We start from the raw sequence: 1,108,455 nt of genomic DNA, 5'->3' as shown, positions 1-1,108,455 counted from the left end.
TTAATTTCTTTAGGTTTCCAACCTCTGGGTCAGGGATAATGGAACCCAGACAGGCATTTCCATTCCTGTTTGCTGCGCATTGTGCTTGTTAAGCGTTTTTTTCTTTTCTCTTTTTCTTTTAAATCAAAAATTCTTGCTCCGCTCCGGAGCACTGGCTGGAAGATAATACACATTCAAAGCAGTGAGGAAGGTGCATGCAGGGGATTAAATTAGGAACGTTTCCCTGGGACAAAATTTTTAAAAATAAAAGAAACAATTATTTAGAGGGGGTGAGGAAATCGGAACCACATTGTCTTATCTATTGACTAGAGGTTTTCTTGGAGAGACTTTTTTTTCCCCTGAGCTATGCACTGGAAGTAAAACTCTGCAGCGTTCCCAAGTCAGCGCGCTGTAAATCCATTTGAAAGATAACTCTGCCTGAGCTCTGGTCCTGCCAAGCTCCTCTTCCTCAGATGTCTTTGAAGAGGGGACGGGGACACCCACCAAGCACCCAGCACAGAGGATTAGGGTCCCGACATAAACTCCACTGGGTCCCAGGCATGGGGTTTGGGTCCGTCAGTCAAAGCAATGATCAGCTGAACCTTCCCATGACAACTCTTTTATCTTGGCTGTGTTTTCCCAGCTCATGCCCTGAGCCGGAGCCTGATCTAATCCTGCTCCCTCCTACTGCTGCTCCTTGAGGTCCAACTCGGTCCCAGAGCCACTGGTGCCAAGAAGGGACGGATGTGGCTGGGCTGCTCACCCCAGGTCAGCCCTGGGCAGCTCAGGCTCCCGCGGCAGCTGGGGGCATCTCAGGGGACAGTGTCAGATCAAAAGTAAGCAGCTTTATTTTTTATTTTCTTTTACTAGATGAAAGTTATTGACCCTTGGGGTATTATGAATGCATTTTCCAAAAGCCACGCTCCCCTGTCCGTGGCCGTTGGTGGCTCTGCTGTGGCACTGGGTGCTCCACAGTGCTGGGGAGCAGCCACCCTTCTTCTCCTCGAGTGCATCACCCACAAAATCATGGGGCGGGGAGGAGATAGCCAGGAGAGGCCCCCCCGTGCGCACAGAAATTAATTGGCACCTTTCCTCCCCAACTCCTGGGCAGGGTCCCCGCAGGGAACAGGCGATGCTGGGGGGGAGCGGGGCCGCGGGGAGCCCCGGCGCAGGATGCTTCGGTGTTTGCATAGAGGATGCTGGCGTTGTGCGGCCCCTCCAAATGCGTTCTGCACATGTTCACCGGGGACGGCCGGGGCTCGGGGCACGCTGCCTTCCTCCCCGCTGAAACCCGAGCACGCCGCTGCATTCAATACTCGCTCGGTGATGGCCCGCTGCAGTGAGCTGCGAGCCCTCCCGCTTGGAAAGGTGCCCCCCGTTCCCTGCCCGCCGGCTCAGCCCAGACCTGGGGCTGTTTGCCTCTGAAGATGGATGTGATCGGGTGACTCGTGTACCCAGAGCTTCCTCGGTGGGTTTAGGAGGGTCCCTGCTGCCACACTGGGTGGGGGAAGCATTTTCATCCTGGAGAGGAAAGGCTGGAGGAGACCTTACGTTTTCCCCCAGGGAGAGGAATCTCAGGGTCAAGGATGCTCATGTTTAACCTGTGGCTGAGGGAACTGGGGGGGTTTAGTCTGGAGAAGAGGAGGCTGAGGGGAGACCTCATGGCCCTCTACAACTCCCTGAAAGGAGGGTGCAGAGAGGGGGGATGAGTCTCTTGAATCAAGGAATCAGCGCCAGGACAAGAGGGAATGGCCTCAAGCTGCGCCAGGGCAGGGTCAGACTGGCTCTTAGGAAGGATTTCTTTGCAGAAGGGGCTGTTGGGCGTTGGAATGGGCTGCCCAGGGCAGGGGGGGAGTCCTCATCCCTGGAGGGGTTGAAGAGTCGGGTTGACCCAGCGCTGAGGGATCTGGTGGAGTTGAGAACAGTCAGTGTGAGGTTCAGGGTTGGACTGGAGGATCTTCAAGGTCTTTTCCAACCCAGATGATTCTGTGATTCTGTGAAGACCAAGCTCCTGCCCCTGGCACCCCACGTCCTGCCCTGCCAACAGCTGAGTTTCCCTTCATGGGTGACCACACACAAGGGGTTCAATTTTCTGCACATCCAATCCCCACGTCTCAGCACACCCCAGAGTTACTGTGAGTTCCCAAGGACGGTTCCTCGGGACAGGTTGTCCCCTTCAGCTTTGTTTTGTGTTGCTGTAGAAGTTTCCTTGCTTGGATTTTTTTTTTTTTTCACCCTGATGTCATTGCAGGTTTGTTTTACTTCTGCAACCCTCCAACCCGCTGCCTGGTCCCCAGGGGCTCCCGCTCTGCCGCACACCCAAAGCCAGGGCTCCCCAAGGCGAGTCTGGGGGTGACCAGCACCGCGGCGGGTACCGGCCCAGTGATTCCAGCTGGCAGGAGGTCTGGGTTGCAGGATTGGACCGACTTTTTTTCCTTTTTGCCAAGATTACAGCGTTTTGAAAGCATGAGACCCCCTAGCAAGCACAGCTGGGTTTGTATTTCCCCATGTTGGCCGCCAGCTGCGGCGGGGTCGGATCCCGCAGCCTTGGCCAAGCTCATCTGGGCTGCTCTTCCCCCTAAAAAAGGAAGCCTCCCTGGGCTTTTTTTTTTTTTAATACTGCATATAAATGTCTATTCCTGTTGTTGCTGCTGGGGAACACAAAGGGAATATGTACAGGCAGATGGATTTTAGCTCATCTCTCCTACACAGGGAATGGCTAAATCGATCCGTGCGTAATTTGGGAAGACCCAACAGTGTGGCTTTCGGAGCGAGCTGGAAGGGACGATGCCCATGTCAAGGGGAGGTGGTTGGGTGGCTGGATCAGGCCGTCCAGGGGTCCCCAGAGGCGCTGGGTTTTTTGGTTTTATTTTTATTATCCTGCCCGCCATGTGAGGCTTTGGCTCAAACTTCATTGAGTATAAAGTTGCAAGGGGTTTCGAGGTTTTATAGATGATCTACCTGTCTCCAAGCCCTCCAGGAGAGCTGTCTGGTGGTCAGATGGAAACCTGTGCTGTCTGTTAATGCGCCCCGTCCTTACTCTCCCACAGGAATTTAAGGTTCAGCTGGAAAATCTTTAATGATGGATTTATATTTGGAAGTTCTGTTTTCCCATCAGCATTTATTGCTGCTGCAGGAACACAGAGAGGTTCCCAACTCCATCATCATCACTGGGAGGACATCTGTCCCTCGCCAAACCCCCTCGAACGGACAGCCTTCCTTCAAAAAAACCCTCTGGGGTTGGTGTAAAAACTCTTAAGATTTGGGGAAAAAGTCATTCCTTCCATTTAGATTTTTTTTGAGATACACCCAGGTCGTATTTTCAAACCTTTCTGTGGGTAAAAGCGTGGATTTGATTCGTGTTTTGGGAACGTGGCCCCCGCAGTGGGGTCAGTGGTGAGGAGCCGCCGGAGGACATGAGCCTGTGCCTATGCGAGGTCCTTGTGCAGGGCTCACGAGATGGGCCCGGTATTATCTGTCCTAGCAGCCACAGTGCACCAACCCAGAGATTTCCTTATTCCTAGGTCATTTATAAATTGTAATTATTTGTTTTAAAGTAGCGAACCTTCAGTCTGGGAGTTCCTGTAGAAAATACATGTATTTGTATACCTTCCCTGCTCCCAGTTGCTTTTAGAAGCTGGCTTTACTTTAACACATATTAAAGAAAAGAGCTTTTTTCCTTCCCAGTAGATTAAGTTTGGCTAAACAATTCAGTGTGAACTGCTGGGCATGAGGCAGAAACCTGTAGGCTAAATTACCCAGCTGCTATAAGTTTAGACCAGCATGGGATGAATTTCAGGATCGTATATTAGTTTTCATTTAATCTGATTATTCTGGGCTGGAGTTCCTGGAGGGTCTTCAGGTTATTGTCAGTCAAAAGAATCTTTAAAAGCTTCCATTTGCACTAAACTTTTCCCATTAGAAGTCTATTTTCATTATGGATCGATTTTTATTTTAATGAAAAAATGATTCTCCCAACCCCCCTGCTTGCTTTTTTTCTTCCCAGCCAGGGTTAAAACTGAAGCCGCAGCAGGGTCTTGCCACTCAAAATACCACTTTTCTCTTTTGCTGAGGCCGTTGGCTTGGTTGAAGGAGCTTGGGCAGACGACGAGGGGACAGATAATGCAGAAAGGCACCTCCTCTGCTCCCAGCGATGCTTCTGGCACCCGGCTCCTCATCCTCAAACCCTTCCCTCACTGGGAAAATGCTTTAAGTGGCTCAATTCCTGGGGGGATTTCTAGCTCAAAAGTCTCAGAGACTAATGCAGGACTAATTGATCTTAAAAGCCTGTTGCTGGATGGCTCGGAGCCGCGCTGTCAATTCACGGGCTGGTTTCTATCTGCTGCCGCCTCTCGGCTTCCAGTTTGGGGAGCAGTGCAGGCTGGGGGGGGTGGTGGGAGCAGCCCCCCGCCAGGGCTGGGAAGGCAGCAAACCCTGTGTTTTGTGCTGGCGAGGACATCCTTGTTGGGTCTGTCTCTGGTGCAGGAGCGGCAGCTTTGTGGCACGGGGGGGCTTCAGGCACTGAGCCAAAGGCACCTCCCTGGGGCACCCGTCCCGCCTCGGCCCCTGTGCAGGTAGGATGGCAAAGGGCTGAGAACCCACCCCAGGTGGGAAAAAAACAACACAGACACGTCCAGAAATAAACCCCAATCCTGTATTCTTTATTCATGCAGGATTTTACATCGGATGTGCCAGCCTGAACCTTCCAGAGTCCACGTGCCATCCATGCTGCTCCCATAGGCGATCCCAGCACTGACCCTGGAGAGGACCAGGACCACGCAAGGCTCTGTGGGGACATCCATGGCCTGGTACCTTGTCACTGCCTAAAATCCTCAGTTTTCTCAGGCTTTGCACATGGGCAGGTGGGGAGGAAGGAGTTGAGCTGCGGCACCGAATCATCCCTGTGCGAGTTGGGTCCCAGCCGTGATGTTGGGCACCGTGTGGGTCCCCCCCGATGGCATCCTGTTCTGCCTCCTTCTTCCTCCAGTGAGCCAGCGGTCAGGACTAACCCCTGCCTTTGTTTTTCTGCAGTTAGTGAGATTTTTCCTTGCCCTTCACGTCACCAAAACGCCAGGTTTTCCTCCATTTCCCCTGGCACAGGCTGGGAGGCTGCTTCCTCTGCGGTAGCAGCTCTGGATAAGATTGCACTTTGCTGAGCTTTTCCCCGTGTGTGCCTGTTGCTGGGACAATTATACTAAAATCACACCACCTGCAAGCAGTTAGTTAGAATAATAAATAAGTGATAGATTATCAAATAAAGCGTTGGCTTCAGATGAGGTCATCCCAGCACCGTGTCGTGGGTCTCGGAGGGTTTGCAGGCTGCTTTCCGGCCGCTGATGGGCTAAATAGCTCTTGTATCAGTCAATAAAAAAGTTGTAGAGATTAAAGAATCAATTAGGTACTAGCCAAAGGGGCAAAAGCATAACCCAAACATGCTGATAAAATCCGGTAGGTGATTATGGGAATGGTTCTTATTTCATTTTACTTTTGAAAGGAATAATTGCTCGTTATGGAGCATGGAGCGACATGGACTGGATACTTTTCCAGCTTTACAGAGGAGGAAATTCTAGTGTTTGGCTGACAAAGGCACGCTGTGTTTTAGGGCTGAACGGGCATTTTTTGATTCTTACTATGAGGAACGTCGTTTTGTGCCTGCAGAATTGGCCAGGGGAGCTTGGTTGGTTATTTGGTGCCCAGAGCAGCCTTACCTGAGCCGGTGCAGGTGCTGGGGGTAAGGAGAGATGCTCTCAGGGGAGGCGAGAGGGATGGGACCAAACATCGGCACCTGGGTGTTTTGGAGCCCCGGGGCTCTGCTGCTTATCACACAAACTTTGATTAACCGAGTAAAATCTGATCAGCTGAAAAAGCGTTTAGGGCTGTATATATTGGAGGTTTTTTCCAATATTTACCATATGGCCTTCCATTTTCCAGGAACACACGTCTGCAGCGCCAGCCCCGGCCTGGGCTGGCAGCCCGCGGTGGGGAATTGGGCTGCGCAATGTCACGTTCTGCTAATTCATGCGAACGTTTATTAAGTGTTAGTCTAGTGCAAAGCCTTACCTCATTTTGGGCCAAAAATAGGGCGTACCCGCCGGGGGATGGCTCCTTGGGACGGAGCGACCTGAGCGTCCCACCCAGCATCGCGGCGCTGCCCGTTCCCTGCCTGCACGGGCGCCCCCGGGACGTGGCAGCTCCGGGAACCCCGCGGGCGAGCGGGGGGATGAGCAGTGGGATGAGTCACTCTGGGTCTGCCTGTGTGTTTCTGCAGAATGGGGCTTTCGCCACATCATTTTCCAGGGAGGAAAGTTCAAATGAATTATCGATTTTTTTTCCCCCCTTGTATTAAGATGAAATGTTTGGTTTTACAAGGGGAAAAAAGCATGGATTGCGTCGTTTCAAGCCATTTCTGTTTGGAGCTATTTCTGAAGGGGAAGCATTGTGCTTTCAAGTGGATTTTTAAGTCATTTCCACCTCACAAGAAGCACTGGCTGTTCACTCTCCCGTCCAGAGCAAACATCCATTTTGAGATGGAGCAGCTCCCCGGGAAAGGGCTGCTCTGCCCATGCGCTCGCTGCCTTTCCTGCTTAAAAGGGGGAGATTTACAAACAAAAAAAGCAAAAAGTGAGCCATCCTGCAGGCGCTCTGGGCCTTACGTCGGAGGTGGCACAATGCTGTCATGCCACGGGGACAGCAGCCACCAGTGTCCCCTTCGCTGGAGCACACCGTGCCAGTTCTCCCGGCCAGGTCCTGCTGCCTGCGTGTCTTCCAGCCAAGTTCCCAGCTGCCTGGCCCTGCCTGGCCCTGCCTGGCCTGGGTGCTTATATATCCTTCACAAAGCATTATTTTTATGGCGTGCATATAAAACACACGCACAATGTACATCACGGCCGGGCTGGCAGCGAATCGCATCCCATGCCGGAGTCGGGAACGAGCTGTTTATTGCTCTGTGCCCTCACTCCCCGTGTTCGTGCGTGGGTGGGCAACATGGGGAATTTGTTTTTCCCTTTGGTTTTTTTTTTTTCCCTTTTCGCAGGTCGTATACCACCAGGCCATGCCGTGGCTGCGGGCAGATTGCCTTGTGTGGGTTTGTTTGAGGAACCTTGGAGAGTTTATCCCAGCGTGGCCGGGGAGGCGTTTGCTCCCCGCTCGAGGCGGGGGTGATGCAGGCAGGCTGGAGCAGAGATGCACCGCAGCTAAAGCATCGCCTGGCCTCTGTTTTACCCTAGGCACAAAAAAAAACAGAACAAAAAATAAAATCCCAGGAGCTAGCTGCCCAGCTGGTGTAAAACCTCTTGCAAAAACTAATTTTGCCCAGCTAGAGATGGACGGCTGCAGCGTCCAGAGGGGAAGAAACACTCCTGGCTGGTGCCGGACCCGCCGCTGCCGCGGCGAGGAGTTGGGTTTCAAGTGCAGGGGAAAAAAGAGCCCAATCCTCGCTCGGGGGCTATGTGCTGCTAATCCCTGTTTATTCTCCGTCTAGCCCAGCCGCCCACACTCTCTTAAGCTTTTGTTCATTAACAAGGTCCAGGGTAAAAAGATACCTCTGCGGCAGCTGTCTGCTGCAACGGCGCACGGTCCTGGCGCAGCCGGAGGAGCGGTTGGTGCCGGCACAGCCGCATCCTCCTCCGGCCCTGGCACAACGCAAACTCCATCCTCCCAGAGCAGCTCCGGGGTCCCGGGATTTGGCCCTTTCGGGGTGATTTCAGCTGAGGACCACAGCATAGCCCGGCCACTTGTCAACTCAGATAAAGGCTTTATTTTTTTTAGAAAGCGGCAACAAGTAGGAGGGATCGGAGTTGTATCTGCGGGGTGGGCTCTGGCAGCCGACAGACAGCTCTTGCGCTGGGTGTGTTAACCCCACCACTATGGCATGAGCAACCCCAGGTGCTGCCCCGAGGCTGGTACATTTAATTGGCAAATTAATCTTTGTCTCCTGGGCCAAATTCAAGAGCCAACTGCTGCCCTGAAGTGTTGGAAAGTCGGGGTCTAAGTGGGAAAGTGAGATCTCCACGTGCCAGGTTACAGATGCAGTTTTGCTCCCAGTAAAGTGTTGAAACAGCATATAAAGTAATAATTATTAGTAGTAATTTCTTATTAATCAATAATAATGCAAGTGTTGAGATGCTAAGGCAGATAAATATACTTTGGAAGCAGAAGGCCAGTCTATAAGCCTGAGTAGAATTGTTCCTATCTCCTGGAATAGAGTAACTGTTATACAGGTTAAGAAGGTTTTGCAGAACCTTAAGCAAATTCAAAGGTGACTGAATTTATATGACTTCAGGCTCTGAGATGATCTTGTCTGTCCCCAAATGGAGGGGAGACGCCACCTGTACCTACAGTGGTTGTAGCACTCACGTACATACAAAGGTTGTAGCGGCCACATCCAGTCCTGCCTGCAAGGGAGTGCAGCAGGAGCTGAGCTTTGCCCCTTGAGCGGGACCCAACGGCCAAGAACCGACACTGGGAAGGTCAGAAGTTGAGTCAAAAGACAAGGATGAGAAGTTGTGCTTCTCCCTGTCTCCGGGAAGGCCTGCAGCTCCTTTGGGAATGACTACACCACACAGGCAACCATTGCTCAAGACCCCTCTGCCGATCCGAGCGCTCGCCCGGCTGGAGACTTGCTGAAATCGGAGCCAGCCGCGGTGAGACCAGACGTGCTAGTTGCAGGGTGAGCTGTGGGTGACTCGGTCAGCTCCTTGAGACATCCCAGCATCCCTTCCCGCTCGCTCCTTTTCTCTAATTAATTGCGTTTTCTGTCCCTTTGTGGTGCGGGCACGCGCCGGCTGCAGAGCGGCGAGCAGGGAGGGTGCAGCTGTGGGCTCGGTGGCGGAGCAGCCATCTGCAGCGCCCGCCCGGGAGAAAAGCCTCGCAGCTGCGTGCGCCTGGTACCGGCGGTACCCGGACGAGGTCATTCATCACCAGGAGCCCGGGCAAGGAAGCTTGGCAGGGAAAAGGAGGACAGCAACCACAGGAGGCAAATCTTAAAAATAGTCAGCGGCAGCGGGTGTTGTATCCACAGCCTCGGAGCTTGTTTCCTCTTGCTGTTACAGAAGGGCAGGATGCATCTGTTGTGTCCCGTGTGGGATGGAGCAGCCCCAACACAACTCTATCGTGCTGGAATGAGCCGTGCTCCGGGGCCAGCTCTGCCCCAAGTGGTGGGAGTGGGAGGTGGCAAGGGCATCCCTTCCCAAGCAGCATGGCAGGGGGGTATGAGTGTTTAAATCAGCAATGCGGCACGTTGGGTTATGTTGGGTGGTGATGGAGGGTGTCTTGCTCAGTGCCCTCACAGAGGCCCTTCTTACCCTCTCTCCCTGGCCTGTAGACCATCTGTGCTAACAGCAATGACAGGAAACAGCAAAATGTGTGAGTTGAGCCCTACGGGTACTTGTGGGCGTCCAACTCCACTGGCTCTGGCTACGCAAAATGCTGCGGAAGGCTCTGACCCACTTTCCCAGTTGTCTGTCCTGCAGAAGGTCCCCACCATGGGCACAGCAGCAGCACGGATGGCCTTGGAGCAAGGACACGACGATGGGCCAAGGTCTCTGGGCTGGGGAGCTCATGTTTGCCACCCAGACCTGGTCCACCTCCCCAGTCCTCGCTCAGCCTAGCAGAGGGAGCCAACAGACACCCAACAGTGATGTCCGCATCAGGCTCTGACATTGCCTCTGGTCTCTCTTCTTGTCCCCCAGTTCACCAAAGAGGAGACTGGGTATCAGGAGCTGCATGAGGAACAGGGGATGACCACCCCAAAACCCCACCTGCAGGTCCCTGGACACGGATGGCACCACTGGACCTGTCGGCAGAGACGGCTTTGCTCCTGCAAGATGGGATGTGGTCACCTTCCCGGCAGAAAGAGGTGAGATCCGGGGATCGCGGCCCCGCAGGGGACGGTGGACAGGGGTGCCCACGCGACTCGGTCCAACGATCCGTATCCAAACTGGTTTTCTCTCCGTGGGATGCCCCGTCTTTCCTGTTTACTTGTTATTTTGGAAATAGAACAATAAATAATTTATCGCCGATCGGTTGGCGCGGGTCCGACCTGTCAGTTAAGTTGATTTTAACTGGCCAAGTGTCAGGGCAAAAGGCCAGGAACGCTGTGCTAGGGAACAGTCAACACCACAATTATAAGATTAACACCTTGTTTAGTGGTCAGATACTGTCAAGTGGTAAAAGATTGCTCCGGTTCGTCTCTATAGAGCATCGCTCACAAATTACCTTATTAAGCAGGATCTTGCTCGCGGTCGGTTCCCTGCACCTGTGTCCTCAGATATTTCCATTCATGGTGGAGAGGAGGCCAACACTCGGCCGGGGCTGCTGGGGGCTGCGCAGCTGCGGGAGCATTATTCCCTCTTACCATATTTGCATATCAATGAGCCCCTGATTAATATTTAAAGAGCCAGCTGTCCGAGCCACCTATGAAAGAAAAAAAGCTCTGTGAGGTTTTTATTTATTTTTTTTTTTTAGGGATAACACTTACTGCCCTTTATCAAGTATGCTTCATTTTTACCCCCCCTATTCTTTTATTTAAAAAAAAAAAAAAAAAAACAAAACGCCAGGGAAAAAATATGAAACGCTGTTAACGAGTTATCAGTGAATGAGTTGTGCTGCTCTCAATGCTTCTCAGTCCTTTTGTGCCATAGTTGCAGCTGCATCGAGCAGGTTTTGAGGGGCAGGAGCCCGGCGCCGACGGGCGCCCATGGGAAATGTATCTACGGGCAGCTCAGCGCGAGAGCACGAGGAAACGGGCAGCGTCCCTGCGGGCAGGCAGGGCAGGGGCTGCCTCTCCTTTACGGGATGTATTTCCATGCCCCCGGCTTCCCCAGGCTCGTGTGGCGGAGCCAGGGCTGGTGCCGATGGCCCTGCGGCCCCCGGGGCGCGAGGGATGCTGGTGGTGACCCATCAGTTTAACGAAGAGAAGCAAGGCACAAAGTAAAAGCTCGAGCGGGCTAATCAATTGAAATGCCATCAAAAAACTCCGAATTGGTATTTTCCGTGCCTCCCCAGCACTGTTAATTGCCCGGCGGTTTTGTTTCCAGGCTTAAAAAGCTGTCATTTTAATAGACTATTCTCTTGCCATTTTTTTTTCCTTGAGCATTTGTCAATAATCCTCCAACAGCGGCAGCTTTGTTATCCCAACTAATTGGAGTCAAGTAGGGCTGCGAGAAAAGATCGTTCACGACCGAGCCCTGGGAAAAATGCAAAAGGATTTTAATTTTCAATAAAATATGCAGATAAGTAGAAATTAACAGTGGGGAACGGGGTCTGGAGCCTGCGTGAATAATGGTGCTGCTCAGACGATGGCGGCTCGAGTGATTTAATGAGGACTCGAGCGGGTAGTTGATGATGCTGGTGGCTCTGCGGGGCCGGAGGGGGGGTCCATGGACCTGCCCCCCACACCTGCACGGCCGCCCACGGCAGATCGATGGCTCGGGGTGCTTTTGAGTAGTTTAATCGATGTTTCTTGGGTGCAAGGGGTGAGTGAGCCGTTTATCTGAGCAGCCGTGCCTAGCTGCAGCTAGCGGGGAACTATTTCAGGTCACACTTTGTTATTTTCATATACAAATGAGGGAAATTTGGGCATCCCTGCGCGGTGGGGATGGGATGACTGCGGGGTGCTGCACTTCTCGTGAGGACAAACACAGACACGGACCTTCTCTGCCAGTCCCAGCGTGAGCCCAGCAGTGGCCACCGGCCAGGAGTTTGGCCAGGATGCCCTGGGCAAGTGTTTCTGTCACACTCCCCTGCCCATCGCTGCGTTTTGACCCAGCTGGTGGCAGGTGGCCTCTTCTGCTGGTGCAGCCTCCGGAGAGGAACCAAACAGTTGGGAGCAGAAATAAAAATCCCTCCAGTTTCACTGGACGCACAGAGGCTTGGCTGGATTTGCCCAAACAAATGGGGCAAACAACCCCAGTGCTGCCTGCAGGGTCTCGCTGCCAGCTCCATGGCCGCCAGGTCGATCCTGCCTTTCCCAAGCACATTTTTAGGACGATTTTTGCACAACTGATGCCTCCCAGCCGTGCTCCATCCCACAGTGATGTGCTGTCCCGGGCACAGCGGGGAGGGAGCCGAACGCAGCCGCCGAGGAGGCGCGGGCAGTTTCCCGAGGGCAGGATGGAGCCGGCTGAAGCGTGGGGGACCCGCTGGCCCCCACGCCAGCCCCCCTCCAGAATTAACAGCCCCGTGGGGAGGGGGACAGCTGAGCTGTCACCTGTTGGAGCTCAGACACCGCAGCTGCACCCGGCACCACCCGGCTGCTTTGAACCCGCCGGATTAGACAGAGGAGAGTGCCACGCACGCACTTGTGCTCCGCATGCCAATGCCTTCCTCCTCCTCCTCCTCCTCCTCCTCCTCCCAGTGCTCTCACCAGCCACACAGCCACAGCGTCCCCAACCCAACATCTTGTCCATTTGGCATCTTCTGCGCCAGCTCCTCGCTGCTGGTTGGGGACAGTGAGGACGAGCCCTGGGTAGGAGCAGCAGGGATCTGCTCTCAGCTGGAGCAGGCGCAGTGGTGATGGAGGTGGGAGGGCCTCTGGGTGAGTGTCAAAGCACCTTCAGCATTTGGGACACTAAGTTCAGATCTGGTGAGCTTTATCCTTCGTATCCAAAACAGACAAAACCATAAGAAATTCCAGGGAGGGGGAAAAAAAAACATCATTTTTTTTAACTTTGGGAGAGCCACAATCTGCATGTGGACACGGCCCAGTGCTCAACTGCACATTTTTTTTCCACTCCATCTTTTCCCATCACATTCCCAACTTCTCACCGTAGCTCTTCCAGGAGCCAGGGTGGTGAGTGACAGCCCCAGCTCCACAGATGACCCCTCTGTGGTGTGGCCAGGGTGGGCTCCTCTTGTCTCTCGCCTTGTGCAGACGCTGCATCTCCAGTTGGGGTGCGCGGGGTCCCCCAGTTTGGGTCAGGTTCCCCCAGTTTGGGTAGGTGCTGCTCTGCTCTGCTCTCCCTTTTGCGGGGACGGCGGAGGATGGCTTGTGGGGGGCGGCTGTGACACACGTGGGTGGCTCTGTCAGCCACCACATCACGTGTTGTGGTGATGTTCCCAGCTCAGCGGAGGACAGAGGGGGACATCAGGTGTCTGAATTCTCCACTCGCCCCAAGAACCACCCCCATCCCTTCCCATCCCTCCCTTACACACCCACGTGACACCTCTCTCCTCGCACCTCTATTTTCTCTTATTTTCCTCAATCTGAAATTCAAACCCATGGGGACATCAAACCCATTCCGCAGTTTGCCAGCAGCAGCCAAGCTGTCCCCATGCCCTCTCCGAGCTCAGCGTGAGGGACCAGGACCGGGACCGAGGCTTGGCCTCGGTCCCCAGGAGTCTGTTTCTTAAAGTGCAGGATTTGGCCTCTGCTTTTAAAAGCAGAGAGAGAATGGTTTGGGTCTGTAGGGGTTTTTTTAAAAAAAAAAGCTTTTTTCCCAGTACTGTACTTTTTAAATTACCCAGTTTCACTATCTGTTCCCCACGCTCATGCTTTTGGTCTATTTAAGAGCAAGAGTGTAACATTAAGGTGATTTATAGCAATCTCTGGAGTGGAAGGGCAGAGACTTGGGTATTTTTTTCCTTTTCCTCAGGTGAAAGAAAACCTCGAATGTTAACTCACGAGACATTACAACGACTGCTCCGTCAATCCCTGATTTACGAGCTCAAATTTATGAGTTAAAAATTATTATTCCACTCGCATATATTTTTTCCCTTGGCTGTTTTAGTGCTTGTGAAAGGTGAGGGGTTTGACAGCTCCTGGAAACAAAAGCCTTTAATATCTCCCCGAGCAAGGCTCTCCCAGGCAAGAAGAGAGATGCCAGGAGGGCTTTTCCTCCCTGCTGCAGATATTAGTCACTCCAGGCCGGTCTTAACCAAACAGAGCAGAAAGTTTGCTTGAGATAAACCAGGACTAATTAGCAAAGTCCGTTCTTGGTGCCTGGGGAATCCTCTGGGATTATCCTCAGTGGCCGGATCAGCACTGGGCTGGAGGGTGAGGCTGGGTGTGGAGGATGCCCATCACCCCCCACTTCCCCCGCCGACATTTTCAGACCCCTCCCAAATTTTTTTGGACACCTCCCGACTTGTTGGCGAGGACACGAGGGGACTCGGGCTCTGTGCCACGTGGCGGTGGCAGGTCGCCCTCCTCTGAGGTTGCTCTGGGATTATTTTTAATCACTTCGGTGAAGTACCTCCCCTCTCCTCCATCCCCCAAGTGACACCAACGTTTTGGGCCTAAACTAAACTGGCAGCAGTCTTTAAAATATAACACGCGTGAAATACCAGGGAGCAAAAAATATCCTCTTTAAAGCATATGTTGCGCAGTGGCTTAGAGAGCCGGGGGATTAAAACCTTAGTGGAGCTTGGGTAATAATGCCAGAGCCCCTGCTGCACTTCATTAAAGTACATTTTTGACGCAGCTTGCCTTATTCAATAACAATTTAGTTGACCAAAAACTGAATCGAAAGGGACAGGCAACTGTGTAGCATTTTGTTGCATTTTCATTTTCAGCATTTTTTTATGTCAATTTGCCATCTGCTGCCCCAGAGGCTGGAAGGCGGCTACAGGCCAGGGGCAAGGCTGAGCCCATCTCAAAAGTGGTGGAAGGTTTGTGTGTGTGTGTGTGTGTGTGTGTGTGTGTGTCCCAAAATAAAAAAGCAGCTGGAGTTGGGGTTGGGCTGGTGCTCCTGCGGGGTTGGCTGGGCTGGGTGCTGAGGCTCAGCACCATGCTCACCTCCCCGCCAGCTTCTCTGCTCAACCCACAGCCACAAGCCCCGCTCACGAATCCTAAAAGCTTTGGCCACACTGGGATGGGGTGAACGTCTTGGGTTTCCCCTCCAGCTTCACCTGTTGGGACTTAACCCCGATGTTGACAGTCATGGCAAAGCCCAAATGGCTTCAAAGCCATCGGTGGCAGGCGTGGGGGTCCACAGGGTGAATGAGGCTTTGCCACCATAGCCACTGTTGCAGTGGGGATGCAGGTTGGCTTCTGGTTTTACCGGGCACAAAAATGGAATGTGCGTTTTTAGGTGGTTTGAATGGCAAAGCAGAAAGGAAGAGTTTCACTGACTTTTGGTGCTTCCTGGGGAAATTCCCTTTTTGAGGAAAAAGGTGTTTTTCTGTTGGAAAACATGCTTGGAAGGAGAAGGAGCAAGGATGCCTTGGTCTGCGCCGTACTCACAGGAGGGACTGCAGATGGTCCCGGCATAAATCTGTCACTAAGGACATTTTGTGGTGCGGGGGGACAGGAATCCCACAGCCCGGGGACAGCGTTACTGACCCAGGGAAACTCCAGCAGCTCTGAATATATTTGTGTTCGGTATTTCCAAAACCCCTGAAGGCAGTACTCCACGTTATGGAAAGTTCATTGAGAGAAAGGAACCAATTTCAGCCTGGAAGGGCACGAAACGGCCCCTCAGATGATATCTAATTGTTTTCATCTCCTTCCTCTGCCCGCTCCTAAAGTTGGGCGGATTTTTCTTCCCATAAATTGGCTCAAAAGAAAAAAAATTGATCCCAGGTTGAGATTTTTGTATTTCAAGTATTCGGGGTGTGTTTCTCTTTAGCACAGAGGGAACGTTGCAGTCGGGCAGCTGAGGGCCTGGCTCTATTTAATATTACCCCTCCAACTCAAGTGGCTTAAAGACGGCCCGACCGGAGCAGGAGGCACCGTGTGGTGGGGGGACGGGGTGTGGGGGCAGATTCCCCGCACTTCTCCTTTGCCTGAGTCCGTATGGGGCTGACCTGCCTTTGGGTGCATGTTCTGGGGTGCAGAGCACCTGCTGTGCCCTAGTCTGGCTGCCCATGGGTAGAGCAGGTGCCCCACTCTATGCCACCCACTTTCGTCAAGGTGGGCACAAGGAGTTCGAGGGAGAGCAAGCCCCAAGGGCTGTGAAACACACAGAGGTGTTCTCCAGCTTCAGGTGTCCCTCACCACGTCTGTATGCGTCCATCGAAAACCAGACACTGGGCCAGAGGGATGCCTGGGATTCATCCAAGTCATAGAATCATCTGGGCTGCAAAAGTCCTTGAAGCTCCTCCAGTCCAACCATGAACCTCACCCCGACCCTTCCCAACTCCACCAGATCCCTCAGCGCTGGATCAACCCGACTCTTCAACCCCTCCAGGGATGAGGACTCCCCCCCTGCCCTGGGCAGCCCATTCCAACGCCCAACAACCCCTTCTGCAAAGAAATCCTTCCTAAGAGCCAGTCTGACCCTGCCCTGGCGCAGCTTGAGGCCATTCCCTCTTGTCCTGGCGCTTGTTCCTTGGTTCAAGAGACTCATCCCCCCTCTCTGCACCCTCCTTTCAGGGAGTTGTAGAGGGCGATGAGGTCTCCCCTCAGCCTCCTCTTCTCCAGACTAGACCCCCCCAGTTCCCTCAGCCGCTCCTCGTAAGACCTGTGTCCTTACAGTCTCCATCTCCACACCCCACACATCATGGACCTCTCTTGGCCACAGCCCTCCTCATGCCAGGCGAGCTGGGGAGCAGAACAGAGTTACGGGTCACACGAAGACGTGAGCTCGGCTCCTGAGGTCAGGCGAGAGCAGGAGGGGTCCCAGGGGAGCCCAGCAGCCAGGTCCAAATATGGATCCACCATGTGCATCTTCTCCAGGAGCAGCCGGCCAATGTTCCCACAGCGTGTGTCACGGTTCCCTGAATAACCAAGGCGTTCATACAAACAAAACAAAGAAACCCTCCGTCTCTCCGGAGACAAGTCACAAACAGAGAGCCAGGCCAGGCCCATTGATGGAGCTGGACGGAGTGAATCACTCAACCAGCTGTAGTTTAAGCAATTTGGGTCAAATATGCACCCTGGCGTCACGCCACCGACTTATCTTGCGTTTCACTTGTTGTACCTCAGCTCAGGGTTTGCCTCGCAGTTGCTTTTGGTTAACGGTAAAGTCTTTGGGGTTGAAGGTGGGTACCTGTTATACAGAGTTACCTAAGGAATCTGCTGTGTTGCTTTTATTCCTCTTTATTATGATGTCAGTTTTATTTCTGGCTAATTTTTACTGCAGCTAAACACAAAGGACAGCAAGAACAGTATTAGCAAAGAGCTTTACTGAGCTATTAATGTTCCCCGTGGGTGCAGAGTGGACTTAGACGCTCAACAAGTGTATAAACAGGTCCATAAAACGTGCCTGGGGTATCCCAGTGGTGCAGCACCGAGGGGCTGTGGGCCACCTCCACACACAGGCGAGGGCCTGAAGCCGAGGGCTCGGTACAGCTTCAGCTTAGCAAGGCTGGGCCCAGGGGACCTTTCTGCAGGATTACATCAGTAGCATGAGGATGCTGAGTGTATTGTCTGGGAATCTAGAAGACGAGGGGTTTTTTTTTTTTACTTCGAGATTATGTATATGATAAAATATGTTCTTCTGACTCTCAGGCCGCCTGCAAAAAAGGGATGTGCTACAAAAGTGACGTCGCCTGGTTTTCCAGTACCTGGGAATTGGCAGCTATGTGTGCTGAGGCAGCCACGGGGCCGGGCTGGGGCTCGCTCCCCTTCTCTGCATCCCTGCCTGGTTCGGTACCTGGGCAGGGAGGTGTGTGCGGTGCTGTCTCTGCGAAACGGGGTCAAAACCGCCCCTTTTGGGTTCACCAGGCTGCTGTGCTCTGCTGCTCCAGGGATGTGCTGGGGTCCCACACCCTCAGGGACCGTCCCACAGCTGTGGCAGGGGCCAGGGTGTGATGGGGGATGCTTGGCCAGCCCCACACACACAGGTACCACTGTGAGGATGCTCGGAACAGTAAGAAGCTCGGCCAGGGTGGCTCTATCCATGTTGTCTGTTTGTCCTTAGCACTGCTCATGATGTTTGGGTGATGCTTTAAGCAGCTGTGGGATGCATGGCAATTAAACCTGGTGTTTCCAAGCATTTCTGACAGGATTATACCCCAAAAGAGAGAGCGAGGTGGGAGAAGGAGCAGAGGGGGTGCAGCTGGCAGCCCTCCTGAGGCTGCAGGGCATGTGAAGCTCAACCTCCTAGGATGGAGGGAGCAAGCTGGAGCCCTGGGAGGATGGATGAGCGCTGGGGAGGAGGAAGGCAGAGCAGGACTTTGCTGTTCAGCTCTACACTGGCTCCTGTGTGCAATGCAGGAGCAAAAATGGGGGGAAGAGAGCAGGCCAGGGGCTTTCCCTGTGGGGACAAGCCGCTTTGCACAAGTGTTTGTCAGGGAGCTGGGGGGAGGCAAAGAGGATCCAGTTCCTAAATTGGAGGCTAGCTGGAAAATGGAGGTCTGCCCCCGGGCAGCTGGGGATTAGCCGTGGGGATGTGTGGAAGGAGGTAAAACGTCAGGCTTCCTTCGGTCAAGATCACAGGGACATAGTTGAGCGTCGGCCAACGCATCTCGCAGGCCAGCGCTCTGCAGACAGACTCCACCTCCCGAAACAACCACATTGCATCGGGCTTGGCAGCGCTGCTCCATCTGGCAGCCCCCTCCTGAACAGGCTCAAAACTGAGCTCATACAGAGCCAGAATAACCTCCTGTCCCAGGAGGGGACAAGAGGAGGGGAGCAGGACCCACATCATGGTTGGTGTTGGTGTTGGGTCTGTCCCGCAGGTGCAACACCCTCAGGAGCACCTCAATGGGTGGGAGAAGGACTAAGCTGAGTATCACCCTCACCCTTGGGTGCAGAGTTTAAGGAGACCCTAGTCATGACTCTTAATCTCTTTCACAAGCCTGTCTGCATGAAGGAGGGAAAGGGGGATGACTCCTTGTTCCTGACCTGGCCTTGGCGCCCGCCGAGCCCGCCCAGGGCTTTTGGCTGGTGGGAGGGATGCTCAGAGGGACTGGTTTCTCCAACCAGCACTGCCGGCCTGCTGAGCCCGGGGGGTGCTGAGCTGTAAAGCTTCTTTATAAAGCCCCCCAAATTTGCTCCAATTCAACATTTCAGCAAGAAACTAAAATTTATATGGGGAAAAAAACAGAATTGAAATGTCAGTGGGGATCTTTAGTAAATCATTCAGATCCTCTATCCTCTCCAAGGAGGCTGGAGTTGCTCCAAAACTGCAGTTTTAACCAAAAGAAGCTAAAACAAACAAACAAAACCCCAAAAAACCACTTGGCTGTGTTTTCCATCATCCCCTTCCCCCTCCTTTTTGATCGTCTCTGTCTTGTACAACCCTGGTATAGGCAGATAACTGAGGATTTCACCCATCTTTTCAAAGTAGCGTAGAGGAAGAAAGCAGCCTTTGTAAAGGGGTTTCTGAAGTTCTCTGTTCTGGGAAGGTTGGAAATAGCACAAAAACATCCTTTCTCACTATATTGTGTCGCTTCCAGCTCTAAGCTTCACCACGACCCAGATGTTTAGATGCTGATGCTGGAAAGGAAAATAAGAGCCATGGCGAGAAAGCCAGGAGAGTGGGGATGCTGTGTGAAATTTGCTTCTAGAAACCTGCAGTGCTTTGGGTATAGTGTTCTTTTCGAAGCAGGGAAGAGAATTAGAGGACACTCAGACATTGTGAATTAATATCTTAATTCAGTGGGTATAGTGATGACTGTTAGGCCGACTGCACATCTCCTTATGGGCAACCATATAGTTTATCTTTAAGGCAATATGCATGTTCAGCCTTGAATGTGTTCAGGGTTTGGTACTTGTCAGGCATTTTTTTCTGCCTTTTGATCTGATTCGCCTTTTCACCGCATTGCTCCCAAGTTTTCCCAACCTTGGGACGATTACTGGTGTGAGTTCATGGGTCTGCTTTTAAAATTATCTTTATTCAGAAGGAGGAGGGACCTCCTTAGGCAGATGTATGGAGTAACTCTGTTATTACCTAATTCATTAGACAAGGAAAGTTAAGTGTGAAACTCCTTTATTGTCCATATCCTTTCTGTAATTATCCCGTCTCAGCAAGAACATCTCCGAATGTCCGGTCCATAGTTCTTCTCTAATTGTTCTGCCTCAGCAAGAATTTCTCCCAGTGTCCAAGCTGCTAATCCATCCCTTCCAGAGGGGTCTCGGCGTGGGGTTGCGCAGTCAGCTTGAGCCGAGCTGATGTGGGAAGGGGATGACCCCCCACCTCTCCCACTGTGTCCGTCCAGCTGCCGGGACGTGTGTCCAGCTGGATTTTGTGCTGGAGAGAGGGGCTGGGACCGGACTGAGTGCACCCAGATGTTGATGGCAGCAGGGAGGCTGTTCGGGGGGGGGGGTCAAGGCACCATCTCCCACCCATCCTAAACCTGCTGCTGCCAGAGCACAGGTTGTCCTGGCCAAACCCCGGAGCAGGAGGTGGGAGCTGAACTCGTCTCTGCTCTGGCAGGCAGAGGAGTGAGATGAACTGCTCCGGCGCTGACTTTTCAGAGCCCAAGCCCTGGCTCTCGCCGCATGCCTGGCCACGGGCTCATCCCAGCGGCCGGGGCCCTGCGGCCGCCACTGCAGAGGGGAGAGGGGACCTTTCCGTCCTGCACTCTCCTGCCTTCTCCGAGGGGTTAAGGCAGAGACCAGGATGCTTTAAAAACAAAGCCTCGAGCCTGCAAAGGTTGTGCAGCTGGAGTGACATGGCTGATTCACCCTCTGCGGTGGCAGGCGGCCACGGAGCAGCAAACCATATGGTGGAGTGGGGTGAGAGGAGGAGCTGGGCTCTGTGCTCACCCACAGACCCCAGGAATATGTCCTGCGAGGGTCCTCGGGCGGGATGACCTGCCCAGGGAGCCTGCACGTCCCTGCCCCATGGTCAGCCTTCGGCTCAGAATCTGTCCCTGTAGCACAGACGGTGGTTATTGCTGTGGAGGGATGGGTTGTGGGTCAGTGATCGCAGGGAAAATCCCGCTGCCCGGCTCCTCCACAAGCTGCTGTGCGGGAGGGTGGATGGGGGCAGCGTCGGAGGCTCGGCCCTCCTGGAGAGGACACCCCCCACCACCCTGGGCTTGCACAGCACCAAAATAATGCTCATGTTTGCTGCAGGTCACTGTCCCCAAGCATGTCCTCTCCATCCCCAACCTCCACACTTCGCCGAACTGGGGGGCAGTCAGAGACCTGCACGTTTTCTCCCCATCCCCACTCCCACCCTCCCTTTTCCCTGCTCGTGCTGAATTCGATTTGTTTCTCCCCAAGCAGTTCCCCATAGCTTGACCGTTAACAAACGGACTTGGCCGGAGGCCTCGGTGACCATTCGCATGCTAAACCCTCTGCGGCCGCTGCCTGCCAGCCAGGCCCCGGGCACCCGCGGCCCCCGCGCCGGCGCTGCCAGCACCCCACTTTCGGCACGCCGCGGAGAGCTGCCAAATCGCAGCCACGCTGGTGCCAACTCAGAGAGAAAGGGGCGAGGGAGCTGCACACAAAGAGCGGTTTATAGCCCGGCCGGGCACCTGACACGGGGAGGAGGGAGGGCTGAGACGTGCTTAGCCCTGATAATCCCCAGTTTGAGTTTAATATTTTATTATTTTTTTTTTAATCAAAAGCACAGCAACAGCTGGGGCTGAGGCTTTCCAGGAGATGAACTCATGAACAACTGTTCAAAATAACTTTATTCGTACTGCTATTAGATCAGTCCACTGGGGAGCAACCAATTATTTTTGATTACTCGAGGCAGATAAGGCTGGGGTAGAGCTGAAAACCGCACGCCGCAAGGGATCGAGGGCACCTCGTGGCTTGGGCACATTGGCTGTGCGGCTCCCTGGCAGGTGACAGCCCCCAGCACCCATGGGAGCCCCCAGCACCCATCCAAGCTCCCTCCACGGTGCGAGGGATCGTGCTGGGGGTTTTTGCGGGGGGGTTTTGCAGGTATGCACCGTGTGGGTGTGCAGGAAGCAGCAGGCACTGGCGCGCCGTGGGGATATTTGCAAGTAGATGCCATTTCTGCCTAAAAACCAATTAACAGTGATGCTGCAGAGTTAATTAGCCTGTCCGAGGTTGGTCTGTCCATCTTGTACGTAAGCCCCAGAGCCAGCATAGCATCAGCACAGGGAAACGGGAGGGGTTTGGAGCAGGACAGGTCCCTTCCCAGTCGCCGAGACGAGATGAGGCAGCACAGTGTGCCCCTGCCCCAGGGAGCATCGCAGGGTCCGAGCAGGGCAGAGCCCACTCACTCACCCTCTTCCCATCCCACAGACCAGACTTAAAGTCCTTTCAGTCAGCTGAGGCCAGCGCTGGACATTTTTGCTTTCCAGCATGACATCAAGCAAACCTGAGTGTGAGATCTGTTAGCCAGCAGGATAATCTCCCTGGGGAAAGGAAGGTGGAAGCTAAAACACTAAAAACTGGGCTGCAGGGAACAGCCTGCACTGGCCAGGAGACAGACTGCATGATCTAATAGGTCTTTTCCATTCCTCGCTCCTGTGATTCAAGAAGTCTTGTCACTAGGGATTTTTTAAAAATAGACTGGATGAAACAGAAGATGGTGGATGTAGGGATCAGTCCTGCCTTGGCTGGGAGGCAGGTTGGTCTAACAGGACTTTTCCATCACTCTGTTCCATGATTAATCGAGACAAGAAAAGAAAAAGGAAATTGATAAACACAATAGTAATTCCATCCAGGGTTTGCCTTAGTCAGGTTATTATAATCCTGACATCATGTCTTGAAAAGAAGACTGGAAATAAATCTCTAGTAGATAATATCTGCTCGCTGAGATGGAGAGGTGCACCAGGCTGCCAGGAGCATGAGGAGTTAATGCCTTTGGTGGTCCCCTCCCCAAAAAAGCTGTTTCTCCCAATTTCGCTGGGTCTCAAACCAGCACGTGGCTTCCAAGGAGACATCTCACCTTTTTCTGCCTGTGCTCCTCAGCCCTTCCTGCTAAAATCACCCCCCCTTGAAAAAAGCATTTTCTGAAGGCATCTCAAGGTGGTTGGGAAGTTTATTTCCTGCCAGGTCATTTAATCAGGACAAACGCTGGAATTTCGGGTGGAGGTGAGCAAAATCAGGACTTTTTCTGTCCCTTTGGCCTTTATGGTGCTACTGGGGTGTGAAAGATGTGAGCGAGGTTGCTCAGAAATGTGTCTTAGCCCACAGACCCCTCTCCAGCTCTCACCAACGGCGCCGGGAACTCGGAAATCGCCGTTTCAGGGAGGCAAATGAAATATTCTCCCTTTTTTTCCCTAAATAGTCTCCACTAATGGAAGGTCTCAGTCTGGAATTGATTTGACTCCAGTCACCAGAGTTGCTGCTAGCAAGGATTTCATAATAGTCCACAAGGCCTTTAATCTTTTCCTCTACAAATAGGTATGATGTAAAACCCAAATCCTGACCACCTCGTGGTTTGGAGTCTTGTGGCACTTGCAGCCGGAGCCGGGAGTGCGAGTCCTGGGCTTCTGGCCCAGTTCCAGCCAGGGAATTCCTGTTCGGTCTCCACATCCCCCGCAGCTTCACCTGTGGAAATGGAAGCTGCTCCCGTTGGGTCCCAGCTGCTCCCGCTGCACCACGGCGCTCGCTGAAGCAGCCTCAGCACCCTGTCCCAGGGAAAGATGCATTTGCAGGGGCAGCACTTGCTTTTTTGCTCATTTAGTTTTTTTCACAAGCGGTTTTTTGCCTGTGAGCACACGCTCCTCTGCTTTTCCACAAGCAGCCCCTGCGCTGCCTTCCTCCCCTCCAAGGGCTGCTGCTGCTTGTCGCTCAGATGCAAAATCCCAAACAAAATCCCACCTGTAAAGGAGAAATCCAGAGGAAGACAGACAGCTCTGCTGCACCTCCCAAAGGTCAGGCCATCAGGAAAATCCCTGGCTGTGTTCAGACCCAGCACAAGGCCTCTGAGTCAAAACATGTAAAAAAAAGTATTGCAATATTCAGAGAGCAAAAATTTGAATGTTGCACCCAGCAGTTCTCACACAGCATCTCTCTGCAGCCTTAGTGGATGGAATATATATTATTTTTTTTTTAAAGCAGCGGCCCACTCGCTCACTCCGGCCAAGGTCGCGATGCAGAGGTGGGCTATCACGGCATCTTTAAAAATCCTCCGCGTCCCCCCCGTCGCGATCTGCAGCCGACAGTGCCCTCTAGCGCGGCCCAGCCCCCCGGCAGCCCCCTGCCCCAGCTGGCAACACTCTCACCTGCTGTCTGGGGTCTCGTTTGTTTTGGGAAAAATAAGGATCCGCAGCATCACACTTAATTTTTTCATTTTGCACTCCTGCTGCTGGGTGCAATCCTGCTCGGCTAAAGGCACCCGCTGGGGACCCCCAGCCCCGGTGATGGGCTCTCACATTCTGGGGGTGCTCAGGGCTGTTTCTCATTCAGGAACACTTTTGCGTGGGGCTGCCCTGGGGCCCCTCCGGTTGATGCTGACACTTTGGTGCTACGTCCCCTCCCCTCCTGTCCCTCCTTTGCCTTTCATGGAGAAGGAAGATGGTCTTCATGGACAGGGACGTCACCGCTGAAGCACTGAAATGCCACACGGTGATACTGGGGGAGACCAGGTTCAGCCCACATGTTGATCAAGCAGCTCTGGATGGCTGGGAGTTGTCTTTGGATGCCAGCATCCAGCCCCGCCAGCAATGAGGACACAGCTCCTGTCTCCCCACCTCTCTCCTTGGGGTATTGGGTCCCACCAGCCCTCGTGCAGGTAAGGACCTTCAGAGATCCCTGAGACCACGACGGGCACGTGGGGGCTGCTCCTGCCAGGCTGGTTTCAGGGCAGCAGGACAAGGTGGCCAGGGATGGGTTCGCAGGTGGTGAAGCATCCAGGAAGCCACCAGAACACATTTGGCTGGTCTGAACCTGATGTGGTAAGAGCTGAGAAGAGCCTGTCCTGCCCATGGGGCACCGCTGGTGGGTGCAGAGAGGAGGAGGAGGGCTGCTGGCTGGCACGCGAGAGGTACGGGGTAGCACAGGGGTGGGATTCCCCGGCTCCTCACATCAGACCTTTGCCATGATCCTCTTCACAAACCAATCAAGGCACAATTTAAATTCCATTAAGGTTTCTGCTCTTTCCAGCTCTCTCAGGAGACCTCTCTGTAGATTATTAGAAACCCTCTTCTATTTTCCAGACTAAGTATATTCATGGGGGGCGTTTTCCTCTCTCTCCTCATGCCAACGCTGGAGTTTAACCAGCTCTTTCCAGCTCATCAGTGTTTGTAGGTAGCAATCCTACCCCATCTCAGACTTCATTTCCCTGGGCACAACACCCCGGGGTCTCTGGTCATCCCCAGCAGGTCCCACCACGGCTCAGGAAGGATGGGGATCATGCGTCGTTCTGGGGGATGTTGGGGAGTGTCAGTCTCGGGTGTTATCCCTCTTGGCCACCCCTGCAGGGTTTTTTCTGCACACTTGGGCCTGCAGCTTCATCGGAGGATGAGGCAGATGAAGTCTGTGGTGTACCTCAGCCTGCACAGAATCCCAGAATCATCTGGGTTGGAAAAGACCTTGAAGATCCTCCAGTCTAACCATTAACCTCACACTGACCGTTCCCAACTCCACCAGATCCCTCAGCGCTGGGTCAACCCGACTCTTCAACCCCTCCAGGGATGGGGACTCCCCCCCTGCCCTGGGCAGCCCATTCCAACGTCCAACAACCCCTTCTGCAAAGAAATACTTCCCAAGAGCCAGTCTGACCCTGCCCTGGCGCAGCTTGAGGCCATTCCCTCTTGTCCTGGCGCTTGTTACTTGGTTCAAGAGACTCCACGGTCGTGGAGCAAGTCATGACCCCCCTTCTTTGGGCTTGGGCACTACAGGGTGCCCCATTACCTGCCCTCCCCCTCAGCCTCTCCAAACCCACAGCTCCTAGGACTCTGACCTGGCGAACTGTGAGCATCCCTGGATGATGCTACAACTTTACGAGCATTTAATTAATTACACCTCTCACTAGCACTACCTGCTTTGCTTCACTTCTCTAGCTCAAAATGTTGCCTGGGGATGAGAAGGGACGTGGCCGTCAGTCCAGGACCACCAGGCACCCACAGCCACCCCAGTCTGCGCCCTCCTGCTCACTGCGGGGCTTTCACAATAACCTCAGCCAAACATTATATTCTGCTGAGGAAAAGTCTGCATTATCTGCCGAGCTCTCTGTGAAAGCGGTCTGGAAGGGGGGACTGAACGCTCCCGGCGTGATGCAAAAAATCCCTTTGCCTGAGCATCCCTCTGCTCTCCTACCTGGGGATGCCAGAGGCGGGGAGGTCTCCAGGAGGGATGTAGCTGCAGATGTTTGGTAACACCAGGACACGGGCAGGGCCGTTAGCGATCATGGCTATCAGCGCTGTTTAACCATGCACACGCTTATTTTCCTTGGCTCTGACAGAGAAATGTGCTCCTCAAGGACTTTTCATTAAGCAAAAAATTTATGAGAGAGGATGAAAATTGTGTTTTACTGTCTGAGGTCTTGGTCAGTGCTGTTTCTTCAGACGTTTTAGTAATTCATCTTGGCAAGGAGTGAGAAAATTTCTCCAGTGAAACAAAAAATTTAACTTCCACATTTGGAGTCGGTTGCATCGGCCGGTTCCATCCCCGCCATGGACCGATGCCCAGAGCAACGACCGGCCCCCCCGGGGATTCAAAACAAAAGCGAAACACCTCACAATTTATGTCCAGTGAAAAAATAACGTGTACATGATGTAAAGCGTTACTGGGATTTGATGCTAATTTTAGTGGTCACCTTGGCTGCGTTTGAGGAAGTTGCCGGTGCTGCCAAAAGCAAATTTACCTGATGATGAATGAGGAATCGGAGCATAAAATAAATAAATATCAGCAACACCTTTTTTTTCCTTCTTTTTAGGCAGATCGGTGTCATCCAAGGTCACACATTTGTGCAGTAGGAGAACTACTGCCAGAGCTTAGCGCTTTAAAATCATGTTTAAGTCAAGAGCAGCTTCTTTAAGTGCTGGATTTAAAAAGACTAAAGTAGAGTCTCCCAAAAATTCTTGCCCATTGGTTACATTTTCATGTTGGTATTAATCTTGTTCTCTCTTTGTGCTCAGGCTTGGAAGAAGCTTGCCATGAACTTCTGCAAAGATTCCTTGTTTTCCTCCTCGAAATCAGGCCTGAAAACTCCTGTGCCAGGTACCGACTGCTCTATATTTGACCTTTTTCTCCTGTTCATGGAAAAACTTTCGAAAAGTTATACTCCGAGATGGAGAAAAAGAAGGATTTTTTTGACAAAATGCAACAAATCTCAACAAGCAGGAAAATCTTTTGTTTCCGTCAGCATTTTTCGGAGAGCGGGAACGCTTCCTGGCCAACTCTCAGCTTAAACTCGAGCCAGGCTCTGCTCGAAGGGAGGCAGAAGCTTCCCGTGGAGAAGCTCATCCCAGAACGGCCCCAGGCAGGGGGTCGTCTCTGCTTCCCTCTGAAGCGCGCTGGCCACAGTCAGAGGATGGATACCGGACCACAAGCCTGGGGGAAATACAGCCATTCCCACATTTTTATGATTTCTTTTAATTACTCCAGGCGGGAGTTTAGAAGGAATAAGTGCTTTCAGGCTCATGGCACTGCAGCGATGGGAAGCAGAGCATCGGATGCTCGTTTCTCCGTGTGCTTCCCAAAAATCCAATGCAAACCCTCTGCAAGTTAAATTTGCAAAACGGCTTGGGAGCGAAACAGGCAGGAGCCCTCCTGAAGTGACCCCTGGTCCCGCGGGCTCAGAGGGCAGCAAGTGTCACTGCCTGCCTGTCCAAGCTGTTGCTAATTACTGAAAGCATTTTATTTAAAACAAAACAAAAAAAAAGGCAGGAAGTTCCCCCGTTAAAAAAGTCAAGTTTTATTCGCATGTAATACCAGCCATTCTGCAGTTTTTGGAGATGGCCTTTAAATATTTGGCAGTTATTTGAATTTTTATTTCTCCCCCCCCTCAAAAGAGGATGCGGAAGGGAGATGTGTAAGGTTACAGAAATAATGCAACCTACAAAGGGAGGCGGACAGAAAGTTTGCATTACGTTAAGCAAGAGAGATGGGGCACAGCTGAATTTATAGCAATCCTCAGAAAAATGATAAATGGAAGCTGTAATTTTTATTGGGGGGGGGGGGGGCAGATCACGGGTGAGGGAACAAAATAATAAAAAAAGCATAAATTAGAAACCTGGCTTGACGGCTGGGAGTAGAAAGCATTTGGCTCGTATATAATGCGAGTTTCTTCTGGAACATGATCCAGGGCAGTGCATGGAAATTACCTGCAAAAAGATTTTCTAGTAAGTCATGTTAGGGTGAACTTTCTCCATCACAGCTCCGTTGACTGATGCCCCGAGAGGGGTGGCTGAGCTTTGCTTCCCACCGCTCCCGAACCCATCCTGCAGCAACCACCCGGGCTCGACTGTCCACGTTAACCAGATATTTAATATATACAGGCAGAAATTCATCGTGCAGGGCCAGTGCACAATTTAAGCCCAATACAAGCCCGGCAGCTCGCTCTGTATTTCTCCTCATGGCTTTAGGAGAGGTTTTGCAGGCTGTTGGGCAGCTGCCTGTTTCTGCACCCATCCGGCAGCGCCAGGTGCTGGTCCCTGGGATGGGGGGGCAATGCGTTGCCCCTTGAGGCCACCGGCTTTCACCCAGCAAAGAGAGTACCCAAACAGGAGCCTCCATCACCGGTAGAGTGCAGAAGTGTCTGCACTGAATGTCCTCCAGTAACCTCAGCACCATCTCTGCAGGAACGGCTGCGTTGAACGTCCTCCAACAACCTCAGCGCGTTGTCTGGAGGAGCTGATGGGACCCCCACTTGCCCCCGGCGGGGGTGCCCCGTGGAAGAGCTGGCGGACAGTTTCCCATGGGGTAAGAGCTGCTTTTGCAGGGCAGCAGGCAGCGGGGCTCCTGCCTGCACCACCACCACAGACCTCGGCTTCGGCGGGGATTTTCTCATGTGTCTGCCAGCAAACGCAGTTGCAGGAGAGGCAGGAGTGGGGCACGAGGGCAAAGATTTTACCAGCAGAGAAACACTGTGTTTGTAAGCCTCACCCTTCCCAAAAAAAAAAAAAGAGAAAGCAGGATGAATACCAGCTCTAACAGACTCTTTGAGTTTATTCTGGGCAGGGCCCAGTCCCCCACCTCTGCCCAGGTGCCGGCGCTTGTGCCCAGCCCAAGGTCCCAGCCAAGTCCCAGATCTCCGTGGATGTCGCTGCGTCACGCACACAACCAGAGCCCCTCAGCCGCAACAGCTCGTGCAGAACATCCCTCTTTTCATTGGTGTGCATTTCGAAAGGGTGAGCGTCCCCGGAGGATTTTATGGCTTGCCATATGAACGGAGTGACTCCAGGAGCGGGAAGGAACCGAGCATCTTTCCATGACACATTTCCACCCACCACATGTTTCTCAAAGAGCAGCAGACTCGCAGCGCCCCAGACTTTCCAAGTCTTGTCCCGACGGCCAAGTTTGTCTCTAAACCTGCCTGGTTTCTTTGGGTTTGAGTCCATCTACCGATCCCTTTTTTGATGCCAGAAATGCCTCCGTGAGCCAGATTTCCCTGGTAATTGTCCTTTGGATTAGTTTGGAAAATTGCATAAGCCCTGGGTTAGAGCTGGCTGCGTCTCTCATCTGAGTGCCTGGGGCTTCATGGGGCAAAGACTAAAGAGCTGCGAAATGCAGAGATATAACAGATGTTGACATGTAGTGAAAATACTAGACGCAGGAGCCTAAGATAATAAATCTGAAAAATTAACACGTAGGAGAACGAAAAAAGGAGCAATATGTTTTGGTAATCATTCTGAACTGCTGAACCCTTCTCCTGCAGTTCAAAAATCTTTGGTATTAAGCAGATGTCATTCAACCAATGATTAACACATTACCGAATTTCTCCAGTCGTTTAATAAAAGTTTTACATAACATGCAGGTAATTGCTTCCAAATGTCAAGGTAACAATGTAGGCTTCTATGGATGGCATTGTTTCCAGCATCAGGTGAAAACTCCTCTTGTTGCCTTGATATCAGGCGAAGTCTCACTGCGAAGACCCCGCGCCGGGCCAGCTGCTTTTCCCGTCACTCCTCTGAACGCCAGAGACAAAGAAACAGGCTGGGACGAGTCAAACGCTTCGACCTGGGAATGATTTAATGATTTCTTCCCTTCAGATGTCTGTACGGGCAGCAAACAGGCCTTGTGCTCCAAAACTGTGGCACAGGTATATGTCATTTCTGTTTGTTTTTTTTTTTTTTAACTTTTCTTGCTAGAAAATCTCGTCGCTGCTGTGTGCAAGGAGGCGATGGCAAGAGCAGAGTGAATGGGAATGTCTGGGCAGCAGTGATGGGGTGTTGTTCTTCATAGCAGCCCTTGCACTGAACCCAACCCATGCTCAAAATCTGAAACTATCCATCGTGAGATCAGGCAAAAAGTCATCCCAGCCAGTTTATTTGCTGGGGAACTGTCCTGCAGTACAGCCAGGGGTACTTGCTTTGCACCGGGGCAGGATCTCGCTTGTTATTTCAGCGTCGGTGCAGGAGGGAAGTGTGAGAGTGATGGATGCTCGGGGACGGGGGAGCCTGACAGGCTGCAAACTCTGTGCAGACCCGAAGAATTGCTGGCTAACGGCTTTCAAGGCTGCAAATGAGCTTCCCAAATTATTAGAGCTGGAGAACAGGATACCTTTAAAACAACCAGTCTGTCATGAGACGTATCCTGTATCTGTCAGAGGCCAGCATGACTCCACTGGGGGGAATCCGTGACAAAAATCTAGGGAGGGCTATAAAAAATGCATGTTGATGTGGTTGTTTTGACATGACGTTTCTTTTTAGGCAGCCTTAAGTGCTTTCTGCTGCCACCGCAGGTAGCATGTGCCGTCTCTGCTAACCAGCATCTCTGCTATGGCTCTCACTGCTGCTGAGAAAGCAGGATTGTCCCGTGGTCCTGCGAACGGAGAGAAGATGCGTCCAAGGTGCAGACGCTGTCGGTGCAGCGCTCCGCAGGCAGCCCGCAGACAGCCCAGACCCCCAGGAACATGGCTGGGTTCCTTCATCTCTGTGTACTGCAGTTCCTCGGCTGCAGATGAGGGATTATAACAGCGCTGACCCTTCTCGGATGCCTGTGAGCACGGGGCTGGTGATGGCTGAGGATGCACAGGTAGATTCACTGCAGGGTGATCCTTGTGTAGTATTTATGCCACGGCCAAGACCCAGGTCCATGTGAAGACCTTGGGCACATTTTAGGTGCCTGGTACCATTTAGGCAGGACCAGACCTGGCCTCCAGCTGCTCCTCCAGCAGACTCAGGTGTCCTGTGGATCCTGGCAGCCCCATGGTTTGCTCTGAGACCCCAGAGCATCTCACATAGCACCAAGCAGCTCTGTTTAGGGCCCTGAATCCCATCCCTGCTTTCCTGGAGGGTGGGTTGCACCCAGCGGTGGCCACTGCCTTTGCGTCTCGTTGGTGGCCACCTTCATGCCCTGGGCTGACAGGGGCCACCATTTGCAGCACCAGCACTGGGGTTGACTATGTAGGCTTTCCTGCACTGGGAAGTTTGGGCCTGTTCCCAGCACTGCTGCTACGGACAGAATGATTTATGGACACATTATTAAAACCATATTTTCATCCTCAGAGCATGAGGGAACCAGTGGGTGGTACTGGAGGCAACGTGCCCAGGGAGGATGGGGGTGCTCCTCAGACCACCTGGTTTCTCAACAGAGATGAACAGCAATAAGGTCGGGTAATGGGCTGGCCCAAAGCACTGGAGAGGAGATGCTGGAGCAGGTCTAGCCTTGCTCAGGAGGAACACATTAGCTAGGAAACATCTCCCACCTCCCCGTGTACTTAACATCATTCATCAACTGCTTCTGCTCTCCATCACTGTCAGGCACCGAATTTCTGCACATGGATGGGCTGCTCAGAGACAGGGGAGAAGGTAACGTGGTCCGGGGTGAGGGAAGCAGATGCAAACGATGGCGAACTCATCCAACCATGCACCTTCTGCGAGGGCACAGCATAGCAGAATTACTGCCATGCCCAACCTGCCAGCGAGCGGCTCTTCTCAGATCAGCTCATCACAGTTTTTCAGCAAATACGAGGAAAACATTTGCAGGGCACCTGCTCCCCCACCCTCACACCTGGAGACCTTCTGCCTTCACCTCTTTGAACTCATCGCCTCCGGGACCTGGCCCTGCTCCTCCATACCCACTCATCACGCTGTGACAGATGGGTCCCTCCTGCCTTTGAAGCAGACAAGGCACTGTGCGATTTCATGGCCTGCAAACTGCTCGAGCGCTTCCTGGGGCCGGGGGTGCTGGCACATGCTTGTGGGGCAAGACAGGAGCCATGAAGAGAAACGTGCTCAAGCACAGCCCTGGGATGGCAGTGAGTGAGGTCATTCGCAGGATGAAAACAGGATGGCAGGAAGAAAACAGGATGGCAGGAAGAAAACAGGATGGCAGTAGCATCACTGGATTTCCAAGCCTGGAAATAATTTTTTTTAATTTGATTTTTTTAAAAAAAATAGGAGCACTTCATCTTTTTTATCATGTCCACATCAACTTCTGTCATGAGTGAAAACCCAGCTCTTTTTTGTGTTTGTTTTGTGGCTTTATGAAGACATAAATCTGCAGATCTTGGCTCCCACATGTCCTTATGGGACTCCTGGAGATCCAGTGGTAACAGCTATTTGCTCTCCAGCTCCAGCATTTTACAGCCTACCAGAACAAATCCCACTTGCCTACCCTCCCGTCCAAAGTCCCGGAGTTCAGAGAAGTGAGGACACACCAGATGGTCTGGCACAGCCCGGTGATGGCAGCCAGGCTGGGGAGAGCGGGGCAAAGGCTGGGTAAAGCTCATGGAGATGGCTGATTTGCTACCTTGAACTTGTTCGGCGTTTCTTACTGCTGACATCTGTGGTAGGGCAAGAGGTGTGCGAGCATCTACCTGTCCGTGGGCTGCAGAGTGGAGGTGACCTTTCCACGGGCCAGCGCCGAGCTGCTCGGAGAGAGCGGGGCTGTGCGACTGCTGAAACGGCCTGGCAGGAGGTCTTTAAATTGCTCGATGTCTCTGTACTGAAAAGCAATACCTGCTGAGATTAAACCGTTTGGCCTCCTTCCCCCTGTCTCCAAGGCAAACATAGACAGTTCTATTCATACCCACAAGAAATACATATTTCAGCATTTGATTCTTTTTGTGTGTGCTTTGTTTTATCTAGCGCCATGGAGCTTGGATGTCTTTTTCATCTCATATTGTGCTTTGGATGCAGCCTCTTTTATTCAGCCCTCTCGCTGCCTTCATAAAGAATAACAGCGGCAGTTGTTGTTTTTTCCCCTGGAGCATGGGCTGCTGTAAACCAAAGGGAAACTTCTTGCTGAAAGAGGGAGAGAGCAGGCGGGACGCTGCCATATCCATTTCCACACCAGAGCTGCAGCCCTGCAGGCCCTGCAGTTTGGCTTTCTCAAGCCTTCATGGAGAGCAACAAATTGTCCTATAAAAATTCTTTGGTGGAATTTTCTTTTTCTAAGGAGACAGGCCCAACTTGTAAACTTGGGACTGAAATCTTCTACTTCTTAAATGGACAGCAAAATCCAAGATAGACACTGTGGCACTGGAATCTAATGGGATCCTCAGGTTCTGCCCCTCTTCCTGGCTGTGGAAAGCCCATTTTGTGGGCTTAGCTAAGCCCCCATCTCATGCAACCTCTTGGCAACTGTGATAAAGGAGAAAACCTTGCAAGGACATTTCTGCTTATCTTCCAGTTGAGGAGGCACAACGAGCTGCCAGCCCAAGTGCCAGACTTGAAGGATGTGGTCCAGCCTCACCTCCATCTTCCCATGAAGGTGATTTGGGGTGAGGATGGGAACTGCTGCCTCCAGCCTCTTCCCTTCCACATCCAGCTTGGCAGTCACGCTGTACGTGCACCCAAGGAGCCAAAGGTGCATAAGCCCTGTCCTGAGGTATCGTCCGTCTTGCTGTTGGTGGCCGCACTGCTGACATCTGTGCTTCCCCCTGTTTATGCCCTCAGCTCTGCAGCATGGCTCAGGAACAAGTGCAGCCGGGGTTTCAGCTCCACAGGTCACCAGCTGCTGATAAATTGCTTTCCTGGAGATCAGTTGCTTCCCCTTTGCCATGCAAAACGCCTGGGCTGCCTGCACAGAATGGCTCTGCCGGACACCGGGGAGAGGACCCCATCACAGTCATGCTTGTTACACTCTGAAAAACAGTAAGAAAATAAGGGCCTCCAAGAGAGAGGAAGGGCTGAGTGGGGGGGCCTGGGCACCCTCCTTTTCACTCCTCCTTCCCCTTCTTTCCCTCTCCAGCCTTCCTCTGTGCCTGGAGGTGGACAACATCCAGGGCAGTGTGTGTTTGGGGCGAAGATGCAACAAAGAAACTCCCATAGGTCTGCATTACATAGATCCTCCCATTTTAGTTATTTCCACCTTAATTATAAATAATGCACTAAGCAGAAATTTGTTCATCCAGAAACCGTCATCCAGCCTGGATTATCTCCCAAGCAGAGTGCTGCAAACCACACCATCCTTTCCGTGGTGGTTTCCAATGACCATGAGTGATGTCGGAAGCAAGAACATCTTGTGGCAATATGTTGCCCTTGAACCTTTGAGTTGGGAATCACAGGTTTTAAGGCATTTGAAATCTGTGTCTGAAATCTGTGACTCGTGTCATGCTCTGACCTGTGAGAAGGGATGTTTTGAACCGGGGTGGCTGTGTGAGTTAACCAGAGCAGCTCTCCTGGGACCCACGGTGTCTGGGAGGTGGTGCCCAACAATACCCCTCCCAGCTCTACAATCTGGTCCTTCATGCCCAGGTAAATACCAAAACCTCTTATTTTTTTAAACAGATCAGCCTCTCTTTGTCCTGGGCTGCTTGTCTGCCCAAAAGTGGGGCCAAGGCTGCTCTGACTCTTGTTTTTCTTGTTGCAAAGGGCCAGGTGAGGGATGGCCGGTACCGTTCCTGCTAACGGAGCTGCAAATCCAACCCTCCGGCACCCAGGGCAGAGGAGGCAGGATGGGCAGGGTTGGGAACAGCATCTCTTCAGCCACATGCGTCTCTTCAGCTGCGCAGACCACCGAAGACAAATGAACTGGAGGAAGCATTTCCTCTGCTGAAGGCTCACACCCGGGAGGTTTCTGTTCACAGTGTAGGTCAAGAGTTGAAAAATGAAGAAGAAAGGAAAACAGATAGAAAGATCCATCTTCCCTTATAAAATCCCCAGAGCAGGGGGCATTTGGAAGTCATTTTTCACTGAGCTGAGAGCTGTTTCTGGCCCTTTAGCAGACATTATTCTCAGACCTCATAGTCTGGGACATGGGGAAGCGCTTTCCCTCCATCCTCACAGGTGTTGGAAGAGGAGCGTTATCCTGGGTGCAAGACACTTGGCACCTTCCTCTGAGGCTGAGGTCCATGGTGGTTCGGGCTTTGGGGCAAGGTAGAGTCCAATGCATGCTAAAAATTGCTCTGTTCATCTTTTGCAAAAAGAAACAAGTGGCTTGGATTTGCTGGCATTAATGCACAGATTAAGGGGGACAGCTTTTAAGGGGGAAAACCCGTGCAGCAAGAGGAAGGAGAATTTCAGCATGGTTAAAGGAAATCTAAATAAAATTCCTTTCTGGAAGGAATTAAAGAAAATTATTTTCCTTGTGTTTCTGTCTCTCTTCTTCTGGCTTATAAAAACACCTTGGCTCGGATATTACATCAACTCTGCCTTTTATTAAAAACCCCCGCTCCAGTTGTGCAGATTTCATGCTGTTACATGAAAGTAAAATTTTATGACCAGAAGCTGAAATTAGGAAGGAAACTTTTTGTTGTTGTTGTGGGTTGGACTTTGTTGGTAGTCATGAGGGTTTATTTATTTTTGCTTTTTCTAAAGCACAGCCAACTCCCCCAGGTCTCAGCACTCCAGGCAGGTTTTTTGGGGATGCTTGTTCCAAACAGGTGCTGGTGTGGGGGAAGCTGAGCCCTGGACAGAGCAAGGGGATGGGTGATGTTCTCCCAGTGCTACTGTGGTTGCCTTCGAGCAAGTAGGGGTTTCATGGCTGTCTCAGAATAGGACGTATGTGTGGGAGAGCAAATGCATTTCATTGCACGGGACACAGGTCCTGGGTGTCCGGCCTGGAACATTCTCGTGTTGTGAGCAAGGTAACCATGCAAAAGCACGAGCTATTCCCTCCTCTCAGCCTCCCGTGTAAATCCAGATCTGATGGATGATACTTTGGGTTGAGCCTGTATTCAACACCAGCTGCTTGTTGGCTGGGTAGTGCCAGCAGACATTTTTTTTTGCCATCTCTCACTTTAAATGTGGTACTTCTGTTTTTTCATTAATTCCTCCTTCCCCTGCTAAAAAAAAAAAAAATGTGGAAGAGTGAAAAAATGTTTTAAAAGGTCATTCGGTCCTTCCTTGTTGGGTGAGCTATTGTGAGATTAAGGAGTTACTACATCTGAAGGTGTTAAGAGTTGCATGGAGTTAGATGGAAGTTACAGCGAAGAATTACAGTGCTGGTTTCTTGTGGGACCTTGGCAAGGCGGCTTTGCATCTCCAGGATCTGTCCCTGCAGCCCCTGTTGCTCCCCAGCCCTTGGGACAGATTCAGAGACCCCCGAGCTGGTGGGATGAGCGGCGTGGGACCATCCCACCAGCCCAGCTGTGACTCGGGGCTGGGGACAGGACATCTCGGGGGACTTCAGGGCATGGACCTCCTCTCCTGCCGCGTCCCTGCTCCAGAGACACTCGCCACGGCTGGGATGGGGGATGTAGGTCAAGCCCCACGGTCCCTCCGTTTCCTTCCAGCCCAAACGTCTGTGCAACCTAGTCCTGCCCTTGGAAGATTTACGGAGCAGCAGTAAGTATTTCACCAGCTCTTTATTAATAACGCGGCAATAAAAAAGGTGCAGCCTTTCTTTCCAAGGACTCGCAGAGCCCTTAATAATCCGAGGAGGGATTTGGCTCCCCCCAATAGATAGTTTACTGGTGGGCATGCTTTACAGCCCCTTTGTTAGAGCGGGGCTGTTCCCCCATCATCAAAGTGCGAACTGAAGCTCCGTGATGGGCTAGTCCATAAATCTCTCCCCTCTAATCCTTTCCTTTCTACTATTTTCAAACTGGGGGAGGAGGGGGTGGACTGGACTAGGCAGGCCAAAGCTTTAACCCTTTGTGCTTGGGGGGATCTTCTCCTTCTGAGCAGAAGACGGTGCATGGAAGGAGGGCTGTTTCACGGCAGCCTTTTAGAAGCAGGTAGTTATATTCAGCAATTAAACCCCAAATGACAGCTTAAAGAGCTCCTTTGGAAGTTTAATAAGTCCACCACTGTATATAAGAAATAAATCTGGCTGCATTACAATCACTTCAAACTACTTAAGCAATAAATGCAGAACTCTGCTCTTATTCATCCATTACGTGGGTAACGTTGCTTCACTCCTCACTTGGTTTCCAGGGCTGGGACGCCAGCGGAGGACCCAGCCCAGCATTTGGAGCCAAATCAACACTGCGGAGATCACAGGTCTGTGGTAGGGAGGTGGGGTGATCCAGTGCTTCACTTTGGGGCTGCCTTGAGTCTGAGGCCAAAACTAAACACTTGTGGGCTCTGTGGAGGTGACAAAACCATCTGAGTCAAATGCCAAAATCTCTTGCTCTGTGGCTGGTGATGTGTCAGGCTCTTGACGGAGGTGTTGCATCCTGCCTACCTGGAGGCTGATCTCGGTGATGAGGGAACTAGGTCAAGAACAAGAGGCAAGACGGTAATTTTGGTCTTCGGGTGTTTGTGCAAACACCTTCATCAAGGCCCGGTTTTGATGGCCTGGATGTCATGTTGTGACACCAAACCATTTCTTGGTCGTCAGTGGAGTGTTACCATCCCAGTGGCCGCTGGAGGTCGGGAACAGGTACGAGGTCCATCGGTGGTCACCTGAGGTTCATGTAGAGAATCTGGGAGCAGACTTTGTATGGCATCTGATCTGCTAAACCAGGGTTTCCAGCCCCTCCTGGCCCCGTTACCTTAAACCTGCCCACTATGGGATGGATACCCAAGAGAGGAGCAAGCCCAGGGCAGGATCCAGCCAGCAAGGGGCTGCCTCCCTCCCCCCTCCAGCTGCACACATCTCCATTTTTTAGGCATTGCAACGGTTGAAAAATGAACTTTGTGTCCATTTTATCATAAAAGATCCCAGGCTTTTTAAGCCCAGCTTTATAAACAGTGATGAAAGGTCTTGCAACGGGCAGAGGTCTGCTTTTGAAATTGAACAAATTGTCGTTTTATGGTTCCCGTGTGTGGGGGGTGCTGTAAATCTCTGAGCATTTAACGCATCTGTTCTTTTCCAACTACGCTACCAGCGTCTCAAGGAGGAGAGGGAGAAATATCTGACATTTCCTGACATAGGCTGCTCTCACGGCCCCCTGGGAGTTCCTCAGGAAAGTTTTTAAAGTAATATTTATGGATGATCATGGTGAATCAGGCCCTAAAAGGTACAGAGAAAGGACTGTTGTTCATTAACATGTGGAAACTGTGCACGGAGGATTTCCCTGTGGAGGGGCAAAAGAAATGGAGTGAAAGTGAAATAGCTTTCGAGTTAATCCAGATCTTTTTTAACATTATTGTCGTTGGTAAAAATCGGAACCTTATTTTGGATGAAAAGAAAAAAAAAGTTAGAAGTACATTTTTGGGATGGTTTTCCTCAAAAGGGTTTTCTTTCCAAAATTCCGTAATGAGTTCCCTAGCAAAGATATTTGTTCTTAGTGATATATGGATATGTGGTTGAGTTTTGGTCTTTGTTCATACACATCTCGGTACTAAAACAACAATATATCTGCTCTGGCTAATAATCTAGGAATAACTTCAATTTGGTGGTTTTTCCTGAAGATAACTTCCTTATTGCCGCAAACCATTTAGTTTCAATTTGATAAAAATGTTCTTAAAGCTTTGCACTCACAACCACTTTCACGTGATGTTCTCCAAGTTAAACCTCCCCATCTCAGTAAATAACAGAGACTTGTAAAATCCCTCCGCGGTTACTCAGTATTAATTACTTGAATTTTATGAATAGGAAAGCTGAGCACAGGAGGAGGGGTGGTCTGGGAGAGTGCGAGTGGAACAGCATCCTGGCGTTTCGACTTTCAGTGCCTTTTCCTAAGGGCAAGACCGGTGCCCTTGTGAGCCAGTTAAAAGCCTCCTGTAGACTTCACTGATAACACAAACTCCCTAGAGGTGAGCCGGGGTTTGTCCTTCAACGGGTTTATGTAAAGTACCTTTGGAACAGATTTATTCAAATGAATGCATGGAGAAGATAAGGCCACACGTGTCCTTTGAGCTACCTGTTTCTTTCACTGTAACGTCTTGAGGCTTATCTGAGCGTGCCCGAGATTAGAATTAGCCAGAGAAAGAAAAAGTTAGGGTATATTGGCAAAACAACATACAGATTCCTCCATAATCCCCAGGGTTTGAATTTCTTGGGACTTTTGCTGCAACCCTGCATGTCCTGCTCCCAGAAGAGACCACCAGACTCCTGCGGCTCCCAGTACCTCCCTGCGTAGGGATGGAATTTCCTTGGGGTCTTCTGGCCGTGGCGTTGTGCAGGCGGGCAGAGGACCCAAGCTGATGATGGAGGGGGTGCGTGGGGTACACGGGGCCTTTGGACCGAGCGCTGCAATGACAGGGTCCACACCAGCCCCAGCTCATTGATGCTGGTGAACTGACACCATGCTAGGCTGCCATCCTGAGGGTCCAGGTGATAGGATCGTTGGACGAAGCCTCTGAAATTGTCAGCTTTGGGTCCCTTTCCATAAGCATGGGATGGTTTCAGAGTGACCAAGGCCCTGCATGAGGCTGTTTTGATGTGCGGAGCCACGTGGATGCAGAGGTGGGCATACCCACACAGACTCCAGATTTCCAGGGAGCAGCAGCTGGTCCACTCCTCTTTTTAAGAGGTGCAGTGCCCAACAGATGCAAAAACTGGGAACAACCAGGTAGTAAAAAGAAAGTGCTTCTTTCCTATTGTAAGACATCCCACCTTCGCAGTGTGCGCCGGAGCTGCGGTACCTCTGGTGTTCCTACCCGGGGGCGATCAGCAGCCAGAAGGACCTACTTGCGCATGTTCATCCATGAGAAAACTCTTCCAACTGCTCTCGACTCAGCACCTCTGCTCAACTCTGTGTGTACTTGGCACAGGGCAGGAGGTGAAGAGCCCGGGCAGAGCAAACCTGTCCTCCAAGTGCCTGCGATATCGGAGCCCCAGAGAGGCGGCAGGCAAGACGACGATGATTTTTTTGCCTGACGTGCTGAGCTACAGCTGCTCTACCCCGTCCCCTCGGGAGTGGGACGAGGAGAGGGGCACAAAGCCACGATGACTTCACCAGCAGCGCGAGGGTAGGATGGTGTCCAGCTGATCCTTGCGAAACACCCTGCCGAGCGTGCTGGCCCGCAGGCACGCTTCCCAGCTCCGCGTGTGCCCTGCCATCGCACAGTCCTCGCTTGGGTCACTTATAACCCAATACTGGGTTATTACCCCAGGCATCAAAAAAGGGATTTTTTTTTTTTGCTTTTCAGTGACTTCATGAATCCAAGACGCTGCCAATTATCTATCATTCATGGCATTTAAAACGTCAACACCTCCCTCCCAAATGAAAATGGAGTTAAAGGTCCTGTGCTTCCCTGTGCCCTTTGCTCTCCCCCATCCCGCAGCGGGGCCGTGGAGATTGGCCTTTTAGGAAGTGGCCAGAGCAATCCTGCCTCCTCGGCTCAGCTAAATTGGTTTTGCACTTTAGGACCGTGGCCTTGTGATCCTGCGCCCAGCACGTGCAGTGGGACCTGGGGCAAGGGGGAGGACCTGGGGATGGGTCTGGTGGGGAGCCCGGTTTATCTGTGCCTCAGCTGTGTCACTGCGGCTCAGGAGCTACTGGGGGACAGCCGTGTTTGGTCTGCAGTGGTCTGTTCCCAGTCTTCCCAGTCCAGAGGTATTCAACCCCAGAGTAGGTGCTCTAACTCTTTGCTCATGACTCCCATGTGTTTCCAACATCTCTGTTAAAAAGAAACCTCCATCTCTCCCCCTCGTTTCCTTTTCACTGAAACTCTGCTTCAAACTTGCATAAATCTTGCCCAAAAATAACACTGGCCGCTCTCCCAGCTGTGGGCGTCGTGACTTCTGCGCAGGGAAGGGAAGGCTGCGATCTGATTCGTTTCATGGCAGATTTCGGTCAGCTTTGGCACCCCTCCATCCTTGCTGGTACCAAATTTACAAGGTTCCTCTTTCCAGCTTTTCACTCTTCTCCTGGGCTTACCTCTGCCTCTCTGAGGCCTCATCTTTGGAAAGCCACGGTGTTTTCTTGGCACAGCTGCCTGCGAAACGTGGCACAGACAAACCAATAAAAGTAGCCAATAAACTCGGCGAGTTTTCTTTTCTTTGCTGCAAGTGGCCAAAGCAGCGCCGCTTCCTTTGGGATGACATTAAAATGCAGCACAGAGGATGAGACTCGGATCCTTTTCTGTTTGTTTCCCGGCCGAGATATGATTTTTCCACCAGTGCGAGAAGAGTTCTGAGAAGTTTTTTTACAAAGGAAAATAGTTATAGAGACAATTGCCATGGGTGCTGGCGGGCTCAGCCTGAGGTCCTTGCTCTGCTAACCAGCCTCTCGGTCAGCGGTAGCTAATCGAAACGAGCTAAACCCAAGGGCCTGATGCCCAGCTGGTACAAATTGGTCACACTCTGATGATTTTAATGATCACCTGTGCTGATAGCTCCCTCGCATGCTCCTGGTGGAAGGCATTATAAGGAGAAGAAGGGCAATTTGTTCCTTTTGGAATTCCTTCCACCTTCTCTGTGCAGAGAGGAAGGACATCGAAGGAGCTGAGCCCTGGCTGATCCATGTGGGTTGGAGGGCCTTTGAGACAAGGAACTGGCTTGGCTCTCTGGCAGTGTGGCTTATCTTCCTATCCAAGTAAATCAAGAGGAAAATGTACTGAAATGGTGGGAATGACCTACCAGCCCATCCTAACAGCTTGTGCCATGGGGAAACAGCAGCAGGAGAAGCCCTGGGAGGCTGGCAAGGGAGCCTTGACCCTGCTCCGAGGCTCCAGCCAGCCTGGACACGCAATCTACTGCTGGTTTGCAAGAGCCCCGGGAGTGACCCGCTTGGGCAGTGCTGCTGGGGCCAGCCGTAGTCTTCTGGGCTGGGGAAGCCCTGCTGCTGGCTGCAGCCCTGCTGAGGGCAAGGCACATCATTTGAGCTCAGCTACAGTCAGTCATGGAACCCCCCCCAGGGCTGAGTCCCACCGTGGGACCCTGAGTCCAGCTCAAGACACAGTGACCCCCACTGACAATGCTGACTTGTGTTGCTTCAGTGGAAAAACTGCTTTTCTCTCTCCCCTGGGTATGGTTGTTGATGCCCTGTACTCGTGATGGGAAGCAGGGACCCTTCCCTCCATTTGGGAGCCCAGAGAGCTCCTCTCTCGGCCAACCCTTTGTCTTGGTACAGTCCTGGCCTTTCTGCACTGTATTAATTTAAGATGCTGTGAAGTGAGAGGTGTGGGGGTGGGGGATGCTGTCTAAAACTTGTTCAGAGCCTTTGCTGGATAAATCCCCGTGGAATTTAATTTAAACGAGCTGACACCAGTATGAATCATGCCAGCATTACCAGCTCTTGAACACTTCCTACCAACTGCCTGCAGGGCTCTTGCTTTCTTTAGTTAAAGTGAAGACTAAAAGCATCTAAAACTCTTTAAGACCTCTGGCCTAAAAGAATACTGTTTTTTCTACTTTTCACTGGAGGAGGAAACAACATCTGCTGTAAAAATCTGCTGGCCAGGGGCAGAGGGAGCGGATACCACTTATCACATTTTCGCTATTGGAGGCAGCGGCTGGTTCCCAGCAGAAAGTGCCTCAGCCCGGGCCCCGTGATCGCGGCGTATTCCGAATGGTGTCTCATCTGTCTGCAAGCTGGACAGATTAGATATACGCAGAGAGGATGGAGGGAAGAAGGAAAGGACAGAGGGACGTGGATGGGAAGGAGGAAGGAAATGAAAGCAAGACTTCCAGGAAAGGGAAGGAGACAACACTGTATTTACAAACGTGTACCTGGGCTTAAGTGAAGTCTCCTAAATGCTGCTGGGACACAAAGTCAGGCTGCTTTACAATAAAGCAAAGTCCATGAGGTAGCATGTCTGTTCCCGGGCTTTAACTGAAGAGTGACATCTCTGAAGAGGCAGGAAAGTGGTCAGGAGTAAGCATGAAACATGTAAGATTGCAGAATTCAAAAGGATAAACATTATTTGATACCTTATTTATAGGGCACCACAGGGGAAAGGTAAAGGTTTCAGAAAAGAAAGAAGCACTTTAATTTTATCTGGAGATTTTCCAACAATAAAATCTAATCCATCATTCTCTCTGTGTGACTGCTCTTAATGAAAATTTAGAGGCTGTGACTGAAATTTAGAATTCACAGGGGATACTATTAGGAAGATGTCTAGCAGCTATGCAAAACCTGTTATATCATAGCTCCTGCCAAAGGCCGGGGAAGAGTGGAGTGTGAAACGGACAGCTTTTAATTTGGCGTGCCGAGGCTCCGCAGCGCCGAGCCTTCCTCTCCCGGGTGGCGGCGGCTCCTCGGGACTCACGGCGGCCGTTCATCCAGTGGGATCAGCTCACCGGGTGACAGCCGGGCTCCAGCAACGGCAGCTGTGGCGTTGATTTCAAAAGAGACGGGATTTGGCCCATTTACAGTTACTTTTTACCCAAAGCACCTTGTTCACCCTACCTTAGTCCCTCAGTGGTGATGAGAGCTGTAGATCTCTAATGCAGTCTCTACGTTTCTTGGCCAGATTTATTGATTGCAGTTAAGGGCTTTCTGAAAAGAACAAAACTATTTTCTGCAGTGTTTGCTTCCAGGACTGAGCGGAGACCCTGCAGTGAGGCAAGGGCTGTCGGACACCATCATGGGAAGAACATCCCAGCTACCTGACGGGCTTGGCGAGGGGTGCAGCACCCACACAGCTCTGCTGCACCCACACAGCTCTGCTGCACGCCGTCCTCGGCCGTCCAGGCCGACAGCAGGACTGCACTGCTCAGTGAGCAAAAAGGTATTGCCGGTGCTTGGGGGGTGATGGGTGTATTTTCCTGTTCATCACTTGGACGTAGACCGTTCAGACCCCTTGCACGCCAGCCATGCAGCCTCTGCTACTGCTGGTCAGGGAACATGTTCTCAGTCTGTTCTCAGTCCGGGAACCACCAGGACCATCGGCCCATGCTGGTGCTGCGCCGAGCCAAGCAGTGCCTTTCAGCTGAGGGTGAGCATCTCTAATCACTACCAATCCTCTGCACTTTATTTTTAATCAAAGCAGATCACTAGACTGTTTCCAATACTTTTTAATGGGCAAAAAGGGGCTTCGATTATAAAGACAATAATGTTAAATAATTTAAGGGCCTGGATATACATCATGAATCAGTTTAATACCAAAGTCACTGCCAATTATTCAACTGATCCAAAATGAGACTCCATCACAAAATGTTAAATCACAGGATAAATCTGTCCTGGGAAGGGCTTTAGTAATCAAAAGTCTCTCAAAGCAGAAAAAGCTTTTCTAAAAGCAAGGGGAAAAAAAGGTTACAGCTTAAGCCAGACATCATATAGTAATGCCAGATGTTAAACAGTTGACTTAAATTATTGGCAACTATCAAATGCAAGATACTAATACTACTGGTTGCAGAGCTATGCCACCAAGTTTGTAATCTGTGGAATGGGCTTAAATATTCCTTTAATTTTCTGCCTATGGATAACAGGCAATTTGGATTAGCTTCCGCAGAATAATAACCTCCTAATTCTCAGCAGATGAGTATAAGCCTTCTGCAACATCAAAAAAAACAAGACCACACTTAATATGTAACCTTTAATGGCATATGTTTTTAAATTATATGACTCCACTGGACCTGTGTAATTAAGCACAAGAAATGCCTGAAACCACTCTGCCTGCCCTGCAGACAGCAGAAGGCACCTAGATTGTCCCCTGCTCCCAAATGCAGAACAAAACATCCAAAAAAGTGGTCACAGATTTGCACATCAATCTTCTCTACCCCAAAATTTGCCTTTGAAAAATGCTGCCACGAATCCCTGTGGCTGGAGAACGCCAGTACCCCGAGATCACCCGGAGCTGGGGCTCGCTCCATACCCATCTGCCCATTTGGGTTCTCGATTTCTCACAGTGGCCTTTTTCCCCCTCCTTCACGCGCTCCTGCCATCCCACGTCACCCATCGTGTCACTGTCCAGCAGGATCTGGGGGCCAGGGCTGACACCTACTTATTTATTTACTTGTGCAGCACCCAGCCTGGCATGTGTAATCCTTCATAACTCCAGCCAAGTGTCCTGAACAATCCTCCTGCGTGGCTTCAGTGACCGCTTGCCGCTCGTGGCTAAAGAAAACGGGATCTGGGCACCTCCTGACTCAGTCCAGGACCAGTGGGGACTGCTGCGTCCCCCGAGCAGCTCGAGCACACATCTTTTCCTGCTGCCCTTGCAGCATGACCACAAGACCGGGCATCTCACACCTCGCAGGGTGAAATTTGTTCTCTCTCTGCTGTGCTTGGGAGATGTTAGAAATAAATGGGGCAGAGTCCCAGCTTGGCCTGTTCTCCAGCCGATCGCTCGTCGGCACGTGTGTTGTGCAAATTAAGACTCCCCAACGCAGCCACAAACCTCCACAGCCCGTGAGCTCCCCGGAGGCATGAGGACAGCCCCCAGCCTGACCCGCTTGCTGCAAACTGTAATAAAATGTCCTGCAAGTCTGGGCTCAGGCTGAAGTAACAAAACTCAGCTGTTCAGATGAGCCAAAGCCCACATTTGCTTTTGTTTCAATTTTTTTTTTCCCTCTTTCCTTGATACAGAGCTGCAAGCATTTCAGAGCATGGACAGCGGGGCTGGGTTTGTGCCTGCCTCTGCACGGGGGGGAATGTCCTTGCTCAAAGGCTGGAAGATGGGTGAAACGGCGGTGAGGAAAGGGTCAAAACACATCCCCCCGACTGCGAGCAAAAGAAAAATGTTGGCAGAGCAAACCTTGCCACAGGAATAAAAGGTTGTCCTGACTGTTCATATTACTCCACATGGGGTGAGTAAAACTGTCGGTCGGACTGAAGCGTCTGATATACAAAGGGGAATAAAAACTCATTAAAGGTCTAAAAGGAAACCCTATTAAAATACCAAATATAAAATGGAGGAGACTTGATCACCCTAGCGCTAGAGAAGTGTCAGGGTTTTTTTTTTTTTCCTGAAGCAGAGGAAATGTGTTTGTGGAAAGCCAGGTGGGATGAGGGGCAGGTAGAGTGTCAAAGAGCACTGATAATATTTCAGGGTCTCACTAGGAGCCTGAAATACGAAGGGGATTTATTCGGCTTTCGGCGGGGAGGAGAGTGCTAGCAGATTTTTGAAGGCATTCCAACGAGGTTCATATTCATCTGTTTCTTAAATCGAGAGCTCTTGGCTGCCGCTGTACTGAGGTAGGGAGCATCTCCACCTCTCCTCTCTCCCGCTTGGGACACAGCCTGGCTCGTAGCCGAAGGCGAATTAGCACTGGTGGGTCCTTGTGATTCTCCTGCCCTGGCCCGGCTGCTGTCCCTCTGAAAAGCCAGCAAACCAGACCATTTTTACAAGGACTGAAATACCCTAAGAACGGTCTTTCTCACGGCATCTCATTTCTACTTTATTTGGTCTTGGGGAAGGAAAGAAATTACGAGGGGAAAGAGCTAAATGAACCATTTTCTTTCAAGCATTAAAAAACCACGTCGTCCTGCTAGCACTGGAAGTAATGAAGCCTGGTTTCCAACAGATTCGTGCCTCATGGTTGATGAACTTTAAACCGAATTGCACTGGGGCTGCGGCGGGCTTTCCCCCCTTCTTAGACACCAGAAAAGCCACGTGGGGAAAAAAGACATGATGAATACCTCACCCAGAGCAACTCCCACATGATCAGCCACCCCGGAGTCACCTTCTTAGGCGTTTTCTCCTGTGTGGACTCTCCGCTGGCTTGCAGGCATGAATGCTACCAAGGCTTTTCCACAGCTTGGGAATTTTTGTCCCATCTCGTCCCAGATCTGAAGTTTTCTGGTCTTGGTTGAACTCAGAGAAGGCATAAATGGAGGCTTTCTCTCTCTCACATGCACACATCTCTTATCACAACACTTTTAGGAACTTGTTACCTTTGGGATTTCTACCTGCTGTCCATTTGGTTGAAGTTGGCACCAGAATTCAGTAATTACCAGGGTTGGGGCTGTGAGGGAAACATGCATACACGGGTAATCACCACAGAAATCTCATTTCCTCACAAAATCAGGGTCCACGTAAAAGCTTGTTTCTTCTTTAGGTGGAGGTAGAGAGCTGCTAAGGCAGGCCCCGAGCTAACCAGTTTTCCTTGCTCTGTTACCATTTTGCTCCTCCTGCACTTTTTTTTTTAACCCCTCCTCTTGGATCCTGGTCTTTGGAGAACAAGGATGGTTTCCTCCCATCTCAGCAACATCAGGATACAAACAGGGCCCGGCATTCACTCATACACACGTTATAATCACGTAAATCTTGTTTCCTTATGAAACCTGAGCAGAGCTGATTCCATACAGCAGACAATGCTTCGTCAGCCCAGTGCAATGCCCTAGGAGGCACTTCAGAGACTAAAACCGGGGGGAACCTGCCTTCATGTCACCATGGAAAGTTTGCCCATTAATAGAGGCAACGAATCTGTGGAGATGCCAAAAGTAGCTAAAAAAGACTGCAACCCTTTTCCCAGAAGCTCAGTTATAAGAATCTCTGTTACAGTTCCAGCACCGAACATCATTTTCTGGGCCAAACAAGCACAAGAGCCATGACGTGAGTCAGCTCTGAGTGCCTGGAAAGACCTGCAGCACCTTGGTTGGGCTCAGTAGACTGATGGATTAGCACTTGTCCATGTGGAATTGTAGGTTTCGATCCTCAGAGCCTTTTCCAGTCAATTGATCTAACCCAAGCCTTTCATCGGGTACAAATGGGCCTTTGACTCTTAACAGAATGAAGCAGCAGTAAATATAAATGGGACGTGAAAAATTTTTTGAAAGGACATTTTAATGGTCTGTTCGCTCTGCAGCTCTGCTGTTGCAGTCAGAGAGAAATTCCCTTTCTACTCCAGGAGCTGGTGGATAGAAACCCATTCCTCTGGCCCTCGGTTGCTCACTCCCAGGGAGCAGAAGTCTTCTGCATCTTCAGTTAATGCCCCGACCTGATCCAGACTGCTCCTCGTCAGGCCTCCTGGAAGCACTGATGTGTGTCCAGTCTGGGAACCTTCCACGCCTCTTCCCTGTAAAATAAATCAAGAGCATGGCAGGGCTCTGTGGGGAAATGAGGGGCAGAGTCCCAACAGCCAGTAGCAGCTTTACTGATCCGTAGTGTCACGTATTTCTTCCTTAATGTTTCACCTTCCAGCCTGCAGCTAATTATTATCTATATTCCACTCCTTTATTTTGAGATATGCCCAAATATACCCTCATCTTCTTCATTCCCAAATCTCGGCTCCCATTGCAGGCAGCTGACAAACACGAGCCCATGCTGCGCCAAGCCCCAGCCCGCAGAAGTGCAGAGCTCCCGCTTCCTTCGCATGGAAAGGGGCAGAGACAAGTGCACGGCAAAGCTGTCTGTGCCACAGAGGGATGGGAAAGCTGTTGCTCTCATGCCAAAACATGAGCAGAAGGATCTGTTTGCGTTTCCAGGTGTGTTTTGAGACATTTCTAGCACCTTATGGCTCTTGCTGGCCCTTGAAATGGATTGAACGCCAGCCTGATCGCTGGTCCTCACACTGTGACTGCGGGAGTTCTCTGGAAGCTCTTTCACTTTTTTATTTACTTCACACAACTTGTGGCTCAGGACAGGGCGTTACGTTTGACTTATGGGCTCAAGGAGCAGGAGAGCTGTCTCTTCAGCTCAAATACAAAAGGCACTGACCTGCAAAACAAAGACCATGAAGCAGGAGCCTATGATGTCAACCCCAGACCTTGAGCTTCGCTAGGTCTGGGCACGAAACCCGACATGGCAGAGCAGACTGAGCTCAGGCGATGTGAAATCTAACCAACATATTTTACACCCACACCACTAAAAATAGGACGCCGACGCCAACTCTTCATCTGGAAAGAGAGGAAACACCAGCGTTGCTGTGTTTTGGATGAGGCGCAGGACTGAAGTCCTGACCATATTTAGCCATAAGATCATCTCGTAGGACTTCTGCATGACAGTGGAGTTTTTGAAAAATTATTCTGGCCAAATGCCAGTTCTGCCTTTATTATTTCTCCCTGCTATCTCAGTACTTCATTTCATCACCTAAATTGCTGTGTTGAGTTACTCGAGGCTGCTAAAACGCTGTCATGCTACAGAGGCAACTATATGAAGGAAATTATGTCTCTATTGAAAGTGCTCCATACAGCTGAAATCAGGCCACCTATTTAGGTGTCGGGTTTAGATTTTTCATTGTAAGCACAGAAACTTGAAACATTTTGCCCACATGTGTTGAAAGCTACGAAGACATTAAAGATTATTCATGGAATAAATATTCATTTGCAGGAAGAGTTGGGGGTTTTTTTAACACATGAATATTTCAGGCAGCACGTAGCGATGTGTGCAGCTGCTTACAGGAAAAGGTGATCCTCTTCTGAGTGCTGTTTCAATAGCTCCTAATATTAACGATACAAGGAACGTAGCTCATTTTTATGATTTAATGGCAATTTCTCCTTAAGTTAAAATACTTCCTAGATTTTCCTTAACTATTACTAATTACTATTAATGAAAAATTTTCTGAGCATTGGTCTTCAAATGGTTCCCCGTCAGGCACTGTAATACCTTCACTTTGCTGATAATTTTTAACCACAAATACTACATTACACTTGTTGCCCTGCACACCAGAAAAATGTCCTTATTTTATTAGCAAGTCCCGTCTGCTTTTTTCCCATAGAAAAGGTGATTACTTTGCCAACAGCATATTAATATATTGCAGCTTTATGTCTTCAGCTTTCCATGTTTCAGAATTTCCATTTTTGAGGGACTTTCTGTCCGGCTGGGTCCTGTCTGAGCCTGTATGGAGCTCTGGTACCATCTAGTGTTACTGGGGAAATCCTCAGCTGCTCCACGTGGCCTTTTCCTCGCTCATCTCCTGCTGGGTTTGCAGTAGGAAAAGCCTGTCGTGACAGAACGTGGCGATTAGGGATGACCACATGCAGTGAAAACATTCCCTCCGCCGGCAGCTGCTGTCCCAGCCACGCTGGCTCGGGATGACTGTAAGGAAAGCAACTCCCCCGGCTGTGGGGAGACGTCTGGGGCCACATCGCCAGGCGTGTGTGCAGGTAGTCACCCGTGGGGCCTGGGCCACCATGACGCCCCTCAAAAGGCCACAGGAGATGCAATGGGGCTTCGTTGCCTCCCTCTTCCCCAACCGCAGAGCCTCACGCATCGAGAGGATCCGCAGGACCCTGCACTGATGCCGATTTCCCTCTCCCTCCACCGCCTGCGGAGGATGAAGGGTTTATTTAAACACTGTGGGAGCCCCTTCGCTGAGGGAGCCGGGCCCGCTCCGGGCCCTGCGCGTGAGGGGACGGCTCCTGCCCTCACTCAAGATGGCGGCCCCACCGCAATTCTGCCCCGCCGCTGTCAGGGCGGAAGTAGCGCGGGGCAGCGTCACCGCGCGGACCCCTTCCGGGGTCACCGCCTCGGAAGTCCTTGTTCGTTCAAAGAGTGGCGGGGTTGAGCGGAGCGGCGGCGGGAGCGGCTGAGGGGGGTCGTTCGGTGAGAGGGGAGCGCTCAGGGAGATGGGCAGGACGGGGGCGGGGGAGGTCGTGGTGGGCGGGGTGCGGTGGTTGGTTGGGGGGTGAGTTAGGGCCGACTGGAGGCCGGGGAGAGGGGAGGAGAAGGCAGCTGGGGGGCGCGAGGGGGCTGGGGGGGAAGGGGAGGGGGCGGGGGGCTGTTGCGTGAGGGCCGGGGGTGGGTTGTGGGGCGAAGGGGGCTGGGGGAGGCGGGGGGAGATGGGGGTGCGCTTGTTTGAGGTGGGGGAGGGGGAAGGAAGGGAGCTGGCCCTGGGCATCTGGTGCCTCGAGCACGCAACCTGCGAGGGGCAAAGTTACTGTGAACAGCATGCATGGTTCTTTCAAGGGCGGTCCCACCAAAGGAAGGCCAGCTCTCATCCTCTTTTTTTCCTTCTTTTTTTTTTTTTTTCCTTATTTTGTATCCCCACCTCCTTGTTTTTAGGGTTCTCTCAGCTCTGGATGGAAACTGCAATGTTTTTTGAGCTGGCTGCACTAAGGATCGAACGTTTCTGTCCCTAGTGTAACTGACTCAACATAGATGAAGAGTTTGTGTCTTGAAGGAGCCTTTTTCTTCCCTTCCTGAGGAAAGGTTCTTCAAAGTGGGAACTCGCCTTGTGTCCTGTTAGCTGCCAAGTAGTTCCTTTCCTGTGGAGCTCAGTAACCATGGTGCCCTCAAAAAAAGAGCAAGAGCAGAGCATAATCCTGATCAGTGATGATGAAGCTGAGAGCACGCTTGGGAATTCAGTTCTGTTGGTAGACTCCCTGGGTAAGTACGGTGCTCCTGTTGGCGATGAAGTTCTGTAAAGCTCTTCTGAAATAAACTGAAGTAAAATGTTATGTAATGTGCTTGAAATGTGTCTTTCTGCTGCTAGGAAAACAGAGTACTTCAAAAATAAATCAAACCAGGAGGAACTGTCCTTATTTTCCAACTATTGGGATTTCTTTGATGGCATTAGTTAACTTAAAGGATACTGCTCTGTAGTTTCAAAATATTACAAATCTAGTTGAGACTAGGCCTTTTCAATGTCGAGTGGATCCTTTTTGATTAAATTACCTCTGTTTTGATAGTGTGTGGAAGCTTTTTTCCCTGGGACAGTGTAACCATTCTTATTAGCACTGTATGAAATCATAAGAAAATTTGTGCCTTGAAGTGTTTTTAAAAAGTGAACGTCAATAGCTCGGTAAAATTGTAATGAAGTTGTAGTTACCTTTATACTGATTTACACCGCATATTCTCTTTTCTGCAGAGAAGTCTGCCCTGGGAGAGGAGAAATCTGCAGAAGTTGTGGATGAGGAATGTGAACTCATGGTTACTTTCTGTAAACAAGCAAAAGTGATGCCTCATGCAAGATACGACTGTACAATGCACCCATTTGAGTATGTTCAGTGATGTGGAGGTTCATACGAGGGTTTCATCTTCCACATTTAGTCCAACTTGTCAAGTAACCTTGTTAGCTTTTTAACAGCTGAAAGCAGAAGTAGAGTTGGATAAGCATGTAACTTGTTTCATAAATAACCTTCTGTTTTTCAACTTGGTAGGCGAATGGAGTGTGATACCTGCTCACCCCTTGGAAAAAATGCTGATATTTGTAATCAGTGCTACTGCTACATTTGTGATAAACTAGCTTCTGAGGTAAGAAGAGCTGTAATCGAGAAACGCACAACTTTGAACTAAATTGCTCAACAGTCTTTTTAAAGGAAGTCACTCTTAAGCACACTAAAAGAATAAATGATACGTGAAATTTGATTGTTTTAACGGTTCCTGTCCTAAATGTTGATATCTGTCTGCTTCACAATGCAGTCACTGGGTTTAGGTCTAGTGGTCTGGCCAGTTGTTGGAGTAGACATTCACTTGCTATAAGCAAACGTACCTCCTGTTTGCTTTAGGCACGCAGTGTATTTCATGGAATCAAATTAATAAATCGGACTGCTTTTCACTGTACAAGAGAAATGTCAGACTTTTAGATTGCCCTAACCTAGGGTGAGGGAATGGGTGAGTTGTGGGAATCGAGTGGCGGTGGTTTGTTTGGGGTTTTTCTTAGAATTCAGAAAAGTTTGAGCTGTGAGCAAAGTTGGGGTGAACATGCATAGACCAACTGGTGCCAGCCCTAGGTGTCTCTGTAAGGTATTCAGGAATCTAAATTACTATGGGCTTTTTTGTTGTTGTTGTTGTTAGCCATGATACTGAGTTATTGCTGTATTGGCTTCTTGCTCTGACCGTCAAAATACTTCACTGTGGCTTTGCCTAGGTGTGTAAAGGATGAAGTAAATTGTGGTCCTTCACTCAGAGGAATTAACCTTTGATTTGCTTAACTGGAAAGGGGAGGAAAAAAGGAAAAAAAAAAAAAGAAAACCCAAAACCTTCTCCTGTTTTTCATGTTTTATGAAATAGTGCCAGAATTGGACAACCCCTTCCCTCTGTCACTGCAATGCACACAACAAAAGCAAATTCTGGAAGGAACAGCGTGACTTTGCCTTGGCTGGTGTTCTTGTGATGTTCAATTTGGAGCTCACAGATATAGACACAGACCTTCGGCACGGTGGTAAGTGTTAGGCTCTCACGCTGTCCTGGGAGACCTGTGGCTTGATGGATGGCTTGTCTGGTCCACAGCTCTCCTTGCGAAGGCTTGATGAATTTTTAAGGTAGCAGCTTACTGTTCCTCTCTTTCTGGGCCATACTCAGACCAGACACAGGTCTGCAGGTCCAGTTTGTACTTTCCTGCTTTTCTCCCTGTGAAAAAAACAACAAAGCTTTCCCAGCCAATAAGATTTGGTGCAAGTAACTTGCTAAATATTTTACATGGAGTACTTATGATTGTCTGTCTTTTCGTTTTGAAAAAATAAAAAATTGCACTAACAATTTCACATCTGTCTGTTCTCTTAGGAAGTCTTCTAATAAAATTTATCCAGGAACTTTCTGTGGAATATAATAAGTACCTGATTGGAAAAAGAATGTCTCCCACAAAACATGAATGCTTCTGCCTCCCAAAATTTCCACCTGGGCAATGCAATACCTGCAGATCACGCAACATGGAGACTGTGTACAAGTAAGTAGCTGAGTTGTGTTGTCACTAGCAGTACGTACTGGTCAGTGCAGGTTTGATTTCCTTTAGTCAAGTGATAATCAGAGTCATGGCACCTGACACAGCAGAAACATCATTGAGAGAATTTGCTTGGCCAGTGAGCTATTAAATTGCACTCGGATGTAGTTTAAACACCGGCTTAAATACGTTCTTTAACTACATCTTAAATATAGGTTTAAATAGATCTCTTGTGCTATACTAAGACACTTGATAATATCCCTCATTATTATAACCTGGGAAAGCATGAAAGTAAAGTCCATGTTTTACTAATCTTTTTTAGAATGGGGTTCAGCTTTTACTCGATGGTGTGTGCCTTTGAAATGCTTAAAGTAATGGTTGTGCAAATACCTTTTCACTATGTTATAGATGCTTTTCAAGGAAAGACAAGTCAATTTGCTCTCAAACCATAGGATGGTCATAATTGCCATTTGTTTATGAAGTATATCACTGCAAACACTTTATCTTATAGACTACTTAACTTTCTTAGGTATTCTGGAGTTTTTGCGCTGGTGACAAGATTTTTAAATGAGGCAGAGAGAGAGAGTCCTAAAGCTGCTGCTGTCATGTTCCTGGGAGCAGCTAAAGAGATAGCGCTTCATAAAGACCCTGCTTTGTAAGTATCCAGTTCCACATCCAGTGTGTAATCTTCACTTGCTCCTCAAAGGGAGGAGACACAGTGAGAGAATTCTGGTTTTCCATTTATTAAGAGTAAGGACAGTGTAAAGATCACAGCCCTGACTGCAGCACAGTGAGAGGAAAATGAGTACGCCCGAGGGAGAAATGAGATTGGTTATGGGGAGGGATTTGGGGAAAAAGGGAAGGTTAAAGGCTGGATGTGAGAGGAAGAAGTTAAATGGGATTGAGCCATGAGGAGAGGAGATGCTCTCCAGTGAGGGGAAGGAATTTGAGATGGGAACTGGGAGGAGGGAGGGTGACAGCAGATGGTGTCAGGTGGGGTTAGTTCCCCAGGAGAAGGTACAGGGACAGGGGAGCTTTCCTGAGCAGGCAGTGCACAAGCTACATTGTGTGAAGGAACATCTGCTTCTGACCTGGAAGGAAGGGAGGATGTGATGTTCCTTGGGTCATAAGTTTTAGATGCCTCCCATAAGTCTGGAGACTGACCTGTCAGCTGTGAGGACTGTGTAATGAATAAATAAAAACAGAGTTTAAATACTTCCATCTTGCTTATATCATGGCTGTTTCACGCTTGATTACTGTCTAGCTTGAGCAAGGCCGCAGAGCTTTACTTTGCAAAACCTAAATATTTTGGGGCTTAAATTCAAGGGTTTTTATAAAGGAGAAGTAAACGTGGTCTGGGTTGGTTCGACAGGCCAGAAACAGCAGCTTCTCTGTAATTCTTTCTGAGGAACTGTCAAGGTTTGCAAGGAGCGGGCTGGATACATTATTTGGGTATGTCTCTCTTTGTACGCTTGTTACGAGTCCCACAGCCTTCGCTGTAGCTACAACGGGAGGTGGTTTGGCCCTCTCGGGGGATGATGTTACACAGCCCTGCAGAGGCCCTGTAAAAGCAAAGATGTGCCCACAGTGGTCTAACACAGCAGGTTAGAGGGGTTGCTACTGCTTTACGCTGCATGGGTCGGAGGGGAGGTGTGCTTCAGTTGGCAGGTACTACTGTAAAACTTAATTCTAGAATGTGTTTTACACTTCGAGCACTTGTTTCATCTGTTTGAAATAATTCTTATTAGCGTGATCACTCCCAATGCTTTTTAAGAAAAAAGTGTTTTCTTAAACAGTTGAATATAGAGAAGAGGAAAAAAGGCAGGAAAACAAGCCAAACGTTAATTAGTGCTTCTTTTCTCCTCTCTTAGAAGCTGGCAGAACCTCGGTCATACTGATTCATTAAAGATTGCTGTCCCTTGTCTGCTGCAAAGGTAAGACTTGTCTTATGAGATGGCAATGGGGTGGTTGCTGCCTGCAAACTTCCCACTTGCATTTAAAATGCATTTCAAATGACTTCTGTTCAAAGGCACAAAGAAAAAAAAGTGAATGCCTTAGCTCTTAAAAGCCAGAAGCAAACTTGCACCACTGTATCATCTCATGGTTCTGTAGCATCTGGAACCTCTTGTCAGGGAACACGACCCCACTGTACTGCTTTGGGTGGTGTTTGAGCAGAGCAAGGGCAGCCTGCTGCTGCCTGCCTGTGACTGCGGGTGGGTAGGGACAGGCAGAAGAGCACAAATGATAACACGCACCAGTCAGCCTAACGAGCAGGGACCTCAGCGTGCCGTCGGGTTCTACAGCTGTACACTACAAATCCAGATTTTTAGAAGCTCTGTTGAATATTAGTTCTTTTCTGTGAAGGACAAAGACGGTACCTGCCTTATTTAGAGCCACGTAAACTTTCAAACCCTTCTTTGTTGCCTCAAAGGAAAACAACTCAATGGGGAACTCAAAGCCAAGAAGATGGATTACTTCTGGCTGTGCTCTAGGAGTGTTCTCTAAGGCCAGACCAGAAGGTGGTGTCAGGTAGCTACTTGTGGTTATTAAGCCAAAGAGTAAATAGTGTCTGTTAAAGATCAAAACAGCAGCCTTGTAGTATTCCACTGGGATGGAGTAGTCAGGGCTGTAACATAGTAAAGTTCCCCCAGAGGCTGATGAATGAGGACATCGAGCTCACTTGGCTTAATTCATTTCTCATTTTAGCTTTATATTTCACCTTTAACCCGAAATTCACTTGCAACAGAAGGTTAATGAATTAAGAATTAACTTTTTTCAGGAGCACTCAAAAACAATTATATATTCTCACCTCTTATTTGAAACTAATGACAGGTATAACCCAAATCCTGTATCAGTTTTCATTTTAAATTACTATTCTTGAATTTTTTAATTTCTTACTTTAAAAGAACAGGGAAAGGAGTTTTTTGTCTCCCTCCCCCAATTCTAAAGGAGTAAACTCTTCTTTGTATCAGCATGTTATCTCCAGTTTGCAGTAGAGATGGTTTCACTAGCTGTGAAGCTGCCAGGAGCTCAGGTTGATCAGGTTGCTTATCGAGCTGATCATATGTTGCTTCAGTGTTTTTTCAAACGTACTCACTGGGGATTTTTGTTTTAAAGACAAAGCTGGCTGGGATTAAACCGCAATACTGGTGTTTAAAAATAGTAACAAAAGAGCAATACCATTATCTACTACAAATCTTAAAAGCATAAATTTAAATATAGATCCACACTGTCTGACATTTAACTAAAAAAATCCCCAAACTTCTGTAGATAAGTTTCCCATAGGATTAAGAAAACCACAACTTCCTAATAATTCATCCAATTTTAAGAGATTTTAATTTTTCTTTTTGTTTTCTTTTCAAAACATAGGATCACAACACAACTTCAGAGGATGCTGGTGTTGTGTGATTTCCCAAAGAGCTTGTATGAAAAGTTTGTTAATTTTTTTCAGTCCATCTCACTTCCATGTCACTGTTTTGGCTTCTCAAATAGGTATGTTTTTAGGTTTATGTTTACAGAATAACATTTTATACAGTTGCCTGATTTGTAAACAGCTCTATAGAATGGTTCTTTCACTGATAGTGCTAGGTGTGAGTGTTTTAGGGGCAGATTTCAGTGTTTGTCCTGTCCTTACAGGAGAAGTTGTTGTTTGATGCTATGGCTAAGCTGTTGTCCATATAGCTTTTTTTCCTTCCCCCCCCAGAAGTGAGCTGTAAACTCAAAATGTTTTATTGGTAAATCTTCATGGTACTTAAATTATGGTGTACAAACAAAACATGGTTAACAATGACTTTAATTTTGTACTTGCAGCTTGAATGTTGTGCCATGGGACCACGTATTACTGACCACTGTTTTAAAAGGCCAGAACATCACTGGCCGAAGAACACAGAAAGGAAGAAAAGTATTTCTGTGGGAAACACTCCCTGTTATTGAGGCTCGAGTGGAGAGAATGGTAGACAAAATGAAGTAAGATGGGTTTGCTCTTGTTTTGGATTTTTCATTTCACGAACTCAGCTTTTGTATCTCCTGTGGTATTGACCACAGTGTGGTGTTTTCCTGACATCTGCAGTTTTGTATAATGGGGAGACATACAAAACAAAGACACATTTGAAGCTGTTCATGCCCATTGCTTCTTATCAACAAGGCCAGGTTTTGAAGTTTTTCAGAGTAGAATCGAGCCCTTTGAACACTTCAGGACCAGAAAAGAATGTTGAAGCGGATAATTTCTTTGGTTCCATAAACCCAGTAGGTTTTAGATGTGGATGTGTAAAATAAATTCTGTTCATCAAAGGCTGACAAGGTGGAAGACAGCAAAAAAGGGCATTCTGGTCTCTGGACCTGAGAAGTCTTTATTCAAAAGAATACAGTCCACTTAAAGAATTAAATTGAAAGGCAACCTCCTGTATTATTTTGCCAGAGTGCAGAGATAATCTGTGGATAACTTCTTGGAACTTAGTTCCAACTGTCTCTTTCTGCCCGCTGTATTTCTCTCCTGTTGTGCAACATCTCTTGTGTGGGAAGATCTACTCTTTTACTTCATTAATTGTAGTAAATATTTGATTGGCCTGTATAGAGCTTTACACTTCCTTCCTCTTCCTGCTCACCCTCTTCTTTTTCTCTCCAGCTATAAAGAAGTTGTTCGCTACCTGAGAGCTGTGAAATGCAATGATACCAAAGGGTAAATAGTGCTTTTTTTTCCTTTTTTAACTGTTTCTTTGCCTTAAGATTCCCAGTCTGTGTTTCCACAACGTGCAACAAACTGGCAGAATGAAAAGCAGTAGGATTTGGGCAGCTGTTTGCTAGCTGAAAGCAGTACTGCATTGCAGCTAACTTCTGCCTTATCAGATGTAACTTACTAGTGGTCACCCATAAGCAGATCTATTGTTGAAAAACTTGCACGCTAATGAAAATCAAACATTCATTTCTTCTTTCCAGGTTAAGAGACCTCCGAGATAAAATCCCCTTCTATTTGTGTAAAACTGGGGAATTCCTCGACGCTGCACATTCACTGCTGTTTCCCGTCAACAGCCTGGCCTGCTGCACGGCCTGCCGGGTCACGCCGGGGGAGTTTGAGGTCTACCTGAAGATGTTCAGGACAGGCAGTGTCCCTATTGGCAAGGATATGCTAGACTCTGGGCCCTGGATTACAGTTGGCAAGTGTGATTTCTTGCTTACATGTGTTTAGAACCTTACTTAATTACAGCTTGTACTTTTTTTATTAAATCTAGTAACATTCTGAGGGACTCCCAACCCAACTAGGAATTGCCTGGACTAAAGCATGGTACATAACACTAGGTAGGAAGAATGTCTTCACATCTGAGCATTGATTTGTTTAGTACACTTCACACGAAACGCTAGTTTTGTCAGCTGTGAAGTTGCTTTGCTGAAAGCAACCTGTTAAAAGAAAACACAAAGCTCTCTGTTACATCATGGCGTTACCAATGGCAGCGTGTAACGTGGTATTATGGTATGTCTCAGCCTTGACCTTGAGAATAAATGCTTCCTGATGGAAAGGGCTTCATGATCTGTGTGTTACATTTTGTCATTAGTTTAGCCATGGATGACTGATCAGCTGCCTTGGGGTGTGCTACATCTCAAGGTGTATTCTGAAATGAAAGGTTTATTTTGGAGACATTCAGCTACTAGTAGAATTCTTAGACATATGCGATGCGGACAGTGTTTATTGCACTGTAGTGTGATGTACATAAAGAAGACTTTGTTCTGTGATGGCTTAGTCTAAACTGCATTCAGTTCTTTGCAGCTTTCCAGAATAATGTTTTACAATTGATGTTGGTTTTCTACTCAGAACCTACAAAATACTGTAAAATAGCTGTAGACACTCGTTTGTTTCTTTGTTAGGTTTCCGTAGAAACAGCTCTGCAACCAAGTTAATGTCTTGTTTGTATTCATGCTCTATAGTTATGATGAGAATATAAAATATGGTTTTAATCTTTTCTTCTTGCAGGGTCTCCCTTGAAAGATGGTGTTCTGATTAAGCATGCGCTCAAACTCCTTTACAGTAACGTGTTGCTATACAGAAATGTGAGTCTGTATTAAAACTGTGTTTGTGTGGCCCATCACCTGTTTCTGTACATTACCTGTTTTGTCCAATTACTTCTCTATGCAAGGATTTACTATCAGAACCCTTTTTTTTCTCTGAATAGTTTACACCTCTGAACGGATTTGACTTTGTAAAACAAACGTTCTGCTGTGTTTCAGCCTAAATGCTGGAGTTCCCTCATCATGATCCTGGGTAGTAGCAGTTTGCTGGAAAAAAGTGGGCACCTCCATCCCCTATCCCTGAAGGAGCCACCACTTGACTTCCAAAAGGTAACTACACCAGTACTGTGAAATGGGAGGCTGTTGTCTTGGTTTTACACAAGACTTCATTTGCTGTGGGCGTTGGCTTATTCTAAATACTAAGGTTAACTTTACAGTGCCTCATCAAATGCTCGTGTGGTATGTGCCAAATGTAACACTTTGCAAAATGTTGTGTTAAAAGCAACAGTAAACAGATTAACTCTGCTTGCAACTCAATGCCTGATACTGATTCTACATCCTTTAATGTTGAGATGCATCAGATAACAAAATGGATATGAAAGCAGTTTAAGAAAAATGTGCTCAGGTAGCCCTAAAGAGTCAGTATCTGGGTATTTTCTTCACAAGAACAAAAATACCTACTACGCTTAGCAGACAGCTTAAAACAAAGAGGTTATGTGATATGGTTTGGTTAGTGCTTTAGAGCCTCAACTTTCCTTGAGTATGATGTTGAGCAGTCAGCCTCCAATGTAAAAATGCTGAAAAAATAAGTAAAAGCACATCAAAGAACCATCTTGGACACTGTTTGATGTTTGTAGAGTATCTGGACATCCTTCCCCTTCACTGGTGACTCATTTCTTCTGTTGCAGGGGGTGCTTGCTGCCAGTGGTGGCCTTTTGGAGGAACTGAAGGCAAAAATTAATGTTTCTTTACCACCTGCTATTTTCTCTCCTCATGTAAGTGTGCTCGTGGCAATAAGGAAATTTACCATTTGTGTTATTGTGCTTGAAGGTACAGCAGTATTGAAAACAGTCGGGTTATTATGAAAAGCTTTTAAGAGAGACTTGAAGATTTTGGGGGGAAATCTGGCTGTTCTTGACACAGTCTAAAGGCTGGAGCAGGTATCTGAAGGGAAGAAAACTATTAGGGTCTGTTCTGGTCTGACACCACCTTCAACCTAGGACACGTCTTACTTTATCACTGTCCAAACTTATGCATTTATAAAGTGGGAGGGCTGTTAATACTTGATTCTGTCTTAACTTCTCACAGGATGATCTTGTGCTGTTTGACTCAAACAGAAGACTGTCCTCTGAGACTTGACAGTGTGCTTGTCTCAAAACTCGGAATAGCCCAGAATTTCTAAACTTATTTTGATTGATGGTTTCAAGAATAGTGGAACATATTTAAGGATAGCTTGGAATATATTCTGTATTAAATGCAGTCAATACATCTAAGGAACTATCTTATTCCTTTTTACTTCTTTTGAGGAAATTTAGCTTACTCTCCAAATATGTGACTCCTGGGCCAGATTTTTTTTTTTCCCCTTTAATTCTGTTTCTGTGACAGTGTGAGACTTCGTGTTTCTGTGAGGACTTTGAGAGCACCAGGTGAAACATGCTGTATAAATCGAAGTACCTGTTCTATTCCCCTGTCTTTTAGTCTTCATAAGATTCTTCTGAACATGGTGTCGGACATCCAACCTATCTGATTGGAATGGTAGTGCTGATTTGACTGGCTACAATATACAAGTAGTGGGAAACTGGGTTTTTAAATAGCTGTTTTCTTTCTGATATCTCTTCCTGTAGTTGCAGCATGAGGCTTGTCTTATTCTTGCTGTGCAAGCAGTACAACAGATGCTTTTCTGTGATCTTCCGTACTTGACTTCCTTCTTGGAGATAGCCCTGGCTTTTGGGGTGAGTCCTAGATACTGATTTCTGTTCTAAGAGATTAAAGCAAGTTCTGTTGAAAATCTGTGTAACACCAGCTTGGAGATTTTAGACATGTTTAACTTTGGTTTTGTTCCCCTTTAGCTTTGCTGAACTCTAATTTAGTCTGTTTTTTTAAGAAATGATTGGCAATTAGGTTAAATCACTGGTCTTATTTTGTCGCTTCCTAGAATAACTTTTGGGCTCTGAGGCTGTTATTGGAACATCTTTCGTATGAAGAACACATTCTCCATGGCACTGTCAACCTGATTTTGAGAGATCTAAATCGTCAGAAAGCAACGATGCTAAAACTGTGAGTAAACACTTGTCCCCTGAAGTCTGTCTGTTTATGGGGACAGTAAGAGCAGTCACGTTCAGCCAAGATATACTCCTTAGCTCTTTGAAACCAGCCAGCCCAGTGCTGTGGGGAAGACAAGAATGCAAATAAGATGCTAGGGATCAATAGGAAAGTTGTCTCTGTTGAACAGCTGTGCTCTGTTTCCTGGTTTTGTATTGCTTAGGTGGGAAAACCTTGGTCCCCAGTACGTGGGGGAATTCCTTTGCCTGTTCCTGACATGCAGACATAAGAAGATGCAATCCATTGGCCTGTTCGCTCTGAATATTATTATGGAGAATCTGCATATGTAAGTGTGAATATTCATCACAGCCAAATAGAAGATCATTGTGTGTTGCAACACAGATGGTAGTTTTCTCTTAATTAACAGTCTTAACTCACAGTTCATTCTTGCTTTTTATTCTTCCCTGTTATTAGCAGTGGTAAAGATACTGAACACGATGGTTTGGGTATTATTTGTGTGTTACCTGTTGCAGCCAAATGGCCTTCTCACTTCCCAGTGTTATGAAAACATGTTTTCTGCTCTTGGCAACCCTGACCAGTCATCGAGATTACAGATGGTGCAGTCTAGTTCTGTTACTTATAAATATCGTTGTCATCAACTACAACCAACAAACCTTAATTAGGATTTGCAGCAAAGTAGTTACTGGACTCTAAGGAGGCATAATACTGCATAAAACTTTATTTAGAGAAAATAGTTGAAAGTATCTCAAAATGTATCTACAAGAATACAATGGGTGTACAGATGTCAACGTTCCTTTTAAACTTGTACAGAGTACTTCACACGGTGGTGAGGGAGTAGATCCCCACCAAAGCCTAAAGATTCAGGAACGTATGTGCACCGTAATGCAACCTGAGGACAGCATTAGGCTTGTACCTGTCATTCCTGTCCTCTTCTAAAAAGAAGAGAAACCACTTGCTCTGCAGCAGCATAAAGCTTCAGTGGGTTGGGAAAACAGTTCTGAAAAAATTCTGAGTTCTTTATTTAGATTACAAATGCTAGTAAAACACTGGTGTGTCACTTTTGAAACCACTGGCTGTTTATAAGTATAATCCTTTAGAGTGATAGACATTAATGTATTGACATAATAGTTTTAAAATGAATTGACTGTGGTTGCATACTGGAAGGCAGAGTAATTGCCTGCTCTGGCACTTTTAATTCACACATAGCTGATGGCAGCAGAGTAACGTTGAGAATTCACCTCTTAGTAACTGTCTTAAGTGGAAATCATGGACATGTAAGTTGACTTTCTGTGTGAAATGCTGTTTTGTCTCTCCAGCCTTTGCTGTGTATAGCTGAGAAAATAAAACACCTGATTTCACTCAGTTGTGCATGAGCTAAGCTGTATTTTACAAATTTGCAATTCCCTTGATTGTCTTTTTTTGTTTTGTGAGGCTTTACGGTATGCTCTGGCAGGGATCCAAGAGAATCCAATGAAATCCTATTTCTTAGGGTCTATCTTTGTCTTAATTATTTTACTGTGCATCTGATGCTGAAGTGATCTCCATTTGGAAGCTGAAGTGAATTGTTGGATCGTCTTTCTTGTAAAGCTTTGATCAATGCAGAGCTCGGAGGGGCTGAGACTGGGGGCAGGTGTGTTCTGGGAGAAAATGGAGTAAGAATCTGTATCTGTTTTTCAGGTGTCCATGGGCAAAGCATCTTTGCAACTTCTTTCACAATGCAGTGAGTATCTGTAGTTTAAAATTTAACAACAAAGCATATCAATGACAACTATATTACTTGTCAGTTAGACATTTACATACATCATTTGATAGGTATCAAATATATCATGTGTCAATGTCACTTATTATAACACTATTATAAAAATTACTGAAGTATACTAACTAATTTTTTTTTTCTCTGCCCAGGGATTAAGGCACCTGCCCCTTGGCGCTGCAGCTCATCATGAAGTCTCAAAGTTCATAAACATTTTTGAAAAACTGTAATTTGGCAAAATCTTCAGGAATGTTCTTCTGACTTGTCTTAATCTGACAAATCTCTCCCTGGAGTCCCTTTGGTTCTCATCTCCAAAAACATTCAGCTAAAAACTGACTTCAGACAAATCCAAAAATGGGATCCTAGGTTAAGTTGGTTAACAGTGGTGTTTCAGCAGACGTGTTTTGGGAATTTCGTTTCTTGCAGGTTCATGTATTAAAGCAGTTGTTTCAAGAGGTAGTGGGTTTCAGTTTCTTTGGGTTTTGGGTTTTTTTTTTTAAAAAGCTGGTCTACAGGGAGATGCTGACTGAGGGGGAATGAGGGGAGAAACACGGATGAAGTAGGAAGCACCACAAGTCTCTACTTCTGTTGTGTTGCAGGAATGCGCTGTGGGCGAGATGTCTGCAGCAGGAAAACTGCCTCTCCACGGGTGTGCAACAGTATAGTAGTGCTGTTTGCACACCCTCTTTTCTTTAGTTATACAAAATAAACCACTCTGGAGGCCAAAGGACGTTAACTGAGGCTTTTTTACTTGCTTCAAGAAACCAGATTCAGGAAGGCCTAATGCAGTAAATAGCTGGTTATGTTTGTAAGCAAAAAAAAAAAAAATATATCTAATTTTCAGGGTTTTCCAATTGTGGGGCTTTTTTTTTAGTTTCTACAATAGGTGACTGTTAGACTGGTGCTGAGGGCTCTCTGGGTTTCTCAAATCCGTGTTACAGTGGTAAGTTTAAGAGTTAGCTTTTGAACTGTGGAGGTAAAAATAGAGAAGTATTTCTAGCCTGGTTTACACTCTCTGCCCCACTATGATACCTGTCTGCGTTGGTTTGGCAGTCAAGGGGAAAGCAATCTTAATATGTGACGAGCTGTATTTTGCACATTTAAGGCTTTCAGTGGCTTTTGCAGCTTTTGTTATCCTAAATAAGCTACGCTAGTCAAGCTTTCTACAAAAGTGTACGTGTATCTAAATGGGCACAATGTTAAGTAAAACTCCATAGAAATTCTGTTGTGTTGTCAGTTGTGGTTTGGAGTTTCTGGTTTTCGTTGGGTTTTTTGTTGGTTTTTTTTTTTGGTTTTTATTTTGTGGGTTTTTTTAAACGGTGCTGCCCTGATAGTCAGGAATCTGGCTCTGCAACTGCCACCTGGGCTGGCCACGCCGTGTCTTGTTCTGGTCTGTGCTCCTGGAGATGCGCTGATGTGTTTCATCCCAGCTTCCAAGAGGTGTTTCTGCGTGTTCCTAATAATGGGATCTTTCCTGTTATGGCTGAGGGGGAGGAAAAAGAGGCTGCAAATGTTGATAATCTTGGTAGGGGCTGTACCTGTGTTCCCTGCTTTGCTCTTTGCAAGAGCTTTCCCTTCCCGACCCACAGTCGGGCCCGTAATGCTCCGGTGCTCTCCCAGCAAGGCAGAGCTTGGGCAGCAACTCTTCTGAACTCTCCAAACTGTGTTCATCCCTGGGCACACTCCCAGGAGGGTGTTACACTGTGTTTTGTCGCTTTGCTGGGAGTGTGGAAAGACAACAGCAGCACCAAGTACAGCCCTAATACCAGACTGAACTTGGGCTGGGTGTAGACTTCAGTGAGGGTGAGGGTTGTGTTACCCCTTGGAGCCTGGATTTACCATCACAGAGAAGGGCTAGGAACTGCTTATTTACTGTAAGTAAACAGCATTTCTATTCATTATTTATCTGCTTCTGAATTTTAATGAATTATAGCGGCCCTTATAGTGAGGATTATACTATAGATAATGGTATAATCTTTTATGTATGAGAAAAAGACTTTTTCTGAAGACTGGTACTTGACTTTGGGCGTGGGTTGGATGGACAGGTACAGTCATTACAACCAACCACAGCAGAAAACGTCTGCCCGGTACCCTGAGACTATGACTAAGTATAACCCCAAAGGTAAACTGAAGGCTGGTCTCATCTGCTTTGCTCCAGGTTTAATTGAGATGAACAGAGTTCATTAAAAATTGAAATGCGTAGTTTGGAGAGGAAAATGGGCGCCTGGAGTTGTCTCATCCAAATATTGTATTTTAGCAAACACAACTCTGCTGTTTTAGCAAGTGTATGTACAGCTGATACTGCCAAACGTTTGCGAGTAAGTGCCTGTATCGAATATAAAACTTCATCTGGAAATAGTGAAATTGTTTGATGTTCTTCAAGTCTGGCCCAGGAGCATCTGGGACCGGCCGTGGGGGTGGTCAGCAGTTTGCAGAGCAGTTCTGAGGGTGGGAATCCTGAGCCTGTTTCCTGGCCACGCGCAGTGATGGTGGAGACCACGGGGGCGTCACGTCCCGGTGGCACCTGCGAGTCACATCCCAGCATCTCTGTGGCAAACAAAGCTGTTCTTGACAGCAAAACCTGTGTTTTCTCTTGTAAACTTTTAAAATCATGGATTTGACAGCGAGTTTCTAGATGACTGCAAAGTCATCTGACACAGGACTTTGCTCCTTTTGTTTTAAGGGGAATAATATTGAATGTGAATGAAGTGCAAAATATTTAGGGACAGGGTTTCTGAAACACGGTGCTAAATAGAGTAATTGTTTAGGGACTTTTCAGTATAATATTTAAGAACAAACCCACCCCCCTGCCAGGTGCTGCCGGTAAATCCGTGGGGCGCATCAGCGTAAGGGGTTGGTGATGTGTGTCCCAACGGGACGCTAAACCTGAGATCTTTCTAGATCAGAGCAGAAAAGGGGAAGGAGGCAGCTTTGCCCTCTCAGCCCTGGGGATGAGGGTGGATTTGTACAACAAAATTGTCAGGGGGTGAGTTCATAGCACCAGCAGAGCTGGGGGTGATGCCCAGGACCCTCCCCAAACCTGCTGCTGTGGCCTGCGTTACGCTTCCCAACCTCGGGGGCTGCGAGAGTGCTGAGACCGTTTCTACCAAGGACACTAATTAACCTGCTAAATGAGTTTATCCCTTCGGCGTGTGCACCAGAGAACGGAGTTATCTAAAATACCATCCCTAAGAGAGCCATAATTAGCAGTGGGGGCTGTCGGCTGCTCGCCCCAGACACCCTCCCTGGGTGGTCCCAGGCTCTTTGTCACACACAGTATCCCCTTCCCTGCCTGGGGAGTTCTCTCCCCACTCCCAAACCTGCTAAATAACGGGGGGACAGCAGGAAGGAGCAGGATGCAAATCATAGGACAAAAAGGAGTTGTGCTCTACCAGGTGCTGGCCCAGCCAGAAATATTCTGTTTTAATAACTGGACTAAGCTAAGTTTTTGGTTTGTTTTTTTTTTTTTTTTAAAAAAAAAAAAAAGGCAGCTCGCTGCTAGCTGCCAGATTAACAGATGGCTACAATCATTAATATTGCAAAACTTCAGGAGTTCATAATTCTTTAATCTACAAAGCTGGTGGGGGTAGCTAATGCGGGTGCTGCAATCTGCCAGGCTGGGAGCTGCCCCCCCACCGCGGCCAGGGCTGTCCCGGACCCCCCCGCCTGGCCAGGACAAGGCTCCCTGCCCACGCCGGAGGAGCCTGCGGCCAGGCAGCTGCTGCTGGTGGTGGGGATGAGCTTAATGACCCCCCTGGATTTAGGGCTGGTGGTGATGGTGGCTCTTAAATTTACTGGGCACTGCACCCCCACGGCTCCGCCGGCCCCCGCTCAGCCCTCGCTGCTGTCAGATTGCGGAAAATCCACGGAAATCCAGTAACCCGTCTCCAGTGTCATTTTATCTTTAAAGCCAAGCCTTTCCCATAATTGTTTGGAGGCAGCGCGGGGAGATTACGATTGATGTCAACAGCCAGATAATCTGCGGTTCAGTTCGGTATCGCTGACCTCGTTAATAGGTGCCGGTGGCGTTCGGAGCGGGGGGAGCATGTCCTGAGCCACAGCTGCCCCCAAGGAGCCCCGTGACAAAGACAAGCCCAGCATTGGTGTTGCAGTAAAAAAAATATATTTATGCTTTCCTTTGGGTGAAAAGCCTCATGCTGCGACTGCAGCGGGCTCAGGGTTTGGCCCCAAAGCAGCTCCATCGATTCCTGGCCAAGCCCCAGGCTCCAGCATCTCCTGGAGAAGGCGGAGGGAGGCTCTCACGGCTATCGATCGCCTGGGGAGGCCGAGGGCTGGCGGGGGACCCCAAGGGCTGCCAGGAGACCCTGACTCACCCCAGCCCTGTGCGCTCAGCGCCATCCTGCTCCGGGCATGTTGACCGTGCAGAGGCTGGTGGGGCTTCTCCTTTGGCTACATCATCAGTTCAGGGCATCGGGCTCCTGCTCAGTAGAAATGGCTTTGGTGGTTTAATGCAATAACGGCTTCTGCCTGCTGGAAGAGACATCCTACATATATATATATGTGTATAGAATGTATTTTAGATATGTGTCTTTTTATAGGTGTATATATTCATTATATTTATTTTATATAATATATGTTATATAATACATAAAAGATAATATAAAAATTATAACAACACACACATATAATATGAATATATCTATTCCATCTCCATACATACGTTATATATAGATGCATGTATGTGTGTGCATGTGTAAATAGATACATATGTAGACATAGCCACCCTTTTTTTATAATGTATGTGTACATTAGACATTCATATGTGTTTGTATAATTGGATGAATCCAGCCCAGGTGTGTTTTATAGAGGACAAACAGCCGCCCGCACGGACACGGGCCCTGGCTGCCCACAGACGGGTGTGAGGGAGGGGCTCTTGGGGCACAACTGGGGCAGTTTTTCTTTGTGGAAACCTTGCTTTGCTTTTATTTATTTTTTTTTTTTTTTTAAAGCGCAAAGCTGCTGTCACCATAATTACCTGAATTTTTTTTTTAATTCGTTGTTTAATGAAAGGGAGTAATGGGTTGGGTTGGGTTTTTTTTTTCCCCCTCACTTGTTTATGGTTTTGCTTTTGCAAGAGTTACATCTCCTGCAGTCAGCTGGCGACTTTGTGGGCTTTTTCCCCTCTCTGTAAGTCACACATTATTATTTTTTAATGTTTTTGCACTTTTCCCTTTGTGCTGACCCTGCCCCTTCACCCACCATATGTTCAGTCTCCAACTGCTCACTTTTTGCATTTATCTGTTCTTTTTCTCCGTTTTAGCTAACCCCTCCCCGGGTGCCCCCCCTCCCCGATCCTCCCTGCCCCCCCGCCCCCCAGCTCTGCCAGCACCAGGGAAATGGGAAGAAACAAGAAATCTGGGGAAGCCATGGAGGGGGTGGCTGGCTTGGGCAGGGATGCAGACAGGGATGCAGGCAGGAGCAAGGACCTCCCTGGGGTGCCACCGTGTCCCACCACACGTTACCCCCCCCCCCCTCCTTGGGGCCCTTCTGTCCCTTAGTGCTCTGGGGGAGGCTGGGGTAACCCCATTTCGGCAGCTCGGCCGCCGGGTACCAGGACGTTCACGTTCAGCGGAGCCAAATCCCCCGGGAGCAGCGGGGGGAGGACGCTCCCATTATCCGGCTCCTGCCGTGTCGGAGGCAGCTGGACCAGCCGTGCATTAATAGATTACACAGAGGATTTGGGCTCGCCAACAGCGAGGGGAACGCTCGCGGGAGGCAAGGCCAGGGCGGCGAGCCGAGCGGCGGGGACGGACGCAGCCCCCGCTCCCCGCTAACACCTTTTCCAGCCAAGGTAGGTGGAGGGCTCAACCGCAGCGCTGCGATGCTGGTGGGGTGGCTGGAGTGGGGATGGGGATGCTGGTCCCCATCTGCCTCCACAAGAGCCACCAGAAGGGACCCGAGCCCCGGGGAGGCCGGACAGCGGGTGCAGGGGGGTGCTGGGCTCTGGGTGCTCACCCTCCTTCCACGCCTGGCTGTTTTTCTGGGGGATGCTCTGTGGAGAAGCCGAGCTGGGGCAGCCCGTGCAGCAGCCAAGCTGTGGCAGCGTGTGGCTGGATTTCATGTCCCCACCACCACCAGCCCCCCCCCCAGCCCTTGCCTGTCCCTGTGCTGGGGGCTGCAGCCTGGCCTGGGGTGCAGGATGGGGGCGTGTGGGCACCCCGGGTTCATCCAGCCCGGGTGCAAAGCAGCATTGCTGGGTGCTGCCCTGGGGGCGTGCTGGAGGGTCTGGGGTCACGCCCAGTCACAGGCAGGGGAAGGGCCCCCTGTGCCACCAATTCCTGGGGAGGGAGGAGGAGGGGACACAGGATCCAGGTGCTTGCAGAGGGGCTCATGCCAGCTTGTGCCCCATCGGCTGCTGTGCCTCAGTTTCCCCATCACGCACGTCCCCACCATCACCCAGGGCCGCAGCTGCGCGAGGGCTGGAGGGAGGGGTGTGTGTTTGGGGGGGGGGCGGTACATGGCACTTTGTCCTGCTCCCCAAATCAGAGCTGACCAGCCACACGAGCCATTTCCGGGGATGCCCAAAAATCCTTCCTGGTCCTGCTCGGGGTCACGGCCAAGCAGGAGAACGACAAACACCCCCTTCCCCCCCCTGCTCCGACAAATAGCTGCCGGTTGATCTTTGCCACTCTCCACCCCAAGCAATTCCACCATCCAAATTGCAGTCAAATTTGGCTGGGTCCTTTGGTTTTGCATGTGCCCGCGGGCACAGCACAGCTACAAGAGGCCAGGGCTGAGCACCCACCCTGGGCTGAGCTGGTCTCACACCCACAGGTAGCCTTTGCCTCACGAGAACAACCCTGAAAGCTCCTGGAGCCACGAGCTGCTCCAACATGGGGCTGGAAACCTGCCCCGGAGCACAGTGGCACGCTGTGCCCATCCTGGGGACCTGCTCTTTGGGGGGGTGCAGAGCTGGGAGGGGGGGGCCGGGGCAGGATGCGGCCATGGGATATGGCACTAACATCCTCATTTGCAGCCCCACAGAGCCCCCGGCTGCCGCCATGGACGAGTGGGACCTCCCGCAGTGGAAGAAGGAGGTGGAAAGCCTGAAGTACCAGCTGGCCTACAAGCGGGAGATGTCCTCCAAGACAATACCCGAGTGAGTGGGTGCCTACCCTCCCCTTCCCGTTCCCCCCACCCCCCGAGCTCTTCTCCACCCCGTAGCCAAAACCCGCATCCCCCTTCCAATCACCCAGAGCTCCCAAAACAAGGTGGGTTTTCCAATCTTCCCTTTATGGGTCTTCAAGCCCTCCAAGTTCCAGAGGCAGAAACAGCCCCAGCCCCAGCACTGGTGCCCAAAAAGCCCCTGTGCTCCTTTCGCCAAAGCCCCCCCGTTCCAACTCCTGCCCAAGCTCCAGTGGTGGCAGCGGCTGTGGGACCCACCTCCCCTCCCTCCCCAAACACCCAGGTGCCCCCCAGCACTCCAGGCTCAGCTGGGCGAGTGTGCAGACACCCCCCCCACCCCAGAGCTCAAAAGACTTAAACTTTTAAAACCTCAGGGACAAGTCTTCCCCCACGCTGGTTTGCAGCTCGCTGCTCCTCAAGGCAAAGGGGCTTGGGACATCCCACCAGTTAACCCAGCCCGTGGCCCCATCGCTCACTGGCCTCTTAGAAGGTGGGGGGGGGGTGACAGAAAAAGAACAACTTTAGCAAATAAGTTTAAAAATGCAACGCAAGGGCTGTCTCCATGCCAGCAGCGCCTGGGCAGCCACAGATGTGGGGGCAAAACGCTTTTATTAAATTTGTGCTTATCTCCCCTGGCCGAAAACCAGCCAGGTACACCCTGACATCCCTGCCAGAGCAGGCTGCACCCCAGCATCACTCCCCACCAGAGCAGGATTTACCCCAGGCACTGCAGCCCCCCCCACCTCCAGCCCCCCCCATTATGCTGCCGCCCAGCCCCTGCCCCACATCCCTCGCAGAAGGTGACACATTTGCAAAATGCTTCGGTGCGACGCAAACCCGCTCGGGTGGGGTCTACGCTCCCCCCTTCGCCCCCTTCTCCGCAGGTTTGTGAAGTGGATCGAGGACGGCATTTCTGAAGACCCCTTCTTGAACCCGGAGCTGATGAAAAACAACCCCTGGGTGGAAAAAGGCAAATGCACCATCCTCTGAGGGGCCACCCCCCCCACACCTGCAGCCCCTCGCGCCCCCCACGGAATGTACACTTTTTTATTAGCTAGCTTCCTAATATGACTACCTGAACAAAAACCCTACCCTCATCTTGTCTTTTTATTTTCAGTAGTAGAAGTGTTTCTTTTTTATACTGGGGGGGACACGGGGAAAGCACAGGGGGGTGGGAGGCGTGGGGGGGACAGGAGCAGCAAAGGTTTCTCCGGGGTTAGGCCGCAGTTCCCAGTCGCAGACCTCCACTCCCCTCTGCCCATCAAGCAGGCAGCTTTTTCAACTTGTAAAGGGAGAAAAGTTTTTATAAAACATTTTCAGTGATTCAAAATCTTCTTTTGTATATTGTAGGATATAATTTTGCAGGAAAACAGGCAAAATATGACAACTAAGGGTTTATAACTGAAATAAACAGAACAATACTTTATGATTAATTTTTTATATATATTTTATTTTTTTTTAAACAAGTGGGTACTAAAAAATAAACCAACCAAGGCTCATGCACACACACCCCATCCATAGGTTAGAAAGCCAAATCAGCTCATCCCTTCAGTTCCACCCCCGTAATTTCCTGGGCTTCACCTCTGCCCTGCTAGAGCAGGTCCTTGATGTAGATGTTCCTCCTGACGGCGTTGGAAACCCCTTCGTTAAACCTAAACCAGACATCGCTCTTCCCCACGGCCTTTCCCATCTGGCTCTCGAGCGACTCTTCCTTGGAGGCCTGAGGGACTGCAGGGGGAGGAAGATCAATGTTAAAAACTTGCAGAAACTCTTAAGGTTATAACCTGTGCCCAGGCTGCACGGGCAGGTGAGGGCATGGGGTGGGGGGGTTTGTACTGGCAAAGCTGTTGCTCCCACATCCTGGATCCTGCGAGCACCTGAGGTACCACAACCCTTCCCCCCAAGCTCAGTGGAGTTGTTGGTCCTTTAGATGCTGTCAGAAGCCACCGACCTGTCCACACACACCCCCCTGCCCGCTGTGCCAGGGCCAGTTCACTCAATACCCCCCTCCCCACCCTGCCCATGGCCCCCAGGGTGCAGCGTGGAGGGACCCAGCCCCTGTTTAGGGGTGTGGGGTCTGAGCACCGTGAATGCAGTGACTCCCTCAGCGGCACCTGTGGCCACCTCGTCTCTCTGCCACCCACCCATGGCCACCTCGTCCCTCTGCCACCCACCCACAGCCACCCGGACCCTCTGCCACCCACCCTGTGGCCACCCTGTCCCTCTGCTACCCACCCGTGGCTGTGGCCACCTGCTGCCGCTGAAGCGGCCGCCCGAAGAAGTCAGTCTCAGGCTGTGAAAAGTGAAAAAAAAAAAAAAGCAGGTTAGTGTGGTTCTGTTGGCGTCTGCATTTACAGCTCACATTTAGAGAGGGCCAAGAACAAGCTGAGTTTCTCTCTGTGCAAGGCTAGACGCTAGACACCACTCAGCTCTGCCCAATTTTAAGCTAAGTCAGGCCTAGGCTGGGGCTCTTGCATGCGGTCGTCACCCCACGCTTAGGCCTGCACCAGCCACTTCCCCCTTCAAGCCCCGGGCGCAGGAGGAAGCTGGTGAGCAGGAGCCAGATGCAAATCCTGCAGAAAGGGCCAGCGGCCTCAGTAAAATGCAAATAGCATTCAAAATCGGGTGGGAAAGACAAACTTTAAGGCTCATCGTGCTAAAGCAGGGTTTTATGGGCAGCCGAGGTCATGGAGAGGGGTGGGGGGGGACACACCACCTCTTGCTCCTCTTGGTTCAGCGGAGCTGCTGGTGCCCTCCCCGCCCCACGAGCAGCTCCCTGCAGCATCCACTGGGCCAAAATTCAGCTATTTTAACCCACTCTTTCCTTCCCCAGCCCTGAAAGCTTCGCGGGGCACGTCCGTAATTGTCACCGCGCTCCAACCCATCCCCACGCTGTAAACCCAGCGATGCGCTGATGGGACGCGCAGTGCCCAACTATTCTATTAAAAGAAACTGTACTAAAAATAAATAAATACCAACGGAGACAGGCAGCCTCCGGCAGGCGAGGGAGGCGCTGGGAGGAAACGAGGTAAAAATTGCAGCCCCCTCACCTTGTCCTCCACCGCCGCTCTCCGGACGATGTGCTCCAGGCGCTGCTGGTGGTTTGGGGGCACCACGGGCCCCGTGTCCCCGCGCTCCCCGAGGCCATTCCCGGGCTCCTGCGGGACAGAGAGACCTGAGTGAGGGTCCCTTTGGGGCCAGGCAAGCTCATGGTTTGGGGATCCCCCCCAGGGTGATGCACAGCCTGAGGTGCCTTGTCACGCCCCTCTCTTTGCTGCCACGTTTGATGACATTATCCAAACGACCCGGGAAGGAATTTCTCATCATTTTCAGCAGCGCTTTGGGCACGTGCGTGTTTGCAGCCGCTTTTCCTTGGGACTTCACGGTCGGCACCGTGTAAACAAGGAGCCTTCAGAGATGTTTTTGCAGCATCTCTTTGCCCCACGCATCCCCTGAGCTCCAAGAAGGGGCTCTCAGGGATTAATTATCCCCACAACACCAGGGCAGAGCAGGCACCAGCTACACCCAAGCTGTTTCTCAGCCTTTTCCACCTCCTCCTGCCCGCTGCTCCACGGAGGGTTTTGGTGGTGGGCAGAGTAACTCTGCTCTTCCCGGGGGCTTTGGGACTTTGGGGAGGATCGGAGTGAAGCAGCGAGGGAACATGAAGGCAGGAAAGAGTGGGGTCAGCTCCCCCACAGACACATACAAATCACAGCCAGACAAACTAAAATTCTAAAATTCCCATCTCATCGCATCCCTTGTTAGAGGATTGAAGGGCTGAAAGCTTTAACTCACTGCGAATGTTTCTTTCCACAATTCCTGCAAAAAGATGAGCCCTTCAGGCACAGATGTGCTGCCCGAAGGCAGATGTGCAGGCAGACGGCTGTGGGGGTTAATCCTGGATTTCCATTTGCAGAGCAAAAGCTTTGGAAACACCAGGTCCCCAAACCGGCCCTAAGGACTTTATCCCCACCGATGCACCCACCACCCCAAGGACACCACGAGCTCTCCCTACCTCACTCAGGTTTCGTGCCTGCAGCAAAGCCTCCGTCCTCCTCATCTTCTCCAGCTCAATCTCCCTGGCGATGAGCTGCTTGGCCTGGTAGGTGAGCTGCCTGCGAGCCGGCAGGTCCGGGAACCGGCAGACGTCCTCCACGTTCCTGCGTTGTGCAGAGCAGGAAGCAAGAGAAAAATCAATCAATACCAAAAATAAAAAAAGCATTATGCAAACTGCAGCCTGAGAAACTCCCCAGACTCTCAGCCCCGTCCCCTCCAGCCTCTCGGTATGATCCTGGCCACGGTGCCTCAGTTTCCCCATCGCTGCCCTCCCTGAGTCTGCACGTGTGATGGCAGCGCTGGAAGCTGCCGGGCACGTGGAGCCAGGTTGCTGCAGGGTATCTCAGCTGAACGGGACCTCAGGAGGGATTATGTGCTTTTTAATCTCGGTTTTAATGCAAGAAGAGGAAACGGCAGGCGGGTCTGTGCTGAACAGATTGCCCTGAAAAAGCCACAGTCACAGCCCAGCTTGGGCACAAGCAGCACCACGGCCCGTTGCATGAACCCCGAGGTGCCTGCGGGGAGCTGTTTAATTGAGATACGGCCATGAACAGTAATTTTGGCTAATCAGAGCAGTTTTATTCTTAACGAGGTTGGTGCACCAGATCTGGAGTCAGGCCTGTTTCAGTACAGCAAAAGCCCAGGCGCAGTCCCAGCACCCAGGAGCCAGCTGGGCCAGTTCCTCTGCCAGCTGTAAATATTTCACACTTTATTCACATTCAATATTATTCCCCTTAAAATAAAAGGAGCAAAGTCCTGTGTCAGATGACTTTGCAGTCATATAGAAACTCGCTGTCAAATCCATGATTTTAAAAGTTTACAAGAGAAAACACAGGTTTTGCTGTCGAGAACAGCTTTGTTTGCCACAGAGATGCTGGGATGCGACTCGCAGGTGCCACTGGGACGCGACACCCCCGTGGTCTCCACCATCACTGTGCGTGGCCAGGAAACAGGCTCAGGATTCACCAAAAAAAAGTGAAGCAAAGCAAAGCAACGCGCCTGCTCATGCCACGTGGCTCCCAACGTGCCCCGGTTTCCCCACGGCTGCGTTTCGGTGCCCAGCGTGGGGAGGGGAGGGCAGGACAGGTCCCTACAGCCGCTGCAGCTCCCGCAGGCCTTTCCACAGGAAAGAAAAAAAAAAAATAAAGTGCTTCACTGTAATTAGATACAGCTGCTTGATTTAACAGAGGCTAATTTTTGTAATTAACTTTGCACCAGGAAGACATTAGCATTGCTCCTAGCTGTGGTCGGGTCTGTACGACTTCACTGAAGTGTCAGGAGAGTTTAGGGCTCTGTATATACTTAAAGCACAGTGAGACTCGGGTCTAGCAGCGGCCGGCTGTCAAAATACAAACTAACCGTGGCTACGGTGACCTGTGTGCAACGTGCCCAGGTGGACTTGCTCTCCCCTGTTCCCACAAGCCCCCAGCAGCTTCGGTCCCTCCTCTGCCAGCTCTGGCAAGAGCCAAAGGCAGCTCCTTCCTCTCCCTTAATCCCATTAAAGCAAAACCAGCCTTGCTTCGGCCTCAGTCTGAGGGAGCGAGGGGGCAGCCGGACCACGCTGTGGCTGGAGCAAATCCAGCGGCAGCCCCGAGCACCCGCCAGGCTCCGGGGTTCCTCCTTTAAAAAACAAAAAGGCAAAAAAGCCGATAATCGGAGCAAGTCGGGTCCCTGCAGCCATCCCAGCACTGGGCAGCTCGCACCAACCCGTCTGCCATCGCCAGAGAAACCTCTGAGCTCTTGCTGCAAGAAACCAGCTCAATGCTACGATGTTTTCAGGCTCAGACTCCTTCCCAAACTGTTATTTTCGACCCCTACGCCTTCTCCCCACCCTTGGGACTTACGGGTCGAGCTTGTAGACGTACTGGCCCTCGGGCAAGCGTTCCTGGTGGTAGGTGAGGTTGTAGGCCAGCATGGTGCTGATGAGGTCTGCCAGCTGCTGCTTCTCCTTCAGGCTGTAGAGCTGGGTGTTCACCTGGGGAGGAGGAGAGCAGAGCCCAGCAAGGGGAGAGCATCACTAACCCAGAATGATTTCTAAACACAAAAATAACCTGAAGCATGGGGTTTGTCTCTCTAGGAGAAAGGACAGTTAATACCCGCGAGGTTCAGACCAAGTTTAGTTTCCTATTAGGGACACATGTACTTCACGCCGCAGGGACGGTCCCTTCCAACAGCCCCAAGGGTAAATGCACCCAACGCAACCACACGTGCAGGTGAACCTGCTGCTGGAAGATCCCCCCCAAGCCCCCCCTCAAGGGGTGCAGGGGTCCAGGATTCGCATGACCAGCACTCTGGTATCTCAGCGCCGTGTCCCCAGCTTTTTTTTGACTTTCTACAATAGGTGACTGTTAGACTGATGCTGAGGGCTCTCTGGGTTTCTCAAATCCGTGTTACAGTGGTAAGTTTAAGAGTTAGCTTTTGAACTGTGGAGGTAAAAATAGAGAAGTATTTCTAGCCTGGTTTACACTCTCTGCCCCACTATGATACCTGTCTGCGTTGGTTTGGCAGTCAAGGGGAAAGCAATCTTAATAAGTGACGAGCTGTATTTTGCACATTTAAGGCTTTCAGTGGCTTTTGCAGCTGTTGTTATCCTAAATAAGCTACGCTAGTCAAGCTTTCTACAAAAGTGTACGTGTATCTAAATGGGCACAATGTTAAGTAAAACTCCACAGAAATTCTGTTGTTGTGTTGTCGTCTGCATCGGCTGCAATCGGGTCAAACCGACCCCAAATTCAGGATGGAGCTCTGGGATAGCTCAGCCTGGGTGATGCAGAGCAGGGGACGAGTCCCAGCCCTCGCTGAGGCGGGGGGTTGCAGAGGGGACACGACATCTGGCCGCTGCAGTGAGAGGGGGCTGGCAGGAACTCACCGGTCGGAGCTTGGGGGCGATGATGTCCAGCAGCAGACAGAGCACCTCCAAAACGAGGGGCTGCTGCCCTGCGCGGCTGCGAGCGCTGGGCGTTATCCCTGACACCATGGACACGACGAGGTTCTGCATGTGGTTCAGCTTGGCCAGGGCCTGGGGGGGGAGCAGGGATGACTCAGCCACAGACGCGCCCGTGGGTGACAGAGCTGGAGCCACGCTGTCACCGTGCCCTCCCTGGGACTTGCCTCGTGCTGGCTGCTGGGGTAAGCGAGCCGGGGGATGGTGGTGGCCGCAAAGAGCAGGTGGAAAGCCACAGGCAGGAAGGGCAGGTATCGCATCAGCTGGAAGCTCTGCCCGTGCAGGACAGCCCGGCTCAGCAGGTCGGAGAAGCTCAGCCACTCCAGAGCCAAACACACTGAGTTGAGACTGGAGTCCCGCAGCTTCATGTTCAGGAAATTATCGTACAGACCCTGGAAGTGGGTGCAGGATTAGAGAAGGCCCGTGGCTGGGCAGATGGTCCCGTCAGAGTGCGCTGCTGGGATTCTGAGCATCCCACTGAGCTCAGCTCCAGCACAAGGAAGGGCCCCCCAGCTCTCCCCTTCGGCTGCTCTACCTGCGCCAGCTTCTCCTGCTCCCCCGAGGAGACGGCGAGGTGCAGGATGTGGTGGAAGCGGTGGGAGGAGGCATTGAAGGCAGCCGTCCCCCCGAGGTGTGACAGGTCCTCATCGCCCACCAGCAGCTGGGTTGGCAAAGCAGGGTCCATCCCTATTCTGTGCCTGGGGGGAGCCCAAAGAGAAGAGCTCAGGGTGAGCAGCAAGGAATATTTAAACCCCTGCGGACTGGACTGAAGGCAATCCCAATGCAAATTACTGGGCACTAAAGAGAGCGGCCAGAGAGCATCCAGACACACAAATTTGCTGAAACAAAGCCGGGCTCTCCAGGACCTTTCAGGTTTCCCCACCACAGGCCTTGTAATCAGGGCAGGGGGTAGCAGGAAGCGGTGTGCTCTAAGCTGACAGCAGACCTAATAAATCCGCCCCCTCTCCCCGCCCCCCCACTTTACCTTTGGACCTTTGGGAGCTGGAAGATGTCCTGCCAGATGGAGAAGAGCCCCTTGTTTTGGTCCTTCAAGCCGATCTTCATCGTCTGCACCATCTGTACGCTCAGCTCCTTCTGGCCTCGGCCGTGGAGGAACTGCAACACAAGCGAGGGGCTGGGGGCGGGGGGCAGACGGGCACAGCGGGGAGGGAGGGGGATGCTCACAGCAGCTAGAAGTGCTGGGGAAAGCCAGAGATGGCGACACGTCGCTCCTCCTCCATTTGTAGGGGAATCAAGGTTAAAAATAACAGAGGGGACAGGGTGGACATTTTAGGGATCTGCCTGGGACACAGATTTTTCCCTCCATCCCCATCTGAGCCCAGAGCAAGTCGAGAGCCACAGCAAATCCGTGTCCCCCAGAGACCTCCTGGCGACACGGGTACCTGCAGGGTGTTTATGCAGACACGGGTACCTGCAGGGTGTTTATGCAGGAGCGGATGTCGTTCTCTGTCTTCTCGCAGAGCGCCAGCAGCGCGCCCGTGTCCGCCCTCATGCCCTGCCGCAGGGTGATCTGTGGGAGAGGGGGGGGTCAGCAGGGAGGGCCCCCCCAAACCCTGGAGGGGAAAAGAGGAGCCCTGGGCCACGCCGCACCTCGCAGAGCCGCTGGGCGAGCCGGGACGGTGCCGTCCGAGGGAAGTTGAGCAGGAACGATTGCTGCCGCAGCGGCCGGAGGGCAGGGACGTACCTGGCAAAGGGAAGCACAGGGGTGTCTGAGCGAGCCTGGCAGAGGAAGAAATCCAGTGATTAACGCTCCACTCAAAAGAGATACAGGTTATTTAGCAGCTGCCCGCACACCACTGCACACTCGGGCACGCACAAACGCAACTGTGTGCTCACACCTGGCTACAAGTCACCTCAGCAGATACAAAACCCAGGGGAGCAGGTTTCAGGAAAACTGAGCGTGTTGCAGTTTTATGTTTTGTAAGGTATTTCTAAACTGACAGCAGATAATCTGGCACAAGAGGGCTTTGGCTGGAGGCAACAGCAGCCGCCTCGTCGCTTGGGGCAGAGGTCTTGGCTCCCCACCCCTCCCCAGACACGCAGGAGATACTGACTGGTCGTTGCAGATGCAGATGATGGGTCTGAGCAGCAATCCGCCCTCACGCCGCCTCCTCCGGCCCGTGCCGGCCACTGCCTCGCCCTCCGCATCCTTACGGTGGATGATGTTCAGCAGCACGTTGATAGATGCCTTGGGAAAAAAAAAAAAAAATTGAGGACAGAAGGGATGAATTCTTGCTGTTCAGAGGCAAGAAAACGCTCTTAAAATGAATGCTAAGAGGGCAATAGTCAAGTGGTTAATGCAAAAGGTGACCAGATCCAGGCTGGGCTCACCGTGGGCGCCCCGTCTATCTCATCGATGATCAGGCAGTTGGGCTTCTCGTTGGTGCCCAGCACAGACTTCATTTGGGTGGCAGCTTCAATGCGGGTTTTAAAAACCTCGGGGCTGCGGTCGTCGCTGCAAGAGAAGGTGGTGTCAGGCTGCTGCGGCACGGCAGCACCCCCGGCAGCTCCTGGGGCAGGGCAGGGCTGTGCAGCCGGCACAGGCTCACCTGGCGTTCATCTCGACAGCGTTGTACCCTGCGTGCTTCGCGATGACATGGGCCAGTGTTGTCTTTCCCAAGCCGGGTGGGCCACAGAGCAGGGCTACCTGTGGCAGAGAGGCTATCGTCAGCCCGGCAGGCAGTGAGGCAGGGCTTCCTGCAGCACCCACCAGGCTGCCACGCACGGGGACAGGGCTCTGCAGCCTGCAAAATGGTCTGCTGTAACCCTCGGGAGCTGCTGCGCTGGTTTGTAGACTACCAAGAAAAGGGAAAAGTCACTGGAGGAGGGAGAATGTAACAGCAACTCTCAGAGGTGACAGTGCCATCCTGGCAGCATCTCACATGCATATGTTTAAGTTTGCAGGGCAATAAATAGAAAAGGCTGAACAAAATCCCTTCCAGAATTACGTGCCTGAGAAGCAATGCTTAGTATCTATTTTTGTTTCCCATTTTTTATACCCTCTCACTGGACAGGTTGAAGCTGGTAAGCTGGCCTGGGCATGCTCTCTCTGCTCCCTCTAGCATTTGAGCGTCACTGCTCTTTTCTGGATGCAGAAACTCTAGCTCAAAGGCATGTCACGTCTGCCCCTACCAAATATAGTCAAGACCAACCTCTGCTAAAAAGGGTAGATCTTCCCTCAACCGGCCCATTTAATTTGGCTGGAGGAAGTCTGTTCCCCTCCCCTTGTTATCACATTTCTCAAGCCCAAACAGACAAAGAAATGACAAAACCCCATATTCACCAAGAAGAAACAAGGAATCCAATTTCTCCTAGATCTGTACTGGAGAAGAAGGGGAAGATCCTGCTCCTCACCTCGGTGGCAGGGTGAGGGGGACGGGAGAGGAGACCCCCTGCAGCAGTGTCCTGTCCTGCTCACCTTGTATTTGGGTCTCTTGTGCTGGTCCAGCTCCGCCTCCAGAATCTCCTCTGTCAGCTGGACCTTTGTTTTCCACTTATTCTGCTGCTCCTTAGGCTGGTTGAATGGAGGATGAGCTTCAGTGCTGGGCTTGGCCTTCACAGCCCTCTCCTTCCCGAACACCACCGTGTCCCAGAGCTTGAGCCACTTCAGAAGGCAGCGGTTTGTGTACTGCATGTGGGCAAGGAAGCAAACAAACTCATCAAACCTCGGAAGGATCCGGCCACGGACAGAGGAAGGGCCTCTCTTTCACAGCTTAAAAACCAGCGTAGCCTGCAGAAGAAGGAGCCAAGCCCGGGGAGGCAATGCACAGCATGTCTGCCCAGACAGACCTCAAGCGGGTGGCACGTCACCCCCCGCCATGGCAGTGGCGGCCCAGGTTTCCTCCTGGCATCTCTCTGGGACAGCACGGGAAGGCGGTTTCCCTTCCCACCTCGACCACCATCCCAGAGAGCAACCAAGGACAAGTCACACCAGCCCTGCTGTCCCTTGTCTGTCTCGGCTCAACCCAACGCTTCTCAGCCTCTTCCATAATTCCCAATTCCCTACAAAACTTCTAATATTCAAAAAAAACCCGAAATAGCCAACAATTCCTGGCTAAAGTCCTGTCTTTTTCGTCTTATTTTTGTCATCTTTCGTAATCTCTTTTCTCAGAAAGTCCACAGCTGAAAACCCCCTGCCCCGAGCTCTCAGCAGCAGGCCTGTCCCCGAGCAGGGCTAGCACAGACGGAGCCCCCTCCAGCCAGTGCTTCCAAAAAGGCAGCACCATAAAACCTTGACCCCACAGCATTACAGAACAGTTATAGAAGTGGTAAACCCACCCAAACCCCAAGCCCCACTTCTCCCAGTGCCTCACATCATCACTGAGCAGCTCCATGTAGCGCCGGGGCATGAATTTGTCCACCCAGAGGCAATGCAGCGCAGACTCCTCCTCATCTGCTGGCTCCGATTCCCCGCGGGGCTCCGGGCTCTCAGCACTGGTCTCGCTCTCAAGGCAACTGCAGGAAAGAATTAATTTGTCCTAAACCACCCAGGGAGTCAGGGGAGGGCTGGGAATTACACCCGGACTTCCCAAGCTGGGGATGCTGTGGGCAAAGAGGCTCCTCTGCTCACAAGTCCCCAAAAGCTGGACCCCACCAGGGCATTTTGGGAGCCAAATCCAACAGTGGAGGAAGTGGGATTTCGTCCCAACATGTCACCTGTTTATTATCTCCGTCAGCTGCTGCGACGCCTCCAGAACACGCCTTCGACGCTTAAGCACAAAGAGGGTGAGAGGGGGGTCAGCGACGTCCCCTTAACCCGCAGCTGGGGGGAACAGGGATTCAGGAGCCAACGCTGTGGCTATCCAGGGGTGGCAGGGGAAGGCAGGAAGGTTGGTATAAGATGGGATACCTCTTCATCCACTTGTTCCTTCAGGTAGGAGAAAGGCACCCCCAGTAAGTGCAGCGGCCTGCGCGCATTCCAGCCCAGGGAATCGGGGACCTGCGAGGACCAGAGGACACACACCGACGCTCAGCACAAGTATTTTATGCTTCATCAAAGGATCCCCTCCTGAAGTGGGTGGAGATCAGAGAGAAGCACGCCCAGCCTTCATATCCCCTCTTACCTCCACCCCTGTCCTGAAGGGATCATCTTTCACCACCATGAAGACTCTGGTGCCCTCGGTGGACGTCACGTTGATGTAGTCCTCCAGGATGGGCGGCCGCTTGAGGACCCGCTGCTTCTTGGAGGGCGGCGTGGTCTGCAGCGGGGCCATGCCGCTCGTCTCCAGGTGGTCCAAGCTGGAGAAAACCAGGTTCCTTTAGAAGGGGCGAGGAAAAAAGCCCTTGAACCCCACCGAAGGGTCAAGGTGGCCAACCTGGCAGTCTGGGGAGCCTCTGGGCCTGCATCCCAGCGGACATCAGGAGCCAACTCATCATCTGCACCGAAGTTGAGCTTCTTAACAGCTTCCAGGCGTTGTCGCTTGGGCTTCGGGGCTGCGAGAGACACCAGGGCAGGAGGAAGAGGAGAAGCATCGCTGACGGAAGGGGGGTGCTGGGCTGCTCCTCCAGCAGCACCCTGCACCGCTCGGGGTGGGGGGGAAAGGGGTCACCAGCACCCGGGGACCCTCCGGGGCTGCAGACCTGTCTTAGGACCAAACCTACTGCGGGCTGCGGGCGGCGGCGGGGAGCCGGGCGGGTCGCAGCCCCGGTCCCTCTTCCTGCGGTTGGTGCCCCCCGGGCCGCTGCCCTCGACGGGGTCCCCGGGGGGGTCGGGCTCCTCCGGCGGCTGCCTCCTGCCCCGGAACCGGGAGATTTTGGGGGTAGCGGGTGGGGATGGGTCATCTGCAAGAGGCGGGACACCACACGGTGCCGGTCACCGGAGGGGACCCGCGGCGGGGCGGGCACACGCGGCTCCGCGCAAAGCCCGGCCCCTGCCCGCTGCCTCTCTGCTTCCGGTAGCGGACACGGCGCGGCGGCCAGGCCCACCTCCCAGCTCGGCCAGCACCTCCAGCTCGGCCGCGAACCGCTGGGCGAAATCCTCATCGCAGCCCTCCCCGGGGCCCTCCATGGGCCGCGCCGGCCCCGCGCCCCGCGCGCCCCGCGCTTCCGGCCGCCGCGCGAGCCGCGGAGCCGCCGCTGATTGGACGAATCGCGCCGGCCCGGAAGCGGCGGCGGCGGCGCTGATTGGATGCGACGCGCGGCGGGACGCGGCGGCGGCGGCGCTGATTGGATGCGACGCGCGGCCCGGGCCCGCCGCCGCCGCCGCCTAGTGGAGGCGATGTAGCCGCTCGCCGCCCCGCCCGGCCCGGCCCGGGGACGGCGCTGCAGGGCGGTGCGGGGCGGGGAGGGGGCTTCGTCCCCTCCGCCGCGTCCCCTCCGCCGTGTCCCGTGACCCCTCCGCCGTGCGTGGCGGCAGGAGAGGGGGAAAGGCCGAGCCCCGCCGTCGGGCTGGATCGGCCAAGCCCCGTGCGTCTGCGGGGCCTCCACGCGTGACACAGGGACGGGGACGGAGCCTCCACGCGTGACACCGGGACAGCGGCAGAGCTGTGCGGTGTGACACCGGCACGGCCGCGGGGCTGCGTGGGCACTGGCGCGGCACGGTCGCAGCACCGGTAGCGCTGTGGGACCTGCACAGGGTGACACCGGTAAGGCTGGGGGACCTGTGCGGAGGGACGTCGGTGTCACCCCGGGACCTGTGCGGTGGGACACCGGTACCGCTGCAGCACCGGTACATCCCCAGTCCTACCGGGGGTACCCCACCACCGGGCCCGGCTCCCTGCCCTCTCTCCCTTGGGTCCTCTCGCCCCCCCCGTGGTGCTGTGCCCGTCCCCAGGGTGCTGTGCCCATCCTCGGGGTGCTGTGCCCGTCCCCAGGGTGCTGTGCCCGTCCCCGGGGTGCTGTGCCCATCCTCGGGGTGCTGTGCCCGTCCCCAGGGTGCACAGCCTGCAGCTGGGGGCTCTTCCCGCCCCGCTGACCCCCTGATTCCCCCTGACGCTCCCCGCAGGGCGCTGGCCATGGAGCCGGGCACCATCGACAACCTGTCCATCCTGTACCAGAGCTCCGACTTCATCGTGGTCAACAAGCACTGGGACATCCGCATCGACAGCAAGATGTGGTACGAGACGCTGACCCTGCAGAGCCAGCTCAAGTACCGCTTCCCCGAGCTGGCTGACCCCGACACCTACTACGGCTTCAGGTGAGCGGCCGGGGACCGAAGCGGGCCGTGTCCTGCCCAGGAGGGCCAGGGGGACATGGCCCGAGGGCCCGGGGGTGCTCCTCTGCCTCCCGTCTCCTCCCCAGGTTCTGCCACCAGCTCGACTTCTCCACCAGCGGGGCCCTGTGCGTCGCACTCAACAAAGCGGCAGCGGGAAGCGCCTACAAGTGTTTTAAAGACCGGCTGGTGACCAAAGCTTATCTTGCCCTGGTAAGCCCATGCTGCTTCTGGACTTATCATCTGGTTTTGCTAAATGGCTGTAGGTGAAGTCTTCACTTAGGTGAAGTGACTTGGCCTTTGCTTCTTGTCATCCTGGCGCTGGTGAGGAGTGATAGCCAGCTGAACATGAGCCAGCAGTGTGCCCAGGTGGCCAAGAAGGCCAATGGTATCCTGGCTTGTATCAGCAATAGCGTGGCCAGCAGGGACAGGGAAGGGATCTTACCCCTGGACTCAGCACTGGTGAGGCCGCCCCTCGATGAGTGGGTTCAGTTTTGGGCCCCTCACTCCAAAAAGGCCATTGAATGACTCGAGCGTGTCCAGAGAAGGGCAACGGAGCTGGTGCAGGGTCTGGAGCACAGGTCTGATGGGGAGCGGCTGAGGGAACTGGGGGGGTTTAGTCTGGAGAAGAGGAGGCTGAGGGGAGACCTCATGGCCCTCTACAACTCCCTGAAAGGAGGGTGCAGAGAGGGGGGATGAGTCTCTTGAACCAAGGAACCAGCGCCAGGACAAGAGGGAATGGCCTCAAGCTGCGCCAGGGCAGGGTCAGACTGGCTCTTAGGAAGGATTTCTTTGCAGAAGGGGCTGTTGGGCGTTGGAATGGGCTGCCCAGGGCAGGGGGGGAGTCCCCATCCCTGGAGGGGTTGAAGAGTCGGGTTGAGCCAGAGCTGAGGGATCTGGTGGAGTTGGGAACGGTCAGTGTGAGGTTCATGGTTGGCCTGGAGGAGCTTCAAGGGCTTTTCCAACCGAGATGGTTCTGTGGTTCTGTGAGTGCCAGGGCTGGGTTTGCAAACAGAGTTTCTGCCCTGCAGGTCAGGGGCCACGTCGGGCAGAGCCGGATGACGATCCGCTACGCCATAGGGAAGAACACGACCGAGGGCATGACCCACATGATGTGCATCGACGGGACGGAGGGTGAGTGGCTTCCGTGCCCTGCCTGCGCTGCCCAGACCCCCGGGCCGTGCTGGGGGTGGAGCTGACCCCCCTTCGGATCTTGTTGCAGGCTGTGAAAATCCCAAACCTTGCCAGTCGGAGCTGATCGTGCTCGAGCATGGGTCCTACAGCGGAGACCCCGTAACCAAAGTGCTGCTGCAGCCGCTGACAGGTGGGAGCCGGGGGCCGGGGTGGCGCGGGGGCCGCTGAGGCTGGGCAGGCAGAGGCAGCAGAGGTGCTGCCACGGGAGCTGAGCCTGCAGCCCTGTGTCTCAATTGCAGCATGGTGGTACAGGATTGCCCCGACCCAAATGCAAGGTCCTGCCCATGGATCGGGGCAATACCAAGCACAAATCCAGGCTGAGCAAGGAGTGGATTGAGAACAGTCCCAAGGAGAAGGACTTGGGGGTGTTAGTGGGTGGAAAACTGACTGTGAGCTGTCAATGTGCACTCACAGCCCAGAAAGCCAACCGTGTCCTGGGCTGCATCTGGAGCAGTGTGGGCAGCAGGTCAAGGGAGGGGATTCTCCCCCTCTGCTCCGCTCTCGTGAGACCCCCCTGCAGTGCTGGGTCCAGCTCTGGGGGCACCAACATCAGAAGGACACGGACCTGCTCGAGCAGGGCCAGAGGAGGCCATGAAGATGCTCAAGGGGCTGGAGCACCTCCCCTGTGAGGACAGGCTGAGAGAGTTGGGGGGGTTCAGCTGGAGAAGAGAAGGCTCTGGGGAGACCTTAGAGCAGCCTCCCAGGACTTAAAGGGGCTACAGGAAAGGGGGGAGGGACTCTTGATCAGGGGTGTAGGGATAGGACAGGGGGTACAGTTTTAAACTGGCAGAGGGGAGATTTAGATCAGATCTAAGGAAGAAATTCTTCCCTGTGAGGGTGGTGAGGCCCTGGCACAGGTTGCCCAGAGAAGCTGTGGCTGCCCCCTCCCTGGAAGGGTCCAAGGCCAGGCTGGACGGGGCTTTGGGCAACCTGGGCTAGTGGAAGGTGTCCCTGCCTGTGGCTGGGGGGTGGGACTGGATGAGCTTTAAGGTCCCTTCCAACCCAAACCAGTCTGTGATTCTATGGCAGCACAGTAAAAAACAGCCTCGAAAGGGCTGAGTGGAGCCAAGAGCCAAGGTGCGTTGTTACCTCGCAGCACTGTGCCCTCGGGGAGGGATTCAGGGGTAACCTGTGTCCCCGATCCCTCCCGCTGTCCCCCTAGGGCGGACTCATCAGCTCCGGGTTCACTGCAGCGCCATCGGCCACCCCATCGTGGGGGACTTCACCTATAGCCACAAGAAGGACAACAGTCCCTACAGGATGATGCTCCACGCCTACTACCTGCGCATCCCCACCGGCAAGGAGCTCATCGAGGTCTGCGCGCCCGACCCCTTCGTCACCGCCATGGACTGCAACTGGGTGCCCCACCACGTCACTCACCGGCTGGATGAGACCATCCAAGAGCTGAAGGACCAGATGCTGCAGAAACGGGAGGAGGAGGAGAGCCAGGAAGCCATGGTTGGTGGTGAAGGAGAGGAGGCACTGAGTGAAGCCAAGAGCCCGGAGACGGAGGAGCAGCGAGCCCGGTGCGAGCAGTGGTTGGCCGAGTGGGCTCTGGAGTGAGCACAAACCACGTCTCTGCATTTCCAGCCCGACGCTCCCATTTTTGTCCCAGTGGGTCCCCGCGGAGCCCAGCGCTGACTCCACATCTGCACTTTCCGTATGCCATGGCTTCCCTCACTTCTGGGGCTGGGATTAGGCAGATTTTAGCAGCAATTAGGATGGGTTTATTTTTTAATGTTACACATCATCCATCTGGCCACTGGATGCCCCTTTCCTAATTGTGGGCCTCCGCAGCAGAGTCAGTGTGTCACATACCAGCTTAGAGTGACCCCAAAGCTTTACGTGCCTGTCTCGGGGCTGGGGCGCAGCGCGGACACCGCGTTTGCCGTGAGCATGATGGACGTAGCCACAAACCCTCAGCGCTGGGATGCTAAAATACAGCCCAGCAAAGGGCGGGGAGAGCATCCTGGCTGCAGCTTGGGTGTCCGTGTCCCCCGTTCCCACTCCCTTCGCTCCAGCCTGCTGCGCTCACAGGCACACGTGTTGTGGGGGAGACGGGGGATTGGGGAGGGGGCTGAAGTGCAGCCCGGGGACACTGACAGTCCCCTGCTAGTCCCAGGGCAGCCCCAGGTGTTTTACTCAGTGCAGGAGAGGTCCCTGCCTGCCACCGAGGACGTGCTGCCTGCCCGTCCCTGCCCACGCGCTTTCCTTCCTGCCTCAGCCCACGTGTGGTTTTTTTTAAAGGTTTGGTGAAGGCGAGTGAGTTGATACGAATGGGTTTTAAACTTTTTTCAAATTTCTATGAGAAGAATCTAGTCTTTTAGCAGTTCTGAAATACGGGTGGTCTCGGAAATGAGTGTATTTTTAGTATTTCTGTGGTCAGATAGCAGCCTAAAGCTTTTTTAATAGATCTTATTATTCCTTCTACTAGCATTGCCTTTTCCTAGCACCCACTTTTATCCTGGGTGTGGATGTAACCCCTGCTGAGACAGCTCAGAAGACACAAGCCCCTTTCTGCTTTACCCAGACGAGGGGGAATAAGTATCATGTTTTGGTCCTGTCGCATGGCTCCTTGCTAGCAGGTTGCTGCAGGGGTGTCCGCAGCGGGGGCAGATCCTTCGGGTGGGCAGTTTGGGAGGGCTCTGGAGCACGAGAGTGGCCAAGGAAATGGTTGAAGCTGAGAGGAAGGACTGAGAAGAGTGGGAAGGAGCTCGGCTCTCCTGCTGGTGCTCAGCTTTGCAAGATGCCAAGAGGTTTCTCTGGAAGTGCCCTTGCTTTGCCGGTTGGCGATGTGCTGCTTCACTCTCTCCTTCCCATCCTGCTCATCCTCTGCAGCCCGTGGAGGTTGTTTAGAAAATGAAGAGAGACGGGTGGCTGGCGTGGGCTGGGGAGGGACAGAGGTGGCTGGAGCCCATTGCATACAGATCCCAGGGGTATCCAGCACCGAGCCGCCACATCAGCAGAGTTATTGTCCTCCCACAAGCCCTGTCCCATTTAAAATGCACCTGACAGTGGTTTCACGCAACTAATATTCCTACCCTAAGGGGGAATAAAATGGCACAGCCCTCTCCTTGTGGGTGAACGCACCGGACGGGTCACCGAAACCCCGTGGGGTGTTGCATTGCCCATCCCATGCATCCCCGGGTGCTGGTGGGTGCAAGCTCAGTGTGCTGTGGCACATGGCTGGGGATGAGGTGGCCGTCACCTCACTTTCGTGGCTTGGTGGGAGGTGCTGCCAGCCACTGCAGGGTGGGGACAGGCACCGAGCGGGGACGGTGGGCTCATGAGCTGGTGGCAGAGGGCTCAGGGGGGTTTGGAGGAGCAGGGATCTGTCTCCTTCCTCCCAGGCCCTGTCCCACCTCCCAGGAGTGGCCGGGGAGGGGAGAGGCAGCCACAGGTGGGTCCCGAAGCTGTAAATTAACACCATGAACCTGTTTGCCAAAGAATGAATGTGAGTGACGTGCACAAGAGGTCTGGGAAGGTGACGGGTGAGATTTGCAGCATCAGAGGCAGGACTCAGCCTTCCCCTCCTGCAGGCCCCGCTGTGGGAACGGTCCCTGCTGCGCGACAGGGGACACGTCTGGGATGAGGCTGCCCTTGGCCGTGGGGATGTGGGGACACACCAGTGCCCACGCACAAGGGGACACTGATCAATGCTGGGGGGCTGCCACCCAGCGCTCGCCCCGCATCAACCCCCACCACCCCTCAGCCTTCATTGTGTCGCACTTTTACCCAACACTGTGGGAACCAGAGATCTTCTCCTCACCCTGCAGAGAGGTGTTTTCCAGGTGCCCTTCCCGGCTCCCCTCCACGTCCCCTCCACATCCAGCCCCGCTCCCTCCTCTCTGCCATCGCTACCACGGGGCCATTTGCTGCATTGTCTGTGAACCCACTCGTGCATTCGGACCGGGGTGGGTTTGCGATGGGTTATGTGTCTCGTGACGTTCTGTACAGCTTGTGATAACCCTTATTTCTTGTTGGACATTACCGTAGTAAACCATTACCTGTGTAGCCTGCAGTTCACCCTCTGGTCTCTCAATCCACACCGGTGCTGCAGCGGGGCCGGTGCTGGAGGCTTCCAGGAATGAGCCCAGACCGGCGCAGCAGGACCAGCCCCAGAGCTCCAACCTGGCCAACCTGTTGTGTGAGCACCAGCTCTCACCCTCGCCCTGCCGAAAGTCCCCTGGCCAAAACCACCCGGGTTATCTACCCGAAAGCCCTCCCAGATTTAGTAACTCTGACACAGATGACCAGGGATGCCCGAGGTGGCTGGGGCAGATGCCATGGCCCCGGCCCTTCCCCTGCCTGTCCCTGCCTGCTGCCCACCCCAGCAGCTGGGATTGTCCTGAACCAAAGAGCAGAGGCAGAAAAAAACCCTAATTTTGAAAGATGACAGCTTTCCCTGGCAAGGAGGTGGGGGAGCAGCCCCAGGGCTGCCGGTGTTTAGGGGGTGCATAGGGAAAGCTGCCGCCACACACGATTTCTATATAACTCCTGTACATCAACGGTCATTCTTCGGGTTGGAGCAGCTGGAAAAGTGAGCGAAGACCCAAGGGAATTATTTGCAGCCTTCGGGTTGTGAGATTTTTAAAGATTATAAACCTGGAAAGGGCAGAGATCAGTTGGTTAAGAGGAGGGAGCGTTTCCAGCCCGCCCAGCGCAGGGAGTTGGAGCCCACCGACCCGCCGAGGCCCCCGTGGGAAGGGGCGTGGGGAGAGGCTGCCTGGCCCATTCGGGTTTGGGGTGGATGCTCCTGTGCCAGCTCCTCCTGGGGTTGTTTCGGGGCCAGTTTGAAGCTCTGCGGGGACACGGTGGACGCAGTGACCCGCAAAGGGGCCCCGACATGGCCCTGCCCACCCGCTCCAGCCACCTCTGGCCAGCGAGCCCGCGGCAGGGGCCGTGTCCCACCAGCAACCTCATAACAAACAAGTTTCTGTAATTTTACCGCTCCAACAAGAGCTATTTTTACAGTAAATCCTTCCAAAATAGAAACCAGAAACACCCGCGGGCATTGCCCAAGCCTTGGTGCTGCAGGACCGGTTGCTCGGTGGCGGACAGGGACACGTTCCCGGAGCACCGGGGGATGGCAAACCCCGCTCAGCACTGCGCCGGCGGCTCCGGGGACCCTTTGTAAAGGTTCGATGCCCCCAAATCCGGCCGAGCGGGTGGTGCAGCCGGCCCAGGCGACTGCTCTCGCCCTTCCCTTTTCCCAGGATAAATGCTCACGTAACATTTGCTGCTGCACAGCATCAGGTTCCTCCGGGCTTTCATCCCACAGCCTTGCAAAGGCTTTGCTTCCTTTCTTTTTGGGTCTCCTTCTTCACAGCATGTTCTGGATGGTGTTTCAGAGCAGGATCAGAAATTCCAGGGAGAAAGCTGTAAAAAAAGGAATGGGATTGTCTGTGGTCAAGACAAAAGGATGGGCATGAGGGAAGCACCTCCCGGAGGGGTGCTGAGCCCATCTCTGAGGACTCGTCTCTTCCGCACCACAGTTGCCTGATAAAATATACCCCTGAAGTGCTCAAAGGTTTTTCACTAACTGGGAGGACCTTTGTCTCCACCAAGAGCACAGAAATTACCAAACCAGAGGATTTAACTCACTTGCCCCAAAGTTCAAAGTGACCCTTTACAAAGGAGAAAAAAAAAAAAAAAACAAACCCAAAACCGAGAGAGAAAGCAGCTTTACAAAACACTGTTGGGAAACTGCCCCGTCACACCCCGTTTTCAGAGCAACATCCCCACCCCGCAGCAGATAAGTGCCAAGTCGTCCCCGGCGCTGCCCATCCCTGGCCAGAGCGGGTGGGTGAGCACCTTCCCCGGCCGAGCGGCGCCAAATCTTCATCGTTGAGCCAAATCCCCCGGACGGAGAGCGACTCGGCAAGGCCACCGGTGGGATTTAGGGAACATCAGGAGACTTAGCGGAAAAATGATTCGCATCTAGTTCCAAGATTGCTCTGGGCGGCGCTGAGCAGCCCATCGATGGCATTTCTAGAGTGGGGATTTATTTTCTACGGGGGGTTTCTAGCTGAGGGGTGTGGAGTTGGGTACAGGGGGAGGGTAACACCTGCGCATTCTCCTCCACTGGGTTGCTCCCAGTCTGTGCTGGTGTGGTCCTGTATGGAGCTGGGGGATGGAGAGGGACCCTGTTTCTTCAGGGCACAGGTGGGAGCAGGGCTCTGGGTGTCAGAGAGGACAATTTATTGTAGAGTTTCTTTTAATAATGGATGGAGAATGATATTCTGCTTTCTGTTAGATGGGATTTTAAATCTCTCCCTCGGTTGCGGGGGGTTTGTGCGGACTCTCACAGAGCACGGGCTGGGCGCTCTGAGCACCGAACTCCCACAGCTCCAGCTTCAGCATCGGACAAGGGACTCTGCCACAGGACCCCCCGGCCCCTTCCCCAGCCCAGCCAGCAGCCAGCCCCATCCCAGAGAGTGGGACACGGCTCCCATCCGCGCCCAGGACGAAGCCCCGGCACAGGCAGCATGGTGCAGGCAGCCCCAGCAGCCATCGCTCTCTGTCTCCGTGAGTTCCATCTTGTCTCCCTAAAGCTGACCCTGCCCCAGGAACCCCTTCCCCGCCCTCCCGGCACTAGGGATGCTCCAGCCTGTGCTGCTTTTTATTCCCTGCTCGGCTTTAGCACTCCCTGCGCTCTGCCTCGTGCTCCCGTCAGCATCCGCAGGCAGTGGGAGTTTTTCCCCACTGCAGCCAGCACCGCGTTAGAAATCTGCGCAGACAGATTTCCAGGGGCAGATTTATCATTTTTTGTCTCCTAAACCCACCCTGAGGCACCCCCCAGGTTGCCCGTGCTGGCTGCAGGGTGTTACGGGGGCTGCTCTCTGCGTAGCGTTCGGCAGCATTTCCTAAACATTATTAAATTGGCAAAGAAAAGGCCCTTCCCAGACTTTAAACCTGGAGCTGCTTTACAACAGCCCCCGACCGCCGGTACATACGGATGATTTATAACCCACTCCCGCTTCGTTGCAGGTTTCTCCGTGGACCTCGCGAAAGCCGCAGCGGTGAGTCACCACCAGCTGCTCCCGTGGCCCCGAATACTCCGGGGCTTTGCCGAAACCTCGCAGCCGGTGCCGGGAGCAGCAGAGCTGCCGCGGTTCCCCCAGTCCTCAGCTCCAGGGAGGCAAAGCCATCACCTCCCTACTGGCCCCCTGTGCAGCCCTGGCCCATCCTGCTGCCTGGCAGCCTCCCTGCCCTGCTCCCAAATCAAGGGCTGAGACCCTAAACCTGACAAACATCCCCCCCCCCAGCTCAGGGGAAGCAGGGACAGACCCGCTGTTGAAGGGTCCCAACTCCTGACAGTGGCTGTGGTGGCTTTTGTCCCCACGCGTAACCCAGGGCAGCCTCGGGGCTGCTGCAGTTCTCAGCTGCCTGCAGTCAGATCCTGGTCCCTGGGTTTCAAAACCTTCTTCCCATCCCTTGCTGGGGCTGAGCATCCCTCATCCTCCTCTCCAGGCTGCTCTGCTCATTGGAGCCGTCCTGTCTGCCACTGAGCAACACACTGAGTAAGTACCGGCTCCTGATGGGCTCTGTGACGAGCTGGGGGGGGTCTCAGAGGGGTGCAAACAGTGGGGATGGTGCTGGTGTGGGTGGATTTCTCCCCACATCCCTGTCACAGCTGCTGTGACAGGTCACGGGGGCTGGAGAGGATTTACAGCCTTGTGCAGCTGGTTCTGGTGCTGGCACCCAGGCTGGGAGTCCAGTTGCATCGGCTTTTGTTGTAGCACAAACACACCAGGAATTTCCTTTCTAAAGGGGCTGACGCAGATGCAACGGGAGCCTCCCCTGAGCCAAAATCCAGGCTCTGCTGGTTTCTCCCTCCCCCAAAGCCCGGGGTATGGTGGGCACCTCCGCCACCAGCCCGGCTGTGGGAATTTCCCAAGGGAATAAGGGGGGGGTTCATCCTCCCCGGGGTGCTGGGGAGCTGAAGCGGGTGGTGAAACACAGCCGTGCCTCCCCCACCGCAGCCTCTCAGCCTCCATCCTGCAAGGTTTCCAGTGCATCCCAGCCAGTGACCTGCCCGCTGCTGCTGTCCTCGAGTTTGCCCAGGGATTGCAAAACAAAACAGAGGAGCTGAGCAGTGCCCAGGTGAGCAGGGACAGGAGCAGGGGGATGCAAACCTCGCGGGGCACAGGGAGCCGGGGGGTGCTGGGGCGAAGGGGATCTGACTGCTTGGCCTCTCTCTGCCCAGCTCTCCTGCCTGGCCAGGCTGCTCGCTGCCAAGAACCTGACTGCTGATTTTGGCAGGTACCCGCCAGACCTGCTGCTCTTCTTTGAGTGAGTATCGAGGGCGGCACAGGGCTGTGGTTTTGGTGCTGAATGACACCATCCAGTGCTCAGCAGCATGGCCCTGGTGCTCCCCGGGGCACGCAGGAGCTCTGTGTGGGAGAAGAGTATTACCAAAATGACACTTGCATACCCGCACGGGGCATTTCCAGCCCTGCAGACTCCTCAGTCCTCTCCTCACCGAGGCTGAGGCCAGGGCATGGGGTGCATGGGGGACATGGGGTGCTGCGCCCTAGACATCCTCCCCAGAGTAAGAGGAGCCCCCCCAGCCCTGTGCAACTCAGCAGCTCATTGCTCAGAAGAGAGAAACAATTTAAAACTACTTTCCCCATGACCACAAAAACCAACATTAAAGATCTCCTACGTGGATACGAGGAGCCCTTCACCCTGTTCCTCCCCGCAGCTCGACTGAGGTGCACAGTGAGACCTGTGGAGCTTTTTACGCCCGGGCTTCCCGCGGGAACCTCGACCTGCTGCCCAGGGGCTCAGCCCGCAGGACAGGGCTGCTGCGTGGGGCACTGGCCTGCCTGGTGAGTGGGGGCCAAGCTGGGGGTGGCTCTGGTCCCCCACACCCCTGTACGAGGGCTGGTTTGTCTCTGCCAGGGGGTGAGGAGCAGCCGCCTGAGCCCGGAGCAGCTCGGCAGCCTCGGGGCGCTGGTATGTGACATGGAGCCAGAGACCATCACGGCCTCAGACCCTGGTGTCCTGGAGAACCTGAAGCTCTGCCCAGAGCTGACGGGGACCCAGCGGGACGCTCTCAACGCCGTGCTCCTTGGCGGGGGCACAGTGTATGGGTAAGGAGCCTTCATCTGCTCTTAGGGGGGTGGGCGATGAGCAGGAGGGATGGTGTAGCCCATGAGGATGCTGAGCTGGTCCCTCTCCTGATGGCCACAGGGATCCTTCAAGCTGGGATTTACAGACTCTGCAAAATCTGGGGCCACTGGTGCTGGCTTTGAACAAGACCACGCTGAGCTTGGTGGCTGAGGTAAGCCCCCTACTCCAGACCTTGGGGCGAGCTGCCCCTCAGCCAGCCCAGCCCTGAGGCTGTGGGACCCAGCACCCTCTTGACCCCCCCATCCCTGGGCAGGCAGCGCGGGAGGCTTTCGGCAGGAGCATCGTGGCCACGTACGGCAGCCAGGGACGTTCCCAGCGGGAGAAGGCCCTGACCCTCCTCCGGGCCTTTGCAGCTGCATCAGCTTCATCTCAGCCCAGGCAGAAGCGGAACGCAGACGCAGACGGTGAGAGTTCCCCTTCACCACCAGTTCAGGGGAGAAAAACACCCCCAGGCTGATCAGCATCTGGGTGCCCCTGGGGAGAGGGACAGGAGCAGGCAGAAAGCTGTGGGATTCCCATAAACCAGGGACACGGAGGAAATGTCCTTACAGCATACTGGGGTGTCTGCTTTTAACTGGGAGCAGGAATATGGCAGCTGGGAAGGAGCCGGGTGGGGAGAAATCTCCTGGGCAGGGGAAGAGGCTGCAAGAGCAGAGGATACTCATGGGGATGACAAGGGGAAGAGTTGACCTTACTGGAGCATTTTTAATTGCCTGACAAAGCGTGCATGGCCTGAAGAAACAGCACCAGGTTCTTCAGGAATAACTTGAAGGGATGAACATGAATAAGGCAGCTGCAGGGGCTGGGGAGCCAGGGGGTGGGAGGGTGGTTCGCAGTCCTGCTTGAGCTGCGTTATTGTGATTCCCTGTTTGTTCACTGGGGCTCTTCTGAGGGGCTCCGGCAGGACCAGGGCCAGGCAGGAAGGGAGGAAAGGCCTGACATGCCCTCCCTGCCCACAGGCTGCCTGTCCACACCCTTGACAGCCAGCACCGACTTCGACTCCTTCTTATTCATCGACTACACCACCAGCGAGCAGTTCGACCTGTGCCTGAGCAATGAGTTTTTAAAAGCAAACCTGGGGCCTCTGCTGCAAGAGCCGCTCCCCGTGGAATACCAACTGGTCGTGAAAAAAAAACTGGAGCAGGTGATGGGTGACACAGGGCAGGAGCCCCCACGCAGCCCCCCGCCCCTTTTATTGTGGGCACGCTCCAGGATGGGCAGCGCCGGCTGCGGGGATGATGGCACCAGAATGGGCCCTTTGTGCCTGTTTCTGCCTTCTTTTCCCTTCCTTGACCCTCTTTTTCTGCCCCACTGGCCTGGCGCTACAGATTTACACATCGGTGATCCCAGAGAAGCAGCTGAAGGTGTTGGGGCCGCTGTCCCGGCAGTACACGGCGGCAGAGATCAGCCGGTGGATGGTGACGTCCAGCGACACGCTCTCAGCCCTGCTCGACCCCTCGGATGGCGCGTGGGAGCCTCCCCAGGTAAACCCACGGGGGACAGGCATTGCTCAACCCAAAGCTGGGCTGCTCGGTGCCCAAGGCCAGCTCCGGGGCAAAGACTGTGCCCGAGGGCAGCATGGTGGCTTTGCAACTCACACACTTTTCCACCCGGAGCATCTTCCTCCCCTGCCTGCGTGCAACCATGGGAATTGTGTTTCCCAGGTCCAGCAGCTGGTCAGCAGGTACCTGGCCCTGGGGGGCACCTTGACCGGGTCCTTGCTTCAGAAAATCGGTGGCAGGGACCTGTGTGATCTGCAAGAGGAGCAGATTGATGAAATCTCTCCAGAAGAAATCAGGTAAGGTGCTTTTTAGGGATGTTTTTCAGCCCTGTGAGGCCCCTGGGAACACAGGGGAAGACTCCCACCTCCATTTGGGCTCTGCCCGCTCCATGGTGGGGTGGCCGCATCCTGCTCCCAGCTCCTGCCCGAGCCACCCACACCACAGGCAGGGACAGACCACTCACCTCCCCCTGCCCACAAAAAGGCTTTGGTTGGTGTTTGGGGTGGTGCCCCCTGGCTCTAACCTGAGACCCTCCCTCTCCCCAGGGTTGCTGGACAATTAAATATTTCTTCTTGCTCTCAAACCAAGAAGGACCAACTCTACAGAAAAGCCTGGGAGGCCTTTGCTGGCCAGGCTGGCACCACCAGAGTGTATTATTGTCAGATTCAGCCGTACCTGGGTAGGTGTTTCCACCTTTGCCCTCCTTCCCACACCAACAGAGGTTGGATACCTCTTCCTTGGCTGGGGAACACACCAGAGACACCTCTATCAGCCTCCAGATCCCCCAAAAAGGGGTGGGAGTGTTTGCACGTTGCCCCATATGTTTTCTTTAAGGTGGAGCTCCAGCAAAGGACCTGAAGGATTTGGCTAAAGCTGGCATTAACATGGACATGGACACCTTTCTTGCCCTAAATCCTGAGGAACTGCAGGTATGTCCCTGGTACCACTGCTCTTTTCCCCGCTGAAGGGCAGGGCTAGTCGAGGGCTGAGCAGTGGGGTTTGAGGCCAGAGCCCCATCAGATCACCAAGTCTCTATTTTTTTACCATTTTAAGTTTTCTTTTGGAAGTTATTACTTGCTGTGCCGTGCCGTTACAAAAGCGCTTTGTGGTGGTGCCGGCTGTGAGGACGAACGAGATGATGTTGTACGTGTATTGCAGAAACTCAGTGTCACGGATGTGAAAAACCTGCTTGGGGAAAACCTCCCTTACCTGAAGGCAGCTGAAAACGAGACGGTGGTGATGCGCTGGGTGAAGCGACAGTCCCAGCGGGAACTGGACTGTGAACTGGGAATTGGCTTGCAAGGGGGGATGGAGGAGCCTGGGACAACCCCCCAGCCTCCCCCCTCAACCTCGGCCAGTGTCACCCCCACACCCACCACCCTCCCCACCCCTATTGCCAGTAGCAGCCACCCTACAGCTAAATCAAGCACTGGCCCCCCCCAGACCTCCACCCCAAGCGCTACCAGCTCGACCCCCCCTGACACCACTCCCCCACGCTCTTACACCCCCAGTGCTGCGGTGAGTCCCGCTGCCACCTCCACTGCCCAGCCTGCTCCGACCACCGGCCCCTGCTCCATTCAGTGTGTCACCCCCAATAAGGCCCCCCCGCCCGGTGCCACCCTCCTCACCACCCTCCTCTCTGCTGTCAATGCCAGCGTGGCCTCCCCCAGCTCCGTCCCTGCCCCAGCTCTCACACGGGGAGCCACCACCACCAGCGTTGTCACTAACCCAGCTGTTAACACCAGCACCTCGCTGGTGTCCACGAACCCCCCAGCACCCGGGGGTACCACCAACTCCGCTTCTGCCACCCAGAACACCCCCCCACTGAGCACCCCCAACACTCCCAGCGCCCTTGGCCCTAACTCCACCTCTGCACCTGCCACCACAGAAATGAACCTCCCTCCCCACAAGCCCACCCCGACTCCCAACTCCACCATCTCCATCCAAGCGGGTGTTGCCTCCCCGACGGTCAAGACTACAACATTGGCTTGCAAGACTGACACCCCCCCAGCATCTCCTGGCCCCTCTTCCACCACCACCACCAGCATTGTCACTAACCCAGCTGTTAACACCAGCGCTCCGCTGGTGTCTACGAACCCCCCAGCACCCGGGGGTACCACCAACCCCGCTCCTGCCACCCAGAACACCCCCGCATCAAGCACCCCCAATGCTCCCAGCGCCCTTGGCCCTAACTCCACCTCTGCACCCGCCACCACAGAAATGAACCTCCATCCCCACAAGCCCACCCCGAGTCCCAACTCCACCATCTCCACCCAAGCGGGTGTTGTCTCCCCAACGGTCAAGACTACAACATTGGCTTGCAAGACCGACACCCCCCCAGCATCTCCCGGCCCCTCTTCCACCACCACCACCAGCAGTGAGACCACTAAAGAAACACCCACCGGCGTGCCAGCGTCACCGAGACCAACAGGTGGTGGATATATCAACCTGCAACCCGAACCTGGTAAGGTGTGAATGTTCGGAGTCAGGAAAGGCTCAGGGAGCAATGGCAAGGCTGAAGGCTTCACTGATAGCTGATCCACTTCTTTCCTGGCCACGTTCAGTACTGGAAGAGCCCAAGTAGTTGCTGGTTGGACAGGCAGGGATGTGTCCCTACAGGGCGTTAGAGCCCCTGGGCCTCGTGCGCTCTCAAGTTTGGCAACGTGCAGCTCAAGGTGTCTCGTTACCTCCTGAGCACATGGCACCCCCCAGCCACTCTGCAGAAAGCCCAGTAATTCTGTTAATGCCAACACACGGTGTTATTTTTCACAAGACAAGGACACAGCCTTCTATTTTAGGTGCATGCAGCATTTCTGACTAGGCATCGCTGTAAAAGCACTAAAACCCGAAGCCTTTTAACCTGACAGAGCTACATCCGTTCCTTTAACACCTCAGATTTACTCCTGCTTTACGCTGGTGAAAGTAAGACTCAGTCCTGCTGACTCCTCCCGGCCAGTTTGTAACTGAGGTGCAGGTACGGGCGATGTCCGGAGAAGCAGAGAGCACCGTCCCGACACGTGCGATCCTCTGGCGTGCCCGAGCCCCGGCGCGGCCCCGCTGCCCTCACAGCTCACGCGTGCTGTTGGGCTGGATAACCCAATTCTGTCTCCTCCACCCAGGATCGGGATCCAGGCTCTGCTCCCACCTCGTGCCCATCCTGACCGCGGCCGTGGGAAGCTTGCTGCTGCGGGCGCTCCTCTGACACCACCACCTCCAGCGCCGTACTCACCGGATCCCTCCTTTAATTTTCACCATCCTGCAAAATAACGGTGCTGGCAGATTCCCTGCTGAAAAGCAGAAACCCAGGAAAGGAGTAGAGTTTGTCCATTTGCTACCAGCACAGAATTTCCTTCGTATTTTTGAGTATTTTTGAGGCTGGGCAGTGAGAGGACAAGTATTTTTCCTGCCCAAAGCAGCCCAGCAGGCACTTACTAGCTAGTTGCTCCATGTACTACAACCACCAGAATACCGACTGGTCTGACACCGCGTCGATGCCCACAGCAGGCCCGGTTCTGCCAGCTTTACTCACACCGAGTATTTTCCTTCCAAGCAGTCCCACTGGGATCTGTTGGCACAGCGGGACAACTCAGGGATTTGAGTTACTGGCCGTTGCAAAAGAAGCAGAATATGGCCCAGCAATGCGGCTCAGAGATCCACTAAACTGCTTCTAACTTGTTCCATGAACTTTGGAGATTTTTGATCAATATTTGTTCAGATTACACGAAGCCTAGTTAGAGGGATGATTAGCGGAAGACGGTTTATCTTGATTACTGTTGCAATGCTATACAATAAAACATCAATCAACATTATTTTTCCCTAATCAAATGTTTTTTGATGTGTATTGTCATTTTTCTTGCTAGCTGAAATCTAAAGTTTCCTCTTCTTTTGCTTTTTCAGTACTTAGTGTCTCCTCCTCCAATAGCTCTACTACAAGAGAGTTTCTCCCTCCAGCTTTCAGATCTTCCACTGTTTCAATTCTCCACAAGCTGAGGAGATTCTTGCATGTCATTTGTTCAGAGTGAGTCAAGGCACGAAAAAAACAAATGCAGGTTTCTCTCGGGGGATGGATGCTGTTCAAATGGCGACCGTCTGCCTTACCTTGGGCTTTCTCCCACCCCAGCCAGCGCCCAGCACCACGGGCTGCGAGCAGTGGGCAAGTGTCTTTTCCCAGCCAGAAGCCTGCAGCGAAGGGCAGACCAGGCTCTGCTCTTTCTGTAAAACATGGATTATGCACTTTAATGATGTCTTTGCAGGCAGGCTCTCCTCCTGGGGGAAAAGGGGAATTTCAGGGGCTGGATTCAGGCTGCACTGAGGCTTTTTTGGACAGAAATTCCCAATGAGTGGAGAAAGAAAAAAAAAAAAGTGTTGAAAATCATACACAAAGCTCTTACGACCTCCCCATGAAGAAGCTGAGAACAACCTCAGCTCTCTAGGGCTGAATTGTCAACACCAAAAGAAAAGTAACAGGCACGTCAGGGGTTTCTGACCATTTAATCTGCACCAATACCTGCAGACACAAAGGTGGGGGCAGTCTGAACGAAGAGAAGACAACAGCAACTCACAATTTGCTTCTGATATTTTTTACTTACTTCTATTATTTATTTACAATCAGCCAGAAAACTTCACTCCCACTCAGAGGCCTTGGCAGTGTGAAGAGATGAGGCAATTTAAGAAATGTAATCGTTAACATGCAGAACAGCTGATTTGTTCACCCTTAAACCCACCAGGGTTATGCAGGAAAACACTGACATGGTTTGTGTTGCAGTAATATGGCTGGGCCTTACCTGGGCTGGTCTGTATAAAAGGCAAAGAACGTGCTCTGAAGAGTCTGAAATCTTCCCTTCAGAGAGAACACTGATATTTTTTTTTTTCTTTTTTTGAGTGATTTGAAAGACAAAAGTACCTAAAAGTGAACCCTGGGCTACATAACAGTTGCCTGCTAGCACTGAGCACCCCCTCACCCCCCAGGCATCATTGTCCCGACAGGCCTCAAGGCAGGTCAGAGGCTGGTCCTCCTCATCTTGCTTTGTCTTGAGGGAAGATTTTCAAGACAAGACCGACATCATCAGGAAAGTGATAAGCAGAGCAGGCAGGAGGTGGAGTGTCATGGCCACAGCACCCAGAGAGGCTGAGGACGGTGCTAGAGGAAAAAGAGGGGGCATGAGTGCAAAGAAATGAATGATTGAGCCGTTCCCCCATGGGCAGAACACAGAATCACAGAATCATCTGGGTTGGAAAAGCCTTTGAAGCTCCTCCAGTCCAACCATGAACCTCACACTGACCGTTCCCAACTCCACCAGATCCCTCAGCGCTGGCTCAACCCGACTCTTCAACCCCTCCAGGGATGGGGACTCCCCCCCTGCCCTGGGCAGCCCATTCCAACGCCCAACAACCCCTTCTGCAAAGAAATCCTTCCTAAGAGCCAGTCTGACCCTGCCCTGGCGCAGCTTGAGGCCATTCCCTCTTGTCCTGGCGCTGGTTCCTTGATTCAAGAGACTCATCCCCCCTCTCTGCACCCTCCTTTCAGGGAGTTGTAGAGGTTGATGAGGGCTCCCCTCAGCCTCCTCTTCTCCAGACTAAACCCCCCCAGTTCCCTCAGCCGCTCCCCATCAGACCTGTGCTCCAGACCCTGCACCAGCTCCGTTGCCCTTCTCTGGACACGCTCGAGTCATTCAATGGCCTTTTTGGAGTGAGGGGCCCAAAACTGAACCCAGTCATTGAGGGGCGGCCTCACCAGTGCTGAGTCCGGGGTAAGATCCCTTCCCTGTCCCTGCTGGCCACGCTAGTGCTGATACAAGCCAGGATACCATTGGCCTTCTTGGCCACCTGGGCACACTGCTGGCTCATGTTCAGCCAGCTGTCAATCAACCCCCCCAGGTCCCTCTCTGACTGGCAGCTCTCCAGCCACTCCTCCCCAAGCCTGTAGCGCTGCTGGGGGTTGTTGTGGCCCAAGTGCAGCACCCGGCATTTGGCCTTATTGAAACTATTGAGTTAATATACAGAATATCTCTTTATGCCACATCCCAGGAAGATCTTTGCCTTTCTACCTACGGTAAATACCACAAACTCACATCCCAGATCTGACACGCAGCAGAGGAAAAAGCTCTGCAAGCACTCGCTCAGTTGAGACATCCCGCCAGTGAGGATGCTCTCAGTGGGATTACGGGATGGCTTCTTCCACTGGACCCAGAATGTGCTCAGCAAGGCTTAAGACTCCTCGGCAGAATTGCTTGAATAGGTAGTCACAAGTGCCACTGGAAGGGGTCTGCACTAGCCCAGATCAACAGGCCCAAGAGCAGCCAGCAGGGCCTTGGCACAAGCATTGCTGAGAGCAGGACCAGAGCAGCTTGGCCACCGCTCGCTTGAGCTCGGTGCACTCACTTCTCTTCTACAGACAACTGAAAGCACTTCCATAAGGCAGTTTTGACCCTTGCTGTAACCCAAAAATAAATATTTAAAAGCACAACAATCAGAGATTGTAACATAATACGTACACTGAAATTTGGGTGGGACGATGTTGATGTAGCCTTCTTGTGTTCCCCCAGTGAGTCCAACATCCAGTTTATCCAGTTCTGACTGTTTCTGCGTTTGGACCCACTCCCGGATGGGAGACTGGTTCTGCCATTTCTTCAGATCACGAAGATTTATTATCCCCATCAAGCCCTGAACCTCAGAAGGTGTCAGGCTCTAGGAGAAATCAAAGAGCAAGAATTACAGATGTAAATGCAGGAATGGAAATAATACCTCTGACCAAAGAACTGATGAGGTTTCTATTAGCAGATGTGTGAAGAACACAGAAGACAAATTTCTGGTGAGTGGCTTCAGCTGGGACACTCTTGCCTTAGATTAGGGGAATGAACATGATGGTTCCTCAAAGACTATCTCTGTTGTCCTCCGATGACAAGTCTCCTCCATGCATGTGGAGGCCCCAGTCCCTGCCCAAATCACTGGGCTTTCTTCCAAAATTGATGATATTGCTGCTAACGTTCTCATTAGATCTGTCACAGAGCTGTGGACTGTAGTCTAGTGGACGCCTGTACCCTGCTCCCACCTCTACTGCTGCGAGAGCCTGCTCTAAAGATATTCCCCAGTAAGACTGGCTTAGCACCCACATACAACTCCAAATTACATTTTTAAAAAAGTTTCAGGCCAGTTCCCCACTTTCTAATGGTCTATCATCATTATGAATTTGATGGAGTGACTCCCAATTCACACCAATGGACAACTCAACCCAAACCAACTATTTAGCATAATACGGATGCAAGGAGTCAAACAATTTCAAGATTCAGCTCACCAGCAAAGAGTCTCTTCTTAAATTCTTCAAAGTATGAACTGTCATGTTCACGTTGTCCTTGCTTAGAGCTTTGAGATCCTCACCAGGAGCCCCCCCTGGGACCAGAAGGAGAAAGCATATCAGAGCATGGAGAACAGCCCTCAGGTGAGCAGAGCTGGGTACCTCTACATGCTAGAGCTATAATGACATCTCCAACATGTATTAGGCTGGGGCTATAACAGAGTGAGTTCCAACTGCAAAATATACGGATGTGACTTCATTTGGCTGGGAGGTGTTATTGTGTTGGCCATTAAACCAGTCCCTGACAATGCCAGACATTAGACAGAGGGGTAAGAAGAGTTTGCACAGGCTGTGAATAAATTATTGGCTTAACAGGGGAAGAAAAAAAAAAAAAAATCTATGTTTTGTGACATGGAGAAGGGCTGTGAGATAAGCATTAAGCATTAGCAGCTTGATTTCTTGTGGATCTAGCAATTCTTATCTATCCCAGAAATCACGAGTTTGATTTTCCCTGTGATAGTCTGACAATTGATTTGGGCAACTTTAAGTCAGGTACAGAATCCTTCCAGAATATTTTATGGCATCTACAGGTTGGAAAAGACCAAAACTTTTAACAACTTGGCTTTGAAAATTCCCAAATCTTAGATGGTATTTGATGCCCATTCAGCTTCTGGCTAAGACCTCTCTCTTTCCCCGTAACATACTGTTCTTTTACATACCCAGATATGGTTCAATAAGCTCATAGTAAGCAGGTAAATAGTGCTGGTCTGAGAAAGCACGTTTTGCTTTAGTGTATAAGATGTCCTTCGTAAGCTGTGAACAGGCTGAAGGATTCAGAGATGCCAATCTGCAGAAAAAGGAAGATTTGGGGAGAGGAAAATTTTTATTATCTTCAACCTGAATAAATTTTGAACTATGGAGAGAAGCTAAGAGAAAAAATAATGGTTCAGTCTGCTGCTCAAAATGACAGGTCTTCTAAGTTATGATGGCTCTGATGGCACGTGATAAGTTTATGTGTTTGCAAAGATGTAGTTAATTAATTTCATTTAGCAGTCTTTTGAAGGAATTTAAATTAAATTAATGAACTCTCTTTTGCCTCTAGATAAAAGCAAACATGCAGACTGTATCTGTCGTCAGCTGAGCTGCAATAAAGAGAGTTTGATTGCAAATCTGAGCCCTTCCCTGGCAGGCTGGAGAACAACAGGCTTTTAAACCTGGACACAGAGCAGGTATTAAGCTGCTTCCTAGACTTCCTTTCAGTGAGTGGAAAGAAAAGGAAAATGCACTTGCTGATGGGAAAGTGCTTTTGCAAGAAGCCAAGAGCATCACAATATTTGACTCACTTCAGGCTGCTGGGGTCTATCATATTCAACTCGGTCTCGTTTAGAAGGCACACGTATTTCGTACCAATCGCGTTCAGTGCAGAGGCATTCAAGGCATTTCCCAAATCAGTGTATCGTTTAATCATTGCAGAAGCCTAGAAACACATTTAATTTTTTCAAAAGTTAACTTGAATCAGAATTTATGTTTTCATCCTCAAAAGAAAAGCAAATGCAATAATTACAAAAATAAAATCGAATCATTTCAAATCTATTTGTTTGGACCTCAAGAATGGGCCAATCTATCTTTGGACCCACTAAGCTAGTCCTAAACCAGCAGCTCCCAAACCAGGAAGCAAAAGTGGGCAGGAAGACAAACCCAAACCCCTACCTGATCATCAGGAGGCTGATTTTTTAGCAAGTCAGCTAGCGTGTCAGCTGAAGTTATCCTCCATTTGGAAATATCCTCAGGGGTGATGAAAGAAACAAGGGGGCCCAGTTTGGGGAGCAGACTTTCAGGATACCCATCAGGATACGTCTGTGGAAAAAATGTTGTTATTGCTATGAACACTTGTTATCATGCCCGTGCTTAAGAATTTATGCTCTTTGCACAATTAGTGTGGAAAAGCCCAAAAGGTCTACAAGGAATAAGAAAGCAAAGCCAGTGAGATTGCTTGAGCACATCTGTCCTTTTTCTGCTTGACAGCTCAGGCAAGCAGGCCTGAGGGGAAGGAACAAAACCCAACACAGTGTGAGGTGACTCAGTACGGGCCTGGGTGGGCAGCGTGCCTTGCAGTGGTGAAGCCTGACCAAATTCTGCGCTTCCCTAGCAGCGGCACAGCCAGCAGGTCAAGGGAAAGGATTATTCCTCTCAATTTGGCTGGCATTTGTGAGACCCCATCTGGGTATCACATCCAGTTTTGGGGTCTCCCTGGTACAGGAAAGACTTTGAGAAAGACTAGCAAGTCTAGCAGAGGGCCACACTGGTTGTGGGGGCAGAAGCACACAACATACAAATTGGGGCAGTGGGGCTGAGGGAGCTAGGTTTTTTAGTCTGAAGAAGAGAAGATTAGGTGAGGATTTTATTACTGTGTTCAACTATCTAATGGGAGATTATAGGGAGCATGGAGCCACACTCTTCTCAGAGGTGCACAGTGAAAGGATAAAGGCCAACAGGCAATGAAAATTCTGATTAGATATTAAGAAACATATTTTCACAGTAAAGGTGGTCAAACAGGGGAAGAGGAGCCCAGAGAGATGTTGGGAGTCTCAGTCCTTGGAGATACTTAAATTCAACTGGACAAGTCCCTGAGCAATCTTATCAGTAGGTAATTTGACATTCTTCAGCCTGGCATTACCTCATCCAGATTCTCCTTCAGCACGGCTAATTGCTGAACACTGAAGGCATAGGTCAGTATCTGAGAGAGATGATTCTCTAGAGAGACATTCTTCAGGCAAGCACGTAACTGCTCAGGAGTGTAGGAAATAGGCATCAATTCATCATTAAGAACCATCTCTGTTATCTGCTTGTCAGGTGGGCAACCTGTTGAAGCAATTATCAAATGTGCTCAGTGTTAAATCCTTTTGTTTTTGGAGAGGGACAGGTATGCGACATGGTACCACCCTCCTCCTGGGTGACCTGCCACCAAGTGTTTCACAGTTCAACTCAGACACATTTAGGGAGACCCACAAGCACTGGGGGCAACCCTGAGAGCAGGGGGAACGCTGCCATTACGGATCAGAGAAAGCTTCCATACCATCAGCACGCTTATGCCTAGTAGGCAGGAGTTCTTCAACAATGGTGGCCAGCTGTTCCCTCGACAGAGGTGAATCGTGCGCAAAGTTTTTCAGCCAACGAGTTAAAGCATCCTGCAAGAAAAGTGTTTCATCAGGGGGATATTGCAATCTTGGGTGTACCACCAGCATCACAAGTAGCCACACAGAGACAAGAAACTTCATCAATAAAGTACTACGGGCAGCAGACCTGCTGCTGTAAGCCTAGAGATCTTTCCTTGGTGACCCAGAGGCAAATTTCTGAATGCTTAAGCTCTATCATATCCCATGTCCCATAAATGATTTTACCACCTCACAAAGCATTGTATAGAGGTACCACTGCTTCCCACCTCTGGTACTCTTCCAGCAGTTGCAGGAAGAGGATGACAGTGATCTACATTGGCAATTCCAGGCTGTTAGCTTGATCAACCCTCACTTCTCACAGACCATCCATCCACACCCTTTGGCACCACACTTTTAAATGAAGACGCTACTGAAAATGTATCGGCTGAACAATCCCCATCACACTTCTTCCAGACTCCCCAAACTCCCCACACCTCTGTGAATAACCCACCTTGGGGATCTTCTGCAAGATGCTGTGATCAAACACAGGAATCAATCCACTGAGCTCATTCAAGGTAAAAGCTGACCATGTTACAGGGGGCCTGCGTACAAAAATTAGCAGGGATCAGCTTTCAAGAAAGAACAACAGAAAAAAAAGCTTTAAACATGCCAGGGTTATGTCCTTGTAACATCTGAACTTAAGAAAACACAAGCATTAAACCCTAAAACTTCTCAATCACTTCCTGTTACACAAAACCTCATTTCACCACAGCAGGAGCAATTGTCAGTGACATGAATAAGGGCAGCTGGATGGGAAAACAGCATTTAACAAATACATTATTTTCTTAAGCATGAAACCCAAAGAGTATCTATTGCTTACTATCACCCAATTCAGTGCCAAGATCTCAGGGCATTTGACACAGGAAGGGAAAAATATTTTGCCTCCCTGGACAATGTCTCTGTTAGGTATAGGCAGAAATTTATCAAGCATCTGTCACTTTGACAGGTAAAACCAGAATGTTTTCTGAAAGTCAGTGGCTGACAAACAGCTAGAGCCCACCTGTGTTCATCAGGACAGTCTTAGAGAAGTTTGGTTCATGAAAAATAAACCAGGAAAGGCTTTTAATAAAGAGGAAAGGCTTTTATAACTAGAGCAGGTGAGAGACAGAAGTGACAATGTATTTTTCAGTGGAATTCCAGTCAAACCTTTCAGCTGAAAGAAGTTCAAATAAAACAATCTAAAAGGCCCAATGTGAAATTCAAAAGCAACAAATTACTCAAGTTTTTGGTCAAGCTGGTTGGCTAGAGTTCACTCAGGTCTTAATAGAACAATGGTTTTGTTTAAGAGAACTATTTTGCTGATGCTCAGAAGAAAAGTTCATACCCAAATGCAGTGTTACCACTGCTGATGACACTCCTAATCGCCTCTTCTTGATCAGGTAGGAAAGAGTCACACTGACTTAATCGCTTCAGCAAATTCCCACCAGAATTTCTGATGTATTCTCCACCCAGGTCACAGACCAGACGTCCCAGAATCTCTGCATCTTCCTCATTCACTTCTGTGCCAGGAATTTTCTGAAATAATACAAGACAGAGGCATTAGAGAGAACTGGATGCCACTGCAGAAGCGCATTCTTGTTCCTGCTGACAGCTGACAACCCCAAGTCCTCCCCAGCCTTGTGCAGGGCTGTCCCTGACCACGTACCAAACATGCTAAAGCTTCCAGGAGCAGCTGTTTCCGCTGAGACGACTCTCTTTGCAGAACATCAAGATTTGCTTTCCCAAGATTAGCAAAGTACTGCCTACAGCTTCCTGTCGCTGCATAGTCTGAAGGACTAGAAAGACAAAAACTCCATGAATTCTAGTGAAAGGTATCAGTTGGTCAGGTTCAAGGCTGTTCACCATATACCATGTCCAATATAACATCTTCCACATCCACAGACTAAACTCTGTGCAGCTGTTGGTCCCAAAGATCCTAGTCCACATTTTTTAAAAATTCGTTTTCACCTTAAGGAATCTATGGTGAGACTCAGCTTAAAATTGTTCAAGATTTGGATACAGAATCACAGTGGGTAGCTACCGGAACAAAGAAATCCACTCTACTGTCTGTTTTCTTCGATGTTGGTAGGGAAAAGCACATTCACAGAGGCCAGAAAGTACTAAAACCGCATACTGGTTTCGTATCCAAACAGACATACTTAGAAAGAGCTTCATACTGTTTATATTAATATGATGGAAGGTTGAATCTGAAAGGACCTTAAAACCCTTTTGCAAGCTTTCTGCAATCTGATTTTTTTTTCCCCCTGTAAGGAGGCCTGAACAGGTTTGAAATATGTATCAAACATGAATCTGTCATTACCAGCTAGTTTATAAAGTAATTTTTCCCACTAAGTACTATGGCAACAAGACAAAAACCATAGCACAGTTACCTTAAAAACAGCAACAGGTCTTTAGGATAGCTATCTAAATCCTCGGGAATCCCATGCAGCGTCACCATCTTCACTAAGCAACTCAGCTGAAAGGACACCGCAGTTTACATCGAAGATAGAAGCCAGCATGAAAACGTAAGAAAAAATAAAACAAATATAAAGATTTTACTCTGCTCCGAAGTGAAGGGGAAAAAAAAAAAGACAGAAATCAGAGGGTTTGGTTCCTGACTTCTCTCTTTGGGGAAATTCAGAACTGTGGGATGGGGACCCAGGACCAGTTACATTTGTTCTAGTCCCTTAAGCTGAAAGTGTTTTTGTTCTTGCTGAACAATCCTTGTTGCTATCTTAACGACATCTTCAAACATGGCATTTCGAAATACAGGAACTGACCTGGTCTTCTCCTAGCTTGACATTCTTCCTCTTCATGACTTTGGCCAGCTCCTGAAATCTTTCTGCTTCCATCTTAGCCGCACATGTGAAGCCTTGGAGGACTGACTGGGAAAGCCTGAACGTTTACAGAAGGCAAATCAGAAAGGCAAGGACTTCAGGAGAAAATTCAGTGCTGATCTTCTACATATATAGTGACAAATACAACAAGCATAAACCTCCCCCGTTCTCAAAGCTTAATGCTCTCCAAACTCCATCCCCTCAGAGTTGCTAGTCGACCTACGTGGGAGACGAAGAAGCCACCACCAGTCAAATCAACATAATCTAGAGACTCGTAGTGGAAGTAGAAACACAGGGACAAACTCTCCACCCCGAGTAGTATCGCTGTATCCTGAATTACAAGATCAGCCTCCTTCCTGTGTTTTTCAGCACATGCCACATGTTGAAAGCAAAAGGGAGTTGTGCAAATCCTCATCACTGAATATAGTTCACACAGCCTGGGAGAGGTCAGGGAGAAGTCCTTAAAACTTTAATTGCTTTCTATATGGAAAAGCTTCTGCTGTGAAATCAGCAGGACAATGATGTTGACTCCATTGTTTTTTCCAGATATATATATATAACGGTTTTCATAATTTTTCATCTCAGATACAAGAGCTGACAGAAGATATCTATCAGCCCTTCAAAATTTAATCCCTGGAGTAGCACTGTGGAAGACTGACATATTCTCCGATTAGAAATGCCTTCTGCAGGGGCAGGCAGAAGCAAGATTCCAGGTGCAGTCTGAGCCAGCAGCATCGTTTTAGAAAGCAAGTGTGGCTTACGGGTATATTTTGCAGCTGACACCCTGGTAAATCTTGGTGCTACACTCCTGTGCTTGGGTTTGCAAGGTACTTCCCATCTGCTGCTATGGATTGAATATGGTGGGTCTGCTGTACATACCAAAGGGAACATGGAAACTGCAATTAAAGGAAACATGGAAAATGGAAGAAGAAAAATGCTACCTGCTGAAGTCAGGCTCTGCCTTTATCACATCACTGAAAAACATGGCAGCCTGTGAAGCAAAGCCAGAGTGTCAATGCCTTACCAGGCTCCTCTGCAACATTCACCTGTATTTTCATACAGATTTGCAGAGCGGACTCATAGCTCTGTAGAGCCCAAGGCTGACACTGAGGGGTAAGAAGGACACAAACCACTACCATGTTACCTGTTCTCTGGTCCACGTTTTACTGTTGAGATCCTGAATATTGGGCTTCTCTTCCCCAAAAACAAGCAATGATTTTGGAATGTAACTGGCCAGAGCATCAGGGATATATTTAACCAGGTCACCAGGGTGGCCTACACTGGAGGAAATCTTTCAAAAAAAACCAAACAAAAATCTATCATTCAAACACTGTGGCTAAAATAAACAATTGCTAGAGAAGAAATGATGAGCTGAAAAGAAGCCAGGCAAATTCCCCTGCTGATCATCTGGGCATTTCTCAGAGACCTAACATTATGAAATATTTCCTGTTTCACATATTCATCAGAGTAGGAGAGCTGCGTAGAGCTAATACCTGGGGTCTGGGTGAACGGGAACAATTCTCTCTTATCAGTTTCCCACCTCCTGGCTTTATGCCCTAAAAATGTTTAACCAGCCAGAAAGGAGGGACAGGTCTTTCCTCTCTGCCAACCCAAACAATGTCTCAGCTTGCAGAACAATCCTGTGGCGAAAGAGATGTTATTTCCTCAGTGCTTCACACAGAGCCCTGGCTGCCCCACGGCCCCAGGACATGCTGTAGGCAGGGCATCTGGTGCCAAACACAGGTCAGAGTCTTTCCTACCAAAGGGAGGATGAATAACAAACGCTACACATGTGCCTTGAAGGTTAAAGTCAGGGTGAGAAAAAAGGTAAAGAGGTGTCCAAATCCTACACAATCACATGGGTGGACAAAATAGTGTATTGCTGAAGGATCAGTCTACTCTAAAAGGGACTTTCTAAGCCACCTTTATTTCTCACACATTCTTACTCCAAACCATGACAATATCCTTTCTCTGGGAGCATCTTTTCAAGTCAGTGGGAAGTAGTTTCCAGGAGTACCCTGTAAAACAACTGTCTCTTCTGCCCTCATCCCCAGAAGGCTCGGCAGGACACACTGGCTGGCAGCCAGGGACACCTACACAGGCACAGTGACAGGGACATGAGATGCCTGTCCTGCTGCACACTGTGTTTAGCAATGACAAACACCCCCACGGGAATGCTGTCTGGGTGTGTGTGGGGGGTGTGCCTGGCCCCAGGTAACCAGTGTTCTTAGCTGTGAGTCACTGGAGCTTTGCTAATTTATGACGCCTGAAGAGAAAAACAACTTCACCTTTTCCACAAATGTCATCTTCAGAGCAGAGGGCAGGGTCACTATTCGCTGGACAAACTCAGGCAACTTAATGGCTTCCAAGATCACTTCTGGAGACAGACTTCGAAGCGTGCTGCTGTTGAGACCAGCCACCAAGCTCCCTAGCTTTGCCAGGCTCTGTCCATCCAGCATCTGAAAGGAAACGCACGCAGGTTTGCGTATGCGAAGGGTCAAACATCACTTGCTGGCAGACATCTATACCATTCGTGGACCTTATCCTCCATACCTGATAGCCAGAGCTGAGCAGTTTGTTGATAATAGCACTGGACTGCTCAGGGCTCCAGCCACGAACTTCCCCCAAGGCAGGAATTGATGCTTCAAGGTCTTTATCACCGATGTTGTTAATGTCAGATACGGACAGCCCAACTGCAGCCTGGCCCAATGCACGCAGGATTGCAGGAGGGAAATGCTCAAACTTTCTCACCAAAGAGGTTGCAACCTGAAAAGGTCCCACACGGACAGAAAAGAAAGTCAAAGGAGCAATGAGGTGAGCCTATCGGATCCTACCAGCCTTTGGATGTCTTAAATCAGTGGACTTTCTGCCTCAAACTTGTGTGATGAAGCCTGTTGATGGGCTGCCTCCACCCACTGAGAATTTACAGATGATGAAACACCAGCCAGACGCCACAATAAAAAAAAGCATGAGGACCTACAGGAGTTTACACAAGAGGAGACATGAATCCTCAACCCTCACAAATTTTGTTTAGGTGAATGAAGAACTGACTCACAGGGCTGGACAGGAGATTACCTGCAGTTCCTCTGTTGTCAGGGAGGAGGGAGCTCTCTCTCTAGTTATTCCTCTGTGTGTCGAGTTCAACGGGCAGTTCTTGCTGATCCTCTGGGCCAAGCTCAAAGCGTCATCTCTGCTCAGGTTGCTCACTGCTGAGGGGCTCAGGTAGCAAACAAATCTGTCTGGGAGACTGCAGGTGGGAGACAAGGAGGAGAGGTTGCTGCTATGACAGACAGTGGCTCTGTCAGATCTTTCCTCTTTTTCCAAAGGATGCTCTTTTCCAGTGCATGTTTCCCCCGATTCATTTTAGCTCTGATGCTCCTGTTTACAGAGAGCACTGCTGCGCCATGCAAAACCACAAAAGCACGTAAGATGCGCTGTTGGTCATTAGCTGGTGGCTGGCACTGCACGACAGTCATTTCCCCAGACTTGGAACTCGGGGTCTGGCCCTCTCCATGACCAAGCACGGCGCAATTATTTGAGGAACAGAAAAATGCTTTAAAGGTTTCATAGAAGCAACCATCAGAATCACCACTCGGCAAACTGTTGCTAAGTTTTGCTAACGGTACCACGCTAAACCGTAAATCGGGTAGGAAGTCAGGTCAGGTCCCGTACCTCGATAAGGGGAAACCAGGCCCAGAGGTCAGTAGCCAGGTATAGTACACAGCTGTCTCCCGGAGCAAGGTGAGGTTGCTGATCATTTCCATATTGACTGGATCTCTGGCAAATTTTTGAAGCTGAGGGTGTTGACATGAGAAAAAAAAAAGAATAAATAATTTAGATGGATACTTTAATCCTGACAGTCACTTGGGAGAGTTTGAACAAACCTCACTTCATGAAATAAGGGGTTTTTTCACCTGGCTTTAAAGTTGTGAGGAAATTTATTTTTTAATTAATACACTGGGACCTTGTTTTATTTATCTTTGCACTCTGAAGGCACGGAAGCCTCTCTGTGACTGCTGTAAGGCACAAAGGTGGGAGAGCTGCTAAAGAACATGGCCCTGCCCCTACAACACCACTCACACATGCAGGCCTAGAACAGTCATTCACTAAACCAGGCCCAGACATTGGTCCAGTCTTGAGATAAAGTTTGGGTTTGCTCTCTTACTGACTCCACTTTGCCTTCTGCAGAACTACCTATGTGAAACGAACTTCTGTGCAAGTGCCTCTTATCTCAAGAAATCATGATGTGAGAAGAAATAAGAACTGAAGTGATTGTTCACCATAAATAAACAAGAGAAATGTTCCTGCTAGCAGCATCTCCATGAACTTTGGTCAGGGCAGGAAGACAACCTCCCAGGCACAGATTATTTTGCACACTGAAGGTTCTTCGTCACCATGATGAGCCTGGACTTACCGTTGGTTCATCACCAAAAAGCTGCAGGTCTCCAACAGTAGCATGCTCCAAAAACGATCCAAGATAATTTTCAAACCAAGCAGTGGAATTCAGACCTGGAACAGCTGCACTGTAGCATTTCTGCTTTGATCCTGCAAAACAGGTAGACACCACAAAACTACAGACTTGCACTCTATCAGGAAATCAGCTGGAGATTGGAGATTTCCGAATGAGGAACAGGTTTCAGTCTACGAGAGAACTCAGTCAGCAGAGAGCTCCTTAAGTGCCTCTGATCACACATGATGCTCAAATCCACGTGGTCGTGCATTCAGATTACAAATGCACATGGACAGGACAGAGGCCTCCTTCTTTCACAGCCCTCCAAATATTTCAGCACCAGTCTCTTTCTTCCTCCCTTCAAATCTGCCAAAAACTTTTTGCAGGACATTACATTTTTGCACGTGGGCTACTGCCTGGAGACAGGGGAGTGTCTTACCTGGGTCCCCTTTCTGAGCTGAATTCTTTAGAGCTCTCAGAACCAAACTCTGCACTGTTCCTTCTCAACAAAAAATGCCATTGGCACAGGATGTAAATCAGCATAGGACTGACTGTGATGATTTATAAAAATCCTGGATTGATAAAGCCCTCAGGCAGGGAAATTATTTCTGATACCACTTATCACTGTCATATTCCCAGCCTATTTCCACTGAAGAGATAATATAAATTCAGAAAAAAAAAAAAAAAAATCTGTGAAGCCTCAGCCTTGTAATGGATCACAGCTAATGTTGTAGCATACATCAGTGGCTTAAAGCATTCTGTTGTTTCTTAAAGAAAATCAAGTCATTTACCATCCTGGATGAGATAGTATTTGATCCCGGCGTAAAGATTCCTCTGTTCTCCCACTGGAAGGTCAGAATATATGCCATTCAGAGCAGCGACTCTAAAGGTGGATAAGAAAGGCAGACATCTCAAACACAGATGAAGTCAAACCTGGTAGGGTTGGATTCTCACAGAAACAGCTCTTTTTTTTGATATTATCAATCACAACCCTTTTCAAAGCTACCAATGTGATTTCCCTTCACAGCAGCCCCCATGATCATCCCGGGGCTGCACTGCCCACCCTGCGATACTGCTTTGTTAACACAGCGCTACCAGGGTCATCCCCCACGCGCTGACTGACGCAGAGATCAGTTCCAGGGGCTGCAGGGGTGTTACAAAGCCTTGGGGAGAGCTGCTTAGAAACCGCGCCGGGGCCTCCAGCGCTTGCGGGGTTTAGCCCCTTGCTGTGGGAGGCTGTAGTCCCTTTCCTATCGCAGCAACGCGGGGCTGAAACAATGGTTGTGTTCAGCACTTACATCATCTGAAATGTCTCACACAACACGTTTTTGGCACGGAGGCAAGCAAAGACCTTGGGCTCGACCAGGAATGGCTGAAGCCCCTCATGGACCCACTGAGACAGAACGGGTGGGCTGCCAATGTCAGGTACTTGCAGCATCTTCTCCCACAGGCCATTAATGAAGATCATGGTCCACTCGAGAGAAAGAGGCACATGAGAAAACTGAAGGCAAGAAACAAGAAGAAATACATTAATTCAAGTGAATGTGGCCTTCTAAACAAACATTAACATAAATCCATGTGAATCTGAACATTATGAACAGAATCACCCCTAGCAATAATCCCCTCTCTGGACAGCAACTCTTCCACCATAGCAATATTTATGCAATTCAAGCACAGTCAGCCTGTAAGTCACATTGGAACCCCATGTCTGTGTTGCCACTGCAATTAGCAACACACATGAGCTCATGGTTGCTATTCCTGTCTTCCCAGCTATTTCTAACAGCACAGAACTCTGCTATGTTGGTGGAGATCTGCTGATTGAAATGGTGCCCTTTTTAAAATAAGGTAATGTTAAGGTAAAAAACAAGGTAATGTTTATTAAAGCCTTCCACTGACATGAACGTTACAGGTGAACAAACAGCTGGATATGTGATACCCACCCGCTGGCTGAACATAGTCAGAGCAGCTACAAGCTTCTTGGCATCATATTTGGAAAAGAACAGAATGGAGTATTCTGGATCCACAGCACTGGCAGGTTTAGGGGTAAGACAAGAATATAAGGATATGAGGAAATCATCCTGAAGGTCCTGGAGCCAAGCACTCTGAAAAAAGGGAAATCCATATAGAGACAATAAAAGGTGTGTCATAGAGATGCTGCAGTATGCAATCTCCCTCAGGTCAGCCTCACTAGCTCACCTACATGTGAGTATTCAGCATGGGAAGGTGATGAAACATGTTGACAGAAGAGTCAGAAGAAAGTCCAACTTACACTGACTTAAAGCAAGTCTAAACTTACCCAGTTCCAAATGCTGAATCTTTCTGTTACCTGATCTGTGCTCCCCACAAGCAAACGGTGGCTTTAAAAAACTTTATTCAAAATGGTTTTCCACCAAAGAAAAAAAAAAAAAGGCCATTTGATCAAAGTAGAAACTTCCATAGGGAACTTTCTCATTCCAGAACATTTTTCAGCAAAAAAAAGCCAAACAAAAAACCCACAAACAAATACTTGAAGAAATGACATATTTTTGTTACAAACATTTATGGGAAAATATAAATCGTTGTCAATTCAATTGCAATTGAAATTGAAAATTGCACAGCAACTTAGAGATAATGATAAAAGCAGGAAAGGAAGTAAACCTGAAATATTCCAGATGACATTTTCCACAGTGCAACCACTTTTTATTGTGCTTTTACCACTTTTTATTTGGTTTACCCCAATGAACCAGGGTTACTTCATGCAAAGATTTGTTTCAGTGCTATAATGCCAGTTTCTAAGAGCCGATTTGTTTTGGAAATCTCCTTTATCCCACCTTCTTACTTGAGAGGTTTGGAAAAGGCAGCATCCTCCACGTGCACAGACAGCCCCAGAACGGCCTCCACGGTGGCGCAGCCACTCCTGAGCTTCGTGAGACAGAGCACGTGTTCCCTGGGAAGGTGACACTGCCACAGCTCGGTGCTCTGGATGGTCCCCGTGTCCCTGTGTGTTTGACCCCATCCCTTCTCTCAGTCTTGTGAGGGAAATCTCGCCAAGCCAGCCCCTATGCCTGCACCAGGCTCTGGCCCCTCGGTTCACAGCTGATGGTGGAGCTGCTTTTAAGATGGGAATAGCACTATTGTCAAGGAAAACAAAACACTAGCTCATGGAAAGAAGGGGACTGCCGTTACCTGTGCGCAGGCGTATTGACCAAAAGTGAGGCTGCAGGGGGAAGCCTGGCCACGGGCTATCTTGAGAAGCATCTCCTGGCTGACACTGGTGGGAAAAAAAGCAAAGACATCACCTCCAGTGCCACCAGCTGCCCCAGCCCTGCCACAGCTGGGGGAAGAACCGGCTGGGAGCTCACACTCTGTCAGCAGCAAGTCTCCAAACGCAGGAATGGAGCCCAGCTGCCCAAGCGCAAGTCCAGGCAGTCAGAGAGAGGTTTGAATGCCCCTGACCACGCACTTTTTGTTCATGGAAGTTCTGTTCACCTGCAGCAGGGAGAGCTGCTAGCTACTCTAGTGTAAAGGGTCTAGCCCACCCACTAAGGAGCAGGAGCAACGCCAGGCAGCCATAACAATGAGGCACAGCCCACATAGCAAATACAGAAGAATAAACAAACAACACAGATAATGAGAATTATTTGCTAGCACCATTTGGGAGCAAGGAGACTTGTAAATTGTTGACCCTTTCATAGAAATCAAGTTCAATGAAGGCTTGAACTGGACCTGTTTGAGTCTCAGGCCCTCACCACTAGCCAAGCTAAGCTCAGCACCAATGCCAAGGTTCTTGGAGCAGTAAATCCCCCCGGCGTCAGGCTGGCTGACACACCAGGGACTTGCCCTGCCTTTCTTTGTCCTGCACACAGAGCCCCAGGAAGGCATTTTCCCTTCACTGTTTCAATAAGCACAACTAGAGCCCTCCCTGCCCACAGGCAACCCTGGGACTCTGTGGGGAGAAAGATGCTACACCTCCTCTCAGAGGCTTCTTGCTACCTGAAGTGACATCCCCAACAATCCAGTATCACTCCCAAGGAAAATGCTGCCAAGATAATTTGCTGATGGTTCACATACCTTTTCACTGAAGCACACACGGCAGATTCTGCTTCCCCAAAAAAGAAAGAGGGACAAAGATATAGGAACTGCAATAGGAATATGTATACAGAACCATGTCTGAATCTTCTTTATGGAAATTACTTGGTAAGACACTCACCATTGACAGGGGAGCTGGAGCACTGCGCCAGGAGAAAGAGAGAAAAAAGATGATCTTATCACACAGGTACATGGTAGCACAACATTACTGGTGATCATTCCATACAGATAAGCACATTAGCTGCAACCATTTGTATTTGGATCTGGCCTGAAAACACACAAGTGCCCACATCCAGAGTTCCCATCTTGCCATGCTAGGGAGCTGTCACCCACAAAATTCACATTAGTACTGGCTCTGTACTTCAAACAGCTGGAAAGTCCAGGGTTGTGCGAGTCCTCCCGTCACTCAGGCATGAGGCTCAGTGGGATGGACTGTCCTGATGATCTGAGCGGGGCCGGTGGGTGTCACCACCACTGAACTGTCTGGTGATGTTCTTGCACTGAAGCCCTGTAAAGATGTGGAAAAGCCACCCCCGCTCCCCTTGTTGCTTGGAAGACAAAGGGGAAGGGCATTTCCCACCCACCTCCGTGCTCAGCGCACTGGATCTGGCTTGTAGCAACTGATTCCCACCAGTGCACTGCTATCAGGAAGGGGCCCACGCTAACCACCAACCCACGCACGCTTTGCAAGTAAAGACATGGATGACACATATTTTAAACACGGGAGTTTGCCTTACCAGGTATGTCCCAGCAGAAGTTGCAGCAGCTCCCTGCCAACCTGGAAGACAACGTACCGTGATTTTAGCAGCAAATCCAGGACAAAGCTCATTCCCACAGTCTAGCCCCTGTCTGGCTTAACAGATCCTGAACACCACCCATCTCACTACGTTATTTTTTCCTCATTCTTGACACAGTATTTCACAGAATCACATCTGTCACATCTTTCTGCTGGTTTCTCTTTGACTCTGTGACAGCTGCCTGGGTGAGCAGACACGAGGTACTCCTCTATCTACTCAGGTCAGTCTGGCAGGGGACAGAAATGCGGTGTCTTAGATGACATAAGGAATGGCATGCACCTCTGACCTCAAAGAGCAAAAGGCAGGGAGAGGGGCAGAAACAACTCTGGGGATGGCTCTTCTCTCCAGGACTTCCTTGCCCAGTATCCCTCGTGCACCATGGCCAGCCCATGGTTAACAATCAGCCTGGGAGACTGAGCTCCCCATGCTTATACCTCCATGTTGGTTTTAGGTTTGCAGCTTCTACTTGTTTCTTACAGTGTCCCCATCAACATGTCCATTGTAGCCAAGCCTGTGTTGTATTTCATTCATTTTTCCTGCAACGTCCTCAACTGGATTAAAATCCTGCCTGAGAGTTTGGCAGGGATTTACTGGAAGAAGTCAACCTGTCACTGCTGGCTCCTGGCAGGTCTGTATAAGTCCTCCACTTGTCTGTTCCTTGTTTCCCAACTTTTACATTGTTGCCGATGGCAACTTAAATCTTCCCTGCCAATGCCATGAAGCTAGAAAGGTGGTGAAATGCAAGCTTAGGAAACCAGTAACAACACACAGAGACTCAAATCTTCCTGGTATTAGTATTATTTACTTCAGATTAGGAGCCTGCCAAGCTCAGCATCTCTTGTGTATGGAAAAAAGGGGAAGGTAGAGACTTCCCACTAGTTTCTGACAGGACAGAACAAGTCAATGCAAGAAACGCTACATGAAGTGAGAGTCAGGGAGAGGGAGAAGGCAATGGTTAGAGGGTTCTGAGGTTAGGCTGGCAGGCTGACTGTCACAACTTACCAGCACTGAATCACTGCACAGTTGGTTTTGTTTCTCTAACGGCACACTTGGGACTCGTGGTCAGCACTGTCACTGTCCCCATCTCCTGGGGCAGCTGTGCCAGATCTCAGCCCAGGTGAGGCAGCAGGGCCCTGCAGAGCTGTCTGCCACAGCCTCCCCTGCCCGTGTGTGCCCACCATCACACCACACGACATGCCCAGTTTGCACCATTCTCCTCCCACCCCTTTAGCTACATCCTCTGACCCATCTCAGTGGGTGGCAGACCACAACAAGCCCAGCTGCCCTGCAGCCCCGAGCACCCCCGCTTCTCTGCAAGCGTTGGTCATCTGTTCAAGGAGTAACTCAGCACTGAGGGTTCGGCAGTTATCTCTCAGCAGGGAGAATGCCACCAATTTCAGTGACTTTGGATCAGGCACTGCAGCTGACAGGAGGCTGAAGTGGCTACAGAGATCACCCCCACCCATGTCTCATCTCCTGGACCCATGGACCAGCTAGCCCAGGGCTGGCTGAGTAGTGCTCAGCATGCACATGGAGGTGTGGCAGAGCTCAGGTTCAGCACGATTGCTCCATGGCTCTAAAGCATCAGTGACTCCCAGCCCTCATACCCCTCCTGGGGGAAGCATGGTCAGGATTGGTGTTAGCTACAAATATTTGGTCAGAAGTGACTCACGAGGGGAAATATGGAGGAGCTGAGCCCCAAAACCAAAACCCAGAAGCAACCTCCTATGGTTCCTCCACACCATATAGCTATGGGACTGTGCTAAACCGGCCCAGGGCAGTGTCAGTCAAACTTATAGTGATATTTGGGCACAGAAATCAACAGGATGGGAGACCCTTATCACTGAACTGTGATGGGGAAGAAGAGAAGGAGAAAGGCAGAAGCTTTCCTGGGTACGGACATGTTCACCAGCCCAACGACCTGCATTAGGAAGGGGATTGTAGAATAGCTTGCAGAGATGGACAAGAGGAGTCCCTAATTAGTATAACAGCTTTTTTGATTACTAACTGCTATATGTTTTAAAACATTTAATTAATAGAGAATTGTCACTAAGTAACAGGCAAAGAAAACACACCCATAGCTGGGCAAATGCAGCCTTAACACACATTAACTTTACTCCTAGAGAATGTCCCGAATGAGTTACCAAAATAGTAACCAGGAGTTCAGTGCCAGAGGCTGGCCCTGAGGCCATGCTCCCCTGCTTGCAGACAAAGCCCGGCTGTTTCCACCGTGAGAATCGCTTCCTGCTCACCTCAGGACTGGACCTTGGAAACAGAGCCAAGCCCTTTGGCCCCACTCTTGGAAAGCTCTCACGCATATCGACTCATTGACTCAAAGAGCAGTGTTCAGAAACACCCCCGTGCAAGAAGGAAGAAGAGGAAGGGTGGTTTCTCGGTCTGCAAGATCAAAGAGGACCCCAGCGTACTACCACACAAATCCTTATTGTATGGCCACAAATCCTTCACCTCACAACATCACAACAAAGGCTACAGACTTGGCTCATGTCATGAACCACCTCAGATGTGTGTGCATCACTCTGGGAGCAATATCTTTCTAAACATTGGTTTCACTCCCACGCCTTGGTAGTGCACAGGCACGCCAGGCTGCAGTGAAACCTTCCATGAGGGAAGAGACTGTCTCCTTCACCCATGTATGCTGTGCTGTTCCCAGTTCAACTGCTCTCCACAGTCCCTCCTCCTCCATGAGGGCACTTCTGTGCCACGAGGTTGCTGAGCACTGCCCGGACTCCCACTGCTTTTTTACAATAAGGCCATTCACACTGACAGCGTGGCAACGCTACGCTTAGATCTCCTGTCCTTCCCTTTCAGAAACCTGTGTAGAGACTTTCAGAAACTTGTGTTTTCTTTCTTCTCTCTAATCCATCCCCAAAAGGGCAGCACACTCAAGTTCTTGGATGCAAATTCTCTACAAGCTCAGCACATTTCTCATACTCTGCCTTTCCTCTGTCTCCAGTTTTCTAGGGCATTTAGGGTAGATGGATGGGGACAAGCATGGCCCAAAGAAATGGAACGATTTCCTACGGCTGCACGCTGAGCCAGCGGCGAGCATGAGAACACACCACCAAAATGACTGACCTGCCAGACTTAAAAGCAATTGCATTAAGAGTCATTAACTTTTACAAGCAGCCTGTGTATTTGTGCTGGACAGAGACATCCCTCCTTGTACAGGATGTTAACAGAGAATTGGAAAAATCACATTTTCATCAGGGTGTCCCTAATACATTGGTCAGTTTTGAACAGGATCAACAGCTTAATTAGAGAAATAAAGACAAGAAAGAAGTTATCTGTGTATTTGTTTTCCTTCCTAGTACTGATAACTAAGCCAACTGCAGAGAAAATGATGGTCCCTGTATGTAGCTGTCCCCAGTTGGTGGCTCATTAGCTTGTTCATAATGTTACAAGTTCACGTTTTATTGTCATCAGCGTGTCCATATCTGGACTTGTGCAAAGCCTCTGACACTGTCCCACATGACATCCTTGTCTCTAAATTGAAGAGATGTGAATTTGATGGATGAACCACTTGGCAGATAAGGAATTGGCTGGATGGTCACACTCAAAGAGCTGCGGTCAGCGGCTCGATGTCCCAGTGGAGAGCAGTGACAAGTGGCGTCCCCGGGGCGCAGGGTTGGGACTGGTGCTGTTTAACATCATTGCTGGTGACATGGACAGTGGGAACGAGGCACCCTCAGCAAGTTCACCAACGACACCGAGCTGAGTGGTGTGCGGACACGCTGGAGGGAAGGGATGTGCCATCCAGAGGGACCTGGACAGGCTGGAGAGGTGGGACCATGCGAACCTCATGGAGTTCAACAAGGCCAAGGACAAGGTCCTGCACACGGGTCAGGGCAATCCCAAGCACAAATCCAGGCTGAGCGAGGAGTGGATGGAGAGCAGCCCCAAGGAGAAGGACTTGGGGGTGTTGGTCACTCAACATGACCCAACAAAGTGCATTTGCAACCCAGAAAGCCAAACATGTCCTGGGCTGCATCCAGAGCAGTGTGGGCAGCAGGGTGAGGGGGGGGACTCTCCCCCTCTGCTCCGCTCTCGTGAGACCCCCCTGCAGTGCTGGGTCCAGCTCTGGGGGCACCAACATCAGAAGGTCACGGACCTGCTTGAGCGGGGCCAGAGGAGGCCACAAAGATGCTCAAGGGGCTGGAGCAGCTCCCCTGTGAGGACAGGCTGAGAGAGTTGGGGGGGTTCAGCTGGAGAAGAGAAGGCTCCAGGGAGACCTTAGAGCAGCCTCCCAGGACTTAAAGGGGCTACAGGAAAGGGGGGAGGGACTAGTCATCAGGGAATGTAGGGATAGGATGAGGGGTAACGGTTTTAAACTGACAGAGGGGAGATTTAGATCAGATCTAAGGAAGAAATTCTTCCCTGTGAGGGTGGTGAGACACTGGCAGAGGTTGCCCAGAGAAGCTGTGGCTGCCCCCTCCCTGGAAGGGTTCAAGGCCAGGTTGGACGGGGCTTTGGGCAACCTGGGCTAGTGGAAGGTGTCCCTGCCCGTGGGGGGGAGGGGTGGGACTGGATGAGCTTTAAGGTCCCTTCTAACCCGAACTGTTCTATGATTCACTGAAAACATGATCTCAAGTCTGATGAGGAAGGAAGAATAAAGCGCTGACACAAGAAACAAAGATCCTGCTCTGGAATCCCTTACTACCAAAAAAACAGAGGGAGGCAAAATATACTATTACAGAGGTAATCAGATTCAGCTACAATTATTTAGTGCTTTTCCAGAGACATCTGGATAGTCCAACAGAATGAGCAGTGAGCAGACAGCTCTACAATGACAGGAGAATGAATTCCAGTTTTGTTTTTCTACCCTGTTTATTACAAAAACTATTATATTTTGGTTCACAGATACAATAATAAACAAGCATAAGTAAAGGCTGAGGATTTAGAGCAACTACCAAAGTAATATTGAACGGTCTTTCAGCACAATTTTCCCTTTTGAGGATTATCTCAACTACAGCTGCTGGTATGGAAAATCCTCCCGGGACACGCATCATTCTCATGGTAATACTCACCAAGCAAAAGGAGGAAGCCCAGCCCTGGGAGTAAAGGTGGCATTTCTGCAAAGGTCTTCAGAGCACCCACACATGCAAGGAATCACCTTATTTCAGCCAAGAAAAATTAAACACGAATAATACTTAATTGCAAAGCCAAACTCAGAGTGGGCAAGTTAAAAGGGACTGTCTGGCAAGTGAATGTACACATGCTACACACTTAACAAAACCTATCTGAAACCAGACCCAACGCACACAGAAAACTACTGAGGGTCTGCTGTGTCTGGGAAAGCGCAGAGTTGTTGCCTGCAGAGAGTTCAGGGTTAGTTAAGCTAGATTTAGTGCTGTCAATGCCTCAAAGTCAGGCTCCCCTGTGGCAGAAGAGGGTAGGAGGTTGCACAATCCCACTCGAGGAGGGGGCTAGCTGTGGCACTTACCTCCGAGCCGCTAGTCACCGGGCACTCTGCATGCAGGATCGTAGAGGGCTGCTTTTCACTGAGCAAACCAGGGTGTGTCTCTGGCTTCTCAAAACTGCATCTGAAATTACAGGATGGATTTGGAGCACTGGACACACCTATAAGTTCTTGAGAATACAAAGTTTAGCAGTACAAATAAACGTGTGTTATTTGTTAATGCTTGTCATTCCTAGGATACAGTAGGAAACACTGAGCCTGAAGCAAGGCTGCCTGGAGTGAGCAGGATGAGAGCAGTGAAGAGGTGCCTTCCCTCCCTGTCCTGCACGCGATGTGTTTGGCATTTACAGGAGGCAATAAAGCTGTGCTCCCAGGACAGAGCTGCTCTAGGACCACCTTCCTCCAGTTACTAAAGAAATGTTTGTCATCAGGAAATGTTGCTTCAGTGGAGCTTGAAGTGTTTGGCCCTTTTCTTGAAATTTTTGCTTACCCCAGTCATCTCCAGCTGGAAAACCCCAAAGAGGAATATATGGCAGCTCCTCCGCTGGCCTGCCAGACCACTTTCAGATCACAGGTTATGTGGAACTGGGAACTCTGCTCCAGGCTCAGTGAGGTCAATCAACTGAAACACAGAGATCTCCACTAAGGGTAGAGGAATCAGGGTAGCTGAAATCAAAAAATGCAGCCCTGCAGCAGGCTAAGCCTAGGACTGGTGCAGGCAAATCCCATAGCAAGGGCATGTATCTTATTTCCTTGATGAATCTGTCCTTGCTGAGGTGCTCAGGGCACACTTGCCTCATACCAAGGTGTCCAGCATCTGCACCCAAGTGCCATGTGGGCTCTTGTATCAGCACTCACTGTAGCAGCTCGTTAGCACTCACAGCACCACAGCAATGAGACCACTGAGCAGGAAAGTCATTATCCAATGGCTCCAGAATTGTAATCCCAGAGATCTCTGTCTCCCTATCACCAGAAGTGGCCTTTCTCTCAACAAACCTTCATTTATCTCCTCGCTGCAAAAATCCTAGGATGTAACTTTATGGGCTTTCCAATTCCTGCACACAGCTCTATTTTAAAAACCAAACAACACCCTTATTAGAGAGACCATATGTAGTTTTAAGGGGTGTTTACAGAATCACAGAATCATCTCTGTTGGAAAAGACCTTGAAGATCATCTAGTCCAACCATTAACCTAACACTGACCATTTTCAACACTTATGCAGTAACTGCACACTGCAGGAGCTGAGGAATGGCTTTGTCCTGCTCCTTCAGCTGAATCACACGTGGTGGTGTTCCCCATGATCTCCCCAGACCTGTGCATCAGCCGTCAGGATGATCTCCTGATTTTGACTGAATTTGGGTTCTCCTCAAGATAACTGTCAGCCTGCGAGCACTCCAGCAAGAAAAACTTGGCAAGCATAATCTGCAAGAATAAAAATGAGCCCTGCTGCAGATTCTAGCAAAGGATGGATACTAAATTATATTCCACGCATTTCAGACTTTTCTTCACTGACCCTTGGATCTGATCCCCCAAGTCACTAAATTGCCCACAGTAACTCTCTCAATTTGTCTGGACACAGCAGAGTAATTTTGCATCCTCAGATTTGAAAAATCTTTGTTTGGTCACTTTATTAATGCTTTTCAAGACAAGTTGTGTCCCAGGCTTAGGCTTGTCCCATCATGCCCACCTATAACTCACGTGTTTGTGGCAACACCAAGAAAAGCCGGTGTTGACTCACAACATCACCATGTACCCAAACCCCAGCTCCCTCCACATTCCCAGTCTTCTTACCAAGCTTAACATATTTATCAGCTATTTTGGAACTAGTGCAACACTGATTCATAAATGTAGTCTGTCTGACTCAGAAGTGCATCACATGCCCAACGTGAAAGTGAATCTCATCAACACGCATCCTAAGCTACCCAAATCACAGAAACTTGAAATGCATCATTTTGGAAATAGTCAGATTCACAGACCCCTAGTTCAAAGCAAGGAGCTTCTTCTCCAGGAGATCCAAATGAAGTGTTCTTGAGATGGAGGGGGATCCTTCAATCAGGTTTCAAATACCAAAGCTTTCAGTGTCTTGCACGTTTTGGAAATTCGACATTGCAAGGAGGCTGACTGTGACAGAGGGTCACATGGGTGTGTGCTTCTGGGGAGCCCTGGACATGCTGCTGGACAAACTGTGGGTCCATGTCAGAGTCAACAAAGCAGCAAAGACCGTGGGGCACACCAGGGCTCTGCCGTCTGCAACCAGAGCTATGGCTCTTCCCCAGGGCATCGGGAGGTCAAACGGAAGAACAGGAGAGATCTGAAAAGCAGAAAAAAGAACACTGAGCCTCGGCCACGGATGAGGAAACCAGGGGAGGGGGCAAGCAGAGTGTCAGGATTTTCTGCTCGTGTCAGCCAGGAAGTCATGCATACCTAAAGAGTGTGCAGAGCACCCTGATACGGGGAGAGAAACCAGAGTTCACAAAGGCAAGGAGGGCCTTTCATCTCTAAACAAACCAATATTTTTCTTAGGTCTGTCCACAGGGTGGCCGAGCAGAAGCATCCAGCACCTGCCATGTGTGTTCATCCTTTAGCAGCTGTGAGCCACGAGCACAGATCCAGGAGTGCCAGGTGTGGTACGAACAGGAAGGTCTTTGATTCAAAGACATACAGTTGAGGAGATGAAGATAGACAGAGGGGCTCAAAGGTGGGAAGACAGGCAGTGATTCCAACACAGCAATAGGTGAGCTGCTATCACATTTTTTGCACACTTCATAGCAAAGCAAAATTCTTATAATTACATAGAATAAGTCTGGAGCTGATCCGTGTATTGCACCTGCTTGAGTAAGCCTAAGTGAGAGTTACAGCTCCCTGAAACAGGCCTCTGGCTAGAGGATTATTACCTTTTGGATGCGATGCCACATCCAGCTTCACCACTTCGTAGCACTGAAAGCTGGGAACAGCAGCTCGGCCTGTTGCAGGTTTTCCTGCACTCTCCAGATGCCAGCCTGGCCCAGCCCAGCAACGCAGCCACGTTACCACAGGAGGCTCAGCACTGCACATCAGTGCAGTTCTCAGCGCAGGGCAAGGTCACCCTGATGGATGGTGAGAGAGGAGAATGTCAGTCTTGTACAAAGTGACACGATTCTGGAAAAACAGGTTTTATGCCCGTAATTCAGCAATAACCTTCATGTTAAACAGAAGGACTGTGGTCTAGGAGCTTTTTTCCTATTATCTGAATATCCTTAGCAGCACGCAGGGATCCAGGTGACAACTGTGACTAAGCAAGAATGAGATATTTGCAGCCCATGCCTGGGCAGACAAGTCTTTCAGGGGACAGAGCCTAGCACGCCCTCAGCTACCACCTCCCCAGAAGCAGAACCCTCCCTGTCATTACTCTCATCTGCACCATGTTCCCTTCCTAAGCACTGCTCTCCCCACCCTTGATGAACTTTTCTAATTTTGCAGCACCAGGCTTCTTGGCTGCAGGCAAACGAGAACACAGGGCAGGTAACAGGAACGCTGGTAAAACTCGCTCAGTGGGAGACAACTAGAGATCTTCTCTTATCCAAGAGATGCAGAGCTGGGGGGAGTCTCTGGGACTGCCCAGTCCTCCCCTTGCACCATGGTGCAATTGTATGTACCCAGGCTGCCCTTGCACAGGCCTGTGAGGGGGATTTTAGAGCTCACCTGTAATGAAAACCACTTCTAGCTCAACACAGTTAAGCAGGAGACCTCTCTCTGCATCCCTTCCCTCTCGCAGTCCTCCTAAACTGAAAGAAATCCGATGCCTTCATGTCACCTCCCCCTCATCTCAAACACATGAATTTCCTGGTGAGAGCAAGCGGGGAGCGAAGCCCAGTTCCGCATCCCGATCTGTAACGCACACACGGGAGGCTGGGGCAGGGGGAGAGGCACTGACATCTGGAGTGGGACAGGTCTGTGATGCGGTTTGTACCACGGGAAGATGAGTCAGTGCCTTCTCACCCGACCTGACTGTGCGTGTGTAGCATCGAGCATGGCTCAAGTGTTCTTCAGTAACACTGAATAGTACAATTGATGGCTGAGGTGTTCCTGCCATGTTAAGCCAGGTGTGGCAACAGACAATAAATCCTTCCCAATCCCTTCTCCACCACACACACCACACGCCCTGCTCAGCCCAAAGTCACTGCACTTCCCCGTGGCTTTTTCATCCAGAACAAAAGGGGCTTTGTGCTTTCTCAGAAAAGCCAGGTCTCCCTTTAGCTCCAGAGAGCACCCTTACAGGAGGGGGCTCAGGCTTTTACTAATGCCAGACCACTGCCAAGCTCCTCTGTAACCTTGCAAGGGCCATCACGATTCACCGGGTCCAGGCAGCCCCACCAGTGCACTCCTTTTCCTTAACCCTAAACACAGCACGTGACCCAGAATCAGACAGAGAGGTTTAAGAACAGGAACAACAGAGCAAAAATAAGAAAGCTTGCTGAAGAGAAACCAAAAGAGACGGTTAAAAGACTTAAAACACTACAGGTAGTGTGAAATTATATAAAGGTGTGCTGAAAGCTGAAAACAAACACATACCACCTAGTAAAGAAAACCAAACTGTCAGAACAGAAAGGCAAAGGAGGCTACTGGGAGTAAGAAAGTATCTTTTAAAAACTTGAAGTAATTTTTCTGTTTCTTCATTAGTTGCCTCTTGAAGAAGGAATCTGTCAGGGCCCTGCTGGGACAACACAACCCAGGTATAAAAAGGGGATCTGGAAATGTACAGCTCTAAAAGGGAAACAAAAGTCATTCTTTGTATCCATGACCATCACGCCAGATCCCTTCACTATGTGAGTGCATCTAAGAATGAATCTCACATGTAGAGACTGATGGAAGAGGTTACAGAACAAAATGGCACCAAAATGCCCAGACCAGGCAGAGTACATCTATGAGTCCAGGAGGAGCACAACACAACACAGCTGTGGTGTGAAACCCTTGGTGTGAATGACCTGTTGGACCACAGGTCAGAAGGTGACAGACACAACAGCAGCTTTTAGGAGGATCATCAAAGCAGATTGCAGAGAAAACCAGAAGGAAAGGGTGAGACATGAAGGTCAAGGCTCAGCCTAGGTCAAGGCTCAGCCTAGAGCCATCCTCTTCCCTTTGGTGGGGCAAGAAACAGACAGGCTTGCTGCTAGAGCCACGTGAGCTGCGTCAGCCCCCTGCAAAGGGCTGTGTCTAGAGCTGATGGGAGATCAAGACACAAGTGATGCAAAGCCTGTGGTCTAAAGTATAAACAGCTCCAAGCCCACAAAAATGGTGTTACGGTACAGTCATCACTTGCACTTAGCTCTTCCTTTAATCCTCCCTGTACAGACAGGATGAGGGGTAATGGCCTTAAACTGAAAAAGGGTAGATTTAGATTAGGTGTAAGGAAGAAATTCTTCCCTGTGAGGGTGGGGAGGCCCTGGCACACGTGCCCAGAGAGGCTGTGGATGCCCCATCCCTGGAAGGGTTCAAAGCCAGGTTGGATGGGGCTTTGATCTAGTGGAAGGTGTCCCTGTCCATGGCAGAGGGCTTGGAACTGGATGATCTTTCAGGTCCCTTCCAATCCAAACCATTCTATGGTTCTATGATGATCTCAGGCTTACTGGGACTTGGCACACAAAGGAAGACTCCCCAATAACTGAAACGAGTCTGTGTGAAACCTCTCCCCTCCTTATCTCTCCAAAAACACAAACAAGGAAACACTGCTAAAAAAATGCCCACATGGGAGAAGTGTAATTTCAGTGGCAGTGAACCAACTAGCATCGCTCCACGGCTCACCGCTTCCTCCGCATAGCAGTCCTGCCCTCCTTCCTGCTGCTCTGGACCAAAACTGCTGTAGCCTACCTGCAGAACCACAGAAGAGGAAGTCAGGAGGGTTCTCCAGGCGTTCCTCAGAACATCCCTTGGCTTAAGGGGATCAGTCTTGCAACCACTTGCACTGGAGTTCTGGATTGGCAGCCTGAAAGGTTCTGGGTTAAGGCAAAAGATGCATTTTTGGAAAGCCTCATCCTGCAGTTAACCTACAGATAAGGTTTTCTTCTTGAACATACTGCTGTGGTCAGTGTTGGGAGGAAGAGAGCTTTAGCATGAATAGGTGACTGTGATGTTTGCAGCATGGAGCAGTTTGGCCCGTTTCAGCTGCACAGTCACCTTTCTCTGCAAACCCATGGATCCACAGGACCAGAGGCATAGTTCAGACTAGAAAAGGAGCTGACTCTCCACACAGGCAGTTAAATTGCACAGCTCTGTCTCAAGGAGTGGCAGATACCAAAGTGGCCATTGGTTCAGAAAGCACTGAGCAAAAATTATACCCTCAGATTTATTAGCAATGCAAGTACAGTTTCAGATTGACAGGACTGATTCTTATCGCAGCGTAGATCTTTAAAAGTATGCGTAAGCACACAGGTCAAATCCAGCTATGTGACCGTGTGGTATTACATTCCTGCTTGTTAAATGTCAGCTAGAGAGATTTTTATAAACAATATTTGGTTCATCAAGCAGCCTGTCTCACCTCTGTTTGCTTAAGCATTCAGTTGCAAACAGGGAATATGTGAAAAGAACATTATTGGCTTCGAGATGTTACTGCGCCCACACCTACAAATGCCAGCGGGGTCACCAGAACCTGACACAGAAGGTTTGTGTTTTACAGCTCAGGCAAGATCGTCTGTCCTCACCTGCCTGCGCTAAGAGGCCTTCGCTTGAGGCTGCTTCTAAGCTGCAAAGGAGGAAAGAGGAAAGCCAAGCGTCTCTGAGACCTGCCTACCATCAAACACGCCGAATCCTCTGTCACCTCAGGACTAAAACCTGATCCTGATTTATCTCCTGTTGTAGGAACTCCAGAGCAAATCCTGCTCTGGCCACGTGACACTCCCAGAGCTATTCTCTGCACAGTGCTACAGGAAGTGTCATGGAGATAATACAAAGGCAGTGGAGATGATTAAGACAGGACAAAAAGGCCAAACAACATCAAATATCAGTTTATAGCTGGAAGCAAAACCCAACTGCCACATTACACCTTTCCAGAGGTTTACACAAGAGATTTTGTTTGCTTTCCACTTCCCTCTCTTCTCTGTAATCTCCGTGTTGCACAAAGTCAAAAACCAGCTACATCTAACGCTCAAACCTTGACCTGAATTCTAAGCCCAGTCAAGCTAAAAATACAAGGTAATTAATTTGATGTCTGATTTTCCTCTCTCGACAAGGTTTCTATTCATGCTGATGACCAACTGGCTGCACTAGAGAGCAGAAGTGTTTAGTAATGCCCTAACCCTACCCATTTAGCTACCTACCAGGGCAGGGTCTTGAGGCTGTTGGAGACACTCCTGACACACCAGCAGCCAGGAGGAAGCAGCATGACCAGTTTTAAGGTCATTTACATTATTGGAAGACCAGTTTTCAGCAGCAAGAGGCTCAGAGCTGACACATGCTCCCAGAAACCCAGCCCAGCCTTGAAAGGCTGCTCAGGAAGAACCAGGATGTCACGACACTGGCCCCTCAGCCATCAGTTCTGGCTGTGCCATAGTGCTCACCGATTAAAAGTATTTGGCACACCAGAAACAGCACTCCTGGTGTCAGCTGCTGTGTCACGTTCTCACAATTCCCATGTCCTTTGGCTGAGCGGGTCCTCCCAAAGCACAACCTCACCTTCCAGAGGGCCAGGCAAGAAAGGGTGAGGTGCTGTGGACACCCAGCAATGCTCCTGCCCCTTCTGGCTCTGTTAAGTATTGTCAGTGCTTGGCCATCTCTACCACACACTGAAGTGCAGCAAAATATAACTATGACTGACAGGCACTCGTTATTCTTAAGTACAAAGAAGCTCCGCCTCTGTATTTTACAGCTTCAAGAAAAAGGTCTCCTGTATGAGTCACCTGCTAAGAAACTTTGTGTGTTCTCAGTTGCTTCTCCATACAGCAAGGCTGACACCTTGTGATGCAACAGAGCAGCCTAACTTGCCCTCTCCTTTACATATAAATATATATATATGCATGTCTGTGTGCACAGTCACCTATAGTGGGTGATAGGTCACACACAGCCCTAGGAAAGAAGGGGGAAAGACAGAGCCCGCGTTATGAAAGTCAGAGATCCAGCTCATGAACTGGAAAGCCTAACTCAATTTCTAGCATGACTAAAACCCATCTCCCACTTTCCCTAAATCCATGTCAGCCAAAGGCCACCAGCTCTAAACACTCTTAAGTACCTTCTCCCCACACCCACTCAGCACCTTGCTAGGTCAAGCATCCGCGAGGGGTTTACTCAGCTCTCAGTATCCATCCCTTGCAGTGACCTGCTCTGTGGGGTAAGATGAGGAAGGTTTAACCCCTTCCTGCTGCATGTATGTGTCTGATGAGAAGTAAATATGTACAAAGCAGGACAATCAATGAACCTGGCTGAACATCACATTCAAAACGGCGCATGGAGCCACAGGCAGGCAATTTGCCTGTCTGTGGCCTTATTTCCCAGGCCAGGAAAGGCAGGAGAAATATAGGACATTAAGCAATGTGTTAAAAATTACATGGCAAGGTCAGAGCCGTAGAGAGAACTGAGGAGGGGCATAGTAAGAAAAGCACCGCAGGGTCAGTTCTTGTTGTTCCTGCCTCCTGCAGCCTCTCAGCCCTCCAGGTACCCACCCCCAAGGGTCACTGTGCTCAGCCAGCAGAGCTGTGCTGCCTCCAGCAGCACCTTTTCCCTGCTTTGTGGGCTCAGGACATCCAGCTGCCGGGAGCAGGCTGCATGCAGGCACCAGAGGGCACCGGGACCTCAGTCCTGCCAGCCCACCAGCTCTCTCCTGCGAGACTCTCCCGCTGCTGCTGGAGGTCTCTGTCAAGTCACTCACCTGGGCAAAAAGCCGTAGGGAAAAAGCAGTTTTCACCAAACTACATTTCACAAAACAGCATCCGTTCTTGTGGAAACTCTATTGAAAAACATTCAAGACAAACGTTAGTTATTTCTGTTATTTTTTTTCAGTCATATATTCTTATACTTCTGATTTCTTTCCAGCTCCGAACCAAACCACATTTTGAATTGTGACTCTCTCTCACAGACAGAAAGGTGCTCCCATCACTACTAGACAGATGACCACATGGCTGCCATTCCTGTGGCTCAGTCCCGACCCTCCTGTATGATCCAGCAGGTCCCCTCCTGCTCCACAAGTATCTGCCGGTGACTTCTCAAATGAACAAAAGTAAAAATCTGCCTCCGTAGCTGTCTTCATGCTGGAGCGACAGCTTGTAAGTGGGTTGGATTGATGTTACTGTCAAAGCTGACTTAAGCCTAGACATGGAAACAGTAATGTCTGCAACAGCTATTTCCAAAAAGATTTAACTGCTATTGAAAGAAAAAAGTCTCTAATTATTGCTGACTTAGCCTCCTTAATACTATGATTCTTCAGTCTGTACTGTAAATCCTTTCATGGTGCTTGTTTATCCTCTAGTTTTATGTACTTAACATTATACATTTAACATTACATTGCCCTTTGACTTGCCAAAAAATGTCCTTATCCATCCCTAGGATAAAACATTGCTTGGCAAGAGTCTCTGAATGCCTTGAGAGCGTGGTCACAGTTAGAAAATCAGACATTGACTAATAACTCAGGAAACTTAGGAAAGAGCCCAGATTGGACAAGTTCAGAAAAAAATGAGCAACTAAGGGCTTTTAGATATTGGCCACTTGGGGCCACCTTCAGTCAATCCTTGTTGAAAACTGGAAACTGCTTCTCACTGGATTTAATCCAGATTTGAGCCATCAATTGATTTTTAGTTCTGGGCAGGGTGCTGTGGGTCACACCTTTCTAACACTGATGCCTTTGCAGGGCAGGAATTCACTCGGGTCTCCCACACCCAAAGGTGGCTTCGCAAGCATGCAGCACCTTTGCAGCAGAGTAACTTTGCTACAGCACGATAATGTGCTGTGATGCAGGGGACAAACCACCCGAGTCCCAAACTCCAATCCCATGGGCCACGTGTCGGCATTAAGGACTAGGGCTGATGCCACTTTAACAAATGCTTTTGTCATGATCTCCAGCAATGCAAAGGAAATACCTCTCTGGGTGCAATGGGTTATCACCATGTAACAGAGCTATCTGAAATATTTCCCAAGTGTCATCTTATTAATTCACCTTTATCAATTACATAAATTCAATGGGCTCTGGTGTTATGATGTGGGATTTAGCCATTTTATCTGCAAACTTTAAGCAATCATTTGGGAACATCATGTTTTGAAAAACAAAACTACTGGAGCTCAATTTTTTTAACCAGTGACACATTATGTGACACCTGAGGATACCTCAGGAAGGGCTGGGCCTTTGCTCCTTGGAAAGAGTCAAAGTAGTCACCTGGCATCTCTCACCATGTCCCCTACGCTCAGCCGGGTATCACCGTATAAAAAGGTGACACTGGAGAAAGAGCTACTCCTGCAGTCAGCTGCTGGACTACATGCTGCTTTCGAGGATTCACAACATTCTGGAAGGAGAAAAAGTAAGTTTTGGGAGGTATGGCTGCTTTCTCTTCTGGCTAAATAATTAAGTTAATGATTACTAATAAGCAAGTTTTACTCTCTGTAAGAATGCATATGTTGGTGCTCTTCCACCTAATTTGGCAGAGCAACTCATCTCCAGTTGAACTGGATGTTGTTCTTGGCCAATTTCAGCCATTCCGTTATCATTTCGAAGGTTTCTTTAAATAATGAAGCAAGGTCCTCAGAGAAAAGATAGAGGCAGAAAGGCACAGTGAAAAAGATGGGTACAATACGACAATTTCAAAACAGTGATTTGTCAGTGGCTGTTCTAGGACACAGGATACTTCAAACTTTGCTTTATCAAGGTAAAGTATTACGGCACAGATTGAAACGCTGGAAGGATCTGTGGCACAGGCTCTGTGCTGTGCTGCAGTGAGATACATTAGAGAAAAACATTACATTTGAGAATTTCTAATGAGCAAGATCTGAGCGTCTCTGGTCATCAAGCAGAAGGTGGTAGCTGACAGAAAGTACATCAGGCAAAAAAAAGTAACAACTTACAAAGAAAGAGACTCATGAAAAAATACAATCAAATTTTAGGAGTCTCTTTTAGTATTGGAGGAATGTTTTTGTTCACTGGTGATTAATGACAGCTCTGATTATTTGTACAAGGCACCCATCCCTCGGCCTGTTTCCTTTCACAAGTGTCAAGGAACCAAAACACTTGGGCGTCTGTTCTCTTCCACGATGCCTCAGCCCCACAGCTCCCCCAGTAACACCCAACCAGGAACCCACTGGGAGCCACCAGAACCACCCAGCAGAGCAGCTCACTGTGCCCAAACCAGCCCCACAACTGCTGGGGAGCCCCAGCCCTGCCCGTCACCCACAGCTCCCCACAGCCCTCTGCATGCCGAATCCCCCGCGGGCTGCAGCTGCTCAGGACTGAGGGAGAGCCTTAGGTTGCAGACCTAGTTTTCAGCCACATTGTGGAGCACTGACAAGAAAAGATGAATTACCACAGCAGGCTTCTTGTACTTTCTCAGAAAAGGTATTTCCTGGCACATATGACAGCAGCTGAAGTTTCCTGGAACTTATATTCTATAGATTTTTACATTTTGCTCCTTACAGTGACCTCACTGACTTCTGCAAGGACTTTAACGGGGTAAGGACACGTGTAGCTCTGACAGCACAAAACTTATAAACAGTTTGTGGAAAATTTGGGGCTGTCTTTCAGTCCTGGTATGACTTCAGTGAGTCAAAAACATTGTCTGAAATTTTTTATTATAACCTCCAGACATAAACCTACAGCTTACAATCCTCTTATCCTTGTCTCTGCCAATGCTGACACTCCAAGACTAGAAACCAAGACAAACACACAACTACCTAAGAATCTCACAAAGAGCCTTTTCTTACAAGGTTTCCACACTCAGACAGCTCTGTAAAAGGTATCAAAGTTTTGAATGTTTTTCACAAGCTGAACCTTCCAGGAGGTATTATCCTCTTCCATAACTATCCCCAAAGGAAGATCCTCGCCAAAGAAATCAGGAGGACTTCCTCCAGACTTTTGGTATTAAATACAGTTCATGATTCTTCCATGAGTTTTATCTAAGCGTAAAAATCAACTAGGGGCACTTCTTAGCCCAACACTTTCCACTCCTCTGAAGAACTCATTGCCATACAGGTTTTTAATACTGCCGTAAGTTATGTGATTAGCAATGAGAATAGAACAGCTATTGCATTAATTAGCTAGAACAGCTGATCATGAGCATTACCCCCAGTCTGCTGTGCTAGGATATAATACAGTTTTTATACACCCAGGCTAGGGAAGGCTCTCACTTAGTGCTGTGTAGCACGGTGAGGACATTCAGGTGGCTTTAGGGCTCTGATGTGTCATTATCAGTCAGAAACATAAACCATAAACTGTGTACGCGGCTGAGAACTGTAATTAGTGGACAAGCAGATGGCTTTCTAAGCCTGTATTCTTTCTGCTGTGTTTTCCTCATTAGTATGAAGTTCTTGACCTTCTGTCTGCCAGAGAAATTGGAGAGATGACAGTTCTCACAAATGCTTTTAAGAGGGAGTGCCTTACTGTCCAGATTTTGCTGGAGATGGAGAAACACCCCTTTGAGGAGCTGACTGAATTCATAAAGGAGCTGAACACTGCAGCAGAAGAGGTATGGTGAAAGCTCCCACCCCAGAGAACAGCATCCTCTTACAAGTCTCAGAAATACTAAAAACACCACAATGAAGACAAACTCCTTCTTAGAGCAATGTAAATGCTGGGCTCTAGACCACTAGGTTAGAGCTCACATGCCTGGGCTTCACAGAAGAGTACCCAAAGTGATTATTCTTATGCATGTTACAGGCTATACTGCAGGCACTTACTCTTTTAAAAAGGTTATTTATTTTCTCTGACAATGCTTATTTAGTACCTTGGTTTCCTTTCAACTCAGAACTCATCCCTTACAGAACAGGAATAACAATCTTCATTAGTTAAGGCTGTGGTCAAACGGCTTTTCTACTGGAAAATGTAGAGCACAGTTGTTTCATAAATTCACTATAATAATAATCTCATTCAGTTCCAAAATTCATTACTCCAGTGTTACACTGTATTGCACTGCTGCACATTCACACTAAAACACTGGTGGCTTTCTGGAAAACTGCATACCACGTGATGGGGAGAGGGGGAAACCTCTCTTGCCACCAAGCAGTTTAATCTACCTGTGGAAAGCAGTAATGGCTAAAATCAATTTTGTGTGCTGGTTGTGTTTCCAGAGGGATCTCACTATCCTTCCCGACCCCCGGATTCGTGAGCTGCTCTTTGATTTGCTTTTTAAATCTTCACCGCTCAGCACCTTTACAGCCAACGACTACGTGTTCCAGTTTGGTTCAGAGCTGCAGCTATTCCTGCCAGCTAGGAATGCCAACTATCTGCAGCTCCTGCCTCTGGATATTGCCTGCCAGTCTCATCAAAATCTGAGTCATGAGCGTAATGGCATAAAAAGTCTCAATTTGGGAATGTCCTTTGAAAGCTTTCCAGCACACTCTCAGCTTGAGAAGCAGCAGAAATACCTGTGGTAATGTCTGATATGCTCCTAATGACAAGAAAGGGAAAGGAAGCACATACTTGCATTGTTGCTCCAACGCTATGGCCTCTTCCTCTTACTCATGGGATTCAAAGATCCAGCCCCACCTTTAATACTTAACTCCACTGAGCACTTTTAATGATGTCTTTTTCTTCTGGTTGAAGCATAACCTATCTCAGCTTCCTCATGGTGACGTGAGATGATTCATCCTGGGGCAGATCTTCTGTCACTTAAGCACAGTATTTGAGCTCTTCTCTACCAAGGACTGAGTTACCTGGTTTGGAGGAAGGCTTGGCCTCTTCCAGAGCAGCCTCAGTGCACAGAATCTCGACTTCTTACCCAGTGACATGACTTGTGACTCTTGCAGCCATGTAGGTATCAAGCCCATTATCATTTCAGTGACACTCTTATTACTTCTCTCTTTGTCTGTAAAAACGGGAGCCCAACCCCTGGGTGAGGAGAGCAGCTTCCGCTCTGCCAAACCACCAGTGCCAAACCGGAGATTCTCACTTGGTAAATACCATTATGATCCTACTTGGCTGCCACTGCAGTTTTCATATTTCAGGCCACAAACAGAAGACCCTAAGCAGAGGCTCTGCTTCACTCCCATAACACCTGCAAATCCACATAAAACCAACCAAAGGGCCTCTTCTCCTGAAGCAGTTTTGGTCACGCTCCAATTGATGTGTTGGTTCCCTGGCATCAAGGGAGGGGAAACATCCCCTGAATGCAGCTCTAACACCACTCCACTCACCAGCAGAGAGCTCTGCGGGTTCTGTCCCAGTGGCTGTGGACTACCTGGTTGTGGCTGGCTCACCCTGACTATCCATGTCCCGCAGAGTGAAGATCCTAAACAAACACAAAGCACAAGGGCCCTATGAGAATCCAGAGCACATCTACTCCTTCATAAAGGGAGCTCTTCACTTCCAACTGCAGAATCCGGGTAACGAATGTCTGAGCCTGCTCGTCTCCAGATACTCAGCAACACCGAAAGGTGTAAAGATTCAGTCACCTCATAAAACATCCTTGATTTCAGGTGACATGCAGACCTTTCTGTGGGAAAGTCATTTTATCATTTCAGCAATCTGACAGTTAAGTGCCTAACCAATGCTAGGTCTTCAGGGTCCGCCAAAGTCAGCAGACAGAGAAGTGTCTCTGCCTTTGGATAAGCTGCTTCCCTGGAGGATAAATATCCTGAATCTCTTGCTAATTCCTAATGGAGTCCCCCCTCACTCCTCAGCCCTTCAGCTCACAGTGGTCAGGGAAAGGTACTATCCTGCTCTTTGGAGGACTGAAACCTCTCTCAGATGGCACAGAGAGCTGAGGTCAAAAAGCAGAAGCTGTATCAAGAATGAGACTAGAACATGCTGACACTGCAGGAATCTGGCAACCCCAGCACACTCAAAGGCCAAACGATTCTCCCATCCCCTCTCTGGTAGTGTCTGAATCCCACGGGGAGCTTGCAACACAAACTATAACATATATTTCACTGCCAGTGAGGACTCACAGTATTACACGCCTCAGCGATCCCCTGAAAGAAATCATGTATCTTCTGAACTTTGCTTTCCCTTTTGCAGGCTCCGGGTGCACACAGAGCAACACCGCAGAGAATGGCTGCTACAGTATTTTGGTTTGTTCACTGCTTTTGGGTCATACTCAGATTTTGCAACACTGAAAAGCAACTTCCATGGGGTAAGGGCTAGATAAAAAATATCTGGCATTTTATTCTTAGCCATGAAACATGCTGACAAGAACAGAGTTCAACTGGATTAGCTCATTATTGGTGTTGCTCGTTTTCTCCTATGTGCTTCCATTTTTTTCTCATTAAGTTTCTTCTCGTGAAGTTTTAATGATAAAATAGTGTCAAAAGCACTGCCCCTAGGAGATAACCATCTTATCAGGAGAATATAAATCCCGCAGGAAGACACGGATTTCAATGACAAGCTCCAAACAGCGGTGGCTGATAAGACACAGGAAGAGCAGATACTAAATTACACATGGTCTGCTGAGAACATTCTCACAAATCACCTGTCTAGCAGCAGAGAACAGCTATTATTAAATTAAATCCCAGTAAACACTGCATACTGCTGGTTGTCTGAAACCCTGTCCAGAGAGGTTAATATTTCTTAGATGGCAAAGCTCCTGTGGGCTGAGAGAGGCGAGCAGAGGGATGTGGATCAGTCTCCAGGCCTCACTCTATGCTTCATCTTCTTCAGCACGACTCCCTAGACCTTTTCTCAGCTGATTGATCAGAGCACAACCATCTACAGCCCCTCAGCCATCCAGATGGTCCTGGAGGTAACTGGGAACAAGGAGGAGCCTCTCCAGTACCTCAGTGCCTTCCTAGAGGACTTCAACACTTTTGTCCTGAAGGAAAGTAACCCAAGCGCCTCTGATAACTGAGTCCTGGGGAGCAGAACAGGCCACAGGTGAACTCTCAGACTTCCAACTCTGGTACTCTCATGGCCAGATATAAAGTCAATCTGGAAGATGAGCCAGAAAGGAGTTCCTGCTGCTCCAGTATGATCTTGATCTCAGTCCAGCCCTTACTCTGGTTTAGCTTCTGTGCACAGACCCGTGTAAAAGGTTATTCCTCAGAGGAACTCTGAGAAGCACCCCCACTACTCCAGCCTAGAACCAGGATGTAAACAGCAAGGGCTTCTCTACTGCTGATCTGTGTGAGTATAATGACTTATGAAAGGTGCTGGACCAGGCCCCTAAAACTGTTAACATCCATTAAAACATTTGTGCATGAGTGAGCAAGAGGGAGACTGCTGCTTGCCCTGGTCCTGCTGGGCTGAAGCTGTTTGTAAAAGTTAACGATAAGCCAAGCTGAGAAGCCTGAGCACGCCCCAGCCTCGCTTCATACACAGTGTGACCACTGCTGACTGCTGTAACAAAAGCAGTGGCTGTGGGAGTGTAAGGGAAAGGAAATTCAAGCACCTGGCTTGCTTTGCTGTCCAACTCTGCTGACAAAAGAAAACCTGAATTGCCAAGGTCAGCTCCCCAACAAGGACACAGTCAGGTCATATTTCCAACTTTTATTGTTAAGCAGGAGAGGAAGGAAGGGGAGGAGAGCAGCAAAGAAGAGAAACTGGTTATTTTGTCAATTTTTCCTTCACCACTTTTTCTGTTTAGCTTCAATATTCAAGGCTTTCTAACAGCTCTGCTCATCACCTGCTTCAATTTCTCCCTCCTTCCTTAGAGCTCTGATTTCCTAGGAAGCACTAAAGTTCGAGAAACAATGCTAATGATGTCAGCTGAGATAGTCTTCCCACAAATTACCGACATGTCCCTGGCAGACACAGCTACGTGGCTGCACAGACTGTGCACTCTGCTCCCCCACGTGAAGGTGACAGTGCTGGAGCTGCTGCCCCACAGCACACCGTGCCCACACTACCAAGCTTTGTAAGTGCCTGCGGGGCTGCAGCTTTTGTTGCTACAAGGGCAGTCGCTCTTGCATCACTAGTTATCGATCAGGCAAGAACTGCTTTTTATCTTCATATTTACCATTGGGTAGAATCAAAATCAGTCAATGACTCTGCTCCAAAGGAAGCGTTTTCTTGTAGGCAGATACCAAATATTAATCCTTGCTCTCAAACATACCATAAATTTCATGGCCCAGCAGAAAACAAAACCAATTACCCACATGCTACAGCCAACTACTAGCACCTGCCACCTTCAGTCTGTCAGCTTTAAGAAGTTCTCCTCACCCCACTACACTCACCTCTGCTGCTTCACCCACATGGAAATCATCTGTTCTGTGGTTTGCTCCCCAGCAATTGATGGAGTCTACCCAGTGTTGTCAGCAAGGAAGAAACACGATGTGTATGAGTTTCAGAAGGCTGATTTGACAGCCCAGTTCACAGACTCAGGTAAGGTGCCTACACAGGCTCCCTGTAAAACACTAGTATTTGTATGGACCACCATTCATATTCCAAACATTGAAAATTTTTATGCCTAACAATCACACATCTTCCCAACACGGAGATTCAGGCACTTCTGCTGTTCATTATAACCCTGGGAAGTTCACAACCACCCTGTGAAAGAGGAAGGGAAATCCCTTCTCCTTTTGAAGCTGCAGGGGATACTGGTGTAAGGAGGTGTGATATTATCGAATGAATAAGATATAGGCAGAGAAATAGGATTTCCATTTGGTGTAGCCATCTCCCCAGTCTGGAAATGAATCAGCAAGCAGAAGATCAGACCCTGTGCTTGCAACAGATTAGCCATTCTTCTGTCAGCAGACATTTAATCATTCACTTGAAGGATCGATGGTTTTGCTTTTCTTCATACCACAGGTAAATCTGACCTCCTTACCCAGCACGCCGGTTAGAGACACGATACCGAAGACAGTACTGCTAAAGCTGAGACCTGAACTCCAAAACTTCTCTAGTGAAAGCTGGGCAACCTGGTTCCAGCAGCAGCTGCTCCTGTTGCTGTCTGATATGAACAAAACCTGTCTGGGATGGCTGGGGCCCAACGTCTCTTGAGATTCCTATCAAGCAATGCAAGTTTACCGTGACTCTTAGGGTTATGACAGCGCTGCAGTTAAAAGCTAGTGTTTCAGCTGAGAGCTCCACGTTTTGGATTTCTAAGACAGAAGGACTGAGCTCCAACTCCCTTACTGTTCTGTTTATTAGCTGAAACCAAACACAGAACCACTAGGCAGGAATCTCCTAGAGATCTTCCAGGTCGCTTAATTTGCTTGTGACTGTTGGAAAGCTGTGAGCAAGTCCCACATATTCTAAAACATTTTTCTGTTCATATAACTGGAAATATTCATGAGGCTCTTCTGTGAAGTCCAATTAAGAGTTGTAACAGCCTCAGGCACCACCCAGGTGGTTAGAAACAATGGGGCAACTTGCTTAAAACTCCAAACGCAGTTCCTTTCTGAAAATGTCCTCTTCTATTTCCGAGTCAAAGGATTCAACATTGCTTATGAGTCCCTTTCACCTTCCAACAAAATCAACAAATATAACAGCTACATTAAACCCTACCTGAGCCAACAATCACGTTCAACAGGTACCAGCCCCAAAGACACAGAGTAATTCTAATGCCCAAATAATAGTGAATGAAGACAGAGTTAGTTTCCGGGCTACAAAGTCAGTCAGGGGTTCCTACCTTCACTCAGCTGTCCATGGGGCCACTGAGCAGGAGCAGAGCAGGTCCAGACTTGATCTGAAGTCTCCACGGAGCTGGTCGGGTTTATGGGTCCTACTTACACTGCATGGGGACATTTCCCAGAGTGAGAACCGGCTCCCATTTAGTCTCTTAATTCAACAAATAATCTAGAACAGTCAGCACCCAGAGGAGTGGTGTCCTACTTCTGTGCCTCCCATTAGCATCATCATGCCTGCCCTGAAAGGACATCAGTTGTCTTACTTTGTAACGGTGTCTTGTCAATAGACTTGTAGGTTTTTTTCCTCGTTCTAGGGATTGCCTGTGACATCCAAAGAGGAATTAGAAACTGGATTGACATAAATCTTGGGAAATTCATAGAACAATCCTCCATGCCAGATCCCATTCGCCTCAATGCCAAATTTAAGGTATTGAGCTGAAAGTCTGTACGGAGGGATCAGCAATGCCAGAGTTCATTCTTGGTAAGAATGTGTTGGACTGGGCTGCAGAGGAATTAAAGTTTCCTACACAAAGGCCAAATCACAGCCCAAGAGGTCATCAGATTTGCCTCCAGCTACCTCATCACGGTCACTAATACATTCATAGGCCTTAATCCAGAAGAAAGAACATAACACACAGTAAAATTGAGCACTGCTGCTAGCTCTGCCTTGGAGACACCACCATTTCTGTACAGACCAGGGCCAGGTTCTTGCACAATCCCACCTGCACTTTGCCTGGGAACAGCCAACACGACCCAAGCGTTGCTGTGCAGCTTAAAAGTCTATTATGTAACTACAGAATGAGCAACTTCACATAATGTTGCATGAATGTACCTAATTCTTGTATCACCATTTTTCCTGCATAGGAACTAAGTGCTTAGAGCCTGAAAGATTTACTGGGACCTAATTTTGGGTTTCACCTTGAAGCAGGATATTCACAACAGCCATCAGCAGGTGACTGAAAGAGGACTTGGGAGTTACCATCAAGTTTTCCCTAGTAGTGACACACTTGTATTTGTTCAGAATGCAACAAGTTCCAAAAGGCTTATGTCTGCATAGCAAAAGTATATAAAAAGGTTATTCCTCATCTGCCTGATGGCAGAGTCTCTCCTGCTGTATAAAAAATAATAGCTTATCACATGAAAGAAAGGACATGCCAGATTTTGCACTGGGATCTGGCATACACTCTGCTGTAAGCTCAGCATCACTGCACCAAATACCGCAGAGAAGGTCAACTAGAAAGTCACCCTGGGTCACGCTTAGTCCGCTGTGAAGGAGCAGCAGGACTTGTTGCACACCGCATGTTCCCCAGTGCTTTGCACAACCTAATTGTAACTGACTTCACAGATGACTTTCACTCCTTCCCTTGGGAGTCTATTCCACTAGTAAAACATTTCCAAATGGGCTTATGGGAAAACTATCAGGAGATGGAATGGTTATTCCATACCCTTGAACAGATCGCTGTCTCAGAGGAAAATCTCTGCAGATTCAGAACTGATTAGGTGCCTTAATATTAATTTCAGCTCCTCCTGTAACTGTGAGAGCAACAACATATACAAAAAACCCACACATTTCAGATTTTTTACCATCTTCTCCCCCTCTGGCAGCTAAACACTGTTTTGTAAGATTATATCCTACCCCTAAACGATAAGGTATTCTAGCACAGAGAAAGCTACACAACACGTCAATCAACAACAGCATTTATTTTCTTCAGAGCTTGTCCCTTCTTAACAATAATCTAGAGGTGCAACTGCAGGATGTTAAAGTCGTATCAAAATCTGCAGTGCCTGGTGCATTTGTTGGTAAATTATGTATCCTGGAACCCCAGCTGCAAGGACAAAACCCAGTAGTACTTTCAGGATCAGATCAGGCCCTAGACACTACTAGTTTCTCCTTGCATTCTGCCTACAGCCAGCTAATAAGCAGCTCTGCTTATTAAAAGCACACCACACTTAGCACTTTCCATCAGGGTAGTACCTCAGTGTACTTCTACAAACAGCACAAAGATAATTTTTTGTTCCATTTTGTAAGAGCCCAACTTTGCAAGGCCTTCCTTGAAACGGTGACCTAGGGAAATCTCCAAGCAGGGTCTGCAATTACAAAGGTGCCAAGTTCTCAAGCAGACAGCTCTACAGCCTTACCAGCAACCTTGAAAACTTGTTACACCACTTTTGCTACTGCTTCTCATGGAAATAAAATTGTCCCCTTAAAGAACTAATCATTTCTCACACTGAGCTTCGAACCTCTAACACACAAAACACTGTGCCTTTCCATGAACGCAGCAAGCTGTTCAGGGAGGATTTACAGCATCAAATCCCCATGCTACATGGGCAGGAACCTCACCAGCTGCCACCTCGGTGGGAGTGCGGTCCCAAGAAGGGTGGTGGGTATCCAAAGCACCCCCACAAACTTGAGGGCTTTGAGGACTTACTCCCTGCAAGAACATAAAACCAGCACAGACCTCCCACTATTTAGAAGGTCAAGGGCCTCGATACCTCCCTCTCTACAGAGCTTACATCTTGCCTCAGACTAAAACACCTTCTTCCGTAGCCTATAAAGCAACAAATGCCGCACAGACAGCCCGCCGGCAGAATCCCCTCCCTCCAGCCCCTCTCCCGCCATCATGGCCACTCCCCCCTCAGAACCCTCCCAGCCCGCCCAGCCGCTCCGCGCATGCGCACTCCACCCCCCCCGCAGCGGCGGGCGGTAGCCTCGCACATGCGCATCGCCGCCCCGCTTTCTTTTCCGGCAGTGTGGCGTTTTCCCCTTTTACGACAGTGTCGTCGTCGTCCCCCCCCCCTCCTCCGCTGGCTGCCGCGCTTGGCGGCGGCGCGGCCGGGATGGCGTCTCCCTTCAGCGGGGTGCTGCAGCTGACGGACCTGGACGATTACATCGGGCCCTCGCAGGTGGGTGCGGGCCGGGGGCTGCCAGGGCTGGGGGTGGCGAGGGCCGGCCGCGGGGGGCAGCCCTGCCCCCCGGCCCGGGTCGGCCCTACCAGCGCCGCCTGGGAAGGGTGAGAAGATGGCGCTGAGGGGAGGTGGGTGACAGCCCTGGCCGTGCCGCCGGCCGGGGCAGCAGCTGGGGATGAGTCTCTTTAACCAAGTAACAAGAGATAGGACGAGAGGTAATGGCCTCAAATTGCGCCAGGGAAGGTTTAGTCTGGATATTAGGAAACATTTCTTTACAGAACGGGTTGTTAGGCGTTGGAATGGGCTGCCCAGGGAGGTGGTGAGTCCCCATCCCTGGAGGGGTTGAAGAGTAAGGTTGACTTAGCGCTTAGGGATATGCTGTAGTTGGGAACTGTCAGTGTTAGGTCAATGGTTGGACTGGATGATCTTCAAGGTCCTTTCCAACCTAGACGATTCTGTGATTCTGTGAGCTCTCGGCCTGGGCTGGGCCCCTCGGCTTGGCAGTGTGAGGGAGGCGGCACAGCGGGCACGGGGGCAAAGGTGCCGAGGCCGGCCCTTTCAGACGGTTTTCGGGTGCTGGGAAATAAAATGGTAAAAGGAGAAAAGCACAGAGATACCTCACTGTCTCTTCCAGCCAGCATGCAGGGAACAGAGAGGGCAGCAACGCTGTTCAGTGCAAGCCTCTGTAAGCAGATAGAGAGAGAAATCTTGGCCCAGCAGCCAAATCATTCCCACCCCGATCTGGAAACTGCCCTATTAAATGTTCATCTAGACCCCCCGGAAAAAAAGCTTAAGCCTGACCAAGTTTACTTGTGCACCACTCATCTGCACAGATGTTCGTGCCAGCATAGGGGAGCAGGTGGCAGAGAGGTGGGGATGAGCAGCAAGGATGGGTCAAGACTATTCCTTTCATAGTCTTCAAGCACTAGCAAAAGTACAAAATACTAATCCTGGATGTATTTGCTGGCAAGTACAGCGGAAAAACTATCCTGAAATGGGATCAGCGGAACGGAGCGTAGCAAACCACATAACTCTCCTTGCAGTACTTGGGTTTCCTAGAGAAGTCTTTCATGTAAATAATGCCACTTGCTTTGCTGTTTCAAGTAGAGATCATTGTTTGTTTTATTCAGTGAGCATAACTGAAGAATTGTAGCATGTTCCTGCTGGTCTCTGCATTTTGCAAAATGTAGTACAGCTGGATTAATTCAGGGGGGGAAACCTGAAGATGTTGGCAGAGCCAGGATGGTAAAAGGCAAAGAGAATCCTAGCTGTGGAAATAGGACAAGGAGTCATAAGGTGCCTAAAGAATAAAAATTGCACAAAATGCAAAAACACCCTTGAGACTTCATCACAGAACAATACAGAAAACTGGAAGCAGGCCATCTGAGGTCGTCAGAGTCCTTTCGACATGAAGTGAAACTTCATTGGCACTAGCCACATGTTGACTGTAGTGACCACGCCTCCGTCGGTTAAAATTTGCAATGAAGAATGCACGATCATCTGTAAGATTTTAGAGAGGAGGACTGTGCAGGCAAGCGTCTGTTCCTTTCAGGGCTCCGTAAAACACAGCTGTGTTCTTCAGAAAGAACAACAAAATTGTCCTCTGGTTTTGGTATGATGCTGGAAAAATGCTCCTTCTGTAAAAAAGGGGTAAGAAGTTTTTGCTTTTACGTTTTCCCTTGGTGGTTATAGATGCTGTAAGTAAATCCAGCATAGCTTAAGGGAGAGTAAGCGGCATTCACTCTAGAACTAGTGTTTGGATTTAATCATTCTAGGTTGTATTAAATCTACCTCTTCATTGCTCATCTCCTTTTGGGGCTTTATTTCTCTTTCAGGAATGTATCAAACCTGTAAAAGTGGAAAAAAAGCCTGGAAAAGCAGCAGCTAAGATCAGAATTGAAGCTGATGGAAGCTATTTTCAGATCAATCAGGTATGTGTGATTTTTCTTCATTATGGTGTAAAATATCCAGAAAATGTATTATTAAGTATTTGTATAGCCTACAGCTGACTAATGCCTCAAAGAGGACTAAGATGTTAAAAAAGTGTCACTATTGCTGTCAGCATTCTCATATCTTTTTTCCAAAGTCCAACTTCTTTATTACTCGGTTTTATAAGCAGTAATTCTGATTTTGTGTCGGTCTTTTATGCTCTGAAACACTGACAATTAGCAATGATTTTCAGTATAAGAGCAGATAAGCTGAAAAGTCTATTTTGCCATCAGTACTTAAGTTTGAGCAATTCCTAGATTATTTGCAACAATGTCTTTTCTTATTGCATTACGTCATACAGCAGAGCGCTCACAAAGAGATTCAATTACATACTCCTAAATTTTGCTCTGATTTTTTTAAATAATATTTCAAATTATTTGTTAAATAGCCTGCAGAATTCATAAGCCTCCTTCTTCCAAAATTAATGCTGAGTTTTGCAGAACAATTTTCCTGTTTACAAAGAAAAGGTTAGCATTTCTTAGTTAACCAAGCTGGGAATTCATCTAGAACTTTTAACTTTAGGTAGATGATGACCTTTTGGCTTAAAAAAGGGGGATACAGCGCTTCCAAAGTAGTCTGGTTTCTTATTTTAAAATTTTAATTTAATAGTACCTAATTGCTTGGTCTGTTTCTGACTTTGTTGAGAAGTGACATTTAAGAGGAGAGTCTCATGGGAAAACTGACTTATTCAGGTCAAATATTATGAAAAATATTTCCAGTGGCAAGCCACACGCTGGTTTTGATACGCTGCCACGCAGTTTTCCCACCAGTGTCCATGCAAGTTTTGCACGAAAGATTTCAGAACTCTCCGTATCAATTAAAAATGTTAGCGAGCTTATAGTCTGGTCACACAACCTGTTTAGGAGGAGTGAAATTCAAGTTCCTGTGAAGAAACATCTCCAGTGCTGTTCAGTAACGTGAGCAGCATCTGATAGAGGTGCCTTCTCCAGGGTGATACTCAATGCACACTGCAGGTGGGTGCTGAAGGGCTTAGGATCTCTGTGATCGACAGTTTTGTGGTTAAAACAGCAGTCTTCAGCCACCCACAAGTTGAAAAACCAAGCAAGATAGACCCTATTTGCTTCTGGGACAGTATAATTTCAGTGTTTTGGAGCAATGTTAGCCCACCAGAGAGCACAAATAATTACGGCCTAAGCAACTGTTCTGTGTTTGGTGAAAGTTATGTTCTTGGTCTTGCTAAAATTTTCCTGAAGGTCCTCAGCATATTTGCATCGATGTGCCAAATAATCCTATTAAAAGCAGCAAACTTCAAAGATATTTCTCTTCTTTCTCATCTTACTAAAAATAAAAGATAATTTTTTTAAAATGATAAACCGAGCATGAAAAGGGCAACGTCTTTGTTACTAAATATAGTAAAGGTGGGAAAAACACTACGTCACTCTACACTGTGATCAGAACTGAGTCTAATCTGTTTCTTTATAGGATGGAGGAGCACAAAAACTGGAAAAGGCTAAAATTACTCTGAACGACTGTTTAGCTTGTAGTGGCTGCATTACATCAGCAGAGAGTGTTTTAATCACTCAACAGAGCCACGAAGAGCTCTGCAAAATGCTGACTTTTAACAAGGTAGGTGACAAGTCATGGCTAGGTAGGCTGCAGAGTCTGAAAGTCTTAATAGAGTGGTATGATGCATCTGCAGAAGCACACGTGGAAACAGCACACGTAAAAATTGCTTTCAGAGAGCTGAAGAATCTGAGGATGTTCTCAGTGCACTGTTGTGTTTTTTCCGATTTTTACAAAGAAATCCTGGGTTTGGAAAGGGCCTTTAGTGTAGTAAGTTACTGACGTCAGAGTTAAGCCAGGAGATGCTTTCTGATGTTCTGGTGTGCTGAAAGTTCTGCATGTGCCATATTAATATTGTCTGAATAGCGCTGGGTTTTGTTTGTTTTTTTCAAAGACTGCCGCTCCCGATGAACGGAAATTGGTGGTGGTTTCTGTTTCACCACAGTCCAGAGCTTCACTAGCTGCAAGATGTAAAATGGGTGTTCTGGAAACAGCAAAGAAGTTGACTGCATTCTTCAAGAGTTTAGGCAAGTGTGGCACTGCGTTCCGTGAATCACAGAGGGGGCTGCTGCGGCGTACGTGGAGGTTGATGTGATTTAACCTCCCCGTGGACTCATCTTGTTTCATAATTGGCATTAGCTAAAATACGAACTGTCTGCAACTTCAGTCACATCATAAACTTGGAGTGAGGGGAGGAAGGAACTTTAAATTTTACATTTGCAGTCCTCCTGTCGCTTCTGCTCGCCTCACTATGCGGGCTAGGGAGAAAGCTTCACTCTCAACAGCAGGTTGCTACCTGTAAATAAAACGTGCAGTTTGAATTTGCTTTGACTGGAGGCTTTCTGTTGTAGTTTGCCGTATCTTTCTTGTGAATTTTAACACAGCTGCTGTATTGCCTAGGTGTGCACTATGTTTTTGATACAACCTTCTCAAGAAACTTCAGCCTGCTGGAGAGCCAACGAGAGTTTGTAAAACGCTTTCGAAAGCAATCTGAAGACAAAAAGGCTTTGCCGATGCTCGCTTCTGCCTGTCCAGGTGTGGTATGAAATTAGTTATGGAAATAATAAAATGGCATGCGAATAGTCCACTGGAACAAAAAAAAAATCAAAAAGCTAGTCAGAAAACTTTAAATGGATAAATTAACTTAGAGGATTACTCTCTTCACAGTACACAGAGACCTTGGTGTTAATAGCAGTAGTGATCTATACAGTTACCTGGTGATCTCTCAAATTAATCTCCTGTTACACTTCCTTTGCTTTTTATGCAGAAGTGAGACTGAAAATGGTTATTAATGGGTGCTAAGCCTGGGGCTGGGGGGAAGGTGGACAGAATGAAGGGCTGCTTGTTATTTTTAAATGTAATTTGCGAATTACACTCTTGCCAGGTTGGATCTGCTATGCAGAGAAAACCCACGGCAGTTTCATCATTCCATACATCAGTACCACCAAGTCTCCACAGCAGGTCATGGGCTCCTTGATCAAGGGCCATTTTGCAGAACAGCAGGTGAGGGGCTGACCTATACTGTGCTTAATGGCAAACTGCTACAAATGAACACTTGAAGCTGCTGGTTTTTTATTTTGCTACGTGTTAGATTAGATTAGAGTTTAAATTAGTTTAAATTAGAGTTTAAAGGCAAAAATTGTCTCGCAGAAGCCAGCAAAGGCAGCATCTTTCTCACTTCTGTTTCATCAGGCTACTTCAAACCTCTGCGTGTTATTTGGGAAGGCTGGAGAAACTTATTTTTCAGTGTCTGTGCTCCCGTCTTGTCTGTGTGTGGTATTTTCATGTTGTTTAAAGTTGGTGAATAACTTAAAATAAATTATCCTAAGACAGAACTTCAGTCAGTGCATACGTGCAGATCATGTCTGGTCTAAAAATTACTTGCTCGTTCCCAACTTAATGTTCTGTTTCAGTTTGACTTAGTTCTGTTCTCAGTCTTTAACCTTTGGAATCCTTCCAAATGTAAATTTGATACTTAAAGACTAGTTGTACTAATAGCCTAGATTTGTCCAGTAAGAAACTTAAGCAGCACTTCTGATTGTATGATTTATTGTCCGTTAATGAGCAGTGGTTTAACACTTACATTAAGTAAATGCTGACATCTGCATACTCCTTACAAAAATTGGCAGCTACTTAGAATATTTGGCACAAGATACTGAAACAGTGGCCTTGAGTCAATGACTTGTTTCCTCGGTCTGTGCTTATTTCTTGGATGGTCGTGAGGTTTTTGTCTGACTCCAGATCATTTCTTAGTTGCTGATGCAGGGGCTGGGTTTTAGTAGCACGGAGAAAGCACGTTCTCTAACTGCATAATTAGGAGTTCACTCACTGTCTGGATCATCTGCACTAGCAAAAGGAGGTGGGGGGAAACCCGTAAAAGGCCACACTGCTGACACTTGCTACAAACTAAAATGGTGTTCTAGGAGAGAAGTAATTTAATGTGTATATAAATGTGTGTATATATATATATAAAAAAATAAGTGTTCAGTAGCAGTGAGGAGTATTCCCAGAGGCATGGTGGCATTAGTTTCATCATTCTCATTTGTACCTGGAAAATACCTCCCTTGAGATAGGTTTGATATTGGTCAGTCCAACCCCACAGCTTTGTCTTTCTTCCAGCACCTGACACCCAACCAGATCTACCACGTAACAGTGATGCCCTGTTACGACAAAAAGCTGGAGGCCTCAAGGCCAGACTTTTTCAACCAGGAGTACCAAACTCGTGACGTGGACTGTGTAATCACCACAGGTAAGCAGAGCCAGAGGTAATCCAGCTAATTTCTGGAAGCTTCAGAGCAAGGCATTTGCTAGTTTGAATAACCCTTTGTCTCTGGTGAAGGATGTAACTTACGGATGTTGCTGTATAATTACACTTGAATCATGCAAATCATATCCTGGTAAAAATTGCAGATGCAGTCTTATGTATTGGTCTGTGGATTTTCCTTTCCTTTATCTCCAAAATAAGAACTTTTTATGTCTGTGGTTCTGTTTTAGGAGAAGTGCTAAAGTTGTTGGAACAAGAAGGAGTGTCTCTGTCAGATGTAGATCCTGCTCCATTGGATACCACGTAAGAACAAAACCTCATTGGTATCTTCAGTCATGTTCTTTTTCATCCAGTAGTTAGAGTTCTTCAACAAAATTTGCCTTTCCACTACTGTTCTACACAAGGCTGCACATGTTTGCATTTGATTTGCTTTCTTGGGCCACTTGAATCAGCACAATTGTGCATTAAAATACTTATATCTACAGAAAACGATGAATTTCCACTTTTATACAGTCTGCAACTATTTGTTCTAGATTTTAGTAGCCCAAGGATTAGCAGCTCTCACTGTAAATCTGCAGGATTGCTAGAATTAGCTCAGTAAGAGTATAATGGCAAACTAATTGTGCAGAGAAGCACAAATTGCATGACAGTCATTTACTTCAACTGCTGTTACACTACAGCTGGTGGAATCCTGCAGAAATCTACCTGCAAACTTTGAAAAGTGGAAGAATGCAGATCAGTGATAAAAGAGTTTGCTAAAACAAAGCCTGTTACGGCACTGTGCTCCGTTCCTAGGTATCGGAGCTACTATAGGGATTCCAGAATTAAAGCCTAAATAGGAAATATTTAGGTCAGCTAATCTCTAGGAGTCTTTATTTGTAAAAAGATGAGATCTAAAACATGTGCAAACCAGATGAGACTTCAGTTGCATCGACGGAAAAGTAACAACTTCAGCTGCTTAAGCGACAACTGCACAGGGATCTAAGTGACTACGGAAACATTAAAATCACATTTTACTCATCTAAATTGACATGCAGGGGCGGTTCCATGCTGAATGCTAAACCAAAGCATTCTCCAGCTTAAAAGAAATGTCTTTGTAGCACTTTGCACGTTGTGAACAGAAAGGCTACATGTGCAGCACCCTTTAAGAATTATAAAAGATGATTATACGATTCAAAAATTTACTGCTCAGACTCCTTAAGTTTTTAGGAGAGATTTTGATACCCCAAATACGCAGCGTCTGGCACATGATTAGTCTGTGACACTAGCCTGTTTTCAGCTGTACCCCTTGTGGATGTGACACTCTGGGTGTGAAATTTGGTTTATTTCTAAATAGGCTTCAAGTCTTTGTAGTGCAACCAAGTGCCCTTGCTCAGGAATTGTCTGATCAGCGCCTGTACGTTGACAGAGCTGAGCTGTGAAGGGAAATGTCCTTATGTGCAGCCTATTTCCTAGATTAGTTTTAATTGTTATAAACGTTGGTCATTCCTGTGCTTCTGAAAAGGAGAATGTGAGCTAGGGATGGTCTGTTGCTGTCTGATCCCTTTCATGTAAGGGATTATTAATTTAAAAAAAGAGATTTAAAATAACATGCATGCCCAGAGCCTGGGTTTCCTTCTGCTACATCTCAGTGGATCAGTAGGTGCAGGTTTCACAGAACACATTTACTAGCACAGATCTATTCACGCACATTTTTTCCAGGATTAAGTGTCTTTTTCTGACATAGCGTACGCACAGATTGTTTTCACATCAAAAAAGAAAAGTATCCTCAGCTATAATAAATATCTGCATGGTTGAGTCCCAAAACTTCAGAAGTTGTCCCTGTAAACTAGAACTTCTGTTCTACCTGCTTTATTGTTACACCACTGATAGCAAATTGAGGAGAACAAAAAGGTTCTGAAGTGTTTGGGATTGCTTAGGAAATGACATTATGGAAGTGTCAGTTATAACAGAGAACTGAATGTCTAATAACTTGATAAAAATCTCTGGCCTGGTTCTTAGGAGTGCATTCTGAGTGCTGGGCCTCATGCTTGGGGTGATAAAGTGCCTCTATAACCTTTTGCAAGCTTTAACATACTCAGTAAATTGACTGGTTACAAACAGCACGTATTCCTCAGAACTTGGAGCGTTCACATAAGCAGGCCAATGGCTGTTGTTCTGCTTTGTCCTCCAGCACGTGGAAAAGCCCATTAAGGGGTTATTACATTTGGCAGCAAGAAGGAGGTGAAGTGCCAGAAATCCCAGGACTTTTGCTGGTGTAACTGCGTGCTCCGGGCCAGCGCTAAAGCTTACTGGCAGCCTCAGTTTAAGAGAGTAGCAGTACGTGAGGCCAGACACACTGAAACATTTTGTTAATGAAGCTCAGTTCCTGTAAACAAGATCAAATTAAAAATAGTTTCTGAGGGTGATTGCAGGCCCAAGTGTTGCCTTCTGCAGCTCTTCCAAAGCTGAGATTTTATCTGCAAGAGGCAACATCTTCGCTTTGACTTGAAACTCTTTGGCCTGGGTTCAAGTGTTTTCCCTTCTGCAGCTGTTGGGAGCAGAATGCAAGTGTCGCTGCCTGATGAGTGCTTCGAAGCAGATCCCTCATCTTGTTATTCTCTCGTAACAAAAGCTATTGTTGTGGCTTCCATCTGGTGGGCTGTTCGCAAGAAACATTCTCTTGACCTCTGAATAGTTGGTTGTGTTCTGGCACGACAGTGAGGTGGAATTACTTGCACAGAACTAGAATTACAAAACTTCTGTTAACGTTCAACACCAAAAATGCGTTGAACTCGAAACAGGATCCCGCCGAGGACAGTGTTGGATGGAGGAAGAGCCCTGGCATCAGGGGGTTTGGTCACCTTTGCTGTGGGACTGCGCGCAGAGGAAACCACGGCCGCAGGGATTTCACCTCTCTGCATGCTGAGACCCCCCAGCAGTGCTCTCGTGTGTGCTGCCAACCACATCTCAAGGAGCTGGTTTCAAAAAATGCGTTGTAACACAGAACTAGAGCTTTCCATAAGGAGCTCTGCTTCTGTTGATGCTTCAAAAAAAGCTTTAGCGCTGGTGAGATGTCCCTTGTCTGAGCCAGGACTTGTGCTGGGTTGCGTTCTCCAACATACTGCCATTGCTTCAGTATTTCCCTCCCGTTTCTAAGTGTAACCCAGGATGCTTGTAGAGGTATTAAACAGGAAGCGAACAAAATACACGTCAGGTAATTGCCCTTGTAACTCAAACATTCCCAAACATGTTTTTCATACGTGAAGATTTAAGTTGGCAGTGCGTGGGTCAGGCCTTGCTGTGGCACGTGACTGTTTCCACTGAGCTTGACCCAAAGGCGGCTGGGCAGCACAGGGTTAAATCCCCGGGCTCTGGAGCTATAAATAGGGGGTTCCCAGGAGAAAGGGAAAAGCTGGGAGCTCAAAGGGAGCTGCCCTGGGGCTTGTTCTGTTGCTTTTGAGTCCCCTGGACCTTTGCCTTTGTGCTGGCTGTTCTGTTGGATCAAAGATTCCCCTCAAAGTGCTGTTTTCTTCCCTCCCTCCCTCCCCCAGGCTCAGTGGCGCTGCCGAGGAGGAACTCACCAGCCACTCTGGCGGTGGCTCGGGGGGCTACTTGGAGCACGTGTACAAGTACGCAGCCAAGGAGCTCTTTGGAATTCAAGTGGATACAATTCAGTACAAACCTCTAAAGTAAGAATTTTAAAGTCCTACAGAAAGCCCTGTTTTTGTTGCAGTTCTGTTCATGCTCTTATCTTGCTGATGTCGGCTGAAACTTTCTTTGCAATGTTAAACATTTTACTTCAAGGCATGGGAATGGGCTTCTCCCTCCCACAGTGGCTGAGCAGTAAATCAGCCCCTACTCCCTCGGAGACTTGTAGCCCCTTCACCACCCACGCGCTTTATTTTGGCCTGATGGATTTTCCCAGTATCCAGTTGCAGACAATTTTTAGAGTAGTTTAGAAGACAGAGCTCGCCTGGATCTGGGCTTCCTCACCTGCAGTCAGAGCAATAAAGTAGATTTGATGCTAATGTAGCGATCACAGGAAAAAAAATCTCCTGTCAGGGCTTTGGGGCTCTGTTTTAACTGTGTTGTAAGACAGAAAACAAGTCACGGGAGTTTGGGCATGGAGGCTCATTCAGCTGAGATTCCCACTAGCTTCCCTATTATGATATTAATGTACCATTTGTAAGGAATTATATCCCTGATTAGCAATTATTTATGTTTAGGATTCTCTGGTCTAGGAAGCAGAAGGAACAACCCCCCAGAGTCTCAATATGAAATACTTAATAAAAATCAAATTACTTACTCTTTTATCAGGAACAGGTATTTCCATTAACCTCTGGAGTCTGGAAGCCTTCAATAATGGTTTGCTCCCCAGTTTTATGACCCACTGCAATTTCAAAGTTTCCTCCGAGGCCCCACTAATGCATAAGTTGGCTGAAGCCAACTCAGAAGGTCCATCACAATGAAACTTTTGTTCAGGCTGCCTTTGCTTTGCTTTTAAGGGTTTATTCAACACAGGTGTTCTTCCACAAACTCAGTTCAGGTGGCAGGTCCTCAGACAAGGCTGGAGAAGGAGCTGTGAGCTCTTTCCTTCATCCCTTCTGTTCGGGTGGCAGAGAACTGGGACAGCCTCCTTGAAAAAGATTTCAGAGAGAGCTTTGTTTTAGCACAGGGCTCTTTGAAGTTTAAAATAGAAGTTAATTTAGATAAGACATTTTTCTCTGCTCTTGTTCTCAGAAACAAGGACTTCCAGGAGGTGACATTGGAGAAGGAGGGGGTTGTCCTGCTCCAGTTTGCTTTGGCGTATGGGTTTCGAAACATACAGAATTTGGTGCAAAAGCTGAAACGTGGGAAATCGCCCTATCACTACGTTGAAGTCATGGCCTGCCCGTCGGGTAAGACTGCTGGGGGCCTTCCCTGATACACCCGAAGCTGTACGAAACTGGACCTAAAATACAAGAACGACAGGCAATTTCTACATCATGAATATTGTGGCAAAGCTGTCAAATTCTTGAGATGTGATAGTCACAGCTTCAGAATGTCAGAATTGTTTGTGTGTATATTTTCCTACCTAGAAGCTAGTAATTCTTCAGGATTTAAGTAATTACGGTTAAATTCCGTTGCACAAAATTTGCACAATTGGTGCTTTTAAGGAGGTCCTCCTGGTTTTCTGAGCTCTTTGAGACATGGGGAGATTCACCCTCTAAAATTGCACAAAATTGACCGTTGTGCTTTTAGAGAACGCTTGCTCTGGCTGGTGAAGAAAGTCTCTTTCTACCCATTTTAATCCTTTTCCCCTTACAGAATCACAGAATTGTCTAGGTTGGAAAAGACCTTGAAGCTCCTCCAGTCCAACCATCAACCCAACATTAACAGTTCCCAACTACACCAGATCCCTCAGCGCTGGGTCAACCCGACTCTTCAACCCCTCCAGGGATGGGGACTCCACCACCTCCCTGGGCAGCCCATTCCAACACCCAACAACCCCTTCTGCAAAGAAATACTTCCTAATATCTAGTCTAAACCTTCCCTGGCACAACTTGAGGCCACTCCCTCTTGTTCTATTGCTTATTACTTGGTTCAAGAGACTCATCCCCCCTCTCTGCACCCTCCTTTCAGGTAGTTGTAGAGGGCGATGAGGTCTCCCCTCAGCCTCCTCTTCTCCAGACTAAACCCCCCCAGTTCCCTCAGCCGCTCCCCATCAGACCTGTGCTCCAGACCCTGCACCAGCTCCGTTGCCCTTCTCTGGCCACGCTCGAGTCATTCAATGGCCTTTTTGGAGTGAGGGGCCCAAAACTGAACCCAGTCATCGAGGTGCGGCCTCACCAGTGCCGAGTCCGGGGCTAAGATCCCTTCCCTGTCCCTGCTGGCCACGCTAGTGCTGATACAAGCCAGGATACCATTGGCCTTCTTGGCCACCTGGGCACACTGCTGGCTCATTATCAACCCACCCCCCCAGGTCCCTCTCTGCCTGGCAGCTCTCCAGCCACTCCTCCCCAAGCCTGTAGCGCTGCTGGGGGTTGTTGTGGCCCAAGTGCAGCACCCGGCATTTGGCCTTATTGAAGCTCATACAGTTGGCCTTGGCCCATCGCTCCAGCCTGTCCAGGTCTCTCTGCAGAGCCTCCCTACCCTCGAGCAGATCAACACTCCTACCCCATTTGATGTCATCTGCAAACTTTCTGAGGGTGCACTCGATCCCCTCGTCTAGATCATCAGTAAAGATGTTAAACAGGAGTGGCCCCAAAACCGAGCCCTGGGGGACACCACTTGTGACCGGCCGCCAACTGGATTTAACTCCATTCACCACAACTCTTTGGGCCTGGCCATCCAGCAGTATTTTACCCAGCAAAGTGTGTGCTCATCCAAGCCATGAGCAGCCAGTTTTGCCAGGAGAATGCTGTGGGAAACTTTTCCCTTTGCACAAGCCCTCCTTTCTCACCCTCTTCGACCCCGCTAGCAGAGCGTGGGCAGCTCGCGCCCAGCCCTCGGCTCTCAGCCAGAGCTCCCCGCTGCTGCTTACCCCTCTTACACGGGGAGTAAACGCCAATTATAGTGTTTTCATTTCGGTAACGGCAGGTGCAGATTAAATTAACTGTTTTTTTCTGATAAAGCTGAAGTGCTTTCGAAACCCAGTGACATTTTCTCCTTTTGTTGCATGCAGGCTGTTTAAACGGGGGTGGTCAGATCAAACTAGACGGTGAATCCAGCAAGGACCAGCTTCAGCAAGTCGAGAGGATGTATGAGTCTCTTAAGACCACGATTCCCGAGGAGAACTGGACTGTAAAGGAGCTGTATGAGCAGTGGCTGGGGGGCACGGAGTCGGAAAAGGCTGCCCGAGCTCTGCATACGGAGTACCATGCCGTGGAGAGAGCGAGCACCGGATTTAACATCAAATGGTGAAGCTTGACGCCGTGAAGCCCAGACACTTGGTGCCTTTTTAACTCTGTTGTATGGTGGATTCTCAAAAGACAGCTAAAAGCTCTGTGCCCTCACTGGGACTTGGCAGTTTCTGACTCTCGTTAGGGATGAGAAGGTAATGTGCATCTAGGCAGGCAATATTAATTCCTAGAGCCTTATAATTACTGAAGTGATGTAAATAAAGACCAAACACTGACTTAAAACGCACGTCAAAAGGAGCAGTAGTGCGACCCAGCCTCTGCGCAGTCTTTAAGGACTAAATCTGTGCTCCCCTTACACCCCTAAACCTCCCAGAGCTGATGAATTTAAGGTGCTGGAGGAGTTGGCTTGCAGGAGGCTGTAGCCTCACCCCAAGGAGCTTTTTGCTACATGATGATGTTACTCGTCCCGGCCTCACTGTGTTTGGGGCACTAGGTTTTGGGGCTGGCTCTGTCAGGACACCCTCACTGAGTTAGAAATGCCCTCATTAGACCCTGGGGTCTGGTTTTCCACTTCAGGGGCTGCCTGCCCCTGCCCTGCAGCTGCAGCATCCTGGCCCTGGCTGAGGGGGTGGGTACCAGCAGCGTGAGAAGCAGGGCTGAAATGGGGCCTAAATTAATGTTTCAGAAGAAAAAGCAAGAGTGATTTTTTTTTTCCTTTTAATTATAACAATTGTCTCTAACTGTGGGCAATTACATCTCTCTTTCTCTCCCTAAATTACACAGTAGGGAGAGTCACAGAATTGTCACATCTACCCCATCCTCAGCAGCCAGTTACTGATGGATAATATCCTTAAATTCAGAGAAAGCAACTTTTTACAGTGTTTCAAGTAAGAATTTACTGCCAACTTTCCAATGAAGGACAAAGCCCTGGGTGTCTCTGAAAGGTGTTCCTTTACAAAAGTTAATAGAAGGCAGCTGTGAGCTGTAATCATTACAACGAGTAGTTTACCAGAACAATCCAAGAGGTTAGTAAAAACACACCTGGTTTAATGCAGCATATTCTGATGCCTCGCCAGAAGAGAGGTGGATGTGGAACAGATTTGGTCTTTTGTTGCTGGAGATGACGGGTGCCTGTCGTGCTGTCAGTGTTTTTACATACGGGTGTTCTCAGAAGATGTGTTTGCAGAAAAACAGCTACTAAGTCTGGTCTATTTAATGAGAACATCAGTTTTTGTGGAGTTGCAGTGTGGCTGGGGAGGGGCAGGCAGGAGTGGGAGGCTCTGTGGCTGTACCTGAACTCGAGGGGACGGGACGCCAGCAGATGTGGAATCTCCTTGTGCCCGCTGCAGCTGCAAGTGAAGATGAACTTGGAATCATTACTGAATCACTTCAATATTTCTCCTTTTTCCAGTTACTGCTATGTGAGGAAGAAGGACTGTACAGAAAGTAGAGTTAAGTGGACGAAAACTTGAAAACAGAGCTGCCACATTGCTTTGTTGCTTCAGAGTAAATACAAATGCGGAGCCGGTTACCACAGCTAATCCTGAGAGGACCTTGCCCGGACTCTCGCCAGGGAAAACCCTCACCACGTTACTGCCGCCCGCAAGCGCAGGGCTCAGCCCTTCACCCGCCTCTTGTACCGGCTCCTCTGGCAGTGCTGGCCTGCGTCCTCCTCAGAGCCTCCTCCGCTCTTTACTAAAAGTAAGCCAACAGTGTAAAAGACTTTTTTTTTTCATGTTTTTAATTAAAAGCTTTACATTTTTCAGGTGTTGCTGCTCAATTAGTGAATTCACAGTGTTCATAAGGCAAGAATCTCCCAGTGCTTCCCCCTCCCCACCCCGTTTATTCCCCAGGCGAGGCGGCAGTTCAGCGAACGCCCTTTTCCACGCAGATTTAGGACACAGATTTATAACAGAGTGTTGTGCCAGACCATAACATTGTTATCTACCGCCGGAGATACTCAGCCCCGTGCGCTGAAGGGCCGAGAGCAGAAATGCTGTACATCAGTGCGAAAGAAACACATTCTGTTTCTGTTGAGAACACACATGTCGAGCCAGAAGTGCACAAATAAATAAAGCTAAATGAGCTGTAAATCAAACAACGGGGGCTCTACCTTTTGTCTCCTCCCCAGCTACCAGCGCACACACGGCCTGAGCCACCGCAGGAGTCGCCCCTCACAGCGCTCCTGGGTGTCTGTTCCTGCGAGAGCAGCTTGAATCCTGCCCAGCCTCTGAGTGGGTGGTGGCTCAGGGACACCCCCCAAACACACAGGGGTGCCCCTCTGCTCCCAGTGTAAAAAAACATCCAGAGGAGTCCCCGGGTAACACCTACAAACTGCACCGTTACAGTTAAACTGAGCAGCTTGGGGCAATAGTACCGAGGCAACTTGTGCAGCAGGATTAATTCTTCCTCTCCTGGCAGGGAGAGTAAATTCTAACACTATAACTTAATAAAAGGAAAAAAGAAAACCTTAATCTAGTTTCTGGCAAGGGAAGAAACAGCCACAACCCAGGCTTCAGCAGTAACGGCTGCAGCCCACAGTCCACGCATGAAAGATCCTGAAGTCAACTCAATTCCAGTGTTACGAGCTATGAAATTTATAATCGATGCTGATTAAAATGACAACACGCAGTAAAGGATTACGGGACCAGCTCCTCTGCTCCGTGTTTTCACCTGAACTACATAGAATGGGTGTAAACTCGGCAGCACCAAGACAGTCGCACATGCTCTGCACACTGAGGTAAAGGAGAAACCAGAGACTGTCCCACACGGAACCTCCTGCCCACACCCAGACCCTTCAGAGGGATTTTCACAGCTATTTACAGAGCTACCATCAAACTCTACTTTTTTTCCCCAAAAAAACTACTGATTTGTAATGCACCTCCCCACCACCTACAAATAAAAGCTTTGCGCATTTCTCAGACCTGAAAAAAATAAAATACAGTACTGATTTTGCACAAACTGAAGGCTGAAAAGGCTTAAACTCAGCTGTTCCCCACCTCTTTTTCTAAAGACAAGGCAACATAAATGTAAGTTGCAGCCAAATGTTTTTCTTCTCCAATTTTTTATCTTCGGGGGCGGGGAAAAAAAAGCACACGTTGTTGTTTGCGGCCTAAAAACTGTCCTGTCACACCTTGAGAAGCATTTCACAAAGCCAGGGGGTCAGAGCGCGCTCTCCCCCAGGCCTGACCTCCACCTGAGCGTGCGCCGCACGGTTCGAGGGGTTTGGACGGCTCCTGTAAGTCAGTGATCATGTTACAGATCCCTACACGATGTTTCTATGTTGGCCTGCTATAAAAATAAGGGGAAAAAAAAAACAAAAGGGAGGAAAAAATACCCAAACCCCCACTGCAAGGAGGGTTTTCTGTTAGCCCAGGTCTAGAGTCGCACAGGTGCTGCTGAGCGCCAGTGAAAACGCCTGTTCCCTCCCCAGCTGCGCCTTGCTTGGCCTGAGAAGGGCCCAGGGAGGGCCCGGCGCAATGAAGCACCCGGGTCTGGCAGGAGTACAGGCAGGAGTGCAGGCAGGAGTGCAGGCAGGAGGGCCTTACAGCCCCGGCAGGGCCGTGGGGTCCAGCACCGCGGCCCCCTGAGGGTTCCAACCTTTTCCATGCTCTCCCCTGGCTCCCACACCACACCCCCCGACCTGACCGTTGCGAACGCGGGTGTTCTGCCCCCCAAAACACCCCCGACCCACGGCCGGGGGGAGGCTGAAGCACCTTCCCCCGAGCTCCCTTCCCATGGGGAAGCTCAGCAGAGCTCCTGCAGGCCCCGGGGAGCCGGACATAGGCGCTGGAGGGGACATAGCAGAGCAGCCTCAAAACGAGCAGGTTAAAGACAAAAACCACTTCCCAACTGCTGAGTCTTACGGGAGGAAGTCGCAGCCGGCCAGCCGTGGGGCAGAAAAGCCACCACCATGACAGGGATGCTGCGTTTTGGCCGCTCACTTCTTCTCGAGGAAGGGGCTGAAAAGACCCCAGTCAAACGCGAGCACGGCCTGGGGATTGGGCCGCTCCTTGGGCTTCTTGAAGTTATCCTTCTCGGTGCGCAGCGTCCTCAGCACCTCCACCGGGTCCGTCTTACCCGTGAACTTTTGCAAGGGCTCCTCCCTGCAAGGAGAGCGGCTCCGCTGTGACCATGGGGGATGGGATGGGGACCCCCCTCCCCACTGGGACAGACGTCGGGGGAGTCACATCCTCATGCTGGGGGGCTGTCTGGGGGGACCCTGTGCAGGACCCCACATCCCAGACCCTCCCCTCCCTCAGGACTTGGATTTCCCACTGGGTAGCGAAGCCACGGGAGAAGGGGTGACACTGGAAAGAAAAGGGGAGCAGAGTTTGGGGGCAGGACCAGCCAGCCGGGGCCCACCCACTTCGGGGTTGACCCACGTCAGGGCCCCTCATGCCCCCCAGGCACTGCCGCTGCTTACGTGACCCGCAGGAAGGGGTTGTAGAGGAACTCCTCCTGCAGCGTGGAGGGCACCGTGGGCAGGTCCTCGTCATCCCGCTGCTGCCGAGGAACCAGACACGTCCAAAAACCTGCCGGCACCCAACACCTCCTCCGCCCCTGCCCCGGCAGGGGCTCAGCCACTTACTTTGGCCCACGCGAGTTTCTTCTTTACTATTTCATTCTCCGGTTCCACTTTTAAGGCAAACTTGAGGTTTCGGACGGTGCATTCGTGGCCGCAGAACACCTTCTGCAACACCAGCGGGAAGTACCCGGTGTCACATGTGCCACTCTCAAGCCCCCTCCCGATTTTGGGGTCCCTCCCCAGGCTGGAGCTGAGATACGGGGCACTCACCGTTTCCTTCGGCAAAGCCCCCAGGATCTGGGTGAGGTTGGTGTACATCTGCTCTGCTGTCCCCTCGAAGAACTTCCCGCAGCCTCCCACAAACAGGGTGTCACCTGCGGGGAAAGGGGGGAGGTCCAAGCACAGAGGGGACCCTGCCCCACTCCCAGGGCTGGGGGGCTGGGTGGGAGCCCCCCCCCCACGCTGGATTCTCCCCGCGAGTGCTGAGCACAGGGGGGCCAGGCAGCACACAGACAGCACGCAGGCAGCACGCCCCACGTCCCCGGTACCCCCGGGGTGCCCGGCAGCAGGGTGGGATACCTGAGAAAAGAGCCGGAGCGTCTGGGGAACCGTCCTCCCACATGAAGTAGCACATGTGGCCCGAGGTGTGGCAGGGGGTGAAGAGACACCTCACCCGGATGGCCCCAAACTGCGGGGAGAGAGGGTCAGGACCCCGCCGGGGCTGTCCCGGCGCTGACAGGCAGCCAGACCCACCCCCCCAGTCGTCCCCAAGCCCCACGGCATCGCCCACCCAGGGCTCAGCAGGTCACAGAGGTGCCCGGGGCATGGTGGTTTGGGTGAGTTGCACGTGTCTGCCCCGATGGCGTTTGGCAGCAGGGCCTCAGGAGAGGGTTGGGTCCCCCCCACGCAATCCCAAAGGGAACGGGACGAGGTTTCTCCTCCAGTCCCAGCCCTAAATCCACGGTGCCACGTCTGCAACCACCCCATGACATGGGGAGCCCGAGCACAGTGGGGCCTCAGGAGAGGGTTGGGTCCCCCCCGCGCAATCCCAAAGGGAATGGGATGAGGTTTCTTCTCCAGTCCCAGCCCCGAATCCACGGCGCCACGTCTGCAATTGGCACGGGGAAGCCAAGCATGGCTCCATCCAGGCACCGAACACGTTAGCTCCCGGCACGGTGCCATCGCCCGGCTGTGCTCCCCACAGCGGGGCAGGATCCGTGCACGGGGTGGGGACCGAGCCCCGTGGCGCTTCCACCGTCCCTACAGCCACGTACCGTCAGCTCCTGGCTGTGGGTCACCTTGTGCGTCAGGGCCCCGATCCGCTCATCAGCGCCGTACACCCGCAGACCCGGGCAGAGCCTCGCCAGCTCCTCGTTGCCCCTCGCGTGGTCCCTGCGGTGGCAGAGGAGGGATGGACACCTGGTCCCACACCTGGCACTGCTGTCCCCGACCCCCAGCGACTCTTACCAGTGGTGGTGGGTGGTGAGGATCGCTCTGAGCACCACGTCCTCCTTCCTGATGATTTCCAGCAACTGAAAGGGAGGCAGAGCAGAAGGAGGTGAGCGCACAGAGGTGCACCATGGCTGCTACAGTCGCCCAGCGCCGCCATGAACAGCCGGCGCCCGCCGTGCCCGTCCCGTACGGCACCGCTCTGCGAGTGCAGAGCAGAGCAAACGGTCAAAACCAATGGCTGGAGCAGTGAGAGGATGAGGGTGGGAGGAAGGCTCAGCTCCCCACGCCTGACCTGCAGAGCGGAGCAGGCGGACGGGAACGGCGGCGTTTTATGGCCGGTGCTTTCGCACGGAGGCGCGGCACGGGGTCACTGCCACGGCCGTGGAACCCACCCTGGCGCCGGCGAGGGGCCGCGTGGGGCTGCCAACCCCGCAGCTCTGCTGCCAGGAGCCTTTAAACGCCAACTTAAAATTCATCGCTACTCACAAACCCGCCGGCTGCTCCTGATTACGTTCCTCAAAGAGGAAGGAAACGTCCGAGTCAGCAACAAACGCTTAAAAACCGCGACAGCGTTTGGACCGGCCGAGGGTGGCACGAGGGGGTCACCGGGCTGGGGGGGTCACAGTGGCGAGGGGTGACCCCGGCCGCTGCCCTCCCTGCCTGCCCCCAGCTGACTCCTGGAAAACCAGGACTTCATGTGGGAGACGCACTCCAAACCCTAATTTTGGGTTATTTTTACTTGCTTTGGGGTCTGCAAGTCTTCCAGCTGGGGCATGGGGAGGGCTGGGAGGTGACAGTTAAGGCGATGTGGGGACCCCCCGCAGCCCAGGGGTGGGTGGGAGTGGGGTCTCGCACAGGGGTTAACCCAGCCAGTGGGATGCACCCTGGTACACGCCAAGACCCCGCGTGGGGCCACCGCCACGGACACGTCCCCCGAGTGGGACCCCGCAGCCCACCCGGGTCAGGGGGCTGCTGAGGGGGGGGCAAAACACCTCTCACCCTTTTGGGGACGGCGGCGTCCACCGCGATGGCGTCCCGGGTGCTCTCCTCGATGACCAGGTACATGTAGTTGTCCTCCAGGACAGAAATCACCTTCACCTTCATGGTCCCTCACCCACGGGACACGGCGGGGGGGCCCGGCCCCACGCAGCAAAATAGGAGGGCGGCACGGTCCCCACGCAGCCGCAGGGCGGGGACACGCGGGGCTGTGCGGTTTCCCCCACCCGGCACACACACACACCCCCCTCCCAGCTCCGCCGCGTCGCCCCCAGCGCGACCCTCGGCGGAGCCCACGCGTGACGCGGCCGGTACCTGCGGGCGGCACCGCCCGCAGCCCCTCCCCGCAGCGGGCGGGCGCGTCCCGCCCCCACCGGTGCAGTGCGGGGCGGATCACGCTGCGTGGGGCGGGGTGACATCCCGCACGGCCCCCGCTGCGCGGCGTGGGGGGGGGGGGTCCCTCCTTCCTGCCCTCCCCCCCCATCACGGCGCAACGCGGGAGGGGGGAAACCCCCCCCGGGGAGGGTGGGGGGGAGGCTGAAGCACCCTCGCAGTGTCTCACCGTGGAACCCCGCATCCACGCGCTTGCGGGGCCCCACGACCTGCCACCCACCAGCAGCCAGGCTGGAGCACACAGCGATCCCCCCCCCACACCCCCCCCTCAAAACCGCAGCCCAGGCGCCCCGAGTCACAAAACCACGCCGCAAGGCTCAGGACAGGTCCCGCACACGGATGGGGGTCACGCAGGACCCAGGTGGAGCCCCAGCGTTGGCCTCCGGCCCACTCGAGCCCAAATCCCACCAAAAGTGGGGGGCAGGCAGGCGCAGGGCTGTGCCCTGCTCCCTTCCCAGCCAATTCGGCGTGACTGTGGTCCCCCAAATGCCACTTGGGAAGGAGGGAACGGTGCTGGGCAGTAGGAAATAAGCACCGAACGTGCTCTGTTCTTTCAAAATAAAATACAGTTGTAGCAAGACCTTGAATAAAGCCCCAGAGGATCCCCAAAATGCCACCTGCTGCCCCCCAAGATTAGATACAAAAATGCTTCCAGTTGCTCATCTTCAGTTGCTAGCACAAAAAAAAAAAAAAAAAAAAAAAGTGAGATAAAGGATCCCCCTTCTTCCAGACCGCCCCACCAATGCTCGGTTTCCAGCTGTTATTTATTTGCTCGTTTGTCAAAGAGCCATCAGTACAGTCACGCTCCGGTGTAGCAGCACAAGTTAAGGATGCAGTAAAGTTTCAGGTACCACTTCTCTTTCTGAACTACAAAAAATTTACCTTTTTAAAGCAAATAAAAAAACGGTGCTACGCCAAACCCTGCTCACACACCGCCACTCAGCGTGTTGGTTGGAACAGCAACGTTACAGCAGTGACACCCTGGCGGTTACGGACTCCAGCGTGGCGTTACTCACCAACACGCACGGGGAAGAAGGGGAGAAACTGGAACCAAAATCGGTTTTTGTTAGTTCCAGATGCAAAATGTTTCTTTGAAAATCTCTTGTACTTGAGCAGATCTGCAGTATGCAGCTGAGACCAAGAAACAAGGAAGAAACTGTAATTAGGAAGAAGATGCATTAAAGACACAGATGCCAAGCCCGCAAGGCTGGGTCCTACCACTCATCTCTTTTGTTTAAAGACACTGAGCTGGAGGGTGGGAAGAGCGGGAGGGGGTTGACCCACCCACTGAAAATCTGGATGTATTTTCCCCCAAAGTTTATCCTACTCATCCACTTCGACACCCCATCAGAAAAGCCGCCCGAGGGGACGTTCCCTCCCTGCAGTTTTCAAGCTGGGGTCACACAGCACTAGTCCAAGAACAGAGATGGCTTTTAAGCCCCGTGGACCAACCAAGACAAAGAAACGTGCCACACTAATGTGGCTTCTCAGGGGGTCCGAGATCTGAGCCCTGTTTAATGTGGCAAGGCCTGGACCCCCTCACCATTTAGAACATCGCCTCTGTGGCCTCTCTAGCTGGGCTGGACCCAGCACAAGCCGCAGGGTGATTAATCCCAGCAGCACACAGCATCTCCTCTAAGCCAGGCCTGTTAAGCTGGAGTCTCCCAGGCCCAGCACGGCTACTGCTGGTGCTCCCCAGGACTGTTGCCTCTCTGGGGACCAGCACCCAGCTAATAACCCCACATTACTTCCAGCAAGGTGCAAAGCAGCTGCTCTGGCTACCGGCAGCAAGGCCTCTGCAGGAGGAGCCCCACCGCTGCTCAGCTGTTAGACACGCACTTAGGCACTAGGTAAGTGGTTTCTTCTCAGGATTTTGAGCCAGCAGACAAATCCCTTCTTCGTTTGTGTGGTACTAATACAACACACAGATCACACTTAAGAGCAGTAAGCAGGTTCATGCAAACAGGCTTAAGTTAAAGTGACAGGGTATAAGGAACAGTGCAATCTCTAAGCCAGCACACTGCCTGGAGAACTTACTGCAGGCCACGACTGGGAACGTCAGAGCGAAAAGCTGGACAGTCCCCGTGTGCCATTCCCAGACCGGCGTAATTCACAAACTCAGCTCTGAGCTGGCGGTGGCAGAGCAGGTCTGTCACCCAGAACGGGGTTTAGCAGAGCCACAAGCAATAGACTCAGAAGTGTTTAAGTAGCAGCACAGAAGAAAAGTTCAAATCTTCAGCTGGCAGCGTAGATACTGCATTTTGTCTCTGTTGTAAATGAAGACATCTCGGGCCACAGTCCCACTGTCTGCATTCGCATGAGGCTCCTACAAAAATAACAGGTGCTTTTTCCTAGACCTCAAGGTTTGACCTTTCCTCAGCCCAGACTCTGAGCCACGTACCACTACTTGTAAAATGATCTGCATGTGACACACGTGACAGTTTGAGAGCCAGCAATAGAAGGATAAATATTCTTCATCATAATATAAATATGCTGTAAAACATCTCAACAAGGGCAAAGTGCTTTTTTTTTCCTTAATTAAAACAAAATAAAAACCTAAATATGACTGTCTCAACCACAACAGAAGGTTCAACTCCTAAAACATCTGAATAGTCTAAATTACACTTAAACTGACATTAAAGTGATCCAGGCAGGGTGCTCAGTCCTTTGGGACACGGAAATTATCCTTCTCCTTCCTGATGGCCCCCATTGTTCGGATGGGGTCGGTCTCCCCAGCGTGCTGCTGAACCGTCTTCTCCCTGCCAGGAGGGAACACCAGGGACAGCAAATGCAAAGACTGCCAGAAAAAAATCTCATGTATGAAGTCACCACTCTCACGTTTCGCCTGCATCAAGGGGAAATGTTGCACTTAAAGATCAAAGACTCGGGGCTTTGGCACAGGCTTATCAGCTCCCTTGGTTTAAACGCTCATCGGCAAGAGGAAATTGCAAACACTCTTATGCCTCGAACAGCATCTTTTGCTGTGCCCGTCTGCCAAACTCTGCTTGATGAAGGAACATAATTACACAACAAAGCTTGTTCTGTCTCCCGAGTCAGGGACTTCAGCGCTGGCAGAGATGTTCACCACAACCCTTCAAATTTCACTGCAGCAAGCTCCTGCCAGGACAGCCAGTATTTTTTAAGGAGGGTCTCAGGAGCATCAGAACAGGAATATGTGAGGCAGGAGAGCAATTCCCACTTAGGGCTCTTTCTTTGGAGGCCTCCCCCTTCCCACAGCCCCCACTCCCAGCACAAGGACCATCCCCACAGCCACATCTCCTCCATACCTCACTCGCATGAAGGGGTTGTATGTGAACTCCTCTGCGATGGTGGAGGGTATGGTTGGCTCACCACTGTCATACTTTGCCTGTAACAAGGGAGAGATCTCTGCTTAACGAGGCATGTTTTGGTGAACAAGAAATGTCCTGTACATTAACCACGCAGGGTTGGTGGTGCACCCAACGGCCTGAGCTGCTCTCCTCAGGCCAGGCCCTTCCCAGGGCCTTGCACACAGTCGGTCAGGCAAGCACTGAGCTACACACAGAGAGACCTGGGACAGAGCTGACCCTCCCAGACATGGGCATCAGCCTGTAATTATACCAAGAAGTTTCCAGGGAGGGTCCCATCTCCACCAGACAGCAAACCATCTTCTCCGGGCCACACATAGACTCTGTTCCCCAACACGTCGCTCCCCTGGATGCACAACAGCTCCTGGCTCTTAACTCCCTTTCCTCAGCCTCTCTTTCCCCCCAACATTGTCTTCTCTCCTCTACCTCCTCAGAGAGGCCCTGCCTCTACAAAAGCATCAAGCCTAGGGGAAGGATGCACCAGCTTACCTTGGCCCAAGCCAGCTTTTCCTGGATAGTGATGTTATTGGGTTCAACGTGTCGAGCAAACTTGAGATTGTTGATGGTGTATTCGTGACCGCAGTAAACTCTCTAGGAAGAGAAAGGAAGAGTGACACCGGGTAACTCTGCAGACACAAAGGGGGAGTTCCAGGTACCACCATCAGGTTATGGCACAGCAGGAACAACGGAGTCAGCCCTCCAGGACACACAACACTCTCCACTGGAGACGTGCACAGGAGAAGGGCCCGGAGTTATCAGCCGGTATCATCTGCCAATTTAACGATGAGCCTGATGAAAGAGCCCAGGCATCCCAGCTCATTAAGTCTTTGTTTTAATAAGCAGGCCCTACTCTTTCCCCACAAAGCACAGAAGTATTTGGGGTAGGTATTTCCTTCCCAGATGACACCAGCTATTCAGCACCAAAGACAATTCGTGATGTAAGCATTCATTCCTCCAATACGTGAGAAATTCTCTCTCTGAACAATTCTTAGGAATACAGGTTTTTTGATGTCTGTGGTAGTTTCTGGCCAGTTAACTTACAAGCACAAAAGGAGAGGTTCATACCGTTTTGGGGTCCAAGCTGCCCAAAATCTCAATCAGCGCTCTGTACATTTCCTCCGGGGTTCCCTCGAAGAATTTCCCACACCCAGCCACAAACAGTGTGTCACCTGCAAGGGAGGCGTGACACAGCATCAGGACCAGGCAAGGCTCCTCACAGCAGAGAGTGAGCACACGGTCCCCAAGGGCCCAGCCCTGCCCTCGCTGTTCTCGCCACAGCTCAGCAGGAGGCACGGGCTAAGCCAGGCTACGCTGCTGCCCCACGCAGGCTCAGTTCTATGTAAACCCACGCGGCAAACGCAGCTTCTAAACACAGAAAACCCTGCGGCCTCGCCAAGAAAACCGTGCCAGCACTTCCCTACCTGTGGGCAGCCCCCTGTCCCCACTTGTCCTTTCTAGAGTGGACAAGGAACACTTGTTCTCTTTGCTAAAGGAACACTTGTTCTCTTTGCTAGGAAGCTGAACAAAGAGGAGTCGCCTCTGCGTTTTCTCCCCGGTGCTCTCTAAAATCTCACTTAAGCCATTACTTCTTCCATGCAGCAGCTGGTGCAAGCTCTAGAGAATGCCCGTCAGGAGAGGGATGACATGGCAGTCTGGGGAGACTGGGCGCAGCCCCAGGGAAGGGGGAACCCTATTCTCCAAAACAGGATCCAGAACCTGGCTACCAGCCCTCTCTTTCTCCCCTATTTTCTCTTCTCTCAGTTTTGTTACAGACATGAATACAGATCTGTGGAAAAGCAACAGGTTTTGGAATCAGCCACAGTTTGACCTGAGACAGTAAACCAACAGCTCTTGTTTCAGGGAAGAAACTGCTGTAGATGTAGGACTCATCCAGGGCTCGCTCTCGACGTTGCTTGCAAGGTGTCCAGCAATGGATAACAAACCCAGAGGGGTTTCACCAGTTTCATCTACAATTACTACTGGGTAGCACTTGGTAAGGGGGCAAGACGTGGACATTAACCACTGGCAGAAGAGATGAATGCACATCCAGAGCCAGGAGCACACAGGCAGAGGGGTAGCTTAGTCCTTTGCAACACAGACTGCCAGCAATGTAACCTCCCGACTCCTCACCTGTAAAAACAGCAGGTGGCTCGGAGCTATTTGGCTTAGTCACATAATAACAGATGTGTCCAGAGGTGTGACATGGCGTACAGAGGCATTTCACATTAAGAGATCCCACCTGAGAAGAAGGCAGAAGACTAGAGCTTTAGCTACTGTTTGCTAGCATTTGTATGGTTAGAAAAGAATTGCAACTATCACAACGGTCTAGTAGTGCTACAGGCAAATTCTCACATAGCTGGCCAGTAAACATCAGCTCTGCTCCTGGGAGAGTCCAGCAAGAGAGTTTTATGGCAGGGATTTGGAAAGGAGCTGTTTCCTCCTAGCAGGTGCTGTGACAAAGAGAACTGCCAGATTTTTTCATTTACATGCAGAGTGACTCAGTGTCTGGTTGGCAGCACGAGCAAACAGATCCAGAGCAACACAAAATCCTAAACAAAGTTAATCGAGTGTAAAAAGCTCCAAACAAAAATGAAGCTGAAGGGAAGAAGTGGATGACACTCACAAAAAGGGAAGGATTAAACAAGTTCATGAGGCCAAGGGGGTGTTTCCCCCACAGCCCCAATCTGCACACCTTCCCATGTATTTCCGTGCTTCCTTCTTTGCTGCTGCCCCCCAGCAAATGTGGACTAGCAGTGACATTCACGCCAGCCTGCCCATTTCACAGCAGTTTATGTCACCTGCCAGCTCGTCTGTAAACAAACAGCCAGGCTCCATCAAGGTTTGCTGCTTTAGCTCTGGAAAAGCAAGGCGGGCAACTAGAACTGCTGGCCTACTTTCTCTTCACCCTGTATTCCAGCCTTCGTTCGGAGAGGACCACTTGTGTTTGTTGGGTGTTAACCAGGTTCCAGGCAGAGCACAAGCCCTGTCCTTTCACACATCTGTTCTACCAGCCCAGATAAGGTCATTGTCAAGGAGCACCCACACACCAGCACGCCCCAGGCAACGCCGGTGTCCGAGCCATGCCAATGTTCTCATCAGTGAAGTATCACCGGCCAAAACAAGACAGAGGGGTTATGGTTCACCGGGCTGGAAAAGGGCAAAAGCTGTACTTAAACTATCACCTACATCCAAGAGATGGTAAAGGAGCTGTCACCACAGTATTAACTCAAGTTGGACCACACTGGCCCATCTCTAAGGCTGCGACACAAAGGGGAGATGCCCCCGGCCGAGTCCTGCAGCTCACTCCCTTTACCTTGAGTGATGTAAGGTGAGACACTTTCTGCGTCAGTGCTCCGACTCTGCTGTCTCCCCCATACACGCGCAACCCCGACTCCATCTTTACGAGCTTCTCATTTCCTCCAGCATGGTCCCTGAAAGGTCAGAAGAGTAGATTTGGGCAGGGATAGAGACAAATTTATCATAACTCATATTGCAATGGCAACCTCCAGGTGACCATTTCTAATCAGCTGTTCTCCCAGTATCTACCACTGTCCTCATATCAAAGGATATGCTGCACCAACATGAGATAATTTCTCCAGTAACCGGGCCAGCAAGGGAGGGAATAACGTCCCACAAGTTCATACCTAGTTGGGAAACACCAGCCTTAGGGGCTCACAGTCAACCCCCCAGTAACTAGGGCAGGAAGAGACTGGGATAACTGGGGTATGTGTAATTCAGTGTCCCACACGACACCGTGGAGCAGGCACACAGATGTCCAAACAGCTCAGCATCCGCCTGAGGTGCTGGTCCTGCAGGTCAGGGCACAGAGGTGGCTCCACTGTGACCCACGGGAGATGTTACTCAGGTTCAGCACTGCAAAACTGCTAAAGCAAAACTGGTTTTGGCTGGGATAGAGCTAGTTTCTTCTTCTTAGTAGCTAGAATAGTGCTGTGGTTTGGATTCAGTATGGGATCTGGTATGAGGAGAATGTTGATAATACACTGATGTTTTTAGTTGCTGCTAAGAAATCAAGGACTTTTCAACAGGGGTAACACTTTTAAACTGTGAGAGTGGTGAGACACTGGCATGGGTTGCCCAGAGAAGCTGTGGCTGCCCCCTCCCTGGAAGGGTTCAAGGCCAGGTTGGACAGGGCTTTGGGCAACCTGGACTAGTGGAAAGTGTCCCTGCCTGTGGCAGGGGGGCTGGACTAGATGATCTTTAAGGTCCCTTCCAACCCAACCCATCCTGGGATTCCCATGTCCTGCTAGTGCACAGGTGCCCAAGAAACCGGGAAGAAGCACAGCCAGAGCACGGGACCCAAACTGGCCAATGGAATAGTCCAGATCATATAATGTCATGCTCAGCGTACAGGTGAGGGTTGGCTGGGAAGCTCGCTCTCTCGCTTCCAGGATTGTGGTTTTGGGATTCTAGCTTCTCTGGGATCACAAGCCAGGAACGGGCTGGGCATCGGTCAGCAGGTGGTGAGCAATCGTATTGTGCGCCACTCATTTGTATTTTCTATTATTACTATTATTTTATTTCAAATATTAAACTGTTTTTATCTCAACCTACAAGTCTCCTTACCTTTACCCCTCCAATTCTCTCCTCCATCCCCTGGGTGGGGAAGGGTGAGTGAGCAGCTGTGTGGTGTTTGGCTGCCGGCTGGGTTTAAACCACGACAACAACCCTGGCAGAGTTAATCTGCAACGCAGGTAATCCTCCCACAAGTGCTGACTGGGAGTAGCGTGCCTTACAGGTATGTCCTAGCACCTCAGTGTGCTCCCTCCCACACTCCACAGCTACCTTCACACACATTTATTTCACTGGCCACCCAGAAGAAGTCAGCATTTTAAAGGTTAAAGGCACCAGAGTTTGCAGTCTAGACAGTGAATCTGGTCACAGCAAGCCCAAGGAAACACCTTCTGAGCTCTGATCCTTCTCCTCACACCTAAGCTCCTGCTTAGAGAAGAACAACTTGATCCAGAAAAGCAACAATTGGCTGTTTGTGTTTCTGCAGAGGGAAGAGGGATCCCAGCACAGCAGATAGTTACCAGTGATGATGTGTAGTCAGGACAGTGGTCAGCTTCACGCCGTGCTTTTTGACTGCATCCAAAACCTGCAGGCACAGGGCACAGCAAGGGCGTTACAACTCACATGAAACGACTTAACAGCACACCCGGTGCCTGGCATAACCTGGACACAAGTGCTCCAAGGTCTGAGAGCCAAACCAGCACCTCTGCAGAGAGCTCATCCCTCTCCAAGTCATAGTTACAGACCAGGACACAAGGTCTCTAATCCAACTAGCCATGACTAAGCTTATTTTCTCTTTTCTGCACTACATCAAACTAAGGGCAAAAACCAAAATCAGGTCAATAACGCTTGAAGTCAGGGACAAGCTGCCTGAGCCAGCAGCACTCTGCCTGTGAAGCCCTGTCCGTACCTATGCATGGCCAGTATTTCCTGCCTTTCCCCCACGCCTGAGTCAGCATGTGACTAATTCTCTCGTGGATGTGGCAACCTGGAAGGATCTCCCAGGCCCGCAGCGGTGAGCACCCTGCTCACAAGGGCAGCAGACAGCATTACCTTCTGGGGCTGCACAGGATCAACTATTGCAGCCTCCTTGGTTTCCTCATCAATGAGGAGGTACATGTAGTTGTCTGTGAGGGCTGGCAGTAATTCCACCTTCATGTCGGCTTGTGTGACCGTCTTTGACTTCCTCTGCTTGTGCTCTGTGTGCAGGAAGACAGCTCGCAGCTGCGCTGGACCTGGGGACCCCAAAACAGACTTCAGGTTAGCCCAGGGAACAAGGGAGACAGAGAACAGCAGGTCCCCCAGCCCATGGCCCCAGAGAAGGAAAGGTGTGGACAGCCCAACCTGCCTCCTTCAGAGGAAGAGGAGAGAGGCCACCATGGGACAAAGCCGTAGTGCCTGGCTGTGTCACCTGTGCCCCACAGCTGCACCAAAGAGGGACGGGACACTTTGCTCTCAGAGATGTGCTCATGCAGGGAAAGTGCTGTACCTTGATCGGAGAAAAGATTTCAAGGGGCAGGAAAACAGAACAGAGAGGGAACAGCTGGACAAAGGTCAGCCTGGGATAGTGACTTTGCAAAAAAAAAAAAAAAAAAAAAGAAAAGCACAAAAGGCCATGTTACAGCCAAAAGACAGAAAAGGAGAAAAAAAAAAAAAAGAGAAATACAGAAATACACACACTGCTACAACAGAAATATCTGCTTCGTTACTTGGGGAAATCACATCCTGCACAGTGCATGGAGAGAAGACAGGCTCTGCGTGAGGAAGGCAAGGCTCCCTGCCTGGCCAGGTACCAGGCACGCACTGCGGGCAGGCTTCTTGCTCATGAGCTATCTTGATGCAACAGCAGTGCTTTTCTATTTGCTTTTAGTTAAATGTTTAATCAGATCCAAGAAGCAAATCTAATTCCAGATGCAAATAACCTGGGCTCCACTGTTCGACTCACAGATACGCAGTTCTTAAAGAAACAATCAATCCTTAAGAGGCTCTGCCATAAAAAAAAAAAAGGAAGGGAAGCAAAGGGGAGAAGGTCTTCCATCACTGGGGCCCTGCAGTTCAGGCCTGGGTCTGTACACATGCAGGGAAGGAGGCGTCAGTCTCTGCAAGTCAGAAATCAGTTGTCTGAAGGCCCAAGGCCCTCGCACACCCCTGAAGGTGACTGTGTGGGTCTGAACTGCGCTGGCTCAGCCGCTGTTTCATTTTGCACCACTGACTCTCTCCCTAAAGCTCCCGACGCTTGGGGCTTGGCCACCGCCATCGCCATCGGTGCCAAAGGGAGGGGTCACCACGCTCCTAATCAACCTGCCCCACTCTCCCAAAACAGGGCAGTCCTGCCCTGATAAGAGCCTGCTTTAGGGAGAAGAGGCCCCACGGACTGGCTGCAGCCAACACAGACAGCCCCCCCGCAGCTCTGCAGACCCACGGGGCCAACCAGGCTGCAAAACCTGAGATCCAAGCTCTGACTGGGGCGTGCAGCTGCTGTCAACCCAGCCCTGGAAGGTCCCTCTGGTACAACTGTCCTGCCCAGAACTTCTTCTACCTCCACCACCTCACTTGCTTATGAGGGAAGGGAGGTAAGGAGGGGAGATGGTAGTAAAATTAAACACAGTGCTGCAGAGAAAACCACAAGGCACAACAGTGTAGGCATGCGCTGGGTATTTGGTGGTGAAGGCATGTAGCATTGAGAAATGCATCCGTACCTGCCGAGTGTTCCTCTGGAGCAGAAGAGTCCTTTCAAAAAAAGAGCAAAACAAAAAAAAAACCCTTACTATTCCTTGACAGGAGAAAAAAAACCTAAAAAAAAAAAAAATCAATCGCTCTTTAACTGCGCCCTAACACGAAGCACTTCTGGATGCTATCAGTCACAATAGCTATATATACTGTGTGTTTGTTTGCATGCTAGACACTAACTGGGGAAAAAAAAAAAACAGCAAACAAATGAAAACAGAACCTTAACTTCAAGTCCAAGGAATTATTCACATATTTAAAATGCTTTCCTCCTATGAACCATTTCTAACCTTGGCCGTGATCCCAAAGTCTCTTTGCCTGTTTAATTCACAATTCTTGCAAAACAAACAAACAAGCTACACCGCATAAGGAAACGTTTTCCAAAACATAGTTTAAACAAAGGAATGAGAAAACATCCATGAAGCATGAAACTCATTCTGAATCCCCATCTGCAGCTAAGCTGCACCTTTCCAGCCTGCCCACTCGGTGAGCAGACCAGAAGTGCTCTCATGCACAGGCCAGTGCTGCTCTTCGGGGAAGGGTGTGCTTGGACCCATCCTGCTCACACGTAACCCCTGCCCTGGCCCAGCACTGACACAGATCGTTTCAGGATGGCTGTAACGCCTGCAGGTCTGCTCCAAAATTAATGCCCCATGACTTCATTTGTGCTCCGCTTTGTAACGCGTCCCTCCTGACTTCATGCCTGAAGCAGAGAGGACTGGGAAGAGCAGAACACCAGCGGCCTTTGAATCACACGCTTCGGCTTTCTGGAATGGTTCATTAGCGCAGCCTGAGTCGCCAAGAGGAAAGGGTTTGCAGATGAGAAGCATTAATGTTATCACACAAATGCATACATGCTGGAGACTGAAGGCAAGCAGGCAGCAGCACGGTGTAAAAAAGTAGATTCCCTCAGAAAAGGGGTGCTTCATATCTTTTCTCTATAGCATTTTGTTTAACTCTTTTTATTACAGAAAAGAGTGGAAAATTCTTACTTCAAACATGGCTGTCACTCAAAAACCACTGCATGCACATACCCAGATGAACATCCCTGTTGCCTCATAAGAAGAAACACTACATTCACTTTTTACGTACTCTGCACACAGATATTTTTTGGATACCCAGCAGGTTTGTGGCTCCACACAATACCAAGTCCTCAAATCCAGGGCAACTCCCACTCCCACTTGACTTGCCCAGCTGGCCCACGCTGCCGGCGGCACAGCTGGGTCCAGCCCGCACAGGCAAGGCACCCACCCACTGGTGGAGCAAAACCTCTGTGGAAGGTGCATCACCCACCCTGCAACCTGGGGAACTCGAGAGCTGCTAGTTCCTCAGTTTGCCATACTCGTTTTCAAGATAGCATCAGGGTTTCCAAGTCTGGCAGTTAAGGTCAATGGATTCTCACTCGTTAAGGCCAGGTCCCAAAACCGGAGTGATGCAATAGGCCTCTGGCAAGACTTCCCAGAGACGCTGCGAAGCTAAAGCCCAAGCTCTACTTCAAGGAGATGCTTTCAGAATTGAGGCCCTACATTTAAATGCAAAGCTTTGACAGTTTAGGGTTTGTTTTCTGTTTACATTGCCAATACAGACTGCCTCCATCAAATCCAGTTTAAATGCCAGCCCGTGTTGCCCAAGCCCTCCTCCCAGGGCAATAACCAGCGCTTTGGCAGCCCCAAAACTCGGCAGGAGCCTCCCAGATCGGTTATTGATGCAAAAAGCCACCGACAGACAGGCTCCAGCTGAGCAGGTACTGACCTACTTGGGGCTGTGAGTCAGCTTAAAAACCTCGGCGCACCCCTGAGCCTGGAAACGAGAAGAGAACCCCCCCCATCAAACTTCCAGGGGAGGACCTGCTGCCAGCCGGGCTGAACCCCACCGCCAGCCCCGGGGCCGGGTGCCTGCAGCCGCCCAGCTCCCCGCGGGTCCCGGCTGTACGGGGGAGAGTCGGGGGGGGGGGGGGGCGGGGCACAGCACGGCAGCCCCCCCGGTCCCAGCTGCAAAGGGGACATCGCACACCCCCTCCACCGCGGGTACTGGCTGCAAGGAGGTCACCGCACAGCCCCCGGCCCCGCTGCAAGGGGACATCCCACCGCCCCCCCCCCTCCCCGCCGCTACCTGGGGACGCGGCCCGGTCCCCCGCACCCCGGCCCGGTCGCAGAGGAGGCGCAGCCTGGCCCGGCGGGTCCTACCGGGGGGTATCCCCGGCGCCGGGCGAGCCGCCCCGCCCGCCCCACGTACCGGCTCGGAGCAGGGCCCCAGCTCCCAGGGCAGCCAGGGCGGTGCCGAGGCCCCGCCAGCCCCCGCCGAGCATGGTGCGGCGCGCCCCGCCCGGTGCCCAGGCCCGGCCCGGTTACCTTTGCTCCCCGCCCTGCGGCCGGCCCCGGGGAGGCGGGCAGCGGCAGGCAGCGGCGGGCAGCGGCGGCCCGGCCCCGGCCCCGGCCCCGGCCCCGGCGTGCGGCGGGGGCGGCGCTGCGCCCGGCCGGCCCCCTCCTTCCCTCCCCGCTGCCTCTCGGCACGCCCGGGCCGGGCGATTTGCTAAACCCCGGTAAGGAGGGCGGGGGGCAGGCGGCTGCCCGGGGTGATCCGCGGCGGGCAGGAAGGAGAACGGGGCGGGGGAGAAGCGGCGGCGGCAGCGCGGCTCCGGGCCCGGCAAGGACGCCCCAAGGGCACCCGCGGTCCCCGGGGAAGGAGATCCGCCGCGGCCATGGCTTCCTCCTCCAAACCCCTGTCCCGGTTTTGGGAGTGGGGCAGGAATATCGTCTGCGTGGGGCGCAACTACGCCGAGCACGCCAAGGAGATGGGGAGCGCACTGCCCCAGGAGCCCCTCTTCTTCCTCAAGCCTTCCTCGGCCTACGTGCGGGAAGGCTCGCCCATCCTCCGGCCCTACTACTGCAACAACCTGCACCACGAAGTGGAGCTGGGGGTGGTGATGGGGAGCAGAGCCCAGGCCGTGTCTCAGGAAGCCGCCATGGAGCATGTGGCAGGTTATGCCCTGTGCTTGGACATGACGGCCCGGGACACGCAGGAGCAGTGCAAAAAGAAGGGCCTGCCCTGGACCTTGGCCAAGGGCTTCGGTTCGTCGTGCCCGGTCAGTGACTTTGTGCCCAAGGAGAAGATCCCAGACCCTCACAAACTGAAGATCTGGCTCAAGGTGAACGGCGAGCTGAGGCAGGAGGGGGAGACCTCCTCGATGATCTTTTCCATCCCTTACCTGATCAGCTACATCAGTGAGATCTTCCCCCTGGAAGAAGGGGACTTGATTTTGACGGGGTCTCCCAAAGGAGTTGGGTCTGTGCAGGCCGACGATGAGATAGAGGCCGGGATAAGAGATGTCCTCTCCATGAGGTTTAAGGTGGCGCAGCAGACGCGTGGATCCTAACTGGGATCCAGTCTGGGACTCTTGTCTGTGTAGGAGGCGGCGCTTTTGGGAACATCTGGTGAAGGAAGAGGCACACAAGCTGTCCTGTACGTTAAACACTTACACCCAAGCGTTGAATGGACTATCAAAGACATGTAACCCATGAGCTCGAAAGGCATTTGACTAAAGCAGCCCCGTTTCCATGGAGGCTTCAGCCTCCTCCGAGCCTGTGAAAACCTGGAGACAACCCAGCTCGGGGCAGACAGTTAACACCAAAATGGTACCTTGGAAGTGTCGATGGAGACGGCGTGGCGGGGAGCTGGGCTGGCTGTCACTGTGCACGCTCCTCTGTTCCGCTGATGCTTTGAGCTTTGCCAATGTATTGCCTTAAAATAAAAATTAGAAAATAAATGATGATTGCAGGAGCTAAAGCTCACCCATGCTATGTAAAATCAAAGATGTATGTGTAACACTAAATCAAGAATTACAGCTTCAGAAAAAAATTCTCTCCTTGGGGTATTCTACAATAAAAAGATGTTTGCTTTTTAGATTAGTTTCACGATTCCTCCGTGCATTTTTCAAATGTACAAATTAAATGAGGATTGCTTTCCCTCCCTCTCCAAGGGGTGTAATGCAGCAGGAAGTGTGCCAGATGCTTGGCAGATTTTTTTTTTCCTAAACTGAGCTTTAAATATGCTTCTAAAAGTAAAATAACACAAAAGATGAAGAATAAGGAAGCTCATTGGTAAAGATCACCAGTAAACCTGTCTTTACTTTTACTGATTTAAGTATATTTTTAATAAAAATCTAACTGCAACAATTATCGTTACTTACACAACGCAGTTCAACAGTTGGAGTTTTTAAATATTTCCAGCTGTTAAAAAGCTATGCTGTGTAACTTCTCCTGTTTCCAAACTCCAACTGATCTAACACTCTCTACCAGTTTGCATGACAGCGAGTTCCCTTTCAATTCAAAGGAGTGACAAAGTTGTAAAATATAATTAAAAAAACCCTCCTCCCCCCGCAAACATCAAAACTTACCATTTTCAAAGGTTGCACAGAACTGACTAATTTCTAACAAAAACAGATGGATTATTTTTTTACATATGTGCAAGCACCAAAGTTAAATGCTTTCATTTATTGGAGCCAGATCTTAATAACCACTTTGGTTTTAAAAGTGCATTTGGAGAGTCTTGCAGAGAAAATGACTGTAGCCCAAAGACGAGCACCTCTGTGAAAGAGCAGCATGGTCCAGGATACTGCAAATGGTAAAAGGACACGTGGTAAAAAGAAAGCAGAACATGTCGCAGAAGAAAAACAGACATTTTCCTATCAACTTACTTCTCCAGCTGCACGCATCTGCAGCACAGCGCTGTGTACCCGTACACACCTGCACCGGGTACCGATCCTGCAAACACACAGACCCTTCATTTCACTGTATTTTGACTTAAGCCAATGACTTAAAGCGCACGTAGATGTTCTTTGATGAGGCCTAAATGCTGTGGACACAATTCAGATTTCATCGAAGGGAAGGCTGAGGAACCGAGGCCAATGGAAACAAGCATTCAGCCATTACATCTGAACAGAACCAGGCCCTGGCTCATCGAAGGCAAAATGCTCCTTGATTTAAGCCTGTCCCTGTCAGCGGGAAAGCCGTGCTCTGAATTTGTTGCGACTCGATGAGCTGGGCCAGGCAGCGAAGTCAGGCCAGCAGAGCTGGGCTGAGCAGGGAAGTTAGGGTGAGTAATTCTGAAAGAGGAAGGATTAAATTCACTTTCTATACTGTTTCCTTTGTGCCTGTCAAACATTACTGCCTATGGCAACAGCAACAATGCATCATTTGGAGTTTGGTCTTCAGCACTGTGTATTGATAGAGGAGCTGAGTTGTGGTTAAAATTACTGGAAACATTCACTTCAGAATATTAGCTGGAAAATGTTGAGTTGTTTATTGCTGCAACAGGAGAGATGCAGTGACCCAACACTGGCAACATTTTTTTGTGCGTTTAATCCCTTGTTCCCACTCACATGAATAGGGGGATGCAATCCTGGAGTATTGCTCGTCAAAATTCACTGTTTCTGTAGTTGTTTTCTCTCTGCCACGTTGCTTTAACGGGTACACAGTGCACCAGGGGTGATCAGAGTTCATCAAGGTGTTCTACCCTACCAAATACTTTCAAGAGAAGGGCTGTGGTGTCGTCCCACTCTTAAATAAGCCAACTCCTGATATGCTCAGAAGGTGAGGACTGGCAAATGTAGCAAATACACCAGCTGCAAGGGAAGCTAAAGACAGAAACATTGAAAAATAGGAAAAAAACACATGGAGAAGGGCAAAACTTACGTACGTGGGTTCTTTATGTTCAGCCAAGAACAATTATCTTGGTGAAGAAGAGTCCTTTCTTGTCCACCGCTTACAGCCTCAGCTTGCTTGTTTGGTTGTCAGAGGTCCCTGGTAATTGATTACTTCATTCTAATAAGGCTTAGTCTGCCCTAAAGAAAAGCAGCCTTGCAAACATCATGGCTATTTCCAAGCCTCTGCAGTTGCCAAAACTTCCATGTTTGGACTCACCAACACGCGCCACAAACCCAGGCAGTATTTCAAAGTGGGTATTTATTCTTTGAACCAACACAAAAGTAGCAAGGCAGTTAAAAACACAGAAGCTCAACATATCTGTCTTGTACTATTTGTTATTGCTGATTTTTTCAAATATATTTTACTAAACTGACTAAGAAATCTTCTGTCCCCCTTGTAAAGGATTGAATTCGGTAGAACCAACTTTTCTTAAGCTGAGGCACTAGTATACTTTTTAAGGTACAATCAGTTGAAAAAGATCAACGCAGAAGCCTGCTTACAGGAATTAGTAACGCATATTCCTTCTTTACTATCAGAACATACTTAACATGTATGACAGCATCAGCATTCTACCTCTAATAATACAGTGAAGAAAGTCTTTTTCCCAGCTGTTATTAATAGTGTAATCTCTTATTTCCAGTCTCTTGTTCCAACAAGCTCTGACTCTGACTCCCCTCTGTCGGGTCTGCCAGTCTGCATGAAAGAACATTCACTTTCAGTCCGGTTCTCCAACTGGGTGACAAAGTAACCTGTAAAAATAATTAAGGCTGTATAGCACTTTGAAATATATTACTTTCAAATATCACACAGCATGTTTAATTGACAGATTTGGTTACACATATTTTACATTACTTTATGTATGAGTACACACATTTTATGCTATAAACCTGTGACTACTGAAGTAACAGACTTTCATTTTTTCCTGGAAGTAGGGGCAGAGGGTGGAGGAGATGGGAAAGAACAGTTTTGCTAAGAAGGGCAGGTTTAAAAGTGGGAGCCAGTTTAGAGTTGTCCTAGAACAGGCAGTTCTAGGAAGAAGGAATCCGGTCCAGTATGCAGCATGCAATTAAAAAAGGATATTGCAAATAATAGTAGATCTTTCAACAATTGCTCCAGGTGTGTGAATCTACTATTGTTGTTACTTTAAGGAGAAGTGCAGATTTTAAACATACCTAATTTCCAAAAATACAGGTAACTGAGGCATATACTTGGGTAAGCCCATACACCATACAGTCTATTACATATATTGCCTGTGCCTTATTCTTGCAGACAGATACTGTTAACTTTATTCATTAGGAACCTGCAGTCATAGAAGTCAGTGACAGAGTAAATCCTCTATACATGCTTTTGAAATATCAGCTCCTTAATCAGTACCAGCTAAGGGCAGTTTGTGTCTTTCATAGTTTGCCTGAAGAAGCCCTGCATATATCCGGTCCTGCAGGGACATCCCCTAAAGTTGAAATTATGACAAAGACTATTTGCTTGGAATATTCAGAATATGTACAAAAACTAATCATTATTTTTAAGAGTTCAGCAGAACTGACATGGAATTTTTCAGTACTAAATATACTACTGAATGGGAAACAGCCACTGTTTTAAATTAACAGTAAATACTAACTTTAAAATAAATCTTGCTTCGTTCCAAAAGAATTTTCCATTTCAATGCAGTCTTCTTGTCATCTGCTAGAGTGAGGAATTCGTGGACCTGTTAATAACAGGACATCACAGAACACTTCCTCAGCATATAGTTATAACATCTCCACAACAAAAGGATGATGAAAAGAGCATCTTACACATTTTTATACATTTCTAAGCTGTATTTTTCCATTTTAACATACTGTTTGGTCTGATATGTGTACCAAGACAGTCAGATTAATCAGAATAAATTGCAGGCTGTTTGAGAATCAAAGTTCGGGAATTCCAACCATATTCTCAGAAAAGTGTGAATTAATTAAAATAAAACAGTATTCTTACATTTAACACATTTCTTCTAATTAGCAGCTACTGACTTTTAACTTTTGACTTGTTAAAAACTGTGTGTGTGAGCGTGTATAGCCATATGTACACACAATTTTTTTAACCCGTGTAACACACACACATATATACATGAAGAATATTTACATATATTTGTAATTTGCATCAGGCTTCACAGCTCAGATCCAGTAAGAACAACGTAATTCATTTCTACTTACTGTGCAGCCTAATGTTTCCTCAGCTACACAGTCAGACAGGTAACAAGAATAAAGAGTGCCTGTGTGATCTGTCAGATCAACGAGTATGTCAAAGCTTGCAAAAGTTGACTTTGAATCTGGAGACACATCACTGCAGAAAGTGCATGTGTTTGACATTTCATTCACTATGAAACGGCATATTGAACTGAAACATAAGAAGATAATTAATGCATATATGCAATTCCTCCTTGTTTGAAACTGTTTTCCAGACTGAGATTTCCCAAGAGACTTTTAATCTTTAAAAAAATTCTTCATCTTCTAAACTCTTAAAGTCTGTCTGAGACAAAATGGTCTCTTTCTTCTTCTCTCCTCCAGGACCAGAAATAACAAGTCCTTCATAAAGCCAGCTCCTCTGCCTTGCTGCTTCTGGAGGTCTACACAACAGAAATCCACATGGCATCCTCTAGAAGAGTTTTATTTCTTGCCCAGAACTGGACTAAAATATTGTTGTATCTAATTTGGGTCAGGGGAAGAACAACAAGACATTTTAACACAAATTTAAAACAGGCAGTTGCTTACCATCTGTTGCGAATAACTTTGGATATATTATCATCAATGTCCAGTGTAGAAATGTAGCCATAAATAATGCCATAGAGTGGTTCAAGTTTCCCATCACTCTGTAAAGCTTTTTCCTTCAGCTGTTCCACGGTATAAACATCAGCTATTGTCTCCACTAAAAATATAAAACATGTTAAGTGCATCTGAGAAAGAAACAATGCAGAAGAGCAACAACAAATTAAGGATCTTAAGGTAGTAAAAAGGAAAGGATTTGATCTAAAGCATCAGAAAAGCCCCACACAACTTCCTTTTGATGCAGGCTTATCATTTGAGGACAAAAAGTAAAACAAAAGGGGACTCAAACCAGGAAAATATCCCCCAAAATGAGTTTTTGACAAAAACTTTCCCTCTCCGTTTTTTGTACTTATTTCAGACAGAAGGAACATGCCAGACAGGCTGCAAGTGGGCATAGTCACCAACCCTGAAGATATAAGGGGTAGCCCTGGTAACAACACTCCAAACTTTAAGTATTCAGCCAGGCCATACCTTAGTTTTGTTTCTACAGACACAAAGAGCAAAAACTTGGTAATTCAGCTGCACTATGAAACCACACTATAGAGTTAAATAAAATCAAAGTGTTTGGATCCATGCTTACAGTTAACAGAGCCTTTTGAGTGCTCCTCCATTTTATCATGCAGAGCTCCCGTCTGTGCACACTCTTTTACGAAGCTGAAGAGAACATTTGCTTCTGCTGTTTCTTGAAAATGTATTTTAAAAAGTTATTCGTGTATGTAACATGTAAAAATAACAGCATGTTTTACCACTTTTTATTCTGGTAGCACCAACATGTTGTCTCTTGCAATTAGCCAAGAGATGCTTTTTTCTTTCTTACTTTGTTAGACCTACATGGCATGTATGAAGGCTGCTTCGATAAAATTTTAAAAAATAAAATTTTAAAAAAGAAAGAAGTGTGGAAAGCCAAGAGCATTGATTGGCCACTACGTAACAGACAAGAACCAGGGAGCTTTCTGAGGCAAGCAGGCAGAAAAAATCAGACCTCCAACAGATCCATTCATGCATTCTAGCCTATAATGATTACTAATACCAAAGCAATACTTCAACAGCTCTTACCTGGGTTAGTGGTAATGATGGTTTTTGATATCACAGTTGCAGTCATACAGTTCCTAAATTTGTCAAAATTTATTCTCACATCTGATGCAAATATTACTGTGCACAAAAAAAATCCTGTTACTGTAAAATAAGTTTCACATTAAAAACTACGGTAAAAACATAAAAACCAGACTATTATACCTGTTTCTCGTGGGATCCAACTCTGTGCAAGCTGGATAGATTCATTATCCCAACTAAATTAAAAAAAAGTTAATGTATCAAAACATTTTTGAAACAGCACTCAAACTGTTTAGTACTAAACTACTAAATAATATAGTTATAATTAAATTGGTCCAAAGGGGACACAACTCCTTTGTTACACGCAGATGAAATGCTGTGTATATCCCCAGACATCTAGTTGCAGCCAGCCAGGATGCTTTATGTACAGTCTAATACAGTCCCTATTTTTTCTGGGATAAAATAAAAGACTATTAGATTGCTCAGGATGATTCAATGCAGAATATACCTGGAAGAATACTGTGTGTATTTCAGAGCTTTGACAAAAGTAATTTCTAGCCAATGCCAATCACTGTTAAAATAACTGCTTATCAGCTGAGCCTTTTCTGTGGGAACAAGTTGATTGCTCACATCACTAGGCCAGATGTTCAGCCAGCTTTCCAACACTGGAATCCTTGTAACTGTGGATGATGAGACTAGAGTGAGGTCAGTGGTATCCCTCAAAAATGATAATTTGATGCTTAGGTCCCTCGATAAAATCTCATTCAGTTCCTCGTATGTTTGGATGGCAAGAATACTGCCAAAGCACAGTTTTGTTCTGGTGGGTTTTTTTCTTAATCCTTGGAAAAAGATTGAAGATATTTACTTTTCATCCAGCATTGCTCAGCCACCTCTTCACTGATGGCCTCTGAAATACCTTCACTACAATACAGTTGCTCAAGGATTTCCTGAAACTTTGTCTCTACCTACAGCTCCATGAAAGTGAAAAGGGCAGCGTTTAGTAACAGTAACACCACCTGGACTCTGTTTCAGATCTCCTGAAAGTTACCTCTCTGTTTCACTAGTATTAGCACTGAAACACAAGTATCAGAGGTGCTGCTGCAAATTAACACTGGTGGCAGCTTGAGGCCTAGAAAAATTCCCACCATAGATGCTTAGTGGTGCTCGTGTGTATCCACTAACTGTGTTAAACATTACACTGAATGATAATACAGTTTCTAACTCGGACACAGAGTGCACCACTATCCTGCTACTTCTATCTAGGGAACAAAGGTCACCTCAACCAACAAACAGCAAACCCAGTGCAAATACCCACATACCCTTGCACTTAGATAAGCCAGGAGATTATTGAACAAACTATGGGCAAAATGCAAGTGTTCCTGTGTAAACAAACCAGTATTTACATGCATAAATGGAATGGACATTGTCATGTCTGTAAATGGGATAGAGTGTCAAAATATGGCCAAAGTAATATCAAAATGCTTCTACACTATTTTAAACATTTAAAAGCTCTTTCAACCTATTTCCATTCCACTTGTTAATTCTGCTTGGCTCTAGAAGTGAAGCATACTCCTCTTTTTTTCCCACTAGTCTGTGGAAGAAATGTACTGCCTTTGCAACTGTTTTTAAATGCCATTTCCTGAATTAGTTCAAGTTTCCACATTACAAAATGTAACTGTTTGGAACTAAGCTTCGTTTTGCCATTATGAGCTAGCAGTCTGTCAGCAAGTCATAAAACTAGACAATACATATAAGGTCACTCTAATCGCTTTTTTAAGCCTCTCTTTAACACATGTTGCTGCCTCATCCCCGTTGCCACGCAAATAGCAATACATTTAAATTAAAATATAGTATTATAACAGTAGGTATTATAGTTACTTTACCTACTCTTGCATTAATTTGTGTATTTTAGGGAATTAAAAAACATTTTACCATACTATTGGAAAAGACATCTCTGTTTCATCATACAGCTTTACTTCACACCTCTGACCTTTTCTTTTGTCTGAAGTCGTAAAATATTTTGGCTCCCCAACCTTTAAGAAGAAAGAGAAGCAGTCACTTTTCATCTACTAAGTGTTTAGGAGAATAAAAGTGATAACCTAGAAAACAGAAGAGTTTAAAAAAGAGAAAAAAAACATATACACTATTAAAAGAAAACCTACACACCACTAAAAGTTCAACAACAGTAACTTTACTTCAGGATAAAGGGACACATTTTATTTTCTAATAATTCACGGTTTATGTATTTGCGAGTTATCTACTGCTTGTACATGCCTGACTTCAAAAAGACAACTCATGTAGGTCACTTCCATTCCCTAATTTCCCCCCTCATGTTGATGAAAATCTTAAGCAGCTGGTATGGATATTGTATCTCAGCTGAAGTGACTGCCAACCTAAACAAACAAACAATCAGTGATTCCTGTCTACTGTGAGTCCCAAAATCCATGTTCATACTTCAGTCAATTAAGTTACCCATGGTACAGTAGAAAAACACACTACTCTGTTGTGCCTCCTTAACTTACTGACATTACAGCAGCAAGCACATTCAGGATTCTCCCATCGAGGCTTTGTCCATTTGCAATGATATCACCCAGTGAATAATAATCCTGAGGGTCCTTGACAGGCAGATGCAACAGAGAAAGTAGTTTCATGTCCGTTTCATAACATGAAGACATTTTGACCGTTGAATGATTTTCACTGAGCAATAACTTGTAGCGGCTAAATAATACACACAAATCACATCGATCAACATTTCACTCACCAATATATTAACAGTGTAAATTGTTAATTCAATTCACACGAGAAAATAACTGCTGATTTACTCCACTATTGTCTTCCCTAAGAATAGGGAAAAGCTTGAATTAATTTGTTCTAAAATTATTTTTAAAAAAATATATACTATACTCTTACAGAAGACTTATTATTGTGTACTTTATATTTATTTATAATTGAAATGCTAGCAATGTACAATACATATTGGTAAATCTTTCAGCCCTTATCAATCACTAAAAATACATTAAGTTCTGAAATGTCTGTAATCCAGGTAATTGAGAGGTTTTGGCGTCATGACATAATAAGACACTCCTACAGCCTGGACTTGGTAAGGTGTTTCCAAAATTAATAGCCCTGTTTATAATGCACTGTTAGTCAGTGGAAATAAAATATATTTAATATATTCTGGATAAATATATTTTACAAATGCTTCTGAAATCTATAGATTTAGAGAGAAGCTCTTTTCCTCAGTGAAGTTTCTACCTGACACCTGTTCTTTTACTCCTTTCCATTTAGCCAGGAAGTAAGTAGTGAGTCTAACTACTACAGCTATACATTTGCTACGAAGCTTAGAGATGATCACTAAGCAAGAACATGAAACTTCTACCTTGCCAATTTAATGTGCATATGTGCAATATTCCTATGACTGCCATATGATTACAAGTATTGAAATATGACCAATTAGGAAAGAAACCCTAATTAAAGAACAGGTGTATCCGTCTATCTTTACCTAACATCTGCATCTTAGATAGATAAGCTAAAACATATCTAAATTAAGATTTGCAATGTTAGTTTCATACACCAGTTCCAAATGTTCAGATTTTAGAGAATACACCGAAAACAACGTATATACATTGCACGATACAAAAGAAGTGACAATGCCTTACCAAATAAGTAATGAATAACATTATAACATATTAAAATACCTTCTAGATAAACATGTTGTGTGAATGGATTTTGATACAGATATACCTTCCATAAAGCAGTTATGTCTGTTAAAACACTTTAACAAAATCAAATCAATTTCAAATAATTTTAGTAGACTCTACTCAAAGAACAAAATTTACTCTGTTTAGTTACAAAGAGCATTATTACTTTAGGACAAAGACCATCTACTGAGAAAAGATTCTCCTTTGAGATTACTTGACCATACATGGTTGAACACAGGGAGGAAGGAACAGCAATGTAAGAAGACTAACTCCAAATACTTCTACCAATTGCGCGCTGCTGCAATCAGCTGGCAACTAAAGCAAGGATTAACTTGGATCTTTCTGGAAAGAACTACCAGTCTATGCTTTAAATTTACCTAGGAGTTACAGGGTTGAATTTTTCTTCCCTTTCCGCTTCCTTTGACTGAACTAAAGGATTTTCAATTGTAACTAAAATAAAACATTGATAAGTAATGTTAGAAAACTGAATATAGATACATATAAAGAGAGATGGCTTTTAAAAATGGTTGGTTTTAAGCTCGATGTGGGAAGGAAAAGGTACATGCAGTAACTACTGCTAAACATTTTCATACTGAAAACCACATCTGTCCAGACAGCTCACATTATAGCCAAGGTCCCACAGGAGCCCTCAAGATATTTAATGGAAACAAAACAACACTGAGTTCTTGTGTGTCTACTCTTCACAGTCACAAGTTTTATCCCAAGACTCTGATTTAGCAACCATGGGCAGCAAAGTCTTTCCATTAACGTGACAAGGTAAAGGCACAGACTGTAAATAAAGATAAGATTTTCATTGTGTTTTTATGAACAATCATAGTCATATCTAAAACTAAATGGAGATGAGCTAGAGTTTACTTTTTGTAATTTATAAGAACTGAATATAATGTAAGAATTTAGATCGATTAACTGTAGGTAAGTTCTGGGTGGCTGCATTCAGTGGGTTTGTATCTGGTCTTTTTGTTGACATATTTACTGGTTTTGAATTTAAATCCTTGAAATCTTATTCCTTTCCTCTTTATACTTAGCATAACTGAACAATTTGTTTCCAATTAGACTGTTTTCTGAGTCCTCAGAGAAAAACATAACAAAACCACAAACACATAACACTGATTTACTGGGGGGGGAAAAATGCATTCAAACAGAAACATGTTAAGAATAAACTCCAGCTTACCACAGTCACCGACTCTAAAGCTTTGTGAAAGTGATCTAATATAGTCTTCTCTGCCCCAAGAATGTACATTTATAAAATAAGTTGGTGAATCACGAATAGTAAAACTGAAGGTGTATCTTTCAGAACCAATGTCTGCAAAAATAAACACCACTGTTACAATTCATTAGCACAACTTGATTTCAATCCAGAATATATGTATAAAAACTATTCTTTCAAGGCTTTTCCTAGATTTTGTCATGGATTTACTATCCGCAATCTGGTGAGTACCTCTAGAGGTCAGCAGGCTGTGCAGTAAGCACTGGTGTTCCTGAAGGGATGGCTGCAACTCCTGTCCTGGTTGTACCCATGCCATCCCATCCACACACACGTATCGCTGAACTTTAGGCAGTGCCACATAAACTTACAGATCTAATAAAAGAACCGTGCGATGCTAGACTCAAGGCACAGACGCACACATAAACAAATGCACAAAGCAAATCTATGAAGGAGTTTCTGAATTCTGTAACAAGTAGGCTGTCTTTAGCTGGCTGTGCCCGTGTACGAGAGCCCCACGACAACGTACAAGGCTGCAGATCACAGGCAGTATCACTGCCCAGGACCAAGGGCTGTAACTGAATAAAGCAAAGTGTTTCCAGCTCTGTGGAAAGCTCATGGTCAAGAGGGTATCAGGCTCTGAAACACTGCACTCCCTCTTCTCTTACAGCTAATAACGCTTTCCATGGATCATACAGCTATGCAATATTTTTAAATTATCAGTGAAAACTGTATAGTGATCTGCACAGAGTGAGCATAATCTAACTGTATTTCCACGGAGGCATAAACATGACCACCCCACTTTCAGACTATGTAGAAATGTTTCTGGTGACGATGATGACTTCCTTCTAAAAATCCACTAGAGCAGCTCAGCAGGACGACAATGCCAACAGAATAGCTGAGCACTTCACCCAGAGCCGGAGTGGCTCTCTGTGACTGGAGATGCTTCCTGACAGCATCTGTATCAACCCTAAGCGGTAGAAACATTATTTCAATTCCAAGCTAATGCTGTATTAACAGTGTATTATTCCCATGTTTTCTTTAGGAGTGTATGATAAGAAGCTGGTGCTACTCAGACCAGCAATTACTCGTTTCACTCCTCAAGACATCTCCTTAACATTTCTGTTTTAAGAGAGAATGAACATGAAGGGACCAGATCAATTCCAATGGTATTTATATAATAGTGGATTCATATTGGTACCATCTTCTTCAGACCCTGAAACCCTTAATTCCATGACGGAGTTTTTCCAAACAAATTCTAATTGATAAGATTTAACCAAACTAATGCTGCTCTTTCATCTTGGTTCTCAAACACACACAATGTTTTTGCACATTTTTATTCTATATATTTTACACTAAGAAGTCTGTTTATCATTTAAATACTGATTTCAGTCATATATGCCAAATTATACCATACAAGAAAATGAAGTAAAGGCAGTGAAAAGGGACTGTACTTTTTCTGTCTGGAAAGCCTCTGACATCTGTTTTCCCAATAACCACACCGATTACATTCTAAAAAATAAAGAGATTACAGAATACAAGTATTAAACACAGATGTATATGATGAATTAGATTTCATGGACTTGCACTCTATTGATGATAATAAACATATTTCTGACTGGTAATCATTTTAATCTATTTATTCCACAGTGCCATACGAACTAAGGATTAAAACATAAACATACAATTTCCCTCTAAGAAAAAGAATGACTAATAAAAATATTAAAAGAAATACATCTGTTTCTGTTTGTAAAGACAATGGGAGGACAAAAGTTCGCCCAAAACATTCACAATTTTGGCTGCTCTACAGCAATCTCTCCTCAGGTAGGCAGCAATATTGTTGCTTCATGCTCTCTGCACAGGTCTCAGATCTCCTTAAATGCACCGTGAAAAGTCTGGACAGGATTTATTTTACAGTTAAGCGTCCAAGGTTTCCCCTGCTGTCAGCACCTATACACACACGTGTACATCCACAGGGAGGGCCATTTATCCTATCCTCATCTAAGCAACATAAATTTCTACAGGTGCCTCTTTCTTGCTGTCTGTCTCTCAACAGACTACAAAGGGAGCTTGGGCAAAGAACTTTTTTGATGATTCAAAATCAAATCAATCTTATTCAGCTTTGCTAAACCTGCATTTGTTATGCAAAAGCACCCCAGCCTCAATTGTCAAACTAAACTACTAGGAGCAAACACAACCAGGAAGAAAGATATGTATAAAAAAATATATATATATTAATAATATATAGCTGTGTGGTGGTGTTTTTTTTAAAAAAAAAAAATGTTCTCCTCAGCGTGAGAGTATTGCCACGCTAGTTTGGGATTTAAGAGGTAAGCAACGAAAGTTGGTATGGTAAGAAGGACTGGAAGGAGAGACTGACATTGCAACAGTGCAAGGGTCCTTCCAAACCGCAGCGTCCCACATCTCTCCCACTTCCCACATGTGCTCACTTGCAGCTCTGCCCAACTTCCCTATTCGAGCAGGGGAGCGCCAGCAAGTGAGGGGCGGTGTAACAACTGCAGAATCCCCACAGGCTGAATTCTGCACCTATCGCAGAGCAAAGCAACCTGACTGACTTCACCGTAACGATATTGACATGTGCTCAAAAATTAGACCTCGTGTTCCCGGTTTACTTGGAATCACTAGATGGAGCAAGGTAACTGTCTTATTCTACAGCGGTGGCAATGCACTCATTAAGAGGACCTATGTGTACAACAGTGCAGTATCCTCGTTCTTCCAATCTTTCTAACAGAACAGTTTCTATCTGTCCACAACAGGTAGTGACTTAGATTAGGTTTTTATTTTTCTATTTTTGGCTCTGTTTCTTAAAAAGCAAACATTTCCAATAAATCAGATTGCAACATACCCTGTATCTCACCACCAGTCAGAAGAACTGACATTTAGGATGACTCTTCGCATGAATTAAGCTGATGTAAATCTGCAGTTTCCAAAAAAGACCTTCCCTCCCCCTGTTGCAAATATATTCACCTCTCGTATTAACACAGCTTGCCTGCACAGCAAGCTGGCAGAAGGAAGTGATCTGGCTGGAAACTTTTTGGAGGGGGGGGGGGGAAAGAGGGTAGAAAAACTTCTATTTCCTATATCAGCTTATTGTGCAACTACACAAGCACTAATTTCACCAAAAGAGGAGGAGCAGAACACGCCTGCAGTGAGGAAGCAGGCCATACGGCCTTTTTTGGCAGAGCATTGCTTACGGCTGCTCAACCAAATCATGAGACTACAGCATTAACACACTGCAAGTTTCTTAGTCTTTGATCTATTTCACTTAAAAAAAAAATAAACTGCAACGTAAAAACATAGGACATTTTGAGATACTTTGAATGATGTTGCTCAGCTGTTTTAACATCCTAAACACATACTGATTATTCTATCGTGAGACACAGGTGATTTACTTTTCTATAAAAATACTTTCTTTACTATATGTTGCTAATTGCAGTAGTCAAGATTAGTTTTATTTGTAAAATAAAAGCTTTTAACTGAGTGGATCACTATTTGAGAGTAGCTGTGAATGACAGATTAAATTAGCTTTGCTGGAGACCAGGAGTTTATAAAAAGTTGGAAAGAATATACAACACTGTTGCGAGGGCACATACAACTCCTTCTCATAGTTCACCCCTTCCCTGTGATTTCCCTTTTATTTGTTTAAAATAAATGAGAAAAAAGGCTAAATTGTGCCCCTCCCAAATGAAAAGCTGTGGGAAGAGGAAAACTCCTTGTTTTCACTCTCTTCACCAGCATCAGGACTTCCACGGGACACACAGCTCTGCAGCCAGTGCGTCTGCTTGGAGCTGCACGGGGAGATGGGGCTGTGACATGGCATCCGTGGGGAAACGTGGGCAAATCCGTGGGCAAAGCTGCCTCACTGCTTTGCTCTCCAGGCTCCAACACCCAGCAGCACTGAACACGCAGAAGACAAATTCTCACTGATGGGCTACACAGGGAAGGCTGGGAAACACTGTGACAGAGAATCATGTAGCCTTCTCCTTCCCATACTAAGCCAGCATCTTGGAGAGCAAAGAATGAAAAACTGTGCTCCCCAGGCTTCCTATTTTTTATTCAACCACCTAAAACCCAACGGAGAAAAATACTGTTTTACAGCACACTGCCCTGTTCAGCTCTTACTGCAGTGATGATAGTCCTCACTCATATGAGGACAATAAAAAAATCATACACAAACATCTGTATGAATCTGCCAACTAGAAAGCCTTGCTGTTTGTTAAGTTTCTTTTTGGTTCATCCTACTCTCCTGTACTCCCACAAGCAAAATTCTTAGCTCCTTATAAACTGACAACCACAAAACCTGGCTTTTGTTCTAAAGAAACAGAAACGATCCTATCTGACATGTAATTGTGAGATTTTTATCCAGTTAAAACACCATACCATTCAACAAGAGTTTTGTTTGGATAATTCAGGACTATATTATCTAGCTCAGAGGGACTGAGCACACAAGACTGCAGGATTGGGCCTTACATTCATAGTTTGTAGTGAAAGACCATTGTAGGTTACAGATGTATTGTGACTACATAATGCTGACTCTGTACATGTCTTTACTAATTCAGCATCCATTTAAAACATTACAAAGAAGCCTCTGATACTTTCAGACATTGAATTGTCCAGTCAATATCTGTAGTTGTGGTATCCACATCCTATGGACAACAACAGCATCAATTTTCATTTTGCTGGTTTATACACAAAGAAGGTAAGGTACTTTATATCTAACAATTATACTAATGTTATTAGTATCTAAATACACGTCAATTACATAATTTTGCAGTAATATAATACAGTCATATACAATTTCATTTGAGAACAAAAGTACTATGTCTATGAGACTTACAGGATGAGCAAGATTTGGATGCAGATCTGAAAGTGCAACAAAGTCCCGTGTTGAACTAGAATAAGCCATTCTTTATCTGTAACTTGAGAAAACTAATTTAGGTTTTTTAAAAATCTAAACAAATCACTTAAAACTATTCATAGTGAGAATAACAAGTTATTTTTTAGCACAAATGTTTTGACCTAAATAGCATCTGTTTTCAATAAAAAGCATTTTAAGCCATCTGAAGTAGACAATTCTTTATTGTTTGCATTTGGCGATGTAAGTTATGAATTTTACTATAACTACTCTACCTATGCTTCTCAAATAAAGGTCTGTAATTTTTATTTATTTATTTATTCAGCATTAAATTACACCATTAGCACCAGCCTCTGAAAAATATTTACCCTCCTTCTCCTGTCTGGGAAGTCCAACTGAATTTAATGAGGCAGTTCATAAATAAAAGACCATTTACATGGGAGGAAAGAAAAGCATTGGGTTGCAAGCCACCTTAATTGAGGTTTTGGACTTAAACTACTTTAAAATGTGAGTTCATTTCTTCTTCAAAGTAGAAAAGTTTTGAGTTTATTAAAATAAAATTTTTGAAAATCAGCTATTTTCAGGCTGCCAACATAGCATTACTGCCCATTCCTGCAAGCTATTGCACACTCAGGTCCTCTCTATTGATGCCAAAGTCAGGCCATGGATGCTTTGTTAGCCCATCTGAATGCCTCTTATTATTTCATGGGTACCCTCAGATATTTAGCAAATAGTTGTCAGATTCCATTTTTTTGTAAAAGGAACCATCAAGTTGTCCAAATCTTAATAACCTTTAATATGAGAGAGCTGCTGACATTTTTCAGAGGATGTCTGTTCAAACTTTATAACAAAAGTCCTGAATGGCTTTTGCAGTCTTTATACCTGGCACCTTCTGTGAGAATTGTTAACCATTTCATTGGGTGTTAGTCTGTCGAACACACTAGAAAAAAAATAGACAGTCTACCCTTCAAAAAATGTAAGCAGTTACCTGAGAACAAAGTGATTTCTCTAAAAGAGCATTTCAGACTAAACTCTCACAGAAAGATCTCCCAAATTTGCCTTACAAAAACTGCTGAACAATGGGGCCCTCAAATCTATTCCCAGCCCATTATATGGAAGAATTCATGTTCACTTATGTAGGAAAGTCACCTCAACTCTCCCTCCAAGGCATGGTAATATTCTTGCCTCAAAAGAAGTTAAATATTGTTAAATGACATACCTCACACCACAGCTGAATCAGGTTAAAGAAAACAGCACTGGGAACACTTGTATCCAAGGAAGCTTAGAAAGGCAATTTAGGATTTAAATTGTTGCAGGCCCTGACGGAGGAAGCTGCAGCACGCAATCGCACCCCTCACTTACCCCCTCAGAGGCAGGGGCTGAGCTCTGAGAACAGCCACGAGAACTTTCTCTCACCACCACCCAGGATCAGACCTTCTTCTGAGAGAAAGAACAAGATGGAAATCACAGTAAACAAAAGTATGAAGCCTTTGGCACCACCACTACCTCATCCCAAACCGGTATCTGGCACCAGACCGGCTTGCACCCCCAAAGCCATGCTGGGCTCTACACCACAAAGAGATTTTTCTTGCATGGGCCCTTCGTCATTCTCATTCCTTTCCCTGCCCAAGCCCAAACAGCTTATGGCGGCCGTCCCACACAGACAGGGACAGAGTCAGCTTGGAGGCTGGTCAGACAGGGGCCCTTACCGCAGCTCTACCTACCACCAAGGGGCTTCAGGGGAGACACAGGCCAGCCGGGACGGGAGTGCCCTGAAAGGAAGGTGTGTGGTGCTCAGGACAGGGAGACAAAATGGCGGCAAGCGCTGTGGGCGGGAAAAGGGCTTTGTGCCCTCTCCCTGCGGGGAACCTTCCTTCAAGGGCCTGCGTGGGCGCGACGGGGAACGGTGTGAGGGTGGCCAGGGCTCCACGCAGTGGGCACTGTCCACAGCCCTTTGGCTCAGGGGATGGCTGCCAAAAAAAACCAAACAAACCCACCAGAAATTCAGAGTCCTGGGGCTTTCATGTACCTGAGGGAGGGCACACAGCCCAGAGCACAGCACCGTCAGCTTTGGCTTCAGTCAGTGAGCTCTGTGTCAAGTCCAGAGCTGAGGGTTCAGCGCTTGGGTTTCACTTTCTTTTGTGAGTCCTCTGATCTGTGGGGCTTTACCCAAGTCCCCCCACCATTACCGCCCTGTCGCTCCCTCTGGGACAGCAGCTTCATCCCGACATACACGAGGTTTCCCAGGTAGGATGTTAATTTGAACCTCCTGGCTGCATCTTTTGATTGCTGTTTAACAACATTTCTGTATTTTCTTGCAGTGCTACTCCACAGCAGGCCCTGGAAGATTTTTTCCTAACCAAATGCATTTAGCAGGATCGCTGAATCTCACATCCCCAGACTTAAAACCAACAAAGCACCAGCCCAGGAGTCTAAAGTCAGACTTGTTCTGCTACAATTATAAATGCACAACACACCAGCAAGACAAAGCATATTTCAGAAAGCTTTGGAGGAACAGTTCCCTAGTTGTGTTTTTTTTTTTTTTTGTCATAGCTCTAAGAAAAAAAAGATTGCAGCCTATATTTTATAAATGAATTAAAATTTATGGTTTAAGATATTATTTGTATTGATTTGCAGACAGCACTCTGGGGTTTTCAAGGGCCTGCAGAAGACTGGCGTGAGCTATTTTGTCCATTTATATTGCATATAAAATTATTTTTTATAAAATCGATACTCTTCACTTCTGTATCATAAAAAATTTTACTCCTGATGAGTAATTTTATGACCTCAAGGTCATGGCTATTGAAGTTTTTAGTGTAGCCTGACGAATTCTCTGTGTTGACTCTGTATTACAGGATCTTTCATTTCTTCAATTAAACAGCTGAAAATGGATACCACCTGTGCTCTCATATTTATTGTGTCACTAAAGTCCATGATAATTACACTGTGCTGATGACAAATGGCATGCCAGAGAACTGACAGCCTGGGTGGTTGTTTTTTTAGGTCACCTTTTATACAGTATGATCCATGGATCTAACTGTTCCATAGGTTTGAAGTCTCCAGTAAACAGAATGAGGTAATTTTTTTTGTTAGTTCTGTCGTTTTAATTATCTCAAGCTAATAAACAAGCAGAAGATAATGAACATGGTGATGAGATCCTAATTGATTGGGAAGAATTTTTACACTAGCTGGAAAATGCTGGCAAAGGTACAGGTCTCTTTCTTACCACCATGACTGCAAGGTAAACCAGGAAAAAAAACCCTGAAATGAGATCTGTGGGGTCTCCACTGCTGCAGAGGGTGATAAAAGCAGGATCCCAGCCCATGGCCTTGCAGGCATTGAGCTTGTCTAGTATCTCAGCAAGGTTTTGGTGGGTCATAAACACCTGCTTAAACTGAGCCTTGCTGAACCGAGCTGGGATCTTGTGCTGCTGCCCAGCATGGTCACCCTTTCGTTAGGTTTTGTCCAGGTTTGTCTCCCACAGGCACAAAGGGCAGGTGAAACCCGACGCTGCCGGTGTCCCCGGCCCAGGGCTGCAGGCTTTGTTTCATTTCAAAGCCACCAGAACAAGGATGCTGTTGTGCAGCACTCCTCGGCGTCCCCATAGCCTCAGTAGACATCTAATGATCAGGTGGTTTTGCTTTGCGGTTTAGTTCCACTCCCATTTTCAATGCGCCTACATTTTGGGGAAAAAAAAGAAAAAAGCTGCATTTTATTTTCCCATGATAGCTCCTGCTAGGAAGATGTTATCAGGGCCATCATGAAGGGATGCACAGATCTGTCCACAGGCACAAAGGCAGTGGACGTGAGACCAGAGTTACTTCCCTCGATGATGCGATTAGATGTTGAATTTCTAACTTGCAGATACTGAGGCAAGAATTCATCTGACTGACGTACCTGTCTCACAGCGATGCTGTGATGTCTGCCGTTCGTAGGGCACGTGACACAGCGGGGGACGGTCGGTGATTTGGACTCCTGTAGGTTACTGTAAACAAATAACATCTTTTTTGGTGCTTACAATAAACAAATGTCTAACCTGAATGTCTCCTGTTAATTTACAATGTGAACTGATTCTCCAGGTTAGGAGAGCCTGAAAAAACAAAAGTTACTCAGCTTTACTCAATCTTTCCTCCTCAACTGACCTCAAAGTTGTCTCTAAAGAAATCAGCATTGTTATCTCCCTTTGACAACTGGAAAAACAGAGGCAAGAGAAAGACCAGAAGCAGTTTCCTGAGCACCACATGAGGACCTGCTCCCCTCTCCAGAACTAGCACCAGCCCCTGTGGGAGGGCAACAATATTAATTCAGTATTTTTCTGATCTAGTGCTTGATCTCTGAAAGGTCTGAGTGATTTTAACTCTCCAGCACTTCAGCGGCACTTAGCACTCTGCCAGATTCAATCTGTGATTAGCAGACACTTCCTATACAGGGCTGCAAATTGCACGGTCCCTGCTAATGAGGCCTTCGTGAATGGATTTATTTAAATTACACTCATTGGCATGGTCAAGGAGTGCAAATGCCATTTTGTAATTCACTTAGCAATTTGCTACGTGACGATCAGTACCGTTTGCATGCAGGGTAAGCTAGTCCCTGTCCAGCGACAGCAAGGACGTTTCAGAAATCATCTTCAAAAGGATCTTCAAAGTTAGAGCAATATAAAAATATTTGCTCTGCGAGTTTTGTGCTGTTGACAGCGTTTGCTGAGTGGGTTCATTGAATATTTATAAATTCTTAGGACAAAAAGAACCTGTAAAATGAAAAGGCCAGACCTGTAATTTTATGTAATTGACCTGACTGAATGCATTAAAAGCAGCAAATTATTAAAGGTATTCACTGTTCAGCGGCTTTGGTTGATACCTGAACTGGCTGCGAATCGGGAGTGCTGATGGAGTAATGATGGACATCTTTAGCAGAAGTAATGCAGGTGCTGATGAGCAGCCAACAGGTGCTCAGTGTGTTGAGGGATATTTAATCTAAATTTCTCCCCAGCACTGCAGTGAGTTATTGTTCATCTCTCGCTTTGCCTTGCGTCTCCCCCATCCTGGTCCCCACTAATCCCAGTGCTATTTCAGTGGGATTTCCTCGCTCTGATCAGCACAGGAAAACACAGCAACCTGGAGGTTTATTTTAAAATTAAAAATAACATGAACCATGGCTGGTTCCTGCCTAATCTGTGCTAATTCTGGCTTCTTTGGTCCAGGGAAGACACCAAGACCCGAGGCTGGTGCACCCGTGCGGCAGCAGCGTGAGCGGTGCTTGTGTGCCTGCAGGCAGCTCAGACGCCGAACGTGTGCGTGAGCAAACAGAACCATGTGCCGGGTGCTCGGGTGGGGATGCCAGCAGCTCTCTTTTGCATGAGGAAAGCCCTATTGCTGGCAAAGAAGAAAAAAAACCGCTTTCTTTAAGGTGTAAAACTATGTGGGACATGTAAGCGCTGCTCTTTCCAGCTGTCCAGGAAGGACAGTGTTTTGAAACAACAGCTGCTCTCAAGACAACAAAGTCTCCCTGTTCTCTCTGATGATTTCACATGAAACTGCTTAAAACCAGACCCACAACCAGAGAGTGAATGACAGCTACAGGGCCCGAATGCAGCAAGCATGTCATTTCTGCAATGGTCTGTGCGGGAGGGAGGCAGCGTCCTCGCTCTCCAAGGCAGGGTCTGGATGCCCGTTCATCAGCAAGCTCAATTCTTAACTATTTCAACGCTAATTAATCCCTTCTGCAACATTCGCGCAATGGTGGAGCAGAAACGTCACGCAACGCAGGCAAGCAGCCACAACCCGGAGAGGAAAGCAAGCCATCGGCGCCAGCCTGTACGCTGAAATCAGCTCACGTCAGGTGGCTGTCGCAGAATTTTAGCAAAAAATAAACACCACAATTGAAATCTAAGACCTTCTGGATAGTCGCTAAGTAGTTGGTATATTTTCAGGGGGCAGCTAGCAAATAAACATATCCCAGAACTAATCTTTCTGTGTATTTTTTATAGCAAAAAGTCAGAATAAGATGTCCATGTAGGAATTCTCTGCTTGAAAATACTGACACAAGTCTTTTCTCTTCAGTTCTCTTTGTCCGCACAGTGATACTCTACCTTGCTTTTTTGAAGATTAGCCTTTGATTGCCCAAGATTTTAAAGCCCTCAGCTTGCTGTTCAGTTTGCCTGAAACTACAGAGGTGGAAAGCGTTTCTTTTTGGAGCCTCCAAGAAGCATGAGAGCATTTAGGCTACAGAGAATAACTTCTCTCGCATATAATTCCAAAATAATTTAAGTGAGGTCACTGAAATTACTTGGATTTTCATCACTTTCCCCAAGACTAGAATTTCCTCCTCCCTCTCTGAGAAAACAAATGATGAATATTTTCCAACAAAACATCATTAATTAAAAAATACAACAATTAAAAATAGTTTTAGTGACAGCTCTCTGACACTGGGGGAGAATGCTTTGGGAGAAAAAAAGAAGATATTTAGCATCAGTTGGCTGCCATTCAAACATTTTCAGCTATTCAAATCAATGAAACCAAAACCAAATAAATTATATCTGGATTTCAGTTTGAGACACATGATACTGAACAGTACCAATTAGGACACATGGGATGAGCGTCTTCCAGCGACAAAACTGGGGGAAAACCCTTCCAACCTTCATTTGCTCCGGTTTCCAACCAAGTCTAAAACTTGATCCCTGCATGAGCAGTTCATAAGGAGGAAAACCTGGGACATAATTCTTAGAGACATGTGGGGATGGCTGTAAAAGAAAACTGGGATTTTAGAGTAAATAAAATTTTTTCCCCCACCACAGAATTCAGTGAACAGAGCACCAGTGAAATCCAAACGACACGTCCAAGCTAAACTTTCCAGCAAAAATATACCTTTGATCTGGCTGAGCGCTTGGCCCCGGCGCGGCGGTGGCAAGCCTCCCATTGCCTCCGAGAGCCAGGACCACATCCAGCCCCTTCCTAGGTAATCATGTGTCAACATTTCCACGGTACGCCTGGCTGCCTGTCAGCCAGCTCGTTAGAAAATTCCTGCAGACTGACACTGACATTTTAAGTTTTTATCCATTAGAAAAACAAAACCTCCCCCCAAAGCCTGTTCAGAGTGCAAAGGTACGAGACCTGATCAAAGCAGGACGTTATCAAGAAATTTTCCCTTAAGAAAGTGAACACTAGAGGTCAATCTAACAACTTGTCCCGGAAATATATATCCCTGGAATAAAATATTACAGACTTTTTGTGTGTACTGTACACCTCTCTAACTACATCCAGATTCACTGGCTTGGCAACGCACTTCGTATCTAACAAGAGTTCCTTCTATTCTCTTGAATTTGTTCTTGTCTTGCTATACGTTAGTATTTCCTTTTCTGGAGCTTGCCCGTATGATTGCTGTCCCAATTCACGTGGCTCTCTAATGTACTTAACTACCCGTTTATGAAACGAAAGGGGAAATTGGCACTTGCGTGTGTAAATACTGGAGGCCAAATGTGTCCCTGATGTAACTCTGCTGCAGCCGGTTGAGTTCGACTACAGATGAGCGCAGAAACAGAGGAGCAGCCATCGCCGCGCAGATGAAAGCCTAACTCGGGATCTTGTGTGTCATGGATAAACCCACGGTTTCAAAAAGGCAACAAGGAGCTTGCAGAGAACTGGGCCGGGATGCGAGCGATGGGTTTGTGACTTCCAGCCTTCAAGTCTGATTCCCTTCCAAAGCGTCTCCTATCTAATAGCCGAGGGTATGACTTCATTACCTGCGCCTCACGCTTTCTTCGTCTCGTCTTCTGCCCTCAGATTCTGGAAGACCTTGTGGCTACAAACTCCCATGGACTATTTACACATAACGCACACAAAACTGGTTTTGGTTTGAGGGTTTTTTTTTCCTTTATCATTCTTAAATACCCAGCCTTCCAATTTCAGTGAATTTCTTCCTCCCTCTTCCCTGCTCTTAACAACAGAAATAAGACGTAGCCCTGCCAGCCTGCTTCAGCCTCCTCACTGCAACCTTCTTTTGCAAGTCCCCAGCTCCCGTTTTATACAGCTCCTGTCTCAGCCAAACCCGATGGAGACACGGCGGGAGCGCAGGCTTCGCTGACACGGAGACTGCCTCCACCAGGAAAGCCAAGGGAGATTGAAGGCACAAAAGTCAAGTCAGATGAAAGTGCAGATCCAGCAAAGAGTGTGTTTAAGCACAAAATTTCTCCCAGGGAGTCACCAGGACCGCTTGTGTGCTTCGCACTGAGCACATATGTGAGTGCTTTGCTGAACCCAGGCCAAAATGCAGTTCTTCTTTATGAATGCAGGCCAGATCCTGTAGCACTGAGTAACGCCGATGAGTAACATTTATCCACACAAGTGGTCTCTGTGGAGAAGGGTTGCCAAGTCCTGGCCTTGTATGATTTTTTCTTTAGCAAGCAGCCAGAGCAGAGCTCCATATGGCAATGCCGACTCCTCACTCAGCAGCTTGCCTGCTGCCAGCTCCTCAGTGGAAACGACCCAGCGAGGCAGAAATCTTTCAGTTCAACCTTCATGTTACAATTACCTTTAAAAAACTGCCAGATAAATTCCTCACAATTCTTCCAGGGAGTTTCTCCCTGCTGTGGTTGCCTGTATGACTCTGGCGGTCCTGGCTATGGCCGGTGATGCTCTCCTGGAGCAGCATCCAAGCCCTTCCTGCATGAAGGCATCTCCCAGGGCCTGTCCAGAGGGTGTCCATCCTTAGTGCCCAGCTCCCTAGTGCCACAGAGGTGATGGGCTAGCTGGAAAAACCTCTTACACTCCTCTTCAGACAACCTGGCCCTAACATGGAGCTTAAGATTGTGCAGGGACACGTATTTAATAGCCCTTCTCAGTTGATGTATGCACAGGATAGATTTAGGAGGGGTACGAGAGTGGTTGGGTACAGGGATGGATGCCTTGTGCCACTATGTAGCTGTCGTGTATTAAAACCCTTTCTCCAAGACAGTCAAAATTGGGCAGCGCTGAACAGACCTCCCTCTTCACTGACTTCCCTTGCATCTTGCCCCCAGAAGCTGGGGACTCTCAATGCCTCACCTTGATAGTTTTTCTTCCGTTAAAGTGCACAAGGGAAGATGCAGCCTCAGGTGCTGCCCTTCCTCCCCATCTGCCAGGGAGTTACTGCAGCCAAAGGCTGGGTGCACCCAAAGGCTCCTCCCAAGGGCTGACAGCAGTGAGCACAGTAAGAAACTCCTCAGCACATCAGAGGCACGGCACAGGGCCCTCACTAGCCATAAGGACCCTTCAGGCACTGCAGGAACCCTGCCCAAGGCCCCCAGCACCACAGGGACCCTGCAGGAGAGAGCAGTGACTGCCCATCCAGGGTCCTACACACATTCCATGCTGTCTCCATCCTTCACCATCCCCTATTCTGAGGGGCCACGTGTGCGATTCCCAGCAAAGGGAACATTTCACAAAGGTGACATTTCACAAAGGTGTCCAAAGATGCTGAGTGCAGCACTTAGAAGATGTAGCTGCCAGCATAGACTGGCAGCAGTCAATGGAGAGCACGGCCATCTCCCATCCCTCACCACCAGCAGCTGCTCCTCACCACCTCCAGCATGGCCCTTGGTGCCATCACCTTCCTTGTAGGGTCTGGACATATGGCAAAGCCAGGGGTGACACCAGAGCAGCAAAAGCCACATACATTAGGCACTGCTGTGGGCTTAACCCAGCCAGGGTCAGGCCTGCTGAGCTCCTAGGCAGGATCAAGCCCAAACCAAGGCGAGCGGTGAGCCCAGGTTACGCTTATGGAGTCTTTCAGCATCCCCACAGCCTCAGCCCTGCCGTGTGCGGTTACTGCCAAATCAATATGTGCGTCTTCCTGGTAAATAATTGTGTCAGTGGGATGTTAATGGTGCACAGCACTTGTGGTGTCAAGGCTTTTCTTTTTTTTTTTTGTCAACGAAGCAAAGTCATTCGTTTTCCTACCCCTTCCCCCCCCTCCACGCCTTCCCAAAAGCACAAAATGGGCTCCAGACCCACCTCCTACAAGGAAATGAGAACCAGCCCCGGAGGATCACCCAGCAAGAAGCCTCTGTTCGGAGATCTGACGCCTCTTCAAAGACGGGGGAGCAAATGTGCTCCTACCTCCGCTGATTTATGAAGAACGTCTGCATCACCGATGCGGGGGAAATGCTTAAATGCTACCAGAGGGAAAGGGAATCGAGCGCTCGCTGCCCGCACTTAGGGGGTTGCACTGAATAACCCCGCTATTTATTATAGCTTGTTTTCATATAATTAGATCTATATTGCATTTTGAAGGAAAACAAACAACCTCGTGACTGCAGCACATGCTGCTGGATTATATTCTCACTAGCAAAATAAACGCCAGCGTGCCACTGCCAGGACCGGCCAATGGCAGGTGGGACATGCTAAAGGTGGCTCTTGAATTGCACATTGCAGCCACCGGCCTGGGACTGTGTCCCCAAGTGTGAAGGGACATGGGGAAAGCAGGTGGCTTGCCCATGCTGGTGGGAAACAGCCAATATTGCCTCGGCTGGAAGCAGGAGCAAAGCCAGAGCCATGGGCAGCCAACGTAGCAGCCTAGGAAAGGCAGGAGAAAGGCTCTTTTAAGTGAGGGGCACAGCCCAGAAGCATTGTCTGAAGCTGTTGTTTCCTTCCTTCTTTCCCCACTATGTTGAAAAATTCTGGGTGTAAACTGTTCTAAGTTATATCTGTTTGTTTTTAATTTCTGCTGATGCCCCAGCGTTATTTATGCTCTTGAAATACAGCAGTAGGCATGTGTATAGCGTTGCGTTCATGAAATACTGCCCGCTGCCTATAGTATTTATTGATCAGTGCAGTAAATAATTCCAACAAGCACAACTCATGTGAGCAAGCAGAGGACACGGCTGAAGGCTGCCCATCTGCCAGGGCCTAACGCACACCCCTTCCAGAGCTGGCGGGACTGCACCAGCAGAACAGGGCTGCCAGAGCTGCTCCTGAAATGCTCATTTTCATCCAAAAATGAAGCCAAGAGAGCCAGTGCAGCTCCCAGGTGGGTCCTGGTGACAGCTGTGCCCTGGGCTGGCACAGGGCTCCCAGCCAGGATGGCCAGTGCTGTGAGGACACCCCTGGGGACATGGGAGGCAGCCCTGTGCCCACCATGGGATGCTCCCAGTTAATGCCAGAAGGGCCATAACAGACAAAACTGCATCCGAGCTGGAGCGGAGGCACCCAAGGGACACACGGGCATGCCAGGAGCTGGATCCCCATAGCACCTTCAGTGCCACATGCTCCACGACAGCCAGGAGGCCACTGCTAGAAATAAAAGCCTCTGCAAGGATCTTCTTTTGGTTTGATTTGACCACACTTGGGGAGAAGAGGAAGGCACTACATAACAGTCTTGTGTATAAGCAGTTGCTTGATTAACAGAGTTAATATCTGTGGAATTTGCTCAATGTCTGAATTCTTGTACTTTTTCCAGGAGAAGGGCACCAGGGGACTCTGCATAAAGCTGTCCATGCAGAACTGTGTCTCTCAGCTGTCCCAAGTATTTCTCTGGAAGCCCTCCCTGTCCTGCAGCAAGAAAAGAGATCAGGGAAAGCCCAGCACAAGGCTGGATAGATTTAGTGTTGCTACACTGGGACTCATTTATCTTAGCTTAAAGGTGAACCGACACCTTCCTCAAGGACAGGAGCTTAACAAAGCAACGTAGGAAGGTCTGAACTAGATCCTGACCTGGTCTCAATCATGCTGCTGCACTGAACCAAACAAGGTTGATTTATACCAGCAAGAAGCCAGTTTCTTCAGCTCAAATTCATGCCCAGCTCCTACTGCCACTAGTATTGCTGGAGCTGCCTGTCCACACTGGGCAGAGCTCCTCTCACTAATGCCAATTCTCCCAGCAGCTCCAGGACTGCCAGCAGCCATGACATGACACCAAAACAGACTCCATGGGACACTCACACCAAGACACTGTACCACTGACCTCAGCGTCCCACCTCATCATCAGCCTTTAGAGTCTCAGGGTAAAATAAAGACCCGCAGAAGGGGCTGTGCTGCAGCAGACACTCCTGGTTTCACACGACTGCCCATCACTGTGGGATGCTGTGCGTCTTAAACACAGCCTGGTTTTAGGAGAGACCCCCAGCACCACGTGGTACATGTGGGACTGTCCCAACAGGCATTCACAGGCAACTCCTCCTGACTTTGCTGTAAAAATATCACTTCCTGGAGAAGATAACCTTGCACCAAGCTAATATCCCAGCCATGAAGCCAGTCTCAGAGAAGGTCCCCATTCAGGGACCAGAGCAGTTCACAGGGGAGCAGCAGAACTGTGCAAACCTACAGATCAAGAGCGGATTTTGTACACGGGTCCTCTTGTGCTGCCTGCCTGGGTGACCCTGCACACACAGCTGCTGTAGCACCTTTGGTGGCACCTGCAGCATCCCCACACCCTCTGCTAACACAGGGGCCTTGCACCTTGCAGTATCCCCCCACTCTGATGCGTGACAGCAGCGACGAGGCTGTTGCAGTAACATCTCCAGCGATGCTGCGAGCTCTGGCCTTGCTGATCCCAGTTCATCTCAGGGCAGCATTTCTGAGCAGGGTGGTACATAGCGCAGCACAAAAGGGTGCTTTCATCAGCTCTGCAAATTTTTACCCTGGGGCTTGCGTGATACCCTGCCGGCCTCTCACCAGGGCACAGCTCCTTCCAATTTAGCTGGTCGCTACCCAAAGAGGGTGAGCACAGTCCGAGACACCCCAGAGACCAAAGTGGGATCCCCGACTCCAGACAGCAGAAGCTGTCAGATAGCTCTGCCACCGGACAAGCTCCTGCTTTGCATCACTGCCTGCGCACACCAGGGCCTTTTACCTTCCCCCAAACTATCCTCTCTTGCTGCACAGGCAGCAGACACCCGGTGGCCCCATCTCCCAGCTCACTCTCGAGCTCAGCACCTACTCCTTTCCACCACCAAGGAACCTTTCACAGCCCCAAGAAGCTACAACATCTTCCACCTCCTGCAAAATGCCCCAACTCACTGCCAGGGCTGAAGGCACAAGTCCTCACTGCTGGAGATGCCCCCATACAGCCAGCATCAGTGGGGTGGGGGGACCAGCACCCACTCTGCTCCCCAGCACCCTGAACCCCACAGTTACTGAGCAGAGTCACTTCACCTTGGCCCACTCCCTGAGTAGGAGCTGGTTGCCAAGCTCAGACTTGAATCTAGCGATAGACTTTTGTGCTTTGGCTCACAGATCCTGAAAACAAGAGCTTTAATCATTGCTTGCTTTTATGCACCGAGAGCCAACATTTTCTTGTTAAATACAGTAAGTGATCAGTGCTCGCAGTAAAGAACATTTCAATGACTGCTTGTGTGGGTAATTATTTCAGGCTTGCCTCTCTTCCCCTCTTGAGAAAAATTACGGAATGTGGAAATTATTGCGAAGCCTCTCCAGACTTGGAATGTTTTCTGCCGGTTACAGGCGCTTGCTCTGGGCAGTGTTTCAGCCTGTGCCTACATTTTGCTGCCCAGTTGTGCACCATCCCACTCACCGATGGGCGCCTGGCCCTGGGCACGCTGCGCCAGGATCACATCCTCCACAGGCAGGTACCCGACTGGCCTTTAGCTCAGACAAATCTAAATAACCCCGATACCAGTCCTCAATGTGACAGGACTCTGCTGTGCCAGCCGTGGGGTAAGCCTGTCCTCCCCTTGCCCGAGCACAGCACATCAGCACACAGCAGCCAAGCCCAGAAAATGTTGATTTTATATTTTTTCCCCACTTCTGTGTCCCTGAGTGGCAACCATGGATCCGTGCTTGGGAGCCCTGGCTGTGCCACAGCCCTGGCCCAAGTAAGGACCCCTTTTCTCCCAGCACTTCTCATCCAGTCTTCTCTAATACTACACTATTAAAGTTGCCTTTTAGCTTTTATTGGGATTTTTTTCCAAAGGTAAGAGCACTGCAGAAGCAGAGGGAGCCCCAGCCCTAACCATGTCATAGGAGTTGACAGTGGGGAACTTCAACCTGGGAGTGCTGCAGCGAGGCCAGGGTGCGCAGAGAAAGAGGGGGAGGAGGATGGTGCTCAGCCATCCCATCCTCAGCCTCAAATTCAATGAAGGGACTGCAGTGATGGTGCCTGCTCCAGCAGTCAGGGGATATTTTGCTGAAAAAGGGGGATTTTTCCCTTTCTAAGCAAAACACCCTCAGCCCACTCACAGCTGGGTTTGCATCACCTCCTCTGCAAATGCAGCTCCTGGCTGAAACCTCGGCAGGAGGAGGAGGAAAAACCCCAGACAGGGGACAACAGTCAGTTTGTACTCATTTCTAGAGAAAGGTTTAGGGTTACAGAGAAACGCACAAAAGTGGTTTTTAACACAGGCAGCTCTGCACACAGCATGCTCCGCGGCAGGGTTTGGCACCCACAGATTTCCGCTGAGCCTGGAAACACTGGGAAAGCCCATGGGGGAGCGGAGGGAATAACCTCCATCTGCAAACACACCGCCTGCCCTCTCAAAACAGCTCTGGCCTTGGCGAGGAAGGGCAACGGAGCACCGTCTGCCCAAACCCCTCCTCCCCTGCTACCAGAAGCTTAAACCTAATGCAGGAGGAGAGGCAGGGCTGGGGGCACCCCTGCAGACCACCCGACTAATACCAGCCTCCTGCATCATTACAGCACATCGTGATGTCCCGGTGCGATGCTGATTCCTGGGGCAGGTTCCTCCCTTTCATCACACGGATAAATCTCCTGGCAAAGCGGGGACGGCGCATCACAGCACGCACCCATCCCACCCTCATGGTGGCAGCTCCCCTCTCACCTCCAAGAGGATTTTGTACAAGGTAATTTTGGCAGTGCTGCGTGGGATGGAGGAGTAAAGGCTCCAGGAGGATTTGGGGGAGCAAATGAAACTTAAAAGGCAGAACAAGTCCCCACGTAGTTTCAGCATAAACACCTCTGTGCAGATTTATGTCCAAAGCAAAGTCTAACCCCAGCTAGCAGGTGGGCGAATGCTTTCACTCTGAAGCTCATTTCTGCAAGTTGATTGCAGCAGGAGAAATGGGACAGAACCATTAGCTCCAGCAGATGCCTGGGTGCCCCATGGCACCCCCATCACCCCCCCTGCCCCGGCATCCTGCGGCTGTGGGCAGGAAGGGCTGGACAGCACGGCTGGATGTGGCACCCCACGGGGGAAACAACATGAGAATTGCAGCAGAAAGGGCCCCCACCATAACTTCTTCCCACTGCAACTAGAGCAAGGTCAGAGCAGAAACCTTTCAGGGTGGACGTTAACATAGGGCTGTATCGCCATGAGTAAAACCTGCTGTGAAGGAAGACTTGAAGGCAGCACAATCCTGCCCAGCACCCAGGCACGAGGGCAGGAGACGTGCAGGGCAAATCTGAGCACTATCAGCAGCGAAAGCAGTAGTGTCCTGTGGCAAGCACAGCTCCACAGCACCAAACCGAAAGCAGCCAGGCACAAACAAGTACCCAAGGGGGAGCAAACGTCTTTGGAGACTATTCCCACCCTCAGCTGGGTGTGAAGTAGCTCCGCAGCACCAGCTCAGCTGCACGCACATGATGGTCGCTCCAGGCCGACCCTTCTCTAACTCAGATGGGTTTATGTGTTTGGTTTTTTTTTTTTTTTTCTAGGGCAGTACAAAAAGCATCAGTGCAGCCACAGGTACAGCACAGAGCAGCAGTGTTTACCCACTTCGATGAGAGAATATTCACATACCTTCACCATGCCAGACAGGCACTCCTGCACTTCAGGTGTAGCCTTGACCTCCTGTACCTGTCCCCAGACCTCCCCACAACCCAGCCACAGCCCCAGGGCTGGTTCCTGGCACCAGTATCCACCCCAGAGCTGGATCTGGCACTCCCAATCCAGCGCTTGCATGCTGTGTGTGACACCACGCCGTCCCCTCCCAGCGCCTGGCGATGCCACCAGCTTCTCCCACAAACCACTCTGGGTGCTGCAGAAGCTGCGTTAAAGATACTTGGGTGTTGCAATCAGGTCAGAGAAATGGGCTTCTTCCCTGCCTCACCCCTCTCTGAGTGCAGAGGTCTCCCCATCCTCTCCACCCGGGCATGGCCCTGTTTTTCTCTGCCCCATTTTTTGGAAGGTGTGGGGGACTGGGAGCAGTGGGGTGGGGACCTGTCACCCACACACAGGGCCAACAGGAAGGGAGTCATTCCCAAGGAGCATTGCTTCTAAACCACTCCAATATGGCAAGGCAATGTTAACCAGCTGGAAAACGCTTTAAAGACCCTTAATTAAAGGCTGGCTGTTGCACAAGCCCCTTTCCCACCCCCACCAGAAGCGTTTCCCAGTTTCCCGGCCTCTCCCCTGCTGCCCTCCATCCCTCGCACTTTCTTTCCCGCTGGCATCTGCTGCGGCTGCTGCGGGGTGTCTCCAGCAATCAGCCCCTGCTGTCAGATGGAAGTTTGCACTCATAGCAAAAGGAAAAAAAGTGCAAAATTCTCTCCCTGTTGACTTTCAGGCATGGTTGGAGGCAGCAGCTGCCTGTGTGGATGGTGGTGCTGGGGCAAAGCCAGTATGGCCATGCCAGTCTCATCCTGCCCGGACACTGGGAGCATCAACTTCATCACCTGGCCGTGGTCTGCACCATCCCTCACCAGCCATGGTAAATTGGGAGAAACGGGCTGAATCAAACCATCTAGAGTCATCACTTACCTCCACGCTGGCCCTCATGTAATGAACTGTGGCATCACTTGGTGTCCCACCATGAGCCAGCCCCAAAGGCTCAGGCCATCCCCCTCTTCCTCCTGCCAGCTTTGTGTGCCCGTGGCCCCTGGGGAAGGGGCGGTGGTGGCAGTGCCCCATCCCACACGCCTCCCTCTACCCCGCACGCATGGGAAGCAATGGGGGGGTACACGATTAAGGCCTGGGGCTCGCCTCCCGCCAGGGAAAAGCTTGCCAGAAAGGCACCAATTTATTCTTTCTATTGATATAAATTGATTAATTATGGGAGGCAATGTGTTGCTGTTTCTAATCAAAGAAATAAATCAGAGCTCTCGCGTTAGCCGAGGGAAGCGCTCAGCCTGCGCGAGGGTGCACAGCCCGACGGGGCGGCTCTGCCTCAGCCAGGATCCAGCCCCCTCGCACGACCAGAATCTCAGCTCTTGGAGTGGGAAAAAGGGTGCTGCAAGCAAAGGAGGCATTCTTCTTCCTGACCACATATGTCACAAATCCCACGCGCAGCAGCACCCCTGCGAGCCCACGCACCCATGGCACCACCAGCAGGATGGAGACAACCCCGAGCACCCAGAAGGAACAGGGTGACCAGAGCATTTTAAAATGCTGCTGCAACTGAGTTAAACCTGCACAGGAGGAGGCTGAGACTGACACCCCTCCTCCTTCGGAAACCACATCTGAATGCCCAGGCAAGACTTAAAATCTGAATGGAGAAGCAGCTTGCATTTTCAAAACGGTTTAAAGAATACTTTTTTTTTTTTTTTACACTAAGAAATGCAAATAAACTCAGCAGAGCTGGTTTCCTCCCAGCAGCCACACCACTTGCATATCTTTCACATTTGCTCTCGGGAGCCACGGGGTTTGGAGGCGGCAGGGGGGACCTGGGGCAGTGGCAGGGTGGGGATCAGGGCTGGGGGATCCAGCCTGCAGTGGGACCCCCGGGGACACCCTCGCAGTGGGGACATGCCAGCAGTGTGCCCTCTCCCAGTTTGGACAGGCACTAATCCCAGCAGGCAGCTCACAACTAAATCAAGTGGTTAATTATTTCAGTAAGTAACTATTTTCCTAAAAGCACCTTCTGCCTGCTCACAGGCTTCCAGAGGGGCTGAGCACATGGGCTGCACTCACCTCACCCCAATTCCAGTTAAACCAGTGAATAACCTCACCCAGCATCAGGGCACAGATGAACCAAGGCAGCCCAGCTTGCTCCCACGTTAGACACAGGCCCTGCATACTTCGTTTTCTTTGTTACGTTCGTGTACCCCGGCGCTGCCTACACCTGATGTGGTTATTCGTGCCCACACGTGGGATCCAGCCCACACTCCACACAACTTGGAAGCCACCACCGGGCACCTGGTTGCAATTACAGCGGTCTCTCCCCCAGCGTGGCCCTTTGCTTGTCTATTAGGGAATATGGCACAAGTTTGTTCTGCATATTGAGATCATGTCAAGATCAAAACCAGAGCAGGAACCAGCAGAGTTGGCAGCCCTGGGTGCCACTCAAGGACTGTGTGTGGTGCCGGGGGGGTTCGTGGGAAGGCAGGGCACTGCGAGAGGACACTCATGTCCCTCCCAGGAGCTCTCCTCCATGCCACCCCAGAAGGGAGGCCACCACAGTGCGCCCTGCAGCAAGAAGCATCACAGCCCTGGACATCCCGAAGCAGGGCACACAGCAGAGGTTTGCAGGTGATGCTGAACCCCCCGTGGCTCATTTCACCAGGAAGCAGAGCCATGTCCTGCAGGGACAGCCCCAGCCCCTCTTGCTGCCCCACTCCCACAGAGTCCCCAGGCCCCCATCGTGCCCCAAAGAAGCACCAGTGGCCCGAAGGTGAGCACTCAAATGCCCAGGGAGATACAGGACTGCACCATGGGACAGACAACACTCTTCTTGGAGACCCCAGGCACAACACTGGAAACTTTAGGGTGCACCAGCACCCACAGACACCCCCTGAGCACACAGCCATGCTGCTGCATCCCCAAACACCAGGCTGTCCCTACAGCCCCCCAAAGCAGCACAAAGGATGCCCAACACCCCTGGCAGAAGCCCCCCCTTACCAGCCAGCTCCTGCTCCCTGAGCCAGGACAGCCCTCTGCTCCCTCCACACCTGTGGCAGGTCCTGCAGGGAGGATCCAGTCCCCCCACCCTCCCTGTATTTATAACCCACAGGTGCCCCACGGCCCCGGCAGCATGAATCCCACCTGGGACTGTGGCAGAATGGGGACAGATGGGGCATTTTCAGGGAAAAGCATGGCTCTCCCTGTTACAGGTTATAAAACATTCCCAGGGCACATCAAAATGTGTATAATGTATAATTGTAAATCAGCCCTGCTGCTCTCCTGCAGCTCCAGGCCTACACAATAGCAGGGAAGTTTTAATTTCTTCCTTTTGAGCTTTTTTTTTCCCCTATTTTTGTTCTTTCCCTTCTGCCCTCCTAAATTTGGAATAAAAGAAAAAGGAGTAAATACAAATTTTTGAAAGCTCTTGCAACCGTGCTCTTCCTGGCTTATGGAGCAGTTGGGATGGAGGGGGAGGCCCAGGGCACAAAGGAACCACAACACTTTGGATAGCTGGATTTTCAAAACGAAAATGGGGTTAGAAATGGAGACCTTGGTTAACTGCAACGGGGATGAAAACTTCATTTCACACTTGGCAGTGAAGCTGGATCTCCATCACCTTCTTGCTCTGGCACTTCCCCCATTTAACCTGGTGCCCCAAAGGCATTTCTGCAGCTCTGGCAGCGTGGGACATCTTGCCACCATCCTCTGAGCAAGCAGACGTGGGCAAGTCACTGCCCAAACTCTCGTGGGAGCTCACTTGGAAACGCTTCCTTGAGGAAGCACCAGCATTGGGTAGATAGAGGTTGGGTGCTCGCCTGAGTTTTTAAGCACATTCTCCCAGCACCTGCTGTCCTGGGGGAAAACATCACCTTCCAGGTTTCTGGATTTTTAGCAATCACAGATAGACACAATGAAGGGAAAAAGTCATAAAATCAGGCACGTGGGACTGTGTCCCCTCCCCAGCCCGCCCCAGCGGTGCGTCATAGCAGGCAGACAGAAGACATCAACACAGTGCAGCAGCATCTTTTCATAACTTTATTTCAAGAGGTCTTGTGCAGAAAGATACAGCGGTGATGCCTGTCCCTGAGCCTCCACAGGAGTTGTCGGGGCGTATTTCTGAAGGATCCCTGACCCCGTGGCACTTCCCGCGCAGGGACCGCAGCATGCTGGAGGGAGCGGCCGGTGGTCCCCGGTAGTGCCACTTCCCTGCAGCATTGTGGGGTCCCACCGGGTGAGACCCCCTGGCTCCTGCCTGAGCCTGGCAGTAGCAGCCCCAAAGCCGAGGTCCACGGGCCGATATCGCTGATTACAAGACACCACAAAGGGGGTTTGAGCTTAGATTTCCCTAAGAACCCGCTGCTTGTTATCAGGGAAAAGGCTCCTAAATAAGCTCCACCAAAACACCTACAACAAAGAGGCAAAGTTTCTTTAGTAGCCCTTGGCTCTTGGTGATACGCACAAGACCCTCTGCCGAGGTGCGACCTGTCACCTTCAGTAAATCAGCTGCTGACTTTTCTTAAATCTCCTTTTCTAATTAGGGGCCCATCCTGCAGGCCAAGGGAACCCACCCGACCCTGGGGAATGAAACATCCCGGTGGAGAACTGCTGGGTGAGCCCACTGAATTTCAAGCAGTCGCTGCTCGAGCGATGCCCCCCCTTCCCAAATCCCAGCCCATCCCTCACACACCAACTCGCTTCTTGAGCCGAAACCCCCATGACGCTGGTGGACTCCCACCACAGGACAGCGCCAGTGGGACGTGGGTGCTGCAGGTGACCGGGGAGTGACGCGGTGCAGATCCTGGCAGAGCCACCGGCCCAGCCGCTATCCCGCACCGAGCAGCTTCAGCTGGAAGCGCATCGCTCCGCTGGGGCTCTTGAAAACAATAGAAACGACCCAAAACGCTGCTGTGGTGGACATAAGCCTGTGCTTGAGCTCAGAGCAAGAGCCGGGAGATTTCATCCGGGCACCTTCCCCCTTCCTACCCAAAGCCACTTTTATTGTCTTGATCTAATGAAGTGCAGACTTCACCTGGACAGACCCATAAGTGGCTCCTCTCGGAGGCAATGAATACAAATACTTGACCTCATGAGCTGCGGGGCAGCAATTAGTTTAAGCAGGGGGTTTGTGTAACACTTCAAAAGTCTTAATCCGTGCGGTCAGCCCTGGCACAGTATTTGCCAGAACCTATTGAGTAGTCTTAATGAGTCTGCAAAGCAAGCTTTCAATACATTTTGGGTCGCTTCAGATGCTTTAAATGGCATAGTCTATATGGTATTGTGCGGCTTTAGAAAGGCCCGGGCTTTAAAAAAGTATGGCTCCCTTTCACAGGGCAGACAGAAACCATCTTTAGAGCCGGGACCCTTAACGTTTTGCATATCAATATGGCTGGGGCTGAATGCAGTCACTCAGCTGAGAAATAGGATCACTATCAGCGTTTCCAGGCTTTCACAGGCACTTGGGAAACTTTAAAGCCCTTCGTGGAGAATAATTTGGTCGAATGTCGTGGCTGGAAACAAAACCTAAACAAGCAGAGCGCAGTCCATCATGCGGAGCTGCCAGCGAGAATGACAACAGGCTCCAGCCGCTCCGACATCCAACCCCCAGCGGGTCGGTGGCCGGGACACTTGCAGTCCCGGGGGGACACGGCCGGGGGGACCCCGCACTGAGCACAGAGTCCCACCTGGTGACGGCCGCATGGCTCGGAGTGCTCTGGGGTTTTAACCAGCAGAAAACCAGCCCTGATTTTGTCTCTTCTTACTATTCTTTTACAATGTCCCAGTTTCTTAATACTGGCCATAAAGGCCCAAGCTCTGGCACCACACCGGTGTCATCTGCGTCTGTCCCCAGCACCCCTCACACAGGCAGGGACCCACACCACAACGCCCCGCTCCCCGCACAGAAACAGGCAACTGTTTGCATTTAACTCCAACATCACGTTAAGCCCGTCCCCACACATGTCACTTGTCCCAGCAGCGACCAGACGAGCCCAGGGGCTGAACTGGACAAAGGTGCCGAAGCTCAGCTACAGCTCAGCACATCGGTGCAGAAAATACGTGTCACCTCCAAGGGGCATGAAGAAGGTGCCAGCGGCCGGGATGTGGGGAGAGCTGTGCGGGGTAAAGCACAACGTGCTGGTGTAAAACCGCCCTGGAGCTGGGAGGAAAGGGGCTGGGGCCTGTCATGCACCCCAGGAGAAGGGGTACCTGCTGCCTCCATCACCCCCAGACAGCAGCAGCGAGGAGGGGAGGACTCGCCTGGTGGGACGGTCAGCTTTGCATGATGGAAGAAACCGAGGTCAAAACATATTTGCAAACAATGCAGGGCCTGAGGGCCCTTGAAAACATATAATTAGCTCATTAAAGAGACAAATACAAGTCACTAATAAGATATGAGAGGTTAATTAAATGTTTTCCCCATCTTTAATTAAGGGAAAACTAGTTAATTCAGATTAAACTAATTTCTGCAGCCTCCCATGATGGCCCTCTACGGCTGCAGACTCGAAAATCTATTGAGATTATTGAACTGAAAGGTCAGAGTTTGGGGCTTTTGTCTGCTGTGCTTGGGTGAATTCAGGGGAAGCAGGGATTTTCATCCCAAGGGTTACAAATGCCCTGCTTTATCATCTGGGTTACTCAAAGAACATAAGAAGGTATGTGATATGCAACTCCCTCTCCCTAACCCCGGACCTGGCATTTACTCAAAACTACTGCCGTTAATTGTTTTTCTTAACTAGGAAATTCCTGCAGACTATTTTCTGTCTGCAAAACATACCCCACGCTTGGGGTCTGCGGCTCGGACGGCCTCACCCACCGCCCCACAGCAGCCGCTGCCTGTGCTCAGCACCGGAATTTGATTTAGCAAAAACCCACCGGCCGCACAGCCCAGAGACCAACTGGTTTCCAAAGCTTTTATTGTGGATGGCAGAGCCGATGTCCCCACGCACACACGCACCCGTCCACGCGCTCACACGCTCCCACTCACCACCCAGAACACTCATGGTTAATATAGATTAGCAAGAATTTATGTGGAAGAATATTTAATCTGGTCAGGGAGGGGAGAGGGGTCACCTGTGGTTTTATTTCTTAAATATTTCTCTCTACTCCAGAAGGGTCCGTTTCTCACCAGAAAAGGTCTGATATAAATTAGAACGAAGGGAGGAGGTTGCTGGTGGGGCGGCCACGGGCATCCCTGGACCACGGCAGCCCCGAGTATCCCTGGACCGTGGTCCTGGCTCCGCACACTGCTGGGCAGGCCAGGTCCCAGCTCAGCAGCATGCCCTGTGGATGGCTCAGTCCCACCCAAAGTCCTGCCCCGTCATCTGATAAAACTTCATGTTGAAGGGTCTGTAAAACTCCCGCAGGCGTTGGACCACCTGCACGTCGATTTTGGGGTGCGGCCGCCCCTTGGATTTCCCCAGGCAGCGGGGCTTGCTGCCACCCTCCGGCTTCTTCAGGCAGGGAAAGCCCTTGGTCTCATTAAAATAGAAATGTTTGTCCGTCACCACCCTCTTGAGACCCAGAAAGTCCTGGACACGGCCCATCTCCCCGGCTGGGTCGCTGACAAGCCTCTCCCCACTAACGAAGAGGAATTTGGAGAGAGGGAAGTACTGCAGCCAGTTGTCCAGGTGCTTGGCATAGATCCCGATCCTCACCGCGCTCCAGCTCGTGTCAATCAGTCCCGTGCTGACGTTTTTGAAGGCCAGGGCCTGGAAGCTGGGGATGGCGGGGTTTTTGGAGAGCGTCTGCGTGTAGTCCGAGATGGCGCGGGTGACAGGGTTACGCACCACCACGATCAGCTTCGTGTCCCGGGACATGTTGTAGATGCGCCGGGGAGCCTCCTTGGTGACGAAGTAGCTGGGGGTCTTCTCCATCGTGATCTGCCCCTCCAGCGTCCGTGGCATCAGGCTCCTGGGGAGAGAAAGGGACACAGTCAGGGCTCACACAAGGCACAGCTGCTCTGACCTGATGCCGTGATGGGGACGAGCAGGAGCAAACCCCAAAACTCGGCCAGAAACGCCCAGAGGCTCCCCAACTGCAACTGCCCCTCTCCTTTCCCTCCTGCCAGCCAGGGACGCTGCCTTGTCACACCCCACTGGCCACCTCCTCATCTTCAAAAGCCTCCCTAGGAGTCCCCCTGCCCAGGTCTTTCCTTCCCTCACCTCATCTCAGCCTCCCCTTCATCCCTGCCAGGGTCTGTCCCAGGGAAGGGGCTCCCTGTCACTCTGCCCCACAAGCAACACCATCCAGAGGGTACTTGCAGGCTGTTGGTCCACCTCAGAGGTCCCCCACAACCCCCTTCCCAACCCTGGGAATCCCTCCTGCCCACTCCTCCTCCACCCCAGTGAGTTTCAGTGGTGGCGACCAGTCTCTTGGCATGAAGGTTTTGGGATGGGGCTGATTTTTGATCCAGCCTCTGACCGATTACAGTTACTGGATGTGCTGACAGGCCACGTGGGGTTGCAAAGAAGAAAGAGGTAAATGTGCACCCACGGGGTAAACCCAAGCGGCGGCTGGGGACGGAGATGCCCACCAAGGCTCCCACCTCCTCTGCCTTCAGACAGCAAGCAGTTAAGGCCAGAAAAAGACTGTTTCCTTTTTAAAAAAAAGGCAGAAAACCTCTCAGGGCCCAGTCATTGTGCTGTGTAAAATTCACTGCCCTGATTGTTCCCTTGTGCACTTTAATGAGGCATTAATTGCCAGAGAAATTACCCAGGCATGTCACCCTGTGAGGAGAGCCAGGGGCTGCAGAACGGGTGACCCCTGCCACCAGCACAGGCACCTGCCCCAGAGCCCCTCACGTCCCCCTTCTTGGGACCAGACATGTCCCCTCTGGTCGTCCTGGTGAAGAAGGGACTTGGTTTCCCCCAACAGCAGAACACCCTGAGCCAAGACCGCGGGGCCAGCCAGGAGGCAGCTCACGGGCCCAGAGGGGCTCCCTGACACACAGTGCCACCCCGACCTGCTGCTGCTCCCCACAGTTCCCCTTGCTGACAGATGTGTCAGGGGACCGGCGCTCTGCTGCTGCATCCCAGCCACATCCCACCAGCTCCCTCCCACGGCATCCGCACGGGAGCCCTCGCCAAAAGGCCCCACACGGACGCAGAGATGGAGCTCACTCTTCGGGGGGGCTCATCTGGGATTGAAACAGCTTCATCTCCTCTGTGCTGTCACAAGCTGTGCTCCCCATCCCCTCCATCATGCTCGGGGTGACGTGCATCCTCCCCCTTCCCAGCCACGTAAAACAGAGGAGTCTCCTGCTGAAAGCCCTGGGCTGGAAACTCATTCTGCTCGGAGCACAGCAGCGTTCTGCCCTGGTGCCAGGGGCTCAGCCCTGCTGTCCACCCAACCTGGGAGGCTGTCCTTGCACCAGGTCTGTCCTTGCACCAGGTCTGTCCCGAGCAGGAGGCTGCTTTCCCACAGGGAGGGGATGTGAAGCTTTCAGAGCGTTGCTTAATACCAAAGGAAATGACCAAACCACTTCATTAGTTCTAAAATAAAAACTACATGTCTGTGTGCACACAGAAATACATGTAATCATATACAGAATAATCCCATCCTTTGCTCCCGCCTAGGATTTAGCAGATGCAGAACACTTAACCCAGCAGGCAAGCACTGGTTTACAATGGGAAACTGAGGCACCAAGCAATGACGTGGCTTGTGTAGAAGCCTCCTACATTCATCCAGCCAACAACATCCTGACACAAAATCACTTGTATGGGTCAGCAAACACACGGGGATGCAACCAGAGCTGCTCCACACCCAGAGGCATCCCAGGATGAGCTCCAGGGATCAGGAAGTCTCCTGAAAAAAGTACCAATACCCAAATCTTAACCATGACAAGGGATAAAATAAAGCACAAAAAAATCAAGTTTAACCAAGAAGTTTCACTTAACCGAAAGGAGAGAGTCGGGACTGGACAGACTCTTTCCTGCAAGGACTCTCCATTTTGCCTGAACTTGGAAGAATTCTGATTTTAAAATTCGAGGATCCCCCTGGGGCTGCTCCACCCCGTGTCCCTTGGGGCTCCCTGGAAAGGAGAGGAGCTTCCCTGGCCTGTCCCCACACAACCTCTCCTCCCTCACCCAGGCAGGGGCAGGTTTTTTTTAACGTTGCTTGTCTGAGGCCAAGCTGACCCACTCAAGGACAGGGAGAGCTCCAAATCCCTGCTCAGGCGATCCCTGCGGGAATGCTGGCAGAGCAGGAGGATGAGGATGGACCTTCCCACGGGGCTGCGGCTGGGTCCCACAGCAGGGCCGGCTCTTGGCAGCGGCACTTTGGGGCAGGACGGGGTGTTTTAGGGGATTCCCACCCCACTGCTCAGAGTGGTGGCACTGGAGGGGGAGCTGGGTCCCCATGGCGGGAGGGGACGGGCTGAGCTGGGGCTGTGCTGTGGGGAAGGCAGGGCTCTGCCCAGCAGCATCTGTTCTTTATGTAATGGGAAAAGGCTTGAGGTTTCTGGGTTTTTTTCCCCTGGACGCAGGAAAGAACACTTTATTAAAAGCATTTGCAAGCGATGCTGGGCCCCGCACAACTCCCTCCCCCAAACAAGAGGCAAAATCCACTTGTGGCTTTTATTTTCCCCCCCTTTTCTTTTTTTTTCTTTCTTTTTCTGGACAGTGCCAGCATTTTCAGAGCCACTTCTCATCCCCAGCATCACCACCCAACAGCCTGGCCCCTCCATTTGGCACCCGGGCAGGCGGGATGCCCTTCGGGGGTACCTGCATCCTGGGGCAGCGATGGGTGCTTTCCCCAACCTCTTCAGCACCTTTCCCCCCCCACCCCAAATAACCGTGCTCACGGAGGGGCTGACTGTCGGGGTTCCCACTGGGAAGCACCTTCCCAGTTCAGGATCAGGTCCTTGCACCCCACACCCTTGCCCGGAGCCAAGGAAAAACCAACTGCACATCTCTGAACGCCACTGTTAGCACCACCTCCAACCTGCCTGGGCGCCCCTCCCCGGCCCCAGCCAAGCCAGCAAAGTATGTTTAACTCTAATTACATTCAGAAACCTGCCATAAGGTTTGCCAGGCTGCTTCTCACAGCTTTTTCTGGGCAACTTGTTGAGGAATTTCTGCAGCACTTCCCCAGATACCATCGGGATTTCTGCATGGCAAAAGGGCTCATTCCTTGTGCTGCTCGGCCACCCAAAACCCTCTCTCAGCTAAAGTGGTCTTAAAACCTAAATCAATCCCTCTCCTCAACGGGCAATAAAATGTTTATTATCAAACAGTGAACGCTTGCGATGACGTGATCCTAGAGCCTGGAGAGCTCACGTTAAACCAAAACACTGCTTTTCTCAGCCTGTGCTCCCCAAAACTGGCACTGATCTGACCCAAGCTCAGGAATTCATGGTTGTGCTCAGCTTTCGTAAAACACAACGGTTTGGGTTTGCTGCAGTTGCCATTGTGGTGTTCCCGAGGACATAAACCAGAGAGAAAACCCGTGAGCCACCCCAGCAACAGCAGTGCTCTCCGAGAGCATCGACACAGCGACCACGAAGATAAGTCTGGATGCCCCAGCAAAGGTTTTGCTAAAATATTTTAATAAAAGGTATTTACTCCCCTCCTTCCTTTTTGCAGACAGACAGCAAGGACCAGGCTGAGCCCCACAGAGCTGAGGCCGTCCCTAAGGGGTCTGTGGGGCAGAGGGACCCCCAGAACCCCCCTCACCACCCAGGACACCCGCACCCAGCATACCAGCACCTTCCCCACACTCATCCTGCTGACCGAGAGCGTCTCAGCACGCAGGAACGACACCAGCTTTAATGGAAGTCAACCACGCCATCCTAGGCTTAATTAAAATGTAATTAATTTAGAATTTTTAATAAAGCCCATGTTGGGGCAGGGATTTCCAGCTCTGTTTGCACAGGTACTACCAGAGCAGCAGCGCCCAGCTCCTGTGATGGGGTACAGAGACCTTCCCCCCCACCAGCACAGCCCCACACTTGGTCCCCCCTCCAGGGACAGCAATGGGGCAGTGACATCCCGTGCAAAACCCCCCCAAGGTTGGTCCATCAGCACCATAAGCTCTGCAAGCACTTAGATGGACCCTCAGACAGGCTCCAACACACCCACAGCTTTGTTTCTGAGGGGAATGAGAGGTGCACGACTCCCCCGTGGGCCAGACGCCGCTGACTTGGTTTGAAACCCTCGATACCACACTCAGTTAACGCGGAGCCACCGGCCGCTGGGGTCAGGGTGGTGGCGGCAGAGCTGGGTCCCAGCATCATCCCGGGACCATGCCGGGAACAGCAGCCTCCGAGCGGTTAATTGTGCCACACCTCCTCTTCCTCAGCAGCTCAATCACTCCCAGCTACTTGCAAGATAATTACGCTACTTCACATTTTTGTTAGCTCCCTAATACTTTCCCCTAAATTACCCCAGTTAATTATTGATAACTCCTGTCTCCCTCCAGATCTGGCTTAAACTGGCAAAGAGCAGACCATGCTTTTGTTATGCTCCACTTTAGCGCAAGCACTGGAAACTTTAATTAAATTTACAGTTAATTCTTACCGACCTTAGGAGAACGTCTTGGGAATGCTAAGCATTGCCTACAGGTAGGCGACACTACAGTGAGGGAACACCCCATCAGCCTTGGAGGGAATTTGTATTTTAAGAGGAGACTGTGTGCCCAGACAGAAATAAAACCCTTTTTTACCTTTCAATTAAGCTGATGAATTAGATAGAAATACAACTGGCATTTGAGAGGCATCAGAAATGTGATTACCTATAGTAGAAATACTGCTTGGAGAGTGGGAACAGCAGTGCCCTGCTCCTGGGTGCACCTTGGAGGTGCACTGGGACAAAACCTTCATCCCAGTGACCCAGCACTGGTGTGACAGCGCTGTCCCACACTGGGCATTACGGGTCATAGAACCACAGAATGGTTTGGGTTGGAAGGGACCTTAAAGCCCATCCAGTCCCACTCCCCTGCCACGGGCAGAGACACCTTCCACTAGCCCAGGTTGCCCAAAGCCCCATCCAACCTGGCCTTGAACCCTTCCAGGGAGGGGGCAGCCACAACGTAAAGAAAACAGCAACACTTCTTGCTTCAAGAAAATAGCAAAATCAGGGAGAGGGATGGAAAATGCCACTAACTACTTCAAAGCCTGCCAGGAGTCATTTAGCTCATTGTTTCACCAAATTTTCCTTTCCACCCACCCCGGTGACCCATCCTCATCCTCCTCTCACCCTCAAGCTGCAGTACCCGCTCACGCGGAGGCTGTGTGATTGCTGCCGTACCATCCCGGGCTCGGCACGGGCAGCGGCCACACCCCGGGGCTGCCGTTACCAGTCACCGAGGGCCGAGCTGACGGTAACATCCCATAATTGCTCTCAGCCGAGATGCATTTCCAAGGGCTGCTGGACCTCTCCGGGATGTTCCCTCTACTACAGTCAATGGGAAATTGCAGATTACGGCTGCGCTCCCCAGGCGCCCTCATTTAGATTAATTACCTCCTCTGTTGAGGTAGCAAGGTGCAATAACTTACAGCCCTGATAAAAAAGCAGAAAGCTGCATTAAATACAGATTAACAGCCATAGCAGGCAGGTAATCAAAGCAGACTTCAAAAAAACTGGGCCAACATAACTTTCTAGGGTTAATTGGTTCACGATGCCTCAACTCCGGGATGATTTTGTGGCAGACGAAGGAGAACTCCTCCCAGTACCGAGCTAACACAGGGATTTTCTCAGACTGGAGACTTATTTATCAGCGAGGTCGTCCTCCGACAGGCGCATCCGTTACTTTACGCTCTCAGCTTCACACGCGGGACAGGCTCTGCCCACAATTCCCCCCCACCCCGAAAATGCCAGGCAGTATCTTTAGCAGGTCCAAGCTGTGCCAGGAGCGTGAAGGGAGGCTCCGAAACCCCAGATAAACTGCAGATGTGGGTGATGGGTGCCACATTTGGATCAGCGCTTGCAGGTTCTATGTTATTGCTAAAAGTGGAAAAGAGGGGGGGGGGGAACTCTCTCCATTATTATTAAAAAAAACCAAGCACTGATGAAAAAAGCCTCCGACAAAAGCAAGTGAAAGGCAAGGGGATTTCTGCGGGAGGGGATATGGTTGAGGGGCCAAAGAAAGTGACTCTTTCAAGGCGATAAGATGGGCGATGGGATGACGTGGGGGACAAAACCGGCCGGGACAGCCCAGCTTAGCGCCGGTGACGGCTCCGCTCACCCAGCCCAGCCCGGCTGTGTCTGGGCAGGGGGCACCCAGCGGCGTCCGGCTGCGGTTCCAGGGGACCTCCTGTCTCAAAGGCAGGGTGACAGGCTGCCCGGGACGGGGCTCAATGGGGGACAGAACCTTTTTTGTGTAAATGTAAAACAGTTTGGAACCAGGAGAGGGGGACAAGGCTTGGGACAGATTTATCCTCTCCCAGCAGACACCCAGTACCACCCGGATCTGCATATGAATCGCCCCAACAGGCTTATCTCACCCGGCGGGACAAGGCTGCCTTTGTGGCCACACAGCAGCTATGAAGTTGTTAAACTGGAACCAGTTATGTAGACTTTAAGATACCGGCCTCTTCCTTCAAAGCAGCTAAAATAGCAGCACCTTTGCTGGGAAGCAGGGCACAAAAAAGCAGCGAGGGGGATAGGATGTCAGGAGAGACAGATCCAGCCTTGTGTCCTTGATCCTGGCTCTGCCAAGGAGACCCCGGCTGCTGGGGGACACGCTGGACCCCCCATTCCCTAAAGTGGGGTGGGGGGCACGCGTGGGCATCTGTGCTTACCCCCCCACCCCAGTCCCCTCCATCACCTCCTCTTCCCAGAGCAAGCACCAGGGCATCTGTTGAACCGCTGTCAAGCCGCCCGGGAGCAAATTAGGCCATGTTCCTTTTTGTTCCTAATTACTGTGATATTCCCCCTCTCCTTCCCCACTGCCCCTTCCAAGCAGGTCCTGCCAGCAGCCCCCCAGCAGGCAGAGCCCCCCAGGCGCTTTCCATCCCAGGCCTGCCTCCATTATTTTTGATTCAAAAATGTGCAAATGAGGCCACGGCTCCCAAATCAGGGCTGGCCAGGAGCTAATTGGCTTTAAGCAGGGAAACCTGAATATGCTAATGATGGCAGTAACAAGCCTGTGATGCGCCTGGAAGGGGAGCCAAGCCCTCGGCTCAACAATCAGCTGACTTGGAGACACGTCAATTAACAACAGGGAAGATAATTTATTAATGCTCCTTTGCACCCCACTGCCCTTTGCTCCTAATTACAGTTTGATACATGAAACATCCCAGAGGTTTGCCTGGTCCTGCTCCCACCCGGAGCATCCCTGCAGAGCCCCGAGCATCTCCTCCTGCCCCAGAGCAGCCTCTCACCAGGGCAATAGCCCAGGACCACGACTGGAGGGTCTCCAGCCAACGCAAAGGACCCCAGAACTCTCCCACCACCAGACCATGGGGAACAGGGTCCCTGGGCTGGGATTCAGCCAGGTCAGGTGGCAGAAGAGGCTCAGAGAAGGGAGATGTGATGGGTTGGGTGGTGCTGCTGGCCAGGGCTGCTCCCCATGGGGTCCAAGCCCCCCCAGACCCTTCCTGAGGGGCTCCCTTGCCGGCTGCAGAGCCTAGCTGCTTCATCCTGTGAAGGGCAGGGGCTGGAAAGCAACAGGAAGGCAGCAGTGGGGTCTGTTGGGGGGCTCTGGGAAGGGCCGGGAGCCAGGGAGTTTTGTGTTTGACTTAGCATCAAGATCTGGGAGATGTGGAGCGGGAAAGGGGAGAAGCTGGAGCCAGCATTAGCATTTCTAATGGAGTGGCTGCTTTCACAAGTCACCCGACACCCAGTTATTAACCCTGATAAGAACCAGGGCCATCTGGAAAACCACGGCCGCTTTGCCCATCTATAAAGCCACCCAGATCCCTGTGCACCCCAAGTCCTGGAAGGAAGGCAAGAAAAAGGCCTTTCTCACCCCACCCCCAAAACACCACAGGGCAGCCGCAGCCCCCTGCACCCACTCCTGCTTCCCCACCGACCCAGACCCGCTCCCCTCCACCACCACCCGGCATTTGCATCACCATCGTGCTCATGTTTATGGCTGCGGGTTGCAATTACGGGCAGCTCAAGGCCCTGAAGGTTTTTTCCTTTGCATGGTTATTCCAGCAGGGTCGTTAAGGCCAAAGGGCTCCCGGTGAATGCACATAACGGCATCTGATTATAAGAGCAGAAACTAGAGTTAATAAGGGCAAAGCTCCTTCCCTGCTCAGGAGTGACAGCGCTGGGAGAGGCCGTTTGGCCTCTTGTCAGCATCCACGGGATTCATGGACAGTCCCTCCTCACCCTTCTCCATCATGGAGCTATGATGCCTGGGGTCACCCCAAAAATGCAGAGCAGCTGAACTCCCCGTTCACGTCTGCCAGGGACCATTGCAGCCAGAACCACAGAATCACAGAATCATCTGGGTTGGAAAAGACCGTGAAGATCATCCAGTCCAACCATGAACCTCACACTGACCGTTGAACCGCTCAGGTCCCCCCATGCTCTTGCCGAAAGTGGTTCCCCTTGGCCAAGGCACAAAGTCACGGCCACCCTGGGACCTGGAGTCATCGCCCACAGCTGCAGCAGTGCACATCGGGCACCCCACAATCCACAGGGCTGTTTTCTACCTCCAGAGCTCACCCCGAGACAGAATAACAGCAGGACAGTGCCGCCTGTAGCCCTCAACTGCAGGCGGAGGACATGAAGCAAAACCAACCTCCTGCTCCCCAGAGCAATATTTGCTTTGCAACAAGCAAAGATGTATTTTGAACAACCACTAGCGAAACAGCGACCGAACCCGCTGCTTGGGTTAAAACAGGTGAGAAACAGCTACATGAATCCCCCAAAACCCCACAGAGAGCGTGGGCTGACACGGGCCCAGCTTGGCAGGACGCTGGGCTGGGGCCAGTGGGAGGCAAGGGCAGGGGCACGCACGGCCCTCTCCATCTCTCCATCCCTCTGGCATGAAGCACGTCTGCACACCAGCAATTAGAAACCCTCTCCTGGGGGCTCTCTCCCCTGTATTCCCGTGTCCCGGCGGCCCCGGGGGCGTGGGGACAGCCTGTGGCAGGTGTCTTGCCTGTGACCTGGGTCAACCGAGGGTTCTGATCTCCAAATGACCCTTCCCAGCAGTGAATATGTACCCGCGCTCAAACAGCTTGCAGATGAAGGAGCAACAGACTGGAGATGATTTATTCAGGAATTAAAGGTTCAGTACCCCTTTTAAAGGCTGCGCCTCGGCACTGTCAGCCTTCATTGCACACAATTAAAGGGGTTAGCTGCCCCGGCTCGCCGCGGCCCTCCTCCCTTCCAGGGGAATGAAATCAAACAAAACCAACCCCCACACACACCCCCACCAAGCCCCAGTCCGGTCCCTCCAGCGTATGGTTGGGGGGATTGCAGAAGGACTTGCAAACTCAGCGCACGAGTGGCCCTGAGCTCCAGCCCACGAAGCTGCTCCATTCTCTGCCAGGAACCAGCTCGGCTCTGCCCAGGGTGTGGGGGGGATGCAGATGTTTGGGGTTTGTCCCCACTCGCAGGAGGGGATGCTCGGGGTTGGGGTCTCTGCTCGGCTTGGTTTCACCCCTGCAAAGCCTGTTCCTGCAGCTGGGGCTTGGTGAGACACCCCTGGAGCCCTGGGCTGGGACGGGGCTGGGGGTGGTTTATGCCTCCTCCTGTTTAAGCCTTTGGAGCAAGACCCGACCCCTCCTCCGCCAGCTCAGCACCTTCAGGCTCTGAGCAGGGAAGGTGCTGGTCGCCTGTAAACTCACACCAGCACAATTCAAGCACAGCCTCGAATTTCCCTCTCACACCTGAGAGGGGAGATAAGGATAAAAATTGGCATCTTCCGGATCACTTTTCTCCCTTCTGAACTGTGAGAACTGATGTGGTGGTTTGGCTGCAGGATGGGGGGGAGCATCGCTCGCGGGCGCGAGCAGCGGGAATTCAATGAAAAGCTTCCTTCCTCTTAGAAAAGAAAAAGGAAGAAATCTGCTGGCAGCAGCGACTGCTGATAATCTCTTTCCAAGGCAGTAAATTTTCCTGCAGCTACCCTGGCAAGTAATCCGGCAGATTATTACACCTTTCAGTGGAATCAGCCTTTTAAATACGTTCTCCCCTCACCATGCATCTTGTGTTTTACGACCTGACTTGCTGTCGGAGCACAAGGAAACACAAATTATGCTCTTCTGCAACCAGAGCACAGGCACCGGTGACAAATTTTATACCTCTGGTAACCGGGATGCTTGGACGCTGCAATAAATAAGGAAAATTTGCTCTTAGAGCTGCAGGGGGCTGCCAGGCTGGGGGGCTCTGTATCACTGGGGCACGACAGCCTGGGGAGGGGAAAGGACCCCCTGTCTGCTGCTGTGGGCGAGCACCCCACTAACCCAGGCAATTGCAACGCACACGCCGCTGGGACAGGCATAACACAATTAAGGCATACTTATATGCTTCTAATGGCCAGCTATTTTTTACGGACCAGTTAGCCCCAGTCTGAGCACTCCAGACAGGCAGCACGCTTCTGGCAGGCTGTTCAGATGTAAAATTTATTGCTGTTTAAAGAAAAAAAAGGAAAAAAAAAGCCCTGAGATCACTGTAAGTATGTCTAAGGTCTTTGTTTTCAATTACAAATAAAAAATACACATATTGGTTTTCACTAAATTATCCTCTTGATCATTCCTGGTCGATCCTCTGATCCTCTGATTGTTCTTGGTTTCCTACCTAACCGAGGAGAGCACGGGAAGGACATAAAAAGCCCACAAAACCTCATTTTTTTCAGGTTTAAAGTTACATGGCAAGCAGAAACAGGAATTCCTCCACTCCCCAATGCTTGAGTGGGCAAAAGGAAAACTAGCCTAGTTCAAAAAGTTCCTAAAAGACAAATGTGAAAGCACAAGGGCATCAAAACTGGTTTTCCCACAGCACTGTGCTCTCAGGTCACGGCATCACCCATCCCTTCGACCATCTTCTCCCTGAGCCTCGTGACTCTACCTTGTCCCACACAGCCAAACTACGGCCGGATCCTGTCTGGATGCTCCAGGGATGGAAAAGTCGTGCACCCACCGCACCCCAAGCCCCCACCTCGGCCCCTCCTTGGGCGCAGGGGCTGCCCGGGCAGCCTCCGAACAACGGATGATCCCAAGGATCCCTGTGCCCGCGGGCAGATGGTGTTTTTCTCTCCCATGGTTTAACCCCACACACAGCACAGCAGGAAAAAAAAAAAAAAATTATCTATAATTTTGCAGTTGCCTGCAGGGCCTTGGGCTGCTGCACGCCAGCACCCGCCACGCCGAGGAGCTGCGGTACTCAAATTTGAGGCAAAATCCTCCAATATTTCAAGTGCATCCATCCCCTCGCTGCCACGCGGTGCCATGTCCTGGGGGACAGTGGCTGCAGGCGGTCCCAGCCCATGAGCAGTGCCAGCCAAGCCACAAGCTCTCAGCTAAATAGCTCAGACTAATTAGCCAGGGTGAAGCGCTGGCGGCAGGACTTGCATTGCCCTCTGCGGCGATGGGGCCCTGGCATCCCTGCTTGCCTCGATCATGCAGGCGAGGGGAGCCCCAGCAGCCGGGGCAGCTCTGCCCAGTCCTTCCCAGTCCTGGGGAGGGTGCGTGGGCAGGAGCCCCACATCGGCCACCCCAGTCCCAGCCCCATCGCAGGTGCAGGAGCAGCGGGAGCCCGCGCGAGGGAAGAAGAAAGAAGGAATCCACACATGTCTGCCAGAGCGAGACCTTCCCGCTGGCCGGCGAATTGACAGCTGCTTTGATTTGATTAGCAGATGCTGACGAGGCATCGAGACAAGTCCCCAGAGCCATGAATAATTTCAGTGTCTTTCTGTTTATTTGATCTCAGTATGGGGCTGGCCGCAGCGCCTTGCCCAGCGCCAGCCCGGACCCTTGCAGAGCGATGGGGAAGGGGCTGCCGGGCTCTCCAGATGGTCACTCCGAGGCCACTGCCGGCAGGGCTGGCTGTGCCCCTCCGGCACATGCTCCGGGGAGAAGAGAGCCCTTTGCCGCGCTCTTTGCCATCCTCCACCCGCTCCTCCTGCACAGCCATCCACCAGGCTAGGGGGTGAGGAAGGGACCCCCCCCAGCAGCTTTTGGGGAAGAGATCCCCCCAGCCTCACAACTGTTAACATAACTCATTCCTACATTTTCAAGCCTTTTTTACCTTTCCTCCTCTTTTAAAGAGATAAAAATGGGAACTTTGCACTTTTTGGTTCCTGCATCAGAGCTGGGATCGGAAGCCCCACGGCCACCAGGTCCTGCAGGCACCACCAAGGGTCGGATGCTCTTTAGAAAGCAACTAATTCATTTTAGAGTAATGAATTGGCCATAAACCCCCATGGTCCGACACATAAACCCACTAAATGTTACCTCTGAACCAGCATACCCAGGCACTGCACGGGGTATTGGATCTCCCCCATGGATGAGGGGGGTCAGGGGGAAGGGAGAGCTGGTCTGGGCCCCAAACTGGGCACCCAGTGGAAGATGCTACTGGTGGAAGGGATCAAGAAAAACTCCCTCCCTGGGATGCTTAGCTCCTCTGCCCCAGCACCAGTGTGTGATGGCACATGGCCAGGGCTGAAGAAAGGGGGTCTGAGCCCAGGGCGAGAGCTGAGATTCCTCTCACGGCTCCTCCCGGGGTGGCTTCAGGAGAACATGAGCCAGGACCACGCTCAGCAGGCGCAGCCCTTGCCATGACGCTGGTAGGGGTCTCCCTGCATCTCCCTGACCGAGGACCCCCAGGTCCTACTCCAGCAGGTAAATCAAGCAGTAAAAGCTAGGCACACAGCCCGTATTTTACACCAAGCAAAGTCAACTGCTTTAACAAAAGTAATTTTAACGCAATTCTCCTGCCCACAGCACCTTCCACATCCAGTTTAAAATGGCACTGGTTAGATCTGATGACTTAGAAATCCAAGATGTTCCGAGCGAGGCCAGAGCCCGACCCCTGCCATCAGAGTAACACCTCTCCCACCGCCATGTGCCGATTCAGTGCGTGGCAAGTCCACCGACTACATTTCACGGAGGCTTCTGCAAAAATGCTTTCCCAGTCTGGCTCTCCCCTGCTGAACAAGCACCGAGTCCTGCTCAAAGCTCCAGCTTCAAACTAACCACGAGTCATTCTGAAACGCGTCCAAAACTGTCTCATTTCTACCTAAGAAAACATAAATCAGTCCTCGCTCATGAACCGGAGCCAGGTCTGAGGTCTGACACGAAGCCGTGGGGATCCATCAGCACAGTTTCCAGTGACAGTTTTAAGCTCTCTTGGCTGGATCCACAAAGGTATTTGGGAACGTAAAGCTCACCAAAATCACCGGTGACTGCGCACCTCAATCCCCCTGTGAATGGGAGACCCCGGCACCGGGGTTTGGGCAGGAGGATGCCCTGGGCTGCCCGCAGTGACGGGGGACGGGAGCCAGCAGTGCCAATCCTGCCCTCACTGCATGGTGCTGGACCAGCCCAGCTCTGCTCTGAGCAAGCAGCAGCTTCAACAAACAGCCTGAAGTGATGCATGAGCTGCAGGGTTTGGCCCAAGGGAGGAAAAACACCATATTGGTGCAATTACCTGAGTTTAGACAAACCTCCGTGGATGCCTGGGCCGGGTTCAATAGCTGGCAGAGGAGCGGCATCATCTGCAGCATCAGCTTTTGGCTGATGTGGGGACCCTCCGCGGGGCTCCCGGGGGGCTCAGGGCGGGGAGCAGATGTCCCGCAGGCCCCAGGAGCCGCTGCGGGTGTGGGGCAAGGGGGGCTGGAGGACGAGGAGGCAGCGATGCCGCAGCTGCGCGCAGGCAGGAGGGGTAGAAATGTGCTGAGACAGCAATGCCACAATCGCAGACCCCCTGGTCCCAGCCGTAGCCAGGATCTGGCCGTTCCCATCTCCCCAGCACCACTGTAATGCCTTTGACAGCTCGAGCGGGCGATCGCTGGGCTGCTGCCCGCCTGGCCCTGGCAGCAGGCATGGCCACACACTGCCTGCATGCTGCCTGATGGCCTGGAGCAGGCAGCAGCTCTGCGGAGCAGCAGGTTACTCCCATCCGAAGGCAACGGTTACCCTTAACCCCTCAAGACAGCTGCCTGCAAGGAGGCAGGGATGGAGCCAGGGCTGCCCAACCCTCCTGCTCGCCACCTTCCCCAGCTGAGCAGGGTGAGGGAGCCATAACGGCAGCTGAAAGCAGAGAGGTTTCACCCTGCAGCTGGAGAGCAAAGCCCAGAGGGTGCCCAAAAGCTCCCAGGCAAGAGCAAACCATCCCCTTGTTTCCCCCTTCCCCGGAGTGGAGGTCGCAACAGCATCCATCAGCCCAAACCTCTGTCCCTCCAGTTTCTGCATCGGTGCTGCAGTTTGCACTCTCCTTCCATGGCTTTGGGGTCAACAGGGGAAACTTTGACTTAAAACCCGCTTGTCATGGTCATCGTCTCTGTCCCCGGTCAGTGCCCCTCCGGCGCAGCTCCCAGCAAAGCACGTGCTGTGTGTACTACAGCTCACGATAGCTGGAGGAGCTCGTCTGCCCTCCCCGCCTCCGTCAACAACAAAAACCAGAAATACGGTTTGTTTGGTGTTTGTCTCGGGTCGAGTGCTGTCACGCTGCTCTTGTTGGGATGGAAAATGCATCCAGTTTTCCACAGAAACAAAAAAGATTCCCCATCTGTGTCAAATTTGTAATACAGCCTGGGGGAAGATGGGAAACAAATTTAGCTCTTTTTTTTTTTTTTCCGCTATCAGAAAAAGCCCCGTTTCCTGGCGAAGAGCGGAGCCGAGCTTCGCCCCGGAGTGAGGTGGTGATGCAAGCCACCACCATTCACACAACCCAAGCTGCTCCGTGCCATCCCATCCTGTGGCATGTGCCGAAACACCGGCAGGAGCCGGGCAAAGGGAATTGGGGGAAGAGCCTTGACACGCAGCTCGTGGCCCCGGAACGGCTGTCAAATGGTTCTTCTCCCCAACAACCTGCTCAGGCACTTCCATGCCTGTGCAGGACTTCCCTCCCCACTCTGCAGCCCATCATGTGGGAGGTAATAACTGTTTCCTCCACAGATAAGGGTCTCAGAAATCCAGCCAAGCCCAGACAAGGCAGCTTCAGGATGCTGGGGATGCTGCTGGGTGCGCAGCGGGGCAGCAGCCCGTCCTCCCCCGCCCCTCACGCTGCGGTTCAGCTGGTCCCCAGGCGAAGGAAATCCCCCACCGAGGAGGGAGACGTGGGTGGATTACGCACTTTGCTGGGGGAAAAAAAAAAAAAAAAAAGCTGTTTTTCCAGCTCTAGAGAAAGATGCTGTGGAGATACTGGGGGATACAGGGGTTTCTCCAGCCCCACGTGCCCAGGAGGAGATGGAAGGGCTCCATCCACAACCCGACAGGTTCGGGTCTCTCACCCCGGCATTGGTGCTCCCTCCCTCCCTCCCTCCAGCAGGAACAACTGGGAATTCTCCAACAAAACATTTCTTCACTGGAAAAGCATCGATTTGCGGCAACCAGAGCTGTTTGTGGGAAAGGACTGGATTTTGATTATTTTTAGCCTGGCTTCCTAAGGAAATGTGGCTTAAGCAATCACACGGTCTGTCTGCCTGTCCGCCCAGCTGTCTGCCCGTCTTCCCCCAGCCACGTCTGATCCCACCGGCCGATTCCAACCGGATTTGATGGAGAACAAGGATCAAAAATAGGAAGTTCACACATGTCCATGAAAAGCTGTGGCCAAGTGGTGGCTGGGACCCCAACCGCTGCCCTCAACTCCGGGCAAGGCAGCTCCAGCATAGCCCAAAACCCAGCAGCCCCGTCCATGCCAGATTTGCTGGGCTTCAGGCTCCCCAGGTTCTGCTCAGTACCAAGGTATTTGGGTGGCCAGTGTTGCGGAGGGAGGAGAAATACACTCCTTGCAACTAAAACTCATTTGCAGAAGTTGGAAAGGCTCTCCATAATCTTCTCCTTGGGAAGCTTCCCAGGCAGACCCACCTTTGGCAGAGCCATCGCCCCAGGCGGAGCTGTGCTCACAAGCAGGAAAGTCTTCCCTGGAGCCAGGGACCAGATTCTGCCAGGTCCTGAGCATCAGTTAATAACAGCAGCCAGGCCAGATGTCCTCAAGGTCACAGTCCTGACCCCACACCCCTGGGTAACACCAGCCTCTGGGGACAGCTCGCTGCTGGTTTGTCCCCAGATTGCCTTTTTCCTATGGAAAAAATTAAGCCAGCATCCCAGCACACCCCAGCCCCACGACGTTAGTGTGTCTCGCTGGCACAGCCTTTCTTTCCGATCAGAAAAAGACCCTCAGGTTGGGCAAAATCCTGTCTCCACAGCAGGCAGGGCGGTGTGGAGGGACTTGCCCATCCCTGGCAGAGCCACGCAGAGAAGCCAAAGCAAAGAAAGGACAGTTCTGCAAAGCCCCAGGCTTGGGACTTCAGGAATAAGGAAGAGGAACTCCAAGGCTACATTATTTGCTCCCAAGTTATTATGTGTCATTGTATATATTTGAGATAGTCTTAAGCCCCCAGAAGCTGGCGGCCAGCGGAGCAGCGGAGGTGGAAGCGTGGAAGCTGGCAGAAGCAGAAAGCTGCTCTTCATTTTGCCCTGGTAGAGGAGGAGAGTAAATCTTGCACCGCCTTTTCCACCGGTGCAGCAATGATAATACATACTTAATTTAATCCGTGCTGCTTCCAGTCATCAACTCCTACGCGCTTCCAGGAAGCAACGGGTTGACTTTCATTCCTGCATTTGAAAATTGGGACATCAACCACCAGCCAAGGCGGGTGCTGCCCCGAGGGCTGCCACCTCCACGGCTCGTGGCTGAGCCCCCCGGTGCTGCGGGGAGTGGGGGGACACCCAGACCTTCAGCCCCTCTCCCCGAGGAGCTGCCCCTCTCCTGCCTCCATCAGTGAGCGTGGTCGAAACCAGGGCAAGGCATCAGAGGCCGCAGGGCTGCTCTCCAGACCTGCCAGCCTGCCGGTGTTTGCCACACGAGGTTCTGCCCCATCGGGATGCTCGGGGCTCCCTCGGGCTGCCCCTGTAAAGCCAGACAGGACCCTCAGGAGCCTCCTCAGGAGCCTGAGAACATTGTGTCTCCACTGAACCCACCGAGGTGGGGCAGGAGGAAATGTTTGTCTGTCCTCAAGCCACGTTTCGCTGTCAGAGCAGGAGCCTCTGGCAGCCTCCAGCCACTGCTACCCCAAAAGCCACCAGCTGCCCCTCATCCCTGGGGATCAATTTAGGGTGAGAAGCACAGGCAGCCCTGCAGCGTCACGGCAGCCAGTCCTCTGATGTGGGCTCTCTCCCGTCTCGTAACGCCTCTCATAGTGAGGCTGCCTGCGTGGATTCTCTGGTGTCTAATAACACAGCATCTCCCCAGGACAGGGCTGGAGGGGCACCGGCACTAGTGGGGTGTCCCGTGTGTGTCCCCCCTCCTGCCCTCAGCTGTCTACTCACAGTCTGTAGGTTTTTCCCCTAAATTTATCAGCAGTAAAATATTTCCATAAGCACCAGAGGCTCTCCCACCTCAGAGCCTGGCAGAGCGGGGAGGGGGCAAGGCACAGCAAGAGATTCCGTGGCGGCAGAGACCAAGGCTGCCTGGGACTGACACTGTCCCCCCCTGGCCTGCAGCCAGACACACAGAAACTCCCAGGAGAGGTGAGAACCCAGCTCATTCTTTCAACCCAGCTCATTTTTTGAACCCATTCATTTTCTCTCTGAGGCACCAGCAGCAGACAGGCTGGCAGCCACCTCCGTTGAGGACCTGCAGGCCAATTGCTGCAGCACAAAACTCTCTTGGTCCAAAGGGAGTCAGTCCCGGCTGTAATACATGGGCAGACCACAGCCACCTGGCACTCTGGAGTCATGAAAAAGCAAGAATCATGTTTCCATGGGCTCCTCACTCCCCCAGAGCCCAGCACAGCACCACAGGGATACTCAATTACTCACACAGCACAGGGAACGGTTTGGTGTACCTGGATGAAAGGGAAAGCAATAATTCCTCCAGCCAGGAGCTTGAATCTATTCCTCATCTCCTACAGAGTCACCGCGTTAGCATCCTTAACTAGACACTTCAATATCTGGGTGATGATGGATGGGCAGAGGGATGATGGATGGCAGCGTGCAGCTAGACGGACAGATCGATCCCCACATCCCTGGCAGCTGCTCCCGATAACCCAGCCCGAGGCAGGGAGCAGCCGGGGGCTTTGTGAGGGCCGGGGTCCGCAGCAGAGGTCCAGACGGCGAGTGTGGGCTGCAGAGCCTGAGGACACGTGGAGCCAAGCCCACAGCAAGGCTGTAACCAGTCCAACAGGCTGTATTTAAAGGACTGGTAACACCAAGGCTTGCAGCGGCTGATGGTCCTGCTGTGAAAGAGCTTCCAAACAGCCACTGATAAGGAAAAGCACCAGAAACCGCAGCTGGGGACACAGTGAGTGTAGCAGCACAGTTTGGGCTGTTGTCTGCTAATACCCAGCCTAGGAAATCATCTGCAAGCAGCAGCCATGGAAACCCCGTCCTACACAACTGATGGGGACAGTGAGCACCAGGCACATCAAATGAACCCGCTGGCAGTCCGACTCTCTTGCCACCATCCCTGTCCCCTCAGGCAGCAACTGCAGCCAAAGAGCTGCACACAGCTGAATCGACAGGTCTTTTATCCCCCCGCACAGCTACACCCACGCTCACGCACGCACCCAACAGCATCTCTCCTACAAATAGTCACGAGCGGGGCAGAGCAAGGGCCAGATCCCAGAGCCACCTTTACACAAAGATCCCATGGCTCCGGCTAGATCCTCCACTCCGCAGGGACCCAGGGAGCCCCGTTCCCAGTAGCTGTCCCAGCAGAAAGCGAGCAGGACCTTCGCGTGGTCTGTGTGTCCTGGGGAGGCGTGGGGGAAGCTCCCCAGCCCGTGGCCCCGGCAACTGCTGCAGGACCACAGTTTTCTCTTTCTTCCTCTTTTTGAATGCAACAGAGGAAAAATGTGGGGCCGTTTGGAGCGCATTGAGCGGTGGGAGGCCAAGAGGCGTTCCTCCCAAGGCACGTTCAGCCAGTGGCCAGCACGCCTGGCAGCTCCAGCTGCTCTGTAAAAGCACGGAGGACACTGGCAGCTTGTTTGCTGCCGGATTCACACCGGGTGGGACGTTACAAGCTGACAGGAGCATTTCCCAGAGCCGTCCCCCTGCTGCTGACTCAGTTTCTGGGGTGCCACCACGGCCCCCCCACCCGTGGGACATCTTCCTCCAGCATCCTTGGCCTCATGTCTGCAGTTGGCGATGCGGAGAAGGCACCCACAGGCTGACCCCCCACTTCCCCCCAACTTCATGCCCCAGGCTGGGCTCTGCTCCCCTTGCAACGGGGCCAGCAGCCACAGAGGAAGGGGGAGGCTGGAAACTGGGGAGCTGTGCTCAGGCATAACGCAGCTCCAAACCCAACCGAGGGGTGTTGGGGAGCACCGGCACGAACCACCCAGCGCTGGAGTCACGGCTCCACACCACAGTCACAGGCCACAGCTCGGGAAGCACCAGCTTAAAAGCCTCCAGGGATGCAGGGGGGATTGCTGGAGGAACCGGCCAGAAACCCAACCTGTGGATGGGGACCCAGGCAGCTGCAGGGAGCCACAAGATCCCCAGGGTTCATCAGATCACGCTCCCCCCACTCCAAAACAGCCACACACAGAGGCACACCGGCACCGTGACGGTGCGAACGCCAGGAATGTGCGCTGGCTTCGCGCTGCACTGAGGCACCCTGCTGAACCACCACGAGCTGCATGGTCCCAGACCCACCCGCAGGGTCCCACCAACCCACGGACCCCCAGGACACGGCAGCAATGATGAGCCCACGGCATGCCAGTGGCCAGCGTTACAATGGGACCTGCCCAGGGGCAGAGGGACCAGGACCACCTCTCCTTTAAGGATCACCTCTCCTTCAGCACTGGTTTTCCACCCAGCTGTGTAAGGAGGAAATGTGGAGCACATGGCAAATTAACCCCAGGCTGTCAATGGCAAATTAACCCCCAGCTGTCAGCCGTGTTTGCGGGGACACCAAGGGCCACTCCGAGCTGCGGTTGGGGTAGAGAGACCCTGATGGGAAATGGCTTTTAAGCCAGGGGTTGGTCTGTGGGGACAGAGCTCTCCTCCCGGTGACAGCAGGTCACCAGGCTGGGCTCAGCTCCAGGCTGGGACACCAGGAAAAATAAAAGCAAAATACAGGAGGGGGTGGAGGGAGAGAGGTGCTGGCAGCGGGGTGGGATGGCACCAAGCAGTGACTGCCTACGCCCTCCCTGCCCACCCAGGCCAAGGGGATGTCTGGGATGCTGACAGCGATGCTGCATTGACCAGGCTCACACCACTGGCTAAACTCACAGTATCACAGAATTACAGAATCATAGAATCATCTAGATTGGAAAAGCCCTTGAAGATCCTCCAGTCCAACCATGAACCTCACACTGACTGTTCCCAACTCCACCAGATCCCTCAGCGCTGGGTCAACCCGACTCTTCAACCCCTCCAGGGATGGGGACTCCCCCCCTGCCCTGGGCAGCCCATTCCAACGCCCAACAACCCCTTCTGCAAAGAAATCCTTCCTAAGAGCCAGTCTGATCCTGCCCTGGCGCAGCTTGAGGCCATTCCCTCTTGTCCTGGCGCTGGTTCCTTGATTCAAGAGACTCATCCCCCCTCTCTGCACCCTCCTTTCAGGCAGTTGTAGGGGGCCATGAGGTCTCCCCTCAGCCTCCTCTTCTCCAGACTAAACCCCCCCAGTTCCCTCAGCCGCTCCCCATCAGACCTGTGCTCCAGACCCTGCACCAGCTCCGTTGCCCTTCTCTGGACACGCTCGAGTCATTCAATGGCCTTTTTGGAGTGAGGGGCCCAAAACTGAACCCAGTCATCGAGGGGCGGCCTCACCAGTGCCGAGTCCAGGGGTAAGATCCCTTCCCTGTCCCTGCTGGCCACGCTAGTGCTGATACAAGCCAGGATGCCATTGGCCTTCTTAGCCACCTGGGCACACTGCTGGCTAGCGATCAACCCCCCCAGGTCCCTCTCTGACTGGCAATTCATCTGTTCCACTCCTCGACACCACAACTTGAACTTTATCAGCAGATAGAACAGCACTATTTTTAACCTGCTAGCAGAGGCAGGGCGCGGGCCCAGCTCGAGTTAACCGAGCTTGTTTTCACAATCACCAAAGCCAAAGCAATGCAGAAAGAGCACACATAACCAAACGCCCCGAGAGCCGGGCAGAGGCACTGCCTGCCGACCACACGCCACCCCCGAGGAGAAGCCTGCAGCGAGGGCACTCGGCTGGCTCTGCCCAAGCTGGAGAGGCTCAGCACAAGGGTTTCAGTGTGGGTTGTACACCAGAAAAAATCATAATAAAAGAAGAAAGAGCGCAACACACTGACTGGAGCTGAGACAGGACGACGTGTGTGTCACCCCGTGCCAAGAGAGGATAAAGCTCCGAGGTACCCGACTGGATCACAGCTTCCCCCAGTTAAACATCTCAATGGTGAGAGTGGTGCCCACTGCGAAATCTCCCCAGCAAGTCCGTAATTCATGCGGGTTTGTGCCTGAGTGGCCGGCAGCACCCAGCCCTGGCTGGGACCTCCTACCTCCAGCAGCAGAGCCCTCGAGTTTTCCATCCCAATCCCAGGGACTGGTCCAGGAAAGCCTCGGGATCAGAGGGGCCGGTACAGAGAGCAGCAGTATGGGGCGTTAATGCCACTTTGTGCTCCATTTTTCAGGGTGGAGGGAATGAACAGAGCCCATCGCGGAGCTCCGACGCCCCTGCGGGCACCGGGCAGCTGTCTGTCTGCTTTTGATTGAATAGGCCCGTCGGATGGATGGACGGACGGATGGACAGACAGCAAGGTAGCCCAGAAAGCCCTGGTTGTTCCCCTTTCAGTGAGAAGTGAGCACAGGGATGGGCTGTCCTGGGATGTGGGGGTCTCTCTGCACCCTGCCGAAGGATGCCCTGCCCGCTCAGAGCGCTTGTCCTGGGGGTGTCTCCCCACGCACCCCCCACCAGCATGGGCTTTCTGCTGACAGAGGGAGGACAGGGTCCCATGCGAGCCCCCGGGCTGCTGCCAGGCACGGGGCACTCGCTGTCCCCCCCCACTAGGGACACAACCCAGCAGGCACAGGAATAACACCGCGCTGGATCCCACCGCGCCGGCCAGTACCTGGCGAGGATGCCGTGCAGGGAGGACACACCAGTGGGCAGGATGAATTCTGCGTTAGGATGAAATTTAATATTGGGGGGGGAAAAAAAAAAAAAAGTTCTGAAAAGTCACTTTCCAGTAAATTGATTTTTCTCTGCACATCAGTAGCTTTAAAGTAAAAAACACAAAAACAAAACAAAAACTTCTTTAGGCATTTCAGAACAGTTTTTCCTAGTTATTGTGAAAATTTAGATCAGAAAACGTGTTGGGTAAAATATTCAATTCCCCACAGCCTGGAGAGCCTCATCAAAAATCCATTTGAAGTATTACTCTCAAATCCCTCATGGCAATGGGATATTTTAAGGTCAGTTAAACTTATTATTCACTCAAGATTTTCTTTCAGGTCCCTGCATATTTCAAACAGATTTTTCTCCATCTCTAGCCCGACTGTGTTACAAAAAGCCCTTTCCCCCTTTTTCTTTTTTCTGAAAAGAAAAAAAAAGTTGTCAAAAGAAAAGATATTAATCAGAAACAGCTTCTGAAGTCTTAAAACCTGCTACAGTTTGTACTTGTTACCAAAAAACATTGACACTACCTCCAGATCCCTAAATCCCTTGACTTTTAAAAACACTGAATGGAGCTGTGCCGGAAAAGAAGAATAAACTCGAATTTGTTTTTCTTATTTGCAATTCATTTTCCTTGAAACAGGGTATATACACAGATATTTTTGTTCTCCCTTCCATTCTGCAAGGAAAGCAAGCAACTTCTAAAACTGCAACCTGCATTATTTTGGATTATTTAGGATTTTCAACTTAATGTAACTCCAATTTCTGCTCCTACCATGCCTTTCCCCTCAAAGGACACCAGGTACTTTTGGTTGGTTGGGTTTTTTTAAATAAAGATCATCCAAAGAATACAATTTTTTAATTTCTGAAGTGCCCCCACCTTGGGGAGGGGCACAACAGCTCTTCTAAAACCCAAGAGGGGTCAACTCGCAAATCAGTGAAACCCGCACAGGAGTCAGCAGGATCTGTCCCTGAAGAAGCCACACAACAAGCCTGAAAGCAATCTGTCTGGTGCAAAACAACAAGTATTTTAGAGAAAATATAACAATATCTATTTTTACAACCATCCACAGAGAAACTTGACAGCCGATGAGGAGGTTCTGAAGTAGCAAGAAGATCAGCCTTTCCCCTAAAGCACAAATGTCTGTTTCCTGCTCAAAACCTCCCCAGTTCTGAAACACCAACACTGACCAAATCCAAGATTTCACTCAGAAGACTGTCGCTTTCTTTGCATTTGAAAAAAATGTAAACTCCTGCTTTGAAGAAAATTAAGCTTTTGACCACAACAAACAAAAGCTTGAATTCCCTGTCAACCTGCAAAGGGCTTGTATTTGTGACTTCCCAAAGAGAGAAGCTTTTCTGGAGAGATGAATCACCAACACAAAGCAGCTCCTCTGATGACCAGGGACCCCCAGAAAGATGTGATTTTGGGTCATTTGCAAAGCCAGCCACACACCAGCACAACCCCCATCTCCCATGTCTGGGAAACTGGCTGGTGGTCCCCAATGCTGCAAACCTCTCCTCTCCTGTCCTGGCCAGCAATATTGCATGGTCATCATTTTCCATCTTATTCTGGCACTTCCAGATCTTCTTGGAAACTCGGGGAGAAAATCAGCTGCTAACCTCATGAGTTGAACACTGGGATGGACCAGAGAGGATGCGGGTTCCTGCCTGCTTCAGGCTGGCCCCTGTCCTTACACCACCACCCTGATCATGCACCACCCCATCCACATCCAGCATTAATTCGTCCCACTGCGCTCACCACCTCCTAGCATCCCTGTAACAAACACGAGATGTTTGGCCATAGAGATGTAGTATGAGGAAGATCAGGATACCTGAAGGAAGCATGGGCTGGGAGGGTCCTCCTGGCTTCTCCAAGTCCTCCCCAGTTTCCAGGGAGGACAAGGTAATCACCAGAAAACTATCCTGAGGACCCATCCCTAGGAGCATTTCAGGCACCTTTATCTTCATAGAATCATTGAATGGTTTGGGTTGGACGGGACCTTAAAGATCATCCAGTTCCAACCCCCCCGCCATGGGCAGGGACACCTTCCACTAGACCAGGTTGCTCAAAGCCATCTTCATCCCCAAAGCCCTTCAAACGCATCCTCCCTCCTCCCTTGCCCCACATAATGCGTGGTTCAGCCACTGCCAGGAGGAGGATGGCACATCGTAGGACCCGGTTTCCAAATTCTCTCCCAGGAAGGATGACCGCCACAACACAAACGGTTTGAACTCAGCTTCTCTGCTGAGTTTAACAGTTTGGTAGGAGCCAGAGGAGAGATGGTGAAAACCAGACCTCGCTTTGCCCGAGTTCAGAGGCTGGAACAGCGTGTGCTCATCCCATGGATCTACTCATGCTCTGCTCCAGGGAGCGGACAGTGATTTTTCTAGCATTCGGCACAGATACTCCTGTTTTGAAACTGGCCCAGCCAGGTCAGTGTGAATTAGACCAAGAGAGCAGCTTTCCCCAGGACCCACCCTGGTTACTCCTGAGCTGTTCAGACCCTATAACATATATGGTGCTGGGACAGCCATAAAGGCACCTCCAAAGTCCCACCTCCCTGGGACCCAGGGGTCATCCTTACAAACCATTGGCTGCTCCTGGAAAGCAGCTCAACACTAATACCCCAGATATTAATTTCACAAATTTCTGAAGGTCACAAACAATATTAAGAGCTCTACCCAAAGCCAAGAGTAACGCAGCCAACACAGGAGGCAAACTGAGCAGAGAGGAAAAGATTGCAAGTGCCCATAATCTTGCTCCAGAGAGCAACGAGTTCAGAAATTATTAAACAGTTCTTAGTATTTCCAGCCATCTGGCCTGCATTTCTCCATTTATTCAATCAGACATATGTTGCTTTTATCCCCACCACTGCCAGCTCTCCCCTGTTCTCTGAAAACATGTGCATCCTCCACTCTGCTCATTTTCAGCTCAGTGCAAAGCAGAAGCTGTGAGTTCAGCACAGTGCACACTTCTAGCAAGCGAACACACCCGTCAGAGCCGCTTCCACCAACAGGTTCCTCCCACTTGCACCTAAAAATCAGTGTTTGCCTAAAAAAACAAGGCAGCTCTGGCAGACTGAGATGTAATTTCAAGTTGGGAACCCCACTGCTGCAAAGCAGCATCACTCCATGGAAGCCAACGGCATCCTATCGATTCATGCCATCCAGGGTCTGGAAGAGGAGAGATCTCCTCCAGCTGTGAAGGTGTGGAGGACCAGAGTCCACATAAAGAGTGTTTTCTCTCAGATCCCACACTGCTCTTCAACCCTACTACACGCAGGCTCTGTTGTACACTAACACCTGCAATAACACATCCAGGCCATCCCTGCTGAGATAGCACCACAAACCTTCTTGATCAGCCCCCTCTTTGACCATTGCGTTTCCAGCTATGATTTCTTCCCTCTAACGAGCAGAACACCCGTCCAGGGGGACCAGAAGCCAGAACTGCAAATAATGGATAGAAAAGGAAGAAAGGGGAATGCTGCACTGCTCCAGCAATGCAGGCTCCCAACACCCAAGCCAACAGCATCGCCCAGGACCTCTACACTCTTCAGAGGACAAGAGAACAAGAAGATCCAGTGGTATGTCCAAGGTCGTCAATGCTGTCACACTAGTGCTGGACATGGGAAGAGACCTACGAGCCACAGAGGCTGTTTCGGAGCTGCAATCATCACTAGCAAGAAGACAGAGCTGCTGGTTGGGATCAGGCTTAGCTTCCACCAAGCATGAAAACTCCAGCCCTGGCTCTTTTGCCACCTGGAGATGACCGCTGTCCCACAACACGACTCTCATCCCCCAGCAGCCCGCAGCAAAGCTCGTCTTCATCACCACATCAGCTCTGGTTGCACATTTCTCTTCCACGAGGCTCCTCCGAAGACCGCCCTTCAAGCAGGAACAGCCTCTTCCAGTCCGCAACAGGGCAAGGAGTGAATTACGTTTAATTACACACTGTCCAGGGTCTTAACGATCAGGCCAAGTGTTACCAGATGTGCAGGGATCTGTCAAAGCGATCCGCAGGCTTGAATGCCTGTTTGGATATTTAATATGTTGGTATCTGGGGTGTGAGGGTCAGAGACGGGGTTTTCGATGCAGATGTTACAAATCTTTTCTACTCTTACCATCACCTTTTAATAACACCATAAATCATCAGGCACTTCTCAGGTGACCACATAATTGCCCATATTTGTATCTGAGCAAGCTTATCTGGACTCTTACTCTTTGCTGCCCTACAAAACCGCCAGCAAAGGAGACCTGCTGCGAGCAAACTCCAGGGTTTTGCGTGCCCCATCTCTCCTTCAACAAGTCATCTCTTGGCATATGTGCTTCAGATGCATTGTGGCAGCGCAAGAAAAAGACAAGTAACTGATACAGGAAGATTAAAAAAAGGTTGGATCGGTCTGTTCCTAATGCAAGCCTTGCTGCTCACAGTCCTTTGATTGCAGCAGAAATAAAAGATGGAAATTCACTGGAGGCAAAGGAATTAATTAAAAGGAGAATAAAGGAACATCAGTCTGTTGGAGTCCTGGCATCAATTCTGAGAGTAGTTTTGAAGTGGCAACAGTTTTACTTGTTCTTTAAAGTTGCTGTTCTACGTCCTGCACGGTGACTCAGGGCACTAACATGCAGCACGTGCGGTGCCTTACGCTAACAGCCATCCAGGGACGAGGCGACCCGGCCGGCACAGGACTGACCTACCTGCCTGTGGTGGGGACAGCCCACCACTCCCCCAGCATTCCTCCACCGCCTTCTGCTTCTAGGGTCTTCCTCCAGAAAGTCCTGCAGAAATCAGGTCTCTTCAGGACTTTACACCAGGATCCTACACTGAACTGCTCCTAAGTGCCTTCTTCCGATCCACCGAGATCTTCAAACCATGGTGGAGCCACCATCCTTCACCGGGCTGCCAGCACTCATCTGGGGCTTGTAAACTGTCTCTGATGGTTTCATAACTCTGCAAGAAGTAACTGCTGAGGTTTTTCTGTAGGTGAGAAGAACACTAACCACCTTCAGCCGAATCACGGCTCAAATTTGGATGGCCTTCAAATACAGCTATGCGTATACATAGGGACTATGGTTCTCCAAAGCTTTCTTCTGGTTCCTGAGCCTTCAAGTTTTCTTGCCTTCAGGAGACACTTGCTTCAAGCAAGAACTGAAACTCTCACTGTCCCATGACTCCAGGAGCTACAGCTCAAAAAAACCACCAAGTCTCTTGAGATTCACAACAAAATCTGAAGAGGTTGTGCTTTAAAAATTTATGTTCCTCTGCCATGCGAAGAGCACGATGTGTCACTGAGAGCACTGCAGCTGAGCTTGGGAGGGTTTCACAGCCAGATGTCTTTCCAAAGGGTACTGGTTACCCTTCCTCTTCACCCATGAACTGGGCTCCAACTTCACCCAAACAGAAGCACAGGGTTTGGAGACTACTTTCAGGTCAGAGCTGGGTACAGCGCACACAACCAATTGTGTAATTCATCAGCCCCTGATGTCACGCAACCAGAAACCCACCAAGAACAAGGCATATGTCAACACTTCCAGGCAACTCGCTGAGCTGTGATCCAAACACTGACATGAGGGTCCCACAGCTGGACAGAGCTGGAGTTAGGTGGTCACCAAACCTTGGCAGGATTTAAGGCTGAATTTGCCTTTATTTTAAAGAATGTTTGCCTAGAAAAAAAACGTTCAGAAGAGGTCTTGCACCATCAGAGTAATTAATGCTAAAAAGGAATTGCTCATTCAAAGTTCCTGTTCAGTAATTCAAGTTTTAAGAACCTTTTACATGACAGAGACCTTATTGTGATCCCTGCTAAGTCCCATGAATACAGCAAGCCCTCACACACTTCCCGATACACCTCAAAGCAGAGAAATATTAAATTTTAATATACATAACAAGATCAGAACGGAACAAGGCTATCCCTCGTTATCTGCCTTGTAACAAGATCAGGATCAAACCGAGTGCACTCTCGGAGTGGACCAGGTGGCTGGGTCACACCAGCACCATGCGTCCCTCCCATCTGCGCAGCAGGTAATTAGCCGGCACGCCACGCTCGCAGCCCACACGTGGGCTAATTACGGCGACCCCCTGGGACTCGCATGAGCTGTACTGGGATCAGCATCCCCATCTCCTCCCCAAGGCCAATGGGCTCTGACCCCCCTGCCACCATGCCCCGAGATCCGGGGCAGGTTTGGGTGATCATGGCAGTGGTTTGTCTCTGGTGGTCTTCTCAAACAGCCCAGGCATGCTGCAGAGACCTGCAGTAGAGCTGGGGGAACCCTTCATCGCTGACTGGAAAAAGAGTGAGGGATGTGGTGCAGGCACCCGGAGAGCCCTGATCACGGAGCCAAGGGACACGAGTGACCCGGAGCTGTCTGCCAAGCACTGACACCAGGATAGCACCCTCCAACAAAACCATAACCCACTGCCCTCCCATCTAACCCACCTCGTCTAAGATGAGATCTGCGCTTCAAACCCAGCTGGATGCAGAGCACTGCCACCTTTAGCAAACCTCCCTCTCCACACACACTCAAAATAAATAATAAAGCCACAGGACCCAGCCAGATGCAGCCTGGACCCCAGGAAAACCTGGTGGGTGAGGGCAGGACGGTGCCCAGCCACGGCAGGTTTGGTCCCACTCCTGCACATGGCCCCTTCCCCGGACCTGGGCGCGGGGATGCTCCCACCATCACCGTCAGACCCTCGTCTCTGCCTTGTGCGCTGATCCAGCAGGATCAGGCCCTTGGGGGATGCCTTTCTCCCCTCTCTTTCCGGCAGCAGCCCGGCCCCCGCCCGATGGCTCCTTTGTGAAGGAGAGGCACCAGTAACAGCTCCGCACCGCCCGGGTGGCAGCAGAGCGGATGCAGGTTGTCACGCTTGGGGCTCTGACACCGCAGGGGAACGTTCAACTCCCTCCCTCCCCCCAAAATGGGCTTTTCATGGAGACAAACGATCCCTTCCCTCAACAAAACCTAAATTCTCAGCCGAAAGTACTTGGCAGCAACCCCTTGAAATTTTTCTCATGGCTTGTGTGGCGTAGGAACATGACTTTCTGAAATATAAAAGCAGCTGGAGGAAGCGGCCGATGCTCTTGTTGAAGAATAATCCCCCTCCCGCCCCGGCTACGTGCCCCGCTGAGCTGTCACTCGCAGGGATGGAGCCGGCAGGTCCCAGCAAGCCAGGTCCAAGGGGCTGGGAAAAGCTCTGCCCGGCCATCAACAACCCACCCAGACCTGGAGAGCCACCGCCACGTGGGGGCTGCGTCAGCCGGGGACCGGAGGGGCAGCCAGCGGCCCCCTCCCACTCCGCAGCATCTATTGACAAGTGGCAGTGATGAGGGTTCGCGCTGACGAGCACCTGATCAATGGCACTTATCGAGCCCCCTCCGTGCTCCCAGTAATTGGAGGATTTCTTTTGCTTCCACTCTTATTGACATTTCCTCCCTGGCAGGGTGTCCGTGGGGGTGCATTGTCACTCGGAATTAGAGGGGAGCTTAGTGGCACAGGCAGGATCAGGAACAACGGCACAGCACGTGGTGGGAGGTATCCTGCAGGTAGAGCCAGGGGAAACCTTTGGGGCACGATCAGCACCCACAGTCAGCCTCAAGAAAGGAAAATAATCTGATGTAGGACTGCAGAGGCATTTCAGAACCCTGACTGCCTGTGGCTACAGCAGGGAGGCAGAATTCTGCTCCCGCATCCCCTCCTCACTGCGCCATGGTTTGTCTTGGGGGCTTGATTTCCCCCGCAGCAAGAAGAGAGTCTGCTTGCACTCACAGAGGAGCCATCCTGCCCTCGGCTGGGTGCTGGGGTGGGGAGCAGAGGGGGGGCAGCCTTACCCACAGCCCAGGCCCCCCCCAGGACCGGGGTTTGGGATGCTGCGGGCTCCGGAGCAGCTGGGAAGTTGGGCAGTACAGGAGGGCTCTGCCAGCCCCCGCCGAGCAGCACCACGCAGCGCCGGGCAGGAGGCAGAAGCGTGATGTGTCCTCCGGGGACAGGATCTGTCACTTTTCTTGTCCCTTTCCATCAATCACCAGCAGGTCCTTTATTTTTTTTTTTTTTGCACAGCACAGTGCTCACCGAAAGCAGCTGCTAATTCACCGGCTGAACTAGCCCAAAGGGTGCAGGTGAGGAGGTGGCCAAATCTTCATTCCAACTACAGAAACACCTCCCGTGCACCCACGCGTGCCCACAGACACGGCCACGCACACACACACACGCTAAGTAATAAATCAATAGCAAAGTGGTCAGCCTTTCCCTCAGCAAGGACACTTAACAAGGTCACATTCTTATTCTCTCCAGACTAATGAGTGGAGATTACTAATAAGACCTCAGTGACAAGTGACTATATTAATGTAATTCTCTCCTGCTTGTAATCAATTTTGTGTGTTAAAATGCACAACAACCTCAGCCACCTGGGATGCTCATGCCACCCCAGCGCCGCGGAGCTGCTGGCTGGGCTGGACTAGAGGAGTTTTATTCTCCTCATGTCCTCGCCAGGCCGTGCGGTTTCCTCAGCAGAGCAAGCTCGGTCGTACAAAATCACTCCTAGGAAGAGCCCAGCAGCACATCCCGCTCCCACAGTGCTGCCATTCCCCTCAGCCGCCTAAAACATTTCTCTGCTGGTGCTTTAATAGCCCAAACAGCGGAATTTTTCTGCAACTGCTTATGAGAAGCTAATTTCAGCCATTTCACTCCATATTTCAGTCATGAATGGTGCTGGTCCCAGCACTCTACGTGCCCCAGGCCAGGGCGGTTCGTGCCACCAGCAGCCCCAAACTGAGCAGCACATGCTGGAATGGGGATGCTCTTCTTGGTGTGTGGCTCTAGAGCACCTCGGCCACGCAAAGCCTGGAGTTCTGCAGGCAGAGCCAGCCCTGCTGCCTGCAAATACCGGCAGTGCACGGAGTCGGGTATTTACAACCCCCAGCATCGGGATCACTCGCAGGTTCAAATTCAGTTAGCTGGGCATGCTGCCTCTGTGCCCTGGTTAGCGCCCCAGTGGCCTGACGGACTGCAATATTCCCCATTTGCATTTCAAACGACTCTTCAGATCAAGAGTGACTCACTTAAGAGATGCATGAATAATTTTGAAGACGTTTAGACTTCTGTGATCTGCGAGCTGGCTCTGCGCAGAGGGAGGAGGAGGAGGCGAAATCAAATGAGTCGCTGTGAATTTTCCACCCAGGACCATCACCCCAAAAAGTGAGCACGTAAATCCTGAGCAGCCATGAGCACACCGTGCCCTGAGCACCTCAGACCCTGCCGAGGGGAAACCCCCCGATCGCACAGCCCAGACGAGACTCCCCCAGCCCAGGACACACGATGAACACAGCAATGCCAGACACAGTGCCCAGGCGTTTAGGCAGAGCCCCAGTAATTAACGGAGTGGTGCAGGATTAGACCGGCGCTTCTCTGGACTCTCAGCACATCCACAGAAAGCTGCAATGTATTTCCTGTGTGCAACCACTGCGTGTCTGTCATTTCTTTATTACAGAGCAGAGCTGGCCCACCCCACTCAGGGGGACTGATTCAGACAAGCCCAGGGTAAGACAGTCTGCTAGAGAGATCCGAGTCAGATCTTGCAAACCCTGACTCGTGAGAGCAACACACGGCATCCCCCGGAGCCCCGAAAGCTGCTGGGGAGCGAGGACTTGTGCTTCACAGCACCTACTCCCACATCGACCCTGCACATGAATCCTCTTGCAAGGAAAGACTCTAAACCACCACCCCAGCCAGTCCTGGCCAGTCTGCCTCCACCCTGCACCTCCCCATCACCAAGTGCTTTTCAAAGACCCGCAGAAAACCATCCAGAACATCCCTCTGCTCCTCACTTTAATACATTTCTAAACAAACGCATCAGAAAAATGTGGTGGGAGGCACAGAGAGAGATCCAGGAGCTCCGCTGGCTCCTCTGCCGTCCACCCCCGGATAGATGAGCTGGTGATTTTTTAGCCAGCTGGAGGAGGGCATGGCTGGCAGAGATGCCTGGCACAGCTCTGTGCCACAGGCAGGGCTAGCTGGCTCACTGGAGGGGCCACCTGGGCATGCTGCACCTCCTCAGGGCTGGGGGACCCCGAGCATCTCAGTCTCCCCCCGCCCCCCCCCAGCACACGGTTTGGGCTGAAATGTAGCATGAGAGCAAGTGCAGGAATTCAACCGAGATGGTCCACGGAGAGGGCAGCAGTGGGGGGCACCTCGTGGGACCCGGCTGGGGTGGGGAGGAGACCACCCCGCGGGGCTCCGGGCAATGCCAGCCTGCCCGAGCCCCTTTGGCCACACCAAAAGCTGGGAAAGGAGCTGCCAGGCTCAGGTCTCACCCAGCTCCTGGAGCCCCATCAGCTCCCGCTCCAGGGCACAGCGCGGTCCTGCAGGACTCAGGAGCATCCTCTGACGCCGGCGGCCTCCCTAAGCAGGAGGATTTCCAAAGCCCTTTGAAAAGCCATTTAGAGCTAAGTCCTGGTATTAAACCTGGCCTTTCATTAGTCAGGTTTTCAATCTCTGCCCGAGCCTGTTTCAGCAAAAAGTTTTTTAAAAGGTCAGGAAGAAGCTTTTAAGCATATTTGCCAATTAACTATTGTAACCCCCTCCTTGACTCGACGTGAGCTGCCCACTTCCGTCTCAGGGGATGGTAATTACTGTTTTATAAATAAGCTTTGAACTCTCTTAAGTAATAGTCTCTCCTTGCATAAAAGCACCCTCTAAATCCACTGGCCTTTTCCACCTTCTGTCACTGTCTGCATCTAAAAATAATCTAAGAAAAAAACCCACTATAATACTTTTAAGAAGAAACTCAGAAACTCTCTCTTACTCTGTGATGACTACCTCTCCAGCCCCTCAATAATTCAACTAACAGAAACCTTGCAGCTTTCACTGCTCTTTGTGAAATTTTCATGATATTTGACATCTTTTCGGAAGTTCTCTGGAATTATACGGAGGTGATAAAAAACCTGTCCATGTTTATATGTTTAAATTTCTAGCCCCTGAGGTTACAAAAGAGTAAGCAGGGGAGCACAAGAAAAAGGGCATGAATGAAGAAGTATTTTCCAAAGGTATTGATTCACATAATATTGATTTTTGTTTTTTAAAGCAGCCCCATGATTTCTAGGTGCCCAGCTTTACATATTTATTTAAGCAGTCTGGGATAGCAACACTGGCAGACTTGAAATCCTTTAGAAACTCAGGTTACTTCTGCACACCCCACTGCACAGCCCGTATATAAACCCACCATTTATTTAAAAGAGACAGCGACACAGAAAGCATTCCTCAGTCGGGAAGACCACGACTCGTTCCACTCTGCAAGTCACAGCTTTTATCCGAAAAATCGCAGCCAACACTAACATGCAGCTTTAATCACTTTAGCCTGACACTATCTACGTAACAACACATGGAATAACCCAACTTAATTTTGCCTTGCAGCTGAGCCAGGCTAAAATTCAGACTCACAAACCTGCTTGTATCAGCAAGAAGCCCTTCATCAGCTTCGGCGGGCTTTGGATCAGGAACAAAACTCGGGAGCTGCCACATCAAAGCAAGGGAATAGCATCAGCGTAAAAGTGGGGGGCAGGAGGGCCAAGTTGTGCTCCTCACCCCATCGCTGACTCAGTGCCAGTAAGAAAGACCCCCCAAAACAAGGCAGCCACAGCCCCTCTTGCCTGCCCTCGATAATATCTGCCTAGGATCCCTTTAACCAGTTTCAAATGTTAATTCCTCATCATGGCAGTAAAAGCTATTTTTAATCCCACATGAAAACAGTTTGCAGAAGACCAAACTTCGCACGTATTACAGATTCCTTCCTAAGGCCGGGTGCTGCTGTGTGTCCGGGAGCAGTAAAACGGGGACACGACATCGCGGGGAGACCTGTCCAGCTGCTACGGATGCACAGAGCACTTAGGCCCTCTCCTAATTGTAGAGCTGGGACTAAAACATTGCCCAAACAGCCAGCGATACAAAAGGGACCGAGAGCCCCTCTACATGTGGACACATTTTTTCTGTCTAACAACAAATCCCAAGCGTTTTGCATTAAGTAAAAGCATCAAAATAGCTTCTTCATAGTTACAAAATTACAGCTTTTTCTCAGGTTTCCTGCACTTTTTCTTCGCATTTCAGGATTTATTTTCCAAACATGGGGGTGAGGATAGGGGAAGCTGATACAGAAAGTTCCTATTTTTGTAATGAAAGATAAAAGAAGAAAAAAAAGAAGAGATCATGAAGTAATAAACCCAAGAAGCACGTTGCAGGACTGAGTTTCTGCAAATGCACCAAGAAAAACAAGGGCCACTCTCAGCTGAAACGCGAGTCCATCAGGAGAACAGATTAGGTGGTGTCAATGAATAAAGATAATGTCCCGGAGCAGCTCGCAGTGCATCGCCATCTGACTCCTTGCCAGATTCTTTTGTCTGTTCCCACCTATGTATTTCTTAAATGTGCCTGTGAAAAGCTCTGCCTGGAAGGGGATACAAGTTCTGTGCCAAAATGCAGCCTGGTGACTCCAGAGTAGCTGAAACGTCGGATTTTATTCAACAGCTTGCGCTATAGAGTGTCTTGATCTGTCTGTACAATCACAACACACACAAAAACCCCTCAAGGCATCTACTTAGCTCTACTTTTCAACTGCCAATAACACTCACAGCAAAAGTCAAAAGAGCAGCGCTGGAGCCGCGTCCTTTCCCTGCTGCTCAAAGGCTTCAGGGTTGCAAGGTTCGGAGATAACAAAGTCTGGCTCAAGAAATCCTGGATGCCTTTCAAGAACATTATTAGCTCCCATGAATGGGTTTGAAGGAGGGGGGGAAAGAAAAAAAAAAAACCAAAACCAACCAAAAACCAACCCACATCGCATGTAGCAGCTCTTTGCTAACCATCCACCTCCCCCGGGCACACACAGATGCTCCCAAGCTTCAACACCCCCAGCACTGCCTAATGCATGCACGGAAGCACAGCGTAATGCATGACGAACCACACGAAAAGTTCCTTCCCCCCGCATGCAAACCTGCATGCGCTGTGTCTGATTACAAGGGGAAAATGGCAATAAAAAGCTAAATTCAGCCTCCCGGAGATTCAGAGCTCTGGGACGGCTCTGCAGTGTCGGGGGACGCTCGGCGACGATGCCTGCTCACCGTGTGCCACCACACAGCCTGGCCACTCACTAGGAAGCGTTGGCCAACTGTTACTAGCCAGCCCATACAACTTTTTACTACTTCTGCCCCAAACTGTAAGAAAATAAGGAATTCTTTATATTTCCTATGAAATCCAGTGTGCGCCATCACCCAGGGCGCAGTGTCACGGAGCACAACGGCTGCTCTCCCGCAGTGTGCTACACTCAGGGATGTGAAGGGTTGTTAGGAGCCTTGGCCCAGCCCCGTTTCTGTGCAACTCTTTCTTTGGCTAATGGAAAAAAGCAGGAAGAGGAGACGGAAAAGAGGGACTCAGATCATAGATCATACGAGGAGATATAAGACAGAACAAAAGTGTCACACTGAGCTGATGTCACTGCAAAGTTTTGGTGGAGACAAGGAAACTGTTCTTTGTATAAGCTACACCAGGCTGAATTCCTCAAAACTCCTTTTTATGCAAGCCAGCATCTGCAAAGAGCCTTCCCGGCACTGCCCTCGTGCTCCAACCTCGCCGTTATCCACCGGGTCTCCTGCCCTTTTCCCCACGGCACCAGACCTGCCACGGCCACGCCAAATTACGGCACAAGGCAGATGGAGCGGCCCGAACCCCCGAGCAACATCGGGCGGCTGCGTGGGAAATGAGCCCGGCTCTGGCAACCGAAAAGGGAACAATCCCCTGTGAAATCTCAGCTACGCCCCCAAAACGTCGCCAGCGGAGCAGAGCGGGGCAGAGCAGCATCCGCTTGCACAGGCATCGTAGGAAATGCGAACACCCCATACGCTGCTTGTGACCCCGACTCTGCTCCCCCTCGCACCGAGAAGTCCCTGGGCCGAAAGCTCTGCAGACACAGAGGGGGTTACACCGTTACACCCCGTAGCGACTCGGCCCACGAGTGCAGTTTTTCTCAATTCACACAAGCGAGGGCAGGATTTGGCCCTGTGCTGTCACACCAAGCATCTCTTCAAATTTTTGCAATTAAATTCTAAATATTACGGGCAAACATCTCAGATTCCATTCAGTTCTGAACGTTTGCCTTTGCCTGCGTTCCCGTAAAGCAGACAGACGGACAGACAGCAAGGTTCCCAGGTTCCCAAACAGGACACTCGCACTCTCCAAACTGCTGCGTGAGCAGAGCAGCAGACACACCAACATCACTTCTTCTTTTTACTGAGGTTTACTTTAAGCCCTGCTGAGTGCCAAAAAAATTAAAATAGTGTTTTGCTTTAGGATAAAATGTCACATCATGCTTGGATTATCCATTAGGTAATTTATGTTGCAGTCTAGAAAAGGTGTTTAATCTTCTTATAATTAGCTAAACCTATAGTAACTCATGGAATTTCATATGAGATGCTCACTGCTTTTGCAGAACATTTTCTTTTCGCTAGCAAAAAGAACTACTCTAAAAAAGGGACTTTCAGCTATTTCAAATTTAAATAAAATAAAACACTCCAGTAAGAACAAATGGTTTCAGACGGTAACTCAGGTTATAATGTAAACAACTCGGCACCCACAAGCAGATTCTCCTGCCACAGCAGTGAAATTGCTATGGGACTGAACTACCAAGAAAGAACAAAATAATTCTGTGGCGATATTTCCAAGGAATTTTTTTAAATTTTTTTTTCCACATTTACTTAAGACAAGCAACGACCTACAGGTGCCTTCGGGCCAAATATCTTGGCATGAGAAGCAGTTGGTGTAATTTTGGTTTCCTAGCAAGTTCAAATATTTTAAAAATGTTTACACCACTTCGAGATATTCATTGGAAAAACCTGAACCTCTGTCCAACTTTTATTTTCCTCCACTCCAACACACCCCAGCTTAAAACATTTAGCTCTGTCTGACTTTCCCAGGAAAAAAACCCTCAGTATAGCAAGGCCCTGTAAGAAGACAAAACAAGAGAGGCAAGAAGAAGAGGAAACTAAGAAAAATAGTTGTGCGTGTGATTGAAAACACACTTGCTCTATGCAGAGTTAAAGCAAAACATCTACTGATTTTTTTCTCACTAGAAAGGATGCAACTTCTTCCCAGCACAGCGTACGCTTCCCTGCGACGCATCTGGCCGCGCCGAAAACCTTCCCTGCTCTAGTTCTCCAAATTTACCATAACCATATGCAGAATCATCTTAAAACATCTCGCTGGTATCAGGCCAGGCTCCCTGCAAGCACTTACAGCACTAAAAACTCACTACACAGCAATCCAAAACTAAAATTTATTTATTCTTCTCTCTGTGGTCCATCCCACGAACATCTCGCCGGACTACGGCGAGCGATATGAAAGCGTTCAATCTTCCACGCTTTAATTACGTGCTCGCGGTCATTAAAGTCCCATTCTGCCGAGCGAGATCTATCTTGCGACCCTCACCCAAAAAGATTAGTGATCATCGTTATTGTTTCTAGAGCAGCGTAGATACAAATGGAACTGAAAAATGAGCTAATAAATCACGGCAATATTAATACAGCCATAAAAATAAGTGCGCTACTTACTGCGTTTGAAGGTGTGTTAAGTCAATAACTTTACAGTCCAGATGTGGTCTTACAGAGCTGAAACTCTGTGGGTAAAATTACCACTAAAATTACACTTTCCATTAAACACGCCGATTTTCACAGGTTATTATTTTGGCGAGGATTGCCAAATTGCAACCTTCCCCCAAACATTGAGAAACATTAAGAGCACGTAGGAAACACGGTATTCCCGCGGGGCGTGGGGAGACGAGGATGGAGAGGCAGGAAGGACAGGGAGAGCTACTCCTTTTATTATTTTCAGATGTTTCCCCGAGAACACCGCAGCGCTTTTATAAATCTACACATTTGGACTCTCTTCAAACTAACGGACCAGATTCTTTCCCTGGCTTCAAGGGACTGACTGAGCGCTCCGACTCCGTTTGGCCTGGCCACTCCGGAGTTGGCCAGGAGACGGGAGTTTAATAGACACCACATGCACAGTAGCTGCTCTTCCGACTGCTTTATCGCCCAAAGAGTTCAATTCCACTGAAACCCTCAAAACTAAACAGCTCCCTTGAATCAATACGGCTCTGCCCTTTGACACAGACCTGCCGAGGAATTCAAGCGATACTGTTTTACCCCGTTTTACCCTTCTCCTTCCCTCGCTGGTTCACTGGTTCAGCGCACAGCCAGGATCGAGCCCGGTCCTGCAAGCCGAGCTCCTCGCTGCCTTTATTTTTATAAGTCACTCGGATAAAATAATTCCTAAAGGAAGCCGGTGGGGAAACGGTGGGACGGCTGAGAATAAAGTGTTAAAGGTTCAAATCACAATGCCTGGATAAGTAAAAAAAAGCAAATTTCTGCCGCCAGCCGGTCTAGCCACCTGTCCCTGGCTGGGATGGGGGACGCGGGGACAGGGGGACACGGGGACAGGGGGACACGGGGACAGGGGGACACGGGGGACACGGGGGACACGGGGTCTCACACTCCTGACTTCAAGCAACAGCCCCCAAAAAACAGCCCCCAGCCCACTCCCCAGCCAAGGCGGAGAGTCAGAGCTGCCACCCCCCCCATCCCGGGGCCCGCAGCTCGGCTCCCCCCGCACCCCCGCCTGGGACTCGCATCCTTTCCCCCCCCCCTTCCCCAAACCATTCACACCCCCCCGCCATCTCAACCCCCTTCATCTCCAAGGACCCGCCGCGCTCGGACCAGCCTGTTGCAGCGCAACCCCCATCACGGCACGGGAGGCAATTAAAGGCGGCTCAGCGCTTAATTACCGCTCCCCCCCCCCCCCCGCCCGCCCCTCACGCCGTTACCTGTACCAGCGCAGCCCCTTCTCGTAGCACCTGTCGAAGAAGTGGGGTTCAGCACCCACCGCTCGCACCCCGGGGTGCGCCCGCAAAAACTCCAGCAGCGCCCGCGTCCCGCCCTTCTTCACGCCCACGATGATGGCCTGGGGGAACCGCCGGCTGCCGCCCCCCGCCGCCCCCGGCCCCGCCGCCGCCGGTCCCGGGGCCGCGCCGTCGGGGAGGGCGGCGGGGGGCGGCAGGAGCAGGGCGGGGGGCAGCGGTTCGCAGGGCCCCGGCAGGCAGTAGAAGAAGTAGGTGAAGAAGAGGATCATGGTGAGGAGCAACGAGGCGCGGCGGCCCCCGACGGGTCCCAGCAGCCGCCCGCTACATCCCATCGGGGGCCGCTCCCGGCCCCGCCGGGCAGCGCATCCCGCACCGCCGCTGAGCAACCCCCCCCCCACCCCCCCGCCCCCCCCCACTACACCCACCCGCGCCCCCCCTCCGCGCTCAGCTCCGCGCACACCCGGCCCGACCCCTCCCTCCGCACCGCCCCCCCCCCCGCCCACCCGCGGGGCGGGGGAGGGCGGGCGACACGCGCGTGGGGGGGGGGCCACGCCCCGAGGGGTGGGGGCGAGACACACGCGTGGGGCCCTGTCGGGAAGGGGGACACCCCCCACCCCCCCCAACGCCCACGGGCAGCTCCCCGTGGGGGCCAACTCGCCCGCCCCCCCCCCCCCCCCCCCCGCCGATTTTCCCATCCGATTTATCTTATTTTTTCCCCCTTTTTTCTTTTTTTTTTTTTAATAATTTCTGGGACTGCAGCGGGTGTTTTCAGCCGTTCGCGCCGCGCAGGGGACGCTGCGGCTCTCCAAGTGGCGAACCATCGCCACCACGGTGGTAGCCCAGTAACCCAGTGTCACGCAATTAGCAAGCGGCACCCGGAGAGGCAGTGCTAATTAGGCTGCACGGGCTGCAGGGAGGGGGAGGGCAACGCAACCCCCCTGGGCGTGTATTTATTGTTTTGAGGGGAAGGACAGTCCTGGAGTTTCCCCCATTCCCCTGCACCTTACAAAATAAGCCCAAAAGCGGGAGTTTTGGTGGTGGGATTTGAAGCGCATGTGTGTAGTGGACGGTGGGGTGGGAGGAGGGGTCCTGGTGCTGTTGGGGAACCCCCATCCCCTGGGGCCTAAAGCCAAGTGCCTCTCGGGTGCTAAATAAATCCCGTCTGGAGCCGCAGCAGCGGTGACACATGGGAGCCCGGGTACCACTGGCCAGGCCTGGGCCTCGCTGGCAGCGGTGGCACCATCCCGGCTGGCTCCTGCCCTCCCGGCAGCATTTGCCATCACCAAACACAAAATAGCCGAGGTCTGGCCCCAGGGTGCCCGATCCCATGGGACTGTCGTGTCTGGAACCCGCTGCGGCGTCACCGAAACGCTCCCGGGGTCCGCCCTGCCCCACGCCTCGAAACACTGAGGCTGATTTCTAGTCTGGCGCTAAAGCCTTTGTATCTGAAATCATCAGTGTCTTAATTAACCTATTAATATAATTAGCTCTTTTTATAATTAGATCCCCCGAGCCTTCCAAGAGCTGGAGCATGGTGGGGAGAGGGACATCTGTGGCCCGAGACCGGAGGGTGCAGAGCTGCTCGCACACAGCTGCAACGGGAGGCAGCGACGCTCCTGCGTGCGGCCACAGCGGCACCGCTGCACGCGTGTACAACGGCAGGGGTGCAGGGGGACAGGGGTGTGGGGTGAAATGGCTGAGGGGTGACATGGGTGCAGGGTGACATGGGTGCAGGGTGACAGGGCTGCAGGGTGGCCCAGATGTAGGGTTACACAGCTGCAGGGTGGTACGGATGCGTGACAGCACGGCTGCAGGGTGACATTACTGCAGGGTGACATGGCTGCAGAGTGGCCCGGCTGCAGGGTTGCAGGGTGACAGGCGTGCAGGGTGACATGGTTGCAGAGTGACAGGGCTACAGGATGGCAGGGTTGCAGGGTGACACAGCTGCAGAACTGCAGGGTGGCAGCAGGACGGGGCTTTGTGCCCTCTCGTGGCTGGTGCCCGGTGGCTGCACGGGGTCTGTGGCTCGTCCTTCCCTCTCCTTCCCTCTCCTTCCCTCTCCTTCCCTCTCCTTCCCTCTCCTTCCCTCTCCTTCCCTCTCCTCTCAACGAGAGGAAATAACCGCGCGCGAGTGCAACTGGAGATCCCGTCCAACTCGCAGCGCGAAGGTTCCCCAGGGAAAAACGAGGAGGAAAGATTATGACGAGGAAGCGAATCTGTTATCGGGAGCAGTTTGATAAATAAAAACGCATCCAAAATCTGCCGCGCGGCACTTGCCAGCTCTTGTTGGGTTTACGTAAGCGATTAGAAATAGGAACTGTTTCACTCCGGGCGAGAGCGGGTGGGAACCGCTCCAGCTCCCTGTTTGGGTTGGGGGGGGGGATGTTGTTGTTGGAAAATGCCAATTTGTCAAAATGGAACTGTTTGGCAAGAATATATCCATTTTGACAAACTTCTGTCAAAACACAGCCAGGGAGGCTGGGGAAAAGGCTGGGGGGGGGGGGGAAGTGCAGCACAGCAGACCCACCCTCCTCATCCTCAGCGCTGGGGGATCCCTCGGGGGCACGGGGCCGGGGCTGCCAGCTCCCCCCCTGCACCTCGGGCACAGCCGTGTCTCAGCGTTTCCCGCTGTTTGGGCACAGTTGGAGGAACCTTTTCGTTTCTCGCCTTCAAAATTGGGGAAAAAGGCTTAAAATCTGAGCTCGGGGCTCACTGCTGAGCCAGGCACCCTGCGGCAAGGAGGGGAAGCACCAAGCACTGTGGGTGCTCAGGATGTGCCCAGAGGCTTCCCCAGCCTCACGTTTGGGGGGTCCCCAGATACAACCAAGACCCCACGAGACAAAGGCTGGCTCCCTGCCTTGCTGGCAGCTCAGGGAATTAAGGACAAGTGCTCAGGTGCAATTTTTTAGCAAAATTAGGACATTTTGTTAGGAAAAAAAAGGAGTTCTGAAACCTTGCTCCCCATGTTCCGTGCCCTTAGCAGGCAGTGGCTGCCCTCACATCTCCGTGGCCACCCGAGGATGGTTGTGCAGGACGTGGGACGTGGACCCGGCCAGCGGGGCCGGTGGCTGGTGTCTCTCTGATCCCCCATCCTGTGCTGGGGCACCGCAGGCCTTCCCCCTCCGGTAGCACGTCTTTGGCTGAGCTTTGTGCGAGCGCAGCTTTCTGAGGGTTTGGTGATTCTGCTGAAATACCTCCTGCTGCAGCCACTCGCTGGGCTGCCGGTGGTGCTGGTGGCCCTGAGGGGACAGGGTGGCCTTCCCCGGACAGGAGCAATGCCACTGCGATGGGCACTGATGTGTTTGCACCAAGGAACCAAAGTCGGGCGGGCGGTGAGCAGCGGTACCCCATCGTGGGGCACAGCTGGGAATGGCGGTGGGATGGTTTATCCTCACCCCTGGGGAGAGCAGGGACAGGCACCGCCGTACCCCGTACCCTGACACCTCAGCCAGGCCGATGCACACCACGATCCCTGCTCTGGGTCGCTGGCATCAGGGCTCTGCACCGCGGTCACCCCTGGGCCACAGCTGGTCCCTAAGGCCACTCAGAGCATGCAGAAGCCGCTGGGCTGCCCTGGGAGAAGCTGATGAAAATGTTGGGGGCTGTCACTGGTGTTATGGGCGGGCTGCGAGTGCTGGCAGGGAGCAGGGCGCAGACACTGCGGGTGTGGAGGGAGCCTCAACATTTCCGAGCCCTGATTGAGGAGATGGAAGCACGGCCGTTTTCACTCCCTGTATCACTCTCTGACCGGGGCGAGGGAGCTTTGAACCCCGGAGATGATTGTCTCCACTGAATGATGAGAAAGGTCATTTTTTCCCCCCGGGGGTCTCAGCAGGAGCAAGCAGGTCCCCGGGAAGCACCATGACCTGGCTGATGGCTCGGCAGCTCCCTGGGGACTGGGGGTCTCCAGCAGCCCTTGGGGGGGCAGCCGGGGCACCACAGCCACGCAGAGGAAGATGCTCCGTGGAGGGGCTGGGATGTGGCCAAAGGAGTGTGAGAAGGCTGCCAAGGGGACGAGGTGAGACATATCCAAGCTGGCTGGGAGCTCCCATGGCTGAGATGCCCAGCGCTGCCAGGTGAGCAGCAAAAGGAGAAAATAAAGCAGCAGAGAGGCCTGAAGCTGCCGGGCTCACCAGAGGTACCAGGGAACAGCGGGCAGTGGCCCAGCCTGTGGGATGCTCAGCGATGGGGATGCTCCATCTATGCAAAGACCAGATTTTGCCTCAGGGTCACCTTTCATCCGCGACAGGCCAGCCTGGCTGGCTGTGGGCGTCCCTGTGCTGGCCGCCTGGGTGCTCCCCAGCGCTGGGGATGGCTGTAGGCTCCCTCCTGCCCTGCTCAGCTTGGCTGGAGGGGTTGTGATGTGAGTTCTCTCTCCAAACCACCCGGGTGCTGCCGCTGTGGTGTCCGAGGGGGTGAGCAGGGACCCCCGCGTGGGAAAGCACTGCTCTGGGGGGTGCACCCTCGTCCTGTGGAGCCAGCTGCTCTGCCTGGCACCCCTTGCTGATGTGGGGCAGGCAGCTGGGGGTCCCTGGCCAGCAATGGTGGGGTGCAACTTCCCAGCCAGGCTGCAAATACCCCCCGCCACACCGGGGGCTGTGGGGTCGGGGGCTGGAGCCTGCTGTGGCAGATCTTGTGGCAGTTGGAAATGTCTGGAGACTGTCTCAAAGAGTGTCTGCCCAGCGGTGAGAGCCCGAAGCCAGAAGCAGTTGTGCACATATGTGTGGTTTGAATTGGGTTTTTGAGGGGGGGAAAGGCTCCCTCCAGCCCTGTGCATTGCCCTCTGCTCTCCCAACACAGGGCTGTACCTGCCAGCCTCCCCTGGGGTGGCTCAGCACTGGGACAGAGCAGGTTCCCAGGGCCGCCGTTCCCAAAACTCCCCGTGCCCCGTCCCAGGGCTCACCCGGAGCAGAGGGATTATCTGTTCCCACTGCGGGCTGAAATTCTGGTCCAAAAGCGGGTGAGGTTCATGCCTGATCCAGGCCAGCCAAGTGACAAGCCCCACCAAGGGCTAAACAGAACAATATCAGCACAGCACCACATCAGCTCAATGCTCCTCTTGTCCATCGTCTCCTCTACCCCAAAACCAGCAGATCCAAGCAGGATGGGGCCCCGAATAACCAGCTAAAGCATCCCAAAGGGCCACCCCAGCACCACAACCCAGCCCCTCCTCCAGAAACCTCCCCTCTGCCCACCACAGCAGGCAGGCAGGAGCCCCAGCGTGGGTGCTCTGGGATTTCCCAAAGTTTGTTTTTACAAAGAAAGAAAGAAAAGGGCTCAAGAGATCAGTGGGGATGAAAAATGCTTTAGAAACACAGGAGATCATTTAACAGGTCACCTCCACAGCGGAGTTTGCCAAGCTGATAAAGGCGAGCAAACTTATTAAGGCGCACACAGCTTGATTCGAAACGGCTGCTCCCAAACAGCCAATTACTCCAGGCCGTTCCAATCCAATTAGGAAGGCTGTTTCCCTGATTACGGCAGTGTGTTTTACAAATACAGCACAACTCCTTGGGTTCAAAGAGCAAGCCATAAAAGAGAGCTCCGTAAGAGGCAAACCAGTGCCCGCAGCCAGGAGAGGCAAAGCCCATCCCCATCCCTGGGGATTCAGGTGTCCCCGTCCCCGGGGATGTGGGTACCACAGGGGATGGGATGCCCGAGCCCCAGGCATGGTGACACTTGCTGGAAGAGCTGCTCTGTGACCATCCCTAAAGCAGCACAGCCCTGCCAGCCAAGGAGGTAGAATCTCCAACCTGTGGTCCCCATCAGGAGCTGGGGCCCTGGGGGCATCTGGATAGGGGATGCCACCATGGTCCCTGTCAGTGCTACCCCTCCATAGTCCCCTTCAAGGTCTCAGTGAGACCACCCCTCATCACCCAGCTCAGCTGGCCTGTGACATTAGCAAGCCTTTCCCCAGAGACCTGCCAAGCTTTGAGGTTTATCCGCTGGCTACTGAAAAAAAAAAAAAACACCAAAACCAAACATCCTCAATGTAATGTTGCGGGGGGATTTGCTCTGGTCCTGTCGGTGGGGAGAGGCAGGTTTTGCAGAGGGAGAACCCAGATGGGACCATCGGGGCTTTGCCTGAGCTCACCGGGGTCCACTGAGCATGAAGGAGGAGGAATGAATCGTGTCTCTCTCCAGTTGGGATCATGGGCACTGCGGTGCAGCAAACAGAGCTGATCCCCTGCGGTCCGGGTTTCCCATCACCTAGGGCAAAGGAAACACCAACAAACTCATCACCGCGCTCACTCAGAGGATGAAAAACAAACCCACAAACTCCGTCCTCGGTCCAAGAGGCTGAGCTGGGCTGGGGGGGCAGGAAGGGCCAGGGCTGGGGCTGAGCCGCGGCTCCAGCGCCTTCACAGCCATCCAAACCCTCACCACAACCGCTCCAACGGGTTCGCTTCAAACTCCTGGCGTGCGGCCACCTCTGGGGTGTAGCACAGCCCCTGTTATTAAAATGTGTGACAGCAGCTCAAGATGGAAAGTGAAGTTGTACATTCTCCATCTGAAACTCCGGGAGGAATTTCAAGCAGGGGAATGCAATTTCCAGCCTGGAGGAGAGCCAGCAGCACCAGGGCGAGATTTTTCTTAATATGGTTTTGCAAAACTTGAACACAGAAAATTGCCCGTAGCTATAGCAAACCAGCGAGCTGGAGACAGACCTGCTCGAGGAGGAGGTGAGGCGTTTGCACAACAAAAACACCCACCAACTCCAACAAGTGTCCTGTCCCCTGTCACTTGCCAGGATGTTCAGCCACCTTAGCTCCCCGCTCCAGCCCAGTTTCTACTGGGATTTGGGGGCTGAGCCACACAGAGGCTGCGTGGACCAGGGCAAACCACTCTCCAGCCCATCTTGGGATGGGAGCAGCATCCCGGGAGCGAGGATTTCAGCAGGGAAGCGATGCTCCAGCACCAGGCGCTGGCTGCAGCCCTGCAAAAACTCCCCACGGAATGACAGGATGGGGCTCCACAGCACGATGCTCCATCCCACAGCGGTGCAGGCGACCGAACAGCGACGGCATTTCACAGGAAGCAAAAACTGGCGCTTGCAGCGCCAAAGGCAGGACGTGGATTTTCCCAGCCCCTTGGCTCTTGCAGGTCTCTGCTCCCTCCATCAGCCCGGGAGGGACGTGGGATCGACAGCTCCACCTTATTCTGGTAACAGCGTTTTAGGGCAACAGCCTCCCCGGCCATGGGACCCCCACCCACCCCGCTGCCCTCTGCCCCCACACTGGCCCGGGGAGCGCTGCCTGCTCCCCACAGCACAGACAGGGCTGGCTCCCAGCCAGCTGGAGTTACAAAAGGAGTTTTCCCCTTATTTCTGCTTTTGATTTAAATAATCCCAATAAGGGGATAAAGCAGCCAAAACCCACTGGTTTTTTTAAAGCTTCAATTTAAAAAATAATATACATGAAATGTGCGATTTTTATTAGAGTAGGCAGAGCTGCAGAGTATCAGAGACCGCCCTTTGCTAACCAAACCGCCGTCCCCAGGACACCAGCTATCAGCTGTGCCATCCAGAGCGCTCAGACATCCTCCGCACAACATCCCAGCTCCGCCTTGGCCCCGCTTCCCTTCTCATTTCCCATGCAAACACAAACTCGGGCTGGCTGTCATTATTCCTTTATTGATGCCCTCCTGGGCTAGGACACAAGAGTGACAACGGTTTCACATCATCCTGGGAGTGAAAAATTACAGGGACGGGGAGGAGGCGCAAAAGCAAAGGTGCTTTTTTTATGTTTAATTTGCTGCTAGCCAGCGTCTGGTCACACAGGTCTGTGGAAGCAGAGGGATTTCTTGATCCTGGTTAGATGTATGGGGCGAGAAGGCCATTTCTAGCTGAGAAAGTCCCTTTCTGAAGGAGCCAGGCGATGCCACGCAGCCGGACAGTGAAACCTCGCAGCTTGCAGCTGGCCGATGGCTGCAGCCGAAGCCGGCAGCGCGGAGCCCGCCCAGCAGCAGCCCACAGATGGAGCGGGACTTTCAGTGCAGTGCCCAGCACCCTGATGGATGTTTCAGAAGATCTGCAACCCAAAAATCCTGGGTTCAGTGCTGCAGAGGTGGCAAAGTCCCTGTGAGTTTATCAGAGCCGTGACCCAAGGGTGAGCTGATGGCACCTCTGCCTTTCTCAGGCAGGGAGGGAGCAAGGTCTCAGATCCCACCACCAGCCCCTCGTTATCAGCCTCTCCGACACCCCTCACATCCCCACAGTTATTTCTGCCTGTCTGCTACATCAATCTGCACAAGAAGCAGTTGACTGACCAGCCCAGGGTATCTCAACAACTGCTTACCTGCTCTTTACAAGCTCAGTAACTCGGTAGAACCATAATTATGTGTTCATTGCTGATCTCATTTAGAGTTAATTACATGCCAAACAGACATCTCTCTAATGTGCTTGGAAGCATCCCAATGAAGGCTCTGCGCAGCCCATCAATATGTATGGGAACGCGGGTATTTGTTCTGCCGGGTGTTTCACCACCCAGTGCTTATTTGCAGGTCTAAATCAATAACATCATCCCATTTGGGTTGGGGCGGGGGGAGATGCAGCCTCAGTTCAGCTCCGAGGGAGGAGGCAAGTACAGGGGAACCTCTTCTGGCCGCAGCGGGTGAGACCCGACCCACAGCACCACCAGCACCAGGGGCAGCCCCAAACCCATCACCTCTGGTAGCAACACGGCTAGGACAGGGCCAGTTTGGCAGGTAAAGCAACACACCACACTGAAGCTGCTCATTTCTTTTTTAAAATGCATCAACAACCAGCTAGCAATAGGGTCGCCGCATAGTTTAATCTCGCTTTTTTAGCCCAAAAAATGGAGCTGACTCCATCTGGGTTGTGCTCCTGTTGCATTTCCCTCTTTGCTGCTGGGCTGGGGGCTGCCAGCTCTGCCAAAGGCACTGGGACAGCACTGGTGTGGAACTGGGGAGCCTGAAGGCGCACCGGCACCCCACAAAATGATGGTGGCAAGCGGGGGGTGCCAGCCCCGAGCCCGCTCTCCTGGCCCCATGGTGCCAGACCCACCGGAGAGAGCTGGGAGGGCCGCTGGAGCCCGGCCGAGCTCTCCCACATGCCAGGCAGGCAGGGCCGGCTCCGTGCCGTAAAAGACAGGCCCAGCTTGTCGCCTTGGAGGGCAGAGCTGGAGAATTATATCCTAAACACTCGCAAAAATCAGGCGGTAAGTGCGCGGAGCTGTTCCCAATCAAGCAGCGAGCCGACGCAGCTGGGGCGCATCCTCACCGCTCGCTTGCGGCGCGCTGGCTTCCCCCGGCTCGCAGCCCGCGAGCTCCGCGCCGCTGCGCCCGATCACTGTGGGAACCAGCTTTTTTCAAGCAAATCGGTTTACAAGTTTCCTCTTTTTTTGCAAAAAAACAAACAAAAAAAAATCCCGACCTCAAAACCATTTGGGGGTAGGGGGTTGTTTTTCTTGTTTGCCTTTAAAAATAATGTCACCAGGCGCAGATGGCCGCATTTACGAGTCTATGAAGCTCTGGCATGCCCGCTGCTAATTCCATGCACAGGTGGGGGTAGCTTTCATTTGGCTCTGGTTCAGCCAAATATTCAGTGGCCAAAGGGAGAGGAAGGTGTGGGATCGGCAATTGGAACATCTGGAGCAGAGCTGAGCAATAACACAAAGCAAAGTTTTAAAGAAAATGTCTCAAATGGATGGAGGGGAAAAAGCGGAGTTCAAAAGGCTCCCTGCTGCCAACGAGGAGGGAGGCAGGATCCCAAGTGTCCTTCTGTCATGCATTTTGGTTGGGTTTTGGAAAAAGGAAAAAAATTAAAGTGGTGTTAAAGGGGGAGGCAAAACCACTGATCAAACCCTGGCCAGCTGCACCCCCAGCAAAACCTGCTCCTCTGCTGCGGGCAATGCAGATTCCAGAGCTTAATGCAATAAAACCTGAATTTCAGAAGTTTTTCAGTAGTAGCAGAAGGATTAGGCTGCCAGTTTGGGTCAGAATCCTGACTTTCAGCCCCCACAGGACGAGGATGGTCCCGGTCCCTGGGCCAGCCTGGAACTCTCCCTGCATCCCGCGGTTGATGCTGGGTGGCCGCCGGCATCACACAGGCTCCACTTCCCAAGCAGCCTCGCCAGCAGTATTTAAGTCCTATATAGGAGTAATGCATTTTCTTTGTCTGTTTTCATTGTCTATTCCAGTCTTAATTCTGCAAAACCCCTACGACAGCAAAATATTGCACCATTAAGAACAGCTAACGAACAGATAATGAATCGGGTAATGAACATAACGAGCTAATACTCTCATTCCCCCAAATAGTGGCATGCATCATGTGCACTCATGAATTACAGCTGCCAAAAATCAAAGCCCGAGCAGCCAGCAGGTCACGTCGGAGCTGCGCATGCCAAGAGCACCATGACCCTGCTTTCCGGGTGAAAAACACCCGCTTTCCGGCAAGACTTTGGGTCTCACCTGGGAGCGAGTAGAGGCGAGTGGAACGGAGCGGCGGGGAGCACCACTGCGTGCCGGGACCTCCCGCCGGCGCGAGGGCAGGGTCCTCGCCCAGCAGGCAGGGGCCGATCCTGCTCATCTCTCATCATCTGCGCTGCACATGCTGAAGTAATCAGCCGGGAAAGGCTGGAAAGCCTCCAAAATGGGAGAGGGCGCAGGGTACGCTCACGTTCCCGCAGCCTGGGGCTGCAATACCTCCCGCACCAATAAACTGCAGGTGCTGGGGGATTGCGAGCACTTGCCCACGCGCTTCAATAGCATTTGGATCCTGCCTCCTGGTACTCTGGCCCCTTCCCAGCTCACGCACAGCAGGGGAAAACACTGGGGAAAAAAAAGATGCCCCATTTGGAGACAAAAGCCTCTTGGAGGTGAGGATCCCCTTTCCCGGGGACAGTAGGCATCTGGTTCTTATAGCACAGGCACCCACATGTGCTGCGTGACCCCATGGGCCTCCATCCCCTCCCCAAAAAGGCAGGTCAGCATTCGCCAGCTCTGTGGGAAGGAGCTGGGGCTTTGTCTGGAGCCGGGCCGACGACAGGAGCTTTCAGGCAAATCACCCAAGCTCTGCTGCGTCTGGGAGAGATGGAGCCGGGACCGAAGCTGCCGGTAACCTGAGGCTCATCAGCCCCAGAGCTCTGCTGGCAGGGAGAGCTGCCCCAGGGGCGGCATCGCTTCACGTGGTACCCACCAGCATCCCATGCCTCAAAGCTCCATCTGAATATTTAGGTGCTTGTGCTCTGGGACTCTCCTGTCCCTGCCCAGGCCACGGTCCCACGCACACTCATGGGGGTCAGCTGCAGAGTGGCAGAATCCCCCATCCCCAACGCCGGCTCATCCACCCAGACACCTCCTGCCAAGCACATCCCAACAGCACCAGCCCCTGCGGGGCCTTCATGGATGAACCCCCGCAGCCCCCCAGGGAAGGGGAGAGCCAACAGCCCTCACTGGGAGCATCCCCACCAGCTCGCCGGGCTGCAGCACCCTCCCTGCAGCCACCTGCACGTGGTGATGTACGTCCTCGCCTTGGGTCTCACCCGCCACCTGACCCAACTTCTGAGCACAGATTAAACAGCAAGAGAAACAACAGCTGAAAACCCAAAATGCTGGGAATAGGTTTTAGGATCACACCTTGGGGGTGAAATGTGGCTAGGATGAGCCTGGTGTCTCTGCCCTGGCTGTGCCTTCCAGGGCATCCCTGCATCCCTCTCCCCCGTGTCATCCCCACCTTTAACTCTCACAACTGTTGGAGCTCCTTGGAGCATCCTCTGCCTCCCCAAAACAGCCAGGGCTGCCCCGGAGGGTGCTGGGGGGCACTTGGGTGCTGGGAGCCCCAATGGTGCTCACCCACCCCACTCAGCACCAGGCGCAGAACAGGGGTGTGGGGCTAGGCCCCCCCCCAGCCCCTCTCCTCTGCCCCCCACAGCAGGACCAGCCCACGAGACCCACCATCCCCAGGCTCATGTGAACGCCCCGTGGCCATTTTTAACCTCAGATCTTTGGCATTATTAATAACATACATGTGGGTCTCGCTTCCCCTACGGGGTAACATCTGGGGGATATTCATCACGGCCACCACGGGCTGCAGCCCCCCGCTCTCCCCGCGGAGCGGGATGGGTCACATCTGAGCACCGAGCTGCTTGATGTGGAGTCATTAGCATGCACAGACTTCCAGCCCAATTACTTGACAGATGAAATCAAGATCCATTGGCCTTATTGTTTGCATCTGGAGCGCTGCATCCGCACATACTCCTCCTCCCCAGCCCGGCCACGGCTGTGCCAGCGTTGGCTTCATCTGGATGTCATTTACCACAGCTTGGCATATGGGAAAATATCAAACACACCATAATAAAATTAGCCCTACACAACAGCAATTATCCACAGCACCTTCAGAGAGGAAAAGACGCACCGTTTCCCGACCCTCCTTTCTCTGCCCATCTGTGGGAAGAGGATCCTGTTGATTTTCCTCCCACGATCAGCTCTCGCAGAAGGTCTGTTCTCCCAGCAAACACGGAGCAAACCCCGGGTGGATCACACCACTACCTGTTTGCAGTCCCAGTTTCGCAGCCAGGCTGCCACTATTCAAGGGACTGATTTTACACAAAGGAACAATTACGCTTCGTTTCTACCCATTAACACGTTTGACAGCGTTGAGCTTGCTTTACGAGGGGAAAAAAAAAAAAAGTTGCATCAGAAATATTTGAGGTGCTGAAGTCAGCATGCAGGTGTTGGGGCTGACGTGGCACCCGACAACGTGCCAGCACTAGCCCGAGAAGAAAGTTCCTAATCCTGGGGATTTTGGCCCATAATCGTGGGTGTGGGGATGGGGCTCACACCCCGGGCAGCACCAGCCACTGTAGCGGGTGGGTTTGGCTTTTCCGGGGAGCTGGTAATTAGGGAAGAGAAGGTTAATTCTTGCCACATGTCTCCCACTGCGCTTTGCTCCTCTCCAGGAGCTGATGCTTCGCCAGGGGCTCTGCTCCGCTGCAGGATGGGACCGCGGGGGCTCTCCAGAGGAAGCCCCGAGTCCTTGTGGGCCCTCACCAGGGAATCGGCGAGGATCAGCCGCGGGCAGAGAGTGGGGATGGCCCTGGCTGCTGCAGGGGCATCACCCCCGCTCCCAGCTTGGCATCATCCCCAGGGCAGAGGTGCTGGTGTCCTGTGGTGGCTCGCCCGGTGTGAAGGAGGATGCCCAACCAGCCCCGTGGCCAGCACAGAGCCGCAGTGGGGACAAGGGGCTGCCTCGGAGGCAGGCACCGAGCGGCAGAAGGAATTTGGGTTTCTTTTTTCCCCCCTGTAACCCATCTGTCCTTAATTTCTTTGGGGGTTTCACTCCAAATTCTTCAGATTCTACGGCAAATGCTTTGCAGTCCTCGGCTCTGCTGCCCAGCTCAGGGCTGCCTGCAACCAGAGCAGAGGGAAGGGAAAATACCAACCCTGCAAATTCACCAGCCAGTAACCCGTGTCCGACCAGCATCACCAGCAGCAACGAAGCAGCAGTGGAAGCTTTTACTGGGGACTGTGCCAGCCCATCCCTCCATGCAGCAGCAAGGGACAAGAGATCTTGTGGCAGAGGACACCAGATTCTGCACCAGCCCCGGTTCCAGCCCGTGTCCGTCCATCGCTATGCGCTGTGCTCCGCACACAGAGCAGGATCCTGAGCTCTGGCCCGTTTTTGCCAACAGCTGGGCCAAGCAGTGCCAGCCCTGCCTGGGAAGCGCAGGCACGGCCACGCTCTCGCTGGGCATCCCTTCCTCTCCTGCTGACCGCAGCACCAGGAGGCAGATATCCACCTTGCCAGAGCTCTGGTGGGAGGTGTTTCCATTTGCTCTTATTTGTAGCAACAAATCGCTTGTTTTGCCCTAATTTTGCAATTACAAGATGGTAGCTCTGGGCTGCAAGCAAATGAGAATGTCTCAGGCTGGGGAACAAAGTGTCACACACGCACCCGTCCCTGCATGGAGCAGCAGCACGGTATGACGTACGCTGCAGTCGCTGCTAATTAGCCACTAATTTTACAGACTTCTTTATGGTTTGCAGTCATTTAACCTTTCCCATGGGCTGGAGTCCTGCAGCCAGAGCTCTGCTGGTGGGCACCAGGCCGGCTCTGCAGCGGCTCCCGGGGGAGAGCAGGGCGGCAGTGCCGGCGGCAGAGCAGGACCCCCGGCACCAGCCACAGCCCAGGAAGCATCAGGACAGCCCAGAAAGCATCAGGAGGCACCTGAGACCTGGCTGAGACCGAGCTCTGGGTGGTCACAACTCCCTGTGGGTGCTCCCACCTCCCTGGGACACCAGGATCCAAAATCTGCCCCTGCTGCTGTCATGCAAAGCAGAAATTCACATCCTGCACAACACCAGGTAAAAACGATCCTGCTCCAGCAGCGACCTACCCACATACAGGTTCAATTTGGGCTCAGTTTTGGAGAGTTAAGCAGCGCCTTGGCTTGACACGAGCTGTTTGTGAGAGCACGTTTCCTCCCCAGAGCCTATATCCAAGCCACGGGTTTGATAAGTATCAGGACACCGCGCTGGCCTCAAATGGAGAAATTAAACGAATACCTTGCATATTTTGGTGACTCACGCACGTGAGCAGCTGTAATTGAAGACACGATCTGTCTCGCCCTTCAGCATGTATTGACAGATTACAGCCTTTCGTTATTTCCCCCAGTTTAATCTGCACCGAGGCAGAGGCGTTCACCTCGCGTTCGCCCCTTGCAGGGAGCCCAGCTCCCAGCGAATCCCTCAGGAACAAGAAATGCTCCGGGCTTATCTTCACCCATTGTGCAAACACCCGTGCACAGAAAGCCCAGCACACACGTGGGAGGCTGCCCTGCTCCAGCCGGGCGTCTTGGCACGTCTGTGCCGCCACCGCGGCGCTGGGCACCGCTGAGAGGGTCTGCGGCGTGCAGAGCGCTGCCTTGGGGAGCCTGGGTACATGGGAGTATTCAATCATTGTTTTTTTCTTTTCCCCCCATAAATACCGTACTTCCAGGCTAAACTGGAACTAGGCAAATGGAAAGAAAAAAAAAAAATCCCCAGCAAACTGCAGCCCTGTCCTGTTCATGTGGCAGCAGTGACCCAGGTTTGCGAGGAGCCTCCTCCAGCCCTGGAGAGCCCAAGAGCTCGGGGACGTGCCCCACGGGCAGCCCAGCGCTCTGGAGGGGAAACCCCTCAAAAAGAGCCTGCTGGACCACTCCTTCCCATGGGAAACCCCCCTGAGAGCTGGAGCCCGTCCTTCCAAAGCCTCCGGCTCCCCTGGCAGCCCATCGCCATCCACGTGGGTCCCACCAGGGATGGACACAAGCCCTGGGAGTGAAGTCTTCCAGCGAAGACCTGTTTGGGCTCACAGCTCTCTAGAAGACTCGTGCACCCCCAAAACAGGGTGTTCATTAGGGGCTGTGTGTGTGCTTGGGGCAGGGGGTGTGGGAACCCCACTGGGCAGCACCCCCATGATCCACCACCCAGACCAGGGGCTCCACATAGCAGTTCCCACCCCACAGCCAACATTTCACCCTGATGTTTACTAGCATTTATGCGACATCTATTGTTCAATTTTTTAAATACACAATAAAGTGTGGAAGAGGAGGATGCAGCTCAGAGTTGACATTTCATTCAGGCCTTGGGGAATTGCTGTGGTCAGCATCCACTCACCGAACGGGGCCATCAGGCAGAGGGTTTGCTGCTGCTGACTCCAGCAATCTCTACCTGGAGGAATTGGAGGGTCACAGCATTGACAGAGGCCTCCAAGCAGCCTCTGCCCTAAACCACAGCCCAGCTTATCCTGGGAGGGGCCAGACCTGACTGCTCCCTCCTTTAAACCCTGCTCTGGGCGACACCTGAGCCAGGTGGAGCAGCTCAGCCCCATCAGAGTCCCCGGACCCAGCCCTGCCCTGCACTCCCCACCACTGCCCATCAGCTGCGCAGGCAGGATCAGGCCCACAGCACCCCATTTCTGCAGGGCTCCCAGCAGCCAGGACCCCGCAGGCTCACGCCCAGCTCCAGCATGGGCCCATGCACTGGTGAGTCCGGCACATCCTCGAGTGATGCTTCCAGCTCTGCAAAGCAATGGGACTAGCAGGGCCAAGCTCTGCATGCCCATCAGCCAGTGCTTCTGGGCTGGGAAAGGAGGAGTTTGCCCATTGCTCAAACTGGGGCTGATTTTTTGCAGGTCATTAATTACAGTGAGCTTTGAAGAGCCAGGAAGGCAGCCTGATGGGCCCTGAGAAGTGGATAAAGATAAGAGCTTTTTGGCAATGCGATAGAAGACAGGAAGCGTGGCTGAGGCCAAGCCCACCACAGCACCGGCAAAGCCTTCGGCTCCCATCCCACAGCACCGTGGGGCGATGGGACAATCCGGACCAGCTCCCTGGAGGCTGCTGGTCTCTGCCTCACTTCGTGGATGAGCTGGGGAACGGGCAGGGTCAGATCTCCTGGGTACCAGCCGACCCAGGAGGTTCAAAAGCTCTTTGAGCACCAAATCCATGATCCCTCGGTGCCTGTTTCCATCCAAGCACCTCCGCAGCGGCACAGGCAGCCGGTTCTCGGCCGTCTCCCCCACATCCCGCCGGAGAGGCCGTGCCGGTTGTTGCCATCCCTCTGCTGTGTGTGGGCTGGACAGGAAAAGCGGACAATCCCCAGTATTGCATTTTAGGAACCATCAGTTAAATGAGCTATTTTAATTAAGTGCAATCTAAGTTATGCGGTAATGTCAGGAGAGATGATAGAAAACACTCCCCTTGGCCCAGCCAGCGGAGAAGGAGCTTCATTAGCCGTGACCCGTCACCGACCTCACCTCGCGCGCGCTTGTGCACGCTTGCACCCACAAACCCCGCTCTCTTCGAGCCGGACTTCCCTGGAAAAGCGCCTGCCACCCGATTTCTGTCCTGCCATCCCGGGTGGGCGGATGGAAAGCACCACAGTCAGGGTTAGCTCATGCAGACAGATGGCAGGGAGATGTGCTGTGCAGCGTGCCGTGCCCCCACGCCTGGACAGACGGACAGACACGGGACACGGCTGGGAGATGCAGCACCTCCCGCCTGTGTTACATCCCTGTCAGAGCCTCGATGCTTCACCTGCCAGAGCCAGCGGTTTAAATTAATCTGAGATTAACTAGTTTGAGCTCTTACTTTGAATCTTACGCCTGTGAGATTTTTTTTTTTTAAAGCGCAGAGAAGTTAATTTCCAGCAGAGCTGTCGTGCTGCTGGCAGGCACAGCCATGGCCATAAAATACCAGCCCCGGCTCAAGACGTCAGAGGGGAACAAAGATAGACTGTGATGCAGAAAAGATGCACGCATTTAAAATAATCTCCAAAGAATGCAGCACAGCCCTGAAGACACATGTCTCCAGTGTCTCTCCCGAGCTGATCTTTTCCTCCTTAAATAGACTGCACCACTTATTCCCTCCTGGTGGCTTTCCACTCTATTTTGCATCTAATAACGATGCAGTTCAACACCGCTGTATCCTCCCTGCCCCTCCGGGAAGTCCCTCGCTGGGTGCTGCTCAGCCAAGTGCCCGGGCTCTTCGGAGGTGGCCTCGTGCCACCGCTGCGGGGCACCCGGAGCGAGAGCCCGCAGCCCCGGAGAAAATGTGGGTTTTGCAGAAATTCTTGGCAGTCCTCCCACAGCTTCCCTACTCCTGAAATTAAAGGATCGAGCCACAGCAATGCCTCCATCTAAATTAAAACGAGCTATATTTACTGTTCATGCTAATTGAATTATATTAACTCCGAGCTGGATGATAAGCAGAGCCGTCCCTTACAGTTCCTGGTCTTAATATGTTTAGCGTTCAGACAAATGCACGCCAGTGTGTCATCGTGTTCAAAGCGGAGGAATTTGGTCCTGGGCTATTTTCATCCTGCCCTGACAAGGCTGGCTGGGGAACTCGGGGGGGGGCGGTTTCAGGGTTGCAGCGTGGAAGTGCTGGCGAGTCCAGCGCAAACACTGCATTTCTTCCGCAGAAACCCCGCCGGGGCAGCACGAGCGGTGCCAGGTGGTGATTGCAGCACTGAGATGGGCTCAGGGCGATGCCGGTGCCGTGTAGGCACTGAGCAGAGTGGGGTTCCAGCCACGGGAGCAGCTTCCCACCCTGGTCCATATCTCTGCAGGGCTGCCGTAGGGCAGCATCCAGCCTCACTCTCTTGCTGCTGCAGGATCTGGTGCCTGCGGTGCCGTCCCCACTGTCCCCATCCAGGCGGGTGCGGGGCCAGGCAGGGGGGGGCCCTGAAATCTGGGGCAGTGAAGGGGGCCAGGCCGGGACAGAGAAGCATGAAAGGGCAGGACAGAGGTATCGGTGGAGAAGGAGAACATGCCTTCGGCCCTAATGCCATCAAGATGAACTTAATTCAAAAAACCTCGGGCAGGAGGCTTCAATAAGACCAAAGGACCCTGCCAAGAGTCACACTTCCTATACCAAAGTGCATAAAAGCTGGACATGTAAGACATGAAGAAAGCACTGTCAGGGTAGGCCAGTGCCAGCCAGCAAATATATAATGGTGGGAACATGAAATATTAATCACTGGTGCATAAAACAATAGGAAAAACCTGCCTTTAGAGGCAGCCATCAATCCTCACTCAGCAGGGAACATCAAGAGACGCTAATACCATACAGGTTCTGCTTAAATATTTGCCTTCCTTAATGCTCACGCAAGAAGCATTTGCTTTGAAGTTGAAAATAGACTGTAAATGTCTTTTGTGTGAGATGAAACATGATAAGACATGAAACCAGGAGGCTAAACTGTAGTTAATCACAGTGGTTTTACAAGCAACAAATCACTATCGTAGACAGTAAAGCATATCGTTTAAAAACACGTGCCATGAGGATCGCAGAGAGGAGAGCCCCGGCCGGGCATCGCCCACCACCGCTGGTGGGTTTTTGGGTTGTGGCCCATCGGGGCGGCCACGGGAGCAGCCACGGCGCTGGACTGATGCGCACAGGGCTAGACTGATGCTGGTTCAGGGCTGGACTGATGCCGGCACAGCCCGGAGCAGCTTTCCCTGGTGGGATCTTTCCCCAGGGCCAGGGGGGTGATGTGTTTTTGGGGATGGTTCATCCAACTCGACGTCAGGACACGGGGAGGGCAGGAGTGCTGTGGGCATCCCCACGCCTGGCACCGGCTCTGTCTGCACACACAGCATGGGATGGGGTTTTGGGTGGGGGTGATTAAGTCCCACCCTGGGCAGACTCTGGAAGATCCATGCAGGGAAGCCACCGCCGAAAACCTGGGATGCGCTTGGGCTGGGGATGGAGTCTGAGGTGAACACGGCTCTTCGGGCATGGGAAGGTTAATGGTTGGACTGGATGATCTACAAGGTCTTTTCCAACCTAGATGATGATTCTGTGATTCTGTGAAGGGCAGCACCACGTCAGCCCACGCCATGTCCTGGCACAGCCGAGCACAGGAGCGTGTCTGCACCGCGGCATGCACGGCCGGCCCGGGACAGGTATCTCCCACATCAGAAATGAAGATCATGATTAGAAGCGATGTGCGCTTGGGAGCATGAGATAAGACCCCAAAGCAAGCATACAAGTATGACTGATTAACAAATAAACCCTCACTAATTGCCTTAAAAAGTCAGATCTCAGCAGCCTGGAAGAAAAAACAAAAAATTTAAATTTTCCTTGGGCTAAACATTTTTCCGGCGTGCTCAGACTTGCTCTGAATGTTTCCAGTCATTACCTCCCTAATTAACACACACCACAAACCGAAAACAAATTTCCCCACCTCATAGGTTTGGGAGGTTCAGCTGGATTAAAGAAACCCCAGGAACGAGGTCAGCAATTGCCCAGCGAGCTGCGTCTGGGGGTGGGAGGCAGCCCAAAACAGGGAGAGATGAAGTTATTATCGGCGAATGAAGTGGAATAAGCTTTTAATTTTCTCCAGCTGTTGCTGGATGTGCTGAGGGACAGGTATGCTCCCCGGGATGGAGGGGCTGAGCCAGGCGATGGGGAGGCACCTCAGCCCTTGACAGCCCCCCGCGTCTCAGGGAAATCAGGGGTGTGTAGCGGTTTTTTAATTACCATCACTTTATTTTCTGTAATTGACACAAAACCAGCTTCGGCCCTTAGTGCCCCAAAAGGAATTAAAAGAATCCTTTTTAAGCAAACTGATGCTTCAGAGCCCATCACCAGGATGGGACCCTGGCACAGCTCAGGGTCATGGCTGGGGCTGAAAGCACCCATTTGATGGGACCGGACTGTGCAAGAGCACCCCAAATCAGGCTGTGCACCCTGCCCCAAGGGATGCACCAATGTGTAAAGCCCCAAAAGTGCTGCTCTGGGGGCTCGGTGCATGTTTACAGCCAGATGCAGCCTCCCACCCTTGCTGTGCCACCATGTCCACAGACCTGCCAGCACAGGGGAGCCTGTGGGCTCAGCTGGAGCGGGAAAAACAGTAGATCGAAGGGTAAAATTAAATAAACCAACACAAGTAGAAAAGAAGGAGCCATCCCTGCGAGGCCACCGAGCCTGCTTGAAATACGAGTGAAAATTTCAGGTAAAAGCAGCCGGGTGCAGGCAGAGGGCTGGCTGGCCAGCTGGCTCACCCCTCCCGCAGCGCTGGCTCCAAGGAGTAACGGTAATTAGAGCTTCCTAATGCCTCCAGGTCATTTTCTTTTTTCCTTGCGTAACGTAATTTCTATAGGGCTTGTCGTCTTTATTAGGAGAATTAATCTAAATCTCGCTGTGCTCTGGCCGCTTTGCCGTCCGCTGGAGCCATCCCGAGGAGGGTCAAAGAGGCAGGTCCTCTCTGTGGCATGCGAATAAAAAAATTAAAAAATTAAAAAGGGAGGTCAGCTGGAGGCTATGGCGGAGGAAATTAATGATTTTTTAAACAACCAAGGAAGTTTGCGTTGGCCTGGTAACGTAATTCAATTTCTGTCATTAAACCCGTGTCGCTGATGTGGGGCCGCTTTTGCCCAACTAAGCAAAATCCTCTTATTAAGCCAGAATTGTCATTAGTGTAATAATAAAATGAGGATGGATGGCAGAGGGGAAGGACTGGCCGCAGCGCAGCGGCGATGGGGATGCCCGGTGCCACAGAGCCGGTCTCCCACCCTGAGCACCCACAGTGGTTCGGGGAAGGACGAGGGACCCTACAGAGCCCGGGATGGCTGGGGGTGCTCAGCAGAGCTGGGAAGCGGCAGGGATGGGATCAGCCCCTGCGGGGTCACATCCTGCACCCTCAGCACCAGGTCACTCCAGCCTCAGGTCTTTAACACCCCTGCCAAAATCCCAGCTCCGGAAAGATTTCTGGGATAAAGTGCCATCCTTATTTAAACCATCCTGGGTAATTTTCCTTCTCGTTGCTGCAAGGGTGGATCTAGTGCATCCCCTGCCCACCCCAGCAGCATCCTTCCCTCCCTGCAACATCTGGGGAAGGGTTAGGAAAAGCACTTGCACCCTCCGGTGCCTGCGTCCACGAACTGCAACACAGCGTGGAATCATGGCTGGGTCCCCCCAGGTGTAGGACAGCCCACGAGTGGGAGGAATTACTGCCATCCCCTCGCTGCTGGCATTCCCAAGGAGGTTTCCTTCCACCGCAGCATCTCAGGGGAAACCACCCCAAAAATACTTTCCCTCCCAGCGCCGGGTGAGGGGCAGCGAGGCAGGAGGGATGGATGGTCCAGGGTGGGAAGCAAAGGGGCAGCTCCTGCCCTCCCAGGCTCGCATGGAGGTCGCCAGGCCAAGGGCAAAGCAGGAGAACAGGGGATTAATCAGTCGAAAAGCAGCTTGAACCTTCAGCCTGGAACCTGATTAGTAATTAGAGCCGAAGGTTGTCCTGCGCACAAGGAAGGTGGTGAGGGCAATGCCACGGGCCAGTGGCACAGCAGGAGGGAGACATGGTGCTGGCTCCTGTGCTCCAGAGCAGACTTTACCCTCTTGGAGGAGGGAACTGGGGTCCAGCAAAGCTCAGCTCAAGTCTCCAGTCTCCATGAACCTGGTATCCAACCCTGTCAGGGCAGACAAGGGTTGTAGCTTCCAGACGTGCAGGCAGCTTCATGGGGGGAAACTACTGAGACACTGTTAAAACTCAGATCCCTTCTGCTCAGAAAATCCTGACAGCACCAGGGACATACTATGAAACAAGCTAAAACCAGCTTCAGTTGGGCAAAACCACTAACTGGAGTGAAAAGGAAATCTTGCCCAGTGAAAGTTTTGACCCTGGGAAGGCCCAAAGGCCTCCAATACACCAGCATCCCCCTTTCACATGGCAAATCCTGGGGTAACAGTAACAGATACAGGATAAACCCACACACAGCAACCTCAGGCACAGGATAAACCCACACACAGCAACCTCAGGCCAACCCTTTGGGTTGTGAGACCACGCTGGATGCAAGACACCGTGTGTCCGCACCCAGGGATGCAGGTTCATGGCTGGAGACAGACACATCAGATGAAATCTGCTCTCAGCTTTCTGGCTGGGTCTTTGGAGGCACAGAATTTGTACCTGCATTTGTACTTGCCTCGCACACACCCCACCGCTGGCGCAGCCTCCCCATCCAAAACTGGGCAAACCGAGTAGGGAAAAAATCCCAGGACAGATGCACCAGGGTGCCATGAACAGTGCTTTTTTTTAAAAAAAAAAAAAAAAAAAAAAAAAAAAAAGAGGTTATTTCTCCAACACAGTGAATCAACGCTTTATTTTCAGTATTGAAAGAGGTACAAGACCAGCAGTGAGCTCCAGGTAACGAGCTGGACCCACAGGGTCAGCAAAAGGTTTTGCCACCTTCAAAAATCCTTGTGTATTGATTTCAAAGAGGAGGATTGGTGCTAGGACAGGGAGGAAGGCCACAAATCGGAGGCTGAATTAAGAAGAAATCAGTGTCACAGCCCTTCCGAGCACAGAGGGAATGCAGACATGATTCCTAAAGCCTGAGTTGTGCAAAGTGCAGCCTGTGAGCCCGACACTGGCCTCCCTTGCACCAGCGTAGAGCAAGGAGGAACCGTTAGTGCCACTGGAGTTTATAGCACAGTGATAAATCTGGTGTAAGGCTGAGTCAAGATCAAGCCCAGAGGACATGGGAAATCTAGAACTGTCTCTAATGTGTGCAAGATGGGTAGAGGGGTAAAATACGTGAATGCTGTCTAGTGGGATCATAAAATCATCCTTCCCCTAGCACCCTGGAAGGGTTTATATAGGGCAATTCATACCATGACCCCAGCCCAGAATAGCACCAGGGATTAACCCAGACTCTGACCTCAGCTAATCCAGCGTTACGCCCTGGAAATGCCAGCGGAGTGACTCTGGATTGCAGCGGTGCCAGGGCAGAATCGGCCCCTCCTGACTGCGATCTGGAGAGCGTCCTGGCTCGGTTGAAGCCAAGAGCAAAACCAGCCCAGAGCTCAGAAGAGGCCGGACCGCCCGCCCGCGGGCTGCTTATGGGCAAAGCCGAAGGGACTTGGCAGTAGCTGCTAGGGGCAGAGGTGAGGATGCCGGGGAGAACAGACGGTTGGGGAGGGGGTAAGGGTGGGTAAAATGAAGAGCTGTAGCCTTTGCAGCACCCCAATTCATGTGAAACACCCTTATGTGATACCCCCCACCACTCAGCAAGCACAGAGCTTCAGCCACCCCATTCCCCCCTCGCCTCGCCCGTGCTCCTCCCGGCATCCCGAATCGGAGCAGCCCTGAGAGGGAACCGGCCCAGGGAAACCAGGAGCTGCTTCGGGGTTTGTCTTGCTCCTGGTGCCCCCTTGGCCGGACGGTGCACCCCAAGGTGTGAACGCAGCATCAGCCCAAAAACAGTGTGCCAAGTAGAGCAGCTCGCTTACTTCTCCTTCAGGTCCTTTTCTGCTTTGCCTAAAAGAAAGGGAGGAAAAATCAGGGCTTGTGTTTCTTGCTCCAGAACCCCCAGCCCCTTTTATATGGTTATTTTGCTACCTGCAACTAGCATCTCACAACCATCGTAGCCCAACGAGCGGGACAGGAAGTTGTGGCCGGTGTGCTGCCCTGAACTTGGCCTCCCAAAGCCTTTTTGTGACTCAGGGGAAGCAAACAGCACGACAACCACAACGGCAAGAAGCCCTGCCCTTCCCCATAGACCCGCTCCCTGCCCGTAGGGCAGCTGCAATATTCAGAGCTCCCTGAATCTCAGACTGACGCACGTGAGATTTGTTTAGTGGCTCCTTGGCTTATCTGCACGGCCAGCTACACCCCGCTGAGAGTAGCCCATCGCAGACGGCATGGCCTGGCTATCAGCAGCTTCCCCAGAAATAACTGGGGGGCTGACACAGCTGCCAAGCTGCAGCCTTTACCTTTTGGGAGGAACTTCAGCGAGCTGCTGAATATTCAGAAGCGGGACTGCCCCCTCTTCGGCCCATCATTGAGGAATTCGTGGCCAAGCCCGTTGCCACACTTGCCACAAGACACCTAGAAAGGCCAAGGAGAGGGTTCGACAGCAAGCGCTCTGTCTCAGTAGACAGGCTCACAAAGAAAAAAGCCCGTGGGCTTTGCGACACCCCAAAAGTTTCAGAATCGGAACCTTTAAAGCCCCCGGCCGCTCCTCGCGCTTGGACACGCTGTCCTCGTGGACGGTCTTGGTGAAGGCTGGCCACGGGGACGAGTGCTCGTACTTGGCACAGCTGGAGAACAGCTCATGGCCACACTTGGCACAGACGTAGATGCCTGGGGAGGGTGGCAGGAGAAGAGGGGTCAGTGCTGGAGGGCAGTCCAGCGATTGCTGGGGATCGGGGGGGGGGGGTGGAGGAAGGGGGGTTAGCGGTGGGGACACGTCAGCAGGGTGACGTGGAACACCCACCCATGCTGATCTTTGCTCGCATGGGCCACTGCCAGCTGCTGCCAGACCCCCCCGGGCCGGGCAGGCGAGTGGGAGCTTTTGGGAGGTGGGAAAGGAGCCACATCTCCTATAGAGGCTCCTCTACACCCCCCAGGACAGGATCCCCCCAGGGGGCCCCTATAGGGACATCCCCTCCCCCCCAGCCCCACCTTTGTAGGCAGGATCCCCCCCCCCACCCAATCGCGGGGATCCCCCAACAAGGACCCCAGAGAGGATCCCCCCAAGCCGGTCCCCACGGGTGGAGGATGCCCCGCAGGAAGGATCCTCCAACCCACCCACCCACTCACCCGGGAGGATTCAGCCTTTTCGGGGGTGCCCTCCCCACGGGGGGGGCGGGAATCACCCAGACCCCCCCACGGAGAACCCCCCCCCCCAGCGCCCCCCAGCCCCGCTCACCCGGCTGGAAGTGATCCTTGAACACCTCGCCCCCGAGGAAGGAGCAGAAGGACATGGCTGCCCCCACCGCCCCGGCCCGGTTCCGCCCGCCCCGGCCCCGCCCCGGCCCCGCCCCTCCTCCGCCGCTGCACCGCCCCGGGGCCGGCAGGGGGCGCTGCGGGGCAGGCGGTACCGGGGACGGGGCGGGGGGTCCCGGTACCCAGGGAGCGGGGGGGGGGGAGGTGGTGGGGGGGGTGTCCCCCCGCTCCTCCCCGCGAGTAGGAAACCCCGGTCCGGGCCCCGCCACCCCCCGCAGGGAGGAGGGGGCGGCCCCGCCGGGCTGCGGGGGTGGGGGGGCGCGGGGCGGAGCGGGGCGGAGCGGGGATCCGGCACGGTCCTGCGGATGCTCCGGTACCGCCGGTTGGAGCGGGGCGAGCTCCGGCCCTGCACCGGTCACCCACAGCCGGCAGCGGGTCCAGGACGGACCTTCCGCCTCCAGCACCGGCTCCTCACCCCCGGCACCGGCACCGGCACCGGCCCTCCTCTCCCGGCACCGACACCGGTCCTTGGATCCTGGCACCGGGACCGGCCGGCCTCCTTCAGCAGCGGCTCTTTTACCCCGGCACAGGGTCTGCTCCTCCCCCGGCACCGGGACTTACCCTGCGGTCACCGTCCCCCCGGCTCCACCACCAGTTCTCCCCCAGCACTGGGACCAGTCCGTCTCCCCGGCAGCACCGGGACCGCTTGTCCTTCTCCCACACCAGGACCGACCCTTCCCCGGCTCACCGGGACCTGGCCCAGGTACCGGCAGCGCTGCCCGCGGTGGGTGATGGAGGTTGGGCAGCTCTTGGGACAAACCGAGGGTTCCCCCCACCCTCCCCACGCACCCCCCGGGGTCCTGGTGGATGGGGTGTGGGCGCAGGCTCAGCAGGGACCACCCGTCCCACCACCCCAGGAGCCAGGGGGTGGCCCGTGGGGACCCTGGGGGGAGACGATGGGGGGGGCTGAGCTGTGTCCCCTCGTGGAGGGGGGCTCCCGGAGAAGGAGGAGGCAGCAGGCCGGCGCCTGGCAAGGTAAGGGCTTTGAAGGTGAACCGCAGGCAGCCGGCTCCTTGGCAGGCTCCAGGAGGGGATGAGCTGCGTGTGGTTTCCTTTTCCTTCCCCCAAAAAACAAGCACCACAAGTCTCTTCTTCCCCCGTTTTCTCTGAGGACCCTTGGCTGAGTTTTCACTCAGTGGGCTCTCATGGAAATCGCACCTTCCTTGGTGCAAGAGCAAAATCACCGGCACCCTTCGGAGAGAAGCCAGGGACTGTCCCGAGGAGCCGGTCCTGCTGCCAGAGCCCTGCGGCCCGCAGCAAAGCCCTCGGAGGGTCCCTGCTCCCCAGCGCCGATGGACGTGTCCATCAGCCAGGAGCTCACCCCAGGGCTGGGCCCGGCATTGAAACCCCCGGCGTGGGGCCAGCGCTGGTGATGCTCCTGCCCGCTGGATGCTGCCGGTTTGAATTAGGTCAGGCTTTCATCTCGGGCAGGCTGAGCTCCCCGCTCCAGCCCCAGGGATTGGGGATTCATGGCAGGCGCCCGGGCAAAAGGGGGAAGGGGTTCTCACTGCAGCACCGTGGGGCGGGGGGAGCCGAGGACGCGCCGTGTCACCGCGTGGAGAACGGGTGACATGCTGTTTTGAAAGCATCTCCCTTATGATCCACTGAGATTATACAAGTGGGGTGTCAGGAAGGGCTCCAGATAGACTCAAGGGCCGTGTACACCTTTGGGGTGCAGATTTTCAGCCAGTGGCAGGAGCCCCACCCGCCGCTGGGACCCTGCACCTCAGCAGCATCGCCCACCCGGACGCCTGCTGCTGGCCAGAATTTAGGGGGTGAAGCAGTGCCTGCGCGAATGAGATAAATGGGTGAAGTGGTTGGGTCCTTCCCCATTACCGCGTCTGGGTGAAACCAGGGCTGAGAGCTCTCCCGAGAGCTGCCAGGGCCGCGCCACGGGGGACACGAAGGTCTCGGGAGGATGGACAGAGGACAGGGATGGCTGAAACGCGGGAGCGAAGCAAAGTCTGTAGCAGAGGCAGGGCTGAGCTCGAGCCCTGGGACAGCACAGGGTGGGGGGGGATCTGGGAGCGGGTCGCTGGGGGACCAGGTGGCTGCTGGGCGCTGAGGCTGGCTGGCTCTGAGCATCCCAGTGGGCACAGCCACCCTGGAGCCGTTCGTGAGGTGCCGAAGCCTGCACGGCTCCTCGGTCCCACAGCAGCATGAAATCTGCTCCAGTATCCACCAGTAAACCCCCTGAGAAGGAGTGATGCGATGTGGAAGTGGGAGCAGAAGATGGAGCTGGCATCTCCCATTGCTCAAAGTTATGTCTTGAGGTTGCAGTGAGACTTTCTTCAAAGCCCCACGCTCCTTAATCACAGGATAATGCAGAGAGCTCTCCAGTTACAGCGCTAATAACCACAGCAATTTGGTTTCTGTAGCGGTATATTGTGGAGATAATTAGATGGGGGATTTCCAGCTCGTTTGGCTGGGTGATGAAAGCCTCTGCGCCCAGGCAGAGCCGTGCCACCGTCCCCGCCAGCAGTGCCAGCCCTTCGCCCCAGCCACCGGCACCTCTAATTAACTGGAGAGGGTTGCTGGAAATTAATTCTTCAATTAGCTCTCCCTGATTTTACAGCAAAAGCAGTGCCCACCTGGGAGCGAGTGGGGCAGACCCCGGCATGGGGAAACTTTCTCTTTCCAGGTGGTTTGTAGGTATTGCACCCTGGGGTGAGCTAACAGTGGGGTGTGCCTGATGTGCCGTTGGTGTTTATGGCTTGGTTGTTTCCAAGAGCAGCGCGAGGGGTCGGCAGTCTTTAGGGATCTTGTGTCCCTGCCCAGCTGGGGCACTCGCAGCTCTCCAGGCTCTGCAGAGATGTCACCTTCCCAGCCAGGTGTCCCAAGCTCCGCTCCCCAAAGGGACATCCCGCACAGCACCGATCCCTTCTGGGTACCACTCGCAGAACCCCGCAAGGCAGGTGCTGTGCGGAGCCTGTGGGGAACGTCCCCTAATCCCCCAGCTGTGCCCACCCAGCCACCCCCAGCGTCTGAAAATACTTGCAAGGACATTCATATTCAATTTCTCCTATAAAGAAGCAAAAATATTCCCCTTACCCTGCACGCCCCCTCGGTCACAGGCTGGGGACGAGCTCTGGGTGGGACGGTGGGTTAGCGCTGGCACTGAGGAGCCAGCTCCAGGGGCACCTCTGGGCTCCCTATTTGCTGTCTGAAGCCTGAGTCAGCAGCAAAGCCTTCCCCGGGGCTGCTCCGGGTGGACCCTCCATCTCAGGGTGCTGGTGGCCCAGCTGTGGCACCCAGCAGGGTCCATCCCCGGCGCTCCCCACCCTCCCGGGCACCCACACTCCCCAAGGGTGGCTGCGTTTCAGCAGCATATCTATAGCCCCCGCTGCACTTGACGTCTCTGCCAGATGAGAACTCCCATACAAACCCAGGCTATTATTATCTCCGTCTTCCACTGTGCTAATGGTCTCTCAGGAAACAGTCTTCTTCATTTTTTTTTTTTTTTTTTTTTTAGCTTTTAAAACCCACGAATACCAGAGCAGTGGTAACAAAAAAGCAGGCACGGCGGAGCGGAGGGCCAAGCCCTTGCCCAGCGCAGGGTCCCCCTAACCCGGCGGGGACAGGGAGCGGTGGCCAAGCAGGACCAGCCAAGGACCAGCCCCGGGGCTTTCTGGTAGGCATGGCCAAGGGCTGGCAAGGGCGGTGGGGATACTGGGGATGGCTGTGGCATGAGGCCACTGAGAAATATGGATGATGAGGGGCTTAAGTGGGCGTTAGGGATGAGGTCCCTTCTCGGGCCCAGCTCTACTGCTCATTTTCTTCTGCTCGCTCACCATTTTGCTGTTTTGGTGCTTTGCCTGGTGCCCCAGACCACTCCGTCTGCCGGGGGGTGCCGGTGGTGCCAGCAGTGCCAGCAGCTCTGCCCACGGGCTGGATGGTGCCAGCCCCACAGCCCGGGTTCCTGCCAGGAGCTGGGTATCACCAGGATAATCACCCACAGATTATTTGGGGTTAACAAGTGGCTCCTGTAAATCAGAAGCAAAGCAAAAGCCACAGAACGTGAGATTATATAAACGGCACTGGCGGCAGCTGCGGCACAGCCTGTAATTAATTTGTGGCAGTGAAGTGCTTTGAAGATCCAGGGCGACGTGGCTGCTGGGTGTGAAGCCGCCCAGGGAGCAGCACCCGCCGGCAGCAGGGTCCTGCTCAGCCCCGGCACCCCTGGTACAGCGGCCCTGCTCCTGCCATGGGGGTGCTGCCAGGGAAAGGGCGGTGGCAGAGCTCGAGCACCCCACGAACCCCCTCCCAAAATCACACAGGGGGAACAGCTCGGGAGCGGGGTTGGCCCCGTTGCTTTGGGAGGAGTGCAGCGATGGAGGGGTCGCAGTGGCTGTTGGGGATGGGACAACACTTTGCCATGGCCAGGAACACCCTCAGGGCTACAGAAACTTGTTAGGAAAACTTCTGTGTCCCTGCAGTAAAAACAGAGATTACCAACCCCCTGCTTCCAGAGCATCCTCACGCTGAACTGAGGCCACGGCTCGAGCTTGCCTCATTTCAGGTTCATGCAATGCGTTAAGCAAAGGCCAAACCACTGTCAGTTAAGCAAAAAGCATTTAGAGGAGTCAGGGAGTCAGAGTCCTGCCCGCTGGCGTTGCATCCCTCCTCACAGCCCCCTGCGCCTCCGCTGGGACCAACGTAATGTCCCGGTGTGGGAAAATCCCCCCTTGTGTTGCTGCAGACCTGGCTCACGGCTCCGGGTTCTCAGAGGCCCCGTTGCTAATGGCCTGGCTGAGGTTTATCCTCATTATAGAAGCGGTTCCCCACACGCTGTCATTGAGTTCATGTGCCTTCTCCATCCCATCCCTGCTGGGAAGCACAGGGAGAGCCACAAGCCGCCTATCCGCTGGCAGCTCTGTGGCCCCACGAGCATCCTGAAATAGGCTGTAAGGCTCCCAGCCCGCGGTGACAGGGACCCCGGGGGCACCTCACTGCTGCTCGGTGACTCACGGCAGTGCCGATGGGGAAGGCAGGACTGCGGCAGGGCCATGCTGTGCCTTGAGGTGGCACCGAGCTGAGCTGCTTCCCCCTGTTCCCTCGGCAGCACGGGCGCTGTCGGCGATGCGAGCGATGGCAGACCAGGCTGCGGCGGCGGCGGATGCCTCTCCAACCCTGGCACCATCCCCGGGCTCGCCTCAGCGCAGGGACACCGATGGCCTAACACCCCATCCCACCGGCACCAGGGAGGACAGCAGCGGCCGGGACGGCTGCGGGCTTGTTTTCACCGTGGATGGGGACACAAAGCCTCCCCCGTCACCCCAGCCGGGGGGGATGCTCCTGGCTGACCTCCCACGGACCCCTCAGCCCCGGCTGAGCCCAGCCAAGTCCCGCACGGCCCCGTCCTCCCCCAGCACCTCCCCATCAGAGAGCCGCGCCGCCCTGCTCCGGCTGCGGGAGGCCAGGCTGGAGGACACCAAGAGGCGGCTGTCGGAGGCCGTGCAGGAGCCCCTCAACCGGCTCAGCCGGCTCATGGCTGAGGAGAGTGGCCCCATACCCCGGGCAAAGGCGGGTGCCGGGGGGCAGGAGACAGGGGGCAGCCCCGGGCAGACAGGGGGCCGCGGGGCCGGGGGACGCCGGGTGCGGGACTGGAGCCCCTGGGAGCCCACCCTGAACTGCCGCTACGAGATCTGCTCCTACGGGGACGTGATCCAGGTGGTGGAGGTGGCACAGCGGGATGTCGAACCCCAGCTGCCACCCCCCGAGGAGCCGCCGCCGGCACGGCCGGGGGGCACGGTGCCGGGCAGAGCTCTCGCCTCCATCGCCCTCCTCGCCTATGGCTACTTCGTCCTGCCGCTGCCGCCCTACGCCGCTGGCCTCTGCCTGGGGCTCCTCTGCGGGCTGGTGCTGGGCTTCCTCGCCGTCCTCCTCCTCGTGCCGAAGCCTCCGCCGGTGACACGGGGACCGCAGGGCTGCCTGCGCCCCAAGCTGCTCCCGGGGGAGCTGCGGGAAACCCACCACCTCCAGGTAGGAGAAGGGTGGCCTGGGATGGGACACGGGGTGGCGGTTGGAGGTGCAGCACCAAGGGGGGGCCGAGCCTGTGGCGGGTGCCGGCTACAGCACAGCAGGAAGCAGCCAGCTCCCTCTCCCCCACCCAGGGCTGGATGAACCAGCTGCATGTCTACGACCCCGAGCTCTTCCACCCCTCGCTCACGCACTCGGTGCTCGCCGTGCTGGATGGGGCCACCCTCAAGCTCTCCTACCCCAAGAGCAACATCCCGCGCCGAGCCACCTTCGAGGAGGAAATCCTCGATGCTGTCTTCATCAGCCACCGCTGCTACGACCTGACTGACGCCAAGGTGAGCCTGGCAGCGCCAAGGAGCCTCCTGTGGGCACCCCCAACACCCCACACCCTGGCCCGGCCTCACCGCCGCTCTCGGTGTTGCAGGTCTTCCTCTGTCCCCCCAGCCTGGCCCGAAAGCGGACATGGAACAAGAAATACCCCATCTGCATCCTCCTCCCTGACCCAGCAGACGTGGAGAGCAGGAGCAGCGAGGAGCATGACGTGGAGCTGCAGAGGGATGAAGGCACAAAGAAGGCACCAGTACCGGGGCAGGACGTCCCAGGGGATTGCAGGGAGAGGTGCCTGTACCTCTTCGGGCGGACGGGGAGGGAGAAGGAGGAGTGGTACCAGCACCTCGTGCGAGCCTCCCGCCAGACACCCAGCAGCAGCCGCAGCGAAGCCAGGGCAGGTGAGAAGCAGCTGCCGTGGCCTCTGCTCCGTGCTGGGACCGATCTGGGGTGGGAGCTGCGCCTGTGCCGGGAGGACAAGCCCTCGGCAGGCAGCAGCGGGCATGGGGGGACATGAAGGATCCCAGAGCATGTGCAGCAGCAGGGAGAGCCTGGAGGATCCCCCTTGCTAGCATAGGGTGGGTGGCAGGTCGCTGTCATCAGGGACGGGCAGTGTGTCACCTCTCATGCCATCCTGACCCGCTTGTGTCCCCAGCCGTGGGACTGGCTCCGCAGAGCAGCGGCAGCAGCAGTGGGGGGAGCGCCGAGGACATCCCCTCCGCTGTCCCACCCAAGGAGCTGGCAGGAAGCATCCGACAGATTTTCTTGGATTACAGCACCTACATGGCCCGATTCGTGCCAGCGCAGGGCGGGGGCAGCCTGGACCGGAGCCCCTCTCATGGAGCACTGGGCAGCCCCACGCCCCCAAAGGTGAGTGGGACAAACCCAGCACTGGGAGTGGGACACGAGCGCTAAGCAGAGGCTGACAGACCCTGCATGGAGCCATTTCCAGTCCTGGGGTTTGTCTTCTCCCTCCCAGCACATGGTGGTTGGAGCAGCCAAGCCGTGGTGCAGGGGAGCCCCTGGCCAGTGGGTCCCACCACTTGGGGCCACCTCGCTCCAGGGGCTTGTGGCTTCTGTCCCTCCGCAGCTCATCGAGGACACAGGTGGGCGCAGCGAGGGGTGCATGGCCTGGATGAACGCGCTGGTGGGGCGCATCTTCTGGGACTTCCTCCGGGAGCGATACTGGGCCGAGCAAGTGTCCAGCAAGATCCAGAAGAAGTTGAGCAAGATCAAGGTGAGAGGCAGGAGCAGCAGAGCACCCGGAGGAGCCCCATCCCCAAGGCCCCACGGCGGGTGCCAGGCTGCGGTGACCATCCCCGTGTGGTTTCCCTCCATCAGCTCCCTTATTTCATGAACGAGCTGACCCTGACAGAGCTGGACATGGGCACATCCATCCCCTCGGTCCTCAGCGCCTCCAACCCCACCATCAATGACCGAGGTGAGCCCTGTAGAGCAGCAGAGACCCCAGGGCTGGCTCCACAGCAACTGTAACCAAGGTGCCAGCCCGCTCCCCGAAGCAGAAAGGTTTCAGCAGGCACATGAGCAGCCCTCAGCTGCTGCGGTGCTGACAGGGGCTCGCCCCGTCCCTCTCCCTGGCAGGGCTCTGGGTGGACATGGAGGTCACCTACAGCGGCTCGTTGCAGATGACGCTGGAGACGAAGATGAACCTCTGCAAGCTGGGGAAGGAGAGCACTGCAGACGAGAGCAGCCCGGCAGAGGCAGGCGGAGAGGGGTAAGGAGACTGTACATGGCTGGGTTTCATCCTCCTCCTCCTCTTGCCTCAGTGAGGTGAGAGGGTGCTGGCCCCAGGGCACCCCCGTGATGCTCCTTGGGGCTCACAGGGCCAGGCCACGGCTGATCCTGCTGGCAGACAGCGATGCGGAGTCTTCCAGCGCCGGCTCCTCCGACGAGGAAGACATCGCCACCGCAGAGCCCACGGGAGCCCCGGGGGAGCGGGTCCCACCGCCTGGCGCCGAGGGGTAAAAGGGGCTGTTGGGGAGATGCTGGGGGACACACGGGGCTATGCCAGCATGGGGGCTCGGGGCCAGTTTCCTCGGGAAGGCACAGACAGGCACATCATGGCAGCCCTTCAGAGGGGACTCCGGTCTCTGCGGGGGGCTGTGGCACACGGCTGGGGGATGCCGAAAGGCAGCACGGCTCTGGATGTCACCCCGCTGCTGAGCTGGGGCTCCCCTCGCTTTAGCCACATCAGCAGCAACAGCACGAGCCGGAAGATCCTGCGCTTTGTGGATAAGATCGCCAAGTCCAAGTACTTCCAGAAAGCCACTGAAAACGAGTTCATCAAAAAGAAGATCGAGGAGGTTTCCAACACACCGCTGCTGCTGACGGTGGAGGTGCAGGAGCTGGCAGGCACCTTGGCCGTGAACATTCCCCCACCACCAACGGACCGTGTCTGGTACCAGCTCTTCTTCCTCCCATGCAGGAACCCACACGCATCCCCCTTCCAGCTCCCCTTGCTCCCTGCGGCTCAGCCAAGGAGCCAGCTCTGGGGCTTTGGGACATGATGCCTTCTGCCTCTTTCCTTTCCCTCGCAGGTACAGCTTCCGAGTCCCACCTCAGCTGGAGCTGAAGGTGCGCCCAAAGCTGGGCGAGCGGGAGGTGACCTTCCTCCACGTCACCGAGTGGATCGAGAAGAAGCTGCAGCATGAATTTCAGGTGCCTTGGTCTGTTAAAGGGCTCAGCAAACCCTGCTGAAGTATGGGCATTGCTGCGGTCGGGGATAGTCAGACCTCAGTTGGGGTCAGGGTTATCTCTACAAAAAGCCAACATCGGGTCTGTCCAGCTTTGGACAGTCAAGAAACACAACCAAAGTAACCAGCTCTAAGGGCTGGTGCCCTGAGCACTTGAGTGCTTGAGGAAAAGCGGTTTCCTCGCAGAATGTGCCCCAAGCAGGGGGGATTAGGAGTGTCAGCAACTCCCAGGCAGGCACCCCCCAGAAGGGCTGAATTCACCCCTCCACTCTGGTTTTAGGATGTTTGGGAGATTTACCATCACAAGGTACCCACTGGTTTGTTTTCAGGCTTGGAGACCTCTGGTCAAAGAGCAGAAATTTCCCCACAGGTATTTAAGTACCCAAATCCCCCCAAATCGCTGCCCATTTGAACGGCTTCAAAGTGCTGGTCCCTGCCCTCCGCCATGATCACCCCTGAAGCCATACAGGTGGGCAGGGCAAGGAAAAACTTCTGCTTGTCCCCACCCTGAGATACCCCGAGCTGGTGACCCTCCAGGGCCAGGCACAGTCAGCTGCTGCTGAGGGGGTGGGAGCCTAAGACCTTCTCTTCACATGAGTCACCGACTCGAGTGTGGCTCCTGCCAAGGCCACTTCGCAGCCGATGTGTCACCAGTCAGGTAGTGGCATTCAAAACCACTTAACGTTACTCTGGATTCCTCTTTTCAGAAAATTTTGGTGATGCCAAACATGGACGATCTCATCATTCCCATCATGCGCTCTGGCCTGGATCCTCAGCCAACCACTGTGGGACTGTCCCGGGACCCCCCAGCCAAGGTGGAGAAGAGGCTCTGAACCGCAGCCCCACGGCCAGGGCAGAGGCACCCACAGAGCTCAGGGACGTCGCTGGGACACGGGGCCAGCCAGGGCCTGGCCACTGACTGCACCCCGGGCTATGCTGGGGCCTCTGAGCTTCTCGGTTCATCTCATCCTCAGCACTTTGGCAGATGAGCCTCCTCCTTAAATACTGCAAGCACACATTCAGAACAGAACCAGACACAGGGCAAGAGGTTTGCTGGAGACCCAAGAACTTCACGCAGCTCCTACCAGGTTCCCAGGACTCCTGGTCAAGGGGGCAGCTCTGAACGGGGCTTTCCACTGTCTGGTTCCCAAAGAGGGTGCAGGACGCCCAGGCCGGTTCTGCACTGAAGGGAGTTGTGGTCACTGCTGATCCAAGACATCACAGCTCCAAGATACATCATACCCTCCCCGCAGGCAGCTGGACTGCAAGGAAAACATGGGTGGGAAATGAGGCCAAAATCTGAATAAATCCATCACTGCCCAGTCTTTACCTAGCAGCCAACTTATTGTACACAAGTTCTCACATCTGTGGAGGATGCTGGCTGGGATTGTGGGGCTTTGTGCAGAGAGAAGTCCACGGGTCATACCTTCAGCTCAGCAAAAGGAGGGCCTGGGTGTGCGAGTGTGAGAGGCAGCAAGGGGAGAGATGGGCAGCGAGACCGGGCAGAGGCAGGTAATGGGGAGGCCCTGTATTCCCAGTAGAAACTGGGGCAGAAGTGCTGGTCCCTGCTCTGTTCTCCTCTGGAAGAGAGGAAGGGGAGTCTTCACCCTGGTTTGGGTGAATGCGGGCAGCGGGAAAAAATTCACTGGGCAAAGGAAAGGGAGGATCCAGAGGACAGAGCAGACAGGTGTCTGTCCCAGTTAGTCCCTGTCCGTATGGGCCAGTCCCAAGCACTACTCATCCTATCCCCACCTGCTGAGGAGCCCTGAGGACACGCTGCTGTGCACAGGCAGCGCTGAACACAGGCAAGACACCCCTCCAGAAGGAAAACGGGCAGCAGGCACGGCTTGAAAGCCCTTTATTGCAAGTGCCCGGTTAGGTAGCCTTGCGTATCTCAGTGCTTACGGCTCTTCCTGCACGCTTGGCTTCCCTTTCACCAAGTGTTTCTTCTGAGGGCCCTGGAAGAGAGCAGAGAGGAGAGGTCTCAGTGTTAGTGGCAGACAAACCTGGCCTACAAAGCTGCAGCTGAGCAGCAGGGAGCAGAAATGCAGCTCTGGCCCCTTTCTGGTCTCTTCTCACAGGTGATTAGTGACAGAACAAGAGGGAATGGCTTTAAACTGCAACAGGGGAGGTTCAGACTGGACATTAGGAAAAAACTTTTCACAGAAAGAGTGGTCAGAGAGTGGAATAGGCTGCCCAGGGAGGGGGTGGAGTCACCATCCCTGGATGTGTTTAAGGGTCATTTAGATGAGCTGTTGGGGGATGTGGTGTAGGGGAGAACTTGTAGAGTAGGGCTGAGGGTTGGACTCGATGATCCCAAGGGTCTTTTCCAGCCTGAATGATTCTGTGATTCTGAGGCTGCTCCACGTGTCTGCTCCCCAGCTGGCAGCTCTGTGCCACCATCCACCAGCCCCCCCTGGGGCTTCCCCAGCCCTGCAGCAATCAGGAGCGGAACATCATTGCCCTCACACAAAGGGTTTGTTTCTCTAGACGGCACAAAAGCAGAGAGAGTGGCAATGAGTGAGCTGCTCTGAGCCAGGTGGGCTGGCCTGCAGTCGGGCGATGTGGAGGGAAGCAGCAGTTGGGCTGAGGAGTGGCACAAAAGCACAGATTCTCATCAGCCAGCTGAGGGCTTTCCACCAGCTAAGAAATGGGGTTGTCCCAGACCAAGTAAGTCCTAAGGGTGGCAGATGGCAAGAATTACTGATGTGCCTCCACTTCCAGCTAAATGTCGTTTTACCACAGCATACATGGGGGAAAAATCTCACCCCACTGTAGAAAATGGGAAAGAAAACAGCTGCAACCAGGTAAAACCACTTCCTGTCACTAAGATCCACGTCACAGCTACTCAGGACTTGCAGTGACAGCAAGAGCAGAACACAGAACAAGCTCCTAACACCGAGATAAAGGAAATCAGCTTAACCTCTAAAGAGCTCTGCAAAGGCACAGCATAGCCAATCCCCCTTCCCAGGGCTAAGGAGGCTTAGCTAGTTTCACATGGGATTTCTAGCTGACAGGCCAGATCCAGACACGGTTTACGTCTGCATGGTATCCAGGCAGTTGTTTCTTTCATTTCTGCTAGCTGAAGGCCTGGCTTACTTAACGCTTCCTCAATTTCACATTCAGAGTTATGCACCAGCCTGGTGTAGGTTGCAAAACTATTCAAGAAACTCCGCTTGTTTTGGATTTTTTTTTTTTTTTTTCCCCTGGATTTAAAAAAATATACCGCTTGGCCTTTTTGAAAGCTTCTTGACAAAAGAATCACAAATTTGTGTCTGAATTTGACCCAGTCTTTTCCTCTTAAGGACATTCAAGTTATAAATCATTTCAAACAAATCAAAGAAGTGCACAATTACGGGTGAAAGGGACCATATGTCCAACGCAGTGCCTGCCAAGTTAACTGCTTGTTTAAAACATCCCGTGGTGAATGGAAACTGCTTGGCCATATGGTAGATTATTTGCTAGTTGGGTTGTCTTGGATCACTCACACAACCATCATGTTCTTCCTTAGCATAATATCTGCTGTGTGAATTGAATTCATGCCTGTCTTTTTATGCAAGACAGTCCCGATCACTCATTTGGCTGTTGTTATATCAAGAAGCAGATGCTTGGTTGGAGTCGATGAGTTGCTTTAGCCCCGGATGCAAGCACGGCCTGGGAGCTGGCGCCGGTGCAGAGAGTAACTCACCATGAAAGCCCGCTTCTCCTGAGCTGTCTGGAAGCAGCCATGGCCAAACTTGGAAGTAGTATCAATGAATTTCAGTTCAATGGCTTCCTGAGCCCGGCGGCTTGTATGCACCAGAAGGGACTGGAAAAGAAGAGTCACAGTGAATCAGGCTTATCGTTCCAGAAAATCCGGACATCTGCTGTGACGGAAGCAGGGCTGGAATATCCTAGGTGCCTCCATGAGACAAATATCTCCACAAATATCTGCCTTCTCAGAGAAACACCCTGGTGCTCAGGTGGCAGGTGATGCCTTGGATTGCAGAGCAGCTCTGAAACGAGCATTCCATTTCCTCCCAATCTGCTTAGGGCCAAGGTTTCCATTTCTGGACCTCACGGCCCTCAAAGGCTGGCAGCTTCTGTCTCCAGCGAGAGCACAGCCGACTGCACACTGCCACAAACCATCTAACTGTGAATGCTCTCCCTGAGCACCGCACTCCCATGCCACAGTCCCTCTGCAACGCAGTGTCCAGACCCGACCACTCTCCCTGCCCAGCATCCGGAGGCAGCAGCATTCTCCACATGGTGAATCTGTTCATGGAGAGCTACAGACCATCCCTCCCCAGCGCTGCCTGCGCTCTCACCTTACGGAGGGTGAGCACACGCTTCTTTGGGCCCACGACGCAGCCTTTCAGCATGAGGAAGTCGTTGTTGACCTCCCCATAGTGAGGAAAGCCACCCTGTGGGGAGAGGCAGAGAGAGGGTTGGCAGGCAGGAGAGCTGGGTGGGAGCAGACACATCCACGGGTGGCATTTTCTAGGGAAGGAGAAGGTAGTGACTGACAGTCCTTCCAGCTAACAAGCTAATAGTTGGACTAGATGATCTTCAAGGTCTTTTCTAACCTAGATGATTCTGTGATTCTGTAACAACGCTCTGCACCCTTCAGGTTGCCTGCTCTGGACCATCAGAGCATGTCAGACACGCAGACTGCATGATCCCAGCTCAGGAGCACCCCGTGAGAGCTGGGGAACCAGCAATCCTGCTTCCTTCCCTGGAGGGTGTGGGTGAACAGAGAGCAGAGCTGGCTAGACTCCCAAGCTAACAGTTTTTCATAAGCAAAAATGAATTTTTTAACCAAGTAACAAATATTTATCTGTTTAATATCAGATTTTTAACGTAATTTATACTTCTTTTTCTTTTTAAACAAAGTCCTCACTTCCTTCCTGCCCAAGTTATCAACTGAAAGTTAAATGTTTGCGTTTACCAGTGAGCCTAAAAAAACACCTCACAGAGATGGTTTTCTAGTCTAAAATATGAGGAAAGGAATAACTGTATTTCTTTCAGTGAATTTCCTTCAAATCATTTCCTATGTAGCTGTCTCCAGCCAAGGAATTACTTCCCTGGCTCAGATTTCTGCAGTCACAGCCCTGTTACCTCCTCAGCCCTTACCAGTGGCGTAATGGTCTTCTCGGTGATATCGTAGTGCGTCGAGGCGTTGTTCTTCACCACTTTGCCATCCTCCACGTGGATCCCACGGCCAACGCGGTAAATCTAGGAACAGAAAGGAAACGGAGATGGCGACTTTCCTGCCCCCTCACTGAGCGATGTCACAGGGACGACGCAGTTTTCACCAAGATGTGTCTCCTGCGATGTGTCCCCCATGAGCAGGGAAAAAAGCACCAGGAAAGACACAGAGAACAGCAGCACTGCAGGTCTCCAGGGAAACATTGGGGAAGCTTGGGGGGAACCGGGGCCACCATGCAAAGGAGGATGGTGACAGCACAGGAGGAAGGCAGGCAGGAAGGTGCAGTGGTGCTCCGAGGGAGCCCGTCTGGGCCATACCTTCTTGTTGAGTTCCGTGCGGTGGTGGTAGCCCTTCTGGCCAGCCCGAGCAATGGAGTAGCCAACCCGGGCGGGGTGCCAGGCTCCGATGCAGGCAACTTTGCGCAAGCCCTTGTGTGTCTTCCTGGGGAGTTTCTTGGTGTGCCAACGGCTCGTCACCCCTGGAAGTGCGACCGGACAGGGCGGTGAGAACAGCGGGGAGATTCAGGGCTGGTATCTGAGTGCTGGGGAGGGGAGAGTCTCATCATTCTCCTGCTGTTCTCCGAAGACACCATGTTGGAAGGAGCCCAAGAGCTGTCACCACCGTGAGAGGCCAGAGCACAGAACTGTTCTCACTTCCCATGGATCCAATCAGACTGTGATATGTTCCCGCTGCGCACATCCACGCACGCACACAGAAACACCCACACCTCCACACACGGGTTTGTGAGAAGTGCGGTGGGTTTACGTACTCACAGTGCCTCTGAGCCTCCTGGGAGGACTCTGGGCACGGCAGACAACACGGCCTTTACTGAGATTAAGGAAACCAAGCGCTGCTACAATGGAACTGCACATCATGGTTGAGGTCCAGAGGCTCTTTGCTACACCCTGTGCAATAAGTTGGTGGGTTCTCAGCATGGCTAACGCTTCCCTCCCCCAACACTACCTTATGGGCAGTGCCGTATGAGAAGGACAGAACCGAGCCCCTGGCAAGGGTCTCCCAGCTCTCTACCTTTCATCCCATGCCCCTTGGTCACGCCAATGACATCAATCATCTCGTTCTGGCTGAAGACATTGTGCACAGAAACCTGCTTCTCCAGCCTCTCACGAACCCAGTCAACCTTCTCAGCCACCGTCCCGCCGTTCAGCTGGATCTCCATCACGTGGGCCTTCTTCTGCCGCAGCGGGAGTAGCTTCATCTGCATTAGACAGTGCATTAGGGCAAAATGTTGCTCCTCACCTCCCAGGCATGAACATGAGGGCAGGGCCAGCACTTCACCACCCATCCTCACCACACTGTCAACCCCTTTCGTAACAGCCAGCGACCTGGGTCAGCATGTCTACATATCTCTTAGACCCAACTCCTTGTCCTTGAGCCCAGCCACCCCATCTCCCAGTGCTCCCATTCCAGGCAGGAGCTGATGCACACCCTCTCTCCAGGGAGGAACGGGCTGGCCTCATCCTACCCCAAGAGTTAAGCACAGTAGTAATAACCATGGTAAATTCCCCAGAGGACCCCATCACCAGAGCACCAAGGCTGAACGCTGCGACCAGCCAGGATGCAGCTCTGTGCTCCGAGCCAGAGTCTCTTTTGCTTGTGCTTCCAGATTGAGCAGTTATTTTGAGATCCCACCAAGAGGTGCCTCTATGCTCTCCCAGTCCCAGCTCCCTGGGCAAAGTCCCTGCCAAATCGCCACGGTGGGACTTTGAGGGTCTGTTCCAGCCACAAGTGAAGCCTTGAGCCAGCTTAGCTCTGCCCTAGACTCCAAAACAGCTGTTAACTCCAGGGATCAGCATGAAAACGGGCCCTGGCAATCAGCATCTGGCAAAACTGCCCGTGGGTTATTTTTGCCCAAAACATTTGACACCAGTTGCTAATTTGAGGTGATCATGGGGCCTAAGGTCCCTTGCTGACACAGGGCTCACCACCTGCTGAGGCTCTGTGCAGTCCGCTCTCCTCCACGGGCCGTGTGGGCTCCCCAGCGTGCCTGAGCCACAGCCCCCATTGAAACCCCCAGCAAGGAGCTCTGCTGAGCCTCCTCAGAGGGACAAGGTTGGTGTCAGGAGGTAGCTGGGAAGGTCAGCCAGCACCTCTCATCACCTGCACACCCTGTCCCACACCCTCTGACCGGTGTCTGCCTGCTCAGCCTCCTCTGACCCCACTAAGACACCCCCATGATCCCAGGCCCTCACCACGCTCCTGAGCTGAGGAAGACCCTGAGCCCCCCTTGCCCACCCCCCCGGGGTGAGGTTCTGACCTGTGTGTGCACAATGACACGAATGACCTTGCAGTACTTTTTCATCGCCGCAAAATCCTTCTCCAGCTGCCTCTTGCCATCCTCATCCTGCCATTTTTTGCAGTACTTGGTGAACGCCTTCTTCTTGCTCTTGTGCCTACAACAAGTGTTTAACATCCAACAGAGCTGAATGGTGCAGTGCTTCTGCACTTTGCTGTGCCCTGAAATAACACGGAGTGGGGGGGGGACAGATCACCTTGCCAGGCACTTCCCCGGAGGTGCAAAGTACCTGTGGATACCTGAACCTCAGCAGACTGTCAGGGTCACCACCCAGGGCTTTGAGGTGGGAAGAGGAAAGTGAATAATGAGCTGTGAAAAGGGCTGGTAATTCAAACCTTTTTGCTTGAGGAATCCAGTTGTCTCCCACTGACTGGCTCAATGCCATCAAAATACAAGCGCAAAATCAGAGCTAAGTGGAGAAAACAGGCTCCAACAGGGATCAGAGGCATGTGGTGGGTGGATCTCAACGGCACTTTTGCAGGAGACACGATTCCTACAGTTATGAAATTCATGTTTCCATTTTCCTCTCTGCTGGTGAGGGATTTGGGGTGTTGATGTTTACAAGGGCCAGGGGTCACATTCTGCATCAATTTTTCCCCTGACAAATCTGATTCTACTCCCTTCATTTGGTGCCTCAGCTCATGTATTACAATTTAACGGCGAGTAGAGGGGCCCGACCTCCACAAAGGAAAACAAACCTGCAGCACGCACTGCCATACGATATTGTGGAGAGAGCTAACTTAGTTCAACTATTAGAATAAATTTACATATGCATATGCTGATTCCCAGCATCAAGCTGTTTGCAGTATCTCTGTGCATGACTAAATAAATACCAGTTTCACTCCAGCTCAGAGCCAGCTGCCAGTAGCTGAGCTGTTTGCAAGGGCTGGGCACCACAGATCGCCTATGGGGAAGATCTACGAGGGAGTCCTCACATGCAGTGACCTTCCCCAGCCACGGAGCCACGTACCAGTTCTTGTAGAAGCGCCGTCGGCACTCATCGCTGATGTGCTCAGCAAAAACAGTCTTGAAATTCCTCAAGCCCTTTGGTGTTTCTATGTACCCCACGACCCCCACCACCACCATCGGCGGGGTCTCAATGATGGTGACGGCCTCCACCTCTTCCCTCTTGGAGATCTCTGCAAGACAGCAAAGGGAAATGACGCTCGGCATTGTCTAGGATCAGGTCATTCCCTGGAGCCGTTCATGGCCCATGAGCAGGTCACACTCTGCTCTCCCAGCCAGCCTCAGCCCTTCTACCTCCCACCTGGGTGGAGGACCATGCAACATTTGATCCCCAGAACAGGTTCGACCCTGTGGCCCAGCACACTTTAACCCATCATCCCCAGGTTGGGGGAAACAGAACATGGGATGGTTCTTGCCCTGGAGTTTGGCTCCAATCCTGTGGGCATCCCAGAAGGCAACGTTATATAAACTTCCCCATCAAGATGCTCCAAGTGCAGGGTTTGTTAGGTAGTTGTGCTGCAGAGTCCTTCTGCCAGCAGGATCCAATAAACCCCCAGTCACCATACTGGTGTGGGGACTTCCCAGGAACCCCCAGACTCAGCTCACGCTGGCTGTGAGGTGGCCTTTGGCCACCCAAGATCTGGACGGCATTATGGGAGATAGACTGGAAGCTACGTGCTCCACCACCCGTCCCCAGGAGCAGCCTTTCCCACCAGCAAGTGTGTTCCCTCATTTCCCTCCCGGATACGGCTCCCCGCTTCCATCAGCCAAGCCTTACTGAGCCCAGGCCTGTGCACCTCCCGCACAGTGTGCGTCATGCCAGCTTTGTAGCCCAGGAAAGCTGTCAGGTGGACTGGTTTGCTGGGATCATCTTTAGGCCATGTCTTCACCTTTCCTCGGTGGCGACGGCTTCTCTTGTGGGGGAGGAAGCCCAGGTGGCCATGCCTGGGAGCAGAGAACTTGCGGTGGGACTGCCAAGATGAAGAACAAAAAAGATTGGCTTCACTTTCAGGTCTTAGAAGACACCAGGGCCCAAGGCACAACGGGAAATCTCCCTTGTAACATCAATGAATGCTGAAGGGATTCTGGGCTCTTCCTCAATTCCAATACGAGAAAAAAAGATAACAGGATGGGATTTTGTTCAAGCTTCCATCACGTGCGTGGAAGAATTTAGTAAGTTTCTAGATAAATGATGGCGATTAAATAAAAAAATGTGAACATGATCTCCCTCCTTCTGCTTGAGGGCTTTGAAGGAGAAATACATTCTTTAATAGGTCTGCCCTTCTGTGATGTTAATTATAACGAGTTATTTTGTATTCTGCAGCACCAAAAGGGCCTGCTCAGAATTCATGGGCTTTGTGTCATTGAGGTAAATAGCACCAAACAAGCACAGCTAACAATCAGAAGAAATGGGAAAGGATGCCCAAAGGAATCAGTAATAAGAACATGTGCAGGTTAAATATGCACCTTGAAAACCAGATTAGAAGAGCTAAATATATAAACCCCAATCGCAAGGTTATGCTGAGCCAGGCAGAGAGAAAGCAACAGTGCTTTAGAGATATGGACAAGTTCTCACACAACTGGCTTCAAGGCAGGGGAACGGGGGGGTCAGCCCAAGCAGCGAAGGGTTAGATCTACCTCCACTACAAGTCCCTCCTTGCTAAGAGCAGTCCCAGCACCTGGCTGTACTTTCCACCAAGCTTATTTTTGAGCCCAAGCAGAGCTATGTTGAGCTCAACCCCGTTTCAGCTGCACTAACATCACCGGTAACCCAGCCCTGCTCACGGTCCCTCTGTACACAATCGAAAGGTAGTGGTGCGGAGCTTTACAAACCATGGGATGTCTTCAGCCCAGGTCAGCAGCAGGAAGAGGCTGTCGGTAAGTGCTTCCCCAGTCTAATACTTAAGATGGTTATCAGTCTGAAGACACAAATTTAGCTTCTAGCTTCACCCGCTGCTATATTCATTTCATACTCAGCCAAGCTGGCAGGTTGGACATAACAGTTGCGGTGTGATAAAGGTCAGTGGCCGCTGTCTCAGTTTACACCTCTCCCTCTTAAACAACTTGAACGTGAACGGCGGCAATTAGGATAGCTTCCTAACGGGGTTCCGCGCACCCAGAGCTGCCAACGCCGGGCACCCCCAACTGGGTGCAGCCAGCTGCTCTGGGTACAGACAGACTGAAAATCCCTCCATCAGCCCAGGTAAGAAAGGTTTTGCGATTCTGACTGGGAAAGAGGTCGAGGCCACAGATGTGGTGGTGAGGGCGGGCTCTGCTGCCGCTCCAGGCCGGGGCCTGAGGCCGCGGTGGCGGGCACGGACTACACCTCCCAGCATGCACCGGGCGCCGCGGAGCATGCGCAGAGCGGCGCCCTCTGACCCCCAGCGTCCCCCGCCGCCGCCGGGGTTGTGTGGGGCGCCGCCATCTTGTCCGCGCCTGCCGCCGGGCCCGCCGCCGCCGCCATGCCGGAGGACAGGGACTGGGAGGCGTACAAGGTGCCCCCGACCCGCACTCCCGTCTCCGAGAAGACCCCGTCGGTGCTCAACCCGGTCAGTTTCATCGAGACCGTCTTCAACTATGTCATCGACGCGCCCGTCACCTTCGTCCGAGGTAACGGTGGGCCGAGCCTTCCCCACTGCCGCAGTCCCGGGGCGGCCGGGCCCCCTCACTAGCGCCGCTCCGCGGTGTGCGACGGTTGCGGGAGTCGGGCCCTGCATGGCACGGGGGACTCGGGGATACGGGCACACAGGGACACGGGGCAAGGACCCGGCCACGGGGGTGGGGATGTGGGACACAACATGGACACTGGGACAGAGATGTGGGACACACGAGGGCACAAGCACAGGGACACAGACAAGAACACAGCATGGACACTGGGACAGACACACAGACAAGGACACAGCTCAGGCAGAGGGACAGACACACTGATGGGCACACAGAGCCAGGGAGGACCAAGCCACACACAAACACAGGGTCTGCTCGCTAGCTGTGGGCTGGGGATGTCTGACCACAGGGCTGTTGCTGCAGAGTGGATTGAGCGCCAGCAGGCCAAGAACAAGTTCTACTATTACCACCAGAAGTTTCGCCGCGTGCCTGACCTGAGCGAGTGTCTGGAGGATGACTACCTCTGCTTCTTTGAGGCCGAAGCACAGTGGAAGAGGGACAGGTATGGCTGTCACTGGGCTGTCCCCAGGTGAGGCCCCAGCAGAGCACACTGCTCTGGTTAGCCAGCCCTGGGAACTGCAGCAGTTGGCTTAAACTCACAGCATTTTTGTGGAGTTTGGGGTGTTGAGGCAGCACCTCCTGCCCACTCCATTACAGAACAGCTGTTTCACAGTCCTGCTGTCCCCCCTGCAGCAGGGTGGCATTAGGACACATCTTCCTGCACTGCCTGGTTCCTGCAGCACTGCTGCAGGACAGACCAGGACCCTGTAAAAACCCAGAGCTGAACTTCCACAAGGTATCATTGCCCCTTTGTTCAGCTTTTCTGTCATCTCTTGGCTGTGCTTGCATTCATCATGGTCTTGCCCACAGGATGGTTGATCAGGAAATCGTGGAGATAATCCGCGAAAGGCTGGGCGCGTGCAAGCAGAGAGAAGGACCCAACCAGTTCCAGAACTGCGCCAAGGAGGCGGAGCAGCTGCTGCAGGTCACCAAAGCCTACCAGGACAGATGTGAGTACTGCAGCATGCAGGGAGAGGGGTTCTTAAGCCACATCCCAGACTTCACGTGGAACAAAGGCTTCTTTTTACCTGCTTAGAGGCACTTTTCAGACATTTACTTTCTTTTTAGATGGTGATCTTGGTGTCCACGGAAATGCAAGAACGTGCCTGATGAAGCAGAAGCACAGGATGATGGAGGAGAGGAAGGCACAAGCAGATGCATCTCAGGAGACCTAAATGGTTAGTCCCTCCCTCCATGGTGCTTGTATCAAATACTGCATGCTGCATCTTTGATGCTGTTGACCTCTACAATAAATGTGCAGCCAGACTCTGCCATACAACCAGAATCTAGACTCAATTCTTTGAAGAGATCTGCAAACACGGAATTCTTCCTTTTCCAGCTCTGAATTCATCTTTGATTTCGAGTTGATTGTTACCATCCTCTGAACCACGGTCAGCCCCCAACTTCCAGCACCCTGGGGTGCCCGCCCTAACTGGGATTTCCCCTCTGGAGCTCTCCCCCACCTCCACATCAACAGAAACAGCCTCTGCCCAGCCCTGGCAGAGAATTCCCTGTTGGGGTAAAGATTACGTGCTGTAGGACAGCACATAATCTTCAGAGCTGGTTCTAGACCCCATTTAGGATTAATACATGATTAACAAGGATCAGTATAATGTAATATACTGTTTCATTCAACAGATGTCTTGGCTCTGGCCCACAGACACGAACCTACTCAAATCCCCAAGCAGAGATTTAGTCCATCTGCCCAATGCATAAACCATCCCAGCAAACCAATCGCAATTTCTTGTTCATTGATCACTTTATTGTCTTGTACAAAACCCACTTAAGTCGTTGCCACAGCAGCTGCCTGGGTTCTCTGCACTGAGACTCTGGTGTGGGTCTTTGCCAGATGATCAGTGAACTCCTGCAAAAAAGAAAAAATATTTATTTTTCTTAAGCCACTATCATAGGGGTCTCAGCGCCGCATCCCCTTCCAAAAAGGTGCCTATTGTGGGGGCAAGGTTAGTTCAGATACAACTTATTTTTACTTGATGTTTCAAAGCTTTCCTTTTCCCATTTCCTTTGTCCACAAAATGCCATTTTCAAATATTACTCAAAACTGCATGCTGAAAAAAAAACCCCACACTCTACCTGGCAGTCAGCTCTGACTGCAACTCTACTCTTCTATTATTAAACTGCAAATTCTTCAGGTTCATCTGAACTTTAAAGCATAAAAAGAATAAGATTTAGGTGACAAATTGCAGAAATATTGTTACCTGGTAAGGAGACTTGGTGAACACAGTCTCTTTCCAGAGGTCAGGGGTCAGGTAACTGTAGGTCTTGGAGATGGCATCAAAGGTGGCTTTAGCTATGGACAAAAGTCAGACACCACACGTCACGGCTACAGAAACCTGCTCGGTAGTACCTGCCCACGCAGCTCCAAAAATGTAGAATTTAGGAAGGAACAGAGAGACCATAGCAGGGTCTCTCTGATGTACACACAAAACTCAAGTTTCTTTCTCTCTCCATTTACGACAATTACACTACTTCAAACAAGTGCAATCGCGCAGATTGGGAGATTTTTTTTTAGTATCTATGCAAGTATAAAGAGACAGTTTCTTGTAATTAACTTTTACAGAACTTCAGGATCATCTACAGCAGGACTAACCTGCATTGTGAGAAGTATCAGCAGAAGTCTTCACTTGTTTGACTACTACAAGCTTTGACGTAATTTTAAAATACTATAGAAAATGGGTATGTTGCGTCCCTGTCGATGACAAAAATGGCAACGTGTGTTGTTAAGGTACAGCACAAAATCCTAGATCTTACCGAAGTTGCCGAGGGTGGCAGTGCAGCCCCTGGCCGAGGTATAACAGTCATCAATACCAGCCATCATCAGCAGCTTCTTGGGGACAGGGGCAGACACAATCCCTGTACCACGGGGGGCTGGGATCAGCCGCACCAGGACAGACCCACAGCGGCCGGTGACCTACACAAAACCAACAGGTTACAGCCCCCGAAACAGCTGCCACGGCACCATCATCCCGACCAGGCCCAGCAAGTCCCTCTCACCTTGCAAGGCACGGTGTGGGGCTTGCCGATCTTGTTCCCCCAATAGCCTCGTCGTACCGGCACGATGGATAATTTAGCCAGAATAATCGCTCCACGAATAGCAGTGGCAACTTCTTTTGAGCATTTAACACCAAGACCAACGTGGCCGTTGTAGTCCCCAATAGCAACAAAAGCCTGAGATTGAAAGAAAAGTTTTCAGTGGCGGCTGCACTGCACAGGAACGCTCTCCAGCAGGGTCTCTCACCAGGGATACCCACAGTCTGGCAAAATCCTTTAACAGCAGTGAACAGTCACAAGTACAAATCAAAACAACACCTGCTGAAACTCACACAGCTCATGGTTCAAGAAGCCTGTTTTCCCCCTTAGAGCTGGTAAAAACCAGCTAAGGTTGAAGAACTGGGATCTGATTCCCTGCTACAGCCTCATACTGCTCAGAAGTCTTGATAATTTCCAAACAGAATTCCCTCTTTATGCCTAAGACTTCTCCCTCCACCACAGCCCCTGAAAAGTCAACATCACTACACAAAGGCAACTGGATTTTGTGCTAGGGCTGTTTCAAATAACTTTGAAACCTCAGTAATATAACAAATGCTTTGTAAGGTACACAAGCTGATCTCCACACCAAAATATTCACTAGCTACTACAGGACAAAAAGGCATTTCAATTAATTCATTAATCTGATACCAAAAAAGCAGCAACCACCACACACAGCTTTCAACATGAGAAAACTAGAGAATACCTTAAACCTGGTGCGCTGACCAGCACGAGTCTGCTTCTGGACAGGCATGATCTTCAGAACTTCATCTTTCAGAGAAGACCCCAGGAAGAAATCAATGATCTCTGACTCCTGCAAGGATCCATAATTTCATCGCAAGGCCACGCTTTTTAAACAAACACAGCACGCAAGTAAGGCTCCTACAATTCAACAATCCTATGCACGTGTACTTTAAGTAACAGGCACTTACATTGAATTTTACATGCATAAACTTATTCTAGCTTACTAAGTAGTCCAACGTCACAAGTTGAAGTTTCTTTTTTTTCCATCACTGAGCAAAACTATTACAGAAACACTTCGCCAACGTGCTGCCATCTCCTCACAAGGCAGAAGTGCAACAGACAAATCCCACCACCCTTCACTGCAAGAGACCGCACCGGTCCTCAGCTTCTGTCGTTTTTAACCCGAGTACTTAACCTGAGCGTCAGCAATTCCTGTGAACTCTGCGGTTCAGATAAAGATTCTGCTGCACATCACTTCAATGTTCACTGAAGTTTACCTTGATTGGAAGTGAGAAGAGGTAGATCTCCTCAAGAGACTTGATCTTCATGTCCTTAACCAGGCGACCAAGCTTAGTGACAGGAATCCACTACAAGAGAAATCCGTGGGAAAGGGTCACCGGCAGCACCCGCTGACAGCACCCCACGGGCACCGGCTCGCCTTCTGCTCCAGCTTTCAGGACGGCAGCTGGCACAGCCCCTCGCTCAGCCGCTCCCGCAGAGCCCAGCTCCGCCGTGGTTCCCGCCACCCGGGACGGTCCCACGCAGCCCCAGGAACCACTTACTTCCTTATCTTCGGCCTTGCCTCCACGAGCCCCACGGCCTCTCCCTCGGCCCCTCCCGCGGCCACGGCCGCGGCCCCGCAGCCCGGTCCCGAAGCCGCCGCGGAAGCCCCCTCGGGCCGCTCCTGCACCTCCCGCAGCACCGGCGTCGTCCGCCATTTGCTAAAGCAGAGAAAGACGCGTTAGCCGGGATACCGTAAGGGCAGGAAAGGGCAGCGCGGCGGCCGATACGGCCCCGATGGGCACGGATGGGCCCAGGCCTCGCCGCCATCCCTCCCTCCGTGCCGCCGCCCTTACGTGCTCTCTCAGCGGAGAAGGCCGCGGTGCCCCGCCGCTCGCTATTTATACCACGCCGAGATCTCGCGAGAGCACCACCGGCGGCGCGGGCCCCGCGCCATGAATGAGGAATACGCTGCCGGGCAGAGCCGCGCCTTCCGCTTACTTATACAGGGTGTGGGGCGGGTAGCGCCGCTGTCCGCTGTGCGCATGCGCCACACTAGCGCATGAGTGTGAGCTCAGTCTCGAGGGGTCGCGCAGGCGCGTAGCGCTCAGTCTGAGGCGAGCGCGGGGAGGTGAGTGTTGTGTCTTTCGCTTTGTGCGCTCCTTAAGTTTGTCCTTTTTTTTTTTTTTTTTTTTTAAAAAAAACCCCACAAGCATGTTGGGGTGTTTTTTCTAGTGCTGGCTGAGCCGCTGTGGGGTGGGGTGCGGAGGGGAGGGCCTCGGTGAGCGGCTTGGGAAGGCGCTTCGCGTTAGTTGCGGGCGCTAGGCGCAGTCTGAAAATCACTTGGGGTCTCTTGTGGCCCCTGGTGAGATAACTGTGCCGACAGTATAGGGAACATTAAGCTTATTGCCCACGGTACGGTGTGGGGAATGAAACCCGTGTTCCCATAGCCCCTGTCCTGAGCAGGTTCCGGGGACTAACGCCTGGTGAGGTACCGGCTCTCCCTCAGAGACATCTTTCCCTCTGCCAGCAGGTGCCGAGCGCGGCCCGGCAGTGCCCGGCCTCCCCGGGTGGACGGATCTACCGGTGCTGCTGGGCCTGGGGCTGATCTGCGCGGGCTGCAGAGCTTGGTCCTGCCTTCCCGAGCCAGAGCTGCCGGCGTACGCACAGCTGGAACGCTTTGAAGAGATTCAGTTATGTATTTTTATATGCAATAAAACACTAATTACTTGAAAGCTCGTTCGTCGAGTCTCTTATTTGCTGTTCCTGTGATCTAAAAATCCCACTTTTTCCCTGTGGATGGGGCCGGGAAGTCGCTTCCTTGAGGTGGGCTGGGAATGCCCCGCTGGAAGACGCTTTGGAGCACTGGGGAGCGGTGCTGGGGCTGCTCCGGGCCCGGCTCCCCCCCGTTCTGGCACGAGGATACCGGGTATTCGCCGCCATTGGGTGGAGCCGCCTCCTGCCCTCACTAAAGATGGCGCTGGTGGCGTCCCCTCCGCAGCGTGGCGCCGTGCGTCACTGGCGTGCGCCGGAAGTGGCGCCCTTCACCCGTAGCAACCGGGAGCGCCGGAAGCGGCCGGCACGCGGAGCGCGGCGGGGTCAGCCATGGAGGCGGCGGCCGCCGCCAGCCCCGTCCGCTTCAAGAGCAAGTGAGGAGCGGCCGGGGGGCGGTCCCGGGCGGCGGGATGGCCGGGGCTGGGCGCGTGTGGCGGGCGCTGCCCGGGGGCTTCATGGCCGGGAGCTAACAGGCTGCCGCGGTTTCTGTTTAACCGCCGATCTGCGCGTTTCTCTCCTTTTCCTTCCAGCTACGTCGTGTCGAGGAAGATCGAACCTTTCTACAAAGGAGGGCGAGTCCAGGTAATGTGCTGAGACAGCGAGGGTCACGTTTGGGAATACCTCGTCTACCGGTTCCTTAACGTTCCTGGTTTCCATTCCGTTTTCTCCAGATAAACCGAGATGGCAAGTTCATGTTTTGCCCCTGTGGGACCAAGCTGAATGTCATCGATGTAGAAACAGGAGCCCTCCACAGCCTCCAGCAGGTGAGGAGATCCATCCTCCACCGACTGGAGATGAGGATTTTCCAGGGCTCTTGGGGCGTTTTACACTAGCTGTTGACTTAAAGCTCCCAAGAGTGAGAAGTGGAGGGGAGGATGAGAATGGTTCTGGGCACGGATGTTATTTGTGTTGTCCCTGAGCGCAGCTGGAAGCTGCTGGATGCACTCGGAGTCAGCAGAAGCATGTCAAGAGGGAGCTCTGAGAGCGCTCCACGGGTGGTTCAACTGTGGATTTCTTTTCATTTTTATAGGACGATGAAGAGGATATCAGTTCATTTGTTCTCAGCCCCAATGATGAGGTACGTGTTTGCTTTGTGGTTTTCTGTGCTGCTCTGTCAGGCCTCCTGGTAAAGCCAGCAGACACTGAAGGCTGCTGGAAGCGCTCTGCATTTCCAGACATCTCTGCGGAGTCATCTCAGGCACTTCCATCTGTCTCCCCTTCTGGGCTCGAGTCAGACAGAGGAATGCTGAGAGACTGAGCTTCAAGAGTGTCATAGCAACCGGCACTTCTGTGCTTTGCCTGTGGATGCTGAAAGAAATAATTAGTAATCATCACGCTTCTTGCTTTTGCATAGATCCTCGTGACAGGGAGCCGAGCGCTGTTGCTGAAGCAGTGGAACTGGCGAGAGAACAAGTGTGTTCGCACGTGGAAAGCCGTGCATATCGCGCCAGTGGCTAGCATGGCCTTCGACTCTACTTCAACATTGTTAGCCACAGGTACGGCCCTATTTCAGTGTCACGCGAGGGGAATGGTACTGAGTGGCCCGTCTGCTTTTAAATCATTTGGCTCACCTGGATGCAGCCTGAGGTAGTGATCTCCTGAATTCAGACGTCATCAGAAGACGTTTTACTCAGATAGAAATGGCGTTTTGACAGACAACACAGGATCCTTTCGATGTTTTGTCTAAAATAAGCTTAGTAAAATGCTGATAAACATCAGGCATCTGTGAGGCAGTGCGGTGTAGTTATCCCGGTGTAGAACAGGGACTCTCGGAGATGGAGGAGGTCAGGCATGACCTATAGCTTAATTGTACTTCAGGTTTGACTGTGAGCAGTTAGGTTTTGCCCAGCTCTCTGAAAGTGTAAGGTGCTCCATGGACTTCTCTGTGCACGGGTGGTTGTTATTGGATTCGTTTTTCTTTCTGCTGACTTTGCAAGCCATGAAATTTTACACTTGCTGATACGTTGGACCTCCTGCATGTCTCCTTCGTAGTTCATTTTTATATGTCCTTCTTTTCCCAGGTGGCTGTGACAGCACCATTAAGATTTGGGATATGATCAAACAGTACTGCACGCACAATCTAAAAGGATCTTCAGGAGTTGTACAGTAAGGATGAGTCATATTTGTCAGTTGTTGGCATTAGTGTGGTGCTTGGATGCTGGGATTGATGTGAAATGTCTTGAGTTAATGCAGTATAAAAGCCCATTCTGGGCAGGTTCTGGGCTCTTCTGCTTCCTGCTTTTTCAGATGTCTAGTGAAGGAGCAGCACTATGACTGACTTTAGCCCAGAGAGGAAATAGTTTAGTCAAGAAATTTGTTGGGATCTAAATGGAATATCTGTGCTTGCTAACTCCTGTACTCCAAGAATGTGGAAAGAGTGGCAAAGATCAGTTGTAAATTTTTGTGGTGGGTGGCAGAGGAATGAAATCCTGTAAAGAAAGTCCTCTTATAAATTCCTGTCGATCTGTCGAACTCCTTGCGTAGAATGTGTATTTATTTAAATGTTGGGCTAATGCCAGCACACCAGATAGTTTATTCCTGTCCTGTTCAAATGCATCTCCTCCTGTCTAGCCTTGTTGAGTTCCACCCTGACGTCTCCCGGCTGCAACTCTTCTCCTCCTCAATTGACTACAAAATCCGCATCTGGGACCTGAATTCCAGCAAGTGTGTTGCTATGCTGGATGGCCACTTCAGTGCTGTCACCTCGCTGGCGTTTGCAGATGGAAACACACTCATTAGGTAAAACCTTACAGGGGCTTTGCCTTTCCCGTTCACCCTGTCAGAGCCTGGGTGTTTCTGTAGGGTCTGGGAAGGTCCTCCTGTGAGGAGAAGGGCTCCTGCAAGTGTTCAGTTTCTGCCTGACCATAGAACTGAGTAACTGAGGGTGTCAACACCCTTGTTTCTGGCAATATGCTGTGCTGCCACATGGCAGGCTGGTGCTTTCTTTCACGTGGGCCTCTTCAGAGGGATGTTGAGCTCCTACAATTCCAAATTTGCACTCACAGCTTGAGTTCTCAGAGCCTGAGTTGAATGGATTCAGCACTGAAACTGCTCTTTTAACTTGCAGTTCTGGCCGTGATAAAATCTGCATGGTGTGGGACCTGAAAACCAGAGAAAGTAAACGAACCGTCCCTGTCTATGAGGTGAAGCTGCATTTCATTTATTCCTTTGAGATCCTTTGTAGTTTTCTAGGTCATGGTCCTACAGTACTTCTCCCTCTTTAGGTTCCTATATATTGTGAAATCAAGTTTCTCTCCCTTGTGCTTTCCAGAGCTGTTTCTTTTCTTTCTCTACTTGCCTGGTGTGGTTGTGTCTGGGCAGTTTAAGGAAATATCTGCCACTGCTGCCTCCAGTGCTGGAGGAAGAGGGAAAGGCAGTCGTGTAAAAGCTCTGTTCTCTCACTGCATCTGCCTGCCTGTCCTGGGCAGCCCCACAGCCTGAGGCAGAGGAGCGTGAGGGGGTGTCTGTCAGCTCTAGCAAGTTGTTGCACAGCTCTGGTTGCTGAAACGGGACTCCGGTCCCTTGTGCTCAGCTGGTGGTTGGCCAACTCTCTTCCAGAGCGTGGAAGCTGCTGTCTTGTTGCCTGAAAAAGGAGATTTCTCTCAGCTGGGTGTGAAGAAACAAGGGTTGCACTTTGTCACAGCTGGCAGCAAAGGTGAGTGTTGCTGCATTCCTGGGATGTGTGTTCTGTGTGTGGCAGAATTATCGGGCTGAACAGAGGGCTGGAGGGCAGAGCCGCCTCCTGAGTTGTTCCTCCGACAGCAGTGGATGAGCAGGGTTGATCAGGCATGCTGTGGAGCTTTAACTCTATATGTTTTCAAACTGCAGTAAAGTTTTGATTTGGAGTGAAGAAGAAAGATTTTGTGGCCCTTCGTGCCACTGTGATTGGATGTCTTCGCAGTCCTGCCGTAAGGCTGCGTAGCTTTTTCTAGTGGGCAAGGCCAGGGTTTGTTTTATACTCTTTGCACAATCACTGTCTGAAACAGTGGCTCTGACAGATAATTTATCTCATCATTTTTGTTAGGCATCCTGAAAGTTTGGGAAGTTGCCACAGCTGCTTGTGTGTACACCCAGCCCATGCCCTTCGCGCTGAAGGAGGAGGCCAGCGAGCGCAGCCTCACCCAGTGCATGCTTGTGCCTGAGAGAAACGAGATTGTCACAGTGTCCGTGGAACACAACATTGTTTTATATGACGCTCAAACTCTTCAGCTCAGGAAGCAGGTAACAACCCTCAGTCTCCCTTTTCCTCTTCCTTTATGCGTACTACTTAAGGATCAGCTCTGCTTCTGGTGAAAGCTTTGTCCAGGGTGCCCTCCCTTCCTGCCCATACTAGAATTGTTCCTTGATTACAAGCCAGAAAGCCAATTTCACTGATGGGCTTGTTTGGAGAAATATTGCACAGAGACAAACCTAGGAAAAAGAAAGCAGAACAGGCCTAGCCAGCAATCCCTCCCGTGCTCCAGCTTATGTGTAAAAAAAGATTTTTACACACAGTATTAAATGAAAAGTAACAGTCATGCAGCCTCCCTGAGCCCAGGGCCATTCAGTGCTTCTCTAACCAGCTGACTTGTCCCTGTTAAACTGTTTCTGTTCTGCCACCCTCAGCTTGCAGGTTACAACGATGAAGTTCTGGATGTGAAGTTCCTTGGGCCGGGTGATTCTCACATTGTTGTGGCCACCAACAGCCCTCAGCTGAAAGTGTTTGAACTGGCCACGTCACACTGCCAGATCCTCTACGGCCACACAGGTGTGTGTGGTCAGCTCTGACATGGGGGTGGGAGATCTGCAAGTATTTCTTTATCCAGCTTCTCTCACCCCTCTTATGTGGAGACTGGAGTCCTTGAGTTCTCTCTGGAACAGCATCCCAACAGGTTTTGGAGTTGTGTGGAAAAAGGATATATTAAGCTGGCCTGATTTTGCAAATACTAGTTTTCTTTTTCCATGTCTGCCAATTCGGTCCCTTTCACTAGCAGTGAGATTGAATTAAAGAGGAGCTAACGACATGGGTACGTGGGGGTGAGCTCTGAGTGCAGTTTTGTGGCTGCGAGTGACGGACTCGCATGAAAGCTGAGCGCAGCCAGTCCCTCTGTAGTGAGTGTAGATTTGTTCCGAGTGTCCCAAACCTGTCCCCCAGTCAGTGATTAATTCACACGTTTCTGTTGTCTGATTTCAGTATTACTTTGCATCCAGCTGTTTTTTCTTCTTCTGTTTAGACACAATTCTTGCTTTGGATGTCTTCAGAAAAGGCCTGATGTTCGTCAGCTGTGCTAAGGTGTGTTAATTTTCTTCCTTTAATGAAACTCTTCATTTCTAGTGATCTTTATGGGCAGAGTTGTATTCCTTTTTGGTGATCCAGAAAGGGATTTTGTTCAGACAGAATTTCTGTCTGCAACATCCCCCAAATATAAGGTTCTTCCCCTATTCTTTTTTAACGTTGTCCCTGGGGAAATGGGATTTATTAGCCTGAAAGGAGATGTCTCATTCTCCAAGTGCATTAAAGTTCAGAGAGGTCATTAGCATGAGACTGATGGGGAGCTGTGTGTAAAAACCATGTTGGAAAAAAGGTGCCAACTGCCCTGGTACACCCAGCAATAAACCTCCCAGGCTGCAGCGCACCGGGTTTGCTTTTGTCTGCCCTCACCCACTCTGACGAATGCAGGCAGAGGTTCAAACTTGAAAATAAGTGAAGAGTCAGGCTCGTGGACGTGGGGAGTGCACGGGGAACTGATCACCTGTCAGCAAATCCCAGCGGTTTCTGTCCTCTCCCATTACAGGACAAAAGCCTTCGAGTCTGGCGGATGAACAAAGATGGAAGGGTGCTCTGTGTGGCCCAGGGACTGGGTCATGCTCACGGGGTAGGCGCAGTCTCTTGCTCAAGGTAATAAAAATCGGAGGAGGGTTTCCCTTTGCCAGCGTGAGTTGCGGCTGCTTTGCTGATCCTCAGGGTGAATGTTCTGGTGGGTGCCTCCCTCTGAGCCCTGCTGTTTCTCATGCTTGGTCCCAGCCCACCACAGCGCTCTGAGTTTGAAGGAAGAATGACTTTTTTTTTGGATGCATATCTGTCTATCCATAAGTTGCAAAGTTTGCATTTCTTTGTCAGTTTAACTCCTTAAAGAGCAGCCGCTGGATAAGTTGCTGGATAAAGCTTGAGTGATGTGGAGAGGAGGGTTGGGGAGTGAAGGGAATGTGTCTGTGAAGGTGCTTGCTTGAATAGCGTGTCTGTTTATCAGCTCTTCTTTCTTCGTGCTGCCTAACATCCTGGAAGCTCAGCTTGCCCATTCAAGAGCTGCAGTGTACCTTTGTAAATGAAGGGAGCTAGCAGTGCTCTTGCCTAGTGTCTGAAACTAGTGTTTAAACTGCAACAGGGCAGGTTCAGACTGGACATTAGGAAAAAATGTTTCACAGCAAGAGTGGTCAGAGAGTGGAATAGGCTGCCCAGGGAGGGGGTGGAGTCACCATCCCTGGATGTGTTTAAGGGTCGTTTAGATGAGCTGTTGGGGGATGTGATGTAGGGGAGAACTTGTAGAGTAGGGCTGAGGGTTGGACTCGATGATCCCAAGGGTCTTTTCCAACCTGAATGATTCTGTGAATTGCTGGAGGCTATCCCAGGGACCTAAGTAAAATGAAAGACAGCTTGAAAAAACATGAAAGCACTGTTTCACATCCCAGCAGATTGATTGAATGCGTGTAGATCCTGGTAGGGGAGGGAAAGGGCTTTTTTCTGTGTGGGGGAAACCACTGTTTTGCTTCCTTACACTTGATATTTTTATTCCTTTCAGACTGAAAGAAAGCTTCGTAGTAACTAGCAGCCAGGACTGCACAATCAAGATCTGGAATATCCCGGAATCCCTCACTTCCAAAGCAAAAGCAGCCTTGATCTCCAGTCCAGAAGCCCTTCATGCAAAAGTGACTGAGAGGGGTCACGACAAGGTAAAGCTCCACCTGACGTTAGAACATGCTTTTAGTATTTAAATCTTTCTCTCCTGTGTTGTACCCTACATTTATTACCTGTCTGACAGCTAGAGCAAAGGCTGACGCTGCCTGGTGCTCTCTGTACTTGTGTGACTTCTCTAGGACATAAACAGCGTGGCAGTTTCTCCCAACGACAAGCTGATTGCCACCGGCTCGCAGGACCGGCTGGCCAAGCTGTGGGCCTGTTCCGATTGCTCTTTGCTGGGTGTCTTTGCCGGCCATAAGCGCGGGATCTGGTGTGTGCAGTTCTCCCCCGTGGATCAGGTCTTGGCCACCTCTTCCGCAGATGGGACCCTGAAGCTTTGGGCTCTTCGGGACTTCAGTTGTCTGAAGGTAACGAGAACTCAGAGCGCCCCTTGCTCCAGACAGCCCTTGCGCGTTACGGGGGTTGATTAGGGCTGCTTTAGAGGAAAAAAAAAAAAAAAAGGTGCTAGGTAGTGCGGCTGAAACGCAGCAACGTGGCCACGCTGAAGGTTGAGCTCCCCAGGTTTAGCCTTGTTCTGCAGGATCTTGGATCTGTGAGCTGCACACGAAGCTGCAGGACGAGCATCTGCCCAGCGCTCAAGCGATTTTCTTTTCTCTCTAAACCAATGAGCAACGTGGTTGATCGTAGGGGAAAAGCACATTCACGCTGTTGAAAGAAGGTTGGCTTTGCCTGACCCAGCTGTGCCCATCAAGTTCAAGCACAAAAGTTGAAATCTCAGACTCGCTCTTGGTAGAATGATCTTTCCAGTCTGGCGGGGTCTCGCTAAGACCACGAGAAGGCAGTTGCTGACTCTGTGCCACGTTCTGCCCAGTGGTGTCGCCCCCCTGAGCGGGTGCTTCATGCAGTGGCGGGGGAATCGGCCTTCTGGGGGCACAGCCGGGGCAGTTGCCCCGCCCCGTTCCCACCATTCGCAATATGACCTTGGCCAACAAGGGTGGGCAAGTGGCTTGGCTGCAGAAGTGGCGCGGGGACAAATCATTTCCTGCTGCCCTTTTAACCAGCTGTAATAATCCCAAGGATGAAGGCCGCTATTTGGAAACTACCTGTATGGGAGTAAATATTATCCACTTGAAAGGCAACAACACAAACAGTTCTGAGCTTCCTTTCTGTTTTCCAGACCTTTGAAGGTCACGATGCCTCCGTACTGAAGATCATTTTTGTAAGCCGAGGAATGCAACTGCTCAGCAGGTAAATGCCTACACCAGGAGTCTAGAGGAAGATGCCAAAACTAATCAGAATAGAGATCTCTTACCTGATAGCAGCAGCAAGAGGGAAGAGTCTTGTGCAATGGGTTTAGTTTTGGGAAAGACTGATAGGAAGAGGCCATGTTTATGCCAGGCTTTCTGCAGGGCCTGACTTATCTTCCTCCTCTCCTGCTACGCTGTGGATTCTCCTGAGCTGCTGTGACATTGCTGGGTTGGTGACACACACTCTAGTTAGGCAGAGCTAAGGGTGCATCTCAGCCTGGACATTTTTGGTTCATTCTCCTGTTTGAAAGGCATCAGAATGGGACCATTTTATCTGATATTTGAGGTGGGTCAGAGCGAGAATGGATCTAGGCAGTGATTCTTTTTGTTGCATTTCTTTCTCTCCAAAAGCGGCTCTGATGGTCTCATAAAACTCTGGACGATTAAAACAAATGAGTGTGTGAAAACGTTAGATGGTCATGAAGATAAAATCTGGGGTCTTCACTCTAACAAGCAAGATGACATGATTGTGACAGCATCCAGCGACTCCTGCATCTTGCTGTGGAAGGTACGGTCGGGGTCTGCTTCTGTTTCCTCAGGATGCAGGTGGAGAACTCAGGATCCCACTGGCTTGTTCCCCGCTATTCCAACATGACACGTGCCCTCCTCATTTTCTGCACTTAGAAATTGGGTCAGTAAAGCGTATCTTGGGGGTTTTGGCCGTATTGTATTTCCCCAGTTGGTGATGTCAAAGGAACAGCAGATGGGCCTCAGCAGCCTGCCCGGTGCTGGTGTTCTCGGGGTGGTTTGGAGGGAAGTTGCGAGTTGCTGGATTTATCACTTCAATTACTTGACCTAGAGATCTTGCTGCAGAAACCAATCTCCTCCTCACTTGATGGCTAAATAAAAATTCATCTGTATTAAAGCAAGATTTGACAAAGTTATATTCTGAGGGGTTTTTTATAGGATGTCACTGAAATTGAAGAGGAAGAGGCACAAGCTAAACAGGAGGAGCAGATTATGAAGTAAGTTGATCCTGTGCAATGATGAGCTGTGAAAGACAAACTGTCCAGTGGAACTGTCCACACCTAGAGCCGTCCAGCTCCGTCTAATCTGAATATTAATTACATCATTTAGCTATTTAGAGGCTGTCAAGGCACAGCAGTCTCTTCTGCTTTGTAGTTTATCTTTAGTTCCTGCAAAGCCTTCCTATAATACTGTCAGCTTGACAATTGATTGGTTTCACGTTTGGGCACTGCCAAGATAAGCGAAGTCAAACCGCTGAAACCTACTTTCACTTTCTCCCACTCCAGCCAGCACGGAATAGTTCAGGGAGCCCGTGAACGTGCCAGGGTAATTACCTGCACAATGAGGACACTGAGGCACTTGTTGGCAACCAGTGTTAACTTCTTGGCGTTAAACCTCTGCGTGCTATTATTGCCAAATCTGCTACTTTCTGTATAGCGTTTTTTTCTGCCAACCGTATAATTTGTCTCACTCTCTTGACCCTGATTTGTTTTCCAGAGAGCAAGAGCTTTCGAACCTGCTTCATGAAAAAAGATACCTCAAAGCTTTAGGGTTGGCAATCTCACTGGATCGTCCACACACAGTGTTGATGGTGGTCAAAGGTGAGTCCGTGCTGTGCTCTGAAGGCGTTTTTCTGCCCTTTTTGCTTTCCAGAACATCTCCTCCAGGCAGACAAAGATAACAAAGATTATTGTCTGAAAGTCTCGCTTTTCCCTTTCTCTTACGGCTCCTGTTTTCCTCAGTGCAGTCACCCCCAATAGAGGGTGGTCTCCCTGCTCAGCCCGCGAGTGCAGGGCTGGACTCCTACACAGACTCTCCATTTCTCTTTCTGCAGCCATCCTCAAGGAAACCGACGGGAGAAAGCACTTGGAAGAGAACATCGCTCGGCTCCGGAAGGATCAGAAAGGTTTGTTGCAACATGGTTTAAGTGCTAAAACCGTTCAGGTCAGGGGTTTGTTTCCTCAACTGAAATGGAGAGGAATGTCCCTAACGCAGCGTTTACCGCTGAGCTCCCCAGGCTTTGTCACTGCGCTACTCGTGCGCACGCTGGCAGCTCCTCTGAGCTCTGAGTGGCTTGGCCGGGCCTGGCCGTGCAGGAAACTGTTCAGCACGTCATTGTTCTGCCCCTCTGGGCCCCTCGGGCACGGCCGGCGGGAGCGGGGCCGCTCTGTAGGGCAGAGATGTTTGTTGCCTCGGCCCATCCCACGCGGCGTGTTCACCTCTCCTCGCTCCGTAGAGGCGGTGTTGACGTTCCTGGTGACGTGGAATACGAACACACGGAACTGCCACGAGGCCCAAGCTGTCATCGAAACCCTGCTGAAGCACGAAGCCCCGGACAGCCTCCTGCAGTACTCGGGCATTAAATCCGCGGTGGAGTCGCTGCTGCCCTACACTGGTGAGTCAGGCTGCAGGGACAGGCTCTGAGCCTGAGGCCTCCCCCTGCGTCCTGAATATTCCCTGCTTGCCTTGGTCTAAAAAGAGAGATTTTTGCGCCCGGTTCTGAGCTTTCCCTCCCGTAGTGTGAACCGTCGCCTTTCTCCCCTTGCAGAGCGGCATTTTCAGAGGCTGAGCCGCTTGCTCCAGGCCTCCATGTTCATTGATTTCATGTGGCAGAACATGAGGCTGGCTGATGCCTCCCAGCAGGAAGACCTGACGCTGTGACCCTCCTCCTGCCCGTTGCTCTTTCCAGAGGGGAGAGCCTGAACTGCTTTCCCGCCAGGTATGGCAACTGGACTATTCCCCTGTTTTATAATAAATTTTTAAAGTTTAAATTTCTAAAACAAGTCCAGCATTCAGTCTCCTTGGGGCTTAATGAGAGGAAGGGGTCATTTCTTTGGCCAAGCTGTGGTTTTCCTTTATATTTTCACCCCCTGAATTTTCAGGCCCAGACACTTAAACAGCACTTAGTTTGGAGAAAAGGCAGAACCTGGGGATTTAAAGATTTTACAGGGTTTGAGAGAGACAACTGGCAATGTTGTGTTGTATCCCCCAGCCCAGTCAGGCAGGGTGTATCAATGCCATTGAATATTTTATTTGTTTGGGCAAAACTCAGCCTGGGCCAAGGCAGGTCTCTCCCCTGTGCCTGCCCTCAGTGTTAGCACCTGGGAAGGGAGATAAGTGCAGTTTTAATTCTCCAGCTAGCAAATTTTTGAAGTGTGAAAAACAAGCAGTCTTTGTAGGTATTTATGTGTATTTTATTTTAGAGACAGAGATGTATAAAACATAGAACAACATAAATACAAGTTGGTTAAATGGCTTGTTTCAAAAAAAAAAAAATGAACAGATACCTGGGAGAATAACTAAAACACAGCGAACTATATAAGATACATCTTTAAGTTTTCCTATAACTATTTTTCTAACTCGATTCTAGCAAACGAGTTTAGGATGAGAATTGCTGCGAGTTTCAGTAACTATCAAACCCCCTTGAAAGGGGAATGTTTTGTTCATAAAAATGGGCTCTGGCCCCCTTTCCCAGTTGGGAGGGAAGCTGGACTGCAACTGGTTTTGCTTTTGTGCCTGCACAGACGTCACTGCAGGGACCGGTTAGAGATGAGGTTTCCAGCCAACACGTTTTTTGTTCAGCAGATGCAGCCAATTCCTGTATTTGAAGGCTGGTTCTCCACTACCCAAGTTGATCTAACCTTTAAAAAAACCCAAACAAACAAAAAAACCCCAAACACACACCAAAAATCAAAGAGTTTAAAAAAAAATATATAAAATAGGGGGTTTGGATAAATGACATCCACACAGCTGCACCATCCCATCCCAGCAATCGTAGCTCTGCATTTCAGGGGTGACTCTCCCCTGCTCTGACCCGGTTTCTCTCCACCATGGAGGGCAGCTGCAGCCCCTCGGGAATAATGCAAAGAACGATTGTGAAATTTTCACATACTGCACTGCAGGATAAACACCTGCCTGAGGGAGAATTAACTGAATCTGAAGTGAGCTCTGACTGACCCAGGAGCTGCTGTGACTCCCCTGATAAGTTAAACCCCTAACTCCTCTCCCACTAACTCCACTAAAGCCCCTCCTGGCTGCAAGCCGCAGCACGGGTCGGTGTTGCCCACAGAAGACACGTTTGCACGTGGGATCCATTGGGATCTAACCGTGTCCTTGGAAAGCAACAGCCCCAAGCCCTCAGCTCCTGGGAGGAGGGTGCCTGGCCCGGGGCTGGGTCCATGCCCCTCCCCACCCCGAGGGCACTAGTGCGTGCTGGGGAGAGGAAGAAGAGCCCGGAGTGCTGGCCGGGAGGAAGACTGCTGCACGGCTCGCTTCGTGACGGTGCTGCACTTCTGGAGGATCTCGTGGGCCGAGGGACGCACAGGCACCTTGGGGGCACAAGCAGCCAAGTCGGGTTCAGTGAGGGAGTAACTTAAATCAGCCGTAGATGATTCCACAAAGCCGGAATCATTCCTGTCCTCGTGGGTGAGGCGGGGAGACTTGACGCTGTGCGTGGCTGCGGCGTGGCCCAGGGGAGAGCTCCTGGCCTGCTCGACTTCCGGCAGAGATCTTGACAAATCGGGCTTCCAGCTGAGACGGCCGTCCCGCTCGCTGCTGCTCCCAGAGCTGAGGGACAAGCTGTCTGACTCCAGGTCCGGGGTGGAGCTGGCCCTGGGCAGAGACCTTGATCTGCTTCTCGAGGAGCTCACGTCCTCCTCAGTCTGGTCGAGGGAGGAGCAAACCTGTGCCCTGCGCTGTGCTACGGCCTCAGCCCGGGGCTGGGGAGCCACCAGGGAGGAGCAGAGGTTCGGGGTGGAGACGTTGAGCCCGCAGCTTATGATGGTCTGGAGCTTGTGGTGAGGGTTCTTGTAGGGCTGGAGGCACATGGAGGGCATGTAGCCAGTCCGGCCGTTGTATCTGAGGGGGATGGAGGGAAAGCGGCGCTGAAACGAGCCCTTCTCCCAGCTTGGGGCATGGGGGAAGGAGCATAGCGCCTGGGGGAAGCAGGGAGGGACTCAGCCCAGTGCTGTACACGGGACATGAGGAAGGGGAAAACCCTCTCTAGGTGAGGGCAGTCAATTTAGGGGAACCCCTCTGCACTGAGCAGGCAGGAAGCACCCGCAGCAGGGAACTGGCCCCCTCGGAAAAGCCGCCTCACCGGATCAGCCACCAGCCGTCGTCGGATTTCCTGACCACCTCCACGACGACGCCGTTGTTCAGCGAGAGCTCATCTGCCTTCTGCGACTCGTAGGCCTGCGCCACAAAGTACAGGCTGCCTGTGGAGAGAAGGGGCACGTCGGGTTTTGCCTTGAGGATAAAATGGGACAGAGCAGCTCTGCAGCCCTGGGGACAAGTGAGAGCTGCAGGGCAAGTGTCCCCCCTGTGAGTGAGGGATCTGCCAGGAGATGCACAGCTGATCAGAAAGGTCAGAGCTCCAGACAGGGACTCCAAACCGTGGTCGAAGTGGCAGGGGTTTTGCAGAACTTTTTTTTTTCCTGAAGGAGGAACCTGGTGTCTCAGGGAGCCAGAAGCAGACTTACCCTCCTTGTCTGAGCTCAAGGCACTCTGAATGTCCTTGTGGACATCAATCTCTTCCAGATATGAGGCTGGGAACCAGGCTATCTGCTTGTCTGCATTTTCCACTAGCCACCATCCTGCAGCAAACAGCCAAAAAAATGTTTTTAACAGCCTGCAAGTAGACAGACAACCATAATCCCTGGGGAGGGGCTGCTCTGCCACAAGAAACAGGAGGGACATTCTGCAGATCCTGCCCAGGGCCGTGCTGATACTTTTTTCCTTCCTCCCGTGTCGATCCGGGTGAGCACAGCGCAGACACAAACACCCACCCGCAGCCGGGATGCTCCCGACTTGGCATTTGCCAAGCCGTGAATCAACCTGACACCATCCCGCTCTGAAATCAAAAAATCCCTATCAAACATACCAGTCATGTCCTTGATTAACACTTCAATAATTTCCTTCTTAGCCACTTTGAAAGTCTTGTTCTTTGTGTCTTTGGTTTCAAAGGTCTCGATGCACCTGTAGCTCTGGGACGCCTGGGGATGTGTAATAGAGGAGAGCTGCTGCTGTGCCTGGTTTTTCTTTTCCCCTCCAATTTCTGATGGCATTATCACAACACTGAAAAGTAAAGTTTAATATTGGTTTACTGAAAACTCCCGTGGAAGGTTGAGTTTAGTATTAATTTTGGTAAAATCATCTATGCAGTAGGCTAAGAAAAGCTTAGGCATCAGAAACAGCATAAACGTGCATTAAAGCATTCAGTAGAACTTCCCTGCTCTGCCACCCCGGTATGTAACTGCTGTTTCTCTTCTACCCATATTCTGTCACATTTCTGTTTCATGAAGATGCATACAAACAAAAAATACAAATGGGATTTCATACCTGTTTTCGGGAAAGGAGGGATCTAGGTCTTGGGTCTGTGCCTTGAAAAACTGAATCACGTCTTCACCCTGGGAGATTTTAGCATCCATTTTCAGCAGCTCCTGGGAGTAAGTTTCCAGTAGTTTCAGTATCTCCAGGCACCTGTTCAGCTTCCCCCTCTTTCTCTGCTTCACATTTGCATCTTTAAAATAACAAGAGCGAAGCTGGTGTAAGACAACAACAGGTCTGGATGCCCTGAGAGCAGCATCTTTAGCCTGAACAGGAGGGTGCCCTCACCTGCCACCCATCCCCAGCGAGACAGCAGCTGCCTCTGCTTCCTTATCATATTTAATAGTGCCTGATACAAGTTTTTAATACCTAAAGTTTATCTTTGTTCACACTGAAATGTTGCAAGGAGCTCTTGGCCAATATTTAAAGTGTAATAGAAATTTACCAAGTGCAATTCTCTATTAAAAAAGTCTTTCTGGGTTATTTTAAGTCAGTAAGAGACCCGAGCGCATTGATGTAACCCGGCACTACCGGGCCACGAGCAGCAGCGAGCTGTTAGTCTGTTCAGAGGAAGGACTGAAGTCTGTCATCGGTTATGAATGTCCCTGACAGCGCTGTCGTGTTTGTTGGGCTGTCAGAGATTTGTTCTCTTTACCTTTAAACCTGGGAATTGTCCGGTCAGATCTCCTGAGCGAGCCACCCTCGATGGGGAATTTTCTCTTCAGCTCTTTCTAAAAGCGAGGAGGAGGAGAGAACAGTGGTGCTTCGCAGCCCCGGCATGCAGCTGGGCTCCTTCCCCCACCCCAGGACAGGAATCATGTTTTCAGGGGGATACTCACTTACATGGAATCTCTTAAAGTCTTCAAATGTCCGGTAGATGAGAATGTTGTTCTGATCTGACCAAGACACAAATATCATGTAGTTCTGGAAAAATAAAAGAGAAAAGAAGTGCATTTTTTTTTAATTACAATGTTTAGTATTGGATGCTTTCAACAATCAGCATTTTCCAGGATCTGTGGTTTAATTCTGGCTTCAGGCTGCAAAACTGTTACATTAAAAAAATGAAATTAAATATTAGACCTATAAAAATATTTCCTTAATTTTAGGGCCCCAAATGGGTAATCATTAAAAACGGAAGATTTTTATGACACTGTGAACAGAAAGACAGCAGAATCCAAGATAACTGTTTTCTTATGATATTAAGCCCATTAAAAAACAAGTCCAAGACCCCCCTCCTAGATCACAAGGCTCTAATCCCAACACTGCAGAGAAATGAGCAAACATACCCCTGTAAGAATAACTCAAAAAGCCCTCGAGTTTCCCGATTTGTAAATATTTAAAGAGAAAAAAAAAAATCCAACAAAAAAACCATTCAAGTACCTTCTGCTTTCTGCATTGCATCAAGCCAACAGCCTTCACATCCACCGGGTACCTGCTGCAGCTCATCTTCCACCAGCCTGCTCCTCCCTTCCCGGGGCAGAGATGCAGCTCCGGGCACGACTCCCCGGTTAAATACGCTGGCGTGGAAGGCAGGGCACAGGCGTTCCGCTCTTCCTCCTCCGCCCAGGGACGCTGGCAGAAATTCCGTAATTTTGCAAACTACCTCGTGCCTTTTACCTGCCCCCCTGCTTTTAGCATACAAATACACCCGGGGGCAGATGGCAGGGGCGTAGTTTGGAGAGCCGGGGAGGAGAAGCAGCTTATCTTATCACATCCTTCCTAGAATAACGCAGCCCTGGGTGTCGGGGAGGCCACCTGGGCAGCAACACCTCCTGTGATCTGAAGTGCATTTCCAGGGACAGACGCAATGTCGTTCTGGCTTTAGCACATGTGCTTGTCAGAGTTGCTTGAGCTCGGGCTGTGCTCACACCAGGCCCAAAAACTGATTAACGTGGCTCGGTGTAAAGCACAAATCAGGCACCACTTGGTGTGTGTGCTAGCTGGTACAATTCTCTTTACTGCTTTTTCCCACCTGCTAAGATGCTTCACTTTAAATGTGTTTCTGGTAGCTCTATCAATATTTGCACGCTCTCAGAAATTAGTGGGAGACACTGATGCCAATGTTGTTGGAACAAAGGATTAACCCATCTCACGGGGTGTAACTGAAAAAGTCCCAAAGCTGCTCAAGTGTAAATACACGATGGAGACTCAGTTGCAAGTGCTGGGTGCTCTGTCCTGCACCAAGCCAGGTGTCCACACCCCACCAGGGTGACCAGTAGCTCTTCCCGTAGCCCAGCTCCCCCTGCCCGGAGGCACTGCAGGACCCGTAATTCCAGCCCGTCCTTTCACTGAACCGCTGCTTTCAGCGTGCCTCAGGGTATGACTTGGCTGAAGGGCATCCCTGTGATCAAACCGCCTCCTCCAGCCTCCCTCCCCCTCTTCTTTGATGAAGTCTAAATAGAATCATTATCATTATTGGAGCCCAAATTGAGAGGTTCAGCACTGCCTTCCCTTTCATTTTCCAGTCACACCTGGTGTCTCAAAACCCTCAGCAACAGCTGCAGGTGACTTTTCATTTCCCCAAATCCCCACCCAGAATCTGAATAGGAGGCCGAACAAGATTCCTTCTGGATGGCCAGAAAATACGGTGAGCAGGGCCTTGGTTTGAGTTTCATGAGCACGTGAGGCTGCTCCTGCACAGCAGGACGGCACTTTCTGGGAACAAAGGAGGTGTTTTTGTTCGATCTTTTGCTGCTGGATATCTGTCCTCTGTTGGGAAGGGAAAGTTATACAGACAGCACTTCAGTCCTGTGTGCAGATTTGGTGGGAAAACCCCTTCAATGGCATCTCCAGGGCGTTGCCTGGCTCGTGAAGCCAGACAGGAGCTGCCCTGAGGAAAGATGATGCAAAGCAGCTCACTGCCCTCAACAGCCCTGGAATCAGACCCTCCATCCCACGGATCACAAAGGGTCCAGCACAGGCATGTGCTGTTAAATCTACCTGGCTCAAAAGGTGAGGTTTTTACAGAGAGAAAAAAATCAATTCATCCAGTGAGTTTATTCCATTTATGACCGTGCTTATCTAGAAGCTGCCAGTCTCCAAGGTGGCAAAACCCTTCGCCGAGTCCCTGTCATCATCCTCACACTCACAGGCTTCTCCTCGGCTGCCCAGCCGGGGCCGAGCTCGCCGTTACACGGCTCTTACGTGGCGCTCAGAAACAGCTGGAACCAAGACTCTCGATAAAGCACATTTGATTGGTTTCCTGTCTCAGAGCAAACATGAAACACGATGTATTTCTGAGAGCGTAAAGGGTTAAACATATTTACCCTGAATGGGAGAAGCCAAAGACAATGAAGATCTTTGAGGAGCTGCAATGTCTGTACACACAGGAGACGGCCAGGGCAGGTTCAGACAGCGCGTCGCTCGTCAGGTGTCAGTGAAGACAAGGAGAGTAGGAAACAGCCTTGGTTTTGGCAATTGCTAGCTCCAAAAGCTTTGCCAGATTTCACCATTTTCAAGGAATTCAGGCAGAAGGGGGACGTGGAAAACATATGATCAAATGTTACAACAGGAAGGTGAAATGACGTGGAGGTTTGGAAGTCACCTGAGGGTGAAGGGCCAATCGTGCAGTTTGGAGAGTCCGTGTTCTGGGGAAGATTGGCTGGGGACAGGGATCTCAGATAAAGCGAAGTATGAGCAAAACTACTCAAACCTCAATAATCAGTTACTGAGAAAGCGTATTTCAGAAGCAAATGTCACTGCAATGCAGAGCAGAGGTGGGGAGAACAGCCAGGCACTACTCAGAGATAACAAGGCTTCTGGTGTCATCCCAGAGAGCTCAGTTCAGGGCTCTGCAGTATCATTGCCATGTTGTTGACAAGTTTGATGTCAAGAAACTGCTCAAGAGATTGAGTTAATGAGTCACGTCATGCTAGTCTGAAGTGACACTATCTGTGAAACCGGAGGAAGGGCTGTGCCAGATGGCCTCTGGGTCAGCACAAGCGCTCCTTGGCAGTGATACTGCACCACCTTCACAAAAAACCAAACCAAACACTTATAAAAAACCAAATCAAAACACCCTCTTCCTGACATTGTCAAGTTTATTTTGCGTCTTCTCCTACTTCCATGTTGTCCTGCTGTAAATTGGTACCTCCTTATGTGTAATTATTAACTGAAGGGTAGGAGTGGTCTGCCCGGAAAAAGTAAAACTGGGGAAGTATTGCTGGGTGCTGCTATTTCATCATCAGCATTTATATAGTTTTTGAGGACAGCAGTTACTTTTTTCTTTGGTCGTTTTACAAGGTACAAAAGAGATCATAAATTAGCAAGTAATATATAGGAGCGGACTGTCCAGCTTTGACAAGACTGAAGAAACACAAGTTTTCCTCCATAATAACTGCAGTTGTTTTGCAGCCTGCTCCAAGCACGCCTGGCAAAGGTGGAGCTCTGCCTCCCGCCACTCGAGGAACATCAGTGCCACCCTGAAGCAGCTGCTCTGGTACATGAAATACTGTTTGTGTCACAGACAGTGACTGAGGTATAGTCACGGGGAGTCACACCAGAGTCCCACCCCAAAGAGCCCAGGGTCTGAGGGACAGGGTAGGTCATCCAGTGGCTTCAGGGAGTCCCCCTGGCCACCCAGGCTGCCCCCGCCGCTACTGCCATTACAAGACCAGCTTCCCTCCAGCGAGTGTAAAATCTCTGTGACAAATAAACACCGAGGGTCTGGTTTTCATTTCAGTACAGATGAGGAATAACCTAATCCGGTGTGTTTAACCAGAGTAGAGCAAGCGGGAAAAGTGCCTGAACCGATCCTTCACTGTGTCCAATGAGAGCTGGAAGTAGAATTTGAGTGCGGGGGTGCTCGGGGGCAGCCAAGGGCAGCACTTCACCAGCTCCACCACAGCCATTTGCCAAGTCTAACAAGCAATGGCCTTGTCACACACATATGAAAAAGAGGAGGAACCATGCTATGAATGTCCTTTACCACGTACAGAAGCCAGGTCCAGGCTGGTTAGTGACCTGTACATCTCACAGCTGCAGATGTGTGGGACTCTAAATCAGGCACTTCTATGCCCAAAACAGGAGGAATTGCTAGAGGTCAGACTCACTGACCTCTTGCAAATTCACCAGGGAAAGGCAAAGAGAGAAAAAGTCCTCAAACCAACCTTGAGATACTATGGCTGCAAGAAAGAGATATGGAAAGGAGCCGCGGGCACAGCCAAGGGGGGCCCTTGCCTGGAATGACGCCGGTAGAACTTCGTCTTTTCCCACCATCACCTTCAGGATCAAAACCTGCCCTTTACTGTTCTTGAAGGTCACCTGCGATAACACATGACCTATCAGCACCTTTAATGAAAAGTCCAGCTGCTAAAAGCTGATTTTAAGAGTTCAAAGAGGTTTTAGACTTCCAATAAATAGACTCTTATTTAAAAAAAAAAAAATCAGACACTGCAGTTCACAAAAATATCCTTCACCTCATAAACAAAGGAAGCAATTGAACTTTCACACAGGCTGGGATGAGAGATTTTGCAATATCTAATCCAGAAGAAGGTATTTCATTTCCTCCTAATTTCAGCAGCTGCTGCAGGCACTAAAGCATTTTTCAGTGGCCAGCGGAATCCGATTCAGAACTCCTTTGAGCACACACAGAAGTGCGGCATGTCTCCACCCCCCAAAGTGGCTGCATTGCAGGAGCTTCGGAAGATGCACGTCCATCTTCAGTGCAGGGGGTTCACTGACTCCTCACGGGCAGATTGAAAAGATTTTAAAGAGTTAGGGCTCGAGCGTGGAGAGCTGTGCTAACGGGCACTGTGGGGACACTAACGGGAGCTGGGCGGTTGGTATCTGCATCAGGGCTGTGTGCAGGACCTTCCCTTCCCAGTGATGAACTTGCAGTGTCTGCACAGCACCAGGAATGAATTTTGCAATACCTGCAAGCCCAGTTTTCATTTGGATCACAGTGAACTGCTGCAGCTTGTAACACTTTTCTCCTGCTACAGAGACTGAAGATCTGTTAAGGCCAAGTGTGTTGCTCTGTTCTCCACCAGCTCAGGCTGGTAAGGCAGCGTTTGCTGGGAGGAAGAAAAAGTAATTTTGCAGTGCTGCTACCTGAGCTGTCTTAGAAACAGTCCAGCCAGCAAAGCCTCCTACAGCAGTGCTGGGAAAAGACAGAGCTTGTTTTCTGTAAGGCCTCGATCTGCCTTTTTCACAAGGAACTGCACATGATCGCCGTGGCTTGTGAGCCAGCATACCGAGAGGGGCTGTCTTCCTCGGGCATTTTTGTTCCTCTCTCTGATCCAGGCCTGTCTGCTTTCCTCTGCCACCTTCCCACCTCAGTGTGAGTCTCACTCCTTTTAATCTGCAGTCTCCTGCGATGGACTCGTGCCTAGTTATTGCTCACATGCAGGACATCGGAGCTGAGCACAGGGGTGTCCTGTTCCTCCCCAGGTCACTGCAGTGTGGCCTCAGCCAGACAGCTGGTATAAAATCACAGCATTGCATCAAACTCCCTCAAACCAAGCACTGGCCAGCTGAGAGGTGTGAAAGCAACAGAGCAAATTCTCCTTGAAATGCCCTTGGGTTCCAGCTGCCCAGCCCAGGGAGAAAGCTGCCTGGCGCAGGTTTGCTCGCTGCCTGGGGCACGCTGGACAGGCCCCTGTTTACCAAGCACTTGCGGCAATTGTTTCATAGCTCCTTTGTAAAAGTAGCATGTTTTCCTAAGGTTGTGCAAAGGACAAAAGCACAATTCAAGAAGAAAACTTACAGGAAGGATGAGAATTTAACTTAAGCCACTACAAGAGAAAGTTTCCTGCATCATTTCCTATCGAAAAAAAGAAAAAAAGGTGTTTGATGAGTGTGTTGCATGGTACAAGGCCAACGCAGTCTGTGTATGTGCTGGGACCTGGCTAAGGGGCCTGAAGGGAGACGGAAGGCAGGGTTCAGTTCCAAGTGCACAGCCTGCCCCGCACGAAATCTGTCAGGGGAAAATCCCAGTGACACAACCTGTGCGGAAACAAGCACCAGTGGACATGTAGAAATACTCTCTTCACTTGGGCAAAATCTATTCTTACTTCATGGTAAATATGGTAAGGTCTGATCAGAGGGAAGACCACTGCATTCCTCCCAGATTAGTCTGAGATCTGCTCATCCTTTTCTTACCCTTTCCTCATTCCCCACTGCTACCGATAAGCAGAATATGTGAAGTGCTTTATCTCTCCTGGGGTTTCCACAGGCGCTGGCAGCCCAAGTTAAAAGTTCACCTTTATTTCTGAGTAAAGACAAGACCATTGTGTTCCTTACCCCCTTTAGAAAACAGGGAGAACAATATTTAATCTTCACTCAAAAGTCTCGTCAGGAGAAGAGTAACGTGGAAGGAGAACCGTTGTTTCATTAATGTTTAATTCTTAATGATTCAACACGTTCTTGTAGCAATTGTTACCTGAGAAAAATCTCTTCCTCTACCACTGATTAGACTTACTACTGTCTACTTGCTTTGACCTACTTCTAGAAAAAGGGATTACCCCACAATCAGGGAGAGCTGCATAAGGGTGAGGAAAAAGACAGGAATCACCAGATGAACCTGTCCTGTACAGGACAAGTGATTTTAAAAGCACAGCTCTCGTAACAAGAGGGTCATTAATTTTTAGGAGACAAAAATGGGAGTCTCTGGTAAGGAAAGACCCTCAAAATCCACGTGGGAAGCAGCATGCTACATCATTTTAAAATGAACTTCAAATAGCATCTTCTTACTAAAACAAGGGGTGCCTCTGGAGCTCACCCTGAACTCTGCTGGCATTCGCAGAGGGCAGTCGGGCCAAGTCTCCTTTTGCAAAGCCCAGAGGGACGGGAGCTGCTTGCTGAAGATTTTGTGCTTTATTCTTCAAGAGCACAAAAGGAAAACCCCAATTTTGCTGTGTTTGTGCTCAGAATGCATTAACAGGTTCCATGGATGCTCGGAGAGAGTCTGGGATGTAGGAGACAGACTGGAGCACAACACCAGCATCAGAGGACTGTCTGTACAAACTTGCAGAAAACAATTTGATTTTCTCCCTATCCGTGCTGTTGCAAATATACACACCACTACTTCTGAATTCTCAGTTTAATCAGCAAGAGGATCCACACATAAAAACAGCACAAACTTTAAAATAACGTACTGCACTCGCTGGGTGTAGACCCCCAGATTTGAGCAAGACAGAGGCTTGGTATACTCTCTGTGAAGCCTTACACCTCTGACTGTTTTGAACAGATTTTAATAGTTCTGGATGGATCTGAACTGAGATCGGTGTCTCACCCATTCAGTGGAAGTGAAGTGTGTCCATACGGCAGCAGGCTCCTTCCTGATATTTGGGTGATAAATTCATGCCTTGGGAAATTTTGCAGTGATGCATTTCTTGTAGACAAGCAAAACTGTTCAATATGATTCACTTACCTGGAAATAAACATTATTTTTTTTCTGCTGCTATTTCCTAGTTGACTGTAATTTCACAAACAGCTGCATGACTAATTTCTGATGCTCACTTTGTAACTGGTTGGACTTTAGGCTCCCATCCTTGCATGTAAATACAAGTCAGCTTCCTGTAGGTGTATTCCCCTGGAGAGGACAAGTTACATTCAACTGGAACTACCTACAAAACCATCACAAAAAACATGGTAAGAATCCTGAGAGGTATAGGGTAAAATTTTCCAAAGAACTTTAAATAAATTAATGAGAAGTCAGTGGTTTTTATGTTCCCAAATAAAGCAGAAGGCTTTGAGAATATTATTGCTTGTTCTCTGGTCAAAATCTAACTTTTTATTGCAGCAATGGAAATGCACACCAGCAGGCAGTCCAGGCTCGATGGCCCTGCAGGCTATTACATTACCATACAATCCTGCTGCACCCCAGAAAGTGGGCTGTGCAGATAGCAGCAAGACTTTTGTCCTCTCTATGTTAGTTAAGCCAGTTAGCTCTGAAAATTAGCAGCCTTTCCGTAGAGGTAATCATATCTGTACATAAACACGCATCCTGCTGTAGCCTGGGGTCAGGCTGCGGGGAAAAGAGCTGTGTGAAGCCTCCTTGGGGTCACTCCTTGGGGTCACTCCGCCTTGGGGTTCCCCCTCCTTGGGATCACCCCTCCTTGGGATCACTCCTCCTTGGGGTCCCCTATCCTTTGCTCAGGAGCTGTATTTAAGCTCAGGCCTTTGTCCTCACCCAAAGCCCACTGTGGGGAATGCCTGTGCCATGCATTTTGCCCATCCTGACTCGCCTTTCTGGCTGCGATGCAGCAGGGCTCCAGGGGGTGTCCAGCCCCATGGGGGTGTTCAGCCCCAGGGGGGGTCCAGCCCCAGCTGCTGCCCTCGCACCAGAGAGCAAGCAGAGGAATGCCTCTTGATCTGGCCTCAAATAACAGGTCATCTCCCGTTGCCAGCCCATTTCTTCCTTCCCCGCACACCCGCCTTCAGCTGCCAGTTCCCAAGCTCTTGTTTAGCAAGTGCCAAAGATAAGAGCAGAACATCAAACAGCAGTCTTCCTCTGAGAAAGGCAAACACACCCTTTTCATTTTCTCAAGTGCAGGTTCTACTAATGCTTCCTGGTAATGACTGCCATGGCTGTCCTGCACATTACCCTATTCTAGGCATGGATTAAGCGGCTGTTGGGGCTCACCGCGGCCTCCTTCGGCCCCAGAGCTCTCTCCCCCCTGAGCTCACACGTTGCCCACATGTGCTGCAGCTTCTCTGCCTGGTCCGAGCACCCTCGGGCGGGCTCGGAGCCGAGGGGACAGTGGTGGTGCAAGGACACGGCAGGGATGCTCCAGTGTGACACAATCCTGGTGAGGGACGCGTGGCTGAACACCAGCACCCATGGGGACCCTCCACAGGGCACCCAGCAGGCTCCTGCTGGGACGGAACAGAAGGGAGAGAAGGAGGCTGCCCTGTCCTTCCTCTGCTCTGTGCCACGTTCCTTCCTTTGGATGGAATTAATAAAGTTCTGCGCTTGGATTCAATTAAGAGACAGTAAAGTGGATTTCCTTGCTCTGGTTTGAATCTGAGCATCTCTCTGTTTTTTAACTTGCCTGCTTTGAAACACGATGATGCTGGCCGTGAGGGCAAATAAAGAAAATTGGGAACACCTTTTCCTAAAGAGCCAGCTCTGCTCTTGCAGCCGACCAGGAAAGGGGCAGGGGGAGCAACACTGACCACAAATCCCTCTGTAAGCAACAGCTTCTTTCCGGGTTACAAACTTTTTCCTTTTAAATAAAAATAAAACATGCTTATATTTTAACTAACTCAATAAATGGAATTACTCACAAGGAAGCAAAAGACTGTTAACAGCCAAATAAGGAGATTGCTTTGACTTAGAAACATCCCCGCACGTATTTAATTTCTTGAAGGCTAAGCAATAAAGCACTGTAGGAAATTCCCCGGGTCTCTCTTCCAGATACCAGCATGCCTTTTTTCCTGAATTAAAAAAAAAAAAAGGAGGTCATCAACATAATTTAAACATTTATTGGTGGGTAAGGAAAACAAACATAAAGAATGTCCTTTCCCCTAGTTGATCTTTCCTTTGCTTGTGAAATTTAGATATATAGTTGTCTATAACTTTAGACAAACCCATTTCAGTAGTTCCTATCTGTTACTCATGTCTCTTTTCCCTCCCTCACAAATATCAGCAAAGAAACGTTCTCATTAAATTGAAAAAAAAAAAAAAAAAAAAGGAGCACTGGTAAATAGGAGGTCCAAAGATGGAGATCCAGATCGTCAACTCAGTGCTACACAGACCAAGAAACAGATCAGCCATTTCCACAGAAAGCACACTAAGTTTTGAAATCTTTTCAAAGGCGAGTCTTTGAAGCATTTCTCTGAAGTGATGCATTACCTACTAAATATTTTACACCATGCTGTGTTAAATATATCGGAGGATAACAGCTGAAAATGAGCAGTATTTTTCCAGCAACTTTCATACAAATTGTCTTTGCAGAATTGGTGGCATAGCAGCACTTAACATCAGGCAAAAGACTCAAGATGTATTTCAAACAGGCTACAAAACAGCCTGGAAGAAACAGGATGTGGAGAAGTGCAGCTATTTGTAGGGGCAGGAGCTCCTAAGGAGAAAGGTCCCAGGTCACGACTGCCTGAAGGGACATGAAAAGGGCTGATACTGCCTGAAGGGGCAGAGGAGGAGGGAAGGGAAGGGAGGCAAAAACCTATCCCAGCCAGCTGATACATTTCTTAAGATGGTATTTCGGTCCGTCTCCATCCCAGCTATACCTTTGTTTGCATTAAACAAAATAATAATATTTTTCACTTGACCTCTAGGACAGGAAGAGATGAAAAGTGGAAGTGGATACAAAATTTGCATTCTAGAGTGCATTGTCCACAGTGCGAGATTTATTCTATGTCCTGAAAACCTCTAATGGCACAACACTGTCAAGCCAAAAAGAAGGAAAAGAGCAAGTCTGTGCTACACTCCAGCTTTTCGTCCTCTAACCCCAAGACCCTGCCGAGGCGGCTGTGTCTTGGAGGCTGGCTGCAGGGTGCACTTCAGGTGGTCACACCCCACGGACTACAGGATGAATCGGCCAAAAGCTTTATCTTTGCTTTTAGCACAGTGCCAAGCCTCAGCTAATTAACCTTTCCAAGCGATGAGAGACCCAGCTCTGAAGCTGGTGCTGTGCTGGACCATCACCCAGGAGCTGGGGCACTGTCCTCACATGCTCGCAAGCCTGTGGCTCCCCAGGAGGAAAAGGAAAGCTGCTGAATGTCTGCTCGAGACCTGGGGCAAGGGCTGGGCTCTCCTTCACCCCCAAGCAGCTCAGCTGCAGGTGAGGGCTCATTTCTTTGACATACCTGCCCATGTGTAACACATGCAAACGCTCTTGGAAAGAGATAAGTAAATCCTTCCTCGATGTAGTTTTACAAGCACATGACAGGCGTTAAAACACGTAAAATTCGATAGGGGTGTGTTCCGATACAGTTGCGTGAGTTGGAATTGAGTTATCCATTTGTTTGTTTTAGAAATCATGCTGTTGATTCTTACCACTGATAATGCTGAGGTGCCCTTCGCCACCATCGCTATGCAGGAGCTGCTCCATCCCATGAGCTCTGCCACGCACAGTATATACATATATATATATATACAGAGATGTGAGGCGGACAAGAGCTAGCAGGAGGCTCATGTCACGGTGCCGTGAGAGGAAAGCCCACTCTTTTCTCCTCAAACACAAGATTTAAACCCAGAGCCTATTGCCGCATTGGCAAAACCCATCAGAAATGCGCACTTCTGTGCGTGGTGTTTAACAGCCAACGCCTGGGCCGAGGAAAAGCCCCGTCCCTCTAGCCAGCACGCGGCCGGGGGTACAGCGAGGCCCTCCCGCACCTCCCGAGACCGAGACCCCGGCCCCGGCTCCCCGCGGTTCCCGCTCCCGCCTGAGGGAAACGGGGGACAATTCAAATGGCGGCCTCCCGCGGCGGCCGCCCCGGCCCGTGGTGCACCGCGGCGCCAAGATGGCGGCGCCCAGCGAGGGCCGGCCGGGTCGCGGTGCTTCGCCGTTCCCGGGCACCGAGAGCGGCCCCTTTGCCTTCCCTTTCGCTGTCCCACACGGTGCTGCGGGCTCCGGGGCGGAGGAGCCGCCCAAGAAGCCGTGCCGAGCCTGCACGGATTTCAAGAGCTGGCTCCGCGAGCAGAGGAGGCGGGCGGCCCCGGGCGGCGGGGTGAGGCGGCGTCGGCGGCTTTCCCTCGGAGGGGGGGCGGTGGGAGCCTCCCCTGTCACCCCGGAGCCTGGGGGGGGGCCCTGCAAAGCTGTGAAGTGGGCCTCCATCCTGCCCCCCAAGTGTGGTGGGGCCGTGTGTCCCCCTCCTCAGGGTGTGAAGGGACCAGAGGCAGGGTTTCCCCTCTGTGGGAGTGTGAAGGCAGCCTCCATCTTCTCCTCACGGGTGTGAAGGGGGACTCAGCCGTTGTCCCCTGCTGAGGGTGTGAAGGGCCTGTTCCCCCACACCTCATCCTCCCACCTGAGTGCAGCAAAGGGGCTGTTTCCCCACCAAGCGCCGGGGTCCCCTCACAACCCTTTCTCCTGCTTCAGGAGCTGCCAGTCACAGAGGAGAAAGAGCCACCTCCGGACTGTCCCCTCGACAGCGAGCAGCTGGGCCGCAACACCTGGGCGTTCCTGCACACCATGGCAGCATACTACCCCGACCACCCCACCGGTGCCCAGCAGAAGGAGATGAGGGAGTTCATCAACCTCTTCTCCAAGTTTTACCCCTGCGAGCACTGCGCTGAGGATCTGAGGGAAAGGTGAGTTGCTTCACTGGGTTTTTTTGGTGGCTGCTGCTGAAGGGGCTAACGTGAAATGCTGGGCTGCAGCAGCTATTTGCATATCAGCAGCTCTTCCTGCATTTGGGGTTTGTAGCTACCTAAACTGGTTTCTTCCATTATTGCATAAACCCGAGATACACTTACTCAAAAAACAAATACTTTTTCTCATGCTGTTAGGTTGTGCGCTGCCTCCAAGGCCTCCCTGAGGCAATTAAGGGATTTTATGGTTCAAACTGGACTTGCACTCAGATGTGGAATTAGTCTGAGACTTGAAATAATGTGGCTTTCAGGAGGCAAGTGTTCTTCAGCCCCAGAAAATCCTCTTTATTGGCAACCTCAGCAGTGGAGGCAAAGATGGAAATGTGCTGTGATGTTTGATAAAGTTTTCTTCTGTTACTGTGAGCTTGTTACTTGAAAGATTCAGCTCCTCTTTTCTGGATTATGAACATGCGAAAAAAAATTGAAACCTAATTGTTGTCTTAGCAGGCATCATATGGCAAAACAACTGCTCGGTTTTTTTAATTATTTTTTTTTTTTTTTTAGTTTGTGGTTTTGATGAACTCAAGTACTTCTTGCTTTTTATCATATATAAGCTCTTTGACTCTTGTGTCTTTTCCAGCTGACAAAACTAGGCAGTGAATGAAACCGAGCCAATTGCAGCCATCAGTATTTTATAGTGGAGGTTTGACCTCTGATAGTTACTGATCTCTGTGTGCTTTTTTCAGGGTTCTCTTGCAATAGCAGAAGGGGAGACTTTGGCTGTCTGTGTGCTATGTGCCTGCTTTGGGTGCTGAAGTTGGGGACTGTAAAGAAGTAACATTTGTTTCCTCTTCCCTGTTTGCAGATTGCGTACAAATCAGCCCGATACTAGCAACAGAAATAACTTCTCCCAGTGGTTGTGTCTTCTTCATAATGAAGTGAACAGGAAACTGGGGAAATCTGAATTTGACTGCTCTCGTGTGGATGAGCGCTGGCGAGATGGTTGGAAAGATGGTAGTTGTGATTAATCGGTAGAGACTGCTTGGGAAATCTAAGAGACCAATTCAATCTGGTGTCGAGTCACTGCAGGGAGATGTGCGAGTCAGTAACTGTGTGCGTGCTTGTGTGTGTGACTGATACAGCTTGTGGAAATAAAGGTAAACCAATTCTAAAAGTAAATTTGAAAATCTTAGCCTAATAATATTTTGATAAATGATTACATACATGTATTACCTGAGGAATTGAGGCCTTACATTTGACACAGGGATTGCCAGAAACCTGTGAAATTAAGTCCCAAACTCATAGAGACCTCTTCATTATGACATTTCCTTATTTTAGGGGCATTTACTTATTTCTGTGACTAGAATTCATCTGAACACAGTTGTAGAGGGCTGCCCTGTGGCATTTTACGTTTATCTGCAGGCATTATCCTGATGTTTTAGAAGATGCATCTGATTAATCGTAATTCTTATTTCTGTTGTTCTGATAGAGAAAACTCATGCTGTGTTCTGTGCCAAGTCTGTACCCCTGGATCTCTATTTCTGAGATCTCCAATGCTGCTTGTTAAACTTGCATCCAGTTCCTTTGATAAAAGGCCTGAAGGCAGGTGCATTTAATTTAAATACTAAAATCACTGAGCCCAGATTTCTCATTTTATTTTTGTGTTTCAACTTACCATGTAAGAGGACTTTGTAGAAAGAGAAACTAAAGCAGGACAGAAAAAGAACCTCATCTGATGAGTGGAATGAAGTGTCAACTGGGTGAAATTCAAATGTTTTAAATTGATTGCTAATTTTCTTTGGATCCAGAAGTGGTATGATGATAAGTTCTACTGAACCTACTTCTTCTTAAAGCAGATAACTTCTTCATCTCTGCTGTGAACTTTTGTCTGTCCTGAAAATAGCTTGAGACGTATCTGTAATGAAGCATATTCAGCTTTGTTTAGCATACAGTATTTCTGAGATATCACTTGTGTTTTGAAATTCTTGATTGGTACTTTCTGACCGGGTTGATATTCTGGTGTTATCCCCTAGCTAAAAATCTCTCTAGAACAAAAGGACTTTACAAGCTCCCTGCAATATTTAGGTCCTGCTTAAGACTGCTGTGTCAGCTTTACGTAGTATTTATTGTGCAGGGGACTCAGAGGAGTCCCTAGGGTAGATTTCCTCTGCAGGAACTGTTCAGAATCCACGCTATGTGTAGTTTTCCTAGGTCAGTTCCTATATCAGTGTATTGATACATAAGTGTGAATTTTCAGATTCAAGTGAAATAGCAGGATAAATGATTTCCACCACAGTGCACGTCTCTCTATAAAAAGAGACAGCTTACCAAAAAAAAGTCAAAATAATTTCAAGTTCTTAAAGTAGATGGAGATATCATGCCCTTAATGAATTTCTGGCTGTGAAAAGTTTGCAGGAGTTTGCACAAACCATGACAATAGTAGGCTTTTTGCTTCTGTACTTCTTGCTGAGGTTTTCTTGCGTGTGTTAGTGAGCTTCCTAATTTCATGCACTACAGTACATTTGTAAATTTACTCTTGCTGAATGTTACCTGGAAATGTTAATGGTACTTTACAATAGTATGAGAGTGATGACATCTCATATCTAAGAACTTTGATCTTCAAACCTGTGTGCATGGGGCTCTTTAGTGTTCAGAAAAGCAATAAGAACTTTGGAAATACATTTTAATGTTTTATGGTGTATTTAAGTTCTTTCAAGTTGGACCTGTTAAACATTATGAAACAAATTTTATGGACTGATTATTCTTGAAGTTTTTAGTGTAATAACGCTTCTAAACACAAACCCAACAAAACTGATGATAAGGTACTTCATGAAGTATGCAATCTGATTTACGACTTGAAGGTATCATTCTGGTTATTAAAAGTGCTCAGAAAATTTCCCTATTAACATGTTGAGGTTCTTAGAACAAATAAATTTCAGTCCTTGCTTTTTGTCTTTTTGGTAATAAACTCGGTCCCAAAACAAAGCACACTTGTGGGGAGAGGACCAACAAAAAGGCTGTGGCCCTCCCCTTTTGTCAGGCACGACCTGAATTACCCAGCTCTGTCAGGATGGTTTTAGCAGCTGGGCACGCTGACAGGCATTTTCTTCTGGACTTGGCTGTGCTAGAGGAGGAATTTACTGTTTTTCCTTTCCAGTCTGCCCTTGACTATTCTCTGTGACAATTCCATCGCCCGTGGAGCAGGTGATGAGATTTCTTCCTGATTTGCCTCAGTGTAAGTGAACAGGTTGGTAGAACACCCGTCTCATCCCTTTCCATTTTAATACTGAAAATGGGCCAGGTTGGTGCGTTGCACTCACTCGTGCGAGTGCCCTTGATCTCTGCTGCCGAGTCCTGGGGCCACTGCTGCCTTGTGCTGGCCAGTGGTTGGTGATAGGCAGCTGCATGGTAACCTTCATGCTGCAGCATCTGCTCACAGATTAAGAGTGTAGAGAGGAAAATAAATGTGTATCCTGCTCAAAATCAGGGAGGAGCAGCTGTGGCAACACAAAATTTTCCTCACCTTATGTTGTTGTTCAAGGAGGTGATAGAGGTGTGCAGGAGGAAAAACCCCTTCTGCCAGCATGTCCTGTTCTCTGCCCTGGCAGCGGTGCAGGGGTAGGGGAAGAGCCTTAAAACTGAAGCCAGCACCTTTAGCAAATGCTTCCTAACAATGAGCCCTCCAGCTGTGGCTGCTGGGGTGTCACCAGGGCGGTTTGTAGCTTTGCAAAGTGGCCATTTGGTGAAATACATGCTTGCACTCTGTTCTCTCGTATTTATGGCAGAAGAGCTTTGGTTTAGATGTTTCTCAGGCGTATCGTCATCTCTGGGGACCTGACTGCGGCGAGGAGATTTTTTTTTTTGTTGCTCATTTGTACCACATCTCATGTTTTAATTTTATATAAGGAATTTCTATTGAAGGTACTTGTATTTGTGTACAGAAAATTGTGGATTCTCTTCTAAATGCACTTGATTAAATCTAGTTTTAAAAATGCCTGTATTCAAATTACATTTCCTGTTGATGTGAAAATAATAAAGCAACTGAGTTCATTCCTGGCTGCCCTACTGCATGAGACCTTAGGCATCATGTTGTGCTGGTGTGTCTGACCTTCTGCGTGCCGATATACTGCAGTCTGAGCTTGCTGTGATTCTGTGTGTGTATTGTCAGGTGAGGTGGGGCTGAAACTGCTCCTTTGCTGTTGTCCTGCTGAATTGACATCATTCTCTGTGGGCCAAGAAGCTGCAAAAACTCAGTGATTTTGTACAGCGGGTCCTTGCTCGTCAGATCGGAGCTTGGTTTTATGTGGGGACCAGTGGGATTTTTTATGGGGTTCAAGTGGGTTTTTTCTTCTCTGTTTCTAACAGCACTAAGGGTAGCGTTACAGTTGGGAGTAGCTCAAATCTTGCTGAATTTGAGCAGGGTGGCAGAGGAGGGTGTTATCTACTGAAGGACAGTGCTTATTAACTGCATATTCACCACACAGCCATCCACATCCCATCGCATTTGCCAGGAAGGGGAAGCTGCTTCCTGTCAATACGAGGAGCCCTCACAAGACAAAGCACAGCCAGGAGCAGCTGCTGCCTAAGGAGTTGTGGGACCTTCCTTGAGAGCTGCTCCTCTGTAATAGACACCTGGTTAACCTTTCGGCTTCACAAAGCACTTACTGTTTCCATGGACTGGTTTGCATTCATAGCTGTACTTCTTTTTTATTTTTTCTTCTTTTGTTTTTTCTTCCCCACCCTGAAAGCAAAGAGCAGGGAGCCAAGAGGGAATTGTCTGTTCCATGAATGGGAGGCTGAGTTACTTCGGCAAGTACCAAGTGCAGATGTTGGCAGAAGCACCGCTGTGCCTTTAACATTTTTCCAGGGATTAGCTGTTCCTTTGCAGTGTGTTGGGTGTGTACAGTCTCCTGGTTACGGTAAGATTCCCAAGAGTTGCTTTGCTTGCATGTGTCTTCTGCTCCAGCCTGTTACAGGCAGTGTGTGCTCTTTCTTCCTGTTGGAATTTTACAGGCTGGGAGAGGGTAGCGTTTAGATTTTGGTTTGGGTTTTTTGCCCTTCCTATCAGCATTGATTTTTTTTTTTTTCCATTCCTGAAATGGCTGTTCAGGTTTTTGTCTGAACGATGGAGATGAGCTGTTCAGTGTTTCGCGTAGTCAGGAATAAGCACTTCAGTAAGAGACTGCCAGCAAGGTCGCATGAAGTCAACTCTTGATTTTGTAGGCTAAAAGGAAATAAAGCAAAACCACAGCTAATGGCATGTAGGTAAATCAGCAGTTAGAACTGTTTGAGGGGACGGGGGCAGCGCTGCGGTCAGCTGGAGCACTGACCTGGCTTGGCAGGTCCCGCAGGGAAGCGCACACCGACGCCATATGCCGACTCCAGGCTGGCTGACACAGCCGGTTCAGGTGTGTCTGCACCAATGCACAATTAATTCACAGTCGAGGGAGCTGAGCAATGGTGGTAGTTGGCACACAGCTCGCATCTACTGCGTGTCAAAATTTGCCACAACTCGCAAAAATCTGAAACAAAGGTCAGTTTCTACCAACTAAGGATAAATGGGACTCAGCGCCCTTCTCTGCTGGAGTATCTTTATTGCTGTCACTTCTTAATTTTTGTAATTACTCTTAACGTTTCCAGAAGTAAAGTCTAACAAGCAGCTGTAGCATTTGCCAAGCTTTGAAACTGTTCTGTTCCCCTCGGTGTATGACAATCCTGTCTGCGCTTCCTGTGCTAGTGAAGGGTATAACACAGCCTGGAAAGCTGCGCTGGCGTCTGGGCTCACAGCATCTGGCACGGTCTAGCACTCAGCCGTGGTCCTGGCACCGAGGCTTGCTGAGTTCTGCCCCTGCCTCCCGCGGCCTTGCCAAACTGCTCCCTGCGGAGAGGTGCCCTCTGCTTCCGTGCACTGTGCTAGTGCAGGCTGCAGGTTTTCCTCTGAGCACTCCTAATGCAGAAGAAGCCTCTTCCTGGTCCCAGGTTTTCCCTCCCGTGTATCTCCTATCATCGTACTTCTTGGCTTCTCTTGTCTTATGCGCTTCACAGGGGTGAAGCTACGGGGAAAAAATTGCTTTGCATCTTAATCAAGCTAACAGTAGAGGGCAACAAAGCATGTATTTCGTTGACTTTCCTGTCTCTTAGCTTGTCTGGAATAGCAAACTGCTCCAGACATCAAGTGTTTTACTCCATGCTAGTCCCTTTACCGTGGTTTTGGGAGGAGATTATTGTTGACTTCGGTTACTTTTCATACTAGCGTGCAATACCTCTTGTATAATTACCTAAATGAGGGATGTGTTATTTCTCTGCCTGCAGCTAAATTCTGCACTTGGAAGTATAATAAAACACTGGATGCTATTTCCAGCTTGTTTCCTACCTGATCTTCAGCCTGTAGCTGGTCATATATGGAGAAGTTCTGGCTTTTATATCAGGTCATTAACAGATTGGAAAGGACGAGTGTATTTTATCTGGTGATTTTGTAACAGTCACTTTCTTATACAGAGCACTATGTGTATAATATAGGGCATTGCTTGCTTGTAGGAAAGGGATTTCGGCTGTGACTGGCCCTCAGAGGCCTCTTGGTGGCCGGGGCTGCGTTGGGTTAGACCTGGTGACTTGCTTTGCTCCTCCTGTGGCTTGAACCAGCAGCAGATGGGAGCCAGATGTGCACCTTGCTTAAAGGTGAGCTGGTCTGTACCGGCACATCTCAGTTGTGCCATACAAAACCTCGTTAGTGGACGCAGACTTGCATAGGCTCATGTGCAGACCAGACACGGGGAAGGGAAATGGTACACAGCAGTCGTGAAACAGGCATAATTTTTGGTCGGAGAAGGGATCAAACTTACTTGGCATGGTTGTCATCTGCTCTGGATGCTTTGTGGAGAACAAGAGGATTTGGAAGGAAGATCACAGGACAGTCATGACTTCAGCGAAGCTGTTCCTTTTGAGATACAGGGATGCAGCCCAGCCTTTCTGCATGGGAAGAGGTAGGAAGAAAGCCCACAGAGTTTCATGGGAGCCTTGCTTTGAATTAGCAGATCTGTGAGAGAAAACAGCTGAGTTAAATTAATGTCTTTCCCACAGCAGACACCAGGCAGCTATTTCATGCAGTCCCTCAAAGCTTCCCTTTTCCCAGAACACCGGGCTTTAGGTCTAAACTCAAGTCCCAGTACTGGACGGTGCTGGATGGGGACTTTCCTTTCAAATGCCGAGTGCAGTCAGGCAAAGCTGGGCTTTCCCTGTTTCTTCCATCCCAAGCTCCCAGTAGTGTGAAAAAGTGGATTCTGTGACTGTGCCTCATGCCATGCTGCTTAGATGGGGTAAAAGATTGCAAGCTCCTATATGGCCCATAAGAGATCAAAATTCAGTTCTTACTTAGTCATAAGCTTCTTGCTAGACTCCAGGTAAGTCACTTCATCTTCTGTAGCCACACTTCCACTTCTGCAAAATGGGTCTAGAAACAGCGGTTTCAGCAGCCTTTGCTTGTATTTCCTATTTAGATGAAAATCTCTTTCAGGGAGGCTGTTTTAAGGTGTTCGTACTGTACAGTTCTAGGCCTGAGACTGTTAACTATAATAAAATCACTCTTCTCAATCCGTTCCACAATCTCCTTTACATCAGGTTACATCTTTCTTTTGAATCTGAGGGCCTGTTTAGTATTTGCAACATTCAGTTAAGAAAGGAAGCGTTTCTTATTTTCAGCGTATCAGTCCAGATACCACATTCGTTACATCGTGGCCTTTTTTCCCCCCAGAACTTGTGCTGTGGATCTTGCGTTCTTGTGCAACACGAGCAGGAACGATAATAACAAAAGGGCTGAGCAGGGGGAGAGCTCCTTCGGCAGCAAAGCTCGATGTAGCTCAAATGAGAACTGTAGCAGCTCTGCGTGTCAGAGCGTGGCTGGAGCAGCTCGGAGGCTGCCCCGTGTCCTTGTAGCTGTCAGCTCCGCTCACATTACGTACCTGCTTAGCTCCGAGCAGGTAGCAGATGACAAGAACCAAAGTCAGCTTGTTGGTCAGGCCCTACATGGTGTGACTCGCTGTTGTGGTCTGAAGGAGGTCAGTTTGGAAAACAGCCAGGGATCTCATTTCCCTACTGTCTAGTTCCTCCCAAGGTGTCGTGCACCTCCACGAAGCAGAGTTCAGCCCAGGGACTGAATCAGATTAGATTACTGGTTTGCCAAAAGCCCCAAACTTTTCATGCTATGAAATATTTTGAGAAGAAACAATAAGTTTACTAGATAAGACGTCAGGCCTGCAATTGTACCACTGGAAAGCATTTTGAAACCCTTTGGTTTTTTTGTGCAAGTACTGTGAGATATTAACTCTTCTGTTCAAAACAAATGCTATCTCAATTCATTGAATTCTGTTATCCAAATCTTCCTCATGCGGTTTCAGTTAGTAAAGTTTCCTGCGTTTTTTTTCTAGCCTACTTGAGTTTATACTTGCACAGTAACTGCTGAATCCCACCTGAGAAATGGCTGCATTTCAGAAGTGGATGAGTAACCAGCTAATAAATGATTTTCCAGATATTTTTGGATCTCTTAGGGTGGAAGGCATTAAGGAGCTTTCTAGTGATAGTGTGCTAAGGTATTGCTAATCAGGAAGTCCATTCTCTCTGCTACTGGGGACTATGAATTTCTAAGCACCTCTCAATATTTCCATCAATGCTCTTGTTTTTCTGGAGCCTAATGGCTGAAAGCGATGTTGGCCAAACTCTAACGAATGTCAAGCAAAGCATTTCAGAGTAGCAAGTAAATGACCATATATCAAAGTACTGCTTCAAGCGTGCTGCCCAGGGAATGTGAAGGGCAAGCTGTTTTACCACCCACGCCCGTGCAAGAGGCAGCGTCAGACCTCGCCGAGCAGCTCAAGTCGGTGGGCTGCGAGCCGTGGCCGGAGCCGGGCGGGCTCCCCTGGGCCACGCGCTGCAGAGAGCCTGCGTGCTGCTTATTTGCATTGCTCGGCCGAAGCAGCTTCACTATAAATACGTTGTCAAAGCTGTTCTGAGAGCAGGGCAGTTTCACGTCGCTGTTTTATTTTACAGATGTTAAGTAGAAAGTGTGGCTGATTGTTTTGCCTGCCAAATCGGAAGCATCCCACTGCTCCCCTCTGCCACAGAGACAATATGGTCGGTCCTGCTAAAGAAATCCTATTGACTCATCTTGCCCATTACTGGGCTTCCTTACGGGCCAGGTCCCGATCCCAGCGATCGCAGACTGGGGCTGTGAAACAGGGTGCGTTAGCCTCAGCCATCTGCTTGGAAATTTTTTACAAATCCGTTCTGCTTCACAGGGCGACGCTAGCATCGCTTACAGTCGTTCAGCTGACAACAGGTAACTTGGTAAGCATTCATAAATTGGTTCTGTTCAGCCATATGTCCTTGAAAAACATTGCCACTCTTAGCTCTGTAGAGCTAGCTGAAATCAGCCCTTGGCTGAGGGGGTAGGGCTGACTCCAGTGGGCCTTAAAGAAGGAGAAAGCCCCACATCTTGTCTCCTCAAGGTTGTTATATCCACGTACTTACCCCTGGGTAAAAACCTGATCGCTTTTTTGTGTTGGAGACCCAGATTAAGAAGTCAGTGTGACTACGAGAAGCAGGAGGCAAACCCGTGTTTTCCCCTACCCTTAATTAAACTCACGTAAAATCAAAACATGCACAGATCTCAGGCACTTACTTGTCTGTGTGCCATGCTGTTTGCTCCCTGTCACTGAGATCCAGGGAGAATGGTAAATGCAGACAGAACTTGTTCAAACCGAACAAATGCTCTGGAAAGTGCTATTTCCGAACACTGTTCTTTTCCCCCATTTGATGGGGAAAATGTTCAAGATGCAATATCCTTTCCTGTTATTGGCTGGCTCTGTGTATCTGTTAGCTTATTTGCAGCAATAGGAAGTGAAACAGAAATACAGTTTGCATGTAGGCTAGAGATAGCTACTGTGCTTTATCTGCACTGTAGCAGAGGAAAAAAGCTAGAACATGACGTGAAAAATGACTGTATAAACATACTGCACACAGCAGAAGTTGGAGAGATGAACCTCGAAGGGAGAGGACAAGTTTAGAAGCAGGGATTTCAGATGTTGCCTGATGCAGCACGGTCGTGCCCTGAAGCATCTAAACCATGTATCTGTCTAGAAATGGTTACGATTTGTTCTATGGTAGCATCTAAAAGATTTGGGCAGTAGCTTGGTCCCTTGTGCTTTGCACTGTCTGAAATATGCCTGTCCCAGTCGGGACAGAGGAGCTAGGCAAGACATTTTAGGAAAGGGGAGGATTGAAGTGTCTCTCCCAACGTCATCAGAAAACCCAAGGGCAGACCCCAGAGGTCTAGATGATTCCTGGTGCTGTAGCCCTGGGAGCACGCTGCTCTCCTGCCCGTACGTCCTACCACACAGCTTTCTTAATGCCATTGGTGTTCTGAGGGTCTCTCCACAGCCTTTGAGGCATGTGAGCTCCTCGCATTGCACAGACCCACCTGGCGTGCATGGCATGGCAGTGGCCGGAGGGGACATCCCCTCGCAGGGTGAAGTGTGGGGTGTGTTGAGCCCAAGGCTGGCAAGAAAGCCTCCCTGGCACCGGCCAGCCTCGGGGAGCAGGGCTGCCCTGGCCATCCTGTGTAACTCTTGGGCTAGGGGACGCAGGATGGTTTGATCTCAAAGCGTGAAAAAATGTTTTTTAGGACACTGGAACAGCTGCTTCTAAACTGCTGAAGCTGTTTGGAAATCTCACCTGTGGTAATCCCTTCAAGTTAATATAGTCTTTTCTTAACCTGCAATTCAAGGATGAGCTGGCGATGCTCTTGACACTGGGGTGCAATCCCTGGCCAGCCCCATGAGGCATCTTGCCCGAAAAAACCCAGGAGGGACCAACCTGGCCATTCTCTTTGTAGCCATTTCTTTTTTGCATAGTAAAATGTGATTTCTACTGAGCTGGTGACATTGAGGAATGAAAGACTGAATTCTGCTTTCCCTGCTGAGAGTCAGAAATAGATCTGGACAGATGATGACTCACCTGTAATTGAGAAAAACTGAATGGCATCATCCTAAGCTTTAACAGTTAAATCCTGATTCCACCTGCCAGAAAGAACAGACTGACAAAGCTGCAAAAGGCCACAGCGAGCCGGAGACGGGGCATGGGAATCCTTCGCTTTGTTACAGCGTTTTGCATGTAAGAGGCTGAACACACCTGCTACACACGTACCCCCTGCGATCTGGCAGCAGCACTGCTCCCTGCACGGGGACACGGAGCTGCATGGACAGCGGGGTAGGAGGAGAGCTGGTGTGGAGCCACAAGAAGCCCCCCAGCCCCGACCAGAGGCCTGCTCCGTGCCAGCAGTGCATGCGTACTCCTCTCTGCGACTTTCCCTGCAGTTCCCGTCCGAAGCAGAGATGATGTCAGAGTTGTCATGGCATCGGTATCTATGGAACCGGGATCATCATCGCGGTGCTATGAAAACTAACTCAGGAGATGGTCCTGCAGCCGCGGGGGGGAACTCCCTTTGCAGTAATTGAGGGTTTCCCTCTGTAAGGTTCCTCTCTTTTTCTTCCTTCCTCCCGTCCCTGGGGAGGGAGCAGGGATGGGACTTGGCGTCCTCCTGTCCCACAGCAGCTCTGGGTGCAAGCGCTTCAGCCCCATCAGTGTTCCCTTTTCTTGCCCCAGCTAATGGGTGCGTAACTGCGTCCCTCGCCGTAAAGCGGCTGCCAGCCCTTTCCCTCTGCCGCTGCGCTCAGCCGAAGGCCCCGCACCGGCTGCCCGTGGAGCGCCTCGCTCGTGCTGTGGGGCCGAAAGCCCTGCCTGCACCGAGGCGGTGCCAGAGGTGACGGCAGCCCCTTCTGCTGATACAGGGCACGGAAAGGGTGTTTCTCTTGGGGGAAGCAGGGTGTGCGTCTGCAGCAGGGGCGAGCTGAGCAGTGTGGTGACCTCCCTGTGTGCTGGGCCCCTGCATCTACCCCAGCCATGTGGGTTGCCCTGGCCATAGCAGTGACCTGGTTTGAGTGACCGGTGGGGTTTTTTGGCCTTGTCATTGCAGGGTGACGCTGGCACAGCACAGTGACCCTTGCAACAACACCCTACCCCAGCCTGTACCGCACTCCACCCAGAAGCAGCATGATGGCCTGAAAGGAGGGTGCAGAGAGGGGGGATGAGTCTCTTGAGCCAAGGAACCAGCGGCAGGACAAGAGGGAATGGCCTCAAGCTGCACCAGGGCAGGGTCAGACTGGCTCTTAGGAAGGATTTCTTTGCAGAAGGGGTTGTTGGGCGTTGGAATGGGCTGCCCAGGGCAGGGGGGGAGTCCCCATCCCTGGAGGGGTTGAAGAGTCGGGTTGAGCCAGCGCTGAGGGATCTGGTGGAGTTAGGAACGGTCAGTGTGAGGTTCAGGGTTGGACTGGAGGATCTTCAAGATCTTTTCCAACCAAGATGTTTCTGGGATTCTGTGTCTGTGGCCACAGCACAGTCATCCTTGAAACAGCGCGGTGACCCCAGCGGGGTGAGGTAACCTGGCCCTACACCCTGCTGTCCCCACCCACAGCACGGTGACCGTGGCCACCGTGAGCTGTCCCCAGCACGGTGACACCGGCAGTCCGGGGCCGCATCCCACCGCCGCCCCTCGCTCTCGCCGTGTGGGGCTTTGGCAGCGCGCCGGGAGCGCGCACCTGCCGGTCCCATCCCCCCGCCCCGCGGGTGGTTCCTCCCGCCGCCCGCACGCGGCGCTGCGGACGAGCCCACGCGGGAGGCGCACGGGGGGGGGGGGGGGGGGGGGGGCGGAGGGGCAGGCGCGCGGCCGGCGCGGGGCGCGCACGGCTGGGCTCGGCGCGGAGCGGGCGGCGGGGGAAGATGGAAGGAGCCTCCTTCGGAGCGGGCCGGGCGGGGGGGGCCATCGACCCCGTGGATTTCCTAAAGCAGCCTCAAACCATCCTCCGGGTGACGACCTGGGTAAGGTGGAACGAGCGGTTCTGGCCGGGGTTCGGCAGCGGGCGTCGGGCAGCGCCCCGGGTACCGGCTGCGCGGTGGGCAGCGCCCGGTGTAACGTGCGGTGCCCGGTGCGGTGTGCGGGGAGCCGCCATCGGGCAGCGTTCGGGCAGCGTGTGGGGCTTCTGCAGCCGTGGCGGGTGGTGGCCAGCCCTGTGGCGTGGGGCTGGCCGCGTCCCGGCGGGGCTCGCTGGCTCCCACGGGAGATTCCTTGGGAACGGGGGCAAGGTGCGGCGGGCAGGTGGATGTGCCGCTGCCTCTTACCGGTTTTGGCCCTGGTGCTTGAGGAAAGGGCAAGGGGATGGGGTGTAAATCAGGAGGCAGAGGACATTTTCCTTCCTTCCAAGCCCCATGCGTGCGTGCGTGTGACAGAAGAAATCCGAGAGCCAGCCCTGCCCAGCTCCCCCTGTTCTTCTGAAAGGATGGCATCTTTTTTGGCCGATCCCCATCTCTGAGTTCCTACCGCGGAGCGGAGAGCAGGAGGTGGAATGTGCTGTGCAGCCGCTCAGGGAAGGCTCCGCTCGCCGATGGTCCGTGAATAAGCAGCACTGGAAGGCTGCACGCTGATGTTCGCAGGGGCTGTGGTGCCCGGCGGGTGAGGGCGACTGCTAATTTGCCTCCCTCAGCCTGGCTTTTATCTGCTGAGATCTGCAAGTGTGCGTGGCCCCGGGAGGTCAGCAATGCCTGGCCGAAAAGCCAAAAGCCCCCCCGTGGGGAGGATCTGCCCCGCTCTCATAGCGACCGGCTCCTGGCTCCGGTGCTTGGCCGGAGGCTGCGGGTGAGCTGAGCCGGGCCTGGGGGGCTCGTCCTCACCCGTGTCACACCTCTGCTCTGCACAGAGGCCCTGGGCCACCCATCCTGGCTCTGTGTCACCTTCAGCAGTGCCAAAGGCAGGCAGTGAGTGAAGGAAAGGTGTGATGAGAAGGTGCTGCCCCCCTCAGCAGCCCTCCTTCCAGCCAACACGGTGGGTGCCTTTGTGGGGCTCTCCGGGGTGGGGTGCCCCGGCCGAGGCCCTGTACAGAACAACATGAGAGCATGTGCTTATCTTTAAGCCCATGAGCAATTCCAGCTGTAATCACATGCTTAAAGTTAAACCACATACTTAAGTGTTTTGCTGGATGGGAGCCAGTGTGCTTTACAGAGCTTTGAGAAAGCCCCCAACTCCGTTACTGGAGAAGAAGGAAGCCCAGGTATGGGTCTGGAGCATCCAGCTTGGGGTGGATGGGGTGTTTTGCGCAGGGTTCAGGCACCTAGCAGCGGTCGTTTCCTAGAAGCATTACCTCAGTCCAGAAAACTTGGTCTGGATCTGCTTAGATCCTCCTCGAGTGGCAGTGGCAAACTGTTGGCAATGGTGTTGATTTTGGTCAAGGTTAGACAAATTGCTGGTTGACCCACAGAGGATGAGTTAGGCTCCTTGTAAAATAAATCTGCCACCACGCACCCAGAGAGCTCACCATCCTTGTCATACAGAAGGAGATTGGATGCTGCTGGGAAACAGGGACAGAATATGGAATATAGAGATAAAATAAACATCTCATCTTAGGAAATATTCATGCATGTATTCGTTGGCTGGTTTATTCAATGGAGAAGTCACTCATTTCATGGTTCTGCATTCACAGGAAATCTGTGAAAACTGAGTGCTTACAACTACAGAAACGCATCAACTCTAAACAAGTGCAGGGGGCACTGACATGGACAAATGTAAGATACACACTGTTCTGTCCCAAGCGGCACTGTTTGCAATATTTGGAGTCGTCTCCAAAGCCCACTGAGCTCAAAGAAAGTTTTTTTGCTGTTTTCAGTGGGCTGAGGATCAGGCTGCAGAAGGTCACGTCAAAAGCCCTTTGGACCACTTTTCCCAGGTCTCACATTGACTGGCAGATCTGTCGGGGACCCTTCTCCCTTGCTGCTCCAGCTTGGGGGTTCAGAGCTCGGACTGGCCTTCACTCAGCTGTTCCAGTCCAGTTACCTGTGTCTTAAACCTGTTCAGCATTTATGGCTCCTTTCCAGCGTAGGCAGGGACCACAGTCAGGTGAGAGACGTGTGGAGGTTTCCTTCCCACCTGCCTGCATGGCCATCACTATTTCTTGCAGGTTTTGTAAATCAGCATGTGCCCAGGCTCCTCCTGAGCGGTTGCTTTGCTGCTCTTGCCAGATGGGACCCATGTCAAGATGGAGAGCTTGGACAGAGGAGGCAGCCAAAAGGGTTTGCCTGTGAGGTCTCTGCTGCCTTTCTGTTCTGCCCTGACACTTGTAATTGCTGCCCCGGGAGAGCGCGGCAGTGCCGTAGCATGTGGCGGCGTCTGCTCCTTATTGCACCGTGCTGGCGGCCGGGTGGCACCGACCAACACCCCGCCGTGATGCTCCCCCATGCACAAAGCAAACAGAAACCTTCCCAGGCTTCCCTGCCTGCCATCACGGGGAGGATGAGCTGCCTGTGGCTGCACATAACAGCTGTGGATGGTTATTCAGAAAGCCCTTGGCTGAGGCTTCGAGGATGACTGAGTTTAGGTGTTGGGGTGGGCTTTCTTCATGTGGTTTTCCTTCCTGTGCTTTGTTGTTGCATCTTTTTAAATGTGTTTAACCTGTGCAGTTGGATCAAACCTTGGAGGTATAACCCTTGCTGCGTGTATGATGTTAATTTTGTGGGGAGGGAGCTGCCTGAGCTGTGCTGGTCTGGGTGGGAGTATGGGCGATGGAGAACCACAATGAGGCTCAGGGCCAGCCTCATGTGCCTGATGCGAGTGACTCGGTGCCGATCTGGCTGATGGCCATTGCTGGAGTTCCACGAGCTACCACCAAAGGAGCATCCAGCTCTGTTTTGTAGCTGCTTCGGGGCGGGGGGTTCAGACCTTGTGCTGGCTAACATGTAAGGGACTGGCAGGTGAATGGTGACTTCAGTGTAGAAATCCCCAAATGTAAGTGGTGGTGAAAGGGGATTCCTGATTCTACCTCACACACCAACATCTCCCTGACAGATATAGTAATTCTGAGTATCTGAAGGAAAAAAAAACACTCCTGGCTTGAGCTGTAAAATCAAAAGCTGGAAAGAACCATTTAACAGTTCCTCATTCATCTCTTCCCCCTCCGTCTGATGCAGTTTGTCAGATGAAGATGTGATCATTCTTGTGGTTTCCTTTTAAGACGTTTTTTGCACAGCAAACTGAACTCGATATTCATGAAGGATGCCTGCAGAATCGTGAGTTCCTTTCTCTGTGACTGCCAGCACCAGCTAGACTTTCAAATGGCCCCGCAGCTTTGCAGGGGCTCCGTTCATTTAACGTAGGTTTAGGTTTGACTTTTAAAAAGCAGTTCCGGAAAATATTTTCAGTAATTCCTGTGAATTTCAGTAAGAGCAACAGTAAAAGCGGGGTGCCCAGACCCACCAGTGCAGCTTGCTTGGAAGGGCTGGGCCACTCTTGCCTCCCTCCACCCACCCAGGCATTCTCTCTGCTTCCATGGAGCTCAGCAGGAGATCAGGTCCCTATTTTGCTACAGCATAGAGGAATACAGAAGTATTTTCCTTCAAATGGTTGTTTCTTGCTCCAATGACCCCCCTGTTGCTGCCTGCATGACCTGCACAGCTGGGCAACCTTGCCTGCAACTGGCACGTTGGCAGCTGCCTGACCCAATCTGCTGCTATTATCTCTTGTTTCTTAAAGTTGAATGAATCTGTAGTTCATCACTTGGGTCACTGGAGCGAGCTTTCCCTGTGCAGTATTTTATCTCATTAGGCCTGATATTTTGTTTGGGTTTTCCTTGCAATAATCTTATGCTTTTAAGAACAAAACCTTTATTAAGGGACTGAACTAGAGCAGCCAAATCTGATTATTGGCAGAGTCATGACAGCAAAGTGGCAGTCCCTGTGGCCTTTGATACTGCGGTAGGGAACTTTTATGACCAGAGGTTACTTCGGCTCAGATCCAGCAAAGCCCTTATGCTTTGCACTGATACGGGTCTTAGTCCATAATACAGCAGCTCATTGTCTTTCAGCAAGGCAAATGCGCTGTGCTGAGTTGTGACTTTGGTAAGGGGTGTGCCGGAAGTGTGCCAGAAATAGGTGGTGGTTCTAGAAGGGAAGGAGCATGTGCCCTTTCCGTCCTGGTCCAGGTTTATTTTGTTGCTCCAGAGGGGTGGAAAGGACAATATTTGTGCTCATGGGAAAAGGTATGTTTATTTTTATTGCATAAAACAAGCTCAGGCAGAAGAGCCAGGCAGCCCACAAAGAAGAATACGGCTCCAGGGTTGTCACTACCCTGGACCCTCAGGCAGAGCATTTCTGTGGGGTTTCACACCCAGGGTGAAGCTGCAGGAGTGCTGGTCTGCGGTGCTGTGGTGTGTACGTTTGGGTTTGCAGGGCTACAACACACAGCTCTTGTAAAGGCTTGGAGTTGGAGCCTGGAAAGCTCCTTCGCTGGAGCAGACCTGCTCCAGGTGTCCTGCAGATGCAGATGGAGGTGGCTACTTGGCGTGCCAAGCACTGAGCCCGTGGGAGCCCCGGTGCTGCAAGAGCCGAAGAGCTCCCATGGTCTTCAGGGGTTTCATTGACTCTTGAGCACTCAGGGCTTTCAGAGAAGAGCTGCAAGGCTGGTCTGGCACTTAAGGAGCCTGCAGTGATGATAAGAATCATTATCATCATCTTAGCTGCTCTGGACTTTGTCTGGTCTTGGCTGCTTTTCAGTAGGGTCACCAGATTTCCGTCTTAATTCTCTCTTTCTGTGGGCAGTAGATTAAAGGCAGAACTTAAATTTAACATTTTTGATAATGGAATTATGCAGAAGTTTCGCTACATCTGAGCTTAAAACGCTGCTAAATGTCATCCCTGGTTCAAAACACTGCTGGCTTGCCATGTGCTCAGATTGCATTACTAGATTAGGAACTTTGAATGGGCGCTGTGTTTCAGCCAGCATCTCTTGCCACACTAGAAAAAGTAATTTGGTAAAAATCAGTCATGTGGTCATCAATATGCATCCTTCCCGAGTTGATTAGCCTGGTAGACATGTCCATAAACCTATTACGGCCAACATCATACCACCTCTTTCTGTGCCAGAGACTGCGTCAGGTCTTTCCTTTGTGGTCATATCCACAGTCCTTGTGGGAGATCTGGCAGTGCTTAAAGTAGTTCTTTAGTCATCATACCCTCCAATAAATTATGCAGATCTGTACTGGAAACTTCCCCGTGACTGACAACTGTAAAGATAAACTGGAGAGGGACCCAGGACCCGATTCCCCCAGAATTTGAGCTTGGTGGGTGTTGAAGGAGGCTGGCCCTCTGCCAAGGGTCTAACTCATCCTTGAGCGGAGTATCTGCACAAGGTGTGACTCAAGACAAGGGCTTAACGGGGGCTTCTGAAAACGCTCAGTGCTAGGCAGGATTTGGCCTGTGCTGATTTGACCTTACTTGTTTTCCCTTCTCATTTGGTGGTCCATCCTTTGCTTGCTGGGTGGTGGCTCGAGGAGGGGAGGGTGCCAAGCAGGGTGGCATCAGCCTCACTGATGCTCGTGTTAGAGGGGCAAAGGCTCACCCAGACGTTGGTACCAGCTCTCTGTGCATGCCGTTTGTGCCCAACACCATTGATTGTGAGCTACAGCAGAGCAAATCAACGGTGGCTTATTTTTCTTCATGCATTAAATTTCCTTGATGTTGACATTAATGGTTGCTTGCCTGTGTAATCAAAACAAGGTTTTGCAGTCTCCTACAACCCCACACCTTCTGGTAATGTTTTTTATAGGTCCCAAATCAAAGTACAGTGTATCATCAGTGGAAACATCTCACCTTAAAATGGCTGACAGTTCACACACTCAAGCTTTCAGCTTGTGCTGTCTTGCGTTATTTGCTTTTTGTTTTCCTTGTGATGGCTGTGCTCAGACCGCGAGGTCTCCTGAAGCACATTTTAGGTGCCTGGGCTCCAGAAGGCTAAAAGCAACGTGGACAAAAAATGTGCATGTCCTGGGGTCCAGCCAGCTCAAGCCCCGGGAGGGGACGCGGATCTGTGAAGTATAATTACAGAACTGAGCCAGGCAGCCTGGCCAGCCACCTTCTTCCAGATGGTAAAAATCTGGTGCAGAGAAGGCAGCCGCAGGTCTCCCAGCTTTATGCACACTTAAAATAGTGTCTCCATGGTGGGGCACATAGGCACTCCCAGTCCCCTTGGTTCCTGTGAGGGACTGACGGTGTCCGCAGGTCCAGCAGCCCTGGCATGAGTGCCTGAGCAAGAAACCTGCCCTCTCAGGCTCCCCCTTTGCATTTTTTGGGGAAAGAATGAGATTTTACACAGTCTCCTGCTGCAGGGCTGCCCGCGTGTCCATGCTGACGGCAGCCTACCTGCCGTGTGCCATCACCTCCCAGCCCCTCCAGCACAGCCTTGCCAGGGCATCTGCCAGCGCGGGGCACCAGGCACTTGGTCATGGTCCCCTGCACTTAACAGCCATTGCCAAAGAGGGCAAAAGAGGCAAGAGGTCTTGCCTAAAATAGGGTGAGTGGGGAAAATGGGAGGTGGGCAGCAAGCAAGGAAAGCAGGTGAGATGTGCAGCTGCGTCCGGTACTTTGGATACCAAAAGCCAACCGTGGAGCTGCAGGCTCCTGCCCAGACGCAGCCTCCAGCCTTGGGTAAGCGGCATCCCGAGGGTGCTCTCCCAGGTTTTTAGGGTGATACTCAAAACCCCTCTGGTTTCGGCTTTGCACCAGCCATTTTCCAGAGTCTGTTGTGGCCAGCGTACCCAGACCCCATCACCAATCGCTGCTGGGACCTGTCCCTTTGTCCAGTGTTACAGAAATGCTCGTTGGCCTGGTGAGGTGGCCCCTCTTGCTCGGAAGCAAGCTTTAAACTGGGGGAAACTGGGCAGCTGGCTTTCATTAAGAAGCGAGCTCCCTGGCTTCTTGCTGGTTTGGTGCAACACGAGCTCCTTTTGCACTTGCATGAGCAGCTGAGCTGCATCCTCGTGGGTCCAAGCACTTGGTGCATCTCCCTGACCGGCGTTGTTCTCCCACCCAGGGCGTGACTGAGGCACAGCAGCTCCTTTATGTGGCTGAAGTGCAAGTCTTAATGGAAAGGAGAAGACAACTCTCCTCCTTCCCATCCCTCCCCGCAGCTGAATGTGGAGAGGAGCAGGAATGGTCTGTGCCGCCGGAGCTGCCGGAGTCGTGTGCCGGGGGCTCCCAGCTGCTCTCTGACACCGGGCTGGGCAACCCGCACGCCAGGCTGCTGGCCAGGAGACCCCGAGCTGCAAGCAGATTTCTGTGAAAGCTTTGGCAGGCGGGATGTGATTTCATACTGGGGTGGCTGGAGATAATCCAGTTTTCTTACTGGGTCTTGCACCGGTTCACCCAGCGAGAGCAAAATGTGTTGCATGTTGTGTTGGGTTGTTCAGCGGGAAAATGGAGCGTCCTGTGAATGCTCAGACTCCTTCACAACGCCCGTGAGATACGGAAGAGCCCCGTTAGAAGGGTGGCTGGGCTTGGGACGCAGCGGCTCACACAGCAGATGCCCCAGTGACCTTGGCACTGGGTCCCGGGCGCTGTCACTGCCATGCTCAGTCACGGGGGCTGCGGCGTTGGGGACCGACCTGACGGGCAGGAGGAGGTGGCAGTCAGAGGAGCACCTCTGGAGAACAGGATTCACGCATCCTTGCTCAGACCTGTAAAATCTCACTCACAGTGGAAAATCTGACCTTGTATTTTGGCTTTCAAGTCTCTGATGAACTGGTTGTGAGTTTGAGCAAGTGCAATTTGTAGAGGTGATTGGAAAATGGCACTTGTTTTGCATGAACTTTTAAAAGAATTGTATGGGTTTTATTTTCCCCCATCTACCCACATTTTCTCAAGTTTCTTTTTTCATCTATACTTAGAAAGACGCCAAATCTATTCTCATTAAAATGTTTTACCAGCACCATTTTTTTTTTTTTTAAGAAAAACGATAAACTTTCAGTCACGGAGAGAGGGAGAGAAAACCCATGGAAAGACTTGTTTTCACTGAAAAACGTGTTTTGACAGGAGTATTTCAGCCAGCGCTGATGTTTGGAGCGCATCTATCGAATGTGTGTGCTTGCACTTCATTACTATTTTGGCCTCCTGAGAAGAAGCCACGTGTCCCATGTTGGCTGCATCGGAACGCTGCGGGCAGCGCCCAGTCGAGGGGGTCTCGTGGGGTGAGCTGCTCAGGTCTCTGGCAGCAAGAAGGATGCTGTGCTTCACAAAACCCTCTGGAGTTTGAAGTTAAGCGGTGAAACATCTTTTTTTTTCCATCTCTGGCCATCCCAGAAGCGCTCCCTGGGCATCCCAGGTGTGCAAACCTGCGTGCAGACAGCCAGACACCCTGTCCTGTAACGTCCTTAATCGTATTTACGGGAGCCCTCCCTCACCCCCTGAAACTGGCACTCAAAAACACAGAGAAGTAGACCAGGTTGTTAATCCTGGGAGGATTAAGTAAAACACATATCGGAGAAGCGGAGTATGAGTTCGACGGCCTGCCAGAGAAATAATCCCATGGAATCAGAGGTTCTCAATTATTCATGTTTTCCAGAATCACATTATTTCTTCCAGGGCCTGTTTTATAAATGCTGCTGCTATTTCTGATGGTAAATAACAATTTTGCATTATTTATGAACAGACTTTTACAACTGCTGATATTACAGCTGCTGCCAAAGCACTGGGAAAATTATTATTACTGTTTGTTGTTGTTTCTTTCTTACAATGCAACCCTCTTGTTGTTTGCATGATGATGATGTGCCCGTCGCGGTGTGACAGCCGAGCGCTCCGTTAGCGCGGCGCCAGCGAGGAAGAGGGTGCAGATGCAGGCGGGTCATTTGGGTTGCCGTCGAGCTTGTGGCTGGTGCTCAGAGCTGAGCTGAGCTGGGGGTGGATGAGGGACAGGACCCACATTTCTAGGAGGGTGTCCTTCAAGAACGGGCTAATTCCTGAGACTGAGGAGCGTTTCCTGGGCTTAAACCCACTCCTGCTGCCCGTCGCATAGACAGGGATGCGTCCTCACCTCCGCTGGGATGGAGATGATGGTCCCCTCAACTAAGCAGGCCATGGGGCAAGGAGCCAGCGCAGAGCCTGCGGGGGTCTAGGGCAGCCATGGCAGGTACACAATGTGTTTTGATGGCCTGAATTTTAAGTGCTAGAAGCCATAAGAGTCTGCTGTCGCTAGGAGAGCTCCTGGTTAAGAGGGTTTAAAGATGAGCCCTGCCCCCGGTTGTCCTGCTGGTGGGTTTCTGGAGGCCGGAGAAAGCATGGTGCAACCTGCTCGTCCATCCTGTGCTTGCAGATATCAGCATGAGAAGCTGGTGGCAAAGTCCCAGGCAGGGGGTGCTGGGGTTGCTACTTGCAGGAGCTCCTACACACCTGAGGGAGGATGTACTCCAGAGACTCTGTCTGCTTCTGCTCATCATTTGTTTCAGATGACACCCTACAGAGAAAAAAAAATATCCCTCACCGATCTCTTCACATTTTAGTAGCTCAGTGCTTCGCAGATCCACTTCTTTGTTCTCCAGTTTGGAGGAGACTTAGTGGAGACAATCTGAGACGTGTTTGTTAATGGAACACTTGTGTTGATAAGTAGGTTCAGGCAGAAGCTCTGGCCCAGTTTCACCCCAGCACTGGAAGGAGTTTGAAGGAGAGAAATCGAATTAAATCCTTTGGGGCAGAAAGGAGTGAGGCATTTGGCCAGTGCTTGGGAGAAAATGTCTATCACAATATTATGTTAAAGAGTGGTTAGAGCTTTCTGAATGGTTTGCTCATAGCGGCTCCTGCTCCGTTTCACCCAGCTCTGCTAACGCTTGCCTTGGGGAGCGCAGAGCTGTAGGAGGTGGCCCACGGCCGGGGACCAGCGTGAGACACAGGTGACTTTGCAAAGGCCACCAGCTGTGGTTTATCATGTGGCTCTTTGGCTGCCACCTCTGTCTGTTACCTGTCTTGGTCTTGGGCACTTCGCCTTGTGCTGTCACTTCAGAAGATGTAGCAGGGTGTCCAGAGCAGGACCTGCACCATACCCTGAGACTCCAGCTGCTCCTGGGCAGCCGCCACGCTGGGGTGTGCTGGAGGAGCCTCTTATCTTTGCCTGCATACACAGCCTCCAGCTGTGTCCTGCGAGCTGGCGGGGCGGGGGGCGTGCAGGGATGCGGGGAGCCCGTGCTGGCAGCGAGGGACGAGATCAGAGACTCACAGCTTGATGGATGGGTGTCTGCACACCTCGCTTCCCTCCCTTCTCGCAGCCTTGAAATCCAAACAGCAGCTTGTGCAGCGCTTTCTAGGCTCTAATGGAGCAGGTTCCAGAGCGAATTGTAACGCAGCTGGTCCCGTGGCTTCCACTTGCTGCCTTTGGTGTTAGAGGGATAAGGGAATTACTTTAGCATGCAGCATTGTGAATGGTATTAATTTAGGTAGCCGCTGCGTGCTGCCATCCAGCTCCTTCCCTGCCTGCAGGGACAGGAAACACCCTCAGGTCCCAGCAGTGGGACCTAGGCAGCCACCAGCATCCCCCCTAGCAGGGGGAGGTCACTGGATAATGGATGTAGACGCTGCATCCTTCAACCCCTGCTAAGCCAGGTGAAAAATTGCCCTGTGCCCCACCTCCCCACACTGCCATGTCCCATCCTCCCTCCACCAGGCATCTAGTCCTTCCCTGGGTCAGCCTGCTCAGCAACTCAATTATCCTCTGTAACTTCATTTCTCCCCGCTCCGCAGTGACACAAGAGGGTTTATCGAGCACAGCCTGACAGCGGAGAGCAGCACGAGCAGAAAGACTGTGCAGAGACCTGGCCCATCTATTTATTTTTTCCCTCCCTAGCCTGACTGGAGAATAACATCTCTTAAAATACTCTGCAAGCCAAGCCACTGAAAGGCAGACAGGCTGTGAGGAGGATCTAGGTACCATCCACCAGCCCATTGCTTGGGGCCACCAACCGGGATCTGTCTCACAAATGCCACGTTGCCATGGAGTCAAAGACAGGATTGAATCCAATTATGTTGCTGTTGGAAAACAGAGTTAAATGTAAACAGCAGCAAGTTGTGTTTTCTCCTTCCTCCTGTAGATCTTCTCCATCGTGGTGTTTGGCTCCATCGTGAACGAGTGCTACGTGAACAAGGGCAGCGACGACCCCGAGCTGCTCTGCATCTTCAATGAGAATGAGAGTGCCTGCAGCTACGGCATCGCCGTTGGCATCATTGCCTTCTTTGGCTGTATCTTCTTCTTTGTCGTGGACCTCTACTTCCAGCAGATCAGCAGCGTGAAGGACCGCAAACGGGCCGTCCTGCTGGACCTCGGCTTTTCAGGTATGTCTCTGGCTTTGCTGTGCTTGCGAAGGACGATGCTGGCTCCGTGGGCAGCTCCCAGCAGCTCCATGCTTGAGTCCTCCCCTCTCCTCCTGTGGTGTGGCACAACTTGTGTGCCTCAGGCAGGGAGAACAGGGGTGGCAGGTGGCTTGTCCCATCCAGCTGTCAGCTCTGAGGCAGCAGCGAGGAAGCCGGTGTGTGGTGACTTGGGGACAGGGGTGTGTCCCACTCGTCTGTGTCACTTGTGCAACCGGAGACATTCGCTGAGCTGGGTTCGGTGAAGCCACCCAGAGAAGTGAGGCTTGGGGGTCACATCTCACAGACCAGACGGGGTATTTTACCCTCCCACATCTCCTGTTTTTGGCTCAAGCAAATGTTGTTTCATCAGATACATGTGGGTCTGTTTTCACTTTGTGCATGTGTGTTTTGGAACAAAGCAGGAACACGCTTCCACACACCACTGTAACCCCCCTCTGCCCCCGGGGCTGCGCTGTGAGGTGGGTCTGGGGCTCCCAAGGGCTGACATGGATCTTCCACACCATTTTGAGCCCCTTGACCTGGGCTGATCTGTGTGAACATGAGCGGGCGGGATGCCTTGACCGGGAGAGGCCGTCCTCCGCTCGGCTGCTGTGGGAGTTGCCTGGCTGAGCCTGCAGCTGATGTTCTCCATTTCCAGGCTCTTGGGTTAGCAAAGTCTGAAGGTGATTTATCCAGCACAAGCATCGCTGATGGCTCTCTGGTTCCAAATGAAAACATCTGTCATCGCCTCCCTGCACTCGCTTGTTTTTAAGGATGTTCTCTCCTTGCTGGAAAGCTTATTTCCATGGTGCTAGAGCACCGGCATCCAGCCCTCATTAGATGATATTTACAGCCCCTTCCGTGGGGCTCGGTGCCTGCAACCCTTCGATTCAGGCAGAAGGGGAACATCACATCCATCTTCTGGCTGATGCTGCGTGTCGCGGTGCGAGGCTGCAATCCTCCCTGCTTCCACCTCATAACAGCCGTCCTCTCCCCTGCCAGGCCTGTGGGAAGCGGCACCACTCTCAATCTCTGCCTCATTTCTCTTTTGCTCTCGTCATGCATCACGGGTACGTTCACGGCCTTCAGCAGCAAGCTGGAGAAGTCAGGTTGTGCCCTGCAGAGTCTCTGCCGTGCAGGGGTTGCGCTCAGCCCTGGGGACAGGCTGCAGCAATGCACCAGAGGTCTGCGCTCGTACATCCACCCAACGCAGCTGTGCTGCCAGCGGTGACGTTTTATTACCCCAGGATCACCCTGGCTCCACGTGTGTGCTCCAGGTGCATTGTGCCTTCAGGCTGTGTCCAGGTAGAGATATCCTGCTCCCTTGGGCCGTTTCTTCTTGGTAGAAAACAGGCAAGCCACTTGCTGGTAAAACAAATCACTTGTATGCAGATCATGTGGATGCGAGTCTGTGACCAACACTGTCACCTCTTGAGGTCTGCAAAGAGCGATCTTGCACAGCTCCCCTCCAGCCTGGCATTGCCTCTGTTCACTGCCTGGTTCATCTCCCCTCCAGGAGCTCCTGACCTTTCTTGCTGCTCTCGTACAGTCCCCGCTTTCCCACTTCACGAACCATGTCCCACAGGGCACCCAAGCAAATGCTGTGCTGCGATCCAGCTTGGTGCCGATAAAAACACCCGGGGGCTCTTGTAACACAGTCGCAGATGAACACGTCTCCACCCAGTGCTGTTTTTCCCATCCCAAGCCCAGGTTCGGTGTGGCGCTGCTGATGTTCAGTTGCCCCGTTGGCTCCCAGCGGAGGGTGCGTGTCCCTGGGCTCCAGCCGGAGGAATTGGTCAGTGTATTTTATCCCATTCTTATTGTTGTGCCTTCACTTTTCTAAAATTACGGCTGCCCCAAACCTTTCTTGCAGCCCAACTGCCACAGCCTGTACACCCACTCACACGGAAATGCCAGGCAGTCGGTTGCTCCCCGAATAAGTGTTGATACGAGCAGATCCTGCAGCGGAGATGAAGTGCAGGGTTTTGTGAAGCCTCCACAGCTGCAGAGATCGCAGCCCACTGTACCCCCCTGCACTGCTCCCAGCAGCCTCGGGCACCCAACCTGCCCAGAGGCAGAGCTGACCCATGTAATTTGCCTTGTTTGACTGTCTCCACATTAATAATCCCTGGAGACTTCCCCTGTGTGACCCTCTCAGTCTGTCCCCTTCTTATTCCCACCCCACCAAGGATGGGATGCTTGATTTCCTCCCGCTTCCTTGCAACTGTTTCATCCTTTCCCTCCATATGTGATCTCTGCATTATTGCTTGATATAAAAGCTGAAAACGCATCTGGGAAAGAACGGGCTGAGGAACATGCTGGGGTACGAGGGAGCATCACAAACCAGGCAGTGGGGAGGGGTGAGAAAATCAGGTTGTTTCTGGCCCTTTGCCCGGGTCACCCAGGAGCCTGGTGCCGACTGGCAGCGAAGCAGATGTCAACTGGCAGTTGCTGTCTACGGCGGCTGTGGGGGGAGTTAATGAAAGCATTAACCCCCACTTTCTTTCGCTTGAAGGAAAGAGGACTTGTGCATCGGATCAGTGGCAGCTCAGAGCCACCGAGCTGGCTGGGAGGTAACGCTGGGGCGCAGGCAGGGGCGCGGGCAGGGGTGCAGGCAGGGCCACCATGCTGTGCAAACGGCATTTGCGATTTTCTCTTCCATCTGCTCTTACAGCTGCTCCTGTAGACATGCATTTGCTTGGGACCAGGCTGTAATTATGGCTGTAACACATCTTTCCTGGTGTTTGCACTCTGTTGTCTGCAGATCCTAAAATGATAATTATCTGCAGGCTCTTGCGGTGCTCCTCAGCATCCTCCTTTTCCCCAGGGTGCTGGAGGGTGCAGAGCTGCTACTGTGCCTGTTTTCAGCCAGAGTTGAGGCCGGCACATGCTGGCACAATTGGGCAGCTCAGCCCAATTCTTGGGGTTTTAAAATTTGTGGGTAACAAGACACCTCCAAAACACCCGCTTACACCTGATGCTGCAAATACACACGGGACCAGGACCGTGTGGGTGCTGGGTGAGGGCAGAGCTGTGTTCTCCGTGAGGTGCCTGGGGCGATGGGAGTCACCTGCAATCCTGTGCCTCTGATTCACGTTGTCGGGTGTGAAGTCTCATCTCAAAAGAGTGCTAGCAGAAGGTGAACATGACCACAAATGAAAATAAGCGTTGGTGCAGAAACAAAAATAGTTCCCAGAGAGCTCCCTGGGAGGTCTGATCTCATGCACAGGTGTGTGTCAGTCCTCCGAGCTTGGAACAACACCGGGCTGGTGTTTCTGGAGATGCTCTCCATGGCTGACCCCTCTCCCCCATTGGCAGCGATACCTGCCTTCCCGCTTCCCCAGGGCACTGGAGGGAATCCTTTTTCTTCTCAGGGATCCAAGCAGAGCTGGGCAAGAGGGGAAAATCTTGTCTTTGTGTCACAAAACCTCTGGGAAGTCCATGCGGGTGGCAGCAGAAGTGACCCCAGTTAGACATTTCTGGCTGAAGCAGGGAGTGGTTTTAGCACTGGGAAGGTCAACGTCTGGGTGTTGCAGAGGAAGTTGGTAGCTGCAATACCCAGCGCAGCCGGTGTAGGTTTGGAGATGTTCGTGATGTCATTTTAACTCTTGAAAACCCTCAGAAGGCACCAACGACAGATGGGGCCTCGGTGGGCAGCCCCCGTATTGCGGCTGGGACTGGTGCTCTGCGGGAGTGTCCTGCCCAGGACAAACTGCACTAGATTGAGTGTTAAACAAAGAAACGGTCCTCCCGAACCAGGTCACCCTCTATAAACCTATAAAACACAGCCTGGTCCTGTTGGAGAGCCCCCGTGTCCTGTGGTGCCAGCACTGCATGGCCCCAGAGCCTGTCCCTGAGCATCCCTCTGCTCCCCCTGGCGCAGCTCTGAATTAACCTGTTGCTCTTACATTTCATCTCTGTGTTTTTTGACTTCTGAACACCGCTGTCTCCAAAAAAGTGCATTTTTGAGCAAGAAACTCCTGACTGAGGCTTGCTCCTCAAGCACGGGAGGGCAGTGCTCCCTGCTGCCGTGGTGTTTGCTCCCCAAGTACCCGGAGGTGGGAGCACTGCAGCATCTGGAGATGTGGTTCAGCATCTCCTGCACTGGGGACCACTACCCACTACATACTGGTCATCCGATGCCGTCTCTTGGGCACGCATCCTCCTGCATCCACATTTAGGGGTTGGATCTGCTTCCCCTAACTGGGGCCAACTGCTGGTGACACCCCGTTATAACAGAACTGGGGAACTAAAAAGTATCTCTGTCCGTGAAGATGACCTTTGAGGAATGAGCCCCAAAGGTCTCGTTTAACGCTGGTGACAAGGGGTCATCCTAAGGGGAAGTGAAAATGAATATGCAGAGATTTGGGGCAGTTTTGGTGGCAGGCATTAGCTGTATTCAGCAAAAAGGAGGTGTTGTATTAGTCTGTAATTTGGAAAAGGAAAGCCTGGATGATCCTGGCTGGAGGTTGTGTTGCTGTGAGGGCAGTTCAAGGGCTCAAGCATGGCCAGGCTGATGAAAGCATCGCTGGCCAAGAAGCCCCAGGCCCAGTCGTGCAAGAGAAGATGAGGAGTGTGTCTTTTTAAACTGCGTTTAGAAGCAAATTCTGAATTAAAGGTGAAGTGTGCGATGAGCCCCGAAAATCTTGCACTGGATGTGGATGCACACATGCGTTTTATATCGTACTTAGGAACAACTGGCAAGACAGAGGGGAATAAAGGAAGCTTCTTTCCTCTCCCTGCAGTCAGACTGTGCTTTGCAGCCGTCTGCCCCGTGGGACTGGCAGTGTGGCTGCTCATACCAATGTCTAACGATCCTTGGGAAGGTGCTGGGTAGCTCAGCGTCCCGCCTGCCACTGCCCAGCATCCACGCGTGCACTGACACCCAGAATCTTTGTGCTGGGGATGCTCAGAAAAGCTGGAGACCCTTAAAACAGCGTCACGGAAGGCTCCAGGTTGTGCAGCTCCTCTTCCCAGCGCTGGAAAGCATCACTGCTCCTTACACTGTGCGCTTGGGGCTTGCTTCTTGACTGTTTTCTGAGCTCCTTGGCATCAGGCAGTGCTGTTGGCTGGTGATTGAATTAGGGGAGCTGCAGCCCTATCTTGCTCAGCCAGCTTTGGTTCCAGGAAGGAATAATCACCAGAGTGTTTTTGCTTGAGCCCAGAGAGGCTGAAAACAGGAGGGCAGCAGGGATGAGCAGAACTCTCTCACGTGAAGCTCCGTGGGCAGCCCCTGCCATGTCCCTGCCCCGGGCACGGCGCACGATGAGCGCTTGCTCGTTTGCTGCGCTCGTGGGATGCACTGACATCCCAGGGTCACTCGTGTTCGGAGCAGGGGTTAATCACAGATTGTCCATGTTCCTGGGTGATTGTTCCTTGCCTTTTTTTAAGCTCTCAGGTTGTGTCCTTGGACCAAGGCAGAGCCCGTCACAGAACAACTGTAAAGATTTCTCCTGCGTCAGCCGAGCAGCCTGGTGCTGCTCCCAGGGGTGCAGGCTTCGTCCTGGGTGAGGTTTGCAGTATCCAGTCTGAAGTCTGTAAGAGCTAGTGGTGTGCAGGGAACAGAAGGGACGGTGGCTTGACACACGGGCGTGCTGGAACCAAGCTGGTAGTGCCTGCGAGCGGGCTCAAATCCCAGACTGTGAGGGTGTGCTGTCCCTGTAGGTCTTTGAGATCAGGCTGAGGTGCAAGTGAGCTCAGCTTCAGGCAGGCAACACACAGGGTGACACTTCAAGGTTCCTTCCATCCCTGTTTTTCTGGCAATTGCAAATCAACCTCTTTTAAAATAGCTGCACTGGGCCATAGCACAGGCCGAGGCACCCAAGATCACAGTTGCTATTTGAAAATCTTGACGACAGCGTGTTTGTGCATCAACAAACAGGGGTTGAGGAGGTGGTGGGCGGGTAAAGCACTGACCAGCTCTGTTCTCTTTCAGGTTTCTTGTCCTTCCTGTGGTTTGTAGCCTTCTGCTTCCTAGCAAACCAGTGGCAACGGACGAAGATGAGCAAAGGTGTTTCGCAAGGAGCAGACGCCGCCCGGGCAGCAATCACCTTCTCTTTCTTCTCCATCATCGTCTGGGTGAGTTCAGCTTCGGAGCTAAGGTGGGGAGAGGAGAAATGAAACCTGCTGTGAGCTCGACACTGAGCTGGGAGGAGGAATCTGGGTCATGGTTTGGAGAAGTGAATCCTGGTAGGCAGCAAGGGGCTGTACTGAGGAAACCTGCAGTCCCTCCAAATAGAGATGAAACTTGTGGTTTCTTACTCGGGAAGCATCAGCTCAGTCCCCTCTCACTGGGGAATTCCAGACTTCCCCTTCTCCTGCAGCTGGAAAGTTGCGTTGGTATCAAAAACGTGTCGCCAGCCACGAGCTGCCCTCATTTCATGGCTTCGTCAGACCCCCGGGAGCAGCTTGGTTGGAAGCAAACAAGTCCCCAGCAGCAGATCACTGCGATGAGCTGGTCTCACGGGATGGCAGAGAGATTTTGGGAGCTCTCGGGCTCATCGGCTCACCCTCAGGGGAAGCCAGGCTGGTTCCTCCGCTGCCCACCCCGGAGGCAGGGGCTTGCAGAAACCCCCTTTTGCTCCCATTTCTAGGCTCTGTATATCCCCAGGCCACACAGTGGCAAAGGGACATCTGCCAGGGGTGTGCAAAACCTGCGGGGCCCCTTGTCCACAGCTGCTGGACCCCACATGTACCTGTGCTGCTCGGGGGGCTCCTGCTCTGGAGGCTGCACGTGGAGGAGCAGGGATGGCCCCTGAGTCACCACCACCCCTGCTCTGAGAGCTTTTTGTGGGCAGAGAGCACCCGAGGTGTGCACTAATGCCATATTGCCTTAAAAGAATTGGGGCAAAAGCCAGTCTGAGGCACTCCAGCAGCAGGCCTGGCTCCAGTTACCAGTTTAACTGCTCCCTGCTCTATTATTATCCAAATAAATCTCTTCTAATCCCAGCTCCCCCGCAGCTCCTCTCCACCGCCTATTGCCTGGCTGCCCGTTCAGTGCAACCGTTGGGGAAGGGCAGTGGGTGGGATGCTCCCCCCCAGTCCCATCAGCAGTGGGGACCCGGTGCCCTGCTGCCGGCACGGAGGATGGCCAGGATGTGCGGACGCACCAGTAGCCCCTCCACTGGTCCCATTAACAACCCGGGTGCTCCGCGGGATCGATACGTGGCACACAACCAGCACCAGCCCCACCGGCACCAGCCCCGGCAGGGAGCGGGCACCGGGCGGTGGTTGGGAAGATGTTCTCTGTGTCTGTAGGTGGTTTATCCCCCCCACCACCCCGAGCCTGTCATTTATAAACTAATTGAATTGTTAATGAAACTTCCTGAAATAAGAGCGAGCGTGGTGCACTCGCAGCTCTGCCGCCCGCATTTCCCACGGTTTGCGACCTCAATACTGGCAACCTGGAAGAGGGTGAAGGAGTCTCGGCAGAACTGACCTATTTTGCCGGCTCAGGGCTCAGCAGCTTTCCCTCCCCGCAGCAGATGGGTTTATTGGTGCCAGTGGTGCCAAATCCACGCAGCCGGGGACCCCAAGCCCAGGGTGTGACCCCCACCCCAGGCAGAGCTTTGGGGGTCAACCTGTCACATAGAAATGGCTTCTTTAGCATTAGGGCTTGTGGTATGGGGTTGGTTTAGCTCTTGGCTAGAAGGGAGCAGGGCCAGCAGCCGCCTGGGGGGGGCTGCAGTGCGCTCGGTGCTTTGAAGTGAGCTGGGGGGACGGGGGGTCCTGAGGAGATGCAGGGTCCTGGGGGGTTGTGGGGTCCTGGGGGACGTGGGGTTCTGGGCGAACGTAGGGTCCTGAGGAGATGCAGGGTCCTGGGGGGATGCAGGGTCATGGGGGATGTGGGGTTCTGGGGTGATGTGGGGTCCTGGGGGGATGTGGGGTTCTGGGGTGATGTGGGGTCCTGGGGGGATGTGGGGTCCAGGGGGATGGGGGGTCATGGGGGATGTGGGGTTTTGGGGGGGATGTGGGGTCCTGGGGAGATGCGGGGTCCTGGGGGATGCAGGGTCCTGGGGGTCCTGGGGTTTTGGGGCGGATGTGGGGTCCTGGGGGACGTGGGGTCCTGGGGAGATGTGGGGTCCTGCGGGGATGTGGGGTCATGGGGGACGTGGGGTTTTGGAGGGATATGGGGTCCTGGGGGACATGGGGTCCTGGGGAGATGCAGGGTCCTGGGGGATGTGGGGACCTGGGGAGATGCAGAGTCCTGGGCAGGGCGTTGCCATCCCCCCCCAACCTTCCTCTGCCCCACGGCAGGTCGTGCTGGCGGTGAAGGCGCTGCAGAGATACCGCCTGGGGACAGACATGTCGCTCTTTGCCACCGACCAGTTCGCCGCCGACCCCAGCGCGGCGTATCCCGGCTACCCCACCGGCAGCGGCATCGAGAGCACAGAGACCTACCAGAGCCCCCCCTTCACCGAGACCTTAGACACCAACCCGAAAGGTTACCAAGTGCCAGCGTACTGAGGGGCGAGGGCCGCGTACCGAGAGACCGAGTCCTACGGTGCAGTACACTTAACCGGTTGATTGCAAATGTATTCAGTCCCATTTCCTTAATGTGGCAAGTCAGTGCTGGGTTCCTTACTATTAGCTAGTTGTGCAGTGAATTCTGTACAGTGGTATTGGTTCTTGTCTTACCTGTCCAAGGGTTTTATAAAAGCAGTGTTCCCTCTAAGTCAGAAGGAAGGAAGGTTGCTACCACATCACCTACACGTGGTGAAAGATGACGAAATGCCCTCTCTGAGGCTTGACACCGGGCAGTAGGTGTTGGGCTCTGCTGAGCGCCTGGGAAAGCCCAGAATACCTTTTCCTGTTAGAAAACACAGTAGCTGAGGAGTTGCTGTTTATCACGTTCTTCCAGAGCTAACACAGAATCAGGTCTCGTGGTGGCGAGGGTGGGTGGGCGGCGCTGGGGCCGTCGGCCCCGTGTCGCTCCCGGTGAAGAGCTTTCCTGTACATGTTCCATGGAAAGTGCCAAATTCACAAAGAAATAAGTGGTGTCTGTGTTACTTTTATTTGTATATATTTACTGTACAAAAAAAGAAAAACAAAAATCCAGACAGGTGTTTCCAACTTAGCTTAGGACGCAAGTGGCATGGGGGGCACAGCAGGTTGGGGTTATGTTGAATATCCGAATTGCTTCTACGCTTTAGCAGGGTTCTGGTTGAGGATGTCAAAAGTTACTGTTTGAAACTGGAAACCAGTTCAGCAATAGTTGGCTGCTAATTAGGAATAGCCTTTCATCAGCAGAAATTGCGGCGCGTTGCAGTTCCACTTCTTCACCGAGGGGCTGGGAGAGTTTGCAAATTTACAAATAATTTGTGGTTGGCAACGCTGACGACTTACTCATGCTTAAACCCAGAGCTGCCAACACAAAAGGGGTGGGTGTCTCCGACTCAAAATCCCAAGTCAATTAGGAGTGGCATTGAACTTGTATTTTTATACTGGGAGCAGCCACCATCTGTCATCAGCTGCAGCAGAACCTCAGGTGTGAACGTACGTTTTACCCCACGGTCTCTAGAAATGAGAATTCAGACGGTGAATTGGAAAGACTTTACAGGCCACTGAAGCCCCTCACATGGGGGCTCGCGGCCCTGGGTTTGCAGATAGCAGGAGAAGAGAGTGAATGAAAAGCACCCAGGAAAGCGGCTCACTTCTGGTTTTCAGCTGCAAAATTCCTGCCTTGTCAAAAACAACTAAATGTGCAAAATCCAGTAGATCCTTGTCAGCAACCTGCCTGCTTTCCCCGCCTGTCTGCCTGCGCGGTGGCTGTGAGCCGAGCTATTTGTCACTAAGGACTAAACAGAGGAGCTAAAACTTGAATTCCCGACCACCTCAGTGGCAGCTCCGTCCTTAGAAGCCCCCGGTTTTCCCAGCTCCCAGCGAGCTGGGCTTTCACCTTGCCAGTTTACGCCGGCAAACGCTGCGCGCTGCCTTCTGACCTCGTGACAAGCAATAGTTACCGGACTGCCCCGGCTCTCCTTGTAGCAAAAACATCCAGCAGTTTTCTGTCATCATTAACACAGCTCATTTCTGCTGCTAAATTGCAAATAAATGCATTAATTAATAAGCAGCAAATCTCATCAGGAGCAGTCATTATCAGTGACAAAGTGCATTACTTGACTCCCCTTCTATTCAGGCCGGGTTAAACGTGTGTTTGCAGCGAAGGTGCTGGCGCTGAGCTCCTCCCGCTCACCTGACGCCGCCGGAGCTGCGCCGGGATTTTTCAGGCAGCATTTCCCAATTTGGCCACTTCTCCCACCCCGCTGCAGCCTCCCCACGCGACGCAGCCGCGCACGGTGCCACCGAGACCTGGCGTCCCGCCACGGTCCCCACTGCGGGCTGTCCCCTCAGGTGTGTCTCCCTCAGGGCACCTGCGCACCGGCTTTGAGGTTCAAACGCTGGCGGGGTACGGAGCGCTCAGCCCTGCTGCCCGCGGTGAGGGAGGCAGGAGCAGGTGCAGGAGGACGCTGCGCTGCTTTATCGGAGGTGTCACTTGCTTGGCTAATGCGGGGAGCAAGCAAGAGGTGGCCCAGGGGCATCTGCTGGTGGCCCGTGCCAGCAGGGCTTGCTGAGCAGCGAGACATCCTTGCATTAAGCAGACCAGGGACACCCAAACCCCAGTACAGTATAAGCCTAACTTAACTACGGGACCCTTGCGATTTTGCTAGAGTCAGTCTTGCTGGGTTAAAAAAAAAAAAAAGCAAAGGATTTTAATAAAATGATTTTAATACAGGGTATGGTGGAACTGTAGCAATATTTTCCTTAGAGGGAACACTGAAATTTTAGCAGCACAAACAGTACTTGTGTTAATATTTTAGCAAAATTATAATCAATTTAAATGTTTAAATTGATTGTATGTGAGATAATGTTTGTTCAGTACATTGTATTTTTTCTAACTATATAACTGTTCCAGAGTTTCCTTGTAACCGTAAAGAACTAAAGCTCTGTCTGACTGCGGGACGTGTCCTGACCCCTGGTGTAACCATGCTGAATATTACAACATCTGAATGTACACACCGAGGCCTGCATTGCCTTTCTTTCCTCCCACCCTCCCACCCATTGGCGGTGGGACGCAGAGGGGACGCACACCCCACGCACGCCCCACACACGCCCCACACACGCCCCACGCACGCCCCACGCACGCCCCACGCACGCTCTCACCCCCGGACTAACCTTCAGAGCAGCAACGGTGAAACGGGGACAACTTCAGCATGACTCCAGCCCCCAGCCGAGGCACTGTTGTTCTTCTCGAGGTCAGCGGCTTCTTCCAGCTCCCCAAAAGTCAGTCTTAACCATTAACTTGCAGTCGGCACGGTGAGCGTGTGAGGACCTGGCTGCCTTTTGCTGGGCAGGAGAGGAGGAGGAGGAGGAGGAGGAGGAAGGGGCTTGGGTGCCCAAGAGGTTTCCTGGCAGCGGGAAGCCAGAACAGATGCTCCTTGATTAAACCAGAGCCGGGAATAACGTGTCCAGCCACAACAGGCACCTCAAGGAGGCTTAACCCTGCTCCTGCTGCCACCGACAAGGTCAGTCCCCGTCGGCGGAGGGAGGACGTCCCCGCCGGGGCGGCATGGGCAAGGGTCGGGTCGCAGCCGGCGCTGCAGGCAGAGACAGGCAGCACGTACAGGCAGGCAGCCTGCAACTGGTGGATTCTTTTTCCAGGCACTAGTGGTGGGTTTATGCACGCAGTCGCCTCGCCGAGGCTGTGTCAGCCAGGGAGGACGGGACAAGCCATAGTTAACGTGGTACCACGACACCTCACGCCTTGGAAAGAGCGTTTGCCCACCTTGAACAAAAACCATTTTCTGGTTTGTCAGCGAGGCCGTTGCCAAAGGCCCACGTAGCTCCCTGGCCCTGCAGCAGCACCCACCGAGGCCCTGCTGAACAAAAAATGTGCTCAGAGGCAGGGCGAGACGCCGGCCCCGTGCCTGCCCCGTGCCCAGACTCCTCTTTGCAAGCCCCCGCAGCGTCCCCGCTAGCCGTTCGGTGTCCGCAGTGCCGTGACTGTCGTAGCGCATCGGAGTGTCCGTGACTCGTCAGGCAGACTAGTGTGTGCAGGTGTGGGCTGTAACCACGTGTAACCTTACGGGCTTATGGTTAGAGAATTAGCTCTGTCGGTGTAATAACTAGTATATTATTTGGGGTTCAAGTATGCGTAACATCAGCCTTCGTACTTCTTTCTCCCACTTTTTTCCTCCCAGCGCATTCGGTGCAGTAGCACTCGCGGCTTTTCCTTGTGCCCAAACGTCCCAAACAGGTGCCAGGGTGGTGCTGTGCCCCCCCCTCATCCTCCCGAGCTGTTTGTAGAGCCGCTGTTCTCCCCCCAGAGCTCAGAAGCCCAGCAGCGAGCTCAAGGGCAGGATCGTGCTGCTCCCAGGTAGCGCGCCAAAAGCTTCTGCGTAGTGTTAGCACTGAATTTGGGTGCAAAGAATAGAATTCACACACTCCCGTACCTTTCCTGGAGGCGTTTTCTGCCAAATCACCTTGCTCCAGGAGGTTCAGTTGTGACAACACAGACACGTCTCAGCACTGAAGTTAACCGCATTATGAGTTCTGTGTATTTATTTTAAGCATATTAAAAGATTTGAAAGAATTGGCATTTTTTTCCCAACATTTTAAGCTATTCTTAGCGAGGTGGAAGTTTTGCTTAACTGAGACTTAGTAAAACAATCCCCCCCCGTTAACACGCTCCTGTAGCCCCCGCAGTTTGAGCAGCCCCCCCCCCCCCGCCGCCCCAGCAAAATCACATCTACACGCAGTTGGGACGTCACTGGCTGTTCTACCTGGACATGTTGTAGGACGTTTCCCCTCAGTTCATGCTACAACAGCAAGTGACAACTGTGGCTTTTTCTTTTTGATTTCTGTCGACCCGCAGTTCCTTCCAGGGCCAATTCCTACCCCGCTCTTCTCTCCCACCTCCCCCAAAAAAGGGTGCAGGGCTGGCTCTGCCTTCGCTCTGCCGCAGCCAGGTCACTTCAAACTAACCCAACTGTGGTCACTGGCTGCTCATGAGTAAATCCCACCCTCCCTTTCATGGAATCGGTATTTCCCTCGATAAAAGCTACTGTATATATAAATTTGCAGACTTCCCTTCAGCCTTTGTTTTCCCTTCAGCGTGTCAGGGGAGCAGAGGGGGCTGGTTCCGCCCTGGCCAGGAGCCCCTCTCCCACCCCCACCCCCCACCCCGAGGCTCAGAAACAGCCTTCACTGTATCAACTTGAAACCCCCGTTCAGCTGCCTGGATTTTGTTGCAATACGCATTTAAACCTCAGATTCTTGAAGAGTTTTAATATCAAACTGATACCAAATGTGGTTTGCAAAGGGAAGTTTTTTTGCAGATACCTCTGTATAAGCAGACCGCTTCAAAGAGTTGCAGTTGTCACTAACCTTATGTGCATTGTGGTATAAAGTGGGCTGTGTATGGAAATAAGTTAAAAATGTTTACAACTTTTGTATATATTATATATATAAAAAAAAAATCTTTTGAGAGAACAATCTGTGATTATGTATTTTCAGTGTCTGTGTACCAACTGCAACTTATTTTCAATAAAGAGTTAAAAAATGAATAGAAGCGGCCTGAAAAAAAATTTGGTAATACTTTATTGAATCAGGTGAGCACAAGGAACAAGGAAACTGCAGCATCAGGCCAAGAGAGATCGATCACCTCGAGGAAACTTAGAGCAGCACCCACCTGCTGGGAACTACGTATCTGCTAACAGAAATTAACTGAAAAAAAAAAAAAAATCGAGGGAAGATGTAAGATCCTCCCGCAGAGAACACGCGTTTGGCTGCCCCGGGCGTTACAAACCCAAGGCAGAGCCCCATGGTGGGGGCAGCTGGCATCAAATCTCAGCCCGCTGCGCTCCAGGCGGGACCAGGGAAGTGTCACCACGTGTCACGGATTCGTGCGTTTTCTAAACAGCCGTGTGGGGAAATAATCCTCACCCCCCCCCCCGCGTCCGTCCCCAGTTCAGGGGGCGCAGCCTGGCCCTGGGGCCAAATACAACTCGTTCAGGTATTGAGGAGTCTAAATGACTTGGAAAAGAAACCAAAAAGCACTTTGCAAGTGAAAATAAAAAGGGTAAGGCAAGGGAAAGGTTCTGTAGCCAGGACTAGCTCGTCAGTCATACCCCCAGCTCAATTTCATAGAAATGATGCTTATATAAAAGCAGTGTTTTCTCACTAAAAATTACATAAATTAACGTCAGCTTTATTCCCACATGTTAAAAATAACAAAACCTGGTCTGCTGGGATGGGGGAGAACCAGACACTGAACTCCAGCCAGGGGAGGACTCTTGTCCCTCCATCCCATCGCCGCTGCTGCCGGGGAGTCACCGCAAACGATGAGGGTTCCCCTCGTCCCCCCGAGGCGGGACCGAGCGCTGCGAGGCAACACCAGCAAAGCCCCTTCGGAGGGGAAGAGGCTGTAAACGCTCCGCACAGTCTGAACAGACTCTCCTGGGTAGCGCAGACCCCCGGAGAAACGCACGTAAAGGCACTGCAGAGAAACACGGTCAGGGATCAGCAGCATTTAATGTCCCAGTACGCTGTCGGCTGGAGCTACCACCGTTAATACACCCAAGAAATTAGAAACATGGCAGTCATTAAATAAAATTACCGTGAAGTGTGCTTTACGGAAAGTAAAGCCTTACTGTTGTTATTCTACATGCAGTGCTACAAAATAAGTTTCTTTAAAGAACATGTTACATAAAAGGTCAGAGGCAACTTCAAATCTCACGTTCAACCAATCGCACAGATCAGTCCAATTCTTCAAGTAGTAGAATTAATTCCGCTTTCAGACAGGAATTTTGCTGTAGGAGCAGCCCAATGTTGTCAGACATGCAGCTGTAACGGTCTTACCAGTGAGTAGCATCTTTTCTGCACCTTTGTAGCCCTGACTCCTGTGATCTTTGTGGTCACAGAAATAGCACAAAAAAAAAAAAAAATTAAAAAAAATACCAGAGTATTATAAGGGAAGCCACTTTTGCTTCCGTTCATTTCAGCAATTCATAAACTTCCCCCACCCCCCGAAAAAAAGAAAGAAAAAACCCAAACCAGATGCTTATTCCCCTATTGTGTCCCCTGTCAGTCTTCAGATCAGAAAGGATTTTCTCAGCTATTGCCTGTTACAGGAGGAAGGTGGCCCCTGCCTGCCCCCGCGGCCGTTCCAGCCTCCCTGGGGCGCTGGGGCCGCCCAGGCTGCGGGTGTTCCTTAGCGCAGGCCGGGGCTCCCGGTGTTGACCAACGGCACTTGAGAGGGCTCTAACAGGGACCCGACCGCTCCGCTGGCAGCGGCGCTCAGCCACGCGACGCTGCCAAGCCTCATTCCAAAAAGTGCAGATCCAGAGAGAGAGACTTTTTATTGTTTTATTGGTCTTCGGGAAAGCTAACTGATGATTCTGCTGATGGCCTGTAAGGACGGGAACTCCTCATCCTCAATATGCAAAGCTTTATGGGTGACAACGTCCTGCTGAGTCAGTACTTGCTTACACGTTGGGCAGATATAGCAGTCGAGATCAGAGTTGGAGTCCGTCTGCCAAACGTTCTTTTTATTCTTTTTGGGTTTGTTTGAGCTTTGTTTTTCTTTGATTCTGAAATCGTTGTGAGCAGAAAGCAGTTCTTGTTGCTTAACTGTGTCCGGCAACAACACCAACAACTCGTTAAAAATTTTCTTGAAGTTGTCTCCCAGCAGTTCTCGGCAACTTTTGTAATACTGTGCTGCAGAAATCAGACCCTTCAGTGAAAAGAGAATGGGAATAATTAGAAAAAAGTATCTATATAAAAAAAAAAAAAAATCCCACTGGGATTCACTCTCTCCCAGAGAGGAAGGTTTCAGGAACGCGAAGGTTCTTGCCCACTCACCTGTCTGAACTGCCCAGAATGAGTTTTAAATTTATTGAACTTGGACTCATCGCTTTGAAGAAATTCTTTAATAGATTGTATTAGCTGAATGTTCCTTTGCTGAAAGTTTTCAGGTATCAAGTACGATCCGTGACAGGATTTTGACCTGCATTTGGAAAGACCAGAAGTGACTTTGACGTTGCTTCGTGTCACCCAAAGGTGCTGCGGGATCTGTTACACGGCTGTTCTCCTCCGGAGGACACACGGCCCTTCTCCACCCAACTACGCGTGCAGTTACTGTGGGCAGCACGGGGCTGCCTTGACAGCACGATGAAATGTGTCCTGGGGGATTACTCGATCAGATTCCAGCTTTACCCAGACAGAATATTTACAAAACTCTCCTGAATCCAGCCCATGACGGCCACGGGACTCCCCAACAGGAACCACTCCGTGGCTGCCCTCAGCGGCAGCAGCACCAGTTTAGAATAATCCCCTCAGGGTATTTCCTGCCTTGTTTGAAGCCCCTGTGGCATAACTGAGATGTAATGTGTGAAGTATCCCCTACTCAAAGGGCTTTTACTTACTCTTTCAAAGATGTAGTGACAGGTTCAGAGATATTGGTGGATGGAATAACAGCAAAACCTGGAGGGGGTTTACTAACAGGCACCGACAGTCCCGGAGGCGGAGGAGGACTCTTTAATAGCACCACAGTGTTAAAGCCTGAACGAAAGCAGAGAATGGGCAGGAAGTTAGAGCATGTATCTGTGGCACCCACATACCACCAACTAAAATTAACACCAGTGGTCTGACGTACTCTTCAGAAGCACTAAGAAGAGCCAGTGGTGCAGACATCACTATACTGGAAAAAGAATAAATTTAGAGAGGTGAAAATCTGCTGCCTTAAAGAGTCAGGTCAAGTAGCACTTCATAGCAGCTGATGTTACACTCTACAAAGTGCTTTAATTATTAGTTTACTTTTTCAATAGAAAATAGTTTTTAAAAACACTCAAATGCACGATGAAAAACACTTTGACATTATTAAAGGGAACAGAAACACAGACCCAAGAGCACTAGGCATGGCGTGTTCCAGCACACCGAGCAGTATCTGCAGAGCAGCACAGAACAGCTACGCAAGCATCTGCTGATGCGATGGCACTTTCATTAAGGCACTGTAAGTCACGTTTGTTGCTATGTTACTCCAGTTTTACAAGATTACAGCGCTGCTAAAAGCAAGAGCATTAAATCTCTGCAGACACAACAGAAGTGACCAAGCAAGCCAAGTGACAAGTACCAGCGGGCACAGGTCACAGCTAAAGAGATTCCCTCTGCCCGCAGGAGCTTCCAAACTGCATCTTAAAGCACACAAAAGCACAGATGTGTGTCAGCCCTGACTCATCAGAAAAGCAGTGACAGGTAAAGCCTGACTGCTCATCTGTGAGCCACCCCCAGGGAGCAGACACCCCCAGGGAGCAGGAGATCCCAACATCGCCACCGCTTCTTCCAGAGCCCACCCGCGTCACCCAGGCTGCTTTTTGGAACTTGAAAGCCTAACCTGGCCCAGGGTGGCAGAACTGCTCCTCACCTCAGAGCCAGGAGGAGCAATTTACATATCTCATCCCCCTGCCACACTTCTCAGAGCCACCTCCAAGCAAAGCTGGCCGTGCCCTGCGCCGCTTACCTGGTGGCGGGGGCATTCGAGCCGATCCTGAGCTCCCAAGAGCTGGGAAGTCTTCCTGAGGTAAAGGGCATTTGTTAGTCACTGTGGGCTTTTTAAGGCCAGGGGGCTCTTTGGGTATACTACAGATCGCTGATGATTTTTCCAAATGGCCATTCACGACCGTGGCAGATCTGTCAGGGGCGTGAAGAGCAGAGGATGCGTTCGATGTCTGCTCCGCTTCCGGCAGCTTCTCCGCCGACGTCCTGGGAAACGACGTCTCCTGTAACGGGTGTGGGGACGACGGTCTCTGCTTCTCAACCCCTATCTTCTTTTTCTTGCTCACTTTCGTAAAAGTTTGTGAGGTAGAAGCTGCCAGCAAGGACGATACATCGAACATTGTTGGCGTGTTTCTGATCTCCTGGGTTGTCAAGCCACCACCGCCGTCTTCATCGTCTGACTGAGAGAGTTTATTGCTCTTCTTACTTCCTTTAGTGCTACTCAAGGAGGATGGTTTTTTGGCTATCTGGCTTACACAGGGGTTGCTAATGGCTTTGACCACATTTTTACTGGAACCATTGTTCCACGCAGACGTGATGTTAGTTACTGTTTTATTGTTAGGCCTCATTTTGGACACCAGAGCTGGAAAATCCTCCTCTTGAAAAGCCGTTTTCTTTGCAGTCGCTGTATACGTCAAAGACATCCCAGAAGAGATGGTGGGTGCTGCAGAGGACGACAAGCTTGGGAAATCTTCTTCTTTAAGCTTAACTGCCGCTAGCTGGGCAGAGCTGTGAGGAAGGAGAAGCACAGCCCGTTACACCGGTGCTGCAGAGGCACCACAACTCCAACAGGCAGAACGAGCTCCGCTCCCGTCCGCACTCGTCCTCAAACTGTCACTGGGGGTGGCACAAGGGACCCATTAATGGGATGCAAACGCACTCGGGCTTGTAACCTGTGTCTGGCTCTGCTCGAGGAAGTCACCCCAGCCTGGCCGTGCTCTCAGCACACCCCACCCTGACCTTGAGCTGTAGAGACAGGCATGTTCAAGCTGCTGCATCCTGCAAAGCCGCTCTTCTAATCATCACCCATTTCAGATGGTGAAGAATTTTAAACCTCACAGTATACGGCTCCTTCAAGATAAGCTATCGAGTTAAAAATGGCTGGAATGGAGAATATTGAGAATTCCCTGCCATTGCACCACCAAAAGATCAAGTCATGAACTGAAGCAACAACCGAGGCCGTTCACGCAGGTGACAAGCGCAGAAACAGCTCGAGGCAGAAGGGGACCAGGGCAGGGGGGAAGCATTTGTAGTTTTCAGTGATCTGTAAAATGGTTTTCTCCAGAAGTGTAGAACATAAGTAAAGTTTCTAAATCTGCTTTCTCACTGCTGCAGCCTTGCACAAACTTACCCTTGTAGAGGTCCCGCTGCTGAACCAATTGCTGGAAAGTCATCTTGGCTCAAAGCACCATTAGCAGCTGCTTCTTTTGGAGTATTGACAAAAAGAGCAAAGAAATGTTTTCAGCTAAAATCCATTCATTTCAGAGTGGAAGCTATCAATGAACACGACAGCAGCATTAACAAGTTCTATTTTCAGCAGCTGATGATGTCATTAACTGTGACATTCCAAAAGGACTATTTAAATCCATGCATCACTCTTTCCTTCAATTAACTGCATTCACCATTACGTCACCATGTACTGGCTGGAGCATACGGGAAATTCATGATACTTAACATGAGCAAAACACTGGCTGACAAGCACTTTGGAGGGAACCCCCCAGAGACCAAGATGCCACTGCCCCAGCTGCCTGCTCCAGGCTTCTACCAGAGGTTAGCACCCACTGCCTCACAGGGGCAGGGTATTCACCAGAGCCTGGGTGCTCCCACGGATCTACGCCAACGCTTTTCCGTTCGGAACGCTGCTCCTCCGAGCCCTCCATCACACCTCTGCTGCACAGATGCCCAAGCTGCTCAGCAATTAATTCCTGGGCGGTCATTCTACATCGAAACATAACTCATTCCTAATTTAGATTTGCCTTAAAACCCAAACCCTCTGCTGTGGGCTGCGCAGGGACAGATTGGTAACAGCTCTGACACACATGCAGCAAAAGCTGGGCAGGCAGCTGGGGGAGAGAACCTTGGCTGTCATCCCCAACCGAGCCGTACCCGTTAACCAAAAGGAGCTCTCAGCAGCTCAGTTCATAATGAGAGCGTATAATCTTTAAGTGGAAATCCTGTTGTAGGAGCAGAAAACAGTGGAAAATGGATTTGGAGCAACAGTAACATCAAAACACCACTACATCATATTTATTTGCTCCAAACTGGACCTGGAGCAAAACAGTTAAAGGTTTGCTTTCACCAGTTACGAACTTTTCCTGGGAATAACTTGTTCTCAGAAAAGGGGAAACGCAGGGCAAGCATCATAATAAATCAGTTCTGGCATGCCAGGGTAGGAAATGGCACATTCTCAGATTATATTGATTTAGATGGAACATCACACCATACTGTCGTACATTAATTGCACTGGGGATTCCTACCCAGCTCCACCTCAAGTAGAACCTGCTGCAGGAATCCCAGCCCACTCAGGACACATTCCACTGCAAATCCGTGTTGCTGGCTTAAGATCCTGCCCAGCTCTATCCACATCCACCAGCTCTGGAGAACAAGGCACGACCATTCCCACTTGTGCCAGGCCCATCTCCAGACCCATCACACCTCCCTGCTGCCACAGAACACATTCATCACTCACCTGTAGCATCACTGGACGACTTTGGCACACGTTTGGAGCTGAGCCCTTCAGAATCCCTCAAGTCCTCCTTTTTACCTCTACTGCTGCTCTCCTCTTTGTCTTCTACCCGCTTTTTCTCTTCTTGCCGTTTAGCTGCCACAGACGCCCTGACTGCTGCCGCAACGTCTCTGTCTTCTTCCTCCCTGCAGGACAGGGCAGATTTTCTTGGTCAAACACTAAGAATTACCCAGCAGCTTTGTCTCAGCTCTCCGGTGCCAGCTCCGACGCCCGTCCCCGATCTCGTGCTGCCACCTGCTGAGAAGGCTACACCCAACCCACCACTCCAGGACACCCTGCGCCCACTGGTGGGACAGGCAACATCCACCCCCTGGGTCCGCGAGTTCTACACGTGGTAGTAACAACCCAGGCCAGAGGAAACTGGGGTGAACTGGGAGAGGCAGTACCAAGGATGCATGGGGACACCTGTCTCTCCCATCCCTTTTCAAAGGTATGATATCATACTTGTAGGCCACGGGAATTCTTTGGAACATGGTTTGTCATGAGCTCTCAACACATGCACGATCCACATGCGACACCAACGTACAAGTGTTTAGAGATGGACTTTTTCCCCCAGTGAAATCACCAGTAATGAACCAGCTGACTGTCCAGCGAGAAAAAGAAGAAAAATAGATGTGCAGTATGTATAAAGCACTTGGGTCTTGTGTGGATGAAGAGACATATAAATGCAAAATTTCATTTCAATACTTAACCCTCTTCTTTTTCCAAAGCACTCAGTCTGGCCACCCAGAGATCTGTTAGTTCAATGAAAAGCATGGTCCTTAGAATAGGAACTTCATGAGTACCCAGACCAAAAAGTCCATTAAACCTGCAAACACTTACTGCAGAAAATCCTATTTAGAAAAGTTAGCATAAAAACAGTTGCTGAAATTAATTTAGGATTCTGAGTTTATTTTACCCACAAGTTGAGGATTACATTCATTGCTTCCCGTGTCAAGTCCAGAGAGCTGAAACCTCACACACAAAACAATTTCACTTTGACCAAGCATGCAGTCAGCACGCAGGCTTAGACTGAAAGCCAGTTCTACTCTCAACTAAGGATTCGCTATGGAGGCTTCCAAACTTTGTACCCACTTCCTTCCTAATGGTCTACAAAAACATCATTAATTGGTAAGTAAAAAACAACACTAAGGAGCAATAAAAATCCACAAAATGTTGTGCTACTCACCTCTTGTATCTCCAGCTGCCTCTTCTGTTTTGCTGACTTCCTCGGCCGCCCAGCCTGCCTGACCTCCCTTGCCTGTTGTACCTGTCAACTTCTTCATAGTCCTCTCCACCTATAACACCTAAACAGGAGGGATGGTGGATCACTCTCAAAGTTATTTCTCTAATCTGAAAAAAGCAAAATATATACTAGTACAAACAAATCTATCTCGATTTCTTTCTGATGAATAAGTAGGCTATGTAACCTGCAGGATTGCTCCATTAAAATATATTTTGCAGCATATGGATTCCATGTATTGTAACCTCTGGTGTGAGTTTTGAGCAGTTTTGGTTTTATGCAGAGATCTCTCTACATACAGTTCCATGCAGAAGAAAAGTTCATACGTATGTTGATCTCTGCACTCCTAAGTGGATATGCTACTCTGGTCTCAAGCTCCATGTTCATCACCACTTTGTATTAACTGTAGGAGAAGTCATTCACGTAATTACAAATCGGAGAAGAAAGTCAACAATTTTCCCAAAATTACATTATCATCATTAAATCCACACATGGGGGAAAAAAAATTGTAAAACAATTGAGGTAGGAAGAGACCTCTGGATGTCACCTGCTCCATCCCCTCGCTCAAAGCAAGGCCAACTCTGAAACCACATCAGGTTGCCCAGGGCCCTGTTTATCTTCAGGGACAAATTCTACAACCTCTCAGGGTCTTACCCCAGGGCTTGCCCACCCTCCTTGTAAAGAATTTCTTTCTGGCCAGGAAATAATCTTCTTGCAAACCCTCAAAGCAGTAAGAATGAACGTGTTCCTGTCCACCTCCCCCCCGCCAGCCTCGCTCACCCTCGTTCCTCCTCTGGTGCCTGGGAGCGTAGGTGAACTGAAGGTCTATCTGCCGGTTCTGCCTGGCCTCCGCCCTGTTCTTGCTGTGGCAGGCTGTTTTATGCGCTTTGTAATCTATTTCTGTGCGGAAAGCGTGGGTAAACTGTTCCGTGCTGCACCGTCCCTCTTCACAAAGGAAGTGCTTTTCGCGGAAGTGTTCACGAAGGTATTCATAATCGCTGGAAAGAGAACAGAGGCTGAGCTGCAACCTTCCCGACACGTTTTACTAGTGGTATCTGGCTACTCTTACAAGATGAAGCAAAGACAAGGCGGTTGGTTCTTTCTTTATCCCAAGGCAAGTTTTCCAGCTGACACCACTCGTGCACAGTCAACATAGACCTTGATGCATGATCCCAGGTGTTAAACTAAATCTACTGGCCCGTATCATCAATCCAGCTGTACGTGAGACACGGGGTTCATAAAAGAGAATTTACCTCTATCTGCTCTGCACACAAACTCTGGAGCATTAGAGTTAACACACCAGACAGCTGCAGACATCTGCTGCCATGCTGCAAAATGGAACTTTACATTTAACGTTAATGAAGAAAGCTTTAAAACATGAACTAGGCAGAAAGCGATTAGTTTGGTTATTGGCTTGAGGAAGAAAAGAAACTGCAGCCAACCTGCTCACATTCTTACACTCTGTCTTCGAGCGCTACTTTCCCCAAAATTCCAAGCAGACCCGAGCAATTTTGCCCTCAAAATTTAAGCTACAGGAAGAGGAATAAACTGCTTGCACAAACCTGTAGTATTCCTGAGCGCCATCGGAGTCACAGAAATGACAAAAATAATGATCTCGTCTGAGGTGTTTCAGTAACTCATCATTATCCAAATAACGCTCGTCACAAAATTTACACAGGGGATGCCCACGATGAGAGGTGTCATCTGGGTCTCCATGGATACGATGACGGGCAAGGTCCTTACGAGAATACCATTTCCGTTCGTAAGTAAAAATCTGAAGAAATATATATATATATGTATTACTTTTTGTGTACAGAGAACAAAATGGAATAAGCCAGGTTGTGCATGACTTGTTCATCTGTGGGAGTGGAAGACTTGCTTCAGAAAGATGCAATTTGACAACTGACACCTAAAATTTTTAGTGAATAGGAAATAAAATTCAAGTTATAGGTCCAAATTAAATCTGACTTGCATTTTACTCAGTTGGAACATTGGAAGCAGATCTAATTCACCTTTTTCCCTTTCACTTTTTTTTTTTTTTTTGGTGTGTATTAACATAACGCAACAAACTTTAAATTATAATTGCTGGTGGGGAAAAAAATTCCTAAATATGTATTTATGAACATACAGTATTTTGCATACTCAAACTAAAAAAAAAACCATAAACAAGAAGTGAGCTGTTTGACTTTCCTCAGACAGCAACTACCCCAAGAGACCTACACACAAAGGACACAGCTCAGTGAACAAATTTTGTGTTATAAGTCAATCTTCTGTCCCTACTAACACGCAAGTTATTTTGGTAGGAAGGGCTCTGAAGATGCCAAAAAGATCAACACAGCCTTGAGAACAGAATGTCCTTTATTTCTCGCCTAGACAAGGACTGTTAACTTGTTCTGGGAAAAGTATCATTTGGCTTAGTTGGGCTGATGGCCTGAAGCTTCTGCAAGTTTAAGAGCTTTTTTTCAGTGGGTATTGGTAATATGGCACTTTTTTCTGCAAAATAAAAATCTCTGCTATATTCTGAAGTTAAAAGCCAACAAGTTCTAATATTGTTTGTGAATTCTCTGGGACAGACAAGGACAAACAAGTTCCCTTAGTGCTGGCTCCTTCAGCTGACCATGGAAACAGCCCTTCACCAGAGCTCAAAGGACGCTGCAACAGAAAGAAGCGGTCTTGTCCTCCCCGACCACTTCCTCTGAATTAGCTCTAGGGATTGCATGACCGCAGGAAAGAGTCAAATCAGTTCGCTGACAGCTAAGCCTGAAAAAAACCCAAACCCAACGTATTAGTGCTCGTTCAGGTCAACCTGATCACTTCTGGATCCTGTCCCTTTCGGCAGTAAACTACAGTTCAGTTGGGTTAAACCAACTGTGGCACCCCAGGATAAATGCATTTCTCTGATTTGACCTTTAGCTGGTTTCAGAGAAAACAAACACACACACAAAACCATGTGTAATGAGTTCTAAAAACATGCGTTCATGCATTAAATTCCCTCCTACAACAATAAGGAATGCTGACAACTAGTAGACACAGAGGTCCTAGAATTCATTTAATAGTAGCCACTGGATTTGTCCAACACGTAATGCAGGAATACAAAAACCACTCTAACTCCAGGGAAAGGTGAATTCTGACTTTCAGACTGTGAAAAAGCATCACCTGAATGACATAACACCAGCCCTTCTAAGTGAAATTTGGGTGAAATTTAAAAAAAAAAAAAAGTGATGATGGTGACGGTAAGATGAGTAGTTTTAAGGCTCAATACACATCACTTTTTCAGACCTAGGCATCTCAGCTTTCCAGTAACTGTTTTACCTTTAGCAGGTTGTAAAATACATTCTAAAAAAGCCCCTGCTCACATTCTACTTGTGTACATCAAACACAGCGGACCTCAATTGCACGCAACAGTGTGTTTCATTTTACAATCAAATCAACAAGATACAGGAAATTTGCTCTGAACAAATAAACAAGATAATGAAATATAATTGTATTTCATTAAACCAGCAAGATGGATTCCCATCCTGTATGTGATCCAACTGTAAACGCTACATTGATCAGGGAAATAAATCCATCGCTCCATGACACATTCTGCTTTCTGAACTGGCACCAAGTACTTTCTTAAGTTACAGTTTTAGCTCGTAAAGTCATTGTAAGTCTTAACAGACATCAAATCTCTACCGTTACAGGTGTAACAAAGTCTGCCTGCGACTCAGGATTAACCTTCTATCAGACATTTAGATTTACACATGTTGAGGCAGAGGAGCTAACATCAGAAGGTTACTAATATGGTTGGGTTTAATTTAAAACATAATCCACAGAGAACCTCCAGGCCATCTTCATTAATCAGTTTATGAAGGAAAAGCACTTATAACAAAGTGACTGGCCTCACTGCAGGCAAACAGAGGAAACTTAAAAAATAAATGGGTGCTGTTCAGCCACCCCTTCTTCCCGCCTCCCCAAATACTCTTGCAGGTCATATAAGGAAGCACCGCTCCTTCCCACACATTAAAACATAGAACTAGCCCACCTTTAAGTGTTTAACACAGAGTTTGCAACAGAAGAGCTCATGCTGCTTCCTCATGTGCTGTTCCAGATCTGCAAAGGTGTTGAACGGCTTCACATCTGGGCACAAAGAGCATTCGTGCTGCAGCAGCTTCCTAAGGGACAAGAAAGATTTCCTAAAAATTATGACTCCCTCTCAGCAACCCGATACCTTTATCGGAAAACAAATGTTCCGCCAGTGGCAGAAGGCTGCATTTTTATAGCTCCCCCAGCACTCTGTAATGAGGTTAGCGTCCTGCTTATTCCAAGAATACTTTGTCATACATCAGGAAGAAAACAGAAGCAAATTACACAGAGGCTTCAACTGTAAGTGAGGAGCTAACAGTCACAGTGTAAGTAATACCCCGCCACTATAAAACTGAGTGGACTGTAACCCATCCATGCAACAGAACCCTTGCTTATTGAAGATTCAGCTGATATATGCAACATTCACGTCCAATTTAATTACCCTTTCTACTGTCAGAAGCTGAAGAATACAGTGGGGAGAGATAAAGAATTGTAATAGAAAAGGAGCAGGGAAAAAAAAAAACAAACAAAAAACCCACAGTGATTTCCAACAAGAGCTGAAGGTAGAGAACTGGTCTCAGTGGGAGACCCCCCTGCCTCGCACTTGATTGTTGCCCACGAAACTGTAATCTCACCAGAAATTGTATCATCAGAAGCAATTCCCAGAGCTGGTGTATAATTAATCAGAATGTGCTTCCAATGGATTCTGCTCACTAAACCCACTGCCCAATTCCATAAATATGAAGTCATGCAAAACTGTAAATGGATCAAAGCTTAGCCCAAATCGGGTGGGATATAGTGCACAATTCCCCAACAAAAAGGTACCGCTGCCTGCATGGTTTCATCTTTTTTCACTCTTCTTTCCTTTTAACTGCTTTTACTGATCTTCAAGCCTCCTAATTAAGCACGTTATAAAAAACATTTTTAGAACAAGATGCTGACGCCACATTTTTTACCATGCATTGGTTTTTTACTTCACCCTTATTCTCTCCTATTTAGAATTAAGATCTTTGTAGGCTGCTCTTCTTACCATACAATGTTTGGTACGATTGGTATCGATTAGTCCTTATGCAGCACAACAATAAATACAATTACAACAGTAATTCAGTCTTTACCAACTCTCACAGCAGCCATGCAAGGAATGAAAAGCCTCCGAGCAAGTCCGCTGTTGCTAAAGAAGCAAAAAGCAACGTTTATTGACAGAGCGACGCTTCTGTGTCTTGCGTTGGTGAATCTAACCCTCCGGCCTTGAGGAGCTGCTGCCTTTGCCGACGTGGTAGCGCGCGCTCACACCGACCGCGCCGCTCCAGCCTCTCGGCCTCCCGCAGCCACCTGCGCCGTGGTGACTAACGTACCCAGCACGGCTGCCACAAAACAAAACCACACTGTTCTACTAAAGCGTGCACTTCCTGCCACGCAACGCGGGTGAGAACATGCTGCTTTAGGGATACGTTACAGGAAAGATCCCAGTGCTTACCTGTACAGTGCATAAACATCTCCATCTGTAAAATAAATGTCGTATTTCTTCTCATGCTGCAACTGGTTAAGTGCTATTGTTGAGAAGGACGTAAGTTTCCGTCCGAAGACAACCTGCAGGCAACACAAGGATCAGTGAGAGCACGCTCAAGCCGCGCAGTTTTTGGGATTCCAGACAAACTCCTCAGCACAGGCTCCGTTTGTCAGGGAACTCGCCATAGCCTGAAGCTTGGACAAGGCTTGCAGAGCTTTGTGTCAGTCCCAGCTGCTCTCACCACCCCCAGTTACTGCCCCCACAGCTGCCAGCAAAGCCCTTGTGACTGCTCCTTATCAACTTCCAGCAAGCGAGCCAGCTTAGTTAGACCCAGGTGGGTTGGACTAGCCCAGTCTTTGGATTCTGAACTAGATTAGGAAACTCTTTTATGGTATGTTTTGCTACCACAGCTGTGCTAAGAGTAAATATCTTCAACCAATTCAGCCCCTTCTGCAACAAATGCCTGTCAAGAGCCCTGAACTCAGCTCCCTCCCATCTCCTGGTAGAAGATTGCACAGAAACCTACAGGCTGTAAGTGAAAAGTAACATTACTCACGGGCTGACTGGGAAACCACTGCTTCTCCTTTCCTTAACTACCAGGAAAGCGAGAAACTAAACCAGTACCTTTCCCAAATTATTTGTACCACATACCCCTCCTAAGGGGACCTCCTTGCTCACAGTTGCCCCCGCTGACCTCCAAGCAGCCTGGGTCTCACACCACAGCCGGTTATGATACTAAGTCCTCCTTCAGAAGCCACCTACCACTGGTCTGCTCCAGCACAGGTTCTCAGTTTGGGAACTGCTGGGGTAGCAGCAACATTATGAAACAGCTGGAGTTACCTGCACCAGCTCAGAAAGGCTGAGACACAAACACAGTAAATGCCTTTCAGTTCTTACAGTAACCACTGTAAATCTAGAAATACTTACAATCTTAATAAGAGCATTCAATTATATAATATTCAAGTAGTTTGGTATTGCTAAATCACCCCTCTACCCTTGCTGGGGTGAAATACCATGGAACGAGTCTTTTGTGTCTGGTTTTGTGCCTTTTTTTAAAGCTTTCTTTACAGTGGGGCTACTGTTTAGTTAACCAAAACAAAAAACGTACCAAACTTGCTTAAATATCAAGCTTAAAATAAAGAGAATACAAGCTTAAGTTTGTTGGACAAATGACAACTATGTCTAATGCCAATTATTTAAAAAATTTAATTTCAGTGAAGTCTTACTGACATTTCATTTTGGCCCAAAGTGAGTTTTAGAAGAGAGGAACAGATTGCTGAAAAGTAGATTTTATCACAGGAGTCCAACACAATTTCCCACAGCCGTTCCAAGAACAATCGCACACACATGTATGTAACAGGCACACTGACAGATCCTCCGAGCCTGATCCAAGTACACGTCAGGGTTAGTCTACAGGTCAACAAGTAAATCCTTCCTAACTTCGCTGCAACAATTATGCATCGCTGAAAGCACGCATTACCATAACAAGAATATCCTGCTTTCTCCTCCGTCACTCATCTTTGTAGTTTTATTTCCTTTGGACATTCTGCTGTGACATTTACCACTTCGGTCTACACTACCCTGTACGACACCCGCTGAGATTTGGTGGTGGTGGTGTACATGCCTGTGCTAATCCCACACGCTGTGCAAATTAAGACACAGGTTTAGGTTCTACATATACGTTCCATTCATTCAACAGCAGTTTTGACGTGATTTATGCCCCCCAATGTCTTTTTTTCTTTCCTTTGGGCAGATGGGTGAACGGACAGACCAGTATTATAGCAGCACTTAAAGACAAGGGGGAAAAAGAGTCCAGTCATTAAAAATGACCTCTCAGGCAATTATAATAAAAGGATCATTTAAACAGTTAATAAAGGAGGGAGAAAGATGACTGAACAAACCAAAGTTCAGGCCACATAATATAGCAGTATTAAAAAACTGAAAAGCTCTTGAGATTTAACAGTCCACCCATGACCCTAAGACAAGCAGGTTTAAGGATGAAGAGCAACATCACACCTTGCTTCCTCCTAAGACGGCAGAAGTGGAGCAGCAGCTCCGCAGAGGATGATCAGAGATAAAATTACCTTCACTGAGTTTCTTTCTGTACACAGAGGCTACTCATGTGCCAGTAAGCTCTGTCTAAAAACCACATCAACCCTTCTGGCCTCCACAAAGTCTGAGGATCTTCAGTACACAGCCTAAAAATCTTCCATCCCTCCAACCATTTGAACAATATGAAAAGCAGCCAACACCAACAGTTTAGTTGGAGGGCTCTTCTTTTGCCAAGGGGAGAGCCCCCTCCCTCTATATTTATTTCATTTCCTAAACCATCTCAGTATATTTCATTCAGTGCTAGTACCAATTCTTTTCTTCTCAAAGGGTTTGGTTTTCTCTGCAGCAGTTCTGCAAAAACAAATTCACATATGAAGATTTGTTTTTACAAACATCCTTGAACAACTTTCCTTCACGTGGCTCACTGCTGCACCACATCCTCGGCTCCCTCTGTGCAGCCGAGCCACAGCATCAGGGTGACTTGCTCTGAACTCCACACAGGGCCCTGCACTATCACACCAGCAGGCTGGGAGGAAAACAGAAGTCCATCAGAAAAATTATAATTGAAGGGAAATTACTTTTTAAGCATAAACTCAAGAGACGGCTCACGCTAACAGGAACTGGAGGCAAATGCAGCATGGTGTGCTGTAATGCAAGGCATGAGCAAGCCCTGGAAGAATACAAAATATGTTCTCCCCCAAGCTTAAAATCAAGTCAGGAATTCGGCAGGATGATATGAGTCATCTGAGATCACGTAATACCAACTCTGGAGAGCAAGCCCTGCTGATTTTTAAAAATAATAAAAATATTCCCTTTAAATTCCATTTTCTTCATGTTCTGTTTCCAACATGCCTCCCGTCGCCTCTGAACGGCGGCCGCACTGCCGGGAGCGAAGCAAACGGCAGATAAACGCGCCGAGCTCCGGGCTGAGGGATGTTCCTCCCCCCCGGCTCCACTCAGCAGATTTCACGAGTCGCTCCGCGGCCCGACTCCGGCCCCAGCCCAGCCCGAGGCCTCCGCCCGCCCCACGGCCCCGCTCCCCCCGGCAACCGGCCCGAGCCCAGCCCCGCGGGGCGCCGACAGAACCCGGCACCGGGCGAGGGGGGCGCGGCCCAGCCCCGCCGGGTGCGCGGGCCCCGGCCCCGGCCTCACCTGGCCCAGCTCCTCCCGGCACACCGCGCAGTACCGCACGCCGCACAGCGCCCGCATCCGCACCGAGCACCGGTAGCAGATGGGGTGGTCGCAGCGGCCCAGCGCCACCACCTCCAGCTCCCCGCAGCACAACACGCACGACCCATCCGCGGGGCCCGCCGCCGCGCCGGAGGCCGAGGCGGCCATGGCGGCGCCGACCCGCCGCGGCCTAGGCCCCGCACCGCCTAGCAACCGCCCGCACCATCGAGAGGCGGCCTAGAGCGCCGCCCGGCCCAACGCGCGACTCTCTGCCCAGCTTCCGACCATAGAGACCCGCCCTCGCGGATCCCCGGCGCAGCGCCGGCCTGGCTGACCATCGAGTCTCCGCCTAGAGCGGCGGCTCCCTTCCCGCATTACCCCTTCCGGCCGCCACAGCGCCACCCTCCTGACGGCACCCCGCGTCCTCCCCTGCCCCACCATAGAGTCGCAGTCCAGAGCGTCCCCTCGCCGCGCTAGCCTCGCTCTTACAGGCCTATGACCATAGAGAAGCGCTGCCCGGAGCGCCTCGGCGGCAGAGCCCCTCTAGCCGCCTCTCTCTGGTCTCCCGTGAGGTGGAGGTGGCCCGCGGGAGCCATTTGGCAACCTCTTGCCTGGTGGCAGCTGAACAGGCCGAGCAGTGCTGGGCGGCCGCGGCCTGTGCTGTGTCGCCTCAGGGCCTGCCCCTGTGGGGAGACAGGGGACCCCCAGGCCTATTCCTGGCACCTCTGGGTGCTGCCCTGCGCCTTCCGTGGGGGCCTGTGGGGCAGCACGGCACCGACTCTCCCCTGTGATACAGAGAAATGATTACTTGTTTTAAGACTTATTTACTTATAGAAAACTGCTTAGCAACTTATTTACTTACTTCTAGCAAGTTATAGTATTACTTATAGTATTTTTTAATATTGCTAAGAATCCTGTTTGCCCAGACTGTTCTGTGGAATTTTACCAAGGACTGCTGTGTCCATCAAAACAAAGCAGTTTAATGTGAAAATCTACCAAGAACTGCAGTGTTCTGCAAAATATCATGGTTTTGTCCTTGAGGAACAGGTGTGCTCTAACTAGTTGGGTCTCGGTAACGAGTAAAGATAGCCATGTACGGGTTGTAGAAGTTTCATTGGTTCCCTTAAATAAGATAGGATGAGTAAACTGGCTGAAAAACATTTTTGTTGTTCAAGAAATTAGCTAAGAGAATCTGCGCATGCTCCGGGGAAAAAACAAGGTGAGAAAGACTACGAGCCTTCCTCCCAAAGATCCCTGAAGACGCCCCCCAGGAGGCAATGCGCAGGTGCAAAGATAACACAAACTGTTGACATCAGCCTTTCTAACTAACCCAGCCTCACTCATGCATATGCATGTTTGTGTTATGTAATCCAGTGAATATGTATATCCAGACTCTATAAGTTTTTGGTAAAATGTGCGGTGGGTGTGCAAGCTTTGTGGACAAATCCCCTTGCAGGGGGTAAAACATACCTGCTTTATAACTCTATTCGAGTTGTAGAGTTTGGTTTCCACGAATCACCTGGATAAGGTGTTTTGGCCGCAGCGTGTGTGGTGGGGTTGGGGTCCCGCTGATGTGGCAGCCTGGTGACCTGCCGGCAGTGGGATGGTGCTTTACATGGGATTTTGTCCGGGCAAACAGCCCCACAGTGGACCTGCAGCTCTGCCTCTTGATCTGATTTTGTAACCCAGGCGGCGGGTAGCCTGTGTAAACTAGGTGTGATTGGAAAAAAAACTTGTTAAAAAGTGTAGCTGAAACACTGTGGAAAATAGGATATCGCATCCATTAGAGCAGTACTGCAAATGGGCTCTGTTAGGGTCAGTACATTCAGAGCACAGTCTGTTAGAGACATTTTTGTGTATGTGCTCCAGGTGGTGATTCATGCATTCAGCATCTGAGCATGTGACGGCTGACCGGGGTTTCAGAGTGAGTTAAGGTGAGCTAGAGTTAATCATTGATGTGCCTGGTTGGTTGCTAAAGAAATGTATGTTCCCGCACTTGCTTTGCGGGCCGATTTTGTATTTTAAAGGTCTGTGTGTTGCTGGGGCTTAGAGATGAGAATTGCAGCTCCTTAAACAGAAGAGGGTGCTCCAGGAGCATGGAGAACAGCGTTACCACGGGCTCAGCAGCCATGTTCCTCTGGAAGTACAGTGAAAAAGCATAAAAGCTTGTTTGCGGACAGCACAGAGGAAGAGACAGAAACAGTTTTTCAAACTTAAGGATCTCCCACCTTTTTTTCTCCCAGATTCCCACTAAAAGATTAATGTGAGGTCACCTTCCTTCCCATGTGTGAAAAATCAGAGCAGATCTCTGTCAAACACTGATGTTCTGCTTCTAGATCTACCCAAAAAAATCTCAAGAAACCCCAAGCTCTTGGCATGAGGCGCTTGTTCTGCCACATCATTATATGTGTCACCAGATGAGCAGCACGTCACTCCGCTTAGTAAACATTCCTGGAGTCCTGTCCCCTGAGTCAAGGGCTGCCATCTGTCCCAGAAATGACAAAACAGCCCAATTTTTCATGGGTGTCTCCTGTGACCTGTAGAGCCGGTATTAGAGGATGGTCGAAGAATGATTCCAGGACACACCATGCCTCAGTGAAGCAGGTCAACGCTCAGGTTGCTCATTGGCACGGTATGGTAACTCTTAAAGAGGAAACATCTCAAAATAAACTAATTTTTCTAGGAAGGAAAATGGAGACAAACCACATTAAATTACACATTAAAATGTACAGTAAATTCCTAGGATCTGCTTGTGCACATCATGGCTGGCTGGAAGATTGGACAAGCAGCATCCTTATCATTTGGATCTGCTTTCATTTCACTGAATTCCTTGTCATTTGAGTTAAAAGATGCACTTTATTTTCTTTGAGTCATAAATGATCATTTCAGGACAAAGGAGCTTATAAAACATGGTGAGTTCATTAAAATGTATCATGATGTTATCTAGTCCAACACCAGCATCATTTAACAACATCAGTGCTGTTAAGTAAATTAAGTAATAGGTTTGATTAGTATTTTGGAAAACAGATAGATGAAGTATTTCAGTGTTTTGGATCATTGGCTACAACAGGTAATACTTACTTTCTCCTAAAGAGACCCATTTATCATACTTCAAAGTAGAGTAGATAATACATGTCTTTCTGGTAATCAACATTAAAGTGTGTTTGGGTGGGGCTGTTTTAAATAATTAGGAATGACTGAGGATGTTGGCTGTAATTACTTCAGGAAATGTTTCCCCCCCACCCCCCCCCCCCCCCGAATTAATGATACTGTTGAAAATGTTTTTGTGTCAAAACTGCATCACACAATTTTGGAGAGCAATTAGCATGAAATGAGATGGAGGCTGCTGACAGTAATGTGCTGTCTTAAGTGTCACTCGTCTGTGAAATTACGCAAGTACCCCAGCGCTATGGCCAAGCATAGGATAATAAATATACCTGCATAATTAGGCTTAAAAGTGACATTACTCATCACAAGGAACATGGTGACAAAGCGACTGGGCAGAGCTGGAGTTTGTACTTGTCGGATTTCAGTTGTGTGGGTAGGAGCAGGTTGGTGACACCGGTTCCTACAGGGCCGGGAGCGCCCAGGACCTGATCCTGCAACGCCTGTTCCGACCAGTGTGTTTTCCCCACCGGTAACGTTGTGATGTTCCTGGTGAAAGGAAGCGCTGACTCTTTTCCAGGGTGCTGCAGGCAGGCAGCATTGCTGGCAGCTCATCAGCTGAGGCATTTTCTGCTTTTCAGATGATATTTACTACAATCGGTGTCTGAAGGGGGAAACCGCTGAAGGTTTTGTGTCCCTTCACGGTGCAGCTGAGCTTCCATCAGCAGTGAAAGCTCGTACCAGTCAGATTTCTCACTCTCACTGAGTCCTCAACCATAAACTAGATCCGGGAAGTTTCTTTGGAACAAAACCCATGTAAGGTATCAATCCTAGTGCAGGCCAGGAGCCCAGATCCAGCCCTGTCCTCTACATGCAGCCATCCAGCGACCCAAACCAACCCAGAGCCCCGCTTCTGGCACGCTGCCGGGGCGGCCCTCGGCAAAGCTGGGGTTTCCTTAACTCCTGCCTCTTGGTCTCGCTCCACAGCACGCCAGATAACAGGTCTGAACAGCCCTTCTGTGTCACATCCTGCAAACTGCAGCTCTGTTCGGAACACGGCTTTGCCAGAGGTGTGCCAGGTCTTTACACAGGTGTAAAATGCCACACACACACCCCCCCCGTGCCATTTCAATATCATCGCACAAGCTACTCCTGCTTTCTTGATGTCCTCACCTTCAGCGAGCAGAAGAAAGAATTGCTAAAAAGCCAATATTCAGACTATTCACCAAAGTCTGTTTCCAACTCATCGTTGTTCTGAAAAATCATCCTGCCGCTGTATGTGAGTCATGGGTTTAGATTCATTTACTTCATGGTGCAAGGAGGTTTTATAATTCTCTTTCAATGGATTGAATCATTCTTTGCTGATGACTTAAGGATGCTGTTTTATTTCTCTAGTGATTGCAAATGGAAGCTGGATCTTAGCACTAACTGTGACCCCAAAACATAAAGAAATATAATCATATATAATTAACTAGGCTCCAGCGTGTGTTGTAAATATCTTGGTTGGTGCTTAGTTCTATGTGTTGTCAGACAGGAAGTGTTTTCGTCCCAAGATAAAGGGTTAATATTGGTGCTAGGGATAGTTAATTTCCGTGTTTACTTGCTAGATATCACATAATAACATCAGAAGAAAAAGGCGCTTTTCAAGTCATTTAATCAGCAATAAATATACTTTGGAATAATTGATAACTCTGCAGATGAGCACAACAAATCCATTTTACTCAGAAGAGCAACAGATCAAATATTTATAGCTCAGCACTAAAATATTGTCAAAGTGTAGATCCAAAGGTTATGCCTTAGATTAATTTCATATTCACAGCTTGATGTGGATGCGGTTCATTTGCAGTCAAGATACTTAGTGCATAACAGTGAAATTTGCTTTCATTTGACAAAGTTTCTGTTAAAAGTCATAATTTTCTCATGGCTTCTTTTTTTTAAAATAAGGCTCAGACAGCCTCTTATTAGCAGTGGCCTCACACAAGTACCTCGTCTGAGGGCAGGTTTAAACCTATAACCCTGACCATCCGCACTCATTAGAGACCGAAGTTTGTGGTTCAGTTTAAGGCTGAAAATAACATTTTAGGTTGCTCTAAGATCAGCGTTGTTTGTCCCAGACACATCACGCTGCCTCCTCTGAGACCACCCGTGCAATCAAACAGCTTGTGCCATGTCGGGCTGTGTGAGGGTCAGCAGGGTCGGGGGTTTTCACCCTACAAGGTTTTGGATCAAATATACCAACAGCCTTGCCTGTGGGACTGATAAGAAGTTGGTCTGTTATTTTCCTGCATCTAAGAAATATCCCAGTCTGCGATTACTAATCACATTAATAGTTCACCTTTTTTTTAAACAAACGCATGTTTTTATATTTAAAAGTTCAATTAGAGAGGCATACCACAGGCCTCTGAGTTGTTGACAGGCACAATGCACTCTGCACGACGCGCAACTTCAGATCGGATGAGGGACTTTTCCTCCAAGATCTTTATTTGCAAAAAAAATGTAATTTGGTGGTACAAGGTTTTCTGAAAAGCAGCGATTCCTTAAAGAGGAGAAGGATGAACAGGGAGGGGCAGGATCCTTAAAGTCTAAAGAGAGACACATGCTGAGAAGCAGAGTTGTATTTTAAAGCATTCATAAACATTAGTCTAGCAATAGAGTTTTCTTCAGCAGTGGCTTGTTGGAGGATGTGAGCAGGGTGAGTGCAGCTAACAGAAAATACACTACCTAGATGGGAATTCAAAGGAACAGTGGGGGAAAGAAACAGCAGTAGGCTTTCAAGGTGAAGCGCCAGTGTGCAAATTCCCAGAACAGGATGAGGACCTCGAGAGAGCTCGGTTTTCAAATAACATTACAGGAGCTAACGTCAACGGGAGAGGCAAAGCGCCGCGGCAGCAAGAGCTCCCCGGCTGCCCGTGCCCCACTTTTCACAGCGGGGAGGAGAGCTGGTGCTGGGGCACATCGAGGGGCCGGGGCAGCCAGAGCGGGGCACTGCGAGATGCTCTGGGCAGGGTGGGAGCCTCGGGAGCGGGAGCGTCTGTGGAGCTGAGCTGTGACCAAACCTTAACCACGCTGAATCCAGCCCAGCCCGGCGTCAGACTTGGCAAACGCACGTTCTGCCTGGTGATCTGGGCGTGCTCGTCAAGGGACAAGATACGTTTTCATCTCCAGTTCTCTATTCAGCGATGCTGAGGCTCAGAAAGTTGGAGAGGACAGATAGCAAATAACTGATAACTTCGGGAGTGCAGCTCAGAGCTCCTGACCCCCCATTTGGTGCCCTGAATAACTTGATATTTTTTTTGTCCGCTGCTAGATTTGGGGGGGGCATCCATCCTGCACCTACAGGGACTGCACAAAGCAGTAAGAATGGCATGTGGTCAGTGGGGGACACCGGGCTTCTTGTCATAGCGTTGTGCTTCTTGCAACAAAGTTGTAGCATATTTAATTCTAGTTGTAGTGCTGGCCCAGGAATGGGACTGGTAACACGCCTCCTTTTTGATATCTCAGAGGGTTTTACAAATATAGCTCAATCCGGCAAAGTATTCATGCCAAGCAAAACATACTCCACCTGTGCAGATTTGCTTAAAGACAAATTTTGTTCTCATCTACATGCCTTAGAGCCCTCTACTCCAATTATCTTACTCGTATATAATTGTGTGTACAATATAGCCTCACCTAATTAAATTTCAAGAAAATGGGAGAGCACTTCGGGGTTGTGTGGGATTTGGTTAAGAGATCTCAGAGCTGTCAAAGAAAAGATTCATCTTACAACTCTTCCTCCTTACAGTAAACATGCTTCAGATCGGAGCCAAATATACTCTGCCCTTCACACATCTGGGTATTAGCTCGCTTTCGTTATTGTAAATTACTTCCAGGAGAAAGACTGAATCATGGACTGGAGGGGGCTGAGAAATCTGCTTGCCTTAGAGACAGCCATCTGATGGCATCTTTTTTTTCCCCTGCTCTCTTACCTGCATTTCAGATTTTTATCTTTGCTGCTTCCTTGCTGCTTTTCTAAGGCAACGCTGTCACGCCACATCCCCGTGATTTTTTCATCATGATTCTTTGGCGGTGTTATGCCGCGTCCAGATCCCTCTTCGATGACGTTGCTTCAGCCCTTGAGATGTCTAGAGACTCTCTTAATATTCTGCCAACCGCAACTTTTGGAAGCAAAATAGACAAAATACGGGGCTGGATGGATGGACGATGCAATGGTTTCTGACAGTTCATCCTTTCACCCAAGTAGCCCCATCAGAGTCAGGTTCCCAAGCCGATGAGTCACATAAGAAGTGAAGGATTGTGCCCGTAGCTTGTACGATGATGAACTGCTTCATTAAGCTTGGAGAGGCGAGGACCCATTAGTGGAGTTTGGTGGGCAGTGCAGAGGACCTGGGTCTGTACCTGGGTTCAGTTTTGGTCTCCAATTAATGATTCGGTTATTCCCTCTCCGTACCTCAGTTTTAAGCAGAAATAATTCCACTGACTCAGCAGGGTGCGATGGGACTTAATTACCGTCTATAAAGGGCTTTGAAATCTTAAATGATTGGTGCCTTGAGAGTGTGTGTGTGATTAGTACGTTGGATGCCGTGTTGTGAGCTCAGCTGCAGAATTCGAGTGAACAAACAAGTTCATTTGGCTTGGAGCAGCAAGCTCCATGAAACTATGCAAAAGTCTCGCGAGTCTGTGGTTTTTTTTTTTTTTTAAACTGAGTGCTAATGGATCCATTGTTTCATGTAAAGGTTTCTACCGCTGTTGTTATATCATGTGTGACATTTACAGCACTCTTTGTTCCATTAGCAAAGTAATTTGAGATAGTTTATTATCCTATGGAGACTTCACTGCTTGCTGTTTAACTTCCATGTGACTGGACCCTGGAAAAAAATCTCTTAAAATAGTACACGAGTCTAAAAATAGTGAGGAATTAGTTGTTTCTTAGGACTAATTAATTTAGTACACTTTAATAAGATCTGCAACATTAGGAAATACCACTTATTGTTTCCTCTTTCTCTTCAGAACCACCAAAATATGCAGCAGCTTTATCCCGGAGTCAAGGTGTGTCTTGCCTCACAGTTTGAAACCGTAATTTGTTTGTATCAGCTACAGTTCCTTTACTTCAGAGGAACAAAGAAATAGCATTTAATCAGCATGTTCTGAATCACTGGTGAAAGGAATCGCTCCGTAATCTGAATTTATTACACAAGGACACACTCTAGATGCGAGAAAATGGCAAAGGTTGTTATTTTTGGGACTCTCTGCCTGGGGTGCTGTCACTGTGGTACCCGAGGGACCGAGCCTGCTTGGGTCCCGCTCACTAAGTGGCTCAATCCACACTCCTTAGCAAAACACACTCGTTCTGATTCACCAGGAGAGCTCAGCAGTGGGTTGGGTGTTGGAAAGCATCAGGGTTTGCTGAGCCACATGTGTGGGAATATATTTTTTCTTGCCATTAAGACTTCACTCACTCCTGGGTTGAAGTAATGCAAGAGGCAGCAGCAGGGATGTGAGTCTGGGAAAGTAGGTGAAGGGTGAGCCGCAGAAATTCGGTGTGCTAGCAGGGATGGAGTGGCAGGGTCCCAAGCCTCTGACCTCCTGGGCAGCCAGGCAGGGTGTTTGTCACGTTCATCTTTTCAGGGTGGATCTTTAGTACCAGGTTGCCCAGATGCTGAGCTTCAAACCTCGTCTGAACGATAACTGCCAGCAGCACCGGGCTTTCCACCGACTCGGGATGAGCGTGGTGCTGCCTGGTGGGGAATGAGTAGCAAAGCTCATCCCTGCTGCGACCTCTGACTTCAGCTCCTTTCCTATTTCTTGTGCCTCCAGCAGATTTCACAGCCGTGAAGCCTCTTTTGCCTTTTGGCTGTTTTGTGCCCATCTCTCCGAGGCAAACATGCGCCCTCTGAAGGAAGGCGAGCCAGGCGCAGTCTGCAGGTGAAGGACCTCGCAGCAGGAGGCTCCGTTACTTGGCCAGACCTGCCATTCGCTTGTGAGGTCTTTGGCAACTCACCTGAACACTCTGGGCCTCGGTTTCCCAACCTGAAAAACAGGATGATCACAATTAAGAGAGGCGGTGTGAGTTTGCAGAGCGCTGCACAGCCGCAGGAGGAGGCGGGTTCTGTACCAGAGCGCATGAGGCTCCTCATCCAAAATGATGTTGCCTCCATCCTCTCATCATACTCCCACAGGGAGATGCTGTAGAGCCCAAATGGCCAAGAAGTGTGATGTATAGAATGAGCATTAATGCCCGAGCGTGCAGAGACCCCATCACAGGGCTGGCCTCTTCAATTGCTTTGTTTTCATGCTCGGCTGAGTCGCTAACCTTCCAATAAACACCAGAGTCATTATAATAAAAATGTGGAAAATGCTATCATTAAACCACACCGGTTTATTTTTCAAGTGCCTCTTTCTGGGACATGAAATTCATTTAGATCATTCTCAAAAGCCACAAATCCTGAATGGGTGCAGTAATGTGTGTGGTGGGAGGTGAGAGCACAACAGGCATTAAACTGGGTGGAGAGTCAGGGCTGTAAGAGAGCTCGGCTGGGTTTATTGCAGGGGTTTAAGACGTGACGCTCCAGCTGCTCACCCCTCTTGCCCCCCAGCCGTGGGGTCCCCCGGGCAGTTTTTCAGACTGAAACCCTGATTCATGCTCTGGTAGCTCATCTTAGAGCTGCAGTGGGGATGGCTGGTCTAGCAGAGAAGAGGGAGGTACCTCCTGGAGAGCCCGAGCATCCAGCGGGATGGGAAGCTGCAGCAGAGTCTTCCTCTTACAGAAAGATTGATTTTGTTCCAAAACAAAAGAAAAAGACCTTAAATCTGTTCAGCAGCAGAGCCATATGCTTCGATCCTACTCCCCTTCACCTCGACAAATGTGGAATAACATTATTAAGGGTTCGAGCACTGGGGTAGCTGAGCAAAGTCTCAGCTTGGTGTCTGTGTAGTTGACAAATGTGATGCTGGAGCTAATAATTATGTTTATTAAGTGAAAACATAAAAGTGGGGTTTTCAAAAGGGCTTGAGATCAGCTGGACCCTGCTCGGGCGTGAACCCAAGTACCTGCAACTTATAAAAGTGATCCGAAAGGCTGAAATCTTACAGGAGTTTGTAGAAAACTTCCATAGGAGCCAGGATCTGTTCAAAAGCTTTTTATCTACCAAGAAGAACCAGGATTTTGTTCCTCTGGGGGAGTTCCTGGCACAAAGACCACCTCCGAGGAGCACGGTGCGATGTGTCTGCTGATGTGCTACGGTGTTTGCGGGAGCATCAGCTTCTGTGAGGGGAATACGAGTCCTAAAATTATATTTTAGCTACTTAGAATATAAATAGAAGAGAAATTGCTTGTCAGCTGTTTTGTTCGAAAAATATTTAAAAATACTTGGGAGAGGAAACGTGCACTCTGCTCGAGATCCGGAGCCTTGCTGTATCAGCCTGAAGGATCTCAAAGTGCCTTGAAGACGCAACAGGCTGGCTCTAAGCGGGAATCTTTCCATGCACTGGGAGGAAAGAGTTCAGTTCAGTTCCCGGAGAGTTTATCAGCGTGACAAGTTATTCAAGTTATGCCAAAAATACACGTAAAAGACACTTGAGGCAGATCTCTGGGAATGAGAAAATCCTCCACTCCTGGGTGGGAAGGTTGAGCCCACGTTGGTGCGTTGCTGCAGTGAAACATCAGCTGCTAAAACCGCCTGTTTGCTTGGGAATGGGGGCAGAGGGAGGAACAAGCTCTGCCTTCTCCAGACTGAGCGCCAGGTCGTTCAGGATTGATCCGTCTCGCCGGGGGAGAAGGAGGTATAATGGCTCTTGATTGAGTGAGATAAACCTGGCAGTGCGTGTCCCGTTGTGGACTGGAGTTCGGTGACCAGCGAGGGATGCGATGTGGTTGTGAGCTGTACCGATGCCATTCATTAATGGCTCTAATAGAACGTGAAAGTGGTGAGGCCGTTCAGAATGTCCAGAGCACTCAGAGGGGGATGAAAATAGCCCACCCGTCAGCGAGCTGCTCGGTGGGAGATGGGAGCCTGGCTTCGTCCTTACTGTAAGCCTGGGTGCTTCCAAGAAGTTGCGCCATGGACTTTCTGGGTCTGGTTCATTAACAGAAATGAGTCGTGCTCTGCACAGACGTGACTTCCAGCACTCCGCTGGGGAAAAGGCCAGAATCCCCCTCCTACCAACTGGGAATTTAACTCCCAGCCTTCCCAGAAGAGGAAAATCATGAGGCTTTGCATGATTGTCTTACACCTCCCCATGTCTTACTGCTGTTTTGCACTTTTCTTTTCCTCCTCCTCCTTCCCGCAGCCCCCAGCCCTGCTCGCTCTGGCCCTGCCTGGCCAAGGAGGAGGTTGTTCCTTGGCTGAGATGAGCAGAACCCGCTCCCGCACGCCCAGAGGTCCCCAACACGGGTCTGTCTCCTGCTTGAACGTGCAAACACGTCCCCATGCCTGAGCAGAGCGTCACAAAACGCTGATGTCTGCAAGCTGGGCTGATGGAGAAAGCATCACTGCTGCGAACTGGTGCTTGCTGGACGTGAGAAGATGGGGGGTGGATGGATGCTGGTAAGGAGCTGGGGAGCCCAACGGGGGGAAGCAGGCTGGCCGGAGTCCTCAAGAGCATGTTAAAATAATATCAACAAGGAGAAGTGGGCACATGGGAGCATGCAAGATGCTGAGAATAAAATTCATCAAGTTTCTGTGTGGCCTGAAAAAAAAAAAGAAATTATTTAGTCATAGTTCAGTGTATAAAGCCAAGAACTTGGCTAATAAACAAGAGGAACTAGAATTGCTCCCTGATGAGCATAAATTTGACCTGCTTGGCTTTATTAAGGAATCTGGGGGAAAAAGTCACCTGACTGGAATGGCAAAATTCACAGTAATATCCTATTTAAGAAGAACTGAGTTGCAGAAGAGGAGGGGAAGCAGCCTGACAAATCCACTCCAAGTGGTCTTGAGCACTTCACTGCAGGAGAAGGCGCAAAGCAGCGGCTCACTCCTGTCCGCTGCGGGCTCCAAATCGCAGCAGGGAGCAGAACGACCAGCTCCTCGCATCCCTCCAAAGTATCTACGGGTAAAACTTGGTGTGGTCACAAGAGTTGGATCCAGCCAACAGGAAGTGGCTCTCAGCAGGAGGCAGTGGGGATGGTGTTACTGAATCCCCTAACCCTCCCCGTTTGTTAAGAAGTGGCACCAGAGGAGCATTGGAAGGGGCTGGAAATACCAGGTCCTGTAATTTCTCTGGATTATGAAGGCATTCGGCTTCGGTGAGAGGAAAACAAGTTGGCAGCGTCCCATGGGAATCAGGTATTTCACCTCCTGGGTCATCTTTTTTTCCTAAAGAGATGGAAGAGCAGGAGTTACCACTGAAGTTGCTGTCTGGGTAGGAAGTGGGGCAGCTGCTGTTTGAAACTGGGAGGGAAAAGTGGCCAAGAGCAGACGGTGATGCCAGGGGCAGCAGTCGTGGGGGGCCTGAGCTTCACAGGAGCTCAGCAGCTGTCTGAGCCCCCCTGTGCAGGATCGGTGCCTCGTCTCTTCCCATCACTTCACACCTCTTAAGCAGTTGTGACTTTGCCCTGCGCTGGGACCCCTGAACTGCTGGTGGGACATTAGTTTAAGCTGAGCAAGGTGGGAGTGAAATCAGGGCTCACCACTTCGTGGGTGCTACGAAGGTGGTGGAGCCAGGCGAGCTCTGCACCGGGACACGTGTGGGCCCTCTGCACCCCCTCAGCACCGCGGCAGGTAACCAACGCCAGGCTTCGGTCCGCGTCACCCACCTCCATCAGGTACCCAACTCGGGAGGAATTTTGCTGAAAATCACTGCAATTTGTTCTTACTTACAGTTCCTCCAGGGCGTGTTCCTGCACCTTGGAGTCAGCCCCTCTCCAGGTGGTGAGGCTGGGGGTCATACCTGAAGGAGGGGGGTGTTGTATCCCCCAAGGGGTCAGTATATAACATCTCTTCTTCCAGCAGTAAATCCTGCTGCTGCCAAGCAGGTCCTGAGGGGCCGGGGAGGATGCAGGGCTGCAGGAAGGTTCTGGGGGCTCCAGGGGGGTTTGTGGGGCTGCAGGGGGGTGCTCAGCACTGCGGGGGGCTGTTAAGGGTGGTGGGGAGAAGAGACTCAGGGCCAGGAGGAAGATACTCAGGGCTGCAAAGAGGACCACAGAGAGGCTGCTTGGGCCATGAGGAGGATGCTGAAGGTTGCAAGGAAGATGCTCAAGGGTGCTCAGGGTTGCAGGGAGGTGCTCAGGGCAGCACTGGGGGTGCTCAAGGAAGCTCAGGATGCTCGAGGATGCTCAGGGCTGCAGAGATGCTCAGGGCTGAAGGGGGGGGTGCTCAAGGATGCTCAGGATGCTCAAGGATGCTCGGGGTTGCAGAGGAGATACTCGGGGTGGCAAGGGAGGTGCTCGGGGCTGCAGGGGGCTGCTCAGGGCAGCACTGGGGGTGCTCAAGGATGCTCGGGGCCCTGGGGGGGGATGCCGGCGTCCTGGGGGAGAGGTCGCAGGGGGAGCGGGGAGGGGAGGGGGAGGCTGAGGCGGCAGGTAGGAGGTGCGGGGGGGCTGTCAGCGGGGCGGCCGGGGGCTGCCGGGGCGGAGCCGCGGGGTGCCCCTCCCGACGGCGGTATAAACCGGCGGGGCGCGGGAGCGGGACAGGCTTCGCTGGGGCGCCCGGCGCCGGGGTGCACCCCTGCCCGCACCCCCTGCCCGCAGCCCTGCCCGCAGCCCGGCGCGATGGCGAGGGGGCAGCTGTCGGGGGGCGCCTGGGGGGCCCTGGTGCTGCTGGGGCTGATGCTGCCGGCGGGAGCCTGGTACAAGCACGTCGCCAGCCCCCGGTACCACACGGTGGGACGCGCCTCGGGGCTGCTCATGGGCGTCCGCCGCTCCCCGTACCTCTGGCGCCGGGAGCTGCCGGCCGAGCCCCCGCGGCGCCCCGGGGGGGCCGCGCCCGCCGCCTACCCCCCTCCGCCCCCGGACCGCCCCGACGGGGAGACCCCACCGCCCCCCCCGCCGCCGCTTCCCGGCCCCGGCCGCCTCCTGCAGCGTCTGCTCCGGAGGGGCTGGGGCTGGGGGGGCCCCCGCCCGGCCCCCGCCCGGCCCCCGCCCGGCCCCCGCGAAGCTCAGGTAACCCCCCGGGCCCCGACGGGCGGCGGAGGGGGGGGTGTGGGAGGTGGAGCCCGGGGGTGTCGGCGGGGTTGGGGGGGGACGGTCTCTCCGCAGCGCTCCGGCGTGCTTGAGGGGTGTCAGCCGTGCTTGGGGTGCAGGAGCTTTGCTGCCGTCTCTCTGCGGCACCCTGGGGTGCTGGGGGGGTTCCACCAGGTAATGGGGGGTGCACAGAGCCTTGGAGGGGTTCCAGTAGGTAATTGGGGGTGCATGGAGCCACGGAGGGGTTTCACCTGGTAAGTGGGGGTGCATGGAGCCTTGAAGGGGTTCCACTAGGTAACTGGGGGTGCACAGAGCCATGGAGGGGTTTCACCTGGTGACTGAGGGTACATGGAGCCTTGCTGCAGGCACCGGGGTTTCAGGGTGCCCCAAGCAGAGAGCTGGGCTGCCCCATGGCATCACCCAGATGTGGGGGGCTGCCCCCCACCACCCACCCCACCTTCTGCACGCCAGCCCTGGCTGGGCTGGGAGGATGTGGGGGAGTGAGGGGGTGAAAGGAGCCGTGACCCCACGGGGGGGGTGGGGGGCTGCAGCTCCATCACTGCTGCGGGAGTGCGGACGCGTGCGTTGAGTCTCTGCTGCTTTTTTGAACTTGAACCACAAGGTTTGTTGCACCCACCAAAGCGGGCCGGGAGGAGGGGGCTGTTGTTCCCCTTCCCCATGGGACGCGTTTGGAGGAGCTGCCCTTTGGCTTTAGGGCAGCAAAAGGAGGAGCTGGGGGATTTCTGTGCCCCCCCTGTTTGGTGTATCACCAACCCGCAGCCTGTGGGGCCAAGCTGCCAGGGCTGGGAGGGGTGTCAGTGGGGCGCCTCGACAGGACCCCCCTCCCTGCCCGCTCAGGGCTCAGCCAGGCTGCGTGGGACTGCCGCGGGGCTGGTTCCAGACATTAAATTTCTTTCCTCTTATGTAAAGCTGGAGGCAACATCCAGCTGAAATCCACGGAGGCTTTTAGCTGTTGGATCAGCCCTTGAAACACGTAGCCGTATTCCTCCCCCGCTTCTTTTTTTGGAGGAAATCTGGGATTAGGATCTTTTTGGGAAAGCCCAGACAGGTCAGCTCAGCCCGACGTTATGTCTGCGCTGGCCCGTTACCTCTGGCAGCCTGGCTGTGTGCGGGCAGAGCAGCTCCAGGTACCGTGGTCGGGGCTCTGGACCTGCGGACGTGTGCGCATCCCTCGGATTTCCCAGCCAGATTTCCACGGGAGCCTCGCAGGCAGGTCCAAGCCCGGTATTTGGGCATCTGCGTGGGGTTTATCTGCGTGCACCACGGGAGAAGGGGAGTCTGCAGCTACCACGAGCCGGATCAGAGCCCACAGAGAATATTTCATGAATATCACGAATGCAGCGCTGGTTTAAGCGCTGTTCGGGGGGAAATGGGGTCCCACGTGGGGGGGAGGTGGTGGCAAGGCTCGGGTGTGAAGCCGGACGCTGAGATGAGGCTCCGAAATAACCCGGCCCATCTTCTCCTTTCAGCTTCTCCCGCTTGAAAACGTGGCTCTGATCCGCTGAAGGGCCCTGGCATTGCTGCTTCAAGCACCGGAGGAGCACTGACTGCCCAAGGTGGAAACCCTTCACCCTAGCTGGCGAGGAAGAGTCTCATCAGCGGATCTCTGGGTACTCTGGCCTCTCTGAAACCATACAGACAATTGCATTCCAAAAAATCTGATTTTTCGCGGCCGCTGCCCAGACGCAGTGGTAACTTCATCTTGTTTTCAGGTCAACCTAGTGCTATAAACTTGGGGAGAAATAAAAAGGGAAGATATTTATTTTTGTTTATTTTTTTTAGATTTCTGTACTAGCTTGTTTGCAATATGATACAAACATGTACTGTTTGCTTCCTAGGAACCTGCCCTCATTAAAATGAGAATTGATCAAAAGAAACTTTGGCTTCATTGTGCTGTTGTGGGTTTTTTTAAAAGCAAAACCTGGTACGGCTCTGATCGGGGCAGGCACTTCAGCGGTTGGGTCACTCCCAGATTTTTCTAACATGATTTAACTCCTTGACAGTTTCTTCTGCAGCTTTACGGTAAATCTCTTTTACTGCCCATCGGGGAGTTACTGCCAGGCGTTACTGTCAATTAAGATGACAAAGTTAGAAATCTTTCCTGGACTGGACTGAACAAAAGCTCTGTGAGTCCTCACTGCTCTGGTTAGAGCTTAATTTTATATACGTCTCTGCTGATGGAAATAAATGTTATTTCCCATTAAAACAGGGAGAAGCCTCGAGGTGAGGGTGTGCTGGAGTGAGTGGGATCCGGGCTCTAGAGAAAACTGAGGTTTGGGGGCTGAGCCCGGCTCCCGTGAATCGCTGAGCTCTTGCCCGCCAGCGCTGGCGGATTTTGCAGGAAATCTGGCAAAAAGAGACATTTCCACTCCTCTCGCATAAACCGCCTGCTCCTGCCAAGTCCCCGCAGCCGACCATGGGGTTTGTGCTGCCTTTGGTTTGGATCTGAAAGGAAAAACCCGTCGCGGTGCTTGTCGGGGGAGCCGGGCACACTCTGAGCCCTGCTGCCCGTGCTGCCCCTTGCGCCGGGGCGCTGCCATCACCCCTCGCTGGGTCTCCGGGACAATTTCGGGGTGCTGTAACACATGAAGGATTGTTCTCTCCCGGTTGATTCCCAACTGGTTTCTCTTCCACGTCCCTTCTCCCTTCCCCCCCCATGATTTTCCAATTTCTGCTCTTCGTTAGTGCGGCGCAGTGCTCGGATGGGCCAAATGAGACATGATTGCCAATAACCCATTAGGCAGCTGCACTTGGAAAGGGCCGTACCTGTCAGGGTGCCAATCAGGCAGTGGAGTGGCCGCCGAGGCCCTTCTTGATGGAGGTAAGTGATAAAATGAGGGAGAAAATGTAAAGGTCAGCTTTGCGCAGGAGGATGCACAGAGAGCGGGGGATGAAGGACGATGTGATGAGAGACGCGACCCGAGCGCGTGCTTCCGCCCTCATCCGTCGGAAAGAAACACTTGTACGTGCCAATTACTGGGGCAAAACCAGCTCGATGCTCAGTTAACCACAAGCCCTTCACTTCTCACCTTGTAAAATAATTTTTCTGTTGCTGTGGAGGAGCAATGAGCCGATTCCCCACTGGGGCTGTAAAATAATTTCCTCTGTGCTCCCAGCTCTCCAGAGAGGTCTGGGCCTTCCCTAGGGGTCAACAAGCTCAATAAAATGGAAGAAAGCTTAAGAAGGTGTTTAATTACACCTCCCGCCTTGGGGCAGGACCCAGCCATCTCTGATGGATGTTCATCTGATCCCTTCTAAAAGACTGGTCCTGGGAAACATGCCAGGCTCCCCACCAGCTGCCTCCTGTCCCCCTCACTCTGTGGGGCTGCGTACCCACACTACGGGGACCCCACAACTTGAACCACGGGCACCCCCTGTCCTGGCCCCCATGGATACCCCGAGATAAAATGCAGCCCCAGGGATTCTCTGGGAGGATGCTGGGTCCCTGCCTGCCACAGCCTGGGTTTGCAGCAAATTGGGGGAATGAAAGCTTTCAAGGGGAGCACGGACAGGCCCAGAGCCTCAGCAGCACATTGGCTCCTGACCCCACTCAGGGTCCCAGTGCCCTTGACCGCCACGGAGCAGCTTTGTGGGGGGTAACTGCAGACAAGGAGGGTGATTCCCAGCACCTCTTTGGGCTTTGGGAGACATGGGGGGCTCAGAAACCCCCAGGTGATGGTGGGACACCTCACCCCTTCCCTCCCACCACGTCCCACCAGGTCACAGAGGCTGTGGGGTGGTGGGCAAGGGGTGCCAGGGGTGCTGGGGGTGCAGTGGCACCTGGGTGGCTTTGCCATGCCATCCTGTGGCCACGCCGATGCCAGGGCATGGGGAGGGCTGAGGAGCAGTGAGAGGGGTGAGGATGATGCCACCATGTCCCCATCCCTGCGCCCTTGCAGAGGGGGAAACTGCTCCCATGGGGGCCCCTCTGTCTTCACGGCCCCAGCCAAGACCATGGGCCCAGGAGGGGATGGAAGCTCTGCGCTAAAGCCCATCCTGATGCTCCGTGTTTAGGATTAGGGCAGCCCAGGGATGGGGCTGCTCCCGGTCTCAGGGTCCTGGTGCAGCACATGTGGGGTTTGGACCTGGATCTGGCCACTGGCCCAGGTCCATCGCTGAGGTGCCGCCTGGGAGCTCTGCAGATCCAGCACCGCCGGGGCCGGAGCTGGGGCTGGCTGACGCAGCGAGGCTTTCCCGGACGGGGTGCGCCGTCACCCAGCCTGTCGTGCCAGCGGATGCATTTTGTTCCAGTCCAAGAGGCAGGCGAATCCCAGGGGCTGCGGCGGGCAGGAAAACGTCCCACCCCAACCCGGCCCGAGCCCGGGGCGGCTCCTTTTCCTTCCCGGCTCCCCGGCCTCTCCCAGGGGAGCAGCAGCATCCACCGAGGCGGCTGGGCACGCCGGGGCTGGGGGCTTTGGGGACAGGAACCGGCAGCCCCGGGGGAGCTGGTGTGAGCTCACGCCGGGGCTGGCCCACGCACACACACACAATGGCTGCAGGGCTCCTGCGTGCACCAGGAGGAAGAAAACTCCCCAAGGAATTTCCTCCGTCGTCGGCTCTGCCCAGAAGCTGTTCCTCGCCCCGGCGGGATGCAGGCGGTTGGGGCTGAGCCGAGCCAGGGTTGAGCCCCTCACTGGTGTGTGGCCATGGTTGGGTGGGGGCCAGCTGAGGATGGAAAGCCCTTGGGCAGAGCTGAGTAGCCCAGACGGTCCCTGCGATGGCCCTGAAGGTCCCTGTGGGAGCCGCGGGCTGCGGGACTCGGCGCTGAGCTGGGGTCTGCCAGGGGTCTCATCCTGTCCCGTCCCGCCGGGCTGTCCACACCTTCCTGCTGATGCTGCCCCAGGGAATTGACTGAGGCTGGAGATAAGGGGTAGGAGCTGCAGAGAGCAGGAGATAACGGTATCTCTGTGCCTGCTGCTCTGCCTATTTCCAAGCTGTCCAGAGCGCTGATAAGGTGTCAGCGGCACAGAGACACGGGCAGAGATCTCCCCGGCTGAGCTGTGGCAGCCCAGGGCTGTTTTCAGGGTGCCCACAGGGAAACGCCGGGTCGGGACCCTCCTGCGGGCCCCACGCTCCCACCCACGAGTCTCCCCCCAGGGTGTCCCGAGGGCCATGGCAGCTCCTGCCTCCCCCGTGTTGACTGTACACAAGGGCTGTATTTGGGGAGCACCCGCGCTGCTTCGTGGGGGCAGCTCACCTGCCCTGGGCACGTGCCAGCGGGAGTGGAGGTGACCCATGCCAGCGCTGCGCTGCCTGCTCTGCCTGGCTCTGCCTGCTCCCCAGGCATCCTGCCAGGTCCCCAGCCCCTCTCCTGGGGATGTGCCCACTCGCTGCCAGGTCCGGCACAGGAGCGGCTGGTGGTGCAGCAAAGAGGAAACATCCTCTCGGGGTCCCCTCCAGCCCCTTCTGGGTGCTGAGATGCTGGGTTACAGGCACCTCCCCAGGCCTGAGCATTTCCTCTGTCTGATTTTCTGGTGGATATTCCTTTGAATGTGTGCAGGAGACAGCAAAACCCAGACGCAGCCCCATCAGGCAGCGGAAAGAAGCCATCCTCCCCCAGCCCAGCCATGCAGCAGCTTCAAGAGAAGCGGCCTCTTAACCAAACTGTGCTCCCCGAACCCCGTCAAGAGCTGCAAAAACCTCAGGAGCCAGCGAAGGTCCCTGGGGGTGTCCTAACCCTTCTGCTCCTGCCAAGAAGATGTTGCAGGAATGGTCCCAGCCCTCATGGTGTCCTTGGGTGCTGGGGTGGCATCCAGAGCTGGACATGCCAGCAGAAGAGGTGATGCCTCCAGAATCCTTAGCCTGGGCCATGACTTTCACTGCACGGTAGGATTAAACCCGGGCACGGCCATGCTAAAACACCAGCACTGTGCTCCCAGCACCCCAGGGTGCTGCAGCTGCGCTGGCGGAGGGGATGTCCCAGCTGGGTGAAGCTGGGAACCCCCCATCTCCATTCACCTCCAGCCCTGCAAGAGCCTCTTGAGGCGCTTCTGCTGCTCCCTGCTCAGGCCACCACCACCCCCCCGGGGCTCAGGTCCAACTCCTACATTTGGTGACGCGGGGCCTCCGCTCTGCTTCTTCTGGCAGGAGAGGAGCCAGCTGCAGTGGAGTGTGGCGCAAATGAACCCCTACATCCATGTCCTTGCTGCGGCAAGCACAGGGACACGCCAGTGTGACACCGGCACCGGCACCAGCTGGCATCCAGCTCGGGACAAGCTGTGCCAGCACCAGCCTCTCCAGGAGCAAGTCCCTTTGCAGTCGTATTATCCATGTGCTTTTCCTGTAGCTGCTAAAGACATTTAGCAGACCTGGAGTATTGTGTCCAGTTTTGGGCACCTGAATATGAGAGGGATATCGAGGTGCTGGAGCGAGTGCAGAGGAGGGCAACAAAGCTGGTGAAGGGCCTGGAGAATAAATCCTGTGAGGAGCGATTGAAGGAGCTGGGACTGTTCAGTTTGAGGAAGAGAAGGCTGAGGGGAGACCTCATCACTCTACAGCTACCTGAAAGGACATTGTAGAGAGGTTGGTGCTGGTCTCTTCTCACAGGTGATTAGTGACAGAACAAGAGAGAATGGCTTTAAACTCCAACAGGGGAGGTTCAGACTGGACATTAGGAAAAAGTGTTTCCCAGAAAGAGTGGTCAGAGAGTGGAATAGGCTGCCCAGGGAGGGGGTGGAGTCACCATCCCTGGATGTGTTTAAGGGTCGTTTAGATGAGCTGTTGGGGGATGTGGTGTAGGGGAGAACTTGCAGAGTAGGGCTGAGGGTTGGACTCGATGATCCCAAGGGTCTTTTCCAACCTGAATGATTCTGTGATTCTGTGATTTTGTGATTTTGGCTTTTTGAGGGGAAAATAGCGGTCAGTGGTGGGTCTGTGGCCCTGCACGGCGCTAGCAGAGGGGTGCCCGTGCCATGGAGACACAGTGGGTGCGGAGCAGGGTGGGCTGGGGCGTGGAAGCAGCGTTGTTGCTTGCACACTTGCCCATGGGGGTGCTGGCACGTGGGAGGGCTCGGGTGTGCCCAACCTGGCTGGGGACTGTCGCCAGCTCCACGCCTGCACAGCACCAAGTGTTGCCAGGCCCCCTCCAGCTCGGTACCTACAGCACTGCTATCTGCTTGTAAATAAGAAAGGACCTGGGCAGATTCTTACCTCCCAGCTTGTGCAAGAGGGATCTCCCAGCTCTCAGCAGCATAACTGAACTTTCTGGACTTTCACAACCCACAAAACATATAATTAATCCTCCTAATGATCAGTTCTCCTTCTATCTCTATAAATCTAACCTGGAAAATGTTTACAGCTCAATAGTGCCACACACAGAGGCCTAGAGAAAATGAGATGGTGCTTTTTACGAGCTCTCCTCTCATTCCCAGTTCCTCTGGTAGCACAAAAAAATCATCAGCCTTTCCCCATTCTTCAGGAGCTGCTGCTCCCTGAGAGCAGACGGGACCCAGCAGCCCTGCGCCGAGCGACGGCGAAACAAGAGAGGAATGAGCACGGCCGCATCCATGCCAGGCAGAAAGCCTGAGACTTCATTTATTAATAGTCAGAGCTCTGTGGCAGTAGCAGTGGCTCTCTGCAGCTCCCAGTGGGGACCATCAAACCCCGCTGCCCACAAGGGTACATCCCTGAGCTTCAGCTGAGGGACCCAGGTCTTCCTCCACACCCAGGCAGAAGGTGCTGTGGGTGGCCGAGGTCTCCTGGGACGTGGAACCCAGCTGCAAACCAGCCCAGCGAGCTCCGGCTCCACAGTGGGAAGCTGGGTGTGGAGCAGGGGATGGATAAACACTGGCCAAAGCACACTGACGGGGAGGACGAGGCTGCGCGGGAGGAAGAGCATCTCCCTGCCAGCTGCTCCCACAGCTGAGATGGAAACCGGTGTCTCATGAAAGCCGAAGGGAGGGGTGTCCGGCAGCGCCCAGCCTTTTCCTTGCCCTCCCTCCCCGCCTTGGTGAAGCTCCCATCCCTGAGCAGGACAAGCGCAAGGGAGAGAGAAGCCACAAGATCTGCCCAAAGCCATCCAACAGGCACGAGGTGGAGCCACGAGCAGACAAGGGGCTCCTGGGGTCTTGAAAATGTGTCCTCTTTGACAGAAAATGACCCAAAGGCACGTGCAAAACCTCTCATTTCTTTGGAAGCACCGGCACTCCATCACCAGCTTCGGCAAACCATCCTCCCCCTCAGAGATCCCCTTGCCCTGACCCTCTGCACCTGCCTTAGAAACAAGCCAGCCTGGACAGGCTCGGGTTATCAGCCGAGGTTTTGCCAGTTTATGATGGACTCTATGGGCTCCAAATCTCCCTCCATCCAACGCACCAAGGAGCCAGCCGGTGGAGCCTGATTTCTGTAATTGTGAAACTTTTCACAGCATCTGTATTTTGCATTAGTGAGGCCACAGGATCAGGCCTAAAGCAAGGAGTGTTCAGGACACAGGTGTAATTCTCTGTCGCTGCTCAATCAAGTGCAGTGAAGGAATTAGAAGCAGATGTCAAACACAAAGAGCTTCAAACCCTTCCAAGCCAGTAAGCACACAGGTCCCGCGAACTTCCTCAGCCTCCAGGCTGGCCCAGTTCAGACTCAAGTATCTGCCCAAATCAAAACACACGGAAATTTAAATGGAAAAACCTTGCCCGTGCAGTATCTGCTGGATTTAATCATGGCTCTGTTATACCAGTAAGTGCAGGAGCCCTCCTATGCTCTCTTTTTTTCTACAACAGGCCACAGATGGGAAATGGCAGGATGGCCTCGAGAACTGAGGGGGTTTTGTACCGCAACACATTTTCAAGTTCTTTCCAGCTCCTTCACACGAAGCTGGAGCCACCCCCATCAGCTGCAGCAAATACAGCATCTCTCTGTGAACCACGTCTGTGCCAAAGCATGCGCTGAGCTGTGCACCCCAGGACAGGCAGGGCACCCCATCCCCGCGCACCCGGCGGGGCTCAGAGGCACGGCCACAGCACAGCTCCATCAGTCCCCACAGCCCTGGGATTGTGAAATAAATCCTCCAGTTTAGGCTCACAAGGTGTGCGACCAGAAGCAGGCAGGCAAAAATCCTGTGCTGCGTCGGGGCTCTACCCCGTCCCCATCCCTGATGTGTCCCTGCGGGAGCGGGGACCCGGCAGCAGCTCGGTCGGGGTCCTGATGCCCCCCAGGAGTGAGCACTGGGCTGCTGCTGCCTCCTGTGCCCAGTACAGACGGGCTGGAAGGTTCCCTAAAGCCTTCCCGGGAGCAGTTTACAGGTCCCAGCATCTCTGCTGGGTTACATCCTCTTGCCAGAGAGGTGGCACTCGACACCTGACCCTCCTTAATTTCCCTGCAATGAATAGATGTTTTTTTTGGGAAAAAAAAAGCCTTTTGGAGATGCCGAGGTTGCAAAAAACAAACAAATCCAGGTCACACCGGAGAAAATGCTTGTGCTCAAAAAAAAAAAAAAAATCATTTTTGAAAAATGCAAGCATCCCATTTTCACCTTTTTGACATGATTATTTTCTCCCCTTTTTTTTTTATTTTGCAGGCCGCCAACACTTTTAAAGAGACATTCAAAAGGGTTAAAATATTCTGTGTGACCACCCAAAAGATTTTCTCCCTTGTGTTTTTATTGCACTGAATAAAAAGAAAAACTTTTTTGTTCAAATAAACTTGAAACAATTCCTTCTCCTCCCCCCCTCCCTCCAGTTTTTTGGTTTAGCCAGTGAGTGGAAAAATCAATTATTTGCACTCTTCTAGCCTGATAAAAGCTTCAGGACTCCACAAAGAGGCTCAAGGGAGAACTTGCCTTGTACAGCAAATAAAACAGTGTCTGAATTTCCCGGCTCTCTGGCCTCCTCTCGTGTCACACAAGATTTTGTGCCGAGATCGATGCTTCTGCCTATAGGAAATGAGGATGGGAAGAACTGCCAGAGATAAATAATGCCATTTTTTTCCAGGATAGTGACTGTCCTCTAAAACGTGTCACCAAGCATCTTTTTGGTTCAAGCATCTTTCCTTTGACTTTATGTATGACTGCAGTGGAAGTCTGTTTTTTTTAAGCAGACTACAAATTAAAAGCAAATCAATATTAATTTCTGGCGTCTTTTATTTACCACCTCAAGCTGGCCGCTGCATTTGCTTCAGCTCTGTAAAAATCTGGCAGGAAAGCAGTTGAGGAAGGAAAAATACCACTGAGGAGAGGTAGAAACCCTGTGACACGGGAACGCGACACAGCACCAATGCTGCGACAATTCATCTGGGTCATCTCCTCCTTGTGAAAGACTTCAAGGAAACGAAGACCAGGAACACAAAAGGGTGAAGATGGGGATCTCTGTGTTGCACCAAAACAAGCTCATTTGAAGTGAAACCTGGACAGCCTCTCGGCAGGGGCTCCTGGGATGGAGGAGGAGCCTTTCCCCACTGGGAATGTCTGGGATCAGTGCGGCAGAGCTGCTGGGTCATGAACCCCAACCCGTCCCCTGTTCAGGGGGACACAAACCATTTCCGAGCTCCTTCACGTGAACAGCTGAACATAGGCATGAACCTACACATATGTATGAACCTACACGTAGGTACGGACCTACACACGAGCTCTGCGTGTGCCAGGCTGGCTGTCCGGGCAGAGACACCCCACAGAGATGGGACTGGGGCTGGGTGGGCAGAGGAGCTGCTGGGCTCCATCCTCCCCACCCTGGACCAGGGGGTCCCCGCATCCCATCAGCTCAGGATGGACTCTGGATGAGCGGCCTGTGCTCCAGGCCCTGCTCTTCATCACCTCCCCTTCATGGGGTGGTTCTTGCCCGTGTCCCAGAAGGCTGCGTTGTCCCATGGGTGAGTCTTGGCCCCGGTAACCCCTTCCCGGAGGGGAGTGGGGATGGGGTGCCTGGCCCGCAGATGCAGGGGGGGCCCAGCTCAGAGGCTTTGTGCCAGCAGCGGTCCCCAGGCTGGCCTGGAGGGTGGTGGGCTCCAACCGGCTGCCCGTTGGGCTGCCCACCGCCCTGGGCCGGGGAGCTCCGGGGCTGCCCCGGCCCGGGGGCTCTGTGCTGCACCGGGATGGGGGGGCCGTGCTGCTGGAGCTGGAGATGGGCCCGCACAGCCCCGATCCGTGAGCCCGGGAGGCCACGATCAGCTCTGGGCATCCCCACTCCATCGACTCTGGGGCTCCATCGGCTCCGTCCACCCGGTGTTGATCCTGGGGCCGGTTCCGGTGTCGGTCCCGGTGCTGATCTCGGTGCTGGTCCCAGTGCCGGCGCCGGTGCCAGTGGTGGGTCCCGGTGCCAGTGGTGGTCCCGGTCCTGGTGCTGGTCCTGGTGCTGGCCCGGTCCCAGTGCCGACTTCGGTGCCGGTGCCGGGTCCCGGTCCCGGTCCCGATCTCGGTGCCGGTCCTAGTGTCGGTCCCGGTCCCAGGTCCCGATGCCGATCTCGGTGCCGGTCCCGGTGCCAGCTCCGCCCTCTCCGTCCCCGTCCGCGGCTCCGCCCCGGCTCCTCCCGGCCCGTTCCCATCCCCGTCGCCATCCCCGCCCGCCGCGCTCCCGTCCCCGCGGGGCAGCGCGCAGCATGGCCGCGCTCCGCAGCGCCCCGGCCCCAGCCCCGGCCCCGGCCCCGGCCCCGGCCCTGGCTCCGGCCCCGGCCCCGGCCCGCCCCTCCGCGCCCCGCCGCTCCGCGCCCGCCCCGGGCCGCCCATAAAAGGGGCCCCGCGGCCGCCCGCCCCCGCCCGCCCGTCGCTCCGCTCCGCCGGGCGCCCCGGCCATGGCCAAGGACCAGCTGAAGCCGCGGCTGTGCCGCATGTTGAAGGGGGAGAGCGGTTACGGCTTCCACCTGCACGGCGAGAAGGGCAAGAGCGGGCAGTTCATCCGCAAAGTGGAGCCCGGTTCGCCGGCCGAGGCGGCGGGGCTGCGCGCCGGGGACCGCGTCGTCGAGGTGAACGGGCTCAACGTGGAGCAGGAGACGCACCATCAGGTGCGGGCAGGGGACGGGCAGGGGATGGGCAGGGCGGGCAGCGGAGCGCGGACACCCCCCGGGACCGAGCACCCCGGCTCCCGAGCCTCTCCGCCGGCTTGGCTCCGCTCGGCTCCAGCCTCTCGGGGGTGCGCTGGAGGGGTGGTTTTTCCCCAAAAAATATCAATGCTGGGGCATCCTTGGCCTGGCCAGTGCTGGTGGTTGCTGCGGTGGGTGCCCCCAACCCCCCCAAATCGTAGGCCTGGGCTGCAGGGGGGGCTTTGTGTGCCTGGGACGGGGGGCTGCCGTGAGCAGGGTTGTCTCGCTGCGGGGGAAAGGCTGTTGTAATGGTGTAAAGGTGGGAAAGGCGAAGGTGTTTCGGTATGGGCAGGGCCCTGCTGCGTTATGCAATCTGTGGTGGAAAGGAATGGGGAGATCCAGGCTTTATTTCCGGCTCTGCTGTGGGTTTTCTTGGCCACTTCGGGCGAACTGCTCCTGCTTGTGCAGCCCAGAGTGTGTAAAGGATGCCTTAAAATCTACTGATAAAGCTCTGCAGATGTTCAGCAGTTTGACTGGCTTAAGTAAGATAGGGCTTGTAGGGAAATAATGGCTGTTATTAGACCAGGGCTGTGAGTGGGGGGGGGGGGATCCAAGCGAGCTGTTTCTCAGTGCTGTAACAGGAGCTGCACCCTTCAGGCTGTGTCATTTTCTGCTTATAAACCAGAAACTTGTATTTGTTAAACAGCTTAGTCCAAAAACCAAGCAATGAGATTCAGGCTGCTTCTGTCCCCCTGCAGACCCAGAGCCTGGGTTGATTGTGCCCCTTTGCCTGATGGCCCGCGGGGCTCTGCGGAGTTTGATGCTTTAGTAACTTAAAACATATGGCCGGCCCTACTTGCTGGTGCTTTATCGGGGCAGAGCAGGGTTGTGCCTCACGTAACTTGAGGACCTGGCAGAGTTTTGGGGGGGTTGCGGGTTCCTGGGCTTCACCCACCTGGTGTGGATGTTGCTGTGCAGAAGGTGAGGCAAGAGCCTTCCAGGTGGCTCCAGTAAAGCCTTGGGGACTCCTCTCCCTGGGCTTGGTGGGTTTTCATGGCTAATTGAGCCTGTTTTGATGATCAGAGCCAGCTGTGTGAAAGTTAATGGTTTGCCTTGAATGTGATTTCAAAACCCCTGAAGGAGGATCCACATCTTTGATCTGGCTGGGCAGAAAGGAGGGTTGTGGTCTGTAAGGAGCTGCGTTGTATTGGAAGCCATCAGAGCTCCCTGCTGAAACTGGGATGCTGGGGATGGGCGGTAGCGGAGCTGAGACAGCAGCTGTGTCTTTGAAACGTGCGGGGTGTTTCCAGTAGGTCAAGTGAAAGGGGAGAAATTTTCCTGTCTTCCATTTTCTGCTGGCGGAGGCAGGATTCAGCCCTGGCACTCGCTCCCTGCTGTGGGATGCAGTGTCCCATCTGAGGTGTCACGGGGCTCGCTGCTGTGCTGTGCTCCCGCTGTGATGGTGTTAGTGTGTGTGAGCAGGAGCAGCCCTGCCCCGGGACATGCTCTGGGATCACCCTTCCTCCTGCCTCGATACAGGAGGAACCTCTTCCCCCCCCCAAAAAAAACCCCCAGCCCTGATGGACTGCGGGAAGGGCGATGTGGTGGTGGGTCAGACGCTGGCTCCTGCCGATTTAGAGCTGCTGGCTCGCCGTGGCCTCTCCTCCTTGTACTCCTGAGGTCCCCAACCTTGAATAAGTAACATTTATCCATGTGCGTCTGAAGCTGCGGTGGGACAGAGCCCGCAGCAAACAAGGCCTTGCTGTTTGGGTGTAACTCTGTTTCGAGCCGGAGCTGGCGGCATTTGTGTCTTTGTTCTCTGTTTTTTCCTGGCCTTACCCAAGGAGCGAAGGCAGAATGTGTTCTCAGGGCATTTCATCTCTTGGATGCAAAATTGCATCCTGGCTCCTCAGTTCCTCGCCTGGGCAGGGGGTGCGTGGGGCAGGGCAGTGGCCTGTGCCCGGAGCGAGGAAAAGCCCCCAGGTCCTCTCTGAGGCTGGCAGAGGCATCGCTTTGGGAATGAGAGGGATGACCTGGGCTGTTCCCAGCGGCACCGTGAGCCTCCTTCCCGGGCAGCTGGTGTTTGGCAAGGGTGGAAGGGCCTGGGCTGGCTCTGCCGGGCTGGTGCTGGTGCAGCCAGGGGTGAAAGTCTGTTTGGGTGGAGCTGCGGAAATCATGGGGCTGGGACCGGTGCTGAGAAGGTCCTGAGGCACCGGATGCTCAGGGGAGGCTGTGTCATCTTCAGAAGAGCTGCGGACTCGAGGCTGTGACCATGGCTCGGAAACGGGTAGGGTGCCAGGCGCTGCCGGCGCCGGGCAGGACCTTGCCATGCGCCTGGATGCCGCTTTGCCTTGCACCTCGCTGCTCCATCCCCACAGGGACCTGCTGCCTGGGGAGTTTGTCACAGAAAGCCCCTCCTGCTCGTCCCTGCTAACAGGGAGAGGGCGAGGGGCTGCTCTGTGCCTGCTCTCCATCCCTGCCTGGCTCAGCTCGCGGGGCTGGGGGGACTCTTGCTCCCTGGTTGCTCTTCCCGGGGCTGTTGGGGAGCTCAGCAGCGGGCTGAGCCCCAGCATCGCTCTCTGCAGTCCCTTTGCGTCTGGTCATGGGTCTGTGGGACCCTGCTCCCTGCCAGGGATTAACTCTGCTGCCCTAATGTCTGGACCACCCGAACTGCAGGCTCGGGGGATGTCTCTGGGCAGGACCCACCACGTTTCTCCTGCGTTTTCCCCACAGGCATCGCCTGCCTGCATCTCCTGCCACTGCTGCGCGTCGCCTGCCTGCTCCCAGGTCCCAGGCCTCGTGCGGGCACAGCCTTGCCGGTATCAGCAGCACCGTCTGATGTCGCATGTAAATAGATCTGAAAGGGAGCAGATGGATTTTCTGGGGCTTGATGGAACAGCACCTTTCAGGCTGGTTACAGATGGGAGCCCTGGGCACGCTGCCGCCCGACGCGGCGTGTGGAGACGGAGGCTGCAGCCTGCAGCAGATTAGTTCGTTCAGGACAAGCAGCCTTGTCGGCAGTCTATAAATTTCTTGTTGGTTGTTGGTTTGTTTTTTTTGTTTGCAGATACCGGCTCTGTTGACCTTGAAGGGAGCTTGCAGGGGAGTAAATAAATGCTAGCTAATTGCGCATTAGGCTCGTTTGTCACTTATAACCTTGGCAGTTGCAGTGTGTCTGGCCGGTGTGACCTAGATCAGAGCAGGAGCCCTGTAAGGAAGCCCAGCGTTGCTTTGGGGGTTTCCCAGCACACCTGGGGGGTCATGGGTCTGTGGTCTTCAGGGCCACCTCATAGCTGGATAGCATTGCCAGATACCACGCTGCCTCCTCCTCCTCTGGATGAAGGCTGTGCAGGGAGGAGGTGGCCCAGCAGAGCCAGCCCTCTGTGGCTGCTGGCTGGGATCTGGCAGCAGTTTCCCTCTGCCCTGCTCCTGTGCATGTGCTGGATCTGCCCTGGTGTGATCTACCCCCCTGCCTGGCTGCGATCTGCTCCTCTCCCCAACGTGGTGAGCTCCTTTCAGAGCCGTTGCCAGTCACCGATCCCCACGAAGGAGCCGGGCAGCGACAGGACAATGGTCCCCATTCAGCGCTGCCTGGAGCTGGATCCCGGCAGGGACAGGCCCATCTCCTGCTCCCAGCACTGGTTTCCCTTATCTCTGCTGGCCCCTGGCATGGAGCAGGGATGAATGCGCAGATTGGGTTGTTTCTTTCATAAATTCACCCAGGATGGGGGGGTAGCTGGTATGTGGGTGCAGCGGGGAGCATCCAGCAAAGGCAGCCCAGCCACCAAATGCATGTGTGGGTGCTTGGTGCCTCCCTGTGTGCCCCGGCTCTCCACCCTGCCCTGAGTGTGGGGGAAGAAGGACAGCCCAGATTGAGGAAATAAGGGTGTGTGGGACTGTTTGCTTGGTGGGACAGATGATGTTGTCCCTCTAAGGGACAAAACCAGGCAGCAGGGTTTCTGATCCTCGTGGGCAATGAAGCAGACTCCGTGAAAGCTCCTGTCTGAGCAGAGCGGGTGGTCTGGGCAGCTGCCCTGGGCAGAGCTGTTGTGGGGGTTGCAGGGCATGGAGTGGAAAGAACAATCACCATCATCACCTGGGGCTGAAGGCAATGGGCATTCCATCCTGGGGGTCCACCAAAGCCAGGCTTTGCCCTTCTCCCCCATCACCGATGGCTGGAAGTGACAGCAAACTTGCAGCAAGACCGAAGCTGCAGGAGAGCGTTGGGGAGTTGATGGTCCTTGGGTCCAGCTCCTGCCGCAGCTGGGAAGTCCCTGGGTTTCTGCTCATTTGTTCTTCTCCTTTCCAGGTGGTGCAGCGCATCAAAGCCGTGGAGACAGAGACCCGCTTGCTGGTGGTGGACAAGGAGACAGACGAGTACCTGTGCAGCCTGCGCCTGACGTGCACCGAGGAGATGGTGCACAGCGGGATCCTGCTGAACTCCAGCGTCTCACCCACCAAGTCGGTGGGCAGCGACAACGGGGAGGTCTGGAAGCCGCAGCTGGATCTGAGCGGGGGCAGCCTCCAGCGGCACTCGCACAGCTTCTCCTCGCACGGCAGCAGGAAGGTGAGGGCAGAGCTGAGCGGTGTCTGGGGCTGCTGGGTGCAGAGCTTCCCTCTGCAAGCATGGCTTGCTTCCCATCAGAAAAAAACCTCCCGTATGTGGCTGTTGGCTTTGGGGACCCCCCTGCTGTGTCCTGAAGCAGTGGGTGAGCTGTCTCTTGGCCTCATTTGCCCTTGCTTGAAGGGCTGCGCTGCTCTCTCCCCTTCTGTGCCCCTTGAGGGTCTGCTGGGGGCTGGCGGGGGGTCGTCAGCCCTGGGGATGAGTGACCCCATGGTGCCTCAGCCCCGGTCGGCGTCCCAGCTTGGCTCTCACTCACCCCTGGGGCCAGGCTGCACAGAGCAGGGACGTGATGAAGCTGGAGCTCGTGAATGAGCTTCCCTCTCCTCCATTATTTGCAGGAGGGAGGGAACATCTGGGGCGAACGTGTTCTCAGCTTTTTGCTTAAATAGGAAGGAAATTAGCTCTTTTTCAAGTGGCCTGGGTCTGGACTGTGATTCTGCAGTAAGTGCCTTTTATTGGTAAACTCCTTTCCAAAAAGGAAAGAATTTGGGGTGGAAAACGTCCAGTTTCCATGGCTGCCTTGCTGCTGGGGCTGGGCTGGCGGCGACGGCGCTGCCTTGCTCTCGGCAGATAACAGGGTTTGGTCCCAGGGCTGCCCGTGCTCGGGGTGTGAAGGTGGCAGGGGCGATGCGGGTGTCGCGTGGCTGAGCCAGTGACTGTGTCCCCACCCTGCAGCCCCGCTGTGCTTGCTGGTCTGTGCCATCGGGCAGGGAGTGCTGGGGCTCAACCACCTCCTCCAGCGTGGAGCTGCCATGGGCACACTCTTCCTCCTCCCCTTCCTCCTCCCCAGGAGCTTGCAGGGGCTGCGGTGCCTGGTCGCGCTCTGCCCCCTCAGGGGTGGGGTGGTGGCTGGATGCTGGCCCACAAGTGGGGCTGCCAGGAGGACATGGGAAAGTCAGGAAAGCTTCGTGTCCTCAGGAGCCCCCCCGGAGTAATGGCTGAAGAAATTTGCCTGCGCAGATAAGAGGCGATGCCGGTACAAGGCAGGAGGCAGTAAGGAGGGGAGTCTCACCTCCGGTCCTCCCCTCCCCTTGCAGAGGAGGAAACCCCCTTTCCTGGGGCTGGCAGGGGCAGGGTCGGAGGCAGTATTTACTTTTTTCCCCCCTTATTGCATGATTTGAAGCTGTTTGAAGCTCTGTGTGATGATGATGGGTGTGTTTCCCATGGGAGGCTGCTCACCCCCAGGACGGCTGGTGGGAGAGGAGCCGTTCCTGGGGGTGGCTGGGCATGGCTGGGGGTGGCTTTCTAAGCTGAGGATTTCCTATCCTCTCTCTGTTTCGTTTGCTGGGTGCAATCCAACAGTGTGTGCTGACGGGAAGTCAGGCGAGGGGAACAGGACAGTCCTTTCCGGCCTTTGGGTTTCAAGGAGGGTGGGACAGGGAGAACCAGACAGGGCTGGGGTGCGAGGGGGGAGAAGCACCTGTGTGTCCCCTCAGAGGGACTGGGGGGGCTTGGCTGGGGTATTTGGTGCTTGCTGTGCCAGAGCTGGGGCTGGTGTTTGGGGGAGCCTGAGCTGGACAAAGGGAACCGACTCTGGGGGTGATGCCCACCCTGTGGGGTGGAGGATGGGCTGCTGAGCGGGCAGAACTGAGCATGTTGGGTGTTTGCAGAGGCTCAGGTCAGCGGCTGGTTTGCTCCCGCCTCCGTGAGCGGCAGCTCTTTGAAGAGTTGGGTGCTGCAGCCTTTCCTGGCCAAGGTCACTTCTCCGTTCTGGGGCCTTGAGTGACCCTGGTACAAGGTCAAGGGTGGCTGGAGCAGCCGGACTTGCATCCTGCTTGTTTCAAGACCAGCTCCAGGCTCCTGGTCTGGGTGATGTGTCTCTCCTCCTAGATCCAAAAATAGCTGGAGGCCAGGGGAGCTATAGTGCACCCCAGTTCCTGCAGTGCTCAGCCTTCCAGCACCGTGTCCCTGCGTGGGGCAGCTTGAGCCTGATCCCCATCCTGCAGATCACTGGCACTGGGCCCCCGTGGAGTACCCAGCTCCTGAGTGCGGGGGCTGTTTGGGAGATTTCTGTCCTGGCTGTGGCCGCTGGGGTCCAGTCAGAGACTTGTCCCCAACCAGGTTTGAAGGGGACGAGGCTCTGAGCTGGGTGGCACTGGGAGAAGCTGGGTTTGGGCTGGCAGCACTTTAGTCTTTTGTGCAGCTTTCCTGGAGGTGTTTGAAGGAGAAGAAAAGGCAGCTCCCTTCCCCTGCAGACCCTTGGCCCCATCCTGCCCCTGTAGGAACTGGTGCTGATGCTCCAGGCTGCTCCCAGGGAGCAGCATTTTTTCTGAGCAACATTTGTTTATGTAAAAGCTGCAGTTTTCCTTCATTTGAGGCCGGGTTGTTCGGTGCAGCCTGAAGCAATGAGTAATTGAAACAAAGAGGAGGGAAATCTGGCACCCAGGGCAGCTGTAGTGCTGGGCAGCGGGGAGGCAATGCTGCAGGCAGGGTGGGCAGGGCCCTGCCAGCCTCCCCCATGCTGCCCCAGTCTTATTTTCCAAGAGGAGTGATCCCCCTGGGAGAGCTGCCGTGGGTGGGGAGGTCAGTGTGCACCCCCGGCAAAGACCTGGTGTCCAGGGCCTCGTCCTCCAGGAACCACGGTAATGCCATGAATAATTCAGCATGTATTTAAAATCAGGCTGCCTGCCCTGAGCGAGCAGGTCGGCAGGGCTGCTGGCACCTCCCTGGCACCCTGGGGACTCGTGGCCGCAGTGGCACGGGGAGCAGGGTCTGCCTTGCCCTGTGCCATGTCCTGCCTGTGCTGGAGGGGTTTGCCCACTCACTGCCTGCCCCACGCTGTGTCCCTTGAGAAAACCCCCATGCCATGTACTCCCCCGTTCCAAACACGTTCTAGTGGCCACTCGGCCGTTTTCTGCTTTTCCCCAGGGCTCTGGCTCTGCCTGGCACCCAGCATCGAGTCCCCTGGGAGGTTCGGAGGTAGCGGGCGGGGGGGTGTCTCAGGGTGGCAGGGGCTGCGTTGGGTGCTGAGCAGTTTTTATTGCAAAGGTGCCTTTGGGACAGCGGTGTGAGCTGGTGGTGGCTGTTAATTAAATGCCTGGGCTAATGGCTGGTGTGCTGCGGGGCCGGCTGGTGCTGAGCGGTGCTGCTGGGTGCTTGCCTGGATGCTGCCGGCCGGCCCGGGGGCGTTCACGGTGTTCACAGTGCGCTGGCAGCGCTTTTGTGGGTGTTGCTGGGACCCCCCGTTATGGCCACGTGGGTTTGAGCCACATGAGCAGCGTCCTTGGGATTTGCTGCCTCTCTGCTTTCTCCAGGTGTGTTTGTAGGAGAAACAAGAACAACAGGGAAGGCACTGGGATGCGTTTGGGGTGATGTGGTTCTCTGCCATCGCTGCTCCTGTCACACCAAAGCACAACTATGGGGGCGGGGGGGTGGGTGTGCAAAGGGACCTTTACAGCTGGTGTTTATCTTCTGGAAAACAAACCCACATCTTCTAGCTGCTGGATTCAAGCAGCCTGTTGGGTCTGGGAATTTTGACATAGGGGAATTCGCAGCCAGTTGTTAAACTGTCTGGGGGAGACGGTGTCACTGTAGCATTGCTGCTGGCAAACAGGAGGAGAATGGGTGACCCTCCCTGACACGGGGGGTTGTGGCTGGCGCTTTGTCGTGACAGCGAGCAGGCGTCGTGCTCGAGAGGAGCTGGTGTGCCTGGGGACAGGCATGCTGTGTCCTGGAGGAGGATGGACGAGCGCCTGGGTGCCTGTCGGGACCCACAGGTGTGGGGCCAGTGCTGTGACATCCAGACAGTAAATATTTACACTTCTGTTTGGGTCAGGAATAAGAACTTTTTCTGTTGCAAATAAAACTGTGTTGCAACATCTTCAGCCGCCAGCTTTCTGCCGGAGTGCTGGAAGGGGGGTAACTCGGGACAGATGTTTTTGGAGAACTTTGCCAACTCAGTTGAGGCCCAAAATTTAGGGCTTGTAGAATAACCACAAAGATGTAATAAAACCTAACATGAGCAGAAATGTCTGCAGTAATTATGTGATTAGAAAAAAAACACACAGAAAAAAAAAAGTGCATGGCTTAAATTAAAGCACTTCCCTGCAGCATCCTGTGCTCCCTGGGCCTCGGTGGCAGGCTCAGACCTGTGGGGAGATGAGGATCGGGGAGGGCAGCAAACCTGGGTGAGGTTCTTGCTGTGCTGGCAGCAGCCTGGGGAAACCCTCCGGCACAGAGCCCGAGGAGCTGTGGCCGTGTCCCTGCAAAAAAAACATTACAGGGCTGCCTGGGGATGGTGAGGGGTCTGGGTGCTGCAGGAGCAGCAGCAAAGCCAGGCTTGCTTTTGGGCTTAGCACTTCAATCGTGTCCCAGAGGCAGGAGTTGGGCCGGCGTGTGGCAGAGCTGTGGGGAAGCCGGTGCTGACCCCGCTGCATTATTGATAGTGCCGGGCTCGCCGGCATCGTGTGTCACCAGGCCAGGCGGAGTCGGTGCCGGTGGTGCGGGTGGGCTCTGGAGCTGCTCCAGCTCACAGCATCTTGGGGATGGAGGCTGGGGCATGTGGCAACAGGAGGGACCCTCTCCGGGGATGGCAGTGGGATGCTTCCCCCTCGCCTGGTGGGACAGTGGCGTGGTGGCCCGTGGCCATCTGGGCTGCGGGAGGCGGCTACGTCATGGGCTTTGCTAAAAAGCGTGGAGTGTTTTGCTTTCTCGGGAGCCTGCCCCTTTCCCATGCAGGCAGCAATAGGATAAATGCCAAAAAACAACTGATTTTTTTCAGACCATTGGTCCGTCTGTGCTTGGTGCTTGGTTAGAAGGAGCAGGATGAGACCTGTTTTTGCCGAGCCCCCTCAGTGTTGGGGTGTTTCAGGAGCTGGTTGCACTTCTGTCCCCCCCTGGGGTGCAGGCGCTTGGGAGCAGCGGAGTCTGCGCTGCTCGAGGGACAGCAGGTTTGGGGCTCTGCACCCCATAGCCTTGCGGGTCCCCACAGCGGGACTGGGGCAGCCCCAGCCTCGTTCCCCACGTGGCCCCGTCTGCTCGTGCATCGGCAGTGTGTTAACTTCTGATTTTTGTGCGTTGCTTTTGGTATCAGAGTGGGGTTTGCGGGAGCCTGGGCTCGGGTTGTGACAAGCCCGCGGAGGAGCGGCGTGGGCTGGGTATTGCCGCAGCACTCGGAGGAGGTGCTGGCAGGGAGCTGAGCCTTGTCCTGCTGGATGCAATCCAGATACGAGATGGGACACTTACCCATGCCGCTGTAAGGTGAAGAAAACAGCGTGCTGCTCACCATGCTGGGGCACAGCAGGAGCAGCCCTGGCTTCCAACCCTCCCGGTGCTGTGGGAAAGGGGTTTGGATGCAAAACGCTTCCTTTGGTGGAGACTGTGGCTGTGTCCCATCACCCAAAACGCCCGGGAGCTGTGGGTCCGCTGCAGGGACAGAAGGAGGGGGCTGAGCAGGTGTCCCCCGGCCGCAGCTCACCTGCCTGGGCTTGGTGTGGGCAGCGGGTCCCACGGAGAAACTCGTCTGGGGGGTTATTTTTGTGCCGGGGCAGCGCAGGAAGCCCCTCCCCGGGAGGAGAGCATCCACCCCACAGCAGAAACTTCCTCCGCTGCGATATTTTTAGTGAAATACAAAGCGAGTGGAAGGGAGCGGGAGGCAGGAGGCAGATTAGCATCGAGAGGAGCTGCGCCCTGCCAAGAGCCTTTGTTCCTGGGGCCACGTGCTCCCAGGGGACACCCGGTCCTGCGAGGGGACAGTGGGCTCCCCCCTGGGACCTGCCACCGCCCTGGGAGGGGGACAGGAGTATGGGGGGGGGGGGGGGGTGGGGTGTCTGCATCCCAGCCCATTGCCTGGCTGCAGAGCGGTGACGCTGCTGTCACCAAGAGATGCTGCGTGTGGTCCAGCCGGTGCTGCTCCCTTCTGCATCCTCAAGTAATCAAAACCTTTCCCTCAAAATGGCTTGAAAACTGATATTAAATGGGAGCTGTTCAAAATGCAGCTTGCTCCGGCACAGCCGGCCCTGGCCCCCTCTGCTCGCAGGGATGCGCTTGAGCAGCTTGCTTTAATAACAGCCCTGCTCATAAGTGGGCTCCTCGCCAGCTGTTTAATGGTTCTGTTCAATAGTAAAAATATTAAATGGTTTCAAATAAATTAAAAATCTTCTGGCAAAATCAGGGCTTTCTGCATGTGCCCTGGCAGCTGCACAAAACCTCTGCTGTGACTTTGCTCCATCCCTTTGAGTTTTCCAGGCTGGTTGGGCTCACGATCCTGACATGGTGGAGAAAACCTTAAAACAATATTGGGTTTGGGGTTGTTTGGGGTTTTTTTTGATTATTTATTCCCATCACCCAAATGAGTTGTGGAGGAGGGCACACACTGCACGTTTCCAGCTGTTTGTCCAGTTCTGTCCCTGGTGCCACTGTGCAGTGCGGGTGGGTAAAGCATCTCCAGAAGTTTGACCCCAGACCTGATGATGCTGCGGGTCTGGGTGAATCCCACCTCCTCCTGCCCAGCCCCACCCTGGGCATGGGGCTGCTCCCACCCAGGGGCAAAAGTTTTGGTGTTACAGGATTTCTTGTGGGGAGGGGAATGACACGGAGCAAAGGTGCTGTGCGTATGCTGACTTACAGCGTGCGTTCCCGGGCCAGAGGGGGCCAGGGCATCCAGCTGGTGGCTGGGCACACCCAGCCGCTGAAGGAGGTTTTAAAGAGCAGTTTTTAATCCATAAGGCAACACCCCTTTGCTGGTTGCAGCCCTAAAGGCAACGTGAGCGCGATGTGATGGTCGTGGCATCGCCTCTGTGTACTTCGTTCCTGCCCTGAGGTGGAGTGATTTACCCGGCACTATTGGAGACCTCAGTGTATAAATTAAGGTCTGAATCGAGCTGGTTTTGGCTCCCAGTCCTTGTCTCGGTCTCTAGGTATGGAGATTTTACAGGCAGTGATCTTGAGAGACTCCAGGTTGGGATATGAGAGGGAGAAAAAATTAAAACTCATAATCAGTGAAGGGCTTCTCCAGATCCACAGGTCTCTGTAAATAAGGAGTTGAACCCCAAGTTGTCAACATAATTATTTCTGGCAAGATCCATATCGTAATTTAATTTCATTACAGCTTTTGCCTGGACTCCTGAGTTTTGATTCCACTGCTGTGTACATTTAAACCGTAACCAGACTTGGAGCTGGATTTTGTTGGCTAAATATCTCTCTTTTCGCACTAAAGCCTTGCGAGAGTTTGTTACCAGTTAAAATAAGCCAGTGGTAGATGTCTGTTAGCGGTGAGTCTGTGAAAGCCAAATTGAAAAGTAGTTTTATGAGCAAGGGGAGGGTGAGAACGATGATTCCCTGTAGGTACTGGTGCTGCAGTGGTGTGCGGGGCTGCTCTGCGGGTGTCTTGGGCTCGGACTGCTGGGTGGTGGATCTTTCCCTCAGTGGGGTCTCCAGCCCCGGCACTGCACCGGCCTGTGCACTGCCCCACGGCTGGGGACACTGGAGAAAGGAGGGGGGTAGGTGAGTTGGTGTCTGCATGTGGTCCTGGGCCCCTCCACCACCATCTGCCACAAACCCAGTTAAGCAAGGCTCGCTGCCTGCACGGACCCTGCCACTCGATGTGATTAAACCCTCTTAGGGGTTTACAGGGTTTAATCCCATTAAAGAAAGAGCAGCACAAAAGGTGGCAGGAGGGCTAATCCTGCCTTGTTGGGCTCAGCTCCCACCCCGGGGTGTGCTGTGGCAGCTCTTCCCGCAGCCCTGGGGGCTGGGGCTGTGCCACCCGGCAGGACCAGCATCCTCTGGGTGTGACGCTCTGCTGTGGGGCAGGTCTCCAGTGGCTCTTCCTAAGCCCCATCACCTCCTGCCTTGCCATGGCTGGCGCAGGGCTGGCTCGCTTGCGGTGGGCTAGTAGTCACTCCTGGGCAGCCAAAGGCCATCCCAGGTAAATCAGTTAATTCTGGCCCTGGCGTTGTTCATGGTGAGCAGGATTTAATTAAGACAAGCCCTAATTAGTTCTAAGTGGAGTGAATAGTCTGCTTTGCCTGGAAGAGTTCCCTGCTCTTGTCTGGCAGCTGCTAATGAGTGCAGGTCTCCCACAGACATCGGGGGGCTGCATCTGTCCTGGGGATGGGGTACACAGGAGACCCGCTGCTGTGCTGGGGGGGCGCTTGGGGCAGCCTGAACACGGGGATAAAAATTGCCTCGTGCAGCTCCTAGGTTTTGCTGGGCGCCCGAATCCATCTTTTGGTTTTGCAGGCGGCCGTGCCAAGGCTGTTCTTGGGGTGGCTGCTTTTACTGCAGCTTTCTGGTCCTCTCACAGAGGCAGGGAGCCCTTCTCAGAGCCCTGCAGCCAGCACCGGAGTGTGCCCGGCACCCCGCACCCACCTTTGCTTTGGGGTTTATCAGCAGGAGCAGCCGGAGCCTGGTGCTGGCTCTGGGGGTTATCGCGGGAGGTTCTCCCGCTCTGCATCGAAAATGCACTTTGTCCTGGACCACCCGCCGCGGCGCGGGGCTTTGGCAGAGCTGCTGCCCAACCTCCTTATCTGCCCCAGCACGGAGGTGCCGTTTGGCCGCCTGGGCTGGAGATAAAACACCAGCACCTCGCCCAGGAGGGTGCTCAGCTCCCCGCAGTGTTTGGCAAGCAAAGGGCATCTTCTGTGATCTCAATTTTTAAGGAGCTGGGTTTATAAAACATGTCATTTTTGGAGCTGAGTATCGCAGTGGTACGGGCTGAGCCAGTGAGCTCTGCTGTTCCGCGGTTGCATCGGGTCTCAGGTTGATCCCGTGTTTTCTGGCAGCGCTGTGGGACGCAGCTGGCGCCAGCGATTTGCGATGGCGGCTGTGGAAGGAGGGTTGAGTTGTGTGGAGGAGGTTGAGAGCCCCAGGCACAGCCATGGACTTTGGGTGCTGTGTCTGGATCAGCTCCAGGGACAGATTTTGGGCAAAAGCTTTGAGTTGTGGGGTTTTGGGAGGAAGGGGTAGCTCGCGTGTCAAGCCGAGGGCTGTGAGCAAGGCCTTTCACTCCTGCTTTTTGGAAAATTGCACCCCTGGATATTTTATTGCAGAATTTTTAAATACAAAAGGCCTTACATTTGGTTAACCCTAAGCACGGGTGCCACAGCGCTGGCTTTACTTTCGGTATAAGGAATGCAGAGGATGTTTGGAGCCCTCCCCCTGCCCTGTTTCCTCCAGCGAGCCGTGCCGCCCAGCCAAGACAAATATTGGTAGTAAACTATTGAACTTCCCTGGTCCCAGTGCTCCCCGGCGCTCACAGAGCAGCGCCTGTTCTCCCCCTGTCCCCGGGCAGGGGCCGGGCTGGGGAGGCACAGATGTGTCCCCATGCTGGGGATGCTGCTGGGTGGTGGTGGGAGCTGGAAGGCGTACGGCGAGCATGCGGTGAGCGTGCAGCACGCTCTGTGGAGCTGAAGCACCTGCGGGGCTGCCCCCAGCTCCTCCTGCCCTGCGTCCATCACACCCCTCGCCCCAGCCTGAGCACGGGGTGGGCTTGGTGGCAGAGCAGGGGGAGATGATCAGCCCCAAAGGGCCAGTACGGTGGCTTGTGCGAGCTGTCTCCCACCCTGCACGTGCTTTATTGGGCTCTGTAAGTCTAAATATAGCACCTGTGACCCCTTTCTCCGGGGCTGCAGAGGCTGTGAGAGTTCAGGGGGAGAATCAGGAGCCATGTCCTTGCTGGCCCGGGACACAGAACGCAGGCTTCTCCATCCTGTGTTAGACATCTCAGCTAAAAGCTGCCTTTCTGCTGGGCTGCAGGTTAGTTATTGACCTGCTGGGGACTGCACCCCCATCCCCAAAAATCAGGCTTTTGGGGGAGCTCCCGGTGGGTGGGAGCAGGAAGCAGCTGTGGGATGTGGTGCTGTGATGGGTCCTCCAGCCCTGGCACGGGCGCTGCAGTGTGGCCATGCAGCCTGCAGGGTGCAAGCCAGGAGTTCAGGGCTGGGGGGGATCTAATGGGGTGTATGGGGCCCTCTGGAGAGGGAGTGGTTCTCGCCGTGGTGCCCTCACCACCTCGAGGGGGATTTCCCTCAGCGTTGGTGGTGCTGAGCTCGTCGCCGTTGGGAGCGCAAAGCTGGTACGGCTGGATTCCTGCTCATGACCCAGGGTTATTAAAGGCAGCGAATGGGGCCAGCATTAACGAATGGTTTAGTGATTGCTCAAGGCTTGGCGGCAGCGAGAAGCTGAGGAGTCCAAAGGGCAGGCTGATACGGCGTGGTCAGCGGTTTTATGGTGCACGGCTCCGGCCAGGGCCTCCGGCTGCAAGCGAGGGCGAGCTCGGGTGTGGGGTGTGCGTTGGGTCCTGCCCTGTGCCGGACACTCTGTTTGGGATCCCTTGCCTGTCCTTGGAGCAGGCTGAGGACACTGAGACGTGCCAGCATGGGTGACAGTTGTGCCTCTGATTTGGGGTGCCATGGAGCGGGGCATGTCTCTCCCTCGGGGGCCCTGAGCTCCCTGCTGTGGCACAGCCCCTGTGGCGGGAGGGAGGGAGGACGGTTCAATCTGGGAAGCTCATTCCCAGCATCTCCCGCTGCCTTCCCATCTCCTGCAGCAATCCCTCCCCTCACCCGGGGGGTTCGTGGCGAGCGTGGGAAGGACTTTTCCCCCTGTTCCAGCAACTCGAGCTGCGGTTTGAGCCCTGTGCAGTGACCGACACTCCTTTCCCTCCTACCCACCAGAAAACAGATCCCTCTGGATCTGGTGAGATCCCTTTGAATCCAGAACAGAGATACCACGTTTCTTCTCTTGGACAAATCCCAGCCTGCCAGGACTCACGCTGCTGCCCCGCGTTGTCCCGGAGCTGATCCCTCCGGAGCAGGGGAGTTCGCTGGTATCCCGGCTGCGCGTTCCCTTGGCAGATGGTGCTGGAAAAGTTGTCTCTCAAAGAAAACACATGCACGTGGCGGTTTTGGTCTCCTCCATCCTCCCTCCCCCGTGTCATTCCCTGAGCTGGGCCAGCTGCTCCCTGCTCCCAGCCAAGCCTGTGCTGCTGTTCCTGGCTCCAGCCTCGCCCTGGGGAGAGCGCGGGTGCCTTTGCTGTCTAATTCTGCTCAAACGCCAGCAAAGCGCCGGGGGGGGGGGGGGGAAGCTGCTTCTTGTGACTGAGAAATTCCCCAGCTGGAGGATTGCTGAGGAATGGCAGGGACAGCTTGGCTGGTGGCTTCGCTGCTGGGGGGCAGGCGAGTGGGATCAGAGGGTCCCCAGCTGGCAGCCTTCGCCAGGGGATGTGCCTGTCGGGGACCCTCACCCAAGACTGTCCCCACCAGGGATGTGTGGTTGTCACCAGGATATGGCCCTGGCCACAGTCCCTCTCCTGAGAGGCTCCTTTGGGCTCAGGAATTTCCTTAATGTGCAGATGGAGCTGCAGCACGGTGCCTGGGATTTTGGAGAGGGGCATATTTAGTCCTACCCCCTCACCTGATCAGCTGATGAGGTCAGGCTCTAATTTCTTTGCAAGCAAATAGCTTAAAGCTGAAACACTGGTGGGAGGCTGTAAGTGAAACGCTTTCCCCATCACCCCGCTCTGGTGTGGGGTGCCCGGGGTGGGGGCAGGAGCCGTCCCGTCCTGTGGGGCAGCCCAGCCTGGCAGGCACTGTCACTGCGGGCTGGAGATCAGGCGTCCTCCCCACCCTTCACATCCTTCCTGCTCTTGTTTTCTCCTGGCGGGCAGTTTCTCGGGATAATAACCTTTTGTCGTGTCTGGGGCCGTGGCTGAGGTCCAGCTCTGCGGCAGGGTGCTGGCACGGCCACCCTGCTCTCCCAGGGGATCTGCATCCCATAGCGCCTGGGAGGGACCAGGTTGGGGTACACAGGTTTGGGGGACACCTGGACACTTGGTGCATGGCTCAGCGAAGGTGTGTACCCCTTCCCGCTGCTCCCGCAGTGCCAGGGGACTGCGAAGGACCTTGTTGATTTTTTTCTGATTGCTTTTGCGCAGCTCTGGAAAGGGCTGCTGGGCACTGCGGGTCACCGGTGACAAGCCACACTGTCCCCTCCGCTGTGTCTGACATGGCTGCAGGGCTCAGGGTGAGCGTCCCCAGGGATGGCGGGTCCCTGCTGTGCCCATCATCCTTCCCCTCTGTGACTGGAAGGAGCCGTGGGGTTTCCATGGCACGCCCAGTCCCCCTCCTCGCAGGAGCCACCCTTGGGCTGTGACTGAGGGCAGAGCGGGGACTTGGTGGCACCCTGGCTGGCACCGCCGACCCCGACTCGGTGCTTCCTGAAACAGAGCTGGCAGGGACTGGACACTCACCAGAAATATCCAAATTACTGTATCAGCTGTGGCTTGGCTGTGGGTCCTGCTGAGTACCCGTGGCTGGACACTTTCCGCAGCTAATTGGGCTCGCTCGGCTGTCTCCTGGCTGGCCGCTCGCTCCCTTTGTGCTGTGCCTTGGCAGAGGAGGTGGTGGGATGCATCCAAAGGGCACCGGGTGTGTGTGTGCCGGTGCAGCCCCCACTCCTCCAGCAGCCCCCCACCCCGGGCAGAGACACAGCACCTGGCTGAGCCCCCCCGGCTGGCGGGAGGATGCTGGGGCAGCAGCGCTGCAGCTCTTGGGGAAGCCAGCACAAATCTCAGTGTCTTTTGCCCTTTAAAAACAAATAATTTTTTTTTTGATGCTTCTATCACTCAAACCCAGCTGGAGCAATTTAAGTAATTGGAGCAATTTGAATAATGGAAGCAATTTAAATAAGCTACAGAAGCCCAGACCTTGGGTTCGGGGCTGGCAGCCTGCACAGGTAGGTGAGGTGCCTTGGTGGCAGTTTGGGTCGGTGGTGACGTGAAGCTTTGACACCAAGGCGAGGGACGGTGGCACCACGGCACAGGTTGTGCTGGTGCCCTCAGGAACCTGCAGCACCCCTCCTCTCCTCCTGGTGATATTAAAGATAACTCTGATTGTTTCAGGGTGATCACAGGCCCTGCTAAAAAAGATTTTTGCGGCAGCTCAGCTCCTTTTCTCTCGGGGCAGGGATTGGCATGGACACTGCTGCAGACCCCAGGGAGCACCCCAAACTCTCCCGGCTGTTGCGGTGTGGAGGCAGCAGCCGTCACCGCCCAGGAGATGCTGTAAAGCAACGAGCTTTAAGAGTGAGTGTCAGTCAGGCTGTCAGGTCTCTGTTGGAAGAATGAAGCGAAGTTTTTCTCTTTTGACCACTGGTGTCGGAGCTGAAACACCTTCTTGGCTAACGGGGTGGGTGGTAATTAGAGTTGTGGCTATATAAAAATGGAAGCAGGTTGTTTACTGAGCTGGTCCTGCCCGAGGAGTTATTCCTGGCCTGGCTGGTGGAAAACCTCTGAATTATTCCCCCTTCTGCAGGTGCTGGAGGGGGTCTCACCAGCCGGGGGGCACCTCTGGGTGCTGGAACTGCTGCCTTTCTCCCCCATCCCTGCTGCGGACGGGTGCAGTGGGGAAGGGGAACATCTGCTTGTGTTTCGGTGGGCCTGGCGTCCCACCAGTCCTGTCTCCCCTTCCCCCTCTTTTATTTATAGCATTTCACCAACATCTGGAGTTTGAGCCGATTCGGCGCTGGCTGACTCCAAGCCGGGGGACGGAGCTGGGTGAAACATGTGCGGCCGGCGAAGGAGGGAGGGAGCCCCCGAGCCCTTCCCGGCAGCGTGGGGGGGCCGCAGCATCCCAGCGTGGAGCTGAGGACCATCCAGAGGTTGGGAAGCCCCGGGAGCATCCTGGCTCTGCTTTTCCCAGCTATGGGGACGGTGGGAGAGCTGCTGTGTCCTTGCCCTGTGGCGCAGACCCAGGGGTGCTCTGCCTCCCCGCCTCGCAGCAGTCCCGCTTTCTGGCTGGGTTTTGAGGCTCCTTTGACATTTGCCATCAGCACTCAGCCCTGTCCCCCCCGCAAAGTGTCACTGAGGTCCCTCTGGCCCGGGGGGATGCAGGGCTACAATAGCCCCCTTTCTGGTGCTGCTTTAATGGGAAAATTTGAGTCATTCCTGGGGGAAGGGGAATGAAAACCAGCCCCGCTGTAGCAGGCGGCGGATCCCTGGCACGGCCGTGAATGGAGGCAGTAATCCCGCTCCTGGCCGTGGCACGAGCCCAAAGCCTCCCTGGTTCTCACGGCGAGCAGGGCTGCGGGCACTGCCGGCAGCCGCCGTGAGGGCTCCCGCTTCTCCCAGCTTTCCTCCTCTTTGTATCATGAAAGACAGTGGGTTTAAACGGCGGGGATGCAAAGACCCCCCCCACTCCCCTCCCCTTCCCAGATCAGGGCAATGAGCATCTGCTTAAAGTTAAGTGCATCCCCAAATCTGAGCAAAGGCAGTGGCCTTTGAGCTTCCAACAAAATTGTAGTAATAATAGTGGCAATTAAAGCTTGCCCGCGGCTCAGCTCGGCTCCCAGTATAACCATTACTGCCAAGGGAGGGTGCCTGTGTCAGGGCGGGTGTAAATGGGCCCCTTGTTCTGGTGGTGCTGCGGCCCTGGGCCCCCTTCCTGCACGAGTTTCTCCCCCTGCTCGGCTCCTTCCCGGCTCCTGGCATCACCCCTTGCTGCTCTGCGGCCAGTGTTTGGGTTTTGGTCAGGATCCTGCGGTGCTGGAGCTGCCCTTCTCCTCCGCAACCCCCAAAGGGGTCCCTCCCGTGGGTCCCTCGGTGCTCGATGCCTGCAGCAGAAAAGCCAAAGTATGGGGGATGGAGAGGTCCTGGCTGGAGGTGAGACAGCGGGGATGGACACTGAGGCCCTGAGCAGTGTCCCTTGTCCCCACAGGACCTCTCTGTGTCCCGAGGTGGCCGTGGAGCAGGATGGGAGCCCAGAGTTCCCCAGCCCCGGTGGGCTCTGCTGGTGGAGGTTTTCTTTGCAGGGAGCAGGCGAGCAAAGGAGCCATTTTCTGACCGAAACCACATGTGAAAGGAGAGGAAACGCCATGGGAGCTGACTTAAAAGAAAATATGTTAACAATGTAAATTAGGCAGGAATGCTCCTGCCTGTGTTCTCTCCAGCTCAGCCGAGCAGAGGCGGAAAGGCCTGGCATGTCGCAGGGTGATGGGGAGCCTGGAGTGCATCCAGGCGGTGCCATTCCTCACAGCCACATTAGAGCCTATTTGGCTGCCCCAAGGAAACGGCAAAACCCACCGGGAGCTGCCCCGAAAGCACCGGTGGGTGCAGTGTGCTGTGGGTGAGGTGGTCCCAGGCAGGACTGAGCTGATTAGGGGACGAGCCCTGCTCTCTGGTGATGGCACACAGTGATGGGGCTGAGGTGGCAGATGGGCTCAGCCCTGCTTGAGAAAATCCCTGTGTCGGGGAGGGCAAGCGGGGACGGAGCTCCTGCTGCCATCGTGGTGCTGCCGTGGGATGCTGCCTGCTTCCCAGCTGTGCCAAGAGCATCCCTTCAGTCTGGGCAGGGGGTTCAGGGGGTGAACCCCCTTGCTGAGGTGCACGACAGCATCGTGGCTTCGCCATGCTGGCCTGCAGGAGCCACTCTGCCCCGTGGTGTGCCAGGACCCACCAGGCTCCGTGGTGGGTGGCACTGACCTGGCCTTAGCACTAGACTATCTCATTGCGTGTGTGTGTGTGCTCAGCTGTCCTCCTCTTCCTCCTCCTCTCCTGGAGGAACCAGGACAGCCGGGTGTCCACGCTGGCACCGGTGTTTTATTCCTAGAATAAACCCCTAAAGCATGACTTCTCAAGGCGTTTTAGCCCATCGCAGGTTGTGCATTTGCCCCACGTATTTGCTACAGGGCAGTGGGGCTGCAGATGGCCCTGGAATGTGGCTACTGATGGTTTTGAGCATCCCGGAGAGACCTGTGGCCATTCCGGTGGGGCTGGGCTGGGCTGGGCCGCCGGCAAGTTCACATCGTGCAGCCTGTGGCATCCCTGCTCCTGCTCAAAAGCGCGTGCCGATGCCTGCGCGACACAGGTCTTTGGAAAGCCCTTTTTTTCCCTATTCCTGCTCAAAGTCACGCTGCGGGTGCTGGTTTGAAGGCGCAGATTAGTTTTGTGAGTTAGCGCCCTTTGGGAAGGCGGCAGCGGTGGGCAGGGGCTGGGGGGAGCATGGGGACAGCCCCAGCCTAGGGCTGGAGCTTGGGGCTGGGTCAGTGGTGATGGCGAGAGGGTCTCTGACACTGGTGGCCTCATGGCCTTGAGCTTGGGCCGGCGTGCGGGCGCTGGAGCCAGGGAGGGGCTTTTCTAGGGGCAGGTGGGTTTTGCTTGGACAACAGAGTGTGGGGGGCTGCTCTGCTGCCCCTTAAAATCCAGGAGGTGAGTTTGTTTCAGGAAATAGAAAAGACCAAAGCGCGGGTGGTTTGGTGCTCCTGCGAGTGGATTCTGCTAGTGTGGAGGTTGGCACTGACTAATTATTTGCATGGAAACCCTTTGTTAATCAGTCAGTGACGTTTATGATATCAGCTCCGTGGTGGAGTGTGCATGAAGCCTCCAGGTGTATGAGATGGGAACGGTCCCGGTCTCTGCAGGGACCTGCGTGGAGGTGACACGAAGCCTGTGCAGGGGTGTCCCAGTGACCCAGGGGGGTGTCCCTGGGGGACCCCGGTGAGCCAAGGGGTGTCCCCAGGGGACCCCAGCTCTCAACAGCAGCAGCACTGGAAACTCGGGGGGGAGGGGGGTGGAAAAATCAGATGCTGCAAGAGTTACAATGAGATTATGAGAGCTGGCAACACCCAACCAGGCTTGTTTTGTTTTTTTTTTAATTGAGAGCATTTCATTGTTATTTAATGTCTTGTTTGTGCATTTTTAAATGGACCAGCTCGAACAGTGTTTCCGAAACCTTTTTCCTTCTAAAATGACAATGATTTGCCTCAAGTGGCAGGTCCAAGGGTGGTGTGGCGATGCAGTTTATCATCCAAGCAGCGTTTATCTACGCACGCACACACGTACCTGGCGGTGGCTATAGGCAGTGATACTTGTAGGTGGAGTATGCCATGCTATTGCTGTTTAATCCAATTTATGAAATTAGTGGCCACTGATAGTATCTGGATTTCTAGAAAAAGAATTTGCTTCATTTTGCAACTTTTTCTGCGTGCCATTTTTTTTTCACGCAAACACGCCAAAAATACAGTTAATTTTTTGTTGCTTTCTAGTGTACCTGTGAATCTAACTTACCCAAACTGTCTTTTATGTTCTTGGCGTGTGAAAGGGTGGCAAAGCCTCCTCCGGACTGATACTGAAGCATTTCTGCAGGGATGAGTGGTGGTGGGTTTCTGGAAGCCCAGATAACATGCCACTGTTACAGGGAACGCTTCGTCGCAGGCCTTGGGTTTCACAAAGGCAAAATTCGCCCCCCCGGGAGCTTAGGAAATTTCTTCCCAGAACACAACCAGGGAAGTGTTGGCACCAGTCAAAAAGAAAATAAATAGAGCTGGCAAGAGATGCAGCAGCTCCGTGTCAACAGAGCACATAAGTGCAAAGTGTTTGAGCATGTGCTCGGGTCTGGGTGAAGCGAGGGGAGCGTCTGTGTTTGCTTCATCCCAGAGAGGGGCTTTGTGGGCTTGTGGGCTAAGACCTGTTTTTTCCAGTGGCCGAGGATTGCGTTAGTCGGGAGCTTTAAGAGCCCAGCGAAAACCCTGGATCATCTCTGCGGGAGGTTAAGCAGTTTTGCCTGAGGATTTCTGCTCAGAACAGATGCTGAATGGGGATTTTTTTTTTGATTTATTTCTTTATTTAAAACAAAGATCTTGAATTCATTTCAGTTAAGGACCTTGACTTCAAGATTTTGTGGGGAAAGTAGAGCAAGCCCACGTAGGACACGGCACTGGTTACCACCCTCGCAGCCAAAGGGATCCTGCAGACGAAGCTTTCCCCTGTGTGGTTTATTTATTGAGTAATTTGATTTCACTGGTGATCTCAGGGGATCCCCTGAAAGCGGAGGGACCGCCCCTGCCAGCACATTCCCCCACAGCCGCCTGCCAAGCCCTGGGGATCCCCATGCTGGGACAGCAGCTATAGCGTGGCATTTTTGCATGATTTTCTCAGCACTTTTGCACTGCTGACCCTATAAAAACAGAGTAAGAGGAAAACGGTTAAAAAAAGTCATTTCTAAACCCAAGTAGGTGATCCCAGACGCGTTCCCCTCGTGCCCCCTTTTCCTAGCTACACAGAGCCCCGTGCATCCTTTAAGGTCGTGCAGATCCGACCCTCTTTGGCTGGTTGAATCATTTCCTGTTTTTTTCAGTTTTTGAAGAACTCCAAGCTGGAAATGTTTGCAGATAGGGTGAACTAACTGCTCCGGGGCCATGGGAAAAATACAGGCGTGCTAAATCTGCGGAGGGAGAGGACGCGAGCGCGGGGTCGTGGCAGAGGAGGGGCTGGTCCTGACCTGTAGCTGAGGTGCTGTGGGACCCCTGCCCTGTTTTGGTAGAGCTGGGTTTTATCGATCAGTGGATGTTGCAGCGATGATTTTTTTTTTTTTTTTTTTTTTTTTTTTTCCCCTTTTAAGAACCGATCTGTGCGTTGAGGTGTCGATGCCAAGAGCATCATGGTGCCTGTGTGGGTCTCTTTTCCTCCAAAACTTGCTCTGGTAGCATCCCCGCCACTCAGCTCCCTCCGTGCTTTTTTTATAAAAAGCTTCATTGCCAAGTTAATCTCTGCAAGAGTTCAGGTACAGCTTGCAGCTGGTCCAAGTGAGCCCTGATGCCTGTGACAGGGGCTGCCAACGGCAGCTCTCATTTTTAAGTGCTTTTTGAAGAATAGGGCACTCTGGGCCTGAGGAGTCTGGGTGGCCAACGTGTCCCTCCTGCACCAGAGCGGTGGCATTGTGGGCAGCTCTGACCTGGCATCCAGTGAGGGCTGGTCACTCGCATCCCTCTTTTTTTTTTTTTTTTTTTTTTTTTTTTCCTGGTGCTGGGATTGAGCTGGTCAAGCTGGTTCTGAGTCCCGATCCACCTCTGTCCCCCCTGGGCATTGCAGCCACGACCAGGATTCTCCTGCTTTTTGCCCCAGGACTCTGGGACTGATCTCATGGCTCGCTGTCGGGGAGCACAGTTGGCATGCACCCACGCAAGCAGGAGCAGATGGGTGCAAGCGGGTGCTTCTCCAGCTCTTGCTTTGGCCAGGGGTTGCCGAGTGCCAGCGCTTGGCCCTGGGGAAGGCTTTGCTGTCGCCTCCCTGCTTTGGGGTTCAGCGGGGCTGGGGGGCTTCAGGCTGTCAGCCCCGCAGGGGCTGGGTTTGGGAGAGCTCAATGTGGGGAAGCAAGTCGCAGAGGGAATGGAGGAGGTGGTTTGGTGTGTTCAGCCCCCCTGGGAAGGTGTAGCCTTAAATAATGGGGGGAAATAGCAGATTTTTTGTGTTTGTATTCCCAACAAAGGGCTGCACGGGGATGGAGACTGCAGTCATCCCAGAGTCATCCCCCGAACCCCTCCAACCCACCCCACCAGCTCGAGTATTTCATAAGCACCTCGAGGAGAGCTGTTCTGGGATGTTTATTTACATCCCATTGAGCCGGCGGGTGCATGTGGGGTCAGAGCGAGCGCCGACGGGGCGAGGAGGAGTTTCCCCCCACATTGAGGCAGTCGCGGTGGCTTTCTGCCTCCCCTCGCCCCATCCCCGGGTCTCACCCCATTGCATTAAACCTGCAGCAGGCGGTGGGTGCTGGGGGGTCTCTGAGGCGCCTGCTCACCGGGCGGCCACAGCTCACGGCACGGGGACACGTGTTCTCTGCGGCATGAAGCAGCTATTTCTTACTGGGGTTATTTGGGTTTATCTCTCGTCATCTGTGGCCTCTGTCCCCTGCCAGCAGCAGCAGTGTCACCCCGCCTGGGTGTTTCTGTGACCGACGGTGCCTGTGCTCGGTGTGGGTGACGGTTGATGCCCTGCACTTGGCAGAGCCACTCCCCAGCCCAGTGGGTCCCTGGGGGCAGCCGCTCTGAGTGTTCCTGCCTGGTGCTCCTCTGGAAAATCCCTTCTTTGAGGGGATGGAGGAGACAGGATCAGTCCCCGAAGTGACTTGGCCATGGTGGCCCCGGCAGCAGAAGCCAGCAGCTCACAGGCAGTGCCCGTCCGCCTGGCAATGGGGTGGCTGGCACGCTGTGCTCCTCCTGTGGGAATCAGGCACTGAGTCAGCGGTGCCATCAGTGGGTCACCGCTGTCCCCACGGGGAGCCGGGAGATCACTGAGCGCTGGTGAATCGATTCAGCTCTTCACTGCCCTCCGTATTTGCCCCACTGTGACTCACAGTGGCCAAGAATCACCTTGTATCATTGCAGAGAGTTATTCCCCATCGTCACTGGGGCACGCGAGGGCCCTGCGGATAGCCCAGCTCCACGGTGGCAGTGGGAAACGTCCTTTGGCTTGTTTGGCTCCTGTGGTGCAGAGTCCGCGTGGAGCTGGAGCCCCTTGGCATTGTCCCTGGGGTCCCCCCCATGTGCATGGTGGCCAGGCATCAGCCACAGGTGCCGTCAGCCCCTGCAGCCCTTCCTGGGGAGGAATTGGCTTTTAAGCAACACTGAGGGTGTTTTGCAGAAATAACCCCAAGGGGCTGCGAGTGCAAGGAGCTGTTGGAGGAGGGAGGACATCCCTGGGCACGTGGCGAGAGGGGAGGGGGTGCAGGTTTGGTGTTTCATGGCGCCTCTCAACCAAGAGAGGAACGTGGAGGAAATTGCTGCGTGGGTTTTTAATTTGAAAGGAAAGGCTGTATGAGATTTCACCGTAACTGTGATCTGAAAAAAATCTGTTAGCAGGAGGGGAGCGGCGTTTCTTTTAATGAAAGATTAAAACTCAGCCACAGGGGATGTTTTCCTTAAATCACAGATGAAAATGAAAACCCATATCTCTGAGACAGCTCTTGCTAGGGACATGGTGCTGTGCCAGGAGCCGTGGGCTGGGAAGGGGCCGTGGGGAGGCTGGTGGGGAGAGCGGCGTCCGCGGGAGTGTAATGCATCCTGCAGATCTGGAGAAAAGCTGGGATTTGTTGCTCCCCCAGCTGCCCTGAGGAGCCATAAAGCATTTTTCCATGGGATAGGGGGAAGTGCTAAACTCCTCACGTGCTCCTGTGCCTCCTACAGCACCATCCTACATTTATCCTACAGCAAGCTCAGCCTTTCCGTGCTGCAGGGAGCTGCCAGGCGGGGGGTTCATCACCCCGGCCCCCAGAGCCCCTCTGCTGGGAGGTGATCATACCCGCTGGCGATGCCCATGTCACCGGGACTAAGGGCATGGCACTGCCTTAAATAAATAACTAAGGTTAATCCAGTGTCTTGGTGAGCCTGTGTGCTTCGCCTGGGCTCTCGGGTTTGGTTCCTCCCTGCCCAGGGCTGTAGCCATGGGCTTGGCCACTGCCAGGGGGGTCTTGGTGTATGGGTGGATTATATCTGTGCTGCTTCTGGTGAAGGAAATGCATTTTTTGTTGTTGTTTTAATTTTTTTTCTGGAATGGTTTTGGACAATTGATTTTCTAAAATAGACTCAATGAGAGGAAATTCATTTGTTAACCTGTCCCCATTCAGGGGAATGGGAGGACAGAGTGCAGATATGGTGCTTCCTTGGTAGCTTTATTTATGATTGCATCTGCTTTAGAGCAAAACCAAACCTATAAATTAAATGTTTTGTCTGCCCTCAACCTCTCCTCTGTTAAGCAGGATTTAAACGGACAGAAGGAGCTGTGCCCACGTCTCTGCCACCTGAAGAAAGGCCCCAGTGGCTACGGCTTCAACCTGCACAGCGAGAAGTCCCGGCCAGGGCAGTTCATCCGCTCGGTCGACCCCGACTCGCCGGCCTCCAGAGCAGGGCTGCGGCCCCAGGACCGGCTGGTGGAGGTAAAAGCGCAGGGGTTCGGCTTCTTGGGAAGCCTTTTGGGGTTTCCTCGGCATATGCTGCACGGGGATGTTCAATTCTTCCCAGTCTGGCAGGAACAGCTGGGTCCTGGCCCCCCCTTGCAGGTGGGGAGAGGGACAGCAGAAGCTCTGGCTGGCACAGAGGAGGGTTGGAGCAGGCAAATTGCTGCCCCTGCGCCTGCCCGGGTGGCTCGGGGGTGGCAGCGGGATCCTGCGGGCAGATGGGGTGCTCCATGGGTGCCCATATCCCTCCCCTGCCGTACAGCGAGCCCTGTAGTTGGTGGCGTTGCCTGATGCCACCCAGTGCTGGAGCTGCAGCCAAAGGGGTGCTGGGGACACGTGGGACCCGTCCCAGCGCTGGGGAGGGGGTGACCTCCCACCCAACCACCCTCTGATCTGGCAGCTAGCCACAGGCATGGGGACAGGTCAGTGCTGCCCAGCTGAGTTGATGCCCTGCCAGGCAGGTGTTTGGAAAAAGAGGGGAAAAAGCTCCGCAGAGATTTGAAGACCCAAAATTGTGAAAGATGGGGAGAAACTGCTCTTGGAAGCAGCTTCCTGGTCACTGAGTGCTGGACAACACATGTCTTGATGTGACTGGGAATTGCCCTCCCTTTGGCTTATTTGTGTCTTGTGTTTTTCCTGAAGAAACGTTCCTGAAGAACAAGGTTCCTCCATCCAGAGCTGCCTGTGCTCCGGCCAGGGCTTGGGCAGCACATGGACAGAGGGATGGGCAGGGCTGGATCCGGCAGCCGGTGCCCCAGGCCCAGCAGCCATCACCCCTTTCGCTGCAGGAGCTCGTGGATGTCCCCTGCTCGGGGTGATGTGTGGCCCTTCCCCAGGAGGGTGAGGCCCAAAACCCTCCCGTGGGGACCAAGCCGTGGCCCTCGCCACCGGCTCTGGGGGGAAAAGGGGTTTTTACTCCTGGAAGAAAACACTCACATCCCACAGAGCTGAGCAGGTTGGGGAAGTACTAAGGTCACAGCACTCGCCTGCTTTCTAGCCCCGTCAATAATTGTTCCCCAGCCGGTGGGAGCTGCTGCCTCTTCCCAGCACCTGAAAGTTTAATGCCAGGAGCAGCGTGGGGCCGGGGCTGGGAGCGGGGCACCGGCGGCAGCAGCTCCTGGCAGCGCGGTGTCACAGCGAGGAGTTGCGTTATTTATTTATCGGTGTTTGGCCGAGCGCCTGGCACACACAAAGCGGCGAGGGGTGAGCTGGCGAGCTCGGAAACCTGATCCCCTCCGTACCCGCTCTTTGGGGCTTTGATAAATATTTGATGCTCCCCAGCCCTGCTGCCCTGGGCAGGTTGGGGGTGCTGGGGTGGGGGGAGAGCAGTCCTGTGCTGCCTGGCCAAGCTCAACCAGGGCTGAGCACTGGGTGTGAATTGGGGTGACCTGGAGTGACAGGAGGGGGATGTTGGGGACAGAGAGGGGTTACAAGCCAGCAGCTGAGGTAGCCAGTGAGATGCAAAACCTGGGGAAGGGGTTCCCCTTGTCCTGGCTCTCAGGACCTGCTTCTGCCCCAGGTTTGTGTTGAGGCATCCAAAACACAAAGGGGAACCCAAAGTTTGGAGCTGGCCCAGCTCAGGCTCCGCAGTGTTCACTTGCCTTGTCCCTTTGTGGCGCAGACAACCAGCTGTCACCTCTGGGTCATGTCGATGCTCCAGCCCCCCGACAGCCTTGGCACGACCCGCAGGCAATGGCTGCTCATCCCTGCTGTGAAATAGCCGTGACTCTGCAGCGAAAGGATCCACGGCTGGGCCAGGACCAGCCTCATCTGCTGTCCCAGTTCCCAGGGACGGGCAGGGGCAATGCCACACTAGTGTAGCTCAGTGACCTGGGGGGCTGCCAGGAATGGGGTTACCCCACTCCCAGGCTCGGTCCCTGGCTCTGGCATCGCTGTGCTCTGCTTCTTGGGGTCTGGCAGGGGAGAAGGCAGATGTCTGTCTGCAGGCAGAGGAGGAATAAAACTGTGTTGATGCTGGTGATCCTGGAGAGCTGTGGCCCTGCAGGAGAGCAGGCGTGTGCATGCAAGGCATGCAGTTATAACGTTATGTGCGGCTTAGAAAAACAAACAGAACCTGCTGTCCACTTCTCCTAACGAAGGCCTGTCTGTGCTAGACAGATTTCTGAAGCCTTTGGTTTGTTTTAGAAAGCTGGAGTAATGGAGTAGCTATTTTTAAGAGGAGGTTACTCCATTCCCAGTGATCTCTGCACCACCAGCTCTCTCTGCCCTTTTCTGTCCGAGCCGAACTAACCCATCGCTCTGCCGTCCCGCGGGCAGGCGCCTTCCGATGCCAAAGGCCGGATGGGCAGCAAAGGGTGTGTCGAGCTTTGCTGGAGATGGGCTGGAGCTTTGGAAAGAGATTATCGCACAAAAGCGGGTCCAGCAGCGAGGGGCCGGGCGGTGCAGAGACCTTCCCCTGCGGGACAAAGGGTGATTCATTCCCCACTGCGAACAATGCCTCGAAATCACAATTGTCCCCTCGCTGTGGGGAACAATCGGGAGCAGAGGATCACGTTCCCCAGCAGGTCCCGGCTCGCACGCAGGGAAGGGAGAAATGAATCCGTGCAGCAGGCACGGGAAATCCACCGTTTTCCATCACGGAGGGATGAACGACGGTGTGGTGATGCCACAGCCGCCTGGGCAGGGTGGAGGAGCAGGACACACCGGTGGCACCCAGCCCACTGTCCCTGCACATGGTTGCAGCCCGTAGGCAGCCTGAGATCCCTGGGGCACATCCAGGGTCAAGGCTGGGTTTGAAATCGCTGAAGAGGGGAGCAGGAGTGTTTTGGCAGGATGCGGGCGGGCGAGGTGATGGCAGAGTCTGGGGTCTGTGGTTCCCGATGGATGCGTTTGGGATGCGGGCAGGGGTGGAGGTGTGTGGTAGCATGAAGGATGCTCTGGCATCCCACCGGGTGGGGGGTGGGCGGTGGTAGGAGACCATGGCTGCCTTGGGAACGGGGAGGAAAAAGCCTGTAGCCTTCCTATCATCCCAATGGAAATTAAGAAAGGAAAATCTCATCCCTTAGGGGATGAGGAGTCTGCTCTGGGGGTCTGTGAGCTGGGACCAGCTTCTCTGCTGCGGGGGGCACAGACTTGGGTTCTGATGCCGTCACTTTGCAGGTGAACGGGATAAATGTGGAAGGCCTGCGGCACTCGGAGGTGGTGTCCCACATTAAGTCCAGGGAGAACGAAGCCAGGCTCCTGGTGGTGGACCCCGAAACGGATGATTACTTCAAGAAGCTGGGGGTGACCCCCACGGAGGAGCACACCAAAGGTGAGACCTCGCTTTCCCTGGGTGACCCTCCACTGTTCCCGTGACTCACCATGGGACTTCAGAAGTGAGGGAGAGTCATGTTTCCCTTCTGTCTCATCCCACGGTTGTTTCCTGAGCACCACCCAGCTATTTATAAATAGAGAGAATACTTCCTAATCTAGCCAAAACCCAATTTGTTATTTTTACACGGTGAATAATTAACTTAGGAACTTGCAGCCATAATTTGGCAAAGCGTAGTGGGATTTGGGGGGGAGCTCAGTGAGCAATGAGCTCGCGGAGGGATGCTCAGGTGAGACTGGTCCAGCTGGTTGGGGCTGGGAAACCTCCCTGAGGGCTGTTGCTTGGACCCCTCCATTTTCGGGGGCAGCACCCACACCCTGAGAGACGGGATGTCTGGCGTTAGAGCGGGTGGACCCTCAGGGTTTGGGGGAGCAGAGCACTCTGCCAGGGTGCTGAGTTGGGGTCTGGGGAGGGAGAATGTAATAAATCCCCCATTGCAATTAGGAGCATCGAGAAATACCGGAGCAAACGCTGTGTGCGTGCAGGAGGAAGGGTTTCACGCCACAGCGATCACAGGGGTGGCTGTTGCAGAAAATATTTTCCTTGCTGTTGAAACCTGGCAGAGAAAGCTGCCTGTCCACTCCCCAACCTGTTGTGCTGCGGCTCCCGGGTGGGGAGGGAGCAGGGCCCTCCCCAGCCCATCCTGCCCACCCCCCCAGCTGAATGGGGAGCTCTGTTTCCCAGTACAGTTGTTCTTATCTGATCCGCACCCCGGCTCGCTCGGATGCTCAATGGGGAGATTTGTCCCAAGAAATGGGTCAAACAGCGCTGAGAAGCGCACGGGGCAAAAGTGGTGTCAGATGCTGCACATCGGTTCGAGGAGGAGCTGGGGCGAGAGCTGTCTGCTGGCACGAGCCATAAAGGAGCCCTTGTTCCCCAGGGTGGGGACACAGCCAGGGCCACGGACACACTGGGGGTGTGGGGGGGGTGCGGGGGGGGTGCTCGAGCCCCCGCCTTGGCTCTGCAGCCCTCGCTGCTGGCTTGACGCATTCGGCAAAGATCAAGAGTTGGGCCTGCCTGGCTTGATGACAAAGTGCTCCGGTAAATTCTGTTGTTTGCCGGATAAGAGGAAATAATAATTGCACTCTTTAATCAAACCGTGTTGACCTCAAGCTGACAATTTCAGAGTCTTACAGCTGATCCTAAGCCCCTCAACGTTTTAGCCAATACGTGTATTTTATGCACCTTTCAGGATTAAGGAAACATGAAAATATTTCCAGACATGCCAAATTTTGAAATTACTTTTTTTAAAGTCCAGTTTCACTTTAATATTGCTCGTGATTTGAAGCTTGCTTCTCATTTAAATAATATTATCTCTTGGTGTCTTCTGATAGCAGAGACTTTAGCATCTTTTCTGCTATGAGCTGACTTTCTTCTCATGACCATTGCTCAGAGCGTATCGTACTGTAAACACGAGTCCAACATTCAGTATGATAAAATACTCAAGGCCAGGGTACCTGGGGAGCGGGTTGTTTGCTGCACACTGACACCAACGAGATGCTGGTTTTGGCAAAGAACGTTGGGTTGGTTTTTAAGATTCCTGATTTAACAGCCTCTGAAGAAAATTACTGAAAAAAAATGGGAGCGCGCTGAATTTAGTGCTCGTGGAAGGAAGTTACTTGGTCCCCTGCCTGGAAGGTGTTTTTTTCTGCTGAGAACACCTTCCTGGAAGGTGTTTTCTTCTGATGAAAACAGGGCTGGTTTTTAAGATTCCTGATTTAATAGCTTCTGAAGAAAATTACTTAACAGCCAAAAAAATGGGAGTGTGCTGAGTTTAGTGCTCGTGGAAGGAAGTTACTTGGTCTCCTGCCTGGAAGGTGTTTTCTTCTGATGAAAACATGGTGAAATCAAGTGAAGTCAGGGGAATTGGAAAGAATTTGGTTCCAGAAGGGCACGAGGAGGATGGAGAAGCATTTGTGTGGGTGCAGAAGCAGCGCAGGACAAAGTCAAGAGACAAGACTCATGAGCTGGGAGAGCTGGTGGGGTGGGCACAGGGGAAGGCGGGCTCGGGGTGGCTGGGTGGGCGATGCTGGGGGGTGCTTGCCCAGGACCCGAGGCCAGCAATCCCAGCTGAGTGCATTTACCGTGTGTTTTCTCTGTGTGGTCTCTAGGTGTGGTACCTCAGCCCTTGACAAACGGATCCGCACAGACCCAGGTGAGCACTTGCCTGCTCCGGGATGCCCCGCTGGCCGGGGTGGCTGAGCAGCAGTTTAGGGGAATGTGTTGGAGTGATCAAGAGGGATCAGGCGGGAGAGGCCAGGCTCCTGGTTTGCTGGTTTTCCTTGGCTCCCACCTATGACACGTGAGCCTGTGGGGATGAGTTGCCAGCCTGCAGAGCAGAGGGGGATGCTCACAATGTCCCCCAGGCTTGTTGAGCTCAGCTTAACTGCTGCAGGCTGATTTTAATTGCTACGTTAAAGCTGTAACAGCAACAAGGCTGGTTTTGGCCCCATTTAATCATTGTCCCTGGTGACAGAGGGAGGAGGTGAGCGTCTGCCCAGGGCTGGCAGGATGGGAACCGCGCTCTGCCCGGTGTGGGGGATGCAGGAGAGCAGCAGCAAATCCCAGGGAGCTCCCGTGTGTCCACATGTGCACACATGTGTGCAGGGTCCCTTGGGCAGGTCCCTCCCCTTGGGGCTCTGTTCCTGTCCCTAGACAAGCCGGGTGTTGCTCTCTGCCTGACAGGGTGGCTGGGATGTCTGTCCCCACCAGGCTGCAGCATTTTTCTGCCTAGCCTTTTATTTTTTTTTTTTTTTTTTTTTTGATTCTGTCTTTGTGCAAACTGGACTAACATTCTCATTCCCACTAGCTGAATGGAGGATCCACATCTTCATCTCACAGTGACCTTCAGAGTCCTGGGAAGGAATCAGAGGTAAAAACCCCAAACATTCCCCCTCCCACCTGCCTTATGGTGCTGTGTAAATGCCTTTCAATGCATTTTCAGTTTTGTCTCGCAGACTTGGGTGCACTTATATCCACCCAGCAAGCAAAATCCAGAGTTTTCTTTCATCCCTTGCACTGTAGATGTGCCTGAAATGGAGCTGTGAGCCACCAGCAGCTGCTGGTTCCAGCCTGGAGGTGGCCACGTTGCTGGGATGGATCGATAACTCCTCAGGCAGCTGGTTGAGGGCTCAGGACCCTCGGGGTGACATGTGCTGTAGCAGCATGAGCCGCTGGCCCAGAGATGTTCTTTCCCCTCTTTGGGGGACAGAAAAGCTCGCAGGGATCGCGTGGCCTCTGCCAGCAGCAGCAGATGTCCACTATTAACGGATGAGTTTTGTGAGGGTGCGATGCCTGCTCTGTCCTGGCTCTGGGAGGACTCGTGTGTTTGTCCCTTTGGGTGTCGTGGCCTCGGGGAGGAGGTGACAGTGCCCCAAACCGAGGAGAACGTCAAGGGGTAACGGCAGCAAGTTAATTGGCGCTTCGTTAGGCAGTGACTTATGCTCAAATATTTGAAAGGAGGTGTAAGATGAAAGGATGTCTCCAAGAGCTTTGGATCTTAAGTGTAATTACACTGCTGAGGTACAGGGCAGGAGGCGAGGCTGGGAAGCTGGCAGGGCAGGAGGAGCAGAGCTGTGAAGTGCTGCTAACAGGAACAAGGCAGGCTAAAACTTACAAAAAGCCACATTGCTTTTAGCTTGGAGCAGAGCAAATTTATCACAGTGTTTAAAGGAGCTGCTTGAGCTGGGAGGAGCGTGGATTTGGTGACCTGCTGGGCTGTTTTTGGTGGAGCCTGGCTGAATGCCACAGCAAAGGGCCAGAGAAGAGGCAGACCTTGCTGTGCAAGGTAAAACACAAGGCATGGATTGATACTCTCCCAGTGTTACTAATTTAGCAGGTTTTTTTTTTTTTAAATAATAAGTAAGGGATTCCTGAAGTGCTCAAAAATTCATCTTTAGCATGAGGCTCTGCTAAAAGTAGAGGAATGTCTCCATGCAGGTGCTCTGTGGGTGTCCAGTGGTGCTCGGTGCTGGTGCTGTCCCCTGCCCTGAGCCGGCTGGGAATGGGAGTCTGACAACAGCAAGTGCTCACGCAGCCTCCTCTGAGCACCCAGAGCCTCTAAAACATCTCGAACACCAGCTGTGGCCGAGAGCTGTGGCCAAACGCCTGCAGTCTGGCATCTCCACTTCTCTCTGAGCATTAAATAATACATGTCCTGATCCAATGGCTGCTGCCTTTGGAAAACCAGGCTGAGTCCCAGTGCCCGAGCGCCGCAGCTCCTCCCATGGAGTCACCTCTGGGCTGTTCCAGAGATCACTGTCCCACCTCTGCGCTAGAAACCAGAGTCCCTGGGGGTGTGTGGGGGGGTGTTTGTGCCCCCCAGCTCGTGGCCTGGCACGCTCAATCAAGCCACCACCCAGTTCAGTTTGCTTTTGTTAAGCCAGAGCAAAGCTGGAGCCATTATCTTGCAGTGCTGGTGGAAGACCTGCGGGGTTTGTGAAATTATTATTTTGGAGTTTCGCATGTGTGGTAGGGCAGCAACGTGAGCAGACAGGTTTTAAAATGTTTCCTTAGAACTGAAAGTCTTGCTTCTGGATGTTTGCCTGCTGCGGACAGGAGCGCGGTGCTCGCAGAGCGCAGCCGTGCAGCTCCGGGGTGCAGCCGCTTCTCCCTGAGCCGGGCTCCTCAGCACCTCCCGTACAGATGTGATCCATGAAGCTTTAGATTGTGCCCGCTACGGAGCGTGCTGCCTGCTGAAACCAGGATGAGCCAAGTCCCCGCAGGGATTGATGCTTCCCAGACCTGTGGGGTGTGAGGGGCTCAGAGACCTGGTGCTGGGTCTGTCCCCAGCAGGGATGCAAAGGAATAAAAACATTTTGGCCAGGATGTTAATTGTACCCTGAGGATGTGGTGGCCATCCTTCACCTACTGCAGGAACAGGAGGGTCAGGGTTAGTGGCACCTGGGGGCCCTGGCTTGAGGGCACATTCCCACTGTGACTTTAGAAAGGAAAGTTAATTTTCTTATTACAAAAGTACTTTTATTAAGCAGATGGAAAGATGCTGTTTTCAATCCAGTTCCCAAAGCAAATGCTGCCTTGAGTGGTGTCTTAGGGCGGCCGTGCTGGGCATGGCCAGCTGGGCACGCAGGCACTGCTGTCCTCCCACACCCCCCCATCCCCACCTCTGGTAGCCACGGGTGCTCTGGGGGCAAACGGGTGCTTGGGCACACAAAGAGGAGGGGGCCTTGCCACAAGCCCTCCCTGCAAGCCCCGAGGCTCACCCAGTTTGCTCCCTTGTCCCTGCCTACACCAGGGGCTTATTTTTTATTTTCCCAGCAGACAAGCGGAGGGGCAGCTTGTTTTCCCTCTGGCAGCAGCTTCTGCGTTTCTTCTTTTCCACTCCTAGCCGTGGCAGCCACGCATTCTTCAGGCAGGGGGAAAAAAAACCCCACAAAACGCAATGTAGTAATTAACTTTGCAGCCACGCGGACGCTGCCGCCGACAGTGAAACCACAGACACGGCGTGGGGGGAGGATTTTGACCTTCTGCTCCAAACCTCCCCCGCCCCGTGCGTTTGCTTATCACGCACGATGGAGGAAATGCCTCTCCCGAAACGTTGCAGGACACTGTGGCTGTGCTCGTGGCGGGGGGGATGCTGCTGTGGGCTGACATCTTTTCTCCCTTCTCCACGCAGGATGGAGACGCAGAGAAAAAAGACCCATTTGAGGAGAGCGGGCTGACCCTGAGCCCAACGGCTGCCGAGGCCAAGGAGAAGGTGCGGGCCAAGCGGGTGAAGAAGAGGGCCCCGCAGATGGACTGGAACAAGAAGCGGGAGATTTTCAGCAATTTCTGAGCCTTGCTGGTGGCTGCCGTCCGCCGGTCTCCTGCCCTTGCCCCAGCTCGGACGTTTCTGAGGTGCCTACGCCCTGTCCTTCAGTGTCCATGTGAGATGCTTTGTGCTCTGCTCTTCACTGGTTGCTTTTACAAGGCGTATTTTAAAGTCCTTTTTTTTTTTTTTTATTTTTTATTATTATTATTGTTATTATTATCGTTACTCACCAGCGATTCTCATAAGACAAATGTGACCAAAGCTCCTTTTTTTGCTTGCTCTTCAGCCTGGCTCTGGCTGCCCGCCGTCCCCTGTTCCTATGAGAAAGGACTGGAAGAGTTTAACTCTTGTTTCTTACCTGCATAATTTAGGCTTCTATTACTTTTTTTTTTTTTTTTAATTTGGGGTGTTTGTTTAGTTTTTGCGGGTGTCCCAGACTGAGCCCCATGGGATGCTCTGTGTCCCTGTGCAAATGTCTTACGGCCTCGTGCCCCTGCCGTGGTGGGGGCCTGCAGGGTGGGGTGTACCTGGCACCCCCTCCCTGGCACCCCATCTGCAGCATTAATGGGAAAACGGACAGTGGCTGTAAATTGCTCTTGTTGGCTTTGCTATTGAAACGAAAAAGTTTGTTTTGTTGTTCTTGGGGTTTTTTTTTAATGAAATCCCATACATTTCCAGTTAGTTTAGGAACATCCCGCCCCACCAGTGACTTCTGCCCTGGCAATAAAGGCCCCTTTTTCATCCCCGACAGCTCTGCAGAGGGGAGAGGGCAGGATTTAAAAACAAACCCCAAACCCAACAGCCCAAATGCCACAGGCCTCACCATTTGCAGCCATCGACGCAGCGCTGAGCGGCAGGGGAAGGCAGGGAGTGGGGCCAGTCCTGCCCTGCGCTGCTGCCGGCCCAGCAAGAAGATGAGAGCCACGACATGCTACAAAAACTCTTTGGCCAGACTCAAAAGCGAGCACAACCCAGGTCTGGTTTTGGGGAGAAACGCGGGGATGCGGCTGTAGCTGCGGGCTTGGCGCTGGGGTTCAGCTGGGGCTGTGCTGGGTCCTGGAGCAGGAGCTGGGTCCCACCTGGTTTGTTACTCCTGGGCTGGTGTTTGAGGCCTCCAGCCCATGAGCATGACCGAGGCTCGGTCTCGCTGTCAGGAGGGCGTCCTCTGAAGCCGTGGGGTCTCCGTGGGGCTGGCTACAACGGGATGATGGAGAGGGCAGTTGCTTTGGCTTTCTGTGGCCTCCCTTGAAAACACCCTGCTCTTGGCGTTAGAGCCTCAAAAATGTATCTTTAAAGCATTACAAATCAAACCCATGTAAGCTCTTTTATGACTTGCCTTTGGCTGTAAACGAGGGAAGATGACTAAGCCGAACTACACCACTCTTGGAGGTTGCAGAGGTGTTTTCCCAGGGCAGGGTCCCAGCCGTGGTGGGGCTGTCCCCCTCCTCATGCACCAGCAGCTCCCCGAGCCGCGGCGGCCGCCCGGTATTTCAGCTCAGATGCCAAGGCAGCAGCAGGAAGAGACTGGGCCCAGCAGGACAGTCAAGTACAAAACCACTTTCCCTAGCTAAAAGCAAATGGCAGCAATCCTTTGGCCATCGATGACCATTTTAAAATGCCTGACTGTGGTTTTTGCCCTGCATCCCTCCAGCACTGCTGTGTTACGAGCCCGGGGCCTCTGGGTTAGTCAGTGCGCTACGGCTATCGTCACAGCTCTGGGTGTATTTAAGTATTGAGCTAAAAGGTGCCTTATAACATTTACTGCTCTCCTTGGCAGCGGGCTGGGGCTCAGGGTAGGGGACGGCAGCAGCGGGGCTGGGACATTTGGCTTCACCGTGGGGAGCAGCTGGTGCCCGTGGCTGTTGGCTGGCTGGCCGGAGAGCATGGAAAGCCTCAGGGGTGAAGGAGAGGAGTTCTCTCTTCCAAAAGTTCTCTTTTTAGGGATGTTGATGAGCTGAACAGGTTGAAAATAATGACTTTGGAGAGGAACCGGTGCAGGTGTGTGGCTGTCGGTGATGAGACTGGCAGTGGGATGATGGCTCAGGATGCGGAGAGGTTCGCCTCCCCTCCAGGACTCTGCCATTAACCCACCTTCCCTACCCCACTTCAAAGCCAGTTACCTGCTCTCTTTTTGCCCCTGCCCCCCCCAAATATTTGCTTCTATAGATCAGTAATCTTTTGAAGGAGCCCTTCTTTTTCATGGCATGCACATTGCTTCCCGTGCCTGCATAGCCAAACCCCAGGCAGTGCCCCGGCCTGCGCAGGGCAGAGCATTCCCTGTGACCCAAACGTGGCGCTCTCCGATGCATGTCAGAGAGCAAAGACCCCTTTGTAAATACCCTATTTCTCATGCAAAACTGGACCACTGTAGTTGACGGGGGGGGGGGGGGGGGGGGAGAAAAACAAAAAACATGTAGTTTTGAATGCAGGTCAAAAGAAATCAGGTGTGCAAATCTGTACTGGTAAGATTTTTAAATCTTAATCTCTGCTTAGTCCATGGAAACTGCTCCTGGTTAAAGCACTTACTGTATTTCTGACATCTTGTAGCTCAGTAGTAATTATTCAGTTCCTGTACATTTAACTTGGAAAAAAATCAATAAAGTATAAGGCTGTCAGCTGCATTGTAAAAACATAATGTACACTGTAATGTCAGTAATAAACTTCGTTTTCCCATGTACCGAGTACTTATTTGCTCGTTCCTCATCTGTTTGGTGGGGAACTTCAGAGCGGAATTACAGCCGCCTTTAGCACATTATAAACTTTGCTTCCTCCCTTGCCTGTTTAAAGAGTAGCTGAAATGATTCCTTTGAAGCTCTACAGTGAAGTCAGCACTGCCCTTTCTTTGAAGAACAAAACACAGACGGTGGTGATGTCCCTTCTGTCAGCTTCTGAGGCTCACACCAGCCTGGCTCCCGTGGCTACTGTAACCCTTGCCGGCACACAGAGAACCGAGCGCGACGCTGGCTTGTCTCCTCTGCATCACCCCCTGCTCTTCTGCTCCCAGGACCCAAAGGTCACTTCTCCAGGCGGCGGCCGCCTCTGATCTGGCTTGGGAAGGCTTCAGTTGTACGTTATTGACAGCAGAGCCCCTCGCTGCCAGCGCGAGGCGGGCGGCCTGGCAGGTTGCTGCTGCCTGCTCTCGGCTGGCAGGGCTGGTTGCTATGGCCTCCTGCTCCGGTGAGGTCACCCGTGCTCTCCTCCCCACTGCCCTCTGTTGCACAGATGCCAGTAAACCTCACGGGTGGAAAAAAACCACCCCCCCCCACCTTTATTAAATGTGTCTTTACAAGCAGCAGCAAGTCCCCTAGGACAAAGCACTTCTCCCGCCGTGGCACAGCCTGCGGCTCTGCCGGGGCATGCTCCGGCATTCACACGGGGGCTGGCGCCTTTGGCACTGACGCAGCAGGACTGCTGCACTTTGAAAGACCCTTTTTCCTCTGGAGAGCTCAGCTAGGGCCCAGAGATGCTAAGCTGGCTGCAGCAGCCTCCCGTTTCCCTGCAGTCACACAGCCAGCCCCATGCAAAGCACAGCTTTACCAGGCTCGGCTCTGGGCTGCAGCTGAGCCAAAGCAGCTCTGTTGCTCTACCAAGACCGGGTGATCCCTCAACGTCTCTTAGCAGCTGGGCAAATGTCTTGATTGAGGCACTCGTTGCAGCGAGGATTCACAGGCAGGCAGGTCTGCTGGCCAAAGCCCACCAAGAGCCAGTTTATCTCCCTCCAGAGATCCCTGCAGTGAGAAGAAAAACATGAGCTTTCTGAGACAGCTGCTCGGAGGGGTTAAAGAACAGCCCGTGCTTTTAAATGGATCCCTTTCACCTACTGCCTGTTCCTCTCGGCTTCCCAAGGCGTCTGGAGGCAGGTCCCGGGCTCCTGCTAAGAACAGCCCTCCTAACCTTTCCTGGCTGCTCTGAACTGGGCTGGGGAGCCAAGGGCAGACACATGAAGTGGCTGTGGTCCTTCTCTTGTGCCAAGGCGCGTGCCAGATGCAGAGATGCAACAGAGGACCTGGCAGCTGGCACTGGATACTGAAGATTAAGCATCAGTGAAGGCCAGAATCCAACCATGGTCTGATACTGCTGTCGCCATTAGGCTCAGCAAGGTCCTGTGTAGAAAAGCACCTGGCTTGGGTCATGGTAAATTTGTCAAGGCAAGAACCAGGCAGAAAGACCTCCAGGTACCTGGCTGCACTAGTGGTGCTCGATATATCTGCTAGCCAGGAAGCAACCAAGTAGCTGAGACGCTGCTGTTACAGCTCTCCAGGAGAGGAGAACACCTGCAGACTAGTCCCCCCATAAAGAGGGACCTGAAGGGCGGTCACTGAAGATGCAAGAAGCAGGATTGTGTGCAGACGTGGCTCCCGCAGGTAGCGCGAGGGGTTGGTGGGAGGGCAGGAGGCTGGGGTCTCAGGCCTCACCTGGGCAGCCAGTCCTCCAGCGCTGCCCGAGTTTCCTCAGGGTATCTGGTCTCCTTCTTCACCCACTTCAGCCTGTTGGTGATCCTGTGCACGTGGGTGTCCACAGCTAGGAAGGGAGAGCCCAGAGTTTAGGTGGGGGCAGACACACCTGAACAGAGAGAGCACGGCCAAAAGCTGCCCGGCACAGCACACCAGGTCCAGCCTGCTGGCTGGCAGGGACAGGCACGCTGAACAGGAGGGGAGGCTCGCTCGCAGAACAGACGTGCTGCTTTCTCCCTAGGCCCAGAGCCAAAACCAAGATGGGATGGGTATCCCCCCCCCACCACGCAGCTCGTGACACGCTCACACAATCTGACCCTTCCTTCAAAGGCTCGTGCGCTCTGATCCAGCAGGCACAGGGCAGCCTGTCCCGGGTTCTCTTCCTCCCTGTGTTTCAGCTGATGTTATGCAAGTTGCAATCTCTGCCCCTTAGTTTACCCAGATGGAAAACACATTTCATAATACCCACCAACACAAGAGGGTTTGTGAGGCTTAAGCGAATGTTTATAGAGTGCTTTGAGCTAAAAAGATCTGAATGCAAAGTATATTATTGTTAGATCAGCAGCGATAAACCTGTCTCTACGGCTAATTGGGCAAAACCCAGGAAATTGCTGTAAACAGGAAGACTAAGTCTTGCCTCTTTAATCAAAACTGAGCACACAATTATTTGGAAAACAGTTGGCTACTTTGGCTCCCTCTAGACTTCCCTCCCCCACAGCAGGGAGAGAACAGACCCCAAGGGCTGTTAAATGTAGTGCAAGAGCCACATTTGGTAGAGCTGATGGTCACCAGCGGGGCTGCAGGAGTCAGCTGCCGCCTGTGCTGACCTTGGCCAGGTGGCACGATTCCGAGCTTTCCCAGGGGTCCTCTGTCAAGCAGCAAATACACTTGGAATATTAATCTCTCCCCAGGGGCCCCCAGGACCCTGCAGCTGATCATCCAGCCCCATCTGCCGGCAGCTCCCAAAGGAGCATCGTGCAGGAGCCAACCTGCCCACGGCCTGGGCAGGCCCACGGCCACCGCAGACGCCCTCCCAGCCGATCACCGCTCAAGCACACAGCTCCGCGGGGTACAGCTACTCTCCTGCACTCTCTGATCAACAACACAATGAACAAATGTACCTGTGCTCACCCACTGCCCAGCCACAGGAACTAAAACGGATCAGAAATTCTGTAGCTACAGATTGCCTGAGGCCATTTCCGTCCATGACCCATCACGAATTACCGATTTCAAATGGTAATTTTGACTAAGCCCTGCTTCTGCCCTTTTATGGCTTGCCAAACAAAAATCCCAAATGAAATTTGTTTAAACAGAAGCAACCTTGGGAAAAAATAACTTCAGACTATCCTACAACTACCCCCAAACCACAGAATTGTCCCCACCTCTCTCTCACTTGACACCAAAGAGATTTCCAAGCATCATTCTGCCAGCACAGCTGTTAGGGTGCCTACCCAACTAGGCAATACTCACGCTGCTTACCAGCATCTGAAGGGAGGGAGTGCCTGTCCCTGGGGATTTCTACTGCCCTTGGGGATTTCTGCTATCGAATTTGGGGAAAAACAGTAGCTGATCTATGCTTAAATCCTACAGCAACTCATCCGCTGTGAGTGGTTGAGGGTCACATCCTTCACTCACCCAGATACTCTGCAGATGACTAAACTGAAGCCATGCTCTCGGGCAGTTTCCCCAGCTGCAATGCTTCCCCTCTGCCCAGGGAATGGATCAGGGAGGATTCAGGAGAGGAATGGGGAAAACATGGGCCAACCTACCTATCCCAGACACACTGTCCCAGGCAATGTTCATGGCCAAGTGGGCCATTTTGGGCCCAACTCCTGGCAGCTGCACCAGCTCCTCCACAGTTCTCGGTATGTCACCCCCATATTTCTGTTTCAGGATGGCTGTTGTCTGCTTTATGTACTTCACCTTGTTCTGGAAAACCGAAGGGAAAGGCAGAAAATCCAAGTTGCCCTCTGATACAGGAAAAAGAGACAAACAGCTCAGAAAACAAACCATTCCTGAGCGTACGTTACATGTGAGGCCACACACTGGAGTTTGCGGAGGGGAGACGGAGGTCTTTGACTTCTCCTTGAAAGCAAAATGCTGAGCCCTGATTAGCTCTAACCTCCCCTGCACACTCCAGGCACTGCAGCAAACAATCTTGCTGTGAATACAAATTGCTAAAACTGGCGTAAAATACACCCTTCAGCTTGACTCCAGGGGAAAGATCACCACAGGGCATGGCACGCAGGCTGAATACCGGCTGAGGGGGTATCTCTCAGGAGCAGGGCTGGTTTGCACCCACCTCCTGCCTTCCTCACCTGCTGCCAGCTCAGCGAGTGGCCCCAAGGACAAGCCTGCAAAGGACAAGCCTGCACCCGCTCTGTGCTCCACTCCTGGGGCTCTGAGCTGTCTCAGCTGCACAGGAGCGGAGGAGGGTGGAGGGGGTTCCTCTACGTGCACATCGGGTGCTGCTACTATCCTGCACTCACCCTCCAGAATCCTACAGGGTAAATGATCTGCCCAAGCGTCGCGTCGTCCATCTGCAAAATCCTGTCGACTGTGAGGCCGTGCTGCCTCAGGCGCAGCATGGCAGCTGATGTCACCTGGTCCTTGGTCTGGCTGGAGAGCATCAGCGACAGCAGAACTTGGTAGCGCATAACCTGGGGAAAAGGAGACAGTGAGACACCCCAAGATCTCCGGGAGGATCCAGCTGCCTCTGGGGCTCAGTTCTCCCGTCCAGCACCATCTTCAGTCCAGTGCATAATATGGACCTACCCTGGTTCAGCTGTATCCATCTACAAGAGACTGGAAGGCTGCAACAGGAATAATCCACAGCCTTTTAATTCCACCACACAATAAAGGGAGAAAAGAAACACCTTCAATCTAAGCAGTCAGCCTGCATAAAGGGCAGAGAGCAGCTACTGTCTGCTGCGATCACACACCCAAAGATGCCAGTGCTGAGCCACAAAGGGCCAGACAAAGCTTTTCCTGATGATGGGATTCTCAGGAGACCCCACAGGACGTAGAAGTACAAACGCCTGATGATTTTCCATGCAACTTCTGCTCTAAGGCAGCTTTTGAAAATCCCATCCCTTTCCCACCAGGCTTCTGTAGGAACCGGGTATCTGCCTCCAGTGAGCTCCTCACAAAACAGAATCTAAAGAACTGGGATGACAGAGACTGGGAGATGAAGCACAAAACCTAGAAGTTCCTCTGATGATGTCAGGCAGGGTTTAGCCCAGACCACTCACCTCCTATTTCTCAACTGATTTCTCCCCAGATGCAACTGTGTCCCCAACAAAAATGATGCAAGTAACCCGGACTGACGCAGGATAACGTGGGATACAACCCTTCCTCCATCTCTCTTACAAACAAAGTTTACAAAACCACAGGTGCACTGGGAAAAAATCTCTCAGTGGTGGAAGGAGGATAATCTCTGAGCGCATGGAAGTTGTGCAAGGAGCGCTGGTGTGTGCTGAGGGTTACAACGTCCACTTTTTCTTGGAAGCAATGACCCTGCTTCCCTAGGGAAGAGAAGTTATTTCCGTATCGCGCACCGCGGTCCCCCTGGCCCCACAGCTGCACTCGGTGCCAGCCCACATGGCTGCGGAGCACGTGACGCTGTCTGAATCCAGAGTCAAAGCTAACCCGTCTTCCCCAGGGATCCAAGCCCAAGGCATGATGCCAGCACTAAGGACAGCCTTACATGCAGCTGTGTCTTCTAGACCCCTCCCTCAGAGCCCAGCAGGTCGCCGTGGAGCCCGCAATTCCCGCTGCTCCACCGAGCCTGCCTGCGGGTTATCTCCACCTTCCCACACCAGCAGCCCTGCAGCCCCGGGTCCCAGTGCCGCACCACGGCCTCACTCTGCTTTGTTTTTTGTACTGATGCAAATGGTCCCCTCGGAGGGAGGTGTCATCTGGGGCCTTTGATTGCGTTCCCAGGCTTGGGGAGCACAGTGCCATCCCAGCACGGCCCTTCCTTTCAACAAGTATCCCCTCAGAAGAGGGGAGGAAGCCAACCTATGCTCATGCGCTGCTCTGAAAAGCACAAAAGCAGCCTGGAAAGTTTTTTATCAGCTCCCCTTGCCTTTTCTCAGCTACCCTTGCCTTTGCTCCATACTGTTTTTCCTCTGTATTACAAAGCCATCTTGCTGGATACTCTCCTTGGATTCCTACAGAGATTTTTTAAGAAGGGACATGTCTTCATGCCCTGCCAGCCTGCCCCAGAAGACAGCACTGCCACAATACACTCTCAGGGTTTTCACTCCCAAGTCCAAAACTATTTTTGCCTCAGCTCCTACTCTTGGTTCAGCCCGCTAACTCTTCTGGCAGCAGTTTAAGTCGAGGACAAGGGCCTTTCACAGATGTGTTTGCTAGTTGTTCTCTAATGGCCAGCACGGGCTGAATGCGAGCAGACAACAGCTCAGAAAACACCCACGGCCATTTCACAAGGGCTGTCTGAAGCCAACGAGCCTGGTACTGGACAGGCAGCGGCTGACTCTCCTCTCGCAGGATGAACGCTTTCTCTCATACGCACACTCCTGCAGTAACCTCTTGTGGGACCAATCCCAGCCTAAAGTCCTGATACGCCCTGTGTTTATTTTTCTATTCTGGAGACAGCCGAAGCGGGATGTATCCAGGGGCACCCTGAGGCTGAGCGAAGTGGGAGGGCTGCAGAAGCGGGGCTGTACTTTCACGTGCCTGCCTGACGGAGCCCTGCAGGGTGTTGTTACCTGCGGAGGTGCGCTGCTGTCATAACACTTCTCCACTCCCATCTCATCGACGGGAGCATCTCTCTTCCTCCTCATCTCCCGGATGCGCTCCAGCTGCTGCCGCCAGTCCCTGGGCTCCCAGCGCGGTCTCTGGGGCTCAGACGTCCCCTGCTCGGCACCATCCCCCTGCCCAGATTCGTAGGCAATGGCGATGCTCTTCCTCCTCTTGCTGCGCCTCGGGACACCGGCCGTGCCCTGGGCCCGGCTCACTGCAAGAGTTGTAAGAGAGATTTGTCAGGCCTTGGCCTAAAAAACAGAGCCCAGCGTTGGCCCCGCGTGCCAGCAACCCCCGCGGTGACCCTGACGAGGGCTGAACTCCTCTTCCTCCCAGTCCCAACCCCGCAGCAACGCCTCGCGTCCCCCCGGCCCTGCCTGGAGCCAGCCGCGGGGCGAGGAGTGGCTGGGCAGGACGTGGGCAGCAGGTGACAAGAGTTGGGGACACATGTCACGCTGTGGGCACGCATGGCCCGGTCACACGGGAGGCTGCTGAAGGGCCCATCCCGGGCTCCGAGGGGGACGGGACAAGGACACCAGACCCTGTCCCCGGGCTGGGCTGGGCTGGGCTGGGCTGGGCTAGGCTAGGCTGGGCTGGGCCACCGCTCTCCCTCCTTGCAGACCCCCCCTTCTCCCCGTACCGGGGCCGCACACGGCCCCGCCAGCCCCGGGAGAAACAACCGATCGTCCCCCCCTCCCCGTACCTCCGGCCGCACCCCCGGCCCTGCCGAGCCCCCGGGCCGCCGCCCGCCCACCGCCGGCGGACACGGTCGCGCACATGGCGGTGGCCCCGGGGACCCCCGGGCACTACCGGCCCCATCCTGCCCCGCGGCGGGCGCGCGCGCCCCGGAAGCGGCGGGACTTCCGCCGGGGGCGGAGCGCGGGGCCGGGCGGGGGGGGCCGGCGCGGAGCGGGGCGCGGGCCGGGGGCGGCGGGGCCAGGGCCGGGCCCGGGGGTCGGCGGGTGAGTGAGGGAGAGGGGGAGCGGCGGCCCCGTTGCCCGCGCTGAGGGCGCTTCCCCGGCCGGGACCGGGGTGCGCGGGGGGGGCCTGGTGGGGCCTAGCGGGAGGCGGGGCCTTGCCGTGCCCTGAGGAGGGGGGTATGGGGGGTGTGGGGCTGCCGGTTCCCCCGGCTGGGTAGTGTCCCCGGGGTGTCCCCTGTCAGGGGGTCGGGGTGTGCTGGGAGCGGGGGGGCTGTGGCGTGTCCCCCGTAAGGGGTTGTGGCACATCCCGGGGTGGGGGGGGGCTGTGGTGTGTCCCCTGGAGATGTTGGGCTGGGGGCTGTGGTGTGTCCCCCCGGGGCTGGGGACTGTGTCCCCCAGGGTGGTGATGGGGGGGCTGTGATGTGTCCCCCGGGGCGGGCTGGGGGCTGCGGTGTGTCCCCCGGTAATATTGAGCTGGAGGCCACGGCCTGTCCCCCTGGGCTGCTGGGACAAGGTCTGTGGCGTGTCCCCGGGGAGCACAAGCGATTGCTGTGACATGTTCCCTGGGGTGTGGGGAAGGCTGTGGGGTGTCCGTGGGGGCGTGGGGCATAGCGGGGGGGCTGCGTGTGCCCAGGGCAGGGTGCTGGGGGTGAGTGTCCCGCTCTGAGCGGGCGCAGGGGTCCCCGAGGGGCAGCGGGTTGGGGCTGGGTGGGGAGACAGTTTCTGGAGGGTGCTGCTGGCGATGTACTGTTGCTGTAATGGGTGTGCTTGTTCTCGCTCCCCCTCTTTCTCCTTGCCGTGGCAGCATTTGGGTGTTGGAACGCTGAGATTCGTAAGTCCTTCCTCACATCCAGCTACGTTCAACGCCGGCTTTGCGGTGCTGCGGGCTCGTCCCTTGCTTTTGCACGGGGAACGAGTACTTCAGCTCACACCCGCCGAAAAGTTGTGTGTGTGTGTGTGTGTGTGTTCCTGCTTCAAAAATCAGCTCAGCGGTTGTAAAATGGTGGTTGCTCCGTGCGGGCTGTGGTGGTGCTGGGCATTTGGAGCTCCCAGAAAATGGTAACCCCGAGCTCCCCATTCCTCAGGTGGCTGCAGGATGCGGGTGCTGAAGGCAGGAGCAGCGCAGGCTCTTTGCTGTTTTGTCCTCAGTGTTGGGCTTCTCCCTTATTTGAAACAGCCTGAGACAGCAGAGCTGTTTGTAAAAGCCACGCTGTGACAGCTGTTACTGGTGTTTTCCTGCTTAAAGATTCCCCTTGGGCCTCCTTTAACAGAAACCCTGTTCTGTGTTTGCAGGGGCTCGGCGCTACTTGCTTGTCAGCAATGGCAAAGCCTCAGAGCAAGGATTCTGGACTGAAGGAGAAGTTCAAGAATCTCCTGGGGCTGGGAACATCCCGGGGAAGTTCAAAGTCGTCGGAGGGCAAGCAAACAGAGTTTATCATCACTGCAGAAATACTCAAGGTGTGAGAACTGACCATAATAAAGGTGGGGATAGTGCTTGGATTACCTGAGCTGGGAGGATCGGAAGGAGAGCTTGCTCATCTCCTTTTCGTTTTGACATTTGTTCCCTCTCTGATCATGCCTTTTTACCTTATCTCTCAATTTATTTTCTAGTGAAATGGATGTAAAACTCACCTACTTTGAAGTTACGGCATTTTAATTATTCAGTGTTTGAATACTTTTGAGATATTTGATAGGATGGTGTTGTCTTATGTCAGGTTACAGGGAGCTTCCTCAAAATACATTGCTCTTTTTTTATAGTCTCAGCTTGATGCAGTTTATGTGGTGGCAGTTAGCACAAGCTGGAAACTGTTTCTATTTTATGAAAACCTTAAGGTTTTGTGAAATTTTTTTAAAAAAATAAATTGATTCCAGTAATTGGTACAGCAAGTATGTGAGCAGAATAGTTGGCACACAGGGAGGAAAATGCATAAAAGGGAGGAGGAGACCAGAATCCCTCCCTGCCTGTGCTGGAGCAGCCAAGCTCTTACCTGCTGGGGAGCCAGACTTATTGTCCCTCCTTTCTCTGCCCTTCTCCTGTGAACGGAAAGAGTGCCACAGCCAGTGAGTTATTACCTTTCCTGAAGAAAATGCGGTATTCTCTCTTGGAGGTGAAAAGCTGCTTGGCTCCAGTTCTATGAAAGTCCTAGTTTTGACAAATCATTTGATAATGGAAAAAAGTTTTTGGAGAAATTCCTGAAAAGCTCCAGTGATGACTAATGGTTAGATCATTTTGGAGAAATGTGTAATTTATTTTTCAGTGGTTCATGATCCCCTTTGAGAAATGGATAAGTGTTTCTAGTAATATAAACTGTTAGCTTATTTCTACATTTCCTTCTAGGAACTGAGCATAGAATGTGGATTAAGTAATAGGATACGAGCGATCAGTCAAATTTGTGAAGTGGCAAAAACAAAAAAAATTGAAGAGGTAAGTTTCAAAGTGTTCAGTGAATATTGGAAGGATGAAAATTTAAACAACAGCTTTTAACCTATCGTAAGAGGCTGCTGTAGTTTAGACTGCCTTTTAAAATTGATAATCCCAGAAGCTGTTTTGTGCTGTGCAAACCTGTAAAGGGATGGCTCACATGCCAAGAAATTAGTCTTGTCCAGCCTACCAGCTGTGGAGCAGAGAGGACGTAGCTGACAAGCTTCCTGAACTGGATGGAAGGAGAATGCTGTGAATATTCAGGGCTGTTCAGGACAGTTCACGGGAGTTGATGTTAATCCTGTATGAGAGGGGTTTGCTAACTCCTCCTGTCTTGTTAATAAGCAAACTCAAACTGGTTTTAAACTCATCTTGTATTTGGGTGAAGGTTTCTGCACAAATGTTCACACTGAAGTGTGTGAATGAAGAACTTCAGTTACTGGGGTGCAGGTTGTCATGTAGGACGGGGTTTGTGTGTCTCATGTGATTCGTCAGAGAACTCCAGACATGAAATCCCTAGGGATCTTTTTCGTTAACTTGCCATAATTAATGACTGATATACTGGGTAAAGATCCCAGAAGCAGCTTAATTTTCCTACTACTGCCCGTCTCCTGGGTTTGTTTGCAGCATGCAGTGGAAGCAATATGGAAAGTGGTAGCTGATATGCTCCAGCCAGAGCGCCCCATCGAAGCCAGACATGCTGTTCTTCATCTGCTGAAGTCGATCGTCCAAGGACAGGTGAAAACAAACAAACTGTAGAAAAAACACTACACTTAAACTAGGGTTTGTGCAGAGTATGAACGTGAAAAATATTGGGTGGCTCTTTTCTACAGCTTTCCATGTTTCTTAGTTTGGTTGTGCCTAGTAAATGGAAGGAAGAAACATTTTAATTTAACTCTTGGTTTGACCTCATAGGAAAACTTTTCATACAACTCACAGAAAACCTTTCTGTTTTGGGGCAATGTTCTTGAAAAAGAGGAAATACTTTGGGTTAAGTTCAGCATAGTATAGCAAATTTTATATGGTCTTTGCCCAGACCTATTAGTCCTAGTCTGCAGCTGGTTTTGATGTTTCAGCATGTCAAGTATGCAAGAAGTTCTGTCTGAGATACTTTCCTAGCCTGGCCAAGTTAAGCATACTATGAATTCCTCAGATTTCACAATGTGCTATACAAACGTAAGACTGTATCTGACCAAAGTTCTAGTTTTCAGTGTCCTGAAGAAGTAGGGGTAGATGCTTATGAAAAGAATAGCATTGATTCTGGTTTGTTGGCTTGGGTTTTTTTTAAATGCTTTACTGGCAGTGCTGGCAGTTGCAGTTTCCCTGGATTACTTTGTGTATTGGATGCTGCCTGTGTGTTGCTGGACAAAATGCCTCCATCCCTGAGTGCTGATATAACAGATTGAGAAGACCTGAGCCTTTGTCAGTAGCCAGTTGAGGTTGGAGGTATTTTCAGGAGACTTTCATAGTCTGTAGGAAAAGAAATAATTGCAGGCATGAAGATTACTGTCATAGACCTTGATAAGGTCCAGGCATTCACTGTTATTCCCCCCTGCCCCCACTTTTTTTTTAGGGTGAGCGATTAGGGATTCTCAGAGCACATTTTTTTAAGGTTATTAAGGACTATCCCTCCAACGAAGACTTGCATGAACGGCTTGAAGTGTTCAAGGCTCTAACGGAGAATGGACGGTACATCACCTACTTAGAAGAAGAGTTAGGTGAGTATTGTCTCTATCCCTCTTCAGTTTGGTGGGAATAAGTCAAGGGACAGGCATTTAGTGATATGAGAAAAAGGAAGTGATAACACTTCTGCGTAGAAAGCATGTTGTAACCACTTGTTTTCATTTTTTAGCTGACTTTGTACTACAGTGGATGGATGTTGGTTTGTCTTCTGAGTTTCTTCTGGTTTTAGTGAACCTGGTGAAATTCAATAGCTGCTATCTGGAAGACTATGTAGCTGACATGGTCCAGTAAGTTGTTTTTTGTTTTTTTACTCCTACATGCTTATTCTTGGTAAATTACAGGAGGCAGTTGCAGATCAATATACAGATAAGTAGAATCTTTTTCATCTGATCTGGATCTGTTCCATTCCAGGTCATACCTTACATTTCTGACAAATATTTGCTTTTCAGTTCTTACAACTTTCAGGTCTGTTTTAGTTTAACTGCATGTGCTTGCCCCATTCCATGCGGTGGGACCTGACTGCATTGCTTAGTCTCACAAGGGGTCTCTGCTGCTGTGTTAGTGTAGGCAAACTGAGTTGCATTTAAGTGCAACTTTAAGCTCACTTTATAAAGGAGGTTGTAGTGTTCAGTGTCTCTAGGAGTGCTATCAACAATGCCACAGTAAGGGGAATGATGAGTAAAATAACATGCCAGTTTACTTGTCTGTTTTGGCTCTTTGTAATTTGCCTAATATTAAGCAAACAATTACAATTAGATGTTCTTTCCTAACAGCAAGATATGCCTCTTGTGCATTCAGACTTCATCATCTGTGGACATAGAGGTCAGTAATTTGAGTCTCTCTTAGTATTTTAGAGTTCTTTGAAATTCTTTGAAACTGTAACTTTTGCAAATAAAATCAGATCATCAGACTCTCAGTTTATTCTCATCTTACAAGCGAGCTAATAAAATGTTATGAAGTATTTGTAAGCCATTAGATCTTGTACACCAATAATCATTTTAGTCTAAAACAAACAGAGCATCGATGACAAGCAAATAGATTTTTCAGCAGTGCTTTTTATGGTTTACTTTCCATCTTACAATGATTTAAAAAAAAAACCCAAAAACCAAACCAAACCAAAAAACAACCCAAACATCTCTGTATTCCTTTTGACTTCAAGAAGATTTCCTGGGGCTGCCAGGTTAGCATTTGACCTGCTTTATTTGTGGAGAAGTGTATAACCATTTTGTCTTTCTCTTCCCCAAAGATTTCCTTGCAAGTCCTAGATGCAGTTGTTTGCTATAACTGTCTGCCATCAGAGAACCTGCCAGTATTTATCATCACTCTGTGCCGTACCATCAACGTGAAGGAGCTCTGCGAGCCGTGCTGGAAGGTCAGAACTTTATTGTAGTTTTGTTTTTTTTAAGGAGTTTGCTGTTTGGGCCGCATAGAGGAAGTGTCAGATGTGCCTGTGCCCATCTGCTATAAATTTCAGTTTGGTTTTAAGAATAAATTAAAAATAATTTCAAGTATTAAGGGATCAGCACGTTGTTAGTGCAAGTCCTGTCATGTCCATGGAATTTACCTGTAGTTTCCTCTCAGCTGATGTGACAGGCTTCTGCTGAAGTGGCTGGACACATTTAGTTACCGTAAGCGGGCATGATCGGCCAGCTAACTGCATATTTAGGCTAATGAGTGTTTTAACAATTGGATATTGAAGTGTTCTCTTTGAATTTGCAGCTTATGCGCAACCTTTTGGGAACTCATTTGGGACACAGTGCCATCTACAACATGTGCAGGATCATGGAAGACAGGTAAAGCGGGTGTATCTAACAAACCCCAAGGGATTCAGTAGAGGTCCTGCTGAGATAGATAAGGGAGTCACGGACCTCAGTAGAACAAGCTGAAGGTTCTGGTGCTTAGAAATTAATTCCCTTCCTAGTTATGCTGCTGAAGTGCTCAGTTTTTGGCTTTTCTGTATTTAATTTTCCTTTGTTTACAGTTGTGCTAAATGATTTTCTGCTTTTAATGTTTGTAAATAGCTGTGCAAGGCTCTGATGTGTGGCAGCTGGGAATTCCCATTGTGACAGTGTATATTCCTGTTGACTCTTGTCTGTTAAAATAGTTGTAGCGTGGTCTAAGGCTTTCCTTCCATCTGGTCTTAGAGCTTACATGGCGGATGCAGCGCTGCTGAGGGGAGCTGTGTTCTTTGTTGGGATGGCTCTGTGGGGTGCTCATCGCCTCAATTCACTCAAGAACTCCCCAACTTCAGTGCTGCCTTCGTTCCTCAAGGTAGGATGGGATGCTGGAGGAACTTTTTAGTCGGGTATACATCTGGACCTGTACAAATTTAGAACAAAAATGTGGTTCCCTACACTGAAGAGATCTCTGTATGCCTGAAAGATGAGAGACAGCAATTGGGTATGGGGTGATGCGTGGGGAAACAGTAAAACAACAGCAGATTTAAGTTTGGAACTGAGGCCTCCTTCTGGAATATCTTTGTTGGCCAGAAAAGCAAAGTCTGAATTCTTTTTATTAAATAGCTACACTGTGGGTACTTTAGCTTAAAAAATAAAAACAAAGCAAAAACTTTCCCTCCTTCCAGTGTGTGGCACAAAAAATGAGGGACAGTGTCTTCAGGGACAGCCTCAGAGCTCTCTTAAAATTTTCTCATCCAAGTGCATCAAGCAGGAATTACCAGCTTTAACCTCATGTGCCTGCTCTGTAAAATGGGTCTGTGTTTGACATCTGATCTCAGCTGTTCACAAGAGTGCCTAACTACACTTTACAAAATGGTTCTTTGCTCTGCCCTTTGTGTGTATAGACTTGAATATATTCATCTCAGACCTTCAGGCTAAGTTCCTAATTAGTGAGGCGTGTTTCGTTTGAATTTAAGAGGGTTTCTGATCCCTGCTTTCCAACTGTTAACTGACTGAAATGCTTTGTATTCCAGGCCATGACATGTCCCAACGCAGTTGTGTCTTACGAGATCGTTCTGTCCATAACACGTCTAATAAAGAAGTATGGGAAGGAGCTGCAAGCTGTAACATGGGATATCCTGTTGGACATCATGGAGCGATTGCTGCAGCAGCTGCAGGTAAGTGTTGAGCCTGTCTTGATGTGCTTTTAATCAAAAGACCTTGCCATAAATATTTTTGCAAATTGATCTCCTCTTTGTACACTCTAGTGAACTTGGAAGCTGAATGAAGGTTTAGCCCAGTTCTCAGTACTGTGCTTCTCAACCAACTTTTCTGTCTGTATTTATAAGTTAGCACTTTCTGGTAAGGAAAAGGAGTGTTTTTGTCTCTGTTTCAGAGTCTGGAGAGCCAAGAACTGAAGTCCATTGTACATGATCTTTTGACTACAGTAGAAGAACTCTGTGATCAGAATGAATTCCATGGCTCTGAAGAGAGATTTTTTGAGCTGGTGGAAAGATGTGCTGATCAGAGACCAGTAAGACTTTACTTATTGTCCTCCTTTGTTGCCAGTTGAGTCCCTTTTGTAACTCAGTACAGTTGAAAGTTGGGATTTCTAAAATAACGAGTGGTCAGAAAATCCCAGCAAAGGACTTACATGAGCCTTGTCCTCGTGGTGGCGGTTGGGGGAATGGATATATTGTATTTGCTTATACACTAAAAAAAATTCTTGATCTTTCCATGAAAGGAGTCTTCTGTGTTAAACTTGATAACATACAGAGCTCAGTCCATTCATCCTGCCAAAGATGGCTGGATTCACAACCTGCAGATGTTAATGGAGAGATTCTTCAGGTATGAAATCATAACTTTGTGAACACAAGGCACTTTCAAATGTTTCTTGCCACCTTTTCATGTTAGATAATTTTATTTTCTGAAGTTCTAATGTTAGTAAATGACTGCTAAGAAGTATGGTAGTTCCAGGGCACATTACATGAAAGGGTTTTGTTTAACAGAAGAAAAACTTTCCACTGAGTTATTTATGCTTCTTTTTTTAAATTTCCTTTATTTCCATTGGATGGTGCTATTTCCATTAGCTTAAGCAGTTCTGTGTTTCACTCCACAGCACTCTAGTTCTGACACCAAACAAGACTTTCCTGTTAAGCATCAGGATTGCATATGGTTATCCAGTATTAAAGTTATCTGGTTTTGAATTGGTGCTCCTAAAAGTATTCTCGTGCTCTAAAATATCAGCATACAGCAATAACAAACTTCTGTCTCATCTGTGAAATGTTGCCAAAGAGCAACTCTTCCTTGGTGCTGTTTGTTTGGTTTTAAATTTGCTCACCAGGGCACTTGTTCTTCTGACATGTGCTTCCCAGTTTGGATTGGAAATGGGAAAACTGCAGGTACAGGTCTCCAGAAGTAGTAAAAGCTGAGTTGGGATTCCAGTTTCCAGTTGTTCTTGAATATGATTTCATATGTAGAGACATTAACTGAAGGCTCAGCTGATCTCTAAAGGTTATTGTTCTAACTCTTAAGAAGTTTCTCAGTTTACTTTAGTTTTACTTTCCTTTTCTCCTCTCCCCCCTTCCCTGAATATCAGCAACTTTATTTTATTCATCTTGAATTTGCTCTTCCCATTTTAGGAACGAAAGTCGTAGTGCTGTTCGTATTAAAGTTCTGGATGTCTTGTCCTTTGTCCTGAGTATTAACAGACAGTTCTATGAGGTGTGTGTTTATCTGTTTCTGATGATCACATGTGAGATCTTAAGTGGGTGGGAAAGGCTTTGGTGAGGCATGTTTTATGGTGTGCTTCAGGTCGTCTCTGCCGCTGGGGAATGCACAGAACTGTGCTTTAAATGTTGCACACAATAGGCCTGTTTCTGTAGGATGCTTGAGGGAGGACTTGCCTTTGGACTGTCCTTAGCTGGATGCAGGTATGTGCAGTGGGCAGTGGGAGCTGCTGTGTTTCAGAGGACATGCCTGGTTGTGTATTTGCTTCCCTGTTTAAGGTCATTAATTCCATATACATTTTGTTTTGGAAGAAAGGGATGTCAACGTGAGAGATGCAGAGTTTATTTAAAAGCTTTGTAAAAAGATGAGGTCTGGACATAATCTCACACATGAGCAGATTAACTTGTCTTGGCGCTTGCAGTTTAATTGCAATCCAAGATGGAAGGTGTCTGAGAGAGGAGTTACAGGAGAGCTCTGGGGATGTCTTTAGCTCCTTGGAATGTACCCAGAGTGTCAGAGGACAGGAAAGGGCAGAGGTGCTTCTTGGATTCCTTCAAGATCTGTGAAAACATGATGCTGTTCGATATTTCCTCTCTCTCACAAAAACCCAAGCCCTAGAAATCCCTTGTCAACAGTTTATTTGAGCCTGGGCTATCGAGTCTGTAGGATAGATGAAAACCAAAGCAGTGAATCCAACTTCAACAAAAGTCATAAATATTTGGAGGGGTGGCATGTAGAAATACTTAATTGTATGGAAGAGGAAAGATCAAGGAACCAAACAGTTAGTTGAGGAAAAAGCCCGATATCAGAATATCAGTGTTCTTTTGTTTGTAATTATTTGTCTCTTTAACATGCTGATTGAACAACTGAGAGCAAAATGTCGAGGCTTATTAAGGTCTGTCCTCTTGCAGGAAGAGCTGATAAACTTGGTTGTGATCTCTCAGCTGGCTCACATTCCAGAGGATAAAGACCATCAAGTCCGAAAACTGGCCACTCAGCTACTCGTAGACCTAGCTGAAGGCTGCAACACGCATCACTTCAACAGCTTGCTTGATATCATAGAAAAGGTGAGGCAGAGTTTGGTCAGTTGTCAGTAGCATCACCACATTTTTTTGCCCGATCCTCTTACTGTGCCTGAGGAGACTAACCTGGGACTGTTACCAGGTACGTGGCTCAGCAGGATATTGTAGAACTGCTGGGTTTTGGAGGGTGCAGGTCTGAAGGGCAGAGCAGAAGGGAGCTTTAGAAACCCTGTCAACACACATCCAAGCTACCTGACAGGGCTTGCAGAATTTCCAGCGAGGATGACTTGCCGTAGTCTTTCCTGACCTTCCAGGGCGGAAAGAAAGAAAAGGTGTGTTGCAGATTTAAACCATGTGTTGCTTTTCTTTTTAAAAGGTGGCTGCACATTCTCTTTCATCTCCTTCTGAACTGGAAGAGAGGGACTTGCTGTCGTATTCAGCTTCTTTGGAGGATGTCAAGACAGCAGTTCTTGGACTCCTGATAATTCTTCAGGTAAATGCTGCAGAGCGTTAAACCCGTCTTCTTCAGAATAGTCTTCTGCTGGACTTGGCTTTTTAGATAACTCTTCTCCTACTATGAAATATTCCAACTTCTGTTTTGTCCACTTAATATTTTAACTCTGGTTTTGGTTATTCCTTTTGCTTTTGGGTACTGTATGACTGTCTGGTAAATGTTTCATTTTCTTAATTTCCATTGTGCAATGAATCTGAGCACATTTTCACGTGTGGAGGGCAGATGGATTCCTAAACTAGCAGAAAGCGAGTGGTTCATAACCTTGCCCAGATCCGTTGTGTTTGGGTAGCGTGTCCTGAGATACGGTTGGGCAGTTGTGAAGAGCTGGTTGTTGCAGCCAGTGCCCTTCTGGAGCCAGGTAGTTTTTCTGGATTCTTTGCAGAGGTTCTGTCTGGAGCCATCTGTTCATCCTGCTTTCAGGAGCAAGCTTTTGCTGTTTTTCTGGAATATCGTCAGTGCAGACACACATTTCTGAATAACGAGTGTCAGCCTGCCTTTTGATCTGTGTTTCTGTTCCTCTGTAGACAAAACTCTACAGCTTACCCTCCAGCCATGCAACGCGGGTGTACGAGATGCTGATTCACCACGTCCAGCGCCATTATATATACGCGTACAGCCTTGCTGTTGCTAGCAGCATCAGACTGCAGGTATGAGCAGTAACCAAGGCTTTCAGGGCAAGAGCTGCATGCTCTCTTTCGAATTCTGGGGTGGCAGGTGGGGAATGTGCACTCTGGAGCCTGCCAGCAGTAGAATTAAATGTTTCTTGGCTAATAGGAGTATGTATGCGTACTGTAAGACCAGAAGTGATGCCTCCTACAGAACTGGCCACAGCATCTATTAAAAATGTCTTTGTACTTCCAAAAGTATCACATGGGGAGGTTTGGGTTTTGAGTGATTCCAGTATCTTCTCTCTTACAGGTATTTGATTTCCTGCTGATGCTTCGAGCAGACTCCCTCCACCGTCTTGGCCTTTCCAACAAGGATGGAGCAGTGAGGTTCAGCCCTTACTGTCTCTGTGATTTTGTGTAGGTTTCTCATTGTGTTAAGCAAAAGCTGCTTTCCAAACTACTTGGTATTTTTGCACAAGCTTAGTGGTCCAGCAGTAGCAATCTGCAGTTGTTCTAAATCTTCCAAATCTTGATGAATCAGCTGCTAGACAAGTCTATAGTCACAACCTAGGATTGTCTCAACTAATAACTCATTGGTGAACTGTTCTTAAAAATCACTTGCCTATGGAGCTCTCAATCTCAGACATGAAATCTCTGTTCCTGCTCACAAAAATATTTGCAATTTCCTGCCTGAAACCAGTTTTCACATTGAGGTTTGATTCAATGATTTGTACAAATCTGGCTATTTTTAATTTTATAGCTTGGTCTGAAGTTGTTTGTGTAACACGCTCCAAAAGATATCTTTCTAAATTTGCTATGGGCCTGGATAGAAAAATCCTTCACCTAATTAGACTCTCGTGGCTGTCAGTCTACTGGGCAATGCCGTGGTGTTTAATTGAAAATGCAATTTATATTGTTGTTTGGTCATTAAACCGGCTACCAAATAGGGTAGGTCACATGAATAGGCTGTTGTGATTTTGATTTTACATTACATGCATTTTTCTCCCTTTCGATGTTGTAGAGAAGCAGAGAAGAGGACTTCTGAGAAAAAGCCTACTGGCACGCTCTCTCCGCCTTCAGGCAGTCCCAGCGTGCCTTCCCAGAACGCCACCGTCCGTGTAGGGCACCTGCCCTACTCGATGGTCTTTGGGGTCCTCCTGCAGTGTTTGAAGCAAGTACGTCCCCTCGTCATGACAGTTGTCATCTGCACCTGAAACATGTCAACTGAGACCAGCTGGCTGGAGAATTCTAGCCCAGAGTATCTGAATAACGTCTGGAAAGCAATCCGTAAATCCTTCTTGGGCAGAATATGTGTGTAATTGTGCAGCTTCTCAACCACCAGTGGGAGCACCAGTTCAGCTCTTCAGAAACTAAGCAGAGCTTTCATTTAGCTCTGCTTTTTGCAGACAAGGGCAAAAAAATGTGTTAAACAAAGATCGGATAGGTCGTCCTGTTTCTGAAAGGGCATTTGAAGCTAAAAGAAACCCTCCTACTGCAAGTTTTTAAAGTACTGAAACAGTGAATGTTTCAGTCGCTAATAAACTGTAAATATAAATTGTTCATTAATGTTGTATTGGACAAATGTGCTGAGGGGTTGTCTTGCTCTGGAAGTTAATTTCTGCTGGTGGTTAGGAGAATTAATTTCTGGCTCTGTCTTTCTGAGCTCAGTCAGATCTGGATACAGAAGTTGTCTTCGAGTTTGCAGTGCCAATATTGCACCTAGAGCTGGATGACAGACAGGAAGTAACTTGTGACAGCTAAATGCCTCTTCTTTTTATGTAGCTACCGTGACAAGACATACATCTGCCTAGGAAATGGCATGTTGTCTGAAATTTGATTGGTCTTAATTTCAAACTGAACTGTCTACTTGATGTCTACTGAAATGTCTACTTGATTAAAGTCCCATCTTAATACAAAAATTTTCCACCTTAACTTTTTCTTTCTTTCCAGGAGACAGACTGGAAGGTGTTGAAATTGGTCCTCAACAAATTACCTGAATCCCTCCGCTATAAAGTGCTATTTTTAACCTCTCCTTGTAACATAGACCTCCTGGCCTCTGCGCTGAGCTACATGGTAATGCAACCCTACTGATGTTTAATCACCAGATCCTTAGTTTTCTTGAGAGTTGATTGGGGGCGGGGGGGGGGTGTGTGGGTTTGAGTGTTTTGTTGGGGTTTTTTTCTTCAGTCTAATACTTTGAAGATTAGCATGCTGGTTGTCAGTCCTCTCTCACCTTCCCTTTTTGTGAGGGCTGTTTTAGGTACAGAAGTAGGTAATAACGAGGGTTCTTTATGTATGTGTGTATACATGTGAAAAGGGAGCTACGGGCAGTGCCTGTCTACTGCCTTTTAGAGAGTATTTTTAGTGTGAGGTGTTCTAACTTACTGTGTGATGTATCAGCTCACAGACAAAAAGACTACCGACAGGCTCCATGGCACCCCAGAAGGCTTTTCTCGCACTGATTTGCATCTGGCTGTAGTCCCAGTACTGACGGCATTAATATCTTACCATAATTATCTGGACAAAGCTAAACAGGTATGGGGAAAGGAAGAGGGTGTGTAGGGGGGACGGGGCCTGAGCCTCTGTGGTAGAGCGTTTTCTCATACTAGCTGATTGGGAGACTTAAGTGCAGGATAACACTGCCCTTTTCAGTTCTAAAAAGCTGCATCTGCTGCATTTGGGGTGGGGTCAGGGGGGAAAAAGTACTTTGCTGACTTTGTGCATCAATAACTGTCTGGTCAGCTGGACTCACTGTTCTCCATCCATACCTGTGCCCCCTCACAGGTTGCTGAGTGACTTTATCCGCTGCTGGAAGACCCTGATAAAGATAAAAATTCTGTTTAATCAGAAATATAAATATTAATTTCTAAAATGTCTACTTGATTAAAGTCCCATCTTAAGATTTTTGGCCTAGAATACATGCAACACAATTTAGGGTTCCATTTTAGTGCGTATTGGATAAGAATTCCTGTGCATCGTAGAGGCCTTGCAGCAGTGATACCTTGCAAGCCATTCTGAAAGGCCAGCTGAAGTCAGGAGATGGAACATCAGAGTTGTTCTCTTTCCCTGTGTTATGACTTTTTTTCTTGTTTTACTCTCGTAGCGTGAAATAGTGTATTGCCTGGAACACGGTCTCATTTATCGCTGTGCAAACCAGTGCGTGGTGGCACTCTCTGTCTGCAGCGTCGAGATGCCCGACATCATCATAAAGGCACTTCCTGTCTTAATAGTCAAATTAACCCACATTTCTGCTACAGCCAATATGGCCATCCCTCTTTTAGAATTTCTTTCAAGTAAGTTGTAATGTTCTAGTTTTGATCTAGAGTTGTAAATGTGTTGTTTGCACTAGATATGGGTATTTTGATGGTGTTAGTGACGTGGAATGCATCATGAGGGTTTCTTGAGTTTTGGTGATGCCCTTGCACCATCCTCAGGATATAAATGTTTGATCATCTCTTGTTTGTTACTGTTTTTCTGTGTAAAGCACTTGCACACACTGAAGGTAGAGATACCCTTTGTGTCGTGCAGCCATACAGTGATGGGAAATACGAAGGTGCTTTCTCCACCTTGCTGCCTATCACTTAAATAGCATGAAATTATGGTGTTAACTTCCGTGTAGAAACAAAACAATTCAAATGAAACCGAACTGTGATACTGAATAGCTTGTGTTCAGACCTCACCTGTGTTGGTTTTCTCCTGGAATGGTTCTAGCTCTAGCCAGGCTGCCTCACCTCTACAGGAACTTTGCAGCAGAACAGTATGCCAGCGTGTTCGCCATCTCCCTACCATACACAAACCCTTCCAAGTAAGTTCATAGCAAATGTGCTTCTTCCTCACCTGTACAATTAAGAGGATGAGAAATGCTTTTTTTGTAGTGCTTGGGTCAAGGTTATTTATAGGGTATCGCTCATTCTGGTATCTCCAGGCTTCTTCTGAAGAAGGGACATACTCGCCTTAGACAAAATATCTGTTTTTCTTGAACAGAACTTTTGAGGGTATTTTTCTTTATACTTACAGTAGGTAAAGGAACAGTTCAGATTGGAAAGTCCTTCTGTTCAGTTCTGGGATGGCAGCGTAATGCAGCATTAAACTCTGTGGAGATCTTTCTGCTGTTTTAGGTTTAACCAGTACATCGTTTGCCTGGCTCATCACGTGATAGCTATGTGGTTCATTCGGTGTCGCCTGCCCTTCCGAAAGGACTTTGTCCCCTATATTACAAAGGTAATGGACACTACTGCATCAAACAGTACATAATAAAAATGATGGCTTACAAACTGGTTTGAGAAGTTTAAAGATTCTGTTTGAAGCTAGAAAAACTTTTCTCATCAACGTCTTTTTCAAAACTGTGAGTTCTTGTGTGTTGGCCCACGATTGCAGTCTCCCAGCTGCACGTCCTAGCTGTTGTAACTGTTACCCGTTTGTCTCAATCGACAGGGTCTGCGCTCAAATGTCCTCCTTTCCTTTGATGACACACCCGAGAAGGACAGTTTCAGGGCTCGCAGTACAAGCCTGAATGAGAGGCCGAAAAGGTAAATTATATCTGACTCCAGCAGGTCTTGTGTTCCCTGTTGTAGTGTTCACGCCCTTCCCTGTGTTCCTCTGAAGGAGGCTGGGTCTAGTTATCCAAAATCTGACAGTGCATTTAAGCAAGCAAAGTAAACCTCTTTAGGTCGGGGGATTGGTGAAAGACAGACTTAGGTTGGTAAGAAGCTGGAATCAAACCAAGCTGACAGTCTGACAGTGCATATGAGGACATTGCTGACTGTTCTGGAAGCCTTTGCAGTAAGGTGTGGGGCTTTTTGTTGTTAATTTTTGAAAATCAACAGTTCTTTCAGGTTGATGTGTGTCAGTACAATGCTACCAGAAGTAACAGAGAAGGGTAGTACCAGAAGCAATAGAATACCATGTTCATATTGATAGTGTTAACTCCTTTTGATAATTGATCTGTAACAACTAATTAAATGATTGCCAGAGAAGTTGTTGTGATTAGCAACCTGTAGAAATTGAGAGAGCCAGTGCTGTGTTTTTCCATAGTGTTATCTGTCGAGTCAGTGTACTGGGGGGGGGGAGCAGACAGCTGCCTTCTGCGTGTCTGGATGTCCTGATTCTTTTTTGAATCTTGAAGCCATTATGTCAGTTTTAAGCAAAGCCTAATGTCTTCAGAAGTCAGAACGCATCTTGCCAGCAGTCTTTCAAAGTAACTTTTGCCGGGATAGGGGAACATTCCTTGGAAGGCATTCAGCGTTTCTCTAACGTCCTTTCACCTGCAGGGCTTACCTAAATTGGTTCACTTCACTTGCTTCAGTGTTAATGTGCAGTAAGCAGCCAGTGGCATTTGAACCCTGGGGAAAGTGCCTCTACTTTAACTGCAAGGCTCAATGAGTATCTTGCAATGAAGAAACACCATCCCTGCCCTAATGCTATAGCTGTGAACCCTGTTTTGTGTTTCATCTCTCCCATCTCCTCCTCTTTCATTCAGAAACTTGGAAGAGAAGCCTTTTGACACTCGTCTCTCAAATTAGAATTTCAACTAATCTTTTTTTTTTCCAAAAACCTGTTAAATTCTACCAGGTTGGAATACTACTGTATCTAAAGGCTTTTGCTAACGCTGCTGGATCACTTTCCACAGAAATCTCTGCTAAGGAGTGTGGGCTGTACTCAGGCAGCAACCCGAAACACCAGAATGGCAGGATGCCACTGCCTCCGAGTCTCTCGGAGCTTGGACTCTGGCCAAGGGAGAGAGGAAATAGCTTTGAGCAGATATCTGTTTCCTTGCTTGAGAAGCTTGTGTGCTTGGTTTTCACTCCTTAAGCCCAAAGAATAAGCATTTCTAGGCCCTAGCTGAGGTGCTGGGGTGGGGATCCCAGTGGTTTCCAAGGTTGCGGGATGGTGCGACGGTGGTGTAGGTGATTATCTGGGAGTATGAGCCTGTGCACTCTGCAGTCACATCTCCAGCTGTGGCCACAAGTGATCTGTAGGAGGTTGTTAGGAGAAGAAGGACAAATAAATTCTGATCCTTCCAGGTGGCAATCAGAAATGTAATAATTCACTGAAAGGAAGGTAGCAAATAAATCATGTTTAGAAAGAGCCGGAAGGGTTAAATTAGTATCTGCATTTTATATATGGGGATGTGAACTGCTGGACCAACTGTTACCACCAAATCAGTACTGAGCCAGGCACGCATCTCAACTGAGACTAATTAAAGTGCCTCTTAGATGTTAATTGCTGTCATCTCCCACGTGTGGCTGGCGCCTGACAGTGTAAAGGCCGATCTTCCTTTCTGTTCTGGTTGAACGTCAGGTGTGGGTTACCTCGAGCCACCTGAAATTAAGATAGTTTGTGTGACAGAAAAGCATCACTCAGTCAGCAACAGCCAAGAGGGTGTTTGTCGTCTTGCCCTTCCATCTGTGCAGTGTGAGAAGGATCAGGCTTGTAGAGATGGGCTTGAGCTGAGCTAAGGGGCACCCCTGGCTGGCCCTGGGTGTTTCTGTGATTCAGGGTAGAAGCTCAGATTTGGGCCAGGCCTAACAGAGGTAGAAATGTCCAACATATTCCTGTGTCTCCTAGAAAAATGTGCCGCTACCTGGTATGGGTAAAGCTTTTTAGGATCTGGTCTCTGTGGAAGTAATCAGGTCTTTAGCTGTGCTGAAGTGGTGAGTTGGGGCAACACAGGAGGTGGTTGAACTGCACAAAACTTCTCAGACTTGAGAAATTTGTGCCAAATTAGCATTGCGGTGCTCTTGCCTTTGTTTAACAGCGCAGTATTCCAACTATCATTTCAATCAGTTTTTTGTTTTAACTTGTACTAATTTCATTTGTTTTGTAGCACGTTTAAAATCTTATTTTCAAAATGTGGTTTGTCTTTTTAATGCTTTCAGCTCTGCTTGTTTGTACGTTTTAATTTTTTTTTTTTCCTTTTTTGGCATTTGTTTTATTTTACATCACCCTCCGGGATCCCCCAATATTGACCCTGTGACCTGTGACCTTTCAACCTACATCCCTACAATGATTTCCTCCCTTCCTGTGACCTCTTTTGGGGCTTGGTGCTTCTCCACCTAGTAGTTTAAGACTAGCCAAAAATGCAAAGCAAGGCTTGAATAACTCTCCTCCAGTGAAAGAGCTGAAAGAATCCTCTGCAGTTGATGCCTTCCGATCCCGCAGCATCAGTGTGTCTGAACATGTGGTCCGCAGGTAGAGGCACTTTAAATGGGGAGAATCCAAGAGCAACTCAGCACTTGGAAATTTTACTGCAAGGGTGGGTGGAAGCAGGGGGGAATTGCATGTGGGATGCTTGCATGACTTTGTTACGCAATAAAAAACTGGCCTTAGCCACAGTCAAAGGTTTTGGGAAAGTATCGTGGGTATCCCATGGCTTCCCAACGCCAGCTGTTGGGTTGTCACATCACACCCTAGATTGTGTATGGTTACTTTGCCCTATTCTCTGATGCTTTAGCCACAAAAATTTCTATTTTCAAAGTAAAGATGGTGAAGAGGGGGAAAAACAAACAAACAAAAACCACCCCGGAAAAAAAAAAAGGAAAAAGGTTGCATTCTGTGCAGGTGAGAGTCCTGGTTAAAACTCAGTAAAACTTCAGCCTTCTAAGCAGTGACTTGCCCCCCAGCAGAGGCTTTTCATACTCTGCAAACTTATGTACAGGCCCTCCTCCCGAGCTGTGAGGAATGGTTCTGGCCTCAGTTTAGGATTTGTTCTTTGAGGCAAAGGGAGCTGACGGAAATATTCTGGTCTAAAGTATGATGCCATGAAAACCTTGATTTGTCTTTCCGTAGTGCAGTGAAATGTACGCTCAGCCCATACGCAGCTACTGCTTTCACGACCGAAGAAAACAAGTTTTGATTGCAGACATTGATTTGCTCACATGAAAGATGGAACAATTTGTGCTAGTTTTTCAAACGTATTTCTGGATCACTCTCCCTGAGTGCTAAACTGCTGTCTGTAACATGTTGGTTTAAAATCTGAACCTGAAGATTTGTGCCTTAATCTCTAAGAATTGGTGTCAGTGGAACTTTATTTTCTGTGGTTTTAATTTTGACTATAACTATATGGTATTTGGGGGAAAGACAGTGAAATGACTGAATTGTGAATACAATTCCAGCACTTCATTCTCTGATATCCCCGTTAATCTATTAGGTGATTTTCTTCTCTTGTATTTATGTGTAAGTGGTAGTAAATAAATGTTCAGTTAATTACCCTTAATGATGCCAAAGAAGTTGCCACTTCTTTGATAAAAAATTTTTGCCACTTTGATAAAAAATCTGGCTGTACCTGAGCTTAGTTTGTGTTAAGATGGCATGAGGAATTGTCTTTATAAAATATTGCAATCCAGCCTGTTATTGCAATTGTTTTAAATTGCATTGCTAACTTGGCTGATTTGAAGGCAGAGTTGCTCTCTATTCTTGTGCCAGTTTCCTGTTCAGAGTGCAATTTTTTTTCTATTTCAAGTTAATTTAGATTTTACAGAGCTATTAAATTTGGAGGAAAAAAATCAATATATGAAAGGGACGCAACAGAGAAAAAAGCAAACCACAGGATTAGAACGTTAAGTCTGGAGTGCTCTGATTTATGGCTCATGGGCAACACGTTGCCTGGGAAACTGTGCAGGTCACGGGACGCTTGCCCTCGCTCTAGATTAGCGAACTCAAAGCATGGTGCTGCCACTCGCTATTTGCTTGGTGCACTTGCCCATGGGCCACCCATCATCAGAGAGCACTGGCCTGATCTAGTCAGTTGACGGACATTTAAATGTTTCTCAGTCTCTCAAGATAAAATACGCTTCCTGCAATGACAATCTACAAAGCACAACATGAGGCTGATCCAAAGACATGTTTATTATGTCCTGGGTTTAACGCCTGGCCACCTCTCTGATCTGGCACATGCATGTATCACAGGTTGTTCTGCATCACACTGTCTTTCGGGTGACAGGGACAAGCAGTTTGCAATGTGATCTGTCAGTTGGAAACATTCTCTTCTAGTCGGATACAGACATCCATCACTAGTTCAAGCCTGGGCTCTGCAGATGAAAATTCAATGGCTCAGGCTGATGACAACTTAAAAAATCTCCACCTGGAACTCACAGAGACCTGTCTGGATATGATGGCTCGATACGTCTTTTCAAACTTCACTGCGGTGCCTAAGAGGTAGGGGTCAGTCAGTGACCGTGGGAGAGATGTGTCTGTTTGAAGCTCGTATTTCACTGTATGAGTGGAAAATTACCGTGACACATTTGAGATTCTGGCAGGCCCGGGCTCTGAAGCCATTCCTTGCAGATAAAATCTGGTGTGGCTAAATATGAGGTTAGATGAGAGAAGTCCGTTGGAGCCAACCAGCCTTTGCCTCGGCCTTGAACTGTCCAGAAGGAGATGCCTTGAAGGCGTGCTGTCTGCGAGAAGTGCTTTGTTCCATGTCCTTGCTGGATAATCACAGTCTTCGCTGCAGAAGCGAGTGTCATGCCAGCTGGCTTCAAATGGAGGGCATTTACTTTTCTCACTAGCCCTTCCCAGAAGGAGACTCATAGCTCAGACAAGGCTCGTTCCCTTCTGCTCTGTGATGTGTGTCCAGGATTGAACTAGACTGCTCTGTAATGTGTGTCCAGTAGTACTGCCGTCAATTGATATTAAGTTCAGCTCATCCCTTATCCTGATGGGTAACGTGTATGTTAACGACCAGAAGGTACATTAAAAATGCCGTAAAACGAAGGAAAGCAGGCAGTACCTCCTCTGTAGTTACGTGAAATCAGCCACCTGCGTAGGCTCTGCTCTGCACTGTGCTCATCACAACTGTGTTTCTAGGTCTCCTGTGGGTGAGTTTCTGTTGGCTGGAGGAAGGACAAAGACGTGGCTGGTTGGTAACAAGCTGGTGACCATCACTACAAGTGTAGGAACGGGGACAAGGTCCCTGCTTGGCCTAGACTCTGGAGAGTTCCAAAGCTGCACGGAATCAAGGTAATTTTTGCTCCCATTTCTAGAAATTTCCACCTAACAAAGTCACTTAAACCGCTGTTACAGTCCATCTTTTCAGGTTTTCCTTTTACCAGAAGAGGAGTGTCTTATTTGTCCAGCATGACAGATTTCTCTCTCAATATCATTAATATCTTCTTTCTCCACAGCTCAGACCCTGTTTTGCAAGTGAGACAAACTAAAGAAGCTCCAGCAAAACTGGAATCTCAAGCTGGGCAGCAGGTTTGCAGAAGCTCTCGCAACAGAGTCCGATCCATGTCTGGTAAATTCCTATCCTGGAGTTTTTCCTCTGTTTCTGGGTCCGTGTTGCAGGCTTGAGAGTCCAAGTGTCTGCTGAAGAGACCTGTGCCTAAACTAATTTGAGAATCTGGACCTGTCTGGCATTTAATAGCTGTTGGCCTCAGGGGGTGGTGGTGCTCCTCCTGCTTGCCTCTCTTTGCAGATTTAACCATTGGTTAAGCAGTGGGTACCAGCAGTGAGAATCACTGATGTTTATCTAACCTCTTGGTTTATAAGAAACGCATGGAAGGTGAAGTTCTCTTAGGTTCCCAATATAGTGTGTGCAGCTGCTAGAGGGGCTTAAAAGACTTACTACTTCTGAGATATTTTAGTGCTAACTAGGCATGGCTCTCCCTTCTCTTTTGTCTGCCTTGCTAGGTGGTCACGCCTTACGTGTTGGTGCCTTAGACAGCTCAGCCTCCCATTTTCCCAGTGGCTCGGCTTCCCAAGGGACACAGGGTCCTCCTGCTCCTACATCTCGCTCAGAGAAGACTAATCCTGCTCCACAGACACCTCTGCAGAAGGAAAAAGCAAACCTAGCTGCGTATGTCCCGCTGCTGACACAGGGATGGGCAGAAATCCTAGTGCGCAGACCCACAGGTATCTTTACCCAAGTCTGGAGTGAGCTCTTTTGACTTGCTGAGAAACCGGAGCCTGGATGAAGAAGAAGAATCCATATTTAGTTGCAAAGGGATCTCTTTATTGCTTACTGCCTCTTGAAACTCATACATCTGATACTTGATTCTTTGCAATCACTCTTTAGTGTTTTAACTCTACAAAAGACCTGTGAAAAGGTTGAAGCAAGGACTTAAGTTTGTATATTAAGTACTGTTACAGAAATAGAGCCAGATAATACCAACCCTACTTTGCATTTCCTATTTTTACACTGCTCTGTGGTCTTTCTTGAAAATCAGTTTGGGCTGTGTTTTAGCTTCCCGTGCTGGATTCGAGATGAATGAGGCTTATGTCTAGAGCAGCTCGTACCTGTGTCTGCTGGTAGGGGAGGAGTAAGGACATGTGCAGGGTCAAAATTCTCCAGTACTGGTATCACTGAACATTAACAGGGGATTGTAAATTTTAGCTGAAAGTTGTTTCATAAGAAAATAACTGACCTGGTATTGTTAATTAAAACACCTGAAGTGTTTTGGATGCCTTTTGGGAATCTGCTGTAGTCATGAGTTACCGAGGATGGTTTTTGAAGAGCTTGGGGTGAAGTACAGAGCACTGGGAGCTACTTACTCAAAATAGGAAATGAATCAGTTGATTCTGGCAGAGTCAGGAGAACTGAGAATGTGGTCTGTTTTGATCTTTACTTGCAGAATCCAAAAGAATTTGTGCTTTTTTCAATGTGAGTTGTAAACTTTCTGGAGTTGGGAGTACTTAAGACTCTTCCCTAATTTTCTCTTACCAGGTAACACAAGCTGGCTAATGAGTCTGGAGAACCCGCTCAGTCCATTTTCTTCAGATATTAACAATATGCCCCTGCAAGAGCTCTCTAACGCACTCATGGCTGCAGAGCGTTTTAAAGAACACCGAGAAACGGCTCTGTATAAATCCCTCTCTGTCCCTTCCTCCAGCTTGGCCACCGGCACAGCCAAACCATCGCTCCTCCAGCGTTCCAACACAGGTGAGGGATGTCAAGCCAGCAGCGTGTCCAGCCTAGCTGTCACTAGTCTCTTTAAAGTCTGTTGAAGTTACTGCAGGTCTTCTAGAACAGTAAATTTGTAGCATGAGGAGTAACATAGCAATGAGAAGGGGAGTTGGTTCATGTCCCTAGAAGTTTTCAGTGAAAAATTCCCTTCCTCCTTGCTTCTGATGTTCCATCGGGAAAGTACCTCTCTTTCATAAAGAGAAGAAAGAGAGGAGTAATGGAGCTTCTTTGGAGGAGTAATGTGTTTCATGCTTGCTGTTTCCCAAATGAAAATGATCAAAGTCATGAATCTTTCCCCTTTTCCACTTGTTTGGGGCTGATCTGGGCATCCCACGTGGGGATGGATCTTCCCATGCAGCGTTTCCATTTCCATTTGTCTTTGGTACAGGAGTTTGTGTTGGGCCCTGAGCTCTGGGCTCCTGGGAGAACAGCCTATTGCAGACCTTGCCAGCCAGGCTCACTTAGTTGCCTCTGTCTTTTACAGCATGAGATAGCAGCATAAAAATCCTGTTGGCTGCAGATTTATTCACCTCTTTAAAGGAACCTTTAGCCTTCCGACTGGTGCAGTTGAATCGCTTGAGTTTCTTTTGATGCCTTTGTTTTAACATAGTGGCCAGGGATTTTCACTATATTTAGTTTGGTGCTAGTTCACTTCTGAAAGATCTTAATGTTGGGAGGTTAGTGCTGACCAACAGCTGAAATTTTTAAAGCTTTAGGTAATCCCTGCTCAGAGCTCTTATCAACAACATCTAACACCGAGGCTCTCGGCACTGTCAAAACTGAGCAGTGGTAACAGCAGACGAGGCTTTTCTGGGAAGCTGATGTCAAGGGTATGGATTGTTTGGAAACCTGGTAAAAATGCTAATTTTCAGGTTTGTTTTAAACAGGGCAGGGTATGATTTTAGGATTTCAGAATGCGTAAACACAAATCAGACTCCAAATGAAATTATCACCTTTTTTTAAAAAAAAAAAAATTCTTATCCCTGAACACTTTTATTGACTCCTATGAATTTGTGGCGTATAGGTGCTAGCTGATTAGTTGAAAGAAGCACCCACCTGAATGCCACTCCTGTGGCAGCCTGAGAAAATAATTTTGGGCACATTCTTGTTAACACAGTTTATAGTAGACTCGCTGGAGCTGGCTGGCGAATGGATGTTTTGAAGAAGTTTTTCTGTCAGACTGTCATACGCATGTTCTTCCTCTTTAGAGGTTAAAACTAAGTGGATCTTTATCCATACTTCCACTCTTCAGATTCTTCTGTGGGTTTAAACATGATCTTTTGCCAAAAGCGTGTAGCTCAGGAAAAGCTCAGACTGGTTTCCTGCGTGCGTTAGGATATCGTGAAGGAGTTTGGTGTTTCTAAAACTCACAAAGATGCATTCTGCGAAAGAGGGCACTTCCAGTCTGCATTGTTTGAATGTGTTTATGCCTCTGTATTCATGTTGAGACCTTGTACCCTTAAAGTATCCCTTTGGCATCTAGTGAGCTTATCCCAGCTTGTTCTTTCCTTTGTTTTTATTTATTTATTTATTTATTTTAAAATAGGCTCTTGGTTACATTTTTAAACTCTGTGCTTTTTAATTTTTTTTTTTTTTCATATAGTCTCTCCTTCCTTTTGATGTAGCTGCTCACTTGATTTCCCTTTGCAGTGGCCTCTTTCTCTTCCATGTACCAGTCCAGTTGTCAAGGGAAGTTGCACAGGAGCATATCCTGGGCAGGTATATTTATATATCTTTAAGGAAAAAAAAAAAAAAAAAAAAGTATTGCCATAGAAGAACACCTCTGATTCATAGAAAATGTGTCCCTCATACTTCATTTTCCCCTTCCATGTCTCCTGTCTGTACCCAGTCTCATTACTCTCAACAAATGGGATCTTGACTAGCATGAAGAAGTCCAAGCCAGATCCAACATTTGCAAGTGCAGACAATTTCTTAAAGCAACTTTTGTTTTAGCGGGGGTGGATTGTGAGTCATGAGGCATGGTGTTAAATGACCTGTCGAAATGTCTGAGTGGCTTGATTAATTGAATTATTTATTTTCAGCTTCATTTTACAATTGGCTTTGTGTTCTGCTCAATGTAAAAGCAGTTCTGAGAATAGCATAGTATGCTACAGGACAGCTACCCTGAAACAAAGTCCCATGCTGCTCAGCCCACAGGAATCTGTCAGAATTGGGCACAGACAAGATAAAAGGAGCTGATACATATATCTGAGATAAATATATATATATATAAAGTTTGACATTACAACAGATGCTGGTTGAAAGTTTTTTAAATAAAAAAAGAAATATTTTTGAGGGGGTAACCTGCTAAATTCTAGCTTTTTGGAGGCTCTGTAGTAGTGCAAAATCTTTCTCCACTTCAGTAAAATAGACTTGGTAATTAAATGAAGTGGAGATCAAATTGCATACCTTACGAGCGCAACACCTGCAGTGCTTTGATAATCTGCAATGCTTTGTGATTTTAATTAGAGGGTTGAAATGTCTTTCTGCCTTCTTTCCTTCCCTGGAAAATTCTCTGTAGAGCAGCAGGGTATTCTTAACTGCTGGTTGTTGTTGACATAGGCCTCTTAAAGCAGCACAAAGATGCTGCAGTAAAATATTTTTCTGTACTTCTCCTCTCTGCTCATATTGTTCTCTTCCCACCTAAAGAATAATTAGTGAGTGCTCACATTATTTAAAAACACCAGCAATCTTGGCAGTAGTGTAAGAGCTAGGGAAGCTTGGAAACACTGGATATATGCAGGTGTGTTCTGGCTTGGACAGCTAACCAGATCAGCACGTTGTTTTGGGGTTTTTTTGGTTTGTTTTTTTGTTTTTGTTTTTGTTTTATTAGAAGGTATGTGTGTGCAATGCTAACTCTTAATTGCTTCTTTGAAATAACTTTGGTCCTGCGAGCTGAAATCAATCCAGGAAAAGCTGCTTTAGTGATTTTTTTTTTCTTTTTTTTTTTTAATTTTGCTGATTTTCTTTATTTTTTGTGTGTGTGCTGATTTTTTTTTATTTTTTTTTTTAATTTTACTTTGGAAAACAAATCTTGGCCTTTCAGATTGGTCTTCCAGTCCCTTGTGTGCGTAATGGGAAGCCTCCTGTTCTCCAGCCTTTTCCTCAGGACAAAAAAGCAAGGCCGAGAGGAGCCTTTGGTCAGGGTCACTGCCTGGAGTAGAGCCAACGTTAAGCGCTGCGATAACCTCCTCCACCGTAGGCAGGGCTTCCAGGGAGCTCTCTTGTCAGTGTGGTTTCATTGACCATTTGTCTGATCCGATGCCACACGCAGGGCTCCCAGCATTGCTGCGGTGCATGTGTTACTCTTGCTCTCTTGTCCTTTCATATGTCTAGGGCTGAATTGTTTTGCTTCTACTGAGACATACTAGGAAAACTGCCAAACTGCCAGTAAATGGCTCCTAGTGAAATTGCTTATCTCCTTCTAGGCCACTACAAGGCACAGGAGCATTGCATTTCAATCCAAGAAAAACTTTACTTTTTTGCACACTTGCATAGAACTGATGTCTTCATTGCCTGGATAATGATGAACCTTTAATGCTAGTCTTGTACTTTCTTACATCTCTGTAGTTCCTGTCTGTCCTGATAACCGAGCATTGATGTACAAGGTCCCATTTCCTCATTCTGTCCCCTGCTTGTTCATCAGTAACAATTGGAAACAACCTCACTTATTTTGCCCAAAGCAGACGCAGCCCTTTGCTGTGAGGGTAAGACGATCAGTTATTCTATACAAAAGGGGAACCAGGAGCAAGTCTGACATGACAAGAAATCAAAGAACCAGAGCACTCATTCCGTATGGCCTTCCATTGAAATCCCGTAGGGAAAAGGCTGGTACTTCAGAGGAGAGGACGGGGGCCTGCCAGTCTGTGCCTCTCTACAGACTTCAGTTCTTCTGCCTTGTGTCTCGATAGAATCAGCCGTGGTGCTGGAGGAAGGGAGCCCGTCGGAAATGGAGCTAAAGGAAACCGAGTCCCCAGCCGAGTCTCCAGAGAGTGAGGACATTGACACTTCGTGTTCTGAGCAAGTCCTGAGCGAGGAACGGTTTGGTAAACCCCAGGACTCTTATAGCAGGGTAAGAAGAAACAGGTTAACGGTTGTGTCCTGTGTGACAGCCCCGTTGTTAGACACAGGGGAACACTGTCTGTGCTCAGATGAATCCCTCTTGGCACCCTCTGAAAGAACTCACTAACGATATCAAAAACCACATTCAGTCACGATTGAGAGTTTGGGTGGCTTGTGAGGGACTGCGTGCAGAGCAGCAGCACTGAATACCTGTTCTGTTCAGTCCTGGGTCTGCATTGCTTTGTGCTTGGCAGCTTTCTGCTCATCTTTCTCTGGAAGTGTCAGGGGTGCCTCCAGCGTTACCGTTGTCAGCTTTTATTTTGCATATCAGGAAAACTGTTCAGCTTTGTTTCTCCCTCTTTAAGTCCTCCTCAACCTCCAGCCAAGACGAGAAGTCTCTGAAGTCAGAAGACCTGGTGGAGGGTGGAATTCCCATCGGGAGAGTCCTGCCATCCCAGGAGGGCCGAACGCTGGAGGAACTTTCCTTCCAGCCATCCCAGCCCCTCAGCAAGTCGAGTTCTTCCCCCGAACTACAGACACTGCAGGAGGTCCTCAAAGATGCAAATGGCAGAGAAGTAACAAGGAGGCTGAGCACAGAAGTGAAATCAAAATCCCAGTCTGGGAACCTGGAAGGGGAAGGGCTGGGCAGTTGGCTGGGCAAGGGGGAGGACACCAGAGTGACAGGGTCAGGCGGGTTGGACGGCACCGGTCCTGTCACCTCCCCTCGCTCCCCCTCCGGGCACCGGCCCCGAGGCTACACCATCTCTGACTCGGCCCCATCAAGGAGGGGGAAAAGGATTGAGAGAGATGCCTTCAAGAGCAGAACAGCAGCCTCCAACGCTGAGAAAGTACCTGGAATAAACCCGAGGTGGGTGGAGTGGCTTCTCTGAAGCTAGAAATGGTGAGCTCAGAATTGCTGCAGCCACGGCTGGATTTGTTCAGAGTGGTCTGCTGGTTCTGTGGGACCTATGAAACAGTATCTGAAAAAAAAGAATATTTCTAAAAAGAAAGATTAATTACCTCTTTTATCAGGAGCTAATACAGACATGTTGTACCCACTGCCACCAAATGAACTTTGTGATTTAGGAAATGGGTCTCTTAAATGGTGAAAGAAATGGATAAATAGATTAAGAACATGAGGAAAGTACTCCAAATTAGGGTCCAGATGCACGTGTGGCTTGAATGAAGGTCACCTAGAGTGCTGTGAACAGGATGAATTGCTAGTCTTGCAGTTCAGGAAATATAATGTGCAAAGTACTAAGGAGAAAGGAGAGAAGGAGCTATACTAGTTGCTTTTTGAACTTTAGATATTGGCAGTTGCCCAAAATTGCATTATGAGACAATCTTCATCTTACTGAGGGCAGGTAAAACGCAGATGTCTGTAAAATCATTTCTGTGCTAGCCTAGAAACACCCCCCGTAGCTGTGAGGCAGGAGCACGTTCCTGCTCCTCCGTTCTGTGCAGAGATTGCCTTTTGAACGGGGAATTTGTGCAGCTACTGCTGCTTGACATAACTATTGTTTTTTATGACAGGGGTCTATTACGAACTGCAGGTAGTCCAGGCACCTACGGTGTCTCTAGAAGATGAGGAATACTCTGTTAGCATTTTAATTGCTTCTCTTTTTCTTCTGTACGTAACGTTCGTACATACAACAGATCAAAATTGACTTCATTTTTATGGTAACGGGACTTTTTTTTCCCCCTCTCTCCCTTAGCTTTGTGTTTTTACAGTTGTACCACTCCCCATTCTTTGGCGATGAAAACAACAAGCCCCTTTTGTTGCCAAATGAGGTAGGCAAGGTTGTTCTTTTATTTTTTAAATTCTTGTAGTTAATTCTTCTAACCTCATTACTTGTTTTTGAACATAAATGATAGTAATGAATGTCCAGCTCAGATGGTGCAATTTAAAGGTGTTTCCTACCAACAGTGCTACAGATGGGAGATTTTCTGTACCCCAGTCCTGGTGGCTCCTGCTTTATGGCTCTGGATGGGAGATATTGGGAGATTTACTTAGTGCCAGAAGACAGGATGATGTGTGGAGTTTTGGGTTTTGCTGGTAGGAGGAGTGCAGCATGAAAACTGAGCATTAGGTGATATTGGCAGAGCGTCACCAGACAAACCTCGGTGTAATGGGGAGTGGCCAAGAGGCTTTCTGGGGTCGTATGAGAAATTAGTCATTAACTACCTGGAGAAGTAGTGCTGGGATGGGGTTCTTGTGAACTGAGCCCCACAGAGCTCCCGCCGATAGTTTTTCCCTCCCTTTAGTGTCGGGTGGTCGGGCAGTAGGGAGCCTAGGTGGGATGAGGTGATGCCCTCGACTCAAAATGGTCTTCAGAGCAGGAGACATGATAGTATTTCATGCCTGGAGCTTAAATGAAGATACGATGTAATTTGTCATGGCGAGTGCATCTAACCTGTGCAGTTTGCCAGATTAATCTCATCTGCAGTATAAAACCCAGGAAGTGTGGTGACAGATGATGCACTGTGCCCTTGCAGAACAGGGCAGGGCGGCGTTCATTGAGGAGGACACTAACGAGGGTCAGGAATCTGTGCTGACATTGTGCTGTCGTTGTCCTGAAGGGTTTTAGGGAGGGCAGTGGGTGTGCGGAGATAAGTTTTTAAAGATTTTGATTGTTTTGATTGTAGACGTTTGAAAGATCAGTGCAGCTCCTGGATCAAATTCCTTCTTATGACACCCACAAGATTGCAGTGCTCTACGTTGGAGAAGGCCAGGTGAGTTGTGTGCAGATGCACTAATCCTTCGTTGGTGACATCTCCGCAGAAGGCCAGGCACCACGATTTGTCCTGCTCCTGCTCTAGCCTTGCTTTTCCTTAGTTTCTTGCACTAAAAATCAGTGAAGCCCTTCTAGGAGGGTAATAACCTCATCGCTCGTGCTGATGGAGGGCTCTTAGCATTCCCTGTGGGACTCCCCTGTTCTTATCTCCTAGAGCAACAACGAGATCGCAATTCTGTCAAATGAACACGGATCCTATCGCTATACAGAGTTCCTGACTGGCTTAGGGAAGCTCATTGAGCTCAAAGACTGTCAGCCTGATAAAATTTACCTTGGTGGCCTGGACGTGTGTGGGGAGGATGGACAGTTTACCTACTGTTGGCACGATGACATCATGCAAGGTAAGGTGGCTCCACAAGCTGGAAGTGGAAGGGTGGGCTTTTCTCATCTTAACACTGACCTGCCTTCTGCAAACTGTTTCCTTTCCAGAGATGTAGTAAAGATGACCTGGGGCTCTGTTCTCCTCCCATTCTGTCTCTCTGGTGTCTCTGCAAGCCACGTGTTAAAGTTTGGGAGAGGTGCATACCAGCCTTATTTAAGTAAAAAAAAAAAAATCATACCGCTTACTTTTAAAATAGTCTGCTCTATTAAAAGTTGATATGGATTGTTGTGGAGGTTTGTAGAATGAGCTGTTTGTTCCTGAGCTGCTATGAAGGCCGTTAATTGAGGGTGGTGTGTGTCAGAACTCTGCTAATGGCTTCTCTGAAGAACAGTATTGAAAGCAGGAGGGTTGTCATTACTGTGGTCGCTGCTAATTGGACTCCAGTGTTACCCAGCTCCTGCAGCACCACACAGTGCAGAGAACATCCAGGATCTGGGTGAACTTCCCACGTGTGTTCATACAGCTCTGTGCATCCCAGTCGTCGTGCCTAGGCCGGTTCAGTGGAGCAGCTGCAGTTACTGTGGCCCTGGTGCTCTGCAGAGCTCAATTAGGGGAAGTCCTAGTTTAAGCTGTTTAAATCTTCCTCCTCAAACCAGATTCTACTCACCATGCTGCTGCGGTCATGGAAAAAGTACCCAGGAGCATTTCTGCAGTCCCCTGTTTGTGTTCTGTGAGCAGAGAGCTGGCTACCCCAGCTGGGTGAGCACGCTTCTCCAGTGGGCATCAGGCACGTGCGGAAAGCCAGGCCCTGGATTGGCTTTGCTGAGCCAGGCCCTGGATTAGCTTTGCTGAGCCTGGTGCTAGAGAAGGCTCTGCAGGGCAGCGCCTCAGAACTGGCAGGAGCAGAGCTCTGAGGCTGCCCTTGTGCTGGCCGCTGCGCTCCCGGCGTCGCGGGAGCAGCCCACTGGGGCTGGATTCAGCTGCCGCAGACGAGGACAAGTCTCCTGAGGGAGCACAACTTACACTTTTTATTATTGTGCTGCTGGTACTACCTTGTCTTCCAGACAAGTGCTGCATGTTGACCACTGCTGCTCGCAATCCCAGGCCAGCCTAAGGATTTTTCTGTTCCTCTTCAGCCATTTTCCACATCGCTACTCTGATGCCCACAAAGGATTTGGATAAATATCGCTGTGACAAGAAGAGGCACCTTGGGAATGATTTTGTTTCTATCGTTTACAATGATTCTGGAGAAGACTTTAAACTGGGAACAATAAAGGTACAGGATTCTACTTGTGGGTGTGTTATAAAAGAGGCATGTGGCTGTTCATAAAACCTTAATCTGATGTGTGTTATCTTAGCAAACAGTGCTGAGATCATGAATGGAGGTTATTTGCCTTGGTGGGTTCACATGTGTTTGTTTACAGCATTCACAAGAATCACAACAGCTGCCAGTAAATGTATAAGTCTGTTTTATTGTTTTCTCATTAGGGTCAGTTCAATTTTGTGCACGTTATCATCACACCCCTGGACTATGACTGTAACCTGGTGACGCTGCAGTGTCGGAAAGGTAGGAATCCCTCCAGCCTTTGTTCTCAGCCTTTCCTGTATTGCTGGTGCAATAACTGCCTTCGCTTTCCAGTCTTTTTGTGTTTCAAAAGTAAAAATTTCCCAGAGGGACTCTCTGAAACCAATTTGCTGCCCAGTTGTGTCTGGTTATGTCCTGCTGATATATCTTCCCTGAGATAAGAGGTATCTTCCCACTGTACCATTCAAACTATCTTCAAGCTGAAGACAAAGTGCCAGCAGAGTCGAGCGAGTCCCTCCCGCAGTTGCTGGGGAATACAGGAGGAGCTGTGGAGGTCCCCGTGGCTTTGGGGGACCTCTCTGCTGTCCTTCCCAGCGCTGCAGGACCTCGCCAACCCACCGCGGCTCCGCGCGAGTGCAGCAGTGCCGGTGCAGTGATCTGCAGGGGCCTTTGCTTCCCTCTTACTCCCGGGGTGTTTTTTTGCTCACGCTTTGGTTCGTGTGGTAGAGCCCAGGAGACTCTCCTCAAACCTTTACGGAGCAACCAGAATCTGAGAGCCCGTTGTGTTAAGTTGCCGTGCAAGTTCTGTTACAGTTGGTGCTGTAGAGCTCGATGGGAACTTCTGAGACTCGGTGGTGCAATCCCTCAGGCTTTTATTACTTCTCTGTTTAGTTACTGGCAACCTCTGGCTTGTTCTCAACTGTCTTACAAGATTTTTTTTTCTTCTTCCTTTAAAACAAAGACATGGAGGGTCTCGTAGACACGAGCGTCGCTAAGATCATCTCCGATAAGAACCTGCCATTCGTAGCCCGTCAGATGGCCTTGCACGCTAACGTGAGTACCCCTGAGCTCCCCGAGACCTCCTGTCTTTCTGCTGGTGTCTTGGTCCATCATCACCTCCCAGGGAAATGCGTAGGGCTTGCTAAAGCAAATAAGTGAGTTTTCAATTACTGCTGTCAACCTTTAAGTCAGAGTTAGCACGTGAAGAGTTATAATTTAGAGCTGTATTTCAGTTGCTGTCAAACTGTACTGAAACGTTCAGTTAATTTTATCATCGTGGTTGTGTTAACGTGCCTCCTCTCTTTCCCGGCTTCTCCCCGCCCTTCCCAAACCAGATGGCTTCCCAGGTTCATCACAGTCGATCAAACCCCACGGACACTTACCCATCCAAATGGATTGCCAGGCTGCGGCATATCAAGAGGCTACGGCACCGGGTGAGTAAAGCTGTTGTAGGTATTTGCAACCTGGGTGAGTAAAGCTGTTCTAGGGGTTTGCAACCTGGGTGAGTAAAGCTGTTCTAGGGGTTTGGAAACTGGGTGAGTAAAGCTGTTCTAGGGGTTTACAACCTGGGTGAGTAAAGCTGTTCTAGGTGTTTGGAACCAGGCTCTACCTTAGAGCCTCATTACAAATAAGGCACATAAAATCGGCTCTTGCAGCTTGCTGAGTAAGAGGAGGAATACACATGTGAAGGGTGGAATCCAGCTCTTGCTGGATTAGTTTAGCCGCCGAGGTCTGGGCTTGTGACGTTCCCGGCAGCTTCCCGGGCGGCGGGGTGGGGGCCCTGGACACAGAGCTGCTCCACGCTGGGGCTGGACAAGCTGTGCTGAGCTGCCCCTGTGGAGAGCGAAGAGAGTTTCAGGGAGGGTGGAGCTCACCCCTTCTCGTTTGACTTTCAGCTACGTGAAGAAACCCAGTACCAGACTCCCGGCCTTCCCCTGCAGATGCATCCATCGGCTCCGACAAAGCCGCCTCCCCAGATCCCTCAGGACCCTCCTCCCACCTACGAGACCGGGCAGAGGAAGCGGCTCATCTCCTCGGTGGACGATTTCACCGAGTTCGTGTAGATCCCAGCGAGTCGGGGCATCCGTCCTGGGACGGACGAGGCAGCGGAAGCGTTTGACCTGTGTTGTGGCTCCGTGCGGCTGCGCGGACCCCGCGGAGCGGGGCTGGGACGGCACCGTGTGCCTGTGCTGCTTGCACGTGGACTTGGCATTGAACCTGGACCGGGAGGCCTGGGCCTGCCGCGGCCTGAGGAGGACCCTGTACCCCCAGCACACGCTCCTGGAGAGGCCCCAGCAAGACATGTTTTGTTTTAGTTGGTTCGAGCGATTTCAAGGCTTCCATCTCTGGTGGGAACTTTCCTGCAGAACCTTTCTTTGGGCTCCTTCCACACCAGCGTCTGGTGGAAGCTGACCAAGTCTGATATTCTGCAGTTCGTCATGTAGTTGGAAGGTGCAGGAATTGTGGGAATTTTGATGACTTTATTGGGAATGAAATAACAAAATAACTATTTCTAAGCACCCGGAATCCCAGCTCCTCTCCAGGCCTTGGTGCCTCTCAGCACTTGAACTCTTTAGGCTTGTTCTGCCGCTGGCTCTGGTAAGAGTTAATTTGGGTTCTTGAGTCACCTGCCAGACGTGCTGCTTAAATTCCCAAGGATTTGTCTCCATTTTGAGAGATTCCCAGCAAACCCTCCCTCATTCAGCAGAGACGATTTTGCTACCAGGGGTAACACAAAAGGGGGAGGCAGATGCCACTGGCCGGAGCAGCAGAATGGCAGAGCTGGGCCACGAATTCCTTGTGACGAGGGGTCTGACCCAAAGGGTTTAGCCCAAGGCTGGACCCGGCTTTGAGGTTGAGCTGCAGAATTTCCGCTGGCTGCAGTGATGCTGGGGGTAACTCTCGTCCTTCTCTGTGCACCCGGTAAATCCCGTTTTGAAAGACTGTTGCCGTGTCTTGGGGCATCGTCTCTGAGCGAGTTGTGCCCGTTGCACTGACGTGGCGTGACGGTCTCCCTGGCTGTTGAAGCGGTTCCGAGCGATCCCGTGTGCAGCTGGGGTGGGGTTACGTAGCCCATCTTGTGTGAAGATGGTCATCAGACACTACACTACCCAACTGGGAGAAACCACGTTAAGCTGGACTATACTGTGAGTACTTTTATCTCCTGCTCCGTCGATAAACGGGGAGCGTGGCAAGAGGTGACAGCAGCGCCCGCCCGAGGGAGAGGAAGACAAGTGCAATCTGCACCCGGAACTGTGAAGTGACAGGTGAGGGGACAAAAGTGACGCTACTGGCTTGTGCAGGGCTGTTTGGGAACTCTATGTTGTGTTTTGAGTGTTTATAAGTCGTAAAGGAAATAAAATATTCGTATGGTCAGTGGGTTCTTGCTGGCCTGGGAAGATTCAAACTGTGTTGTGTAAAAATGTCCCCTTTCAGGCTTCTGCTCTGCCTTGGCCAAGTCTCCTTCACGTTGACCACCGACACCCCCCTGTCAATAATCACAGGGTTTAGGGAAGGGGCTTGTGTTGGCCAGGAGACCTTAATTAAAATTCCAGTAGCAAAAAGAATGACAAGGGTGGGGGGAGGACGGGCCCTGGACTAGCTCTGGCCACTTTGCCTCCGAGCCCTGGCCGAGCTCTCGCTGGTCACGGCGAGGGGGCTGGAGCGAGCGTAACAAAAGCACCAGAGCCAGGGCCTAGCAGTCATCTTTTATTTGACCTTGTCATTTTTTAAGAAACATCCCCACAGTTACAAAATATGCTATTTTTGTTTGCAGTGAAATGCTGACCAGACAGTAACAGTTGGCATATCGGTCACAATCATCTCTTTTTCTAAAAAAAAAAAAAAAACAAAAACCCAAAAAGCACTTATATAAGTCCCTCCCTCTCCCTTTTAAACTAGTGGATAGAGTTTTTTTTATTTAAGCAGCTTGATACTGTTGCATCTTTGTGAGACTTAAGACAATAAATAAGAAACCATCTCTTGGTGACTACAAACACAGAAATATACATTCAGGAGTATTGATGGGCGAGGGCTGCAAAGTCAAGTTTATTGCCGTCGAGGGTCTAACTCCAGACCCAGCACCTCTGGCTGCAGCTCAGCAAGTGTGTACGCGGTGCCTCAGCTGGGACAGGGAGGGAACCCTGCGAGTGGTGCTGGAGTTTTGTACAAATAAACGCTGCCATGAGAACTACGATTTGTTTGAAAGCTGGCGGTGGTGCCCCCCGCACCCGCGGGCCCTCGCGGAGGCCTTTGGCTTTTCAAGGAACAAGGGTGGGTGCCCGAGCTGCTCTCCGTCCCTCGAGCGCAGGAAGGGAGGAGGGCACTTGTCCTATCCTGGTGCTGCTCCTCTTTGATTAGAAGCAGTACTTGGTCAGTCACACACATCAAGTCACACTCACACGCAGAGCAAAGCTCGGGAAGAAACAGGCCCTTGGGGACAAGAATCCTGATGCTCCCCTGGGGGGGGGCACCCCCACGCCTCCCCGTAGCTTATTAAAGGCTTTTCAGAACAGTCAGGGCCCTGCTTGCCGCTGCCTCTTGCCCCTGTCTCTCCCTCCTGCACTTAACTCCTCTTACCAACCTCTTTTAAACAAGCACACGCAGCTGAGAGCTGATCTGGGGCTCTTGAACTGAACTTTTTGGCTCTTGAAGATGCAAGAGATGTCCAAGACCCGCTTGGCTCATTTTCCTCACGGAACATACCCCCATGGCCCTCAGGGGCAGCTGGATCTACACACGTTGGTCCACTGCAAACGGGAAAGGGCTGCAGGGCAGAGCTGGAGGTCAGAAGTGGCTGTTCTGGGGCAGGTGTTTTGTTTTGCTTTGTAACTACACCCTTCCTACGCCAGAGAGGACCCACCACAGGGGTCACGAGCTCAGCAGCATGTGCCCAGCGCCATTATCCGCTGTACCCTGGTACAGCTCAGGGGGTCTGGCCAGGGCTTGCAGCCACCAACACTGTACCCATCACCGAAAGAGTCGGGGGCACCTACCAGAGGGAGCCTGGGGGCTGCGCTGCTTGGAGAAGTAAAAGGAACCACAAAAAAAACCAAGGCTAAAAGTTTTAAATCTCTGGCTTGAAAAACCAGTTTTAGCTACTGTTAAGAGTTCTGGAGCAGATGGAGCCGTTTGTAAAAGCTGTAACAAATCCCTCGTGCACAAAGCTCAGCACTGTCAGCACCAGGCCCAGGCTCACGTGGGCTCTGGGGCCCTCACTGCCCCTTCTGCCTGCGCCAGGCACCCACTGCCGCCCGGCCGGGATCCTCCAGCCACTCTCCTGCACTCCAGGCCCTTCTCTGTCATCGCTTCTACCTGCTGTTCCTTCCATTAAAAAGCTTCGTGGTTAACACTAAGCTTTCCTCCGCTTCCCCCTGTGCACTCTGCTCCTTCAAGCACCTCTATGGTGACCGACCACCAGCTCACTTTGAGTCACCACACGCTTTTTTCCCCCCCGCCCGCATCCTTCTGCAACCTTCCCCCAGCCTCTGGCCTTCACAGCAACTGTTTCTCAAAGGCAACTTACACCAGCCCCAAAGAGCACCCCTGGGCCCTCCTGCGTCCTCCTTCAGCCGCCCATAAGGGCACCAGGAGCCAAGGAAGCCCATGGACAGCAGGAACAAAATCTTTAAAAGCATCTGACCAGCTGGGAGCAGGATGGGGAGACTCAGGAGGTGACATGATGAGGTGGCTGAGACACCCCTCGCTCTGCCAGGGGCAGGGCCCTGCCAGGGCTGCCAGCGGTGCCCAGGCGCCCTCCCCGCAGCCCTGCCCGCCTGGACTCGTTGCCTAAGGCTCCTCGGTGCCCCCCTGGCGCTTCCCGAGCTGGGGGCAGGTGCTGGGCACCCACCACCCAGCACCCTGCAGGGCTCCCAGCCCCAGCAAACCGCGGCGGGGGGGGAGAGAGCACACGCACCACACGCACACAGACACCTCACACTTATATACACGGGACATTCCCAGGAAGAAGCACTTAATACATCCTTTAAATAACTCTGACAATAATATTCTGTCTCCTATCTACATGTTTCAAACATGTTACCGATGCTATGAAAATATAGCAAACATACAAAAATATATACATTTAAAAAAAAAAAAAAAGAAAAAACCAAAACAACCCATATAAATTACTTACAATATACATCAGGTGAAATGGCGATGACGAAGTGAACGCAGGCCCTGGGGAGGCTCCGGCCGCTGCTCAGCACCCCGGCTGTGAGCAGGAGGGGCCCGTGGCACAGCCCCTCCCCGGCCGGGCACGGCGAGCACAGGCCAGCTGTAGCCCAGCGAGTCCTGGGGAGCTGCGGGGCGAGGGCAGGGACCCCAACAAAAGCTCCTTTAGGGCTTCACCCGCCTCCCCCAACGCTTTTGTGCTTCTCTAGGGAAGATGCTGGGAGGTCCCGGCCCAGCTGCCTCAGGCTGGGGTGTGCTGGGGGCTGCGTTCACTTCCTCAGCACTTGCTCATTTCAGTTTACGATTTAAACAAATGAACAAAAACAAAACAAAACAAAAAAATACTGCTTTTGTGATATATTATCCCGTTCTTGTTAGACCGCATGTGTCATTGTTAGCCGAGGAAAGCATTGTTTAAAGTGCTGGGCAGTACATACGAACAAGTAAACCAAAAAAAAAAAAATTATACATATACTTACGTCAATACATTCCTTGGATTAGAAAAGCCAAGCGGGCAGCAGCGCCCGTGGGCCACCGCGGGGGGGCGGGGGGCGAGTGCTGGGGCAGGGCTGGGGGGGATGTGGGGGGGCCACAGCGAAGCCAGCGCTGCAGCACCCCCCCCACCCCCCCCCTCGGAGCTGCAGCCCTGGGGCTGAGCTGCCGCTTGCCATCCCCTCCAGCCTGGCCAGGCAGCAGGGCCGGCAGCTCGCCGCAGCTTGCAAGGTCATTTGTTTTAAATATTGGGTTTCTTTAAATACAAATAATAGTACCAATTTCCGGAGGATAAAAGTAGCCAATACTGGAAATTAACTGATCTGGGCGTAGATATCATTTATCTATATCTATATATATTTATGCTTAAAAAAAAAAAATAAAAATTGGTTAAATATCTTCTCAAAACCTGTAGCTTTCCTCCACAGTGTGACTGGTCAACAACAATCCAAGACTCAGTTCAAACCTTCAAGGCCTGGGGCTCTCCCCTCACCCTCTCCCTCTGGCCCAGCCAGTGGGGAAGGGAGGTGAGCGTTGTCCCGGCCCCCCCCTGCCAGGCCCCAGCAAGGCGGCCTTGGCCCAGTGGCCATTTAACAAAAAAGACAACTTTTTAATACTGCCCTACCCCAAGAGGGGTTTTTGCTGCACCCTGATCCCGCAGGAAAGGCTCAGCCTTCGCCACCCAACCCCAACGCTGGAAGCCACCAGGCAGGAGGTGTCTGAGGGGGCCCGGGGGAGGACAGTGGCTGTGCCGGTTGCGGCGCAGGCAGCGGCCCTGGTGCAGGCAGCAGCCCCACAGTGCAGGCAGCAGCCCCCTCGGCAGGAGCTTTCAGAAGCAGCAGCTCCTGAGGCTCCAGGTCTGCACGGCAGGCACAGCCCACCCTTCGCAAACCCCTTCCCAGGCACTCCCCACCCTGCCCGGGCCTTGCTCCCCGCCATGCCCAGACGCTGCCCGTTATTTGACAGCGGGGTGCACCCTGTTCTTGGCCCGGAGGGGCCGTTTCTTCTTGACGGCCGGAGCTCCGGCGGTGTAGGGTTTGTGTGGGGGCAGCACGGAAGCTGCCACGCTGACGCCTCGGCTAGCTCGAAGGAGCCGGCTGGGCACAGAGCCCCGGCTGCCTCGTGGGGCAGCGGGAGAGTGGGGCGACAGCGGGGCGTCCCGTGAGGGCTGCAGGTCCGTGTCGGAGGAGATCTCGGGCGAGGGCCCCTGCTCCGTGCCGAGGCCGTCCTCCGAGAGCTGAGTGTACCTCCTCCTGGAGCGGCGGCTGCGGGAGCCCTCCAGCTGGTGCTCGATGCGGTACACGTCCTCCGTCACTTGGTTGACGCGGTCAAACTGGGCAAGGAGCATCTCGAAGAGGGAAAGGAGACGTTGGATGTCAGCATCCACTTCCAGGCTGTCCCGGGTGCTCAGCACCAGGCTCAGCCCATCCAGCTGGCTGGAGGAGGTGGAGGCCCTGGAGCTGTCGGAGGCAGCGCTGGGAGTGGGGCCCCGGAAGGATTTGGAGTCACTGGAGTCTCGGGACGGCAGCGGCTCCATCCCTTCAAACCTGACCTTGTGCCGGAACTGGAAGAGAACAGGGGAGCAGAGTTATTTCAGGAGCTGGGAAGCGGGTCCTGCTCCAAACAGCCCTTCTGGGGGGGGCAGGCCCCGGCATGGAGCTGGGGACAGACCCCGGATAAAATGCCGGGGAACTGCAGGACTGAGAACCGGCAGCACGTGCCCCTACAAGGCCCCATCGCTAACCCAGCTCCTGGGCCTGCAGGAACAGCCACTGCTCCAGCCCTCGCAGGCCAGAGGAACCTGTGAACAGCAGCGGGAAGGAGCCAGGGGCAAAAGCAGGCTGAGGACAGCACACGATGATTCTCCACAAATATCTGCAGCCAGCTTCCCGGCCCCTTCTCCACGGAGTCTCCCAGGCTGCGCTCACCTCCTTGGCTTTGCTGAAGCCCATCCACATTTTCAGCCTGCGCACGAAGAGCTCCACCATCTCGTAGTCCTGGGGCTCGAAGGCGGGGCGGTACAGCTCAAAGTGCATTTCCCGGTAGCTGTGGATAAGCACCGCAGTGAACAGCCTCAGCACGATCCACACCTCCAGGATGATGTAGCTGGTGCAGAACAGGTAGTAGAGGCCTGAGGACTCGGGCAGGCAGGGACGGAGGTTCACGCTGCCCCGCAGCATGGCAAACAGCAGCAGGAGGCTGCTGCCGACGCTGCGGAAGGACTCCGAGGAAGAGGAGAAGAGCTGCAAAGGGAACATTAGAGATGGAACGAGAAGGGATCAGTGGCAAAACATTCTCCTGGTCCCCAATACCCATCACCCCGTCTTACAAAGCGTGAGACCTGAGGAGCCCCTGGCCGAAGCCACCCAGCCCGCAGCACCCCGAGGGCCTGCCGGGCTCCGCTCACAGCCACGGCGTGGCGAGGGACGAGGGTAACACGACCCCGGGCAGCCCTCACTGAGACCCAGGCACCGGTGAGGCGAGGGGGGACAGCAGGTACTTACCAGGAAGCCGAGCTGAGCGTAGGCCAGGATGAGGACGGCGAACGCCAGCCCTGCAGCGGTCAGCTCCTTCGCAGACTTCTGAAAGGTTTTCCCGAACACAGACCACTGCCTGACGAAACGCAGCTGCTGGGCAGCCTGGAACCAAGAGAGCGCACGGTGTTACAGCACGGGCCCATCGCAGGGGCTGCTGCGAGATCCTCCCAGCCCTGGGAAGGGTCTTTCAAACAGCTCTATGAATGGAAACTCTGGCAGAGCAGAGGACACCCTGGTCAAGGGGCTCCCTGTGGACAAAATCATCCTGTCAGCCACACGGGGCTGAGTTCCCCAAGGGAACTGAGGGCTCAGAGGCTTCAGAGACCCCAAGTGCCGCAGCTTGTGGCATCGCTGCCCACCGGCCCCGTCCTCCAGTAGGGCTGGATGTGGCAGCAGCCCTGTCGCATTTGATCAGTGCCTGGCACAGTCTTGCACTTGTTTTTACTTCAGAGCCCTTTGCTGCCCCTGCCACGGCGCACAGAGAACCCCCCTACCCACGTGCTGCTCTCACTCGATGCTCCCCATACCTGCACGGTCAGGAGGAAGAGGAGGGATGCAGCCAAGGTGCTGAAGACAGTGTTGAGAAAGGCCACTTGGTAGAAGTTGGTGAAACCCCTGCGGTTGTTGAGGTACTTGAGCCACTGCTGGTCGGCCAGGGTGGCTTGGCTGAGGTGCACCACCACGGTGCACGTGGTGAGGAGGATGAAGACCCACTGGCCGTAGTTGCCCCACAGGGTGAAGTAGGCTCTGCCTTCCTTCTTGATGGACAGCGACTCGGACACCACGAAGTAGACCACAAACATCATGAGGAAGACCTGGGGGAGGAACACAGAGGTTAGCAGGGAAGGGAGAGGGTAACGCTCGACCACGTGGCTGCACCTGCAACACCCCAGGACAGCCAAAGCCCCACCCGTGAGGCTGGAGCACACCCCCATGCCTTCCTCGCTCTCTCCAAGCCCTGCTCCCTCCTGCCCTTGCAGTGACGCTCCCTGAGCCACCTCCAGTGAACTTGTGGCAGGGTGGCAGTGCCCAGCTCTGCTTACACAAAACCCTGGCCCAGGCAGGGTCTCCAGGGACATGGCTCAACTGGCTGATGTCCCCGCCGAGGACAGAACAACAAAAGCCTCAAGTTTCCACAGCGAAAGGCATGAGTTCAAGGAAGCAAAAAGGCTGAGACAAGGCCAACAAATGTTGCCAGACAGTAGGAATCTCCTTCCCCTCAGTGGTACAGGGGATCTTTTCCGTGCACTACCCAGGCCTGGAAGCGGAGTGGTGACCGGCACGGGGACAAGTGGCCTCAGGCAGGGGAGCTGTAGTCCACAGTGACCAACATTTCCCTTCCGGGAGCCCTGGCAACAGGTCCCCAGAGCCCTCCGAGAGAGGAGAGGAGCGTGGAGGGGAGGTAACACACTGACCATCATGAGAAGCTGCAGCGTGACCCCCCCACTGAGCCGCAGCAGTGGGAAGGGGCTGATGGTGACAGCGGCGATGGCCTGGCCGGCCCCCAGGAACTCCAGCCGCAGGGTGACGGCAGCGTGCAGGTCCACACTGGGGTTGTACTGCATCAGCTCCACAAAGACCGCCCGGCTCCTGTGGAGGAGAGAGAAGCAGCTCAGGGCACTGGGACAAGGCCAACTCCGGGCTTTGGTGCCGCTGTTTTGTAGGATCATAGAGCCTGACACTCTAGCAGCACCCCTTAAAAACCTGGGTGACGGCAGAACATTTCCTCTGCCCCCACCACACTTACATGTTGTCTATCCAAGTGTGCTGCTGAAGGAAGTTCAGCCGGGCCCTGCTTTCCTCTAGGGAAGCCCCCAGCTCCTGCACGTAACCGCTGCTGTCGTAGAAGGAGATGTAACCCCAGTACCAGACCCTGCAGAGGAAGAGGAGCCGTGGGGTGAGACCTGAAGGACAGAGCGGCCACCGCGTGGCACGCCAGGAGCAAACGTGCAGATGCCAACCCCGACCCCTGTGCTGCACATCCAAGGGCAACAGCTGCCTCATTATTTCTTTCACAAGACAAATTACAGAAGTGCTTCGATCCATCTCAGCCTTCCCAGCCCCAGAACAGCCCCAGGCCCTGTGGTGCCCCAGACTTCAATGACGACACATCCAGGAACAAACCAGCGCAGAAACCAACAGTGATTTCATGTCCTGCACACTGGTAAAGGCCCGTCTCCCCTAACACACTTTAACAGAACACTAGTGCTGCCCCGTGGTCTCTGTGGGCAGTGGGGTCACCTCGTTCTGCAGCTTGTCTCTGCCCTGAAGAGCTGAACCCTCTGCTCCAGGGCGGGGACAGCACTACGGGGCCGTTCAGCCATGCACGTGGCCAGGGAAGGTGGGTGTGCGGCAGCTACGTGCCTCCCACCGCTCCCACTGCCAGGGTGGATGCATTCAGGGAAGGCCTTTGGCATTCTGGTGTTTATTTGCACTTTGCCAGTCTAGAATATGCCAGTCTAGAAATATTTACAGAATTCTTAAGAAAACTTTATTCAGATGAAATGAACAACTGATGTTTAGCCTGTGTTTGTTTAACTGAAGTATTTATTTGGCAATCTGTTGATTGCTTTTCCTCCATCTATGGGCATACCAAGTGCTTTGCTTGCCTTAGTGCTGATGGATAAATATAATTCATAATGCAGACATGAATTATGTTTATATTATCCCTTGCATGTCAGCTGTGTCTTATTTTACCAAAGTAATACAAACAGCAGAAAAATAAGAGGTAATCACTAGCAATTGTATTCTGCAGCTACATTATCTGAACCCCTCACAGAATCATCTGAGTTGGAAAAGCCCTTGAAGCTCCTCCAGTCCAACCATGAACCTCACACTGACCGTTCCCAACTCCACCAGATCCCTCAGCTCTGGCTCAACCCGACTCTTCAACCCCTCCAGGGATGGGGACTCCCCCCCTGCCCTGGGCAGCCCATTCCAACGCCCAACAACTCCTTCTGGAAAGAAATACTTCCTATCTTCCCTGGTGCAAAATGTATGTACCTAGGAACATGCAGTGTTCTGGCAGCCTATTCCAACTGTTTTCCTTCTCCATTGCCGAAGTAGCTTTTTCTATACTTGGGGACTGCAGGTGGCCTCACTGACATTGGGGGGTGGGGTGGGGGGGCCGCTGGGAATCAACGGGAAAGATGCAACAGATGGAGCAGGAGTGTGGGTGCAGGCGGGGCAGCTCCTTACCCTGGCAGGTCGGGTGGTGAGTAGGACCACGCCGCTGTCACGTTGACGGCCGCCCTCTCCCAGCCAGCCGCGTAGTCAGCGGTAGAGAAGCCGTGCGAGGGGGGGCAGTTCCCTCTGGCAGCCGTGCCCACACCGTGCAGGATGTCCCAGGCGCTGCGCTGGCACTCGACTGGAACGAGACCAACACTGTCATCCCACAGGGAGCCCAAGGCAGCCAAACAGCGCTGGGGCATGCAGCTGAGCCCTCACACTCAGCATCTCCCTTCCTCTCGAGCTCCCTCCACCTCCATGCCCTCAGTCCCAGCTCCAGAAATCAAGCCAACCTCTCTCTTCAGTGTAAACCTCCGGGATCACCTGCCCCACTTCACCTCTGCAGGAGCAGAAGCAGAGGCACACTAATACACACGCTGCAAAGAAAAACCTGCCTCCGTCACCTCTGCCCGGCTTCACCCAGCCCCAGACATCTCATCCCTCCAGGAACGTCACCACCCCCCTGGTGACAGCAGAGCCCACTTACCCTCCTGCAGCCTGAGCTGGCGCAGCCGGGCCGTCCCCAGCGTGGTGCTGTAGCTCTCCTGACCCGACCGGTTGTTGTAGAGGTACGGGAGGAAGACCTGCGACATCCAGACCCAGAACTGATCTGACCTGCAGCAGGGAAGAGATGTGAGAGGCAGAGCTCCCAGGCAGCTCTGCAGGGCTCACCCATGACCATCGGCGCTTCACCTGGAGCAGGGACTGAGTTTTGGAGCACTAAGCGCGGCTGCTCCCCTCCCTGGTGCCTGGCTAGCAGGTAGAGGCAGCGTTTCCACCCATTCCAAGGTCAGGAAAATGTTTATTTGACACGCAAGATCTAAAGGTGATTGAATCTACTCAGCACCTGGAGGAGGAGCAGACCAGTGGGTCTGCAGCAGTGTGGTGGAAAAGAGATGGTGGTTAGGACCAGATTCTGCTGCTCTCCCCCTTTATACCACTTTCACCCCAGAAACTCCACCGAGTTCACTGGAAGCATTCCCGATTTATACTGCAGTGAATTAAAGTTTCCGTGACTTTGCGTGGCACGGACAAGTCACGTCTATTTGCACAGAAGAACCACGGGTACAAAGACACTGTTAATTGCAGGCAGCCATTCTGGTGTCAGCCTGGAGTTTGCAGCAGTGTGGAAACCCAGCTGGGGAAATTTAATCTCGTTAAACCATACGTGCAGAGCAAGGAAGGGAAGGGCTCTGTATTTATACGAGGTGTTATTTTTGGTTCTTGTGACGCTGTTTATGGCTAAACCTTACAGTTGTAAATTCTGGAGACAGAGCAAACTTGTGTCCTTCAGACCAGATACAGAAAGATAAACATCTATAATTCACACAGTCCCTTCCCACTGAGGAAATCATGAAAATTCAAAGAAATCAAAGCTCTCAACCCCCACAGGTCCCTCTGTTCTCCAGGGGAGAAGCAAAGCCACAGGGACAAAAGGGGACCTGCTCCCTGCCACGTCGTGCTCGTGTGCAAGTGCCCGGCTCCACAGAGGCACCAGCACTCCCCACAGAGTGGGAACCTCTCAGGGGAGCGACTGCAGAGCCCAAGCCCAGCAGTCAGCCCCCGCCGGCCCCCCAAGCCCTCGCTGCAGCCCCGCACAGCCTCTCCAACATAAAGCAACATCCTGATCCTCGCCATCCCCAAGGCAGTTACCTCTTGATGCGGAGGAATTCGTTGCTGCCCAACTGCTGCTTGATGGAGCTCTGCAAGAGGAAGGCCCTGCTGTTGCGGGAGGCGTCTCCGTAGTTGGTGAGCAGGATCACCAGCAAGAACATCATGTAGATGAGGAAATTCTGGTAAGCAGAGAGCAGAAAGGGATTGCACCCAAGCATGGGGGGGGTCGGTTCCCAATCCTGCAGCACATCAGTGCTTTCTGCTGCCCGCTGCCCACCACGTAGCAGGCTCAGGACCCAGAGCATGCCGCTTTCTCCTTCCACATGGGAAGCAGCTTAAAATAAAACCCAGACCACAGGCTCGTAACAATATTCTTTGTTCAAAGTGGCTGGCCCAGCACATGTTTCAGCTGACAGGCATTGCACAACCTCCCTCTATGAGCTCCTGTACGCAGGCAGCTCAGCTCACTCGGTAGTTTTGGGGTTTCCATCCTTTAAAGGGAAATCACTCAGTTAAAAATAACTTGACTCTGTTAAAGCAGCTGTGTACTCCCAGCACAAGTGTGGAAGATTAGTAGTGAATGAGCCACAAAGACTGAAACTTCTGCTCCTAGACAGGGAATTACGTGTTTCACAAGACTCAACTAATGAATTTTCTCGTGGGAGTTGGTGTCTACTCCACACTGCAAACCTTGCCCTAACCTCAAACACCTGAGTTTGGTCAAACACCAGCCCCTCCAAATCAACCCCCTTACGGTTCTGCCTCCCAGCCACCTCAGATCTCAGAGCTGCACCGAGAAGCTGAGTGTCACTACCGGTCTTCTACAGATGGGGAAGCTGAGGCAGAAACTGGAGACATGCACCAACTAGCTCAGGAGATCACAGCCGGACTGGGAGGACCAGGCAAGGATGTGTCTCTGCTCCTGGAGGCAGCACTCTGCCTCAGGCACCACAGGCATCAGGATACATCTCACCTTCAGCATCCTGTGTAGCAGTTTGACCTTCCTGGCCTCCTCTTTGGCCTGGAAAAGGGCAAAGCCCTGAGGGGGCCGGACTTTGCTGATCTTCTCAGAAACATGCTCAACAAACGGATGCTCCACCAAGGTATCATCTTCCTCTGGGTGCAAGCGCTTGGCGACCAGGGAGAAATAGAGGGCTTCCAGCAGAACCTGGGGAGACAGGCAGTGCCGTGAGGCGGGGGAGCGAGCCGTGTCACCAGACCCACTGCTGTGGCAGCTCCCGTGGGCCCTTCTGCACTGAGAGCGAGGATGGCACAGCTGCTGAGCGGCCAGACCACCCCTAAACCCAACTGCCACCAGCCCAGCCTCTCCCACTGCCGGTGTGCACATCCTGCCCCCCCTGCAGGGATACCAAGAGTATTCAAACCACACAGCGTCCAGTAGGACTTGATTAGTACCTGGACGAGATGTTAATTACAGCTAACACACATACACGTACAGATATGTGCTCGTTGTTCTCATGTTATCCTCACCTTCAGGGGCTCCCAGACCAAGAAGGATGCCAGAAAGCTGAATATCCCTGAGATGAGCCACATGAGGGCAACGCTGGAGGAAAAGCCCACCCCGATCCACACAGAGACCCCCGTGGAGGTGGCGAAGAGGAGGAGACTGATACCGTGAGCCAGATAGGAGCACCAGGGTGGCAGCAAGCGCTTCCTGAATGTTTGGTCTGCAACTGGGAGGAGGAGGGAAAACAAGCATGAACGTTACTGGAAAAGGGTGCCAACGGGCACAGGAAGGGCTGAGCACACACCACTCATCCCAGCAGAGAGCTCGCCACCAGTCCTGGGCGAGTTTGGAGGGATCATCCCAAACATCTCCCACTAAGCAGCAGCATGGACAGCACACAGACACGGCAAACAGGGGAGGGAGATGGGATCCTGATCTGGGTAGTGAGATGGGTTCCCTGCTTTCTCTCTGAGCCCCAGGACACTGGGCACGCCCAGCCTGGCTGCTGTCAAACCCGTGAAAAGCCACACAGACTAGTTGCTCTGGCTACCTGCAGACTGCCAAGCACTCAGCCCCGGGGCTCGCTCAGCACAGCTTCTTTCACCCACCCAGGGAAATCAATGCCTGCATAAAGATATTCATCAACCAAGACAAAACGATGGATTTTAACGGACCCAAGAGGATTGCTGCTGTGTCCAGTTTTCCACGCTGCAGCCTGCCCCAGGGAGGCTGTACCTCGGGTAGCCAGGAACTGATGCTGAGCTTCTCCCCAGGGCACTTATCACCCCCCAACCCTTGCAGGGCCTGGCAGCCCGCTCCCCGCCTGGGGCAAGCCCAGCTGGCTGGCTCTCCTGTTGTGTGACACAGTAGGAAAGTGTCTCTTCTCTTCTTTGTTTGTTGATTTGATCTTTCCTTGGCATTTGACTCCCCTTCCCCTCTGGTTATGCACAGAGACTCTCTCTCATGCTGGATGGATGAGGGGGCTGATGGCTGCTGAGAGCCGGGTAACTGGAGAAGCGTGAGTGGAGCTTCCCCAGGGTGCACGGCAGGGCTGTCACAGCACAAGTGGTGGCCCAGGGCTTGCTGAGATTCAGCCTCCAAGAGAAGCTGGCAGGAAATAGCAAATATATCCCAAGCAGGGGAGCAGTTTTCCTAAGGCTTCTTTTCTATTTACCCGCCTGCGTCGCCCAAGCACCGCTGTGTGCGACGGCCCCTCTCCAGGCACGTCCCCACCCTCCCTGCCCTGATGCTGGCACTGCAGCCCGGGTACCTGTCCACGTCGACTTGGCTGATCTGCTCACTTCCCTGGGAGGAGCTGCCATGCTCTGGCCTTTGTCGTTCAGCTTCTGCATCATGACAGTCTCCACCTTCTCCCCAAAGACACTGGACCTGCCAAGGTGAAGGGGTGATATCGGTGAGCTGTGCCACCGCCGGTTCTGCAGCAAGCAGGCTGGCACCGAGGTGCACTGAACTCCAGTGCTACATCAGTGCAGCAGCCCCAGACCAGTTAGAAGCACGTTTTTTCCAGAGCACTGGGCCCAGGCTGCTGCGACATGCAGACATTTTGCTCTGTGCCCTGTGGGGGAAGGCTGAAAGTCTTTGCACTGGCTATCCAGCAGTGAGCTGCCAGCCCGGCTGGGTGCTGGTCGGGGTGCCAAAGAGGGTGCTCTGAGCAAGAAAACATAAGAGAGATTCAACACCCCTTTTCCTTCCTGTCAGCGCCATGAAGCAAACCCACATCCAGGCACTTCGTCAGCAGTCCCCAAAGCTCTCGAGACACATCTTCAGCTGGGGCTCTACAGGGATATTCCAGGTGGCTCCTAGAAGGGTGGCAGTGCCCTCCTGGAGCTCAGGCTGCAGGGAGCTGCAGGAATCGCAGCCAGCAAGAATGTAGTGACTCATGACAAGGTTATCCCAGGCATTTGCAGTGTCCCAAACACCAGCTCAGCTCGGTTCGCTGAGGCTGGGCGCAGCAGAGCTGGGCAGCGCGGTACCGGTCGCTGCGGAGCTGGGTGGGAGGGCGAGGGGCGGGAGGCACGAGCTCAGGAGGGGGCTCCGCTCCCCGAATACTTACAGGCCTGAGATCAGATCTGTTTCAGCCCTCATGTAGGGCCCCAGGTCCTGGGAGTGGGAGATGCCGCTAGCTCCATCTGCCAGGATCTGCCGGATCAGATCCTCGTCTGGGGAAAGGCAGAGTGCAAACAGCATTGGCGGGCGCACAGCACCCCGCACCACGGGACAGCTCTGCACCGCGCCGGCTCAGCCCCGTTTGTGGAGCTGGGGAGGAGGAGGACAGCCAGGTCCTTCCCCGTGGGGCAGCCCTCCTCTCCTCCCTGTCTTCTCGCTCCTGTCTAGCCGCAGCTTGGCTGCAGAGCCTGGCACGCAACTGCTGGTGTAGGAGGCCAAGACCTTCTCCTTCTCCAGCCATTTCCAGAGGTTCAGAGACACACTGTGGCTTTGCAACCAGAGAAGAAGCGCTGGTTGCCTGCGACATTCAGCCCCCACGGGAACACCAGCGACCAGTCTGCCGGCAGCAGTGACCACTCGTTCCAGATGGATCCACATCAGGATTTCTATTTTCCCAGACTGAAACACCCGTTAAGAAAATACAACCCTCCTCCTCTGCCCTTCAAACTGAAGCCAGTGGTGATGGCAGCAGACTCTGCTATTCTGCCTTCTCCAGAGCTGAGCCGGGGCTCCTAAGGACCAAATTGTTCCTCCTGTGCTTCCCCAGGGCATTCCAACCCCGGCACAGAGCGATGCTACTCCCACACCCACCTGAGGCAGAGAAATACCGAGGCTGTCCCTGGTGAACACCAAGCGACAAACTGTCCTCCTCAGTCGCCAATGGGGCCTCAAGTCCGAGGTGGCGGCTGGCCCGGCCTCTCTTCAGCTTCTGGATGGTGTTGCCCATGATGGAGGGGTCGCTGAGGAGGTCTGGCCAGCTGAGCAGGGCCTCGCTGGAGGGCCACCGCACGAGGCTGCGGGAAAACAGAGGAACAGGTGCAATCAGGTACATGTGGGAAATGGGAAGCACAAGAAAGCAACTGTGGGAGCACAACCCCAGTCTACCAAAGCAAAAAACGACACTAAACTCCTACTTCACAGAATCACAGAATCATCTTGGTTGGAAAAGACCTTGAAGATCCTCCAGCCCAACCATTAACCTCACATTGACCGTTCCCAACTCCACCAGATCCCTCAGCGCTGGGTCAACCCGACTCTTCAACCCCTCCAGGGATGGGGACTCCCCCCCTGCCCTGGGCAGCCCATTCCAACGCCCAACAACCCCTTCTGCAAAGAAATCCTTCCTAAGAGCCAGTCTGACCCTGCCCTGGCACAACCTGAGGCCATTCCCTCTTGTCCTGGCGCTGGTTCCTTGGTTCAAGAGACTCATCCCCCCTCTCTGCACCCTCCTTTCAGGTAGTTGTAGAGGGTGATGAGGTCTCCCCTCAGCCTCCTCTTCTCCAGACTAAAGCCCCCCAGTTCCCTCAGCCGCTCCCCATCAGACCTGTGCTCCAGACCCTGCACCAGCTCCGTTGCCCTTCTCTGGACACGTTCGAGTCATTCAACGGCCTTTTTGGAGTGAGGGGCCCAAAACTGAACCCACTCATCAAGGGGCAGCCTCACCAGTGCCAAGTCCAGGGGTAAGATCCCTTCCCTGTCCCTGCTGGCCATGCTATTGCTGATACAAGCCAGAATACCATTGGCCTTCTTGGCCACCTGGGCACACTGCTGGATCATTATCAACCCACCCCCCCAGGTCCCTCTCTGACTGGCAGCTCTCCAGCCACTCCTCCCCAAGCCTGTAGCGCTACTGGGGGTTGTTGGGGCCCAAGTGCAGAACCCAGCACTTGGCCTTATTGAAACTCCTCCAGCTGGCCTCAGCCCATCGCTCCAGCCTGGCAAGATCTCTCTGTAGAGCCTCCCTACCCTCGAGCAGATCAACACTCCTACCCAAAACTTGCTCTGTCCCCAGAAACCTATTCACCTTTTGGAGTCCTCCAAGAACAGATCTGTCTTGGTTTGCTCAGAGAAGGCCTGTGGAAGAAGCGGAGGCATTTCAAGCAGATGACACTGGTTTGTGCCTGGTTAGAACAGCAGGTTATTGACATCAGGGGTCACGGAAACTTGGAGCCTGAGCTGCTCCGAGCCCTGGGCCCACCCCTCCAGGACCCTGCTCTCCTCCAGAGAGCACGTCCAGGCATGCTGGGAAGATCCACATTCACAGACACAGAGCAGCAGCTGGAGGCAGCTTGTGCTCAGCACCCGGGACAGGCCTGGGCAGAGATGCAGGTGAGAGATGAAGGGCTGGGGCTCTCCCCCCCCCTACCCGTGTTTGCCAGAGGCACTTGAGTGCATCAGTTCTCGCACTGACAGTTGTGGGTGGACCAGTGTCTGCACAGGGGAGCACACGGACCCAAGCAGCCTGTCCAGGTTTTGGGTGGGAAGCAGGTTACCTCTGCCCGGAGCCCAGGGAAGGTGGGGAAGGAGCTGTCTAGGATCGAGGAGTCCAGGTAGTTGTCAATCTCCAAGGACTGCTGGTCTGAGTGAGTCAGGGTGTGGTTGATGGAGACCTGCAGGAGACAGGAAGGCTTGACCAGAAAAGCAAGGGGCAGAGGCAACATGTCCCAGGGGCTCAGAGCCCTGCTCTCAGCAACACCCATCAGCTCCCTACGCTGCTGGGGAGCTCCAGGCAGGGCTGGGGGGTCCCAGGCCTGCTCAGCGGGACTGAGAACAGGCACACACCCGTCCTTCACTGCCTCCCAGGCACCCTGGGCACTGTCCCACACGGAGCAAAGCCCAGTGCCATCTAGGCTGTCCCAGGCACAAGTTCCCAGGAAGCCCCATGAGCTTACAACTTCCTGTAAAGCAGGGAGTACCTACAGTAAGAAGAAATATCAGACACATTTGCTGCTCATCAGGCACTGAGCAGCTGGCTGCAGTACTTAATGGGGCTGCTAATTGTGCCTAACTAGTCATTAAATCCCCAGCTAATCCTTTCACAGCTGCCTAACCACAGCTCTGCTCAGACAGCTGAATTTGTACCCAGGGTAGGCATTCCATTAGCAATGCTCCACCGAGCATCTCTTAAGCTCCTGCCAATGCAGCAAAGGGTCACATCTTCAAACAGCATTTGGGTATCTATCACTCACTGAGATCAAGAGGGAGGAAGTGCCTAAACAGCTTTTAAAATCTGTCCTTCTAGTCCGTCTGGGCGTTGTCAGAACCCAGGCAGCGATCTGTCCCTCTAAGGTCAGAGGCTGCTCCCAGCTCAAGAGGGAGAAGGAGACTTGCTCAGGGCAAGGGTCTGGCCATGGTGCAGGGCAGCACAGAGGCACAATTGGGAACGTGCAGAGACCAGCGGGAGAAGTGATGCACCCCAAAGGGCAGAATTTAACCTCAGACATGCAAACCTGGTGGCATCCCACCCACCTGGGCAGCCTGTAACTCTTTCTCCTCATTACCTTGCCACGAGCCATCCGGAAGAGAAATAAAATGACCAGGTAGAGAGGGTAGACCACCACGCTGGACACCAGACCAACAGCCACTGTGTCCACATTAACAGGGATCAGGTTGGAAACAGCCCCATTGCTGGAGAGAATCAAGAGAGATCGGGGACTGGTGTTAGCAGGAGCACTCAGGGTTGCCAGCTAAGCAAGGAGACAAAATTGCACAACCTGGCATTTCAGCTGTGCAGAGACAGAAATGAGCATGGGCTGTGCTAACAGATGACCCAGCAAAACCAGGTAAGGGGGAAAACTGATCAGGGTGTCCTTGGTCATTCATCATCCGTGTCCTGGTCCCTGATTCTTTGGAATGGGAAGGGTAGACTTGAGGCCACGAGGCCACAAGCAAGGCTGCTATTCCCAGCAGACCAAAGGTCTGTCCTGCCCCATGGAACGGGAAGTGCAGGAGGGGCCCTGAGGAGGTGAGGGACGGGCCAGAACACCAAGGGACACAGCGTACCTGAGGTGTACGTTGCCCACCATGCCATACCACACAGCGTTGGCGCAGAGGAAGAGGAAGATGAGGAGGGAGCAGCAGGTGGCTCTCTGGACACGGGTGAAGCGGCTGCGAGGCGGGCGGTCCCACATGGACAGCCAGACGTGCTTCTCAAAGAAACCTCGCTGCAGCTCCGCTATGAAGATCCGGGAGAAGCTCCTCAGCTCTGTCTCACCTGAGCACAAAAAGAGGGAGACCCTCAGGGCCAGCTGCGCCATGGAGGGCACCTGGCTGGTCCTGCCACAGCCCCTCTTGCAGGCTGATATTCAAGGAAGTGCCCCTGCTGCATCTACAGGTCCCTCCTGCCTGGCTGGGGCCCTGCCATGCCTTGTCCTCTGGCACAACGCACCCCGCAGAGCACGTCAGCACAGCGAGGAAGAGCTGTACAGGCTCTATGCAGTCTCCGGCTGCAGGTCCTTCCCTGACACCACGAGAATGGCTGCGCTGCTCAGCCATCCCAGCCCCATGCCCCAGGGGCTGAGCACTCACTGGCAGCATAAACCTCCTTCTCCACCATGCCATCGTTCTCCTCGCTCTCCACTGACAGCCAGTCGTTCACCAGAAAGAAGTAACTCTTGCTGCTCTGCAGGTCCCGGACTATGACGTGCTGCAGGTACCAAGAGGGGCTGAGTCCTAGAAGTTAAGAGATGGAGAAATGTGTTTCGTGGCAGACATTCCCTGCGTGAACCTGAAAAGCTGAGAAGGCAACGCAAGAGCCCCTCAGCAGGACAGCAGCAGTTACCCTGTGACACTGTCTTTGCAGGTGGGAATGGCATGATCCCCACGAGAAAGGCTCGGCACAGTCAGGTCCCCTCCTGGGCTGTACAGACATTTTCCCATGCTGTTGCAGTGCACAGCATGCTGCAGCCACCTTACCCGTGATGGAGACCCCACGTTTTCCCCCAGCAATCCTCCCCCATGCCAGCGGCTCACCACAGTCTCCCATCAGGGTTAGTCCAGGCTCTAGGCCCGGGTACCTCTCCCCTGGCCCAGGTACCAGGCGGAGCAGAGCCTGGTCTGCCCTGGGACGTGTGACGGCTGCCCCAGCACCGCCCGCTCGCTCACGTCTCACCTTTATTGTCGTGCCAAATGCGGATGCGCCAGATGCTCCCCAGGCTCCGCTCTGTTGCGATCTGAAACACGTCGAGGCTGTTGCGGTGGAAGGCATTTTCTCCATCCAGATGTCTGTGACCACTTTTATTGTCTACGCCATACAGGGCGATCCCCACGTGGGCTGTGGTACCTGCCAGAGTCAAGGGGGCTCAGTTAGGGAAGTCCACCCCAGCAGAGCTGTGCCCCAGCCCCGCCTTCCTGCCAGTGACCTGGTGCCTGCTGCAATGTCCCTTCAGAGGGGCCACCAGGTCACTGGGGAGGAAGGAACGTGCTCAGCAGCCATCCCACTCCCAGGGGTAGTGTCGCACACAGCCTGGGGGCAGCTGCTCAGACTGGCCTGGTGCGTGGACTTTGCCATGCTCATGGTTTTCCTCTTTGGAGGGGACTGAATTTGACATTCCTTGCCTTGCTAACACCCTAACAGGAGGAGATGTTTATTCTGGATGTTTTTTCCACAAAGTAGCTGAAAGACTTGTTTTCTTTGACTTTTCTCTGGTACCAGTTGCCAGATGCTCCTTGGTCTACCTGCCAAACCCGGATGGTCCTTGGGGTGGCTTCAGGAGAAACCAGTGAAACCAGTGGCTACACAGATCAACGGGAGCATGTTTCTGGCAGTCATGGTGGCACTTAACCTCTGTCCTTGCTTAGAGCTTTCAGATCCCAACTGCCTGGATTTCCAAGTCCAGGATAATGTTTCTGGCAGCTCTAGCTACAAACACAGCCATGGATCAGAAATCCAAGCTTCCTGCCTTCATGCTGTTGGGGAAGATTCAGATGGCAGAACAAAGCAATGGATGCTGGAGGACAGCAAAATGGTCCATCTGAAGGGCCCACAAGGCCTGGATGCTTCTGCAGGAGAGGATCAGAAGCGAGGAACAATCGCTGCCTCTTGGCTGTTCCTGCAACCAGACAGCCCAGACAGGGAAAGCAGGGTGGGGGTATTTTTATACTGGGTGGTTCCTCCCAGCAGCAGTTGTTTGTCCCACCCCAGCAGCAAGTGGTGGGGCAGAATGCTCTTCTCCACAGCTCCTGACCTGCCCTGTCATCACACAATAAAAGCTGTGAATGCTGTGGGAAACCCTGAACTGACTGTGTCTGCTCAGTGCTGCTCCAAACACCAGCGCAGCTCTGGGCCCTGCAGGGGAACATTTGGTGCAGGATGTGCTGAGGTGAGATCTCAGGGGAACTATGCAATGTCACCCTAGGAACCAAGCACAGGAGTAGGCTGTGGGCTAACCTGATCCTCTGCCCCAGCCAGTTTTCACCAGGATCTCGTATTTGTACAGCCCGTTCTTCCCACAGAAGGGAATCACCCCCACTCGGTTAATGTCGATCATGTCCAGCTTGTGCACGATCAGTGCAGCCACCGAGTAGGTCACAAAGCAGACGGCACACGTCAGCAGAACGATGTAGTTGAGACCTGGGCCTGGAGCCTAGAAGAAAAGAAATATGTTGAAAGGTGCTCTCCTTCCCCAGGAGGATCCCCCTCCCTGTTCCCCGGGAGTTATGCTGCCTCCTTCCTGGCTATACTCATCATTCACAGACCCAGGACCACATGCAAATAGAGAGACCTCTCCCTGCACAGACCGTGTGGAGCGTTACCGCAGCAGCCGGCTGAAGCTGCTGCGGCAGCTGCCGAGAGCTCTCTGCTCCCCCTCACGTCACACCGAGACAGCTCGGGAGAGCCTGAACGCCCCAGGGAGGCAGGGAGCAGCTGGCTGGTGCGAGCTCACTGGGATAAAACAGTGCTGGGCGACAGCTGGGAGGAGCGTTTGGCATCTCACCAAGAGGTGAGCACACCGCGAGGTGTTCGGAATAGAGAATAAAGCCATCTGCAAAGGTCTGTTTTTAGCAGCAGCAGCAGCCAGGATTCATGACCAGAGGACACAGTCCCTCTGTGAGCTGTGCCCGTCTGCAGCTCCCTATGGCTCTCCAGTATTCGGGGTGTTCTGCCAGCTGGGCACAGGTCAGCCATGTCCCAGCCTGAATGGGAGAGGCTGACGGGGGCCCAAGGCTTTCCTCTAGGTGACAACAATCTGCTCAGCGTGTGGCAATGCTGCACAGCCTCTGCTTTGTTCTACTCACAGGAAAGATGAACTGGACAGAGTTTGGGGGGACAAACAGACTGGCCCCAAAGGCGGTGAGGTGCTGGGTTAAGCACACAGCCTGGTCTGGCCTGGTCTCTTCCAGTGGGATGATGCCTTCTGTCTTCCAGCGTTTCTCCTGCTCGCTGAAGTACTGGCAGAGGGAGGTGTACAGCCCCAGAGTCACCTCCACTGGCGACCAGCTGAAATGGTTTGTGATGTTGAAGTAGTATTTCTGGATGGTGTCATCAGTTCTGGAAAAGGGAAAGACAAGGAGATGTTAATTAATCCACTTGCTGAAGGGACAGAAACCCCGTTCCATCGCCCAAGCACACAATGAGGAGGAAGAGCCCAGTGAACATGGTGTAATCTACATCGCCCTTCGGTGTGCAGAAACTCTGGGTTTCTACACACTTGAATTCTTCTTTACCTTTGTATTATTTCAGCACCTGGAGCACTGTGTTGCACATCCTCTTCTCTGTGCTGGCAGCCTTGCACAGCTCTCCCACCCACCCTTCCCCGTGTCCCACTGACACAACACTTCCACATTCTTAGCTGGGAGCAGATTTGCTCATTAAGACAATTAATCCCTCTTTGAGCATCCTGTTACCGAAAGCCATGGAAGCTGTGTCAACTTACACAACAGTGGCTCCACTCTTGCCCCACCTATTCCCAAGCTGCTTATCTTTTTCTTCTCAGATAATGCCTAGGAATGGCTCATAAATAACACAAGGCATCAACACACGCGCTTCCGGGCAAGGCAGCCAGTCAGCAACTGGAGTTACAAGAACAACTGCTCTGATAAAAAGAAGAGAGCTTTGCTGCAAAACCCAAGAGCATGACAGCAGTGCTTGATGAGCCCTGGCACATTCCAAGCTGCAGGCAAGCCAGGTGGATGGGAGCCTGTGAGGGAACCAGCGCTCTCCTCTGCTCACACGTTGGGAAGGTGAGCTCTGAGGACAGAGGTGCTTCCGTGAAGGCTGCACTCCAGGTCAGGAACTAGGCTAATGTGTGGTGTTTTGCTGTGGGAAATGGTTTCATGAGCTGCATGAAGCAAGCCCTGAATTTGCGAAGGTCAGTGTGAGCCCCCTGGGGAAAAGCCTCCTGGTAAAGATGGGCAGCTCTGGGATCGGTGGTGCATGGGGGATGAATGCCTGGACAAGCAGCAGACACAAGCAGCAGGTATCAGGTAAGTGAGCAAAGGGCAGTGGGGGGAGACTCATCCCCTGGGTGAGGGTCACGATACTCACAGGGAATGGGAGTGACAGCTCTAGAAAGGGGAGCCCTCCCTCACCGGGATCAGAAAGGCAAATCACAGCCCTGCAGCAGATGTCTGGGAAGGAGGGAGTGCCAGGGTAGAAGAGGTGCCCGTGCTAGGTGTAGGAATGGCAGCTGGCAGCCCCTCTCTTCTACGGACAGAGGAGCTCTGTGGGCAGCTACAACAGCACCAGCCCTCCAAAGCAGCCTGGCATAGAAACCATGGCAAGGCCCTGAGCACCCTGAGCATCCACGGGACAGCCTGTGGGTGACAGGGATTACAAGGGGGGGCTTCTCTTACCTGGGTGAGGTGAAGAAGGTATAGAGCTTGTGGTCACTTCCAGCCAGGGCATCCAGGCCAATTTTCTTAGAGGCACTGCAGTTGTGCTCGTTGGGCTCTGGTTCGTGGTGGAGGTAAGCCATGATGAATGGCTCAGGCTCGCTTGCGATGTAGTGATCTGCGTGGGGAGAAAAGACAGAAAGTACTTTATAAACACCAGGGAGAGCTTGACCACAAGCCTGCTGCCAGCAGTGGATGTTCAGGGAGGGGGATCAGAAATGCAGAAAGTCGAGAGAGATGCTTTTCCAGACTGCGGTCTCTGCAGTTCAGAGGATCCCTGAGCAAGAGGCCCAGGATGCCGCTGTACATGCCCAAGAGAGGGACTGGACGAACTCCCTCCAGTGCGAATGTGGCTCAGCAGAGGGCTGGGAAAAGCAAAAGGCTTCTCAGTGCCCGAATCCACAAGCAAGGATTACACCGGGGACTGGATAATACCCGTGACAGCCAGCACCTCAACCATGCAGCGTGGAACCTGCTGGCTACACCCAACATCCCTCCCACAGACCAGTTATCTCTTGTTATCTCCTTTGCTGCAACACCCAGCCCTCCTCTCCCACAGAAGAAAGAGCAAAGAGCATAAGGAGTTGGCTCTGTCTACGCTACCATTCAGGACTCTGTAAGTGAGCTGGAAGTGCAGTCCTGCTTCTCTGTTGTTGCTCTCCATAGTCACAATTAGGTTCACAGACGTTCTTGCCTCAATGACTTCAGTGCCAGCAGAGAGATTGTCAGCATCTGTGTTGTTCGACACCATTACAGTGATGGCTTTCTCTGAGTCCAGGCTCCCGATGGGGATCTGCACCCCATTGTGTGTCTGAAACTCCATGGAGGCGACTTTTGTGGAGACGGTGTAGTTGCTGATGTAACCAAAAGGGAAAGGATTGGAGTCCACTTGGAACATGACCTGAATGACATCCGTCAGGTTGGAAAGGGTGGTGTTGAACGCCTGGGGGATGGAGAACTGGCAGTTTGGTGTGTTTTCGTAGCAAAGCAAGTTAAAGGGATCAGACCGCTTGCCTGTGGCCTTAATTTCTCCTCCCACCAGCTCAAGGGGTTCTTCATTCAGCACTCGAGACTTCATGAGGATGCGCATCAGGCTGGAAGACAGGTTGTAGGCTTTGGGAGCTAGCAGCAAATTGTGGGAATCAGCAAGCAGCTCCTGCGGCTTGGATTCTTGTGACGCCGTGTTGACGAGGTGAATTAGGTCACCTGCCAGGAGAGAAATAAAGGTGCAAACAGAGGAAGTGGTGAATAGCCTAGATAACTGCTACAGTGTAGGTAACACCTTCTCCAAACAATCAGACAAGTCTTTCCTTACTGTCTTCTCACTGTAACTCTACACTGTGCACACGGCCTTCTGCACTGGAATTGTTGAGTAGCCCATAGCTAAAAACAGAGCTGTCAGCAATCCTGGCAGTCTCTCGGCTCATCTACAACGTTTGGTGGTGAATACTTAATCACAACAGGCTTATTTTTTCTCCTGTCTAGTGACTAGAATGGCAGACTGGGAAACAGGGAAGGAATGGACAAAGCAAACATATGTTAGTAAGTTTTTGCGCTATTAAGTGGAGAACACTCAGAAAAGCCTAACGAGGAGGGCAAGGAAGGTGCCTCTGCTTCCTCCCAGGTGGGAATTTCCACACTGTTCACGGGCGCCCCAGTGACATTTGGCACCCTCCTCAGATTGCAACCAGGAAGGCGAGCATCTGGAAGCCATAGCTGGTACTCCTTGTTTACTAAAAAGAGAATTCCCTGGCATATTAGTGAGTTTATTAACAACTGCTGTATTTAAATGGCTGCAGGGACAGCTGCCAAAGCCAGGACAACCCTGGGAAAAGTTCAGGGAGAAGAAAGGACCAGGGTGCCACACTCCAAGTGTTAGATGCAGTTTTCCTAACAGCCTGAGAAGGCCAAACCCCTAATGGTACAGGAGAAAGCCTGCAAAGCTTCCCTCAGCCTACTTCTGCCCAGCACCCTGCGCAGGGAGAACTGTCACCAGTTCCTGCCCGGACAAAACCGACCTGTGATGTTGAGGATGTTGTCGGCGATGCCAGTTGGTGTCACAGTGCCCTGGGTCGTTTCTCCTTGCAGAATGGTCATCATGGTCTCCAGCTTGTTCAAGGTCCTCGTCAGGCATGACTTGCAAACCAGCTCCTTGCTCACCACCTGCAAAGGGAAACGCAGGTTGATTCAGCAGGAACACTCCAAACACTCCCAGGGAAAGACAAAGGCAGCTGCAGGTAAGTTCAGCTGGCTCAGTCCTGCAGAGACCTGAGCACATTTGTTCAAACACCAGTTGCACTCTGCAAGCCACCCCTGCTCTCTCCAGCCCCTGGAAGGTGACTGCAGAGATCACGGCTGCTCTGCTCACACTGAGAGATGCCAGGAAGCTGGTGGTGTCTCCAGGACTCTTCCACCCACCTCCCCTCATGCCACAATCTGCCAGTGCACAGGCAGGAGTCCAATGGTGGATGCATTCGGGTTGGAAAGAGCAATAAAGAGCAGCATATTCAGGTTCCCTGGAGTTCACTTGTAAGGACCAAGTGTGTCTCCTGCTGTTGCATCTCATGAGCACCCCTTTGGGCCACACACTATTCCTACAGAAATCAGCCAGAAGGAGCTGGGTAGGATTCCTGCATCCACTCTGCAACCTTCGATGGAAGCAAGATTAGCCCTTACTGAACCCATTTCAGTGTCCAAATACTCCTGAAAGCTGTGGGAGGGATCCTGCCACTCAGGCATGATGGATGGCCCTCCCTCTGCTCCCAGATGTGTCCAAGAAACAGAATGTTCTAGCCATGGCCCGGAGCTCCCCACACTCTCGAGGGCTGGATGGGAGGGACTGAGGCAACACATGGAAGCTGTTACCACAATCCCGTTCCTAGCTCTTGTTCATCTTTTTTTCTTTTAATCATCGTAGGATTCAGATGTGATTCACCGTATGTTTTGATGCAGAATCGAAACAGCATCTGCAGGTCTAGAATTCCCCGTTTTCTGCTTTTATTTGTAAGCAATGAGAAGCAATGACATACTAGGTAAATTGGAGTCCACAAAGCACAGTCAGGTATCGAGGAGGTGGGGAAGAAAAAGGGTTATGGGGAGGAACCACCCAAGGGGAGCCACTACTTAGGAAGGAGAATCGACTAAGATGACTGAGATTCTTTTTTTCCACTCCAGGAGAAATTAATTCTGATTCTTCCTCTCCCCTGTAGGTAAAATCAAAAAACTATCAGCACTGATTGACACTTCTACAGGAAAGGAAAGGTGTGAACTCCATGCTAGTATCAACCACTTGCGAAATTCTAGATTACTGTTTTTCTAAGATTTTCACTCCCACCTAGAGCACAAACTAATCCTGGACCGTCAGTTTTTCCTATGGAACAAAAATTCTATTTCTAGACCTGAGCTTCCACAGTGAGAACAAGTCGCAAGGCAAGAGCACATGGGAGAGACAGACACAAACCAATCCAGCATCGAAATGGGATGTGCCGAACCCCAAGTCCCCGAACAAAGATGAACAGAAAGAAGTGATTTCTGAGGTTTACAGACTCTGAAGCAGAGAAAGGAGCAGCGGAATAGGGACTCTGTGGGTGGCATGCAGTAGTCTGTCCATCATCTCAACGACAGCCTGTTCCCGCTGTGCGAGGTTGCTGACCTGGCTGGGGAGGCAATGTGCAGCCCAGGCCAGGGTACCTGACTCCAGTCCCAAAAGCAAAGATTTGGGAAGGCGAGGAGGAAGAGCATGCCAGAGCCGACTGGCTGACCACCAAACCCCGAGCACATTATATAACTGGGCTCTCTTCCCTTTGCCCATCTGACAAAACACATACAGCCACTCCTAAATCCACCAGGCAGCAGCCCCAGCACCAGGGAGCTGAAACTGCGAGCTGGCCAGGGAACACAGCGCTTCCAGTCAGCAGCAGAGCAGAGCAGTGTTTCTAATCTTGTATGGGAGAAATAGGGCTGGAACGCCAGTCCTTGGCGCTGTCCTCTGGCTCAAGGCAGGTCCGGCTCTACTTGTGTTACTCCTGATGGAGTCCAGCCTGTCCTCAGAGATTTTGCGACTCCCCCAGCAATTTATCGCAGCGCTTCTCCAGCCGGCTGAGGCCTGTCCTGCAGTTTCCATCTGCAAGCAAAGGAACCTACTTGCTAGGAAGCTGCCACACCAGGGCTGGGACCAGAGACACAGCACAGAGTTCTTAGGTGCTGCCTTCCACCACCTTATCCACGCCACGGCATAGCGAGGGGCAGAGCTGACAACACTCAGGGCATCGCCACAGAAACCCTGATGGTGTCGACAAGAGATCCCTGTCCTCCCTGCACGGGGGGTGTGTGGGAGAGAGATGCCAGGAAGCAGAACACGAATTGAGGAGCAGCTAAGCTAAGAGCAGGAGGCTGGGGGTGGTGATGGGGAACATACCGTGCACTGCGCCAAGGCAGCAGAGATCTGCTGGATATCATCAACTGTGTTCACGTTCAGCGAGTTCAGGGTTTCTGTGATATTGTTACGAGTCCAGGTCCGGAGTTCAAATTCATTCCCAGTCTCAGGTTCCAGAAGCATGGACCGCTCGTACTGGGAGGGGAGAAAAGCAGGTAGAGTGAGGAAATGTATCGGGTTGTTTCAGAGGATGATGAGCTGTGCTGGAGTCACCTCTTCCCTGCACTTTGTATCTCCCTGCCTGTGCTCCTCTCCAGAGGGTGATCTAATGAGTTGTATTTTTCAGCAGAACTTCCTCAATTTCTCTTGTGCTCTCCAAGCAATTATCTTAACAGCCTTCCACTTGACAGCTAAGTAGTATACCAGTGTGCAGCCCTTATCCAGCTCAGTACAGTGCCTGTGCTCAGGGGGATGGCTCCCATCTGCCTTCCAGGCGTGCAGAGGGCTCTTCTCTGGCAGGAAAGATTATAGATTGAAAATCCTGCCCTACCTATAGAGATGCACACGGAGAGACTGGGCCCTACTTTAGGTAGGAGTGAAAGTGAATGCTGCCAGGAGGATGATGCTCCTGCACTGTGGATTAAGAGCCTTGTATGCAGGGCAGAGGATCTTCCTAGATGCACTAGCTCAGCAGTCAGCACAAGGAGGTCCACTCAGCACCCAGAGCATCACCCTGAGCAGCTACAGAGAGTTTCCAGCCCTGTGGAGCTGGGGCGGGGTGGCTGGCTCAGGGGATGCGTGAAGGAGGTGGGGGAATCTGCGCTAAGATTTCTGTTTCTAAATTCAGTGTTTAAATTTGAGGTTGGCAGTAAAGAAGAAAAAACATCTGAATATGAGGGGAAAAAAGCAGGCTGCATGGGAGACACCCAGACCATTGCTGGTTTACTTTGTAGCCCCTCTGCTTTCCCTGGTCATTGTGTGTCTGGAGCTTGTTACTCTTTTTGATGCATGAAAATAGCTTCAGCCCAGCTCCCAGCATGCACATACATTGATTTACATGAAAAACTGTAGTGTTAGCCATTTCCCTACATCACTGTACAAAACCTGGCCAAAGAACGTTACTGGCAATTGCAAGGCCTTCTGCAGGCCCCTCTTGGGCAGAGAGTGCCACTTTACCTCATTTAAGATGGTGATGAGGGCCAGAGAGTACTCGATGACCTGTTGAGGGTCCCTTTGCTTCACTAAGCCCTGGAGCACGGTGTCAGTTTGATTGTAGAGCCAGTGGGAGAGGCTGGGGAACCCCTCGGGTAAGCCGATTTCCATGGAGCTGCCAAGGGAAAGAGGTATTTGGGTTAAGTGCTGACTATCGAACGGGGCTGGGGGAAGGGGGCAGAATCTGCCCTTTAGCTGGGAAGGAAGATGAGGCTGGAAGCAGGTGGTTAAACAACAAAGACAGCGTTGCTGACGCTTGCCCCGGTGCCCAGTTTGCACAAGCTGTATGTAGGAACGTCATAGACCTGAAGTCTGGTTCCTCACTGGTCCAGCCCTGTGAAGCTGCTGACACAGATGGGTGCATTGAACCCAGAGGAGAAAATCCAGGTTTAGTCTGATGGAGCAGAAAGAGCACTTAAAAACAGGGTCGGTGGGGTGGGAGGAGCTGCACTGCTTTTGGCATCGTTCCCTGTGCTCTCCACCTCGGCTAGACAAGACCTCCCTGGCTCGCAGCAGCGGGACAGCAGGTCACCCACAGCACCGCAGCTTGCTGCTGCCAACTCTCCTCTGAGGGCTCCCGACACAGAGAAAGTGATGGAGCACAGCGCACAGAGATCTTCTGAGCAAGTCACATCGTGCCTTCAAAGCAAGGTGTCACCAGGGAATGAAGGAGGTGGTCAGGAAAGCAGTAACTTACGGGAAAGTCTCCCTTTTGATGATCCACAAAGACTGGAATTCTCCATCCTGCACTTCTGTTGAGCCTGCCCTCACCTTCCTACCAACAGCCTCTTCCAGGAGGCAAACGTTCCACCCAGGATCCGCCAGGCCCTTCAGGACTGGCACCCACTGGATCCCTCAGAAAGAAATCACAGACATACACACATGGTCTAGTTCTCTAGACAGCTAAAATGACACGCTCCTGCTCTTCTCCTGCATTATGCACCCAGCTACATTGTCTTTCTTATTCCATCCCTGTAAATAGCTTAATTCCATAGGCCCATTTCTTATGGTATATTAGCATGGAGCAGCAGGTGCTCATCAAAAACTCTTTGTGTCACTAAGTGCATTCATGACACACTAAAAACTTATGAAGGATCAATGCATGTATAGCAAGGCTGTTTTGCACTTGTGGCCAGAGAATCCCTCCCTGCCCTGACAGCTAAAAGGACTCCAGTAATGCCAAATGGCAGCCGGTATCTTTTCTACTAGAAGAAAAATTACAGTACTGTAAGGAGTGTGAAAATCAACCTGTACTGAAGAAGAATATAAAAACTATTCTGATGAGTTAAAGAAAATGTCTGTTTTGCCCAGAGCTGTGCTTGGCATCAGCAGTTGGTTGTAGGTACGTGCGCAAAGAGAATGAGAAGAGCAGTGCCTTTTCCTGAGCTGTACCCTCCCAGCTCTGCTAATCTGCAGAGATTTCCTGAGCCAGAGGATTTATCTGTTTCTTGGTGTTTGATGGATTTGGTTAATTGCCTTTTTTTAAGCTGCTTTATACATTTTGCATCCAGAAAATCCTGCAGCAACATGTTCCACAGTGTAACAATTTAGTAAGTGAAAAAAACCTTTTGTTTTATTTGTTTTGGATCTTCTGATTACTGATTGATGTGCGTGTCCATTGATTTGTGTTTTACTAATAAAAAGGAATAATCACTCTGATTTACTTTTTACTCAGGAGCCTAGGCTGGACACTGGTGCTGCCAGGTTAAGCCCAGCCTGCGAGCGGTGCGTCTTACCGGTTAACGGCCACCACGGTGGCTCCCAGCTGGTCCTGCACAAGGACGGACACAGACACCATGAAGCCGCTCTCGCGAAAGCCCGGGGGCAGGAAGGCGCTGTGCTCGGCACGGCTGCCTTTGTACACGCAGAACTCGTGGTAGTGCCCGGCCCTGTGGCGGGATGCCAGGAGGATGTACACCAGCGGGCCCTCCGCGTCCTCCGTGTCTCGCCAGCCTGCAAAACAAACCCAAAGAGGGGCTCTGACAGGGGCAAGGGCATGGGGAGGGCTGCAGCCCCCATCCCGAAACGCAGCTGGTCCATGAGAGCTGGCACTGCTGGGCAGTGCCCCTTCCCTCCCCTGGAGTGTCCCACCCCCCTCAGCCCTTCAGCGGGGCATGTCCCCTTCCTGGTGTCCCCAGCAAGGGGACACCCCGCTCTGGCAGAGGGACAGGTTGTCCCCAGAGTGAGGACAGCTCAAGGACTCCACTGGGCTGGGGGGACGTCTTCAGGGCCTGCAATGTAAAGCTCGGACCCTCTTTGAATTTTTCTGATGATTAGGGGTTTCTGCCTAGGTGTTTGCCTCCTGTAACATTTAAAGGGATTTGTGAAGAGTTCATGAGCAAAACCAAAATGGGAATAACTCTTCTGGGGCTGGGAACGGCACTGACCCAAGGCCACAGCTTCTGCAGAAGCCCTGCAAAGCCTGACATTAGAGAGAGGCTCAGTGCAGCCCTCAGGCAGCCCAACATCTCAGGAACAACTGAGTCTAGTATAAAACCTGCACAGAGGTTTCCATGCAGCTTCCAGGAATTCTGGGGAGCCCTGTGGGAGCCGGGCAGCTGGGAAATGTGTTTTTTTCCTGTGAGTACCCATGAAGATGCTGGCTCTGCCAGGGCTCATGGCACTGACCATCAACCAGTGGGTTTGCATCCTGCATATCTCGCTTCAGCTTAAAAACGATCGCTAAGAGCTCAAATTCCCACCACCCCAAAGATGTATCGATTTCATAATTATTCTGGGTAGCTTAAAACATGCCAAAGTTACAACCATATCATGCTGAACACACTTCTGCTCTCCCTCAGCTTAAGCTGGGCTTTGGTGAGCAGCCCCCCCAGAATTCATCATCTCCTCTGCAGCGTGGCTTCCCAGCATTTGTGCACAGACAGCACTAATCTCTAACACTAATCATTTGGGGAAGTATGGTTTTCAGAGGCACTTATTCCTTGGCCCAAGGCTACAGGACATCAGCCAGGCCACTTTTCCAAAGCTGGACTCGTTGTTGCTGTCTCTGCAGCTGGTCAAGAAGGTAACTGCTGATGGGAACATTCAGCCCACATGGCAGAGAAGGCCCCAGTGCTTTGTCTTTTGACTCTTCCCACATATGTGTGACTCAGTTTTGGGCACTTATCTTCTTTTTCCTGCAGTGAAATAGCAGTTTCTTCCGCAAGTGCTGGCCTGGCCTGGATACCACCACTCAACTACATGAATTAGGATTAAAAAAAAGTGCCTGCCTGCTACCACGAGTTTTAGAGCACACAAAGCTGCCCAGGATCCAAGCTTTGGGGATCAGAAATGGAAAGACCAACTTCTGAACTGACCGAATCACAGAATCATCCAGGTTGGAAAAGACCTTGAAGATCCTCCAGTCCAACCATGAACCTCACACTGACTGTTCCCAACTCCACCAGATCCCTCAGCGCTGGGTCAACCCAACTCTTAAACCCCTCCAGGGATGGGGACTCCCCCCCTGCCCTGGGCAGCCCATTCCAACGCCCAACAACCCCTTCTGGAAACAAATACTTCCTAAGAGCCAGTCTGACCCTGCCCTGGCGCAGCTTGAGGCCATTCCCTCTTGTCCTGTCGCTTGTTCCTTGGTTAAAGCCCTGGCCAGCAGTGTCCTGGGGCAGGAGCTGGGGGTAAAGAAAACATCTGCACGGAGAAGGGCCGCTAGTACCACAGTGGTGATGAGAAACCTTTGCCCGTGAGGAGCAGAGAGGCTGGCAGGGCCCCGGCACCGCTGTCCCTACGCTCTCACCTGCACACTCAAAGTGCACCTTTGCCATCAGCGCCCTGAGGGGTCCTTTGGGAGACAGCCTGCAGGATCCTCCAACAGGCGGCTGGTTTGGTAGCAGATCGATGGAGGCGAATCCCTCCTCCCCTGTTGTGAGGTCTGTGATGTGAAGGGTGAAAGTATATCCCTCCCCATCCTTCAACGCCCCTTGCCTCAAGACCAGGTTCATCCCTGTGTCGCCAGTGGAGGTAGTTTTTTTGTCCAGGATGAGAGACTTGTTTTTAAAGCTGTGTGCTGCCCATCTCTGTAGAGAAAAAGAGGGGAAAGACAGGAGAGGTTTTGTTTAAATCTGAAGTTATAGCCTTAAAATGTTTTCAGATTGAGTCTCTTATAAAAAGTAACAGATTTCTAGTGGGAGTGTCTGCCAAATTTGCAGTTGATAATTCAGCTTTAGTCTTGTGTGCTACAGCAACAAGAACTGGAACCTTTCCAAAATGTCTGGTGGGAATATTTCCACTGTGAGATCTACTTTAGTCTCTGGGATTACATCACCCTCCGACAGAATATTTCATAATACAGAACACAAAACACAGGAAATAAATTAAGTCCTGGTGGAGTCTCCACGGGATACCATGTTTTATATGCTTCAAGCTGAACGTGTCCTGGATGGTTACTGCTAATAGCACAAACGTACAATTGTGATAACAAGAGGAACGGTGAGATAGCCAGCCAGAAAATGCCATGCAAGTACAGGCTGGGCTTGCTGGGAGCAATACGGACTAGCTCTCGCAACAGGACTTCCCCTTCTGAGACCTGCTTCATTCAATAGGTTGCAGAGATGCTGCATAGTGGAATCTGTAACTAGAGGAGGGCACGAGAGATTTGGGGGATAGAAGAGACCGAACTACCTCTGTTTGAGTCACCAGCATAAGGGGCAAAATGCCAATCAGCAGGGAGAAGAAAATACTCTACAGATCTCTTCTAGGAAAAAAAAAAAAAAAAGTGGCTTTTGTGTGAAACAAGCTGGTGACTCATGGGCTTGGCTTGAAAATGCTCCATAAAGGACTTGCCCTTGGGTAGGCTGATGGAGGATCAACAGGCCCCGTGTCCCGCAGCCTGCGGGCACGAGCAGGGCACAGGAAACCTCTGGACATCTCACAGGGGTCCCGTGCTTACAGGACATGGGACCCGCCTCGGAGGCTCCTCAAGCCTCTTCCACGCCACCCAGACCTGGCATGGCACGCGGGAGCCCCATGCCACTCCAGGCAAGCTCTGTGCAGGGCCTGTTTTAAACTTCTGACTCTGCAAGCCAGTCCTGCAGCCAGTCCCAGGGGCTGTGATGAAGAGACCGGTATTAGCCAGCCTTCTTCACCCCCTCAGCCAGACCCGGCCTGCCACTGCATTGATGGTCAGAGATTGTTTCCCCTCCTTGTCTCTACGGCAGTTTAGGTCCAGGACTATATTCCTCACAGAGCTCTTTCCACCCTGTCCTCTCTGACTCTCCCCTTCTCCCCAAAGTGCACCAAAGGTGAAGCAAAGACCAGCGTTGCTAATGACTTCACCCCAAGCTTGGAGTCATTGTGACAGTTCTGGCAGGTCCCCTCCAGGTAGACGTAGGAGCTCTTGCTAACTTCATAGACAGACTGAGCCTTGCAGGAAACGCACTCCAGGGACACGATAGGGACTCCCCCCCTCTTGATGAATACCTGGGGAAGCAAAAGGATCCATCAGAAGATCTGAGACAAAAATACAGACATCTAACAGGTAAGTAAACACATCCCAGCACCTGGCTCTGCAAGGAGGAATTGCTCTGCACCAGCCCAGTCTGGGCTAAGGAAACAGCAGGACAGGATTTCCAAAGGATTTCATGTCAGACTTAAGCTATATCACTTTTCTTACACTGGCCAGTTCTTCTGCCACTGATTTTCAATAACCACCCAATGCCAAGCTGGCCCAGTCCAGGTAATGCTGGACTTTATTTACACTTTTTACCAACACAAATCACTTTAAAAATGTCCCTCTGGCACCCTGTGCTGAATTCCCAGAAGTCCTGCTTGTGCTGTCGGGTGGGGATGATGCTAACTGAAGCACTTTGCTGTACTGACCATCTCAGGACAGCTGTTAGCCCCACAAAAATGGGATCTGTGTTAGAGTTTGGAAGAGAGGAGCAGTCTAACTGGGAGGAGGTAAGCCTCCATAACAGCACAGACCCAACATCTGGCGAGCACCTGCCCTGGGAAGCAACTGCAGCTCTTCTTTGTTTTCTGTGGGCCAAACTGTTGGCCCTGCCTCTGCAGCTGTGGCGTGCCTTGACCCAGTGGGGTCACAGCAGATCTGCTTGGACACGGGAGTGAGGGGCTGCGGGTCCGGTCCTTGGCTCGGGAGGTTGCTAAACAGGAAGTGTTTACAGTCCAGAGTAAGAGAGGGCTCAGGGCGAGCCAGGGAGCTGGGTTTACTAAGGATAAAAGGCAAAGGCAAAGCCAGCATGGTCCCTGCTCTGATCTACAGAGCTTGGCCTAGAACCACACGCCGGCGTTTCAGGAGCCGACCCTTGGGCTCTTGAGTGCGCTGCCTGTGCAGAGCCATCATCATTTCTGACACTACCTACGTCTCTGAGAGACAGGAAGGATGATAAAAATAGCCAGAAAACACAGCTCGCACTGTGCATCAAACACATTTTGCTCTGCAGCCTGGAAGAACCACCTTTTCAGAGAGTGGCATGCTGTGCCAGGCTTTTAGCTCGGATCTAAGCTGCACATCTCAAGACGTCTGCCACACCTTCCCTGCAAAGCACTCAGAGAGAGGAGAGCTTTAGAAGCACTGGTGGCTCAGACACAACAGCTATCGAGCTCTGACCCCTGTACTTTGTCTAAATTTCTTTAATCCCCTAGGAAATGGGGTTGTCCAGCATTTGACAGAGCCCTCTGCCCTGGCATAATGACTGTTCTGAATTCAAAGAAAGACAGTAATGAAGACATTGTTTAATATGGCAGACTTTTAAAAGAGGATAAATATTCCACAGCACTAAGCCGGAGCGCATTGAAGCTTCATTCATTCCTACAGTATTTGCAAATTTCCTGCGACACTGGAATCATTGTTTTGCGCTCATGCATGGAAACCAGATAGTACAGAATGTCCTTGAAAGACTATCAATTTAATTTTTTGCTTTTTATCCTCCAGCTTTGGTTTAAAACCCAAGCAGTAAGAGTTTCCACTTTCAGACTAACTATATCTCTAATTGCCAAATGCACCACGATGAATGTTTCTGACATAAACCATAACTGCTGTCGGACTGCAGATGCATTCAGCGTTAGGCTTAATTTGACATAAATAACATGCACTTAAAAAAATCCTCCCTTAAAAAAAATTCAGGAGAGAAGAGAGGAACTGTTGACAGTTCAATTAAGTACCAGCTCTGAGGAAGCTCCCTCTGGGCAAAAATCAGGGAAAAGCCTGGTGCTGTGACACATGAAGAGCCCGGGACTGCACATGGTGCTGGAAGAGCTGCTGACCATGGGCTCCTTCGCTGTCCTCCTGTGGCAGATCTGCAGTCACAGACTCTCAGTCCCAGGAACGGTGGCCAGTACCGTTCAGGGCTGGGTCGCTAACACAGCCTCTGCACAGAGAGGGACTAACACAAGGTCTAAAGGAAGGAAGAAACTAAAAGGACTTGGCAGGACAAGCAAAAAGTGCTGCCCAAGGCAGCATAAGATGAATAGATTATGGAAATACCAGTGATTGTTCCTGCCAACAACCTGGATGAGATCAGTTATGGAGGCCCAGCCATGCCCTAAAATCTGCTTCCCCTGCTCTCCCGTGCTGGCTGGCACACGTAGGCAGCAGCAGCTTCCACACCCGCCGCCGAACGGCCACTGCCTCTCAGATGGGGCCCAGGGATGCAGCCCGGGGAGTCACCCAGGGCTGGGCACGGTCCCGAGGCAGCAGCGCTCCCCTCTAGAAACCTCCTTGGAAAAAGGGCCATGGGCTTCCAGCTCAGCTGTGTCCAGCAACAGGCACACAAGGACAGAAAGCAACAGTTGTCTGTGGTACGTACGGTTTGATTTGTTGCCTCGGGACTCATACCCGCCTTCCTGACGGTGAGGTCGAACGTATACTCCACATCTGCTTCTAATACAGCTTTGGAAATTGTGACAATTCCTTCCTTGGCACTGAAATTCAGAGAGCACCCTGCAGCCGAGCTCTGCTTGCAAGGAGAAAAGAACTTTCAAACCCTCTTTGGTATGGGTGCACATCGGGTTAGTCCACAGCCAAAACATTCAGGTCCACACAAAGTCACTGCTACAGATCTTACTGTGCAATGCCACCGCTGGGGTGGGAGAAACGGGGTGGTGTGTGGACAATAAAGCACTTTCTCCTATTCTTCAGGTTAGTAAGCAGTACTTGGAATACTCCTCTATTTCATCTGAGCTTCAAATTCTTATTTTATAGCAATTAATTCTTCATTATATAGCTACAAACATTGCCAAACACCACAAAAAGCTCACATTAAAATCCAAAGTCTAATCCACACACACTCCGCATCTTTCTGTTTTGACGTAAAGATAGAAACTAGTGACTTTTTACAAGCAAAAAAATCCCACATTCAATCAAAAAATGCTCCTGAGGTGGATCTCTCATAAGAATTCAAAGGGCAGCTCTCCCTTGCCCTTCGATCACTGCAGGGTCTGACCATTTCAGCGTGATGACAGTGACCTGCTCTTGACCATAGTGACCATAACCTGTGGTCACTTAACTCCTCCAAAGTCTAACTAGGGGGGCCCCTGCTGAAATTAGAGACGTCAAACTGATAACAGGAGAGGGACCAGAGCCCTCAGCCCCCTGGGCTGCAATCAGCCCTCAGGTTATGGAAGCAGCTACACCCAAACCGAGAACCAGAGGCTGAGGACAAGGGAAGCAGCAACACAAATGCCTCAGCTTCCCATGCCAACACTTCTGCCGTGCACAGGGACAAGGTGCAGCACTGGGCTGCACTGCACAACTCTTCACGGCAATTTTTGTACCATAATCCTGAGCTGGGAGTCGGGGAAACCTTTGCAACCCTCCTTCCAGAGCAGTTTTATTAAAGATGTTCACAAAAGCTTTCCTCAACACCATTTCAACCCAGACACATGTTTGTAGTGGAGCTGACATGCAGTTGGAGCTCCCAAATGATCACCCTCCCTCGCTGTGCAGAACTGCTCTTACCTTGGAGGAGAACGTACAAGACCAATCGTATAACAACGGAGTCTGTTCACCGTTATCCAAGTTCGGGTCATAGGACTTCTCCCCGTCCAAGATTAAGTCCTGAGTGTTGGACCATACACGGTATGACCCCCCATCAATGATTGGGACCAGCTTACTTGGTATCACAGTTACGTTGGCAAAGATGCTTTTGGACAATGGGGTGTCTCCAAAGGAGACAATAAAGATGAAGCAATAGTTCCCAACTTCCAGGGCAAGCTTCGGTATAACTAGCTGGGGCCTGTTGACATCAACATTCGGCAGACGGATCCTGCTGGAGTTGTCCAAGTTCAAGCAGCTGGGTGCTTGGTAGATCTCCCACAGGTGCTCTGTCTGGTACTTGATGCACCCTCGGAGGTCGATCTGTGCCTCCAGGTAGTTCCTCTGGGACCGCTTCATGACTACTTGAGGGGGCAAGGCTAACTCCACCTCTGGCTCCTCACACTCCAGGACTTTGACAGTGACAGTGAGGTGGGCTATGAAGAAGCTGATGAGATTGGTGGCATTCACCTCCACCAGGTAATCCCCAGGGCTCAGGTAAGAATAGTTGGCCACTGCAACCTTGGTCATTTGAGTGGAAGAGCCATCCCCAAAGGTCCACAAGAACTCAACACTCCTGCTGCTGGGCACCACTGCTGCTTCAAACACCGCCGTCCTGTTGACAAAGGCATTGGAGGCAGTGAGGGAGACCTGGACTATTGGGTCTTGGACCTGGATGGTTCTGGTGATATTGATACCTCCCAAGTCATTGAAGGCGTTGAGGTGAATCTCGAGCAGCCCTGCAGCTTCTGGAGTGTAGGAAACACTCTCTCCTACCATAGTGATCACGGATCGACCTTGCTCTTTCTGCAGGGAGAACTGCCAGGAGAATGAGACGCGGGAACCACTCCCCACCTGGGCACTGAAGCTCTTCTCCGTGCCCGTGGGTATGCCTTCCTCACAGCAGTTCAAGAGCTGCACGTCACGGACAGCCTCCAGGACAGAGATGAGCACCTGGGCATGGGCGATGCTGATTTGGTTCTGTACCGTGACCGTTACCAAATAATCACCACTCTTGGTGAACTCATGTGTGTACTTGGACCCGTTGAGCACCACGGAGTAGTCCCCACTTATGCTCACCAAGTAACTCACAGAGGTACCTGACAACATCCTGATCACAAAGGTGACCTGTTCCCCTGGCTCCACCACCTTCTTGCTGGCAAGAACTTCCAGTCCTTGAATCCTGTCCAGTACTGAGATATTCCTGCTGGCCAGAGCCCAGCTGATGTCGTTCGACGCGTTCAGATAGACCGTATAAAACCCTGCTGTGGGGAATGTGACTGCCACGGACTGGCCAGTCAACGTGCCATTTGGCACCTCCCAGAGCCACGTCACTTCAGTCCCTTTCTGCAGCTCCCCCTCAAAGACCACCGTGGAGCCCGATGAGACATATCTACAGTCCAGTTCTGCAGTCCCTATACTCAGCCCCTCTATGACCTCCTCTACAAGGATATTAATTGTTGCATTGGTTGAATCCAGCTTGTTTTCTGCTCCGATGACAACCTCGATCACTCCAGGGCTTTGGAAGGAGTATATAATAAAGGGTTCAGAGGTAACAGGGGAGAAGCCATCTTCTAGATACCAAATATACGTGATGCCAGTGCCACTGGTTATGGTGGTACTTATGTTAACGGAGGCATTAATAGCAACTGGGTTGGGGAAGGCATAAGGCTTCAGAAGACCGATGCTTTCAATGAACTCCAGTGTCCTGTTAGCAGTTGCGCAGCCCAGCATATTAGTGGCTTTCAGATAGACAGTGTAGTTTCCAGCTTCTAGGATGCTCAAGGAGAAGGTTTTCCCAGTGAAGGTCTGCACAGCACTGCCATCCCGTTGGGCTACCCAGCTGTAAGAGATGTTTGTTCCCTCTCTCACCACCGCCTGCAAATGGAGTGTTTTGTTAGTTGGGAAATACACGTCTTCCACCAGGTCACTGCCAGCCACCTGCAGGCCTTCAATCTGCTCCAGGACGTAGACGTAGATGCTGTCCTGCAACGAGCTGATCTTGTTCTCTGCTGTCACAATGACATTGAATGTGCCCACGGACCGGAAAGTGTAGGAAATTGTGGACGAGCCTTGGATAGGAGTGCAGCGGTCACAGAGGATCCATGAGTACCGGATGGCACTGCCAGCTACAAGCGTGGCTACAAAACTGACCGAGCCATTCAACGGCACCACTGTCCTGCTGGCATTGATGGTCAGCCCATGGAGCCGACGTTTCACTGTGATGTCGATGACGGTCTCATTAAAGCTGACATCATTCCGGCCTGTCACACTAATAGTGTAATGGCCTGTGTTGTTGTAGGAGTGGGCAGCGATTTGGCCAGGCTGCATAGTGCCGTCTCCAAAGTCCCAACAGTAATTCACTTTGGTTCCATTCATGCTGGCAGAGAACAGGTAGATCTGGTTCACCTCCAAAACATTTGTCCCGTTATATTCAATCTTTGCTACCCCAACCGGTTCCTGGACTTCCACAAACGCTGTGTCATTGTTGAAAGAGACATTGTTGGAGACGGTCACGGTGACCAGGAAGATCCCCGTGTTCTTGTAGGTGTAGGTCACTTCAGTCCCACTCGATCTAGTGGACTCATTGTTCCCGAAATCCCAGCGGTAGCGGTACTGGTAGAGAGGCACGGCACTGACCTGGAAGCTGCTCTCTTCACCAAGCCTCACAAACTGCTTGGAGGGGAGAAGGGTGACATTGACTATCTCTGGCTCCACACAGACGCTGGTGAAATAGTGAGCTTTGTTAAACCTGCTTGAGAGAGTCAGGGAGAGGGGGAACGTCCCACTTCGGGTGAAGTTGTGCATCACCGCAGGGTCCCCACTGATTGTGACATTGGACGAGCCATCTCCAAAAGTCCAATCAAAGATGTATTCATCAGGATTCCCCGTCACATACGCCGTGAGCTGCACGTCCGGGTGCTCAAGGATGCAAGAAGTTGGCTCTATTTTGAGTACTTCCAGGACAAATATCCGAACAGGCACAGACTGGGAGACAGAGTTCACGGGATTCACAGCTGTCACGTTCACAGTGCAGTTGATGTCCTTTATGTACACGTGTTCCACCACCGGCACCTGCCTCCTCAGCACCGTCCCGTCCCCCATATCGAATATCCAGGTGATACTGTCCCCCGTCTGCACCGAGGCATTAATGCTCACAGATGCTCCCAGCTCTGCTGCCTCGTCTGCGGAAACACGGAGCCCAGTGATCTCTTCGAACACTTGGTAGCACTCAACTGTCTCCACACTGCTTATGGTATTGTTCGCCGTCACGGTGATGTTGTACACCCCTCTCCTGGGGTAGCTGTATGTCACTGGAGACTGGCTCGCTGTCAGCAGGGAGGACCCATCCCCGAAGTCCCAGGTGTAGACGACACCGTAAGGAGATGGCAGCGGATTGGCTCTGAAGGTGACCGGACGGCTCACAACTAAAACGTTCTCCTCTACTTCCATCTTCACATCAATCAAGTAACTGTAGATGTGCACTGGGGTCAAGTGGGTGAGGTTCTCAAATTGGTTTGACACAAGAACCATCAGGGCATATTCGCCTGCATTGGAAGACCAGAAAAAGACAGTTGTGAGGACATGCTTGTGCGACAGCTTGCTCGGTGCTGCAGAGTGCAGGGAGCATGACTGGGGGCTGCTCTGCTCCTGCACCGTGCACAGCCTGGGCTTCCCTCCTCTGCTCCATGACAAGCAGGAACTACAACCAGGCCATGCATGTGGGGACCAAATGCCAACAGAGGAGCCAGTCTGACAGATACAGAGAAAAGATTTTCTTTCTATTTGCTTACAAAACAGGCCCCCTTCCTGCTGCCCGCAGCAGGGCTCCCTACCCCTCTCCCATCAGCACGGAGCTAATCTATCTGCTGAGACTGCCCAAAAAGGGGACTGTGCGTGGTGGTCTTGCTTCTTACAGTGCGGACAAACTTCTAGAAACAGAGCTACAGAGGATGGTGATCGCTGGAGACATCCAGTCACTCTGGCTCTTTGCTCAGGAACGAGGTAACGACTTTCAAGCCATTGTTTTATTTGAAGGTGCCCTGTAACCCCCACGCAACAAAAAAGCCCAAGCCCCTTCTTCCCCAAAGAACTGTCCTGAGCATACCTGGGTCTTGATAGACGTGTGAAACATTGTGCTCAATTACAACCTCATGGACACTGGGATCAGGAACAAGGAAAGACTTGTTGTAGGGAGGTTTGAACAGGTATGTCTCCTGGACACCATCTCCAAAATCCCACCTGGAGAAACATGCAAACCACGTTACACTGCACAACAGGAGAACCACGGAAATCCCAGAGGAAGCCTAGCCTGGCCTAGGGCTGTCTTTCAGGCTGGGGTTTCCAGGAAAACCATAGGAAGAATAATGTCAAGTATCAAAGCTGTAGCTGTGCCCAGTGCTGTAGAATTCTCTCTGTGCGAGGAGTACAGACTGGGAAGAAGAGGAGGAACCCAATATTAAAGCACTGCTGCAATCCTTTAAAAGAAAAGTCTTTCAGCCTGAACTTCAGGTCCCAGCCAGTGTGACTGAACCACACTTGCAGGGATTTCAAATTAACTAGACAGCAGCTGAGAAATGGGCCATTGGACATCAGCTGGCCCTGGGAAGAGAAATAGTGCAGGCAGGACTGGTAAGCTACGCACAGTAAGATCCTAAGTTCGGGCAACTTGCAAAAGACTCACAGGAACATAGCATCCACAGCTGAATCGACCTGAACTCTTGCCGTAAGCTCCACGGTGCTGTTCTGAGGGAGGACCGGCAGGACACCCAACACAGTCAGGTTCTTCATCTTATTCATCATCTCCACCGTGACATTGTAATTGACTGTAAAGTTACTGACGTGGTTGGAGGCGGTGAGCTGGGAAGGACAGTGGGACAAAGAATGCATTTGGGATCACCTTGCTGTGCTGCCCTCTCCTCGAGGGGGGCTTCACTGTGCTACAAGGTCCCACAGGCAGGAGCAGGTTAGGCCAGAGAAGAGCAGCCTGTCAGACAGGGAGGCGGGGGCAATAGCCACAATGGCACTGGAAAGCAGCACAGACTGGAAGGTCACCCCCCTGGCGAAGCCAGCTCTCGCTGGAGCCATCACACTTCCACTGCTAATGTCAGTCCAGGGGAGGGCTGGTTCTACAGCAAGAGGATGAGGAGAAGAGCTTCTCATCTGAGACTCCTCTGGCTCTGAACTTGCCAGTTACCCCCTTGCCTGCACCGATGTGCCCCGCACACTGTCACCAGACTCCTGCTGCCACCAAGGGGACAAGAGCCACCCAGTTTCCTGAGGACAGAGGCAGATGAGTGGCCCCAAGCACAGAGAGTGGGGATGGGAGAGACTCAGAAATCAAGCACACCAAGTGCAGCTCCAGCAGTCTGGGTGGAGTGGGCACAGAGAGGGAGAGCAAAGTTGGGCAGATGAAGGAAAGGGAGAATGGACAGGTAGGAGACTGAAGAGACATGACAGAAGTAGAGCAGGATCCTCAAGATTACTAAGCATGTAACACTGACATGGCACCTAATGACGACGCATCCTGACACCACCTGCAGGAGAGCTGAGCTCCTGGCAGAAGAGATCCTTCAAACCCAGTTAAATAGAGACCTCCCGCCCCACAGCTGAAAGCTCTTTGTGTCTAGGCTTCTGTGGATGTGTTACACTGAACCCAGTGGGCCCCAGGCTAATGCCACCTTGTCAACTCTGTAAGTAAAAGCAATCCAGGCTTGTCAGCACAGTGCTTCACCCAGCAAATTAGTGTTCCTCAGCACAGTGCTGCCCCAAGCAAATTAGTGCTCGTGCACCCTCAGAGCTAGGGCTGGAGTCTCGTCAGGAAGCGAGCAGTTACCCTGCGAACGGATCAAGCAGCTTGGAGGCAGACCAGGACTCTGCACAGCAGTACATGGCATGATGCAGGAAGACGTTCTGGTCAGAGGTGAACTCCTCTTCCACAACAGATACCTCCCTCTGCCCAGACTCTCTGCTCTATCCTTCTTCTGGGGTCACAACAAAACCCACTGTTCCAGGCTGCACCAGTAGGAAGAGAATGGGACAGAGAGCGGAAGAGCTTGTGGCAGAAGCTCTGTCCTCCCTGTGAAAGTCTGAATGTTTGCGTCCTGCCTCTGCCTGCTTCTGACTCCACATCTCCTGCCTGCCAAAGCAGCGGCCAGCACCCTGCAGTGCGGCTCCCTGCCTCCTTCCTGCTGGGGAGCAGTGAGGACAGACACGCTCCATGAACAGAAAGGAGAACATGGAGAACAGAAGCGAAAGTAACAGCGAGGAAGACAGAGAAGCCAGCTGTAAAGGAAAGAACTTACTACTTGCATTTGCGAGAGCAGCTCAGTGAGGAATAGCAGACGAGCTCGTTAGGAGCAGAGTGAAAACCTCCTCAACTCAACTCTGCCCTCTCCTCTCCCTGCTGCTTTATCTGCTTCCTTTGTGGGATGAAATGGAAACCCAGGATTAAAATGGTATCATGGGAAAGGCCTTGGCTTACCGAAAGCTTGTACACAGCTGGGCTTTGGTAGATAACATTGAAGACAACATTGTAAAAAGTGAAAGATGGCTTATCATCTACTGTCCATCGGAAAGTCACATCTGACCCAGCTTCCATCACAGGGACGTAGCTCTGAAAGGCATGAGGACATTTTATACTAGTGCAAGAGAAAAGCACGCACAGCACTTCCCAGGAGATCTCCAGTTGAACTGGAGAGGGAGCGGAGCCAGACTGGGAGGCGTCACACACCTGTAAGACACAGAGGTCTTGCAAGATCATCTGGGGCTTTGCTGCTGACAGAGAAATGCAGACCCTGACTCCGTAAATCAAGAGCAGAGCAGGGAGCAGAACCCACGCTGCCTGCTCCCACACCCTCGGGCTCTGCTCTTGTCATCAGCTCTCTTTCTTGCTGGCTAAAAAACTTTCCGATATCTTTGCAGAAAAAACTCAGTTTTAGCTACACCTGTAAGCTGAGTCTCTGACCTTCATCTATTGATGGTGCCTGACCCAAAGGCCTGACCTGCTCTGGACAGGGTGGGCTCCCTCCTCACTCCTACAGTGCCTCCTGAGCAGACCATGGCAGCCAGGAAGGGCGAGACCAACAGGCATTGCAGGCACAGGGTTCTGCTGGAAGCAGCCAGAGTTGAACAGAGCATTTCACAGATACTGATGGGCAGTTATTGAGCAGGTTCCTGGGGCTTGGCTGTAGCTCTGGGAACAGGGGATTTGAGAAAAAAAAAGACTGCAAACACCAGAGTAACTCCAAGACTTGGATGGATGGATGAAACATTTTTATAGCTTCAGCCAGCTGATATAAGGATTTAGTAGAGCAAACCTAAACAAGGAATAACTACCCTGACAAGTCAAAAGATGGTAAATACTGGCCTTTCAAAATGCTTCAAATTTTCTGTACAACCGGAAAGCCAGTATTCCCCTACCAGGAGATGCTGCCTTACCTCTGAGGGAATTAAAGAGAAGGCACAGCTGAGCTGCCTTCCTGCTGGAGAGCCCCAGTGCTTTCTGCCACATGCCTGTGTCTGCAGCAGCGCTGGCTGCATGGCCTGGGAGCCGGCGCTTAGCAGCAAGCAGTGCTACACCCGGCCCCAGCCCTCCTCGTGAGCCAAACACACACCCTTAGCAAGGCTAAACCCTCTACCCACGAATTAAAAGCAGTGGTAATCACTCACCACTCGTGTATTTAGCAGGACTCTGCTCTCGGGGTCAGGGGTGGCCCGCAGCCCGCGGATGGGCTCCTCCACTTTCACCATGACGGTGATGTTCTGGGAGCTCACGGCGTTGTCCACAACAAGCACGTGGGTGCTCGCCCCCTCCCTGAGGCCGCTCAGGCTGACCACAGCAAACCAGGTGTCGTTGGTCTCCCTGGCACAGTCAGTCGTCAGCGGCGCAACAGCCGCTGGGCAGGACCCCTCGAAGGGGAAGGTGTGGTTGTCCCCCAGCCAGCTAGCTGTCGCATTCACCCCCGAGGAGATTTTGACAACCAGGGTGGTGTGGTTGGATGGTAGGTACACCCTGCCGCCCTGAGGAGCAGGGTGGATCACCCGCAGGCCTGACACCCAGGAGGTCACCCAGAAACTGCAAGATAGATTGGTGCTGAAGAACCCGTTGTCCACACTGGCTCTGACCGTGTAGCGGCCTGGATGCTCCAGCCCTGCATTGTGGGGGCTGATCACCGGGACCAGTTGTTCCTCGGCGTAGCGAACTCGGAGAGAGCAAACGGTGTTGTTTATCCAGGTGGCACCGATGGAGCCATCAGACAGACCCAGTGCCCACTCTGAGGAGTTCATGATTAAGACGTTGGTTCTGTAAGGAGATGTGGTACTTGGCTGGCACTGGAGGAGTAAGCCCAAGCCTGCGTTGTGCTGGATACTGAAGACATCCTCAGCCCTGACAAAAATATTTTCTTTTCTGAATGTGACCTGCAGAGAGAGGAGACATTTTTGGGTTAATGCCTCAAGTTAAGAGCACTCGGTACCCAACTCTTGCCTGGGTAAGAGAGCTGGATTTCCTGCCAAGTGGAAACCAACAGAAAAGCCACAGATCCAAACACAGCATGGGGAGACATTTCACCACTCCTTGGCCACTCTGAATCACATGTGCTAACACAGAAGTCAGCTTCGTGCTCTGTCTCTGCTCCGTAAGTGCGATGGGAACAGCCCAGCACACCTGCAGGGCCTTCTGACCCACTGTGCTACTGCAGCAGGTTACTGCAGGGAGTCCGGGGCACAGCGTGGGGACGACAGAAAGTGGTGGCCTGTGTGACACTGGGCAAGTCATTTCCTTTGAATGGACTTTAGTGTCTCCATCTGCACATTGGGAACAAGTCCATATTAACCCAAAGAACTCAAAACAAAGAAAACTGCCCCACCTACTCACTGGTTACAACAGCTAATAAACACTGACCAGATACTGGGAAGAAGGGCCAGCTGGTATTGTAAAGAGAAATTCCTCAATGAGTTCATAGCTGAGCTGGCTTTCATTGTGCTGAGGGGAAACGGGGGTAGGGCTGCTGGCAAGGGAACTGTTGGCACACTTGGTCGCGTTGCAGCAGTTGTTCAGTGACGAGCACAAATTAGTCAAATGACACCACTCGAAACCAGGAGGACATTCAAGTAGCGTCCAGTTCCCATCATCCTGAGCAGTGGGGAATGGTTCTGTAGCATTTTTTCCCTCCTGGTAGTCTGGAAGAAGTGAAAGGGAAAGCAACAATCACTATTCTGACAAGTAACCCTTCTAGTGCACTTCTTTGCTCCAAATTCACCATTTTTTTTCACTTTGATGATGGCTCCACTCTTAGCAAAAGCTGCAACTGCAACACATCCTGGTGCTACATAAGACAAGTGTCCTGCTTACTGGAAAATTTCACAAAGGCACGAAGATCATTAAAAACAAAGTTAGTCTCTTTTCCTGTGAGAATGCACCAATTTGCAATCTAAAAGAGATCTATGTTCAAGCGAAAGTGAGTCCAACCAAAGGCAGAGCTGTCTTTGACACTGAAAACACATTAAGCAACTTTTCTTAAGTTAATGTTTCTGTGTCAAAGTATCAGGTTTTCAGTGTCAAAAAATATCCTTTTGTAACCAGCCAACCCTATGGCTACAGCAAACATTCTGCTGCAAAATTAATTGTTGCCAAAACTGACTATTGAGCTGTTGTACAAGGCAGAAAAGGCTTATTAGATTATCTCATCCATCAGGAAAAAATGGGCTCAGAAAAATGTTCTTCCTCTTTAACCTGTGGGGCCAGATGGACCAGAACACATTCCCATTTTAATGTCATGTCTTCCCAAAGTACAAAAGCACAGCTCAGATTAATTCCCTTCTAGACACGTTCCTTACACTCACATTTTCTTCATGCATTGAGACACGTTTCTCCCTCTATTACTTTCTCCAGGACAACCACTTCTCCAAGGCAACCTCAGGCTGTCCAACCACACCTGCAGATTTTGCACTTTAGTCTCCTCAAAAAATGAGAACCAAGTCTCTGAGCCTTTAAGGCTTCAAAGCTCCTGCTCTGAAGACAGAAGGGCCACAAGAAGGCCACACACCCTCAGTCTGATGTGGCCCTGATAGCGTCAGCTCCAACAATACCACAAGCGTTGAGAGGAGATGCCTCACCTTCTCCGTCTACCGGTCTATGCACCTGGAACCTCACTTGAACGGGTTGATGCAGTTCCTGTGTCACAAACTCCAGGGCAGTCAAATATCCCTCGTGCCTGAACGCCAGCTCAGGGAACACCATCACCTGCAAAGCAAACAAGGCTCTCACCTGCCCGTGTCTCCCTGGGCTCCCTCGCAGCAGCGGGATGCCAAACCCTTCTTACCTCCACAGCTTGCCACGGAGCTGACAGCACATCTTCTGTCACATTTTTCACAGCCTCATGTGTGTGAAACTCAGGGTCCCCCACAAAGAAGTTTTTGGCATTTAAGAGAACTCCTGTTTACAAAGGAACATGTTTGAACAAAGCCCGTGAGACTCAGCAAGGCCTGAAGCTATTCCCCCCACCCTGCTCCTGCTTGCTCACACCGCGCAGCAAAGCTGTAGTAGGGCTTGGACCAGTCAGGAATCTGTAACTTCAGCTTTACTGGAGAAGCAGTTGCTGTAATCCTGTAGTTTCCTTTGTCTTCTTACAGATGTTTTGACTTCTTTCTCACCCTGCACAACTAATGTTTGCATCTGCAATTCTCAGCAACTTTGACTTCTAGGAACTCTGCAAATACTTCTCCCTTCCAACACCCCATGATTTGCTTCACACTTCTGAGCATGAGGTGCACTCCCCACCCTCCCTGTCTCCCTGGACTTGGGAAAAGTGGCCAGGACCAGCCAGTTTCCACCAGTGGCAATGCCTCTGGCTCACTCACAGCCAGGTCAGGCTCTGGAGACTGAGCACAACCAGGGCCACTGGGCTCTCTGCCTAGCGATGGCTTTTCCATCTTACCTAAACCTTCTCCCATATTTCATCTCCTTTCTGCTTCTCTTTCTTACTCCCCACACTGCTTTGGGAGATTTGGGAAGCTGCATAAGCAGAAACCTGCACAGCATACACCACATAAAAGCTCACCTAATGATCTCCAAAGCCCAATAGTCTTTTAAGTCACAAGACTCCAACATCTCACAAACTACGAGGTGCCACAGAAGGCCAGCGAGAGTCACCAAGGCAGCACCATGGCCTCAGATCCTGGCAGCAGCACAGACTGCTTAAGGAAGAGAGAAAAGCTACTTCCACAGCTCTGCCTCGGAGCTTTGCTCCTCTCTCTATTTCTATTGATAGCAAAGATTGGAGCGGGCCAAATTTTTCCCTTTGGGCTGAGGTCAGATTTCTGAAAGTTTATCAGTCAAGCCTCTCTTGGGAATACTGTGGTTGCTGCCAGTCCCACTGGATCTGGGGTGATGCTCTGGCTCACCCCCTCCATGCAGCCCTATTTTTCCTTGGCACATGCCAGCGAGCGGGATACCCGCCTGCCCTCGAGGCCAGCAGCAGCAGGAGGGAAGCAGAGCCCACCTTTCAGCTTGTACTCGCAGACGTAGCTGTGCTTGGCCATGCACAGGTCTGTGTTACACTGGCCCGTTGGGCCCATGCGGACACAGTGGTCAGCGTTTGACGGATGGGGTTCTCCTGGCAGCCAGTTCTGACAGCTCTCCAGATTAAATCCTTCACCTCTTTGCTGTGCTCCAGTGCTTGCAAAATCATTGAATCCAATCCAGACATCGAGGCTCCTTCAAAAAAAAAAAAAATTAAAAAAAAAAAAAGAGGGGGGGGGGATTTCAGGAAATCATGAGCATTAGAAAGATCTGGGATAGATGCCATCTATGGTTCTCTATGAAAATAATAATCTTAACAACAACAGTTTCATAGGGTGTCACAGGGTGCATTTAACGGAACCTTTTAGTTACTAAACGATTTTAGTATCCATTCTACCACCAGAACCTGGCTCTTCAATACCAGCTCCTTCACAGCACACCATCCTGCTGCCTACCAGCCCTTCCAACCTCTGTCCTAAGAGCTACAGAAAGCCACGTGTCCTTTGAGAAACTGAGGGCAGAGCTGAGCCAAAAGGATCCAGAGCGAGCAACCAACACCAACACCACGGTGCAGCGGAGCTGGGAGAGAGCAGCAGCTCAGGGGACCACGACTTGAGTCACCCCATGCCAAAAATGCCAGTCTCTCTCATCGAAGTTACGAGAGGACCCAGTTAAAAGGCTCCATCAGCACCACAGAGCTCGTGACATACTGGTAAGTGCTGATTCATACCAGCCACAACTGGTACAGCACAATTATCAGAGCGGGAGATGACACTGGCTGGAGAAGAGAACCACAAGGGTTTATTGCTTTCAGACATTGCCAGCACTCCCTCCAACTGCACATCTTCTGCTTCCCCAAGTTGGAGTCGCTTCCTTCCTATCAATATATTTATTAATATCACCTGGTCTCCCCTCCCAGCGCACACGGAGGGCTCGTGGGGGCTGCAAGATCTGAGACCAGCTCCCCCACGGCGGAGTAAACCCTACACACACAGGGAGTGGGATTAGCTGCAAACTAAGGAGCACCAGCAGGTTGTCTTGAGCCTCAGACCCCTCTCAGGAGAGCAGCTATGACCCCCACAGACACTTTTAAGCATCTATTAAGTCATGACTTAATGGTACAGTCACACAAAACTGTCCAAAAAAGCTGTATATTTTAGAAAACTTTTGTTTTATTTCTGCAGACCTGTGGAATTTGCCACTAGGCAATTCTCCACTGGAAGTGGAACTGGCACCAGTGCAGGATTAAACCCCGGACAGTGCCAGGTACGGGAGCTGCTGTTCAAATCGGGGGATCTTTGGTGTGGCTGCTGGGAGATAATCAGCTCCTCAGCCCCCGCTGAAAGGCAGCAGCCGTGGGGGGCCGAGACACCAGCAGCAGAGGCCAAAGCACTGCAGGGAGATGAACCCCACATACACAAGAAACTGCCAGGATCATTTTAGGAAGACTCAATGTCCCTTCCACATTTGGAAACTGGCCGCACCCCAGCAGAGATTCTGGTGGAAAGTGCTGAGTGGTCTTTCATAGCCACAAACAGCCTGGACAACTGTTTCTAATCGCACCCAGCAGAAAGTGAGGCATTTGTTCCATATTAACTTCTGGGGTGGGGGGGAACAGCCTCATCATACACCCTTCAAAGCCCCGAGCTTCTTCTCCACGTTCCCTCCTGCAGGTTGCAATCAATTCTGCTACGGCCAGGGAGGTACAACTGCTCTGCAAAAAGCAGACCAGGGAGGGAATCGGTGTCTCTCCACCACTGGGCTCAGCCAGATGAAATGATTAATGAGGTCATGCTGAAAAACGACGACGAAAATAACTGTTCCGTGAATCAGTAGTTTTCATTGCAAATAAGATTAAAAAATAAATAACCGCTGTGCTCTGCTCCCGAACCACTGGCAGGGGATTAGGGAGAACAGGCTACGAAACCGCCTGTTTGCTGCCATCAGTAAAACTCGATAGAGATTTTCCTTTTCTAATTCCAGCTATGATCTAACTGCAAGTCATCAAAAAAAAGAAAAAAAAAAAGAAGAAGAAATAGGCTGGCTGGCTTGTTTCCCACCCCTGCCCCACTGCCTGGCCCACTACCTTGCAGAGAGGAACAAGAGGACTCTCGACATCCTTTTCCAAAGCAAGATATGAGCATCCCTCTGCCTCTGAGGAAGGACCAAGCTGCCCTGCTCGGGGCAGCAGGAGCAGAAAGAAGCCTGAGACAGCTTGGAAGGGGAGAGGGGCTCCCTGCACTGCCTCGGAGGGGAAAGCGGGGTGCCCTGGAAGGGGCGTGGGCAGGGAGGGGACCAGCTCAGCACATACTGCTCCTGGGGAGGCCATCGGACGACAGGAGCGAAGCAGAGGAGAGAGCAGTCCTCGCTGCTGCACGCTCTAATGGGAAACAGATTTCTGCTTCTGTCATTTTCCCACAAGAAATGATGGAGGCTGCATGTTCCAAAAACCTGCGGCTCAGTTGATTTGACTTTTATCGCCAGGGAAATCGCATCCTGGAACTGCCTCATTCATGTTTATCTGAATGGATTAATAAAATAAATACATGAAATAAAGGGGGCCAGGGAGGACAGCAACGTGGGGCAGCAGCTGGGGAACAGCTTGGGCGGCTCATTCCCTTCCGAGGTCTCATGATTTCCTTGCACTGCAGTCCATCAAAAGCCCTGCACGCAACGCCTGGTAACTCAGAGCACCAAGTGACCAGTCCCTAACCCACTGAAAGGACAGATTCCTCTTCCCTGGAGCAGGGACCACATGTCTGCAATCTCGAGAGGAATCCCGGTGTGAAGGGAACGGGGCAAGGATACAAGTTTGGGGAGAAGGGGCTGTCAGACCTTCAGCAGGACCGTTCAAAGCCTACGTCACATGCAGCTGTTCCCTCCGCATGTGCTTTCTGGGCTGTGTTTATGAAGAGGCCACCTCCAACATCTGCATCTGGGAGCGCTGACAAGAGCTGTCAGGCCCCTGTGAGCTCTCCTGGTCGTTCTCCCCCTCCAAGACAGCTGGTTGCAAAAAGGGCACTTAGAGGGGCGGATTTAATCAAAGGCTGACACTTCCAGTGTTCTCTGTTTATAAAGCCCAAGTCCTGAGGTGGAACAGATGCTGCTGGAGCCTGACCCTCAGAGAGGAGTGCCGGTCCTTCTCCGGATGCAGAGGAAGAGGGGAAGGGGTCTGGGCTTCAGGCTGCAGAGGGGCGCGGGATCCTGGTGGGGAGGCAGCACCGGCCTGGGCTCTGCCAGAGCGGCTGCTCGACACCCCGCTGTCACGCGTGGGACAATCCAGCTGTAATTCTGCTGATGGAGCGGGTTGCAAGGTCGCCCTCAGGCCCTGCCTTGCAGCCAAACACCCTCCGCACATGAGCACCTCTCCACCGCCCAACCCCAGCCTGCAGATTTTGCTGAACTCCCAGGTGGAAGGTCTGCTCGGCCCAGCCCCATTTCCTCCTGACCCTGCACTTCTCTGCACCATTTCAGACGCACAAATGTAGGGTACAAGATGCCCACCAGCCGCAATTCCACAATTCCCAGATCGGACTTCCAGCCTTTCTGCCCCATTCCTCTTCTTCCCACCACAGCCTTTAAGCAAAAAGGCCAAGTTCAGCAAGGGCTCAAGCTCTGCTTATTCCTCCCCTTTGTTCAGCAGCCTCACCCCTACCATCTCTCCGTACTCAGCCTGGACCAGTGTCTCTCCTGCTGTCTGCAGGACCCTCCCTCTGGCCCCAGATGTGACCCCAGGAACACAAGACCTGTCCCTCGGAAATCTTAACCCTTACCCTCCTCGCTTACCTGATGACATGAGCGACCAAGAAGCTCTGGATCTCGGGGCTGCTCACAAAAGCCAGCTCTCCGTTGCCATGCTCCTGGCAGTGCTGCTGGGCCTCCAGCCACTCGGCCTTCTCCACCACCAGCTGATAGCAGTGGTTATTGCCCAGGAAAACCAAGCCATCAGGGGGGCATAGGGGGTGAACTGCTGCATGAGGTAGAAGAAGACAAACTTGATGTCCTTTGTATGGACCCACACACCCCAACCCAATGGGGAGCGAGGCTCCAGGAATGTCCTGCCCTTCTTGAAGCTGATAAATCCCCTTCGCTGTTGAAGTGCACTCTGTGCAGTCGTCTTCTTGGCCCAGGATATTGCAAAGCACTGCCTGGGGCAAGGAGCGCCCAAAGGAGTCACCCCTTATTCCTCGTTAGAAAGGAATGGAAAGGGAAGTCCCAGGACCCAGTGCCACCCCTCCCTTGCCCAGCAGCCACCCAGCCAGCCCTGCTCACCTCTGCCCAGCTCTCCAGCCTCTGCGGTGATACCGTACACCACCGCGAGGCCAGTGCCACCTCTGTTGCGGATCCGTATGTCCAGACTCTCATTTGTCTTGACCAAGGAAGGACACTGCAGTTCTAACTGTTGGGGGGGAGCCACCACCTCAATTTCTGCCTGCACATATAAGACCTTGGTGCCCACGAAGATGGTGGCAGTGACGTTGTACTGCCCAGGTAAGGCATACATGTGGACAGCTGCATTTCCAGTGGTGTTGAGAACCTCTGTCTGGTCCCCAAATTCCCACAGTAAAGTGCTGACAGCAATGGGAATACTGACATTGAAGAGCACGGCCTGGTGTAGGCTGTACCGGGGCTGGAGTCCTGCGAAAGACACAGGCAGCTGTGCCTGGAAGGGAGAGGGGACAAGTGATGGGCCACCACAGGCCTGCCCGGACCAATGCTCAGTGCAAAATGGCAAACAGCCGGTGGAAGAGTTTGTTTCATGGGCAGTACCACACAAACACTGCCCCTGGGTGCTGAAACCTCCATATTCCTGGTCTTCGGCGTAACAGAGGGCACTGCAGGTCTCCTCAGTGAGGTTCCCAGGGTGAACAGAGGTGAAGAGGATGACAAATTCAGCCCCTTCTGTGTGGTTGCTTGTCAGACACGTTATGTATTGAGCTCCTGGGGGACAGAACAGAAGATCCTCTTACAAACTGACACTGGTGAAACCCTCCAAGAGACACCACCCCATCCCCCTGGGAATGGACTTCTCCTGGGCAGCTCCTACTCCAAGCATTTCCTTTTTGAGATTTGCCTGGGAAGTCTTTAATCCCTCAGCAACGATTTCCAAACTCTTGATGCTAATTAATGATGACAGAAATAACAAGCCAGTCACACAGATTTATGGAACAGCAATATTCAGTAAAGAAAACGGGTCTTTGGAGAGCCTGACGGTGTCATGGGACATGGAGCCACCGTCTGACCCTCAGAGGAGCCCAAACAACTAGCCATCAAGTAACACCAAGACAAAAGGTTGTCCCTTGGCTGTACCTTGGCTTGGTCTGGTGCAGCACATTTCACTGCATCTGCCTGGGGCTTCCAGGAACAAGTCTATAACCAAACACACTTGGGCAGCACAGTCACCTTCCTCCTTGGGGAGAGCCCGGAGCTTCCCACCTACTCGCAGGCAAAATGTGGTGCTAGAAAAGAGGGCAGTGCCTCACACAGCCTGCACCCAGCGGGTGTGGAAGGACGCACACGTATGCATTCGTGGGAAGGATGCACAGGAACAACACACGCCTGGCTACACGGAGCACACACACACGTGCGCACGGACACGCAGGCACGTACGATGATGGCAGTCACAACAGCCTCATTCTCAGAGCAACAGGTCATTCCCTCGAGTTTACTTCCCCCTCACTGGCTTGCAAGGGGTGGGATGTTTCTCTGCCACAAAGACACAGGCAGGACCTCTGCCGCGTGCACAGCCGCAGCCCAGCTGGGACTGCCTGGCCTCCGCTCCAGCTCTGCCCACGCAACCCAGCCACGTTCGCTCCTCTGTTTCTGCTGGTTGCTACAACATCTCCCCCCAAACATCTCAACAGCTCCAGCCTCGTGTGATCTTCCCACATCGAATCCATCCAACTGTCCATCTTTCTCCACGGCGTTCCTGCAAATGCTGAGCCACTTTTCTTAAGAAAAATCCCACAAGGCAGACCACGGCATGGGAACTACTTTGCTTTTTAACACCAGCCTGGTCATACTTCTTCATTCCCTGTCTTGTCAGTAGCTGGCAGGCTGTCCCCAGCCTACTCCCATTACACTGAACTACACGAAAGACAGCCTCACATTATTGTTTCCACACTAACTTGAAGTAGTTCAACAGGGGAACAACTAATTATCAAGGGGAGTAACAGTGCTGGTGTTATTCCCTTTGATAATTCCTGCAAGGTGCTGCAAGGCTGGGGAAAGAGAAGCAGCCACCACTTGGGTTTTGGCCCTGGGGAGCACTGAGGTGGCTTAGCTGGCTCCCACCAGCTCTGGTTCCCTCAGTCCCCATCACTGCATCCTCCCATCATGCATTAAAGGAGATGCCTGATGCCTGTCAGGGGGAGCACTCGCTCAGTGCTCCCCCTCCCTCTCTCTTACTTAGAGCTAGCTGAGCATCCAGGCAGGACTAGTTTTCTTATTTCTCTCCCTCCCACCTTCCAAGTAAACACTGCCCTGCACTTCTACTAGCCAAGGCAGGCAGAAAAATGCACCTGGAGCAGTCAATGGGCTGTAGATCAGGGCAGTGTTCACTCAACCCTCCCGACGTGGAGCCCTGTCACCTGCAAAGATTCAGCTTAGCATGTCTGCAGGTCCCCTCAACTCCAGTGAGATTTCACTGCTTAAAGTCAGACTGTTAAAAGCCTGGGGCTGGAGGTCATAGTGTGTTCTGACAGCTGCCTGAAGCTTGCTCTGTAATGAGTTTGCTGATCTCAGCCCTGGTGTGACTGACTCAATCCTCAAGGCATCAGGGTAGTCATATGCTACCATCATTTGCTTAATTAGATTAGAACTGGTGACTTGAGGTCTAAAGAGGTATAGATGTGATCCCCAGCTGCCCTTGGGCCCATGGTTTCCACTGGTTTCATCATCTCCCCACCACAGCCCACAGCGTTTCCTTACCACAAGTAGCATTGACGAAGGAGACATCAAAGAGGGAAAGGTTTGCCACCTCAGGAGGGTGGGCGCATCTCGTATCTGATGCCTGAATAACTTTCACTTTTCTGTCTTCCACCCAACAGGGCAACCAGGAAAGTTTGCAGTCACAAACAAATGGATTCCAACTTAAGTTTCTGTAACAGGGAGATCAGACAAAAGTTAGGCATTAACTTGACATGTGCTAAGTGTTAATTACAGCAGCGTGCAGATCCCTCACTGTTTCCATCTGTGCCACTCCACTGAAATGCTTCAGCAAGAACTGCGAGGGGAGTTAATGAATAGGGAATCAAGCAATAATTAACATGATTTTTCTAGAGGCTAGAATTAGGCAAGTACTCCAAGTACTTTTTTAACTCTACAAATAATTGTAGCAATTAGAAGCAAATTACAGACACAATCTTATATTTAAAATAGTCTGCCATCTAACAGCCATTGGATGTAATGGCAGCCTCTCCAGCTAAGGGAGACTATTTACAGCTCCATTAAAAAATAGCTAAGAGAATAAAATTGATCTGTCAAAAAGAAATGCAAAGTCAATGATAATCTTTCCATGTGGCAGTTTAATGAAAAGATGGAAACTTTAATTGCAGCTAAGCTTGATCCAAATTACAGCCTTTGGCACTCAGCTGCGAACAGGACAGAGATGGAAAGCTGTTTGTTTAGCTGACGCCAGCTGGGCTGGGCTGCCGCAGGGGCTGAACCCAGGATTTTCAGACTGAAAGCACCACTTTGCCAGCCAGTCTTAGCAGGGACAGACTCACTTGGGCCTAGCCTGGAGCCTTTGTGTCTTTTCAGTGCCATTTGTAAGCAAAAACGCAGAGCTGAAAATGCCCTTTGTGTCCTGTTTTCAGGGAGAACGTGTGGCTGAGCTTTCTTCTTGCTTGCCAAGAGCGACTTCAAGGGGTTAATCCTTTGGCTCATTCAGATACAGAACTGCCATTCTGGGCTGTGACTTCACGCATCTCTCCTGGAAATGTGTGGCTTCCCCTCGCCTCCCTTCACATAACGGCACAGATTTTCATTACTTCAATTAAAAACCACTATAGGCCTAAGAACTTGAATCACTCAGGGAGAATATCTTCAAATGTCTTCCAGTGACTCAGACACCTCAGTCAGGGTCTCTGTGTTGCAGGTCAGTGCCCTTTTCGTTAGATCCCCCCGTCCCAAGGTGTGACCATACAAACAGGAACAGTAAGTGTGACCCAGAGCATGGCCAGAGACCAGAACCTCAGCAGAACTGGTGTGGGAGAGAAGCAGGGAAGCCACAAAGGTAGTGGCAGAGGTTGGAGGTATCTGGGAGACAGAAGGAAAGTCTAGGAAGAGGTTAGGCTTGAAGGGCACCAACAGGAGCCAGGAGCAGGACACAGCTTGAGGAAGAAACCGGAGAGAGTCCAAAGGCAGCTGCTTCGTCGGGTACGTGCCCCAGATCTCCCCAAGACAGTGCTGCATCCCACCCCTCCAGGAAGGGAAGAGCTGATTCAAGGAAAGGTCTAAATAAAGAACTGGGAAACAAAGAGGATGAACTTACATTTCACTTAAATTAAATAAATTATCAAATATTCCATCTTCTAATGTAGAAATCTTGTTGTGGCTTATATCTCTGTAAAAGAGAGAAAATGAAAAGGAAAGTTCATCATGATGGTAACAACTTCCTGGCCAACATACAGAATCAACTTGTCCCAAGTTCTGCTTGGGACAGAGCTACCCTCTGAGCACCTTCAGTCTCAAAAGTCACACAGATATGACAGGAAAATATCCAGTCAGGCACCATGTTACAGAATCACACAGAGTGGGCTTCCCAGCACCACCTCCAGACTGCTGCTGTGTATCTCCAAGGATTGAGACCCCACAACCACTCTAAGTAGCCTGCTGCCATGCTCAAGTCCAGTTCCAGTGCTCCCAGTCCTTCTGTGAGTCCTCCTTTTAGGAGAGTCTTGAGGTGTAAAGAAGACAGGCTGTCCAGGCTGCCAGCTACTCAGCTGGAACCACCAAAGCAGGTTTCGGTGCTGGCTGGATTGGTGCCTTTTTTTGATCTGACAATCCAATTTTTCTTTAAAAAACAGTTAATCTTCTCTATGAACCATCAGCGAGTAACAGTGGAATCTCATCTATCAGCAGCTGAACCAGTGAGTTTGCTAATGGTCAAAGCTCTCCCCATCCTGGCTCACAGAGTCTGGGCAGTTCTAGTGAAACGGGGCAGCTCAAGCTGTGGGGAGTGGTGGGACGTGCCGGGGTCCTCAGAGGACCCTCCACTTCAGTACCCATTTCCCTCTGAGGATAAGTGGGGTTTGGACACTGCAGCTTTACCATCATTTTCCATGCACTAACACACATCTTGTGACAGATCTTATTCTCCTGCCTTGATCTCCTCTCCGTACAGCAGGTCAAATCCTGCCCTACTCCCTGAATGCCAATAAGTGAATCCCCGGACCGTGCAGCTAAAGGCCTTGAGAAGGAGTCCATGGACGCATCCATCAGGGCTTGACAGACGAGGTCAAGCAAGAACAGAACAAGGCTGACTTATGACACACAAGCAAGTGTTCTAGGTACCAGCTCAAGCGTGCACGGCGAGCTGAAGGACTGGAGGGCGCACTGTGTACTTACAGTTTTGCCAGAGAAGTCAGGCTTTCGAACATCTGAACATCTAAACCACTGATCTTGTTATTGGAAAGATCCCTAGAGAAAGAAAACACAATTTTCAGCTTTTGTTCAACTTCATTTTGTCATTCCTCCATTACCAGACCTTAGAAGAGCCTTTCTCCAACCTCCATCCAGGCTCCAGAGCGGAAGGTTTTGGTGTTTTACAGCGGAGCATTTCTCCCAGCCAAAGAAAACACCTTTCCCAGCTATAAAGCATTTGCCACTCAAAGCTTTGTATAATGTGTAGATACAGACCAGGAGTTTCATTACACACATACCATTCTGCAGCAGATCTAGAGTAATTACAGACATGACAAATGTATTACTAAATTTGATGTATCCTTTTACAAAAATATTCAAGGCTAATGTATGTTCAAAGAAGTAATTAAGAAATAATTTAGACTAAAGTAGCAATTAACTTAGAGAAAAATTTAGGAGGAACTTCCAAGTTCATTTCTAGTGCCAAAGAACTGATCATTAATTGCACAGTTGATGCGTTCAACTTTTACATTTTAAAGATCATTTTGTCTCTCTTTGGAAAAGCTTAAAAGGAAAGAAGAAGTAACAATATTTTCTGTTTAAAATCAGGTTAGATTGTCCTTATAAAAGGAACACTGTTTTAGAAAATCTCTAATTGCTCCCTGTAACACCAATAGCCTTCAACTCATCCAAAGCAAAATTGTTTCTGTCCTCCAGTCCAGCTCTCTCTTTTCACCCCACGTCCTCTTTTTCAATTTTAAAATGTCACTCAGCTAAGAAGTGAAAGTTTCGCTGATCCGTCTCCACTTGTTCCCAATAAACTTCACTCTTTGGTTTCAGATGAATCTCCTTTGGCCAAAACCTTCTTTTAGCATCAAAATACTTATTCTGAGCCCATGCAATGGTTTTATCCTTCAAGGATTTCTGGCAGAGCCCCAGGGCGGCAGACAGGGCTGGATTCACTGCAGCCACACCATCCCGTGTCAACAGAGACGTTCTCCTGCCCACCTCCTTTCTCACCTTTTTTCTATAAGCATCTCCTGTAATTTCTCCTTGCTGTCTCACCTCTTCTTTTTATCCCCTAATCAATTCATTCTTAGTTTGATCTGACATTTAAACTTAATTTATTCAAATGAAAAGAATTCTGCCAAACTGGCAGGAAAATTACATATGATTCCAGGAAACTCTGGGGATAAGTAACAGGGATGGATGTCTCTTTAAAAGGTTTATTTTCCCTGATTTTGCTGTCTGGGAGTTCTTTGCCAAGCCAAGAGGGGATTCAGAAGAGTTCACCAGCAACACCAATAAAGAAGTCCAAGAAATGTGCAAAACAAAAGCTCAACCAATACATTCAAAAAAAGGATGCTACCAAAAATATCCAAGCAAGCCAGTGCCCTTTTGTCTCGGGGTAGCTCAGACAACAGTTCAAGAATATAGAGCATCCTTTTCTGCAGTGACACAGACCACACGGGAGTCACATTCTGCACAGGGGACACGAAAGTCACCGTCAAAACTGTTTCCAGCTCCCACTTGCAAGACAATCCCACAAGACAGCTTGGACTGGAATCCCAACGGCTCCCAGCCAGGTCAGATCCTTCCTCAGGGAGGCTCCTGCTCCACTTTTCCTTCAGCATTTTCTGTAAAGGCATTTTCCTCTGCCTCTGCACCTTCCTGCATTACTTGGCCAGCTCTGGAAAGGATCAGACCACCAACCAGCTACTGTACAGGGAGACCAGTACAAGTCTTTCTCTTCTCCTTTGAAATACCTGAAAATAACCTATTTAGTTTTTAGGCAGCACCTCAAGCCCAGGACGGAAGGGAATGATGTTTCAGCTTCAATGCCTCTTTGCTTCTTGCCCAGACAACAGAGACCTCCAAAACAAACCAGTCTGCTGCTACAAAATCCGGGCTTTGCCGTTTCAAAAAGCCTCTTCAAAAGGGTTGCTTGGCTGCAGGGAGAGAGTGTACAGGGCAGGGTGAACCTCTCACCATCACAGATGGCACAATCAGGCAAGGGGGCACCTGAGCCAGGCAGGGTACTGGGACACCCAGCCCCAAGCCCAGCCGCCTCCTCTGCAGCTCTCTGCAGCTTGCTCTCCATCTCTGCCATCTCGCCACTGCCCAAGTAGGCAGCGAAGGACTCCAGCAGTGCGGGTCTGCTTGTCCCTGTCCCGCTGCCGCAGTGCCAGGCATGGAGGAGCTGGTTGGTCCTGAGTCTCCCCCAGGCCTTTACAAACATCCCTTATCATTATTTCCATTTCATCTCAGAGAAAGCTTTTAAACTTCAGATAAGCACAGGCCAAGACCCCAAATCCTCGGTTCCCAGGGGTCAGTCAGCTTCATCCCCACCCAAGAGCAGGACCAGGGATGACTGTGACCTCCAGGAAGATGCTCAGGGGCAGAGCTGCTCCCACCAGCCTCAGCAAACAGGTAAAATGCAAATCCAGGCAGTAACTCCCCACTCCGTGCTGCTTTTCCACAGCATGTTGGACTGACACTAGATGTCACTGCCTGCTGAGCCGCACGCTCCACTCAGCTCCTGGAGGGACCCAGCAGGGACTCAAGGGGTGCAGGACCCTGGTGTTGTGGCTGCAGCCAGCAGATTTTGTTCAGGAAGGGCCAGGAAGAACTTTCCCCCATAAGCTACTGACAACCCCTCACCCCTCCGATTTGCTCAAGGGACTGGGCTGCTTTGTACAGCCAGGACAGCTCATGAGGGTGTCAGGCCACTCGATGCGTGTCCTGGGGTATCAGCACTGTCGTGCCCCAGTGAACCTCCACGGTGTCATGGTGGAAGGGCTGGACAGGGCTCCTGCACCTTTTTCCTCTTCTCCTGACAGTACAACGTGGCTGTCACTCTGCACACACCATCACCAAGCATATGCTTCAGGTATTATCATCTGAGCTCGCCCATCTACCCGGCACCCACTACTGTCACCCAAAGCCAATGTGGCCCTGTGGCCCAGCACAGAGAGAAGCTCCACCAATGAGTTTCAAAGGAGAAAGCTGGGGCTGTTCCCAAGTGAGGCTGCTTCAGAGGCTGTGAGATGCTCCGAACCCTTGGAGGCTGTAATTAACTCAAGCACTTTGCCACTTAACTACAACTCACATGTTCTCCAAGGGATCCTAAGACCTTGGCTCCCACCCTCTTGTCTTCCACAGCCTGAGCTCCCGTCCAGCACCCGCAGATGCTGCTGAACTCCATCCAGACCAGGCACTAGATGGCAACCCACCGGTACCCACAAACCCGAGCCCAATTCCCTCGCTATTTTCTACTCTTGCTTCATGATCTGATGAGGAACTGGTATAAAACCTCACAGCTTTCAACCTCCCCAGACCTCCCTGGTGCAGAGCCTGCAAGAGAAGCAGAACTCCCGTTGACAGGACAGCTTGGAGGAGCGAGGAACAGTGGAGGATGCCAGCGCCTGGCACCTCCAGCCGCGAGTCAGTGAGCTGGGCTCCCAGCTGCCTGCTTGCCTTCTCCCACTGGTCCCTCTCCAACTTGTATGGAAAATCATATTATGCCTTCCTGGCATGGGAAAGATGGCTGTGAACCAAGCTAGGTTGCAGAAAAAAAGAAAATAAATCAGGAAATACTGAGCAATAAAACCCAACGCAAAGGCTGTGGGACAGAGCTCAGCCTCTCGGTGCCACAAACTGCCACGACTGTATTTTCCCAGCCCACTGCCAGGCTAGAGGAAATTCGGAGCAGGTTCAAAGCAGAGCTGAAGCCAGCAGAAAACAAGGCTCTCCATTGAAATGCACTGTGCACACAGACTGCCGCCCTCTCCAGGAGAAGAAAGAAAAACTTAACGTTTATTTGCGCCACGAGGGATATCGAGAACACGCTGTGCTGCCTGAAAGAGGGCAGCTATGGGGAAGTCACAACTTTGCGATTCCGCCTCAGTTTCCACACCTGTAAAATGGAGCAGTGCCATGCCAGAGGCTGGGAGGGCCGGCCCACTCCTCTGCAGAACTTTGTGGGATGCAGGGCACCAAAACCCATCAACAACTATGGTATAGAACAAGAACTGTGTAAAAGATCTCCCTTGCAGCTCTCTACACACCCCAGCAAACATAGGGATATTTAACTTACATGCCTTGCCAAGAAAGATTGCAAAAAACTTCCTCTAGAAGTGGAGTTGGTCGTGTGGGGAAGGTGAAGCTTCAGATAAGGGAACGAGGGTGTCAACCTGAGCCTTGGGAGCCTTCAGCTCCATCCCAGCTCTGCTACCAACTCCTTGTGTGATGCTGGGTGCAGGGAACCTCTCCAGAGCTGCATGTACCGCAGGGATAACAGCAGCTCACCTCCCCGAGAGAGCGTGAGGACGGACCAGTCCCAAATGCCACCAGCAAGATCTCCTGTAGATGGGGCCGGGTAGCTTCTGGGGGTAAAAAGCACCTCACAGAGCTGCTGCTGGAAGCAAACAGCAGGGCTTGGTGCCGCCCGCTTTGTCCCTTCGTGACGCTCAGACAGGCTCCACAGCCCCTCAGCTGTGAGCCCGGGGCAGCCAGGGGCTTTATTTCTGCAGCGCTGTGGTGGACAGGCTTTTTTTGGTACACTGCTGTTTTTTTCTTAATTCCACAGAACATATAATGTTGAGCAGAGTATAGCACGCCTCTGCCTGCCAAGCCTGATGTCATGCTCTCATTATGTCATTTGTGGGCCCGCTCTGCCTTCATTTCACAAAAAAGGGAGGGAAGGGAAGGGGGGGCAGCGCTGGCTTGTGCCTTCCCCAGCCCTTTTGGTGCGTGGAGCCCAGCCAGAACAGTAATGGGAAAAGCATCCACAGACAGAGAGCAGCGTCTGTGCGGAGAGGAGCCTGTGTGCAGGCTGGGGGAGAGTCGCAGCGGTTCAGTAGAAAAGAAGCTCCAGGTCTGTGAGCCACGATAAAAGTTAAGATTTTTGTGGGTCAGCGAAGCTCCAGAGGTACTAGAGAAAGGCAGCAGCTTGGGTACAGTCATATTTCCATCCAGATTCTGCACAGGAGCTTCTACAGTGGCCACTAAGGGGCCTGCAACAGCACAGGAGGGATAAAGCAGCTGCCGGGTGCAGCCTGTAGGCAAGGGAGAAGCTTTTCTATCTCCCAGCCCATCTTCCTGAGCCGGGCTGGCCCAACAGACCACGCAGGGTGAGTACATGGAGCATCTGCAACAGAGAGACCCTGACCTTTCGGGAAAAGCACTTTCTCCCTGTGGATCAGCCAGGCTGGGCTCTCCCCACTAGCCTTCCTCAACCAGTCAGTCTTCCCTGATCCAGGACAGACCCCACCGAAATGGAGTTTGCCTGATGTTTGTGTGACCCAAGTGAGTCCTGGAGCCAGGGCTGGGCCCCATTTTGGCCCAGACACTGTGTTTTAAAAGCAGGAGTGGTTGCAGGGATGTCAGAATAGCTCTGCCCCTGGGATCAAGGGTCCATCCTGCCCCAGCTCCCAACCCCAGCAGCAGTCAGTACCAGGTGTTCAGGGAGATGCATGAGCAATCCTTCCCCAACACACCTCCCGGCTCCTGGCAGCCAGCAACAGAGGATGTCCAGAGCCAGAGACCACACTGGACTGTTGTATTTAACAGCCACCAGCAGACCAATCTTCCATGATGCCGTCTTCCCCTTCCTAAGCCTGCCTGGGCTCCACAAGAACCTACAGCAACAAGCTCCATAACTCACATGCTTTAAAAAAAGAAGTACTTTCTTTGGTTTGTTGAAATCTGCTAGAGGCATCACTTCATTGGATACTGCCCAGTTTTCTGCACAGTGAACACTGAATAATTGTTCATATTTATGTTCTCTGCCCCGCTCCTGACTCCAGAGCCTTTCCCAGATTGCCTCACTCCTCTGTCCCAAGCACATCGTCCAGTGGAAACAGTTCCCCCTTTCTGACCTCAGCTCCAAAACATCCACCAAATTTCACCTTCAGAATACGAAGGTGCTCAGCCCCTGGCAGGTCTCGTGGCTCAAGCCTTGCAGCAACCAGGGTGCAGAGGCAATGACCAAAGTGAGCAGCAAATCAAGGCACAGAAAACGCTCCCGTTTCTCCCCCCCTACCAAAAGCCAGCCTGAACCGTCCCACACCTTGCAATCAGAGAGGACAAGTAACAGAGGGACATGCGAGATGGCTTGGAAGACACAACGAAGCCCACAGCTTCCAGAGCCCTCTGCCAGCTGGACAGGGCAGCAAACTGCCCAAGAGATCACCAGCACAGCCCAAACGCTGTCTTACGTGTTACCACAGCAAACACTTTTCTAGTCTCCAGGAATAAAAAGCAGGAGGGTGCCCCATGCAGCAGTGCTGTGCTGATACTGCCTGACGTACATAATAGACTTTCCAGAAAAGAGGAGGAAAAACCCTATGTGTTGTTGCATGCTTGAGCCAGGAAAAATTATAGGTTTTTGCTGATCTGATTCCTTTTTTTCTTCTTCTTTTGGCTTGCACCTCTCCTAGGAAGCACAGTAGAAGTAACTTGTGTGCAGACAGGGAATAGAGATTCTTGCCACAGTGGCTACGGAAATCTGAAGAAAGAGAGATGTTTCTGTGTGCCGGGTGCAGGGAGCAACGCTGTCATCCTGCACTAGGTGCAGGGACACGCCGGCTGGCAGGAGGGGGGAACCACCTCAGCAGCTCCCCTGCACGAAGAGCTCTCAGCCTTCCAGCACAGGCAGGAGGGCAACAGCAGATGGAGATCTTCATCACCAGCTACTGGTTTCAAGCACATTGAAGCAGGGATTTTCTGAGGCAAAGGGGTTCCAGCTCCACCACACATCACCTCCGAGAGCTGCGGCCCAATGCAACCAGCAGCCTTTCGCTGGTGGGTTTCAGCCATTTCTTTCCCAGAGCCACGTAGCAGAGGGTCACATCCCACCCCAGAGGAGGCTGCATTTCATCCCTGTGCCCAGCGACTCCACCGCAGAGATCAGCTTCCAAAGAACAGCAAGGCTGTTAGGGAGCAAACGCAGGAGACGCAGGGCTGCCCAGGGAAAGGCTCAGCGGGAGACACCGGCAGCGGCTGAGCGCGAGTCCTGAGCAGAGAGCGGCACGCTGGCACTGGCAGACGGCGACGAGCACCCTCATCTCCCCGAGGCTGTCACAGCACGATGACAATTTATTTGTTCATTTTGAATTTATGAGTTTCAAACGCTGGCCCAAGTCTTAGCTCTCTCTAAGGAATTTGCCTCAAAATACTTTTTCACAAATATTCATCTAAAAACTAAATGTTTTTCTTCCCACAGCAAAATCGTAATTGTTGATAACGAAAATCTAAGGCAAGGATACAAGCATTTTTGCAATGTTCTGTACACTTTGTGCTTTCCTGGGAGAACTGCAAAACACTCTCACATATGTCCTTGCAAGGCAGCTGTGCCCAGAGACAGTTGGGTTTGACACGAAGCAGACCCAGATGCAACTCCCAGCTCTGCTGCAGACTCACTGCAGGACCAGGAGCAGGTCGCCCCATCACCACGGGCTCCCCTCTGAGCAACGGGAGTGAAGCAAAGCTCCTTCCCCACCTCGCTTCCTTGCCTCATCCTGCCACACGCCTCCCCCAGCGCACCAGCACAATGTCACCCTCAATTTGTAGGAGTAAATCCTACTTGTCTTGCTGGGTTGGGACCACGTGTTCTTCAGGATCCCTCCAAGAGGCAGGTGGCTGCCTGCAGAATGGTGTAAAACCGCTCTCTTGGCTCTCACAGAGCAGATGAGCTCAAGGTTGAGGCTGGGCACTGGGTGTCTGCGTCCCTGCCCGTGGCTGAGGAGAAGGGCCTGTGAGAGCCATGTGCTTCAAGCAGTGTGGGAAAGAGAAAGAGTAGGCCCTGCACAAGACCAAGATGAGAGCTCGGGACACCCTAGGTGACACAGCAGTCCCTACCCAGCCACTGCCATGACCAGGGCATCCTCACCACGGCCAGGGCATCCCAACCACAGCCACAGCATCCCCACCGTGGCCACGGCATCCCCATGGTGGCCAGGGCATCCCAACCATGGCCAGAGCATCCCCATGGTGGTCATGGCATCCCCATTCTCCAAGAGCATCCCCATGGTGGTCATGGCATCCCCATTCTCCAGGTGGGAGCTGTCTGTAGCGCAGCTGAGACTTAAAGAGCGGCTCCTCGGATCCCCGCAGCAGCAGCTTTCCACAGACTTTCCCAAATATGGTTATAAAGTTGGACCAGGGACGAAGCCACTCGAACAAAGGGGACGTGTTACCTCATGGAGCGACGTCATGTTCTGGCAGGGCCGGCTCATAGGCAATGGCATCATGCGCTCCATCCCTCTCCTCCCCAGCCAGGAGAGCTGGGTGGGGGCTTTTTCACACGAGAGGCTCCCAGGAACCGGAGGGCTGCTGTCTGCACAGGGACCCGCAGCACGGCTCATTTTACAAGTTATTCTTAGACTGCAAATGACTTCATCTCCTCATTCCCAACACCGAAACAATGGAGCCAAAGGCAAACAGGGGCACTGGGGAGTCACCAGGGGCCTCCTGTGCTTGCGGAGGTCAGCAAGAGCTTCTGCAAGGCGCTCCGGTGGGACGAGGAGCTGGCTACAGGGATGGCCACCATTATGAGAGAGGCTTTTCATGCCAGGTCCCACCTCCTGAGCCACCCGAGTGACCAGGAGCCAGCACTGACCAGAGCTGGCGCTGGACATGGTCCTCCCCTCCACTGCCAAGAGGTGACTTAATGTGGCATAAAACAAAGCCTGAAACATCAGGCATGACCCAGCCCTGCTTTGCCTCTGCACCACCACACTAAAAGATGAGAACAGGGAAGACCTTCAGCTTGGGAAAGCAGCGACCAAATATTTAAATAAAGTTAATGTCCATAATTAGTGCCGCATGTAAACAAGCTGTCTGCAGTTTCATCCAGCTAAATGTCAGCCCTGCAAATATACACTAGGTTCATGGAAAGTTTGCAAAGAAACCAAAGATGTGAGAAAACCAAGCATCTTCCCAGCGCACATGGCAGAGCTCAAGCAGACCATATTAGATGCCTGCAGCCCAAATCCAACCACTCTCCATGCAGATACCCACTTCTTCCCCAAAAAATCATCTATCCAGGGAGTGCCCACATCCCGTGGCACTCCATGCCAACACACAGCTCTGTCAATGCCCAGCGCTGGTCTCGTGAAAATCCAGAGTGTTTCCAAGTCAGCATGTTCGGAGCCCAGTGGTATTTGGTTTTACCATGAACAGTGGGTCCTCCGTAAGCTGTAATTTAGGAACTACACAGCTGAGCTGCTAAGTGCTTAATCTTCCTCACAGAAAGCAAAGAGTTTTCAATAAATGTTTAGGTATTGTTGATACTAATTCACCACCAGAACAGGGGATGGAGAAGATAATCTTCGGGTCCTGTTCTTTTATTATTCTATTTGGTTTTATTTTAATGTGAGGCCTTTGCTTGGGCAGCTATCCTCTAGGGATATTATTTCTCTGTAAGAAATAATAAAAACACAAGGCTTCTTTTCCCCAGCACCATAAGTTCTGCAATAGACAACAAACGAGAGCCACAGACAAGGCTCACAGGATGCAGGAGGCTCTGGATGCTGTTGAAGCGATAGCAGCGATACGTCACTGAGCTGACATGGGAGCTGGAGCCAAGAGACGCAGAGAACTCCAGGAAAGTCTCCTCCAAAGCACACGTCCAGTTTGCAAACACTGACACAGTATGAAAAAATATTTGCATAGCCTGTTCCTTGGAAACCTTCTGGGGCATCTGTGTTTTGTATCCCAAAAGGAGCAGTGGAACAACTTGGGCATCAATACAGCACGAGAGCTGTGAACCACGGCCCACCCGGTCGTCTGAAATGCCATGAGGAGATCTGTAAAAAACTTAATGCCGCTTCCTGGTTGAACTCAGAGTGCAAGCCAGCTGAGAGGGAGTGAGGCTGATAAGGCTGTGTCAGATCAAAAGTAATTTCTTCAAACAGTTGGGAAACACTTCTCTCATTTCTCACACTGGGAGAACAGACAGTACGTTGTCAGGCGCCGCACGGCACCAGCAGGACACAAACAAGAGGAAAACAAAGCCACGAGCACACGGCCTTTATGGGGGTTCATGAAGGACTGAGGATTTAGGAGTAACGTCACCTACCAGCCAAAGCCGACACAAAGAGGGCACCCTGGATCCAAACCAGTGTTAGAGCAGACGGCGAAAGGCTCACGGCCAAACGCCTCGAGGCGGCTGAGGGACAGCGTCACCGTGTCCCTTTGTCCAGGTGTGGACGCAGCCCGGGCTGAGCACAGTGTGCTCTCCGCTTTGGGCCCTCGGCTGTCAGAGCAGCACAAAGGCGAGCGGACCCGACAGAAAGATTTTGTGGCCGTTTCCTCCTCAGTCATTTGGAGAATTTGAGCTCCAGCCCCCCAGGTCCTGCTCCAAAATCCCCCAGCCCGTACCTCCCATGGGACATGGGGAGCAGAGGCGACCGAGTGCCACCAGCGTGGCTCCGCAGGCTCCGGCACAGACCCACCGGCACCCGCCTCGGTGCCAACACAGACCCAGCTTTCCACCCACCCCTGGTAACACTGGCCCCGTAGCCAGATCTCGACAGTCACTTCCCACGGGCGATAACGCTCCCTCAAATGTTTTCCCTTTTGTAGCTGACAGTATGAATTTGTTTGACCTTTAGCTAACAACAATCTCTAACAGACGAGCAAGTTTTCCAAGTTCCTGGGTGGTTACTTAAGAAAAACATTTTTGTGTGTATTTTAGCCCTGTCTGTCAATTGATTTTCATCCCCAGTATGTTTTACCAACAACATTTCTTTTCATTTAAGAGATTCCCTGTTCCAGGCTCACACCAACACCCTTCAGCTCAAAGCACGGGATGCTAACTAAAATTAGCTAAAACGGGGAAAAGGACAAGTAAAGACCAGGAAGGCTCAACCAGGTCCAGGCCTGGCAGTGTGTTGTTAGCGATGGAGAAGAGCTTTCAGCACTGTTTTGCAGCACAGTCTGTGCTGGAGAGATGCTGAGCCCCTTACTTATTTTCTTCTTCTCCAGAGAGAAAACTCTGGGATTTGGGGCAGTCACATTAGCACTTGATATGTTTAAAAATAGCACAAAGTAAATGGTGTTGCTCTGTGAAAACAATGATGCTGAGCACAACCACAGAGTTCACAGCCCACTGCCTGCGACAGAAAATCCACAAACCAGGGGAGCCTGGAGAAAAAAAAAAAAAAAAGTGCAGCATGTTCAGGACCCAAGACCTGGCCAAACCACGGCTGCAGCACAATCCGGTTTGTGTTTTCCTTGCAGTCCTGATGTTATGTCTGCTTTCCATGGTCTCCACAGTGAGGGACAGGCTCTCCAGATGTTCTGAAGCCCTGGGACCTACCCAATACATGAGCCAGTTTTGGGGAAGGGGGGAACAGGACACAAAGCTACTAACCCTTCCCTTTCGTCAGTCTGCTTCTTGCACTAACAAAGAGCAAGAAGAATGACTCACAGATTTTTATCGTTATCATTTACCCCAACGAATTGCATGCTGCAAGCCATCGGACCCCTCACAATCATTCCCTGCATCAAGCCTGAGCAAGCAGTTCCCCATCCTTCTAGAGAATATTCCCATCTTCACATAAACTCCCAACAACAGGATGGCCACCACCAGCTTTGGCAAGCTGTTGCAGGGTTAGTCAGTCAGGCTTGAGTTCCCAGATGAAGGATTCACTCTGCCTGTCCACTAAACTGAGGGTCCTTCTATTAAGTTCGCTGGTTTTAACCACAAATATTCCCCAGTCTGCAGTCACCTACCACCTTTGCTGGAGCAGCAAACACCAGCAGGAGACAGTCCTTCAGACAGGCTTTTGGTTGGATTCTTTAGGGCACCACTACCTCCATGAAGTGAGGACCCCAGGAAATACAACCCCTCTGCTCCACAGCTCCCTGCTTACACACCTCTGGGTTGCACTAATCGTTTTGGTGGCTGTATCCTTCATCACACACTCAACCACCACACGTCCCCTGGCCAAGTCCTTGCTTCCAGGAGAAGGCTCCCATCCCAAACAGCAAGCCTGCCTTCCCTGGTCCCAGACGTACAACCTTGCACTCGGCAGCATCACTGCTCCTTCCTGTGACCAACTCTCCAACCAAAGCAGAGCTCCGTTTCCTTCTCCGTGCTTTGGCACTCTCAGGACATATCACTGGTGGGTTTTGTTTTCCTCCAGTCTGTTGACAAATACACTGTGGAGGCAGTCAGCCTCTGAGACTTCACTGCAGCACAGCTCTTCACGATGACTCCAGTTTATTCTTACATTTTGAAGCCAGTATTTAATCCCTTTCATATATGTAGTGCTATTTTTTTCATTCCAATTTCTAACAAATATATATGACATTGAGTCAAATACCTTACAGAAGTCATATGTGTATTACATCAACGTCATCATCTTCATCTACTCCATCTGTAAACTTACTTAAAAGCTCATGAGATCTATTTTCCATAAGTGAACTTTCCATGATGATTGCCACTAATTACACTATCCCCTTTAACTTCTAGCTAATGTCCATGCATTGTTTCTCCTTGGGCTAGGAAATCAGGACACTGGGCTAATAAATGTTTGTACCATCCTATTTACTGTCTGATAACACTGGCATCATATTCATTTTGATCCAGTCCTTGGGAATTTCCCTAGTGCCCCAAAACCCACTAAAAGTGAACAATTAATAGCCCATAGGGCTCTTCAGCCAGATATTTTAAAATTCTTGGATGCAAAATATCTGAACTTGCTAGTTTAAGAAGGTCTAACATTAATAGCAGCTGTTTAACATCCTCTTCAGTTACTGCTGGAGTGGAAAGTGTTTCATCATCCTCATATGATACAAATACATCACCTGGCTTTTTTCCAAATAGAAAATAGAAATATTTACTGAACAGTCCTGCCTTTTCTGTATTTTCATTGATAATTTGACCATGTCCATCTATTAACAGACCAGTATAATTTAATTCCTTTAATTCCCAATATACTTGAAAAACTCTTTATTCTTCTCAACTTTGCTGGCCACAGACCTTTCCTTGCATGCTTTTGCTTATCAGGGTTTGACGGGCTTGAGCTCTCAGTCCATACTCATCACTAGCAACATTCCTCTTTCCCAGTACTGCATCCTGGATACTTATTTTCCACAACTGCCTTTCTTTCTCCTCCAGGCTCCACTTGGTTTTTATGCAGGGTATAAAGTAGTCCTGAATACTGATTAACACAGAGGTGCACGTCGGGATCAAGGCAGACTCCATCACCAAAACCTAAATGAGGCTCTCCCTAGAGATACTACAGGTCCCAAATGCTCTCCTAACGCTAGAGGCAGGGATTCAAGCAGCATGGCTGGACACAGATTAAAACAGTCCGGATATACTGTCTGGAGCTGCAGACACGGGAACGTGAGTCCCCATCCCCAAAAGACTGTCTGTCCTGACCTGCAGACATGGGGACAGCTGTGCAGGAGGCACCAGGCTCAGAGCTGAGGGCAGCAGCCAGTGTGGGGCAGAGCGGGGCGACTCCAGGAGCACTTACGGCAGGTCTGCTCCTGGCTCTCACCCCTGCGTGCACGACGGACAATGCCTTTATGGGGTCCTTGTTAAGGACCTGCCACCTCCAACAGCTTTGTTCTCCCATCCTGTGCAGTAAAGGTGATACCGAAAGAGAAAATTACACAACTGAAAAAAATGAGCGTTCTCCTGGATCCTCCTATAAAAACAGGATCAGCACCATAAGATGCTCCTCAGGGATGGTTACAGCCTTAACGTGAAGTCCCAGTTGCTGGGGTTCCCATCTGCCGGTGGCTGTTCCATAAAACGCATATTTCAGTGTTCTCCTCACTCCATGCAAACTTTTTTTTGTTCAGTTAAATCCCATCTCTCCATTTTCTAACTCTGGCGCATCTACAGCGACTCTTCTTTGTCCTTGGCGCACACACCCTCGGATACCTGCAGGATGTTATTTTGCACCCAGTAAGCCAAAGTTTTCATAGTTCTTCCAATCCATTTCCAGAAAAGAGTAATATGTGGCACTGTGTAAAAACCGACTGCGCTACCACCACACACAGCTCTCGCGGGCTGCAGAGCGGGACCTCTCTGCGACCGGCACATGTGGCCCTGCAGCCCAGCAGCAACCCAAACCAAAACCTTCTCCAGCTCCAGCAGAGACATTGGGCTTTTTACATCAACAGGGCTTTGAGCGACATGCCCGGCCCGGGTACAGCGCCACAGGGCTCTGTGTGTGTGTGTTTGTTTGTGATTTTGTGAATAGGGCTGCTTAGCACGTTGAGTCCTCCCCGTGGGGATGATGTGTTAGAGCGGATTGGCTTGCTATTCCCCGAAGGAAACATCTGCACATTCCAGACACATTTTGTAACGGGAGTGAAACCCATCCTTGAAGTGAAATTTTACAGCCTCCACAGCGCAAAATAACGATCGCTGGCAAGGACCAGTGGAAAAGTAATGTTTAAAATATTATTACAGGGAAGCGGCTGCCAGAGCCTCAAATTAATCATTTGAACGTGTCTCTGGAGCGGAGCGGTGCGTTATGTAACGCTCGTCCAGCTCCATCCCGGAGCGCGGCTCCTCTCCGGCCCGGTGTCCCGCTCCCCTCACCGAGAGCTGGGAGAGACCGAAGCGCCCAACACCCGCTGCCCTGCCACACTGCCGCTGGCCCTGGGGACAAGCACACCCTTCTCACCCTTCTCGGAGGTCTCTTTCAAGAGATTTCAGGAAGGCCTGGGGTCCGCATTTCTTCCAGGCGCCCAATTTCTTCTTGTGTTAAAGAAAACCCCAGGAGACACAGGGACAAGGGGTGTTTCTCAGTCACCTATGAAAAGCAGCGCTTGCCACAGCCCTCTACAGCAAAATGAGCACCAGAGGAGCCGGAGGGAGCTTCCCACTGTGGCCTGCAAGAGGAGAAGATCTGCTGGTTCAACACTTTGGGCACCGGTCTTCAGCCAACCTGCTCTGCTCCGACAGCCACGGGGCAGGTGACAGGACAAGGACATGATCTGCGCAGCGCCCTTCCCCTCACCCCCCGCTGTGCAGTGACCTCTAACTCACAGGATCCAAATATGATAAAAATGCAACTGACATTCAAAAAAAAAAAAAAAAAAAAGCTAAAACAAGCCTCTAAAGGAAAGCGGGAACACAAACAGCAGTGGATGCAGACACATCTACGGGGGAGGAAGAAACAAAACGTTTGGCAGCCTGCACCAGCAGCAGGAAGAGAAGTGAAATGAGTATGTAAGGGAAACAAGTCCTGCGCTACAGCAACCAGAGAAAAGCCTGCAGGTCCTCAGGAAGGGATATTCTCTCAGCAGTAACAAGGGCAAAGTTCTGTTATACATTAGGCTGAAGATACCACGAACATAGCCAGAAACTTTGCTGATGAGGACTTCTCCATCTCTCCTAGTAGCTGTGCTGGGGGATCCAGCCCTTCCAGGTGATGAGGGCTCAGCCCAGTCTGTGCCAAATTTCACTGCCTCCCCCATGTACACGGCACAAACAGGGGGGTGGTGTCACCGGAGCAGTGTCCGTTGGGAGCTGTGAAGGCAGAAGAAACATGGGAACGGATGACTTGTTTCAGGGAACGCTGATGGGAAAACGGGAGGTGGGGAGAGGTGTGTGAGAGCAGGAAAGTCAGAGCAGCACGAGCCGTGGGGCCAGCACTGGGACAATTCCAGGTGGCCCAGAGAAAGACTCAGATGCTACTGCGCTGCTGTGACCCGTGTGCTGGCAGGGGTCCCATTGGATGCCAAGCCCAGCAGAAGGGTTGTGGGTCTGCAGACGACAGCTCCTCAAGTCCTCATCTCCTCCCTGTTTCAGGCTGGGCGTGCAACATCAGGGCCAAAGTTTTAGGTTTGCAGCATCTCTTCTACTTCTGAGTGCTGGTGAAGTATCCACCAACAAACATCATCTGTGCTAGTTCCTAAAGCACATCTCTCCTTTCCTGGCTCACTTCCACGCTCCCTGGATCCCCAGGTGTTACAACATTCTGGTTTTGAAATTAGATAGACATATATACATACACAGACACACATCCAGACAAACAGATATTACAGCCAGACAAACAGATATTTTGCCCCCAAATGGACTTTCTTCTTCAAATACATTTTATCAAATACAGAAACAATGTGGGACTGTTGTTTTAAATGCCTAAATATGTGTTTCATTAAAGGATCCAGCCAGCAGTTTTGCAGGAGTTGCTGTGTCTATCAGCTAAATAACACACTTTCAGAGAAACTGCCTAAATGTGTAGTCAACATTCTGGTCTCCTGGGCCGTAACAGAGATTCAGAATCAATCCTAGAGGTTTCCTCTATCTAAGAGGGGAAAAAAGCAAACCTGATTTAAACCAAATGGAGGTGTGCAGACCAACCAAAGGCAGAGGTGCTCTGGTGGCAGCTGGGCCTGCGCCTCAGGTGGTCTCTGTGCATCAAAGTTCCTTCTGAAGCTTGAGATAACAGTATTTCCACGGTTCCCAGGGAGAAAAGGCTTCCAACCTACTGTTTCATTGTAAACATCCCTCTAGCACGAGGGCACCATAAGTCAAAGTCAGGCCCATGAAGCCCTACTGGAACAGGAATGCTCAAGGAATTCATTAAACAGCAGCTTTGGTTGACGTTATGTGCCATAAATCACAGGGCATGGTAAAAACACAGAGCCAGTCTGCTCTGCAACTGGACAGACAGACAGACAGAGAAAAGGGAAATGGTTTACAAGATGCCAAAGGACGGGCCTTTCCTTAATCTCCGTGTTCCAGTGCTGATACTGATACAAACTCCCCCGTATTTTTCCAAATGTGGTTGTTTGGGTTGGAGGGCTCTGCTCTGAATGTTTTTGGAATATGTTCACTATAGATCCTTAAACATCTTCCTTCTGAAAACAAAAAACAATTAGAACCCAATATTAGACCTGCTGGTTCCAGTACAAAATGCATTTGCATGTTTCTGGCATTAATCATCTGTGTGGTTGGGTTGCTTCCTTTTAGCATTAGAAAGTCTTCTGTGATGCAGTCAGAATACTTCTGTTCCAAAAAATGCTGATGTTCAGAGGCCCCAAAGTAGGTACAAAGGGAAACGAGCAGCTTGCTTGGGCCTCCGCAGGGCCCCGAGCTCTGCAACAGAGCTGCCTCCTCTAGAAGACCTTGTGAACAGGCGTGGGAAAGAGTAACCCAGTTGTCCCCTGCACGAGATCTCCAGAAGAACGGCTCTTTGCTGTTGGAGTGAAGGAGCTGACAGTTCCTTGTGCTCCTCTAGCAAGAGGGGCCACGGGCACTGCAAGCTGCACGCATGGGATGGAAGCCACACAACACTGCTCCTCTCCCAGTCCTCCATCACCTAACTGATCCTGGTTTAGGTACAAGCACAGAGGCTTCAGCAGAAACAGCTGACCACACACTCCACAGGAATCATCCACCCTTCCCTCTTGGGAGTTTCCAGGAAAAGCATGAAGATGGAAATCTTTCTCTTGAGGCTCCTCCAGCACTCAGAAGCCATCAGAGGAGGTTTGCTCTGGTCACTAGTCACGTTTTGTGCTTCTTCCGTGGGCTGCCAGCATGGTGGAGGTCCTCATCAAGTCAGCTCGCGTATGAGGCCCAGGTGCAGGTGATGCATTTCTGATTCTGATTTCCATTTCTGGTTCTTTTCTGGACCCCTGTGCACAAGAGCCTGCTCAATGTCCTCCTCTGAACCCACCCTGGGTTTAGCACTCTGCATCATTATCAGCTAAACTCTGGGTTTTAGTCACAACTCCCTCATCAGAGGAGCCTTTCCCTGCTCAACCCATCAAAACAGCCAAAAAATGTTCCTGCTGAGGAGGGCAAGGTACAAACCCACAAGAATGACAGGGAATTTTAGGACAAAAGTTGTCAGCAGCAATGGGACAAATTCAGCCCCGAAGCCACCAGAAGTACCCCCAGGGATCCACTTGTTTCCCCATGTTGTACATGAAGAGATGCCAACAGCTCCTCAGCGTGCAAAGGGTACAACTGACACATTAGCAGTGATACAGCAGGAACAACACAAGCCTGATGTTGCAGAAAGGAAGGGTTTGGATCTCATGGGTTAAACAGGACTTGCACATCTAACTCTCTACCCGCTGCTTGGAAAATTTAAACTCCAGATAGGAGAGAGCCAAAACTTGAACATGATCTGCCTGGGACGAATAACCATCCACACTTCTGCCAAATATTAATGGCTGATAAATCCACTATGCAACATATCTGGAGGTATGGGGTGGAGACCAAAGGACAGATCCCTGGAAAGAGCTCTGGAAGAATGCTTCAGTCAAGTCATCAGCTTGTCCTGGAAAGATGCAGCTGACCTCAAGATAACCTGCTTTTACACCGCTCCCCTCAGCTCAACTCTCCCCCTTGACACAGACTGACCTCCACCTGTCCAGAGCAATGAAAACAATTTAACTCTGACCTCTGGCTCAGTCAAAGACCCTCCTGGGCTTGCCTCTGCTGGCTGTAACACAGCTTCTGTGCTGCTTTACTGCAGCCCACCAGACCTTCAGCAACTGCGGACTCTTCCTCCTACCTGCTGCCTGGAAGGACTCGTGCTGCAGCCCGAGCGGACAAGCTGCGTTAAAGCCACCACCAGCTGAGAAAGCAGAAGCACAGGTCCTTTGGGAGAACTTCCACTCTTCCTTGGGGAAAGACACTGAAGGCCCTGATCCTTCACAACTTCCACAGCTTGGTGCCAGGCATCATCCCCTGTCCTGGCACACATATTATCCATACGTGTATATAAGTCACACATGCTCCCAGGGCAAGAACACATTATCTCGAGAGCATCTGTTTCAACTCAGCTTGGGGAAAAATAGGAGGAAATGGCAGCAGCCATTCCACAGCCTGCAGAAAAGAGGCTCGGAGGTGCCAGGCTGCTTCCTGGTGGAACCAGAACGGGCACAGAGCTGGTGCGACAGGCTGGCTGCACCCACAGCCTCCTCACACGGAGGTGCCTGTTGCTGCAGACGCCTTTCCCTGATCAGTTTTGGAAAAGGGATGTCTCTCCCTCAAATTAAACACATAACACACACACAGTTGGTCTGATTTTGTTGCGAGGGAATCACAGAAAGGATAATTTCATTCACATCAGAATACAGGTCATGTCAGTGATCTGTTAAAGGGAGGATCACTACAGTGTCTGTTCCTTTCTCTCACAGGACCAACGCCTATAATCCTTTTTTTTAAAACACCGTTAAATGGAATAAACTGCCTAGGGAAAAAAAAAAAGGCCTCGCAACTCTGCTAATCTTCCTAATGATTTAATACCTGCAAATACTACTGGGAGATATTCCTTTCCAGATCGCATTAAAAGCTGTCGTATTAAACATCTCACCACACTTCAGCATCCTACTGTGGATTTTTTTTTTTTTTTTCAACAAAGCCAATTTCTCTGGAGACCAAGTAGGGATTTTTGCTCCCATAGCCCCCCCAGTTTTAAAAGATCTTCTAAATGCCTGCTTGGGGGATTTCAATAAGTCCTGGCACAGATCCTCCAAATAGTAGCAAAGCTAAACAGGGTATGGCTGTTATTGCAGAGATCACTCACTGCCAGCACAAATACACAGACTGGACCATTCAACCTTTTACAGCGGGAAAGTCACGGACAGTTGATGATTCACAATCAGCATTTATTCTTCCACTACAGCCACCCTTTTTCTTTAATTATTCTTTCTATCTGGCAAGCATGCCTTCCCTGCAGTTTTTGCGATGCTTTTTCCCCCTTGATTTCTTAATCATATCAGCAAGAACAGGCAGGGGACACCCCAGAGCCCACACTTTGAGGCATCTGCTCAGGATGCCATGTGCTCCAGCCCTGGTGAGAAGTCCCAGGCGAAGACCACTGTGGTTCAGCTAGCCAGGGTTAAGCACTTCCCTGCGTACAAGACCAGAACAAGACCTGCAAAACACTCCTGTCCCCCCCTCAAGACCTCAGAATAAGGCTGAAGTGGTTTCATGGGCCGTGTTTGTGCTGGCTCTGTGCCCAGGGGTGAACCTCACCACCAGCAGCCTATACAACGTATTTTTCTTCTCATACGCAAAGCCAAGAGACATTTCTTTCCCAGGTCAGTATGCACAGGCACGTCAAACCATAAAATCTATTAAATTACTGCCTCCTCCCCATGCAAGCATTCGCTGGGACTGACACAGTGGCTCAGGGGCTCAGCACCCCGGGGTGCCCCCACCAAAGCAACCCAGCGCAGAGCCGAGGTGCCGAAGGCTCGCAGGGAACAGAGCGCGGGCAGACGAGGGCCTGCCCCAGCACAGCCTGCCCGGTCTCTCCTCCACTCCAGTTTCAAATGGCTGCAGCAAAAGAGCTTTTCCCCAGGAGCTGATTCTACCTCTCAGAAATCTTTTCTTGATTAATCAGCTTCAATCTTTCTCAATTCAGGTTTTCTCCGAAGTTCCCAGACACTGACAATTCACCTTAACGACAGGCATTTACTGCGGTCTAGCACCCACAGCCATGGCACATCACACAGTTGTCAAAGCACACACCAAGAGAGGAGAAACAACCATCAGAGACCCAGCAGGGCATATGTCACTGGAGCAGAGACAGACATCTTAAGAAAAAAAAGTCACACCCCTTCCACTTCATAGATTTTCTCCTACTGTAAACAGATGGATTTCGTTGTTGTTGTTTCACTTTCTGTTGAGTAAAACAGAAACCCAAAGTTGAGCCCCCTCTCTGGCACAGTGCTACTCAAAATGAAACACTGACAGTGCTGGTGGAGGAGCCTTTGGGGAGGCTGATGCTTCGCTTCAGGTTCAGGCAACTGTCTTGGACTATGTCTCAATTTAATGATTAAATACAAAAATACCCTATTCTTCATAAGCTGAAGACAAAAAACCACAAGGGTGATTGCGTAAGAGGGTGTTAGCGGTAAATACAAACCACCAGTAAATTTGCTTTGTTTAAAATGGAAAGAAGAGCATGAACCCACGCAATGCCAAGCCAAACAAAACACAGAGTGTCCCCAACAAGTGGACAGAGTGCCCCCAACGAGCGGAGACCCATGGCCCGCTCTCCTGTTCCGTGTGGCAGGCGCAGCAGGCTCCCACGGGCTCCACGCCCTGCTAGCACCATCCACTGCCTCTGCCTCCAGCACCGCAGAGACTGGAAGGCGACCAAGGGTGGGCCTGGCACAGCAGGACATGTAAATTCAGTCTGATCCCTTCTTAGGCTCCATACGGAGACTCTGGAGGGTTTCGGTAAACATCCTTGATAATCTTTGGACACCACAGCAATGCCAAGAAATATCACATTCATAAATCAGACCTTACATCAGCTCTGCTAGCAGAAAGAACATTTGCCCACTTCTCAAGGCACACCAAGCCTCGGGCGGCATCACTGTTTCTCAAGATTTATGGTAAACACTGAGTTAAGCTGCATCTTTGGTCTTATGTTAAATCACCTTCTTGCCAAGGCTAAAAATTGCTCCATGGTGTAATCACAAACTGAGGCAGAAGATCAAAATAACAAATTTCATTCCCATATAATAATAACAAATTACGTTTCCATAGCACCCCTCTCCCTCTCAGATCCAAAAGGACATGACCAACTTAACTCACTGAAGCTCACTCTGTGCACATGGATTATGTAATCCACCGCTGAAATACAGCCACTGCTCTTTAAGGGGGCAATCCAGCCTTAAAGCAGAGTTTAAGATGGAAAGAATCACCAGTGCACTAGGACAGGGATGCCATGGAGCAAGAACTGAATCCCCCACCACGCTGCTGATGTGAAGATATGATCCATGGTTTGCTCTCTGTCGATCTGTCAGAAGAGAGGTGCTGTTTTCTGCTGACAAGACTAAGCCCAGATCTCTCTGGGAGAGTGACAAATGCTGGAGCTCCCCCTCTTTAGCAGCAGACGAAGGGGCAGCATGTGGGTGCTGTCCCCCACTCAGACTGCCGAGCAGCTTGTGCGTGCCTGGGGGAGCAGAGCTGCTGGGAACGCTGCTTTCCAGCAGACAGGGAAACCACGGCCTGGGCACCTGTGGTCAGAAAAGGTCCTGGGTCATGCACTAAAAGACAAAACCAGTCCCTTATTCGGCTAAGTCATGCTGGGATCACTGCCCAGTCATGCCCATTCAACCAGCGTCAGCCCACGCTGATTGCACCCCTCTCTGTCTCTCGGTACAAATAGCAGCTTAGACTTGCTGGAAGCTGTGCTTTGTGTCAGTCGGTGGGTTCAGGAAGACAAAGACCCCGAGGCTTTTCCCAATAAGTAGTCTGTCTGTCCCATCTTATCCCTTGGAAGACTATCAAAGAGCTACTGTTTCCCTCAAAAGAAAATAAAATAAAATTAGGAGCATGTAGGGATTATAAGTATAGCAGTGAATGAAGAGAGGGATTTCATCCGGGCAGAGGGACCGGGGAGAGTGTGATGCAGAGCTCCCCAGCCTCGCACACACGTCTGATCTCGAGGCAGACTGAGCTACAGACCGCCTTTGCTCCATTTTTCCTTTCCAACATTTTCCACACCCTCCTGCCAAGAAAACTCCGAGAGCTGCCTGCCATGTCTGGCAAACGCTTCCTACTGCAGAGTCCTCCCGGTTAGCACGCGCACACACACACACAGGGACCTGCACCAGGGCGGGCTGCTGCTGCGGGACGCTCGCAAAGCTCCATCCTCGCTCCTTGCCGAGGGGCCAACACTCTTCTGATAGCCTGGGGAGGAGAGACTCGGGGAGAGTGAGGGCTGACTCCAAAGTATATTAGGCATTTTGGGTCCTTCACAGGAAGGCCAGTTCCCCAGCTCCTCCAGGGCTTGGAAGCTGCCTAAGACAGAGGGATCACGCTGAGGTTTACAGCAGATGAAGCGAAGAGGGAAGGCAACACACCAGAAGTGAGATAACCATTACTTGCCCATGCTCAGCCCTGGGTTGTAAATGCCAAAAGGGTTTGTACTTGTGACTGGTGTTCCCACGTACCACACAAAGGCAGATCTCCTGGTCTCAGAGGCCTGAGCATGGATTTAATGTATTTTTATTACATCCAGAATCATCAAATATTATGACATTTTTGTGAAGCCACCTGAGGTCCCAGCTCCTACATTCTCCATAGTATAAATAAACAAAAATTTGCATCTGTGGTGTCTTGTGTGCTTGGTTGTTTGGGTTTTTTTATTTCCTGCTGCATGAAACGGAAGGAGCAATAAAAACAAATCCTTGAAAACAAATTATGATTGTTTAACAGAGGGGAAAAAAAAAACCCCAACACCTTCCTAACCTGCTTGTGCCACAGCTACTAGACACATGGGTGCTTACCCAGGTAGAAGAACAGGCTCCAAGTTGGGACTTCCTCATTTTTATGGGTTTAAATTGGATTCCCCTAGGTGTTTAAGGCCATTGTTGAACTCCTAACACATTCTGCAGCATGACTAACACCAACTGGGGTATTTTTCATTCTCATTTGGCTTTTTTTTGCTCCATCTGCCTGTCATAGCAGACAGGAGAGCCAAATAGAGCAGCAGAGTAACAGGCGAGGGATAAACAGTGAGCTGGGTGTGCGCAGAGCAGGGGTTAGAGTTCACCAGCAAATCTGTGACTGAAGAGGTGTAGGGACAAGCTGCTGTGTCCCCTGACGTGGTGAGCAGAAGGGATGTGTTAATAGGGCTTGCTTTCAGATAAAGGGCAACTGCAACTGACGTAGCAGGGTAAGACAGAACGGCAGAAGGAAAAAGGTGAAGAGCTACAGGTCGCTGCTACCGAAGTTAAAGGAGGAAGGTGACTCTCCCCACGAGGCTTCAGCCCTCAGCGAAGAGCTGCAGGACCTCTCCTGACTTAGTTGGGCTCTTCTGCATTTGCTCCTGAAAGCAAGACTTGGCCCTGTGCTTCCAAAAGGTTGGGGATTTTCTTCCTCCCTTTTTTTTTTTTGGTCTGAAAAGTGACCAGCAGACTCTGGTTGACTTTCACAAACTTAACTGGCCAGAGTCTGGCAGCAGGGACAGAGACAGGCCCAGGAGGCAGGCGGTGGTTTATGAAACACCCTGTGGAACCAACACTTTCCCCTACCAGGAAAAGTCTTTCGCAACTGGATGTGTCTGAACTGTGGATTCGGGGGATTTCAGAACTCTCCCTCCATGACCTCTCCCCCTCCTTGCCAGACTGTGGCTTCATCTTCATGGAGGAGGCAAACTGGGTTGGGAACATCACTAATGGCATGGAAAGAAATGGGAGAGACTTCCCAAAAAATGTAACCACAGAGCTGGATCCAGGGGCCCCTCCCTGCACAACAGCAGCTCCCAGAGGATCCTGGAAACAGCCAGCATGTTCATCCTACCTGGGATCTTAAAAGTCTCAAAAAAAGCTGTGCAAGAAACTGCCAGTAAATTAAATTCACCCTTTTCTTGTAATAACCTACCTTTCTTGATGCGAAAACAGCCCCAACCCTACAACTGCTGGCTCCAAAGTGGGGACTAGAACTACAGCAAGATTTCCCCATCTAATGGCATCTGTACCCTTAGACAAATCTTCCTTAGTTCAACACATCATCGCACACACTTTAAAATGCTCCCTCTGCTCTCCCATTAACTACGCTGTCTAATGAGATTCCATGTGGGGAGTCCTGGTAACTTACGGGGAGCAATTAGGGGGTGTAGTTTCAAACTGGAAACAATCAGCTACACAAGCAATCCGTCCACGTCTATTATATGCAGACACCCCAGGGGCTGGCACGAGCCGTTACACTTGGCATTCAAAGCTTCACAAGCTCTACCAGCACAGAAAAGCCTGAATCTGTTCTCCCACCTATGTACTCCTGGCGTGGGTTTACAGTACTTGGCAATCTTTGCTATGAGACAGATCAGAATCAGGCTTCAAATGACAATTTTTCACCAGAGTCCTGAGAAAGTGTGCGAAAAATATTGGTAAGATAGTCCTGCTGAACATGCAGAGAAGGTGAGGCTGGAAGAATGGAAGTGAGCTCTGAAATCAAAGAGTGAGCTGGAGGAACTTGCCCTTCCCATTAAATACTTCATAGTACTTAGAATTTGGTGCTACCCACTAAATACATCCTGAACCTGCAGGTCCCAGTTACAGTCACACCTCTTGGGTCCAGTCAGCGCTCCTGAAGAAGACAGCAGGTCTGTCACAGTTGGGCACATCACAGCCCCAGCTCTGCAACCACCCTGTAACCACCATCCCCAACTCCTCAAAAAGAGGCAAAAGACGGAAGCTCATGGATGAAATTTCTCAAGGTCTGCGTGGAGTTTGGGAGGTGAATCAGGGCTGGGAGGGAGAGGTAGGCAGACTCAGATTCCTGGATTGAAGGCTAGCTCCGTCTGGTACAATTTTCAGTTCAGCCTTGAGTTACCTACAGATTAAATATTTACCTCTAAACAGCAGAAATGTTGTACAATCCATCCGATCACATGATAAATCTTCTAAAAATGACCCTTCGAGATTTCAGCTGCCTCTTCAACAACCTCAAAGCCTGTACCAACCTCACTTGAATCCAACTTGTGTATCTGGTCCCACAGTATGTGGCTCTAGATGACCCACTTTTGTCCCAAAAAGGGAATGAGAAGATAATATGCAGCCTTGCCATAAAAGTGGTGGGTTCCCTAAAGCTGTCTCCTGGAATCATGACATTAAATTATAATCTCTACTTTTTTCCTTCCCTTTTATTTTGCTGATGCCTCCAAATGTCTCCTACATGGGACTTCAGGCTCAAAACCCAGAAGGCAACAACATTTGGCCTTTTTTGGTTTATTTTTAATCTCAAGATTTATGAGAAGTAGCTGACTCATGTTTTGGCTGGCAGGTCTGGACTCTTGTAAGTAAGTGCATCCTTGCTATTTTATTCATTAAGATAAGTTTTCCCACTTCTGTTCGAAGTGTTGGTGATGCCACTGACTGCTGTGAGAAAAATACAGATCTTTGCCTTGGGTCTCAGGCAGGTGACAGACCAGACATAACCTTCTTCAATCTCTGGCTCAAGCGACCAAACTGAAAGGTGCAGATATATCAGATTTCCCAGCACTGCTCAGCTCTATCAGATCATTCAAGCATCTCCTGCCACAGGGGAGCTCCACCCTCAGCAAAAGGCAAGAAATCCTACACACACCAGGGCTACTGTGACTTGTTAAGTATGGTTTTGCTTCACATACCCTGATTTCCTTTCCAGCAATGCACCAAAAAAAATACTGAGGAGAGAGTTTGTAGCTAAGGAATTCAGTGAATGATTAACTCCATCGTACCTATTAACCATTGCTCTCCACTCCCTCATGCCTCACAGAAACCCCAGTTCCGGGTAGCAAAGCCATGCCAAAATCTGATACCCCCTTGGTTTTGCTGGCAGAGTGGTCAGGTGATGTGGATGGTTCTAGCTTTGAGTTAAAACACATTAAGAGCAGTAATGATTAATCCAGAACCCCGGCACAAATTCATGATGAAATGTTGTTCCTCCTGTCACACCAAATTTACCTAAACAAATCCTCCTCCCTGGAGGTCGCCATGGAGGAATGGTCTCTACACGGCCTGCAGAGGCAGGACCTCTGTGCACACCAGGAGCAGGGGCTCGTGCAAGGACAACACTTTACAAGGCAGTGAAAAGATACGGTGACTAGATGTTGTTCTCCCCACTCCAAAATGAACCGCATCTAAGCTGTGTTGTGCTGGTTTTGGGCATCCCAGCAAGTCATCTCACACTGCAAGATCTTCATGTCAGATCGGCGCCACGTGCACGTGCAAGCCCACGTGTTTATCACACTCAGCTGCACCTCAGAAGATTGGGAGGGCTCAGCGCCAGGCTCGGACACAAATTCCCTATACGACCTCGGGCAACTCCCTTACTCTCTCTCAGCATAAAGCTTTTACAGCCTTACCCAGCTGAAAAACAGGAAGACTTCCTTTTTCTTTTGCCTTGTCTATTTTTGTTGCAAGATCCTGAGGATAAGGTCTGTTATTTGGTATGCTTGTATACAGTATCCAGCACTACGAGGTCCCAATTCTGCCCAGGGTTCGCAGCACAACACATACAAAAAGCGATTCACAGAGCTTTGGGTCTTTTATGCAAGCCCACATATACCATAGTACCATGCAAGAGAGATACCACTGAATCTCTGCATTTTAAATTGAGCATTCTGGTACCTCTACATACGAAAAGCTGCTTCTTCATCACCCAATGTCTAGTAGTAGGCAAGAGGCCTGAAAGCCCTGCTCTGCTGTCAGGACAGAAAGTTTTTGGGTCCAACATTAAAAGTTCAGAATTTCCTTCCACTAGGAGATGAAGGACTGCACAATTTTACAGGCATCTGCTGAAAGCAACTTGCCACTACTGCCTGTCACCAAAGTCCCTGGCATGAAGAGCAACACGTGAGTAAACAGCTCTTGTGCTTCCATTGCTATGCCTGGGTCTCATCCATTAGTGGTGCTGAGCCACCCATGCAGCCACAAAAGATGTCTGCTTAGACTGTTCCAACACCAGGACCCTCACAGGGCACACATAGGGCAGGGAGACACCAGCTAAAACTGTATATGGAGACCTGAAATATGTGGATTCCCAGCATCCCAAGACCCAGAAACCTGTCCCTGCAGTATGAGCGCCAAGGTATTGCCTCCACATACTGACGGCCAAGTGGGATTTAAGAGCAACCCTTGCTCAGTACAATATGTGCATCTGAAAGGGGAGGTGGGAAGGATTAAAACACCCCTCTGCAGAAGCCAGAACCTGATGCTGCAACACTGAGACTTTCATCTGTCTGTGGCCTGTGCAGAAACAGAGTAAAACAACAGAAGTGTCCCATGCTCTTTAATTCTGTAGATTAATTCAGTAATATAAATCTGATGGGACCGTTCTCATGGTCACACCAGACACGCACACTTGCTCCTGTGCTGATCCTCTGCCACCCATGCTACCACTGATTGTAAACTCTTTTCCCCATAGACGACCAACAATGGCTTCATTACTGCCAGACAGCCCGTGAGCTGGCAAGAATTAGGACCCCAAGAAGTTAAAAGAAACAAGTGTAAAAGTTGAGTTGCAGCCAGAAGGAGAATTGGGATCCATCCCTGTCATGGGCCCATGTCTCATCCCAACAAATAGTAAGCTCAAGCTCCTGACAAGGGTTTTTTTTTTCTCTAAATTCAATAAAGAAAAAAAATGCTGCTGAAACGTGTTTCAGATTGTTAAAGACAGAACCGGTCTCTCTGGAAGGCCGTGCTCCAGGCTGCAGTGGCAGCAGGAGACACGGCTCTTCGTGCCCTGCACTGAGTTTGATCAGGCAGAGGATCAAGACATCCTCAAACTCCCAGTCGGAATACCAAAATGCAACCCCTAAGGAGGAGGAAAGGGCCAGTCCCCTCTCCCTCTAATCAGCCATCGTTAAACAAACAACTAACAGCAGGGATCTTGTAGTACACACTACAGCCAAGAGCTACCGACTGCCTGATCCTGAACCCGCACTGCGGCGGTGTCCACAGGCCCAGCTCTGCAGCCCCAAGGCAGGACACCCAGCTGGGACATGGGGCAGCTCATGGCACCTCTTCCCCGCAGCTCAGCCCGGCCTCACCATGAGGCACGAGCAGCGCCAAGGCTCTGTGTGCCCAATGGGTGCTGACCATGCAGAGCCCGCAGAGATGCAAGGCAAGAAAGGATATGGATGTGCGAGGGTTTGCCCAAGCCCAGGCAAAACCTTATGTTTCCAGAGGGCCCCTCTGTGAGACCACGCTGCTACGAGCGCCATGATGGGCCCCACGATGCCACAGTGACTGCGACTGGCTGCCTGCTACAAGTCTGCTGGGTGAGGCAGCCAGGAGGGCTGCCTGGGGCTGAGAAACAGGGTCGGACTGCTACTACCACAGATACCTACCTGGCAGATCCCCTGAGGTGCGGGCTAGCTGACCCGGGTGGGGAAGTGGCACAAAAAAACAGACACTGCCCCACAGTTGAAGTAATGTGGCAGCTGATGAGATTAAAATGGCGCCTGGCTGAGGTAAAGTGGTTCCTGACTGAGGGAGGAAGAGTGCCAGCACTGGAGAGCCACCCTGCCGAGGGGAGTATGACCCACGAGCATGGCCGCAGGTTGGCCATGGGGAGCCATCCTGTCCCAGCAGCACAGCTTTGGCAGCCATCTCTGTACCTGCAGCCTGTAGCTACAAAGTGCTTTTCCCCAGGCTGCTCCTGGTGAGGAAAACACTCCCAGCCCCATCATCCTGCTCTGAGAAGCCCACAGGGAGCAGCCACATTTCTCTCAGGCACTGGTCCCCGGGGCTGGAGACAGCGCTGACCTCCCACTTGGGGCTGGGATGTCTGTTTGGAAAACTGATGGCACTGCCTTGAAACAAAAAAATAAAGCAAAGAAACAAAACTTTGCCCAGATGCTTTAAAAGAAAAACAAATGGTTCTCTAGCTACGATAGCACAATGAGATCCTGCTGGCTCTGGTACCTGCCACACAGTACGTACCGGCGAAGCACAAGGTTGTGTGTTTAGTTTGGAGGACAATGGCAAGAAGAGGTTGAAATACAAGTAGGGGTGGGAAGGCAGGACCAAGGTTACCAATAAGCCTGTCAAAATGAGTATGTGTGTGTGTTTTGCTGCCCTGTCCTTTACCTCGCTCAGAGTGAAGATTCAGCTTCCCGAGAGTTGGTATAGGATAATGCTTTGCTGCCTTCTCATAACGATGGCACAGCACCAAGCAAGTAGGAATTAGAAATCCAGGGCATTTATCCAGCAGCCAAGCATTTAAGCCCTCCACAAGCATTTAATTCCCATAAATAACCACTACAATACTCCCGCAAGGCAAGGGAGCACCAGCCCCATTGCTCAGACAGGGGAGACTGAGTACAGATGAATCAATGACAGCCCAGCCCACACAACCAGGGTCAGAAATGAAAACAAAACCAAGAAGTCCTGCTCTCCCCTCTGCGTTCCAGCTGTTAGACAACACTGCCCCCAGTAGCTCGGCTTTCTTCCCAAACTAAGGTATGCACTTTCAGTCCCTGATTGCGGAGGGGAGAAGGACAGAGGGGGAAGCAAATCCTGGCCTTAAGCTCACTGTACACAGCTTCCATGGCTGCTGCAGAATTTACCACCTTCCATGAACCGCATGGCAAACCAATAACCACACCACCAGCTCCACTGCTGCCTCCCCTCTCTGTGGAAATGAACAGGAGTTGGGGCCAGTCTGCACAGGGAGAAAAAGATGCTCCATGCTGCTGATCAGACCAGTCACCCGCAAGAGCAGAGGATCTGGAGGAGGGCTGCATGTCTTCAAAAGATCCAGGACTCTCCAATGACTTATGAAATCTCTTTCCCAAGCATCTAATTCGGGGGAAGCTTTGTGTCCTGTGGGAGCGGGGGCGTTGGAGATTCATTTCCAAACTCGGTCTCCTCTCCCAGTTCTCTCTGAAGTTATGGGATCAAGCTACAGGCTTGGACGTGTCACAGCTAATCCACAGGAAGACAGAATGCAGCAGTGGTCTTTGCTGGTTTGTTTTAGAGATCTGATGGCTAGCTGTAATTAACCATTTAAATGCTGCAAATGCTAAATTATGCCAACCTAAACAAGTCCGATCTGACTAGCGGTATAACGTGGGTCACTATGCTCAGCGTAAAGCAAATCCAAGGCAATGCAACTTAAATTGGTGGCTGTATCAGATACAATCTGTGCATGTAATCAGAAACTAATTTGTCCAAGGACAGTGACATTGTTACCTTGACAGTTTACTCTCCTGCAAGCACTGGAAAGGCAGAAAGCTTTTCAAGAAATGGCTAACTGCTGGATGCAATGAGTGACAACAGGGGCAGCAGTGAGGGCCAAGGGTCTCAGAGTTCAGGGTCTCGCTGTTGGGCTACTGAAGTTATTTTGTGCTGTATGAAACAGATTCAAGAACCAGTGATGCTCCTGGCACTCCCTGCAAAAAATGAGGTGTGTCTTCCCTCTAAATTAAAACTTTGGGATTGTGTTGTGCTGGCCTAACAGAGGCTCAAGTACCACCCAGACAGCTTAAGCTTTGTTTCCATGGTGCTGTTCTAATACACCCTATGCCCTGTAACAGCTTTACTGCACAAAGGGGCAGCAGTTTTTTCTTTTTCTTAAGTAAAGCCATTACTTACTGCTGATATGAACCCAATCTGCCACATATTAGCTACAGTGAATTTTCTTAATGCAAACACAGTCTACCCCTTGGCCTCTAGCTAACTCCTCTAGTTGAGGTCTTACCACCTCAGTTTTGTCTACACTAAATTTTTTAAGACTTCTGAAATCAACTTTGCACTGATCCATGCAATCAGAGGTTGCAAATCTAGTCAGAGTTCACTCTGTAAAGCCAGTGACTTCATATTTTTCCTCTGTAGGAGTAAAATAACGTTCCCACACTCTGATAGAAACCTTTGCTCTGCACAGATTTAATTCATTACTTATGAATCTCTGGCCAACGTCACTATGTTCACTGCAGTGGCTCTCTACTTGCAGTCACCTCCTCTGTCCAGAAGGACGGGGAACCTTTTTTTTACCATGTAGTGAAGTAGCTGAGAAGGGATCCTGACTAATGGCTTCACCAACTTGTTGCTTATGCAACTGTCCTCTTCTAGAAAGAAATCACCCAGGTAGCAATAATGAGCAGCCCTCTACAACTGCTTTACAGAGGGTTGGTCAAGAGCCAAGACATTTTCCAATGGAAACTCTTCTCCCAGGGAATCACCCTGCATCGTATTTCAGATGAGTGCTTTGTTTTGTTTTAGGAAATAGGAGAAAATTTCTTTTTAATTGTGCTATGCTTAGGTGCAAGGGCAGTTTTGTGACACAAATCACTGAGCAGTCACTATACAGCCTGCTGGAATCATTTAGGAGAGCGGAATGGCAGCAGCTCTAACACCTCAAAGGCAAGTGCCCATATTCCAAGCTCATGCTTTTGCAGGATTGCGTGGACCACCTGCAGGTCTTGGGTAAGAGCTGTCTGCTGTCTGCACTGTGCCTAAGCGATGAGATCCCACAGGTGGTACAACAACACAAAATATTAAAGGTGCCAGCTGACTGCTCTTTCCATATCCAAACTCCTTCTTTTGAAAACTCACTCTTTCCAGAAGGCTTTCCAATCCTTTTCATCTGGGGAGGGGTGAAACACAATTCTCTGCCAAGGGCCAGCTCCACGCTCCAGGCAGCACACACTGCTGTCTGCACCGGCCCAGGCTGAGCATAGACCCCTTCACCAGGTCGTCACAATGCTCCTGGGCAAGCATCTGGCTGTGGGTGACAAGGCAAGATGCTGTCCCAAAAACCCTGTCCCACTCCTCTTTCTGAGGAAGAAATGCAGCTTAAACAGAGGTGTCTGAGGCAGTAAAAAACATAGCCAAGTGGAGGGAATGTGGCTGCAACGCTTTTCTCGGAGACTACTCTGCACCTCATTGCGGTTTCCCACTGTTCCCTCAGCTCTCTAAGCCCCTGGAGAGGAAATGCAGCACACACACTCTGCGCTGGGAGCAGGCGTTGCAGGATGGGGCCCGTGATTATTATTCTTATCACCCCATGGACTGCCTGGCACTGGCTGAAGAGTGTGGCTCAGATGGCTCTGCTTGCAACAGCTACGCAGCCTCTGCATGTGAAAACCATTAGGCAATAGCACAGAAGCAACCCATGAGGCAAAACCCGTGAACATTCCCATACTGACAGCGTGCCGGTCCCCGCTGCCAGGAAGACGCCGGGGTGCCGGCACTGCACGCAGGTGCTGACGAGGAGCCATGTGCTCCCCCTCGAAGTTAACGCTTGTGCGGCCAGCTCTCCTGACAGCTCCACAAAGAGCACGCAGACACCGAAGAGCTGCAGAGCCCCGCAGGGCCCACCCCGGGCACAGTGCGGGGCCTGTGTGCCAGCACCGATGTCCTACCGATGGAGATGTGGCATATGGGAGTGTCGGCAGCGGAGACAGGAACTGAAACATCTGTTTTTTCCAAGCCACACTTGGAAAGGCTAAGCTGTATTCCACCCCTAAAACACAACCAGCCCAGCTGTGAGGCAAGCAGATGAGCAGAGAAGTACAAAAATAGCCACTTCTGTAGCGCTCTTTCAAGCAACACGAGGTTGCCTTGCAAAAATAAATACACAGAAAGGAACAATCATGGGGGTTTTTTTCAGCTATTAGAGGGACCCCCGTGCTCACATCACTGCAACACGGTAAAAAGATGCATCCTCTCGACTCACAGCTGTGTTCACAGAGTATTCCTGCCACCCGCCAGTGAACCACCGCGGGTCTGTTGCAGAGCAGCAAGAATCGCAGGCAGCTTCCACACACGGTCCCTGATGGGACTAGACACAGATGCTTCCACCAACCTGACCTAAAAGCAAATCTGCACGGCCGGCCTCACTCCACCCCCTTCCCGAGGCGTGGCTTTGAGAGAGAAACAGCTTTGGCCAACACAATCTGTCTGGGCTCTCGCTTTCCCAGGCTTAGCTGTTCCTCGGGTTCCTCCCTCAGGAGGACTCAACCCACACCCTAGATCCTCTTTTTAGAGAGCCACTCCCACCTCTCCCTGACCATGAAGCATTTGCTGTAGCAGAACCTTTTTAACCCGTTCCCAGCAGGACTCCTGCCCCCCGACCGAGCCGGGAAAGGTGTTTACAGGATCCCACGCAAGCCCCCACACCAGGGAGAGGAAGGAGAGGCTCCACTGCCTGTCCCAACCAAAGCTGCGGGGAAAACTGCTCTTTCGCTTCCGGATCTGCGAAGTCCTCCCTGCTAGAGGAGCCCAGAGCAGCACGGATCCTGCGGGAGCCAGGGCCGAGGTCCTGCCAGCGGATGTTGCAAGGGAGCTGTGAAGAGGCCGTTGCCGGGGATGTGCAAGTACCATCAGCGATGTCTGTCCGAGGAGGTGGGCACAGGCTCTAACCAGGGCTCCAAACTCCATCCTGGAAATCTCGGTTTTAAACCAGTTATTAGACCTCAGGACTTCATCACTGACATGCAAAATAGTATTACACAGAGCCAAATGTATCTCTTGCTACAAGGAGCTGTCTCGGGAGCTGTCTCTATAGTTGGGCAGAATACAAGTTGCCCAGCTGTCGCTAGAAGAAAAAAGGTCACGGTGTGGTGTCCAGGTACAACTTCAAATGAATAGGAACAGGCTGGCTTGGATCCAGAATTCATGTCACATTGATCGTCCCGCAGGCTTGTCAAAAGCTGCAGACTGTGTCTGCTGTCGGAGTGAGTACAGCCTTCTCCTGATGGTGCTCAAGAAGCATTTGCCAGCACGACTGCAGTGGGCAGAGAGAGTCCCATCGCCTCCCAACACCGCGCTGCCGGAGGGCAGCCTCCAGACCCCAGACTGGGGGTAAAGCGGGGCCTCCGGGTTAACACACACACACTCCACAACTGAAAAATGCCGTAGGTGGGAGATTCATTACCATGACGTGAACATCGTCATTTCCTTCCATCAAATACTGTTACCAAACCAGCGTATCATGCTATCTTAACATGGGTTGCTAATTAAATTACAAATGACGCTGGATTAAACAGAATAACACAAGACCGTATGCCACATCTGAAACTTCGTCTCCGATCTTAGCTTATTGAAGTTTTTACTAGGCCTGATGCCAGGAAGCCAAAGAGCTGTACTCGTTCCTAACCTAAGGGGAACTATTTTTACTGTTAGACTGGCAGAAACAGCTGACTGACGAATATTACGCTTTGTTTTGATTGTTTAAATCCAGTGGTAGCACATCATCAAAATGGATGCAATCTTTTGAGGGAAAGGGAGGAGCTGGAAAGCAAGGACAGAATCTGTTTACTGGTCACGATTCCTATAATATACCACAAATGCTACAGATGGTCAACTTGCACATTGTTGATGCTCTTCCTGATGATAGCTATCCTTTAAAAAAATGGGAATGGCTGTAATCACATGCTTTTTGCTTTTCGTGCCCTTTGCAAAGCAAAAACTAATGTTATATTTCAATTTGACATTTTTAGTTTTGGCAAACAGAGATGCCAACTTAGCTTCAGTGTCTAAGTAAACAGCAGTCCTTCGATAAGAAAAACAAGCTAATTCTTCAGTGCAAAAGCAGATTAAGAAATAAGGGCTGAGGGGGTCTGATCTGACGCCCTCACCCTCCTGTTGGGACCGGCAGTGACCTTTGGCAGAGCATGTTTGTGCAAGTGGCAGAAGCTGCAGCGCAGTCAGTAGCTCTGCAGCCCGGCAGTCACTGCAGCTTTCCAGTCTTTAAGCCTGATCTCAGCAAGGCCTGGAGAGAAGGGTGGGCCGATGTGGGGCAAGAGAAGGGCAGGCTGATGTGGGGTAGCAGCCGTTCCTCTGAACAGCCATAGCGCCGTAAGTGCAGCCCATGAGCGGAGCTGCCAACTTTCCACTGTGGAAAAGACAGAAATTTTCTCTTTGACAGTGACTGCCTAAATCCTGCTGTTGGCTACGGGGGGACTAATTCACAAGTGCCGTGTCCCCCACACTCCCTCGTGCACCCTCCTCACGGTAAGAGCAAGAACCTCTGTCTGCAGACCTCAGCCCGCTCCACCCTGGCCCTGGAAAGCACGTCCTTCCTCCTGAGCCGTTGTCCTTCACCCCCACTTACTTTCTTACTCACTTACTACAACTCAGAGATGTTTGTGAACATATGGGGTAAATAAGAGACAAGATACAAAATCAAGCTGAACTGCAACGATCAATCAAAGGACAACAAAGCTGGAAGAAATGGAGAAAGGATGGTGCAGAAACACATTATGGAAACCACAGTGTGGAAAACGTGGCATGACAAGAGATAAAACAAGGAATCCCATTAAATGGTAAACAGAGAGAGAAGCATTAACAAACCATATGAGTCCATTTCACCCTGCCTTCTGTTTGAGCTATTTTCTTCTTAAAACGCCTCTTTGTGAGAGCAGAATGAAAGCAGCTGGGTGAAACACAAGAGAGACCTGGCAGGGGCTTGTCAGCAAGAGCAGGATCGGGCCCACACTTCCACTCCAGGAAGAAAAGCCACATGCAGAAAGACACCACCAGTAAACTTAAAAATTGCAGGAAATACAGGGAAAAATCAATGCAAACAGTACACGGGAAAAAATACACCAGATGTCAACGGAAGCCCAAAAGATGAGGTGAGCAGAGACACGGTGTTCGTTTCTATGAAGGTCTGAGCGGGGTCAGGAGGGGCAGGCAGACCGAACTGCAAAGTGCAAAACCTTTAAACGCTGGGCCAACGTCAAGGAAGCGAGACACCTTGATGCTGCTCATGATTATTTAATTGCAGCTTTTGCCACGGAGCAGGAGCACCTTCGATCACCACTGCTCTGCCTTTTCTTACCTAGCGGGACATTTGTGTTAGTACATTTTTAAGCACCGCCAAAAAAAAAGCTAAAGTTTTAATTTTTAAAAAGGTAAGTTTCGCAGTCATGGGAACAGCACTCAAATTTCTCTGAAGCTTTAGGAAGGGGCACAGTAAACAACACGGACCTTCTGCTCGTGCCCTTGCTGTAATGGCATTACGGTGACACTTCACTAACACCAGAGACCATTATGCTCCGATAGAATAATGCAGAATTGCCTCCTTGTTTGGTGCTTAAACTATAGTTACGACTTGCTTATGTGATTGGTCCCTTCCACAGGCTGAATGAATCTCGTTCGCAAAATATTTATCTAGCACCTCATTTGGGCCTTTTTCCCCCTCCAAAATTTCTTTAAAAAGAGAAACGCAGCCTTGTTTTCACTGTGGATGTGGCTTCTTGTAAGAATGACATTCCAGGCTGTTTAAGTTTTTTTCTAGGAACAGAAATAAAGCTATTTTGCCTCTGCGGATGGGACGCTACTGTACAGACACTCCACTGCTTGTGGTTTTACCCAAATTGGATTTTTAATTGGATTATTTTTTTCCCATAGCTTTTGAAGACACCTTGAGCCTTGAAAAGGCTTTTACTGTATCACGTAACAATAGCAAAATCTACCGATTGTTGCCAACTCTTGAAATTTAAAATATCACAGACTGTAGGTTACTGAATCATAAAATCTGTTTATTTTAAGAAGTTTTGCTTAGGTGAAGTCACCGGCTAGGCAGTGTAAACCCAGGGCTTGCTGCCAAATCCACAAAAAAACCCCGCTGGGTTTTGAATGAAAGTTATGACCCCCAAATCTGCAAAGCTTCTGCTTCTGCAGGAGTGTGGTGATAGCAGAGCTCCTGATTTCAGCTTCTCTTTCTGACCCATCCACAAATAGCATTCCACATTAATGACAGAAAAATAAGGGAGTTTCAACTCCAGTCTTTTAAATCAAGATTCTAATCTCCACTTGAAAACCACCACGATACTAAAGTTGTGTCGGAAATAGTCAATATTTGCAAGGGAAAGTCAGAAAATCTTTATGAGGTTTATTTCCAGTTGAGGACTGAAAGAAGCGATACCAGCTCATGAAACAGCTAAGTCTCAAAGTAAATGCAAATAAAATCCGCAGCCCTGAAAGCAGAGCACTTGAAAAGAGATCAGATCAGAGCATTTCTCAGACGGAGAAACTCAGAAGTGCAAATGCTGCCACTTGAAGCGCGTTGCTCTTGAAGTATAGTTTTTTTATGTTGCGCACTGCAGATTATTTGGAAAAAACAGACTTTGCTCTTGATTCCAGCCAGACTTTGCGTTACACTTCAAGAACCCGACTCTGGCGATGGGAGGGGGCCAATATTCCCATTCGGTCTGCCTGGAGACTGCTTCCAGCTAGGTATGTAGCGTCTGCAAGCAGCTGAGCTTATTTCCTTAGTGATTCTTTGGATGGGGCATTTCTTCTGTACTCCTAGTAACAGTGCTGCCAAAGTTGGCATTTATTTCTTCGAAGTTGCTACGTCTATAACGTCGGATATGAGAGGAATTCATTTCCTAGGCCTTACAGCTAGAGGTACGATATCGCATTTGCTGAGTGCAACTGCTAGCAGAATCAGGAAGCTTTGGCGTTGGTAATTTTCTGAACTCTGCCTTCTTAAAGGCTGTTTTCATTTCTAATAAAAAAAGGTTTTGTTGAGGTATTAAAAAAAAGCTTTCCTCTAATGAGAGAATAGACAGCAATCGTTAAAAGCATTATTTACTTTATCTGTCAGCGTTCAGTAAAGGGAACATGAAATGAATAGACAAAATCTCTTGCATAACTTCACTGTGTCACGAGCCAGAGACCCTCTCATCCCGACAGAAATGAATCTGTAAATCTGTCATGGTTATAACGATGACGTAAGCACACATGCCTTCTTTCCCGTCATCAGAAGGTCAAAAAGGGCAGTAAACTTCCCCCCAAAGGAAATCCATATGCCACAGCAGAGCGCTTCAGCACATCTTATAGCAGTCATCAGGACATTACCAGCGCACGCTTTTTCAGCCGAGCTGTGACTGTACACACAAGATGATCTGCTGGCTGACAAAGATGACTCTACGGTCTGAATTCCAAAGACAATCACGCCTCAGCAGAGAAAAGCTCTTCTCCTCACCACACTGCTCTCAACAGGGCTGTAAACAAACATTTCTCTATCAAAATTGGAGGAAGATGTCAGTAACACTATCATGCCCTTTCAGTCCATTTGCTTCAGTAACTTCCCCCCTTCCCGTATTCCGGACACTTTGTTTTGTTGACCTGCAAGAGCTTTATGTCCAACTTCAATTTGTCATTGCATAATAGGATCTAATCCAAAACGTTCTGGGAGCTTTTACAACTCAGCGCCTCTGAACAACAATAATATAAACAGTCTCAAACACTTACTACTGAAATTAATAATCCTAGAAACACACTGTAATAACCCCAAATCCTTAAAAAGCCAAATGAAGGACTTCTCATCACAGCCTTCAGAAGGCTGCTCTACAAGTGACCAGCAAAGCGCTGGCACGTTCCACCTCTGTCGCAACGGCACATTCAGCCTCCAGAGCTGCAGATCCCCACGTCTAACTGAGAACAGATAACGCAACGCCAGAAACCCCTTCAGAAAAATCAGTCTTTCCCAGTTAGGGACTTTCTGCAACAAACAATGGCTAGCTTGTTCAGAAAAGTCTAAACGTATCTTGTAAGAAAACAGTTGGAAAACACCTTGTCTGCTGGATTTAGAGACGTGCACATTCTCCTGAAGTTAGTCTAGAGACATCTTGCCAACCTACAATTTAATGCTTACTGTCGTACTTTGCAACTTCTGCAATATCTCTTAATCTATATTGACCCTAGAAAGTGGAGACTTACTTTAAGAATATCTGAATAGAAAGTGGAAACTTAGTTAAGAATACCCAAATAGAAAAGCAGACCCTTAACTTAGGGTAATAGAAATTAGAAGTAGAAATTAGAATAGAAATAGTACTAGAAATTAGCTCATGTGAGATTTTTCTACTGTGCCGGGCCCCACGACATCTATTCCTGCATGAATCACTCAACACTTTTGTCTCCTCAAGAACAGAAAAGCTGCTCCCTAAGGAAAACAAATTTAGGTTCAAAAATGAATTTTAAAAACCCCACTTTTCCCCTAAGTCTGTTTTTTGCATCATACAGTTACTTTATTTAAGTGACTGAGCACATGGACCATTCTGACACCCCTCCAAGACACATACTTAACTGATTTCCCCAAAACAACAAAATCAAGCATCTGGACACAAACAGAACTGTCATCCCATCCTAGCACTTTCATGGAGAAATTTTCATTTGAACTTGTTAATTGAGTCTTTTCGATTTTCTGTTAACAGAACAGTGTTTAAACCACAACCAACTGCTCATTTCCCAACACCATTCTCCCCCTGCGATTCCTCCCAGAACCTCAGAAATTAAAACTCCTGACACGAAACCTCCTGCCCCTCCGGCCCAGCAGCCCCCCAACTCTTTTAACGTACCCACAGGAAACGTTAATCCTGCAGTTTGCCCAACAAACCTGCCAGGTTGTCTTAGATCTCACATGCTGGTGTTATCCAGCATGCCCCGCACATCACCAACTCTTGGCAAGACACGAGCAGCGTTACGAGATGACTCGCTTTGAGCTGAATCTTGAAGATGCTTCTCCAACCACCGAACCGAGCGTGTCCCCACAGCCGTGACTTTTGGGGGCCATCAGCCGAGCTGCACTAGCCCTACCCTAGCCAAAGCCGCCGAGCCCAGGCTGCGCTGCCAGGCTGGGCCCACGTACTGAGCCTGTTTTCCCTCTACTTCACATACTGAGGCTCTTTTCCTTTCACATACTGAGGGTCTTTTCCCCTCACTTCACATATTGAGGCTCTTTTCCCCTCACTTCACATACTGAGCCCCTTTTCCCTCCTCCTTCGCTTTGGGCCATTTCTGCCCATGTCTGTGTCGTCCGTGTCCCGTCCCGTCCCCCCCTCCCCCGGCTCCCTGCAAACTTTCTGCCGTGTCTCCCACGTTCGTCCCCGCTGTCACACGTCCCATCCCCACGACGGCCCAAGCCAAAACAAGGAAATCCCGGCGGACAAACCCCCGCCGCCGCCGGGCAGCCAGCGCTCGCCCACAGCAGAGCCCCCGGCCCGGCCCGGCCCCGCCGCGCCCCGCGGTACTCACAGCGCCGTGGCGGCGGGCGGGACGCCGGTCCCCGGTCGCTCCATCCCGCGGGCAGAGCAGTTGACGAGGCAGGAGGGGCCGGTGCAGGTACAGTCGGCGGCGCAGGGTTGGCAAGAGGGGACCGAGGGCGCCCGGGCCGCCGCCAGCCCCCCGCACAGCAGGGAGCAGAGCAGACACCAACCCGAGAGGGGCAGCCGCGCCGCGGGGACGCCATGTTTGCGCTGTGATCCAGTGTCTCCATTTCCAAAAGGCATCTCTCCCTACGGGCATGGCATGGCCCCGGACCGCCGCTCCCCCGGCCCGGCCCGGCCCGGGCCTGGCCGCGCCCCGCCCCGCTGCTCCGCGTCCCCCTCCTCCTCCTCCTCCTCCTCCTCCTCCTCCTCCTCCTCCTCCTCCTCCGCACCTCCCGCCTCAGCGCCCGCCCGCCATGGCGGCCTCCCCCTCAGGGCTGGCGGTGCTCGGCGCCCGGCCCGGCCCGGCCCGGCCCGCTGGGCTCCCGCTCGCCGCTCTGACAGCCCCGGCCCGGCGCCCCTCGGCTCTGCGCTCCGCCCGGGCCGCGGCCGCCGCCTCCCCCGCTCCGCCTCCCCGCCCGGCGGAAACCCGGCGCCGCTCCAGCCCCGCCGCCCGCCCGGGCCGCCCCCGCCGCGCCGCCTTCTCGCCCCGCGCTGGCCCCGGCCCCGGCCGGCGGAGAGGGCCGGAGCGAGGGGAGCGCTCCGCTCCCAGCCTGGGCCCGGGGCGTGCGGCCTCCCGGCGCCCTGCTCGGCGAGGTGTCCCGGGAGCAAGGGGGATCCCGGGGAACACAGGCATCCCGAGCGGCATGGACATCCCGGGGGAGCAAGGGGCATCCTGGGGGATACCGGCATCCCGAGGGGCTGGGACATTCCTGGGGAGCAGGGGGTATCCTGAGGGGCAGGGGCATCCCAAGGGAACATGGGCATAGTGGGGAGCAGGGGGATCCCAAGGGACATGGGCATCCCAAGGGGCAGGGACATTCCTAGGGAGCAGGAGCATCCCAGGGAACACAAGGGGACATGGGCATCCTGGGGAGCAGGGGGATCCCAGGAGGCAGAGGCATTCCTGGGGAGCAGGCAATCCTGGGATCAGGGGACATCCCAGAGGACATGGGCATCCTGGGCAGCAGGGACATTCCTGGGGAGCAGGGGATCCCAGGAGCAGGGGGCACCGCGGGGCACACAGGTATTCTGAGGAGGAGCGAGATCCTGGGAGCAGGGGCATTCCTGAGGAGCGGGGGGATCCTGGGGGACACGGGCATTCCCATGGGCTGGGGCATTCCTGGGGGACAAGAGCATCCTGGGGGACACGGGCATCCTGGGAACAGGGGGAACCCGTGGGGCAGGGCTTATTCTGGTGGGGGACATCTCAAAAACGGGGCAGGGCAGACAAAACAGTGTGGAGTTTTGTGCTGGACAGATGCTTTGGTTGTCTCAGAGCTACAGGGGGGAGCTTCCCCTCCTCTGCACACACGAGCACTCACCCGCAGCCTCCCCGAAGGCTTCTGGCGCCCGGCTCCTGCGGCCGGCGCCCACTCCAAGGCCGCTGCAAGGCTGCTGAATGCATGAAGAGTTGCAGGGAACGGCGTGTTACAGGCCTGCAGCACGGAGGTAGTTCAGACATCTTGGGGAGAGGTGAAGGACAAGGCAGGTCCTTTTTCGGTGTGGTTTCTTAATGCTCACCGTAGCAAAGTCACTGGGTTTCAATGCCACTTGCACCCTGCACTGGCCCAGGGTGCTGGCCATGGCTCAGACCAGGCCAGACCCAGTGAGGTCAAACCTGTCATTCTGTGATGGCTCCTCAGGGATTGGAACTGGTTCTGGTTTAAAGTGACTGAAGAATATGACTAAAATAAAGTCTCTTTACAACCAAAGGAAGTGTAATTCTGTCCTTATAGAAGGCATCTCTCCAAAACCAAACCCAGCCTCTCCAAAACCAAACCCAGCCCCATATGAAAGCAGTGGAGAAGGTCTGACAGCTGATAATTTTACAGGGACCCTAATCTGTTAGTGTTTAATATATGCCGTGTTACCGTGTGATGGTATGTATGGAACACAGCCCCAGCCATCAGCCGAGGTGAGGATACGAGGAAGCTCGAATAAAACACGGAAGAAGTTGCTTTTCAACTTGTTCAGTGCCGGATCACTCACTCTGCAAACCAGAGCCGGTGGTTCCTGTGCAGCCGAGCGGGGATTTCTCACCCTGAACACAGCAAACATGTGTGGTGTAGCCTGTGTGCGAGGTGAAGGCCTGGCACCGGGCAGCGGAAAGACGGGGGGATCCGGGGAGAAGCAGTGGCTGGGTGCGTAGTGCCCGGTGCTTCCCTGCAGTGAGCAGCCTGGGAAGGGACACCGGAGAGGTGCGCGCCCAAAAACGGAGCAGCAAATCCTGCACATCCTCCGGAGACTGGTGCTGTTTTGCTCAGTGGAGCTGATATCTAAAGTACCAACCGAAGGCACTTTCTCCTGAGATTTGCAGATCCGGACAAAACTTTCAGCAGGGTTTTTGCTAAATGCGAACAAAAGCATCTTGCTCTTCATTTATGTGATTCCGCTAATTCTTGCAGCCATTCACACCCTTTAAAATATTTGTATGTAACATTTGAGTGCAGCAAATCACCCCGGCTCAGCTTCGGTGTCAGGCGTGCAAGTGTCCCCGGGAGCCCCTGGGACTGCTCATGTGCAAAACTGAAGCTGCGGTCTGTTCGATCACGGCTGTTGCAGCAATAACTGTCTCTGTGAAAACCTCTGGAGGTGCTGGCTGGCAAGTACCTCTCTGCGAGGGGCTGCCCCTCACCCTCCAGGTCACTCACCCACCCGCAGAGAGGCTGCACCCCCCGAACAGCCAGCCGCCCCAATGCCAGGGTGAGGGGCATTTTGTACTTGTCTGAAGCAGTTTGCAGAGCCGAGCGGGGCTTCCCCCTGTCCGGAGCTCCCACTGCCCCTCGGGGCTGCACCCCTCGCCTCCGCCAGCTTTCGCCACTCCCATGTGCATTTCCCAGCACCCTGACAGTGAGTGTGTCACGGAGCCACCGTCCTGACACTGCAGCAGGCGTGGTGTCAGTGGGGCCCTGTCAACCAGTGGGCTCAGGAGATCTGTCTGGCAGCTTTCAAGGGAGAAACCACACAAAAAAAGGGGTGGGAGAGAGACATGCTAGCTGTCTGCAAGCATCCGAAGAGTACAAGCAGCAGGAAGCCAGAACAATTGTTCAGGGTGGTACCAGATGAACGACGGGAGCCTCAGAGCCTGCTACCCCTGCTGTTTCTCTTCTGAGAATAGACCTGGGGGAGATGAGGGCTGTGGGGGCATGTTTGCCTCTCTCAGTGGCTGGCCTTGCCTAAATCTTGTCTCTTAGTGCCAAACACCCTCACCAGCATCATCCCATGTGCGGATGCTTGTGTGCGCATTTGCTTTGCAGCCAGGTCGTGGGTTTTCACCGTGTGCCAGGTGATGGTTGTGGCAGTCCTGCGAGCCCCAGCTCCTGCGAGCTGGCGAAACGTGGGCATCTTTCCTTTCCTGAAGAGAAAACAGCTGATCCTCGCTGAGCCACCTCCACCTCGGGCACGCTGCAACCTTCGAAAGCTCAGGAAAGAGGAGGATGCTTATCCAAGAGTGACAGTCTGTTTGGTTTTGAATCCTGTAGGATTTTTTAAGCCACTTGTGATTTTGGGCCCGTAGGATCCTCTAGGGAGGAAGGCACTGACCCGCTAGCGCTGGGTGTACGGCCACGGCGGGTTACGAAGGCTGTGTTACACCTCCAGAGCTGCTCACCGCCTCCCTGCTCCACCTCGTGTGCTTGATCCAGGACACACCTGATCCAGCAAAGTCCGTAAGCACCTGCGTGGTTTTAGGGATGTGTATTGTCCTGCTGAAACCAAAAGGGCGATATTAGCTGGGGCTCTGGCTTTCCTTAGCCAAACATAAACAAGAAGCCTGACAGCATCTGATTTCACTCCTTGGCATGGTACTTAATGTATGTGAAAATCTACTTTCCGAAAACATTTTGTGCCTTTTGGACTTGAAATCTGCTTGAAAGACACATCATCTTTTGCATGATGTATTGTGCCCAAAATAGCTCAGTGGTTACTACTTCCTCATGTGACTACGATGTATTTATTTCCGCTCCCTCAATTGTAAATTGTTTTTGTTGGGTTTTTTCCCTTTCTTCTGTACTGATGCCCATATTTTTTCAGATAACAGCAAGGAGAAATTATCCTGTGTATAGATTGCAATCAGCAGATTAAGTCACTAATGTAATCCAGCAGATGTAAAGAAGATAAGGGCTGTCCCCCAAAAGCTCTGCCAAGCTGTAATGAGGGCGACGAACAAGGAAATAATTGAGTGAGTGGGAAAGGAGACAGCAAATCTTGATACAGCTGCAAGAGAATCATTTGTTCACATCGAATCACAATTTTTGGCCTTGCAGGAAGGTCTTGTCGCCGAGTCGGGATGGGTTTTAAAATGCAAACTGCAGAAAATGATGGAAATGGAAAATGTACTCTGGGGCTGGGAGGCTGTTGCTCACTGCGAGGCCGGGAATGGCTCGTTGTAGGGAAGGGATTCTTCTGGTTCCTCCTACTGGCAAGCAGACGGAGAGTTTCTCAACACTGTTTACTTGAAGCAGAATTAAAACCCCAACTAAGAGGGTGTTAATTCTCCCCGTCCCACCAGTCCTGCGGGCTGAACGCACCCAGAACATCAGCAGCGGCAGAGACACTGTGGTCAGCAAAACGTGACGGAGCTGCGGCCGGCCGGGAATGTCGCTGCTGCCTCCGGGCCCCTCCGGCCAGATCCCAAAAGCGCCGCAGATGTCTTCAGCAGCACCCGGGCTACCCTGAAACCCCGCTGCGCAGGGCCGGACCCTGCGGCACCCCCTCTCCGGCACTGCATTTCTATACATCAAAGCACTGTTTTGCTCACGCCTGCAGTGCCCCGGTGCGGAGTGAGCTGTGCTCCCCGCAGCCGTGTGCTGCAAAAATCCTCCGCGCAGGCACCGCACCGGGCTTCACGTAAGACGTGATGGCGGCTGCTTTTAAAACACACACGCTGGGAGCAAGTCTCTTCGCTGCATTGCCCTCCCACACTGCTGCTTTTTCTCTCGCCCAGGAACCCTCCATGGCATTTAGACACGGGGCAGCGGGTTGGCAGGAGCGGTGGGGACACCTTGTCACCCAGGAGTGTCTGTGGGCCGTTGAGGGGATGCTCTGTGCAGGCAGAGGTTGGTTCGGATCCAGGATAGCTGGGCCAGGACAGGGAGCCTTCCGCCTCCAGCAGCACGTGTCCTCTGTACCTTGTGTGTGGTTTGAAAAAGGCAGGAAAAAATACCCCTCTTGAACCTTCTGCCCCCTCAACCAGGAGTTTTGGTCCTTTTGGAGGGCAGATGTATTCACATATGGCCGCAGGGCTCAGTTTGCTACGATTTCCCTGCTTAAAAAGTACTCCTGCCCGAGGGAAGGAGCACAGCCCGGCCTCAGTGGGTGCCCAGGGGGAGAGAGCTGCCCCGTGTGCTTTCACAGGGGGTATGGGTACCCCGGAGGACGTGAACATTTCCATTTCTCCTGTGAATAAATGGCCGTTTCCATCCCTGCAGGTTGTGGCTCTGAGGCTGCATTTCACGTGGCCCTTGCTCTGCAGAGGGGCTGCGCTCACATGATGCAAAGGGGGTACCTGGAGAGTGACCCCCACAAGAGCCATCTCCTTCCACCCAGGCCTGGCTCCTGCTTCACCTCTCAGCTTGGGGGGGGCTCCCCAGCTGTAATCCATCACTCATAAACTCCCCATCACCCCCCAAACCCCCCAACGGCTCTGGGGAGCAGGATGCGGGTGGGCTCAGCCCCTCACCATGGCTGGTTTGCAGGGCCCTGGTGCCCTCTAACACCATCTGCCCACGCTCCTCCAGGATAAAAACCAGGAGAAAAGGGTCCAGCAGCCCCACAAGAAAACATGCCCTAAAACGGGATGCAAACAGAGCCCACCGTGGGGTGCAGTGAGCCCCGGGCAGCCCTGACCATCCCTGCACTGCCGTGGGGTGATGGTGACCCCAGCTCCTGCCCTTGGCCTCCCCCTTGCACGTGTGTGCATGCACCAAACACGGCACAAAATCCGCACAGTCGGTACCATCTACATGTGAGGGACCCGTCGCTGCGCGGGGCGATCACCCCAGCTCGGGGCTGTAAAGAGCAGAGCCATCTCACACCACGTCCCGAGCAGATTTAACCTGCGCAGGATGAATTAAGCAGCAATTGCCCACCAAATGGCTCCCGATTGCGGGTCCGCGGCTGCTGGGCACAGGCTGGACAAGGCCAGGAATCATCAGCTCGACACAGCCGTCCCAGCAGCGTGGGGTGCCCACGGCCAGGTTGGAGAGACGCTGCCACCCGGCTTCTCCCAGGCGGCTGGAAGAGAGACCCCCCCCGCTCCCAGCACCGTGCACAGGGTCAATGCTCTCCAGCGAGGCACGTGGTTGCCTTTTTGTGCCGGATTTTCAGCTGCTCGGGGCTGAGCTGAGTCAGCAGCACCGGCACAAGCCCCTCTTGGGTTTTTTCTGGATATTTTTTGTGGACAGTTTCAGCTCAGGAAGTGAATTTATTCACACTGATCGTTTTCATCCATTTGGCGTAGTGTGAATGCAAAACAGAGCCGAGCGGTTTTAGTGACAACACTTTCTGCTCAGTAACTAATTGGTGGCGATTCCGCTTTTATTTACCACTCTTTCAAACAAATAAAACTTCATGATTTCTCTCTGAGTATTTTTCAATCTTCAGGGCTTTTGGGGGTCCTTGGCTGATGGAGGGACATTCCCATCAGGCTGAACTTGCAGATTCTTGGTTTCTGGCCGGGGGTGCTCTCTGCCCCTTCCTGCTCGGCTCTCCCTCACATCAGCTCCCCGACAAGCACTGTGCACCCCAGAGGGGTTTATTTTCGGAATTTTCTATATGCAGGTCCCTGCCCGCCAGCAAAGGCAAGATCGGAGAGGCTGCTGTGACTGGGGACAGAGTGGATGGAGAAGGGGTTTGTCCTCGGGCACTTGTTAAGCAGAAACTTCCCCAGGAGTGTGCTTGGTGCTGCAAAGCCCGGCCGAGCAGGACATGAGCTTCGGGGCAGGGGCCAGGCGGCGGGGCCAGCATGGCAGGGGGCTTGCAGCCACAGAGCTAGCCTTATGTCACCTTTGGCCACCACCTACCCCAGTCTCCCCCCTGCGACCTGATGCTGCTGAAATCTCCTCTGCCAGCTGCAGGCACGTCAGTGCTGGCAGCAGGGACACAACAGCCCCAATTTCTTATTTCTTGTGTTGCTGGAAAAGTCCAAAGCGCAGGGAGGTGATAACCAATTCCAGCGGGAAGATGCTGGCAGCGCTGGCTGCAAGGACTGGGGGTCCGGCCCCGCGGGGGCCTGGACTCGCTGCACTGGGGCTGACCATGGGACGGGGCAGCAGGCAGTGAGGGGACAGTGGCACCCAGTCGGCCGCAGCGTGGTCCCCCCAAATCACTGCTGCTCTGGGCCCGTTGCTATAGCAATGCTGGTGTCGCAGCGCCGTCAGCAGGCATTGCAGTGCTGGAGTTGGCATCTTTCACGGAGGCGAGTTGAAGCCATCCTGGGTAAAAAGTCGGGGAGCAGCCAGAGCTGCTCATTTCCCCCCCACGGGGGCTTTGGGAAGCCATCGCCCCTCTCCCTCGCTTCTCGCACCCACCGTGGGGGCACCACCCTGCCCTGCACAAGGGGAAGGCTCCCAGCCTGCTGCAGAGAGCCCAGGAGAAGCGTTGCTTGGGGTGTGATGGTCCCATTTCCACTGCAGACGCCGTCAATGAGAGGAGGGGAAGGCTGAGGCTTCCTCTCCACTCTGCAAAGAGGCCCCTGTAACCATTTGCACCCGCGAAGCGGAGCGCAGTGAACGTGCTGATGAAGCTGAAGCCAGAGGGCAGGCAGTGAGAGGCACAGGGGCAGAAATGTGGGCTCAAAATCCTTAGTTTTAGACTGAGTTTAAGGCTCCTTCCACCCCGCTCCAGCCTGGTAAAGCCCAGGGTACCAGCACCCTGGCGAGGCGAGAGGGTGTTCCCAGAAATGCTGGCGGGGCATGGCCCATCACACCACAGCACATCTGCTTTTGAGAAGCCAGCTTGGAAAAGTCACTTGCCAGCAGTTTTTTGGCTTTGAATTGGCTGTAGCTGGTTGTGTGTGGCTGAGCCTCGCTCCCTGCCCTCCCCGGGCAGAGCCGGTTGCTCCCATGCGCACTCAGCTGCGATTCACCCCTCTGATCACAGGACAACTAATGCAAAGCAAATTACTTGCAGGCAAAATGTTTGCAGGGCTGGGACAACCCTTAGCTTCGCTGGGGAAGATGCTTCCAGCAATAAAGCAGAAACATTTTTAATCAGACCAGGAAATTGTAAACTCGCAGAAAAGGGAAGGCAGGAGGAGGCTGCCGGAGCGGCGCTGCCGAAGCTGGTTGCATTTCTGAGCACAGGGTGCCTGGAAGCGCCTGGCTCTGGGCTGGCTATGCTGCTCACGCACTGTCGTCTTGAAGAGAAAAGTAATTGCCCAAACTTTACCAGAGTTTTGTTAAGAGGAAATGTTCAGCCTGCCTTGGAAAATGTTAACAAACACCATTAAAACTCTGAGCTGCACCTTCATCGTCCGGATTATTAATTACTTGGAGCAGTGCCTCTTGCTAACAGCTCAGACCGGGGATTGTCGTCGCAGGTGTGTCAGAGGACAAGCAGAGAGACAGAAGCTATTGATCCTGGGGCTGATAAATACCACCTGGCACTGCCCGTGTCTAATCAGCGATCTGCCACCAATTTGCTCTGATAAATGGCTGAACAAGCTGCAGGCACAGATCTACATCTCCCCTGGCAAGCAGGAGCCCAGCTCTTCACCAGTCACAAACGAGGGGACCCTGCAGCTCCCCAGCACCTGCAGCTTCCTCAGGAGGTGGATTTGCTTTTACCTCCCCAGGGCCCTGCCCATGGAGCAGGATCCCTGTCTGGTGAGGGACTGGAATGTGCTGGGGAAGGTGCAGGCAAGCCCAGCAATGCAACGGGAAGCTGCCAGGCTCAGGGCCACCAGTCGGGCTCATGCTCCCAGATGTGTCTGACTGGTGTGAACCTACGTGGGATGGAGATGGCTGAGTGTGCACGAACAATGGAGGCACCTTGTGACGTTTGTACGCTTGTTTTTGAAACTGTAGCCATGCTCTAACCCTTCCCTATCTCAGGATGTGTCTTGGATAGTTTTAAGCTGAGATATATTTCTAAAATATTTGATGCTGCTGAGGCATGTCTGAAAAGCATTTAAAATATACCCAATAGCTTGAAAATATCTCATCTTTGGAAGGCTGAGCAATAAAAGCTCAGCTCTCCCTCTATCTCAGTGGGACACGTTTCAAAGGCCCTTTGAACATCCAACTCTTCATCACGTTTGAAACCTCTCGTGGGTGGCTGCTGGAGCTGGGGACTTTCCTGCGCTCGGTCCTCCGCTGGCTGAAACCTTGGCTCGTTTCAATCTTGGCACAAGGAAAATTAATTTCCTGGCCTCAGCCCAGCGCAGGCTCATTAGGATCTGGCACGATCACCTTTTTGTGCGCAGGAAGGGACGGTGGGGCCCAGGGCAGCACCGCAGTTCCCTGGGGATGCCCGTGGGGACGTGCCAGGCAGGGCCTGTGTCCCAGCACGCTGCTGGCAGGGATGGGGGATGCTGACCTGCAGCGAGCAAAACCCTCCAGGTACAAGGGGGGTCCCTGTGCTTGCTGTTTTATTTTACAGTCAGTACCAGCAGCCGTGCCATGTCCTGCTCAGTCGCAGTGCCATGCCGCGGGTGATCCCAGCGTGCCGGCCCTGGAGCAGGGCAGCGCGGGAAGCTGTACCCCATGTCTTGTTTGCCAGCTTGAGCCCAGGACAGCCGGTTACACTGATGGGCTCTTGCTCTGCTCTGGAGGAGGGGACCAGGCCACCTCAGCTCGGCAGCTCTGCTGGGCTCTGGAGCTGGGGAAGGACTTGGAGCCGCGGGGCTGCGCTCAGGGCAGAGACCCCACCCCATCCTCCCACCACCCATGGAAGTGATGTCTTGGCAGTGGTTTGGGTGGTGTTTTGCTGCCGGCGTGGGCTGCAGAGTGCCAGGAAAGATGTTTTCTTCCCTTGACTTTGCCTTTTTGAGAGGGAGAAGGGGCTAATGGGGGCAGTTCAGGAGTGCTCAGGCGCTTGCCCCTGGGCTGCCTGTGCTGAGACAACAGTATTTAACCAGCTCCGTGGTTTACAAACCCCCTTGGGGAGCCAGTTGCTGCTTTTACCACAAGTTGCTCCAACAACAGCAATTTCTGCAACACATGAATCACAGAACCATTCAGGTTGGCAAAGACCCTTGGGATCATCGAGTCCAACCATCAGCCCTACTCTACAAAGTTCTCCCCTACACCATATCCTCCAACAGCTCATCTAAATGACCCTTAAACGCATCCGCCAGCCTGGTTGCACGGCTGGTTTGCAGCGTGCCAGAGCTGCCCTGTGCAGTGGTGGGCTGCAGCCTCCTGACCCCCAAACCTCCCGGGGACCCACTGGCATCGAAGGGAGCGCAGAGCCCACCGGCACCGCTGGCCGAGACCACTGGCGGGAGCCCCACGGCACAGAGTGTTCAGCTCGTCTTGCAAATAAATTATGGATTTGAATTCCAAGAAGCGAAGACTTAGTAACAGGCTGGGCTCTCCAAACCTCCTGGGTGCTTTGCAGGAAATAAAAACGGCGATGAAAGGCTGGAGGGAGCCGCAGGTGGAAGCTGCCCTTCAGGACGGATCAGAGAAGCGGAGGAGCCCGAGATGGAAACAGAGGGACTGTGCACAGGAGAGATGGAAAATGAAATAACCGGCCAAAGGAAGGGGGGTTGCAATGTAAGACTGGGTCTGGCAATATAAGAAAGGGAAGAGACAAAAGCAGTCTCCCAGCGAAACGCTGGAATTTAACTTTCACAGCTGCAAAAGGAAAACAATCGCTTCCCACACAAAAATAACCGATGGGCTGCGTTGATGAGAAGATGTCTGAGGAATTTCAATTAAAAGCCAGCAACACTGACAAAGGCAACGAGATTGAAGTGTTCAAAGGTAAGTGAGCAACGGGGAGGGAAGAACAATAAATGGCGAGGGAGGGAACAGTGCCTGCTCAGCACTGCGTGGGCTGGGCCCTTCCCAGGGCAGCAGAGAGAAAGCCCTCGCCCGCTGAGCATGGCAGGGTGCTGGGATCCACCTCCTGCACACGTCCTGCGCCTCCCGCACGGACTCTGCTCCGCAGGGAGATGCCCACTGGAGCAGGGCTGGCCCCTCCATCTGACACCTCCGGGGGATGTCTGCTTGTGTGTGACATGAAACCGCACTCTCTGTATTTTGCAGTCAGCTCTGTGAGTGTGGTGTCAGCGTTGGCCACGGCTGCCCTCCCGCACCCCCCATCTAGGTGATGCCACAGCCCTTGGGGCCTCCTTCTGCAACCCCTTTGGAGTGGGAGCTGTGCCCTTGGCAAAGGACCTGGGAGAGTGGGAAGAGCTGCCAGGTTTAATTGTGATGAGGAAAAAAGTCCCCTGACCCTTGGCTGGTGGCCCTGCAACAGGTGACAGCAGCAGCAAGCCAAGCCACGTTACCAGCAGCACGGGGAAGGAGCCTGCACCGTTTTTCCTGCAGCCACCAGGCAAAGAAGATGAATATCTTCCAAGACGGCGCAGCTGACATCGTGTCTGGTGGGAATAGCTCGTCCTTGCAGCCTGTCTGCTGCATCTGAGCTGGCGACGGGAGCTGGGACCAGGAGGGCAGCAGGCTCGGCATGCTCCCAGGCTACCGGGAGAGGCACGGCCAGAGCCTGGCCAGGACACGGTGGACGTCCCTGCCCAGGGGACGGAGCGGTGAGGAGCTGCGGAGGCTGGGGGACCGTGAGGGCAGCTGCGGTGTGAGCCAGCGATGGAGCAACCTGGACCGGCGGGAGGAAGGAGCGATGGCCTCACACCAAAACATCTCGCTTGGCTCCCAGCACGGCATGCAGCTTCTGGCATGCAGAGAACCCTGCAAATTTCCACGCCAAAGAAAACAGCTCGATTTAAACCCCCGAAGCACGGCGGTTGTGTGGAGCAGCTGGCCGGAACCCGGCGCCCAGCCCCGGGCAGGCTCTCCGTGTCCCCAGCCCGGTGCAGAGCCTTGTCCCCAGGCAGGGACGGCCGAGCCATGGGCAGGTGCCGTCCCCCATGGGCCCTGGGCTGCCACTCAGCTGTCGGCACAGGCAGAAGTGGCTGGCGTTAGCTGCCTTTTAGTCCTCGCATTTACAGCCCCCCACGCACTGCCATACAACAGACCTCTTGGGATGACAGCCCTGATGGGGACGAGCTCATTTTCTGCCTTTAAAAACCAAATCTGCTTATACGTAGATGTATCAGAGTAACAGATAGCCGCTGTCACGGCCGGCCCCACTCAGAGCCCTGCCAGATACCGCAGTCCTGCTTCCCCAAGGCACGCCATATCTTCAGGCGTCTGTTGTTCCATTAATCTATTTTTAGTAAATATATCCCCCTTAGTTCAGCTGCAGTTATCTGATTAGTTCCTGTAACTATATGAGGAGCAACATCTCCAGGCGTGACTGTGATTTCTGAGCAGACTGTGTCTCTGCACACACGTTTTCTAAAAGAGAGAAACTTGCTGAAGATGCTTCTCCCTGTGGTGCTCGTGGAGACGGCGCTCTGAGCTCTGGTGCTGCACGAGGCTGAGTTTTGGGGGGCTGGGGGCAGCGGGGAGCAGCAGCGCTGCAGGCGCCGGAGCACACGACCTTTGGTAAAGGCAGAATTATCCAGGCACGCTTCCCCGCTGCCGCCTGTGATAAGGGGCCATCCTCCTCCGGCGTTGCCCCGATGCGGCGGCGATAAGCAGCTGGCTTTGTTTGCTCCCGGACACGAGGCTGCTGATGGAGATTTCCATCATCATCGCCTGTGGCTGAGAGAGGGGGAAAAGTCTCCGTGTGCTCATGGCCTGCGGGGAGGTGTGGGGTGCTGGGGCTGGGCAGGGAGCACCGGGGAAAAGCTCCACCACGGCCTTGTCGCTGCACAGGGACTAGTGAAAAACCCCACAGAGGCTCCAGCATCGCACTTTGCTCCGAGGCCTCGGCCTCTATTGACTGCAGTTGTCCTGGAAAAATCAGATTATAGTGCAAAGTCCTGGCATCGAGTCTGCTCTGACGAGTCAGGTCTTCCATCTCCCAGCTAGATCACCGGGATGAAGAGCGCACGAAGGGGAGAGGGGCGATAAGCCTCCCCCTGTGAGAGCTTCTCCTTTGGCCTCAGCTGTGTCGGAGGGGTGATGGAAACCCAGAGCTCCTCGGCGTTCCCCGGGGCCCACGACGGCTGTGGCCATGCCCAGGGCTGGGAGAAGGGTGATCTCCCCCAGGAACGATCCTGACCTGGCTCATCTCCCTTGTTGGTGGCCAAAGCCACCAGAGCTCTGCTGCCCGCTCCTTTCCCCCCACGCTGGGGTGCTTTAGGGCCAGAGAACAGGAATTAACTGTAGATTTAAATGCTCCCAGGGCAGCAAAGGGGAAAAACTCCGTGCCCACAGCGAGAGCAACCCCTCAGCATCCCCGCAGCTGGCACCTGAGCTCCTGGGTTTGGGGGGGCTGCCTGAACCCCCCGTGTCAGCCATCCCCCCACTCCTGTGCAAGTGCTGTAACTTATTTACATCATCGTGCACCTGCCAGGCTTCTCACCACAGCAATTTATTTTCCGCTCCTGCTCCGATGTGACTGTTGGAGCCTCCTTTTCCAGGCAGGAGGAGGCCGCACCACTGGAAATATGTCACAGCTAAAGACATTTATTTCAGTCGAGGGACCCGCAAGCACCTCAGGTGACACTTCGCCAAGTGTTGCTCACTGAAACCAGTTGCTGACACAAACTGGGGATAACGCGGGTTCCCGTTTTAGGAACACTTGAGCCTGTCACCCCCCCCGGGTTCTGCCCCTCGCAGGGACGTGTCTGCCTCGAGTGAACCCCCCCCACTGTGCCCCGACTGCGGGGACCCCAACTGCTGGGGGATGGAGCCCAAACCCGGCTGGGGAGCTGCACCCAAACCCCGCTGGGCACCCTCCGCGGGGCTGGGGCGTGGGGGTGGCTCTGGGGGGGCAAGGGGGATGGCGGGGGGGCACCCCACGCTGCTTCCTGGGGTGCAAATGTGCCCGTGGGTGTGTGTGAGCACCCACAGCACTGCACCCTTCGCTTGTGCAACCCCCCCCACGCTTCACCCCCACGTGTGCAACCCCCCCTCTCCCCCAGCTTCACCCTTTTGAGTGTGCAAACCCCCCTCTCCCCTGGCTTCACCCTTTGAGTGTGCAACCCCCCCCACGCTTCACCCTCGCGTCTGGTCCCCCCCTCCCCACGCTTCACCCTTTGCTTGTACAACCCCCCCTCTCCCCCCGCTTCACTTCGCGTGTGTAAATCCCCCCACTTCACCCCCGGCGTGTGCGACCCCCCCCCTCTCCCCCCACTTCACCCCTCTCCTGTGCACCCCCCCCCCCGCTCCCCTCGCACACGTGTCGCAGCCCCACGCGCGCACCGTGTGTGCGCAGCTTCCCCCCCCCCCGCCCCTTTTCCCCGGTTTTACCGCGGGTGCGGTGCAGCGCGGTGCGGTGCGGTGCGCGGGCCGGGGCGGAGCCGTCCTGCCCCCCCCGCCGCCCCCGCGGCGCTGCCATTGGCGGCGGGGCCGGGCCGGGCCGGGGGAGGCGGCGGCGGCGGCCGGTACAGCCCGGGCCCCCCCCCCGCCCCAGCGCGGCCCCGGTATGTCGCGGAAGAAGGCGGCTCGCAGCAAGGGCGGCGGCGCCGCTCCCTCCGCCGCGCTGCCCCCTCCCGCCGCCGCCCCGGGGCCCGGCCGTGCCGGTGCCGCCGCCGTCCCCCCCTCCGCGCCCCCCCGGGGCTCTGCGCCCGCCCCGGAGCTGCCCCGTAACGGCGGCGCGGCGGGGGGGGGGCGGCCCTCGCTGAGCAGCAGCGGCGAGTTCTACGATCTGGCTTTCAAGGTGCGGGGACCAGGGCGGGGGGGAGGAGGTCGGTACGCGGGGTCCGGAGGGGTCCGGAGGGTGCGGACTCCGGGGCGGGCTTGTCGCGGCTGCCGGAGAAGTGCCCGGGAGCGGGTGGGCATCGCTTCCTTCTTCCCTCCTTCTTCCCTCCATCCCTCCCTCCTTCCTCCTTCCTTCCCTCCCTCCTTCCTTCCCTCCATCCTTCCCTCCCTCCTTCTTCGCTCCTTCCTTCGCTCCATCCTTCCTTCCCTCCTTCCTTCCCTCCATCCCTCTCTCCCAGCCCCGACATCCCCCCTCCTCAGCAGCTGCCCCGCTCTCTGGAAGTGGGTCAGGCCCAGTGGGGCTCCAGGGGTGGTGGGGGCTGCGCCCGCAGAGCCTTCAGCAGCGGGGCCACTTCTGCGGAACTTTTACAAGTGGTGACAAAAGGGTTTTCTGCTCGAATGAGTTATTGTAACCTGCTGGTCCCTCTTCACGCCCGCGTTTCTCTGCCTCGTTAAAGCGGGATGACGCCGTTCCCTGAGTCGCATCGAATCCGCTCAGGCTGCTGTTGAATCGTCTCCAGCTTGTGCTCCCTTCCATGGGCTCAGATGGCTTCTCCTCGCCACCTCAGATGCTGGCGAGCAAGTCACGGATCAAACATATTTGCACAACCCCCCCTCCATCATGCCCCAGCATGGGGCTCACTTAGCGATTCCAGCTGAGGCTGCAGTTCAGCGCAACCCATCCGGCTGCATTTTGAACCCAGATCCCTACCCGGGTGCGGGGGATCGAGCTCCGAGATGATGGTGTTTGCTAATGGCAAGTCCGGCCTTGGCAGGAGAGCTCGGTGCCTGTGGCAGTCGCGTTGGTGAGAGTTGGGACGTGGAGTAGGAGCTGAGGGGTGTTGAAGAGGTGGATTTGGTGGCTTTGGTAGGCGGTTGGTGCGGATACAGCTGCAGTGATGGTTCAACAGCTTCCCTAAAATGGAGCCATCTCGGTGTTCACGCTGGTCCTGGGCTCCCTGAGCTCGCCTCTCCCTGCCCAGGCACCAGGATGAGCCAAGCGAGGTCCTGGATAAGCCCAAACGTGACAGGTAGCCAAAACCTCTGCTAACGGTCTGTCTGGTTTTGAACCAGTGGCAGAGAGAAATTGCTTCGTATGCAGTAAAAACCTGGTTTATTAAACTTTCTCTTTCCCTTACCCCTCTCCTGAGGGTCCCGAGCTCTGCCAGAGGCAGTACCCAAACAAAAGTCCCGGCCACAGGACTGGATCCTGATTGCCGAGCCCTTAGTGCGAGCCTGGTCCTGGGCGCTGCTGCCTGCCCCGGGTGAGGCTGCAGTGGTGCTGGGCGAGTAGAAACTGCCTTAAAGGTCACCCTGCTCTAGCACAGAGGTCTGGAAAGTTTTTTAAAAAAATCAATGCTACTATTTTGTACCAAAAATGACTTGTTTTTTTAAATCTTTCCTCCCTTTCCCTTGGCTTCACACAGACACATCCGTGGCCTCGCTGGCTCCCCTAACCCCGTGGTGCTGAAGTGTGGCTGTGCGTGGGGCTCGGTACCATGGTGATGGAGCACCGTGGCCAAGACCCTGGCCACCCCCCCTGCCCCAAAACAAGTTACAGCAGCGGCTGGGACTGCTGCCGCCGCTCGGGAGGCCACACTGCGGAGAGCCAGGGGCTTCTGCGGGTCCCTGCGTGAGTTCGGTGTGACCCAGGGCTGTGCTTGCCTTAAAACCAGTCCAGTTTGGTCACGGGCTAATGGCTTGTGGAAGGCTAGTGGGAGCCCTGACATGTTGGTGTGACGCCGTCCAACTCGGTGCGGGCACAGAAGCCTCTCGGCTGCATGGTCTGGGGTTTCTCTGCGGCGGGGAGCCGCCGTCCTGCTGAGGGGAGCGGGGTCGGAGGGCTTGGGAGGGCTTGTGGTTTGAGCAGAGCCTCTGGGGAGCTGCGTTTGGGAGCAGCTTTGGCTCTGCCGTGGTTTCTTTGTGGCAGAGTGGGTGCTGGCCCCATCTGCACCCAGAGCTGCTGCTGGGTGGGGAAACTGAGGCAGGCAACACCGGGAGCTGCTCTCTCGGCATCTGCCAAGGACCGGGAGGGCGGCTGCGAGGCTGTGCGTGTCCCGCCGAAGGAGTTTGCTCACAGAGGGCACCCCTGGAAACAGTGCTCATGGTTGGGGGCCCCCCTGAAGTCTCCCCGCGGGGAGTGACACCCTCCCAGAAAGCTCCCACACGGTGGGGTGCGGGGTGTTTGGTGGGTACGCTGGGGACTGCGAGGGCCCTGCAGCCATCGGGTCGCCGCCTGCCTCGCCTAGACAGCACCTCTTGGTTTTCAGGGGGTGTTTGTGCCCCCATGGGGGATCTGTTCAGTACTGGACGGGGGAATGTGTCTTGAGTTTGGCCAGTGCTCAGGGACACTCATAGTGCAGGGGGGAATAATCCCCAGTTCTCTCCCCTGGGTCTGTTGCTGTTGCACGTGCTCGTTTCCCCTCAAGAATACGGGAGCTGCTGCCTGCTCCCGGGATGGGGCTTTTGGGATGGAGACAGGTACCAGCTGTGGTGGGGCTTCCTTCCCAAAACCCCGTGTCTAATGCCCCCTCCTCCTCCTCCTCCCTTGCAGGTGATGCTGGTGGGCGACTCAGGGGTCGGCAAAACCTGCTTGCTGGTGCGGTTCAAAGACGGCGCTTTCCTGGCCGGCAGCTTCATTTCCACGGTTGGAATCGACTTCAGGGTAAGTGCCTGGGGGGCTCCTCAGCTCCTGCCCCGCTCGGCCTGGCAGGTAAGTGATGGCTTTTGCAGAGGGAGTAATAAAACGTTGCTCTGAGGACTTAAATCCCCTTAAAGCCTCTTCGTTACCGCTTTGCACGAGGATGGGGGAGTGTGTCCTCTGCGCTGGGTCCTGGGGGTGATTCCTGTAAGAGCCACTGCTGAGACCTGAGCTGCTGCCCAGTGACAATATTTCCTTAAGTCAGTTTCAGTGTTTTTAAGAGTTATTTGGTTCTTTTTTAAAAAAAAAAAAAAACAAACAAAACCCAAACTGACACAAATGAAAATCCCCTGGAAACATCTTCTGAGCACAGCTTTGGGGTGCTGATGTGGGGGGGTGGTGCTGGGGTGGCCCAGCTCCCTCTGAGCGAGGGGTCCCTGAGCTTTCAGAGAATAACTGTTTTGTCAGAGAATCCTGGTGCCGGGAGAGCCCCGAGAGCAGCGTGTCGGGGCTGCATGGCACCCATGGGACCCTGCTCGACAGAGGGGTGATGTGGGGGGCAGAGGGGAGACAGCTCACATCCTGCAATGCCCTGGTGTGGGCAGAGCATCCTTTGCGAGGCAGGAATGTCTTAGAGCCGGGGGGGGGCCGTTGAAGTGTTTTTTGGCTGCATTTCCCCAGTGGTACCTTGCTGGGGGGCTGGGGGGGCTGCCCGGGGATGGTGGCTTTACAGAGATGGCATCAAAGAACTGCGAAGGGCAGGCGAGGAGCTTGTGCTGCCAAAGCAGCAGCCGGCAGCACGCCTGGCTTGGGGCACTGGCCCGAGGGTTGGGTGCTCCCAGTCCCTCACCAGTTCCCCAACCATCTGCTTCCCCCCAAACTGCGAGCTTGCCACCCCTCCAGGGTGTCTGGCTGGTGCCACAGGCTCCTCCTGGGGACAAGGGACGTGCCCAGTGGCTGTGCTCTCCCTGCTCTCCCTGCCCTGCCATCGGGGCAGCGGCCGCGGCGTCTCGCCGTGCGACGGCTTTCGGCTCATTTCGGTGCTGAGGTGGGTGCGGCGAAGAGCTGGTGGTGATGCCACGCATCGGTGTTGCATCTTCCCAACTGCCTTTTCTCAGCGGGATCTCAGATCTCCCCCTTTCTCGGGGGATTTCTGGGAGGTGGGTGCTTCTTGCAACCAGCTATTTTGCCGGGGTGTGAATAATAACTTGCTGGTACAGTGACAAGTGGAAGAGATGAGGGACAGCTCAGAAAGCCTTTAGAAAGAGAGTGATGCTCTTTCCTGCAAAGAGGCTTTCGGTGCAGAGCGCCGCTGCGGGCTGCAGCAGCGGCTCCATGAGGTTGGTAAATTGGAGTCCATAATTTTATACAAAGGTAATTACACGGTATTTCAGGTGTTATTAAAATGAAAAGCGTTTTATTACTGATTGCAATGATTGATACCAGGGGCAGTCGTAAAATCCTGTGACTTATTGATTAAAGCACTGAAACGACTGCTACTGAGAAGCAATCAAATTAGGGTTAATTTACTTCTGTAACAGAGCTGCTAGAGCTACATTGTTTTGAAACGGGCAGATTATACAGTGGGGAAGATCATGTGCGTGCCCTAGAAGTCATTATTCTCATCTTTGTAAGGCACTCATCATTTTGAGGGGGACATGGAAATAGTTTTTTGATCGTACATCTCCGTTTCCATTAAGATAATCCTGTTTGCAGGCGTTGTGTAATTGTGCCCCTCTCGCCGTTTGCATCACGATGCAGATGAAGCTCTGGGGTGGTAACGCTGGAGGCTTCTGCTGCGAGAGTGCGTTTTGGTTTTAATTTCTGTCTATCTATTAACAAAACTGTCACATCACAGCTCCTTTTTTTTTCTGTAATCCCAGAGTTTGGCGTTGGGTTTTCTGGCTGAAGCAAGCGGGCGGTTGTGGTTGGGGAAGGCGGTCGCTGGGTTTTTGCTGCCTTCGCCTTGGACCAGCGCAAGAGGCGCTGAGCGAGCACAGGACGTTATTTTGGTGCCCAGGGCGTTATTTTGATGCATCGGTGGGGTTTGTGGCAGTTGCTGAGCCTCGCTGGCAGCGGAGACGTCCCCAAGGCCAGGGCGTGCGGCAGCTGCGCTCCTGTGCACGCACGACCTTGCTCGGCCGGGGAGAGGCTGGGGACATCGTGGGGACAGAGCTGCCTGGCTCCTGCTGCTGTTTTCAGGACTGTCTCCGCTCCTCTCGGTGCTGGTCGGTCTCTGCGAAGCACCCTGGGATGGGATGGAGCTGGACTGGGGGGCAGCCCCTGCGCCCACTCAGCTGCTCCCCACCTCCCTTCCCAGTCTATCCACTGGTCCCAGTGGGCTCCAGGATCAGCCGCTCGTTTTTGAGGCTGTCAAATCATTAGATACACACAAAGCTATGGCTAATGGATTACGTAGGCCTGAGCAAATGTAAATGAATAGAAATCCATTTAAAATTAATCTGGCATTACAATTCCTAATGGCCCCCTAGGTTTTTTCCCTCCTACTGTTTTATGTTAGGGAGAACCTCTTGCATTGTGTTTGTTTATCATCGTCTCTTAAACAAAGAACAATGTTGATCTAAATATATTTGGAAAATAAAACACTGATGCTAGGGAAATAAAGATGATTGTAGTATTAAAAAAATGCATCAAAATGGTACCTACTGGCTTCTAGCTTTGGAGAGGCCGAGTCCTTCAGCTTTCCTTCTTTTGAAAATTGGTTTTACTGGGGGAGCATCTTTAACTCCTCGGGAACATACCAGCCCCCCTGTTCAGCCAGGGTGGTGTCAGGGCAGGCAGGACTCCGAGCAGAAGGTTTTGGCTGGGGGTGAGCTGCTGGGGTGACCTCTCACCACCCCCCACCCTGCTGTGGGTGCCACTAAGGCGAAGCAGAGCCCTGGGGTGAGGGGTCCCGCTCCCAGCAGGGGCTTCATCTGAGTAGGGGGCTCGCTTGGAGCAATAGAAACTTCTGTCCAGAAACTTCTGTCCGAGTTACTGGCGTCTCGGTTGCAGGCATCGCCTTCAGGGTTTCCAGCCATTGCTGGGTAGCAACAGGCTTAATTTTCCCCCCCCTTGAGCCATGGCGTGGCTGTGCTGAGCTGCAGCATGAGGTCTTCCTCCTCCTCTTCCCTGGGGCTGGAGGGGTCTCGGCAGACCCCTCTGCTTGGGGACGGGTCTCTCCAGGCAGATCCCCGCCGGCGAGGGCAGGACAGGTTTGGGGCAGGTTGTGTGTGCTTTTCTAACCTCCTATGTTAGGGTTTGAGGGAGAAGGGTCTCCTGGAAAAGAGCAGGTTTATCACTCAGGGGTGTGAATCCCGTTTTTCTCCGTGCTACTGAAGGAGCTGCCTTGTGCTGTAATTTCGGGAACGACGCAGAAACCTCGACAGAAATTAAAGCTGTGCAGTCAACAGTACTTCTGTCTCATCATAACAGCTAACTAACGGAGGGAATGTCTTGCCAAAGCCGAGAAACCAAAGGGCCACATGAGCCCACCGTGTGCCCCCTCCCCGATGCCAGCCGGGCTCTGTCGGGCTGCCCCACCGGTGCTCGCAGCCCCACGCTCTGTCCGAGCTTTGCGGGTTGGGCGAGTTAAGATTTTTGTACTAATTGGACCTGACAGGAGAAGAACATAAAAGAAAAAAAATTAAAGATGAGCCTTTTCTCCCTGGGAAGAGGTGCTAATGAGTTTCTTTTCGTTAGCAGGGGAGATGGTTGCCTTAGTCAGTGGGATGAAACCACTGGGAAGCGCTTTGGCGGTGGAGTTCAGAGCAGGGCGGGTTGTCTTTGTTTTCTCCGAGGTGTATCGGGGTATCGCTCCTCTCCTGCTGTCCCAAGGACAGGGAGCGAACCAACATCCTCCTGCCCAAAGCATGCTTAGGCGCTGTGGGAGGAGGAGGAGGAGTGAGCCAGCCCCGGTGCTTCAGCCCAGCTTTGGGCTTCCCAAGCAGGCAGCTGGGCGCAGGGAATATTGCCCCCGAAGCCTGAGCTTTGATGACCACCACTTTGCACCAGCGTGCCCGGGGGGGCTTTCTGCTGGTTGTTACCCCACAGAGACCCGTGGCTCCCCCCAGCCTCAGCCTCCTGGGGCGAGCGGCAGCAGCCGCGTTGCTGCTCCAGCCTTGGCCGTGCCGCAGTTAATCTGCCCGCCGGGACGGCTGCTGCGCGCTGAAGATAAAAGCTGTCACTTGTGTCCCTGAGCTTTAAGGACTCTTGATTACATTCAGCCCTGTGCCTGCTCCGGGGGTGGAATCAGTGGTATATAATATGATTTTCTGCATAAGAGATTTGTTGCATCTCTGTTCATTTTTTTTTTGGGGGGGGGGTGGGGTGCACCTTCCTTTGGCAAAACAGCAGCTGCTGGTTGCCTGCTGACTCCCTCAGCGAGCTAAACTTTGCAGAGGGGATGGAAAGCTTCGTTCCAGCCACGCAGGGTGTGCAAACTAACACTGGCCACGGTCTGGATTCGGCATGTCTGGTCCGTGCACTCACGGGAGGGAGGTGTGGATGCCCTGAGCATCTGCCGGGCCCCAGCACACCCGCATCCCTGCCCTTGGGGCGATGCTCCAGCGCGGCTTCACCCCCAGTACCTCCCTTTGAGAGGTTGCTGCAACCTGGAGCCGTCTGAAAGCCAAGGGCTGGCTTTTATCTCAGCGGTTGGCACGGAGCATTAGCGGGGCGAATGTTCTGATGGATCAATCTGGAAAAAGTGGGAGGGGATCTGCTTAGGCCAGAACAAAGAAACGAAAATAAATTAATTCCAGCGTGTTTCTCTGTACAAAATTAGTCCTGAACGTTCGAGGGAATGGACTCTGGGCATCGAGCAGAGGGTTTGGTCTCTTCTGCTCGCACGCTTTGCCCTGTAGCGTGGCAACGTGCGCGGGGTCGGGCAGGGGGGTGGCTGCGGTCGGGTGGGTTTAGGCTGGTCCCCGAGGGCTGTGAGCTGGCGGGACAGCCCCAGCTCTGCACCCCTGCGAGGGGGGTGGCCCTCCCTGGGGAGAGGCATCTGGGTGCTGCCTGGCTCGCTGGGGCCAAATGCCACACCGGGGGGGTGCTGTGCCAGGGGGAAAGAGTCCTGTGCTGGGGGTGGGCAGGGGGCTACCTGTGCCCCTGCCTTGGGGGTGTGTTTCCAGCAGCTCTTTGTCTGAAATCAGCTTGTTCTGCATCTCCGATTCCTGTATGATTTTAACAACACTGATTTCATACTTTCGTGTTTCTCGCTGTAAGGAAAGCTGGGCTAAATTCGCCCAGAGGACGCATCCTGTGATGCTTTCCACCCCTTTTGCCTGGTTTCAGGGGGCACTGGCAGATGCCCAAATCCGGCAGCAGGCGAGGCAGATCCTGGAGAGCCCGTGCAGGGAGGGCAGGCGCTTGTTAGCAGGAACACGCCTTGATTTTATCGATTTATGTCGTGTCTGACTCTTAGGACAACAGCTTCTCCACAGCTGCTGCTGGTTCCTGTTCCCCACGCCCAGGATAGGCTCTCAGGGGAGTAAATAACCATTTTTCCTGGGAAACTGAGCCCTGCTTTGCTTTCTGCTGCTGCACCCCTCCCTTGCAGAGGGACAGCTTTGCAGTCAGCGGAGCCTGTCATTTGCATGCAGGGGCTCAGTTGCCAAGAGATGCTGCGAGCAGCGCCCATGGCGAGCTGCACCCGCTTTTCTCGCATCTGCTAGTATTTTATTCATGTTTCTTTGGCTCCTGCATTCGAAAAAAATAAACCTCCTCGGTGTGCTCCAGTTCCGCAGCACACCAGTAAACGGCAAACACCCGTGTGCTGGCGGTAATCCCGGTGGACAACAGGCTCGATTCCTGCCTTGGGGAAGGCAAAAAGAAGGAAGATGAATGTCTTCAAAGCAGAGAAGTGCTTGAGTTGCTCTTTAAATGAGCAGCTGGAGTCGCATCAAGACCCAGAGCCTGGTTAAGAAAACTCTTAACCAGTTTGCAGGATGGTGTGAAGGTGCCTTCCCCGCCCTCGACACGCCGGGGGCTCTCCCACCCCCTCAGTGTCTGGGAAATACCACCCAGAACAGATTGGGTGTTTAATCCGGGTGTGAAATCTTGCATCCACTTCAGCTGACAACGAGAGCGCTGGGGACGTGGGGTTTCGTGGGAGATGCTCCTGGAAGGGCACCGGTGTCTCCCAGCCTCCTGCAGCCCCGCTGCTGCGCGGTGGCTTCCTGGTGCATGCCGATGGCCAGTGTCCCCGTGGGTCTGTCCTGGTCTGGAATGGTTGGAGTAAAAGGTGTAATTAGCTCAGGTGGAGGGCAGAAGGTCTGGACTGCTCGGGAACTGCAGAGCCAGGGCACAGACATGGGAAAAACACACTTGGGAGCTGCTGGTGGAAGGAGGGAGGTTGTAAAGCTCTTCACTGTAATCTGCTTCTGTTTCCTCCTCGTTAGAGCTGGACAGCAGCTCAAAACCGCATTAGAGGACGGGGACCAACATGGTGGAAACTCAGCTGGAAAATGCAATTCCAGCACATCCACAACCTGTTGTGACCCTACACGGAAAACACGAGCTGAGTCGCTTCTCGGGCCCTGTAGTGTCTGACCAGAACAGCTTAATTTCTTATCCTTTAATTTCTTTTCCAAGCTGCGGCACAGAGGCGGGTTGGGAAGCAGTGCCCGGGCGTGTGTCTGTTGTCACTGCAGTGTCCCCTCCCTGAGCCACCGGCATCCACTGTGGCCGGGCCTGTCCTGGCTCCGTGGGTGCGTGGGGCTGGCAGTGTCCCCTGTCTTCAGCGTGGGGCTGGCTCCGTGCTGTGGGGACGGCTGCCCACGCTCCTGGAGCCCTCCCGTGCCTTTATCTTATCTCTGTTTTTCCTGCAGCAGCAGGGGAAGGGGAGTGTTGCTCTGTGTGTTGTTAAATTGTGCGAGTTTTTGGCAGTAGCTCGGTGGCCACGCTTCCCAGTGCCCTGCGAGGTCTCTGCGGGGCGACGGACCTGCTGGTGCCAGCGTCCTCCCCGCAGCACCCATCTCTCTGCATTTCCCTTGGGGGGCCTGGGTCAGTGCCCCGCTCCCTGCTTCTCTCCAACTGAGCAGGCTCCCTGCCAAGGAGCGGGGTGAGGAGGAGGTCAGTGCTGGAGGAAGGCTGTGGGCACACAGACACGGGGTGTCTGCACCTCTCTGGATGGTGCCAGCTGAGAAATTGGGCCCCGGGGAGGCCAGTTTGGGTGCTGGAGCATCAGCTGCCCCAGTGCAGAGCCAGGCTGGGTCCGCTCATGGTGCCGGGGTCTGTGAGGGAGTGTTTTATAGCCAATAAAACATTTAAATGGGTCTAGAGTAAGTCTAAATGGTTTGAATATTTAATGGAATACATTTGGCTTAATTTCACTTTCATCCTTTATTTGCGATATTGAATTCAGCTGTGCAAAACTGGGTTTTTCTTTGAAAGCGGAGGGAGGGCGGCCAGGTCTGTGGGGAGGGGTAGGCTTTGGGGTGCCTCTGCCCCCCACTGCCACCCCCATGACGGGCATTTAGGGGCATCCCTTGCTTTTGCCTTGCTCAGCCCCCGTGACCCCCCTGAGCCCACGCTGCCTCTCCGCTGAGCTGCTGACTCATTTCGTTACCGCTGATTAATTATTTGCCCCAGCAGTTTATTCCCGGTGTGGATGCCGGTGATCTCTGTGTGTGTGCGGGAAAGGGCGAGGGGCCGGTCCCAGGTTCGGCAGTGCCGGGGAGGGCTGCAGTGGGACATCACTGCCTTTTCCCAAAAAGCTGGTGTGCGGGGGAAGCTGTCTCCGGCCGAGCTCACCAGACGCTGACTGTGCATTGTCCTTCCTTGAAAACCACCTGCCCCTTCATCCTCTTCCCAAAGAGCCGCTTTCCTCCTTGCGTCGGCAAAGGATGGAGAGATCTGAGCCGTGGAGGTGGGGCTCAGGTCGGTCCCATCAGTGGGGCTTTTGCTGGACCCTACGATGGTAACACTGAGCATCAGACAAGGGGAGAAGGCTGTGGTGCCGCTGTACATGCCGCTGAGTCCGTCCGAGAGCAATGGGATCCATCTGAGAGCAATAGGATCCATCTGAGAGCGTTGGGATCCATCTGAGAGTGTTGGGATGGATCTCCATCTGAGAGCGTTGGGATCTCCATCTGAGAGCGTTGGGATCTCCATCTGAGAGCGTTGGGATCCATCTGAGAGTGTTGGGATCTCCATCTGAGAGCGTTGGGATCTCCATCTGAGAGCAATGGGATCCATTTGAGAGCGTTGGGATCTCCATCTGAGAGCGTTGGGATCTCCATCTGAAAGCGTTGGGATCTCCATCTGAGAGCGTTGGGATCCATCTGAGAGCGTTGGGATCTCCATCTGAGAGCGTTGGGATCTCCATCTGAAAGCGTTGGGATCTCCATCTGAGAGCGTTGGGATCTCCATCTGAGAGCAATGGGATCCATTTGAGAGCGTTGGGATCTCCATCTGAGAGCATTGGGATCCATCTGAGAGCGTTGGGATCTATCTGAGAGCGATGGGATCTCCATCTGAGAGCGTTGGGATCACCATCTGAGAGCGTTGGGATCTCCATCTGAGAGCGTTGGGATCTCCATCTGAGAGCGTTGGGATCCATCTGAGAGCGTTGGGATCTCCATCTGAGAGCGATGGGATCTCCATCTGAGAGCGTTGGGATCCATCTGAGAGTGTTGGGATCTCCATCTGAGAGTGTTGGGATCTCCATCTGAGAGCATTGGGATCACCATCTGAGAGCGTTGGGATCACCATCTGAGAGTGTTGGGATCACCATCTGAGAGCGTTGGGATCCATCTGAGAGCATTGGGATCCATCTGAGAGCGATGGGATCACCATCCGAGAGCATTGGGATCCATCCAGGAGCGATGGGATCGATCTGGGAGCAATGGATCTCCATCTGAGAGCGGTGTAACTCGTACAGCTGGCTTTGTCTAACAGGGGCACACAGCATTTTTAATCCCAGCTAAGCACAGAGTCCTTGCCTTGAAGGATTGCAGAACCTCTCAAAAGCAACAGCAAATATTTTATCTTCATGCCTGCAATGGGAAAAATATTTCTCCCCAATCATATGTGTTGGGAGCTTGTGATGGGTGATGGCCATTGCCCCAGTCTGTGGCTGTCCCTGGGCGAGGAGAAGCCCAACGGGGGTCCCAGGGCCTCGGTGATGCTTCAGGGCTTCAGCCTGAGGAAGATGTTCGTGTGACAGATGCAGCAGGCAGGAAGGGTTGTTGTCTTCTAGAGGTCGTAAGACCGGCAGCATGTCTCTGAGGATGCAACTGGGCCTGTTGTGAACAGCTGGGCAGGGTTTGTTTCATTTTGTGGGGGTTTTTTATATTTAATATATTGAAAGGTGGGGAGTGGCAGGGAGCTGTGTCCAGCTGCATCGATGCAGCCGAACCTGCCCGGCCCTCGCCAGCCCCCGTCCAGTCTGCCTGTGTCTCGGGGTGTTTTCCTCCTCCCTGCCAAGCCGCGACGTTCCTGTGCCCAAGTGACACGCTGGGGAAATGGAGGCTTTGGTTCTTCCAGCTTCGCTTGCGCGGGCGTCACCACAGCAACCGCGTGGCCACCAAGCCCCCCCCCCCACACTGCAAACGCTCCGTCCGCCGCGTGCCGTTTTATGGCATTAAGGTCGTTATTAGCGAAGCGTCGCCGAGCCGCCGCCGTTTGCCAGGTGCACCTGCGGTATGGTGTGTGCTGGGCACGGGGGTGACAGAAAAGGAGCAGGGGGGGGTCCTGCCCCAGCGCCGATGCGGCTGTTCCTCGTTACCAATAATGAGGCTGAACCGACCTCAGCTCCTGGTACTGTCCCCACCAGGGAGAGCCGCTGGTGTCGGCACTTCTGTGCCCTTTGCTCTCAACCTTGAAACAACTCCATTAATGATTTTTTTTTTTTTTTTTTCCCCCCCCCCAAAGCCAAGCGCAGGAGGCTGATGGGAGGCATCCAGGCAGCCCCAGCCCCTCCGGGGAGCGCAGACCCCCCCGCTTGCAAGGACCTTGCCCTCCGTGATGCTGAATTTAGTCCATATTACTGGCGTTTGCTTCCCCCGTGCTGCTCGACGGCAGCAGGTCCCCACCAGTGCCTCCGTGCCTCGCTGCTTCCTCTGAGCCGATGACTAAGAAAAACACGACTGCGTGGCTGGATGAATAATTCAGCCCAGCCTTGTTGCTGGGGGGTTCGTAGCAAAGACCCTGTCTAGGGACCTGCTTGTGGGAGGGGGCTGGTCCCTGGATGAGCATCGGTCTTGCAACAGGGATTCGGTGCCCCGGGCAGTGCGGGGTCACTCCGGTCCCTTTCCTGGGCACACAGGGAGCCTTTCCCGCTGCTTGTGCAGCCAGATGGCTGGGTTTTAATTTGTTTTTTTATTTTTTTTTCCCCCCAGCGTTAAGCACACTGGGCTCTCAGGAGCTGCAGGGAAGCAGCCGTTTCTCCGGGGTCGTGGCTGCGGGAGGACGACATCGTTTCCCCAGCACGGCCGGGCACTCACCCTCCCGCCCCACCGGCAAACCGCCCTCCGCGTCGCCCCGTTTGCCGCGCGCCTCGGCGGAAACGCCGGGGGATTGTTGCTACTCTCGGCATCAATTTTTAGAGCGCGGCGCGGGTTTTGGCAGCGACGCCGGCCAGCCCACGCAGCCCCGAGCAGCGCCAGCCTCGGGGAAGGACTGGCAGCTCTGCCGAGCTGGTGGGGGGATGCTGCTTTCGGGGGGTGAGCCTGCCGTGCCGTGGCGTGTGCCCGGGCGTCTCCCCATGGCACCAGCAGGGCTGGGAAGAGACCCCAGCCCTGGGCAGCTGTCACAGGTTGCGTTTATTTTCTCCTGTAACCATATTTTGGGTGTTTCCGTAGGGGCTGAGGGGCCATGGGGTGCTGGGTGGTCAGTGTGCGGGTCGGCGCATGGAGAGAGCGGGGTCAGGGCTGTGAAGCATCTTGAGTGGTTGCAGCGTGGCTGTGGGCTTCCTCGGGCTCCCCAGAGTCATGCTTCCTGATGGAAAAGCATTCCCTGAGAGCACGCGTGGCAGGTTTCGGATGAGTGGGCTTTTCTTTTTCCTCTAAGTGCTGAGGCACACGCGCCCTGAAGCCAACCCCGAGCAGCTCCAAGGGTGCTGGGTCCTGAGCCCCCTGGCTCCTTCCCCGGAGCTGCCACGCTTTGCTGACAGGGCTTGGGGACACATGGCTGATGTGACGGGACGGGAGCGGGGCTGGGAATCACTTCCCAGTGAATCCTGGTGTTCGGGAGAAGGGCTGGCTGCGGGGCATTGCCGCGGGGCATCTCTGGTGCATCCCTGCAGCACGTTGCCACGGTGCTGGCCCAGCAGCAAACAGCAGTGGCAGAACTGGGGGAGCCGGAGCCCTAAGAGGGGTGACCCCACCTGCCTCTGCCTGAGTTTGTGTTGTGCAGAGGGGGAATAAAGGGCAGAGACCGTCCCATCTCGCCGTGCCCGCCGGCGCTGTGGTAAGTGGCGTTCAGCTTTGCTGACCCAAGAGAGCTGCAGGGATGGAAACACCCAAAACACGCCAGCACGGCACCGCCGGGGCGTGATCCACTGGGGGGGGGGACCAGCGCTCCCAAGCCTGAGCCTTGTGCCTGCTGCTCCGCTGCGGTGGCTTTCCTGAGGGCTTTGCCAGCTCCTGCAGCATCGCCCCGCTCTGGGATGCGGGATGTGCACAAAAATCAGAGTGGTGGCAGCCGTGGGCCTGTGTGCTGCGGGGCTGGCAGACCTCGGGGAGCAGCGCCGAGAGCACTTAATTCAGCGATGAGGAGCTGAACTTGGGGAGCCGGGTCCTGCTGCGGTGGGCGTGCGCGCCGTAGCCCTTTGCATTGGGGTGAATCGCAGCTTGGCGAGGGGGATGCACAGTTCCGCCCGAGCTTTCTTAAATACATTAAGGTGCTGCACTTATAAATGTGCATGAATTAATGTGAGAAGTGCTTGACAATGCCTAAAATAACTTTGTTCCCGAGCAAGCGTTAATGCACGGCAGATGTGTTTTTCCCTCCTGAATAATACACACGTGAGGTCAAATTGCGCCCGAAAGCTCAGCATGCTGGCGGTCCCGCTGGGCCTGGCATCGCCGAGGGACAGCAGCGGGGAGTGGGGCAGCTTGGGGGGCGATGGGTTCCCCAGGGGACCAGTCCCCCAGCTCGGTGCTGAGGTGGAAATCCTCTCCCCAGGACCCCGACCACTCCAGCCTCAGTCCTTGTCTGCAGTTGGGCTTTCCCAAGGGATCTCCCTGATGCAATGAAAAAAATCAAGGCAACCACACGTGGGTTTTGGTTCAGTTTTATTTGAAAAAAAGGTTTCCAAATGCCTGTTTCTTGCAGTAGCACCCAGCTGTCCGGGAGCACAGTCAGCCCTGTGTTCCCAGCCGGGACCTCCCAGCGCCGCTTAGCAAAGAGGAGGCAAAACCTCAGAAAACTCTCCCTCGGAGTTTGGAAAGCAAACACGGAGCTGAGGAGGGGTCCTGCCCTGCAGGGAGGGGGCAGGGGCTCATTGTGCTTCAGCCCCCACCACACCGCCCAGTGCCCGGCAGCTGCTGCACCGCAGAGATGGGCTGGTGCGGCGGTGAGCACCCAGAGCTGGCATGTGCCATCCCCAGGGTCTTAACGGACTTGTACGGACTTCAGCAAATCCTGCTGGAGTTGTTCACGCGCTCTCTTTTTCCTTAAATCCTTTGAAGGATTCAGCTGGACTTGGGTTTGCTGCTCAGCGAGAACACGGCTTTCGAGAGCTGTCTGCCTTAGCTGCAGGTGAAGGATTGTGTGTGTGTGTGTGTGTGATAAAAAGCTACAGATTCATTTGTCAGGTCTTTGGGGATTTTTATTTCTTTTGAGGGATGAGAAGTGCTATTTAATAATGCTGTTTGCAACATCAGCTGCAGAAGACGCTGCATTACTGCCAGATGCTGCCGGGGTGTTTGCTCCTGGATATTCAGACCTGATTTTTTTTAATTGGATTGCAAAGTCTTCTCTGAAACTTTGGGCAAGTTTTCATCCCTTTAGGTGCCAGCCCTCTGACACAAAGGCCTCCAGTTGCAGGTACAGCTGATGGCCTGCACTGTGCTGCGTGCTGCGCAGGAGAGTCTTGGTGATCAGAGCCCTGGGGCCTTTCTCAGCATCATCCTCCTCCAGGCAAAGTGACCCCACTGCAATTTATAGCCGGGCAGACGAGGCTGCCCAGGAGGCTGGTTTTGTAGCTCCAAAACCAAATTATAATATTCTTCAGACTGGGATAGGCCAACTGGAAAATGTTTGGACCAAGCATAACACGAGGAAAAATTAATCTTTCCTAATTGCTTGCTATGCCCGAGGGCTGCTTGGGGGTGTGGGGGGTGAGCCAGAGGAGGGATAGGCTTGCAGCCCCCCAGGGCTGGGGGTCCCCTCTCTGGGTGTTTCCTGGTGACTTTCTCTTGCACGAACCCCACCGTTGCCTGGCTGCTCTGGGGCCAAACCAGTTAAACTCCTCCTGAGCTGGGACAGGCTTTGTGCTGGAAATGAGACGGCTGTGGCAGGGCTTAAACGTGGTTCCCGGGACCCTGCACCCGGACACAACTGGGCTGAGTCAAAATCATGTCCTGCCGTGTCCGGGGTGGCTCCCCCACAGGGATCCTCCTATTTATCATCCTTGGGGGTGGTGGAGGATGGAGTGTGGGGGGACGGGGTGCTCAGCCCAGGTCTGGCTGCTGTCACTGGGGCTGTGACGAGGGGGAAGCCCAGGGTGCAAAGCGGCGGCGGGGGGCGGGCAGCAGCACAGCAGCAACGTGGGGCTCCCCGGCTCATCCTGTGGCTCCAACACCCCACCGGCAGCTGCGATGGGAGCGCAGGGTACAGCAGTACCTGACACAAGGACTGGCTGCTTTGACATAGAATCAGAGAATCTTTTAGGTTGGAAAAGACCTTTAAGATCATAAAACTGATGCAAGGCTTTATTCCGCCCCCCTCTCCCCAGAGTAGAGTAAACAATTCCCTGTGTAACAGTAATTGATAACCCATTTTTCCTTCTTGTGGCATTGACAGCCGCCGTGTTTCCTGTAAATGAGAAATGATATTGCAATAAATGCTCTGTAGAGATTCTTGTTCTGCTCTGCAGCACGGTCTGTCCTTGATGAAGAAAATGAAGATAAATATGCTGAGCGCCACGTTACTTATTCTTGGTATTGGCACAGATCTGCGTGAGCCATCTCTGCCCCCTTTGTTTCCAAGGCTGCCTGGTTTAGAAGAAGCATGGATATTTTTAAAAATATCTCTTCTATTATAAAGTAGAAAAAAAGAGATGGAAGGGGTGAGTAATGCAGCCCAGGGTGGTGGGGGAGCTGCCGCAGACTGTCCCCGGGTGGGGAGGAGGGATGCGGCCGTGGGCTCCGTCCGATCCTGGGACCTGACCGCATGCTGGGACAGCAGGGATGGGCTGCAGCCTCCTTGCTGACTGTCGTGTTTCGGTGTCTCTGGTCTCCGGAGCAGCTGTAGCAGATCCTATCCTGCGGATTTTTAAGGGTGGAAAACCCAGTTTCCGTGGCTGCCTGCAGGGCTGGGGCACAGGCTCACTCCGACGTGGCGGGGATGTCTGAAAGCCTCACACGGCCACATCTCCCGCCTGGTGGGATGAGCCTGAGCAGCCCCGTCGGGCTTAAAAGAATCGATAGGCTGAGTCTTGTCTGCCTGCAGCTCCAGCAAGGAACTATCCTACAAGGAACTGTCCCCTTGCTCATCACCGGGGCCTTACTGGTTAGATGGAGCGGCCGGGCTGGGGAGGGAAAGCGTCCCCCACCCAACGCTGCTCCACCAGCAGCACGGCTGCCACGGGCGATGCCGAGAAGCAGAGCATGACTTTATTGTAAAATATATGATCCTAACCAGATCCTCTTACCTCTAATCTGTCCCTAAGACAGGATTCTCTGCTTCTTGCCAGAAAATCCTTTTATGTGCAGACTGATGTGAATAGAAGATGATAAGTCACTAATTCTTCTGTGTGTCTGCTCTAACAAGAGCCTCGACTCTTACACTCTGCAGGGCTGGCAGCCAGGGAGATGTTAATTGGGCTTTAATGTAGCGTACATGGCTCTTGACAAAGGCTACTGCTGCAGACATCCCTGGGGCGTGCGTGGGGCGTGGGGAAGGGGCTTAGGTGCCCGTGGGGGCGAGGGACTCTGCAGGGCGTGCGGAGGGTCTGTGCCCACCTGGAGACCACGGGTTGGGGTGATTTATATCGGGCAGGGCTTGCGGCTTCTCCCCTCTCTCCTGCGTTGCAGGGCAGGTTGTGCCCTGGCCAGGACCTGGGTGCAGGCAGAGAGGGGACGTGGTGGGGTGACCCCCCCAGAGGAGGCGGGTGGAGGGGACGCAGGGCCAGCTCCAGCAGCAGAGCGGATCAGAAGCACCGTCTGCTGCAAGGTGCCGTGTTAATCTGCTTTTCGCGGGGGTCTGCTGTTGAACTGAGCAGCGAGCGCCGACACGTTATCGTTTCTGAAAGGATCTTGGCACCAGGGATCGGCGGCTGGCTCTGGAGCGTCTCTGCTGCAGGCAGGAGTGTGCGAGTCCTGGGGAGGAAAAAAAAAAAAAAAAGAAAAAAAAAAAAAAGGCAGAAGTTTCTATTTTTAGCTGCAGAGTGCAAACGCACAGCGCTGCCGAGGAAATTAATCACCTGCCCTGGAAGATGAATGGTCGGGTTTTCTCTCGGAACAGATCTCTGGGACGAAGCGGAGGGAGCGGTTCGGGGGTGTCCTGGCTGCCCGGGTCTCCTGGGGACATGTGTCGGGGCCGCTCGGGCACATCACCAGCGGTGGCACAGCGGCTCCACGGCTGAGGAGGAGGAGGATCAAAGATGTTTCCCAGCACCTGGGCCACCCTCGAGCAGGACTCAGCACGGCTGGAGCAGGACGGCATCCAGCCACATGGCACTGCCCCGCATCCAGCCCGTGTCCCTGCCCCGCTGTCCCCATTCCCAGCAGCTTTCCGCAGGCTCCAGCGCAGCGTTGGGCTGTTCCCTCCCCTCTCTTGCAGGGAATGTGCTTCTGAAAGGTTTTTTCCCCACGCCGGGGGTGGTGGGCTGGCTGGCTGCGTTCTCCATCGAGCGCTGCCCCGTGAGCCGGCGATGGGCAGAGCAGCCCTACCATCATGAGCTCTGAAAGCCCGGGTGAAGTTGAGATAAGAGCTCAGCGCTGCTCTTTTTGCTCTGGTGTCTGCTCACGGTTGCTGAAACTTAAATATTTGTTCCTGGTTACTGTTTGTCTCGCTGAACAGATCTTGATTTCAGAAGCACAGATCCTTGTGTAATATCAGCCTCCCGCTCTCTTCCCTTTGGTTACCCCCAGCAGAAATAACAGGAGGTTTTAAAACCAAGTTTCTCCAAGAAAAGCAGCTTTTTCCTGGAGGTTGGGTCCTCTGGCCTCGGGCACAGCCAGGCTCGGGGCTTCCCCGTGGCATTGTGCTGGGCTGCTGGGCCCTGCAGGGGGGGATGGCAGAGCCAAAACCTGCTGGGTACTGGCCCCAGGGACCCCGGGCTGGTGCTGAGCTGCCGTCGTGCTCCCCGCTGTGCACGGGCTGTAAATAACACAGAGCGGGAGAGTCAGAAGAGCTCCAGCTCCTCACCCGGAGCCAGCTCGGATGGTCCGTACCCCGAGGCAGACCCTGCTGCCATGTCCCAGCCTCCCGGCACCCCCTGTTTGTTTGGGCACCCCCCGTTTGGGCACCCCGTGTTGGCCAACACGTCGGTGCTGATGCAGGGAGCCACCTCCGGCATCTCTGGAGTGACGCACGGTGCGAAGCCTGTGCCAAGAGCAGGGCCCGCAGCAGCTCAGAGCAAAAGCACCAAAGGTGGGGAGCAGAGGGGACCTTCCTCCTCCTCCTCCTCCTCCTCCTCCTCCTCCTCCTCCTCCTCCTCCTCCTCCTCCTCCTCCTCTAGAGCAGCTCATACTTTCTAATTTATGGCTGCATTAGGAAAGTGAGGGCTGGAACCCAACAAAATGACTCTTCCAGGCTGCAAGCAACCAGCAGTTTGGTTTTGGTTGTTGTTTTTTTATTTTCATTTTCTCCAATGAAAATGAAATTTTCTCATTTGGGGTCTAAAAAAAATCACCCAATTTTGAGGGATCAAGTTTTTAGCGACCAGCTTGTACAGATGGAGCAAAGGGGGGCTGCTCATCGAGCCTTGACCTTGGCAGAGGGCCGGGCTGTCCCTGAGCCAGGCTGCGGTGGCTGGAGAAGATGCTGAGCTGCCAGGACCAGCTCGCTGGCAGCGGCACGCGCGCGTGTGGGAAAACTTCAGGGGTTTAATGAGCAAATTTAATGCAGTGTCCTGCTGTTTTGGGCAGATTTCCATATTGATCCTGAATCTATCTTTGCAGCCGCTTTTGGAGGTGGTGGTTATTTGTCTGTCTGCTGTAGCCCATCACACCTGCGTCCCGCCTCCTCCCGGTGGTGCTGGTGGAGCCGGGGGCTCCCTGGGCTTTGCCGAGTGGGAATTTGGATCCGGGTCCCACCTTGGCACGGGGCTGGGGTCCCCCAGCACCCCTTCAGCCAGCTCCCCCTTGCCGTGCTGGCTGTTTTCCTCCTGGCTTTTTAAAAATAAAGGATGCCCCAATCTATTCACGCGCTCCCGGGGTGCTCCCGAGTGGTGGTGGGGACCTGGCAGCCCCCCGGCGCGTGATGCCGCAGCCCTAATGGTGTTGGCGGGGGGGGCTGCACTGTCAGTCCCCCGGCCCACAGCGGAGCCGTCACCGCCGCTAATTAACTCAGCCAGTGCCCCAGCCGCCTGCGCTCTGGTTTGATGTATATTCACTAATGCAATTTTTTTCCCCTTTTCGCAGGAACTCGCCCCCGGTTTGCCGCGGGGGCTGCCTCCAAAGCGCACTAATGACATTTCGGGTTGGTTTGGTTTTTTTTTTTCCTTTTCCATCATGAAAGCGGAGATGGGGATGGCTGGGGGCCAGACCCCTGCCGGCTCTGGGGACAAGCCCACTGCAGCAGAGGTGCTGGCACAGCCGTGGATGGGTGCCCTCAGCCCCCCCGGGACCCCGCAGCCCCGGGGTTTCTCTCCTCTTCAGGTGACAACCCCAGCGGTTTGGGGAGGAACAGGGCTGCAGGCTGGGCACACCGGGGTCCCTCAGCTGATCCCCCAAACACTGCCCGTCCCCTTTGCTCCCTCCAGGGCCACCCATGCTGGGCTGCAGCCGTGCCGCGCCGCGCAGGGGGATGCTCTGGGTGGGTGGGGGGTTGTTGGTGGGTGCTCCTGGGCAGCATCGCTGGAGCCAGCATCCGTCAGAGGCTCCGGGGAGCCAGAGTGAGGGGTTCCCCTGGTTGGAGCCTGAGTGCTGTCAGCAAGCAGCTTCCCATTTGTCAAACTGTGAGGCGGGTTAATCCATGTATCTTATTTAATGTTCTAAGGCTTTCGTTAATGAGTTAATGCGTGGAAAAGCTGGGGGGAGGCCGGGCTGCGGTGCGGTTACTGACCCCGGGTTACGCTGCAGCTTTCACTGACGTGGGCTCCAGCGCCTGCAGACAGGCCGGGATGTGCCGGTCGCTCCCGGGGCGGTTCACTGGCACCGAGGGGATCCCGTGGACTGGGCGAGTGGCATTTCCCAAACTGCAGCTGGTCACAGCTGACCTGGGAGCAGCGCAGGGCAGCAGGCCGGCGGCGGGGGCACTGGGCTTGGGAGGGGGACCCTTGTCTGTCACCGGGTGCGTGTTTCGGGGAGCAGCGCGGTTTCGCTCCATCACAGGCACCTTCCCCTCCCTCCTCTCTGTCTCCAAATGGCCGCTCTCCTGCCGTCGCCGGGGTGGAATCGTGCCGGGGCTGCAGCCAGCAGGGCCGTTGGTGTCTTGATAATGCTGCTCTTAATTGAGGACCATCTGCACTTGGTAATTTAATTTTTCCTGCATCTGCAAGGTTCCAACTTTATTTATCTGACATCCTGAGGATTATTTAACTTACGAGCATCATGTTCCTCCAACAAAAGCACTCCAGGCAATCCACTGCAGCCCCTGCTAGAAGATATTTTAATAACATTGTCAACGCCCCAGGAAAAAGGACACATAAAAACTGAAATTGCAAAGGGCGACAACAGAGCTGAGTTGCGGGGATGGCTTTCCTGCCTGCTTTTGCATAGCGGGTGGCCTGCTGTGAGTATTACCTCTATTATATTAAACTGTGCAAGATTAAGAACAAACCCTGAGCAACACAACCCCTCGTCACCATCAGGCCTGGCAGTGTATTTTGTGTGTCAGCGCATTGACACACGTCTTGGCTTTGTCTTTGGATGCTTATTAGTAGTTAAACCCCCCAGCTGTGCCTTTGGAGGGCTGCGAGTATGGAATTGAACTGCAGCTTCTTAAAAAAAGAATAATTGGATGCTAGAAAGTCTATTAGCTGTGGTATGGGGGAAGACTTGGGCATCTGGTTCACGTGGCACCGGCGGGAGCCGTTGCGTGCCGCTGGCAGCAGCCTCTGCCTTTTCTTACCCCACTCCTCCCACCTTCTACTCCGTTTCTTCACCCACGTTTTGCAGCCGCCCTGTGCTTGGGGGCAGGCAGGGATGCAGGCAGGAGACACTGCTCTGTTCCACACCTAAACCCTGGGGAAGCCAGTTTTTTTCCCCAGCCTGGTCCAGCAGCACCTGGGTCCACACGCAGACTTTAATTAAGCCTTTTCCCCGCCCCTAAAATGTAGGTCAGTCGTAATTAGTGTGAATCCTGCTGCTGCCAGCTTCGCTGTTAATTAAGCTCCTGAAGTGGAGGTCGATGCCTCAGAGGTTCAGCTTTTTCGGCTGCTCACCAGATGCTTTGTGATCACTTCGGCTCGGCTGGTCCGTGCTCAGGGCTAGGGCCATGTTCGCCCTCCTTCCATCCGGTCACCCTCGAAGCACGGCCACGGTGGGGACGTGGCTACGGTGGGGACGTGGCCACATGCCCGGGCACAGCCGCCCCTCGGCGCACGCTCTCCTCCGAGCAGGAGGTGCTGGTTTAGCTGTGGAAGGGCGCTCGTTTGGTGCCTATTTTAATGTGAAGCTCCCGGTGTCCTCATCCCTTGTCATTATCCATCACACCAAGCGTCTTCATCCCCTGGGAGGGCTCCTGGTGCTCGTGCCGAGATCTGGAGCAGCTGGGTGCTCCGGGGCACAACGGGGAAGCGCAAAGCGTTTTCCTTCCTCGGCAGCTCCTGGCACGGTGTCCCTGGCGCGGTCCCTGGCAGGTGGCTTCGGCAGCTGGTTGCCACCGGCTGGGGACGGCGTTCGGATGAGCATCACACGGGTGCGGAGCCGGGGGCTCCCAGCCCCTGCGCCTTGCGGGATGTGCTGGTGCCTCCAGCGTGGCACCGGGACCTGTAGGTAGGACCCGGGGTTTTGGAGGACGAGATGAGCTCAGAAAGCAGATCTGCTGCAGGAGGGAAATCCGCCCCGTCTCGCCCACGAAACGGGTGCCTGGCGGCGCCGTTCTCCATCCGCTGGGATGATGGTGAAGGTGCAGCTCCTCCACTCGGGTTTTCTCAGCGCTGATCACCGTGACGTGTTTCCACCCGGGCAAGGGCTTGTGGCCACGCTCGCTCGGGTGCCAGGGAGCCCCTCAGGGCAGCGGGGACCCTCGGTTTTAAGCACTTAAAGCCTTCAGCGGCTCCGGGGAAAGCCTCGGCACAGTGAGCTGGTCCCGACCCCTGGCCGGGTCCCCAAGCGCTTTCGGCTCCCCCACCCCACAGCCTGGCTGCCTATTTTTACCGCTCCCAGGCTGTGAATCACTTCGCTCCCTCGTCTCGGTCGCTGCCTTTGAAGGTATTTATAAACCGCGATCATCTCCCCTGCGCCTGCTTTAGCAGACTGTGTAAATTTAGCGCTCTGGCTCACTCCTGCCCTCTCCTCCTCACCCGTATCCTCTCTGTTCGGCGAGCGTAGATGGGCAGGAGCCGAGATGCTCCCTCTGCACTGATTAAAAACATGAAAACAGCAACGAAGAGCCTCATCGGCACCGTCCTGGCATGGTGATGCCGGGCACCAGCATCCCGAGGTGCCCAGTACTTGGTGCCGAGCGGTGTGGGATGCGCAGGGGTGGCTCTTGGCACGCGTGTGCCACCGTTGCCTGGGAGGGTTTTGGTGGCACTGGAGCTGGTGGCGAGTCCGGTGCTGGGCAGGGGTGAGCTGGGGCAGAGCCGGGGAAGGTCAAGGTCAGGGCAGCCCTGGTTGTGCCACGGTCGTGCGCCTGGGGAGGGGAGAGCACCCCACACCTGCTCCGGAGCAAAGGGGATTTAAATCCGTCATCACCAGAGCAGCAAGGGGCTGCCCTGTCCTGCCGGTGCACAGTTCCTGGCCGTGTTTTCATCACATCCTCCTAATCCCTGAGTTAATTTCTGGGGATCTCACAGGCAAATGAATCTCTGCTCCTTCCCCTGGGACTGCCAGGTCTTTAGGATTGCGTTTGATTAATGTTTGGAGCTCGCCAGGCCAGCAGTGGCTCTGGGACGCCGTCAGGACCCGTCCCCTGCCCTTGCTGGCTGACACAGCCACCCAACCGATGGGCTCCCCCCGCGGCCCCGCACTGCTCAGCCAGGACACGCTTCAGGCGGGCACAAAAAGTTTCCTGTTGGCTTTGGGGAAAACCCCGCAGGGCAGCACAGAGGGGCACTGCCCCCTCTCCTCCTCCTTCCTACCTTTCCTGCTAAAACCAAGCAAAATGGGAAAAAAAACCCCCACAAAACTGAGAGAGAAACCGGTGCTCACTGGGAGAAAAACGGGTACAAACAGCAGGAAGAGGAGTTATTTTTAAGTTGCTGACTGAATATGGAGTAGCTGGCTGTCTCTTTTGAAGGCCATTAAGATGGGATGCTGACGCTCATTAATTTATTGCCAGAGGTCCTTTAGCCTGAGCCCCACGCTGCACTAAATCAGCCTCGCAGACACGAGGATTTAAGCATCCAAACAGATGTAGCTCGCAGCAGATGCGGGGAGGGATCTCCTGGCTGGGCCACGGCGCAAATGGAGCAACGTTTCAAAAAGCGGGGAGAGGAGATCAGCCCGAGGGTTCAGGAGGAAACGCCGCCCGGGATGGGGGGCCAGGGTGCTCGTGTCTCCCCGGGGTCCCTCACCGCCCTTTCTCTTCTCTTCTCTTTCAGAATAAGGTGCTGACGGTGGATGGGGTGAAGGTGAAGCTGCAGGTACGTCCCCGTGGCCCTGGTAGCAGCTCCCTCACCCCCCCACCATGGGTGTTTGGGGTTGGGCAAAGCCCCTCAGCATAGGAGCACCCCAGAATCGATTCCCCCATCTCCATCCTTTGCCGTCTCGTCTCCCGCCCCGGGACAGCCTTAGGAGCGCTTTCAGGTGCTCTGTCCCCGAGGGTGGGGGCTGTCCTGGCCGCAGTGACCCCCCCCCCGTCCCAGCCCACCCACCTCCTCACCGCTCCGTGACAGCAGCCGGAGCCGCACCCGTGGGGTTTGTCCGGCACTTCCAGGGAGCTCCTGCTTTGGAAGGGCCAGAGGAGAGTGAGAGGGACCGAGATCCTCGGAAGGGATCCATGTCCCCGGCCTCAGCCACATCCAGCCTGCGGGACACGCAGCTCTGGTGTCCCCCTGCACCCAGAGCCGCTCCAGCCCCCCCAACCCCTCTGCCAGGAGCTCAGTAACGACATTAGCACTGATCTTCCCCCGACAGCAGCGTGGCACTCGGCAAACGAATCGCTGCATTAAAAACTGATAAATTAAATTAGCGGGTCCCCACGCATCCATCTGCTGGATGGATTTTTCCGATTAAGGGACACGTCGGGAGCCCTTTGCCACGCACCATCGTCTCCGCGTGCTGAGGAGCGGGGAGGTGCCGCTTCAATATTATCACCCCTGTCATTTTTCCTATTGCTGTCCCTAGAAGCAAAAGGCTGAAGGAGGTTCCTGGGGTCGCACCGTGCCGGCTGGTTTGGTGCTGGTTTTGGTGCTGGGTGGGTGTCACGACCCGCACTGCGAGCCCAGAGAGTTGTAAAGGTTCTGTGATCCCATCGGGTTCAATTAAGGTGAAATGACACCAACCAACCAGTTAAAATGTTTTATTTGTGGTAGAAACGGCTTAAACTTGGAAAAGGATAATGAGTGATGTGGTCTATTGTAAATCTGTAAGAAAGAAAAGAAAGGAAAGAAAAGGAAGGAGAGTCAAAGAATCTGGATCATCACCCCTGGCTCCAGCGTTGTCACAGGTCCGGTGATCTCGGGTGGTGGGTGCACACCCAGCAAAGTTTCCTGTCGCCTTTTAAGTTCATTTTATCAGCTGATTTGCATACTAGATGAGGAAAGGTAGATATTCCATGAACTCATTTCCATGAGAGACGAGGAAAAAGGAGGAGCAGGGGTTCTGCACACGCATTGAGGGGGAGTGGGATGCACCAGCCCCCTCATCCGGTTGAGTCGGTGGTCATGCTCACCACTTCCACCTTTATTTTTCCCTCAGTTCCCACAGATTTTTGCTGCCTTTCCTGTTTCTTGAACAATCATCCAGCTTCTGGGGCAGGATGCTCACCTCTTATCAGGCCTTTCACCTGAACACCTGGTTTCACTCAGCCCACGTTTCCCTGCTTTGAGGTTTATCTCAGGAGTTTGTCAATACAATCGCGGGGGGGGGTGGGGGGGGTGGGGGTGTGCACCCTTCAATACCCTCCATGCCTCCTTGTGTGACATTCTTTAGCCTAATCACAAAGGCCACAGCTCGACCTTGAGGTTTTCTGCGCCGATGAATGTTTGAGGCGTTAATTCCTTCAGTTCCCTCCAGAGGGGTCTCTCAGCCCATGGCTGACCCCTCTGCTCCTGTCTGCCTTCCAGATCTGGGACACGGCCGGGCAGGAGCGCTTCCGCAGCGTCACCCACGCCTACTACCGGGACGCCCACGGTAAGCACGGCCACCTCTGCTTCCCGGGGTGGGGGAGCAGCCCCCTCCCGAGCCGCAACGCCAGCCCGGGTGAGTCGGGAAGCACCGGGAGCTGTTTCCCCGTCGGAAGCAGCCGCCAAGGCTCCGCTTGGCCACGCTCCTGCCCAGCACTAACGCACCGTCCCTCTCTCCGCAGCCCTGCTCCTGCTCTACGATGTCACCAACAAAGCGTCCTTCGACAACATCCAGGTAACGGCGGCACCCCCGGGCCCCTCCTGCCCACCCCACGGGTGCCACGGGCTGGGTGGCGGGTGCGGGTTGGCCCCGGGGAGCGGGTAGGTGCTGCGGGGGATGTGTGTTGGAGGTGGGAACCGGGATCGTTTCCAGAAGGGCTGCAGGTAATGGCGAGCACCCGACGGCGGGTCCGCCTGCGAGGGCACCACAGGACGGGCAGAGGTTTTCCCCTTCATAGCAAATAAAAGGGGTGATGGTGTCACTTCACTGGCCAATTAACGCAGTAATTACAGCACCGGCTGGAGAACTCGCTCCGGTAAATGCGCACGGACAGATTTACTGAGCGAGGTCCTCCTCTGTGCCTTCGGGTCCCAATGGGACCAACTGTGGCCAGGGCAGAGGGTCGCATCCTGCTGCATGCTCCCCGCCCCCAGCAGCCCTGCCCTTCCTGCTGGCTTTTGTGGGGGTCCCTGTGCCCCCTCCCTGCAGACCAGGCCCCCCCGGCTGATGCTGAGCCCCCACGCGGGTGCTTCAGGGGTGCTGGGGAGTGGGATCTGGCAGAGGTGGGGGAGAGCAAACGCTGCCCACGAGCACGTAGTGTGGGGGGCAGGAGGATGTGGCCTTGGCATCCCCTCCCCTCGCCCCGCGCGGGTACTGGGGGCCACCTATGCCACCGCCAGCTCTGCTGGGAGCAATTAGCCCTGAATGAATAGGATGTTAATTGCTCATGTCCCAGACATGGAGTACACGGTGTGCGTCTGTGGTGAGCACGCTGTGTGTCTGCAAAAACACCCTGTTCAATAGCCATGTGGCATTAACACCCCAGGGTGGGGAGCTCCTGGGGAGTCCTGCACACCCCTGACCCCCCTGGGCCTGGCTGGCTGGAGCTGTCCCTGTCCAGAGCATCCTTCTGTTGGTGGCCCCGCAGTCCCAGAATCCCAGAATCATCTCAGTTGGAAAAGACCTTGAAGCTCCTCCAGTCCAACCATGAACCTCACACTGACCGTTCCCAACTCCACCAGATCCCTCAGCTCTGGGTCAGCCTGACTCTTCAACCCCTCCAGGGATGGGGACTCCCCCCCTGCCCTGGGCAGCCCATTCCAACGCCCAACAACCCGTTCTGCAAAGAAATACTTCCTCACATCCATCCCGTGGCAGGGGACGGGGCATGTCCTGCCACCCTGCTCCCATAGCACTGGGAATGTTTCCTGCAAGCTGGGACCAGCCCCAGCAGTGGCATTTTCCAGCCTGGGGAGCTGGATGGCTCGAGGAGCTGCTGGGCCTAACAGAGAGCGAGTGCCGGTCGCTCCCCGGGCTGCGGGTCTGTGCTGAGGTTGTGATCCTGCAGTGAGACAGAAAACCCACTTGGAGCTTTCACGCTGCTGGGTAACACAGCCCCGTTGGCCAGCGCTTTGCCATGAGCCCAGAGCTGGTGCTCAGAGCTGGGGCACAGGCAGCAGGGTCAGGGATTACAGGGAATTAGGGCAAATTTGATTAGATTAGGTTGGATGAGAGGGTAGGGAAGTCAGCCCATGGTTTGGGGAGGCAGGTTCAGCCGCCTGCCGGGATGAGTGCGCTCGGCACAGGGGCAGGACACGGGTGGGGGCCTCGTCCCGGAGCAAACCCTCAGCCTTATCCTCCAGAAAGGTTTAGTCTTAATGTCCCAACCGAGGGGGAATTTGGGTGAAAGTCCTACAAGCGTCCGCAGTCAGACGAAGAAGGCAGCAGGGCTGAAAGGCTGCTGGTAGCCTTGAAAATTGTCAGCAGCCAAAGCGGGGTCCCACAGGGTTTTTGTTTTCCATCTAACCCCCAGCCACCCCCTCCCTGTGTCCACATATCGCCCCCAGCATTGCTCGGGGACAGCAGTGTTCCCCACAGAGTGCCCAGGACTGGGGCAGCACCCCATCCTGCTCCTCCTCCTCCTCCCCTGGGGCTGTGCTAACCCCTTTCTCTGTCTCACTCCCTCCAGGCTTGGCTGACAGAGATTCACGAATACGCGCAGCAAGATGTGGTCCTCATGTTACTGGGAAATAAGGTGAGCCCAGCTCCACGGCTTCACCAGAGCCTCCTCTTCCTCCCAACGGTCCCACGACGGAGCCGCGGGCAGGGGAGCTTGGGAGGGCATGAGGGGACATGGGGGTTGCCTGCTGGTGACCTTCCGAATCATCCCAAATTGCTCTTGGCCATTCCTGTCGGCAGGTGGATTCAGCCCAGGACAGAGTGGTGAAAAGGGAAGATGGAGAAAAATTAGCCAAGGTAGGTGAGATGTCTGTCTGCTGCGGTGGCAGCCGGTGTTACGTGACCTGACCGGGGACGTGCGAGCGTGCCAATGTGTACTCGATGATGGACCCTGGTGAAATGGTTAAACTGGAGCCCAGTCTGACCCAAAATACATCTGGAAGCCCTTTGCTTTTCTTCCCATGTCTTGCTTTCCTCTTCCTCCTCATCCGCTCTTCTTCCTGTAAGCTTCCATTAATGTTTTTCACTTCACTGTCCTCAAAAATAATTTCTGAAGCTGCGTAAGAAACACCCGAGCTGTGAATGAGGGCTCAGCTCTTCCCGCCCACCGCGGCAGAGCTCCTCTCCCAGGGTGGGGTACGAGTTCCCACGGCAGGCACCGACGTCAGCCGGGGCTCAGCGCGAGCCGGGGCACCCCGGGACCACGCCGAGTGACATTTCTGAGGCTGGTGTGTCTTGTCCCGCAGGAGTATGGAGTGCCCTTCATGGAGACCAGCGCAAAAAGCGGCCTCAATGTTGAATTAGCCTTCACAGCCATCGCAAAGTAAGTGAGTGGTGTGGTGGCCGTGCTGGGTACCTCTCCCGCGGTGGGGCCAGCAGACTAAGAGAAAGGCTTGGCACCAGCACCCAGCTTTTTCACTCCCTGGGCTGCCACCTTCAGCTTTGTGCTGGCAAGTACTTGCCATCTCGCATGAGATATGAAATGTCTCATCAGGAGGAGCTTTAGCAAACTATCTAGGCTAGGCTGAGTTCAACTGAGCTGGGCCAGGCAGCTTAGAAACAGGCAGCGTAGGGAGAGAATTCACCAGGCAGAAAAGTAATGCGTTTTTCCCTTTCCCGCAGAGAACTGAAGCACAGGTCCATGAAGCTGCCCAACGAGCCCAAATTCAAGCTCCACGACTACGTGAAGAAGGAAGTGAGAGGCTCGGGCTGCTGCAGGTCCTAATGCGCTCGGTGCATTTGTACAGAGACTCATGCCAAGTGTTTGTGCGCTGCGCTCTCTCCTCGTGGACAACGTGTGCATGTCTGTCTGTCGTGTCTGTATCTGCCTAAAAGGTGAGCCCAGACGTGGGGAATGGAAGAAGCAGCAGCAGAAAAAGCTCTCTGGGCTGAGGCGGGCGCTGGCCGTGCTGCAGCCACGTGCCGGGCGCTGCTCCCCGAGCCCCCACCGCATCCATCCGCACCGCGAGCCCTCCGGCTTCCCTGGCCAGTCGCTCCCACCCGGCTCGCAGCCGCTCGTTCGGGAGGGGAGCGGGCTGGGGTCTCCTGTTGTGCCCCCTGGGGCTGTTTCCACCATTCCAGCCAGGAGCATTATGAGGCTTCTTTAACGTTAGTAAGAATTACAGTGTGATTAAGGGCAATGAACGCTTCTCCCCACCAAATATCTGGGTAGGAAAAAGCCCCAAATTCCCTTTTCTTTCCCGCGTACCTGGAATTCAGAGCCTGGGGCACACAAGGAAGACTTGTTTTCAAGGCAACCAGTTTTGTAGTTGCTTACTTCTGTCTGTCCATCTTTCATGTGGTGTGACACACCTCCCCGATGAGGGTTTCTCCTCTTCCCCTCAGAAGACAAGAGCTTAGCTGTCGGTCTGAGTAAGCTCCTGCTAACCTTCTGTTGTACAAAGATTTCCTGAATGTTCATCTGTTCGGTAAAGGCTTTGGTTCTCTTACTTCTGCCGTTTCTGGTACTTTAATTCAGAAAAAAATCTGATGTATTGCAGCTTATTCTAAATACCTTCATGTAAGTGTGATGATAGCGTTTTTAGACTGCAACAGTGCTTTGATATCTTCAAAGTTCTCTTGGGACAGCTCTTTCTTTTAACTGAAGAAAGCTGGGGGGAATGCTGTAGGCATTGATTTTACAGGTTTCAGACTCTCCTGCCAGCTCTGTTCAATGGACTCCTCACCCCTTTGGTCTGTGTCAGGCATTTGGCTTTGTTTTTTTTTTTTTTTTTTTAAAACAAGCTGCACTTCTAAGTACAAATTTGATTCTGGATCAAGTGTTTGGCCTTTGGCAGTTTTCTAATTTGAAAATTCCAGGTGCCCGCTACACTGAACTTCCCCGCACTGCCCTAAATTGACCGTTTAAAATAACTCATCCTTCGCTCCCCAGCTCTCTCAGCAGTTAGTTCAGATGCCCCTACCCCATGTTTTGCTGGGGGTGTTAGCTCCAGCCCTTCACAAAGACCCCCCTGCAGCTACCGCTGGGATTCAGGCAGGCAGGGACTCCTCAGAGCTACAGGAAAATGAGCAGCTCACCTGTTATTGCACCACAACAGTATGAACAAGGATCCTAAAATCCAAGACTTTCTCTGAAATAACTGCAACAACTCTCTTTACCTTCACCCGCTCTAAGAGGTGGCAACGCCTGCTACAAGCACACTTTTAAATCTGTTTGCAAGTAGCAGCAGCACACAGGGAAGGCTCTGAAAGTTGCTTGGGCACTGTCAAGAAGCACAGAGGAATCTGTAAAACTCACTGTTTCCCGCTGCTTTGGTGAGCTTCACTGTGCTCCCACGACTGCTGCCTGACCTTGTCTCCTACACGAAGCTGCTTATCTTAGAGCCACCTCCCTTCTCCTTCTGGGCTGCGTAGCACACGCTTGCTGGCTGAGGTGAAGAAAAAAAGAAAAGTGGGATTTTGTGCAGTCCCTAAGTGTGCTAAGTACCTAAGTACCAGTATTTTGGTATCGCAGGTGTGCAGGGGAGGGCCAGCCCAGCAGAGCCACGGGACAGCAGTCAGGCAGCTCCAGGACCTGCCCTGGGCCCAGGTCTGACTTTGGATCTATTTTCTCTAAGCCTGACCTTAGCGGTGCAGCAGCAGCCCCTGTCCCGAGGCACCAGTCACTGCACGGACACGCTGCCCCAGAAGCTACAGGGAGTCGCAAAAATAAGCAGCAATATTCTTAACACTCCCATCAGGTTGCTGCCTTCCCTCTCCCTGGCAGGGCGGGACACCCTTGCATCTCGCTGTCTTGAAGAAACAGCTGCCAACTCTTCTTCAGTGTGGGACCAAAACCAATTTAAAAACTAATTTAAATAAGGAAGATGTAAATGCTACCCTTTGGAGTACTTTCGATATGCCTGTTGGGAGCCAACTCTACTACAGCAGAGACATCACAACTGCATTTCTGGTATTAAACCTGAACTTTAAGCCAGACTCAGCCCCCAGTCTCAAGTTCCCTCTAGACTGGTCTCCCAAAGCCCGCGCTCTGACCTCGCCCTAAAGCTCCTCCTCAGACTGTTATTTGGCATCTTCTTACATGGGCCTTTACTGCCACCAAGCGATAAAGAATTAATTGTTCAGCGCATTCAAACAAGCCAGAGGACTCGGCATTACATGCAACTTCTCATTTTTGCTGGCTCTTGTTTACAGCTTTTCATTCCTGTTAATAAAAATTTTTTAATAATCTTTGTGGCTACAATGGCTTTTTTGATCATCTAACATACACACGTGCACTGTTTAATTATTCATAGTTCAGCCCATTCTTGAACCCATCTAGACCCTTCCATTAGCAGCTCTGGGTGCTCCAGTGCCCCCAGAAAAAAATTAAAAGGGAGCTGGGCTAAGCCAAGCCGCAGCACGTTTTAAGATGCTCTGGTTCCCTTAAAGTGAATAGTAATAGTATAAATGGTCTGCTGGGTGCCCAAATGCAAAGTTTGAAGTTGGTCTGTGGCTTTACCCGTGGGATTGGTGAAAAACAGAAGCAAAAAGTCTTTTGAAAACTTTTATTAGATCTGTAAGGCATAAAATTGACCTAATACAGAAGCCAAATGGAGATCCACTGTGTTTACCTTAAGCTACCCCATGTGGTAGAGTAAAAGTCGATGACTTTTGATTTCTTCACCTTTGGGCAGTTCTGCTGCTTGTGTTTTAAAAACTTACTCCCAGGTTGTACAACGTCAGAAACAGCAGCTCCCCCGTTTGATACAGCAACCCTAAGAGCGCCTTTTTTTAGTCATACTCGGAGCTGCACCGCTTGCTCGGCTCCGGAGCCTGCAGCCTACGCTACCCCTTGAACAGCAGCTGTTTCAGCCACAGTTTCAGCCACCCGCGACCCACTCGTGCTTCCCCTGCGGCTGCAGATCCCAGCAGTACCTTACAGGAACACAGGGTACGCTAGAAACAAGCGATGCCGCATTTTACCTCCCCGAAGCCCCCGGAGTTGCCCGCCCCGCCTGCAGGCAGAGCTGGCGGGCGGCTCCGGGCATGGGGGGTGCCGGTCCCCGGGCCGCCCCAAGCAGGCCCTGGGAAAGCCTCCCACACCGCCGTTCATCTCCCCCCCCGCCTCACCACCCCCTCAAGGCCGCCACCATCTTGTTCTCGCCGGTGCGATCCGGTTCCCGCCGAGCCCTGAGGAGAGAAGGCAGCGCGGTGAGAGCGGGCCGCACCGCCGCGCCCGGCCCCGCCGCGGCTCCCTCGGGCCTCAGCCGGGGATCGTCAGCAGGGGCCGCGGCCACCCACCGCCCTCAGACGAGGTGTCAGAAAGGTAGATAAGATCATCACCGGCCCGCCCCCCGTTACCGGCCCCGCCGCCACCCGCTCCCCCTCACCTCTGGGCGGGAAAGGACAGGCGCCTCCCCCGCTGCAGCCTTTATAACTTCCCCCAGGTCGCTATTGGTCAGGCTGCGTGAGGAGATGGCCAGTCGCGAGCCGTTGGCGTGATCGCTCTCCCGCCTCCCCTTGCGCTCATTGGTCACCTCCCTTCCTCGCTCCAATGGCGCGGCGCGGCGCAGCGTGGCCCGAGGCGGTGGTCTGCCGCCGTCTGATTGGTTCCTGGAGGAGGCCGCGCCGAGCCAGTAGCAACAGTGGTTGTAACATAGAGTGACTGGGAAAGAGCCAATCAGCGCTCAGCCGCGGGGGATGCTGGGAGTTGTAGTCCTAACGTCACGGAGACCCGGGCGAGGAGCGGGCGGAAGGCGACACGCCGGACTACAAGTCCCGGGGAACGCCGGGTGCGGGGCTTCTGGCCCGGGCGGCAGCGGGGCCGCTAGACCAGGGGGGAGCAGGCCCGGGGTCGCGATGTGCCGGGGCCGGGCACCGGCGCTCCGGCCGCCGCCGCTGCTGCCAGGTACGAGCGGGGCTGGGCCGGGTTGAGGGGAGCCCCGCGGATGAGGGGAGCCGGCCGGGCCCGGCGCTGAGGGGGCTCTGTGAGGGGAAGGGCCGCGCTGGGCGGGAGGGTGAGGGCTGGGGGCGCCGGACAGCCCGCGGAGGGGCTGCGCGGTGGCCCGGGTGAGGGGGTCCCGTTCTAGGGAGGTGGCTGCGGCAGCTGCAGGGCTGCTCGGAGCAGCTCCGGGGGCTGCCGCCCGCCTGGCAGCGCTGCGGTGGCTTCTGCCGCCTCGTTCCCCTCCCTTGGGCGGTTTGTGTGGTGGTTTTTAAACTCTGTGCAGGGCCCGGCGTGATTTTTCAGGTGTGCAGAGGAGCTCGCGTATCCCCGCCGGTGTTGTGCGGTCTTCGGTGAATCCTGTCCCAGTCCTGCTTTCTTTGCCCCAGCTGCTTTCCTTTTGCTGTTTCTAGCGGGGCGTGCTTAATTTTGTCTTTTTCTGCTCCATTACTTGTCTGACTTAGGGCACGTGTTGCTCATGGTTCTCTCTTGATCTCCCAGTAACCTCATTTCCCTGTGCTTTGGTTTCACAACTTACGCAATTTAGGATATTTGGTGGTAGATCTCCGTAACTGCCCCAAGACAATTGCACATCTCAGCAGGCAATGCGTGACCGTCTTCTCATTTCAAACATGCTGTTTAGTTCTGCCTTATTCTACTGCCAGCTCGCAGCTGCTGTTCTCTGACAGACTTGCTGTCAAACACTTTTCTCCTGTTTGATCCGCGACTGTGACCCGATGATCCTGTTGTGTTGCGTGAAAGCCAGAAGCGAGGGCGTTCTTTCAGTTCAGCTTGCTTTTGAGCTCTGTTGGTATGAAAGACAACGGCTCAGATGGGCTCTGCTGGGGGCCGATGAGTGTGAGAAGAAAGCTGGTACATAAGTTAGCTGGGTTTGATATGTACATAGCAAGTCAGGTCCAGGCTATTGTACCCCCCGGGGGTAGCTGTATTGTGGAGAACTCTGGTCTAACACTTATTTTTCAACTTTGACAATGTTGCCAAATGCCTTATTTCAATCTCAGCACTTTAATTTTGTGCATTTTCACCCCAGCGATGTATTCTTTTCAGTTTGTCCGAAGCACTTAGTGCTCCTCTTCAGCAGCTGTTGCATTTTGGCTTCGAGTGTTTGTCAGTGACTCTTGCTTATGGCCACAACGACGTTGTTGGGTTTTCAGGGAGCGAGCTGCGTGAGTGAAGGACGATTCCAGAAAGCCCTTGCTGAGGGAAAATGGCATGAGAAAGTCAACCACTTCCATGACAGCCTTTACGTGGCTCCCTGGGAGCTGTGCGAGGAGGGGAGGTGGTTCACAGAAAGATAACCCAGTGCACCACCAAAAACTGGGGCTTCATGGTGTGAAGTGCTGTACAGACATTTACTGGCCATGAGACCTGGCTGTCACCGTCGACAAGGGGCAAGGGAACAGCCGGTGCTGTCCTCATTGCACGCCTGGGGCATGGGAGGTGAAAGAGTTTCTGGATTTCCTAAGCATCATGTGGGACACTGTAGGAGCAGGGAACTGTCTGTGGTCTGCCAGGTCCCCCTCCAAGTCGTGGGGTCCCCCACCCTGGGCACTGAGGAGGGACAGGGTAAATCCAGCCAGAAAGCTCCAGCTTTGTGGTTCAGTTTTCTGCAGTGTGCAGCAGCAGGTCACTTGCAGGTGAAACTGCCCTGCAGAAAGGGACGTTTCACCATGAAGGAGGTTAAATTTTACCAAGCAGCAGTGAGAAGCCTAAGCTGAATCAGAGTGACCAGAACATTCAGTCAGGGAATGCAGGTACCTTCACTGATAACACCCAAACATGAATTTTCATGATGTTGCTTGAACCCAAGGGAAAACAAACAAACAAACAAATCCATAGTTTTCAGGCAGTTTCATTCCCTGCCCTGAGGGATTGCATGGTGATACCAGCCACTTGGCAGCATGAGAGTGGTGGGGCTGGGCCCACAATTGCCCGTTCCTGTGGCAGCACAGCCTTAGGTGACCTTAAGCCACTCGTGAAGCACCACAGGTAAGTTTATGGCCTGTGGTTGAAACCCTCCTGCAGTCAACCATTCCCTTCTTGGGGCTCCACAAACACAACCCAGTGCTGGAGCTGCAGGGAGGCCTGCAGGCTCTAGGAAGTTGCCGAGCACCGTGTGACGGTGCTGGTGCTCGCTCTACCCTGTTGAGAGCTGTACGTCAGCCAGAGTTGGTCCTGAGCAGTGCTGAGTGTTTTGCAGCTTCACCTGGCGTTCAGCAGTTAGTCACCTCACGGGCTGAGCATTTGCCTGTCCCACGGGACCTCCCAAGCCCCCGCTAGCCATGACTGTTGTGCTTTTGGAAGCATGATCATACCTGCTTCTCAGGTTGTCTCAGCCAAGCCCAGCTGTGCCAGGAGAAAGGCATTTGAGAGAAAATCCATTCTGGTTTCACTAAATACTCAGATTACATGAACAAGTTCAGTCTGTCAGAATTTTTCCGCTCGCCTTCCCTTCCCTGGCTGTACTCCTGGGCATGAGGAGGCACGCACTGGCACGTTCCCTTGCCCCTGGGTTGGGGGATGTGGCGGCTGCCTGGGACAAGGGTGGAGGTTGGTGGTTGCTCGCAGGGGTACGTGTTGCCCTTCCTTCAAGCTCAGCATCTCCCCCAGGAGTCCAGGGCAGTGGAACCCCAACGTACCCCCTTACAGACTGCTCCCTCTCTGCCCTTAGCGCAGCCTGAGTTCAGAGCTTCAGCAGAGTTACCTTGCTGTTTTTAATGAGGTGTGAAAACTGCAGGTGTATCGAGGCCAGGTGAGAGCTCTCCCTGCAGTACCTGCTCCTGGGAGAGCCTCAGCTGTGGGAGCACCTTGTTCTCCTGCGTGGGGTGGGTGTCCCAGCAGTAGAAGTCCCCCCACCGTCAGGGCGTGTCTTTCAGGTGAGCCCTGCTCACCAGCTCTGCCTTTTCTGTGGCAATTCTTACTTAACTGGATTTCCCTGGATCGTCTCTACAAGCAAAGACCGTGTTGCTGTTTGTTAGGCTGCTTGATCTTCAGTATTATGAATAGTTTGGAACTATCTAGAGAGGGTGAGAAACTCAAACTCTCTTTAAAGTGAGCGATGGACTGTCCTGTCCCTGGAGATTTCTCCAATCAGAGGAATAAATCGGTGTGTGCTAAGAGGGTGGTTGTTTTTTCTGCACTAGACTAAACCTCTTCACTCTCAGAGCAGCCAGGGCAAAGCTGCAAGGCAGCACAGCAGAGATTGGCTGAGCTGTGGGATTTTCCAGCTGAATTTACATATCGCCCACTGCTCTGCATGCCTTTCTGTTTACATCACTTAAGAGCGATACACACATACACGCACACAGATAGCAGAAGAGACATTTTGACCGAGGAAAAGCCTGCCCAAAGCTTAGGAACTTGGTCATGGTGGCGTCTTGTTGGGTTTCGCCGCTCCATGCCAGCTTGCACGGCCGGTGGTGAGTTTTCTCCAGGGTAAAGTGGTTTGCCCTGAGTGCTGGGTGTCAGGGCTGTGTCGCAGTGTTCCCCGGGAGGCTGCTGTGCTGTAGCGGTCGTGGACAGTAATGAGGGAGGAACTGTTTTCATCCCTGTGCCTGGATCTTAGCGAAGAAGCAGGAGGTACCTGAAATCCAACACCAGTTTAGACGTGGGTACCTGTCGCCTCTCCGACAAGATGGAGCTGTATTGTGCTGATTTGGTGATCCTTCCAAGTGACCTTTGCAAGGATGTGGCAGGCTTGACTGTGCAGCAACTCAGCAAGTGTTTTCTGAGGTGTTTCTGGTGGTTTCAGAAATGGGAAATCCTCAATATTCTTTAAGCAAAGTTGTGAGCAGAGAAGCCAAGTTTGTGAGAAGAGGCGTTTCTCGCTGCCTCTCCCTTCCATCCTAAGCCATCGTGGCTACAGCACAGCTGCTAATGGTATGTTGGGGGAGTAATTTAAATACAGCTTTCCTAGCGTGGCGTTAGGTGGTTGTGGGACACTGAATGGTGCCTCTGTCTGAAAGCTGTCGGTAGATTTGCCAGGGTGGAAGTGTCCACATCCCCTGATCTCTTTCGGACTCGAGGATGCAGTGCTTGTTTATCAAAGGGCAGGATGTCACTAGTTTGATTGTGTTTTGCCCAGCTCACTTGCAACCTGGAAAGCACTACGGTTTTCTCCCTTCCTCAGTCGCTGGTTAACACTCTAGCAGTGAGTGTAGCTCTCTTACATCGTGCTCTCCTGCTTGTTCTTGGTGGCAAAGTCCAAGGAAACTGTAAAAAAAAAAAAAAAAAAAAAAAAAAAGCAGGTGACTGAAATTTACTGGAATTTCTTTTTTTTTTTTTTTTTTTTGGTGTGTGTGTGTGTGTGTGAAGGAGCTGATGCATTTCAGATGGATCTTTAAAGTGGTCTAATTGCACCCAGAGGGCAAGCAAGAGCATGGCATGAAGTTTTAAAGCTTTGAGGGATGTTGGGGAGGGGGGGAACAGGGTGTGGAAGTGATACTTTGTGCATTTTGGGTAATGATTATGGGCTCAGGTTTCTTAGGACTTTAATCGGGAAGAATCCCATAATGTGATAGGAGTGGTTGAACCTTTCCAGAGAAGTGCAGCCACCTGTGAGGCAAAGCAGTTTGAAAAGCCCTCGGTGAGTGCACAGCAATTGAGGGAAGAAGTAGAGAGGAAATTTTGATTGCCTTGGGTCTAGCAGGGTGGCTCCAGGCAAGGAGGGTGCAGCAGGTGAGTGTTCCTCTGGCTCCCTGGGGGACATGGGGTGCAGCAACTGCTAAAAACTTAGTACATTTATTGGTGTTTAACTCCTTTCCCAGGCCAGCTGAGAGATGTCTTTTGAAGTTTGGTAATTACCAGCCAAGGGTGGGACTAGGATGGCAGAGGATGGGGTAGTTTCTGGTTTTGATAGGCAAGTCTCTTGGTCAGAGCCTTGAAGTGCTCGTGTGGGCGCTGCGCGGGGCGGAGGTGAGAGGTGCGCAAGGGAGCTGGGGATCTGTTTGTACAGGGGTTTTCTGCGTGAGCTTGTGCTGCTCCTGGACTGATCAACCAGGATTGAAGCCCTCCACACAGAGGCTTTGCTTCCTCATGTACTGTCCTGCCAGGACAGAGGCTGAATCTGTCCATAATCTCAGCTTTGCTGCTGACCTGGCATGTCTCGGAGGTTTGTTAAATGAGGTGCAAGCCCATCTATCTACTGCATTCCTGCAGGCCAGATTGCAGCAGGGAAACCAGCAGCAGAGCCTCAGCTAGCTTGCAGTTCCCCACTTGTTCCCTCTGTCAAGCAAGGCCGAGGAACACCAGTTAGCACCAGTTCTGGTGGGATTTGTGCAGGTGACTATTAGCTTTTGAGGTGTGTGTGATATCTTACATGATGATCTGCCTTGCACAGAGGAGATGGCTGTTCCCTCTCAAGAAACAGCAGCAGGACTGAGGTTTTGTTTTGGAGGGGTAGGAGGTTGTTGGTTTGGGGGCTTGGTTGGTTTTTTTTTTTTCTTTTTTCTTAAACAAACCCACAATTTAATAACGTGAAGGTCCCTGAATGGATTTGTTCTTTGAGTGAGGATGTGGGGAAGATCAGAAGCTGTGAAAGGAACAGCATGCAGCACTAATGGTAGGGCCAACTTTTCAAGCACCTTTTGATTAAGGTCTTTGTGTGGAAGAGCTCTGAACGTGCCTGTTTCTGCCAGCCTGGCCACCCCAGCAGCGACCACGTAGGTGCTGAGCCGAGACGAGCTGATCTCAGTTGCAGGGGTTGGCCACTACTGAACCCTGGTCTGCGGCCCTTATGCATAAGAAAAATGGTGTGGTAGGTGGATGCTTCCAGGTCTCCTAAAATGGAAGTGAAGCTTCAAGTGTAGCTTTTGTGTCATGGAAACAGCATTGAACATTGGCCTCTGTTCTAACTTTTAACTTGATTTTAGATTTGGGGGAAAAATGAGATGCTTTGTTCCACCAGAGCAATCACTTTTGATCCAGTTACAAGCACATTTGAAAGTTGCTGCTTCAGGTTTTAACATGAAGTATTGCAAAAAGTTTTTCTATCCCAAGGACTCATTACCCTTTAGGAAAAGCACCTAATAGAAAACTATTTCCCTTTCTGAACTGCATTTGCACAAAGGAATGACAGTGTTCAAACAGCTGTTGAATGTGCTCTCTCAGCTCTGCAGTCAATTGAAGCACTGGTAAAAGTAGCAATTAAAAATGTCACTTTTATTTTTATTGATGACAGCTCAGTACAATTATGGTCTCAGTTTAAGTAGCTCAGAAAAGTTACTGTGACATTGAAGAGCAATGCAAAAGCTTGTAAACAATAAAAAGACTCTTTCTGTTCCACAGAACCAAAGCCCCACCAGGTGGAAGTTGCTCTGTCAGGAAGGCTGAACGTCTGTTCACGTTTTATGTTTCAGCACTGACTGCACATCTCTGTATATGTGCTGGGCCTTAGAGCGGTCACCCAAAGAGTGTAAGAAATGCCGGGTCAGAGCGTTACTCTGCCCAGCTCCAGGTCTGTCTTCAGCAGTTACAAACATGGAGAGCACATGAACCCAGCCACTTCCTACCATCCGTTTGCCTCTTCATTTTCCCACCACTCAGAGCAGTTGGTTTCAGGATACATCCCAGTGATCATTTTATTTGTCGTTCCCTGAAGTTTCTTCTGAAGCAAAGACCAGAACTGTTACAGCACTCAGGAGACAAGTACATTGAGGTTTTACGTAGCACCCAGGTGACATCCTGGTGGTTGTTCTCCACTGCTTTTGTGATGCTGCTGGCATTCTGTTGGCCTGTTTGTCTCCTGTTGTCCTCTGGGCTGCGAATGCAGCTTGGGGACCACGGAGACTCCAGTGTCTCTTTCCTGAGTTGTAGCTGCCAAGTCAGAGCTGAGCATTGCATACGCCTGCTTTCATTATTTTTCCCTAGATGCGTTGCTTGACATTTATCTCCATAAAAGCTCATCTGCAGCATTTTGTCCCCTCAGCTTTGTGAGGTTCTTCTTGAATTCCTTACCATCAACATGGTATTTGCCTACTCAGAAGAGCTTAGTGTCATCTGCAAACTTGGCAATTTCACTGCTCGTTCTTCATTCAACATCTTCACCTATGACCTTGAAAAAGCTTATCCAGCAGTGGTTCTTGGGGGAACCCTTGTGTAGTCTCCTCTCACCTGAGGAGTGACCACTGAGCTCCACCCTCCTGTCCGGTGACCGCCCTGAGGTGTCTGTCTGCATGTTCTGCTGCAGCTCACGCACATTTTACAGCCCGTGTTCTACAAGTCAGACTAGATGCTGGTAGTCCTCGTCACTGGGTTCGTTAAGCCCAGTTAATGCAGTTTACAAGCACTTATGAGTGCTATTTGCACCAGATACACTGACCAAGAAAGCCAACGTGACTGTCCCGTGGTTGTCTCTTGAGTTGGCATTTGAGCTCCTGAATCTTGTCTCATCTGTGCTTTGGTCTGAGACGTTCCCTTGCAGGTTGCTGTGGGCCACTGAGAATCATTCACAGGAAATGAGGGCAACACCTTGCTACTGCAAAGGACAAGGTGGACAGGGCCTGCCCAAACTGGGCTGGATTTACTAGCCCTGTTACCCACCCCACCAGAGCCCCAGCTGTGTGAAAGCTTGCGATGCAGCCGAGAAAGGGGGTGTAGACCACAAACCCTCACCCCTTGCTCTTGGTGCCTGCTTGCTGTGCCCTTGTCCGGCTGGGCTGGGCTGTGGGAGCAGCGTGGTGCATTTTAGATTTTTGTAAGAGTATTTCCCCGGTGATGTGCCAATACTCTCACGGATGTGTAACCTTCTCGTTCTGGCTGCGGTGTTGCAAGAGGAACAGAAGCTTGTGTTTTATTCCGTAAATACCCAGGCTGTGAAATAAGGAAATTCACGTCACAGGGCGGCTGTTCCCGGCCGGAGCAGAATAACACCATGCCTGCCTTTCTCACGAGGCCGGCTGCACGCGTTGGCCTCGCTCGCCAGCAAACGCTCCTGCTGTGTATGATTTTGCCAGCCCAGCGGTTTCCTGGGGGGTAAATAACCTTAGAGACAGCTTCAATGAACTGAGAGGAGGGGGGAAAAAGAACAAAGCAGATGTAGGACATGTCGCTGAGCTTTATGGGCTGTTGATTGCGCAAGGTGGAGATGCTGGCAGGTTTCTTGGCAAGGAGAGTCGGTGCAGTGTGGGGCATCGCGTCTGCCAGCTGCTCCCCAGCGCTGCCGCCCTTCACCAGCAGGATCCAGTGCTGTGCCCGGGTCTCGCCCTGGAGAGCAGCCTGAGCACAAACCCCAGCAGTGCCGTTGTGCCTGCGATAGTGTGGGTCCCGCATTAGGAACTGGCTCCTAATCAGGACCAGGAGGTTACGTGATGTTTGTGAAGGACCAGGATACTCTGCTCTCTCTTCGCCTCATGCCACATCCCCGCTCAAAGCCTCAGCCTTGATCCTGATGTTGGTTGTAAGGATTTTTTGCTGAGTATTGGGAATAGCCAGGGGGGTGTGTGCGCTCTGGGGGCTGAGGGGAAGGGACACCCTTGAGGGGGCCTGTGCCAGTCCCACCAGACCCCTCGTGTGAGCAAACCCTTCCACATGGCCAGAGGATGAGCCGGGCCACTGGTCCCAGAGGTGATTCTCCTCCCTGCTTTGGGGTGCCGTGGTGGGGTTGGCAGCAGCGTGGAACAGCCGGCAGAAAGCAGCTCAATTGCTGATCCGGTTGGCCTCTGCCATGGGGAGAGAGCACTGCTTTCTGCAGCTGCCTCTGCAACTGCTGGTGGTTGGGCTTTTCCTTGCATGGATTACTCAAGTAAGAATTTTAAGGCTTTTCTTTTCACTGAGTCTCGGAAGCCTGAGTTGATCCCTATGGTGTGCAAATGCTGAAACTTAGCCCTTCCCCTCCCTTGCATCTGGTTACTATCAGCCATGTGATTTAGCAAATAGCAGGTCCCCACAGCTTCCTTTTTCCAGGGTAGATTTTTTCCCCCTCTTTTTTTTACTGTCAAAACCACTAAAGTTGCATGTTAAAAAAAAAAAAAAATAAAATCAACTCCAGGCAAGGAGAGTCTGGATCACAGGCTGGGTTCCCAAGCCGATCTCCAGACACGTGGGTCCACACATGCCTCTCTGGTTTAGAGGGCAGTCCTGCGCTCTTGTGCTGCTGGGGCACACGAGTTCTTTTAACAGTTCTTGTCTTTTCAGAGCAAACGGATCCTGTCCTCTCACTGCAGGCGTCAGGCTGCCTCTGCAACCCATTTTGCTGTAAATCATAACCTGACCCTGTAGAGTCGGGAGCTGGAAAATTGGGAGAATGTTTCCTGCATGAGGGCTTCTGACCTGCTGCTCTGCAGAGCTGCTGAAGATGCTCAGGGGATTCCTGGAGCCCCTTTGTATGTGGTCCCCTGAGAAGAACTTCGCAGCCCAAAGGATTCTGCAATTTCCAGTAAATCTTAGTTTTTCTTCTAGGTCACAGAGCACACGTGTTTTGTAACACAAAATATTTGATACTTGGACTGTGTCATAGTCTGTATCTCCTCCGGACGCAGTTCTGCTCAGGCCCTGCAGGCTGGGCAGCTGTGCCTGCAGTCAGGGCAGGGGCAGGAGCTGCCCAGGGCCGGGGCAGGGTGCCCCAGGGAGGGACACCAACCACCCAGGAGGGATGTTCAGGTCTTCCAGGCCTGGGAGCTGGCCAGGGTTCAGATGCCAAGCCAAGGTTCAGGGATCTGGTGGAGATTTTTGCAAGTGCTGTAGGAAGCTGGTATTAATGTCAACAACACCAGCTCTTTTCTGCCTCTTTTTAATTTCTTTGGTATCAGTTGGAAAAGGCCTTTCTCGGTACCTCTTGCAAGACTGAGACGTGAAGGAGCTGTCAGACAGTGCTCTAGAGAGGTGTCTGCTCTGTTGAAATGCTTCCTGGATATGGTGGTTGCAGAGATTTGGGCTGAAATCAGATATTCAAGTGATGGCTGATGCTCTGCAGCCTGGCTGATATTCCACTCAACATTTTTTCCATTGCTCGCATTCCTCTGGTTTCTCTTCAGAGAAGACATGAAGCAGACTCCCTGCTGCTGCCTGCAGGTAGGTTGCTCAGCCAAGCTGCAGAGCACAGGACATGCTTATAAACAATGTGTGGAAAAACCCCTGTATTCCAGCCCGTGTTCCCTTCCTCGCTTCAGATTTATCCAAGATCTGTTGAAGTTGGAAGGCATTTTGCATCCGTTTCAGTGGGGCTTTGGGACAGGGTGAAAGTGCAGGTGTTCCTCTGAGCAGTAAGCAGTTCTGTGACATGCTGGGTTACCCCGTGAGCCGCACCACGGCAGACACCTCCGAGCCTGCGCAGAAGTTTCAACAGAAGTTATTTAAAGGGTCACACTCATCCTTGGCTGACGGGCCATAACTCACGGATTGCAGTAGCTCAGGTGCCTGTGTGTCACTGTTCCACGTCTGATCCTGCGTTTAATGATATTACAAAACTCCTCAAACTGTTGGTTGTCTTCAGTCTTGGTTTTTCCTGTCACTGTGCTCCACGGTGAGTGCTTCCTCATTGCTTTTTTGAGTGTTCATGTGCTATGTTTAAAGGCAATACGTACCCTGAAAATGAGAAGCGGATGAAGCTTCTGCCTGAGTCTCCAGACCACCCACGGTCCTCCATAAGGATGGGCTTCCCCTCTTTCCACCTGGGAATGATTGTTTGCCTTAAAACCCAGTAGGAATATTTGATATGTGAGGTTCCCTGAATGCTCTCAGGGCTGGTGAGGTGGGAGCATATCCCCACTCTTGTCTTGAGAGTACTGCAGGATAGAGGGTGTTTGGGTAGATGTTGCTGAGGTTCTCTGAGGAAGGAATAGTGAATTCCTAGCCCTGAAAAGTGAGTCTCTCTATTTCCACCCTAACATGGGAGGAGGAGGCTGCTGAATCCCTTCTCCAGAGGAGAGATTGGTGAGCTTAGCTGTATTGTTAGACATAGGGAACCTAAAGAAGAGGGGAACTTCAGGGATTTGTGCGTGTTACTAGACATGAGATAATGCAACCTTGAGACATGAAATCCCAGGAAATGTGGCAGTTTGTGTCATCACTCATGGAAGTTCTTGCTTTGCATTATTTATGAGCACTGCATCATCTGGAAGCCCCAGCTGAGGTGGAGACCTTTTTGTGCTAGATGCTGCACAAATATCCAAAAGTTCTTTCCTCTTAAGGCTTTGTAGTCCAGTTACACTGTGCAGAAGAGGTAAAGAGACTTGTGCAGGGAGGGAGCAGAGAGCCCCAATGACTTGCCCAAGGTTGCAAGAGGGCGAGAGGCTGAGTGGGGTTCAAATCTCCTGTGGCCAAGGCCAGTGTGTTACCCAAAAGCTTCGTCTGCCTCTTCCCCACCACCCACCCTCCCTGTGCCTCCTGCTGTCTGTGCTCTAAGGAACCACCGCAAGGAATAACAGGATCCTGATGGCCAATGCCAAACTCCTCGCGTGCCGACACCCAGCTTTAAACTCAGCAGGTCTCCATGATGCAGCAGCACAACACTACTTCATTCCTGCTGTTCTTGAGGCAACTCCAGCAGCTCTGCTTAGCATCTCCTAAGGGATCTGGCATTTGCAGACAGCCAGGACAGTGCTTTCAGATGTGTGGAAAACATTATCCAGATCCCTGTTTTTAAGACGGTCTTGGGTTTGGTTTGGGGGTTTCTGTGTGGTTGGTTTTTTGTTGGGTTTTTTTGTGGTTTTGTTTTGGTTTTTTTTGTTTTAGACTGTAGGTTTTTCCTAGAGTTTAGACCTGAGAGTGATTCCCTGGACTGTGCTGCTGCTGTAATCTGGCTCCCTGGCAGTTGTCCGATAAAGAACTGCAGCGAGCAACATGAAGTGCTGCGTCAGGCGTGGCTGAGCTGTCGGCCGTTTTGGCTGAGGACAGCTTGAGCGTCACCTTTGCAGCGTTTAAACTGGGAGTGCAGGAGGTTGCCGGTGCTCCGTGCAGGCAGCCTTGCACTGGGGCTCGTGGGAGAGGTGGGTATGCTCTTGGACTGGGACTAAGGAGGCCCTGGGCAAGTCCCATGTCACAGCTACGTTGTGTGATCATGTCTCTCTTTTGAGCCTCAATTTCCCTCTCTGTAAAGTGGACAAATCACAATGGTCTCCTTTATAGAAAGCTTAAAGATTTAGGACTTGTCACCCTCAGGTAAGAGAAAATCAACTAGAAACATCCAAGACACTTCACCTCCCCAAAAGTTGGAAGGGTGAGCAGCAGGAGTGTGAAAGCCTGGCTGGAGCGGTGCCAGTAGGGCTGATTGCAGGGGTGTTTCTTCTGAGGCGCCCTTTGCTGGTGGTTGGCTCTTGTCCTGCAAAAAGGGATTTTGGTTGTGTCTTAGTAAACCATTTCTGGTCTGTCTGTTTAGCCCTTGGACTCTGCTGCTGGCAGAGACTTAACTATATGTGGGACAGAAAGGGGTCTCTTAATCAGGATCCTTCTCCCTGTCTCCTTGGGCGAGTGCAAGCCGTATCTGTCAGCTGCAAGGATGAAGGGGCAGCTTGTGAGGAGAGCTCAGTGCCCCGCTGAACCCTTGTCTTCTCTGAGGGAAACCTCTGCTGAAGCCAGAAGCATCTCTGTACGATGGCAGAAGGGAGGTGCAGCTCCTTCCTATGGGTACCCTGGCTCCAAAGGAGAGACTTTGAGAGCGTCTTGTCAAGTTCATTGGGACAACAGCATAATTTTGTGCCCTGAAGCCAGCATTGGGTTTCAATGGAGGTTAAAGAAAGCAAACTCCATGTGTTTCTGCAGATTATTATTGTGTAATACTTGCCTTTGCAAAGCTGAACCTAGCAAAAAACTGTGTAAACGATGGAGGAAAAGAAATGAGCCCCTCTGCTGACTTCTGGGGCAGAGAGGGTTTCTCTTTCTGGATGATGATTGATACTTTGCTGGTTGTTTCTGAGCAGAAACTGGGAGTGAGATCCAGAATCGCAAACACATTACTTGCAGTAAGGTTTCTTTCATGGTTTCCTTGACCTCATAGCTCAGAGCACACCGGAAAGAACTCCCTTTAATGCAAATATAAGTAAATCAGATGTGGGACTTCTGCTTTCTGCTAGGATCTAGCCCTGGCTTTTGTGTTCACCAGTAGAGCCCAGGGCTTTTGAATTAAACAGCAAAACTCCCAGTAAGTTCATCACAAGAACAGGATGAGGCCTGTGCTCATCACACTTTCGAATATGAGGCAGCCTTTAGTTCTGGGGGTGCAGGGACTTTCAGGCTTTGGTTTCCTTGGCTGGAAGTGCCAGAAATCGCTTCAGAGCCTGCCTGGGAAAGGGGTTCTCTTGGAGGGATCCCTTTCTGCCACCCCAGCTGAGGAGGATGTGGGGTTGCTGAGCTTCCAGGGCACCTCTACCTTCATCTGGCAGTGGGTAGTCCTGGGGGGAGGGAGGCAGTCACAGCCCCTCGCGCTAAAGCAAAGCCCCGGGTGACTCAATGGGCTGTTTCTACCGTGTGCTCAGAAAGTGCCCTGAGCCGCAGAGTTGCAAGTGAACAAGCTCCCTGGGGTCTGGAGTACAGGCCAGCTCAGCTTGAGCCTCACAGTTAATGGGTAAGGGTTTTACGGGTATAGCTTTACACCCAGAGACCTTTTCTGTCCTCCATGCGCTCAGCTCCCCGGCACGCTGAAAGATCACGCTTGTATCTGTGGCCTCAGCCAAAATCCCTCTGCCTGCCACGGTACAGTCTGCTCTGCGTTTGCCGTTGCTGTCTGGTGGAGGGAGCTCCCTTTTAGGGCCCTGCTTACTCTTCCCTGCTCCATGCAAAGTGTTTTGGGAAGCAGCAGACAACCTACTTTCTGGACTACACTCAAACTGGGGAGGGAGAGAAGACCAGATACAGAGCCTGCGAAGGGTTCTTCTCTGCTAGGACTCAGTCACGGCGGGTACATACTCTCATTTTGAAAAGACTGATCTGTATCATGGCCAGTGGAATGCGATCTTAGAGTAAGTAGTCTCCTGAGAAGTCTCATCTGCTGTTAAAACAATCATATACTTGTAAAAGCAGCTAATGATTCCAGTATTTGGGCGATTGAGGGGTTGTTTTAGAAGATAATTATATTTTTAGAAAGTGCTGAACGCTCATCCAGGAATGATTTGAAGGAACCTGAGCTTGTCCTTGCCACTTGCTTCTGAAAATCCAGGTTTATGTGAGTTTAGGTAAATACTTAGCCTTAATGCTGCAGGAGAGTGTTCTCTGAGCCCAGGAAAATACATACACCGAACCTAACTCTCCTTCTGTCTGTCTTCTGCAGAGCAAACTTCCCATGACTAACAGATGCTGGCCTAGATTATGAGCTCAAACAAGAACGCTCGCTACAATCGTTTCTCCAGTGGCACAACAAACATCACTACTTCCGAAAACACTAACGGGGTAAGGCTGGTGGTTTTTCTTTTGAGAAAATGAAGACACCTGTTGAAAATATGCTATTTTCTTGCCACTTAAAAATCACAATATCCACAGATAAAAGCTGAGAATATGTATGTACATTTTTTTTTCACCAGTTCAGGAGAGGTAGGAAGCCTTTGGGCTGTGCTGTAGTGATACGCACTGACCTTCATTTTGTCAATATTTCAGACAAGAATGGAAACAACTTTTGGGCCAGCCTACTCTGCTGTGACGACCATCACAAAGGGTGAGTGTATTTCATGCGTAGAGCTTCTCCCCAAAGCACTGTGTGTGATCCCTACCAGGTTTTTTGTTGTGGTTGTTTTACAAATCATAAAGCTGTTGGGAGAATCACTGTGTTCACTGCAGACAGGTGCCGAGGTGCTGGTTTTAGTATTATGCAGCCCAAGTGTTATTTAATCATGGCATCTGATCACCAGGCGTGATGGAAATGAGCATGCACAGAAATTTTCTCCCATTGGGCAGACTTAACAGTACCACTGGGAAGCCCTTGCTGAAATTAGGATAGTACAACAGGGTTTGATACAGAGCTCGGTACCAAATCTTATTTATCCCTGTGACTTCTCATGCAATCATTACCAGCGCTGAATATTCCCCTCTTCCCTCTCTGCCTGACTGTGAGTCACTCTGGACACTTTGATAAAACCCCCATGGCCATTTTTAGCTCAGACAGGAGGGGGTGCACGTGTACCTGCTCATTTAAAATTCCTGTGCTTTGTTCCTCAAAGCCCAGCAGGTGAGGAGTCTGAGCCCTGACACGTGGTGTGAATGGAGGAAGAGGTCTGGTTTCATTCTGGAACAGAAATATCCTTACTTCAGTAAAGATAAAGTGTGGCACTTGACACTGATTTAGATAAGGAAATGAACATCAGCCTGGGGAAAATGATTGGATTACATTTATACAGGATTCCAGACTCTAGGTGGTTTTGGACTCCTGAATATTTACATTCAACATTTTATAATGATCTTTAACATGATATTTATACAAATACCTCCAGTTTAATTTAGTGTGCTTCCCTTGTGCTACAAGAATATCCAGACCTCCCTTGATTGAAGTGATTTTTGTGGGTGACTGAGATATGTGGGAGTATAAGGTTTCCTTTCAACAGTGTGTTTAACCTAAGGACCTGTTAGGATATTATCTGTGCTCTTCTGTGGGCCAGCTACCTTCAAAGGGCCGCATGCTTTTCAGCAAGCTATCGGAGATCAGGATTGTTCTGCCTGCACTGATACGTCCAGGTCATGAACTGGAGTTGGGGAATCCCTAGCCTTTTCCTCTGCCAAGGTACACTTACAGCTACAGAGACTGACCTATAGCTTTTAAATGTTACTGAGGAGCCTAAATGTTTGCTCTTTTTTTTTTTTTTTTTGCTTTAAAGCTGACGGGACCAATACTTTTAAACAGCATCGTCGGACCCCATCCTCCTCCAGCACACTCACCTACTCCCCACGAGATGAGGACGATGGCATGGTAGGTGTTGCCAGGAGCCCCCATGCTGACTGGCTTAGCTGATGATGTGTCAAATGAGAGATGTCTGGTACTCCGCTGGACTCCTCTGCCTCCTTCATCATTCCCATGCGCTGCGTGACGTTGGAGGCAGATGTCTGCACCAGAGGCAGGACCAGGTTTGGCGTTTCCTGGCTGCTCCCCTGGGAAAGCAGAGGCTGCTTCTGACCTGGGGTATTAGGCTGGTGCTGCTTTTTAGACTGCTTGAAAATGGTGTGTGGTTACAAAGCCCGGGAGCTACAGATCCCCCAGGCCTACTTGTTGGGGTGTACCTGCCTCCTGAGGTGAGCAGTGTGCTGTGGCTCTCCTGAGCTGGGGGGAAATCAGAGCTACTGTCAGCGCTGTCTGGGGCTGTGCCTGGGCAGCAGAGCTGGCCCTGCAGTTAGGATCAGAAAATCCATTCCTCCTTCCACCTCCAGAGGGGGCTTCTGACCGCAGGGAGCAGGTCTGGAACCTGCGGCGAGGGATGTCGGACACTACAGACAGCTGGGGAATGACATCATTGGGGTCTTCTCACACAAACCACTCCCATGTCTCACAATATCTTTGCAGAAAAGCACTTCCCAATTTTAGACCCAGCTTTCTCATTCATCACACTCACTTCTGAGTAACTTCTTTTGGGAGAATTTAGTGATCTGACAGGCCTCAGGGTTAGCTGCTTAAAGAGAAATCATCTAAACCAATTAAATCAAGAACAGCAACAGCAAACCTCAGTGAATGGATGGACAGCTCTGAGGCCTCGACCTTCTCCTGTCCCTAGTGCTCCAGCCACATCCCATGACCACAAGCTCCTGGTTAGATTTAAGCATGTTAGTAGTAGACTTCACATTAAGTGCATGCTTGTAGGCTTTGCTGGGTTACGAGACCCACCTTCCAGGCCAGGGATAAATGGATCAGTGCTGCTGCTGAAGTTAGGCACTGGCAGAGACTGGGGTCAGCAACAATATGGAGCTACAACACTTCTTAAAATAAATTTGACACCAGATTGCAAAGAGCTTTATTGTCAGCATCCTATAAAGTTCCTTCTGTTTCTCAGGGATCCTGCTGTGTTTTATGTGCGCCTGTGGTGGTTTTTGTTTTTTCTGTGGGGTTTGTTTGGGGTTTTTTCCAAGTCCTTTGAACATTTGCCTTGTGTCCTTGGCAAACGCAGCTCTCTGTCACATCACTGACCCCATGGTGCTGGGCCACTGTTCCAGGAAGCCCTTGGCTGTCAGCTCTGATCCCGTGGGCTGAGTGCTGTGCTCAGAGCATAGGTGAGGATTTTTCCAGAGGAGCAGGGAGTGCTGGGGACTTTACATTTAGCCATGTCAGATGGAGAAGCTCCCTGACTCCTTTGAAAACCCCAGTGTCATGAACTGAGGTGTGCAGCCAAGAACAGGAGATCTCTCCACGGACTTCGCCGCAGTCCTCTTGGACAGTCTCGGCCCACCTTCCCTGGAGCGCTGAATATTCTTGAGCAAAAATAGAAAGAGGATTAATGAGTGATTCAGGAAGCAGCCTGCAGTGTGAGGTGCTAACAAAGCAGAAGCGCCACAGCCCCGCTCTGCCTGCTGCTCCAGACAAACTCCCACTAACCCTTTTAGGAAGCTTCCTTTGCTTTGTCAAGAAATAATCTGGGATTTCCCTTCCTCATTTCTAAATTTTCCCTTCTCCAGAAGCTACCAAGGGCTTGTCAGCCATCAGAGAGACAGCTGGAGACAAGACAGCCCTCCTGTGACCTCCACCACCCCTTTTTCTTTCTTTTTAAAGCTTCTCTTAATGAAACCAAAAGCGGAGCAGCGTGTTCTGCATGCGAGGCAGGGATTATTGAGCGGCTGCTGTCATCTTTCCTGAAAACAGTGCCATGGGTTCCCAGCCTTGCTATGCCTGGGGGTAGCAGGAGCGAGGACTGTGGTGGAACCTTCACGTTGAGGCTGCTTTTGTAGCTGACATGATGGGAACTGCACCTAAAGATTGCAGCTGGATATTGGGGCAAATGTGTGCTAACGGATGAAGAGCTGACCGGCTCTCCAGAGTCTCAGCTGTTAACAGGGAGCTTCACCTCTCAACCAGAGGTTGGACTGAGCTACTGGCCAGCAGCAAGCTACCCATCTTCCATCAGAAGATGTTTGAGCACTCCATCCTTGGGCTGTTGGAAGGTGGAACTGATGTTTAGTGCAGAAATAGGCCTGGCACAGCTGTGGGGAGGTGGGACCTTTCTGACAGATCCTCCCACATCCAAGCCTGGCCGAAGCAGTGCCACTTGTGCCACCCTGCCCCTGAACTCTGCAGGCTTTGAACTGTAAACACTGCGCTGGGGCCTGGCGCTCCTTGGCTTTGGGGCACAGGGGTTCCCCCCCAAGCCTGGGCAGAAGCCCATAGCATGGGGGTCCTGTGGTCCTCGCTCCCTATTGCTCTGTTTGCAGCACAAGAGCACCCTGCGGTCGGTCCCCTTGTACCGGCTGCTCTACGCATGACTAGTGCTGCAAAGCTCAGTCTAAATAGTCAGACTAGGAGCAGGAAGCAGTGCAGGGACCCTGTAGAGCTGAGGGCTCTGGAGTCTTAGCCTTGTTTACTTGGCAAAAACAAAGGCTGCAGATGCCTAGAGGGGCAGTGAACACCAGCGTGCACCTCTGCCATACAGCGTTGTCTCCGCAGCCCAAGCGGAGTGATCTTTGTCAGCACATCAGCTTCTCTCCTGCGTAGTTAACACCAGCCCAGCCAGGACACGGAGCTGAGCAGTGTTGCACAAGGCTAGCAAGGCTGTGTCTCACACCCCTGCCTCCTGGAAATGCTCCTGGGCTGCAGTCCCCCCCTCTCCGTTGGTGATCCACACAGGATGTTGCTCTTGATAAAAGTGCCTCACTGCAGAGCCTGCCTTTGCTGCCCTGATCTCTGTGTCACCTCCAGAATGGGAACTATGCACAGTCATTCTTGTTATTTTAATAACTTCTGTTACTAGTGGAGGAAAATAATAAAATTAATGGATACACATAAAATTGATTTACCTCGTTATAACCATTCCTCCTCAAGGTTTACATATTTAGCCAATAAATATGCCGTCTTTAAGAAAAGGAGCTTTATGCTTTGGCTTCTAAGAAGATGCAGCACTTCTGAGCTCCTAAGATCCCAGTATCATAAAAATTAAGAAGCAGAGTAGTGTGAGGAACCAGCAGGATCCTGGTCTGCTCCTCTTTTGCAGCCCAGTGAGGACTGCACTCAGACTGCAGTATAGTTTGTCTCTGGGGAAGGCAGCAGTCTCTGAACCTCATCTTACATCTTTTATTGCTGAATTTCCTGCCTGCCTCACTGGCCTCCTACATCGCTTTTGTCTCTCCTTGGGTGTGATGTCAACACTTTCACCCAAGGCAAGCACACAAAATGTGTCTTGGGAGGTTCAAATTCAAGACGAGGGAAAAAAAAGCCAAAACAGTTTTGCTGACAAGGTAGTGCAGGACAGGAACGCAGGGTGGCAGAGTCTCATCCGTGTGGCTTTCCCTGTTCCAGCTGGGCAGTGCCAGGAATGACCTGATCCAGGGAGAGTCCCTCTTCGCAGTGCCAGCGATCTCCAGGTCTCCTTCCTGCCAGCACTTGTAGGAGTTGCCAACTGACCCAGGCTACGATCAAGCCACGTGTAGGTGTGATAGGTGCAGGCACAGGCAGCCGGGGCATTGAGCATCTCATGATGTGAAGTGGCTGAAGTTTATGGCTCAGTGTTCCCATTTCTTTGTCAGCCCATCCATTCCACCCCTTGAAGACCTTTATTGTGTCTCTCTGTGCTCTTCCCAGTCTGCCAGCAGCAGCTCTTCCAGAGTACCCCAGCAGTGGCTGCACTACCAGCTGTGCTAGACCCCCAAGTCCAGTCACCCCACGGTTCTGAAGAGTCCCTGGTTTTGCTTTGATGCCGAAGTGCACCTTGGTTGCACACTGCTGGTTGATATTCCACCCTTAGAGATGCGCTTCTAGTTAATATTCCAGCAGCAGCGTTCCCTCAAAGCCAATCCCAAGGCCACCGTAACCAGTGGGATTTTTCTTGATTGGTGCATGCAATGTCCACTTAGCTCTCCCCTCCCGAGCAGGAAGCGACAAAGCCAGTCTGTTACTGAATTGAATAGAAGGAAGTCTCCACACTTACGCAAAGAAATTTGGCAGAAGTTAGATAGCGAGTGAAACAACAAGTGCTGCTGCAGAGATTATAGAAACTGCAGAAGCTGGTAGCTGTCTCTGGGGGAGATTTACAAAGCTTTCTGTGAAGGATTAATTCTTCCAAACCATTGCTTTGCGGGTGCGTGCGGTAAGTATACAAACGAATGCACCTTTGAGACAGTTACGTGCTTGGAATTTAGATGTCAGCTTGGTTTAGAAAGTTAAAGCTGAATGATGCCTGTCCTGTCTCTGAGCACGGCGCAGCCTTCCCGGCTGCTGGGAAGGGCACACAGCAGCGGGACGCGCTACTTCTGGGGGCCGCTCAGTGCAGCTTGGCGGAGTGGATGAACAAATGGAGCAGCTGAGTTTTGTGGAGGGGAGGGACTGAACTTGAAGTCTCTGTGCATAGGGTTTTGGAGCCGGGGGAGTTATTTGGAATAACAAGAACTGGTTTTTATCTCTTTGAAGCCTCCGATCAGCACCCCACGCCGCTCTGACTCTGCTATCTCCGTCCGTTCATTGCACTCTGAGTCCAACATGTCCTTGCGCTCGACGTTCTCACTCCATGAGGAAGAGGAGGAGCCAGTAGGTATTTGGGATTTTCTGAAGGAGCAGTATTAGGGAGTTCAGTGTCAAAAGAGTAACTTAGTGGACTCTTGTGAGTACATAGAGCTATCATAGGAAGATTTTTCATGGTGTCTGGCAACTAAAAGCCTGGCTGTCAGGACTCCTGGTTTTAATTTTGCCTCCACCACTGACTTCTGCAAGTTACTTTGCTTCCTTGTGTACTATTTCCCTGGCTGTAAAGAGAGGACAGTGGTGAGGCTTTTCTGCTTCTCAGAAAAACTGTAAGTCTTAGCAAAGTCATGTGTGATTCCCTGGTTCTGCTGCAGAGCAGTAGGGGGCTGCAAGTCTAGGCTGGTGGTCTAGCCCCAGGCAGCAAGACTAATACAATTGCCCCCTGATTCAGAGCCCCATCCTGCATTTAGGGCTGCTGGCACCCCACTGACTTGATTGTGAGCCCCAGGAGGGTGCAAGGAATTGTCCACATGTGACTCTCGTCAGGGGGGGGGACACTTTTAAGCTGAGCTTAGCTTGTGACCCAGTAACTAACCCCAGACTGGATGCATAAAAGGTCAGGCGGCATTTTGCCACAGGTCTGGGATAAAAGTGTGTGTTTCGTGTTTAGGAACCCAGGGGGTTGTGTTTGTGTTTCTGAGAGCAGCCCAGGATGAAAAGACAGACCGAACTGCAGTGATTGATTTGAAACGCTCTGAAATGTGAAGCCCGGCTCTGGCATGGAGTGCAGAGCTGTGCTGCTCCGAGAGGACGTGCTCAGAGCCCGTGCTCCGGCAGTCCTGCTTGGTAAACAAAACTGGAGAGATGCGCCCATTGCGGCAGAAACAATGTTGTTTCTGCTTCAGAAGGGAATGAACGAGCCCTTCCTTCAGGATGTTTCAAAAATACAAAAGGGCAAGCTGTTTTAAAATTGCTTTTAAACTTCAGGCTTAGTACAGGGAACATTTTTGACAACGCACTGTTCAATCCAACCAAGCAAAAAGTACCAGACAGTGCAGGTCACACAGCTCTGGTGACTTGAGTCACTCTGGCAAAAGGGTTGGTCCATGCAGTTTGCTGTCGGGTCCTGATCTTCCCAGATGCTGGTGGCCCCCAGTTTGTGATGAGCTGAGGGTCTCCAGCCATTCCCAAGTTCATTCTTCCCCTACCTCCTACATACTGGAGGTCGGCAGGTCCAGACAAAAGTTTATTTCGAGATAATGAAATCCTTAGAGCTCCCTGAGGCTCACAGCTGAAGAGTTGTTTTGCTCCTTCTGCAGAGCTGGAGGCTTTTGCGTTTGGACTAATCCTTGTGCTCTCCTTGTCCCTTTCTCCCCTCCTCTTCAGGAGCCGCTGGTGTTTGCTGAACAACCGTCTGTGAAGCTGTGCTGCCAACTGTGCTGTAGTGTGTTTAAGGATCCAGTCATCACAACCTGTGGGGTAAGGCAGTACTCTTCCAAATCACAAGCGTGGGTTCCACGATGTCCAGTGTGAGCTATAGACAAGCCCCGAACTGTCCCCAGTGACTGTCAGCCTGATTGAGTAAAGAGGAGGCAGCCCCTGACCAGGGAAGCCAGGCCAGCGTAGGAGCAGAGATGCTGATGGATGTGGGTTGGATTTCCCCACACGGCAGCTTTGAACCAGTCTGCAGTGGGGTGTGTGGGGCACGCTGCAGTTAGCTGCTTCTTTGAGCCTTGCTTAAAATCGAGCGGCTTTTCCCAGGAGAGCTGTACTGTCAGCCTTCCTGTCCTGGCCACCTTCAGTCTCCTTGGTGTGGCTTCAGTGAGGTCTGAAACTCCTCGTCCCCTGTCCTGAAGGGCTCTGCAGAGTGCTGCTGCCTCCTGGGCACCCCAGGAATGGCTGCTCTTCAGCTGGGAAGAAAGTTCATATAAAACAAGAATGGCTTGAAGCTTCATTTAGTTAATGCTTGCAAAGGGATTTGAGATCCTCTAATAAAAGGCACAGAGTATTATGAATATTCTTCTATATTCCATTTCACTGGGATTTAATAGAAACTGTATATTATTCCTGCTTCTGTGCTACATGTGAAGAAAGATGGCTTCGTGACGGGCTCTCTAATGCTTCTGATTGCTAGGACGGAGCTGTAGCAACAAAAGCAGAGAGCAGGATTGTTTATTGCAGTGAGGGTGCTATCCCCAAAGGTGCTGGAAGTTGGTGCAGTTTTCCTACACCATTTCAGTATATAGCTCTTCATGGAGATGCTGAAATGTACTGGTTAATATGGAAAAAAAAAATGCTGCAGGAAGCAGAGTGGCTTAATTTGCAGTCCTGGTTTGGCAGCTCTGGAGAGAGCACCATGCAGCTGTGCAGGGCAGGAAAGGGCCGCCTGAGCAGGGCAGCAGATAACAGCTCTGACGAGTGACTTGCAGCCTCTCCAGCACTGGTGCCAAGCACAGGCCCCATGGCAAGGGAACGTGGCTGAGGAGGCTCCAGGGAACCCATGGGGAAAGTTCAGGACCAGTGAAATGCTGCAGCCTTTGTTCCTTTCTTTATATTCATTAGCATGTTAGATTGTGTTCGCTACTTTATCAAGTTAAATTGTTACTATACGTTTCTGCTGTAAGAACAGAGAGCTAGAGAGCTATTGAAAGTGGCAAAATTTACAGTGCATTTAACGGGCTTGCAAACCAGCTGTGCCATCCACCTGACAGCAGGAGAGCTTCAGCTACATTAGAATTGCTACAGAGGGAGGTGTGCGATGGGCTGACTGCCCAAGGACAGGCAGAGGCCAGACGTCCCGTTGCTCTTCCCCTTGAGAACGTCTCAGGGAAATGAGAGGAATGCCATGGACTAAAGCGGAGGGTGAAGTAGAGAAACCCCTGCAGACTTGGAGGGCAGGAATATCAGCGTGTGGCAGAACGTGCCCATGGCTTTGCCTTGCACCAGGGTCATGGCCTGATCCTGAACAGGGCAGAACCCTGAGAGCTTCAAACCAGGTGCTTAATACTTCTCAGGAGCAGGACCCATGTTGCATTCTCAGCTGCCTGAGCAAGCAGCTGGTTTTTGCCCTGTGGTGCAGACTGGAGCGTGCTGAGCTGTAAAGCAGCCAGAACAGCTGCTGAGGCCCCTGAGCCACAGGCTTTGGTATCTCCCACCTTTCCCATCGTTAGCCACAGGGAATAATTTGTCCGATACTGTTTACAGTGACACTGCTATTCCTCTTTGTCTCCATAGCACACATTTTGTAGAAGATGTGCCTTAACATCTGGTGAGTACAGAACTGTTCCTGTGTGATGCAGCCAAAACACTGTTATTTTCTGGTTTGTTTGCTTTCACTTAAAACGAAACCCACAGAAAGATGACTGAAGGGCTTAAAACAAGCTGTCAGTCACAGGCTGCCACTGCAGCAGCGAGGGGCTGGGGCACGGGTGGCCATGCAGCTCTGAGCTCTGATGGTTCATGCTGTCGCATGGGAACTAGAGAGCTGGGCCCAGCTCCTGGGCACAGGATGTTCTCAAATCCTGGAATATGCAGTGGATAATCCCAGGATAATACACGTCTCGCCCAGAGTTGACCCATTGATTTCAGACAGAAAGCTTTCTGTGGCTGCCTGTCTAAGGAACAGGGGGCTGTGTTTGGCAGAGACCCATCAAACCCCTCCTCGCTGTCCCGTTAGTGCCAGCTCTCGGCCGCTGACCGAGCCTGTGCACAGCAGCACACAGAGCTGCTTTAGCTCACCCAGCTCTCCCAGAAACCTGATGGAGCCCAAGTGTCTGGCTGCTGGCCTGGCCTAACCAGCTCCCACTTGATTTGGACTCTGCACTACAAAAAAGACTTCATTTGGCATGAGTCTGTGCCCCTCTTGGAAAGCCATTGTTCAGCACAAAGCCAAGCCATTTGTATTACCCGAACAGCGAGCCCTGGGGACTCCAGCAAAACAGCAACTCTTTCTGCCTTAAGATGTTCATCTTCCACATGTGAGGGGTCCCTCTGCTTCGCCTGCTAATCCCCTGTCACCATGTTGTGTTATGTCTATCCCAAGCAACAGATTGGTAGCAAAAGGCTTTGCAGTTGCAATCCTGAGCTGCTCAGTTTTGCTCCTGCCCTCAAAGCTCATGTCTTTGCTTTGCTGTAGCATCCCTGGCCTGTGGTGCCCCGCTGGTGGCGGAGGAGCTGAGCCCAGGCCCGGGTGGGGGAGCGGGTGATGTGTGGGGCATTTCTCACTGCCTGTGATACTCTCACACTTCAGCAAGCACAAGGTAGTCTGCATTAGGGTGGCCTTTCATTGGCAGCTAGCTCAAATTATCATGGATTAACATAAACTAACTTTTCACAGAGCCCCAAGACAAACCAGAGATAGTGGCTTGCAGACCTTGCGTGAATATTCATGGCTGGTTCTGTTGCCATCTTGGCCAGAGAAGGCAAAAAAAATTTCCCCACAGAGGCTCTTGGAAATGCTCCTGCAGTGTCTCAGCCCTTGCTGACTCTCTCTTTTGCTTCCCTGCCTGGCAGAGAAGTGCCCCGTGGACAATGCCAAACTGACCGTAGTGGTTAACAACATTGCGGTGGCTGAGCAGATCGGGGAGCTCTTCATTCACTGCAAGTATGGCTGCCGGCCTGCAGCCAGCAGCAAGCCCGCTGCCTTCGAGGTGGACCCCCGTGGATGTCCGTTTACAATTAAACTGAGTGCCAGGAAGTAAGTGGCTTGTTACCAGCGTGCAGCCTCTCCAGGGAAAGGGCTCCACCACCAGCAATCTGTTGTTGTATCTGAGCTGCCCTGCGGCTCCTGGGGACAGCACAGCTCCTGCCAGCAGGGCTCTGCTGGGGCCTGCAGGGGTGTGGGAATGGGCAGCGTGACTTGAGGGGACAATTCTTCCCACTGTGTCTCAGGATGATGGGCTGGTCTCAGAGAGAGGAGGCTGTTCTCTGCTCCCAGCTGAGTGTCTCAGCATTGGGACAGGGGACACACTGTGAAAGCAGCCACCTCACAGCTGGGTTGAAACACTGTGACTGGTCAAGCAGAGACCTTGGGATTCTTTTTGTAAGAGGAGTTATCCTGGTTATATCCTAGGAATCTGAAATCTCTTTCCCTCCCCATCCTAAATGCGTTCACTGTCTTCCCTGTTGCCTGTTGGTAGCTGCCTGAAGGCTCTGCCAGTCAGCTGCAGAAGCAGAAGTTCCCTGTGTAAATGTGGCCTATTGTTACTCTCAACTTACTGGCCAAATGTGAATTTAAAGCTGTAATTGCAGTCTTAGAGCAGGAGGCTTTTGATCACCTGACAGTGTCACAGGGCTGGCTTGCTCCTTTACTGACGATCTGTGTTGTTTCCATTAATTTTTGCTTATTGCTGATTTTCCCTCCTTTTGCTTCTTTCAATGGCAGAGATCATGAAAGCAGCTGTGATTACAGGCCAGTTCGCTGCCCCAATAACCCCAGCTGCCCACCTCTCCTGAAAATGAACCTGGAGGCCCATCTGAAAGAGTGCGAGCACATAAAATGTCCCCACTCCAAATACGGGTAAGGAGCTGGTGATTTTTAGTGGGGAGGATGCACTGAGCTCATTTCTGGGCTGCTTTTCAGCTCCTGCAGCTTTAGGGTAGCCCCGTGGGCTCTGAGCAACTCTACCCAGTGCAGTGCACTGGCCTGAGACTGAGATCAGGCTTGCAGAAGGCAGCCCCCGAGCTTTTGGTCAAGAACAGGCAGGTCACGCTGCCCAGCTGTAAGCCCTGCTGGCAACCGAGGAGGAGGGAGAGGTGCGTAGGCTGAAGAACCAGCTGGAGGAGAGTCAGAGCAGTGGTTGCGGCCAGAGCCATGCAGGGAGGAGGCCGAGTGATGCGAGCACCATGGCAGTGTCTCAAACTGGTCCTTCTCCCACGGCCAGGGAAGTGCGGACCAGCCTCAGAGGGCTGACTGTCACCCGAGCAGGAGTGCAGCCCGGGCTGGGGGTTCTCTGCAGGATGCACAGCTAAGGTTGCTGTTGCAGGAAGAGATGTCTTGGCAGAAGCAGAGCAAGGCAGGTCCTGACCAAGCAACCCTGACTCCCTGCCTGCTGCAGGCCCCACTCAGCATCTGCTGAGGTCAGCTGCAGGTTTTTCCATTGTCTTTTTGATGGTTCTTAGATTGAGCTCCTGGTGAGCACGTGAACTGACACCACATCCTGTCTCTTGCCCAAGATCTGCTTTTCCTTGCAACTACCTAGACAGACAGACAGAAAGTTCAGTTTGGGGCCAGTGCCCTGGCTAGAAGAATAGGAGTTGCTTGGCCTCTCTGTGCCCTGCAGCTGCCTGCACCCAGCTCCTGGTACGGGGATCGGGACGGCGGGGACCCGCACAGGCCTCACACCTCCCTGAGCACCCCTGCCTTGCCCTTGCAGGTGTACGTTCATAGGAAATCAAGACACTTATGAGACCCACCTGGAGACGTGCAAGTTTGAGGGTCTGAAGGAGTTCCTGCAGCAGACAGACGATCGCTTCCATGAGATGCAGGTGGCAATGGCCCAGAAGGACCAGGAAATTGCCTTCCTGCGCTCCATGCTGGGGAAGCTCTCGGAGAAAATCGACCAGCTGGAGAAGAACCTGGAGCTCAAGTTTGGTGAGTCTGCACTGGACGAGCTCTGTGGTCAGAGCCATAGGGACGGGGCAGCTCTTTGTTAGGATGGTGCATTATGATTCATTCCATGTTTAAAACTGGTGCTGAGCAGGTTTTGGGAGGTTCAGATCTTCCTTGCAGAGGGACAAATAGGGGTTCCATTGACTCCTGTGCTGCCAGAACATCGTGGGACCTAATCCTGCAGTCCCCGATCACTTGGCAAGTGCTAGAAATATCTGCAGGCAGCTACCAGCTTTCTCCTGTGACTTCCTCCTGTGCAGTCCGTGGGCACAGGCCACCATAAAAACCAGCAAGTCAAATAGCCAGCGATGCAGCCGTCCTGGAGCAAGCATGCTTCCTGGACACCTTTGCTGTGCCCAGCCCTGCCTTGCCTCTGAAATCTGCCTGGTCTTCAGCACCCGAGTACAATTTGCATTTGAGTAGCAGACACCCTCCTGCTTTTCCCTGCTGATGACAGCCCTGGGTTCTCCTCCCTCCTTGTTCAGAGGTCAGGAGGCAGCTCGTGTCCTCTGCCTGTTCCCCTGGACGCCACCACTGACTCAGCAGTGACAGTGGGACTGTCCCTGTCCCTCTCTTGTAGATGTGTTGGACGAGAACCAGAGCAAGCTGAGCGAGGACCTGATGGAGTTCCGCAGGGATGCCTCCATGCTGAACGTGAGGAGGGGGCCGGGCCCTGGGGCGGAGTAGGAATTGCGTGGAGTTAGCTGGCTCTGCTTCTAGTTAGGCTTCTGCTGCAGTGGGGGTAGTCTTTGGGGTTCCCTCCCACTTGCTGGCTCTGCTCAGCCCAGGTTTGGTTCAGTTTTACTGCAGCTGGGGTCTGGGTGAAGGTTTCCTCTAGGCTGAGTTAAAGGCAGCTCAGGGAGCACGTTCTGGTCACTCCATCTGAGCTGCTGTTTTAACTGGTTCTGCTGCCTTTTCTCAGCCTGTTGGTGCTCTGGACACATGTTAACAGAGGAGAGGAGCCCTGCAGCAAGGAGAGAGCCCTCTGCTCCAAAGCCTGGGCACTCCTGTACCTTTTATACTAGCCAGGGACAGTATGCCCTTCTCCCTGCCTGCAGAGAAAGCAGGAAGATAAGCGGATCCCTGCTAACAAGCTGGGGGTGAGAGCTGTCTCATGATTTTGGACATTATTCAAGCACTGATGTTGGATAGACATTCCTCCCTAGTCCGGGCAGACTGCATCCCACTGGATGTGCTGATTAGGAGGAGCTTGTCCTGGCTTACCTAAGCATACTAATGACGAGGGGCCCTGTGGACACAGTAGGGTCTGGATCATAGCGGAGACTACAAAGAGACCTTCCAGTTCTTCTCCAGCAAGGTGGGCTTCAGGAGCCCAGCTGAGCAAGCAGTCCCCATAACCAATTTGATTATTTTGAGCAGTCTGGTGAATGGCAGAGCAAGGACAGTATATTTGGAAAGGTATTTCTGTGCCTGCCTGAATCCTGACGAGTTTAGTGCAGGTCTGAGATGCTGTCAGAGCCCCCTGGCCTCTGGAGGGAGGTGACAGACTCCTAGAACAGGAGACCTCAGATCAGGGGATGAGTGAGCTGCCGAGGGAGGGCCTTCACAGGGAGTCAAGACTTGCCCAGAGGCAAGAGCGGTTTTAGCAGTGGGGGGGGACAGTCTTTAAGCCATAACCAGAAGGGCAGGCTGGTCTTGATGGCGCTGCAGCTCATGCAGCTTGTTCTGTTTTTCAGGACGAGCTCTCCCACATTAATGCTCGGCTCAACATGGGCATCCTTGGATGTGAGTATGCACGTGGTTTGCGTCCTCTCGCACTGGGTTTGGGGTGGTGGCCAGTGAGCCCTTTTAGGCGAGGTCACAGATATGCAAGGTAACAGTTGTCTCTGGGTGCAGCAGTAATTTGTTCACAGGGTCACGGCTGCTGCAGGAAGAAAATACCAGTGGTTGGGTTTGCCAGAAGCACTGGCTGAAGGGGAACTCCCAGTGCTGCAGGGTTATTACCTGCTGCGGGGAGAGGTCAAGTGCATCTCTGGCCTCCAAGGTCCAGCCCAGGAGTTGCATTAGGGGATGAGCCTGGGGCTCAGAGCAGTGCTGAGTCGATGAGCTGTAAGGATGGGACATGAGCCCTTCCAGCCAGCCCGGGAGGGTCTCACGGTTCCTTCTGGCCTGCGACAGCGTGAAGTGGAAGGAGGAACCTGCTGGGCTGGTGCGGGGAGCTCGGTCCCCTCCGAACTCAGCGTGATGGGGCGCAGCACTATTCTCTCTCCTCTCACCTGCCCTCTCGTTTCTGCAGCCTATGATCCTCAGCAGATCTTCAAGTGCAAGGGCACCTTTGTGGGACACCAGGGCCCTGTCTGGTGTTTGTGCGTTTACTCCATAGGAGACTTGCTCTTCAGTGGCTCTTCAGACAAAACCATTAAGGTGAGAGCTTGTGTCTTCTGTGTATCTTCTGCATTTGTAAATGTGCTTCAGGTGGGGCAGAAGCTGAATTTGTGGGGTGGGGGGATGTCAATTCCCCAAGTTTCTCCCAAAGAATCTTAAATGATTCTTTGCAATTATAGTTGGGCAAAATTCTCTGCGAGGAAACGTTATGTGATAGTGAAATCAAGAGACAAATAGTGGGTTTTGCAAAGTCCTGATTAAAATCTCATTCCTGCTGCTGCTGGTTTTGCTTTATACAGTGTTTAGGTCATTCAAGACTGTTTCAGCTTCTGATTTTATTTTCCATTGTTATAAAAAGTCATCGTAGAAAAAAAAAAGCATTTTTCCCTGATCGGATGTGTCCTTTTTCCATTTTATGGCATGTTTGTTTTTCTTTGCCCTGTTTTCAGTAACTCAGACTGACAGCACTGCTCCAGTGCAGCCTAGACAGCAGCTCCCAGTGTCACCATGTTGGCTGCTGGTGGCTGCTGGCTGGGCTGGGCTGGGGAGCCACAGCGGCTGCCACAACCAGCCCTGCCACGAGCAGAGCTGTGATTTAGTTTCTTTGAGCGATAGCAAGAGCCACATGGAAGAAAACAGACGTTGCTGTGCTTTATTGAAAGAAAACAGCTTTCTCCCCTGTCCTGGCTGCTCTGGGCACACACACCTATGCTCCCTTTCTTGAGAGAGCAGGGTGTGCTCAGCGGGAGAACCTTTGCAGCGGCAGAGGCGGCTGTGCTGTGCCACTGGAGCCTGGGACAGGGTGTGAATTGCTAAAGCAGGAGCCTGAGAGCTGCTTCTCTGGTTCCTGGTGTTGTGTTGGCCTGGGCTGGGAAAGCCAGAGCTGGAGAGGGCTGATGCATGCTGCTGTCCAGTGTCTCAGTGTCTCGTTAACTTCAACCTGACCCTTTGCAGTAAATTTCCTTTCCTAGACGAGCTTATCTCTGCCTGGGAGCCCGGCAGGCAGGTGCCCAGGTGACAGCCTGTTTCCTCGTTTCGGTGCTGTTGTGGCTTTGCTGACATCCTGCCCGGGTCCCCAGCTGCTCTGTCTGCCGGCGTGTGACCCTCTGCTGCCTTGTGTTTCCTGTTAGGTGTGGGATACCTGTACCACATACAAGTGCCAAAAGACCTTGGAGGGTCACGATGGAATTGTACTGGCTCTTTGCATCCAGGGGTGAGTGGAGAGGGACACCTGCCCCTGCGGGAGAGAGGGGGCGGGCACTGGGGCTCCTGAGCATGACAGTGCCCATCCTCGGTCCTGCACGTGCCAACATTGTGCCGGAGAGGCACAGCTTGCCTCTTTGCTCTTTAAAAACTGACAAAGAGCGTATCTCTTTGGCCTCCCCTGCTGTTCTGGCTTCCTTCCCTGCTCACCAGCGGGGTGCCTGGCCTCCTGCTCGATGGGCCAATCCAGCCTGGCTTCCCCACAAGACCTGGGCTCCGCTCCTGGCCTTGGTGTGCTTAGTCTTGGCCCAGTCAGGCTGTGGGACTGCAGCTCCTCGCCCAGCATGGTGCCTGGGAACGAGCTGGGACCCTGCACGTGTTGCTCTCCCTTGCTGACCTCCTTTTGTTTTCTGGTGACATTACAGGAACAAGCTGTACAGCGGCTCTGCTGACTGCACCATAATTGTGAGTACCCCGGACCCCTGCTCCGCTTCGCAGCTGGGCTGGGAGATCTACAGCCCAGCCCCAGGCTGCTCTAGAGCAGGGACCTGGGTCCTTTTTTCTACAGCTGCTGGTGGTGTAAGACTGATAACCTGTGTGTGCTTTATCCACTGCCTTCAGCCATGTTCCTCGTGGGTTGGATTCAGGCTGGTTTCCTGGATTTGGGCGTTTTTTTCCTGGGTTTCCCACTCCCCGCTCCTGCGTGGGGAGCAGGAGGCTGGTGCTGTGAGCTGGGGCAGGGTGCTCAGTTCTGATCAGCCAGGACAGTGGCTGGTGCAGGCGCCCTGTCCTGCCTGCGGTTTTGCCCTGTCCTGCCTGCCTCCCTTCAGCCCAAGGGGCCTGGCCCTGCCCCTCATGGGCGCTCTTCTCCTTTGCAGGTCTGGGATATTCAAAACCTGCAGAAAGTGAACACGATCCGAGCACACGACAATCCTGTCTGCACTTTGGTCTCCTCACATAACATGCTGTTCAGCGGCTCTCTCAAAGCCATCAAGGTAGAGCTCTGGGGTGGCTCCTCTAGGCCTCGTCGGGGACCAAGGGTACAAATTATCAGGCAGCAGTGTCCAAGCAGGAAGAAGAAAGTAGCACTTTGGTCTGTAGGTGACCTTGTTGCTACATTCTCCTGAGCCACAGAGAGAAGCACGGCTACACAGAGCAGCCAGCGCTGCAGAGCTTCAGCCCATGCTCTGTGCTGAAGTCAGAGATGTTCTGGGACCTGGCTGAAAAAACACTTTGTTTCTTCTAACTCTGTAAACCCAAGACTGCAGGTGGAGTCTCTTGGCAGTTCCTGAGTCCTTGGGCCCCCAACAGACCTACTCAGACCATTGGGAATTGGGTCTGGGGTCCAGAATTGGCTGAGGATTCAGGCTGCCTGTTTTGAAACCCCCCTCCAAAGACTCTTGAATCTGCATTCTTTACCTAAAGCCTGCAGAAATTGGGGAACAGCTTTGCAAGTTGCCCTTTAAAGCCTTGGCTAGATTCCCTTGGTTCTGCTTCCAGCTCCTGGTGAGACGGCTTATGGGACCATCCATCTGTAGGAGGGCACATGCTCTTTTCTTTATCTGGGGCCTGGAGTGGCTCAGCTATCAAGAGCACTCGGGGCTGGAGGAGCAGTGAGACAGCGCTAAGCAGAAGGAGAACTTGGGGCCTTTTATTTTTGTCATCCCCAGCCACTTTCTGCCAGATGAGCCGAGAAGACCCAGTGGCGGGGTGAGATCTGTCTGTCGTTCTGGGCCACAGTTTCCCAGGAGCCGTGGGAGTGGAGCTTTGTGGGGACAGGCTGGGAGTGGAGGTTCAGAGGGTTCTTTACTGCAGATTTGGTTGAGGTTTTTCAAGCCCACAGCTCTGCTAGGCAAGGGTCTCTGCCAGCGATAATGCCGGAGCCGGCTCTCCCAGGCCCTCAGGGAACATGCTTGCTCAGCATAGTTACTGTGTGGTTTATCTGCAAGTCAGTGGGTTCAGGTGATTCCCAGCGGGCAGGAGAGCCAGCCTGAGGTTCCAGTTTGTGAGGTGGTAGGGCCTTGTGCTGGCTGCTAGGCAGGATGGGCAGTGCCTGGCTCCCCAGCTGGGGGCTGACCTGCTCTGCCCCACCACTGCCCCGTCCTGCTGAGACTCCTCCGTCTCTGTGTGTGTTTGTGCTTTCCACAGGTCTGGGATATTGTAGGTACTGAGCTCAAACTGAAGAAGGAACTGACAGGTCTCAATCACTGGGTGCGAGCCCTGGTGGCTTCCCAAAACTATCTCTACAGCGGATCTTACCAAACAATCAAGGTGGGACCCTGAGACTCATGGCAACTGTAAGCCATCAGCTCTCCGCGTGCCTCCCCATACCTGTATTCTGCAGCGTGGGGTGGTGGAGCAGGACAAAAGGTAGCTGTAGGATGTCAGAGCGCAGCTGTAGCGTCAGACACGCTGGATTTTACTGCGCTGATGGCATCTCTGCAGGCGCAAAGGCTGGCCTCTGGCCGCTCCTTGGGAGCGTGGCTGCGGGGGGGGCGCTGGCGGAGATAAAACGCGGCCTCGCAGCCACGGCGCCTCGTGCTGCCTCTGCAGCGTTATCTGCGCTGACAGTCCTGCTGATAAGAGGAGAAGGTCACTGTCTGGCTGCAGCGTTACCATCAATCTCTGTGTGGTTTCCAAAATGCCCTCGACCTGGGTTGGCTCAGGCTTTGATGAACAGTTCACCTCTCAGCATCTGGGTGGCACAAGAGAATTTGAAGTTGCCCTCCTCAGAGGTAATAAATCCCCATTAATTTGTCTGCAGCAGTTGTTAGTGCTGTCAGGCTCTGGGCTGTGTGTGCACGTGTGTGCCTGGTCGCACACAAAGGGTGTGCAATCTCCGCAACTTTTTCAGCCTGGATGTTCAAAGCCGGGCAGCTAAATAAGACAGCAGGACTTTGTGGTCATCAGTACTGAACATTCCCAGCCAGACAGATTTGTCCTTAAAGATGTGATCTGGGCACACGTGGAGCCAGGCTGATGCCACGTGTGGCTGGAGAATAGCTTCAAGGGAGCTCCCTCCTGGAGAGGGGTCCCTGCACGGGCCTCATCCTGCCTTTGCTCCGGCATCTCTTTCAGATCTGGGACATCCGCAACTTGGAGTGTGTCCACGTGCTGCAGACGTCGGGAGGCAGCGTCTACTCCATCGCTGTGACAAACCACCACATCGTCTGTGGCACCTACGAGAACCTCATCCATGTAAGGGCTGGGGCTTTGCTGTGTTTGTGGGCTTGAGGCTGGGGGGAGAGGGGCAAGGAGACGGGTGCCTGGCTCTGCCAGTCCCTTCTGTGGCACAGCCCCATACTTGGCACTGGTGAGGCTGCACCTCGATGAGTGGGTTCAGTTTTGGGCCCCTCACTCCAAAAAGGCCATTGAATGACTCGAACGTGTCCAGAGAAGGGCAACGGAGCTGGTGCAGGGTCTGGAGCACAGGTCTAATGGGGAGCGGCTGAGGGAACTGGGGGGGTTCAGTCTGGAGAAGAGGAGGCTGAGGGGAGACCTCATGGCCCTCTACAACTCCCTGAAAGGAGGGTGCAGAGAGGGGGGATGAGTCTCTTGAGCCAAGGACCCAGCGCCAGGACAAGAGGGAATGGCCTCAAGCTGCGCCAGGGCAGGGTCAGACTGGCTCTTAGGAAGGATTTCTTTGCAGAAGGGGTTGTTGGGCGTTGGAATGGGCTGCCCAGGGCAGGGGGGGAGTCCCCATCCCTGGAGGGGTTGAAGAGTCGGGTTGACCCAGCGCTGAGGGATCTGGTGGAGTTGGGAACGGTCAGTGTGAGGTTCATGGTTGGACTGGAGGATCTTCAAGGTCTTCTCCAACCTAGATGATTCTGTGACAGACGGGGCGTTGGGTGCTCAGCAGACACAACTCTTGGAGGAGAAGGTGGTGGCCTGTGGCCCAGTGTGAGCCCCCGGCCTTGCTTTCCTCCCACAGGTCTGGGATATTGAAACAAAGGAACAAGTCCGCACGCTGACCGGGCACGTGGGTACGGTCTACGCCCTGGCTGTCATCTCCACGCCGGATCAAACCAAAGTCTTCAGTGCATCCTACGACCGGTCTCTCAGGGTACGTGTCCAGGGCTGGGCAGCTGCGTCTGTGTGTTTGGCACCGTTGGTAACACACAGACAGCCTTGAGGGGAAGGGAGGAAGGGGTCCTCATCCCTGCGTGCCACGTGGCCTCGCATTTAATTTATGCCACCTAGCTCCAACCCTGTGGCACTCGGCTCCCGCCGTCCCTCCTGGTGCCCAGGGTTGTGCCAGAGCCCAGCTCACGGCTCCGTGCGCCCGCAGGTGTGGAGCATGGACAACATGATCTGCACTCAGACGCTGCTGCGACACCAGGGCAGCGTCACTGCCCTCGCCGTCTCCCGGGGCCGCCTCTTCTCCGGTGCCGTGGACAGCACTGTAAAGGTTGGTTTCCTCAGGCTTCTCCTCCATGGTTTGGTCTCTTCCCGTGCTAGAATTAGGGCATTAAATGAGTTAAGAGCCATCTTCAGATAAACGAGGGGCTGGATCTCAATGGGTGGGAGGTTTAACTCCGGACAGAGGGTGTTGTGGATGCTGGAAGCTCTGCCGGAGGATGAGGAGAAGCCCAGAGCGCTGCTCAGGACGGTTCCTGCCACAGGTTCCTTGTCTCTCCTCCGCAGGTCTGGACGTGCTAGCGTGAGCCCCACACTAGTCCTGCACACTGAAAGACCAAAAACTCCTCCCCTCCGTCGGCCTGCTGGGTCACTAACACACACCACTATGAAATAAATAACTGCTGCAGCTCCTCTCCGCACCGACCACTGCCTGCGGCCGCCCCCCGGCTGCTTCCCCCCGCCGCAAGGACCCCGCTGGCAGCTCTCGGGGCGGCTCTGCCCCGCGGCTGCTCCAGACGTTCCCTCAGAGCCACCCTCTGCAATCAGAAATGCAGGTGCCAGCGCCTTCTGTGCCGCAGGGTGTCCCCCACCCCAAGCTGGGGAGCCATCCCCAGGGGGCCAGGACTGGGTCCCCAGGCCAGGGCAGCCCCGTGGGCCACCGTGGCAGATGCAGAGTGGCCCTTGGCCAGCAATGGGACTGAACGGCTCAGCTTGTCACGGGCCAGGGCAGCCACGCTGGGAGGTTGGTCCCCTTGTAAATGATAGACCTGAGCATTAGGCCTTGCCCTGTGTTGGGACCCCGACCCCTTTTCTGTCTCTAATATTTAATTTTACTGCCAGGATGTCAGGCTGACCCATCTGGGAAGAGGTTTTCTGGAGTAGCCAGGTACGATTTTTATGCCACAGCTAGTTCTCAGATAACACAAGCCCATTGTTCACCACCCTGTAATAATGGTCTCCACATTAAAGAGAAAAAGCCTCCGTTGCATTTTTACTCACATTTTCTACTGTTTTTAAGATTGTAATATAGATTTGATTATTTCTTCATTGACAATAAAAGCAGAAAGAGTTGTTCCTGGCCAGCGTGAGTTATTGCAGGAGCCAGCGGCCAGCACCGGTCCCGCGGCAGCTCCGGCCTGCGCCCGTCCGCCCACTCTGAGAAACGGGGTGCAGGGACTGGGCACCTCGGGGAGCGGGGACAGCAGTTCCCAGCACGCCGGGCTGCCACACGCCCCCCAAGACACCCATATCCTCCACGTGTCCCGTGACACCCGTGTCCTCTGTGCCCGCCCGCCCCAGCCGTGCCCAGGAGCCATCGCACACGATGGCTGACGGTTTTGGGACACAGACAGTGGTGGCAGCCCGGGAGGGGTTTTATTTTTTTATTTTTCTTTAAATATTTGTTGCCAGACTTCGTATAGGAGCAAACTTCTTCACAGCACCACGAGCCATCTACTATTCAGAATAGGAAGAATAAGACGAGTAGAGGTGAAATCTAAGCACAGAAGAGCAGGGAGAAGCACCAAGATGCATAGCTTGACAGATGGGATACGATACAGAGTCCATAACTTAATCATAAAAAATATATATATGTATATATCCATCATGTAGAACTTTATGGATTCTTTTTTTTTTTAGATACATATTTTTTTTCTTTTCAACAGATATTTTCAGGCGGGTGATTTTTTTTTTTTTTTGTTCTTTTTAAAGTCTTTTTTTTGTTTTTTTGGATTTTTTTTAAAGAAATTTCAAAGTTGTGCCAAACACATCTGGATCAGCGACCACAATGGGAGAGACGGGGCGGGGGAGAAAGGAGGGGAGAGGGAGGGAGAGGAAGGCGGAGGGAGAGACCACTCTGTACGTCTCAAGAAAAGAAAGGAACAGCAACACTTTTGTTTTGAAACCACAAGCAAAAAAATGCATTCATCGGGACTCAAGCGACTGAACCAGACTCCAACTCCAGTTTATACATGAATATACAGCGGTGCGTCCCGCAGAACGCACGTGAGCACACGCACCCCCGCGTGCACACACACGCACACCCACACACGCGCACACCAAACAAATGCCAAAAAAAGGAAAAAAAAAAAAACAAAACAGTAATAAAAACCAAAACCTGAAGACACTCCAAAAGAAATGAAACACCTCCAGTAGAAGAATTAACAAAAACCTCCATAAAACAAGGCACATCCTTTGAGTTCTTAACGGTGTAAAAAGAAAGACGTGACACTGAATCCCAACGGAAAGACCCGAACAGAACTGCTTGCACGTACCTTCCATCCAGAGAAAAGGTAAATATTGTGCTACTCTTAGAATGAGTTTGCCACAAGACACACAGCTTAGTATAATCTAATAGTTTTTCTCAAGCTAAAATCCAGTTTTCTCTTGATTTCTTTTAAACTGCTTTATATATAATTGCTAATATTTTTAAATCTTTTAAATATATATTTGTTAAAGTTTATTCTTTTTATTATTTCGGGGCGGGGGGGAAATCTGGTTTATATCTTTTTTTTTTTTTTCCCCCTCCAATAAATTAATACTTCTTTATAGCTTATCACTGTCCTCTGCCCCCCTGCGGGGAGGGGCTGGGCAGGGGCACGTCCCGCTGCCCCCCGCCCGCGCCGCCGAGGGCCCCGAGACGGGGCGTTTGCTCCCCCATTCGCAACCGACGCCAACAAACCCCCTTTTCCTACACCCGAGGCGCTGCCCCCCGCGAAGGGGAGCCCCCACGGCCAGGCCCCCGCGCCCCTCGGGCAGCGTCTCTCCACGGGGCAGCCCCTCAGGCCGGTGCCACGCCGCGGCGGGACCCCGCACCCTGCCGGCCCCCAGCCAACACCGACGGAAAAAGAAAGAAAAACATTTTAAAAACAAACAAAAAAAAGAAAATTAAAAAAGGAGCAAAGAAACCCAAGTGCATTTGCCCACCCGGACCCGCCACCAGCACGGCCACCAGCAAACGCCATCGGCGACGCGCGGCTGACCCGGGGCCACCGCGCCGGGCAGGGCTTGTGCTACATTCGGGCCACGGTGACCCGCGGGGCTGGGGCCAGCAGGGCATGGGCGTGACAGCGGTGGCCACCGGACAGGTAGGTAGAGAGACACCCCCCCGCCAAGCCCCCTCAGCCGCCTTTTCGGTCCGGGGCGTGTTGCTTTGTTTCTTCTGTTGTTTTTTTTTTTGTTTTTTTTGCTTCTGCAAAAGGGAGTCCTGCCGTCACCGGCGCCGAGTCCGTGAGCACAATCCTGAGGTATCTTCTTCTTTGTGCAAACCCCGAGGGACGGGATGTCCGGGAGGGGACGGCTGTACAAAGGGGACGGAGGGGAGGGCGGTGGGGCCGATGTGGGGGGGGGAAAAAGGTCGTGGATCGTTGTGCCCTTGTGCCCACGTAAGCCCTGAGGTTCGCGGGGCCCTGGCGCCCCTCACTCCAGCATGGCGTCCAGCTGGTCCGCCAGGTCGTCGAACATGCTGCCGATGTCGTCCAGGATGCTCACGGTGCTCTTCGACTCCACGGCCGAGCTGGGTGAGCGGCAGGGACCGGTTGGTGCCGTGCGTGGGCCAGCGGCCACCGCGCAGCCCCCTCTGCCCCGCGCGTGGCCCTGCTGCCCCCCTCGGCCCTGCGGTGCTCAGCGCCGCGGCACTGCATGGCTGGGGCCAGCCCAGCCCCACGCTGCTCCAGCTCAGTGTCACCTCTCCAAAACAGCCCCCAGTGCACCCACATACCCAGGTCCCTCTGCCCACGCTGCTCCAGCTCAGTGTCCCCCAGTGTCACCTCTCCAAAACAGCCCCCAGTGCACCCACATACCCAGGTCCCTCTGCCCATGCTGTTCTGGCTCAGTGTCCCCCAGTGTCACCGCTCCAGCCAGGGCCCCATGATGCTCTGACACAGTGTCCCCAGTGTCACTGCTCCCATGATGCTCTGGCTCAGTGTCCCCCAGTGTCACCGCTCCAGCCAGGGCCCCATGATGCTCTGACACTGTCCCCAGTGTCACTGCTCCCATGATGCTCTGGCTCAGCGTCCCCCAGTGTCACCTCTCTGAAACAGCCCCCAGTGCCCCCACATACCCAGGTCCCTCTGCCCACACTGCTCCGGCTCAGTGTCCCCCCCGCTGTCACCACTTCCGTGACGCTCCGGCACAGCATCCCCCACAATGTCCCCCCCCCCAACACAGTCCCACTCCCACCATGGTGGCTCAGCCCGATCCCCTCCTGCCATGCTTGTGACCTCCTGACCCACCCCATCCCCACGCAGCTCGGTGGCCCCACGCAGCCCCGCACCCTCCCTGGGGACCACCGGCCACCCCCCGCCCCCAAGCCCCGCACGCCCTTACTCTGCCGCCTGACTGTCCTCCTGCTTGATCTTCTCCTCCACGGCCTGCAGCGCAGCGGCCAGGGACGCGCTCGTCTCCTCCAGCTTCTGCTGTGCCAGCTCGGGGCCAGCGCTGTCGATGGAGGGGCCGGTGATGGCGGAACGCGGCGGCTTCACCGGCACTTGCTGGGGCTGGGCTCCGGGCGAGAGGGGCTTGGCGGGGCTGGAGCAGAGCGAAGGCGGCGTGCTGGAGGGCTTGGCGCCAGCGGTGCCCAGCTGCCGCGCTGGGGATGGGGCCGGTGTGGAGCCGGCGCTCACCGACTGGATGGCGGCGTGAGGTTTGGGGGGCTTGGGCGCCGTGGGGGGTGGCACAGGCTTGGGGGACACCGGGGGCGGCGTGCCGTGGACCCGCTTCACCTCTGCGGAGAGAAGGGAGAGGGGCAGAACGGCAGCGGGGCTGGTCGGGACCACCCCCCCTCCCCAGTGTCCACCCCCAGAGGTCCCATCCCGGAGGGGACTGGCGGGGCACCTACCTGGGCTGCCAGGGCTCGGGATGGGCACCTTTTTGGGGATGGGCGCCGGCGGCCCCGGCACCTTCTGGGGCGGCTGCGTCAGCACGGGCTTGGGGGACACCGGTGGCTTGAAGGGCTTCTTGGGCTCGGCAGGCGGCCCGGCATAGTCAGGGCCATCAGGGCGGGTGGCGGGCGGTGGGGTGGGGGGTGGCTCAGCCCCGCTCAGCTCCGAGGCCGGCCGCCGCTTGACAGTGCCGGTGCCGTTCTGGTAGACGGCGAGCGGGGCCGGTTCCAGTGCTGGCTCCTTGTCCTTGGCCTTGGGCCGGCGTTTGACGGTGTCGGATTCGGTGAGGACGAAGCGGACGCCGTCCTGCTGGCTCTGCCTGGCCCGGATCCGCCGCTTGAGCGTGGCACTGGCCTCCACCTTGGCCAGGTCGCCGTGGCGGTGGGCTGGGGACAGCCCCTCGCCCACCTCCCCCCGGGCCGGCCCCAGGGGGCGCGGCCGCTGCTTGATGGTGAGGTTGCCCTCCTCGGCGAAGGGGATGCCGTCCGGTGAGCCGCCACGCTCCACCCGCAGCCGTTCCCCGGGGCCGTCGGCGCCGGCCTCTGACCGCACGCTGTCGGCACGCTCACGGCAGGCGGCTGCCACCAGCCCGGTGACGGGGCCACTGATGGTCCGGCGCCGGTTCACCACCTCCCCGTCCAGCCCGATGGCCTCTTTGTGCTTGACGGTGGCCAGGACGGTGGCCACGCGGGAGCGCTCCGGGCTGCCCGGGGGGGCTCCCGGCTGCAGGTAGTAGCCCTCAGGTGCTTTAGCCGGCCCTGGCCCACTGGCCCCGTGTGGCTTCTGCAGCGCCAGCGCCCGGGCCCCGCCGCCGATGGAGGACATCTCCAACATGGCCGCGATGCTGCGCACGCTGCCGGCGCTGCCCGTGTCCACGCTGCCGCCCAGGTCGCTGGCCCGCCGCTGCTCCCGGCGGCTCTCCCCCTCAGCGGCAGGTTGCCCGGCAGCCACCTCGCCCTCCCCCTCCTTGGGGAAGTCCTCAGCCATGCCAGCGCTGGAGATGGCGGAGCTGGAGCGCTTGGGTGGGGGCGGTGGGGGCCCCTTCTTCTTGGGGCGAACAGCGAAGGACTGGCTGCGGTTGACGTTCTTGTCGCCGCCGGCGGGTGCCCGCACCGAGTGGCTGCGCCCCACGCGCCGCTGGACGGTGGCGTAGGGCCCCGCGTCCGGCACCAGCAGCTCGTCCCGCTCCTGCTCGCTGTCGGAGGCGGCGTAACGGTTCAGGCTGTGCGCCCGCTTCTTCGGCCTCCCCGGCTCCTCCTCGCCCTCGCCCGCAGGCGGCAGGCAGAGCACCGGCACCGAGACAGGCAGGACAGGCACCCCCGGGGGCCCCCCCTCGCCCTCGGCGGGCTGCGGCAGGACGTAGGCAAAGCCACGGTGGGTGGGCGACTGGGGCAGGGAGCGGGGGGACGCGGGGCGCTCGCCCGGCGGCAGCAGTTGCGGGGTGGGCTTCACCTTGGCGGTGGCGTGGGGCGCTGGCGGGCCCTGTGGGGAGGGGGGCCGCGGCTTGCCAGGGGTCTGCGGTGGCGTCAGCTGCCCGGTGGAGGGCGGGAAGGGCTGCCGGGGTTTGCCGGGCACCGGTGGCACGCTGGCACGCTTGACGGGGTGGCCGTGCCGGGGCGGGCGTCCCTCCTTGGGCGGCGCAGGGGGGGCCTCGCCGGCCCCCTCTGCCAGATACTCCTGGCTCTTGGAGATGGCGGCGGTGGGGGGGGCCCGCGGGCCATCCCCCAGCAGCTCCTGCGAGCTGCTCATCAGCCTGGCACGACCCCCCAGGCCTGGGGGCGAGCGGTAGCCAGGGGCCGCGGGGTTCGCCGCCTTCTCGGGGGGCTCCTCGGGGGCTTCGCCTGTCATGGCCACCTGCAGCTCGCTGCTGAGCTCGCTGTCCTGGAAGGTGGTCATCTTGGGCGACTGGCACTCGGGGGGCTCCGGTGGGGGGGACTCGATGGCCAGCACCTCCGGGCACGCCGCCGCTGTCGCCTTCCTCTTCAGCGTGCCCGGCTCGTACTTGCCCAGCTCGGCGCGCTGCAGCTCCGCCAGCTTCTTCACCGCCAGCATCAGCTTTTTCTGGTGGCCTGGGGACGGCACGGGGGCATCAGCGCCGCTGCTGGGGGCTGGGGCCACCGCAGCAAAGCGCCGTGGCACGGGACCTCACCCAGCTTGGTGATGCCGATCTCCTGCAGGTCCTCCCAGGTGATGTCGGTGATGAAGTCGATGTTTTCGTAGCCGTTCTCCACCAGCACCTTGTAGTACTGGGACAGGCCAATCATCGAGAGCCACAGCGCCAGGTTGGCCTGGAGGAGGGAGGGGCACAGGGCATGGCTCAGTGCCGGCTGGGAGCAGAATCTGGCCCCAGGACCCCCTGGCACCGCACCCCCTGTGCCACGTGGGTGATCCCAGCTTGCTGGGGACAGCCCCAGGCGACTCCCCTTGTCCCTGTGCTGTCCCTCTGCTCCACGAGCACCCAGGGCTGTGCCCAGCCCTGCTCCCACGGGAAGCCCCTTGCTGTCCCCAGTGGGGTGTCAGGGAACATGGTGTCACGTCCATGCAGTGACATCTGGCACCAGCCTGATGGTCCCCAAGATGCCGGGAGGGGACATACACAGTTTCGGGACCACAGGCATCACCTGGCAGTGGTGAGCCAGCTCCCACCCTCGTCCCCCTGTGCCACCCCCTCCCTGGAGGGGACAGGGTGGAGGGGACCCGTTGTCACCCTGGATGTGGCCTCAGCACCCCCGGCCCCGCGCAGCTCATACCGGCTTGTACTCCGGCAGCCACTCGGGGATATTGAGGTTGTTGATCTCGGAGGCGATCTTCTTCCTGTGCCCCGGCTTGGTGACACCGATGGCCGTGAGGTCCTGGGGCAGAGAAGGGGGAAGGTCAGCGCTGCCCCGCACCAGCTGTGCCCCCCTCCCCGCGGCACCAGCCAGCCCTGGCATCCCCGCAGCCTCACCTCCGGCGTCATCCGGCTAATGGTGGTGATGTCGTAGCCGGCGTTGATGAAGTTGGGCGCGTAGAGCTGCAACTGGAACTTGCAGAGCCACTGGTACACGGCCTCCGAGCTCTGGGGGGAGAGGGATGGCGCAGCTCGGGGCAACCCCAGGGATGGGGACCCTTGGTCACGGCCCCACACCCAGCCATGTGCCGGTGGGAGGTTCCAGCTGGGAGCTGGCACCACGGTGGGGCTGCCGGGGGTCCCTGGGCTCATGTCTGTCCCCCCCAGGGTGGGCAGGGGGCTGGTGCCTCAGTGCGGGGGCACCCGGCAGCTGCAGGGATGGCTCCCGGCACCCCGCAGGCACTGCCAGCACCCAGAGCCTTGGTGGTCGCACCACAGGGCTGCCAAGGCACCTGCAGCTATGGGTGCTGGAGGGTGGCCCCTCCCGACACCACATGGGGGTCCCCACACCACCCCAGCACTCCCCGCTCACCTTCCCCTCTGACGGCGGCTCCATCTTTTTCAGCTGGGGCTCGGCGGGGGGCTGGGGGGCGTACGGGGAGCTGGCCACGCTCTGCGACCGCGACGAACCTGCCGGAGAGGCAGCGGTCAGCGGGGCTGCAGCCATGTCACCCCCCGGCTCCGGCCAAGCCCCCATCCCAGGTGGGACGGCACAACAGCCCGGAGCACCTCGGGGCGCCCTGGACACAGCCTCTGCTCCCCCAGGACGGGCACGGGTGGCGCAGGGCACCGTGCCTGGGTGCCACCGTTGGGTCGCAGCACCTATCGCTGAATCGTGGCGAGGCCAGCATGGAGGCTCTGCAGGGCACCCAGCCACCAGCCTCTCGGTGTACACAGCTCCTGGGTGCTATGGCCGTGCCACTGCCCCCACCCACCCCCCCTCCCAAGAGCCAGGTGAGCCCCCCCAGCCCACCTGGGGCCCGGGGTGCTGCAGTGCCCCCCACCCAGCATGCCCCCAGGGCAGCAGCCAGAAGGCTCCCGCTGCCCAAAACCCTCTGTCCCCAGGACAGAAGGGGTCTGGCTGGGGAGGGCAGGCTGGCATGAGCCACCATGGGCCCCTGGGACCCCCCACATGGGCACCCACCCTGCAGCTGGCACCTTCACCAGCCCTGGAGGTGACTGACGGCGGCTGCCCAGACATTTCTGCCTCATATTTCTGATCAGGACCAGCAAAAGAAGCCCCTTCCCTGCCGCTGGTAACAGCATCCTCCATATGTGTGTGTGTCTGTGTGTCCAAAACATGTGTGTGCACACCCCCCCCCCCCGCCCCGTGTGTGTGTGTGTGTGTGTGTGTCTGTGTCTGTGTGTGTGTGTGTGCATCCTTCTGGCATCTGCATCCCACTTGCGTGGGCATCCTCCTCACATGTGCATCTCTGCCGTCTGCATCTCCCTCACGGCTGCAGCCCACTTGCGTGTGCATCTCTCCAGCATGTGCTTCCCCCCCCACGCCAGCAACATGTGCAGCCCCCTCCTCTGTTTGTGCATCCCCCTGCTCTGTGTGTGTATCCCCCCACCTCCTCCCCAGATTTCCATCTCTGCAACCCGGGCATCCCCCCCCACAACGTTCATCCCTCATGTGTGCATCCTCCTTGCATGTTTGTCTCCCATTTGCCACCCCCCCACCCCCACCCCCCCCAGCATGTTCCTCCCCCGCGGCCTCCCCGCAGCCCCCCAGATGGTGCTGGCGGTGGCGGAGTGGGGCGGGGGGGGGGGGACACCCCAACTCGGGCTCCGGCGGGCCTGGTGGGGGGGGGACCAGGGAAGGGAAGGGGCCGGGGAGGAGCGCTGGCCGCCCCCCGCCTGCCCACACCGCCCCCCCCCGTCCCCCCCCCACACCCCACGGAGCCCCCACTAACCGAGGCAGGAGAAGGCCTGGCAGCAGCCGAAAGGCGAGAGAGTCATTTTTTACCCACACGTTTTTCTTCTGGCGATGGGTGCCGTGGCAATAAAAAAAAAGACAAATCCCTGGATCCACGGCACGCCGGCGGCAGGGCCAGGGCTCCTCCTGCTCCCAGCAGCCGGGCGGCCGGCAGCACGCACCTGCGGCGATGTCCTGCGCCTTGGCCGGCCCATCGCCCACGACAGTCTCTTGCGCAGAAGCCTTCTGGGAAAGGACCGTTGCCAGCAGCTGAAAAACACCCCGGGAAAGGGGGGAGAGCAGGCAGGAGTGAGGCGGGCGCGGGGGGTGCATGTCGCGGGTGCTGCGGGTGCTGCAGCGGCCGCCAGCCCGGGCGAGGGTGGGCAGGGAGGGGCGCAGCCGATTGGGGCTGCGGCGGGGAGAGCGGGAGCAGCACAGATGGTGCTTCGCAGGCAGCAGGAGAAGGATGAGCATCCCCCCCCCGGCTCCCCTCCTCTCCCCGCACCCCCAATCCTGCCTGACGCACGCCCAGCCCCGGCTGCAGGGCCCCCACCCCCCCACCTTCCACTCTGCCCGAAGAGCACTGAGAGCTCGGCGTGGGGGCACATGGACCCCCCTGCCCGTGCCCAGCCTGCTCTGGCGTAGTGCAGGCAGGATGCCAGGGGAGGGGGGATCTGGAGCCTTGGCCCCGCAACAGGACAGCCCAGGCTGCCACGGGCAGCGCATGGTGCAGGGGGGGACGTGCAGGCAGCAGCAGGCAGCGAGCAATGTGCAGGCAGGGGTGTGCAGTGCGTAATGTGCAGGCAGGGGTGTGGAGTGGGCAATGTGCAGGCAGGGGTGTGCAGTGCATAATGTGCAGGCAGGCGTGTGCAGGGGGCAATGTGCAGGCATGCAGCATGCAACGTACAGGCAGGAGCATGCAGTGGGCTGTGTGCAGGCAGCAGCATGCAGTGGGCAATGTGCAGGCAGGAGTGTGCGGTGCGTAATGTCCAGGCAGGGGTGTGGAGTGCATCATGTGCAGGCAGGAGCGTGCAGTGGGCAATGTGCAGGCAGGGGTGTGCAGGGGGCAATGTGCAGGCAGGGGTGTGCAGTGCAAAATGTGCAGGCATGCAGCATGCAACGTACAGGCAGGAGCGTGCAGTGGGCTGCATGCAGGCAGCAGCAGGCAGACAGCTCTGTGCAGTGCAGCAGGCAGAGACACGGCAGCAGCCCCTGCCCGGCCCCGCAGCCGGCGGGATGTGGTGCTGGGGACCGAGCCAACAGCCAGGAGGGGACACGCTGGTGGCCACCATCAGCGAGAACTGGGGCTGGCAGGGGCACGCCAGGTGCTGGCAGCACCTCGCAGCACCCAGCCCAGCGCTGGTGCTGGCAGGGAGCGGGGGCAGCTGCCCCGACAGCCAACGCCGGTGCCGGGAGCGGAGCCACGGGCCCGGCCGCCACGGGACTCGCCTTACCTTGACGCCTTCAGAGCCGGCGTGCAGGGCGTGCGCCCCGCTGCCCGCGCTCTGCCCGCTCCCCGAGCTGCGGGCAGAGGCCACGCTGCCCGTGCTGCCCAGGCTGCTGCGGTCACCACCTGCGCAGAGAGAGAGAGGAGACGCCATCAGGGCACCGTGGCCAGGCCGGGGGATGCCGCGGTGAGGCCACGTCACCGCCACGTCCTGGTACACGCGTGTGTGTGTTTGTGTGTGTGTGTGTGTGTGTGTCTCACTGTCTCTGGGGACAGGGAGGGTCCCAGTACCTGTGAAGGGTTTCCGCAGCACCCAGATCTCCTCGGTGGGAGCCGGCGCGGCCGATCCGCCCTGCGACGGCGAGAGGTGGGACGGGCTCATGTCGGCCCCGCGGGACCCTTGGTGGCAGAGCGGAGAGAGCAGCTGTCAGGCGTGAGTGGCTCCACGCGCTCGGGCTCACAGCGGCGTGCCACGGGGAGAAAAACCCCCCCAGCAACAGCGTGGGGGCCGCAGCCGTGCCCAGGGGTGCCAGAGCTGTCCCAGGGGGGCCTGTCCCCCCACAAGCAGCCAGCACTGGGGGGACAGTGACCAGCCTGGGACCCCGTCCTGCCAGGGCATCCCCACGCTGCCACCAGCCAGGGACAGAGCCACAAGTCCCAGCCCACGCAGGGGACGGGGACCTTGTCCCTGCGCGGAGCAGGATGGGGACACGAACCAGTGTGGGGGAGCAAAGGTCGCTGGGCGAACTGGAGCAGTGGGGACCACGGTCCTCGGCTCACCGTCCCCCAGCCAAGACGGCGCTGGCTGTGCCCCTGCGGCTGCCTGCACCCATCTGGGGGAGCAGACAGGTTGCTGAGCCCCCGGCGCTCCCCAGCGTGCCCCATGGGTGACAGCAGTGGGTGAGAGGACCCAGCTGTCCCGGCGGGGCATGGCTTAGGGTGGGGGGTGTCACCCCCAAAGCACCGCTCCTTCCCCGGTTCACCGTGCTGCCCGCCTCAGCCGGGTCCTGCCCTCCCCAGGGATGCCCAGCGCTAAGCCCAGCCTTGGGAGCAGCATCAGATGAGCTGGACAAAGCCCCACGACGGCCCCGCGCTGCCGCAGCTCCGTCACCGAGGAGCCCGACGGGGGCACAGCACCTCGCCACCCCGCTGCACCCATGAATTTTGCTCATTAAAGTCACTCGCGCCGCTAGCGGCCGGGCCGTAGCAGGGCAGGGAGGGCACGAGGTGATTACGGCACCGAAGGAGCACGACGGGGAACAAAAACGGCCCCGCCGTGATCGGGCTGGGCCAGCCCCGAGCCACACGTGCCACAGCCACACCGAGAGGAGCCCGCACAGGCGGGAGGGCAAGCCCCGGGGAAAGGTTTCGTTGCCTTGTCCCCGTCGCCAGCGGGGCCTGGTGCTCTCCTGACACAACCGGGGCACATGCAAAGACCCCCCCGGCCCCCAGCGAGCCGCTGGCAACCCCCGTAGGCACGGCCCGGGGCTCACCCCTGCACGTATCTGCTCTCCGTGCGCTCCCGACACGGAGACCTGTGGCACCGTCACCTACCCGTGCCATGGGGATGGTCCCCAGCCCTGAAGCACCCCCCAGGAGAGCACCCCCGGCGCCACAGCCCCTTCCTGCTCCCGGCACACAGCCCCGACCCGGTTTGAGCAGCTCGTTGGGTGTCAAACACCCCGCGGGGGGTGGCTGCAGAGGGTCCCTGCGCCCGCGGGCCTCGGCCAGGCACCGCGCTGCCTGGTCCTGCCCCTCCAGCACCGAGCCTGGAGAGTGGTTTTAGGGGGTCCCCCACGCACCCGGCAGGAGAGTGGGGGGCTGTGGGCAGAGCTGGGACACCGGGGACACAGGGGACAGTGCGGGGGGTGAGGGTGGGATGTGCCGGCGGCCGCGGAGCCATGGGCAGCGCTGGATGGAGACGGCGTGCGGGGAGGGGGGGGCCAACAGCATGTGTGTGTGTGTGTGTGTGTGTGTGTGTGTGCGCGCACCTACACACACCTGCATGCACCCATGTGCAAACACACCAGGGCAAGGAGCGGGGCAGGGGGAGAAGCCAAGCAGAAAGAAAAGACTCGCTGCACACTTTAAAGGAAAAGAAAGAAATCCATGGAGAGCACGAAGCGAGCGGTGAACTACCTTGTCCGTAACGCGGCTCGTCGGCACTGCTAGGGGAGAGCCTGTGATAGCCAAAGGAACTGAAAAGAGTCTGATGGGAATGTGGTGGTGGAGGTGGAGGTGGAGGCAGGGAATGGAACGGATGGGACGAGGCGTCACCGTTTAGCACAGCAGCCCCGTAAGCCGGGAGCGGGATCTTTTGGTACTGTTGGGGGATTGTTACAGTCTCCCATGAACCTGATAATAAAACATAACAAGAGACAAAATGAAAAGAATCAAAATAATAGAGACACGCTCAGCGCCACCAAAAAAAAAAAAAAAAAAACCAGAAGGAAAAAAAGAAGGAAAAAAAAAGAAAAAGGGGAAAAAAAAAAAGCAGCAAATAAAAAAAGCAACCAAAGGAATGTGGAGAAGTCAGAACTGACCCAACCGATGTGGAGCCGAGCCAAGGAGCAGCAGCGGGAACTCAGCGCAGGGCCCAGCCCAGCGGCAGGATACGGCCCACGGGCACATCCCGTGGCCCCCCACAGCTCCTCGGCGGGACACGGACACCAGGGAAGCCCCACGCCAGCTCGTGGGGCTTCCACAGCCGGGCTGCTGGGGGTCCTGCTGCTCCCCGTGAAGGCGTCCCAGGACGAGGGGGGGCTGCAGAGGCAGGGCTGGGGGCTGCAGCGCCAGCACCCCTGTGCCCAGCTGGCCAAGCCCTGGTGCGGCCATCGCCTGCACCCACACTGCTGCCCCACTGCACGGGTGGCTACAAAACCCTGCTGCTACGGAGCCAGCTGCACCCCAGGAGCCACGGACCTCACCCCCGTGGTCCCAGCACACGACCCACACCCCGTGGGCAGCTCTGCCCCTGCCTGTCCACCACCTCCGCAGCCACCGTGGCCGCTCCCATGGGATCTTGTTCAAGTTGCCACCATGCCCTGCGACGTGGCCACCGCCGAGATGGCGTGAGCTGGTCGATGCCCGCGGGGCCTTTCAGCGCTGCCCATGGAGGCACCGGCCCCGTCGCGGTGCTCCTGGCAGCAGGCACAGGCACGGGCCACCGTGGGGGACCACGATGGGGACAGGGACAGGGACAGGCAGCTGCAGGGCAGGGGAGCAGGGTCCGAGCCCTGAGACAGCCTCTGGCCAGGGAGAGGGTCCTGAAGGGGCAGTGCCGGATCCCTGGCACCCAGCCCCCCTGCACAGCCCCCCAGCACCAGGTCATGCGTCCCCACAGCTGCGCCATTCCCCCCCAACCACAGCGACGTCCCCCTGCTCTCACCATGCACCGACCTCCCGGTGCCACAAAGGCCTCCCCCAGCCTAACACCACCCCCTGAGCACCCCGGGGCTGCCCCAGGAGCACCCCGGGGCTGCTGGCACTGACCCCCACATGCAACGGGTGGGCAGGAGCCCCCCACAATCAGTGGGGACACCAGCCCCACATGCACAACAGGGACACTGACCCCCACACTCAATGGGGACACCAGCCCCACATGCACAACGGGGACACTGACCCCCACACTCAATGGGGACACCAGCCCCACATGCACAATGGGGACACCGACCCCCACACTCGATGGGGACACCAGCCCCACATGCACAGGGGGGACACTGACCCCCACACTCGATGGGGACACCAGTCCCATGCACACAGGGACACCGACCCCCACATGCACAACATGGGAATCATCCCGGCTTGGCTTCACCGGCTGCACCCCCCGACACCCCAGGCACCACCAGACCGAAACGGGGCTCCCTGGGAGCAGCCCCACGTGGTGGGAGGAGGAGGGGGGGGCAGAATTATTTGCCTGTTCGTTTGCTTATGGCCTCCACGAGGCTGGAGGGGAAGTAGCCCACACGGTCGTTGCCAGTCCGGTTGTCGTGAATGCAGCCCTTCCAGCGCCCGTCCGCGTGCTGCTCCAGCACCTGCGGGCAGGGGCCAGGTCAGGGGCTGGATACCACCACCGGGGTCCCCCCGGCACCCCCCCGTGCCCCCCCCTCCAGCCGCACTCACGGTGATGACATCCCCGGCTTTCACGTTGAGGCTGGTCAGGTCGTAGTTGTTGCAATAATCCTTGACAGCCCGGACCTGCAGAGCGGCGGAGGCGTCTGCGGGGACAGAGCGGGAGCGTTGCCGGCCGCCCAGCCCCCGGGAGGGGACCGTCCCCCCTCAACCCGGCATCCCCCCCCAGCCCCATGCACCCCCTCCCCGGCCCCCCTACCCCGCAGCATCTGCTTGATCTCCTTGCTGGCCTGGCTGGTGGTGAACTGGTTGACGATGTCCAGAGCCGTCTGGTTGTAGGTGTTCCTGACGTGGGCGTTGATCCCACTCTGCAATGGCACCGAGGGGGCTTGGGAGGAGGCTGCCCCCACCCCGTCGTCCCCCCCGGGACCCCCCCAGCGACTTGAGCTCACCGCCTTGCTGCGTGTGTCCCCCCCAGACCCTCACCCCCATCCCCCAGGAGGGGTAACATGCTGCTCCACAGCCCCCAGCCGCAGGGTCACTCCCTTCCTGCAGCTCCAACCTGGACAGGGCAGGGCAGGGGCGGGGGGGTCTAGGGGTGCCGGGGGGGCCCTTACATCCAGCAGCAGCCGCACCACATCGGTCTTGCCGCACAGGGCCGCCTCGTGCAGCGCCGTGCCCGCCTTGGTTTGCCGGTTGATGTCGATGCCAGCCTGCAGCAGGAGCCTGCGGGCAGACAGTGGGGTCAGCAAGGTGGGGGGGGGCACGGGGAGAGTGGGGGGGCCCACCAACGCTGCCCTCCCTGCCCACGGCACTCACCGGATGATGTCGATGTGGCCGTTCTTGGCGGCGAGGTGCAGGGGGCTGGTGCCGTTGGGGTCGGTGGCGTCCCCCGGCTTGGGCTCCAGCAGCGCCGCACACATGTTGCTGTTCAGGAGCAGTTGGACCACCTGGCTCAGCAAACACAGACGGAGCAGGGCTGCAAGGGCGGCTCAGCCGCGGCCCCCCCCGGCCGCCCCCCGCCTCCCCTCCTTCCTCCTCCAGTAGCTGGAGATCCCCCCGCAGGTCCCCCACCACTGGCCATCCCAAGGGCTGCCCTGTGCCCCCCCTCCCCAGGCTGCTCCAGCACCCCCAGGCACCTCGCCTTGCCCCCATCCCCTCCCATCCTCTCGGCGGGGGGGGGTTCCCCAGTGCTGCAAGGACTTACCCCGACCCGGCCAAACTCGCACGCCAAGTCCAAGGGCGTCTTCCCCGAGTTGTCCATGATGCAGGGGTTGGACTGGTGCTGCAGGAGCATCTCCGACTGCGGAGGAGCGAGACCCCCCCAGCTCGGCGAGGGCAGGGGCAAGGGAGGGCAGCACAGGCACCCCCCCGCCGCCGCGCCCCGCCGCCGTCCCCACCGTACCACGTCGTAGTGGCCGTGCTGCGCTGCCAGGTGCAGGGGGATCTGGCCCTCGTCCGACGGGATGTTCACGGAGGAACCCGCTTTCAGCACCATCTTCATGGGCTCCTTCTTGCCTTGCCAGGCTGCGTAGTGCAGCGGCCGCATGCCTGCGGGCCAGCGGGACAGGCACATCGTGAGCCCCGCGGGCCAGAGGGGTCACAGGGCTGGTGGGGGGGGGTCACAGCCAGGACCCAGGGACTTGCCTTTGTTGTCCTTGATGTCCACCGCAGCCTGCGCCTCCAGCAGCAGCGAGATGAGCTCCGTGTTGCCGTTGAGGGCCGCATGGTGCAGAGCCGAGAACCTGGCAACCAGCCACGGTGTCAGGGCTCCCACGTCCCCGTCCCCCCCCCTGCAGCACCACCACAGCATCCCAAGGCTCTGCCTCCCACAGCCCCCCACATGTCCCTGAGCAACCCCACCTCCACGTCCTGCTGTGGGCACCTGGAGAAAGACCAGTTGTGGCCGAGCCACGAGCCAGCCACGTCCCAGCGTGCAACGAGGGCCAGAGGGTGGGAAGTGCTGGGGTGGCCATGGGTTTTCTCTCCAGCCCATCACTTTATTTAGCTTCCCTGGGGTGTTGCAGCCACAGGACAGACTCCCCCCAGGTTGTGGATGCTGCCGGGCTGGAACCAGGGGCTGCCGGGGCTGATCTGGGGATGCTGGAGTGAGATGGCTGCGGATCAAACGCTCCCCGCGGATGTTGAGACCCCTGGGGATGGGCAGGGCGGGCACAGGGAGGGGTCCCCCCAAGGCAAAGGGGGTGCCAGGGAGCCATCCTCCCCGCTGACCCACTTCCCCCAGCCTGGCTCCAGCAGCACGACCGCGGGCAACTGGCGCAGGGGGAGGCCCAGGTTGCCAGATGGCCACCATGCCCCTGCCTGGTGCCGGGCCTTGCCGTGGGGTGGCGAAAGCCCCCGGCACTCCACCCCGCTTCGCTTTTGCAGCACCTGGGACCGGGCAAACCCGGAGGCTCGTTGCCGGGAAATAGGCCGGGAGCTGACCTACTTGCTGCTCCCGGCGGCAGCATCCTCTGCACGGCTGCGCTGGCACCCGCCACCCCGCTGTGCCGGGCCCCGGTCACCACAGCATCCCTGTCCCATCCCCGCGGCCACCCCGGTGTCACCAGAGCACAGGAATGGGCTGCAGACCCCAGCAGGACCTGCCAGTCCCCAAGAGGCGGGCGGTGGGGTTGCAATCCCCTCTGCCCCCCATCGCCAGGACCCCCAGTTGAGGGGGGGCACATGTCCCCACCGGGGAGCACGTTCCAGCCACCACAATCCCCAGAAAGCTGCCGCCCATGATCCCCCAGTGGGGAGCAGCGATGTGAGCAGACAGCTGGCACAGGAGGCCGATCCCCAACGTCTGCCTGGGAAATGTCAACATTTTCCGCTCCAGCGCCCTCGCTCAAATCCGCTCAAGATGGTGCAAATCGCGGCCTTCCCCCCGGGCTGCCTCGGGGGCTTCCCCCGGCATGGCCCAGCCGGCCGCAAAGGCCACCATGCGCTGGGTAGGGCACTGGCCCCCGGGCAAGCGTGGGGATGCCAGCACGGTGCTCACCCGCCGGCCCAGGGAATCAGCAAACGGAGCAGAGATGGGGAAGCTGAGGCACAGCCCCGGCAGCAGAGCGGAGCACACAGGGGCTGTGGCCTGGGGCTGCCCTGCACATTCCCAGGGTGGATCCAGGAGCGGCGCTGGAAGCTGGAGGTTTGCTCCCCTGTTTCAGGGCTGCTCCAGCACCCCCCCAAGCCATCCAGGAGCTGCAGGCAGGACACAAGCGGGGCCCTTGCCTGCTGCTCCGGCTCTGCTGCGATGCGCAGCCCTCCCTGTGGTGACCTGCTGGCTCTGGCAGCGTGAGGTGGTCCGTGGGGTGATGCATCCCCCCACTTTGCTCACATCGTGCCCTCCAGCCCTGCCCGTGGGCTCCCCTCACTCCCCACGCACCCGCACGGGCTGGTAGAGCCGATGTGCTGGTGGGTACCGGGGGATGCTGGCGGGTACCAGGGGATGCTGGCAGGTACCAGGGGATGCCCGCTGCCACTGCCCTGCTGGGAGGTGAGGATGAAGAGAGACCTGGGCTGCTGCGGCCGCGTGTCCCCAGGGCATGCCCTCCCATTCCTGACCCCATCTTGGCCTTTCCGCTCACTGCCATTTCCATGGCCACAGCAGAGCCGTCCCCAGGCAGCACATCCTGCCGCCCCCTCAGCGGGGGAACACAGGGCAGGGGGAGCCATGGGGGGCACAAGGGGTGGCTGCTGCCCAGCCCCACAAGCACCACTTCCCGCTCCCACCGCAGCCCCCCTCCTCCGCAGGGCTCTGGCTGCCTTCCTGCACCAGCAGCCTCGTTAGGGTGATGAGCAGGGGGTGAGCCCGTGGCCCCCGCTCCGCTCCTCCCAGCCGTGGGATGCAAAGGGGCACAGTCCCCACAGAGCACCCGCCCGGGCGCGGGGCTCCCACTCACCCGTCGGTGTCTTGGAAGTTGACGTTGACTTTCTTTGCTGATCCGAGGAGCTCTGGGAGGGAGGGAAGGGGACAGCACGTTAGAGGTGGCCAGGGCAGGGACCACCAAGGAGGTGACACGGCCACAGCTCCAGTTTTCCCTCCCCACCGAGGTTTTGGCTCCCTGCAGCTCCGCAGCCCCAGCCTGTTTCAGCAGAGCAGGGAGCTCAACACGCTCCCCCGCGCCCCAGCGTGTCCCCTGTCCCACCGCCTGGCACTGCCCCACTCCCACCCCTGCCTTTGTGGGAAAATAAACCGCCTCGGAGCAATCCAATTAGCACCACGAGGAAGGATGGAGCCAGATTTACATAAGATTTAACCGAAAAATGCCACTCAGGCTTTCCAGTGAGCCTGCTCTTCCTCAAAATCCCCAGTGGGGAACCGGAGCGGGAGGAAGAGGAGGGTGGCTGCGGCACAGCAGAGCCCCGAGCTGGGGACCCACGCAGCAGCCCCCACGCCCGCCACAGCGGGTCTTGTGTCTCCTTGCCAGCATCCCGGAGCGATATTCAATTATTTGGCACAAAGGGCAGTGTCAGCAAACAAGGCGCAGGGGACACGGGAAAGCCATGACCCATGAGCCTGGGGAGCGGTGCCGGGCTGAGCCACCCCTGCCTGGGCCACGCTGGTCCCCGGAGCAGCCCAGGACAGTGGCAGAGGTTTCTCCTTGCCCACGCAGAAGCTCCCAGGCTCCAGCATCCAGCGTTGGCTCCATCCCACGCTCCATCGGCCGCCCGACAGTCCAAGCTGCAGGACATTTGCTAACGATGACACAGCCCGGTGCCGATGGGGAAGAGCGATGGAGAACAGCTTCTGACCAGCCCCAGCCTTCAGCCCCTCTTCACATCCCCAACCTCCCCTCCTGGCACACGGGGCAGCTGTGGGATGAGAAGGGGCACCGCAGGGTCCCCAGGGCACGGGGAGGGGACAGGGCCACCACGGAGTCCCCGCAGCTAGCCCCACGTGTCGGTGCAGCCTCCCTTGCCCTGGCAGCCCGCGCTGTTTGTTTAACACATTAACAAACCACCCCAGCGACAAAGACCTGGGGAACAGCCCCCCCCCCGCAGTGGTCCACACCCCGGGAAGGACTCTGGATGTTGCTTGATGGGCAGAGCCCCCCGAAAACCAGGACTGAGCGGGTCCCCGCCAGCCCTGAGCTACCGCCTGGCTCCCCAACAAAGGTGCCATTCAGCGCCGGTGGAGAGGAGCCCAGCGCCGCTTCCGCTGTCACCCAGCGCCAAAAAGCAGCTCCCAGGAGAAGGGGGACGAGCCGCCCCCCCCCCCCCCAGGGATGCAAACGTCGGACAAAAGGAACCGGCGGGCACAGGAGTGGCACCATGCCCGGCGCTGGCTCCAATCTCCGGCCCCGAGACGGGCCCCGCTCCGGCTAACCGGGCCTCGCCGACGGACGGACGGATGTCAGCGGGTCTGCAGTGCTTGGCCTTTCTCACGGGTTGCTCCCAGCGAGGGGATGGGGCAATGCCTGGGGATTGGCGTCGCGGGGTGCAGACCCCGCGACGCCGATCCCCAGGTGCGTGCCGGCACGGTCTGAATCGGCATCAGCCGGACACACCGTAGAGGCAAATCTCTCCTCCCTGCACCTGCAGGAGAGGCTGCGGCTGCCAAAATCTGTTTAGCACTTCCATCACCGCCCGTGCCAAGTGCTTAGTCAGTGACTTCCAGCCGCGCAGCGGTTTGACTTTCGTTAAAGCTCTGGCAGTGGCCACCAGCCTGTCGGTACCTTTGCCGGGCTGCGGTGAGCTCAAGCCCCGGCCTGGCTTTAAGCGGTGCCGGGAAAAGGACTTTCGGGGTGATGGGGTCCCCTGAGGAGCAGCCAGCTCGTCCTCCTGGGGCGCAGCACCCCTGGGTGCCACCAGCTGCCTGGCAGCATGGCGTGGGGCACGACAGAGCCATGCCAAGGGCGCAACGCCTGGACCGGGCCCTTGGCATGGCCCCGCCATGGCCTGGAGCTTAATGGTTCCCAGAGCAGAATGGGCACCCCAACACCCCGCTGGATGCCCAACCCAGGGCTGTCTCGGCCCCACAGCCACGGCATGGGATTTGCAGCCTGTCTGCGGGCAGCGAGACGTGGGAGAGCTTCGTTAATGGAAGCACAAGGAAAACTCCTCCACTAACGAGGGAGGGAAGGGGGCTGAGCGCGCTGGCAATTAAAAATACCGGCCACAAAAGGAGACACGCACAGCGGGGAGGAGAGCAGGGCTCCGGCATGGCCATGCTGCCAGCAGGCACTGAGCGTGTCCCTCACTGTCCTCCCTGCTGGGATCACCAGAGGGGTGACAGAGAGCACCGAGCACCCACGAGCACCATCCTACCCTGCCCACACAGCAGCAGATGCCAGGGCCACTGGGCAGATGTTGCAGCCCAGAGAAACGGTGGAACCCCCAGTGCAGGGCCCTTGCTCAGACCACCTGAGTCCCACCACTGCCTTTGGGGCACCCCAAGGTCCCCTCTTTGCTCCCCATGGGCTGCTCAGGTGATGGTCGTGGATGTGGGACACCCCAGCCCCACGGCATGGCCCCCCCCACAGCTCTCAGAGCAGCTTGCACCCCACGAGCATCCTGAGGGGCCTGATGGTGCTGAGGTGGCCCTGGGAAGGGGGGACGTGCTGCTCTGCCAGACCCAGAGAGCCCCAGCATCGCTGGGTCTGGCTGCTGCATGTACCGGGAGCTGCAGCCACCTGCCGTAGACACCGGCTCTGAACAGCGTCTGCCGCGAGTAAACACCGCCGCGGGGAGCTCAGCCCAGCCGCTACTCCCAGAAATGCCTTTACTTAAACACAAGGATCACGGTAGCTGAACGCACGCTTGAATTCAGCTCCTCGCCGGCCACGTCCTCCTCTGCCATGCAACGGCCTGCGCCGGCCCCGGGCGGGCACCGCGACGGCCGGCGATGCACGAGCCGGCTGCATGTGCAGGGCTGGGTGCGCACGGAGAAACCGCTCTGCTCGGCCCCAGCGTCCGGCAGCACGTCACCCCAAAACCCCTGCACCCCCGTAATGGGCCTGGCAGCTGCTCTGGGCATCCTGGTGCATGTCACAGGAAGACCCCCCGCGCCCAACCAACTGCCCTGGGAACCCCGTGGGGAGACCCCCGTGCCCAACTGCTGCTCCAGACACCCCAGTGCACACCATGGGGAGACCCCCATGCCCAAACAACTGCCCTGGGCACCCTGCTGCACACCATGGGGAGACCCCCAAGCCCAACCAACTGCTCTGACCACCCTGATGCATGCTGTGGGGAGACCCCCATGCCCAACCAACTGCTCTGGGCACCCTGGTGCACACCATGGGGAGACCCCCGTGCCCAACCAACTGCTCTGACCGCCCTGATGCATGCTGTGGGGAGACCCCCGTGCCTAGCCAACTGCTCTGGGCACCCTGGTGCACACCATGGGGAGACCCCCGTGCCCAACCAACTGCTCTGGGCGCCCTGGCACATGCTGTGGGGAGACCCCTATGCCTAACCACAGCTCTGGGCACCCTGGTGCATGCCGTGGGGAGACCCCCATGCCCAACCAACTGCTCTGGGCACTCTGTTGGGAGACCCCTGTACCCAACCACAGCTCTGGGCACCTCATGCCCAACCACTGCCACGGGGAGACCCCCCATGCCCGGCTGCTCCAGCCCTGTCCCTGCACACATGCTCAAGTCTGTGGCCCCACACGGTGGGACTCCTCGGTGCACCCCCGGGGGGGCTCCTCTCCCTCCCCAGCAGCGGGGCCACACAGCACCCGTTCGCCCGCTCATGCGCCGTGTCCCCGCAGCTGCAGCCAGCGCAGCGCCGGCAGCGATCGATGCCCGGCCGGGGCGCGGGGGCTCCCGGCCAAGCCCCCGCTGACGAAGCACATCCTCGCCCAGCTCCCCCCAGCAGCTCTGCGCCAGCTCGCAGGGAGCGGGCGGCTGCTCCGAGCAGATGGCTCCAGCCTCCGCTAAATCAACATCTACTTAATGAGGGGAAAGCCGTCGCTGCTCCCCCCCACCTCACAGCTTGGCAGCAGCAGCAAATGAGCCAGGGCAACCCCCCCCCCCAAATTCTCCTCCCCATCCCTTCCATCACCCCACTGCAGTGGTCCCCTCCCATCCAGCCCCACCATCCCTGCCACTTCCCCCCTCCCCAGAACACGTGGGCAGCAGGACCCCTGCGTGTCCCCCCCCCCAAGCACAACGGGGACCCCCGGGACCCTACAATCAGGACAACACCGAGTACCCCCGGGGAAGACATTCAAGTCAAAGCCAAGCGCCGATTTTGGAGGGGGTGGGGGGGGAGGACCCTGCAGCGACATTGCCGTGAGCTGCCGGATAAAGGAAGCATCCAAAATAGCTGCTCTTAATTATATCCTTGCTGACGAGTGCCACGCAAACAACGGGCGCTGCAAGCGCTCGCTGCACGAGGAGCCCTGGCACGAGGGGGGCTTATTTCTCACGGTGAGAATAGGGTGACCCCGTGGGGACCCCACGGAGGTGGCCAGGAGGAGCCCTGGCTCAGTTGGGTGACACTGGGGAGCTGGTCCTGGCCGCTGTCAGGCAGCGAGAGGCTTGTAGTCCTGCAGCCAAGGTCGTGTCAAGCGCTGAGGCTGGCGCGATGTTCAGATGCTAATGAAGCCGTTATCATCTTCTGATCGATTTTGACTGTATAAATAATGCACCGGGAAGCTCACGGGCTGCTGGGTGCAGGAGAAGGGATTGCCTGGGGCAAAGAGGTGGCAGAGATGGGCCCAACCCATTGCAGCCCAGTGCCCATCACAGCTGGAAAACAACTGCCCGCTGCAGCTGGACAACCCCGTGCCCATCACAGCTGGATAATGCAGTGCCCATCACAGCTGGACAACCCAGCAGCTGGACACTCACTCCCCTCACAGCTGGACACCCCATCACACTCACAGCTGGATAACTACTGCCCCTCACAGCTAGACACCTCATCACCTACCACAGCTGGATACCACCGTGCCCATCACAGCTGGATCACAAATGTCTGTCACAGCTGGACACCCCATCACCCCCCACAGCTGGACGCCCCCAGCTGGGTGCCCCAGTGCCCACCACAAGCCATTCCCGAATCCCAGGGCGCTCCTGGGGGATGCTGGCCCCTTGCCCAGGGCACCTGCCGGGGCTCCGGCTGCCGGCCCTTGCACGGAGCCTCCCCCGGGGAGCAGAGAAATCTGCTCTTCAAAATCAATAGGCTGTGGCAGCCTGAGTCACGGTGCTGCAGCAGCGCAGGGCCGTCCCCTGGGGCCAGGATGAAGCAACTTAAATGCAGCTTTCAAGAGGCAGCGGGGACTCCTCTGTAATTTTATTTTTTTTTTTTTAAAAAACCCCAACTTTTCGATCCCAAGGGAGGATGAGGGCCTGACCCTGCGGGCTGCCAGGAACGGGGGAGACGGGTGTACCCAAAGCAGAGCCGACCCGCTACAAACCAGGGGTGCTCACCAGCACGAGCATCCCCGCTCTCCCTGCACCGCCGAGCCATATCCTCACCCGACCTTTGCCGCGTGGTGCCGCGGGGCCTGCCCGAGCCGCGCTGCATCAGCCGGATTCCCCCAAGGCAGCCCCAGCTCCGGTTTGGGGTTCAACCACGCAGCTCCCCAGCTCTGCAGACGCTCCCTCCCAGCGCGGGGTCGCTGCTTGCGAAGTCCCGGCAGCCTCCTGCCCGCTCCGGGCTGCCGGCAAACCCGCTGACCCCTGAATAACACACGGTGCCACGCGAAGGCTGCCGGTGCGACCGGGGATGCAGGAAAGCGGGCAGCAGAGGGGTGCGGGCAGCGCAGCGACGCATCAGCTCTGGCCCCACAGGTGGGACAGGAGGTGTCGCGTTGGGCCCCGCCGGACCAGCACCAAGCATCGCACCAGCCCCGCCGCTGCGCCCGTCGCCGCCGGCCCGGTGCCAGCCGTACGCCCACCCTCGTCTCCGCGGAAAAGCGTGTTGGTGCTGCTTCCATGGAGCCTTAATTGACAGCCTGTTCTCCCCGCGCCGGGGCGGCGGCAAACAGGTAATTTTCAGTAATCACCCTGGGCTGGAAGGAGTCACCGCCGGCAGTGCGGAGGGGGATGAGACGCGGCTGCTCGGGGCCACCGCCAGCCTGCGTCTGCTTGTCCGTCCGTGCGCCCGCACCCCAGCACCCCAGTGCTGCGCATCCTCGGTGCCTGAGCAGAGGCTGCCCCGGGCACGGGAGCAGAGAGGGGACGATCCTGGCACCGCTCACCTCCACCCCGGGGCAGAGACAATCCTGCCCAACCTCATCCCTGTCCCTCTCATCACCTCCCCATCCTCTGCGTGGCCAGGGAGCCCTGGGAGGGCCAACCCCAGCCAGCGAGGGACCAGTAGCTTTATGCATCTTAAAGCATCATTAACTAACGAACAGTCGGTACCATCTGGCCTCCCATGAACCCAGCCACAGTCCAACAGCGCTGGGAAGTGGCGGGGAGCTCCGTGGCACACACAGACCGTGTGCTTGTGTGCACACATGTGCACGTGTGTGCGTGCAGGTGGCCCAGATAAATAAGAGGGCAAGAGACACACGCGGGTGAAACAGGCCCCAGGGTCTGTTTTAAACACAGTGCCTTTCGTGCCATCATTTTGCCTTGTCCACATACCAGCCCGGTACGTGCGCGCCGGTGCACCGTGCCCACCCCACGCACCCTCTGCACCACGACAGCGCCCGCGGGAAGGATGGGCACCACGATGGGCAGCTCTGGGGGTGCACAGGCTGGCACCTCGGTGATGCCGCGGTCGCTGCCGGAGCAGCACGGAGATGGGCAGCCAGGCGATGCCATGTGTCTGCCCCGAGCACTGGGAGCCCAGCTGGAGGCCTCACACTGCTCCTGAAGGCCTGGCAGCGCTGCAGGGGAAAGGCAGGGCTTGCAGGAGCCATCCCAGTGCCCCCAGTATGGCAGATGCTGGGAGAGGGCTGGCAGGGGCAGCGCGGGACCACCCGCCCAACACTGCCGGGTGCCAGGGCTTAGTCAGAGGCAGCTCCAGGATCCGCGCACGCCGGAGCGGAGACAGCCGGGAGAGAATAGCTGCTGCGGAGCTGCACAGCCGGGAGGAGTGAGCCGTAAACAGCCCAGCTGCAATGCAGGAGCCGGGCAGGCGGCTGCTTTGTCTGCTCCAGCGGCTCCAGCAGCCACCGACCGAAAACCTATGGGGGCCTGGACGAGGAGGCGGCGCGGAGCTGGGCTCCCGGCAGCCGCATCTGGAAGGGATCAACCAGCTGGTGCCCCTGGGAGCCGTCCCCAGCGCTGAGCCCCACGCCAGGCCGGGGAGGAGGCACCGCTGAAGCAGCCAGAGGAGACGGCCGCGGGCACACGGGGCAGAGGGACACGGGCACACGATGCACACAGGCGTGCAGAGGCACACGACACAGGCGGCTGCACGCGTGCTGATGCACAGAGGGGACACGCAGACACACCGGCAGAGCTGTGCTGCTGCAGACGGTGCTCGGAGAAGCCGTCTCCAGCCATCTCCAACCCGCTCCGTCTCCAGCTGATACAGGCCATGGCAGGGCACAGAGTGGGGGTCCCACCGTCCTGCTGCACCCCGGGACACCCCAGCCCCACAACCACCTCCATCTGCTCGGCTCTCGCTGGCAGTGACCTTGCTGGTGAGACCCAAGGAGACCTGGGCAGAGCCAGCACTTCCCACCAGCCGCTCTCCCACACCATCCCAGACCGTGCTTCCCTGCCCAGGTGGCTCATGCCGGGTACCAGCACCCATCATCCATCACTGGTGCAGGCCCGGCAGCACAGGGCTCTCAGGCCAAGTTGAAGCTGGTGCTGCATCCCCGGTTTCCCATTTCTCAGGCTGATTGCTCCTGTCGCTGCGGAGCCCAGTGTTAAACACCTCATTTTCTACTCCCGTATTGAGTTGGAAAATACTATTAACATTTCATTACAGCTTAAAGATCCCTCTCAGCCCGGCACCAAGAGCCAGCAGGATCGCTCCCATGCCAGGCGGGCTGCACTGGCCCCCATCCCTCCGGGGAGAGGGGACGGGGAGGGCAAGTCCCACATGTCCCAGCTGCAGGTCAGGACGGTAACTCAGGGCAGACGTGGCCATTGGCACTGCAGACCGGCTCAGCGACCAGCCCAGCACGGCCCATCCTGGCCAGGACACACCGCAGTGACGGAGCAGCAGTGTCCGTGCAGGCCAGCACGAGCCCAGGCGCTCCCGAGCAGGTTTTGCTTCCCAACACCTTTCCTTCACCCACGGGAGCCTGGCCTGGCAGTAACAGCCATGAAATACCAGCAAATTAGTTCTCCACTGCTCTCCCGACTGCGTCCAGACATTTGGGAAAGGCACCTTTAGCCGCCGGCTGGCAAGGGCAGCGCGCAGCAGGTTCAAGGTCATGCCCCGGCTCTTCGAGGCGGCCAGAGGTGCCCAGCCCCGGCACAGCGGCACACCCCGCTCCGGCACACGCCACACCAGCACCAGGATGGAGAGCGCATGGCAAACATGTGCAGGCACAGCCCCGAGCATCACCCCAGAGCCTGGCAGTCCCCTCCACCGCTCACCCCACCAGTAACACCACAGATCCCACCTGCCATGTGCCCGGGGCAGTTGTTCACCGATGACCCACCGTCGCTTCGGCACTCACCCAGGCGCTGGCACGGCACCGCGCAGCCGCTGTCCATCAGCATCGCCCAAGCACGCTGCGGCCCATGCAGCCACGGAGGGGGAGTGGGAAGGGGCTGGGGGCACCCTGAGCCAGGGAGGGGGCTGATAGCAGCCTTTCCCAATGTCTGGGAAGGGGAAGGAAGGGTTAAAGGGAGCGCAGAGCTGGGGAGAGGAGCCAGATGCCAGCCTGGCTACTGGAAACCGTGATGGGCTGGCAGCAGAGGGGGTGGCTGCCAAGAGGGGCTCAGGGCACCCACAGCTGCACCGCCAGCACCCTGAGCACCCACGACACCATCACCCTCGGGTGCAGCCTGGCCCTGCCACGTCCCCAGCTGCTCCCTGGGAGCGTCACCCCACCACAGTGTGCGGGCAGCAAGGAGCACCACGGCACCCGGCAGCAAGGTCCTCATGCGGGGAAACAGCCGGAGCTGACGGCCCCAGAGAGCCCCGGGCACGAGGGGCCACCTGCCACCGGCAAAGGGCTAATTGGTGTCAAGCCAGGTGAATTCAGGACTGCCACAAGAAAATCCAGGCCAGCGAGGGAGCCTCCAGCTGGGAGCAGAGCCGCCGGCCCACAGCCCCGCTGCTCCTCGGTGGTGGTGGCCAACAGCCCCGCATCCTCCGTGGCGTTTGTGGTGGGTACGGACCCCAAAACAGGAGCTGCGCTGGGGCAGCGAGGGGTGGGGGGGAGAGGGGGGTTCACACCCACAACTCTGGCCCAGCTGGAAAGAGAGGCAAGAAAATGTAAAATAACGAGATGTCACCCCGGGCTGAGTAATAATCCCCCTCTGGAAGGAAACTTGGCACACGCCTGCCTGCACCCGCTTGCCAAGTCCTGCTGGGAGCGAGGTTTCACACGCGGGCTAGAAACCCCAAGAAGAAGTTTTTTAAGGGACTCACTGACACACCATTGAGCACGGCAGCGGCAGGAGCTGCTCGGCCCTGACCACCATCCCGGACAGCCCTCAGGCTCCGAGCCTGGGACATGGCTGCGATGCCCCGACATCAACCCAGCCCACCCCCTTGGCGTTTCACCCCTTAATCCGTGCTGAGGGGTTGAGGGGGGCCGCAGGACGAGTGCCAGCCATAGGATGGGGGATGCACAGGGGGCCCAGCACCCCTTTGCAGCCATCCAGCTTGGCCAAGCTGCCGCAGGATCTGGCCCTGCAGCCTCTTCCTCCTGCTCCAGACGTCCTGCCCAGCACTGATGTCTCCAGAGGCCAGTAGCACCCAGGGGTCCCAGCGAGCACCGTCTGCTCCCCCTCCACCCAGGCTTCTCCTGCAGCAAGGAGGGGGCTGTCCCAGTGCCCAGGGCTGGGAAGCAGCAGTGAGAGCCACTGGGGACGGCTGCTGCCCGGGGAAGTTACTGGAGGACCGGGGGGAACTGGGCAGCTCTGGTTCTGCCGGCCACACGCGCCCTGGGCACTGCACCACAATTGGATTTGCAGCTGCCCTGCCTTTTACTGCATGGAAATTGAATTGTAAAATGTCAAAGACATTTCCTAACTGCGCCATATTAGCCTGGTTTTATTAAATACTGTTATCAGAGGAGATTATTAATGCAATCAAATGCAGGCAAAAAAAAAACCCAGAATTAACTGGCCGCTGCACAGGAGGACGCGCTGGAGAGCAGGAGGCAGCCGGCGAGGCCCTGCCCGGGAAGCCCCACGGGGTCCAGCTCCTGCCTCCTGCTGCCCCCCGCACCCCGAAGCGCCAGTGAAGCCGCAATCCCACCCAGCTGCCGCAGCCCCGCTCGCATCCCGGGATGGGTCCTGTGGGATGGCAGCACCCCAGAGGGGGATGAGCCTGGGGGTCCCTCCTGCTGCTGCCCGCTCCCAGGCAGGCTGCCCATGCTGCCCGCACCATGCACACCCCTCCGAGGAGCTGCCTGGCCCCCGACTCAATCTTTTCACCCAGAGCGGGCTCTGCCTGTCCCACACGGCCCCGAGCCCAGGCAGGGCAGGACCCGCTCCCTACACGCGGCGGCTGGGATAAGCCCCAAAATGCCGGGGCTGCTGCCAGCGACACAGGGCAGGATGCAGAACCCTGCGCTGGCAGCAATGGGGCTCTCCCACCCAGGGCAGGGGCACCCCGAGAGCTGCCTGCACCTCGGCACCAGCACCCCCGGGCAGGCTGGGCTGCGTTACCCACATAGTGGGGTGCAGGGGGTCCTGTGCCCAACTCCCAAACCCAGCCAGGCAGCGGGGCTCACCCAGCCCCGGGCATCCCAGAGCCAGGTACTCAAGTGGCACACGAGGACACAAGCCCCGATGGCAGCCCGGGGGTCCAGGACAGCACCAAGGACCAGACACGGGGTGGGCACACCAGGTGCTCACCCGGCACCATGGGCTATGTGCCGGGACATCTCCTTTGCCGCACAAAGCCACCACATGTGGAAGTGCAAAGCCCCCCCAGCCCGGCTGGAGGACAAGCCAGGGCTGGAGGGCCCAGTCCTCAGCTCGAGGTCTCTCCTGCACCACTGGCGGGTGCCACACAGAAGCCATTTCCAAAGTGGACGAGCCACTGGTGGCACTGGCCTCACAGGGACAGAGCCTGCTCGCTCCTCCTCGGCCGAGGAACCGCGGTTTCCCCACACGGCACAGCTGCCCCAAGCCCCGGGTGCCTGGGACGGGGACGGTGCAGTGGCCACGGCTGCTGCTGGGGACACCTCGTCCCATCCCACGGCGCCAGAGCCGGGGAAGCAAGGGGAAAACGCCAAGTCACTACAATTCTTCGAGGTAGCACCAGGGAGGAGGGGACAGGGAGGGAAACAGTTTGCTGCCAAATCCCTGCATCTGATTTGCGTAACTTTCAGACAACCTCATCAATTATGGATGCCCGGGAAGCGAGCGCGGTGCGCGCTGCGGCCGGCCCGGGCCCCACAAACTCGTACTCCACACGCTAAATTGGGCCCCACGTCACCATAGCAACCCGTGTTAATTCACGCAGGGATTTTTAAAATCTCATTTATTAAACCCCACATGAATAGGATATTATCCAGACAACGGAGCTAAGTTACAAATCTTCCTGGTGCCGTGCAGCGCGGGGAGCGCCGGTGTCATGCGTGGAACAGCACACGGAGGAGACGGGGGGACGTGGTGGCATGGGGACAGCTCAGTGCTCTCCCACCCCGTGCAGCACCCAGAGGTGTTGGTGCACCCCAGGCTGGGAGCGCAGCACCCACCGTCACACACGCAGGAGAGCCGGGTCCCGCGGGGAAATGGTGCCAGAGCAGCCCAGCACTGGCACCGGGGGTCCAGCGGAGCTGGAGATGTTGCAGCCCCGCTGAGGCACGGAGGAAGCGTCCAGGCCCATGGTGGGAATGTCCCCGACACCAGGCTCGGCCTCGCCGTGTGTCCCTTGTCCCTTGCTCACAATCCCGGCTCGGGGAGCGCCGGTGGTCCCCGCGGCCATCCCGCCCGGCAGTGCCCGGCGGCCGGAGGGCTCTGAGGTGGGAGATGCAGCAGAGCGGGGCTGGGAAGCAGAGGGATGCGGGAGGAGGTGGTGGCACTCCGGCACCGCTGGCCGTTGCCACAGCAACACCAGCTGTGCGCCCCGACCATCGGAGAGGGGTGTGCGGAGGGAGAGCGCTGGGCACAGGCCAGGCAGCGTCCCCGGCCCTGCACACCGCTCCGAGAGGCCACGGCAGTGCCTGGAGCGGGTTGGGATGAAGGGGGCTCGGTGCTGGAGCCCCTTCTCTCCCTGCACAGGCCCTCAGCAGCGACAGCAATGATGGCACTGGGGACATGGAGGCCACCACGTTGGCCCTGCATGGCACCAGGACATGAGGGACACCACGCCAGGCCCTGCACGGCACCAGGACACGAGGGACACCACACTGGCCCTGCACGGCACCAGGACACGAGGGACATCACGCCACAGGCCGTGTGTGGCACTGGGGACACCGTGTCAGGCCCTGCTCAGCACTAGGGACGTGGGAGATGCCATGCCAGCCCTGTGCAGCACCAGGGACACTGTGCCAGCCCTGTGTGGCACAGGGGACATGAGGGGCACCACGCTGGCCCTACACGGCACCAGGGACACCATGTCAGCCCCGAGTGGCACAGGGGACATGAGAGGCACCACGCCAGCCCTGCATGGCACCAGGGACACCCTGCCAGGCCCTGCACAGCAACACGAGAGGTACCACACTGGCCCTGCACAGCACCAGGACACGAGGGACGTCACGTCAGGTCCTGTACAGCACTGGGAACATGGGGGCCACTGGGCCAGCCCTGCACAGCATCAGGGACACCACACCAGCCCTGCACGACACTGAGGACACGAGGGACATCACGCCAGCCCTGCACAGACCAGGACATGGGGGATGCCGTGCCAGCCCTGTGTGGCACCAGGGACACCATGCCAGCCCTGCACGACACTGGGGACACAGGGGATGTCACGCCAGCCCTGTGTGGCACCAGGGACACCACACTGGCCCTGCATGACACTGGGGACACGGGGGGGATGCCACGCCAGCCCTGCTTGGCCTGGAAACACCCCTGCACAACCAAGGATGGGGGACACCGCACCGGCCCCGCACCGCTGCGGGGACATGGCACTGCCCACGTTCAGGGACCGCTGGGCCCCGGCAGGAGGGGCGTGGGGTGCAGTGGCGAAGGGACTGCGTGCTCAGCCACCCAATGCCACGCGAGTGCTCCCCGTGGTCCCCTGCCCCTGCCCGGGGACAGTCCCCAGCCGCCCCCTCCCCAGGTCGGCCCCGCACGCCAGGCCTGAAACCTGCAGCTGCATCAGCGCCATGAATAATTGAGTCCCGGGTGGAACGCCTCAGCAGAGCGGTGAAATCCTACAGAGAGCAGCTACTCCTGGAGCTACACACGCAGAGACACACACGTCCAGACACACGCACACCCCCGCAGCCTCACGCCTGGACACGCACCCCCGGCGCCGTGCAAACCCCACCGCAGAGATGCCCGCGGGGAGATACCCGTGGAGCTCCATCCAAAACACCCCCCCCACGCGCAGAAACACCAACCCAGCCGCATCCAAACACACATATGCCAGGGTACACACCGACACGCAAACACAGACACGCACCCAAACACAGACACGCGTGCACGCCCGGCACCGCGCACACACAGCCCCACGCAAACGCGTGCGGGCACCGGCGGCCCCTGCGCACACACGCACGGTCCGTGCACACACGCTCCACGCAGGTGCCCCCCCCTCCCCCGCCTCCAGCTCTGCCCCCCCACCAAACCCCCCCCCCCGCCTTCCCCTGGGGGCTCCGGAGCTGCTCCCGGGCGCAGAGCAGCGGGGACCGGCCGTACCGGGGGTTGCACCGGGACCGGCGGGGCGACCCTGTGCAGCGCCGAGCACCCGGGATGCTCCGCCGCCGGCAACCCCCGCCTCAACGCCGGGTTGCCCCCGGGGGAATGTGAGGGGTGGGCCAAGCGGGAGTCCCCAGCATCTCTACGGCCCCCGCTCGCCCGCGCCGCACCGGGGGAAGGGCCGGGGATGCTCTGGGGCCGGGCAGGGCGGCATCCCGGGCGGGCCCCGGGAGCAGCGGGCGGGATGCGGGCCCCCAGCCGCCGCTCCCGCGGTTGCGACGCCGGTCCCCGGCCCGGCCGTGCCCCCCCCCGCTCCGGCCGTATGTGTCCCCCCACCCGGCCCGGCCCGGCCCCGCCGCCGCGGCACTCACTGGCTTTGCCGGGCTTGGGCCTCTGCAGCAGCTTCTGCACGGCCGCGACGTCCTCCGCCTTCACCGCCTGCACCAGCTCCTGGTCCTTGCCCATGGCTCCGCGGCGCCGGGGCTACCGGCTGCGGGCTCACGGCCCGAGCATCCTCCGCGGCGCGGCGAGGGGCGGGCGGGCGGCTGGGCTCGGCTCGGCTGGGCTCGGCTCGGCTCGGCTGGGCTCGGCTCGGCGCGGGCCCCCCCACCCAGCCCGCTCCGGAGGCGGGGGCGGCGGCGGCGGCGGGCGCCCGGGGCGGGGCGGGGCGCGGCGGGGCGGGGGGGGGGGGGGGCCGCACCGGGAGCGCGGAGGGAGGGGGGGAGGAAGGAGGAGGAGGGAGGAGGAGGGAGGAGGGGGCAGGAGCCGCCCCGGTGCCTGCGGGCGGGGCACGGGGATCTCCCTCCCCGGTGCGGGGGAAGGTGCCGAGGCCCCGGGGGGACGCCCCCTCCCGCGCAGCCGTGGCGTGTAATGAGCTGGCGGGTCTCAGCGGCCACGGCAACCGGAGGGGAGGAAGGCTACTCGCGGCCTCTTCTTCCTCGGGGAGGACCTCAGGGGTGACAGTGCCCCCCCGGGAGGGAGGAGCCGGGGATAGCGGGCCCAGCAGACACACACGCCCCCCGGGGCACCCCCTGCTCCCCAGCCCCGCTCCGGGGTGCCCTTGTCCGGTCCCGTCGCACCGCTCCGCCCGGCCGTTGTGGCGGCTGATCACGGGAACCAGGCTGAAGCAGCTTTGCAATTTCTTTAAATAAAGCCCTTAGTAGTGCTTAATTTTTCACTTTTGTGGGCACAACGGCCAGTGACATTCGTCCCCTTCCACTTTTTTACGGCTTAAATGACTGAGCCATTAAAGGTGCGGAGGGTGCCTGGCTGTGCGGAGGATGCTGCCGAACCAGATGGGAAACGGGGCCGGGGCTGGGCAAGGCATCAACGTGCGGATGGTGCCCACCACCCGCCCCAAATCACCCCCGGATAGACGAGTTACTGTCTAAAAGCCTTGTGGAGGTCCTGGCAAACCGATGTTGGGGCACATTGGTCCAGAAGGCCAGTACCCAAGTGGCCACGACAGTGCTGGCCACTGCAGGGCAAGTGAGACCGGTGGCTGCACGGGGATGGGCGGCTGCAGCCACGGGTGAGTGTCTGTGGCCGAGGGAAAGATGGAGAGAACCAGGCGAGCTCCAAACACGGACCAAGCTCCTCCCTGATGCCCCCTGCCCACCCTGTGCTGGCCCATGACCCCTGAGCTGGAGCCCAAGGATGCCCTACGCAGCCCCCAATCCCTTCTGCAGCCCCCAATCCCCTCCGCAGCCCCCAACTCCCTCCACAGCCCCCAGCCCCCTTTGCAGCCCCCAATCCCCTCTGCAGCTCCCAATCCCCTCCACCGCCCCTAGTTTCCAGGCTGACCCCCCCTCAGGGACGGCGGGGTCCGTCTCCTCTCCCCACCCCCACCTTCCAATCCAGGACATTTGGGTTGCCAGCGCGAAACGCCGTCTAATCTGCCCTCTAATCCCGCAGCCTGGCACTGTGCGGCTGCATGGGGGGCCTGAGCTGCGGTGGGGCTCCCTGGGCTGGGGGCTGGGGGCTGGGGCCATGATTCCACACGTGCCCAGGGGGCCCCGGCAGGTCGGGGGCTTCCCTCACATCAGCCATCACTTGATAACAAACACAGCTCCTCAACAAAGGTCCCTTTGTGCCCCTCAGCTCTCTCCTGCTGGGCTCTCGCACCCAGTGCCAGCACCCAGGGACCCTACGCAGCCACGGGATGGGGCAGTCGCTGCCCCAATGGCCTCACCGGGCACCGGGACCTTCGTGACCGAGCCAGGATGTGGGGCAGCAGGGCGGTGTGGGGCTGAGAAGGGTGCCCAGCCGCCGTTCCTCCTCCCCTGGCTGAGCCAAGCTCTTGCAGAAGGAGCTCCAGACCGCCTCGCGTCTCTGTGGCTCCTTCCAGGCTCTTGCCAAGTCGGGTTGGTCTTTGCAAAGCAGAAAAATGTGCAGAGAAACGTCCCTGTTGCTACCCTGCACGCGCCAAGCCGAAAATGATGCCCTGAACAGCCAGAGGGGCATGGGGGGGGTTTGGTTTTGCCTCCCCCGCCACCACAGAGACGGGCAGGGCAGAGGAGTGGGCATGTAGGAAGCCCTCGGAGGCAGCACCAGGGTCCCCCCACAGCCCCCGCCGCGGCTGCTGTCCTGAGGGCTGGGGCTGAGGAGCGTGGCGGAGGCCGGAGGGGCCTGGGAGGGCGCAGGACCCCGGGCGCTGGATTAACGGAGAGGAAGGGAGACGAAAGCAGCGTTTGGAGGACGGCGCTCGCATGGCGCTTGCCCCCCTCCCAGCAATCGGGGGCTGACGTGGGGTCAGGGTGCTGGTGGGATCCTGGCAGGGCCCCCGTGCATCCCCCTGGGCACTGCCCCATGCCGGGTGCTAGCCCTCGCCTGGTGGCCAGCGGCACCCAGCACCCGCACTGAGCTGGCTGCGGTCCCGCGGGGAGGGCGCGGCCACCCTCGAGGCCAGCACACGGTGTCACCATGGGCCTGGTGACACCGTGGGGCAGGGGCTGCCCTCTCCCTTCCCTCCGTCATAGCTCTGCCTGGTAGCTGTCGCAGGACAGACCCCGGCCCCTCACACTGGCCCCCCCAGCTCCCCCTCGCCTGCACGGGGAGAGGGGGGCAGAGCCGCGACCCCTCCAGCACCCAGCAGCATCTAGGAAAATACTTTATTGTGGAAGTGGGATGTGCAGGAGCTCTGTACGGTACAAACCAACAGCAGCGACGCAGTCACCAGCACACAGACGCGCGATAGTGGCACCCAAAGCCCAGCCCAGGGGGGCAGCGGGAGCCGGGGGGGGGGGCCACAGCCACTACATCACCTTGGGCCTGGCGTTGAGGCGGATGATGGCCCGGTAGTCCCGTACCAGGTCCCGCAGCTGGTCCAAGTAGGGGTTGATGTTCTCCTCCAGCCACTCCTCCACCGTGTCAGGGAAGTAGACCCTCTCCAGGTGGGCACGCAGGTCGTGGATGAAGCTCTCCCAGTCTTCATGGAGCCTGGCAGGGGGAGAGCAGGGAGGGGTCCAGCTCCCTCCTGCGAGGAACTCCAGTGCCAAGTTCGGGACCTTCCCCAGCCCCACGCAGGCAGCCGGGGGGGGCTCCCAGCCCCCAGCACCACGTACTTCAGCACCTTGCTGCCGAAGCTCTCCAGGTTGCGGGGGTTGCCGAACTGGCGCTTGCGGTGATAGGGGCTGAACCAGCCCTTGATGGCGCTGGGGAGGCAGGAGGGGAGTGGGGGGCACGGGGGCCACCCGGGGACGGGGAGCTGCACGCCGGGCAGGTCCCCTCCCATGCAAAAACTCTCGTGCTCTGGCCCCGTGGCCAGAACTGGCCTCCTGCCGCCCGTTACCTCTCCTCCTCCAGCGCCTTAAGGATGCTCTCCTTCAGGTGGCCATTGACCTGCTCGACCATGTGGTAGATCTCCACGCCGGGGAAGGCTCCCCTGCCCTCGCTGGGGAAAGGGAGGAAGAGGAGGAGGTGAGCGCCCAACATGTGGGGTGCACCAGCCACGCTGGGGCTCTGGACTGGGGGAACCCCAGCATCCTGCGTGGCTGGAGGATGCCCGTCCTCACCCCAGGCGGGTCTGGGACTGGGGTATTTGGGTAACCGACCCCCCCAATCCCCTCCTGTTCATCCCTCCTCATGCAATGGGGCCCAGGCTGTGCCACAACCACGCACCACGTGCTCTGCTCCAGCTGCATGCTCTGGAAACCCAGCGTGTCCAGGACCTTCCTCTTCGTCTCTTCCGTGAAACCCCCTGGGGAGGGCGAGGAGAGGGGCAGAAGGGCCCGGAACCACCCCACCATCAGGCACTCACCCCTGACTTCACTGCATCCCCAAAACTGGGGGAGCTGAAGGTCTCCTTCCACTGCCTCCCACCCCTTTCCTGGTCTCCTTCCCTGCCTGCAGGTCGGGGTCTCACAGGCAGCGGCTGCCTGCGGGTTAGGGAGATGGGGGATGAGCCCGGCTGCACCGGCTGGCCCGGTGCTGGCAGCAGGGCGGTGGTGGCTCACCGTTCACCAGGGTCTGGAGGCAGACAGCCAGCGAGGGGATGCCGACAGGCAGCAGCTCGCAGAGCACCGAGTAGTGATCGTACCTGCGGAGCGGGGCCAGCCGTGCCATTGCCACTGGCGGGGCTGCGCGGGCGCCGGGGAGGCCAGGGGTCCCGCTGTCCCTCACCTCTGCCAGCCGGTGAGGACGATGCCCTGGCAGCGCAGAGGGGCCAGCCGCGGCAGCGCCTGCATCACCTTCAGCCAGCTCAGGTGGTTTTTCAGGTGGTAGCTCAGGGGGGGCCAGCTCTGCGCCGGTCCCGTCGTGCCCTTGAAGGCACTGGCAAACCACACCGCCTCGAAGCCGCTCTCTGCGTACTTGGCGAGGAACGACCCTGCAGCGGGACAGGCACGAGCCACCTGTGCCACTGTCCCCCCCGAGGGGGGGGCTCGGGGAGGGGTGTCCCCCCCCGCCAGCCCCGGGAGCCTGGCACCGCTGCCTTACCGATCTGCTCAGCCTCGAAGTCGGGTGCATAGAACCACACCACGGGCGAGACGTGCTTTGCTATCCCAGACTCTGTGGGGGGGAGCAGGGATGGGGACGTGGGTGCCAGTGCCTGTGGCAGGAGACCCACGTCCCCGCAGGGCCAGGCACAGGCTGGGCACCGGGCATGACGGCTGCCAGAGCGGCCCTGCGGACCCCCGAGTCCCCCAGCTTGGGTGCCACCGCTGCTGTCCCCGTCCTCTCACCCCGCAGGGCTCCCGCGCTGATTTTCCTCAGCATGTCGTCCCACATGAGCGCCCGCAGCCCCCAGTACTGTGCGGCGATGAAGCCCAGCACCTCCTTGATGTGCTTCAGGTACATGGTCCCCGTGTCACCCTTGTTGCGGCTCATCCAGTTCTTGGAGTCCATCCCCTCCCCGAGATGGAAGACCTGGAGTTGGGGGGGGGGAAGGGGGATGCTCAGACCTCTGGGAACACGCCTGGCACCCGGGGCGAGGCCTGGGGTCCCTGCATGGCCTGTTGCCCACCTCATCCGCGCCGATGTGGATCCAGGTGGAGCGCCTGTGCTTCTCCATCACCTGCGACAAGATGCTCTTGAGCAGGGCCAGGGTGTCGGGGACGTGGGGGTTGAAGCTGTTGGGGAAGCGCTCGACCTCCCGCAGGTGCTGGTACTTCTCGTGCTTGAGGATGAACTGCGCGGGAAGGAGTGTTGGGAGGGCGGTTTTCCAGGAGGAAACCCCCCCCGCCGTGATGCGGGATGAGGAGGGGGATCGGGACCCCCTACCTCCACGTGCCCAAAGGTCTGCACCAGGGGAACCACCTCCAGCTTGTGGAGCTCCGCCAGCTGCTGGATCCGCTCGACATCCTCCTCACTGGGAGGGCAGGGACAGGCTCACCAGGGGACGCCGGGGCAGAGGGCAGAGTGTGAGGGCACTGCCTCCTCCTCCTCCTCCTCCAGCACCCTGCCCCACGTGGCCCCAGCCACCCCACGCCTGTGTGGACTTTATTATAGGGACACAAATATTGACCCGGCAGGGCAGGAAGCCGGTCGGCCGGTGGCACAGCCCAGCACTCTGACCACGGTTATCGTGGGCACAGGTCCAGGGGGTCACACCCAGCCCCTGGCACACCAGGACAGCCCCCCCCAGCCAGCTCAGCACACAGCCCCGGCTCACCTGTAAGCGTACGGGGACCTGAGGATTTCCAGCTCCCCCTTGAAGGGGAACATGTCCTCGTACTCAATGAGGATGCCGTTGGCTCCCAGCTGGGACAGGAGGGGGAACACCTGTGGGGTGGGCAGGGTGGGCTCAGCCGGTGGGGACGGCACAGCCCCCAAGGGATGGTGGGGACAGCGGCAGGTCGAGCCTCGGCATGTCCCTCCCCAGCATCTCCCGCCAGTCCCTGGGCACCCTCACCTGCTCCAGGTAGGAGACCCTGGGCGCAGCTCCCTTGAGGTCCAGGTGGACCAACCTCATCTCGGTGGCACTGACATCCTTGGGGACCTGCGGCCCAGCCTCTTGCCTCGGGGCCGTTATCTTTGCCGCAGGGACCTCCAGAGCCTGGCTCTGGGGACCGGTGTCCTGGCCGGTGTCACCTGCGTCCCCCCAGAACTCGCTGTCCTTGCTGACGTGCTTGTGCAGCTCCAGGGTAAAGCTGCAGGGAGCACAGCAGGGCTGGGGGTGCCGTGGGGCACTTGCTGCCCCCCAGCACCAGGCCCTCACGTGGGCATCCCCCAGGGTGTCCCCGGGAGGGGTCTGTGGGGACCCTGAGCCCGCTGGGCTCCTGCTGCCAACTCACCTGTCACGAAAGAGGAACTTGATGCCAGCCAAGGCCACGAGCAGCAGCACGACGAGGCGCAGCAGGTTCAGCCTGTGGCTCCGCTGGAAGGCCATCCCTGGGGGGCACACACGGGGGTCCGTCTGCCCGGTGGCACCCCAAGGGACCCCCGATACAGGTGACCCCATGCAGTCCCACAGAGTGTGCCCTGCTCCCCCGACCCCCTGGCACAAGACCCAGCAAAAGGGGACATGGGGACACCCATCCCGCCACCCCGCTCCCCATCGGGGACATGCACAGGGGGGCTCCGTGTCCCTCCTACCTCGTGTGCCCCAGCACAGGGGCCAGTGGCCGGACCTGCCTTTGCCTCTGCCCGCAAGGGCACAGACTCCTCGGGCTCCGCCAGTGCCGGAGCAAACAAGGCGGTGGCTGCAGGGCAGGTCCCCGCCGGGGGATCCCCTCGAGCCGCTGTGTCACCTCCAAGGCGAGGGCTGTGTCACAGGGTGGCTGGGTGGGGTGGCATCATGGGTGCGGCCAGGGCTGGCCAGGCACAGGAGGTAACACCCCTGAGGATGGAGGAGAAGCAATTGGGGACCACTCGGGCACACGCTGGGACTGGGCTGCTCTGGGGACAGGCACTGGCACGGCCAGCGTGATGGTGGCAGCCCAGACCCCCACCCGGCACCCGCAGCGATGCCCGGGGAGGCGAGTGCCACAGAGGGGAAGGGGCACGAGCTGCTTCGCCCACTGAAAAACAACCTTGGAGCAGGGCAGGAGCCCAGCAGGGTCTGGCCACCCGGGATCGGAGCCCAGTGAGCTGCAGACTGATGCTTGATCCCTCACAGGGGGGCTGGTCTGGTTAAACCAATGTTTGATCCCTCACAGGACGTGTAGGAGAGGCCATGTGGGGTGCAGGGAATGTGTCAGAGAATCGTCACAACTAAGATTAATAAAATTAATTTGAAGTCTTTTTTTCCTAAACCAGTTTTGAGAATCCCCATCCTGAGATGGGGATCTACCAATTTTGATGAAAGCCAGCCCAAACCAAAGGCAGTCTCTGCACGCAGGAGGTGGCAGGTGCCCCTTCTCTGCACCCCCCCACGGTCACAGCTTGAGGGGTTGCACAGAGATTTGTCCCTCTCGGGGGACACCACAAGCCCTGACACCGAGACCCACAGTACCGTCCCATGCAGCTGGCTGCGACAGGAGATGCTCGGCCAGCTGGGCACAGCACCGGGGGCACTGCCACAACGGGGGGCTGGGGGGGCACTGCCGTGACGAGGGGACACTGCTCCTGTGAGCCCTGGGGAGCCACCGACCTCTGCAGCCTCCCTGGGAGAGCAACACCAAGCACATCCCGTGTCCCCCACTCCAGCAGCCCCCTCGCTGCAGCCCCTCCTCGCCCGCAGCGCTGCTCCCAGGTGACAAGGGACCCACGGTGACACCTGCTCCCACCCCCGGAGCCCAGAGCCACCCCGCTGTGGGCAGCATGTCTCCCATGGTCCCCCCAGCACAACAGGCAGGAGGAAGCACAAATCCTCCTGGAAGTACACATGAAGCATTAGCATAATTTCTGCCCCTTTCCCCCCCTTTTTTCACCAATTCTGGCATGTGTGGTGAGGTGGGGATGGGCCAGAGTATCAACAGCCCCAGCCCAGCAGCCGCTGCGGGCGTCAGGGCAGCTGCCACCAGCCCATTCGGTGAGTTGCCACCCAAACGCGCCGAAATTCAGGGTTAAATTCAGCGTCGCCAGATTTGGGAGCTGAAAAGCAGATTTTAGCGGCTGCAGGTGCACAAGCGGCTCAGCTGATCGCGAGGGTTTTGTTTGTGTCGCCAGAGCAGTGGCACCAGGGGAGAGCGGCACTGAGCCGCCCCGCGCCTCCGGCTCTGAATTAGCCCTTTTTCCAGACACAGCTCTAATCCCTCCCGACATGTTCCTCCTGCTGCGGGACACAGGGCGGCCGGGACCCCCCCCAGCATATCCTGCAGAGCCAGCGCGGGAGCACGAGGCCCCAGCCAGGCCACGGCACGGGGCAGCATCCCAGCTCCATCCCCATCACCCCGTACCCACGGGTCACCCCGTGGTCGCGCATGGGAAGCAGGACAGGAGCCTGTTTTGGGGGCAAGAGCCTGGTTTTGGGGCAGGTTGTGCCTGTGCTGTCCCCTGCTGCATGGACAAGATGCCTCGTGCTCAGCAGGGGACAAACGCTGCACCCCACTCCCTGCCTTGCCCGTCCCCACTGTGGTTCCATCCTGCCCGGCTCTGGATGCTCCAGGGATGTGCCAGGCTGGGGACAGCTGCCAGCCCAGGGCTCACCTCTGCTGGGTGCACAGGAAAAAAGGGGGGGGTCCACAGCCCCCCGGGCACGGGGCAGGCGGGCACGGGGAGCCCAGCACCCAGGAAAGCCATAAATATGCGAAGTGTTAATCACGCTGTCATGGGAACACAGCGCCTGATCGGAAGAGGGATAAATATTTAGACAGACGCTGTCAGCTCGCCAAGATTTGGCGTTTTTAATATATGTTATCTTGTTTAAATAGAAAACAGGTTTCTAGGATTTGAGCCTCTCTGGCACAGCCCAGGCAGGATGGATGCACGCCGGTGGTGGGGTGCAGCGCCAAGGGGTGACGGGAGGAGCCCCGACTCTGCGTCCCTGTGCCGGCGGGAGATCCCGTCGCAGCGAGGGCTCAGCTGATTGATGCCGCCCCCCTGACCCAGCAGCTCGCCGCTAGCGCCCGCTATATTTATTAACGTGGCATCTTCCTCTGCCAACCCTTCGGGGAGGCGCTGGCATCATCCCCGGGAGGCTCGGGAGAGCCCACGGCTCCTCGCAACCAGCCAGCCTGGCTCAACGCTCTCAGCAGCCGTGGGGCGAGGAGGGGGCTGGACCCTCGCCCCCCTCCATGCACCCCACGGGAGTTTTGCTCCCAGAAGTCAGCTCCCCACTTACCTTCCGAGCCCAGAGGAGAGGAGAACGGAATCAAACCCAAACCCGAGCCGTGTGCCCCCGGGGTGGCAGGTGCCACTGCAGCCCACAGAGCAGCAGCGAGGGTTTCGGGTGCCGCCGTGGGGTTTGGGTGCCGCTTGGTTGCCCACCGCCCCGTTCCCCAGCCGCGGTCGTGCCAAACCCTCGCTCCTGTCGGTGCGGCTGTGGGAAGAGCGACGCTGCTCCGGGCACACTCGTGTTCAGACGCTTCTAGAGCCTTCCTCGGTCAGCCCGGCCGTCGCCGTCCCTCGCACCCCGCCTGAAACTCCCCTACGCTGCCCCTCGCCAGAGGCCACGGCACTGCAGCCCCACGGCCGGGGGGGTCCTGCGTGGGGAGGTTGCGGACACCGCCCCCACCCGCGGGGCTACGGCCCCCCGGGGCACAACCTGCACCCCGCAAATCTGGGGCACCCCACATCCCTCTACGTCCCCAGCTACCCCTCGGGCATCCCCACGTCCCACGGGACGCTGCAGGCAGCCCCTACAGCCCCGGTTCCCGCTGCGGTACCGGGCATCCCTGCGGTACCGGGCATCCCTGCATCCCCCCGGGCATCCCTGCGGTACCGGGCATCCCTGCATCCCCCCGGACATCCCTGTGGCACCGGGCATCCCTGCGGCACCGGGCATCCCGGCATCCCTGCATCCCCCCCCGGGCATCCCCGGCTCCCCCGGCCCTTACCGGCAGGTGCGGGGCCGCCGCGGGCACCGCCCGGAGCGGGCGCGGGCGCGGGCACGGACGGCAGCCGCCGCCGCTCTTAAAGGGCCCGGGCGGCGCCGGTGCCGCGGCGCGATGCGGGGCCGGGGCCGGGCGAGGAGGGATGCTCCGGCTCCCGCCGCGCACAGCGGGGGCGGCACCGGCAGGGCGGGGACCGGTCCCCAACGCCCCGGTACGGCGGGAAACACCGGCACAGCGCGGAGCTGCCGCCTGCACCAAACGGTGGTCCAGGCCCCGGGACCGCACCGCGGTGCCCCGGTGTGGGGTTGTTCCCGGGGTGTGCCCGGTACCCGGTGCCCGGCCGGTTCTCGGCGCTGCGCCCCCTGGCGGCGCCGCTGGGAACGGGCTCCCCCCCTCTCCCGGTACCCCGTGGTCTCGCCTCCCCCCCCCCCCCGTCCCCTTCACGTGGTCCCGCCCGCCGCCGCGCTCCTGCGCATGCGCGCTCCCGCCGGACGGCGCCCCGAGAGGCCGCGCGCCACGCGCACGCGCAGTCCACTCGGCGCATGCGCAGAGCGACCCGCGCCCTGGGCGGGTTCCGCGCCGGTCCCGGCTACCGGCTACCGGCTACCGGCTACCGGCACCGGGAGGGAGCGGGGGGGGGTGCGTGTGTCGGTCTCCGAGCTCCCCCGTGTCGCGGCAGGCGCGGACCCACGCGTGAGCGGGGTGCGGCAGTGGGGACCGGGTGGCGGCGGGGCCTGAACGGTCCCCGGCGGCAGGAGGATGAACGCCGCGCAGGGCACGGTGGGCAGCGACCCGGTGATCCTGGCCACGGCCGGTTACGACCACACGGTGCGGTTCTGGCAGGCGCACAGCGGTATTTGCACCCGCACCGTCCAGCACCAGGACTCCGTATCCTTCACCGCCGCCCCGGGCCTGGGGGGGGGGGGGGGGGGGGGGGGGGGGGCGGGGGGGGGGGGGGGGGGGGCGGGGGGGGGGGGCGGGGGGGGGGGGGGGGGGGGGCGGGGGGGGGGGGCGGGGGGGGTCGCCCCACCGCCACCGGTAACTCGGTGTCACCGGGTGGGTCCCGGTTGCTGTTTCTTACCGACCTTAACGGGCGCCTGCAGCAGGTGAACGCCCTGGAGATCACACCGGACCGCAGCATGATCGCAGCCGCAGGTGAGGCCGCCCGGCCTCCCCCTGCCCCGGGCGGTACCGGGCACGGGCGGAGGGACGTCGGTCACCCCCTGCCCGGTTGTTTCTGCAGGCTACCAGCACATCCGCATGTACGACCTCAACTCCAACAACCCCAACCCCGTCATTAACTACGACGGCGTGAGCAAGAACATCACCTCCGTGGGCTTCCACGAGGACGGGCGGTGGATGTACACGGGGGGGGAGGACTGCATGGCCAGGATCTGGGACCTGAGGTGGGCAGAGGCGGCAGTTCCCCCCCTCCGGCAGCACCCCAGAGGCGCTGGAACCTCTTAAATCCTTCCTCACCGTTTTGTTGCAGGTCTCGTAACCTCCAGTGTCAGCGGATTTTCCAGGTGAACGCTCCCATTAACTGTGTCTGCCTGCACCCCAACCAGGTGAGCGCCGGCTCCCACGCTTTCCCAGCTCATGCTTCGCTGTGGCTCCTCCGGGTAAACCTGAGGGGCTGCGGAGTTTTATAGTAGCAGACACAGCAAAAAAGTAGGGGGCTGGCTGGGGAGGGTGGCCTTCCTGGTGGCACAGACCCGCGAGCTCTTGGTGGCATCGCTGGACGAGCAGCAGCCGGTTTCCCTCACCCTGGCTGCCCCTCCACCAGCTCCCTCGCCGAGCTGCTGGTGCTGGGAGCTTTGGGTGGGAACACCCAAAATCTTTGGGCTTTTTGGTGTGGGAACAAGGCCCACGTGACACGGGAGCCGGCACGACAGACGTGCAGTCCCTCCGTCTGCCCCGGGAAAGCCAACGCTGCGTTGTGCGGTGGAGCAAAGCCCCCCGCCCCGAGCAGGCTCATGCTGCGGCCGTCAGCTCTGCCACAGCCCGGGGTTCTGTCTGCCGAGGAGCTCGTTTCACGTTTGTGCTAATTACCTGGTGGCTGTTGCAAAGAGACGGCGCAGCGGCTGCGGTGGGCCCCTCAGCCCACGGGAGGAAACGCCCCTTTGGGGCCAGCTGCCCCGTGAACGTAACTAAGGGGGTGTGATGGGAGTGGAACTGGTGGCACAGGGCGGACTGGGGAGCTTGGGAGCGGCACCGCTGCCAGGAAAAAGCATCTCAGGGCCTGTGGCCCCCGTTACGTTCAGGACTTTGGTCAGATGTGCTCAAGATTCACCAGTCGGTTCAGGAGCTGTTGATAAACGGGAAGCGAGGCGGAAAGGGAGCGCGGTGCGTTAGAGGTGAAAATCAATACGTATCAGTGCAGCGTTAATAACCCGTCCGGTCTGCTGCGTGCTCAGCGCTGCAGGCGTGGCGCTGCAAACCTTCCTAAAAAAGCTGAGTAAGAGGAATGTTTCTTTGCATTTCATTTTGCAAAGGTTTCATTTTGAAAAGGTTCTGAAAGTTTGGAATTTCAGGCCAGATTTGAGATCAGTGATTTGGATCAGACTTGACTGCTGATGCTCCTGTAGTGCCGGTGCTGTGAGAATGCATTACGTTAAAACAAGTATTATTATTGCACATAGATCTTACATGTGAAATAATCACTAACCAAGATGCTGCCGAGGTGCAGGAGAAGTGTTAGTTTGTGAGCAGAACGCAGTTAATTACTCCAAAGGTGGCAGCATTTATTCGGATGGCTTCATCACTCTGCCTTTCCCTGCTACAGTGATGCTGATCCAGTTATCTGAGAGACATTTCTCACAGCCTGGGTAAAGCCGTGACGGCTTTAGCAATTGCACTTAAACCTGCTAAGAGGGGACCAAGGATCGAGGCGGCCAGAAGATGCTTCTGCGCTGTGCAGTCAGCTAAATATATCGAGCAATGATTGTCTTCCTCAGAAACAAGCCTTTGCTCACAGGTACAGGATTAGCTGCACCCGATGACCTGATCTCCTCTAGGGATTCTGCTAAAATTATGGACAGCGCAAGACTGTCGATAAAAGCTGTGGGTTTAGTGGAGAGCCGCCAGCATTGTCTTCTGCTCTGAGCACGGGATCAGAGCCAGAACTCCTGCCCTTCAGCTGGCTCTTGTCCTTCCCTTGAGAAGGGGAGAGAGAGAGAGAAAAGCCCATTTAGGCTTGTGTTTTTCAGGTATCTGTACACTCTTGAGTGCTTCGGTTGTTCACTGGCCAACTTGCATCTTAATGCCTGCTTCTCAGACGTGCTGAAAATCATTTGGCTTCTGTGGATGTTGTTTGGAGCTGTAGCTGTGCAACGGTTCTGGAAATCAGGCAGCCGCTGTCTGCTCTGGGGTTTATAAAATTAGCAAACACTTCTGTAAAGGTAAACAGCCTTTCTGCAGAGTGTAACGTGAGACTCGTCCTCTGCTCTCAGCGCGCAGGGGCAGTCAGCAGGCTGCTGGAGCTCTGGAACAGCCCCATGCTGGGGAGTAATTAGGCAGAACAGGACCCTGATGCTTCAAACCAGAGCAAAGGTCCCCGTGGTGCTACACAGACATCGGCTTGAGGCTGCTGCTTGTGGGGTTCTCCTTGGAGAGACGAGGCTGCTGGTTTTCTTGCAGGCTGAGCTAATTGTGGGCGATCAGAGCGGTGCTATTCACATCTGGGACCTGAAGACCGACCACAACGAGCAGCTGATTCCAGAGCCCGAAGTTTCGGTGAACTCGGTTCACATTGACCCCGATGCCAGTTACATGGCAGCTGTTAACAGCTCGGTGAGCTCCGACGGCCTCGCACGTGGGGTGGGATTTACAGTGCTCCGGAGCTCTGCCTCCCCGGGGCAGGGGCTCTGCACATACCAGCTTCACCTGCAGCTTTTTGCTGTGGCTGGATGTGGAAATTCCGGGCTGCTTTTGGGTGAGTGACCACCAGCCCAGCCACAGATCCACAACGCTCCGTCTCACCGTAGGGAAATTGCTACGTGTGGAACCTGACGGGCGGCATCGGCGAGGAGGTGACGCAGCTGATCCCCAAGACCAAGATCCCTGCACACAACCGCTACGCCCTTCAGTGCAAGTTCAGCCCCGACTCCACGTGAGTGTGTGGCAGTCCCTCGCCTCCCTCCTTCGCGGGCTGGCAGAGGCCAGTTGGCTGATGTTGGCTCCACGCTGCCCTGCAGGGCCCCCGGGGAGGAGCAGGGGACACGCTGGGCCCGGGCTGCCGGTGGTGGCCTCGTGCTCCCTGATCTCGGCTGGCTTTGCAGCCACGAGCTGTTCTCACAGCCGGGGTTGAATTGATCTCCGGGAACAAAGTGGTGAGCTTGGTGTGTTCCTTCACCAAGTCTGTCCGGCTCAAATCTCATAAAGCAGATGATTTACATGTCAAGAAATCAGATTACAGCAAACACAGGTCTCCAGGTTGTTACTGTTCCAGGCCCACGTTAACGAGAGGCCCTCGAACATACCGTGTGGCTAATAAGGTTGCCCTCGCATGTCTCTTTGCAGGCTCCTGGCTACATGTTCTGCCGATCAGACCTGTAAGATCTGGAGGACTTCAAACTTCTCTCTGATGACAGAGCTGAGCATTAAGAGCAATAACCCAGGGGAAACGTCTCGGGGCTGGATGTGGGACTGCGCCTTCTCTGGGGACTCTCAGTATATAGTCACAGGTGAGGCACCGCTGCGCTCCTGCCCTTGGCCTGCCACTGGATTTGGATTGTTAGTGGCAGGGCCCGGCGCTAGCACAGGAATTACCCCTTCCTCTAGCTGGGACGTTGCCAAACCCTCATGCATGTGAGGAGAGAGCCCCCAGCCTCGCACCCACAACACCTAAATCCCCTCAGTGTTTTGCCTGTGCTTAAGGGAGCATCTGTTTAAGCTGGAGGGATGATCTCCGTGTGTGCAGTTCATTTCATCTGGTAGAAACGCTGTTGCAGTACCTGGCGTAATGGTCCCTTCAGAACGTGTGGTCGTTTCCACAGTAACTTCTCACCGAAATAATTAAAACCTCACCTAACACAGAAATGCACTAAGCTTCTTGCTGTGCGCAGCTCCCTTACCTGTCATCGACAGCACTAACAACTGTGTTCAATGAAGGAAAAGTCTTGTAATAAAAAAAAAGTGTAAAGGTTAATGCCATATATCCCACTTCTCTTTTTGCTTTCTGTTCCAGCCTCCTCTGATAACCTGGCCAGACTTTGGTGCGTGGAGACGGGAGAGATCAAGAGGGAGTACAGTGGCCATCAGAAAGCAGTCGTCTGCCTGGCTTTCAACGACAGCGTGCTGGGATAACGCTCACGCGCCGGAGGGAGAGGACCCCTCTGCTTGTGTTGCCTTGTCCTACAGCGGCGAACACCCTCCCCGCAGCCCGGGACACACGCTTGTAACCGGCCCCTCCTGTGATGGAGGGGGCTCGGTCTCTGGGAGCTGGGTCAGAGCAGGCTCCAGCTCCCAGCAGATCATCACCGCAGCACACATGGCCGCGGCGGGAGAGTGCCGGGACAAAAGGGAACAGGAGGGGGAGGCACGGTCCCGCTGCGGGGACCTGGGTACGGTTCAGGTGGAGGAATCCCTGTGGCATCACAGCTTTGTGATGTTCTTGTACCCCAAAGCGGGGAAAAAAAAATAAATATCAGCCTTTCTAAATGATGGAAGAGGCTGAGCAAAGAGAGGAAAGGCAACTGTTTTCTTGTTTTGCAATCCCTTTATTCAAAGTGTGTTTCAGACTTGGAGAGCTGCGCTCCTGTAGAGCCAACCACCCACAACAGATGTAATAACCTCGTGTTGAACAGGGCATGTACCATAAAACTACTCCCCGTGACTCCTCTAGGCCTGGATCTCCTAATACCTACGTACAAGCTGCAGCCCTGGAGCACAGCAGCAAATAAAGTGTCTGTACTGACAGTGCTGAGCAGAGTCCTGTTATTGTTCTAAACTCTCCTGAACTGCAGCATGACATCAGCAGGAAGCTTTGGGGGGATATTGTAGATGTTACCTTCCTTGTTGAAATCAGAGGCTTTTCAGGAATCCAGTTCAAGTATGTAGAGCAGCGAGAGGGCATCCGTGGCTGCAGGACTTACTCGGGGAGGTAATAGAAGCAGATAGACACACAAATGTTGCTTGGGAAGCAGATGTCAATGCAAAGGTAGATCAGCCGCTGCTTCCCCGGACCTGCAAATGAGCAAGGACAGGAGCAGGGTGAGAGAAACACTTTTGCAGTCACAGATATGAGTCCCTGGGGAGCTGAACAAGCGGAAAGCCTCAGGGAATGACCTTTCTCATTAAAGCAGGAGTTAGACAGAACAGAATGAGCTTGGCAGGCTGCGTTTGCCAACAGCGGTGCGGGGGGCTGCTCTGTGTTGTAGCTGTGCTGTGCAAGCAGGCTGTGCCCGGGGAAGGGGGTGTGGGGCCTTTCTCCGCCAGCACCAACATTCTCTGCGGGTTGTGGGTACGAGCCAGTGCTCCCTGATCGCTGAACAATGGTTTGATTCTGAACTAGAGGTCACCTGTTCCCATCCCGGGCCATGGTAGCCCATCCCAGGACATGCATCAGCTTTTACACAGCAGAGCCTGCTCCTTGTAGAGGTACTAGAAACAATCGTGCTTCCCTCTTCTGCAAAGGGATGTGTGGGACAACTTACCCTCCCCTCTCCTGACCCAGAAGATGGATGTCTGCTCACACAGGGCCTGGACAGCCTCCCCCAGGCTTTTGGGGTCCACCTGTTCCCCTGCCAAAATGCCCATGAACTCCCGGTAGTACTTGGTCTGGTTATTCTGACGTAGCAGCTCATCGGCCTGAAAGAAACGTCCCTGTTAATTCCTCCCAAGCCACTTTGCCCCTCAGACCCGCTCGCAGGGCACCCAAGGAGCACCCAAGGTTTCTCCCGACACGGCCCAGTCCCCACCGGGCTGCTGGGACGCTCGCCCTGGCCAGAGCAGCCACCCAGGAGCAGCCGGGCTGCCAGGGCTGAGGCCGGAGTGGGGCCAGCCCGCAGCCCCCAGCCAGCCCCGCAGCTCGGGGGATGCGGTTCCTCCCGGGCCCCTCACTGGGCTGCTTTGTCCTCAGGTGGAGGAGCATCGCTCCGACCCGCGCCTGCCTGCCCAGCGCTGCCGCTACCCCCGGGCTCCGGCTGCATCACAGCTGTGGTGACCCACAGCAGCCCTGTCCCCACTCCACGCGCGGCAGCAGAGCCCCCACCGGGCGTGAGGCAGATCAACCTCCTACAGCCCCATCCTGACCGGGACAGGATGTGGAGCTGCAGCTCCTCAATGCCAGGTCCTCTTTGGTGGCCAGGTGGGCTGCTGGCAGTCCCAGCACCACCAACTCCCCCATTAAGGAGCCTCCAAGCCTGGCAGATGCTTTTTTTCTCTCTGCTCCTATGGGTGCTGTGCTCCTACACCCCTCCGGGTTAAACCCTGCCCATTGCTTCCCAGCTGGGTGGGAGCAACAGGTGAGAGACAAGGAGCCCCCAGGAGCCTCCGAGGAAACAGAGAGCAGATGGCAGGGGCACAAAAAAATGGGGCCTTCTGTCTTCTTGAAACAGAATCTGCCCCCAGCCCACGCATCCATTAACATTTTGTTCAGAGGGTCCGTATACATGATTTACTTCAACCGTCCTCCCTGTGAATTGCTAACAAACCCCCTTTGTTTTTTGTTCCCCAGATTTTTGAGCAGGTAACAGAATCCAGTGGGAGCAGGTCCTGCGAGAGCCTTGCTATTCACCTCTGTGGGACACAACCCCCTTCCCCGACCTGCAACTCTGCCGTTTCTCACAGAAGAGAGGATATCGATAAAACCGGGAGCTGTTGCTCACAGCTCACACGCTGAGCCCAGCGCTGCAAGGCAGAGACACCAACCCAGCGCCCCCTGAGCAGGGAATTGCACAGAACAGGGGGCTGCCACTGCCACCCCCCTACTGGGAGAGCCCCCGTGCCCTCATTCAGCCATGCTGCTGTTAAAAAGTCACCCCTGCAAACACAAATCCACACAGGAAAGGGCCTTCAGTGAGCCAGGACTTGGCGCAAAGCCCAACTCATCGCCCCCGTGCGCTCAGTTGCCCCCGGGAGCAGCCACAGCAGCTGCTCACCCTCTGCTCAGATGTGTTGAGGGATGTCTGCAGGGTCTGCAGGTCCCAGTGGTCCATCCTCCGCAGGTAGCATGCGCGCTGCTCCACGGGCTTGTAGCACACGTAGCCCTGTGAGACAAATCGTGCCCTGTGAGAGTGGGCAGCAGCATGTGCCCATGGCCCCAGAAATTGATATTTTTTTTGCCCTGCATTATCTTTCCTAACTAAAAATGCAGAGAGAGGCACCAAACAGTAACTGGTTGATAATTTTCCTGGTCTACACCTCCTGGTCCCACCCCAGCAGCTCTTCTCTCACAGAATCATCTCGGTTGGAAAAGCTCTTGAAGATCCTCCAGTCCAACCATTAACCTCACCCTGACCGTTCCCAACTCCACCAGATCCCTCAGCGCTGGCTCAACCCGACTCTTCAACCCCTCCAGGGATGGGGACTCCCCCCCTGCCCTGGGCAGCCCATTCCAACGCCCAACAACCCCTTCTGCAAAGAAATCCTTCCTAAGAGCCAGTCTGACCCTGCCCTGGCGCAGCTTGAGGCCATTCCCTCTTGTCCTGGTGCTTGTTCCTTGGTTCAAGAGACTCATCCCCCCTCTCTGCACCCTCCTTTCAGGGGTTGTAGAGGGCCATGAGGTCTCCCCTCAGCCTCCTCTTCTCCAGACTAAACCCCCCCAGTTCCCCCAGCCGCTCCCCATCAGACCTGTGCTCCAGACCCTGCACCAGCTCCGTTGCCCTTCTCTGGACACGCTCGAGTCATTCAATGGCCTTTTTGGAGTGAGGGGCCCAAAACTGAACACAGTAATCTCAGCAGCCTAGGCTCCTCTGTTCACTTCCACACTAAACGAGGCAGGGAATTATCCCAACACACTTACGTTCCTGCTGTCATACAGCACCACAGCGCTGTGGTTGCTCTGCGAGGTTACATAGTAGGTCACAGTGCTCCTGGACTTGTCCACCAAGGCCGTCTGATTCCTCAGCGGGTCTTGCTGGCCCTGGAGCGTTAGCCGGACGAGCTGCGAGCCAGCCTGGGCACAAAGAGAGGGAGGGCAGCACCAACCATCAGCTGTTTGGTGTCTGCACGCAGCATCCCCCCACTGACTCCCCACCCGGCCCCTTTGCTGGTCCCTGCCGCTCATCTTGAATTATTTAGCAAAGGAGAGAAGCTCTGACCCGAGGGAGGGGAGCTGATCTGTGAAGCAGACCGCTCTCCATCACACAGGCCTGGGGGAGAGGTGCCGGTGCCCCTCACGCCAAAGGCACCCATCCTGCTGGGCAGCGGGGTGCTGGAGGGAAGGGCCACAGCCCCCCGCTTGCCCCAGAGGCCACGGTCACGTGTTGGAACGTGCCAGCTCAGCAAAGCACCAGCTTGTGGCTCCATTTACAAACGATGAGCTGAGGTTCCTCTAATTTAAGCAACGGTTCCTGGCAGGCGCGTTGCAGGGGTAGGACAGCTGCTGCTCAGCTCGCTGCCTGCAGCGCTGCCGGCACTTTCCTGCCCTTCTGCCTGCAGGCTGCCTGCGTCTGCCAGGGACGGGAACCAGCCTGATCTCAGCCTGTTCATCCCTCCCGGCAAGTGGTTCTGACACAAATCGGGGCTGCAGGCAGGAGGCAGCTTCCTGCCGGATGGGGATCCCTTACCTGGGCAGAGCTGGGGGAGAAGCTGAGAACCCCCACAACGCCGATGCCAACAACTGCGAAAAACACGGCAACGGACAAGACGATCCAGAACGTCCTGGAAGGAGCTGGGAGGTGTCCTGCGGCCCTCCTGCCCTGGGAGCCAAGGCAAGGGGAGGAAAGAACAGGAGTTAAAATCTGCCGGCTACTTTTCCTTGCCAGAAAACGCACTTCCCGCTCATGACACAAATCACCGTGTGAACGGCTGGGGGTTGAGATGTTTTGAGCCCCAAAACATCGCAGCAGCTGTGGAATAACGTCGCTTTTATCCCACAGTGCTGAAGTTCCAGATCTGACATCCCGGTAACCAGCTCTTTCCTCCTGCGGGCGGGGAAGCAGCAAATGCTGCAAACCCACCGAGGAAGGGCTGGAGCTGGAAACCTTCCACAAATGGGCTGCTGCTGCGCTTTAGCAGCAAATTAAATTATTTTGGTTTATAGCAGATATCCCCAGGAGAACCATCAGCATTCAAAACAGACCCTGTGCGGAGTGATCCTGCTTCCTTGCCCCTCCGTATATCTGGTTGTATTTTATTTTCTTGATAAGCTGTTCTTCATGCAGACCAAGCTGTTACTTGAAGCAAAACAGCTTGGCAGTCATGTGGCACTTCTAGTGGCTCTATTCAAATTTACTTTAATTCTTATATTGAAACAATGGCTCTATTCAAATTTACTTCAAGTCTTATACTGAAACAATTAAATTTAACTTAATGGCAGATCAAATTATTTTTGCAAAGCAGAATGTGCTTTCGGTAATCTCAACTGTACAGCCCACACTTAAAAAAATAATCTGTTTCTCAATCCTCTGAAGCACGTAGAGAAATTCAATCAATGCCCATGGTCAGATCTGCTACAGCCGCACAAGGAACGGGCTCTCCAAGCCTCAGGCTCTGTTACTGATTTTCTTCTGTAATACGTAAATTCCAGATATATTCCACCAGAAAAGCAGCGAGTCTTAAGAAAGTCAAAACTGCACATAGCTGAAATCTTATCAATTCAAATGCAACAGAGCCCAAGCCCTACAGCAACGGGCAGGTTTTCAATAGCTGATGGAATTCCCTCGGGTGGGAAAGGTGCAGATAAAGAAACCCAGGGACTCCTGCCCCTCGCAGGCCATGGTTCAGGGGCACACACGCGCCCCAAGGTTCTTCCGCACCTCTGCCCCGACCACCCTGCCCTGCTCAGGGTGAGTTTCTGCTGCGTAAGTGTGGGTGCTCAGGAGATCCCGCCGCTGCCTCCCACAGGGCTGAACTGCGGGTGCTGAGCTTGGGGATGAGCAAAATCTTACCGGGATCTACCGGAGTGGCAGCAGCTCAGCCCCTTCGGAAGAGGAATCGAGCAAGTGGAGAGCGGGGACTGTGACAGCAAGGGGGGAGACCAGGGATACTCACTGCAGGGGGGGCAGCGCCGGCACCGTTCCCACCCTCCATCCTCCCCTTCAGTCGAGGACCTCGCTCCGGCCGCTCTGCCTCGGGCCAGCGCACGCACTGGACATGATCCCCGGCTCCAGGTGCGCCTGGGAAACCTAAACGCGCGTCCGCGAAACGTAACCACGCGGCCAAAGGGCTTCCCAGCCAGGAGCTCCTCGGCTCGGCCCTCCGGGGAGGGTGAAACCCTAGAGCTGCCACCTGGGCAGAGGAGAAGGGGAGGGGGGGGCAGAGCCCAGGGCTGCCGAGCGATGCCGTCAGCGCGGAAACCCGCTCGCCCCGCTCACCTTGCACGCTGGCTGCAGCAGGCGGGTGGGCGACAATCGGGGGCTTTGTGCCGGCCCTCCGAGCTGGCAGGCGCCGCGAGCGAGAGTGGGTAAGTCTCATTAAGAGGCACAATGGATAGAGGGAAGTGGCCAGCCTGCCCTTGTCATCGGTTATTTCTCCATTTCAACACAAACTCCGTGCTGCCGGAGCTCCGTGGGCTGCAGCCAACTGTTTATCCTGCAGGCTGCTGCCCCGCGCACTCTCGCTGCACAGTTTTTGTGTTCCACACAGACCTCACTGCCTTCAGCCCCCGGGGAACAGGATCTCCGTCGCCACAACCCCTCGTGCCGACAGGACAGCCTGGGGTGAGAAACCCCCCGCGGGGAACAGCGTTCCCAGGTCTCCAGACTGCAGTTTTCCCGAGCAGCGCAGGAGCCCCCGTGAGAGCTTTGGGTTTCTGTTTGCTAGCCAGATGTAACCAACTGAACAGAGGCAAGGAAAAGCTCCACTGAATTCCTTCACGTGGTATCTATCGAGGGAAAACGCAGCTTTTTGACATTTTCCTATCACAGCCCAGGGCTGATCAAACTCAGCCAAGAGGGCAGCTCCTCCCAGAGCTCCTCATCATGGAGGCACTAGCAATCCCTCGAAGTCAAAACCAAGTGATTTCAGTAATCACCATCTCATTCTGGCACGCTGCTTCGGTGGGACGCGAACTCAAACTCTGTGCCCAGCCAGAGTCAACCATCACCGTCACTCCCGCAGAACAGCGGAACTGAGAACACGAGACTCTGGTGGGAATGGGGACGGTCAAACCACCAGCTCTGCTTCTGCAAAGCGATGGGAGCGAGAAGAGGCAGCGCACCCTGCAGCGGGGCAGCTAGCTGGTTGCTTCTTAGCACAAGAAATGTGAAAAAGAAGCTGTAGCCCGCAGGCAGGGTGTTCTCCCCACAGGGATTTTAACAGCCGCACAGCAGATGCTTTCTTTCTTTAAGAAAACACATGCCTTGCCTAATCTAAGGCACAGGAATGAAGCAAAACCCTCTATAAAACCTTGTTCATGAAAGAATTATTCACTCTGCTCTGTGCTGTACTCTAAAAGCAAACCCCAGCCCACGTGAAGAGCCCTGCGCAGCTCCAGGCACCTGAACCCAAGATACTCCAGGGTTTGGATTTCTTTCCCCGATACTACACGCGAGGAGTAAAGACAATAAACACAAACCGCTCCCCTAACTCCCAGAAATTCCACAGCACAGCCGCAGCGAAGCTCACAGAGACTACAAAATAAGACAACGCCAGGGGAAAGTAGGTTTGTGAGTTTAATGTGAATTCAAGTAGTGGCTTAAAAACCATCTGGAAGTTGATACAGAGTTTTGAAGCACGATTGACACCTTCACCAGTACATTTCAGCATCCGTGAATCGAGGTAACGGTTCCCCCACCCAGCGAACAGCACTCGGCAGGGACAGCTGCCTGGACGAGGCCGGACACCTCTCCCGGCGTTTACTACTTTACTTGACGTTATTCTGAAGTGATAAGCACCACAGAGGGGAACCGAATCGAAGAACACATCGTTAAGTCAGACCCTAGCTGCAGTAAATCCATAACGTCCGTTTCCACATTACCCAAAGTAAAAGTTCTACCTGTGAGCATTTCTCTGTGACTTTACACAACCACAGCCTCCAAGCTCCGAGGTACAAACAACCCCCCTTGCACAAGATCAGCGAATATTCTGGTAACACCCAAAGGCAGCAGGAACTGCGTGGTTATTGCTGTACAAACACGGTGGTGAGTCTACTGGTTCCGAGTGTCCGAGTGGAAGGAAACGACATCGCCACACTGCTAGAGCTATTCTGCTGAGCACTGGGAGATGGAGGCAGGCCAGTGGTTAAATTTAACTGCCAATACTGGAATCTATGGAACAGAAGCATATTATTTGCATATATAATTTTTCACTTAATTCTGTAACGCAAAAGCTTTCGACTGTGGCCTTCAATTCAGCCAGCATAAAAATCTACCCTGGAGCCTGAGCCGTGCGCCACCCAAACCCACCCAAAGATCAAAACGAAGTCGTCACCTGAGCAAGCAGCCAGTGCCAGGCCCCCACGCCAGGCACACGCCAAAGAGATTGACCTCAGATATTGAAAGGAAGCACGTGCCACCGTCACACAGCCAGCGCTCCCACGGGATTATTTCAGTGGGAAGCTGTACTAGAGCCGTACTACACCCATCCCCTGCAGACTGAGCGTCAGTGCAGATTCTGCAGCTACAGCCAAGGCAAGTGGCTACTCTGATGCTGAGGGAAGTACAAGAACTAACTCGGCACTAATCGATCCCGTTATTTCTGGGAAGCAGCAACAGTGAGGGACAGTCCTGTGTGGTTACTGACCTTCTGCATTACCAAATGCAAAACCTTACAATTAAATCTACTGTCATCAGTGAAGTACATTCCTCTTATCCTCCCTTCTGGGAAACAAGATATATTATCATATACTATGCTTAAATCTATAATTTAAATATATTCTGATATATATTTAGGATTAGGGTAATTCTTGTATGTACATGTACTTTACACATACATCCAACGCCTGGACAAATACAGTATACAGAAGACACTGTTTGTATTTTGTGAGTGGAATCAACCTAACCTGCATCACAAGTGCAATTTGTATCGATCAAATAAAGGAGACGGATTTCAGTTTCTGTGACCTGACGTCACGCTCGCAGCGGGCTGCGCTGCTAAGCAGGACCCCATCCAGAAAAAAAAAAAAAAAAGCAAAGGCTAAATGCTAATTTTGCCAGCCACCACAAGCGTTTCCAAACACAGCCGCTAAGTTACTACACACTCCAAGAGTCATTTCCCTGAATAAACCAGACTGAGCCACATCTGCCCAGGCGGGGACACGCCGCAAGATGTTGGGTTCTTTTCCTCAGATCAACCAGCTCTACTTTCCTCAACTCAGTCTAGAGGACAATGTGACATCAAGTATCACAAACATTTGGATAGAGGGTGTGGCTTATAAGTTAAAAAAAAAAAAGCCCCAAGCCCCTAAGACTTGGGTGACACCGTAATGCCCTCTTCGTTTCAAAGTGCATTTAAAGACCGAGATGTAAACAAAATCATATCAAGAGGACAGGAAGGTTAAAAAGCTAAGGGTTGCTAACTCCGGGTGGTATCCTAGTGAGCACGTTACTGTCACAAGGTGATTAACAGGGGCCCTCCTCAGGGTACCGCTGCGGAGGCCGCAAGCATTTCACTATATTAATCCCCCAGAGCTGGGAGGAGGTCAGCTATGCTATCGACGTAGAAATCGGGAACCAGGCTCTGCCTGGCAGGACAGTCGCTCTCCTGGTGCCCCTTCACTTCATCCAGCGTGGTGACCCCGGTGAGCGTCAGCAGGGTGGTGAGGCCGCAAGTGTTGCCCATGAGGATGTCTGTGTCCAGCCGATCTCCCACCATGATGGTACGAGCGGGATCGATGCCGAATTCGCTCACCACGCAATCAAACATGTACCGGTTGGGCTTTCCTACGATGAATGCCTCGCGCTGGGCTGCTGTCTCCACCGCTTTTACCAGGCAGCCAGTCCCTAGAAAGAGACCAGAAAACATGGATTAGAGACTGTGGAAGACTCTTGGCGTTCACGCAAGCTGCTACAAAACCACACGGTGCTGTGGTAACACAACACCTCAGCTTTATAGACAGGACAGGCAGAGGAACAGGTCGATCCCAAGAGAGGTGGTGCATAAAACCTGCCAGGGGGGCTAAATACCGTCACACATCGAGGTCAGAAAAGAACTGCTAATCCCCCGAGTAAAGGATTAGCAAGGATTCTCCCTGAAAGATCGGGGGTGCAGTGAGGAGGGGAAGCCCAAGCTCCAGGACGCTCAGGCTGCCTCACCGAGATGCAAGGCTGAGCCCAGTCGCCCCCAGAGCCCGGGAACTCGCCACGGGCGGCTCTGAACGAGCCGGGATCACCTCCCTGCCCCCGTCGGGCGGCAGGCGAGGCGCCCGGTCGCCCCCCGGTCCCCACCTCCGCACCCCACCCCGCGCACCGGGGATGGCGGCGCCGCCCTCGAGCGGGAGGCGGTGGTCGCGGTTGGTACCGACGAGGAGGCAGTCGGGGCCGCCGCGCAGGAGGTAGCGCAGGGCCTGGCACAGCTTAGCGTAGCTGAAGTGCTCGTCGAAACCGACGAGGACGGCGCGTACGGCGGGGTCGAGCGGCGCCTGGGCCCAGTCGGCGGGCGTGGGGCCGGGCAGGGCGGCGGGGCCGGGCCCCAGGTGCGGGACGCCGACGGCCTCCAGCTCGGCGGCGAGCGCGGGGCTGCCCAGCACGTAGGCGGCGGCGCCGAGCGGCAGGGCCTGGCGGAGGTAGCGGGCGGCGCAGTAGGCCGAGCCGAAGACGTGGCGGGGCTCGGCGGGCGGGAAGCCCAACCGCTGCAGCTTCTCAGTGTAGGCCGCACGCGTCCGGCTGCTGTTGTTAGTCACGTAGCAGAGGCGTTTGCCCGCCGCCGCCAGCCGGCCCAGCGCCGCCGCCGCGCCGCCCACCGCCGCCTCGCCCCGCCACAGCACGCCGTCGCAGTCGAAGAGCAGCGTGTCGGCGGAGCCCAGCACGGCGCGGGCCGCTTCGACCTCCAGCCGCCGGCACCGCCGCGACCCGCTGCCCGCCATGGCCGCCCCGCCGCTCCTCAGCCGTGCGCCCGCCCCCCGGCCGCCCCCATTGGTCGCGCCGCGCCCGGCCAGCGTCCCCATTGGGCGGCGGCGGCCCCGCCCACCCCGCCGGGACCCGGCGCCCGGCGCCCTCTCCCGCCCTTCCGCACAGAGCCACCGATGGCGGCCGGCTCGCTCCACTCTCATTGGCCGTCCGCCTCACCGGCCCGCCCCCCCGCGCGCTGCCATTGGCCAGGAGCGCGCGGTCACCCCAGGCGCTCCGCGACCCATTGGGCCATCCAGCCGCCCCGGGGGCTCGTTAGGTAACTCGTTAGGCTCCGGTCTGCCTGGGCACGGGGGTCAGAGGTCACCAGGGGGTGGGGGGCGCGGGGGCCGGGCACCGGGCAGCGACGCCGCCCCGGCCGCGCGCGGCTCCGTTCCCCGCCGAAGCCCTCAGCGGCGGCCCGTCGGGCGGCACGCGGCCCGTTGTTATGACGACACAGCCGTAAAGCCGCCATCTTGGCGGTGCGGCTCGTTGCGACATGGAGGCCGCGATGGCAACGAGCGCGGGGCCGGCGGGGCTTACGGCAGCCGCGGCCGAGGAGCGGGAGGGGGCGGCGGTGGCGGGCTCCGGCCCCGCCGCGCCGCCCGCCGCTCCCGCCGCCTTCCTCAGCCTCCCGGCGCCCTTCAGCGAGGAAGGTACCGGGCGCGGGGCGGGCGGTGCCGCCGCGACAGGGCCCCGGCCGGAGCCGAGGGGAAAGCGAGGCCTGGGGCGGGGGGTGACGGGGCCCGGCCGGGGGGAACCGGCCCTTGCGGCGCTTGGCGCGGGGTGAGGGGGGTCCTGGCTGTGCCGGTTCTGTCAGCGGGGGTCGGGGAGGCGGCTGGCCCCGGGGTCTCTGCGCCCCGTCACTCCTCCGGGCTGCGAGAGCGGAGCCCCGGGGCCTGGCCGGTGGGGGGGAGAATCGCCCCTCTCCGCTCTAGAAACCGCGAAAAGACCCTTCGGCAACCCCCCGCCCCCGGGTCCCTTCTCTCCGGGCTCAGGAGCTCCTCGGGACAAACAGAACAAAAGTTTTCGGTGTAAACGCTGCTCGTTAATAGGTGCCGCATTTTCCCAAACCGATGACTGACTTTTAAATTGTAGATGAAGATGACGTGCATAAGTGCGGTCGCTGCCAGTCGGAGTTCACCTCCTTGGAAGAATTTGTGCAACACAAATTACAAAAGGTCTGCCAGCGAGCTCCAGAAGCTCTTGCTGCTGCATCAGCAGGTCTCCTCAACCAAGAAGTACAAAAGGTGACAGCAGGTTTCTCCTCAAGCCGTGGCTGAAAATAATTAGGATGCAACGGTCTGTTGGGTTGGAGGGGAGAGAACAGAATACAATGTTTTTAAAGGTAATAAGACTTTTCTGCTAAAATGTTATCTGTCACAGCAGGTCGTTCCTTCTGTCGAGGAGTCGATAACTGTTGCTCATATAGTTGTTGAAGCATCTTCAATAGCAGAGGAAATCAGCAACGCATCTGCTATAGTAGGTGAGCTCCAAGACGCTTGCCTTTATACCCCTGCTGGGTTAGGAACTTGTTTACTCGTCCGGTGTCCGATTCTGTTGGATTTGTGTTGTATTTGGGTACGTGACACCTCGGTGTTACTGAGCACGGGGACTTGGGCCTGAGCGTTACCTCAGAGGTGTGCGAGAGGCATCCTTAGGCCAGCTTTGCAATTCTGTCCGCGTTAACACAAATTAGATTTAACATTCCATTCCAGAAGTGTCCGTTTTAATATTTATGCTGCGATCATGAGAACTTTGCAAAGACCCATGTTCCAGGTTTAAAGTACCTGTTTCTCCTTCCTACTGCTGAAACAGTAAATTGATGTAGCTGTCTAAAGCTCTTTTCTGTAAAGAACATAACTGTCTTCCTATCCTTTCCCCAGGTAGTGGGCACATCAAAGAAGTCATTGTTGCAGGAGACCACGTTTTTGAAAACCCAAACGGTCACATTGATGGGGAAGTTAGTGAAGAGCAAGGCAATCCTGATGATCAGGAGCAGGATATTTCCACAGAGCTGATAAAGGTTAAGCTGCTGGTTAACAAGGAAGGGCGATATGTATGTGAATTATGCCAGAAGACATTTAAAACAGTAAGTATCACTTCTACCATGCTTGGCTTAGTGAGTTATTTAGTCTAGCTGTTAATTAAGACCTCTCAAGACTCTATAACAATGCTCTTCTCTACTGCACGCTACGCTTTCAGAAGGAAAGTTCTGCTTTCAGAAGGAGCATTGTTGTTCTTTTCAGTTGCCGTGTAAAATCCTTAACCATTTGGAACATCTTTTAAAATGAAATTCTTTCCGTAGGCAAGCATCCTCAAAGCTCACATGATCACTCACAGCAGCAGAAAGGACTATGAATGTAAACTCTGTGGAACTTCCTTCAGGACAAAAGGGTCTCTGATTCGACACCATCGGCGTCACACTGGTAAGACAGTTCTCCAAAATAAGAGTTCCTCGTTGCTGCAGTGTGCTGTCTGTGGTTATCCAGCTTACCTTCCACTGGAGGTTCTTGCTGTTTTCTGTCTTCTGCTGAGCTGAGCCTGCTGAGCTCCCCGGTGTTTGGGGTGCTGGGAGGCAGCGTGTGGTTCTGGGCTGAGCACAGGCAGCTCGCTGTAGAAAGCTGCATCGAGCTATTGCTGGCAGTGGTTAGTTTAATATCGTTGTTTTCGTTCTTGTCATTTCCAGATGAAAGACCTTACAAATGCAAGAAATGTGGGAAAAGCTTCCGGGAATCGGGAGCTTTGACTCGGCACCTGAAATCTCTGACACCCTGCACTGAAAAAATTCGCTTCAACATGAACAAAGAAATAGTTGTCAATAAAGATGATTTGCCGACAGGTCAGTGATGCCATCAGTGCCTGCCTTGAATCTGATGAGACCAAGCATGCTCCCGGCACTTGAACTATAAATTCTTTCTCAGTTATGAAAAAAAAATATTCCTGTGGTATTCAGTTTATGTTTTTTATAGAGGAAAAAAAGTAATTTATAGAGCTAAACTATTAACCTGAAGCGCATGTAGCCAGGCGTTGGCTGTGAAGTGTTGGAGAATCTGGTTCAAAGATGGCTTTAATGGGCACCTCGTATCCTAAGATACATCTTGTGTAGGGCCCAGCAGGTGATGAGGGGTGGCAGTACGCCAAGTGATTCATTGTGATGTTTTTCTTGAAGGATCCTGCAGTTCAAACACAGACACCGTTTCATCGATAGCGAGTGAATCCATCGAGACCTCCCCTGTCATTCATCTCGTGACAGATGCAAAAGGCAACGTTCTTCATGAAGTTCACGTCCAAATGCAGGAACTTCCTGTTGTAGATGCAAAATCCCTGGACCAAGACGTGAGTGTCATTTCTCTTCAATACCCTTTGTGTGTTTTATGCAAAGAAGTGTTTTGAAGTATTTCACCTCATGAACAGAATTGTGTTAGGGGCTGGGAATAAATCTGTGTGGTGGAAGTAAATGGTTAATTAGCTTCTTTTTCATCTGAGAACACAGAAGGCAAACTCTGGCCTTGTGTGGCCATCTGCTGCTGCTGAGCTTGGCAGCCTGTGTGTAGAATAAAGGGGGATGCGGCGGGTTCACCACCACAATACAGAAGGTGAGAGGGTGTTTTTGTTGACCATTCCTGGCTCTGAGACTCTGTGCTAGGAGCAAAGGCTTATCATCCTTTGGACTGTGTGTTTTCAGAGTACAGATTCACCTCCTCTTCCTCCCCGCTGTCCAAGATCATTCCCTTGTTGATCTCTTAACCCTGTATCACAGCTTAGACAACTCTATCACAACTTAGACAAGAAAGAATGACTGTCGTTGCAACGTTGTCGTAAAAAAAGGGGCTAACTCTGTATTTTCTGTGCTAATTACTGGACTGTTTATCCCTTCAGCAGCCGCATCCTGAGGAGCTGCCTTGTGAGGGGGAAGTGAACAGTGAGAATCTGCTGAGGCAGGCCATGAGGAACTCAGGTATTGTGATAGAGAGAGTCGCTGTGGAGGAAATGCAGAAGCCAGATGAGCCTGCTGGAGCTGCCGCAGAAGAACTAGAAAATGAAGTGGTGAAAGCAGAGGAGGAGCCGTGTGGGGAACAGTGTATTGAAGTGGAACAAGTGGAGTCTGTATGTTTGTATTCCATAAACAGATTAATTTTTCCTTGCCTGCACTTGTGGACAGCACTGTTAGCCCCACCACCCTGCATGTTGTCCTCAGCGCATCTCTCTCTGCGCCTGGGTCTTTGTGTGGTATTTTTTTCACATATGCTTTAAGTGTAGCGTTAGCACACATGTGTGCTCTCTCCTGTTAACAATACAGATCTCTTTCTTGTCAAAGCTGGAGTATTTAATTGGGAATTTGGTTAGTGATACTTACTGTACACACTAGTACAAAAATATTTACGTTGTACCATTTTCTTTCCAATAGACGGATGCAGAAAGAACAAATGGGTACAAAAGTTACATCTGCCCTCACTGTAACGAAGCCTTCAGTGAAGCTACTTCCCTTGAAACACACATCAAAGGTCATTTAGGTAAAGTTCTACCACTTATGCTGTTGTCCAAATGCGCTGTGTCTTGCTGTGACCTTAAGCATAGTACAGCTTGCTTTGTTCCAAATTCCTTGCCTTTACATGGCCGTTAGCCACGCAAAATCAACGGATGCTTAACACACTGATATGAAAGGGATGACTTTGGTTGAGCTCTAGAATAGAGGGTAAAAGAAGTGTATTTTGGAAAAAAAAGTTTCTGTGTTTCAGGGCCTGCACTGTATCCTTGAAAGCAGAATTGCGTGGAGGCCAGTAAATAGGTTAGCGAGGCATCGCAGGTTGATAGGCTGGAACTGCTGCCTGAAGGGCACCAAAGGCTGTATGAGCAACATTTGAGCAAAATTCACTTATGAATGAGACAAAGCCCATACACGCAGTTGAAAATACGATTTCCCTCCTTCCCTGGGTTATTTTTTTGGAAGAATTTTATTACAACATGCAGTAGATGCAGGACAACCAGCAGGAGTAAGTATCAACCATGCGTTCTCCCTCCCTCTCTAGATTACAAGCCTTTTAAGTGTGAGGAGTGTGGCAAGGAGTTCACAAAGGGCTATCTGCTAAAAAAGCATCAAGAAGTGCACGTGAACGAACGGCGTTTCCGCTGCGGAGAGTGTGGCAAGCTCTACAAGACCATTGCACACGTGAAGGGGCATCGAAGAGTGCATTCTGATGAGCGGCCGTACTCCTGTCCCAAGTGTGGCAAGCGCTACAAGACAAAGGTATCCTCCCTCACAACAGGTTTGCCTTCAGATTCTCCTTTCCAGAGCCAGGGTTTGGGAGAAGTTAGGAGGCTTTGCTCCTGAGAGAATAAATGCCAGCTCACCTGCCTCTTATGTGATCTGAAGCTCCAGAAGGAGCTTTTGTTTTAGTGGAAAAAAGAGGGACAGACGTAAAACCTTCACATTTGTGAAGAAACTGTTCCTTCCTGTGTGGAAAAAATTACATAATAATAATAAAACCAAGTCTTTATTATGTCTTACGTGAGAACAAGTCCTCAAAGATGTTGACTTCTACCCTGGAAGCTACAATCCTGCTTGCCTGAGTTTGCCGTTTCCTCTAGCTGCCCTTTTCTCTCCGTACAGAATGCCCAGCAAGTTCATTTCCGGACGCATTTAGAGGATAAGCCTTACGTCTGTCAGTACTGCAGCCGGGGCTTCCGGGAAAAGGGCTCCCTGGTCCGCCACATCCGCCATCACACCGGGGAAAAGCCTTTTAAGTGCTACAAGTGCGGGCGAGGCTTTGCAGAGCACGGCACTCTCAACAGGCACTTAAAAACCAAAGGTGAGGTGGGAGAGCTTGTCTGCGTTGGGGTGAGGGGGGCGGTTCTAGGATTGGGTTTGGACAAGCTGCTTTTTGGCTGAATGGTAATGATTTTTCAGAGTGGGTCTAACGAGCTTCATCCCAGGCCACTTGTTTATCTGCATCTCAGTTGCACTGGGAGATGTGTTACATTTTTTTTCACCTACATTAATGATTATTTCTATTGTGATCTTTCTGACCAAAAATGATGCTGAAGGAACAGCCATAAAACAGTTCCAATATAAAATCTAGATTGACTAAATGAAGAGAAAAGATAACCAAAGCAGAATTTGCATTAAGAATCTGACTGCAGGAGTGCTGCAGGCTCTCTGGCTTAAGTGGTCTCTGCCCTAAGCAGGGAAGACAGACCCTAAACTGTACAAGAGTCCGCCCCGAACTGTGAAGTGGTTCTGTTCCAAGGCTATACACAAAGAGGGAGAAAATCAACATTTTCACAAAGTAATGCCAGAGCACGCTTGATTTCTGTGTTGAGGAAGGAGGCAAGAGAACCGTAAAACTTACGATGTGGCACCTATTGTTATGGTTAAACTTGCCACTTGTTTTTTCTTGGCATTAAATTTGTACTAATTTTGGAGTTTTATGATGTCCTCTAAAAGCACAAAGTGTGGCTGTTCTGGAAGGGAAATGTAGAGTTACGTTCTCCCAGATAATCTTTTTTGATAGGATTAGTTGCACTGGACCTGCTGTTCCTTTAGCTTCTAAGCACGGATCTTCAAACTTCTTCAGCGTAGTAATGGTGATTAGATTGTAAAGAAAATACAAGTTTACTGGAGGAAAAAAGTTTCCTAGGTAGATACTGAAGTGTAACGCATAAGCAGAAAAGATACGTGACTTAAAATACACCAGAAATCTTACTGTATGTTCTTCACATACGGCTTTTGAAATTCCGTCTGGCTTTATGCATCTTGTGTGTTTTTTGAAATTGCCCTGGATGGTTGCTCTGCTCCAGGCTCAGTTCTGTGGTCTGGTGTCACGTGGGCCTTTTCTAGGCCATTACTTGGCCTGTCATGGTAGGATGACTGTTGTCTGACCATTGGCCACTTGTTAGAGGGGTTAAAGGGGTCTCGTTTGTGCTGTGTAGTATTTTCCAGGTACTCCTATATTTAAGATGGTTATGAAAAATACTATTTTTCTGGCATTTTTGGAATACCATTCAGGTGGCTGCCTCCTTGCTTTGAAAGAGGTGGAAGAAGTGATGGTGTCTGAGGAAAGTCAGTCAGCTGACAACTTAGCTGCAACAGTCATTTCTGAAGATCCTCACACTGTTTTGGTTGAGTTTTCTTCAGTGGTGGCGGACACTCAGGAATACATCATTGAGGTAAGGCGTGGGGTGAGCAGCCACCTCCTTCTGAACTTAGCACTGTATTTTGTCAGTAAAAACTGCAGTTGTGCATGTTCCTCATTTTGGCTTTTGGGAGAAGGTACAATAGGATCTAGCCAATGCTACCCCTGTCTGCACGACCCTAGGAATAAGGAGGATTAATGTTGTTCAGGAGAGCACCTGGAGTTTACTTCACCACCCTTCTAAGTCCTGCATGTAACGTAGGCAGGAAAATGAGAATGCAGAGAAGACTGACAGGCGTTCATCAGAAGGCTGAGACTGAGAACTTCTGGCTGTACCAGATTTTGTGTCCTCCCAAACTTGCTTCAGCTTTCCCTCAACTTGTGCCTACTCTCTTCTCCTGTATTTCAATGTAGCTTACTTGGTCTGAAATAATCTCTGTTGTTTTAACTGGCTGTGGCTGCCAAAAGCAATGAATTAACGCATTTTGCTTTCTCCCCCTTCGTGACAAAGAGCCAGTACTCATCTGTGCAGAATAACACAGTTCATTTATTGAGCCCCTTTAGTGCTGCCACAGTTTTTCTCCAATAGGAGAAAAATCTGCCAGTTGGCTGAATCCTGCTGAGAGAGGATGTTCTCTTTCCGTTAGTTGTGAGCACTCTGCATTACTTTTAAGTAGCTCTTGATAATGGGGTTTGGAGGGAATTTCAAGGAGGAGTTGTCTTTAGAGTAGCTACTGCATCATGGGGGGAACAGAAAGACTTTTGTAAAAGATCTTAGTGTCTTATATCCTGGTAATAAAAGATTTTTTTGTAATAATCTAAAAAGGGAATCATCATATTTTGTCTTTCAAGACTGCTACTGAAGACATGGAGACCAGTGAAGCTACTGAAATAATAGAGGGGACAAGACATGAGGTAAAGCAGCCACATAAACTACTGTTTTGGGGACTTGCTGTAGATGAAACGAATCACTTTCAGTGTCTGAAAGTCAGCGTAAATAAACCCAACTTCAAATAATTAGTTTACCTACTTCTGTAGTTTTGCAGACCTCTCTGTCTGAAAACATAATCCTGGTCATACTGGGTTTGGCTGAGCTCTGTTAAGCCCAGACCCTCGCAGCGATGGTGGCTGGTGACTCGCACGGCTTCGTACACGAGGGCCCAGCTGCCAGCTGAGCAGAACTGTACAATAACACTTCAGTCTCGGGGAAATGATCCTTTTAGGGCACTCCTGGATGCTAGAAATAACGGTTTCTGCGAAGTCAGGGGCTGGCAGGGCTCCTGAACTGCGTTCCGTCAGTGTAAATGTCTGGGCGTGCATCCCTAAGAGTTTTCTATAAACAGTAGTTTGACTTTCTGTAGGAAGACCCTGCAGGAAAAACGTCTTCAGCGACTCGAGGTGTGGCATGTTCTAGGATTTTGCTGTTCTCAGGGCCATGAGCACTTTGGTGAACAGCTGGAGGAAACTGGAGTGAAATGCTGCTTGTTGTACTGTCCTGCACTGTTTGTGGTGATAACTGTACTTCTAAGAGTACAATACACCAAGAAATAACGTGGCCTCTTTTCTCTAAATGTAGGTTGACAGCCACATTATGAAAGTCGTGCAACAAATAGTAAATCAAGCAAACTCTGGTCACCAGATCATTGTACAGAACGTCACCGTGGCAGAGAACTCTGAAGTAAGCACAGACGCTGCAGACACCATCACCATCGCCACCCCCGAGAGCCTGACGGAGCAGGTGGCCATGACGCTGGCTTCCGCCATCGGCGAAGGGGCGGTGCTGACGACGGAGGGGAGCATCGAGACGGAAGAAGCGACGGTGACGATGGTGGCATCCGAGGACATCGAAATAATGGAACATGCAGGAGAGTTTGTGATTGCCTCCCAGGAGGGGGAGGTGGAGGTCCAGACTGTGATTGTGTAATGAACAGCATGCAGCGAGTGGCGGGTGTTAAATGTAAAACTTACTCTTTTTCCCCAGTTTGGGGAATTTGATCAGCCCTAAGTTTGCCATTATAATTGTTCAGAGAGCAAGGGAGAGAATGCTTCTGTAGATAAGTGGCTTAACAGGATGGTTACAGCCCTGAGATGTTCTCTGTTTAAAATGGAAATAACAGTAGTTAAAAACCTCCGCATGGTTATATCGTGGAAGTGACTGACAGGCCCTATTTGACAGTCTCAGTATTCTGTACAGCTGCCTCAAATAAAGGAAGATCCTTTGCGAAGCATTTACCTCTGACTACAGGACAGTAGCGTTCTGGTGTTCAAAAGGATTCAGAAAGCAAATACGTAGGGTCTCGTAAGAGACAACTTAATCATATGCATTTAAAACAAACCAAGAAAACCAAACCTAAGGAGTTCTGGTGTGCATTCACCACCACTCAACAACTTTCATGCCTTTAACCTCACTACTTTAGTCCTCCTGAGGCGTGGTACTGCAGTATTTTATTTTATTTTATATCCTGGACAAGTAGCCTTACGTACTGGTCTATGAAAAAACGCATCGTTGTACCCTTGCAATGCCAGGCAGGCTGCTCTGAGAGCTAGTCTGTTGGTGTGTAAAGCCATATTGTATATGATTTTTTTTTTTTTTTTTAAAAACCATATATGGATTTTTAATTGCATATTGTACAGATTCGGCATGTAAATAAAGACATTTTTAAAAAAATAAAGTTATTTAAAGTTCTTAACTATATTTTTCCAATTTCTGCTCTATTATCACTCAAACAGAAGAACTGGAGAGAGAACAGAACAGGGCCACTTAACACTGTGCTTCAGAAACCCTCATTGCTGGGTGAGTCAAACACGCTGTTCTTCCCGGAACAAGCCCAAGCCTCTAAAAGCAGCGAGTCCATCGATGCTTGGAGATCTTTCAAATGATCCCTACTTGGAGGGATTTGTCTTCCGCTGTTAAGGCAGAGGGTTCTCGTGAGGGACGCGGCTCAATTAATTGCCTTTCGGCATTCCCCTAGAGAATTCCTGTACAGGGTGGAGGGCCATGTCACTCTTGAAGTGGTCTGTTCAGTGATGGCAGGTGGGCAGCCCTAGAAGCAGCCTCAGCTGTAACCTCCACTGCTGGAAAATGCCCAAAATACAAAGAAGTGCCCAAAAGAGGGTTGAGCCTCTTGCTGTGAACAGGCACATCCAACAATGGCACAGAGATGAGAAATGCCAAAAGGCTTAAGTCTGTCACCTGCCAGGACCTGTATGGCCAGAGCTCCATCAGATTTCTGATACCCTTTTCAGGATGCTGAAATTGTGTCCAGAACTTCACCATTTTCATGACTCTAAGGCTGAAATGGCATCTTATTTTGAATGAGCTGAAAATAGGTATCAAGAAAGAGACTTAGCAGGTAAGGAGTAGTTGCCTTTCTGAAATCAAGGTGCTCCATACTAGTACAAATCTGCAGTAGAACATGGTTTCTGCAGATTCAGATTCTGCCAGTAATCATGCTGTTTTTTTCCAGCTAAATACATGCAACCTATTCTGCATATTGTTAATAGTCATAGCTTAATAATTTGCCAAATGAAGATACAAAGAGATGAAGATTCCTCAAAGTAGCTCTTCCCTTGCAAATGCACGCACAGAGAAAAAGATTCACTTCAGCAAGATGGACCAAACTCGCCTCTGCATACCAGCAAATCCACTACTGGTCCCTCTAACAAGGAAACACGAGGACTAAGCTTAACCTCAGAGATCTCACCAAATGAAGGATCTTCAATAGTGCTCTGCTGAGGCATTGTTAATCAGAATACTGCAGTCAGCTGTGAGTTACTATTTTCCCCCCAGGGGAAAAAAAAAGGGAATAATTGACAAATAAGTGCCACTTCCATATGTGTGACATTGCTGTATTTCTGTAAAGTCTCCTGCAGGAAGACTACTTAAGCTGTACCAAAGTACCTTAGGAATTCAGTTTGCCTATTATATGGTGGTATATATTATGCAGCATATAAAACAGTAACCATAAAACAAAAGTTCCTTGTGTATGTGTTCCTTAGCTGAACCTAGCTCTAGTCCAGCTTACTGTGATTGTGTCTGAAAAGACTAACAGGCCCCTGTCACAAGTGGTACGAGTAGTGTTACAGATAAACTGGGAAGAACTCTTAGTTTTTTGAAGACTGGTCAGCTTTATGAAAACTTAGTTTTCAAATTCTTAATTGAAACACAGTAATCTTTTTACAAAAGTTGTTCAGGGCATCAAAGCACGCTGCTGAAATAAAGTCTTACAAAAAGTTTAAAAATGCACATACAAAGAATGGTATCTTCATGTTGTCTTCTTCCTTTCCAACACTGTAGGAGGCTTAAAGATCTCCTTTACATTCATCCAGACTCCTTTAGAATAAATGTTTTTGTAGACGACTTGTCTGTCGTGAGGCTGCAATGTTAGACGGCGGGAACACCCATATCTTCTGGATTTATACCATTCATTAGAAGTTTGGTTGGTTAAGGCCAAATATAGATTGAAACAGCAGTATGCACCCAGGACGAGGGTGAGAAGGATAACAAACCCAAGCATGAAGACAACCCTAGGAAAAGTCAAGAAAAGGTGCTGCAAAGAAAGAAAATAATAGCTTAGTTAAAAAGTTGGAATGTTAAATCACATGCAGGCGAGTGACCACTGCAACACACCGACTGAAATGCAGGTCCATACGCACGCGTAAGTGTGCAGCCCCAGAAACAAGGTCATAGCCCTATCCCCACCCTGCTCAGTCATGGTCCAGATTTCCAGAAATGGAATCCAGAATGTGTCTTTCCTCGCAAGCCCTGCTAATATGCAGGAGTATTTTCCATACCCATCCGTCTCTGAATGTCTGCATTTCATATTGGAGTGTTCCTTGTTTGTTTTTTGTTGGTTTTTAACTAAAAAAGCATGAATGCAGATAATCTGAAAAAAAAGGTCAAATGAAGAGGCTACAATCTGGTACAACTTCAGGTTTTGCTGTCTTGATGACAGTTTAAGCAGCTCTTTTCTGAGTTGAATTCCAATACTGAGGAGTGGTAATGGTACTGCTCAAACATGAGCAAGCATTCCCTGACCGAGATCCCTTTCTAAGAGTCCAAGGAAGAAACATCTATTGTCTAGGATGAGGGAAAGATAAAGCATTTACTACTTACCACCTCACTGCCGTGCTACAGAAAGGGATGAGGGGATTGAAATGCAAAGGACTCAAAGTCACCCTTTGTGGTATGTGAGAGAAAATATTCAAGTCTGTAAATTCCAGGGTAGTAGGGTCCTGCTTTAAAATCTCCATGAAGATAACTCAAGGACAGTCAACTGTTTCCTAAACATTAATACAGTAGATGGTCATTGGAATGTAAAGTGGTTCTTTATGAACCAGATCTGCTGAGCGAAAGCAGCCTGGAGACAGAAATCTGAAGAATGGGAGAGCGGAATGAAGTGCTGTGAGAAAAATCTCGTATTTTTAAAGTATTCTGCAGTGGCAGTTCTCTAATCTTAATGAGCTGCGTGAAGTTGGTAAAAAAGCTGCTGTCTGCCCACATCCTGCCTGTGAGCACAGGTGGACTTACAAGATTCCTGAAAGCAAAGACCGAGATAAACCCATCTGTGAGCTGATAACCCAGACAGCATAAACTTACCTGAACGAGGAAGAGAATCTCAACAGCGTGCTCCTGTCCTTGCTCATCGATGTAACTCCCGTGCATCATATTGGACAGCAGCACCACTTGGATGAGAAACGCTGCAGTGATGGTGGCGATGGCTGCGGCCGTGGCAGCCAGCGAGAAGAGGTACAGGAAGAAATATTTTGCGTTGAAGGCACCAATGCAGTTGTTGACCCACACGCAGTGGTGATCAAAACGATGCACACACGCACTGCAGAAACCTGATGAGGAGTGTGTGACAAGACAGTTCAGTTATTTGCTTTTAAACTAATCAATTTGATTTTTACACAGTTTAGGATAGTTTTTCATCTGAAAACATCTGAAAATTACGGTCATGATTTAGCAGATAGCTTTTTAAGCAAACACATTAATTTCAATTGCGTATCCTCAAAAACCCAATACTAAAAAGCAAAGACATGTATCTCATTTCCTCTTTTATTCACCAAGTCTGCAGCTCAAAGACTTTGGTTTCTCTGACAGTACTGCCCAGCAAAGCACATGGAAGGTAGAGACCGTAGCTCCCAGCTTTATTTTAGGTGATAACAGCAAATTCTGCAAGAGAAACACAAAATCCTGAACTCAGGTCTTGACAGGTGATAATTTTTCATTTAACTTCCAGATGCTAAAAAGCTTGCCTGTTCCTGACCCCAGATGATACCGTTGGAACTAGTAATTGCTATGAGAAGAAATAGCAGCAAAACAGCTCCACGGATGGGCAAAGGGCAGCTGTGATCTGGGGCCCCAGTAAAACAAACCCATCGAGCTGGATAACAGAACAGATGTGGTGTGAACTGCAATTATTGATGGAGAATTAATCTGGGAAAGTTATGCTTAGCAAGGAAGTTAAGATTCTTACTGCAATGTTTTGATCTGGCTGGCTTCTCCATGTTGCACGTAGGACACACGACGCCTCTCTGAAATAATACACCATCATATGCATAAATCTTAACCAACGATGCATGATTTGATTTTGTTATTATACCTGCAAAACAAACAAGAAAAACAGCAAAAGTAATGGTGTTTGTAACACATTTTAGGTTCCGTTTTCGAACAGCTACTGCTCACAAGCAGCTTGAGCTTACCAGGGTTGGCCCGGGAGCAGAGGATGAAGCAGCCCATGTTCCCAGCCAGCAGCAGGTAGGGCAGCAGCAGGAGGAGGAGGTGGAACTGCAGCTCCCAGCAGTACACAAACACTTCCCATGTGTATTCCCCGTACACTGCAGCTTGCAAGGCCACATGCAGGGCAACAAACAAACAGCTTCTGTAACAGAAAGGGGACAGTCTACTTCATACTCAGCGTCTTGATTAACAGGTCAAATACACTCAGAGGTGATCAGCAAAGACTTTCCAAATGCAAGGAGACACCTCTTTTAGGTTTTCAGGCCAGCATGGATTGCATATTAATAGTATTAATAGTGTTTTCTCCATTCAGTGGCTTCTCCTGCTCTTCTTCCCACATACACTCCTTTAAATATGCCAGCTAAATTCAATTCCATTACTGTCAGGCCCTTTGGATTTTTTTCCCTGTCAGTAGAGTCAAGTACAGAGCACCTTCAGCGCTGACAAAATATGCCACAGCAATAGGCCCCAAAACATTCTGCCAGAAGACATTTGCTATGCGCTGCTCTGAAAGCAAAGCAAACCCCAGCAAAAGGTAACCTTAAAAAACCCTGTAATAATATAAGCAGCCATTACGAAGTAAGCGTGGCAGGAGGTCAGCAATGGTGAACCCTCGTCCCAACCCGCCAGCAGACTACAGCTTCTGCGAGGCAAGCTGCACAACTGCTCGGCACGCAGCTTTGTCTGGGGGCATCACACTGAGCAGCAATGTCCAGCAGCCCGGCAAATGGATGCTCAGATAAGCCACGTGTTAGCAGAGCAATGTTCACTTACTGCAGTTCTCTGCATTATATGTCAGTTTGCTGGACTTTTATTATGAGTTTTAAATAACTAGTGATGTGGTTTTTACTACAGCGGGAAGCCCGTTGCAGACAAGCTCTCCTCTGCTGCTCTCTCCACCATTTCTGGGTGTGATCCAGCAGGATCCTGCAGGGTCTCCTCTCAACTGCTGGGCTACAAGTAGACACCCTCAAGTGCTGCACCTCCCTGGACTTCTGCATGAGCTGGGAAATCTCTCGCTCGAATGCAGTGACGCAGTCAAAGGCTGCGCGTGGAGGATCGAAGTGCCTCTAGCGCGCAGCACGATCCAGCAACGACAACACAGCAGGCTCATCAGAGAATCGCTCTGCTGCCCAACTGCCCCTGTGGCAGCATGACCACTCTCTCCTGGGCTGTGTTAACAGCAGAGAATCCACACAGCAGGCAGCAAAACAACCGTGGCACACACGCGACAGCTGTAGATGTTACACCCCTGAAGTGTCTGTCATCTGGAGGGAAGGTATTTAAATCGTTCTTGAAGCAGATCCTAAAGCACCAAAATTTACAGGAAGCTACAAAATTCACCTTAATACAGCAGGCTGCACATTGGCAGCCGTGCAGCTTCCCCTTGAGCCACCTGGACATCCAAGCTGCTGGGCTAAGACTAACGGGATTTGAGGGAGAGGATGGGGATCGCTAGCTCTGTCTAAACTCAATCTGCAGCTGCCAGAGAGTCTGTTGTAACTCTCACGTGGATGCAGCCTCCCCCCAGGGTGACTAACATCTGCTACACTGGAAGCTACTGAGCCACATTATCTTTAATTGTCAATATGTTCAAATATTTCAGGGTACCATCTCCTAAACAATAAGCAAGGAACGGGAAGACAGCAGTGTGGCAGACCTTAAAGGGAATCTGTCATCCCTGACAAGCACCCCTAATGAAGGGAGAATATCTAAGGGTAATACTGATAGTGGCAGGAGCTCACCAACAGTAACCAGAAATAGTAGTAAAAAACAATGTTAAAAGCATAAAAGTGTGCAGTACCTTGTGTGGAAGAGCCTGTGAAGTGCCCTCTGTGTCACTCTCTGGAGCTGTGTGGGGATTACAAATGACAATACCTGAAGCAAATGAAAACACTGTGTTACCCAAGTTGCACATTGCTTCTGCCCTGTGGGAAGTTCAAGTAAAAATACAAGTCACCTAATCCCTCAGTTATGTATCTGCAGCCGTATCCGTGGGGAGGAAGCTCATTTTTAGGGGCATCTGAGCTCCTAAGAATACAGGCAGATGTGTTGCTGGGGCTTTCAAAATGGGAGTGAGGTTCCATGTTCTTGGAAGCCCAACGGGTGCAAGCGAATGTATCTGGGTTAATGTGTGGAAGTTATAAGGAGTTTATATTGAGTTATAGACTGGGTAACTGGTTAAGCAGGGGATAGAACCGAGCAATTTCCAAACCACAATATGCTTCATCAAGACATCTGACAGATGCAAGCAGAGATAAGCAAAGGGATAAAGCCTGCTATCCTCCAGTAAAAGGAAAAACACAACCCAACCAAAAACCAAATAAAAAACCCCACCAAACCCAAATAATCCACAGTTTCTTCAACTACAGCTATGATCCAGTCTGATAATTCCCTGTCTATCTAACTGCCGTTTCAGGAACGGCTAGACACAATGAAGAAGAAAACTGCCTGTCTTCATTCAGTGAAATCCTCAGCAATAGTCTGTGACTGCGGAATTGTTTGACTCTGTTCAGAAGATGACAGATCTCTATAGCAACACGCCGCTCCATCAGCGGTGGAGGAATTAGAGCAGCTGAGCCTATTTCTAGTTGACACGGAAAGAAAATATGCAGCGAGAGCTTCTTGTCTCAGATGTGAAAGACCAGAAGGCAAAAAGCATATGTAGAGTTGAGAAGATGTTAAATATTTTTCTTTTAACTGGTACGCCTCGTATCAGCAGTTCAAGTGACAAGCCTTTTTAAAAAGAGGCTGTTGTATTGCAATGGGAAACGTAACTAGACAGAAAAGTGACCCGCATGCAATTGCAAAATTCAAATTTAAATTAGCTGTGTGTTAGTACAATCCAACACTACATTCACAAGCCATTATTCCCCCACATACAGTACAGCAAGCCCCTGTATTTCAGCCATTCCTTGTGCCAAAGCGAAAGGCTCTCACAAACACGATTTCTGCTTGCAGCGATGACAAAAGTTGGAGAAAACAAGAAGACCTGCACAATGAATACAGCTGAACTGCTGGAAGCGAGGCAAGCAGGCCGGGGGGAAGCTGACTTGTCACAGAGCTGGGAACAGCTCTGCTCTGTGCAAGTTCATGATTTCCTATCGCTCACAACGAATACTTTAAAGGATCTTACAGGAATGCAGTCAAACAACTTCAACAAACTTCCAGGCTGATACGCTTCATTAATTACAGTCAGAAATGAATTTAAAATACAGTGTCTAGAGAAACTATTTAGGATTACCTAGATTTACTTCACGCACACAAGTATTGATTACAATTCTCCAGACAGTATTTTAATTGCTGGTTGTTACACAGGTTTCATAGAAGCAGCTACTAAGAAATGTGGGAAAAGAATACATTTCTCTGCACAGTGATTTGTGTGTCTATAAAGCAAAATAAGGTATAATACTAATAATCAAAACCAAAGTCTGTTTAGACTCATGTAAACAGCGTTAAATATTATTTACAATTTAAATGATAATTCTCTTATCCTTTCCCTTCCAAGAATACTACACCTTTTCTCTCCCTTCTTCATCCAGACACAACCCAGACAGAAAAATAAGCTAGTGCCTTTTCAATTCATTCCCTGTTTTTACAATAAAATGCCAACTCTTAATCCCCTTTAAAAGCTCTTCATACCTCCCTCTTTTTTAGGAAACAACGGCCTGCAGCATTATTACAGACTCCCATTAAAGAGCATCCCCTAAAATATGTGCTACCAGTTATAATTCTTCCCCTACTTTAATTCTCAAACCATCTCCCACCTTTTTCCTGTTGATGCAAGCAGCAAATACCATAAAACTGCAGACTTGAAGCCTCGTTATTATTTAATTTCTCAAAGCTGACATGTTACTGAACAATGTACTTTTCGCACCGGGAGAAGTTCCACCCTTACTCCTGCCCTGCGGTGACTGCGGCCGGCCAGCCTGGCACTCGCAGGAACAGGAGCTGTGAGACACAAACGTTTTTTTACTACCTGCTTGGGCAGGATTTCATCAGCCGAAAGGAAGCGTTTTTCTATTTCCAAAGCCAATTAGCACTTACTTGAGAGCAGCTGTCAAAATAGGATGAAATATGAAACACACCATATCATCACTCCAACCACAGATACCAGAATTTTTTATGGAGGAGAAACACACTAATTTTAGCACGATAAACTAGGGCAGACTACCAGAACTGGCGATGATCATCGCTCTGAAAGTTCAGATCTTTACCTGACTTGCACCGTTGACACTTCTTGTGAGGAAACTCTCCTTCCTTCCCAAGCAGACGCAGAGTAGAGCAATAGTAGTGAGGATAAACCACAAGTAAATCAAGAAGAGCGTCAGAAAGTCCATCCTGAGCCCTGCAATGTAACAGCAGCAGCAGATTAGTGCCCCTCAGCACCAGCTCTCTGCAGCAGCGCCCGGGCCCAGCCATGCTTCACTAAAACACAGGAATGAGGCAGCTCAAAGCCCAACCAGCGCACACCCCCCACAACCCCGCCAGGATTTATTTCCATGTTTTACGTGTTTCTGCACCGCCCGGCACCCTGTGACCGCGCAACTTCCTGTCAGGGACGGAGGAGCTGGGCGTCTGCCAGGCCTCGGGGCTGCCTGCGTGCTGCTGGCGGCCTCCCCGCCTGCCCACAGCGGGGACAACCCCAGGCCCGACGCCCAAACCGACCCCTGGGACTGGGACCGAGGGCCGGCCCGGGGGAGGCTGAAACAAAGAGCTTCACTCCACAGTCAGAACTGAGTGTAACTGTCCGGCAGGGATTCTTTATTCGCAGCGCTGGGCAGCACTGGGGGTCGCTCCACCACGAGTGCCGCACTTACTAACAAAATGCTCTGACTAATATACACAAAAAGCATACATATGCATTAGATTTCTTAGAAAAGGCAGTCTTATGCTAATGGGTTCTTAGACTTCATTTACATAGTCTGAGCATGCGTAGTAAAAATAGAGTGAGCGTCTTCTCTCCCCCTTAGGGGTCCCCACAGCCTTTCTCACACTGTCCCTTAGTGAACTTCAGGTTTCTTGTGTCCATACATGATCATAGAGTTACTTCATCCGTCCTTCAGCTCCTGTTTGTTCCGAGGAGGTTAGTTTAGACCAGCTTTCAGTCACTTATCTTGACTCTGGCGTCGTCTTAGGCACTGTAAGGGACTGTGTCGGACTGTATCTGTCTCACCATTGCTGTTGCACCACCACCACTTCCTGGCCTTGGCATCCTGTCGCCATGGAGGAGTACGTTCCAAAGAAGACGAATTGTCCCCGACGAAACCATAACATCCACCCAAAGTTAAATCGGGGTGAGGAAAACGTGCAGGCTGGCACAACCAGAGCGAACGCCTGGACATGCGCGCATGGAGGGCCACGGGGCGGCACGTATCACAATGAGCTCCGTGGAAATGGGGGGACTCTTTGGAGAAACCGTGGGGACTGGGACAATAAAAGGACTGCGTACTCCTCTCTTGGGATCTCTCACTCTTGTCATCACTCTTGGAGCTTGGAGCACCATCACCTGCACCAAGACCGAGGCAACGGTACATCGCTGCATTCATGGTGGTGGTAATTAATCTTGCTGCATCTCTACCGTTTTCTTGCTTAGGGATTCTGACTTTCCCTTTCTTTTTCTCTCTGTCCTATCACTATTACTAATTGTTACAGAAAATAAAGTTCATAAGGTTGTACGGCATCTGACCTCGTTTGTGTCTTAATCGCGCTCTTGGGATCGTTTAAGAACCCGCCCCGATATCGGATCGGGACAGGCACTTGGGTTTTTTTAGGTTCCTGCTATGAGGGATGTACTCAGGGAGTTTTTTTCAGACTGTCCAAGGTCTGTCTTATCTTTACTGGGCAAGGAGTTAAAGGTTCCAAAACATCTTACAAGTGGGTAATGAGTACAGAGGGTAGTTAGGAAAAAGTATAAATGAAATTATGTACTTTACAGTAAAATACAGGAAAAATACAGGAAAAGTAAAAGCTAGTAAAATACCAGTGATGTCTAACGTTTAAACTAAATGTCTTATATTACAGGTCCCTGTACTTTAGCAATTTCAAGTATACTTGTAGCAACTTCCCTTCAAGGCCGCTACCAGCAGCGGGCCAGGGACTGTGGCCTCCAAGCCCCCGGGCAGCAGGAGCCCGGGGGTGCCCTGAGGGACACAGCCGGGGGCTGGGGGGCGTCGAGGGCGACAGGCCCCAGCCCCCAGGGACCCCGGGGCAGGGACACGGGCCCCCGTCAGCTGCGCCCCCCCCCTCCCCGGCTCACCACCGGGCCTTCCCTGAGGCTCGACCGCCGAGCCCCGTCCTGGCCGTTTCACGGCCCCTCGGCGCCTTCACTGCGGGTGGTGGTGGGAGCTGGAGCTGGATGGTGTCTGCGGCCGCAGGAGGAGCTCAAGCTGTCAGCTTCACCTCAACCGGGTAGTGGTCGCTGACTGCCAGGGCCTGGAGCAGGTGAGAGGTGGAGAGGTGTAATGCAGGGGTTTGGCGAGCCCTTCTCCCCTCGCCATGCTGGTGGGTCCAGCAGGGTGGCTGTGATTGTCCTGCCAGAACCTTCTGTCTGCTGGAGGGGTACGCGATATCGCCAACCCCGAGACACTCAACACACAAGGCTCCAGTGTTGGCACCTCTCCTGGAGAGATGTCCAGATGCTGCCAGGGGGGCACCGGCCCTCCGAGACCCCCGTGTCTCGCTTGGGAGCTCTGTGCCAGCTCTGGCTGGTTGAAGATTGGCTTGGATTGCCCCTTGCCCTGGAGTCCTGCCTGCGCCTGCCCATGAAAGGCCACAAAAAACCCCATGCGTCTCATCTCTTCCCCATGGGGACAGGCAATGACCCCAAATCCCCCCTCCTATTTCCACCCATGGGTCCCTTGTCATCCCGAGCTCCCTGTTAGCTGGCTGAGGGCTGTCATGTCCCTGGAGGGGTGCATGCCTTACTCAGGGGCTGTGCTGGCATCCCAGCAGGCAAGTGCTGGTCCAGGGCACACATGCTGCGGCTGGAGCCAGCTCAGGCTGCTGCTGGAGCTGCTTCAACTCCATTTTTTAACTGATACTTAAATGCAGCAGCTACGTGGCTGCACTGGGCTGCCTAATACCAAACAGATGTCGGCAGCCCCTCAGATGGTGCTGCCCGGGGCAGCTCAACTTCGGTGCCTGTTTGAGCCCCAGCTTTGCAAGCCTGGCTCACCTCCTCCTGCTCCAGACGGAAAGCGTCCTGGAAATTGTAGATGGCAGCTGAATTTGGCACGATGCTTCTCTTCAGCTTGGCGCCGCACACCACGATCCTGCCAGGGAGACGTAAGTGATGGGTCCCACTCTTGTCCCTGTGCTCGGCCACTGGTGGTGCGGGATGGACAGGGGGGCCCCGGGGTGCCAGGGAGGGGACGGCGGTGCCGTGGCGGTGCTCACCTGTCGTAGGCGCAGTCTGACTTCCCCACGGTGGTGTCGGCGCTGTCGGGGAGCAGCCACTTGAAGATGTCGCTGGTGCGCAGGCGGATGGACGACCAGTCGCTCCGCTGGACGTAGGCGCAGTCAGCGTTGAAGTCCCCCAGGAACATGATGTTCTGCAGTGGGGAGATGGCGAGGCTCGTGGTGGCTGGCAAACGGGGCTACCCGCAACACCAGCCCTCCCGTGGGGGTCAGCCCGGGGTGCCTGGGCATCCCTCATGGCAGGGGAAGGGGCAGGAGTGGGGCCTCCATCCCACCACCCCTGACACCAGCTGCACTCGCCTCAAAGCAGGGACCCAGTGTGGGTTGAACAATCCCCAGGGCTCAGCACCCACCGTCGGTACCACCCCCAGTGCTGGTGGCACTCACGTCAGTCCCCCACTTGCTGACAATGTCCAAGTAGACGTCGTAGAGCGCGTCGATCTCGGTGACGGCATCATGTGGGGCCGAGTGCAGCGGCACCAACACAAACTCCTCCACCTCTGCCAGGGGAGAGGGACATCAGCCCCGCAGCCACCCTGTGCCACTACCCAGGGCCACTTGTCCCCCCACTTACTGGTGTGGGGCACTGAGACCCTCAGGATGAACGGCGCCCGGCTGAAGATGTCCTGGGGGTCCTCGTATTGGTAGGCGTCCACCACAGACACAGTGTCTGTCCTGTGGGACCGAAGAAAAGGTGACCCTGGGGCTTGGCACGGCCCATGTGGCCCCTCCATGGTGCTGTGGGACAGGCAGCAGCATGCCCAGCCCCATTACCTGTAGATGAAGAGGTACATCTCCTTGTAGTTGTCCCGTCCCAGGGGGCCACTGATCTCGTAGTCATACGGCGAAGAGGACATGCTATGGAGATGCAGAGGCAGGACAGTGACATGGCTGACACTGTCCTGGGGTGTCCCCAGCAAGGCCAGGGGCTTGGCAGCTGTGGGGTTGACACCAGCCAGTCCTGTTTGCTGTCCCCATGGGCCACCGTGGCTTGGCTCTGAAACACCCTGCTGTCCCCACCACCCCGGGGTGGCTCCTCGGGCACGGCTGGCCACAGGCAGGATGCAGGGCGGCTCCTGCCACCCCTTACTCTACAGGGACGCTCTCCACCTTCATTTGCAGCAAAGCTAAATTAGGTTAATGAGCAGCCCCGGGGCCCTGCGTCTGTGTCACCCTCCCTGCCCCAGCTGCTTTGTGGCCGTGCTGAAGGGGACACCAAAGGGACAAGGACATGGGCTGGACATACCTGCTCAGGAGCACTCGCCGCCTTTCAACAAGGCAGCAGCAGCCTCCGCCTGGCCCCAGCCCGTGCCCTCACCCAAAATGGGGTCAGCACCCAGCCGGCGGAGGGGCTGCTGCCCTGCCGTGGCCAGTTTTAGCCCACCCCAGCAGCCCCTTTTCCTCCTGGGGTGCCTGACCTGCTCACTTCAGAGCATCATCTGCTGCTGGGTCCACCCCGGCATCCCCTGACACTCACAGGGTCTTGGTGCAGGGGGCTGCCTGCTCCTGTCCCCTTCATCCTCCATCTCACCTCTGCCCTGTCCTGTTGGATTTTGGAGATGGAGCTTGCCAGAGCTGTAGTTCCTTTCCATCCTGCGTGCTCCAGGTGGATTGTAGCTTTCAGAGGAGTTCTGTGGCACTTGTATCCCCCTTCTCCTCCCCGGATTATTCCCTGTGGCTTTTTCAGTGCCTCTTCAAAGCTTCAGCCCCAACACTTTTCTCCTATTCCCCTTTCCAAAAGAAACCCTCTGCCGATGGACAACTATTTTTGTCCCTTCACTGCTCAGGCAGCTTGGCTTTCCCTGCTAATGCTGACATCTCAACCTGGGCGCGCTCAGCCCCAGCCCCGCTCGTACCTGTTGAGCTGCTCCATGAGCTGGGTGACAGCGCTGAGGTCGGAGTCACGCACCTCCTGCACCAGCACCACATCGTAGCGGCGCAGGATCTGCGAGGCCAAGAGGGATGGCAATGGGAAGAGGAGCCTGCTGCCAGCTCAGGTCCACTGTCCCCCACCCATCTCCTGGCCAGGCACCTTGACACAGTGTTGGGTGCAGCACCACGGGGACACAGATGTTCCTCAGTGCTGGGGCAGATGTCCCCATGGAGGGCTCAGAGGGACCGTGGGGTGTGCCTTGGTCCCCACCAAGCCTTCATCCACCCAGGGCATCCCCAGCACTGGGATGCCATCCCATCCACAGCCACGTCCCCTCCTGTCCCTGGCACAGGAGCCACATTTTGGGTCCACCCCAGCACACAGCCCGTCCCCACGTGGCACCAGCTGCACTTACCCTGACAATGATGCCCGCCACTTCCTCGTTGGACATCTTGGTATCACCGAAGGCCTGGATGTTGAAGGCACCAACACGCAGCGTGGCAGTGGCTGGGCACAGGAGAGCCACAGCCAGCAAGGACAGTGCCAGCACCATGGTCCCCATCCTGCCAGGAGGGATGCTGACCCACAGGGATACAGTAATGGGAGCTGAACTTGGAAAACTGCTTTGGATTTGGGGATGGAGAAAAAAAAAACCCTAGGTAAATCCTTCCTAAGTCCTGGCATGCAACACTGTGCCATGGTGGGCACTGCCCAGAGCAGCCCGCGGAGCTGGTGCAGGCTGTCAGCTAGTTTGCCAATCCCAGCGGAAGGTAAACCCAGTCCCGCCGTGGTGAATCCACCCGTCATCGCCTCTATCAGCCCCCGGGATCACCCAGCTCCACTCCCTGCTGGGATGTCTCCATCGCCTGCCAGCCCCAACCACTGCCGTCGGCACCCTGGGCTGCTCCACATCCTTAAACTTGATTGCAAGCCCCACTGTTGGGGTGAGGGAGCGAGTCCTCATCCCAGCTCATCCCAGACCCTCCCAGTTCACAGCTGAAGGTGCTGAGCCCAGATCTGTCCTTACCTTGGTGAGTGCGCAGCACCTCTGCCCTCCCAGCAGCAGGATGGGCGGCTTTATTCTCGGTGGAGGTGCCGGCAAAGCAGGATGAGTCGGACACCCCCGTGGGGTTTTTGGCACGGCTTTGGGCTCCTTCCTACATTGGGAAACCGAAAACCCACGGGGCGACAGGGTGGGGCCAGCATAGCTGCCCCTGTGCTGATGCGGCAAAGGGTGGCCGGGGAGGCACGGCAGTGCTGGGGCATCCCAGGAGGGCTGGGTGGGCGCACGGGACTTGGGGTGCAGCAGCCGGGGTGGCCCCCTGGGTCGCAGTGTGGGGCACGGCAGCCAGGCGGGTGGTGAAGGGCGATGGCTTTAATGTGAGTGATTCAGACGGTGTAATTAGAGGGGAGAGAAGGAAATGGCGGGGTGTCTGGGTCAGGCAGGCTGAGCACTGCCAGCTTCAGCAAGAGGGGGCAGCTGCAAACCCCTGCAGCAGCCCTGACAGTCACCCAGAACAGCCCCACTGGTGACCCTAAGCAGCCCCAGTTGTCACCTAAAGCAGCCCCACTGGTGACCCAAAGTAGCTCCGGTGGAGCCGGCATCCCCCATGCTGGCCTGTGGCGTCACCCCAGCACATGGCATCCTCCCGGCGGAGGGAGCGGGTGGCTCTGCTGGGGTGCCAGCAGCGGGGCGGGCGGGAAGGTGATGGCTGCTCATGCCGGGGCTTGCCGGGCTCTCGCGTGCGCTGCCGAGTTTTGCATCCTCATACCCAGTCATGGGATGAGTCTAGTGTCCCTCGGTGCTGTGCCGCCACCGAAACCTTCCCGGGAGGCACCAAATCCCCTGGGATCTGACTCATGGCCTCCGCCTCCCCCCACCCTCACCATCAGCACCTTGTCAGCTGCCCCGCAGCCAGAGAGGCTCCAGCAGGATGCAGCCCCCAAGCCAACAGAAGAGCATCCTGTGACCTGGCAGCGGGGTTAAATCCTGCCCAAAGCATCCCAGGCCCTTCCTGGTGTCCCTGATTTTGCCACTGGCAACTCAGAGGGGAGCAGCACTTGCTGCCCTGTGGGTCCGGGTCTCTCAATGGTGGGAGGGGACCCCCTGTCCCAGGGACCTCCCTGACTCCAGCCCCAGTGGGCTGCCCCTGGCAGGGGGCGGGGGACTCGGGCACAGGGGGTTGCTGGAGGGAGCTGAAAGGACCCTCCCTCCAGAGCTGCAAGGGCTGGAAGAAGCTCATTTTTTAATAGAAGCACAGAGAATCCCACTCCCACAAGACCCTGAAGAGTGGCTCCTTGCAGAGACGGTGGGCAGCGTGGCTGGCACTGATGGTGCGTGGGCTTCCATGAGGAATGCAGGTGCATGCCGGGGTGTCCTGGTAGCTGTCGGCGTGGGGACAGGTTCAGCGGGCTTTCAGGGTCACCTCCACCGGGAAATGGTCGCTGACGGCCAAAGCCTGGGTGTGGTGGGAAAGCAGAGAGGTGGCTGAGCTTGTCTGAACCCACCATTGCTGTCATGGCCAGCTGGGACCCCAATGTTCCACTCCAACCCCAAAATTTAGAGCGTACCCCAAAACGCTCAGGGGGTTGCATCAGTGCAGGGGTTGGGGTCAGACCACCCTTGGGTGCACCCTGGGGAACAGGGAGCCCAGCGCACTCCCAGGAGGCATGGTGGGTTGGATCCCAGTGCTGGCGGGCTCATGTGCCCTGGCCCCTCACTCACATCCTTGCTCTGGAGGTGGAAGGTCTTCTGGAAGTTGTTGACCATGGCGGAGCCAGGCTCGATATCTCGGCGCAGCGCGGTGCCGCAGGCAACAATGCTGCCGGGGCATCATGGGGGTGTTAGTGCCTGCCAGTCCCCACTGTGCCAGCCCCACTCCCCCGCTGCGGCACCCACCGGTCGTAGGCACAATCGGTGGTGTCGGCAACAGTGGTATCGGCGCTGTCGGGGATGAGCCACTCGCAGGCGTTGAGGGAGCGCAGGCGGATGGACGGCCACTGGGCGCTGGTCACATAGGAGCAGTCGGCGTTGAAGTCGCCCAGGAGGAGGATGTTCTGTGGGGCAGTGCACTGTGTCCCTGCCCTCAGACCTTATGGGGCAGCAAGAAACCCCCCTGGGGTCCCCCAACACAGGGGAACAAGCCTCCAGTAATGGCAGTGGAGCCACCCAGCACCTCCCTGCCCGGACATTGCCAGGGTAGCACCTGTTCTGATGGGTATAAGAGGTCTCCCGGGGACACATCCATCCCAGGACAGCCACCAGGATGTGTGGTGGCCATACCCCAGCTCCTCGGCTGCCCCAGGGAGGAGCTGAGCTCCCCACTGCTGCTTACGTTAGTCGCCCACTTGTTGACGACGTCGGTGTAGACGTCGTAGAGTGCATCGATCTCCTGCACCGCACTGCTGGGCTCGGCATGCAGGGGCACCATCACGAACTCCTCCACCTCTGCTGGACAGGTGACCATCAGCCCCTGGCTCGGGTGCAGCACCCGAGAAGGGAGTGGGAACCCCAGGGGACCACCCTGGGCCAAGCCCCAGCTACCGGTTGGGAAAAGCTGCTGAAGGGAAAGGGTGCATTGGCTTTTTGTGGTCTGCCTGTCCTCCAGGCTGGAATTTCCAGTGGGGAGCTGCAGCCCTCCGCATGTGGTTTGGGGTTTGCTGCTTGTTTCCCATCAGTTTTCCAAGCCACCGTGGTTTTGGGAAGGAGATGGGGATGGGAGAGTGTGTGTGCCCTGGGGAGGTTCTTGGGAGTTGGAGATGATGGCACAGAGTAGGAGATGTCACAAGGTGGGAAATGGGACATGATGGGAGGTGGCATGTGATGGGAGGTGGCACATGATGGGAGATGGTACATGAGGGGAGATAATACATGATGGGAGACGGCACCCAACTGGAGGAAGCAGATGGTGGGGTATGGCACAAGATGAGAGGTAGCAGGTGATGGGGTGTGGGACATGATGGGAAACAGCTGGAGACATGAGATGGCATGCAACTGGAGAGAACTCATGGTGGGAGATGACCGGTGATGGGACGTGATGGCAGGTGGTAGGAGATGGCACACGGTGGGAAATAGCAGGCAGTGCTGGCCATGCTGAGCAGGTACCCAGGACTCCTGGGCACCCATGGGTGGGAGAAGGCCCCACAGCAGTGAAGGGCCCTGGTGGAGCCCCTGACCTGGACTCCAGGGTGCAACCCCTGGCAGGCACAGCTCCAGGTTCAGCCCTGCGCGGAGCGGACCCCATGCCAGGTCTGGGTGGCCCCCAACGCTAGCTCTGCTCACGTGTGGTGGGCGAGGAGAACTTCACAATGAAGGGCTCCCTGCTGAAGGTGTCAGTCCCACAAGACTCACAGCCGTCGTCGTAGTAGTAGCTTCCCAGCACGGAGACCATGTCCGACCTGAGGGAGGAGAGAGCAGGGCAGCCCCGAGCACTGCTCCCACCACAGCCAGGGCCCCCAAAGGTACCCACCACCCTCTGTGGACTGCTGAGGGGGGACAGCGGGTGGCAGGGGGAATGCTGGGCCCTGGCAGCATCCCTTACCTGTAGATGAAGAGGTACTGCTCCTTGTAGCTGGTCCGACCCAGGGGGATGCTGTCCAAAAAGCTGTATGGGTGTGTGGAGACTCTGCAAGCGAGATGTGGAGAGGGTGAGAGGAGGCTCCTGGTGCACCTCAGCACCCATCAGGCTCTCTCTGGCTAAGACAGAGGTGCCCCGACACAGTGAGATGCCAGTCGAGATCTGTCCCGGCACCCCATTTGCCGGCACCCCCTGCCCTGCGCCACTGGGGTCACCTGTTGAGCTGGTCCACAAGCTTCTTCACGGCACTCAGGTCAGCATCCCGGACCTCCTGCACCAAGGTGATGTCGTACCCCGACAGGATCTGGGGGGACAGGCTCAGAGCTGCTTGCCCCTGGCCAGCAGCTGCTTGTGGAGGCACCCATGGGTGCCTGGGCTGGGCTGTGAAGGCTCCTAGGCTGGCAAGGGGGGTGCAGCAGGGGACCCGAGAGCCCAGGTAAAGTGTCCTCTGTCTTGAAAGGACCCTGGTGTGACAGGGTTGACCCTAACACCCATCTGTCTGCCACCCACCACCCCAGCAGCTCCCCACTCACAGGCTGCTCAGAGTGAGGAACCTGGGCAGCACTGAGCATCACCCATCCTTGGCTGGGCACCGGCAAGAGTGGACATGGCCCAAGGTTGGAGATGGTGATGGGGGTCGGTGAGTGGAGGCATGGGCAGACGGATGGAGGTGTGGATGGATGGAGTCACGGGTGGATAAATGGATGCATGGATGGAGGCATGTATGAATGGAGGCATAGATGGATGCATAGACTGATGGATAGGTGGATGCACAGAGGGACACATGGATGGACGTATGCCTGCAGAAAGCTCGTGTCCCACTGCCCCAAGCTTGCTGCATCCCAAAGCCCAGAGAGCGGCCAGGACTGCTCCTCTTCCCCAGCACTCACAGAGACGATGATGTCCGCAATAGTGTGGTTGGACATCTTGCTATCCCCAAACGCCTTGATGTTGAAGGCGCCGATCTTCAGTGTGGTGGCCACATGCAGCAGGAGAGCTGCAATGAGCAGCGACAGCACCAGCTTCGAGGCCACCATCCTGCATGCAGAGGGGCAGGGATGGGCTCAGCCCCCCTGGCTGGGAGGGGAATTTGGCACAGACAACAAGGGTGACCAGGGTATTCCCACTGGCCATACTGGTTTCACTGGAAGGTGTCCGTTTTGCAGTGAACCACCAGGACCCAGGGATGGTGCATTCCCATCCAGCCATCCAGCTCCTGCCTCATGCAGGACCTCATCCTATCCGTCCCTCCTGGAGGGAGGCCAGACCGCTCACGAGGCCAGAGCGGATAATTCGCTGGCAAAGGAGCAAATGCCATTTCATGGTGACGCAGAGCAGTCGCTTCCTCATTCACTGTGCTCAGCCCAGACACCTCTCCAGGCCCAGGACAGGTGGCAGCGGCCGGGGACACCAAGGTCGCTTGGCTTCTGCTTCTCCCACCCATCCCTGGGTCTGCACCAGACACCCAAAAGACCCTACAGCAGCTGTGCTGCAACAGAGCAAGGCATGGATCCCCCCCAACATCCCTCCCCATCTCCTTCCCTGCCTGGAGCATCCTCATCTGAGGTATCCTCCCCCCAGCACTGCCCCTGCCCCATCCTCACCCAGGCTGGAGTCCCCCAGGGACCCCCCGCTGAGGCAGCACGGCAGCTCCCACCCACGGAGAAAGGCGTTTGGGAACTATTTCCCATGGCGCTCAGCTCCCTGGGGTAATATTTCACCAGCGGATGGGATCTGAGCCCTGCCCAAGCCCAGGCGCCCCGAGTGCCTGGCCGCACTGGGAGCCCTGATAAGATGTGCTGAGAACACCAACAAATACTCCAGCTTTCAGCACACCCGAAGCCTGACCCAAGGAAGGGCTTGCTGCCCCTAGGACTGTTTTTTCTTCTGTGGTAGCTGCTCTAGTTAAATCCCCACCTTTCCCCACTTGCATCCTCACTATGGCTGCAGTCCCTCCAGCTGGTAACAAGGCAATTTGGTAACGCCACGATTTAGTAAAGCTACGATTTGGTCATGCCAAAAATTGCCCGAAGCCCCACAAATCCTCCCCGCTCCAGAAGGGGCAGCAGCCTCCTCAGCCTCCCAGGCAGAGGCACCTATAGAGGATCGTATCCATCCCGGGTGATGTTTGTGAGCTGTGCCCAGGCTCAGCCCCGGCAGAGCATCTTGGAAAAATTAAGCCGAGCCGGAGAAGGCAACATTAGAGAGGGGAGCTCCTGGGGCACGGGAGGAGAAGGGATCGGGACGTACCTTCTGTGTCGTCCAAGGTCTCTGGAAGGGGAAGGAGCTGCACCTGCATTTATGGGGAGGGACACGCTCACCTTGCCAAGTGGTTGCCCAGTCAAGGAGCGTGCGAAGCCGCAGGCTCCATATGGCATTTTTCGCGGAAATAAAGGTCTGCTCAGTGACAAAAACAACCCTTTCAACCAGTGCCAATACCTTCCACCACAGGTAAGGCTGAGAACATGCCAGAATTGATGAAAACGCTGACAGATCTGTGAGGTGTAAACTAATCCCGGAGACCACTCATGGGGAATGGCAGCTCCCCAGTACGGGACGTGGGCAGCTCTCACTCATCACCAGCTACAATTTCTCTTAAGAAGTGTTTATTTCACCGACATCAACCGTTCCTATTCACCACCCCACATTTGCAACAAGCTGATTTCAGAAGAGCAAGCCAGGGCCAGTGGGAGCCCGGCACTGGGGGCTGAGTGCAGCCAGTGCACCCCAGTACGGCCCCACCAGCTCTGGCCGGCGGGTGCGGAGCCAAGCCAGGAGTCCCAAAAACGGTGGGTCCCTGCCGTGGTGCCTGTCCCCAGACCCTCTCCAGGAGGCCACTCGGGGCAGGGCCTGTCCCTGGGGGGCCCATGAGATGCTGGGGGGTGGCGGCCATCCCCCCCCCCCAGCATGCTCCCGCAGCTCTGCCCCAGTGGCCTTGGCCGATGTCCCGGCACTTCCCGGCCTCCAAAGGCACCTGCTGTGATTCCCGGGAGGGCCGTGCCCGGTCCCTGCAGTGTGTGGTGCTCCTTAGGGGCTGGGGGCTCCCTGCCAGCCCCCGCCCCCGGGGCCAAGCACCCCCCAGAGCAGTGCCAGGGCCTGCACCCTGCTCCTCGCAGGGGGATCAGAGCTGAGCCAAGGCCTCCCCAGCTGGGCTGCAGCTTCCCAGGTCAGCCCCAGGTCCAGGCCCCCCCAGACCAAGACCCCCCAGGGTCAGTCCCCCTTCAGGCCAAGGTCCCCCCCAGGGGCCAGCCCAGGGCCGGACACCCCCCCCGGACCAAGACCCCCCCCAGGGCCAGGCTTTCCCGAGGCCAAGAACCCCCCCAGCTCGGACCCAGGACCATCCCCTCCAGGGCCAAGATCCCCTCAGGGCCAATTCCCTCCCGGGCCAAGACCCCCCCGGTCAGCCCCAGGGCTCAGCCCCCCCCAGGGCTCAGCCCCCCCCCCCCGCGCCTCTCCTCCCCCGCCTCTGCGGGCGGGGCCGCCAGGGGGCGCTGCTGCCGGGGGGCGCGCGTGGCTCTTTTTGTCCGTCGCGGGCTGCCGTAGCGCCCGTCCGCCCTGCGCCTCCGCCGCTGTGGGAGGCCGCGCCGCGCCGAGCGGGGCCGCGCCAGGCCTGAGGGGCGGCGGGAGGCGGGAGGAGCGGAAGGGGGGGTCCGTTCCCGGTGGGGTCGGAGCCATGAGCGACATTCGGCACTCGCTGCTGCGGCGGGACGCGCTGAGCGCCGCCAAGGAGGTGCTGTACCACCTCGACATCTACTTCAGCAGCCAGCTGCAGAACGCCCCGCTGCCCCTCGTCGACAAGGGCCCCGCCGAGCTCCTGGAGGAGTTCCTCTTCCAGGTCCCCAAGGAGCGCGGCGCTCCGCCCAAGGTGGGCCCCGACCGCGGGGCGGTTGGGGGGCGAGGCCCGGCGGGGCCCTGAGAGACCGGCCAGGCCCTGGGGGCTGACGACGCAGGGCCAGGCAGCACCCTGGGAGGCCGGGCGCAGCCCCAGGGGGTGGTTACGGAAGCCGAGGCCCCAGGAGCTCAGGACAGGATCCCTGGGGGAGGCTGGTGCTGGAGGCCCAGGCCTTAGAGGGAGAGGTTGAGGTCTCTGGGTGGCTGCTGCTGGAGGCCGAGGCCCCAGGAGGACAGGACGGTGTCCCTGGGGTGCTGGCGGCTGGGGGTTTTTTGGTGGGGAGAGGGCTTGCTGCAGGACCCTGATGGACTGGCCAGGACTCTGGGAGACCAGGCAGGGCCCCAGGGAGGTGTTGTGGGCCCTGAGACCCCTGGGAACTGCCCACAGCCTCACAGTGCTGTGGCTGGGTCCTACCAGGGATTTTAGATGGCTGGGCATGGGATGGAGCTGGGATGGTGGCCTCTCAGAGAGCAGTGACCAGAAACCACAGCAGCTGGTGAATGTTGGGGTGCCCAGCTGCCCAGCAGCACCCTTACTGCTCTTATTGGCAGATGGATGAAATATTTTTCACTCCAGTATTGCTGTCAGTCACATCTCAGTTTGTGGGCACTTGCAGGTGCAGCAAGCATCAGTCTTGGGTATCCGGGTATTCAAAGACAACCTAGAGCTTTTCAGTGTAACTAGGTAAATGCAGTGGCGGTTCAGGAAGTTTGAATATATGCATTGTGCGTAAAGATTGAGTTTCTAACACCTGAGGGAAGCTCTCAGCCTTTGCTGTTATTGTCTTTCCACCAGAGTGGCTCTTGGTTCTTCAAAAGCCCCAGTGTATTTTGCAGCTTTATTTTTATTTTCTTTCAGAGATTGAATTCACTTCAGGAACTTCAGCTCCTTGAGATCATGTGCAATTATTTCCAAGAGCAGACCAAGGATTCAGTCCGGCAGATCATCTTCTCATCTCTCTTCAGCCCTCAAGGAAACAAAGCAGATGACAGCAGGATGGCTTTATTAGGAAAGCTGGTTTCCATGGCAGTGGCTGTGTGCAGAGTTCCTGTTCTGGAGTGTGCTGCCTTCTGGCTGCAGGTACAGCTTCTGTGCAGGCAGGGCAGTGTTTGGGAAGGGGCAAGGGAGTGTGCCACGATGGGTACAGGTGAACTGGGACAGAGTGTCACTTAATGGTCGGTGACAGCCGGTGGCAGTCAGCTGCTCCTCCGTGGCAGCTACGTTCACCCCATGTCTGTGCTCATGTCCGTTCCTTTGCTCCAGCATAAGGGAGAGCTTTTGCCAATCCATTTATGTGCTGCACTGGCAGCAGAAAATTGGGGATTTTTTTATTGTCAGTGAAAGGTTTGGTGTTTTGTTTTTTTTTTCCTTTGTCTGCCAACACCAGCATGTTGAAAGGGGTCAGTGGAGAGTTTGACCAACACAGGGAACAAAACCATGGCAGTTCATGGTCATGTTGCCCAAAGAAGCAGACTCTCGAGTTTGTGAAATAAACTGTGCCTGATGTGCAAGTTTGCGCAAGGCAGAAGAGGCAAACCTCTCGAGATTCGGGCACAAAACAGCCATGTCTGGCATTCATATCCATGAATATCTCCTATATCTTCCTTCTTTCCCTTTGAGATTCCCTACTGTAGACCTTGGGAAGTGCATCTTTGTTCTTGCTGCATTTGTGGAATGTTCAGAAGTCTCCTGCTTTACAGAAGGGAGAGAAAGACTGTGCTGGGAGGGAAGGGTGGGAGAAGGCAGACCAGTACTGTTTCTGTGGGGTCCCTCTTTTCCCACCTGGTGAGCCTTGGTAGAGGAGGAGGGGATGTAACCTGGATAGCAGAAGGAGGTGTATTTTTTTGCAGATCACAGCACTTAAGTGACATGCGGATTGTACAGAATTTTTTCCACTTTAAGAATGTCAAGCATAACTGAGAGGTTACCAAACTGGTTGTTCTGGTACTGAACTAGTTGAACTATGTTGCTGAAGTAGTAAAAAAATCTCCACTAAGTCAAAATATTGATGTAAAAAGTTTTAATTTTAAACTACAGTTACTGTAAACACAAAATATCACCATCTATTTTAATATTGTGAAATAGCAATTTTATTTCTGTCTGAGTGGCTCTTTGATATGCAGAGAGAGAGAAAGCACACTTTAGTTTTGGGAAAGTGGAAATAAAAATGTTGAAACAGGAAAGTGGCTGGGTGTTTAGGCTATGCAAACTTTAAAGCTGGCTCAGTAGAACTTTCTGTGGCTGGGTTTAATCTGCTTTTCCTTGTGTGCTGTCCCACACCCCTGCAGCGAACCCCTGCCGTGTATTGCGTGAGGCTAGCCCGAGCCTTGGTCGATGACTACTGCAACTTGGTGCCAGGGTCCATCCAGACGCTGAAGCAGATATTCAGTGCCAGTCCTCGCTTCTGCTGCCAGTTCATTACATCCGTCACAGCTCTCTATGACCTCTCTTCAGGTAAGTGTTTCCAAGCTGTGTCATTCGAAGTAAGAGGTGCAGTATAATGCAACACAAATTAACTACTGCAAGGGAATTAACTGCTGAATTTCTAAAGATGCTTGTTACCATGTAATTACTGCCAGAAGCGGCTCAGGGGTGTGGCTGTTGCTTCATCTGTCACTGGGGTGAGCATAAAAATAACTGCTCAGTGGCTGAGAGTCTTTGCTGGAGAAGGAGCCAGGTAACACCTGACACAAAGGGCAACATCCTCCACAGAGGGCAAAGGACACGGGCACCTTATTGATTGAGCAGCTCTAGGAGTGAAAGCTGATCTACCTGGGTCGGGCAGGTGTGTCACCTACCCAGCAGATAGATTCAAGGCTGGCTGTCAGTCTGATTCCCTCCAAAAAGGGGAGAAACACAAATTCTGAATGTTTGCAAGCTGGAGCAGAATTTCAGTTGAGCAGTGATGAGAAACACAGTCAACAGTGTACCTCCAGTGCGCTCTTGAACTGTATGTGTGACCAGCCAGTGGTATGACCTGTCTCCAGTTGTTGTTGTTCAGACACTTGAAATGTGTAGGTGTCTAAAAAAGGATTGATTTACCTTTACTCAGCGAGAGAGATGGAGAGATCGTGGTAGATTAGGGAACAACCATATACTAAATACCAACATCACATATAATCCAGAAAGGCAAATACTATTTGTTATTGATAAAGGAAATATTTTGCATGGTCTTGTCCAGATAAGCAGCTTGGCGTTAGTGAGAGAGAGCTGCAGGCTGAGACTTTTTTTTTTTTAGAGAGTATTTGGTAGAGCCCATAGCATATTCTTCCTCCATATTTTATGTCTGTTTTGTGTAACCGCTTGGATCAACTGAAAGACATGTCAGAAAGGAAATAACGTGATTTAGAGAAAGTATTTTTTTTAATTCCTTAGTTTATTTGAGATGTTATTGGTGACACAAGAAAAGGAAGCTTGCTCTTCAAAGAGCGATCTGTAACTGGGCAGTCTCCACCCTGTCCTGAGGACTGGAGTCAGTCACACAAACAGCAGTATCTGTGATACTCGAAGGTCTCAGAAAACCTAAAAACTGGAAAATACCAATTCTGTATCCAGTGCGCATTAGTAATTCTGGAGTCCAGATGATCTGTCCTGTAAGTCATTTCAGGTACAAAAGACCTGACTAGATAGTTCTGTGCTGAGCCCTTTGTTAACACTGTAGACAACTCACAGTGAAAGTACTCAGTGCAATACAGCTCAGTCCAGCAGCCTGCCCCTGTGGTGGGATGATGCCCCATTACTCTGAAGTCAATGTTTCTCTTGTCTGTAGCCAAGCTGCAGTTCATGACCGTCTTTCACTTCTTACTTGAAGCTTTACATAATCTTATAATCCTTTACCTATCATGTGAGTGTGTTGTTGCGTTAAGTTTTTCCACAAGACATGCTTGTTTAGGTAAGTCTTAAAGGAAATAAGTTCAATGCTTGGGGTGAAGAGAAAGAAGTGCCAGCAAGTTTTTCCTGTTCCCTCACCCATTGTACTTCCTGTGGCAAGGGATAAATGGAGACTGAGTTTGGAGAAAAAGTGAGCAGATGGTGGGTGGGAGAGAAGAAAATGGCAAAAGCAGCTTTGCTGGGAAAGGGCATAAATGTTGGCCTTTGGTGGTGTCTTCAGAATAGGTGGAGAAGGTGAAGTTGACAGGAATAGGGTAATGTCTTCCCTGGGACAAACGAGCCTCTACCTTTGGTGTCTTGAAAAAAACAGAGTTGAGGAGGTTCTGAAATTGTAATTGTCACAGTGCAGGAAGGGTGTGTGTGAGAGATTAATTAAAGACTGCTGTCCTGTGCTTCAGTACAAGGCTCATCTTACCCAACAATGACTTTCTATCTTCAGATGACCTCATCCCTCCTTCGGATCTGCTCGAGTTGATTGTTTCCTGGATCTTTGAAGACCCCCGCTTGATCCTCATCACCTTTCTAAACACTCCTATTGCAGCCAACCTGCCAATAGGATTTTTAGAGCTCACCCCACTGACTGGACTGATCCGTTGGTGTGTGAAGGCCCCCTTGGCTTATAAAAGGAAGAAGAAAGCCTCTCTCTCAAATGGACATCCCCCCAGCAAAATTGCCAAGGACTCGACTTCAGGAGAAGACAGAGATTGCCATCAGCTGTATTCAAAACTGCATCTAAGTGTCCTGCAGGTTCTTATGATGCTTCAGGGGCATTTAACAGAGAAGAACCTTTATGGTCGCCTGGGGCTAGTACCCTTTGACCACGTGGTTCCACTTGTTGAGGAAATTAACAGACTATCTGATGAACTCAATCCTCTCAATGCATCCAAAGAGATTGAACTGGCTCTAGACAGACTGGCTCAGGCTTTGCAAGTGGCCATGGCATCGGGAGCACTCCTGTGCACTAGAGGTAAGTTGTCAGTGGGGCTGGCAGAGACCCTGGCATGGGATTCTTTTCCTCTGGTGTGTAGATGTTGTATGAAGGAGTTTTGGGATGGGGAGAGTAAAGATTGATGTGTTCACAGCAGAAGTAGTAGTTTGCCACTCTTGGGAAGCGATAGTGCAGGAAGTAGTTCAGGAAAAATAACTGGATGGGGAATAAGAAAGGAGATACCATTGATGCAGGTGACTGGTGTGTTGCTTTGCAGAGCTGAAGAATTGATCTTCGACCTTGCAGTCTGCACAAGGGGGTTGCATCTGGGTGTCCGTCACGGGGGAAAATTGCTTGTAGCTATTTACTGTTTAATTATGTTTCTCTGAGTTTGCCTGCTGGAGGAGAGGCCATGAAGCAGATAAACCCATGAGATGGGTGTGCTAGACAAGGAATTTGAAAAGCAAACAAAAACTCTTCCTCTGGAACTTCTGGCCCCTCATCTCTCCTGGAATGAGTGTCTCCATTACAGTGTGTACAATTTCAGTTAAACTTAGTAAAGGGCCTGCTAATGTGGCTTTCATCTCTTTCCTGTTTCCAAAACCAGTTCTTTCCGAAAGACCTGCAGAGACAAAAAAACAAGGAAGTACCTCAACACAGTGCAGGATCAGCCAGACATACTGTTTTCTTGATGGATTTTGTTGAAAACAGGTGATTTTTAGGTGACCGAAAGGTTTAAAGCTCCCCAGCAGCTGGGACAGTTAGTGCAGACCCTGGCCACAGAGAGCAGCCTCTGCCTAAGCAGGTGCCTGAGGCTTTTGCCCTGGCTGAACCAGTGCTGCTGGCCAAATCTTAATTTTCTTTCTGATCTTTCAAAAAGTAACTCTGGGTGTAATAAGGCAGAAAAGTGGAGTTTTTTGAGTTGATGGCTTATTTTGGCTGTTTTTTCCTAACTGTTCACTTCCTATGTTCTGAGTGCTTGCTCTTACTGTAGGAGTGGAAGGTAATTTTGTATAAACAGCTGCTGAAATACCAGTTATTTCGGTGTTTTGAGAGTGTGTTTATCTATAAAGGCAGGAGTTTGTTCTCAAGCTATTCCTGAAGGGGCTGTAGCAACAGGTTATGTTGTTAAATACCTGGGTTCTAGCTATTCTGCTTTAGGAGATGGTAAAAAAGGTGCAATTTCTACTTGATAGACCTCAGAAAAAACCCAAACCAAAAAAACAACAAAACAGGTATTAGGTAAGCTTTGCCTTGCTTTGACCTGAATGCCCTATTCAGTGGGCAGAGTCATACCTTGTATCTCCTTAGTTACTTCCTTAGTTATTTATTCCTAGTTACTTAGTTATTTCCTGTCTTAGTTACTTCTTGATAGTATATTGGTATTGCAGATTCTATACTAAGGCTTGGTTTGCCTCGAAGTGAAGCTGCATTTCCCATATAGCAGCATAGATTAAATGTTGAACATACAATAAAGTGTCTGGTGTGGAAAGCTGAGGTAATAACCAGTGAGATGGAGAAATATTTTTCTCTCCTATGGAAATTTTTGGCCTGAGAATGAGATTCTGGATCTGTTGATGACTGGAGTTTTTTCAGTAATCTCATCTTCCTAGAAAGGAGAGTGGAGAGGAAAACTGCTCTAATTTCTGCTTCACCCTTATTGTTGTCTTCTGTCCTCTTTCAGATGACTTGAGAACTGTGTGCTCCAGGCTACCGCATAACAAGTAAGAGACCTTTCTACAGCTGTGTTGGTTTTGATGCATATTCCAAGACACACACTTGAGGGCTGCTGAGACAAAATCTCCTCTAAAAATTTGTGTTTACCTTCAGAAGTTGTCCTTTATTCACACATAGTTTAGCACAAGGGTAAAGGTGATAGACAGTGCTGGCTACCTCTTCCCTTGCAAGCTGGACTCTTTACTGAAGGAGACTTCAGTGACTCCCACCATGTAGATGATCTTGCCCAGCCTGCATTAGAACAAAGGCACAGAAAGGGAAAGTGAAATTACAGCATTGAACCTGCCCCAGAGCTGTCCTGTCCCCAACTCCCTGCTTGTTTTACCTGGCCCTAAGCTGAAGGGCACTTTGCTGCTTGCCTTTTTGCAAAGAGCAACCAAGTTTTTTTTAAAAAAAGAGTCTTCTAGAAGCTGTAAAGAGCATAAATGAATCTCTGTCCTCTTGCCTCTCAGCAGTGCTGTGTGTTGGTTATGAATTGTTCCTTAGAGCCAGGCCCTTGTGAGCTGGGGAGAGCTGCAACAAAAGCCTTCTCTAAATAATCCTCACGCCTGTCTGAATTTCTCTCCACAGCCTCCTCCAGCTGGTGATTTCAGGTCCAGTACAGCAACCGACCCACGGCGCTCTGCCACCAGGATTTTATCCTCATATCCATACTCCTCCTCTGGGCTACCCCGCACACGCGGCGCACCCCGCGCTCCCGGCTCACCCGGCGCTCCCGGCTCACCCTGTACAAACATTTATACCAGGAATGACATTCCCATACCGACCTATTCGCTAAAATGCTAGGACTGTAGAGTGTACCCAGTTTCCCTTAGTTTGAGGAACTTGCAGATAAAACCAAATGTTTTGGGAACCACATTTTCCTCTTTGGTGTAAAGCTGAGCAATGCCTGCGTAAGGGATCAGCCCTTTGGCAGTGGCGAAGACGCAGGAGGGTAGGCTGCAGTCGGTTTGGGTGTGGGATGCAGATGCTAAGGCAGATCAGAGGGTCAAAAGGAGGGGGTGGGAAGAGGCAACAAACTCCAAACCTCTGCAGTGCGTGGAAATTTTTTGGATTCACGTTGAGAAATATCATACCCTTGGTGATTATATGAAACGACCGTGTTTTTCAGTAGCCCTGATCTGTTTATGGCATGGCGAGCCCAGCTAGTCTCTGCTCGAGGAGGGCCAGAAAGAAAGGTGTGAGATTTTTCCAGCTAGTCCACTCCAGCCTGCTCGTTTCTTTGTAAATGTTTGTATCTATAGCTACAGAGTATGTGTACACTGTATATTTTTGGAACACAAATGTTTGTTTCAGAAGCACAAGGTAGAGTAAAGCAGCACTTCCTATTAAAGGAAACAATTTAAGAAGCGTAAAATAATTCCACTGCTTTATCTTTCAAACAGTCATTAGAAGGTCCAACTTGTTGGCCCTGTGCTAGGGAGGGAACAAAACCCCTTTGTGGCTGCAGTGACCCATCATCCTCCAGGCTCAGGAAATGCCCTCTTTCCACGCCTCAGTCGGCAATTCACGAAACTTTGGGGTGAGATCTGGTGTGTTTAATTAACGCAAGCTGGAAAACTGGCCAGAGGCTGGCTGCGGCGTGCTGGCCAGCTCCGAGCGAGGCGCAGGTGGGTGCGGAAGCTCCCTGGGAAGGGTGGCAGGAGTTGCTGCTGTTAGCACTACAGCAAAACCCTCTTCTGTCATGCCGTGATGCTCTGAGACCCCTTTGCTGGGTGAAAAAGCAAGAAAGAAGGGCCCTTTCAATACGTCAGTGACTTTATTACAAAGACCTCCATTGCTGTTGTCCTCATGAGAGGAGGTGTGGTGGCTGTGGTTACCTGGTTTCAAAATGGGATGGGTTATTATGGAAGCTGTGAAAATTGGATTTGAATGAAACAGCGGAGAAGAGAACTGCCCTTTTCTGGAAGGGGAAGGTAAATAATAATAATATTATAATACTATAACTTTTGGTCAGCCCTTCAGTGGTCAGGCAGTTTGGACTAGATGATTGTTGTAGGTCTCTTCCAACTGTAATATCCTATCTCATCTCACTTTGTAGAGCTTCAACGACAAGGGAAAAACCCTTTAAAACTTCTAGTTTCAGGATCACAGGCATTATCAGCACCAAGTCCCATCAGTGTGACAGGTTGCCCTGGTGCCCCTTGCAGCGTAGTCATGGGGGAAACTGCGCGAGAGGCGTGTCACCAACATGCGTGCCGTTTCCCAAGCGTTTGTGCTCAAGGGCGTATCGCTGATTTTAAATTTCCCCTTTCATTAGAAGCTTTGATGGCGCTGCGCTCTGCTCGCGTGGCCTCCGCCAGCGGGCCTTCCCTTCTGCGCCTGCGCGGCGCCCGCCGGTCACGTGTCGGCAAACAGCCAATGGGGAGGCTCCTTGCTGCGCTGTGCCCGGGGAAAGGAAGTGTCCGCCGCGGCCGCCGGCCCCTGGCCCCTCGCCCGCCTCCGCCGCCCGGTATGCGCTGAGCCGCCCCGCCCGCCCGCGGCGCGCCCGCCCGGCGCCCGCCGCCCCTCCGAGGTGAGCGGGGAAGCGCGGGGGGGGGGGCCTCCGTCGCGGGTAGGGGGGACGGGGTTGCCATGGCGACCTGCGCCCGGGACGGGCGCAGGTCGCCATGGCAACCCCGTGTCCCCCCCCCCCCCGGCTCCTAGGCCGCCCCGGGAAGCGCCCTGCGGGTCCGTGATCCGGAGAGCCCGGTGGCATCGGCCTCGGGTGGAGTCCAACGGGGCGTGGGGGTTTTCCAGTGGCTGGGTTTCACGGGGCAACCGTGCGAGTACTCGCTTGCGCTCCGGTTGAAAGAACGCGGTTATGTTGGCGAAACTGTGTCGTTTGGGTTATTACAAAAAAGAATTCGAACTCCGGCTGGAGTCGGTTTGCTGGCACCGCCCAGTGCTTGGGTACAGTGGTGCCAACGGAGAAGACTATTCCTTGGCTTTGGGAGAGACGCGGGAGGTCCTGCAGCTACGCTTGCAGCTCTTCCTTCTCTTGGCACATTCTGAGTTGGTTTGGGGGGCTCAGCCAGCGGTGCAGGTGGTCTGTAGCATTAACTAGTGTGTCTCCATTTCCTCTTCCTCTGTAGCAGAATTTCCCTGGGGAGGGCTGGGAATATGTCATGCATCGCTAGATCCCGCTCTTTCCCTTGCACGGGAGCTACTCTGGCTCTGCCGGCTTCTCTGTGTTTCCTGACCGCCTGGGTCACGGCTCACAAACCGCCCTGGCTTGCTCCAAACAAACACACACCGTGACAGCTTAGCTTTTCTGTGCTTTGCCCTACAGAAATCTTGTGTCGGTTTGAACCAGCCTGTAGAGCTTTAGCAGAGAGAAAGCAATTGCTCAACTTTGAATCTAAGCGGGATGACAGCTGAATGTTTTTAGGGGATGTATCTTGTGGTTTTTAATTGCAGCTGATCAAACTGAGCTTTAAATGTTGTCCAAAAGACTCTCCAGCACAGTGCTTCCTGCCAGGCACGGTGGCACAGCAGCAGTTGGCTTTGCCAGAAGTGTTCCAGCTGCCGTGCCCACTTCCTCAGCCCGTGCAGCAGTGGGTTATACCTCCACTATCTATATGGCGAAAATAGCACCTCCGTTTCGGAGACTGCCAGAGCTGCCTGCTGAAAGTGCAGCTTCTTTCCACGTCCTGTGTGAGTGACTAGAGCTGGTGTCCTCACCACCGGCATTGCTGTGTCCGGCCGTGAACGAGAGCGTGTGTCTTAGACATTTGCTCTTGATGATAGGCATAAAATTATTATAATCTTCTGTAGTAAGCTGGTTAAATGTTTAATTATGTTTACTGTTGAGTTTTTGAACTCTGTTAGCCTGCTCTGTATCTGTTGTTGTTTATCTTGTGTTTGCTATGCTACAGCCGGTGCTAGATGACCGTGGTGAGCTCCTCTGAACCTTGGCCGCTCATTGCTGCTATTCTCTCCACTCTTGAGAACTGCGTGAACGTGGCTGAGTGTCTGGCCTTTTACTGACAGATTATATAGAGGCATTAAATATCTGTAACTAGCTCAGACCAAAGGCTTTCTACATGCGTGTTTTTCCCTCTCTGTTCTGATAATTCCCACTATCCTGTTTTGACTGCTGCTGAGCAGCAAACGAATGTTCTCAGGGAACTCGCTGTGAGAGCACGGATTATTTTTTTTCAACTTGCAGTGATTAACACAAATTGGAAATGTTTGCCTTTCTCCGACCTGCATTCCTCTTTTATCTACCAACTTACAGACTTATCTGCTATTGTATTAGTCCTTCGGCAGCATGAGAGCTTTCCACAACTGTGAACAGCTTTAGATTTTACTGTCCTGGAAATACGTGCCCTATCCCAAAGGATCATCAGCCAGTTCTGTTGCATATCTATTAATCTCTTCTTCCATTTAGTTTTTATGAATCTGCTGAACAAATTATAGCTGGAATATCTTTTCACTATGAATTCATCCTAGATTTGCTTCCTTTCTTTTTATCTGCCATAGGCTCTCCCTGGTCCAACTTGGTTTCCTCAAAAGCCCTTACAGGGGACGCTTCTTGTAGCTTTCTGGGAGTGCTAGTGCATGATATTTTTCAAATAAATCAATTGCCTTTATGAATAAACTCTAGCAGATTTCTCAGAAGTGAAGGTTTTTTTTAAAAAAAGCTGGTGGCTCTCTCCCAGCGTGTTACAAGAACTCTTCATTTACAAGATAACATTGGAGTAGCCTCACCCCCATCATAAGGAGTGATACTGGGTACTGCCTGGTACCAGGCTTCTAAAGTAGGTGGTTTTATCTTGCAGGTTTAAAAAGTAGTTCTGTTATGTCTTGTAAACTGGTGCTTTAATTAGTCTTTATATGCCTGGAAGCAACTAAAGAAACATACAGTAGCGTGTAAGCGTTGTTCTAATACATCGTTTTGTTCTTTGAAGTAGTTGCTGCTGTTGTCTCTCTCAGCTGGTTGCTTGATGTATTTAAAGCAAGTTGACTTAACGTGTCTGAGCCATTGGTAAGTGGCTGTCCTGTGAATGCTCTCTTAAAACCTGTGGCATTCTTAATTTTCATTTCTTTTCCTAAACCAGAGGGATATCACCATGTCTTTTGGTATCTGGGCTGGCCTCGGATGTCATGAATCGTTGTGGGAACTGCCAGTGGAATTCAGAAAAATGGTCTTTTGTAGTTGGGAGCTCAAAGAGCCTTTAACATAGTATGTGTATTTATTTTTGTTAATGAAGTCTGGTACTTCTTTCATGTCTGTTGTTATTTCTTTCCCAGTAAGGATGATCATTATTTGCATGGGGGTGGGTTTTTCTTCATGGAGGGCTTTTTGGGGGGGTGTTATGAATATAGGTGTTGGGCTAGTGTAGTCTGATAAGTAGGTCGGTGAGTCGGTGCTGGTATCTTAGCCCATCAGCTGATGGGAGCTGGTCCTGCCACACAAGAAGCTGTTCTCTCTCATCCTGGCTCTTTTCCACCTCTCTGCCCCCCACCCCGGACACTCCCAGTGTAATTTATGGAGTGAGCAGGAGCAGGTGAAACTGTGCTTGCTGACTCTCAATGACAGCACTGTTGTCAATTCCTGAGGAATTACAGGTACAAACCTGGGGACTTCCTTGTGGGTGGCTTGCAGAGCTGATTCAGAAGTCATCATGGCTCTGCCTTCCTGCTCATCACAGGCTGCTGGGCTGGAGGTCGCCTTTGGTCATGGACAGGAACTCAGTCCCTTCAGTGACTTGGTGCCATCCGCTGCTGTTAATGCTTTGTTCCTCTGATGTTAAGATGCTTTTAAAGAAACAATTGGGCTAAGTGTTCAGTGTAACAGCGGAGAAGGTTCTGTCTTGGCTGAGTACCTCTTCTACAGTCTAGAAAGTTAAGTGCTATCTAAAATCGTTATTAAGTATCACCCCTGTCTTCCTGGGGTTTTTTAACCAGTCACAGCGTGTCTGATGGCTTCAATGCAGGGCGTTGCAAAAAGACTTAGAGCTTCATGTCTCACACTGCGTCCCCTCCACCCACACTTTCCTCCTCGCAGAAGGGTAGGAATGGAAGCTGCTGAGTTTCCCAAGGTTAGCTTTTAATTAAGTTTTTGATTTCTTCTTTTCAACTTATTCCTGTGGTTGTAAGAGCAGACATCTGTGCTAGAATCCATTTTAAATGTTACTAGCTTAAAACAGTAGCAGTGGGTTTTTTGAGATGAACCTGGGTGTCTCATGCTGGAAAACAGCATTGAGAAAGAAAAGGAAAAGGAGCCATGTTGGCTCAAATTTTAAATTCAGGATCTTGGAGAGGTGCAAGTTTGGGGCACTTGTCTGCCAACTAGGGAAGGAATGTTCTTTTCAAGCTTTTTTTTTTTTTTTTTTTTTAAAGCACCTTGTTTGCAATAGCTTCTAAAAAGTTACTTGTTAGTGTTCCTATAATGATGTAGGCGGAAGGACTGGGTTTTATCCACAGCTGCGTGTTGCTGCTCACTAATGAGGACGGTGTCTAGGAAATGGAGGCAGGATCGAATTCCCCTCTCTCAGTGTTTGTACTACACTAGGCTGAATTTCTCGCTTTTTTTTTTTTTTAGTCACTACATACATTTTTTTGTGTAGCTGTTTATTCTAATTCGGAAATGGCAGCTGGCCTGCATGTATGATGAGTTGTTTGGAGCTTTTTTTTGTTTTCTGGAGGAACAGCTGCCTATTGGAAACTTGCCGTGTTCGGCATTTGCAAGGTATTAGATCTCTCTTCTAGCCAGCTTCTTGTTATAAATGTGCCTCTATTGTGACCCTTCGGTTTTAACTCCCTGCAGTGCTGCTGTCACAAAGCAGATTTTCTCTTCCGCGTCTTAACAAGAAAAGATTTAACAGCAAAACCCTCTTAGAGATTCTTGTTCGCCATTCCCTGGAGGAATTGCTGTATCTGGGGCAGCAGGAAGCCATGCCTTTTGCAGTGTGCTTTAGAGACACTTTATTTGGGTACCAGCTCCTGTGAAATCTGCGGCTTTGGTAATGTATCTAGAGCTGTAGGGTGAAAGAGCAGCCCAGAAAGCGACTCGCATGCAAAACGTTAACATTTCTGCTGCTGGCAGGCTGACAAGTCAAAACTTCGAGTGTGCAGAGGATCAGGGATACAAGTATAAAAGAATTTCACTAACAGTAAGTGTTTTCATTTCAAATAACCACTGCTTGCTGCGCAGGTAGAACTATGTTTTGCCTTCTCATTTCTTATTATCCTTCTGGGGTCTGTTTCAAATCCTGATCCTTCATGGCGGGAGGCCAAAATGTTAATTACCGTGATTCTGTGTTTTTGGCTTTCAGACTTTTAGTCCTGTGGTGTGTACACCTCAATCTGGGAGTAGTGGAAATTGAAGTGCAGAGCTGGGGACAAGGTGCAAGTACATTTCTTAGAATCATGTTTTCAGAATTTCAGAGCCAAGGAAAAATTGACTGAGCAGCATGGGAGCCTTTGGGAGGAGGACTGAATGCCAGGACAGGTTTTCCCAGGTTGTGTGTGACAGTGCTGCCTTTCTGGCTGTCCGAGTCCAATGTGCTCTGGCCAGGCTCCTCCACGCAAGGAGGGTTTAATATCAGATTTACTTGTTTGGTATGTTTGGTGTTACATGGGATTTTGATTTAGCAGGGTGATACAGCAACATACTGAAATTTCAGGACAAGCCTAATACAGCAACTGCAATGTACAGTTGAATCCAAATACAAACGTGATGCCTGTTACTGGTCTCTATATGCTCACCTACACGGTGCTCAGAGCCCCCAGTCATCGAGTAGGAATACATAGATTGAAGCCACCTTGGGCCCTTTGCTTTCTTTAAAGTTTACTTTATTAATTGTCCAGTTTTTATACTCTGTGCTCAGCCCGTGTATATGCTCCCCCCATGCTGGTCTGGCTTTGTTAATTGTGTCCAGGCACCTGACAATTCACTGGTGCAGCTGTCTTATCTAAATCCGAGGTTACCCTCCAGTCTCCCTGGTGTTGACAGTACATTCGTCTCCAAGCTCACTGCTTTTTTGCCCTCCTCCACTGTGGGGGTGTGCTGGTTGGGCACACTGCCCAGGACGGATTTACTGGAGAAGAAAGTACAGGCACCGACAAACTCCTTTCTCCAGAGTGATGTCCCTGAGAAAAGCACACTAGTGCTCAGGCTGAGCTTTGAAGGCAAAGAGGATCCGTGCAGCGGGGCTGGACTAATGGTGTATTTTCAAGATGTGGCAGCCTAGGAGACTGTGCAGGGGGAGGTGGTTGGGGAGGGCAGTTTTCTGCACAGAAGGAAGCTGCTACTGAAGGAGTTTAAATAATGAGGAGCTCAAAGTCTTGAGCCAGTGCATGTCCCTGAGTGAGCAAGGGTCCACGAGGGGCTCTAAGGCTCAGTGCTTGTGTTCTGGTAGAAATGGCAGAAAAATGTCATGCCTGAATCTAAAGTCATTATGGACTATTGTGAAATGACACAATCTAGCATTAGAGCCTGTTTCCAGCCATATTATTACGTTATTTTCAGACCAAGGCACAAAATCAGTCGTTTTGTCCTAGATTTGCTATTAAGAGCCTCACTCACTCCCAACATCTGCTTCTGCTAACGTAGGGAATTCGGTGATGGCAGTTTGGGGCAGCACTCCTGTGGGATGTGATGAATGGTACAGGAATGGAGGTGAAACACTCACCATTCTGCTCGTGACTGAACTCTAAGCTCCGTCAGTTTGCATAACGTACCAGGAATGAGGAGAACTGTGTCTTCTGGGGTTTGTATGTTGCTTGTTCCAAATGAACCTGCATGGGATTCCTAGAAGGAGCAGGAGCATTACGTGGGATAAATAGAGCGTAACAAATAGAGTATAGAGGTATGCTTGTACTGCACGTGTAGCGGAGGTGGTTGTAGTGGTGTAGGCGGCACATTTAACACCCCAGCTTTCCAATTGTGCCTTTACTAGTCTGAGCCCAGGCAGGGTGAAGAGCTTTGCTCCTCACTGATGTTATGTGGGACTGTGAGCCTGATCTAAGTTGGGTTAAAGCTCAAAGGGTCCTTCCAACTTAATTTTTTTAATTCTATGACCAGACTTGAAGTAGTACCTAGGAGATATCAAGCCAAATATTTAAATATCTTTAAAAATTTGGCTCCTGTTGCTTTGATAATGTTGCCCTAAGTCCTAGAAGCCCCTCTTTGAGATTCTTAGTAACTAATTCATGATATTTTCAAATCTAGTTGCAATTTTATTGCATTAAATGAAGAACTTGGTAACAGGGATGTCTGCCTGGAACATTCCCTGTGAGACCAGTAACCTAAAAACACAGTAAGCTTAAAATGAAATGCAGAAGGGAAATCTTTACTGCTTTGTTGGAATTAGACCTTTGGCTGGTTCAGATTGAATGGTTTAATGTAAATCAAATCCCCAGTGCCAGATGGCGCAAGGTAGAGAGACTTAAAGCTGTGAAAACTCCCACTGGCACTCTTGAAGTGATACTCCCCAGACAATAGCAGAGTTTGTGTCTGAGTACGGTAATGCTCAGTCACAGCTAACATGTGCCTGTCCTGAATTTTGAGTAGAAATTCAAAATTCTGTCTGGACTTTGATCCTATTTATTTACAAGTGAGAGAGGATGCCAGGTGACATTAAATTTTTTTTTCTTGGAAATCTTGTCTTGCTGGGATTTGAGGACTGTCCACACAGAAATCACAAACAAGGATTTGGTGGCGACACTGGAGCAGCACCCCTGGTTGAGGGTACCAGGTATAAGGAAATCCAGCTCTGGCCCACTGTGCGTGCATGCACATCTTCCACGGAGTATCTGCGCGTCTGTGTTTGTGCCGAGCAGATGGTCTGCTCATGTAAAGTAAAATACAGCTACTGTGCATATGTCCATGGCTGAAGTGCTGGGTAGAAGCATGCAGCCGTAGGCAGAGGGACGTGACCTGACAGCCGGAGGGAGGGCCGTGCCGCACGCCGCCTTTGCACAGCAGACTCGTTTAGCTGCAGTTCCTCAGACTGCATGGTGTGTACTTGGTAGTTGTCAGGAGGAACTTAATGTTTTCCTTCTGTGGAACGACAGCAGACAATCCTTAACAATCTAGCAGGAGTGTGATTGAAGAAAATGCTTTGAATTACAGAAGGTGGAAATATTCAGCCTGAGTAAATAAGGGTCTGCACCATTTAATGACAGAGTTGCCTGTGGTGCCAAGGTGGTTGACCATGTCTTTCAGGACACTTTCAGCACTTCCTGAATTGTAGGATTGCTTTATAAAAATCCACTAGCCTGCCAGTGCTTGTTTTTATTCTTTCCTGCAGATTTGCTTCTTTCTGTTCAAGATGAATTGATTTCAGTTAGCTTTTAAATTGGAAAGTAAAAGATTTTGATGAACTTCAGTCTAGCTTTGTTTCTGCAAGTGAAGAAGATTCCTTCATGTTGTTTTTTGTGTGAACACTAAAATTGAAGCAATACACCCTTTATTGAAAGTTATATATGTGTACAATTCTAGTTAGTATTTGTTTAGCTTTAGTCTTAGATTACCTTGCCTCTATTCTGCCAGGAAGTTGAGTGATATTTGTTGCTAGATGATAAAATTTTTATTTGGGATTTTCATGAGCTTCTCCGGATAAAAATTGAAGACCAAGTAAAAATTCATAAACCCAGCATCTTGTGATGGTTCATTGCTGAAATCCAACTCATTTTCGCAGGATGCGCAAGGCAGAAGCATTGTTAAAACATGTCTAATGGTGCTAAACAGGGGAAATCTTAACTTGTTGAATCACTTGGCCCGGCTTTTGTAGGTATGGAAGTGCTCGAGGGGTTTTGAAACGCATTTAAGCTGCTGCCTGCCAAATTCTAGTAAGCATCAGGCTTTGTCTTGCATTTGAACACCCTGTTGGATTAAGAGTGCTGATTCGATGTGGCTACCTTAGTTTCTCTAGAAATATGGTATTATGTAAATTTTATCTCTTTTTTTATTAGTTTTTAAATACAAGAGCCGTAAGAGGGAAAGAAAACTTCCTGCTCTTGAGAAAAGCCTGAGTTGAGGTTTCTTAGCTAGTTCAGGTAAAGAAACTTTCCCTGCATCTGGTAGCTAACCCAAACTCCAAACAAGACTTGCTCTTGCACACTAGGACCTGGAAGTACTGGTGGTAGAAATATGTCAGTACTCGGCTCATTGTGCTGAGTGAACACTGATAATTCATGGAGACCCAGCCATCGCTTGGGCTGATGCTGGAAGCTAAAGGCTCCTCTGCCTTTTAGACAGAATTATGAGATACTGTTCTTTAGCTCATTAAAGCTAGAGCTTGCTGATGCCAGAGATTTATGATGTCATTTTTAAATAGTATGTTTAGGCTTTACAATGTGCAATTTTAATTTAAAATTATATGTTAAATTGGCTTATTTAGTAATGCACTTGCTATTTCTTTTCATCCAACTTCTATTACGACTAAATATTAATTTGTTGTATATTAATAACTGCAGTTTTTAGGTAGGAAAAGGAATTAAATGCTCAGTTGCTAGTTCTACTCACTGCTAACTTCGGTATTTTGGAAAGGCCTGTCCTCAGAGCTTTTTCAAATGTTTAACTGCACTATCCCTTCATAAGCATAAAATGTTGGCTCACTTTATAATCATCATAAACAAGCGTTTCCCATTTTGACAAAAGGGTGAGGTCACTGTGCCCTGCTGTGTGGAGAGGCAGTGGATGATGTTAACCATGCCACTTCCCAAACTGCAGCCATCACATGAGCAAAAAGATGACCCCTGAGAAAAAGATATTAAAAGAAATAAGATAACTTCACTTTGGGTTTTCAAAAATGGCTGTGGACCTCCTTCAGGTGACTGCACGTGGCTGGAGCCTACATTTTGCTTCACAGCAACCACTTGGTCTCAAAGGTCAGAACTTGGTGTTGTTGCGGTGATGAGTGGAGCTATGCTAAGGCTCTTTTAACTTCCATTAAGTCCTAGGGTTGTATGTTACACTGATACTGGGGGTTTTATTATTTCTTTATGCTTCCAAACATATCTTTTGTCCTCTAAAAGCAAGCTGACTCTAAAAGTGATACTCTTGTCACTGTGCTAGCTGAGGCTATTGTTCAGGACTCTGGCTCTGCTAATTACAGCACACCACAGGCTGTGCAGAGGGCCAGGGCCTGGGTCTTGGGTGTTTGCCCAAGATATCTGTGAGGAGCCAGAGGCTGTCACCTGGGTATGAAGAAAATTGACTTGCCTGGGATTTCTTCTCTCTAGGTCACAGCAGCCACTTACCACAGCTCCTCCGGCAGCAGCAACACCTGGCCAGGGAGGAAGGTGCACAGCTCTGCTCTCCTCAAACCTTGTGGCAGGACACAGTACCAGGCGGGTGTCCTAGATGTTCTTTAAATGTGCAAGAGCATCTGGACTGGGCCACATAATGCAAAGCAGATGGAGCGAGTCCTTGCAAACACAACTGGTGCTGGGAAACGGCTGTCTGAATTTGAGGGGAGGGGAATTACCCTGTTCAACAAAACAGTCATGGATTACTTTTTTAAGGCTGGCTTCAGCTACAGGATAATGCAGAATGCTTGCCTAGCTCTTTGAGAATATAGTGTTAAATAAACATGAACTAATCCTCACAAGAATGCATCCTGTGCTGGCTCTGCCTCTCCTGCAGCAGCTGCTGGCTAAGTTTGCTCCTAGGCCCCTGCCTTTTCTACTTATTAGCAAAAATATGGCTCTATCATGGTTGTTTCATTTATCTCTGATTTATTAATGCTGTGAGTATTGACTGAGAAGGGGTGTTGCCTTACAGGAGCATCGAAACTTCTCAAGAAAAATCGAATGTATGAGAAAGAGCACTGCTGTCGCAAACCTGAGCGCCGCTTAATGCCCACCAACGAAGCGATGTATCGGGGCTCGGAGCTTCACCACGGCCAAAGCAGCTCTTGCTGTATGTGCCTGCTCACTCCTCCCTCTTTTTTTCCCCCCTGAAGCTTATTGTGTGCTACCCGAGCTTTTGCCAAGCAGTTCTGGCCTACGAACAATTTTGGCCTCACTTTGTGATCTTGTGGTGGGTCACTGCTCAGCAAAGGGTCCGGCAAGGGTGGGAGGAGTGTGTGTGTGGGAGGGTGGGACTGGGGTCCACAGCGGCGTGGGATCAGATCAGCCGCAGCAAGTGAATGGGCCCTTCCTACAGGGCAAGGCTGAGGCATGTTAGAAGGTCACCAGGGGCCAGTGGTGGAGAGTGCTCACTGCTATGACAGGGTACGGATTCAAAATCTAGCCTTAGAGGGCTTGAGCCAATTCTAGGAGTGTAAAATTAGTGTTAAGAGCAGCAAGGAGTACTGGTTCTGTGGGTTTTCTACGTGCTTAAGTTGTTTTGAAACTAGCATCTGGACTGATTGTGAAAGCTGTAGGCTGCTCAGTAAATATGCAGCCACAGTCCTAGAACAGGCTGTGAAATAGCTGTGATTCTTTTTAAGGACTTCTTTGGAGAAGAACAAGCGATCCATACCAATTTACGCATGTCCTTGAATGCCCTTCTTGGGGAAATTTGTAGGATCAGTCACTGGGAGGAGAGCTGTGTCTGAATTCCTTGCTTGAAGAAACCCACCTCATTTCATCTTTTCAAGAGCTGTAAGAGAACATCCTTGGACCTCTTCTCTATTAAAGCATTTTGTCATTCTTTCTCCCTGCATTGGAGAAGGGCTGGCAAAGATTTCTCTAGATAATAGTGGACTTTAATTCTATCCTTTCTTGCGTTGATATATTGGCTGTTTGACATGTTCCAGAGATTGCACACAAACCAGTGGTAGAGTTCCTCCTTCCTTCTGGGAGATCTGGGCCGGTGTAGCGTAGGGGCTTTATGCTACTATCCGGGAGGACAGAGGGGTGGGAGCTCATGCTGCTCAAGCTAGTGCAAAGGTGTCATACAACGTGTGTTGCAGGGAGAGTGCCAAAGTCAAGGGTGAATGTTGTTCTCGTTAGCAGTGCTAGTTACCTCTCTCAGCACTGATGTTGAGTTCCAAGGACCCCAGCATCTGGGGACTCTGCTTCCAGACTATCATCATGTTGTGCTAACTGGGAGTTGCTCTCCACCACTTCATCCAGGGGAATTGCAGAAGTAAGCTGGTTTATGTACCTTAAAAAAGAAATTTGTGGGTGGAATGTGGATTTTATGGCTTAGCCTGTTTTTTTCTTAGGGTCACAGTGGAGGGAGGTTTCCAAATTCTTAGGAGTTGCAATCGCACGCAGTTGTGTGTTGTCAAACTGGGATCGTTGCTGTGCCTACTCCCTTTGTGTGTCTTTGCCAGTTACAGAGTGTATTGTGCAATTTTTACCTAGACAGTGCTCAAATGGCATATCTAGTCCAGTGGGGAGTATGTTTATATCTGTTCCTTCCTGTGTCTCTGACCTTCAAAGCAAGAGCGCAGGAGAGCTGAGCATCCCTTTCGAGAAGAGGGTGTACGCTAGTGCTGCTGTGTCCAGCGTTTTCTTATAACTCGGCATTTCAAAACCAAGATTTGAGCCTCTTAAAATTGGGAAGAGAAAGCAAGAACAAAATCAAACAACTTTTTAAATGAAGGATTTTTTTTTTTTCTTTGCATCCTGGTCTGGTTCTCTGACTTGGGACTAGGAGGGCTGGAATGAGAGAGACAAAGCTGTGGATGGAGAACTGCAGGTGGCCCGTGAAAGGGAACCGACTCCTGCAGCTGCCCTGTCTCTGCCTGCCTTGTTTGCTCTGTGTGCACAGTGTCTCGCGGGGGGCTTTGTCCTGCCTAAAGCCTGTTCACAAGATCTGTTCCTCATTCGTGCGTCTGCGCTACAAATGCTTTTACAACCACTTTAGTTATTGCTTGCTTCTTTCCCTCTGGTACCTCGTTCAAAAAGGCTGAAGACATTGGAGTAAGTGTCCTGTGTGTGGTTAGCAGGGCTGTGGTAGTGCTATGGTGAAAGAATAGGCTACCTTGGGATTTCTGTATTTGAACACTCTGCTGGGCTGGAAAGCCAGCTCTTGCGGGGTTGTAGCACATAGGAACGAGGAGAAATGAAACTGGATCTCATTTCACCAGCGTAAGTTAAACAAAATTAATATTTTAAAGAATTTGATTCCTCTGCATACGTACTAACTGGAGATGATGGGATTGTGTAACAGGACTTTATAAATGTTCTTCTAGAACTGCTTCCTTTTTAAGCTGGTTTTTTTCAGTTTTGTTTTAACAAAACGTTGGTCCTGCATAGACATTTGAAAAGCTCCATGCATCATAAGGTACGCTTGGCACATTGTTGGCTTATTTAATGCAGCATCCTGAGCTCTTTTTGGAAGTGGTTGGTGCCACATGCTCCCTCACAGGCAGCATCACTGGACTGTGCTCTCAGGGAGCAGGGTGTGTACAGATGCAGGGCCGGCGAGGTGGGTCAGGCTGAGAAGTGAGCTGTGCTTATCCTGTGGGCAACAGGGCTTCGAGTTGCTTCTTGGATTAGAGTTACCATGTTTTGCTTCATCTCTCCTGAAAACTCGTTCTGCCAGGAAGAACAACTTTATTGATGCAGCCTCCTGCTGCCTTTGCGCAGATGCCTGAGTGGAGCTGAGAGTCAGAATCTGTGCTTCATCATTCTTAATGATTGGCTTTCTTTTCTTGTAGGCGTGAATGACAGAGGAGGTGCCTCCGACTGCACTTACCGACGTAAACCTGCGTCTTCTCTGCCACGATGACATAGACACAGTGAAACAGCTCTGTGGCGACTGGTTCCCAATAGAGTACGTGGTAACTACTACCAGTTTGGGGTGTGGGATGGCAGGAATCTAGAAACAAATGGTGTGAACCTGCACTGGTCCAGTTTGGAGCTGACACCAAAGGTTCTGCAGCCATCTGGACTGTTGCTAAAACAGCAGCAGGTTCTCAACCTTTTATGCACTGTGGTCGCATTCCTGTTAATGGCCCATTGCTGCCTGTCCTGCAGGGTCCTAAAGTCATCAGAAAGTTTCTGTATGCAGATTTTGGCAGAAAAATGGGCTTTGTAATGAAGGGGGTATATCAGCTTCTTGGGAAAGACTGTGTATGAGATGGGGAAAGGGGCACACCTCCAGGAAAAAGATTAGCACCCCTGTGCTTGTGAAAGAAAGTTGTGTTCTGGGGTGTGGGCCAAGAAAGCACCCTCAGAGCTGAACCAAACTGACAGGAAGTGGCTCTTCCTAAGGGACTGGCTTTCTGAATGTCCCAGGGCGAGACTGAACAGTAACTTGCCTGTGTACTCAGGATCACTGTTGCTCCCAGAGCTCTGGCAAAGCTCTGGCTTAAAGCTGATCTCAGTCTGTCCCAGGTCAGTTCTCCAGGCCCCCATTTGGTAAATGCTTGTGTCTGCACAAAGCACAGGAATAAGGAGCTTTTCTTGGGGACAGTGATAGCTTTCTGGCTTAAAGCATCCAGGGAAACTACAGCTGTAGACTTCAAGGATTTTTTTTTTTCTTTAGCTTTGTTGAGAGGGTTTATAGAGGATTTTAGCCGATTATAATGAAGATTGCATGAAGTGTAATAAACCAGCAAAAGCATTCATAATGTTTTGAATTTGAGGATTTCTTTTAAACACAAGGCATGCTGAACTCTGACTTTGAAATAAATTAGTGTACTCTAGTTTCCCTTTAGTAGCTACAGAAGGGGGAGGAGAACTGGAGGCTGGTGATGTGATTTTTTTGTACCGATATGCAGTATTTTTTTCACATGTGTATCAAATTAATGAGATCCTTACGCTCTTAGATGAGGGCAGATGGATTTTGCATTTAAAAATAACTTGCTGAAGATGGAAGTGAGAGCTCTGGGCAACAAATGTAAAATGAAAATGTGGTTGTCTTAGCAAAGCAGGAGGCCATTACATGAGCAGCCTGTGTTGCTGCTTAGATGCAACTGAAAGAAACCATGCTACCAAATGGGGTACAGCAGCTGTTTGATGTTCACTGGGACCATACAACAGTTAAGACAGGAAGGGTGAATTAACTTCCTAACCCAGATTTCATGGAATAAGCTGAGTTGGTAGCATAGAAAGAGCTTTAGATTGACATATGGCTGAGCTACTTGGCTGTATGGCTTTGCTGAAGACAGCCCTTTCAGTAGTACAGCTTCCCTCCCTTAGTCTTGTGTAAAATGCGTTGGCCTGCAGTTCCAGTGACTGGCATTTAAAGATGTTGCTGCCATTTCCAGTTGAGAGGCATCTCAGCGCAACGTTGGCTGTAGCACTGCCTGCTCCCGTGGGCTCTGTGTCCCCAAACATTCCTGTTTTCTCTTCCTTCCCAGGTACCCTGACTCATGGTACCGAGATATCACATCCAACAAGAAGTTCTTTTCCCTCGCAGCCACATATAGAGGCTCCATCGTGGGAATGATAGTGGCAGAGATCAAGAGCAGAACAAAGGTGCATAAAGAGGTATGCTACTAAACTGTGCTTCGGTATGACATAGTCCACCTCTTGCCATGGTTAACTGAGATGGAACCTGTTTGGGGTATTTTCCCCGCCCCTCCATCCAAACACTTAGAAGAGCAATCCTGAGTTAATTTAAGAAAGCAAGAACATGCCCGTTTCCAGCTCATGGAGCGTGGGTGGTGGGGGTGCTTCTGAGGATGTGGGCTGCTGAGCAGCCTCGTATCACAAAGTCTCTTCCTGCTGGGGCCAGGCAGCTGCAGCCTGATGGGAGAGATCAGATCATGCAGGCGTAATCCAGAAGTGACTGTGTAGCCCACCACTTAAGTTGCTTCCAGGCTGTTTTTGGTGTGCCTGGTCATCGCTGGTGACTGAGGTATGTGCAGCTGTGGGAGAACAAACCTCTTCCTTTCTTACATAAGGGTTGAACTTCCTTAGCTGTGCTGGGCGAGTCACTCCTGTGACTTCCTGCAGAAACTCCTTCATTTACACAGTCACTGTCTTGAACACAAAGCAGAGGTAACCAGTCTGCAGAAAGCTCAGGCTTCAGAGATAACGGAGCTTGGAGACCAGGAGAGACAACACAGTACAGCAGAGAGGTGAAGAAGAGATGGTCACTGAAGACAGTATGGGAAAAGACCACGGGGTTAATGTAGGGAAAACAGCACAGGCAAGTGAATTAAAAAAAAAAAAAAAGCATGGGCAATGCAGAGATGCACTAAAAGGCCGACAGTGTTATGATTAAACAATAATCTTAGCATTTGTAGGAACCGAGAGCATCGAGTGGCATGGGTCTCTTCGCTCTAGCTATCTGGCTTCACCTCAAAGCTAGTCAAAATCAGAAACTGCATCTTCAGCAACTCTAACAAAAGGCTCTTGTTCCAGCCAAGCTGAAAGCCAGGGGCTTATTCAGACACTGCTCCAGGCGACTGAGCCTGTAGAACATGCTCCTTGTCCTCTACAGCGGTACAGAGATCTCCAGCTGACACGAAGCTCAGATGGAAAATGCAGGCAATAAAAACTGTTGCTGGATTGATCTAGACACTGATGGGTAGCTCCAGAATTGGCACTCTGAATCCTTCCTGGTAAAGAATGCAAATATATTCTGTCCCTAAGCCCACAAATAATGTATGTGGTAAGGAGATATCCTGATTTGTGTTCTGCATCTGGGAAGATGATATGAAAGTAGGAATAACCCCTAAGTGACCGTGCTTGGATTTTTTAACTCCCCATGTCCTTTCCAGAAGCTTCAGCTAGACTGTTCAGTGAAGGAAAGTTTCCTGCTATAGCCTTGTTCCAGTACAGGATTCTTGCTTTCTCCTGCGCCTCTCTAGGCATCCTACCAAATAACTTGTCGTATCTCTACTCAGGATGGAGACATCCTAGCTTCCAATTTTCCTGTGGACACTCAAGTTGCTTACATCCTAAGTCTTGGAGTGGTGAAGGAGTTCAGAAAACATGGAATAGGTAAGATGCTGCTAAGTGACAACTCTGTTGCTGTCGTTTGCCACGTGTGGCTAGTGGGCATGACTGAAGGAGCTCCGCCATTTCACCGCAATACCCTTTTGAGACAAGCGTGTTGGTGATTTGTACCAGCAACTGGGAAGGTGATGCATTCACATCCCCTTGTTGGTATCAATGCAGGTGCACTGAGATGATTTTACTGGTGTAGGCACAGCACAATGTGCAGATATTTCCAAAGAGCACGGGGCTTTGTCTGTCTTGTTCCCAGGGGACAGCTGAGCACACCAAAAACTTGCACTCCTGCTGCTGAGACTGACTGAAAGTGCTAGGACTTCACCCTGGAGCAGGGTTTGAAATTATTTTCTTTCATGGGTATCAGAAGACTGGTCCCTGAGGCAGAAAATATAGCTTCTTGTAACCGTTCAACAGATAGAACAACCGTTTAGAAAAAGACGAAGGGAGCTGGAAAAAGAGTGTAACTTGGACCTGATTAAATCTGTCAAATGCATGTAAAAGTCAGCTCTGAATGCCTGCTGCAGCACACAGCATTTTTGCAGCCATTTGAAAATCCTGCAGTCAGAAGGGCTTATCTCCATTTAGAGCAGGATGTGTTTTGTCATCAAATAAGTGCCCTTCTGGTGCAATTTCAAGCATGAGCTCTATCTTTGATCTGCAAAAGGAAATAGGCCAGGTGTGGAAGCATGACCCAGTGTTGCACATCTGGAGTCTCTTCAGTGGATACAGTATAACCCATCTTCTTCGAGTCCTCCCTTCTCCTCCAGGCATGTTTAGGAAGGTACAAACTGATAGGATACGTAAAGAAATGACCAGAAGAGTCTTCAGTATTTAAAACTTGCATTGAAATGCTACTGGAGATAAATTTTCTATACAAAGAAGAAAATACTAGCACAGAATAACATTTAGAGAAGGTGCTAAAGAGGTCTTCTGTTCTGTAAAACTGTGCTGGTTTTGAGTCTCCTTTCAATTTCCAAATCCTATTTTTTTTTCCCAGCTCCATCTTGCTGGAATTTTTCTTTCAGAATCATTATTTCCTGTATCCATTACATCTATACAGCACATTGCTGTGCTCTCTCAAAAACTTTGGATTTGTACCTGTAGCAAAACAACCTAAAGAAGCTGCTGCCTGCTGCTGAAACCTTTCTCTTGAGAGTTTTTCTACTTGTGCTTGAAGCTGAAGTCTTTCATGCAGGAGGCTTTTCACCCCAGGCATACTTCTAAGCCCTAAAGCTCTGATTTTTCTCTGGCAGACATTAAAAGGCTTTGCTTTCTAGTTCTCTGCTATTCTTAAACCAGAAGGCAGTTGGATTTCTGTAAGATAGAAGAGCAGAATATCTCATAACAAAATTAAACTGCTCTCCTGTTGATGTCTCTTAGTGTCTTTTTGTGCTTGGCTGATAGAAATTCTTACTAACTATCAAATGACTGTGAAGTCAGTGCTGTTGACTTCTGTTCTGAAGTCCTGTGAGTCCTGCTGTAACTCTTATGTGCCCTGGGGATTGTGAAACAGCAGCATAAATCTCATCTGTGCGTTTGTATTAGCTAAGCTGTTTCTTTAGCCTGTTGTTACCACACCTGAGGGAGGAAGTTCCCCTGCAGGTTCTGCTGGGTCCTTCACGCCATGTTGAGGTGGTTTGGATGAACCTCCGGGTCTCATCGCTTGGGGCTGGAGTATTTTCTGTGCCCTTCTCTGGTTTCTCCTGCTGACTAGTGGCTGCAGCAAATCCGGGTTGAATGAGACTATGCCTCAGCTCTCCTCCTTAGAAGGGATCTTCAAATCCCACCAGTTCTTAGATTTTAATTTGAGTGAGCAGACACAATGTGGTAACCCTGCTTGTGAAGTTCTGTTTTGATGCTCTGCTGTTCTAAATGGTTCTTTAAAATAAATAAATGTGATGGAACTGATTGAAAATGACTCACTGACCTTCCCCAAAGCTGAGAGCTGCTTGGCTGGGGATGGGCATTATTGTCAGATTCCCATGCCTGGCTCACCTTTGTGGTTAGTGAATCAGAAGTTTGTGTCTTTATAAAATCTTTTATGAAGCCCGGGTTCACAAAACTGTGTGAGATCTGAGGTCTTCAAGCCTGTGCAACAATCACTGCTGAGGCGCTGGGTGCAGGAGATCTCAGGTGAAACCCTTGTGCTGTCCCTGAGAAGGCAGCTGCACTGTGTGATTCTGCGGCTCTTCCCTCAACAGGTTCGCTCTTGCTTGAAAGTTTAAAAGACCATATATCAACGACTGCCCAAGATCACTGCAAAGCCATCTACCTGCACGTCCTCACCACTAACAACACAGCAATAAACTTCTATGAAAACAGAGACTTTAAACAGCACCACTATCTTCCCTATTATTATTCCATCAGAGGGGTCCTCAAAGATGGCTTTACCTACGTCCTGTACATCAATGGTGGGCATCCACCCTGGACAATCTTATATCCTTGACCTCCTGTCTGATGAGCAGTGGAGCACGCTGAGCAAACACCAAACTGTGTTTGGGGTAACAATCCAGAGAAGTGTGAGCTGGCTAGGTCTGGGGACTGACGCCTGCTCAGATGCGAGTTTAGTCTGAAGCTGGAAGGAAGGTGATGTTAGAGGGGTTTGACTTGTTTGTACCCAGCTCCTCTGGGAACAGCTCGGGGAGGCGGTGTGGGATGGCACACTGAATGCTAAGTTGGAGCAAGTTTGATGCCAGTGATAGCGAATGCTGGTGTTAACACTGTTAACACACCCCCTAGCCAAAGGGCTAGGCGTGTTTTGGCTTGTGGGGTGCAGGATTTGGCCAGGAGCATGGCAGAGAAGCCCTCGATCTTGCTTCCTGTGACCTAGGATCCTCTGTGATTCTGGCCTGGCAGGGATCTCATCGGGCTACTCTCAAACTGACTTTGGGAGTTTGTTTCAGGTCACTGGATCATGGAGGAGAAACTTGATCTTTCCCAGGTGTAGCTAGCCAGTCCAAACCTCTGCAGGCAGGTGGATGGATTGCTGTCCCTGCAGGAGCTTGCTGGGGAGTGCAAGGGGAACTAGCAGCTGCCTAGAGGAGGTATTTCCCACACGAGTCAGAGCCTGTTGTTCCCAGACTGCCTTCTTTTACAGTGCAAAGCAGACCTGCTTTTGATAGAAAGGAGCAGGCAGTTAATACACGGAGCAGATCTGTCTAACTGAGCAGAGCAGCTTTCACCGTGCCATGGGGTCTCTTTAGGGAGTGCTAGTCCACAGAGTATTTTATTTCTTAAGTTACAGTAAAAATGTTGCTGTCCTTAACTGATGGCCACTGACTACCTGCAGCACATTGGATCAACGCTAGCCAGCCTGAGCCCGTGTTCAATTCCCCAGAGGATATATCGACAAGCCCAGAGCCTTCTCTGCAGCCTTCTGCCCTGGTCTGGCATTTCTGCCAAGAGTGGCATTGAATATAGCCGGACGATGTGACTGGAGCGGAAGATGTACAAAAAGCAAAGGTGGGTCCCCGGGGGAAAGCTCCCTTCCCTGCCCGAGGCCCCACGGCCGCTGTCCTGGGGCAGCTGCGAGCGTCCTCGAGCGAGGGCTGCTGAAGCTGCAGCTCTGCCGCCACGAAGGTGTCTGGGGCATCGCTGTGCTCCAGGCTCCAGCTGGTGCCCAAACTCCTGTTGGTTTCATTTGAAGGGAATTTAAACTCTGGTCTTGTTTACTTGAGCTCAGAGCCTGACAGCAGATGGAACCTGTCCCTGCTGGCTTTCCCCCTTTCCCAGATCTGTTAGACCAGCTTGCAAGACCCAGAGTGACCGAGTCCTCACTCTGCCCAGCTCAGTGTCCCAGCACAGCAACTGGTAGCCCATGTGCTGGCCAGTTGCATTGCATGTCTCCGACACAAGGTTTTCCCTACGCTCAAAGAGACCCGTACCACCCAGCTTCCCAAAGACAGCTGTGCTCTCTTTTCTTTCCGTAGGATTGTCCTTCCTTTCATCTCGTGAACCACCCGGCTCTGCACCGATTCCAGTGATGACTGCTCCTGGTCAGTGACCCAGCCCCTGGACGGGACCCCTTGTCCCACAGGTTGACTGACATTTGGTAGCCTTCACACTCGAGGGGCTAGCCCTGACTTACCCCCGTGGCCTGGAGCCTGCGAGCGCTGCCCAGGCAGGCCTGGCTGTCGTGCCTGGCTGTGCCGTAGCTGAGGGCCCTTTGCGTCACCACTCTGTGTGCATGTTGCACTGTCCCCGCCACTTCCCTTGCCTCTGGTTTGCTCCTATTTGTATACGTGATGTAGAGGGGTTCAGTTGCTGCTTCCACACCATGGCTACTGAAAGCAGCAGGAATGAGGTTAATGAATCTGCACTGACCAACCCTGTAAATGAGCCGTAAGCGCCCTGGCAGGTCGCTGCTGGCAGAATACACAGTCGTGCCCTTATTGCCAGGGAAGCGGGGAGCTGGGCGAGGGGAGGTGGGCAGCGAGGATCATGCGGGTAACTTCCAGGGAGGGTAACTGCCTCGTGTGAGAAACTACCCAGCCCCACCAGCCCTCTGGAGTGACTTAAAAAGAAGCATCCAATTCAGGATGCATCAAGTAGAAGGCAGGGAATGAAATTGCTATTTCATAGTGAAATATATATATATTATACTGTATAGATCTTTCTGCCTTTGTCCAAGTTGGAACGTAGCAGGGGAGGGGAGCTGGGGATGTAGAGCCAGAGCCCTTCTCCACTGCATGCACCCTCCCTTGGCACCGGGGCTGGACTCTTGCAGGATCTTTAGGGACGAGCTCTGGGCACAGATCACAGCAGCTTTTCCTTGCTGCAGAAAAGCCCCCCCAGCTGCTCACGGGCGTGCTTCAGGCCGTGGTGTGGGCATGCCCGGGGCTGTGCCGGCAGGCAGCTCCCAGCAGCTCTGCAGCCGTGTCCGGGCCATGGGACTCCTCCGTGGCCGAGTCTCGGCTCTGTGGAGTTCACGTCCAGCCTGCGGGGAGGCCCCGAGGTGCAGCCAGCCAGGCACCCTTCCTGCGCCTCGGAGCAAGGTCGAGCGAGTGCTTTGCTTTTAAGGTGGGAGTTTCTGCAGCTCAGCCAGTCTGGGCACGTGTCGGAGGTGCAGGTATCATCCCTGTGCCCTACCAGGCTCCCCTGATGAATCCCCCCTCCCTGGCCAAGTCTCTTCCCCTGCTCAGCACCATGTTCCTCATTCCTCTCTCATTTTGAAACTGGGACTTGGGCACAGGAGGTCTAAGCCACAGCTGGTGCATCGCCTGTGTGTGCAGGCAGCGCCAGCTCTGGCAGCGGCTGTGGGCAGGGCCTGGGGGTGAGACACAGCACAGGTCAGGCTTAGAATTAGAAGAAAAAGCAAGCACGCTAAGGTATTGCAGCCCGGATGAGTGTACAAAGCCATGTTGGTGTCTGTAAGCCCCTGAGGTGGGAGTTAATAAAAGGGTGCAGGAGGCGAGCTGGTACCATGCTGGTTCCTGAGAAGGAGGGCTGGGACTAGCCCCCCTGCTCTGCCCACGGCTGCCACGGGGCTGGCACTGTGAGCTGCTGCTCGGCTCGGAGGTGGCTCTGGCACAGAAGGCCCCAGTGAGCGCAGCTCCCCCCGCACCCCCGGCTGCAGGAAGCAACTTGCTCCAGCCCCAGGGGCTGGCACGTACCATGGTTTGGAGGAGCAGGAGGCTGTTCTGCTGGGAACTGCTGGTCCCTCTTCTGGGGCTCAGAGGTCTAGCTCAGCGACTGTTTGACACAAGGTGTCTGTCTCCATGAGGACAGTCAAGCTTGGAGCTGTTGGTGAGTCCATCCTTGGAGACCTTTAAGCCCCAAAACTCCAGGGCTGACCTCGGTGCAGACCTTGCTCTGAGGCTGTTGGAGCAGAGCACTCCAGAGGCTCCTTCCAAGTCCCTGCACCTCCGGTTCCCCGTCAGTTCAGCAGCGCAGGCAGCACTGTGCAGTCAGCTGGGTGTGAAGTTGCAGCCGCGGCGCCGTGCGCAGCAGGCAGGCTGAGCGAGGCTCAAGGGACGCAGGTTTGGGGCAGAGGCCGGGCGCTGGGGCAGGCAGCTGCAGGCTGAGCCGGGGCCGATGCTCCCAGCTCCCTGTGGGTGCTGGCTGGGCCCCAGGGTGGGAGTGGAGCTCTGCTGCCCACGGCTGGGGCACTGCGATAGGGGAACCCCACTGCACTCTCCCGCCTGTGAGCGACATGGTGGAGCCGCTGCAGAAGTGTGGGGCAGGTCTGCGCAGCCAGAGGCTTGGCCAGGCCCCTCATGGCACAGTAGCCCGGGAGCAGAGGGGCACCCTGTGCGTCCCTGTCCCGGGCCGTGGAGCCGGCTGGGTGCTTCGGCTGAGCTCCAGCTCCCACCACCTCGCCAGGTGGTTTGGCTGCCTCCAGCCTGGCCTCGCTCGCTCAGCAGATGCCCTGGCTGTGCCCACCTCCAGCCCATGGCTCTGCCCGCGGGGAGCTGGTGCTGCCGAGCGCTGGCTGGGAGGTCTGGCTGTCCCCGTGCTCCTCTCGCAGCCCAGCTGGCACGGGAGGTAGCACAGGGGCTGCTGCGACCCCCCTGAGCCACAGCACTTTCCCCAGGGAGACCTGAAGCACCCTTCCAGCCTCATTCATGTTATCACTTTCTGGTTTTGGCAGGTTTTTTTTGCTTATCCACTTTTTACTTAAACACGTCTATCGGTTTATATGAGTTTCTTCAGCAACTCAAGCCCCTGGTTTTCCTCAGCACTTGCTTTCTCTGGGCCAGAATGAATCTCTCTTTCTCTCCTGATTGCCTGGGACTGACGTTCCCCCCACTGTCTCTCCTGTCCATTACACAACCCAACTCCACTGCTGCAGCACTTGAGCACATCCCGCGGGGACCTGGGACTGATCCGTGTCCTCCTGCCACTCTGTCCTCTGAGGTGTCGGCCACATCCCCTCCCTCCCCACCCCAGCCCGTTATTTATTGAAGAGCATTATGCTGCCACCATCGGCCTCTCTCTAAATATCTTCAATTAAACCAAACCTCTTTTCCGAGTCATTTGTCACTGCACAGGAGCCTGCTCTACTCGGCTGCTCGAGCACCTTCACCTGACCTTGTGCTCTGCCACGATGCGGGGCAAGCGCAGGCTCTGCGCACCGGGCTGGGAGCAGCAGCGTGGAGCAGGCAGGAGGGGCAGAGGCAGCAGCTGCTCCGGTGCAGAGCCCGCCCCGGCGCAATGGGGCTGCTGGACGCGTGGAGGATTTTACCAAGGCTCAGCTGAAATGCCTCCCCCCGCAGAGAGCAGGGCTCGGTGCAGCCGGGCTCCTCGCTGGCTGCCCCAGCAGCGCTGTGATACAGGCAGGACAAACGCCCCACATGCGCTGCCAGTGCCCAGGAGCAGCTCTGGCACCTGCAGCGGCGCAGACGGCTTCTCCCCAGGCCGCCACCTGAAGCCCTTGGGTGCACGAGGCGTTCTGGAGTAACCCACCAGAAAAAGCTTCACAAGGGTTCACGGCGGCGCAGCGCCCTGAGCCAGCCCCCTCTGCCCCAGGTTCCCCCAGCAGCAGCTCTGGGCCCTGCCCTTGCCCTCCAGCTGCTCACCCACAGGGAGCAGGGTGGGGGGCAAAGCCCCGAGGCAGAGGGAACCGAGAGGCGCCCCCCCCTGCCCCCCAGCCCCTGCACCCCCAGAGCTCTGCGCCAGCCATCAAGAACGATCCCGACTGTGAAGCGTTCAAAGCCATTTATTCCACTTTCCTGCTCCCACAGATCTCCAGGTAGAAACCCACACAAGCGCTCCCCCAGGCCCCAGAGGGAATTGACGGCACGGCACCCCGTGGCGCCGGCACCCCGAGCGGGAGCACGGCCGCCCCGCCGCCGGTGCAGGGGAGCCCTTCCACCGCCGCTGGCAGAGGTGCTTGTCCAGCAGCCCCAGCCCTCAGCCGTGTCCACTGCAAACAAACACAGCCGCGTCCGAGTCAACACGGGGCGTTTAAAAACTAAGACATTATGTTCCTTAAAAATGAAACGGGGACCTGACAGCAGCAGTGTGTCCCTGAAATCACAACAGAATTCTAAGGCTTCGGCGCCCTCACGTAAGCACATGAACTCTCTGCAGGGGGCTGTGCAGGTTGATCTGGGAAGCTCGCTAGAGTTTAATGGCCATAAAAATACATAGCTTTCCCCTGCTTCAGACAAACCCAAACCCTCCCGGCTGGGCAGTGGAATCGCGTGGGCAGCAGCTGCAGCCAGCGACGGGTTGGAAAGTTAGAAGAAAGTCTCTAGTCTCACCCACTTTTAATCAAGCGCAAACACGGCGGCGTCACTCCATCGGCTCGGCCACCGGCTGCTCCGCCACGGCGTTTGCCCCCAGCCCCGCCAGCTGCTCCACCGCCTCGGCCACCGGCACAGCCACCAGCTGCTCCGCTACGGCCCCGCTCTCCAGCCCAGCCACCGGCTGCTCTGCTGCCTCGGCCGCTGCCTGCACAGCTGCCTGGTTCTCTGCCCTATCTGCCAATTCGTTGCCTGTTTTAGCAGGCGCCGCCAGCTCGTTCGCCGCCTTAGCGGCAGGCAGGTTTCCCGTTGCCCCGGCTGCCTGGTCGATGGCCGGCTTCTTCGGCTTCTGCGTGGCAGCCACCGCCTCGGCCAGCTTCTCCTCTGGCACCATGTTCAAGATCTTCAGGGCAAAGAGCAGCTGGAATTTGGCAGTTCCCACGAAGGAGTTGCCCAGGAAGTTGGGCAGCCCGCCCATGCGGTCCTTCTGGGTGTAGAGGGGGACGCGGACCATGCCCATCACCTGCAACAGCACGGAGCGCAGCTCAGCAGGGGCCGCGGCAGCACCAGCCCCCCCCGCACCACCCTCTGCCCCCACACCCTCGCCCCAGCACCCCGCCAGCCCACAGCCCAGGCCTGCCCTGCCCCGGCTGCCAGATCCTGCCCCTCCCTCCCACACCGACCCCTGCCCTCGCCTGCCTGCCCTCACCTGCCTGCCCTCAGCCCAGCTGAAGCCCCTGTGCTGCCCCTCCCTGAGTGCCCCCCCGCCCCCAGCCCCTGCTCTCCCTGCCCAGCCCCTTGCACCCAGCCCTGGCTCCATGCCCCCTCCTGCCCCTTTGGGGGGATCCCGCTGCCCCAGGCCGCTACGGGGAACCCCGCTTCCCCCTCCACACCCTGCCCTGCCTGGGGACACCACGGCTTACCCACGCGTCCCCCTCAACCACGCCACAACCCCGGGCCAACTGCCTCCGTTCACGCAGCTGCTGAAACCTGCCGAGCGCCTCGCGGGCGCGCGGGGAGACCCTAGCTCTCGCGCTCTACCCTGGGGCGTCAGCCGGACCCAGCTACCCGGGAGGAGGAAGGCTGCCTCCCGCACCGCCTCCACGCGAGCTGGGGAGAACTCGGGTTAGAGCAACACATCACCACACCGAGGGTCGCGATTCCGGTCCAGGTTACTCAGCCCAGGGCGGGGGGAGATGCCCACCAGATGCGAGACGGACCTCACCCGCGTCCCGAGGCTGAGCGGGTAAATAGGGCTCTTCCCTACGCAGGCAGTCACCGGGAAAGGCCGGAGCTCGAGCTCGCTACGCTCTGGAGCCCGAGACACAACCCCAGCCGACAGCTAGACCTCCTAACCGGCGCTACGCGGCGGTGCACGGCACTCGCCGCCGGTAGCTCTACATGCGGTGCATTCCCCCGCTGGGCTGCGAGAGACAGCCCAGCAGACCTAGGAGGGAAGCTTCATCTTCCCTGGGGCTAACGGTCAGAGCTCTACACACCCCCTCCCTGGGGTCCCACCTCCAGCCCGTGGTCTCGGGAATGCACCGCGCTGATCTCGATGGTATGCAGCTCCTCCAGGGTCAGCTGCCTGGCGTAGAAGTGTGCTACCACGCGATGTGGCCCCTCTGTCAGGTGCGAGCACAGATAGTCAGCTTCCGTCAGGCGCACACAGCCCAAACCCAAGCCCAGCACCCGATTCAGACCGTCCTCCAGGGACCAGTAACGGCGATCCACGAACCCCCCGGGAAAGCCCAGTAGTCCGTCAAATCGCATCTGCATCTGCAATAGAGGCGCATGGTGTTAATGGGGCACAGCGGAGCCCCCGGGGCGGGGGGGGGGGGAGGTGGGGGGCGAGGGGGGGCGCGGGCGCCCCAGCCCGGCGCCACGGAGGTTTCCATCCTCCCGGCCGCCTCCGATGCGGCCCTACCAGCTCCAGCGCATCCAGGACCGCTCACCGACACCGTCTCCGAGAGCTCGCCGCGGCCCTGGGCCGGGGAGCCGAGACGCCGAGGCGGAGCCGCCCCGGCCGCACAGCCGGGGGTCCCGGGGGCTCCCCCTCGCGGGCTCGGGCCCGCCGCCGCCGCCTCGGCCAAGCCTGATGCTACCGCCCTGCACAGGAACTACCGGACAGCCAGAGCCGCCGCGCCGCCCGGCCGGGCCCGCCCGCCTGCCCTCAGCCCGCCTCCCCCGGAGCCCGCGGCCCGACCCAGCCCGGCCCGGCCCGCCCCAGCCCGAGGACCCGCCCGCCCCGCCCTGGTCCCGGCCCCGGCCCCGGCCCCGGCCCCGGCCCCGGCCCGGTCCCCGGCCCCCCCCCGCCCGCCCCCTCACCAGCACGGCGTAGCGCAGCGGGATGCGGCCGAAGAGCATGCCCGGGTTGGGCGCGTACAGCATGGCGTGGCACGAGTGGCTCCAGCCCGGGCCCAGCCGCATCGCCTCATACCGCGTCAGCGGCTTCAGCTCGGGCACGCCCGGCACCCCCAGCGTGGGCAGCGGCGGCAGCACCCCCGCGCCCGCCGGCAGCGCCCCCATGGCCGCCATCGCCCCCATGGCCGCCATCGCCTCGCCGCCCGCCCCGGGAGCCCGCTCCGCGCACGCGCAGCGCCGACGGCGGCGAGGGGGCGGGACCTGGCGCCGCAAGAGCCAGTGGCGACACGCCGCGCGCCGCGGGGCCAATGGGCGCTCGGCAGCGCCCGCCAACCCCCGCACCCGCCCTCGGCGGGGCGGCCAATGGCGGCGGGCGGCCAATAGGGGCGGGCGGCCAATGGGAGCGGGCGCTGCCGCGCGCGTCTCTGGCCGCATTAGGTAACGGCCGCACGGGGGCCGGCGCCCAATGAGAGCCCAGCTGGAAGGGAGGGGGCGCCGAAGAGCACGCCGGGAAGGAGGCGGACACGCGCGCAGCCCCCCCGATACCCCCGTCCCATCGAGGCACGGACGCGCGTGGCTGCTCCACGGGTTTATTACTACAAACATAGAGGGGAGGGGGGGGAGGTCGCCCCGGGACCCGCCGCAGAAGCAGAACAAGGCACACGGCGTGGGCAGCGCCGGGCTCCGCGGGGCGGGGGGGTCAGCTCCATCCCACGGCGAAGGGGCTGCGCCCCCCGCCCCCCCGCAGAGCCGCAGCAAAGGGCTGTGCTCGGTGTGTACAAAATATACAACGGTAGTGTCCTTCATCTGCCGATTTTAACCCCAAACCCTCCCCACGCCCCCACATACACCTCCCACGTAAAAACTCGACGCCAGCCCCTACCCTCCGCCCCTCGGCCGCCGGCGGGAAGCATGCACGTCTTTAAAAAAGCCGGGCTGTGCCGAAAGCGTGCCGGGGCAAGCCGCCGGGGGCTGGGGGGCCGGGGGGCGGGTGAGCACGGGCCAGCCCCGCGGTGGCGGGGAGAGGCTGCGCCGGGGGTCCCGGCTCCGGCGGCAGGGGCAGGGAAGTCCGGCCCCGCTCACGAGAGGCTCTGCTCGTCCTCCAGATGAAGACGCGTCTGCTCGAACAGAAGGGGCTGCGTGGGGCTGCCGGTGCCGCGGCCGGGGAGCGTCTTGGTGAAGTCGGATGAGCCTGAGGAAGGAGAAAGGGGGTTCAGCCCCAATAACTCCAGTCCCGGGGTCAAACTAAGAGCCCAGGGAGGGTGCTCGGCCCTGGGGAGAGGGCAGCGTGGGCCAGGGAGATAATCCCCCCCACACCCCCTCCTACCCTGCACTGACCACAGGAGAGACAGGGGAGCCCACGAGCTCTATCCCCCCTGCCCCTGCTAAGATGGGGGTTCAGCAAGCACCAGGGGTGGGACAGAGGACATGAAGTGGACACACCATCTGCCACCAGCCTGGGAGAAGCCAGCAGGGGCCTGGACGGTCATGGCACCCACGAGGCAGCAGAGCCCTCACCTGGGAGCCCAGCAGAAGCCGGTGCGGAGGGCAGGGGTTTCTGCTGCCCTGCCTGGGGTCCTGGCACTCAGGGACAGCAGGGACCCCTGCGGGTGCCAGGAATAGGAACAGAGCCAGGACAGAGCCAGCAGTGCAGCCTGGGTGGTTTGCTGCCCCCCTCCTTCCCTGCCCCCATGGCCAGGACCAGCCCTGTCCCCGCTCTCGCCCGGCTGCTGGCCTTCCCAGGATGGGTCCTGCTGCCCCACACCACAGCGATGCACAAGAAGAACGAGAAGACGTACCAGCTTACTCCTCTATACCAATAGAGCAGGAATCGGGACCCAGTGCTGCCCAAGACAGGAGGGAGGAAGGCAGACAGAGAGGGAAGGAGACATTAGAGAGGTACTCAGAACAGACTGCAACTCTATGGAAGAAAACAGGCTGCAACAACAACAGTCGGGGGTGAGGCCAGCAAAACACAGCACCCCACAGCCCTGCCCGCCGTGACACCGCCCCACAGCAGAGGGGTGCCCACTGCCCCCCACACCGGCTCAGTCTCCCAGAAGCCGGCCCAGATGGTTCCCCTCTCTCGGCCAAAAGCAGGAGCGGGTTGGGGGCAGGCACGGGAGGCCATGGTCACATAAACTGTGCCACTGAGTGGCCACAACCCAGAGAGGAGAAAGGAGGGGAAGGACAGAGACAAAAGGGTGAGGGAGGAGGAAAGAGAAGCGGGGGGCAAGTTACCTCTGTGTTAGTCTCCCTTGCCCACAGCTCGCTCTGCCCAGGGAGGAAGCGGGAGCCCGTGCTCCGTGCAGGTGCCTTCCTGTCCCATCCCAAGGCTGTCACACGCCGCCCCAGCTGGGGAGGCTGCCCCGCACACAGCCCACAAACCCCCCGGCCCCCCTGACCGGCGCCGCGAGCGCGGCAGGTCGGCAGTTCGCCTCTGACCCCAACGGCACGGCCATTACCTGGCAGGTAGACGTCTACCGGGGGGTCACTCTCCGACTGCGTCAGGCTCCTGTGCTCGCCGCAGCTGCCATCCTGCAGGACGTCTTCGACGGAGGGCGGGCGGCTACCTAGAACCAGCCGAGAGCGCAGCCCCTCAGTGCCCAGCCCAGTGCTGCAGGACAGGTTGAGAACTTCCACGTGAGGAAGCTGCCCAGGCCTCCCCAGCCCCGCAGAGGTCTCGGGAGAGCCGGTCAGACTGGCCTAGGTCACAGTGCCAAGGGCCAGCTCTGTTCACGTGCAGGCTCATGTCCCAAAATGCACCCAGCACTCCCCTCCCACCCCATCCTCGTGCCCTCTGGATGCTGACCAAGCACAGACCCATCCCAAAGACATGGGGCACATCCTGCATGCCCAGCACTGTGGCCATGCTCTCACCAGGACCACACTGGTGCATGCAGCCACCTCCCTCCTCAGCCATGCAAGGAGACAGCCCATGGCGTGGGCAGCTCTACGTGTGTAGAGCTTACAGCAAGGAGAGATGCTTGGCAAGTAAACCAGGGAGATCTGTTGATTTTCTTCCTCCACTTCCCAGGAGCAACCAGGGACCCGGTGATGCACTGCTACGGGACGGGATTTCAGGGGCTGGGTGTTTCTGAACTCGTAGGTCCATTCCCCAGTTGTCCCCATCCCACTACAGCGGAGCTGGACACCAAGACAAGGTCTGGCTTCCCCCATAGCCGAGTGCACACTCACCCTGCTGCAGGGATGAGCCCTCCTCGATCTCTTCCCCTGCCACGCTCTGTAAGGAGGAACAGCACAGGTTACTTCTGTGGGCTGGAGGCCTTTACTGTGCTTGTCTCCTGCTCTGGCTTTCTCCAGAGAGCTGGACTAGGGGCCAGGACTGGGTTCAGGGAGGGAGCAAGTGGCCACCCACCAGCACTGTGGCACCACAGGCCAGGGTGGAGGGGTTTTACAGGCAATGGCAGTGGGTGCTGGAAGCCCAGCAAGGGCTTGCCCAGGAAGCTGGGGGAAATGCTCTGACATGGCTTCAGCCAAGTGGCTTTCGAATGCCCCAGCTCCCAAAAAGATGTTAGGGTCACAGGGAGCAGCTACGTCCTTCCTCGTGGAGCCCTACAGGTAAATAAAGGCAGCCGAGACTGCTGGCTCTGCGCTACTCATGCTAACGAGCTCATCTTTACCCTGTCACTGAGGAAGTGACGGCCCTTCAGGAGACATCTCCCATGTCTCAGAAGAAGCCCTCCCAGAAGAGCTCTGGCTCAAAGCAGCTCCCCAGCAGAGCACAGACTTACTTCTGGAGAGCTGGTCTCTCTCAGGACCAGCTCACCCCCGCTCAGCGCTGGCTGCGAGTCAGAGTCCTCGGAGAGCTTCTCTTCATCCTCCTCGTGGATTGGGGATGAGGGAGACCGTAGTGTGCTGCAGCAAGAGAAACTCGATTTGCAAGGAGCAGCAGTGCTGCCAGCACTGTGGGCCCTGCCGGATTTGGTGGCAGCAGCTCAAGCTGTCACCACCCCTGCCCTGTCCCTCCACCAGAAGCAGAAGCCAACATGCATGAGCAGGAGTTCAAGCTATTGAGCTAAATTTACCAGGGCCCTCCAGTATCAGCTACACAGAGAACAGCAGCAGCAGATTTCTGGGACAGAGCCAAGCGGTGCTCAGCACAGTAACACAACTCAGACATATCTGCCTTTGCATGGAAAGCAAGAGGCCCAGGTCCCACGCTGCTCCTCACACCTCTGGGGCTCCCCTCCCAGCGGGAAAGCTGGAATGAAGCACAGCGAGGAGTGCAGGAACAAACTCACATGCAAGGGACATGTGAAGGGCACCCGCAGTGGACTGCCACAGCATCCACACCTCCATCCTCCACCACAAGACCAGCAGAGGAGGCTTCAGGCAACAACTAAAAGATCTCATTCAGCATTTTGTGCTCTGAAATTCAGGTCATTTCCCTCCACATTCTTTTGCTTCTGGGGACCTCCACGGAAAGCTGAAATCCAACAAGGTTTGGATGTCAAATGCAAATCGAGGGACTAACTGCATTGGAAAGGAGACATTTCCATCCAAAGTGTGGATTAAAGTCTCCTTGTTAAAAATCCTTTCTTTTGGTGACAAAGCGAGACCTTAGGAGACCTAAGCTGGTAACCTCAGGCTGAATGCAGGGGTGAAGTCCCAACTCTCTCATGAGTACCTGCTGGCCTCCTAAAATTCTGAGTTAGCAGTGCTACCAGTGATGAGACCAGCCAGAGCCCTCTCCTGGCTCCCAGTGCAAGTGGCCACAAGCCCTCAGGGCTTGCAGGAGGAGTGGACCCCTCCATCCCCATGCTGACCTATCTGGAGACTTGCTCCGCTTGCCCTTCTGGTGGCTGCTCTCCACAGCTCTGTCCATCCCAACAAGCGGCCGGCTGGCAGGTGGCATCCCATCCACCACACCCGAGTAGTTGATTTCATCATACAGAGGAGCTGATGGGATGGAGGGGGACACAGAGCGAAGGCCATTCAGCGCTTCCAGCAAGGAAATGGGCTCATAGCCTGGAGGGATGTTGTCAGAGCTCTGTGGGCAAGAAAGAGAGTGGCATGTTAAGAAACGGTCCCCAGGACAGAAGCCCCCCTAGAAAGGGGTGGCCCCGCTGCAATCCAGCCCTGCATCTCCCACACTGCACTCCCCAGCAGCCCATCCCCTCCAGAGACCCTCAGCCTCCTTCCCCTGCAACAGCCACACATTCCCCTTCGGGTTGTAACGCTGATGATGGTCCAGGCAAGTTTCCAGAGCCATGTTTGAGAGACTGGGCATCTCAGGAGGCTGGAACATGACTGGGCACCCCCCCACCATACTTTCAATAGCCGGGCAAGGAGAGTGAAAAAGCAGGTTCCTAAAAAAGCTGCCATAAAATTAATTTGGATTTTTTTCCCCTAAAAGTTCTTCCAATGGTTTAGAGACCCTTCCAGCTCAATAAGCACCCCACTTGTGGTTCCAGCCCCGGTACACACAGCTGTTTCACAGCACTACCAGTGTTACTACGAGAGAGTCAAAGGAAGGGAGTACATCCTCAGAGCCTACACCACTTCCACTTCTCCCACGGTCTCAGTCCTCTCAGCTGCTAACGCTGGCTCTCTGCACAGTCGCCTCTGCTAAAAGGTAGGAAAAGGATCACAGAACCACTGGTCCTGTAAGAGAGGAAGGCAAAACTGCACCAATTCCCATTCCCCCTGTAACTCACTGAGCTGCCAAAGGGACCCTTGCAAAGCCAATAAACCAACACTGGTTTAACTCCAAAAATCCTCCTGATCATAAAGATCCTGTGGACAGAGACAAATGGGGTTTATGCTGCAACCCAGCAGGCCGCAGACAGCTCAGCCCAGCCCAGCCTGCTGCAAACCAAGAGGCAAGACTGCAGCAGTCCAGGCCTACATTAAATTGAGCTGTCTCAGCCCTGTACCCTCAGGGAGATGGTTCTACATCGTACCTAAGATGGCATGTCTCTGCAAAGCCTGGCCATGAACTCCTGTAGCTTCTCTGTGCCTCATTTCCCAATCACACAGCTGCAGATGAGCCTGCCCAGCAACCTGTTCCAACACAGCCATTAATTTGGTGTGAGTTGATTGCTGAACTGACTCACTTGTGGTCACAGAAGGAGCTGGATCCGATGGGGAGGAAAGAACGAGTGGCACCTGGGGTCAAGCATCAACTCACATGCCTTAAGTATGGTCTTGTGATGGTTATGAGCTTGTGCTGAAGACCACAGCTGGTGATTGCAAGATAACCAAGGCAGCTGAACGAGGAATCGGTTCACAGTTGCTGCCACCTGTAGGCTGTGGGGCCAAAAGCCATCTCCACAAAAACATTTCATTTCCGGACAGCAGCTCAGAGGTGCTATTTTGTCTCCCTCACTTTTCTGTCCACAAAATCCCCTGGCTCGCGTTTGGGACATTTTTCTCCTGGCTGTGTAGACCAAGGCCTGAGGGTTCAAAGGCTGCTCATTTTGGTGCGCTGTTATGAAAGCTCAGGTTCTGCAGCACAGCTCAGATTCTGCAGCACAGCTCAGAGGAGGATTTCTCAGCCTCACTGCAAGTTACTGAGCTTTCAAACAACCCTAAGAGACACTGCTCTCTCCAGAAACACTTACTACTACACCACCCATAGCGCCCACTGCTCCAGCAGTACTGCTAGTCGCTGCAGGAGGCTTGCAGAGAGCCAGGGTCATGCCAAGCTTGCAGTAGCCTCATTACCTGAACCCAGCCTCAGGTTTTCCCCAGACCTGAGAGCGCAGCAAGCCACATTCCTCATAAGGTCGAGTATTTAGGCAAGCTTGAGCAAAAGAAAACTGCAGCCTCCTTGATACCAACAACAGCTGTAGCTGCATTTGATGGGAGTTCACAAAGAGGGCAGACTCCTCCTGGCCTAGGGACCCCCCTCACCTTTCCCCTTCCTGGCTCCTGGTCCCCCATAACTGCCATTCATGTTGTCCCTTGCACAGTGTTCCAGTTACATGCTCTCACACCTACTCAGAGAGTCCCCAACAAAACAAGCTTCATCCTTCCTGTTTCTGTAAAAGGAAAACAGCCCACTGCAGCGAGTGTTCCTGAAGAGAAGACCTGGTCCAACGGTGCCTATTTGTCTACCTCTACATCCCAGCACTGTGGTGGAAACCACAAGATGTGCCCACGCCAAACTGTCAAGGGGATGAGACAAGTGCAAGGAAGCTTCTGGGTGAGCCAAGGGGTCAGCAGCTTGTCCACAGTCCTACAAAGCTACAAAAATGCCTTGGCCAGGAACTATAAAGCAGCCAGGCTCAGGACCTGGGGACAATCCCTGAGAGGCAGCATCAGACCGCTGTGGCAAGCTGCTTCCATCTTGCTTATTCCTCCGCACACAAACCAGGGAGATAAGTGATCGTCTGTGCAGGGTGTGAGCATCTCACGGCTAACGTGGAGGCAGTACGTGGAGTGTCACAGCCTGTGCAGGGGCACAAGTCAAGCCCAGCGTGTTAGCAAGCCCTCGCGTGTGTAACACTTCCATGTGCTAGTGACACTGCTGGCAAAGAATTGCTGTAGAAGCAAATACAACCAAGTCCACTTACTGTTTCCCTTCTAGGTTTCCTGCTGGGCAGGGAGACAGTGCTCACTTTAAGGGGTTTAAAGGGACACTGTCAAGAGAAAACCATGTTTTAAAGAAGTTGTTTCTTGAGGTTAGTGACACGAAGAGACACACAGCATCTCCTCACCTCGCTCCTGGTGACAGCACCTCCTTCCTCTACACACCACACTCTGCTTCACAACAACCCTCAGGGTTTCTCCCCTGCCCTATTTCTTAGCCCCAGTTGAAGGCAGCAGGTCGACAATGCTGCAGAGGACAGATGGATAAAACCAGGCTTTTGCTGTGGCAGTATCTTTCTGTTCCCATGGAAGTCTGTAAGATGATCTAGATGCAGATCTCCCTCTCTTCACTCTGATCTCTCCCCGTCTTCACTCTGTGTCTCACCAGAGCCAGCTGTGGAAGAGCACTGCTCAGGCAATGAGCTGCTACCCTCATCACACCAGGGATGAGCCACCAGCACCACACTTCCCATCCTACGCTCCCTCAGCTGCCTGCTGAGACCCCAATCACTCAGGGAGGCTGGCACAAAGAGGCCTTTCCGCTGTCATGCTGGGAACCCCTATGCCAAGGGCACTTCATCAGAGTGCTGCCACACAGATGTGCGTGCAAGTCAAACCGTCACCTCTCCCATTTTCCCAACTCCCACCTTGTCATGCCCAGAGTCTGCCACTTTTCTGCTGGGACAGGCCCTGAGAAACCTTCTCAGACTAAGGTTTCTGTGGATTTGTTTCCTCCAAAAGACAGGAAAGCACTTGGCTAAAACCAGTTGTATTACTAATCCACAAGAGGAGAGATCCTGGTTGTTTAGCAGGGTTGACAAGGAGGCTGCACTGCTCAGTAAGTCCTTGCTCCATAGGCCTGAGCATACCTCCTGAGGTCAGAGGGACACCAGCCATCAGGTTGAGCAACTCGTGCAAGCACAAGCTGCCTGCTCAGGCTGAGACCAACACCCAGGCTTTGCACATGGGGTTATGAGGTACTTACAGAGTGCTCATCATGGTCAACGCTCTGTGCCAAGACAGGGCTGAACGACACTGGCGACAGAGCCCCTGGCTTCTTCCTCACAGCCCGGATCTGCAGCAGGGCGCGGAAGGCTAGGAGAGAACAGTAGGCAGGTGACAACACGGCTAAACCGGACCAGGCCATGCCAGAACTCCTCGGCTTGCTGCAGACACACCATCAGCATGGGGCAGCAACCCGTGTGCATGGGGAGCAGGGCCATGGAGCACACCAAAGCCAAGTCCTGTGCTCTGGCTTCTAGTCAACTGATCTAGACAGGGAAGAGATCTGCTGGCCAGAAAACTCTGGGTACACACAGCCCTTGGGGAGAACAGGCACTCCCTGCCCCAGTACAGTCGGGTACAGAGGCACTTCAGGCCCAATACCATACAACACAGAAAGAAAATCATGAGCTCAGCCTTGGGCAGTGCACTGCAAGCTACAGGATGGGGGAGGTGGAGGGGGGAGGCTCACGTAAAACCGCTTTAGGTTCATTCAGACCCCACAAGTCTCAGCTCCGGGGTCCAGCTGGTGCTGGAAGCATCGTGCCTGCCATCGGCTGCTCACCCACCAGCCAGCACTGTGGTGGTGAGAGGCTCTGCAGTAGCTGTGAACCCAGCCTGAGGGTTAGAGGCGATGCCCCTGTCTCCAGCACAGCCATCCCTTGGTCCTCCCACCACAACAGCTTTGATCTCCACTCCCTGCCCGCAGCCCCGTTTTCTATCTGCAGATCTTTAATATCGTTAGTTCCTCTGTGCCAAGGGCGCATATGAATGAGCCAGACATCTGTTCTGATGCAGCTGTGAGAACTTGCTCATACATAAGGAAAAGCCCAGGCATTTCCCTAGTTCTTGCAGCACCCAGCAACCTTGCAAGATCAGTCTAGAGCCAGAGGACAGAGGTGCAAATCTATCCTTGCTGCTTCTGCACTCCCCAGAACCAGATTCCCAGGAAGTCTGACACGGGGGTACTTTCCAAACAAATACAACCTACTCCACTGCAGCATGCAGATGAGATAATGCTGTTCCTGTGTTTTAAGTTGTGCTACTTCTAGTCAAAGCTGTCTGGCACTTCCTCTGATAAGATCTTCCTTTTGGTTACTGCATCTTTGCCAAATTTGAACTGTTTATAGACTTAATTTCTCAGGCCAAACATCTGTCTTGGGCTGGTTTTTCTTTTCCTGAGAAGTATCAATTAGAAACAATCAAATACCACAGAGACCAAGCACAGGATAAAACACATGATCTGTCTACTACACCAAAACCACAGGCATTTTCTCAAGAGACTCCTATGCCTCTGTGCTTTTGAGAAAAGACGTGGAATTCAGCAAGCGCAGCCCGAGTGTCAGAATGGATATTTCATTTTTTACCTCTTCTGGGAGCTGAGCAATGCAAGGGTTAAGCAAATCCTCCTAACTCTCCTGGCAAAGCAAAGGACTGTAAATTGACTGTTATCTCATCTCTGCCTCCCTGGTAAAGTCAGAGTAAGGTTGTCAGAGGGGAAAAAAAAAAAATCATGCAAAGTACTTGGACATCCATCTGGCAGGGCTGGCTGCTGTCTCGGCCAGATACTCTCAGGATAAAGCTTCTACATCCCCTCCTTTGGGGGATATTCCATCATCTTCACCAAAACACAAGAACTGCCTACATGGCATGGCTCAGAGCTCCTGCACCTTCAGATCCATGCCAGGGAGAGGGCAAGTGGCCAGGGAGGCACTGAACAAAGGGCCATTCTCCTATGCGCTCTCCTCCTTCCCTGTTCAAGGACAGTTATTTTAGGTGCCAGGAATCACCAGATGCCAGTGAGAACAGCAGCATGTTTGATGCTGAGCCTTGGGGTGGGTATATAAAATACATGCTCCTTCTCACAGCCTGTACTGACTTAACAGGAGCCTAGGAAGGAGAAAGATGCCCTTGTTTCCTGGGCACATACTCACGCAGTCTGCAGATGGGGCAGTTGTTGGCCTGGTAGCGCAGGGTGTCGGCGCAGGAATTGCACAGACAGAGGTGTCTGCAGGGCAGGATGAGGGTGTCACGGAGGTCAGACAGGCAAACTACACACTCGTTGCTGTTGTCGCTGTTCTCATCATCTGAAGGCTGCAATGAGAGGCAAGACGTTGGCATGTGAATGGTAAGGGCCACGCTGAACTGCCAAGGGACTCCAGAGCCTGGGGAAATTTCCCACCCAAAAGTCTGTGAGATTGCTGGCATCTTCTTTCCGCAGCTCTCAGCAAGGGTTTCTCAAGAAGAGCAAGCTCCAGCCCACACAGCCCTGCTACAGACACTCCCTCCTCTCGGGGCTCTGCTCTGAGCTCACTAAAGGCCAGAGACCTGTGAATTCACAGCACAGCTGTCCTTCCCCAGAGCTAGGCTGTGTGCAGCAGGGAGCCCCCCTTGGCTGAGGGGGACCAAGAACAAGCTCCTGCCTGCCAGCCTGGTGGCTCCCAGCATCAGCAGGGAAGCGGGCTCTCTGGCAATCCAGCCTTTCTGCCCCTTGTCTACGAGAGAGCAGCTCCACAAGGAGCTCCCTGCTGACTGTGGCAGGCAGCAGGTCTGGCTGCTCCTGGGCTGGACAGAAGGAGGCACTCCAGCCATGTCTAGCCCAGTTTCCACAGGTCCTCTGAATAAGTGATGCAGTGAGTGGTTCTCCTGCCACAGCATCTTCGCCAGTGTCCTGTGCTGGCACAAGCTTTGATGCAGCAGCAGGAGAACCAGCCTGGGATGCTCACCTGCTCACAGCCACCCTGGTAAAAAGGTCAGTGTGAACCCACCCAAATTCAGCATGCATCACACTAGTCTTTCAGTCACTCAGAGCCCCAGAGCCTTGGATTACAGCCACCAAGCAAGCTATTGCTGGGAGGGGAAACCCACCCTCCAACCACAAGAGCTCTCTTCACTGATACCCGAGAACCCCACAGTCTCGCCCCCAGTGCCACAGAAGTTATTCCAGAGCCCACCAAACTGATGAACCCACATGGCCCACCCTCCACCTTCATCTGGTCCCACTTCATGGTGCCCCTTTGGTCACCAGGGCTAACACGTGCTAGATGACGGGCAGCCTTGGTGTAAACTGCAACACACAGCACCCGCTGCTGCCACATCCACACCCAGCCTGCTGACTATGCCAGCAAAAGGCTGGAAGCCTGTCTGCCTCGTCACATGCACTCATCTATTTTGGGAGGTAGGGAGGGCAGGCTTTTTGCTTTCCCATTCACACAGTTTGCTAAGTACACTAGGAAGAACAAAAATGGCCCCAGGCCACTTGTCTGATGGGTCACAAATGTGTGATTGCTGGATCAAGAGAATCATCACAAGACCCTGGAGGACCCAAACAGAAGCCTTCAATCCTCTTAAATAGATCCTGTGCAAGAAAAGTCTTTGAAAAGACTTCTCCCTCCCGCCTCTTCAGGTGCTACCTGTTGGTACAGACAGATAGAGATCACAGGATGCTTTGGGCAGGACACTGCATTGTTTACAGAGGAAATCCTGCTTGTCTTGCTCTGTGGCTACTCCTCTGCAAATCACGCACAACACAACCAGAGAGGTCTGGTCCCGAGGCCAGCACTTGGTACACTCTGCAGCCCAGGTGGCAGCAAAGGGCAGCTCTACATAAGGCTAAAGCAAGCATGAAGCAGTCACGTAACCTGCATGGCTGTGCAGAAAGCTGGGATCCAGCAGAAGCTCCTGCCTAAAGACAGGCAATGTTTCTGGTTACAGCATTTGCTTATACATCCGTTAGTGATGCTGTGCTCCCTCTTGCTGGGGAACACAGGCTGCCCTCTGGACACTGGCAAGCCCTAGAGAGCTCAGTTCCCTGCAACGCTGCAGGAACATGCAGTCCCCCCCAAACAGGAGAACATGAAGGAGCCACAGGAGCGAAGCACAGCCACCACCTTGACTGCAGAGAGGCAGCAACACTGGCCCACAGCTGTCTCTACAAGCCCTAAAAATCAGTGCTCTGAAACACCCACGGGGCACTGATGCCCTTTCTCTCCCAGCAATCCCAGCCCCAGGGAACATCCTCAAGACTCTCACGCTATCTCAGCACAACTCCACTGACTGTCTGGGCCTTACAGCAGTGAGGACCTGTTACTCCTGGGCTTCTCTGGTGTCTGCAGGAATGACACAGACTTGACAGTCATTCTGGGAAGCACCTCCACGTGGCCCTGCCAAGCCCCATAGTTAAGCTCAAAAGCAGAAGGTACAGGCTGGAAACCCACAGCTCAGGGAGCAGAAGCCTCCTCAGCACCTTTACCTTGGTCTCTTGGTTGTTTTTGTTCTCAATGCCATAGATCTCCTGAAGCAGATAGCTCACCCGGTCAACCTAGGGAAGAAGACAACAGTTGAAGCACCAGCTGCTCTGTCATTGCTGTTTCATGATCACCTCCCATCCCATCCTGTGTTATAATGTCCATGTTACACCCACAACAGCCAGCTCCCTCATAGCTACATGAAAAAGTTAACAGAAACAAACATTGCAAAGGACAGCTGGGAGAATGAGTCTCTCCTTGCTCAAAAAGTGGTGCCCAGCCTGTCTGGTCTGAGCAAGGAGTCCAACCAGCCACTTTTGTCACTATCAAAATCACCTAAAAAATAAGTACTCTGCTTGTCTCAGAAATCAAGAGGGAACATGTACTCACATAGCTCAAATAGGCCAGAGGCAATCAGCCTTCCACAGTCCTTTCCTTCTGTGAAGTACTGCTTAACTCTAACCAAGATGAGCTTCCACCCATCTTTGTAACCTCAGCAGAGGTTGTCACTGGCACATCAATGGCTGCACTTCACTTCCCTGTTCATCACCTGGGAGCATAAGGTCAAGCTATCGAAGACAGACAAACCATCTTCCTTAGCATGAGAAGCACTTGAGGGACAACCCTACATTAGTGCGGTGTCATTTATTACCATTCCCAGGCCCTTGGTGGCATCTCTAAATGTAGGTGTGTGGTGGCAGAAAGTGCTCTAGACACTCACAGCCTCAAGCCTGGGATATACTCCTCCAAGCCACGACTCTATGCAAAAGCTGGCAGCTGCCTGAGAACTCCCCTGAGCAGGTGAATTAAAGCACTGAGGCAAGAAGGGCTGACGGTTCAAGCCCCAGCAAGGCAAGCCCCCTCTGCACTGTGGGGTGTTCTTCCCTGTTCCCTGGCTTAGCCAGCAAGTACAGCATGAGACTCTTAGAGCTGTGAGGAACAGCCTCTACAAGGATGCACAAAGATACCAGCCCCCTAAGATTTGGTGCTCCATAGCAGCTTCCTCAGAGCAGGGCGTGTTCCTCTGCATAAAACCCTGCAACAGGTAAACAGGCAAAGGGGTTGCAAGGTATCAAAGTGACACATCTCGCAAACAGGGAAAGGAAACGCTTTCCTGCCACCTCCAGGAACTGTCCAGTTGACACCATACAGTGAAGCCAAGCCACTGGGAACCCAGTGCTTCAAGAGCTCATCAATTCCAGGTCTTCTGGCATTTCCATGTGTAATTGGCCTCTCTCCTCTCCTTTTGTTAAGCCAGGTGTTCAGAAGAGCAATGGCTTTGCCATGGGATTTCAGTGCTGCAGAAGACGTCACATGTCAAGATACAGGCAGGAGCTAGCTATATCCAGCCCATTTCCCAGTTCAGAAATGCTCTGAGCTGGGACGCAGCAGCTTTAACAAACTAATTCCAGAATCTCCCCGTTTAACTCAGCGTGCAGCTTACAGACAATCTGTTCTAGGCCTGCATTTCATGGCAATGAGGTCAGCTGTTGGACTGCTGAGCAAAATCCTCTGCAGCGGCTCACAACTCACCCAGGAAGTTTGGGAACAATTACGTGGGAGATGTCCTCTTGTAACTTGACATTTCAAAGAGAGTCTTGTTACAGCATCCTGACTCCTCGGAGGATCATGATGAGCAACAGTGAGCACAGAAGTGGACAGCTCAAAGCAAAGAAGAGGTCAGGAAGGAAGAGACCAAAGCCTCTACAGGAGCCTGCGTTCATTTTAATTGCTTGCCTCTAAAAATCCCAAGAAGCTCATGTCCCAGTAGGAAAAGGGTGCAAATGGCTCTTAATAGAAAGATCTCTAGATTTCAAAAGAGTAGGAGTAAATAAGGAGTAGGTGATTGTACATAATGCAGTCCTTCACCTTCACGCTTCTCCAACCCATCCCGCACCACATCACCCTTCCAAAGGCTTCTGTGACTATATACAGCCTCAGCTGATGCACACAGGAGCCAGCGGCCAAGTCCAGGTCATGTTTTTCTGCTGATCCATCTGTTTGTATTCATCCACGCTGAATTTCTTTAAACAGGTTGGTACACACATTATACCTGATCTCAGCTGAGAGAACAAAGCAGTTCAGCTCATTAGCTGCTGCTGCCTGCTCCCAAAGAGCTTTAGAGATCAATGCACACAAAAGGTACCCAGCAATCCTGGCAGTGGCAAGGAGGGGAAGGCAAAAGAAAAGCAGCAATGGGGAAGAATGTACAATGTTAGACAGATGGCTTACTCCAGACATATACTCTATACCTCTGTACTCTTATGAGTGCAGATGCTATCTCAGTTTCAGTGGTACTGTGTGTTCTTCTAGCAAGAGCTTCCTTCTATTTTAAAAGCCATAGGAGAGAACATATAAGCATTACATTTTACAAACTGCCAACAAAAAAAAAAGTACCCACAACCAAACAGTGAGTGGGAAGGTTACACGCTCTGTCAGTAAAGACAGACAAGCACACACTGTTTCACTGCAGGACTCAGCTACCCATACTGTGGTAGGGTGGGAACGTCCCCAGAGAGCACTTCCAGCAAAACAGCCCTCCATTTGGGGAGTCCAGAGTGCTAAATGGAGAATGGTACACACACTCTGTTAGTGTGTACAGTAACTCAACACCAACTCAGAGAGCTCACAGTTTTTTTTAAAAAAAAAAAAAAAAAAAACCACAAAAAAAGCGACTTAAAGAAAATCCCCCAAAAAACCCACAAGCAAGATAAATGAGCAGCTTTTCATCAGCTCACAAATGCTTTTCTCTGATCAGAAGAATATGTGAGAAAGAGGTGCTGCTGGCATCACACCGCTCTGGCAGCCTCTTCCAGCACAGCACACAAGCCCTCCCTTCAGAGGCATGGCTCTCCTAGATGTTCCCACTACAAACCTGCCTTCGCACACTCGATAGACTCCCTTCTGAAACAGTCTCTGTCTGTCTGTATTAAAAATACCTGCGGGACCCAGATCGATCAGCTAGCCAGGAGATCATGCTGCCACACGGCCAAGCTAAGCACCAAGGAAGGGAGGGGAGCGCAGGTCAGTCTGGGACACGCAGGGCTCAGAACAGACGTCAGGCTGGAGTGCCAAGTAACTCACCACTAGCACTGGGATAAAGCTCTGGCAGCAAGGGCTAATATTTCTGTCCCTAGGCATGAGCAAGTCTGCAGGACAGGCCGTGAGCCTCTGCACAGCACTGGCGAGGCAGACAGTGAATTACCGAACGCAATTTTGATACATGATTAACTGGCTCTTTTATGACCTGAGGACTGGAAGGAACATCTTCAAGCAAGAAGTGTCTAATCAAGGCACTTAATGACCTTCTTGGTAGTAAAAGGCTTTTTAATTCAGATCAGAAAACCCTTGCCATCAATCGCAGCCAGCTGAAGTCAAACACATTTAAAGCACAAACACAGCACCCATCTAAAAGCAGAGGGATCGACCACCAAAATCGCATCTCTTTCTCCAAGACATTTCAAGCTGACGCTTGCAGCAGGATCACTGCCAGATTTCCTTTCAGAAGCTGGAATTCGTGGCAATCTTAGCAGTTTGCAGTTGTTTATGTATTTCTCTCTATGCAAAACTGGATGCAATTTCAATCTTGGTAAGGCACTACACAGCTTCTGGGCATCACACCACACCTGGATGGGCTAAAAAAGGGCTACAGATCCCTGATGTTTTCCTGTTTGCCAGTCTCCCTTCTTCCCCTCCTCTCAGAATGTGTGCTGTCTGGTACAAAGCAAGACCATGTCTGTGACTGCTGAAGTACCAGGATACTCGTAGGGGACAGGCAAGAGGAACCTTAAAAGGTCTCAATCCCTCGAGCTGTTCCAAAGATACCTTGGGCACAACAAGGAAGCTCGTGCAGGGAGAAGACGATCCCCTGATATCTTAACACACACAGATGTGGAAAGCTAACAGTTTTCAGCCTCCAGGTAGGACACTGGGAGACTGCAAAGACATCCTTCCACACCACAAAACACAGAACCTAAGGAGATCAGGCAGTGTCAATGAACAGATGTGCTTCACACTGCTTAACACATACAGCACTTAAGCTCATTTATGCAAACCTAATTTACTTACACCTATACAGACATGGAAGTGTCAGTACTGTGTTTTCCCAGTTTTGTATTCAAGTGCCAAATGCCAGCAAGGTAGGAACGTTTAGGAAAGACTGAATCTATACATAGTGCCTGCCTCCCAGAGGAGCACAAAGAGACCTGCACCAACACTCTGCCAGTCCCACGCTGCCATATTCGTGCCCCCAACACACATCAGCAACCAACCCAATGTTAAGGGTTGCCAGCAGCTCACTGCCTTTGCTTGTGATATCTGAGCTAACAAGGTGAGATCTCAGGCTCTCAGTGAACTAACACGGAAGCTTCCCACTGGGTACAGTCGGGCACCTGTGGGACACCAGCAAATGTCTTTAATCAAGCAATAGACAGGAAACAGGTACTTACGATCTGCTTCTGTTTTAATGGCTTCACAGAAAAACTGCCATCAACGTGCTAGCAGGAAAAAAAAAAGGAATGCATTAAATAGCTGAAGTGTACAATTACGAGTAAAACAGTCATGATCAAGAGTTGGTGTCTGCTATGTATAACCGGGACAGCATGAATGGCAATTAATCTCAGCAGAGTTAGTGAAACAGGGTATTGGAGTGCTCCTTGTCTGCTCCAGTGCAGAGCTAGACAGACTTGGCTCAAGTTAAACCTGGCTGAAGTGGGTCAGAGCACACACAAAACTCCCTTGGCACACTGGATGCTTTCAGGTTGCAAGCAGTCCAACTGGGTGCAAACACTTCTTCAGCCGCTCCAGCAAGACTCGGCAGGGGATATTTGTTAACACCCTAAATAACATCCAGTTACAGAGTCACTCTTGAGGCCAGAGCCCTGAGAGAGCAGGGGGCTGGCATCAGGCTGAGAACAAGGCCTGTCTACTGGATGGAGTCAGAAACAAGTCACACGTGCTCCACATTGCCATCTTCAGAGCTGCAGTGACCACCTCAAGCCTTTCACTTGCTCAGTGGCAGCAGGCAGGGCTGGAACAATTCTGTATGTACCTGGTGTCAGAACTAGTGATAGGAATAGCGTGCTATTTCTATTTTCTCCATCATCCACACGGGTCAACTAAACTGAAACCAAGTCTCCTGCCACAGCCTAGAGAGCCGGAAAGGAGACTTAGGGGAGACTCCAGCAGGCCCTGCTGCTGTGAACAGCTGCAGATGTGCATCTGTTTGCTGAAGGAATTTCAGAAGGAAGGCACAACAACACTGCACCAAAAGACAAAGCAGTCCTGTTTCTCAGGCAAACATTAAGTGCCAAGTTTCTGCCTTTGGAAGAGCTGCAAGGCCAGACTACGCAGAGCATCAAGGTTACTATCTGACTCAAAGATACATATAAATAGCAAGTTACCAAGGCCTGCTGGTCTGTCTGTCCTCTGAGCATGCTCTGGTGACCAGCAGCAGTGCTTATTAGCAAGGACCACCTCTGGATTTATGGACCTACACTTCAAAAGCTGCATTTGTTCTAAAGACAGGGAATATATTTTAATCAAACAGGGAGGAGAAAGAACTCAACAAGCACTTTGCCCTGTAAAGATTTTCATCTTGTTTCAAGCATTCAGTGAAAGATGAGACGTAAGAAGTGGCCCCACCAGACAGCATCTCCCTCTCACAGCACACAGACTGAAAAAAGAAGGGAAGCTCTTTCAATCCTTGAGCTCAGACCTGGACATGGGACATAATCCAGCATTGATGGAATGGCCTGACCAGCTTTAGCTGGTTCCCAGTTTTGCTGCAGACCTTGTTCAGACCTCCCTGAACATTATGGGAGCTTTTGCCATCACCTTTGTGCATCCAGACAGCTCAGAGGTTCTGCATAGTAGGTGGAATTTACCTATAATCCTTGAAATCCTGCTTCCAAAGCTGGAGCAGTTCAAGCCACTTTCCAATCTCATGTGACAGAAATGTCCAAAGCTTCACTTCTGCCCTCACGCTAATACATTCCCAATATATGTGTATTTTCCTAGTTTCTATAAGGTGCTATTATCAAGCACTGGCCACAGGGTGCTAGAACAGGAAGCTGGGACAAATCCAGGTCCAAGCGAAAGCTCTACTCCCTGACCACAGAGGCTGGGCTTACTGCAACAGCACTATGTTTGGATACTTGGAAAACAGCAAGTAGACACACTCATTTGTAAGTAAAAATCATACTTGCATCATCAGATCCAAAGTCTAATCTGAACCTAGCTACAACCAAAAAGCTATAAAGGCAATAGCCAGGGGAGCACAGATGAATCTCACAGATGAGGAAGGCAAACGTGTAGAATACTTCAAAATCAGGCTGTAACATGCAGGAAGCTGGTGGTCTCATTTATTTTTCTCTCCTCAGAAATGGCTGAACAATCATTTTGCAAGGCTAGGGGGTCTCCACCTACAGTACTTTCCCACCAAGATGACAGATGGGCTCCAAACACCACAGCCTTCCCCAAGGACCCACTGCCCACACTGTCCTCTCCCAGGTGCTGCTGAACAATGACTGAGGGATTCCAGTGTGGTTTGTTTTTTCCAGATGAGCTGGAGAAGGAAACTAGAAGAATAACATCCCTGCCCTAGTCCCAAGGGTGCTGCAGCTGCTCACCTCATTTCTGACAGATCTCTAATTTCCAGGAGTAAAACTACCTTACGGAGACAGTGCTCAGAGCAGCCTTTCTAACACAGGAAAACTTGTTTTCTTCACATACTAAGTCCAACAAAAAACAACCTAGAACACTTAGGGCATCTTCCAGCCACAGGGTTTCCTTAGGATTGACTGTGCTTCCTCCCATGCCCTCTGACTCAGCTTGTTACCATCCACATTATCCACCTAGGAGGGACAGAATAAGACCTGGCACTTGCTCAGGGATACAGCAGGAACTAAGCAGATTGAGAAACAGAAGTCAGCCACATGCCAGCCTGGAAGTGGGGAATTTCTAACAGCACAGCATTGATGCCACTCCCCTCTACGTGCCCAGCTCTGCTCCAGCATCTCTTGCCTCATCTTAGCATGTCAGTACAAGTATCACTTGTCCAGAATATGTGTCTGCTGTATTACCACAACCAGACACAACATGGTGCAGTTATGGATCCTGCAACTGTTTTCAGGGTCATGGGAAGAGATTTTGTTATCAAGGCTTGTGCATACAGCTTGGCTTCGCCTTACCATGTAGGCAGCAGTCAGCTACATCAAACATGAAAAGTAGTGGAGCTCAAAGTCTTTATGCAGGATGTATCCTAATTCTTTAAAAGGGCTTGGTCCTACGCGTAAACTAAGGCCAAACAATGGTGCAACAGGGTCTGGACACAGCAGATCCGGTTCTGCAAAGAGATCACGAGGCCCTGGAAAACTGCATCGTAGCAGCTGTGGTCAACACCTTCCACCCTCAAACATCACAGCCGCCGAGGCATGCCCTCTCCCCACATACAGGAAACACCAGCTACAATTAGCTGTGTGACCAGCTCAGGTACAAATGATAATTACAGGCTGTACAGGAGCCGCTGCAAGCAATTATTTCTACTACAATAGCACTCAGGAACCCCAGTCATGGGCCAGGACTCCATTGTGCTAAGTGTTATATAAATACAAACTAATGACCCCTGGAAATGTTTACATATACAAGGACAGGGACATAGGGAAAAAAGAACTAATTTACCTTTTCAAATGCAGCCAGAAGGACATGGGCATGACCTGTCACCTCAACCACCACTGCAAAAAGAGAAAGCAGTCCTGGTTAAACCTCAAAACCAGCACAAGCATAAAACTACCCTGTGCTGAATTTTAGTCCATTCACAATTTCTAAACTGTCATCTATTCTATTTTTATCTCCTCTTCCAATTTAAAACTTTTATTTTCTTGTTGTCAGGTTGGTTCATCTCATACTCCTTCAGAGCAAGAACAAAACCCTGCTGGGCTCTGTGGTGGGCCCTCCACAGACATGCCTTGGTTATCCTGGGTGCTCCGTTTTCAGAGGTTGGAAAGGGAAAGGAAACCAAAGCGCTCAGTGGGATTTTGCTTTCCCCTCAAATTCCTGTTTTTAATTACCTGAATTTATCACAGAGATTAATAAATCCATCTGGTTTAACAGCAATTTGCAGCACTTCCAGCCCTGGTACTTATAACTTCATTTCACTCTAATCCGACGTGCTTATAAAACATTTATTTCTTATACTAATTTTGGACACTGAAACATCTCTGTCGAGTTCTCTGAATTTTTCCCCAAAGACAAATATCTTCTTTCTTAATCCAGTAGCATTCAGAAGGGTCTGTCAGATGTTTCTGTACTGCATTCATGGCTTCCTCAGCAAATACAGAATAGAGGAAGCTGAGGACAATCCCAGTCTCTATGGCTCAAGACTCTAAGGTTCTGTTCAGCTCCAACTGGTTGGACTCTGTTGCTTAATTATGTTCAGACTCATCATATGGAAATGGGAGACAGAGGCTGCGGAGGAGTCACCAAAGGAAGGGAAGGCACGTAACCACCTTGCCCTGTCTGGACTGATGAGTACCTGGGCTGTGCTCAGCACATGCAAAGAGCTGGCAGACACTATTATCAGCTCTGTGACAGAAAGTTAGCAGCTGAAGGAAGCAACTCCTGTGTTGTCTAAAAGGGAGAGGAGCTCAACAGCTTCCTTTGGGCCCCCAGAACAGCAGAGACAACAAGAGGAGCCATTCACTGGACTACAGAACAAAGATCATGTTTGGAAACAGCCGTGTGTGGGAGAAGAGTCCATGCCTGCAGATTTGCTGGGTAACTGAGATTGGTCGTGGCAATTCGGGTGCAATCAGGAACACAACGGCATGCAGAAAAGAGGGCTCAACCTGGGAATTCATCTGCCTGCTCCCCCCACTGCCAGCCAAGAGCAAGGCTGTTGTAGCTCACTCAGTAAATGAAATGCAGGTCCCTCCCCACAGTTTGAATAGCCAGCTAAGAGATAACAGGCTTCGCTTGCCTTTATATCCTCTGTGGCATTCAAGCAGTGTGTGTGGCTGGAGCTGTGCAACCCGTTCTGTGCGGCACCTTCCCTTCCCAAAGGGTTTCTGTACCCTTCCCTGAGAGCAATCCCGCTGGCAGGAATGGGAGAGGGCTAACACTACAAGCTCACATTCTTCAAGGCACGCAAACATCTCCTGGCAGAATTCAGTCCAAACCAACATCTTGATGACTGCTAATTTAATTTGCCATTCAATTTTACTTAACACAAGCCGTTACAGGTCAGCTGTAATTTTCCAGGTGCCCCAAACACACAAGGCCAGCTCCTTTCAGTCCCATCCGTTAAAAAAGAACCAAAATACAGAACAATTTCCTCAAATCTTGCTCAAGCGTCACATATTTTTGTGCTGATATTCTTTCCAGGAGAGGATTTAAAAGCAATTGCCTTTCCAGGTTATTAAAATAGATGACAGCACACTATTGGCTAAGACTGGGCACGGTATGTGCATAAATGTATGCTTCCCATGCTGCCTCCTGGTTCTATTTTTGGTCTTTCTAGGCATGCCCAACATTAGAAAGTACAAATACCTTGCCAAAAGCTCCATAAACAGAGGAAGGTGTTTTATATTTATGGTCAAGAAATATACATATATGTCAATGTTACGAACAGTGCCTGAAATCACTAGAAATAGATGCACTTTAGAATTAATTTCCTTCACGTTGCGCTGTGCTTTGTTAGTCACACTTTAAATTGGTTCATCCAGTTCTATTTCACTCTGCTTGGAGGACTGTAAAATAACTTAATGAGTTTCTGGGCACTTTCACATCTACAACATAAGAAACTGAGCAAGTGACTCCACTAAACAATCAAGAATGTGGTTTTTTTCTTTCTAATTATTCTTAAATTTTGTACAAAACATTACAAAATGCAGAAGTGATATGTTGGTCCTGCTGACCACAACAGCCCCCAGATAGTAGAGAAAATATGACTTCCTTGTGCCTTTTTCATTGCTGACACTCAGAATGAGTACAAACACACAGAGCCCAAAAGCACACACCCCCGAAGGAAAATACAGTGCAAGGTGAGTAACAATCTAAACATTTACTGGACTTCCCTCTCCAAAATGGCACCACGCTTTAAAAATAACCAACAATATTATTTCTCATCAAAGGTTATGCTCTTTCACTGTAACCATTCAGTACCCTTCAGAAAAAGCAGGAGAATTTTAAACCGCTGAACGAAGCTGTATTTGGTTGAACAGTGGCCTGAGCATTTAAAAGCCATTTGTTTTTCTCTGACCATTCCAAGGGGAAGGCCCACCCTACAGATAGCTATAGCTTTTATGAAGACAACTGACCCCTCAAAGAGGGGGAAAAGACCAACTCCCTCCTTGCCATACAAACTGCAGATGCAAAACCCAAAGAGAAAGGAAGTAATTTGCTCCAATTTGTGCCTGGCAGATCTCCCAAACACTATTCTGACACTAAATACCTGGCCATTTTTCCTGTAAAAAATGGAGGCTATTTTTAAAAGCATGTTTTTATGTAAGAACCCGTGGTTAGCCAGGCCCTTTTAATACAAGGAAGTTAAGGTGAACTCCTGAAATATTTTTATTCTGGAAAGGCTCGCCCAGCCTTTGCTACAAGTAAAATGTTTTCAGCATTGCAGAAGGAAGCCTGCCCTGAAGGAGTCCCCAAACCTCAAAGAGAGCTAGAAGACAACCAAGGGAGCACACCACCACACTTACCATCCCCTTCATCCACCACTGCTCGGATGACCACAGGAAAAACACCACGATCCAAGTCAAAGTTCAGCTGAGGGAAGGAAATGAGATGAGGTTAGGCAATTCACACCAGGCTTCCCTGAAGACAACACTCGAGATAGCATTAACATCAGAGTAGTGAAGGCCCCTTCTGACAGGTCCCCAGTCCCTGGTCTCAAAGGGATGCGACAGAGCAGCAGGATTTAAAATCCAGGCACCAACTTTCAAAGGGAGTCAAGCAGAATAACTACAACATACATACATTGAAATGGCACTAAACACCAGTTGTGGCTAGCAAAGCAAAGGACCTCCATTTGAATTTTTCACTAGTTCATACATCCCAAACGTCTCCTGAGTGATTTGTAGTAGGACAAGTTTCTCAAAATATATTTAGTGCCATAGTTTTGCTTGCATATGGTAGGATATACTGGTTATAGCACAGCAAGTACACATTATACTCCCTACACCACAAAAGAAACCCTGACTCTTGTACGAAGTTCTTAAAGACATAGAGAAAAATCTGTAAAACTTCAAGATCACACAATGCTTTAAGGAAACACCAGACTGATTTCCATCTCTTGGCATGTTATGAAATTCAGATCCTTGACCTTCTAATTGGCGAGAGTGAAAATTTAAGATCTCACTTGAGCGCAATGAAAACAAACTCAATTTCTTCCTTTGCCCTGCACTTCATCAAAGCACTTCAAATGCTCCATGTCATCTTACAAACATAAGAAAAATGCAACCTTACAAACACTGTCCTATGCCAAGAACGGAAGTGGCTCAGAGACTGGATTTCTGGTGTTTTTTGTTAATTACTGACTGGTTTTTTGTCTCATCTCTTGCCAAGAGAGAAAAAGATGTCATTTCACCATGGTGCTCCGGGTAGTCTGTTTTCAGTTTTCCAGTGGAAACTGAGACCCAATTCAAAGCACCACAGCACTGTTCAAGGTAAGTGCTTCGGGGCCTCCCTCACTTTTCCACAGCCCCAACATCACTTGCAGCATGATTTTCTCCAGCTGGTCCCTCAAAAGATAAACTATCAAGACAGCCATTGGCATTGGCACAACCCAAAACACACAGATTGGAGGGAAGGTGACTCTCACCGTGAGCCTTAACATAGTTGAAAATGGTTCTGCCTCAAATGAATTACAACCTAAATGTTCATCCTGAAATGAATGATACCAGTACTCTGGGAGACAATATACCCAGTCAGCCATCAGCCAAGTGTGCCGTAGCCCATCAGCCACATGGCTGTGCCTCTGCCAAGAGCTGCAGGCATGTCCTTCAGACTGCAACAGCTCACCAACCTTCCATGGGAGGTGCAGGGGGAAGAGGGAATTGCAAGTCTGCTGCTCTTCTGTCCAGAGCTGCGGGCTCCTTGTGTAGGCTGCACGCCTTTGGGGCCACTCAGCTGCTGCAGTGCCTTCCAGAAGCAACGCTTACTGCGTAACAAAACTTTGCACTCACACACACATCTGATCAAATGTGCATGCTTGATTCCAAACAAAAAGTGTTTGCTGGAAGACCTTATGATTTGACCTAGCTAGTCTTCAAACCTGAGGGATATTGATTTTCATCCTCCATATGATGGGTTTACATTTTATTCCTCTTTTAAACTAGCAGAATCTCTTCTCTTTCCAAAACAGCAAACAGAGAGAACACAAAAATCTCGTTTAACCTCTCAGTATTTGTTACAGAAGAGACTCATTGAGACACTATTTTCCAGATTGCATTTTTGAACCATTATGGCATGGCACAGAGGGAAAATTCATTGAGGACAATTGATTAAAATTGCTGAAAGAAGCTTATGGTTTTGCTTTGCTTCCTGCTCTGATTTATTACTGTACGACAACAGTTACTGTTTGTCCATTTGAAGGGAAAGTCACATCATAGAATTGTGGTTGCTTTACAATACAAACTTTTGCCTTCCCAAACAAAAGGCTTCTTTAAGGGTCCGTGTCACATTCATTTTCAGGGACCTGAAAACAACAGTCTCAACACAAGTCATACACTATAACTTGCAAGCAAACCAGTATATTATGAAGACAAAGTAAACTTTTATAAAGCTTTCCACATAACAAACCAACATAACATTATTTTCCCTTCTGTTGGCCAGCCAAGAACTACATCATATGCGAGTATTACACTGAGCAAAAATATGAAGTAAATCTGGGGTTTTTGGACAACACCAATAACAAAGCTGGAAAGCAATCTGAAGCATGCAATTGTACACAGCTGAGTAGTAACACTTTGCCAGCTGTCTCAGATAAAAGTGCTGCATTTCAGTGGCCAGTTAAGAAGATTTAATATGCACTTTACTGGACTTGAGAGGACAAGGACTGATATGTACACAGAGCTGAAATGGGAGAAGAAACTCTTCCAAATCACAGTGCTTGTTCCACATTTTCTCTACAACCAGAGCTCCCAGTAACACCAATGAGAAAAGGAGACAGAGGACACAGCAGAATCGAGCAAAGGGAGGTAGAAGCTTACTTCTCTGCAGCATCTCTCCCTTTAAGCTGTCAAAGGGACATGAATTTAGTACTCAAGTTAAAACCTTGCTGGCAGGAATAAAAGTGAAAATTAAGCTGCTTCTTTAAGATGAAAGGGATCTGAGCTCCTACTTTCCAGCTCTCTCAGACGACAGAAGGGATTGAAAAGCAGCTCTTCCAGGCTTTTGTAGGCTGAACTTGTGAAATCATACATTGGCAGAGAAGCCAAGACATCAGGAGACCAGACTCTGCAGGCTCTTGGTAACCGCCACGGCATTTGTTAAGGCACGGGACTGATTATAGTTGTAACTGTAACTTCAAGACAATAGCTATTCAATCTTTAAAAAATACATGAAAGATTACTTTTGTTTGTTTCTTTCTTTTTTCTTTTCTTTCTTTTTCTTTATATAGGTAGAAGTACCTTTTTTTCTTTCTCAATAGGCAGAATTATCTACCAGGGTTCACATACACAATACTCTTATACAGGCTTGGGTCAGGAAATGAACACTATCAGTGTTGACCTAGGAGAGGGGTCCACAGGAACAAATATATTAGCAGTAGTTATAGACTGCTCTGCATCAGAAATCTCTTACAGCAATTCTGCACAGAGCAGGGGAAAGACCAAGGCCTCCCTGCCCTGCATCACGTGCAGGGGAAGCCCTTGGGCCAAAGCTCAGAGGCTCAAGAAGTAGAGAGTTATTGCCTGGGTTGGAATTTTGCAAAGATACCAAAATTAATAGGACTCCACAGATCTTGCTATGTAGTAAAAGCCACGGAGCTTAATTAAAACCAAGCCCTCGTCTGTTTGCAGTTATGGGTTAAACTAAGAGGAGGAAGGCATTCCCTTATTCAGCATTAATTCCCCCGTGAACTGCCCCAGAAGGGAGAGTATCCCCCCACAACACTGTACTGCTACACATAATAATGCAGGAATCTTCTAGACCAGTGGTCTCCAAACTGTTTTGACTATTCATCCCATCAGTAAAAAATTTTGAGCACGTACTCCCAATATATGTATATCTATTATTTATGAGATATATACATGTACTACTGAAGTTCTTCCCACACCCCAATAAATTGTCTTGCACACACCCCACTTTGGAGACCACTGTTCTAGAGGACCAGCCAAAAAAACCTCCAAAAACAACCAACACCAAAACAGAGAGATCAAGACAGACATTTGTTCCCACGAGTTCTTTGGCTGGCAGGGAGAGGAAGGCTGAGGAGTGGCGGGTTCCTCCAGGAAGAGCTCCAATTCCAATCTCTGCAGTCTCCCTCCTACAGCAGATGTTGGGATGCCAGCTGATCAGCAATATCACAAGTCACTTCTTTGGGTTTCCTTCCCTGTTTGCCTGACCCACCTGCCAAGTTCCCATACAGTGTTCATACCTGCTGCTCCCAGAGCCCCATTCATCTCATACCCACAAAACACACCATGGCAGCTGGGAGAGGGTGTCTTCCAGCCATAACTTCATGACACCAAAAGGAGCTTCTGGGACAACATGGTTGTGGAAAGAAGGGGACACTGAGAAGAGACTTACCTCATCATCCTTCCAGTCTGAGAAATCAATCTTGAAAGAAGGCAGGGAGAATTGCTGGCTTACCCCTCTCTTGTAATGAACTGTCTCCGACTGCAGAGAGGGATTCTTTGTGCTGTATCTGAAGAAAGGGGGGAAAAAGAAAACTTGCTTTAACAAATGATTGCTCTCTGCTAGGCTCTCATTCATTCACGCTTGTCCACCTTTCAGGAATCACAAGTGGCAGCTCTAAGAGGCAGAGCTGGCAGGGGCTGGCAGCCATTCAGTGGGGACACAAAAAGGGAAGGGAACGGTCAAAGCAAGAAGGTGAGCACAGGGAAGGGAAAGCAGCACAGACAGGCAAGGTCTGATTGGATCCATACTGACCTGCCTGGAAACACTGGGTGTCAGAGGAGTACGGTGGGGTGCGGCAGCCTGCCAAAGGCTAGCTTACTAAATCCAGGGCCTAGGCAATGCTGGCTTTCAGCCCAGCACACAGTCTTATTTTTTGCAGGAAACCCAGGAACAACGAGCAACAATCTAACAGTGGTAACACACAACCCAACACAGCGCTGAAAGCTCTCCCGTGCCTCTGCGGGACAGCTCTGTCATGAGAAATGCTGCTTGGCTCGCCACCATCCTGGTAAGCAAGAGCCATTCCAATTCACTCCTCTGCTCCCCATGTGCTTCCCCAGAGGTGCTGCACTGCTACCAACACCACCAGAGAGACACCAACCAGTCTTCCACAGTGGCCACCTAGAGAAGAGTCACGATGTTTCCACTGTCTCGAGGCCCAGCACTGAAACACCAGCACTGCCAGGCTGGGATGAACATCCCTGGAATGGGACCACAACTACCATCCACCATCTTCTGCACCAGTGCTGTCTGTCCCAAGAGAGACGTTTCACTGATCACTGACCATCACTACAGACAGTGTGATTCACAGTGGGCTTCAGTGGCAAAACAAGAGCAAGAAGTTTTCACCCCTTTCTGGAGGGTGATTTCTGAGCTGGATGTGCACAGCCTCTCACTATGTCAATTCTGGCACAAGAGAGGATGCATCAAACTGCAAAGAAGGGTGGGAACATCTGAAGCTATTTTTATCACCAAAGCCTTTGTTGTTGAGCTAACAACCGTGTGTTCAGAGCATGTTGACAAACCAGAGAGAAAGTGAGAGATCCCTTGCCCAAGAGCTTACGCTGCAGAAACAACAACCTGCCCCAGCACAGTGACGAGACAGGTCTAGCTCCAGCTCTGCAAGAAAGACTTTAGCCAGTCACAGCAATGTGATGTTATCTCTTCTGCACATCACTTCTAACCATCACTTCCTAAGCAGAGATTCACTCAGTGAGACTGCGAAAGCACTGGCCTCCAGCCACTGCACACTGAACAGCTACAAGCTTGAAGCCTTGTTGACTGCTCAAACTTGATTACCACTGTTCTTGATCGACCAGGCAGCCCGGGGACAAGCTCCAGGGACAGGTGTCACATTAGCACCAGGAACTCTAGGCTGAGTTCTTCCTTAATTCAATTTGGGATATCACACAGGATCCCCTGACAACCAGCTCCTCAGATTTTGCTGATTCCATTTCTCAAAGAATAACACGGGCAGTACTACCGCCAGCCCTGCGAAGGAGACAACACCAGAGGAGATCAAGGCATTTGATGCGACTGATTCAGTACAGAGTCCTGTCAAGCAGAGCAGTTAATAGCGTGCAGAGAGGCAAAGAAAATAGAATCCTTGTTTGAAAAACAGGATTCTGTACTTTTGAGGACATTCAGCTGTTCTGAAACACAGGCACAGCTTACAAATCACTAGGTACGTAAGCAAAGGTTGGAAAGCAACAAGTTCCTTCAGCCTAGCTACACTTTGTGGAGGAGCGCAGCACCCCAGAAGAGTATGGAAATACAAAACTTTTCTACATCTGATGTAATGCCTTCTAGTTTCTGTAAGCAAGGAGTAAGAGGGCTGGGCAGCTCAATTCCAGAGGGGATAAAGCAAAAACCGTGGGGAAAAGCCCAAGGGCAGAGTCAACCAAGAACTGCAGAACTGAACATCACACCAGAGATGTGAAGACTGGGCTGGAGGATAGCAGAGGTGATTAAAGAGGACATGCCTGAACCTTAAAACTCAGCTTTAAGCAATGCTGTGGAAACTTTACACTCAAGAGCTATAGCTCTGGCAGCTACCTGCTGCCAGAGTGCAAGAGTCTACAGAGACAGCAGGTTGCCCTCCAGGCTCAGGCCAGCCAGCACTGTAACACAGAGCCTTAAAGCATGATGCATTTTGCAGCTGAAGGTATAAGAACCTGGATACAAGAAGCTGATGAATATTTAATTCCTCTCAAACCCAAGGAGGAAAAACCAGGCTCCCCACTGACACAAACCACTGCCTTTCTCTGGAAAGCTAGTGTAGTTCCTGCACCCTCTGAGGATCCAGAAGGCTTATCAAGTGTCACACAAGATCCACGATAAATTCTGGAAGGCCATGACATAGGCCAGGTTCACCACGTGCACTCTGCTATTCCTGCCAAGGCAGGTGCATTGTGCTATTTATGACAATACCTTACCCTCAAAGACCATTCTGTACTGAGGTGAAATTGTGCTGCTTTACTAGGTCTCACTCCATCCTTCGCATTTAAACCATGGTGTAGGAGATCAGAATGACAGGTCTTTTATGTGTGAATTACAGAGCAAGCAATTGAGTGAAGTTTTATTTACTGAGTTGTCAAGCACAATGAATAGAGCAAGCCTGTATCTAGCTCCTTTTGTGGCACTCTCAAAGCTTCCCAGCTCGGCAGAAAGGCACAATTCTCCTTCTACAGCTGGGAAAGCAGGGGATGGAAGAGTGACTTATCTAAGGTGACAGCAAGTCAGGACCCTACTAGAAATAAAGTGCGGAGGAGAAAGTGGAGGTCAGAGACTGCCTGGATGACAAGCACCACAGCAGCACTGGGAAAGGGGTGTAAACATGCTGATAACGAGTGCCAGGAAGGCCAGACGACCTGCACTTGCAGCCCAAACCAGTCTACAACGGCAAAACAAGTAACACTGTTCTAAAGAGGATAGGGTAGAACAATACTTGCATAGACTTGCTGCTCTCGCCACCCCTGAGAAAAGAAATAAACCAGGTACATAGATTTTCTGAGCTGAAGATTATGACAAAAATATCAAGGAGGCTTCCCCAAGTGAGCTTTATGTCTTGGACTGTGTGGCTGCCTAGCCCCCATTGCCAAAACACGTGTCAGCCTTGGATCTGAACACCCAGACAACACTGGAGACCTCCAGTCAGCAGCCAGTGCCGAGGCTGCTGAGCACCAGTGGGCCAAGAGCCTGGTGAAATCCCTGGGAGTGCTGGTGATCCCAGATTGTCACAGGATCGATCATTTTGCTAAGGTGATGCACAGCATCCACCACACAAGTACCCACTCCTCATACTGCACAGGAGGACAACTTGGTAAGCTGTTACGAAGCAAGTATCCTGCACATTAGTGTCTAAGTGGTCTCTACCCATCCCCAGCCCTTTTGGTTGGCATCTGCTGTATTCCTAAGTCTTCTACTCCTTGTCTATGCTGCTGTGGGCCTACAGCAAACAATAGTGGAAAAATTCTGTAGAGCTGTGGAGATATGTTACAGAAAAAGAGCATGTATTAAGAATAAAGGATAGCAGAGAAGCAATGCGCTGCCTCTCCCTGCATGAAGGCTGAAATCTGAATGTTTGGGCTGCTATTTCTCAGACTGCACTGGGCCAAGTCTCCATCCAGATGGGAGGTCTAACAAAACCACCTTGCAATCAAGAGCAGCTCAGGACAATGGAGAAGTGGGGTCTGTTCTATTAGGATTGGACCAAACAAGTCCTCAGTCACATTTTTTAAACCTGCTTGTTTGCTCAGGTACCCCTGACAGCATGAGAATCACCAGCTGACTGCAGCTGCAAGCCCTCATCTTGTCCTCAGGATTCATGCAGCCCACTTCCTCCTGTAAGCTCTTTGACACACCTTTACCCCCACAAAACAAAGCTTACACTTTGCACTGACTCCTTCCTCCCCCACATCAAACCCTTCCACCCCCAAAACCAGCTGTGTATTGGAGAACCAGCAGATGAGAAGCCCTGTGGCTACAGCACAGTGATTTTTGAGACAACAAGAAACAAACTAAAATTACTCCCCAGTGTCACTCCTCCACCATCAGCTGAGAAGCACTCACTGCCTGAACAGAGAAACTCAGCCTGTGGCTCAAGCAGGCTTCTCCCTGTACACAGTCCAGACTTGCTACCGGGCACCTGTACACCTTAAGTAGCTCCCAAGCCATCAGTGGCCTGCTAGTGTTCAGGAACCTCTGGCTAAGCAGAGTTAAACTTCTGTTGCTACATGCTCACTGGAGACGCAACACGAATGTGTTTCCCCCTCTCGCTCATTCCTGTTCAGTGCCTGGGGAAGTTCTCAGCAGGGCTCCAGTCCCAATTCATGCAGACTTCTTCACTGCTGCGTTCCTCATGCTCAGCTCTGCTGAGGCACTGGGGCTGCCTTGGACAGACAAAAGATGGTTCCTGTTACCACAAGCATGCTGGGACCCCTGACTGAGAAGCACCAAGTGAGGATCCTACCCAGTTTGCCTCAGAGTTACACAGAGCACTGTCCAGACCCCATTTCTCAAAGAAAAGCAGGATGCACGTAGCAACGTGGCCCCAAGGTACTGTTTTTGACTAGTAACAGCTGAGAGACAGTTTGCGCTTTGAAGAGCCTGTGGACAAAACAAGAGTCCTCCTTCTTTAGTAACAGCTATGCACGTTGCATGGCAATTTGCAGTGAACTGAGGACAAGGCAGAGTTACTGAAGGCAGAGTCACATGAGAGCTTTAAAGGGTACTTGGGAACCAATTCTTCACTGCTGCAGGCTGGGACTGCCTGGCAGGCTCCATGGCCACTTACAGGTGATGAGGAGGGAGCCAGTCATGTTCTGCTGGTGTTCAAAGGGGCCAGGAGCAAGTACACTGGCCCCCCTCCCTCTCCCACCTGCACACTCCCCCTTCATTTTGGGCCAGGATCTTACAGGTCAGCTTTAGGGGAAGAGGGAAGTTGAACAAGTGTCTCAACTCAAAGTGATTTTTATTGATAAAAGAAATACTACCAAAATACAAGAAGGCCAAAGCCCTGGGTCTCAGTCAGAGTTAGGCAAGATCCAGCCCAGAGAGGGTCGCACACAGAGTTTGGAGGTTGGTGCACTGCAGTCCCTGCCAGTCTTTTCCTCCCCTCCTGCTTCCTCCCAGGACTGAGTTTCCACTCCAGGCAAGGAGGAAACCTTACCACGCAGCTGAAACCCTGCTGCCCATATCCCACTCCAGCACCTGCAGAGGTCTGCCTTCAGCTGCTGAACTTACTGGTGAGAGCACCATGCTCATGACTCCAACCAGGCTTCAAAGCTGGCAGCTCCAACCAGGCTTCAAAGCTGGCAGCTTATACAACAACTACACAGAGAGGCACAAGGGCCAGAACTCTTATTAAAGACAGAGGGTTTGTCTGCTCAGTGAAATCTCCAGAATTTAGCTTTCCAGCCTGTGAACTTTGCACACTACAGCATTCCCTTGGGGACTGGTGTCTGCCTGGATCAAAGCAGGCTTTGGCTGTAAAGGCTTGTGCCTAGCAAAAAACAGCACTCACCTCTGATTTCTTCACACAGAAGAAATCTCTCTGCACAAAGAATTCATATTAATCACCACAGTCCACAGCCAAAAGCAGCAAGAGCACCTTTCAAAGGCCCTGAACAGACAGAGGCTATTAAATAACCAAAGAAATACCCGAGTGCCTGTGTCTCTCCTACGCAAGCTTTAGTGAAAACAGCCATGCGCTGAGCTACCCGTTTCAGTTGGATTTCATTTTGTGAACCAACTACTCAAACTTCCACATGCAGACAGAATATATAATCATTGCAGTGTCACGTCCACCGTCAGCTTAAGAGACTGTGATAGGATGTTTGCAATGAATGTAGCAGGCATTGCAAAACAAACAAGGAAATGAGATTTTTTTAAAAAAAAAAAATAAATCCAGTACACCCATTTGTGCATCAGCAACACAAACAGCACAGCCCTGAAAAAGGGCAAGGATTCCAGAGCTAGACTGACCTATTTTCATTGTGTTTTCTCTTTATAATGAGAAAACAGAGCTTGGCAACATTACTAGATACGGAAGAGAACCTTTTCAGTCCAAGAGGAAGATCTTTTTTCATAAGAATGGGCTGCAAAACTCAAACCTCTCATGTCATATTTATCATCAGCTCCTGATCTGCCTGGATTGTGCAAGTCTTTAGAGCTGGCTGTTTTAAGTGCTTCCAGCTACAGGGCTGGTTTGACTTCTTCCCCCGAGGAAACAACCGCTGCTGTCATGTTTTAACTACACAATTCTTCCTGCTAGTCAGCAGGATACCTACAGCTGGAAAAGTCCCGGGGGCCCTCCCAGGAACAGGCTAATAGTGTGCATGTCAAGGCTTTTGCTAGAAAAGGAAAGGATGCATTCATAGAGCACACACAAAAAGAGAGCATGAACATCTCTGCAGCCTGCTCCAAAAAACATACCTGTCTCCTAAACCAAAGACATCTAAGGGTACGAACACATGAACCAGTTACTGCAGGAGAAGGCAGGCTACAAAACTGGGAGTCCTTCAACTATCCTCTAGGAGCTGCTGAGGAGTACTGCAATGTGAAGTACCCCCTCACTTATCTGGGGGAAAATTACATGCTTATGGGCAATCACAAGTCAACATACAGCTTGCACACCTGCATGTTTGTGCCTCCTATATGCTAAGGAAGAGATTCTCATGCCATTTAGACAGGGCCCATCCTGGTCACCCTTTGCCTTTTGGCCAAGATGGCTGAATACTTCCTTGCTGCACATGCCGATCACCTCCACCACAGGCACAGAGCTGCCTCTCCAGCTGGCTAGTCTTAAAACCCAGTTAGCATCATGGATTCTGACAGCAAATTTCTCTTTGCAGGACATTTTTGAAGCTGACAGGTATTGCTGTGCCTCAGTGATACCAAGCAATCCAAGGCTTGTCCTCACGGGTGAGCAGTCAAGCTGTTATGATGGTTTCCACAGCCAGGGTATTCCCTGCTTTCTACCCAGCTGCTGGGAAACTGAAGCCAAAGGAAAAGACAAACTGAGAAATATCACTCTCTCCAAGCCAGCCAGATCACAGATCAACTCCCCAAGAGCACACCCACCACTAACCAGATGAGAGCGGATCCTCAGGGAAGAGGCTGTGTTAAAGCTCACTGGGGGGACTACCACAGGAAACAGAAGCACAGCGGAACAGTTTGCTGATTTCCAAAACCAAAGAAAATGGACACAACCAGAAAAATAAATAAAACTGCAGATATCAGTGGTCTTGAGCTGTTCAGAGGCAGGTAACTACTAATTCCATGCCATTAAAGAGACTCTGGACATAAGCAGATCTGGTCTCTGTTACCCCTGGCGTAATGCACTAGCTGGTCCTCTGAGAACTGATGTGTTTTACTCTAAAGAGTCTTTAGGCTCACCACAAAGTAACCAGGCAAAAGATATCCAGAAGATAAGAGCAGCAGGCCCCTCTAGAGTTAAACTAATTCCCATTTCATCCAAGAGGCTTCTACAGATATCTGCACTAGCACCAGAAACTGCTGGGTACCTTCCCCTGGGCATGGGCCTGCAGAGGTGAAGACACCTCTACAATCACCAGTAGCCACACATTCGCCTTCTCCAGACTTCACTGGTCAACTGCAGTCCCACAGCAGTGACGATACAGCTCCCTGTGAAACTCAGAGTTCAACAGTTCAGGACAAGAGGCAGGCAGCAGTTGGGAGCTACATGTTGCCAAGATCTTGGCTGGGAAACAGTATAGCTGAGCACGATTACCTGGGAAAGTCTGCTGAATGCTCCGTCGAGACAAGTTAGGACAGGCAGCACATACTGATAAAGCCACCAGCTTTTAAATGGAGCCCAAACAACTCCAGGAGGAAGCTTCCTGGCTTGCAGAGAGAAAGGCTTCCCTTTGGTCATGGAGACCAGCTAATGCTGAAGGCTGGCCCACAACACACAGAGCGTGGTGGCTCTCAGATGAGCAGAGGCTCTACAACAAGCAATGCCTCTGCTCAGGGAGAGCCACCTTCCCGCCCCTCCCTCCTCTCACCCCAAATTGTATGAACATAACAATGTTCCTAGCAGGAGTTTCACATGAGCAGGAGCGCTGATACTATCAGGATCAGTGGTTGTTTCAGCAGAGAAGCAAGAATAACTTGTTTAGCGCTTCTAAGGAGCCATGCTGCAGGCTGGGGACTAGGAGAAAATTTCTGCTTTTGACAAGGGTCCAGAAAGTTTCTCCCATTTTAGGATTTAGCATCAATTTAGGAGAGTGGAAAAAAAAAGTGTTTTGTTTTAAAGAGCATCTTCTTCCCAATCATGTGCTGGACACAGCAATAGAAAAAGTTTTGAATTTCTACACAGTGCAGCTTTTGCACATGCTTGTTCCTTGAATGTAGCTGTTAGCACCAAAAGAAATTGAGAAAAAGGAAAAACTACCAGCCCAGGCAGGGGGAAACTGCATTCCTATTAGCGCACTAAAAATGCACTCGTTCCACTTAGAGCTCTAAGAATGCAGCCCAGATTTTTTTTTTTTCCACTAGAATTTGAAAAGAATAAATCAAAGTAATTATAGCACTGCCCTTTCAGAATTGCTTTGCAAAGCTGAAATCAGAGCTTCAAAAGGTTTTTACTAGCAGCCAGCAAATCCAGAGAAGCAGAGATGCTTACTTCGGGCAGCTGCACTAGCCCCAAGACGTGCTTCATGAGCCACTTTCACATGGAAAAATAGCCTGGGTTGAATTAAAGCAGCTTATAAAGTCTATATTTGTATCTCACTTCCCCCAGCCCTTATTACCTACACATCTGCATGAAATCAGGATCATGCCTTTCAAAAGGTTCCCTGGCTTCTGGTGCAGCCCCCTACACGCCACACGTACATATAACATATATTGTCCAAGCACTCCAGAGCAGAGACAGACAGTTCATCACTCCTGTACTATGGGGAAATTAAAGTATGATTTATTAAATAAAAGGCCAACAGTGGAAGCAAGAGCTGGCTCCGAGTGCTTTGACTTTTCACATAATGGTTTAGTGCACTGGGGACTGCTGCCACCCTAGCAAGGCAGCACGGTGTCGTCAACTACTTTTCGTTAGTGAGGTAATGATTGCTGACTACTGATCCTGGTTTCGTGCAGAGGCAGGTAGGATTCATGAACAAAGGCTTCTTCTCCGCCATCTGAACAGAGATCCGTCTCTCAGTGAACCATGGACAGGGTGGATTAAAAAATTCATATTTAAAAAAAAAAATTTCTTTGAAGTTGACAGTTGTGTTAACTTTCAGAAACTCTACCTAGGAACTGTTCAAATTAAATTTAAAAAGCAATTAGGTAGTTCATGTTTGCTGCATAAGCTTTAAAGAACAGACAGCAGCACTGGTGACAGTCACTGGCTTAGTGCATGGCACTAAATTTCAGTAAAACGTGTTCTTAAATGAACCAGAAACTGTGTTTTCCTCCTCCAATCAACTGACAGAGTTCTGAGAGGAGAGCTACTAGTTACAGAAGACTGAAAACACACTCTGTCCAGAAACAGTTATATTTGGTAACTATAATACTTCCATTAAGCAATTATTATTCAAGGCACAACTTGACAAGACGGTCTCTTAAGAGTCCAACACAGAGCAGTTTAACCAACAAGAATGCTACACTGCTGGTCTCAGGTGATTCAGCTGCATTTCCATCCCAACACAGCTTGGTTCAAGACAGGTTAAAAATAAAACGTGTCTTTTCTTTTTAGAATAACTTTCTTTTTTTGCCATTTTGACATAACAAAATGCAAAACTAGGAGTCTGAAAAAATACATTTTAAACTATATGCATATTCTTTACAGATTTAAGCTCTTTGTAAAATGTAGCACAAAGTCTGATACAAAGCTTACACTGAGTTGTAAATGCAAATGTTGCATTGTTACCGACCAAGCGACAAGTTCTCCTTAGAGGTAAGCCAACAAGTGAATATGCAAAACAAGATTAAAATCAACATCAAAAATAAGACTTGCTGATTTAAGCCAAGGCTGAAGTCTGGCAATGTAAATACATCCACCCTGGCCATAAAGGCCCTCAGTTCTTCCCATTAGCCCACAGATGGTTTCCTTCTTAGGTCAAAAAACAAGGAACACTGCAGGGCAGCACAAGGGACACTGGCCACCTCTCCATGTTGTACCTGTATTAGGAAAAGAGGACTTCAATCTCCAAGGCTGCCATTCCAACACCTTCACTAGCACTAAATTCACAGGAAACCTAAGGACTTAAGAGACAGAACATGGAAATTTTATCAGGATTTCTAAGGCATCCTGCTGCATTCAGCTCTGCTCAGGAAAAACTGGACCTAAATAGAAAGTGTTTTCAGAGTTTGTCGAGAGATATTTTTCAAGCACTTAAAAGGAGCTAATTTATGACCTCCCCAAAATAAAGGCAGCCATAGGCTTCAACAGAAGAAGAGAAAGGGCCTAAACAAAAATTCTGGATCGGGATATCCTCCAGTTTGGAGGAATGCACATCTGGATGGGAGCATTGAGCTTTTCTCATTTCTAAAAACACACTGTTCATTGATCATTAGTGGGATGTTTATACTTTGCATAAAACACATAAGCCATTTTATGATTTGTCATACAAATTTCTCCCTGCTGAAACCTCTGCAGATCCCTTCAATAAAACATAAGTTTATCCCCAAATCCAGAGCACCACTGCAGAAGCCGTCAGCACTACGTGCACAGAGCCGCTGCTCAGCCAAAAGCCTCTACTAGAGGAAGCCAAGAGCTTCTGCAGCCTGAAGCTTCCTTTACCCATAGAATAAAAAGAAGTCTTTGTCCCATGGCCATCGGAAGCCTGCCGTAAGGTATCAGCAGCTCACGTGTACCCAATTCACACCAGGGAGAGCACGTTTCAGCCACCTTAGCTCTTACTACAGAGAGGAAATCTTTTGTAGTCTTATGGGATACACTGTTGATTGGAATGGTTTAAATGTGCCGATTAAGATAAAAAGGTTTTGAAATCTGTAGGGATGCACTACCAGGATATGAGAAAGACTCCACAGATGATGTTTTGACCATTCTTTCCACAGCTAGTCAAAGGCTAATATGTGTACTGGGCAGGAAACAGACAGGGTTTCAAACAGCAAATCCTCCTGCCAGCCTGTGTTGAGGTGGTCATTTATCCCAAATGGGGCTTTGGGCCTCAATGACACACACTCGCTATGAAAATGTCAGACTGAACTTTTTTTGGTGGCCCAGATGCTCCCATCACAGGGAACACAGAAATCCAGCAAATTAGGTGATCTGGAAAAAAAACAGGTAGTATCTGAAGGGAAGGGTGGTTGTTTTTTTTAATTTCATAGAACATCTTGCTGACAAAGCATACAGCTGTGAGTTCCTCTCCTTTGCTGCACACAGAACGGTTTCCCCACACCCAAAAAAACAAACCAAAAAGGGAACAAGAGAGGATATTGGCTATGTGGGGGAGAAGTGAAACTAATATTCAACATTATCAGAATTTATAAAAGAAAACACAAAAAGAAGATATTTCCCTCTCCATCATCTGTGGCAGCACTGCCCTTGGGGGTGACTAACGAGAGATATTTGACAGGCTTATCACCTGAGAGCTCCTGTGCCCCTCCACATGCCCACAGGCCCAGGACTTACACTGCCATGCCACCAACAAACTCTTCTGTAGCCTGGCAGTAGATTGTGATGGCAACACGGGCATCCGCATCAAATGTGAACTCCAGGCTGTACAGGACTTTCTGCTTCCCATTCTCCTCAGTAGGACTGTCAACATCATCTTTATACCTGAAAGACAATACCAGAGGATTAGAACACGTATTTATGAGATACTATCGAGATCACTCTGGAAATCAAGACAAGAGTATTCCAATCTAGGTGTTCTGCGCAGTCAGGGCACCATGGACTTCCACCTGGGGCTTCCCAGATTTCCACTCTTTCCTCTGAGGAAGGTTCTTCCAAGATTTGACTGAAGTTGTTAAAGTGAATTATGTAACAATGGTGTTGAGTGATCTCACCCAGCCGTACAGTGCCAGGACACAGAATGAGACAGGAAAGTGAACTCTTGAATGTCAAACCTTTAGGAGAAGAAACATTCTCCTTCCTTTTAAATCTTCACATTAGGCTCAGTATTTGGGCTGAAGAAATCCTGCATGGGCCCAAGAAGTCTAAAGCCTAATTCTTTTAACTCTGTAAATGAAATGGCGCATGACAGGCAAAAAACAAGGTTTCTGTAACACAAAGAATTCCTGAAGCTCAAGAAAAGGTACCTCCAGTATCACACAAGATGATATTCAGATCAGAAAGCATCCAAATATAGGAACTTCAAATACCTTTAAATGTACAAATCACCAACTAAACCTTTGATGCTGCTAACGACTGAAGCTTGCACACATTTATTGTATGAACAAAAATTAACACATTGAACTGCGTAACAGATGCATGATAACTCATACAAGAATGCATTTAAAAGTTATATCAATTAACAAAAAAAGTGAGTCATAACTTGGCTATGGGCTACCATACAGCTGGATCCCACTGGGTGACCGCCACTGCCCAGTACTACTGCTTCTCCCTACTGCTGGAAAAGGCAGGTAACAAATCTGGTGAAGAAGGTGGTATGAAGCAAGCTCCAGGGCAGCCAGCTATGGCCATGGGCAAGCTGTGAGTTACGGCGTGCCAGGAGTGGCCAGGGAGACCAGCAGATCCTGGAACAAGCAGCCAACGCAACACACCATGAGAAAATCTTCCCTGCCTTGAAAGGCAGTGACAGACAGAATGGAGGTGATTCACTGGCAGGGCAGAAGCAGATTCTCATACATAAATTCAAATCCCACTGTAATTCTACCACTGTAGGTACCACCGTTAGTTCACACACCGTGTAGGAATGGTGAATGCAGCAGGTTGCCTTTGAGAGGTGTATAACACTACTTGATTTGCTGCCCAGCTCCAGCCTCACTTGTCTATCGGTATTACCTTAATTGCCATGATGCCTGGGTCAAAGCCAAGCAGCTAAACTATTCAGGAAAAGCTTGGCACCATCTCCAACTTCACAGTATCAGTCGGCCTCTCCCTTCATTAAACAGCCTCGATGAATATGCTGCACTGTTGAAAATACTCAGAAATGGGCTAGGCATACCTCCATAATTCAATCTAAAAATTGTCAAGGGAATCCTTATTTACTGAGTTCACTGAGATGTAATAACTGCTGCCTAATTAAGAGAGTTCCGGCATGAATTTTACTTAACACCACACTGAACAAGAATGAAATGTTCAGCTTCATCAATTTAATACAGAAGGTGCAAAATAAAATTTAAGAGCAGTATAATCAAATACCTAACACACATACTCATACTAATGTAACCCTAGTGAATCACTATAGCGTACACTTGCATTCCTGTCTGAAGGACTCGGAGAGCTCCAAACAAAACTTTTGCCAGAGCTTCACCTAGGTCAGAACAGCAAATCAAGCTAGAATACACCCAACATGCTAGTATAAAAAAAGACAAGTCCCAAGAACTGAGAGTCTGAACATCTCCAGCAGCCTGGATACAATATACAGTACAGAGCAAGATGGTATTTTCACATATGCTAGTTGCATTCAAAGAATAAAATCATGGCACTTAAAGGCCATAAACAAGAAACACTCTAGCCAGCAACACAGGTTTGCCTAGAAAACATGGGGGTAGCATCAATGTTTTCTGCTGGACTGACTCAAGAACACAGATGGCAACAACGCGCTCACAAGTGTTGTGTGTGTCCAAGAAAGCAGCAGCCCAAGCTTCTGCAAATTACCTCTTGTTGCACTTCCCTCCATTGATCCAAGGCTGGCAGCAAAGGATCCAGGCTATGACACATTTGCCACTTCTTCCAGAAGAAGTAGGGTTGGGGAGAACCAACACCCCTTCCAGGCAAGCACCGATGAAGGCTACGTCATAGATCTATACTCACTGCCTATATAGTAGGTATTAAAATAGAGATGTCTGGCACACGCATGAGTTAGAGGTCAACAACAGATCTAGATACCTGTAATGGCCCCAAGTAACAAGGTGGGAGACCTGGGGGTGGGGGCAGATCACACAAAAGCACCATGTTATTAGTAAAACCATTGCCCGCTTTGTCTTCTCAGTGAAGTCATACAAAGCACACAGGTTCCCAGATCACCCTCCTGCTCCCAACTTCACGTCTGCACCTGCCAGCACTCAGAATTTGCTTCCATCCTCTCAAGAAGAAAAGGGGTTAAACCTAGACTAGACTAGATCTGTTGCCCTGGGAAACCACTGAGGTGCCACTACCAACTGCAGTGCCTGGAGAGAAGGCTTCTGGAGGATGCATCTGTTGGGAAGTAGAAGTGTCAGAGCCCTGTCTGCCTGGAACAGCATTACTCGAGCAGGGGGCAAGGTGTATGTGCCTAAACAGTGACAGTCACAGCAGGGCTGTGTACACATCTTCCTGTTGCAACATGCCTGGTGCTGGAGCTTAAGAAAATCATCTGCCACACAGCAAGGGCTTCAGGTGAGAAAAGACTGCATAAGCAGCTATGCCAGCTGGTAGCTGGACCAAGGAACAAGCAAGGACTATTTTGGTGCATACTTGGAGAGGCAGAGACATCTCATGTTCCATCTTAAGGTGCAGAAATGGTGGGATGTAACTTCAGGGGAGTAACAAGACAAAGTCACACATTTTGCATTCCTTCTTTCTTAGCAACAGATGTGGCAGACAAGAAGGTGGATCAGGAGTGGTTCAGGTGGTTCAAGAGCTCTTCTGTCTCCACTGCACTTGAAGTTTACAGTGTACATTTAGTCAAGCCCTACAGACAGTGTTGATGTGAGGTGGCCACAGATGCATGCACAAATTTAGAAACCAGTGACTTCGCCAGGTGTGCCTTCCGGTCATGCACACAAGTCAATCACATAGCCTTCACAATCACGTGTATAGAGCAGAAGAGACTGACCACCTTTGAGAACAAAGAGCTGATCCAATGTTATGATGAAAAAGGCAAAGCCGGATGACCAAGGGAGCTGAGGCCACCTGGTCTGACATCACTTCTGGGTAAAATAATGGAAATGCTGGAACTTTTTGTTTGTCTGTTAAAGAATTAAAAGATAAAAATATAATTAACAGCAGCCATGACAGTTTTATGAAAATAGGTCGGGTAAAACCTGATTTCATCCTTTGAGGAGGTTAAAAAGTTTGACCAACAACTTTGTAGACATGCAGGATAAATGCTAAGGATTGCTTGACTTAGTATTGTGAGATACGCATTACAACACTGTTAGAGTAGGCATTAAATGAAGTAAGAACTAGCTGACATCCCTATCAGCACTGACTTTCATGGGGGGACATCACCATCATCAAATGGAGGCTTTCCTATTTGGGGCATCTGCAGAGATCTATACAGTTTAATACTATCTATGGCTGCCGAGCAGGCAGTCCCAGCACCCTCATCCTCACCAGCTCCACCACAGGATGAACAGCTCCAAGGGTCAAGGTGTGCTGGAGAGGGAAAAAATGGGACTTCCCTTCTCTCACTCAGAGGGACTCACCTGTCTCCCCTCAGTCCCTATCATCTGCCTCGCTCTCAGGCCCTTACCCAAAATGCTCTCACTACTCTCCATGATATTGCTGCTGCTTCAGACACATTCCCAATCACCACAGCTGCTGATTCGTCCAGCACTTTTGTTCCATGATGCTATCCAAAGCCCAAAGCTCACACTGAAGCAGAGAGGCTGTCCCAGGATACAACTCTTCCTTGAAACATGTTGCCTCACAAGTTGATCCTTCTCCTGCAACTGGAAGTGCTTTCCAGGGAAGAGTAAAGAGCCAGTAGCAGCCTATCAGGTACTTCAGCTCTGAAATAGAGCTTCTAATCCAGGGCCAAAGGAGGGACAGACACAAGGCAGTCTTTTTCTGTTAGTGGTTAACAGCAAAACTCATGTTATCCTCCTCTGAGGTTCAGAGTCTCATCCTGCTAGTAACGAAGTACTCACATGACGTGTTGAAGACTCAGAACTTCAACACCAATATCCACAGGTTTATTGCTTCTCTCCAAAGCTGCTGTAAACATTCAGGATTTGGCAAAGCTCAAAATTTTGTCTGGTCAGAGCTGGGCAGGAAGGCCAGCATGGACATTTCCTCATGTTTCTACAAAAAGCCCTATACTCCAAATTATGGATCAACACCCTCTTTACAGGTGAACAATTAATTTTCAATTAAACACAAGGAAAAACAAAATGCTTGTGAGGACTTTACCATCAGAACCTACTTTATACCTAGACACTCTGCTCAGTATCATTTTATCTGGTGAAGAAAGTGGTAAATTAAACTTGACTAGCTCTGGAAAGGATGTGCAAGCCTCAGCCACTGGTTGCGAATAAGCCAAACTGGAGAAGGCACAAAGTGTCTTTACATGTACAGAGGGAGAAAGGAAAAGCCTCTAGTCCAGAACAGTAGAAAAGCATGAGACAGAATGTGCCATTGGGGACTGGCCATTAAAATCTCATTTTGGGTCTACATCAGTACAAAATTAAATAGAGCAATGTTGGCGGTGGCGTTGTCAGCACTAACACCACAGAAGCAGCAGCACAAGAGTCTGTGAGAGCTCACGAGGCAGAGAAAGAACCAATAGTACCAGGAGTTAGACAGATGCAAACCTAGACACTGTCAAGGTGCATGGACATTTCAAATAGTCCAGAGCTGCAACTCTGCTTGGGGCACCGGACGTGTAACCACAGCAAGCAGAGCGACAGAACTGTACATACTAAACCCCACCAACTCCATTCACAGCAAGGCCTCTCCCAGTGAAAAAGCCACTTCCCATTTGGCTTCTGAGCGATGTTACACTGTTTCCGTGGATGCCTGCAAGAACAAAATACCCTTTTCCACAGCAAGTGTGGGAGGAAAGCAAGACTTTTTCCTAGAGAAGTACTTCACCCTTTGGCTGAAAAAGCCAGACAGCATTCAGAGCAGTTTACCAATGCTAACTTTTTCAGAAGTTCTTCCCTCTTTTCCTGTTCAATCAGTTTTGAAACCACAGGTATTTCTCATTTAAAAAAAAAAACAAAACAAAAAAAACAACCTTCAGTTTTCACGTAAAAACAAACTGAGGGTTTTGTGTGGTTATGACTCAAATTACTCACGTTACGCCGTGCTCTCAGAACCACCTTGGCTGAGAGTTGAAGCTGGCCCCCTGCCAGTACGCCAGCCCTGCGCCTGAAACGTGGAATTCAGAGAGACTCAAGGATCTTTGAGAAATGCTCTGCCTGGACATCTGCCCAGTCAGCCAGACCAAAACAAAGCACTGTGTGCTGGGGCCCTGTACTTCAGCCATCTGTTTGAACAAGGGCAGCCACAGGCCGAAGTGTTAGCCATTGCATTTAATCCAGCTAGTGCTGGTTTAGATCTCAGTGTAGAGCAGTGAAAAGTAACAGATTCCATCCAGACCTTCTTCCCCTATGCATGGGACACAAGCCATCTAAACGAATGCATAACACTAGGACCAAATGTTATCTTGGCAGTGGGAAAAACCTGAGGAAGTTTCACTCAAGGCCAATCAGTCTTCCTGGCCTGTGACTTGCACCAGAATCAGCTACTTTCTGGCTTCTCCTTGCACAAGAATGCAGAAAGGAATCTGTCTGTAGGGTTTATTAATCTGACTAATATCTTCCATCCATGCTAATGATTTCATGGTTTTGTTTACCACTCTAGCCTGTCCTGTAGAGACAGATACATCACTGGTCCTGTTTGGAAACACAGATTGCTCAAGCCTAGGGATAAGGAGCATATAAACCACCTGAAAGCTCTGATTACAAGGGAACACAGAAGCCTCTGGACATATCTAGCAACAAGGATCTAGAATTCAGCTATTTCTCCAACACCTTATCAAATACAGTTTGGCTCTGGATGACAGATCGCTGGGTTGAGTAAAATGAAAGGTTCAGGCAATAGCAGTACCTCACAAGTCGGAGAGAGTCTTTGCGGATATTCACCAAACTTCTCAGTGTCTTCACTGGCTCATGTGGAGCTGGAGTTACATAGGGAAACTGGAACAAAAAGGCAAATAATTATCCTATTATTATACTATAAAAGGTATGCCAGGTAACGTGCTGCTACAATTTACCCAAACCAAGAAATATCTTTCTTTAAGGGTACTCAGTACAACAGCCACAAGGAACAGTAATAGAGAATTGTATTTACAGAAAAATCAAGCATGTTTCAGGCTGAAAATTCTTCTCTGACCCAGCAATAGTTCATATTGGGTGTACGCACTTTAAGAAAGGGCATTTTCACATGCTCTTTTTCTGCATCCTGAATTCTCAGTCTAGAAAGCCTTGCTCTCACAAGCTTTTACTTCCACTAAAGAAACAACCTCCAGCTTGAGCAGAAGAAATGTAGCTCTTTCATGTGTGTTACAGCATGCAAACAGTGACTTGACTGCTAATCAGCATGCCAAAGCCCTGGATTACTGGAGGAAACTCTTTTCATTCTGAAACAATGGGGCAAATGTTCTGGAAAAGAAGAGACAGGGATAGGGGGCCTCATTCTATTCTACAGTCAAGAGACCTTCTCGCACAGATCGCACAGATCGTCCTTTAAATAATGGATAATGCTTCAGACTCAAATTCTCCTTACTGGTCACAAAATCTCCAGCGAGAAATGCAAAGGAAACTGCTTACTGTGAGGACTGCAACCTGCACAGCTGCAGACCTGCCTGCTGGATCTCCCATCTGCCTGGCAAAGTCTGAAGCTGAAACATCCACTCAGACAACTGCTAAATTTGATAGGTGCTCAGACTGGAGACACAGCCACGCTCCAAGTCAGAGCAATGGCACGACACAAAGGTACAGAGCTACAGGACAGGCTTTCAGGCAGAAGGTTACTCTGAAATGTATCCAGCAACAGTGCCAACAGGCAACCTCATTAGAGTTGGGGTCCTTCAAACACACATCTACTGGGTGCCCTGCACTCGAGTAGAGTGAGATGGAGCAGAAGTACCAGGGTCCACCAATATACATATTTCCTTAGAAATGAGGAGTCTGCTAAAGAGGCAACCAAAGGCAGCTGAACTTCAGGGCAGCTCCAGGACACAACCCTTCGGTGTTGTCCCCTCAGGCCACAGAAATGTATTGGTGGGCCTACAGCCAGACCCTGAGGGAAACATGCTTTTCCTGACCAACACGAGAACACCACAGAAGACCCCGTGCCACAGCCATGGGCAGCAGAGAATTCATGGAGCAGCGGCAACTACTTTCCTTGCACCCTGACTGCTCTGCACTGTGGTTGGTAGCACTGCTCTACACAGAGAGTCAAGACCTCAGTTACTCCAGAGGAAGAACTTGGCCCACATCCAGAAAGCAGTTTTGCTGCTCTGTGTTCAAGTGGTTTTTTCCTTGAAGATTAATCAGAGCTGCCAAAGGGCATTAACTTTACATAGGCAAACTATATACCACGACAGCCTCCCTTCTCTTAAACCTATTTGGCAAATGTCCCACTGTGTTAATAGCATTCTCACCCACTCCCCTCTGAAGAAATGATGAAATTCAGTGCTGGGATGTCTGCAAGGAAACCCAGGCTGAGACATGCAGGCAATTTAACTCTGCAAGGTTAGTCCCTACAGCCATAGGCACATGGGATATTTAGTTAACAGCTGCTCCTTCTGCTTTTGTTGGAGCGCTGTGCAGCTGCTAGTCACAGAGCAAAGGAGAAACAGCCACTGTCCTGCACGGGCCCTGTATGCAGACATGGCGTAGACTATGTGGTGGACATCCCCATGCCTGCACAGCGCTGTTACATGCAGAACAATTTCCATCTAAAGTCCCTCCTTCCTAATTCTGTTGCTCATCTGCACTTTCTGCTTCAACAAGGGCTTTCCAGATTCTCCCTTGTCCTACCCTGCAGAGTTCTGTTAACTAACTGTGGTGCTGAGAAGACCGATGGCACAGCTCGAGGACAACCCAGAAAGTAGAACGTGCTTGTCACCAGTCCAATTCCAACATCGAAGCATCTTGCCTCAGTTTCCCCTATCTGTAAAACAAGGGTGATATAGAACTGCCTCCAAGCACTACAAGCATGAATTAAGTAACAGTCACAGCTTTTCTGAAGATGAGAGCCATTACATCAATTTTTCATTTTCACGTTTTGAAGCTGCAGAAACAACTAGGAAAATAGCTGGCAAAGCAAGCAGCTCTTTTCCCTTTCCTCTCCAGCACTCTGAAAACATCTCCAAATGGCTCCTACTCTGTTACCTTTTGGTTATTTTTAAGCAGTTCTGAGATGCAAAGGAAATCCAAAATATAACACTGGCATAAAATTCCTATCTGTCTCTCTCAACAGTGCTAGTCCCCGTTCACAACAAAAGAACAAGCCATTCACGAGCAGGTAGCTTTCCACAGTCTCATAAGACACCTGTGAGACCAGAAATGCCTCCGTGTTCCAACTGGGAAAACTTTCTGAGCAGCCCACCTAGGTTACAAAGCAAACAAAAATCACTAAATATCAAAATCTGTCTTAACACTGCCCTACACCCAGTCAGGCCACTCGTTTACAGAGAGAACAGCACACGTTGAACACTGCCTGGAACCCATCCAACGTGCCCAGAAGCCCTGTGAAGCTCAGGGTCTGACAGTGGATCTGCTTCCCAGCCTTCTCCTCTCTGCAGCACGTTTTACACTTGCTCAGGCAGGCAATCAGAATTAGTCCCAAAATCTGTGCTCCTGAGTCCCTGTCCTTCTTCCTCCACCACTTCTTCCTTCTGCCCTAATTGAAAATAAGCCTAGAAGGTGAACACTGCTTCTTAGAAAAACCCTGCTTGCATCTGAACAGCTACATCAGCCAGCAAGCTGGGACATGGGGTGGGGCAATGCTCTTGCACCTCAGACTGGAATGACACTCCCCAAGTAGCAAAGGTCTCTCAGGTCTGTCCTCCTCTACAAGCCCTACACAAGATTTTTCAAAAGAGGCAGAAAATAAAAGGGTAAAATAGACAGCATGTAGGAACTTGCCTGAACAGGTCTATTCCCAAGGAAGTTTAGATCCATGTTCTCGCCAAAAAGGTAGCCCTCAGGGTGAGGGGTGTCAAACTTCTCGCCTCCCATAAAGAAGTGACTTGCAAAGTAGTTTCCTAGGAAAAAAAAAAAATAAAGACAAGGGAATAAAAAAAACCTCTAAATGAGTGCTTCCCAAAGAACATCTGGTCTGTGTAGTTTTTAATTCACAAGTATAAAAGAGCACAGAAAATACTTGCTAGTTCACTCCTTCCCCGTACTACCGATGGCCACTGCCACTAGTAGAAGTCCAGGGGGGCAGGGAAAAACACCCAAGAATAAGTCATTACAGTGGAGATAATTCCATTTTAACTTGTTTTCCAGAGAAGTGACAGGGAGCAGTAAGAGACAGCTCTTTCTGATATTGCTCAATTCTGACGAATTCTTCCTCATTTTTCCACCTTACAGCATGAAGTCCAGTCCCACAAACACCATCGACCTGCTCAGAGAAGGGTGAGGCTTCCTCCCACTGCAAAGCCCTGCACAGCCAGAGGGGTTCCTGTTGGGCAGAGTCTGCCTTCCCTCCCCTCCTTCACTCCCATATCCCAGGGCAACAACTACACAAAACCTTTACTGTGAGTGCTAGAGACTATACACCTTGATGCTGAATTTAATTAATAACATTGACAGTTCTAAATGCAGAAACATGAATGTCTAGAAGAGATAAACCCTGGGACTGACTAAACTGAACTTCAGCTCCGAGAGCTTCACCACAGATTTGTTTCATTATCTGTAAGGTGATGCACTACAGTGCAAATTTCAGGAGATGAAGTGTGTGCCAGGTCACTGGAGCACTGGCTTAACTGCAAAGTCAACTGAACTGATTCAGATGTATGAGAGCACCACAAACGGAGCTTCCTCCTAGAAAGACTTTAGGAAAACACTCTTGAATATGAACTTTGTGGCGTTAGAATTTCAGAGAAGTATCAGGAGAGAACTAAAAGAAAAGGCTCTGCCCAAGCCATTTCCCTTGACGTTTCAGAGTGGGGGTTTTTCATGTGCACGATGAAAGGACTGAGCCAAAAGTGCATTCACTTTCCTGGGTACAATGCACAGACAGCATAAAATTTGTTTTAAAGCAAGTCATCACAGAAGCAGTAACTAATCATCTGAATGGTTATGGAGGCATTATGGAAGGATTTGCAGTCCCTCTATCTAGGAGCAAGCATGATTTACTCTGAAATGGAAGGGTTTTCATGAACAGTTCTGGTTTTTCCATTAAGGCTTTTTTCCTTTATGCTTCAAGAAAGGCTCTTACTCTGCACAGATGGTAGCGCTTTAATGATGATGGTCGTGCTCAGCTATTGCTCAGCTCATCTTACAAGCATCCAGATGTTTATATTATAGAAACGTTCTTCTTTCCAGATACAACAATCAACTTCAGCACAGGTCCAGAATCTACCCAGAAATCTGTCCTACAGAATCAGCATAACAAAATGTAGGTTCTCCAAATGACAGGCAACCTTTTCCCACCCCTCCCAGAAGCAACAAATCAAAAAGCTAATCTGTATATAATCTCCAAGCACAGCTACTTGATACAGCTTCTCCACCTGAGATACACTGCAGTGGTTTATGCTCATGGTAAGGTTCAGAAGAGCATGACAAACACTGGGCTTTAGGAATAGATTTCGCATTTTACGTGGGCCAAGCAGGATTGCAGTTTGGAACATTTTATCTGATCAACAGTGAAGACAACACTTGTGCAGGATGTCTCAGTACTGCAGCAGCTGATTATCTGGGATCAGTCAGAGAGCTCCCCTCATATCCGGTGAATGAGATGCCCTGGGGCTCAACTCACCTCAGTAAACCTGTACTCCACGAATTCAAAGCAGAGGTTTTTTGTGGAAAAAGTCCTACATCCCCAGTGCAGAGGATGCAGAGTCCCAGCAGGCAAGGACTGAAACCCCGCGCCTGCAGGGAGTCAGCTGTCCAGGAGAGCATCCTCTCCAGTACCTCTCGGTGAAAAGGGCTCTTGCACAAGTGGAATGACACTGAGATGTATAACTAGCCTGTTCAAGGCACCTGCCACACTGCCTGTGCTCCACTAAGAGCTACTTTTGGGATCTCTAACAAACTGTTAGGATTTCTCACAAATATACCCTACCCCCTGCAACATAGCAGCACTTATCTAACCGGAAACCACAGCTTCAATTCCACATTCAGACTGAAGGCTCCCTTCATCTTCCTGCTAAGTCACCTCCTGCAATGTGAAGGACGTTTTTTTTTTTTTCCCCCAGAGGCACTTCATTCATGAGCAAACAAGAAACATAGTCAGTGCCAGTCACAAAGAGCACGAGGAAAATCACTTTGAGGAGCTCAGGGGGGAATATACTGGTGAGCAGAACACCCCTGGGCTCTACCAGTGCTGCTATAGATACAAAAGCTGCTATGTACACAAGGTCTCAACAGCAAAACTAACAAACAAGGATGGCAGCAAACTGTCTTCCCAAATTTATAACACATCTTTTAGTAGCTAAAAAAAGATATTCTATTGCAAGCTTTCAGAAATCAGTTGCTACAACAACACATTAAGTTCAGAGCTCTCAAGGTAAGACAAAAGTTATGCATTATTCCTCTCAATCACTGTCACAAGCAACTCAAAGTCTGCCCAAGTTCAAGACAAAACACTTTAAGAAAGCACTTCTGTAAATATCACACCAAGGACTAAAAGGACAAAGAAATGTCAAGAAGGAAAAAATTAGGCACCCTCTTTTCCGGTCACCGCGACAGGCTTGTATACATTTTCTATGCATTAGAATCCTGCTGCAGCTCCACCTCTAGGTTCTATTTCCAGCTCTATTACAAAGACAGTTTTAGGATTTTAGCCAGACTACCATGCCTCTTGAACCCTGATCCCACATGTCCCCCCAGCCTATAAAATGACCTTGACCTACCTTACGTAGGTGTTGCTAGGCCAGCTTTACACAGAGCTCTGTAGCTATGGACACAAGGGGGATGCTAAGCACCATCCTCTTTGGCAGGAAAGGAAAGCAAAAAAATCTTTGGATTAACCCTCCACAGAACTGCTACAAACAGAAATCCTCTGGGAAAATGCAGCGACATACTTACAAGGAAAGAATCATGCACAAATAAACAGGGATGGAATATGAGAAAAAAAGCCAGAACAAAGACAAACTGTAGCTTTACTTCCCCAGAGTAAATCAGCACAAAACATAGGAGAGCATTAGGTAAAACAGAACACGAACGGGTGACACTGCTAAGGCACATGAAGTACAAGCAGTGGTTGTAAGAGAAACTTGTGGTGGGAAACTTTACAGTGGCTGGAAAAATACCACTGGGACACCTAGAATGGCCAAGCCTGACTCATTGGCTTGTCCCACGCAAAACCAAACTGGAACCCAAGGCTTCTCCAAGGCATCAGACGACACCAAACCTCTTAACATTTAGTCCAACATGATGGGGTTTTATTACCACAAACGCACCAGCATTAAGCACCAGACTGCTCCCGCCATAATTACTTCTCCCTCGCCCAGCAACCCAATCCCACGACCATGCAAACCCAACACATGGATGTGATGCACGAGTGACACGCTGGCAGGGGACACATCACCCTACAACGGCCAGGAGCACAAAGTTGACAACACAACTGTAGCTCTGTCAAAACACAGGCTGTATCGTACAATGTTCATTAACAGAAAGCAATTAGATGTCCATTTAGGCTTCTCACCATTATTAGAATTAATGGTGAAGTGATAGAAATTGAGCCCTTTTTAATTACTCAGCCAGACACTCACCACCACAGCATGCCGAGGGCCAGACTGACAGCACAGTCCTAGACACAGCCTGAGCCTGAACCAGCTCCGTGGAGGGATGAGGCCATCATGCCTTCCTCATTGCCCATCCCTGTTGGGCCACCAAAAGCAATCACATAGCAAACAGGAATGTGACTCTGAGTTGGGTTAAATATAATTCAGCAACAAACAAGTACCAAAAGCAACTGCTTTTGATCTGTGAGTGCTCCAGTCTGGTGCTCGTGAGTAGCTGGGGAGAAGGCAGGAAGGGAATGCTCCAGTCAATGGCAGGTGGTGGTGGCCATCACCAGCAAGGTGGGGCTGCAACAGAACTACAGCAGGAATAATGGAGACAACCGCTCCACTGTGCTTTGCAGAGCAGGTGAGGAACAAAAGCTACATGTGAAATACAGGAACCTATTTCTGTCATGACGCTGTCACAGTACACATGGCTTAGGTGCTGAGAACAAGGTGATGGACTGGGTACAACTCTGGATACTCTTCTCCTATTTAAAATTGCTCTTTCTTTGATTAAAGCATCGTTGCCAAACAACAAAGCAATTCAGCTTCAGAGAGGAATAATCTGCCTCCTTTTTTTTCCTCCCAAAAATGTCCTGGGAATTCTCTTTCAAGAGCCTACTCCAGAGGAGAAAAGCCATCTCAAGGGCATGTGCTCCCTGCCCTGCTCCACACTGCAGATGAGCTCACTGGAACAAGAGACGAGCTGACGAAGGAGCTGCGGAAAACACTGGTGCATTGCTCACTGGTTGCTAAAGCAATAGGGGCATCATGAGACTGCATGCAAGAACACAGATCGTTTTACTGCTTCAGGCACAGAAGCACAGCAAAGATCTTGACTGTTCCTTGTGATTACCCATTTTTAGTCCATTTCATGGGGGCACTAATTCTTCTGTACAAACCAGGCCCTTCTCCAACCCCCTTCCAAGGGGGTCAGGCAGTTGGTCAGGCTGACCAGTTGGTCAGGCATCCACAATGCCAGCACAGTCTCCATAAAGCCAGCAAGAAAGGTTAAAAGGTATCAGTGAAGAAGGATTAGAGAAGGGAATTACAGCATTTCAGCAGCCTTAGCCCCCCAGATGCAGGAGGGGAAATGCAGATGATCCACACCCAGAGCCTTGGAGGAATAAGCAGGGTGTTTTCAGAGCATTTTTAACTACAAAACTGCATACCGGTTGCAACAAAGCTGTTACACGATCTGTGGATGCCTCATTACAAACTCTGGCTCATAAGGACCAAGGTGGATTCCACAACAACCTGCTCAGTCCTCCACAGAGCACGTGACTCAGCAATAACCACATCAAAAGTCAATAAATGAGAACTGAATATTCACCACTGCATTTGCAACCAGCTATGACTCAACAAGGTGCCATAACTTGGTACGACCTGGTAAAGTAACTGTGTTCCTTTTCACATGCAGGCTGACATACTGCCTAAATTACAGCCAGAATACCTGTACTTTGTGTTTATTTCCTTGCACAACATGTCCTTCTTGTGAGGTGGTGTATTTGCTCCAGAACACAAACACCCATCCCTCAAACCGATGCCAACCATGGACGGCAGCTGACCAGAGCCGCAGCAGCTTCCCCAGGCACTCGCAGTAAGTCAAGATCTGCTTAAACCAGGGACTCGAAGAGAAAGAACATAAAAAGGCGACAGACAACCCTCAGTGCCGCGCAAGATTCCAGCGGATGGGTAACCTCAGGTAACACTCTCTCACTGCATTTTCCAGCCTTTTGGGGTAATCTCTGAGCAGCCAGGAGACAGTCTGCATGTCAGGCTAACACTCCAATGCACACACTCAAACATCTAACGCAGCCAATGGAAAACTGGCTTCTTCCAGTCAGGCAGTCAGCAGCAGTACAGGGCTCACAGTGACAGTGTCAGGTTAGACATAATTAGCAACCGTTTAGCCTAAGAACCTTTTATACTACTTCCAGCTTGCTTCCTGAAATCCAATAAAATCATACCCGCTCACTTCCAGGTGTCTTCACTGTCAGGTTTTGTACCAGTCATAGCCAATCTTTCCAGCCTCAAGACAAACACACTTAGGATTGCAGGACCAGAAGGGACAGCATCCTTCTGAACACACTCCACCTGAAGAGGGAGGGGGGGTTGCCATCCTAACAGCCCTTACTGTTCTGCTGTTTAGTAACTTTCCTTGAATCTCCACCTGGGAAGTGTTCATGACCTCTTGAACAGCTCTCGAACAGCTCTTCTCCCTTCCTGAAGTCAAGAGGATCCTTGTCAGACAAACCTGAAGAAGGTGAAGAGAAAGGTCTGGCCTAAAGCCAGTATGCTTTCAGAAAGAGCACAAGCAAGTGCAACAGAAAATTAATTAACAAGCATTTAATTGTAGTCAAAGCCTTTAAAGGAATACCAATATTTTTCTTTAATCAGCTGCTCAGAAGCATTAGCTGTTCAGTTTTACAAGGGAAGTACCACACATGGAATGCTCTTTGGCAGCATCTAGGTGAACAGACCCCTTCCAGGGTGCATGTGAATGTACAAATCCAACCTCACGTGTGTGACAGGGTTACCTTGGCAAGCACTTTGGCTAAAACCCAACACACCATTAAATTCCAGTCTGGGTAATTACAACAGTACAGAAACAACAGGATGATGATTTGAAAGAAGCAGTTTAATGTTCATTGCACATGGTGGTTATAATTAATCCAGCCCATATCTAAAATCCTGTCTAAGTGTCAAGAGAAATCAGGTGCAACCTCTAGGCTGGAAGAAAATTGCCAGCGGTGCCCATGGTACCGTAGCTGCAGCTTAGCAGGCAGCTCACATCAACCCAGTCTCCCACACTGGGAAAGCCCCCCAGCCACCCAAGAGTCCTGCTGTAACCTGGCAGTGACATTTGCCTTTCCTGGCAGTCCAAGAAGCTAGTTCCCACCTCCTGAAAAAGCAGGTTACATTTTCTAAGAGAGCCAAAACAGCTGAAGAATTTTTCTGGGCAGGTTTCCCCCCTCCATCTCCTCCACACCACCATTCTTGCTGAAGGCCAACCTGTATAAGACAAGGTGTAATGATGGCAGGACTCTATTTGAGAAGATCTTGTACCCCCTCCAAACAAAATGGGGGGACCTAGCTCCCTCCATCACACAGCCCTGAGGATGTCACAGCCAGCAAGTCATCTGACACACATAGAACTCAAGTCTCTGCACAAAAAGGCTACACTGCACATGTACCCGAGAGTGAGGGAACCCAAATTGTTGCTCTGCAAACTCTTTACCCTGACTGGAAGAGCTCTAGCTGAACAGAAACTTAGAAAAATTTATGAGTGAATGGCTACTGTAGAAGAAAAGAGCATCTGAATGACTTGTTTTGTGAGAATAAGTAAAACTATTTAAACAAGTTAAACCAGGCCAATCTCAAACACTGGTCTAAGACAAGGTGAGTCACAGGCTCATCCTAACCTCACAGAAGTGGCACCGATGACAAATCTCTAAGTTTTCAGAACATCTCCCTTTGGAAAACAAACATAGATGTAGGCCATGTCACTCCAACAGCTCCTAAGTGAGAACCACTGCCATTTTAAGGAGTTAAAGAAGGTCGTCACATGGGAATGCTTCCATCCTATATTCCATCAGATCCGATATTCCTTCCAAGTTCCTACTGAACTCCACTGTTACCAGCAGGAAATGCCCCACTTGCCACACACTGACGACTTGCTGCATTCACGTTTCCAGAAGAGAGAAGCAAAGCCTTGCTCACCCACCATGGCCAAAGGGCAGCGACTGAGCCGGGTGGCCACGGACACTGACAGCAGGACAGGCCAACGGCTTGAGCGTTAGACTCGGGGCACACGGCCCTCCTGGACCCTCACACTTCAGCCAAACGGGGCACCGAGACAGCTTATACAATAGGTTCAGCCCAGGAAGACACATCCCTTGGCTCTCTCCACCAGGGAGGCCCCGACACGGGACGGGCACGGCCCCGAGCAGAGCCAGAGCCAGCCCCGGGCCCCGCTCGGCCCCGGCCGGTGACAGGCACTCCCGCAGTCCCTTCCCCTGGGGATCTCGCGGCCCGGCCGCCCCGGGACTTCCCCCCGCTACTCCTGTCCCCCTCGGGAGGGCCTGGGGGGGGGCCCCGGGCCCGGCGAAGGCCCGTCCCCCTCCCCCGTCCCCGGCGCTGAGGGGAACGTCCCCGCGGCCCTCACCGGACTTGGGCGGGTAGCGGTAGGCCGAGTTGGCCTGGATGTCGATGTCCTCCACGCCCGCGATGCGCCGGCTGAGCAGGGAGCCCATGGCGGCCGCGGGCAGGGCGGGCGGGCCGGGGGACGCAGAGCAGCGCGGCGGCGGCGGCGAGCGGCCCGCACCCGCACCCACGGCGGCGGCGGCGCGGGGCACGCCGGGAGAGCGAGTCCGCCCGCCCCGCGACTACAACTCCCGTCAGGCACCGCGGCGGCACCTACCAATGGCGGCGGCGGCGGCGGCGGGGGGGGGGGGGGGGCGGGAGGGAGGCGCGCGCCCCACGGCCTCCCCCGGGGCGCTGCCGGGTGCGCTCTGCCGGCAGAGGGCGCTGCAGGCGGGACCCGGGCCGGGAGCGGCGGGCAGGGGGGTGGGCACGGAGACGTGCATGGAGATGTGCACGGGGGTGTGCACGGAGGGGACCCAGGGATACACCTCGGCACCTCGGAGGTTGCACAGGGATGCCCAGAGGGGATGCCCGGGGACACACCCCGCACAGGGATGCACCTCACCATAAGTGCGAAGGCAAAGCGTGCAGAAGGAATTATGCTCGGAAAACAGCTCAGCCCCAGCAGGCTGTTTTGCTCAGCCCAGGGAATCATTAACCTGGTGGTAGTTGTTTTGCAGAAGAGCCTCGCGCAGCACCACCACAATCATCCTCACCGGCCACCTTTCCCACTGACTGGTGGGGAGCAGGACATGGTGCTGGCGGGTTGGTGCTGGGATGGGGTTGTGCAGGGAACCTGCAGGCCATGTCGGCCAGCTGGGGTAGCCGTGCACCTCCCGGGAAGTTTGGCATGGGGATGCGCTATCTGGGCCAGTTCTCAGAGGTGGTACCAGCTCCTGGCTGAGGCTTGTTGCCAGCAGGAGAGGAAGACAGCCTCCCCAGCTGCAGGACCGTGTGACATTCACGTGGGGAAACCCTTCCTGGGTTCCTTCTCTTGCAGATAATCCATGCAGGAAAGCAAACAGAGATGTCTAAGGTTTGGACGCAAGAGCACATGAGAGCATGGAACAACTGAAGGCTGTCTCACATGCCTGACGCAACAGCCAGGAGGATGGCGTGGAGGGAGAGGCCACAAAAGAGCCCCCACCAACATCCCAACACTGAGCCCTGTCCCCTCTGGCATCAAGGTGCAGGGAAAAGCCGCCGAGGCTCGGCTTGTTAAGGGAGGCACCTTCCTGCACACACACTACAGACAGGCCCATGCTGCAAAAGAACTGGGGACCCAGATTCCCAGCAGTAGTGTTGGGGAACCTCAGGAGACATGAAGGAGCTGAGGTGGCACATGCAAAATCTCTTAAATTGGCGCTGGGAACAAAAGATCAGCAGGGGAAGAGGGCTGGGGCACAGGGAGACAGGACATGGCAGAGAGTCAAGCCTGCCAGCACGGGATGATTTTGTGATAGTGAGCGGGCAGTGGGTGGAATCTGCTGGCCATAAACACAAACTAAAACACGCCCAGCGGGAATAAGCAAACAAACCCACAGGGAAACATGCTTCCGGCTAGTTATTACCCTTGCAGTTGTTGTGGCCACCCCAAGCACAGCCGCTCTTTGCCGGTGGGGCCGCAGGAGGCACGGACTGTGCGGAAATGGATGCTGGGCAGGAGGACAGAGCAGGATCAGACCTTGTTCTGATGCGCTCCGTGGTGCGGCAGGGCTGGGAAGGACAGGGAAAAGCCAGGAAACTAGCAACAGCCGCGTCCTGCCAGCAAACCATGGGAGTTGGGTACCCTGCACCTGGCACAGTGGAGACCTGGGTGCTGCCTGGCAGTGCCTTGGCAGTAACCGTGCCTGGGCACTGCCCGCTGTGTCCCCCAGGATCCTGCTGGCACCCAGAGCAATGGTGCCTCTTGCTCAATCAGCCTCTCTGTGCAAGTTTCCCGTGACAGAAATTGCACAGAGAGGGAGGAATGGAGTCTGCTGACCAGCAAAGCAATGCCCAGCCTGTGTGCGCTGCCCCGGAGCGTGTCCTGGCTGCTCCCTGCCTGCACAGACAGCTTGGAGATGCTCCTCAGTACTGGGAACAAGCGCCCGGGCAGTGCCCTGGCAGCAGCAGGATGATGCGAACAGCTCATGTGCCACCAGCAGCCCCAAACCCAGCCAGGGTGAACCCGTAACCCACCACGGCCTCACCCTGCACACCAGCAGCCAATGTGGGGCTCGGCGCAGGAGCAGACCTGGCACAGCAAGGCTCAGCAGCTCCATCTCCCTGTGCCATGCTGGGAACCAGTTGCTGGCCAGCAGCCAGCTGTTGGCGAGCATGGGGGCAAAGCGGAGCCGTGTTTGCACCACACAGCAGGGTGAGGAGGGACAAAAGACAAGGGTCCCTCTCCCTTTCCTCCCATGTCCAGAGCACCAAGAGCATCCTGCCCTTCCCCAGCCCAAGGATGCACGCGGAGGCAACTGCCCCAAAGCTGTCCCTTGAGCATTTCTGAGGACAGAAGCAGCCACCTTCCCTCTGCAGCTGCCCATGCTGCTCACCGGGAGCCTGGAGCCATATGGGTTAAGCAGGGAAGCCAAGAGGAGAGCCGGCGTCCCGGCAAGCAGCGGGGCGCTGGCACTGCTGAGCACCGGGGCCGCCGGGGAAGCGGCCACGGCAGGAGGTTTTTGTTCGTGCAAAACCTCCACCAGTGGGAAGGTCCCTCCTGGGCCGCGCAGCTCTCCGGAGCTCGGAGGAAGCGGTTGGGCCCCCGAGGGGGTTATTGTCATCTGGGAGGGCAGGGGCCTTTGCTGGAGAATATCTCCCACAGGGCCCTGCTCGGTGAGACGTATGTGACAGACAACTACAATAGCAGCAGCGTGCCAGGGACAGGCTCAGCCCTTCCGCTCCAAACCCAGGGGCCCAGAGCAAGCAGCAGAGCTGAAGGGCAGCACCTCCAGCGGACGGCGGCTCCTTTACCCCCGCCCGGCCCGGGGGACGCGGGTGCTGGCACACACAAAGGCAGGATATTGCACCACTCGCCTCCTCCGTCCCTCGCAGGAGTCACTGCCAGCAGCACGGGGAAAGGCAGGCGGGTGACTTGGGGCCAGAGCTGCTGCTAGCAGCGGGACAGGGAGCCGCAATGTCCTGCCAGCCCGTGCGTGGGGACCCAGCAGCACCACAGATGGGTTTTGGGCTGGAGGAGCAGCAGCCCCCCAGCCTGCAGCACTGCGGTAGCTGCAAGAAGCAGCGACAGGCCCTGGTGGTGCCACTAGGCGTGAGTTTTGCACCTTCACCCTTCACCTCTGGACTTCCTGAGACCATATTTCCCCCCAGTGTGGTGCTGCCAGTCCTGGGTCCTGCTTGCACCAATCTGAGAATGGAGAAGGAGGAAGGCCACAAAGGCAGAAGGCCCTCCTTGACATCCCCCAAAGGGATGAAAACACTCCCATGACACGCGAGGGAGCCTGAGACACAGGTGCCATCTTTGTGCGGAGTGAGAGCAGACAAGATGGGCCAGGGCTCCTGCCCCCGGGACCCTGCAAAGCCCCAGGGGTGGTGAGGAGGCTTCAGCTCGGATGTCTTTCCTGCTGGGCAAAATCCATCCAGGAAAAGGTGAGCCTGGAGCCATTCTCCAGCCCAACCTGGAGAAAAGCAGGAGGATAGAGGAGGGACCCTTCAGCTGTGAGCCCACCTCCTCTGCCGGCTCTCAGGGCTCCCTACCGCTCCATTTGCATGCTCGTTGTCACCAAGGTCACATCACTATGTCTCAGAGCCAGCTGGCATCTGCCACACTGCTCCTTCCTGCAAAACGTGGATGAAAAAGGAGTTCTGAAGCTGGACTTCAGTTACGAGAGCATGACCCTGGGGAGCACAACTCCACAGAGCTTCAGCCTGGTGACGAGGCAGGCGAGCTGGAGGATACCCACCCTCCCACTGCCACTCCATCTACCACCACCCTGCCCTTCAGGAGTCTCCTCGGACATCTTTGCCGGGGAGGCAGCTACGAGCACACCCATGCGAACAAGGAATTACGTTTGCCTGCAAACCTTCCACTCACCGGAGCAGCTCATCCAAAGTTCAGCTGCTCGAGGGTTTATTGCCCAGTGGAACAAGTTGCTTTGTCTCAGTTGACCCCTCCCCAGTGCTGTCACTCGCTTTGTTTGTCAGGTACTTGCCCTGGAGACTGAACGCAGAGTTATTCCTCACCAGAAGGAGTGGTGAGCCCATGAACTTTGCCTCCCTAAACACTGCCTGCTCCAAAGGGCTTGCAACCCTCCCTGAAAGCCCTACTGGGCCAGGATCAATCCTTACTCCTTCAAACATCAAACTGCAAGGTTTCTAAAGATGTCTGGTTCTCTCTGATTAAAATAATCCTGCAGGAGATTTGTTTTTCCAGCTGTATTTACACCTTGCTGACTACAGATCTCCTCTTGCCACTTCCCTCTTGGGGTTGTCTTGACCTTCTGAAAAAGACCGGTCACCTCTTGATGTGTCCCACTGCCACCACTGTACAGCTGCGCTCTCACTTTGATTTAGGCAGTGACATATAAGGAGGAGGAAAACGCCTTGGCCCTGGCATCCTCCAAGGCCTGGTGTACTTTGTGCGGTTGTTAAAGGAGACGTGGAAGATGTGGTGGTCAGCTTTGGACAATACTGGGGCAATTCATGTCCAAACAGCAGAGGTTGCAAACCCCTCAGGTCAAATGCATGACGTGCCTGAGCTTCAGCCGTTAATCCTCACGGCTCAGAAATACCTGTAGCCCTACACGAAATGCCAAACTGCTCTTGGCGAGGTTACACCCCAACCTCCCCCAGATTGCAGGACTGAGCCCAGAATCACTCAGAAAAGGTGGAGGAGGCTGGGGGGTTTTGCAAGCCCTGTGGAGCCAGCTGTTCCCTTCATCTCACCCTGTTTTTCCCTTGCTTTATTACCCCCGGCCACTCAACCACGTGTCTGTGCCTGCTTATCGTTTCCTGGTCCTTAGCAACACCATTGTCCCCGGCCCTGGGCCCTGGCTGTGCTTTCATCTGCTATGGCAATGCTCCGCTCTCAAAAGGATCCCGGGATCCTCAAAAGGCCGCCAGGAAACCCCCAGCACCTTCCAGAACCTTCCCCTGCTGCCGTCTCTCCTTTTACATCTCAACAGCCATGTCAGTGGGGCACAGGGAGTGATGGGAGCAACCCCCCCATCTTTTATTAGGCTGCCGGAGAGCCCTAGGCCAGGCCTGGGACCAAGGGGCCGCCGTCCCCGCCTCACCTCAGGCCCCGGGGCTGTGAAGCGGCGGCAGCTCTGGCCTGAGGCGGCGGCAGCTCTGGCCTGAGGCAGCTGCGAGCCGAGGGGCCCCCGCAGGCCGGGGGGCACCTCATAGCCTGCAGGGACGCCGCTGCCCGGTTAAACGTTACCCGCGGGCGAGGCGCCACCGCCCGCCGGGGCCGAAGGGCAGCAGCGGCCCCGCCGCGGCCGTTCCCCACCCCCCGCCCCGCGCGCCGCAGCCGCTCCCCGCACGTCAACAGGAAACCGCACGCGGCCGACTGTAAACACCGCCCGCGCGCCCCCCCCGCCCACGTGACCCGCCCAGCCCCGGCCCGCCCCCGCCGCCCTCTCATTGGGGGCAGCGGCGTTGTTGACCATATACGGTCAGGTACTACCGAGCTGCGGGCGGCGGTTGGCCACTCTGGCGCGTCACTCAACTCGCGCCGGCGCCCGGCGGCCGCTCCGCAAACAAAGCGGGGGCTGCCGGGAGTTGTAGTCCGGGCGGGGCGAGGGCGGCGCGGCGGCGGGGCGGCCGGGAACTACATGTCCCAGCGGCACCCCGCGCCCCGGCCCGCCCCGCCCCGCCCCTGGCGGCCGTCGGCGGGGCTCGCCGGGCGCCGTGAGTCAGTGCCCAGTAAACATTGGCGTGAGCCGCGCCGGCTCCGCCATGGTGGCGGCGCCGTGAGGGCGGGGGGCGGCGCGGCGCGGCGGGCTGGGCGCGGCGGCGGCGGGCGGCCGGGGCCATGGACGAGCTCAAGCACCAGGTGATGATCAACCAGTTCGTGCTGGCGGCCGGCTGCGCCGCCGACCAGGCCAAGCAGCTGCTGCAGGCGGCCCACTGGCAGTTCGAGGTGAGGCCGCCGCCCCGGTACCGGCCCCGGACCCCGCTGAGCGCTCGGAGCGGGTCCCCGCGCAGGGGGTAGCCGGTGGGTTTGGGCAGCGCGGTGAGCGTGGGGCCCGCCCGGCCCGGTACGCCGCTGCCCCCCCCCCCCGCCCTTCCCCGCCTTCCCACCCGCGCGGCGGCGTGGGCCGCGTGGCGTGGGCCGCGCTCAGCCCCCGCGGCGGGGTAGGGCCTTGGTGTGCTCGCGTGGGGCGGCTGCCCGAGCGCCGGGCGAGCGTGGGCCCCACGCGGGATGCGGGGGGCGGGGAAACGGCGAGCCACGCTGCGCGGGTGGGTGCGGAGCGAGGGCCCGCCGCCCGCCGGGGCCCCACTCCGGACCGCGGAAAGGCCGGAGGCGCCGAGGTCTCCTCCCGCCGCCCCCCCCCCCGCGGCCGGCTCCGGGCAGCGCTCCTCCCCGCGCCCCCCCCCCCCACGCCCCAACCCTCCCGCGTGGCCGTGGACTGGAAAACCCCAGCCCAGCCTTTCCCACGTCCCTGCCTCGGAGAGTTTGAGTCCTCAGGCAGCCGTGGGAGAGGAGACTTTGTAGGTCAAAGCTCTTCTAGCTCCAGATGCCTTTTTCTCTTGCTCGCGGGCAGGGTACTCCGTGGCATCGACAGGGGTTAACGTCACGCGTGGGGCAGGGGTTGCGGGTGAGGAGCTCCCCGGCAGCCTTTGTGAGTGCTCTGCTTCTCCAGAGAACCCCGGAGCGAAAGCGCAGGGAGCAAAGGGAGTGCGGCGGCTGTAGCAAGCAAAGCTCTTTCTAAATAGGATTTTTTTTTTTTTTTTTTCCCTTCTGCAGCCCCAGCAGCTCTCTAGTCTGGAGCTGATGGATTTGACGCTAATGGCACCTTTGTAATTGAAGTGTCTGTTTTGTGATGCAGGAGGAGGTCTGAGTCAGGCTGGAGAGCAGGAGGTTCAGTTTGTGTTCACGCCTGTGGCTAGGGCACCCCTCCTTCAGCGCGCACAGCCCGGATGGGTGGGGGTCCCGGGCCAGCCCTCCTAGACGTTATTCGGGGGTCGTGCTGTAACGTGAGGGCTGTCGGGTGGATCGGGTGCGGAGGCTGTTCATCGCCATGCAGTCTGCGTGCAGTCGCAGGATTTCCAGATGCTAAACCAGAGGCCAAGAGGCATTCAAAGCCAAGCCGTGCGTGGCCAGGGAGCGGGAGGGGGGGCGTGCGGAAAGCCGAGCCGGTGTTCCCCTCTGCCGTGCCCGTTCAATAAATACCACAGTTCACTGACAGAGCACCGTTGGTGGTGGACGTGTTGCATGTGTAACACACTCTGGGTTTTGTTTACTAATACAGTTTGACAGTGGCCCTCTGGGACGGGTGGGATCCACTTCCACCACCTCCGTGCGTGTCACAAAACAGCTGGGAACGGATGACAAAAGTTTAACTTTTCTTTCAAAAGGCTTTTTGCAGAACTTTGCCACCGTTTGGCGAGTTGCACAAGTACAAACAGCCGTCTCCTGCCGGCTTGGCACTCACATGACTCAGAGGAAGCTCAGCTGTAAACAAACGCGCCGCGATGAGCAGTTACCATGTTCCCACTCACTTTTGGTGCAACGGTCAGATAATTGCCTTTGCAAAATGGCCGCTGGGCATGCCTTCTTCGGGGAGCTGTGCTGGGGAGGTGTCTCCTGACTCCAGCGTGCTCTCACCTCTTGCCTGTGATACTCTGAGGCTTTTGCTATTCTAGTGCGGCACCCATTTGCTGGCTGGCCCTGCATCTGCAGTGGGTATAAATTGGTGGAGTTCAGGCAAGTTCAGTGGTAATTTATGCTGTCTTCACTCATAGTCTCCTTGGATTCAAAGTGCTGCTCCAGGGGTGCAGTGTGAGTCGGAACAGTCCGCGTGCACCCTGAGGACATTGCTCCTCCCTGTAAGAGCACGGTGGGGAGAGATGTTCTGCACAGCAGAGCCAATGCGACCTAGACGGGCTGGTGACAAGACAGCAGGAGCTGGGTTCACCTGGGTCTGTGCCAGGGTGCTCCTGGCATCCATCTGCCCTACCCAGGACCTTTCCTACGTGGGCACATGCCCTGCTCGCTGCTTGTGACAGCCAGACAGGGAGCAGGAGGCATGGTGTGTTGGGTCACCGGCAGGAGGGAGAGGGAGGCCGCTGTGAAATGCGGACAGCTTTGGACTGGTGGGATGCTGATGTTTTGGGACCGCTTTCCTGGGCTCATGCTGCTTTGGGGCTGTTCTGGGGCTGTTGTGGCTAGTGGGGGTGGCAGAGAGGGTTTGCTGTGCATGCTGTCCTGCTGGCCCTGGCAGACCCGGAGTTTGTCTGGGGGGAAGGAACGTGATCCAGGACAGTGAGCAGGAAACCGTTGGGGATACAGCTGCCTTCGATGCGGCACAAGCTGATCAGAGCTTGTACCATACTCAGGGGCGTCATAAGAAAGCCGTTTATTTTGCATCCCCTCCATCCCTGGGGAACCGGGCAGTTTGTGGGTAGCTTGTGGATTGCCTCTCCCACTCGCAGTGACTCCACTCCTGTTTCTCAGGGACCCGGGGCAGGCTTTCTTGTGGCACACCCGGCGTAGTTTACAGCTCTTGCAGTGCCGGGAGCTCTGCTGTGCTTCCAGGGACAGCTGCGGTGGGTGCCAGCAGGAGCGGCCGTGCCAGCCCAGCCCTCTGGCAGCTGGAGCAGTGCCATGGCTGATCAGAGGGGGAGGTTTACAGGCTGAAGAAAGCAACTTGGAGTGTCTCCGGGTGAAGGCTGGCAGTCAGCCTCCGGGGCTGCAGGTGCTGGCTTTTTGGGAGAAGCCAGGGAGGGCAGCAGGTACTACCAGGGAGACATTTCAGAGTTTGCAGTCTCACATTGGGCTGAGCAGTGGATCAGGGTCCTTCCCAGGTAGAAGAGTATTGTTCAGCTTTGTAATGCGCTGATTGCCCCTGTAGTTGCTTGGGAAGGATTAGAAGACATCAGCTTTAAAAAAAACACCCATTCCTTCCTTTTTCCTGGTGCGAAGTGTCGGTCTCTGTTCAGTGTAGTGAGGTTGTATGTGGGGAACAAGAGGAGGAGCAGGCATCTGGCTCTACTCACTGTGTTCATGGTTGGATTTCCTCTTCCGATGTATTTATGTTTTATCGAGCCCCTTTCCTTTCTGGCTCAAGGGCAGAGTGCCCCCAGGGCTGCTCTAGCACCGTGGACTCCCTGTGCTGGCAGCAGCTGCAGCTCACGCATGCAGCTGGGAGCGGGTGCAAGTGCAGCTTGGGCAGCAATGGGCAGGGGATTGAGCAGCACCCGGGGTCCCATCTGAGCAACTGCAGAGGCCTGGGTGTCCCACTCTTCCAGGCTGAGCTTATTCTGCTCAGCGCCCAGGTCTCCTTGCATTCACCTCCCCACCTGGTGTCTGCAGCCATCCTCCCTCTGACTTGGTCACTACAGGCCTCTCTTGGCACCCTGGTAGGATCTCTGTGTGATCTGCCTCCTGCAAAGCTCCTGTTTTTGCATCCGGGGGGGGGGGGGGGGATGCAGTGGCCTGGTTGCCTGCCGAGTGTGGCCAGGCAGTGGGTGCAGGGCTGCCCTCTTCCCACTCACACCTAGGGCCATGGGGCCTTTGGTCCAGGGTCAGGGCTGAGCTGCAGCTCAGGCTCCTTCTCAAGCAGAAGAGCCTTAATTGGCTTTGCTGTTGCACCGGTTTCCCCTGGCACTTGTGACACTGGCTGAAGACCAGGTGGCATCAGCAGCTTTGGTTGTATGTGTGGCCCTGGCACCCTGTGCCACCAAGGGGGTGAGTGTGCGGGCCTCTCGCCCACCTGGGTTGGGGCTGCTGCAGGTCCTGGGTCCTGATGGGAGACCATTCCTTGTGGGCAGTGGACATTGTGGTGGGCAGAGGGGTTTTTGCCACACTTGGAAAGGGGCAGGTGGAGGGGAGGAGACACAGCGTTTTATGCACAGGGGCCTGCAGTGGTGGAGTGCTTCCTCCACCCAGGTCACGGCTTTCATCCCAGCTTTATCAGGGATCGGTGGGCGGCTCAGGGGGACAGCAGGGACCTTCTCTGCCCCGTCTGCTGATGGCACAGTCCCAGATATGAGGCCACTTGGAAAACAGGAGCACAGAGCAGATTTAATCAGCTTATGGTATCTGGCTGTGCCCACACCTCAGCCTGTGCTTCCCGTTTGCCGTTACCCCCGTTTCTTATCACGATCCTTCCTGTGTCTGAGTGATAGGGCCTGTGGGTGTTGACATCAGACCTCACCCGGGACAAAGGGTAGCATGGTGATGGGAGTGTCGCTGCCTCGGAAGCATCTGTGTCTGTCGGACCTTTCCTTGATTCGTAGACATGTGCGGGCCTGTTCAGAGCTGGTCTCTGGGGCCACAGACCCTCTTCCTGCTGTATGGACATTGCTGAAATCTGGCAGGTCCTGTCTGTGAGTGCTCTCAGGTCGCAGCCTGGCTGGGTGCAGGGTTTGGGTACTGTGTTATTAAATGCAGACAGAGAAATGCAGCTATTGTGGGGAAGAGCCTTGCCAGCCCAGCTATTGCATGCTCCCTCCGAGGTTTGGGAGCTGCCAGACTCTAAAGCAGCTATTGCTTCCCCCACCCAGGTCTGGATTATTGTTTGCAGACATTGCTCCTCACTGCCACCTGGTCTGGCCAATAGTTTACCCCTGTTTAGCCAGGAAGCCATAAACCCTGCTGTGAGTGGCTGGCACCAGCTCTCCAGCTCCCCACTGGGGCGAGCACAGCCCCTTCACCTTTCCAGGGCCTGCCAGCCTGGGTGTTTGGGGCCAGAATAGTTTTCCATCCGATCAGTGAACTGAGCTGACTCGCCATTGTTCATCCCGTCCCTGGATGGGATACAGGAGTGTGTGTGTGATGGTAGGACTGTGGCTACTGCAGTTGTGCAGGGTTTGCTACAACCTACCTCTGCTTTTTCCGGATTTTTCTGCTTCTTTTTTTTTTTTTAGTAGCTTGGGTAACCCTAATCACTGGCTTGCGGGAAGGGTCTTGGGTGGTGTGGCAGCACCTGGCTGCAGCCCTGTGCCTCACACCCCAGCTTGTAGACCTGCAGGCCAGGCTGCCTCTGGGGAGGGGACTGAATGGGGGTTGATGGGGGCTTTTCCTCCAACCAGAAGTGAATCCGAACCAATTCTTTAACATTCTATCAAGTCTGATCTGCAACTGAATCAAAACATCACTTTCTAGCCCTAACTCAGTTAAAGCCTGGTAGAAAACAGAGGTCAGCTTCACCTTCGCCTGTCCTGCGACAGCCCAGTCTTGTGTGCCCCCAGAGCTCCTGCTGCCTCTGCTCCTCCCAGACCCAGGCTGGGTGTCTGCCTTCCTGGCCAGCCTGTGCTCCTGGTGTTTCCTCCCTGCAACCCCCCTTGTCCTCTTACATGCCTTTGGCATTTACCAGATTATTACTGGTCTGAACTGGAAGCTAACCAAAATGATGTCAGTCATAACCGTACCGTGCCTGTCACTGAACTGGAAATGCTCTGGTGTATAAGGTGGGCTGCCTGTTGCAACCCCAGCCCTGGGGGTCTCCCAGTGAAAATATGGTGACCGTGATCTTGTCCTGTTAAGGACGTGCATCTAACCGGTTCCTACTGGGCTTCCCCTGCTGGGTTTGGATTTGGTTTCCCTCCTCTCTGTGCAAGCAGTGGTTGTGGAGCATTGCTGTGAGTTGTGAAACACCTGCCGGGGTCTGCTCCAGCAGCGGCCGCTTCTCAGCAATGAGCACGGTGATCCCAAATACGCGTGATTGCCGCCTGCCCTGGTGCAAGCAGGTGGCAGGCGCGGGGGTCCCTGCTTGGGGACATGGGAGCAGCTGCGCACAGCACTCTCCTGTGCGGGCAAGGGGGCTGTGAGCACAGTCCAGCCCCCCCTAGGGCCTGTTTTGGATCATTTTGAGGTCTTGTAAAGCCCTGACATTGTGTGCAGAGATGAGGTGGGTGCCCAGTTTGCGTGCTGGTGGTAACATCATCTTCCTTCTCTTTTTTTTTTTTTTTCCCAGACTGCTCTCAGTGCTTTTTTCCAAGAAACAAACATCCCTTACAGCCACCACCATCAGATGGTAAGTGCTTTCTCACCTCTCCAGTGCTCGCCTGGGGCACAGCACCAGCTGGCGGGTGCGTCGGGCTGTTGCTGATGCCCAGCTCGCTGCTTCACAGCTCCGGGAGGGCAGGCAGGGAGGTTTGGCCGGCACTGGCAGAGCTGCCTGCCAAGGAAGATTTTCCTGGAGAGCAGCCGGGAGTGGCATAGCCTGTCCTACATGGTGGGACAGTAGGTCTGGGAGTGCCCTCAGAACCCTGCAGAGGGGTTGGGGATGGACTGATGGAGGATGTTTTGGCCATGGCCAGTAGTCCACGTCAGCCCCAGCGTGGCAGAGAGGCTCAGGGAGCCTGGAGCACCAGCCCGGTGTAGGCTGTGTAAACACATGTGCAGATACATGCATGCTCTTCACCCCGCAGACCAGCTGCATACATGAGTCCTTGTGTGCTTGCTGGAGCGACTGAGTGTGCAAACCCCTGGAGCCTCACTGGAGTGTGCCTCTAGTATGGCGTGCACAGCGTCTGGGTGTGTGTAAACACGAGAGAGCATGCACGCGCATGGGTGCTGCCTGCCTCTGCTTTCTCCCAGCTGTCCCCAGACTTGGTCCCTTAACTCTCGTGGCCTGGCAGCCTGTAATCTGCTTGGGCAGATGTGTCTTAGGGATTTGCTGGCTGCCGTGGCCTCATTTGACTCTCCAGAACAATTGGGGATTTGGAGCATGCAGTCAGTGTGCGGAGCGAGTGCCCGGCAGGGCCTGAGCATGCCCAGTCTGCCGTGGGGTGGGAGCTGAGCCTCAGCCTTGCACCTGCTGAGCCAGAAAGCAGCACGCCAAGGGTGGCACCAACAGGTCGTGGGGTAGAGGGAGTCCCCAACTTGCCTGGGCCCAGGAGCAGGCGCAGTGGGGTCCTGTCTGGGCCCTCTGACAGGAGCTCTCACCACAGCATTAGTCTTCAGAGCCTTAAATAACTGCTGCTTGCAGGCAGCATCGTCAGCAGAGCGCAGGGCCAGAGCTCCCTGTGCCACAGCAGTGGGGGCAGAGGGGTCTTGTGCTGGGCCCTGGTGGGAGGCAGAAGGTGGAGACTCCCCCTCCACGCCTGACCCCGTGTCTCCTTCCTGCAGATGTGCACTCCCGCCAACACGCCGGCCACACCGCCCAACTTCCCTGACGCCCTCACCATGTTCTCCCGCCTCAAGGCCTCCGAGAGCTTCAACAGCAGTAGCCCCGTGGCCTCCATGGCGACTTCCCCACCGCCCCCGGCCCCGCCGCTGCCCCAGCATGGGGCCTTCAACCCCGCCTGGCCCGCAGCTTCGCCCCCCGGCCAGCAGCAGAGCATGTGGACTCCGGCCCCCCCGGCGCAGCCCGCGGGCTGGCCAGCCGCCGTCTCCCAGCAGGCCACGGCAGAACAGAAGGCCAACGTGACCATGGAAGCAGAGAGATGAGGCCGCGGCAGAGAGCGAACGCGGCGGGGACCCCTGCGTATAAATATATATATATTTTTTTTTTTCCCCCTCCCCGAAGAGGAGAGGAACTCTGCTGCCAGGGCGTCTGGCAGCTGCCGAGACACACGAGCAAATAGCTGCCTTGCATGGGTTTGGTTTGAAGTAGTTTTTACTTGTCCTCGAGCTGAACAGAGCTCCCCAGAGACAGCGGGAGGCTGCGTGGGATGCAGGACTGGTGCTGGCCTCTGCCTGGGACCCCGCCGCTGCCGGGCTCTTGGGGAGGGAGCACCCCCTCCTCTCTTGGGACACCGGAGTTTGCATGCGAGTGACATTTACAGAGGAGGTCCCTTCTTCACGGTCCCTGGGCCACCCCACCTGGCAGAGTGGGTTGTGCCTGAGTGTTTCCCCCCATCCCTTGGCCCCACTTGACTGGGTGGGGGGCAAACATCCCACACGGCTTGGTTTTTGTAAGGGGGGGGGCGGAGAGAGAGCAAGGGCTGTTCCTGCTCAGCCACAGCCTCCACCCTGCATGCGCCGTGCTTGCTGGTGAGCAGGGCTGGGGGGCACCGGCTCTGGGGAAGGTGCCTGGCCCCTCGCCCAGCCCTGGCGATTGGGGAGCAGGGCGTGAGCCAGGGGTGGCCCGGCTGGGCCAGCACACCCTCCCTTCACCCTCCTGGGATGGGGTTTGCCCCGGGGCTGTTTGCATGACACAGTGTAACCCTAGAGACTGGGATCGTTTTTAACCCCTCTGTTCTTTTCTCCCGGCGGCTGGAAGTCTCTCCGGATGTGCCGCAGCCGCTTGCAATACATGCTCTTCTGCTTTGAACCCTGTGTCTTTGCTTCGTTTGCAGCAGCAGTGGGTCACGGGGAAGGCTGGCCTGGGGCCGGGGTGTTTCAGGATCCCCTCTCCAGGCGGCTCTGTGCATGCCGTGTCTCTGAGCTGGGGCTGGCTGTAGGTGTGCTGCTCCAAACACCCTGTCCCCACTGTGTGGTGACTGCCAGCTGCCTTTGGCCAGGTGCAGGCCAGGGCTCAGCCCCAGCAGAAGCCAGCCTGGCTCTGCTGGCTGCCCCACCACATCAGCTGTGGGTGCGAGACCCCACCAGGAGCCAGGGGCAGGCCAATGGCAGGGCTGCAGTGAGACCTCGGGCTCCCTGCGTGACACCCACAGGTCCTGGGTGTCTTGCTGTGACCTGGCTCCTATCCCCTCTTCACCAGATGACAGGGGCCAGGTCCCTTGGAGGTTGCCATCCCTGCTGAGCCCTCTCCCTGTGAGGCTGTGCCCCTGCATCCCTGCGCTTACCAGTCAGTAATTGAATTTCAATCTCTTATTTGTGTGGCTAAAATAAATATTGTAGGAGTGATGGTTTTGCCCAGGCTGCCTCTTGTACAGCCTCAGCAGAGGCTGGGAGCAAGCGCTGAAGCTGGTGCTGGCCCTTGGGAGCTTCCCTGCGAGGGGTTGTGCCAGAGCTGTGTGCCTCAGTCCTGTTCCACTGAGGTGGACTGGGCCAGGCTGGTGGCATCTGGAGCAAGCCAGGGCCGTGGGCCTCGTGTCCCAGCTGTGGTGGCCTGAGGGCATTGAGGCCAGTGTGGAGTCCTTCTGGGAGTGGGGACAGTCTGTGTGCAGCACAGAGCCTGCCCAGGGGAGACTGAGAAGGGATCTGTCCCCAACTGTGGAGGGAGGTGCTGCCTGTGAAACAGCTGAAGCTGTGTGGAGACCTAGGTGCTGGGGAGGGGAACCTGCCTGTGACTGTCCCACGGCCACCAGGAGCCATAGGGTTGGAGAATCCAGGGCCCAGCCACAGACCTGAACATCTGACTGGTCAGAGGGAGCTCACAGGGACATGGCACAGCCCAAAAGCATCAGGCTGTGGTCGCTGAGTCCCCAAGGACACCCCTTATGTCCCCATGAGCCCAGAGACTGCTCAGGAGAGGCAATGGAGGAGGGAGCATCTTTATGGCCTGCGGTGTTACCCTGCTGCAATGAGCAGCTGCCAGGGCAGTGTTGTCCCCATCCCACTGTCCCCTGAGGCCAGGCAGAGCAGCCCTGGCACACCTGTCCCCTCCCCAGATCCCCACGACATTTCCCCGCTCCCTGTCCGGCTCAGACCCCTGCTGTCCTGCTGCCACCAGTGTCAGCCTGCCACTGGCCCCCCGAGACGCTCGTCTTCGTCCGCATGGCAGCACCTGCAATGCAGAAGGACAAAGAGCCTTGCATGGGGCATGACACCCCCAGCAGCACCCCCGGGAGTCCCCTGGGGAGTGCTCGGCAGCAGGCTGAGCCCACGTGGCAGGGCCAGTGGCCCAGGGGACACCCAGGACAGGTGCTCACATGAGTATGGGGACACGTAGCGGCTGCCATACTTGGGGATGCGGCACATCTTCTCTGTGCTGTGCTGGCAGTGGGGCTGGGGGGATTTTGTTGCTTCGGGGTGAGAAACAGAGACACTTAGCACAGGGAGGTGCAAAGCTGCTGGTGGCTCAGCCCCGGTGGGGCACTGAGCCATCCCAGGCACTGACGGTGGGACACATCAGTGCAGGTGGCTGCACAGCCTGGGTGGAGCTAACGCGGTGCCCCGGGGCTGCTGCCCTACCTGGGAAGTCCTTGTCCATGGTGACAGTCCTGTTGGCAGCTGGTGAGCCCAGCCTGCCCTTGTAGATGACCCTGTTGATGCCCAAAATATCCACTTCTCCCTAGAGGGAAGAGCAGCCAGTGAGTTGGAGGTGCCCCGAGGCTGTGCCCAGCCCGCAGCACTCCCACTGTCCCAGCCCAGATGGGCTTGGTGGGTTTCCAGAGCATGGGGACACGCAGGGATAGGGGCTTACGTTCTTGCAGACAAAGTCTGCAGGGTGTCCGCAGGAACAGAGGGTGACGAGGGAGCTGGAGGTGGACAGTGGCCTGGCAGGACTCACAGGACCCCGGCTGGCTCTACCACTCCCTTTGCTCTCCCTGGGCAGGGAGCACCTACATTACCCCTCCTGCCCAGGGAGAGGGACCCCAAAGGGAGAGGGAGGGACATGGTGGTGCCTGGCAAGCCTCACCTCCCCGGCAGCTGCTGTGCCAGGCAGTTGGAGCCGCCGGCGCTGGCTGGCTGGGGCTGGAGGAGCTGGCTGTCCTTTCGAATGGTCACCAAGTGCCTGCAGATGAGGATGTGAAGGGGCAGCGGTCTCTCGTGGAAATGAGCGTGGGGGTCTGTCCGGGGGGGGCTGCACACTACTCACGGGGCCGGGGCCATGGCCAGGGGTCTGTCGCAGGAGATGCACTTCACTGGATCAAAGAGCTGCCTGCAGCAGGGGGGGGCTGATGAGTGCCCCGCCAGCACCCCAGGGACTGTGTGAGGTCCCATGGGTGGCCAGCACCCCGTGGGCAGGGTGTGGATGGGACAGGCAGGGCAGGATGGGACAGCATGGGAGGGGATGGGGCAGTACAGGAGAGGACAAAGGGGGACAAGGTGAGACAGGATGGGATAGGATGAGACCCAGCAGCCCTCACCTCTTGAAGCCAGCAGCACGGCTGGCACCGCAGCAGGGTCCCTGGCAGAGGCACTGCTGGTTGAGCCTCCACACCTGCTCCAGCTGCGCCTGCAGGGGAGCCAGCACTGCACGGTCCAGCTGCAAGGAGGGCAGGGGATCTCCTTGGGACACCAAGCCCATTTTGAGGGATGCTGTTGCCCCTGAGGGACACCGGGGACACCCTGGGACACATGGCCAGCCATGACACAAGGACGATTATCTCAGCATTGACAGATTCAGGGCTCACCCTCCCCACACAGGGATGTGCTCCCTGGCCTGGTGCATCCCTCCATCCTCACAACCCTCCCTGGGTGACACTGTTACCTTGGAGTCCATCTCCCTGAGGAACTTCTCCAGGCCTTTCTGCCTGTCCTGCTCCAGCAGGAACATCCTCTGCAGCAGGTCCTGCATCATCTCGCTCAGCTGGACCATGGCATATTGCTGCTCCTCCTGCCTCGCGTTGGTCTCCAGCGCAGCCATGTCTGCCTTCTGAGGCGGGGCATGGTGTCAGCCATCCCCTGCGGACCCCCAGCCTTGCCACCATCCCCACATGCCTTTTCTTGCTCACAACACCCAAGCCCTGCTCCAGCAGCACCTTGTCCATGTCTGGGTGCTGCAGCATCCCACGCAGGCTCCACGCCTGCCACGTGCCCCCAGCCACCCACCCTCCCCTAGGCCTCCCTCGGATCTGCTCACCATTGTTGGTCCCCAGCTCCGCCAGCATGGCGTAGCCACAAAATCCTGGCACACTGAGCCGCTTTGGAGTGGGAATGCACCAGGTCTGGGCAAGCATGTACCCAGCCTTGTTCAGATTCCAACCATGGCACAAGTGGCTCCTGAGCTGAGCCCAGGGCTGTGCTCACCCGGGTGTCCTTGGTGTCACCCCACAGCCTCTCCACAGCTTCCTGCAGCCTCGTGCACTGCTCCTGCAGCTGCCCCACCTGGCCCAGCACTTCCCTGCTGAAATCCACCCCCTGAGGAGGACAAATGTGGCCCTGGGTGAGAAACAGGGTGGCTGCAGGACACGGGCGAGGCAGGGTATGCTTATGAGTGGCTCCAGTGAGTGGCTAGCAAGGACATCCTGGGAGATGCCCCAGTGCGTTCCCGGCAAGTGGGGTGTGGGGCTGCAGCCCCCAGGCCCTTGGGCAGCCCCCCCCGAGGCCTGGGCAGCTGGGTACCTTCTCTTCTCCATCCTGAAGGTGCCTCATCTCGCTTGGCACCTTCTCCAGTCGGGCAGCCATGTCCTCCAAGGTCCCTGAGTCAGCTGAAAACAGACACCAAAGCTTTGTTCCAGGCAGCACCAGCTCCTGCAGGTCCCCAGCATGGCACCATCCCAAAGCCAGGTGGCTTTACAGCTGTGGAGACCCCCTGGCACTGCTGCCAGGCAATGCCAGCACCAGGGTGCCACAGAGGGCAGTGACCAAATCCCCACCAGCTATGCCAGCGTGGCTGGGAGCAAGGCAGAGGGACAAGGGGGCTGCAGTGGCTTGGGGACTCAGATGGGATGGCTGAGTGTGGCCCCACCACCCACCAGTCCTGGCAAAGGTCTGGTGGCACAACCTGGTGTGGTGGCCCAGTATGGTGGGGATGTAAGTGCTCACTGTGCTGCTGGAGCTGGCTCTCGCGACAGCTGACGTGGGTCCCCTCTGCCTCATGCTGCTCCAGCAGCCAGCTCAGCCTGCATGGGGCTTCATGGGCCAGCTCCTGTGGGGCCTTGGGACCGAGCTCCTGGCTGGAGAGCTTCTGAAACGAGACAGCCCCTGAGATTTTGGGGAGAGAGAAAAGCCCCAATGCCATTCCAGAGCTGAGGGGCATTGCCATCCCCCAGCAAAGGAGCCTGGCACCTGGGAGTCTGCACACACCTCGCCAGCAGGCACCCTGCAGGGAGAGCTCCTGCGCAGCTCCTGATGCACCTCCACCTGCAACCGGGAGAGAAATCAGCCCTTCTGCCCTGCTCTGGGAGGGGAGAGCCTGGGCAGTCCATGGGATGGGGAGGGAGACTCCAGACCTTGCCACCACCCCCAGCACCATCCTGTCACAGGCCCTACAGGTTTCTCAGGGCACTGCAGGAGGGACAAAAGCAGTCGAGGTGGCCAGGAAACCGAGGCACACAGGGACAGATGTCTCTGCTCTGGTGGCCTGGAGGGTGACATGGACCCTGCCGGAAGAACCTTGCAGGGCCAGATGCTTGCCCAGGCAGGTTACTGCAGCCAGGGCAGCCCCTGGGAGGCTTGAGTGAATTTTCTATAAGGATTTGCCAAAGCCAGACCCTGGACAGCTCAGGGGCTGTCCTAGGGATTGGGTGCTGAGTGCCTCTGTGCACCATGCCACAGATGCTTGCTCCCAGTCCCTCTGCCGGTGCTCCCCCCACTCACCAGTTGGTTCAGGATGCTCTGCAGGAGGTGGCCGTGCTCATCCTGCCCCACCAGCCGCTCTTGCGCTTCCTCCAGACCAGCCTGTTAAACAGAGGCATTGGGGGGTTCGGCATCCTCAGGGGTTGGGAGCGGTGGGGATCAGCATCAGCACGGACAGGCAGGGATCAGCAGCGCCCAGCCTAGGCCAGGGCTGGGCTCTGTGGCTGCAGGCAGTGTCTATCCAAAACCCCCAGGCCCCAGGGCAGAACCCACATCTCCCAGCTTGGCCTCAGGGTGGGAGGACACTCGAGCTCAGGACCTCATCCCTGTCACCCCATGCACCCTTGCTGTCCATACAGGTCCCCAGGGAGCCCAACCCCTCTGCCAAGAGCTCTCCAGCAACTGTCACAGCTCTGCGCACGCACCTTCTGGAAATTGTCCTTCAGGAGCTGCAACTCCTCCTGGAAGCCCTCAACGGTGGTTTTCAGGGAGCCGATGGTGGTGAGCATCTCTTGCAGCATGTCCATGACCTGAGGAACACAGGCTTGAGCAGTGATGCTGGGGTCCCCACGGGCTCCAGGGGACATGGAGACAAGGGAGGCTAAGCAGTGCGCAGCGAAGACTGGGGCTTGAAGATGTCTCTGGGATCCCACAGGGCTGCCACAGCATCAGCCACATCTGACCAGACCATGGCCATGGCCATGGAGCTCCCCCAAACTGAAGTGAAAGATGTTCAAAGGGGACAAGAGTCTCAGCTCCCAACTTCCTCGCCCTGGCAAAGTGCTGTCACCTTTTCCCTTTGCTCTGTGGTTGTGCTCAAAGCCAAGGTCACAACATGGGACTGGCCTGGGGCTGCCAGGTCTCTCGCAAGGGTTCAAGAAGTGTTGGGTTTGCTGTGGGCCAGCCCCATGCTGCTTGTGGAGATGACAGCAAGGCATAAGGCCACCCCAACTCATACTTGCGCTGCAACATGCTGCTCAGGCGAGGAAGATGGCTCTGATGTTACATGTTGTGTTTCCCACTCAGAGTCTAAACTTGAACAGCCAAATAACTTGAACTTGTGCCGTGGCAATGTCTCCCACAGGATCCTGCCTTGGTGTGGGGACAGCCTGCCTGCGAGGCAGCACCGCTGTCAGCCACAGCTCAGCCACTCGCTGTGCTGCAGGGAACAGAGGGGCTGAGGAGCCTGCCGGGGAGGCTGCTGTTCTGCCGGGGGAGTGGGGGCTGTGTGCTCCAGCCCAGGGTGACTCCAGGCCCCAGGCAGAGCTGCCAGGGCAGGATGGGACCCAGCAGACCTAAATCTCAGAGCAAGTATCACTGGAGCCCCAGGGACAGGTGACAAGTGACTGAAACCACCTTTGGCGAGTGGCTGTGATAAAATACTGCTCTTTAATTAGTCCCCACAGTGGAGCTGGGGCCACTGGAGCCAGAAAGGTGCCTCCACACTTCACTGGGCTCCCTGGTCCTGGGGCTGTTCAAGTTTAGACTCCGAGTGGGAAAGACAACATGTAACATGGGCATGTCACTGTGTAGGGCAGGACACTGCGTGTGGCAGGATGCTGTGTCGGGTGGGACACTGCATGGGGCAGGACACCGTGAAAGGCAGGATGCCACCCAGAGCAGTGCATCGCATAGGGCAGTACGTGGCATAAGCCAGGACACCATGTAGGACAGGGTGCTTGTGTAGGACAGGACACTGCATGGGGCAGGACACCATAGGGCAGGATGCCACACAGGGAAGGCCCCTGCGTGGGACAGGGTGCCACACTGAGCAGGACATTGTGCAGGGCAGCACATGGCACAGGGCAGGACCCTGTGCAGGGCAGGATGTGGCATGGGGCACACCCCACTGTGACACTCTGTAGGGCAAGACTGGCAAGCCAGCGGCCCAGCAGCATGACTCCATCCAGAGCGGTTTCTCACCTTGGTCATCCCCTCCTCAGTCACTTCCATCCTCTTCTTCAACTGCAACATCTGCCACTCCTTGGTGGCTGCCCTGCCTGGGGCTGGCGGCTCCACGGTGCCCGGGGGCTCGCTGCGGTGGCTCGGCTGCCCCTCCGCCCTCCCCAGCCACGGCCGCCTCTGCTGATGGAGGGAGCTGGGCTTCCCCCCGGCCACACTGGCGGTGGGCTCCAAGAGACCCCTCTCGTCCTCCCCGACCTGTGCCGTGGCCTCCTGCGGATGGAGGTGCTCCAGGAGGCCGCGCAGGAGGCTGCGGACCAGGGGGCTGCCGCCGTTGGCTGTGCCAAAGGCCATGTCCGCCAGCTCTGCCAGCGTGATAGTGACATTCATGTTGCCTTCAGCCCCCCCAGGGGCGCCCCGGGCCGGGGACGCTCTCGGTGGGCCTGGCGCTGAGGTCACAGGGGACGTTACCCGGAGATGGCCCCGGGGTTCTACCCCAGCAGCCTGGCGGGGGGCGCAGGCCCTGGCCCGGCGGGGCTGGGGGGGAGCGGGAGCAGGCCCGGGTGCGGCCTGGTGCGGCCTGGCGGGGGGGAGCAGGCCCCGGCCTGGCGTGGGGGGCAGGCCGCGGTCCGGCGGGGGCTGCAAGCACCGGCCCCGGCTTGGAGCGGCCCGGCGCGGGCCCCGGCTGGGAGAGCGTGGCCCAGGCCCGCCCCGCCGCGGCACCGCCCGCCGCCCGCCCCGCCCCGCCCCGGAGCCGGCAGGTGCCGGAGCCGCCGCCGGGAGCCGCAGCCGGTAGGTGCGTCCCCACGGGGCCGAGGCGGGGGCCGGGCGCAGGGCCCGGCGGGGCTCCGCGGAGCGGTGGGGCCGGGCCGGGCGAGGGAGGCGGCAGCGGCGGGGAGGGGAGGGAGGCCCGGCTGGGCCGGTGCCCCCCAGCCCTGGGCAGGCCGCGGCGGCCTCCTGGCAGCGGGGCCAGCGGCAGGCGCGGGGACACTCAGCGCGGGGGGAGCGCAGAAGTCCAGCACCATCCGCTGCTGATAAGAGGGATGAAAATAAATCCCCGGTTAACTCTCAGAGGAAGGACATAGCCTCTCCAGGCAGAGGGAAGGTCTCCGCGCTCTGCCGTGGCTGGAGCGTTCGCTGCGGAGCTGCGCGTCCCGGGGAGAAGAGGTACGGATAGACGGTGGTGTGGGCCGGGGGGAGCAGGCAGCCCTGGGCTCGGGCTGGCCTTTAACGCTGGCTGTAGCGGCCACAAAGTACCGCAGGGTGCTACTAAAATCTTGCAAAGCTTCAGCTTTGTACCCTCAGCAATGCAGGGAAGGGTCGGGACGGGAGGATGGGAGTGTGCTGGAGGGCCGGAGCAGTGGGTGCAGGATGAAATTTAATCAGATGAAAAGCGAGGTCATGTACTTGGGAAAAGACTTTCCGCTGTAAGGCGAGCGCTCCAGCTCGGCTGAGGTGGTGCCAGCTTGCAGAGAGGACGGCTGGGAGCTGCCAGCAGGGCACAGCTGTGAGAACAGCAAATATGATCCATTACCCAGACAGATCCCTGGTAGAGGAGGCAGCCAGGCCTAGGTACAAGTGTGTGTGTTTCCAGGTGTCCCTGCTCCGGAGAGATGAGCTGAAGCTGGAACTGCCTGTTCAGTGATCAGGAATGATGAGCCCATTTTAGAGGAGCTGAAAGAAACTCGGATGTCTTGACAAGCAGGAAGAGAAATTATAATGATGGGGATGATATTGTCCATCAGCACATTGGCAGTGTGAACCCTGTGAAACGAGGAGAGCTCATTCAGCTAATGGGTAGTGCAGCACAACAACAAATAACCAATGAATAAATGTTAGCAGGAGGCTGGGAGATCTTTAACCATTAGAGCAGTGAAATCTTGATTCTGCCTCCCAAGAGGACTGGAGAGGCAAAAGGGTAGGAGCTGTTAAAGCAACATTTGGGCACTTTATGCAAAGCACAGTGAGTTGTGATTGCTGCTAAATGAAGGGATGGGGCTTGGGACCCCAGGAAGAGCTCCAGGACCGTGCAGGGGAGCAGGAACAGGCAGGCTGAGATGAACAGTGCCATGCTGATGTCCTCTGGATTGTCCGCAGGAGTTGCGCTCAAGGTTAAACTTCTCCAAGTCACTGCAAGCATAGGTGTGTGCCCCTTGGCCTAAGGCATCAGTGGAAAAGTTGTCTCCTTGCACCAGTGAGAACTGGTGAGGGAACTGGTGGTTCTCGTGTTCCAGGCTGAGCCTAAAATATCAGGTGGTAGACTAGGTCAGGCACAATGATTTTGAGTAGAACTGTTTTAAATGATAATTATAGTGAGTTTGGGCTGTATGTAAAACTTGCTGAGAAACACTTTGTGAATATGCAAGATACCCTCCTGTTTGTTCCCTTTCAACCAACGTGCTTGAAATGGGGCTTCCGTTTCAGCAGGGGCCCTTCTGCTTCCCAGAGTGTGTGACTGGAGTAGGCAGTAGGGGAGACTAGAGTATTATGTGGTGTAACTGTATATATGTGTATAACTGTAGTATGTCATTCATTCATTTTTAGGAACTAAACAAACTCGGGTCAGCGTGGAAAGCACAGGCTGAAAACTTCCCTTTCCCAAAGGCTTCTCTGTCTACATGTCGTAGCCAGGAAATCCCTGGAAGCATTTAGTGATGTACCTGCTCTGTTCTCCTTAGGTGTTACTTGAGGAAGGAATTTCTGCTTGGAGATAGAGAGGCAACAACTTTAGGAACTGATATGAGGTTGTCTAGTGGTGTGGCTTGAGCACAGATGGGGAATGAGGCTGTAACAGGGGCAGTGTGATGGAGCAACGTCCCCAGATGTCCCCTGAGTGATGCCAAGTGGAGCAAACATGCTCAGTCCTCCCCAGCTGCTGTTGTATGGTTGGTGGGGCTGCGGTGGCTGTGTCTGCTCAGGGCTGCACTCAGGGAGGTGTTGGGAGAGGGGATGTGCATGTTCGTATGCTGACTGCCAAAAGGTCTTGCACAGGTGTGAGTGGGACAGTTAACAGAGAGGGAGCTTCTCTTTCAGAACCTGAGCCTTCCTAAGAAGATGGAAGACCGTGCTGAGTTTCTTGTGTTCCCTCAACAGGTCCTACACCTGAAGTTCAGTTCTGAAATTCAGTTCCTCGTGTTTCTCTTCTGACTGGAGCTCTGTCTCAGCTGCTGCATGAAAGAAGGGAGGGTGTCTCCGTCAGTGCCTTGTTTTGGTTTATGAGCATGTTTTTGAAGCTCTTCCTAATCAGCCATGCTTTCTGTGCGTGGGCAATCACTCAGTGATGCAAAGTGTGGAGACTGCTTTCCTCCTGAGTGAAGCGCAACCGGGAGGTGCACTCTGGGAGCACAGCTAATGCACTCCTGTAGCTGAAGGGCATTCAGCCAGGGACCAGACTAGAGCCAGTCCACAACACCCACACTGTACGTGTTTCAGGGGGTTTTGGGGTCCTTGGCACAGTGTTATCTTCTGCACAAGTGTTCCCATTGCCAGTGCTGCCACCCCTGAGGATGCCGAACCCCCTGATGCCTCTGTTTAACAGGGTGGTCTGGAGGAAGCGCAGGAGTGGTTGGTGGGGCAGGATGAGCACATAGCAAGAGAAGGGATGAAAGTAGCGTTGTTATGTAAAATAGTACCTTTTTTCCCCTTCAGATGTGAATTTAGGAGATAAATACTTGCATTTAAAGGATGTGGTTGACACAGAGATCTTCCAGTATGAGGATGAGTGGTTTTGGATGGAGATACACAGGCTTCTAGTATCTGCTCTGATCCAAGACCGGTTTTTTCCTTACAGGTAAAGAGAAGTATGAAATGAGGTGTTCTGTGTCTGTTTGTGGTACCATTGTAAAGTCCTACATTTGATTTCTTGTAATTGCTTTAATCAGGAGAGAATACCCTAGATTGAACGAAGATAAGTTTTTAAAACTCTTTTTAATAGTGTTTTTTGTAGGGTCTGCGACGGGGCTGTGCATCCCTTCTGCTGGTACTACCACGGCTCTGTATGTGTGCTGAATGTACCTTCAGTGCTGTGATAGTTTTTCAGTGTGCAGGTTCCCACTTACTCAGCTTTGCAGCAAGCCGAGGAAAAGAGTGATGTCTGCCAAGTGAGACAAGGAGGAAATAGTATTTGCATAATAATGAGATTAAAATAATAATGAAGGCAGCAGGACTGAATATACCTTTGAGCTTCTAGGCGTTCAAACTGCAATAAGAAGGTGTTCTCCCAGACTGATCTGTGCAAAGCTGCTGAGAACAGGGAGGACAGGAGAGTTGGAAAACCACAAATAGATGCTGATATGCCTCATGGCTCTTAGCAGCAGCCAATGATGTTCTAAAAGGAAAGATTTTAATTTTACAGTACTCTTTTTCCCAATACAGTAAAAGCGATGGTTTGTAGTGGGAACTTCAGTTCTGCAAATCACTGAAGGTTTTTGGTTGGTTTTGCTTCCAGGGACTTGATTTTACAACTGTTATGCAGGCAAAGTACTCTAGCCTGAAACTGATAGAATCTCCTCAAGATTTCAGAGCAAGGCACCTGAGCACACAAGTTTGCAAACACAGATTTGTATGTACCTTTTTTTCCTTCAAAAAACACATGATGAGCAACTTCTGCCTTGGGGTGTGATATTCACCTTGCTGTTTTCCTGTTGTTCCCGATCGGCACTTGGTATCTGTTTCGCAACTAGAGAGAAGCAGTGCGATTTTCATAAGCAGCGTCAGATCTTACCTCCTTCTCTGATCAAAGGGAACACAATTAGAAGAGATGCTGTAGGAAACCACAATCCATTTTCTCAACAGTATAAAGTCTCTGAGGCAGGGGGAGCACAGTTTTTATTTCTGGCATGATATGCTCAGGGAAACTCTTGGCTGTTGTTACAGTTTTGCTTTTGGCTCATTCATTCAGAGTTGCCTCGTGGCTGCATTCTAAACTTTATTGTATTTCTGGTGGTGAAAAAGGGCTGTTTGAGAGCACAGAGAGCGTAACAGACCTGTGCTGGTCATAGGTCTGTGTAGAGGATGGAGGTAGGAAGGAAGCTGCTTCATGCCGCACATCTCCTGTGTGAGGCCCCACTTTAATGCAGCTATCTATAATCTGAACTCTCTTAGCAGGCCTGAATTTAGTGTAAGAAAATACAAGAAATAACCCCAAAAGATGGCAATGTAATTAGCATCTTAGCAATTGTGAAGAACAGCTGCCAGCCGTGTGTGATCAGAGAACAAAGAAATGAGCTGGGGCTTTCTGTGCAAATGAAGTAATGTATTTCTCTATTACCTGTCGTGATTAGTAAAGTATCTCTACGTTAGTTATGTTTCCTGTACCTCCTTTATACATAAGAAAATGGAATAATACCCAGTTCTCTTATAGATTAAGAGAATTTAAGATAAAGCATTTGTGCTGAGATGGTGGTCCCTCTGCCCTGAACCAGTGTGCAGGTGGACATTCCCTGTTGTGTATGTCCTCAAACTTTCTTTGATACCCACTCTCTGCATTTAGAAAGAAAACTAACAGGCTGGCTATCTATTAACAGTTTTGGAAAATGTGTTTTTGGAAGGAGCGTTAGAGTTTTAAGTTTACAGACTTACTGTTTCATCTTCCATTTTACAATCATAAATTCCATCCATCACATCTTACTGTGGTACATGCACATCCTATGCTCTAGCTATATTTCATCTGTATTTACTCATTGCATTATGTGGTCGCAGAGAAAAAGAATTTTACTTACAGTTTGAACCATGAGAGCCTGTTTGCTTTGGGACCGTTTCCTTGGGCTCTCATTTTGGGTGTTAGTGTCTAGGCTGGGTCTATGTGTGAAGGTGTTGCGGTTATCCCAGCAATCCTGGAGCTGGCAAGAGGTTACGTCTGTGGGAGCTGCCTTCTCAGCAGGGTGCATTCCCCTGCCCTGCCTGGGACAGGTGGTGGGAGACCCGGGGACCTGTGCGGGCTGCAGGGAGAGGCTCTTTGACCGCTGCAGAGGGGTATGTTAGGCTCTCTGAGCTCCCCCCGTGGTTTATACGGGCTCCCTGAAAAAAAACCAAAAATACAGTCCGCTTTCAGACAAAGGACTTTGCAAATGTAAAAAGGAGGAAGAGCACAGAGACTTGCTCCCCCGTGCTGTTGGGTTGTGTGTGTAGACACAGTACGCTTCCCACCTCACTCCAGATCTCAGCCAGTATTGGTTTTTGTGAGCACTGACGTCCCCAAATGCTATCTGCTGCATGTATCTTTACAAAGGACCCTGACTTATGTCATTTGACAATTGAATCTTTTACTGAGACAAGACATGGTGGCTGAGGCTGAGTTACGTGTGAGCACAGGTTATCTGCCAAAGTCAGGATGGCAGGCACGGTCAGCCTGCTCCCTGCAGGGATGGACTCTGAGGGTCTTCCAACTTCTTACCTTTGCATCTTTAATCTGACAGTACCTCATGGTGCAAGATAAAATTAATTGGAGGGGTTTTTTCCAAACATGTTTTGAAGCACAGTTATTTGATTGAAAAGATAGAACCCCCTCCCTAGTTTGTGAGGGGTCATCAAGGAACTGTATTAAAATAAGCCCTCATTGATTAGAAATCCTTTGTGCTTTCTCCCAGAGCCCCACAGCTGGAGAGCAGGCATAATCTTTTAGATTATGGGTGAGTGAATAAGATTACTGTCCTGAGGAGAATTATTGTAAAATTGATTTCATTTAGGTCACAGAACAAAGATTATCACATGGGAAGACTTGAGCAAAACTTAACCATAGCCTGTCCTTCCTGGGGGCTAGATGGGCAGTGCTGAGGCTGGCTGCGAGATGGGAGCACTTGTCTTCTGCTCAGCCGTTCGCAGAGAGTCGTAGGAAGCCCGTCCAAGTCACGCTTCACCTCATGCCCTTCCAGTGTGAGTAAGGGAAACAGCTTCTCACCCTCTGCTAATAGCATCCCTGAAATGGACTGCACTTTCCCTTCTGGAAAGCATTTGTCCAGCCAGTAAGTCTTTGTGATATTGGGATGCTAACGCTGTAGAGGAACAAATAAAGGCAAAGGTCGGGGCAAAACGGGGAGCAGTTTGTGTCCTGGCAGCCGCACACGGCCGAGCAGGCATTGTGTTGAGAGGCTGGTGCTGGGAAGCACCACCAACTTTGCCTGATTCAGCCGGAGCTAAATTTGCCTCCCAGGAGCAGAGGGAGGGTCGACTGCTTTTTATGGCAGTACCATGTGTTTGCAGAGCTTTTAAAAATAAAGATTGGCTAATATGTTCTGGATTGACTTGTTCATATCTCCAAGACCCAGAACAGCTGCTGTCCACTGTCCATGTTTTTGCTCATTCCTTTTTGGGTTGTTTTGTTGTGGGTTTTTGTTGGTTTGTTTTTGGTTTTTTGTTTTTTTTTTTTTTTCAAATGGCAATGACTCAGCCCTTCCCTGCTGCTCTCTGAGTTTCCTGGTTTCTGAATAGGCTATTCTTGGGACAGTGGTTCCTGACAGATAGGAACAAGGGGAGTGTTGTGTTGTTTTGTTGTTTTTTTCTCCTCTGGCCTGCCTTAATGCTCTGCCTCCCTCTGGTTTTTTCCTTGTTCCCGACTTACTGAATCGTTCTAAATTGTTGGACGCCATCTGGGGCGTGTTCTTGCCTTTGTACCAAAGGACCCCTCTCAGGCATGATCCAGACTGTGATCCTTGCCCAATGCCAGCTTTTCATTTGCAGCAGGATGGTGGCGTGTGAAGGGTTAGACTGGTAGGGCTATGTCTATTATGAAGCTCAAAACCCCCTTGGTTTAGCCCCTCTAATTCCAAGGGACTGTGCTTGGCTCTCCAGTGATCTACCTTGCAAGGTGTGGATCCATGGGAGGACCCTTCAAGCTGGGTCCGTACCACACAGGTGATACAGTGACTCTCATTGCAGAGCTGAGAGGCAGCACACTCCGGTTCACGTGGCTAAGTGTGACTTTGGATGTGTGCTGCCTCTGCGCGTGCTTTCACAAGTGAGAAGAAAGTATGAACGAGAATTTAAAAACAATGAAAAAAAGCTTTCTGGTTGCTTAATTAGTTATTGCCCTCCCCCATGGATGGCAGAGGCTGGAAACCTGAAGGATGCTCCCTCTGAAATGCTTCATGCTGCAGTTACACAACTTCTTACCACAGAGGGCTTTTGAATTTCTTCTGAAGTTTATTCCTCTGTAATGTGGGCTGGGGAAAGTCACCTTCCAGTAGCAGGTAGTACATCCCGGGCCAGGCATGCTGGCAACTGCTCTTGCTGTGCAGATACGTAGTTGGAAGTGAACATGGTGTCTAATACTAGACAATCTTTGCTGGGTTTTAGTTTTATTAAGAGCACAGCTCTTTCTGTCAAGACACAGTTGTATGCGAGGGGGAAGTAGCCGAGCTGTTGTATATTTTGCCTTTTTTTAAAAAAACAGAGGCACTCTATGTTTTCTCGAAGTCTGTGGTTACCAAGAGAAATTTCTCAGACAAAAGTACTAGAGGACTCCAAACACAAGGGTAGTGTTCTTCTTTAGCATCCCTCCACGTTTTTGGATATGCTGTATTGTTGTTAAGCCAACCAAGATAAAAGCTTTTCTGTGTGAGGAGGCTTTGAGAACATTCACTGCCAGATTAAATTAGCCTTTCTGAGAATAAATTAGCTGTTGTGATGTAGGCAGCCCTGCTCACTGCAGCTGTAGACTCCATGCTAGTACCCACAACAGATAACTTAAATGGTGGATGTGATAGCTGTGTTTGGGGTAGTGCTGTTAACCTGAGATTAGATTTCTGGCTGGTGATGAATGAAAATCAGCCCATTGAATTTTATTGGTTATTTCTCCAAATAAGAAGCAGGCCACCCTTTTAATAGAGGGAAAGGAACCCCTGGGGTTCAGCGCAGCTTCATTCTGGGAGGAAATCATGGACTAAAGCCAACACTGTACCCCTGCTGCAGTGACTGTCCAAGCTGGGATGCTTTTGAGGTCCTCGGGGGTCCCAGTCACCCAGTGCGTGGCAGAAGGGGAGTGTTGGAGCTTTGTGTTGGAGGGGAGGACAAAGACTAGAACACGAGTGGAGGAGGGCTGTCGTGATAGGACAGGCTGCTGACTCCTTTGGGCTTGTGTTTTTAACTGACCACTGGATAAATAGCTGCTACTGGTGTGTGCGTGCTGCCCTTTTCTTAAAGGTGTGTTCAGTTTGTCTTAGTGCCTTTATTCTGCTTTATGGTATATAAGGAAGTGCTCGCAGGAGGCGTGGGTTATGTGCTGAAGGCTCAGCTTGCTCTTCCCACCTACTCTGCTGTGACCATTCAGCTCCTCTAAAATCTTAACATAGTCTTTGAGCAAGAGAGTGAAGCTGGATCTGGAGACCATTTCTGTTGCCATTAAATATCAACTCCTCCCCTGAGCTGCTGCTCATAGGTCTTCCACAGAGATGTCATCTGGAGCATATTTGTGTTTTGGGAATGGAGGTTCATGGCTTCAAGCTACAGGTGTTGTTATTTTAGCCTTTCAGACTCCCTCTTGGGTGCCACAATTCAGGATGCATTAGCATAGTGGGAGCTTGGTTTTGAGCTGGCTGCTGGGCTATTTTGATGAGAGGGAGTAACAGTTCCCAGCTTGTTTAGTGTTGTAGCTGTGGGAGCTGCTCTGTCTTCATCAGGCTCAGGAGAGGATTTCAGTCCTGAATCCTCCAGAACAGCTGAGCTGTTTACCTGCCCCAAGGGCATTGTGGTATTATGCCCTTGAATTTTCACCAGTCTTATCCCCTGCTGGGAGAGCAGTGACCCAGCCTTAGGACTGTTTGAAACCCTCTGACCAGTGATGGTTTTTTTAGTTTAACAGTAAAGCAGTGAGGTGTCGCCTTGATGGAGGCAGAGAAAGGGTTTAGAACTTAGAACAGGGACTTGAGGAGGCGCGTTGGTGCGTATTAGGGATGCATTGAATCCGGCTGCTGTGTCAAGATTTTTCAGGGAAAGTCTTCTGCTTGCTTTGCAGTTCTGGAGTCGGTACGGCTTATATCCAGGTGATGTCCCACACATTCCAAAACTAGGGTGGTGCCTGGAGCCGTGGCCTGGAGAGGTATGAGGATATCATCTCTCTTCCTTCACCCTTGTTTTCAACGGGAATACAGCTCTGTGTGCTTGACTGCAGATCTTGCTGAACTTGGCTAGCTGATTTGTATCTTGGTCAATGTTCTTGTCAGATCTGCTTACCTTTAAGTGAGCCAGGCTAACGATGTGGCTTTGCGTGTCTTCCTTGTCTGCCCTGGAGGACTGCTGTGTGTTGCCTCTGAGCAAGCAATAGTGGCAAATTAGGCTCATGGGGAAGCAGCTTTTGGTGTGATCTGAGGGACAGATACGTAGCAGCTCCTTACGTGGCTTTGTTCAGCAGGTAGCAACAGAGTTTTGGGGAAGGGGTTACGAAGGAGTTGGCAGGAACTTGGTGCTGCAAACTGAAACCAAAGTCACGAGATGCTTTGGAGTAAAAATGACTTCCCTGGACCGGGAAGTCACTGCAGACTGGCCCAGTCTGCCTGGAACTGGAGGGAGGAATGGGACTGGCAGGAGCTGTGTGTGACTCGGGTGCATCCCAGAGCTCCCTCTGCACCACTGCTGTGCTGCTGGAGACAACCCAGCACTGGGCACACTCAGTGGCCCAGGGGTTTCCCCCTCTGTGAGCTGGGACATTGTCATCTGTCTTTGAGTAGCCCAGATGAGCTGGGCTTGGGAGCAGGGGAGTGCAGGGTACCCTCCTCCTGTCAAACTGCCATGGGACAAGCGAACCCCACACTAACAGGGCCCTGGGCCACCCCAAGAGAGGTCCTGGTCTGGAAACAGGAAGGTCTGGTCACGCTTTGGGAGCAAGAAGGTGAGTGTGATAACATGAGTGGCCTCAGCATGGAGGAGTTCCTCCAGTGCATGTGTCACTGGATGTGCAGGGGTCCTCCCTGTTGGCAGTAGGACTTGGGAGAGATCTCGGACCTTACACACACACTCCTCCTTAACCTCTAACCACGCTTCTTTGCAAAGAGTGAGCCATGGACTTAAGTAAAATTGAGTGACATAGAGCACTTCTCACTAGTCCTAAGAAAAAAAAAAAAAGCAAGGTGACACTGTACCTGTTAAATCTAAATGTCAGCAGCTTCTCTGGCGCCACGGCAGGGGTATCTGTGAGGATAGAAAATGCTAATGTTGTTGGAGACTGGAGTCAGTCCTAGCAATAGCTGGTGCTGTGCCTCGGATAAGAAAGCATCAGTACCATGACATATGTTTTGTACATCACTTGGAAGGAAAATGGATCTGGAATCACCACCAATGTATTCTAAATTATTTAATTGTGTTGCAGAATCTGTAAGGGACTTCTGAATAGGCTCTTGGGCTCTGATTAATTCTGAAGCTGAAATGTGGCTACATCTCCACAAAAGTGCTGATCCTCTATGACTCTCATTTCCTCCTCCCTTGGAGCTTACTGTGTTATTTAATGGAAGTCACACATCTAATCAGTTTGATTCAGCAATGATGTAGCTATATTGTTTGACTTTCTCTCAAAAAGTTCTACAGAATGAGGGAGTAATGAAAAATGGGGTGCATAAAGGAATAAAATATTTTTAGTATAGTTTTGAGAAGGAAATCTATAAAATCCCGAGTTGTGCTATGAGACATAGTGGGTAATCATCCTGTATTCATCTTCTGTGCAAGAGCCGGGAGGTGCCATTGAAATGGGCAGACAGCAGGAGACACTTTTTTGTGTAGGTAACCCAAGAGCAGAACTTGCCACTGCTGTCTGTGGCAGAGCTCAGCAAGCTGGTGGGCTATAAAGGAATTAGGGTGGTCCATGGAGAAACTCCAGGCTGCCTAATCTCTAAAACCCTGGGAGGGGCTGACAGGGGGGTCATTCTGCCTTCACTTGCTTCCTAACTCATCCTTAAGCATCTGTTATGGGCTGCCATCAGAGGTGAGCTACAGAGCTGTGCCTGTCTTTAGGAACTGTGGAGCTTCTGCCCGATCTCTGGGATTTCTGCTTGCTGTTAAGCTTCTTGAGCTGGGGTTTTTTTGTTTGTTTGTTTAGATAAACAACTAGTCCTGTGGCACAATTCAGTTTGATGTTATGTTAAAACACTAGTATTGGAATAGATCTCGGGTTTAGTTGCTCTAGATTATTGCAGGTTGTGTTATTAACATTATTAACGAGATATCAAATGGATGATGTAATGCAGTATTTATCCTCTCGGGGAAAATCAAGTAGATGCACAGGACTCCAGGCAACAGCTGCTGATATCACTGGGTGCTTTCCCATGGATGTTATCAAGTATTAGTTCGGGCTGTTTGTGAACTTCAGTGAAAGTCTCATGGCAAAGCTCTCTGGTTCCCCAGAGATTTGGCTTGCAGCACCTTCCTTTTCTCATCTCAGTCTCTCTGGAGCAAATTACTAAGGTGCAGAGTAACTCAGGTTTGTCCTTAATGTTTCTTTTAAATCCCATCTTTGCATCCATGAGAACACCTGGCATATAGTGGTCTGTCTTCTCTCCTGAAGCCAGGTCACCAGCTGGTAAGGTCTGACCAGTAAGCACCTCCTTGAGTGCAGGGGAGGGAATGTGTTTTCCAGGGCCAGTAGCAGCCTGCAAGGCAGCCTGGCTGCAGCGTGCTTGGTGCTTGCTCCGTGTTCAGCAAACTGCCTTTGGGGGGCTGGGTTCAGCTGCTCTGGTGCTCCAGAGTGCTCTGTGCATGCCTGAGCCTTCCTCGGTGCCCCTAAATGTGTAAGTTCAGTTCTGGGGTTCAGTTTTGAAGTGTGAGGCAATGGCCTCTCCTTGCTGGTGGCTCACAGGCTCCCTTGCAGCCCTTCTTGGCTCTTGTCACCTCCAGCACGGTGAGCTCTGCAGACGCGTGATGCTTCCCGCAGCTGTGTGCTGTGGCTTGGGAGCCCACAGAGAGCAAAGAGCTACCCCAGTTCATTCTTTTCATTTTGGCTGGTTTTTCTTTAAGTGTTCAGGTTAACCAGGTCCTGGCAATGCTGTTTCTGCAGCCTGGGTGTGGAGAGCCAACGAGCCTTGGTCAGCCCATCTGGAGGCAAATAGCACTGGAGAGAATCCCAGAGGCAGCAGCAGGTCCTGATAAGTGCTCCTCCTGCACGTAACCCTTTGTGGGTGTTGCAGATAAACCATCCTTGTTTTAAGCAGGGGGATTTTGTGTCCACTTTTCCTGATATCCATACAGAGGAGCTGCGCAAAGCAGTAATTTGAATCTCTGGCTGAGGACAGCTGAGCCTGGGCTGTGTCATGGAGATTATCTGACTGTGCTTTGGGTTTAATGCCCTGAGAAATCTTGCGTTGGACACAGCACCTGGCTTCCAGTGAGGATCCTGCTCTTAGTTGGTTTGCCTGCTGGGTTATGGTGACACACAGAAGGTCAGATGACATGTCTGAGGTCCCAAGGTAAATGACTGCAATGGGGATGCTCCTCCAGAGGTTCACATACTGTAGAGCAGAGCGGGGAGCTTTGGCCATCTGATGTAGCTGGATTGAATGGTGAATAACCTTCTCCTTGAGCAGTCCTCTGCTGCTTTGCCAGCAGAGCTCTCCATCCTTGCACTGAAGGAACAGCCTGACCCTCCTGGAAGTAGCAGTTTTCTGCAGCTGAAATTTGACTGCAGAAGTGTGGGAGAAACCTGCTGTTCTGCGAGCAGCCTGACTGTTCCTACACGATGGGTTTGCGCTCCCTGGCAGCGGCGCTGGAGGCGCAGGGCTTGCGCTTGGGGAAATGCAGCTGAGTCGCTCAGAAAAAGAACAGACCTTTCCCTTAGTCCTTAACTTGGGTTTCCATCTGTGCCTTGCGCAAGTGTGTTGTAGGCATGCGCCCTCTTGCTGTCTTGCCCAGGACCAGGATGATGAGTTGAGGAGGCGCTGCTAGGGTTAACAGCGGGGTAAAGGAGGGGGTACTGCTGCTGCCTGGTCAATGATTGCCAGGGCATCCTCTTTCTAAAGGAGGCTGCAGCACTTGTCTGCTGTTTATGCCTTCCCTCCTGGCTCTGGGGAGATGGTGTGCAGGCTGGAGGCAGCAAACGCGCATGGGAAGAGGCAAGGCTGAGGGGGAAGTTTGGCTCCCTCACAGGGAAAACATTTCTTTTTTTTGTTCTGCGTAAAAACCAGGCAGAAGTAACAACTGATACTGCTTTTTCAGCATGGATTTTTGCTGTCTTTCATTTCAAGGTAAGAGCTGTCTGCTGTGTTGCATGTGGTGCTTTCAGGAGCAGTGGGAGTTGAGCCACGTCCCTGCGAGCTGTGTGCGAGCGGGCATGCGTGTGGAGAGGGCAGCATCCTGGGCTCACTCTGTGGCACATGTGTAACGCAGAGAAGACGCTGTGGAGCAGGTCCAGGCTGGGCTTTGGAGGTGCTGCTCAGAAATGCCATTGTGGAGGAGGGCAGTTGTGATTGCCACGGTCAGGGTATGGCTCTGTCCACCTCTCATCTGGCCCTGCTTGGTTCAGTCTCTTCTTACTGCCCCTAAAGCCCTTTTAAAGGGTAACAGGCATTTGGTCAAATGACATTTTGCCAGCATCTGATCTGCCTTTTGTGCTCATACCTAGCATATTTGTCTGCCTTCCTAGTCTCAGTATTTCCCCGTTTCTGGAGCAGGTAGAAGTCCATGGTCAACAGGTAGCTTTCCTGGGGCCAGAAAAGCTGGGGTGGTGTTGGCCACAACACTATTCCTTTTTTAAAAGGAAGGAGGCTGGTCTCAGTGAGGGAGCCCTGCTTCTTTGGAGCTCTCGACTTTGCTTTTAAAGATGTATTTACAAAAGCTTGAAAGCTGAAATTTGTGTCTGTTTGATGTGCAACAAAGCTGGAAGTGGTTGTATCCTTTTCTCTTATTTATTCATTTAATTTTAGTGTGTTTCTTCCTTTTCTAAATATCGGAAGTTATTTTTTATGGAGGAAGAGCTCCAAAAATGTGCAGTAGGAGCTTTTGAAGTGCCAACATCACTGAACGTTGTTGAATATGAACAAATGCTACTTCCTGTCTCAGTGGCTGGAGCCACTGCTCATGTAGGCAAAACAAAGCCAAATCACTGTGGGTCTCCAGTTATCAAAGGCAGGAGGAGCAAGGACAATGCACACCGTGTTTCTGCTCGTGGGAGTGGATCTCAGCTGTGCTGTGAGGCTGACTCAGAGCTGCACGGGGCCAGCACTGCACCATCAGGGTTTGCACGTGAGTTAGACTTGCCAGCGATCTGGTCTGTCCTTCTCAGATTTGTCTCACCCTTGGTGATTTCATCTGGGAGGAAGCAGCCTGGAGCGCACACGGCTGATGCCTAGGAAGAATGGCATTAACAGACCAAATCTTTGGGTCACCAAGAAGTGCAGGAATTATCTGTGATTGTGCTCTTCATGGCATTATCTATTTTGTGGTGTGTTAGCATATGTTCAGCTCGGACCTGTTCTGGTGGTGCGGTGTTCCCTGGTCCCACTGCATGCCACAGTTCAGTTAGTTTTTGACAAGTGGTGCCCACCATACCAGTTTGGAGAGCGGGGCAGATGGGCAGAACTTTCCTTCTTGCCATGTTTGAATCCCAAGCAGTTTCCGTAGTGATCCTGTGTGATATAGCAGACGGAGGTACAGCCAGTGGGGAACACTGGGCCCTAACACATCGGCTCCTCTCGTTGCCGTTGTAAGCAGCTGGGAGGGCTTTGTGGTCACCAGTTTTGGATGGGTCGGTAATGGGAACCATGGACTTTGGGGTATCAGTCCCTAATTAACTAGAGCTGGGGTTGATGAGCACAGGAAGGAGGTGGATTAGAAAGCCTTGTGCTTCCACACACAGAGCTGCATGCTTCCCCACCAGCTCTTTGGCTGTGCTCACTGCTGTAGAGAAACCTCAGACAGACCTCTTGGGGCTGGGAGTTACACCCTGATCTGGGGGGAATGAGAGACCTGTTGCCACAGGTTTGTTCTCCTCACCCAAAATCTGCCTGGAATGAGACCTTGGGTCCCTCAGAGGGAGCACAGAGCCAGCTGTATGGGAGGACACACGGGTTGAGGCCGTAGCCAGGGTGGGCCAAGCCCTTTCTGCCTTTGGGGCTGTGACGGAGACGTGCTCTCCTGGTTGTGTCTGTCATGCTGCTGTGCCCCAGCAGGGCTAATGGGAGCGGTGGCAATCTGGATCTTTTCTCTTTTGTTTTCTTTAGCAAATCTCCAGCCTAGCCTGTGCGTAGGCTCCCACGCAGCTGTGGTTTAGTCCCTCGTGTCCACACTGAATCCAAGCCACCCATAAAGGCCACAAGCTCCGAGACGGTAGGGGGGGATGAGGGGTGGCTGGGTGCGCCTGTGCAGTCCTCCAGCAGTGCTGCAGGGCAGGTGAAGCTCGCTGGAGCAGCCAGACCAGCCACAGCTTGCTGTCCCATCCGTACTGCAGCAGCACATGCCCAAGAGTGTGCCAGCACGGGCGATGCTTGCTGTTGCCACAGCTGAGCATGGCTTCAGGTCGCCATTCTAGACCTGAGGGAGATAACTGAAAACACCGTGCAGAAATACCCCACCAGAGCTTGGTGTGTTCAGCCTAGCACAACAAAGTCTGAGTCAGGGTATGATGGTTGTTTGCAGCAAGCAGGAGTGAAGGAAAGCTGTTCAGGCTCAAGACTGGCTACAAATAAACTAGAAACTGTAAGGCTGTCAGAGCAGCGGGGGCCTGGAACAGGCTTCCCAAGGGAATAGCAGGAGCAGGACGGCCAGCACACCGCTGGCATGTGAAGGGAAGTTTTGGGGTGTTGTCCCTGGAGAGGGAAGGAGGGATGGGCTGATCCCGTGGGTCCCCTCTGTTCTCTGATCCTTTTTCTGCTTGGTGTCATGCTGCCAGCCCGTGGGAGCCCTTTGCTTGTCTCCTGTGTCTGTTGTGTGATGGGTTCACCTTCTGTGGTTAGTTTACAGAAGAGGCAGTGAAAGCTGTTCTTCCAGTTGAGAAGAACTAATCTGCATTTTTAGCTGGAAATAGCATCTCCTCTGTCCATCCTTTTACTGGTAACCGACTCCTTTTGAGTCTTACGATCTTGCAGTGGGTCCTTGCTCACTAAGGACCTGCGCTAGACATTGATGATTCCATCAGATCTTGAACTTAAGCCTGGCAAACTTGGCCAAAATTATTGGTAAAGCTTTTATTTTCCTCTAGGTGTTCAGCTGGTCTATAAGCATGGTTATTCCAGTAAGCCCTAGTGTGGATGCAATTTCTGCAGTCTTTGGCAATGTTTCTTCCCATGTGAGACCAGCTAGTTTTATCTCAAGCTGTTTTCATGACACAGAAATGCACTGGTGGTTCAGCTTTAATAAACCAGCGTGGTTAACTTTGTAGCATGCCAGCAGAATGGCTCCTCGTGCTGGCATGGGTGGCTGGAGATCCTGGGGCAAAGCGCAGTCTGCCAGGGCTGTCATCCCAGGGAAGGGCACTCCAGGCTCTGCTGTGAGCTGCCACTGGACTCCCAAGTCCGTGTCTCTATGGCGGTGCTGTGGGCAGGAGAAGTCTTACTTCTCTTTTGCAAGACAGACGGAGCAAGATAAGTCAGCTTCACTGAAAGCTAGGGGGTAAAACCAGAAATTACCAGCAGCAACAGTCCTTGTTATGTGCTTCTGGGGATCATGTTTTGATGCAAAATGCTGCTGTGGTTTTGTCTAGCAGCTGGATCTTCCCAGCTCACCCCCCTGTGCACAGATACCATCAACCTGCTTCTGCCCAGAAGGTGTCTCCCAGATGGGCACACTCCAGGCTCCCCTCTCCCTGTGGTGGGGGGGTGCTGCACAGGGAAACTCGGCCTCTTTGCAGGGGTGCTCTCAGCTAGCTCCTGAGAGCAAGGTTGCTTTTGTGTGCAGCTGTGAGGGGGAAGATCTGGGTTGCTTTGCTTTGACCATGTTGCTTTTGAGAAGCAATGCTGCAGGGCTGTCCATGCCAGGGCGGTGAGTGATGTTCTGGGGTTGCTCCTGTCCAGCTGACCCCAGCTAAGGGGAAGCTGTGTGCCCTCCAGCTCCCCACAGAGCTCTCTGGCGGAAATGGGCTGGGGCGAGTTTTGTGCTTCTCACATTAAGATAAAAGAAAGCCCAGGAGAAACAGCTTCTAAGAGGCTTAAAAGCAACAGGCTTTCTTTTCCTCCTGGGAAGGGCACACAGCCAACATCTTGCTCTTTACAGATCCCTCCTAATAAGCAGAATATTGCATTAAGAGTGACCAAGTCTGCCAAGTACGCACAGAACAGCTCTGCAGCTTCCTTCATCCCAGCGCACGCGTGGCTCTGGGCTCCGCTGGCCGTCGCCCTCGTGGCTGCCGTCTTCTGCTGGTCAAGGTGGCAGGATTAATTGCTGGCTCAATCAGGGGCTGTTGCTTCATCTGATGGGTGTTTCTAGAGCGGCTGGTGGAGCACGTGGGTGGGATTGCCTCTTGGTCTCCTTGTCTCCTGAGGTTTTCTCGCCAGCTGCTTTGATGACAGGGGGGAGTCATCAGAGACAGGGCTGGCGAGTGTTGAAAGGTGTTATGTTATGGGAAGGCAGCATCTGAGCAGTAATGGGAGGAGATCTGTGACATTAGAAAAGCTGTGGGCTCAGCTGGCCTGCGAGAGCAAGGAAAGCTCCTCGTCAGGCTGGTGTCCCCAGGTAAGGACTCGGGGATGCTCCAGGCTCATCCAGGAGCCCTGCAGGCATGGGGACAGGAACGTCCGAGGCTCCTGGGTGCACAGGGTGGGTTGGTTGGCTGCTTTCAGAAGAATAAATCCTCCTTTTCTTTACATCCCTAGTGAAGCTAAAAAGAGCACGGCCCAATTTATAGCTTTGTAGGTCACTGAAGGAGAAGGAGGGCTCTGCAGCGCGCTGCACTTCGGGTGCTTTCCTCTGCCTGGCAGCGCTCTGTGCCGTGGCAGCTCTGCCGTACCCGCTGCATGGGCTGTTCTCCTTCCCCTGGCTCTCAAGGAAGAAATTGGAGAAAAAAGCAGGAGGAAGATGACCCCCAGCTGCCCCGGTACTACACTTTGAAGCTGTGTGTGCATACCACTTCAGACCTCTGGGGAAAATATTCGTCAGTAAATACAGACATCCTGGGCAGACCCTATGCTGGTCGGGGCTCTGCTCAGCTCCTGGGGGATCAGCATGCTCCTCCGTGATCAGCAGCGGGTAATGGTGCTTCTCCACAATCTCATGGTGCTCTGCTGTGGACTTGTGACCTGATTAGGTTTCCTGCCACCTTGCAGGGAGGCAGGGAGTGTGAGCTAGAAAAACAGGAGTGGAATAAAGAAAAGCCAAGCAGGTCAGGAAGGGATGAATCTTCCTTCCCGTGCTTGCTGAGGCCTTGGCTTCTTGACCCAGGAGCTGCAGATGGAGGTGGCTGTGCCCCACAAGCACCTCTCTGGGCACACCTGCAATGCAGGCAGGGCTGGGCAGCGAGTGCTGCCCGGCCTGGTGCCTGTGGAGGCTTGTGCCATGCTGCGCTCTGGAGGTTGGCGTGCCCCGGGCAGGTTGCCCAGCAGGTGGTGGCATTGGTGCTGAGGCCAGAGGGACCCTTGCTGCCTCTTCCTCCCTAAGCAGTGACTCCAGCGGGGTGCTGCACCCCTCGGCTCCGAGCTCTCTGGGGCTGAGCAGGTGGTTCGTGCCTCGCCAGGGCCGCAGGGCAGCCTTGCCGGTCATGCCTCAGTGCAGGTAATGTGGCAGCAGCGCTTTCTTTGGCCATCTCTTGGGGTCTAGAACCGCCTGGTTGTGCCCATGGGATTTTTGCAGCTGGTTGTAGCCTCAGTGCGTTTTTCCTGCTCCGTCAGGAGTTGCTGGAGTGAGACGTGTGGGACCGGCTGAGAAAGCACCATGCTTGCAGCGTGGTGGGCTGCCTTGAGGAGAGCAGGAGAGCAAGGGGAACGGGACAAGCAGTGTCACATTTGCTCCGGGCCCATCGGGGATGAAGGATGGGGGGTTTGGGTAGCTGCTCAGACCGCAAGGGGAGCTCCTAGGGCTGCTCCCCGGGCACTGGCGGCAATGTCACCATGTCCCATGCCTGATGGCAGCCTTCCCAGGCATCGAGTGAACAGCCTCTCATTTGTATTTCCCAATTTAGTCACATCGTATCAGATATAACTGAGCCAGAGTAAACAGGGAAATAGGGTTTCTTGATGTTGTTGCACTTCCTTGGAGTTCAGATTGTGTCGGTGGAGCTTTTCCATGTGCTGAGGACATGTAGCCTTGTGCCTGCCATCACGGGGGCACACGTGGGTCCTGCCCAGAGCCACTTCCCCCACACCTGCACTGGGTTTGGCATGGCGGCCAAGGCAGCGCTGTAGCAGTGGCTCCTCTCCATCTCTGTAACGCGCTTGCTGTCTCCTTTCACACAGATTCGGTGGGGTAAGGTGGCTTCAAAACTGCGCTGCTCAGAAGAATTTAGTCAGCTCTGTCGAGGCCTCTGAGCTCCTTGCTGCAAGAAAGAGGACAGGTAAATTTTACCCCATGTAAAATATTGTCTCTAGCTATTAAATATGGTCTTGGCTTGACTCACTCAATGAGAATATTTAGAGATGCTCTCTGTGGGTTTGCACCCTCCACCTCAGAGTTTGTGCTTCAGGCTCAGAGGGTCCTGCCATCCACTCGGGGCGCAGTGTCACATGTCACTGCTGGGTGGAGTTGGGGGGCTGTGGGCAGCTCGTCCCCATCTTTGGTGCCGAGGCGCTGGGCAGAGCGGCTTCTAGCCCGGAGCTGCCCCGGCACATGGGTCTTGCAGCCGAGAGCCGCACCGACGAGCTGCTGTGCACCACGCGTGGGCGCTCAGGGGGGCCCTGTGGAGCCGGCAGGAAGGTGTCACACTTGGGTTCACTGCCTGGGCAGCAGCGTGTCCAGCTTTGGGGCTGCAGCCTTGTTTCTGCCTGGGGTGGGTGCTGAGGCCAGTGCAGCGATGGCACCAGCCCTGGATCCCTCCGTTACCTGCCACCACCTTCCCCAAGCACCGCGCAGCTCCGGGCGGGTGCCTGTATGCAGCCAAAGGCTGGCGTCTCTTCTAAAATCTTCTGTCCTCGCAGGGCTGACCTGAGCCATGTCCAATGACCCTCCGCCACCCTACCCGGGTGGTCCCTCGGCACCGCTGATAGAAGAGAAGCACGGCCCACCCCCTGCCACAGGTACTGGGGGTCCCAGCTGCGCCGGGGTATCGGGATGACATCGCCGAGCGGGCGGGAGCCATGTGAGCGTCGTTTTCCCAGGAGTGCCTCGGCCGTGGCTTCCCCTCCCAACTCTGCCCTGCGGTGTGCAGCGCGCTGGGGAGGGTGGTGCGATGCCCGGCTCTGTCTGTCACTGTATCACTCTTTGGGGTGGCAGGGGGTCCCAGGGGAAGTGAGGAGAGCAGCTCCCTGCTCAGAGCCTGGCTCTGCTCACTGCCATGGGTAACAGGGGCTGAATTTGGGCTTCTTGTGGCCCAGAGGATGCAGCTTGGGGGGGGTGCCCCCCACCCCGTGTTGTGTCCCCCTTCCCTGCTGGTGCCAGTCCCCAGACCCCTCAGCCAAGCTGCCATCTCCCCCTCGGCTCTGCCGCCTCCTGCCCTGGTGCTGACTCTGTGTTTCCTTTCAGATGGCGTTGCCCCAGTGGTGGGACAGCCCCAGGGGGTTCCCATCCCCCCTCCTGAATTTGGGCCCCCCCCGTACGAGCCGCCCTCGCAGCCGGGGTTTGTGCCCCCCCACATGCCCACAGACACCTCTGGGCCCTACATGCCGCCTGGTGAGTACTGCAAGGGGCTGCATGAAGCAAGGGGTGGGGGGTGCCGTGACCCCCCCTCTGACGTATGTGTCTCCCAGTGCCCCAGGGAGTGGGGGGAGCACAACAGGGTGTTGGGGGCTGCCCTTAGGGCCTTGCAGCGAGGCTGCTGGGGGGCGGGCAGCCTGGAGCAGGGTGCACCTCCCTCCCTGCCCCTGTAAGGATCCGGCTACTCCTGCATACGAAGACGTTCACCTGTGCACATTTCTCACTCCCAGCAGGTTACTACCCGCCCCCAGGCCCTCACCCCCCCATGGGCTACTACCCTGCTCCGGGCCACTACCCCTCACCTGGCGGCCACACAGCAACAGTGCTCGTCCCGTCTGGGGCTGCCACCACAGTGACGGTGCTGCAGGGAGAGATCTTCCAGGGTGCCCCCGTGCAGACAGTGTGTCCCCACTGCCAGCAAGCCATCACCACCAAGATCACCTACGAGATCGGGCTCATGAGCTTCCTTCTTGGCTTCTTCTGCTGCTTCGTGGGGTAGGTGCTGCCAGCAGCCCAGCGGTGATGGTGGTCGCTCAGCCCTGGTCCTGGTGGCCTTTGCCGAGCTGTTGGCATGGCGGGGGCCTCGGCGCTGAGCTGTTACTGGGGCAGCGGATGGGTTCCGGGGGTGACAGCTCCTGGAGACCTGGCCTTCAGCCAGGGGAAGGTGCCACCTCCAAAGGCCTCTTGTAGAACCTGGCATCAGCACAGGAGCTGTGCCTCCCGCCGACCCCCTGGCGCTGCAGCCTCTCCTCACGGCCAAGGGCTGGCAGCAGCAGCTGGGACACTTGTCCCAGCCCCCTGCCCCGGCGGTGGAGGTAGGTGAGGCCTCAGCGCCTGCGTGCATCTCACCGGCTCTCCCTTCCCTCCCCGAGGGCCAGGGGCTTTGGGCCGCCCTTCGCAGTGGCACCAGGGACACGTACTCCCCAGTCTTGCCCATGCCCCAGAGCGACCCCCCTGCATCCCCCTGCCCCGAGCCGCCTCTGAGGTGCTGAGCTTACCGTGCTCTGCCTCTCCCTGTGCTCCAGGTGTGATCTCTGCTGCTGCCTGATCCCCTGCCTGTTTGATGACTTCAAGGACGTGACCCACACGTGTCCCAACTGCAAGGCCTACATCTACACGTACAAGCGCATGTGCTAACAGCACCCCAGGAGCCCGAGCCGCTGGAACGACACCGGCCCCTCTCCCGCTGCCGCTGTCCTAGTCTGCAACACTCCTTTGCTTAACCCTCCTCCGGTGGTGTGTATGTGTGTATCCCCGGCTCCCTCCCGCTCAGAGCTGTGACCACTTTCCCCGAGCTCCGGTCCTCGCTGTGAACGGTTGGATGGGCAATGCTGGCGCGGGTACCCAGGCCCCAGATGCTGTGTGTGGGGCTGCCCTGCAGCACGCAGGAGTTGGGGGGGGGGGGCTATCCCTCTGCACCCCCTTACACTCCAGGGCACTAGTGAGGCCCCTCTGGCCTGGAGCAGCCTGGGGAAGAGCAGCAGCTGCTGGAGGTGCCCACCCCCACCCTGTCCTCTGTGGTGCAGGGGGTGCTGGCTGCAGCGGTGTGCTGCCCCCCCCAGGGAGCTGCTGCAGGCTGGGGAGCACCAGGAGGGGAAGGGGGGACCCCAGCAACACACACAGGCAGGAACCACCACCCTGGTGGCACTTTCAGGAAGGGACTCGCTGGCAAAGAGACAGAGGGGGGGGGGGAGTGCCACGCGTGCCCCGTTTCCGTATGGGTCACGGCCCTCTCCAGCCCGTAGGCAGAGCCCTGCCCAGGGAGCGGCAGGCACGCTGCGCTGCGGGGGGGGACCGGCAGCGGCACTGCACCCTCCATCAGCACCTCCGTCCTGCCAGCGCGGCCATGCCGCCTGCATGCGCCTCCTCCCAGCCCCTGCTGCGGCTCTTTTGGGGAAGGGAAACCCCTGGCAGTTCCTCGCCCACCTGGCACACTGTTAGTGAAAAAATGCACCCGGCCTGTCGCTCCCTGCCCCGGCGCTGTAGAGTAGAGGCGTTTGTTCCCAGGCCGCAGCTGGCTCACAGCTCTGGAGCAGACCCCTGCCCGCCTGCTGCGGAGCCACGTCCCGAGCCCAGCGTGCACACCCTGTGGCACCCATCCTGCCGCCACCCTGGGGGGGTTCCTCCTTGCATGTGGGTGTAGGGGTTTATTTTTAGCTCACTTGATGGGGGGGCAGAAGGAAGGGGGCAAGGGGGCAGTGACAGGAGCTGCCAGCAGCACTTGACAGAGGAGGGCAAGAGGACCTGGGAGCCATTTTCAGCCTCTCCGTGGCTGCGCCTCCTCCCTCCCCTGGCCCCCCGCAGCCAGGGCTGCTGGGGCATGCAGCCCCCCTGAACAGAGCAGGGGGTCTCAGTACACAGGTCTGCAGACAGAGCCTGGCCTGCACAGGCAGCTGCTGTTTGCTCAGGGGTGGAACTGTGGCACTAGTCAGTGTTTTTCTGTAAATAAATAACAGACCCTGAACTCGTGGATATCTTTTCTTCTCCTGTGCTTCAACTCCACAGCAGATCTACCCCCAGGGAAGCTGAGGATGAGGAGGGATGGCATGGCTGGGGCACTGGAGGAAGAGCAGCAGCTTCCCTAACCCAGCCCTGGGCAGCAGAGGCCCTGGGGGTACCAGGAGCTTTCTCTGCCCCTCCCTGAGCTGCAGCTGGGGCTTCCCCAGCTCCACCCTCTCCTTGTGCCCCAGCCCTCAGCTGAAGAAGAGAAAAGTCCCCCCAAGACTGGGCTGGAGGAAGGCCGAGGGGTGCCCATGTCACCCAGCCCAGGGCCTTTCTGAGGCCCAGCACAGTGCCAGAAAGCAGAGTATGAGGGGCCACTGCGTGACCCAGAGCTCCTCCCCTGCCTCAGGGGAAGCATCTCCCCAGCAGAGCAGACACCCCCTCGCCCCAGGGGAGCCCTAGGCCAGCCCAGCCCAGCTGTGCCCTTTGGGCAGGGGGGGTGGGTCCCCTCCTGGCAGGATCTGGGGCAGAGCAGGGTTTAAGGGCAGGAGGGTCTCACAGAGCGCATGAGTCAGAAAGCAACAGTGTGGGTCTGTACCCCCTCTGTGTCCTCCCCAGCCTCCCGCATCCCCCACACAGCCCTACACCTCAGGGCACAGTTCACTCATTCTCCCAGTGATGTGTTTCTGGCTTTCCCAGCTACAGAATTGCAACTTTTTATTCCAGTCAAGGCTTCAGGAAAAGAAAGAAACCAACCCCCAATGATGCACAATACACATTTGTCACCCTCGTACCCCCACCCATGCACATGGTCCTGTCCCCACCCCCAGGGCGCTTTCTCCAGCACCAGTGAGACTGGTCCTGGGGACACCGCACCAAGTAGGAGCCGATGGCCCCACGGCACAGCCACCGCAGCACAACCGAAACATCAGTTTCTGGGGTAGGAAACTGCTCTTCACCAAAAAGGCTGATGATACGTTCTTGGGTTGCAGCCAGAGCAGGAAACTCCCTCCAGCGACTGCTCCCAGGAAGGAGATGAAAAGCCAAGCACGTGAGGCCTTTGCCAGTACAGGACAAGACATCCCTCACCTTGAAAGCTGCCCCAGCCTGGGTAGGCAGTGCTGCAGTGGAATCCTCACCCCCTCACACCGGATCAGTCTGTACACTACTCAGCTAAAGGCATTATATTACAGTGCTTGCATTATTAGTGTGCAGAGAGTCTTTGACAATCCTGCAGGATTCCTGTTTATTTTCTTACTTCCACCCTGCAGTCAACTCACCTCCACCACCAAGGGAACGGCTTGAGAAAGGTCGGGGCGCGCGCCTCTGCCCTTGCCACGGCCGGGAGCCACGCGCCGCTCTCCCCATCACATGCTGTACCAGGCAGCAGCCCCTGCGGCCACCGCCACACAGGCCGCCAGGATCAGCTGCACCAGCGGCTGCTTTGCCAGGGCCACGGCAGCGTGACAGGGGCAGCCAGCTCCTGCCTCGCCTGCTAGAACACAGAAAGCACCGTTAGCGCTGCGAGTCTCACGCCGCACGCGTGGGGCAGCTCTGCCGTTGCCCACGACCTACCCAGTTTGTCTGCATAGTAAGGGCATTTGCGCAGGTCTCCTTTCCCATCGTGGGCTGGCAAGCCTCCGTCTTGAGCTTCTTCTGTCAGCGACCTGCCAATCTCATCCAGTTCATCAAACACCTGCAAGGAGTCACAGCAAGTACATGAAGTGGGCAGAGCCAGGCAGGCTTCATCCAGACCCCTGGAACAGACCTGGAGAACAGGCAAGAGCTGCTGCTGCCTCCCTCCTTCCCCCCGCAGAGACACCACGTGCTACTCACTCTGCAGCACCCAGCAGGCAGACCTGCGTGACACCGGCCCCTGCTGCGGCTCTGAGAAGGCACAGCCCATTCCAGGAGCATCAAGGCAGCCCCAGGAGTGACACAGACGCAGCAGCTCCCTGCTGCAGCCCCTCCCTGGGGATCACTGCTCCTGGGCAGGCAGCCCCTCCAGCCCCACTGCCAGAGGTTTCCCTAAAGGAGCCTGACAGAGGAGCCAACCACATCTCAACACATTTCTGGCCAGATTAAACCACACCGACCTGCTACAGATTAAAACTTCCATCCAGCAGCTAAAACTGTGTTCATTCTCCTGAGGCAAGTGGCAGCTCAGACAGGTTTTATGAAAGGCAAATACTATGGGAAGGAACAAGAGGCTACAGACATTTTTGGCCATTGGGCAACATGTCAGACAGGAGAGGGGCACCACCAGAGTGGTGCAATATGCTCAAACTGTTTGAGGCTGTCCCAGAGCGAGAGCTCTGCTCCCCACACTGCTTCAGAGCCACACAGCCCACGGGAATCTTGTAGTGAAGGCAGCTTAATTTTGCCCTAATCAAAGGCTCAGCTGTGGTGGTGGAGTATGGGAAGAAGATAGCGGAAGAACCATTCCAACCAGAATCCCACCCCCCTAAGAGGGAAAGGCTCTGGTGGTCTCAGACCCAAACCACTGCCTGGATGACCAGTCAGACTGAATGAACCCAGGCCTAAGAGTTGGTCCAGACCCAAAAGCAGCAGCACCTACACATACAGGGCCTCAAGGGGTTCAGTACCTGCATGTTAAATCTGAAGGCTCGGTTGGCCTCTTCCACAATCCGTTCCTTGGTGTTCTTGTCCAAGTCCAGAGCATTCATCCTCGCTCTGTAGAGCTGCTTGAACTGCTGCGCATTGGAAACGTTGTCAAACACATAGAATTGGATCCCTTCCTCAGTACTGGGCAACTTCAGGGCTCTCTGGGCTACTTTCTTCAGCACTTGGCCACCTGAGAGGTCCCCCATGTAGCGTGTGTAAGCGTGAGCCACTAGCAGCTCTGGCTCGTGCTGTCCCACATGATGGATTCTGTCCACATAGTGCTGAGTTGCCTCTGAACACTGGATCTTCTCTTTCCAGCCTTCTCCATAGAAATATTTCAGGTCTTTGACCAACGCTTCTCTCCGGTGAAGCTCCAGGGGGAAATACAGAGGAGCAAAGACTGGGTTGTCCTTGTTGCGATCCATTTCCTCTTCCAGAGCTGAGTATGTGAAGTAAAGTGCCACAGTGGCCCGCTATGGACAAAGCACAGCTGATGTGAGAAGCCATTCGCTAAATCAGCACATCACACCTTGTGACTAGGCCCCCCCTGCATGGAGTTGGGGTCAATGAGGAGGAAACCCCCAGGCGTGACACAAAACCAGCCTGGCGAGCCCAGACCAGGCATGTATCACTTGAAGGATCAGAGGCTCTTCTCTACCTACGTCCATAACGACATTGCCTACAGAGCACAAGCGAAGAATTAGTCTCCTGCTGCCAGCTGGGTGCTCTGGGTCTCCTGACACCTTGAGAGCAAGGCACAGGGACTGACTTCATCCCAAAGGTCCAACTAGCACCAATGGCCTTGTGCTATAGAAGACTACTGGATATGCTGCCAAGACCTGCAGGATCTGACAGTGCTGGTCAGACCCAAAACTGAAGAGAAAGCAATCCAACCTGAAGTCTGTGGACAACAGCCTAGTCTCCAGAGGATGGAATAAGTGCTGTAATCCCACCAGGACTTCACTCCTAAATAGTTTATGCCACCAGTATCTGTGCTCCAGCTGCACTTGCCTTGAGTGGCCAGCAGATGCGTGGCCAGAAGCCCACCTAAGCAAATTTATGCTGGGCCAGCACGCTCCTCACCCCTCAGTCCAGCTGTAGGACACATCAGGCAGGAGTCCCAGGCAAGTGCCCTCCCGTAGTTTTGACTCTTCAGTCCAGATTCCCCCATCCCCTACACACAGAGCCGTGGGGCTCTGCCTCAGTCACTGGCTATGTCAAAGAGCTTCTCCACCACAGGAGCAGGGCAGCACTCACCTTGAAGAGCTCCTTCTTGATCCGTCCTTTCAGGAAGTCTTTGACAAACTGAGTGTTCTCGGCACGGTCATGGGATTCCTTAGTCCCCTCCTTCAGCAGCTCTGAAAGGTCGGTGGGACTGCAGGCAAACAGGGAGAGCTCCTTTCACCCCACTTCCACTCACAGTAATGAGTTTGTCCCTGCAGTGTTTGGAGGGATCTCCCCACTCCCTACCACCTCAGGCCCAGTTTGGAGAAGGAACAAGGTGGGATCCCTCAGGCCAGCCCCACAGGCTGGAACTCGCACCACCAGGAGGAAGCAGCAGGGTGGCAGCAGCCAGAGGCTCCTTCCACCAATGCAGGTGCCCGTGGGCCAACCAGACTGGCCATTCTGGGAGGGCTGGGGCTTCCCTGGGGCTCAGAGCCAGGATGTTGAAGCAATTGCCAAGAATCCTCCAATCCCTGCACCATGACTTTTGCTTCTCATCCACGTGAGCTCCAACAATATCACAAAAGGAGGCCTTGAGCATATAAAGGGCAACTACCAGAGCAGGCTAAAGGGCACAGGAGCCTCAGTCACATCCTCCGTGGTCACTCTGGAGGAGGAGAAGGGCTCAGGTGAGAGCAGATGCACACACAGGCAGGACCCTAGCTTTTCCAACTTGGGTATTGACTGTTGGAGATGCGAGCCGAACAGCAAAACAGGGCAAGAACACCCTGAAAAAGTTTATTTATCCTGAATTACACTGTTTTTGCAGGTTTCCACAAGTTGTCTTTCTAAAAAAGTAAATAAATCTATGATTTTAGGTTACAGCCACTGCACCTACCTGGAGTTTGGTACCGTTAACAACTACACTCACTCAAAATTATGCCAAAGCGCACCTTACAGTTTTTATGACTGGTTTGCTACAGATAGAGTGTTCATGTTAGCTGTAAGAGAGACAGACTTTGAACACTCCAGACCCACCGAGTGGCTGAACACTGCAGCCAACAAGTTAGACAAGGCCTGCATGTGCCGGAGAGTCACGTAGCATTAATTTCTCATGAAACCGAGTCCATCAAGTCAAAAAGAAGTCAACCAGCCTATCTAGGTGTTGTGGGAAGCACCCTATTCCCCCTTTCCATTTTCTGAAGCCTTGGCTTTTAGAGTGTGTGTGTGAATATTTTTTTTCAAACTAACCTCCAAGAAAATATTCTTGCCTAAACCAGTGGGTATTCTGCAAAGGCAAAAGCAGCAGCTCACTGGAGCAGAGTTCACCTCTAGAGTCATCTTTCAAAACAAGAAGCTGCTATCACATAAGACTGCCCAACAAGCCATGAAGAACTGGCTCTCCTTGGCTCACCTTGACTAGGAAGGCACAAACACAACTGCCAAATGGTCAAAGCATTTCTGAAATGCAAGTGTGATAGTAGAGACTAAAAAAAATAACTGCTTGTTGTCAGCCTTAGCCACATTGCTCCTTCCTATCCCATCCAGTACAGTTTGATTAAACAGATTTTACTGCACATACATTTGATTAATCACCTATTGGAGTCCCTCACTCCTTTTCAGATGAGGAGAACGATCACTCCTATACCTGGAAGGTCTCCTGCCTTGCTCAAGATTGTGTCTGTGCCATGTTGTGAGACAGGACTCACCTGACATTGTCATCTTCTGTTTCCTCATAGCTCAAGATTTCCCCTTCTCCCCCCTCTGAGCCCTCCATAGCTGATGGCATTGCTGGTCAGTGCTGGAGATTAGACAATCTGAAAGGCAAAATTAGAGAGGGGTTTTAGAGGGAAGCTGCCCTCACAACAGGATGGGTATGAAATGCTGAACAGCCTAGCAAGGAGCCTCTGAGCTGCTCCACCATGCAGGGCGGTGAGGGGCAGCCACTGGCCATTTCCACTGCACACCAGGCACTCTGAAGGATGGAGTCTCACTTGTTCAGTTCAGCTACCTGGGGTGAACCTCAACACTAACATCCAGTTCACAGAATATTAACCACACAGACCTCCAACACAGCGAGCAGCCTGCATTAGGTTTCCCACTTCAGGATGGCTCCTGGCTGAAGATGATCAGAGACCTCCACATTAGCAATCTGCACTGAAATGGTGAGCAAGCTGCTTTCCACTGGTGCTACCAAATATTGCATCCAGTGTTAGACTCTGAGCAGAGTCACTGGAAAGGGAAGCACCCCTCCTTCAGTCAAGAGAAAGAGCGAGTGTTGTGGTTTAACCCCAGCCAACAACCAAGCACCACACAGCCACTTGCTCACTCCTTCCTCACCCTCAGAGGGATGGGGAGAATCGAAAAAGAACCAAAAATCACAGGTTAAGAACCTGTTTAATAACCAAAATAAAAATACTAAAATATAATAATAATGATGAAAATGAATAGAACAAAGAGAAATAAAGCCCAAGACAAGACAAGTGATGCACAACGCAATTGCTCACCAACTGCTGACCGATACCCCAGCAGCAATCTGCCCCTTCTGGCCAACTCCCCCAGTTTATATACTGGACATGATGTCCTATGGTATGGAATAGCCCTTTGGCTAGTTCGGGTCAGCTCTCCTGGCCATGCTCCCTCCCAGCTTCTTGTGCACCTGCTTGCTGGCAGAGTGGGGGAAACTGAAAAATCCTTAACTTAGGATAAGCGCTACCTAGCAACAACTAAAACATCAGTGCATTATCAACACTATGCTCACACTAAATCCAAAACACAGCACTGTACCAGCTACCAGGAAGAAAATTAACTCTATCCCAGCCAAAACCAGAACAACAACCTACTTCGTTTCCACAGCAGCACAGAGCCTCCCCTGGAAGAAAGCAGTGGTAAATTAGGCCAGCTAAGCTCTGAAGTCAGGCAGCACACAGGGGAACAAAAGCCTTCCCTGCAACAGAATATATGAAGAGGAACTTCCAAAGCAGGGGCAGATTTCACTGCTCTGCCTTCCCTGGGCTGAGCTCCATGAAGAGTCCAAGCAGCTGCTATCTGAACAGAGGGAGCTGAAGATGGTTGCTGCTACCAGTCACACAGTCCTCTTCTGCTTAGCAGGGTTTACTTCAAACCCCAGAAGTAACTGGGATCTTCCTCCCTTTTAGCAAAAGGAAAAAAAAAAATCTCCTCGGAGGTAGCAGGATGCACAAGATGCACCCAGAAGCAAGACACCTGGCTTAGGTCAGCCAAACCCCCCTGTTAAGTCAGAAATCCAGCCACCTCATTTATAAAATGGACCTGTAATCAGCTTTGTGCAGAGCAGCACCACCACCTTACAGGCAGCACTAAGCTGTGGCTGGCTCTTTGGAAAGCACTCACTGTAAGAGAGCCCTTTCTCATGCTCTCCCACTTCAGTTCAGTCCCCCTCGGGGGCTGCACCGCAGGCTCGCTGCTCAGCGCACGGCGGGGGCTGACAGGCAGCTGCCAGCTTGCCAAGCTCAGGGTCAGCACCAGCACATCAGCCGCTGGCTCCCAGCTCACAAGAAGCACTAACTGCCCTCTGGTTCCTCACCCCCAAGTCCCTAAGCCCTGTTCTACAGCCACTCTCGCTGCCCTCCACACTCTGGTGCAGAATGCGGCCAGGAGCTGGGTCTGAGCACCCATCCCTGGGTGCAGCACAGCAAGACCCCCCCTGACTTGGGCACAGCACTCAGTTTGGAGGACACATCACCAGGGTGATGGTTTTCCTTGTGCTCACACAGCCCTTGGGCTCACTGGGACAGAGCCTTCCACAAGGGGAGGACTGACCAAAACACATGACTTCACGATGCCAGCCAGGCCAGTGCAGCAGCACAAGTCATGCAGGGTGACAGCCCTACACCTCACTGCCCTGCCCCACGGGACAGGGCACAGCGCAGCCTCCCTGCCCCTCGGGTAGAGAAATATAGGGCAGGATGATGCCGACGGGGCAGAAAGCAGACCAGCACAAGGGCTCAGATATTTGAAGAAACCAGGTTCAGGTGCTGTATTGTCTATTTGATCACTCACTGGAAGAGCAAGCACCTCACACCAGGTCAGCAAACGGGACCTACCTTCACTCATCACACAGCTTCAGCTTCAAACATTGGGAAATGCCCACCATGGCGAAGGGAAACTAAAGCAAAGAGGAAAATAACCTGTTTGGGCTCAGTCAGGAGCCTGTCACGGGCACAGGGGGGAACAGTCTGCTTGCCTCACAGCACAGCCAGCCTCCTGCCTGTACAGATGCACAAGTTGTGATGACACCCTGGCTTCCAGCTCAGCCTACTTCAGGCCAGGCACTTCTCAAGACATGCAGATTCCAAAATTAAAGTAGATGAACTGGTTCCAATTTATCTTATACTTCATAAAGCCAGAGTCCTGGAGGTAGGGTGTGCTGCCTCTGCATGCTGCCAGGCCTGCAACAGCCACCAGTACAAAGCAGGAGGTGAAAATAGAGTGACAAAGAGCAGTTCAGCACCGACCATCCCCTGGAAGAGGCCTGAAGGTTGATGTTAAATGCAACCCAAAGGAACACACCAGATCAAGCCTCAGGAACTCGTAGTTAACAGCAGCAATGGCTGAAGGCTCCCAACAGCAAAACATACACAGCATGGCTCCCGAGACCATCACTGTACAAGACACATCTGTTAACTTACTGATGAGAGCCTCCACACCCATGCCTTGCAGCACACTTGTGTTCAGCAGCGCTCACCAACACTGAATTTTGCTCTCTGTGCTACACAGGGACATCTGGTGGGGTCTCAGAGGCCTTTACCCAAACTTCTTACAAGCTTTGTAGAAGCACAAGCGATCGGAACGGTGGATTGTTGTTCCAGTAGCACTGTCTGCTGTTGGAAGAAGGGGTCAGCACACAAAAAGTCATTTAAGGACTTCGGTGCACTCTCGGACTTGTATCTCCCATGGCTTTTTTTGTAGAGGCTCAGTCTGACACGTTCATCTCTACAGCAATACGCAGGGCAGTGACACCACCAGTCCCTTTAGCCCAAGGTGAGGACAGTACACATACAGGAAAATATGGACGTTTAGATTTTTCCCAATACCATCTCGGGTATAGACACCTGCCTGATGAGCCATGAATTCAAGAGACAAGTCAGCACAAATCAAACCCCTGTATTTTTCACCATTAGGGTACTGCACAAGAACTGGGAGAAAGGGAAGTCAAAATCATAGTATCTCTCTTACCACCGCACATCATTGCTTTTATTCAAAAACTGGCAGCAGAAAGCCCACAACATGGTCACTGGTCACAGCCCTGGAGTCTCGGGGCATTCTGTTCCTCTGAAAGAGGCAGTGTCCTACACACCAAGAGGGAGGTTCCAGCAGCTGCCTACCTCCACTGCAGAGGCTGGAACCTCATTTCATTTGCTATGAGGAGCTCTGCTCATCGAGATCCTGGCTGATGTTCAGGGTAAACAAATACCTTCCCAGTGCCCTGACAGCAGCCTGCTTGGGAGGAACCCAAGAGCTACAAGAGTTGGGATAGCAGGGCTGGAGAGTGGAGGAAAGGTTTGGTACAGAACACCTCAGCACTCCAAACATTTCTTTCCCAATAACAGTGTTCAAACCCTCTGAGAAAACATCCCTATCTCATCTAGCCAGCAATTAGTTTGCCCCTACACACGTTTCTGCAGCAAGCTTCACACGCAAGATGGACAGCCATTCTTCTCAGGGTAGGAAGACACTTAATCCCAATAATCCCATGCCTTTTGAAGGAAGTAGACACTGTTGCTGCAGGGAAGCAGGACTGGAAGTCCTGGCTTTGCCTGGCCACCTCTGGCAGAAGTTCAATAATTCACAAACACCCAGGCAGTACAGAGTTCATGTTTGCTGTTCAACTAGCATGCAACTTCAATGTATTTCCCTACACGCAGAGCTTACATCCTTGCTTTAACAAGCAGCAGAGCGTGGCTGGACCTCCCCAAGTATCACTGCAGCAAGGACAAACCCCAGAACCCCAGGCCTAGCAGCTTAAAGAATCATCATAGAAGTAACCTGGCAATTGCACCAGGAGAGCTTCATGTCTCTCCTCCTCCCTCTGCGGAGGTATTTGGTACTGGCAGCTGCTGGAAATGGAGCCTCACAAAGTTACTACATTACCTGATCCCAGGTAGGATTAAGATTTCACCAGGACACAGCCTAAATTTAGGCAATAATTCAACTCTAAGACACTTCTAGCAGTGCCCACGCAAATGCTACTTCTGTCCCCCACAGCTGCAGTCCAGCACAACAAATTGACCGAGGAGGGAAACTCCTGGTGAGTTCACAGATCTTGCCCAGTTCTACACTTTGGTAAGCAGCCCTTGAATCAGGAATCTGTTTTCTCACATCAGCCAGGAGAACAGCGCAAGGGGTAAGTCAGTCAGTCAGGGTTAGATCTGAGGGGAGGAAGAGCGCAGTGTGACAGACACACATGAATATATCAAAAAGCCTTTGCTCTGGGGAGAGCCCGTGCTTGCCCTGCCTGTCCCAGCACACAGTCAGCTGCACCTGGGACACCCCATGCGGGGCCAGTGACAGGCACTTACGGGTGATGTATGTAATGCAGCGCTGTGTACAAGTGCTAGGCACTGTGAGGCTTGAATAAGACATTTGTTTCACCCGACAATGGAAAAGCAGGGACAACAAGAGGCCTGAGATGCCTTCATCCTCCAAGCTCTTCATTGAGCTCGACTAGGTCAAGAAGAGCCAGGCGCCCCCCGCGTCACTGGGAGAACCCAGCACAGGACTTGGGTCCTGAAAGACTGGAGCATCCTTTGCAAGAAGCTGCGCACAGGAATCACTGCAGGGATGTGAGGCAACTCTTCTGGCACACTTCCTCAGCTGCTGTGCAGACGTTGGCCCATGGGAGCAGAAGGAAGAGATTAGGGAGGCCTGACAATTGCGGGCCCGGCACACCGCCAGACCTCGGCTAGTCACGAGCACACATCTCGCAGACGGGTGCTGCGGACCCCGGACAGCTTGAGGCGTCGAGAACCATCCTTCCACGACCTTCGATGCGCCTTACCGGCGCCGCAGCCAGCACCCCGGCCCGGGGCAAGGCGGCCGGGCCGGCCGGAAGGGCAGGAGGCAGAGCCACGGGTTCGGCGCTGCTCCCAGGCCCCGGGCCGGTCCCCCCCAGGCTCCGGAGGGCAAAGGCGCACGGACACGGCCCTGAGACGGCCCGGACGGGTTTCCCGGCCGAGCGTCTCCCCGTCGCAGTGTACCAGGCCCACCTGCCCCCGGGAGCGGGGAGGCCGGGGCCGCTGCCCCCCGCGGCGGCTCCAGGGGAGCCCAGCCTCCTTCCCCCGGCGGGGAAGCGGCGAGGGCCCGGGGCAGGCGGAGCGGAAGCCCCACAGGCGGAAGCCCCGAGGGCCTCAGGCCGGTCCCGGCCCGGGCGGCGGGAGAGGGGCGCCCCTCACCCCCAGCGCGGCCCCGGTCCCGCACCGCCCCCGGCCCCGCCGCGTTGCCATAGAGACGCGCCGCGCGCACTCACCCGCCGCCGCCCGCCCTCTGCCCCGCGGCGCGAGACAAAGGCCCGGCTCGGCCGCCCCGCATTTATTGACGGGGAGGGTGACGGCGCGGCCAATCAGAAGCCACAGGCAGCACGCGCCGGCGCCGCCGATTGGTAGAAGCGGCCGGTACGTCACACAAGCGCCCTCCCCCCGCCCCACCTGCCCTCGCCGTCAGCCAATCGTGACCTCCAGCGTCGCGCGAGACCCCGCCCCGGGGGCGGTGGGCGCGTGAGGCCGCGCAAGCGCAGGCGGGCCCGGGGGAAGGTTGCGGTGGTGAAGGAGAAATGGTGGAAATGGTGGGTTTTAACGATGGTTTTATTTGGCAGTTTTAGAAACAACCAAGCCTCGCTAACAGCCGGGGGGCTCTGGCCCTTGCCCAGGTGGGCACCACGTACCGTACCCTGCCGCAGCGAGCAGCAGCAGGCGGGCACTGAGGGCTGCGAGCGCCGCCGGCACAGCCAGGCAGGCCGCCGTGGGGGGCAGCACGGGGGGCTGAGACGCACCAGGCTTTTGGCGGCTGCTTTTTAGGCTGCTTCTGTGCGCTGAGGAAGGTAATTCAGAGCCTCTGAACAAAGCAGCGGCAGGGAGGGAAGGCAGAAGCTTTTGTTTATCTAGCAGAGCGTTGCAGGCTCTACGATGGTCCATTTGGTTCACTCTACAAATTGTCTGAAACGTGTGTGCACAGAGAAGCAGCAAGGTACCTTCCTGTAAAATACACCAGCAAGTACATTCCAGCCTTTTCAAACTACCTTTCTCTCCCCCTCCCAAGAGCTATCCTTCCCCTGCTGCGTCACATGCTCTTTCCCAAACTTCCAATTCATCTCCTTGCACTGACTCTCCCCTTACATTTCTCTCTTTTAGGACTCGTTCTCCTGAAAAGAAACTGCTTTCATCCTTCGCAGGCAAAGCGGTCAATAGAGCGAAGGGAGAGAGACACTGGGCTTTGCTCCCCGGGGATGCTCACAGGGTATCAGACCTAACTGCTCCCCACACTCACCCCTCCTAGGGTTCCCCACCCCTGTGGATCTGCTGGTGCCGGAGGAGCGCAGAGCTCACGGTGAAGCCCTTCCCGCAGTCGGCACAGGCGTAGGGACGCTCCCCGGTGTGAATGCGCCGGTGCTGGATGAGGTGGGCGCTCTGCCGAAAGCTGTCCCCGCAGTCAGCGCAGGCGTAGGGCCTCTCCCCTGTGTGGACCCGGTGGTGCCGGAGCAGGGCTGATCTCCACAGGAAGCTCTTCCCGCACTCGGTGCACTCAAAGGGGCGCTCCCCGGTGTGGAAGCGGCGGTGCTGGATGAGGTGGGAGCTCACGGTGAAGCTCTTCCCACACTCAGTGCACCCGTAGGGGCGCTCACCCATGTGGAACCGCCGGTGTTGGATGAGGGCTGAACTCACGGTGAAGCTCTTCCCACACTCGGAGCACTCATACGGCTTCTCCCCAGTGTGGACCCGCTGATGCTTCATGAGCTCGGAGCTCTGGCTAAAGCTCTTTCCGCAGTCGGAGCATTCGTAGGGTTTCTCCCCGGTGTGGACCCGTTGGTGTCGCGTCAGGGCTGAGCTCACACTGAAGCTCTTCCCGCAGTCGGAGCATTCGTAGGGTTTCTCCCCGGTGTGCACTCGCTGGTGCTGGACGAGCTGTGAGTTCCCAGAGAAGCTCTTCCCACACTCGGCACATTTGTAGGGCTTCTCCCCGGTGTGGGTTACCTGGTGCCGGATCAGCTTTGAGCTCATGCTGAAGCTCTTTCCGCACTCGGAGCACTCGTAGGGCCTCTCCCCTGTGTGGATTCTCTGGTGCTGGATGAGATGCGACCGCTGCCGGAAACTCTCCCCGCACTCGGCGCAGGCGAAGGGTTTCTCTCCAGTGTGGATTCTCTGATGCTGGACAAGGTTGGAGCTCACCCGGAAGCTCTTCCCGCAGTCCCCACAGATCATCAGTCTCCCCACAGAAGGATTTCTCTGCTGGATAATATCTGGCAGCCTCCTGAAACTTTTTCCACGCAGCATTGCTCGGCTTTGCCTCTTCCCCAGAGGTCTCTGAACCCTTTCTGACCTGCGTGGGAGGACTGGGTCCTGTGCAGGACTCTGGGAATTGTTCTTGGAGAGTCCTGAGAGTAAACCCTCGGACTCCACTGGCCCGGGGATGCCTTGGTGGTGGGCATTTTCCTCTTTCTTGCTCACAATCCCATCTTCAGCTGCAATAAAATGAGAATCCAGCGAGAAGTCACAGGCAGGACAGGAAACTTTGGACAGGGGAAATAAAAAGGGGCCAAATTCCAAAAATTCAGCGGATTGACTTTAAATATAAAAAGTTCTGATATATCCCTCCAAACTACACAGTGGGTTTTTCAGTGTTCACAGAACAAACCCTGGAAATAGCCCTGCGTGCTTTGCCAGAACCTGAATCTACTGAAACTACTGGCATATTAGAGGTAAAAGTTTAGCACTTGAATGGGAAAGATGGCTGCTCGTCCGGGATATTATATCTGTTACTAAAAGTTGATCCGGGAGTCAGAGGAGGGCCACCAAGAACTTCCTTGTTCAGCAGAACATTACTTCGGTTGCAAGAGATGCAGCCTCCCTGCTTTTGTGCTGCTAGTACAGCAGAGAGAGAGAAGATGCTCAAAGGAGACCCTGGCCCTACAGCATGAGACATGGAGACTGCCTGGAGCCTGGCTTATGCCAGTCTTAGAGCAGAAGAATAGTAACTTTATGCTTCCACTGGCGCAGAACAAATCCGTTGTGAAAGGTGGTTGGTGAACGGAAGATCTGCCATGGCCGATTCCAGATTATGTGCTGAGGAAATCCGATAAACGCAGAAGATGAAGGTAGTGCAAGTCAGTGGAAGTAAGGCTAGCTGAACAGTTATGGGTGGCTCCTGGGACACAGTCAAGGAACAAATCCCTGCCCTCTTACTCACCTAAAGACTTGCAAAAGCATAACCAGTATGAAGCTATGCTGCGCAGACTCAAGGTCATCTGAAAGCTCTTCCAAGACAAGGGGCTTGCACAGATTTCCAGGATGTTTACACAGAGCAGCGACTCCTTCCAGCCCACTGCTCTACTGTGGTTTGATGAGCACCCTAGCAGGTTCAAAAGCACGTACCCCCAACAGTGCTGTGCCTTTTGCTGTCAGCGGGGACATGTAGCTCTTTGCAGGCCTACAGAGGGCTTATATGCTAAATTGCAAGACAGGACCTGTGTGGCACGCACCCTTCTGCTGTCAGGGAAGGGTAAATGGACGTCAGGGGGATGTACATGGGATGTAGAAATGGCAACATGCATCTCTGAAGAGAGACATCACATCCAGGTTTAAGACAGATCCATTAGGGAAATATATTTTCAGATGCTCCCTTTATACAGACTTCCAGGGGTGAAGGATGACTTGCTGTTGACTATACGTAGACCCAAAATATGGAACAGGGTGAGGACTAAAGCTGCAAACATGCAGACCTCCAGATTTGCCTACTTAAAGATTCAACAGCTACCTCCTGGTTCTCTGAAAACTCTTGTGAAATACATTGGTAACATATCAGTCGCATGGGTTCGATATACAAACCACAGGCACTTCCTGTGGTCTGGCAGAGTTGCGATAAGGAAGTGCATGCCTTGGAAGAGGAGAGTCCCCGCTGAACTGTAAGTATGCAATAAAGGAAGGAGAGTCTAGAATTTCAACCCAGACTGATATACGTACATTATTTAGTCTTCCTCTTTCTAGTCAGTATAAGAAAATATCACAGTATGATTTCACAGCGAACTCCTGAGATACCTTTTATGGCAGTTTGGTGTGGTAGTGATGCCACTTCTTCCCTCATATAGTTTTCATTAAAGTCATCCCTTGAGAGGAACAGAAACTGGAACTTTGCTATTCACCATGAAGGCTTTTCCATTTGTCTGCAGCTACTTCATCCAGGCCTGGAGGAGAAGAGAAAGGTGATATCCAAAGGCAGGATAAGAAGAGGACATTTCTGGCAGGCCAGCATGAAGCTCTTCACCTGTATGTCAGACTTACTGAGTAGACAATGGAGCCAGTGAAGTTATTCTGTTGCTGTTGTGCCCAAAGAGGTATCCTTCACCTACACTGGCTTTGGTACTTACACAGAATTTTGGTTCTTTACACAGAACTTGAAAAGGCCTTCAAAGTACACAAGAATCAAGTCTTCTATGGCGTTCTGTACTTTTTGGAGAAGATCAGGAGTTTCAAGCTTCTTATTTCAATGATTACAGCCATGGCTCCAGCTCTCAACTTCTACAATCATTTTTGTTACTTCTGAGCTACAAGGTATCATCACTGGCATCTGGGAAAAGTCTGTAAAGGGTTTGATCAAAATCATGATGACAGGAACTCAGTGGAGGTATTTTAAGTGGAAGGAGAGTAAGTTCACAATGCTGAGAAATTAATACTGGAAGCAGAAGGCTGAACTGGCAAAAATGAATAAGCAAGAGAGATAGGAAGAACGTGGTTCTTCCTCAGCCTATGCCAATTTGGGTTGATAGTAAGACCTCCGATATGCCCAAGACTGCCAGTGCTATAGCTACAAGGCAAGCTCCAGACAAGCAAAGTAAGCGTACATATTGGGAGAGAACCTAAATATCACCTTAAATGTACCCCTGGATCTCTTTCTCAAGAGAAGTCAGCAGTAGAAGGAGTTTTGGCTGATGCTCTGGCCTGTCTCACAGCCGCAGGAGAACACAGCAATCATTTCTGGCACTGAATTCAAGAGTTCAAGAAGAGAAACCTGTGAGAACTATTAAAAATAATACACCACCATCGTGAGTAAGCCTCAGGCTGCTGGACAACAGTAGACTGTGCTGGGGATGTGTCAGTGTATGCTTATCTTGTCCCCTTCCCTGGCATCCACCTCTAGCCAGGCCCCAAGTCCCTGAGCTCAGAGCTACCCAGACCTTTGGTCTAACCCAGCAGCGCTGTTCACACAACCTCATAACACTGCTGGACTCCCACTGTGGTACCTCACTGTCGGAGGACTGGAAAGTGACTGATGTGATGCCAGAGAAAGGACTCGAGGGGAGATCTGGGGCCCAACATTCCAAGCAAACAAACAGAAATCTGAGTAAGAGAATTAATGAACAGATGGCCAAAGAGGGCAGACTGGGGAAGAGCTGGCATGGCCTTTGGAAAGAGATGTCTCCCTTCACAAACCACTTGGAGTTCTTCAGAGATGTCACCAGTTTTAGCAAAAGGGAGATCTAGAGTCCAAAGGCTTTCCCAAAAGACATTTGTCCTTCACCAAAACTGATAAACTAAGCTGCCGTGGGATGAATGACCCTCATAAGGTGGTAAGGGAGGGAAATGGGCGGTGGAAACATCTGCTGATGATTCTGTGCTATTCAGGGTTAAAGACACAAAGGCTGACTATGTGGTGGAGCCTTATGATACTGAAGCAGGTGACAGGGGAATGACAGGGGACATTCACTGCAGATAAACATAAAGAACTGCAGAGGGGAACAGCCTCTATACCTTGCACTTATACCAGGATGGGCCTAGGATGTTTTGGTATTATTCAGGAATAGCACCTTGGAGTTAGAGCAGATGGATGAAGACTGCAGCTCCTAGGCAGACAAAACAGCAAGTCAAATGTTAGTGATTGATGGGAAAAAAATAAGAGAATAAAATTCTACCTTGCTGCTGAAACTCCATATCCTGACTGTGTGCAAGGGGGAGGATGGATCCCCCCATTTTAGAGAAACTCTAATAGAGCTGAGGAAGATACAGAGGTGTGACATGATCAAAGAACAGAACAGCTTTAGTATAGGAGATGACTCAACTGCCCATTCTGCTGGGAAAAGGTACAGCTGACAGGGGATATCACAGAGAACTATAAAAACACAAGTGGCCAGTGGGGTGGGTAGGGATCCATCCTGCACCGTCTGTTCTAAATTAAGATCTACTGACATCAAGTGAGCTACTAGAACTGGCAGCTTCAAAGCAAACCAAAGGAGGCAGCGACTCCTAAAACAGCTAAATAAGCTGTGGAACTCCTTGCTGCAAGCTGTCACGGATGCTAAACCGTACACAGCTTCAGAAGGCAACAAAATAAATACAGAGCTGCAAGATATCGAGATATGACATGTCTAGTTCAGCAGTTTGTGAAGCCACAGGTCGCTTGGGCCTGGGAAAGCAGACAGGGACACACCACTGCTCGTCTGCTCCTCTCTGCTTCTCCAATACACAGCAGGCAGAGCTGGAAGGACCATGGTCCAACCCAGTCCCGCCACTCCTGCGCATTCCGGTGGGATTTGGGGAATTCTAGAGCAGATTTTCTCACGACAGGTTGACAGAGATCGCGCCGGCCCCTCACCTGCACAGGTGCCACTCAGCGCAGTCTTCCCTTCGTAGGCGTGGAGGTGGGAGAACCACAGTTCCTCCTTCTGATCCATGTGGGAGATCATCTCCAGCTCGGCTCCCGGGGGTCCTGCTCCGGGAAGAGGAACGGGGAGGGTCAGGCGAGCCTGACAGCCACGAGCAGAGAGCGGCTCCCGTTCGCGGGAACCAGCCCCTCCCCGCTCCGCGGGGCGCACGGCGGGGAGCACCGGGCTGCCTGTCAGCACCCCCAACCGCCCGGGGGAAGGGCTGCGGGGGGGGCTGGCCGGGCGGGGCGGAGGCTCCCGCGGGGCGTCCCGGGACCGGCCCCCCCGTACCTGCGCTCGGCGGCGGATCCCGGGGCGCCGGAGGCGGGGGGGCGGCTGTCACGTGACGGCGGCGGCCAATGGCGGGCGCCGCCTGCGCCTCTGAGGGGCGACCGAAAATGGCGGCGCCGGGTCTGGCGGTGGCGCTGGCCCCGTTCCCCGGCTGGGCTCCGCCGCCCAAACCGGGCCCTTCTCCGCAGGCCGGGCCCAGCTCTGCCCGCGCTCCGGACACCTGTAGGGCCTCTCCCCCGCGGGCGGGCTACCCGCTGCCGCGTCGAGCTCATGCGGAAGCGCTCTCTGGAGTCGCAGGGCCTCTCCTGGGGGGGTTATCCCGTGCTGGGGCAGACGCCATCGCTGCCGGGGGCTCTCCCTGCAGGCGAGGGGCTTCTCCTCTGAAGAGACTTCAGCGCTGCGTGGCTGGGCAGGCTCCTCCGCCCACCTCGGGGGGCAACAGGGACCCTTCCTCGCCGCAGCTCGGTGAACAAGACACGATAGCAGCCAGCGCTTTCTAAGAAGAAAGTTATCCAGAGGACACCGAAGCAGAGCTCTGGAAATTCGTACGTGGGCTCGGTGCCCGTTCCAAGAGATGAGGCCCTACTGCCAGGCTGCTCGAGCCTCTCCTGCTCCTGAGAGTGGAGATGTGGCCTTCGGCCTTGGGAAAGTAGAAGTGAGCTTGTGCTGAGCTCAGGCATGAGCTTAAATCCTTAGCAATCACTTAAATCCTTAGTGAGAACTCATTCCTTAGTAATCTAAGCTTATAAGGTGACTCTGTCTGGGCAGAAGAGTAGCTGGAGAGGTGAGGAACCTGGGCAGAGAAATACTGCAGGTACCTCTGAAACCCTCTTCTGGGGACTGCAGCTGAATCACAGAGACGTCTTCGCTGAAGGCTGAGTCACCTCTCCCAGGCACTTTGTGTTTCATTAAACAAGTAACTTCTATGGAAAGTCTCTGAAAGAACTTTTGAGCTTCAGAATGATCTGAAAAGCAGAGCAGCACATTTGAAATGCACTTCTGGAACAGCTCCAGTCCCCCTGAAGAACTGCAGGAAGGATTGCTCTCGGATTTATCCCTTTGGTATCTAAATGCTGGCACTGGAAGCATAATACCTGGGCTCTGTGAACCCAACAGAAGGGGAAAGCACAGCAGTCACCTCTCTGTACTTTACAGCATTCTCATGTTTTGTAGTTAAACTGGCCCCTACGTGGGTCTTGGCCATGGCAGATACCACGGTGATGGATCACACCCACTCAAGAAATGCCATTAAGACAGGGTGACTTCTGGAGTAAGTGGACACCCAGAACTGTGCCCATGTAAGAAAACTCTCACCTTCAAGATTACTATGTAAACATCTGCAGCACAGCTTTTCAGAATAAACCTACTATTTTTTCAGGTAGGAAATGTGACAATACACAAACCAACACTGTGGTAGCTGAGAAGGAGTATCCATAATCAATCCCACAGGTCATTTGATTGTCACAGCAAGTTTAGAAGCAGTGTTTTCCAAAGCTCACTCACAGCTTACATGGTGCATCTTGGTAAGACAGAAGCTTTGTGCAGTGCCAGTAACGTATCTGCTCCTTTCTTTAACTTAAAAAAAACAACTAATACCTTAGTTGAAAAGGTATTATTTTTCTGCAGCCTTGGAAGTGTTAAACATAAGTATCAAAGTATTTTTGATAGCTATTACTACACAGTTGGAAATAAAAAATGATTACAATGTATTTTCCAAGACAAATGAGGCTGCATTAGGAAGGTAAGAAAACACAGAAATATATACAAATTGAACTGTTTGGCAACACATTATCACTGGCAGATGGCACCACCAGTGTCAGCTTGGGGAGGCACGCTTTGCTTACAGATTAATGAAGCAGGTGAATGAGTAATTGCTTTCAGATAATTTGCAGTGTATGTCGGATATGTCCTTGTGGTCTTGAAGGCTGTAAAAGATTTTAAATCCTTTTCTCATCATCTGAGAAAAGTTTCAGAATTACAGAAGACATTTTGTTAGCTTCAGTGACAAGGAATCACTGAGGCAAGCCTCTGCAAAGCGATCACCTCCAAACCCTGACAGCACAGATGTGATATTTAAAACCATCTTTCTGCATTAGGCAAAGACTGCCCAGTTGCAGGGTTTAAGGATGACAAAGGAGATGGAGACACTTTCAGTGACTAAAATTCAGATTTTTCTTGTAACATGCTGAACAGTTTTTTATGACGCAATGCTATTTGAACGATAGTAATTTATACCCACTGAACTGTGACGCTGCATTCGCTGAAGCTTGAGAAGTAATAATTGATTGCAAAATCTTTGATCATAACTATAAGTCTTACCTAAAAACAGAAAAAAGCTGGGATCTTATTTATCTTAAAATCTTATTTATTTTCCCATATGAAGACTGGTAAGTAGGACTGAAGCTTTTTCTGTTTATGAAGTGTGTATTTGAGAGAGAAATACACGGTACACTGAGAACAACGTTTCCTAGAATGCCACTTAAGGCAAGCCTTGTCCTTTTCACATAACAAAGCCACCTCCTGGCAGCTCTTGCACAAGAAGGTAGGGGAGGAGAAATGATATGACTGCCAGGGAAGAAAACTATCCCAAATTTGTGAAAATTCACCAGACGTGGCAGAAGGCTTTGCTAGGAGGTCCTCCCACCATTATACATACCACAGACACCTGACAGAGGAGGTTCATTTGGCAGTCGCTCCATTTCCCCTCCACCAGCAGCCCTCCCCTCCAAGGCCAGACTGGACCCTCCCTGCAGACCCCAACACCTTCCCCCCAGTCTCCCTCACCTCTGGGCTGCACAGAGAGGCGCCGGGCAGCTCATTTCTCTCCAGGCAGCCATTTCACCAGCCGCTGCCAGGTGACCTCTCCCATTGCACCTCTCCTTGCTGCCGGGCGCCCCTGACAACTCCTCTTTCTCCAGGTCTCTGCTTGGGGTTCCAGCCAGTACAGGCACAGACTGCAGACTCTACTGCTCTCGATTAGACCCAGCGTTGCCACGTAGAACCCCTCCCCAAGTCTGTCATAAGACATTACTTAGAGTTTGTCATTAGTACCTTACAAGTTGTTTATTATATAGAATATAAATCAAATAAGACTGGGGATATACTGTATCAAAAATAGAAAAAATATTTGTATGTTCCAAATATATAAATACATTTAGAAATCCGGCTTCTTTTTTTGAAGTGTTGTGTCGAGTGAGACTCTCTGCAGACTCAGAACTGCCACAACAGACAAAAGTCAGAAGATGTTGTGAAAGTAAATACATAAAAGATGTCAATTTAGAGTCCAAGACCTCCCCAAGAGTCCCAGACAGTTTGCAGCCTGAGATCAGTCCAGTTTGGAAATGAGACTGATCAGAGAAGTGGGTTTAGATCAGGTTATAAGAAGTGCTGAAGAGATCCAGTGGTCACTATAATACTGCTTTAAAAACATCTCAGTTGAGGACATGCTCAAGCTACACTGACAAGGTAAAATGTTGCTCAGAAAACGGAGCAGACGGTATCTTTAACACAGATCCAGCATGCAAGTGAACATACAGAACTGAATGTTCGCATCTAAAGGGCTTTCACATGATGTCTGGTGTCAGAGGGCACTTTTGGGAGACGTCACAAATACACTACAAAAACACATCCACCATTTTGCAGCCATTTAAGAGACACAGATTAAGGAGTTTTACCAGAGATTGCAAATCGAACCAGGGACAGAAGAAAGGCATTGTGTTTCCACAGTGCTCCCTGCCTTAACAATCAGCAGGGCAAACGGTATGCTGGAGAAACGAAGACAGAAATCACTGGGGTCTAAACACTCAGTGCTTTACACAGGGGAAAGGGGACTGGTTTCTTGCAGGTGGGTTATTCTGCTGAATACTGAACCTTGAAGGGTGAAGCATTTCACAGCCCAAGGCCAGGGGAAAGATCTTGGCAAGTGTCACTGGGGGGACACACTTGCCTTTAGAAGCACCAACACGAAGAAAAGTTGGGGACCTAAAACCTATTAGAAAAATGGAAAGAAAAGAAAAGGCACAGGAGGAAAACAGGGAGAAAAAAGAGGCTCCAGATGACCTGCGTGCTGAAGGCAGGACAGCGACAAAGGAGTTTGTGCAATTCGGAGCAGAGGGCTGGGACCGGGAGCTCAGTTCAGACCCATTCTCCAGCGTGTCATCTGGACAGAGGCCGCAAGGAGGAGCAGTGCACCCACCGATCACAGCACCGCTGCTAGCACCAGCCTGGAACCGGGTTTCCAGCTTATCAGGAAGGCCTCCATGTACAAAATTTTCAGGATGGAGGAGTGGGCTTCATTCTGTATCGTCTTCTCTGTTTTTTGTTCCCCTTTCTTTTCTGTTCCTTCTCTTTGCGGGCTCTGGCAGTGGTAAATGTGATGCAGTGAGCATCTAAAAAGTCCAGCAGCTTTGCCTTGGAAATTTTAATGCCGTTCTGTTTCAGCTCTGTGTGCAGCTCAGCCAGCTCAATTGGCTCATAAAAGAGAATTTTGTTGTAGAGGGCTGTGTTCGAACGGATGTAGCACCTTACTGCCTCCAGCTTATCTTCTTCTCGAGCTGCTGCCTGAGATGCTGGAAGCTCCTCTTCCTCCTCCTCAGATGCAAAAGCACAGGCTTCAAATCCATTCATGAAAGAACTAAAAGCAAGATTAAGTAGACCAGAGATCAAGAAAGAACAGGCCATGAAGCACAGGACCAGAGCTCCCCAAATCCCTGGAGACCAACCCTGTGACTACCTTCTGTAGTGTCACAGACTCTCCAATACCAGCACCCACAAAATGAGCGAGGCAGAACACGGCACATGTTCTGCAAACCTCCCCATCCAGCCATGACAGCGCTGGCCCTGCTCACCCAGCCCCGGAGCTGCCTGGCATTCCTTGCTGCTGACCACACTGTGGCAGCCTCTGCCGAGCAGGGCTGGGCCATCCTCTCCTGCTCTAGCTGCAGGTTCTTGGTTCACACCAAGTGCTCCTTGTCGCTCTAACTCACAGAGACCAGACATGCCAGATTTGGGCCTTGCCCTCATGCAGCCACAAGTGCTTCTGTGTTCTGAGAACAGCTCACTGGGAATTAGACTAAAAAAACAAAGCCTGTTTCTTTTGTAGGAGAGTGTTGACCTTCAAATGACACCTAAGGAGGTGGCAGGGCCACTGTAGGCCACATGAACACTCACCTGTTTGCCACATTCCTAGCTCATCTCTGTCCTGCACCAGTGGCTGTTTTGTTTAGTATTTTGTTGCCCTACCTCTGTGAACCAAAAGAGATGTCGCTTCCATCCACTGAAGAAACTGCAGACTCCTGAGATGCCAAGAGCATTGGTTCCTCGCCATCAGCTGCCAGAGACCATCTCTCTGGAGATGCAGATGACCTCTTCTGCTCTTTGGCTCCTTCTGGGGGATGTGTCATTTCAGTTCCCTCCTTGGGTGCTGCACAGCCCGCTTCACGGGATCCAACAAGGTCATCATCAGCCCTCCCCACAGGGAGCACTGAAGAAGCCGTAGCAACCTGCTTCTTTCTGCCCGCAGCCCTGGAGGCACTGGCACGCTTTCCACCTGCAGGCCCCTTTGCCTTTGACTGCCTAGAGCGTTTGGCCGGGGACTTCTGCAGGGGAGGCTGGGAAGACGGGATTTCATCCTCAAAGTCAGAGTCCATGTCCTGATGAGTATACTGGAATATCTCCTTCAGCTTCAACACCATCTGGCGTTTTGGGAGAGCACGAACTCCAAATCTGAAAGAGAAACGTGGGAGCTTAGATTTCAATAATGCTGCACCTTCCACTGTCACAGCTCAGGAAGAGGCTCAGGCCAGGAAGTCCAGTGGTCAGCTGGAAAAGTGGGACATGACCTCAGAAAATACTGACTAGAGCTTCACCATGGTTTCACTTTCAGCCCAGGAGCTTTCTTACACACTACCTGCCAGCAAGTTTCTGCTCAGAAAGAGACGTACTCGTGGAGGTAATGCTAACCTGCTCAACTCCTTCTTCAGCTGTGGCGTCTCCATGATGGAGTAAGCTGGCATTGGTGTCACTGGAGTGCTGGGAGGCTTGTCGTTCTCCTGACAGGAAGGTTCTGCAGCAGAATGAAATGACCATGATCAGAATTAGTATAGAAAGGACTTAAAAAGGGGTATCTTCCCCTTTTAGTGGCAGATATTCTAATATTATATAATAATTGTTCAAGTAACACTACTTTCCTACAAGCTGTTTTAATTATTACTCAGCTTCATATTGGACACAACAGTCAACACTTTTTTTTTTCCTGATCTGGACAGAACAGTCAACACTTTTTTTTTTCCCTAACCTGGGATACTTGTTTTTTATTGACTTTAAATCAGAAAACAGCTTAAATTAAGACATATGTCACGTCTGAATATGAAGCCCATTCAGGGCTTTGTTAGAACAGGCAATGTTTACAGGGCAGTTAAAAAAACCCCGTGTTTACTGAATTCTGTAAAGTGGTGGTTCTCCTGGGAAGGAGATTCCATAATAGGGACTTGAAGAAGAAACTGAGCAAGTCAAGCTTCTGGGGTCCTGAGTTAGATACTGATTTAATGATACCAATTTACTGATACTGTGAAGGACAGTCAGTCTCTAAACACCTGTTAAACTAATCACTTAGTATGGCACAATTAATAATATATTTAATTAGATACTCTGAGATCAGTTACTGGTCTTGGATGGAAGGAACCACGCATGGATACGTGCCAGGTACGCAGAGGTCTGTAGCAAGGGCCCAGAACTAGTACACAGAAGGCAGCACAAGACAGCAGTGCGCCAGCAGAGCTTTGCAGGAAAACACGCGTGACACCCAGGCACGGGCAGGGAGAGGCCATCCCTCAGCCAGCATCAACACAAGGAAACCCTGTGCCTGCACCACCGTGTTGCTCACTTGATGTCCTCGAGTACGTTAGCACATGCATCGCTTCATGAATGTGTGAAAAGCAGGACTGTAAGAGCACCCACTACTACAGGGAACAAATACCCACCAGCATGCAAGCTGAAGGCTGTTTTGTGTTCTGTTTTGGTTAGGTTTTTTTCCCTCCAGGTTACCCGGAGCTTCTGCAAGGAGTACCATCACTATCAAAGAACCAGTGTGAATGAAATATAAGAGGCTATGCTCCAGGAATCCCACATTTAGATATGCTCTTTCCCACATCAGATGACTGTACCTTCTTTGTGCCTGGCCCCAACAACTACTTCAGATCAAAAGGCCAAAAGACCCTTTCAATGTATCGAGTGAACCACAGGTGAGATGACCACTTAAAACAAAACCAATTTAACCTCATGCAATAAAGCTAGTATCAATACAAGATCTCACCGGGAGTCTTTACAGGATCTGTCTGAAAGGCACCTGCAACAGCTGGCAACCTCTGAGACAGAGGAAGTATCTCCGGAGATTCAGCTTCCTCTTCTCCATTCCAGTCATCCCAGATTTTGGAGTTCAGGTAACTCGGTCTATGGCCCACTGATGAACATGCCTCAATAGGACTCTTTTCAAGACACAGCAAAGTTGTTCTTCTGCCAACAGGACTTCCTCGAAGAGGGGTACTGCCCTTAATTTCCTGCGCGTGGATTGGGCTCTCCCACTGGTCATGCCAAGAGCCAGGTCTGGCGCTGCTGGCCGTGCTGGTCTTTGCACGGCTGACCTGGCTGGAGTCCTGGCTGCTACCTCTGACTGGTGACAGATATTCAACATGCCAGCAGTCATCAACGGGGATTGGGGGCTCGTCACAAAGCAAGACACTACTACTCAAAGAAGGCAGACTTATTTCCTTTTCACTGTCCTCTACTTCAATCACACTGATATTTCTTCTATCCTCCATTGATTGTTCATGGCATGGAGGCACAGATTTGGATAAAAATGAGATCTTGGCACATTTGCTTTTTATGTTGGTGTGGCCAGGGGAGAGGAGAACTGGATCCACAGGAAAAACCAGTGGGGAGTTCTTGGAAAATGATTCTGCTGCTGGGCTGCTGGGTGGGCTCCTTTCACTGACTGAGTTCTCCATAGGCAAATGTTTGTCTGACAATGTCGTTTGATGAACTTCTGTTAAATTTCCAGTCATTTCATGGTTACTATTATCTGTTGCTAAGTTCTTTGGGCTGAGTTTAGATCCTGGACTCTTTAAAGAATTAATACTTGTGACCTGAGTCTGTGTTGAGAAACTTCTCAGAGCCGGTGTGTCTGGCACTAGCCAGGAGCTGTCTGTACCTGAAGACATTTCATGACTGAGCCTTTTTTCAGGGCTCAGGTTTGGACTCCGTTTGGTCTCTGTATAAGCATTTGTTTGTCTGCTGAGAGGCAATTCTGCAGACATTTTTACATCATTACTTATATGCACTGTATCTGTAATGCCAAGTGAGACTTGGGTTGATCTCTGCTCTGTTTCAGTGACTGCTGAGTTATGTTCAGGTGTTGGTATCTCAGGACCCTGTTCTATGTCTGTACACATCAGTTGCCCAGGGATTTCCCCTTTCTTCAGAGCAGACCCTGACTCTGGCAACTTCTTGTCTTGTAACTCCATTTCATCATCAGAAGATAGAACAATAACATCACCCTCCTTGTTCCTCTGAGCTGCAGCATCCTCAGTTCTGACGACCAGTGATGTATGCTTGTTTAAAGCAATGTGGGGAAACTCTGTTGAAGAAATTCTGTTCTCATTTCTTGATGCAGTATCCAGCTTGTTGGCCTTCTGAAAGTGTATTTCATCAGATGGGAATGACTTTTCCATTTTGTTTTGCTTTGGTGTTGACACATGTTCTCTGGCAAAGTTTCTCTCTGATTTTGGAGATGCAGGTGAAGAGCCAACAGCAGGAAAAAGGAGCACATGAGGTTTGGGAGGAGGACTCCCATAAAAACCATTCCTACATGGAGAGAGGTCTTTTTGTGACTTGCTGTACGGAACTGAATCATTAACATCAACATGTTTTTCACTAGGGGCCTTTCCTGATTCTTTGATAACTTCTTTCATTGGGGGAGGCTCACAGTAATCTCCTTGAGTTGCAGAAAACAAGCGTTCATAACTTTCATTTACATCAGTATCACTGTGGAAGCTAGGAAACTGTTTTCCACAGTGATCTGCCTCGTCATGTAAGACCCGAGATGACTCGGAATCCTTCACACCTTCACATCTCCTAACAGTCTCTCCTTCATTAGCGGTGGCACCATGGGATGCTACGTCCCATTTTTGAGGTTCACTGTGGTGAGGCACAAAAGTGGTCTGTGGATCATCCGTGCTCTTGCACCTATTTATATTCTGCATTTTCTCTTCTTGTGCAGACAAGTCACATTTAGATCTTTCCACATCATTGTCATCCCTCAAATCTTTGAAGCTGTTGCTTATTGAAGCAGATTCAGATCTCTTTACCTCTTCTTCCTCAGTTTGCTGGTTTGTACCTTGTGCTGCTTCAGTATCACTGCAGATGCTGCAGTCTGTTCCCTCGCTCACCTCTGTTTCACCTTGAACCATCCTTCTCTGAGTTGCCGCAAACTCATAGATTTCCTCCAGCTCCTGTTCCCCCACCCCATCGTCATCTTCCTTCTGGCATTCAGGGTTCAGCATAGCTACTTCTTCCTCATCTTCACCCACCCACACTGACTTCAAGAGGTCTTGGAAGTTCTCAGCTCTGTCCTCACAATCTTTGTCATCCCTCACAGAGATAAGATCATCTTCTGAATCCACTCCAGAAGACACCTGACTCTCTCCAGTGTTGTTTTCACACTTTGCCATCAGTTCCCTCACACCAAACCTGCAAGAATATAATAGTAATGTTAGTATTTTCCTCCTCCAGTATTTCTTCACTATTTGGCTGCTCACTCTTGTGAGCCTTGTGTAAGAATTTGCATGAGGATGCTGGTCTCCTAAGATGTCCAAGATCCAGTATACTCCTAAAATTTGGAATTCCCTTTTCCAGGTGTCACCCACACAAAAGCATGAGGCTCGCTCTTCCTTTTTTATGTTCAAGACTAAACAGCCATATGACTACACTAAAACCCCTTTGCCATTTGCACTGGTGAGAGCCCCGTGGCATGGCTGGGGCTGGATAATGTCTGTCATGTGCAAGCTTCATGGCTTTCTGGAGTGACAGTACATTCATTTTGGCAAGATCGAACCATTTTCCCCCCGCATCTCAGCAACTGCTCCTACTTCAAGCACTTTACTTAGCACACGCCTGGGATCACGACCGAGAGCACGGCTGACACAACGCATTAGAGTTCTAAGCATCCAATACATTCTGCAAAGTGTTGTTCAGATTAAACACACCACTAGTGCAACGCTTTGAGGATCACGTATAGAAGATACGCTCATCATCATCAACATCAGCTGCCAATAAACATCCTGAGACAAAACTCTCGGCAAAACTCTGCTAAGCATATACTGAACATAGAATATCTCACACAGATATGACCTGAAGAGAGACTCATGGAAAAAATGAGAGTAGGATGTTCTTATGTGCAAGTTTCATTTAAGATGAAAGCAGAGGACTATGGAATTTGTAAGCCACTAAAACTGCAACAGAAGATATCAAGTTGTGGCCTGCGGGGCTGAAAGCATGAGGGGATCCAAAACATGCTCACGAGACAAACCTGGCAGCCAGAGCCCCGACCTGGGGCAGCACCCCAGCAGGGATGTCAGCATCAGCAGCATAAAGGTATCGCAGGAACGCACACACTGCCTCTCCTGTCACGTCACTCAGCAGCACCCGGCGCGTCTGCGCGTTCCCATCCTCTTCCACTAAGAACCCTTGGCTGTGAACCTGGAGAAAGAAGAAAGCAAACAAAGTCTGTTTGCTAGTAAAGGAACAGCAACACCAATGCTCTTGCTCCTATCAGCTTACTCCTTTCATTCGCCAAGTCCTACCCTGGGACCGGGACCTGATGCCTCAGAGGGAAGCTGAGATGACCAGTTATGCAGAGCTTCATACAGAACAGGCCATTTCCTTCCTGACCCTACAGCTGTTAGCTTCGATAAAGTTTAATTACTTGTTTTAATCACACATATAAAAGGTGGTCTTAGAGTTCTCCAGTTAGTTTTGGAATCAAATTACTTCCAGAACACAATTTCCACAGTTTTCTACACCTCTCTACAAGCGAGCTTCCTCTGATCTGTTTCGAATTTACCTACCCTTGATGCACTGCCAAAACTCTGGTGCCTCACAGGAAAAGAGACACCATACAAAATACCACTACACTGAACTGGACCGTTATCTGTGTGGGCCCAACTTGATCTCAGGTTTTGGTGAAAATGTATCTCCAGTTAAGTGAGGTCTCACTTCCTTTCCAGCCAAATCACGTACTGTGCTATCTGAAACTCTCCAAAGTTAGGGGATGCCATGCAACAGAAAACACGAGCTCTGAAGTCATCTCTGATTAATTCCTGTCTCCTTGTTACCCAAAATCTTCAACAAAGAGGAGCACTCCCGCACCTATACAGAAAATAAACATGAAATGCTGCTCTGCAGGTGGGAACTTATAGGAAAACCACCCTCTGCAGGCATCAAAAATACAGCATAGGGCCAATTCCACATCTCTACCCACACAGTGGATGGGAATGCTGAAGCCAGAGCTGCAGGGAAATAATAAGAGAACATGGCTAACCCAATAGTTTTTAAAGTCCTTTGATTTGTGGGCACATGCATATTTGCTAAAAGTTGTGAAGATTCCTTAAAAAATTCATATTAAGACTGCTGTATGAACTTGCTTCCCCTCCCTGAACTTTCGTGGACCCCTCAGAAATGGTCTGAGTCACCTTGGGTGGAAACTACTGCCAACAGGCATGAGGATAAAACTAAACTTTCCAAAAAGACAGCTTTAAAGAAAGCTCCTTTCATTAGGAAGCTGGCTGTATGGACTGGTGGCAGCTCTGTGAAAGAGTAGAGTTCAAATGTTAGGCTCGGAGCCTTTCACTGTCCCGACAGGAGGCTGCATAGGAACAGGCTGGGAATTATTCAACCCAAAATGCTTCTGGGAATATATGAACTACTTCACTAGCCTTGTAAATAGCACAGTTCAGTGCAGCTACCCCCAAAGCAACTCTGAGAGTGACAAAACTTCTGTGGAGGTTATTTTCAAGTACTTCCCAGAATCTTGCTACTCCATACTCAAGCTTCCCAGCCTGGGTGACAGGCAGAACACACCAAGATGGACAAGGCAGTCTGCACTTGCACAGGTACAAATATTCCAGGGCAAAAAGCACTCAGGAAGCTTCCTCCATTGCTCATGGGCAGAATGCAAGGAAGAATCCTTGCCTCCCCACAGTCCACCCAGATAAAGTACCACGTTTTCCACCACCTTGTCAGGATTCTGTTTTCTGGAAAAACCAGTGCAGGTGCAGAGGCACTTGCCATTAGGCCCAGCAGTGCTCTGCGCTGATTCTGTTGCATTAACTGTAGGGGTGGGCAGTCTGGGCTTTCCTGAAGCAGAGAAGGAAAGTGAGTCAGCAGTACTTACAACCTGAACGGCCTGTGGACACCGTGCGTACAACACAAACATGTGGGCATAAAGGACTTCCCCACAGTCCACCTGGAACTGGACATCACTTAAGTGGGGGTTGTTGACCATTGCACTGAAATCTTCAGCCAGCAACCTGAGAGAGGACTAGAACACAGAAGGAACACAAAGACAGAAGTTACGTTACAGCTGTCCAACATTCCCCTGAAAAATAAGAAGGGAACAACCCAGTTTATCAGCATTGTTGTACCATGGGCCCCAGTCTGGATACACTGCCTTTGCCTCCTGAAGACAGCCATCAGCATTACCAACTTCATGTCTTTCATATGACAAATAAGCAGACAAGTCTAACAGACATTTCTGTCTTTGTTTTCCTCTTCTTTTTCACAGTCTGGCAATTGTGAAGAAAGAGCAGTTGTGTTCTACTGTACTTGTTCTGCCTCATATTACAGCACATTATCACCCTCAGATCTTCACCACACCATTTCCTGATGTGGTCTAGCCACTGCCTATAGTTGGTCTCTTGATCTACTGCCTTCCACCACATTTTTAGGAAACTGTAATTTCCACTTTGACGGACTTGAACTCAGTTCACTATAATTAGAGGAAAGAGAATGACTCAGGGATGGGGTAATGAGCCTTTCTTCTCCCATTCACTGTCTCGCGAAGACAGCTGAGAAGAACAGCTCTGCAACAAGGGGCCCACATAGAATAAAACTGATATAGGTGTCTAGCTCAAATGAACTTCTGCGCTTGTTACTGAAACCCCTTTTGAAAATTCCACGCAGTTATAAAAAAGAAACATAATTTCTATTATTGTTCTAGAACCCCTTGCTGAAATTTTGGGCAGGGCTTGTTGACTGAGCTACCTGTGACTGGTCACTGGTGATGGTAAGGTCAGGGCTGGGGCATGGTGCCAAAGACAGCAATGATGCTTCTGCTTCTGCTTCTGCTCTGGAGCTGCTCCCAGTACAAACCCACCCCAGGCAATCTTCTAAAGACTCGGATCCCTCCAGGCAAGTGTTGTAGCTCTGGAGGTGGCCAGTGCTTCAGAGAAGTGTGAAATACCCTCAGCTCATGGTTGAGAGGCTGTCTGACTGTAAGCTGGAACCGGTGTAAGTTGGAACCAGTTTATAGTTAACACACTAATCACTGACCTTGTGCTTTTCAAACCTACTGCAGAGTTGAGGAACTGCAAGTTTTATTTCAGTGAACATCTGCACGAGATGCAGACCCACCTGGAACAACATCGCTCTTTAGGTTTCTACATTAGCAGCGGACCGTGGAAACCCAACCTTTCTACTTGCTCCAGCATGTGTTTGCAGGCAGCCAACACTAATTAGCACCAAAACAGCAGCACCCACCAGAACACTCCTTCCAGGCCTTCATAGGTGGGCTAGAGAAGACTGCATGTCGTGGCAGTGGTGTGGACTGATCTCCAAGGGGAAGACAGGAAGCTCAGTCTGAAAACTAATCTGATGTTTCTTGCTTTCTTATTCTTGGCAGGTAGGATACCTGCAAGACAGTACCTCAGGAAGCCAGCAAACACAGACTCCTGATGCTACGTTCCAGGCAGCAAGCCCAGAACAGCTTTCCTGCTGATGCTAAAATTATGAATCAGGAATGGGGAAATTAAGTAAGGCTAGAAACCTCCTGGCTGCACCATTCTCTGTGCAAAGCAAACAGACTGGTCTGAAGACAGCTCCGAGTGGGCATGTGCTCCTGTCGGAGAACATACCAGAACACTCTCTCCTACCGAGGAGGCCGGCTAGGCTGGACTCCACAGATGTGACAAGCGTCTAAAGCATGGGTGAGGGATGTGTTACCCATGCAATGGATGTATTTGCTCTGCATGGTTACACTCTGTGCTCATATAAAGCACAAATCTCTCCCACTGGCAATCCAACTCTTCAGCAACGCTCTATTTGCTCAGGAAAACTATCGTGGAATCAAACTAAATCTGAAAAACTGATCATACTGGTTTTGCTGGTAGTAACCGAGTTTCAACAACAGCATCAGGACAGTTTCTGTATTGCTAAAGGCCTCTGGTTTAATAGACTCAGAAGCTTATAAAACAACGTGTTTTTCCTGCTAAGGATTTCTTTTTTTTTTAATACCCCCGAAGAATATCTAGAGTTTCTGTAACAAGTAGCTGGGATGCTTAAGTTTAGTAGATTCCCACCTCACAGAATTGTCTCCCTTTAGAAGTCTCTTAATTCTATTAGCACAATATGAAAGTGCTTTCTCAAGGCATCAAAATTTATCTGGCATCAGAAGCTACCAGCTTTCATAGCATGATTATTTATTATCAAACAAAGATAGTAAGTTTCACCAGATAAAGTGGATGACCCTGCTAAGAAGATCAGTTAGGGTTTTTTTTAATACGCACTTCAATTGAAGAAAAGTGATTATACATCCATAGAGGATTATATATCCACTGGTGCATCTGGGGGAAGATGTGATCTACAGAACACTAGTGGCTTGATACAAAGGTCATCTGTGACTTACTCGTCTGTATTCTCCACCCAGTCACCATCGAGAGCACAGATTTTCAAGCTAGATCCTCTGATATGTGTTCCCACAATTGAGTATTTTCTATACTAAATCTTTTAAAAGCTCACATTAGCAGCAAAAAAAGTGCTCATCTTCCCTCACCGCATTCCACATCATTGACCAGGCTTTTATGCCAGATGAGAGAATTTAGTGCAAGTCAGCCAGTCCTTGCAAGAATTCTCTCTTCCACTGCAAAGCACGGTGTGGAGAGGAAGGTGTCAGAGGAGGAACAGCTCCATCCAGCACCACTCGAAGTAGCTGGGTGTGTGAGCCTGCAGGAAGCACCAAGCAGCTCTGTCTCTCCTGGGCTGCAGACAGTTTTCTCTTGGATAGCCTCGGCATTAAAGCAGAGTACTGCCTAATGTGGTGCAGCTGCATCCCTAGTTCCTACCCCCAAATACTCCTAGTGCTGTAACATAACTCTTTAACCTGGTTCTCTTTATATAAACTATGGACAAATTGGCCTTATGTTACCCGTTATTTTAAATCATCTCTCTCTCATCAGGTAGGACAAGTACTGAAAAATCCACCACTGGACATCAATGAAATACCACCTCATGTGCTGATCTCACCTGTGCCCATGATGATTCCTGCATGACTGTGAACCTTAAGCACCTCTTTGTTTCTATGGAAAGGAATGGGAAATATTCCATACTTCTACGAATTGCACAAATGCATTAGCTTCTTTTTTACAGTGATAAATTTAAAAAAAAGTGGAAAAAATGGGTTGTCCTTACTCTTTTACAGCTGCTCGTCGGAAGGCCCTTCTCTTTGGATGGGGGTACAAAGCCACTATGTGGAGTATCACTGGAAGTCAGTTCTTTTCCTCAAAGAAGAAAATGCACATCACAAATCACATACAACTTCTCTGTGAGACACAGTGATGTAAGAACTCCTGACAGCTCCCCGAGACAGCTGCTATAACCAGCCTGACTGAGATGAAGGCTCAGCCTCTCCCTCGGGCCTTTACTGGAAGGTTTGGCTCAGGCTGTGACAGGCTGTGGGTACCCCAGTACCAATTTACTGCAGACCCATTGTGTGCCAAAATCATCCTGGAACTGTGGAGTGGGGCGTGCTTCTCTGCTTTCACGTCTCAGTTCTCCCCCAGTGGGAGAAAACTATGACACAGAGTGGGATGGGACATGCCACAGTCTCATCCTAGCAGACAGGCAGAATGTATCTGGGATCTGCATTTCAACTTAGACAAAATGCTGTGGGCCCTCGTGCTCAGAGGCAGCCAGTGAAATGAGTTTCACACAGCCTGACCCCTGTGGTAGGCTCCAGAGTGCACAGAACAGGATGCAGAGCAAGAGAAAGAATTGATGTCTTCAGAAATGGCTTCTGGTGCATCTGCGTCTGCACAGTTTTTCTCCACCTGTCTCATTTACACACACAATATACATTTATGCGTGGAAATGATTCCCCTCACCCGGGAAGCTATACCTCCACTGAAATCCCAGGAGTACTTTTACAGGACCAGGAATCATTTGCTGCAGTTTAGTAGGGGAAGTGAGGAATATTATACACAAGTGAAAAAGCAGACAGGTGAATTTAGCAACCATGTTCTCTTTCACAGGTGAACAGGAGACACACAACACATTCTGCTGAACAGCCAGGCCATTTTAAGGGATACCACTGACCTTGAAATGTGCAGTTGTGCACCACATGCAGCTATGACTGGGAACATTAGAGTTGCCCATAGAGGAATTCTAAGTGGTGTAATTTTTCAACTCTGTGTAGGTGCAGATAAACTTCAGGTTTGTGTAATTGATGTACCAACATAAAATCATCCCTCTTGCACAGCTCTCTCGCCCAATTGTCTCAAGAGCTGAAAAGACAGTGCATATAACAGAAAGACTGTCCAAATAGCAGGGATGAGGATTTTGTCCCAGCTGTTGAACATGTCCAGGCTCCCTCCTGGCAGAAAATACTTCGATATCTTTAAGGGAATTTTAAAATAAAATTTAGTATCTGCTGTCCAGGAGTTCTCTTAAATGCTGGGATTTATGAACCATTTCAGAAATGTTTGTCTTGACTGTATCTAAAGCTTACTGCAGAAAAATGTCTCCCCACAGTATCACCTCTTGGATCAGCAACAACATTCTGTGGGTGCTGTCACAGCTCTCCTAACTTAGCACAGCCCAAGTCTGGCTCTGTGTAGCTGAAGGGACCAAGGACAGGGCTCACAAAGCTGCCAGAACTTACCTGCCTGCTCCGCTGCCTGAACGTTGTCAACATCAAGTTTCCACTGAGTAAGGGTAAGTCCTTCCCTGGCCAACTCCACTAGGTCCTGCAGGGTCTGGACATCCTTCTGGCTGTGAGATAAAAACTGCCCGTCTCCTTCACAGCCGGACTTGGATTCATCAGAAGTTTGGCCTGCAACCTCTGTGCAAGTGGGCTCATGAGAACTGAGGTCAGGCTGAATTTTCTGGGATGCTTTTGGCTGATCAGATTCCACAGATGGCAGAAGGCTCTCTGGTTTATGATTCTAATCAAAAGGGGAGGAAGGAAAGACACAATAAATTAGGTCTCATTTTATGTATGTGTAGAGTTCAGAGTGCAGTCTCTACTTCATACTTGTGAAACATCCAGTAAAGGATTACAGAGCATTCCCCAGGTTTGGGGGCTTCTGAGACAAAAGGTCTCTGCAGTTTTCTGAAGGACTCTCCAGACATAAGACAGCTCTGAACAGGAGAAAGGAAACTACAACAGAAAATGCAGAAAAGGTGGTTTCTCCAGGAGCATGTCTGTGCAGGCAATTACCAAGAAGGGAGAAAGGATGGTGGAAATGCTCCCACTCCAACATCTAAATATTTCACTATAGCTGGAGCGCCTGGCAACAGTCACAGCTGAAGCTCTCCAGGTGCTTCTGTTCTGAGTTCTGAAATGCTTTTGCAGTTACATGTAACTAAATCAAACTTTCACCTTAGAGCTGATATTTTCCAGGTTTGGTCTCTGTTTCCCAATAAAAATAGTTGTGTTTGTTTATTTCTAAGTAAAAATGGTTTAGCCATTTCTGTGAACGGAAAGAATCAGAGGGAAAACACACTCTTGCCATGATTTTAACAGCCCTTCTACTTTTTATTTTTAAACCTCTCTGGCACTTTTTGGCTTGAACGAAAGGTCAAAAATCTTCATAGAATGGAGTCCCTCCACTACAGCCCTAGCCTGCAATAAGCGTGAAAAATTCTGGTCTTTGAGTAGGGAAGAAGCATTAAATAAAGCACCTATATATGCACAATAGTTTTTGAACAGCAGCACCAAATAATTCTTCAAGGAAAGAATGAGGGAAGGAAGAGAAGTGACATCCTTCTTCTCAGAGAGCAAGTATGTCATAAGATAAGAGACTAAAAGAGCTTTGTCTATTTCTGTAGCCACTTTTTATAAAAATACAGAGCATTGAAAGAGGCAGAAGATCTAGGTGGAAACTGGAATGAAATAGTGGAACTGAAAACTGGATCAAAGCTCATATGCACCAAGAGGCAGTGGGATGCACAAGGAAAGCCTGAAGAGCAAATGCTTGACTTTACAACTTTAGGTGCTCCCATCTTCTCCTCTGTGCAAGACAAATATCAGTCTTCAGTTTAAACTTTTCTCCCAGATCCTTCCTGAGTGCAGTACACGGGCAAAGCTCATACTAGAATTGATGAGAGAAAAGTGCCAAGAAGGAAAACAAGAGTCAGGCTGCCGTAAACAGGGACAAACTAGTGGCAAAATGAGCAGTATGGGGTCCCTTTACTCAGTACTCTCTTCCCATCAGTTTTATATTTTGAAAGCTCAAGGAATATCATTGTAACATGAGCCTCAGTCTCCTCTCCAAAAGGGAGAAATGAAAGTTCAAGATCATAAAACTTAACTGTGTAAGACCAGGGGACAACAGGGCATGAGCAATGAGTATGCAGAAGCAGAGGATCACTTATTTAAATACCAAATGAGGAAACAGAAGGGTTACAGGGCAAGTGAATTATGGCACACAAATATCAGAGCAAGGACAAAAGAGCATCCCACCTGCACAGGCTTCCAAGGTACAATTGGAGGGGTTAATGCAGCAGTGTAGAATGATTCCAGGTCGTAAGGTCCTGTCAGAGCACTGATATTCCATAAAAAGCACTCCTTCGTTTTGGACAATGGCAAGAGCCACGTTGCTTTCCCAGATTCATCCTCCAAAATCCTACTAGTGGGAAGACTAGGGGTGGGAGGGAATTCCACTTCTTCTGCAAGCAACATAGCTACTCGCTCTTGGATCCTTTTGCGGGCCTTCTCCGGATCCTGAAGCAGTAATGGTGGAGGTGCAGTTGGGCCTCTTTTACGCCGTTTTTTCTCTTTAAAAAGAAATGGAAGAGGAACTCAAATAAATAAACAGCTGCACACATAGGGCAGAGGAACTCAACATGCCAGCTCCTTCAAGTGCTGTAGTCGGTGACCGAAAGGCAGCTACCAGCTGAACACAACTCTTCAGATTTCCGCAGGTAGTCTGAAGCCTCGTATCGCCCTTAGGGGAGAAATGAACTCCAGAAAAAACTGACTACTGCTCACGCCGCTCTGCTGCCTGTTGGGAGCTGTCACGTCTCTACAGAATCTGATCATTATGGAAGCAACTGATATCCATGCAGTCTCCTTCCCAGACTCATGGAACAGTGCCTGTATGGCAGTGCTTCACAAAAAAGGAAGAGAAAAACGCCAACAAATCCATGAAGGACTCCTTTTCTAGTGTACTGGTCACTGATGATATCAAACCACAGCTCACACAAATGCTGAGCAGCTTTCATTTGGAAATTCTGTGTCTTACTACCTTTGCCTTACTAATGCCCAACCCCAAATCCAACTGGGAGTACTTATTGGCAGGAGGAGACCTGAGCAGGGTCATGAAGAGTAAAGTCTCCGCTCTACATGGCACAACTGCTCTGGCAGTTGTCTTCCTTCCTAAACCTTTCTGCTCACCAAAATAGCGAAGCACACGCTCAAGAGCATGTAGTATACACATTTGTCCACCACAGAAAGAAAACAGAGATAAGGCTGAAAAAGCTGCATTAATTCAGGTTGCAACAGGATGAATAGGAAAAAATCTACTGCAGGAGAAATAACAATAATCTTTTCATGTTATTTCTTGTCACTTCCATGCTTTACAAAAAACAACAGCTTATCTTAAGAATATTTTACAGATTCAGAATAATCAATCAGTGGAAAAAAGCATGGGATTCCTAAGGGATTTCACTGAAATGACATGGACATCCTGCAGCCTTTCTTGACTGTGTGTGGATACTGCATATTGTTGAAGCTCTGACAGCTTAAATAAAACAAAACCAGGGCTGTCATCCCTCCTATACCCACGGGAAAGTTTTAGTGAAGATCAGGTTGTCTTATATTACTCTCCAATAACACCGCCTTTGACACTAACTTGCTTTAACACATACCTGATCCTGGCTTCCATTTGATGGGCAAAGCAGCCACTGGTTTCACATTTGTAACTGATTTTGCTTGTTCCTGCTTTTCTTGCTCCAACAGAGAGCGTGACATTGCCATGGCAACCAGCAAATCTTCATCCTTAGTCTCCATTTTGGCCCTCTTCTGCATTTTCTTTGAGTCCTCTTTGGAGGAGCCTTTTCGCTTTGACCTGTTTGGTTGATTGCTGAAATACAAGAATGCAGCAAGAAGCCCAAGTTAATGTGACTGGATTGGAGACAAGAAACACTGAGCGCTCCAGACCAGCTGCTCTACTTGCTCAGAGAGATTCCTGTATCAAGGATAATGAAAAACTATTCAGTACCTTCTTCCCTAGCAGGGCGCAAAGGATTCTTATCATCCATGGAATTTAGAGCAATTTAGAGAGTCTTATTTTGAAAAGGTAAGCACAAGGCCACAGCACTGCTGTAAACATCTGCTGTCTCTACCTTGAATGCTTTTTTGTACCAAAGGGGAAAAAACAAGTTGAAGCAGGGCAAAACCAAGACGACCAGAAAATGCTTTCCCCCTCTTCTGCTTCCACAGGGAACAGGCGACGGTCCTTCCTCAGCACAAAGGGACTTACCAGCCCTTCTACAAATTCAGTCAGGCACCACTTGCTGTACTCTGAAGATTCTGCTCAAATCCAAGACAGCAGATGCAGCTCTATACTGAGTACATTTCAAAACATCACGTCTGCTTCCTCTTTGGCTCGGGATGTAAAGCACATACATCCAGGACAGCCACAACCCAAATAGCTGAGGCATTGGCACGACAGATGAGGAGAGACTGCATACTCGTACTGTGTGGTTTGCTTAATAAGCTCAAACACACCATTCAGCTTTACTGCATAATTGCCTCATAGAGCACAAGTAATTCTGACAAACCAGTGTAAGATTATTTATTCCCCATTTTGCTCCTGCCTGCTGACTTTTAAAGCCATCCACCACCCGACCACTTCTGAAGGAAAGCAAGATGATTTCTCCAACTAACTACCACATTCTCCTCATGTGGTACTGGGTCACAGCTCTACTTGACCTTCTCTGGACTTGGGGCTCACCCAGCACGCGAGCCTGCCTTGCTTCTACCGTTCATCCCCAGGAGCACGGGTTCAATGTCTCTCAGGCCAAAGAAAGTAACCAGCATCTTTTATCTTTACCAGCTTACCTGGGACACTGAGGAGGTGCATCACCAAGTGTGGACACCTGCAACTGCACCGCCTGAAGAAGCAGCTTAGGAGGAACATCCATCTCGACAGCACAGCGTTTCAAGTGACTGACTCGGCTCTGTGAGGTTTGGAACTGCTTCCCACAGATGGGACATTCAGGGACCAGTGGTCTGCTGGAGGCTGACATCTGCGCTTCTTCCATCTCATCCAGACACCTGTGAGACGATGGCAAAACTTACCTCTGAAGACTTTAAAACTGTGCACGCTAAGATTTAAACCATATTAAAGAAAAGGAAGCACAATCATCTCTAATATCTGTAACAGCCAGAAACATCCCCTAAAGAAACAAGAATTACATGCCCACTGCTGTGATGAATATGACATGTAACAGTTACATGGAGATTATGGCCTCAGAAGCATATTAAAAACATGTTGCTCAGAAGCAAGTGCAGGTAATAACCTTCTTCAATTAACCTTCTTCAATAGGTGTTCATCACCTAATCCCTCTTTCTGCATCCATTTTAACTTTCCAGCTAATTTATGAACCACTGCTAAAAAATGAATCACCCTACCAGAGAAATGGTAAATCTTCCTCACCCAAAACTTGACTACTTCTTGTCCTTCATACTACTTTTGCAGGCATGACCACATGCAGTGTCAAGAACACAAGTGTTTTCAAGTCAGGTATCTCACTTGACAAGGACAGGGGTTTATGTCACAGAAAAGGGAGCAGCTGAAATCAACACTGCACTCAGGAGTGCAGGATGATGAACTTGTAATAATTTCTGGTGGGCCAAAACTCTGTAAAAAATTTTAATCGCTCTTTTTCTGTCCTCTCCAAAGAGATTCGGGGTGTGAACTCCTGGATCTGCAGTACCTATTATAAAAATCACTCCCTAATTAGGTAATGACACACACTACCTACACACACAGGGCTGTGTTAAGAGACCATTCATCTGATGCACTAGGACTGGTGATTACTAGTTTGCCTGTGCATCTATCCATCTACAGCTTTACCTCCTGTGATGAAGACTACAAAAAAAACCCACTGCTAATATAACCTTGTAATGTCATCATACGATTACACGCTTAATATTTCAGAAAGCAGACTTAATTTCCAAAAACCATTTCTGACACACTGTCACTGTTTTACAACCTCTATCCTCTCAAGCAGCAGTAAATACCTGAAGCCAGAAACAGCAATAACACCTCTAAAGCTGCAGGTGCAGACAACCCTAATGAATGTGAGCCACTCAATAACATGACGTAGGACTGGACAAATTAAATCACTTTTGCCTTCTGAAAGTGCTCGAATTAAGAAATTGCAAGCATTCAAATGTGCTGTTTCTGATACTTTCTCAACAGAGCAGCACAGACTTTTAAATTACAAAGACCTATCTGTACATAATATATTAACAGTACTTGATGTTTACCACTAAGGAGGCTGTTAAATTAAGGACACTAATTTCAGTTTAGTCATCTTTCTGAATAGTATCACCTTTCCCTCCGCACATAGCTCAGATACACAGTGACATGCCAGATGTTCTCAGATGAACAATTTTTAGCAAAATAGGGCAAACATTACTTTGTCGGCTGAAATTGGTAGATCTCAAAATCTGCAGCAGTGGGTCCTCATTAATTTTGATAGCCCCTTTACAATCACAGCTCCTCTGCCACACTGCTGCTGAAAGCAGCACTGGCCTTACCACGCACATGCAGAAGCCCTGCAGGGCAAGACAATCAGCCTCTGCTCTGAGATCAAGCCGCCTTGTTAATTCAAGCCATAAAGGTCAATGCCACCGTGCAGATTCCCCTGCCACCATGTTCTTTAATGGCTAAGCTGAGTGAGCAGCCGATGAGGTTAAGGGGGAGAAGATCTGGAAAGGACACACCATGCTGGTCTTTCACCTGTTAACATGCTGCTCTCGGCGCGTTGTGTTCATGGCTGAGAGATCCTTCTGGCAGATCTGACAAAAAAACAAGCCTGCATCCTCCAGGCTTGCCAGGGCTTCCTCTTTGGTTTCCTGCTGAAGAGCCAAAGCCAGAGCACCATCATGCTCCATGGATGGAAGGTGGTGGGTATCTGGCAAAGAAGGGAGAGATGACCTAAGACAGAAAACTAAGAATCCTGTATGAAAGGTGTGGAGCTGTTATACTTGTCATTATTAGTTTATTAAACTAGACACATAAAAATTAATTGCAATCTTTCTCTTGCATCTTCCCATCTGATCTCTCAGACGGGAATGTACAAACTACACTCTTTAAATGCTACAAGACTGCACTAGCCTAGGAGCAGGAGGTGGCAATTTGTTCACAGTACATCACATGTCAGAGGGTAAATTTTGGCTAAAGTTTCTGGGGAGAACATGGGGTCTTAGACTTTACGTATTAAAACACAGCAGATTTTCACATCCATATAGAACCAACAGGGCCCTGACTTATGAAGGAGCAAACCAGAGTAAAACTGCTGTGAATTCAATCCGTCTGCACACAATGTATTACCTTACAGAGTGCTTGGAGATCTACCAAAGATGGGGGCTACCTAAGAGCCTTATTTACCTAACAGCTACCTAACACTGTCCCAAGGGAAGGATGACAAAGTTCACTGATCCTGCTGGAATCTCAATCCAAGAAAACAATTATCCCTCTGGAATCTAACATGAGGTTAATTCAGCCTTCGAGAAGAGCTGGGAGAAAAGAACAAATAGTCCTTTAACAACAGAGAAAGCAAGTTTTTTCAGTGATATGGAGTGATTTATTCAGTGCTGCACACTGAGCCACCAGGCTAGCTGGGAACAAAGCCCAGGAATCCGGACTGCTTCTCATACAACCATTCTCACCAGCCCACAGCACTCTTTCTGCACGTGCAAGAGCTAACAGGAGAAACATACCATTCTCTGGTGGGTTCTGCTCCTGGACTTCATCAGGGAAATCCCCGCTGGCTACAGACTTTGGCAAACTATCATCTGTGCTGTGTTTTAGCTGCTCAGGTGCCACTCTCTTGAACTGCTGCATTCTCTCCACTACCAGCTCTGCCACCCGCATCTTTGACCCTGCGAGCGGCGGTATCTTTGAGGTAGGTGAAGAGCAGGTCCCTGGCTGTGTAGCAGGATGGAAGGATAATGTAGTCTGGGAAGAGCCATTCAGAGTATTTACTAGAGGGGTAGAAAACACCAAAGATTTACCAGTCAGTTAGCTGAGCTGCCCAGAGAGCTGCTGGGAAGCCTTCCCCAACAGCAGCCTAAGGCAGGCTCAGTTTTGCAACAGCCATTGCTACAGAAAGAAGTGAACAATTCGTTTAGCTATTACATGATTTTATACTTCATCATCTCAGTATCAGGTTTCTGTGCTACAGTGGAGTTTAGGTATCTCTATATCCCTTTTAGAGGAAGGAATATTAGGGAAGGCCTTGCCTGAAGGTCACTAGCAAGAACAACAAGCAAGGCAGCCCTACACCCCTCTCGCCCCAGCGTTCCCACTGCAGACAGTCCTGTGGTTCCTGCTGTTCTCTGCTCTGATCTCCAAACCCTATCTGCGGCTCAAACTTTCAGGCTCTGAGCTGAAGGAACCCGGAGTTCCCAAAGACGGGTGGTAACAAGCAGGAGGCAGAGGCAATGCCAGACTAACACCTCACCTACCACTGCTCTGCTTGAGGTGTCCTGTGGATATGGGCAGCACGCAAGATGGGACCAAAGATCTCGCCAGCCCAATATCTTGTCTTTGAGTGCAGTCAGCAACACATACTTAAGAAAGGCTGATCAGGACAGGACAGGTACAAAATAATCCTTTTCCTGGCTGACCTTATTTATCAGCTTAAGGACTTCTGGCACTAGTGACTGCATTCTGGCCATCATGTTTAACAACCACCGAAGGACTAATTCTTTATGAATTAATCCAACACCTTTCTTCACTCATTCATATTTTTGGCCTTGACAACATCCAGCAGCCATATATTTCACCATACAATGATGCAGTGGGTGAAAAAGCACCTCAATATATTCTAAGTTTGCTTCTAGATGATTTGAGGGTGCTTTTCTCAGTTCTGATAGTGCAAAAATCACTGAATAATGACTCCCCAACACATCACTTTGTACCAAGGCTTCACCTTACTGAAGGACATCTTCTGCCTGCCTGTAGCACAGAACACACTCCTAGGTTAAAGCCCTAGATAAGCCTAAGTAGCTAAGTGTAGATGAAAACACAAGATGCAAGCCTGCTTCGATCAGTGCTGCTGTATGTCCCCTTCAGGTGGATTTCTGAAGACCTCCACTGAACTACAGAGTCTTTTCAGTCCTAGCCTATTTTCTGTTTGAAAGACTTTGGTTCACTCACCTGTCAGAGTCCTCTGGCTGCACTCACTGGTCACTGTACTCAGTTGGCTGGCAGGGAGAGGGCTTCTCTTTCCATCCCCTTGCACAGTCTCACTGCTACTACAGGCCATAGTGTCAGCATCTTCTTTGTGCACGAATGTTTGTCCCTTTAAACCCAAATCTTGAGGCAAGTTTGTTTCCTTCGCTGCTGGTAAGTGATGATGGTTTTGGCTCTTAGCAGCAGCTTTGCCTCTTCTTACTTTGCTTCTTGTTGCAGTGCTCTTTGACCTGTTCTGAGCCCTCTTCGCTGCCTCAGCATCCCCAGCTTTTTTCTTCGCTCGACCCAAAAGATTCGCCCACAACTCTTTAAAATCATTGTCCTGTTCATCCATTGGCCTGCAGGTTTCAGTAACGACACTGTCAGGACTGGAGGGCCAGAGGAGATACCAGAATCAGTTCAGGTTTGCATCATCTGTGACCTGCAATTTTCAGCAATTCCCTTCCACCACCACAGAGATCTCCATTCCCCAGACTTCAGTGAGGTCAGCAGAGCGGGCACTGCTGTGCTGTTCTGACAGTTCATTCTTCCATCCTTAACTCACAGCCATTTAGTAGTGCACATTCTCTCTCCAAGGACCCCACCCACTTTCACAAGTTCATTCTTCAGAGGTCTCTAGACCATTAAGTCAAGCACCTCAGTTTGTGCAGAGCACTTGTAGGATCTTCATGATATGCTACAGGGCTTCAGAAAGACACTTACTACAGCCCTTAAACAAAGAAATAAAAAAAGGTGATTACGTAGGATGGTATATGCAGAGGTAGTGTGGGACAGGGCTGGTGTAGAACTTTGAAGGAGGAGAGAATTTATATAAAATAGTAAGATTAGAAAAAGCACATATTGACCCAAAACACTATCTCTGTAATTGTACTACAGACATGCACAAGCCACATTAGGAATGAAGAGGAAAGCTTTCAAAACAGATATCTGATACTGGGTAGGCTTTTGTCCTGGAGCTCAGGATTTGAGACTGTCTTTTTTTTTTATATGTATTCATACTTACATTTATATAACAGAAGACCAGCGAATGCAGCAGGGGAGAAAAAAGAAGTCCTTCAAACCAAGCAGCTATTCTAGAGTGTAGAATTCTGCTTTGCAACACCACAGCTTAGAAGAGGAGAGCCCAGCCTCATTTTGAGAAGTAGATAAAGGCAGTTTCTGGCATTTCAGAAGGGTTTCTGGGGCAAGTCTGACAATAATTCTACAAAACATGTTCATCCTTTCTCTCCTGTTACCTCCATGGCTGCTCACCATCAGGATTAGCTCTCCTGCTAACTAATACTGAACTCTTCCTCTGAGTACTCAGTAAACCATGGCACTGACCATGTTTCACAAAACACTGTCAAATACACAGGGTAAACAGACTAAACAAATGGTATTTTTAAATGAGTTTCTTAATCTTTTCAGCTACAGTAAGAACAGCGGTACTAGCTAGGGATTACTTGGAAGAGCACTGGGTACAACGTCCAGATGGAAATGTCATCAACCCCCAGGCAACATTAAAACCAGATCTCTATTCTTAGACATTTTGATTGTCCTCTTCTTCCTAGTCCTAAGTTCACTATGGTTCTGGCTATTTTACCAGAGGTTTTATATTGCTCCCAAAACCGATTTCTTTCAAGCCTAAACTGGAGTGTTTCACTTGGAATGGCAGCAGCTGTGGTTCAGTTTCCCCAGTAAAGCTCTGGGCACAGAAAGACTCAAAAAGCAGGAAAAACATATGCGAGATTGTTTTCTCAAATGGCTTGGCTGCAGACATGTGAGGCTAAGGAATGCTGGTTACACACTTTCATGGGTCAGCCTTTCCTATAAGCAATTACAGATGTTAATGGATTTATTTATTTTAAACTCAGGCTCCCAAACCAGCAGAGGATTTTGCTGTGAATCTTGGAGTCATTTCCTGTTAGAGAGAAACTGAAGTTTTATGTAGCCAGTTCATAAATTTAGTTTTCCTTGACAGAATCTTGGTGTAGTTATCACTGTAAATTGACCATTTTCTTCTAAGTAGGAGATGGCATGTGGAGAAAAACAGAACCTCACATCCTCCATGGCTTTAAATACCTCTCACAGACACATTTGTACTGTCACATTATTTATGATGAGTTCCTGATATTAAACTTTGAAACAGATCTGCACTTTTGCATTTGCAATCAGTGTTCAGTGCCCCAGGTAGACCAAGTCAGACGTACAAATGATGCAAAACTAACTAAGAATTTATCTGTCTTACTCCTCCCTTTCCAGACTTGTTTTTACAGGCTCTTGCTCTGTTCAACATCTCAGTATTTCTGATGCTGCTGCTATTGGTGTACCTAACAGCCAGCTTTGGCACCAGTTTGTAGAGCTCAAAAAGTAATGGCTTTGAAAATAGTTTCTTTCAGTATAGCATTCAATTCATTTTGGAAGCTTTTAGGACTCAACAAATCACAAAGCTGATCAAATAAAATAAACAGCAGCACTTACCTATCCACTTGCATGCCAAATCTACAGCACAGCTGTGCCCTTCAAGTAAATGTGGATCAGCAAAACGGGACGAAGCAGGACCAGTAAGAATGAAAGACAGAACCTGGAAAATGGAAGGAAAAGGTTAGATTTAGTGTACTTTTTACTGACTGCTCTTTTTGCTCGAGTTCCAGGTTGCAGGGAGAAGGAGACAGCAATAGCACGTGCTCTAAGGGTGCTAAGTTCTGCCCCTTCCATTGACCTGAAATATGCAGGTGAGTTAGATGTGCTGCTCAGGACCTGCTCAGCTCAGCAGCATGTGCCCAGCAGTCAGCAGCACCGCACACCGCTGCAGAGAAAGCCCAGAACCCTTCCAAAGGCAGAACAGGCCAGACAGACGGGATAAAGCCCTGAGGACCCTGCTCTGACCCTATAGCTGACCCTGCTTTAAGCAAGACGCTGGACTAGAGACCTCCTGAGGTCACTTCCAGCCCAAGTGATCCCTGTGATCCTACAAATAGTCTGTCCTTGCCTTTTCCACTTGGGACTAATTTTGATTCCTGGTAACTTTCTTTAAACCAGAACCACAGCTGTTAATTCTTACAGAAATCCACCAATGTTACTATCACAAACCTCCACCTTTTTGATCTTGTCATTTTTAGATTCATAGACATCTAATGAATTGAGTTCCTTGGTTTAACTGAAAAAATCCAGGAGGAGGTATCCCTTTTCATCAGTTCTGTTTGCTTCCTTTGTACTTCATTGACTGTCTTCTGTTGAGACAAGGAGGACAGAGGCTCCAAATCGACTCTCTTTAGACCATTCAGTATTTTATTAAATTATATGTATCACATCCTCCAGTGTCTGTGCTCTAAAATAAGAGTCCCAGTCTTTTCTCTTTTCCTAGGAGAATCTTTCCTGGCCCCTAACTATCTCCATCATATTCCCTGAATCTCCTTCACTCTCCAGTGCTTTTTCTGAGACGCGTTGACCAGTACTGCAGACAGCAGACTGTTGATGAAGAAGTTTTATATTGTTCACATTTCTTTCCCATCCAGGCCTCACAGATCCTAACATCTTCTTTGCTTTGTTTTGAAAGCATCTGCTTCTTGAGCAAAGGTTTTACCTGAACCGACATACCCAGGGCTCTTCCAGTATCTGGTATCATTAAGGTGTTCCATATGATTTACCTCTTTTTCCACCTCCATGCTCTACTTTACACTCCTCCACACTGAAGTTCATGATCTTCTGTGTTACCTGCAGCTCAGAGCCTGCTGGCACCACCTCTGATCTCAACAGAGCTGAAAAAGCTGCGTCACTGCTCAGCAGGACCACCAGGCACGCACCAAGACACATTCAGAACGAACCCTTGGATGCTCTTTGCTACCTTTCAGCCAGTCTCCTCTTTCAGATCCTTTACCATCCACAATAATTCTTTCTCTCTTTCCCCTTTTCAAAGGATTTCTGAGCAAGCTACATTAATCCATTCTATATTTCCTGATTTGTTGACAAATTCAAACCACTCCATTAGACTACTGAGAGGCAGTCTACTGGAGCAACTAGGCTACCATGTTGATAAGATGCTATCAGGTTAAAATATCTCAAATAACTTGATGATCATTTCAACCAGTTTAATAGGTACATATAACAGACTTACTGCTTTGTAATTACTTAGTTCAATCACAGAATCCTTGTTAAAAAAAACCAAAGCAGCAGGTAAAACACCTGCACGCAAAACACCTTTCAGAGCAGCTTCTCTTTTAACAGCTGAAAGCGTATTTCTACCAGCAGTCCAACCACTTGACACTATCTCTTCTGAGCTCTCAAATATACAACATCTGGGCCTGCTCACTTGCCACTTTAAACTGTCCATTTGTTCCAGTAACAACTCTCCTGCCATTTCAGTCTCCAAGAATATGTCATCATTGTGGCTAGAAAGCGTAGATCAATGCTAGGAAGGCCTCAACAACTTGCACCCAGTAGATACCTTCTCCCCTCTCGACCCCCGCAGTGGTGCCTCAGTGCATCTCCTCCTCAATTACTCACCTTTAAAGAAAGCCTGACTCTGTACCTTCAGAAAAGGAAAATGCCATGCTACCTTGGGAGCAATTTCCTGGGTTTCACAAGAAATACTAGGGGAAGTGGGATTATTTAACACTAGAAAGCAAGGCAAAAAGTAACCCGAATTTTTTTTCATACATACCATTTCCTTGTGGTGAAAGTACAAATTACCCCATTCTGCAAACAGATCCTCTCCCCACATCTCCACCAGTAGACCAGCCTAACAGGTGGCTGCATTCCTAACTGGTGCTGCTGAGTCTGCAGCACCCGTCTCCACCAGGCAGGAAGCATGAAGTGAGGCTGTCTGCGTGCCAGGCAGAGTGGGCTGCTGCAGGAAGGGTGGCACCTTTCTCAGCAGGAGCACCTTCTCCCACTTCCTCCACCGGCAAGATCAACATAGGAGTGGTCCTGACAGTCCTGTAAGGCTGGCCAGAACTTAACGGAAAGTCAAAAAACAGGATTGAAGTGACTGATATTGCCTTCAGAAGCCAGCTAGCTGCCAGGGCCTGTATGAACCTAGGCTGCTAACTACAGAGTATTGACAGCGGACAGGATGATGGGATGCACAATGTTGTGTTTGCACTGAAGTTTTGTCACCCCCTCCCCTTCTCTTTCTGTGAAAGCTGCGGCCTAAGGATCTCAAGGCTGGTAGCAAATCTTTCAATCAAGCCAGTCCAAATACTGCAAAGGGAAAGAATTTCTGTAGTGTTTGTTCTGGAAACCACACCAGAGGACGGTCCCTAGGGATTCTTCCAGACCAAATCCTGTAACTAAAAAATCTTCCTACAGGTTCCTGATGGAGAAGAACCTACACATCAACAGTATAACTTCTGAAAAAGCATATTACCCTTCATACCTTTAGAGACTCTCATCACTAGAGCCTGTTCTCTCCAGGTTCCTGCACTAACCAGTACCTTTATCACCTACACTACTCTACAACACAACAGTAGATCTGTACAGTACAGGGTCTCGGTGTTTGTACAAGTGCAAATAAATTAACACTGAGGACAGCAGCGCTTGTTCTATATGGAGAGAACAAATGTAAGTGCAGAATGGGAATTCAAGGTCAGGTACTAACCCTCTTGTCCTGGTCCCTGCCAGCTTTCCTGTGCCAGAAAAGGATAACAAAACCAGACATGGAAAATAGGAAATGACAAAATTAAAACTATATAAGCAAGAAAATGATAGCTAGAAAAATCATAACAAGCAATCTTAGCAACAACCAGTATCAATGTCTACCTGGCACTACCCACTTCTATTACCTGATATCATGTCAGAGTACCATGCTCACTTTTCAAGACCACACCTCCCCCTGCTAGTACCTTGTACATATGGCAAAGCACTTCATAGCCAGTAAAAAAATCTATCACATTCCAGACATGAATTTTAAATCACTACTTACATGACAAAACGTCCCTCTACCTTTCAAATGCTGTAGAAACGAACCTTACTTTATAAAGCACTTCACCGCAATAGAAAATTTTTGCTTCATACCTCCTCTGGAAGGATAAAGGGGAAGTGACTATAAAAATAAAAACTAACGGTTGCTCAGGTGCAAATGCTCATGGTTTGTATGCAAACACAGTAGCATACAAATCAGAAATACAGCTGGTGTTTCAAAAATGCTTATTTGAGTCGACTGCAAACAACAAAAAAATATTAACTTAAACAGAAAAATATAACTGAGAATTAAGGACTAAATAAAAACATTTCAGTAGACTCCCACAAAATCAATAAAGAGGACAATACTTATTAAAACCTAACTTGGATTTCAGAGGAAGAAAAGTCATCAGAGTAGTAATAAAAACAATTATGAAAAATAACATCATGGTAAGGGAATTGGATAGCACTGAATATAAACAATGAATTATATTAAAATGAGAAGGAGGTAAAATTATATAAGATTAGTTTTCTGGTCAGAAAAGTTAAGGACTTTCAAAAAGATCTTTTTGGTGTGCATCAAAACCAAAGAGAAAACCCCACCAAGGCCACTAATCATTATAAAACAAACCGTAGAACTCTTAATACTGAGAATACTAAATAACGTGTATAATATCCACCCCACGATGGATGAACATAGCCCATTCCAACAGTAATCCAAAGCTTACTGAACAGCAGCCATTGAAGGTATTTCTGTCAACACAATCAGATCATTTGCAAGTAGAAGTCACTGTGATTTTTCAAAAAGTACAATTAGGGAAGTAAACACCCATCCTTCAGACTGAGATCAACGCCAGGCTGTTAGAGAAATGGCCTATATGGGAACTGATGAATAAAGATGGATAATAAAATTAATACCAATCAACACAGTTTTATGAAAACCAAGATCTGTGTTAAGCTAATACCTTTTTAATGAGACCTCTGTGTGTTATCAGAGGTGTAATTCTTTTGTAAACCATTAAAGAAGTATCAAGGGACAAAATGATTCATTAAATTCATACAAAATCAATACAACACATTTAAAATTATTAAAATGTAGCTAAATAGGCTTCAAAATGGAACTGCAAACAGCAGTCATTGAGCACATATGTTTCTAGTACCATTCCACAGAGATTAACTCTCTGCCTATCTTGGTTTTCTATTATTTAGACTTAGGAAATGAGTTAGGAGAGACACAAACCACCAGTGATCAAGCTGTCTGATGATGCAGAGAAGGGAACCGTTAGTTAGTGTTGACAGAGAGGCAGAACAATGCAGACCACTTGGTAAACTAGCATGAATCTCAATACAAAGTCCCTGTTTTGGGACAAGGCCATACTTACAGGATCCGTAATTCTATCCTGGAAAGCAACAACAAAGGAGTCAGGAGTCCGGACAGGTAATCGGAACAACATCAGGCCCCTGTATGAGTGTGTGGCCATATCGATACATAAGTTGTAACAGTAAAAAGGTTGTATTTCCTTTGTAATTGGTGCTAGTGAAAACTGTGGTGAAATTGTCACAGTGAACCTGCAGCAGGGCTCATTCAGAAGAGGCTGCGTTGCCCACAGGCCGTTCAGCGCCGGCGGCACACAGCGGAGGAAAGGCGCCGTTCGAACTGCCTCCTCCGTGCCCAGCACAAAGCCTTGCCCTGCCCATCGCTCCTCCAAACTGACCACCACCGACCTTAGCCCAGGCGTCTGACTCCACTCCGATACTGCTAATTCTGACCACGTCAAAGAATTCTATCATTTTGTAGATCAAGAATGCAGCAATCGGTGTTATGGATGCTTGTGGCAAGACCATCAGCTGAATAATTAATGAAGAAGTGAATATAAAGAGAAGTAAGAACGCTTCAGTGTTAAACATTCAAGCCATTTCTTTCCAAGAAGACAATGTTATTCTAAAGGGCCCATTCACTTAAAACAATGCAAGTTCTACTGATGCTATTTTTTCCCAAAAAGTGTATCTTCTGATCTGTGATTATGTCGAACTTATCATCATAAAAGCCAAATATAAAGTGAAATTTAACACAGTGTCTTGATTTCCCCACATTCTCTAAAATAGAAAGGTGCTTGCTTTGAAAAGGTGACCAGACTGACCATGGGTTTCTGCAGGTGATCTAATATATCTTTTACACCAACGTTTCATTAATTTATAACAAAGAATAACTCGCTCTCTTCTCAGCTAAAATCACATATAAGAGCTACAGTAAAATACACAATGTACTACTTTGTGGCTATGTTGCTTTATGATGTTTCCATCCTACCATACCTCTTCTCCATACACCAGCATCTATCATAAACAGGCTTGGTTTGCTACTCTGGAAATACTTTTTTACATTCCTTCCTATTAAAATATCTTCTGTTTTTATGAAATTAGTTCCTTCACCTCCTCAAAATCAAAATATATTGTTACTTATAGACTTGATGTGAGTGCTCTGGGAAACTCTGGTATCATACCAATGATGTCAGGGACGCATAAATGTGTATCTTCCACGGACTGCTACAATAACAGCAAGAGGTCAGCTCTCAGACAACGATATCAAATTCCTCTGTGTTTAGCTTTCAGGAAAATTCTTTCTAGAAACTCTGGACAAGGGCTTTGCATACAACTGAGGACCCTGAAACACAGTTTGAGTTTCACTAGCACACAATAACGTGTGAAACATCCTGTTTAAATTGCTATTTTCTACCATTTGACAGGTTCTTTGGAAAAAATGTGTACTGACAATTGACCCAATGGGAAAAGCAAATGCTCAAAAGAACTCCAGGTCCGTTTTCTTCCAAATGTAAAGCTTATGATAAAAATTCTTTCTGTTTCTGTTTCCAGTCTGCCTCTGACACATCCATATAGTGTAAAGCAATACAGTGACTTCTGGCTATCCAGAAAACTGTTTTAATCCAAACAGTAAAATCAAAGGGGAGAGGAGAGACCAGGAGGGAGATGAAGAATAGGATTTTAAGTAGCTATGAAAGCAAATCACTCAAGGGCCTCCTTTTGTAGTCAGAACAGAGACTGTACTCTGTGATTTTTGAGAGTTTATACAGGAGCCTACAGACTTAGCATCAGTCAGTGTTACTGTCTTTGGGCTTTACTAGAGACAAACTATTTAGTACAAATAATACATGTTTTTTCCCAGCAAATGCATAAATTTAGCTTTATTTAAAGCCAGCATGGTTAAAAGCAGCACCTGTGTATCTGCAGGATGAGGGACAAAGCGTTGTCAGTAGAACAGCCAACACCCACTGTCTCCCCTCAAGGCAGGCCCTTACGCTGCTCCTTGTGCCCCTGGAAGAGAGAGATAAAATTCCACGTTGCTTCATGAAGCAGCTGACAGACTCCTCGGAACTGCTTTCCCTGACAACATTGCTTGAAAGAAGTTTTCTTTGAGACTGGATGCATTAAACAAAGTTTTTAATGAATCTTCCTAGCAGTCAGTGCATGCTTGTAATCAGGCTGTCCACTGAACAATATCACTGAATTTTTGCTTTTGGTGCCATCAAGGGTGGGGCTGCACCCCTACGGAACAGCTGCAGCGCAGCAGCGAGCTCCCATCCGCACCCAACCTGGGGTCCCCTAACGCATCACCGCTTCGAGGCCGCGCTCGGAGGCGCCCCAAGGTTTCTGCTCCCCACCGTGGCTGTGCCAGGGAGGCCTGTGGCGAGCAGGCCCCGCCGCTCGCCCCTGGGAGCACGCCGTCCCCCTGAGGGACCCCCCTCCCGCTCCCCAGGGGATGGCGTCCCACCACTGCCGTCGCACCCTCGGGGTGACACCAGCCCCAGGCCCGACGCCACCGCCTCCCCGCCGGCAGGTGGCGCCGCGCCGCGCTGATGGCGCCGGCGTCATGACGTCACGCCGCCCGGCCCCGGCGGCGCGGCTGGCACGGCCGCCGCTGTGAGAGAGGCTGTCCCGCCCGCTCGGCCCGCCGCGCCCGCCCGCCGCTGACCTCTCCGCCACGGCACGGGCTCCCGCCGCTCCTCGCGCCCCGCCGCCCCGGCGGGGAGCCCCGATGCCCGGCCCGAGCGCATGCGCGGGGCGCCAACCGTGTCCCTCGCCCCGCGCCGGGCAGGGTGCGCATGCGCGGGGCGCCTGTCAGCGTCCCGCCGGCGGAGCCTGCGCATGCGCGCGCAGCGAGGGCCGCGCCCTCCCCGCGCAGGCGCACGGGCTTCCCGCCACTGGTTGCTGTGGGGATGCCCTGCCCTCCCCACCCCTCTGCCCCCTCAGCGGGGCCCGGCCGGCTTGTGAGCGGGGGGGCGGAGGCGACCCCGGGCGCTCCCCGCTCCTCAGCCCGGCAGAGCGCCCGGGAGCCTCCCCCCGGGCAGGCAGCGGCGCTGGGCGGCGCCTCCTGAGGCGAACTCGGCCTGAGGCGGGCGGCCCGGCGGCCACCGGGGGCGGCCGTGCTCCAGGGGAAGCGGCGGCGGGCCGGGCCGCCTCCCGCCGCCTCGCAGCGCCTCAGGGCCTCCCCTCAGGGCCAGCCCAGGGGAACCTGAAGTGCTGGTGCGTTTGCTTAGGGCCCCGGCTCTGATCGCAACTTAGGTGATTTAACTAGTCTGGAAAAAATACCACCGAAAGCATGCAGCATAGCATTGCTTAGTAATATTTTTTAAAAACTCGAATCTGTCGAAATACTGACATGTAGAGAAATATAAATTGTAATTAGGGAAAGAAATACCACCTGTTCTTGAGCATGGAACTACCATTTAAAGTCACTCGACATCTAAAACCCAAGGTACACGTTTGCAGGCTCCAGAGCTGCAGCTAAAGCCAACTGTAATACTTTGGGGTTCTAATGAATGCTGTGCTGCTCATATAGAAATTTGAGGGAAGTACCGAAATTTCAAGGTAAACGGTTGCATAGCTCAAGCTTATCTCTCAAAAGAAAGAGCGTTGCCTTTTTATTTCGTACTTCTTACTACCTGGGTTAAACAGGAAAATGGATGCCGTTTTCCCACTACATCGAGTTCAGGCTCAGAGACCTGATACTGAATATTAACTTGGAGTTGGGATCAACAATCATTTCCTCCAAAGGAACAGTTAATTGTGGGGAGTTGGGATCAACAATCATTTCCTCCAAAGGAACAGTTAATTGTGGCCAAAGGTCTGCAGGTATAAATCACCAGAGAGATTGGCGGGGGGGAGATGTTCATACACTGGATTTGCATTTTGAATGCATGTTTTGTGTTGAAATCAGGATTTCTTTTTCAACACTTGGTATGGATGAGGCAAGAACCAAAATCACTCCTGGGTAACACTTCTTCACAGGCCGAGAGGCAGAGGGAAGAGGTTTAGCAGCACACAAACATGCTGGGGCTGACATTCCTATTAGCCTGCCTCAAAAACATCAAGACAGGCACTTTACTAACAGATACAAAGCACTACTTCTAATTGCAAGGATGGCTCCTCTACACATAACATTTTTCCATAATTACACCTTGAGCCATAATTTGACATCCCCAAAAGAAACTGACACTGTCATAGCACTGCCTCTTTGGAAAGCTTATAGAAAAAAAAATTGACTAAAACTTTTTAAATGCAACGAGCTCCTCAGGCACCATGCTTTTAAAGCAATTTAATTTTTAACCTATGCTAAATTCAAACAATTTTAGCTGAAAACCCTTGAATTTTAAGCAAAGAGTTGGTGCCCCTGGTGATTCTGGCAGGACTGCTGGGTGTATTTCCTGCAGTGAGTCTCCCCAGGAGATGCAACATGCCCGTGTCAGTATGAGAACCCAAAATGGATATGAAGAAATCCTTTGGTTTTGTGTCTTTCAACACTTCTGCTAGTTTATTCAAGTTCTTTCTCAAGTTGCTACACTTAGGGGAATTAGAAGCACTCTGAAGAAAATCCTGCAAGAGCTTGCAAGCGCACATTGCACAAACGTACTGACGGCTTGTGCTGTACTGCGACGCCGCGCTGGTTCCACAAGGACGACTAAGCCAAGTCACAGCAACGTTTGGTCACACAACCCCCTAAATGCAAACACACCAAATATTTAAAAGAATAACCGGGAGGACTCGGAGGAGCTGGACAACCTGCAAACCCCTCGCACACCTGCAGTCGGGGAAACCGCCCATCGGCCTTCGAAGCGACGCCGAACACAGCAAACACACGTCTTCAGCCAGACCAGCCTCCACATCGCGGCTGCCAGGCAACGCTGCAGCCTCCAGCTCTTCGACTGCGTTTCATGTAGTCAAACGCAATTTTCTGTTCCAAAAGTGCTGTGGCACCCAAGAAAAGGGGCCCTGAGAAATGTGAAACACAATGCACACGCATCTGCTTTTTCACCACTTGAATCCTGTAAAGCCTGCTGTGCTCAGTGGGAGGAGCACAAACACCCTGAGCCTGGCTGATGTGTGTAAATGAAGCTTTTTAAAGTCTGCACTGAAAAGAGCCAAAGGAATCATATTTCCAATACAGACGGGTTCAAAAGCTCCGACGTTTAGCAGTATGTACTGGCTACCAAACTATCTATTTCACAGCACGTTTCAAGGCCTCTAACCATTCCTAAAGGCAACGAGGACGTGCTTGCTGCAACAGCCGCTACTGGCCATTTGTACCAACACTGGGGAGAAGATGCAGCCACGGGTGTAGAGAGGAGAAGCAGCTCTCCCAGAATCGGGCAGCTGACCAGAATCAGACTATCTGATTCCCTCTGTAGACCTACTGGACTTCTGCTAGCAATTTTTTAATTATTCACTTTTTCTCCCTACCAGGGCACTGCTCTGGATCAGAGATGGCCTAGGGCCCCAACGCTTTATAGACTCTAGTATGAAAATCTCAGCTTAATTTAATGCGTGCGAGGGGTACACTCCCATGAATTACAACTGTAGAGATGCAGGCAGGTCCCTGAAATAGCAACACTTCGGATATACACTGTGAAAGCCAGGATATTTACTATCACACTTTGGTTTTGAGCTGCCTCTGCAGAAAATGACGATTAGGGAACTTGTGGACACAATTTTAGCATAGCCAATGCTAAAAAGTTTATAACAACTGCTTGAATTTGCTATGCAATGGTATTTATAATAAATCTGTAAATATGCTTATCTACATATCAATGAATACACACATTATGTATTATATGTACGTATATATATTTATCAGTCAGCATTTCTCAAAGTTTATGTTTCACTTTGTAACCTGCCCAGTCGGACGGGCAGATCCACCGATCTGTGTTAAGGCTTGTAACGCTGGTGGCTCTCTGGCAGCTCCAGACCAACTTTTTGAAGCTTTTGATACAAACTGATTGAATCCAGGTCAGCAGTATTCAGAGAAGCAGCCACAGAGGCCAGTTCCAATGAGTAATGTTTAGGTTTTACATTCATTTAATGTGTTAATCTGCCCTCCTCATGGACTTTGGCCATGCTGGATGACAGAGCTCAGCATGACACTTGGCGCTCTGAGTATCCTGAAAGGGCAAAACAAGCAACAATGCAGCACTTTCCTCAAAAGCAGGTTTGGTTTATTTTTTCCTCTATAAAATGTGAATTCTGGGATGCTGCATGCCACCATCCATCCCCTCTTGTAAACCTGCCAGAAAAATATGCACGTTTGCATTCAGCACGTCACACAGCACAAGTCAGAGTGTGCATGTCACATTAACTTGTGATAAACCAAAATCTGTCTTGTTCTCCTGGAAGGTGAAATGAAAGATGATTTCCAAGAAGAATCACCATTCAGTAAGGACACTGGGCATTAAACATGCTAAGAATCTCTAAATGCATAACAAATACAGTGCCCAAACTAAAAAAAAAAAAAAGTGATCCATATCCTTTGATTTCTTGAAGCACATTGCAAGATAAGTTAGAACACTTGTTTTTTAAAATGTCTGCTAAACCACTTGAGACAGAACAAGTCCAGTGATTGAGCTACATTAGCGAAACAAACCTCAGGTTGAATCTCCCTCTGCTTCCTGTCACAGCTCTGACTTCCCGAGTTTTTAAGGGTTTAATTTGGGACAGTTCCATGAAGGATTTACTTACTGATTTACTTCTGGATCAGGTTTTAACCCCAATTACCCCTCATTTACTTGGGCTGCAAAAGGAGAACCACGCTTTGCTTGGCCCCACAGACTGCTGCACTGTAACCTGACCCCAAATCCCCTGCAGATTGTATCTTGACATTTGGAATAAAGTTGGACAGATACATTCAACGGACAATTCATTACAATACCTTTGGCCATAGAGATTTAAAAAGAGGGGGAAACTCTGTTTCTTTCACCAATTCTTCATCCTGCCTGCTGCCGTAAATAGATCAACAGCAATGCGACAGTCAGGACTCCTTACAAATTTAAGTACTTACACAAGCCTCTGGTCCTCACACTCCTGCCAACTGTTCCATTTTGACCAGGACTTACAGCAGACTTTTTTACCCATTCCCACCTGTTCACAGTCCAGACTGTTTCCAGGATGGGAACGGGCATGTGACTTGAGATTAAACTCTTGCTAGAAGGGGCTCTGGGACTGACACAGCACCAAGGAGCACCCTTCTGTCACGGGTGAGAACAGGAAGATGACTGTCCAGGCAGGTGAACTCCTCTTGGCCTGGGCTGTGTTGCATTGGCATCCACCAGTAAATGCTCTAGAGACGATGGAGGTTAAGTGTAAGGGGGGAGGTAAAGGTGAAACAAAAGATGATTCTGAGAGCAAAGGGAGAACAAATGACCTTTTTTTTCCTGCAAGATTCTTGCTGATGAAAGAAAAGGAAAACCCATGTTTAAGCCACTTCAGAAGCGTCAGGAGGTGAGCTGTTCTGGGCAGAGAAAGATAACAAGATAGATTTTAGCCTGCCACCCTCTTCTTCCCAAGCAATAGAGGAGACAACCAGCTGGAAGGGACTTTGTACAGCATAATTCCAGTAAGCAGCTAAGCTTCCAGGTATTCTCTGAAATCCCAGGAATTTTTGAACCCAGGAGTTACTGGGAAACCACATGATCTCAATGGGTAAGATTTGGGCAGACCAAGAACTGCTCTGGGAAGAATTTCCAAATGACCAGGGTATTGGGCAGAGATGTCTCAGAGTGGCTGTTACATTTGTGCTGATTGCCTCATCCAAACCCAGCAGGTACTTGTCTTCACGCCTCTGGATCTTGGAGGAGGTTTGTTTCAGTTTGTGCTGGGATTCTCAAGTCCTGGGCTGTGTCCCCAACTCAGATTCACTGTGTTTCTTAGGGAAATTTATTTAAGCTCCATGCAGACCTTATTTGTACAGTAAAAATAATTCTGACTTACTTCACAAGGGGAGTGGGAGGATTAATTAACAATTGTGAGGCACTACAGAAGTGCTAAACATTATTAATGACTCCCAAGTTTTCTTCTTTTGGAAACAGTGGCCGTTTCTTCCCATAATGTTTTAAACAGTTGCTGCTCAGGGAGCTTAGATTGCAGATTCCTGGCCTGTGGTTTGTCCATAAATCACAGACCTGGAGCCTACCCAAGACACTCTCGATAGTCTCAGCAGGAAGTCTGGACGAGAGAAAACTCTGTTCTCGATCTGGCCCAGTGAACTACTTTATGGGCCAGTCCAGTTTCAAGGTCCCGAGCCAGACGTGAGAGGGATTGTGTCCAAGTTTAAAAGCACGAGGTCTCAGGAATGTCCTTTCAAACTGGATTTCACTGCCTATAAATATTTTCCATCTTCTGCTCTGGAGGATATAGGTTTGACTCCACAGCTGATGAGCCTGGGCAGAGCAGGAGAGAAGGCCATGCTGTTTATCACCAACAGTTTGTCAGCACAGACTTTAACTTGCAGAAAAATGAAAAAAAAAAAGACCAAACAGCAAAAACAACAAAAAGAGACAGGCAGCAGTTAATAAGGTCCCAGTAAAAATCAAACCCGATAGATCAATTTTCTGCACAAAGCAGGGTTCAGCGTTGTTTACAGCCAGGAAACCAAATAAACTTGATGAGATTCTTCCAGGTTGGCAATCCCTAATTCCATGGGGAAATCTGGTAGAGCAAATGCAGAAGGACACAACTAGCCCGTGCTGGGCACTTCACAGCACCATTCCCACACACTGCACACTCTTGGAACTCTTGGTTCGCCTCAATATGCTAGAAGAATCAGGGGGCACTACTATCACTGCAGGAAGAGCACAAGCCGGATGGAAACTGGTTAGTGACACAATGCATCTGAGGATGAGTAGTTCAGTATCTGAGTGGTGAGGATGGGAGCTGGAAGAGCATGGGCTGCACAACCGCAGCTTCGCCACCGCGAACAGCACTGAAGTTCTGATGCAAGATCCACACAAGCCATCTCTGCTCGCACAGCATGTTTTGGGGTTGTGCAGAAAGTGAAAAAACAGGTTTTAACTAGCTTCCCATGCCTCCCTTTTACCATCACGTTTGAAACAACTCATCCTTTACACTGCTGCTTTACCGAAGAGCCTCTGTCACATTCCATGTGGAGGCCCTTTCAGACACAAAGTCACATACAGGCCAGCTTCCGAGCACCTCACCTGTATTCCTATCAGCACTTCAGTTTGTGTTCGCCAGCACGATGCCATACATCCCCCTTTTCCACTAGGATCTTTTCTGCTAGCCACACACGAAATCTTCATACACCAACACTTTGTGCAAAATAAAAGGAAAAGCTGAGCCTGAGAGGTGAGGACCCAGAGAGGCTGCTGGTGCACGCAGTGATGAAGCTTAAACAATGCAGCATGAAAAATATGTGAGATTTGGGTCAAAATGCCCTCCCAATCCTGCAGCTACTGCTCCCTGCTGCGTACGGGCTCCCAGGACTAGCACCACCTCTCAGCGTGTTTGGTGGGTACAGTGACAAAGGGTAGGTTTGCATTCCAGTAACAGAAATCTTATTTGATCTTTTAGTCACAAGTCTCTCGAGGCAAAAAATTAGCACCTCAAGGGCTGCTGGGATTCACAGAGGATTCCCAGGGCTGGAAAGGTTAAAGACATGTCAGGCAGTTGATGACTGTCTCTCAGCAAGCATGCTCTGCTTCTCACTGCATCAAATTTTATAAACTAGCATCCACGTTCAGTTCAGTCACTGTATCAACAGATGCTATTTTAGGCACTATCAGTGAGCACCAGGTGACGAGCTTGCAGGCTAATGCACTCACCTACTGTACTGTTAGCATCAAAAAAATCACCAAAGGTTTTAATTTCTTCAGTCTGTGTTCATGAAACACCCTGCACTGGGAAGTGGCCACACTGTATTGCTCCTTTCCAGTGTCCTGCAAGGTTCTGTACATCCATATATAGCAGCTAGTAATTTTTCCTGCATTATTTACATCAATTTTGATGGCAAAGGACCTTACGTTGACTTGCAAGACAGGAATGCTGCCCAGTCTCCAAAGCGTATAGCTGAACTCCACATATGTTGTCTACCTCCAGAAGAACCTTATGCATGTTCACCTATGCCAGTTTAGCTGCTGCCTCACTCTTCTAATCTTTGAGGATGGACAATTTAAGGGTATTTTGTTATTGCACTATCAAGGAATCCCAGCGTAATCAGAAGATGCCATCTGTATCTTACCAGGAGCTGGAAAAAGACCTGTGGTCTCTAGCTGAGGTACACAGCTACCCCAGAATCACAGAATTGTTTAGGTTGGAAAAGACCTTTAAGATCCAGTCCAACCATTAACTGACCACTGCCAAGCCCACCACCACTAAACCGTGTCCCTGAGCGCCACATCTACACATCTTTTAAATACTCCCAGGGATGGTGACTCCACTGCTCCCCTGGGCAGCCTGTTCCAATGCTTGACAACCCCTTCTGTGAAGAAGTTTTTCCTAATATCCAACCTAAACCTCCCTTGGCACAACTTGAGGCCATTCCCTGTCATCCTATCGCTTGTTACTTGGGAGAAGAGACCGACCCCCACCTCGCTACAGCCTCCCCTCAGGTAGCTGTAGAGAGCCATAAGGTCTCCCCTCAGCCTCCTTTTCTCCAGACTGAACACCCCCAGCAGCTCCTCACAAGACTTGTGTTCTAGACCCTTCACCAGCTTCATTGCTCTTCTTTGGACAGGCCTCAGCACCAAAATGTCTTTCTTGTAGTGAGGGGCCCAAAACTGAACCAAGTATTTAAGGTGCGGCCTCACCAGTGCCGAGTACAGGGGGACGATCGCTGCCCTAGTGCTGCTGGCCACGCTATTGCTGATCCAATGCATCAGAAGGGCTGCAGGATGTAGAAGGTGGCTCCTTGTTCTTCTCAACACTCTCTAAACTGTCACATTAGTTCCTCTTCTGCGTCTGAATAAAAATGAAATTTTAGGTGATGTTAATAAAACTTCTAAAATGACATCCTATGCAGCAGACCATTTTCATTCCTCTTTGCAGACCCAGACCTCCTTTAGCTTGAAGAGCTGGGGGTTGTCCAGTTCAGCAGAGCATCCAGTTAACCCAATCCAGTTTCAGAATCTTAATCTGGCAATTTAAAGATAAGCAAAACAAGTATCACAGCAGCCTCAGAGCCCTCACTGGGAAGGAGAAAGAATTCCTATAAACCAGTTCGTATGGTGTAAACCAGACGCACAGAGGGAAATCTAGTGCGGCATTTTCTGTTACAACGGCTTCTTCCGTTGAACAGCTGTTGCTCCTTAGAAAGGACTCAAAGGGCTAAACTCCATTTTCACGGACAAGGCTAACAGGGTTCATAGCTACAGGTTCTCCTGTTTTCCCTCCATGCTCTCTGCTACTCCCTACTATTGTTTTCACAGCCCCCTCTTCCCACCACTGTCCAGTGCCTGATGCCCTGAAGAACCAAGCAGCATCTGAAGAGAGAACCACCAACAAATCACCACCTGGAAGACACAAAGACCAACAAAGTAATAGGAAGAGAGAAGAGTGGAAGGGTCTGGAAAAGAGGAGGAGTTTATTTATCATAAATACAGATCACCTAGACATGCAGTTTATCCCACAGAAGAGGCAAAAACACCAGAGACTCTCCAGAAGGCCACACACTGGAAAGCTGTTTCCCAGTTACTTCCCTTTCTCCACAGCAAGACCAGGATGAACTCAATTGTCCAGCAGCTCGGGGATCTTTTCTACCATGGGATTGAACTGACATGTTCCACCAACTGGATCTGTGTCTGCTACTGGCAGCAGTCTAACTCCATGCCAGCAAACTCCTCCTGCCTGGTCAGAGGTGGAGGTTTCTTAACAAATTAATTAATTCTGTCAGTGCTTGTTTGGAGCACAATGGAGCACAGGGGTTCAGTGGACAGGGGCATGTATTCACAGACCTAACTGGGAATCTTGCTGCCAACATCTGTTTTGGGAAAGGCCATTTCTAGAAACAGTATGAAATGAGGCTCTTCAGGCTCGTGTCAGAAATTTGGGCATATTGTTTTAGCAGCGACCTCTGGATTCTGTTCCCACTAAGAACATCGCACTTTGAACAGGTTGATGACATATGATCTAATAATGGCAACTGGCTGCTCTCTGAGCAGTGAGGGTTGGAAGTCCCCCGCGTTCTCCCTGGCCCTCTGCCACGTGAACCCCTCGCTGCACGGCGCCTGCGAGCAGATGCTGCAATAGCTGACAGAGTGACTGCACTTGAGGGAAGGGAGATCAGTACAGAGTTCATTCTTGAGTCTTCCGGGGCTCAGTTCTTCTCCAGGATTCTGGTGAGGAGTTCATTCAGCCGGCTCACCATTGGTCTGGGATCCTCATTCAGTCCTGCTGCTATCATGGCATTCTCATAAATCTGAAAAAAAGGAGAAAGCATTAAATAAGCAGTAAAAGCGAGCTGGATGAGAGCTGGGGAGGAAGCGAATGTCACTCTCCAGGACTTGCATGCCGAGACCAACCATGTCTCTTCTAGGCTGTCTGGTAGGAAAACACATGGACCACAAGTACCAGAAGTACCCAGAGTGGGGAGCACAGAAGGATGTGATTCTTGCCCGCTACAAGGGCTTCACCCTGTTCCCTGCCACACGTGGTCTGCGAGCTGGCTCTGGGGAGGGTGGTGCTGCTCACCTGATCGAGCACCAGCTGGGCCAGATCAGGCTGACTGTCCTTGAGCTCGTTAAGCTTCTTAATCAGAGCATGCCTGTAAGAGTGAGAGAGATCAACACTGAGACTTAGTATTTTTAGACACAATAAGAAATTTATTTCCAGAATGAGCAGCTACGCCAAGATGGGACAGAAAAGGTTCTACCTAAAGGCCAAAATAGCTCCAACTTCCTCGCTCCTATTCTGGGGGCTTCTCTTGTCTCTCCCATCCTGTCCCTTAACCCCCATTGTCCTTGGGGGGGTGGACACAGTGTGTGTGGGTGGCTCACGTCGACTGTGCCACACAGCCTCACAGATTAAGGCACTGTAGTACACACTGTACACAATGGCGAGGGCTCTGCTAACTGGGAGCTTTACATTGCCTCCTCTCTGCCTCCACCCCAGAAAGACTGCAGTGCCCCAGGCCTAGCACTGGTACTGGGGGGCCTAGCACTGGTATTGCTCCCCCTTACCCCGTGTTGATCTCTAGAGTGGGCTGCAGGAGCTGGGCACGCTCCTCTTGGGTCTTGGCCAGCTGCTGCATGCGAAGAAAGTGACGGGCAGCCCCCATCTCAAGCACAGTGATCATGGCGGGGTGGGTGTCCAGCCGCGTCGTCACCTGCGGCAAGAACAGCCATCAGTGCCGACATGGAAAATGCACGTGGGTTAGAGGTGGGGGAGGTTCAAGGATTCGGAGTCTCCTCAGCACAGAAGCACACTAAACCCCCACACGATTCATCCCTGCCCCACAGGAGCTGCCTAAACCAGCAGGAAAGCTGGGGGCCCAAATGTCCCCACTGGTCCACAGGCAGTAGCTCGCCACTGGACCCAAAGCACTCCTTGCCAATAAGCCTTTCTAGTCCACAGGCAAGACAGTCACCAGCCTGTTCTTCTGGTAACCTGAGCATGAACTAGTAAAATGGGCTTTGCTCATTACACATTGAGATGTGGTTCTTCAGCTGCCATGCTGACCATCCAAATGGCAAATGCCAGCGTTCACCATTTACAGAAAGGAGCCATGGAGAAGAATGATTCTCAGAAGAATCTGTGGCAGCAGATCTCCAATCAACCACCATCTTTTTTCCCTAGAGTATTACCCCCGTGGATCTCCTGTACTCAGTTACCCAGACACAGAACACCTACCTTAACACCCGTGACTCGAGAGCCTAAGGCATTTCTCATCCAGGCCATCAGATCCTCAGCCTCTTTCTCTGTCAGACGTTCTGCAGCTGGCAGGGGAAAGAGGACACATCTGAGCGTGCATTTATTGTGTGCCAGTGGACAGTGAGTTTTACTCCTGAGTTCAGTCCATTTCATACTTCCATTTATCTGTTCTCTTGTGGAAATGGGAAGGCAGCACTGCTCAGCACACCCCTACGTACATGCCCTCATCCCAGACCGTGCAGGCTCATGCCCTGCCAGCACCTGCCTGCCTCTGTCAGGGCACCAGATGCACGTGTGTTGTTAAAACTCAACTCACAGAAACTCCACATATGACATTCCATCTGTTTAAATCAGCAAATTGCTTAAACTTTGATCATGTGGGCTGAAAGGGACCTGCAAGAACTGCAAGTTGCCTCAGAGCCTGAGAATGGCAGGATGGAAAGGAATGGTCTTGCTCACAGGCTCAGGAGCTGCAAGAGCAGCTGTGTACCCTCACTGGCACGGGGCGGCGGGTCTGCGTGCAGCAGGAAGGGCCAGGAAGCCTCGCGATACCTGGGCAGCTCTCTTCAAACTTCTCTTCCTTGTAGTGATCAACAACAATATCTGTCTCCACCGAGATCAGCTTCTTTTTGTCAAACTCCCGGAGGTGCAAGAGTGTCAGCTCATCAAATTGCTCATAGCAGAACAGGACCTGTGCCAAAAAAGGGACAATAACACATTGTTTGGGATGTAGCAGCATTTCCTCCTTCCCAAGGCAACTCTGCACCAAACAGCAAGAACAGCACAAAGGAAACTAGCAGGTTCAACCCCACGGTGATTATCGCTCAGGGCCCCAGACAACAGCAAACCCTTGGAGGGCTTTGTTATCATGGGTGGCAGGTCTGCAGCTGCACAAGTCCTGCTGCCCCATGGAAAGTGAGAACCAGCACCGACTCCAGCCCTGAAAGAGCCACCTGCCTGCAGAGGGCACCTGTAACACCATTACCAGCCCTGCACAGCAGCTCCTAGGCTCCCGCGCTGGCGTTCAGCGCAGGTGTTAAACAGATGTCAGAACTAGATGTCTGCACAAGTACTGACCCGCCTGCACAGCGTGTGTGACGGGTCCTGCCTGGCCTCACGCCGCAGCAGTCAGTGTGAGCGGAGACAGAAGGAGCCTGGGCAAAGACGCAGCAGTGGCGGAGTGGTGGGGCCTATCACAGGCCTCGCTGCCCGGCTCAGCCCTGAGATCCAGGTGAGCCCTGACCACTGATGCCGTAGCTCAGGGTGTTCCCCTGGCCCTGGCACACTGCTCACCCACCTCCATGTCTTTTTTCTTCATGGCCTCAAAGTACGGGGAGTGCTCGGCCAGGTGCCGGTTGGGTGCACACAGGTAGTAGATGTTTCTGCTCCCTGCCTTCATGCGGGAGGCGTAGTCAGTCAGGCTGGTCAGCTGGCCTGCGGGCAGGGCGGACGATTCATAACGTAGCAACTTCGCTATGTCCTCCTGGAAGAAATGGGCTCTTGTGAGCTGAGGGCAGGCGACTACAGCTCTACCTGGCCACCCCAAGCTCCAACAATTCCCTTTGTAGCATGCAGACCCGTTTGCAGCCCTGCAAAAAGGCTCAGGGGATTCCGACTCCCTCCTTTCCTGCACCAGATATTAAGGAGGCAGAAGAATGACCTAGACAGGATACAGGTCAGGCTCTCCTGGAAATGGGAATCGAGGCAGCGGAAAACAGTAGGGAAAGCCCTACTTTATTGCCTGTTGTAATGCATATTGCATCAGGAAGGGCTGACAAAAGTGTGGGTACAGAGACTCTGCAGTGTCTCAGATTAAGTGGGAAGCAGCACCCAGTCAGAAAGAGCCTGGGCACTAGAGAACCTGTAGGTCTTGTTAGACCCAGGAACACAAGTTACAGGCATGTAAGATTCACAGAGAATTAGCAGTCCCCCCCATCCCAGGTCACAGTAGGAGCCAGTAATCTTTCTCATCACTTGCAGTGCTTCAGGACTCCTGGTACCTTGACATCCTGCTCTGCTATTGTGACAATCCCCTCTCTCATGAACACCCCGTAGTCCTCAAAGAATTTGGCATATTTCTCAGGGTCCTTCTTGCTCTGGTCAATGAAGAACTTGATCAGTCTCTTCTGCAGAACATCTCGGAGCTTCCTGCAGCAGGAACAAGCCTTTTTAAAGACAGCTGCTAGGCCAAGACAAGAGATTTTAGATGAGTATCTCTCTCCTTGTGCAGTATTTTAGTGATGCATTTGCAAACATGAGGATAAAGAAGAAACTCTGGGTCCACCGTCTCCTTTCCCTCATGGCTCTACATCTGTTCTTTGTATCTCAGTCAAGAGCAGCTCTCGAGCTGGAGAGATAGCTAGAGCTGTGGTACAAATGTACTGCTGAAGCTCAAATCTTCACTAACTCGTGACTCAGTGATGCTGCAGTACATAACCAACTGTGCACAGGCCATCTGCCTCACTCCCACAGCTACCCTTAAACATGGGAAGGAAGCAGCTATAAAAGGGTTACACTTGGAGGAACACTTTCTGAAGGCCTGAAAACCCACTCTGAAGTGACTGGGTTAATTTGGTGACTATAGTGAAGGTAGAGACATTTCACCAGCCATGGAATACAGGGTTAGCCAGCAAACCTAACAAGGTAACAGCACCAATGATAAGGAGGGAGAGCTTACTCTTATACTTCCTTCAAGCTGCAACAATGGCAGATGTTTGAGAGGGGACTTGAAGGACAAAAAGTAAGGAAAACCAAAGCCAGATCTAAGGTGTTCTTAGAGGAGACTGGCCTGCCGACAGTCAGCTTCACGGGGCCTCAGCACCAAATGAAAACCCTGCTGGCTGGCACTCAATTTGTGATGAACGTGTGTATGAGCACAGCAGAGCTTTGAAGGAAGTCTGGAAACAAGAGGCACAAGGTGCTGTTTGAAGATCTACACATAAATAATGGTAACGCTAAAGTATGGCCCAGCTTCCCAGTACTGACAGCTGACTTACACTTTGGTTTTGTTTTCCAAACCACTTGGTGGTGCAGACCAGACACTTTAAATAGCAAATCCACTGTTACTGCTGCAGACAGAGATGCCAAAAGGCAGCCTAGGACATGAGGGGCACGAGACCCAAGCAGGCAGCAGCAGATTGTACGACACAGGACACTGCTCCCACATCTCAGGATGTGACCAGCATGGCTGAGAAAGAACTCACTTTATAGACTACAGAAATTCTCAAGGATGGAAATGCTGCAGCTTACATGCCAGGTCCCCCCAAGCCCATCTAACTGTCCCACAATGCCCCCTCCTCAACCAGCAAGAAGCCAGAAGAGCCTCAGCAGTTCACAGGACCTACCTCTTGCTTACCTGATAAGGGCACTCTCCTGCAGCAGCTCCCTGCTAAGGTTCAGGGGTATATCCTCACTGTCCACAACACCTGCAACACAGAGCAACCCTTGAACAGGGAGGCAAACACGAGTGCCAGTCTCAGGAAGGCAGCCCCTCGCCTCACCCCCCGGGGAAGCCATAGTCCACAGCCTGCTATTCCTGGTCCCAGCACACACCTCTAAGAAAACGCAGCCATTTAGGCAGGATGTCTGCAGCTTTGGTTTGGATGAGGATTTTGCGGCTGTAGAGGGCAACGCTGGAGCCCAGTTCCCTGCTGATGTCAAACATGGATGGTTTCTGCAGGAACAAGAAACAGAAGGGTAACAGCAGCACTGTGCAGGATGCCCAGCTGCACACCGTGCTGCAGTATCTCTGTGGCTGCACCAGCTGGCCAGGTCACACTGTGGTCTTCCCTACCAGTGCTGAACCCAATGAGAGCTGAAATCTTGGCTACCTTCCCTAGGGATCTACTGAGCCATCTCCCTGCTCTTGTGACTCAGTATCCCCACAAGTACCCCGTGGCACCCAGCCTACTGCAGAGACACCACACTGGCTATGCCTCCCTGCCGTCCTGCAGCCTCAGCTGCCTCCTTTCCCTACGGAGCTCTCCTGTTCTCTCCTCTTCAGGGCAGCTGGGCAGGTGTCTCCCTGTTCCCTGGGCAGAAGGGCACGTACTTGCTCAGGCACATAGAAGATGCTGCGGATGTTGAGGGGAGCATCGGTCTTGTAGTGCAGGATGTAGCGGGGCTTGTCGTAAGCCTGCGCTATGAAGCGGTAGAACTCCTCGTGCTGCCACTCGCCGATGTCCTTGGGGTCCAGCATCCAGAGTGCCTGCGGAGGAGCAGGGAGATGAGTTCCCATCAGCTCTCAAGACCTGCAGCCTCACAGCACAGGGCTCTTCTTTCAGAGTCACACTTTCCCTCCAGGATGCTGGAGCAAGGAAATATGATTTTTCAAACAGACAGACTCCTCTGCGCAGCCCGAGGGCAGTGGGATGTATTGTGGTTAATGGACATTATCACAGACCAACAAATTACTGCCCCTCACCTGGTCTCAGTCACCTCTCACAGAGGTACTCTTGCCCTGCAACATGTATAACACAGCTTTGTTTAGCCCAAAACAAAAGGGATTTGGCTAACCTCCATTGTCCCACACTTGCTACTGGTCAAGAGCATTCTGGACAGCTACCACAGCTCAGCTGACTGGCTGTACTGGTCAAGTATCTCAAGGCCTGACCAGCAGGCAAAAGAAAAAATGAGAGTTTAAGTGGGTCTGTTGCAACTGGCCCGCCTCCCTGATGGAGGTCACTATCCCACAAAGTCAGCTGAGTGCCTGTGAGGCAACTCCTGGATTGCCTGTTTTCTGCTGATTTGTTTTGGAGCAGTCAGAGATGCTTTGTGAACCACTCGGCCACCCCTGCTGCAGGGTCAGAAAGTGCTCCAGAAGTACCATTTCACATGTCAACATGTGAATTGAAGTCTCGAGCTCCAGACCGGGTCCTCTCCCTTGGCCATGCTTTCCACCTACTGCTGCTCTGAACCCCCCAAATCTTTCTGAAGCATTCAGCCCACACATCACATTAAGTTTTCAGTACCTCAGCAAAAGACTAGCATCTAGCAAAGACACGGGAGGTCCTGCCCATTTAACAAGCACTGGGACTCAACTAAGAGTCTCATGTTTCCAGCCAGGGGAAGCCCACTACACTCACTGCCACTCAAGTCCTAATGAGTGATAGGAGTGATTACTGGGGGCAATACAAACATCCAGCCCACCCTCCACCTACCAGAGCCCAACGGATGCAGGGCTCTGGCAGCCCTGCCGTGCTGCCACACTCTTTAAAGATTCTTCTGCCTCAAAGCCTTGTTCCACAAGTGGCTTTGTAACATTTTCAGCACACACAAGTGTCCTGGAGGGTTTGCAGGATCACAGGTAGGATTACAGACTCAGCTGGGTACTAAGGTGCTTTACAGCAGCTGTTGTTAGGTAAAGTGCTGCTTTCCCAGAGGCTTTCTTGTAGCTACAGTTATCACAGTTAGACCGGAAAAGCCTCTAACTCCACATCACCAGCTACATGGCAAGCATTCAAGAGCTTATCTAGGAAAATCCACACCAGGGAACTACCTATGGCTCTGTTTACAGTGAACTGATGTTGATGTGTGGAAAAACGCAAGAACAAGATCCTGGATAAAGAAAAGGCCTGAAATGGGAGCATAATGAGAATAAAGCTGCTGCTGTATCCCAAGGGAAAACAGACTTTCTGATAAGAAGATAAAAGTACATGACTCTATTAAGGGCATTTCACCCCTTGCTCTAGTACTACTCTTCTCTAGGGAGTCTGTTCTATTGATTGTCAGGTAGAAAGAGCAAACAGCTGTCTAAATCTATTTCTGGTTTTGTAATTTAAGGGAAATAGCTAGAAAGCCTTTGGAACAGAAACACTATTATGCAGGAATCCAAATAAATATCAGTGACTAATAATACCAATTACAGAACCTTAGATAAATTAACATGATAAAATATTAAAGTACAGTCTTGACAGTCTGTGCATTCAGTGCCACATTCCAGGAAACAAAAAAGCCACACATACACTCTCAACCTCCTCTCTTAGGTGAGGAAGCTTTAAACAACCAGAAAAAGGAGATGCCAGAGGACAATGATTCATGGATTTTTGTTTTAAAGATAATTAATTTCACCTAGGTGACTCCTGCAATTGGGCCAAGAACTTCTGACTAAAATGGATCTGGCTGCAATATAATTTTAAGTGGTCAGAAAATGCCAGCATCAAGCAGTTCTCAGCTAGGAACCGTGAAGAAAATCAGGCTGTGAGCTGCACCACTAAGAAAACCAACCATTTTCTGGCACTGGCTATCCCACGCTGAAGGACAGAAAGAACTGCAGCAAGAGGTGTCAGCACACCAGTGATATGAGCAATCCTTACATCACTAACGTGTCACCTGGCTTAAATAGTTAGAGTAAGTATTACAAAGCACTGAAATAATAATTCTGATTGAGGGAAAATCCAGAAGATAACTATAAATAAAACTGCTTTGCTAATCTGCAAGCGTTCTCTCCAACAAATGCAAACAAGCAGTTCCAGGCATGACTTGGGCTGGATTGTCTCCTTTTGTTCTAATTAACTGATCACTACAGGGTCTGTGATACCCTGGACAATTCTCCCCTGATTTCCAGGGACAGCAGCAGCTTTATGCTGTTTCCTGTCTGCAGTGGAGGATTACAGTGGTTCATCTCCATGGGTGACCTGCCTGTGTCCCTCCTGCTCACCTGTAACGTGTTAATTCTTCTCCCATTGAGGTACAGCGGGAAGCTGATGAAGTTGCTGTATTTTGTCACCACCTCTGGCATGGAAAGAAGACATAGAAGAGTTATGTTTGTGAAAACAACACCGTAAGAATTTCCTCAGTAACAGCAGGTGAAAGGTGTTGCAGGAGAGGAAAAACACTGTAAATTCACCTCCCACTCATGGGGCAGCAACAGACTTCACACAGCCCCTCAGCAGGTAACAGCATTTCCCTCCTCCACTCACCCTTGACTCGGTCTTCATTTGCAAACTCCTTGCAGTCATCTTTGAGATGTATAATAATCTTAGTCCCAGTTCTGACACCAGATGCTTCTGCAATCTCAAACATTCCTGAACTAGGATTAGAAACAGACCCCATGTCAGCTTGTGCCTCAGATACATCCATGACGGGACATAAAACTGTTTTATTAAACTAAGAGCACACAGAACACTTCAGTACCAAAAGAAAAAGGCAAAAAATCTTAAATGCCCAAATGCTCTCTGGGCCTCTGAGAAGCCCCCCCAAAACATGTGGCTGTCTTCCCTACAGAGACTCCAGACCCAGGACACACCGCTCTGCACAGACACCAGCAGCCTCTACTGAAAAGGAAACAAACTTCAAACAAACTTCAGGTTGTGCGAGCACAGCCTTCAACTCCTCTCCTACGTTTCCTACAGTGACTGCAACACCCAGGCTCCTGCCTTCTCCCTTGACAACTCTGCCTTGTTTGTGTGCCCTCATTCGCAGCTCCACTGGAGTATGCAGCAACCGGTTACAATGAAAAGCAGCTGTGCTCTGCTGAAGACAGCCCGTTCTGGCTGACCATCCCTACCCTGCTGCTAAGTGAACGCCCCGAGGGGATCAAACACTGGTGAGAGCACTGACCCAGGGGAGAGACAGCACAGCGATGACAGACGAGCACGCCTTCAAAGCGTACAGCAGTACAGACTGCCGTAGACAGCAGCTTGACTGCAGCCCAAGTCTCAGTTACAAGGTATTTTTTCAATAATTTAAATAATTTCATGAATTCTTTATTCCTAGGGGATTTTAAGGGGACGCAGAGCTTATCACCCCCAGAAGCTCTGATTTCAAGACGGTGCAGCAGTCATAGCTTTGCCAGCACAGACGTCCGCAACTTCAAGCAAAAAACAAAGGATGAGTGCACAGATCTGACCCACAGAAGACATGTACCTGCAGAGCCACAGCACTGCACAAGCCCTGCCTACTGTGGGTGCCCTCGAGCAAAAACCCAGGGGACGACTAGACCAAGGAGGTTAAATCTGTCTCTCCAGTCTGGGGCACTGCAAAGACGGTTGCTTGCCAGCAGGGAAGGAACAGGAGAGGCAGGTACTCTCTTTGTCCACAACACGCCTGCTCTGACAAAGCAAGTTTGTCCCTGCCATTTTCACCCTGGCACGTTTGGCCACGCTCTGTTACCATGTATAATCTGAGCAGGATCTAAACCAGTAAGCCTGGTCATGAAAGACCACACAAGCCCTGTCTTGCTTTGCACAGCTTTCAGTCCCTGCCTGGTCTGGACACAGCCTCCCCATGCTTCCAGCCCATTCTGCAGCCTTACCCATCTGAAGACCAGTGGTAGCCTGGGCTCCCCGGCTCTGCAGACTGTGAGAACACCTCCACTTTATCGGCCACCATGAAGGCTGAGTAGAAACCCACTCCAAACTGGCCGATGATTTTACTACTGGCTTCAGCTTGGCTCTGGAGAGCATCTAGAAAAGCCTGGAGGAACAAAGGAGACATAAAAGAGCACACAGTGACTTCAGGTACCACCGGGAGGCTGCAATCCAGGCTCCAGCTGGGCTCCTCACGCACTGATGCAGCCCTACGCCAGGTACCGCAGCCTGGCAGTCCAGCACCCTCATCCCACACTTCTGCTCTGAGGATGGTGCCCAAGGAAAAGGGTTTCTCCCACAGGGACTGTACCTCTGGAAAAGGGGAGTGTTGCTTAGGGCAACACTCACTGCCACTAGCAGTAAAGGAAAACAAGCAAGGGCTCAGTCAATCAAGAGCAGAAAACCTCAAAACGGTGACTCCAGAGGTGGAAAAAAAAAAAAATCGGGTACATATATATAACAGCATGAGGACACAGCTGCTGCGCTCACAGACACAGGGTGAATGCTGAGTGAGCATGTCCCCCTCCAGAACAATGGCCCAGGGAGGAAGGCGTTGGGGAGCAAGGGCAGCCAGGTGCAGCAGCATTACACACAGGGCCCATTAGCGCTGCTTGGGCACCACAGGCCTCCCACAGCACACAGCAGAGACCATTAAGAGCTAGAAGACTCCACAGGCAGGTTTCACCTTCCAAGAGGGGTGTAATTTCACAGCTGGTCTGGGGGCCAAGGGACAAAACAGAATGAAAAATTACTGGGAGAACAAAAGTGGCTGTAATTGGAGAAGACTCTTCTAAGCAGGGGAGAAGGGGTGCCTCATCCCAAGTTACCTTTGAGCCTGATCGAGCAATGGTACCGAGGTTAGAAACCAGCTCCTCCTGGGTCATCCCAATACCTGTGTCCTGAAAAGAAACAGCAACTGTAACTGAAATGTCAGTAGAGAAGCGTTACTTTAGCAAACAGCACCTGAGAAACTTTCACCTCTGACTCCCACTCTCTCCCAGCCAGCTGAGTCTGCAACAGCAGACTTCCAGCTGTGACTCCAGCTGCACATGGTCAGGACAGTGGACTTGAGAGGCACACAGCTCTAAGGGACAGCCACACCTGCCTTGGGGCTATAAACCACCAGAAAGCTCAGAGACTTGAGCCATTTCTTGAGGAAGACAAAACCACACCAACACAGGCTGGTTTCTACATCCCCCTAGAAACACACGAGATGACAGTGCTGGAAAGCCTCGCTGTGCCAGGTGCCATGCACATACAGCGACGGTTTCCACTCCTGAACAGGTCCAAAGGGGAGCTGAGAAGCAGTGAGAAACAGCTTATTTCCAAGCTGCAGATGGGGAACAGATGCCCTCACACCAGGAATCGGTGGCAGAGCAGAAAATCCTTTAACTCGCAGGTAATGCAGACCCTTGTCTACAAGCACCACGTTCACTGATCTCCACCTTCTTTTCCTTCCTCCTCTCCCCCTCACGTTATCCTCCACAAGACCTGAGTATGAAGCTGTCAATGTCCAGGCCCCCAAGAGCTGGGTACCCGTGGGAACAGGCTAACCCCAGCTGGGAGCACAGCGCACCGGCCACACCTCCCGGTGCTCTGTCAGACTGCAAAGGCACCTGGCTTGTTCTCATCCCCAGTTCAATCCAGATTTGCATTGCTGCGTGCAGATAAACATCGCCCTGCTGCTAGCGCATGCCTCTCAGGCAGCAGACCCTGCAGCAGCACGCCTCAGACTAGGCTGCAACTTCTTTTGCTGCCACAACACATTTCCACGACCCCAAGCCAACACGGCTAACAGTGAACCCCAGCTAGAGATGGCCACCCTCTCACACAGGATCCCAACAAAAATCTTTCCCATTTTTTAGTCCAACGTATTTTCAGACTTGCTCCACACGCATCTTCCACAGAAGCAAAGGGCAGGCTAATGCCCTCCAGGATGCCACTTCTGAAAACCAACTGCCATTTCTCCTCCCAAATCGCAGCAGCTTCTCTACCTGACAGAAACATCCCGAGAAGCCACTCTTACAGGTTCTCTGAGCCACGCCATAAGGCGGCAGCAGTGTGAAAGTTAGCCAAGTGAAAGGTGATGCTTGTTCCTTTGAGGAGTTCAGCTTTACCTGAGTGTCTGTGAGCACAGTTGCCGCAGCTGAGAGCAGCCTGCACATCCTGAACTGGGCTCATGCCCTCCCAGTGTGGTTAATGCAGGGGTGGGATTCGGTGTGCAGGAGTCAGCAAAATGAGCTAGAGTGCAACTGGCTGCTGTTAGATGGCTCAGAGGTGAGATGCCAGAGTGAATCCTGGCACAGCACACCTCTACCACCCATATGGGGCATTTACTGGGCTTATTTACTAGCAAAGTAAGTTAATGTCAGTACATATTTTTTAATATAGTGATTAACTCCACTGAAGGATCAAACTGTGGTCAACTTGTGAGGTTACTGAGTGAGGTGCCACGTGGGTAAGACATTTTCCTGCATCCCCACAAATCACGGCACAGCAACACCTTTCCCTTGATTAACTATGGTAAGGCCAGTCAGTCAGCTTGGCGGAGAAGAAGGATGATGCCCAGTAAGATCTCAACAGTGGGAGATGAAAAGCCAGGAAAAACAAACAGGGTATGGCAAAATCTCAGGAATCTGACATGGTCCCTTCCCCCAGGGAAGAAAAAGCCAGAAAGAAAAGTTTTCAGCATCTGGTTCAGGTTTTGTTCATGCCAGACCCTGAACAGAACTCTTAACTCCTCTGATCCACTCCTATTTATAGCACAGCATGTCATTCCCAAATTCCAGTATGTTAAAAAAAATATATCCCTACCCTGTGAATTTATTTGGCTATTGAATTCCGAACACCCTGCCAAACTTATTGCAAAATGCTTAATGACAATTCCTGGAGACTAGTTTGAAGAGGGTGAATCGCAACGAACAAAGAGAACATGGCACAAAACATCCGCTCCCCCCGCAGCACCGAGTCGCTCAGAGGGAAAGCGGAAAGTGTCCTTTGAGGCGGCTGGCCCAAGATCCCGGCAAAGCAGGCATTTCCTACTGCAGGAAAACACCTGGGCGGATTAGGATGAAAACGCCATCGAGATTCAAACAGCTCTTGCCGCGTCCGCGTTTCCTGCGGCTGGCCCTCGCGCTGTGCTTCTCAGCTCCCTTCACCAGATGGAGCTGCGCCGGGGAACGGGGAATAAAGTGGTGGCGGCAGAGAGACGGAGCTCGGCTTCTGCAGAGCAGGCCCTCTTCAGCGATGGGAAGCAAATGAACCTGCCCACGAACAGCCCGCCTCGGGCAGGGCCGACGCAAGCGCTGGCAGCACTAGCTCCATGAAATCCAAGGAAGGAGCTGGCAGGATTTCCACGGCTCTTCTCCATGCTGCACAGGCTGCTGCTCGGCCTCCAGGCATCTTCACCAGGAGCCACCGTGTCATCGCACAACCCTCTGCAAACACTTTGTACTCGCCACTGGCCAGCAAAACTGCAAGGACTGCTGTTGCTCCACCATCAACATTACAACTTCTCTTCCCCTGCAGACAGTTTCAAGCCCTCCCTTCAGTCTGCAAGAAAAGTTTTATCAGGCTGAAAACAACCACAGCAGAGTTATTCATAAAAGCACGAAGCAAACTGTACATGGGGCTTCACAAATTACAAGACGCGAGGGGTATGTGCAGAGTTTAAAGTGCCAAATGCTTCTCCACAGCTTGGAGAAACCAACCACTGTATACCATGAAACAGTTCAGTGCGCTGACACTTCATTAGCTGAAGGTTAATTACAGAAGCCCTTCTGTTACTCAGCAGAACCACCACCTACTCATCTGCTTGAATTTCCCTTCTGGGACTTCTTAGGGTGCAGAGTAAACAGCCTCCCCCTGAACCATCTCCTCTACAGCCCTGTCCCTCTGCAAGACACCACAACAGGCTACAGACTCTCACCCCATCTTCCAAGGGCTACAAAGAGCTCCACGGCCACACTTCTATAGCAAGTAACATTTACCCTGAAGAGACAGCAGCTGAACATTGCTTTTGGCACCTTTTTGTGCGTGGAGACCTCCCAGATACAAAGCCTGCAGCTGAACTGCACAGGACCTTTGTGCTTTTTCTGCACTTTGCTCTAACCTTTGTGGTGTGGGTGCTGGATGTTTGCAAACAGAGGCTGTCCTGTGGAACGATGGCTGGATAACGGCTGGGCACGCGGGACCTCAGCGCTCCCACCATGAAATCCTCCGGGTTTGCTCCGCAGCCCTGAGGACCTCGGTCTTCCTTGACAGAGGAGTAAGTGAACACCTTCGGCCCCACTATCTGTCTCACCAAATCAGTCAGTCCACAGCTCTTGTATTCATATCATACTTTTTGTAAAGCAGAAACAAACTGCACATAATTACAGCAACAAATCTAGTTTAAAGCAACAAATTGCTTAGTTTAGCTTGTAAACAAGAACGGAGGTAATGCAGCATCTTTGCTCATTACCTGAGTCCAATTTAAGGTATTTTAGAGCTTTGTTAGACCCAAACAATCCATTAACTAACCATTAACTGCTGCCTTTGCCACGGCTGCACCTGAAAGAATGCTTGCAGTTAGAGGTACATATCTGAGCTGCTGTGCCTTTCATTTTGCTTTGTTGCAAAACGAACACTTGAAACACATTTCAGTGCAAAATCTCAACAGGGCATCGGAAGAACATTGACTGTATTATAAAATAAGGACATGCTGCTTTCACCAACTGATAAGGTAATAAAATCCAAAAATGTCCAATTAGCAAGTGTCCCCCCTGTTATTTAAATACCTTGCTTAAAGAGACTTAGAATTCACAAGACCAGGACAGCAGCTGCACTGGAGCAGCGTTCTGGTTTAGAACCAATACGGCATCTGCAGCAGCAACCAAGAGGAGAAAAGCCACAATAAAACTGGTGCATACAGGTACAAGGTGATCTTGGCCTAGTGCATGGAAGCTGTCCAAAGCAGAGAGCCTGAGGTTTCCTTTCCTTTCCAATACCCTGTGTCAACACTATTTTCAACAATGCTGAGCATTGCTACAGGCTGAGCCTCCACCCGTTCAGGTCTAAACACACGCTGTTCAGAAAAGTAGTTCCTTTTATCCACTCTGAATTTTCCATCTTTAAATGTGACATGCTCTTATTCTGGCACGAAGAGGAAGAAAAGATTCTGCACTTCCTTCCCCCTAAGCCACAGGTTATTTGAGACACATTTATATTTCTGGTTCCCTGGCTTATTTGTTAAAGATGATGCAACAACTGGAAGCTCTAACCCACCCCTGCAATCAGTGCCATGTTTCTGCAAGCTTAATTCCACCCAAGGCTTGTTGAAGTACAGACAGCTTTACCCCTCCATCTCCACCTGCATTACTGTCCATCTCCTGCTCCCCTGCTTCCTCAGCCCGAGTGGGGGGTGGATGCTGCAGTGCCGCACGCAGCGAAGGACATAACCCCCTCTCTGCTGCAGCCTGGCAGCACAGGGCGGCTGCCAGGACACGACCCTGCGTGGAGGGGGACCGGGTCCCCACCTGCACCAAGCTTTGTTGGACATGCGGGTGCACCTGCACTGAACTGCTAAAGCCCAAACATCTCAGTTCCTTCTTAGAGCCTCAGGACAGCCCAGTCCTTGGTGCAGACTGTTTATAACTCCTAAGTCAGGAGAGATCTGCTCAGCAATACAGGGAGCTGTTGCAGGGAGGAGTGGTGTTTGCAGTCATTTTAACTCCTCCCAAACACAGCAAACTTGTTATTTTGTGGCTTCGCAGACACTGATTTTGGATGACTGCAAAGTGAGAAGAAAGCCCAGCAAAGAGAACTGAGCAGCCCAAGCTCTGGCAGCAATTACGCTGCTTACCCCTGTTAAAACAGCAGTCACACTCCCTCACCCAGCAGCAGCAGCTATTAACTCTGTAAACATTTCAAACAATTTCCTCTAAACTGCTAGCACTGTCCTAGCCCTAAATTAAGCACCAGCACCGAGCACAGCTCCAGCCCCCGAGCTCACACAAACACAGGGTTACCACCAGACACCGCAGTACGGCAGAGCTGCGTAGCTGTGGTGACACAGCTAAGCGCCTGTCACCAGCCAGCCGCCAGCAGCCTTCTGCAGGTGTTGAAGGAGAGCTCTGTGGTCACAGGGCTTTGGGGTCTGTAAGGGGTTCTCTGTTCCCACCTCAAAGGGTCCAAAAACACGTCTGTAAAGCCTTAGTGTGCAGGACTGCAGAGCTCTGCAGATCTGTCCTCATTGAAAACACACCCTTATCATTTTCAAGTGGATTTTCTTACGGGATCTGACCTTGCAGGCTGTGCCTGCTACCAGATGGAGCTGTCCTAGAAACAGAATAAGGCAGTTTTCAAAGGGATGGAGGAAACCACGGAATTTGCTAAAACAACAGGACTTTGGTGAAGGAACTGAGGTGGTGGACTAGATGGTGAATATTTCCCTCTTAGCAGATACAACACTTGGCAATGCTTAGGTAGGGTGTCCCTGAATTGAGGACATCATATTAATTCTGAGTCTTGCTGTGCTTACAACTGAAATTCAGTCCTGGCAGAGAAGCAAGCAGAACTGCTGTCACTTAAGAGAGATGAACACAGTCCTTTACTGGAGCTAGATAATCTCCCCAGGAACGTGCCTGTAGCAGAGGCCGTCACACGTTACAGACCTGCCTTTTCTCAACTGGTGAGACACAGAGATGCTACAGGGCTTGGAAGGGGAGGGGAAAGATCCAGCAGATGTAGGGGCCAAGAGCAAGAGGATCTGAGGACAATGACGTAGGGATCAGAGGAAAACAGGACCTTTCTAGAAAAAAAACAGGGTGACCTCTGCTATAGATCACACACAAGGGACCTGCTGCTTCTGTTTTGGTGGGTCCTGGTGAGTATGTAAAACAAAACAGTGACTAAGGGACAGGTTCATCTCTTCCTCAATCGTTGCAGGCAAGTTTTCTTGCACCTTTGCAAAGGTAGGCAGGCAAATGTTCTGAGTGAGGCTTGTTCAAAGTAATCCTTATATGCAGTATGTTTCTTCAAGAGGTTATAAATAAACCCTTCACTGGAGGTAAGGAGCTTTACGCACTACTGAGAAGGCAAACCTATTAAAAGAGATTGGAGTAGCGCTGTTCTCTCTCCCTTCTCAGAGTGCAGCACTGCTGCAGTTCAAAGCTTCCGAGTTAAGACTCATTTAGTCGTATTAGAGATGCACAGGCAGGCAGGTAGGGGGTTATAAAAAGACCAAGTCCCTCACACGTCTAACTGGGTATGACATCAAATGCACCCTGTCTGCAAGGTGGGCAAACAGGTCTCTTAAGCAAACTGCCAAAGAAGGGGACAGCTTCCACAGCTACAGGGCATGAGTTGGAGGAACGTCTTAATGGGTTCTGAGGCTACATGTCCACTGGGATCGTAAAAGGGAAAAATGAGAGCAAGACAGGAGTGATACCCTGCTTGGGGCTACGTGAGAGCTCAGTAAAGAATTGCTGTTACACAGCAGTCAGAAAAGTGCGATAGTCAGGTGTGATAGGAATAGCAAAGCCGCTGCATTACAGTTTGAGCATCTTTGAGTTGATGAGTGTGTTGCCCACTGATGATCGCTAACTTCCCCATGGCAACCACAGCTGCTTGTTCTGCAGAGAAAGTATAAAATAACTGAGCAGCCTCTCACAGCCAGTGCTTTTGTCCCACGTCAAAAATATCAGATTGTGTGCTTTGTCTGTGCCACATCTCCCCTGGACCCGCTACGGTCAGCCTTCACTGACACACTGCTGTCTGCCTCATTCTCTGCTCTCCTGAGAACAGTCCTCAGCTACACTCTCATGCCTAACACTGGTCCATGAGGAAAGTTACTGATTTGTCTTCTTTGCATTAAGAACTTTGTAAAGAAAACACCAAAACTGAGCTTCAGCCTTTCACCCTGGACAACAGCCATGAACAAGAGCAATCTGAGTACAGAGAGAAGGCCCAGCTCCACCTTCCCTCACCACACTGAGGCCCACAGGTGAGCATGCTGACGCTGACTGCCCCACTCCTGCTAAGCATGTTGGCACCAGTAGGGAACAATCTAAAGCAGGGCTGCAGAAAGGGGGACAGGTAAGTGCTATGGTATTGCCACACTCTATAGTCCCATCTGCATGTTGGGGCAGAGCCTCAGCACCAGCTGGACTTGGCCTGCCCTGGAGCAGAAGGAGAGAGAGACAATCAGCAATGGGAGGTTCTTCTCCCCATCACAGCATCTCCCAGTGACTGAGGTGAGGGGGAAGATCTGCAAGCTATCATGTAAGGAGGTGAGGGAAATCCACCCCAAAGGTCAGGATGAAACCAGAATGCCAACTTTTTCACTAGTAAGAAATGCACACACACAACCTGGGAAGTGCACCAAACAAGGTACTGGGAGAAAAGCTACTGGTATTTCCTAATGTGGAATGAAGGAGCAGCAAATTTTCCTATGGGGACAAGTGAGGAGCAGATAAATTGGTGGTTTCTCATCAAATCCTGAGGTTACAGCCTCATGAACCAGAGCTCAGCTGAGGACAGCACACTTCTTCAGGCAGGCTTAGGAATCCATGGGACTGTGCTGCCTCTCAGCTTCCACTGCTCCTTCACAGGACAAAGGCTAGTGAAGAGAGCAGCAGGGCATAACGCTCTCCTGTTACCAAAGAGAGGTACCTGGATAGTGATGGTTCCCTTTCCACTGTCTGTCTGCAGATGGATCTCCATCTCTGGCAAGGCCTTCCCCTCTGCCATCAGCCGATGACGCAGCTTCTCCAGCGCGTCGCTGCCATTGGAGATCAGCTCCCGGATAAATACCTGGGAACAAGACACAAACTGACTCTGTGGCCTGGCCCTGTCCACTGCACACGACTCCCACAGACCTGGGAACTCACTGCCTACTCACAAACTAATTCCCAGCTTGCTAGAAGAACTGCGTTTCCCCATTATCTGCCAGGAGAACAGCCTGTCTGAATATTAAAATACAGAGGCTCTGAGGCTCACAGAGTCACCTGGCCATACCTACAAATTGTTTTGAACACACATTTTCAAAGTGTCTTAAGAAAACATCATTCAATAAAGCAAGACATGTGAACAGCACAGGACTTGCTGAGAAACTGAGTAGGTATTCTCCAAGCTCAACCGTTCTGGATGTTCCCCTTGACAGAGACAGGGCTTTGCCCACAGAAAATCTACCGGCAAGTAGTGGGTGCCTTACCTCCTTTTCCGAGTACAAGGAACGGGCAACGATGTCCAGCAGTTTCTTTGTTTCAGCCTGAAACTCATGTTTAGAGGCTGCACCTAGAATAAAATCACAAACACACCTTTAAGGCACTTCACCAGTCTCCTCTTGGGAAGGAAGGCAAAACTGCAATCTCACCGCGTGCTTCAGCTTCCCAGGAGCGAAAGCCTGAAGCAGGATGGGACACAGGTAGCTGTGGCCTCCAAAGAGATGACAGTAAAGGTGTTGTTGACACACCCCTATGAGGCAGCACACTTTGCCAAGCAGACACTTGGCCTCTGTGCCTCAAGTCCTGGCACACAAACCTGACGGCAGTCAAAGCCTGCAGGACCGCCATGCTGGCCACCGCGTCTGGGCTGCAGAGCAATCAGTACACGAGGATTCCCCCTGCTCCTAACGCGTGGCTCCATGCAATCCCCAACCGCTCTCTCAAGTGTCTCCTGTGGTTTATAGCCTGCCTTCCATACTCTCCCTCGAGTCAATTTTCAAGGGAAGCATCTGCACATGCCCTGCTCCAAGAGCTTCTACAGGCAGGTAGCATTTCTTGTGCCCAAACAATACTTGGAACCCTAAGCAGAAAAAGGCAGATTCTCAAATGTCTCTGTGGAGCAGGCAAGGGAGTGCATACATACAGTCACCTATGCAGGCTGTGCCCAGAAAGAGAATTTTCCTCAGAAATAACAATACTATAAAACATCTCAGCTGAAAGACCATCCTTGGCCTTTGAAAAATAGCATTTCTCCTTCTAGAGGCATTAGGGAACCCTGAAGCACCCTGGGGAAAGCCACGGGTCACACATCACCTCTGCCATGTCTTGCTGGAGAGCACCTACAGTCCCCAGCAACAGGGGCGAAGCCGGGGTGTGGACAGCAGCAGGGGCAGTGCATCAACCCCACTGGGGGCTTCACAGCCTGGCAGTCTCAAAAGTACCTACCAGAAAAACTACGGGAGCACGGAGGTAAGATGATATTTCTGTGCTTGAATAACTCATGGGACTTTGCTTTAAAGCACCTCTTCCTGGAGACATGCAAAGCAATTCATTCTAACCAAAAGGTTGACACCAAGATTCTCATTAGACCTCCATGATCCACAGCAATGACCTGGGCAGGCACAGCTTGCTTCTGGGACAAAAAGTCTCTTTTTAGGCAAATTCTAGTGCCCGTGGAGCCTCTACACATATGCATGACCATCAATTGCCTGGCTAAGCCCACAGATGCAACTTCTTCCTGCAGTCTTGATGGCCCCATTTCTCAGTAGAGGCCATCCCAGTTTTGGGAGATGATGGTGCAATACAGATTCAAACTGCAGTCTGTCAGCTACAATGCGATGACCAGTACCGGCGCCTCCTCCAGAGGCAGAAGCACTACTGTGGAGGGCTCACCCTCACAGTCAGGGCACAGCTACACCCAGACCTTGTCCCAGGTCTGCCTGCACCCCAAGGTGTTCCCACAAGCCATCTGTGTTCATGCCCACCTTTCACGTTCTCCGTGTTGCTGATGATGGTGTGCAGGGGCTCTTCTTCCTTGTTCTCCGCTGTCTGCGTGCTGTATGTCCGGACAGCAGAAATGCTGGTGGCAGGAATGTTGTACCGGAGACTCCAATGACGGAGTATTTGTCTTTGGAGACATGCTGCTCCTTTTGCTAGAAGACAAAATTGAAGATATTTCAGTATAAATCACAAGTATCAGCAGCAACAGGAGCACTCTTTAAAGGTCCCACTTAAGCAATCCCGCAGGGAGTTACACTGTCTGAGCAAGACTGAAGTTCCCTCAGCCAAACACCCACCATTTCCCTCCAGCATTGCCTTCACTGCAAAAGAAGGGCAAGTTGCTACTTTAGACTCTGCTGAATGAAAATTCCAGCCAGAAGATGACAGTTAGTAGCTTTCACAACGAATTAACCGGTGAGGAAGAGGCAGCCTGCAGCTTCCAGTGCTGCTACCTGGCCAAGCTGAAGACAACAGGGAACACTTCAACTCCCACATTAGTGAAAAAGTAAAACCCTGGTGTGAGTGAGGCAGCCTGCACCTCCAAGAGATGCCTCTGCTGCGCATGCAGCTTCTCTGGATGCTGTACTAACACAGGCAGGCCTCTAGGCACCAACATCTCTTTCTCCTGCTCACTTTCATCCCACTGACAGCAACCAGCTCCTTTACAAGAAGCTCACTCCCATATCTAAGAACAACTCCAGCCAGCCCCGTTTGGCTCCTGTCAGCCAGCTGAGCAGTTACATTATGGCAATAGATATTTGGCTCTTGACTGTTAACAGAGCACAGGGATTACATCCTCCAACAAAGCCAGCTCTGGGGTACGCAGCACGTGCAGCAACAAAGCCACTAGTTCAACAAGTCTCTCATTTTCCCCACTGATAGTGTCAGGAAACGGCACGAGCCCTGTTAAGGACTGGGAGTCCCAGTTCTCCTCCTTCATTGTGCCCAGGTGCACCGAGCAGTCTTCTCACTACTGGGGGATGAAACAAAGCTAAACCTGACCACAAAAAAACTATTTACAGCACTAGAGAGCTCTGTCCAAAGCCAGTTACTAGGTGTGATTTCTGAATTGGAGCGAGAATTGGAGTAAGAGCCGGGAGGGTGCGGATCTGAACACGTGGCTGCACTGGGGCAGGCGGTGACTCGGCCTTCCCCAGCCCTGCCATGAACATAACAGACAGGGCTGTTTTGGGAGGCAGAGGAGCGACCAGGCTGGCCTGGGCAGAGTGGGGAGAATCTGGCTAAGGAGCAAAAGTGTCTGGAAGCAGTGACAAGCCCGGGCTTTTCTTACGACTCACTTTGTGCTTGCAGGTTGTTTCATCAAGCAAGGAAAGGAGGCAAACCCTACAGCCCAGGCCTGCAAGAGGCACATTTTCAGGATGTCCTACACCCACAGACTGAACAGAGAACCATTAGTATGGTGAGAGGACCAAAGTGCACCTGTGACCCCCCCTGGAAACAGCTTCTGTGGCCATCTACAGTCCTCCAGTCCAGCTGACATGCTGGGAGAGCTCCGTTCCCTCCTGAGCCTTCCTCCACCCTGTCACAGCCCCTGAGTGAACTCAGCATCCCAGCCCTTTCACCAACATCCCTCGTCATCCTCTAGCCCATCTTGGGAGGTCTCAGGCTCCCTTCACAAGTGCTCTGCAAACCTCCTGCCCACCTTAGCAGGTACTACAGCCAGTATGGTCATCGAGAACAGGTCTTGCTGTTCCAGGCCATCAGGCTAGCCTCTCACTCACTCCAGATCAGGTGAACACAAACCCCCAAGCTTTAACAGTACATCTGGCTCCTGCATCTCATCCCCAAGAGCTGATCGAGGAGGCTGTCAGTCCTTGTTCTTCCTCCTCCTCGTAGAAAGCTTTGAATCAAGATCCACTGCTCCAGCCAGAAGCTTGAATTACTCCCCAGTCATTCTGCCCTTAAAGAAAAGAGCCCACAAATAGTTCTTAATGCATCTGAACACCTCCTACACACATATAACTGTTCGCTTTCTGCGTCACAAACAGTTCTGCCGCATTATCATAGGACATGTTCTTTATCTTTCATTCGACTGCCTTTGTTGGGCTCATCTGAGAAAACAACAAGGAAAACAGCCTGGGTGACTGAAGCGGAAAGCAGTGGAGAGCTCGTTGTGTGGCTGTCCAGCCCGTCGAGCTTCAGAGAGGAAGGGCCCGAGACAGCCCAGGGTTTACATATTTTATTTATGTATTTAGACAGGGTTTACATATTTTATGCTCATTGCATGCTAGATGGTGTAGGATACCCTGAAAAATCTGCACTTGTACGCACACACACACACATATTTTCCAACCAGCAGAAATAAAAGGGGGAATTTTGCTCCCTCCGTGACTCCAGGATCCAAAAGAGAAGCAGATCATCAGCAGCTCCGTGCTAACCTTAAGGCCACTTCTGTCATCAGATCTCCAGGCAGCAAGGCCCCAGAGCCAACAAACAGGTCACCCCCCAGCCCATAAACACTACCTGACTCTAGAAAATACAGCTATTTACAATTTTTTGATATATTAACGTTTTTTGTCTGCCTACCTCTAAAGCACAATAATAAATCACCGCCCATCAATTCAGAAAGTTATTTTTGGGTACGTGTAATGTTTGGTCTTATCATCCTTAATTAACAGCCCGTTCCATGGCAGGTGGAGACAAGGCTCGTTAAGTGCAAGCTGCAGCATCTTCAGACCCTTTCTTTGTCTCTTGCAGAGCCCTTACCTGGCCAGCACAGGAAAGGCTCCCGGCAGTTCTGGATACAAAACCAATTATCGGCACACAAAAGCTATTGAGAAAGTATCTGCTGAATTAACAGGGTAAAGTGACACTCAGAATGAGCCTGAGAAACAAATTTCTAAGACCAAGAGACAAAGAAGGAATGGCTTTTGCCCTGGTCGAGCACTGCGATGTGCTGGGGCAAATCAGGTCTTTTTATATCGAGTTAATCAAATGCTGAGCTTTATCACAGCCTACATACCCTCCTATTTGCACCACTGCCCAGCCTGCACCGTAAAAGACGGCAGATACCCACATTACTCTCTGACTTCCAGTTCTCTGTGAGTCCCAAGCGATCCTAACCAGAGCGCCATGCACAGGGGGAACACGCCACAGGAGAGAGGGACCCTCGGTCTCGGAGGCACCAGGACGCCTCTGGGATTCCCGAACCCAACCAACCCCCCAGGAAACACAGCTTCTTCTGGAAAAGGACTGCAGCGAGCCAAGCCAAATGTCAGTTCGAAATTTAGGGTGGGAAATCGAGCACAAAGCAGTACGCAGTTCAAAACAAAGAGGAGAATTTGGGTCAGCAGAAATTACCATAATAGCTTGATTGCTGCGCAGTTGCAAGCCTGAGGATGCTCTTGCAAAGAGGAGCACTAGCAATAAGATGCTTTCAGCTCCGATCTCATTAGAAGAAAGAGCTCTCTAGCTGGGCACCAGATCCTGTACAAATCTAGGAAGAAGAGAGTCCCTGACTGATCCGCTCACACCAACGCATCTCCCACAAAACTCTGCACCAGCTTCAGCCTTCAGCACTGCGAGAGCCAAGAGAAAAGACTGACCACTTTGCACGGCTGAAGTGAAGGGAGAAGGGAAGGGATGGCTGTCTCCGCAGCCAGGGATCTCCGCCTGCATCCAAGTGAAAGGACACCACCTCCTGCTCCTCCCTATTTTCCACCCCACACAGCTTCTGCTCACTATTTTTTCCCGGAAGGATCTGAATGACAGGTTAAGGAATAAAACTCTGGCTCTGCCAGAGCATGTCTAACCCAAGGGAGGCACACAGCTTCTCTCAGACACGGATGCTAACAAGCCACTGGGGGTTTCCGTGGTGGAAGAACTGAATTGCCCGAAGTGGCACTCAATGGCACAATAAATCTAACAGTCTGACCCTGATAGCGACCCTATTTGTCACACCATTTCCTTTGTCACAGTCTCTCTTCATAACCCACGGGGAAACCACAGACCACATTGGCCACCTACAAAACTGTTGATTAGGAGCCAGACAACAGATAAGGAAATACTGAGCACAGCACAGGCCGCTCACAGATGTGCAGGAAGCTTCTCACCGTGCCTCGGTTAATGACAACTCACAAGCACGTTTCCAGACCTACACGCTACGGCCTTGATATGACAATATGTCCCATAATCGAGACCTCAGAGTTTGGATTTTCTTAGCTGTCCATCTTGCCAGCTATCTTAGGTGAAATCTTGAGTGCACCCCTGGGAAACAAACCCTTCAGGTGTTACCTATTCATAGAATCACAGAATCATTCAGGTTGGAAAAGACCCTTGGGATCATCGAGTCCAACCCTCAGCCCTACTCTACAAAGTTCTCCCCTACACCACATCCCCCAACAGCTCATCTAAACGACCCTTAAACACATCCAGGGATGGTGACTCCACCCCCTCCCTGGGCAGCCTATTCCACTCTCTGACCACTCTTTCTGGGAAACATTTTTTCCTGATGTCCAGTCTGAACCTCCCCTGTTGCAGTTTAAAGCCATTTAGGTAAAGTCAGGTTATCTAGTGCTGACACTCTGTCCTCTTCTGCTCCTTTCCCAGAACCCCCCGAATCCACACGTGCCCCACAAGATGAACCTGACCACACTCCGTGACCTGACCGTGCCCTGTGCCCCGCCTGAGCCCGCGGACGGCCCTGAGCATGCGATATACCCTGTACAGGCCTCCACGAACCCGCCTCCCAGCCAGCGGGTTGGGCGTTTACAGCCGCGGTTCCCAGCAGAGCGGGAGCTCTGGCGAGCCGCTCCCGGGCGGGCAGGCGGGCACGACGGCACCTCAGCGCCCACCCTTCGCCCCCCAGAGCAGGCGGCGGCCGGAACCAGCCAAGAGCGAAGTAACGCTGCCGGTGCGCACCCGGGCCCGGGGGGGGTCCCGACGGCCGCACACGGGGGCGAGAGCAACCCCGGGGAGGCGAAGGACGCGATGGCCGGCGGTGCCGCGGGCCAGGGCCGAGCCGAGGGAGTCCAGCCGTCCCCTCAGCCCCCCTCACGCCGCCCGCCCCAGGCCCACCCGCCGGGCCTGCGGCCCCGCGGCCCGCCGGGGCTCGGCGCAGGCTGCCAGTCGCCCGGTAACAGCGGGGTGACGGCGCGGCGGGGCCGCCCCAGCTCACCTGCGGGCGCCCGCGGCCCGGCCCCGAGGCGCAGCAGAGCCGCGAGGCACCGCCCCCGCCGCGCCGCCGCCGCCGCCGCCGCCATGCCGCGCGCTCCCGCCTCACGCGGCGCCGCCCCGCCGCCGGCGCCTGGCGATGACGTCACGGGGCGGGGACGGGGCGCGCACGCACCGCCGGGATCCCGCCAGCGCGCCGCGGCGGGGCCTGCTCGGCCCGCACCCCCCGGCCCCCCCCGCAGAGCCCGGGGTGCGCCCCCCGGCCCCGTCCTCACGGCGTGGGGAGCACCCCCGCGCCTCTCCCGCTGCCGCCTCCTCCCCTCAGATCGCTTTTTCCCCTCCCGCGGACCCCGCCAGGCGCAGCCACCATTTGGTGCCGGCTCATGGGCCTGAGAAGTTTCACGCCTCAGGCTCTGCCCGAGCTCCTCCAGGAAAACCACCTCCCCCGGCGCCGGCGTGCAGCGGCTCCACACCGAGTCCCTCCTTGCTCGGCCCAGCTCGGGTCGCCCCACTTCAGCATCGGTGAAGCAGATCCTAAGCCTGTGCCAGGGGCCCTTCTGCTGCGGGTTTTCAGGGCTCGCAACAGAGGTTGTAACTGCAGACACCAACCCCAGGACACAACTTCCAAAACTTTCCTGTTTTGACCGTTAAAATCCCTTCCATGTTTCTTCTATCCCGAGGACTTGTCAGGAATGGCAAGCCAGATACAGGTGACAAACCCAGCCACCTCTCCCTGTACAGACACCCGCGAGGGTATCTCACACTTACCGACCCAGAATTTGCTGCAGGGAGCCCATTTCATGTGACAGGGTGCAGCAGGAGCTCCCAGCAGAGCTCAGTGCGCCGTGTCTCTCCCAGCTTCCCCAGCAGCCCTTAGGAAGCCCCCAGGTGCCACACCTTGGCCAGGCTCCCCTGCCCAACTTTGGACAAATTGCTTAACATCTCATTTTCCTGTTTCTTTGAAATTCCTCATCTCCTGGGGCTGCTGTGAGCGTAAATCATCAAGACCTAAAGGGCCGAGGTATTGGAGAAAGGATTTGGATGGGGTAGGAGTGAGAGAGGAAATAAACCACTCTGCTGAAAGCCGAATTTGGAACGTGCATGAGAGCAGAGCCTGGCCTGAATGAACACCACAGCTAAAAATAAAAGATCGAGCAGGTCTCATTTCAGGTGAGTGCTAACCACTTCCAGACAGAGGAGATGAGGGTCTTCAGGAGGGAACCGTGACCACCTAACAGAGACAGATTTGTAATTCCCAGCTCAGGGGAGCTCATGGGAAAGGCTACACGTGCAATTCACTTCTGCTTGCAACTTATCTTGGGACTATGCTGATCCACATGTTGCTCTAGGGGTTTGCATCTAAAAAACACTTGCCTGCAGTGGGGTTTGTGCAGTGCTGGGTGTTATGGATTAGGTGCAACAAACCCAGTGCAAGCCTTTGCATCACTCCGGCACCCTTCTGCTGGGTTTCCACCTGGAACCAACCCCAGCCCCTCCTTGAGATTCCCTGTGCTGCAGCCAAAACCAAAATGACTTTTGAGCCTGTTTCAAACACTTCCCTCGTGCTGCTGCATTCACTGCTACCTCCACCTGACCCCACAGCACTCCTAAGCATTGCTCTGCCACAACACGGTACCGGAGCTCCTGTATCTGCTGTAGAACATCTGAATCCTCCTCCCACCTCACCTTGTGCTGCGTCACCCTCCTGCCTTGGGCGTGCTTTGACTGTTTAGCCATGAAGCGTGTTCCTGCAGGGAAGGCTTGGGGGCCGCAGGGGATCTGGTACAGATCCTCCCCTCTGTCCAGGCTCATTTCGATGATCGGTGGTTGGCACTGACTGGCTTCAGTTGCTGCCCTGGCAGCATGCTGAGGGTGGCAGAAATCACCCCGCTCCCCATTTTAACTTCCCAGCCATGGAAAGGGAGTGCAGGGAAGGACAGATTGCCCCCACGCAGCAACCTGCGTGCTCTGCTGTGCTCCAGAGTGGCTGCTCGATCTTCACTGCAGAGAAAACCACTTTGGAAGAAGCACCCGGTGTGCACCCAGATCCCCTTGTAAGCCATTAACTGCTTTCACTTACTGCTGTACACTGCCACCGACTCAGAGGAGCTTTACGCTGCTACAGCTGCAGACACATACCGCTTTTGGCTTCAGACACAGCGACTGACAGGGTTACTGTCCCCAGCACTTGTCACCTGCTGCAGCCCGGACAGGAGGGCTCCTCTTCCTCAGCCCGCTGCTGCGGTCAGACCCTCGCCCCTCCACTCTAATGCATCCAGGTGGAAGACCAGAGCAGGGAGCGCTTACACACGTGCTGTGGGCAGAGCTCTGGCCCGGCGGGACATCGACGAGCAACCAAGAACCTCAGCTGATGTGTCTGCAACAAGAAACATGCTCAGAGCCTGCTGCAGTAGCAGTGGTGGTAGAAGTCAGGAGAGCCAGCAGCAGAGAGCGGAGCACGGTGGACAGGTGAAGGAAAGAGCAGCAGAGAATCAAACTGTTCAGATTTAAGCACCTTCTTCCCCTCCAGAATTCAGTAAGGGGGAAGGTCTTAGCCACCCCCTCTGGTGATAAAGATCCTGCACCGATCTCCAGTGTGTTCTTGCCTTATAAATTCTTGTGTTTCTGGGATGCTGTCCTTATTGCCAGTACCTCCCCCATCAAAACACAGGCAAGGACCTAAAAAATCAGATGCCCGTCCAGTCTTCAGACATGCTGGATTTCCTGTCAACACTCAAAGGAGACTGGAGCGAAGCCTCCCCCAGACTGTAGGGGCTGTACACGAAGCCCAGTCCCTCCTCATGTTTCACTTCAGCTGTGCACTTCCCTTCTTTCCCTGGTAAAATACCCACTCTTATCTAAAGCAACTGCTCCAGCGAGCTGGGATTATCAGATTTAAATCTGTCCCTTGCTCCATGCTCTCATCATACTCCAGGTTGTACTTAAGAGGTATTCTGGTATTTACTTCCCATCAGGTTGTTTTTTTTCCACTCATCCCCAGCAGTGGGAACCCAAGTGAGCTGCAGCCCGAGCGCCACAGCACCTCTCTGTGCTCCAAACAGGACTCAGCTTATCCAAATCCAGAAGCGGTGCCGACGTTTTTAAACTGGACACCACTTAAAGGTATTAGCAAGACTGAGTGCAGTGATCTGGACCCTGGGTGTCAGGCTTCGCTGATCCTAGCGGGCACCAGCCAAGTGGAACCATCCTTCAATCCAAGCAGTTTTACCAGCTTTTATTAGAAACACCAGCACATTTCAAGTTTCCTCTTTTTGATCACAAATATAGTATTTTTCCTCTTTTAAGTACACAGCATGAGACACAGCATCAGGGCTTTCCATCTTTTTTTTTTTTTTTTTTTTTTTTTACAGCAATTTCTTTTGGACAAGCTTTGGGTTAGTGTTCACTGACCTCACCCCAGCCCCAAATTTTGACATCTTGAATTGCTGAAGACAATTGTGTGGGCAATGAATCCGATGGTGGTGAAAAAGGTACAATAGTTAAAAGTTTGCAAGAAAAGTTTAAGCAGAGACCCTCTACAATTAAAAAGAATGAAGTAGTGCAGCAGCAGCACACTACTATTGTCACAGTACGGGGATAAAAGTTGAGATAAATCCTTTGCTCTTCTCCCCCCGTCCTCCCCCAACACCGTTCCTATAAAAACGTAAGGCTGGAGAAAGCACTAACTTATCGTGAAAAGCCAAGTGTGCCCGTGCTCCCCGCGGGAGTGGCAGCGGCGGCCAGGTGGGATACCTTGCTGGGTTTGCTGCAAATCCCATGCCAGTCGCACGTAATCGAGAAGCCTCAAGATCTGAGTAATGGCATTTTAGGCTAGTCGTGGTTTTAAGCTCACACCTATGCTGGGAAAGTTTCCCTGGACTTTTTAACTCCAAGAAAGCAATTCACTGTGGGGAGGAGGGGCAAGTATCCCAGGAACATGAGGGCATGGTGACAGGATATTAAAGGGAACATGTACATGATTTGTTATTTTTTATTCCACAGAAAACCCTCAAATCTAGACTCAGAGTTAACAGCAGAAAAATAGTGTTAAAGTCAATAGGTTCATATTTTACTGTAGACTAAATAAATTAGCCTAGAATTAACTCAATACTCTCTATTTTCCTTTCATTGGTGATCCTTCTCTAAATTAATGCAGTTTTTAAAAAGCAACGGCTATTAATAATTTATTCCAGTTAACCCTTATGGATGAACACCTGCAAATATTCCATGTATGGGAACCACTCCCCTCTCCTCTCCCTCCCCGAAAAGGAAACAATCACTAAAGGGTGTTGTAAAACAGACATGCTACCTACAATACTCCATGTATCGTGCCACTCCTATCGATGCCTCTGGCTGCTCTGTGTAATGAGTGAATATTCATAGCTATGTCTTACAAAGAACATGATCAAAAAATATATAAATAAATAAAAACCTTAAACATTCTTACATGGATTTTAAAGAACAGAATACATGTTAAAAACTTCAGTAATTTATATCAATTTTAAGCAATACTTTATATACAATGGAAAAAAGACATGCATAGTCCAAATACAATGTTGAAAACAGCATTTTCATAACAAAAAACCCAAACACTAAGTGTTAATACCATGTACATGAATTCAAGAAGGACCACCCTTTTTGTCTGTTGCACACAGTTTATTTAACAATATGATATTATAAGTAAGAAATGAGTTTGTTGTTTTTTTTAACCATTCTATACAGTGATTGAATCTTCTTGGATTTTCTTATTTATAGTAATTATAGCGCTTGCATGATTTACACTAGAATTGCTTTTCCTCATTTCAAGTTTCACACAGAAGAAAGAAAGAAAAGAATGCTTCTTCTCTATTCAAATCAGCACGGTCTAAGAGTGATCATCCCTATTTTCATCTAAAACCAGTTTTATCAGAGAAACAAAGCAACAATTTCTACATCTGCAAGACAAGGATTTTGGCATTGGCCAATGTGTGTTTTTGTGTGCAAGAGTCAATTCCTATCTTTCCAGGGGTAATACTTCAAATGCCTGCAGAGTTCACTATAGAAAAAAAATCTTCCAGCAACGTGTCAAAGTTACCGGGATACATTATAATGTTGCATTATTTCAGGAAACAGTTTCTGAATATTATTTTTTCTTCTTTTAAACGCAAATGTTTAAAGTCTTGAAAATACAAATAAAAAATATGAATATAATGAACTTGTTTTCCCCATTAAAAAAAAGGTATGAGTCAACAGCAACAAAAAAATAAAAACCAAAAAAACCCACAAAAGAGACCAGATATTTTAACCGCCTGGCTTTAACAAAAAAATATATTCTTTGTATTGTTTTTTTTTTTTTTTCTTTTTTAAACAGCAATTCATTCTTCCATGTGTAGGAAGCAGCAGTTCCATCTAGGATTCAAAACAACCCAGATGTCTGAATTTTCAGTACAAAATGTCCAAGAACACGAAAGAAAAAAAAAAAGTGATGCTCCCATAATGCTACAAACCCTCCACAAATTTTTCTAATGTGTCCCCGGTGGTGTCACCGACCAGAGACAATTCGTTAGACAACGCACTCCTGTTCGGGGTGTTTAGTTGTGGAAGCATTGCACTCTGTTCTGGGTTGCCCAAGTGTCCCTGATCCATGGAGCTAGCCATAGTAACTGCGAGTCCTGGGTGGGGGGAACCAGTCTGGGGAGAGACGTGGTGAGGTGACGGTTGGGGCTGTATCCTGGGTGACGGGCTGGAATGTGGTGGCTGGGACTGGGGACGGGGAGACTGAACGGGTGCTGGGGACCGCACCTGGTTGCTGAGGGAGGTGGCGATCTGCTGGCCAGGGAGATGAGACGCCTGCGGTTGTCCTGAGAGCATGTGCTGCTGTGGGCTCATGGGGTTGGGCTGCCCGGGGGACCCTATCTGCTGTTTCATCTGCTGCTGTTGCAGGATCCGCTGCTGCAGCGCTTGCTGGATGTTGGGCGTGCCGTCCGCCCCCATGCCGGGCTGGCCCATCTGGTTCAGCTGCCCCATCTGAGCCATCTGTCCCATGGAACCCCCCTGTATCGATATATGCTGTTGCATCCGCTGCTGCTGCATGGCTTGAGGGTAACCTCCCGGTCCTTGAGGCTGCTGGAACTGGTTATGTCCTGCCATCCCTCCTGCCATGCCAGCCCCTCCTTGCTGCTGCTGCTGCTGCTGCTGCTGCTGCAGTAATTGCCGCCTCAGTATTTCTCTGTACTGCGGACTCATGTTGGCCATGCTGGGGTTGTGGCCGGGGTTCATGATGTTTATCGCTTGTCCCTGGGGATTCATCGCTCCTATCCCTTGCTGCTGGGGAGGAACGCTCGGTCTCTGCACTCCTGCTTGCATCGCGTTCATGTTCTGCAATCCTGCTTGAGCGTGCATGCCTGGCTGTTGCATGCCCGTCTGCGGCTGCTGCATCCCGGGCTGGGGCTGGATGCCTGCTTGCGGCTGCATCCCAGGCTGGTTAGCCACGTATTTGGCTGTTCTTTGCTTTATAAAAGCTGCCATAAGCTGAGGGTTGGATTTAAGGATATTAAGAACCTGCTGTTGCTGCTGCGGAGAACTGGGTGATTTCAAGGTCCTCAGTAAGTCCTGAAGTGCATTCGGGGGGATGCTCCGGGGCGGCTGCTGCACGCCCGGCATCCTCGGCCCAGCCACGGCTTGCGGCGTCGCCATCGGCATCACCGGTCTCGCCATTCCTGGCTGCATCGGCTGCTGCTGCGGCATTGGTGGGGACTGCCACTGTCCAGGCTGCATGTTGGACATCACTGGACCACTTACGGGGTTGGGCCGGGGTACATTCATGCTGACTTGCTGCATCTGGTTCACTGAACCCACCGTCGGGTTTACTAGTCCTGGGCGACCAGGAGGCAAACCATTGTTAATGTTGTTGACCCTGTAGAGCTGCTGCTGCTGCTGGGCAGCTTCTCTCTCAATCTGCCGAGCTGCTTCCACTGCGGCCGGCGGAGGCTGAGCCGGAGGTGGAGGCGCGGAAACCGGGTTTGCAGGTTTTCCTGTTGAAACAGTAGTAGGGGGCTGAGTTCTCGACACACTGGGAAAGCCAGCCGGTGACATACTTACAGGGGAAGGCTGGGGCTGGGGAGGAGGCTGTGGTGTTTGCGGTGTACTTGGCTGCTGTGTAGGGGTACCAGGCGTTGCTGAGGTAGGAGAAGGCAAACTTTGCTGAGGCACGTTTCGGGTGTTCATGGTGGCCATCCTTCTGCGCATGAGCTGAGCCTGCTGCAGGCGATGCTGGATCTGCTGCTGTCGAAGTTTGTGTTTGATATTGAGACAGAATGGCACAGGGCATTTGTTCTCTTGGCAGTGTTTGGCATGGTAGCAGCACAGAGCTATGAGCTGTTTGCACACCGGACAGCCACCGTTGGTCTTGCGCTTGCAGCCCTTGGTGTGCTGGACAACCCGTTTCATCTTCTGGCAGGATGGCAATGAGCAGTTTGCATTGCGGCACTGACAGGCGTGGACAAGGGACTGGATGCAGCGCTGGATGCTCAGTCGTCGCGACTCCTGGGGGCTCTTTGACTGTTGCTCTCCTTGGCTGTTGCTCTCATCATCCAGACCCAGGCCCCACTTAACCATCTTGTGGTCATGGCTCTTAGTGTTGTAGCAGTTAATGCAGAGGTCGTAGTCCTGAAGGCAAAAAAAAAAAAAGCCAGAGTTGAGTTGTCTACAGAGCACTAACCACACCAGCCAAAGAGCAGAAGAGTAAGAGTGGCGCTCAGTGAGCAGCACGAGCCCGGTGTGGAATCACACTTTGGGTTTCAGTGGGTACAGACACACAGAACAACAGCCACGTGCTGTGAACAGCTGCCAGTTTCAACTCACACCCGGTACCCCGAGGCGGAGAAGCGGCTGCACAAGAGACAGCGGGAGGGGACGGTCTGGGGCAGCGAGTGCTGGCAGCTGATGGGGCTTCTGCCCATCTCAGCAAAGCAGGCCTGCAATCACAAGTCTTCACTACAGTGGCTAACAATGCAAATAGAGGCTGTAATTGTGTCTTCATATATGACATGAAAAAGTCTTGCAGGAATTGCTTTTTTGTTTTGTTTTTTTCCCTTTTGATGACAGAAACCGTTTACTTTTCTGTGATGTCTACTGGGGTACCTACATAAGGAGGGCCAAAACCTCACAACAGTAAGACAAACCTGCTCTCACTGTCTAAAAAAATAGGGTTTGGCTCTCCATTTAGCTATTCTTAGTGTAATTACTAATAATTACTACCCTGAAATATGTATTTTTTAAAAATCTCTAGAACAACCCTCAAACCAAGCGCAAGTTTCATTCTAAGACAGACACTTACCTGAAAACCTGCTCACCCCCATCCCATTTTCAATGCCCTGTCCTTTTTTACCAGAGGAAGGGCACTCCCTTATACAGAAGTGCCCAGAAGAAACCTAAAGGCCATACCTCCTTCCACCATTTAATTTCCCCTAGTGTGTACGATCCATTTCCTGCAGTCTTGCCTCATGAAGCCCTGTTCAATGCTTTCCTCAGAGGGATCAATTAAGACTCTTCCACTACAAACCTGGCAATAACTTGCAGTGTAAAAACTAGGCTGAGCTTAATTTTTTTTTTTGTGTTCAGCTACAGCCAGAGGTCATCACAAGCCCTCTAGAGGCTACCTCCTCCTCAAGTCCACTGGTATAACTCCATGCATAATTGCTCTCTAACATAGTTCAGCGGAAGTGATCTAAGCTGTAAAAGGACTAGTCGTTAAAAGCATTGAGCCAGGTTAAGAAGCAATTATTTGGTCTGATCTGAAGGGCAGGTAACCACTACTGCTGGGCCGAAGAGACAGTGATGAAGAGTTGTGGCAGCCTCCTCACCCAGTTCTGCGGCAGGCTGGACACGCACCCGGCTGTGCTCCGTACAACATGAAGTACCATGTATAAAGCAGAACAAAAACTACCCTGCAGAGTGGTACGCTAATTCTCTCGTGGACATCTGTTTAATGTGGATGAGCTAATGCCCTGCAGATTCAGACTAGTCTGACGCAGTCACACCCTACTACCCACTCCTAAAGTTCTTTAAAATTAAGTTAAAATATTGTCTGTGCAGAGGAGCCACAGTGGAATAAATGACGCAGCAGTAGCCATTCCACGTTATTGGCGTTTTCCATGTCGAGAAACTAAAGGCACTTATTCTAGAAGAGGTACCCCACTGTGGTAGTCACCTTTCCTTAAGTCTCAGCAGCCCTTTTATCAGGATAGGCCGAATTTGGAGAAATTTGGCCAATATAAAAAAACAAAACAAAACAAAACACCAAGTTTGGCTGTAGGGCAACAGAGAGAAGTCTCTGGTGATATACACCTACCTCACAGACAGTGCAATGCCACCTTGTTTCCACATGATGTTTGCACTCATTGCACGTATAGACAAAGCGATCCTGCCCTTGAGTATGTAGTTCTACCAGCATGCAGAGCGTGGACCACTTGGATCGGCGTAGTGAGGAGAACTCCCAGTGCTTATCTCTGGCTAAGGTGAGGAAGGCATCTCGCCCATCCATCAAATCACAGCTAAGTAATGGATCAGGGTCCACAATGGGAGGCAGAGTGTTAATTACAGGCCCAGCATGTAAATGAATCACAAAAAAGACCTGCAGATAAACGGGGAGAAAAAAAATAAAATCAATGAGGTTAGATAATCTTGCAGGAGAAAGCTTGTGTTCTATTGCAGTAACAGTATGCTACAAATGTTATTTAATTAGTTTAGGTTAATATCTTCCAAAATGTTGTTACACAACAGAAAAAATTCTAGTGCAATCACAAGCTTTACTCCTGATTTTTCAGTTCGAAATATCACCATGCCTGGATTTACAGGAATAAAATCTTCTCTTTACGCAGTGTATTTTGACAGTACCTCTTTATGCTTCTCCATAGTGGCATACAGCTTCTGAGACAGATCATTGGACACATTTGGCATGCTGGGTTTCTTCTTGTTAGCTCTACTGATGCTACTCTTATTCTTGTTGGTTTTTTTGTTGTTCTTTTTCTTGGCGTTTTTGCTGTCGCCCTGGCTTCCCTGCAATAAATGCACAGGAAAGATGTTACACTTTACAGAGCTCTCTCCCATTTGCTGCAGCTGAAAGTGAAACACTTCTGCTGTCAGTAATAGAACTTTGTTCAAATGCCTGCAAATCGGCCATACTGTGTTAAATATATCCTATCTTCCAGGAAAAAAATCAAAAGCCCAACTGGCAGGCAAACAAATTTAAACATTGTTTAAAAATAGATTTTTAAAGTATGCACATACATTAAATAATTTGTATTTTATACTTATTTTTTTTCCTTCTCAAACACTGTATTTTAGCTTCCACTGCTTGCTTTACAAGATCTTCCACATATTTGATGATAAAATGAGTTACAAATAAAACGGACTTAATAAAATTCCAGAAGTGCAGTATTTTGCTTTGTTGTGCACTTGGGGTTTCCCAAACTTGCTTGAGCTCTGATTTAATGTTTGTTTGTTTTTATTGAATAAATTTAGGGCTAGTACACAGGTAAGAACATGCAGGATTTGAAACCAACAAAATACATTACTCTCCATCCTGAAGACTTACAGCTGCATATGCAACTCAAAAAAAAAAAAAAATCCCCAAAACCTTCACTTGTGTCTAAGTTACAACACAGACCACAGTGACCATATACTGAATACTAGATGTAAGTAAAGAGAGCAAAAAATAGCAGATGATGCTATTTAGATGACCTGTGAAAACAGAAATAACTTTTAGACTTCTCATGTCCTTGAAAAATAAAAACCCAAGGGAGCTCACCACTCAGTAAAAATTCTCTAACTGTTAGAATGTTGGTTATCGTAATATTAAAAATAAGCCACTGAAATACTCTGATACATGTATGTACACATGCAAGAAAGTTTCACGAACACTATGTACAAGCAAACACAGGGTTTATTGGCAAGCATATTTATTCAAAGAAAACAAAAATATTCCAACTGAAGAAGCAATTCTATATATAGACTGTTGCCATCCTTCCATTCCATTGATTAGGCTCGGACAGGAATTCCCTGTCCAGTCCTGCTTTTTCTGTAACTAATTTGATTGACTTTTTGACGAAACCTGTTTGGAAATTAAAATTATGCTATTTTTATGGGAATCCAGACAGAGGTCTAAGTGATGTGAAGGTATTCAGAAATAAGCTATTGTATGTTCCCACCTTGACTTCTTTTCTCCAAAATTTTCTACCACCCTGATGAATTAAGGGCATGTCCCCCTTTGCCTATGCATTCCAGAGCATCAACATAGATCTTAAAATTTGAACACCAAAACGAAGAATAGATTGGGACTTAGGTAACAGTCTAAGTTTTCCTCTACTCCACCTTTAGCAAGTTTATATTTGGTCAGTCATACAAAGCTATTCCAAAATGTTTAAGTAGTTGTAAGGTGGTTTTTGTACTACCTCATTCTGATAGCATTTAACATACTCAGTCAGGTGCCAGACATGCCGACTGCACAGTTATTCAGTGAGCCTTGTCCCCTTCAGAACTTTTGGCAAGAACTTAACCACCTCTTTAGCTGATACATGCAGCACACACTGACTTTTAAGAAGCTTTCTCTCCACATATACAAAGTTTAGGACTAAGAATTCAAGGAAAGATAGACAGAATCTGCACCATCTCAATACAAGGCAAATTGCAAAGATTCAACTGCTTCTACACACGGAGATAGATCCCCATTGCTGGCCATAGTTTCCTCCATAAAGTGACACAAGTTTAGGTGACTGCACTGGGTAAGTTCTCATGCTTTTAATTTTGCCCCTTCTTCTGAGCCAAGTGGCAAAGACCACACTGTTACATTTTTTTGTGCCATTGTTGGATGACATCTTCAGCAACTTGGATGCAGATTTTGTTCCCCAGCTCCCCCAGGCAACATCAATGGAATTAAGTGGGAACACAAGGATGTTAACAGTCAAGGCTGCAATCTTCTCACTTTAGGCAGACAACTTGTATGAGTTTCACAGTTAGCTGTTCTGAACTTTTTAAAATACCTTTTTTCCCCTCTTAGATGCAGAGGTTTACACTGGCATTTTCACTGGAAGGGCACGGTATGATTTATTGAAAGTGATAGTGTTAGCAGAAGAGGACTGCAACTTAACTTCCAAGCTTTGTCTTTCAGTTACTTCATACTGCTACTTTGTTGAAATAGTTCAGTATTAAAATTTACATTCGGAGGAACAAGGTGAAAACTATTAACTTTTAACCATAAAAAAAACACAGCAACAAACTATATTAGCGTTGAAGGAAGTGCTAAGGTTTAATAGAAGGAACCTTCTGAAATAATAAAATTGATGGATTAAGGTCTATCACTCCACATCCATCACACGTAATACATACTGTATGCAAATTGTCACGGCATCTAAGCTGAATGCAGTTTTTCCCCAGTTAAAGCTTTTGGTTCCACCTCAAACTACTAGACCTCAGATTTTCCTACTATATTTATTTTCAAAACACCTTGCTGCAAATCACAAGTAGAAGGGACAGTAAAAAAGCACTAAGACCATTTGGTTACAGATACAATCAAGATAGAAATAAAAACAAATAATGGAATTCTGGCCAGGACAGTGAAAAACTAAGTTGTTAGGTTTTTTTGTTTGGTTGGTTTTTATACACAAAGAGAAAATGCTGGTGAAGGAACACCACCACCAGGATCAGCATTTAACATCAATGCAAAGCTTTCAATAAATAGTTTTAAATTTCAGCCCCCTACTGTCACGAATGACTACAAGTACCTTTGTTTAAATAACAGCAAAATTTAATTCAGCTTTTAAAAATATAGCATCTTTCAAAATGCAAATGCTGAAGGTGATTTGCAAAGGTGTGAACCAGAAACTCAGCCAAATGACTGCAAGCAAATGTAGCAGTCATGATGCAATCCAAAAGTAGCTTAACACATTTCTCTGAGAACAGAGATGCTGAACTGACATAACTGACTTCTGACTTTGTTAAAAAAAAAAAAAAAAACAACAAAAAACCTGTCAGTGTATTTGTTATCCAAGAAGAAAACCAGAAATGCAGTTAAAGGGAACCCTGATTTGACGTCTGATGTGAACGACCTTCTTTTCTAGTTTACTGGATGCAAACTCCCTAATTTTTTAAAGTGTTCATTGTCAGCTTTGTAAGCCAGAAGCAAATACAGCATATAAAGTTAACTCACCTCTGTCGTTTCACTAGCTGCAGTACTTTCTTCCTTTTTCCTTTCCTCCTCCTCCTGCTCCAGCTCCTTAATGCTTTCTTCCAGCACATTGGGCCAGAAATCACCTTCAAAGTAAGGCAGCTCCTTGGCACTTGTCAGTCTGTCCTCAGTTGCTTGTTTGAAGATGTCCTGTTAAGTGTATCACACAACACCAAGAATAAATCAATGAAGACCGCTTAGGAGAGAGAGGAGAACCAGAGACGTGATCCAGAGCTACCCTGAACAGCTGTGCCTTGCTTACAGCCCATGGCCCACTCCTGGCAGGTCTCCTTTTCTGGGTGCAGTTCAAAAACTGGCCTGGCAAGATTGATAACAGCCCATCCCTGGTTCATCTTAGAAAGACAGCTGCTGAGGCTCTCCTGAACCTCCATTCCTGACATGGTGGGAGAGACTAAGACCCCTCCCTGGTAACTACAGCAATTAAAAATGAAGCCTACACCCTGTAGTTTTTTCCTGCGCTGCTCCTGCACAAGAGCACGAGCTGTTCTAATGACAGCAAGCGCATCTCATCCAGCCCTTTCCCTTACAAATTTGAAAGTGCGTAAGCACTTCCATGCACATGTCTGGGCTGTGCATCATAGGTGCAGTAAGCCTGATAACTCCAGGAAGAACCACTGAATGGACCGGCCAACTATTACACACAGGAAAATTAAAGTCTGGTTGTGGTCGGGGTGCTGTGCGCAGCCTGTGTCCTTCGCTGACCGCGGGCTGAAGCTCTGTGGACCACTCGGCCAGAAAGACCGGGGACCACGGAGAGGAACAGGGATTCTGAAAAGGAATAGGTACTTTATGCAGTTGCTCTGGAGGTGGATTTTTATGTGCATTGTGTTTAACAGGCACATACAAGACTAGTCCATTTTCTTCTTCGGATTCATTTCAAGACCACCTTATTAGGAGAGACACAGATTTTCTAGCTCTCTGCTACGCTGGATCAGATGACAAGGCTTGCTATAAGCTGTTCTATTCCACACATTTATAAAGTAACTGTCACTTGCAATCAAAACATCAATTTTTTCCAGCACTGTCACTACCATTAAGAAATTCTTGTAAATTTTAGCATGTCAGGAGTGGCAAATGCTCCATTGCCATCTTTAACTTATTTCCTTGGGTACATGTGTGATAGACAATTATGAAAACCATCCTTTTTCTCTTCAAGTGAAGAAGCTCTTTTATAAGCAGTTTTTTTTGATTTCACACTAGTGGGGTTCAGTATTCCACCTGATCCTCCAGAATCACCAGAAGCAAACAACTTCTATAAGCCTTAACAAGCTACATACTTCCTTGCCTGGAAGACTGCAGTGAAGGACAAGTACACGAAGGCAGGCTCTTGCACACTTTTCTTAATGAAGAAACCAAACCTAACAGATTTTTAGTATGAAAGGCAGAACTTCCAGAAAATCTAAGAAAATGGAGACACTAGCTGAGAATAAAAACCCCTGTACAACACTACCACAGTTTCACGCATTACAAAACAATATTAGCTACCTTCAAATGAAAAGCCCATAAAAATTAATTCAGGAAGTAAACGGTAGCAAACCTTGTAGTCATGAATGATTCTCTCAGCAAATGCCTTGTCCAGCATCTTCTTATACCATTCTTGCAAACGTTTGGGTTTGGGTATTTTCTGATCAGGCGGATGGCAGTGAAAAATATAGTCATCTCCTTCACTTGGGGGACAGGCCCAAATGTGTCCTGTCACATACCTGCGTTTCACACACAAGAAAAAAAATCTTAACCATTTTGACTACCATCTTAAAATTTACTCAAACAGAGATATAAATTCAGAGGCAATAACCTCTATTTATGCAGGAGATGAGAAAAGGTCCAGGATATAATAATGAAGCTTAAACATCAAGTGAACCTCTGATAAAAAGAATGATATGCTGTCAGTTTAAGAATCCTAACAACAGGAAAACCACCTTAGTGATAAAATCCAAGTTTCTCTCTCCACTGCAGAAGAGGCATGTGTTCCACATATCTCGGAGAAGGCAGAAGGAAACAGAGACTATCCCAAGTGAAAAGCTACTTGGCATCCTGGATAAAAAAAATGCTAAGAAAAAAAGATTTATTTCTTGACAGAGATCTCACTTACCCAAGTTTCTTCACGTACTCCAAATATCCAATGAGGATTTCATGATAAACTGCAGTTCGGAGACAACGGGGGCGGAAGAAATGAATACTATCTAGATACGATATGTACACACGCCTATAGTAATGAGAGAAGAATGATAGAAAATCATGTATGGCTGAACATCTGTTTTGTCTACTGAGAACTGACTGTTATACTAGATACATATACAGCCATACTGAACAAAGAAAAATTAATGATGACAGTATTTTAACGCATATTTAAGCATCTTAACATAGTATAAACAGTTCTCAAAAGCAAAAGATGAGCAGCATTTTTTTTAGACAGAAAGACTACATATTGAGAGGCAAAATTAAATACAGAATACAAAAACTGTAAGGTTTCTGTTGTGATATTTGTTTTCCCCTTCAAAGTAATCTACAGTCGTACAGCAGGACTTATCTGTGCCACAGAACTGAAACGTATCTCCCAGTCTTCTGTATTTGAGAGTAATTGTCCAGTGAATGTAGCAAGATGTTCTCTGTGCATGCACCACTGGTACAGAAATGAAGGAGTACCTTGTATTCGGAGGGGGGCAATCCGAGCCATACTCCTGGACATGCATGCCAAAGAAGCACACATCTACTCCGTCTATCTCCTCAAACGCAAACAGAGCTTTGGTACGGTAAGGGAAAGATTCGGACATCTCACCAGAATCCACAAATCTGGAGGAAAGGGTGGTAGGAAGGAACAGGGGGAAAAAAAAAAAAACCAAACAAACACAAAAAGCCAATTATTATACCAGTGTCCTACCAGAATGAGGAAATTCTTTTCAACCTTATTTTTAACTCATTAGAAACATTTATGCAGAAGTTAAACAGGGTCAAATCACAGCTGTATTAGAACAGGGAGTCCTGTTACTAAAACACTCACAGAAAGACAGTTTCCATATAGTTAACCTATGACTGAACAGGCAAGCATTGAGTACAAGAGCATCCTCAGAAACCACAAGCCTTTAAATATGTTGCAGAGTAGAAAACCTGATGCATTAAGATGAAGTGATGTCACATTAACACTGTCATTATGAAGTAAAGCCAAAATACTTCATAGAATGTTTTAAGCTTTTCATTTATGATGAAGCAAATTAAAAATAACTTCTGAAAGCTAAATTATTTATAAAAACACAAAATGAAGGAACAGTAAGGAACAGAATCTCAGCAACTGCTCCAAACTGAACTATGAATTCTGTACGCTAACCAAAATGTGGTCAGACTCTCTCAGGATTTAGTGATACAGTCACAGCGTTATAACCAAAACCAGGATGTCCCTGATACTCCCCCAGTCAAAATACAACTGTCACCTCTTCTGAGTTCATTTACTGCATACTGCTTTTTTTGCCCTTCATAATCTTACTCATGCCTAAGTTTCAAAAATGTGCAAAGGTATTAAGGTGCAAATTGACAGTCTTGCAATATTTATGGAGGAAGACTTAAATATTAAAAAAAAAAAATAATCAAGATTGCATTTACTGTAATTAATAGAACTAACCTGGATTTCATTCCTGGTTTAACTTCTACTGTCTTATCTGAACTTGCCACTACTCTGACAAAGACCTCTCCAGCTTCAGGATGATTCTGTCGTCGCAAAAATTTGTTTACTCTATCTTCCAAATGGTTTCCTAAACGCGTAGTCTGTAGCCCTAGAAATGACAGGGGAGAACATAACAACAGAAACATTAATACTGAAGAAATCATTGTTAAGTTCAGGGCGTTACCATGCTTGTAAGGTCTTTCAGCTTGCTTCTCTGTCCAGAAGTAGACTTCCCCCTCCCCACCTTTGCTTTACCTCCATACGAAAATTTGATATTTTTATTTATGCAGCCAAAATTAAAAAAGCAAAACCATCCATGTTTTTACCCAAGTTCTAAGTATTCATACCCTATTATGAAAGCTAAAACCACTATAGTGGGAAAATTACTTAGTAAGTGAACTAACAAAGAAGGCTTTACGTAGCATTTTTAAATTTGCAGGCTTATTTTATGAACACTGCAAATGTTTTCTCCTAACAAAAACACTATCTGGCTGTTTGACAGAGATTACATCACTTCACAGATCTGGCTCAATGCCACACCTTTTCAAGCAAAGCAAAGCAAATCAACAGAAATGAAAAGCCTTTTGACTTCAATGGAGATTTCATTGCTTTTTCTTTTCTTTTCAAGAGAGCTTTTAGATTGAACAGTTACAGTAATCTGCACATAAAGCTTAAATAGTTCTTGCACAGCGATAGAGGTCTTTAAAAGTTCAAGTCCACGTATTGTCCAGATCCCCCCTCTCGGTCTTTACATTTACAATTAGCTTTTTTGGCAACAGCTGTTTATGTAGTATTGCAGGATGTGATGGTTTTCAAATAAATACACAACAAATTACAGAAATTAAGATGAAGATTTTGGTTTAAATTAAGAAAGCAGAAGTAGCACACTCTTTTGACTGGAAGATTTATGACTATTTCTCTTATCCTTCTGTACTTATTTTACCAACTAGTATTTCTATGTCATTTTTATGATCAATCTGCTATCTTTTCCAAAGTGATGGTGCAATCTACAGATGTTTGTTTTACTAAAATGCATTTAATTTTCCATTAGCTCTCCACTGCTTCATTTTTCAGTTATTATTTGGCTACTGACACAAGTCTGTTGGCTCTTCTTCCTGGCTACTGAGCTTGCATGAAGAATGATGCAGTGAAGTATCTACGCTAAAAATTATTTTAGGCTCCAATATTGGGGAAAAACCCCACATATACTCAAAGATGATCTCACTTTCTAAGGGATTTATATACTTAAAATTTTATTTTACAATCAGTTTACAGAAATTGCCAAATGTGGCAATCTTGGTTTAGTCTGCCCTCTTGTCCAGTGAGAGTCTGTGGTTATAACCAGCACAACACAGTCTAAACATCATTTACCTGGGAGCCAATAATTACATTTAAAGGCAGGTTAAAGTGAAAATACACTATGCCCTTTACCAGTTCCAATACACTGGCCTTTCCTAGTGTTTCTCAGCCCAATACAACACGTTGGGCTTTCCATATAAAACAGAAGGGCGCTGATTTTAAAGGAAATTCAAAGAATTCCAAAGAAAATTCACAAATACTTTCTGAATAAATTATTTTGTTTTGTTGATTTCTCTGAAGGCAAACAGAAAAAAAAGAAACGGCTCCATTTCAGCTAATGAGTTGGTACATTTTTAGAAAGCCATTTTAGTTAACTCTACTGTCTTGTGTTTTCGTTTTATCATCTTTCCAATGCTAAGCAACCAAAGGATATCTGCTTCCTTCCTTATGCTGCAATGCATTAAGACTTGAGAAACAAACAAAATAAAGACCAGATAGGAAGATTAAAAAAAAGGCAGCATTAAGATTACATGCACTGTAAGGAAACGATCTGAAAGCCACATATTTTGATATATTAGAATGCGCAAATTCTTTTAGAAAGCAACAGGATTTTGGTTCTTGGACACCTCTAGCATATGTACTTCCAATAAAAGCTCAGGTCTCAATGAAAACTGCAGTGCAAAGTTTAAAAAAGGCATCCAAACTGGAAACACCACAGAAGGCTTTCAGGCTGCTTGAGTACAGGCGTTCTGTTGCAGTAGCAATGGCCAGACATTTGTTACTGGATGAGTAATCGGACAGATAGGAAGAAAGTCAGACTTCTGGCTTACTGTAACTTTTTGTCAGGAAACTACTTTGGGTGACTTATGTGTCAGGATATCTTTTGTCTTTGAACATCTCTGCATTAGCTACTGGCTTAGTAATATTTGTACATTTTCTTAGTAAGGAAAATACTTCAAAAGTTAGGAATTTCACAGCGTAATCCAGCTGTACACTGGTTTATAGGTTATATGTGGCATGCTATCAGTCAGCTTTATGCAACTTACTTGTGATGTGGCTAAGATAACCAATTTTACTTAATATACATTAGGAATATGAGTGTTACCATAACAGTTGAGCAATAGCTTGCAGCTGAGGGACATGCTACCTTGATTATTAGCAGTTGTGCCAGCATGCTTGAGAGAGCATAGAAATATTGATGGCAATGCAGTAAGTGGAGGTTTTTATGGGGAGGGAGGGGGAGAGGAAATGTTAATGTTTCAAACTTTCATCGCTCATGTTTGGTTTTAGGTCAGTAGTAAGACCAAGGTTTTGACAAGAGCAGGCTTTCCTTGCTTGTTCTTGTGTTTCCATTAGAGCACTGTTAAAGAAAATGGATCTCATGAGCTGAGCCAGTGGATTACAGCTGGCAGCAGGACTCAAATCATCATGGGAAAAAAAAAAACAAGATAACCAAGCAGCAGGAAAAGGAGATCAGTGAAAAGGGAAGAAAAAGCACCATTATTTCCCTGCTCAGATTCCCAAAGAACAGAATGGTTACCTTGAACCAAATGGCTGGTTACTCAAACTTCAAGCAATATCATAGAACAACTACAGACATCCAAGGAATCACATACTTATTTAAGCTAATTTACATCAATATATGCCCTAAAGTCAGCATATAATAGAAGAGACATCTATTTAAAATGGTTATCTAAAACTACATTTTTATTTCATCATTTTATTAATGTTCTCTTACAATATTAATCTGTCTTTAATGAGACTAATTTTCGTCTTCTTAACGATACTATCTTGCACGCGTCAGGTTACTCCAGAGACCTGTTTTGATTACTGTAACCTAATATGTCTCATACACCATTATCATCTCCAAATTATTCCCCTTCAAATCTCTTATTATGCAATCAACCACACACGAAGTTATCAAGAAGTTACATTTAATGCAAAACCACTCTTTTATTACAGTTTGGAAGATTCAGGCTTGCAAAGTCACAGTATGACAAGGCAATGTCCAGAACTTCCAAGAACCAAAGAAGAACAAGGGAGGAATCAAGTGCACCTGCAAGTTCTAGTTGTTCAAGTGTCTGAATCACCCTCTTGGTTTCTACACTCACTTTATGCCACTGACACTGCATTTCCAATGTTAGCCCCTACTCTTCTCCCCTAAAACGTGTATGAGCAAAAGTTATCAAATTATGTTCTCTGATGTTAAATGCATGCAAAGAATGCCTGGGTAAGGATTACTAAGGAGACTGGGACAACTTGACCTGGCAGCTTTTGGCACTCTCTTTAGTGCACATTTCAACAAGATTATGACAATGGCTACTTTCAAGAAAATCTAGACATGTAGTACAATTGGTTACTTATTCCAGCAGACAGTTCTTATACCACAGTCCACTCTAGAAGAAAAGCTCTTCAAATACATTAGTACTTGGCACTACCACAGTACACCTGAAATGCAGTACAACTTGTTACTACACGTTATTTGAAGGGCACAGAGGTGACAGTAATTTACTACAGTTTCAATGCTACATAGAAACATGTCTAAATATAGCCAGTAAAGTGCGTGCAGCCTTATGTTTCTCCTGTTCTGTTTCCCCCTCTTTTTTTTTTTTTAAATCTTCGAAAAATAAGGACATAGATGCCAAATACCTCAAGCAGCATTGAGATTGACCACAAAAGCATAAAGGGTAGGTCTTTAAAATGGTGATTAAAATTCTGACAGCTACTAAAGCCTCGGGCTACACTACTCTCCACTTTGCAAATGTTCCTGTACACTCTCTCATGACAACAGAAAGTATCAATCAGAAAGCTACGAGGGGTGGCAGGGAGCAGATGAAAGTTGAAGGTAAAACCAGAAATATCAAACTCACTTTTAGCACTGAATTTGTTTTCTTTGCGTGTTCTACCAGTTTTCTTCAGACAATTATCACAGACAAACCTATTGAGAAAAAAAACAATTGCCAAAATCTTAGCATAAACCCATTACTGCTTAGCTTAAGCCCAATATTTGAAGCCATAAGTTAAATGTCAGAGTACAATATATTTTTCTCTGGATTTGAACAGCTTGTATCTCTCCGTTTTCAAGGGACTTAAAGCCTTTATGAGCTGGTTTAATTCTGCCAAACAGTTACACCTGCGTTTGAGTTCTGTAGTATACAAACTTACCTCCAACCAGCTTCCACTGTTTAGTAGTTAGAAAGAAACCACAGAAAACTGCATATTTGAACAAGTCAGTTTCATGCACATTTTCACCTGAATATACTGAAATGAGATCCCAAACACCAAAAATAGGGTATTTTATTTAGAAAGGCACTCAGTTCTTAAAACGCCATGACTGCATATTAAAGAGCAAAGGCAGAAAGTCCTAATTATATAAAACTACATTAGTCTTACTGTACAAGGGGTAAAAAAACCTAACAAAACATCTTACCCTGAAGGCCAAATAATATCATAATGTAATACACAAATCTGGTGCATCTTCCGACCACACTCTTTGCAGTCAACAAACCTGAGAAAAAAGAGCAGCCAATCACTTTTGTTGTTAGGCAAGTAATTTTCCAGAATTTATCAAGAAAGGACTTTCCAACCCTCTGCTAAGAACTGAATCTACTTCAGCAGGCCCAATTTACATGTCAAAAAAATACTTACAAGAATAGCTTTAGATATATATCTATCAATCTCATGTGCAAATAAGATATATATATATCTTAATATATATATTAAAATGGACTAGTTTAAAAATGTGAAATGGGCTTTCAAGCACAACTTTTTCTGGATCTTTTTTATCCTTCGCTAAGTAGAGTTCTGAGTTTTCCCAACTTCAAAGAATTCTACTCAACAGTACCTCTACAGATTTAATTTTCAATTGGTGCAACAACCACAAGCTGACTAAATGGTTGCTCAACTTACTGTGAATGTAAAAGCTAGTCATTCATGAATCACTGTGCCAAGAGAACACGTATTAGCTTGTCTTTGCCTGCATGGGTCTGCTGTAGTCTTTTTTTTTTTTTTTTTTGGTCAAAATAATAGGTCAAAATTCTTTTTTGGATGGGAACTTTGTTACAAGTTTTCCCAGTCAAGACTGCAACACTGGTCATGAAGCCAAATGCATGGCTGTGTATCTTTGCAGTCTATCTTTAAAGGTCTGGGGGAGAAGCTCTATTTAGTATTTGCAAAGATGAGAAAAGGAATCAAAATGTATTATGTATCAAGCTGACAGAGAACAAAGTAGCAGTAAGATAAAGTCTTGTTTCAGTGAGTTAAGGACAGTAGGAAAAGCAGCACAGTGCTACTAACGACATGTTGAACTTGGCTTTTACCCAACTTCTTGAGGGTAATAAATGCAAGGAAGGAGGGTGGCTCTTTCAGTGGGCTAAACACGCAGGTGAAGAGAAGAACGTGTTTTGGAAGTCTAGCTAAACCGGGAGAGGAAAATGCAGAAGTCCCCCAGAGGTACTCACAGCTTGGTGTGAAAGGCTCTGTATGACAGAGGGCCACTTTCAGCCAGCTGTGCAGTGCTTTGCAGAACACACCTTAGGAATTACCCAAATAAACAAATCTAGAAACTGCCGTTAAAATAGGCTCACACTTTCCTCTAGGATATCAGTGGTAGACATCAAGTTTGTATGTTGTGCTACAAAGTCTAGAGAAACATTCTGCAGCGGGTTTGGGCAGCGCTGGGGGGAAAAGGAAGACTTCTTTATTCACTACCTAATTTCTGAAGTGCTGGCTAAGGGACAAGTGAAAGTGATGAGATTGCCTTAAATAAAACAACAGGCTGGTACTTACGGCTCTGGATCTAGTGTATCATTTTTCTTCTTTTCAAACTGATCCTTAGAGATGGTTCTAGAGACAAAGAGTTAATATGAAAACTCAGTGGTACCTTTATATCAGAGGCTGAAACAATATCATGCTTTTCTGAATCGCAGCAAATGAGCAAACCTCAAGTCAGAAGAAAGCATATCAGTATTTATCTTCTTTCAGAGAAAGCAATTCAGTTCGTTTTCTTTTAAGCTACAGAAAATATTTTTCCCATTTCACTTTGTGTAAATTAAAAGCAAAATAAGAGATACCCAAATATACACATAAATTTAAAATCATAAAGAACAAGGGAAGCTATCGTCAGTAAAGCAGCCACCTTCCAAAATAGCTTGTATTCCTCAAGTCCTAAAGCATCTTATTTTCTGGTCAGGTTAAAGGCAAGTCATTGGTTTCATAAACAAAAGCTGTACTTCAAAAAGGTGAGACATCAGGATTAGCTGAAGTCTTTCATTTGAAAAGGTAATGGAGTAGTGACATTTATTGACACAGCTTCCATTCCCCCCCCTCCCACCACCTTATCTACTGTCTGCCACCCCCCGCAACCAGTCTACGGACAGCTCAAGTAGCACAACCGGACACAAGCGATGTTGTTGGGCAGACTGATAGACCCAACACAGTAACAACCGTTAATCATCTGTTACTGTAAAAAAAGAATCTCCCATTAGTAAGCAAGTAGGCATTTCCCCATGAACACCACCACTGGGCACAGGTGTTTGCTACCAAATCAGGACTACACATCGTCTATTGATGTGACTACTTGGCATGAAGAAGAAAGGAAGCGACTTACGTTTGAGGCTGGGAAGGGTCATCACCCAGGGTGACATTCTCCCCCTGGATTTCAGTGAAACACTTCTCACAGAAGTGATACCTGTCAGCAAGAAGGCCATATTTGGGTGAACTGGTCCAGCACAACATACAGCCACCCAAGCACGGAGCCACCAACCAGAGCAGGGCAGATCACCACGACGAAAGGGGGGGCGTTGTTGGTTGATTGATGGGTCAGTGTGGACAATGAGGAGGAACAGAGGGGGGGGGGGGAGGGCAGGATTAGAGAACAGGGGAGGGAACAAACAGCACAGACGTAAGAGGTAAGACGCAAACACCAAGACAACACAGAGCAGAAAGCCAAGGCAAAGCACAGATTAGCATTCGGTCTCATTTTATACATTACTAACAAGTTGTCGGGTGTCAAATTCAAAATTTGGGGAGGATTAATGAAGTAGCTACCAAGCGCTACGTTTGTATAGACTTCAAATTTAAGAATTTGGATTTGATTTGCATCGCTTAGGAAAAAAATGCTCTTTGATTCCAGGCTTGCGACTGATTTGAGTTTCCTCTGGGTAAAAAACCAGCCTGTCAAAAAGCTTTAAGAACACATTTATTACAGATTTAAGTAATTAGAAAATATGCTGAAAGCATTTACTGTTTGTCAGTAAAAACTGTAAGAGCAGAAACACTTGGTATTGAAAAAAATCTATAAAAATATTAAAAAGTTATTTGACTGTAAGATTAAATGTGACCAACTGCTCAGCTAGTATTACTGAATATAAATGAAACCAAATCCATACTCTAGACAAACATTTAACAGAAATGCAATTATGGGTCAGAGTTTCCAGCCATTTATCTATATAAGTACAATATATGTATATATGTGAACAACATTAAATATTGTACATACATACAATATATTTATCAGGTAAAGACGTGGAATTAAGCTTTACAAATTGAATATGAGGCTAGGTACAATTTTCGGTCACCAGACCAAGAGCCAATCCAAGTTATACTCAGCAAAACCAATCCTGCAGTTTAACAAACCAAGCTGAGTAAATTGGAATACAACTCTATGAAAATACAATCTGCATTTGAAAAAAAATAAAATCAAAAGTTATAAGGATTTTTTTTTTTTTGGTGGGGTTTTTGTTTGTTTGTTTCAGATGAACTGGAACCAAAGTTGTCAGGGTCATTTAAAAAAAAAAAAAAAAAAAAGGAGGCTAAATGTTTGGAAAGGATATGAATTCACACATGAACAAAGGTAACAAAGAGAGGCCACAGCTGTAAAATGCAGAAAGGCCACAAAGGATCATCAAAATAAAGGAGCTTTATGGAGGATCAAGAGTGAGAGAGTATAAGCAGCAATGGCAGCACAGTAAAATGCAGTTTTAGTACTCAAACACTAGAACTGTAAGAATGGTAAGTATAAAAGGCATCAAACAAGACTCAGTGTCACAATGAACCAACAACTTAAGGGATGGAGATTAATAAATACGGCAGCTTGCCCCTTCAAACACACACTCATACACTTAAACTACTGTCATCCAGATAACAGATCTCCAAGGGTGTGCTTTCCTGGAGACAACAAAAGCCGTTTATAGGCACTTATTGAAATGTATGGATCAGAATTTCCTCCTGCCGAGACACACTGGCCATCGTGTCACCACTGCATGTTTTCTAAATGCTCATGAAACACAGCGCAAGCAAGCAGGAGTGGGTCCTTCAGCAGCGCCCGATGAATCAGGGGAAGATGTTCTGCAGAGCAATCTGCGTCCTCCCCAGGCCAGAGCCAGGTCCATGTTACCATAGCATGATTTACAAGAGCCTGAAAACTTCTGCAAACTCTGCCAGCTGGCTCAGACTTCAAGAGCTACTCTGCTAGCCAAAAACCACTTAAATGCAGCAGCACACTGAATACTCCCCTCTACCGTGGGATTGACAAAAAGAGGAAAAAATTGTATTTTATTCTAGCTAATATAGCCCGTATTGAGAAATCCATGTAATCATCTTACCAGCAGGGCAGCTGCAACTTCGATAGCAACCACGTGAGCTAAAATGCCATGCTCCCTGCCCAGAGGGCTGCTTGCCAGTCTACCACAGGTTAAACTGCAAGCGACTTCTCTTCTCCTGGGTCAGCTCAACTAGGATTAAACTCATCACCCTCCCAAGGAAAACCAAGGCTTTTGGAGCTGATAATGCAACAGAACAAGGCCAGGAGAAAAAAAAATGTATTCCATTAAATTGTAATCATTGGGAATGATAAATATATTATGGGTATTAGAGAGCAGTATTACAAGAGAATTTCAGAAGTGGATACTGACACTGCACATCCCATTTACACTGCCTTCACTTGCCACTCGCCCCATACATCTAAACTGATACAGTATCATTCAATAATTTTTCTAAAAAACACCCAAACATAACAGGGTCAGAGTTTTATATCCTTTTACACATTGTCCATGTCCTTTTTTTCTATAACGTGCTTCTTTATATTATTCAATTAAAAAAACCCACTAATTATTTTCCTTAATAACAAGGTTCCTCATTTTAAGAGTCAGATTGGGAAGGACTGAAACACAGGAGGAGCTAAACAGGGGAGTGTGTAGCCAGAAAAATCCACGGTCAAGGCTCCTATTAATACTTTGCTACATTTAAACAATCCCATAAAAGGTTAATTCTGATCCATTTTCAGAATAATTTATGGGCTTTCAACGCACTCATGAAACTGAGCAACGAGGCTGCCTTCGATATTAGATTGAAGTTACGCTGCAGAAATGTAACTAGCTTCACCAGCACAGATATTTCACCCTCTGTTCATGCTGCGGGAAGCTCGGTCTCGCAGGGACGAGCCCTTTGGTTCAGCAGCGCCTTAAGCACGTGCTCCAGCGACCCACGGATCTGACGGGGAGCACGGGATTTCACACGCTGCAGAGCCGAAGCCCAACACTAGCGAGAGTCAAGCCTTAATCCATGATATTAAAATGAGGAAATAAAAACTGAAATAGAGTGAAAATGAATCACCTAAAGATCATGAACATTTGTCCATAAAATAACCAAGATGAAACAATAGCTATAACTTATTATGAATATGGACCCTCAGAAACGGAGACTTGCTTGTAAATCACTGACTTTTGCACGTCACTACAAATATTCAACAGAACTCATAGAAAGCATACAGTATTCTAGTTAGTTATAGAAAATCCAAAGGATGTACTTATTGCAATACATCAAAAATGAAAAGCTTTTCAAATGCAGACTGTTCAGGTGACTGATTCCTGTTTATCAAAGAGTAACATTATGGTTCAATACCAAAGTCCAGAAATGCTCAATCTCTGCATTAACAGGTGAATTTCCAACTGTAATTAAGTGCATTCAAAGGAAATTCTAAATTAGTAATTGGATGCTAGTACTGATATGAAATACCAATCAGTTTTCTCAACTGGATATTCACACATGAAGTGTATTTTCTGAACACTTGCTTTAACCTAAACTTCTGCCTTATTATGGAAGTCAAACAGTTCTAAACCAAATCATTAACTTTTAATCACTGAACTGTAGTGTCAGAATTCATTTATTTAATGGTGCCTAAATATTCTTAGGTGTAATTTAGTTATGTGATACACTGGACTTTAAGTACATCCAATTTTGTTATGTAAATGGAAAAAGTCATTTTGACCAATTAAAGATCTACTGGAACCACAGAATTTATTTTTCACTAATCTGCTACTCAGTTAAAAATCTAAGATTTGAAGATCACTGTCACAGGAAACAGTTAATTTGACTGGCTTAGAGCAATACAGCTGATGAATAAGGGCTTTCTATGATCTGATAGTCCAAATGCACACTTAAAAATATGGTGATTGATCTGTAGAAATATTTTGTTAAAAAAGCCAACCCAAAACCCCCATTCATCACTCAATTTACTTGGCCCGAAATAGAAAACGTCACCTCCCTGCCTCCAACTCAAAATCACCTCATATCCCCAAACCCCAACCCTTTCTCGAGACATCTGGATGAAAAGAAATTCACACCTACTTCTCTTCTGCTACTGGCCTACTGACACTTAGACAAATCACCTCCCTTTTATTACTACTCTTTTAGACCAAAGTCAATGTAAACGCGCTATCGCATTTGTAACAGGTAGGAAACTGAAATATTGCACCACCGAGTCCAGAAGAACCCACTGCCCCCATCAACCCTGTACTTCTTGCTAGCAACAAACACTGTCTTCCACTGAGTAATTCAAATGATTTAATAGTAACTTAAATAGCAAAGGTATATCTCAAAGAAAAGTGACCCCTTTTTCAATTTTGTTGAAGTTGCTATTCTTTTCAAATACAGTACAACCTGGATGCCTAATATGAAAGGTATTTGAAATTCTACCACACAGAACTGCTATTTAAGGGTTCCCCCCACCCCATTCCAGTACTGAAGTACTACCTCTTTAAATGCATTTTAATTGCTTTATTTCTCTTCAGACTGACTTTTTTCAGAGTTCACAGCGGCTGTATAAAACCTTTTATGAGAGCTCATGAATTTACATTCTTGTGTCAATACTATCTGCCTCACAAAGGCCACCTAAGACCCAACATACAATGTATGATGATATGTTTTCATCTCCCACACTGTGCTGCTTCAGCCAGGTGGTATGCAACAGTCTTGCACCATCTTACAGCATGTTTGGTGATGTAGAGAGGCTAAATGCAAGCTCCGACTGTCTGAATTAGTTCTGTAACTTCAGTTAGACAACCGCCCGCTGTGCGCTTCAGAGTTGGCAAGTCTTATAGGCTGCCAAGCCTCTAGAAAGCAATTCATAACTTTGTTTTAAACAGGGAAAAGGTAGTTTGTGTCTTAGCCCATTTATGGTTTGCAGGTTTTGGTGGTTTTGTTGTTTTGTTTTGGGGTTTTTTTTGGGGGGGGGTGGGGAATCTAAGAAATAAAAAACAAAGCCAAGTTTTAAGTTTGCTTTGTTATTATAGCACTGTTGATTTAAACATGAAATGGAGAATATTATAATGTAACAATTGTTTAATAAGCATACAAACACCAAATCCTAATATTAATTAAAAAAGAATAGAAACTATTGTTTTCATGGCGTCTCATGGAGTCTGGGTAGGTTTCAATGCTAATTCAAAGCTAACTTAAATGGAATTAAGTACTAACTAGGAAGAGAGAAAGTAAGTCTTGCAATCAATCACTGTGCCCTTTACTTTGCAAATTCTGACACTAATTTGAAAGCAAACCTGCATATTTTTACATTTCTCCCAGAACAAGGCAACATGATTTCTCAGTGCCTTTTTGCAGTTCTGCCCTTCCCCCTTCAGCAAGCCCTGCTACTAATTTTGTGGAAAACATGGACAATGTCACTTCCACTTAAGTGGTGCGTGGTAGAGTCTAGCTAATAACAAGCACTTAAGTACAGTGTGTATCAAGCTGCAGTACAGGAAACTAAAGGGTCACCTGCAAAAGGACAGCATGCAAAGATATAAAAATAACTTTTTCCTGACTTAGCTGACAAAGGAAAGAAAAAGTTAATAATCCTCCTCCTCCGTGTGTGCAGAGAACTCACAGGATCTCACTTCCTGAATAAGGAAAAAAAAAAAACAAGTCAAGGACTTACCTATTCTGGTAACTGTAGTAGGCAGCATCACGAGGAATAGTACACAACTGCTTGCCGTAGCAGCACAAGGTCTGTGGAGAAAACTCATACTGCAAAACAACAGTGAGAAAACAAGCTTTAAAATGTAACCTTATGTTAATCAAGTATCTATTAGGCAAACCTGACGCTTACAGATATTACAACGCATTGTTGTGTTTATCACACTTCTCCAAGCTATTATAAATATATTAGCATAGTTCTCTTAATTACATTAACTATATAAGCCAAATAGCTGACCCTCTAACCGCTTTATTGCAACGGATGTGGGAAACAAGCAAACCATTTTAATATGGCTTATGACCAAAAAAAGCATTCTCTGAGGGAGAAAAATACAACAATAGAATACCAGCAAGAAGGATGCTATCTGCCTTTTTTAGCTCTTAGCAGGCTTATAACAGAGCCAAACTTTTATCAACCCTTTCATTCAATATTTCAATTTTTGCAAAGAAGTATACAAAACTAATGTTTTATCCGATTAATCAAGCTAAGCTCTTTGGAAGAGTACAACTCCATCCCTGGAATACATACCTTGCGCCCACAACAGTAGCCAAGTGATTGCATAACAGGATCAATTTCTTGTTCAAACACCTCCGCGAGTTTAGTGCAAAACTTATAGACCCTGGAAGTCTTGCGATTGTAAAGCCAGGCATTGTTAAACATTAGCCAAACATCGTCCACATACTGCCAGGGTTCTTGGTACTGCCCAGTATCCAATTTACGTTTAATGGTTGAAAGATCCATAGGATTCTTCACAATGTCGAAGTAGTCCTTCAAACACAGAGAAAACCCTTTATTTTTAAGATGTCCACTGTTCACAATATGTTGAACAGAAAAGACGGAATGTTTACATGAGCAAAGACAAAGCACAAAAATGTTTTGTATTTTTTTAATGTCAACTCACAGGAATCCCTAAAAGCTGGGGATCCACAGGCTGTCTAAAAGGTAGAGACTCTGGGTCCTGCCGGTATAAAGCTTCAAGGGTAGGCATGAGCGCCTGACGCAGCTCCTCAGGTTTGAAAACTGTTAATGAAAGTTAGAAAGGTTAGAAGATTTCTTTCTACATTTCCCTCTTGACACCCCTAAAAAAAGCAAATAAAGAACTACGCTAACATAAAAATCTTAAGAGGGATTTCCTGATCTGCATAGCTGATTAGAGGCAAAACTTACGATCAAGAGGCTACCGCACACCTTTTATGTTTACTCCAATCACAGTAGGTGATATTCCCAGAATAAGGAGATAGGAACACTTGTAGCCCATAACGACGCATATTCTAGAGAGTAAAAAACCTCAACTTATCTAGCACCAAGTCAACTCAATTGCTTCAACATGGATGAACCTTAGCTCTTCAGAGAAGAGACTAAGCATATTTTCCTCTCCCTCCCTTCTAACCTTGTCTGCTACTTCCAAGCCAAGATTCCTCTAGCAAAAACCACTGTAGTGGACAGGGCTGAAGAGCCAGCTCCACAGAGAGTAACCAGATGTCTTGATAGCTGGCACAGGAATTTTCTGGCCATAGTATACAAACAGTCCTGGTCTGATGGACTGTTAATTGATTTGAAAGTGTTAATACTTCCAGATTTATATGCATCATTACAACCACTTGGCAACAGTGGCATGGCAACAGCCATGTTTCTTTCAATAGTGGATGACAAGGACAAGAAAGGCAATACATTTTCTGAAAAATAATGATAACTTGGAGAGCTCTTTGAGCATCTCAGTGTAATTACATTTATTTCCTTAGGAACAGAGCCTTTAAATAGGGAAGAATGCCTATTACTGAGAAAAAAAAGATAACTAAGGAAAGCAGGATGGCATCTAATATTTATCTACCTGGCCAAAACAAGAACGATACCAATAAAAGGGAGCAATTAGGAGTTCTGTTGAAAGCACTTAAATCAACAGGGCTACAGTGACCCCTTCGAGGCTGATCATTGCTTTTGTCACTCAAATGGTATGCAATATATAAAATGCTTTCTGGGACTTATAGTAAAAAAAACCTATTATTTTTAAAAAGTTCTTTTTTTCTTTCCTTTTTCATTTAGGTGGTGTTTCTGAGAGGAAGTCTTTTTCTCTCAACTACACTCACCTAAATCACACACAAAAATAAAGCAAGACAAGAAATTAAGTTGACACTACTCAAAAAATTTCTGAAGCATTAAGTTGTCAATTTTTTTAGCCATTTCTAGATGCTGCAGTTCCTGAAAACTCTAACTGGAGACGATTGCTGCTCATGTACACAACAGGCAAGATACCACCCAAGTCACCTAGATCATGGCAAAGGACTACTAAGCAGGCTGCCAGGAGGGTTTCTGCAAGGGCTTGTCTTACAGATACATTGAGATCTCATGCTGCTACTAATGAACTCAGACTTGCCAGATTAAAAATGAGATGAGCCAAGGAAGCCTATATTTGTTTTTATAACAACGAATGCAGCTTGATGATTTCAGCTGTTGCCACAAACTCAGTCCCAATAAAATGGCAATTCTCTTCCATATTTATTGATACCATACAGGCAGGCACTTTCCTATGACAGGAACCCTACCATATACTCTCAAAGTTTCATGAACTACTAAATTATATTATGGAATTATTGAGAACTGAAGGAAATTAAATTCCATTCATGAGAAGAAGTATTCTCCGTTGCTTCTGGAACCATCTTGCTCTGGCTCAGGTAGTTCATAACCTGATAATACAAATTATTTCATTTAATGAAATTTAAAGGTCAAAAAGCACCTTTCAATAATCTATTCTCACCACCTGCTTGACACTGCTTTTAGAATTTTCCCTGTACTGACCCCTGCAACAACATAAAGTTAGAGTATCTTTCAAAATAAATCCAAACTTAATGTAAACCCAAACTACAGAGATTCAGGACAATTTTGCCAAGTTCCTTAAAGCCTAATTATCTTTGCTGATAAAGTTTACAACCTAGTTTCATTTTGAAGTTTGAAAAAATAAAAATCCAGTTATTTCGATTTATGACTTTACCTAAAAACGTGAAGAAAAGTTGCCTTCATCTTTAGCAGTAAAAAAGCTGCTCTGACTCTAAGGAATGTGACTGATAACAAAATGTTTGATCATAGGATCTCCCTATACACAGATTTTACAAGAAAGTTTCTGTTCTCCCCTCTCACCCCTTTCCAAAATTAAATGCTCTTGGTTCTCCTCTGGTAGCTAAAAGATCTTTGTAAGGAGCTGGCATCCAGTTATCCCATTCTGCCTTGGATGTGTGTGTGGTAAAAAGAAAACGGGATCTTTGAATCATGATGACATATTATCTGCCAGAGAGGAGTATAATGCTACCTTTTTAAATTTTTATTTCCTTCAAACAGAAGAAATCCTGCTTATGGCTACTAAGGAGAAAATTTGTAAATGAAAATGAAGACATCTTCAAAACAGTAAGAACAATACACCTGAATACCACCCCCCAAAATGAAGCCCTTGTAGGTTTTGCATTATTGTGTCTTATAAAGAAGGGAAGAAACCAGTAAAACTAATCTTGAAGGTCAAACTAAAGCAGCTATCTACAACAAGAAGAGGAGATAGGAGCTACCCTAATGAGTATTATACTATCTCTTTTTGAGAAGACTGCAAGGGAAGAGGCAAGGAACCAAAACCCTCCCTTTCTTGCTTACATCAGATTCACAGGAAAAAAGCAAAACCAAACCAAACCCTGAATTTGGAAGGGTTTGGTTGCCCACTTTTATAAAGGCAAAACCTTGATGAGGAAGAAAAGCTTGCTGAAGGGGTGTCTGCAATTCTCCAAAAAAGCTAAGCTACAAAAAAATCGGATGTAACTGAATTGAGCAAACCAGTATCTCAGCAGTATTATCTTGGTATGTTCTCTATTTCCCATCACATAAGTAAGGTTGCAGTCTAGTTACAGGAGCTTAGCACAGCCAGGCCGATGTGTTCAGTACACCTAGATGGGTGGCACAAACAGCTGAGATTCCAACTCCACAACATAAGCCACCTGTACCCAGAAAAACAATCCTTTGGGGTCCAGATGAACCTTTTCAAGGTATCAGGTTACAACTTGCTAAGTTAACTTATAGCATACGCTCCCTGACACTTCCAACCATAAGCTTTCCCCTGAGCAGCTGCAGCATGTATCTGCTACGGCCCAGGTTACCGTGGGGTACAGCTCAGGAATCTGGCCGTGGGGGAAGGAAGAAGAGGCTCCAATACTTCCATAACCCATGCAAAACTCCAGATGAGTCTCATAAGTAGTTTTAAAATATCATATAACCCTTAAGCACACTTCACAGTATTTGCTCTCAAAAACCTCTTGGTTTATTTAGCACTTTAATACAAATGCTCTATTATAGTTGGACAAAATACTTGGTGAGAAAATGTCACCATTTAAAATTGTGTTTATGGTTGTACCTGCCCATGCTGCACATGTATTATACTATACAGTTACTTAGTGACAATATTTCCAAGATAAAATTGTGTTACTAAATGAGGTATTGCAAATATGTAGTAACCCAGACTGAATCAGAAGGACACAGTACAGTTTCCATGGACTAATTCTGCAAGAACCTTCCACTTGCAAGCACTTGCCGTGATTTACTTGCAAGTGCACTCCTCCTAACAAGCAACAGTGATTCTTTCCACTGGGAATATAACTGGTCTATAAACGCTAATAAGCTTTCCACTCCCTGTGTTACATTTTGCTTGAAACAGGCTCTGCCAGTTAGTTCTGCAGCATACTCTCATTTGGCTGGCCCACTGGGCTACAAACCGAAAATAACATCTATAGGAAAATGTGTTTTATAGTGTTTTATTTTAAAAAGATTATGTTTAGTAATTAAATCCAACCCAAAGCATATACAGGAGATCAAGATTCAAGCTGCATAAACTTTAAAGCTTTATGATTCCCTGATCACATTCTGGAAAGCACACACCCGTAATGATCTCCTAATGTAGTTATATGCAGTTGCCTTTGCAAGGGAAGAAGAATCGAAGTAATGAAATGGATCATCACTTTCCCTTTTTTGAGATTTGCAGCATGTTGAAAGTTTACCTTTGGTCAGAAAATAAAAACTAACCACAGAAAACTTCATCTCAATAAAGCGGATGCTAAGAGACAGGTCTCTAAACAGCTAAGGTTTTTGAGTCCAAAAAACCTATCTTGCAGGCTCCCACAAAGCCTGCACTACAAGTGGAGTAATCTATTTTTTTCTGTTTTAAGAATCATATGCATTTATTTCTTACTAAGCCAAGGAATGCAATCATTTATATAAGGCCATTCAAAAATCTGTAATTCCATCATGTTTCCTTTTGGAAAAATATGCAGTACAGATACAGTCACACGTAAATTTGTGCTAACGCTGTAGATTAATTTAAGAGACTACTGACCTAACTATTTCTGAGGAGAAAGCTTTCAAGTGAACACTACACTGAAAACTACACAGGACTTCATTAAAGTTGAAATCTACTGCAGCCATCCAGCCTTGGAGGAATACAAATTCAGAAGAGGAGTTGAAGCACCTAATTCTCAGAGAAGTGAATGCTAAAACTCAGTATGAAGGTGGTGTGTGCAGCCTCTAAGGGAAAAGCAAAGCAATGGATATTCTTGGTTAGCAAGAGCACTCTTCTCTACACCGAGCTCCCCTGAAAGAGCACTGGACAAGATGTATGGGGAGATTTATGTATAAGTTTCTCCAGCAATCACTGCCTTGATCGTTCTGGGCAGAAACTGGAATCTGTGAGAAGACTGCTGGGATCAAGACTACAGCGACATGCTTTTCTCACCTGTGATTCATGTAACATTGAAGGAATCCTACCTTCAAAAATAAGTTACAGAGTATTATTTCCCTAGATCTCCATGTGCTGGAACACACGTGCAGAACAGACTTCCCAGCAGGAGCTGAGACAGTGAAAAACAAATACTAGTAAAAACAAAGTACACAAGAAAAACTCAGTTTGTATATACGTACTTTTTTTGCGGGGCTGAGATGGCGATGTGGATTGTGAAGTGGTTCCGTTAGTGCCGCTCTCCTCTTCCTCCTTAGCATCTACTTTTATTTCAGGCTTCTTTTCTTCTATTTCCATTGGCTCCTGTTTCAGTTCAGTTCCATCTGTTTCTTCTTTTGTTTGTGAAGATCCTTGTAAATCCTCCTCCACCTTAAGAAAGGATGCAACGAGATGTACTATTACATCTATGGCCCCAACTTCAGTCATCAAAATATTAGTTTGAGATTGTCAAAGCACTCTCCATCCATGGCTTTCCTCAGGACAGTTACTTTCCAGTAACTACCCTCCTCTCGCCCCTTAGCTCACCAATTCAGACACATCATTAAGTGCTTTTATATCTATCACTGCTTTCAGTTAAGCTGTATAGAATCTCATTTACCTCAGTCTTAGCTTCCACTTGTGTCTCACTAGTCTCTGGCTCAGTTTCTTCAGTTTTAACTTCTGATTTGCTTTCTAGCATTGGTGCATCTGGTCCTAGTTGCTGGGAATTCGTATCAGCACTAGCAACTGAGGCAGGGGTGGGGACCCTGTTATCAATACTAGCTGCTGCCTGGGATAGCTGTTGTAAAAACAGTACAAAAGAAAGACACTGCATATATAGAAATATTTTCCTTTACTAAAAATGAACAGCACAAAAGAGACATGAGACGATATTCTAAAACAGTGCAGAACATGGATACAGGAGCTCACTGTAGCCAAGTTTTGATATCACACATTTAATAACTCTGCTTTACAGAGCCAAGGAAGAATTATGCCCCAAAGAGGCTTCTTTTAGAGAGAAAACACCTGCCCAGTAAAACACTGTACATTCCTTGAAACGTGCATTCGTCCTGACTGTATCTTAAAAGAAAAAAAAAAAAATCTATGCAAATCTCATGATCAGAAAAGACCAATTCTGATTAAGGCCAAATATAATATTAGGCCTGTTACACCTCATCTTTCTGCACACTGCTGCCATTTTTACTTTGAGCAGTTCCAAGTCATTCAACATGCCCCCCTCCTTCAAACAATGCTGAGAACATCTGAACACACACATTTTCACACATCTCTATAATGAACCCTTTGGTCTAAGTAGAAGCTACTATTGACAACTATGGGCTCTATACATTCACAACATGTTGCTATACGCAGGGAGAACTCTCGTGGAATGCCACTACGCAAGAAAAATGCAACTAGCTGGTACTTACTGGAGTGCCAGGTGGCTGTGCCTGCACAGATGTTGGCTGCTGCTGAGATGGCTGTGGGGTTGGCACAGACTGGGGTTGAACTGGGGTCTGTGGTTGCGGTGTGACTTGAGCCTGTGCCGCAGTCTGCCCCGTAGGTGTGCTTTGTGTCTGTGTCGCGTTCGGAACAGAACCCGGTGTCGGTGTTGGTGTTTGTCCTGAAGATGAGACTGGTGTCGATGGCTGAGTGGGTGCTGCTGGCTGAGGAGGAGTCATTCCAGTTGGGGTTTGGTGCTGAATAGGTGGCATCCCAGCAGCGGTGGACACAGGAGGTGTAGTCTGATGTAGAGGTGGCTGGGTCACTGGTGGACACGGTAACTGCCCACTCTGCGGTCCCAGCATGTTCATGGAGTTGGGAAGAGCAGCAGTGGGAACCTGCCCCTGCTAGAGAGAGATTCTCTTACAGACGTGTGACTCCCAAAACTCTGGGACTCACACTTATCCTTTAAATCACAGCACTGAAGAAGTCTTCTTTAACAGAATACGTCTAAACACGAGATCAGCTATAAACAAATGCTGCTATTGCAAATGACTATGCTCTCATTTCTCTCATCATTTTCATCAGCTTAGTCAAAGACCTTGCTCCTAGACCGGAATGTGCCAAGCGTGTCTTTTTATGTTAATTCTACTGGCACAGAGAGGGAATCCTCACGATCTGAGTAACACAGAAAACCACAGGCAGACAATCTCTAAATCATACCATTAGCTGGGCAAAGGTCACACTTTGCATACAAAATGGTTTCAAGCAAATACACATTTTAGGCCAGGACTCTAGAGCAGCCCTGCTTCAGAAGACAGTTCAACACAGTTAATGACTGCCCCACTGCACAGTGCAAGACTTAAGAGGGGGTTTGTTTTGTTGTTTGTTTGTTTTTTTAATTCTAATTAGACTACTCCAGATGCTTAAGAAAATTGTGGATCTGTTTTTCAGAGCAACAACAATAAGGTATTCTGGATGTGCAGACTTTTAAACTATACATTTCACTGAAGATTGCATCAGATAACTAGTGATAAAAAAGAATACTCTACCCTCAGATGTACCTCTTACTCTTAGAAATCTAAATCAATTAATAGTTTCCTGCAGATAAGGTTTTAAATTTAAAACATACTTCTATATTGCCTGCACATAGTCAGTTTTATTGAACTAAGTGCATTAGGGAAAAAAGTTCACCACAAAGGTGGTCAAACAACTGAGCCAGGGCCCAAGAAACTGTAGATGCTCCATCCTGAACACACTCCAAACTTGATTCAACAGTGCCCTTCGTAACCTGATCTAAATTCTCTCTCATTTGAGAATGGGGCTGGACTAGAGAACTCTGGAGGTCTCAATGAACCTAAACTACTTGGACTCTGAGTTAAAAAACAAGCCTCTCCCTGTGGAAAAGCATATACATTGGCATCGTAAGCACAACTGCTACTTCACCGACTGCTACTATAACAGAAACAGGAAAAAAACCAACAACTTTCTGTTCAGAAGTAGAGAGGTTAAAACATATTTAAAAATATCTTCCCCAACCACTTTATTGTAATTCTTGATTTAAAGTTAGCTACTAAGGTCCACACAAAGACCTTATATGAGCATATGCTCATAAATGTCCCATAAACTATCTTCTGATATTCCCCCTAAAAATCTCATCAGCATGCATTTTTTTAGAATTTAAATCAGGAATTACAGGGTGTTGCCTCCCAGTTAGCATACATAGGTAGGTTATGTAAGAGCTTATGAAGAAGGCAGATATACCTCAGGATCCCCCAAAGTCAGGGGTGACCACAATCAACAATCAATGTAAATGTAAACACACACACACATAAATAAAATAAAATAGAAGAAAATAATTAACAGTAAATAACTCAACTGCTAGAAGATACATCTTACCTGTGCCACCCCGGCCTGGGCTGTTGATTGACCCATGCCTACATTGTTCACATTCATAGCCCCACTGGATGCTGGAAACTGGTTCTGGGGCAGGAATTGGTTCTGGGTAGGAGCCTGACCCATCATGTTGTTGGAATGAGCTCCCATCATGTTCTGTGGCTGAGGCATTCGGGAAGGAGACATTGCCATCTAAAAATTAACACCCAAATTAAAGATATTACCATTTAGTATTGCATATCGAGACAAAGGAAAATACCCTCAATGTAATCAACCAAAAGATAGGCCAAAAAAATAAAAGGAAAAAACTGGCTTTGGTAAACCAAATGGAAGTGGGCATAAGCATGTTAACTTTAGCATTTGTTCCACAGTATTCATGAGAAAGTTATTTTTAAACAGGTAACCAAACTCTACTAAGATTGTTAAAACTCCCATTTTGCTCTCTGAGCTAACAGAGATAAACCAGTGAAATGGAAAATATTTTTGTTTTTCTAAAGAATAAAAACATGTTTTCATGGAGAAATAAAGAAGGTATATATACTGTGAAGGCACAGTTTCTGAAAGAACTATGCCCTTCCACAGATTGTTGGAGATTACTGCATCTCTGGCATCTACTTCTCTGAAGATTTTTTTTTTTTTTAAAACCCACATAAATATTGAAAACAAACGCCTCAATAAAAGCCTGGCAGACTTGGTGCATTTCCATGAAATTATCCTACAATTTACAGTACTACTCTGTGACATGGCCTTTTCAGATCAGCCTTAACACCGCTAAATGTAATCAACCAATTTTGAGAAGAACCTGGTAACAAGAAGTACGAACCGCAGGAACGGCGCCCATGTTGTTCATTTGTACAGGATGGTTCATTGGAGAAGCTGCACGGGGTCCCATGGGTGCTTGGGGCATCTGTACATTCCCTATGGACATGGGGTTAAACTGATTCATTCCTGCAAATGCACCCCCAAAACAACTCATTAGAAACAAGTCATCATTATGTATGTATACTCTACTATAAAATTCACATTTATTATGATTTAAGTTTGCCTGACCTCCATGTCATCTTTTTTCCTTTAACTTTATTCAAATTACTTAGCTTAAGAGACAAATCGGGGTGCAAGAAATGTTTAGAAGAATACCAGTTAGGGTGAAATGTAACTTTTGGTGTCTAAAATAAACTGCAAAAGATGAAGAGCGTGGATGATCTGTAGAGACAGGATGCTATTTTTAACTAATACCTTGAAATCGTTTCTTAAAATCAGGTATTTGCCTTGAAACAGCAATGTCTTATTCAGGCCTCACTGAAATGTTTTAAGTAAATATGATAAAAATACATATTGCATATATGAAAGCAACTCCTAGTCTCCTATCACGACAAAAGCTAACAATATGCTTAAAAAGCTGTTGTGCCTTTCATAAAAAACATTTATTGCTTTCAAAACACCCAAACTTTTCTAACAGGAATAAATACATAAATAAGTAATTATGGAGCTATATTCACTACCAACTTTTTCTTCTACTGAATTTTAAAAGGATGTAACTTTTCAAGGTCATTTCAAGACAAGCTTCAATTTACTACTAACATTCAATCAAGAAATAATTGGGGACACTTTTCTGGAGGAAGCTGAAGCACTTAAAAGTTATGGGTTTGTATTTTTCAGAAAAAAAAAAAACCAACACCCATGCGTCCACAGCAGCCTAAATGAGCGATGGCAAACCATCAGTGCTATGAACAAGTTACAGGGCTTTTTTAGATGCACTCGGCATCAGAAATCAAGAAAGAGTATCATTAGTTATACAGATTCTAAGATTAATGTACTAAGTTTCTACCTACGAGTGTGTTTTTGGCTAAACAACTGATGAAAACATGGCAACATCCCCCCCATTAGTGTTTTAAATGAGATCATCCACAGTATTCTTGCTTGCACTCTCCTCTTTTTGAAAGGACCGATTGAATTACTTCCCAACTGCTAGCAAAGTATTGAGCACATATTGAGACAGTTTGCAGAGCAGCAATAATAAAGTATTCTGGATGTGCAGACTTTTAAACTATACATTTAAACTATACAACTGAGACAGTTCCTGCCACAGAACAACAACAAAGAATGCTGCTGAAAAAAGGGAGACCCAGTAGTTCCTCCCACCCCAACTCCAAAAGAAAAACAGACGATCAGCTTTTCCCCCTAACGGTAATTTGAACCCACAAATTGCAATTAGAGGAAAACAATAGTTACCTTGAGAAACCTGCATACGACTTATAGGCACGGTTGGCATGGACATAGGCCCATCTGCAACACAACAGAAGAACGGTCAGCAAAAATCAATTGAAGATACAACCTCAGGATTAGCATGAGAGCCCAAGGACACAAACTGTGCAGAGCTACAGCTAAAATGTAGAAGTATCTCCTACAGGGGTACTTACTGGGCGGCCTCACGGGCTGTGCCTGGCCCATGGCAGCAGCCACCTGCGGGATACCAGGGGGCTGAGGCCCTGGGGTCTGTAAGGCTGGCTGATTCCCCAACATCCCTTGTTTATGTAGACGAGACCTCCGCTTCTCTTCTAGTTCCTTTTGTATCTTATAGATTTTCTCTGCTAATAAATGATAGTATTCATCCTAAAAAAGAAAAAATAGTACTCAGCGTCAAGTATAAGAAAGCAGCAACAGAACTCATGTAGTCACTTGTGGGGTTTGGTGTTTTGTTTTTTTCTTTTTATGTATAAACCTGCCTATTTAAACAAGAAATACTTCTTTTCAGAACTCTGTTAAATTGAAACAGTTTCATCAGTGCTTTAAGGCAGAAAAGGAAAAGCAAAGCTTCCAGAAAACACCTATGAGAGTTGGCTTTATGGCTATCCGTTGTATCTACTCTGAGTGTATCAGTAGACAAAGGAGAAGACTGTAGGTTGTCTGCTGCTTGGACAAAAAACAACAGGAAGGTGTGATTTAGTTTAAGTGTTAATGATTTTTAAGTGTTATTTTCATAATAATTATTTCCACTAATCCACAGACAAAAGAAAAAGATGACCCCAGCAACACAGTTACATTAAATCGACTTCAGGAGACAGATGTTAAAGACAGATCAATTTTTACATAAAGAAAGGAACCACTCTTTTCCTGAAGAGTCTGACTACTGACAGTCATTGCAGGGAATAAACAAAAACAGACAAAAGCCCAAAGGAATGGAGGAAATCAGTGAAAAATAGTCCACTGGCACAGACAACTAAACACTAGATCTGTACAAGATGAAAAATCCATTTTACTCAATCCACATTGACAACAGATCAAATACGACAGTCACAGTGCACAGCAAGGTAGCCAATTTCGCTTGTCAGCAATTGCTGGACGCACATCTGCCAAGTGCATGAGATTCTGCAACTGTTAAAGGCAAAAAAACCCCACAAACCCTCAAGGCTACATTTCTTTTCTGGGGTCACCTATGTTCTTAAAACCCAGTGTTACATGGAGCAAAGGTTGAGTGATGCTTGTCCCGCAATCATTTTGTCTTCATCCAATTTTCATCAAAACTAGAATTTGTTATTACAGTTGGATTGAGTTAATTTTGGAAAACTAATGAGATAGGTATTCCTCACCAGCCTTGTTAAGAAAGTCCAGTGTCGCAATATAAAGCTTTGTTTTTAGGTCACTTCCCTTCTCCAAATGTCTCAAACACCCATCAGTGCAGACGCTTTCTGCTGTCCAACTTAAAAGCACTACAGCCCCTTCCTTCCTCCTGCTCAAGACACTTCACCTATAACTTTCTACTTATAAATTTAATAATGTGCTACTTTCACACTGCAAGGATTCCTGAAAAAGAACGTCTTCACGAGGAACACATACTACTAAAACAATGTCAAACTGCTTACAATGATGCCTCATACTAATCTGCTTTTCAATGTCAAAGTAGAACTGATGCTTCTCAAAAAGGCTGCAGTTCCACACAGCACCGTTAATACATTCTAAACTACCCCCCCCTTCTTCCAAGTTTGCTGCTTGGAGCCAAATATGTTAGATGAATTCCCATAAAAGAGACTTTTGGCAACAAGGCTCTGACAGCTGTTTTATGGGGTGAAGAGAAGATACTTATGAGTATTTGTCTAGCATAGAGAAGAAATTTAATTTTATAGCCAGACGTCTACTACATCCATCCTTACCAAGAAGGTATTTAGATGCCCATGTATGTCTATGAAATCCTCATTCTCTCTGAAGTTGTTCTCTAAAGCTGCCAGGGTGATCAAGGGTTATCACACACAAGCCTTCCTTACTAAACAACCCCTTGGTAGCCACAAGGAGAATATGACATTGTCACTGACCAACGCTGACACAGCAGCAGTATGGCCACTGACTATCTGCCTCCAGGAAATAAAACCTGGAGCCCATCTTCAGCTCTTCTGGGAGATGGTCTGAAACAGGCAGACTAAATGTTACTGTCTTACTGGATGATTATCACCTCAAATGCCACCAACTACTCTCGTCAGATCCTCTTACCTTATAAAGGAAGGACCTCAAGATTCTGGTCAGGTAAGACCTCACTAGCTATTATTACTGACGCTACTAACATTGTCTTTACCTGATGAAAACTTGCAGGGAGTGGTTCCTTTAGGGTGGAATTACCACAGTGTCATAATGAAATAGTATCCTCACCATGTCAATCAACAGGGGTTTGCTCCCTCTGAGTAAAAGAGATTTGAACTGACACCTCTTTGCAGACAAAGCAAAAAACATGAACAGGAATTTTGTCTTGTTTCCCATGCACAAGGACAAACACAAGCAAACTGACTTCTTATTGAGACGTGGAACAGCTATGTGGCTTAGGCAAATCACTCTGTGCTGCTGAGCAGAGGAGAAATGATTCCAACAGTGCAGGTAAAAGGTAAGCGGTATAACAGGACTGAGTCCTAGAGAAAACCTCCAACAGTAAAGAGGCATTAAGGAAGTTTTAAAATGACTATTTACAGTCTTCCAGAGGGGAGAAAGTCAGCAAGGGAAGTATCAAGAACTGCAAGCTGTGTTCCAGTCCTCATGCACGTCAATCACACTCTCAGGAGTAATGCGAATAGGGCTGGGACGATGTTGTCTAGTTTTCATGGAGTTGAGGGAGGTGAATTAGCTTGGAGTAACATTAATCAGATGGCTTAGGACTATACAAACACTGTCATAGACAGAGAGCATGACCTTCCTCATCAAGAGAACAGTGAAATGATTCTCTGTGGTTTTCATTATGCTTCTAAGATTTGTGATACTACTGTTCGTTAACACATACTGAATAGCTGAAGGAACATACCCTACTGTTAGCAGATTCATACATATCTCCCTCCACTTTTCTGGCATAAGCCACCAAGTTCTCCATGCGGCGGTCCTTCAGTGCGGCCGGATCAGGAGTGGGGAAGATGGCTTGGACACTACAAGAAAGGAAAAAAAAAAAAATAAAAGAAAAATTTTTCAGAGGAAAAAAAAAATTCAATACAACTTTATGATATTCACCCCAGACATTCCCTTATACATCAGATATGTAAAAGCACATCAACATCATTAAAAAAAAAATAATCAATATTGCACTATTTCCCACAAGATTATAGCAAATACAATGATGAAAAAAATGTGAGGTTTAACAGTCTAGAGTCTTGTTTACTACAGCAGAGCAAATTTACTAGGAATATAAACTAATTTCATGCCCGCTGCTTAATGAACATGAAGAATGAACTGGAGGGTTAAAGGTAACAGCTCATCCTCAGTGGCCCAGCATTAGACAACCATTACTGATAAAGCTTTCTCAACAACTTTTCAGCTTAATAGTAGAACTGCTGTATTGAAATTCTTTAAAAACGTTCAGGAAAAATATGCAGTAGTGGTGAATACTTACAGTTTATGCACTAAATGATTGCGCAGGTCCTGAGTGACATGTTCATGCCATGCTTTCCTTACCCCGGTACTAGAAGGAGGCGCAGCCGTTGGCATTGAGCTGAGGTTTCCAACATTGCCAGAATTTGTGCCATCATTCATTAGTGGGCTAAAATTTAAAAAGGGACTGTTACAGTACAAGAATGTAGAGTTTGGTTGTCTGTTTGATGCCTGAAGCAATTTTTGAGTAATTGCTTTCATCCCTTCTAGCTATTGCATCAAACATTCTCTAAGTGAAATGTTGATATCAACAAACTGCAATGCCTAAAGCAGCAAAGCTCAGGAGTTTACAAGACTTAGTATGAATGATAAAGAATCACAACTGTCAAGGTATTTGTACACTTGAAAATACAAAATATTCTTCCTTTGGGAATTCATTTAAAACAACTAAATATTCTGGGGCTCTCTGGAGGAACAAAGTGGTAGATACAGAATTGAAATAGGAAAGAAAGAAGAGCGTAGCCATAGATGTGACTGATCATTTCCACGCCAACACAATTAGTTTTTAAAGCATGCTCTTTATTTACATTCATAGGCATGTAAATAAATGTTTAATTGAGCAAGAATGAAAACATGTGCATTACTTATTTGTCCCAAGGGATGTTGGAAGAGCAGTTTCAGAAATTAGACTAGCTTGCTGGTCTGTTGTTATTCCTCCTGCGGGAAGGTTCATCTGGTTGGCTCCTTTGGGACAAAATTAAACATCATTGGTACCCAGTTCACAATTTTGACAACAACATGGCAAAACTACACTTTACAGACCCAACTGATTAACGAAAGAAACAGCTTATCTGATAAGCACTTTTATGATAATATCTGCTGTGGTGCATATACGTAGCTACTTATGGAATCAAGTTACTTTCAGTCTGAACAATCTTTTCTACAAAAACTAGTGTGCTAAAAATTAAGATTCATAAATTCTTACGATGAGTTCAGAGAAGATAATGCTAACAATTAAGTTCCAGAAAGAAATTAGCATTTGAGACAGAACTGTCTGCTAGAACAGGTGAAATACTTGTTAAACCAAAATCCTTCAGCAATTCTGTCTAATCACCTCAGACAACAATAAGTTATGGACTATATTTTAAAAGAAACTACAACTGCTGCTGTCTGGCAGAGGCAATATATTGAAAGCTTTCTAATATTCAAAAGTAAATGAATGGTAGTGTTTGTAGTGTAATTTTAAGTTATTAATCAACATGAACAGAAAGCCATTAATCTGATCAAGTGAAATACTAGACTATCCTAAAAATTCAACAGTTCAGTTTATTTTAACACTTTAGTTTCTCAGTAATTTTTCCACCTACCCAATGCATTAATGGTCCTCATTTGCTGGTGAGCCTGAGGCTGTGCTGGCTGCTGGCCTTGTACCTGGGGCTGCAACTGTGTTTGAGGCTGGTTGCCATACGGCAGTCCAAGAGCAGCGTAGGCTCGCTGCATGGAGCTGGGGTCAATCGGATTAGGATTACTTAGCGATGGAGTATTCTGCTGGCCTGTGCCAACAGAACCGATGGAATTTTGGATTCCACCAGCTGGAGACCCTAAAAGGGCTATAAAAAAGGATAAGAGAAAATTGAAAATCAGTGAGGACAAATGATAAAACAAATCATGTCAAGAATCAACAGAACATGCATACTGGTATATGGTATATATTTTTCTGCCAAAGGACAGAATGACACCCAAGATGCCAAGTGGGGAAACTCAGCCTTTGATTCTACAGGACAGAAACCACCCTAGCAATTAATACATGCAGTCTAGAGAGACGTACTGTAAACTTCAGGCAGATAAACCCATAATTACTGTAATATACATAAAGTATAGGCTCCAGTATAAGGCTAAATAGGATTTTCACGCTTGGGACAGTAGACTAAGGGGGAAAAAAAAAAAAAAATTCTTCTACTTCCCTCTTTCCCATCAATCCCATTTTAGGTCAAAATATTTGGCTCCAGAACAGAGATCCTGAGTTCAGCAGAAATCACAGAATACTGTGTCCTTGGACACAAAGGTAATACTGAAGATCTGTTGGTAGAAATTTTCATTCTGAGCAGTCACTAGATGAATCCTCTGAAGGCCAAATTACCCTAAAACCCAAGTTATTCAGAGATATGAAAAGCCCCGGTGGGTTTCAGATTGTACTGACAAAATCTAAAATAATTTGAAGAGTCAGAAAGGGGATGAGCCTGCCACAGGTTTTGGTAAACAATTTAGATAATAATATTTAGGTATTCATTAACCTATTATGACCACCACAACCTCTCTCACTGCACAGATATATGGAAGAGTCATTTCCATCATAGTCAAGAAATGGAAACAACAGGGAAAAGTAATTTTTACTAAACCCAGAAGTGAATAAAATCTGCTTTTTGGTCCTCATTTTAGCTGCTGTTCTAAGTAATAACATGTTCCATTGTGAATGACGGACTGAGTATATCCTTCACTACAGAGACACTGCATTTTGATAACTGAGACTCTGGTAGAAGTAATGCATACTTCACATTTTCCCCCTCAAGTAATTAAATATATAATGTGCATTACAAATTTGTGAGCTAAACATAGCACAATAATAGCTTTTAATATAGGGAACAATAGCTGTTTTATTGAAATATTAGGAGACACACATGGTTAAAAAAATAAAATCAGGAAAACAAGCCATCTGAGACATTAACAGCATTATCCAGGCTTTCTTAAATCCTTACCCACTATGGAAACAGAGAATCACTGAAAAAGATACACATGCTTTCAACTTCCATCCAAGAGAACACACACACATTACAAAGTCCAGGATTTCCCTCTCCAGATGAGAATTCAATTTGATCTCGTTTGCCAAAGAACTACAAATAAACATATTCAGAGATCTCCCTCTCCAGAATAAGCAGCCCCACAGAAAACATCATTTTTTTCCCCCAAGGACAATCCACAGTATTTTCAACACTGGCTTTACCATGGAAATTGGGCTTACATTACTTACACTCTGTGGGTACATTCATAATAACTTTTGAACTTACTGATCATTTCCAAGCAAGTTTAAAAACAAAGACAGAAGCTGACTGAGATCCTATCAGTTTCATTTAAAAAAGACATAATAGAAAGTAACTGTATGAATTTCTTGTTGGACTTGCACACAGCACTCTGAAATCACACAATCTAAGAGAAAGATGCCTTTAAACTAGTGCAAGCCAAGAAATAGGAAGTCTCTAGAAAGGTTAAATAGCACAAAACTTGTGGTACCCTGGAACTCAAAAGGCTTCAGAGGCTGTTGTGACAGCAGAGGATCGATTCAGGAGCCAATAAAAATTCCAGCTTGTTAGAGAAAGAGGATTATATTTCTCTGGAAAAGTTACCACAAAAACCCCCATGTGCTTTCAGTGGTGTTTGTAAATCAGAGGCACATCTCTGGAGACAGTAGAATGACCACAGGTGATGCTGAAGGCTGGGAACAGGAAAAAGGCTTTCAGCCATCCTACCGAGGATAGCTAAGCGTTTAACCACTCCTCACCATCCCTGGGGAAGAAAACCGGCACTGATCTTCTGAGGACTGCGAGCTTGGCTTGAAGCTCACACTGAAGCTAAGGCAGAGCTTGGAGAAGTCAACCACCTCTTGCCCACGGCTCTGGGCTGAGCCTTGGCAGTGATATCAGTTACTATGAAGAACAAGTTCAGCCCTTGTGTTACAGCAGCTTTAGGAACCACAATCCAGCCAATTCTAGAGAAGTCTACTTAAGCAAGATCAGATCTCCAGGTGTCTATTTCTGCCCCAGACCAAAGGCTACTTATAAAACCTCAGTTTGGGTATTTGTCAGAGTTGACAGCCTGAATGTAATTTTAAAAGTGACAACATGGAGAGTGAGTCTATTCTAACCAGAAAAAGCCCCACTGTTTCTTTGTAAAAGTACTACCGTTATCGCAAGGGGACAAGGTATGAAGACCGCTATTTTGACCTGCAGTTTGAAAAGACTAATGATCTCCAAAAAGTTCCACGTGTGCACGTACCTATTCAAGCAGGCAAAACTCACTGAAGCTGGTAAACAGCCAAATGCTGCTTCAGCACTTCAAACTGAAGTATTATTATTAGGGGACAGACTACATTCATATAGCCAGCGGTACACTGAGTGGCTCGAACTACTTGGTTTTTCTATATTTTATAACTCAATTACTAGCATACTGTAATAACTATTTTCACAACATCAGGAATCTGGTTTTGAAGGGTTTTTTTCTTTTGTGTCTGTTCACTGGTTTTATACAAATGCATGACATTATCTCAATCTGTTGAACAAGAAGATGGAAGAAGAGAGTATTAAATTTCCATGTTGGACAGATCAAGTGCAGATGCAGTCCTTTCTGTGGCAGATACCATAGGAAATCAAGTAAATTAAAATAAATACACCACTAAAACAAAGAGGAATTATCACATTAGGCCACTGCTACATGAAGCAACATCTACTGTGATTTTTTTTTTATTGAACTGATGCTTCAGACATTGATGAGCTCATGACAGAAGCTACCAGTGGGAAGACAACTCTGTACAGGACTGCTCACATTCTAAATGCTTTAAAGACAACTGAGCTCCGTATGTCCCACTGTTAAAGTCACATGTGTTTATGTATCTTAAGAATGAAAGTTCAAACAAGCAGAACTTAAGCAGCCCCAGAATTTCCTGAACAGTCCTGATTAGGCCCTCTTGGGCATTAAGATGTAACCTAGATGATCAAACACTACGTCATCTACAGGACTTCTGTTCCAGTGTGCAAAGTAGATAATGCTGCCTTAATGAAACTTCATTCACATCTTCTAGAGGGGAACCAGCTGATCAGAATTTATTTTAAACTCAGACTCCTAATGCCACTTTAAGTATGAATGCACAGCACTTCTCTAACCTGACCACCCCAGTGAAAGCAACATGTTAATCCATTTTTGAGAAGTCATCTAAATTTCTCATTTTGCTTTCGAATTCTGTAACTGGTATTTGTTCAGGAGTGTTCAAATGCTCTGTCCTGCAGCTCCTCACTCTGCTCGTTACATCCATTCTAGCTCAAAGTGGCTGGAGCAAAAAATTATGCTGGTGATCTTGACTCACTGCAGCACAAGCCTGTCCTGCACCCCGAACTAGGCAGCTGTACAAAAGGTAAGTGTACACAATTGTTTAATTAAAGGCTGTATCATGAATCAAATCTTGGGGTAAGTAAAGATTTTATGAGCAACTTAAAGGTAGGAAGTGTCAGTATTAAACTTCACCAGCAATGCCATCTTATTTTTTATTTGTTAAGCATTAAACTAAAAGCATTCACAGTATAGCATCATGGTAGTCAATAAACGGAACTTCTCAATCCATGGGCTAACCATCCATCAGGCTGCTCAGTGGAATAACTGATACCGGACTGTAGGTCACCATCATGTATGATTTCCAGCACTTCAAAACACAAGAGACATTTTGTTTGCAGATTTTACAGTTACTGACAGCAGGACTTGAGCACACTGGATTTCATTTTTCCAGTTTTCACAAGAAATGGGCTCTAGTGAAGAACTTGCTGCCTACTCTTTCTGAACACGTTTCTTGTGCATCAATGAGCTCCCTCCTTCTCTACAAAGGGTCAGGCCCCAAACTCTCTAACATCCAGGTCTTCTTTCATTTTCTGCCCATGCTCAATAACCTACTCCCTCAGCCAGCTAGCTCCTAGTCCCTATTTCCATTTCCCTCATCAGATTCCCACCCTTCATCCCCAAGTCCACATCTTCCAGAATTTCTGGCCCAGTCTTCTTTAAAACCACATTTTAAAAGGAAGATTAGTTGTCTAAAATTTACTCTCTCTCAATCCAGCTTGTTCCTCACTACACTTAAAATTTTCCTACAAGGAAAAACACAGGAGAGACTAGCTTCATGTTCACAACTCCACCTTCCAGTCTGACTGTGGTGGGCTGACCCCGGCTGGACACCAGGTGCCCTCCGAGCTGCTCTATCGCTGCCCTGCTCAGCTGGACAGGGGAGACAGAATATAACAAAAGGCTCGTGGGTGGAGATAAGGACAGGGAGATCACTCAGCAGTTACCGTCAGGGGCAAAACAGACTCAGCTTGGGGAAAGTAACTTATTACCCTGCTCTGCTCTGATTTGCAATGAGAAATAAAGCAAATCTTAAAATACCTCCCCCCCCCTCGCCCCCCTCTTCTTCCTGGGCTCAGCTTTGCTCCCAGTTTCTCTCCTTCCTCCCCCCCAGCAGTGCAGGGGGGCAGGGTTGGGGGTTGCAGTCAGTTCATCACCCGCTGTTTCTGTCGCTCCTTCCTCCTCATGGGGAGGACTCCTCACACTCTTCCCCTGCTCCAGCATGGGCTCCCTCCCACAGGAGACAGTCCTCCAGGAACTCCTCCCACGTGAGTCCTTCCCAGGGGCTGCAGCTATTCATGAACAGACTGCTCCAGCGTGGGTCTCCCAGGGGTCACAAGTGCTGCCAGCAAACCTGCTCTGGCGTGGGCTCCCCATGGGTCAACAGCCTCCTTCGGGCATCTCCCTGCTCCACCGTGGGGTCCTCCTCAGGCTGCAGGTGGGCATTTGCTCCACCGATGACGTCCGTGGGTTGCCGGAGCACAGCCTGCCCTCTCACCACGGGCTGCCAGGGCAATCTGCTCCGGTGCCTGGAGCACCTCCTCCCCCTCCTTCTTCACTGACCTTGGTGTCTGCACAGTTGTTTCTCTCACATATTGCCACTCCTCTCTCCCGCTGCAATTGCTCTCCCCCATTTTTTTCCCCCCCTTTCTTAAATATGTTATCACAGAGACCTTATCACCATTGCTGACGGCCTTGGCCAACGGCAGGTCCGTCTTGGAGCCGGCTGGCCTTGGCTCTGTCGGACACAGGGGAAGCTTCTAGCAGCTTCTTGCAGAAGTCCTCTGTAGTGCCCCCCCAGCCCCCCCCCCCCCCCGCGCCCCCGCCCCCCCCTTGCCAAGCAAACCAAACACGCTCACTCAACTGAAATTGTGGTGAGCTCAGCAGGGAGCAAGAAGTACTTCCTAACAAAAACAACTCTCCAACCCCAAAACATTTCAACCAAATTTCAAGTCATTACTTCAAAACACAGGAGTCACTGGCCTATTCAAAAGAAAAGCTTAATGTGCAAAATAATATTTGTTTTGCAGTTTCCCCCTACCCTCCCAGAGATATACATGATATACACAGTAAAAGTCCTGTGGAACAGAAATTTTAAACTTGTCCCAATATGTCCTATTAACAAGACATGTTACTATCAACAATTACAATAAGAGACAGTTCAAGATTACTTAGAAAAAAGAAGGGAAAAAAGCTGTACAAATGAAACCTGGCACAGATAGATGTTCCTTGCAAAGAATCTAAACACTAAAACATGGAGTAAGATACTGTCGTGGTTTAAACCCAGCCAGCAAACACTACGCAGCCACTCACCCACCCTCCCCAACCCCAGGAATGAGAACTGGAGGGGTAAAGGTAAGGAGGCTTGCAGGTTGAGATTAAAAACAATTTAATAATTGATTTTTTTTTTTTTTAAAAAAAGATAATTGTAGTAATAGAAAAAACAAACAAGTAATGCACAATGTGATTGCTCACCACCTGCTGACCGATGCCCAGCCCGTTCCTGGCTAGCGATCCCAGAGAAGAGAAGATCCCGAAATCACAACCCCGGAAAAGAGACTGAGCTTTCCGGCCAACCCTCATTTATATACTAGGCATGACGTTACATGATGTGGAATTTTCCACTGGCCAGTTTGGGTCTGGTGCTCTAGCTCTGCTCCCTCCCAGCTTCTTGTGCACCTGCGCACTAGGAGGCCACGGGAAGTTGAAAAGTCCTTGATTTTTTTAGCAACAAGTAAAAACATCAGTGCATTATCAACATTCTTCTCATACCAAATTCCATACTGAATCCAAAACACAGCACTACTCTAGCTACTACGAAGAAAAAACAATTAGCTCTTTTCCAGCCAAAACCAGGACAGATACCTGTAAAGAAACAGCTCCATGGTAATAACCTCAACCCCAGGACTTTTTGCAGCATGCAAATCCCTCAAGAAGCAGGAATAGATCACTACAAAAAGCACATGAACCACTGCGCATGGGAAGGGTGGAAGCAAGCCACCACACTGCAATGTTTCAGAAGTGCTGAACCGCAGAACTTTCTAGAAGATCAGCACACTCTGAAGGAGCTGTTTGAAAGTCCAGCACAGATACAACAGGACTTGAAGTAACAATGATAAAACAGGCATGAGCACAGGAAGGAAGATTCTAGGACTCAAAGTCTTTAATGACCATCAGGTGGTCACTCATTCTGTAAGGACAGCAGCCTGACAAAAGCAACAAGGGTCACTACTTTTTTTCTTTATCCCTTTCTAAATGTTCTCATCATATTCTGCCATATGCAGACTCCCTCCCACCCTCACTCCCCCTGTTTACTAGATGTTATGGTCATTTATTCCTAAGACTGCCAACATTTTCTTCAAATCTCAAACTAACATACCTTAGTTTTCACCTGATCAGGCACAGTGTTTTTAAATGCACATATTAATGTAAACAATTTCACAAATGTTTTTGAATGCCTAAAAAGAGGTATCCTTTATTACATATCTAGTGTTCATCTTCTACCTTCAAACAAACCACAAGGTGTTACGTGTATGACTCAGAGACATAACCCAGAACAAAAGAGCCTTGCACCTCAGCATACTAAATTACAAATTTTCATGGTTATTACCACTGGATTATTGATTAATTGAAGATGGGGATTTCATATCTATCTCCCCTGCATGCAAGAGGAGAGACCAACCCTACACTTAACCATTATAATTGTTACATTCAAACAACACCCTAATTTGATCCCGTAAAATTATTTTTAAGGACTGTTTTTGTTCAAGTGCCTTCTCTTTTGATAAGTTGTATCAATGACATAAAAGCAAATACTGCACAAACTACTTTTCTACAGCAGCTTGTATTGAAAAAAACAATTCTGTTCTGCTAGATGTTGTTAGCACTTTGATAGCAACTGTGTAATAAGGATGTTATGCACAAATGGACCATGTCATATTAAAAGGCAAAGCTTTCAACACCTTTTTCAAAGGCCAGACATAACTGATCACTTGCAACAAATTACTACTTTCAACACACAAGATGTATCTTATTTTCATTTTACCAAACTTCTCCTGGGTAAACAAAATCCTTACCTCTAAGTAGCTCTATAATTTTTTTCAGTTTTGGAGGGGAAAAAAGAATCCTTCCCCTGAAACCATGAGGACAAGCTCAATGGATAATTTGTAGAGTTTTACCAGCTACTCTCTCATCTGCCTTAATCTCACCTAACCTAGGAGCTCTTCTCTGTCCTCCAAGGTTTATTAGTGTTCCTCACTGCAGTCTCAGCCTAAATGGAAATTAGCAGAATGCTTCCAACACAATTCAAATGTACAAGTTTCACAAGTCCTCCAGCTATTTTCCACTTCTTAACCCTTATTTAAATACATGTAGGCATAACATTACTTAAGACTTCCAGAACTGCTGCATCTATGCTGTAAAATGTTCTACCTTGGCATCTTTTAAAAGGGTTTGATGAGTAGCAAACCCACTAATATAGGTTCATTATTTTCTGTTTCAGAGCAAGAGGGAAGCAATGCACTAGAAACTGACTGCCCCCAAGCATCAGTAACAGCTACACTATTATAAGAGCCAGGCATGGACAACATCACTATGATCTGCAGAGCTTCAGCTAGTCTATACCAGCATTAGTTACACGTAATGATTAAGACACCCAGACTAGATCCTTTTGTGTACAATAATTCGGGGTTTTTTTACAAAAATTTTTGATTATTCTTAATCACTAGTATATTAAGTTGTTTCTAGAAGCAAGAAAAATAATGAAGTAGCTAATATCTTCCCCAAAACCCTACCTACATCCAAAACTTCATAATAATTGCAAACTAGTGACCTGCCTCACAATAAAAAAACAGTTAGAATTTGCCACATCCTTTAAAAACAGTTATGTACTTGATCTGAGACCTTCCCTTTTCAATTATTGTGTATTTAAGTAACAAACTGTATTTAATGAAAAGGAGAATTCACTAATATATTCATCCTTATACCAGATTAAACAGTTATTAAGTTTGCTGGGACACTGTCAAAGTTTATTCCTACACTGCACATTTGATCGACTTTATGTTAACAGTATCATTCCATTGTGACAGCAGCAGAACGACTACTTACGTTGTTGGTTTCTTTTGTCACTGGCGTTTTTCAGAGGAAGGCACACAGGACAGTCGTGCCGAGTACAATTCTTCCAGTGGGAGATGATTTGTCTTGAAGATGCACAATGAGCAACTGTAACAGGGAAAAGCAATAGAATTAAGGTCGCTCCCTGATTAACTGGTTTTGAATTAACTCATTTTTTAGAGCAACTCTATTCTTTCTCCTTTATAAGCAATACTGTACATATAACTAAACACAGCTAAGCACAACTAACATTTTTTGGGACCCACCAATAATGCCATAACAAATGCAGGAAACTAGAAATAAAATCTAAGATAAAGACACGGTAGATATATCACAATCTTTATACAACTGAGGAGATGAAAAAGACATTGCAAGGCTACAGTGGTACCATCCTACTTCTAAAGGGCAAATATTGCATTCTGTTTTCTAAACTGACAACTGCAAAGAGATCAGAAATGGAAACCGAGCAAAGATAATGAAAAAGGGAGCAGCTGTTTAATTAAATAACCAGTTTTGGCACTCATTTGTGCCAGGTATAGGGATCTTCTTGACAAGAAGAGAAACACTGCTGACAAATACGCAAGAAACCTTACACAGCTCATTTGCAAGAGTAGCTTCAGCAACCTGCTCTCACCTTGACAGGCCTTCCCAGCTTGACAGTGTGTCATGTGGTTGAGGACGTTTTTCATGGTTCGACAGTGTGGGAGAGCACAGGCCCGCACCTCTCCATTTGCTTGCTCACGCCTCTGACATTTGTGAGCGTGAAGCAGCAAAACCAACTGCTGCTGGATCAGTTTGCGCTTCTCTGGATCTGCTGTTGGTCCAGTTGCCATTGCCTGCGTCGGTACAATCCCCACTTGTTGTACTTGGGTTTGCATCTGGGACTGAGAGAACAGATAGATTAGCATCATGTTTGCAAGTCTCAATTCTGATCTTAATCTTATATAGTAATTTGAGTGTCACAAGAGTATTTGCCAAGCATTCTGCTATGACTGGCTACAAGGATTATTATTGCCAGCCTCTGCAGCACTCTCAAACATTTCTATTCTAACCATGGAACAGCAAAAATGGATTGAGAGGTTCCTCTGCTGAGACATTTACAGTAACAAGCCATCCAAAAATCTTCTGTTTATTAGACAGATCATAATTCCAACGGGAATGAGCTTTTGCCACACTTGGAAGTGGAATTCAAGTCTGTTTAGTATTATATTTTACATTATAGGTCTTACACACTTCAATCCTAGTCTCTTGTCCCCAACATAAAGAGGAGTCCAATGGTAGAAGACAGTCAAAATTATATGACTGTCTCTATATATTACAGTAATATGTAGAACTGATTTTCCAAGCCTGAATTAGCCTTTCTGCTCACGAGTGAGTGTTGATACTCCTTTCACAGAGAAAATTTCCAAGGTAAGATGTATACAGTTTTCTCCCAGAAAGGTCCATCTAAATCTGGACTGCATTATGTCTACTGAAGTGAACTGAGTTAACTACAGCATGATGCTAGGTTGTATCAGCTTGTAAAATCTGCTGGTTTATTCCCAGCATCCATTCTTTACCAACACACTCTGTACCAATGCTCGAGCCCTGCCTGACAGAGCCTGTGTGCCCAGAGATCTTCAGTTTAAGACATAACTGATAGCAGTACAGAAGACAAATAGCTTCCTTAACATGTCATTGCTTCAGCACAGATGTAGAAGCTTTTCTACTACCTTCTTGGACCTCTGAAGGACAACATACATAGAAACCCAATTTTCAGAATTAAACACATCTACAGCCTGCAACGACTCCACTAGCAGGAGCAGAACTGGGACTGCAAAAATGCTTAAATCCCTGTGATTTGTAGCCTGAATTAATCTCATGGACAAACATGAAACTGTCCCAAGAATCACTTTCACTATGCACTATGAAAATAGGTTATCACAGAAAAGCTCACCAACTTCCAAGCTACCTAAGGAAAATCAGCCACTAAACCCACTTATAAATAGAATATAGGAAGAACAGGATTATACTGGGGAGGTAACAGAGGAAATAGTTCAGTGCTGTCTACAGAACTACTGGCCAAAGCCTGCTTATTACATTTATGGAAAATCACACTTAAGTGACAGAATACACCATTTGTAGCCTGCTCTACTTTTGACCTTCGAGAAGGACTCCCCAGAAAATTCCACAGCCTACAAAACAGAGCACATAACAGCAAAAAACCTCATTTTCTTTGGTCAACAAAAAGTTCCCTGTCACACGTTCTCACTGCTCCAGCAGCAAGCCTTGTCCTCAGCTTTGCCACCCGCACGTCAGGTTTTAAAGAGCTACCTTTCTTGTGGAGAACGAAGCACACAAGATCAAATAGAAAACACAATGACTGATATTTGATGAAGGAGGTGGGGACTCTGCCTCTGGTAGTGTTTATAGTAAGTCTTAAACAAAGAAGAAGTTCTGCATCTGCTTGTCTTGAGCTTGCAAGAAAAAGAGCAATAAGAGTAAACAGGGTGAAGGAAACCCCTCCACTTATGCTCCCAGTACATGCTGCTGAAATTAAGTCTTCCACTTCTTCTGTGAAGAAATCCACAAGAGCAGACAGGTTTTGCTTAAAGAATTCTTGGGTCACAAATAGGAAACAATTAGTTCAGACAATCTACTGAAAAATACAGAGATCATGCCAAAGAAAATTTTGTTGGAAGCGATGTTTTCATCCCAGTCAAAGAACTGTTTCCCAAGCCAAAGTTCTCCTTTTGTTACTACCCCACCAGTTAACAGACAGGACTACAGCTGTATCAGCACAGATGTCCTGACCCTAAAGGATTTCTTGAAGATCAAGTAACAAAAAAGCAGAATCGTGGATTAGTAGTCAAAAGAACAAGCAGTCTCGGTCCAGATGACAGTGTCTGCAGGTAGGCATGAAAAAAGAACTCCAAATATTGCCTAAGCTCTAGAGTTATGTTGGTCACTATTTCAATGTTGTGAAGTCCTAAACCTGCAAATACAATGGATGCTCTTTGCACCATCTATCTCACTTTCAAGACTGTTGACTGTTTGAGAAAGTTGATCTCTTCCCTATTAGTTTGTCTTTTAAGAACAGCGGTCTGCAGAACCAGTTCAAAACCAGAGATATGTTAGTGCACTGCAGTCACACCAAAGGTGTGCAAAAATCCTCCATCAACCACAGAAATCATTCCACTCCAGAATGAGCGGGAGGCTTCACGCTGCTTCACCTGAATGACTAACAATTTTCTTGATGAGGTAGGAAATTCAGACACTTCTGCTCCCACAATTAAAATAAATGCTTCAATGGTCGGATACAGGAGGGGAAAAAAAGATAGTTTTGCTTCTCTTTCTCCCTTGCTGAGCTCCACCATAAACAGAACAAACAGATCAGGGGTTGAAAGTCTGCTACAATCTCTGGCAGACATGGTAGCTTCATTAACCAGTTTTCTAGGAAGAGTAATACAACACTTATAAAGCAGCTATTAATATAATTTAAAATTATGGAAACCATATATTCATAAAGGAAGATAGTTCTACCCTGTCCCCACTCTGAAGAGCAAAAACTTCCCGTGCTTCTGGGCAGCAGAGATGCACAAGTATCTCATCTTCATGGACTTGGATGGACACAAAGCTCCGTGGCGGTTTTACTCTAATGAGATGACCAGTAATCCTCCATGTTTTGATATGTTTATATTCATCAAAGGCACTCAACATTGTCAAGAGCAAACACTATGTACCCTTTCTTATAAAAGTAGGCACCAATTTCAGTAGCACTGGTAATCTTTCAACACGTAAACAACCTGACTCAGAACTCAAGTGTCATCCTAGCTTCCATATATGTTTTAAAAGTACATTTCCTCTTCCATAATTTCTTTTTATTTCCGTGTTCTTCCCTTCTCCCTGATAACAGAAAGCCACTTTCTGGAATCACTGAACTGGGACAAATCCTGCATTTAAACAATGCCTTTTAGTTCTTTAGGACAGGTTTGTAATCAAAGGTGGGCCTTAGTAAGATAATTAAGAATCCACTGCCACAAAGGATTACTATTTTGATACAGTTGTTTGTTTTATGGACTTTCCCTCACCCTAACCAGAAGGCAGGTGGCACTTGGGGTTTCTCAGTCGGTTGACATCTCAGACTAGACAAGGGATGTTGTTTACTAGTGACAAGAAATTTTCAACATGTCATCCACATGTGCATTTACATTACGGGCATATCCAGTCTATCAATTAACATTTAAAAAAACCAACCCTGTATCTGCAGAGAGCAAGGCTGCATCTCACCTTTACTCATGCACGAGTACAGAAGGTGAAACGCACCCAAACCTCATCAGTTCCCCTTCAATCAGAGGCTTAAAGCATGATCTTGAGGGTCCCTTTCAGAGAAAGGATAGTGGGCATAAAGTGGATATATGCATGAACTGTAAATCTTGAAGAATGCTTTCGATTAGCAACACTTCTATCTGAATTAAGTATTCACAGTGTGATCAACTCCAATCATGTACCCTGCACATTTACATTAAGATTGAAAGAAGCCCTTCCTGCAAACAGGAATTGCAGAAATGTTCTAAGAAGCATTGAACCAGCTCTGAACAACCCAGGATGCACTGTTCTGTCACAAAACTGCAACAAGAGCTCAGGCAGCAGCTATCTGATGACATGAAGGAAGGAGGCACGTTTCTCAGTGCAGTCACTTAATGAAGCCAGGCTTTCTCCAGTGACTACCAGAGCTTCACCGTGAAAGCGACACAGAACCAGTTCATACTTCTTGCAATTCACTCTGATATTCTCTATGTGGATGGTGGTTTCTCTGGTTCCACCGGGTACTGTGAACAGGCGTGGTCTGAACAGCCTGGTCCTATCCATACAGGAAGGATCCTTCTGACACCAGGAATCTGAAGGCCAGCTTTGGTTCGAGAAGTCCATGCACACACAGAACAGGCTGACACCAGTGGAAGTACTGCAACCACAAGCACTTCCATTTGTGCCCAATAACCCTGCAGTGCTGCATTTTCTCATTCAACTATCAGAAAGAATCAGAATCTGAGTCCGTATGGTAGACAGAAGACTTGAGAGGGGGGGGGAAAAAAAGGCTTCCTGAACCAGACACAGACTCAGAGGGTGGTCATGCTCTCGGAAGAGAGATTGACTTGAGTGGCAAGAAATTATGTTAGCCTGTTAGTAGCACCAATCTGAGAGCTTGAAATGCAGCTACAAATGAGAAGAAAGGAAAGGTGATGCTGTCAGCTCCCGCATACAAAGTCGACATGATGCACAGTCTTAACACAAAGAATATGTTCAGAGCCTAACATTTATTTCAAAGCTCTGGCACTGACATGGCTACAGGCAAAGTTTTCATGTCAATAGTGAAGAGGAGTATTTTCATCTTCCAACTTCCACTTACCACTATGGAGTGTAACTTCCACCTCTGAAGCTGGTCCTGGGGAGTGAGCCTCGCAAGCCCATGGCAACCACAGAAGGTGAGAAGGCTCCTATGGTCATTCCATAGAATGAACTTGAATAGTGGGTACTAGGGAGTGCCCTCAATGCACTTGGCTTTTAATTGCCAAAAGAGTTTTCTTTGAAAATCAGCAAATGCCTCAATATTATACAGTTGACTCTGCTGGGAATCAAGGCTGGATCAGCATCTTTCTTAAGGATACACTTTTGGAGTTTTATCTCCTTGTCTTTATGAGCTTTCTGATTTGAAGGACCAGCAAATGACAAGAAACACATAATGAAAAAGTGTTTCAAAGCAACAAAAAGGAACAAAGCTTGATATAGGAATCTGCAGACAGTCCAGCTCTCACATACAGGAAATTAAGTGAACAAAATTTTAAGAAAGCTTTATATAGAATTTACTGGGTGATAAAACAGACTGTGGAACGATCAACATTAAAAATCCCAATCTGTGGATAACAGACAAATGACAAGTTTTAAGTGAAGGAAAGCCATGCTGTCAGAGTGCTGGCTATGGAGTACTTCACCTCAACTGCTGGAAGTGAGTAAAATATTCTCCACCACATATATTCATATATGGAGGATGAGAGAGTGGAACATGAGCCAGAGTGCTGGGGAAACAGCAGATCCTCTTTTTCAGCTCGCTTTTGCCAGTCTGGCACCATTATTTATGGATGGTGCAAAAATTAAAATGTTCCACCTTTCAAAGCAATACATATTCCCAGGATGAACCTTCTGGCACTAAGACAGAATAGGGAAGCCTACTTTGCTCCCAACATAACACAGTTTCTCTGGCACTGGACATTATCTGTTAGATTTGTTCCCAGGTTATTAAGATCTTTTCCTTTAGAAGACCACAGCTAAGCAACATGGACAAGAGCTTTTCCCAGCTGTGTGCTAGGCTGCTGCTCCACTTCAAATAAGGTGGGATTCTCTTGAGGAAGAGGAGTGAGCATGTCTGGGAAAGCGAGACTTTCAGAGTGCAGGTCAGGGCAGGCACAGGAAAGGTGAGCATAGCAAACAGCAAGCCCACCAGAGACTGGGAGACTGCTGCTGAGAGCGGCAAGCAGGCACACAGCATGCCTCTGGGGCAACAGTCACACACCTTTCCCACAGTGAAAAGACTGAGTCTGCTGCAAGAGAGAAAAAAAAAAAAAAAGAAAAAAAAAAAATCACTGAAAGGTTAAGGAAGCAGGCCTTCCTCACTGTAAGGACACAATAGAGATTTTTTATAAAGCCCTTTATTTCTGGTCTCTAGAAGAAAATATGAGTTGTCTATTTTAAGTAGCTACAGTTCTACTTGTTCTAATTAAACCTGGTCTCCCAGTTAAAAAGCTTTCTTCCTCTCTCTAGGAGGTCTGCAGAAAGGCACACCTACGACATCCTCACCCCCCAGTCATTGTTTTCCTCTCTTCTGATAAAAATCTGTTAATAAAGAAACCCAAAGGACATAAAAAGAAACAGAGAAACAAGGAAGAATGCAACAGAAAACTTGAGATGTAGTTTACTAAGAGATTGGGAAAAAAATGCAAGAGAATATGTGCCACTCCAATTTGAAGTCAATAGAACTAAGGAGAAACAATTTCCTTTGCTCCCAAAAAGTAATATTCTCTCAACTCCATCTGCTGGTCATAAGGATAACTGTGAAACCAAGCTGTTGTCTGGAATCCAAACTTCATATATTATACTCCTATCCCATGTAGAAATACTGGATTTACTGGTATGTCCATGAAGCATCAGCACTGTTGGAATATGTAGCACTGCAGACACTGCAAAGCCTCAGCAAGTCTGATCGAAAAGTCTAACAGGGTTCTCCCCACTGACAGCACATCCCAGAGTCTGTGTACTCCAAAGACAAGAGGCTCCTGGCTTCCATACAGGCTGCACACTGCACTGAGTGCCAAAGTGCAGCGCGTGGCTCACTTCCACAGTCCAGAGATTTTGTATGATCTCACTGCAGCAGAGCACTGCCAATCCTGCATCGAACAATTTATGTGACACTGAATCTCAATAGCGTGTCACCAAAACTTCCAAGAGCGTCAGAAGCAACATCTTTCTTTTGGAAACAAGTCATTCACTCAAGATTTCAAGCTGCCCATTCTGTACAGAAAACTGATTGTATTCTGTAACAGTCAGACAAAGCAAAAGTTAATACGTTGTTCGGACCCAGGAAAACAAACCAAACAATCCATCCATCCATCCGGCACTGAAAATTAATACCTTAATGCTGACCTTTTAATAATTTTAATACCACAAGGTTTGTTACTTCTTTCCTAGTTAAAAGGGATTAAACCAAACATGCTTCTCAGGGTCTAGTGTAAGGTCATGCTTGGAACAAGAGCTGGAAGATGCAATGAACTGACGCTTCTGAGAACCACTTCATTTGGGAGGCGGGGAGGGAAGACAGTGTGTTGTTCTCAGGAGAGTGGTAGCCTGAATTTGGATTTAAGAAAATCCACTGCTGCAGCAGAGGTTTCTGCTGGCTGCCAGTGTGAGGGTTATTCCTGGCAGTGGGAAAATTCCTGGTCAGTGTTTGGGACAGGGTGCCACACATAATGATGCTCGGAATAAGGTGGGTTAAGAACTCATCTTTTGCTTTACTTTCGTAGTGTACATGCAAGGTGATAGAGAAAGGCAAAAGATTGAAAGGAGTATTTACAAAATGTCTTGCTTTTCAGGACTAAGTGGTCTTAAGACAATGGCCAAACCTTTCTATTTTCCCTTCTCTTATTTAGATAGTGGTAACCAAGGTGTTTAACGTCTTGCTGGAACCTGGTTTCTCGCCTCAGACATGCCACGTATAACCAATGTTTTCATTCACAGGGAATAGTACTTTCAGGGCCCTTTAAGATAAGGATAGTATAGAGGGCTGGTTTAGCAAGATATGTGGTTCCAATCATCTCTCAAAAAACCCTGGAGGTCTTTTAAAAAGATGTAGTTGGTCTTTTGCTTGCTGTAGTAAATGGAGTCTGAGCTGATCCTCCACAGGTTCATTTCTGATAATGGTAACATAACGCTGTACCCTTTTCCACTTCACTCCTGTCCCTTTCAGGAAACAGGATAGACCACGTCTCCAGCAGACCACGCACAAGGCCAAATACATTAAATCAAACCGCCATCTCTAGGGTCCTAAAGCATCATAGGACATAGCAAAAGGCGAAGGGATTGCAGCAAGAAAGCATGGTGTAATAGTTCAAACACTGCAGCTCTGCTCTGGGGAGCTGCCTCTGTCAGAAGCAACTTTTCACAAGTGCTATTTGGGTCATATTTCAGTTGCCCAATGTGAGACAGACATCACTGCCATGAGTTATGGGACCACACATCTTATTAATGTGAATGTTATTTTATCCTCAGATAATGTCTTAACATATAAAATAAGGAAGGCTTTAGCAAGCCAGAGCCTACAAACCTCAAGCTCAGAGTCAGCAGATTCTTCCAGTCTTAACTCTCTTTGTCCCTCTCAGCCTCATGTTTAGAACTGGGGCAACACACCTTTATGTCAGAGAGGTGCTGTGAAAATTCACTAATTTAAAGTATATGCCCGCTCCAGTGATGACTGCCACAGAAAAGACCATTTGGAAAGACTGGCTGAGTGAAATATATTACTACATACAGTCAACAAGGCCCACAGCTACGCACTGAGCAGCAAAAATAGAACAAAATGTTGACTATATGCTCTTTCAGAGGGCACTGTTCATATTGTATGCTGAATCAAGCATAGTCCCTGTGGAAGGAATAGCATATGGCCATGTATGTACTATTACCAAATAATTACACTGCCTTACCCACTGCTGCCAAGTAAAGGTTAAAATTTAACAAGTCTGACATTTCCTTCTAAATTCTTGGCTTTGCAATAAAAATGTTTAGATGAAAACTTCAGTTTTTAAAGATGAAAGTTCCACCCCCATCAGCACCACAATCAGACTCTAACCACCACATGATCCATAGGCAGGGCTGAGACCTTTTGGCTCAACAGTACAGATGTCTATTGGCTGAAATGACCATTACTCTCTGTATTGGCTTGAGAGAGAAAAAGATATATTGGAGATACAAAGCTTTTGACAGCTGAGAAACAAAGAAAGATGGTTTTGATTGTTCTCTCAGAAAACTGGTATTTTTGACATTTTAAAGAAATGGCAATTGATAGTATCTCTTGGACAAGACAGGAAAAAGGAAACTGAAAGTTTTTTCTTTCACTTCTTCCCCATCACTGGACAAGCCTTGATAGCAAATGCCTTTATTCCAGCTGAGTATCTGCCATTACATCCTACACTAGTAAGCAAGTACATTAAGATTTAGGCTTCCCAAAACCTGACATTTAAATGAGCACAAAATTAGGCTTCAGAATCATCCAGTCCCTGAGATGAATACAGCACTTTGGCCAGATTTGCAGGTTCTCTGCAGAATCAGGGCAATAATTCATTTGCTTTACACCTGATCCAAACTTAAAAGTATTTTAAAAACAAAATTAGGATAGTCACACAGCAAATTGTCTTTTACAAATCTTCTGCATGAGTGTAAGTCGCATTCTAAACATGGTCTTAATCCTAGTCACCAGCTCCTTTCCATAATCACAAGCAGTAAATGACAGATGATATTAAACAAAGATTCCACAGTGTAACTAAGGGAAAATTAGGAAGTGGTCCTCTAAAATCAGGAGAAAAGAGGAAGTTTATTACATCCTGTTCCCTCTCATATATAGCCTTATTAGTGATAGGCAGGTAGCAAACTCACTGATGGAAAGACAAGCATTGCTTGTGCCAAAAAATAGCTGCTTTTCTAGTTAAATTAAAAAATAAGCAATTTGCATCTTACGGAAGGTTTTACAAGTTTCTATAGTAACTGCTATCATGTCTAAGAATATAAAATGCAACAAGCTGGAGTTTCCATAGAAACAACACAAGCAGTTTGATTAATACGCAGACATACTGAGACAAATGGGAATATTTAATTTCACTTTATTAAGAAAACTCTAGTAAACAGAACACTACAAACTTGGGCAAGGTATCCTAATAAGAATTCTCTTCATGGGCTTGCGAGCTGCAAGTCATGCACAATATAAACTGAGAAGCATGTGGGGTGTTTACCGTATTAGATTCAAAGGATATGAAAGGTACTATTTAGTTTCAGGAAGCTGATGATGTATCCAACACATTCTAATTGATTTACGAACTTATACCTACAAACAGCACTTACAGAGAAGACATTTTCATCTGGTTTGGAACTAAGTGTAGCAGACAAAATGAAAGGATGTAACGCGATTCTTATAACAAAACACTGTGATTGCTTAGAAAGTTACTGCATAAAAACGTACACGAACTTTCTGCATGCACTGCAGCGGTGATGAGCAACCGTGGGGCAACTCTAATGTTTAAATGACCGTGGAGCAGTCGTCCAGTAATGCTGCAAAAGCCGCATCACCCAAGAATTTAGCACGCACTAGCAAGACATAATGAATAAGGGAAACAGGCAGGTACAACTCACCATGTTTGGCACACTGGTGACAGGAGTACTCTTGATGTCGGCAGGAAAGGGAGACAAACTATTCGCCATGCCTGGCTTGTTTGGTAACTGAGGATTCACTCCTGTAGCTCCCATCTGCTGCCCTCCAGTTTGACTGAAAGGCTGCCCAAAGGGACTAGTGTTACCTGTCATTCCCATCTGGAAAAGAATGAATGAAATTATTATAATTTCCTTGATTCCGAAGGGACATTAAAAAAAAAGAAGACATATGTCAAATATCCATCTCTGCATTCACAGAGACCAAATTCCAGTTTAAGTTGCTCAATATTAAATTCTCAACTTTAATCAAATGTAAATTAAATTTTTGAAAAGGATTTTACAAATTTACACAGCTGTGTGTGTCTGAAGTCTTGCAATTCAACTTACAACATCACTGTACAAATGCGAAGGAGAAAACAAGATTATCCTTCCCAATCTGCATTGACAGAAATTACTTTTTCCAGCACTGCAAAAACTTTTGAAAACCAAACCAGCCTCAAATCCTGTAATAGTCTGTGCATTCTGTGTATAAAGCATGACTGTGCATAGACTAGATGGGGAGGGAGGGGAATATATACAGGCATCTTGCAAATCTACTTCGGTTTTGGTACTTGAGATGTCGGAACAAAAGTACATCTATCTAAGGCTGACATCTTTGACAAATTACACCCCCAAAACTCCTTAAGAATAGCAAGCAGAAATATGACTCCCCCTGAATAAGTGAAGAGAACACTGCCCATCCAAAGAGCCATTTCTCCTGAAGAACACTCTCCCATGAGAAGTGGTGAAATCTCTATTACTTGAGCCAGTTAATATTACACCAGACAAAAGGTCCTGAAAAGCCATTTTAGCAGGAATTTACTTCTTTCAAAGAGGATGACTAAGACTAGGACTCTCCTTCCCCCCTCTGAATAAAGAGGAAATAAAAGTCTACAGATCATGTTTGTGCTCCCCTCTACCTCACACTGGGAGGATTTCTAGATGACTTTATCACCTGTCAGAATGTCTTAAATATAAATCCAACCACTGAGCAAGTCTTTATTTGAAATATTAAATCCTATTTTCCCCTTCCTTTGACCTCTCTAGCCCTTCCTTACACAGCACACTGGTTTTCCATGGTCCTGGTCTTTTCACTTCCCTTACCAGCAGGGATTCAGGAGAACTGCTCCTGTGGCTGGAAGAGGGACCACGCATGTCAGCTTACCAGTGTAACAGCCTCATCATAAGGAACTGCTCAGTGGTTGATTTTCATGCTTACAGGAATCAGACTGAATGACCAGCTGATGAAGCACTGGTTAAGAACAGTAAGTTATGTCAGGGCAGAGTCCAATAAACAATTTGACTGTGCCTCGTCCTCTTCGTCAGCGTACTTTGTACACTTGGGTTTCAGACAGCTGGCCCAGCCACACTCAAAAGTAGCTTTATGTTAGGAAACACTCCCTTAACCTGCATCCTGCAGAGTGACTGTTGCCAAATTCAAGCCTTTTTCCACCGTACAAAATGTTACATCTTTATAGAATAATCTGACCCACTATATACACATTAAAAAAGCAAGCTGTTACTTGGCAATGTAAGAGGTTGTCATGTATATGCTGTGTTCCAGAGTATAGCTGAGTAATTCAAACAGCATACAAGACCAAAAAACCCCAAATGCTTAAGAGCATCAAAAGCTTAGTAATAAAGACTGCTTTTAAAGAAAAGTGGTATTAGCTACCATCACATCGCATAAATATCAAGAATTTTATTTTCTGTATCTCTGTGCTTGTTTTGTAGGACTGTATGTTCAAATAAATTAGTTTTTTTAATTTATTACATGTATTGTAGCAGCTGTTCTCTGAAGAATAGCAAAGTATTAAATAAACTTACCCATTCAACCCACTATTTCAGCCAAGGTAAGAGAAAGGATCACCTGCTATCTACAGCTATTCCTTAATGCTATGATAGCCTATTAACAGTGAAGAAAATTTCTGAAACTAAAAGTGAGATTCTGAGAAAGTAGCTTATGACTGACTATTTAAACCTTTCAGAGGCCAGAAATAGGAGCATTAGCTGTTCGGCTGTTACTCACTTTCTCCTTGTGTCTAAATCTCCAACTACAAACGTCACTTGCCTGCAGGAGGACTTGGTCCTTCTAGTCTTCTTTGAACTTGCTTGCAGGTTTGGTGGAGTTTTTTTTTCAAATTGAGTAATATACTGACTATTCTGGCAACCACTGCTATGCTACAACTTCCTACAAGCCCCTACAGCCCCACCACCACGGTGAAAGCACAGTGGTGAGCCCAAATTGGGACAGAAATGTTGTCTATACATGAACCTATTTCCACTACTTCCACGGCCCTACTTGGGCTTCTTAGCCCTTGCAGCTTGAGGCTGGAGCATGCTCAGCCACCGCTCAGCCACCCAGGAGGAGGTGGAAAAGACTCAGTGCAGACAGTGAAGCTGCCCAACATGGATGTGCTGAGCTTGCGCAACGTAATAAGCCTCTGTGTCAGGATCTTAAACACAGCTGAATTTTCAAAAAGCAGAAGAGAGGTTTTCTTTAGGCAGTGAGAACGCTAAGCAAATTTTACACAAATTTAAGTTCTTGCTCCAAAAGAAAGAGAGAAGTGTTCTTCGTGTTTCTTTCACTATCAAGAAAGATAATTTTTTTATTAAAGGAAAAATGTTTAAAAATAGATTTTTAGGAAAAACATTACAAATATTTTGGTCTCAAAAGACAACTGAAAATTTCATTTTAAGGTTGTTAAAACTCTAAACTGCTAGAACATCCCAAAAGCACTAAGGAACTGCAATTCTAACAGGTATGATAAACCAGGCTGGTTTATCATATTTTAGTATTTCCTTTTCAACAGATCTCATTATTAAATATATCACAACTCCATAAGACAACAAAGCAACCTTTCAAGTCTTCCAAATGGAGTGCTTAATATGATGAGAATAATTTTTCCTTTTCTAGGTGGTCATTAAATAATAGATACTTGATTGAAATTTTAAGGAATGCTTTGTTGTCCTTCGAAATCAGGCTGGAAGCAGAGTAGCTTCCATTTGAAACCTTGTATTTTTTTAAACCTGCCCTCTGCCACACAGTATTTTGATGTCTAAAGCTGTGCTTCAATAAGTGAAAGGAACCTAAAGCTAAAGAGTTACACCAGTCTACAACTTAAAAAGGCAGTTAAGTTTGATAACATTGTAAAACATTAGATATGCCCTTTAACCTACACTTCATTTTTGTAAATTACTGCCACTGAAACAAACTGCCAAGGATTTTTTTTTTTGGGGAAGTCCAGCTTTAAAAAAAAAAATCTGAAAAGGTGGAAAGACCTATCTTATGTGGTAATCCCTGAACTAAATATGGAGACAAAAATCAGGAGGGACCATACACAAGACAAGTTTATTTAAGCTCACAGACCCTCGAAGTTTTAGGGTAATTTTAAACTCAGTTTCGCCTCAGAGGAGTTAATGTTATTAACAGAACTGTGATTTCCAGAGACTAGAAGCACACAACACAATGCAAGAACTGCTCTAATGAACTCTTATCTATTTATAACAGTTTTCAACCAAGGCTGGGATCAATGAGGAGTTTTAGTGGCAGAACAACCTGCTGCCAAACAGCATTAAGATCAACAGTGTTTCAGAGCTGTTACTGGTAACCTGAGGAGCAGCTCGGCATTTATTCCAGCAGCAACCACCTCCAGCAAACGCAGTCAGGTAGGGACTCCAGCAAAGCAAACCACTGTCAGCTCCTCACCAGCGGGAAGGCAAGAAATAGGAGGTGGAAGAAAAGGAAGAATCAGGCAGATCCCCTGCATACCAAACACTGAAAGACATCCAAGTGCATAAGGCATTATTAACTGGCATTTCCTGGTTAATTATCTGAACACTGAGATCAGGTGACCTTCCGTGGAACTTTATCTAACCCACTGCTAACTGAAATCTCAGAAAACAACTGGCAAATATAATCAGATGATTGAGCCTATATGTAGTAAAGATTTTACACTGCTTATTCATTCTGCAAACTGAAACCAGCAGCTCCGAAGCAAACGAGTCAGAAGGTTCAAACGCTGTGGCTCCTGCCACTGCCCTCAGGTTTTTTCCTATGTGAAATGAGGGAGCAGGTGGGGGAAGACAGATCTTCAGAAGACCTTTTGTTTTTATATTTCTGAAATGGAACTCTGATCCCAAAGCAGGTAGTTCAGGGGAAGATTACTAGGTAATTACAAGTCATCAAAGAAGATAAACCAGCAACAACACAGGAGTTAACACCCTGGTAAGAATTGTTGTTTTTACCCGGGACTCTGAGCCATCAGAAAGACTTGTATTTTGCTTAAATTTTGTTAAATTTACTTTCCTGAAAGGAACAAAAGCAAAAAGCAATCCAGTGCGAGTTGTTTCTTTTTCTACCTGCAAGGAATGGGCACAGATGTGTATCACAGAACTACTCAAGCTTCAGCGTGGTGGCCGGTGCATTTCCATTACAACAAAAGCAGAAAGGTTCTCTCTGAAAACCTGGGTTATGTTGCAGTTCACTCCCATTTTGTTCTAAGCTTAAGGATGTTCCCTCCCCTGTTGCCATCCCTTCCTAGCAGTTCATTCAACTGTCAGTTAATTTTCTTTCCCTACCTGACGCAACCACCACTTTCTGCAGGCCATGTTCTCCTCACTCCATCCGGTGGTGGCTCCTTTCATCCCACCTCATCCTCTGGCAACTCACCTTCTACTCTCCTGTTTCTGTGTTACCATTTTGCGCAACTCTCGCTTCTTACCCGGTTCTTTGTGGTCACAACTGCAAGGACTTCTGAGGGAGTAAAACCGACTTTTTCACAAGCGAGGTGTTTTCTATGCAGCTGCTCCATCAATTGCAATGGGGGAGGTGCAGGGGTGCTATAAACCAGCCCAGCACAGAACCGCAAGTCACGGCTAGAAGTGCCTGAAGTAGTAACGTGATTAATGCAGGACACCAGCTTAAACACATTATTTCTAGTCTAAAACAGTTCTTCTCAGAAATATGATAATGCTACTCTCTTTTAATGGAAAAGATGCATTTAATTTAATAATTCTGCTATCCCAGAAAGACAGCAGATTCTGTTCCCTTTTTTATCACTATGGCAACTCTCTAAGATACTGGAATCTATTACTGACTTGGATGGGAAATAGGGTATTTCACTCTACTCTCACAAACCAAGGAATGTACAAACTTCCAACCTGAAAAAAGAAAAACTTAGAACCTTTGTTTAGCTGACTTGGACTGCACAAGACATCTCACACTGCAATGTTCTGAGCAGCAGGTGTGGGAGGTACTTCTCTTTTGTGTTGCTTTTTAGTTATTTTCAGAGCAGAACAGCAATTCAATTTCCTCTAGTTCCTGGAGTTTCACAGATATTACAGATCAAGTCTGTGACCAAATCTATATACCTCATCTGATGGTGCAACTCAGACTTGATATGACAGAAATGAGAAGTTCACCAATCTAATTTAAAAGATACCTTCAGACCTGACTGGATCTTCATACTATGCCATTTCTTCTATTTTTAAAGCTTACTCTTTTCCTCCCTTCTTTATCACTGCTGACATACCACAGTACTTCTTCCTCTAGCCCAGCATCAAGGAACTACTCCTTCTTTGTACATGAAGCATCTAGGCCATAAATAAATCCTGTCCTTTCCTCCTACTCTAAGTTTTTATTAAGTGTCCCTTCACCTCTACCTCTACAGACAGTCCTCTCATTCAAGCAGAGTTACTTCATTACCACATATTCCTCTGAGGCTTCCAGGACATGCAACAGTACAACATGCTGCAAAAATCATTCGCTGTTACAAGCACATAATTCCTTAGTCACAATCCCTTTTTTAGCTTCCCCTCCAATATGCTGTCATAAACCACAGAACTGTATACAGTTCTGCTCCTTGCTACCCATTTTCCTTTGAGAAACTCTGCTCTCTTCTGTTGCCCCAAATCACCTTTCACTCCGGGATTTCCAAACTTATCATAAAAGGTCTGGCAGGGCAGAGTTCATTATCACTATCAGGAGCAGCACCTACTTCTGACAACACTTCTGGTTTCCTATCTTGCATCACTGCTGCCTACAAGAAGTTAATGTTATAGATGTTTTTAAAATTACTTGGTCCAGACAGATAAGTTCTTTTTCTGGACTAATCTCCAAGTTAAATGTTGATTTTTTCGTTAAGTTTTGAAGCACTGACTCTTCTGTACAAAAAGGAAGGCGGTTATTCTGGCCAAGTATTTAAAAACAAAGTAATACCACCAGATGTGGACTAGTCTGACAGCAGAAAAAATACTGAAAGGTTGATAGGAGAATCAAAGAACTCAAAGGAGCATGGGTTCAGTGGAAAATAAGCCTGGCTGAAGTAATCTGATTATGATCCAATCTGTAAACTAAAAATAGTTATTGTTAATACTAAATTCAGTACCTACTAGATTTTTAACTAGAAAACTGTCCTAGAATGGAAGGAAGGAAGCTAGACAAGCTTGGCTGGACTTTGAAAGCTGTGAATCTGCAAAGTGCTTGAAACAACAAATCCGAGCTCTCAATATGAAACAGGAGGTATGAAAAGAAGACTGGGTAAGTGTAAAGCAACGACATCTTTATGTGTTTGGCTTGACGTGAATGCTATTGCAATGATGAAGATCATGCTGTATTAGTTCATGAACAATATGTAAAAATGACAGGATTCAGAGAGGTCTCAAGAACTATTCACAGGGCTTAAAGGCATGGCTACAACAGACAGTCTAACTGCAATCTAATAACCCAATTTATTCAGCTTATTTAAGCTTACTAATTTGCTTATCTTAAGGTGAAGACTGAAGTGATCCTAAAGTACCGATTTTGGCAAAAGAAAGGTGATAACACAAATATTTTCTATTTAGCAAAGACATATCAACAGGTAAGAGCTGAAGCTTTATAGCTTCAAAGCAAATATTAAAAAAAAAAAAATTAAGTGACCAAATTCCACTGAAATTCTTAAGATCTTTTATCTAAATAGCGTGTGCTTCTACTCATCAACAGGAATTAATTCATAAAAGCCCTAAGGCCTATAATCATAGGTATCATGTTTGACTTTGTATCACTGTCATTTTTATATGCTTAATTCTTTATAAAATGAAACCTAATAATAGAAAGGGGAATTAGAAGTTCCCTTCTGCTTGTCTAGAGACAACACAGAAAGGTGAGAAGAAAAATTTATCTCAGGAAGCAAAAATGATCTAAGACCTTGACCAATCTGCCAAGTCCATTAACCAAACCCAGAGACAAGTATCAAAGTCCAGGAAAGCAGAGGTGCAGAACAGAAGCCAAAAACCGCATCAAACTATTGTATCCTCCTCTGCATCGCAGAACTGTATTAGACTGAGTGTGGTTAAGTGCAACTTCAGATGACTGCTCTTCTAACAACTCGAGATCAGAGACAGGGTGGACTGCGAGACAGAATTTCACTCATTCACTCAGTCCAGCAGCAATTAAGTTGCCTCTTCAGACTGACATTGATTGCAGGATCACAAAACCGGTTCTGTTATTAGGTAGGTATCCTAAGGAAACTGGGCTTAAGCAATAGTGTTGTGACATCTCCTCCCCCTTCCTCAAATCAATTTTTCTCTAATCACTTTGGAAATCACTGGTCAATTTGACCCATTTTTGTTAAAGGTCTCACAGATAATTAAGTTCCTAAGATTGCTGAGTAGAGAGATGGACGGGTAGATTATGACACTCAGATTAACATCTTCACGAAGAAAAGGCACAAAGACCTCTGCCATTACCCACTGCGTTTAGCAGCAGACAGCATATCCAGGGCTCTGAATGAGCCACCATTACTGCCAGTTTTGTCCTGTCAGCACCTCAGAAAGATTATCTGAGGACATGGGAGGGAGCTGAAAGCACGGTAGGAAATGGTTTAGAAGACCCTTGGGGAGGGCTGCTGTGAAGAACTACAGCCTCTACAGGGGCAGTGTGAGGATACACAGCCAATCTACTGTTATGCTACTCTCAGATCTGTTTTGGCAATAGAATAATCAGAAGCTCAGAGCCTTTTTTTCCCACCAAACTGTTCCCATACCCCTGAATCTGACAAAACAGTTACAGGAGGAAGACACAGACAGCCTTTTAGTGAGTCACCACTATCCTTATATTATTCTGGACTTAGTCTATGGTACAAAAGCTAAAATCAATTTAACTGTAAACTCCAGATTAATAATTTAAATTATTTCAGAGAAAAAAAAACCCCATGCATGTCATAATTGAGGGAATAAGAGAGCGAGCAGAGGAATCCTAGATACGATCTGTCTTGATAAGAGGCCAGATCTTCACAAACTAACAGTAATGTTGAAGGGTTGTATACGTGACATCTTGCTGGTTCAACAGTACAAACTGCTCTAGTAACATATTTGTCACTCACTACTGCTTTCTTCTAAATCCCTTGTATCTACAAGGAAGGACATTCCCCCTACTTCCTCCTGTTGTATCACCAAAACAACCCAGTATGAAATAACATGCTAAATGCTGAGGAGACAATAAGTTCTACCTTTCAAAAGCTACCTATAAACTGTGATTCAGTTTTCTGAATGCCTGAGCTGTAACTTTAGGGTTATACCGTAATCAATAGCCTTAGGTTGACAGAGCTACTGTGCATAAATAATCCAACCCTTCTAGAGCCATTGCTACTCAGCATCTCACATGCTTCACCCAAAAAACCCTATTACATCACTGATATGTTAGGGATACTTCTCTCTTTTTTTTTTTTCCCCTCGAGCAAGCAAGCTGGCACAAAATGGAAATTCTGCACTTCCTGCTATGACCCACAGATCCAAGAAGTATCCTTTGGGTTCGGCATGAACAGAACGATTGGGTATACAGAAATTGCATAGTGCTCCTGCACCAAGCTGTCACAGTCGTGAGTCACTACAGGACAGGGATGATTCAGAACTTCTGTACTTGCTGCCACCAAGCCATGCAACCCTGTGCACCCTTTACTTTCCTCTTTTATGGACCTCATCAAAGCCAGTCACTTAATACTCCATTATCAGACTAAGCCTTCAAATCCCTTGTTGTCAAATTACTACACCTACTTCAAATCTGGGCTTTCAACAGGCAGCCTGGTTAAAAAGCTCAGCATTTTGTCCCCCTTCTCTCTTCCCATCCATTGAAATGATTTTGCTACCAAGAAGCGTGTCACCTTGCTTGGCTTAAATAATTTTAACTTTCTTCCTTTTGATCTTTCTTATCTTTCTCTCAAGACAAGGAAACCAAGCAGTCAGGTGTCTCATATTCAGAAGTTGTCAATTAAAGTATACAAAGTACTGTGAATACAAGAGTAGATCTGCTCTAAGCAATGGAGGAGCATCAGAAATTCAGACTGATAGACAGTTCAGCTGCTTTTAATACTGTTAGTAAGCAACAGCGAGAGAACAGAACTGCTGTCAAAAGGTTGATTTCTGCTTTCCAGAGCAGTAACTCAACAAGAGACCGAGACCCATGCTTCGCCATCTGCACCACTTCACCACCGGTTCCCAGATGAGTTTAACACGCACAAGTTCAGAGCTACTATGATCCGGCATCAACCACCTGGAGAGTTAATCCCTCCTCAGTCCCTGTGTGCTACTGCCACCACTCCGATCAGCCGCTTTGCTCGCACGCTCAGTACAAAAGAGCAGCTTTCCAGCCAGGCACACGCCAAGGACTTCGCACTTTGGACTCTTATCTCCCTCTGGTACGAAACACAAATCTCTAACACGAAGCAAGGTCCACTTAACCGATTAAGGCTCTCAGAGAAGTGTAAAAGATAGGTCCACTAGGAATTTATGTTCATTTGTTAAGTGGTAAGGACAGGCTTTCTTTACTATGTTGGCATCATCTTGTATCTGTTTACTGACAAAAAAAAAAAGTAAGTCTCTACTAATTACTATTTCATCCTATAGTAACGTGTTCCAAAAGAAAGTCACCATGGTGCTTGGAATGTATATGCCAGAGGGACAGATGGAGAAGCAAGGAAAAGATTAATCATTTTATGGCAGAAAGCCAGTGGTGTTACCAAAAAAAAAAAAAAAGTGAATTCAGTTTCAGTGCAAGAATGGTGGTGATCCTATTATTTCAGCTGAGGCGAGAGCTCCTCACCTAAACCAATCTGCAGATTTGGCAGTTTGACAAAAATACTAATTTACAAATATTCACTTTTGAAGTCAGTGAGTAACAAGAACGCCTTAAAAAAAGTAACATTTCAAGAATCAGTTTGGAGAATTAAATCATGATCTGGCTAGCAGCGTTCAGAAGAAGCCTATCTTGTGCTGAAAGTCTCCACCCTCCTACTACTTTAAGCTAACTGCTATAACAAAAGCCTACCACAACAGATTCATGAGGCATTTAGAGTGTATTGCTCTTCAGTAGTAAACTAACTCAAAGGAAAATACCCAAATGCCCAGGAATAATTGTAATTTACTTCATCCATTATTACAGGATGAAAGATTTGGTAAAGCTAGAAGTAAAATTTTTAAAATCCCATTAAGAGGAAGCCAGGTGTTTTATTACCACTTGTAATAAGATTTGAAATTCTCTTCCAAGCATTTCACAGAGCTCAAAGACAAATTTAAGAATTCCACGGAAATGAGACCACTTTAAAAATGTACAAACGTTTCTGCATAATTACTGAAATACAAAAGATGAAATTTCTTGGGAAAATGCTCTTTACAAATGACTGGATAGATACAGAACAAACTCCTAATGCATTTAACTAGAAATTAACCTTTTCTAGACAAAAAAAAATATAATCATATGCTTGCAGTGTATATGCCTGAAGAAAGAAAATGCCTCCACAATTCTGCATGAGCCTGAGTACTAACACAAGGGAATATACTATAGGAAGAATCAAAGCAATTTCTGCACTGAGCATCACTGTTGTACTTACGAATCAAAAATAAAGCTCAGGCGGCTTATTTTGTAATGAGTGTAACCTCTGCACATAAAAACTTCAAAGCTCTAATGGATAATTAACCACAACTGATCCATGTATTTCAATTGCTTCAAGAGTTTTTTCAGTGCCAAGCAAAAAAAGTGACTGACTTCAGATAAACAAGAACTATTCTTACTATGTAAGAATAGGAAGTTAACCAGAACCTCAAAACTTACTAAAGATGTTTCAAAGGTTTGTTTCATCAAGAAAATCTAGTTTGGACCCAAACAGTAATTCAACAACACTTAAAAAGAGGATTTTGAAAGACTGAGATTCAGTTAAGATACACCTCTACAGATTCTTGATTGTATATTCACAGGCCAAAATCTTTGAGTTACTTCCCGAAGAAGCATCACCATGCACTAAAACACACTGAGTCACATCAAATTTTACAACACTGGAGCTCAACTCAAATATCACTGTCCTCCCCCAACTCTTATACTTCATCATCATTAAGCCCAATGCAGGTTTCTAAACCAACAGCAAATCTCAACACAAAGTCCATGCTTCTTTAGTTTCTGTATTGTAGATATTAGCCTTTCAAAATATACCTGACAGGCCACAAAAGAATTTACAGATGTGTCTGTCTGCTGGCACCTCAGCGGTTTGGAAGTTCCTATAGTTGGCTGGAGACAGCCATGCAAAAGGAGAGCACGTCATGCTCCAAAAATTTAGTATTATAAGGAATAACTGTTAGTATTACAAGGAATAAGGTGGTTTGGTAAGAAAAACTGGTAGCACTATTTAAGAGATTCTTTCCCATTTATCTCCCAAAGCTGGCCAAAGATACATTATCAGGCATGATATGTGATGTGATACAATATTCTACAGAGGTGGGGAAAAAGGCAATAGTAGCTCTACAGAGTAACAGCAAAGGCATCTCAAAAATATAATGAAAAGAGGTATTCTGTTTCCTTTCTTTGTATGTAATCTCCTTGACAGACTTGAATCCTAAAGGAGAAGTGGACACACTGAAGGGAGAGACTGTGCTTCTAAAAGTAGTAATTATTCTAGTTCAATCCAGAAAGGGGGGAGAAAGGGAAGAAAATCAAATAAACAAGAAAGAAATGTACACTACAGGTTACATTAAATACATCAAAAGAAAAAAACATCAATATAGTTTACTCAAAACAACCACTTAGCACAAGTATCATAGCCTGACATTAACAATAACTATGGAGAAACAGAACTATAAATCATTTACACTCTTGAAATAATTTTTAAGCCACTTTAAAAGCCAAATATGTTTATTCTGAAACAGCATACTGACTTTAAGAGCTACCTTGAAATCTCCAGTCTTTCTGTAGAAACATGCTCTCCTTGAAGATTTAACAATTTTCGTGAAGCTATCAAGAAACTTCTCAACAGGTTTTTAAGCAACGCAACATCTGATGGTGGTCTTTAAGCACATGTTTAAATTGAACAGCGTGAACAAACTAGACCTGTACACACACGCTTCTCACTGAAAGCAGCCTGCACATGGTACTATCCAGTACGTATTTCAACCCAGAAACGTATTTTAACCCAAGATGCCCAATATCAGACTAAGGAAGCAAACAGCTCATTCCAAGAGTGAAATCCCATCTTTGACTTGTGATGTTCCAACACTTTTCCATTTCCAGGACACAAAGATCCTCCCATTGTAAATGTAGTTATTTAATTTAGTCAATTTGCCAAAAGTTTCGAAGGGTGCCTGTTTTCTGTTTGTTTTTAAAAATGCCCTTACAAAAAAAAGAACACCATACAGACAGGACAGCATTATGCCGCAGACACACTGAGAACACAAAACCTTTCCACCCCAAAACAGCATCATCTCTCAGAGACTGCTAAACAATCTACTTACTACTCTTCTGAAAGTGTGTTTCATAGATGGGTCCTTTTGGCAAAGATGTTCCTATATTTAACATGCTGTATTTTCATTGTGATTCATTCTAAAACAAAGGCACTACTGAACTCATTTTATGGCACGGTATGCTTCTTATTTGCCAAACCTAAGGCAGATTCGTACATACACATACCAAATACACTATCACTTTGGGGCTTGAGCATCTTCAGAACACGTAAGTACTAACATTTACAGGTGCTACGTAAGAGGTAGTTTTTGTAGCACCAGGCATTCAAAAATCATCTGAAGTCCTCGGTCATCTAAGTCTGAATTCTACGAAGCATTTCTGGCCTTAAAATTAAAGCATTGCTTGGATTACATACAAACAGTTAAAACACAACAATAAGCTTAGTATGCCACTTCCCTCCCCAGTCACAGCAATTTCTGGAGTAAATACTCTTTACTGCAGTGGCAAGGAGGAGGAGGGTGGGGAGGAGAAATGAGCACGTGTCATTTAAAGCCGATGGACAAAGTTGCAGCAGCCAAACTGTCTATTGATGCCACACACAAATAGACTCAGGCTTCCAAACAAAAAACAGCAGGTATTTCCTCTGAACATTCACAAGAAGAAAGGAAAATGCTGTTATATTTTATCATTCCTTATACCCAGCCCGGCAAAGTAAACTAGCGATTGCGTCAATAAGAATTCAGGATTTGAGGGGGATGTGGGGGGGGGAAACTGTGTATTGAAACATCTTTTCTAGTTTAAAAGTTAATCTTTAAATAAAGATTAAAAATAGCCTGGCCACTATAAAGTAGACTTGGGCATGCCCTATGCAGCCTCTTGTATTGAAATTTCAACCCCCTAGGCAAGTGAGAGGATTTCTAAATTCCAGAGTGCAACTTTCAAACATAATGTTATTTTTCTGTCCGATGGTAGAAGGTGTCCCATTTGTACTTCATCAAAGTGGAAGCCACAGGAGATTGGCCTCTTCCCACTGCTTCTTCACTCCTGATCTGTTTCTTAGGTAGATTGACACAGTATATCATGCTATACACAATTTTCTAAGTTTCCTGCATTGCTTTTTTTCTAAGGAAACAGACCACCAGCATTTAGCTTTCAGACCTTAATACCGGCTGCTTTGACACATTTCTGTATGTAATTCCAATTACAAGATTCCCAATATAATCACAGCTCACTGTCAAGTACATATATTATCTTTTAAGTAAGAAGAAGTTTTGAGACCTGCTAGAAGGTCTTGTCATCAGAAATGGTCCTGTGAAATAGCATCTGTATGCATGATTGGAGTCTATTAAGAAAATCACTATGACGAAGACATTTCCTTCTGACTGAAGTAACCAGCATTTTGTAACTTCTACATACCAACATTTAAGTTGGCAGGTTTTCCTCTCAATCTCAATATCGGAGTAATTTTTAACCTGTGTATTCAAACAGCCAAACAGCAGCAGGAAGAGATGTGAAAACAGTCTAAAAACTAGAAAGAAATAATTTAAGTCACATCTATTACTAAGGACTTCAAAGTTTTTGTCATTTTAATAAACCTTCTGAAACACTGGAAATCTTGCTTTTAATCTGTGGCTTCCAAAATAAGTTAGTTCCGTTAGTTTTACTTCCAAAACCTTCTTTCAGATACACTACTTGGAAATAAACCCCACTCCAACAACAAAAGTTGAAGAATTACAAGACAGTAGCCAATACGATTTAGAGTCAGTGACAAAATCCTTAACGTTTGTGTTGTGTTACCACAGTAGAAGATAATGGCACAATTCTACTCTGAAAAGGTACCACAAACATTTCATTTTTGTCAGCTGGGTGATAAGCCAATGCAAGTTAACAGAGATGGGCTTTTTAACTGCCCGAGGTGGAAGCAGAAGGAAGGGAAAACAAGTTGTGGTCTGTCCCCATGAAGGCTGACTGTTCCATTTCATGCAGCATTTACCTTGCAGTACTAGAGCCAAACTGAGCCTAGATACCTGCTTAAGCAGAAGCAGAAGCCAGCAGCTGAGTGACTATCACTTCAAAGATCTTCAATGACATTGCACAACTGCAAATGAAATTTCACTCATGTACTAGAAGCAGGAAATAACTCAGTTTCAGGTGCCAGGAGTAATAGTTGTGGTAAGTGAGCTTTTTAAGTCACAAAATCTCTTCAAGTAAACTCATCTGTGGAGTACCACTTTGCATGGTCATGTTTCAAAACAAAACTGCATTACAGATATTTTCATTTTACTACAAGTCAGGGAGTTTTGCTGTTATGTGTTTCTATATATTTATATCCTTCTTCTGTTTGTATTATTAGAAAAGCACATATGTTTCTTCTCAGTAAAAATTCTGTTTTGGTGATAGTCATTCAACAGAGAACCAAGCAGCTACGGTCAAGTCTGTAACATTATTAAGACTCCCCCTGAAACTGGGAAGCGGAATTATTTGGAATACGATTTGGACTGGCTACTTGTGTTTGCCAGAGGCATGGTCTGCTAGGAGACAGCTTGGCAGCCTACTACGGACAACTTAGAGGATGAGAAGCAAATTAACTGCAAGTCATGTTAATACAATTCAGGCAGATTCAGACAGATTGAGAGTCACCAGAGAAACAAACAGCACCAGCAGTTTGCTAAAACACACAGAACTGCAAAGGAATGAGAACATCTTCAGCTGGCTTAATTCACAATCAGCAAGCGTATCTAAATCTGCTACTTAGCAATATCAACAGGGTAATCTGTTTAAATAAATAGTTTGCTTCATTTTTTCTCATCACAAATTTTCCTTACTACAGATTCCTCAAAACACCAAGTAACGTAACTACATACACAATTTAAGTCTTGTATCAGAATTCTTGCTCTTTAATATAGCTCATTATGTTATTAAATTTACTCAAGATTAATATCCAACACCAAAACACCACTCAGTGAACAACAGGGAGCAAAACTGCGAATGTGCTTGTCAAAGGCACATGTGTTATATATACACCCAGCCTAGAAACAACAAGTAACAGAATCCAGTTCTTTTATAGCTCAACAATAAAAAAAAAATAAATTAAAAAGAGACAACTGTTTATTCTCTTGGTAGACATAAAAAATGGTTTTTACAGTTTTCTGAAGTTCACTTCTGGTAAGAGTTTCTCCTCCTCTTTAATCTGAAACTTCTCCTACTGCAACATGCACTGCCATGGGGCTATTTTGACTAAAACAAAGTTGAAAGCATGCACTATTCAAACAAATTAGGCCAATACAGCTAAGAGAAAAAACTGTTCTGAACTCATATGCAAAAAACCAGCATAACAGATCTGGTTTTGCACAGTAGTGCAAAATAGTGATTATTCTGAATGTGTTAAGATTTTGATGTCAGCCCTACTGCTGGTACCAACTTCCAGCGGGACTTAAATACATACATGCACAGGTAATGAAAACTCATTAATTGTGCACAGCACTTGGAAGTCTGTATCTAAACTCATTACTACCAGATCACCTCCTGAAATATGACACTGGGACCTACCAGCCAGTTTCTCCCTGCCAGGTAGGTTCTAGCTTATATCAATACAAATATATCCCTTTAGAGTTTTCAAAATATGTAGAATGAGATTACTTAAAATCTACAATCTTGAAAACGCATTTTGCAAAAAAACAATAATGTGGTAATCCTCATAACTAGGTATGAAAATAAACAAACATTTTCTTCTGAACTCTTTACAGATCCAGACTAAGCTCTGACCAAACAATTACATCCTCCTCTGAGGCATACAGAGCCCAATAACATGTTTGATTAAACTGCACCTTTCAGGAAGAAAACTAACCTTGAAGTAGGTTTATTAGTTCTACAGAAAAAAACACTCTGAAAGGAACCCCAAGCAAGCTGTAGTTTCACTGCAGCTTAAAAGCTATTACTTCTGCAGATCATCAGTCACACACAACTCCAGGATTTTTTCCTAAATTTCTGCTGCTGGGTACCAGTATATCCTTATTGGAGTGATACAGCTCTGAAGTTACTGATGAAAAGGTGATTCCTTTTATAGAACTGTATAAGGAGGCATTACACCTCAGAAACACATGAAAAAGAAAACACTCAGGGGTACAACTCATCTCAATGAGACGTTACTACTTCTTAAGGGAAGGAGTGAAAGTACCAATTAGGTGAATCCCTGTTGAAACTCTTAACCTAGTGCAAAAAGGAAGTTTGAGAACCAACCAAAATAAGTGGGAACTTCCCAAAATTTTCTTCCGATTTTCCACAAGCTTTGATAGCAGTATTAGGACAAAGGGAATGCATCTCAACAAGAGACTATATAACATCTAATCTACACAACTTCAAGCTCTTGCAAGCCACAATGAACTACATGAAGGCTTCATCTCCCTCATTTGAAAAAGATGAGCTCTCACACCAACAGGAGAGTATTAGGCACAGAGCGTGCTTGCAATGAAGTGCTCATTTCTACGGAAGCAATAGACCATCTGCTTAGCTTTGCTACTGCTTAATGTCGACAACCAACAATCTTAAAACAACAACTCTAATTTAAAAAGAGTTTCTAGATAGTTTGAACGTCTTTTCTGGACTTATTGGACTTTACAAAAAAACATGGTACAACACAAAAGGACAATTCTGCTACTACTGGAAATTACTGTGGCAAGATGATCTGTTCTTTTACCCCCGCCAAGTGATAACTGTTCAAAGAAGAATCCTTCTGCTCTTTGGAGCAGATTTCTAGAAGAACTTCAACCCTGTCAAATGAAAGCTATCCTTGTAGTGTCAGCCAAGAAAACAGGGCCACAATGCCACAGTTACAAGCAAAATTGTTACAGGAAAGGAGTCTGGCAGTGAAAGGAGCAGAGATATATACAGTAGCATAGAAGAGAGGTTTCCTCAGGTTTCCAGATGATCTCAGACAAGTCAAAATCACAAAGCAGGCACTCTAAATAAATCTGAATATGCAAATTGCACAGTCACCACCAATGAAGAATTCAAATCCTTTCTATAGTAAGTTGTATCTTTAATTCACAAAACCTTCTCGGGGACTACTGTACTCCCTATTTCCAAAAATATTCTCAGCTATCAAGAACATGCTATATACTTCCAAGAAAACATGACTATGACTTCAGTAGCTATTGTTTAACTTGTATTGACAGGCTGCTTCTTCCAGAGGATCACATGAAATTCTTTGCTCATGTGTCTATAGGCTGAAGAAGTATTTTGCCTTAATCCCTCTCTGCCAATGAAAAAAACATTTGTCTTGATGTCTTATGGCCCTCTGACATCGAGAATCAGTTATTTTTCATTCCCTTACAAATTGCTTAGGGATAAGGTTTATCCACCACCTTCAGCTTGTGCAAGCACACGCATCATGAGCTGGAGTTACCATGCTCATTTCTGGCACACTTAAGGCAGCTCTTGAAAGAATGAAAAAACTGCAAGTCCAGCTCAAAATTAACAGTATTGGCTTATGATGCCCCAGACGAAATGAATCCCAGTTATTTCTGAGAGCAGGTGAAGGGATCAGATTCTGGTTTTTTATTTTTCTTCTTTTTCTCTCACTAGAAAAAATGCTTATAAAAACATACCACAAGAAAGAAAAACAGAAAAAGCAATGGACTTTTCTTGATTAGTCATTTACTAAAAAAGGATTAGAACAAACCATCGAGGAAGCAAGGTCTTGCCCAACAAAACTGGTCCCAAACCATAAAGGGTCATATGTGCTACACACTGCATATAAACACACTGAACTGAGAAAAATGGACTTCTGAGGCATACTTGAATGAGGTTAACCAGTGATACACATCACTTATTTTAAACACAATGAGTAAGTCTTGGTTTAAAAAGTTCTTCTAGATTTTTTCATGCATTTGTATTTCACACCTCTTTCCTTCCCTTAGGATATATCACTACAGTCACCACCTAGAGAATTTGCTTCCAGCCTTTATACAGTTCTTCAAGGATGATGGCAGCTACATTAAGCCGTTTAGACAAGTTAGAAACATTCACTATTAGGTATAGCAGCTGCCTCACCACTTTTATTGCTGTCCTTCAAATCTTTTAAGCTGTATACATTGTGGTAAACATCAGGGAACAGGAGGTGAAAAAATAAACTAAACCACATTCTCCTTCGGCAGAAATTTCAGTTTCAGAAGAACAAACTCACTGAAGTGTTGCTTTACTTTTCTTAAAAGCTTTCATCACAACTGGAGCATCAATAAGAAAAAAAGCTAAGACACAATCCTGGCTGATAATCCTATTACGACAATAAACTGGGGGATGGGAAGAGGCTGGAAAAGGATGCCAATCCTCAAATGCCTACTAAGGAAAATGGCAAAAATAGAGAATGCTTCTGCTTGTCAGAAGAAAATTCAAGGAGCAAGTAATCTGTTCCAAACTGGAAACACAAATTGTTTGTGTTGAAACATTGAGCTCGCTTGCTCTCTTACGAAGAGAAAATTAAGAGGTAAAGTAAAACACTAAAAAAACCAAACACAATGCTTTTAAGCTTCACCTTGTTCAACAAGAGATGAGAGCCCTGGAAAACACCGATTTTTCTATTTTTATAAGTTGGCCAAGTTTTTTAAACTATTTTCACTTAAGTGCTAGCACCTTCACAGAAGCACCATTTTATCATTTATGCTCTGTCATTAAACAGTCCTACTTTCTCAGTTTCTCCAAACAACTTGTGTATAAGGACTTCTCAAAGCACTAATTTTGCCTTAATCTTTCGGAAATGCATCACCAGTGCTGAGCACAGCACTGCATGTGAGAACAAACTAATGGTTTATGTAACACAGATACTTCCACTATTCTTTCCCAATGTGTTCCTATTCAAATTAACTTTTACTTTACTTCTTGAACATATGCTGAGAAAGTCCAGGTCACCTTCCCGAGCTGGTGAATCCCATTTGCAGTTGGCATCGGGCTAATACTGAAGTCCTTGGAAAATGGAATTTGTCCAAGTGCTGGCCTATTCCACCAGGGGTGGCTTTGTGTAAAATAGACATCACAGAACTTCCCCCACTGTACATACTCCATCAGATGAAGACCTCAGGCAAGTCCCTTTGCTTTGGGGTAATTCAACCTGAGTTAGTTCACATAGAAAATCAGTAGTCTCACCACATAACTGTGTAGTGGCTAGGAAAAATCTGCTCCTAAGAACTTAGATATTGTAAGTTTATAGAAATAAGCCAGATAATTAGAATTTGTCACTCCTCCCACAAATTTCAAAGAAAAACAAGTGAAAGATAAGCTGATTTGCTTTCTGTGCAGACCAATTTGCTCCACACAACAAATATGGCTGATTCAGAGGCTGGAGACAGCTATATGTACTTTCACATGCTATGATCTTCACTCAGAATACAAGCATCTCTTCCTTAAGCAAAGGGATCCCCTTCCCTCCAGAGAGAACGCTTGTTATGTTTATTTTAAAAATTAAAAACTAACTATACAGTACCCCACAACGATGTCAGCATTTCTTCAGAGAACATAGCATACACTTATGTCAGGCAATGCAATTTTTACCACAATTCCTAACACACCAACAAATTAACATCTGCATGTAATAAACTACAACGACAATGACTAGTAATGTATGAATAGATAAAATAGAAGAGATAAAACATTGTATTTTTCTACATATCAGAATATAGTGGGTTTGCCATCAAAATTTCAGTAAGGAACTGTACCAAAGTAACACAGACAAGAGATGAGGCACACTGCTATCCAACTGAAAGACAGGAGGAGCAGCAACTGAAATGCTTCTCTAAGCTCACACCTGGAAAATGAACTAAAAAGCAATGACTATGTCGAGCAGGGACCAGAGCTGTGCCCCAAGACAGAGGCAGATACTCCCAGGTGTATATATTCCCTGGCCCGATCTGCAATGGCCACCGAATTAGACTTCTTGCCCAGACACTGCCCTTCCCTTTCACAGAATTTATATTAGCTTGGCAAGCTATGTGAAATTTGATGTTTTCAGACCAGTTCCTCTATATTGGAAAAACATTCACTACACAGCTGTCGACAGTGGTCCTTGACAAAAGGACCAATTGCTACTCCTCTCCCTTCAATCTACAAATACTTCTCCGACAGTTTTCACATTGCTTTAGAAGATATTGTTGTCTGGCAGCTAAACTGAGATCCTGAACAGAAGTAATCATCTGCTTCCTTTCTGCAGGATTATGCTACTCTCTTCTAATTCACTCTGCTAAGATAGTATCAAACTTTTAACTTCACGGTTATTTTTTTTTTTTCAAAAAGTGCTTTAATTTTTGATTACATGAGAAACACTGTTTCAGTAATCTTCCTTTCATGGTATCACTGGTGACTGAAACAGGTAACTCAGACTCAAGAAGGTACATTCTTTAGTTCTGCTACAGAGAAGAATCTACTACATTTTCTAAATACCTGTATGGAGAAAAACAAGTGTAACAAATAGAATATATTAAATGACATGTACATACTTTAGTCATTGCTCCTGTCTGTGCTGTGTTCAGTCCGGTGTGACCAGCCATCTGTGGAGATACTTGGGTTAAAGTCTCTGCCAGCACACTGCCTGCATTCCCCTGCATGGCAGGGGCAGAATATTGCATTCCTGCTCCCCTTCCTCTTCCAGCTGCCCCAAGAGATCCATTCATTACCTGCCCTTGTCCTTGCTGAGGCTGATTCATTAAACTGTGACCAGAATTACTGTTGAGAAGGTTCTGGTGTGTCTGACTGAAATTAGTATTCATACATATCCCAGGTCCAGTCTGTGATGTTGCAGGGCTGCTCGTCACCATCCCCACTTGTTTTTGTGCTTGAGAGTTCAGAGTTTGTGATGCAGGTGTGGTAGGTCCGGAGGTGCTGGCTGCTTGCTTTGCCAGGCCTGAAGCAGAAGAGTCTCCCTGGTTTAAAGGGCTCTTACCAATAGCACCCAGATTACCGATATTAGCACTGTTCGGCTGCCCTTGAACTTGACTACCAACTCCCTGCTGGACAGGGCTATTTGAGTTCACATTTCCAATTCCTGGGTTTAAGGAAGAGCCACTGCCTCCCCTTAGAAGTTCAGAAAGTTGTTTATGTTTGGAAGCTGCATCGGGGACAAGGTTCCCACTGCTGTTTAAAAGGCCCAACTCGCCATTGGGGATCAGCTCATCAGGAAGATCATTTTCCAAGTCAAACAAAGATCCAAAATCTACAAGTTAAAACAGAAACACAGGTGAGAAAAGCATGACAAACAAGTAACTAAAATATTCATCTACGCTATTTTGTACTAGTCTTAAACAATGACATGCATTAAGGTACATCTTTACCCGAAACTCAATTATTGCCAGCAAGCGAGCGAGGGTCCCCGCGACATGAACTCCAAAGCCTTTCAGAAAGCACAGCTGTCAACACATACTGTGCACATACAACCATACGGTGTAGAGCACTGACCCGTAAGTAGTTTCTTCGCAAGCCTTTTGGCAAAACATCGTACCAAGCTTAAGAAACGAAGGTGGCATGAATACGATGATCTAACCTAACTCCTAAATTTCTATTGTTTTGGCTAAAAGAAGGCGGCAGAAATAGCAGGAGATTTTGCTTCCTTTTGATTTACTCCCCCAAAAGAACAATTCCGTCAACTTCTCTGACCTCCTATGTAATCCCAAATCACTGCGTTTCACCCAGCAATCATACCTCAACCTTGTAATTTATGTTTGCACACAGCCAAAGAACATCCTCCAGCTAGGCTTTGAAGCTTGATCAAAACCCTACTTCTTCAGTGGTTTGATTCCAGTCTTGCATATAAACACATTCAATATCAGTTTCTAGTCATTGATTTGTATCATGATCCACTACCTCAGAAGATCCCAAAAGGCACTCAGCATTTTCTCCTCGTAATGCCTCTTGAATCAAGTCACTTCTTGATCTTTGAATAGCTCCAATAATTCAAATTGCTCTAGGTGCCCAGCCCTCATTTATCATGCCCAATATTGACACAGGTAATCCACACGCTCTCCAGATGAACAAAATAAATCAATCAAATCTTCATTAAGCCCCTTGAAGGAACTGCTCTGCCTGGCTGGAACATCCAGACCAATAGAGTGGTGGGTGGGTTTTTTTTGTTTTGCCTTTTAAAAACGAGCAACTGAGGCTCACTAAAATATTTTATTGCACATCATAAGCGGTGTCTGTATAACAATGTGATTTTGGTATGTAACTAAAAATAGAAAGCTACTTGACCATATACAGGTACTTCCATGTGAAAATAAAAGTTATATATTTGAACACATAAGGATAAGTGCATACAGCAACATTAATAAACATGTAAGCAGACTAGCCTCAATTCATCAGAGTAGCTGTTCAAACATGCAGCATGTGTCAGAGAAGTTTTCCAGTCCAAGGATGTGACCTAAACCAACCATTTTTTTACTGCAGCATAACAGAAATGCATGAAAACTTCATTTCGTCCCCACAAAGCCAGCCTTGAAAAACCCTAGTCCCTCCCAGCGAACGGACAAACCAACCACATTTTTCCAGGTTCGAGCAAAGAAGTTCTTTTCTGAAGAAGGGCATCCCAAAAGCTTCATTGTTTTAAAGTTTAATCCACTCTTCAACCACAAAAAGTTGCTGCAAGACTCAGGTTGCAAAAGCGGCGTAAGACCGTTCAGAAAGTGACAGCCTGGATCACACTAACTGCATTGAAAAGAAGCAACAAAAACCAAACACCACATAACCTGTATCACAAAGCTAGGATGCATTACCAACACATCTCAGTACATTTAAATACAACATATTTCATCAGCATTTGAATTTTCCTTTCAACCTAACTGAAGAAAAATTAATAAAAATTTTCAGATGTGTTGAAATGACCAGTGAATTACATAAACAGTCACAGTAATGTACAGAAATGTTCAATTCTGCCTGTTTTGAGGCACTCAGCAGCCTGTCCTTTAGGGCCTACATCTTGCCATCATTACCTAGTGAAGTCAACAAGCTCTGGAGAATCCTTCCAGGCTTGCACAATGCTGGCCAGGACACACAGCTCAGGAGCAGACCTCCAATTCCCTTTCAAGCAGGGAAGTAACTAGCATTTTTGTTAGCTAGGTTCATTACAGTATTTTTAATTTCTCTCTTACTTGCTGCTTTTCCCTTCAGTTGTTTAGTTCACCTTCTCAGCTTGTCTTTCACAGAAATTCCTGCTGTACCTTCAACTACGTTGCTTTCAGCGAGCGCTTCATCTCTCCTCTTTTCCACACAACCACTTCACACTCGCCACGCTACAGTTTGTATCTCTTCCTATATATTTTGATTCTACCTTCCTTCTTCCAAGATTTCACTATTTTTAACCTTCCATCCATCTCTAACCCCACTCTGATGAAAAGCCCCTCACCTGTTTTCGGTGCCAGGCCCCGGTGCCGGGGTCCCTGCAGCGCAGCCCCTCTGCGGCTGCAGCCTGGAGCACAACCACAGCCATCTGCCCGCGCTCGCCAAGGCCGGTCACACAGGGGCTGTGGCTGAAGCTTCGTCTTTGTTAAGCTGCCCTCATCATCCCAGCTTGCTGGGAAGTTCAAGGTTTACAGCGCTTGTTCAGACAACTTTTGTAAATCCCAAGAAACGTTGTTTTTCCAAGCTTCTGCACCAAAACCGTTAACATTTCATGAACTAAAGATGCGTGTGCATGCAGGGCCAGGGGCAGAGGAAAAGTGACAAAATGTGGAGGGGGAAGATGTTAGTGTGGGTTAAAAAAAAGTAGCTTTTTTCCAGTTGTATTTCAAAATGCAATGCTGGAATGGAAGTGCTCAAATTTTTCTTGTTTGGCTGGCTGGACTCTTAAAAGTCTTGCCAGAGCCAAGGACTAGAAATGTTTTTGCAGTTTACAAAAAAAGTGAAGAAAGCATTTGGGAATACCGCCTCTTAAAACCTAAAATAATCTACCACTCTTAAGGTCCTGTAAGAAGGCTATACATTAAGGTTAGGCATGGAAAGTTTACAGATCTGCCAGCAGGCAAATAAAAAGCAGGTAAACAGCTTAGCACAGTGGCCATGTAAAAATTTACTGAGTATTCAAACGTTCAGGCAATGATTATTCTTCCTGCTTTCATATTTTAATCAGCCATGTACGTTAAAAACATCAACACAAGGCACATTTTACAACAGTTATAAAATACAACAGAAAACAAAAGTCTGCTTGAGCATGTCTGCAACAAATCCATAAAGATAAGATATTGTCTTGGCAGTTAAAAAAAATAAATATATTTACACACATATAAAAATCTGCCACAATAAGAACGCAGCCCATTTCTACTGGAAGCAAAATAAAAACTAACCTCACTCCCCCCCATCCTCACGAGAAGAAGATAACTGATCCCATTCTCTATGCTTCAACTATTTCTCAAAGTCCATGGCAGCTACCAAGAGTCTAAAAACCAAGAGATGCCTTTGCCTTTACATAGTTATCCGAAGCAATGCTCAAAAAACACCTACGCTGAGGAGTCCCACTCCAATTACCAAGCTCTGTACCTGCTCCATCTCTCAAACCTGCCGCTTACCTAGCATGCAACAAAACAGAAGTGGTCTTTATTTTAAAGGAGGATAGATTCCCTTAACTCGGAAGGCACATATGCCTAATTTCAGCGCTCAGGAAGCAGTAGAGCTGACTACGGCTGCGGAGATCCACCTCGTAGCAGCTCATCTCTAACACAGCACTTCCGATTCTAAACCTCACACCTTTCATTACCTCTCTTACATAAACCGAATGTCCTCTTAACGGGAGAGCGCCAAAAACCAGAGACAACATATCTCTTAGAAGGGATGGAAAAGCACTAGGCAACTACAACACCCTCACTCTTTCCAAAGGGCTCTTTTTCCAATTTGAGAATTTTGCATTCTTTGAGCAGCTATTTTCACACATACAAGATAACCACACTTGAGACACATTCTTTCCTAATTTCAGTTTTGTGAGCTTAAATGTCACAGTTTTCTGCCTTCCTGGACAACACTTTCAGCAATCAGAATAAAAAAAGATGTTCTGTTTCCTTCCAAGCCTTCTCAGAAGAAAAAACTGTGCTGCATTCTCAAGGCAGAACATTTTCATCTGTATGACTACTTGCAACTGTTATCAGGAGACGCTTTCTTAACATACATATTCAATCAATTAACTTGTTTCAATATCACCATTTTTTTTCGCTTTTAGCTCAGCCTGGAGAGGTGACAAACATCCTAAGGTATTTCTTTACGTGATTTATTATCTCAAACATATCACACAGCAAGAAGAAGGAGAAATATCAAATTCAGTTTCATTTTTTACAGCGTAATCTCCACTTGAAATGTGATTGGGAGTTTTCCCGTCACAAACTCTGACGGCCCATCCACGGAGCAGACGCTGAAGTCGCAGTGCAGGCCCAGTACACAAGCAGTATTTCCACCATGCCTTTCTTTCATGCCAACATAGCTGTTACATTTCACTGAGCCCAATTTTGTTTTGTAAGGCTTCTTTCAATCATGCCAGACCCCAGCAGACAAAGCCTCAACAGTTCAGAGCTCCAGTCATTCCCTAAAATTCAATGTCAGGTAACTCAACTCAATAGACATACTGTTTGGTGCAGGCAGCAATTACCACATCCATTCCAACCTCCTTTTGAGGTTTGAGGATTCTATAATTTATTGTTTCATAAAAGACAATTAGCACATTTAATGTTTCAGAGCAATTAAACAATGCCTTCATAGAAAAAATATAATTTCCAGTAAGGAAACTTTAAATTAGCGTTTTAACCTAATCAGACGCACAGAAAGATTGCAAACTGACATGCATCTGACCTTGACCTTCAGAAGAGGAGCATCACTTTTTCACAAGATGTTTAACAGCCAGGTTGAGAAAGACAGCAGTGAGGAACCTGGCTGGGCCAAGAAGACCCTAACAGCTGGGTGGAGGGGGAAAATGAGAGATCCAATAGCAGGCATCTGGATGAGTTACGGCTTGCATAATAAGAGATTTGCATATTTAACTAAACTTCTTTCTGTCTGCTCTTTTGAACTACTTGCATTTGGGATGAGAAAGACAGTTTGGTTTGCTCATTCCCACATCAGTGGACTGGTCAAAATTCAAATATATCGATGCACAGAAACAAGTCTCACCTTTAGGCATTCTAGGTACTTGCCCCTAGGAAACTCATTGCAATAATTCTCGCAGTGCTCTCTTGCTTACAGACTCACAGGCGCTCAGGTTGGAAAGGACATCAGGAGGTCTGCAGCCCAGCCCCTCAGTCGCTTCTCAAAGGGCATGTGCTCCAGCCCCCCGACCTCCTTGGTAGCCCTTCACTTCCAGCTCCTCCATCATCTTACCAGTGCTGGAAAGGGAGGCTGACCCAGCTGTAGTTGCCTGTACTGTCCTTTCACAGTCTTTCCTGAAAATTAGTTTGACACTTGGCTTCTTTTGCTTTCCCGTAGCTGGGATTTTAGGGGTCGGGGGATTGAGAAGGTGGCATTCATTCTACCACACTTCCTTTGCAACTTGACTTCTGGCAAAGCATGATCCTCTGTAAGACGAATACCGTTCAGGGTACAAACATGCAACTAAGGAGCAGCACAGTTCCTAAAATCAATTACATTAGATCCATTTCGTGCAACCCAATAACCAAAAGGGACACTATCAGCTTAGAATCTAGTTAAGTTAAAGTAGCTTCAAGCTCCTAAAATCTCCCCCAATCCATTTTTGTAAGACTTCAGCAACGAAGTGACTTTTCCAAACTGAAGCTTGTTACACAGAGCTAACAAATCAAGAAGCTAATGAAAAAGAAGCAGTTGTCTTCTAACCTCTACTGCAATACTCCCAGTATTATTGATTCAGTTTTAAAAATGCTCCTGACACCAGCCCAAACGCCAGACACACAAGGATGGGGAAAATGCACATATCTATATCCCCTATACCACAACTAATGCGTGTGGTAACAACTACCTGATACATGAAAGACCAACTGTTCTGGCCCCGGCTTCTCACCTCCCTGAAAAAAGAACGGTATAAACCGAGATCCTTCCTTGATTATATCTAGTTTAGTTCCTAGCCTCTCTTTCCCCTTGCACATTGTGTATCACCATGTCATAACCTCAAGTTTCTCTCTACTGTACTTACCCAAATTGTCTCTGCCATCTCTCTTTTGCTGTGCTGTAATGAAAATACAATCTGAGTTGAAGGTCCAGAAAAACCTAATATACTAGCTTCTTTCAGGAATAATCCCTGTTTTCAGATCTACTTCCACTATTCTTCCATTAAAAAAATTTTAAAAATCACAGATTACTTGAATGTTCCACTATTAAAAACAAGGTAGTATACAAGGACACATTAAATGCACCTGGCACCAAAGTTAATACACAGAAACAAATATGAAACATGCATTCAGATAAGAAGCTAGTCTCTTATCCCTTCCCAGATGCCTGAGGGGAATAAAACCAAAATAACCCCCAAAATGTGTGGCAGAAGCAGCCCGACAAGAGTGCTCTGTTCTTGGAAGCACTCGATGGCAAATGATGGTTTTCACTATTTTGACACTATTGCTCTTGTGAGTAACTTTCAATCCTACCCAGTAATATCAACAACACGAACATGACTATTGTCACATGGCATGTGGCAATCAGGCTACACACGCTTACTGACCAAAAGGCTTCAGTAATTTTCTTTGCTCTAAGAGCAGAAATCTGGACAGAAGGAAGAGGAGGAAAGCAATCTGCGTATAGACTGGGAGATCACCGCACCGGTAACATCAGCTTCTCGTTCACAAGATCATCCTGATGAAGATTAAATATTTTAGGGTTCCTGGAGCACATTAACAGAAGCGAGATCTCCTTCCCTTCCTATCACAGATGCACACATCTTTTCTGTTGCCCTATTTTAACAGCTGACAAAACATAAGTTCAGGATGACCCTTTTAAGAGGAATCACCTGAGAATCCAGTAATTAATAGTGGTCAGTTGCTTAAGGCAGCATGAAATGCAGAGTCTGTACCAAAACAGAACATTTTCATGTGAATGCCTCCAGCTAGCTCACACGACTGACAGGTCCACTGACAGATCCACTGCTTCACGTTAAGGCTGTGCTACCCTCACTGCACATCTGGAAAAAACATCAGCTGATAACGTACAAAGACGTGAATTATCTTGACAAAGAAACTTTAACTGTGACCTTCTCTGGCCACAGACTTCTTATTAAATACACAGCTCAACACAAGGTGTTTCAGATTTTATATTGTTCAGTCCTCCACCCTCCCCACAATGACTGACAGCATCGGCAGCAAGAACTCCACGCTCAGTACTGCCTTCTAGCTCAGGCTGCTTCCAACACTCCCTTCAGCTACACACGTCCTTCTCTGAAGGCTCCCACCTTTATGCACCTTCTGTAACCGAAGCACAGAATGGGCCTATTTCTGTGGAGACTAAAATAGCAATGATTAATACGTACTTGAAGTAATATTATGAAACAAACCAACAGAAGTGTTACGCAAGATTACTAGGAAACAGGCAAGTTTTGGGTCTGCTTTATGACGTATAATAGCTGCAAAAATCGTGTTTCCGTTCTCTTTGTTTTAATGCCACTTTTTCCTCCCTATTTCTGATACCAAATTATAAGCGAAGGGTAGTCTGCACGGCAACTCAAATTCGGCTGTGCAAGAACAGACAACGCAAAATGTGCGTAAGGAAGCAACAGCAAACGTGCTTGAAACTAATGGTTTTTCACTCTAAAAAAACTTCCAACCATAACTGACTGAACACAAAAAACCCAATGCCCTCACAAATCTATTTCACTTTAAAGCATTAATTTCAGTGAGATGAGGCTGTTCTGAATCATTCTCATTAATACTTTCCTTAAAGGAGTTTATGAACCTTAAGAAAAAAACTTCACAGCTACTATAAAACAGATTTACATGCAGTACTTACTGAATTCAAGTCTCTCGGTAATTTCCACGTTTCTTTGCTCCATTAGATGAAACTCTACAGGAGATGACACAGAAGCTATGTCACCACCAACACCCACTAAAACAGCTATCAAAGTACCGGCAGCCGTAAAGTTGGGCAGAGTGAGAGAGCAGCTCGTGCTCTTCAGGTGTGACACACGGACAGGGGTTGGAATTGAATATTCCATTTTCCTTCTCACTGTGCAACAGAAAGTAGCTAGCTCCGATCTCTGCCTCAGAGGTGTCCAACAGCAGCAACGAAATAATGTCTACCTGTGAGACTGGGAGGCACGTCACCCAGAAAGAGCGAGTCATTTTGACAACGCTGTCTTCCTGAGGAAGTTCCCCCAGCATTAAAGATGACCCTCAGGGAGGCAGGAAATTATTTTACAGACTTATATATGTATAAAGAAAAATATATATACACTCACATGAAGTTATTGCAAATAAAAGACACTGTATTTATCCAATGTTCCAAATAAGCTCTTTATTTCTCAACGGTGATAAATGAGAAAAGAGGAAAGGCAAGATGAAGTGAAGCTTTTGAAGAGTGTATGTTAAGAGATTTAGATTCTAAGTTATGATTGCCAATTACCAGTGATAATAGAAGTTTCAGTTTTCTTTTGATTCACACTATGATTCTGCATGATATTTGATAGTATTTGTTGAGACATCTCTATTAAAGAGAGTTTTCCAAATAAAAGATTTAGGTTCTCTCTGTATCTTAGACATCTGAGAAGACAGATGGAAAACATAACATATGTTAAAAGGAAGATTTACAAAGCAAAAATTCTTGAAAGTGTAAACCAAATTAGGGTGGAAGTGTCAGATTTCTAAGCTATCCCACATGCTTTTTCATTGTGTAAGAACAAACCCCAGAATTTTTCAAACCCTGTTTTTCAACTACCCCCTCCACACTGATTTCACACTAACATTTCGCTAAGAGTGAGATTTTTGTTCATGTTCTTCTCTATTAGGAAGTAACAACAGAGAGCAAAATCTCTAATAAAAATAAACACCAAGAATAGGTGGACTTTTTGAACGTGAAGTTGCAGATATATTAGCAAAACACAGCATGTTGCTGTAGAAATAATTAATGGCACCGGACTATGACTCCAAGGAACATTCAGCCAGAATAGAAAGTGAATAATCTGCAACAGAAAATTGGGAATCATTTCACAAACTATCAAGAGATCTCTGGGGTCCAACAAAGACTGACCCTCCTGAGCACAGCCTTTATTCCTGCCTGCTGTTGGCAGGGCTTCTCCAGGAGCTCTATGCTACGGCACGAGACAGCATTTACCGAGTTAATTTTAAGTCATGGGCTGGGGTTGGGGGGTGGGGGGACAATCAATTTGATAAACTCCCAAGTACATATGCAATTACCAAAGTATGAATTTCAAAAGAGGAATGGGCACAACTGTAGGGCTGTGGACTGTCACATAAAATCAAGCTGGCAGATCACCTGCTCAACTTTTCATCTCACACAGATGTTAGTGTCAAAGTCCTTGGAAAAAATCTATAAAAAATCCAAACAATGAGAAAGTACACAATAACCTGCTATCAGCAATGCTTCATGAATTTGTAAGAATTAGCTGCGCTGGACTCAATAAATGAGCCAATTTCCAATCTCACAAATCTCCTGTCCCAGATTACAACTGCAGGCATAAAGTTATGCAGGTCAGTCACTTAAGGTGCAAAAAAAAAAAAAAAAAAAAAAAAATCAGCTCGTATCAAACTTAACACAACATTTTTGCTTGGCATAATCGTCTCCTATCCACCACCTCCATCATTACACATATATGGTAAATCTTAGAAACAATATAGCCATGAAATACCACACTGCATGTTTTCCCACCCCAGCTAGTTATGGTGCAAGTACCACAAAACCAAGGACACTCCTGTGAAATAATTACAACTATACGCACTCCATCACCCACACCTTTTCAGAAGCATCGTTTCTTCCCCCAATTCTCTGCTTATAAATCCAACTCTGATCACTTAATGGAGTTACGCTTTTTCTTATTCCAGGGCGAGATGGATAAAGCATGTGTATAAAAGCAATTCTTACTGTCACAGCACGCAAATGACACTCAAGTTTTGCACATATCATATAAAACAAGAGCAGACCGATTAAACAGGCTTCCATGAAACTTTTCAGCCGTGCAGGAATGAACCCCTCTAAAATATACATACTAATGCTTTCATGCGCACAGACAAAATCTGGTTTTAGATCACCGAGACGTCAGTCCATCTGAAGTCTCAGCTAAGTATGTGAACATAAGCTGAGAAAGCCTTGCTGTCTGTCCTTAAGCTACTTTGTTTTAAAGGTAGTCTACCTCTTTTAAAACTAAAAACTAAACCCACTGAAATGCACCTATCTGGTTTTTGGCAGGAGAGTAAGATGAAATCAGGCTGCGTATCGACACAAACTCCCTCCTGCGAAGTTCTGTAGCTCGCTGGGAGTTAGCCAGAGATCTACTTATCTTGGCACGTACAAAGGCTCGTGCGACAAGGCCAGTCTTTCCCCAATCTTAAAATACAGGCACTGCGATGCTAACACACCGGGCTGTAGGAGAACGTGAACGACCAGCGATCTCAGCCTGCAGCTTTTGCAGCAGCAGCCATACTGCTTAATATGTTTATGATCTGAAGTTGTGGAGAAAAAAAACCCCAAAACCACACACACGAGAAAGCATGGGGTGAAAATCCAGCTCTAATAGACTTTTGAAGCTGCTCATCTCACCTTCCTTCCAACTTCACCTACTTCAGGAATTCATTAACTCGTAACACTGTTAAGGACACCCTCTGCTTTGGCCCAAATTATGATGTGTTGTTGCTGGAACTAGCATTGTTCTACAACAGCAGAAGGCTGCAGGGTACATAACAAACACAGAGGCGTTAACTTGCAGTGCAACACAGCCCACCGGTGGCCCAGCTACCTGCAGAACCACCGTGAAGGGGCACCTGAAGAGCGCCGGCTCTGCTGCTCCTCCATTCGAGCACCTTTTTTGCAAACTGTGCGCAGAGTTCAGACCAAGACCAGCTCAACAACGCTGCCAGTTCACTGTATATTCTGTCGCCGGACCAATGCCAGCAATGTACAAAATATTCATGATACTCAACGTTAAAATACTACGCTGCCATAACCAAAGTTACTGTTATTCTACTTTTCATATGAGTGCCTTGTTTATTCTGCAGCACGCTTAGGTGACAATGCCTCGTAACAGTTATGGACGAGACAAATGCTTAGGTGTGAAAAATACCATGTACCTAATAAAGCGGTAATTAGACAAAAGCACTACTCCTACCTGGCTAGACAAGGAAAAATCTTTCCCATGGACATTTTACCATACGAGCTGGCTTGTTCAATGCTGCACAGCAACGGCACGCTCAATTAACAGCCACGAGTCTCAACCTTCCTTACTGATACAAAGAGCAACAAGGCAACTGCAAAATGGGACTATCTTGAAACTTAACGATGGTCACGCTACACATTTCTGTTATCCTTTCATCTCTACTCCCTTCTCCAAGACATTTGATTTAGCTGCTTAAGTTTAACAGGAAAGGTCATATTTTCAGAATGTAAGTAGACCAATTTCAATTGCACAAACTTTGCTCTGGTAAGCTGAGGAGCTATTTTTATCAGAAAGATTAAAGGCAGCTAAAATTTACCCTGACAAAAGGAGTTGCTTAACATCACCGCATCAAAGCATAAAGCAAAATATAAACAAGGACGAGCAGTTGCTTTCTGCCAAACATTCAGGCCTGCCATCGGACCCTTCGCCACCTCACCGCTACGCTCAGTTACAAGCATTTGCACGCTCGGAGCCTTGCTGTTCAGCAACAGAACTGCACAACCGGGCCTAACGCAACGTCTTTTAAAGCACGTCCCAATCACGCAAGCTGCAGCATCAAACAGCGCGGGTTTACAACTGCAATTACAATTCTGTTAACCAATACACAACTTACTGCTCGTTCAGGGCGCAAGCCTCAAACCCGTCTCCCCAAGCACCTCTGGTCACAAAGGCAACTTTCCAGGTTGCATCGTAACTTTTTCATTTAAGCCTCAGTGCAAGGGAGCAGCCCGGTTTAGGTTCAGGAGCAAGTATTTGATAGCAATCGCTACTCAAACTACGTGCATTGCCTGCTACAACGCACAGAAACGTTCAGCAATCTTTCAACAAGCAACATTAGCTGCTGGCAACAAACCTGAAGAGATTTATAAGAAGCACTTCTAAGCGCGCAAACATTACCTGCACTCTCAAGCAGAGAGGTGTTTTTGCCTGAAGAACACCGGGATGACAACAGTACGCTACGGACACACTCCTACTTGGTCAAAATCCAACCTGGGGTTTGCCGTCCCTGGTGACCAAAGGCCCCCTCAGCTGTGCAAAACTTTATGCAGATGCTGGAGTTTACATATCTAGCACTGCACAGAGCTCACCGAGACGCATTAGAACTTGCTGAACAGGATGTAATTATGTCTGAAGCATTCCAGAACAGACCAAGTGAACTTCAAAAAAGAAAGAGAAAAAAAGACACGCTTCAAACATCTTTCACTAGCTACCAGCAGTCTAAAATGTCTAGCTCAAGAATTAAAGAAAAACCGTGCTTTTCCTGAGTTATTATGGTGCATTTCATAGCAACTTGCGTATCAGCCTTCTGTATGATATTCCACCGCTTCCTTGAAACAGATTAACGTAGTTCAATCACAAGACCTCACCTAGATATTCTCTGCCAATTCTTACTCTCAATACCGTTTCTTTTTGGCATGTTTCATTTATTTGTAGGCTGAGAAGAAAAAGATTCCATAAAAAAAAACCCCAAAGGACTGAAGTATCTAAGCTATTGCCAAATGCAGATTAAGCAAACCAAAAAAACCCACAGAATTTATCAGCTCAATTATAGTTGGTTTTTTTTCAGTCTATAAAAACACAGCAGGCATAGCATGATTAACTTATCACTGTCCCTTCAACAAGATTCATGAATCTCTGAAAACAGAAATGCAAGTCCAACACACTTTGAGTTCCTATAAAACCACTGTTTCAGCGATCAGAACAGTTGGAACATTGAAAGACATCAGTACACACACACACACATGCTCTTATGCACACACGTGCGTGTTTACAACGGGCACGCACTTGCTGGAAATGAGAAATTTTGACGTGTTTTATTACCTACAAACAATTGAAAAAAAGCACGCTGAAGACACCACGCGACATACAGACAAGTCACAGTGACTGCCAGCCTGCTGGGCATTTCATCACACCAGCAACCCCACAACTTAAATTATTATCTGCAATTTATTTCTTTTTTAAGGAAAAATGCTCGCAACAGTTCAAGCCAAGCGCCTTAAACCAGGGTCACAGATGGGGATAAAAAAAGGCAAAATCTTAATATGTTATTAGGGAGTTTTTATGCCTTAATGTGTCGCACGCAGGGGCACGGTGGAAGAGGCTGCCTGCGTAGGGCTCTTAGTTGTGGACGATACAGGGGTTTTAAGGAGCAGACAGAAATGCCGACCACCCCCTCCAGAAGCAGGGTGGTGGGTGTTTCTGATAGCTGGGTTTTTCTCCTTCCCTACCCGCACCCCGCTCACCTGGGCACCCCTAGCATCCAAGCCGAGGCGGATCCCTCCATCCCTTCACCACTAAAACGAAGCGGTGGTCGATGATGGAGGAAAGGGAAATTCAACTCAAAAGGCCTTACCCGTCTCTCCCTACCGCTACTTATAGTCGGGACGGTACTTGGCGTGCGGGTCCCACCCCGGTAACTTCGACTGAAGGAGGCCTAACCGCTCCGGGAGGGATCCGTCCCCCCTTTCCCGGCACCTCGCCAGGCCGGTTCCCACCCCCGCCGGGAACCGGGGCAGGGCGGGCGGTTACACTCCCCCCCCCCCCGCCCGCCCTCCTCCGGCGGGGCGGTCGGGCCCGGCAACCGCCGGGCCCGACCGCCCCGCCGGAGGAGGGCGGGCGGGGGGGGGGGGGGGGGTAAACCGCCGGTAAGGCCCGCCCGCCCCCGCACCGCCCCGCAGGCCTTACCTGTGCTATCGCTGGCGGAGAAGCCCGGCGAGTTGAGCTTGGCTCGCTTGGGGTTGGGCGGCCCGTCGAGTAAGTTCTCCGCCATGGTAGCCGGCTGGGCCGTCCGAGGAGAGGCCGCCGAGCCGGTAATCGTTGGAGAGGGGGGGGGAGCCTGAGGGGGGGCGAATCTCTCTCTCCCCGTTCCTCCAACGGGGAACCCACCGCCGAGCAACAGCGCCGCTCAGTGCCCGACCGGCGGCGGCCCCCGTTCCCCCATACCCGGGCCGGGCCGCCGCCGCCGCAGCAGGCCGCAGGGGAGGAGGGTTCGGGGCGGGGTGGGGAAGAGCCCAGCGCCCCCTCCCTGCCGGCCTCGCTCCTCCCGGCCTCTTCCCCCCGCCCGGCCGCCGCCGAGGAGGTGCCCGGATGGCGGCTCAGGCAGTCACTGGGGGAGCATAGCGCCCCCCCACACGCTCCCCTCTGCCTCGCCCCGTCCCCTCCCCTCCGCGCCGGGGGGTTCGCCCCGGCCCCGCGGCGGCCCCCGCCCGCCGCCCCCGCCCGCGGCCGAACCGCGGCCGAGGTAGGGGAGGGGGGGGGGGGGGCGGGGGGGGAAGAGGAGGGAGGGGGGAAGAAAAAAAAAAATTCGAAAAATCACAAAAAACCGGAAAAAACCCGAAAACACCCAAAAAACGCCCCAAAACAATGAGCGCGGCGCGGCGGCGGCCGCGGCTCCCGGTCCCGGCGGCGGCGTTCGGTTGGCTCCGGCCGGCTCTGCCCCGCTGCCCCGAGCCCCTCTGCCCGTCGGCGGCGCTCCGCGCGGCTGCCCGTGTCCCGGCGGGCGGCCCCGCTGCCCCGGCCCGGCCCGGCCCGGCCCCGCTCCGCTCGCGCCGCGCTCCGGCTCCGCGACAAGATGGCGGCTGTTGATTCCTCAATTAAAAAAAAAAGTTTTTTTTTCTCTTCTCTTTTCCAGAGACCATGGGGGCGGGGCCGGGGCGGGGCCTGCGCCTTGCGTCACCGCGCACGGGGCACGCCCCCCCCCGCCCCCGCCGACGCCGGAAAGGCGCGAGCGGCGCCGGAAAGAGTCGAGCTCGTCCTCAGTTGCTCCGCGGCGGGGTGAGGGGACGGGTGGTCCGCGGCGGGCCCGGCGGCCTCCCTCCCCCTGTGCCCCGGTGTCCCTGTGCGCTCGCCCACCTCAGGGACCCCTGCGGCGCCCCGCAGTTGCCCGTTGGCAGCGTCCTCCTCGGTTGCCCCCGGGCGCTCACCTTAGTCTCGCCTGCTTACTCCTGTCAGGGTCCGCCCTCAGCACCCCCACAGCTGCCCCCTCACAGCGTCCCCTCTCAGTCCCACCGCAGGTGTCTCAGTCCCCTCACAGTTGCTCCCCACATTCTGCTCCCCTCAGACCCCCCCACTTTCCCCCCTCAGTCCCCTCACAGTTGCTCCCCACATTCTCCTCCCCTCAGTCCCCCCCACTTTCCCCCCTCAGTCCCCTCACAGTTGCTCCCTGCATTCTGCTCCCCTCAGTCCCCCCCACTTTCCCTCTCAGGCTCCCCTCAGCCTCCTCACAGTCCCCCCCCAGTCTCCCCTCTCAGTCCCGCTGCAGCTGACCCCTCTCATGTCCCGCTCACAGCATGGCCTCCCAAAAGCTCCCCCCCTCAGTGCTCCTGGTTCCCTCAGAGCTGAGGCACGGCAGGACCCACCGCTCCTGACACAGCCCGAGTGGGCCATGCCAGCCCATGTCCTCCCACCCCTAACAGCACCGATTCGGGGGGTGACGCTGACGCCGTGGGGTGCTCGTGTCCCCCTCAGTGCCTGCCCAGCCTTCCCTCAGCGCTGCCTCCCCCCCTTCTCTGCCTTCCTACTGAAACCTGCGCAGCAGCCGCTGCAGCCCCCTCGTGCCTGCCTGCACCCGCACCCACACGCGCCCTGCGAGGGGTTGCTGTGGCCTGGCGGAAAGGCTTCCCCCGCTGCTTTCTGCACAGCCACGGGCTCAGCTTTCCCCTGCTCCCCCACCTCCCGAGCGGCCGCACAGCTTGGCCCCGCCGCAGAGGCCAGCACGGCCGCCCGCGAGGGCAGATCTCCGACCTGAGCTGATCCGAGCTGACCTGATTGCTCAGGCACCAGGGCCGAACCCAGCCTTGCTTTAAAAACACCTTGTGCTCTGTCTAGACAGACTTCCCCAGCTCAAAACAGGTTTATAGGACTGGAGCTCATAGACTTCCGTGGATTTCCATACTGGTTCCCAACCTGAGAAGCAGGTCGTATAAGCTCAGGTGATGTGCCAACGTGGCAGCAGAGCTCCTTGTACCCAAACTGGTTGCTTGGGGCTGTTTTCATCGCCTACATGTTGGTATGTCCTCGAAGAGCAGCCGCAACCAGAGGACAGGCTGGAGAAGGGCACTGAGACAATCCTGAGGATGTTGATGAAGTCCATAAGCCGCGATGGATTAATCAGCAACATTTTATTGGTTTAAAGGAGATCTGTAATGACACCTTCTTTTGCAAAGAGCAAGACTGTCTTTTGTTTACTGCAAGACTCAAATTCATTACATTTACTTCTGCATTTACATGCATTTCATTATATTTACTTGCAAATTCTGTATTTATTTACATGGTGCCTGTCCTTGCTGAGGTCTGACTGTAATCACATTGGAGGTCTCTTACAGGCCTCTGCTTCTATCACTATATTACTCACTAGTTACCAAGTGAGTGCTCTTTGGTTATACCTGCCTTCATTTCCTTCAAAAGCAGCAGGTTCCCGTCTGTTTTAGGATGGCTCAGCGTGGGACAGGGTTCGGTGTCTCACAGAGGCTCTAGACATGTGAGCAACAGCTCTCGTCCAACAGTGTTTTACTGTAGTAGAAGGCATTTGCCGCAGTTTAGGTTGAGGGTTTTGCTGTTGGAGGTGGGGGGCGGAGGTCAGGTCAGATGTCTGTCAGGCACACCTGAGGACAGCAGTGCTCTTTGCTATCTGCTGGTTCAACTTTTTAACAAGTTTGGTCAGTGCATTTGAACTGCAGCTTGGATAACCTTCTGTGCTTGCCTTGCCCATTGTGGTCTTGGAAAGGAGGGATTTGCTGGAGAAGCTGATGCCAGGAGACACCCCCCCCCCCCCCGAGCATTTTGCTCCCCTTATAAACCCCTTCTCTGCTGCTGCAGTAACTCTGCAGCTCTGGCATGAAGTCAGTGTGGAGATCAACCACTGGGGACAGAATCTCAGTGGTCCCACAGCTACTGCCCAGCTCCAGGAAGATGTTCCCGCTGCCTGGTGCTGGGCCATAAGCTGATGTTCCTCCAGCACTGCAGCTCTGACCACACAGCCGAGCCAGAGGCCCCGACACCACCACACCGTAACAGGAGCTGGTGTGGCAGCTTGCCTGCCGGGGCAACGCTACGTGGTCTGTGTTGGGAATGGGGAGAGCAGATGGGAGGACTCATGGAGGCCACGATTCCTCTCCCATTAGCTGGGAGAGCTCCTCTATCTTGACAGCAAGTGCCAGGCTTGCCACATCAGTGAAATCAGAGCGGGGCTGCAAGTCCTGGGGACAGAGTGGGAGAGGAAGGAGGTGCTTCGGAGGGAGGGAATCCTGTACCCCAGGCAGTAGGGGAGGAGGATCCTATTGCTGCTGTGTCCTGCAGCTTCTCCATGGCACGATGTCCCCTTAGGATGGCCCCAGTTGCCCCCTGCCATGGGATTAGAACAGCATCAGCTTAACGGCAGGAGGGAGGGGAAGACCTTGACCCTCATCCACTGCCCCTGGAAACAGGGCTATGATTAAATACCCAAAAGGCTTAGTAGTACTGCAGTGCTTGGTGTAGCTTAGCCCTTTGGTATCTGCATCGCAAGAGTCAGATGGCCTCACCCACTCATAATGCCAAACACAGAAAGAGCTCAAATGGAGTAGGGGGATTTTGTGAGAAGAAAGGAAACTCTTTGAAAGACACTATATAGCAAGCAAATGAGCCCTACTACTGCAAACTTGCACCCAGGATTCCCACTCTGGACCCCAGCGTATGGTTCCCCGCTCCCCCAACTGATGGTTGAGCCCTTGCATGGATTCTGGAGGACTTCATCTGCGGTGCTCAGGAGGCACGATGAGGCAGGTGCTTAATGGATAACTCCTTTATTCAGGGACTAGTTCCAAGAGAAATTGCATAATAAAATCTGCACTGCTGCAGCCCATTGCCAGACTTCCTGTCTCCAGAACTAAGCTGCTTAAAGATACAGTTCCTGAGATCCTACCTTCCTTCCCCGGCCAAAACATGGAAGTATCATTTCTATAGCTTGTGACCTCAAAACCTTACAGCCAAACAATTAACAATGTTTGAATAACCTCTGAGGAGCTCTGCCCTGTAACTTGTAGTCACCGTGGCATCATCACAGCAGTTCTCGTGGGGAATAAGAGAGTCTGTTTTTCCTGGTAACGTTATGTCCCAGCATCTGGTTGCTTTACCATCCCTGTGTCTGCCAAATGAAGCTGTCCAGGCAAAAAGACGAGCCCAGTGCCCACTACCTCCTCTCCTCCTGGCAGCTGCAGAAGGTGCTGCCTATTCTTTCTCCAAGCATGTCTGTCTGGTTACACACACCCTGCCCTCATGGGATTGTGGAGCAACTTTATGTGAAATAACTGTTGTTTCTGGCTTCTGATTTTCATTGTACGTGTGAATTCTTGTTGTGTTCAGGAAGTGGTGGTAACCCCTGGGACCGCAATCATAGTGCTCTTTTGTGTTTAGCTATATGTTGGTGCACTTCTGCAAACCCTCAGCTCCTTGGGCTCCGGAGCCAAAGTGACATCCCAAGTGGTCTCCTTGCTTCATTTTCTGCAAAACAAAGTATCTGCAGGTAGCTAGCCATGTTTTGTAGGTGCCATCCTGTCATTTAATGCTGTTAAGCACCGGTCAGACCTGATTCTCCTTTTCAGTACATATTCATTATTTTAAAGTCATTTCCCACCTACTTGTTGAATAGAGTGGAGACTGGAAGCAAACATGGACATTACTGTGAACTGCTCAAATCCTGCCCATCGTCTGTTGAGATCATCCTTTCTACTAGCATAACTCTGATGTAGGAGAATCATCCGTTTAGTAAGTAAGGCTATCTCACAGAAATGAGAATAACAGTTCAGGAAAATCATGTCGTCTTCTGTCAGCAACATAATCCAATCTATCACTCTGAGCGCTCCTTTTTTCTTATGTCCCAAATGTGAAGCCCTTTTGCTGGAGCTGGCCTGTAATTTTGCCATGACTGACAAACCATTATGAAAAAAATCTGTATAAATCTGTCTTTACGCTCTTATCCTGGGTTGTTGCTCTAGAAACCACAGTTTGCACTTTGTCTGAGAGACAACAGTCCATTTGCTTTACTTTTTAAGAGTCAAACTGCTATGAAAAATGTCTGTCTTTGGGCTCTGCTACACTACCCTTTTGTCCATCTGACACCAGCTCTCACCCAGCCTCACAGTCAGTTTGAAAATCATATTTCTATCCATAAAATAGTGATCTGGGTAATCTGGGCAAGTTTCACAGCTGCAGCTCCCTTTTAGCAATTGCAATTAGTGGTTTATGGGTGGCTTCTGCCAACACAGGCCAAAATGAAGACATGAAACTTTTTTTTCCCCTGCAGTTTACAGTGAGAGATCCCTTCCCTGAGTACATGGAAACGCAGGGTGCCCATAGGTACACTCTGGCCATTGGAGATGGGAACATTTCAGCATTTTCCACCTCCCTGCTCTCTGCCTTGTCCCTCTGTCAAAGACTTGGCCTTCCCCATTGCACAGTCAGTAGGAAGGAGCATGTGCAAGATCTTCAGGTGCTGCAGGTCACGGCCGGGCATTAGCTTAATCCCAAATGAATAGTAGTCCAAGTTAACATGCTGAGCCGTGAGCTCCAGCGGTGAGCACCGCTCATGCTCCCATCTGCTAAGTTCACTACTAAATCCACCTCTTGGCTGAACCTGAGTCTCAGAGAAAGCCCTCATCCTTCCCACCGGAGCTGGTGCCTCTGTCCATTCTTTTTTCTGTTTGCTCCATGCAGCTCAGAGCAGTGACATCTCAACATCTTTGGACCTCTGCCCCAAGGTGGGGGATTGGGCGCTTTCCTGTCCCTTGAAAGGTGTCTTCAGATTCCTCCTTACTCGCTTCTGTCCTCTGCTCTTTCCATGAGGGCATCACAGAGACGAGATCAAGG

At 51.2% G+C, this 1,108,455-nt stretch overlaps 51 protein-coding genes, 2 long non-coding RNA genes and 3 other non-coding genes across 129 annotated transcripts; 25 read left to right on the top strand and 31 right to left on the bottom strand.

The window, feature by feature from the left end:
* Positions 1-33,412: 33,412 nt before the first annotated feature.
* LOC141930281 (uncharacterized) lies at positions 33,413-35,369 on the top strand. Its single transcript, XM_074840921.1, has 3 exons — positions 33,413-33,942; positions 34,040-34,545; positions 34,663-35,369. Exons 1-3 carry the CDS (start codon positions 33,413-33,415, stop codon positions 34,818-34,820), a joined length of 1,194 nt encoding a protein of 397 aa, XP_074697022.1. The 3' UTR covers positions 34,821-35,369.
* A 15,079-nt stretch (positions 35,370-50,448) lies between these two features.
* On the top strand, positions 50,449-64,810 carry LOC141930414 (uncharacterized). 3 transcript variants are annotated; one of them, XM_074841193.1, is made up of 20 exons: positions 50,449-50,496; positions 50,956-51,279; positions 51,761-51,890; positions 52,053-52,146; positions 52,906-53,056; positions 53,398-53,560; positions 54,084-54,209; positions 55,426-55,488; positions 56,924-57,046; positions 57,365-57,520; positions 58,179-58,232; positions 58,490-58,707; positions 59,520-59,596; positions 59,774-59,884; positions 60,463-60,549; positions 61,399-61,506; positions 61,710-61,831; positions 62,040-62,162; positions 63,515-63,557; positions 63,743-64,810. In XM_074841193.1, exons 2-20 carry the CDS (start codon positions 51,177-51,179, stop codon positions 63,818-63,820), a joined length of 2,130 nt encoding a protein of 709 aa, XP_074697294.1. In that variant the 5' UTR covers positions 50,449-50,496; positions 50,956-51,176; the 3' UTR covers positions 63,821-64,810. The 3 variants fall into 3 exon arrangements, with proteins under 3 accessions (XP_074697294.1, XP_074697296.1, XP_074697295.1); XM_074841195.1 differs by lacking the exons at positions 50,449-50,496; positions 58,179-58,232 and having other exon boundaries at positions 50,708-51,279; positions 58,583-58,707; XM_074841194.1 differs by lacking the exons at positions 50,449-50,496; positions 58,179-58,232 and having other exon boundaries at positions 50,708-51,279.
* A 3,606-nt stretch (positions 64,811-68,416) lies between these two features.
* On the top strand, positions 68,417-71,827 carry GNG13 (G protein subunit gamma 13). 2 transcript variants are annotated; one of them, XM_074841066.1, is made up of 4 exons: positions 68,417-68,738; positions 69,306-69,402; positions 70,588-70,710; positions 71,621-71,827. In XM_074841066.1, the coding sequence occupies exons 3-4, from the start codon at positions 70,613-70,615 to the stop codon at positions 71,724-71,726; spliced, it is 204 nt and encodes a 67-aa protein (XP_074697167.1). In that variant the 5' UTR covers positions 68,417-68,738; positions 69,306-69,402; positions 70,588-70,612; the 3' UTR covers positions 71,727-71,827. The 2 variants fall into 2 exon arrangements, with proteins under 2 accessions (XP_074697167.1, XP_074697166.1); XM_074841065.1 differs by lacking the exon at positions 68,417-68,738 and having other exon boundaries at positions 69,089-69,402.
* Positions 71,828-72,158: 331 nt separating this feature from the next.
* CHTF18 (chromosome transmission fidelity factor 18) lies at positions 72,159-83,797 on the bottom strand. Of its 2 annotated transcripts, none has more exons than XM_074841064.1 (22): positions 83,683-83,797; positions 83,355-83,538; positions 83,073-83,190; positions 82,821-82,995; positions 82,607-82,696; positions 82,414-82,466; positions 82,071-82,212; positions 81,176-81,385; positions 80,307-80,404; positions 80,089-80,212; positions 79,812-79,945; positions 79,348-79,441; positions 79,169-79,267; positions 78,722-78,852; positions 78,272-78,434; positions 77,904-78,128; positions 77,662-77,811; positions 76,637-76,767; positions 74,752-74,896; positions 73,787-73,894; positions 72,972-73,029; positions 72,159-72,464 (listed from the first exon to the last, which is right to left on the bottom strand). In XM_074841064.1, the coding sequence occupies exons 1-22, from the start codon at positions 83,737-83,739 to the stop codon at positions 72,328-72,330; spliced, it is 2,826 nt and encodes a 941-aa protein (XP_074697165.1). In that variant the 5' UTR covers positions 83,740-83,797; the 3' UTR covers positions 72,159-72,327. The 2 variants fall into 2 exon arrangements, with proteins under 2 accessions (XP_074697165.1, XP_074697164.1); XM_074841063.1 differs by having other exon boundaries at positions 83,359-83,538.
* Positions 83,798-83,977: 180 nt separating this feature from the next.
* Positions 83,978-90,122, top strand: RPUSD1 (RNA pseudouridine synthase domain containing 1). 3 transcript variants are annotated; one of them, XM_074841012.1, is made up of 6 exons: positions 83,978-84,341; positions 84,753-84,892; positions 84,997-85,120; positions 85,939-86,041; positions 86,130-86,231; positions 87,264-90,122. In XM_074841012.1, exons 2-6 carry the CDS (start codon positions 84,807-84,809, stop codon positions 87,662-87,664), a joined length of 816 nt encoding a protein of 271 aa, XP_074697113.1. In that variant the 5' UTR covers positions 83,978-84,341; positions 84,753-84,806; the 3' UTR covers positions 87,665-90,122. The 3 variants fall into 3 exon arrangements, with proteins under 3 accessions (XP_074697113.1, XP_074697111.1, XP_074697112.1); XM_074841010.1 differs by having other exon boundaries at positions 84,701-84,892; XM_074841011.1 differs by having other exon boundaries at positions 83,978-84,424; positions 84,701-84,892.
* Positions 90,123-92,589: 2,467 nt separating this feature from the next.
* LOC141930450 (mesothelin-like protein) lies at positions 92,590-99,987 on the top strand. The gene is made up of 17 exons (XM_074841294.1): positions 92,590-92,629; positions 93,092-93,123; positions 93,575-93,624; positions 94,087-94,207; positions 94,311-94,396; positions 94,809-94,935; positions 95,009-95,199; positions 95,300-95,390; positions 95,493-95,643; positions 96,199-96,383; positions 96,568-96,723; positions 96,904-97,037; positions 97,287-97,420; positions 97,576-97,670; positions 97,900-98,485; positions 98,804-99,205; positions 99,861-99,987. The coding sequence occupies exons 1-17, from the start codon at positions 92,590-92,592 to the stop codon at positions 99,941-99,943; spliced, it is 2,664 nt and encodes an 887-aa protein (XP_074697395.1). The 3' UTR covers positions 99,944-99,987.
* A 1,229-nt stretch (positions 99,988-101,216) lies between these two features.
* MSLN (mesothelin) lies at positions 101,217-145,873 on the bottom strand. 2 transcript variants are annotated; one of them, XM_074840810.1, is made up of 34 exons: positions 145,824-145,873; positions 143,485-143,586; positions 133,656-133,733; positions 127,714-127,905; positions 126,796-127,130; positions 124,843-124,936; positions 124,427-124,512; positions 119,322-119,362; positions 118,706-118,727; positions 118,567-118,594; positions 117,682-117,766; positions 116,457-116,618; positions 115,815-116,017; positions 115,308-115,399; positions 114,481-114,611; positions 113,739-113,860; positions 113,142-113,313; positions 112,620-112,832; positions 112,355-112,525; positions 111,211-111,357; positions 111,008-111,057; positions 110,010-110,124; positions 109,620-109,705; positions 108,896-109,025; positions 108,575-108,765; positions 107,702-107,792; positions 107,112-107,223; positions 106,713-106,897; positions 105,746-105,892; positions 105,379-105,512; positions 104,755-104,882; positions 104,036-104,130; positions 103,236-103,428; positions 101,217-101,881 (listed from the first exon to the last, which is right to left on the bottom strand). In XM_074840810.1, the coding sequence occupies exons 7-34, from the start codon at positions 124,467-124,469 to the stop codon at positions 101,787-101,789; spliced, it is 3,384 nt and encodes a 1,127-aa protein (XP_074696911.1). In that variant the 5' UTR covers positions 124,470-124,512; positions 124,843-124,936; positions 126,796-127,130; positions 127,714-127,905; positions 133,656-133,733; positions 143,485-143,586; positions 145,824-145,873; the 3' UTR covers positions 101,217-101,786. The 2 variants fall into 2 exon arrangements, with proteins under 2 accessions (XP_074696911.1, XP_074696910.1); XM_074840809.1 differs by lacking the exon at positions 145,824-145,873 and adding an exon at positions 144,928-144,982.
* A 408-nt stretch (positions 145,874-146,281) lies between these two features.
* On the top strand, positions 146,282-161,255 carry CIAO3 (cytosolic iron-sulfur assembly component 3). 3 transcript variants are annotated; one of them, XR_012625240.1, is made up of 12 exons: positions 146,282-146,386; positions 148,225-148,320; positions 149,822-149,965; positions 150,297-150,429; positions 150,803-150,937; positions 151,287-151,405; positions 152,522-152,651; positions 152,897-152,969; positions 156,200-156,337; positions 157,389-157,546; positions 159,313-159,684; positions 160,902-161,255. XR_012625240.1 is itself a non-coding variant. In XM_074840796.1 (11 exons), exons 1-11 carry the CDS (start codon positions 146,321-146,323, stop codon positions 159,549-159,551), a joined length of 1,431 nt encoding a protein of 476 aa, XP_074696897.1. In that variant the 5' UTR covers positions 146,282-146,320; the 3' UTR covers positions 159,552-161,255. The 3 variants fall into 3 exon arrangements, 2 of the variants coding, with proteins under 2 accessions (XP_074696897.1, XP_074696898.1); XM_074840796.1 differs by having other exon boundaries at positions 159,313-161,255; XM_074840797.1 differs by lacking the exon at positions 146,282-146,386 and adding an exon at positions 146,830-148,039 and having other exon boundaries at positions 159,313-161,255.
* On the bottom strand, positions 160,576-166,826 carry LOC141930235 (hydroxyacylglutathione hydrolase-like protein). Of its 5 annotated transcripts, XR_012625242.1 has the most exons (10): positions 166,470-166,824; positions 165,486-165,550; positions 165,293-165,410; positions 164,598-164,706; positions 164,289-164,392; positions 164,082-164,183; positions 163,917-163,996; positions 163,357-163,596; positions 160,783-160,839; positions 160,576-160,698 (listed from the first exon to the last, which is right to left on the bottom strand). XR_012625242.1 is itself a non-coding variant. In XM_074840799.1 (8 exons), the coding sequence occupies exons 1-8, from the start codon at positions 166,572-166,574 to the stop codon at positions 163,431-163,433; spliced, it is 846 nt and encodes a 281-aa protein (XP_074696900.1). In that variant the 5' UTR covers positions 166,575-166,826; the 3' UTR covers positions 162,538-163,430. The 5 variants fall into 5 exon arrangements, 3 of the variants coding, with proteins under 3 accessions (XP_074696900.1, XP_074696899.1, XP_074696901.1); XR_012625241.1 differs by lacking the exon at positions 160,576-160,698 and having other exon boundaries at positions 160,754-160,839; XM_074840799.1 differs by lacking the exons at positions 160,576-160,698; positions 160,783-160,839 and having other exon boundaries at positions 162,538-163,596; positions 163,917-163,993; positions 166,470-166,826.
* Positions 166,827-167,605: 779 nt separating this feature from the next.
* HAGH (hydroxyacylglutathione hydrolase) lies at positions 167,606-180,038 on the bottom strand. 9 transcript variants are annotated; one of them, XM_074840793.1, is made up of 10 exons: positions 179,815-180,038; positions 177,436-177,466; positions 175,790-175,971; positions 175,258-175,322; positions 173,520-173,637; positions 172,337-172,445; positions 171,272-171,375; positions 170,696-170,797; positions 170,147-170,226; positions 167,606-169,618 (listed from the first exon to the last, which is right to left on the bottom strand). In XM_074840793.1, the coding sequence occupies exons 3-10, from the start codon at positions 175,892-175,894 to the stop codon at positions 169,519-169,521; spliced, it is 783 nt and encodes a 260-aa protein (XP_074696894.1). In that variant the 5' UTR covers positions 175,895-175,971; positions 177,436-177,466; positions 179,815-180,038; the 3' UTR covers positions 167,606-169,518. The 9 variants fall into 9 exon arrangements, with proteins under 9 accessions (XP_074696894.1, XP_074696889.1, XP_074696887.1 ...); XM_074840788.1 differs by lacking the exon at positions 177,436-177,466 and having other exon boundaries at positions 179,815-179,913; XM_074840786.1 differs by lacking the exon at positions 177,436-177,466 and having other exon boundaries at positions 179,699-179,889.
* Positions 180,038-181,366, top strand: FAHD1 (fumarylacetoacetate hydrolase domain containing 1). The gene has a single exon (XM_074840795.1). The coding sequence runs from the start codon at positions 180,165-180,167 to the stop codon at positions 180,837-180,839; it is 675 nt and encodes a 224-aa protein (XP_074696896.1). The 5' UTR covers positions 180,038-180,164; the 3' UTR covers positions 180,840-181,366.
* A 126-nt stretch (positions 181,367-181,492) lies between these two features.
* Positions 181,493-196,878, bottom strand: MEIOB (meiosis specific with OB-fold). The gene is made up of 13 exons (XM_074840784.1): positions 196,810-196,878; positions 193,406-193,463; positions 191,919-192,050; positions 191,104-191,176; positions 189,548-189,743; positions 188,958-189,058; positions 187,209-187,261; positions 187,029-187,124; positions 186,553-186,654; positions 185,919-186,072; positions 185,361-185,544; positions 184,787-184,873; positions 181,493-183,917 (listed from the first exon to the last, which is right to left on the bottom strand). Exons 1-13 carry the CDS (start codon positions 196,876-196,878, stop codon positions 183,783-183,785), a joined length of 1,440 nt encoding a protein of 479 aa, XP_074696885.1. The 3' UTR covers positions 181,493-183,782.
* Positions 196,879-219,445: 22,567 nt separating this feature from the next.
* HS3ST6 (heparan sulfate-glucosamine 3-sulfotransferase 6) lies at positions 219,446-259,935 on the bottom strand. The gene is made up of 2 exons (XM_074840859.1): positions 259,568-259,935; positions 219,446-220,459 (listed from the first exon to the last, which is right to left on the bottom strand). The coding sequence occupies exons 1-2, from the start codon at positions 259,933-259,935 to the stop codon at positions 219,841-219,843; spliced, it is 987 nt and encodes a 328-aa protein (XP_074696960.1). The 3' UTR covers positions 219,446-219,840.
* A 22,255-nt stretch (positions 259,936-282,190) lies between these two features.
* Positions 282,191-284,860, bottom strand: MSRB1 (methionine sulfoxide reductase B1). Its single transcript, XM_074841254.1, has 4 exons — positions 284,760-284,860; positions 284,049-284,191; positions 283,822-283,936; positions 282,191-283,366 (listed from the first exon to the last, which is right to left on the bottom strand). Exons 1-4 carry the CDS (start codon positions 284,812-284,814, stop codon positions 283,335-283,337), a joined length of 345 nt encoding a protein of 114 aa, XP_074697355.1. The 5' UTR covers positions 284,815-284,860; the 3' UTR covers positions 282,191-283,334.
* Positions 284,861-285,445: 585 nt separating this feature from the next.
* On the top strand, positions 285,446-295,181 carry LOC141930412 (testis-expressed protein 2-like). 2 transcript variants are annotated; one of them, XM_074841187.1, is made up of 13 exons: positions 285,446-285,539; positions 288,309-288,467; positions 289,899-290,818; positions 290,950-291,150; positions 291,240-291,543; positions 291,798-292,012; positions 292,233-292,379; positions 292,484-292,583; positions 292,745-292,877; positions 292,987-293,124; positions 293,349-293,561; positions 293,701-293,821; positions 294,564-295,181. In XM_074841187.1, exons 3-13 carry the CDS (start codon positions 289,916-289,918, stop codon positions 294,687-294,689), a joined length of 2,601 nt encoding a protein of 866 aa, XP_074697288.1. In that variant the 5' UTR covers positions 285,446-285,539; positions 288,309-288,467; positions 289,899-289,915; the 3' UTR covers positions 294,690-295,181. The 2 variants fall into 2 exon arrangements, 1 of the variants encoding a protein (XP_074697288.1); XR_012625290.1 differs by lacking the exon at positions 294,564-295,181 and having other exon boundaries at positions 292,789-292,877.
* A 516-nt stretch (positions 295,182-295,697) lies between these two features.
* On the bottom strand, positions 295,698-304,260 carry RPL3L (ribosomal protein L3 like). The gene is made up of 10 exons (XM_074840592.1): positions 304,158-304,260; positions 303,103-303,295; positions 302,329-302,497; positions 301,320-301,455; positions 300,074-300,260; positions 299,362-299,522; positions 298,969-299,070; positions 298,164-298,259; positions 297,545-297,664; positions 295,698-295,814 (listed from the first exon to the last, which is right to left on the bottom strand). The coding sequence occupies exons 1-10, from the start codon at positions 304,158-304,160 to the stop codon at positions 295,758-295,760; spliced, it is 1,224 nt and encodes a 407-aa protein (XP_074696693.1). The 5' UTR covers positions 304,161-304,260; the 3' UTR covers positions 295,698-295,757.
* Positions 304,261-304,718: 458 nt separating this feature from the next.
* NDUFB10 (NADH:ubiquinone oxidoreductase subunit B10) lies at positions 304,719-306,333 on the top strand. Its single transcript, XM_074840594.1, has 4 exons — positions 304,719-304,934; positions 305,352-305,490; positions 305,859-305,998; positions 306,117-306,333. The coding sequence occupies exons 1-4, from the start codon at positions 304,787-304,789 to the stop codon at positions 306,221-306,223; spliced, it is 534 nt and encodes a 177-aa protein (XP_074696695.1). The 5' UTR covers positions 304,719-304,786; the 3' UTR covers positions 306,224-306,333.
* A 455-nt stretch (positions 306,334-306,788) lies between these two features.
* On the bottom strand, positions 306,789-309,806 carry RPS2 (ribosomal protein S2). The gene is made up of 7 exons (XM_074840593.1): positions 309,620-309,806; positions 309,335-309,424; positions 308,800-308,907; positions 308,061-308,234; positions 307,818-307,977; positions 307,265-307,356; positions 306,789-306,912 (listed from the first exon to the last, which is right to left on the bottom strand). The coding sequence occupies exons 1-7, from the start codon at positions 309,773-309,775 to the stop codon at positions 306,832-306,834; spliced, it is 861 nt and encodes a 286-aa protein (XP_074696694.1). The 5' UTR covers positions 309,776-309,806; the 3' UTR covers positions 306,789-306,831.
* On the bottom strand, positions 307,432-307,569 carry LOC141930557 (small nucleolar RNA SNORA64/SNORA10 family). The gene has a single exon (XR_012625340.1). It is a non-coding gene; the product is annotated as a small nucleolar RNA SNORA64/SNORA10 family (small nucleolar RNA).
* Positions 309,807-310,792, top strand: LOC141930162 (uncharacterized). The gene is made up of 2 exons (XR_012625218.1): positions 309,807-310,188; positions 310,588-310,792. It is a non-coding gene; the product is annotated as an uncharacterized LOC141930162 (long non-coding RNA).
* On the top strand, positions 310,385-310,509 carry LOC141930559 (small nucleolar RNA ACA64). Its single transcript, XR_012625342.1, has one exon. It is a non-coding gene; the product is annotated as a small nucleolar RNA ACA64 (small nucleolar RNA).
* A 319-nt stretch (positions 310,793-311,111) lies between the features above and the next one.
* TBL3 (transducin beta like 3) lies at positions 311,112-321,787 on the top strand. Its single transcript, XM_074840968.1, has 22 exons — positions 311,112-311,206; positions 311,363-311,414; positions 311,504-311,596; positions 311,863-311,910; positions 312,187-312,328; positions 312,854-312,938; positions 313,404-313,571; positions 313,900-313,975; positions 314,391-314,487; positions 314,857-315,053; positions 315,438-315,579; positions 316,046-316,104; positions 316,607-316,710; positions 317,612-317,762; positions 317,907-318,137; positions 318,908-318,978; positions 319,389-319,545; positions 319,944-320,002; positions 320,502-320,605; positions 320,839-320,910; positions 321,241-321,399; positions 321,553-321,787. The coding sequence occupies exons 1-22, from the start codon at positions 311,163-311,165 to the stop codon at positions 321,663-321,665; spliced, it is 2,424 nt and encodes an 807-aa protein (XP_074697069.1). The 5' UTR covers positions 311,112-311,162; the 3' UTR covers positions 321,666-321,787.
* A 389-nt stretch (positions 321,788-322,176) lies between these two features.
* Positions 322,177-326,880, bottom strand: NOXO1 (NADPH oxidase organizer 1). The gene is made up of 8 exons (XM_074840969.1): positions 326,712-326,880; positions 326,175-326,255; positions 325,987-326,062; positions 325,344-325,524; positions 324,886-325,079; positions 324,485-324,598; positions 324,103-324,220; positions 322,177-323,861 (listed from the first exon to the last, which is right to left on the bottom strand). The coding sequence occupies exons 1-8, from the start codon at positions 326,775-326,777 to the stop codon at positions 323,207-323,209; spliced, it is 1,485 nt and encodes a 494-aa protein (XP_074697070.1). The 5' UTR covers positions 326,778-326,880; the 3' UTR covers positions 322,177-323,206.
* Positions 326,881-337,741: 10,861 nt separating this feature from the next.
* Positions 337,742-342,594, top strand: GFER (growth factor, augmenter of liver regeneration). Of its 2 annotated transcripts, none has more exons than XM_074841327.1 (3): positions 337,742-337,964; positions 338,333-338,544; positions 339,410-342,594. In XM_074841327.1, the coding sequence occupies exons 1-3, from the start codon at positions 337,758-337,760 to the stop codon at positions 339,570-339,572; spliced, it is 582 nt and encodes a 193-aa protein (XP_074697428.1). In that variant the 5' UTR covers positions 337,742-337,757; the 3' UTR covers positions 339,573-342,594. The 2 variants fall into 2 exon arrangements, with proteins under 2 accessions (XP_074697428.1, XP_074697427.1); XM_074841326.1 differs by lacking the exon at positions 339,410-342,594 and adding an exon at positions 338,743-339,394.
* Positions 342,595-351,337: 8,743 nt separating this feature from the next.
* On the top strand, positions 351,338-373,813 carry SYNGR3 (synaptogyrin 3). The gene is made up of 4 exons (XM_074841324.1): positions 351,338-351,471; positions 362,541-362,781; positions 368,735-368,877; positions 371,056-373,813. Exons 1-4 carry the CDS (start codon positions 351,373-351,375, stop codon positions 371,263-371,265), a joined length of 693 nt encoding a protein of 230 aa, XP_074697425.1. The 5' UTR covers positions 351,338-351,372; the 3' UTR covers positions 371,266-373,813.
* A 3,499-nt stretch (positions 373,814-377,312) lies between these two features.
* On the bottom strand, positions 377,313-393,328 carry ZNF598 (zinc finger protein 598, E3 ubiquitin ligase). Of its 2 annotated transcripts, none has more exons than XM_074841323.1 (12): positions 393,100-393,328; positions 389,863-389,975; positions 388,345-388,474; positions 385,883-386,094; positions 385,101-385,318; positions 384,267-384,384; positions 383,042-383,223; positions 381,704-381,773; positions 380,318-381,081; positions 379,224-379,359; positions 378,661-378,805; positions 377,313-378,532 (listed from the first exon to the last, which is right to left on the bottom strand). In XM_074841323.1, the coding sequence occupies exons 1-12, from the start codon at positions 393,283-393,285 to the stop codon at positions 378,185-378,187; spliced, it is 2,622 nt and encodes an 873-aa protein (XP_074697424.1). In that variant the 5' UTR covers positions 393,286-393,328; the 3' UTR covers positions 377,313-378,184. The 2 variants fall into 2 exon arrangements, with proteins under 2 accessions (XP_074697424.1, XP_074697423.1); XM_074841322.1 differs by having other exon boundaries at positions 381,704-381,776; positions 393,100-393,327.
* A 13,535-nt stretch (positions 393,329-406,863) lies between these two features.
* On the top strand, positions 406,864-409,244 carry NPW (neuropeptide W). The gene is made up of 2 exons (XM_074840997.1): positions 406,864-407,320; positions 408,832-409,244. Exons 1-2 carry the CDS (start codon positions 406,931-406,933, stop codon positions 408,865-408,867), a joined length of 426 nt encoding a protein of 141 aa, XP_074697098.1. The 5' UTR covers positions 406,864-406,930; the 3' UTR covers positions 408,868-409,244.
* A 9,717-nt stretch (positions 409,245-418,961) lies between these two features.
* Positions 418,962-457,374, top strand: NHERF2 (NHERF family PDZ scaffold protein 2). 2 transcript variants are annotated; one of them, XM_074841513.1, is made up of 7 exons: positions 418,962-419,287; positions 423,615-423,872; positions 445,397-445,576; positions 448,718-448,871; positions 451,043-451,086; positions 451,741-451,803; positions 454,567-457,374. In XM_074841513.1, exons 1-7 carry the CDS (start codon positions 419,078-419,080, stop codon positions 454,723-454,725), a joined length of 1,068 nt encoding a protein of 355 aa, XP_074697614.1. In that variant the 5' UTR covers positions 418,962-419,077; the 3' UTR covers positions 454,726-457,374. The 2 variants fall into 2 exon arrangements, with proteins under 2 accessions (XP_074697614.1, XP_074697615.1); XM_074841514.1 differs by having other exon boundaries at positions 418,967-419,287; positions 445,400-445,576.
* Positions 457,375-457,939: 565 nt separating this feature from the next.
* On the bottom strand, positions 457,940-464,728 carry NTHL1 (nth like DNA glycosylase 1). Its single transcript, XM_074841515.1, has 6 exons — positions 464,626-464,728; positions 463,889-464,136; positions 461,645-461,815; positions 460,925-461,084; positions 459,117-459,222; positions 457,940-458,429 (listed from the first exon to the last, which is right to left on the bottom strand). The coding sequence occupies exons 1-6, from the start codon at positions 464,699-464,701 to the stop codon at positions 458,306-458,308; spliced, it is 885 nt and encodes a 294-aa protein (XP_074697616.1). The 5' UTR covers positions 464,702-464,728; the 3' UTR covers positions 457,940-458,305.
* A 98-nt stretch (positions 464,729-464,826) lies between these two features.
* Positions 464,827-499,515, top strand: TSC2 (TSC complex subunit 2). Of its 9 annotated transcripts, none has more exons than XM_074840960.1 (42): positions 464,827-464,884; positions 466,136-466,300; positions 467,181-467,267; positions 467,892-468,002; positions 468,838-468,982; positions 469,117-469,234; positions 469,721-469,769; positions 470,194-470,319; positions 470,667-470,740; positions 471,092-471,218; positions 471,880-472,023; positions 472,242-472,379; positions 472,590-472,693; positions 473,488-473,569; positions 474,487-474,642; positions 474,974-475,090; positions 475,636-475,758; positions 476,030-476,136; positions 476,741-476,894; positions 477,670-477,792; positions 478,120-478,254; positions 478,823-479,012; positions 479,431-479,524; positions 479,838-479,940; positions 480,154-480,248; positions 482,782-482,910; positions 484,711-484,875; positions 485,527-485,679; positions 485,844-485,956; positions 486,352-486,573; positions 487,385-487,600; positions 489,275-489,343; positions 491,536-491,696; positions 492,052-492,554; positions 493,402-493,477; positions 494,333-494,419; positions 494,636-494,822; positions 495,940-496,079; positions 496,292-496,370; positions 497,071-497,162; positions 497,444-497,542; positions 498,005-499,515. In XM_074840960.1, the coding sequence occupies exons 2-42, from the start codon at positions 466,163-466,165 to the stop codon at positions 498,170-498,172; spliced, it is 5,499 nt and encodes a 1,832-aa protein (XP_074697061.1). In that variant the 5' UTR covers positions 464,827-464,884; positions 466,136-466,162; the 3' UTR covers positions 498,173-499,515. The 9 variants fall into 9 exon arrangements, with proteins under 9 accessions (XP_074697061.1, XP_074697059.1, XP_074697064.1 ...); XM_074840958.1 differs by having other exon boundaries at positions 482,779-482,910; XM_074840959.1 differs by lacking the exon at positions 464,827-464,884 and adding an exon at positions 465,621-465,674 and having other exon boundaries at positions 482,779-482,910.
* Positions 499,516-499,804: 289 nt separating this feature from the next.
* On the bottom strand, positions 499,805-598,826 carry PKD1 (polycystin 1, transient receptor potential channel interacting). Its single transcript, XM_074840957.1, has 46 exons — positions 598,560-598,826; positions 558,111-558,182; positions 557,035-557,106; positions 555,471-555,640; positions 552,813-553,481; positions 552,327-552,510; positions 548,521-548,735; positions 547,342-547,454; positions 547,136-547,262; positions 545,922-546,199; positions 544,688-545,437; positions 543,501-543,632; positions 541,701-541,876; positions 541,125-541,258; positions 536,942-540,564; positions 535,791-535,937; positions 533,299-533,442; positions 531,761-532,040; positions 529,743-529,959; positions 527,971-528,121; positions 526,837-526,989; positions 524,438-524,582; positions 523,023-523,625; positions 522,381-522,537; positions 520,824-521,076; positions 519,976-520,171; positions 518,698-518,868; positions 518,115-518,258; positions 517,590-517,800; positions 517,088-517,214; positions 516,080-516,196; positions 515,611-515,660; positions 514,398-514,600; positions 513,694-513,799; positions 512,890-513,008; positions 511,643-511,845; positions 511,125-511,319; positions 510,191-510,330; positions 509,025-509,152; positions 508,508-508,676; positions 507,057-507,182; positions 506,725-506,899; positions 505,837-506,124; positions 505,277-505,411; positions 504,701-505,015; positions 499,805-504,336 (listed from the first exon to the last, which is right to left on the bottom strand). Exons 1-46 carry the CDS (start codon positions 598,811-598,813, stop codon positions 503,728-503,730), a joined length of 13,146 nt encoding a protein of 4,381 aa, XP_074697058.1. The 5' UTR covers positions 598,814-598,826; the 3' UTR covers positions 499,805-503,727.
* A 14,528-nt stretch (positions 598,827-613,354) lies between these two features.
* On the top strand, positions 613,355-645,931 carry RAB26 (RAB26, member RAS oncogene family). The gene is made up of 9 exons (XM_074841154.1): positions 613,355-613,588; positions 616,184-616,294; positions 638,316-638,357; positions 640,002-640,068; positions 640,244-640,296; positions 642,251-642,316; positions 642,481-642,537; positions 642,987-643,063; positions 643,363-645,931. The coding sequence occupies exons 1-9, from the start codon at positions 613,355-613,357 to the stop codon at positions 643,463-643,465; spliced, it is 810 nt and encodes a 269-aa protein (XP_074697255.1). The 3' UTR covers positions 643,466-645,931.
* Positions 645,932-646,235: 304 nt separating this feature from the next.
* On the bottom strand, positions 646,236-647,298 carry LOC141930298 (uncharacterized). The gene is made up of 2 exons (XR_012625254.1): positions 647,073-647,298; positions 646,236-646,872 (listed from the first exon to the last, which is right to left on the bottom strand). It is a non-coding gene; the product is annotated as an uncharacterized LOC141930298 (long non-coding RNA).
* Positions 646,941-647,030, bottom strand: LOC141930558 (small nucleolar RNA SNORD60). Its single transcript, XR_012625341.1, has one exon. It is a non-coding gene; the product is annotated as a small nucleolar RNA SNORD60 (small nucleolar RNA).
* Positions 647,299-647,455: 157 nt separating the features above from the next.
* On the top strand, positions 647,456-683,739 carry TRAF7 (TNF receptor associated factor 7). Of its 8 annotated transcripts, XM_074841464.1 has the most exons (22): positions 647,459-647,590; positions 656,777-657,017; positions 661,845-661,963; positions 662,168-662,225; positions 663,379-663,470; positions 668,100-668,216; positions 669,537-669,629; positions 671,385-671,418; positions 672,663-672,846; positions 673,534-673,668; positions 674,525-674,742; positions 675,341-675,414; positions 676,458-676,506; positions 677,018-677,145; positions 678,237-678,319; positions 678,735-678,774; positions 679,188-679,304; positions 680,458-680,580; positions 681,388-681,507; positions 682,241-682,372; positions 682,598-682,717; positions 682,954-683,739. In XM_074841464.1, the coding sequence occupies exons 3-22, from the start codon at positions 661,883-661,885 to the stop codon at positions 682,966-682,968; spliced, it is 2,013 nt and encodes a 670-aa protein (XP_074697565.1). In that variant the 5' UTR covers positions 647,459-647,590; positions 656,777-657,017; positions 661,845-661,882; the 3' UTR covers positions 682,969-683,739. The 8 variants fall into 8 exon arrangements, with proteins under 8 accessions (XP_074697569.1, XP_074697567.1, XP_074697565.1 ...); XM_074841461.1 differs by lacking the exon at positions 656,777-657,017; XM_074841462.1 differs by lacking the exons at positions 647,459-647,590; positions 656,777-657,017 and adding an exon at positions 650,967-651,063.
* Positions 683,740-684,036: 297 nt separating this feature from the next.
* CASKIN1 (CASK interacting protein 1) lies at positions 684,037-716,239 on the bottom strand. Of its 2 annotated transcripts, XM_074841458.1 has the most exons (21): positions 716,104-716,239; positions 701,777-701,828; positions 699,522-699,619; positions 699,280-699,425; positions 699,082-699,177; positions 698,694-698,824; positions 698,492-698,600; positions 698,134-698,242; positions 697,926-698,020; positions 697,720-697,837; positions 695,943-696,158; positions 694,095-694,202; positions 693,811-693,929; positions 692,539-692,626; positions 690,971-691,068; positions 690,496-690,606; positions 690,299-690,400; positions 689,698-689,836; positions 687,506-689,617; positions 686,995-687,391; positions 684,037-686,182 (listed from the first exon to the last, which is right to left on the bottom strand). In XM_074841458.1, exons 1-21 carry the CDS (start codon positions 716,195-716,197, stop codon positions 686,086-686,088), a joined length of 4,635 nt encoding a protein of 1,544 aa, XP_074697559.1. In that variant the 5' UTR covers positions 716,198-716,239; the 3' UTR covers positions 684,037-686,085. The 2 variants fall into 2 exon arrangements, with proteins under 2 accessions (XP_074697559.1, XP_074697560.1); XM_074841459.1 differs by lacking the exon at positions 695,943-696,158.
* A 2,589-nt stretch (positions 716,240-718,828) lies between these two features.
* Positions 718,829-726,403, bottom strand: LOC141930437 (hexosaminidase D-like). Of its 4 annotated transcripts, none has more exons than XM_074841258.1 (15): positions 726,109-726,403; positions 722,765-723,008; positions 722,464-722,560; positions 722,082-722,319; positions 721,842-721,951; positions 721,451-721,538; positions 721,194-721,358; positions 720,913-721,096; positions 720,668-720,739; positions 720,353-720,557; positions 720,187-720,269; positions 719,852-719,930; positions 719,523-719,624; positions 719,296-719,385; positions 718,829-719,170 (listed from the first exon to the last, which is right to left on the bottom strand). In XM_074841258.1, the coding sequence occupies exons 3-15, from the start codon at positions 722,556-722,558 to the stop codon at positions 718,987-718,989; spliced, it is 1,695 nt and encodes a 564-aa protein (XP_074697359.1). In that variant the 5' UTR covers positions 722,559-722,560; positions 722,765-723,008; positions 726,109-726,403; the 3' UTR covers positions 718,829-718,986. The 4 variants fall into 4 exon arrangements, 3 of the variants coding, with proteins under 3 accessions (XP_074697359.1, XP_074697361.1, XP_074697360.1); XM_074841260.1 differs by lacking the exon at positions 726,109-726,403 and adding an exon at positions 725,394-725,961; XM_074841259.1 differs by lacking the exon at positions 726,109-726,403 and adding an exon at positions 723,202-723,787.
* Positions 726,404-726,685: 282 nt separating this feature from the next.
* On the top strand, positions 726,686-732,024 carry MLST8 (MTOR associated protein, LST8 homolog). The gene is made up of 8 exons (XM_074841058.1): positions 726,686-726,993; positions 727,209-727,260; positions 727,349-727,511; positions 727,598-727,673; positions 729,745-729,897; positions 730,092-730,216; positions 730,627-730,790; positions 731,294-732,024. The coding sequence occupies exons 1-8, from the start codon at positions 726,865-726,867 to the stop codon at positions 731,410-731,412; spliced, it is 981 nt and encodes a 326-aa protein (XP_074697159.1). The 5' UTR covers positions 726,686-726,864; the 3' UTR covers positions 731,413-732,024.
* Positions 732,025-732,094: 70 nt separating this feature from the next.
* On the bottom strand, positions 732,095-737,685 carry BRICD5 (BRICHOS domain containing 5). Its single transcript, XM_074840370.1, has 7 exons — positions 737,586-737,685; positions 737,160-737,499; positions 735,837-736,278; positions 735,071-735,223; positions 734,208-734,315; positions 732,762-732,915; positions 732,095-732,291 (listed from the first exon to the last, which is right to left on the bottom strand). Exons 1-7 carry the CDS (start codon positions 737,683-737,685, stop codon positions 732,197-732,199), a joined length of 1,392 nt encoding a protein of 463 aa, XP_074696471.1. The 3' UTR covers positions 732,095-732,196.
* Positions 737,686-738,871: 1,186 nt separating this feature from the next.
* On the bottom strand, positions 738,872-742,240 carry PGP (phosphoglycolate phosphatase). The gene is made up of 2 exons (XM_074841044.1): positions 741,619-742,240; positions 738,872-741,152 (listed from the first exon to the last, which is right to left on the bottom strand). Exons 1-2 carry the CDS (start codon positions 742,232-742,234, stop codon positions 740,827-740,829), a joined length of 942 nt encoding a protein of 313 aa, XP_074697145.1. The 5' UTR covers positions 742,235-742,240; the 3' UTR covers positions 738,872-740,826.
* A 509-nt stretch (positions 742,241-742,749) lies between these two features.
* On the top strand, positions 742,750-752,082 carry E4F1 (E4F transcription factor 1). 6 transcript variants are annotated; one of them, XM_074840432.1, is made up of 14 exons: positions 742,750-742,912; positions 743,355-743,506; positions 743,646-743,742; positions 744,143-744,348; positions 744,565-744,685; positions 744,946-745,098; positions 745,429-745,595; positions 746,142-746,366; positions 746,668-746,773; positions 747,290-747,507; positions 747,871-748,069; positions 749,266-749,426; positions 750,245-750,307; positions 750,969-752,082. In XM_074840432.1, the coding sequence occupies exons 1-14, from the start codon at positions 742,756-742,758 to the stop codon at positions 751,314-751,316; spliced, it is 2,373 nt and encodes a 790-aa protein (XP_074696533.1). In that variant the 5' UTR covers positions 742,750-742,755; the 3' UTR covers positions 751,317-752,082. The 6 variants fall into 6 exon arrangements, with proteins under 6 accessions (XP_074696533.1, XP_074696531.1, XP_074696532.1 ...); XM_074840430.1 differs by having other exon boundaries at positions 746,139-746,366; XM_074840431.1 differs by having other exon boundaries at positions 743,643-743,742.
* Positions 752,083-753,496: 1,414 nt separating this feature from the next.
* ZDHHC4 (zDHHC palmitoyltransferase 4) lies at positions 753,497-761,810 on the bottom strand. The gene is made up of 7 exons (XM_074840435.1): positions 760,646-761,810; positions 760,352-760,482; positions 757,939-758,012; positions 756,098-756,276; positions 755,872-755,997; positions 754,992-755,236; positions 753,497-753,942 (listed from the first exon to the last, which is right to left on the bottom strand). Exons 2-7 carry the CDS (start codon positions 760,472-760,474, stop codon positions 753,658-753,660), a joined length of 1,032 nt encoding a protein of 343 aa, XP_074696536.1. The 5' UTR covers positions 760,475-760,482; positions 760,646-761,810; the 3' UTR covers positions 753,497-753,657.
* Positions 761,811-762,518: 708 nt separating this feature from the next.
* On the bottom strand, positions 762,519-765,988 carry DNASE1L2 (deoxyribonuclease 1 like 2). The gene is made up of 8 exons (XM_074840861.1): positions 765,842-765,988; positions 765,410-765,498; positions 764,328-764,411; positions 764,128-764,228; positions 763,941-764,053; positions 763,533-763,687; positions 763,312-763,408; positions 762,519-762,569 (listed from the first exon to the last, which is right to left on the bottom strand). Exons 1-8 carry the CDS (start codon positions 765,986-765,988, stop codon positions 762,519-762,521), a joined length of 837 nt encoding a protein of 278 aa, XP_074696962.1.
* Positions 765,989-767,789: 1,801 nt separating this feature from the next.
* Positions 767,790-771,040, bottom strand: LOC141930272 (deoxyribonuclease-1-like). The gene is made up of 8 exons (XM_074840896.1): positions 770,894-771,040; positions 770,219-770,307; positions 769,968-770,051; positions 769,709-769,824; positions 768,762-768,874; positions 768,326-768,483; positions 768,152-768,248; positions 767,790-767,885 (listed from the first exon to the last, which is right to left on the bottom strand). The coding sequence occupies exons 1-8, from the start codon at positions 771,038-771,040 to the stop codon at positions 767,832-767,834; spliced, it is 858 nt and encodes a 285-aa protein (XP_074696997.1). The 3' UTR covers positions 767,790-767,831.
* A 2,512-nt stretch (positions 771,041-773,552) lies between these two features.
* Positions 773,553-781,304, top strand: INTS15 (integrator complex subunit 15). The gene is made up of 6 exons (XM_074840443.1): positions 773,553-773,868; positions 774,754-774,975; positions 776,184-776,349; positions 778,226-778,753; positions 780,399-780,438; positions 781,022-781,304. The coding sequence occupies exons 1-6, from the start codon at positions 773,677-773,679 to the stop codon at positions 781,227-781,229; spliced, it is 1,356 nt and encodes a 451-aa protein (XP_074696544.1). The 5' UTR covers positions 773,553-773,676; the 3' UTR covers positions 781,230-781,304.
* A 251-nt stretch (positions 781,305-781,555) lies between these two features.
* On the top strand, positions 781,556-806,222 carry NAA60 (N-alpha-acetyltransferase 60, NatF catalytic subunit). The gene is made up of 7 exons (XM_074840444.1): positions 781,556-782,367; positions 796,003-796,118; positions 797,650-797,779; positions 799,144-799,240; positions 801,454-801,688; positions 802,529-802,714; positions 803,182-806,222. The coding sequence occupies exons 2-6, from the start codon at positions 796,009-796,011 to the stop codon at positions 802,683-802,685; spliced, it is 729 nt and encodes a 242-aa protein (XP_074696545.1). The 5' UTR covers positions 781,556-782,367; positions 796,003-796,008; the 3' UTR covers positions 802,686-802,714; positions 803,182-806,222.
* A 669-nt stretch (positions 806,223-806,891) lies between these two features.
* NUDT16L1 (nudix hydrolase 16 like 1) lies at positions 806,892-810,030 on the bottom strand. Of its 2 annotated transcripts, XM_074841077.1 has the most exons (3): positions 809,767-810,027; positions 808,957-809,217; positions 806,892-807,961 (listed from the first exon to the last, which is right to left on the bottom strand). In XM_074841077.1, exons 1-3 carry the CDS (start codon positions 809,992-809,994, stop codon positions 807,488-807,490), a joined length of 963 nt encoding a protein of 320 aa, XP_074697178.1. In that variant the 5' UTR covers positions 809,995-810,027; the 3' UTR covers positions 806,892-807,487. The 2 variants fall into 2 exon arrangements, with proteins under 2 accessions (XP_074697178.1, XP_074697179.1); XM_074841078.1 differs by lacking the exon at positions 808,957-809,217 and having other exon boundaries at positions 809,767-810,030.
* A 348-nt stretch (positions 810,031-810,378) lies between these two features.
* MGRN1 (mahogunin ring finger 1) lies at positions 810,379-866,610 on the bottom strand. Of its 4 annotated transcripts, XM_074840344.1 has the most exons (18): positions 866,433-866,610; positions 858,453-858,571; positions 855,406-855,494; positions 849,094-849,240; positions 837,366-837,483; positions 833,315-833,381; positions 830,289-830,341; positions 827,057-827,104; positions 822,614-822,682; positions 820,296-820,455; positions 818,345-818,454; positions 817,344-817,409; positions 814,593-814,816; positions 813,558-813,681; positions 813,001-813,046; positions 812,268-812,375; positions 811,602-811,646; positions 810,379-810,994 (listed from the first exon to the last, which is right to left on the bottom strand). In XM_074840344.1, exons 1-17 carry the CDS (start codon positions 866,518-866,520, stop codon positions 811,606-811,608), a joined length of 1,677 nt encoding a protein of 558 aa, XP_074696445.1. In that variant the 5' UTR covers positions 866,521-866,610; the 3' UTR covers positions 810,379-810,994; positions 811,602-811,605. The 4 variants fall into 4 exon arrangements, with proteins under 4 accessions (XP_074696445.1, XP_074696442.1, XP_074696446.1 ...); XM_074840341.1 differs by lacking the exon at positions 811,602-811,646; XM_074840345.1 differs by lacking the exon at positions 817,344-817,409.
* A 5,652-nt stretch (positions 866,611-872,262) lies between these two features.
* On the top strand, positions 872,263-880,803 carry UBALD1 (UBA like domain containing 1). Its single transcript, XM_074840877.1, has 3 exons — positions 872,263-872,498; positions 878,500-878,559; positions 879,657-880,803. Exons 1-3 carry the CDS (start codon positions 872,391-872,393, stop codon positions 879,975-879,977), a joined length of 489 nt encoding a protein of 162 aa, XP_074696978.1. The 5' UTR covers positions 872,263-872,390; the 3' UTR covers positions 879,978-880,803.
* A 1,994-nt stretch (positions 880,804-882,797) lies between these two features.
* C15H16orf96 (chromosome 15 C16orf96 homolog) lies at positions 882,798-888,134 on the bottom strand. Its single transcript, XM_074840369.1, has 14 exons — positions 887,766-888,134; positions 886,268-886,372; positions 885,864-885,944; positions 885,351-885,407; positions 885,090-885,231; positions 884,667-884,752; positions 884,352-884,462; positions 884,057-884,245; positions 883,813-883,974; positions 883,469-883,587; positions 883,198-883,260; positions 883,018-883,113; positions 882,950-882,954; positions 882,798-882,856 (listed from the first exon to the last, which is right to left on the bottom strand). The coding sequence occupies exons 1-14, from the start codon at positions 888,132-888,134 to the stop codon at positions 882,798-882,800; spliced, it is 1,644 nt and encodes a 547-aa protein (XP_074696470.1).
* A 329-nt stretch (positions 888,135-888,463) lies between these two features.
* Positions 888,464-911,895, top strand: CDIP1 (cell death inducing p53 target 1). Of its 6 annotated transcripts, XM_074841097.1 has the most exons (7): positions 888,636-888,911; positions 897,694-897,777; positions 908,039-908,136; positions 908,717-908,815; positions 909,261-909,407; positions 909,662-909,926; positions 910,457-911,895. In XM_074841097.1, the coding sequence occupies exons 4-7, from the start codon at positions 908,731-908,733 to the stop codon at positions 910,566-910,568; spliced, it is 609 nt and encodes a 202-aa protein (XP_074697198.1). In that variant the 5' UTR covers positions 888,636-888,911; positions 897,694-897,777; positions 908,039-908,136; positions 908,717-908,730; the 3' UTR covers positions 910,569-911,895. The 6 variants fall into 6 exon arrangements, with proteins under 6 accessions (XP_074697196.1, XP_074697199.1, XP_074697200.1 ...); XM_074841095.1 differs by lacking the exons at positions 888,636-888,911; positions 897,694-897,777 and adding an exon at positions 888,464-888,536; XM_074841098.1 differs by lacking the exons at positions 888,636-888,911; positions 897,694-897,777 and adding an exon at positions 888,492-888,540.
* Positions 911,896-912,552: 657 nt separating this feature from the next.
* On the bottom strand, positions 912,553-917,482 carry HMOX2 (heme oxygenase 2). Of its 2 annotated transcripts, none has more exons than XM_074841182.1 (5): positions 917,372-917,482; positions 915,756-915,873; positions 914,480-914,971; positions 913,449-913,569; positions 912,553-913,368 (listed from the first exon to the last, which is right to left on the bottom strand). In XM_074841182.1, exons 1-5 carry the CDS (start codon positions 917,449-917,451, stop codon positions 913,241-913,243), a joined length of 939 nt encoding a protein of 312 aa, XP_074697283.1. In that variant the 5' UTR covers positions 917,452-917,482; the 3' UTR covers positions 912,553-913,240. The 2 variants fall into 2 exon arrangements, with proteins under 2 accessions (XP_074697283.1, XP_074697284.1); XM_074841183.1 differs by having other exon boundaries at positions 912,553-913,365.
* On the bottom strand, positions 917,397-930,374 carry LOC141930407 (uncharacterized). Of its 5 annotated transcripts, none has more exons than XM_074841179.1 (3): positions 929,502-929,832; positions 924,186-925,377; positions 917,397-917,479 (listed from the first exon to the last, which is right to left on the bottom strand). In XM_074841179.1, the coding sequence occupies exons 1-2, from the start codon at positions 929,590-929,592 to the stop codon at positions 924,191-924,193; spliced, it is 1,278 nt and encodes a 425-aa protein (XP_074697280.1). In that variant the 5' UTR covers positions 929,593-929,832; the 3' UTR covers positions 917,397-917,479; positions 924,186-924,190. The 5 variants fall into 5 exon arrangements, with proteins under 5 accessions (XP_074697280.1, XP_074697279.1, XP_074697282.1 ...); XM_074841178.1 differs by lacking the exon at positions 917,397-917,479 and adding an exon at positions 929,842-930,374 and having other exon boundaries at positions 923,483-925,377; positions 929,502-929,615; XM_074841181.1 differs by lacking the exon at positions 917,397-917,479 and adding an exon at positions 928,661-928,752 and having other exon boundaries at positions 923,483-925,377; positions 929,502-929,587.
* Positions 930,375-932,185: 1,811 nt separating this feature from the next.
* On the bottom strand, positions 932,186-965,816 carry SLX4 (SLX4 structure-specific endonuclease subunit). Of its 6 annotated transcripts, none has more exons than XM_074841174.1 (17): positions 965,686-965,816; positions 964,930-965,027; positions 958,278-958,380; positions 955,782-956,526; positions 954,341-954,604; positions 953,358-953,532; positions 951,449-951,664; positions 950,254-950,468; positions 948,848-949,161; positions 947,045-947,327; positions 945,577-945,665; positions 942,287-942,433; positions 940,424-940,593; positions 937,154-939,585; positions 935,803-935,905; positions 935,083-935,565; positions 932,186-934,474 (listed from the first exon to the last, which is right to left on the bottom strand). In XM_074841174.1, exons 4-17 carry the CDS (start codon positions 956,149-956,151, stop codon positions 934,114-934,116), a joined length of 5,622 nt encoding a protein of 1,873 aa, XP_074697275.1. In that variant the 5' UTR covers positions 956,152-956,526; positions 958,278-958,380; positions 964,930-965,027; positions 965,686-965,816; the 3' UTR covers positions 932,186-934,113. The 6 variants fall into 6 exon arrangements, with proteins under 6 accessions (XP_074697275.1, XP_074697271.1, XP_074697274.1 ...); XM_074841170.1 differs by having other exon boundaries at positions 955,782-956,185; XM_074841173.1 differs by having other exon boundaries at positions 937,187-939,585; positions 955,782-956,185.
* An 8,742-nt stretch (positions 965,817-974,558) lies between these two features.
* On the bottom strand, positions 974,559-1,001,128 carry TRAP1 (TNF receptor associated protein 1). Of its 2 annotated transcripts, none has more exons than XM_074841038.1 (18): positions 1,001,015-1,001,128; positions 995,862-996,029; positions 994,365-994,447; positions 993,824-993,964; positions 985,999-986,070; positions 985,117-985,277; positions 983,783-983,892; positions 983,521-983,594; positions 980,914-981,069; positions 980,415-980,535; positions 980,218-980,287; positions 978,863-979,010; positions 978,160-978,345; positions 977,415-977,553; positions 976,842-976,927; positions 976,172-976,317; positions 975,684-975,756; positions 974,559-975,411 (listed from the first exon to the last, which is right to left on the bottom strand). In XM_074841038.1, the coding sequence occupies exons 1-18, from the start codon at positions 1,001,097-1,001,099 to the stop codon at positions 975,310-975,312; spliced, it is 2,121 nt and encodes a 706-aa protein (XP_074697139.1). In that variant the 5' UTR covers positions 1,001,100-1,001,128; the 3' UTR covers positions 974,559-975,309. The 2 variants fall into 2 exon arrangements, with proteins under 2 accessions (XP_074697139.1, XP_074697140.1); XM_074841039.1 differs by lacking the exon at positions 1,001,015-1,001,128 and adding an exon at positions 999,444-999,531.
* A 3,859-nt stretch (positions 1,001,129-1,004,987) lies between these two features.
* Positions 1,004,988-1,102,835, bottom strand: CREBBP (CREB binding lysine acetyltransferase). 5 transcript variants are annotated; one of them, XM_074841435.1, is made up of 32 exons: positions 1,102,297-1,102,834; positions 1,087,982-1,088,517; positions 1,087,805-1,087,855; positions 1,066,556-1,066,732; positions 1,056,261-1,056,510; positions 1,055,621-1,055,734; positions 1,046,725-1,046,967; positions 1,046,002-1,046,101; positions 1,045,380-1,045,526; positions 1,044,801-1,044,918; positions 1,041,940-1,042,132; positions 1,041,752-1,041,805; positions 1,040,343-1,040,467; positions 1,039,523-1,039,711; positions 1,037,611-1,038,030; positions 1,036,803-1,036,982; positions 1,036,387-1,036,573; positions 1,031,345-1,031,463; positions 1,030,972-1,031,211; positions 1,030,405-1,030,493; positions 1,024,801-1,024,881; positions 1,023,981-1,024,037; positions 1,022,623-1,022,700; positions 1,022,063-1,022,130; positions 1,017,852-1,018,002; positions 1,016,882-1,017,028; positions 1,016,328-1,016,441; positions 1,015,773-1,015,938; positions 1,014,197-1,014,364; positions 1,010,887-1,011,048; positions 1,010,342-1,010,623; positions 1,004,988-1,008,657 (listed from the first exon to the last, which is right to left on the bottom strand). In XM_074841435.1, exons 1-32 carry the CDS (start codon positions 1,102,379-1,102,381, stop codon positions 1,006,489-1,006,491), a joined length of 7,260 nt encoding a protein of 2,419 aa, XP_074697536.1. In that variant the 5' UTR covers positions 1,102,382-1,102,834; the 3' UTR covers positions 1,004,988-1,006,488. The 5 variants fall into 5 exon arrangements, with proteins under 5 accessions (XP_074697536.1, XP_074697534.1, XP_074697535.1 ...); XM_074841433.1 differs by having other exon boundaries at positions 1,037,611-1,038,027; positions 1,087,805-1,088,517; positions 1,102,297-1,102,835; XM_074841434.1 differs by having other exon boundaries at positions 1,040,343-1,040,437; positions 1,087,805-1,088,517; positions 1,102,297-1,102,835.
* Between the last annotated feature and the right edge of the window lie 5,620 nt (positions 1,102,836-1,108,455).

Source organism: Strix aluco, chromosome 15 (genome assembly GCF_031877795.1).
Source record: "Strix aluco isolate bStrAlu1 chromosome 15, bStrAlu1.hap1, whole genome shotgun sequence".
Taxonomy (NCBI): Eukaryota; Metazoa; Chordata; class Aves; order Strigiformes; family Strigidae; genus Strix; species Strix aluco.
This window is presented reverse-complemented; position numbering and strand designations above follow the sequence as displayed.

Excerpts from the sequence above, each read along its gene's own strand:
- UBALD1 (XM_074840877.1), top strand. The coding sequence starts at position 872,391 with ATGGACGAGCTCAAGCACCAGGTGATGATCAACCAGTTCGTGCTGGCG. Across the intron at positions 872,499-878,499 it reads CGGCCCACTGGCAGTTCGAG|ACTGCTCTCAGTGCTTTTTT; the intron begins GTGAGGCCGCCG and ends TTTTTTTCCCAG. Across the intron at positions 878,560-879,656 it reads ACAGCCACCACCATCAGATG|ATGTGCACTCCCGCCAACAC; the intron begins GTAAGTGCTTTC and ends TCCTTCCTGCAG.
- HAGH (XM_074840786.1), bottom strand. The coding sequence starts at position 179,771 with ATGCTCGGCGGGGGCTGGCGGGGCCTCGGCACCGCCCTGGCTGCCCTG. Across the intron at positions 173,638-175,257 it reads CTGACTACACATCATCACTG|GGACCATGCTGGAGGAAATG; the intron begins GTAACTATCTGC and ends CTGACCTTTCAG. Across the intron at positions 169,619-170,146 it reads AACCCCTTCATGCGAGTGAG|GGAGAAGACGGTTCAGCAGC; the intron begins GTATGGAGGAGA and ends CCCTCCTGGCAG.
- CREBBP (XM_074841432.1), bottom strand. The coding sequence starts at position 1,102,381 with ATGGCGGAGAACTTACTCGACGGGCCGCCCAACCCCAAGCGAGCCAAG. Across the intron at positions 1,056,511-1,066,555 it reads TCACCAGTGTGCCAAACATG|TCCCAGATGCAAACCCAAGT; the intron begins GTGAGTTGTACC and ends CTGTTCTCTCAG. Across the intron at positions 1,046,102-1,046,724 it reads GAGGACCATTAATGCATTGG|GAGCCAACCAGATGAACCTT; the intron begins GTAGGTGGAAAA and ends TTTGTCCCAAAG.
- MSLN (XM_074840810.1), bottom strand. The coding sequence starts at position 124,469 with ATGCCACCTTTACTCCCAGGGCTGGGCTTCCTCCTTTTGCTTG. Across the intron at positions 115,400-115,814 it reads TGTGAGACATTTCAGATGAT|AGTCGCTGCTCTGAATGGCA; the intron begins GTAAGTGCTGAA and ends ATCCACCTTTAG. Across the intron at positions 106,898-107,111 it reads TAGGCATAAGCGTGCTGATG|GTTGCCCACCTGACAAGCAG; the intron begins GTATGGAAGCTT and ends TTGCTTCAACAG.
- NPW (XM_074840997.1), top strand. The coding sequence starts at position 406,931 with ATGGCGAGGGGGCAGCTGTCGGGGGGCGCCTGGGGGGCCCTGGTGCTG. Across the intron at positions 407,321-408,831 it reads CCGGCCCCCGCGAAGCTCAG|CTTCTCCCGCTTGAAAACGT; the intron begins GTAACCCCCCGG and ends TTCTCCTTTCAG.
- NOXO1 (XM_074840969.1), bottom strand. The coding sequence starts at position 326,777 with ATGAGCTGCAGCAGGTACCCGGTGGATGTGAAGGCTGTTGGCTTGATG. Across the intron at positions 325,525-325,986 it reads GACAATTCCCAGGTTTAAAG|ATGCAAATGTGAAGCAGAGA; the intron begins GTAAAGAGAACA and ends GTTATTTTAAAG. Across the intron at positions 324,221-324,484 it reads CTTGAGCTCAGACAAGGAGG|GCAGCCTGTACTTTGTGGCG; the intron begins GTAAGTCTGCTT and ends TTCTCTCCACAG.
- NTHL1 (XM_074841515.1), bottom strand. The coding sequence starts at position 464,701 with ATGTGCGCGACCGTGTCCGCCGGCGGTGGGCGGGCGGCGGCCCGGGGG. Across the intron at positions 464,137-464,625 it reads GGCCGGGGGTGCGGCCGGAG|TGAGCCGGGCCCAGGGCACG; the intron begins GTACGGGGAGGG and ends CAACTCTTGCAG. Across the intron at positions 459,223-460,924 it reads GGACAGTGTGTCTGGGATAG|CTGTGGACACCCACGTGCAC; the intron begins GTAGGTTGGCCC and ends CTCCCTTCCTAG.
- LOC141930414 (XM_074841193.1), top strand. The coding sequence starts at position 51,177 with ATGGTGCCCTCAAAAAAAGAGCAAGAGCAGAGCATAATCCTGATCAGT. Across the intron at positions 54,210-55,425 it reads CTTCATAAAGACCCTGCTTT|AAGCTGGCAGAACCTCGGTC; the intron begins GTAAGTATCCAG and ends CTCCTCTCTTAG. Across the intron at positions 63,558-63,742 it reads GCAACTTCTTTCACAATGCA|GGATTAAGGCACCTGCCCCT; the intron begins GTGAGTATCTGT and ends TTCTCTGCCCAG.
- NAA60 (XM_074840444.1), top strand. The coding sequence starts at position 796,009 with ATGACAGAGGAGGTGCCTCCGACTGCACTTACCGACGTAAACCTGCGT. Across the intron at positions 796,119-797,649 it reads GGCGACTGGTTCCCAATAGA|GTACCCTGACTCATGGTACC; the intron begins GTACGTGGTAAC and ends CTTCCTTCCCAG. Across the intron at positions 801,689-802,528 it reads CATCCACCCTGGACAATCTT|TGACTACCTGCAGCACATTG; the intron begins ATATCCTTGACC and ends ACTGATGGCCAC.
- NHERF2 (XM_074841513.1), top strand. The coding sequence starts at position 419,078 with ATGGCCAAGGACCAGCTGAAGCCGCGGCTGTGCCGCATGTTGAAGGGG. Across the intron at positions 423,873-445,396 it reads CCTCGCACGGCAGCAGGAAG|CAGGATTTAAACGGACAGAA; the intron begins GTGAGGGCAGAG and ends TCCTCTGTTAAG. Across the intron at positions 445,577-448,717 it reads CCCAGGACCGGCTGGTGGAG|GTGAACGGGATAAATGTGGA; the intron begins GTAAAAGCGCAG and ends GTCACTTTGCAG.
- BRICD5 (XM_074840370.1), bottom strand. The coding sequence starts at position 737,685 with ATGAGACTTACCCACTCTCGCTCGCGGCGCCTGCCAGCTCGGAGGGCC. Across the intron at positions 737,500-737,585 it reads TGCTGCAGCCAGCGTGCAAG|GTGGCAGCTCTAGGGTTTCA; the intron begins GTGAGCGGGGCG and ends TCCTCTGCCCAG. Across the intron at positions 732,916-734,207 it reads TCAACACATCTGAGCAGAGG|GCCGATGAGCTGCTACGTCA; the intron begins GTGAGCAGCTGC and ends CGTTTCTTTCAG.
- DNASE1L2 (XM_074840861.1), bottom strand. The coding sequence starts at position 765,988 with ATGGGGACCATGGTGCTGGCACTGTCCTTGCTGGCTGTGGCTCTCCTG. Across the intron at positions 764,054-764,127 it reads GGTCTCAGTGCCCCACACCA|AGGTGGAGGAGTTTGTGTTG; the intron begins GTAAGTGGGGGG and ends CTCCCCTGGCAG. Across the intron at positions 762,570-763,311 it reads TCCGTCTGGAGCAGGAGGAG|GCCCTGGCAGTCAGCGACCA; the intron begins GTGAGCCAGGCT and ends CACCTGCTCCAG.
- LOC141930235 (XM_074840798.1), bottom strand. The coding sequence starts at position 166,574 with ATGAAGGTGAAGGTGATTTCTGTCCTGGAGGACAACTACATGTACCTG. Across the intron at positions 165,411-165,485 it reads CTCACCACCCACCACCACTG|GGACCACGCGAGGGGCAACG; the intron begins GTAAGAGTCGCT and ends CTGCCACCGCAG. Across the intron at positions 164,184-164,288 it reads GGGCTTTGCCGAAGGAAACG|AAGGTGTTCTGCGGCCACGA; the intron begins GTGAGTGCCCCG and ends CTGGTGTTGCAG.
- RPUSD1 (XM_074841010.1), top strand. The coding sequence starts at position 84,711 with ATGGAGCCGGGCACCATCGACAACCTGTCCATCCTGTACCAGAGCTCC. Across the intron at positions 84,893-84,996 it reads GACACCTACTACGGCTTCAG|GTTCTGCCACCAGCTCGACT; the intron begins GTGAGCGGCCGG and ends TCTCCTCCCCAG. Across the intron at positions 86,232-87,263 it reads GCTGCTGCAGCCGCTGACAG|GGCGGACTCATCAGCTCCGG; the intron begins GTGGGAGCCGGG and ends CTGTCCCCCTAG.
- C15H16orf96 (XM_074840369.1), bottom strand. The coding sequence starts at position 888,134 with ATGAATGTCACTATCACGCTGGCAGAGCTGGCGGACATGGCCTTTGGC. Across the intron at positions 885,945-886,267 it reads TGAAGGACAATTTCCAGAAG|GCTGGTCTGGAGGAAGCGCA; the intron begins GTGCGTGCGCAG and ends TCTGTTTAACAG. Across the intron at positions 885,232-885,350 it reads GCAGGGTGCCTGCTGGCGAG|AAGCTCTCCAGCCAGGAGCT; the intron begins GTGTGTGCAGAC and ends GTCTCGTTTCAG.
- PGP (XM_074841044.1), bottom strand. The coding sequence starts at position 742,234 with ATGGCGGGCAGCGGGTCGCGGCGGTGCCGGCGGCTGGAGGTCGAAGCG. Across the intron at positions 741,153-741,618 it reads GGGCGGCGCCGCCATCCCCG|GGACTGGCTGCCTGGTAAAA; the intron begins GTGCGCGGGGTG and ends GTCTCTTTCTAG.
- FAHD1 (XM_074840795.1), top strand. The coding sequence starts at position 180,165 with ATGGCTTCCTCCTCCAAACCCCTGTCCCGGTTTTGGGAGTGGGGCAGG.
- CIAO3 (XM_074840796.1), top strand. The coding sequence starts at position 146,321 with ATGGCGTCTCCCTTCAGCGGGGTGCTGCAGCTGACGGACCTGGACGAT. Across the intron at positions 152,652-152,896 it reads GGACTGTGTAATCACCACAG|GAGAAGTGCTAAAGTTGTTG; the intron begins GTAAGCAGAGCC and ends GTTCTGTTTTAG. Across the intron at positions 157,547-159,312 it reads AGTCATGGCCTGCCCGTCGG|GCTGTTTAAACGGGGGTGGT; the intron begins GTAAGACTGCTG and ends TGTTGCATGCAG.
- MGRN1 (XM_074840341.1), bottom strand. The coding sequence starts at position 866,520 with ATGGGCTCCCTGCTCAGCCGGCGCATCGCGGGCGTGGAGGACATCGAC. Across the intron at positions 820,456-822,613 it reads AAAACAACCAAGAGACCAAG|CCTTCAGATGATGAGAACAG; the intron begins GTAAAGGTGCTG and ends CTCTCATTGCAG. Across the intron at positions 817,410-818,344 it reads TTGACCATGATGAGCACTCT|TGTCCCTTTAAACCCCTTAA; the intron begins GTAAGTACCTCA and ends TTCTCTTGACAG.
- NDUFB10 (XM_074840594.1), top strand. The coding sequence starts at position 304,787 with ATGCCGGAGGACAGGGACTGGGAGGCGTACAAGGTGCCCCCGACCCGC. Across the intron at positions 304,935-305,351 it reads GCCCGTCACCTTCGTCCGAG|AGTGGATTGAGCGCCAGCAG; the intron begins GTAACGGTGGGC and ends CTGTTGCTGCAG. Across the intron at positions 305,491-305,858 it reads GCACAGTGGAAGAGGGACAG|GATGGTTGATCAGGAAATCG; the intron begins GTATGGCTGTCA and ends TCTTGCCCACAG.
- NUDT16L1 (XM_074841077.1), bottom strand. The coding sequence starts at position 809,994 with ATGGCGGCCATGGGGGCGATGGCGGCCATGGGGGCGCTGCCGGCGGGC. Across the intron at positions 809,218-809,766 it reads CGCTGCGCTACGCCGTGCTG|ATGCAGATGCGATTTGACGG; the intron begins GTGAGGGGGCGG and ends CCTCTATTGCAG. Across the intron at positions 807,962-808,956 it reads CCCGAGACCACGGGCTGGAG|GTGATGGGCATGGTCCGCGT; the intron begins GTGGGACCCCAG and ends GTGCTGTTGCAG.
- HMOX2 (XM_074841182.1), bottom strand. The coding sequence starts at position 917,451 with ATGCCATCAGCTATGGAGGGCTCAGAGGGGGGAGAAGGGGAAATCTTG. Across the intron at positions 915,874-917,371 it reads ACAGAAGATGACAATGTCAG|TCCCACCGACCTTTCAGAGC; the intron begins GTGAGTCCTGTC and ends GTTTGCCTGCAG. Across the intron at positions 913,369-913,448 it reads TTACTATGCAGACAAACTGG|CAGGCGAGGCAGGAGCTGGC; the intron begins GTAGGTCGTGGG and ends TCTGTGTTCTAG.
- PKD1 (XM_074840957.1), bottom strand. The coding sequence starts at position 598,813 with ATGCCTTTTGGAAATGGAGACACTGGATCACAGCGCAAACATGGCGTC. Across the intron at positions 516,197-517,087 it reads TCCGGATGGCTCGTGGCAAG|GTCTCCATCAACCACACCCT; the intron begins GTAATGAGGAGA and ends TGTCTCCTGCAG. Across the intron at positions 507,183-508,507 it reads TCACCACCCGACCTGCCAGG|GGTCTGGTACTGGGGTTACA; the intron begins GTAAGGAGCTGC and ends CTTCCTCTGCAG.
- SLX4 (XM_074841170.1), bottom strand. Across the intron at positions 949,162-950,253 it reads CAAATGGAAGCCAGGATCAG|AGAAAAAACGGCGTAAAAGA; the intron begins GTATGTGTTAAA and ends TTCTTTTTAAAG. Across the intron at positions 939,586-940,423 it reads GTCGGGGCTCTGGCTGCCAG|GTTTGGTGTGAGGGAACTGA; the intron begins GTTTGTCTCGTG and ends ATATTCTTGCAG.
- TSC2 (XM_074840958.1), top strand. The coding sequence starts at position 466,163 with ATGGCAAAGCCTCAGAGCAAGGATTCTGGACTGAAGGAGAAGTTCAAG. Across the intron at positions 482,911-484,710 it reads TCTGAACATGTGGTCCGCAG|TCGGATACAGACATCCATCA; the intron begins GTAGAGGCACTT and ends ATTCTCTTCTAG. Across the intron at positions 496,371-497,070 it reads GACGCTGCAGTGTCGGAAAG|ACATGGAGGGTCTCGTAGAC; the intron begins GTAGGAATCCCT and ends TTTAAAACAAAG.
- CHTF18 (XM_074841063.1), bottom strand. The coding sequence starts at position 83,764 with ATGGAGGGCCCCGGGGAGGGCTGCGATGAGGATTTCGCCCAGCGGTTC. Across the intron at positions 80,405-81,175 it reads ACAAGAGACCCAAATACAAG|GTAGCCCTGCTCTGTGGCCC; the intron begins GTGAGCAGGACA and ends TCTCTGCCACAG. Across the intron at positions 73,030-73,786 it reads GAGCGGCGGTGGAGGACAAG|CCTGAGACTGACTTCTTCGG; the intron begins GTGAGGGGGCTG and ends CACTTTTCACAG.
- CASKIN1 (XM_074841458.1), bottom strand. The coding sequence starts at position 716,197 with ATGGGCAAGGACCAGGAGCTGGTGCAGGCGGTGAAGGCGGAGGACGTC. Across the intron at positions 698,021-698,133 it reads GATCAAGCAGATGCTGCGGG|ACGCCTCCGCCGCTCTGCAG; the intron begins GTAGGGGGGCCG and ends CTGTCCCCGCAG. Across the intron at positions 693,930-694,094 it reads GCTGCGGAAACCCTTCACAG|GTGGTGACCGCAGCAGCCTG; the intron begins GTACTGGGACCC and ends CTCTCTGCGCAG.
- TRAF7 (XM_074841461.1), top strand. The coding sequence starts at position 661,883 with ATGAGCTCAAACAAGAACGCTCGCTACAATCGTTTCTCCAGTGGCACA. Across the intron at positions 677,146-678,236 it reads CTTCAGACAAAACCATTAAG|GTGTGGGATACCTGTACCAC; the intron begins GTGAGAGCTTGT and ends GTTTCCTGTTAG. Across the intron at positions 681,508-682,240 it reads CCTACGAGAACCTCATCCAT|GTCTGGGATATTGAAACAAA; the intron begins GTAAGGGCTGGG and ends TTCCTCCCACAG.
- GFER (XM_074841326.1), top strand. The coding sequence starts at position 337,758 with ATGGCGGCGCCCAGCGAGGGCCGGCCGGGTCGCGGTGCTTCGCCGTTC. Across the intron at positions 337,965-338,332 it reads GGGCGGCCCCGGGCGGCGGG|GAGCTGCCAGTCACAGAGGA; the intron begins GTGAGGCGGCGT and ends CTCCTGCTTCAG. Across the intron at positions 338,545-338,742 it reads GCTGAGGATCTGAGGGAAAG|GTTGTGCGCTGCCTCCAAGG; the intron begins GTGAGTTGCTTC and ends TCATGCTGTTAG.
- SYNGR3 (XM_074841324.1), top strand. The coding sequence starts at position 351,373 with ATGGAAGGAGCCTCCTTCGGAGCGGGCCGGGCGGGGGGGGCCATCGAC. Across the intron at positions 351,472-362,540 it reads TCCTCCGGGTGACGACCTGG|ATCTTCTCCATCGTGGTGTT; the intron begins GTAAGGTGGAAC and ends TTCCTCCTGTAG. Across the intron at positions 368,878-371,055 it reads TCTTCTCCATCATCGTCTGG|GTCGTGCTGGCGGTGAAGGC; the intron begins GTGAGTTCAGCT and ends GCCCCACGGCAG.
- INTS15 (XM_074840443.1), top strand. The coding sequence starts at position 773,677 with ATGAGCGACATTCGGCACTCGCTGCTGCGGCGGGACGCGCTGAGCGCC. Across the intron at positions 774,976-776,183 it reads GTGCTGCCTTCTGGCTGCAG|CGAACCCCTGCCGTGTATTG; the intron begins GTACAGCTTCTG and ends ACACCCCTGCAG. Across the intron at positions 780,439-781,021 it reads TCCAGGCTACCGCATAACAA|CCTCCTCCAGCTGGTGATTT; the intron begins GTAAGAGACCTT and ends TTCTCTCCACAG.
- RAB26 (XM_074841154.1), top strand. The coding sequence starts at position 613,355 with ATGTCGCGGAAGAAGGCGGCTCGCAGCAAGGGCGGCGGCGCCGCTCCC. Across the intron at positions 640,297-642,250 it reads CGTCCTTCGACAACATCCAG|GCTTGGCTGACAGAGATTCA; the intron begins GTAACGGCGGCA and ends CACTCCCTCCAG. Across the intron at positions 642,538-642,986 it reads ATGGAGAAAAATTAGCCAAG|GAGTATGGAGTGCCCTTCAT; the intron begins GTAGGTGAGATG and ends CTTGTCCCGCAG.
- RPL3L (XM_074840592.1), bottom strand. Across the intron at positions 300,261-301,319 it reads GTGTCATTGTGCACACACAG|ATGAAGCTACTCCCGCTGCG; the intron begins GTCAGAACCTCA and ends TGTCTAATGCAG. Across the intron at positions 299,523-300,073 it reads CAAGGGGCATGGGATGAAAG|GGGTGACGAGCCGTTGGCAC; the intron begins GTAGAGAGCTGG and ends TCGCACTTCCAG.
- HS3ST6 (XM_074840859.1), bottom strand. The coding sequence starts at position 259,935 with ATGGGATGTAGCGGGCGGCTGCTGGGACCCGTCGGGGGCCGCCGCGCC. Across the intron at positions 220,460-259,567 it reads AAGGGGCTGCGCTGGTACAG|GAGCCTGATGCCACGGACGC; the intron begins GTAACGGCGTGA and ends TTCTCTCCCCAG.
- MEIOB (XM_074840784.1), bottom strand. The coding sequence starts at position 196,878 with ATGGCTTATTCTAGTTCAACACGGGACTTTGTTGCACTTTCAGATCTG. Across the intron at positions 185,545-185,918 it reads AAAGTTATTCGCAACAGATG|TTCAATATGCCGTTTCATAG; the intron begins GTAAGCAACTGC and ends CTTATGTTTCAG. Across the intron at positions 184,874-185,360 it reads AGGAAACATTAGGCTGCACA|GTCCACGAATTCCTCACTCT; the intron begins GTAAGTAGAAAT and ends TGTTATTAACAG.
- ZDHHC4 (XM_074840435.1), bottom strand. The coding sequence starts at position 760,474 with ATGGACTTTCTGACGCTCTTCTTGATTTACTTGTGGTTTATCCTCACT. Across the intron at positions 755,237-755,871 it reads AGCCAGATCAAAACATTGCA|GTTTCTGCAGTGCGTGTGTG; the intron begins GTAAGAATCTTA and ends ACTCCTCATCAG. Across the intron at positions 753,943-754,991 it reads AGATTCTCTTCCTCGTTCAG|CACCTTTTCTTGACTTTTCC; the intron begins GTAAGTTTATGC and ends CTTTCTTTGCAG.
- E4F1 (XM_074840429.1), top strand. The coding sequence starts at position 742,756 with ATGGAGGCCGCGATGGCAACGAGCGCGGGGCCGGCGGGGCTTACGGCA. Across the intron at positions 742,913-743,354 it reads GGCGCCCTTCAGCGAGGAAG|ATGAAGATGACGTGCATAAG; the intron begins GTACCGGGCGCG and ends TTTAAATTGTAG. Across the intron at positions 745,099-745,428 it reads TAAAGATGATTTGCCGACAG|GATCCTGCAGTTCAAACACA; the intron begins GTCAGTGATGCC and ends TTTTTCTTGAAG.
- TBL3 (XM_074840968.1), top strand. The coding sequence starts at position 311,163 with ATGGAGGCGGCGGCCGCCGCCAGCCCCGTCCGCTTCAAGAGCAA. Across the intron at positions 316,105-316,606 it reads TGTTCGTCAGCTGTGCTAAG|GACAAAAGCCTTCGAGTCTG; the intron begins GTGTGTTAATTT and ends CTCCCATTACAG. Across the intron at positions 320,003-320,501 it reads CAGGAGGAGCAGATTATGAA|AGAGCAAGAGCTTTCGAACC; the intron begins GTAAGTTGATCC and ends TTTGTTTTCCAG.
- MLST8 (XM_074841058.1), top strand. The coding sequence starts at position 726,865 with ATGAACGCCGCGCAGGGCACGGTGGGCAGCGACCCGGTGATCCTGGCC. Across the intron at positions 729,898-730,091 it reads TGGCAGCTGTTAACAGCTCG|GGAAATTGCTACGTGTGGAA; the intron begins GTGAGCTCCGAC and ends GTCTCACCGTAG. Across the intron at positions 730,791-731,293 it reads CTCTCAGTATATAGTCACAG|CCTCCTCTGATAACCTGGCC; the intron begins GTGAGGCACCGC and ends TTTCTGTTCCAG.
- LOC141930450 (XM_074841294.1), top strand. The coding sequence starts at position 92,590 with ATGGTGCAGGCAGCCCCAGCAGCCATCGCTCTCTGTCTCC. Across the intron at positions 92,630-93,091 it reads AGCCATCGCTCTCTGTCTCC|GTTTCTCCGTGGACCTCGCG; the intron begins GTGAGTTCCATC and ends GCTTCGTTGCAG. Across the intron at positions 96,724-96,903 it reads GCGCGTGGGAGCCTCCCCAG|GTCCAGCAGCTGGTCAGCAG; the intron begins GTAAACCCACGG and ends TGTGTTTCCCAG.
- CDIP1 (XM_074841095.1), top strand. The coding sequence starts at position 908,731 with ATGTCCAATGACCCTCCGCCACCCTACCCGGGTGGTCCCTCGGCACCG. Across the intron at positions 908,816-909,260 it reads CGGCCCACCCCCTGCCACAG|ATGGCGTTGCCCCAGTGGTG; the intron begins GTACTGGGGGTC and ends GTTTCCTTTCAG. Across the intron at positions 909,927-910,456 it reads TTCTTCTGCTGCTTCGTGGG|GTGTGATCTCTGCTGCTGCC; the intron begins GTAGGTGCTGCC and ends CCTGTGCTCCAG.
- LOC141930412 (XM_074841187.1), top strand. The coding sequence starts at position 289,916 with ATGCGAGCGATGGCAGACCAGGCTGCGGCGGCGGCGGATGCCTCTCCA. Across the intron at positions 290,819-290,949 it reads GGGAAACCCACCACCTCCAG|GGCTGGATGAACCAGCTGCA; the intron begins GTAGGAGAAGGG and ends TCCCCCACCCAG. Across the intron at positions 293,125-293,348 it reads CCACCGCCTGGCGCCGAGGG|CCACATCAGCAGCAACAGCA; the intron begins GTAAAAGGGGCT and ends CCCTCGCTTTAG.
- RPS2 (XM_074840593.1), bottom strand. The coding sequence starts at position 309,775 with ATGGCGGACGACGCCGGTGCTGCGGGAGGTGCAGGAGCGGCCCGAGGG. Across the intron at positions 308,908-309,334 it reads TCTTCTCACTTCCAATCAAG|GAGTCAGAGATCATTGATTT; the intron begins GTAAACTTCAGT and ends GGATCCTTGCAG. Across the intron at positions 306,913-307,264 it reads TCACCAAGTCTCCTTACCAG|GAGTTCACTGATCATCTGGC; the intron begins GTAACAATATTT and ends TCTTTTTTGCAG.
- TRAP1 (XM_074841038.1), bottom strand. The coding sequence starts at position 1,001,099 with ATGGCGGCGGCGGCGGCGGCGGCGCGGCGGGGGCGGTGCCTCGCGGCT. Across the intron at positions 993,965-994,364 it reads CCTTGTACTCGGAAAAGGAG|GTATTTATCCGGGAGCTGAT; the intron begins GTAAGGCACCCA and ends TCTTGTTCCCAG. Across the intron at positions 981,070-983,520 it reads GAAGAATTAACACGTTACAG|GCACTCTGGATGCTGGACCC; the intron begins GTGAGCAGGAGG and ends GCTCCTCCGCAG.
- LOC141930281 (XM_074840921.1), top strand. The coding sequence starts at position 33,413 with ATGCAACCTCTTGGCAACTGTGATAAAGGAGAAAACCTTGCAAGGACA. Across the intron at positions 33,943-34,039 it reads TTGTTACACTCTGAAAAACA|CCTTCCTCTGTGCCTGGAGG; the intron begins GTAAGAAAATAA and ends TTCCCTCTCCAG. Across the intron at positions 34,546-34,662 it reads ATCTGGTCCTTCATGCCCAG|GGCCAGGTGAGGGATGGCCG; the intron begins GTAAATACCAAA and ends CTTGTTGCAAAG.
- LOC141930272 (XM_074840896.1), bottom strand. The coding sequence starts at position 771,040 with ATGGTGGCCTCGAAGCTGGTGCTGTCGCTGCTCATTGCAGCTCTCCTG. Across the intron at positions 769,825-769,967 it reads CAGTACCTCTTCATCTACAG|GTCGGACATGGTCTCCGTGC; the intron begins GTAAGGGATGCT and ends CTCCTCCCTCAG. Across the intron at positions 768,875-769,708 it reads GTTCTCCTCGCCCACCACAC|AGGTGGAGGAGTTCGTGATG; the intron begins GTGAGCAGAGCT and ends CCTGTCCAGCAG.
- GNG13 (XM_074841066.1), top strand. The coding sequence starts at position 70,613 with ATGGACGAGTGGGACCTCCCGCAGTGGAAGAAGGAGGTGGAAAGCCTG. Across the intron at positions 70,711-71,620 it reads TCCTCCAAGACAATACCCGA|GTTTGTGAAGTGGATCGAGG; the intron begins GTGAGTGGGTGC and ends CCTTCTCCGCAG.
- LOC141930407 (XM_074841178.1), bottom strand. The coding sequence starts at position 929,592 with ATGATCTCCCACATGGATCAGAAGGAGGAACTGTGGTTCTCCCACCTC. Across the intron at positions 925,378-929,501 it reads GCTGAGTGGCACCTGTGCAG|CTGAAGATGGGATTGTGAGC; the intron begins GTGAGGGGCCGG and ends ATTTTATTGCAG.
- ZNF598 (XM_074841322.1), bottom strand. The coding sequence starts at position 393,285 with ATGGCCGCCTCGGCCTCCGGCGCGGCGGCGGGCCCCGCGGATGGGTCG. Across the intron at positions 381,777-383,041 it reads GTCGTCCAGTGATGCTACAG|AAGCAGCTGCTAATGGTGCT; the intron begins GTGAGTGATGAA and ends ATACTCCAAAAG. Across the intron at positions 381,082-381,703 it reads GCAGCGGGACCTCTACAAGG|CTCTGCCCAGCTAGCGGCAG; the intron begins GTAAGTTTGTGC and ends CCTTCCTCACAG.
- LOC141930437 (XM_074841258.1), bottom strand. The coding sequence starts at position 722,558 with ATGGCCTTCCAGCGGAGCCACAGGCTGAACCTGCTGCGCCTCGTCGTG. Across the intron at positions 721,952-722,081 it reads GGGTCTCCTACCTGGAGCAG|GTGTTCCCCCTCCTGTCCCA; the intron begins GTGAGGGTGCCC and ends CCCACCCCACAG. Across the intron at positions 720,740-720,912 it reads CAGCGCGGGAGCCCTGCGGG|AGTCTGGGATAGCAAAGCAC; the intron begins GTGAGAGGACGG and ends TCCCCCCCACAG.